The sequence below is a fragment of the Drosophila biarmipes genome, chromosome X (assembly GCF_025231255.1).
Source record: "Drosophila biarmipes strain raj3 chromosome X, RU_DBia_V1.1, whole genome shotgun sequence".
Taxonomy (NCBI): Eukaryota; Metazoa; Arthropoda; class Insecta; order Diptera; family Drosophilidae; genus Drosophila; species Drosophila biarmipes.
Genome location: NC_066611.1, coordinates 3,404,499 through 4,350,000, shown reverse-complemented (window position 1 = coordinate 4,350,000; position 945,502 = coordinate 3,404,499). Strand labels below are relative to the sequence as shown.

The 945,502-nt window shown below is 43.8% G+C and overlaps 103 protein-coding genes, 8 long non-coding RNA genes and 9 other non-coding genes across 218 annotated transcripts; 52 read left to right on the top strand and 68 right to left on the bottom strand.

Annotated features, from left to right (window-relative positions):
• Positions 1-11,359: 11,359 nt before the first annotated feature.
• Positions 11,360-14,044, bottom strand: LOC108033026 (uncharacterized). Of its 2 annotated transcripts, XM_050890494.1 has the most exons (4): positions 13,881-14,044; positions 13,578-13,820; positions 12,713-13,021; positions 11,360-12,584 (listed from the first exon to the last, which is right to left on the bottom strand). In XM_050890494.1, the coding sequence occupies exons 1-4, from the start codon at positions 13,947-13,949 to the stop codon at positions 11,448-11,450; spliced, it is 1,758 nt and encodes a 585-aa protein (XP_050746451.1). In that variant the 5' UTR covers positions 13,950-14,044; the 3' UTR covers positions 11,360-11,447. The 2 variants fall into 2 exon arrangements, with proteins under 2 accessions (XP_050746451.1, XP_050746452.1); XM_050890495.1 differs by lacking the exon at positions 13,578-13,820 and having other exon boundaries at positions 13,881-14,032.
• Positions 14,045-15,065: 1,021 nt separating this feature from the next.
• Positions 15,066-24,518, bottom strand: LOC108033121 (WW domain-containing adapter protein with coiled-coil homolog). 4 transcript variants are annotated; one of them, XM_017107331.3, is made up of 15 exons: positions 24,304-24,518; positions 23,627-24,087; positions 22,593-22,629; positions 19,616-19,967; positions 19,285-19,545; positions 19,150-19,224; positions 19,007-19,082; positions 18,820-18,905; positions 18,663-18,758; positions 18,167-18,582; positions 17,876-18,105; positions 17,346-17,821; positions 17,113-17,282; positions 16,874-17,001; positions 15,066-16,806 (listed from the first exon to the last, which is right to left on the bottom strand). In XM_017107331.3, exons 2-15 carry the CDS (start codon positions 23,665-23,667, stop codon positions 16,728-16,730), a joined length of 2,523 nt encoding a protein of 840 aa, XP_016962820.1. In that variant the 5' UTR covers positions 23,668-24,087; positions 24,304-24,518; the 3' UTR covers positions 15,066-16,727. The 4 variants fall into 4 exon arrangements, with proteins under 4 accessions (XP_016962820.1, XP_016962819.1, XP_016962821.1 ...); XM_017107330.3 differs by having other exon boundaries at positions 24,309-24,518; XM_017107332.3 differs by having other exon boundaries at positions 16,874-16,995; positions 24,309-24,518.
• Positions 24,519-25,081: 563 nt separating this feature from the next.
• Positions 25,082-26,661, top strand: LOC108033187 (uncharacterized). The gene is made up of 2 exons (XM_017107429.3): positions 25,082-25,348; positions 25,427-26,661. The coding sequence occupies exons 1-2, from the start codon at positions 25,274-25,276 to the stop codon at positions 25,943-25,945; spliced, it is 594 nt and encodes a 197-aa protein (XP_016962918.1). The 5' UTR covers positions 25,082-25,273; the 3' UTR covers positions 25,946-26,661.
• A 76-nt stretch (positions 26,662-26,737) lies between these two features.
• On the bottom strand, positions 26,738-34,919 carry LOC108033185 (uncharacterized). The gene is made up of 6 exons (XM_017107427.3): positions 32,279-34,919; positions 30,810-31,260; positions 30,155-30,669; positions 27,485-27,846; positions 27,171-27,360; positions 26,738-26,975 (listed from the first exon to the last, which is right to left on the bottom strand). Exons 1-6 carry the CDS (start codon positions 34,917-34,919, stop codon positions 26,812-26,814), a joined length of 4,323 nt encoding a protein of 1,440 aa, XP_016962916.1. The 3' UTR covers positions 26,738-26,811.
• Positions 28,014-30,083, top strand: LOC108033186 (uncharacterized). Its single transcript, XM_017107428.3, has 2 exons — positions 28,014-29,252; positions 29,355-30,083. The coding sequence occupies exons 1-2, from the start codon at positions 28,162-28,164 to the stop codon at positions 29,875-29,877; spliced, it is 1,614 nt and encodes a 537-aa protein (XP_016962917.1). The 5' UTR covers positions 28,014-28,161; the 3' UTR covers positions 29,878-30,083.
• An 8,786-nt stretch (positions 34,920-43,705) lies between the features above and the next one.
• On the top strand, positions 43,706-50,666 carry LOC108033169 (proton-coupled amino acid transporter 1). Its single transcript, XM_017107402.3, has 6 exons — positions 43,706-43,987; positions 47,528-47,661; positions 48,467-48,827; positions 48,890-49,341; positions 49,410-49,582; positions 49,643-50,666. The coding sequence occupies exons 1-6, from the start codon at positions 43,976-43,978 to the stop codon at positions 49,897-49,899; spliced, it is 1,389 nt and encodes a 462-aa protein (XP_016962891.1). The 5' UTR covers positions 43,706-43,975; the 3' UTR covers positions 49,900-50,666.
• Positions 50,667-50,915: 249 nt separating this feature from the next.
• Positions 50,916-52,011, top strand: LOC127012499 (uncharacterized). The gene is made up of 2 exons (XR_007765993.1): positions 50,916-51,338; positions 51,429-52,011. It is a non-coding gene; the product is annotated as an uncharacterized LOC127012499 (long non-coding RNA).
• A 1,824-nt stretch (positions 52,012-53,835) lies between these two features.
• Positions 53,836-58,008, top strand: LOC108033188 (proton-coupled amino acid transporter-like protein CG1139). Its single transcript, XM_017107430.3, has 5 exons — positions 53,836-53,981; positions 55,378-55,914; positions 56,289-56,746; positions 56,814-56,989; positions 57,282-58,008. Exons 2-5 carry the CDS (start codon positions 55,423-55,425, stop codon positions 57,521-57,523), a joined length of 1,368 nt encoding a protein of 455 aa, XP_016962919.1. The 5' UTR covers positions 53,836-53,981; positions 55,378-55,422; the 3' UTR covers positions 57,524-58,008.
• A 24-nt stretch (positions 58,009-58,032) lies between these two features.
• On the bottom strand, positions 58,033-59,399 carry LOC108033189 (actin-related protein 2/3 complex subunit 3). Of its 2 annotated transcripts, none has more exons than XM_017107431.3 (3): positions 59,263-59,399; positions 59,000-59,173; positions 58,033-58,473 (listed from the first exon to the last, which is right to left on the bottom strand). In XM_017107431.3, the coding sequence occupies exons 1-3, from the start codon at positions 59,266-59,268 to the stop codon at positions 58,129-58,131; spliced, it is 525 nt and encodes a 174-aa protein (XP_016962920.1). In that variant the 5' UTR covers positions 59,269-59,399; the 3' UTR covers positions 58,033-58,128. The 2 variants fall into 2 exon arrangements, with proteins under 2 accessions (XP_016962920.1, XP_050746392.1); XM_050890435.1 differs by having other exon boundaries at positions 59,000-59,202; positions 59,263-59,348.
• A 1,039-nt stretch (positions 59,400-60,438) lies between these two features.
• Positions 60,439-87,812, top strand: LOC108033118 (pleckstrin homology-like domain family B member 1). Of its 5 annotated transcripts, XR_001768662.3 has the most exons (12): positions 60,439-60,935; positions 75,097-75,211; positions 76,662-76,746; positions 77,153-78,740; positions 78,911-79,086; positions 79,151-79,830; positions 80,173-80,308; positions 82,153-82,336; positions 85,709-86,145; positions 86,207-86,339; positions 86,698-87,135; positions 87,191-87,812. XR_001768662.3 is itself a non-coding variant. In XM_017107324.3 (11 exons), the coding sequence occupies exons 2-11, from the start codon at positions 75,097-75,099 to the stop codon at positions 86,872-86,874; spliced, it is 3,711 nt and encodes a 1,236-aa protein (XP_016962813.1). In that variant the 5' UTR covers positions 60,439-60,935; the 3' UTR covers positions 86,875-87,812. The 5 variants fall into 5 exon arrangements, 4 of the variants coding, with proteins under 4 accessions (XP_016962813.1, XP_050746339.1, XP_016962815.1 ...); XM_017107324.3 differs by having other exon boundaries at positions 86,698-87,812; XM_050890382.1 differs by lacking the exons at positions 60,439-60,935; positions 75,097-75,211 and adding an exon at positions 75,922-76,046 and having other exon boundaries at positions 86,698-87,812.
• Positions 87,813-88,257: 445 nt separating this feature from the next.
• LOC108032959 (uncharacterized) lies at positions 88,258-93,163 on the bottom strand. Of its 2 annotated transcripts, none has more exons than XM_044093273.1 (5): positions 93,003-93,163; positions 91,245-92,937; positions 89,601-91,195; positions 89,303-89,535; positions 88,258-89,224 (listed from the first exon to the last, which is right to left on the bottom strand). In XM_044093273.1, exons 1-5 carry the CDS (start codon positions 93,161-93,163, stop codon positions 88,905-88,907), a joined length of 4,002 nt encoding a protein of 1,333 aa, XP_043949208.1. In that variant the 3' UTR covers positions 88,258-88,904. The 2 variants fall into 2 exon arrangements, with proteins under 2 accessions (XP_043949208.1, XP_043949209.1); XM_044093274.1 differs by having other exon boundaries at positions 89,601-91,177.
• On the bottom strand, positions 93,112-95,255 carry LOC108033146 (uncharacterized). Its single transcript, XM_017107370.3, has 5 exons — positions 95,117-95,255; positions 94,564-95,004; positions 94,012-94,079; positions 93,614-93,769; positions 93,112-93,254 (listed from the first exon to the last, which is right to left on the bottom strand). The coding sequence occupies exons 1-5, from the start codon at positions 95,176-95,178 to the stop codon at positions 93,142-93,144; spliced, it is 840 nt and encodes a 279-aa protein (XP_016962859.1). The 5' UTR covers positions 95,179-95,255; the 3' UTR covers positions 93,112-93,141.
• Positions 95,256-96,671: 1,416 nt separating this feature from the next.
• LOC127012495 (uncharacterized) lies at positions 96,672-98,061 on the top strand. Of its 2 annotated transcripts, XR_007765990.1 has the most exons (4): positions 96,672-96,901; positions 96,961-97,012; positions 97,075-97,636; positions 97,693-98,061. It is a non-coding gene; the product is annotated as an uncharacterized LOC127012495 (long non-coding RNA). The 2 variants fall into 2 exon arrangements; XR_007765989.1 differs by having other exon boundaries at positions 96,674-96,901; positions 96,961-97,636.
• A 305-nt stretch (positions 98,062-98,366) lies between these two features.
• LOC108033182 (40S ribosomal protein S5a) lies at positions 98,367-102,881 on the bottom strand. The gene is made up of 5 exons (XM_017107423.3): positions 102,787-102,881; positions 101,497-101,899; positions 99,663-99,779; positions 99,308-99,406; positions 98,367-98,552 (listed from the first exon to the last, which is right to left on the bottom strand). The coding sequence occupies exons 2-5, from the start codon at positions 101,896-101,898 to the stop codon at positions 98,484-98,486; spliced, it is 687 nt and encodes a 228-aa protein (XP_016962912.1). The 5' UTR covers position 101,899; positions 102,787-102,881; the 3' UTR covers positions 98,367-98,483.
• Positions 98,633-98,771, bottom strand: LOC122818689 (small nucleolar RNA psi28S-1192). The gene has a single exon (XR_006368183.1). It is a non-coding gene; the product is annotated as a small nucleolar RNA psi28S-1192 (small nucleolar RNA).
• Positions 98,797-98,935, bottom strand: LOC122818687 (small nucleolar RNA psi28S-1192). Its single transcript, XR_006368181.1, has one exon. It is a non-coding gene; the product is annotated as a small nucleolar RNA psi28S-1192 (small nucleolar RNA).
• Positions 98,973-99,113, bottom strand: LOC122818688 (small nucleolar RNA psi28S-1192). Its single transcript, XR_006368182.1, has one exon. It is a non-coding gene; the product is annotated as a small nucleolar RNA psi28S-1192 (small nucleolar RNA).
• On the bottom strand, positions 99,482-99,626 carry LOC122818686 (small nucleolar RNA psi28S-2876). The gene has a single exon (XR_006368180.1). It is a non-coding gene; the product is annotated as a small nucleolar RNA psi28S-2876 (small nucleolar RNA).
• LOC122818684 (small nucleolar RNA psi18S-1854) lies at positions 99,887-100,041 on the bottom strand. Its single transcript, XR_006368178.1, has one exon. It is a non-coding gene; the product is annotated as a small nucleolar RNA psi18S-1854 (small nucleolar RNA).
• On the bottom strand, positions 100,222-100,375 carry LOC122818683 (small nucleolar RNA psi18S-1854). The gene has a single exon (XR_006368177.1). It is a non-coding gene; the product is annotated as a small nucleolar RNA psi18S-1854 (small nucleolar RNA).
• Positions 100,565-100,718, bottom strand: LOC122818685 (small nucleolar RNA psi18S-1854). The gene has a single exon (XR_006368179.1). It is a non-coding gene; the product is annotated as a small nucleolar RNA psi18S-1854 (small nucleolar RNA).
• Positions 102,882-103,607: 726 nt separating the features above from the next.
• Positions 103,608-105,333, top strand: LOC108033002 (coiled-coil-helix-coiled-coil-helix domain-containing protein 2). Its single transcript, XM_017107127.3, has 2 exons — positions 103,608-103,796; positions 104,640-105,333. The coding sequence occupies exons 1-2, from the start codon at positions 103,750-103,752 to the stop codon at positions 105,094-105,096; spliced, it is 504 nt and encodes a 167-aa protein (XP_016962616.1). The 5' UTR covers positions 103,608-103,749; the 3' UTR covers positions 105,097-105,333.
• Positions 105,334-107,312: 1,979 nt separating this feature from the next.
• On the bottom strand, positions 107,313-110,666 carry LOC108032958 (protein xmas). The gene is made up of 3 exons (XM_017107029.3): positions 110,524-110,666; positions 109,126-110,147; positions 107,313-109,063 (listed from the first exon to the last, which is right to left on the bottom strand). Exons 1-3 carry the CDS (start codon positions 110,570-110,572, stop codon positions 107,759-107,761), a joined length of 2,376 nt encoding a protein of 791 aa, XP_016962518.1. The 5' UTR covers positions 110,573-110,666; the 3' UTR covers positions 107,313-107,758.
• Positions 110,222-115,780, bottom strand: LOC108033132 (protein xmas). The gene is made up of 4 exons (XM_017107355.3): positions 115,699-115,780; positions 115,346-115,551; positions 113,720-115,277; positions 110,222-113,661 (listed from the first exon to the last, which is right to left on the bottom strand). Exons 2-4 carry the CDS (start codon positions 115,387-115,389, stop codon positions 111,103-111,105), a joined length of 4,161 nt encoding a protein of 1,386 aa, XP_016962844.1. The 5' UTR covers positions 115,390-115,551; positions 115,699-115,780; the 3' UTR covers positions 110,222-111,102.
• A 1,387-nt stretch (positions 115,781-117,167) lies between these two features.
• LOC108033066 (partitioning defective 3 homolog) lies at positions 117,168-154,685 on the top strand. Of its 4 annotated transcripts, XM_017107227.3 has the most exons (9): positions 137,619-137,709; positions 145,314-145,645; positions 147,729-149,417; positions 149,484-150,106; positions 150,171-150,464; positions 150,529-151,202; positions 151,265-151,766; positions 152,046-152,150; positions 152,896-154,685. In XM_017107227.3, the coding sequence occupies exons 2-9, from the start codon at positions 145,463-145,465 to the stop codon at positions 153,389-153,391; spliced, it is 4,566 nt and encodes a 1,521-aa protein (XP_016962716.1). In that variant the 5' UTR covers positions 137,619-137,709; positions 145,314-145,462; the 3' UTR covers positions 153,392-154,685. The 4 variants fall into 4 exon arrangements, with proteins under 4 accessions (XP_016962717.1, XP_016962719.1, XP_016962716.1 ...); XM_017107228.3 differs by lacking the exons at positions 137,619-137,709; positions 145,314-145,645 and adding an exon at positions 117,168-118,305; XM_017107229.3 differs by lacking the exon at positions 152,046-152,150 and having other exon boundaries at positions 137,620-137,709.
• LOC108033067 (polyglutamylase complex subunit TTLL1) lies at positions 154,587-156,650 on the bottom strand. 2 transcript variants are annotated; one of them, XM_017107231.3, is made up of 4 exons: positions 156,191-156,649; positions 155,556-156,135; positions 155,111-155,451; positions 154,587-154,972 (listed from the first exon to the last, which is right to left on the bottom strand). In XM_017107231.3, exons 1-4 carry the CDS (start codon positions 156,520-156,522, stop codon positions 154,741-154,743), a joined length of 1,485 nt encoding a protein of 494 aa, XP_016962720.1. In that variant the 5' UTR covers positions 156,523-156,649; the 3' UTR covers positions 154,587-154,740. The 2 variants fall into 2 exon arrangements, with proteins under 2 accessions (XP_016962720.1, XP_050746370.1); XM_050890413.1 differs by having other exon boundaries at positions 154,830-154,972; positions 155,071-155,451; positions 156,191-156,650.
• Positions 156,651-157,289: 639 nt separating this feature from the next.
• Positions 157,290-158,128, top strand: LOC108033028 (keratin-associated protein 6-2). The gene has a single exon (XM_017107155.3). The coding sequence runs from the start codon at positions 157,362-157,364 to the stop codon at positions 158,010-158,012; it is 651 nt and encodes a 216-aa protein (XP_016962644.1). The 5' UTR covers positions 157,290-157,361; the 3' UTR covers positions 158,013-158,128.
• Positions 158,129-160,986: 2,858 nt separating this feature from the next.
• LOC108033015 (skin secretory protein xP2) lies at positions 160,987-162,420 on the top strand. Its single transcript, XM_017107141.3, has one exon. The coding sequence runs from the start codon at positions 161,070-161,072 to the stop codon at positions 162,285-162,287; it is 1,218 nt and encodes a 405-aa protein (XP_016962630.1). The 5' UTR covers positions 160,987-161,069; the 3' UTR covers positions 162,288-162,420.
• Positions 162,421-163,298: 878 nt separating this feature from the next.
• On the top strand, positions 163,299-163,766 carry LOC108033050 (uncharacterized). The gene is made up of 2 exons (XM_017107176.1): positions 163,299-163,410; positions 163,471-163,766. The coding sequence occupies exons 1-2, from the start codon at positions 163,314-163,316 to the stop codon at positions 163,764-163,766; spliced, it is 393 nt and encodes a 130-aa protein (XP_016962665.1). The 5' UTR covers positions 163,299-163,313.
• Positions 163,767-164,268: 502 nt separating this feature from the next.
• On the bottom strand, positions 164,269-165,425 carry LOC127012498 (uncharacterized). Its single transcript, XR_007765992.1, has 3 exons — positions 165,314-165,425; positions 164,588-165,260; positions 164,269-164,523 (listed from the first exon to the last, which is right to left on the bottom strand). It is a non-coding gene; the product is annotated as an uncharacterized LOC127012498 (long non-coding RNA).
• Positions 165,426-165,955: 530 nt separating this feature from the next.
• On the bottom strand, positions 165,956-166,480 carry LOC108033051 (uncharacterized). Its single transcript, XM_017107177.1, has one exon. It carries the CDS (start codon positions 166,478-166,480, stop codon positions 165,956-165,958), a length of 525 nt encoding a protein of 174 aa, XP_016962666.1.
• A 2,387-nt stretch (positions 166,481-168,867) lies between these two features.
• Positions 168,868-170,768, top strand: LOC108032957 (probable phospholipase A1 magnifin). Its single transcript, XM_044093567.1, has 2 exons — positions 168,868-169,758; positions 169,909-170,768. Exons 1-2 carry the CDS (start codon positions 168,868-168,870, stop codon positions 170,593-170,595), a joined length of 1,578 nt encoding a protein of 525 aa, XP_043949502.1. The 3' UTR covers positions 170,596-170,768.
• A 1,924-nt stretch (positions 170,769-172,692) lies between these two features.
• Positions 172,693-175,294, top strand: LOC108033198 (vitellogenin-1). Its single transcript, XM_017107444.3, has 3 exons — positions 172,693-172,985; positions 173,367-173,626; positions 174,220-175,294. The coding sequence occupies exons 1-3, from the start codon at positions 172,742-172,744 to the stop codon at positions 174,946-174,948; spliced, it is 1,233 nt and encodes a 410-aa protein (XP_016962933.1). The 5' UTR covers positions 172,693-172,741; the 3' UTR covers positions 174,949-175,294.
• Positions 175,295-177,637: 2,343 nt separating this feature from the next.
• On the top strand, positions 177,638-178,297 carry LOC108033036 (uncharacterized transmembrane protein DDB_G0289901). Its single transcript, XM_017107163.2, has one exon. It carries the CDS (start codon positions 177,752-177,754, stop codon positions 178,109-178,111), a length of 360 nt encoding a protein of 119 aa, XP_016962652.1. The 5' UTR covers positions 177,638-177,751; the 3' UTR covers positions 178,112-178,297.
• Positions 178,298-180,447: 2,150 nt separating this feature from the next.
• LOC108033048 (uncharacterized) lies at positions 180,448-182,105 on the top strand. The gene is made up of 3 exons (XM_017107174.3): positions 180,448-180,846; positions 181,558-181,665; positions 181,735-182,105. Exons 1-3 carry the CDS (start codon positions 180,648-180,650, stop codon positions 181,941-181,943), a joined length of 516 nt encoding a protein of 171 aa, XP_016962663.1. The 5' UTR covers positions 180,448-180,647; the 3' UTR covers positions 181,944-182,105.
• Positions 182,106-183,436: 1,331 nt separating this feature from the next.
• Positions 183,437-184,236, bottom strand: LOC108033027 (uncharacterized). Its single transcript, XM_017107154.3, has one exon. It carries the CDS (start codon positions 184,232-184,234, stop codon positions 183,596-183,598), a length of 639 nt encoding a protein of 212 aa, XP_016962643.1. The 5' UTR covers positions 184,235-184,236; the 3' UTR covers positions 183,437-183,595.
• Positions 184,237-186,519: 2,283 nt separating this feature from the next.
• LOC108033004 (acanthoscurrin-2) lies at positions 186,520-187,269 on the bottom strand. The gene has a single exon (XM_017107129.3). It carries the CDS (start codon positions 187,179-187,181, stop codon positions 186,663-186,665), a length of 519 nt encoding a protein of 172 aa, XP_016962618.2. The 5' UTR covers positions 187,182-187,269; the 3' UTR covers positions 186,520-186,662.
• A 5,427-nt stretch (positions 187,270-192,696) lies between these two features.
• Positions 192,697-193,404, bottom strand: LOC108033005 (uncharacterized). The gene is made up of 2 exons (XM_017107130.2): positions 193,345-193,404; positions 192,697-193,287 (listed from the first exon to the last, which is right to left on the bottom strand). The coding sequence occupies exons 1-2, from the start codon at positions 193,348-193,350 to the stop codon at positions 192,697-192,699; spliced, it is 597 nt and encodes a 198-aa protein (XP_016962619.1). The 5' UTR covers positions 193,351-193,404.
• A 2,068-nt stretch (positions 193,405-195,472) lies between these two features.
• LOC108033073 (espin) lies at positions 195,473-249,266 on the top strand. Of its 13 annotated transcripts, none has more exons than XM_044093655.2 (13): positions 195,473-195,555; positions 212,229-213,153; positions 227,597-227,935; positions 235,715-235,898; positions 237,556-237,738; positions 237,806-239,017; positions 239,079-239,520; positions 239,699-240,019; positions 245,711-246,221; positions 247,218-247,617; positions 247,770-248,018; positions 248,076-248,284; positions 248,352-249,266. In XM_044093655.2, the coding sequence occupies exons 2-13, from the start codon at positions 212,243-212,245 to the stop codon at positions 248,740-248,742; spliced, it is 5,352 nt and encodes a 1,783-aa protein (XP_043949590.1). In that variant the 5' UTR covers positions 195,473-195,555; positions 212,229-212,242; the 3' UTR covers positions 248,743-249,266. The 13 variants fall into 13 exon arrangements, with proteins under 13 accessions (XP_043949590.1, XP_043949589.1, XP_043949591.1 ...); XM_044093654.2 differs by lacking the exon at positions 195,473-195,555 and adding an exon at positions 211,686-211,750; XM_044093659.2 differs by lacking the exons at positions 195,473-195,555; positions 212,229-213,153; positions 227,597-227,935 and adding exons at positions 231,082-231,152; positions 233,762-233,918; positions 234,110-234,571.
• On the bottom strand, positions 203,281-208,756 carry LOC108033071 (3'-5' RNA helicase YTHDC2). The gene is made up of 3 exons (XM_017107238.3): positions 207,945-208,756; positions 207,611-207,818; positions 203,281-207,546 (listed from the first exon to the last, which is right to left on the bottom strand). Exons 1-3 carry the CDS (start codon positions 208,620-208,622, stop codon positions 205,442-205,444), a joined length of 2,991 nt encoding a protein of 996 aa, XP_016962727.1. The 5' UTR covers positions 208,623-208,756; the 3' UTR covers positions 203,281-205,441.
• LOC108033072 (uncharacterized protein C9orf85 homolog) lies at positions 210,537-211,490 on the bottom strand. The gene is made up of 2 exons (XM_017107240.3): positions 211,358-211,490; positions 210,537-211,297 (listed from the first exon to the last, which is right to left on the bottom strand). The coding sequence occupies exon 2, from the start codon at positions 211,270-211,272 to the stop codon at positions 210,553-210,555; it is 720 nt and encodes a 239-aa protein (XP_016962729.1). The 5' UTR covers positions 211,273-211,297; positions 211,358-211,490; the 3' UTR covers positions 210,537-210,552.
• A 535-nt stretch (positions 249,267-249,801) lies between the features above and the next one.
• Positions 249,802-250,710, bottom strand: LOC108033045 (uncharacterized). The gene is made up of 2 exons (XM_017107171.2): positions 250,629-250,710; positions 249,802-250,412 (listed from the first exon to the last, which is right to left on the bottom strand). The coding sequence occupies exons 1-2, from the start codon at positions 250,692-250,694 to the stop codon at positions 249,837-249,839; spliced, it is 642 nt and encodes a 213-aa protein (XP_016962660.1). The 5' UTR covers positions 250,695-250,710; the 3' UTR covers positions 249,802-249,836.
• Positions 250,711-252,634: 1,924 nt separating this feature from the next.
• Positions 252,635-253,390, bottom strand: LOC108033018 (uncharacterized). Its single transcript, XM_017107145.3, has 2 exons — positions 253,311-253,390; positions 252,635-253,251 (listed from the first exon to the last, which is right to left on the bottom strand). Exons 1-2 carry the CDS (start codon positions 253,350-253,352, stop codon positions 252,700-252,702), a joined length of 594 nt encoding a protein of 197 aa, XP_016962634.1. The 5' UTR covers positions 253,353-253,390; the 3' UTR covers positions 252,635-252,699.
• A 1,394-nt stretch (positions 253,391-254,784) lies between these two features.
• Positions 254,785-273,038, bottom strand: LOC108033128 (plastin-3). Of its 2 annotated transcripts, none has more exons than XM_017107351.3 (5): positions 272,460-273,038; positions 257,192-258,305; positions 256,398-256,676; positions 256,034-256,287; positions 254,785-255,969 (listed from the first exon to the last, which is right to left on the bottom strand). In XM_017107351.3, the coding sequence occupies exons 1-5, from the start codon at positions 272,532-272,534 to the stop codon at positions 255,766-255,768; spliced, it is 1,926 nt and encodes a 641-aa protein (XP_016962840.1). In that variant the 5' UTR covers positions 272,535-273,038; the 3' UTR covers positions 254,785-255,765. The 2 variants fall into 2 exon arrangements, with proteins under 2 accessions (XP_016962840.1, XP_016962839.1); XM_017107350.3 differs by lacking the exon at positions 272,460-273,038 and adding an exon at positions 260,814-261,200.
• Positions 273,039-274,216: 1,178 nt separating this feature from the next.
• LOC108033177 (DNA topoisomerase 3-beta) lies at positions 274,217-277,759 on the top strand. Its single transcript, XM_017107415.2, has 5 exons — positions 274,217-274,599; positions 274,669-275,416; positions 275,754-276,804; positions 276,869-277,262; positions 277,327-277,759. Exons 1-5 carry the CDS (start codon positions 274,509-274,511, stop codon positions 277,677-277,679), a joined length of 2,637 nt encoding a protein of 878 aa, XP_016962904.1. The 5' UTR covers positions 274,217-274,508; the 3' UTR covers positions 277,680-277,759.
• A 793-nt stretch (positions 277,760-278,552) lies between these two features.
• Positions 278,553-279,147, bottom strand: LOC127011692 (uncharacterized). Its single transcript, XR_007764948.1, has 2 exons — positions 278,933-279,147; positions 278,553-278,842 (listed from the first exon to the last, which is right to left on the bottom strand). It is a non-coding gene; the product is annotated as an uncharacterized LOC127011692 (long non-coding RNA).
• A 168-nt stretch (positions 279,148-279,315) lies between these two features.
• LOC108033181 (polyubiquitin-B) lies at positions 279,316-281,284 on the top strand. Of its 5 annotated transcripts, none has more exons than XM_050889681.1 (3): positions 279,316-279,482; positions 279,741-280,249; positions 280,934-281,284. In XM_050889681.1, exons 2-3 carry the CDS (start codon positions 279,746-279,748, stop codon positions 281,120-281,122), a joined length of 693 nt encoding a protein of 230 aa, XP_050745638.1. In that variant the 5' UTR covers positions 279,316-279,482; positions 279,741-279,745; the 3' UTR covers positions 281,123-281,284. The 5 variants fall into 5 exon arrangements, with proteins under 5 accessions (XP_050745638.1, XP_050745622.1, XP_050745532.1 ...); XM_050889665.1 differs by having other exon boundaries at positions 280,706-281,284; XM_050889575.1 differs by having other exon boundaries at positions 279,317-279,482; positions 279,741-280,021; positions 280,250-281,284.
• A 1,436-nt stretch (positions 281,285-282,720) lies between these two features.
• LOC108033029 (uncharacterized) lies at positions 282,721-285,517 on the bottom strand. Of its 3 annotated transcripts, XR_007765988.1 has the most exons (4): positions 285,407-285,496; positions 284,958-285,322; positions 283,977-284,400; positions 282,721-283,925 (listed from the first exon to the last, which is right to left on the bottom strand). It is a non-coding gene; the product is annotated as an uncharacterized LOC108033029 (long non-coding RNA). The 3 variants fall into 3 exon arrangements; XR_001768658.3 differs by having other exon boundaries at positions 282,721-284,400; positions 284,958-285,282; positions 285,407-285,517; XR_007765987.1 differs by having other exon boundaries at positions 282,721-284,400; positions 285,407-285,499.
• Positions 285,518-286,637: 1,120 nt separating this feature from the next.
• Positions 286,638-288,408, top strand: LOC108033079 (uncharacterized). Of its 2 annotated transcripts, none has more exons than XM_017107248.3 (4): positions 286,638-286,833; positions 286,890-286,978; positions 287,043-287,111; positions 288,202-288,408. In XM_017107248.3, exons 1-4 carry the CDS (start codon positions 286,726-286,728, stop codon positions 288,287-288,289), a joined length of 354 nt encoding a protein of 117 aa, XP_016962737.1. In that variant the 5' UTR covers positions 286,638-286,725; the 3' UTR covers positions 288,290-288,408. The 2 variants fall into 2 exon arrangements, with proteins under 2 accessions (XP_016962737.1, XP_016962738.1); XM_017107249.3 differs by lacking the exon at positions 288,202-288,408 and adding an exon at positions 288,009-288,170.
• Positions 288,409-288,638: 230 nt separating this feature from the next.
• On the bottom strand, positions 288,639-296,006 carry LOC108033078 (transcription elongation factor SPT6). The gene is made up of 6 exons (XM_017107247.3): positions 295,834-296,006; positions 295,562-295,646; positions 294,848-295,077; positions 294,412-294,531; positions 294,193-294,344; positions 288,639-294,082 (listed from the first exon to the last, which is right to left on the bottom strand). Exons 1-6 carry the CDS (start codon positions 295,870-295,872, stop codon positions 289,105-289,107), a joined length of 5,604 nt encoding a protein of 1,867 aa, XP_016962736.1. The 5' UTR covers positions 295,873-296,006; the 3' UTR covers positions 288,639-289,104.
• Positions 296,007-298,780: 2,774 nt separating this feature from the next.
• On the top strand, positions 298,781-299,491 carry LOC122818636 (uncharacterized). The gene is made up of 2 exons (XM_050886523.1): positions 298,781-298,945; positions 298,982-299,491. The coding sequence occupies exons 1-2, from the start codon at positions 298,781-298,783 to the stop codon at positions 299,270-299,272; spliced, it is 456 nt and encodes a 151-aa protein (XP_050742480.1). The 3' UTR covers positions 299,273-299,491.
• Positions 299,492-300,938: 1,447 nt separating this feature from the next.
• LOC108033155 (ceramide synthase 6) lies at positions 300,939-312,063 on the top strand. Its single transcript, XM_017107382.3, has 6 exons — positions 300,939-301,656; positions 309,635-309,755; positions 309,823-310,044; positions 310,105-310,442; positions 310,531-310,675; positions 311,506-312,063. The coding sequence occupies exons 1-6, from the start codon at positions 301,472-301,474 to the stop codon at positions 311,719-311,721; spliced, it is 1,227 nt and encodes a 408-aa protein (XP_016962871.1). The 5' UTR covers positions 300,939-301,471; the 3' UTR covers positions 311,722-312,063.
• Positions 307,213-308,215, bottom strand: LOC108033156 (josephin-like protein). Its single transcript, XM_017107383.3, has one exon. It carries the CDS (start codon positions 308,058-308,060, stop codon positions 307,422-307,424), a length of 639 nt encoding a protein of 212 aa, XP_016962872.1. The 5' UTR covers positions 308,061-308,215; the 3' UTR covers positions 307,213-307,421.
• A 933-nt stretch (positions 312,064-312,996) lies between the features above and the next one.
• On the bottom strand, positions 312,997-314,754 carry LOC108033001 (splicing factor 3B subunit 4). The gene is made up of 3 exons (XM_017107126.3): positions 314,604-314,754; positions 314,451-314,534; positions 312,997-314,388 (listed from the first exon to the last, which is right to left on the bottom strand). Exons 1-3 carry the CDS (start codon positions 314,635-314,637, stop codon positions 313,487-313,489), a joined length of 1,020 nt encoding a protein of 339 aa, XP_016962615.1. The 5' UTR covers positions 314,638-314,754; the 3' UTR covers positions 312,997-313,486.
• A 159-nt stretch (positions 314,755-314,913) lies between these two features.
• Positions 314,914-330,223, top strand: LOC108033058 (dmX-like protein 2). Its single transcript, XM_017107203.3, has 15 exons — positions 314,914-315,159; positions 317,462-317,679; positions 317,740-317,888; positions 318,992-325,966; positions 326,034-327,119; positions 327,178-327,402; positions 327,482-327,835; positions 327,902-328,166; positions 328,225-328,312; positions 328,373-328,642; positions 328,713-328,782; positions 328,851-328,925; positions 328,985-329,118; positions 329,182-329,265; positions 329,325-330,223. The coding sequence occupies exons 1-15, from the start codon at positions 315,073-315,075 to the stop codon at positions 329,523-329,525; spliced, it is 10,281 nt and encodes a 3,426-aa protein (XP_016962692.1). The 5' UTR covers positions 314,914-315,072; the 3' UTR covers positions 329,526-330,223.
• A 259-nt stretch (positions 330,224-330,482) lies between these two features.
• Positions 330,483-334,501, bottom strand: LOC108033216 (uncharacterized). 4 transcript variants are annotated; one of them, XM_017107473.3, is made up of 5 exons: positions 334,198-334,501; positions 333,213-333,472; positions 332,019-332,304; positions 331,450-331,669; positions 330,483-331,017 (listed from the first exon to the last, which is right to left on the bottom strand). In XM_017107473.3, exons 1-5 carry the CDS (start codon positions 334,379-334,381, stop codon positions 330,900-330,902), a joined length of 1,068 nt encoding a protein of 355 aa, XP_016962962.1. In that variant the 5' UTR covers positions 334,382-334,501; the 3' UTR covers positions 330,483-330,899. The 4 variants fall into 4 exon arrangements, with proteins under 4 accessions (XP_016962962.1, XP_016962966.1, XP_016962964.1 ...); XM_017107477.3 differs by having other exon boundaries at positions 332,079-332,304; XM_017107475.3 differs by having other exon boundaries at positions 333,273-333,472.
• A 2,003-nt stretch (positions 334,502-336,504) lies between these two features.
• On the bottom strand, positions 336,505-347,109 carry LOC108033095 (transmembrane protein 132E). Of its 2 annotated transcripts, none has more exons than XM_050885984.1 (13): positions 346,264-347,109; positions 345,747-346,039; positions 344,571-345,686; positions 344,305-344,510; positions 343,769-343,928; positions 343,302-343,702; positions 342,797-343,155; positions 342,314-342,733; positions 342,117-342,252; positions 341,932-342,055; positions 341,435-341,870; positions 341,115-341,371; positions 336,505-341,000 (listed from the first exon to the last, which is right to left on the bottom strand). In XM_050885984.1, the coding sequence occupies exons 1-13, from the start codon at positions 346,319-346,321 to the stop codon at positions 340,986-340,988; spliced, it is 3,981 nt and encodes a 1,326-aa protein (XP_050741941.1). In that variant the 5' UTR covers positions 346,322-347,109; the 3' UTR covers positions 336,505-340,985. The 2 variants fall into 2 exon arrangements, with proteins under 2 accessions (XP_050741941.1, XP_016962780.1); XM_017107291.3 differs by having other exon boundaries at positions 341,115-341,368.
• An 891-nt stretch (positions 347,110-348,000) lies between these two features.
• On the top strand, positions 348,001-350,568 carry LOC108033211 (myosin regulatory light chain sqh). The gene is made up of 3 exons (XM_017107463.3): positions 348,001-348,162; positions 349,193-349,716; positions 350,114-350,568. The coding sequence occupies exons 2-3, from the start codon at positions 349,297-349,299 to the stop codon at positions 350,216-350,218; spliced, it is 525 nt and encodes a 174-aa protein (XP_016962952.1). The 5' UTR covers positions 348,001-348,162; positions 349,193-349,296; the 3' UTR covers positions 350,219-350,568.
• Positions 350,569-350,973: 405 nt separating this feature from the next.
• Positions 350,974-353,977, bottom strand: LOC108033195 (UDP-xylose and UDP-N-acetylglucosamine transporter). 2 transcript variants are annotated; one of them, XM_017107439.3, is made up of 3 exons: positions 353,693-353,977; positions 353,481-353,585; positions 350,974-352,262 (listed from the first exon to the last, which is right to left on the bottom strand). In XM_017107439.3, the coding sequence occupies exon 3, from the start codon at positions 352,258-352,260 to the stop codon at positions 351,202-351,204; it is 1,059 nt and encodes a 352-aa protein (XP_016962928.1). In that variant the 5' UTR covers positions 352,261-352,262; positions 353,481-353,585; positions 353,693-353,977; the 3' UTR covers positions 350,974-351,201. The 2 variants fall into 2 exon arrangements, with proteins under 2 accessions (XP_016962928.1, XP_050742376.1); XM_050886419.1 differs by lacking the exons at positions 353,481-353,585; positions 353,693-353,977 and adding an exon at positions 353,094-353,225.
• Positions 353,978-354,541: 564 nt separating this feature from the next.
• Positions 354,542-376,540, top strand: LOC108033209 (vanin-like protein 1). 4 transcript variants are annotated; one of them, XR_007763671.1, is made up of 5 exons: positions 354,542-354,642; positions 355,022-356,982; positions 358,076-358,163; positions 359,656-360,308; positions 376,491-376,540. XR_007763671.1 is itself a non-coding variant. In XM_050886153.1 (2 exons), exons 1-2 carry the CDS (start codon positions 354,583-354,585, stop codon positions 356,627-356,629), a joined length of 1,668 nt encoding a protein of 555 aa, XP_050742110.1. In that variant the 5' UTR covers positions 354,542-354,582; the 3' UTR covers positions 356,630-357,097. The 4 variants fall into 4 exon arrangements, 1 of the variants encoding a protein (XP_050742110.1); XR_007763667.1 differs by lacking the exon at positions 359,656-360,308 and having other exon boundaries at positions 375,820-376,540; XR_007763666.1 differs by lacking the exon at positions 376,491-376,540 and having other exon boundaries at positions 359,656-360,358.
• LOC127010906 (uncharacterized) lies at positions 363,665-364,960 on the bottom strand. 5 transcript variants are annotated; one of them, XR_007763796.1, is made up of 3 exons: positions 364,843-364,960; positions 364,601-364,765; positions 363,665-364,047 (listed from the first exon to the last, which is right to left on the bottom strand). It is a non-coding gene; the product is annotated as an uncharacterized LOC127010906 (long non-coding RNA). The 5 variants fall into 5 exon arrangements; XR_007763784.1 differs by lacking the exon at positions 363,665-364,047 and adding an exon at positions 364,399-364,542; XR_007763786.1 differs by lacking the exon at positions 363,665-364,047 and adding an exon at positions 364,399-364,542 and having other exon boundaries at positions 364,612-364,765.
• Positions 376,541-382,091: 5,551 nt separating the features above from the next.
• On the top strand, positions 382,092-384,502 carry LOC108033222 (vanin-like protein 1). The gene is made up of 4 exons (XM_017107486.2): positions 382,092-382,180; positions 382,247-382,889; positions 383,338-384,067; positions 384,139-384,502. Exons 1-4 carry the CDS (start codon positions 382,109-382,111, stop codon positions 384,365-384,367), a joined length of 1,674 nt encoding a protein of 557 aa, XP_016962975.1. The 5' UTR covers positions 382,092-382,108; the 3' UTR covers positions 384,368-384,502.
• A 346-nt stretch (positions 384,503-384,848) lies between these two features.
• LOC108033038 (uncharacterized) lies at positions 384,849-385,526 on the top strand. The gene is made up of 2 exons (XM_050888196.1): positions 384,849-384,875; positions 384,969-385,526. The coding sequence occupies exons 1-2, from the start codon at positions 384,849-384,851 to the stop codon at positions 385,416-385,418; spliced, it is 477 nt and encodes a 158-aa protein (XP_050744153.1). The 3' UTR covers positions 385,419-385,526.
• Positions 385,527-386,174: 648 nt separating this feature from the next.
• LOC108033034 (vanin-like protein 2) lies at positions 386,175-388,842 on the top strand. The gene is made up of 4 exons (XM_017107161.2): positions 386,175-386,780; positions 386,840-387,467; positions 387,919-388,621; positions 388,689-388,842. Exons 1-4 carry the CDS (start codon positions 386,709-386,711, stop codon positions 388,840-388,842), a joined length of 1,557 nt encoding a protein of 518 aa, XP_016962650.1. The 5' UTR covers positions 386,175-386,708.
• Positions 388,843-389,143: 301 nt separating this feature from the next.
• LOC108033203 (vanin-like protein 3) lies at positions 389,144-391,256 on the top strand. The gene is made up of 2 exons (XM_017107450.3): positions 389,144-389,895; positions 390,152-391,256. Exons 1-2 carry the CDS (start codon positions 389,184-389,186, stop codon positions 391,042-391,044), a joined length of 1,605 nt encoding a protein of 534 aa, XP_016962939.1. The 5' UTR covers positions 389,144-389,183; the 3' UTR covers positions 391,045-391,256.
• Positions 391,257-394,117: 2,861 nt separating this feature from the next.
• On the top strand, positions 394,118-488,827 carry LOC108033056 (uncharacterized). 6 transcript variants are annotated; one of them, XM_017107186.3, is made up of 27 exons: positions 394,118-394,249; positions 395,137-395,312; positions 417,031-417,060; positions 443,968-444,898; positions 450,537-450,648; positions 452,598-452,829; positions 452,902-453,076; positions 455,172-455,210; positions 458,693-458,814; positions 459,044-459,198; positions 460,476-460,568; positions 462,444-462,685; positions 464,342-464,885; positions 465,138-465,161; positions 466,027-466,389; positions 466,726-467,672; positions 467,779-467,988; positions 473,044-473,209; positions 475,951-476,106; positions 477,060-477,242; positions 477,466-477,723; positions 477,799-477,960; positions 478,038-479,380; positions 480,052-480,244; positions 480,308-480,457; positions 482,171-484,303; positions 485,162-488,827. In XM_017107186.3, exons 4-27 carry the CDS (start codon positions 444,021-444,023, stop codon positions 485,975-485,977), a joined length of 9,696 nt encoding a protein of 3,231 aa, XP_016962675.1. In that variant the 5' UTR covers positions 394,118-394,249; positions 395,137-395,312; positions 417,031-417,060; positions 443,968-444,020; the 3' UTR covers positions 485,978-488,827. The 6 variants fall into 6 exon arrangements, with proteins under 6 accessions (XP_016962675.1, XP_050741882.1, XP_016962679.2 ...); XM_050885925.1 differs by lacking the exons at positions 394,118-394,249; positions 395,137-395,312; positions 417,031-417,060; positions 443,968-444,898 and having other exon boundaries at positions 450,542-450,648; positions 466,726-466,786; positions 466,844-467,672; XM_017107190.3 differs by lacking the exons at positions 394,118-394,249; positions 395,137-395,312; positions 417,031-417,060; positions 443,968-444,898 and having other exon boundaries at positions 450,542-450,648; positions 462,444-462,670.
• A 132-nt stretch (positions 488,828-488,959) lies between these two features.
• Positions 488,960-505,084, bottom strand: LOC108033057 (neprilysin-1). Of its 6 annotated transcripts, none has more exons than XM_050886031.1 (10): positions 504,991-505,084; positions 504,204-504,640; positions 497,142-497,763; positions 493,424-493,522; positions 491,681-491,808; positions 491,495-491,612; positions 490,414-491,420; positions 490,158-490,320; positions 489,778-490,094; positions 488,960-489,591 (listed from the first exon to the last, which is right to left on the bottom strand). In XM_050886031.1, exons 3-10 carry the CDS (start codon positions 497,587-497,589, stop codon positions 489,319-489,321), a joined length of 2,553 nt encoding a protein of 850 aa, XP_050741988.1. In that variant the 5' UTR covers positions 497,590-497,763; positions 504,204-504,640; positions 504,991-505,084; the 3' UTR covers positions 488,960-489,318. The 6 variants fall into 6 exon arrangements, with proteins under 6 accessions (XP_050741988.1, XP_016962688.1, XP_050742016.1 ...); XM_017107199.3 differs by having other exon boundaries at positions 504,204-504,367; positions 504,991-505,058; XM_050886059.1 differs by having other exon boundaries at positions 504,204-504,402; positions 504,991-505,053.
• Positions 504,973-514,296, top strand: LOC108033091 (multiple inositol polyphosphate phosphatase 1). The gene is made up of 5 exons (XM_017107287.3): positions 504,973-505,153; positions 505,578-506,011; positions 512,050-512,435; positions 512,944-513,138; positions 513,198-514,296. Exons 1-5 carry the CDS (start codon positions 504,973-504,975, stop codon positions 513,367-513,369), a joined length of 1,368 nt encoding a protein of 455 aa, XP_016962776.1. The 3' UTR covers positions 513,370-514,296.
• Positions 506,476-512,182, top strand: LOC108033090 (regulatory-associated protein of mTOR). 2 transcript variants are annotated; one of them, XM_017107285.3, is made up of 3 exons: positions 506,476-508,433; positions 508,492-511,940; positions 512,050-512,104. In XM_017107285.3, the coding sequence occupies exons 1-2, from the start codon at positions 506,975-506,977 to the stop codon at positions 511,920-511,922; spliced, it is 4,890 nt and encodes a 1,629-aa protein (XP_016962774.1). In that variant the 5' UTR covers positions 506,476-506,974; the 3' UTR covers positions 511,923-511,940; positions 512,050-512,104. The 2 variants fall into 2 exon arrangements, with proteins under 2 accessions (XP_016962774.1, XP_016962775.1); XM_017107286.3 differs by having other exon boundaries at positions 506,477-508,433; positions 508,492-511,899; positions 512,050-512,182.
• A 1,757-nt stretch (positions 514,297-516,053) lies between the features above and the next one.
• Positions 516,054-519,755, top strand: LOC108033229 (protein THEM6). 3 transcript variants are annotated; one of them, XM_044093544.2, is made up of 4 exons: positions 516,054-516,169; positions 516,790-517,024; positions 518,010-518,224; positions 518,961-519,755. In XM_044093544.2, the coding sequence occupies exons 2-4, from the start codon at positions 516,865-516,867 to the stop codon at positions 519,387-519,389; spliced, it is 804 nt and encodes a 267-aa protein (XP_043949479.1). In that variant the 5' UTR covers positions 516,054-516,169; positions 516,790-516,864; the 3' UTR covers positions 519,390-519,755. The 3 variants fall into 3 exon arrangements, with proteins under 3 accessions (XP_043949479.1, XP_043949478.1, XP_016962985.1); XM_044093543.2 differs by having other exon boundaries at positions 516,058-516,187; XM_017107496.3 differs by having other exon boundaries at positions 516,058-517,024.
• A 1,608-nt stretch (positions 519,756-521,363) lies between these two features.
• Positions 521,364-523,723, top strand: LOC108033218 (protein THEM6). Its single transcript, XM_017107481.3, has 2 exons — positions 521,364-521,569; positions 522,186-523,723. Exon 2 carries the CDS (start codon positions 522,212-522,214, stop codon positions 522,791-522,793), a length of 582 nt encoding a protein of 193 aa, XP_016962970.1. The 5' UTR covers positions 521,364-521,569; positions 522,186-522,211; the 3' UTR covers positions 522,794-523,723.
• Positions 523,724-525,408: 1,685 nt separating this feature from the next.
• Positions 525,409-533,322, top strand: LOC108033201 (tetraspanin-9). 3 transcript variants are annotated; one of them, XM_050889787.1, is made up of 7 exons: positions 525,409-525,652; positions 525,703-525,811; positions 529,083-529,153; positions 530,571-530,762; positions 531,691-531,885; positions 531,950-532,110; positions 532,320-533,322. In XM_050889787.1, the coding sequence occupies exons 3-7, from the start codon at positions 529,091-529,093 to the stop codon at positions 532,558-532,560; spliced, it is 852 nt and encodes a 283-aa protein (XP_050745744.1). In that variant the 5' UTR covers positions 525,409-525,652; positions 525,703-525,811; positions 529,083-529,090; the 3' UTR covers positions 532,561-533,322. The 3 variants fall into 3 exon arrangements, with proteins under 3 accessions (XP_050745744.1, XP_016962936.1, XP_043949440.1); XM_017107447.3 differs by lacking the exon at positions 525,703-525,811; XM_044093505.2 differs by having other exon boundaries at positions 525,409-525,811.
• On the bottom strand, positions 533,231-535,435 carry LOC108033200 (uncharacterized). Its single transcript, XM_017107446.3, has 4 exons — positions 535,078-535,435; positions 534,507-534,629; positions 534,319-534,450; positions 533,231-533,469 (listed from the first exon to the last, which is right to left on the bottom strand). Exons 1-4 carry the CDS (start codon positions 535,291-535,293, stop codon positions 533,386-533,388), a joined length of 555 nt encoding a protein of 184 aa, XP_016962935.1. The 5' UTR covers positions 535,294-535,435; the 3' UTR covers positions 533,231-533,385.
• Positions 535,436-536,629: 1,194 nt separating this feature from the next.
• Positions 536,630-537,411, bottom strand: LOC108032956 (uncharacterized). The gene is made up of 2 exons (XM_017107027.3): positions 537,277-537,411; positions 536,630-537,225 (listed from the first exon to the last, which is right to left on the bottom strand). Exons 1-2 carry the CDS (start codon positions 537,332-537,334, stop codon positions 536,735-536,737), a joined length of 549 nt encoding a protein of 182 aa, XP_016962516.1. The 5' UTR covers positions 537,335-537,411; the 3' UTR covers positions 536,630-536,734.
• A 2,200-nt stretch (positions 537,412-539,611) lies between these two features.
• Positions 539,612-557,751, bottom strand: LOC108033207 (uncharacterized). Of its 3 annotated transcripts, XM_017107457.2 has the most exons (8): positions 557,278-557,751; positions 544,532-544,922; positions 544,274-544,407; positions 543,277-544,207; positions 542,580-542,945; positions 541,431-541,607; positions 541,133-541,351; positions 539,612-540,389 (listed from the first exon to the last, which is right to left on the bottom strand). In XM_017107457.2, the coding sequence occupies exons 2-8, from the start codon at positions 544,895-544,897 to the stop codon at positions 539,904-539,906; spliced, it is 2,679 nt and encodes an 892-aa protein (XP_016962946.1). In that variant the 5' UTR covers positions 544,898-544,922; positions 557,278-557,751; the 3' UTR covers positions 539,612-539,903. The 3 variants fall into 3 exon arrangements, with proteins under 3 accessions (XP_016962946.1, XP_043949405.1, XP_043949406.1); XM_044093470.2 differs by lacking the exon at positions 541,431-541,607; XM_044093471.2 differs by lacking the exon at positions 541,431-541,607 and having other exon boundaries at positions 542,580-542,939.
• A 694-nt stretch (positions 557,752-558,445) lies between these two features.
• LOC108033143 (brefeldin A-inhibited guanine nucleotide-exchange protein 3) lies at positions 558,446-569,584 on the bottom strand. Of its 3 annotated transcripts, none has more exons than XM_017107365.3 (9): positions 569,437-569,584; positions 568,773-569,032; positions 567,381-567,514; positions 566,155-566,795; positions 565,744-566,064; positions 564,312-565,590; positions 563,884-564,251; positions 563,390-563,825; positions 558,446-563,221 (listed from the first exon to the last, which is right to left on the bottom strand). In XM_017107365.3, exons 2-9 carry the CDS (start codon positions 568,855-568,857, stop codon positions 560,336-560,338), a joined length of 6,150 nt encoding a protein of 2,049 aa, XP_016962854.1. In that variant the 5' UTR covers positions 568,858-569,032; positions 569,437-569,584; the 3' UTR covers positions 558,446-560,335. The 3 variants fall into 3 exon arrangements, with proteins under 3 accessions (XP_016962854.1, XP_043949095.1, XP_050744475.1); XM_044093160.2 differs by having other exon boundaries at positions 568,773-569,044; positions 569,437-569,578; XM_050888518.1 differs by having other exon boundaries at positions 563,887-564,251; positions 568,773-569,044; positions 569,437-569,578.
• Positions 569,585-570,378: 794 nt separating this feature from the next.
• Positions 570,379-572,181, bottom strand: LOC108033009 (malignant T-cell-amplified sequence 1 homolog). Its single transcript, XM_017107136.3, has 4 exons — positions 572,054-572,181; positions 571,840-571,992; positions 571,475-571,777; positions 570,379-570,629 (listed from the first exon to the last, which is right to left on the bottom strand). The coding sequence occupies exons 1-4, from the start codon at positions 572,062-572,064 to the stop codon at positions 570,548-570,550; spliced, it is 549 nt and encodes a 182-aa protein (XP_016962625.1). The 5' UTR covers positions 572,065-572,181; the 3' UTR covers positions 570,379-570,547.
• A 361-nt stretch (positions 572,182-572,542) lies between these two features.
• LOC108033159 (bleomycin hydrolase) lies at positions 572,543-577,129 on the top strand. The gene is made up of 5 exons (XM_017107388.3): positions 572,543-572,804; positions 574,963-575,609; positions 575,739-576,214; positions 576,321-576,441; positions 576,506-577,129. Exons 1-5 carry the CDS (start codon positions 572,801-572,803, stop codon positions 576,719-576,721), a joined length of 1,464 nt encoding a protein of 487 aa, XP_016962877.1. The 5' UTR covers positions 572,543-572,800; the 3' UTR covers positions 576,722-577,129.
• Positions 576,992-578,677, bottom strand: LOC108033160 (uncharacterized protein F58A4.6). 4 transcript variants are annotated; one of them, XM_017107390.3, is made up of 3 exons: positions 578,435-578,677; positions 577,995-578,378; positions 576,992-577,488 (listed from the first exon to the last, which is right to left on the bottom strand). In XM_017107390.3, the coding sequence occupies exons 2-3, from the start codon at positions 578,376-578,378 to the stop codon at positions 577,216-577,218; spliced, it is 657 nt and encodes a 218-aa protein (XP_016962879.1). In that variant the 5' UTR covers positions 578,435-578,677; the 3' UTR covers positions 576,992-577,215. The 4 variants fall into 4 exon arrangements, with proteins under 4 accessions (XP_016962879.1, XP_016962878.1, XP_043949144.1 ...); XM_017107389.3 differs by having other exon boundaries at positions 577,995-578,434; positions 578,507-578,677; XM_044093209.2 differs by having other exon boundaries at positions 577,995-578,677.
• A 6,698-nt stretch (positions 578,678-585,375) lies between these two features.
• On the bottom strand, positions 585,376-596,209 carry LOC108033196 (T-box transcription factor TBX1-B). Its single transcript, XM_017107442.3, has 8 exons — positions 596,133-596,209; positions 594,972-596,078; positions 591,345-591,721; positions 590,999-591,231; positions 590,657-590,813; positions 590,079-590,240; positions 588,544-588,611; positions 585,376-587,148 (listed from the first exon to the last, which is right to left on the bottom strand). Exons 2-8 carry the CDS (start codon positions 595,129-595,131, stop codon positions 586,263-586,265), a joined length of 2,043 nt encoding a protein of 680 aa, XP_016962931.1. The 5' UTR covers positions 595,132-596,078; positions 596,133-596,209; the 3' UTR covers positions 585,376-586,262.
• A 3,490-nt stretch (positions 596,210-599,699) lies between these two features.
• LOC108033032 (uncharacterized) lies at positions 599,700-600,663 on the bottom strand. The gene has a single exon (XM_017107158.3). The coding sequence runs from the start codon at positions 600,499-600,501 to the stop codon at positions 599,830-599,832; it is 672 nt and encodes a 223-aa protein (XP_016962647.1). The 5' UTR covers positions 600,502-600,663; the 3' UTR covers positions 599,700-599,829.
• A 1,720-nt stretch (positions 600,664-602,383) lies between these two features.
• LOC108033176 (protein crumbs homolog 1) lies at positions 602,384-605,210 on the bottom strand. Of its 2 annotated transcripts, none has more exons than XM_017107413.3 (3): positions 604,993-605,210; positions 604,046-604,210; positions 602,384-603,025 (listed from the first exon to the last, which is right to left on the bottom strand). In XM_017107413.3, the coding sequence occupies exons 1-3, from the start codon at positions 605,048-605,050 to the stop codon at positions 602,553-602,555; spliced, it is 696 nt and encodes a 231-aa protein (XP_016962902.1). In that variant the 5' UTR covers positions 605,051-605,210; the 3' UTR covers positions 602,384-602,552. The 2 variants fall into 2 exon arrangements, with proteins under 2 accessions (XP_016962902.1, XP_016962903.1); XM_017107414.3 differs by having other exon boundaries at positions 604,046-604,159; positions 604,993-605,194.
• A 742-nt stretch (positions 605,211-605,952) lies between these two features.
• LOC108033175 (splicing factor ESS-2 homolog) lies at positions 605,953-608,197 on the top strand. Its single transcript, XM_017107412.3, has 2 exons — positions 605,953-606,434; positions 606,996-608,197. Exons 1-2 carry the CDS (start codon positions 606,071-606,073, stop codon positions 608,138-608,140), a joined length of 1,509 nt encoding a protein of 502 aa, XP_016962901.1. The 5' UTR covers positions 605,953-606,070; the 3' UTR covers positions 608,141-608,197.
• A 451-nt stretch (positions 608,198-608,648) lies between these two features.
• LOC108033007 (sepiapterin reductase) lies at positions 608,649-609,671 on the bottom strand. The gene has a single exon (XM_017107134.3). The coding sequence runs from the start codon at positions 609,541-609,543 to the stop codon at positions 608,758-608,760; it is 786 nt and encodes a 261-aa protein (XP_016962623.1). The 5' UTR covers positions 609,544-609,671; the 3' UTR covers positions 608,649-608,757.
• A 2,801-nt stretch (positions 609,672-612,472) lies between these two features.
• Positions 612,473-613,686, bottom strand: LOC108033223 (sepiapterin reductase). The gene has a single exon (XM_017107487.3). It carries the CDS (start codon positions 613,470-613,472, stop codon positions 612,651-612,653), a length of 822 nt encoding a protein of 273 aa, XP_016962976.1. The 5' UTR covers positions 613,473-613,686; the 3' UTR covers positions 612,473-612,650.
• A 2,743-nt stretch (positions 613,687-616,429) lies between these two features.
• Positions 616,430-619,143, top strand: LOC108033021 (uncharacterized). Its single transcript, XM_017107149.2, has 4 exons — positions 616,430-616,637; positions 617,061-617,249; positions 618,348-618,439; positions 618,498-619,143. Exons 1-4 carry the CDS (start codon positions 616,581-616,583, stop codon positions 619,030-619,032), a joined length of 873 nt encoding a protein of 290 aa, XP_016962638.1. The 5' UTR covers positions 616,430-616,580; the 3' UTR covers positions 619,033-619,143.
• A 1,094-nt stretch (positions 619,144-620,237) lies between these two features.
• Positions 620,238-622,704, top strand: LOC108033020 (uncharacterized). 2 transcript variants are annotated; one of them, XM_017107148.2, is made up of 3 exons: positions 620,238-620,612; positions 621,049-621,109; positions 622,400-622,704. In XM_017107148.2, exons 1-3 carry the CDS (start codon positions 620,282-620,284, stop codon positions 622,428-622,430), a joined length of 423 nt encoding a protein of 140 aa, XP_016962637.1. In that variant the 5' UTR covers positions 620,238-620,281; the 3' UTR covers positions 622,431-622,704. The 2 variants fall into 2 exon arrangements, with proteins under 2 accessions (XP_016962637.1, XP_016962636.1); XM_017107147.3 differs by lacking the exon at positions 622,400-622,704 and having other exon boundaries at positions 620,241-620,612; positions 621,049-622,374.
• Positions 622,705-624,527: 1,823 nt separating this feature from the next.
• LOC108033022 (uncharacterized) lies at positions 624,528-625,754 on the top strand. Its single transcript, XM_017107150.3, has 2 exons — positions 624,528-624,624; positions 624,685-625,754. The coding sequence occupies exons 1-2, from the start codon at positions 624,556-624,558 to the stop codon at positions 625,558-625,560; spliced, it is 945 nt and encodes a 314-aa protein (XP_016962639.1). The 5' UTR covers positions 624,528-624,555; the 3' UTR covers positions 625,561-625,754.
• A 1,240-nt stretch (positions 625,755-626,994) lies between these two features.
• Positions 626,995-628,144, top strand: LOC108033031 (chorion protein S36). The gene is made up of 2 exons (XM_017107157.3): positions 626,995-627,134; positions 627,212-628,144. The coding sequence occupies exons 1-2, from the start codon at positions 627,087-627,089 to the stop codon at positions 628,022-628,024; spliced, it is 861 nt and encodes a 286-aa protein (XP_016962646.1). The 5' UTR covers positions 626,995-627,086; the 3' UTR covers positions 628,025-628,144.
• Positions 628,145-630,112: 1,968 nt separating this feature from the next.
• On the top strand, positions 630,113-631,617 carry LOC108033016 (chorion protein S38). Its single transcript, XM_017107142.3, has 2 exons — positions 630,113-630,229; positions 630,533-631,617. Exons 1-2 carry the CDS (start codon positions 630,185-630,187, stop codon positions 631,415-631,417), a joined length of 930 nt encoding a protein of 309 aa, XP_016962631.1. The 5' UTR covers positions 630,113-630,184; the 3' UTR covers positions 631,418-631,617.
• A 940-nt stretch (positions 631,618-632,557) lies between these two features.
• LOC127010500 (uncharacterized) lies at positions 632,558-633,402 on the top strand. Its single transcript, XR_007763244.1, has 3 exons — positions 632,558-632,736; positions 632,809-632,890; positions 633,130-633,402. It is a non-coding gene; the product is annotated as an uncharacterized LOC127010500 (long non-coding RNA).
• A 284-nt stretch (positions 633,403-633,686) lies between these two features.
• On the bottom strand, positions 633,687-642,089 carry LOC108033082 (protein ovarian tumor locus). Of its 4 annotated transcripts, XM_050884727.1 has the most exons (10): positions 641,963-642,089; positions 641,233-641,390; positions 638,219-638,450; positions 637,765-637,862; positions 637,509-637,663; positions 637,056-637,451; positions 636,770-636,906; positions 636,466-636,591; positions 634,818-636,044; positions 633,687-634,306 (listed from the first exon to the last, which is right to left on the bottom strand). In XM_050884727.1, the coding sequence occupies exons 1-10, from the start codon at positions 642,059-642,061 to the stop codon at positions 634,121-634,123; spliced, it is 2,814 nt and encodes a 937-aa protein (XP_050740684.1). In that variant the 5' UTR covers positions 642,062-642,089; the 3' UTR covers positions 633,687-634,120. The 4 variants fall into 4 exon arrangements, with proteins under 4 accessions (XP_050740684.1, XP_043949677.1, XP_016962741.1 ...); XM_044093742.2 differs by lacking the exons at positions 641,233-641,390; positions 641,963-642,089 and adding an exon at positions 639,393-639,843; XM_017107252.3 differs by lacking the exons at positions 641,233-641,390; positions 641,963-642,089 and adding an exon at positions 638,925-639,123.
• A 6,103-nt stretch (positions 642,090-648,192) lies between these two features.
• Positions 648,193-649,479, bottom strand: LOC127010499 (uncharacterized). The gene is made up of 3 exons (XR_007763243.1): positions 648,896-649,479; positions 648,796-648,842; positions 648,193-648,733 (listed from the first exon to the last, which is right to left on the bottom strand). It is a non-coding gene; the product is annotated as an uncharacterized LOC127010499 (long non-coding RNA).
• A 13,389-nt stretch (positions 649,480-662,868) lies between these two features.
• LOC108033083 (solute carrier family 41 member 1) lies at positions 662,869-670,558 on the top strand. The gene is made up of 8 exons (XM_017107257.2): positions 662,869-663,769; positions 665,367-665,719; positions 667,328-667,652; positions 667,705-667,851; positions 667,916-668,063; positions 668,663-668,868; positions 668,933-669,081; positions 669,324-670,558. The coding sequence occupies exons 1-8, from the start codon at positions 663,334-663,336 to the stop codon at positions 669,525-669,527; spliced, it is 1,968 nt and encodes a 655-aa protein (XP_016962746.1). The 5' UTR covers positions 662,869-663,333; the 3' UTR covers positions 669,528-670,558.
• Positions 670,559-671,653: 1,095 nt separating this feature from the next.
• Positions 671,654-674,078, top strand: LOC108032955 (golgin subfamily A member 4). Its single transcript, XM_017107026.3, has 4 exons — positions 671,654-671,800; positions 671,862-671,921; positions 671,984-672,368; positions 672,512-674,078. The coding sequence occupies exons 1-4, from the start codon at positions 671,715-671,717 to the stop codon at positions 673,997-673,999; spliced, it is 2,019 nt and encodes a 672-aa protein (XP_016962515.1). The 5' UTR covers positions 671,654-671,714; the 3' UTR covers positions 674,000-674,078.
• A 97-nt stretch (positions 674,079-674,175) lies between these two features.
• Positions 674,176-678,442, bottom strand: LOC108033174 (late secretory pathway protein AVL9 homolog). The gene is made up of 4 exons (XM_017107411.3): positions 677,113-678,442; positions 676,218-676,619; positions 675,974-676,154; positions 674,176-675,439 (listed from the first exon to the last, which is right to left on the bottom strand). The coding sequence occupies exons 1-4, from the start codon at positions 678,140-678,142 to the stop codon at positions 674,935-674,937; spliced, it is 2,118 nt and encodes a 705-aa protein (XP_016962900.1). The 5' UTR covers positions 678,143-678,442; the 3' UTR covers positions 674,176-674,934.
• Positions 678,443-686,933: 8,491 nt separating this feature from the next.
• LOC108033084 (troponin T, skeletal muscle) lies at positions 686,934-695,875 on the top strand. 17 transcript variants are annotated; one of them, XM_017107277.3, is made up of 10 exons: positions 686,934-687,066; positions 689,408-689,455; positions 690,042-690,083; positions 692,001-692,024; positions 692,621-692,990; positions 693,865-694,083; positions 694,158-694,250; positions 694,313-694,393; positions 694,992-695,070; positions 695,274-695,875. In XM_017107277.3, the coding sequence occupies exons 2-10, from the start codon at positions 689,433-689,435 to the stop codon at positions 695,528-695,530; spliced, it is 1,188 nt and encodes a 395-aa protein (XP_016962766.1). In that variant the 5' UTR covers positions 686,934-687,066; positions 689,408-689,432; the 3' UTR covers positions 695,531-695,875. The 17 variants fall into 17 exon arrangements, with proteins under 17 accessions (XP_016962766.1, XP_016962754.1, XP_016962768.1 ...); XM_017107265.3 differs by having other exon boundaries at positions 692,621-692,993; XM_017107279.3 differs by lacking the exon at positions 694,992-695,070 and adding an exon at positions 694,487-694,565 and having other exon boundaries at positions 692,621-692,993.
• A 386-nt stretch (positions 695,876-696,261) lies between these two features.
• Positions 696,262-713,001, bottom strand: LOC108033100 (protein-tyrosine sulfotransferase). 2 transcript variants are annotated; one of them, XM_017107297.3, is made up of 7 exons: positions 712,835-713,001; positions 710,315-710,445; positions 706,001-706,241; positions 705,103-705,282; positions 704,331-704,467; positions 704,073-704,271; positions 696,262-699,383 (listed from the first exon to the last, which is right to left on the bottom strand). In XM_017107297.3, the coding sequence occupies exons 1-7, from the start codon at positions 712,991-712,993 to the stop codon at positions 698,985-698,987; spliced, it is 1,446 nt and encodes a 481-aa protein (XP_016962786.1). In that variant the 5' UTR covers positions 712,994-713,001; the 3' UTR covers positions 696,262-698,984. The 2 variants fall into 2 exon arrangements, with proteins under 2 accessions (XP_016962786.1, XP_016962787.1); XM_017107298.3 differs by having other exon boundaries at positions 699,208-699,383; positions 704,111-704,271.
• A 622-nt stretch (positions 713,002-713,623) lies between these two features.
• On the bottom strand, positions 713,624-728,605 carry LOC122818601 (uncharacterized). The gene is made up of 3 exons (XM_044092861.2): positions 728,252-728,605; positions 714,297-714,505; positions 713,624-713,771 (listed from the first exon to the last, which is right to left on the bottom strand). The coding sequence occupies exon 2, from the start codon at positions 714,501-714,503 to the stop codon at positions 714,381-714,383; it is 123 nt and encodes a 40-aa protein (XP_043948796.1). The 5' UTR covers positions 714,504-714,505; positions 728,252-728,605; the 3' UTR covers positions 713,624-713,771; positions 714,297-714,380.
• Positions 728,606-729,719: 1,114 nt separating this feature from the next.
• Positions 729,720-732,652, bottom strand: LOC108032954 (uncharacterized). The gene is made up of 3 exons (XM_050890125.1): positions 732,506-732,652; positions 731,508-731,717; positions 729,720-731,105 (listed from the first exon to the last, which is right to left on the bottom strand). Exons 2-3 carry the CDS (start codon positions 731,512-731,514, stop codon positions 730,255-730,257), a joined length of 858 nt encoding a protein of 285 aa, XP_050746082.1. The 5' UTR covers positions 731,515-731,717; positions 732,506-732,652; the 3' UTR covers positions 729,720-730,254.
• Positions 732,506-733,783, bottom strand: LOC108033215 (uncharacterized). Its single transcript, XM_017107470.3, has 3 exons — positions 733,659-733,783; positions 732,712-733,223; positions 732,506-732,652 (listed from the first exon to the last, which is right to left on the bottom strand). The coding sequence occupies exons 1-2, from the start codon at positions 733,685-733,687 to the stop codon at positions 732,758-732,760; spliced, it is 495 nt and encodes a 164-aa protein (XP_016962959.2). The 5' UTR covers positions 733,688-733,783; the 3' UTR covers positions 732,506-732,652; positions 732,712-732,757.
• Positions 733,784-738,063: 4,280 nt separating this feature from the next.
• LOC108032953 (uncharacterized) lies at positions 738,064-739,991 on the bottom strand. Its single transcript, XM_017107024.2, has 2 exons — positions 739,752-739,991; positions 738,064-739,161 (listed from the first exon to the last, which is right to left on the bottom strand). The coding sequence occupies exons 1-2, from the start codon at positions 739,914-739,916 to the stop codon at positions 738,394-738,396; spliced, it is 933 nt and encodes a 310-aa protein (XP_016962513.1). The 5' UTR covers positions 739,917-739,991; the 3' UTR covers positions 738,064-738,393.
• Positions 739,992-742,738: 2,747 nt separating this feature from the next.
• LOC108033040 (uncharacterized) lies at positions 742,739-746,294 on the top strand. The gene is made up of 3 exons (XM_017107167.2): positions 742,739-743,585; positions 745,863-746,035; positions 746,094-746,294. The coding sequence occupies exons 1-3, from the start codon at positions 742,753-742,755 to the stop codon at positions 746,165-746,167; spliced, it is 1,080 nt and encodes a 359-aa protein (XP_016962656.1). The 5' UTR covers positions 742,739-742,752; the 3' UTR covers positions 746,168-746,294.
• Positions 744,056-745,552, bottom strand: LOC127012496 (uncharacterized). Of its 2 annotated transcripts, none has more exons than XM_050890486.1 (2): positions 745,386-745,552; positions 744,056-744,630 (listed from the first exon to the last, which is right to left on the bottom strand). In XM_050890486.1, the coding sequence occupies exon 2, from the start codon at positions 744,606-744,608 to the stop codon at positions 744,123-744,125; it is 486 nt and encodes a 161-aa protein (XP_050746443.1). In that variant the 5' UTR covers positions 744,609-744,630; positions 745,386-745,552; the 3' UTR covers positions 744,056-744,122. The 2 variants fall into 2 exon arrangements, with proteins under 2 accessions (XP_050746443.1, XP_050746444.1); XM_050890487.1 differs by lacking the exon at positions 745,386-745,552 and adding an exon at positions 744,889-745,036.
• A 9,507-nt stretch (positions 746,295-755,801) lies between the features above and the next one.
• Positions 755,802-757,189, bottom strand: LOC108033047 (uncharacterized). The gene is made up of 2 exons (XM_017107173.2): positions 756,765-757,189; positions 755,802-756,162 (listed from the first exon to the last, which is right to left on the bottom strand). The coding sequence occupies exons 1-2, from the start codon at positions 757,099-757,101 to the stop codon at positions 755,966-755,968; spliced, it is 534 nt and encodes a 177-aa protein (XP_016962662.1). The 5' UTR covers positions 757,102-757,189; the 3' UTR covers positions 755,802-755,965.
• Positions 757,190-765,943: 8,754 nt separating this feature from the next.
• Positions 765,944-768,079, bottom strand: LOC108032952 (uncharacterized). The gene is made up of 4 exons (XM_017107023.2): positions 767,738-768,079; positions 767,097-767,263; positions 766,805-767,025; positions 765,944-766,468 (listed from the first exon to the last, which is right to left on the bottom strand). Exons 1-4 carry the CDS (start codon positions 768,064-768,066, stop codon positions 766,334-766,336), a joined length of 852 nt encoding a protein of 283 aa, XP_016962512.1. The 5' UTR covers positions 768,067-768,079; the 3' UTR covers positions 765,944-766,333.
• Positions 768,080-772,663: 4,584 nt separating this feature from the next.
• On the top strand, positions 772,664-772,886 carry LOC108032951 (uncharacterized). The gene is given in 2 exon segments (XM_017107022.1): positions 772,664-772,801; positions 772,803-772,886. Coding segments are annotated over 2 exon segments (222 nt in total).
• Positions 772,887-773,682: 796 nt separating this feature from the next.
• On the bottom strand, positions 773,683-775,092 carry LOC108032950 (uncharacterized). The gene is made up of 3 exons (XM_017107021.2): positions 774,476-775,092; positions 773,944-774,113; positions 773,683-773,886 (listed from the first exon to the last, which is right to left on the bottom strand). Exons 1-3 carry the CDS (start codon positions 775,090-775,092, stop codon positions 773,813-773,815), a joined length of 861 nt encoding a protein of 286 aa, XP_016962510.1. The 3' UTR covers positions 773,683-773,812.
• Positions 775,093-776,395: 1,303 nt separating this feature from the next.
• Positions 776,396-864,412, bottom strand: LOC108033150 (uncharacterized). Of its 4 annotated transcripts, none has more exons than XM_044093317.2 (13): positions 864,091-864,412; positions 856,399-856,524; positions 827,687-827,936; positions 811,911-812,273; positions 808,089-808,174; positions 807,153-807,482; positions 806,797-806,894; positions 805,058-805,197; positions 803,349-803,458; positions 800,403-800,534; positions 783,836-783,918; positions 782,704-782,988; positions 776,396-780,978 (listed from the first exon to the last, which is right to left on the bottom strand). In XM_044093317.2, the coding sequence occupies exons 3-13, from the start codon at positions 827,826-827,828 to the stop codon at positions 780,240-780,242; spliced, it is 2,508 nt and encodes an 835-aa protein (XP_043949252.1). In that variant the 5' UTR covers positions 827,829-827,936; positions 856,399-856,524; positions 864,091-864,412; the 3' UTR covers positions 776,396-780,239. The 4 variants fall into 4 exon arrangements, with proteins under 4 accessions (XP_043949252.1, XP_050744614.1, XP_050744616.1 ...); XM_050888657.1 differs by having other exon boundaries at positions 864,025-864,097; XM_050888659.1 differs by lacking the exons at positions 827,687-827,936; positions 856,399-856,524; positions 864,091-864,412 and adding an exon at positions 826,158-826,276.
• On the top strand, positions 851,617-852,766 carry LOC108033151 (uncharacterized). Its single transcript, XM_017107377.1, has 2 exons — positions 851,617-851,680; positions 851,748-852,766. Exons 1-2 carry the CDS (start codon positions 851,671-851,673, stop codon positions 852,617-852,619), a joined length of 882 nt encoding a protein of 293 aa, XP_016962866.1. The 5' UTR covers positions 851,617-851,670; the 3' UTR covers positions 852,620-852,766.
• Positions 864,413-883,940: 19,528 nt separating the features above from the next.
• LOC108033041 (uncharacterized) lies at positions 883,941-884,597 on the bottom strand. The gene has a single exon (XM_017107168.2). The coding sequence runs from the start codon at positions 884,472-884,474 to the stop codon at positions 883,977-883,979; it is 498 nt and encodes a 165-aa protein (XP_016962657.1). The 5' UTR covers positions 884,475-884,597; the 3' UTR covers positions 883,941-883,976.
• An 8,800-nt stretch (positions 884,598-893,397) lies between these two features.
• Positions 893,398-895,927, bottom strand: LOC122818665 (uncharacterized). 4 transcript variants are annotated; one of them, XM_050886798.1, is made up of 3 exons: positions 895,283-895,927; positions 893,892-894,208; positions 893,398-893,740 (listed from the first exon to the last, which is right to left on the bottom strand). In XM_050886798.1, the coding sequence occupies exons 1-2, from the start codon at positions 895,817-895,819 to the stop codon at positions 893,924-893,926; spliced, it is 822 nt and encodes a 273-aa protein (XP_050742755.1). In that variant the 5' UTR covers positions 895,820-895,927; the 3' UTR covers positions 893,398-893,740; positions 893,892-893,923. The 4 variants fall into 4 exon arrangements, with proteins under 4 accessions (XP_050742755.1, XP_050742750.1, XP_050742751.1 ...); XM_050886793.1 differs by having other exon boundaries at positions 893,401-893,740; positions 893,892-894,241; XM_050886794.1 differs by lacking the exon at positions 893,398-893,740 and adding an exon at positions 893,755-893,838 and having other exon boundaries at positions 893,892-894,241.
• Positions 895,928-898,159: 2,232 nt separating this feature from the next.
• On the top strand, positions 898,160-898,577 carry LOC108033049 (uncharacterized). Its single transcript, XM_017107175.2, has one exon. It carries the CDS (start codon positions 898,293-898,295, stop codon positions 898,545-898,547), a length of 255 nt encoding a protein of 84 aa, XP_016962664.2. The 5' UTR covers positions 898,160-898,292; the 3' UTR covers positions 898,548-898,577.
• A 723-nt stretch (positions 898,578-899,300) lies between these two features.
• LOC108033096 (probable histone-lysine N-methyltransferase CG1716) lies at positions 899,301-907,596 on the bottom strand. The gene is made up of 5 exons (XM_017107292.3): positions 902,997-907,596; positions 901,194-902,924; positions 900,089-901,137; positions 899,870-900,032; positions 899,301-899,811 (listed from the first exon to the last, which is right to left on the bottom strand). The coding sequence occupies exons 1-5, from the start codon at positions 907,320-907,322 to the stop codon at positions 899,647-899,649; spliced, it is 7,434 nt and encodes a 2,477-aa protein (XP_016962781.1). The 5' UTR covers positions 907,323-907,596; the 3' UTR covers positions 899,301-899,646.
• Positions 907,597-908,504: 908 nt separating this feature from the next.
• Positions 908,505-913,514, top strand: LOC108033144 (fatty acid hydroxylase domain-containing protein 2). Its single transcript, XM_017107366.3, has 6 exons — positions 908,505-908,905; positions 908,964-909,118; positions 910,817-910,890; positions 912,382-912,557; positions 912,621-913,075; positions 913,142-913,514. The coding sequence occupies exons 1-6, from the start codon at positions 908,702-908,704 to the stop codon at positions 913,290-913,292; spliced, it is 1,215 nt and encodes a 404-aa protein (XP_016962855.1). The 5' UTR covers positions 908,505-908,701; the 3' UTR covers positions 913,293-913,514.
• Positions 913,515-913,553: 39 nt separating this feature from the next.
• LOC108033145 (glutathione S-transferase theta-3) lies at positions 913,554-917,313 on the bottom strand. The gene is made up of 4 exons (XM_017107369.3): positions 917,173-917,313; positions 914,293-914,579; positions 914,097-914,232; positions 913,554-914,018 (listed from the first exon to the last, which is right to left on the bottom strand). Exons 1-4 carry the CDS (start codon positions 917,288-917,290, stop codon positions 913,846-913,848), a joined length of 714 nt encoding a protein of 237 aa, XP_016962858.1. The 5' UTR covers positions 917,291-917,313; the 3' UTR covers positions 913,554-913,845.
• Positions 917,314-919,679: 2,366 nt separating this feature from the next.
• Positions 919,680-919,751, bottom strand: Trnad-guc (transfer RNA aspartic acid (anticodon GUC)). Its single transcript has one exon. It is a non-coding gene; the product is annotated as a tRNA-Asp (tRNA).
• A 214-nt stretch (positions 919,752-919,965) lies between these two features.
• Positions 919,966-920,037, bottom strand: Trnad-guc (transfer RNA aspartic acid (anticodon GUC)). The gene has a single exon. It is a non-coding gene; the product is annotated as a tRNA-Asp (tRNA).
• A 74-nt stretch (positions 920,038-920,111) lies between these two features.
• On the bottom strand, positions 920,112-925,408 carry LOC108033167 (kinesin-like protein Nod). Its single transcript, XM_017107399.2, has 7 exons — positions 925,216-925,408; positions 924,960-925,154; positions 924,111-924,648; positions 923,779-923,924; positions 921,333-921,523; positions 920,563-921,270; positions 920,112-920,495 (listed from the first exon to the last, which is right to left on the bottom strand). The coding sequence occupies exons 1-7, from the start codon at positions 925,324-925,326 to the stop codon at positions 920,390-920,392; spliced, it is 1,995 nt and encodes a 664-aa protein (XP_016962888.1). The 5' UTR covers positions 925,327-925,408; the 3' UTR covers positions 920,112-920,389.
• Positions 921,633-924,012, top strand: LOC108033168 (uncharacterized). Its single transcript, XM_017107401.3, has 2 exons — positions 921,633-923,416; positions 923,474-924,012. Exons 1-2 carry the CDS (start codon positions 921,648-921,650, stop codon positions 923,751-923,753), a joined length of 2,049 nt encoding a protein of 682 aa, XP_016962890.1. The 5' UTR covers positions 921,633-921,647; the 3' UTR covers positions 923,754-924,012.
• Positions 925,409-945,502: the final 20,094 nt, after the last annotated feature.

Genomic DNA, 945,502 nt, shown 5'->3' with positions numbered 1-945,502 from the left:
TTTTATGAATCAAAAGGGAAATCAGCCCGTTTAATTATCTATTTACGAATAGCCACCCAGAATGCATCCATTAAACGCTGCAAACACAAATTGAAATGGCATCTTGTGATTACCGGTCGCAATTAATTAAATAATGTTTATTTATGACTGAAGAGGACATTCTGCATTTAAGGGGGCCCCGAGCCCCGAGTCCCGCCACTCAATTAGCACAGCCATGTGCCATGTGCATTAACGCAGGACCCCTTCGCGCTATTTAGGGGTTAAGCTGCTTAAGTTCATTAGGCCATAAAAATAGCGCTCATTTGGACGCCTTGCAATTCCCGGGGCCATGAAAGTTGAGTGCTCCTCGCCCCAGAAAGTAACCATTTCAGGTCCTTAAAAAGAAAAGATGACGACTGAAAGGGGAAGCACAGGCTGATCCTGTAACTGGGATTCGGGGCAGACGGGATGAAGTCACTTAAAGGAGTATTGTTTCTTTAATTTAATCTTGTGTCCGAGGATAATACAGAATGAAAAGTAATAATTTTTCAAGATTAATTTAAGTCCTAAAATTATTCCAAATAAATGTAAAGTCTGCCTCTCAAGAACCCAACTTTATTTTCTTTGTGCATTTCACCTTCTCTGGTTTTCACCTTTTGGTTTTCTTGCCACTTCGAGTGCTGGTTCTTTCCCCTCTACACCGCTTTGTGCAATTAGTAAGGACATAAATAAACAAAAAATAGGAGATGGAAAATTCTAAAGGCTTCTTGTTCTTTTCGCTGGCTTTTTGCCCATTTGGCTCACTTTTTAGAGTTTTCGCACTTTCCAGGGAGCGGCACTTTAAAGAAAGGCTCCGGAGCTGTTGTTCCTTGACGGTTTTCTAATGAGCTCGACTTATGACGCCCTGGGATAAGCCCAGGAGGATATGTCGCCCACTTGCGGGGTCCTCCCACCCCCTGACAGGATGCATGAATTCCAAGCAATTTAAGCTGAGACACACCAGCCCCGTGCCGCCCAACCACCCAACCACCCATCCACCCACATGTTGGGGGCAAAACAATGGGGCACTTTTAGCCCTAACTAAGTGCTCGACCCCCCTTTTCGCCATGATGTCCTGGGAATTGTTATTCTTTAGGCCGCTCTGTGAGCCAGTGTGTGTGTGAGAGGTGCGTAGTAGATAATTATGCCCAAGGATAAATATTCAAGATATTGTTGTTTAGTGCTGCCAGGCTGAAAGCCACGAGATGCAATCGTTTATCGTCCCCGGGATGTCGGCTGGAACTTTAATGGCTAGCGGAGAAAATTGTTGTAGAAAATGAGAAAATTAACACCTAAAAAGCCAAATAATTTCATTTCAAAGAAGTATTTTTAAAATACTATTTAATTTAATATTTATTTACTAGTATTCTTACAAATTTAACTTTCAATATTTGTTGAAATTTACAAAAGAATATTTAATAAATATTTTTTTTAAATGCTTTAAAAAAGTGGAAATAAAAGTTAATTCAAAAGGCGATGAGTGCAATGCAGCCCTCTCGAACACTCCACCAATCTCGCTTTGGAAATGCCATTACAGAAGCGCCCTAAAGCTGATAAATTGAATTGTCTCCTCTTGGCCATTATCCCCCCCCCATTTTCCAAACCCCCCTCCTTTTTTCCAACCCCCTTTTCCAGTTTTGATGACTGCAATTTGTGGCCAAAACGAGGCGAAGTTTCAAAGCAAAACTTGGTCAATTAATTCTGTGCAAATAGAACAACAACCAGCAAAGGGAGTAAAAAGGGAAAACAATTCCGATGATGACCACTTGAGGTATACTTTTGTTTTCCTGTTGTCCTCTTTTTTCACAGAGCCATCGGTCTCCTGTTGCGCACTGGCCACATTGGAAATGCGGATATGTCTTTTTTCTCAGATTTGAGCTATTAAATAAACACATGTTTCATGCAAAATATAATTATAATATTTAATATTAAATAATGTGTTCAATACTTTTCCATAAGTATTGGACTGCTTAATTTATTAATAAATGAAATTCAAGAAGTGTTGTGAAACATTAAACTGGCGCACGTGTCGTATGAGTAATTTTTGCGGAAATGCATTTCCTGTAAACATTTAACTTTCACATCGATTTATAAGTTTTATAGCCGTGCATTAACACTCGGAGCTTGTGAATAATGTATTTACGCCCAAGGGCGGGGAACCCTTTTAATTTTAAATCGGAAAATAAACGCAATAAAAGGAGTCAATTCCACACCACCCATATTAGTTCCTGTTCTATTTTCTAATTGTTATTTTTCCGCTTTTTGTTGATTTTCCATGGGCATCACTTTCCGCACACACATGCTGCGAGGGGGTCGTGACTGCAAAAAGGGGGCGGGGAATAAAAACAAGTTTGTTGTCGTTGTCAGTGCCTGTGGCCTGTCCATTGAATTTAATGCCCGAGTTTAACTTTTCACCCCCTTCCAAGCACAACAAATGCTCCAGTTGACAAATCCGTGGCCCCCCGCTCGCCCTTTGTGGGGGCGCCCCTGGAAATGATGGACATACGTGACCGGAGTCCCAACGAGGAGGAGCAATCGGGATGCACACTAGACCGGCCAACACGAAACTAATTTGTCATATTTCATATTTCTCGGCAATTTTTAACAAGCATTCTTGGGGCCTCTTATTGACAGGGCCATGCCAGAGGTTTATTCACGTACAATTTTTTAGTGGGAGAGTGACCAAACCCAGTTTAATAAATTGTTTAATTACCTATAATACTTCTGTGTTATGTGGCGTAATATCTCTTGATATTAGGATATCGAAAAGCTTACTAATTGTGTTCGATGATATGCCTTATTGTTATTAGAACTTCGTAAGGCCAGTGCATAAACTTGTTGATTTGCAAAGCATTTCCCGCCCTGCCTCAAGTGAGCTGCTTTTGATAAGATAATTGGACTGGCTAACTGGCTAAACATTTCTCCCAGCATTTCCAACCCGATGTCCACTGAAAGTTCAATTGTTATTTTAACTTGGGCTTATCTTTTGGCTCTCAGTGCGAACAAGTTCAGCTGCAATTTAGGGACGCCAACAGGCGATAAGCTTACACACAGGACACGGGACACAGGGCGCAGGATACAGGACACAGGACACATGACATTTGACAGGGGCTTAAGGGCACAAAGCTTTAAAAGCCTGGCTCAATTCTGCTGTTGGCCCTAAGCTGCAACACGGCAAGAAACCACAAGTTGTCAATCAAAACTATTTAACTAACTATTAAGTTCCATATATATTGAACTAACTATTTTAGTTCCATGTAATAAAAAGTTAAGAACGAAAATATTATTAAAATATTCTAAATTTATTGTTCAGATACACCTAAAATATTCTTACGAAAAATTGCACATTTTCTTGTCGAAACCTTAAAAATGTATGACATACATTTCTTTAAAATTAAAAATAAAATTAGGTCATTTTAAAACCACCAATATTAAAAATAGTGATTAGTAATTTCCAACCAGAGAAGGACAGATTACAACTTAATTTTCTCACTGTGCAGCCTCTTTGGGCGCTTAGAGGGGGTGGCCCCCTTGGACCATAAAAGTTAAGATGGATTTTATTGGCAAGAATTGAGCGGGCCACACTCCCAGACGGACCTTTATTGGCACATAATTTGTGCGTCCACAGATGTCCTGAATCCAGAGTCTAGAGTACCGAGTGCCCAGCCCCGAGCCCTGAGCCCTGGGCCCCTACTCCTGGGCCAAAGGAAGGGCGTATCTGAAACGGAAACGGAAATGCACAGCACAACAATGGCCGATAAGAGGCGTAAACAAATGCATCAAAGGAAACGGAGATAAAGGCAGAGAAAATCTGTTTCCGGGCCACTTAAGTAGGCAAGGCCGGGAACATTTCTATTTGCCGGCACAAAACCAGAAATCCCTTAAAGCCACCCGAAAATTGAGATGCAAATTCAACAGAAATTGCAACATTTCCAGCACACAAAAAAGGGAATTAGCGCTGGCCGGGCTAAAAGCATTTGCTGTGTTCGCCTGGCACTTTGGGCCAGGTCGAAAATCCCTCAACCCCGACCAAAGCCATTAAAAGCCAGGGGACGCAGGTTTAGGCCGGCGAAATTTGCCGCCAAAAAACAAGCCACCGACCGTCAGGCAAAAAAATAAACAAAACAAAGTATATGTATAGGCTATGACAAAATCTCGGCGGACTTACAGAAAAGGCTTAGCTAATGACAATTTAAGGATTTTCTGATTTTGTTATTAACATAAATTTACTCTCAGAGCAATGGGGGCGGGAGGCGGCGAGCTGGGAGGTGAAAGCGTGTAATGGCCTAGCGAATAAAGTGTTTTTCCGGCCCTGCTCATCGCCCTCAGCCCTCAAATCTTTTGCAAATCTCACTCAAAAGTAACCAAGTCAGCCCGAACATCCAGTGCTGTTACAAACTGAAGTTTAAATATGTACTAAAAAGTATTTTAGAAACCAGTAAAAATTAACCTAACAGTTATAGTATTTTAAATAAATATATATTAAAAAGAAAACTAAACTAAAACTGTAACATTTACTTGATACTAGATATTTTTTAAAAATTTTTAATTTGTTTATTTTTTTACTAAAAGCCACCTCGAATTTAATATACCCCTGCAAAGCGAGTCCTGTAAATACACAAACAGAAATGTTCCGAGTTGGCTTTTCGCTCACATAAACCTTAATGCCTTGCACACTTTAAATGTATGTGTGCCCGGGTTTCTTTTTCTTTTCGCAATTTTTTGCTGTTTTAGAAAAAAAAGATGTACACAAATATATATATGTGCGAGTACGAGTATATACATATGTGCGCATAACACCTTGGTGACATATGCCAACTTACGACAATGACATGCGAAACATCAGCGGCCCACAGCCCACAGACCCACCACCTGCCACGCCCCCTTTTCCACGACACGAGGGGCTGTGGGAAATGGTGAAGAGGCAGAGGCACAACAACAATCAGATATAATCAGCGAGAAAAAAACAATTTACCAATCTTAGATAGGGGAAATCGGGGCGAAAGACCTGGTTGTTGGGAAGTGTTTGAGGCAGAACCATTATCGAAGGATTGGAAATCGATATGAGAAATTGAAGGGATAATTCCAAAAATCCGTCAAACAAGATTAATTCAAAGTGATGAACTTGTTTGACAAATGTAGTGTTAAATTATGGAAAAATTGTTGATGAATTTCTGTTCGTTAGTAAGAAGGTGACCCCGCGATGAACTTCTTGAACCCTTAATTTGATATAATTTCCGATAGGGAAAGTGGCAAACCTCTGAAAAAATCTGCTTTAAATTCAGGTAAAGTTTGTTAGGTTTTGATGGTTTGCATACAGGTGACCCAAAACTGCTTATAGGAGGATTCCGAATGTTAAAATGGCAAGCCTCCCAAAGTTTGTTGGGTAATTCTCAAAAAATCTTCATAAATACAGGCTCAAAGCTCTCTGACTTAAACGATTTCGATTGTGGCTCAGTTCTCTAATAATCGCAGCCTCATAAATAAATTTGCATTGCACAAGCAACAAATGGCAAATGAAAATCCCAGAAAAACCATAACATTGTCATAATTTCCACAATATTAAAATCGTTCTTGCCCGTCGGACTTTACTATTTTCTTAGGCCAGCGCCAAAGCAATAACATATTCTTTTACAATCCCCGCCCGCCCCGCAGCATCGTAAGCAGTTCATTTCCACTTATCCCACACTTCATTTGGACCATCCCCAGCGCTCTATAGGTTTTGCTGGCCCCTAAGCAACATCTGTAGACCCGCCTATAAAGAAAAGTCACACATAAAAATGGAGGCCCGAAAAGTGGGAAATCAGAGCCAAATGTTTACGATTTCATGGCCATGTTTCTTATTTCGGCCACGACGTACAGTTGTGTTCGGAATTAAAGTAGGGTGTCTGAGAACTAAGAGGAGGAAGGAAACCTGCTTTAAAACAGAAACAAAAACCTAGTACACTTTTATTAAATTAATACAATGAGAAATCATACAGATTGTGCTATATATAGTGATTTATTATATAGGTCTTTAAAATATTTTTGAGGTAAGTGCTATTATCTCAACCGCAGCTGTATGCAAAGTAGGGTGTTGCTTTGGTTTTTTTGTGGTGCTAGGGTGAAGAGCAGTCTGGATAAGCCCTCATAAAACACACGGCAAAAAGCGGGGGCCGGGGGAAAATCCTCTCGGCTTTAGTTTGCTGACGATGTGTTTACTGCGTTTCACTTTCCCTGCAGATTTTCGCTTACTTTTCCCTCGGAGTTGGGAAAGTTCGTAAGTCAAAAACGGTAAAAGAAAACTCCAGATGATAAATGCAATTTGTGTAAGTGTCAAGCGGCTGGCAGGGGACTCAGGGCCACTTCTATTACTTCATTTAAATCGGACCAAAACATTAGACCAGAGTCGTAAAACATGGAGAAAACAATTTTTTCGGGCCTGTGTCGCAGGCGTCCGGGAGGAAATAAAAATGTAAATGTAACCGAAGGCCAGCAAATGAAATTATAACAGAGAGCCGTGGGGTTTCTGTTTTTTTTCTCGAGGCGGGGATATTCCCAGGGAGGTCCATTCAAAGTTTCCCCATCCAGAAACCAAAAAAAATGACCAACTAAATAAAATGCGAGGGGCTATAAAATTGAGTGCAGTTGCCGAAACAAGAGCAATAAGAAATCGCCAACGAAATGAAAATGTTTGCCAAGCACGAAACAACAGCCCCATCCACATATCTAGAAAATTTCGACCGCAATGCTGGCAAATGCTCGGGCCATAAGGAGGCATCTGGCCGCACAGGAATCTAAATCAAGAAAGCCAACGACAAAAAGTCGCAAATGAAAACGAAAGTGAAATACATGCACATAATTTGAATAGAACCCTGCTCTTGTTCTCTTGCCTCCGGACGAAGGTCGATCCAGGGTTTGGTTTAACCAATTAGAAACTGCGGTCGACTGAGGTTGCGGTTGTAATATGGGATTGGGAATTGAATTGATTTGGCGCTTAATCAACCAAATAAAGGGGGGAAAGTGCTCCCACATTTCAGCTGGTGAAAGAAGAATAACTGGGCATTTAGCTGAGGGAAAATAACTAAAAAAACTTTATATAAATTAGGAAATATCTATGAAGCAACATAATTATACCGGTTACTCGTAGAGTAAAAGGGTATACTAGATTCGTCGGAAAGTATGTAACAGGTAGAAGGAAGCGTTTCCGACCCCATAAAGTATATATATTCTTGATCAGCATCACTAGCCGAGTCGATCTAGCCATGTCCGTCTGGCGGTATGAACGCTGAGATCTCAGAAACAATAAAAGCTAGAACCGTAGGATTTTAACTGAAATGTTTTTGTCTCATCAATACCTATCGACTCAGCAAAAAATAACGCCCACAAATGGCTAAACCGCTTAAATATGTTTGCCGCCCACATAACATCTACTGAAATAGCCGGTAGGTGGCGCCCTAAAATATCGCTTTTCTGCTTAAATATTTTAATTATCCTTTTGCTCCCTTAGCTGGGTAACGGGTATCTGACAGTCGAGGTATTTTAGGTTCCTATCCTGATGATTATTATACTCTTGCAAAAGGCTTAATAATTTCAGCCAGAAGTTTGCAACGCCGTGAAGGAGACGTTTCCAACCCCATTATGTATATATATTCTTGATCAGCAATATCCGTCTGTCAGTCTGTCCGTCTGTTCATCCGTCTGTCCATCCGCCTGACCGTCAGTTTCTACGCAAACTTGTCCTCAAACTAACCTCCTTTCTTGTTTTTATTTCTAATTACTATGTCCCGAATAAGTTTTTAGGCCTATAAATGTATCTTTAGGATTCCTAGCCAAATGCAGTTGTGAATATAATATAGAATTGGAAATAATAATAATGAATAAATGGGGAGAAAGTGCTCCCACATTTAAGTTGGAGAAAGAATAATTAAATGGAAACTTTGGTAAGAAAAAATTACTTATCACTTAAAAGTTAAGATATATCTTTTAAGTAGCATATTTTCAAAATCGTACCTGGAGGATTTTTTCAAGTTTTTACAAGTCCCCAAGTTCTTTTAAAAGGGTTATCAGTTCAATTCCATATTCCAATTTTAATTTTTTGTTAGAATTAGATATTTAATTGACATGGTATATCTATATATTTGATATTTAATTAATAAATCAAATTTATAAATAAGGACAATAAATTTGGCGAAATAAAAATAACTGGAAGCCTCGGCGACGAAAGTAACTAAACAAAACATTAGATGACGTAAGGAAATATCTTTGAAGAAAACATTTTGTTAATATTATCTTAGGAATATTGTTTGTTTCTAATTTCTCCTTCTGTCCCCATGAAGTTTCAAGTTTTACAAATTTATTTCCCAAATTCGTAGTCAATTAAGGTTGGGCTTGTATTTTGGATTTGGGAGTTGAATTGATTTGGTGCTTAGTCAACTGAATAGAAAAGGGGAAATGTGGTTTGGTAAAGGTAAAATAACTGGGAAATATGTTCAGGAAAAATAATTGAATGAAACTTTAGATGAAGACAAGAAATATCTTCGAAGGAGCATATTTCAAAATGTAAAACTAGAGGATTGTTTATTAAATGTTTTATGTCCCCAAGAAGTTTTGAGTTTCAGTAATTACATCTTTAAAATTCTTAGTAAGTAGGTTTTTAAATATTTGCGCTTGGTATTTGATTAGCTTTAAGCTGAAAAGAAAACTTCCTTGGGAAACTCAAGGAAGATCGTCGAAGACCCTCCGGCCAAAAGGGGGAGACAAATAATAGCTGTAGATTAATAATGAAAATAATATTATTATTTTTGTTTGCTGCACATTTCTCTTGCTGGCACTCAAATGACCGCATCAGCTTGGCACCCCCGCCCCTGCAATTTCCTCTACAATTTTTCCCCGCCGCTGGACAGTTTTCCCGCCCCCGCTTCTGAGGGACCATCGACGCATTTTGTTTGCTGTGGATGCCAAAAGGACTTGGCGGCGTCAAATTTATGGCTCTTGACTCTCGACTCTTGGCATTCCAGTGCGCGCAGAATGCAGAATGCACCATTGTCAATAAGGTCCTTCCGCCCAGCACTTTTCCCCTTCCGCCGCCAGTTTTCCGCATTTTTCGCTTTAAGAACGCTCCGCAATTTTTGGCGGGTGAGCGAGATAAATTTTGAAGGCAGCCAGAAGTGCATAAAATCAAACACAATAGGCGGGAGAGCCGCAAATCATTCTGAAGGATATTCTAGTATCCTTGGACCCTTCTCTAATTAGCTTACAAGAAATGGACGCGAAAGGCGGACAGGCAATGGAACGGAAAACAAATCAATGATAGATGATGAGTGGTCGCAACAACATTCAAGGGTGGCGCACTGAAAAAAACCATTTTGAACATAAATACCCCCTCATGCAAGCCATCGATAAAACAAATCTAGATCTACTTATTTCCACAAAAGTATATTTTTTTGGTGTCATTTGAAACTTCTATCAACTTATAAGAATAAATTTCAACAGATTCAAAAACATTTGTATTTCTTAAGGCACATTGTATAGTATGTAAGCTATCTTTATTTAATCTTATAGAAATTGGGAAGTTTTGGTGTAAGCGAATTTTTCTAAATCTTAAATAAATAAGATAAAGTTTTTTTGAAATTTTACCTTTACTTAAACCAAATTAAAAATTAAGAAAAACTTTTACCTAGAATCAAACATTTTTTCCAGTGCAATAAAAGGGTTACGAAGGGAGCGATTCAAGCCTCCACCCATAAATATGTATTTGTACATTCCCCCGCTGCTTCGGTTTATGTGACATTCTCAAAGTGCATTCAAAATAAAGTATGCAGAAACCCTTTTTTGCCCCCGGGCTTGAACTGGTTTTTGCTCGTTTTTCGCCTAGTTTGAATGTGTTGCAAAAGGCAATCGTAAAGGGAAAACAAGTTAGACTGAAATTAAAAAAATGTAAGCCCAGAAATCATGGTATTTGGATAATTGCCTAAAAATATTAAGCAAACAAGAAAACAAATACAAAAGTCTTTACAAAAATCAGAATCATGGATAATCCTTTTTAGTTTTAGTTTTTAGTCACTTTCGGAATAAAGCAGCTTAGAGAATTGTTTGGTGTCCTCTATAAAATCATTAAAATTTCTTTTCCTACGTATACATATATCAAAAGCATAAATAAATAGCACAACATTTTCTTAGGACCCCAAGCTGAATTAATTATTCATTATTAAAAAGAGCTATAAGCCACAGCAATATGTTACCAGGAAAATAATTATGAGAAATAAGTTTAAAGATGTAAACTAAATAATCTGTTGTTACGATGAACAAGAATGTTTTCAAAAAGTCACTTAAATTCTAATATAATTATAGCCTACTTAAAAATATTAAGTGATTAATTTTTTATTTCTGATTCTGCGTTGAGAACAAACAAATAACATCAATGCATTGCAAAGCCCTAAAAGTTCTAACAGTTGAAGAAATTATTGTATTGTTGGTTGCACTAATTGTAACACTTTTTCAAGGAGCCACACATATCAGGACTAACAATAAAAAATGTGGAATCTTGTTGGATTTCTTTCTTTCAAATTTATGCATTTTGTAATTCAAATTTTAAATACCCCCGCTCACCTTTGGCAGTTCTGCTTTTTGAACTTCCTGAATAAGTTTATTTTGCAAGTATTCCGCGCTTGCTTGGCTTTTCTTACGCTCTTCACATACGAAACACTATCAAACAAAAATAAAGAATTTGAAAATTTGAAAATATCCCAAGCCGCTAACCGTTACTCTGCGATTTCGAAAACTGAACCGTTTCGCTGTTGGCCCGCTGAGTTCGGCCTGTGTCCGCTGGCAAGCGAACGCGTCGAATGCTGAACTGCTACTTGTTGGCGTTCCGTCGTCCTGCGAAAACGAAGCGGAGATGCTAGGGCAAGGCAAAAAACGTAGAGGGAAAAAGGAAAACAACACAGATACGCACGCACACAGGCGCGGGCTCTTTCACGCCCCACCCGCCCCCTGGGAAAGTTCATTTTTGCGATTCATTTGCACGAATTCGCTGCGCTGCAAATTCGTCTGTTGGGTAGTCGCGAGCTTCGAGCTTTTCCTCTGGGTTTTCCGGCCGAGCTTGGCGCTCGCTGCAAAGGAAAAGCCGGCTATAACGCAGCGGTATGAGAGCAATTCGGAGAAAGAGAGAGCTTAGCTGGCACTCTTGGCGCCCATTCTGGAGTTCGACTGAGATTTAAAAAATATTCGTATTGATTATTTGGAATATATGTTTTAAAAATTATTGAAATTTTCCAAAGTTATTTCAGCTTGTAATGCGATTTGCTAATTTAAAGTTGAAGAACTTAAAAACCTATCAACCTAAAGTATACAATTATATTCAACTTATTTGCCCCCTGTTACCCCAGTTTTTAATATACAAAATATACAAGTCACAAACAAAGAAGTTTAAAAAAATTAAATGATTTTCACTTTTGCCTTTCAGCAGCTGCATTCCTATGGATTTCGTCGATCTGTCGAGGCATCTTATGCAGATCCTCCATTATGGCCAATGCCCTCTCCCTCACATTTAGATACAAGTGCTGAATATGCCTTGTCAAAGGATTGAAAATCGTGGTTCTAGCAATATCATCGGCGCTGAGATGGAAATTCATGGTGCCAGGACTTGCTTTTAACATCGTTTTTTCAGAAGTATGCTTTTTAATTTCCTGTTGGTCTGCTCTTTTACGAGCAGTTTTCTCACCAGTTGGCAAGCCCAATGGCTTCGATTCCGCTTTCTTAGCCTCAGAAGTATGAATATTATCTTCCTTTGGATCGAGAACATTTTTTCCAGCAGATGGTAATTGCAAAGGCTTCGACTTCGTCTTTTTAGGCTCGGCTATACGATTTTTAATCTCCTGCGGCTTGCGATCTGTTGTTTTACAAGCCGCTTTCTCACCAGGTGGTAATCCCAGTGGCTTCGATTCCGGTTTTTTAGCCTCATAAGTTCGATTTTTATTTTCCTGTGGACCGCAATCTGTTGTTTTACGCACAGCTTTTCCACCAGATGGTAACCCCAATGGTCTCGACTTCGCTTTCTTAGCCTCAGTCTTTAGCTTCATTTTCTCCAAAGCCTCCTGCTCTTCAATCTGCGATAGAACTGTTGCCTTGAGTTCCTCGGCACTTCTGAGACCAAGCCTCAGGTTGGAGCCCGTGGAGCTGGGTTTCCCGCGATCCTTGAAGTCTTCACGTCTCTTTTGTCTAGCACTCCCTTCAATAACTTTATTATGCGGCGTTGGAACTGGTGGTTTGTTCGTAAGAGTCCTTGAAGATTTGACGCTTTCTCCTTGCTTATATGGATAACGCGGAGTTGGAACTGGAGGTTTATTCGTTGGAGTCCTTGGAGACCTGGCTCCTTCATAGTACTTCAAGTCTTCGTGCCTGTAAAAATTATGCGGAGTTGGGGCTGGAGGTGTCCAATTTCGAGCTTCTGAAGATAGCCTACGGGACTGGGTCTTGCAGATCTGACACTCTATGCCTTCGTCTTCGTCATTTTCTAGATCTCGAAGCTGAAGCTCAGGAATCAAGTCGCAGTGGGATTTTCTGGAACTTTTTGGTTTCATATCCTACGTACAACATGAAAAATCAATGATAAGTAACAGTGAAATTAAAAAATAACCGAAGATCTAGCGATTTATCTAACATTTCTGAAACACCACTTGAAGAAAAATAAAATAGTTACGATTTGTATTACCAGATCTTTATGTGTCTGTAGATGCGCAGTGGGTGCTGGAGGTTTATTCGTTGCAGTCCACGGAGCTTTGGCGCCTTCATAGTACTTAAGGTCCTCGTGACTACAATAATTATGCGGAGTAGGGGGTGGGTTCGTCCTATTGCGAAGGTCCGAAGGTCCTCTACGGGACAGGGAATTGCACAGCTGGCACTCCCTTCCCTCTTCTTGATTTTCTAATTCTGGAAGTCGAAGCTCGGGAATCGATTCAGAGTGTTTTCTTCCTGAACTGTTTTGTTTCACATCCTTGGGATTTGATTCTTTGTGTGGACTCTACAGGTTAATTTGTAATACAAGAATATTAGCTTGTGGTAATTGAAATTAAAACAAAAATAAATAAAGAATTCGCGTTTTATCCAACATTTTTTACTCTTGCAGATGGTATTACGATTTCAGACAGAAGTTTGCAACGCAGTGATCAGCTCCACTGCACGAGTCGACATGTCCGTCTGTCCGTACGTCTGTCCGTCTAACTAATCTCGCAGTTTTAAAGTTATCGGGCTGAAACTTTCCCAAAATTTTGTTTTTTTTTTTTGCAGGTAGTATATAAGTCGGAACCAGCCGGATCGGACAACTATATCTTATATTATTTAAAAAAAATTATATCTTTGATGTTTTTTAACATATAGCAAGCATGTCAAAGAAATGGGCAGGGAAATAATGAAATAACAATTGTATTTAGTAGCAACGAAAATGTAACATGGTGGTTCTAACATTGATTATTTCTTATAACTGCAAGGGTATACATCCTTCGGCTTGCCGAAGCTAACTTCCTTTCTTGTTTAAGCGTCATTTAAGGACAAATAAAATAATTCAGCTTTGCTATTACCCGCCCTTCAAAAGTGCGATCCGGGTTCCACAAAGGTGAGTCCAGTCCGCGAAGGACTCGCTGGCAAAGACTAGACGGATACTTAGGATCCTGACACGGGCAACGGACGTGCTCATTGCGGATATCCCGGTGGTTGTGGGTTGGTTCAGTACGGGACGAAACTAGGCGATTGTGCTCTGGGTAATTCCTCTCCCGACGCAAGCGACTCACTTCTTCGGCGCAAAGCTTCAATTGCTTATTGCGCTGTGGTATTATTATACACAAATCGGAAACTGGATTCTTCTGCCCATTTCATAGACTCACCTTTAAACACGGGGAACAAGTGCAAGTGCACTTTTCCGGATTCTGGACATTTGTATCCTTATTTCCCATCGTTCAAGCAATAACTAAAATCGAGTTTATTTTAATAATTTTCTTACAACTTCTGTTCACGAAAGCACTTGTTAAAGTGATGTTCTCATGTGACATTATTATCTAGGATCCCCTGACATGGAAAACCTATACAAGAGAAAGGCTACTGAATTTGGAAATATCCAAAGTGGATTCAGATAACATATAGATCGTTCGTATGGCAGCTATATGATATATATAGTCCAATATCGAAATTCAGAACTAATAAAAATTGTATTTCCAAGCGTAACCTCCTGCGCTATGTTAAAAAACATTAGTTATAACTAAAAAAAATGTTTTCCGATAATTCCTATGGGAGATACAAGATATAGTTGTCCGATCCGGCTGGTTCCGACTTATATATGTACTACCTGCAATAGAAAGAAAGTAGAAACGGACGGACAGCCGGACGGACAGACGGACATGGCTAGATCGATTCGTCTAGTGGTGCTGATCAAGAATATATATACTTTATTCGATCGGAAACGTCTATTAACTGCTTTGCAAACTTCTGACTGAAATCATTATACCCTCTGCAAGGGTAAAAAAAAGAATATATATACTTTATTCGATCGGAAAGTCTCTTAACTGCTTTCTGACTGAAATCATTATACCTCTGCAAGAGTAAAAGAATCTAAAATCTTAAAATAATGCTTTACCCCAGAATAGATGGTAACCAAGTTATTATTACTTGGAAATCATTTTGTAATTGTGTATCTATATCATTTAGGCATATAATACAGTCCCTATTGAAAACAATATTATAATCAAAATTATATGTACAGCAGAGTAGAAGATAATCTAATGAAAGACAATGAAGATTCTCGTTTTGCTATTTCATTCGTGTGGGATCTAGAAAATATAGTTTTCCTATCCAGCTAGAACCGACCCATATACCGCCTGTTATATACTTTTGGGAAAGTTTAATCCCGATATCATTAAAAGCTATCGTTTTTAAGATACTAGTTGAACATGGACATAGCCAAAGGTGTCCTTCTGGTGATGCTGATCAAGAATATCATACATTTAGATGCAAAACTCTTTAAAATAAAAACTATTTTTATTCGTTCCCATTTGTGCCAGTGAAATAACCATGTGTGATTTGTTGTTGTTGTATTTTTTAATTAATTCATAATAAAAGTTTCTATTTTTCGGTTGGTTTTTTTTTGTTTTCGACGCTTAGCTAATATATTTATTATATATTATTTATATGTATATCTACAATAGGTATTAGCATTATCATTATTAAACTGTTGTTTGCTTTCTTTTTGTTTCGAATCTGCATAATTGCAGATCCATTTCATTTGTTTGTTGGTTGTTTTTAGACAAGTTAAGATTTAAAAAAAAACTAAAAAGTTCGCTTATGTACGTGTTAGTTCTTCTTTCCCGCGCTCCTCTCGCTGCCGCTTCGCTTAAATAACAAAAAAATTGTCGCTTCTGCCAAATAAATTATATATGCATATATAATAAAAAAATATATAGTCATATACTTGGTAAGACGTAAGTGTAGGGCATACAAAATAATATAGCTAAAACAAATCTTGCTGCAATCCTCAATCGGAGGATCAAATAATTAGGTGTATGTAAAATAATTAAATTGCAATTTTGGGTGTGGCCGGTGCATAACTACAAATTAGAATCGTATGAATGCCAATAAGCAGGATCGTAAGCCAATAATCAAACGTGTAAACAAACATCTGCGATCGTACAATCGAAATAAATAAAAACGGCGTTGGGTCGTAGGATGCCCAACCTGTATATATACAATAAATATATATATAAAAGTGTCGATTTCCTCGTCCCGAGAAGCGTGCTTTCTGCTCGCCTTGACTCGCATTTTGGTTGTCATCGTAATCATTTTATCATCATGATTTTCACACATAATTATGTTCGGTTGTTGTAAATATACAATCTTTCATATACTTTATTTATATATATATTTATATATAATTTGTATATAGTTTAATTAGCTTTTTATTGCAGTTGAGTATACTATGTTGACTTGTTTTTTTTGTTGGTGTTGTTGCTGGTGTTCTTGATCCTATTTCGTTTGTTTATATTTTCTTTTGTTTTTTGCTTTGTTTTTGTTTTCATTCCTTCGTTTCGATTCGGTACGAGGCTTTATCCATATTGCTTCTTGATCTCGATAGGTTTTCTCGGCTCTATTCTCCATTTGTAGTTATCTTGAGTGGTGTACTTCTGTGTTTGTGGCTATTTCCGTGGCTCTTCCTCCGCCTTGCTTCATGCTTATTTAAGTTTAATTTACGCTTTGCTAATTATAAATTATGTTTTAGTTTTTGTGTTTCTTGTTGGAGTTCTTGTTGCAGCTGTTGGTTGATTTATCCTGATTTGTCTTGTGCCAAGTTCCTTTGATCGGCCCAACCAGTAATATACTGCCACCATATGGTCGGCTGGGGACCGGAACTCGATCCGAACACAAGTGAATCGCGGGCTGGTGGTGGTGGTGGGGAGTGATGCGTCGCCCAGAGGAGAGAAGTAGGAGGATGGAGCAGGATGCACGCGGTTTCTCAGTCATTGTCGTGGGCCCCGCCAGTCGTCGTCATCATTCAATCCCTCCCAGATGCCCCTAATAATTTGGGGCTTGATCCGGGCCTGCGAAACGAGGACAAAGGCTATCTGCTGGCGGCGGCCACAATGGACCAATTATCATCGCAATCATCATCAGCTGCGCCAGAAGAAGCTCTTTTTGAGCCTGACAGACAGCTTGCGATGTACGCGCAGCCTAACCTGCTCCTGATCCTAAGTATCGTCCGACATGAACGCGTTCTGAGTCTTCGACTCCTCAATGCGGCGGATCTGTTGGCGCAAATACATAATTCTAGGGGGGAAGAAACAGAATGAATAAGAAAACATAACTCCCATTGAGTTGACACGGCTAAACTCACTTTTGTTCCTGCAGGGTGGCATTGATCTCGGTGCTGCGAACCAGACTGCGGGCGCACTTCAGCTCGGCGCATATCCTCGTGCAGGTGATGTCGCCAAAAAGGTGCGTATCCTCACAGCACTTCTGCGCCTTCGAGAAATAAGCATAAAACATTTACAATCAGTTCGAGTCCACAGTTAAGTGCACATTCAGGGCCGAGTTAGTGAGTTACACGCAGGCAAATCCTACCTCACAGCTTACCTGACGCTCCAGCACCTCCGCCTGCCAGTTGGTCACATGCGCAATCAGGTCGGCGCGGAAGTATTTGGCCAGCTTGGGCGAAATCTCGGGGCCGCGCAGGTTTGCCGCCTGCCCCGAGGAGCCCACGCAGCTCTGCAGCGAGCTCAGCGTGGCCGACGAGGTGCCATCCACTAAAAGAACATAAATTAGTGTCCAAGTAATGGGAAGATGTGTCATTAACCATCAATACTTACATTTCCGCTGCTGCTGGGCCTGCTGCGCCGCTTGCAGCTGAAGACTAGCCGCTGCCGCGGCTGCCGCTGCGGCGGCCAACTGTTGCTGCTCCAGCGCCGAGCCGCTCAAGTCCAGTTCCTGGGTTGGCGTGGGCGGGCCCTCGCCACCCGCCGCCGCCCCGCTGTTGCTGCCCATCGAGGTGATCACACTGATTCCGCTGACGGCGCCCAAGCCGGGCACGATGCTTTGGCTGCTGTTCGCTCCACTGGAGCCGGATGAGGCATTTCCGCCGGGCGTGGCCGGAGAGGCGTTCGCCACCAGCATTCCGCCATCGGGGGTCGTCTTGAGGACGAAGGGTGGATTGCAGGTGTAGGCATTGCTCACATTATTCGTGTGGCCCACAATCGTCGGGATGGGACTCTTTGTGTAGCTCAACGACGGCGACAGGCTGTGGTGCGGATGAGGCATGTACAGTGGCGAGTTCACACTGTTGTCCCTGTAAATTTGATACACATTAGTTAAGGCTTGATAAAAGTTGTATAGATCTCACCGTAAGCTGCCGGAGATGACAGAGTTGAAGGCATGATTGGCCACATCTGCCGCTGAACCGACCGAGTTGACGCTGTGATGTGATTGCACATCGAGGACGCCCAGGCCCAGGTGCATTTTCTGGCGCATTAGCATCGCCTGATCCTTGCCCTTGGCACCCGGTGGCAGTGGAGCATTCGAATTCAGATGGTGCTGGTGCGGATCCTGACTCCCCAGTGTGGGCACAGTCGTCTGCAACGCGCAAGTATATGGTGAGAACAATCAAGAGGAGCTGAGACAAAGGCAAACTTACGCCGGATGTGGAGCCGATGTGGCCGACAACAGAGTTCCTCAGGCTGCTGCTGCTTGCATTGTTGCTGCTGCCGCCGGCACTGTTGCTGCTGTTGCTGTTAACCATTCCCGAAGACGACAGTCCGCTGGTGGGCAGCATTGTGACGCCACTGGTAGCTCCGCTACCGTAGTGCAGAACCACCGCCGCACCTGCGCCTGTCGCTCCAGAAGCGGAGGAGTTGGCATTCGGGTGTGAGGCCAAACGGGGCAGGGCGTTGCTCATGGGCTGATCGGTGCTACCACCGCCGCCGCCACCGGGACCGCCTCCGCCCGGTCCGCCGCCGTGGGTGGTGGGCGTGCCGCTCAGCGAGTAACTGGCCTCCGAGGTGGGCGTAGAGTCGCCGCTTATGTCCATATCAGCATTGTCGTTGTGTCGACCTGTGGGAATGATTGGGGACAAGCCATAAGTAACATTTCCGCTTTAGTTTGCTACCAATCATTGGAAACATTGTTCTTACCATCCAAACGCCTTCGATGGCTGGGCGGACCGCCATCGTTGTCGTAATTCCATCTCAGTCGTGAATTGTCCCGCGAAGAATTGGAATGTTTGTATGCTGTATTGCGTAAATAATGTTAAAACATGGTATACACTTTAATGACAGAATTTATACTTACTCGATCTGGAGAAACGATCGTCGCGGTCGCGATCGCGATCCTTGTCGCGATAATCCTTTTCACGATGCTGATCGCGCGGCAAATTTCTAAAAACATATAACGTGTTAGTAAGGTTTTTGGTGGCAACTACTTTAAATAGCCCATAAGATCTTTCTCATTAAAGATTCTCATTGAGGTTTGCTTTTACCTTTCTCTGTCCACCCATTCCTTTGGTTTCTCCCATTGAGAGACTTCCGTCTTGCAGTTGTAGTAATACATTTTTCCTGAAATAAAACCAACATTATGAGTCAGCAGCTGGAGAAGAGTAAACTTTGGTGTAGATGGACTCACCCGATGAGCTGACATGCTCGCTCCAGTCGCCATAACGCGCCGTCCGCTCGCCGCGATCGTTGCGCTCGCGTTTGTCTGATAAAAGCACAAAAAAACATCAGCAAAGTGTGGAAACCCAAGGCGCCTTGGACTTACCAGCATACTTGTCCTTCTTGTACAAGTCCCTGTCGCGATCGGAGCCGCGATCCCGCTTGTCGCGCAGATCGCGCAGGTCCCGATCCCGCTCCCGATCGCGATCGTCGGACCCCGAGCGTTTGTCGTTCTCCCGCGAGGAGCATAGCTTGCCGCTGGTGTTGCCTCCTCCGCCGCCTCCTCCACCGCCACGCCGATCCCTGTCATGGTTGGTGCGGTACGAAGACTCCGAGTCGCGATCGTTGCCACGCCGATCACGTTTGTCTAGGGAGGGGAGAATAAACCAGAGTTTTAGTTACAAGAATTAGCCGGCTATGGCTCTCTCTCAACTCACCTGAATATTTGTCCTTCTTGTAGACATCCCGATCTCGGTCCCGCATCTTCTGCATGAAGCTGTATCGCTCGCCGCTGCCGCCACGCCCATTGCCTCCTCCGCCGCCGCCGCGATGATCGCTGCGATCGCGCAGATCGTGCGAGCGGGACGAGGGCGAATCAATGTCCGGCGACTGGGAGCGGTAGCTGTTGCCATTGTTCAATGGTCCGCCACCATTGCCGCTGCCCCCGCCGCCTCCTCCAGCGGATCCGCCGCCTCCTCCACCGCCAGCGCCTGGCGACAGGTCGCGATCGCGATAATTGGAGGAACGATCGCGTTCGTAGTCGCGCTTTGAACTGCTGTACTTTGAGCTCTGCACGGGTAAATAGAAGCGCACACAGTGTTTAGTCGATTTATATTCCCAAAATTAATTGCACAGTGCTACAAAATACAATATTTGTCAAGTTCGTTTCAAGCAGTTCCAGTGGGGAGTGAAGATGTGGTCAAGAAATTCTCAGACATACGATAAACATCTTTAACAAATATTTCTGTAGCGGGTATAATAGTCAAAATTATGCATTTTAAGCAACAAGTAAATATGAAAACATCAGATTAAAGTCTGAAAACATGAAGGAACTTTTCGACCACACTTACACCTCCACTGACCCTCTTCATAGGTACGGATCCACTGGAATATTCAGTGTTACATCCTTTGTAGCGGTGATTTGAGTCTCGGTTTAGTTATGACTTGTCAAGTTATTTGATTCTTGGGGACAGGGTGTTAGTTGAACTAAGTCTACTCAATAGTGAAATCATAAGTAAATGCATAAATGCCAGCTACTATTGCCAATGTTCTCGCTTGTGATTATTGCCAATGCAAACGAACAGAAACGAAATGAGAGTTAAGTGAAATGAAATTCCGATGGCTTGGAAATCAAACGTGTTATCGACAAGAATTTTGAAATATGTCAAGTATTTGGTTTAGTTTGTCGTCTCTGCAAGACTCTAAATGATAATATCCGAAATTAGTGTCCGTTTTTGTTCAATTTTCAGATAAATAAAAATTTTAACGAAAGTGAATATGAACCTTGATTTTGGTTATTATTTTTTTATAATTTTTTGAATTGATTTAATGTTTTCGTTTTTTACGATAAGTTTATATCATATGGTTGTCGATCATAATTTATAACTTATTTTTCCTGATTGTTGTTAAAGTCAATTATAATGCTTCCATAAATTCAATTTTTATCCTGGCTTGATCATACATTTTATAATAATCCATGCATGGTTTCTAAGAAATTAAAATCCTTTACAATGTACTGATTGAAGATACCACTTTTTCTTTTTTTATAGTTTTAAAATGATCTATTTTATTCATAGTTTGGTCATTTCTGATGTTGTTTATGATGTTAAATGATTAAAACATAATCTCAGCGGCGATTTGTGTGTTGTTTTAGATCAGCTTTTGTTTATAATACGTTTTGTTGCGGTTCCATTGCTTTTTAAGGAGTTTCTTGTGATTTTAAAATGATTTATTCATCTGTGATGCGTTTATTTATTCCTTGATCTTCTGTTAATTAATTGTAAATAAGTGTTTTGATAATATTATTGATTTTTGTTCGTTGCTTTCCAGATTATTTGCTTTAGTTTGAAGCGTTTGTCATTGGTTTTACTGGGTTGCCGGTACTTTTTTCATATTTATCACTTATTTTTTAACCATTGCGTTTAATGGGTTGTTCTTATTTTACTTACTTCTAGGCGACACAGGCCCACTGCCGAAGGCGTCGCCGTCGCTGCCGCTGCGCCGCCCTTGCTGTTCGCACTGTTGTTGTTATTGTTATTGTGGCTGCTAATGTTGCTGTTGCAATTGGCAATTGTTGTTGTGGACAGGGAGAGGTCAACAGCCATTTTGTTGTTGTTGCTGCTGCTGCTGGAGGAAGTGCTGTTGCTCCTCATAGAGATTTGTTAGTTAATTATCAGGTTGTTTCTGCTCGTTTTGACAATCCAATTGGTCGCTTTGCAAGGGGGCACAACTTTAACAAGAGTCTTTGTTTTTTGCTTATTTACTTCCCATTTCATTTGTTTGTTTTGGCTTAATTGATTGTTGTTGCTTTTTGTTTGAGGCACATTCGTGTTTTTGTTGTTGGTTTGGTTGTCGTTGATACTTTCGTTAAATACTTTTCAAATATACTTATGTTCTTTGGTTGCACATTAGTTGTTTGTTGTTTGCTTTTGCATTGGTGTATAATTGTTTACTACGTCGTTTTAAGGCTATTTTAGTTTGATTAAGTTTTTACTTGTTAGGCAGCGCTTATAAATTGGTTATGAATTTGATTTCTATTTAAAATAGTTTGATAAATGTTTATGCTCCTCCGCATTCGTTAGTCAATCAATGGTATATAACTCGGTTTAAAGCATATATTTGTGCTGTTCGGTTAAGGATTGTAATTGAATAATTTGTTTCTAAATAGGATATTTGTTGATAACTATTTCTCGCTTTCTTGTATACCGACCTATTAGGCTATTAATCGAATTGGTTTAGGTTATTTGGTTTTTGTCTTTTTGGCGTTGGTGCGTAAAGATTCGTTTCTCAATTTAAGATCAGTTCAGGCTGCAATGCCGCGTTTTTGAATGGGTTAAAATGAAACACGATTTGGTCAGTTCAAAAATGGATGAGGTTACGGGAAAAGTAAGATCTGGGATGCACAACAAACACAGCGATTGAAAAAGTAAGAGAAATGTGAACGGAAAAAATCCAAAAATCCAGGCAACACACTTGCAATTTTTGTTGATTTTTCAGTGATACAACTACGTTCTACAGAATCGGAAAATGACAAGGGGAATCGATGGTTCAAGAATCTACGATTTACATTGGCTTTTATGATATTCTCTTTTTGGCTCTGGGGTGCACTACGAAACAAAATATGTAGACTAAAAGCTGGCATACAAAACGTGATTAAATGCGGTTAGAGGAGGGATCTGGGATCGGTCTGCTCACCTGGTATGATGTGTGGCTGGTATGCTTCTCAAAGTACCTGAATGGAGAGGGGGACACAAACAGAACATTAGTTTGGTTTGTCGATAAGATATTGTAATAGAAAACACCCTTTAAAGGGCTGTCTCTAAATGGATTTTAAATTATCATAGGGTTTTTTAATATTAGGTATATTTTTGAGTGTTTTTTAAAGGTGGCACTTTGATAACACTAGGGATTAGGCATTTAAAGAAAGCCAAGTTAGTTAGTTATCCAGGACTATTATTAATAAAAATATATATATAAAAGAATAATAGATTTAAAGCTAGTCTCTGTGATAAAATAGCAAAATTCAAAGTCTCTTAAGGTAATGGCTTAAGATTATTAGGAAACAGCAGTGATATCGCACACAATCCCTGGGCGATTATAGGAAAACCCAAAACTCAAATCGATTTCCCTCGCCCATTGAGTTTTCTTTTATCAATACAAGCGCTTATCAATGCCGGCATTGATTTGTTGACAGCGATTAATGTGAGTCGCCTTGGGTTCAACGGACAATCGATGGCCGGCTAAAAAGCGATGGTAAATAAACAAACTGGCGGAAGTTCGAGTGATAAACAATGGATATTATTGACTATTTTTGCAGTGCAGCAGCAAACGGTAATTGTGACAGGAATATTTTTTTCTGCCTTTTGCCAGCTGAGCGCGTGCGAGCGAGAGGCGAGTAGTGTGTGGTGGAAAAGCTGGGAAACCCAAATATTGCGACTAGGCCGAAGGCAAGGGGGAAAACTCGAAGCCTCGGCACAAAGGAAGAATAAAATATTCAAGAAAGACATTTAAACAGGGAAAATTAAGGGCTTCGAGGACCAAAAACGAAAGGCGGGCCGAGGCCGAGGCTGCGAGTTCGAGCGAGATGGCGATAGGGCAGAACGTAAACAAAAAAATATACATCTACGGGTGTGCGTGTGCGAGTGCGAGTGCGAGTGTGTGCGTTGGGGATCACTGTTATTGCCGACACTACGGTACATTATCCTGTGTAAGATATGCATATACATTACCCATCGTTCATACGCTGCGGTTTTCTAGCATGCATTACCATCAATGCAAGTTTTTCGCCAAATACGCTGCTGCTGCTTCTGTTGGTCTTCCCCCTGCTTCCCCTGCTTCCTCTGGCTCCTGCTGCTGCGGCTGCTTCTTCCGCTGCTGCTGCTTCTTCCGCTGCTGCTGCTGCTTCCTCTTCCCGTGCAGATAATGCAGCCTGCTCCGATTCTGTCCACTCTGGTGGGGCCCTTGGCGCCTCCTTTTCGCTCCTCCTCCGTCCTCCACCACTGCTTCTTCTTCTCACCTGCCAAGGCACGCGCGCTTGTGTGTGTGTGTGTGTGTTGTGGTCCGCTTGTATGGGAGGCTCTCAGTGGCATGTGTGTGTGTGTGCGGGGTCCGTGACTCGGTGTGTGCGAGTGTGTTGTATGAGTGTTGCCCAAATTGCGGTCGCCGTTCTATCGGCTTATTTCGCTGCCCCCTGGAAGTAGAAACGTTCAAGGCAATCCTTTAGCAGCTTCCTCTCTTCGATCTCCCTAATGCAATTAGCGTGCGAAATGCCTTCAATTTTTCACGTTCGGCACACACGCGTGTGTGTGCCTGTGCCGTGGTGTGCGCGTGTGTGTGAGTGGTGTCGCTTCAGTCGTATTTCGCTTGACTTTTTTACTTTTTTCGTCGCTTCGCCTTTGCTTCGTACCTTACCGCAATTCGTTTGCCGCTCGCCTTCTTCGCTGCGCTGTAATCGCCGCATTTAGTTGCTCCGCATCGAACGACAATTTGGTTAATTATACGCCGACTTGCTGCGTTCGCTTTTTGGCCTCTATACTTGATGATTTTTTTCAATTCTTTTGCATTACGCTTTGTGCGGTCTGTTCGTCGGCACGGCTGTGTTGAGTTTGACAGCCATCGGTCGCTGTTGGCGTCCCGCTCGCACGTTTTCGGAGCGGTGTCAGCGTTCGTCCCTTTTCCGCTGGCCGCTTGGCGGGCGTGCGAAGAGTGCAGCTATATGTGTTATGGCGTTAGTTGGTGTGGTGGACTCCAGGTGGCGCGCCGGCTTGCGAGATTTTTTAGTGCATTCTGGCTGTAGGCGTTGGACGACAATGACAAACGGTCTCACAGCGGGCGGGAGCTGCCAACTCGCCAGATTTTTCGTTCCTATTTGAACCGATATTCTACTAAAAACAATGCAGAACATTTATTTTATACTATCGCATTTCTGATATGTCAATAAGCCGTAACGAATGGTGATTCTAGAACTGGCATGGGGTTCTTTTGACTGGGTTCCAAAACAGTAAAACCGCCGATAGTATCGTATAATTAGCAGTTTGCAATCGATCGTAACATTACCGTTGTAAACTCAAATTAAAAATAACCCAGACAAAGTCAGGGATTTTAAACATTTTGAGGGTGTTCGAAAGGGCTTAATTTGCTTGGGATAGCGTACAAATAACTGATTAAAGTTCATTGACTTAGCCGGTTAAAAAACACCAATTAACCGAAATAGCTAGAGTAATAGCCAAACCGGCTACAAATTTGCCGGCTGACGCACTCCGAAAACAGCCAGATCTGGCTATAAAACGGCTGACTGGGCAACACATCGAGCGGCAGGCTGCTTCCTGGAAATTCCTTTGATATTAAATTTTTGATTTTCAAGCATTTTGCAAGGAATGAATTTAGGCGACTGCGTGAACAACTTTATATACCTGACGGGCAGCGAGGATTACGCGCTTAACCTGGCAAAGGTAAGGGGAGAGCCTAGGACTCAATTCGCCTTTTAAAAGTAATGTTAAGAAAATGGGTTTTCTTTTTCCTTTAAATAGCTATGCGAACGCTTTGTCCTGAAGGAAAAGCGCGTTTTCCTGATCACCAGTCGCCAGCGGGAGATGGCCAAGCGTTTTGCCCTGAACTCGCAGAGCTGCACCAAGTACTTGGTCATTCTGCAGGTGCAGGACGTTGAGAGCACCCCGAATCGCTTGCTGGAGCTGCAGGACAGTGCCGAGACCCTGCGGCATCCAGATTTGATCGTATTCGACCTGCAGTCCCTGGTCCTGGAGGCCCTCCTGCGTCCCGTGATGCAGCAGTGCTCCACGGACCAGATGGTGCGCCACATCGCCAAGTGCTCGGCCTCCTTTGTCAACTACCGCGAAATCCTGGCCAGCTCGGAGCTGCGGAAGGCGGCCAGGGCCATCGACACCATTGTGGTCATGTCGCAGGAGCCGTATCCCATGTCGCCGGCCCAGTTCAAGCTGCTCATCGGCCTCTACTTCCACGGCAACGAGTGCCACACGAACTTTGCCCAGCTCTCGTCGAGGATTCTGGTGTCCCACGGATTCGACTAGTCTTAGTCGTGGGACACTCGTTTGCCACCACCAGCGTGCCTTACAGAGCTCGAAACCAAGTATTCCCTTTTCCGAGATCCTCAGTACGACGATCTTTGTTACCTACTAAAATTCGGTTGTACGCTCGCGCATTTAGTCCATAAGTTAGTTAACAACCTGCCCGGCAAGTATCTGCCGGGCTTCGAAGACATTGAAACACCTTCGCGTAGAAATTGACGAATATTTAAGTTAAGTTATTAACAAGCAGGGGTTGGATCTGCAGTTCCACTGAAAAGACTTCAATGTTATGAAAATCTCCAAAAAAGAGATACCCTACGGAATTGTTGTTAGGCTAAAGCACAGGCACAAGCAATTGTAACATGTTGGAAGATGTTGTACCCTTGTTATATGGAAATATAATACTGCGATAGTGCGAGTCTTTCGACAGATCTAGCGAAACACTAAGCGGTGGAAATATTCCCTTACATGGCATCCATGCAAATCGTTATACGAAAACCAAGCAATCGAGTGCTCGATTAAATATAGACTTTATTTAGGTATACTATTTATTCTAAACAGGTTTACAACTACAAAAAAAAGCAGGTAATCTTTAAATATAATACACATACACATAACAATAATATTTATTATGCTACGAAAAATCTCAGTTTAAGTAAATAGTGTAAAAAAAATTTGGAATTCAGAAATGAATAAATACATAAATGCAGGTAATATTATTGGAGAATGTGTTCCGGAAATGTGTCGAGGGATCTCCGGAACACAAGCCACCAAAGCCCGTCAAAAAGGAACTAAAACTCTTTCACATATAGCCCCCAACCGGAGTCCCTAGGGCTCCCGACCTGGAAACCCCTGTCCAAAACGGAGCCTCAAATGTAGTCCAGCATGCCGCTTATGATCTCGAAGGCATCCCGAGCCGTGGGCTCGATGGCGCTGCTGGGCAGCAGATAGCCGTGGACCCCGTTGTCCGCCAGCTGGAGCGTGTAGCTGAAGGGAATTCCGATTTCGTAGGCGGCAAAGGCATCCGCACAGCCTGGAATAATGAGGATGACAGGGGATTAGCTGGTGAACAAGTCTGGAGCTCGCTTATATAATCTATAAACTTATGGTAATGATGTAATATTTTGTAATAACATACATTTTATGTAAATTATTCAATTTAAAACAGGGATATTTTATCTAATTTTTAAAAAATAAGGAAGTAATTTCCTATAGATATAGTACGCACCCGAACGCTGCTCAATCAGATCGTTGGATGCGTCGACCTTATATCGGGATTTACTGCCCTTCTTGCGCAATCCGTCAGTGCCCACCATTGCCACATCCAGAAAATCGTCCAATCTTTCTGAATTGAATGTGGAGTTCGCCTTGACCGGGTAGGAAATCACCTGGCCATAGGCCTGCAGGGATATGTACAGCTGAAAAAATAATGTATATAATATGAACGTTTAAAAATACGAAGATTCGCTTGAATATTTAGTTATATATAAAATAATTTGAAGGGTTAATCTTACTTCTTTATCAAATGTTTTCTAGACCCACCTTAATCTGCGTTCGGTAGTCCATGAGGAACTCAGAGACAGCCTTGGTCTCCGGTTCGGAAAACGGCGCAGGACCCGCGTAGAACTCGTTGCAGGGCGCCTTGGAGCTGCCCCGCTTGCCCCAGTGGTACAGCCAGTTCCTGTCCAGGTCCACGCCGTAGCAGACCTTGTCGGGACCCCGTTTCTGCTGGAGCCAGGTCATCGCCGAGTCGAGGAGCCCACTGGGCGGCGGAGCCTGGTGCTGCGATCGCGACTTCTTCCAGAACCGATCGTACTCGTGGCTGTACGCATATCCGTCCGGATTCAGAACCGGCATTACGTACCACGTCGTGTTCCGTATGAACTCCACGTCCTCGTTGGTCTCTGTTCGGATGGGTAGAAAATATATAAATACAAATTTTTAATAATATATTAATATTCTATAAAGCAATGTGAGGTGCAGAAAAATGTATTGGTGAAAAACGAAAAAATTCTCTCCCAAGTTAAGATCATATTTTTTATCCGATCCACGTAACCCCATTGCCCCAACTCAGATTACATAAGTCTACCCCTTGTCAGTCCGGCAGTCAACATATTTGGAGCACCGAAAGTCTAGAGAGCTGAGTAACAACTTTAGGCATCAACAGCTCGCCACTTGTCCTCCAGTCGGTTCCGCCCCAGGATCAGGATCAAGTGGCGATGGAGAGGCGAAGGCCCCGAAAGTCCTCGCGCCATTTCTTGCGCTCCAAATCGAATCCCTCTGTTGGCGGGGGAGGAGGTGGCCCCTCAGCGGCTACCTCCAGAGTGAGTTCCCAGCAACCAGATGGCAATGGAGGCCCCACCATCACATCTCTTCTGGGCGGTCGCCTGAAGAGGGTTTCCCGCATCGCGAGAGCTTCGCGGGGCATGCATGTGACCGAAAATCCAGAGGAAGGCGGAGTGGGATTCGCCCCCTTCCGGGATTCCGATCAATCGGATGGCTCGGATGTGAATCCCGGAGTGATGGTCATTCCAGGGGCGGCAAGTCCGCGAGGATCGGCAGTGCACGGTCCACTGGTGGGGGTGGCGTTCGGCAGCATGGCCAGAAGTTCGGACAGTCCCCGGATATCCGAGGAGGTGGAGGAGGTCTTCAGGACCTCCTCCCAGCGGTCCGTATCCGTGGTGGGAACAGGCAATCTGCGCTTCGATTCCACTCCTGGTGGTCGTGATGAGTCCACTACTGGCAACATCAACTTCGCCCCGAACTCGTACTACGAACAGAACAGGCACAGCAGCATGGAGTCCGATGAGTCCAACGGCAATGGCAACGACATCCGGGTGGACAGTACTCCGAGCCTTGGAGCCTGCAGCCATGGCTGGACGCAGCAGCAACACCAGCCCGCCTCGGGACATGCCGGCAGGGACACTTTGGGGTTCGCCATCCATCTGGGCACCGCCACGCTGGGCCACAATCGATGCAGCTTGGGCGTTAATTGCGATGAGGACTGTGGCTATGGGACGGGGTGCGATGCTGGATGCGGTGAGGCTCATGGCATCGATCCCGGAAGCTTCGTTATACCAGGACCAGCAGCTCCCGGACCCGCTTTGGTAATGCAACAGGCAGGTCCACCTGTGAACAGCGCCCTGCGTGGCGCTCAAGGACCGGCAGTGGGTCCTGCTGGAGGATATGCCGCTGGGGGAGGCTATAAGCCCGGCCCCCCTGGACAGCGGGGATCCATGGGGTCAGATTTCGGCAGTGACCAGTTGAACTTCTTCATTACCTTCCTGCTCGAGGTCCTCGGAGTGCTAGTGTGAGTATTCTTGCAAAGATTCAGGTCCATCCCTATTTTAATAGGTAGTGACCAATCAATCTTAGTTTTTTGTGGTATTTAAGATTACACCTTCCACCCCAGATTTTTCGCCATCTGCACCATAACATTCTGGATCACTCTGGGCTACCATGTCGTCCAGTTGCTGGTGGACCTGAAGAACGCCGATCGCAACGTTCAGGTGGCGGTGGCCATTGTATTCGGGCTGCTGCTCATCGCGTTCGCCATTTCGCAGGTGACTAACCGCAGTGGAGCCTGCTGTCATTCACGGGACCGAGCCCGTTCCAGGTCCAAGGGCGGTGGCATGTGCCCGTTCCACAGGTCCACCAAGTCCAAGGCCAAGCCCAAGAGCTGTGCCCCAAAAACCAAGAGCTGTGCGTACAAGCCGAAGAACAAGAGGGCGCCGAACGAAGCAGGTGGCTGCAGGAGGGCGAGCTCTTGCGCAGCCAAAATAGACTTCCACTCGCACCGAAAGACACGCTACACCGACTGCGAAGGACGGGCCATTTTCCTGAGCTCCAGGCGATATGCCATACCAACGGAGATGAAGCAGCCGCCCACAATCGTCCTCTGGCTGCGTGACGCGGTGGCCCACATGATGCAATAACCGCCAAGAATCCGCCGCCCCACGTTGGGCGCCAAAAAAAGAACACCAGTACAAATGACCAGGGACTGACTGGGAGGACTATTTTCCATAAACTACATGGCAAAAATTCGGAAATTTCTTAGAAAATTGAAGGTTCAATACATTTTCTAACAACGAACTTAAGATGTGGGCACCTTGTAAGCTCGCATCGAATACGCACAAATTGATTTAATTGGTTTTTAATCCCTAATTTTCAAGAATTAGGGTCACTTTGGGAATATAAATGGTTTCCACTCACTGTTTGTCTTCATCAGTCGCAGCAGCTCGGCTATCATCCAGGTGGCCGTCGCAGGTCCGATCCAAGCCAGACCCTGAGCTCCGGCCTCGACGAACACGGCGTTAGCCTGGCCCGACTTCCGCTTCCGCTTGGGCCGCTTTATGGTGTGGAGACCGTCGCTATTCGCCATTGCCGCCGATTGCTTGGACTCGATCTTCACCACAATCAGGGGACGGCCCTCGTAGGAGCGGCCGATGTGGATGAGCTCTACCAGTTGTGGGTGACGCATACGCACCGTCTCCAGGTACTTGACGATCTCGTCGTGGTTGTGGTACCGATTCCAGGTCATGGGCGGCGGTACAGTGGGTCGCGGCTTTGAGGGACGGGTGGTGTGGAGATAATCCTCTTTGGTCAGCTCATAGGCGATGGCTTTGCCCACATCAAAGATGAGCACTTCGTGGGCTATGTTCTCGTAGTTCAGGGTGCCCTGGAAGTCTACGAGCATCTTGGGCGGCACTAAGACGTCTGTGAGTCCTCTAAAAGGATGAGATGAGCAAAAATATAAAGTGTAAGAAAACTATGCTATGATTTCCAAGTAAGGCTTTGTGTAACAGGGGAATGCACAATCTTTACAGACGCAAATTCTTTAGCATCATGTGGCTTGCCGGCAACTCACCTGAGACTGGGTCCCTTGAGCCAGTGCATCTTGACCCCGTCCTCGCCCTTCTTGAACTCCTCCAGCGCGCGCACCTGCTCCTCATCCTGCGGCTTCAGCCTCCAAATCTGGTACTTGTCATAGCTGATGCGCCTGGGAGCCTCCGGTCGGGATGTGGTGGTTGAGGTGCTAGTGGTTCCCCTGGTGGTCATCCGAGTGGCCAGCGCCTGGAGCAGCGGATTGCTGGTGGTTGTGGAAATGGCACTGCCAGTGGAGTTGACAATGTGGTGCGCCAGTATGCCGATCCAGTTCTGTGGATTCCTCAGCGGGTCCACAATGGTCAGGATGGGCACCTGGGCCGCCGCCGACGGGGTGTGGGTGGTCGTTGTGGTTGAGGTGGTCGACGTGGAGGTGGTGGAACGACGCCTGACCTTTCGCTTCGGCCCCGAATCGAACCAGCTGGAAAACCATTCTGTTGGGGGAAGAGTCATGTATTGGCCTGGGCTGTTTTTCTTTCGCTTTTCTTCGCGGTGCAGAAAGCGTGAAGGTAAACGAGAACCCGCGCCGTTAGCCAATTAATGGGTTCTGGGTTGTCCCTTTATCTCCCTGCTCATTCAGCCAATCTCGCTATTAACTGAACCGCTCGAACAACAAGAAGTTCGGGGAGTTTGCTTTTAATTGCACGGTAATTATATGTTAAGGCAAACATGAATATGATGTTGGTGAATAAAACAAAAATTTTAAGTACAGAAATAAATATGGGTAAACTGCCAAATCATCCTTACTATATTTCTTTCAGAACTAATGAAGCTTGAGGATTTTGCTTCTTGTTACCCTATGATTATTGGTTACAAATTTAATATCTTTCTGCAGATATCTCAACAGTATCCCCATAAAATATGCAATTCTCTCTATAAATTGAATTTGAAGTTACATTGTCCTGTATTGAACTCTAAATTGTGGTAGTCACAATAATCACTAATCACACTAATAGTCACTAGCTTTCATTTCTTAAGAATTGTATTTAGTTTGAAATTCTTTTCCTTTGTCGTACTCGTGGAAGTAGTCATCCCCTTCTCCCATTCATACACTGATACAAATGAAATAGTTTAAATAAATATCTACATATTGAATTCTGAAGTTAGTTTTAAATATTGGAACCAAATCCAGAAAAAGTTTAGTAATTTTAAGTACAAAACACATTAAATTGCTTGATTTAATAGGAAAATATTTAAATCAACGTAAAAAATATAATTAAATTTTCTGAAAACATTTTACGTCATTAAAAAAAATAGCTTTAAATTTTTAAATGAACTATACTTGTTAAATTAGTTGTTTTCTTATTTAAAGTAAATAAGAACAGCAATTAACGAAAACATAGCAAAAAGAATTAAAATTGAATAGTCCTTCAAACTACCACGTTTTTTATCAGTGTAAGGTTTACTATAATGTATTTTTCTGAACTTCTTCCTCTTCTTGGCGGTACTCACTGTCATAGTCGTCCTCGGCGTCCGCCTCCGTGGTGGTCCCCCCGAATCCGAACCAGGACCCCAGCCAGCCGGGTGGCTCCTTGGTGGGTGGTGGCAGGGGCACTGGCACCGTGGTGGTGGTCGTGGTGCTGCCGATCTTCTTGGTGCGTCGCTGCAGGCCAAACCAGGAGCCAAACCAGCTGCCCAGCGAGGAGGAGTCTTCGCCCTCGTCCTCCTCCGCGTCCTCGTCCTCCGGCTCGGCATAGGCCTCGTTGCTGTGGGCACTGTGATAGAGGGTGTAGCTGGGGTACTTCGAAACGGGTGGACTGGCTGGCTCCTTGTCGTCCTCGTCATCGGGACTGCCGAAGCCATCCATGAGTCGCGACATGGCCAACTGGACGGGGTAGAAGATCATGCGAAAGAAGCCGCCTATGCCGGAGTCCTCGTCGTCGTCGTAATCCTCATCTGAGTCCACTGGCCGCCTCCTGATGCGAATCTTCTTCTTGGCCATGGAGTTCTTGGTGCTCGAGGTGGCATCCTCCTCCTCCTCCTCACTGCTCGATATGGTCGCTGTGGTCGTGGTTTCCTCCTCAACCATCGCCCCGAAATCAGCGCCTTCCTCCGCGGAACTGCTATCCTCCTTGAGATCACTCTGGGCCTCCGTGCTGACTGGCCCGTCCTGGTTCTTCTCCCCATCCTCGAAATAGTAGTCATCGTCGTCCTCCTCCTCCTCATCCTCGTAGTCCCCATCCGACATCAGCTCGAATATGTCAAAGCTGGGCAGCTCGGGTCTCCCACGCTTGCGTTCTTTTGTTTTAGTTTTAGTTTTTGATTTAGTTATAGTTTTGTTTTTGATTTTCTGGTTGGTACTTAGGTTTACTTTGGGGGCTTCATCCTGGCTGTGATTTCTGTGGAGCAGATGCAGAGCGATGGGCAAGTGGACCCCACCTCCTGAGCTCGTGTCCTTCTGTGGGCTGGTCTGCGGTGGCTGCTGTTTGGTCTTTCTTTTCCTGGAGCTTCCCTTGGGAGAGCGTCTTCTAGGCGTACTCACTCGTCGCGCTGCTACTTCCTTTGGGGACCCTGTTGATATTAGGTTTTGGGCCTTTTTTGATAGTACCTTCTGCGATCCTTTTGTAGATCCACTAGTTCCACTATAAGGCTTATCCAAAGAGCGACGATGTCTAGGGTGAAGAATTCCAGTACCATCACTTCCTTCTGGTGACTCTTTTGTTTCTACATTCTTCTCAGAACCTTGTCGTCTAGAGCTAGATGATCCTCCTATTTCTCTTCTCTTTCTTGACCTTTTAAGAATACTTTTTAGCACCTTGGTTTTGGTCAGTGCCTTTAAAGAAGATGGTCTTCTCAGATTGAGTGGTTCCACTAGTTCTGCTCCATTGCCACCCTCTACCTCCTCAATTCTCCCCGCCGCATCCGCCAGCGAGCGCCGTCTTCTGAGACCTAGTGGTTCGACCACCTCGTGGGGTTCCTGTTCTCCCAGTGAAACACTTTCTTCCGGTGGCTCCTCGCCAGTTCTAAGCAGATGCTGGCTGAAGACATTGGAGGTGGGCAACGTGGCCTGTGGCATATGTGGCTTCTCCAACTGCGTGTAAGCCGGCGGTGGTCGCGTGGTGGTGCTGGTGGTGCTGGGCCTCTTGCCCAAGATGATGGGCAGGGCACCCTGGGGACTCCGGGTACTATTAGCCCCGTAACCCGGCCTCTTTTTGGTCACCTTAGTCTTGTTCTTTGGTTTCTTCTTGCGCTTCTTTCGGCGCGTGTTTGGCCTTGAAGTGGTGGTGCTGGTGGTGGTGCTGCTGCCGCGGTGGGGCAGCTTCAGCAGCTGATCGCTGACGTGATCGATGGGTCCACTGGTGACCATCACCGGCGGTGGTCGATGACTGGGCCTGGGTAGCTTGTTGCTGGGCTTGGCCCCCGGGCTCTGGGGCTTCTTTAGCCGTATGATCTGAGGCCTCGCGGTGGTGCCTCCATTGTGCACTGGGTTCAGAGTGGATATGACCGTGCCAGGCGGTATGGACTGGCAATGCTGCTCGTACTGCCTTCGCAGACTCTCCAGATCGGCATCGTATTGCGCCTTGGTCACGTAAATGGCAATCGAGTTGCTATCGTTGCGACTCTGGGTGGGTGCAACACTTGGACTTTGACCCACTCCCACCTGGCTGATGGCGTACACAATCCCGGTGGTTGGGTGGGTGAAGTATATGGGAAATGTGGTGCCGTTGGCGTTGTGGCTGCCTAGGGCTTGTGGCTTTGGTTTGGGCCTGGGACTCGGCTCCTTGATCTCCAGCAGTTCGCTCTGCACATGGAACTGGTCGGAAACGGAGGATCCCGGCTGAGTGTCCTCCACGGACTCAAAGACGTACGGCTGCGAGTGCTGGTGATCCTGGTCGGGATCCTGGTCGAACAGCTGGAAGTCCAGCTCGGGCGCTGCGAAGCGAATGGAGGTCTGGTGCTGGTAGCGCGGCACGAAGCGGCGGTCTGGGACGCGACGCTGGAGGAGATCGCGACCCCAGCTGTGGCGCACTAGGCTGTCGAACTCCTCGGCACTCGGATGGTAGCCGAAATCGATGGCGCCGCTTTGATGGCCCAAGACCCAGACATTGACCGCGAACACGATCGAGAGAAAGACGGGCAGCCCGGTTACCATTCTCGACGATCTGACGATTCCCCACGACGACCAAGACGATGACTGTTTGGCTGCGCGGCTGGTTGGCAAATGAAACGGGCCCCAAGTCGCAGGCCCAACTCAGCCGGTCGGAGAAAGCCCCGTCTTCGGGCCCCTTCGCCATCGCAGTTCCGGCCACTTGGCTTTTGGCCCGTAACGCCGCCTCCTCCTCCAGCCGCTCCTCCCCTCCTCCAGAGGCTGGGCCTCTGCACTCCTAACCGCCCAACCTGTCGAACGTTCTGGCCGCAGTTCACTGGCAACTGGCAACTGGCAACCACCAACTATCTTCTTAACTGGCCTTGCGACAGTTATCGAGCCGTGCCAAATTGCCGATCTAATCGCCAATGGGGCAACCAAGGGTTAACTGCTGGAAAAATTATTGAATCGAAAGTACGACCAGAAATAATACCAGAGAATATGAGCAGGTCTTGGTTGCATCCTATATAGGTGGGAATTTATATTGCTTACCAAAGGCACTCTCAGAACTGCAAATTATCTCGGCAAATGTACTAGACAAAATTTGTAATTAATGAATAACAATAATAAATACTCGAAATAAATAAATATTTTAAAAATAAAGAATTTAAAAAACATTTTATGGCAGCGTCAGCCAAGAGCCAAAAATATATATTTATATTCCTGAGCAACTTACATTCCAAAACACTTAATACATTTATTTTTGAAGTATACAAAATATGATAGTTTCAAAAATAACAATTTTCATATGGTACATTTGGTTTCTTTGAATATTTTTAATAGTTTGGCCTGTTCTAAATATGGAGTATTAGTGCGGTATTTCTGTTTGCTTACTCAAGGCAAAACAAAAAATAAAAGCTTAACCTCATCTAAACAAAATAAAGTATTTCTAACTTTTTCAGTTATATATATATTTTTTAAGTTTTTATGATAAAATAAAAAAAATAGAAAAATTGTATTTTTATACCTGTGAAATCTCAGCGTAACTGGAATTTTCTCTCACTGTTTTTCTGAGTGAGCTTGAGTATTCGCCAAGTGATTTGGCTTTATGGAGGCACGCATCCCAGCGAATCGTATAAGCCAGCATGTGGTGGCGATCTCGGCCAGGTCATTTGTTTGTGGTATAAACTGTGTGAATAGTGTCCAGTATGTGCAGTGCACACGAAGAAAAGATCAACATCAATTTGATATTAAATAGCAATCTTATAATTATACATTTTTGATATTACAAAAATGTAAAGGTCTCCGTTCCTGTACAAATTTAGTCATTAAGTGCACGGATCTACCAAACTTATTTTAATTAACATCAACAGAATTCATTTCTTTAGAGATTAGATTTTATTAATATCAAGTTTTTTCGTTGTTAAAGGGTATATTGTGTTCCTTAAAATGTTTGTAACAGGTAACAAACATTTCCGATCCAATAGAGAACATACATTTCTGATCGGGATCCATAGTTGTGTAATCTATCCATGTCCGCCTCTCCGTCCGTCTGTCCGTCCGTCCGTGTAACTGTCCGTCTGTCTATTCAACTATCCATTTTCATGAACGCTGACAAATTGAAAACTATAAGAACTATGAAGTTGGGATTGATAATGCACATTCCGAAAATCTATAACGACATTTTTTAAAGACATATGTAAATGTTAATTAGGTCTATATTTATAAAGGAAAAAATTCAAAATTACTTCGATAGCTTAGGAACAACTACCATCAATGGGGAAATGGTGAATACCAGCCAGACTTAACCTTAATTTCGAAATTCGAAATTCGTTACCCAGTTAATAGGTATCTTTCAGTCGAGTCACTCGACTTTAGCGTTCCTCCCTGATTTTTCTGTGTGGTGTGGCCGTGGCACTTGTGACCCACTTAGGCGGCACCGCTTCTTGCCTTTCTGGAGGATCAGACGCCGGAGGTGGGGCCAACAGGTCGGACTTGTCCCGCGGTGGGCGGCTGTGGGGGAGGGGCGGGCACAGGCTCTAAAAGCCAACATCAAATTGCCGGCGATGACGACAATTCAATCCGATGGCTCATCCGATCGCCCAGCTGTGTTTGGACTGGCATGGAATGGCTGGACAAGGCTATAAATTAAAAGAAAATTGTCATTAGTATGTGGGAAACAATTAACGCTTGAAGTCCATCGGTCCATCGAGGGTAATTTTCAGATTCGGATACAGGTCTCTGTTCATAAGCATAGGCAATAACAATCAATAGATTTGTATTAAATCGATATAAACTATTTTAGAAGGTAATGTAATAATTAGATAATAAGATCGAAGTTGGTTTTCTTATTTGGTTTCCATACGAATAATTCGATGAACGCCTTTATTGTCGAGTATGAAATTCTCCGCTCGTATCGTTTCGCTTTCAGAAGGGGTGACAATGGCGTGAAGTGACTTGGAACAGGGGCAGAACGAGTCAAGAGATCGAGATTCCCGTTTCGGATACGGCGACAATGTCTTAATCCACGGCCGACTCTTCAGATCTTTCACTTTCTACGCATTCTGCAATTAAATATGATATTTTTGTGTTCATAATTTTGTGCCGACTTCTTTTCGGCTTGTTGTTGGTGACTTTCGCCGAGGGGCGGTGACCCAGCCCCTAAAATCAGGTATGTCTATCTGTCGCTGGGTAATTACCAGCACTGAGCACAATAATATTCTCTGGGCATACGTACTTACTGGAGCGCTACTAAAAAACGTTTAGCGTTTCAAGCCAACGGCAATTGACGAAAACGCTTCGAAAACGCCTCAAGCGAATAAAAGGGGGACGGTCCGCATGACGTTTAATAACAATAATCCAGTGAATAATATAAACAAAAGCCGCACTCGCCGGGGAAAGACAACGAAGTAAAGGCAAAGCGTTTTTAATTGCAAGTTTTCTTTTCGCTCGGCGATCTAGGCAGAAGCCAAGCATGTCAGGGGTTCCACATAGATGTCTAGATATCGAGGCACACCACTTCTTATATATGTGGGCTAAGCCAAGGCAGAACTACCTGTTTTGTATGAGTTAAGAAGTGGCTAGGCTTAAAAGCGAAAGTCACCAGCAGTTCGAATGGGGGTTACATACTCGGCGGTTATTCAAATGAGAAAAATACTATTCGATTCTACTTGATCTGTCACCAAAACGCCATTCGAAACAGCTTATATATTGTGATATATTGGTATACTTATTATTAAAATTATTTTAAATACATTTTTAAAATGCTGCTTCAACAAGAAGAACGTAGAACAAAAACCATAGTTTTTTTTGTTTCAAAATGTTGGCACGCGATAGTGGAAAATTTTCACGTTTTCTCATAAATTTCGCTGTCCTAAAAATAATAAAAAAAACGATATATTTATTTATACACAGCTAATGGAATGTTCCACCCCGAGAGATAATCCCGCTTGAAATGATAAAAATATTGAAAAGATAAAAAATGTTTGCAGCTAATTCGGAATATAATTGAAACCCATTAGCAGAAGTTCAGCGACACTCAAATGAAAACAATACATATATAATTTAACAGCTAGCACATAGCATTCCTTTTTTATTAATTTATTCTTGTTTTGTTTTGAAGAAATTAATAAGCAATGCAAACAATTTACTGAATTTGGAATACCCTACGGATATAAGAAATTTGTTTAACTCATAGGTTTACAAATATTCCTATTATCATATATACGCGAAGCTATCTAAATTTATCTAAGAACTATGAAAATTAGTTTTGCTGAAATATTTCTTGGTCAGCCTTAAATTTAATAGCCTCGTCTTTGCCAAATGTGTTTATCTTGAGTGAGAGTATGGTGTATATACATTCTCGATCCACACACGTTCTGGCTAGATTGTATTCGTCATTGGGTCGGCTGACCCAAAATGTGATTCTTTTTATAGTCAATCCCACCCATCACCCGAGGAAAAGTCGAATCGTGCAAATTAGAGGACAATGTTCGATCTTGCGGGCTGGCTAGGCATATATGTTATGTCTATGGGTTTATGGACTGTCCATCTAATTTCAAGGCCAGGGACAGGGTCTCAGGGTTGAACTGGCGCTTCTTTGTGTTCTGAGGCTGCCGCCCGTCTCCAATTGAGCGATGTGCTCAAATAGTTGTCGTGTGTCCCGCGATGCGCAGTGTGTAAATGCACTGGAAGAAAATAGCAAACTTTCAACCAGAATTTTTAAAAAACTTCACTTGAAGTACAAGAAATACTAAAAGTTTTTTAAAAGTGCCTCGTTTACTTGGTCTTTCCATCTTTAATTATTTTTTGGTGGTATTTTTAAACCTGGCAAAAATGTGTTAATGTATATTTAAATTAATTATATTTAACCTTTATTTTTATTTTAAATTGGGCCATAACTTTTTACTGTGCACATTTATTACTGCAACTCTTTGTTCTCTCACCGCCTTTGCCTATTGGTTTTATTAATAATTTTGCACAAATCAATAATAATAGGGCACAGTTAAAACGTTGCTTTCATAGTAGATTATTTCTTTAGGGAAATCGAATTTTATTTAAAGGTTTCCCAGTTCGATGTAATAATTTTTGATATTGAATATGCCAAGAATTGTTCTTCAACTTGTAGATTAGGGTGAAAGTGGCTGTGTTTTATTTATCTTATGTTGCAAATCCTGCTAAAAGTATGAGTAATAATAATATTTTTTTTTAAAACCACTAGTTCTTCATTCTTTATAAGTTAAAGGCTCACCTAGTACCTTCTTACTGCTCTTCACTTACTGCTTAACTAGCGATCCACTTAGTTCGTTATTATACCCCTTACTCGTACAGAAAAGGGTATATTAGATTCGTCGGATAGTATATAACAGGAAGCTTTTCCGACCCCATAAAGTATATATGTTCTTGATCAGGATCACTAGCCATGTCCGTCTGTCCGTTCTGTCGTCCGTCCGTATAAACGCTAAACTATAAGAGCTAGAACAGTCAAACTTGGCATGCAGATTCCTGGGCTTCCTCCGCAGCGCAATTTTGTTTCAAACACCCACAATCCGCGAAAATCTGTAGCGCCTACAGTTTTTATAAGAGAAAAATATTTTAACAGATATGTATGTATTTGTCTCATCAATACCTATCGATTGACCAAACAAAAATTTGACACGCCCACTTTAACGCCCACCAACCGCACAAAACTGTGGTGGCCACAATTGTCATGCTAGAAATTTTTTTTGGAAAAACGTATTTGTCTCATCGATACCTATTTGCCACGCCCACAAGCCGCCCAAAACTGTGTCGGCCACAGTTGTCATCCTAAATTTTTTTTTTTGCAAAAATTTATTTGTCTCATTAAAACTTTTCGATTGACCTAAAAAAATAATCGCCCACTCTAACGCCAAAGGACGTTTAAACTGTCTGCCGCCCACATGACAAATACAAAAATAGTACTTATATATTTCCATTTTTATTTTGCTATTTTAATTCTCAAGCTGAGTAACTGGTATCTGATAGTCGAGGCACTCGACTACAGCGTTCTTCCTTGTCTTCTTAGTTGTTTGTGTCATTCATTAATTGGCTTCATTTGTGGCAACCTAATGTGGCAGCAGCGCCAGCAAAAGCTTGCCAGCGGACTAGAAGAACGAAGTGGCAACTCTGGCAGAAGTTATCGGCAAGCATCAGCGAGCGACACACGTGTTTGAGTAATGCTAATAACCTTTGTATTTCTTAATCAATCAATAAACTTTAATGGCAAGCACGCTTCGCCCTAGTGGGGACCCCGGAAAGCAAAATTATAGTAAAAGCTACTTATTGTACGAAACACGATCACAATAAGAATTTGCGCGCTGAAGGAACAGACGCCTTTACGATTTGCGAGAAGTAAAAAAGGATGTCAAACGTCTCCAATTTTAAGGACGATCACGCAGTTCATCGCTTAAAATCTGGGCCTCAAACTCAGAAAACGCTCAAAATGGACGTTCCCCTGTGTGTCCGATCCTGGTCGTTCGTGTGATAGCACAAATTAAACCAGCGAGCCCAGAGGTCAGTCAGCTGTTCCACTGGAACAGCGCTTACACGCCGCCGATCGCACATCTCACATCTGTTTCCTCGTTGACTCCGGATCTGTGGTTTCCGTCATTCCACGGACGCTGGCTAACCACAAAACTACTCTGAGCGGTCTGACACTACGCAGCGAACCAGACAGTCATTCACACTTAAGGAAAGTACTTCACTCTGAACTTGGACCTTCGCCGAAACTTTATGTGTGAAGATTATCGAAAACTAAATTCAATTACCGTACCAGATTCACGGAACAACTGCGAGGAAAGAAGATTTTTTCAACCCTCGATTTGGTTAAAGCGTACTACCAAATTCCCATGGCAGGAAACGATATCCAAAAAACCGCAGTGTGCACTCCTTTTGGACTCATTGAGTTTCTGTACATGCCGTTTGGTTTAAGAAGAACTCAAACATTTCAACGCTTTATGGACAACAGGGATTTGTTTTTACATATACAATATATTATAACGTCGCGTTCGGTCGTTGAACACGAAAAACATCTTCGGGCTGTCTAGCAAGTACTTCAGAAGCATGGCCTAAGCATCAGCCAGACCAAATGCCAGTTTGGGCAATTTCAAGTAAAATTTCTGAGCTGTACGATCAACGAGTTTGGAGTTAAACCACCCACCGTACGCAGAGATGCCATTCTTAATTATGCACGTCCTGAAACCATAAGCCAACTTGGTCGATTTTTGGGCGTTATAAATACTATCGCAGATGTTTGGCTCGATCATCACACATAAGTAAAAGCTCCGCTCACTGAGTGTCTTAAGGATGTCAAGAAAAACGACCAACGTAAAATTGAATTGAATTGAATGGACACCAGAGCTTTTGCACGACTATTTTGCATGTGAAAGGATCCTCTCTCTTTTTCAAGAACATGCTTTATAACAATGCCGACTACCATAAAATTATCGCAAATTGAAGAGGAGCCAGCGTCAGATCCTGAACTGGTACACCTTTTGCAGGGAACACATCATTAAAACTTCAAAGGGTTCGATGTACCCAATTCCCTGCGCAATGCTGTGTTTTCGTTCATTCATGGTTTGTCCCATCCCAGTGCTCGGTCAACGGATCGTCAAGAACGCCAAAAGTTCGTATGACCTTCGATGAATAAAGATGTCCTTGAATGGTGCAGAGTTTGCCAAACTTGCCAGCGCTCTAAGATCCACAAACACAACCACCTCTCACCAGAAAAGATCACCTTGACATTGTAGTTGTGCCATTACAACAGAACTCTCCGTACTGCCTGACGATGATTGATAGATTTACGTGATGGCCAGAAGCTGTACCTCTTTCAAATACTACTGCTGAGACAATAGCCACGGCGTTCTGGACTCACTGGATATCTCGATTTGGGTCTCCAAAACCGATAACTCGGATCAAGGAACACAATTTGAGTCAGCAGTTTTCAGATATCTCGCTAATCTGGTTGGAAGTAAGCACATACACACGACGGCCTACCACCCCCAGTCAAACGGACTCATAGAGAGGAGGCACAGATCCTTTAAGTCATCTTTGATGTTTCAACTGTTTCAAGGAGGACATCAAATCTTCCGCTTCAGAAATGGTATACGGAACACCTATTCGACTACCAAAAATGGGTTTTTCACCGACTTGGATAATCCAGTTGACCCCACCTCCTTTCTGAGTATCTTTCGAGAGCACATGAAAGAAGTGCGACCGACTCCAACAGCTCATCATACCAAGCAAAAGATGTTCCTCTTAAAGGGGATCGACAAATGTACGCACGTGTTTCTCCGTACTGACGCAGCGAACAGCCTCCAAAAGCCCCTTTCACTGGACCTCATAAGACTATCAGACGCGGAAACGATCGTGCTTTCATTATTAGACTCAAAGGCCATGTGACTGCAGTATCAGTTGATCGTCTCAAACCAGCATTTTTAGTAAAGGACGACCGCTAGTTGGATTCAGAAGAAGCAAGCCCTAGACTGACCAGGTCATATGCGAGAAGCCATCGAGTTCAATTTTCAAACAAGGATTCGTAACGCATTCCCTGGAGGCGGAGTACTGTGGCAACCCAATACCGAAGTGGCAACTCTGGCAGAAGTTATCGGCTAGCATCAGCGAGTGACAACGTGAATTAATAATATTAATAACCTTTGTTTCTTAATCGATCAATAAACTTTAATGGCAAACACGCTTCGCCGTACATTCACTGGCGGCGGAGCCACCTATGGCCAGCTGTGGGAACTATGTTATTTAATTATGCCAGCTGATCGACAACCTGTTAGCAGCCATCTCGTTCGCACGCCAATCTGTCGAATTTCTTACAATAAGCCAAAAAAGGAGAGAGCGGGAGAGAGCAAAAGCGGTGAGGCGGGGAGATGCTCTCCTTCACTTGTACACTAGAAAAAATATCGGGCATCATCATTTATTTAAGAGCTACAATTCATGGAAAAAAGATGTGGATAACGCAAATTAAATAAACTATATTAAATTATATTTTAAAATTCTTGGATATATTTGTATTAATATTTTTAATAAATATATTTATATTTTATAGGTATAACTTCATTGATTAAGGGTAAAATTAACCATTTTTTGAAGTGCATAATTGTAAATTAAATACAAGCAAGTATAAAAAAGATTTGCATGCTTTTAATATTAAACAATTCAGTAATAAACGCATTTTGCAATATGCGGTTGTTTTATTTTTTTGCTAACCCCTTCTTTTAATTTTGAGGAGAATTCCGAAACGGCTGGCGTTATTTCGGCCAGTGCACCGCCACCCATCCCACTCCCACTCGCTGGCAGTCCGAATAAACAAACGATTGTCGCCGCTTGCCGGTCGTCAGTCGTGAATTTTTCGTGGAGCGATTAACACACAGTGATCACAGATCGCCAAAGGCTAACAGGCCCAGAATCCGACCGCATCCGCATCCTCGGCGAACATTAAATAAACACATCGCTGGCCCAATGCAGGCTCCCAAAATAAATCATTAAGATCAAGAACAGGCAACTACGTGTGTGTTTCCCCACTTTTTTCCGCTTGTTTTGCCCAGTTTTTGACCGACTTCTGGGACCAGAATAACACCAGCAGGACGGACATGGATGCCGAGGTGCGTAATTAAATTGCAATCGTTTAATTTAAGACACATGCCCAAAAAGAAAACCCAAAACGCAAAAGTGAAACCCACACAAAAGCAGAAACAGGGCCGGCCAAAAGCTGAAAATTACGACGCACAACAAAACGAGTTAATTTTGCCGGTTGTCAAACAACAACAAAACTGAAATTCGAAAACCCAAGCCGAAGGCACAGACTACTTCTTTTGGTGAACACAAAAAATTCAAGTGCAAAGTCAGAAAAAGAAAAATCAGAAAATCTTGCAAGACAGCTGTTGCATTTTTCTTGGCCAAAACTGCGGGGCGGGCAGAGTTTTTTCAGGGGGGTGTTTAACAGAGATAAGCGCGTTTAATAGCAGCAATTTAAAAATGGAATGTGGTAAAATAATATTAATGGAAACTCATTAGGTATGCAAACAGTTGTATAAACATCGGAATGATGCGAATGACTGGGAAGTTTGGTTATAAAGGGGGTAACATTAAAGATACTGTATTTGTAATAAGTAAATAATTTGCAAATTATAAATAAGTAAATAAAATATCACTGAGTATTGTATTGTATAATGTATTTATAATAAATACATTATTTGTAATTAAAAATATCTATTCATATCATTGAAAATGAATATGAGCCTTTCGATATTTTTATTGGATCTTGTTGTCACTTCTCTCCAATCAAACCTTTGTTTAAACTCCAAATGGCACTTAACTATCTTCATTAAAATCAAATAAATTAAGGACCATATACGACTTAATTTCTGTTATCAATATCAACCTATAAGCCTGTAGTTTCGGCCTCAACTTCCGTTGGATGGAACGATTGATTACTGCGAAATGCCAGCTTATCTTTCGGCTTGGATTTATGGAAGTGCTGTCACTTATCGTCAATGGGAGATTGCCAATGATTTATGGCCTCGAACGAAAAACCCCCTTTAGCACACACCCCTGCATTTCGAATAGGTACGCCTGAGGTGTTTGGACTTTTTGCCGCTTGAAAATGCAAATAATGGAACCTGAAAATTCGCACACTTCTATGCATTTGCCTGATCAAGGTCAGAACTTGTTCTGGATTTTACATCTATCTCTATCTGTGCGTTCTTACACTGAGCTAAACACTCGAAGCAAGGCTAAATGCTATAAAGTGGAAATAAATTACTTAAATAAATTAAAAATGTTCGTTGCTGAAATAAAATTATTACAAATAAGACAAATCAATGAATGTCGCACAAGCAAACATCGCATTTCATGGAACGTTTTTTTCCAAATGCATTCGTGTGGCGGACAAAAGCTTTGCCAATAAAGGCCAATCAAGGTTCCCTTTGAGCTTGCCAGATTTCCGGCAACATTAATAAAAGAGAAATTAAACATTTGTGTGTTGCTCCCAAGTGCAGTGAACCCTCGACGGAGCGACAGGCCGCCCAGAGCAGGCCCCCACGCACCGACGGCGGTGGAAAATTTTCCACTCGAAGATATTGCTCAATTCAAGAAGCAAAAAAGTGAAAAAACACACAAGAAGAAGGGAAATGAGACCGCACATAAATAATATCAGTGCGGCCCTCTTGACAGCTTGCCAATGGGGCTGCCGTGGGCCAGGGGGTGTTTTGGGGGTGCCAGGGGTGGACCACACCACGCACTTGAAGATTGTTCTATCTGGTGTTATCTGTCATCAATTGACGGCATGCCAGTCTGCTTGTCCACGGAAAGAGTCTGGTCTAGATTAAAGTTGAAGCTGTTCAAGGGCAAGGTGGCGCCCACCCCTTTCCCCTTTCGCTTTCCCCTGCCCACGCCCATGGCCCACCTCATTAGTTGTTGCTCATTTAATTAGTGACAGGACCCAAAAAACATTGTCACCACTTTTTATACCCTAAAACGGGCAACTAAAATAATAAAGAAATAAAATCATAAAGAATGTAATAACTAATGGAATATTTAATAAGTTCTTGTGAAATTAGTTCCTTATTTTGACATAGCAATCCCAAGATGGGATGTTAAATAAGAGCATTTTAAATCAAAAATCAGCTCATTAAGATCCACAGAGCGGCCGTAGGGAATGTATTACCAAATAATTCAAAACTAATTTCACAATCCCAATACCTGGTCGGCAGTGTAGGACCATAACAACTTATACTTTGTCTTAACTACTTTAACTGCCGATAAGCAGCGGAATTAATTGTCTAGATTTACACAAGGTTTCGGGCGAACTATGTGGAGTACCCTTTTAAATATCACGTATACGTCAGGGGCGCCATGTCCTCCAGTTGATTGCGTATACCACATGTGGGACGATAATCTAAACGAGCTTTTGAGAGGGGAGACGAGAGGCGAATGATACGCAGCGAAAGCAAAATCAGTTTGGCGATAAGTAACTCGTTATTTACGACACTTGAGACTCACTTGAACCCCTTCGTAGATATATGTCCTATATGGTATGTGTGTCTGAAATGTAGCTGGCAACAGGGATTGAAAATCGAAGCTGTGACACTCCCGTCAACTTCACTTGTAGTCCAACTGACAAAGCGGACCGTAAATCACTCGCCATCTATCTCAGTTAATGCATCATATGTTCAATATTGCAGTCATAACTCGTTGATAACAACTTATTGACGACGATTTAAATATTGTGAATGAACGTGGGTTTTTCCAATACCATTGAGAAGTGGCTTATCAAATAGGTAACGAAGAACGAAAAACGTGACGGTGTTTTGTTACAAGGCACGAATTGATAGAATATTCTGTAAATGAGGCAAGCCCGCAAGCAGGTTTCTCCCTTTAATTTATTATTAATTACCTTTATAAGAACATGATATTATTTTGAATTTTCAAGTATTTTTGTTCAGTTTTGTCTTTCTTTCTTATTCAAAATCGTCATTGGAGTTTCGACATCGCACAGGTGCTAATGTTTCATTACAATGTTAACGCACTTCCGAGATTATCTGCAAATTTCAATTAGACCCATTGAACTCTGATGCTCGAGGCAGACACGTGCATGTGTATAGATACAGATATCGTTGGGCTGTTGGCAAACGTTCGGGTGTCATCGAAAGGCCACTATCTAGCCGACACTATATATAGATAAAGATATAGATAGCACTTAATTTGCTTTGTATTTGGCTTTTATGAATCCGTTTAATTGGCTTTGATTTAGTTTGCGGCCTTATTTATGGCCCTAACTAACCCGAAACATGGGCACTCTTATCACTGATGGAGAGAACTTTTCCATCTGTCGGCCAGCGCTGGAAACCCCCGATTAAATTTATTGCAGTATACTTAATTGTCCAGTCATGTGGAATTAAATGTGCACGAGTTGATCTGTGATTCCCCGGATAAGATCTCCGTCTGTGAACTTGATCATGGAGACTGACAGGCGGAAACACTCGAGAGGCTTGCGTTTTTATCGGCCAATTGAAAGCCATCAACAATCGAGGAAAACTAACCACAAATGGCGTTTGCCTCTCTATATATTCCTACTTCATTTATAAGCTATTGTTTTTTATTATTTTCGTCCCCTTGCAACACTGAAAACAATCACCCTAAAGGCGCCAAAAAATCAGACTGTAGCAGTTCCAAAACAGGAATCTGTGCAGGAAGGAGCGGCAGGCGACACAGCAGGTGGAGCAGCCAAGGTGGCCGGGAAAGTGGCTCACGATGCGGACTACCATCCTCCTACAAGGTACGGCTGCTTGTGGAAAACCCTCGATTTTACTGTGCCACCCTCAACTGCTTGCTCCTCGTAACCAACCTAATAAACCTACCCCAAACCAAACCTGCAAAATACATCACAACTAACTGAAGCCTCCGCTCTACTAACCTTCGCCCTAAGTCTAACCACATGCTTTAGCCCTAAGATAAAATAACAAACTCTAACGTTTATTTACTAGTTTAAACTTAAGCTGACCCCTCAATTAATTACCCAAATCCTACGCATGTCCAGAATTCCTGCTTAAACTAACTAACCCAGCTTTCGAAAACAAACCTGCTTAAACCGATCCCGACTCCCAGCTTTAAACCAACTAACTCCACTACTGACAACCACAACAAAAAAAAAAACAGAAATTAACCACGTTCCTGCAAAGAAAACCAACATCGTGCAACCCTTAACCTAAAAACTACCCTGCAAAATCCCAGCTTCGAACTATCCATCAATATGTAACGCAACTATAACCGACAGCTCCCTACTAACATTTATCCCAGTGGTACCTATCCCATGGAAAACCTATGAAAACCAAACCAATATTGGGAGTCCCGCAATCCAATGCCTACACCTCACCCCAGACGATCAATAAAAGTCGTCCTATAACCCATCTGATGCAACCCTTGAAAAGATCCTGAATCCCAAGCGAAGTTGTAACCCACTAACAGTGATCCCAAAGATCCTGCGAAACCAACGATATCAACCCATCAGTGGACAATGCCTAACCCAGTTCCCCCATCAAAAACCCCGAGTCCAACGATGATCTGTGCTCCTGTAATTCAAGCTACCTCGAGACGATCGTGCACCTGTTCAAGGGCAACATTGGACCCGGTCTGTTCGCCATGGGGGACGCCTTCAAGAACGGAGGTCTACTGGTGGCCCCACTCCTGACCATAGTGATAGCGGTGGTGTCCATCCACTGCCAACATGTCCTGGTGACCTGCTCCAAGAAGATGCGGGACCTCAAGGGAGAGTCTGTGTGTGCGGACTACGCGCAGACGGTGGAGCAGTGCTTCGAGAATGGTCCACCAAAGTTGAGGGGCTGGTCCCGAACGATGGGTCGTCTGGTGGACATATTCATCTGTGTGACCCAGCTGGGCTTCTGTTGCATCTACTTTGTGTTCATCAGCACGAACCTGAAGCAGGTGAGTTTAGGGAGACTGCGGAGGGGATAGGCGGAAACTGAAGATGGGTTACATTTCCGAAGATCCTGCAAGCCTACGACATTGACATGAACGTCCACCTGGTGATGCTGCTGGCCTTTGTGCCCGTGCTCCTGAGTTCCCTGATCACGAACCTGAAGTGGCTCACCCCCGTCTCGATGTTCGCCAACATCTGCATGATCCTGGGACTGGCCATCACCCTGTACTATGCCCTCAAGGACGGACTGCCGGAGGTGGAGGAACGCGCCCTCTGGACGAACGGCTCCCAGCTGGCCCTCTTCTTCGGCACCGCCATCTTTGCCTTCGAGGGCATTGCCCTGGTGATGCCGCTGAAGAACGCCATGCGAAAGCCACACCAGTTCGAGCGACCCCTGGGAGTGCTCAATGTGGGCATGTTCCTCGTCTCCGTCATGTTCATGTTCGCCGGCTCCGTGGGCTATATGAAGTGGGGTGAGCAGGTCGGAGGCAGTTTGACGCTCAATCTGGGTGATACCATGTGAGTGAGGGTGCCTAGGGCTTGGTACTTAGATCATTCGATTCTATGGAGCTCTCCATCATCCACAGCCTGGCCCAGTGCGTCAAGCTGATGGTCTCCGCTGGAGTTCTTCTCGGCTATCCGCTGCAGTTCTTCGTGGCCATCCAGATCATGTGGCCCAGTGCCAAGCAAATGTGCGGCATTGAAGGACGATCGCTGATCGGCGAGCTGGGCTTCCGCACCTTTATGGTCCTGGTGACTCGTAAGTATCCGCCATGAAGGACCATTTTGAGACGGGGAAACTCACAAGGCTCTCCTGCAGTTGCCATCGCGGAAATGGTTCCGGCCCTGGGACTTTTTATCTCGCTCATTGGAGCACTATGCTCCACGGCCTTGGCCTTGGTCTTTCCACCCGTCATCGAGCTGATCGCCAGGAGTGAGCTCAACAAAGGACCGGGCCTCTGGATTTGCGTGAAGAACCTCGTCATCCTGGTGATGGCGTTGCTGGGCTTCTTCACCGGTTCCTACGAGAGTCTCAAGCAAATTGTTAAGCACTTCGGGGAGGAGGAAGTGCACTGAGGAGTAACTTTCCTTCAGGAGATATTCTCTAATATAATAATAATAAGTACCCGTGAGAGGAGTAGAGCTTAACCTCGCTGAAGAAAACTATTGTAATGTCAAATATCAGAGGACCTTTCAAAATAAGTTTCGAACTACCCAGAAGGCTTCACAACAAATAAAGGGACAAAGGGATCATCAAAGATAATTCGCCCGTCCTGACAAGAAATCAACAGAATATATTTAATATGACCATCCCAAATTTGGCAACTATTATTTATGAACGCCAGATATCAAAATGTTAATTGGAAAAGATGAGGAGACAGTTAAGTGCCTAAATCGAACAATACAGGAATAAGAAGCTGAAGATCAGCAGTATCAAAAATCGATAGGCGATCAAACCTCAATATCAAAGCTTTAGTTAACGATAATAAAAAATTTAACCGCAAGCCATAACAAATAATGTAAGCAGAATCACCAAAAAACAATGCAACATTGAGAGATTACTTCACTTTCTTAGAAGTATTTTCAACATATCACAATTAAAAAACATTATGGATAAATGTAATATGTAACTACTTTAAATCCTTAATCCATACATCAAAACATAACATGTTTGCGAATTTATTATCAAAAAATAGCCATATACATAAATATATAGATCTAAGTGCCTTTTTTTGTGTCTTAGTAAGCGTGCAGCGCATTTTACTTATTATAATTGATTTTTTTTATAGATATTAAGTGAGAATAAACGATGCGACGTTCGTTTTGACGTCATCGCAAAATGACATGAACTTGACAGATGTGATTTTTGGGGTTTCAAGTACTTAATATAACAATGCTCTGGATTATACTAGAATATTTGGGGAGAAAAAATATCAACATTTTAGATATACGAAAATATTAAAAACCATGAAATATTGATAAGGCGCCCTTCTCTGCGCTTCTCAAGGAACCCACATAAGTCAATTGATCCAAATCAGCCAAATCATGCTTCATCACGTTACAATCTGAATCACAAATAATATGCATGTTTTTGCGGCAAAAAACGTGCGAATATAGTTATAAAACAAATGAGACGAATACAAATAAAGCTGCGAAACGGGTTCTTCGAATTCTATTAAGCTGGCGGCGATTATAATTTCGCTTTAGTGCTTCCAATAAGTTTTGACATTGACCTCGTTTCGAAAGAATCCATATATTGTACCCCGATTGACATCGCATTTTTACTTTCGCTTTCATCTGGAGGAATCTGGTTGAGCGCCATACCGGGAATCGTATCTCGTGTTCTATCTCCCTCTATGGGAAGTACACTAATCTAATCCGATCCGAACCAAATCAATCTAATCGAAACCGTTTTGCCAACGGCCTTCAACCCGAACGATGAATGGAACTGCGGGCAATGTCGTTGGATATGCATAGCGGAGGTGAGGGGCGTCCGAGAAGGGTTCCAATAGAACGTAAAGATGATAGATCATGTAAACATAAATATGTTTTTAACTATTATTTTCATATGTTTTATATGGTGACTATCTCGCGCGATCTAAAAGATGTGTTAACCCTTGGCGGCGTCCCTGCCGTTTGTTATGCATTTGTTTTTAGTACGCCTTATATAATCCAATTGCTGAATTCCGTAAACATCGATCGATCGATCGACCGGTTGATTGGAAGAAGTGAGATGCAGCAGCCGACCGGAGAACTTTGATTCCGTGCAATTCATTTTACTGGCGCTTCTTCAATCAAGGCGGTAAATTTCCGTGCGTCTTCGATTGGCTGGCCCAGGGGCTGCAGGGGGTTAAGGCAAAGGTGTAACGATCACGAATGCGGTGCGCTTTACGATATATGGTGCTCGGAGTACTCATGCTACGCTCAAGAATTCGATGCGATGGGCACGTGCGGGCTTCAAATCAAGTCGAAACCCGAATTCCGGGACGCGGCCGGATCCTTGAACCTGATCGAACCACTTCCTGCCGGTGGAAACCCCCGGGCACAGCCCTTTTTTATACTATACATGCATCTCAGTACCCATGTCATGACGCAATCGGCGTTACGAATCCGGCATTGTACTCTTAAAATACACTTGAATAGCCGACAGGGGAAAAATAAATAAATTAACTATCTTTGAATGATGAATGACAACGTTTTACAGCCCATAAACGTACGTCGAAGGCGTACCTATAAGCAAATGGAAAACGGTTTCGTTTTTACGAATTTATCAAAATATGAAGAGGGCAGTAAACTCGGCTACTGATCAACATTTTTCTTAAGTAACGAAGTTAGTTTGTGTTACTTTATTTATAAATATACTTAATCATAACTAATTACTTCTGGTAAATCACGTGCCACAAAACAATATACCATTAATTTCTGTACAAATTCCCATTAGGTTTTATGTAATTTCCGAACGTAAATAGTAAATAAACTAACATTGCATGACGACCATATACATATTGAAAGTAGAGCAGTAAGTTTTGTGGTTTTTGTTAATGAATACAATAATAATTAAATTAATGACCTCTATTAAGATGTTTTAGAAATGATAATATGACACAAAGTATTTTTTATAGATTAGTTAGGCGTTTTCAGCTACATCAGTTAATGCACAAAATCACTTGAACTTTAGTTGCACATTATAAACTGAGTGACTACAGTTCTGCCTAGCCAGGTACTAGCTCTATAAAAACAGAAGGGTAAGTTGAATGCAGATTTTTCCGGTAATCTCTGTGTAACATGCAGCATTAATTGCTTTGACAATTAGCATACTTATATAAGCGACTCGAACAGGGAGGGAAATTAAAAAATAATTGATTTGACAAAAGAAATTAGCAACTTTTAACAGGCGTAAGGAAATTTATTATTTTTAGGCAAATTAATTTGCATTTATTAAAAACAAAGCAATTTAATTAGTTTGCATTAAATAGATTTACTTTGCTGGTTCAATCTGTATCTTTCCGAAATGTTGGCTCTAAAATAAAATGGGTTTTTAGGGGGTTTTTCACTACATTCCCTTTGTTGAGCTGGGAATACTAATTGTTCATTAGACTTTCGATTGTTTTCGGTGCTTTATTTTGCTCAGCTCGTTAATAGTCTGAGCTGTTAGATAAAGTGCTTTAGTCTAGGAACTAGAATGGTTCGGTGATCCATGACGAAGCCGGGCTCATCTTATCGTTTATCGATGAGTGGCTGCCTGCTATTTTCCACCTCCCTTCGGCTCAATGCATTTCCACTGTAATTTTCCACTCACCAGTGACAGGTCCTCGAGGGAAAGTGAGTTCGAAATCACGCTGAGTCACCAGACCAGTTGCAAATAAGGCTTTCGAAACAATTATCAATAATAGGATCGGAATAGATCTCACACTCCCGCAGTCTCCCACGCAGCTTAACCCCTTATGTGCTGTGAAGTATTTGATTTGGCCATGATGCTTTCAAATAAATAATTTTTTCTAGTTAGTAGAGTTAGGGATTTTCTATCAATTATATTTTTGTAAATTTAAATTAAATTTCAAATTAAATTTTTAGTATTTTAGAATTTAACCCCTTGCCATTTTACCATGTACCATCCTGTAATGTTAAAAATTATATCGAAAATAAGGGTTTACTTTTTTCTAATATCAATTTTTGTGAACAATTTGTTAAAAACTAGTATGCTTAAATAAAGTTATAAGAATTTTTTTAAATTAGTGAGAATTTAGAGATGTACTGTTTAATTTAGATTGCAATATTCAATATTTTTTAACCTTTTGCCAAGGTAAAACCGCGCTTTCAAGCCACGAGCTTCTTGTAAAGCAATAAAAAGTGCATTTTATTGGAAATGCAGTCGAGTGCGGGGCACACTTTTGGAACGAGTGCCGGGGGTTAACGCTATGCGCATTTTTGCAGTGCTCACACAGACAGACGCCCGCTCTTTATTTTTCTATTTTTCGATTTTCGCTTTCCGACTTTTGCCTTTTGCAATTTTGCTGTTCGCTTCTGTTGGCCAACTCGAGCATTGAGTCTGGCTTGAGTTCTTGCCGCGAGCGGTCCTACTTTGCTATTTGCCACCTTGCGATACCTCGGCGATACCCGGCGATACCTCGGCGATACCCATTCGCAGCCATCAACAGGTGAACCCCGCTGGCGGACTGAACAAATAGATATTTGATACGAATCGCCTATCGGTGTTTGGATTAATTAATGCTGCGGCATCTGTGCTCCAACGAAATGCGTCTGAATGGCAATGAAAGCGAGAAATGCACCACTCCCGCACTCCACTAATGCGAATAATTAAGTGCTGTGGCCTTGACGGGTTCATTTCCAACTTCCCGGTTGTTAACATGTTTTCTTAACCCAAGTGCCCGCGAGAATGCGCCAATAATTAGGTTTTGTTTCGAGTGTGTGCAACAACAAAGAGTGAATATTCAAATTAGACTCGAAGCTCGCAAAGCAGTGATCAGGGGATCTTAATTTACAATATTGTGCGATACATTGTGTGTTTGATATCAACAGGGCCGAATATGAAAAAGTATTGGCGGACCATCTGTAACATTTCCTTATTCATGAGATATATTACAAAGAGCAACATTGTAAAATCAAAATGATAATGGTGGCAAAGCTAGCTCCAGCACACCGAAGATTTACTACTCTTTTGAATTTTTTTAAAACTAAAATGCGACTTTACGTGCGGCTATACATTCTAATTTTAAAATATTAAACAGCAAAATACGTTAAAATAATATAAAAAAAATTGATTTCATTTTTTTCCTTTTTTTATAGGATCTATAGGCTAAAATCTATAAATTTGTAACTATAATGAAACAGACAGACTGGGCTGATCAAGAATATATGTGTATTTAACTCATTGCCAAAGTTGTGCTGCTCTTGCATATATATTTTAAATTTGCAAAGAAAAACCTCTGAATGAACAAAACTGTTTTCATCTTATTTTTGATTAGCTGTGACATTGATATGGGTCTAAAAGCGATTTGAATTATAATGAATTAAACGTACTTAATTGACATTCAGTGCTTTATTTGACTTAATTAACATGTTGGTCAATCCATTATCACGCGCCGGCGTTTTTATTGCTTTGAATTTCCGTTACTATTTTATTGACTGATTTTTGTAGAAAATCCTTGAAAAGGTAAACACATGAATAAATTACTCGGTTTAAAAAAGTAAGCTTTGAGGTCTCCCATGTTGATAGTATATTCGCTTTTCGAAAGTACTTGTAAAATATTTCCCTTACGACTTATAAATGTGTTCGGGCTATGAAGAGAGCTTTGAACTAACTTAATACGAAATTCTATTTCCTAGGTCTGTTTTTTCATTTAAGGTGTTTAACATAATCAATGTTTCACCCCATTGCACCTTCTGGGGTTAAAGCATCGGGATGGTGGGGAGAAAGATAATGCTAACTGTGTTTCATCCCTCTTTCTCTCACTCGATCACCGTTAAAGCTTTCTCAGGGACGAGGAACCGAGAAACCCAAAGTAACTCCAAAATTTTCCATTTAACCCGCAGCAACAGCAGCGCAGCGACCAAAAGGCGATCGAAGCAGCCGGCGAGATGGGCAGAACACTGGAAATAACCGGAAGGCAGCAGGAGAAGAGCCCGGAGAAGAGTCCGGAGAAGGGCCAGGAGAAGGGCGCCGATCCGGAGAACGGGGACCCGGTGCGCAGGCGCGGCCACGAGACCAGCGAGCTGGAGGCGGCCACCCATCTCTTCAAGGGGAGCGTGGGCGCAGGACTCTTCGCCATGGGCGACTGCTTCAAAAACGGCGGACTGGCTGGAGCCACCATCCTGCTGCCCATCATCGCGGTGATGTGCGTCCACTGCGAGCGCATGCTGATCCGCGGCTCCATTTTGGCCGTGGAACGGACGCCGGGCGTCGACTTCCTCGACTACCCGGAAACGGTGGAGAAGTGCTTCGAGCACGGGCCACGCCCTCTGCGGAAAATGTCGCGAGTCATGAAGCTCATCGTCGAGATGTTCCTCTGCGTCACGCAGTTCGGGTTCTGCGCCATCTACTTTGTCTTCATCACCGAGAACCTTCACCAGGTAAGGCTTTCTTTATTATGAGGTTCCCTTTCGATCACAAACTATTTCAATATTTTATAAAGTACCATTAAATAAACTTACCAGTAGCTTGAAATTACAAAAATATTTTTTAAATTGCTAGCAAGAAGGGTGGAGCCACTTTTATGTCTATACAGCAAGAATTGCCCTAGTTTTATGATGCGGTTGAATAAAAAAATATAATCATTTCAATTACCTAAAAAAAAGGGTGTACCATTATTTTCTTATATTCTAACTATAAAGGTTAAAAATTTAAAAATATTTTTACCCAGCGAAATAACTACTATTTACACATTAAATATTTTTACGCATTTTATTGTACGTTTTACAATTTTTAAATACAAATGTATTTGCAGGTCCTCCAGCAGAACGGCATCGAGATCAGCATGAGCATGGTGATGCTGATCACCCTACTGCCGGCGATGATTCCCTCGCTGATGACCAACCTCAAGTACATCTCGCCCGTATCGATGTTCGCCAACGTGGCCCTACTTTTCGGCCTGATCGCCACCCTGACCATCGCCTTTTCGGATGGACCGATGCCGTCGGTCGGGGACCGGAACCTCTTCACGGGAGGAGCTCAGCTTGCCCTCTTCTTCGGCACCGCCCTGTTCTCCTACGAGGGCATCGCCCTCATCCTGCCGCTCCGGAACTCCATGCGCCGGCCGGAGAACTTCAGCACCCGGTTCGGAGTCCTCAACACAACCATGTTCTTCACCACGGCCCTATTCATTTTCACCGGATTCGTCAGCTATGTGCGATGGGGCGAGGATGTCGCTGGCAGCATAACGCTAAATCTCGTGGTGGAGGAAGTGTAAGTAGAGCTGAATTTTGGACCTTCCTCACTGGATGAAATCTGTTAATTTTATAATTTATTGCAGATTTTCGCAGGTGGTGAAGGTAGTCGCCGCCTTGGGCGTGTTCCTTGGCTACCCCATCCAGTTCTTTGTGATGATCAAGATCCTCTGGCCGCCACTCAAGCGCTCCAACAACTGCGCCCAGAAGTATCCCATTACCATGCAGGTGTGCCTGCGTTTCGTGATGGTGATGATGACATGTAAGTCGATTTAAAGGGTCACAAATTGAGTTCTTTTTTATTTAACATCATCATAGAAGATATGGATTTTGTAGAAGGGATTTTGTTCTTATAGTCATTATCCACCCACATCTCAAAAATGATTCAAATCGGATCATTCATTAAAAAGTTATAAGCCAATAAAGTCGGAAACAGTCGATTTGCTGCATGCATATCCCCATCTCCCTCGCACTCCCTTGAGCTGGGTAGCGGGTATCTGCTACAGTATAAAAAAACCAACTCATTTTAATGTATTTAATATTCCCCGTTTCAGTTGGGGTTGCGCTGGTCGTTCCCAAGCTAAATCTGTTCATCTCGCTGATCGGGGCCCTCTGCTCCACCTGCCTGGCCTTCGTGATTCCGGTGCTGATCGACTTCGTGACGCGGGCGCCGGTGCCCAAGGGCCTGGGGGCGTGGTCCTACATCAAGAACATCCTTATCCTGACGGTGGCCGTGCTGGGAATTGTCACCGGGACCTACCAGAGCATCGTAGAGATCGTCAAGGAGTTTAAGTAGGCCTTAGTCGCTAGCAAGTATCTTTTTTGTACATAAATAATGCTGTCATTCCTGTAAAGCTCGATGTGAATGCGTTGCCCTATTGCTCTAATGTAAGCTTAACTCTATACCGTGTATTTTTTTTCATTTTTTTGTTGATAGTCTTAAGCCGTGCATTTGTATGTATGTATAGAAACGTTTATTGGCATTCTAAGCAAAAAAAAGCATAAAAGAAAACGATCTGTAGCAAAAACCGATTTTAATAAATGATTACCTATGTGGCTTTGATTATTTTAAAACCCTAGCCCGAAGTTAACTATCTTTAATATGTTATCGTCGATTTTATAAATATAGTGAGAATTATGTAAAGTATTAACTAGCTTTCAGCAAACAATGTTCAACATCGACTAGCCTTTAAGTGTCCTAAAATGTGAATATGCGCTTTTGAAAGCGTACAGATCAATAAAAACAACTACACAAAACATGATTTTTTAATCCAAAAAGTACTCACAAGTTGTGTTGAATTAATATTGGGTTTTTGAGCTTAATAATTTATTTTTTTAAGGTGGGCAGTATGTTTTCGTTGTGTTATGGAGTCTATACTTGACAAAAGTGGGCTTATCTTTCTACATTCCTGGTCCCGAGAGACTCTTCTCCATGAACTTCTTCTTGGCAAAGCAAATCCACCACTTGCTGGGCTTGTCATCGGGTGTGTTGAAGACTTTTTCCAGCAGCCGCGTGCCGGTCTCCTGGCGCAGTTGCAGGAAATACTGACGCATAGTCTCGGGGTCGTCGGGCCTGGCGTATATCGCGTTCAGGGGGAATCCCGGATCGCCGGGCAGATCGAACCGCGAGATGGCCAGGCTGTGGAGCTCCTGTCGGCCCTGTTCCTTGCTCGTGCAGCGCGCCAAGCGCTTCAAACATTCGCTTATGTACAGCGTTATGTAGATAAGCACCCGGTCCACTTCCGACTGCGATTAGATATGGTATGGGGGTTACTTAGGCGACGGAGTAAAAACAAAGAAACATTTCGTGGGTACATATTTAAAAACATTATTGAGATAATTCAAAAACGCTGGAGTTGAGGAGGTTCAAAATATATAATAGATAGAAACCTTTTTACTACATTTTTTGATAATTTATAAACTACTTTATTTATGTTTTTTCAATATTTTAATATAACAATTCTCTCTATTTTAAAGAAAAAAAAAAGTTGTTTAAATAAGTACAACCCTATATTTTTATATATATATAAAATATTTAAAAGTTAAGTTTAAAATGTTTTAAAAATTAGATTGCAAACATACACTTATTTTAATAATATTTCTACAATTTATTATCAACTTCTGGACGTCGATCATGGAATAAAAGGATTTCATTTACTATCTTTTACTATATTGTCTTCCACTTTGTTCCGACAATTTCTCAATCAACTTAATAATAATAACAATTAATATGTTTTTATCTCAGTACCCATTCCTTTGTTCAGTTACTTACCTTAACTTCGTATGTGCTGAAGAAAATGTTTGACTTCCAGTAGTACAGTGACTCATCGATGATATCGTTGGGAATATCAACGTTGGGCGCTGGTCCTCGGACTTGAGTGCGTAATGGCAGGATGGCCATATTGCCCACCGATCCTTGGAAGTCCTGGATCTCCGAGTGAAAGGCCTGGAGAAAACGAGAAGGCGGGTTGTAAGCTAATTTTTCAGCCAAGCATGACTCATTATTGTGTGTACTTATTTGCCAAAGTTACTCACCGGCATTTTTCTTATATTGTTTCTTCCTCAATTTCAAAGTCAAAGGAAAATAAAAATATATTTTTTATCAGTACTTCCTAGTGATGTGAAAACGTTATCTTTTTTGAAGTTGAACCAGCGAACCATCGGCGTTTTCCTACACTGGTACGTTTTGTGAGCACCAGAGCTTGCCACCATGGTTTGAGTCCGGGCATAAACATTTTTCGATGCTAACACAATTGCACTTGAGCTAAATATTAACCTATTTTTATGCTATAAGAAATGTACATTTAATAAAGCAATATTACCAATGAATTAATTAAGCTTAACATTTTTGATTTTCAACAATAGCAAACTTTAATGAAGAACCCAAGAAACAAACCCAAAAAAAATACTTACAAAATTACCAGACAAAAAAGCTAAAAAAATGTAGAAAAAAGAATCAGAAAGAAAAGCTTGGATTGAAAACTTATTGTAGTACGAAGTACAGGAGAAATCATTGCAATAGGCATACCAAATAGTCCTGGTCCTAGTCGCTAGATTTTGTAATAAGCCTAGCCTAATAATAAAAACTATCAAAAAGCCAACTAAAAAGTACATCAAGCCGTGAAATTTGAATTTTTTTAAGATTGTTGTAATATGCTTTATAATGAGTTAATTTAATCCCTTCTAAGAACACTTTAAACACCAATGCTATCATATCTTACCTTTAAATTACTTTTTATTGAATGTTTACACATGCCGCCATAACTAATTCTGTTTTAAATATCATACTTTTTAAAAAAGTCGGATTTGATGCAGCTTGGTATCAACTTAACTTATTGCAACAAAGAAATGTAAACCAACGAAATGGTAACTTTGTTTCTTCGCGATTCCAACCCATTCGGCTGTTTATCGCTTTAACTTTAATATTCTCCTTGCTTGTATTTTTACTGGATAAAAAGTAATCACTTGTTTGTCTGTGGTTAAAGAAGTATTTCAAATTTGAACACCAGCATTCAAATCGTAATAGAAAACGAAAACCGATAACAGACGATAACCCAATTGGAGATGGTCCAACAGTCGATTGATGGGTGAGTGTACGCGCTAACTTAGCGGTGGCACGCACCTGGCATTTCAGAAATACCTCTATTTTGGGATTTTAGGAAGCGGTAACACCGCCAGCATTACCATAGATAGTTTCGCGGGTCACACTGCTCAGTGTTGTTGCTTTTGGTGCGTCGCTGGCTTCGGTTCGAAAGTAAATAGTTTGATTCTGTCGCAAGTTGCAGCCGTCTTCGGCGTTTCGTGCGTTTATTTACCTTTTTTGCGCCCAACTCCTGTGTTTTGTTTTGTTTTTTTTTTCAACGCTCTGCCTGTTGCCCGCCGCTGCACTGAGAGAAATTGGGGCGCACGATAATGCGGGCCAGGCGGTGGAATTCAGTTGCAAGTCGCACTTTATCCTTGGCTGATTGCGGTTTCCTTTTCGCCGCTCTTGTTGTTGTTGCTGTGTGCAGCAAATAAACCCGTTTCACGCGCCGCTGTGTGTGTGTGAGTGTGTGGCGTGCGTGCGTGTTGGTTTGTTTGTTTGCGCGGCTTTTTGTGATTGCTGTTTTTGTTGTTATTGGATGCAAATCGGGCGAAAACTGTGACAATTTCAAGGAACTCCCGGAGCAGCAGCCGCAGCAGCCGCAGCAGCCGCAGGAAGTCGTAAGGTGGGTCCATCTTACGTTATCTTACTTTTTATTCAAAAAAGCAGAGTAGTAAAGGAGGCCCTTGACAGTCGAGTGAAATGCAGTGCACTGGAAAAAATCATCAGTGCACTGAAAATATTTAGTCTTCATATTCAATGGAAAGAAGCATATATATAAGTTTAACTGCATGTAAAGGTAAATCAATACTTGCCTTAAAAAATACTATGATTAAATTAAAAGTATATTACCGAATATGTAGTACTATAACTACATAAATTGATAAGTCAATACTTGCCTTAAACAATACTCTATTTAACAAATTAGGCAGTTAAGCATACAATGTTTAAATTAAAAGTATATTACCGAATATGAAGTACAATAGCTGCAAGTAATAAATATTTGCCTTAAAAAATACTTTATTTATCAAATTAAGCAATTAAGCATACAATGTTTAAATATACCTTAAACCATATTTAATACCTACTGCACACTGTGTAGTCTTTCCCGAAGTTTAACCCTTTAACTTTTATCAACTCACATGTATTTACATCTTGAAAGCGGCTATTTTAGAACCCTAAATCCTAAAACGTAAGCAAGGGAGCCGAAAAAGATAAGATTATTTGGTAAGCTAATTTATTATCTCATACACTCACTCTTGCCAAAAAAAGTAATACTTCAGGATGAAACTTGTGGTTTTGCCAAAGCCAGTTCCAAGTTCTTTAAACAAAATACTGTAAGCAAAAAAACCTGTTCAGGTCCAAAATGGCCATAGCTAATGCATTTTTGGGGCCTTGAGTGTAGTAACACGTGGGAATCACACTGATTTCTCTCCGTGCAGGGAAAGAAAGAAAGAAAAGGCAAGGCGAGCCAAGAAATGATGACAAGAAGACGAGGCTCTGGCTCTTGGCCCGACTTCCAAATCAAATGGAATTTAGCCGGTTTCCATAAAAAGCGGCTCAGACAGGCGGGAGAGAGAGGGCTTCTCGACTGAGTGGGTCAGTTGTGGTGGCAGCGGCTGGCGAGGGTTAAGCGGCGGCGGCCTTTCGGGGGTTAAGGCGGGACGGCAGTTGCGAAAGTTCAGTTGCGCGTTTCTTTGCCTTTTCCTTTGGGGCGTGGCCGCCACTGTGCTGCAGCCACAATGAACTCCGAACCGGCTGCAACCCCGGAGTGGATGTGGATGTGGATGCACTCCACCAGCACGGGTTCCGATTCGGTTCCGTGTTCCATGTGAGTCCGTTCCTCGATACCTCTCGACAACAGTTTTTCACTGCTTTTGTTAGTTAGTTGGGTATTCACATTTTATTATCACCGTAAACGGCAGTGTACTGCAAATACTGAAGTTTAGTATCCGAGAAAGTGTAAAATAATCATTTTACATATTTAAAATGTTCCTCACTTGGAAGGTTTTTGGTCTATTTTATATAAGTAGATTATATCCGCTTTTTAAAGAATTTATTATAAATAAAATAGGTTTTAAATCATCTTTATAGATTTTTTAAAATAAATTGCATAAACCCCAAACCTTAAGAAGTATTAAATATTATTACTCCTATCCTTTTTTGTTCATGTTGTAAGTAAACAGTGTAGTTAAATTCAATTTGTTTCCCCTTTTACTTTTTTAAAGATACTATTACCGGCAAAATAATATGTTAATAGGGAAATTTTTGCAAAATTATAAGATGCCAAATCCGAAATATTATTTGTATCTTTTCTGAATTCTAGCCTTGCCCCTTTTCATACCTTATAAAAGTAGATTCCGGCTTCCACCCATCATCTATGCCTACTTGAGATTGAATTGAAAATTATAAAGAAAATCAGCGTCTTGGAGGTGGAAAGCAGATTGTAGTTACTGCATAGCGCTGCGCGTTTCCGCCAGCTGGCATGACGTCCAAAAGTAGTCACTATTACTATCGGTTTGGGCCACAAAACCCATTCCCAGCGACTGGAATTATGTAAATTGCTCAAACTGGCATCACTGGGAATGGCAAGGCCAGCGAATGAATAGCCAGGCTAAACACACAAATAACCAGCGAATATAAAGAGCCGAGATACATATTTAATTATTTACCCGAGAACTTGTTCAGGGCTTATATTACCGCAGTTCGCTGTTCTTTTATTGTGTTTTTTATTGTATCTTTTTTCGGGCTGCGAAATTTCAAACGCGAGTGGAACGTGTCTGAGATCAGAAAAAAGGGCAAACAACAAAGGCAGGCGGAAAAAAGCAAAGCAAAGTTCAAGACGAAAATCAACGTTTGACTTGCGTTATGAGTACATATTGCCATTTATTCACTGCCTCAGGAACGAGGGCGACTTCAAGTGCAGTGCAAAGAGCGGAAAAACAAGGAAAATTAAAATAAATTTTAAAAAAATAATGAATTTTTATTTACAAAAATTTATAAAGTTTATAATCTATAAAAAGATCCTAATTTTAAACACTCGTAAAATATAATTTAAAGCCAGGTTAATGTGTACCCTTATTTATCCAACCATTTCTTAAACGCTTAAAAAGTGTTTCTTTTTAATTATTAAACTATATTATATTTAATTTGTTTGGCGTTTGAATACATATTGCCATTTATTCACTGCCTCAGGAACGAGGGCGACTTCAAGTGTAGTGCAAAGAGCGGAAAAACAAGGAAAATTAAAAAAAAAATAATTTAAAATTTATAAAAATTTATAATGTTTAGAATCTATAAAAAGGTCCTAATTTTAAACTCTTGAAAAATCTAATTTAGAACCAGGTTAATGTGTACTCTTATTTATCCAACCATTTTTTTTAATTAAAAAACTAAACTATATTATATTTAATTTGTTTGGCGTACGAATACTTACTGCCATTTACTCACTACCTCAAACCGTGTTCAACAAAGATCGGGAAAAATAAGGAAAATTAAAACAAATTGTCTTAAAAAATCAGGTTAAAGGAAATAATGTTCAAATGTTTATGCAAAGCTCTTAATCATAAGCTCTTGTTTGAGGAAATTAAAAGGCAGATAAATCTATGGTCTTATTAATACAACCATTTTTTAAAAGCTTTTAAAATGGTATTTCAAATAATTTGACTCCAAACGATGTTGTATTTTTTTGTTTGACTTATTACCATTTATATTACCACTTATTCACTACCTCAGGAAAAAGGGCAACTTGAAGAGCGGGAAAATATAATGCAAGCTAAAAAAAGTTAATGAAAAACACGTGTGTTAATAAAAATAATGTTCGAATGTTTATTAAAAACTCCTAAACAGCTCTATACACGTATTTATGTAACAACTTTTTATAATCTTGTAAAGTGTTAATTCAAATTATTTAAATCTAAACGATGTTGTATTTGATTTGTATTCAAATTAGTACACGGCCAATAAATGCAGCAACTTTCACGCTCAAGCTGTAATTTAGTGGCTTTTATCGCCTTTAAATAATGGCTGGCAATTAAAACAACTCCAAATCGTATTGATCGATATTCGTGTGTTCCAATATCTGTTTTAGATCATTTTCAAGTCGATTTTGAGCGCCACTCCTCACTTCCTCCGCCTTTTTCCACGCTTTTTGCAGGCTTTTTGCTAGTTTTATGTTTGCTAAATTATTGCGTTAGGTGGGCTGGATATTACTGGCTCGAATTTGTTGATTTTCCTTCGCTCGATTGTTGTCATGGCCTTATATTAATTTGTTGCCTTAGCCGGCTCACCTAACAATTGTTATTTTTCGCCGGGCTTTTTGTTCGCCCGAGCTGTTTGCTCCAAGAAATGAGCTCAGTCTGGGCTGCAGACTCTCAGCCCACGTTGAAAGGTATTTAATTAATTATTCCACGGGGACTTGGGCGCCACTGCACATAAATATTTTATTTTTAAAAGGTTTAAAAGAAATAAAGTGTGGTAAATAAACACCTTTCTTTAATACTATAAAGAATGCACATAATAATATGAAAACACTTTGTTAAATATTATGAAAAAATAGTATTTTCACTAATATTGAACTGTAAAATAAATATTATTTATTATTATTATTTGGAAATTCAGTTAAAAGTCGTGTTTTTATTTAAAAAATCCCGAAGTCATCTCACGACAACATAAAAATCTTCTGTCTTCTTCCGCCTCGTCGGCGGACAGCTCGTTTAAACATCAACACAGCATTGGCAAAGATTGAAATTGAAGCATAAAACTCCGCCCGGCCTGCAGTTTGTGTGTCAGCAAATGAGCAAACAGATGTGGACACTTACACTGCCCTCCAGCAGACTGCTGACCAGGCGAAATGCATGGGATGAAGTCCGATTTTCCGATGCTTTTTGCGTCCTCGGTGGGTGGCATTCCGTTCCTGAGAAGTTTATTTGCTCGGCGGGCGTTAAATGGCGTCGCACCAAGTGCAAGATGGATGACGGCGTTCTGGGGAATCGGTTTCGGGATCCCATCCCCCACTGCTCCCCACTCCTCGAATTTCACTGCCCGGCAGAACAAACAAAAAAAGGGAGAAACAATAGCGCTTGTTGTGCAAAAACCCAATAGGAATTCTCTAGAATCGCCTTTGAAGATCTTGTTCCCGAAAGTCCGAGAGCCTCGTAAGGGGCTCTTCAAGTTTCCGCAAGCCCAGGAGAACTATGAGTGCATTTCTTATTTTCCCTTTATTTAGTCTTTAGCACTCGATTATAGCCAAATGATTTGTTTGTTTATTTGAGTTTTTTTATATTGGGCTGTACTTTTAGAATTAGTTATTTTTTGGTCAAATTCAATTTGTTTTTAATTTCTAAGTCTTCTTTTTAATATGCGCCAAATATTTTCTTCATTATTTGTAAAAATTTTTAAGATGTGCTGTATTTTTATCACCTTTAATTTTTATTTTTCCAGCCTGAGTGGAGAAACCTAAGTTTTGTATTTAATTGCCTTCTCGTTCCCATTCAATTAAATTTAATTTTGGAACTTTTCGAATGGGAAATTTAACGAGCTTCCGTCGCGTTTTAATATTTTTCGTACTTTAACGATTTAACACTCTGTGACCCACTGTGCCGCATTTCCACGGGCCGCCAGCATATGTTTTGTTCTGCCACCCCTCGCTCCACCCCTGTGCCCGCTCTTTTAATGTGTTTTTCCATTTCACACTTTATGGTGTTGCAGCTGGTTGGGAAAGGAAAAGCGTGGAAGCGGTGGAAGTAGAAGCAGAGGCAGAAGCAGAAGCATTTCCACCGCTCCACCGCTGCACATGTTTCGATTTCCATTTCCCTCCCTGCAAAAAGAGCCTTGCCAATATTGTTTTCTCCCCCGATTCGATGACTTTTCCCCCCATCTCCCTGCGGCTCCTCCTCCCCCCATCGGACAGCTCCTCCGCTGCCCTGCTCCACCCACTCCTCGCCGCTTGGCACATTTGCATCCGACACTTTTTGAAAACCGGACGCACTTTGTCACCGTCGCTGATCTTTAATGGTGCGTCCATACTGGTGTGTGTGTGTGATGAATATGCGGCTGTGCACTGAAAAAAACGGCAGCTAGGTAACCCCAATTCCTTGATGTTCTATGTCACATAAAAATATCATTTTGAGAAATATCACACTGCCACAAAACATTGATGATTGGTCAAACAAAAAACTATTTTGTCAAAATGTAATAATATTAATAGCCAGAACATAGAACATCACAAGAACATAGCGAACACAACTTCCTTCTTTATGGTGGTTTTAATACAGTATTAGTACATGAATAGTCTTAATAAAATCTTTATATATTTATTACATGGTGCATGTGTATGATGTTTAAGATAAAAAATTACCCCAGTAGTTATAATAATATACCAGCTACTTATTATTTTTGGCGATTATTTCAGATAACTAGTTTTTATAAAGTCTTTGCACAGAGAAAATGTGTAACAAAAAAATTCTCAAATATTTTCAAACTACGTTTTTTAATAAAATGTACTTAAATTTAAAGTTAAAATAAAACAAAAGATCTAATGGTATATTTTATGTAGTGTATATTTGTATTTTATAAAGAGTATTCCAGAGTATTTACTTTCTCCCATCTATAAATCTCTGAACGGACGTTTCGAAACCAAGGCGGAGTATCCAGAGATCTGTTCTTTTAAGGTCGTTTGAAAATATAAATAAGTCAGGGATCCGCTGGCTTTCGTTTCGCCGAGTGTACGTGTCCGTGCGACATGTGGCGATAGTTGGAGGCGACACCTTTGGCAACGACATCGGTGCTCCCATTGCAGTGTCACCATGTCGTTCCATTTCGCCGCTTTCTAGTCGCAAGTTCCGTTCTCTGTGGCATGCCCTGGGCCACTCGCTAGACCCACTCGTGCATGTGTGGCATTCCCTACGGGCCCCAGCCCATAGCCACAAACGCACATTCATAATTCTCACAATGGGCAGCGCAGCATAAATGCAGACAATAATAAACAATGCCGAAACAGGCGCTTCCGTTTTCCGGCCGTAAACAGTGCAAAAACAAAAAGACGGGGAAAAGCGTGGTTTTGCTGCCCTTTTTCGATGTGGCTGCTGTTTTTGTTGTTGCGGCGGCGGAGAGTTCAACAAACCCCACCATTAACCCCTGTGCGCCCGGGAGTCCACGCACTCTGCGTGGGACAAAGATGGCCTTCGCTTGCGTCTTGGGGCCTGACTTTAATTAAACGCATTGCGCAAAGTTGAATTTAATTGAATCAATAAGCTGAATAAATTAAAGCAAACACGCCCACCTAAAAATAAAAACTAAAACAGGAGCCCTTTGCTATATTCTTAAAACAACATTTCGGAGCTATATAGTGCTCTTTTTTGCATTCACTTCTTAACACAAAATTATAATCTCATTATAAGATGTTAGTGCGGTTGTTATTATTTTATTTTGCGGTTGAAAAACTGCATTGGAAATATATTAATAATAATTATGGGCTTGCGTAATGGGTTGATTTTTTTAATTTGCAGTTTGTACGCCATGAATGTGTGCATGTAAATTCGCTTTGTTTTCTGCGTGTTCCGTTAATGAAGTCATCCAGTCAAATCAAGTTTTGTTGTTTCACTTTGCCTCACTTTACTTTGAATTACTTTACCCCCCAACTGCCACACAATCGCAAGACAAAAGCCATAAAAAACAGCCACAGTAACAGGTGCACAGGGAAAAAATTAGTTACCTACAGATATATTTTATGAAAAACTATCAGCACTATTATTTTTGATGGTCACCAAGTCAAATGTAATATTTACGTTTTATTTAATTAGATATAAAATATAAAGGTGATTAAAACTGCATTTATCATTACAAATTGAAATTTAAAATAAAATAACATCATTTTTATATAACATTATTAAGAAGCATTAGAAATGTGATTTTGAAATAGTACCATTGTTGAATTGTTGAAAATTCAAAACTCTTTTCAAATTATAATAACCAGTAATAAACATTTTTAGAAATGGAAACATGTTTCAACATATGCCAAAAATTATAAATGAGGTACTAAGAACTTGAAACCACACCTTTGAATAAATGAGGGTGGCAACCCTGGTTTTAAGTTAAAATTCTGTAAACATAGTTGTATGGATCAGCTGTTAAACAGAATGCCCAAATATTGCTTACCCTTTTTAGCGATCAAGCAATTATTTCTGCCAGTGCACGCCAACAACTTGGCCCGCTGATTGTGGTACACGCTTTGTCTTCGTTGTTGTCGTGTTAAATGCAATTGCCTTGATGCTACTGCCTTTCCTGCTGCCTCTGCGATGACATCACGCATTTGTTTGCATTTGCATGGCCCGGCACTCTTTCTGCAATTTCCCCCTGACTTTGTTATAGTTTCCACAAATGATTCACAAATGGTGTCCCATTGTTGTTAGTTACTTCAATTGAACTCAATTGGTTGGAGATGAGCATCGGCGAGTCGGGCGACTGAGAACTGCCTGAAATTGTGTGTTAATTAGATTTCTTTTTTCTGTTTTTCCCCAAAGACGCTCGAGTGTGGTTTCCTTTTCTCCCCATTTTTGGGTAATTCTCTCGCAGTCATGAGCATAATTAACAAGCCACTTGACACACAGAGGCCCCCACACAACCCCATCGAAGATGAAGATGGAGGATCGGAGATCTAGAGATGGCCTGCAAATCAGGTCTGCTAATTAATTTCGTTCCAGCGGTTGTCTCTCGGAGATGTAATTGGAGAATTGTCCACAAGATTGTTATTAACTGAGATCATAAAATAATTAAGTCACTTCATTTGGTGTCTGTATTTTTTGTTGGAAAGTATGTCGATTTTAAAAGCTTTAGTCCCTAATAGATCGGTTTTTGAAAAAGTAATACATTTCTAAGACGATGAAGAAGATGAAAGGAGATGTTATAAAATAATTTTTAAGAAGATTATTATTAACTGAAATCTTCAAATTATAATATGATATTATATTATTATGATATTATTATGACATTTCATATAATTGTTATTGATAAAAAGTACCTACATATATAGTTTAAAAAAATGCAAGTAAATTGTAAACTAAAATAAGCTATGTGACAAAAAGGTTTTCGAAAGATTTTACCAAATTTCTAATATTTGTAATAAATTTAATTACAGCTGTTGTCTCTCGAAGATGTAATTGAAACCTCATTAAAATTATTATGATTATTAATTGAAATATTTAAACTATAAAGGCTCTAAAAATATTATTTATATTTTTTGTTATACAAAATGTATATTTAAAACTTAAAACAACTTATGACGATTCTACTTTTGTACAATATAAGTTATAAGAGAATATTCATCTTATGAGAAATAAACTTCCAAGATACTTACACTTTATAATGTGATTAATTTATACTTCTCCAACTTCCTTCTCAGATAAAATTTAACTACTGAATGCTGAACGGAGATTACTTTTTCGTGACTTTGCTGCTTGCACAAGATTCCTTTGTTTGTTGTCATCTCTGCTCGTTTTTTGTTTGCCGGCCTTTTGAGAGTCCCAAGTGGCGCCCACAACTCCAAGTCACCCTTCTCTTCGCGTGGGTGGAGCTTGGAACGTGTTAATAGACCTAAAACTGTGTCACAGCAATAGAACAAAGGGGGGCAAGTCGAAGACCCTTTGACAATCATCCACTTGCGACAGGTAAAATAAACGCGACGATAATTTTCACACATTATTTATTGCTAAGCGGAAAAGGGGGCGTGGGTGGGGGCGTGGTGCCAGATGTGGGTTGCGCTTTGTTATTCACAAGGCATGGGCGTGCGCCCCCCTTTCACCACCACTCCCTGCTGTCCCTGCTATTTATTTATGTTTAATTTTACGCACGTAACTGTGTCGACTGACCTTCGCGAAATAGCCAGCCATTGGGTCGTAAGTAAAATGCAGCTGAACTTTATTAATTTCACTAAATAAAGCGTACAAAAAAGAATCTGAAAAGCCTGCAATAATTTATATATTACTATTAAAATACTCTGTTGTTTCCATTTGGCAACTGTACCCTTACCAATTTATTTGTTGTGGCATTTTGAATCTGTTTTCTGTTTGCCTTGGTTCCGCTTTGCAGATGACTTTAATTCACAATTTGCAAAAAAATAAAATTGGTTTATTTCGGTTTGCATAGATAATTATGTTTGTATATTTTTATAGCCACCAAATGTGCTCGCAATTGTGTCAGCCATGTGAATGTGTCTCTTGTTAGGTTGTTCCACATCTGACTTTTCATACTATTTGATGTCCCCGAAGGTCTTGAGATATTAAGGTGCCCAAATGGGCGAGCATGAGCACTTATTTATGGTTCGCGTTCTCAATATGCTGTACTGTACCTAAGATATGGTGCGGTAAACCCTCCAAATGTGGTCGCATTTCAGCTAATTACCTATGGAATCCACATAGGGTTTCGCTGGGTTTTTGTTGTATGCCAATCATGTCATTATGATTCATATCTTGTATAAGGTTTTAGCGAGTTAATTATAATTTGTATATCCATTATAAATGTAAAACTGAATAAATACAAATGTTAAGTTTGGTTTTCTTTCATAATATGGCTTTTCATATTATATTTACTACATTAGAGACAGAAACTATCAGTGTTGTATTAAATGGGTTCAAAATATAGTTATAAATTTAATCAAATTTCCAATTTTACCAACTGGTCTCAAGGGTTGGTTTTTTAGCACAACTTTTTTTTACTATTTTATGACACGTTTTCGAATTTTTCCTTGAACGTGGGTTGGAACCACAAGTTGTACTTTTAGGTGGAGTTCCAATTACCGGAAGTTCTTATGAGTGTGTTATATCCAAGGGTCTTAATTCCCTTGTTCAAGTCACGTCTCCAGCTGAATTCCACACCGGCTTACATTTGGCATTTGTTTGGCTTTGAAACAGCGAAATGCCATTAGCAAACGCCCTCGGGCCATGCCCACCAGCCCCCGCGAGAAAAGAAAACTTGTCTGCGGAATGCGTTGGATTTTTGGCACTGAAATGGAGCCAAGCTGACAGCAACCCAAAATTAAGCAAACAAACAACCGAGTTTTTTGCCAATTGAAAATATTGACAGTTGGCCTGGAAATGCACCTTGCATGTAGCTTTTACACTTTTGATAAATTGGAAACACATTGATCCAGAAAAAAATAATAAATACATTTTTAAGCATATTTTCCAAGTTATATCTTGCTTTATAAAATTAAATTCTACACAAAATTAAGTATTGGGTCACTTTAACCAATACATTGGTTAAATTGTTAAAAAGATTATTAAAATAAGGAAAAATCTAAATTATACATAATAAAATACCTCTAACATATTTATGAAAATGCTTTATAAAATCAAATGATAAAGGTACACAAAATTGGATCAAATCAAGCAATATAATGGTTAAATGTGACCAGCCCATCGAATTTATCACTTGACCAATGAAATAGTAACTTTTGTAACAACAAAACATTCACAACTTAGTATTTATTTTATTTACTATCTATCTAGTATCTTTTTGGTAAAATTTACCAATAAATTCTTTTATTTGTTCTTATAAAAGAATTAACTGAATACGCTCGTCTTTCATAGATACAGGAGTGTTAAAACACCCCATACCCCAGGAGTATTAAAATACCACATATCTAACTCTATGTATGTCGAACGGAAATACCCCCTATAATACATGGTCCACAATTATCGTGGCTTTTCTTCCTGTGTACCTGACGGGGGAGAATGGGAGGTGTATTTACCAGCTGTGTTTGCTCTCTATAAATAAAGTCAACTAAAAATGGCAAAAATGTATTCATCATCAGAGGGAGCTCATCAGGCTGAAGTCGAACCATTTGTGGGGGGCTTCGAGTAGGGTAAGGGGCTATATGGGGGAGGGCCGTCGAATCTCAGGGAGGTCGAGGGGTTAATGAGGAAACGGGGTGGCAAAAATGAGGGAAAAGGAAACTGTTAATTGCGTTGACACTCTTTTGTTTGATTATTTGTCTTGTGAGTCTGGTGAGGTGCCCCATCTTCGTGGTCCCATGCCATATTTTATATATTTAGTTCCCTGCCCTCCACACACGTGCCACATAATGGATTCAGCTTTTGCGGGCAGCAGGGGTTAAAATAATGTAGTTCGAAATGAGCTTATAGGGAATATTGTTTAAAATATTATTCATATTTTTTCTTATTATTGGGTATACTTACTAACCGACTGGAGTATGAAAAATATGAATCTTATCGACCACAGGGCTTTTACATAATTCAGGTTTCGCGGCATATCTCGCTCGACTCTGTCGATGATTTTCCGTTTGCCTTTATCTTATCTCAATAAAAGTGGAATACCTCTTTTGTAGGCGGTAATAAAAAGCCTATAATAACAAGAAAAATCAGAGAAAAAGGAGGCAATTGCGGAACGCATCTTGGGCCGCTTCCTCTGACTCACTTTTGGGCTTGAATTGGTTTTTCTCTGCCCGAACCAACTATTCCAGACCATTTGATTCACTTTAAAATCGCCTTTGTTGTCTCGCCTTTCTTCGGTGTAATTTATTACACGTCTTGTGGATTTTTCCCTGGTTTTTTTTTTGGCTTTTTTGTCGATGTTTTCCCGTGCCCAGTCACACAAGATGACGTGCCACAGAATTTGAGCGAGGCAAGAAGAAATGAAAATAAAATAAAAGCAAAAGCTGAAATGCATTTCGTAATGTTTTGTTGTAATGATCGGCTGATGCTGATGATACAGCCCCCAGAGTCGCTCATCATCGTGGTTATAATGATGCTGATGATGATGGGGCACCAAAAAACAAAAAAAACTGAAAGTAAAACCGAAGAAGCGTCTAGACGGAAAGCGAAAGTGGCGCTCAATGGGTTAGGAAATTGAATTTGGAAGCTGACATGCAACTGGAGAGTGCATCGAAAAACTGCCCAAGAAAAGCCAATAATCAATACGAGATTTTGCCATTGATTTATTACCCAATATTGCCCATTTTCGTAATCGAAAAATTATGTAATTTTCTAAACACGATTTCCTTATACATTTATTCATTCAAAAACTAAACTCTATGGATAGAGTGAATACTTTTTTGATGATAGCCGAGTAAGAGTATCGCATTTCCCACCTACATTTATAGCCCACTGATACGGGATATATTCTGGAATATGCTGGCTTGAATCATTGGCGGCGAATACGTTATGAGCCTAATCAATCAACAATAAACAAATAAATGAAAAATGCGGCCTTCTGATAAGGCACACATACACTCGCCGAAAAAAGAGATACAACAGGTAAAAATGGCGTGTGTGTGGAGGAGCGGAAAGGGAGAAAGATCCATGTGTGTGGAGTCGCCGCACCGGGCATAAAACTTTTCACTTTTATTTTTGGGGCACGGAAATGGCTGCGTTCGAGGGTGTCCCCCGCCTCACGGTTTTCGAAATGGGGCCCCCTTCGGCCGCATCTCCATCTCCCGGCCGGCATTTCCCTGCCTCCCCGAAAAGCTGAAGTGCAGCAAACGGAGCCGAAACGATCCGAATTGGGTCATAAAAACAAAAGTGGCCGACGTCAAAAAGGCGACTGCGATTAGGTGACGGCATCACCGTGATCATCACTGTAATCCAGTGGCGTGCCCAGGTGGATTTTCGGGGGCAATACCCCGGGATCAGAGTATATTAGGATGTGCTTTATTTTAATGTGAACAGTTTTTTGTGAGAATTATACATATTTAGTGATCGAAACCATGTAAACCTGACCTTCAAATATATATTCTTAAAAATATATCAAATGTTTTCATAATTAACTCTTGAATTTAATTATTCACAATCAAACTTGGTTATATTGACAACATGTAGGTCCCAAGGCCCCGTACATAGTAACCCCCATTGGAAAAATCCCTCCTACGCCCCTGTTGAAATATGAGTTTATGGTCACCATGATCATGTCATTGATAAATCCATAACTTTGGTATCACTGTGGCTGTTGGACCATCGTGTGTGGCGACCATAAAGTTGACCGTTCCACATTGTGTGTCCACAGTGGATAGCCGGAAAATGGGAACGCACGTTGTTTGCCCGATAAAGTTTTCAATCTCTGAGGCAAGCGCACATAACCATATATTCCTCATCTTAATGCGCATAAATCATTTTCCACCATTTCTTGTCGTCGTTTGATTGATGTTTTCGTTGTCGCTGCTTTTCCATTTTTTATGTGTCTGTAGGAGTGCAACTTTATCAGTTACAAGTGCGTAAGTTTGAGTCACAAATTGGATTGAAAAGGGGGTCAGTCACTGCATATGACATCATTCGGAAGTTGGGAAAACAATTTTAACGGCACCCAAGCGGTAAAAACCGGGGTAGTATAAAACATTGGTTCCGAAATAAAGAGTTAATGATAATTTCAGTTTTTATGTATTGCATTATTATTTTATGTGTAATAGTCTTTAATATTTATGTATTATTGTGCCAACCATGTGTTATAAAATATTTTCGAGGTCAGAACTTGGTATTTTATTAAAAAACACGGGCATATAAAGCAAATATTTTTTCATCGTGTATTTGATGTAAAAAATATTGAAAATTCAGCACAGCTGTGGAATTTTCTCCCTTTCGCGAGCACGTGCTGGCGCACACGCATTCATTTATAATGAGGGAACCCCTGGAAATCCCTCAACAGTGTGCCAAAAGCGAACAGTGGAGAAAACCCAATAACAATTACCGGCCAGCTGCCCATGCAACTCCCAAATGGCAGGGGAATTCCTGGTATTCACTCGAGCGCCCCTCTGATTCCCGCTCTTTTCCCTCTTGCAGATGTCCCTGACGAAAAAGGATCCGTCGCTGAGAGTCGCCGCCTCGGATCCGCACCTCGTTTCTCTGGGCGGCGGTAGACTGAGCACCGCCGTTACCATCCACTACATACACATAGGTGAGTGCGGTCAGTCCTTCGGATTCACCTCCCCTCGTGACACGGAGTCCATTGAGATGGGACTATTGTTCATGTATTAAGTCAACGAAAGTTCTAAACTAGACGCGACATTTTTGAGCAAGAACCACTTAATGATCAATATTTCACATCGCTTAAATGCTGATCAATTCATGCTTTTTTTAAAAAACTTTCCAAAAATAATTTTTTTTAACCAGATGCCTACCTTGAAAACAAATGTATTCAAATTTTAAAATCTTAAATCCCGTAAAGTTAGAAACAACAACATCCATGGAAAATGGATTTTAAAAATCATGCATCTAAAGTTTTTTGATTCCAATTCAGTTTCATAATTAACCACTGGCACAAAATCATGTCTCTGCGACTCTCCTTCGCTCAATCAATCCCTCTATTCAAATATTATACATAGTGCTAAAAAGGCGCTGAACCAGTGCTGGAAGGTGATGAATTTGTGAAAAAGCGCTTGGTGAACTTCCTTTTGCAGTGATTCACTGCCCAAAAACGATGACTGTTACCGCAATGTCGTGACACGCTGCAAAGTGGTCGTGACACGAGGCCATCTTCGATAGGCACACTGGACACGCACCGTTACCCGGCTGCGCTCCTCTCCCTCGCACGCGTGTCATTCGCGATCTGTTTGTTGCCGCGGCCACGCGTGCGCGTTTTTCCTCTCTCTTGCTCTCGCCTTTTCTCTTTTATGTGTTTTTTTTGCCCCGGCAAGGTCACTTGTAAAGCGATAAGCAAAGTACCGAAAAAAGCAATAACAAAGCGCTCAAAAAAAGTCTTGCGAAAGCAACGCACAAAAGACAACAAAACGGTGAGCAACAGCGATAAGCTTTTTTTAGGTTTACAATGGGATGAAAAGTATTGAAAAAATTTAAATAAATTGAGTTATTAAACTATGGTCAAGATACATTAGTGAAACAGTAAAGTGTGATTAACGAATTGTAATAAAAAATAGGATATATTTAAAAATAGGTTGGCTTTGAAACAATAATACACTTATTAAATTAAAAGTAATACAATAAAAGTAAAAAAATTACAATAATAGTTGATTCAATTAAGAAAAGTAATATTTGTTCTTATAAAATCTGGTTTCCAGTCTTATCAAATCATTTCATTAAATATTTAAATTAAAATTAAAAAGAAAGCACACAACAAAGAAGGAAAGATTTATTTAGGAATCAAATTAAATGAATTTTGAACAATAGTTACACCTTCCACTGTACCAAAACAGAGAGAGGGTAAGAATATGCTTCATATTTGTTCCCAAAAAATCAGAGAGAGATGTGAAAAGCGATAAGGAATACTGTTGAACTGACTGCTGAAATATTCCAACCTCACATTACCGAAAACCACTTCAAACGCGAAGCTTTCGGTTTCAAATCCGAGTCTTAAATCAGTAATACTCACTATTTGTATTTCGCCTCAGGTGACACCACGATTGGATCGGCAGCCAGCTGCAGCATCTCGTTGAATGGAAGTGGCGTTCGACCGCTGCACTGCACCATCTACAGGTATGGACTCCTCCCTATTTTTGTTTACCAATCCCTAGATTCCACCTTTTAAAGACTCTCTTTATCAGTTTAAAAATATTCGACAATCCTCTTAAAAAATATCTGCTGAGATACCATTTAAATTTGAAACCAACCCATGTGATTTATTATAGTTCTTTGGATGGTATGACTAATTTTAATAAGATTATGAGTAACTCTTTTTTTATTTTAAATACTAGCCATATACAAGAATATTAAAAAAAGGGGTTCCTTTATCATTTAATAAACCGAAATTGAAACAAACGTAATAATATGTCCTTGTAATAACTAAGCTTTTAAAGTCATTAATAAACATTTGAACAGAGTCTAAAATGTAATGTAGATTGGAAAATCTAAAAACATCAACTATACGTGTGCCATTTTGCAGGAGCGACGCCAACGAAGTGACCCTGGTTCCGGAAAAGGACGCCCGCCTGCTGATCGACGGGGCTCCCATCCTGGAGGAGACCAAGCTCAGCCAGGGGGCGATGATCACGATCGGCAACTCGAACTACCTGAGGTTCAATAATCCGGACGAGGCGCAGATGATGCGCTCGGCGATGGGCTCCAACGAGAGGATCTCGATGCCCCAGATCGATTTCACGCAGTCGGCGCGGCAGGCCCACGAGCTGAGTCAATCCCTGGAGCTGGAATCCTTCTACGAGAGCATCATCAACCCGATCAACAACCCCTCCACCTACGAGCTGGAGTGCCCCAAGGTGTTCTCCTCCGACCTGGTCACCGTCAACATGCCGGCCAAGGACGTTTTGGGCCAGAAATACGCCAGTTTTGCCCGTAATCTCGCCGAGAATCATCGCAACGAAAAGCAGCTGAACAATCAGTTTGCCAAGGGTGTGGGCAGCAACAGTGGTTACTGGAACGTGCCCAGCAATGCGGCGATCTACAAGGAGCAGCAGCAGCAACTGGCCTCCTCGGATCTACTGACCAAAGTGAACAACGATCGTTACGACCGGTATCCCAAGGCGGGTGGCTTGCAGATCTACTCCATGAACGGTGTCAATAGCGACATCAATAATGGTCCTGTTTCCTCCGGTGCCGGAGGAGCCGAACTGGAGGATATGCTGAAGATCTGCACGGAATACGCGGATAGGAACAATTCCATGGCCCCCGCCCACAATACTTCGAATACATCCAGCATAACGTCATCCCCTATCGTCCAGAATCGCATAAAGACCAATGGCTCGTTGCCGCGGGACAAGAACAAGTCACCATTTCCGCAGACGGCAGGAGCAGGCAGCACAGCCAATATATCGCTACTGAGCAGTTCCTCGGGCTACGAGAATGTGCGATTACTGGGACCCAATCGTGTGGAGATCAATGGTCAAATCCATGTGCCAGCCTCAGCGGGAGGAGGAGGCGGTTCGTCCACCGGAGTATCCTCTGGTGGAGTGCCTCCCACGGCGGCGGTGAGGGCCAGTCATGAGAATCTTAACCAGAACAACTCGGCAACTGCAGGTGGCAAGTACGTGCCTCAGAGTCCGCGGACCAAGATTCGCACCAACTGCATGTCGCCCAAGAAGGACGTGTCTTTCGGCAACGCCTTTGCCCTGGCCATCAGTCCACCACCCCAGGCATCTAACGCTGTGGTCTCAGCATCCAAACCCATACCCATTCCCATGCCCAGCCTGGTGAAGCCACCGCTGGCACCCAAACCACCGGCGCCGAATCATCAGCGCGACTACGAACAGCTCTTCAAGTCCTTTGAGCGGAAGCAGCAGCAACTGGACCGCTTGGTGCCCGCCAAGCGGAACAACAAGAACATCAACAATCTCACCCTTAATCTGCAGTCCGTGGAGTCACTGACCCAGTCCCCGAAGCCGAGCAGGAAACCAGCGCCAGCACCGAGGAGCATCCATCTGGAGCAGCGTCAGCGCCGGGAGCTCATCCAGCGGCGCAAGCAGCTCAAGCGGGAGCTGGCCGAACTGCCGCCCTCGGCAGGAATTGAGGGACTCGAGGTAAGTGCTTCGTGCGCCAAAATATATTATCAATAAAAGGAACAAAGTTTGTAATTTTTGAAAGCAGTAGCCCTTTAACCCAAAGCTACTCTCAAAATCAATCAGAGCTTTCTTCCTTTAGCGAAAAGTATTCAAGCATCTACTAACTTAAGTAAACCCCTTTCTTTCAGCTGGAACTGGGAGAACAGCCCCTGGCCGCCAGTGCCTCGCCACGCTTGCAACTGCAGGCCCTGCAGAATCGAGTGCGCCGCCTGGAAGCCCAAAGGAATGCCACTCGCGTCATGGAGGAGAACCAGCAGGCCAAACTGAAGCAGTCCATCGAAATGAAGCAGGATCAGTTGAAGAAGTGAGTTTCCCCACGAAAAAAGTAAATTACATTGAAATAACTCACATTACGCACTCCTTTTCAGACTGCGAGCCATGCTGAAGCAGAAACCAAACAACGCCTGTCTGAAGGAGGAGCTGCAGCTGGTGTGCGAGTCCTTGGAGAGCGATAGAAAGACTTTTGAGGACCTGGAGTTTCAGTATTTCGAGGAGGAGTCCGAGCATCATGCCAGCCATGAGGAGTTCAAGCGGCAGGAGCAGCGCCTCACCCTGGAAGCCGAGTTGGCCGCTCTGCGCATTCAAATCGGGCCGGATGAGGAGGAGCCCGGGTCGCCCACCTCACCAGGATCCTCTGGCAGCAATCTGGTCAACGGCGTCATGTCCCAGTCCCTCTTTGGCTCCGCCGAACTGCTCTGTCCGAAGCGACGCAACCAGGAGGATCTGATGTCGAAGAGCATAAACGAGAACATGTTCTATAACCATAAAATCGAGGCCAACACCAGTACGCCCAAGCGTCTGCCGCTCCAGCTTTTCGAGGATCTGGGCGGCGGCAGCTGCGAGCAGATCAGCTTCAATCTTTCACTGCAGGGCGATCGCTTCGAGGTGAACCCCCTGGAGCGCCGAGTGCCCTCGCAGGACGACATCGATCGCAGCTGCAAGGTGGCCAATGATGCGCCCATCTCCACCAGCCAGGGCGCCAGCACCAAGATCTTCGACAGCATCAAGGAGATCGAACGGAATCGCAAGCTTCTGCTGGCCCAGCAGGGTAGGAAACCCCTTTTACTTAAGTCCACAAAGTGTATCACAGATGCAGCTTCTAAAGCCGCGAACCAGGTCGAATAGGTCGTAGTACCCAAAATTCTTGTTTTGCTATAGAAGTCAAGAATACATTTAAAACTAGTATTGCTTCGCATCAGTGGTTCCTAAAACCGACTGGGTTACCTCTTGGTTTTGGTTGACAAGCAAGCTGGTACTTAAATTCGGTTCATTGATCCTTAATTCTTCTTGATTTTAATGCTCCCAAAGTAAATTTTATAACCAAAAATTAAATATTAAGGTATTCTCCATACTGACACCAAATACTTAAATTTGTATTTATGCTCCGCAGGTCACCAGGTCATTGAGCACGAGCGCCAGAAGATGTACGATCTGAAAAAGAAGAGCCACGACGAAGCCCGCACCCAGTATCTGCTCTCCACCCAGCAATCGGTGGAGCAGCAACAGCTGCTGGAATCGGACGCCAAGTGAGTTGACCCCCATTCGGAACCCATCCCTGCGCTCCACTGCACCCCCAGCTAATTGAAAGTGTGCTCCCCGTTGAAGTAATTACCCGAACTGCGACGACAAAAGTGCACTCCGAGTGGTACTTACACTTGGACGCAGGGTTGGGACTTGAATTTGACGGCAAACAACAAAGTCGGGGCTTCCCCTTTTTCGAAACCTTAGAGGTCCCTAGCTTATCACAGTTTAAATGAACATTTTGATGATATATTATACATCTAGATCAGCCTTACTTTATAAGTAATTGCTTTTAGTTCCACACTTTTTAATATTTTCTTTTTATACATCAAGCAATTAAAGTCTTTAAATACCTATTTCTATGGGCATGGCTGTATTACAAAGAGCTCAACTTCAACAATTCATGCCAATATTCCTATCTATTTGCATTCAGTTTTGTCTTGTTTAGTATAAATTATTTAATATCTTATCGTTCACATTGTCCAAAGCTGAAGGAATTGATTGTTGATTAATTAATAGTCAAAATGTATTTATAGCACAAGTGCCTTTGCGAATTAGCCTTTGATTGATTCTGATTTATTAAACTGGGTGCACTTAAATGTGACAGTAGAGGGAGAAACACTCGCATTTTGTTGTCCAGTGTAAGGTGGAAATGCCTGTTGGTTTACTCATTGAACTCGCGCCTCTACAATTAATCAAACTTTGCGGCTAATAGCCAAACAATGTGTGCCCACCACTCCACCCTCTTGGAAACCGGTTACCAAATCACTCTGAAATTTGAATTGAAACCCCAAACAAAACACACACCAAAATCAATAGAGGCAGCGACGACATTCGTCTGGGCAAATAATAAACTTCCACCGATTGGAGTTTTATTTTAGTGCCCATTTGCCGATCGAGCGACGACGTCACCTGAGTAGCTTTTCTTTCGATTTATTTTCCTTAGTCTTCCCGGTTTATTTGCGCTGGGAAGTGCTTGCAGTTTTTCGATGCACAGAAATAAATCTCGCGAAGTTTTTCAAAATTCAGAATTGAAACGAGTATAACTTAATTTTTTTAAATAAAGCTCAAAGGGCTTTGAATTCTTATCTCAAATGTGTACATTTTTATAAGCACATCCATTTTTTTATTTGTCATATGCATACCTACTTAAACATTGTTAAGCACATTTCTCTATGTGTACCGCTGCTGATAAGCTTATCAGCTGATTGCCTGTGACAGTGTGCGTTCGCCGAGTATCTATGTGAGTGAATCGTTGAATTGTGTGCCAACTGTTGCTTTCGGATTGTGCATTCACATCCATTCCGTCCGCCCGCTTAGTCAGTTTTTTCGGCTTTCGGCTTTGCAGTTGGAACTCGAGCGTTGACAAACTCGGAACCGCGAATCGAAGTCCCCCGGGAATGAGTCATTGCCAATAGACAATGTATCGAATCAACGCGATGATTCCCTGCTGGTATGATGATCAATTCTAGAGAAAAAGAATGATATTGGTTGTGTGCGAGAAAACCCATAAAACACCTCGGGCTAAAGCTTTATTAGCCAGCAGTTGTGTTATGCTCAATGCATGGTGAATTTTGTGGGGAATTAAGTACTATGAAATACATAGTAAAAAAAGGTGTTTTGTCGATTTGTATCTGTGACTTGCAATCGAAAAATATTGCCAAGAGATTTAAATTTCTGGAAAAAAATACCAATAAGTTTGTTTGAGTTTGTACTGAACCACTATTAGTATTTTAAACTGTGCTGAGTTATACTCCTTACACTTAAATACACCTTTCTTTGAAATGCAGCAGTTTTTGTTTTCCACACACCACATACTTATTCCGTGAATTTCCCTCATTTTTTGCAGCGGCGGCAAAGATGCGAACTTGTTCGAAAAGACCGAGATGCAAAAGCTCAATCCAAAGCCGGGCGACGCGGTGGCTGAGCAGGTGCCACAGACCGGCGGCGACAAGGAGAACAATGTGCAGAACAGAAAGTCCACCGGCAGCAGTCCCACGACAGCCACGACCGCTGGGACGACACCTCAACAGGTGAGCAGACAGCCGGAGCACAAAATTAGAACTTGACCCGCGCGAAATCGATGACCTAGGCCAAACAGAACGAAAGCTTTCCGGACTGTTTGTTATTGTAATATTTTCCCCGCTTTCCGGGAATTTTCGGCGCTTTAAACGCAGTTGCCAGTGACCCCGTCCACACTCGCATCCCACCACCCACCAGTTTACGAGCCATTTCCTCCCTGACCATAAACAAATCGTATTTAGTGAGGAGCCAGAGTAATTTGTAATTCCACGGAACCATTGATTAATGCTGCTATTAATTTGCCATGACGGCTTTTTCGATTCCCAAAACAATCGTTGTTTGGCTGTGTCCTGTTCATCCCCATATTTCATTCAAGACCTAAAATAGATTGATTAATCAATTACCAGATTAATTTCTAATAAGCTGCTTATAATTATAATTGCCCAGAACTCATTTGCCCATAGTAATAGTACACACCTAGTAAAGTGCACTGCGAAGGGGTTTAACCATTGCGATAAGGCAACGTGTGCATTGCTGTGGGTTGATTAGACACCTTCGCTCAGATAAGGAGGAAATGTAAATAAACGGATCCAGGAACGGAGCTGATAACCCAGAATGATGACTACGAGGGTGGAACTACCTTGAGTTGCCTTTATTTTGCATTGATTGGAATTTACTGAATTGCTAATTGAAAAATTCCTGATGCGTATCTCACAGATTACAGTTCTTGAGAATTATCTGCTAATATGTTTAGGAGCTACTAAATTATTGCAATCAAAGTGGAGCAAAACCACAACAATGTGTTGGAGCTTTCAAGCAGTAAGAGTTATTCGGAAAGTTGAATAATTTGTAGATTCCACGAGTTTTAAAGAATCACTTTTCCGTACTTTCATACTTTTTCGTTCGCGCGTCCTACTTTGGAATACTTTCAGAAATTCTTTTTCAAGAAAAAAATTCAAACTCGTTTTGGATACATTTTTACGTCTCATCGTTTCCTGGAAAAATTTCAAAATGAATCACCCTTTATATTTTATTATAAATACTTTAAAATTTGTTATGGCGAATGTTCCTTTTTATATAAATATAATATATTAGAATATTCAGTATATTTTTTAATTTTTTACGTCTTACCGTGTTCTGGAACAATTGAAAAATGAATCACCCTTTAAATTTTATTATAAATACTATTTAATTTGTTATCGTGGATGTGCCTTTTATGCACAATCATTTTCTGCAACATTACCATTTGTTAATGGGAAACGCATAAATTCTTTTAATATTTATTTGATTATTTGTGTTCGGAGCTTTTAGGAAATTCTCTGAGTAATGTTTTTTGTTTTGCTGCGAGTTCTCAGTAAAACCCCCATTCAATGATTTAGATTTTCATTCATTATAGTTTGTTTTTGTTTACGATTTTCTTAAATTACTGAGCAACAGGTTTTATAAATATAGAAATTAGTTTCATTCTAATATTCCTAATTTAGCATAATCTAAGACCTCTGAACAACCCTATTATTTATGATTCGGTTTTCAAGATCACACGATCATGAAGGCATACATAAGTGCCAAGAGCTTTAAAGAATTGGGTTAAGACTAAGAGAACAGTGGGAGTAAGAGTGCGATCCTGTGCGCAATTTTAGATAGCATAATGCTCTTTGCCATGCACTGGAAAAAAAGTATTTAACCATTTGGATGATATTATAGGAACATTTTACTAGGTTTGATTTATTTCTTAAAATTGTTTATTATGCGTTAAAATACTACCCATATTTTCTAGATTAAAATATTAAAGTATCCCAATTTGTAGGGCCCTAAAAGATGATTTAAAACAACTATTGCGAGTTCTGCTCTAAGGGATAGGTACCTCATTTATGATATTGCCTTTAATTAAATGCTTTCTCCCAGTGCACCCTTCCATCCTCCTGGATGACGATCAAATCTATCGCCAGCTCGTTAGTCACGAGTTGTTGGCCGCCTCGGCATTTCGCTGGCTGTTTTATTTTAGCCAGTGTTTATTTTAAAAGAGCCACCCCACCACCTCGCCGTGCTCTCAATTGCGGATTCTATATGGACTACACTTATTAATAAGTTTAATATTTGCCGTGGCTTTCTTTTATTTTGGTTGTCCATTTGGCGGCGCTCTCTTGGCTGCGCGTTACGTGTGCGCTCCGTATCCCCGTATTTTCGGGGCCGTGTTTACGTTCTACCTCGATTCTTGGCCCATTTGTTTACACGTTTTCCGATCTGGCCAATAGACTGGCCATCGTTATCTTCTCCCGTTCATTGGCCACAAAAATCCGCGCCCATTACGGGTATAATTACCTCGATCTGGTTCGGCTTCTGCTTCTGCTTCAGCTTCTGGCTCTCGATCCTCCGGCTGCTGGACAATGTTCATGTGCGCACCGTTCGCGATCCGACGGATGGTCTGACAGTCGAGAGTCGCAGCAGAACCGCTTCTGGGCGCCCCTCAGATCAGAAGATCGCTTAGTTAGTTGCCCATTTCCACTGGAAGCGCAAGTGATTTTCAGGAATATTCCCCATCCGGTCTTCCGCCGATTTTCGCTCGACATGTCCGTGTGGATGACTTACGTGCAGCATCGCCGCACGGATGCCAATGCACGCCAGCGCAATGAGCTGTACTATCTAGTGAGTGAAGTTGGCGATAGAAAGTTTGTTATTGAAAAAATGGCTACTGGATTTGAACTGTATTTCTTATGGTGCCTCTACCATTTTTCAAACTTAATATTGATAACACACAAATTAAATGAATTGTCGAAAAATATTTTAATTATTTAGGCTCTTCTACAATTTCTCAAATTTAGAATGGATTCAAATATAATTCAATTATTTCTAAAAAAATCAAATAATATTTTTTACTATTTTTAAGAGCAGGTTTTTCGCGTTTCCCGCCAAATATAACCAAAATATGTTTGTAAATCTGCCTTTTTTCATTTCTCACATTTATTTATTTAAACACATTTTTTTAAGTGTTGACAAAGAATTTATGAAATATACTACTTATACAGATGTCCGGCTATATCTGCATATTTGTAGACTGGCAAAAATATTACAAATTCGAAATTCAAAATAATGTGAACTGGTTAAAAATGTATTTGGACATTATTTAAATCCAAATACGCATTTTTAGGAAAGAATATTACAAAGTTAAAAAGACTGTGAGGCCAAATACAAATGGAAAAAGTGTTCACAAATTTAAACAGAAAACAAACAAGTTTAGGAATTAATCGTAAAGTAAACTTGCTTTAGAGGCAAAAGTATACGACTTGCAAAGGCTATTCGAAATTGATTGACCAAATATTATTTTTAGCAGCAACACAAAGCAGTGAAAGCCTATTAAAATTTGATTTTCTTCACCATTCCAGCAACGCCATTCGCAACCAGAATTGGAGCACCATGCCATTGCCCTGGGCATGGGAGGTGGAGCAGGCGGAGTCGGTGGTGGCCAAATGGTAGTCCGCAGTCCGCGCCCGCTCTCCGAGGCCAACAACTGCGATGCGGCGCTCGAGGCGCCCAAGTTCGGAAATGGAATGGACTCTTCCTCGTCGCCGGCGGCGGACAACAAGCGGGCCAGCAGCAATTCGCAGGATACGGCGTCGGCGGGCAGCGGAAGTGGGAACAGCGGAAGCGGCGGCAGCACCGCCAGCGACCGGAAGCGCATCCTGCCCAAGCACCAGCGCCCGCTCACCCGCTACCTGCCCATCTTCTCGCCGGATCTGAATCTGCGGCACCACATCGAGACCGCCGGCCACCAGATCGACCTGTGTCCGCATGTCTTTGTGGACGCGCACAGTTGTCGCGGGTAAATTCCCTGCTTTTGCTCTACATTTAGAAAGCCACTAAATGAAATACTCGAACTTTAGTTACCTCCACAAGCTGGGAGCCACTTTTCACGCCTGGTCGAGGCGCTGGTTTGTCCTGGACCGCCAGAGGAGCGCTTTGATTTACTACTCTGATAAGTCGGAGAGGAAGCCAAGAGGCGGCGCTTACTTTGCAGTGAGTATGACCGAAATATAACGTTCAGAGTCCCAAAAAATATAAAAATAAAATACCGCTATACCTCGAAACTATATTTATTTCGTGGAACTAGTTAAAACTCTATAGACAATACTTCTGACCCATCATAATAATTGTTTTTCAGTCTTTGCAATACCCCCGAACAATAAAAACAAATCAACTACTAAGTTTGTTTTAAAGATCCCTATATCTCGAAATAAAAATATTTAAGACATGTTTGGAAATTTGTATTTTTCACAAATATTTTCAAACTATTACACTCATTGTTTATAATAATTATATTTTACGACACATTGTTTGTATGTAAACTAAACTATTTCGTTTTTCCTATCCACAGACCATCGACGAGGTCTATCTGGATCACTTAAACGCCTCGAAGAGCGGCCGCCCGCATTGCACTTTTATTGTCAAGACGAAGAAGCGAAGCTACAACTTGCAGGCCGCATCCGATTCGGCGGCCCGTATTTGGATCGATGCCATCATCACTGGGGCCCAGGGCAACCTGGACTATTAGAGGATGCCGCGGAGGTCTCCGAACCCTTCAGCCCAGTGCACAGTCTCAGCATTAAATGGGAAAGATTTTTAATTTATAAGCTCAAATAACTATAACAAAGAAACAAAAGAAACCAGTAGCCATGTAAGACCAAAAAGCAGTTGCTCAACACAAAGTGGGCAAGGAAACCTATAACTTTCTCTTATTTTGGCGAACTAACGAAATCCGAGATTTCAGTACTGGACCAAAGTCAAGAACGTATTTTTTATCGAACTATATAATGTATGTACATTTTACTTTGTCATATTCTTGTTAAGAACTATTTTTCTATCGCTAGGTTTAGAAGTGAATGTAAATCGAGGACAGCCCCATGCTACTAACACAGCCATTTTAAATCCTAATCATATGGATACCCCTATAGTGTTTTGACCAATAGTGGCAGAGCACCGATATTGCTGAACTCCCTTTTTCTTTTGTGGATAGTAATTTCCAATCGCCCTTGGCAGTAGTTTAATTTCTCAATTTTTTCGTGCCCTGATATTATTGGTCATACACCTATACGATCGCATATATATCATAAACTCTAGACTATAACGATATACATATACAAATTGTATAACGATTTAAATGTAACGACCAAAATGACTCCTGAACACTTGAAGTTTCATCGTGAATTTACCTATTAACTTTATAATTGTGTACGCCTATTATATTTTATAAAAAATATACCATATATTTTGATAAATGTATAATTGCAAGAATCGGATCGAGAGTGTGGGGACAAACTTGCCCATCACTACACCCAAGACTAAAATGAATTGAACGATTGCTCAGGCAGCTGGAAAGGATAATCAAAAGCAAAACAGAAACTGAGAACATGAAACTAATTCTAAGCAATAGCTATAAATATGTGTAACAATAAAAGCTAGTTAATAAAAATACTTGTTTTTTTAGATAAACAAATGAGTTTTATTTGATTCATGTATTTAAAACAATAGTTCTGTTGAAAAAAAAAAAAAAAACTTAGATTATATATTTTTGTTCCTCAAAATTCGGTTTCATTTTAAATATTGGGGACTTCCTGGAAGAAAAAAAATTACAGCACTAAATATTATTACAAATTACATGACTAAATAAATTTAAAATAAGAAACTTCTATATTTTGTGAAAAAAACTAAATATTTTATACTTTTTAACATCAATGTCAGGCATAGCCTTTTATGATTTTTTATGAGGACATTTTCAGAACTATTTATATTCTTTCCATTTTTTAAAGAAATTAAAGTAATGGGTTTACTAAAAAAAAGATTTAAAAACTAATCACAGCTTGTCCAATATATACTGAGAAACAGTAGTTATCACACTGTATAATATCAAGGTCTTTAAATAATAAAAGAACGTGTATTCTCTTGGTCACACATTTAATTTAATATTTTTACCAAAAAAAAATTGTCCTCTACATATATTAGAGCTTTAACAACTATTCACAGCTCGCATTAAAGCTAATCCCAGGTTTTAATTTATCCAGAGAAATATTCTCCTTTATCACATTGTTACGCACTATTAAGGAAAGGAATGTATTCGCTTGGCACATATTTAATTTGCATATTTTAACCGAAACCAATTTTGAAGAATTTTTCGAGTTTTCCGAAAGATGTCAAAATTATTATGGATGATTAACAGCGGTTAACATGCGATACAAGATTATTCAAACGAAGGCTTTTGATTATCGCGCATAGAACTTTAGGAGCTATTCGCGATCGCTAGGCGATATACACAAAACATATACCGAATGAATCAAGTGAAAATGTGTGCAAAAGTGGTGTTTACAAATTTGGACGTTGCTTGAGAACGTTTCAGGCAGTTCGTTTTACGTATATAGTGAATACATTTGAGGTAGCGTTGTTTGGGCCCAGGGCCGTTTTTGTTTACAAACACAAATGTTGTAAATTCATCTGTATAAAACTATAAAACGTATTCAAAATGTTCCAGAAAGCTATAATCATAAATCTAAGAGTAGTATTAAAGAGTGTGGTATTTTCCCAAAATGCTTAGGGCATGCCCCAGCTATCGGTGCGTCGCCGCTTGGCCGGCTGCATCCCTAGCTCCTCGTCCTCGTAGCGATCCAGATACTGGAGCAGCCAGCGTGCGAACTCGTTCATGTACGGATCGATGCGCGCGATCACACTGAAGTTGATCACCGCCGGCGGAGCAAGGTGCTCGTTGGTCCCGAAAACACTCTGCACAAAGTGCTCGCAGTGGAAGATCGCCACACAAACGTCGGACTCTAGGACCTCCAGGCGCAGGGCCATTTTGGCAAACGATTCGGCAAACTGCTTCAGCACAATGTACGTCTTGCTGGTGAAGACAGCTGAAAAGAAGAGGGATGGAGTGAGTTGCCGCCAATCAGAAGAGCACAGCAATTGTACGAGTATCGTCAGACTCTTACTTGGTCGCTCCTTCCTGGAGATCACGTAGTACTTCTGCAGCATCTGCTGAGCCCCATCGCTAAAGGTGGTCTTGCGCTGATGCAGCAGGTGGATAAGCATACGCAAGTCGTCCTCGTGAATGTTCAAGCCATCGTTAACAGTATTTTGTCCCTCTGCGCTATGCTGGTGGATTATCAAGTTCCAGAGGCTCTCGCTGACCTGATCACCCATATAGATGGGCAGGCCGAATATTCTGCAAAATGAATTAAATGAATAGGGTTATTTTACAAGTTACTTGTGAGGATTTCTCCATCTTACGGGCACAGCTTGGAGAGGACGAGGGCCTGATTGCTGGAGTTCTCCGGCTGCCAGTGCGTCCAGACGGCTGCCTCCAAGGGCTGATCGACTTGCAACTGCGGCACAGGCACGGCTCCGTTTTCGATGCACTTCTCCAGCTGGCACCCCTGGTCCTTGGTGAGACGCGTCCAGTCTCCAACGTAGTAAACACCCTGCTGGGCCATCAGCAAGGGACAGGCCACCACCCAGTTGAAGCGCGTGGGCAGGGCACTGAAGGTCGGGTGCAGTCCGTAGTCGTGAGGGCCCAGGAAACGCGGAGCCAGTTGGCCCACCTTGTTCATGAGGCGATTCGCCATTAGGCTGTCGGTGGCGATGATGCACAGCGCAACCGGAGCACGCACTTCCTCGGTCTCTATCGAAACGATGCTGGCCAGCAGCACCATCTTTAGGTAAACGTAGCAGTCCATGGGCACGCACTCTTGGCTAAGCTGGGCACTCAGCGCGTAGACAAAGGAGTAGTCGGAGTACTGGGACGAAATCAGGTGATACAGCTTCTTGATGCTGGATGGCACGCAGTTCAAATCTGGCTTGGGATAATTATGACCGTGCTGCGGTGGGGCACGGAATATTTGGTGACGCTCGAGCGGTGGTCCTGTGTGCTTTGCGACGACGACGTCTGGATCGCCGTGAGGCTCGTCGACGACCGGCGGATGAGAGGCCTGTAACTCCGACTCCGACTGCCACCCCGATCCGCATTCCCACTCCCGGGGACCCTGGCACTCCCCGTACTCCCCCAACCCCAACTCCTCCCCCTCCTCCGGCTGGGTATCCTCGCGGTCCATATCCAACAGGGGCCTGCTGAACAATAGGTCCTCGTCCTGATAGGTACTTGACTCCAGCGGATCCTCCTGCCGCTGCTGCTCCTCCACCGGTGGGGGCGAACTGAGCGTATGGGAGAACTGCAACTGGCTCGGGCCGGAAATACTGGACGGGAGGCAGCTCGGGCTGTGGAGGAGCTGGCTGGGGGGCGACCATTCCGTAAAGGAACCCGTATTGGGGGTGCCCACACCAGTGCAAGGGAGGCTGGCAAGCCGAAAAACCGACTGGCTGGCAAGGCTGCTCTGTATCTCGATGGGAATATGTGGTGTCGGGTTGCTCCAAACATTCCCCGACTGTGGGTTGTAGAAGATCACGGGCGGCGGATTGCTGCCGGCACTCAGTTTGATAGTCTCTGGTGGTATCATGACCTGGACTGGAATGTTGGCTGGTGGCTGCACTTGAATTTGGGTATGGGGCAGCAGTTGCAATGGCGGCTGGACTTGGAGTTGTGGTATGGCTTGCGGCAGGGATTGCAGTACGGGTGGCTGCGATAGGGGTTGCGAATAGGGTTGCAAGACGGATTGGGGCAGTTGTTGCGCAAGGGGTTGCGGGGCACTTGCAGGAGCGTAACGGTGCACTTGGGACAAGGGCGGTGTACTGCAGGTGCAGCTGGGCTGCATCATGGGTGGCGACAACAGGCCAACACTCGGGGTGCTCGTGGGCAGCAGATTCGTGGCATTCTTTAGGGTGCGCAGAAATCGCTGGCGACGGCGACGTCTCTGGTGTCGCGAAGAGGCCTGAAGGTGGTTACAACATGATGCTATTCGTATATGCAATATAACTTACGCTCAATCTGGTCGGGCGGGACGAGGGTTGCATTGGTACATCTTCATCTTCATCCTCCTCCTCTTCTTCTTCCTCCGGCAGCCCCAAGGCCACTTGCGACTGCTGATTCGATCCGCTGGCCACGCGGTGCTCCCTGGGCCGGAACTCCTGAGCGTTGGAGTTCAACGCGCTGCGCATGGCCAACTGTCGGATGTGCCGGATTGGCTGGTTCGCTGGCAGGCGCTTGACCTGGTGCGGGCTTATTTGCCGCTGCACATATGTCTGCAGCTGGCGCGGCACCGCCTGCTCCTTCTGCGACTCCTCCGGCGAGGACTGCATGAACTGTTGGCTCAGCGACTGAAGGCTTCGCACTAGCCGCACGGTATTGTTGCTGCGAGGAAATCTCCACGACATGACTCTGTGGCTTTGACAGGTTGGTGTCGGCGGCACTATGTCGTCATCCTCATCGTCGGCGCTGTTGTTACCCGCAAATGAAGTCTGAGTCGGCGGCTGGCTGCGTTGATCGGTGAAATCGTGGTCTGGCATCGAATCAACGTTTTCGTCATCACGTGGTGTCTTTTCAGGACTCTTTGGTTGCTGGCGGAAGGGATGGCCGGATCTCTTCGGATGCTGCTGCTGCTGTTGCCTGACAGGGCTCCTCTGATGTTGCTGCTGGGAACAGCCTCCAGGACCTTTCTGCTGATGCTGCAAAGCCCTTTCAGGACTCTTCTGGGCTGCAGACTTTGGTTGTTGCTGAAAAGGATTGCCAGAATTTTTCTGATGTTGCTTAAATGGATTAGCAGTGGACTTTGGCTGCAGTTTCGGCGGAGTTCTCTCTTGCTCCTGTAAGGGATTGTCGGGGGTCTTCTGCTGCTGCTGCTTGGTTGGGCCCACAGTGGTCCCAGGACTCTTCTGCTGTTGCTGAACTGGATTACCAGCGGGCTTCCTCTGCTGCTGTTGGGCAGAATTCCCTTGACATTTCTGCCGCTGCTGGCGAGCACTTCCCGAGCTTCCCTGCTGCTGCCAAACAGAATTTATTGGACTCTTCTGTTGCTGCAATGAAGGACTAGCCGAACCGCTTCCCTGCTGTTGTGGCTGCTGCTGATTGGCAGTACCAGTAGCTTTCTTTTGCTGTGAGGCGTTACCCGGAGTATTCTGCTGAATGTTTTTGGCAGTACTTTTATTCTCCTTCTGAGGGGACTGGCCTGCATTGCGCTCGTGCTGTGGGGCAGAATCCCTTTTCAGCAAACTGATCTTGCATGGAGTAGAGTTGCGTGTCAGGTCGTTGTAGCCAGGATGCACTGAAGCCAGCCACTTGGCCACAGTTTGCTGCTTGTTGCCGACCACTGTCGGAAGCACTGCTTCCGGAAGGAAGTTAGCCAGAACTGGTGGTTCGATTCCGCGACCGCGACGACCTCGAAAACGCTGACCAACATTTGGCGCAAAGATGGCGTCATCATTATCAGAATTCGGCCCAGGCGGCGACGGCTGTTTCGATCTCTTCGAGCGCTGTCCCAAACCCGGATACTCCTTTGTATCCACGTTATAGTTGGCTTCGGGCTGAGCCTTTTCTCCAGGCGAGAGCCACACGTTCACAGTTGGTTTTAAAGCTTTTTGCTGCCCTTGGGGAGATGCCTTCTCCTGATCCACGCTCTGCTGTGTTGTCACAACAGGAGTCACATCGCTCTCGATAGGGCCGTTCAAAGGGATAGTGCTATAAATCAGGAATTGGGATGTACAATTATATCTGTAAGTACTTATGCAAATTAGGGGTCTTACCCTATGGAGCTTGCGTTTTGAACGTTTTTGTTGGACTCATTGGTACGGGCCTGCGACTGATTGGAAGATGGGGTTGTTTCATCGCCGCGCAAGAAATCATTGAGCTGAACGGCATTGCGGCGGCGGCGGCCTCTGTTCTCTAGATGCCTCTTAGATGGCATGCTTCCAGTTGGTAGGTGGTGGACGATCCAGCAAAGTAGCAGGTAATCAGATAGCTAGATCCTAGCTTCAACTCGCAGTCGTGGGCGTGGGCTTTTACAGGGAATTGAATCAATTTTTAAAATTAAATAGATTTTTATAAATTTAAAGAAACATGTCTGGAAAATATTTCAATTCTGGCTTGGTTAAATTGACAGAAATCAAATGTGTATTTTGTTTCCTATTATCTAGTTTTATTTATGTAAGAAGGTGCTTTACTTTTCTTTATTTACTTTAAACAAACACATTTAGTTGTGCATGTTACTTAATTACGTCTTGCTCTGAATAATTATTTACATCGGAGCACAATATCTGGAATCTTTCTTGGCCCAACACTGAACGGCAAAAAATTATATTAGCATAGCCCAGAAAACTATCTCCACTTTTGCTCTGTAACAATCGGAGTAACTAACCTCTCAGCCGGATTAACTTCGGGCGATGTAGGCAGCCGGTAATACGAGGCGTCTGCACTGCAGCACTGGGCAGGATGGCCAGGATTCGGTAGGTTTCGGTTACGCGCAGCTTTTGGTATTCACTCATGGGCCGCGAGCAGCCCGAACACAAGGGAGCTGAAAGATATGAGCAGGGCGAGTTAAATGCCGCTAGCAAACAGATTTACAGAATTCAATGGGAAGTACATATATGGAGTGGGTCGTGCCAATTATGGTTAAGGATTCAGTGGGAAATAATATGATGGATTCTGTGGTAATGCCAATGATGGAGTGCACACATGACAGATCATTAGTTTTGTCACAGTTTGGTTATTATGCTTGGTTGGGATTGCAGTGGGATCCTAGCCTATGGGACATACCATCGGTTGAGGAGGTCTGTATGGCATTGCGCATGCAGCCGCTGCCGCAGTACCAAATCGATTGCAGGCTGTTCGTGGAAAATCATAAAGAATAAGTGTACCTCTTCGGTTACCGAAGCTGGGAATTCCTAGCAGAGCAGCTTGGTGTTTACATAAATAAATAATACAAAATAATAGAAATAAAAAAAATTAACAAAAAATAATGGAAATACAAAATAATAAGAACAAATGAAACATAAAAAATAATAATAAATACTTATAAATCAAAAATGTAAAATAAAAATAAAACAATTACAAAATAAACCAAAAAGGATTAGTAACACAAGTATTTTCTATAGTATGAGATAGATTAGGAAATATAGAATCGTTAAATAAATACAATGAACTAAGTTTAGGATCCCAGAACTGAAAATCCAATAGGATTTTCAACGGTTTGAACCTAAAGATAACAGATCTGGAACACTAGGAAACCATAGGAAACAACAAGCAGACGGACTGCATTAAGGACTTGTGCTACTCTCTGCCAGAAAAGGTGCAAACTCAAGAACTGACACCAGGGTCTCCTGCGGCGTGAAGGCGGCCAGGATGCCCTGGACCTGGGACAAGCCCAGGCGCAGCGACTGGTCCCGAGGCTCGAACTGGAGGCCCGGGCTGAGGGGCAGTCCCACCAGGCGCCACTGGGCGTGCAGCTGGTTGATATCGATGGGTTTCAGGCCGGCGTCCTTGAGATGTTGCCTGACCAGGCCGTAAACCGAGTACCGGACGGCCTCCTGGAACTGCAGCGGTTCCTCGACGATCAGCTGAAGGAGCTTGGGCGCGATCTCGAGCAGGCGAGCGTAGTCGAAGTCAAGGAGCAGCTGGATGGGGGCCAGCAGGTCCTCCGGCCGCCGGGAGTTCCTGTAGTTCGCCACAAACCGGCCAGAGGAGCCCTCGACCAGCTTCAGCAGCTGCGTCTGCCGGCAGAAGTGCTCCACCAGCTTCTGCTCGTGGAATCTGCATTATACATCGGTTATAGATTATGGTATCTGGCGTATTCTGTGTCACATGTGCCGAAAAGTCCTAAGCTAATCATCCTGCTTTCTGGCCAGGACTGCCATCCACTTACTGGCTATTTACTGGAGTCTCGTTGGGTACTACTGATTCTGCACCTGCATCCACTGTAAACATTTTACACCAGCCCGAACAAATTCTGAGGAGAACACAACTGAACTCAAAAATTTTTTAGAATGGTATGTCACTTTAAGTCTGAAATAAGTTGAAATCGATGTCAAAAGGCGACTGGGCCTATCGGGCTTTCTCGTACTTCGATATCGCGCGGCGATCACTTTCTCGACCTATCTATCGGGTTTATCGGACCTGTTTACACTAAGCTGGATTTGTGGCGGTATTGGATTATACCCTCTTTTCATTGAGTGCATCCGATGGAAACGGTTGGGATTTTCGACAAACTAGATTAAAATTCATTAGATATTTAATACAATAAATTAAATCTTATTTCAAGAGCCGAGTTTGGCTGAATCATGATCAGTGATCTTTGCATTGATCACAGCATTTCTGTATATATAAAGTAGTCTGAACAATTAAAAAAAATTAAGTTATTTCATGGTTTTTCATAATAATTATTTCAATTCTTTTCGTTGTTTCACTTATCAACGCTTGCCGGCAGTATTGCATAATGATTCATTGTACAATGTATACTATTTAAACGCTTCTTTCTTTTTACAAATAATTCTGCAAAAAGTTTTGCATCATGGTTATGCGATTGTGCTACGACATAGTTCAGATCGTTCATTAGAGTAACCAGACTGCACAATTTTGCGTAAGTGCGAGCAAGACAGATATATGTCAGCTCTAATGAGCAATTAATTAGCAAAATGACAAAGCCAATAGGAGCCTTTCTTACGGGATTCTAAAATGCCTAGATAAATTTATACCGGGATGTGATGTAAAAAAGTAATATTTTAAGCGTTTTTAATAACACTTTGCGATCAAGAAATTACACAGCTTCTCATAAATAAAGACAAAACCTTTAGGAATAAAATATTCAGGAATAAAGCACCAAAGCTTTTTTTAGAAATCACTGTCGGAGATAAAAAAATTAAAAACAAAATTTGTTCAAAACCAAAGCACTTTGAAGTTGTATTATCATATATTATTTTTATTTATCTGATTTACACCGACAATTTTGTACACATTTAAAAGTTATTCTTGAAAGCTTGGAATATTTTTATCATCTAGTCAGAGGTTTTTGAGTTATGAAGTTAAGAGTAACATTCAAATGCTTAAGGGTCCATGCAAATAAAACATAGTAAATGTCACATATACGAGTATTTGTCTCCTTTTAAGCATCTAATGAATTCTCTAGTGGAATAGGCGTATTAGTAATCATCGCAATATTTCATTTAGTGATCAGGCATCAGTACCGCTTTTTCTTTTGAAAAGCTTTGGGTTATTTTGTTAAATATATAGCAAACTTTTTATTTTGTATTAATCGTATTTCGTACTCTGAATTCAGCATAGTTAATCTGATCATTCCTATATCAGCTATAAGATATAGTTGTCTGATCCACCGAATTTTTGTACGTATTGTGCGACTTGATACAAATCAACGATTGCCAAAATGTTACTTCGATATCTTTTAAGTTGAGGAAGATGATAATTTTGGCCAGAAGAAGTGGTCACATTCCCCACTGTGCAGGGCTCTTAAAAAACGACATTTTTGTATCCTAGTAGGCCTTTAAAATGGTCTTTGTACCAGTGTTTCCTGTCAAAGGAAAGTCGGTGAAAATATTCAGTCTTTAACCAGGTGCCAATAAAATGGGTTCTCATGCCGAAGCAAAATATTATCCTGTATTTAAGGAAATTTTACTTAAACTTTCTTTAAGAAACGGTAAGTTTTTAAGTTACATTTGTGCCCTTTAAATAGTAATATATTTGTATATACCTTAGCTTATTATTTGACGTGGGTTTTTGGCATTCTTCAATCTCTATGATTACGAATGTATGTATGTGGGATCCGTGCTGCTTCAAGAGTGTTCTGATGAGCCAACCTCGTCCCATTAGGGATTGCGTTGGGAACAATAATCCCATTGTTTTCCCAGGAAGGGATGAGATGCCACTGGCGCACGTCCATGTCTACGCTAGATTGCCCCCTTGTACTGGCCGTACGGAAACTAAGTGGCCTCGAAGGCAGAAAGGCTCTGGATGTCGGCCACCAATGCCTACCAGGAGGCCAATATCGTCTATCTCGGTCAGGAAGTCCGGATCCAGGTTGAGTGGCACTATAATCTGATGGGCAGATGCTGGCCAGTTTATATTCTTATCCACCCGTCGTCCACTTGGTATACCAAGGGACTGACCATCACAAGATGGCTTTTTATTGGGGGCCATCAGGGTGTCTATTAGGTTATTGAGCCACTCGTCCTCGATCTGAGCTTCCTGACCCCGGTAGATTCTATTGGCCTCGTGGTAGCCATTGGTGGCGGGTGTCCAGAGCCTTTTCTGGTCATGGACAAAGGCCCCGATGAGGGAATGGGGTGTATTCTGTGAATGCACTCGATATCCTGATCGGGGCCTTTGTCCATTTGCCAGCCTATGTGCCCCGATCGGATCTGAAGTGAACTAGGTATGTCCTTGGCCAAAAGATCCAACAGCAACCATGAGCACCGCATTCGTTTACAGGATCAGCGATTCCAAGAGCAGCCTTGGCTCCTGAAGAAGTGTGCACCAAAGGGAGAATTTTCGAGTCTTCGGGGAACCCTGACGGCCAAATGGAGGTGGTTCTGGCACCCAGAAGGATCACTATGTATGAACTGCGGGGGGCAGTCTGAAGTACCAAGAAAATACAATAGTTTGCTGAATGAATCAGATAAGTGATTTGAAGTGGACAAAACTGGGACACAATCTTATACTTGAATCTAATATGGAGGTCAACACGCAGCCTGAGGAACCCGAGAAATGATACATCGATCAACTCACCGGCAGATGGTCCACTTTATTTCCGAACCGACAAGTTATAAATAAATCAAACCGAGTGCCACAAATCGCAGATATTTTTGAGGGGTTATATGTATATTGTTTTATTTAACTTGTATACATCTTAAGCGAACAACAAATGCATTGTTGATAAAAAGCTACCAAAGGAAATATAAAAATAGGTTCTCCCTTTTGGTGCCGCAACCATCGACTATCAGGTACCTGTTACTCAGCTAAAGAGGTACTCGAGGCACTCGAATCCTTGCTTACGATACAAAGGATAGAGGCTGAAGAGAGAATCAAACTCAAATATCAGTTGCAACTCTGACAACCAAGTTTATTCAAAACTAAAAACTATTAAAAAAAAAGATTGTTCTACATTGGATTTTTCATCTTGTTGTTTATTTTAAATTTAGTGTATCATTTTGCAGTGTACACACGTTATTTGTATAAAAAAAAACAGACAGAAGTTTGTTTTTGCTGGTGATGATGTCTCCTTAACGGTTGGACTTGGCGACACGCTCCAACTCATCCTTCTTCTTGATGGCGTACGAGTTGGAAGAACCCTGGAAAATAAGACCACTCAGAATCAGTACTTGTGGTATATGGAAGTTCGAATCTAAACAGTTTTTAATCAGTTTGGAGTCTTTGTTCTTTTACGTTTCTCGTGTTCATTGAACTGAAATGCTGTCGCAAGAACAAGGATAATAAAGGATGGGCATTAATCTGGTCCAAAAGCGAGACTACAAAAATAAACCATGATGCAGAATTAGACTGGACCGAACACTAATTTAGATTTCCGTACTTGTACAATGTTCATTTACGTTTCTCATGTGCATTGAACTGGGATATTATCACAAGCACAAGGATAATAAAGGAGTTATATTAATATGGTCCAAAAGCGAGACTACAAAAATAAACCATTATGCAGAATTAGATTGGACCCAAGGTTTTCTAGCGGATTCAGCTGGACAGCTTAATTTTCTCAATGTTCTTTTATGTTTCTCGTGTGCATAGGACAGTAAAGTGGCCACTAGCACAAGGATAATAAGAGATTTGGAGATTGATCTGGTCCAAAAGCGAGACTACATAAATAAACCATGATGCAGAATTAGATTGGACCCATTTGAATGACCAAGTGTGTCACTAGAATGAGGAAATGGGCAGTAATGAGCCCAATTCCTGGGTTAATTCCTAGTGCCGAACGAGGTTCTCGATCTGGTCTACAAGCGAGGCCAGGCATTTTGGTTATTCAATGCCAGGCATTAGAGTAGACCTTCTCATGCCCGGGATTCTCCCTCTAAATTCCATATCTCCTCACCTTGGCAGCGTTGATCAGCTCATCAGCCAGGCACTCGGCGATGGTCTTGATGTTCCTGAAGGCAGCCTCACGAGCTCCAGTGCACAGCAGCCAGATGGCCTACAACAAATAGATACAATAATGTCAGACAATGCATAAAGAGGATAATACAGTAGCAAGATGGATTATTTAATTGAAAATGTCTCTTCGTTTCATACGCCAAATGTCGGCTAAAGTACACATTATGACGCTACGGATATTAGATAGAATTTCGATCTAGCCAAGTGTTATAAGCAGGCAGTCTCCAATCGAACCACAAGCCATAGCTACCGGCCACAACACACATGTTTGCGTCAAATCCTTCAAGGAAACCCACCTGGTTGACGCGACGCAGGGGCGACACATCCACAGCCTGGCGACGGACGGTACCGGCACGTCCAATACGGGTGGAGTCCTCACGGGGTCCGGAGTTGATGATCGCACTGACCAGGATCTGGAAGAAAACACAAGTTCAAAATTAGAAAGCTGCCATTTTAATTTGTTGATAGGTGAGTTAAAACGTACGGCGATGAATTAAACCGAAATGAATTCTAAAGAAAAGAAAGGGGTTTGTTGATTTATGGCTTTATTAAGGTTGCACCTTTGAGCCAATGCCCTTAAGAGGAATAGCTAATCATGGGGTTTTCTGTGGTCCAATTGAATACCGCAACCCTGTCGAAACCAGCGCTGCAGTTTTAGTTTTGGACGGATAATGACTAATGAATATTCTTCAGCTTAATGTTGTTCTAATTTCCAGGAGAGCAGGAAGTGGCTTTATCTTCGGGCACAAGGATAGTTAAAACAATTATAATTAATATCAGTCCATTTTGGAGATGCTCAGTACGACAAGGTGTATTCAAACCGCCTGGCATTGAGGTGGACTAAAAATGCTGACACAATTGCTGTTGTTGATTTATGCTTTATTAAGGTTGCATCTTCAAGCCAATGACCTTAAGAGGAATAGCTAACCTTGGGGTTTGTTGTGGTCCAGTTGAATACCACAACGCTGTGGAGATCAGCGCTGCGGTTTTAGTTTTGGACGGACTACAATGTCCTCAGTAAATACTGTTTAACCTAAGTGTTGTTTTAATTTCCAGGAGAGCAGGAAGTGGCTTTTATCTTCGGGCACAAGGATAGTTAAAACAATTATAATTGATATCAGTCCATTTTAGAGATGCTCAGTACGACAAGGTGTATTCAAACCGCCTGGCATTGAGGTGGACTAAAAAAGATTTCTATAAAAAGGGTTTGTTGATTTATGCTTTATTAAGGTTGCATCTTCAAGCCAATGACCTTAAGAGGAATAGCTAACCTTGGGGTTTTTTGTGGTCCAATTGAATACCACAACGCTGTGGAGATCAGCGCTGCAGTTTTAGTTTTGGACGGATCACTGAGTCGTCCAATACTGTATTTCTAATGTTGCCTTAAATTCCAGGAGAGCGGGAAGTGGTTCAACCTTCAAGCACTAGGATAATTAACACAGTTTCCTCTGAGTCTGTTATAAAACATGCCTAGCTGGAATAGTTTCCTTCAACTAGCATTGAGGTCGACTCCTTCAGAAGTAAATCGCTGATCACAATATTATATCGCTTTAAATGTTGAATTAAGTTCCAGGAGAGCGGGAAGTGGTTGAATCTTCAAGCACAAGGATAGTTAACCCCTTTTCTCTGAGTCCCTTATGAGTGTATGCTCAGTTTGGCTGAAATGTGCCATCAACTAGCATTGAGGAGGACTACCTAAAGTAGCACCTCTAGTTCCAAGTGTAGCTTTAAGTTCCAGGAGAACCAGAAGTGGTTTTCTATCTTCAGGCACTAGGATAATTAAAACTCTGGTTCACTATTAGTCCATTTAAGAGTTATGCTTCGGAAAGTATGTATGCAGACCTATCCAGCATTGAGGAGGACTAAAAACTAACTCTCATTCCCTTTGAGCTCCTACATATTTTGGTGGTTATATAATGTAAAAAAGGCGATTGTATTGTAGTTTTAAGTTCCAGGAGAACGAGAAGAGGCTTGGCTATCTTCAGGCACTAGGATATTAAAACTTTGGGGTTACTCTGCGTGCCCATTCTACCCATGGCCGAGTGGCGATGATCTCTGGCCACAGTTTAGCATGGGACGCTCTTTAGGGGGCGGGTGTGGACATAAGGTTGGTAAATGCGGCATATGTACCTGCAGAGGGTTCTCCCCGGTGAGCAGATGGATGATCTCGAACGAGTGCTTGACGATGCGGCAGGCCATCAGCTTCTTGCCGTTGTTGCGGCCCTTCATCATCAGGGAGCAGGTCAAACGCTCTACAATGGGGCACTGGGCCTTGCGGAAACGCTTGGCGGCATAACGGCCGGCGGAGTGGGGAAGGTAGCGGGCGAACTTCTCCTTCACCGAGATGTAATCCTGCAGCGAGATGTCGTTGACGGTCACATCGTCGCAGGACCAGCGGCCGAACAGCTTGATCTCCGGCAGCTCGGTGGTGGCCACCACGTTCGTCTCCAGGATCGTCTCGGCGACCTCGGCTTCCAGAGGTGCCGCTGGCTCCTCGAAGGTCTCCACCACGTTTTCAGCAACTTCGGCCATGCTGCAAGAGTTTCCAGGGAAGGTATGTTAGTCACGTGTCTACAAATCGGTATCTTACTGTGGGATACTTGAGGGTTTTGCTATCTATGGGATATTTATCATTTCTGTGAAGTGAAACTACTTGTCTAGCTTGTTGTCTATCTACGGGCTGTGAATAACGAAAGTACTTATAAATTCAGTGGCAATAATAATGGTTGGATATTTGGCTTTTTATACCATATTTAAAGTTAGTCAAAAACGTGTTTTTTATTTGTTTATAGCCATATTTTGAGAATCTCGTTTTTTAAGTGACACAGAAGTGATAAAACGTTTTCTGTAAACCAAAAAAAATAAACTTGTGTAAAAATGGTTTTCATTTCAAACACATTATATTATATTAAAAAAAAGGTTTCTTATATAGAACCATTAAAGGCAACATTTTTGCGTTGTTAACACGTTTTTTACTGTAAATCCGCCGAATGTGCACATAGACACGGCCGCCGTACACATACACACGCGAGTTGTTGTTGTTGACCTGCGCTACCCCTTGACAAGAATTAACTCTTTGGAGCGATATTATCGAGAGGAATATGGAGCCTCAGTTTCCGATTTAGTTCAGTATATACAACTTATGTATATTATTTACTTGTGGAGCAGTCAAATAAAAAAAATGCAAAAAAAAGGTGAAACCAACACGTGTGACGCACTCACACAGCCGCACTCGCGCACACACACACAAACAAAAAGCCGCCCGTCTTTAACCTCATTCCGAAGGAAATTGCATTTTTCTGCAGTTCGCCGCCATAAATTCACAAAACCCTCAGTATCCACACTCGGCCCCAGCCTTAAGACGTCTTTTGGCCGAGCTCTGGCCACAATACACACAGCAAATCGTCGAAAATCCCTTACTTTGTCACAGAGGAATCGAGATACGATGTCAGCGCAAAGGCAAACGCCTGAAAAAGAACATGTTACGGCAGTGTGCGGCAACGCCAGAAAGTCACATTTCCGCCGACACGCGCACGGTTGCATTTCGGCAGCCAGGGCTGCGAGCCGACCGAGCTATCGGCAACTGTGCGGCGGCGATAGTTGTGTATTATCTCCTAATTTAAACGCCCTGGCGAATATATTCACTTTCTGTGGCACACATTGAGGCCCATAGAAGAGTTATATGTTCCAATGCAAAGATAAATATTCGTAATTAACCGCTTTTTCCAACCGCGATGGCTGGACTTCCTATCGATTGCGGCATTTTCCCGCTTTGCCATTCGCACCGCTGAACGATAGTTGCCATTCACATCGCAAGTGAAAGTTCACCAGTCACGGTAATAACGGTCACTCCAAAACAAATAAAGTAAATAATTAAATAATACATGTAACATATTTAATTACTTACAACGACTTAAAGTTTACACTTATGATGTTTAGTACTTTCCTATTTGGTTAAGGTTATATCAATTGTAAGCACTAACTCTTGATAAAGCTAACTTTATTTTCGTTACATTTGGTGACTTTTACTTAAAGTAAGATGATAACAAAGAATAAACAATATTCGAAAATATAAGGGTTTCATTGTTATTAACTAACATACATACAAACTGTTTTTAAATGGGGCAATATTTGTTGAATTTGTGTAATTTAGCCATTCGCAGTCACTGTCAGCTGGGGAAAACCAGGGCTACCGAACCAAAATGCCTACTTTTAAGAATTTTTCGGTATTTCAACGGGTCACACTGCCAGCAGGCCGAGAAGTTTCCAACTGGGAATATTTGGGATTTCGGAACCTCAGTACTAGCTCGTCATCAAAACAGCGACAACTGTTAAATTTCTGCGTGAATCCGAGTCGATAGAGGACTTATTAAAACAAACAAAATGGTTCGCCGTGGACGTTCAGCCAGCCCCCCGCCCTCCACTCGTCGGTAAGATAACTCGGAAAAACAAAGGAAGTTCAGGGAAACTGGAGAAAGCAGTGCCGCGACAGGGAAAGCATTTCGTAATCACGGCGGGTCAATCGGATGATCTGGCTTTATCTTATGGACAGCACCTCGCCTGCCGCTGCGTTGCGGGCCCTGAATTGGGTTAAGGTTACGTAACCTTAAAAAGAGAGGAGGCCCAACAGCATGGGACGTCTTATGAGTGCCGTCCGTCCGACGGGCCTCCCGTCTCATCTGACTTCTTTCGGGTTCCCAAGAGCTCAAAACACCGGTCTCTTCAAAACTGAATATGCATTGTGTTGATAAGACACTTCCGTACTAATCGATATAACAACTTTAAGGACTAGTCAAGCTCAAAGTCTTGGCTTTATTTAAAATTGTTGGATATTGTTGTAGAAATTCCAAGATTACAAAAACAGTTCTTCCAATCTTACTACAAAAAATTTTAAAAAACTAACCGTATACGGCATATGGTTAGTTTTATTCCGCTGCATTTTTCCAGAACTTATTTTTATACTTATTAAAATAGCTATTAAAATACAAGAGTCGCAAAAAATTCCATTAATTCCAGATTTCAAAACACTCTTCTAGTCTTACTACAAACAATTTTACAAAACTATCCATATATGGTTAGTTTTATTCCTTTGCATAGCTTTTAAGATACAAGAGTCGCAAAAAATTCCATTAACTAATAGATTCTAAATCCCGAAACCCGGCTGCGGCAGTTAATATCCACCCAAGACTCCTATTTCGTCACGAAATAATCGACACCATCGCCTGAGTACAAAGTACAGAATAACAACTCATTGTTTTTGTTTTCCCCAACAGCACCGCACCTGTGCAGGCCCGAGCCCCCGCTCCGGCCGCGGCCGCCCCCGTGCCGGCCCGTGCCGCTGCCCCGCCCCCACCGCCGGCGCCCGTGAGCGCTCCTCCCAGCGCCGTCGGCATGCCGGCTCCCCAGCAGCCGTCGATGTTCCAGCAGATGGCCGCCACCGCCGGAGGCGTAGCCGTGGGCTCAGCCATCGGACACACGGTGGGCCACGGACTGACCTCGCTGTTCAGCGGGTCCGGCGACAAGGAGGCAGCTGCTCCGGCTCCGGCGGCAGCCGCTCCCGCCCCCCAGCAGCCCTACTACGCCCAGCAGCAGCCCAGCGAACCGCAGGGAGCCTGCGCCTGGGAGCTGAAGCAGTTCATCCAGTGCGCCCAGGGTCAGGCGGATCTGACCCTCTGCGAGGGATTCAACGAGGCGCTGCGGCAGTGCAAGCAGAGCCACCACCTCCAGTAGAGCGCCGAGCACCGTCCCCGGATGAACCCTCGGACAAAGCATCCGACCCCTTCGTTTAGTTCTAATTGTTTAACCACAAGCATCTAAAAGAGAGCATTGTTTATATGTAGTGCAAAATGAAATGTTGAATAGAAAATCCCATTGGCAGCCCAATTTGTCCCTTTTCCCAAAAAAAATATGAATACCATTTGAAAACTAATACCCGCGGGCTGTCAATGCGGGCCAAAACAAAACAAAGTTTACCTGTGTTTTTTGTTCTTGAGAAATATGGAAATTCACAACTACTATATTGCTTAATTGTAAAATTGAATTACTTAGAAATTAATATCTTTGAGATATGAACTCTCTATATTGAAATGAATTCTTCTAGACTTTTCTGGCCGAATTGAAACGTATATGCAGCACCCTTGCCACGGCTTGTATGATTTTCCCCTCTCCACCCTCTGGAAAATGCAAATTTTGCATTCTATTGTGAAATGCGGCTTGCTTGTGGCTGCCAAAAATAAGATGGGTGACAATGCACTTCTATAAATACGCAAATCGATCCACTTCCCCTGTGTATTTGCCGCCCCTCTGCGATTTCCTTGTCAGGTGTTGCCCTTCTTTTGTTTTGCTCGCAATGTGCTTCTGTTTTGTTGAAATTCGGTGGTAAACAGGGCAAAAGTGATAAACATGTTTACCTATTTGTTGGGCTATGTATGGAGGGGTGATCGTGCGATTAGTCATACTACGATCTATTTCTTGTGGCCAAATGTTTTGCGAACTTTGAATCCTATGAAATGATGCTCATAGTGTCGAAATTCAGAAAAAGGGGTTTGTTGGTGTACGCTTTATTAGGAGGAATAGCTAGGCACGGGGTTTCTGTGGTCCAGTTGAATACCACAACGCTGTGGAGATCAACGCTACCTTGCAGAGGGTATAATGCTTTCAGTCATAAGTTAGCAACGCAGGGAAGGAGACGTTTCCGACCATAAAGTATGTTTATTCTGGATCAGCATCACTAAACGAGTCGATCTAGCCATGTCCGTCTGTCCGTCCGTCTGTCCGTCCGTTTCTACGCAAAATAGTCTCCCAGTTTTAAAGTTATCAGGCTGTAACTTTTCCAAAGGTCTTCTTTCTCTTGCATGTGGTATATAAGTCGGAAGCAGCCGGATCGGCCAACTATATCTTATAGCATCCATAGGAATAATCGGAAAAACAAAAAGTATATCTTTGGTGTTTTTTAATATAAAACCTCCTACGCTTGGACAATTTTTTTATATAGTTCTGAATTTCGAATTTAATTTTATGAAAATCGGACACCTATATCATATTCTTAGCTTCAGTGTTTTTCGACATATTATCTTATAATATTGGGAATATCATTTTTTGTATTTTAAAGACTTTCGAATTAAATTTGATAAAAATAGGACGACTCTTACATATAGCAGTCAAAGAAACGGTCAGAGAAATGTAGAAATAATCATTTTTCTTTGTCACTGAAGCTAGCAACAATCCCCAAAAATTTAACATGGTGTTACTAACAGTGATTATTTCTTATAACTGGAAGGGTATACAATCTTCGGCTTGCCGAAGTTAACTTCCTTTCTTGTTTTTGTTTGGTATCAGTAGTTTAGCTTTAAAATGGAAGTATGCTAGAGAGACATTGTGAGTTTGGCTACAACTTCTCTTAGTTTTAATAATAAATATTTTACGAAAAGTGTTAAGCGTTAGTTTTAAATGACAAACTTCTATGTTTTCCTTAAAAAATTATAGAATTATTCTCATGGTCCTTAATGGCCGTTACCACTCTTAACTCGATAATAAGCAAAAGGTACGCGGTAACTTGATTTACAGTGTATTACAAAATGAAAAACTTATATAATTAGTCTGATTACAGATATAGGTTGCAAAAACACAAAAAGCTCATAGGCACAATAGATCCCTACGACAAATGATATATTAAATAATTACAATATGTATATAATTTTCAATCAATTCTCGTTAATAATAATAGAAAACATAATGTACTTAAAAATATACAATTGACAAAATTATAAATTCTAAAAACAACCTGTGCCCAATAAATATCCAACGTACAAGCAATAAATCGATGTATATGAGAAATAAACATAAGTGTAAAACAATACATTATATGAAAACTGAGGCCTACAGCATTTAGTTTACAATTATGTGTCTTATTGGTACCATAACCAAAAACCAAACCGAACTATTGATTTCGAGACATCCATTATTTCCGTTTTTATTCCAGAATTTGTACATAGTGTCACTTCTGTCCATATTATAAAGCGTATTGGGCTCGACATTTTTGGCAGTGGGCAATACGTATGCAACGACTACGATCTCGACACCTAGCAACACTAATCTCTCAACTTAAACGGTCTGGAAACGGCTGTCTCTATTATCCAAAACAGTATCTATATAAAAACAGGCCAGGACAAAGAGTTTGAAAAAGAACTACCAAGGATGTGCCGAATGACGATGGGTGCGATCGATTCTCACGCAAGGGGTCCGTCCAGGTTTTGGAATTTTCGGTTCTGAAAGTGGGCGAGTGACTGGGGATAGAATAGCTTGAAGGGGGTCTTCCGGTTCCAAAGGGGCCTCCGGGGAGGAGCATCGATTCACCAGGTGTGTGTGTGTATACTGTGTATGATTGTTGTGTTCACTGCTCAATTTGGAATTCCGCTTCGAACGTGGATTTGCCTTTGCTGGTCCGGGATTTGCTTGTAAAAACGGATCGTGTGCTTCTCGCTGCCGGCCGGGCACGACTATCTCCATGGCTAACGTGGGGCGGGTTGGTGGCCTCCTCGTCGGGGTCGTCCTGGGACCTTTGCTTGCGCTGCACGCTGGGAACCTGAACCTTCGGACTGACCACCGGCTGCCTGGGTGGCTTGACCTTTCTGGAGGATCCCTGTGGCCTATTGACCGCCGTCGACGAGCTGCGCTTGGCCAGGAAGTAGCCCTCGGTCATGTCCCTCGTGGAGCTCCGCCTGCCGGGATGGGCGCCGCTCCTGTAGGAGGTGGACGCCTCGTACTTGTAGTTCCTGGCCACGTGCGCCTGCTTCCAGCTGGCGGCCACCTCCTTCTCCTTGGTGCGCGGCTCCTCGAGGTCCTTGAAGGGATGCGCCGCCCTGCAGATGTCCAGTGTGCTGCTGACCTGCGGCAGTTTCTTGATCACCACGTTGTGGAAGTCGGTGACAGACGATTTCGGCTTGGGCTCCCACTTGCGCCTGGGCTGGGCCTTGACGATGAACTCCAGGGAGGAGGCATTCCTAACCAGGTGCCGCAGTGAGGCCTCCTTCTTGGGCCGCACGGCCATCGAATTGGACCGCTTGTCGACCCGCCGGCCATTGTGGTCCCAGGTGGCGGCCTGCTGCCGGATCACAGTGAGTAGCGATGGCTTGACCACCACCTCAACGGGACGCGGTCGCTTGGCACCGTCCTTGCGATGCAGCGTGGTGACTGGCGCGTTGTTACGGGGCGACTCCCTGACCTCCAGGTCGGCCGCTTGGATCAGCGAGTTGGGCCGCGGGAACTGCAGGTGCATCAGCTGGTCCCGGCGCAGCGACACATAGCACTTGCCCTGCTCGAGCAGCTGCCGGGTGGGCGCATTCGGCTGGTAGCCAATCCGAAAGGAGCCGGGATCCTGCACCGAGGCCAGCAGGTCGGCCAGGTGCTGCTTGAGCAACTCCCGCTCCGGCGATCGTTTCGCCCCCCTCTTGCCTCCACCGGTGGGACGATGGCGGGGATCTGCCTCCTCCTGCGCCTGCTCGTGCTCCGCCTCCGGGTTCGCCTCGCGGGGCCTGTAGACCACCTCCTTGGTGATCAGCCTGTGGTGCTTGCTCCGCGACTCCTGGGCCAGCGGGAGAGCCGACTTGGCCGCCCGGATGGTGGGCATTCGTCCAGACTGGCCGGCGGTCTCCTTGGTGCGACCCCACGGTGCCTTCTCCTCAGGCTCCCAGACCATCTGCAAGGGGGGGAGGTTTTTTAAGCTCCACGTAAGGACTAACCTCATATTGTTCAACTCACTTTGCTGGTCTCCTGGACGTCCTTCATGCTCCTGGCGCTGGTCTTACAGCTGGCGTGGCGCAGGCGCTCCTGCTCGGCGGGCTTGCCCTCGAAGGTGGGCACTGGCTGGTGGTTGGCCGATCTCCGCCAGCCCTCGAGCTCGGAGACAACCGGAACCCTTGGGGCGCTGGGCTGCCGACTGCGGTGCCTTCTGTGATTGCCGCTCACCCAGGTTTGCGTTGTCATCCGAACTGTTGGCTGGGTCTTCATCTGCTGCTCGAGATTCAGCAGCTGCTGCTCCCTGTGCCCCCTGGCGAGGCTGTTGGAGGTTTGCCACTTGCTGGCCATTTGGGGCGTCATCAGTTCGCTGGGCAGGTAGGGCTTGCGATGGCGCACATGTTGCTCCCTGTGCTCCTGGAAGTCCTCCTCCTCGAACGCCCTTGACGTCATGGGAATCGGCGAGTGCTGGTTGCGGAGGCGACTGCCATCCCTTCGCCTTTGGAGCTGCTGCTCCTCCTCCTCGGCCTGCTCCCTGGTGATCGTCAGCTGGGGCACCGCCCGCCGTTCTACCTCATCCTCCTCAACGGGCCGCAGCCTGGGCACATAGAAACGCTGGCTGAGCACACCCGTCCACAGGTTGGACGAGGGCAGGAGCAGCGGGCGCACCGAGGACTGGCGCCAGATGGGCCACTCGCGTCCCTGCACCGTTTTGGGGGCATGGCGCGTCTTCACCGGCAGGACGCAGGTCGAGACGCGCGGATGGGAGCCCTTCTTGGCCAGACTGCGGCCCAGGAAGTTGATGCTGGAGCCGCGTCGCTCCATGGCGCCGGACAGTTTGCGCGTGAGGCGTGTGTTGAAGCTCACGTACGGCCGCCACAGCACGTGGGTCTCCTCGTCCGGGCGGCCGGCCAGCGAGGCCAGGTGCGGCGACCACCGGAACTCCACCTGGCCAGCCGTCATCCGGGCCACCACCTTGTAGACCGCGCTGGTGTTGCCCTGAGATTCGCCGAGGGAACTCTTCAGCACCGAAACAAAGCGGGACACTGAAAGAGAAATGGGCAAGTATTTAGTGAAGTCCCATCCTTCCTTAATCTATCCTAAGTCATGAACATTCAAATACTGTAAGAATTGGTTTATTGAACTGCAAATATTACAACCTACATATATAAACGTGTTTACTATTAGTATTATTTTTGTATTTCTTTTACCCCTATTTTAACTTAATTGTATCATGTTTTAATTGCCTAAAAATATATGTGTGTTTTAAATATGATGGTCAGGAATTGAGTATTCTTAAGTTAAACTATGCCCTCTGTGGAACCTTCTCCGAGGGAACACAGTAAGTGGTAAAGGTGAACCCAGGGGCGGAGGGTACAGGAGCATCAGTCTGCAGCCTGGACCCCGCGTCCACTCACTCACCCTTCACCGGCCGCAGCTGGCCTTCCGTCTGAGCCACTATACTCTTCATGTTCCAGGCAAATCCTTTTGTGTGGTTTTGAATGTAGAAAAACCTTAAAACAAAATAAAAAACGGAAACACAAATATTTTGGATAAATGGATGCTTTCGCCTCGGAGCTGTTTAGTTGACTGAGGGCGACATGGCCTGTCATTTGGAAACTCAAGGCCCACTCAATACGGCTGATGTGACGCCAAGTGCAGCCTGATTTCGGTATAAAATGTATTACAAGACTATATTAATTTTAAAAAATATCTTTGCACCACACTTAAGGTTAATTAATATTGTGGCTGTCCCGCTCTTTTTGGCGGTTTCTAGGTTGTCTTGCTCACGCTTATACTTAGATCAAGACAACCTGGACCAAGCAAGACAACCTGGACAAAGGATTTTACGCTTAGGACTAGTGGATTTTGATCTTAAAAATAAACTTAGTTCTATTTTTTACAATTCTGCGTTGCCTTTCTATGACAATTTTCTATGACGACTTACAATTAACATAAAATTTAGACAACATAATAGGTTGGTGGGTTTAAAAACTCTAGCTAATTCAAGTTGGGGCGCTTGCGCTTGGGTTTGTTTTCCGCGTCAGTTTTCTGCTCCGATTTGCCCTTGCTCTTGCTGGGTTTGTGTGACCCATTGAGGTCGCGCAGTGTGTGGCGTTCTTCCTGACGCCGGCGGCACCTGTTCAGGACGGCCTTCGCCCTGCTCATGATCTCGTTGTAGTCCAGCGGCTCCTCCGCCACCTGCTTTGGCTGCTCCTCCTGATCCCGCTCCTGGTCCGTGCAATCCTCATCAGCTGAGAGCGGGTCGCACAACTGCGCCTCCTGGAACTCGTAGTACCAAGGGCTCAGGAACTGGCTCTTCATTGTCCTCGTGCGATACACAATTCCCCTGGGCAGGTTCTTCTCCCCGCGCAGTACATATTGCAGTCTTTCGCTCGCCAGATACTCCACGAAGTTCAGGTACCCTTCCGTTTCGTTCGACTGCAGAATCTGTATGGCCTGGAGGGCGACCTGTTCCACACAGTCCTCCTGCTGACTCGCTTGTGCGTAGTCCAGGACCCACTGGCATTGGTCCTCGGCTGGGGATGAAGAGCTCCGCAGTGGCGGCGTCCTGGGCAGTTTACTGCGCTCCAGAAGCTGCACAATGCGCTGTCGTTGCTCGGCCAACTGCCATCCGGGCTCAAAGTGCTCCAGGCGATTGGTGGGCAGCGGAGCTTCAATGGGCAGTGGCGGCACAAAGACACGCAGCTCCTCGGGAAACTGGGGGCAATCGCTCAAGTCCTCCGCGGCCACCAACTGTAGGCGACGCACTGCCTCGTTGAAGAGGTCCACACAGAACTGCGGATACCGCTGGCTGCCCCTTCTGATGGCCTTGTCCTGCTCCGCGGCGTATTTGAGGCGGCGAAAGAGCTCCGATCCCAGGTTGCCGAGCAGATACTCGCGGACTTCCACTTGGTGAAGTTGTCCCAGGGGCTTCTTTTCCGCTGCTCTGGCCAGAAACTTAAGAGCCGCTTGCAATTCAATCATCAAACGCTGGCGGTTGTTTCCAGAGTGTCGCAAGGGGAAGATCTTAAATGAGCGCAGACCCACGTCTTGCAGGTGCAGCTCGGTTTCCTTATAAACGGTGTGGCCTGGATGCTGCACAATTAAAGCCACATCTTGACATCGACTGGCCTGAACCAGTAGCTTTAATCGCTGCGGCAGAAAGCGCAAGTCTGCCAGGCCAGCCAAGCAAACAATGCCGTTGGCCTCGGCCACTTCCGAGGGCTTCCAGTCCTGGCAATTGTCCCGGAGCTTCAACACACTCAGTCCTATGCCCTGGGAGAAGCCCCTGATGTAGCCTCCATCCACCAAATGAGCATCGGGCGACTGTGGCTGCTGCAACAGTCCCCTGTCCAGGTCGTAATTCAGCTGGAAACCCTCTTGGCCGCCGGGCAGACACAACAACAGCTTGAAGAAACGTCTGGCACCTGGTTGCGCCTGCGGCAGGCACTGGTCCAACACGCGCCACAGATCCAGCTTCAGCCAACTCTGCTCCTCCAGGCCAGCCAGAAGTTTGCCATAATCGCAGGGCTCGCCAAGTCTATAGCGCCTGATGAGACGCAGTGAATCCTCCACGCTGCGTTCGTCCACCAGTCGTTCGCGGTCATCGGCGCCAAAACTCAGGGGCAGTTGGTTGAACAGCGTGTCCTTCCGCTGCTGGACTCGCCGGTAGTTTCGCCACCGCCTCATGTACACCCGCATGATGCCCAGTTCGTAGAGGGATCGCTGCATCTGCTCCTCGACCAGGCCGCGGGTTAGCAAGTCCACCAGGGATTCGTAGGAGCGGCAAGCTTGGAGGTGCACCTCAAATTCCCGCCTGCAAATCTCTGCGAGGTTTTCCTGAAATATCACCTGGTAGCACTCCAGGGTCTTGACTTTTTTTCGGGCCTCTCTTTCTTGCTCCTCCAACAGAGCCAGTTCCGCCAGCTTCTGTTGCCGCTCTCGCTCCAGCTGGAGTGCCTCCTGCTCCCGCTGACGCTGCTTCTCCAGCTCCTCTTGCTGTCGACGCTGCTGCTCCTGGCGTTCCCTCAGCTTTTGCTGACGCACTCGCTCGGCCTCGGCCACTTTGGCCTCATGAATGGCCATCAGCTCGGCTTCGCGCTGCTTGGCAGCAGCAATGGCCAGTTGCAGTTGCAGGGCCTGATGCTTGGCCTCCTCCTGTGCCCGTCGCTGCTGCTCGGCCAGAGCTTGCTCCTGGAGCTCTCGGGGGCGTGACTTGGGCAGGACAAAGCTAAAACCGCTGCTGGGATCGGCTGGCGCTGCCCCCATCGTGGTTGGAGTTGGAAAGGCGGCTTCCATTCCGCTCGGTTGCATGGGCACCTTAAAAAAGTTTTCGCTCTGGGCTGGCACTGCTGGTGGCTGCGACGGCACTTGTGGCTGCATCTCCTCCTGCTGCATCCCAGGCAGCTGATCCTTGGCCGCCCAGGCGACGCTCTTTAGCACTCCGTGCTCGTTGAAGCTGTTGTGCGGCCGGTGGTCGAGGTAAAGGTCCCGCGGCGGCAGCGGTTCCCCGCAGATGACTTCGCCCACGCTCTGTATGCGCTTCATTTCCACCAGCTGAAAGAGTTAGGAGGGATTATAGGGTAGGGCTGCTGAAAAGAATGCCCAGACTCACATCAATCTGTCGCGGCAGCTTGTAGTCCGTCTCCACCGCGTGCATCCTGCTCAGCACCACCCTGCCCGCCTCGTTCACCTCCAGGCCGTAGTGCTGGACAAAGTCCGCCGCCTCCTGCTCGCTGACAAAGCTCAGCATGTCGGTGATGTAGGTGAGGGGCAGCGAGGACACCTCGTCCTTTCGCGGCGCCCTGTAGGCCTGGATCAAGCGGTGCAGGGCCAGGACGCGCAGTCGCGTGAAGTAGGTGACTAGAATGCAGGCGCTAAGGTAGCTGGTCTCCTCGTCCACCAGCAGCTGGAAGAATCGCACAAAGTTCGTGTCCTGCAGGGCCAAGTAGAACTGGATGGCCTGCCGCACTTCCGGGCAGCTCTGCAGCTCCGCGGGCAGCTGGCCAATGTCCCAGAGGAAGTTGGCGTCGGCCAGATTGAGCAGCACAATGTAGCCCCGGAACTCCGCCTCCCGGGGACACTGGACGCCCTTCAGGCGCAGGTCATGGTACATGTACTTCAGCGTCTGCAGGCATTTGGTAAGATTCTCGGCATTGATCTTGCTGTCAAAGACGCTGGGATCGGCGGCCACCAGGCGAGCGGCACAGTGGATGTGAAAGCGGGCGCACTGCTCCACCAGCTTGACGGCGCCCAGCGAGCACAGCTCCTGCTGGGTGATCTCCTTGCGGATGGACCGCGTGCGGTCCCACACGAAGTGGAACCAGTCGCCCAGATGGCTCTGCGGATCCTGGCGCTCGCTGATGTCCATGATCTCGTGCATCAGGTAGCTCATGGTCATGTGCAGGGCGTTCTCGGTGCGCAGTTCGTGCGGCAGTGGGGTCTCCTGGTCGGCACTGCTGCGCGAGTACTGTTTGAGGGCCCTCTCGTGGCAGATGAACTCATCGGAGCCCGGCTGCAGCTCGTATATGGCCACCTGGCGCTGGAACTCCCTCAGCACGCGCTCCTTCTCCGGGCACATGTCCGGGCAATGGCCCTGCGTCGCTCCGGCCAGCTTCCGTTGGCCTTGGTGCAGGCGCATCAGCTTGTCGCGGGCGTCCAGGACGCGGTACTTCTCCTCGCTTGTGTGGGCGGGTCTGCGCATCATGTTCTCCAGGTCCCGCAGCTGGCCGGGCGTTCGGTCTCTGGCGGCGGGAGGATGTGTCTTTGTGACCACCGCCGGAAGGGAGGGCGGCGCTAGAACAGCGCCAACCCCACCACCCCCACCACCCCCCAAACCATCTCCCGCCGGCGGCTTCTGGGCCTTACCCGGGGCGTACTCACTCCGCCAGCCCGCCTGCAGGGCGCTCAACTCCGCCTGGACGTCGGGATCCACCCACTCCTCCGTTTTCTGGGCCGGCGCCGTCTCATTCTCCGCGTAGCACATCTCGAACTGGTGGCCCTGGAAGACGCCGCCCTCGAGCAGCGCCCGCTCCGCCTCCTCCTCGCTGGCGTAGCTCACGGTGCAGGTCATGCGGCGCGGACGCAGGACGAAGTTCATCAGCGTGCCGAAGCGGCCGAAGTGCGAGCGCGCCACATACTTGTCGAGGAACAGCTCCGGGATGTTTGTGCATCTGGTGGGGCAGAAGAGTGGTTGGTCAGGTGCCGGGTTCGCGCCGATGCGGGAGTGCCGTATACTCACAGTAGGGTCTTGTAGTTGTAGGCGCCGGGGCGGGGTTCTGCCATCGATCGGGTATTCAATTATTTGGAGTTTGCAGATTTTTGCACAGCGTACGTCTGGGTTTTGTTGTTAGGATTGCCGCCAAGTGGTGTCGCAATCAGTGTTGGGCAGCGTCTGGGCACACGTACCTATTCTCGTACGCCGGCAACCTTCTGCGGTACTTCTTACTAGGTACAGAAAGAAATGACAACTATTAAGCGGCGTTTTTATACCCTGGCAGAGGGTATAACCATTTCTGTCAAAAGTTAGCAACGCAGTGAAGGAGACGTTTCTGACCCCAAAAAGTATATATATTTTTGATCAGCATCACTAACCGAGTTGATCCAGCCATGTCCTACTGCCCGTCCGTCTGTCCGTTCGTTTCTAAGCAAAGTAGTCCCTCAGTTTTAAAGCTATCAGACTGAAACTTTTCCAAAAGTCTTCTTTCTATTGCATGTAGTATATAAGTCGGAGCCAGCCGGATCGGCTGTCGGAGCTATCGGGGAAAAAATTAAGAAAAAAATTATCTTCGGTATTTTTTAACATACAACTTGAAAATAACAGTTTTTAAGATTTTCGAGTTTAATTTTAACAAAATCGGACGACTTATCATCTAGCTGTCATAGGAAAGATCCGAAAATGGGTGGGGAAATAATATGAAACAAATTATAGCTTCGGTGTTTTTGACATATTATTATATAATATTGGGAATATAATTCTTTATATTTTAAGAATTTCGTCAGAGAAATAATAAAATAATTTTTAATATCACTTAAGCCAGCAACAATCCCTAAAACTTTCACATGGTGTTACTAACGTTGATTATTTCTTATAACTGCAAGGGTATACGACAAGCCGAAGTTAACTTCCTTTCTCGTAAAATACGTAAAAGGGTCCCGACGCACTATGTGGACTTTGGCCTGTTTTTTTGCAAAAATAAAAAACTCTTGAGCTATTCAAGGTATCTCAATCATTTTCTTATACTGGTAGGCACACCCTTGGATGTCATTTGGAAAAGTAGAATTGTCGAGGTTTTTTATAAAATAAGTCTTAACTGTCTTCTTCTTTACAGTCAGCATTCTTTCGGCTCTTTTTTTCTTGAGTTTTCAATTTAATCCAAGCTCAGATTTCAGATCAGTAATGAGCTACCGATAAAGTTACGTAAAACATTCGCGACTGTCCTTTCAACGAGTTTTATTTATTTCAAGATACTGTTGTCGATGTGTTGATAAAATAAAATATTAAATGCTTTATAAATAATTCCAAAAAATCGGAAAACAGTGCAGAGTCTTTAAATTAAAATGTTAAAAGTGAAAATTTGTTTTAATATGTGATGTCTTTGTATCTCTTGCTAAAATTATAAACTGTTAGAAAAAATACACACAAAATAAGCAAAATGTTAGATTTTACATGTAGTTCAACGATTTTAACTTATGAAAATTCGCAAGACGCCACTGTAGGTCCACAAAAAAACATATTTAATTTTTTACTACACTTGCCTGAATGAAAATCTCATCCATTCCATATGTAAGCCTATATTAAAATTGTATTAGCTTCAATCTGTGTAAGCCAGCCTAAAATCGCAGTGTGCAGAGGGTATAAAACAGCTATGTTCTGTACGCAGAAGCTATGACACGGCTACTTAAGCGTGGACACCCACCCAACAGAGTCATTAACAGCAATGTTCTCTGTTAAAAAAAAGGGTAAGAGCAAACCGAAACCAGCCGGTGTGACCGTCCGCCTACCGCCGCGAAAGGTAGAAAACAAAACCACCCTGCCTGGTCTCTCTTTTTCGCGTTTCAATTTCGGAGCTGCGAGCAGCGCAGTAATCAAAAATTTTCCGAGCTGCGCCGTTGTCCAAGCGATAATTTGTTGTTGCGGGCTGGAAATTCGAATTTGGAGGCGCATCAAGGCGCTGCTCGTGGATTTTTTGCATTTTTTTTGAGTTCGAATAGTTCGTTAATAAGAGTGGCGATCGAAAAACGTAGTTTAGTTCAAAGTGGCTCAAAAAGCAGAAGCGACGCCAGCGGGCGAAAAAGGAGATAACCGAAAACGAAAAACACGACAAAGCAACGCTGAAAGAGAGTAAAAAATGATCGAACCGTAAATTCAGATGGATGCCAGTACACAGTGCCTAGTATATAGCGATTTGACCAAAACAAACGCCAAGTGAGAGGACGAGGCCGAAAAGCGTTGGAAAGAAGTAAATAAGCGATCTTGGCCCGTTGTGGTTGGTGCAGTTGTAACTCGTTTCTTTCGACGCGCGCGTGTATGAATCACACCAACACAAAAAACAAACAATAACAACAAGGCGATACGGTAAAATATGCTAAGTAAATAGCGAAAGAGAGTTGAAGTTTCAAGCGGGAGAGCGACACCGAGCGCGAGAGCGGAGAGCGCGCGGAGGAAAAAACCTCACAAGTACATACTGGAAAGCGATCCCGATCCTTTTTCCAGGCACGCGGCCGTCTCGCTCGCACCCATGCCGCCCTAGACCAACTCTTGCTGCAGCTGCCTAACGACCAACAACAACACAGCGAGCCCAGCGCAGGGGCAACAAGGATGGCGATAGCTGGAAAACGACGACGATGATGATGATGCGGTCGCAAAGCGTTGAAAAAGAGTAGCTGGAAACGAAACAGCAGTAGAAAAATTCCGAAAAATTCGAATAAGTACGAAAATACACATGTGCAGGGACGATCGCCCAAGTTACTCAAGTGCATATGTGCGTGCGGCATAGAAAGTGCATTGCAGCCACCGACAAAGTCAATAAACTGTCGAAAATCGACGGCGGTAATAGTTGTTAATACGCGAAGATCGCCATGAAGGTCACCGTCTGCTTCGGCGACGTCCGCATTCTGGTTCCCTGCGGTTCCGGCGAACTCCTCGTCAGCGATCTCGTCAAGGAGGCCACGCGCCGCTACATCAAGGCAGCCGGCAAGGTAGGGCTCAATATGCGATACAATACTATCATTATAACTATAAATAACCAATATATATATTTACCATGCTAAAGCAAAAAAAATTATATGTTCCATATTCTACCTATAATACACCCTTTGGCAATGCTGGGGCTAACAAAATATCCCTTGGCTATTAGATATAATACCATCGATAAATCTGTAGCAACATCTCATGCAAAACTCTTAGGGTTCTTAAAAAAAGTAATATATCTATAAAGTATCATTATAACTACATATATCTACCAACATTTCATGAATACATATTACGATATCATGAACAATGCTTCCAGAAAATGATATATCCCATACTCTATCTATAAATGCCTCATTTGACAACGCTAGGACTCAACAAAAATGCTAGTATATCAGGTATAATACCATCGATAAGCATGTTACAGTACTAGGGTTCCAAGGAAGGATAATATATTAATAAATTTATAATTTGACAATGCTCCGCCTCACAAAATATCCATACCATCGATGAGTAGGGTTCCAACTAGGTTAAATCTATACGTACCAATATTGCATGAGTATTTTTTACAATATCTATATTTACAATATCTATATTTCCAAACAATAATATACCTCATATTCCATTTATAAAAGTTTCCATTTAGCGTTAGGGCTCAAAGAAGTCCTTAGTATATATGGTATATTACCATCGATAAGTATGTAACAGTAACAATATCTATAAAAAAGAATAGAGGGCTTACCCCATTTATTGCCAAGTTGTAGTTTAGATTGTGTATATCAAGACCATCGATTGAGGGCCTACTTTAAAAGTAGCTCATAGATAACAATACAGGCCCGTTCGATACTATATGCAAATGGTACCAGTATTTTCGACTGTATAACTTAATTTACACAACATATTGATAGCAGCAATAATTTTATTGTAAGTGTAGTATATTTCTGTTGTACCTTTTTATATGTCAGTAACCTCCCCACCTCGGAAAACCCGCTGACGGACTGCGATTATGTAGGCCAATAAACCCGAAACTACCTATTTTTCTCAAGATTCTACATATATTTCACTTGTTCTCTGCTGTTTATGAAGCGAATACCTGTAATTATACCTCATTCCCCATGACAGCGAGCTGAAATGTTTGTATAATTCGATTTGCTAGTGCAAATATGTAATTAAAACGAAAGTGTCGTTAATGAAGTGCTAAAAACGAGTATTTCGTTAGTGTTTTGGCCAATATAACCTTTGAGTTTGGGCCAGCACTACATATTGTTCAACTGATTGGAAAGGTTCTCATAGAAATGTAGTTGTTGCAGAAGTATTATCTGCAGATCATTCCCCAACCGGCTATTGTACTTTTCGACTGTATCTCTCGAGTGGTTCCCAAAAACTCGCCCGTCACCTCTCCCGCAGTTCCGTAAACAGTTTTCTCGAGAGCGGAAACGCTGCACTTGAAAGCGATGTAATTGCAGGGCGAAAGAACCCAAAAACTGGAGTTAAACCGCACCAGAAAGGTTCTTCAATGGCGCTTATCGAGGGGTCAGGCATATATACACACGAAGATCGGGGAAAGGAAACGAGCCTAGGTAAAATATTTGAATAATGATAAGCCCCGGCGAAGCCATAAAAACGAACCGAAAAAGCGAGTGACGGGGTGAAAAGGAACGCAGGCGAGATGATAACAACGCCAACAAATCGGAGAGGAAAGAGGAGGAGACTCGAATTATAATAAAAGTCAGCCGGGAATCAAAAGAACATTTTTATTCTCTTTGAACTCGCTTGAACCCGATCCCGATCCCGATCCCAATCTCCGGCGGGGCGAGGCGACAGGTAAGCCCGAGGGGCGGAGGCAAAAGGGTCGAGGAATGCACTTGGCGGGGCGGCAGAAGGAGGGGACCCTAATCAGAAAGAACATCTGAAGTTCGTTGGGGTCCTCTGTAATTAATCAAAAGTTCGGGGTTCGCCCGGTTCCGCCAGAATTTTCCAGGGAAAATTCTGACTCGAAATCAATTTCGTTGCGCGGGGGCCCATCGTTTGTGTTTTCTAGTAATGATTGTGAGCTGTGTTTTCCCCAGCCTGCCGGGCGATTAAGTCATTGCCTCGAAGGGAAGCGCCCTGGGAAGTAGGAGCTTCCTATAAGAACTGTTTAGGGCCACTCCAGAGCGTGTGAAAGGTTCCGACAGGAACTGCGGGCTTGGCTCTTTATAGCTGAGTTGCCACCGAAGTTTAAGGCGAGAGCTCCATTATTATTACTATAACTAAGCATAGCGCCAACCCAGAGTTAGCAGAGATAACCCGAAGTAAACGCCATAATTTGCCTACTGCAGCTCGGAGGGAACGTTGCACTAATTAGGCGTTTTCCCGAGCCACAAGTAGTCCGAAAGCGAAGGCTTCTCCAGGGGATTTCCGGTGCGGCTCCGGCACCTCGCGGGGATCGGGGTCTGGGCCCGGCACTGGGGGACCCGGGAGCTGCCCGATCCGCTGCAGCGTGTGTGAATTTCGGCCTGCTTTCATTGTCTGGCCAAAAGACGAAACTGTGTCAGCTGCAATTAAGTGCAAGACACGGAAAGAAAAGGGGAAACAAACAGCTCGGAGGGGCGGAGTGGCGCGCCCAGTGGTGGGCAGATAAGACGCTTTCCATTTCGCGATCACGTGCGCCGCCCGAAGAGTCCAGACCAGGGGCCCGGAGCCTCTCCAACTGGCTAATTATGCAACTTATGCTTCCCCATGCAAATGCAGGTGCGGAAAAGTGCATCTGAAGTAATCCCACAACCGCTTATATCGCCACTGAACGAACCTCCCTTAATTTGTGCCAGTCCTGGTACCTGATCCCAACTACTTTCCAATGACCAAAGATGGTCATTCAGTAAGCTACCTTTACATTACATTAATTTCCTATTATCATTTTCTATAAGCCAGGAGCACAGTCTGAAATTGTGATATCTATAGTATCACTTTTCCGCGCTCTGTATACCCACTCTGGTTTTTTGCCAGCTCGACGAAATCGAATGACTCGCAGCCTGCTGCACTTCAAATTCTTCGGCCCCATGAGATACTATTGTGCTTTTTTATTTACCTCTGCCATTCCGAATCCGTACTTTTTGCAGCTGTGCGACCAGAGTTTCGGTTTCTAGTGCCTTGCTTTGTTTTTCGCTTTTCGTTTCATTATCTTTGGGCACCAACATGCGCCAGCTCCGCCGTGTGTGAGGTGCGAAGTGGATTGGGGAGAACGAGAATGGGAAAATAAGTGTGGATAGAGTGTTACCAACTGACCTATTGCAGTCCAAGATGTGTAACATTGAAACTTTTTGGCATACCCTGCTCCAGCTGTGAGATAATTGGGGGTTCAGTGTAATGTCCCATTGTAACTTGGGCGGTTCTGGAGGGAATGGGCTGGAATTTGGTATGCAGGTTGGTTCAATAGAGAAATTGATGGTTCTGTAAAAAAAAGTTATAAACAACGTTTTTTATTAAAATATTTCAAGAACCCTTATAAGATAACTTTATACTCCCAGTAAGAAGTTTCTAACACAGCAAAGGAGACATTTTCAGCCCTATAGAGTACATATATAGAATATTATTATCAATATGTAATTGTTGATCATATTCTCACTACTCTTCGCTATATAAATCATTATAGATATACCGAACTTAAAATTGTACTGTTTGCAAATCGGAAACTACTGCTATGTTCTATTACAAGTCAAGGTCACCATTTTTATATGGTGTGTATAGAAAAACCCTGCCTGCAGGTCCATAAATGCGTCGATTTATTTTGTTTATGGGCTTTGCACTGCTAGTTAATGAACTTGAAACTGGCTTTTTAGGACCCAGTCCCAGGCCGTGGACTCGATCCAAATTGCGGATTGACTCGCAGCCCACGGTGTTGGCATACAGAATAGTTTAACGCTCAGCTCCGGGTTAAAGGCAACGTGATATGCGCCCTCGATTCCTTTGTTCGAGCTCGACTTCAGTGGGCGTTTCGCCCTATCAGCACACAGCGCGGGCTAGAAGCTCAACCCCTCGCCGTTTGCCGAGTCTGCTCGCCTGGGAACCCAGCGATACGGGCAAAAATATTAATAATACAGAGGAAAACAGCTCGTAGCCCGGTTGAGCAGAAACAGAAACATTCATTGAGCATTTTTCTTGTCGCTGTTGCCGGATTCTTGGCATTAAGAGGCAACGGCGCAGCGGCGAAGCCGAGACTGCGAAACCAGTTTCGAACAATTTGTAAATTATTTAGTCATAAAAAGATACATCCAGCTCTCCCGCTCTCGCTCTCGCTTCCCCGAGCCGCCGTCCCGCTTGCACATTCTTGCGTTTGGAGTTTTGATTTTTCTACTCACGCCACTAATTGTTAGCCTATTTTAAGTGCGCTCTAATTGGCTTAAGTCAATAATTGCAATGAAAACATGGCATGGGGTTGTGGCAAGGCGGAAGGGGCACCTGTTTATGGGGCTTATGTTTGGGCCAGGCTTTGACAATGGCAAACAATCGATAAGCCCAGGCGGCAAACACCTTGAGCACCTTGTTTTTACAGCCGGTGGAATGCCGTAAGAATTTCGCTGGCAGTCGGAGGTCGGTGAAATGTCGGCTGTAACTATGGAGCTGAGGTCGGCGGCGACTAGAAATGTGTTGAGATACAACCAAAATAGTGTTCAATTTGTAAAAACCTAAGGAGAAGTATTGGCCCTTTCCACCCGCGATCTTTTGGTTCATCCCCTCGAACCATCTAGATGAAGCATATTTGCAGCTGTTGGTTGAGGGGAAAAGTGGGAAAACGCAAGCCAATTATGGGCCAGTGCGAGAGGCCTTGCAGCAGGCTGACCTAACAGAAAAAGTAAAGACCTTTTAAGGTGGACCTACCACACGCACACGTGCAGCCCACCCCAAGACAGTCTCCCCTGGCATCTGCATTGCCCACTTGCCTCTGGGAAACCAAGGGAAATGTGGCAGAAATGTGGGGAAAGAGAAGAGAGAGAGAGAGATACAAATCAATTGCAGTTGAGTTTTTCTTTGGTTTTTCTTATAGAATATTAGTTAGTATGTGGAGTAGATATATAAAAATGTAGAAAGAGTTCCCAAGGAATAAACTCATTCAAACGAGTGCAAGACTTTAGTTTGAGACCCAAAGGATAACTTGATAACTCTCGCTTACAAGTTGCTCGGAGTTACACAAGTCAAAGGCCGAAAAGCAAACAACTCCAATCAAAATTCCTTATCGTGAGGAGTCAGAGCCATATAATGAAACGCCCGACTGACTGTTCCAGAGCCCGAACCCCTGCCCCCGCCGCCGTTCGTCGGGCGTCAGGTAGCACTGTACTGACGATATGTGGTGCTGTATGTAGGCCCAAACCCAAACTCAGACTCGAACTCAGAAAACCCGACTCTTGGGGGTTGTGACTGCAGCTATAATAGTTTCTGTTTTGTCGGTTGGCATGACAACAACCTGATTACTCGTCAGTATGTTTCTGCGCCTTGTGCACACACCGCGCACATATGGACGGCAGAAACGACGGCCGCAACTGCGTCATTTTCCATATAGCCGGGCCACGGATACCAATATTGCAGTGCATTGTGGGCTGATTCACTTGGCCACGCTGCCAAATTAGGAGCGAGAAATTCAATTGAACTATCGTTTCTCCACTCGCAGCGCACAGTATTTTGTTTCCAGCTCGATTTGTGTGTAATTGGAATTGAAATAGCTTCAAGTGACACCCACTCGCCGACATCGCGGACACTGCGCGCCCACGGGCTGCTCGATTAATTACACTATTCTGCCCTGCAGCGATCGATTGGCTATGGGTTTACTGGGGCTCACTACTCCCATTGCCAGTCGGTTTTCCCAGAAGAGAAATCGCTGAAAAAGGTTCGTTTGCCGGGGGTTTCTTCGAACTTCAGCTTCAAAGGAAACTCAAAACTATCAAGGGGGGCTGCAGAACGTGCCCTTTTAATCACGTTTCACTAATTCGATTTTTAGGGGGACCTATTAGCCGACAAGTACCATAGCTTTTGCCCCAGTGCCTCTATTAGTCACCAGAATTCGTCATTGATTGGAAATGTATTGCACCTTTGGCCATCGATTTATCGGGGTATTGTTCCGGAGCCCCTCTATGGGCAGGAAAACTCAAATTTGGTTTGTATAAGGTGTTTTAGAAAAGGGGTTATGAATGGAGTACGGGGCGAGAAGGGTATAAACATACATTTTGAGTTGCATTTGCACGCCTGGCACGCTTGCACGATTGTTGTTCTCTTTGGAAAATAGCTGCCTTGGGCTGCATTTCCTCGAAAATGTCCGCTTTTCCCTTTCATAAAGTCATTTAGGCCGAGTTCTATAGGTTATTAGGGTGGACCCATCTTTGGATTGATAAGGAGAAAATCAATATTTTTTTAGTTTTAAAAATATTTATTTTACCGCTTTATCAAAGATATGCACAAATTTTTATTGAGGAAATTATATATTTTTTAGACCATTTTTTTTACCATGTAACCCGAAGTTTTCCCATCTAAAGCACATTCTGGGGTTCCCTCTAAAGTGCATTTTCGTTTCTTTATCGTGTAGAATTACAAAACATTTTATTGCCACACTAATTGAGTATCTATTTTCGGTCACGCACGTGTGTGTGCACCCACCGCCCCCGACCTCCCCCTTTTGTTGTGTGTTTTTCAGTTTTTAGGGTGTTCACTGTTTTGCGGTGGTTCGGGTGCTCCAGGTGGGCTTGGTTTGGTGCTGCCTCCGTTTTCTTGCACACTTTGGGATGCATTTCAGGACCCGAGGGTAGTAGCGGAGGAGGAGGGCAGTAGCAGCTGCTGTTTGGCCTGCAGCGACGCCTTCAACAGCAAAACCAACATGCTAAAGGCAAAATTAATTGGTTAATGTTGTTATTGGACACGCTTATGGCATCGAAACACACCTACCGAAATAGATGGACCTCTGACCAACCCAGCCACCCCACTCTGACTTTAGCTTACTTATTGTTATTATACCATTCGAATTAATGAGAAGTAATGAGGGTTCGGGCCGGGGAGCACCACTCTACGTCATATTCATGCTTGGCTAGGTCGCCAAGGTGGCTCAAAGATCGTAAAAGAAGCTAAATGGGGAGGTGGCAGTGCGTGTGTGTCGACAGGCTCCATTGAAGGGGAACCCGGGGGTCAAGTGCACAGTGCTTGCCAAATACTTCAAGTTCAGGCCGGAGTTGCTTCAGCCAGAGTTTGGTAATAGAAAAGGAAATACATGTTTTAAGGGTTATCATTTTTTATTTTAGAGAAAAACAGCTAAAGATGCTCGGGAACAATATTTAAATATTTTTATATTATCTCGGAGGTGCTACAAAAATCAATAATTCTGTTATTCTCCACATACATTTTATAGAATTATAATACCTGTAAATACCTAAATGACATCTGGGTAATAATGCAGTTAAACAACCCCCTAAATAATGATGCATTTACATTTCAATTAATTGTATCTTATTTGTTCCAGTGGTAAATATCTTTCCATTCCCATGTTATTACTAAGTGCTTCCTGTTCCCTGGCTTCCAATGAAGTCCGGTCCAGAAAACACGGCACATTTAATGTTTTGTTTATTTATTTCATGTTTAATTGGGCTTTGTTCGAGCTAGTTCGGCTTGGTTTTGTCATCTAACAAAAGTGGCAACACGACGAAAACAAATAAAGCGACAGCGCCCAACAATGCCCCGATCGCCGATCGCCGATCTGCTGGTCAGTGGAGCTCGAGTGGGCGTGGCACCTCCGCCCACCGCCGCCGCTTCCCGGTCCCAATTTTTATTTCGTTGCACAAAAGCATTCTCTGTGCAGCAACGTGACGTTTTCGGGTAGTGAGTAAGCGCGAAATAAACACGGTCTCTTAAGCACTGATAAAAATAAAAAATTAAAAAATATAAAAAATACGTAACACATATATTAAAAATCTGTCAAGAACCTAAACACAATAAAAATGAAAATTACAGAAAAGAAATTTAAAATCGGGCAAATAATATGTATAATTTCCTCAACACTCAAAGTTTACATGAAGTTGCAGTCGGTTTAAAAAACGTAGAAACTGTAGAAAATTGTAAGCAAATATTAAAATAGAGGTCTGTTTTTTTTGCTTTAGTTACTATTTAATAGTAAAACCAACTTGAAAGGTTAATTTATTTGTGTTTCGTTGTTGGGAAAATAATTATTTTGCTATTCAACGTTATTTGATCTTAGATCTTTTTAGAATTTACTATTATTTTTATTATTTTGGAGGTGGTTAGAATTTTTTGAACTTATTTTCAAAGATATTAAAAAGTTTGTTTTTTTAATTACAATTTCTTTATTTATTTTATAAAAATGTTTGTTGTGTAATACAGCATGTTGTGTACCATATACCGTACCCCCAAAAGCGGTCAACCGACGGCGATCGCACATGCCTGATATAGGCACGTATCGGAATGTAGCATATATGCGTGTGTACAGTATACTCTTGTTTATTTATTTTTGCGAGTGTTTGCCAAAAGGGCTGGCTTGGGTCAACTACCCAAACCCGCAGCCGTGTGGTACCCATCGCCAGTCATCGCAGTCGCGGCGTCACCATTCATCGGCCATAAAGTACCCACTCACACACACTCGAAACGGTTGCTTGGCTGCTCAATCTGCACTTCATTCCCGGTTCTGCCGTTCCATTGGAATCGAATCCGCTGGATTCCCAGCCAACAGAAGTGCCGGGCAGTCCAAAAGCCAGGCGAACTCTGTTGCAATTATCCATCACTCATTAGCCGCGGATAAGATAAGTAGTGGCTGGGTTCTATGGCTTCCGGAGTGCAAATATTTAATATTTGAAAATAGTTTATAATAGGTCTATCTTTTTGCTTATAGAAATTTAAAAACCACAAGAATAGTTACAAAGAGCTAGATGACTATAATTGTATTAAATAAACTACTTCTTTTACTGCCCTTGGAGGGCATTCGCTCCCTCGCATTGCCAGCTCCTGTCTTTGTTTTCTTAACGTTTTTATTCGTTTTCAATTTGAGTAATAACCAAAAGCGTAAGACTCAAAGCAGAACGTCGCTCACGTTTCGGTGATAAAGACAAAAATACCCGGGCGGTAGAAATCGACAAAAAAGGCAGCATTTTTCCTCTCGATGATGCAAAAAACAAAAGGCAAAAAACGGAAAAGAAGAAAAACGTCCGACTGGCTGGAATGTCGGGTGAATTGGCTGCCAACGGCTATTGGGTTCAAAAAGGCGAGAAGCTGGGCTGCGCGCTCATTGGGCTAGGTCAGGTTGACTTCGGCGGGCCTGAAAGCCGATACTTTGGGAAATCAAATGAGCGGAGCCATTAATTTCGATCTGCCGTTGTGCGGCTCTAATTAATACAGGCTTTGTAAACGCATTTACGTAAACATGTGTCAGCCGGCAGCCCGATGTGAACATTTGACTGAGTCACACTCGTTGGGGGTACATTTCCCCGAATAAAACTAGCTAGCGTTTTTTTTCCCTCTATTTGTATTTATCCAGGTGTTTCCTCTAAAAAACGGCGACGTGAAATTTTTACAAATGATTCATCCGGAGGCGAGCAGGCGAGAGAGACGAACAGAAGTTGCGCCGAAGAATGCCGCCGATGAAGGCCATCGCAAAAGGCTGTAAAGATGGTCTAGTCTAGGCCTTGGCTTCGCTGGGGCTCGGTTTTGTTCTATTTGGTCTTATTTATTTTGTGACCGCTTTTCGTAGGCGCTGCACGTGCAAGCGCTTCAATGAAAACGAAGAGCAGGAGGGAAGGCGAGCTGGGGCGCAAAAGGCAGCGGCGATAGTTGAAGCCCCTCCAGAGACCCCTCTATAGACCCCTCTGAAAGCCCCCGCAATGGGGACACGCCCAGGCCAAATTGCGCACTTGCCTTCCCAGCTTGTTCAATTAATTAAAGACAGTCGGTGTTCGCAAAGCTGAATTTCCTGGAAGTTCAAGAAGCATTTTAAGAGTGAAAATAAGATATACCGAATAGATACATATATCATTTCAAGCTCTTAAAAATTCAGAAAAATCAGCTATTAAAATACCAGCTAAAGTGTAAAACGTCTCTAACTAAAAAAAGTATAATATTTTTTATAGGTAGCTGACTTTTTGTTATGTTTAAAAATTTAATACGAATATTTTTTGATATTTTTTGTTAAACAATGTAGAAGATTTAATTAAAGTATAAGACATTCCTAGGTAGACAAATATAATGACAATTATAGTGCCATATTTTTAATATTTAGCAGGTTTATTAGGCACAAAAAATATAAAATGATAAAAATATCTTTATGTTAATTCGGTTAAACACGTAGAAGTCCCACTGTACTTTGAGCGGGGGCGATGCTCTCTGCGTCGACGCTCTTTTTTCGCCTGCCTGCCGCGCTTTTGCTCTCGCATTTGCTCATTTTGCGTTCCCGCAAACGAAAGACTGAGGCGACAAACTCGGCGCTGGCGGCAATGGCGGACGAGAGACGCAGTCGTTCCAATTGAGCAGGCTGTCGCAGACACACACTCGTGTGTGTAGGCACTGGGGTGTGTGTGCAATGCACCCACACGCCACGGCAACAGAAGCAACAACAACTTTGGCCTGGCCTTGAAATTGCTTAGCAACAACAAAGCCAGCCACAACGCAACTATTTTGCACGCCTTGAATTTAAATCGGGGAGTGAGCCAGGGAAGGGAGCATTCTTCTTTGGCCTGGGCGAACAACAAACAACACATGTGCTGGCAAAAAATCAGCAGTAAATTCTGTTCTATTTGCTGATTAATAATTTTTATTTTTAAAGAATAGTTGTCTCCTAACCCCAGCTCAAAACAAAGATTCGCTTTCAGCTCTTGAGTGTCTCACAAAAGCTGTGGTCTTAAACAGTTTTAGGGCTTTCCTTTGGTTTTTATTTGTTGCCCAAAGTCGCCCAAATACTTTCCATTTATTTTCGGGGAATGCAGAGACAAACGCTCCCTCTCGGCGCCCCTCATAATTTCCAAGCATTTTCGGGCATTTAATTTCACTTCCATGAACAATAAAAAAGAACAGCAGAATACCAGAAAAAAGTAAAATTAATTTCTGTATAGAAACCTTTTTTAAACCCAAAAAAAGCATAAAATAAGATTTGTCATCACTTTGTGGTTGCCTTTGTGCATGTTTGTTTTCATAGTTTTTGTGGACTTTATTTTTCGACTGTGTTTCTTTATGATAATTGTTATTTGTGTTGAAATGTTTGTTCATTTTTGTTGGCTGCACATGCCGGCTTATGAAATCACATGAACTTTTGCACAGGGCTGTCTTGGTTCAGGGTTTTTTCGGCCGATCAAATTCCTTCGAGAGGTCTACGAAGCCGGAATTCTAGACAAAAATGCCCAGCTCGCAAATAAAGTGACATTTTTATGTTTACGATTCAGCAGCACAGGAACCAAGCCCATAAATTTCTTCTAATTTCGTAAATTCGAAATTCCTGGAATTGGGAATCGTTTGACCTGGGACGGAGTTCCCTCATCCACATCCATTACAATGCAGGTCTCCTCAAGGCAGAGATAAAGGAGGGTGTGGCGGCGAATATCTGTCTATATATATAAATAGTATGGGTATAATAGAAAGGGGCTTTGTTGTAGTTCTGTTTGAAGTACATATTTAAGTGGCATTTAGCATGAAATTGCGATTCCTTTGTCTGCTGCTTGGGTTTGTTTTGTGACTTGAAAAGGAAGCTTTCATTTAACGCTTTCTACGCAGGTACAGTGGGCTCTTGGGAATAAGGTTCAAGAAGAAAAAATATTATATTATATTCTTAAGAATATTGTAAAATAAAATAAATATTTTTAAATTTATTTCTTATTTTCAAGATAAACCGTTTACCATTTTTACTTAAATACTCATTTTAAACAGCTTTTTAAAGCACGTGGAAAAAATATGTTAATGCCAAAAATTGGTATTTCCGTGTGCCAATAAAAAATTTGTTTATCTTGCTAATTTCCCAATAACTTATCACTGTTCTTCACTGTACCTTTGGTTCTGTGTCATGCGACACACATAAATATAAATCTCGCTTAAGCCTTTTCTTTGTGCGTGTGTGGTGTGTCGTCTCTTTTTTCAATTCCGCAAACAATAAATTATATTGTTTTTGGATACCCCGGCGATGAGGTGAATAAGAATAACAAGAAGCCTTTCTTCATCTTGCATTTCTCCTCTCAATCTTTGCTTTTGTTTGCCCAGCAGAAGAATAAAGATAATAAGAACAGTCTGAAAAGAAATCCCCAAGCGGCATCCAGTTACCAACTACAGTAAGCACTCGCTTTTGAATGAAAGGCTTGTGCTTTTGACAGCCTATTTTTCATAAGATTTTTCAGAGTTATCAAAAAGTCGTCAAGCTAAACAAATAGTTGAAGAATGTAATTAAACCATACATAGAATAGATTATAAACACCAACTAATAAATTAATTTAGAGTTGTGTTTTCGGTTCTATCGATATATCCTATCGATAAATCTGTTCACTTCAGAGCTTAAATTTTCCAGTCCGCACTGTACACCTTTCTCACTGCTTTGTTGTTCGGTTTTTCCTTTGTGGTTTTGGGAGGGGACCCGGTTGATGGGATTACTTTACCTTTTTCACTTGATTGATTGGATGATTGATTGACTGATTGAGTGAAGTTGCAGCTACATCTCTGAGTTGTATCTCCAGCTGGTTTGCCTTGAAATAAATGCGTTTCCGTCGTTTCTTTCTCCCCATTTCAGTTTAGAGTCGCTGTCTCGGCCTTTTCTTCTTCATCACCGGTTGCTGTCTCACTTTCACTCGGTTGACTATCTCGCTCTGGCCCGGCTTTTGCATAACCGCGATTGAACAAGCTTTTGTAATGAACTCTGACCCGCTGGCTCCCCTCCCACTTTCGTCGCCCCTCCAAACATGTTGATGGCATTGCGGAAATTCACACACATTAAATATAACCAAAAAAGATACAAAAAAGACGCAGGCCAAAGCGAAAACAACAATTTGAGCTTGCGCAACATCCGATCGGTTTATTGTTGTCTTGTTCAGTTTTAACTTTTCTTGTTTTTTGACTAAAGAGGAAGAAGTGACCCGAGCCAAGCCGCTTAGACACTTACAATTGGGAGCGCCTTGTGCTCTTCTAGATACTTTTTGCTAGCCTCTCTGGGTCAGGTTTTTGTTTTTACTTCGATTTGTTTCGTTGGCGCTCAATGACTTGGCTAAAGAACTGGGGGAAAACACAAGATAAGTGCTCTAAATGGGACAAATAATGATGAATCACCAGATCACGTTGCTAATGGGATTAGTTGGGGAATAATTACGCATCAGCTGGATTCTTCACAAACGAGGCTTATAAGCCTACCAAGTGATTAAGATGGTGGCTTTAATGGTGTGGGATTACAAGTATGCACAGATAAATACCTCACAGGAATCAGTATTCAGCTTACGTGTCTTGTCTATCGCTTAATTTCTGTCGCGTTTCCCAGAACAGAACCAGCTTGGCACATTCCCCCTGGACGCTTTCCCATTAGGCAAATAGTTTCTGCCGCCGAAAACATATCCATGGCAATCCACAATCCAGGATCCTTTTAAAATTCAGAGCAAGCAGATGCATAAATAAACGTCAGAGGCATTCGCTCAAAAATGTCAGGGGTTTGGCTTGCCCGGCTCGGCTTGGTTCTCGGGCTCGGTTCGGCTTGGTTTTGGTTTAGTTTTGGTCCTACCCATTCTCCAGTTCCCATTCCCATTGCTTCCCTGCCCTCGACGATGCGATTCCTCTCACGTTTCCCTCGCGCACTGCGTGTCAAATCAAAGTGCGACTTGAGTGCGGCTCCCCAAAGATTTCCCTGCAGCCCGTCCCCTGGTAATCCCATCCATGCGGGGGCCCCACCCCCAACACACGACAACAGCGACCACGCACAGTGGAACCTACCTAATTGAAACATTTTACTGTTTATCATTGTTGGTACTTCCGAATTGAAACCTATGTTTCATAAGTTAAGCATGCGTAACTCGCTTTGTTATTGGTATCCAGAACAGACATTGAGACATAACAAAAATAATAAATCTAAAATATCTCTTTCAAAATGTAATGTTAAATGTATTTAATTTACATGTATAAAAATTTTTGAAAGATTTATTTTCTTTAAGATTTTAAAGCCCTATAAATGAATCCTAAATTGTAAGGGCAGTGATCACTGTAGTACAGTAACCACACAACCGCAACAACAACAGCAGCTAGTCACGAGCCGCCGACTCTAAGCCGCTTGTAATTGATCGTGTCTTTGACATTAGAAAAACATTTTTCTCCCCGCCCCGCCCCCCATTTTCAAGCCCTCCTCCTACGCCCCGCCCCATTTTCCCCCTGCTTTCCCATGTCTTCTTGTTGTTGTTGCTGTTGCATGAAAATGTAACGCAAGCACGAGACATCGCCATCCGCCGGCCAACTGGTGCACGGTGGCTAATAAAGCGCACGCAGCCACAGTAAATCCACTTAGCGGTGGGTGGTGGGGCGCAGGGTCGGTGGTGCTTCAGTGGGTGGGCGTGGTGGAGCGGCGAAGCGGCGGAGAAACAGAAAGGAAGCCGCACAAATGGTCCAAAAGATTCAGAGAGTGTCAAATGAAATGAGACGTGTCCGGAGCAACAGGCTGGGCAGAAAGGCAGGGGAAAATGAGGGACCAAGACCGTAAACTCACTAATAAATAGTGCCGGCACAATAAAATAAAGTTATACTATCACCTCTAGCAATATCATATTTAGTTTTAAGCATTTTAAGTTCATTACCATTGGAAATCATTTGGAAGCTCACAGGTTGTGCAACAAGAATGCACACTGTATGCGTGGGAGGTGAAAAAAAAATAGGGAGGGAGCCATGACTAATTTGCATTTCCCATAAAAGTCTCGCCAATGCTCAATAAAAAAGAATCAGAGTTTGTCTGTTTAATTTAATGGAACATTTATGAAATCGAATGGTTTTGATCAGGTTTTTAATTATGTATAAACAAAAGGCGACTATATGATATTAGGGGACTTGAGCTTTCAAATACTTAAGCCATGCTATTTTACAATGACCATTAGTTCTACTTGGCTAACCACTTGTTCAACGATACCTTAGTTTTGCTTATGGAGCATTAAGTTGGAGTTCTTATCGAGAGAGAAACATGTAACCTAGTTAGTTACACACATCGCTGTTCCAATTTAGTGCCTACCCCAAAAATAACCCACAAAAATGCGTCGGTAATCTGAAACTAATTTTCTTTTCCATTTTATCTACTTGCAGGTGAGATAACAGCTAGTTAATTGAAATGGAAGCGGGTGGGGTACGAACAGGTATGCCGCATGGATGACCCACTTGAACGAGCATTTATTTCCACTGACAAATGAAATGCAAGCACCTAGCTGACACATGCCATGGGTGCAGTGAGTCGTAGTTGAGTTGTAGTCGCGGTTCCAGAATGCAGAGATTCTGCTTGTGTGTGCACACACAGAAATATGTAGGCACTAAACTAAACTAGGCAGGGCCTGCTGGAGCGGAGTCTTGCCCCGACGCCATAGCCACAGCCCGTATCTTATCAGCCCCCACCAATCGATGCATGTTGCAAGCCCAACAGCCCCAAAAAATAACGAAAATCAACCAAATACCTACAAACACAAGGGGGCGACAGCAAACACGATTGAAGCAAATGGGACGCGGGGAAGCCAAACAAATGCCAAAACTAATAAATTATTTATGTCTTGGGAAGAGGCACGGAAGACCAAAACAACAAAACGAGCAGAGACAACATATTCAGAACACACGGATGTGTTCTAAAGATTAGGGCAAAGTTGAGAACCTTAGGAGTTTTATTAGGTCGGCCGTAACAGTTCCCTAGGAAACTTCTAAGATATTTAAAAAAACAAAAATGATTTCTCCGTTTTTAAATCGAAACGGATTTTTTTATTAGTTCCATAATCTTTAACGGTCTGTCTACTGTAAATTACACATTTTTTACACAGTGCACCAGCACGCCACACGATTTTAGCGGCCGTTGGCTGAAGGTAGTTTAATAGTTGGACGCCTAGGTGGCGCCTTTAAGTTCCAAGCTAACTTTTTTATGATCTTTAACGTTTATTGAAATATTTTAACAAGCCATAGCCATATTTATTTATACAAAAGAAGCTTTGTTGCACAATAAATTTGTATAGTGGAAGATAAATAGAATAAGTATTTTAAACTCTTTAAGGCACAGTTTTAGAGCCACTGCATGATCTTATCCAGCAGGGGTCGCCCCTGATTGGAAACCTGGAACCTAGATGGCTCCACTTAATCAATGGTCGCCTTTAGATTTAGAATGAAGTCTAAATAATAGTAAATCAAAGCAAAAGAGAGTGCGACCTTGAGGTCACCGAAGCGCAGCAAACACAGCATATCGCCCACATGCCCACCAATATATTTTCGACCGCAGGCGTGAGCTACAGAACAAAACAAAGCCGAAAGAATCGAAACGGAACGGAAAACAAATCAAAACACTCGACAAGCCATCGAAAATTGGGTGAAATGGTGAACGAACCTAACCATTTTTTCGGGTGCATCTGTGTGCGTTTGTGTCTATTGTTTTAACACACACTCAAACACTAAACCCAAATGCTGAGACAATGGACCAGTCGAGCAACTTGGCTCTAAGCACGCGAAACTGTGAAAAAGTTTAAAAACGAGACCAGCTGCTTGAAAACAGCTGAGAAGGTTTTCAATAACGAAACCACCAACTTTTCAGCTACAGAGAAAAAAACACGAATACAGATTGATTACAAATAGTGGGCCTTTTTGTGGGTTTAACCAGAAGCCTAGGGAGTTCTTACGCGGAACTACAGCTGGCTAGACATGAGCACTTTTCAGATGTTTGCCCGTATTCTTGACTGTTTATTACAAGCATTTAAGAACCCATAGTGATTTTATCAGAACTTCAATTTTAATTACACATTTTTATTAATTTTATTTCTTTTTGAAGTCAAAAGAAAGTGACAAGTAGTGCTAAAAAAGAAATGCAGAATTTGAATGTTTTCCGTGTGCCTCGTTACATATTTTCCCACCCCCCCTGCGGCTTATTGCTCATTAGTTATTGTGTGCTCGCGTTTTGGCTGATGACAAAGCTTTTTTGTTTGTTATTTCTTTAAGCCGAACGGAAGTTTGGGTGCTTCAGGTTTTACAGCCACTGGCCGAACAATGGGGATTTGTAAATGAATGAATGAAAAGCCGCTGAACGGCGAAGATCTAATTGCCGAAGAAAGGAAACTTGGTTTGATTGATGACTCACCGATGGAGTGACGGAGTGATTGAGTGGCTGCCAGCGAGGAAACCTGTGCGAAATGAATTAATTAAATGCAATCAGAACCTGATGAGCTTCAGCTCACACACGAACTCAACCAGTGACCACTCGCTCTTTCTCTTTTTATGCGGATACATAATAATAGCGCTGATAGTACCAACAAATTGGGTACAGTGGTGTCTAGGGAGCGAGCACAATATTTATGGGAAAATGCATTCCATTTGATATGAAAATAAAGATGGGAAAATATAGAATTTGCCACAATTAAAATTTTTTAAAATAAAAAAAGATACTTTATATAGTTATTAAATCCCTCAGATTTTGTATCTGAACCATGACTGTACTCATAAGTCTGCCCAACAAATTGAGTTTATTTATTTTTCGTTATTTTTTCTGCTGTTTCGTTTCTCTCATTAATTATGCGAACGTTGCCGAGTTTTCCTCCGCTTTTGCAGTTGTTGTTCGTGGAAAAAGGAAGCTTTCCAGTTCGTTTGGCTTCATAGCGCGAGAATTTCAGCTGAAAACGGAAAAATGCCTAGCAAACTAACAATTGCAAATGCACTCGAAGGCCGGCGGGCCATTGTTGTTCTCTTTGTTTCTGGTGGTGAGGTGCTGCTGGCTGTTTTGGCCCCAGCATAAGTGGAAAAAGGAAACAGCTAATGATGATGATTACCTCCCGACCATCGTCATTATCAGGCGTCGCCGACATCGTCGTCAATCGTTCTTGGCATTTTGTGTCTAGTTTGCCTTCCTGCCCGCCACAGCCAGAACATCGCCCAACAATGCCAACGACGTCCTGGCGTCACATTCTGCGCTTCACTACCCCGTGTTCCACCCCACCCAGGCAGATCCCCGGGATCTCCTGCCCACTCCACGCAAATTTGCCTTCAGTGCCGCCCAGGAAGCGTCGGGTATATGGGTTATTCGGTCGCATTACCACCCTCTACTTATTCCCGAATTTCGTTTTTTAATAAAAGATTTAATGGGCAATCCGATTTAGGTGCACAATAATTAACAGATAAATAGTATCTCATTGGTTCTTTCGTAAATTCCCTTTAACAGCTGCGTTCCTTTGTGTGATATGCATATTTACATTGTTATATATTATATATAGATCCATTTTTATTACTTTTTTTTGATTTTGTAAATATTCTCTGTATGAAATAGGGTATTAAAAATTCGTCTTATCCGCATTCTAGGCACTTGTTGCTGCTTCTAATTTTGCTGTTGTTGTTGTACTGGTTGCATCCCCTTTTCCTGCTGCATTTTTTTGTTTTTGCGCATTTGAGTTTGCGTTCCGCTTGACAAAGTTCTACGCAGTGTTTGTTGTTGCTATCTTCGCCCGGTGGTCATTTGCCAACAGTTTGGGAGCCACTGACGCCGCCTGCACTTGCCGAGCGCAGGTGGGGAAGAGAGCACGTTCTCTTAGTGCACTACAAAAAATTGTATCACAATATGTACAAATTTGACCAGCATTTCGTAGAGAAAGATTTGGTATTATAATTTTCTGTATGTCAATAGTTTTATGCAAACGGAACGCGAATTCTTCAGATCTTTCAATTAAATTATTTAAGAAACTTAAGTTAAGAAAGATTTAAACTTGGTATTCTATTTTTATGAGTGTTAATAATTTCATTAAGACGTAATGCGAATTCTTTAAATCCATTACTTAAGGTATTTCGGGAACTTAGGTAAATTTACTAGGAATTTTTCAGTTCAGTTGATATGTTTTTACCACCTTTGTAGTTAAAACCCGAATTCTTCAGAATAGCTGATTCTACCACAAATTGTTTCTTTCTTTTATTTATTTTCTGTTTTCAAGGCAATTGTAAGTTATGTACAACATATATTTTTGTAAAATTTCCCCCTTTTTTTCAGATTCGTACATATATTAGTAATAAAATTTCTAATAGACTGAGTTTTTTGCCAGTGCATCCTGCTCTCACTGGCTCACTCACCTGCGATCGCCCGCTCTCCCTCTCTTTCTCTCCGGCGGCTGCGACTGGTGTTTTGTTTTTGTGACCGGGCCGTCGCCGCACTCACTTCACTTCGCTTCAGCAATGCGTCGTCGTCGGACGTCGCCGTCGCCGGGTCGTCGGTACCTCAATTGTTTAGCGCAATGGTTTTAACGGTTCGAATTAGAGTGCAAAATAAGATAGTTCAACAAAATAAAACAAACGATAAATTCGTATTTTTTGTGTGTTTGTTCAAGTGCCAAAAAGTGAAAACTCGGCAATGCCACAGTTTTGAGACCATTGTGCTTTAGTTAAGGCAGCAGGAATTTAGGGTTTATCTGTGGCTGCTATCTGACCGAGAGCGAGATACACATCCAAACACGACAAAAAACAGTTGAGATTAAATTGCAGATAACGCAAAAGCCTCTTATTTAATTATGCCAGAGGTGCAAACACTTGTTGTTAGGGGTGATTCTGCTTATAAAGGTTTTCTTGTGCTCAGTTTCCCATGACGATCAAGGAGATGCAGGAAATGTCTTCACATGCACACGAATACACTCGGGAAAATTACACCCAATAGACAAACTATTCCTTTACGTTGTATGGGATTTAAAATTATAATATTTCTATAAATTCTTCACAAAGAAAGTTCAAGATTTCCATTCTTTATAAACGTTTAAGGCAGATATTTTTCAATATTCTCAATAGTATATTCTTCAATATTATTCAATATTCAATAATGGAATTCCTGAAAATTCTCGAAACCTCTCCAAATGCCAGTACTGAAAAGGCACCTGTACTTGGAAGCCGATCAAGAGTGGGAATCTTCCCACCATATGGTTTATGTTCCCCTTCCTGCTGCATTTGTTTTTGTAACCTTTCGGTGGCTTCTTTTGGGGATCGGATCCTTTGACCTTTTCATTTGTCTCTCTCCCGCCTTCGTCGTTTCCCCGACCTTTACGACGGCTAATAAATCCATTTGGGTTTCCAATTTCGGTTGGTTTTACAGCGGGTAATTAGAAGCAGACATTCCCACATTTTTACGGCTGTGATGGCGATGGAATTTTCTTTAGGATAGGGTTTCCCAAAAAAGTTGCATCCTCGGATTATGTTTAATGGGGATTATTGCATTACTCAACCACTTTTTTCCGTTTTATTTGGATTGCTTCAAAGACATTCTCATCATGAGTTAAGGTTTGAGGTAAACTCTAAAATTGGAAATACCTTCGGCCATTACCACTAATTGAAATTCTTTTCTTTGAATCATTGTGTGGGATTGAGTACCTGCCGTACCATAAGAGAAGTTCTTGGCACCATTGCAACTTCAACTTGAATATCCTTGTCTACTTTTTCGACGCTTGTTGTAATCCTTTTTAAAAGGCATTCTACTCAAATGCAAGTTTCATAAACTCAATTTTGAACCAGTTTTATTGAATCTACAATCAGTGCAGCGTTTTCCCTTCAGATATACCCTCGTAGTATTGAATTCAAGTTGAGACAGTTCTTTTTAAGATAGCATATCCCGAGTTCCAGGAAGCGATTTGAAATGCGTTTAATTTTCCATATCACCATTTGCAACTGAAGCCTTGAGAACTGAATACAGCCTTGATTGCAGCGACTTTCACTTGGCAGGAATGCCGCCCAGAACAAGAATGCGCCTCCGAATGGGAACGAGAACTGAAACTGAGGCCAAAACTCGGCGGCGGAGCAGGTTGGAAGCCCGGGAAGCAGGGGCGTGGCCGGGGCCAAGCGAAGGGGGTGGTTCCACCAGTTGCAGTTGCCGCTTGAGTTGAGCTTGTGGTTGGCCTTCACTGACTTTGGCATCGATTGGGTGGGTTTGACCCACTAGAATGGCTCCACATGAGCATGGTGTGTGTATGCCATGGCGTTTTCTGCGTGCCTTCGATTCTTGGCGTTAATCTTATCGTTCCGCACAGATAAAATAACTTTCGGGTTACGGTTGTGCTTTCGATTTGATAAAATATTTTGGAACTCGCTGTGTTCCTTTCTACTTTTCGGCTCCGAGGGTTTTTCCAAACGTTCGATTTCGGCAATCTAAGCAGGGAAGGTCGTAAACCTATTTTAGGGGTACCCTGGGTGGGGTTGTAGATGGTAATCTTGCTTCTGTGATCACCTAATTATGCGATTTTCGTTTCAAGTGGTGACTTCCCGTGCATATATGCTTTAGTATTGGAATACAGCCTTTTCTAGGGATTATGGTAATGGATTGTGGTGATTTTGTTGGTTCTTAACCGGCAGATAGATATTATTTTGATGAAAAACTGTTTAGAATCTACATCTTTTGTTAGTAATACGAATATAAAAAGTACATAAATTAATGGTCCGAAATACATCGATTTGTAACATTACGTTCGTCCGTATTTCTCCAAAAATAAAATGACACCAGCTAAGAGCAGCAAGAGCGCCGACAGCAACACAAAGCGTAATACCAATAAATCGCTGGCTGTTGGCCATCAAACAAAACGAATCAAAACAATCGAAATGCACAGTTAAAAGCCGGCTCTGCCTGATTAACTGTTTGGCTGGCTCTTTCCACCTTGCTTTTGTTTTTCGTTGCCAAGTGTCACCAAAGTGGCTTAAAACAAAAATAAATAAACACAAACTTGTTGGTTGCAGACGACAGTGAGTGAAAGTGACAGTGAACTCCATTGACCTGAAACGAATACGAAATACGAGCACGTGTTGGCCCTGTCTCTTTCACCCGTGTATCTGCCTCTTTCTTGCATCATGTGCCCGTCTCTTTCGCAGCCTTATCACTGCCATTTTTGGTAACTAAGTGTAACCAAGATATTAAATATTAATGTGCAATGGGAGTTGGTGAAGCTTGCTTACCTTATGGGTTTCAAGACATTAAGATCAGCCTTTATTTGGTCTTCAAAGCACTGAGAAAAAAGGAATAAACTTTGGGAGGTCTTTTTATAAAGGCTAAACGTACTTAAATGCCGATTAAAGTAAGTTGAGTTAATTTTTAGGGCTAGCAACACTCATTGCAAAAATATCTTTCTGATATTTTCTGCCAGTGCACCGGCTGCTTTTACTTTTCGCCCAAACTTCCGTACTTCCTCTGCCTTTTCACGTGCAATTAAGCAAAAGTCGCAGCCGTTTAAATCAATTAAAATCTGTGTTACTCAATCACTACTCACTCGCCCAAAAGCCTCCCTTTTCCCTCGCCGGAGGTTCAGTCAACTCTGTGGAGCCGAGAAGCGAACCGGTTGGGCTTTTTTTTATTTTTCTCCTCGACCACCGCCCCCTTTAAATATCTTTTTTTCGGCAATGGCAATTACGAGTTAAAGTTTGTAAGCGGCTTTTGTTGTTCACCATTCGTCTGGGCTCACTGTAGTTCATGTCGACGACGCTCCACTTTATAGATGGGCAGGAAAAGATGAAAGTTTTCCCCTGCTCAACAAGCAATTAATATTAATACGTAACAAACGAAAAAACGAAGAGACGTAAAAAACAGCGCTTAAGTAAACAATTTTGAAGAGTACATAAAGCGTCACATTATACGACAGTTACTCAAAGTTTTCCCTTGTGCATTTCTCAATTTGTCCAGATGTCAAACGGCTAATGCGGATAAGGTTACGCTGGAGGAGTAGGGCCCTATCTACTCCGAGGCCCGGGGCCCTGACTCACAGGCTCTCCATTTGTGGAGCTAGCGGGTGGGGTAGTAATTTGCTTACCTATCAGCGGAAATGTGAGCCAAGCGCATGTTTGTGAAATATAATTTGTGATTCAACCACGTACTTACACAAGTATTAGGAGGATTGATATGCCATACGCATGAGCAGGGGGAATCGGATGTAACTGCCAGTTTTCGCACTTCAAAGATTAGCAGAAGCTAGTTTTTAGAAAATAGTATCTCCTGTTTAATGCCTTGCAATACCTAACATGCTAATCATAAAAAATAATATTTGTAGCCTGAAATTAAACAGTTCACTTATTAGAACCTGTCCTAGAATGCCTCCTTCCTCGACAAAAAAGCCTTCTTTTTGCATGTGTCGTTCTCGAACCATTGATCTTGGCCAAAGCGTCGCATAATTACCTGGGCAGCAATTAAGCAGAAAGGGGAGGAGGTAAGAGCTGGGAAGAAACGACAAAAGCAAAAGTTGATGAGCCGCCACATAGTGGTGGGTTTCGTTTCCCCCCGGATTTTCATAACACGCACGATGGGTGTTAAAGGTTCAAGCTCATTTCTTGTCGGGTTTTTCTTCTTTCGGTAATTATGGAAGGCTTTCTTTGGCCATCAACCTGGAATAGAGTGGGGTCTGCGGCGGGGCCTGTGTCACTTTTGCTGACTTTTCTTTTTGTTCGGCCATTGTGAAATATTTTCCCGCGGGCCAGCGACCTCCGCACATGGGAAAAACGCTGGATGCCGCCCACTCAATGCCACGGCACACTATCTCACATCATATCGTATCACAGCGCAGCGCAGCGATTGATAATAATTAGAGTGCTTAATGTGATTGGGAAAGCCCATTCGAATGGCGGCTGGCCATTAGAAAGCGTTGCAATTGACATTAATAGCCTTAAATGGCGGCGACTGCATTTCACCTTCCTCACTGGCTTTTCCCGACAGCTTTTCAGCTGTTTTCCGTTTGGGAAGGAGCATCTGTTTCAGTCTTTTCACTTCCATTTAGCCCGACTGACCCTCAATTGCCCTTGCCACCCTCGGCCACATGTTTTTTCAGCCGGAGATCGGTGTAAAATGGAAAACAGACTCGATTCTCGATTCAATTATTTGCTAATTGCTTGTGTAAATGCCCTCCATGATGATACACTATTTCGCTTTCTTTGTGCTAATCATATGCAAATCAGCTACCTGCTAAAAGGTGCTGCCTCTCTCCTTTCACTCGCTTTCTGGGCTCTTGAAAGCTCTAGTTGAGCGGGAGAAATGTGTAATTGCTCATCTGGGCTTACACAAGCGCCATATGGTTTAGTGTTTATCTGGGGGCTGTAATTGTGGGAAGTCTGCACCTTACGCAGACTTACTACAGATTTTGGTTAGTTTTTGGGACTGCAAGATACTGCCTTTGCACTTGAAGTAGCTGCAACCTATAATCCTAAGTCATTTCTTGGAAAATTCTTTCACGGTGAATTTGCCCGTTATTCGGTGCGGCGCTAACAATAATGTTTTTTAAATCAACAATGGAGTGCCACGCCCCGAGGGTCCGCCTCTTTGTAGCTGCACTTAGCTGTAGTTATTTCTGGGTTTTTTGCATACATTTTTCCACTCTTTTCCGAGATTTCTGCCTTTTGCTACACTTCATTACGGTCTTTTCCTCTGATTTTTCCCGCCCTTTGCTGCACGGCATGCATAATGACAACGTGTAATTTGGCCTTTCTTTTCTCCCCTGCACATTTCTGGCACGTTTGTGAGGCACTCGCATTTATCCCCCGGCCATCCTGGGCCACCTCCTCCTCCGCCGCCGCCGCCGCCGCCGCCGCCGCCGCCGCCTCCAATGCCGTTTCCAGGTCCCCCCGCCCCGTTGGGAGCGGGACCTCACGGCATCTCGTGGGTTGTTAAGGCCTGATTGCGAATTATGGCCAACTCTTTCAGAAAACTGAGTGCTGAAAACCGAACTCTGAAAACTCTGGCGGAAAGCTCCCCTCGGCAGCCCACAAAATGGGGCGGGGGCCGGGACTTGCATGTCTCGGGGGCGTGGCCGCCTCACAAAACTTTATATGATCGCATTTTATGCTAATTTACGAGTACTTCTCTCTTTTCAATTAATTTCTTCCCAAGGGAGTGGCAGCGCCGATTCCATTATACGTACTGCAAGTGATATGCATATGATATATGTGGTCGGGGCGATGATCATCAGCGTCGTAACGCCATTTCTATGCAGGTAGCGTCTCTGTGCTCATAGTCGCGGCCAAGAAGGGATTTGCTAATTGATAATGCAAATAAGTGCGTGATTCGTAATCGAAATGTACTGTGTACTAAGTAAATATGCTGGCACTCACAAGTAAATAGGAAAATAATTGAAATTTAAATAATTTTATATTGCATATTGGTCAAGCGTGATCAAGCTATAATTCACTTCATTTCATAAAACTCTCAATGTTAATGAATGAATGTATATATTCCTAACGGTGGGCTTTATAATTTTGTAGTCCTCTTAGCTACTCAATTTCATTAGAAGCAGAAATAAGTACGCTTTTACTGACTCCAGTACACTTTTAATTAGGCAAACGAAGGCATGGATAAATCAATCAATGAATGCTTCGGTGAATGAATGAACTCGTTTCCCACAATGAACGCTTCCAGTTGAATGGAATTGCTAATGAATGAGACAAGCCGGTGAATTTCCAACCCCCTGACCTTCCAATGAGCGTGCGAATACCTATTCGTGTATAATTCCAGAAGCGCATAAAGAAATGAAACCCTTTGTTTTATCTTAAATTAAAAGAACAAAAAGTTTTTTTTTAACTTTTTGCTGTGTAGGTAGAACCAGTGGATTGCGCGGGTACCAAAAATTTGCTTAATTTCTGCACTCGACTTGCGTTTTATTTTCGTCTTAAGCAAATATTGGCTCGGCCTGGAAAAATGTTTATGCGAACTCCGGGCTCTATATAAACATGCGTATGTGTGTGTGTGTTTTGAAAGTATCTGTATCTGAGTCTCAAGCTTTTTTCCGTGCTAAGGAGACTGCCTTTTGCCGAGTCTAACATTTCTAGTAGGCAAATAAATCGCATTTGTGAGCGGGGACGGTGGACATGGGAGATACATCTTGTCATGCTTCAGCGCGTTGTTGGCGCTTCAAAAGCAGACCATTGTTGTTGTTGGTATCGCATGTATTACAGGTGTGTCCCACCATCCATCTCCCTTGCTCCCACGGCACTCGCGGGCCGCTCAGGTGCATAGTCAAAGCGAATTTGTGTGCGAAATGAGTTCAACCTGCCGTCGTGGCTGCCACTGCCTTTTGCTGTTGCAACTGTCCGTTGTCAGTTGATTTATCTATATCTTAATGCACTATATATATAATATGGAAAAGTATAAAAAATGCCTGGGCACGAACAGAGGGGCGCGTATGCAAAGGGGAACTAAGGTGCTAGCCGTGCAAGCTGGAAAATTGCCTGGGAAAGGCCTTTGCCAGCCGAGACTCTCAGAACCGAGAAACGAGTTTGAAAAATAAGTGTAAACCCAAATGAGAAATGGGTTTATATTTTTGGTGAAGCGGCTTGTTGTCTCCAAAACGGAAACTTAACCCTTAACTTCCACTCTTGAATTTTTTGCCAGCCTAAATAAACGTATGTGCCTTGGCTTCGATTTCTAATTTGATAAGTGCGTTTGTTTATCATTGTGACCTGGCTTCTACTGCTTTTGTTGACTTGGGCTTGGATTTCTCATTGTTTGTTTACCCAAGATACCCGCTGATTTCTTGTATCTGCTGGCTGAAGTATTTCGAAAATTCCCTTTCGTAGAAGATAGCTCCATTCACTTTTCATGGCGCCTTTCCCTTTATCGTGCCGAGAAATACTCGTACCTATGACTGCTGCCAATGTCGCAGACTTGGGTTCTGTTTTCGAGTTTCGAGTGTGCCGAAGATAGCATTTCCGTGTGCCCCGATAAGGCGGCCAATTCACACTGCACTTTGATAGCGCTTTTGATTGAGGTGGCTCTCAGCAGTTGCCGCATTGCATCACCGATAAGAGCCAAGAGCCAGCCAAGAACAATAACAATTATAATAACAATGACACACAGTGACTAAGCGTTGAATCACGATTAACAAATACCTTCCATTCGAATGCCACACAGCGGTGAAATGTTCCTCAAGTTACCATTGATCGGCAGTGACAAAGAAAGGCCAACGAAAAGCGAACAGTGAAACGCGGAAAATAAATCGATACAGAGTGAAAACAATATTAATCAAATCAGCGGATACCAAAGATCGCGCTCGCATCGCCATGTTCGACGTGCCGCCAAAGTGTCCGGCGCTGGCCAACAAGCTGGGCGGTCTTTTCGGGTGGCGCCACACCTACAAGGTGGCCGCCAAGCACGAGGGGATTCCGCACGGGCAGCTCCACAAGTCCTACTCCCTCACGCTGCCCAAGCGCCCGCCCTCGCCCTCGGCCTACTCGTGTGTGAAGGTAAAGACGCGATGATATCCTTATGGAATGCCCCTAGTAAATGACGACTATCCACAAATCCAAAAAAATAACTCACTGAGATAAAAAGCCTTAAAAATAATACAAATATAAAGAGCAGATATTAAGAACATTTACCATTTAAAAGAAATGAGGGTAAAATATGAAGATTTAATAGGGGTAAATATTTATGGATTATAGAGTAGATAAAATATAGAATATAGAAATCCTTCTTAGTATTTTCTGATAGTTTCTGTTTAAAATTGCCTATAAAATTTTAAATAGATTATTTTTTATCTTTTTTTTTTAAAGTCCTCTAAAACTTTTGTAATTTTTGATAAGGTAAAAATATGCCAATAATTTGATTACCCATTTTGAAGATACGTTTTTCTACGTGCCGATGTATGCACATGACAAATCCAAACACAATCTCTTTCGGCATTCCTCCAGCTCGGTACGTCACTTGTTAGCCCCGCGACCACGCCCACACTGCGTTTTCAATCTTTTTATGATAAATGAGAACGAGATCGTGTTGTCTGCTCGCTGCCGCATAATTTCCATTGACAAATGACCATAAAGAAATATAATCAATGAGGCACAGTGGTATGAAAACGGCAAGCAGGTGGAAATAAAATAGAAAAATGTATCAAAAAATCATTAGGATTAAAAAGATTGATTTTGTCTAAAGCTGAAAAATAAAAGTAAATGATTAGGAACAACATGAGATGTCTCAAAACCTAATGAAGCTCTACCCACTGTGTCCCGACTGCATTTTTGCCGCTCCATTCCCCGCATCGAATCGCGGTTCGGAATCCCAAAAATCGCTGCTGCATCCGACGGATAGAATACCTGAATGCGCGCTCTTTGACCCACAAATACAAACAAACACTCCGCTCAAACCATGTGGGGAAACCGCCAAACACAAAGGCGAGCCGTAGAGAGAAGCACAGAAAAAGACGCGAAAATAGCCGAAATTATTGCGCCAAGTTGACGTTTCGTTCGACGTTCCAGTTCTGCAGCTCGTCGCAGTCGCTGAGCCTCCAACGCTTTTGACTGGTTTCCAGCCGTGATGCAATTGTTTTGTTTCCCATGCACTCGAAAAAATATAGTACAGATTATTTTCTCAAATTCCTTTGAGATATTCAAATGATATTTACCTATTGTTACTGGTGAAGAAGTGAAGAAAACTAACTTTACCCTTAAAATACACATTTTAAGACTTAAACTAATGCTAGAAATAGAATTTTAAAATAATGTTGGCAAAGAGCTCAGCAAGTTACTTAAGATTAAATAATAATTTATTAGAATTATGGGTATCATAAAATTGTTAAGGAACTTAAACAGCAATACTTTAACTTTTGGAAGGTTTAATTTTTTACGATAGGAAAATATTTAACATGTATGTAGGAACATATTATAGAATGGAAATACTTAATATTTAAAATAAATATTTTCTCTGAGTGCCCTTGTTGCTGCTGGCCGGCATTTGGCATTTGTTGTGGAATCCATCGGAATGCCAAAAGCAACACCGCCAGCTCCTTGGCTCAGCTCGACGAGAAGATTGCAATTTGGGGCGCTGGAGGTCGTCGTGGTCTGGCTTATTAGGCGTCGCTCAGGGAGTTCAAGTTGAGCCCACGTGAGCCGAGATTCGGATGGATGGACGGTCGGAGTGACTCTGACTCAACACGTAAAGCGGTTGCTCCATGCGGAAGCACAGATGTGCAAGATGGTGCAAATGGGATGTGAGAAGTGAATCCGCGAGACGATGCCTCCCATTGCCTCTTCCAGATTGAAGACTGAAGATTGGAGATCGGAGATTGGGGATTTTGGGGGAGGGCTTGGATGTTGGGAAAGACTTCCGCGACTTCCATGGCCCCCAGTCTAATGGGAGTAACAGATGGAAGAGCTGCACGTCTCGGTCTTTTCTTCTTTACTGGAGAGTACAGTACAACCTCCCTACCGTGCACTTATAAATAACGGGGTGTTGAAGAGTATAGTTTTAATGATATGCACCATTTCTTTTGTACTTAGTTATCAATTCAAAGCCATAAAACTAATATAAACATTTCGTTTTTGTCATTTGCAGCCCGATTCCTGGGTGACCGTGACGCACCTGCAGACACAATCGGGCATCCTCGATCCGGACGACTGCGTGCGCGATGTGGCCGACGACAGGGAGCAGATATTGGCCCACTTCGAGGACCCAGGACCGGATCCGGGAGTTCCGCAGGGAGGCGGCGACGGGGCGTCGGGCAGTTCGTCCGTCGGCACCGGCTCGCCGGACATCTTCCGTGATCCCACCAACACGGAGGCGCCCACTTGTCCCAGGGATCTGTCCACGCCGCACATCGAGGTAACCAGCACCACATCGGGCCCGATGGCTGGACTGGGAGTGGGACTGATGGTGCGCCGCAGCAGTGATCCCAATCTGCTGGCCTCCCTGAAGGCGGAGGGCAGTAACAAACGCTGGTCGGCGGCGGCTCCCCATTACGCAGGCGGGGACTCCCCGGAGCGCCTGCTGCTGGACAAGGCCGGTGGCCAGCTGTCGCCCCAGTGGGAGGAGGACGACGATCCCAGTCAGCAGCTGAAGGAACAGCTGCTGCACCAACAGCAGCCTCATGCAACCAATGGCGCAGGAGGCTCCTCCGGCAACCATCAGCCATTCGCTCGCTCCGGTCGCTTGTCCATGCAGTTTCTGGGCGATGGCAATGGCTACAAGTGGATGGAGGCGGCCGAGAAGCTGCAGAATCAGCCGGCAGTCCAGCAGACATACCAGCAAGGTGGTCATCATTCCGGCCACAGCCAAAATGGTGCCTACTCCAGCAAGTCCCTGCCCAGGGAGAGCAAGCGAAAGGAGCCACTGGGCCAGGCGTACGAGTCCATCCGGGAGAAGGATGGCGAGATGCTGCTGATCATCAACGAGTACGGCAGTCCGCTGGGCCTCACTGCTCTGCCGGACAAGGAGCACGGTGGAGGCCTGCTGGTGCAACACGTGGAGCCGGGCAGTCGTGCCGAAAGGGGCCGGCTGCGTCGCGACGATCGCATCCTGGAGATCAATGGCATTAAGCTGATCGGGCTCACCGAGTCGCAGGTCCAGGAGCAACTGAGGCGGGCCTTGGAGAGCTCGGAACTGAGGGTTCGAGTGCTGCGCGGCGATCGCAACCGCCGCCAGCAGCGCGACTCCAAGGTGGCCGAGATGGTGGAGGTGGCCACGGTGTCACCCACCCGCAAGCCACACGCTGCCCCCGTCGGCACCTCCCTGCAGGTGGCCAATACCCGTAAGCTGGGCAGGAAGATCGAAATTCTGCTCAAGAAGGGACCCAACGGCCTGGGCTTCTCGGTCACAACACGCGATAACCCCGCCGGCGGGCATTGCCCCATCTACATCAAGAACATCCTGCCACGCGGAGCTGCCATCGAGGATGGGCGTCTGAAGCCCGGGGATCGTTTGCTGGAAGTTGATGGCACTCCTATGACAGGCAAAACGCAAACGGATGTGGTGGCCATTTTGAGGGGCATGCCAGCGGGAGCCACCGTAAGGATAGTGGTCTCCCGGCAGCAGGAGCTGGCTGAGCAGGCTGACCAGCCGGCGGAGAAGAGCGCCGGCGTGGCGGTGGCTGCACCAGCTGCTCCACCTGCGGCCGCTGCTTCAGCGCCTCCCATTCCGGTCCAGAAGTCCAGCAGTGCCCGATCTCTGTTCACACACCAGCAGCAGTCGCAGCTCAACGAATCTCAGCACTTTATCGATGCGGGCAGCGAGTCGGCGGCTTCGAATGTAAGTTGAATCAGAAACCTAAGAGGATTTTGAGCTTGGCTAATATATCTTTTCTTAAACCCACAGGACAGCCTGCCGCCCAGCAGCAATAGCTGGCACTCCCGCGAGGAGCTGACCCTCCACATTCCCGTTCACGACACCGAGAAGGCTGGCTTGGGGGTCAGTGTGAAGGGCAAAACGTGCTCGAATCTGAACGCTTCTGGATCAAGTGCCTCCAGCAGCAGCAATGGACTGATGAAGCACGACGGCGACTTGGGCATATTCGTGAAGAATGTGATCCATGGCGGAGCGGCCTCACGCGATGGTCGCCTGCGGATGAACGACCAGCTGCTGAGCGTAAATGGAGTCTCGCTGCGTGGCCAAAACAACGCCGAGGCCATGGAGACACTGCGTCGGGCGATGGTCAACACGCCCGGCAAACACCCTGGCACCATAACCCTGCTGGTGGGCCGCAAGATTCTGCGCTCGGCCAGCTCTAGTGACATCCTGGACCACAGCAACAGCCACAGTCACAGCCATAGCAACAGTAGCGGCGGCAGCAATTCGAACGGAAGCGGCAATAACAACAACAGCAGCTCGAATGCCAGCGACAATTCCGGAGCCACGGTCATCTACCTGAGTCCGGAGAAGCGCGAGCAGCGCTGCAATGGCGGCGGAAGTGGAGGAAGTGCCGGCAATGAGATGAACAGGTGGGTAATCGGTTAGACTAGTCAATACTTGAAGAGGAGATTAACCAAATGCATTGTCTTACAGATGGAGCAACCCCGTTTTGGATCGCCTAACCGGTGGCATTTGCTCATCGAACTCAGCGCAGCCATCCTCACAGCAGCCATCGCACCAGCAACAGCAGCAGCAGCCACATTCCTCCCAGCAGCAACAGCAGCAGCGCCGCCTGCCTGCCGCGCCCATTTGCAGCAGTGCAGCTCTGAGGAACGAGAGCTACTACATGGCCACCAACGACAACTGGTCGCCGGCACAGCTGCACCTGCTCACTGGCCATGGCAACACGGCGCTGCTGATCGAGGACGACGCCGAGCCCATGTCACCGTAAGTCTGCTAACTGGATATCTCCGAAATACATTTACTAAACCATACGAAATCTTCGCTTCAGAACTCTGCCGGCGCGTCCGCACGATGGGCAGCACTGCAACGCGAGCAGTGCCAATCCATCGCAGGTCGCCGGCATTCAGGGGCCATCCGCCAATTCCGTGGTGGTGCCGGGCACACCGTCGACGTCCAGCAACTTCGATGCCACCTACTCGTCGCAGTTGAGCTTGGAGACCAACTCGGGGGTGGAGCATTTCTCGCGCGACGCCCTGGGACGCCGCAGCATCTCGGAGAAGCACCATGCGGCGCTAGATGCCCGTGAGACAGGAACCTACCAGCGGAACAAGAAGTTGCGCGAGGAGCGGGAGCGCGAGCGTCGCATCCAGCTGACCAAGTCGGCTGTGTACGGTGGCTCCATTGAATCCCTCACGGCTCGCATAGCCAGTGCTAATGCCCAGTTCTCGGGCTATAAACATGCCAAGACTGCATCCAGCATCGAGCAGAGGGAGACGCAGCAGCAACTGGCGGCCGCCGAGGCGGAGGCCAGGGATCAGCTGGGCGATCTGGGCCCATCGCTGGGCATGAAGAAGTCCTCGTCGCTGGAGTCGCTGCAGACGATGGTGCAGGAGCTGCAGATGTCGGACGAGCCGCGTGGCCATCAGGCGCTGCGTGCGCCACGTGGGCGTGGCAGGGAGGACAGTCTGCGGGCCGCGGTGGTCAGCGAACCGGATGCCAGCAGTGAGTTTGAAAACTACATTTGTATCTGTTCAATATAATTATGATTTTGTGCCTATCTTTAGAGCCCCGCAAGACCTGGCTTTTGGAGGACGGTGATCATGAGGGTGGCTTTGCCTCGCAGCGCAACGGACCCTTCCAGAGCTCCCTGAACGATGGCAAACATGGCAGCAAGTCGTCGCGGGCCAAGAAGCCCAGCATCCTGCGCGGCATCGGACACATGTTCCGCTTCGGCAAGAATCGCAAGGATGGCGTGGTGCCGGTGGACAACTACGCGGTGACCATTTCGCCACCCACTTCGGTGGTGTCATCGCCGCAGGTGCAGCAGCAGCAACAGCAGCAGTTGCAGCAACACCAGCAGCAACAGCAGCAGCAGATACCCGCCGCTGCGTTGGCAGCGCTGGAGAGGAACGGCAAGCCGCCGGCGTATCAGCCGCCGCCCCCTCTGCCCGCTCCCAATGGCGTTGGCAGCAATGGCATCCACCAGAACGACATCTTCAACCATCGCTATCAGCATTACGCCAACTACGAGGACCTGCACCAGCAGCATCAGCAGCACCAGATTAGGTGAGAGCGGGCCCGCATGCCTTGCATCCTTTCATTTTGCCGGTGTCGGGGCTCTAACGAGTTTCCTTGGTTTAACCAACTTTGTTAGTCATTTAACACCACATTTGTACATATGTGTCGTATCTCTCTTTCTCGCCCCTTTTTTCTCTCTCTGTTCCGCGTGTCCGTGTATCTATGTTGTTGTCTATGTGTTAACCACCCACCCACACACGCACACGCACACTCACCCACACACACACACCATAACAATTACACTGGTAAAAATAATTAACGAAGCAGTGGAGACGAGTCCGCCACATCCATTTCGGAAACGCTCTCGGAGTCAACGCTCGAGTGCATGCGACAGCAGGTCATCCGGCAGCGCATCAAGGTCGAGGCGGAAAGGTAACCCACCCACCCACTCACACCGAACCCCCACCCACAACCACACCACTCATACAGATACCCCTGTGCAGGCCGCCTTTTGGTAATGGGTTAGGAGCATGAGTATATGAAGGATTCTAAACTAACAAATATTCAAAATTTTTAACAATAATGCACTTAATAATTTGATTATGATACTTAGAAGGTAAACTGCCAAGATCCCAGTAACTATTACCAAAAGTCTTCTTAGTTGAAGTTAAAGTGTTGTTTCCATCCCCCAAGTTGTAGAATAAAGATGTAGAAGGTGTAGAAAATTACTTTGCCAATATATTTGCCCAGCCCTTTATTATTTTTTTCGTTAATTTATTATTATTCAGGGGTGTTACAGAAACCGTCGTCGGTTTTGGGAATTTTGGTTTGGAAATCAACCACAAAATCTATATTTTTTTAAAGCATACTATTTGGTTGGTTTTTATTTAATTATTTTTTAAGCCTTTTTCTGTGACTGTGAGATTTGCTTTTCGAGGGAATTTGCTTGGAAGAGATTTCTGTGACACCCCTGGCTAAAACATTATTATTAGTTAAAACATTAAATATAAGTATTAGGGAACCGGCCAATTGCACTGCACCTCATCGCTAAATCAAAAGAGTTTTGGCTGCTTTCTCGTAATGCTTTTTGAAATTGTATTTTGCCTACGAACACCTAACAACCATGACCTCGACATTTTGTAAATTACTCATGAACATTCCCCGCTTGCTTTCGCAGTCGCCGCCATCAGCATTACCATTCGCAGCGCAGTGCCCGCTCGCAGGACGTGAGCATGCACTCGACGAGCTCCGGCTCCCAGCCGGGATCCCTGGCGCAGCCGCAGGCGCAGGCCAACGGGGGAGTGCGGCCCATGAGCAGCTACTACGAGTACGAGACGGTGCAGCAGCAGCGGGTGGGCAGCATCAAGCACAGCCACAGCAGCAGCGCCACCTCGTCCTCCTCGTCGCCCATCAACGTGCCGCACTGGAAGGCGGCGGCCATGAACGGCTACTCGCCGGCCAGCCTCAACAGCAGTGCCCGCAGTCGGGGTCCCTTCGTCACCCAGGTGACCATTCGGGAGCAGAGCGTGGGCGGCATACCCGCCCATTTGCTGCAGCAGCACCAGCAGCAGCAGCAGCAACAGCAGCCCACCTACCAGACCGTCCAGAAGATGTCCGGGCCATCGCAGTACGGCACTGCCGCCGGCTCCCAGCCGCACGCCTCCAAGGTGTGACTATAGGTGTTGGCGCAGGCGCGCGCCACCCGCGATGTGCTGGCCGACAACCGGGCCATTATCAGCGAGGTGAACGAGGAGGTGGAGGTGTTTTACTTTGCCACCGAGTGCTGAACACATCGCAAATTCGAGGGACTTTGTTTAGTTCGGATAAAATGGTGTTTCCACACACACGCGCTGGGGGTGGGTTGATTAGTGTATCTTTAAGGTGAAACTTTGTATTCCACATCAATTGTGAGCCCAGGAAGTGGACTATTCACTGGGCGGCAGGAAAAATACGTTTTATTTTTTGAGGTCTGAAAAGAATTTGTAATTTCACATAGAGGAACGGTTGCTATATTATTTATTTAACGTCCTGATTAGGTAATGTGCACATACCTATCCGTGATATTTGGTTAAGCAAACGAAGCCTAGACGTTTTCTTGCTAAACGGAAAGAACCAGGATAACACTTTCAACGGTCCGCTAGGAGAGGATAAACTTGATTTTATATTTGTAAATTCCAAGGCATATTATTTCGATTCAGATTTCCAACCAATTGACCCACCCTGACACACATCTACGTTAAGTTCACAATTCACAATATATAATATATATATTTACATATGTAAACATTATCGAGATATCATAGTTTGCGAACCAGAAACCAAGAGAGTAACGAGTAAGGAAGTAATCCCTGTAAAGCGCTAACCATTTTCGAGTGCTTAGATGTAGTTTAAAGTAAGCAAAATCGATTTCCGATTGTATCAAGCTCTAGCCTAAGTCCAAGTCAAACGCCTTTGTACATAATTAGTTTACGCAAAAGCCAACAAGAAGAGAGAACAACATCAAATTCCAAAACTACGAAAGGTCTTAAGAATTTCCATTGTCATTTATACCATTTTTTTTTGTACCATTTACTTATATATTTTTTTGAGTTGTACATAGACTTGTTTGTTTTGTTAAGCTTTAAAGCGGACGCCATTTTGTGTGTGCAAACGTGTGGATTTGCAAGAAGCGAAAAGTAAAACTTAAAGCCACCCATATACACATAGCTGTATGAGTAAGTGAAGCAATTTTTTTGTTCTAACGATTATCGAGCTTAGAAAGGAGGTTTTGTGCAGCCGACCGCGGCCCAGGTCTCTAAAGAAGACAAGCAGCTTAACTTAGTTATACGAACCATACGATTAAGCCGAACTAGTGGGTAAGCCTACATGTATAGCGAATATGCGACACTTTAATTTTGTGTACTTTCTAAGTAATTTGTGCGATACCGAATACCGAGTTGCGAATTAAAAGTTACAAATTTTCATAAACACGCGCCCAGTACGATTTTCACTTGACAACCACCCAACGACTAGGGATCTGGTTTCATCCCCGCTTCTCCGCCTTGCTCCTCTTCATCTTGGACTCGCCTTCGGCGGGCGGTGGAGTGGAGCAGCCGATGTCCGAAGCTGTTGCGGTGGACTTGGACTTCCTCTTCTTGGACGCTCTGGCCTTGCGCCTAAGGGCAGCTTCCTCTGGCGGCTGCGACGCCGGAATGGGCTTCAGTACAGTGAAGTTCTTCAGAAGCTCAGGGCTGGGCGTCTTGTTCCAGTGCTCACTAAGGTGGGACAGAAATGCTCGAATAAGAATCCTGTCTAGACCCTACTACTACTACTATTTAAAAATCATTACTATTACGATATTACGATACGAAACTTGTTAATGTTAAACCCTTATTACTATCAATAGTATTTACTCTGGCAAACTGTTTGGGGGAACCACCACGTCCAGGACGTTGTCTATCAGCCGCGACTTGAGCATGCGGTCGTTCGTGGTGGTGGAGTGCATCGATGGCGACGTGTTGATCTCGATTAGCCAGGGCTTCAGGTTGTTGTCGATGATGATGTCATAGCCGTAGACCTCGAAGCAGTGCCGGTCGTTGGCCATCACCGGAGCCACTGCGTCCAGGGAGTGCCTGATGGTGTCGGTGATGCGGCTCCAGAGCATCTGCGAGACGCCCTCTCCCCGCAGGCTGTCCAAATAGAGCCACAGGTTCTGCAGTGGCCACTTGCCACCATGGATCGAGTTGTACTCTTGCTGTGGGTGGATAAAGGCCAAAAAATAAAATTCTGAACAACACATGGCGTATGAGTGATATTTATAAAATATGTAAAGCCCCGCAGACTTTTCTGGTGACTTACGTTCGTTTTCTGGATGCTCACGTTGGTCAGGTGCATAAAGACATTGTCGATCTCGGCCTGGTCATACTTCTCGGTGCAGAAGCGGCAGAAGCCCTCCTTGTAGAGGTACGCCTTCAGCGGGTTGAACGTGGTCACCAGGACGAAGAGGCGCAGATCGAACTTCTTGCCGCCGATGAGGAGGGGGTTGTCGATGTACTTGGAGATGACGCAGGTGTCCCTGTTGATCTGCGGGTAGAAGGTGCGGGCATCGTAGGCGTACTTCTTCAGCTTGGACAGCTTGTTCACCAGGTAGATGCCCACGCCCTGCGACTTGCTGCACGGCTTGACGATCCATGTGCTGGCCGGATTGCGATGGAAGACCTCGACAAACATCTGGTAGTCGGAGGGCAGGACAAAGGTCATGGGTATGATGTCCAGGTGCTTGTAGCGCGTGCCCCCTATGCCCAGCTTCGTGTCCGGCGGATGGCTCTGGGCCAGGGGATCACCGCGTCGCTCCAGGTCCTTGCGGTACCGCTTGATGTTCTTGATCAGCAGATCCTTGCGCGACAGCTCCACGGAGTTGGGGAAGTGGTTGATGACTCTGCGGGGAGTTGCCTGTTGGTTACAAGACTGAGGGGCTCCGTACTTTTACTCACTGGTCGGAGCGCATGCGATACGGATGGTCGATGCCGAAGATGTAGCGACAGTTCTGGGTGCAGGCCCAGTAGAAGTTCCACTCGCCGTTGAAGGATGGCACCTGCACCCAGCCCCTCTTCTGGAAGTTGCTGACCAGCGCCGACTTCTCCCAGTCCGTGCTGTAGTAGATGCTCTTCTGGCACTTCGGCGGCTTCGGGCGACTTCGGATGAACTGCACTCCGATGAGCGGCGGGGCGATTACCTTGACCTCGGCCAGGTCATCGTCACTGGTGCAACTGCCACCGCATTTCTGGCGAAGATTCCGCAGAGCACTGGTCTCCGGCCTCTTCATGCTCGTTGGGCGGTTGCGTTCGGGTGCTCCCTCTGCTGGACTCCAACGCTCTATAATACTCACTTGGAACTTTACCCTAATTTTAAGGCGATCTTAGTTAGAGGCTGACAATCTAGTTTTGGCCTGGCTGATAATCGCATGTAGATCTGGGGTTAGTATAGAACATTTTACAATATAAGCAAGTTATACTCATATTTGTAGGCCCTTTCTTGCTTACTTCTAATGAAATCTACAGAGATAAATTGAGATTTTGTTAGATTTTGGTTAATTTTATTAATTTAACTTAGAACTGAAGCTAAAATAAACGCGAATTCTTCAGATTCTTACTTACAAAGCACATTTTCTACCTTTACTTTGCAGGATTTACGAGTATATCATTTTCCTTCCGCTTTCTTGTGGTAATTGCCTTGTTCCCACGACTAATGACCGAATCTCACTGTTTCCCAAGGCACATCCGCTTGCATAATCCCGCGAAGAAAACGAAAGTGCTAATTCCCTTGAAAGTGCAATGTTTGCCCGAGAATTACGATATTTTCTCGGGTTCTAGGTAAACGCAAACCTTCTGCGGAACCCAAAACCGCACAGATTGAAATACTGACTTTGACACAAATATTTGTGACACTAGTTCACCTGTCCCGGAGCCCTCGAAGCCCATTGAGTAATTTCACACATTGCGGGTTTTGGTACAGAACAATCGCCGACTATTGTCGGGTAATTCGACTTGGCCGGGTATAAAGTCGATGGCATGGTCAGCAGAGTTCATCAGTCGACGAGACGGCAGAGTCAAGAGTGGATTTTGGATTAGCTGGAACACCGAGCCGAACGCACATTACATCATCATGAAATTCTACCTGGGACTGGCGGCGACAGTGGTCGTGATGGCTTCCCTGGCTCAGCCAGGTGAGGCCACCTTTGGCAAGCTCAATCTCCTCCTGGGCGGCGCATCCACCGCTGGCTATGGATCTGGATATGGTTATGGCTCTGGTTATGGCTCTGGCTACGGATATGGATCGGGCTATGGATCGGGGTACGGTGCCGGCTATGGATACGCTCCCGAGAACGTGGTGAAGGTGATTAAGGTCTCGGTGGTGCCAGGAGGAGGAGTCGGCGGCGGCTATGCTGGAGGCTATGGCGCTGGCTACACTGGAGGCTATGGAGGCGGCTATTCCAGCGGCTTTGTGGGTGCTGCTCCGGCCATATCCACCTCCGCCGTCGTTACTCCGGTTGTCACTTCGGTCTCCACGCCGGTGGCTGCTCCTGTTCTGGCCGGAGGTGCCGGCTATGTGAGTGGTTTCGGTGGTGGCCTGGCCGGAGGCTTGGGCAGCTACGGGGGCTTGGGCGGCTTGGGTGGCTATGGAGGCTCCATCGGAGGGGGTGCCGCCCTTCCTGCCTCCTACGGCTTTGGCGCCGGCTATGGAGCTGGCGGTGGCTTTGGACTGGGATTCCCAGCCCCACCACCACCTCTGGGACTGGCCGGAGGACTCTGCTAGAAGATGAAGAGACGAAACCACAATGGGAACAACAGTGGAGTGTTTTTTTTTGATAATTTTAAACAACGATTTGTAATTTAAAACTAACGATTTGAAATAAAATGTATAAAAAACGATTCAAGTGTGCGTACTTTTAGATTTATTCTAAACGTTTACTAATATTTAATGGGTATGACGATTTCGAAAACGAGGACTTATTTACTTCAAATTAATAATATTTAGTATGAGTAATTTCTTTTGAAAATATTACAGATTAATGGATCATTGGGTTCTTTTTTTAGTACCCTCTAAGACTCTTAAAAACTAAATGTTTTTAAAAAATGTTTGTAATTCCAATGTTACGTCTTATGTTTATTTAAACACTTATATATGAAACACAATTTTAAATGGTTAAAATATCATTCCGACAATACCTTCTTGAAAAGGTATATAGGAAAGAATAGTATTGCCAGAATAGAAAGAACGACTTGATATGCCCAAAAGTGTGCTAAAGAAAAATGCACCCAGCAGAAATTTAAGTCTTTTAGTTCCACCTCCTCATTCCAATATTCTTTCATGTCTATTCATTAAAATCCCCTGTGTACCTTAATCTTTTTGCCATTGAAAGCTTGACAATTACGAACTGAAATTTCGCACCTAATTGAAGAAGTCAGCTCCCCGAGAAAAGCCTGGCCCACCAGTGACCTTCGCTTGGGCCTCTGAATGAAATCGAGAGTTGGGCACTGTTTACGCACTCAGTTAGCCGGCTTTAACCCTTTCCACGCCCGCTTAGGCCCCTGGCCCCCAAGCGCCAGATCGTGAGCCCAACAAAACTGCTAATGATAATCAAGTGCCAAAAACCAAAAGCAAAGCCAAAGTCAAAGTCACAAGAGCCAAGCCCAAAAAGCACTGTTCGCCAGAGAATGCTGTACGCCCCGTGGGTGCAAATTGGTTGAGCTGGACCAGCTCCATCTCCACGTCCATCTCCACGTCCATCTCCAGGCACACATGTCGCAGCCACTTGAGCCACTCGAGCCACTGAGACCACAAAAGACCAACGAAACACACCACTCGACAAATGCCGGCAGAAAAAAACTACACAATCTGTAAATGGAAATGTGTAAATTGGCTATGATTTAATATTTGCCATGCTCAGGCAAAAAAGAAAAAATAAATATGATAAAAATACAAATGTAGAAAATACAGCCGTTTTTTTTGCTATAACATTTTTAAAATACGCCGCAGGAGTTAAGGTTATTTAAAGGGTTAAGTTTAATAAGCTTAAATGATTTTATTTATTATTTTTTATATGTAGTTTTAATAACTGATTCGTTAATATTTTTTCTTATTTCTCAGCTCGAAACCATTCTAATTAACACAAATTTGGCATTTTCAACAATTTATATTTTATTAAATAATTTTTAAGTTTTTAAGAAGAACCTATAGTATTGAACCGCCCCTTGGCAGATTTTTGTGGTCCGAAAACATAAAAAGAATTCGCAGAGGAATTATTTATGCTGCGAATTTGAATGCCTAATACTCCACGCATCTTTCCTTAAACAGAATTTAACGATACTCTCGTGCTCACCCAGAAACCAGTTGTAAAGTTATGGGGACATAAAATTTCGCCAGATGGAACGCCTTCTTGGTCTTTGCTTTTTCGCTGACCCAATTTGCATAACAGTCTAGATCAATAGAAAAAAACAAAGAGCCCAAAAGCGACATTTACATATATGTAATATTTGATCTGAGATGCTAGGAAACACAGTACGTCAGAAAACGTGGACGTGGCCGACAGGTTTTGGGCTCGAAATCGAGATGGGCGAAGATTTCTGGGCGTGCTCGGGGTACGAGTATCTGGGTTTTCGGATTTTTGGCCATTTGGATATTTGGATATTGGCGAGGCTTTAACCCGCTGAGCCCCTTGACTACGTGTAGTCATGCATAGGATTTCGGGGGCTGAGTGAGTGACAATGCCAATACACTGGCCACGCACATGTGCCTGCGTGCACTGCGAGAAATTGCTGGAAATAGTTGGGGTTTTTAGCTTCCCAAAAATGATATCTACTTTATTTTCTACTTGTTTTAGACTTGGAATATTTAAAAAAATATATTTTTTAAAAAATTTAACATATATATATGTTCAGCAGTATCTTATTGCATTACATTTATTTTACTTAATCATTTATTCTTCAATGAATGTAAATACATCTAAGAAACTACTGCTATATCATAAAAAAGTTTATATCTTTTTTAAATACCTAAAAAGTGCCCCAATCAAATTGGAACAATAAAGGAATGAGACCATAAGTATGCAAGGCACACTGAATTGTCTGGCTGAATTTCCCCATCGTTTGTTGACATTCTTAAAAAGGCTTGTCCCAGATGAATCACATAATTTAGAACTGCAAGTTTATAAGGCAAATATTACATTATTATTATAATGTTATTTTAACAAGATCCCCATGCTTAAATATAAATATCAAAGGGTTAACATTTTATTGCCGCACTTAAGCTTGACATCATATTTTTAATGGCTCTCAACTACTTCCCCCTTGGACATAACATAACACAGCATTTCCCTCAGTGCTAATTTGTGTGTTGGGGAATTACCTGAGCTTCTTGCGAATCCGTAACGCTTTTGGGCCGTGGTTTTATTTAACTATTTTTGCTGTGCCGGGAGATGCGAGAAAATATCTCACTTGATGGTTAAGTAGTTGAGGTGACAGACAGACAGACATCCATCCATACAGCCGGTGGCTCCCGGCCCCGCCCAGATTTGGAACATATCGTCTTCGACCTGTCGCGTCTCCGTGGCCCATAAGTAACCATTTATGAATTAAGCAAACAGCTTATGGGGAATCTCATCTCGGTGGCCGGAGCGTAGCATAGATTAGAACTACACAAACACGGAGCACAGGTACGAGCTGCGGTGCGCCGTTGGCTGGCTATAAATTAGTGCGCCGTCTCGATTTGGGACATCAGTTGAGTTTCGTTCAGGTTGCGGGCAGCATCACCAGCACCACCAGCACTAGGACCACTAGCACCACTAGCACCACCAGCACACCCAGAATCACCATGAAGCTGTACGTCTGCGTTTCGCTGGCCCTTTTGGCCATCGCGGCCCCTGTTCCCTCGGACGCCCTGCTGGGCGCCAAGTTGGCCCTGCTGAAGGCCATCGGCGGTGGTCTGGGCGGCGGCAGCTCCACGGGCAGCGGCGGTGGCTACGGAGGCAGCGGCTACGGCAGCGGCGGATACTCCGGCGGCTACAATCAGGGATACTACAGCCAGCCCAGCCGCCCGGTCTACAGCTCCGGATACGGCAGCTCCTCGTCGTCCTCCTCCGCCAGCAGCTACGGCGGTGGTTATGGCGGCGGCTATGGCGGTGGTTACGGCGGCGGCGAGCAGGTCATCAAGGTCATCAAGGTGGTGGAGCAGCCCTCCTACGACTACGGACGTTCGGCCGGCTATGGTGGCAACTACGGAGGATACTCGTCGAGCGCCTCTGCCAGTGCTTCTTCCAGTGCCAGCTCCAGCTCCTACTCCGCTCCAGCTCCCGCTGTGACTTACTCCGCTCCTGCCCCCGCGGTGACCTACTCCGCTCCTGCTCCAGCTGTCACCTACTCCGCCCCAGCTCCAGCTGTGACTTACTCTGCCCCAGCTCCCGCTGTGACCTACTCCGCTCCTGCCCCCGCTCCCGTGGTGCGTGTTCAGGCTGCTCCTGCGGTGACCTACTCCGCCCCTGCTCCAGCTCCCGCTCCCGTGACCTTTTCCGCCCCTGCCCCCGCTGTGACCTACTCGGCTCCTGCTCCCGCACCCGTGGTTCGCTACGCCGCTCCAGCTCCGGCGCCAGTGACCTACTCCGCCCCAGCTCCCGCTGTGACCTACTCGGCCCCTGCTCCCGCTGTGACCTACTCCGCTCCTGCTCCGGCCCCAGTGGTGCGTTACTCGGCCCCAGCCCCGGCGCCCATCAGCTACGCACCCGCACCCGCTCCCGCTCCTGTCGCCTACGCCCCGCAGCCGCAGAGCCAACAGGTGGTGAAGACCATCAAGCTGATCGTGGATGAGGACCGTGCTCCCGCCCAGGTGTACGGCCCACCGGCCGTGGACTCCAGCTACTCCAGCGCCTCCTCCTCCGCTTCCGCCTCCGCCGGAGGCTACAACAGTGGCTACAACGGTGGCTACAACGGCGGCTACAACGGCGGCTACAATGGCGGCTCCAATGCCGGCTTCTCCGGCGGCTTCGGTGGCGGCTGGAAGCGTGGCGGCATCTTCGAGAAGCTGGTCGGCTGCTAGGCCTTGGCACCTAAGGATCCTAAAATCCAAATCCTAACCTAACCGTACTCAACTATTTTTTTTCTAGTTCTAAAACGAATAATTGTATTTTTTGTTCGATCGATGTGTACATAAAATAAATCAATACTCGATATATCATGTCGTTATAATCTTATGTAATCGCCAGAACTTCAGACGACGTTGTCTGTGTTCTGGTACACATATACACATTTTTGGGGTTTTTTCATGGCTCCCGAACGCCAGGGTTCATTGTGTTATTGATTCTAAGCGAAATTAGCACCCAGTTGCTAACTCCCAACGAATCGGCGGCGATTCATATTCATATTCCGATTCCGGATCTCAAGAGATCGCGGAGGGCCCTGAGAACGAGGTTGAGATCGGGGACAGAGAGATGGCGAGAGATTCGGGCTTGTAGGGTCTCCTAATTTGCATTTAAATGCTAAAACCGCTCAGGTTCTTTTCCTGGTAGATAAGCAACATCAAATCAAAGAATTAGACTATTGTTAAAAAGATTTAAATAAATTTAAAGGGTCTTTGTGTCAAAAAGAAATAACTGTTGAAGCAGCAAGTTTGTGCTAATATCTCTGATCATTTTTATAGAATCTTTTAGGCTTTAACTTTAATTGGAAGACAGATTTTCAACACAACCGAAGCTCTAGTTCTGGCTTCTTCAATATAATAATAAATGAATTACAATTTTACACCCTTTCTATAAGCTGGATTTTTTACAGAAAATGAAAATGTGTATTTATTAATTACAATAGATTTTGACTTCTTTATTATGGATCAATTAAATCAAGTTCTAGAATAATTTTAATATGTAAGCAATTATTACAGGTGTTCAAATGAATTAGTTGTGTGTATAAAAGACATTATTGAAGCTTTGATTTATGGTATACATTCCGCGATCTTTATCACCAGGAATCATGCGAAGAGTGTCACCAATGGGCGGTCAGCCAAGACCAAGAACATCCGCTAGCCGGCGAATATAAAAGCCGGGAGCCCCCGAAGAGTTGGCCAAACAAAATGCAGGTGCCCAGTGTCCAATTGTTTATTTTGGCAGTGGTCGTGGTGGCCCTAGTACGTGGTCGCGCGGTGGAGCAGGAGCACCTCACCAGCCACGGTGCGTATGAGTAACGTTGTTTGGCCTTAGTCACTGACTAATCATAGTACTTACTTGCAGCCTATGGACCAGCCATACACATTAGCTCGGGGGTTCTCCAGCTGGCCCCCGATACGGAGCAACCCCAACTGCTGCTGGTGCCCAATCTCTACTCCTCGTCACTGGGAAATCCCTGGCCGCATTTCTATGTGGACACCTTGACGGCTTCGCACCTGCCGCATTCATCGGTTCCATCCATTCCAGCGATCCCATTGACCCCCTCTATCCACGAGCCTCGCATCGTGGTCAATGATAATGTGGACTTTTCGCAGCTCAAATTGCCCCAGCATAAAGTTGTCCAATCCCACGGACGCTGAATGGGTTCATCGTGAAACTATTTACAATCCACTATAAATTATTATTTTTCAAATGCCTAATTTTCAAGATCCTACGTTTTTTTTTTACATGTTTATTGTCTGCTTTGTTCGCAAAGACACTTTATTAAATAGATATAGAAATCGTTTTGCAAAATGTTTTTGGGTTTCAGTTCAATATTTATTCGAAAACAATAAACACACATATATGGGAAAGTAAAAAGTTTATTTTTTTGTCAAAAATGTTTCCTTCTTTTGCAGTTGGCAATTAATTTAGAAAAGTCCAGACCAGAAAAGTATAACCTAAAGCTGACATCGCTCACATGGGAGTTAAATAAAACTCAAAAATAATGGTTGTTGATTTTTATTTTTTTTTTCTTCATAAGAGAACCCATTTTAAAACTACTTCGCTATACAAAAATAAAACTTATGATTTTGGTCCCTAGATTGAGTTTTTGTGTGATACCCATCAGTTAACCATTTATTTTAATATTGTTGTATTTTTGTAGACTTTTTATTTTAATACCATCACATTTTTTAATAACCACATCAATTTGGAGATAGTGCATTTTCATATATAGTTCAATCCTCCACCTTCAGAGACCGCTGATGCTTTTGTGCTCAGTAGGCAATTTTAAGAGAAACACGTATACACACCACCAAGCCGTGCCAGCCGTTTGATCCTTTGGCTTACTGGTCCCCGATCAGCACATCGAGTGCATCCACGGGATACACCCGATCCCCTCATCGAGGTCGTCGCCTATGAGCAGAAAAGGATCTGGATGACCGCTACCAATGCCTACCACAAGCTCTAAAAGATCTACCTGGGTCAGGGACTTCAGATCCTGACATAGTTCCCTATGTCATAGTTCCCTCGATCACCGGCAGCCTTCGAGATGTTGGCCGATGCAATCTATCTCCTAAACGGGTTGTTTCGCCAGCCACATGGTTTCCCAGTTGGAAAAAGGGACTGGTTGAGGTGCGGAGTGCATCCTACGGTTTGTTCGCCCACACCTGGGTGGCTGCCAGGTAATTAAGCCGCTCTACTAGAATAGGAGTTCCTTGACGCAGGTATATCCCTTTGGTCTCGTGGTAGGCATTGGTAGTGGACATCGAGATCCCTTTCTGCTAATTTGCGAAGACCAGAGTGAACCAACTGTCAAAATCATGTCGGCCAGATGGTTTATCCTGCGGATCTGTGGCCAAATCCGCACTGCACTTGACCTTTTTGATTAGGACGAAAATTTCGGGTGTATCCAATTGTTCGCCTTCCAAGGGGATTTAAACTAGTCCACTTTGTCTTCATCGTTTCCAGAGGATGGCGATTTTCAAGATCACAGGGTTATGCCCTCCCTTATTAGCTTGGTCCCCCGCAGCTTGCCCAATTCCTTGAGGGTCTTGTTGGTGAAATAGGCTGCCAGTAGGATGCTAGACAGATCCTCTGTACCTCCCCAAGATATTCTTAAAGGTAACACCAAGTAGGTAGTAGAAATTCCACTAAGGAGTAGACATATATATTCAATGTCTTCAAGTTTAACTAAAAAACTCACCACTTCTTCAATGTAAGTATGCAATTATATTTCTTCCATTTTAGCACAAATTTAGTTCCGCCTTACTAGCCACTGAGAATTTTCAAGCGAACACTGAATTTTCTTTGACAACTTACACCAGGGTTGATTGACCATCTAAAGGATTGCGACTCTAGTGATTCTGATCCAGAATATATATACTTTATAATCGGAGGAGCTTGCTTCCGTCTTTTACATATTTTCCGACGAATCTAGTATACCTTTTACCCTTCCAAGAACAGGTAGGACAATCCTAGATAGCTGGGGAACAGATTCTCAATCAGAATCAGTATTCGCATAGGCATTCAACTGTTGAGAGTGTGGTGTAAGAAAGCACAATTATATTTTTTAATTTAACCTAGACTGTGGACGGAAAGAAGGGAGGAAAGGCACCAAATCAGAAATTCCAGAAAAACATGATTCGTTTAGGAGCAAGGGAGTGGTGATGATGGGTGGTATCAATATGTTTTTTTCTGAGTGTATATATACTTTGCAGCCCCCAAAACACGTTTTAGAATTCATTTTAACTTAGTTTTATTTTAGTAATTTATAACAAAAAAAACAGCTTTAGAATAAGGTAATCTTTGAGCATTTTGCTAGGTCTTGGGTGCGACTATCACAGTCTTAGTAGAGATGCTCCAGCTGGTGGTGCTCCAGGTGCTCCAGGTGGTGGTCGTGCTCCGCCTGGTGCTGCACCTGCTCCTCGAGGGCCTGGTGCTGCAGGTGGTGCAGCTCGTGCTCGTCGCGGTCCTTGAACTCGTACAGGGTGCTGTAGCTGAAGGCGCCCTTGCCGTGGTCGATGCCGGGCACGGCCTTGTGGTCCTCGTAGTGGGCGTGCACCTCGCTGGCCTCGGCGTACTCCTCGCCGGCACCACTGCTGCCGTAGTCCGCCGGGAAGCTCTGCTCGCCCAGGTGGTCGCCCAGCGAGCCCAGGTGATCCTCGTGGCCGGTGCTGCCGAACTCGTGGGAGGAGGAGCTGAAGTCCAGCTTGGAGAGCGCCTCGCCGCCAGTCAAGCCGCCGGCGTAGTGGCCCAGCAGACCCGCCGAGTGGACCACGCTGGAGGAGAGGTCGTCGCCCAGGGGATAGCTCTGGATGCCCAGCAGCAGTTGGCCCAGCAGGATCATCAGTTTCAGGCGGTAGGTGAACATGGTTGGAGTGCTGTCTGATTTTCTTTCGCTTTCGGAAGAGTTGGAAAAGTCGAAGCCTTTTAACCGACGCGGCTAAATGTCTCGAGTCAACTAATTTACTGCTGCCAACTCCATTTGGTTTTATATGCTCCGAGCACTCACATTCGACCGCAAGTGCCTGGCGCATTTTCCTGCCTTTTCCACCGACTTCTGCACACAGTCTTTTGTTTGGCGAAAAGTGAAAAACACAGAAAAAAAATGTTGCAACGGACATCTGCCTGCTGCCTGCTGCCGCTGGCCGCTCGTCGTTCGGCTGGAGCTGATAATTTGCTGCACTTACTCCGCATTACGTCGACGGCTAAGTGGCGGGGCCATTGAAAAGCCTGTTGCAATGGTGCGTATACGTAATAATTTTCGTCTTCTGCGCTGTGATTACTTTTTTCGGCCATTAGGCCCGTTCTTGGGCCCGGCACTCGCTTGCTTTCGGCCCATTGCGTCACTCTTGGCATCCCTGTGAGCCTTAACCCTCCGCCTGTTTGCACTCGAGGCGGAAGCTCGCATTTTGGCACTGCCCAACTAATTGGGTTTATCGACAGCAAACAGTGGAAGTAGAATGGCAAATATAAAGAGTCGTTCACATGGGCGACTGTGGGAGGTGAGTGTTAGGCACACACCCATGTATCCCCGGCCCACAACAATGCAGTGAGGTGTGCTCAATGTGCCAAGTGGCCCGAAAGTGCAATTAGCCTCTTGGGAAACTTGGAACGTACGCCACTGCTGAGAAAGAAGTTCATTCAATTCATTGATTTTCAAAATTCTTATTCGCCTGGCACAGCCTTCATATATGCTTACATGAATATCGTCTCTCTCTAACTGCTTTTTAATATATAAATATTGCACAAACCCACTTATTAATCACCCCCAAAGCTCTTTGGAAAATATAGAGCAATCTGAATTGGTTTCGATTTCATGAGTCTCCGCCTGCAATTAAAAGCACAACGAGCCAGCAGAGCGAGTAGCCCGCGCTTGATCGCCAGCGTCTTCCAAAAACCCACAGCTCCGTGCGTCCGACACACTCCCCATATTCCCCCAGATACAGATACTCGTACTAACTACATTATACATCAATATACGGAGCACGGTGCCTGGAAGATTGCAAAAGCTGGAAAAGCGAAACAAAACAGCAACCGATGTACGAATAAACATTTTCGATTGTGCCCGCCGGCAGTACAACTTAAAATGTGCGAATAAATTGCCAAAACTAATGCAGTCGTAACGAAGATTAGGCGCACTAAATAACAGCAGTTGGATATGTAAGGAAGCTATTAGAAAATAAAAACTATCTTTACCTGTATCCAAAAAAGTAACATATGAAAAATAAAATAGGTAAATAGGTTTTTAGTGCACTTTAATAAATATAGGAAAATCAAATAGTTTGGCAATAATATGAGTTATAATTTATTTAAATTAATATAATATTGTAAAAGTTTAAATGAATATTATTTTTAAAAAAAGCTGTATATATGATTTTCGAAGTGAATTGTATTTAAGAAAAAAATAATAAAATATAGCTTCTTAAATATTTTAAACTATTTTGAACTATTTGAATTCTTAGGGTTGTAATTGATTTAAAAAATTTTTTAAAATTTAATTTAATTTTTTGGATGCTTATTGATTAATTTAACCAGCTAGCATATTTTCTATATATTGGATTTCATCAATAAAGTTTCGCAAAATATAAATAATAGATGTGGAGTTAAGAGAATGCCTTTTCTAGTAGCTTTTCTTCGAGTGCAGTCCAGTATTTTCTTTAAGTCGCCCAGTGGATCAGTTGGGCAGTATTCATTTGCGAATCCACCGCCCGAATGGCCCACTGGGGGCACTCTTAACGCTTCTGATTGCCGATGTTGCTGCTGCTGCTGCTGCCTGCGATTGGCGATGTTGCCAGTTGCCAGTTGCTGCTGGGTTGCGTGCCGGCAACATCAACGACGGCAGCAAGCCGCACAAATTGCCAATGTAATAGCACCGCTTGTTTTGTGTTTAAGTTTCTGCTGCGCCGCCGATGGTGGGGGCGGCGAGCTGGGGATCGGGCCGTGAAATGGGGAGCGGAGCAAGGCGGTTATTAGATGGCTCGCTTTTTGGCAGCCGCTGAAACGTTTCCTAACGCAGAAATATTTGCTTGGAAATTATGCGATTGCTACCTGGATTTTGCAAGCCCAGTGGGTCGTGAGGCCCGGACACGTGTTTCGTGGGCGATTTCGTGACATCGTGTCTCAGAACTAGACAACTAAATCTACGGGGGTCATAAATATCCATCGAAGTGGCGAAAAGAAAGGTGCCATTTCAGCTGGCCCACATATAAATAGCTAGTCGTGGCTGAGTTTTCTCCCAGTGTCTCGCGGATTGCCATGACTTCTTCGGTTCTAGTGGTGCTGCTGGTGGTGCTGGCCAGGATTCCAAGGCCTATCAAAGCAGATTCCATAAAGGAATCCATTTCCCCAGCTGGCGACCTTCCAAAAGATACTTTCAACGAATCAAGTCCCACAATTGTGAATATTTCAGACGTTGATAGCCTAAAGGAACTCGATTCTCGGAATTTGGAAAGCTTTGTCACCGAAGTTCCAAGTCAAATTGGTTCCACCAACTTCAGTCCGCAAACTACAACTCCAAATCTTTTAAAATCTGAGGCCAAACCACAATATTCAGATTCTATAAGTTCAGAAGAAATTATTTCTGACTTTGTGTATACTTTCGGGAACGAAAGCCTAATCTATTTGCGAAATAGGAGTTTTAATAAAACCCCCATTGAAAAGGAATTAATTTTGGACTTCCTAAGAGAAGAGAATGCCAACTATTGCCAAAATAGATTTTTTAACGAATGGGAAGGGACTGGGCTTCAGGGAGGTGACAGGATCAACCTGCGACAGCTGCCGCCTTCGTATCAGGACCTGCTGGTTGATCGCTTGCAGGATCAGCTGCGTCAGCTGCTCATCGGCCTGCCCCTGGACATAGCCTTCTCCACCCTCAACTATATCTGCAGCACGATCGTCGATCTCGGCGTGGTGAGGTCCAAGCTCGTGCCGGATGTCTCGCGCATGAGGTTCCTTCTCCACACCGAGCACGCGTGCCAGAACACCAGCATTCCACTGACGCAGGCCGAGGAGCTGTGGGACACTCCCGGGTTCTACCAGGACAGACCCACGGTCCTGTTCATCACCGGCTGGAGGACGAGCATAAACGACTCCAACAGCGGACCCGTGGCCAAGGCCTATGGTTGTCGCAATGATACCAATATTTTGGTGAGTGGAGAACTATGACTAAACATACAGAGGGATGTATAGATGAACATATATTTTACTAAGCTCTTTTCTTAAGTTAAAAGTCGATTATATTTGGGTTTTCATCGGTTTTCATTTTCACTTAACAACTATTAAGTTATATTTTTTAAGGTTCTGGATGCCGCTGACTTTGTGGACACCCTGTATACATGGTCAGCCCTGAACACAGAGGTCATTGGAGCCTATCTGGCCAAGGCACTCCTCCGCCTAAATGCGACCTATGTCACGAACCACTTCCACTTGGTGGGTCACAGTCTGGGCGCCCAGATAGCAGGCTCGGCGGGCAGGAACTACCGGCAGATGTCGGGGGGCCTGACCCTGAAGAGGATTACTGGACTGGATCCGGCCAACCCCTGTTTCTACGACGGCAACGACCTGGAGGGTCTGCGCAGTGGGGATGCCCGGTTCGTGGACATCATCCACTCGAATCCCGGCATGCTGGGCACCTCGAAACGCTCTGGGGACGCGGACTTCTTTGTCCAGGGTCGGGTTCCCTTCAAGGAGGGCTGCGAGGGCCTCACCGCCATCAGCTGTTCGCACCAGCGAGCCGTGGACTACTGGACGGAAACGGTCTATCCCTCGAATGCGAACGACTTTCTGGCCCGGCGATGTGACCGCTACTCGGAACTCCTCCTTGGCAGCTACTGCCGGGACACGAGGACCGTGATGGGCTACGCCGCCAAGCCCACGGATCTGGGCCTGTTCTACGTGGGCGCCAATCGGGCGGAGCCCTACGGCAAGAATGCCAATTCGCAGACCTACACATATTCAACCACCGCATGCGGATCCTGCGAGTAAAATTTGTAGAACAAATCTGAAACTAGCTATAATCCTAATCCATTATTTGTATAGTAAAAGGGCGTATTCAATTTCGTGGAAAGCATGTAACAGCCAAAAGGTAACGTTTCCGTCCTTATAAAAGGTATATAGATTATTACTAGTAAAAAGAAATAATTCTTATTTGTGTAACTAAAAATAAAAATAGGAGCAAAATATGTTAACAAAATATTAAAAAATGTTTATAAAGTTTTTCAACATAAAATTAAAAAAAAGATTTTGTATTTCCTTTCTTAAATTTTCGAATATACTTTACAACAAACCTAATTTTTGCATGATAATCCGTTTACTCAAACCTAAAACACATCTGTGGGGTGGCAACCCTAACCTTTTTTATTTTCTTTCTAAAATTTCCGAATATTCCTTACAAAGAACCCAATTTTTGCATGGTAATCCGTTTACTTATTAAACATTGGTCGTTTCTCAAAGATTTTCAAACCTAAAACACAACTGTGGGGTGGCAACCCTACATGCGACAACCCCTAGATCACTTTTTTTGTCTCTGCTTTGACGTACACGTTCGCAACTGGTTGTCTAGAGTTTTAAGAACCTTACAGGGAATATTTTAGTTAAATATTTATTATAAAATACAAATACAAGTAGATCATTTTATTTTATTATAAGATGTTCCTTAACTTGCACCGCTCGTGTAAAAATTAAAAATAAAATATGCTAATATAATTCAAAAGCGATGAACGATAATAACCAATGTGGGATAACTGACAATTATGTCAGATCTACTGAGCGGCCTATCTCCCAATTGTTAGGCAGTTCAGATACCCAAGGGTTTCACCCGATAATTTCAAGGACAAGCCCCGGCCGAGCCCCCGTCCCTGCTGCTGAGAATTCACTTAGCCCGTGATTTGTGTGAGAAATCAACGAGCGCTGATGTCAACGCAGAGTTGATTCTTTTGTGACGTCTCTTCGTTTCGGGCCCACTAAAATTGTCCGTGGCACGTTGCCGGAATGATAAAACAATGGCTTGGCGATCGGGAGTCGAGATCGGGGAATACGGAATGGGAAATGGGTGGTGAGCAATGCGCCCGCATTAATATGGCTATTATTATGGCCCTGTTGTCGTAACCGGCAGCAGCATTTGATGTTAAATACGTGAGAGGCATTACACTGGGAGAATTGGTCAGTAGGTTTGAAGTAGTTGAGATATACACAATCCTTAAATATTCGACTAAATATCAACTCTAATTTAACATCTTATATTTTTTTTAATTTTAAAAATTTTTATTTAATTTTTATTCTAAAATTTGCATTGAGTTCTTCTTGTTTTTAACGTTTATTTATAATACAATAAAAATAACTTTATTTCCTTAACATTTTAGAAACTTATAGTTAGCAGAAAATAGATCAATTTCCACATTTCAATGTCAAACATTTGCTCTCCAGCTATAACTCCTAAATAAAGTAAAGTAAGATTATATTTAATTTCCCAGTGAACACTTTGATACACTTCCACTGGCACGGGCCTCGCCAATTGCCAAGTCCCATTGCTGGAAAATGCACAGATTTTGGTGGACCATTATCAGTTACAGACGGCACGTGGTGATATGAGGGCCTAAAAAATGGGGAATTCCGAGACCTCCTAGTCTCGCTGTTTATTTCGGTGAGATTCGGCGATAATCTATTTTCGGGCTGTAAGACAGAATTAGAGGTCGAACTTCAGCGCTGATAGTGGCTGAAAAGAGTGTTTGGCCGATCGACTGGATCCCCGGACTGCATAATAGGGCGTTATCTGGTGTTACTAATGCCTCCCGGGCTGCTTTAGTTTTCGATTAGAATCAAAATACATGCAGATGAGCTGGGGACATGCGACTGCAGTGAGCCCGAGCCCGAGCCCGAGCCCGATTTCTCGAGTTTCTCGATTTCCCGGCGAGATGTGGCGAGGGCAGCCAATCGAAATGGAAACTAATTAGGTGACAAGTGCACCTTATCTGATCGGAACACACATCGATATGGTCGCAGTCGAGTGGAATCACCTATAGACTACATATAAGGCGCTGTGTGCTTGTCGCTCGGCCCCTCCCTCGGGAGGCTATAAAATCAATTGTCACTTGGCTTCCGGCACTCAGTTCTCACCGAGTTCTCGTCCAGGATGCCACGAATTGCGCTGAAGACGCTTCCGCTCCAGGTGCTGCTCCTGCAGCTGCTGGCCTCCATTCCCTCGGGCCACTCCATCGAATGGACTCTTACGGATATAATAGAGTCCGCCGGAAAGGTGGGCACCAGCATCGTGGACCCCAGCCTCCTGCCCACGCCCCAGGGCCTCCTCGACGGCAGCAAGCAGCTCATCGCCGGCTACCCCTTCGAGTTCGTGTCCAACTCCATCAACACTATTTGTAAGTATCTATTGGAGGTCAAAGCATGACCCAAGGTATTCTGTTTACTCTCGAAATAATGCTGGCGCTGGCAATGTTTTTGAGAATTAGAAAACACATTTATGACTTATGACACATATGACACTTTTCTAAAATGTTAAAAAAAGATTTCCATTAGCTTTGAATTTTGGCACATATTTTATTAATAAATTATCTATTTACATTTGATTTAAAATATAATTAAATAGTTGCTTAGAAAACTCCATTCTTATTCAACTTTCTTTTAAAAGCAGAAAAACTGCATTTTCAGTATAAGAGCAGCAGCTGTTTAATAGTCAAATAGATAACAGCTGAATTAATGCGATGTTTTAAATATAGAACCCCCTATAAATGACTTTCCAGGTTCCCAGGCTCTGGCCTCGAACAAAATCAGGTCGAAGTACATGCCGGACATCAACAAAATGAACTTCCAGCTGCAAACGACCTGCGCAAAGGTCAACTTCAAACTCACCGAGGCGGAGTCCATGTGGAAGAGTCCGCTGTTTGATCCCAAGAAGAAGGTCGTCATCCTGGCCACCGGATGGACCACCACCATCAATGGGTCGGATACCATCGATGAGTTCTCGAAGGCCTACAATTGCCGCGGCGACGTCAACTTTGTGGTGAGTTCTGAGTAATATGAAGCGCAATTAAAATGTTTGCCCAAAGGCGTTTATTTAAATTAAAATTCAAGTTCACTACAAATGTTTATTCACCCAGCCGATAAGGTCTCAATCAGATTGGTTTAGATTACAAACAGGTTCGACTCATTAGCCCTGGACTTAATCGAAATTATTTCCGTATTAAGTAAATGTAATATTAGTGTATTCAACCTGGCTTTGTGCTATTTATTTTACTTTTTGGAAAGAGAACAGGCTTCAAGTAGTATTAAAATATTGCAGTTAATATCCAGTTTTATTAAGCTGCTTAAAATGTGGTTGGCAAATTTCTGAGAGCTACAAATTTGAAAGTCATGAAAAAGTGAGTGAAACCCAGAAATATTAAGAGTTAATGCCTTCTTAAGCTACACCTAGAGAAAAATTGTTTCCTTTGGAATAATATTTATTTTAAATGCAAATATATTCTAGTGAGAATTTAAAATAAGGGGAAAGGGAAATTAAAAACAAATGTTTATTAGTATTTTATATTATTATAATCCCCTTTCTATATTAATTTTAAAAACTAGTTAAGCATTTTTAATACCCTGTAATTTTAGGCGGTGGACGCCGCTCGTTTCGTGGACACCCTGTACACCTGGTCGGCCTTCAACACGGAGGAGATTGGGGAGAACATAGCCGTGGGACTGGTGAAGCTGCTGGACCTGGTGCCGGTGGACAACATCCACCTGATCGGGCACAGCTTGGGTGCCCACATTGTGGGAGCGGCTGGTCGGCACCTGCACCGCCTGACCAACCAGACCATTCCCAGGATCACGGGACTGGATCCGGCCAAGCCCTGTTTTAACGAGGGCGAAGTCCTCTCGGGTCTGATGCGCGGAGATGGCCGCTTCGTGGACGTGATCCACAGCAATCCCGGAGTGCTGGGCAAGCGGGATCCGCTGGGCGACGTGGACTTCTACCCGGGCGGAATGGGACCCCTGCCGGCGGGCTGCTTCTCGGTGACCTGTGCGCACGCCCGCTCCTGGGAGTACTTCGCGGAGACCATCTATCCGGGAAGCGAGAATAACTTCCCGGCCACACGCTGCAATTCTATGTCCCGTCTCCGGGATTTCCGCTGTCCGGGCCACGAGGTGCCCATGGGCTACGCCGTGCCCCACGACGTGAAGGGCAACTACTTCCTGGAGGTGAGCGGCTCCTCGCCCTACGGCTCGCGCGCCTCCATTGTGCGACAGGCCCACATGGCGGAGTGCGGCAAGTGTCCCGCCTCCTCGACGACCACTGAGGAGCCGACTTCCACGACGAAGAACTCGAGATCGTGGTTCTGAGGAGGAGGAGGAGGTCTTCTTCGGTGCCTTCCCATAATATATCCTAAGATAGTTTTAGGTATTGCATTAATTTTTTCTTTTTTTTTGATGATCGTCTTAACCCGACCCGAATGCGGTCGATATGCAATATACAACTTGCCTTCTCAGCGTTGACAATTCAATTAAAGCTGTGTTTATTATGCTTATGCAAAGTCCAAACAGCGTTGGGAGCTGGCTCTCGAAGTTGGAATACCCTTTCCATGTGATACCGAAGGAGAGTGTTAGTGATAGGATATATAAATGCATAAATACCGTACCATGTGACCATTGAATTACATACAAATAAAATATTTAATTATTATCTAAATGTTATGAGTTCAGTTTTGATTTCAGTGGATATAGGTCTTTAAGGTTTGATATCAGATCTTTAAAATTCAAATGTGAATTATTTTGATTTTGTATAAAAAACTGCCTTACTTCACGATTAAAACTTATGGTGAATGTTCGTATAGCAATCTACCGGAAATAACACAAAAAAACGGCAACTAAAATGGGAAAAAAATAACTGCCTAATTTATAAAACATATCATTCAGGACTTTAATAATAAAAGACTTCTGATGACTGTTATTCTCTGACAAGTATTTAGTATCAGTGAAGTCTCATAATATAGATTTATAGAGAGGATTTAGAAAAGTCTTTAAGAAAATTATATTTTTCGACTGTTAAAGAAGGAGGGGTTTCCATGAAAGCTAATTTTGATTTATAAATAAATATCTAAAAAAAATAATTGTTATTTTAAAAGTGATTACTACATTAGTCTTTGGATACAAATTTGTTTATAAAAATACAGGTTATAGGATGTGGTAATAAAAATAAGAGTGTTAAGGTCCTACAATTCTTTTATATATATTCACTTTATAACTAAAAAACAAAATATTTAGATCAAAATACATCCCAATAATCTTAGTACTTAATTAATTTGTTCTTGTCCATATAATAGTATCCGTTTTTTAAATCCTATCGGAAAGAGTTACTTTGCGTACACCCCATTTCGAGCATACAAAGTTTGGCCACAGACTCCTGGGTACACCACATACCCCCCAAAGAAACCCGAAAGATAAATAACCTGTGGAAAAGAGGCCGCGGTGTCGCCAATGCCACGAGCTGATGATTGTTGACTGTTGGCTGGAGTTGGCTTTCTGGCGTTAATGTTGACTATTGCCCGAGTGGCGCCCAGGTACAGTGGGAAATGGGCGGTGGAATTGGTGTCGCCTGGCCGGGATCCAGATGAGTTTTATGGCCGCCTAAGGTCAGCCGCCTTGTGTGGTGATTGTTGTCTGGGGAGCGATGATTTCACCTCGTTGGGATCGATAAAATACGATTTTCTAGAGCCTCTTTAATGGCCTAGATGTCCCAGATGGATTTGCATCTTTATGGCTGGAAAGTTGACTTTTCAGTGGGGCTAATGGATTATTAATAATGACTGGCATTGCTCTATAAACTTGTTGTTTATAGGCCAAGTTTTGCCAGTACATTTTGTAATATTCCGACCATCACGTGGACACCGAGCGGCGTTCTGTCGGGGCTTTCCCATGTCCTTCGCCTGACTGTCACGATCAGGAAATGCCATCGCCGAGATCCAGTTACCTTTCGAACTCATCTCCCCACTGTGCCACTCGGCTTTCAGTTTTTCGGCCCCTTCACCTGGGATCTGCATCTGCATCGGCACCTCCATCTCCATAACTTTGTAACTGCAAGTGTCTCCGTTGCGAGTTAAGCTGCCAACTTGACAAATGACTCACCCGACGCCAGCTACTTGGCACGATCACCCCTGTTCCCGCTCATCTTTTGGCTTGAACCTAAGCTTACTGAGTCCACTGAGAAAAAGTGTTGGAAAAGCATGCAATTTGGATGGAGAAAAAATGCAATAAAATACGCTTATGCATGGTGCGAAGGCAATATTTATATATAGTAAAGTTTAAAGTTAAGAACTAGAAAATAAAATGCAACTACACTACAACTACAGGAAATGTTGTCTTCGTATCATTCATAAGCATATTTTTAATGCATTTTTTCCTTATCCAAAATATCAATCGTTTTCCAACACTTTTCCTCAATGAGCTTAGAAAGAATTTGTTTAGTATTCAGCCAAGTATTTTTGTAGCAAGCTGCTTATATGTAGATAAACAGGTTATACAAAAATAAATAAAATAGGATATTAGCTAAAGAAATGTATCTTTAACAACAATTTTTTTTAGTTATTGATTTTGAAGTGTTGGAAAATTGAATAAAAAGCACCAGAAATGGTGTTAATAAAATTCCCAGCACCCTGATTTACGTTGCATTTAATTACAAACCAATGCACCGATTTCTCGCAGTGCAGCTCTGCTGCAGTTTCCGCCAGCAGCGAGGCGATGCGAGGAAATGATCCATCAAGCGTGTGAGCTATGTACGAATTTTGCAACTTGGCCACATGGTTGGCTGACTTGATGGCTACCCAGTTGCGGCTTCTGCTTGTAAAGCGGTTGACCCTGGTCAAGAATCGGGCGCTCAAAGTGGTTTAATAAACTGAAACTGCAATTATGTACCTGGCCGACCTGGCCCAGCCACCCGCCGTTGGTCTGAGATTTATTTTGTGGATTCTCGACCAGATTAGTCTGGGCCACGCAGTTGCCGCGTTTTTTGCGATAAATAGCGAGTGGCGATCCAGTGGTTACAGCATTCGAGTGCCACACTTCGAGACGCACAGCGAAAGACAAAAAAACCGGCCAGGATCTACTCACCGAGGCAGGACTTCAAGTTTTAGAATCCCAAACTCCCAAGATGAAGGTGTTCATTGTACTCTGCGCCCTGGTGGCCTGCGTTTCGGCCGGAGTGGTGCGCTCCTCGGGCTGGGGATCAAGTCCTTGGGGCAGTGGCAGTTCGGGATGGAACAGTGGCTGGACCGTCCAGCAGCCCCAGGTCGTCAAGGTCATCAAGCTGGGCGGCAACTCCGGATGGGGAGGCGGCAACTCTGGATGGGGCGGCAACTCCGGATGGGGCGGTAACTCTGGATGGGGCGGCAACTCCGGATGGGGCGGCAACTCCGGATGGGGCGGCAACTCAGGATGGGGCGGCAACTCCGGCTGGAGCAGCGGCAACTCTGGTTGGTCCAGCTCCGGCTCCAATAGCGGCTGGTGGTAAGGCATTCTGGATCATTCTGGACCACCTCTAGGAGAGAAAACCCAATCCCTAATCCGCAGTCCCCCAGTTTCCCACTCCCCTCCCTCTGCACCTGGTTCACTATTCACGATTCTGTAACATAGTTTTTAAGTACCTTTTTTTTGTGTAACAAATGAATAAATAAATAAATCAAATGCATAAACCCAACGATGCTGCGTGTTATCGCCAACTAGCTTAGCATTTTTATGATGCATCTCTGAATTATGGATCGTTAGCAATTAACGTTCTAAACTTGAAAACGGAGTTCATCATGCTGAGCAATTATTTATGTTATTTATGTTTTTCGCTTGCAAATGATTGTGGAACAGCGTGGTGGTGGCCAAGGTGCTGATGCGAGTGGGGTTCAACAGAGATCATCATCATCATAAGGAGGGGGAGGCACCGAGATTTTTTTCAAAACAGCATCCAAACATTATACAGTGCTTACAAAAATTATAAAATTTTGGGACATGTATTTGTTAAACTAATGTCACATTTTTACCGATCACACAGATAATTATTTGAATACGAAATTCGAGTGTTTAGTTTTATGAGGATACAAAAATCCTTTGTTTTTGATCGTCTATTTAAGGACCAGATGTTTGTAAATATAATCTCTATTTATCCCATTGGGAAACATATTTTGTCACATCTTGCCACATATTTTTTTAAAGAATCTGGAATCTAGTATACCTTTTAACCTATGAGAAAAGGGAATGAATATCCAAGACAGCTGGGAGAAGAGTTTCTCAATCTAGACTGTGGACGGAAAAAAGAGGGGAAAGGCACCAAATTACGAATTCTATAAGAACATTATACGAGTCCATTGAAATCAATTGACCAGCAAAGAAAAAGAAAGCCTCATGAATATGGGTATGGAGCTTTTATATCAAAAGTAAGTTAGAAAGAACCTGTGACCACAATAAAAACGAACCTCAAGTTGAACCTCATTGAATGGCTAATAAAATACTGGTTATCGTACTGTTATATTTCAAACACATTTTATTCCTTGGGGTAAAGGTGTTGGTTGGAAAGTATTTATTCGGTATATAGAACAAAGCGCTTCCGACCAAACCCTGTGAGCTCCGTTTAAGCATACAGATTCTACAATTATTTACGAATACCCATCTTTTTGCCACAAATTATTAAAATTGAATAAGTAATCAACACAAGATTGAACTAGGGCCTACGAAGCCCCTGTTTGTTTGGACCGTTTGTTCATAGGTGAAATTGGTTGGCTGAGTACAAGGTATGTGATAGGCGAGACACTCGTCTTTTTCCACATCCAATCGAAACCCTCCGAGAACCACTGTGCAGACAATTTTGGGCGCCGCTGCGATTGTCTTGTGAACACAACTGTGGTTGCAGCCCGCAGATGTGCATATGGTAGCACGCGTTGGCAGCCCAGAGGAGCTATGTGCCGCACTCGCCGCCGAGTCGATGAAATTTATGGTAAGTAATGCACTTGAGCATGCACCCAGCCATGTTTGCACGCCAATTGACATTGAACCAGTGTCTGCGGAGTCGTGCCTCGTACATTTAGCGATTCAATTGCGGCTGCTGTATAAATGAAGATTAATCGCAAATATTGCATGGCAATAGCGAGAAACGAAGCCGAAATTGAGCATAAATGCGAAATGAAAATTATAGGAGAATCGGTTGTTAATGATCACCATTTAGATGCTCTGCGGTATGAGAATTAGCAGTTCTTTGATATGTTCGTAGGTTAATTAAAGACAGTCCTTAGTTATTTAAAATCCCAATGTTTTTCTTACTTAAACAAATGGTTTGTTTATCTATTAAATTTAACGGTTTCAAAGGATAGGTATATCACATTAAATACACACTAAATATAATAATAATAATAATATATTTGGCCTATTTATTTCCCTACAATTATTCCGACAAATTCCCACACTCCGCAACGCCGATAAATGTTTACCACCAGTTCCATAACTCACTTAGCCCCGCCAAGCGGCAAGTCTTGAACATTCTTAGAAATAATAATTAAGAAAAATTCAACAACAAATTGCATGGCCGGCAGCAAAAAAGAATGCCTAGAATTTCGCATGGAAATAGTAGACTTGTAAGACAAATTGCAAGGCGTTTCGTGGCCAAGTGTGCTGTGTGCTGTGGCAATTAATGATGCAGCCATGGCTCAGCAGTTTGCAAGTGCTGCGGTGGCGTATGCGCGATGTTCCCAGCCGGCGCACATTGCGTATCCGCCGAGTGCGCCGGCGTACTTGAGAACTTTTTCGAGCCAGACAAGCTGCTGGCCAAGTCGCATTGTGCCGACGTGAAGTGCAGTTCTCAACCTTCCTTTGGGAGCTCGGCTGGAGTTTGGAGGGATGGCAGGCTGCTGACTCAGCCGAAGTTTCCGCCTTGCCGAGCTATAAAAACATGCCTCAGTTCTGGGCTGCTTCATCAGTGGTGTTGAGCCTCCAGCAGCGATTGCATTGCCAGAGTTCGGTTCCAAGTCGGCCCCATTTTTTCATATTTTTTTGAGTGACATTTAAGGATGCGTCGCGCTGTGATCCTTGTGTTCGTGTGCGGTCTGATGATCGCCCTGGCCTCGGCCGGCTTGCTGGGCGGCGGAGGCGGTGGTGGTGGCTACGGCGGCAGTGGCTACGGTGGTCAAGGCGGAGGCGGCCAGGGTGGCTGGCAGAAGAACGGAGGAGGCGGTGGTGGCCAGGGAGGTTATGGCGGAGGTAACCAAGGTAGGTGCAACATAGCCCCATTTTTTTCCATGTTACAAATACGCACAAATTTCTTTACATTTCTTAAGTGCTGCTAAATTTATTTTAATATAGCCAATTTTTTTTAGATGTTTTCTGAATTTGGGGATCTTGTTAAAAATGATATTCTTAGATATTGATTTTTTTTAAGATAACCATTTTTGTTTGTTAATCTTGGCCTATTTTTAGGTCATTGCAAATCATTGCCAAAATTTAATAACAAAGTGTCTAAAAATATTGTATAGTCAGTTTTTATATTCAAAAAGGCTTAGTCATTATTTATTTATTTATAAAATACTAATAAACAATTCAATTTATGAGCTAGCAATGATGTTGAGCAATGGCGACGTGGGCTTTACCCACTATAAATAAAAGTAATAAGTTAAGGTAAAACGCTCGAAATGTTTAAGCTAAGTGGCATTTAAAAGTTACTAATAGTTTATTTTACAACCTGATTTTAATATATTTTTGAGTTATTGGCGATTTTGTCTATATATTAAAACATTGATTGACTCATAGGTATACTTTTTTGCAAATAGATTATGTTTACTAAACTAAAGACTTTTTTCTCAAATATAATCTAAGTCGCCATTAACTCTGAGTTTTTAAAGTTCATGGTAAATATTTTATTGGATGTTGGTTTCCAAAATGCAGGGTACTATTTATCTTTGACTTGCATTTCCCCCGTTTCAGGTGGACATGGAGGCGGAGGCCAGGGAGGCTGGCAGAAGAACGGAGGCGGCCACGGAGGTGGTGGTCACGGAGGTGGTGGACAGGGGGGCTACGGAGGCGGTAGTCAAGGTAAATAAATATTTCATAAGTATTTTATAATTAAAAGTACTCCAATATCCACTTTCTTACTGCCCTCAGGTGGCCATGGACAAGGAGGCTACGGCGGTGGCCAAGGAGGTGGTCACGGAGGCGGCAGCAAGTCCCTGGCCGGCAACCGCGGCAGTTCCGTCTCCTGGCAGGGCGGAAACGGAGGCAACAACAAGCACGGCGGCGGCGGCGGAGGAGGCGGTGGCCTTTACGGAGGCGGTGGCGGCGGAGGTGGCAAGCACCACGGCGGTGGCTGGTAGATACCACTAAAAGAGCAGCTAACCACCCCGACTGGTGCTGACCTGTGTTCCATGGCATAGAGATAGAGACAACCCCCTGGATCTTCCTGTTTTTTTCTATCCATAGCCCTTCTATTTCTGCTATTGCTGTTTTTTGTACTAATAAAACTATTCTATGCATTTTGTAAATCTTTTGTTTTTGCTTTGTTGATTGAAACGATGTGGGAAGGGTATTGAACTGGTATTTCTAAGATCCACTAAAGAAGTAAATACAAACTAAATTTTCCTACCCTTAATGCTAGAATATACATTTCCAAAAACTTTCCGTTTAAGTTTAATTTTAATATTATGTTTTAGACAGCTCACAAATTGAAATCGCTCCCTATTCCTCTCTTTAGCTGGCTTACAGGTATCTGATAGTCGAGGCACTTACATTATTTTAACCGCATCAAAGGGTTTATAATGTCCCTTGTTTGGTATTTTGCTACCCCTTGATCTTCTTGTTTTGCAAAGAGCTTTTAAGCTTCAAAAGGTAAAAGGTAGTTATATTTCACGTTGTTTTTAAAAACATTTACATAAAACACTTAAAATGTACATATATTTATACGAAAAACTATTCAGTTAGCGAACCAGTCTCTTTATTTTTAGATGTCAAGCCTTTTTTTGCTGCCGATCGACCTTCTTGTTTTGAAAAAAAAAAATGTTGTTGTACAAGGTAACATATAAACATATTTTAATTTAGTTCTTATTAAAATGCTAACTAAACATTTTTTACTTACACATATTAATATAGTTAAAATTTAATTCTGTTTCTCAAATACTTGAGGTGCGTTTTTCATTACGATGGCAGGCTCTTTCTAGCTCACGTTTCATATAAAACTTTATATCTTTTATAATTATGATATTTCTCACTCACCATATATGTACTTGAGACGTTGCTTTTCCTGGTTGAACTCCCTTGTCCCAAAACGTATCATGTTTTTCTGAAACTTGTAATGTGGTGCCTTTCCTCTCTTTTTTCGTCCATAGCGTACTTTAAACTTAAATCTAAAATTGTGATCTCTCCACACGACACTGTCGACAGTCGAATACTAATGCCAATACTGATTCTGATTAGGAAACTGTTCTCCCAGCCATCGAGGATATTCATGCCCGTTACTCGTAGGGTAAAAGGTATTCTAGATACGACGTAAAGGAAGTAACAGGAGGAAGCATAAGTATACATATTCTTAATGTTGGGATTTTCTATGCAAATTCTTGAGGTTCTGAGAAAGCGCCAGTTTATGGTGTTATGGGGCGTCACGCCCATTCTAACAATATTCTGAACATTGCTGCTTGTATATCTCTATTTCTTTCGCAATTCCCTTTGCTGAGTAATGGGTATCTGATAGTCGAGGCCGTCGACTATAGCTTTTTCTCTTGTTTTGTTTTATAAAAATGATCTGACTAATTTCTAAATTAATTTAAGGCAATAAAATCACTCACCTTTTCTTTTAAAACATCATTATTCAAAATTACTTTCTCGTAAGATTTATTCACATATTAAGAAACACAAAAAAAATGTTGATTAAGTTTAGGGCAGAGAATGTTATGTACAAGTTGAGCAGTGGATTCTAGTGTCGCCTCGTCGCCGGATTTCCTCGGTTGGATGTCGTCGGGTATGCAGGATCTGCTTACCAGCTCCAGCCGCCGCTCCCGCCGGATGACCAACCGCCACCTCCACCGCCGCCGGAGGACCAGCCGCTGCTGATCTTGCTGGGCCACGCGGAGGATCCGCCACCGGATGACCAACCGCCTGAGCCGCCGCCGCTCTTCCAGCCACCGCCTCCCGAGCCACCAGATGACCAGCCACCTCCACCACCGCCGCTCTTCCAGCCGCTGCTCAAGCTACCCAGGGCCTGGGACTTCCAACTAGAGAGACTGGACAGGGCGCTGGATAATCCCGAGCTGCCGCCCGACTTCCAGCCGGAGGAGCCGCCCGAGGTGGGCCAGCCAGAGGATCCGCCGGAGGACCAGCCGCCAGAGCCGCCAACACTCTTCCAGCCACCGCCTCCGGAGCCACCGGATGACCAGCCGCCGCCGCCGCTCTTCCAGCCTCCTCCTGATCCGCCACCGGAGGACCAGCCTCCTCCGCCGCCACCGCCGGATGGCCAGGCACTGATGATGACCTTGCTGCCTCCGCCGCCGGAGGACCAACCGCCGGAGCCACCTCCGCTGCTCCAGCCGTGTGGCGTGGCCTGCGCCACCAGGCAGCCCAGCGCCACCAGCAGACCGAGAAGGCCGAGTCGTCGCGTTGTCATCGTGGTTTGCATCTCCGTAGCTGCCGTGCACTAACTAATGCCCCACTACAGCCACTCTCGACTATTTATACCAGAATCCAAGATTCTGAGCCACCGAGCCACTGAGACGCAGAGCCACAGCTTCGCCACAGCCGCTGCCTCGTATAATCAGATGTAATTGCCAAAAGTGCCAGCGACCAGCTTACAATGGCCAGTGGCTGGGTGGTGCTTCGGGTGGCTGCGAGTGGGTCGGCGAGGGTCGGGTGGTGGCTCGACTCAGCTCAGCACTTGGGCCTCATTATGCCGACTCCGACTTTCGATTTCGTACGCTTCGTGGGCCCACGTAGGTCGGCTGCTCTGCGCCCAGCAAACGCCTCCAGTGGAGCACCTGACGTGCTGGATAGGAAACACTCGACTGCAGCGGATCCAGGTCTTCAGGATAACGGAAAAATCTGTCAAGCAAAAACACCATTCAAGAGGTCAACAAAAATAGTGACGATCGCACCAAAAGCTCTGACATCAGCGTTCGTGGCTAAAAATGATTTTAAGCTAAACTGTATGCACTACATAAAATTTACCCATTATGTGGCTTTATGCTGTAGTTCCCCAGCGCACTCTGCGATTCGTCACTAGGGAAAGCAAAACGTCTATTTTTTAAAGCTATCAGAAAACTATATGGTATTTTCTTTAATGTGGGGACAATAAATATTCAATATTCATCAATCAGTCAATTATCGTAACATTTAAGATTTTGTGTTTGAAACTGGCCATTATCCATTACTCTGAAATATTATTATATTCAAATTATTATTTGTGACACTATCCACAAGCTAATAAAAAATATTTAACATTGCTAAAAACAAATTTTATTATAACTTATTAGAAAATATTAAAATTAACAGAAATATTCTTTCTTTTATACTCTATATATTAAGGAATTATAATTAGTAATAAAGTAGGAATATGATTAAATATACATACATACTGTGCAGCATAAGCCATACTTTTTTATCTAAGCCATTCCAAACACTCCGCTTAAACGTGTGTTATTCGTTTGTAGGCCAGTGTCGCCCAGACAAGCTGATACCGCATCATGATCATCGATCTATTGGCTCTCCATTTTTTGTAGCAACCGCAAAGTACTTAATTGAGCTCGCCTGCCGGCGGTTGGATGGCCAGATACACTCGCACAAAGGAATGGGAATAGGCGCCCGGGGCGCCAGGGATGGATTCTTTATGCCTGCCCATTATTGAGGACGGCGATGGCGATACAGATGGAATTGGAGATGGTAATGGCACTGCAGATTGCAGATTGCAGGTGGAGGTGTGCGATGGTAATGGCGATGGCGATGGAGATGGAGGTGGAGATCGGAGGCCGGAGCAGCTGCGTGTTTGACTTGTTGGCTACCGTGCTGCGGTTGCACATAATTCGTGCTGTCTGGCAAATCGGGTCGCCGGCAAATCAATCAATCAGTCGACCGGGGGCCTGGGTCCAATTGTTCGGGTGCAACTTATGAGTTGACACAGAACCCATCACGAGAGATTGATGGGTTGCTCAAGAAGGTGGCTCACTCGATGAGCCGTCCTGGCTGGCATTGTGTGCTTTATTACTCCAAAGATACATATCATTGCCTTGGGCCAATAGCATTCAGAAGTTCATATACCCTAACCAAACCCTGACCAAATAATTCCTATTCTCAGTTAAATATTATTTTTAAACTTTATTTAAACTCCTCCTTAAACTCTTCGTTTTAATTTTAATAGCTAAATTCCTATTATACCCAATATATTTGCCTCAGAGAAAGGAATTAAAATTCTATTTTTAATACAAATTTATTCCACAAATCTTTTGAACACAGAGCAGAACGGATATTTTGTGAATATTAAAATCGGCCTATCTTGTCCCAAAATGCTAATTATAGACGCCTGAGCAGCCCGCTCTAGAACCGAGCCACTTGAACCCTTTGGCTTTTCCACGTTCCACCGGTGGCCGCATTTTAATTCATGGGCGGCATAAAAATCAAATTTGGGGCTTTTGTGCGATCGACTGGCAGTCGTTCGTTTTCGACGGCTTGATCGATCGCCATCGATGGAAAACAATAAAATGCGCTTTTTTCGTTGCGCAACTGCTGCAAGTGAATAAGCCAAGAGAGAAAAATGTCGAAAAGCGCCTAAGTACCTGTCCCATTACCGTCTTACTTCGACTGGCAGGCGATGACCTCAGCCGCTTGGCCATTGGGTCAGAGTTGGAGTCGGAGCAGGAAACTAAAGTCCCGCCAACCGGTTCCCCTCCCAGCCACAAAGCAACCAATTAAAAATGGAAATTCTTTTCTCGTATATTTATAAATTCTAACAAACAAATACCTCTAAAAGTATAAAAAAAAATATTAAATCCTAAGCTGCTTGGCTTCTTGTTTGGCAGTTTGAACTATTTGAGGTTGGTCCCTGGCCGGGTCCATCCTTACCAGCCCTTGTTCCAGCCGGACTGAGCGCCGCCGGAGGACCAGCCGCCGGACTGAGCACCTCCCGAGGACCAGCCGCCAGACTGGGCGCCGGAGTAGCCACCCGAGTAGCCACCGGAGTAGCCGCCGGAGTATCCACCAGACTGGCCACCAGAGTAGCCCTCGTTGATGACCTTCACGATGACCACCTTCTCAACGGGCCGGGGGGCAGAGTATCCGCCACCACCAGAGTATCCGCCGCCGTTGGAGTATCCGCCGGAGTAGCCACCGCCGTTGGAGTAGCCACCACCACCACCGCCGAGCTTTCCGCCGAGGCCGCCGCTCAGACCGCCCAGGCCGCCGCCCAAGCCTCCGCCGAGGCCACCCAGCTTGCTCTGCAGCAGCTGGCCAATGCCGCCAGCGCTGCCTCCAATGGAGCCACCGCCTCCGCCGCCGCCGCCAAGACGACCGCCCAGGGAGGCCTGGCCAACGGACAGGACGGCGGCGAGGATCACCAGGATGCAGGCAAACGGTTTCATCTCGAGCAGCGAATGGGTAACAATCGGTTTCGAACAGCTGACCAAACTAATTTCATCGACGGCCGGCACACGCACCTTTATACCCCCGAAAAATCGATGGACCGTTCCGAACGAGATGGGGGCCCAATTAGAAGCCATTGATGGGCAGCGCGACCAGAGCAGCATCATTTTCGGCTTCGGCTGCGATTTCATAATAACCCACATTCGCCCATGCTCGCCGGCGGTTCTTTTGTTTGCCTATGCTAATCTGTGCGCATGCGCGCCTTACTTCGGATACTTTACTTCGGATGAGGAACCGCTTCTCCTCCAGCTGGCACAGTGGGATGGGAGGTGCTAAGTCGGCTGGGGGAGTTGGGAAATCGAATGAAAACATCATCTAAGCGGTGATGAGAAGAGCACACATTTCGGGTAACCAGCAGGTTAAAAAAAGGGGGAATCATACGTAAATCAAGTACAAATGCCGGAATTGGCATAGACTTAAATTACTTTCTAAGTACGCCAGCTACTGATTTAAGAACGATATTTGATTATGTTATATTAAAAATGAAAATTGTCATTTGATCATTGATCCTTTTGTTAGTTGATCAACGCTTAAAATAAATATCGATCTTAATGGCTTGCGGAGCCATGCAGCTTTAAAAAAACTGATCTATTTACAGATCTAAAATACAGTTCAGCATTGATACAGATGAGGATGGATTTAAGTAATACTCTTTCTTGTACCGGGAATTACGTAACTATTTATTACTGGTCGGCTAAGTTTTTCTTATTTGTATCTTAATTAATTAATTAATAAATCTTTCTTCTATGCTCCGCAAACAAACCACAACACACATCATATTTAACTTTCCAGTCTCCACAGTCAATTATTTTTATTTCGTTAGCGCCATATTTTAATAATGTTGGTCTTATGGAAATATATATTTTAAGACATTTACTATTGGCCTTACAGATTAATATTAGTTTAATTTAACTTTTTGCACTGACTTTTCGTTTACTAAAAAAGTATACAAAGAAGAAAATTTCCCTAAAGTTCCTAATGTTTGCCAAGCTAATTGAATTGCACCTGCCGACATCCACATCAACAAAGCAAAAGGTGTCAAGTCGAGTATTTTTATATAGTTTGTTAAAAAACTCCCTCAACAACGTTTTCTAAGAGACCCTAGAACAACCAGTGTCAAGCCACTGTGCCAACCACCGAAAGTCAAACAAATTATCAGCATTTAATCACCGCGGCAGGCGGTGAGCAACAATGGGACGAAAATCAACATTTATATCAATGTTTTGTCAGTTGGCCAGAGGAGCGTATTGGCCAAAAGCAGAAGCAGAAGCAGCTAAGCCGAAGTGTCAAGCTGATGAATGGCCCCGGGTATCGGTCTTCAATCGTGAGTTCTGCCCCAAGGTTCGGGCTTGCGGTGGGAAACTGAGGCATCTTCCTGCTTTGGCCAGAAGTCGGTCGGAGGCCTTTTTAACTGGGTATTTGTATTCCCAGTACCTACATCCGTAGCCCATATCATCGCTTATTAATACGCGGCGAACCGGTTCGGCAGTTCTATTTCTATGCTTCAGCTTGGCATGTATTTGCATAGTGGCTCGGCGGATATGGCAGATTGCCTGGGAATTTTCGGCGGCCCTCTAGTTGTCGGTACTAACCCGAAAGATAAACACTCTTTGGAGAACTCTCCCACAAGTCCAGGGGTTCAATGCACTCACCAAGCACACGCCTCGGACATCGGGAAAAATACGATCTAACATAAAGAGTGATGCGGATTGGTTCGTGTTTTTTTGCAAGTTTGTTTCAGTCTTTGGCATTTACATACTCGCTCTGGGGTCCATGAATATTCATAGTCGTATTATTCGATTATACTTCAAGCTGTAAGCTCAAACCGACGACAGCATTCGATTGGTTACTTATCAATTAGGTGGAAAACAAGTTGGCCAAGCAGAAAGAAGTAGCAAGTAGAAGTCTATGAAGAGCTCTTCGCGGTCTTAAAAATGATGAGCGACGGCCACTCGAGGCTAGGAAATATCAATTTTAATAAGATTTCCTCATTACCGACGTATTGACTTTATTGATTATCAAATATAAATGACGGTCATAAATGGAGAAATAAATGGCTTAATAAACAATTTGTATAAGAAATATCAGTGATTAATTTGAATCATATTCAAACTTGAAATATGGTAAATTAGAATATTGCACAGAAACAACGTTAATAATTATTGGACTGCTTTTGGAATTATAATATCTACATATGTTGTTATATTGGTAAACGTGAAATTTAAAGATTGTTTCTATTTTCTTTATAAAGTTATTTTACATTTTTTGGTCCCCTTTTTCAGGGGGCAACTTAAAGTTACATTTTAGTAAATAATACTCAAATGAGTTTAGAATCACTTCTGGTTTGGCAAATAACCGACTGATGATCGGCTAGACCCCACCCCAGTCTCAATGTCCGCCCATTGTTAAGTCAAAATGCTAATACATATGCATATATACTTAAATATAAATCTGCCTTACAATAGCGGCTATATTACCGAGCCTACAAAACTATTTCCCATCGCTTCGCCTTCGGGCAGCTGAAGGCTTCCATTAAAAACAACAGAATTAACATATTTAATTGCGAGTTATGTACCCAAATGAAATTACCAGTGCAATAGTAAACACAAAGGCAAATATGGATAGAAACCGAAACCGAGACCAAGCCAAAAGCCAGGCCAAAAAGTGAACGGAGTAGCGCTGTTGTTGGGAGAACTTCGGGTAGAGTCATCGCACCGCTTGGATGGGAGGGCATTACGGCTGAAATTGATGACACTCATAAATAAGTTGGTAATGTGTAGTGATAATAACTAATATTGTGCCAACATCAATTCATTCCAAATGCGAATGTGCAAGTTGGCATAGAAAATGGCCCCATGCATTTGCCTTTTTATGGGAAATCCAGCCAGCACATAAATAACCATCGCACATCGCTCCTATCTATATTAATTCTACATATACAATTTGATCATCTCCGTGCCGAGATCTCGTACATATGCAAAAGGCTAATTGATGGCAGGCAGTCCCATATAAATATAGGCTGATTACACTGCCAGATCGTCGGCGATGGGGTTGTAAAACACCGATAATTGCCAGCTAATCGATTGCATTCTCCCATCAATCACTAAAATCCGCTTAGGGGGCGTGTCCGCCTAGGCTCATAGAAACCAGGATGGAATCATCCCCTGAAACAGAGAAAATTCTAAAACATTTTTGTTTTCTACTTCAATGGTTTATTTTACTATACTATATTTACAGGAAATATATAAAATATAACGATCTACCGATTAAAATGCCCAAGGCGTCAAGAATATAAAATGTAGCATTAATTATATGCCAGTTCCATTGACCAAATTAGTTTCAAATAAATTTCCAAATCAAAGACACATCGCAGTGTTAATCTTTGAAATGTGCATCAAGAGTTTGTCAAATACCTAAGAGCCAAAAAAACAGGTAACCAGTTGAAGAAACTGCAAAAGCCCAAACAGGTTGCCACACACGCACGCATAATTTGTCCAGATTGGTGTAAATAAAAGAGAGATACCCATTTGTTTATAAACAAACATGCGAATCGTAATGCGTTCGCCCAAGGCTCCCTGGCAACCGAATACCCAAAGCCAAGAGCCAAACGCACATGGCAAGCTCGGTCGAGACTCGTTGACGCCGCAACTTCATGATTATCGAATCAAAGACAATGCCAGACAAAGAAAATCGGCGGATTCAAAGCCAAACAGCGACTGCCAGCGGAAGTAAAACAAAACGAAATACACGGAAAGTACACAAAAACTGAAAAGCCAAGAGGCTGATTTTCGTATAAATCATTGACAGCCAGTAAACTGTTCAGCTTCATGTTAGGCACACACACTGGAATTAAGTAGATGTTTTATGGGCCTGTGTCAAGGATTGGCATTACCACCTCAGGTTCCCCTGCCTGACCACAGAAACCGCAGTCGAATATTATTTATAGGACATCCTTTAAAGCCATCTCCCTTTCCTTGGCTCTTTTGCCTCCATGAACTTTCGACCTCGGTGGCAACGGCTGGAAATGACCTTGAACTTCAGTAATCCAGTCCCCCTCGCAAGGGCAAAGAGCGAGTTGTAAACTGGTTTCCTCGTGCCAGCAAACAAAAGACTTAGGCAACGAACTTTGCCATAGCGCCATCTGCCCCTGAAGGTGCGAAAGCTTTCTGAGCAAAAAGCTGTGCGCAGTACACTGTAGGAAATACTTTCATTGCTTAAAAACATTGATCCTGAAGTTATTTATCGAATTAGATACCAAAGTTAGATACCAAATGACCTTCTTAGTTGTAAAAGGTAACAGATAGTTATATATTAATTTAGTTCCTTTTAAAAGGCTAACCAAACATTTTGCTCTTTAAATTTACATATATTAATACGGCTAAAATTGAATTGTGTTTCCCATCAACTGGATGCACAAATCTGAAAAAATGAAAGATATAATTGCTTGTGTACAGCGTTAAATGTGTATAAATATATATAAATGGGTATTCATAGCCATTTCTAGTAAGAGGTTGTATACTAGATTGTATAAAAAGTATGTAACAGAAGGAACATTTCGGATCTATCTATCTATTTCTACATTCTCTGTTTCAGAACCTTAAGAATCTGCATGCCTCAGCGTTCGACGGACGGACAGATAGACAGGCAAAAGGACAGACAGGCATGGCTAGATCGACTCGGCTGTGGTCCTTATAAAAAATACATATATACTTTATAGGGACGAAAACGCTTCCTTCTGCCGAATATAGTATTCCTTTTACTCTACGAGTAACGGGTATACAAATCGGAATACTGTAGCATATAGCTACTATTAAAATGCAACATTATAGCATCAATAGTATTGTGATTAAATCTGAATTTTATAAAAATTGGAAAACCTTGTATACTTATTTATTTATTTTATTGTACACTGTTACCAAAAGTTTAAGCTTAAGGTACAGGGGGAATCGGCCATAGTTTCTAAGACTTTCGGCCGGACTAAATTATAAATGTACAAATTACCCTGTACATATATATGATGATTGTTTTCATAGGAACGTCTTGCAAGGGTATAAGAACTTCTTCTTGTCGAAACTAGCTTCCTTTTTGGTTTTAAACCATTTTTGTTTTCCAGCGGTTGGGATTTCTTGTAAAAATGCGACCACAGACTCCTGCAAGTGGTTTATATTGGAATAATCTCCAAAGTTGTTTTTATTTCGAAGCCGAAAAACACTTTAATATAAATGACAACCAAAAAATAAGGAAACACCAGCTTAAAAGCTCAATGTAGTTCGCAACCACTAAAGCTTGGTTTCAAAGCAAAGTCTAAAACCTGCTTGGCGGAAACGAAAGACTTAGAAAGTTTGCTTTCTTTCTGTTCCAAGCTAATTACAAAGAAACCAATTTGTACGTTAACATTTTATTGGTCGGACTCGGTTGCACATGTTGGGTAACAGAATTTATGGAAGTCATTGTTTAATCGTTCCACCAGCCAGCTCCGCCGCGGGAGCCACCGCCGTAGGCAGCGCCACCTGCACCACCGGCACCGAAGGCGGCGCCACCTGCTCCAGCGGCGCTGGAAGCGTGGTTAACGGTGTAGTCGAACTGGGCGGGATTGCCCCAGGCGTTGGCTCCAGCTCCTCCGGCACCACCCTGCCAGCCTCCAGCTCCTCCGGCACCACCCTGCCAGCCTCCAGCTCCTCCGGCACCGCCGCGACCAGCTCCAGCTCCCTGCCAGCCTCCAGCACCACGTCCACCGCCATAGGCAGCTCCTGCACCACCGCCATAGCCAGCTCCTGCTCCGCCACCATAGGCAGCTCCTGCTCCACCACCATAGGCAGCTCCTGCTCCGCCGGCACCTCCGCCAATGTGGACCTTAGTATTGCCCTGCGATTGGGAAACGTGGGAGATCAGACCCGCTCCAATGGCCGGGCGGCCACCGAAGCCGCCGGCGCCACCACCGCGTCCTCCGCCGGGCAGATAGCCACCGCCTGCTCCGCCGCCGGCACCACCGCGGAAGCCACCAGCACTGGCCAGAGCCAGAGAAGCCAACACGCAGACGAACACCTGAAGAGGATTATGTTTGGTAATCTGCCAAGTTCTCAGTGCTCCTTGAATTCTTACCTTCATTCTGGATTTAAAAGTTTATTAGATTTGGGATTCTGATCGAAGCTGAGATCCAATGGTTTGTGATGTCTTTGGCTTGAGACACACTTGATTTTATAGTCCAAGTCCTATGGATCTTCTTTGGCTAATGATCGGGCCAAGAAAACATCAAGCAAACAAAGGCAAGAAGTACACCAACAAAATCAATTTCAATTTTCAAAAACCAAAACATCAATTTGCTGCGCTCAATCATTAGATTCTCCAGCCCTCTGAACTCATCTTTATCTTTAGCTCTTCGGAGGCTGCTCTTCGCGCTGGTTTCCTTGGCTTTAATTAAAAGTCACAAATTAATTGCACGGCGGCAATTAGCCTTCGGGCTTCCGATGGCCCAATCCGCGCCAAGCTGCACGTTTTAAAAGCCCGAAAGGTGGACGCAGTGCGTCCAGTTTATGCCCATGTTGCCGTGTGGGCGCTTCACCCACTCCTGGCTGCTCCTCCATTTTTTGGACAAAATTTTTTTTTTTGTTTTTTCGAAAGTGAACAAATTGTTTGTTATGCAAGCGGCAATGCAGCAATGCAACACATCAACTTGACAGAAATAAAGTGGAACTCTTGCCGGGCAGAAATGCTGTGAATGGGAAATATTTGAAATGGGGAAGTCAAATATTTTGGCATCCTACCGAGCTGGAAGGCGAAATTGTGTGCCACCTGGAAAAGTGTGCAAAGTCACCATAATGACCCAGTGAAATAGGATTTTTTGTTGCGAGTTAGTGAAGGTTTTTCTGGCAATGATTCCTGACTTGTGATTCAATCGCATCCTACATTTACCTACTTATTATACAACAATTAAACGAAAAATAGACTATAAATAAATATTGTGCTAGGAGTAATAAAATCGCAAATAAATGCTCATGGTAGTGGTCATCCGACTCTTGCTGGGATTTTGACTTAAAATCGTATGACACTTGCTTGTTTTTCGGTTTAATTTACAACTTTTTTAGGTTTCCATGAGTTTTTCCATATTTCTGGTCAGAAACAAATTTTAATTTAATTTGTTAATCTAAAAACAAGTCAGTATTAAGTTAAACTAAAATATAATGGTTTAATCCATGAATAAAATTATTTTATCTTTCTAACAGAACAGCATTCATTTCTGCCGTATTTTATCTACAAAGTAAACAATATTTCTCCAATTTTAAAATAAGGCTGATGGGCTTAATTTCTAAATTAATTATTATATATAGATATATATATGCTGTTATGTAATGGTGCTGAATATCATTTTTTATAGGTATCCATGAGTATTTAAAATAATTCTAGGCATTCAGTCGAATGTGTTAGCTTTGAATACCTCAAAAAAATACATTTTATTTTAATTTAAAATCCAAAAATAAGTCAAAATTTAGTACAACTAAAACATAATCGTTAAGCCATGAATGTAATTCATTTTCTCTTCTAACACAAGCGCATTCAAATTAGGCTGATGGGCTTATAAAGTAAGCGATTAATAGCTTATTAAATGGTTTCTGCGGACTGCTAAAAAGCCAGTGGAACTCTAAGTGGCCGATGATGAAGTGCGTCTGTCGGCCGGCCTTATCTCTAATGGGACAACTTGGCTGGAGAATTGGAGCTGGCCATGGCGATGGAATTCATGCGAGGAAACCCGCACAGAAGCCAATCGCTTGGTTCATAGATCACCTGCGATGCAGGGTATTCAAAGTGGGGGCCCGCGTCCCAGCCACTCTCTTTCTTTTGCTTTTCCCAGCCGGAGAAAGCCTCTCTCTGGCTCTCTGTCTGATTTGCCGGCTTTCGCTCTTTGGGATAATTTCGGGCTTCGTTGGTGCCGCCGCAGATTTGGCCAAATCATTCCGTTGCCGACGTTGTAACTGGAAAACGTGTTTGCCGGATCGTCGGCGTCGCGTCGTCGTCTTCGCAGTTTCCTCCTGACTTTTCCACCGCGGCTCGTCGTGCACTTCATTCTCCCGGTGATTAATAGCCCTTCCATCATCGGGAAAACTCATCCTCGTCCCCGAACACCCATCTCAATGTGCGTGCCCACCAGTGTTCTTTTGTTTGTTTTTTCCTGTTCATTTGTCATAATTGGCAGCCAATCGAAAAAGTTAATTAAAAATACGAAACAAGATTAATATGTTGTGCTAATGCTCGGTAATATTGCCAAAAGGAATACGCAACGACAGCTTGAATCTTGAATATTAAATAAGTTTAACGGTGAGTCGAAAAATACTAGCTGAAAATGAAATAAAGCAAATAAATTAATAGTTTTTTGTATTTAATAATCGGACAAAGATACATTGTTTTAATACTTCGTTCAATTCCAAGTTTGATTTTGCATACCACACAATAATTTAATAACGATAATCGATGCTTAAAAATATTCCCTTGAAAATGCAAATGGGGTCCCTCAAACAATGGCTGAAAAGTGAAATAAAGCGATACTATGATTTTGCATACACAAAGAAAAAATCGTGAAATAACACATTAGCATTTATAGGGTTTGTTTTCTAAAGGCATGCAACATTGCTTAAATACTAACGACTTGTTTAAATGACTTTCACGAGTGGTGGGCAGCATAATCACGCCATTAGGACGTGCACTCAGAATGAAGAACATCGCCAAAAATAGACGAGCTCCGGCTCAATTAAAGACACTAATTTATAGAGTTTCGACTTCAGGTAGTTTGGCTTTTTAGGTCTCACTTGATAAGTGCGCATTAGTCAAACTCAAGTTGAGGCTGGACTTAGTGGTGCGCAGTTTTCCTTCGTCTAGCAAGCCGTTCATGGTCTATTAATTGCCGGAGCAGCTCATTTTCTTTTACACGTCGAGATGCGCACATACATTATGGCTTTTTATTTTTATGGCCCCGCGGGCCTTAAATTATATATATTAAAAATCGGAGGAGACCTCGTGCCAATGCCCCACGGGGCGGCTTAGAAATTTTCCTCGATTGCGATTACGATTGACGCTTGAAACCGAAACCGAAACCGAAACCGCGATTAGGGCAGTTCCCTACGCAATTCACCATGAACCGGCGGCCGTGGCAGAACAAAAGACTGAGGCAACAAACTCGAGTGCGCTTGCGGTTTCTGCGGGCGGGATGGCATGGAGCGGTACGGGGCGACAGGCGGGACAGTTGACAGCTCGGCACAGCAGCACCTCTCCATGTGCATTCGGCTGGATGACTTTCTCCCTGCTCCGACTTCTAAGTGGCATTGCTAATAAGCCACGGGGAATTGTTATTTGCCTTTTGTCGCTGCACTCATCGTGGGTTCCAACTGCGCGTTCCAACTGGGTAGCAGGGGGTATGCCCAGCAGGTCTTTTATTGCGCCGCAGGCTGCCGATGGTTCCAGGAATTCGGTGGGACTCGCCTAACACTGTTTGAAGATAGTTGCATTCAACAGAAACTCGATCCAAGCCATACTGTCATCCTTAGTGTTATGATAACTTATAGGAAGGCTTAACCGTTTTTGCATACATATATATTAAGTAAATTTAAGCATAAATACTTAACATTGTGGTAATTATCTAAGGGTTTTTTACGTTACTACTATATGATAAACAAGTAAAGAACAAGATTTCTAAATTGCAAGTGAAGTAGTACATATATTCGGGACTAACCTACGACCAACAGTTCTAAACAAATGGTATATTTTATTTGTTTTTAAGATATTTTTAAGCTGGAAAAACTCTTGATCTCTTTTTAAAAATCGTTCAACCTGCCTCGCTCTTTAACCCTGATCATCGAAGGGTCGTACCTGCCGGCGACGGCATTTCCATTTGGGCGACTCGCTCACTCGGAAACCCACAGCGGTGGCTCTCGCATCCACATCCACATCCACGGCGAAATGATATTAATTGCCCCGCACACTTATTGTGGAGTGGGTACTTAGGTGGCTTTCATTGTCTTGACGGCGGCGGCTTATTATGCGGCAGGTGGGTTTTTGCTTCGGCTTTGTGCCCCGCACACATGTGTGTGACTTTGACTGCAGGCCCAGTTTAATCACACTTTTAACTCCGTTTCACATAATACTAATTTCATAATTTGCACCACCCAACCGCCCGAGCCGGCGACGCACCACCGCCACACACCATCGGCTGCTGCATTTTCACTTTTACCCACTGGCCGGCCGTGTGATTAAAGTAAATCTCGCCCGTTCGTTTTGCATAAGTGGTGCTCCCTTTTAATTTGAACTCGTACCCACCGTCGTCAATGGGAACTCCGCCCGGGCAGTGCTTCCCAGAATCCCGCTTATTCCGGCAGATTCCTCCCGTTGGCAGCCAACCGAAAGCTGGAGAGCGCGGTCCTAGGCGTTGACATGCCTTGCAGGCAATCCCCAGCTAGCGGATCATAATTGCAGCCAGATGGGCAGGTAGGCCAACTCACCTGGCGGAGATTGGGCTGCGGATGGGGATGGGGATGGGGTTCCTCCGCGAGAAGCAACAGCCAGCGTGTAAGGCAGCGACGCAGCCATGATCATGATCACGATCAAGTCGTAGCTGTTGCTGTGCTGCCAACTCAGTCGAGGGTCCAATAACTGGCTCAATAACTTTGAGTGGGTAAGGTAAAAAGGTGTAGGATTGTGCAATACTTGTTAAATAACCTTTGAGGCTTACATATATAGAATGTTAAGAATTTCACTATGATTTTTAGTGCTCCTTTAATTACAAATTAGAATAATAATTATTCTACCTATAGGCGAATCTAAAAAATATGTTTATAATATTAAAGTTTATAATTACCCGATCTTTTTTAAAAAACTTATAATCTTTAAAGTTCGAAACTTAAACTATTTAATAAAAAATATTACGTATATATAACCAAAATGTAGGTTACAAGGCCAATTTAACAGCTGAAACCTAGAGCATCCGCGATTCGCATAGCCTTCGCCTTTAATCACCTCATCTCGTGGCCCTCCCCTTGGGACGGCGCTGCTTGTCTTGCGGTTGGCCGTTGTGCATCTTTGTATCTTGTATCTGTCGGCGAATGAAATAGCACGTACCATATAATCAGGCAGGCAACCCAAGAGCAGTGGAAACTCGAGAAATGAGCCAACAAATAAGAAACGGCAACCGCCACAAATCAGTGGCTCTGTCGAGTGGCTAAGAATGAAAGTTAGCCAGTGTACTTGAACAAAACAAATGTCTTTTGTCAACGTGAACATGTATCTGTATCTGCAGCTGTATCTGTATTTGTGTCTATTGCCGAACTCATCATTTCCCAGTCAGAGCGAGGCCCGAGATTTTTGTTTTTTTCTCTCGGACCAGGCAATTATCATAATTATCAATGCACTTTTCACACTTTCCATGCTCTCCAGCCGCCGTTTGGGGGCATTTGTCACAGAAATTATGCATAAATTTCAGCGCCGCCTGCTCGCTTTCGAATTGGAATCGCTTAGTTTTGGTCTTGCCGGGCTCCATTGTCACAATTCCGGCCAATTTCGATTCTATGGCCCATTGTCAACCCTTCACCTTGCGCGGAATGGAGTCAGATGGCGGTAAGCCCCATAAATTTTCGGGTGCCCCTTAGCGCGGCGAACAATGACAAATCGATGATGACGACGACGGCGTCAACAAACAAATACTGTGCGACATTTATAAACAAATTTGTTTGGTTTCGTTTGTCGCATCTTTTCGCCGCCTTTATCCCATCGTAATTGTGTGGCAGGAAAGTGAAACCATCGTTAATAAATAAGCCCCGGCGTCCCAATAACTCAGCACAATGGCCTTTCTGAACTGGAAAACCTGTAACTTTCGAACGCACCGCGGTGCCACACATAAGACGATTAGCCCCAGATCGGGCTGGAAAACAGTTATCGGAAATTATACAATTTATATAACACTTGTTGGGCGACTGATTGGCGGCTAAGCGGATCGGGAGTCGAATTAGCCCGGCAGATTTGAATAATTTTTAAACCGATTTAAGCTCTGCGAGTATCTGCTGCCTGTGGGAAACCCGAATAGTTTTACCAAGAAATATACTGGGCATTTCCCCATAAAATACATGAAGGAAAAGTAAAAGCTACGTATGTCTAAGCTCAAGAATAAAGGTATCACAGGGGTTCTAAAACGACTCTTAAGATATTGGCAAAATATAGGTAAAAAAAAATATATATTCGTTCCTCTGTTGAAATTATTCATAATTTTTAACCCTCGGCTAAGCGGCTTAAGACTCGTGACCCAGAATATGACTTTTAGGAACACTCGTCACGATCCGTCACAATTCCATATTTATCCTGAATTTCCTCATCTGCGTACATCGCGAAATTGCAAAAAGCGAAGAGATGGGCAAACACCATTGTATAAGCAGACATGGTAAATTAAAACTTAAGAGATTAAGGGGGTTATATATCACGGATGGCACCGCGTAGTCATGACAGGCAATTCGTGTCTGGGACTAAGCCGGCTTTTATTCGTGCCCCGCGATCCAATGACCTTTTCGCCGGGCGGGAGGGGTGGTTCAGGTGGGGATTGGAGTGCCAGCTAGCCGCAGATCTTCACCGGACAACCCGTCACATCTCAATTGGCGCTTGACCAAAGCAGAGGCTCTTGACACCGGACTATGCAACAAGTGGCTGCTCGAGAGTGCTGCCGTTGTCCGTTTCCTCGTGCTGCTGGTCTACACTGAGAAAAACGAGTGCATATTCTATTAGGACACTGGTATTGTAACTGTTTACTTAGAACTAGCCCCGAAATTCAGTTATTTGTATAATGCTGCTTTTAATTTCTCAGCCAGAAAGCAACATAAATTGTAAAAAATATAAAAAATTGGAACGCAATAAAATATGTTCTAAACGACGCGACTATTTCCGCAAACATGCAGTGGGTATTATATCTTCAGTCAGAAGTTTTCAAAGCAGTAAAGGATTCATTTACCCAAATCTAATGGTTACTTAAAAGCGGAGCACGCTTTACACTGCCAAGAAAAAGTAGTTACCAAAAACTGTTCAAATAGTAACATTAACTTAGAAGTTACAAACAAAACAGTGTGCAATCGCGGTTGCAATCGCAATTTAGAAGCTGTTTACAAAGCAAGAAAGAAGATAGCAAATACGATTTGAGTGATAAATCTTCAAAAAAGTAATATCTTACAGTCTATTTGAATTAAAAATATATTACATATTATGAATATATAAATATATAAAAAAAAATTCATTATTGTTATTTAAGAACAGATATCCATGCATTTCTAAACTCATTTTCCAAAGACATGTGGTAATTGAATTTTTCTCCGAGTGTATGACGGCCTGGCTATAACTGTTGTCCAGGTGTTGCTGTTGCCGTTGGAGAGTGGCTGAATGGCAGATGTTGCCGGTGTGCTGGCCGTGTTATCGCTGTTGCTGCCACTGATTGGCGCCGTTGTTGCCACGCCTCCGGCCGTCCATTGCTGCATTGCTTGGGCAATTCCTCGCCTCGGCTTACATAAACAGAGATATAGACATGGATTATCAGTTTCGGGAGCTGCCGAATGTTTGCCGTGGAATTGGCAACGCTTTATGGCACCTTAATGACCGCAAAAAGAAATGGCAAAAGTTATTCGGCCGGTCATTAAATTGTTGTGACAAACGAAGCAAAAGGCAGACGTTACACCACACTCGAGTCGTGCATAAGCAGCGACCGAGCGGCTGAAGCCACCGATATTGATCGATTGTGGCGGCGACTTCCGGGGGTCACAGCCTGGCCAGATTTCCGGCTCCTGCTGTTAGTGTTGCTCGTTGCTCGTTGCTGGCTGCTAGTTGCTGCTGGCTCGCGTTGCCGGCCGTTCATGCTGCCAGTTGCTGCTGGCCATGGCCAAATGCGAATCACGAACCCGGCCTGTTTTGCCATCACTTCACTCTCGTTTCGGCTTTTACTTTTCGGTGCCCCAAAGACTCGCACATGACTTCACTTTTACCGCAGCTAGGGTTCGTCATGGGTCGCCGATATCCCCCACAGCCCCCTCTATTGAAGTCTTTAATAAAATCTGTGCCCCAGACGCATTATTTTTCTCAAGTTTTAAAACGATTTTTTCCATTGACAAGATAAGATAACTCACTACAAAAAATCTTAAGCCTTTAATATGTTTAATTTAAATATTTAAAATTTAAATATAAAATTATTGTTAAGTTATTTGTAAAAACACAAAAATGTTATAAATACGTCTTTATATAAAATTTAAAAAATCGAAATATACTTTGAGGTTATTCATCATTAATATACATCGTTTTTTGAAAGTTGCATGTCGAAGCGAGTAAATAAATAAACATCCATTTAAATGGAAATAGTAAAGCATCTTTAAATAGATTATCATATCTCATCATTCGCAATGCCAGACGGGAGGAAATATTATTAAAAAACAAAGATGACAGCATAGTGTTTTTAATTTAATTTGGAATTGCTGGCCAAGCCAAGCGGCTTAATGACATAATTAGGCGTTGTTTTGGAAAGGTGTTGCTCCCGAGAAAATCCCCAAAAATCCACCGAAATCAAATCGAATTGGGGATTTTCGAGTGCCACCCAGACCCAGTTCCCCCCCAGTTGCCCGAGCGGCGGGTCACCGCCCAGCCTGATTGATTTGACCCCGCCAAAGGGGCAGACTTTCACTGGCGTGATCTCTGGGCCTCACCTTCGGCCCGATCCCTCCCCGAATTCGTGCATGTGCACATGTACATATTCATGATAATACCCCCGTTCGGAGTTCGGAATTCGGAATTTGGAATTTGGAATTACCGAAATGCATTCCGTGCTGCACAAATGTCTGGGATTATTGCAGATGTGCGATTATGAGAGATGATGTCATCCCTGGGAGCCCCGGGCCATGGGATCATCGGGCTTGGAGCATGGGGCATTGGGGGCAGCGCAGATCTGGCGGCGTCTTCTGCCGAAACCCATTTGGAGTAATTATGTAACTGTAACTGGCGGCCCCAAAAAGAGCAACCGATCATCAATCAGTCGAGGGCCGCGTCATTAGCTCGCATATCGTCGCCTAACTGCGGACGCGATCCGCGGTGGCATCGGTTGCCCGGCTGATCTGTTGGCGAAGTTCAAGGTGGGATGGTGCCATGACTTAATCCTCCGTTGGATTCTACAGATACCCGTTAAGAAGGCTCCAAGAGAACTGGAAATTTAAACAAACTCATACGATTTGTCAAGTTGCTAAGATTGTATTGGCTTCATAAGCCTCAAAACTGATAATACTCTTATGCATTGCCAGGTTGCTGGAAATTATTAAACATATTTGTAATCTAGAAAAATCCCTAAAAAGTCCAGTTAATTTGGTTTAAATTAACTAAAATCCGTTGAAGAACTTCCTATAGCGATATCTATATCACCGAAGAAGCCTAAGTGGTAGCCCAGAAATCCCCGACATCGCCGATTCCGTCCCACAATCTCCGCCCTCCGTCCGTCCGCGCACAATGACAAAGACAAAGAGACACCTGCCGAGCTGGTTGGCCATGGAGCCCCGATCCGTGGCCAATTTAAATCGGAATCGATGGCGATGGCGAGTGCGTTCAACTGGCTTGCTTCCCCCTGGAAGCCGGGCCTCTCGTTGGCCGGCTTTATGGCCATATCCATTAGCGCTGCCTGCGCACCGGCCATTTGACTTCATTTGATTTCGAGAGCAGATGCCAATTGGCGATTACCATTCATTCGGCACTCCGCCACCACCCGCTCCTCCGCCAGCCCCATCCTCGCCAGAGTTCAATGGCAGCCACCGACAATGGCAGCGTCATCTGGGAAGATCGATCTGCGGCTTTCTCGGTGGCCCCCATTCCGCATGGCTTCTTGCTGAATGCTCTGAGCAAATTGTGCAAAATTCGAGGTTGGGCCACTGTGATTTCCGCAATTCCCATTGATGAGTTGCATATTGTTGCATCTCCCCTCGCGGGGCACTTCATTTGGGTCAAGTCAACTGCCAGACTTTCCATTTCGCAGTCTTACAATCTGGAAATCCATGCTTTTTTCGCTCCAAACATCTAGTAAAATTTTATTCTTAAAAGCTGTAGTTGTAGGTACATCAAAAATATTTTACATTTACTTTTTAAGTTATTTTAGACCTAAGTGTGCTCTCGAATATGCTGAAATACACATTTTAAGTACAATTTTTCAGACAGGAAAAAATATCGAAAATTAAAGACACAAAAAATGTCTTAGGTTTAATTTGAAGTGGAAGCATAATATCATCTGTTTTGAAATTATAAAAGGCTTTTTGCAGGGAGGACGGATTTTTAAAGGTATGGGAAATGTAAGGACAGTTGGAAGTGTTTTATATATTAAAAGGGAAATGCATTGGTGATGTGCTTTGAAGAAACCCAAAAAATATTGTAAATGTTTAGCTAATTTGATGACAAATACCTTAATTGTTTATAGTATTTACATTTTGAGCGGGTTTTAAAAACAGGAATGGTAATGAAATGTTTTCCTAGTGTTTTGTGTTCATTTTCTACGTACAGCGGACATTTAATTTAAAATGTTTTACACAGTATTTTGCACATACAACGCATTCTATGGGAGCGAAAATACACCGAATCTGTAGGGTCGACCGTGGAGATTGGCCATGCTCTCTCCCAGTTTTCAAAGGCATCGCTCAAGAGCCACCATCGACCGAAAATAACAAATTAATTTCACTTTCTTTGTGAGTAAGCTGCCGTCTTTTGTTGGCTGTTGCTGCTGCTGTTGCTGCTGCTGTTGCTCCGGTGTCTTTGTGGCCATTGTTGCTGCTGCAGCGACAAGCTCGACTTCAGGTTTATTGACTGCGTCGTCTGTGCAATTAACTCTTTTTTCAGTTTGCCCGCTCTTGTTTGCGCCTGAATGGGCAGTGGGCGGCAGGTGAGGCAGGTGGGGCAGGTGGGGCAGGTGGAGCATAAACGCCAGCTCCGTGGCTGCCATGGCCCAATGCACCGCAGGGAACTGCCACGCCCGCCGCCTGGGCCCGCTGACACTGACACCGACACCGACTGCGAGTCGCGATCTCCCTGCCATCTCGTGGCACTTGTGGCACACATATTTTCACCCGGCAATTAGGGAGTGCCGCAATTACACTCTCCAAGTTCATATTTTTGGTTTACATTTTAATTCCCTGTGTGTTTCCAATTACTAAAATGTGCCTACAGTGCGTTTCAGAGCTTAAATAGTTACACCTATGAGTACCTGTCGTGAGACGGGGAATGAGATTCAGGGATTATGTTGTACGTTTGAAAATATCCTAAAGTCTTTCTGCTTTTCTCTTTCAAGACTGTTTTTAACTCCGTTTAGGAATACCTGCCAGCTTTTCGAATTTACACAAGGCATCTTGAAATAAGACTCAGAAAAGGCCAGGTGATGAATACCTGCTCCGTAAATAAGTAGAATAAAGTTCTGAGATCTCCTCATATATTCAAAATTATTCTTAGGTTTAGCAAAAATGAAAACTATAAAAAATCTCATTCAGTTAGTGTCTTGTGATAGCTCATCTCCAGTAAAATTCATATCAAATGACTTGAAATGATTAAGTTATTTTATGCTCTTGTACCACGAAAAATAATTCGATTTGCGGGACTTTAATTGCCATTAAGGGAACGTATTATCTAATTTCTCGTTTTGATGTTTTCAATTTTATGATTTCCACTTTTTGTAAATTTATTAGTGCAAGAATAAAGCAGCCATAAGTTTAATTGTTTTTGCTGATATCAGTGTATCAAACCATTTAAACATTTCCAAGATATATTCAATTTGTCCTATTTATAATATTAAAACTTTTAGGATCGTTGCTTTAAGCTCTTAAGAGCTGACACAGATGCAAAATAACTAAGAAACAGAACATTGGGCAAAAGTATTCCGTAAGTTACTTAAAATGTACGTTTATAATTACTAAGTACAGTGGAAACCGGATTACCTAACAAATGCTTTGTACATCTTAAGAGTCAGACTGAAATATTTGCTTGTATACGTTCTAATGAAAGTTTTGTATATTCTATCAAATATTCGATGTAAAAAATATGCGGTTTGGGAAATATACGTTAGCCTCTCAGTTGTGAATTTAGCTGCCCTATCAGGTACGAAATGCTGTCTTCTGCTTTTGAAACGCACTGTACAAATGTAGGTTTATCGTAAAAATTTGGATTTATTTCTACGGATCCATCACTCTGCGAATACTGTATGTCTTACGTATGTACGCAGTTTTTCGCCTAAGCATAAAATGTCGTTATCACAGTTACCCTCGTCGGGCAGGCTTTTGCCCTCAGCCAGGCACACGGACTGCTCGTCTGCCCGCATCAGCTGGCAGACCGCCTCTGGGCCAATCCACTCTCTCGATGAGCAGAACTTGCGGGACTCCACCAACTCGGCAACTTCGCGATCCATAAGCGTCCGCAGTTTTTGAATTTGAAGGCCAACTTCGGTTGGGCATTTTACCCGCACCCATGAGTCTAGGCACAAGAGCACCTCCGAGCCGAACGGCACGACTCGGAACTCCTTTCCGCCTGCCAGAACCACCATTAAGCCACTCACCAGGGTGGTGTGCTCCAGTGTGGACCTCTGGTCCGCGCCACGGCTCTTCTCCACAAACAGGATCCACTCGCTGGCCAAAGTCTTCTGCTTCTTCCTGCCCAGCAGGCAAGAGCTCCTCGACACCTGAACGAAGGGATCGCCTTCGGCAACCAGCTGATGCTTCTTCTCCCGGTCCATGTAGGCCAGCTTGGGGTACAGGCCTGCCGTCAGGGCCAGTCGTATCATGTTCGTATCCTTGTCGAAGGTCGAGGCCAAGCGCGCACTGGCCTGGCTGGAGCGGAAGATGCGGTACACGGTGTCGCGTAGAGTGGACACCGCCGACACGAACATCTCCATCGAGTGGCGACACACAAAATTGCGCTCACAGAACTCGCCGACATTGGTGCGCTTCAAGTTTGTGAACTCCTCGTAGAGCTGCAGCGCGGCCAGCGAGTCGCTCATCCCGTCGCCAGCGAAAAGAAGCCGGCAGGCGGTCTGCTGACCCGATTTCTTGCCCCGATCCGTGTTCAACACGAATGGATCTCTCACCGAGTGGTAGGCCGCAATGATGGTCATGCTGCCCAGGCAACGGAAGTATATTGCGTAGATCAATGCCTTGCCCAGTTGCACTCCCAGGGGCAGTTCGGCGATTATTCGCCCCAGCGGCGTGATCGTTTCATTCTCTTCCCTGAGCACGCCCAGGAGCTGCAGCCTCGCACAGGCCTGCTTCACGGCCTCCGGTTGCGGCGGATCCAAAGCCAGAGCTAGGAACTTGTCTATTTTCTTGTCCGGAGCCGCCACCTTGGTCAGCAGACATATTTCGTCGAGCGTGCGCCTCATGATCTCGGGAATGGTGTACAGGTCCATCCTGGCCATCCGGTCGCTGTCGAAGAGCCGATAGCAGATGCCGTGGCGCAAGCGTCCAGCCCTTCCGGCCCTCTGTTTGGCGTCCGCCTGTGAGATCCACGTACTCGTCAGCTGAGAGGCATCCGTGGCCGGGTCATAGGTCTTCATCTTGGCGCGACCCGTGTCGATGACGTAGATCAGATCAGGAATGGTAATCGAAGTCTGACCTATGTTGGTGCTGAGGATGATCTTCAAACGCACACCTTGATAGACCCGAAACACCTTCCGCTGCTCGTTGTTGTCCACCTGGCTGTGCAGCAGCAAGATCTTGATCTGGTCGCGCGGCAGAGCCATGTCCAAGCGGTCCATCAGCGCGGTCATATCATTGAACCCTGGCAGGTAAACAATCACCGCTCCGGTGTCGCCCTGGCGCAACAACAGCTCCAGCAGCGAAACAATAAGGTCATTGTCAATGTCGGGGTCAATTATGGTCCGACCACCGTAATAGGCGGCCAGGAGCTCGTCGGGTTGTTCCTCGCCTGTCGGCTCTACCAAGAACTGCTCCATTCTGGGAGTCATGTAGCCGGTCTCACTGAGAATATCCTCCAGGTGAAAGATTCTCACTCCAAAGCTGCGTCCCTCCACATCCAGCACAGAGGCCTTGCCAAAGAAGTCGGAGAGAGCCTTCAAATCCATGGTGGCCGACATGAGCACCAGGCGGAGATGGGGGTTCTTTTGCAGCTCCAGTTTGGTGGCCAGCAGCAGGAAGTCGGTATCCAGATCGCGCTCGTGGACTTCGTCGATGATCAAATGAGTCGTGTTCTTGAAGAAGGACTCGCCGTCCATGGCCAGAGCTCGCAAGAGGCAACCACTGGTGGTCAGTGTGAGGACTGTTTGGCTGCTGCATTTGCCTGTCGGAAAGGGAGTACGCTCTATGGGTTAGCCCGCTGGACTCTGTGTCTAACTGGTACTCACTGTTCATGCGAATCTGATAGCCGACTGTACTGCCCGGCGCCTCGCCGCGCTCCTTAGAAATGCGCTCCGACACGCTGATCGCTGCTATGCGACGTGGCTGGCTCACCACGATCCTGACCGGCGCACGATGGTCGGCGGCCCACTCGAGGATGTACTGCGGCAACTGGGTGGACTTGCCCGAGCCGGTGGCTCCTTTGATGATCAAAACCTGTGGGGAAGACATTGAAGATGTAAATAGAATTCTCTAAACTTCTGACAACCCTTATAGTTTTTATGAACCCCAGAAGTGGGTCCAAGACTTATATGCTGGTCAGATGGGATAGATTCTGGTTACCTGCTCGTGCTGCAGAACACCGAGGATGTTATCGCGCTGATTGTAGATGGGCAAGCTCTGTCGCTCCTGCTGAATGCTCCTGTTGCGATTGCCATGTGGTGGCGGGATCAGCCTCTGTCCCACCAGGCCGAAGTTTGACGGCCGTCGCTGCTCTTCCTGAAGCCGATTGACCCGCAAGCGGCCCGCATAGTTGGTGGCAAGGTGCCTCTCCACGGACCCGTTCAGTTGGCGGAGGGCATCGACGAGCTTGGCACTCATGTGCAGCTTGGCGTTGCCCAGGAGGTTGTGCTGCAGGCCGTCCGAATGCGGTCGCGTTATGGTCAGCACGCGGTCGTCCTCGGGACCCTTGCTGGTCGTCTTCAGGCCGCGACTCTGGGCCAGCCGGTGCACGTGGCTGCGCTGCGCCTTGGTCAGTCCGCGCAAATGCTGCTCCGGCTCGTGGCTCTGCAGAAAGTCGCTGACCAGCTGGCGCAGGCCCTTCTCCTCCGCGGCGTTCAGTTTCTCCACGTCGCCGGGCCTCGAGCCCTTCTTGTTCGGGTTGTTCGCCTTGGCGGCGCTCTTCCCTCCGGTGCCATGGCCGTTGGCCAGAAGTGCTCCCGGCGGATTCCCCGGCATCAGTGGGCCCTTCTTCCTGCCATGGCGACGGCCACGACTCGCCTCTTTCCTGCTGTCCTCCATTCCCCACTACACTTTAATTGTTTGCTTGTTTTTCCTTTAAAACCAGGAATGCCTTGGGTTTTGCAGGGTATTACTGGTAGGATAGCTTTGATATGGGTTTGCTATTGGAGGTGCAGAAACATCGACGGAAACATCGCTCAGTTTTTCGGTATTTTTGTGTTTCACGTAGGCGGACGTAGGCGGACGTAGGCGAACGTAGGCAAACGTAAGCGAACGTAGGCGAACGTAAGGCCTCTGTTAAGACTTTAACAGCACTGTTAGAAAGCGCTGGAAAACCGCGCCACTGTGGCGAAAAAGCGAACCCGGCCTTGAAAGGAGGAGCGCCCTCTAGGACTACGGGCGGCGGAAGGATTCCGGTTTTCACTGGGATGTCCTGCATTAGGAGGCGTTTTCGATAGGCTGGATAACTGGGGCTGTGGAGCGAATTTTGCGGATTAATTCGATTAAAAAAGAAATATCTCTGCTGGAGGAAGGCGACAGGCAGTAAAAAGGAAGATGCAGTGGCTTACATTCAAACAAAAAAATGCTAAAAAATCTATGATCAAAGTTAAGATCAATGTTTTCAAAGCATCGTAACTGTTAACCCTTTGGAAAAATGGTGTTGTACAACACCTTTATTTTAAAATTTCAAAAAATGCTTAAATTTTTCAATCGAACACTTGTTTGGATATCCAGAATTAAAGTGTTTAGGTAAAAAACTTAAGGAAAATTAATTGACTTCGGTTCTAAAATAACTTAAAATAGTTTTGGTTTATAATATAGAATTATTTGAACAAATAAAATAGTTTTGGAAGCAAAAATCGTTATAAAGGACGTTGCTAACGAATTTCCGAGCAAACATTTACAATACTGTTGAAACGTTAACTGAATATCATTTTTCCTTGACCGCTCTAGTAGGCTTTTTGTTAACCTTTGACAATTGAAATCTTAGCATTGCGAAGACAATTCCTAGACAGGTTGTATACGACTTCGAAATAACTTAAAGAGCGCATAAGGTAAAAGTTTCCAACGAAAAAATCCCCGAAATAAAGCGCAGTCCTTCCATCGATAAGCAGATTTTAGGGATGAAGCCTGAAGATTCAATGGCCCCGGCCCCAAAAAGGATGAAGGTGGAGGAGAACAACGCCCCGGGGACGGCCAGCCAGATGGACTGGATACAGTCCAACCCGATTTCGATCCCGGCTACGAGCTTCAACGCGATTGGCGCCCTGACCATCGAGCAAAATTTGCACCTCGCCTCGCGGGATGATATGGAAGTCTTCAAAGGCCGCCAGCTTTCCGACAGTCAGAAGGGTTTCAGACAGAGCATTTAAGGCAAATGGCATATCAATATTATTCTACAAAACTTGAAATAAAATAACTACTTAAGCTTTTGGCAATAGCTGCTAGAAACACAGGCTTAATTCCCTTGCCTCATTTAGTTATTGGATTTGTATACAAACAAGCTGCCCATAAAGATATTTCGTCTTTTAAATTAATAGGTTGATAATGGCGCCCTACATTTTCGTGGGTGCAATTAGGATGTTGTTTAAGCTTGTGCACATAACATAATTTTGTGTCATAGATTCAAAATAAAAGCTAAGCTATTGTATGTTACTCCTGAAGCTCCACTGTATTTCCAAGACAACTTCAAACTTGCCATCTCTTTCACTTTGGTTACCAGGAGGTGAAAAAAGCTAATGGGCTTTAACTAGTGGTTCTTAGCCTTGTTGGATACTCTGGGATAGGCTTGTCCTGCTCCTTATCCTTCTCCTCCCCGTCTGGAATTCGAAGTCGGTCCTTAACCTCCGCCTTTGCCCTCTCCTATCTTAAAATCAGCCGCTGGACTTTTGTGTGCTCACTGGAACCGATTTATCCTTTGCCTTGCACTCAAACTCGAACTCTCGCTCTACCAGGAAGCTTAACAAATGGGTGTCTAACAAAAATAGGTTTATTTCGCCTTAATGGGCGTCTTGGAGACAGGTTTGTGTGGCTCCTCTTCGCTGTCCTCCTCCTCCTCGGAGTCGAACTCGGAGTCATCATCGTCCTCCTCCGAATCGAAGTCCGAGTCATCCGCGTCCTCGTCGTCCTCGCCGGCGAGATTAAGCTGCTTGATCTTGTCCAGCAGCTCGTCGCGTGTGTGTGCCACCCGTTTGGCCTTCTCCTGGGTCTCCAGCTGCTGCTCATCCAGCTGCTCCTTGTCCTGCTCCTGGCCCTTCTCCTGCTTCTTGCCCTTCTTCATGTAGCGCAGGAAGGCGCGCCGCTTGCGCTCCGAGAATGACTTGACCAGCCGGTCCATCTCCGACTGCAGCTGCTGCTCCTCGCGGGGCGTGGGCTGGGGCTCCTCGATGGCCACCTCGGTGGCGCTCTTCAGGCACTTGGCGCAGGCGTTCGCCTTGACGGCGCAGTCGCGACACACCACATGGTAGGCCTTCTTCACCGTCCGCTCCTTGCAGTGGGCACAGGTCTTGGCCTGCGTCAGCGGCTTGTACTTCTTGTACTTGATCTTCCACTCGATCTGCTCCTTGCAGCGCTGGCACACCGTGGACACGTGCATCGCGTTCAGTCGCAGCTGCTGCGGCGTCTTGTCGTGCAGATCGTTTTTGAAAACATGACGGTTTGTGTACTTCTGCGCACGTGTGCGGCTCACATTGCCGCGCTGGGTGCTCATCCTCGGCTCCTTCGGCTGGCTCTGGCTGTGGACACATAGTGGGTTAGGTCTGCCCTCGGTTGGACACCTGTTTGTGCTGACTTACCTGCTTTAATTGGGCTAATACGATCACAGAAAAAGTTATTCGCGTTTTTACGTGCTAAAAAAAATATTTATTTTGACCAGTGTGACCGTTGACCGTTGCTGCGAATATGTTGAGGGATTCCACGAAATTGGCAGAACGTTCCTTGCTTTTTTAACTGGTCGCATTTTAAGCGCGCGAAATTACTTCTTGTCGTTTTTTGTGTTAATCATTTTGCATCCTTTTCCGCGAGTGAAACAAGGATGTGGACTTTTCCGAGTGGAGCGGGCTTTAGTTAATCATGGAAGATGGGTGCTTAAAGTGGTTTTTACGCCGCAATTGGCACAAGATTATCATCGAACGCATGCTAGTACGGACTGATCGCCAGACAGCCTGGGCAGCGGCTTAATAACACAAGTATGCGGCTTAATCATATTACAATTAAAACATTGTAAATATTGTTCGGAAAGCGCGTGAAACCCCTATAAAATGTAGCACCTCATTTTAATTTCATCAATTTTCTTTCACAGTGCTGCCAGACCTTCGAGAGCGTCTCACATTTCCAAGTCACCAACCCCAGTAAATGTAAATCTTTTTAGTTGCGACTCGAACCACTTACACATTAAAGTAAAACTGTATTTAACGGACTTTAAGTTTGAATTCTTGGTGACATCTCAATGTTGGACATTTTAAGATAAACACTTAAAGTTTAACAATTATTACACATTTTTATACAACTTTGACTCATTCTGCTTCGAAACTAAAAGTCGCATTTTCAACATTGTATGGGCCCTTATAATGTCGATTTCAACTAAGGCCTTTTTAAACATTATTTGACCTTCGATTTATGAAATAACTTTATTAAGCTAATCATAATTTTAATATTTATTTACAGAACCCCATGTGGCCATGCGCGACCTCAAGCAGCGCCTCTTTGACCTGCTGCGCTCCGGCGGCAACAACAACAACAACAGCAGCAGCAGCGGCGGCAACCACAACAGCAGCAGCAACACGAACAACAGCAGCAACTCGAATCCCCACAAGGCAAGTGTTCAGCAGGCACATGTGCCCGCCCAAAAGCCCAAGAAACTGCACGAGTACACGGCCGCCGACTGCAATGCGGCCTTCCTGCGGAAGTACCACGATCTCAGCATCAGCAGGGACCGGGAACTGGACAGGGAGATGGGCAGGGAAAGGGACAGGGAGCGCGAGAGGGCGGGCCCCGGTCAGGTGCAGACGCCCAATGTGATCTACTTCAATGAGAACCTGTCGATGGCCAGCAAGTACAATGTGCGGCCCTTTCCCCTCACCCGATATCCCTCGTGTCCGCTGAGCAGCTTTGGGATGTCGCAAGGAGCCGGACGGCAGGAGGGCAGTGCGGGCAGCAGCTTGGGCGAGGAGGAGGACACCGAGAGCGAGCCCTATCACTTTTGCTCCGACGAAGATCGCAGTAGTCACACGGAAACGGTTAAGATGCGCAGGCACCATGGCCTGGGCATGGATCCGTCCGTCAACGAGGACGCCGATTTGGAGGACGATCAGGCCGAGTCGCAGCTGGACTCCTTCTGCACGCTGTGCACCTCCACCTTCAGCTACAACAAGTGCTGTCGCTTCTGCGAGAACTCCCTCTGCGGCTCCAAGTGCAACTCAGAGCGAGGGTCGCACGCCAGCCGGATGAGCCGCCTCAGCCAGATCAGCAGGAACATGCCCAGTGGCTATCCCCCCGAACACGAGTTCGATCCGCACCAGAGTCAGCTGCAGCAGCACAGATTCGGGGGCAGTATGCGGGTGCTGGCCAACCACCAGTCAGCGGCCATTAGGTGAGTCAATCGTTAGCAATACATTTTGTTTAGTTTATAGGTTTTTTTGTTATTTTAACTTTCCTAGAATTATAACCCATTCAATTTTCCTGAAATATGAAATTTGTTTTTATTATTATCACTAAACTAGCCCACAATTAAGGACGATGTGTAACTATATGTTATGTAGAAGCTACAGCATCACAGGGCTAAGCTTTCCGTGATTAAATTTAAACAATTTTGTATTCCATAAATTAGATTTAAACGATTTATAAATAATTTTCTTAGCTCAAGAAAAAACTACTTCCATACAAGAAAACAGTATGGCTTGGTTTTTCTCTAATTGCCGTAATTCTTTTCGTGCCTTGTAGAGTAAAAGAGTATATTGTATTCTTCGGAAAGTATCTAACTGGTACAATAAAGTATAAATGTTATGATAGTTCATACCATAACACTAAGATCTCGGAATTAAAGCTAGAATGTTGGGATTATCATGCAGAGCCTAGGGATTCCTGCACAGCGCAAATTTGTTTTTTACAAGTGTCACGCTCACAGTTGTCTGTTGCTCAAATTTTGATGCTTACATTAATATCTAAACTGATATTGTTTGGGATTATTACCTATCGATTAGCATAAGAAAAGCTCACGTTCACAGTTGTCTCAAGTCATGAATAGTACCACCTCAACTATTATTTTGGGAGTAATAGGTAAATAATTTAGAATAGTTTTGCGTGTTCTTTTCTATTTCTTTTTCTTTTTCTTAAAGTGAGACCGAAATGTGTAAACTATTTTAAACCCATCATAATAAATTTACTTAACCAGGCGAAATATAATAAATTTACGATCGAACATTACGTTTTTCTATTTTTGAAGTTGTTTAAATTTCCAAAAGCTTTTGGTAATGAGTGTTAGCCATTGGTAGATTGTCATTATCACCAACACGTAAATCTTATTTTTTCATTGGATAATACGTACTGTGACCAATGAAAGGTACATTTTTAAGCTCTCCCAAATTAAATTTCTCTATTTTCGATTTTCGATTCCTGGGCTGGGCATTTCAAAATCCATTAAGTCGAAGCAATCGTGGTATCAATTATTACTTAAGTCTGTGATTTGCAACGCTTTATCTCCGATTTCATCAGTGCAAGCACTCGACACTCGGCATTATGGCGGATGCCGATCGATTGCAATTCGATGCACTCCGTGGCTCCGCGGAGTTCAAAGATCGAACTTGAAGTGGCCGGGCGACAAAGTAAACACGTCGTAAGGCGATGTTGCCTCATTAGAGGCGCCGCTAATGAAGTGTTTTCGTATTTCCATTAAATTGCACCGGCTAATTAGCCGTAAGCCATTGATTGATTGCATTTAAATGAGCCCCATTCTGCGCGGGACGAGGATGGAGAGCCGTGGCCCAAGAGCAACGAACGACTCAAGCCAAACAATTATGCACAAAACCTTAAACTGGCCATAAACCACCGTTAGCGACGAGGTTTCCGCGCATGACGCGCCACCAGCTTGACCATAAAAAAGCATAAATTCTATTGAATAAAATTATACCCACCGCAGCAGCAGCAGCAGCAGCAGCAGCAGCAAACAGCAGCCGCGAAGCGGCAACAAACGAAGAAACATTCCAGCATACCGAAACTACAAAGAGGCGAGCGAGAAAGAGTCTAGCAGTGTGCAAAAAGCGCATCGAAAATCAACTAAGCACAAGCGCATCACTCAAATGAGCCGGTGTTTACATCAGCGGCAGGTGTGCGTCGAAAATTAGACACACGATTCGAATACTCTTTCGGAACTATTTTACTGGATTTGTGATGTAAATCTAGAAATAGTTGGTAAATAGAGGATGACTACCTGTCCATTTAAGATACATATTAAAGAAACACTTTTAAACTTAACAACATAAATGTAGAGATACGTGAGAACAACAAACAACACTATAACATCATAATATCACATTCAAATTAATTGTTAGGAGAGTTATTATTATAATACATTTACTTATAACATACATGTATGTTGATGCTTTGTGGATTTATGTTTTACCATAAGTAATGTAAATAGACAACCTTACTAGGTATGTTTGTTGGTATAATTTGTAGCAAGTAGAAAGCAGAGAAGCTTTCCCGAATAGATGGGCTGTATTCCTGGCCTTGCGTACCTACCCCCTGGAAGAGTACACGTATAAACACATAAACATCAGCGGCTACAAGAAGGCCTGGCCGAGAGCTTTCTCGCTCGGCACTTCTTTGGGGTCCGCTGCTCTTGGCTTTTACATTTCTTCGTCGACCGCTGGCCAAGCTGGTCCAAATCTGCGTTGTATCGGCTCTTCGGCCGTCTCTTTCTCCGGCGCCTCTCTCCATCTCTTTCGCCGACTGCAACGCCATCTCTTTCGCCGATCGCCGCGCTGAAGCCTGCGACTCAAACAAGCCGCGACCATTGTTCGCTCAGCACGTGCCGCGCTCCACGAAAAAGCAGCCTTTCCCGACTCTAAATCCACCGTTTACCGCTAGCAAAACAAAAGACTTAGGCAACGAACTCGGATCAAGTTTCGAAAACGCAGTTGCAACTTTGAAAATATTTTTTTACCAGTTTCTAAACTATGCATAACAGAACACGGAGTAGTGTCTACTGGCAAACATGTGCTTTTCCTTGTGAGTGAGCGTGTGTGAGTGCATCCATCATCAATCGTTTATCACTGGAAAATCAGGTTGTTACAGCGCTCTTTAGGAAATGCCTTGCGGTAAGTTCTGAAGCTGGAGAAAAAGTGTCACGAAATACATTGCAAAATATATCAATCAAAACAACGATGTTTAACTCTTTCTTGAACTTTAAGTGTAGTTAATTATAACCATAGAATTATAGAAAATAGCATTTGTATGGTATTTCCTCTATAGCATTTGTCTATGAACACTTCTAATTTAGCAGTTGAAAGCAAGCACCGTCTGTAATATAGTTCAAAATCAAACTATTGGCCTCACCCTTAAGAACCTACAATTCTATATACATATGAGTTCCCAACATTCGCTCAAAGACCCATTTCTATAACAAACATAATATATATCAAAAAACCTTCACTATTTATAGGTCTACATTTATTGATTTGCAATTGCTTCTTGGCTGTTTATTACTATCGTATTTCCACATTGAAGACCAACTTTCTTATATAAAAACTCAAAGAACCCACCAGGCTATAAAAATCTTCCGCGCCGCGGGCCATGGCGAACGGTCTTAAAATAGTCAATCCACGGATAGTTGATGACTTTCTCCGCGGAACGCGACGTATCATTGCCCCGATTTGCCTAAGTTATACAACCCTTTGGGCTGGCTCTGATTATACGACTGGCTGCGATAATTACGACGGGTGTTGGTGTGGTAACCACCGCCTGCCGAATGCGTTTATGTGCAACGTGCCGCCGCGGCACAAGCTGCAGGCCACATGCTACTTGCTACTTGCTCCATGCCACTCGGCTCCAGAGCGTGTGCCGTGATAAATGAACGGACCTGCCTGGCCATATCCATATCTCTGGGCCCGTATCCATACCCCACATCCACTGGCGTAGAATCTCAAAAGTGGGTAATAATAAAACCGCATAAAATTGGGGTTTGTTTCGCAGTTGCACACACACACCCGATTTCCCCTTCGGAAAACTCGCTCATTATTGCACGGCCAGCGCTGAGCTCAGTAATATTTATTGCATTATATATGATACTCTGCACGGGGGGTGTTCTTCTGTGGCGATTGCATCTAATCAATTTGAGTGATATTACATAACTTAAATCCAAATTAAAGTTTGTATTATTTGTTTTCCAATTTTTTAGAATATCTTCTTTAATTCTGCATTATTTTGCTATGTATTACAGAGTGCTTCAGAGTTCGACTCGGCATAACTTTCTTTCCTTTCCGTTTCGCACTTTACTCACCATTATTTTGATTGTGCTGGCACATTTTCGGTTAATTCGATTTCAGTTTGGCTAATAATTCTGTGACTAATTCCGGGACCAGAGCCAATCCAACTGAGATTATCTTCTGGTCTGATTTTCCCTCCGATTTTCGATTTGTTTCCGTTCGTTCAACTCGCCTTACCTGCAGGCATATCGCAAGGCGATCGCAATGATTGCCAGACGCTCGTTATTTGTGGTATTATTTATTTGTGTAACTCGCGATTGCTTTAATTAGCAACGCTTTTGCTGATTTCCAAAGGAGTCGCGTCGGGTCCATCTGAAAATGAGCTGAAGCAAGCCAAAACCCAAGGAACGGCAAAACAAAAAGTGAAATTTCTGGGGAACTTGTTTGCTCCAGAGGGGCGAGTCGCCTCCCATCCTTTTGCTTTCGTTTGCTCCGACTCCAGACTCCAAGGAGCTGGCTATATAGGCACATATATATTTGTTTATATACCGACGCGGTCAACAACCGGCTGGCCGTTGCAACTTTCCACCAATGTCGATTATTAAGGCAACCGTTTACATACGACATTTTTCGCTGCATTTTCATCTTTTCCATGTTTCCCATCGCCCCGAACGGGTTTCCCACCCATCGGTGTTGTCTTGCGTGTTGTTGCGAGGTTGTCGCCAATCGTAATTGGCCATTTGTCCAAGTGCTCCCGGCCCCCGTTCGATTTGGCCAAGGCCTGCACGCATTTGGTCATTAGCAGAGCGCAGAAAGCCGCCGAGGGAGAGCCATAAATCCAGCAAGTTCATTGATGTTTGGCGTTTGCCATTTGGCGGCTCGAGGAGTGTCGTCAATCCACATGCGCACGATCCATTAAAGGTCCAAAGAGTGGTTTGAATTATGCAAAATTAATTAAATACCAATAACCTTTTTAAAATAGATTTTTTGGTTTTTAGATTTATCAATATGCATGCTTATAAGTATTACACAATCTTCTGACATATTTAGCAGTGTTTTTGATTGAAATAAAATATTAGCTTAGTAAATATATAATAAATAACAGTTTGAGAAGGGTTTTACTTACCTAACTTTGTAAAAATTAAAACAATCCTTAGGCCTTTCAGTGAAAACAAGTAAATATATGCTTATATTTATGTATTTGCAAATGGGCTTTATGAAGTGTTTAAGACACGTACCTCTTTATATATTTAAAGAGCGCTCCAAAAGGATTATAAAGCCCTCGGAGTGTTATACAACCTTCAAAACTAGAGCAGTCTCCGTCACATTTTCCCCGATTTTCCAACTCAAAGCGCTGAGTGTGTGGCTCGGTTCAAAGTTGGTGAAGGGTATTCTGCATATTCATATTTGCATTCATGTTTGCCAGGCTGTTGACTCACTTGCGCTCGCCACTCGACGGCAGGGCATTCACCGATCTCCTCCTCCCGGAGATTTCGTTTTTCTGAAGGGGCGGGGCCGGGGCAGGGGCGGCTGTAGGTGTCAGGGGGAGGGGGTCGGACCACGACCTGTCACAACTTAGGCGAGTCTTCAGGTGAACGGACAGATGCAGATGTCTCGTCTTGTGTACCCATTTGTTGCCTGCTGATTGTTGGACAAATGTTTGTTTCTCGGACTTGCCATGGCTTACTTTCACAGACGAACTTCATTTGAATCGCATGAATGAGTGATTGAATAAACTCGGTTTTGCATATGAATGACACGGGAGATTCGCCGAGAGAGATGGGAATGCATAATGGTGGAGAGGCAGAGAGAGGAACCAAGCTTTTCTGGCACTTAAAAAAATATATATTTGGTCTTCGACAGTATTCTTACATAATATTTGGGTTGTAAGCATTATCAGTAAAAATTAAAATAACTTTACATTTACTATAGCAAACCAATTAAAATACTACCCATAATCTATGTATTTCCCCCCAAGGCAGTTTATTTTCAGTTAAGTTATTTTAAGATATCCCTAAACAATTTAATAATATTTTTTTTATTTTTTTTAAACTTTTTTTATATAATTTATTATTATTTAGATTAATTGTTATTAGTAGGACTAATCTAGGATCTTTTGTTACCGGTTTCCAGGGACAATGATTATGTTATTATAAATGATTTTGTATTTATATGACATGATTATGTTATTATAAATAATTTTGTATTTATATAACATACAGATTCGAGACATTCTAATCTGCTTTCCATTTTTACTTATCACTAACAAGTCAAAAATGCTACATCTTATCTACTTTTTTTCCGTGTGAGCTTTTAAATGCCCTGATGATGTCCAAGAATTCTTAATAGATCGCCGCTCATAAAAGGTTCAATAGTTTAGCACATAGACTTTTGCTTTCTACTTTTCCTCTTCCCTTTCTCTCTCCTCTGCCAAATCGCACACACGAAAGTGAAAACTGGCCGCTTCTCGATTCTCGGCCGTTTGAAAATTTGAATTTGAATTGACGGAAGGGGCGAAAAATAAGTTACTGTGCGATGGGATTTCTTGAATCTTTTCTGTCGCATCCGATGGATAGATGAAAACGAAGCGTTTACCGTTAGATCGAAGGCTAGCGGGCTGTTCTGCTTTTGATGGCCAGAAATATAAACAAAAGATATTAAAACAAAAGGGCGAAAAGTAAAAGTAAGCGAGTTGGGGTCGCAAAGTTCGAGCATCGGAAGTTGAGGAATTTGGCGGGGGAAGAAATTCAATTTACAGAAGTTCTATATCTAAATATTATTTTGACATTTTATTGACAGGTAACTTGTATATATTTTAATAAAGTTTTCTTCGTTACATTCGATATTTGATACCCACCACTAGATAGTCATATTCAAGTTTTCAGAATTTATTGATTTTTTATATGTTGAAATCCCTTCTTGTTCAGTCTAGTTATAGATGGATGTTCTTTATACCAGTATGGTTCTTAAAGCTTGTAAAATGATTAGCCTTTTTAAAACGGCAGCTAGAATTTCCTTCAACTAAATCACATTAAAAGTTAAATATCAGCCGTAATTCGCAGTGCTTTTCCTACTAACATGCTTTAAAACTCCCGAAAAATTGACCCAATTGTGATGTATTGCGCAATTACCCAAAATTCGTAATTAAATGGATCAAATCCGAATAGCAGTGGCAACACATTACATTTTCTTCTTTCGCTTTTATTGCCCCACCACACTGCTATTAAGGCTTTTGTCGGTGCTGCGAGTGGTGCTTTCTGTGTTCACTTCCCATCCGCCGAGTGGGGCACACAGTTGCCCACCGAACAAACTGTTTTCCAGCGCGCCCAAAAGAAATTATATTTCTTTTTTATGGTTTTACCCTTCAAAATCACTGGAGCATTAGTCCGCTGGTGATTTCGGGTGTTTTGGTTTGTTTTTTTTCGGATTTGGAAAATATTTATTCAAGACACACTTTGCAGTGGGTCAGAAATATTAATTTGCAGGTAAATTAGATGTTCTTTAGGACTTATTTGCGTTGGTTTCGATTATTATACAACAGTAGATAAAGACTTTACTGCACTCGGAAGCAAAATTATAATATGAATACATGGCTAAGCTTTTAATGCACTGAAAGAAACACAATCTTTTACGTTTCTTAAATGTTTAGATTCCTTAGACTTATGTACCTTACTTTAAAATTAGTTGTTTAAAGTTTTGGAGCGAAATAAACATAATATAATAATGTAGGATAGGTTTTTTCTCAGGAACTGCTTGCTTAAGTTTTTATTTTAAAGCTAAAATAAAAAGTTTTTTATTGATAGAGTCATTTGTTCTTTGTAATAATATTTGATGTTTTGGTTTGTTTATTTTAAAACACATTTTGCAGTGGCTCAGAATAATAAATTTATAGTTAAATGAGGATATTCTTTAGGAGTTTTTGGCGTTGGTTTCGATTATTATAAAATAGTAGATAAAGACTACTGCACTAGGAAGCAAAATTATAATATGAATATATGGCTAAGCTTTTAATGCACTGAAAGAAACACAATCTTTTACGTTTCTTAAATGTTTAGATTCCTTAGACTTATGTACCTTACTTTAAAATTAGTTGTTTAAAGTTTTGGAGCGAAATAAACATAATATAATAATGTAGGATAGGTTTTTTCTCAGGAACTGCTTGCTTAAGTTTTTATTTTAAAGCTAAAATAAAAAGTTTTTTATTGATAGAGTCATTTGTTCTTTGTAATAATATTTGATGTTTTGGTTTGTTTATTTTAAAACACATTTTGCAGTGGCTCAGAATAATAAATTTATAGTTAAATGAGGATATTCTTTAGGAGTTTTTGGCGTTGGTTTCGATTATTATACAATAGTAGATAAAGACTACTGCACTAGGAAGCAAAATTATAATATGAATATATGGCTAAGCTTTTAATGCACTGAAAGAAACACAATCTTTTACGTTTCTTAAATGTTTAGATTCCTTAGACTTATGTACCTTACTTTAAAATTAGTTGTTTAAAGTTTTGGAGCGAAATAAACATAATATAATAATGTAGGATAGGTATTTTCTCAGAAATTGTTTGCTTTAGTTTTTATTTTAAGGCTAAATTAAAAAATATTGGATTAAAATGAGTATCTACCAATAGTCATTTGGCCTTTGTAATAATATTTCACAATATTTTTGATCATTATTTGGCATTTTCTCCCAGAGAAATCTGTTAAAACAATATTGTTTAATTTCTTGCGGAGATTGAGGACAATAATTTATTAGATATAGAGTTACATGCCAACGGTTCTGTGTTGGTCAATGGCTTACTTGGTGTATGCTAATTTATGGGGCTAAAAGCACACTCCTTGCGCAATTTTCGCCGAGTGCCCACGGGCAATGTGAGCCAAGAGTAAATACAATAAATATACTATTGATATGGGATGTGTGTCACACCACTTTGACGGACTGAATGGCTGCGATTTGGCCAACCTTCGGCCAGATGTGAATTTGAATTTGAATGCGAGATACGTGAAATGCGGATGGACCTCCACCATAATGTGCTCTGTTATATTTGCATTATAACTACGACTACGACTCCGCCGAACCCCCAATGACAGCCTTTCTAACTCACCTAATGGCTCCCATCTCTGGCGTTTTTATTTTTATTTTCATTTTCATTTTCATTGCCCTTTGTGGGTCGCAAGGCCCAGAGGGCAAGATATTACGCAGAGTTTGAGGCTGAGCCCGATAACTACGGGTTTTCGGGGGGCTGAAAGCCACGTAATGTTCGTATGACACCCGCAGTCTGAACGCCATTGAACCAGAAATCATGAAAACTCTTCACGCCGTTTGCACACACTGCTCATGACTCACACAGGTGGAAAGACGGGGGAAATCGCAGGTGGAGTTGCCCAATTGCCACTCAAGAAGCTGCAGGTCCGCCCTCCAATTCGTTTATTTTCGCCACGCTTGAGTTGGGCCCGTTCTAGGGGCACAGACTCTATAATATAGCTCCACCTAGTATAGAACATAATTGATATTTGGCGTGCCTCGCGTTCGAAGAGCACTTCATGTGGAAAATGCCTAGAAGGCAATGAAAACTCCAATTGCTAGTCGGATGTTTTGCAATTTAATTGCCTGCTCTCTATGGAAGTTCCATCGATGCAAAATTAAATTAGCTGGAATTAAGAATAATAAAATACATATTATTAATTATATTTTTAGATATATGCAAGTATAACATATAATTATATCTCTTGTTTATTTAACTTCCCCTTTCAAACATTTGCATATATTGTTGTAAGGTCTAGATGAATATTACCTATTAAATTGTTCGTAAGGCTGTGAGAACATTTTTGTTGATCTGGTAAATATAAAGCTTTTTAAAATAATACAAAAATGTACTATGGACTTTAGAGGAATCGTGAGAGCCGGGTTACTTTATATAGTTCCCATATCTTTACCATAAAAGGCCCGATTCGTGTTAGTTACCCGATTGTTGGTTAATTTCGTGCCACAATGCCAATGGCCCGATGCTGTCAATTAGCCGACAATAGAATTGTGAACTCCAATTGTTGGATGCCCGGCAACAGCGGCGATAATTTCAACAACGATGGAGTTTAGTTAATATTATTATGCCCGTAGTTGTTGTTGACGCGTGCGCAGCCAAGTGAAGCGACGTCGGCGCCGACGCCGGCAGAGGGTTGCCCCAGAGCAGGGTTGACATGGCAGTGAGCGTGAAAAATAAATAAATAATACAATCAAGGGGGGCAGCTAAGCCCGCGATTCCTCGATGTTGAGCAAACATTTGTAGTACACAGGGAATAAATGGGTACTAACATCAGGATCAATTGGGTGCTTTAGACTACACTCAAAAAGGTGAGATCCCTAGGTTTTAGAAAATTGTTTGAGAAAACAGGAATTTTAATTAAACATTACTAAAAATACCAAAAAGCTGTACTAATAAGGTTACTTAATATTTTTTAAAATTCAAATTGTGTAAAAAACATATTGTACTTGAAAAAATGTTAGCACCTTAAAATGTCTTCAACAGAAAATGTTTATTTAAGCTCCTTAGGAAATACCCCTGCTCGTTCTCTGCCGCCTCACAAACAGTGTACAGCAGAGGACGGCACACACAAATCGAAAAGTTGCTTCGTGAAAATTAAAATTCAGCTAATAAATATTTCATATTAAACAAGCTATAATAGGTAATGTAAAATGGAGATTAAAAACAAAAAATTTAAAATGTAACTTTAAGTTTTTCCTGTACGAAGACAACCTAATTAAACTTCAAAGTTTCTTCCCGTGTAACAGCAGCAATAAGCTGCAAAATCAGCAACAAAGCAGCAACACTAACAGCTAACAACACCAACAAAACAGCCCATAATCACAATAACAATAACAATAACAGAAAACAGAAAACTCTTAATCATGAGTGGCGTTCGCTGGCAGCGCAGTTGGCGCAACGTTTTTGCATAGGAATCGGCTGCGGATTCGGAGCTTGTGTATTTTTTTGGCCAGCCAACATTTGCGTGGCCGGCGTCACGGAGCGCGGACGCGACAAACGCGACATTGCCGAGCGGAAACCGGAAAACGAGCGGGTTTGGGCCAACTAAAAAGCCAGAAGAAAGAACTTTCGGGGTGGGAACGAACATACATACACACATTCGCAGAGCCACAACAAAAAAGAACAGAATCCGATGGCCAGTTGTGCGCCGGTGATCGTGTGGAACGGTGCTCAGTTTACGGCCAGCAGCAGGGAACTGGAGCAGCTGCGTCGGGACTACGGTCTGGATGCCCGGATGTTGGAGGCCACGCTGGTGCCGCGATACAAACGCCACAAGCCGCAGGCAGCGGCCCGGAATGATCACGTCAGGGTCACCAAGGAGCAGCAATCGGATTGGATTCTGAAGCAGGACCGCAGCACCAACGTCAGCCAGGTGAACTTCCATCCCTGGGCTGGTGCCCACTTCGACTTGGTGCCCTGGCGTCGGACCCGATCGGCTCTGGACCTCACCTCCGTCGCGGACTACAATCACGGCCTGGTAGACCCCAAGTCGCTCAAGGGTCTGGAGAAATTGGAGCTGAGGCAGCAGCGCAGGAGGCTGCAGCGCGCCAGGTCCACGCATCAGGGCCTCCGCAGACTGGTCCGCGTGCGCCTGATCTTCTCCATCGAACTGCGGCACAAGCGGATGGAGGTCCTGCGGAAGAGTGCCCTGCCCATCAGGGTCTTCGAGCAGCGGTTCGCCCTCTCCGAGAACGAGAGCGCCGCCTACGAGCGCATCCTGCTGGACGCCAATGCGGGCGTGGACCAGCATGTGGGCTACTTTAGCCGGAGGCAGATGGCCAACCAGGAGGCCAACGAGGAGCTGGTGGTGGACTTTGCCAGCGAAACGGAGGAGGCGGATGACAGGCCGGAGGAGAAGGAGCGGCAGGAGCCGGAGGAGGCCCAGTACGCCACAATAGCCTCGCCGGAAAAGGGAGGCAGTGCAGCAGCGCCGGCCAAGGAATCCGGCCAGGTGCCATGCGTCAAGTGCCGCGACATTGCCATCAAATTGAGGTAAAAGAAATCGCCACAAACAAATCGGCAAACCAGAACACAAATTAAGCATATAAATAGACGCGCGCCAAAGTCAATTAGTCACAGTGGGGTGTCGATAAGAAGCCCAATTCAAATGTGGACGAATACTGAAAAATATGAAATTGCAGTGAAAACTATTTTCACATTTTTTTGAGAGTGCAACAAAGTTAATGTGGAAATTCTAGTCGCCTGCCACGGTATAATGCTTATTAATTGTGAATCAAGTTCTTGAATTGTTCTTTTAAAGCTTAAAGTTTTTCAAAATTGCTATGTTTAAACCAAAGAAAACATTTGTTTTAAAAGCTATAATTTTAAATTGACAGCAACCTTTAACGATTTTTTAGTTCTACCATCAAAACGCTTCTAAAAACGAGGGACTGGTCCGCCATTTAGCCATGTTTCTATTGATTAATCTATCTATCTAACGCATTTTGTGCGAACTATTGGCCAGCTCCCATCGAGAAGCCCATGCAAATTTCCCACCAACTTTCCGGCTTTCCCATTCCACAAAAACCCACAGATCTCTTTGGGTATAATTTCTTAAATGATTATTTTCTTCCGCTCTCTGTTCTTCCACCTTTTCCGAGCTTTCGACTCGGACAATCCCCTTCCTCTCCAATACATCTTCACTCGGGTACCAACATAACTACATAATCGATTTATGAATATGTGCGGACTGAGTGTGCTTAAATGTAAAATGCCTGGAATATATTATAATCTATACTTCAATATAAAAATGTACCATAATCACACAGATTTAAGATTTTAAAATCAGTTAAAATGCCCTTTACCCGAAATCAATTTATTATATTGTGCCATTGAAAGTGTATTAATTTTGCTGCTTAAATTACTGTTTTGTTCGCTCGGCTGCGTTTGCCATACTTATAACTATCTTAACCCAAAATATATTGTATATAAAAGCATTGAGCAGACACATTTTTCGAATAGCTGCACGAAGCAGTAATAAATTCGTTTAAAATGCCACTCAACTAAGTTACCTATTGATCAGGGAATGCATTTATGTGATTTTTCATGCTTTCAAATTTAGGGAATTTAATAATGATTAAAATAGTATTTGTTCGCTTTTCTAATTATATCACCAGCCAGAGATCAGCTGGTGCGCACCTCTTAACACCCTTAAAGATCGTAATTTTCCTAACCCCCTTTGCCACTTTGGTTGACCAACTGGCCCGCAATGCTGTTGCCAAATCGCTTATTTCACTTTTTTCTCAGCCGAATGTTAGTGGGTTTTGTCGGATTTGTTTAGCTTTGTTGGCTCTGCGGTTTCTGTGGCTTTTCTGGGGTTTCGTGGGTTTGTGGCACCTGCCCTGTTTTGTTGACACCTGCTACCGGCCCGCTTCCATTTTTCATTCGCCATTCGACGATGCCACCGTTGATGCAATAAACTGGAAGAAAGTGTCGTCTTCGCGGCTTTCTGTTTCTTTATGTTGCGACAGGCGGAAAGCAGCGACAAACGAGATTCGGCCACAAGTGCCCGGTGTTTCGCATTTCAATGCTGCCGGCGTCGGTTCTCAGCTTTCAATTAATTTGTCGCCGTGCGTATTGTTTCCTTTGGCTCAGATTATGACTATCATCATGGTTGTTTGTTGCCGCGGAAACGGCAATCAGGTGAGTCAGCAGCAGACTTGACCTGGTTTAGTGGTTCGGAAAAGGGCACCCAGTGAATCCAAGTGCAGCCCGTCTTCGGCTGCCGACAGATGCGATCAAAATTAATTGCCAGCACTTCCCCAGGCCAATTAATTAATCGCGAGGTGTGCCCAAGTGGCTATCAAGGGAACAAATCATTTTGCTACGTTTAAGCAAACAAAAATCAAAATTGTTTTGCCCAGGCTATTTTAGGTGGAACACAGTTCCCAGCAGATTTACTGAACCCATTAAGGGCAAAAATGAAGTTGAACTTCGATTTTTGCCTGCATCAAGAACCTTATTTATCGATTTTCAAACTAAAGTATGTTTATTGCTAACAAAAGCTCAGGATCTTCAAATTATATAATTGTTTATTGTTGGGAAAAGTTAACTCTTCTTTATGTTGAATATTAAGTTATATATTATCCTAAGGTAGTCTTAAAAATTGAAATATTAACTTAAGAAACTCCTTTTAAAAAAATAAGTTTTAAACTCCAAATTATATAAGTTTAAGTGTACTTTTAAAATCTACCCCACGAAAACATCGTTTTTTCTTCAAGTTTGTGTCTTGAGTCTTTCGTTTTGCCTTCGGAAAAATAGACTATAATTTTTGTTAGAGCAAAGCCCAAAAGTATGCACTATTTTTTAAAGCAACCTAAACAGTTTTAAAATATTTATGACAAACATTAAAATACAATTTCACTAGTTCTTAAAAAATGTTTTTAGTTTTTAATTTGGTAAGGTATGCATTTATTTATGTATTGAAAATTGAACCCTATGATTTTATTGCAGCTTTAAGCTACTTTTATAATATTTAATATTTAATTTTATCAATTAAGTAAGTTACTTATTTTAATGCTGTTACATAAATATACAAGTTTTAACTGTTTTTTCTTGCCCTTTGCAGAACCATAAACGATTATGCGCTCAATTCGAATCTGCACCTGAACCACAGCAACAAACTAAGCAATCTGCAGCACAGCAACAAGCTCCTGCACAGCAGCCAAAACCACAGCGGCAACATCAATCCGAGCAGAATGCACGCCCACCAGCTGGACTCCTACCTGGGCGGAGTGGGCGGTATGATGAACCTGGGCAGCATGGCCCAGATGGGCCAGATGCACCATCCGGGGAGCGTTTCGGGCAGCGAAAGACCCAACGGAGGAGCTCTGGCCCTCCACTACGCCGCCGCTCGCGGCTGCCTCGACTGCGTCCAACTGCTGGTCGCCGCATCCGTGGATATTTGGTAAGTGGACGAGCACCTGTCCCCAAGTCATCGTATGATGGCCAAAAGTTGCATCGCGATTTCAGCGCGGGGTGAAAGCTTTTTAGCCGTTCTTTGTGTTTATGTGTCGGGGAAATCGATCGACGATCGACGGCGGGCTCCACTTTGTGTTTTATTATTTCCCCACCTGTCTGCATTTCCATTCGATGCGGTTTCTTTCCATTTGCTGGCGACAATTATTCTCATTAGGGGTTTCTTATCTGATTCGATAAGTGCTAGAGCCAAAACAAGTGGCATGTTATTTGTGGAAATTAACGCAACCAACTGGTCCAAGATGTGGGTATAAAATCCTTACGCTTTTGTTTACCTTATGTAAATTACGCTAAAGAAACATACTAAACAGTACTGACTATTTAGAAAAAATTCCAATTAAGTAAACTAATTAATCTGCATTACAAATTCTTAAGTTTTAGAAATAACTATAACTAAATTGCTTTATTTTATTAAGAAAGGCCAAAGAACGTTAACCAAGAAACTATTTTTTCTTTGCTAAGATAGGAAAAACCTGACAAGGGTTCAATGAATTACATATGTTTATTAAGTTATGAAGCGCAAAAGAACTTTAAAAAATACATATCCATCCTTAAAATAAAATTATTTTGAATTAGTTACAGAGAATTATCGCTGAAAATGTGAATAATTTATGAAGGAATAGTGTAAAATTGTTAGAAATGTACAATTATTTTCGCGTCCATTTAATCTGATCCATTTAGAGCCCAGCTTAAATGATAATTTCAGTGCGAGCGCTGAAGTGTCTAAAGCCTCTGTAACGATCTGATTATCATAAACTGAATAAACGAAGAAGTTGGCCTGAGAAATGGTTATCTACCCGCTGAGCTGGGAGCAGTCAATTAAATGCACTAATTAAAACTTATTAGCTCATCCAACAAAGTAGAAAGAATGGAGGCGAGTGGGGGGAGACTAGGAAAGGCAAGGAAAACAGGGAAAAACTTGGAAAAACTGCCAAGTGGGTTAGCGATCCGTGGCCAGTGCTAGATTCACCTAAATTCCTGTGCCCCAACAGCAGCACGCGTCCAAAGCTGATTCATTTAATTGGGAATTGGGAAATGGGAATGGGGGTCCAAGTGGCCAAGGCGAGCCAGCCAAGCGAGATGCACTCCATCTTCGGCGCTCCTCTGCCCGGCCATCCCAAGCCACCAGTGCAATCCAATCCAATCGAGTCCAGGCCAGGTTTGGTTCTATCGTGTGCTATTTTCGATTGGAGTCAAACTGGAAAACTCACAGCCTCGCAAAGCACCGTTGCAACGAGTTTTCCCCACTCGCCTCGAAGTGGAGCAACTTCGGACTGGTGGCCAAGGAATCGCAATCGTACTCAGAATCGCAGGCAGAATCAGTGCCGCAGCCTGATCCCCGCCAGCTTCCCAGCGCTCCTCTCGATCGCCACTTAAATTCATATTTACAAAGCGGCAAGGCAGATCAATTGACATGACAACTGACACAGCGACACAGAAAGCAGCGAGAGATGAGAGCGAGGGCAGATTCACGCATGGGGTTTAACAACATTAGAATACCTATCAGTGCTTATATATGCTTCGTCCAAAAAATCATTATTTATATGGTAGACATTAATAGGCAAAAAACAACATTTTCAAAGGGTTGTTAGAAGAATGCTTGCATCTAATGTCCTTCCAAACGGGTTATAGCCATTCACTTATATTATTAAAAACAAATTCATCTAAAGCTTACTTTTTATTTTACTAGTCAAGAAACATATTATATTTTATTATTGAAAAGAAAAGACAACTCGAATATTATCGAATGCCTTAAAACATTTCAACCCGCCCTCGTCACAAACCGTTTGACAGTTTTGCCCACAAAGACACCTCGATGAAGACAGCTGTTGCTTCTTGTGTTAATACTGCAAAGAGGAAGCGAGGGCAGATCGAAAGGTTTATTTCTATACATTACATACATTAAATTGTTGAATGTTTATCAAAAACTTTAAAAAATGTTTTTTGAAATTAATAATTATAAAAACTCAATAAAATAGTTATACAATGTACATTGTACATATGTACATGTGATTAACAATTAACTAACAAATGAATACTAGACATTGTGGTAAGCAGATGCATTATTCTGTAAATGAATTTAAAAATATTGAATTTTTCAAGACAAAATTCAGGAAATAAGTTAATTATACTATGTGAAGGGTGATCAGTACATATGTAATTCATCTGTTATTATTATTTTACTATTTTGTTATGGATCCCGAAATCCCCTTAATGGGATTGATTGGTACATTTTCCCTGTGAATATTATATTTAAGGGGCTCAAAAATGTCCTATATTACTTTCATTCTTAAGAGGCGAAACAATGAAAATGTCACTTGTGTCCATGTGACTGACGTTGACCTCTCTATCCGCCCTCGCCACTGGCCATTTGATAATATTGCGTATGGCGACAGCTCGGTGTCGAGCCATCTGGTTTGCCCCGCCACGCCCCTCGGCCGCCCCCAAAGAAGCACCAGGGAAGAAGAAGACGCAGAGGAGGAAGCAGCACCACCGCCAGTGGTTCGCGGTGGCCACTCGACGGCGCTTGGCGCTCGGTGGTGCTGGCTATTCGCGTTTGGCTACTCGAGGCGAACGGTGCTTCGTTCGTGGGCTACGACTCCCCGGTCTTAAGAGCACATGTATTCCAGTATGTGCACACAGTGATAGTTGGTGTTAAAGTTGTTACCGTTTACCAGCGACCGTTACGCGCAGCAGCAGCAACACGCGGCCCGAGAATGAATTTGAATTTTGATTTCAATGCTGGATTTAGTGCGGTCTCGTTTTGAAGCTCGATGCAGCAGCGCGGCCTCGCCCCCGCCCCCGCGACTGTCCGTTGGTCAGGCAGCAGCAGCAGCAGCAGCAGCAGCAGCAACAGCAACAGCAGCAACATCACCAGCAACATCGGCAGCAACACGAGCAGCATCAGCAACACCAGCAACGGCAAACAAAATTTCGCGCTTCAAAGTATTTCAAATGCAGTTAACGAATCGGAACGCGAATTAATTAACAGTTTCAGTGTACCAAAGAACTGCAGCAAGGCACTAAGGCAGCCACATCATCTTCGTCTCCGCCCCGCAAACAGTAGCCACAACACTTGGCTTAATGCCCAAGCCCACAGCAACATCCGCAGCAGCAGCAGCCGCAGCCACCGCAACCATGAAAAGGTAGCCACGGCTGCTTTTGGCCAACATTCAGTTGCCACAAATCGATTGGCCGAGGCAGCGAGGAGATCAATTGGCCACCGGGACGCCAAGGATGCCGAGCTAGCCTCGTCTATACACTTTTTTTTTCGTTTTTTGCCAGTGTGTGTTTGAGTGCGGAACCGATGAATCGATTGCTTTAGAACGTGCATAGTATGTCCAGTTGCGAGTGCTTGTGCTTGGTCTAAAATAGTGAATATTGCACCAAAATGTGGACTGTGTTGAAGGGAAACCCTCAAATGGATTGATAAATTATGAATATTTCACCAAAAAAGTGGACTGCGCTGTAGGGAAACCCTCAAATGGATTGATAAATACAGCTCATCAGGGATTGGAATAATTAAATCTTTAATATGGGAAACTATTTAATTACATGTTTAAAATTCATGGAATATATAACATTCTAACTAGCTGATTATAATACGAAAACTGTGACATTCCCTAGTATGAAAATGTCCCAGAATCACCTACTTTATATATCAAATATATTTCAATCAAGGACCTTAAACAACAAGAGTCTTCAAGATAAACTTTAATTTATTTAGACTTTAAATAGGAGACTAATTATTGACAGGTATAATAAAATGCAGAAAGTAGAATAATATTATTATTATTATGTATTCATGGAGGTAGAAATTTCTGAGCGCTGAACTGGGCAGAATACCCATAGTATAGAACCCTTAAAAGGCGTGCCAGTTCTCAGAGAATTCAAATCGGGAAGCGGCACTCACTGCCCACTCTTGCGGGGGAATCGCCACTCCAAGATCTCCACTAATCGCTGCGAAAGACAATCTCCAGCTTGGCATCTGTATCTTCGTATCTTTTCGCCTCCCCGGGGTCCATTTGTGTCACTCGCCTGGCTTTCATTCTGCATTCTCTCGGCGATGGACAATCGACGACTGCTGATCGTCCATCATTGGGATTCGTGCACGCAAATGTTCAATTAAATAAACGAGTCTATAACTGTCAACTGGCATTTCTAACGAGGCTCCTGCTTCGCCTCAATTATTTCGCTTTTTAATTCCATTTTCTGCTCGGCCCCCAGACACATTAAATAAATTAAAAAATAATTATTAAATTGCAAATAGACAGAAGCGAGGCGGGCGAACAAAACAACTCAAAAATACAGCGAAGAGGAAAAAATTGGGAATATATATATATTTCTTACTGTATTTTCACCTACTAAAGAAGCCACAAGATACGAAAAATAAACGGGCGGCCGGGCAGCAGGGGATAAAGATGAAAAATCAACTTTAATTGGTTTACAATTCATTTCTGAGCGAGAAAAGCTGGAAAATGTAACAAGTAGTCCGAAGTCGGACGAAGAAAGCCAAGGCAGCCAAACGCCGCTGCCGTGCGCAATATCCATGAAGTCGTAAGCCAGTTGACTAAGTGAACAGATACTAGTATCCGTACCCATATACCCATCATCATCGCCGCCTCCGACGCCTCCGTTCGGCCACCGAATCTTTTGGAGCACAGGGGACGAAAGCACAGTGGGTCGAGGGTTAAAGGATGGGGATCAAGAGAGGCTTTGGGCAGAAGATGATTAAAATGTAGAACCTTTTGAGAGAGACACAGTATATTTTTTTGTAATGAAAACATATTTATTTATATTTATATTTATATTTACAACATTCGTAAGGTTATTAGTTTGCAGTTTAGAAGTTTAAAAAAACTAGGATACCATCATTATAAATATTATTATTATTATAAATATTATTATTTTATATAAATGGTGGAGAGCTTTGTTTTTGAACATATATTATATCACTACAAAAACATACTTTGAAAAATAAACTTTACAAGCTAAGAAAAGGGGTATATACAAACATAAAGATACATTTGAGACACATACGATGATATTTAGAGCTCAAAATAGCATTTCAAATGGGGAAGTTGTCTGATGATTGGCCGTTGGGTACTTGCCAGATTGAAAAACCCGACCAAACTCATGCCTTTTGTGGGCCTGTAATTTTGTCGATGGCTAAATTGCCGCGATCACTGTGATCAGGGGCCATTATGATTCTGCCGTTAGATGAGGCGATCCACACCCACTCTCGCCCCACTGTGGCGCTGTGTGGAAAGCCAGGCCAAGCCAGCCAGCTAAATGGTAACAGCAGCAGCACGAGCAGCAGCAGCAACACCAGCAACGCGGGCAACATGTACGGCGGCAACACAAGTGGCGGACGCCAAGACAAGTGCAGATTTCAGACTGGGAGTCAGGCGTAACTACTCGCCGAGAGAAACCTCCTCCCCTCGCCGGTTTTTGTTTCGCTTTTAAGCGTTAATTTCACCTAAAAAGATTTATACACGTATATATGGGGTATAGATATAAGATATATGCGAACAAGAAGCAGAAGTTTGTCGAGCACATCGAGCATAGGGGTTTAATCACGGCCCAGACGCCGCAGAGAGCTGTCGGAATAAGGCAGACTTTCGGTTTCAGCAGGCACCACTGATGTCCGCTGTTATGATCCATAAAAATGATATAAAAATAGGGGAAAAACAGAGACTGCTACCAAAAACTCGCTATGCAAATCGAGGCATTTAAGTGATTTTTCCTAAACCAGTTCCATAAATCGAACTCTTTTCCCACTGCCGTGTGTGCCTATCCGTGTGCGAGTCTGTGTGCTTAACGGTACAAGGAAAATCAAAGATACACAAAAACCGGAAAATATAAAGCCAAGTGACAAACGAAAGTGAAAATCGAAGTTTCGAGCGTGAACGGTAAGCCCAGGCGAATACATTAAAGTTCACAAAATGCAAGCAAAAAATGAACACGAGCACCAAGCGCACTGCCATTCGAACCCCTGAAAAGTTACTCATAGGTCGAAAGCAAAAGACCCACTCAAACACACATCCCCCGCCACCTGACCACCAAAGCTACCAACCCACTCCTCCTCCTCCTCCACCGCCAGCTACTTCTCCACCATCAACGTTAAGAAGGGCCTGCTCGGCCGCATGACCACAAGTCTGACCTCCTACCGCCGCAGCAAGCAGAAGTCCAAGTCGAACAATGACATCCACACCATCATCGCCACGGAGGTAACGGCCGCCATCCTCAGCAGCAGTGTCCACAGCAGCACGGGATCGGAGGCCGAGGAGGGCCAGACCACCACCCTCATCGAGGAGGCGGCCCAGGACCGCAGCAGTGAGGAGCAGGAGAACCAGAGCCAGAGCCAGAACCAGAAGGATCCCCATCCGCCCCAGATGGATTCGCACCACCATCTGCACCACCAGCGCAAGGCCGCCGCGGAGGCGGTGCGCCAGCAGATGGACGACGACGAGGAGGATCGGGACTCCAACGAGGACGACGAGGCCACGCCCATGATGAGCGGCGTGGGGCGCAAGGAGCAGAACAACCGACGCAGCGTCGTCAGGTGGGCCAAACCAAGGGGATCACTGATAATGGATAGTTTTAGTAACGTTGAGAAGTGCGGAGAACGTCTATAAGATAGCATCTCAAAGATATCGTACATTCTATTAAAAAAATATTTTAGGGATTGTTTCTTTATTTTTCTGGTAAACTGGAAGTAGATTTCCAAAACTATGAATTGTGTGGTAGTTTAAAGCTTAAACCTCAATTTCAGTTTAACAAAAGGATAAGAAAACCGCCTTAATATGATTATCTACCAGTTTAAGCTTTCTTTTCATTATTCAAATTAGGATATTTTTGACTTCACGAATGATTTTAAGAGAGAGATTTGGGAGAGTTTTAAGTAATAAATTTATAATGATGTTCACTTAAAATCCCCTGAAGATTGATCAATGTCAATGTTTCTTTTTATGATTATTTTAATAAGATATTTTTTGACAACTTAAATGATTTAAAACCCGACGAGAATTAAAAAAAAGGAATTTATAAAGATGTTCACATCAAATCCTCAAAGAAAATTCTTAAAAAAAGCTTTTTAAAATGTTTATAAATATTCTCTTTGAGTTTCTCTCGATATTTCTTTTTTATATAAGCTTTTAATGAAATTGCCTCTGCATTTAGCTTTGAAGCATCGTGAATTTCATAATCCATGGCAGCTGTCAACGCATCCATATCGACTTAAAGTTAATCCCCCAAGTTGCTACCCAATTCCGATCAATGGCAGTCAACATTTGATGGGAACGTAATCCCCCGAACAGCTTGACAAATTGGTGAATAGCTTTTCCCACACATTCTCCGGAGATTACCATTCCATTGATGCTGGAGTTGATTAATCTCCGCCTGCCACTCCGCTCTCTGTAATCGATCGATCGATGATATTCCGCATGTTCCAAAGCAAAAAAGAGGGGAAACCGGTCAAAGAAGAGGAGAAGGCCGAGAAGATTTTCCCAGTGACCCAGTGCGTTTCTAGTGATTAACTGCAGTTATGCTATAGTATATGCCATAGATACATTTGATTGCCATGATATGGGGGCTCGAAACGAGAACACTTTTAGCTATTTTCGATGCAGCTTTTTGCCCATTAAACTCCTTGATTAACCGCCCAATTGGACGACAACTAATGACTGTGATTTCTTATTTCGCTTAGCGCCAATACGCAAATGGACAACGATGTCACGCCCGTCTACTTGGCGGCGCAGGAGGGCCACTTGGAGGTGCTCAAGTTTCTGGTGCTCGAGGCCGGCGGCTCTTTGTACGTCCGCGCACGCGACGGCATGGCACCGATCCATGCCGCTTCACAAATGGGCTGCTTGGATTGCCTCAAATGGATGGTGAGTGCTCCGCTTGAATTTCGGCCTTTAACCGATCTGCGGCTGCCAACTTGGTTGGCCAACGCGGCCAGCTTGGCCAACTGCGGCAGGCAATGCGGGTCAACTGCCAGAGCCACCTGCACTGCCGCGAAATTCTGGTTGAGTTGACGAAATCTGCTAGAGCTATTGCCAAAGTCACAGGCAGCGGTTTGGGGCAGTGATAAAGTATTTTAAAAATATAATATAATCTTAAATTTAATCATTTTAATTGATCAGTTCCAATCTTTAGTTTAAATAGAAGGTAATTTACTACAGACGATGAATTATTGGTTTTTTAGTTAGCCAACACATTTAAGAAGTTCAATTCGTTATCCTTTGAACTCCAAACTCCAAATAATTTTAGGATATTCTTCAACGGAGTTATAGGTAAAATAAGTCAGAAGACAGCTGTGGTCAAAAAAGTAGTGCCACCACGCTTAATCTCTAAAGATGAATTGTACTTATTTATCGGACAGAATTCTTAATTTCATTTAAATGTGAGGGATGTTTTCAGTTTATCTTTTCAGATGTTATAAATTTATATTTTTAAAATTCGTCTTGTTATCGATACCGTCTGTTAATCGATAATATTATCAATTGAGGGAGTGGTTTGATATATTATCGACACGAATTAAGGATGTGTTCGATGGTAACTGAGGTATGCTTCTATAAGACTTATTGGATAATTTTTGGGACGCGAGCTAAATTATATTTGTAGGGTATGTTTTTAAGTGAAATATATTTGAAGTTCATACTTATTTTAAATATCAGCATTTAAGCCCAATGATCACACAAGTTCAGGATATTATAGTTACAAGTACAAGTTATAGGATTTTAAAGACACTATATTATAGTTGGAGATCATGCTTATGAAAATGCTAATGCCTCTTTATGCTACTAGTTGGTGTGTTCTTACACCATTTCAAGCCATTTCGCGCAGTGTGGCTTTGAACCCGTTTCTTTCGCCGGTGTCAGTGGGTCCTGTTTCGGTGGCTTAACGGGGTTCTCGAGCGGGATTCCCGACAAGTTTGTCGCCAGACCTGGGCTATTTATCAACCGGGGAATGCGTTCGATTGAGGAGGAGGAGGCCAATGGGCCAAGGAGCCTAGCAGCCTAGCAGCCTAGCAGCCAGGTAACCAAGTGGCGGAGAGAGTGGCTTATGCAAAGCTCCGAGTTTCCCGACGCTGACAATGGCCTTCCAATGGCCAGAATGCATTTCAAGATCATCGCCAGAGGCGCTGGAAAACCACCTTTCTAAATTGAACTAAATAGTTTCCATTATAGCCACAACGCCTGACGGCTGGCAAACCACTTTCCACAAACGCAGGCTGTGAGATACTCGACCGCTGAAAGACATTGAGTTGAGTTAGTGGAGTGCCGGCCCCTCAATTTATTAGACAGTGAGGAATAGATACTTCAGCGTCTCGTCAAGACACAAGTGAAGTACTCAGGCTTTAAGATGGATTAGCTACAAACGACGTGGTTGCAGTTTTTCTTGCTAAAGAGGCATTAATAAATCAATTGCGGTTGTGGTATTGCAGTTTTTTTATAACAGGGAATCAAATAGGATACTTCAACAAACTTTACTTCATTTTGTATACATTTATTTGTATTATTTAAACCTATTTCTCCCGCAAAGGTCCAAGATCAAGGTGTGGACCCCAATTTGAGGGACGGCGATGGAGCCACGCCCCTGCACTTTGCCGCCTCCCGGGGTCACCTGTCCGTGGTCCGCTGGCTGCTGAACCATGGAGCGAAGCTATCCCTGGATAAATATGGCAAGTCGCCCATCAACGATGCCGCGGAAAATCAGCAGGTTGAGGTGGGTGTTGATCCTAAAAAATGTCATTACTTAAGTTTTAATATGTCGAATATTTTATATTGTCTAGTGCCTGAATGTCTTGGTGCAGCACGGCACCACGGTGGACTACAAGGGCAGCTCGCAGCGGCACAAGTCGCAGCAGCAACTGCACCACCAGCAACACCAACAGCAGCAACAGCAGCAGCAACACCTGAGCAGCAGCTGCAACTCGAACTCGAACTCCTCGAAGCAGACGAGTCGCAGCAATACGATCAAGTCCAAGTCCTCCTCGACCTTGAGCTCCGACGTGGAGCCCTTCTACTTACATCCCCCGGCCATAGCAGGCGGAGCTGGAGGCTCGGCCATGGGCCTGGGCATGGGCATGGGCATGAGCATGAACGTGGGCATGGGCATGGGCATGGGCATGGGCCTGGGAATATCGAGGAAGAACAGCGACGCCCTGTACTCGCAGCAGTCGAGGAGCTCTTCCGAGAAGCTGTACAACGGTTCGTCCTCCTTGGGTGGCAATCCGGGGGGCAACAGTTCTTCGGGAGGCGGAGGCGGCGGCGGTGGTGGTGCCCTGCTGCCCAACGATGGCTTGTATGTGAATCCCATGCGAAACGGCGGAATGTACAACACGCCCTCGCCCAATGGCAGCATCTCCGGGGAGTCCTTCTTCCTGCACGATCCGCAGGACATCATCTACAACCGTGTGCGCGATCTGTTCGTGGACTCCGACTGCAGCAGCAGTGTGAAGCAGCACGGCAAGAGCCACGCCCACAACCACCAGCTGCTGCAGTCGAAGGCGGGCAACGCCATGACCATACAGGCGGATGTCCACTCCAGCTCCAGCGGGGCGGGCAGTGGCTCCGACGAGTCCGTGTCCATCTCGTCCAGCTTCAACTCGCCGAAGCAGCAGCAGCAACTGCGCAGCCAGAGCTTCAACCGCCACGGAAGCAGCAGCAACATCAGCAACATCAGCGCCGGCGGCAACATAAAGAACAACAACTACAAGCCGCACAAGGGGATGCCGAGCAACCAGAACGGCGGAGGGGACCACGACTACGAGGACATCTATCTGGTGCGCGAGGAGTCGCGCAAGCAGCACCAGCAGCAGCAGCAACACCAGCTGCAGCAACAACAGCACCAGCAGCTGCAACATCAGGCCGTGCAACAGCAGCAGCAGCAACACAAATACAACGTGGGGCGCTCGCGGTCGCGGGACAGTGGCTCCCATTCGCGCTCGGCCAGCGCCAGCTCCACCAGGAGCACGGACATTGTGCTGCAGTACAGCAATCATGTAAGTATCGAGGTCTTGGCAATAAAGGCAGTTGTTTTTTTACACCTATCTGATCCCGCAGCACTTGAACAACAAGCGCAACATGAACAACAACAGCAACATGAACAACAGCAGCAGCAACATTGCACTCACCAACAACAACAACAACAGCCTGCTGAATCGCAATAAGTCGCACTCGATTATTGGATTGCACAGCAGCAAGTACGAGTCCTCGCTGAAGGACAGCTACAGTGCGAAGAACGTGAACCTGAAGAACCAGCTGCTGAACGGCGGCATCAAGAGCGACACCTACGAGAGCGTCTGTCCGCCGGAGGACGTGGCCGAGCGCACCAAGCAGACGCACAAGAACTCCATGATCCGCAACAATCTGGCGGATACCTCGACCAACAACAATAACAACAACCACAGCGGGAGCATCAGCAACATCAACAACATTGGCAGCCAGAGCAGCAGGAATCTCAAGCGGGTCTCCTCGGCGCCACCCATGCAGAACTTGTCCGTGGGTGAGTCTGAATGCCCCTTAATCATAAGGGATTTTCCAAAAGTATCAAAATAAATGTGTATTTAAGATTTACTAGACGTTAAATATAAGTTTATGTTGGTAGAAAATAGTTTAAATTTCAAATTGTTAAATTAAATTGTATTATATCGTTAATTCGAATTACTTTTGGTATCTCCCAGTCAATGGACCACCGCCACCACCACTGCCGCCTCCCTTGAGGGCACCCGCCCAGCAGCAGCGCAACAACCTGAACGCCGAGCAGCCGAACAACATGAACGCCAGCAATAGCATCTACAACAAGAACATCTATGGTTCGAACCAGGCTCAAAGCACGCCTGGTGTAGCTGGCGGTGCAGCTCCTCCTCCGGTTCCAGCTCCCAACCCCGTGGCCACAGATGCCGTTGACTCGGACTCTGGTCTCGAGGTGGTCGAGGAGCCGAGCTTGAGGCCATCGGAACTGGTGCGCGGCAACCACAACCGCACCATGTCCACCATTTCGGGTGAGTCTCATACTTTACTTACTTTTTAAAGGGGTTTCGTAGATATCACTCTTTAAAAAATACCAGGATTTCCATAAGTTTGAGAGTGTTCAGCAAAAATCTAAAGAATTCGCTTTACCAAAAGCTCACTGTATGTTGATGGATTTATTTGAGAACATTTGTAATGTGTTCTTGGCTTGCAATAAAAAAACTAAATATGATAGTTTACATGTTTAAGATAAAGAAATATGATCTAATTTTCTGGGAGAAACAAATGGTGTTTCCCCCCCCAGTATCCCCCGAAAAATGTGTTAGTTATTGTAGACGTACACCCCTGAGAGTTTCCAAAAACTTTTCTAAATTTGTTAGTTGATTTGGAGTACACACATTTTTCCCCCCAGTATCCGCTGGAAAAGCTGTTAGTTTTTATAGACCGTACCCTTGATAAGATCATACTGGAAGTGCTCCATTCGGTTTCCAAAAATTTCTCTAAATTTCCATATGCTCCATACGTTCTCTGGGCAAGATTGGTTTGATTTGGAGTGCAGTTCCAACGAGAGGGAGCGCAATGAGTGCCAGCTCCAATTCGTTGACCCTGTGCGATTCGCGCGATCCCATCCCCCCGCCAAAGAAGCCTCCGATCGATACCGAGCCCAAGACGAAGAACACCTACATCTTTTACAGTGTCGGGAATCCCACACTTTTCCTTGACTCCCTGGACCCATCGAAGGCATGTCAGCAGGATCTCGATCTCTTGGACTCGCATCTGACCAATGTGAAGGTGGCCGGGCCAGCTGCTCCCATTTGCCCAAGTCCCTCGATTGTTACCCTGGGAATGGCCAACTGCAGAAAGAAGGGCCCTCCTGGCCGAGTCGCCAAGGCCTCCAAGGGGAAGCCCCGCCAGACAACTGTCACCAAATTCCTGTGTCATCATTGCAGTGGAGGCAATAACTACTCCAGGACCAAAATGTGCCGTCATCGCATCAAGAAGCTGCTGAAAGGAGGCGACGTCCTCCCCCGTCAGCAGTAGTCAATTAAAGTTCCCCAACCGTACGCCAGGTCATTGAACTCCTTGGGTATCGGGGGGTTCCGCATCGTCGGTGGCTTGTGACTGTCCACAGTCCGCTTTGATTGATCAATTAGGGGAAATTCGCCAGTCATGTCCACTTGGGGCGGTGGGGAAAAGCGGGGGAAATGGCAGTGAAGTGCCCTGCAGTGGGAAACGAACGAAAACGAGTTGCCCGAGGAGAACCTGATCTCCGAACAGTAGTCGATGGATGGCCAGGCGATGGGATAATGGTTACATCTTGATTGAAGTGTTGGCTCTCAGACAAAAGTGTGGTGTTAGCAAAGCTATATAATGTCGTTAATTTGGAAAATATGCCTAATTAGGAGAGTTGTGTGTTTCCAACATGTGAGTTCACAAGGTACTTCAGATTTCTCTTAATGTTTACAGATCAATTAATATTGCGGCTTATGTTTTATTAACAGCTTTATTAGCAGCTTATTAAATCTATTACAAAATATTTCTAAACCTTTGATTTAAGGATACCCATACCAAGGATTTTTTAACTTATATAGGAACAAAACAGATTTCAAGGATTATTCTCCCAATAACATATACTGTTAGTGCAATAAGTCTGTGTCCAATGCATTCAAAAACCTTTTATGAAATATTTCCACACCTTTGATTTGGGGATACAATCATTGATTTACAATATTTCAAGACCTTTGATTTAAGGATACGCTTGCTTATGATTACCAAGCCATCTAAATAGTCGTTTTCCTAGTCGATCCACAAAAATGTTGAGACAATAAACCTCATTATCACACAGTAAATATCGGCTCTACCTAATTGCCGCAGTGGTAGTAGCTACGCAAACAAAAACTGAAAAATGCGAATGATAGCTGCCATGTTTGACATGTGTTGGCTCCGATTTTCCATTCGTTAATTGCCCATTATGTCCGATGAGGCAGGAGAAATGGCGAGTGGCTTTAATTGAGCCGCCGTTCACACGATAAGGCGGCAAGATCCGTGTAAATGTGGCCAAAACAAAGAAGTGGAAGTCGGGCTGCGTGGTGGAAAAGTGAAAAAGTGGAAGTGCCGGCGATGAAAACAATCCCAGCCACTTGACGCCGTATGAGGCATAAGTCATGGGATATGAGCTGCACTCGGGGAAAACTACGAGTGCAATTTCATGCATTTTCTTCCGAATGTTCAGAGAAATTTACGTAATATTTGAAAGCATTTTCTTATCACACGAGGGTATCAAATAGACGAAAAGGGCTGAGGTTTTCTATCATAAAAATGTTTAAGATGATATAATGTATGTGTTTCTTTTTTTGGAATTTGAACATTTAAATTAAACTCTTAACAATAAGAAGTCAAATTATGGTCAGGAAAGTGGTTAATCCTTTTTACGAAAAATCAAAAAAATGTCTTTGAGCTGAGGACTATAAAAATGTATAACCTATTATTTTTTTAATTATAAACAGACCATGGCTTATTATAAGAAGTTAAAATGTGGTCAGGAAAATAGGTAGTCCTTTCTACGAAATACCAAAAAATACCTTTGACCTGTCTATGTGCCCCTCTCAGGACTGCAATCACATAAAGGTTTTCTGATAGACAAGTCTGATAATTTGCAATTTTTAACAATGCCCGATCCAACATCAGTGCCAATTTTCGTTGAGTTCGAGGCAAAGCATAAAATGTGTACGCCATATACAAGCACTGGACACATGGCATCCCGGTCCGCGATGAGGAAGCAATTTGCCAGCCACGAGTCGCGAGTGTCCCACACATTTGGCCACAATCATTGGCGACCGGCGGAGCACCACCCGCACCACCGCCCACAGGGGCCACGCCCCCTCCTGGCAATCGGCTCGTGGATCTGCAGACTGCGAAACTTTTACCCACGAAAGTGAACGTGTTTTGCGAAGCGGTCTCTCTCGCCGCGGAGCCACTGCGATCCGTCGCCCGGTCTTGGGTGAATAACTTTGGCGATGGCTTGAACCCAGCTCAGGCTGCCAGCGGAGCTCGCCCAGGCAACATCGTCACCCGAAGTGGGAGCCGCGTCTTCAGGGTTTCCCCATCAGTATCGCGCCAGCCCGGACACCTGATAATGTGCCTGGTCTGACAGTACAGTGAACACCATGAACATGCTGGGCTCGGTCAAGATGCACAAGAATTCGCGTAGGAACTATTTCACGCTCAGCTTCCATCGGTTCGATATCTTTCGGTGTAAGTGATGCCCAGCGTATCCAAAGGATACGGTTTGCGAAGTGTGTTTACTTTAGGATGTGAGCTTCTAATGGGTTTCGGAAACCCAACTTAATTACTTACCAAAGGAAGCACTTGAAACTTAACTTACTTTACACAAAAACTATTTAGTTCTGTTCAGTGTTCTTCAAGTTGCCTAAAAGGAAATAGTGTAAATGCATTTTGAGTGACTGTTTTTTAAATTATATAACACTTAGTGATGCATTCCTGTGATAAAATGTATTTTAGTAAATATTATTAGAACAATTTAATTTAGTTTAGTTTATTTTTATTGGTGATGCAGTGAAAAACAATCTTGCTTGAGCTGCAAATATTAGATATGCCTTCAAAGGTTGTTTTGCAAATGAAAAGATATAAAGATACAAATGAACCGACGAGCAAAGATTAAAGTAAATCCGTTAGATGATCCTGGAATCCCCTAGACAATCCTTCATAAAATGAATACCTTGATTTTTTAAAGCATAAAATCTTCATTTGCAACCAAACAAGACAGTTTTAATTGAAACCATTTTTTGTCATTTTAAGGCGAAGCACTTAAGTCATGTCGAACAGAGACGTGTATCTGTATCTCACTTACGACGACCAGGCATTGCACTCGTAAAGCAGCAAACGAAACCGACCTGTACATCGATTCCAATTTCGAATTTCACCGCGAACTTGACAAGTGCAAACCGCTTTTTGCCCGCACAAATTAATAGATAAAATGTGTGGGGACATGTGGAAAAATGCGCATTTCGTCCGTTCGCCTTGGTTTTCGTATCGGCCAAATAATTCAATGCAAACTGGCTGGACTCGATCGCGAGTGGCTCTGGCCATAAGAGTGCAGCCACGAATCCGCACCAGCGTGGCGGCGAACCACGTAACGATGGCCGTGGAAACGGGTTACCAGGGGCCGTGAAAGTTGGGGCTCTGTGCGATCGGGCTTAGATGGGGTCTGGCCAATTAACCGGCTGCCTGGAAATTGAATACGAAGACGCGGCGACACTAACGGGCGGCCCGCGGTGGTTTCGATGGAAACTGCGGCTAATTCAATTTTACGGGGCTACTCCCACGACGACGACGGCGAGGGAGTTGTCTTTTCCGTGTGTGGGGATAGTCATTCAGCCAGCAAAGAGGTTTCCCAGGAAGCAGCTGGAGAGCTTTCCGTCAAGTTTCAGCCAAGCCAAGGGGAACGATAAGGAACAGCAGTGGATAACATAATTGGGATCTGGCATTGGGCTCATGAATATTTTTAACACGAAAAAAGTCTTGGTTAAAACAACCGGTTACTATAATCAACTATAAAGGTTACCTTTTACATAACCTTGTTGTTATAATTAACAAATACAGGTCCTTTTTACTGCAATTTTAAAGGTTATATAGTAATAGTTATTTAATTTTTACAACAATTTTATAGATAATTCATCCAGAGTAGCTCGTTACGCGGTTCAGGCTAACGAATAAGTTTTGAAAATATCACAGTCTTATTAATAATTACATTTTAAAAATATTCGTACCACCAAAAATCGACAAATATCGCTGCTAGAATTAATCGGTAGTCGTACTATTTAATAGTGATTTTACTACCTGTATTTCAGATCATTTGAAAGTGTGAAATTATTTGAGGATTAGATAGTATTTTATAGTTGTGTATAGAACAAGTTGGGAATTATAAAATGTACACGTCGGAGGAAAATATTGCAGATACACATATTATGGTTAGCTTACAGGCAGTTAAATATTGAAAGCTGTAATATTTTTTAAGCATTACAATGGCCAACATTTTTAACTAATTTCACCATAAAAATTCGTTTACTCAAACAACCAATTTTTTTCCCTGTAGTAACGAGTTTTTCTTTAACTTATCTCTGAAAAGTAATGTCTAATTTAGGACTATCAAAACAATTATGGACTTTTAGCTTCGATCAAAGGCATATTCTCAGGCTTATCTCTTGCACACTTGCCTAATCGAAACACCCTTTGGGTAGCCCCTTATCACGTGTCACATGGAACTTTTCGGGGCTTTTTGAAAAGAAATTAAAATAGACACAAACCAGTAAGCGAGACTCAGTCTGATGTCTATAAATATTGTATTTTAAAAAAGAACTTATGGTTTATGTAGATTATATTACTTGGCTTCTATATCCAGCACCTGCTTCCCATCTCCTGAGTCAGCTCCACTTAGGCGCTGCCGTTACTCCACTGCCCAAAAGTAATTCATTTGATTTAGTTGTGCGAGGCTCGTATTTTTATATGCAACTGGGACTGCCTCCCCTCGAACCCCTCCGCCTGGTGAAAGGCGCCTACGCAGCGATCCATTGTGGCTGGGTTTTCGGATTTTCTTCTGTCTTTTCTGTATTTTATTTGCTGGCTGCTCAAGTTAGCATGACCACAGCCAGACTGATAACTGCTAACCCACAAAGCTCATAAATAAATTGGTTCAATTCCAGCGAACAAGAAAGCCAAGCTGCTCAATGCCAGCAGCACAAATGGCGTTGGTGCCGCCAATCCGGAGGAGTCGCGACCCGGGGGTGCTGCCAGTGCTGGCAATGACAGCGGAAGTGGCAACGGAGCCGGAGCCAATGCCCACTTCTATGGCTACTCGGAGGGGCCCAAGGGTCAGAGGAGCAATGTGAACGGGAACGGAAACTACCAGCAGCCGCATTACCAGCCCACTGGCCAGCCGCACCAGTACACACCCAGCCTGTATGGAGGCGGCTCCTCCGCCGAGGACCACTACGAGCTCACCCAGCAGCAGCAGCAGCAGATCTACGGGGAAACCCACCTGGCCGGCGGACAGCGGACAGGCGGACCCAATCTGGTCAACAAGCAGCTGGTGCTGCCGTTTGTGCCGCCCAGTTTTCCCAATAAATCACAAGACGGCGTCACGCATCTCATCAAGCCGTCCGAGTATCTCAAGAGCATCAGCATCGACAAGCGTTCGTGTCCATCCTCCGCCCGGTGAGTGGTTATCCCCCGATCCCCCGATCACCCGACACCAGTCATCCCAGACCCCCCTAGATGCCCATGCATACATCCTCCATCCTCCGACTTTCAATTAGCACATGGCAGCCGTTTTAATTTGGCTGCACATCTCGTGCAGCGGCTTTTATAATTAGTATCGGCAGTACAGTTGCCTCGCCTCAATTAGCCAAAATCCGAAAAATAACATATAAAATAATATACATGGCAGCAAAGACGGTTGGCTGCCGCTGGGCAATTAGCAGCTAGCAGATGGCTAGACCCCAGTGCTGCGCGGATTTTTCAGGGGAAAAAAGCTAAGAAAATCCATCTGAAGCTCCATAAATCACTGACAACATAAATGTTATTTTAAGTACGTTTCACCTGCCTTTAACGGTATCTACAGATTTTTAATTTAATTTATTTAAACATTTAATTTGAAGAAAGATAATAAAATATTAAAAATAAGAACCTTCAAGAAACTACCTAATTTAAAAGGAGTTACTTTTTAGTCGTATTAAAAGAAAACACACAACTTTTAACATACAAATTTTTTTTAAGACACTCAACTTTGTATCAGTTTTTTGGGTAGCTTTTCATTTAAGTCAAAGAATAATATAGCTTATAGGCATTTATAAATGTTTGCACTCTCTGAAGAATTCACCACACCCATATCCCAGGCCTGGCTGCGAGAAAAAGCTAGATGCGCAGCACTTAAGCTGGGAGATTCGCCACTTCCTCTGCCGCTCAAGAGTGCATGAAATTTTATGCGTGCCACTTTGCGGCCTGCCACTTTTCTTGCCACAGTTGCGATGTTGCAGCTGCCACTGCAACTCAGTTGCAATCCGAAGATGATACTGCGCACACGACACGCTTGGCGCAGGTCCGCCCACTATCCGCTAGCCAATAGCCACCACCCACCTCCTACCTCCCGTTCTCCAGTGAAAGTCAAGCAGGCCAAGATCTCTTTCTAATCCTCCCACTTTTCACCCCCAGCTCCACGGACACGGAGGACTACATGCAGATACAGATCGCCCAGCAGCAGCAGGTGCACCACTCGCAGCTCCACTCGCAGCACCCGCAGTCGCATCCCCATCCGCACTCGCACCACCCCCATCCGCACCCTCACCCACACCACCCGCACCAGCTGCATGGAATGGGCGAGCAGCCGCCGTTGCCCCCTCCGCCGCCACCGCTGCCCCACGGAATGTTGCCGCCGCAGCCCCCGATGGGTCCGCCGATGGGCGGGGCAGGCGGCCAGGATGCCACCATGCCCGGCAAGGCGCACAAGCCCAAGAAGCCGCACGGATCGGCGCCCAACAGCCAGGACACGGCCTCCAGGAAGCAGCACCAGCCACTGTCGGCCATCTCCATTCAGGATCTGAACAGCGTCCAGGTGAGCGATCATGCAAATGTCATGTACCCTTTTCCTGAAGGCATCCAGTGCATCCGTTCTTCAATCACTCCATGCCCTTACGTTTAAGTCAGTAGGGAAACCAAGCCTTCAGTAATCACCTATCACCCGATTCCAAACCCAATCCCCTCCAGCTGCGCCGCACGGACACCCAAAAGGTGCCGAAGCCCTACCAGATGCCCGCGCGCAGCCTGAGCATGCAGTGTCTGACCTCCAGCACGGACACCTATCTCAAGTCCGACCTGATTGCCGAGCTGAAGATCTCCAAGGACATACCCGGCATCAAGAAGATGAAGGTGGAACAGCAGATGGCCAATCGCATGGACTCGGAGCACTACATGGAGATCACCAAGCAGTTCTCGGGCAACAACTACGTGGACCAGGTGAGTGGTGGCCAGCTGTGGTGCCCAATCGAACGGTGGCTAAGAGGCGGGTCAAAGATCTACTTGCAGATACCGGAACGGGACCAGGCCGGCAACGCCATACCCGACTGGAAGCGCCAGATGATGGCCAAGAAGGCGGCCGAGCGGGCCAAGAAGGACTTCGAGGAGCGCATGGCCCAGGAGGCGGAGTCGCGCCGCCTCTCCCAGATTCCCCAATGGAAGCGGGACCTATTGGCTCGGCGCGAGGAGACGGAGAACAAGCTGAAGTAAGTGGGTGTGCGGCTAGTGGGGAGTCTCCTGACCCCTGGCCTCAACTGTCTGACCTTCTTCTAGGGCGGCCATCTACACGCCCAAGGTGGAGGAGAACAACCGGGTGGCGGACACCTGGCGACTGAAGAACCGCGCCATGTCCATCGACAACATCAACATCAATCTGGCCGGCATGGAGCAGCACTACCAGCAGATCCAGTTCCAGCAGCAGCACCAGCAGCAGCAACAGCATCAGCAACTCCAGTTGGGCAACAAGGAGAACCACGGCGATCCGAAGGGCGGTCATCAGGATCAGGAGCTGGAGCAGGGCGGCAATGGCGGCGGCGTCGGTGGAGGCCAGGAGCTCCTCGAGCCGTCGGACGGCAGCCAGGGCCACGCCGAGGAGGAGGAGGACAACATCATCCCCTGGCGCGCCCAGCTGCGCAAGACCAACAGCCGCCTCAGCCTGATCTGAACCCCGTATCTGACCCCAGAAACCCATCCTATCACTCGACTCCTAAGCGGTGCATTTTTTTTTGTTTTTTTTTCGATTAACTTAACGCATGTGCAATTAAAAAAGAAGAGACCCTAAATGTAAACCGTAAAACTAAGCCTAAGTTTTAGCTACTTACATTGTACTATATGCATTATCATAACCCCTATTACTACGCCTAATTGTACTCCATGTTTTTTTTCGCGGCAAAAAGAATATTGTTATTCCTAGGGGGCAGTATCGCAAGGCGAATCAAGCGTATATCTAATCTTAGCTGCTGTCCTTAAGTTCTATTTCGGTGTTGTATTTTTATCATTTTTACTCTCCATTATTTTATTATTTTTTTTGCGACTCGGCTTGAATTTATTAAGTATGGCATTAATTTAATTCTCTTGGTTAAGCATTTTTTTATTGTTATTTGTTTTTATATACGCGGCTCAAACAATATTATTATTAATTACATAAATACATATTACATCTATGAATAAACAAGCGAACGAATGAATCAATAAATATATATATAATTTAAAAGTGCAAATGTTTTTTTATGAGGAGTGCTTTGGATATTTTCTGAGCATATTTTAGATATCTTTTGCTTATGCTAAATTGAAAAAATAAATAGAATTTTTTTTAACTCAACTATATTTAAAAATTGGAATTCGGAGTGCTTTCGGTCTATAAATTGTTGTCAAGCCAGATAAAAGAAATGGCAAAAATTGAATTCGGAGTGCTTTCGGAGTTTAAATAATTGTTTAGCTAAAAAACCCTTAGCCATTTTTGATGATAATTTAAGATCGAAATGGTGTTTTGGTAATATTATACTAATATTTCGCTATGCTAGCGCAATCTCCCACACGAGTGTTCTTAAATTCGACCGTTTTCGGAGTGCTTTCGGAGTTAGAAAATTTGTTCAGCTATAAAAAGAATTGTGGACCACAAAAAGCGATTATATCCGACACTTTTTGGGGATAACCTTAGATCGCCACTTTGTAACCCCCGACCGAGTCCCACTAAATCAGAAGAAGTTCTGCTTTTTGCTCATAATCTCATGGTTTTATTACCAACTTTTGGCCCGCCTACGACATGCTGGCAATGCAGGTCTTGCAGTTGGGCACGAAGGCGTTGCAGCCGTCGACCACAGCCTTGGTGGCGGAGGTGTAGCAGGTGGCGGTGTCAGAGGGGAACTTGCCGCCCAGCTTGATCATGATGTTCATGCGGCGGACGAGCGACATGGTGGCGATGGACAACTTCTCGGCACAACGGGCAGCGCCCAGCACGGCGGAGCCGACGCTCCTGCTCTTGGCGGCGCACAGCTTGGAGTTCAGGTTGATGATGCTGTCGCTGATGGTGATCATTTGCTGGGCATTCTTCAGCATGACCTTGATGTCACGCGGGATGTTGCCGGTACAGGTGGCAAGGTCGTCAACGTAGCCAGTGCAGACGAGCAGGACCTTGGCAACTTCCTCGACGAGGCACTTGGTGCCGTTGACGCCCTTGTAGCCAGCCCACACGATCTTCTTGCACTCTCCGATGAAGCCGTACTCCTCGACGCCCATGAATCCGTCATCCATGGCGAGCTCGTTTTCGAGCATCTCCTCGATCTCGGCATCGGTGTAGGGGGTGAAGTCCTCGAAGGCACCCACGGCGTTGGCCTGAAAAGGTTGGGGTTTTTCAAACGTTTTTACATCCTTATTTATTAAATATAAGTCATATATGTGGAGTAAACTTTGCTGGCACCAAAATGTTGTTTAAAAAAAAAGTAAAAAGAATAGTATTCTGCAGTTCCAGTTGGTTTGAACGCTTTGTTTTTGTCACACTTGGTTTTTATCAACTTTCAGGCGTTCGCACTTGAGTTGAGGCCGACTTACGTTGGCGGTGGCCAGGAGGAAGCTGGCCGAGGCCGCGACCAGGAGGCACAGGCTGATCACTTTCATGGTGCTGGTAGATGGTTTTACTGGCGAATGTTTACTCTCCGGACCGTGGGGATTGTTTATATAGGAGATCCGCCGGAGCCCTATCAGTCGAGTGGCGAATATGCCAATGATATGTATGGTTTAATTAAGCGGCCACCACCCAAAGTCCGAAAGTAATTTGGAATTATCTATGCAGCGTGGACACGCAAAGCGAGATAGCCAGATAGTCGGATTGGTGGGGCTTCCTCCAACGGGAGGTACCCACACCGATACCGAGAGCTCTGGCAGATCGCCCCCAGATAGGCCTGCCCATATCGACGAGACACTCTCGATGCTGCACCTGCACAATCGCCGGTGGACTGTGGCTCCCAAGAACACAGGGAGTTTCGTTTTGGAGGCCATCGGCAAAACAAAGCTCTTGGAAAAGTCAAAATCCATCTGCGCATCTGACAGCTGGTAAATATATTGAACTCTGGAATTCGAACTAAGGAATAACCCTAACCAAAAACAATGCAAGTATTAAAAGTTGTTAGGCATGCGAAAGACACTATCTTATTGAACATCTTGCATGTAAGTCTGTGGCCCTAGGTTAAAGTAATCATATCTGTTTGAAAAAGTTGTTTTTGTCACACTTCCATTTTTATCAACTTGGTGTGATAGTAAGTGCGCTTGCACGCACTAACTATTTTATTGTTTATAATAAATTATATTGGTTACACATAATTTCACACGCATCGTTTGTAGTAAAATACATTTTTCAATTGGGCATTAAAATGCATTTTATAAATATTCATCTTCATAACTATTTAAGGAAAATAACTATTTACATTGAAAAATAAATGGAAAATGGCATGAATCTTTTATTTATTTAAATTAAGGTAGTAAATATTTAGAGACAAATTTGTTACATTCGCTTTTCCTTAAGCGCCTTGACTCTGTTAATACAATTTATTGGAAAATATATATTTAAGTCAACTGTCTCGACTGTCAGGTAGCCATTACTATATATTTTCATGTAACATGTACATATACACCAATCGCTATGTAAGTCTAGCCATTCCAATTAGTAGCAATGGGGAAACGCTTCCTCTACCTCTTACATACTCTTAAACGAATGCAATCTGTACTTCTACTCTATCCATCTGCATACATTTTCAGTACAGCATAGTAACATAAATTCCAAAGCACGAACAAATAAAATAAAATGGTTTAAAAAAAACTATTCCCATCTAGAACATATGAACTTTTATCAGATCTTAAAGCTTATCAACACACGCCTGAATACCCTCTATGGGGTTAGAAAAACACAAGCAAGCCAATTAAAAACGCAAATCGATTTTGCCTATCAGACAGAACAGTGTCTCATTGTTTAATTGATCAGCCAGACTGAGAGGCATTAACGTAGCTATAGATAGGAAATTGGAAATTCCACAAGTATTGAAATGTCTGCACAACGATATTGAAGATAGAGCACAAAGACAACATGGAATTTGAATAAGGTATCACAGGTATCTTGCGATAATGTGCGCATGTTAAATTAACAATGACTTAAACTATAGTAAATCGGTTAAGGAGCCTAAAGTTACATTTACATATACATACTTGTATCTGTGTGATACGGAACAATGTATTTACACAGAGAGAATTGTGACGCTCTTGTCCGAGCTAAAACTGTTCTTAAAAATAGAACGTCATTTTGGAAATTAATTATGTGTTTTTATTGTGCTTGAATTTTACATTTTTTATCTCAACAACAATACTATTAGCCCAGTCAATAGTGTATAATTATTAAACTTAGTTTTATTTTTCTCTTCTTACCATTTCGTTCTCAAATTGGGAATATTGAGAACACACCTACACGGTTTTCAAGAACGGATTCTCAATTCAAGAACAATGCACTTGAATATTCCTGTCTGGGAGTCAAAGAAAATATTTCCTACATAATAAAGACAATATAAAACTAGAATGTTGTGATCACCACGGATTTTTTATTGCAAGCTTGAATCGGTTTTAAAAGACAAACCCTCTAAGAGGTGAGCTTGGAGCAGTCTAGCATGTTCTGGGGGAAGGCGGTGTAGTAGGTGGTCAGGGTGTTGACTGCATCGTTGACACAGACGGCGGCATTGGGTCCGGTTTGTGGGATCTTCTTGGCCAGGGCGACGGCTCTCTTGACCTGCTTCCTCAGGGTCCACACCTTCGACAGGGTCTTGGCAAAGCAGCTGTTGGTGATCTTGGGCTCCTCGTCGTCCACCTGGGCGCAGGTGTTGGACTTCAGGTTGATGAGGTCGTTGCAGGTGCTGATGATCTGGGCGTTGGCGTTGATCAGGTTGGTCACATCCTTGCTGGCGGTGACGCCGCAGGAGACCACGTTGACGTTGAACTGCACGGCGCTGTCCTGGATGCCAGCCACCCACTTGAGGATGCAGTTGAAGCCCTTGATGCTGCGCAGGGTGACCTTTAGGATCTTGTAGCTGGTGTTGAAGAAGCTAAAGTCCTCCACAGCTACGTTGGCATCGGTCCTTTCGACCAGATCCTGCGAGGAGTCCTCGCTGGGGAAGGGCACAACCAATGCGTTTACCTGGTTTAAATATTTATTTTATTACATAACTAATGGCAATCTTCCAGTTGCAAACTTACGCAGACTAGGCAGACAGCCAGGGCAAGAATGGTGTACTTCATGTTGACGTTGTTTTAGCAAACTATTAGCAACCGTTTTCGATGTAGGCCTTTTATATCGTTGGCTTCCTTAACCCTTTGTTGGCTGTCTTGTTTTGCCCCATAAAAAATATTAAACCTTCGTACATATGAATAACTATACATATTTTCTTTACAGTCGGGTTTCACTAGCCATGTATTTGGTTTTCATTTTTATTTTTAACTTGATACTTAGGGCTATTTTTATTGCAGACATTCGCCATGGTTACGAATAGGGTTAAGCATCAAGACAACTTGTGCTAGTCACATTGACGCCCTGATAACGCGCTAAGCCTATTGATCAATTGGACATCGAATTTATCTATCACAATACGGACAAAGGCGGTAAAAAACAAAATAATAAATAGATAAGGATGGGCCTTAAAAACCCATTACAATAACTGAACAAAAAGGGGTTTCCTAAACTATATTGTTAGGCTGAGTTTCTTATTAGAAAAGCATAAGATTTCTTTAACTGCGTGAGATAATGTTTTATATTGCCTACTTTTTGGCGAAAAAAAAAATAAATTAAAATTAAAAAAGAAGGTTAAAAAAGATTTAGCCAAATTGAAGCCAAAAGTGGAAGTCTAAGCATATATTTAGCCAATGATATGCCTAAAAAATGTTCATATGTATGTTTTCATTATTCAATGCCGTACCACTAATTTAAGGAAATGTTGTATTGTACTCAGCAATCAATTTAAAGTTCTGTTTTTCTTATTTTTTCATAAGTTATTTTATTAAGTCATCGGCAACTGGCAACGACACTATTTTTATTGATCCCACTTGCAATCAGCGGTCATTCGAATCCGATTTCCCATGAATGACATTGTTTGCTTTTATTCTAGGTGTTTCGCGTTATCATCGCTGGTCAACTGTTAGACGATTTGATTTCCACCTTTTTAGCCACGTGAGAAGCTTCTTATCTGATAAGCTGTCCTATTATATGGAGGGTTCGAAATACCGAAAAAATCTATTATAGAGACCTTATCGAAATGGTTTTATACACACGCATAGCCGTAAAAGCTTCGGCTTTGAAATCTGTTGTACGATTGCTTCCAAGACGATTGCTTCAAGAGAGCCATATCCTGTATTCATGGGTTGAGTCATCGATGCGTCCCTTTCCCGGCACTCTTATTTGATGAACACTTGATTAGTACAACTTTATATGACAGGCTAAAGATTCGGGAAATTGTTGAAATTGCGCTAAAAAAGGTACAAATAATAGTCTTATTCAAGAAATTTATTCTTCAAAACTAGTGTAAAAAATATTATAAATATTAAGAGAATAAATAAAGAATAAAAATTGTTCAACAAAATACAGCAGTTCAATCTAATAAATTGTATAAGAGTAATATCAGGATATATGAAACCTTTCTGTACTTCCCGAGCACAGCATCAGAGATAAACGAACCGGTTTAGTATTTTTTAGATTTACTTTATTGTTTTACTTGTATTATGCATATAGTATTACTTCATCTTTTTCTCATTTCGGTTTTTCCTCGGATTTGTATGTCGCCTCATTGCACTAAAAATGTTTGTTGCCCTCTCTTTCTACGCCGTGTTGGCGCTGCCTATTGCCACCTCGCTCTAACGCACTTAAACGCAAAATTATACAAATATGTAAAAAGAAATAGAACAAACACACGCGTCGGAAAAAAACATAAACAAAAGCGGCTTACAATTATTTGCAAAAAAATATATATTAAATACAAGATATTTACTCTGCTTTCTGTTTTCTCGATCTACTTTGTTTCTGGGTATTCCCGGTCCCGATCCTCATCGTCTCCCCTTCAGGCAACGTATTTATGCAAAAATATATCGATTTATGTAAATATATGTTATGTATATAGGCGCATATCGTATCGTATATAAATATATATGTGTATATATTACAAATTTAATTGTTTTCATTGTTTTCGTCGCAATGTTAATATTATAATTCTCTCTTAATCTTGCACGTTGAACTCTGTCGCTTCGTTTTTGTTTCTTTCGCTTCCTAATTCTTTTTCGTAAGGATTTAAAGCGGAAAAGCAAAACCTCTATTTATAAAATAAGGTTACAGTTGTATAATTAAACAATTGTTAAACAAAACTAATAAAGAAACACCCCGCCGGGCGCGGAAACAGATGCGCGACACTCTAAAATCTGTTTGCTTAATTACAATAGGGGGAAACTCATACTCAAGTATATAATATATAAATATATAATAAAAAAATTACAAAAAGTAATCGAAATAAAAAAAAACACAAAAAATGTATTGGTAGCGCAGGAAGGAACGCAATCGAATAGAGTTATTAGTATTTAGCGAATACGAAAAATATACGTAGTTCCCACTTTTCATCCCCTCAAAATTCCGTCCTTTTGTTTATGTATAATTGAGTTGTGGCTATGGCGCCTAATTGCTGTTGTTGGCGGAGCTGTTGTGGTTGTTCTGGTCCACACTGTCCATGTTGGGCACGTAGTCGAGGGCCATCATGCAGGCGAACACGGTCATCACCATCTTGGGCTTCACCTCGGTGATGTCCTCGGGCAGGGCGTAGACGCGGGCGCCGATCTTGCGGGCCATGGAGATGGCGTACTTGGCGTTGGCCAGGTTATCCTGCGGAATAGACGATAGGCGTTAGTTCTGGGGGTCACAACAAGACAAGGCATCCGAAACTCACCTCTTGTGTGCCGCTGGTGCGCACCAGCTCGTAGTTGATGCTGCCCTCCTTGATGGCGTCGATCAGATCGATCACGATCTTGCCGTCGGCTATGGCCGGGTCGTTGAAGTTGCGCAGCTGCGACTGCTTGCCAGCCTCCGTCAATCGGTTGTTGACCCACTGGACGATCTCCTTCTCGATGATGGGGTTGCCGGTGTTGGCCAGGCGGGACAGAATGGACAGGGTGTAGGCGCGCATGAGCTGCCAGATGAGGGCTGTGAAAATAAACACATTGAAAATTAGCGTATTTCCTTAAATTAGGAATGCAAAAGAGCCAGCACAAAGCTGTTCTTTTGGCATTTCCTTATAGAATTTCAATGCCTACCCAACGTCAGCGTGGCATTTCCATCGTTAAGATCCTGGCCAGCGATTCCGACCAGCGAGAACTTCAGCTGCTTGCCCAGATCCACCGCGTAGTTGCAGTTCTCCAGCTTCTCCATGAACTTGCGCAGCGGGCTGAAGCGCTTGTGCACCCGGCTCCAGTTCACGATGCCCGGCTTGATGACGTCGAAAAGCTGGAAGATGACCAGACCGTCGGCCAAATCGGAGTACAGCCAGTTCACATGTGGCGCCACGCCCATCGAGTTCATCCAGTTGCGGTAGGCTGGAAAAGAGAACATACAATTAATTAGTAAATAGGTATTACTAAGGGACATAGATTGTTGTCCCTATTGTTTAAGATAACCCTTCAGAAATATTGCAACCTGACACACCTTCGTAATACTTCTCTGAAGAAAAGGTTTATTTAAAGTTCTTTATTACACACACTTAGCTTTCCCTCTCTTGATAAATGGTCCCCTGACTACGAATTTCTCAGTTTTTATGGCTTGCACTTCCTGCGCAGAGCTTATTGATAAAATATTATCTTTATAATTATAAGAAGTGCTTTATTTATGCTATAAATTGGCGCCTTGGTCGTTTATATCTGTATTTGTTTAAGAATAAACACTATGGCCTGGTTTTTCTTCGTCAATGTTTCATCATTTTCACTTCTTTTACTTTTTACGGAGTTTGATCAATGATGAATGTTATTTAAGAAATACTGAAAACACTATTTGTCAAATGTTGATTAAATATAGTTGATAAAGCTAGCCAGATTAGACTATTTTTAATACTCACTCTTCTCCTCGCGCGTCTCCTCGATGGACTCGAGTCCCTCGATCTGCTCGGGCTTGTCCAGACCCGGATGGTTGTTGAAAAGATTGGCGACGAAGGCCAGATTGAGTTTGTAGACTCCGTTGACGACATCCTGCGGCGTGAGGAAGCTGCGGCAGTTGAGCTTGGCAGCCTGCTGCAACATAATCTCCGCCCGCGACTGCAGGTCCGATTCCCGCAGAGCGTCCAGGTTGACGTCGGCATCGTTGCCGGCGATCTGCTTCAGCAGGTGCGAGTAGATCTCGGAGTCGACGATGTCCGACTGGAAGTTGGTGCACCGCCTCGAGATGCCAGCCCGCTCCAAGTGGTGGTTGACCCATCGCAGGAGGATGGCCTCCGGCGACATCTTCATCAGGTCCTCGAGGCGTTCGTTGTCGAAGAGAAGGCCAGCCAGTCCCGGACAGCTGTCCAGCGTGATGTGGCTGAACAGACCGATGCGGATGATCTGCCAGAGCAGACCCAGCACCAGATGCGGCTTGCCCTTGGCCAGGTCGTGGGCATCGATGTTCACAATGTTGCAGCCGATGGCCTGGGAGGACACCAGGGCCAGCGTCAAGTTCTCAAACTCCCGGTAGACCGTGAGGTTCTTCTTGTTGATAGCCCGCTCGTCGATTGTGTCCGGGCAGGAGTGGTTGATGATTTTGCACAGCAGAATACCATCCTTGATGCTCAGATACAGCCGCTTGCCCTCGCTGTCGATGGGCAGCAGGTGCTGCAGGTCCTTGTCGTGGCCCAGATTCGAGTTGATCCAGTCGGAGAAGGCCAGCTGCTCCTCGAGGCGCACCGAGTGGGTGGTGCCCTCGGACGAGATGCTCGACATGCCGCCGAGGGTCTCCAGGTTCTCCTTCTTGGAGACGACGGTCTTGAACGTGCTGGCCACATCCTTGCTCTTCAGGTCCAGGCACAGAGCCTCGAACTCCTCCAGGTTCAGCTTGCCCTGGAAGGCGGTCTGTTTGCCCTTGCCCTTGTACTCATCGATCATCTCGCGCACCTGGTAGCCGGCCAGCTTGAAGCCCACCTGGTTGAGCGCGTCCTTCAGCTCGTGCAGGTCGATGAAGCCATCCTTGTTGGCGTCCAGCTGGAAGCGTGCGGGCAGTTTTAATTAGTATGCAAGTTCGTAAAGGGAGTTTATAATAAATTCTACATAACCACATTCCCCAATTCCCAAAATAGCTTTTATGGTCGCACATATCCATAAATAGCCATAGAAAACATAAATATTGCGATAAGTGGCTATTATTCATTCAAAGCTTTTAAAAACAAAAAATAAATAAGTAACAACAAAACTTGTGAAACATACTAACTTAAATAAACAAATGGTAGAAATGACTGTTGCGATAAGTGGTGCTTATTCACTTGAGTTTCGGTTAACAACAACACCAAATGATTATTTTAGTGGAACAGCTGTTGACCCCTTAATAGTTTCACTTATTCATAGCTCGGCTTCCTGGCCTTCTGGGAACTGGAAATGACTTGAAAGGGCACACCGAGCGGGAAAGAGGAGAGATCTGTGAGTAATCCTCGGTCATGAGTGAGTAGTCCGCCGATCGCCCGATCGATCTGTGAGTCATCAATCAAATCCGATGGCCAAACACTCGGCCGCATTCCAGTGCCCGCACCTGTTTTATCTGCGGAATTCGGTATGCAAAACCGTATTTCCATCTCCCGCCGCCTTATCGCCGCCCAGTCTGTTTGCCGGTCTTATCGAATTTAATTTCCACAATTCAGTTTCCAGCCCGAGAGGGTGCTATCTTTCACCCGACTGACATATCGCTGATTATCGAAAATTGCTCGTTTCAAATTATACAGTTCGAGAGCGCGAGTGGGCGCCGCAAGATATAAGACAAAAAGTACCCCAGTAATTGAAGAGTCTTCGAAGCAGTCTAAGAAAGTGAAAGCCTAAACAAATTTTTGAAAATCACCCGGTGAATCAGTTCGAAATACGTACTTAAGAGGCGAACCGCTTAATTAAATTCCTCTTTCGATTATTTCTTACAAAAGTAAATACGTGACTAAGAGGCAGCCGTTTTAAATACCATCACACAGTTTAGAAATCGAACCGTTGAGTCCAATCAATACACAAAATCTTGATTATTTCGATGTTACCGCAGGCAAATAATTTATTAGTCATTTCTAGGGGTTGAACGCGATTATTGGTCAATATGCTGGAAATTTCTTTGATAAGGAGGAGCTCTGGCAAGCCTTATAGATTTCAGTTTCAAAACTGTTTCAACAGAATAAAGGTTATTTCGAAAATATTGAAACTCCTTGAAATAATGAGATTATTGGTTTTTATAGCTCTTAAAAACGTTTCAAAATATGTTATAAAAGGACCATTTTCAGTTTTAGCTATCTTACTTACGGAGAACTAACCTTTCCCAATAATATGGTATGATTCTCTGGAATCAAACAAATTTATCCCGAACCTCTTAACTCCTTACGTTTTTGATATGTATACTAAATAGGTTTACTAAATGGGTATAACATAGCATATGTTATTTTTTATAATATAGATTTAGAGCTCAAGAACTCTAGAACTCAACTACCCAGCCCATAGTGATCAATGTTAGCTTCAATAGAACCTCCAAAAATGTTGCAATTTTCCTGGAAACACACACGAAATCCGAGTCCCGGGAAAACCCAAATATTTAGCCAGGCGGTCTCATAAAGGTTCGCCAGTTTGTGCCATTTTCCGAGTGCGAAATTGGGAAAACGGACGGGTAAGGGGGCCAGGGCGATCGACGCACACACTGGACTGTGGAATTTATGGCTCGGTGGTTGGTAACTCGACTTGGTAGTGGTGCGTTGATTGCTCCGCTTTTGCTGTTCGTCGATAAGATAAATTTGTGTGCGCCAAAAGCGTACATAAAATCGAAAACAGCACTCGATTACGTCTATGGTAATGATATGATGGGCGGTCCTCGAGTTCTCGAGGGGGGAAAACCGCAGGGCCATCGATGGCGCTGCTTGTCCTTGGCCAAAAGAGCGAATATCGAATGGGCTGATAGCGGGAAACATTTTTGGCAACATATGACTGACATCGAACGGAAGTGATTTTGATTTTCCCCACATTTTTCTTGCAGGGGAAGGCAAGGGGTCTCGATGGGTCAGTTGGGGCGCGTGCTCTTTATCGGAGGTGTTCACTGTAAAGGCCCCGGCTATGGGTATTGGTGTGCGTGTCACCTGTCGGTGTTATCGATTAAAAGCCATAAAGTGGCCCGAGAAAAACGATAGGGCAGGAACAGAAAGAAAAAAACGCACAGAAATCGAGAGGGAGTGATTACGTGAACTGTGAGTAATAAAAAAATACAGTACGCCTCTGTTTTAACAACAGTGTCAAAATCAAACCTATTTTTTTGAGTTATTTAACAAAAGGCTTAACCAACTTTTAGTTCAAAAACGTTTGAATTCTTCTTAAAACTGTACTCTTTTATCTAAATCCAATCTTTTCTTTGCAATAAATATTTTAACTAGTTAGTACTATTTCAAATAAATACTAAGAGAATTTATTTCCCCTTGTTTTTCTCATTTGAAGCAAGCCCATTTAGCGGGTATCCACTGTAGCCGCCCCGGTGGCGCCACCTACGTTGGGAATCAGCTCCTCGAGATTCTGCTTGAACTCCTCGGTCGTCTGGTGCTGCTCCACGTTGATAATATCGGCCATTATTCCAATGTATATTTGCACGCGGAATTAATTTTGTTATTTACTAAATTCCTTCTTCTTTTCGTTGCGAAAGCAAACAAACAACAAAAAATTAATTGATTTGCACACAGGTAGCACACCACACACACACACACACAAGCACGGGCGGAGGAAAGAGAACTTAAGCTGATCGGGAGAGAGCGGCGCGAGAGAGCGAAAGAGAGAGCCAAGGATTCGAGCTTTTTGATTTATAGTGAAACAACTCCTTTCTTTGTTTCTTCTTATTTCTCTGTCTGTTGCTGATTCGCTTTCCACGAGCTGAAGTTGAGTACTAATTGAGTATTCCAGTGGAACGGAGTATTTATGCCTTTTCTTTTATCACAAAAACAGACGCAAAAAAACCACATTAATCGAACGGTTCCTTATCAGTAAGAGAGGCACCAGGGAGAGAGAAGAGAGCCCAAAAACACCTTTTAAAAACGCGTCATCCTGAATCACAAAAAAACGAGCTGAGTACTCACCCAGTAAAACATCCTAAAATATATAAAAAAAATATTTAAAAAAATGTATAAAAAAAAAAACAAATAAAAAGGAGAAATTTTGTTTGATTTTTTAACTCTCTGCTCCATCCAGTTGTCATTACTCCACTTCTTTCACCGATAAATTAATTGGACCGCTCTCATTTTCCGCTCTCCAAGAACTCAGGGTTACCAGGTCGCCGAAGAAGGCAGGTCAATTAAAGGTCCTTTTTAAGGTTTTATTTAGTCAAATCAACTCATTTAGCTCTAAAAAAAATAATTCTTTTAAAGATACTTGTATTCCAAACGATAATTTTTTTTTTGGATTTCGGTTTAAGTTGAATCATGTTTATATTCTTTTTCATGATTTTGTATTTTATTTTTAAGGACTTTTTTTGTTTAATATATTATTTCTAATTTATTTATTATCCCTAAAAATAGTATAACTTATTGAAAGCACTGAAAAGTGAATCAGACTGGAATAAATTTATGTAAGCACTGATAGTTAAAAGTTTCAATTGAGTCATCTCCCAATATCCGGTTTCGCCCGTGACGTGGCAACCCTTTTCGCACCATTTTCAAGAGCCCCAAATCGCTTTTAACAAACTGCTTACGCATCGAAAAGTTTTTGGCTAAATGCAATGCCACTCGTCGGGCAAACTTATAGAGAGATAATGGGAAAATGAGCGCAAAAACACCTGGGAGAGGGACACGGTATTTAAACGTAATTGGTTTTTTAATAGCCATTATATCAGCGAGTGAATTATGTGGCAATTGTCATTTCAGTTAGGTTAGAACTTGTAGAACATACATCTACTTCCACCAAGATAATGGATGGTTGGGTCGCGATTAGACAAGGAAAAGTTTAGGACTTCCCTTACAACAAAGGTACATTGGGGGGTTAATGATTAAATGGCAAGGAATACTTCTAGAAAACCTTAACTTTCTTGAGGGATCGCGACATTTTTTCCAGTGCAGCTACACACCCTGGTCAGCCAGTAGTTTTATCGATCAGTTATCTGCGATGACTAATCGCTGGACATACAAAGACTTTTGTTGTCTGTTCGAAGTGCCACTCCTCGATCCACCGATCAACCGATATACCAAACTAAATTGAATAAACCCAGCTGAACAAACTGCATCTTTTGTTATTGTTTTCCCGCGATGATAAAACAGTTGTCATTGCGTAATACTATCTTTAGGTTTGTGCAAGTGCAGCTGTCTAGAGTAATATCTCCAGCGCGATCAGATTGCATACAATCTGGTTTTGGTTATGCTAAGTAATGTCTTTACAATTCTGACTTGGCTTTCGAAATTAATTAGCACCTTGTGCCTTTTGCTTGTGTACAATTTATCAGTCATTAACCTTATTTAGCCATAAACCCCCTCTCGATAACTAACTAACTAATTTCATAATATTTACCTAAGTTTACGAAACCAGTTTACTTATCTCAATAATTAGCTGCACACAATTAACACCTCTAATATTTCCACCATTTCTACTTATAGAACCAAATATTCCCTATAAATATTTTAAATTCTTAAAAGCCACTAAAAGGCACGACAAATGTTTTTACTGGCAGTAAAAAATCAAAGACCAGAACCGCACACGCCTGACCCCAAGCAACTTTCTACGGGTTCACTTCTGGTGTCGCAGGTGTTTGCTGACCCTTCACCTGCCTTTACCTTCTTACACTCTGAGAAAAATGCACGCACTTATCATATTTTTTTAACGTAGCATTATACAGTTAATACAAACAGTTTTCTTTTGGTATAAAATTGGGAATAATAAATATTCTTACGGTAATAAAAATAGTTTGAAGTCAAGTGGAAATATTCCCCAACTTTATGGTTGATTTTTCCCCGTGTACTGGTTCTCCTCTTCTCCTCGAGCCCAGAAGAGAATTTAGGCGGCAATCATAATTATGACAAACAACGCGCGAAATTTTTGTTAATGAACGCTCTGCCTTGTATTTTTTGTTTATTTATCCATTTTGTTACTTTTCCAGCGCCGATGTTTGCGCCGCTATTCGGGGCTTAGTCACTGTCATTTAAAGGCAATTTACAGCAAATGAAGTTCATTAGCAGCGGCGAAAAATTCGAAAGAGGGAAATGCTAAGCGGCCTTTATAGGTTTCAAAGTGTTGTTTGCCCCGGCTTTTAGGGGAAAATGTTTGCGTGACGTAACTGCAAGTGTCACCTGGCCGAGAAAACACACCGAGTATTTGTGCCACTTTTTCGCTTTCGTTGGACCGGTTTTCGAGTCCAAAAACTGTCGATTCGAATGCTCGGCACGGCAAGTGGACTCACCCCGGCTTTTGCATACCAAGTAATGCCGTGCGATAGTGCAACCACGGTTGCCCCAAGCCCCTCCCCCGGCGACCCAGCCAACCCAACCCTCTCCACCCACTTTTCAGTGTGTCGCGACCTCGACCACAGAGGCAGCGTTACATCAACAGCAGCAATAAACCTTATAGAGAGCCACAACACAACGCCCGCTGATTGAACGTGAGTCAACAGCATTCGGAACACGTTAATCAGCATTGTGAGATAGACACTCGCGCCGCTTTATGCATATGGGACCCCGCAATAAGCAGCCGAAGTACTTCAACCGAGGGCCCCCTTTGACCCCCTGCGCGCGGAGGTCGCCGCCAGGAACGCGGTTCGAGCACAGCCAGAGGAAGTCAATTGAACAAAAATTAATAATGCGCCCATGCCGATGATGATATGCGATGGTTGTTTACCGTTGCACGGCCGTAAAAACTACCAATAGATACTAAGATACTATGTGAGCGTACACCCCACAAAGGTAAGACGCGGTGGAAACGTTTACGGAGTATCTTGATCGTGGAAAATTAGGAAATTTCCGAATTAGCTATACTATAAAGATGAATGAAAGCACCATAACATTCTTTAAATTTTTTTGTAAGAGGAGAATCTATTCGGTTTAGTATGAAAGCTATCCTATAAGGTATAAAGTATAGTTGAATGCAGTTTTTAAAAACAAAAATATTAATGTATACTTTCAGATAAACTGCAGTCATCAAGTTCTTCTAGACTTATAGAAAATGTTATACCGAAATAAACCTTTTAATTGATCATTAATAGATTAACTGATTTACAATCTTGTAGATAAACCTAAAATATGTATGTTTCACATTGAAGTGATCAGTGATCTATTACTTGAATTCATCGGTCCCTGAATAGGACTTGGTCAAAACTATCCTATAGGGTTTATAATAATAATGTTTATAGTATAAACGCTGTTTATATAATGTGTATAAATGCAGTTTTCAATAGATGCACTAGAGTAACTAAGTTTGTTTTAAAAATGTCATCAATTTAAATAATTCTAAAAAATAGTTCATACCGAGTATAAGTACCATTTATTTATTGATCATGAATAGGTTCGAGGTGTAAACTTCAAGAACTAAACTGAAAAGCATTTGAAAAGCCAGTTTTATTAAAAACTAAAAAATAGTTTTGCCCATAGCCATAATCAACAAATATTCATTAGAGACCGATCGTAACTTGGTTCAAAGTATGAACAACAGATAGGAACCGATTTTCGGAAGTGAAGTTCTTCCCCAGATAATAAAGACTTCCAAAAACCTTTGTCGCCTGGCGTGTCAATCGGTGTCAGTGCGTTACTTTTCGTTTCTCTTGGCGTCGTTGTGGTTTTTGTTTTTCTGCTGTTTTTCTGGTTGTTTGCCGGTCGTTGTTCGCATTCAACTTGGGCTTCGTTGTCGTTTTATTTATTTTTTTGTTTTCCCGACGTTGTCGCAGTCAATTGAAATTTGTAACACGTAAAGCGAATTTTGAGTTTTCGCTTGTCTGCGATTACTCGCAACTTTGAGTGTAATAAATATTTATGTAGAAAATGTCAGTGCGTCCAGCCAGCGCACGCAAAAAAGTTAAGTAAATTATATAATCAGCAGTGACACATATCCGCCAACTAGACAGAGGGACTCGCCAAGTTGTGGGCGTGGGCGCGAAGACAAATGCTCTTAAGGAAATAGCAATACTGATGGAGCTTCAGGGTTTTACAAGGATGGGGAAAACACACATATTTCTAGTTATCATACGGCCATTAATACCATAAATTGGTTTATAATGTGATCAAAAATAATAAATAACAATTGCTTCAATCAATGTGGGATCATATAACGTTTTATCATGTCATTTGCAATCACATATTTATTTTATAACTTAACCCCAAAAAGTTGCTTTTAAGTTTCCCCAATCACTTATGAATATGATTTATTATTAGTTACATTTGAACAAGACTATGGCGCATATTATCTTTTTTAAAAGGTCGGTAACTATTCTGCCGCCCTCAACTATAAGGAGAAATGTCGGATAAGACGGGGCGATTCCCATCTGGGTTTTACTAAAGTGTATTTGTTATTTTGTTTCCTTTTCCCCGTGACCACGCCCTGGCGACTGATTACACTTTCGTGAGTGATATATAATATGGGAATTAGTCAGGGCCCAGGATAAATTACCAAGGCTGAGTCATAAGGGCCACTTGCTAATTAGGCGAGCGAACACCCCCAATGGATTGGGACAGACGCCACGTCGTATCGTATGAAAATGTCATTGATAATTTGTGCCGGTTCGTGTTACAGTTTTAATAATATCTTAAGCGTTCTTTGGGTTCTTCATTTTCTAAGATTAAAAAGACAACAAAGTGGCATTCTAAAATTATAACTATTAAAGTAATGGAATTAAAAATAATTAAAAATATAATGATAGTGTAATGTATTTGCACCTTCATTCGTTGGCTTTTATATTTTCTAAACTATTTAAGTTGAAAAGTAACCATGAATCATAATAGTATTAATTAAAAACTAGGAAGCACGATATAGTCGGGTGCCTCGACTATCAGATACCCCTTACTCAGCTTAAGAGAGCAAAAGAGAAATGGAGATATCTAAGCAGCAAGGCGATATTGTAAAGCGCCACCTACCGGTTAATCTATAGGTATTGATAAAACTAACACATTTCAGAAAAAAAATTACTAGAATGAAAACTGTTTTTGGCTCAAACGATAGGTATCAATGAGACCAATACATTTCAATACAAACAAAACGCAGGAAGCCCAGGAATCTGCATGACACGTCCAAGTCCAAGTCTAGCTTTTATAGTTTCCGAGATCTCAGCGTTCATACGGACAGACGGACACGGCTAGACGGACACGGCTAGGCGGACACGGCTAGATCGACTTGGCTGGTGATTCCTTATCCTGTTACATACTTTTCAACGAATCTAGTAATAAAAATTCAAAATAGCCCCAATCATAATGCAGTCCAATACCTGTTCGTTTTCTTTGACCTTTACCTACGAAACAGCTAAATAACACCGTATTTCTTCCAGTGCTCGGCTAATTGAATTGCACACATCGCGGCCACTCAGTTGTGCTGCTGAAGGAGCGTTTAGTTCGGCTAATGAACTAGTTCCCCGCTCGGCTGTGGGTGTTAATTGTATTGGCCGCGCCTCAATGATTTCCCACAACAAAACTGTGTTTCGCCAAGTGTAGAGAGCACGCGACCACAAGCGATCTGTGAAAGTCAACGCTGCACTTCATTATGACAAATTTACAGTTAATCGACGACACAAAAACACTGAGGAAAATGTGGGGAAAAGCGGAAAGGAGGCAAAGTGGGAAAGGGAAGGCGGGACGTTACAGTCCGGTAAATATTGGAAATGAGCCACTAAATCATCCGTGTCTCTGTTTACCATACCCATATCCATGTCCCCCTTTTTCCCGCTCTGGCTGCGGTGCCAAGTGAAAACCGAAAATGGCAAAAAACTGATAAAAGAAATGACAAACAGTCCAGCGCTGCCCCAAAAGGTAACTGGCCAGAGTTCAACAAACTCGGCACGCAAAAACAATCCGAAAACGACCGGGGAAGGAGCCCAAAAATGGCACCCGGGGTTTGAATACCCTTAAGGAAAAAATGCCATCAAGCTGTGTCATGTGTCGGAACTTGTACTAGTGCTATAAAAGAAGAAGATATTATATTTTTAACCTTATTAAAAATAATAATAAAGGTCCGTAGGTCGTATTATCTTCATATTTTAAACAAGCAAGTCAAATTACTCATTTAAAGTTTGAATTAATAGTAAAAAACTAACATTTTTTTGGGTTTCTTGTCTCATTTTTTAAATATATTATTATGTGCATAGTTGAAAGTTAAAGATACTAGATAAAGATACTATTGAAGCTGAGCACATAATTGACAGGTTCAGATACTAGTGTAAAATTAAGACATCCTAAACAATGAGAATACCCCCAGCAAGGGTATTAAACGAAAGGAAATAAAATGCGTCAACTTGAGCAAAAGGACAACCAAATAAGCGGGAGAAAAAGTGGTAAAGTGAGGGAGAAGTTGCATTAAAGCAGCTGCAACTTATCGCACATAAAATGCAATCAACGCATTGCGAACACTTTCACTCTTGATAGCGAGGCACAGTGCACCAGGGGGATATCCGAGCGACTCAATTCAAGAAATACCATCTTCAACAGAGATGAAATATGCAAATTCCAGGTATTTTTCACAGCTCAAGCTCGCAAGGTAGTCAAACATATTCTTTAACGACATTTTAAATGGCTTCCAAATAATGTTCAGCATTCGATTGTTTAGTCCCCAATCACGTAACACTTACGTGTTTCTCGGGCCTTATGAGCACACAGTCTGCGGATCGAGTGATATCATCGCCGTTTGATCACGACCCACTGTGCGGCACGACTTTTGATGGACACTGTGTGCCACCGAGCGAGTGTTTGGGTATTCAAAAATCTTTGGCATGTGCATTAAAATGACAAAGAAATTAAAAAGGAAATAAGTAAAGAAAGCGCTTTGAGCGCTAAGTGCCCGAGTAGCCTGCACTCAAAATGCACTCGAGGGCCTGAAAACAATGTTGATAAAAGCCAAGCTGCAGCCACAGCCCCGAGAATTATATTCGGAAGAGACAACAATAAGTGTTGTTTTTTGTGTGAATGGGAACACACAGTAAAAGCGGGAAAAGATCGAGGGAGAAAAAACAGCAGCAGCAGCCGAAAGACCTAATAAACGCAGCCAAATGAATTATGTGCCTGCCCATCAACTTTGGAAAACAGCAACATGCAATGCAACAAAGACGGCACACAGCTGCGGCTGAGATAATAGCACCCATAAAGCAATAAATTTCGTGGACTGTAAATGCGTATAGATGCCCGATTACACGCTATTAGAGCGCTAAAACGGCCATACCAAACGATTATTAGTTGAGCTGTACCTGGATTTCTTAAAAACTGGGGGAAATACTAACAAGGAAAATTATTTAAAAAAAAAAACCAAAATTACTCATTGATGAATTAATCAAAATGCTAAAATGTATACCGTCATTGTTTATCAAGTATGCAAGCCCGATAAACCATAAAAACACATTGCATATCTCCTTCGCATCGGGGCACTCAAAATGCGGGGCTTTGCGGCAATTAACACTGACACTCCCACGCAGAACCCAAGGAGAAACGAAAACACCAGAGGAATGGGAAAGAAATACAGAAACCAGAGACGAAACGAAAGACAAACAAAAGTAACGCTTTGTATGTGGGTGTGGCAACCCTGTCTGCTTGCTGCTTGACATAGGCAAATGGCAACAATGTGCCACTCACATGCGATAAGCCACAATCCTGAAGGCAACCGCCGGATCCCTAATACCCTGAATCGGATAGATTTCCAGGATAACAATTGCTGATTATATGAAGCAGTTATATGCTAAATTCTCAAAATGAGTTATAAATTCATTACAGAATATTATACATATATACTAATTCTTTAAATATGTTCGTCAGTCCGACGATTAGCTTATCGACCTAATAATATTCCCCACAGAGGGAAACCACTGAGATACTTGCATACTTAGTCACCAGTTAGCAATTTCAGCGATATCGAGCAAAGTCCCCGTGGGATAAACTAGTTTGCTTACTACATTTCCAATATCGTAGTATGCAACCTTCATTGAGAAAACAAAGAGTGCGGAATTGTTTATCGAATTCGTTTTTTTGTCGATCTCAGGCAGTAGCATTCCGCATTAGTCATCGCAGCATTTAACAACAATAGTGGAACAACGAAAACAGATTTCAGCTTTCAAGTGTCAATCAGCGCAGTGATTGTTCCCCGCCCACACAACTCCCCTCCATTATGTGGCCGTTCGCCAGTATTTATCCTGATCTCGTTCGGGATCTGCTTTCGCAAATTGCTCTGTTGGCCATGCAGATCCATTCGAGTGCCGGGCACAATGGACCGTATTGTTCGTCCGATTAGCGCCAAGCACGCGTGCGACAGGAGCTGCCTCGAATGGAGCACTCCGCGGAAGATTGGGTCACTTTCAGAACTATCTTATATTATGTATCCCAAAATCGTAGATTCTAAGAGACTCAGTAATTCCAGAGTTCGTCAGTCCTTTGAACCCCGCTTTTAATGCCCGAGCACATTGCGCTCTTTCCCCTCCGCTGGCAATTGCAATCAAGCACAGTCTTTTTATGTCTTCCAGCTATACGGATTTTATGGCCTGCACTCGAAGCAATTGCAGCGTGGGCGTTTATTATTCCTCTCTTTTCGGTTTTGGAATTGCCGGGAATTACGAGCTCAGCGAAAAGCCAAATGCAGAGCGGGTTGCAAGAAGTCAGGCGAGCACAAAATCAGCAAGAAACAATTGTAAACTATTAAATGTGTGCATAAAATTGAACGAAAATTGCTCGACTCGGGTTGCCCCTTGAACCAAGGTGACGAATGCACAGTGGGCCAACAAAAGAGCCCCTTTTAGAATAATTTGCTCAAAAATCAAAAATAGAGTGCTTTTATCTATACCCTAGGAATATACTTTTGAAATATAAACCTTAGTTATAACTTTTCGTTATATTGAAGGATTCTCTAAATATTTTATATTACCAACTTAAGCTGAGTTTTAACCTCTTGTTAAATTTTAACATTCCCTTTAAAATCTTAGTGACTAAAATCAACTTTAACCTTCAGTTAAATTTAAAGATTTTCTGAATACCAGAATTTCCTAACCTACGCCCATGAATAAACAAAAATTCCGAAATAAGAAACAGTGTATTTCAACCCTAATTTTAACCTTCGGTTAGACTGAAACTTTATCTTGTTGCCTTGAGCTCCTTGCCTAAACCCACCAATAAAAATCAGTTATAAGATCAAAAATGATCCCTTACCAACCCCAACCAACGAATACTGAGTAAGCCCACTTTCTGAGGTTCTTTTCGGAAATGCCCGCTCCTAACCCCTTGTGGCCCACTGTGCGACTTGTCTCGGGTTGAGAGCAGATATCTGAATCCGAATTGAAGCTGCGGCCGGGCTGAGACGTTGTTTTTCACGCTCTCCCGGTGACGGGGCTTGTATATGTGCCTTGGCCTGTGATTTTATTTTTAGTTTAAGCAGAAACTGGTTTTCCATGGTATTCCCTCCACTGCCCCCTCCGAAATGGGGTGGCAGCAGAGCGACTTTTACGTGGTGTCATGGTATGGAAATAAATGCACGTTATATGGTATGCTAACGTTATAACGCTGGCCTTGCCCAAATATTATTCTCGCGAAATTCACGAGAAGTATTCGTCAAGTGAAAGATGGTTTGCCGACGACTACTTTTTGTGTTTGCATGCCTTTCGCGATTTTCAGTTTGTTTAGCATTAGTCACTGGGGGAGGATGGGCAGCGACGTTACCTGCGGCATTGAACTTGCGTTTTTCGGCGCATGCGCTGCTGCTTGTAATGATTTTGTTCTTGGTTTGCAGTTGCAGAGGGCACCACCCAAAAAAGTGTCTTTGCAGATATTCCAGGGAAATTCTCCCGCCGCGATAAGAAGTATTTGCCTACTTTATCAAGTGGGTAATTACCAAAGTAGAATGTCCACAGTAAAATTCGATGATAGTGGCTTTTGGGTTATCTGCTTTTGTCTCATTGTGGTGCAGGGTCCATTCATAGTTTCAATATTAAATTATTTTGTATTTTCGTTATGTATTTCTCTGCATTATAACTGTATTTAAGTATTGCACCTGCAGGATCACACGAATGAAAAATAGAGTATCTGCAGTATTAAATCCAGCTCACTGAATCTTATCCATCAAAATCTTAATCTAGCGGGAGCTGCTTTCTATCAGTATCTTGATCTAAGTCACGGATAAAAATATACTTAAGTAAAAACACATTTTTTTAAGCATTACTTTACTCTTGCTTGATAACGTATTTTCACTGGGAGAGTGGGAGATAAGAGATGCGGGAAAGGGAAACTTGTTTGCTCATCTGCTGGCCCCCTCCCACCCACAACCACGCACGCGCCCCCTCTCCCTTGCACTCGCACATGCAGCAGCGGGCGCAGCGCATCAACCGTTAGCTGGCGATGCTTTGTCTCTGCTTCTCTCGCTCTTCATGGCCTCTTCTCAGGGGCGGGCCAAGGGGGATTGTTTCTAGGGGGAAAGGGGACTGGGTATTTGTTATCAACAAAATATACATTACTTCCACTTCTGATACTCTTACGACTTTCTTTTGAAAGCTACTCTTGGGTATTTAATTTGCAAATTCAACTTAAAATTTAAAGAATGTTTCTAGGGATATTTGCTCCTTCTTAAAACTTTACAATTTTTTCAAGTCAATATATTTTATAACTGTATCATTTCACATTTTTTAAATTAAACTGATCTTTCAACTCTTTTTTCTAGTGCTGATTAAGATTGACCCCCCTGGAACTCAACTTCAGATCCGCCCCTGCTTTCCTCCTGCTCCTGCCTCTTCTTCTTTCGAGTCCACTTCATGGGGGGTTGCTTTGCACTGTTGAAGGCCAGCGCCGCCGTCGGCTTCGACGTCGGCGTCGCTGCTCCCCATTGTCAACGCCGACGCCCACATGCACCGCTTAACGGTTTTCTTCCTGCTCCCCCCGCGTGTGTGTGTGAGTCACTCACTTTGAATTTTAATAATTTGCCACCTTTTTGCTATTGATTGAATATTGCCAGCGCTTTTGATATTGCCCCGACAATTATCTCGTTTCTCGCTGCTTTTTGTCATCTCACCTCTATGAATTTCTCCTTGATCTCGGCCTTTTCATCAATGGACAGCGTTTTTGTGAATTTGTTTAGTGTTGCCATTTTCGCCGTGTGTGCTTTTTTTCTTGACTTTCTTAATTATTTATAACTGCCGCAGCCGATTGGTTATTATTTTAAATAAATTATGCGTTTATCATCAATTTCACTTTGTCGCCGTTTCCGCAGTCGGCGTTTTCCTCCTTTCTGATTCTCTCGTCAGTTTCCACCGCGCGCTCCTTTTTCTATATGTATCTCTGCGAACTTGTGCGTTGGTGTGTTAATTTTCTTAAACTTCCTTGATTATTTCTTAATTTGCACCCACACACGCTCGCTGGTGTTTGTGATTCGGTTTGTTACTGGCTTTCTTACCAAAAAAAAAAGTTGGTCTTAAAACCGCCTTGCTTATTTACAACTTCAACCGAGAAAGCTTTGATTGCGAGCGTCCTTCTCCGTAATCGACCGGCTACTGTGCGTGCGAGGCGTTTTTGTTAACAATACTTAGCAATTTTGTTAGGGCGACGCGACGAAGTGGGTGAACAAAACAACAATGCGCACTAGAGGTGGAGCAACTTCAGTGGAAACATCGATGGCGATGACTTCTTCGCTTTGCGGGCATCGCTGTTCAACAGCGCCTATCGATGTTTCCCCATCGCTAACTGTTAAGTGCTGCGTTTCTCTAACAGAGCAAGTTGCCGAAATAGCTATTTCCCACCAGATTCAGTTGTCCACCGTCAAATGAGCGATGTAAAATAGCGATGCGCGAGGGGTTAACAGTGCCACTTTTGACTTTCAAACTACACCAAACATTTCGAAATATTAACGTTACTATTAATATTATACAAGTTTAGTTCTTTTTACCTTGCCTATTATGTTGGATATAAACTTACAACAATAAATAATGTTACATGTTTTTTCTCCACAGCAACAGTCACAGCAGTTTGAAAATTGAACAGGAACCATTGAGGGTCTTTTCATCCATAGCAAAAATGTTTCATTGTTCAACAATTCAGATACCCCATATTGTTTTTTCAATAAGTAAATAATAACCAATAATCATAAAATATACGAATGATTTTAACTTTGCATGCAAGCAAATTTTGATCAGATTTTCAGTAACATTTTTAGGTAGCTCTTTTACGGCTAAAATTAAATAAATTTGGTTGTCAATAAGTAAAATATACTTAAAAGATATGTCAGTATCATAGAAATGATATGAAAAATATGGCATCTAAGTTGAATTCTGTTTAATCGAACAAGAGATTGTTGTCAGAATTATCCTACACAAATATGCCAATATGAAAAGTCCGAGGTGTACTAACATGTATTCCAAAATTTGCAATATTTCCAAATTGAACACAACAGCCTACTTTTGATTTGCCTAATATTTCATAGTATTAAAATTGTTTAGCGGGAGGCCTGCTGAAAAGTAGAGAGGGGCTAGAATGTTCCTTAAAATTAAAAATTAATTAAGTTTAAAAATAAATTAAATTCAAATCGTCAAATCTTTTCGTTTATTTTGCGTCATCTTTTCGCAGAGAAACAGTCAAAGATTCAAATTTTCCAATGCTAAGTACTAGACTGTAAAGTTTAAACATAGAAATATCTGAGATTGCCCATCGCTAGTGAGTTATAATTCGGAGTTAGCGAAGACACCCTCCCGCCACAGCGGATACACCCTCCCGATGCAAGCCCAACAACGCAGTGTGGCCGAGGCATGCTACACAGGATTTTTCGAACCACCGACACCGATTTCGATAGCCGCCGATTGGAGAGGACTTTTCTAGTGCCAACAAAAATGCCCGTGCAATTTGGTTAAATAGGATTACCGGGAGAAACAACGAAAGCATCGCGGCCACAGTGCGCACATTCTGCAGCGCGAAACCGAACCCACGAGCCCGAATCGAAACCGGCGAGGCGCAGCTCCCCAGCGAGCCGATCCATGCGAGAGAACAGACCCAGAGGGCAGTCGTCAAGCGCCGCGGAAAAGTCATCAATTATATTGGCCCTTCCCTCGTAGGAGTGCAGGATCTAGGGGCCATGAAGAGCGTGCTGATGGTGGCCGAGAAGCCCTCGCTGGCGGCGTCGCTGGCGGGCATTCTCTCCAACGGACGCTGCACGGCCAAGCGGGGTGAGTGCAGCCGCCCGGCCCGGCCAGTCCAGTCCAGTCCATGAATAATCCAATACCCATCCCCTCCAGGCACCGGCAACGGCTGCTCCACGCACGAGTGGAGCGGCAAGTTCCGCAACGAGGGCACCGTCCACTTCCGCATGACCTCCGTGTGCGGCCATGTCATGTCGCTGGACTTCATCAGCAAGTACAACTCGTGGGACAAGGTGGATCCCGTGGAGCTCTTTGGCTGCCCCACCGAGAAGAAGGAGACGAATCCCAAGCAGCACATGCGCAGCTTCCTGGCCCAGGAGGCGCGCGGCTGCGACTACCTGGTGCTGTGGCTGGATTGCGACAAGGAGGGCGAGAACATCTGCTTCGAGGTGATGGACGCCGTGCAGCACGTCATCCACAATGTGTACAGCAGGCAGGTGACGTACCGCGCCCACTTCTCGGCCATCACGGACAAGGACATCAAGGGCGCCATGGAGACGCTGGGGCACCCGAACGAGAACGAGGCCAAGTCGGTGGACGCGCGCCAGGAGTTGGATCTGCGCATTGGCTGCGCCTTCACCCGCTTCCAGACCAAGTTTTTCCAGGACCGCTACGGCGACCTGGACTCCTCGCTCATCTCCTACGGTCCCTGCCAGACGCCCACGCTCGGCTTCTGCGTGAAGCGGCACGACGACATCCAGACCTTCAAGCCGGAGAGCTTCTGGCACCTGCAGCTGCTCGCCGGCCAGCCGGAATTCACGCTGGAGTGGGCGCGCGGCCGGGTCTTCAAGAAGGACATCGCCATCATGCTGCTGAACCGCGTCAAGGAGCACAAGGAGGCCACGTAAGACTGTCGGTCACTAAGGGCGCCCCTAACCAGCTTTAGGCCACTCTCTGCTCGCCTAGCGAGTCTATATTTAAGCATGCATTCATGCTCTCGCGTCTGTTTCTACCCACGTTCTTCTCAGACTCTTCTTTGCCAAATCTGGTGACTACATCATCCGCTTGTCATAGAAACGAGCATGCTGAATTAGCATAATTTCCTTGGTCTCAGAGACAAATGGGCTTTACTTGTATTGTATAGAGGGGATCTTATTTAAACTTCACACTTAACGACAAGCAAGATCCCCAACTAAGCCTCCCCTGCCATCTAGTAACCTCGGCCCCTTCTCCTCTTTCAGCGTGGAGAGCGTTGGCAGCAAGGAGGCCTTCAAGAGCAAGCCGCAGGCCCTGAACACCGTGGAGCTGATGCGGATCTGCAGCTCCGGGCTGGGCATAGGTCCCTTCCAGGCGATGCAGATCGCGGAGCGCCTGTACACGCAGGGCTACATCAGCTATCCGCGAACGGAAACCAATCAGTATCCGACCAACTTCGATCTGCCGGCCGTGCTGCACGTGCTGAAGCCGTCGGGGGACTTCGGCGAGGAGGCGCGCACCATCCTGGGCGATATGCAGGCGCCGCGGAAGGGCAAGGATGCGGGCGACCATCCGCCGATCACGCCGATGAAGCTGGGCAACCGCAGTGACTTCGACCGCGACACCTGGCGCGTCTACGAGTTCATCTGCCGGCACTTCATGGGCACCGTGTCGCGGGACCTGAAGTACCGCGTGACGACGGCCAAGCTGCGCGTGGGCCTGGAGACCTTCAGCTGCACGGCGAATGTGCTGATCGATGCCGGTTTCACCAAGGTGATGACCTGGCAGGCCTTCGGACGCGATGAGCCGATGCCGCCGTTCGTCCAGGGCACCACGGTGGCCATCAACGACGTGCGACTCACCGAAAGCCAGACGGGGCCGCCCGACTACCTCACCGAATCGGAGCTGATCACGCTGATGGAGCAGCACGGCATCGGCACGGACGCCTCCATTCCGGTGCACATCAACAACATCTGCCAGCGCAACTACGTGCGCATCGAAAACGGGCGCAAGCTGATACCCACGACGCTGGGCATCGTCCTGGTGCACGGCTACCAGAAGATCGATCCCGAGCTGGTGCTGCCCACCATGCGAACGGAGGTGGAGCGCATGCTGACGCTTATCGCCCAGGGCTCGGCCGACTTCCAGGACGTGCTGCGCCACGCCATCCAGATCTTCAAGCTAAAGTTCATGTACTTCGTGAAGAACATCGCCAACATGGACGCCCTGTTCGAGGTCTCCTTCTCGCCGCTGGCCGAGTCGGGCAAGGCGCACTCGCGCTGCGGCAAGTGCAGGCGCTACATGAAGTACATACAGGTGAGGCGTCCACTCCTGACCCCCGTCCTCCGATGTTGACATGCCTTCTGCCCTGCAATTTCAGACCAAGCCCGCGCGGCTGCACTGCTCCCACTGCGACGAGACGTACGCCCTGCCCATTGGCAATGTGAAGGTGTATCGGGAGTTCAAGTGCCCGCTGGATGACTTCGACCTGCTGGCCTTCTCGACCGGCGTCAAGGGGCGGTCGTACCCGTTCTGCCCGTACTGCTACAACCATCCGCCCTTCAGCGACATGCCCCACCTGGGGGGCTGCAACACCTGCACGCACGCCACCTGCCCGCACTCGCTGAACACGCTGGGCATCTCCGGCTGCGTGGAGTGCCCCACCGGCGTCCTGGTGCTCGACTGCACGCTGGCGCCCACCTGGAAGCTGGGCTGCAACCGCTGCGACGTGATCATCAACTGCTTCAAGGGCGCCACCAAGATCACAGTGGAAGGTGGGTCCTGACCGTCGGATTGCCGTCTCATCCCTAACGCACATTGTATTCCCTCCTCTTGCAGAGGCCAAGTGCCAGGAATGCGGAGCCCAGCAGGTGAACGTGGTCTACAAGTCGGACAAGAGCAAGTTCAAGGACGGCAGCGAGGAGAAGAGCGGCTGCATCTTCTGCTCCACGGACTTCTCCCACCTGGTTGAGAAGCATCGGGCGGTGGCCTCGCGACCCGTCCGCAGTGGCGGCGGCTCCCGGGGCGGCAAGGTGGGTCGCGGCGGCGGAGGAGTCGGCGGACCGGCTGGTGCCGCCGGAGGAGCGGTGACGGCGGGCGGCGGACCTGGCCCAGGGGGCGGGGGGCGTGGCGGACGCGGTGGTCGGCAGCCCAAGGATAAGATGGCCCAGCTGGCGGCGTATTTCGTTTGAGGCCCTGGATTGCATTTACAACAACAAAACTCGAGAAAAACACAAAGCCGAATAAAAGAACCGAAATTTGTATAAAGAAAGTGGTTTATTTTCCTGGGTAGGGGGCTTAGTTCAGAAAAATGTTGATTTAAAGATTATTTTCTAAACTGGAAGTATTGTGGATAAATGTAAAGAAAATACATATCGAATTTATTGGCAATTTAATTTTTTTTTTAATTTTATAATATCTAAAATTCATGTCTTTCTTGTTTCTATCAAATATGAACCATTTTCTTTTAGAATCTCAGGAACTAATGTATATTTTTAACAACAATTGAAAAATGGGTAATGGTCTATAATTTATTTATACATATGTATCTGTATCTAATTAATTTCCCTAAAACCCGACTATGACTCAAGTGAAATTGAATGAATCAGCCAACAAAGAGACCCCTACTTACTTTCATGACTTTAGATTTTCGAAGCAGATCCAAGGGTTGTTTTTGTGAAACTTTCCCAAGATTCACACTATTCTATGTACAAATATATGTAGATACATATATCTATATACTTTCCATATTTTCGTGGAACTTAGACGATTGTTTTATATAATAAAAACAGTGGTTTAGACAGTTGTTTGTGGGGAAAATGTACGTACGATATTATTAAAGTCTGACCAAATGATAATAGGTATTAGGAAAATTCTAGGTCTTTGCGTTTAATACTTGTCTAATAGAAAACAATGAACTAGAGGAATTATAGAGAGAAACATAAGAGAGATTATTATAACCTATGTATACATACCTTTAGAATATAATAAAATAAACATCAATAAAAAATTCCATAATTTTTAATAAAAAATATAAACAACCCCAAATACATATACCATGTACATAAGTATAAAAAATAAATAATGTTTATTCGGGACCCAATTTACATTATAAGGGGTTACGGTTACATCAAGGGTTAGGGGGCTGACATCAGTCTACATCCGATTTCATCAGTCTTATTCATTCCAGGAACTTTCCAGATGCACGCACACTGACATGGAAGTGCAGAAATCTACATGGTTTGGTACATATGTATGTGCGGTTGGGGAAATTGGATGACTGCCGTAATAAACTGCGTGCGGATGTGGGGTTCTCTTGTCTAAAGGCTGTTGACCAAAGCCAAGACAAATCTTCCTAGTGGCGTCAAAACAAACAAAGGTCGTTTAACTCGCCAAACAAAGAGCGTCACAAGATGTCCATGCATATATATACAAGTGTACATACGGACTTACACACCCTCCTAGCTAGAACACACACACTTGTACATACACTTATGAACAGCTGCGACCAGTGCTGGAAAGCGATAACTCTATTATCGATAGCTCTCCCGCACCACCCCATTGGAGCGAGCGAGATGGAAGTCCTGCTCTAATGCACTACGCATTTCGCTTTCAATGCCAAATTTCGCATATTGCAGCTAGCCAATTGATTGTCCTCCGTTGCCCGCCCACTCTTGACAATGCCAAATCTCAGTTCTGACCACTGAGACAATCGAAAAACCCCCACTAAAAGCTAAACAAAGCCAAATAAATCGAGCCACTACCCGAGAGAGAGCGGGACAGCAGGCGGCGACTTTCCAGTCTGGCAGCCTATAAATAACGGTGTGTGGCTATCAAACGGGGCAATAGCTGTGAAAAAATAGTAGAGAGCGGACGTGACCTGGAAAAGAAAAGAAAAAGCAAGTTTTTGAACATCAAAAGTTTATTCAAAAAGTGCAGAAGATAACAATTTAAGAACGAAATTTAGTTTTTATCGTGCGAAAAAGGGTAATAAGGTGAGTTGAGTTGGACAGAGTCTTAATTTTTCTTCAGTGCAATCAAAATGGCGTCGACGCGAGCAAAGTGCAGCGAAGGAAAATATGTGTGTATGTGTGTATGCGCAGTTCCAGGGGGCATTTTATCTTCCAGTAAAATGAGAGATTAGTCACTAAAACTAAATTGCCGTCGCATTGCGAAATAATTCGAGCTGTGAAAACATTTCGGGGGAAAAACCACAAAGGCATAACTAAACTTAATTTTTCTTTTTCCTCCAGCCAACATGCAAATTTTCGTGAAGACCCTGACTGGCAAGACCATCACCCTTGAGGTCGAGCCCTCCGACACCATCGAGAATGTTAAGGCCAAGATCCAGGACAAGGAGGGAATCCCCCCAGACCAGCAGCGTCTGATCTTCGCCGGAAAGCAGCTGGAGGACGGACGCACCCTCTCCGACTACAACATCCAGAAGGAGTCCACCCTCCACTTGGTGCTCCGCCTCCGTGGTGGCATGCAGATCTTCGTGAAGACCCTGACTGGCAAGACCATCACCCTTGAGGTCGAGCCCTCCGATACCATCGAGAACGTGAAGGCCAAGATCCAGGACAAGGAGGGAATCCCCCCAGACCAGCAGCGTCTGATCTTCGCCGGAAAGCAGCTGGAGGACGGACGCACTCTGTCCGACTACAACATCCAGAAGGAGTCCACCTTGCATTTGGTGCTCCGTCTGCGTGGTGGTATGCAGATCTTCGTGAAGACCCTGACTGGCAAGACCATCACCCTTGAGGTCGAGCCCTCCGACACCATCGAGAATGTTAAGGCCAAGATCCAGGACAAGGAGGGAATCCCCCCAGACCAGCAGCGTCTGATCTTCGCCGGAAAGCAGCTGGAGGACGGACGCACCCTGTCCGATTACAACATCCAGAAGGAGTCCACCCTCCACTTGGTGCTCCGCCTCCGTGGTGGCATGCAGATCTTCGTGAAGACCCTGACTGGCAAGACCATCACCCTTGAGGTCGAGCCCTCCGACACCATCGAGAATGTTAAGGCCAAGATCCAGGACAAGGAGGGAATCCCCCCAGACCAGCAGCGTCTGATCTTCGCCGGAAAGCAGCTGGAGGACGGACGCACCCTGTCCGATTACAACATCCAGAAGGAGTCCACCCTCCACTTGGTGCTCCGCCTCCGTGGTGGCATGCAGATCTTCGTGAAGACCCTGACTGGCAAGACCATCACCCTTGAGGTCGAGCCCTCCGATACCATCGAGAACGTGAAGGCCAAGATCCAGGACAAGGAGGGAATCCCCCCAGACCAGCAGCGTCTGATCTTCGCCGGAAAGCAGCTGGAGGACGGACGCACCCTGTCCGATTACAACATCCAGAAGGAGTCCACCCTCCACTTGGTGCTCCGCCTCCGTGGTGGCATGCAGATCTTCGTGAAGACCCTGACTGGCAAGACCATCACCCTTGAGGTCGAGCCCTCCGATACCATCGAGAACGTGAAGGCCAAGATCCAGGACAAGGAGGGAATCCCCCCAGACCAGCAGCGTCTGATCTTCGCCGGAAAGCAGCTGGAGGACGGACGCACCCTGTCCGACTACAACATCCAGAAGGAGTCCACCCTCCACTTGGTGCTCCGTCTGCGTGGTGGCGCTCTCTAGATTTTCTCACCACAATATCTCATAAATTTGATCTTGCCAAGGCATAACACAAGTATTCATGCAAAATTTTAGTTAATCGGCTTTGAGAAAAAGCAATAAGTATAATCTCTACACATATTGGTATTCGAAAAATAAATTTTTAATTTGTGTGTTCAAAAGTAATTCGCTTGTGGTTTTTATTGGGTTTGGTTATGATAGTTGCTCAGCTAAAGAAAGTCAAAGGAGGACAAGATATGCAAGCATTAAAGATACTTTCGGCATTTGGCGTCGTTTCCTTTATAATAATAGCGGCCACATATTTTTATATTGTAAAATTTTAAATGAGGTTCTGTTCTTATTATCAATACCAATTTAGATGCCAAAAATGATTGAAGTCGTACCATTCACTAAAAAGTTATAACCATAAAAAATTAAATATCTTGCGAGAGGGTGAAGTGTATTCATATAGAAAATCGGCACCATTTGAAATTTCACTAGCACCACCTAAGTTTCATGTTTTGTGGCGCGTTAGTGTAACTCGTTAACAGCCGATAGAAATGAACGAGAGGTGGCGCTTTTCTGTTATCCGAGTAACAGGTATCTGCTAGTCGAGGCCGTCGACTATAGGGGTTTCCCTTGTTTTTTAATAAATAACACATTTATAAGTAAAATCAAATATTATTTTTTATTAAATATTTCACTTTAAAAATGTTTGATATGTATAATTTTGTAATGAATATCATAACCGAACCAGACAGACCCAGATTGGTTAAATTGTCTTGTTTGATTTAATCCTTTATAGGGTCGGAAGAACTTAATTTTACACGTTTTGACAAATAAAATAAAACCTTTATGCTTTCGTATCCTTCTATACAATTACAAAATAATACAAAAAATACATTTATTTTTCCTAATCTGTTTATTTTTTTGAGCATTCATTTCATTTCATGCATACACTATAATTAATTCGAGTGGTTCTTTGACTGTTTCAGCCCTATAGCTTTAAAACTGAGAGACTAGTTTGCGAAGAAACGGACGGACAGACGGACATGGCTAGATCGACTCGTCTTGTGACGCTGATAAAGAATATACTTGTATATACTTTATGGGGTCGGAAAGTCTCCTTCACTGCGTTGCAAACTTCTGACTGAAATCATTATACCCTCTGCAAGGGTATAAAAATAGGCTCTTTGAAATTTTACTAGCACCACCTATGTTTCATGTTATGTGGCGCGTTAGTGTAACTCGTTAACAGCCGATAGAAATGAACGATAGGTGGCGCTTTTCTGTTATCCGAGTAACAGGTATCTGCTAGTCGAGGCCGTCGACTATAGGGGTTTCCCTTGTTTTTTAATAAATAACACATTTTAAGTAAAATCAAATATTATTTTTTATTAAAAAATCGTTTTAAAAAATGTTTGAAATGTATTAATATGGGTAATGAATATCATAGCCGAAAGAGACAGACCCGGATTGGTTAAATTGTCTTTTTTGATTTAATCCTTTATAGGGTCGGAAGAACTTAATTTTACACGTTTTGACAAATAAAATAAAACCCTTATGCTTCGAGCATACAAGGATATAAATATATATATATACAAAATAGTACAAAAATTACATTTATTTTTTCTAATCTGTTTATTTTTTGAGCATTCATTTTACTAATAGCCATATTAATTTAGAGAGTGGAGGTTATTGGATTGCAGTTTGTTTAGTTATCAGATTCTGACAGAAGTTTAAGTCCTAGTTTTACTGTCATCATTCTTCTTCTTTTTTGGGGTTCTTCAGACTCTAGAAGGGCATTCACAATTTTCGCGGTGCGTTCCATATGTACCTTACTCAAAGGATATTTTTCAACCATTTAAAGTTGGGTAGTGAAGGCGACTCTCCAGCTGGTTCTTCCTGGAAAATAACCTCAATTTCCGATTCTGAATGAAAATGATTTCCCAGGTTATGTCCGCGTATCATATCACTGCCTTTTTTATAAATTTTGAGTTCTTCAGACTTTAGAAGGGCATACACAATCTTTCAGGAGACTCCATGTTCCATATCCATATTCATCCATAGGGGATATTTTTCTAAAATTTCAAGGCACTGTCTTAACTTGCTTGCACTTGAGTCATAACTGGGTAACGAGAGACATCTTCTCCTGGCGCTCCTCTTCGGAAATCAATCCTATCCTATCGCTGCTATCATTTTCCGTCCTATTTGGGTTCTTCAGACTTCTCCTGGTGCCTTCCAGAGCTTGCATCCACTTGGTCATCCGGTACGCTTCGCCTCCCGGAGCCTCTGATGGCCTTCAAATCGTTGGGCCAGCTACTTAATCGGTGCTCATTCGGCGATTTAAACTAACGCACACGTATGAGTTGATTCATTTGCCCATCAAGTCGTGGCAGTTGTTGAATCCCACTGGCTCGAGTGACTCACTAGCCTGGCAGTGGGCAAAGGCCCCGACCAGGGTATCGAGTGCATCCGCAGGAGACACCCGATCCCCTCACCAAGGCCCTGCCCGTTTGCTATACCAAATCCCCAAACGGGACTGGCCCAAACCCACCTGGGGGTCGGTGAAGGGGATAAGCCCAAGATTTGCCCTCCGCTATTCCCCCTTGCCAAATGAGTCCCATGCAGTGAGCCGCTGGCCAAGATACATCTCTGAGAGAGACCCCATGAAAATGGACGAGGCCATTGAAGTGAAGCGCAAGGAGGTGGAAAAGCCATCTGGTCGCCAGGGCTTCGCTGGCGGGTTGAGCAGAGGAGTCTCTGGAAGTCCGTGTCCAATGAGGACGTCACCATGGGGGCGAAGGGATCCAACCGAGTCAGGGTCCTGCGGACGCGTTTGGGAGTCAAAAAATCAGGATGCAGTGGACACCCTTACCTGGCGACTGGCATTTGGTTTTTCTAACCCCTTGGGCAACACTTCAATTGCCCCATCGATTTGCCTCGGAGACCTTTTCGAAGATTTATTTTAGCCAACGCCACACGGCAGGCGACTCATTGGGCAAGGAGGCACATCTGAAGGAAAATCTTGGGTTCATCCACTTCCCCAACCCTCAAGTGGATTTGGGCTAGTTCCATTGGGGGTCGATTGTAGTCTTTGGCTGTGAAACTCACAGAATTTAGGTAGTCAATCCTGGCGATCAATAAATAGCCCGCATTGGCGAGAGAGTCATATCCTCCCATCCTGGGAGGAGAATCTGCTGTCCCCAACGCGTGTACCAGTGGTTTCTCGAGGTTGGGTTATCAGGACTCTCTTGGAGTGGACCAGGATCCTACGTAATCTCGGCGATTAATAAGATAAGCTAAGGAATATAAAAACATTTTAACTAACTTGTAAAATTATTTTAAGTGTAAAACGAACTTATGAATAGAATAGAATGTTCTGTATTTACTGATGAAAAAGCTCTTTTTAGGCGCCGAAAAGGTGATGAACTTGTGCCTCTTCTGTGCAACTGGGGGGAACTGAGGATAGATTTCATGACTTGGATAAGGAGGGAAGTGTTGGTGCTGTTTTTTAAGGGGAAAATATGATTGACAAAGGTTAAAAGCTGGCAAAGTTTCATTTTTAATTTATTTGTGTGGCTAAGAACTGAAGGAAATTAAGAGAGAAGGAATTATTGTGAGAAAAGCTGATGGACTAATTTTGGCTGCTTTTGATAATGATTTTCCAATTTTTTAGTAAATTTAACACATATTTTAAGACTCGTGGAGCTATCTGAAATTCTTGGCTTCGGAAAGTTCAGAGTGATTTATGTAAAAGGTCTGTAGAATGTAGGTTCGATGTAGGGTTTTTGTGCTCTCAGGAGTAGCCTTTTAGTGTATGATTTTTCAGGTCAAAGTAAAGTAAAGGAGGACTCACTCTAAGGCAAGGTCCTTGTGCAGAGGCGGCGGTTTTACAGAATGCAGATGCAGTGTTCCTCGTCCTCTGCGTGGCCATGTACTAAGTAGCACCTCTCAGGAATGTAAAGATCCAGCCGAATCATCTCGTCCTCGTCCTCTGCCACTAGTGACTACTCGATTGGCGCAGCCTCCTCAGTTCAGCGGAGCATGTCCGTGGTTTGGGTTGATCCGCAATGCGTTTCTCCACCTCGAAAAGGCGATTTTAGGCCTGCAAATAGGGCTTCTCTCGGGCAGTGAGTTCCGTGCCGAATGAGTGATGTACGAGGTTCGAGTCGGATCACAAGCTTGACGGACAAAACGGGCCAGAGGAAAAAATTAGATCATCTGTTTAGGCAGTCGTGTGAAAGTGGACAGCAGTCCCCAAAATATATTCCTACCAAATATTTGGAATTGTAGCTAAAAACTCACCTCTTTTCCAGTGAAAGTGTGCAGTGAAATTTCCTCAAATTAAGGATGAAATGTGCTGAGAACCGTTTCCATTGGCACCCGATTGAGGACTGACTATTTTCACTGAATTTGCTTTGACAGGAAAGAATAGTACAGAGACCGTTTGCAAAAGCCTACTAGAATATAAAAATATCGTTTTATTTTAGACTGCACTATGGGAAATTTAAGCACTTCCCCGCCCAAAATTATTAACTCACTAAGATATCAAATTAGAACTTTGGAAAACGTTGTACTTCATCAAAACGCTTATTATAAATCCCGAGGTTCAGAAAACTATATTGGCTTTACAGGTTTAGAATAAAATTGCATACATCTTTATAAACAGGGATTTCAACGTTTTTAAGAGAAAATAAAATGTTTTTTATATATCTGACTAATGTGTTCTACAGTTCTCATAGAATAAAACATCTTGGACAGTTGACCTTTCAATCAGTTTAATACCCAGTATATTTCGAACCTTTTTTAGGTTTATATAAAAGATCGCTCTTTAGAATAGTACCTACATATATATATAATACTTTTAGCTTCTCAAAAAGGCTAGTTAAATACAGGTTTGCCGGCTAAAAAATGTAAAGTTTTTGCATTTTGTAGTAATATATAGCTTTAAGAATACCCCTAGAACCAATGATATAGAAATTTATAGATGCGAAGCAGTGAGCTTAAAACTTTACCGCGACAATCTTGATTGATTGCAATAAATATATATATCATTTGTCGGGAAACAAAAGTTTTTCTATTGTTTTTACATCGAATAATGAAATTTTCGTTAAAACTTTTGCAATTTCCACTGTACAACATTTCTACTTCATTTTCTAATATCTAATTTCGTTTTTAAATTTCTGATTTCAGATAAACCGCCTCCGGAACTGTGGCCACTTGAAATCGATCGGTAAGTTGTCTAAAAATCCTTTTTAACTTTTTTTTTTAAATAAATTATATATTTTTATAAAATAATAATTAAACCAAATAAAGAATACCTGGAATTAGTGTACTTAAAGACACCAAACAGATAAAAAACTGTTTGCTTATAAAAAAAGTAACAGAAATCCACCTTTTTTTGCTACAAGAGTACATACGTAACCCCTTAATAAAATATGGTTTTATTCTTGTGAAATAGGTACACTGTAATTAATTCGAGTGGTTCTGTGACTGGAACGTGGGCTAATTTAGTGCATTTTGCGGGACCTGCTGGCCGAATTGAACGGTCACACTTAAAGGTCAAGCACTTTTTGGAGCACAACAGGTTCGCAGTTTTTCTGGAGAGGAGAGCAGGAGTCAAAATGAGCAAGGAAATCTCGTTGGCCACCGTGAAGCAGCACAACAAGGCCCAGGACCTGTGGATAGTCATCAACAACAAGGTGTACGATGTGACCCAGTTCCGGCTCGAGGCAAGTTTCGGCGAAGAGCCGCACTTTTAGGGCCGATTACATGCCCTCCATTGCAGCACCCCGGTGGCGAGGACTCCCTGGTGGATGTGGCCGGGCGCGATGCTACCAAGGACTTCAACGATGTGGGCCACAGCTCGGAGGCGAGGTCGGAAAGTCCATCGGTTCACCCGGTTAGACGGGCCTTCTCAAAGATTCCCCTTCTCTTCCAGGGAGATGCTCAAGAAGTACTACATTGGTGACCTGGCCGCTGCCGATATCCCCAAGAAAAGTCCCATTAGGTGAGAGTCCCGACCTGCCTTGGGGTCGCCAGAAGGTAGAGCCGCATGTAAACACAACTGCCCACCAACCCAGCCATCTGTAAATAAAGAATCCACGGCCCTGCTCTCCTCGCCCGGAGTTGATCTCATTATATGCCTCGGGAACATTCCATCATTCCTCTGAACTAACTCGACCTTTCAAATGCATGACGTTTATTTTTGACCGAAACCGGTTTCGCATGAGCTTGGCCTGGCCATTCTGGCTCTAATCAATAGGCCATTAAGCATGATAGCAATTAGCCCACTGTGATGTAATCCATTAATTGCCCAGAAGCCCCCGAAGTGTCCTGAAAGTTTCCCTTTACTTTTGATATCAGCTTGTGTTTTGCAACATTGCTGAATAACTTGTGGCTCTGTTTCTAAGGAAATTCCATTACCATTAGCATTTGCCTTGAAATATTGTTCATATTTATTTTGATATTTGTTTTAAAGTTGAAAGTCATGGCCTCATCATTAAAAACAGACTGCTAGACACTGCATGTAAGTCTTGACACCTCAAAGCAAATGTCTAGGTTGACCACGAAACCATACTGAATATTTATCACATTTTCAAATACTGCTTGTCTAATACTTGTTTTTCGTAACGACTCGCCTACTTTTCCAAGATTTACGTCTTTCTCAAGCACGAAAATAAGGTTCTACAAGAGCTAGTTGGATCGTAAGTCCCGACTGACCTGTAAATGTCCCATAGATAGTGTACAGTATCCACATTTAACCCCAGCACGCCCCTCGCCCGGAACTAACCTGCTGTTCTGGTGAACAAACCTTGCACGCTGTAAAGTTGCACCGTTTCTGAATGGTTTCTATCTTGAATTGACCTTTTATTTTGATTCTTGGTTTGCGCATCGCCTACTGTAGTGCCACGCCCACTGAAGCGAGCGAAGAGCCCGCCGCCGCCCCCAAGCAATGCTGCATCTTAAATTAACCCCCAAACCCGCAAACCCGCTAATTAACCAAAGTGTCCTTAGTTGGTCGATGGAAACTTGTGGCAATGTCCTCCCGGCCTGTTCTCTATGATTTTCACCCTCTCGTACATTTTCATTCCAAATAGCTGCCGCCACATTGCACTGGCCCTGGGCGCCGCCTTCGTCGGGATCACCCTGGTCTATGTGATTCGCCGCGGAGTGGCCAGGACCTAATCCGCGGCCGGGGACCTGAGAACCAGCTGCATTCCGTGATTACAGAGTCATTGTTCCAGCTCAAAAATCGTTTTCCAATCATTTGATACGAAATAAACTGTACAAATTGCTAAAACAAACGATTCTGGCGCTTTATTCGGGGCGGAACGAGGTTCATTCAAGGAAATTATTGAAACAAAAAATATTTCATAAAACTAAAGGTCTAAACACTAAGTACTTCGATCTCAGGTTTGAGAAGCTTGTCTTTCGGAACAGAACGCGCGTTCCTTAGATTACAGTGTGAGTTCTTATGACTATATGGTTCCAAGGGTCTGGCATTACTAGGTCCCCGAAAGTAAGAACACTCGCATTTCTGGTCAGAAAAAATTCAAATTTATTTTTCGTCCTTCCGTCGTCACAAACCTGACTGCTCCTCCCGCCATCCCAGCTCCTCCTCCGGTTCCTGCCTAGCCGCGTTCGCCCTCGGACGATGACTCCTCGGACGCCAACGGCAGGCGCCCCGCAATCTTCGATTACACATATGAAGGTGTATATATATATTTAAATATATATATTTATGTATATATAGATGCGTGTACCGCGAATCAGTTATAGACTTGCTCTTAAACGTAAGTATCGTTGAGGATCCATGCGAAATCGCACTCCGACTTTCTAAGATTAATGCAGCCGCTTCTCCGCCAGCTGCGCGTGTTGGCTTCCTTTCTGTTCTATTATTATTGTAGGCTGTTCTGTTCTGTTCTGTTCTCGTTTCGTAGATTAGTTAATGTGTTTAGCATAGTGTTCTTTTGTAGTTTGTGGTGGTTTAGGCCGCCGCCCTAGTTCTCGTCGTACAGGGGCGTGGCGTCGCCCAGATTCATCGAGTGGGGTGAGGTGTTGGTACGCGGGGTGCTGCGCACGGACGCCTTCGAGGACATGGAAGCGCTGGGTCCGTGGCCCTGGTTCATGCCCATGCCCATGCCCATGCCACGATTGTGTCCACCGCCTCCTCCTCCGCTGCTGTAGTCGTTGCCGGGCGTGGATCCATAGCCTCCTCCGCCGCCGCCGCCTCCGGGTCCCATGCCCATGCCCATTCCCATGCCCATTCCCATTCCCATGCCCATGCTTATGCCCATTCCCATCTGCTGTGGCTGCTGCGGATGGTGATGCTGCTGCTGGCCATGGTGCGACTGCTGCTGCTGCTGCGGCGGTGGCCTGCGCCTTGCCCAGGCGTCGTTGGCCAGCTGCCAGTCGAGGTTCTCTTTGGCACGTTGCTGGTGATGCGGCGGCATGTTGCCACCGCCCATGTTGTAGGCATTGGAGCCGCCGCCTCCTCCCATGTCGTAATACCTGGGCGTGCTGCCCGTGCCGGAACTGCTGCCGTAGTGATGCCGCTGACTGCTCGAGGATTGCGAGCTAGGACTCGGCACATTGTGGCCGTAGCGCGGCGTCTGCGAGGCGTGTGGAGTGTAGGGCGTCATGAAGGGCGTCTGTCCACTGGGCGTGTACGGAGTATTGATGATCGCCCCAAATGACGGCGTCGATGAGCTGCCGTAGTGCGAGGAAGCCGCTGCAGCCGCCCCCGAGCCGCCGGATGAGGAGTTGTAGCCAACCATGGAATGCGATACGGAGTAGGCGCTGGAGCTGCCCCCGCCGCCGCCGGAACTGCTGATGCCACTGCGTGGCGTGCCTCCTGTCACGCTGCCGGTGATGCTGTAGGGCGCCTGGGAGCCCAAGGAAGTCACAGAGGATGAGGAGATCGTTGGAGGCGGACGCATCGAGTGCAGCGGCGTTGAGTTGGAGCCCGAGGAGGCGGTTGCCGGCGAGGCCGTGGGATCCAGCCAGTGCTCCTTGAACCAGCGCAACAGACTGTTCACAGAATCAAAGATCTGGCCGCGAAAACGATAGCCCTCCGGCATCACCGTCACGTACTCGTGGCGCACCTTCGTCTTGGGCAGATAGGAGAGCAGGAACTTGCCCGGCATGCTGCGCGATGCCGTGAAGAAGTAGTGAATCTTCTTTGGGTCCTTGGTCTTTTCGTCGCGCAGCACCTGCTCCATGAAATCCCGCTCGTTCGCGTTGGCCGCCGTTGTGTTGGGCTTGTAGTACTTGTACTGTATCAGTTCGCGGGCTGCCAGGGCCATCGGTGTGATGTGCCGGGCGATGATTTCGTCCAGGTCCTCGAATTCCTCGGTGCCAATCCACAGGCTCCTGCCCAGGCTGTACTCGTTCTCTTTGCCCTCCTCGCGCACATCGATGTGCTGGAAGATGTCGTCGGCCACCTTCCAGGTGGCTGTCAGGTGATCCTTGGACTTGCTGCTCGGCCGCAGAGCGACCTCGCCCTGGTCGGCCTCCGCCAGCATGGCCACCACCTCCGCATACGACTTGTTGAAGAAGCTGGGGTGGGCGATCACCCGGCGGGCGTAGGTCTTCCGCTTCAGAGCCTTCGCCTTGGCGTCGCTGGCCTTCCGGTTGTCCTGCTCCTCGGTCACAAAGTCATAGTAGTTGTCGCGCCTCGGCCGCCACTCGTTGTTCACATCCTTCAGGTCGGCCGTCTTCGAGGAGCAGTCCACCGAGAAGCGATCGATGTCGATTTTGATGATGCGCACGTGGATCATCTGGGAGACGCGGACGCGCTCCTCCGGATTGCGCACCTGCTTATCGGACAGATTCTTGATGTGTATGAAGCCCGGCAGGCCGTTCTCCAGACGCACCCGCACGCCAGATGCCTGGCCGGGACAGGCATTCGCGTCAAAGTGGTTCCACACCTCGGACAGCTCGGGGAAGTCGTCCTTGTGGCAGAAGGGACACTGCCAGCTGTCGCTTGACTCGATGCGCACCGGATTCGCGTTGTCCAGCTGCTCGCCCTGCGGCCGACGGTAGGTGAACCCGGTGACCATGGCCGTGACGCACTTGCCCACGTAGAAGGAGTCGGGCGTCTCCTTGGTCAGCATGTCGAAGAGCTCCTCCGCACTGGGCTTGGTGTACGGCGTGCGGTAGTCCTTGTACAGGCAGCTCAACTCGTTCCGGATGTCGTACAGCGTGATGCTCTTGCTGCCGAAACCCTGGCGCTCCAGCTCCACGGCGAAGGCGTCCAGATCGAGATCCTTGAGGCGCTCTGGCGACTCCAGGATCTCCTCGAGAGCGCCGGCCGGATTGGTCTCCTCGTCATCGTACTCCATGGCATCGATGGCCATTTTTCTGGCCCACTCGTACGTCTCCGGATGCACACGAGACCCGTCCAGCACCTCGACATACGCCTCCGTGCTGTCGCCCAGCGATGAGGTATCGATCTTGATGAAACCGCTGCAGTTGATGAAGACCTTGGGCCCCAAGTGGCACACTGTGACCAGCTGGGTGCGGTTCTCAAGCCGCTGGTTGCTCTGTTTGAGCAGTTTAAGTAGAGCCTGCCCCTTGCGCGGACCCAAGCCGCAGGTGTACTGCAGTAAGTTAACTGTCCGTGAGTTCTGCACCATCAGGTTGATGTCCAGGCCCACCTCGCTGGTCCGGTTGATGAACTGCAGACTGAGCTGCTCCAGCAGCAGTTCGCGCGGCACACGCTCCTGCAGCGGATGGTAGCGCAGGCAGAGAATCTCGTCGTCCGCATCGCACAGCTGCGAGTACTCCACCAGCGGATCCTGCATCTTGCGGGCCAGTGAAACGGCCTGCTTCAGCAGCGCAGGGTACTCCTTGAAGTCTGACTCACCCTTCTTGGAGTTGGCGTAGATCTTGGCCAGCTCGTTGTCGATGATCTCCACCTCGATGGGCGGAAACTGTTCGGATGACTCCAACTCCTGCAGTATCTCCTTGATGTCCGTCTGGAGGTTCTGGGCGTCACGCGATTCGGCCCCAATGACTACAATGTGTGGCTTCTTCATTTTTATGAAGTCGCTCAGCTTTCGCAGGTCGGCCAACTTCTGGGCCTTCTCCTCGGCGTTGTGCGAATTCTTGCGCCTCAGTATATTTGGCAGTCGCAGGTAGTCGGAGATGTCGCCCTCCACGGTGGTCACTGCACAGAAGGCGGCCACCGACGGGTCGGGATCGTAGGCCAAGGCCAGCACCCGAATGCCCCTGAGCGTGCTCCACTCCTCGTAGCCGTAGTCGGTGGGCAGTTCAGGTTTGTAGGGCGCCACCTTCAGCCACTTGTACAACTTGCCGGTGCAGGAGCGCAACACAAACTGCTGCGCCTCCTCGTGCAGTGTGGAGCGCAGTTCCTTGATCAGATCCGGAATGACCCACTTCTGCAGCGCCAGCTTCACGCACTCCGCCCGCAGCGCATTCCACTCGAGGACGTGCTTGGAGAACTGGTCCAGATGGTACAGAGCCTTGGACTGCTCCACATAGTCGCCCGGGGGGCCGTTGGCATTTGCGTTGCCCTCGAACTCCTCGAGGAACGTAATCTCAAGCAGCTTCTCCTCCTCGGCCATCATCAGCTTGATGAACTGGTCGCCGAAGAGATCGCCCACCGGCTTCTTGGCCACGTACTTCATCGAGTACACCGGCGAGTTCTCGTCGATCAGGACCATGCCGTTCTTGGTGGGCCGTATGTTGATCCGGGCTCTGTCGAAGTAAACCTCTCGCATGGTCTTGCGCAGCAGTGGCTCCTGGGCCAGCTGGCGGGCCACTACGTACTTGGCCGCGTGGATCACCTCGTCCGTGGTCATGAAGCGAGGCGACAGATATTGCTTGGCCAGCTCTGTGGGACCAAGGCTTTCCTGAGTGACCTCGTTACGCTGGTAGTTGTCGCGCAGGTTCTCGGCAAACTGCTCCGGCGTGAGACCAAAGTGCTTGGCAAAGCCGCAGATGCCCGCCTTGCGGAACACCGCGTAGGGACTGCTGTTGGGCGCCTGCTTCAACTGGTCGTCGATCAGCTCCGGATCGTCATCGTCCTCCGGCTCTGGGATCACTATCGCCGCACCCTCGGCCGCATCGTCGCCGTTCTCGGCGGCTGCCGCCTGGCGACGAGCCTTGGCCTCGCGCCGCTCCTGGATCACCTTGCGCCGCTGCTCCGCCTGCATGCGCGGCAGCTCGTGCGAGTAGTTGAGCAGGAAGTACATGTGGACGTCCTTCAGCTCCTCCATGGACTGCACGTCGTCCAGGCGCTCGAAATCGCTGTCCAGCATCAGACGCACGTCGTCCGGAATGGGCTTGTCTGGGTCGGCGCACAGCGTGTCCAACTGGAATTGGCGCATCTTCTCGAAGAGCACCTTTAGCTTGCGCTTACGCTCGTTCAGCTGGCACCAGCGCTCGTCGTAGTAGTACACCTTCCACAGGTCGTCTATGTTCAGCTCCGGCTTCACGTACTCCTTGCGGTAGAAGGCGATGAAGGGCACCTCCAGCTGCTGGTTTCGGATGAACTCCAGCGTCTGCTTAATCTTGTTCACAGCCGTCGGCGGTTTGCGCAGCTTCTCACGGTTTTCGGCCTTCTCCTGCTCGGAAACGGTTTGCTTGCAGAACGCATACTTGTAGATCCAATCTGCCTCGAGGTCCAGCTCGTGGGATCCCTCGGGCACCGGGGTGACGGGCACCTGGCGCAGCTGCATGCGCTCGGGGATGTCCGTCTTGCGGATCTCGTTGTCCATGTCGGTGAAGTGGCCACGCTTCAGCTCGCTCGGCTCGTAAATGTCAAAGATCGTCTTCTTGGCCACCTTCTTCTTGAGCGCCTTCTTCTTCTTAACGCGCATGTCATCGCCGGCGCCCAGCTCCTCATCATATTCGTCGCCCTCGGAGTCATCCTCGTACTCGTCCTCCTCGTACTTGGAGAAGTCGTCGTAGTCGAAGTCCACGCCGAAGATGTCCTGGCCCTCTTGCAGAGATCTGAAGGTGGATTGGGTATATGATTTAAGGTTCTATGAATTTGTAAAGACCTTATTAAGAAGTATGATTTCATTTCTAACTATGTTTTTGAAAAAGCTTAATAAACTTACGCGTCCGTGAAGATGGGACGACGCTTCTTTTTCTTCTCCGCTATGGGACGCCCGTTGTCATCCACAATGAAATCATCCGCATCCGACTCAGAGTCCTCTTCGTCGAAGGCGTCGGCCTCCCTGGGACTGCGCTCGCTGCGGTGTTCAACGCTCTGGAGGATCGAGGCAATTGGTTAGGCAATGATTGTTAGATGTTCGTGACTACGGGCTGCTGCTTACCTCATCGTTCTCGTCGAACAGCTGCTCGGCGATCTGCTCCCGGGCCAGACCCTCGTCCACGTGCTGCTCCTCGCCATCGCTCTCGTTGTCGTGGATGCGACGCAGGCGCTTGAAGCGTTTCTGCGGGGGAAATAGTGATGATTAAAGGGAAATTACAGGGTATATTTATGGCGATGCTATCATTATTAATCTTTCAGGTATTTAGGAGTGTAAGTTTGTGGTAATCAACCAATCCTTTTATAAAATGACCATCATATCTAGCGAATATTGTTGTTACTGAATGTAACTTAACTTTTTCTATGGCGTTTGAGTATTTTAAATGATTACAACCAATGGTTCTTCTACTTAATTACCCAAAAACATGGCTGTATGGTATAGAAAAACCCTATTCCATTGGTGCTTTCTTTGTTAAGCACTAATGCAGAGAAACACCTACCCGTCTCTCTACTTTGACGCCCAAGTTCTCCTCAATCAGATCGTAGTCATCGTCCTCCAGCCGATCGTCCAGATCGTCGTCCTCGTGCTTTTTACGCTTCTTGCCGCTGCCGCCGCCCTCGGTGTCGCCCCCGCTGCCGGTGTCCGAGTCATCACCGCTGCCGTCGTCCTCCTCGATGGGATTGTCGTCGATAAGATCCTTGAGCTCCTCGCGCAGGCGCTCCTCGTCATCTGCGGGATGGACATTGAAAAGATAAGGGGGTTCAGTTAATTGCGCCAGTTTATCGGGTAAAAGTGGCTAGCCTCCGGGGTCTGAATCGACCTTGATGGTATATAGTATAAATAGTGAGAGTTATGATAATCCAATTGATTATTCCAGTATCTCGAGATCGACGGGTCTCTGGAAACCCGCTGGAAAAGCAGCGTTCTCCCAATTCGCCGCACTTGTTCCATGTTCCACTTACTGGAACGAACGCCGCTTGTTGTTGCTGCTGCTCCATGGCCACGGTAGCAGTAGCACGGTAAAAACACAAGACCTAACCTCAAAGTTGTAAACAAAAGGAGCAGTGCACGGGCAGATTTCCTTGGATATTGAGATCATTATCCCGGACTTGGATTGGCCCCGCCGGTGGAGGGGGCAGGGGAAAAGCCCGCCAGCGATCACCACTACACACACTTTGTTTTCGTACGCGCGCTTGGCGGCTGGAAAACTCACCCTCTTCTTCTTCGCTGCTGTCGGAGACGGCGGCTTTCAGCTTCTTCAGCTTCTTGCGCTCGTTCACGTCCAATTCTTCCTCCTCCTGCGGGAGAAACAAAGCGGGGAAAAGCCATTGGATTGGGGAAAATGCGAAATATATAATGTACACTCATATATACACACGCAAAGCACAACGCACACCGCACACATATACACATACACACGGTACGCGCGCCTGCAAAACAGGGAAAAACGCAGCGCGAAAATACTTGCACTTGCGGCACACATACCTCCGATTCCTCGGCCTCGGAGTCCAGAAATTCGGCCATCACAATAAATTAAACAATTAAACTATAGGGCTTAAAAACGAATCTAACTAAAAGTAATGCACAAAAAACGTCGCTGCAGAGTCACAATAAAAAAAACCAAGAAGACGAAGAAGAAGGCTGGATAGAGCTGGGTGTTTATTCGATACTATCGAAGTTTCGAGAAGTCTGGCAGCATCGATGGCAGAGTTTAAACGTTACGACGCGAACTATGTGAAGTGTATTCTCAGTACAAATAGGCATTAATAGCTGAAGCAAAAAAGGAAAAGCAAACGAGATAAACGAAATTAGACATATGCGCCATTTATGCTCTTCCATATTTACAGAACAAAATTTGGAAATCGGGTGCACTGAGTCGATAATTCCGATTACTTTCTAATTGGAGACTAGCGAAGACCCATTCGGTTCGGGTCCAAGCTCAGGCAAGCCAGGTTATGAAAGGGAATGTAGTTAGTACTCGTTGGAAAATACTTAAAAAGTAGAAGAAATATTATAGAAATTTTTAGAAAGAATAGAAATTTTAGGAGTTCCTGTGTAGAGCAATTTAATTATCGGGCCAACATTTAAAGTTTGATTAAAAGATCGCCCCATTCACAAGCTAAGGGCAATTAAAGTTATTGCCGCTAGATGGCGCCCATATTTTTAAAGCCAATTTCTATTAATTATTAAAACTTAATGTAGTCCCAAATAGTTTACACTATTCGGTTATACAAGCCATCGTCATCATTATGTGCGGAATGACTCAAATTTTTGAAATTATCGAAAAATTTAAAAAAAATAAAAATTAAAATTGAAGATATTGTAAAAATTTGCATTTTATTGAACAGTAGAGAACTTTTGTAGTAAAGACTTAAAATAATTTTTTGTAATTATCCATTGTCGTTATTTTTAAAGCTTTTACTACAAATTTTAAGTGCCGCCAATGCTCTTTTCATTTTTAAAAATAAAGTATTTTAAGCCTAAAATGGGATCGGCTGCAGGACGGGTGTAGGGCTTCAAATAAAAAGAAAATGAACGCATATTTATTTCTTTATTTGAAGGCGGGTGTTAAGTGTGTTGTATCTATGGATGATACCATCTCAGCCAGTTTTTAGATTTTCATTGTTGGTACTTGTAATAAGTCTTAAAATGTGCTTGGCACTGATGGGTGTATATATAAAAATTGGTGCGGTGCTCATAATAAAACAAATATATACTAGTAACTTGGTATTAAGTGGTTTAAATAACGAACATTCCGCGGTCAGGCAGTATTAAATCAATATATAAATACCGAAAGTCCCACCAAGCGGGCTAGGCAAAGTTGCTCGAAACCCGATAACTTTATCGATGAGTAAGTAGGCAATATATTTTGGCGAATGCATGTTGATCTGGTCTCGCACAGTGGGGATGTTGTGATCGTTAGCTAGGACCTCATTTCTTATGTACCAAGGCCAACTCGCAATCGTACGATACACCCGATTTGGCACACTCTCTGCAAACATCGATGCTTCCGATGTTTTTGGTGAATCATCAATCATCGATGTTTCATCGATGTTTAAATGAACTTTTTTTTCAAATCACAGTTAAATTTTATTTAAATGTTGATTTTTGTTTAAAAACAACAGTTTACCGACGACGGAAGATGATAGTCTAGTGCGACGGTCGGATATAAGTTGACTTTCTTGATAACTTTTTGGAAGCTTCTTTGTTGGACATTTGAAATAAGATAAATTATTGTTACACGGAAAGAAGATAGTTTAAGCTTATACATTTTTACCTCGCACTTTTCGTGCTGGTTCTCTTTTTCGACATGTTGTCGCAAAAGTACAATCGCATCTGCCCGGAATGATTGTACTTTGGCATCTAATTTTGGTTTCATAAAGGAAAACCGGGAAGGTTCTTCGGATGGTGGGGCTGGTTGCTGTCGAGGAATGGACACAAGGATGGAGTAAATCTCTTCCTGCAGAGCTTTAGCCGCTTCCTCAGAGTTGTTCTGGCTAAGAAATCCCTGCTTTTTAAAGCGAGGATCAAGAATGGTTGATATACGTGGAATTGAATTCGACTCTCATAAGGCAATAATCTTTCACGTTAGCAAGTTTTTATAAAACCTAATGCAATTGTTCCTTCCGCTGTTTTTAGAGTGCAGTCCAAACCATTCATTTTATTATGGAACAAATTATAGCTTCGGGTTTTTTTTACATATTATAATATAGTATTGGGAATATAATTTTTTTATATTTTTAAGAATTTCGCATTTAAATTAATACAAATCAAACGACTCTAAAATATAGTTGTCAAAGAAAAATATTGAAATCATTTTTTTTATATCACTGAAGCGAGCAACTGTCCTTAAAAATTGCACATGGTGTTACTAACGTTGATTATGCCTTATGACTGCAAAGGTATACAAACTTCGGCTTGCCGAAGCTAACTTCCCTTCTTGTTTTAAAATGTTCTTGAATCATTCCTGTAGGAGCAATAGGATATAGTTGTCCGATCCGTCTAGTTCCGGCTTATATGATACCTGCAAAAGAAGGAAGACTTTTGGGATGGATTCACCATGATAGCTTTAAAAATGAGAGACTAGTTTGCGTAGAAACGGAAAGACGGACATGGCTAGGTAGACTCGTTTTGTGATATTGATCAAGAATTGGTATACCTTATGAGGTCGGAAACGTTCCCTTTACTTACTGAAATCACTATAAAATTTTTATCATCAAACTAGCCATGCCCTAATGTCAAATATTTGTTGCGACTTCTGGGCTCAGTTCCTACTTATTTTCAGTTTTTCTAAAGCCTTCGAACACATAACATCTCCTTTGATACGAGCTCCAGCTTTTTCAGTTAAAAAAAGTTCTAAATTTATATTCCTAAATATCAGCACTATAAGTTGTTACAAATTTTGAACTCCAGAAAACGGTTTTCCACAGAAATGGAGTATTGCGTTCCCGGACCTATGATTTTCTCGGTGGAGCCAGTGGTGTTCCCCGATACCGTTGAGAGCACCGACGAGTTCCCCAGACCCAGGGGACCCATGCGAAGCTCGTTTGGCAGGATGCTTCCCAAGCCCCGACCGAACCATGCTGTCCCCGCTGTCCTTGCTGACCCTGCTGACCCTGCTGACCCTGCTGACCCTGCTGACCCTGCTGGTAGTGGTACCGAAGACCCGAGACTGCGTGGGGTCAAGCGCACGGTGATGAAGAGCAAGCTCGAGGTACCCAAGGGCAGGAAGCGTGCTTCCACCAAGGCTGTGGTGAAGAAGAAGCGTGGTGCGGCCGCCAAGAAGAGTGGACTGCCGAAGACCACTGGCATCCCAAAGCCCGGTGCAAAGGGATCCAACAAGACGGCCAACCCCGAAGGGAGTACCAGCTGGCTCTTCTGTAAGAAGCGGTTCTGCAGCGATCCCCAAGCCAAACGAAATTAAGGAGCAGCGATCTCCCGATGAATTTGTTCTGATATACGGAACTACTACTCCTACACAAGGATTTTAATTTACACCATGATCCAAATCCAAATCTAAGGATCCGGCCTTTAGACCAATTTCATAATAAAGACGCCGCCAGCCGAGCACCGAAAGGGATGCTCTGGGCCAGGTCCATTACGGACCTGCAGATGGCCACAGAGACATTGTATTTAAAAGTAACTCTGGTTCGTTTTACAAATTTTAGCTGGAAGGAAATCGTTGGACGGATTGCAAAACGATCTTAAGCGGAATTATGTTGGCGGGAGTAGCAGCTCTTTCTGTTTCGCTTTTGAAAGGAAAGGCATCCATTGATGCCAAAAGTTAGGCGGAGCAATATCAAGTTACTTTTGACCACCCCTGTGGCTCTCATAGGAACGATCGGAAAATTGGGGCTTTTTGACATATCTTATAATATTGGGAATACAATTTTTTATATTTTTAAGAATTTCGAATTCAATTTAATACAAATCGGACTATAACATATAGATGTCAAAAAAAATGGTCTACAAATAATGAAATAATTTTTTTTTAATATCACTAAAGTCAGCATGAATCCGAAGGGAACAAGGAGAACAATGGGCTAGGCTTCATTCCTGAGGTACCGCGACGCATTTGCAATCCTACACAGCGCCCGGTTGTTCGAGATAAAAATTAAATTAATCGGTTGAAAATCAGTGTTGGGAAACCGGCATTTCTAATGGTGGGACGGATAAGGATATATATTGAAAGTAATGGGGGCATGGCATAATTCGAAAATATATATGGCACGGACTTAGTTGCTTAAATTAGGCATTGTTTATAGTTGGTTGGTTTACAATTTATTAATCAAATTATTTTTCTGTCGGTATTCTTCACCACTATACTCACGAACTGTTTGGCGTTTTGGACACTGTTTTTTTAAACACAAACCCAAAATGGAAAAGCCAAGTCGAAAAGATTTTTATTTTAATTATTATTAGTATAATTAGTAGTTATTGTAGATATTATAGTAGTTTATAATAATATCGGGAGTGTTTATTGCTTACATGTGTAGAATTTGTAGAGCTTGTAATTAAAAGAAAAAAAGTGGAAATACCCTTTGTTTATAGGACGTCACGCTCGCGGTTAGACAGTAAGGGAAAAGTAAAAAGTAAAGTAAAGTAAATTCATACACACATATAACCACATTAATCAACACTGGACCGTAATGAAAAAATGGTCTGAAAATAGTATTTTTTTGACCAGTAATGGAAATCCTGGAGATATTCCAATCGAGAAACCCATTGAGAAGGAGCATATCCAGTGATACTCGGACCCTACGTGAACATCCAGCCGGGCTCTGCACGATCTCCGCCGTGCTCTGCAGATGGCGGAGCATACTTGATACTAGAGAAAGCCCTAAACTACCTATTACATGAAGGAAAAGATTTCCTTAAGCATTCCATTTATTTTTACTTCTTTGTGCACCCGCAGATTCTCTTTTTTAAATTGTTAAATTTTTCGCGGCTTGCCAGTGAGACCATGCTACATGGGTTGCGGGTGAACACTGAAGTCGTTGGTCATACTGCGATAAACACTTAACTCTTAGTCGATATACCGATACCGATGCCGTGAAACATCGATGACGACGACGACATCGACGATCGGCCACCTCTAGCACTGTTTTCCGAACTTTACGAGAAAGAAGTACTAAAGTACTATTAGTATTTTTTTTTCGTTCATCCTGAAAGTTTAGTGGACGCCCACTCGATCCCCTATCCCCGAAATTCTGAAGTGTATTTTGGCCCCAGGAACGGTTCTCCAGCAAACACCAAGCACCTTCCTTCCGAGCGGCAAACAAGCAGATGAAGCACATAGCCAAAGCAATAAAGTAGAGCGCTAAGTTAGAGACAACAACAACAGCGATTCAATATTCGGCGGTTTGTTTTTTGCCAGTGTGTGTGTGTTGTGCGAGAGTGTGTGTGACCGCGGACCGGCGCTCCAGTTGTTCCTGTTGTTGTTGTGGCTGCTCCAAGAAGGCTCACCCAGTCGCGAATTTTTGGCAGGGCATATATACACCGAAAGGAAACACATCCCCATACATATATGTGACAACAAACGCCAGGGGAAAACTGGAAAGGAACGGAAAGGAAAGCCGAGCGAAAACAATTGAGAAATTAAGCCAGCAGCAGGGGCAGGAAGATGGATCTAATCAATACGGTCAGCAATGTATTCTGGAGTACGCACATCTGGCTGCCGCCGAACACGACCTGGGCGGACATAGCGCCCGGCTCGCGACCGGATGTGGTGCACGCCAACTACAAGGACCTCATCTGGCCCATTCCATTCGCCGCGGTCGTCATGCTGGTCCGCTACACGCTGGAGCGGTAAGTTTCCCGATTCCCATTCCCGTTCCCGGCAACTCTATTCCACTCGCCGCCTCTCTTTAACCCCATTCACTTGGCTTTCCCTCTCGCTCTCCCCCGCCCGCTCGCGCACACACCCCCACAACCCACGCCCACGCCCGCTGCACCGTGTACAGTAAACTTTATTCATAATTCCTTCTTTCATTTTTTTTCCGACAAACATAACCTCACGTGGAAACGCCCAACATTCTGCAAGCGTATACGTATGCGTGTGTGTTTATGTGCGAGGCGGCGCACACGCGTGCACGGTTGTTGTTCTTGTTGCGGCTGCAACTCTAAGTTTTCCCTTCCAAGAGGCGCCGGCTGCAGTCTCCCAGTTCCGAGTTCCGAGTTCCAGGTTCCAGTCAGTCAGCCGGCTTTGGGTTTCCCACAAAACTGTTCATTCCCCTCCCCTTGCAACTTCCCACTAATTGTTTAGTTAAAGGGAAAACATATACGTACATTTGTTTATAGTCGGCCACACCAGCTCCATGCGGTGTTTGGATATGTGTGTGGATGTATGCACCAGCGAGGAAATAGGAACAAACTAGGCACAGTGGGGCGAATTCCTGGTTTTGGCAATTGGTTAACTGCACTGGAAGTAGAAGGGAGAGCAGTGTCCGTTATGAAGATATTTTTTGTATCCACAAGATATAAAATTCGTTGATTGTTTTTAAGCAAATAATTATTTGTTTTACATTTTTAGATAGGTAAACTATTTTATAATTAAGCCATCTAAAATGTTATATGTATGTTTGTATGTATTTTATTGATGAGTAATTCTTAATACCTGGAACCTATTCCATCCCATAAATGTATACTCCCAGATAGATTACCTCAGGCTTGGGTACTTTCCTCTGGCGTCGTACGACATCGGCAGAAATCCAACACTGATATTTACTGACTTGCCAGTCCCAAGCGATAAGAAAGCCGTGTTTATTCAAACTTTTGATCGATTCCAGTAAACTGCTGCTCCACTTGTGCCTGGTCAAAATCGAATACCTGAAACCCCACCCGGAAAAGCCCTTTTCCACCTACTGCACTTGCTATAGAAATATCATCTTTGCAATTTTAGAGGGAATTCTCCAACTGATATTGTTTTCAATATTCAGTTTGTCTTACTTGGGATTATTTTCTGGTTGATATTGAACATTATTTTAACATTACAATACAAAAGTTATTGGTTCATTTTTTTACATTGAGATCTTGGCTTAGGGATTGGTTTATCTAATCTAAAAATTAGACATTTGACCGATTTACCAAAAAGTCTGGCTATTCTTAGATAAGATTATCAAGTTACCAGGTAAAATGTATTAGGAAGTTATGGTTGGGATTAATTGGTAAAGCCATTTTGGTAAACCCACTGTTTTCCAGTTTTATGGCTGACAATCTGAGAACTCGATCTATCAGAAAAGTGAATTCCAAAACGCTGAACTCCAACAACGTTCGACCCACTGTGGGCCAAAGCATTTGGGCCATTTTTCAGGCCAATTAACCTGCGCGTCGTTTGGCTTTAGATATACGTGTGCATGAATTTGAATTTGTGGACGTTGGCTGTTCGTGCGAGCGGATTGCGTGCACTGGCATTTGCATGTAAAAAAGTTGTAATTCTCATATTTTGCAATGTTTTGGGTGCCCTTAATTTGGCGTAAATTGCAAGTACAACCAGTGGACTGGAGTGCAAGCTGTGAACATCTGCCCTGCGGGCCAGTATTGTCACAGGGTTCCCAAAAGAGGTTCAGGCATTCCAAATGCAAAGTAAATGAGGAGAATAATACTTCACCTAACCAAGAGTAGAAAACATTCAAAACAAAACAGACACAAGTCGAACTTTTGCTTTCGTTCCATTCTCTGCTCCGTCGGTGGCTTTTCTGCATCTTATTTGAAACTGAGACTGAAACCAAATCTGTTTCATGGCGGACCACTTTGGTTTTCGTACCTCCTCTGCTATGCCTTCTGAAACGAGAATTGGTCTTCAAGGCCGATTTGGAATTTTCGGCCGCGTCTCTCTATTAACATTCATTTAATGGCAAAAGTCGCAGGCCATTCATCGCCAGTCGATGCGACCGGGCTCTCCGCTCGGACCCCTCCCAAGGTGCCATCCATGGTGGCCATAATACTCGCAGCACCACCTTGGGCTCCACCAGCGCCGCAGGTACCGCCGCCACTCCACGGCACTGCGCCGATAAGATTTGCGCCAAGATTTACGTATAATGCCTGATAACAGTGCTCGGTGCCTCGATTGTTTTCCGCCGCACTCTCGAATGACGGTGCCCGGCGAGGGTGTGTGGGTGCAGCAGGGGTGTGGGAAACTCGGGGAGGGGGCGTTTCGGAAGGTGTGTCATTGCCACTATTTGGGTTAAAGGGGTGCAAGGGGCTTAGTGTTCGATGTTCCAACTGTTTAACTAGCTTGGGGCTGTCAGACTGATGGAAAATAAACCAAACTAAACCGCGAATTCTTTAGATTCTCTCTAGTTATATTATATTTTTTTAATTAATTTGGGTTTAAAGGAGCTTGGTGTTCACTGTTTCCACTGTTTCACATGCTTAAGGCTGGTAAACTGATAAAAATAAATAATCCTAAAACGCGAATTCTTTAGATTCCCTTTGGTTAGCCACCCAAGAAGGGATTCATAAAAATTGCTTATTCATTGTCATAAAATTAATCATAAAAGGGTGCAACGGGGCTTATTGTTCACTGTTTCAACTGTTTAACTAGCTTAAGGCTGTTAGACTGATAAAAAATAAACCAAACTAAAACGCGAATTCTTTAGGTTCTCTCTAATTATTTTATATTTGTTAATTCATTTGGGTTAGAAGAGTGTAAACGAGCTTAGAGTTCACTGTTTCCACTGTTTCACATGCTTAAGGCTGTTAAACTAATGAAAGATAAACAATCCTAAAACGCGAATTCTTTAGATTCCCTTTGGTTAGCCACCCAAGAAGGGATTCGTAGAAATCGCTTATTCAGTGTCATAAGATTAATCATAAAAGGGTGCAACGGGGCTTATTGTTCACTGTTTCAACTGTTTTATTTGCTTAACTGATGAAAAATAAACCAAACTAAAACGCGAATTCAGATTCTCTTTAACTATCTTATATGTATTCATTAATTTGGGCTGATAGAGTGCAAAGATGCCTAAATATTTACGCTTTCAACTGTTTCACTTGCTAAGGCTGTTAAACTGATGAAAAATAAACATTCCTTAAACGCGAATTCTTCAGATTCTCTCTGGTTAGCCACCCAAGAAGGGATTCGTACATTAATGCTTACTCTTGACTGTTTCATTAGTTTAAGGCTGGAAAACTATTGTAATTAAGCAGTCATAAAACGCGAATTCTACAGATTCTCTCTGCTTATTCAACCTAGAAGGGATTTGCGGAAATCGCGCAATGTCGAGATTAGCCATAACTTACCTATGAGTTTGCCCAAAGAAAGATAAGCACCTATCTTTTATTTACTCTGCGTTCAGCCTGTGCTTTTTCATATACTATCTGAGCGTGTAGTCCGCGATTCGTCAACCGTTTTTCCTTTCGGGCCCGGCCAAAATCAGTTGGCCGGCCAGTGAGTCATTGGCCCGAGAAGTTTTTCCAAATATGTGCTCGCTTTATGGCCCGATTGGCGCTTCCCTTATGGCCACTCGTACTACGCCAGATACGAACACGCTTAGGAATGTGGTGTGAGTCGGATTGGGGTTTATGTTTATGTTTATGCTGGCTAGAAAGAACCAGAGGGAAGAGTTACTGAAACAACTCGAACGGCGGGGGCCAAGTGGAAAGTACTCTGGCGGTCTAGTGGCCCCAAAAATGACTGCTGTAGGACAGGCTGACCCAAATTGGTGCCAGGGACCAGGAACCCTTTATCTCAGTTCGGTCAACTTTCAGATAAGATAATTGTATCTATTTTAATGGCGATACCCAAATTTTAAAGCGGAAATTACAAGGGCTCTAAATATATCTTGTAATTTTCCCCAAAAACATGCAGTTCAGCCCATCTTGGGACCGCCAATCTCTCCCAGATCAGAGATATGGTTCAAGTGCGATTTATGAGTGCTATTTCGCTGGGCGCAGCTGTGCGGGGCCGTGCTATTTGTCCGCGCTTATGCTGAGGCCTTTGTGATACGTAATCGCCAAGAGGCGACCCTCGAGCTGCGGCGCTCTGGTGCGATAAAATTTCAGGTTAATTATTTTAATGGCTCACATGCACACGGCCATCGGGCAGTGGCCCAGTGGGGGTAAGCACATCCATGTGCGCGAGTGAGCGCTCAGAATCGCCGGCAATGGGCAGCGGCGAGTGCTCCGCCGTTTCCCCATGCTGTCCGACCATCCCGGTGGCTCCGACTCCAGATTGGCCCGGGATTTTCTCAGAACAGCAATCCCGAAACCCAAAAACCTATCCGCAAACCCGTTTCCCTCGGCCAACGCGGTCGGTCTTTCGAACTGCTTATCGTGCCGATTGCCCAATGGTAATGGCAAAGAGGCAAAAGGCCATAAAACCCAGAGAGAGAGAGGAATAAAAACGCACGTGCTCTACGCACCAGGTGAGCAGGGGAATGCGAAGCGGAGCACGGCCTGGTCAGGTGGCACGTTACTTCGGGGGAGAGCGGCTCAAGCGGCCAGTGCAATTCGAGCAATGTCCAATTAGCACCTCTCATTCTGCTCTTTTAAACGTTTTGCCTTGGCAAAGATAAAACTAGGCTTTTAAAATAAGCTATAAAACTGAGGGAATCTTTCTCACATATTCTGGGGCTAGTTCCCCGATAATAAATCCCCTTTTCTGGGAATTTTCTTCACCGAAACATGTACTATGAATGACCAAGCCTTCGGGAGATTAAGAGTGTTTTTTCCGCTTCCTTTGGCACTGTAGCTGTGCTAATTGCAACTTCTGCTCGAAATTCCTGTCTCCAGGCAAGGAACCGCAGATTGCGGGAGGATCGCAAACCAAATTGAAGTGGAGCCGTTGTAAAGATAGCAATGAGTCGCTGACTAATGGCGCTATGCTAAATTCCCTCCGGCGGTAATCGGGGCCGTGACTCAGGCGCCGAAAGTCGGACCACATAGTGTGTGGGATACAGCACTTACTTGCGCCTAATCGCTCGCAATCGCCGGCCAGCCGGCCCGCCTTGCGTGCCGCACTATCGCCGACGAGCGCAAATGATTCCCCAAACATCAGGCGACACATGCACTGTGTGTACTGTATGCTCGCCCCGAGCATTCCCCAAGTGAGTATGCCGCCCGTGGGCCCCGAGACCGCAGTGGTTGCCCCGATAAGAGCCGAATAATTGCCGGTGCATTGCACTTTGGGCGCGATTTTGCACATTGCCTAAGTGAAATTTAATAATAAGTGCGCTCAAACGCTGGTGGGGCGACCTTATCGCGCCCCGTCATCGGGCTGCAGCTCCATCAAAACAGATTCATTACTCGCACGGAACAAAAGCAATTTGATAATCGGCATCTGGCGTTCTGGCCCAAAACGATTGCTTTCCAATTTCGACTGAATTGTGGTCTCAGCAGGGGTGGCTTAAAAATAATTTATAGTTGTAGCTGCTTCCTTGGACTTTATTACCTTTGCTTTGTCTCAACAATTGCTGTCTTGGGCTCACAGGTTGGCCATTAAAGATTAGAAGAGGGCGAATACAAAATGTAGTTTAAATACTAGGGCACTTGTCGGTCGATCTACTAAAGTAAGTGATTAAATAACTGATAGTTTGTGGCACCACGCTAAATTTATTCGCATAACAGCAGCCTTAGTCCCTGAACTGCGGCAGCAGCCAGCGTTGCTGGTCCTTCTCGCCGTCCACCTCGTGCAGGACCAGGAAGAGCTCGTGGTCGAGCTGCAGCTGGCTGGCCAGGAACTCGAGGAACTGCTCCTCGGCGCCCAGGCACCTGGGCTCGCGCAGCTTGGAGTCCAGGTTGTAGTAGCTGCCGTTGATGCGCCGCAGGGCCAGCCAGTGGCGCATCTGGAAGGGCAGTGGGATGTAGTAGCCCAGGCTCATCTGCGCCGGCACGTTCAGGATGAAGCCGAAGATGGCGCCCAGGTTGAGGCACTGTGGGTCCCGCCGGCGGTCGAACCACACCGCCTCGCAGTTGCGCTGCTGCAGGGCGTACATGATCACGTTGACGTCGTAGTTGCCCCACCCGATCCACGAGCGGTGCGGGTTCAGCCAGTTGCGCGGGGTCAGGGTGGTGCAGTAGTCGTCCAGCTCCGACTTGGAGAACGTGTCCGGCGTCTGGAAGAGGTTGTTCAGGGCGTGCAGGCCGCACAGGTGCCGCGTCTGGCGCTCGTGGTAGATGCCCTGCACCATGGTGGTGTTCCCGTTGCCATTGGCCCTGCCCTCGCAATCCCCCAGAGAACTGCCGGGCGTGCGAGCACTGGGCGATTCCATTCCGGAGCAGTGTGGGCAGTCAGATTCCAACGAACGAGTAGCTCCAGGGGGGAGCGGGCAAAAGTCACTAGATAGAAGATAGAAGTTGCTTTTTGTTTACAAAAAGTCAGACGATTTTGTTTTGGGGATGGTATGACATTAGGGATGGCAAGAACGTATCGATAGGCGTGCAAATTTAAGCAGGGGTGCACTTATCGATATTTTGGCAACGGTACTTATTTGAAAGGCATAAAAATCGATCTAAAATTGGCAATACAATGGAAAACCCATTGTTGTCCCACATAATTCGCTATTTTATTCGTTTATTATGGCTTCAGCTGACCCATTTAAGCACGTGCATTCTCCATTAGAAAAGTTTAAAGTACAAATGGCTTCTTGCACCCAAATTCCTCAAAAAGTCAAGGTTGGCAGCCAATGAGATATGAATATTCCATGGGCAGTGCTATAATTATGAACGCCCTTTATCGCTGGCAATAAAACTTACACAGTGCGTCACTGTTAATGACGCACTCCCTACGTATTGAATAGTCCAATTTACTTTTACACGCCCTGCGGTGTCGATGTACCCGGCACGCACTTCTTGTTTTGAGGAGCCCCCAATTACCGGGTTTATTTTCCATGACCCTTGACAGGGGAAAGCCCAAACTCGTCACCAAATTAGGGGAAGCTACTGCATCTACATGTGTAAATCAATAACCGACAGCGAATGCGGGTCACTCAAATCCTTCTGGGCGCGTTAATTGAATTACGTACGTACTTCTTGAACTTGAACTGAGCCCCCAGATTCGGCATTAATTCGAATTAATTGTTATGATTTCTGTCAGGCCTTAGAAAATCTGATGTTTCCGCGTCTCTTCTTTGGCCGTGCGCCGTGTGCCCGGCCTACGAATGAGGGCTCCTCTAAAAACTACTTGGGATTCCCGACGTAGTGCCATGGGATCTGAAAATCTCGGCAGGGGGGCGTGGTAGGCGGCCATTTTCGATTTCATTGGCAAATTAACTTCCGAATCGAGACATAATACTATAAGTCCGGCGTGGTGCTGTCCGTGTCCATGTCTAGTTTTGGGCGCGCTTATTACCCATGCATGGGGGCGTGCGGGCGGACCAAATTAACCCATCCCAAAACCCCGTCGCAAGCCCCAGTTGCCATGCTCCACACGTGCCAGACGATGGGGCGACGACAGGTGTGTGCAAAATAAATATAAATAAAATAAAATCATAAGCAAAAACAACAAATCCCGAAACGTTTCCGCCTTGGGTGTACGCACATGCATAATTAGGGATGTTGTCAAGCCCAATGGAACTTTTATTGGATACGTTGTCAGGTTTCGGGGATGGGATAGTCGGATGGCCAAGACTACGGCAGTTCCTGTGTTCCAAGCAACCTTCAATGAAATGATTAGCTACATTGTAAAGATTTGCCCACTTGTGTAGCTCTACCAACTGAGGACATGTGCCCCACTTTATCACACCTCCATAAACTCCACAACCTGTGCCTGCCACAAACTGCCTTATCTACTCGTAAAACACGTCAAAATAGCTATTTCTAATCAACGTCTCTATGCCATTTGCAGTTTCTGGATATCGCCCGTGGGCAAATCACTGGGCATCCGCAGTTCTAGACCTAAGAAAGCGGCAAATGTTCCTATTCTGGAGACGGCCTATGCCAAATCGACGCGGCTGGACCACAAATGGGTGAGTGGAACCGAGTTATCCCTCGTATGTAGCGAGGACTGATCCCGGAACCTTCTCCCTTCCACAGCTGGCTCCGCTGTCCAAGCAGACTGACATGAGCGAGCGCCAGATCGAGCGCTGGTGGCGCCTGCGAAGGGCCCAGGACAAGCCGTCGACGCTGGTCAAGTTCTGCGAGAACACCTGGCGCTGCATCTACTACCTGTACAGCTTCATCTTCGGCGTGATCGTGCTGTGGGACAAGCCCTGGTTCTGGGATGTGAAGAGCTGCTGGTACGGCTACCCGCATCAGGTGAGGGCATACTGAGGTGATGGAGGTGGAGAGGTCCTAAAACTATTTGAACTCCTGCAGTCGATCAGCAACGACATCTGGTGGTACTACATGATTTCGATGTCCTTCTACTGGTCCCTCACCGGCACCCAGTTCTTCGACGTGAAGCGCAAGGACTTCTGGCAGATGTTCATCCACCACATGGTCACCCTGCTGCTGATGTCGCTCAGCTGGGTGTGCAACCTGCACCGCGTTGGCTCCCTGGTCCTCGTTGTCCACGACTGCGCCGACATCTTCCTGGAGGCCGCCAAGCTCACCAAGTATGCCAACTACCAGAAGCTCTGCGACGCCATCTTCGCCATCTTCACGGTGGTCTGGATCGTGACGCGCCTGGGCTTCTATCCACGCATCATCTACAGGTGAGTAGTGGTGGCGCCCTGCCGGTTGATCTGATCCCAATCCGACTGACATGCTCTCCGTCCTCCCACACTATCCCCCACCCGGCAGCTCATCTGTGGAAGCACCGCGCATTCTGCCCATGTTCCCAGCCTACTACATCTTCAACTCATTGCTTCTGATGCTGCTCGTTCTGCACGTCATCTGGACATACATGATCCTCAAGATCGTTGTCGACTCTCTGCAGAAGGGTCTGGTAAGTGTGGAGGCCTCCAGCTATCATGCCCAATCCTGTTAACTGTGTAGTCGGACCCCCTAAAAGAAGACCTGATAACTTAATCCAAGGTTCCTTTAGTATTTGTGGCCAGAGTCGTTTGAAATGATTAAAAGTTCTTATGTTTTATATTGTTACTTTAAGAATATACCAAATAGAACAGTAAGAACACTCTAAATAGGCATCTTTTTTAAATTGTGTTGAAAGATCTAGGAAAATATGTTATTATCTTGCAGAGGGTATTATAATTTTGGTCAGAAGAGGAAAAATTACCTTTTTTAACAATATATATATTTTTGATCACTTTAGTTTAAGAGCTAGCTCTTTGAGGCATTCGCAATTGCATGAAATATATGCAAGCAAATAAAGTTTAGAGAGTGATCCGACAGGACGACTTTATTCAAAAGTTTCCATAGGTACGATAAATTCAGTGTTTTAATGTGACTTCCTGCAGTGTAATTGATATGAATCTTTAAGCGGTGCAGAGGGGACGACTATATCTTACAAACTTAATTATTATTATTTAATACATATACTTGTACTGTTTTTTAATAAATTATATTAGTCACAAATCAACTCATAAAATCGTCATAGCTTGACAAAGTTAGCTTATCGTTAGATTTTAATGTTGTCATTAAAGTAATAATAGTACCATATGTAAGAGTACACAAGCTAAATAAGTAGCAGATTTTGAAAATGTTTTTTTTTAATTATTTAAGAGTATAAAAGCTATATCTTATATTTATATCTTATATATATATAAATTTAAAAAATCCGCAGCATACTTATCCATTCCCTTTGATCCTTTGCAGATGTCCGGTGACATACGTTCCAGTGATAGTGAGGATCTCACAGACAGTTCGGAGAACGCACGCCTGGCCAACGGCTCGGCGCGCTCCAAGAACAAGTCGAACAGCGGTGCGCCGGCCGCCGGAGGAGCAGGCGGCGCCACCCAGCGCAAGTCCAACAATGCCAACAACCACACGACCGAGGAGGCCGGAGGAGCTCCGACGGCGGCGGCCCAGTAGGCTGGGATGCGGGTGACTGGGGGCGCACGGAGCGCGGCGGAGCAGCCGGTGGCCACCAGTGGATGGAGGCAGTACCACAACCAGTACCAGCACCAGCACCAGCAGTAGCGGGCGCATTTCCCGAGGGGCAGGAGCAACAACAACAGCAAACAAACAAAAGCAACACACACCCCACACACACCCAACACACACACATACAAAAACCAAACCAGTTCAGAACGTTTTTATGTTAATTATTATTTTTTATATATAAATCATTTTTTTTAAGATAAACAAAAAGAGCAAAACGAAAACCAAAAGAAATTTCAATAAATGCGAGAAAATTTATGCGTAACGATCCACTTGTACATCGTTATTAATTAATATTGATATATATATATGCCTCACCGTTTTTTGTTGTTGTTTGTCTTGCTTAACCAAAAAAGAAAAATGAATGAAGATAACGTTAAAGTAACCAACTAAACGTAAAGCTAAAGTTAAGTTATTTTACCAAACGAAATGGAGGACAGCAGAGTGGGACTAAACCAAATTCGCTTAGACAAGAGTTCAGTAAACGAAGAGTATAGAAAAGAATAGTAGTCAAAACTATTGTAAATATTGTACTTGTATGTTTCCCATATTAATAAATTTATGCAAAAACTACAAGCCCAAGCGAAGTGTTTCGGAAAGAAGAGGGACGGCACTATTGGGGACGAAATGGTATAGGTTTTGTGGAGGGGTGCAAATAATATTGATAGACTATATTTCCTTTTTTAATGAGTTTCCTTGGGGTGATGTTTGGTGGAGGACTGTGCTTTCAAAGGCTGCAGGTATGCCCTTGTTTATTTAAAAAAAAAAAACTGGTTGTCTCAGTTGAATATTAAAAACCATTCTGTTACAGAGCTATGGAATAAGGACTAGGTCGAACCCATATAAAGAAAGGGTAGATCAATCTGTAATACCCGCAGGTCTATGAGATATAGATTGGTATCATCTCAAACTTAAAAGGCAAGCGAAAAAAAACTAAGATACCACCATAAAAATAGGTGTAACGTTTTTAATGCTTAAAGAACTAAAGTTATTTCTTCTTCTATTTTTTTGTATAGATTCATTTTGTTATCCTCCTCATTTTGAAATAAATATACTTTTTATAAAAAGGTATTAAATTGAGTAATGTCTCAGATAATATCAGATCTACGGGAGATCATCACCCCCAGCAATAAAAAACTAAAGGTTTCGTACTTTATGCCCCTCATATTTTGCAGTTTATTCAATACATTTTTCTTTTTTATATTAAAAAAATATTTTAGAAATTCCCTTTCAGTTTATTTTGGCTCACCTTAGTATATTTTCTATACATTTTGCAAAAAGAAATTTGTAGGATTAAATGCAGAAGGATTAATAAGTCTTTACCTACTATTGAAACTAGAAAGTTTTGAGCTCTTATTAATTATTGTTTAGTACATCTAAACCTTTCGCAAAATAGAGTACTAAAACTTTGCATGAGTTTATATTTATTGGAAATTATAATGGCATGTCCCTCAAAATCCTGTTAAAATTACAAACTTATTTAGCAGACAGTTTCGATTGGAAGAGGATTGAACACGCCTTCAAAGGGATGAGTCCACACTTTGCAGGGTCTTGTGTATTTCGGGTGTATTAAATGCATAAACGGACCAAGAGTAAAAGCCAGAGCAGTCTTAACCTATGCCAGAGCATCCTCCACTGATAAATCCTATTAAAATTTATTCGTCTCGTCGAAATTGGTATACACTACACGCTAGTCTTAGTACTGGTAGCCGTCGGGTTGGTAGGGCCGTGCGAAGGGCGCGGGGGCGAAGGGCACGGGCGGAGGCCGCCAGTTGGTGGGCGGTGGTCTGGGCGGAGGAGCCGGCATGCCGGGCGGTGCCCAGGCGTTGGCCTGCATCATGCGCGGCGGCGGCGGTATTCCCATCGCGGGCGGCAGAGGCGGCTGTCCGCCGGCCATCGGCGGCAGTGGCGGCGGCGGTATCGTGGCTGGGAACGGCGCAGGCTGGGGCACTGGAGGCGGCGGCGCAATCATGCCCATGTTGTTGTTCGACACGGGCACCACCGGCGGCGGCGGAGCCATCATCGGCGGCGGCATCATCTGGCCCGGCATCTGCGGCATCATGTTCTGCACGGGCGCATCGGCGAACAGTTGATGCGGCCTGTCCGCATGGGCCGAAGGGTTCTGGGCGGCCAGCAGTCGCTCCGCCGCCGAGCCGTGGCGCTCGCCCTTGTGGTCCTTCTTGAAGGCGTACGACACGGAGATGGGACGGTTGCACAGGTACTGGCCGTTCATGGCGTCCATGGCCGCGTCGCTGGCCTCGAAGCTGGCGAAGTTGATGAAGGCGAAGCTCTTCGACTTGCCCGTCTCCGGGTCCCGCATGATCTTCGGCGTCTGCAGGATGACGCCGAAGGCGGAGAATGTATCGTACAGCAGCTTCTCGTCCACCTCCACGTCCAGGTTGCCGATGAAGATGTTGGCGCCGACGTCCAGGTTCTTCTGGTGCGCCGACGCCTTGTTCACCCGAATCGGTTTGCCATACAGCTTTATCATGTTCATGATCTTGATGGCGTAGTCGGCGTCCTCCTCGCTGAGGAACTCCACGAAGCCGTAGCCCTGGTGCATTTGGGTGACCCGGTCCTTGGGCATGTGTACATTGACTGCGGGATCGGGGAGTGGATTAGGTTCCTGGTGGGGACAACTACGGCCAGCCTGTACTCACCCACGGGTCCTGCCTGCACGAACAGCTCCCAGAGCAGCGTTTCCGACACCTTGTCGTCCAGGCCGCCGGCATAGATGGTGGCATCTGTGGGGGATCAGAGAGAGCGGGTTAGGTAGCATGCCCTGTTGGTTGCCTGGTGCACTAGAAACCCACCTTGGTTGCGTTCAGCAATGGGTCCGGCCGCCATGTCGTGCTTTTCCTATAAACAAAACCAAAAAATTAATTTTCGGCGTTTTTCGACATGCAAACTAGCCAGGGCTGCCAGATGGTTTCGACAACTGACACGCCAGATATGCGGTCGCACTGGGCTGCTGTCCTCGCTAGCTAGCACTGTGTATTTCGGTATATACCTAAGAATATACCACAAGGTCAGCAGGGTGTCCTCGCTAGCTCAGCCGTGACACCCACCCGCCTCCCATCCCTAGCACCGATTGCCCGATAGTCCGATAACTCGATCACTCGATTGCCCGTCCCTGCTGGGCCCAAGAACTCAACTCTAATTTTTATGTAATGTCACTTTGTTGTCGTTTGTTACAAGAAGCAAGGAAAATTCGTGCTAGAAACCAAAGAACCAGCCACAACACCCGTGCGCTGTGATGTGATAATCAACCGTGTGTGAATTATGAATTGTCACCAGATACTGAGCGGCGCCTGCAATGCGGGCGACCGGTGCTTCGCCATTGGCTCCGTGGAAGGAATCCCATTTACAGTAAGCGATGAAGAACCCACAACCGAATTGATTGGCCCCGCGGCCGAGGAGGAGGCGTCCTCAGCACTGTCCGCGGCGCATTGATCCCCCCTCCCCCGACCGGCCCCGCCTCCCGCCCGCTCCACCACTTGCCCCGTTTTTCAGCCCACTGTCCGATTCCACACTTCCAATTGGAAACGGGACATCGTCGTTGTCGTTATTCCAACCAGAACAGCACGTCTTTAATGTTTTTATTTACATATTTGCGTGCGTGTGTGTGTGTGTGTGTGTGTGTGCGGTGTGTGTATACGATCGTTTTTTGCCACACTTGGTGGCCAATTAAAAAATCGAATGCAAATAACGATGGGATAGAGAACTTTCGGTGAGTGCGCCGTGCAAAATTCGATAGCAACAAATCGCAGCGTGAGTGTGTGGCAGAAAACGTTTGTTTTCACCTGCATTTACATACCTGGCCAGCAATTAATTACACTTTTAAGGTCAAGTGCTGGCAGTAAACAAGCCGCACGCACACACGCGTGCGCTGCAGCGCGAGAGAGTGTGCGCGTGTGTGTGTACCCTTCGATTGGTCAGGTGGCCTCTGTGCCCTAATTTCGCAGCTTGCAGGTTACCCCCGTCCTCCCGCCCCCCTTTCTCCCTTCGGCTCTCCTCGCCCTGCCCCTCCCCCCGCCCGCACACGCCGCTGGCCAATTGGAATTATAAACGGCCATAAAAAACGTGAGCTCGCATTTATAATGGGCCGCGGCGATCCCCCGCACTATGTGTGGTGCCATATACCACCTGCAATCTGGGCACTGGCCAGCCAGCCGGCGATCGCCAGCACTGCCCCGGGGGAACCTTGAGACCGATCGAGCTCGAGATGCGATCCGTAGGGGGGGAGTGTTTACTCGATCGGCGGCACGAGTGTTCTGTGTTTTTCCTGCCGACCAAGAAGCATAATTAACCGTGCACATTCCGCCACCCTAATGAGGCCCCACGGGGCGTATGTGTACTCTCGATGGGCGACTCTACAGTCTGCTCTGTAATCAGCACCGCTGTTGACACAGTCCACAGTTCCCAGTTCCCAGACCGCCCACCCCTTCCGCTGCGCCATATCACTTGCCATCACTTCAATTTGTTTAATTTCGAGGCTGTGCATATGTGTGTTTACCCAGTGTTCGCTGCTCGGCGCGGAGACAATCCCCTGGCGCCACCTACCGCGTGGCGGGGGAACCCTGGAAGGAGCAGTGCTACGAGGAAAACTATCCATATCTCGTTCAATAGCGACCCAATATCAGTCGCATCTTCTGCAATCTGAAGTTACTCAAAACCAAAAGCAACCTGCATTTAAAGCTATCTGGGGATGCATTGTAAAGTGGCCTTCTACCAGGCGCATCTTTTGCAATTTAAAGTTGTTCATAACAAAAACAACCTGTATATAGGGCTATCTTATCTGTGCCCCCGCTAATGAGTCGGTAATCGGAAAGGCGGTGGGAAAACCCTCCATAAAAGGTATCTTTTTTATACATTTAATGGGTACTATTAGTAGATACACCCGCAGCGACTTTGGGTAAAGCTGACACTCGAAGGAAGTAGAGCAGTGCGTCAAAACAAAAGTTAAAAATAAAAGCGTCACCAAAGTGTAGTAGAAACTGCTTGTACGCTGCTAAAATATTTTTAAGTATTATAGCAGAACAAAGGCATTCCCCATTTATTACGCTCATAACTAAACTGGAAACGAATCTCCATTAATACCCCTTTTATCACGGTTATAACTAAACAAGAGAGCCGTAATCTCTCAAATCAATGGAACCATTATTCGATAAAGGCGGGTGATTCAACCAATTAGGCAAAAAACAGGCCAAAGATTGGGGATTACTTATTCTAACCAACAAAGATGAACCGAAACGCTTTGTAATACCCTTGCAGTCAAGCAATAAAGTAGGGAAAACTAATTACACCATTTGCTAGGCCCTCTGCCAGCTAGTTATATCTACCATACTAGTATTACCCCTTCCCAGAGCGAGGCAGGGTATTCAAATTTCTGGCCACGATAATGAGCATATCAGCGCGACAGCTCAGCAAATAAATCAAACACGCTCCAGCTAACCAGGTAGCCAAACATGATGTGGCAAGAGCCCTGTCCGCCGGCCTGATAAGCCAGCTAACTGGACAGTTGGGGCTTTGTTATCGATACAGGCCCACCCATATAGCCGCTATGCCCGTGCACATATGTACACTTGAGAACAAACGCCTCCGAGAGCACATAACGATCGTATATTAGGTTAATCTTGGCAGTTAATAATCCGGCTTGTCCCCCTTCCAGGCCTACGCCGCCGGCTGCAATGTGGTCATCCTGGCCAGCACCTTCGAGCGCGTCCAGATCATCCCGGGCGCCAACCATGGTTACGTCAAGATATCCGCCCTGGACTGCAGCACCGACACCGGAAAGATAGCGGCGGCCTATGAGAACAAGATATGCATTTTCGAGCCCACGCCGGTGATCGAGTCCAGCAAGCACAACACCCACTTTCTGGACTACAGGTGAGTTGGCCTCGCCCAGCCTTGTAAGATCTCCAGCTCACCGTACTCTTCCCCCCGCAGATGGGTGCAAACGGGCTCCTTCACCAGCCAGTCGAGCGTGGTGACCCTGTCCTGGAACCTCGAGGGCACCCGCCTCCTGACCGGCGGCACCAACATCCAGCTGTGGAAGAGCAAGTCGCCCACTCACCAGCAGGAGGAGGAGCACACGGGTGAGCCCAGTAGCCCATTCCACTGACCCCCTTCTGGGTTTTGCGGCCAACTATCGATTGGCGTGGGAGGAGATGATTCACAGATGCAAAGTGGAAGAATAGGGTTCTTTTTTGCATTCTATAATAGTTTTGTGTCGCCGTTTGGCACTTTTTCCATTTGCTTTTCATAAGAAATCACGTCATCGAATAAGTTCTCAACGAAGCTCGTGTTTGAAAGTAAATTTGATGATTGTAGGCACTACTCCTTGGGTTTTCTACCGAAAGCTTACTCTTTTGGTGTCCAATACTTACGGATATTTGATTACGTACTTAGGATGTCGCATGTCGTACTTAGATGGTGTCGGTGAAAGTCTGTTTAAGCTGTAGTTTGTTTATGATTTATTTCAAATTGTTTTTTTTTTTTCAACTTAAATCCATGTGAAACTAGAGATTCTCCAAAAGATGTCTTGGATTAGTTTCGTTTATTGTTAGGGTTGAAATATGTTTATAGAACCATCGCAGACACTAATACTGCAATTCGATTGCATTTATTGCAATTAAAATCCAAGTGAAAGTTTTGAATTTCCATTGAAATTGTTCGAGGTGCAGGTTTGTTGGTTTTGAATACCCTTCTCAGGTAATTGTTTGGCTTGAAATTGGGTAATAAAACCATCAAGGAGTGGTTAATAACACACGATATTGGTTAAATCCCATCGGATATCGTGTTCATTAGCTTCGAAACTCCTTCATAAGAAAATGTTTGGGCAATCATTTGTTTATAGAACCATAGCATAGTGGTACTGATACTTGATTTCGATTCTTTTGCAACTTTAATCCAGTTGATAAAGTGAAATTCCTTAGAAGTTGTTCAGTTTGCAGGTTAGGTGGCTAGAATTCCCTTCTTGGGCAAATATTTGCACTGATAGTTGTTTATAGGACGATGGTCCTATAGAGTGGCACTGATACTGCGATTAAATTAAAAGTGATGTATAGTTGCGACAAAATTCCAAATATATGGGTGAAATTTCACTGAAATAGTTCAAAAGGCTTTGTTCGCTTAGAATCCCCTCCCTGAGTAATCCCAAAAGCTGCCCATTTCTAACCACTATCCTCTCTTCAAATAGGCGTCAAGTTCGAGATCGGCGAGAGCAAGGAGCCAAAGCCGCCGAGCAACGCCCAGGCTGAGGATGTGTCCACGTGGGAGAACATCTGGAGCTGCCAGACGGCCATACCCATTTACCACATGGCATTTAGTCCGGATGGAACGCTCTTCGCCACCTGCGGCCGCAACGATCGGCTGGTGAAGATCTGGTACGAGAACAAGCAGGTTCTGTTCCCGGCCAAGGGTTCCTCGGCCGGCGGCCCCACTTCCTCTGGACGCCATGGAGGTGATGATGGCACCGGCTCCAGCTCCGGCGGAGACCTGAACTTCACGTACGTGTACATCGCCCATCCGCGAGCCGTGTCCAACATTGTGTGGCGCAAGACGAGCAAGTACATGCCCAAGGGATCGGTGGCCAACATGCTGGTCACCTCCTGCCTGGACAACATCTGTCGCATCTGGATCGAGACGGTGCTGCCGGACGACGGGATGGTGAACATGACCCAGTTCGATCCGATGGCCTCGCAGAACCCCAAGTTCCGTACGCATCGGCACAAGCACCGGTTCATGCAGCGGCTGAAGCACATGAAAACCTGCTTCCACATTCGCCGGCACATGAAGGCCGGAGCGAATGCCGTCCCGGGAGCAGCCAGCGGAGGCTTGGCCAGTGGCGGAGGAGCCACCGGAGCAATGGGCGCCATGGGCAGCTCCCCGGCCAGCTACAGCAACTATCTGGGGCCGATACCCTCGCTCCCATCCTCGTGCAGTGTCCACGACTTTCACTCGTACGGATTCCAGGGATCGGGCGTCACCCCCGGGATGCACTTCCACCTGGCCGCGTCGATCAACGCGGAGACGGACATCCCGCTGGTGCCATCGATGCAGACCAGCGATCCGGCCAACCAGAATGTCTTTATCCTGCACTGGCTGAACAACAAGGAGATGCATTTCACGCTGCAGGCGGAGGCCATACTCCAGGAGCTCACCAAGAAGGTGATCGACGAGGAGAACGGCCACGGGAATGCCTCAAGCGGCGGCGTTGACCTGCCCGACGATGCCCACGGCTCCCACTCGCACGCCCATCCGCACAAGAAGTACATGCGCTCGTCCAAGTCCGTGTCCGTGGACGACAGCGGCGAGGAGTACAGCCGCTACTCGCAGCACACGGCGGGCACGGGCATGGGTGGCGGAGGACCGGGAGCCGGGCTCCATCTTAACTCCATGTCCAATACGACGTCGCAGAACTCGTTGAACAACGAGCCGGCGCACCCCATCACACAGCTGGTGGACTCGTTGGACAACAAGATCGAGTGTCTGTTGCGCGACTGGCACCAGAGTCCGGATCTGCTGTTCGCCATCCATCCGGTGGACGGGAGCTACCTGATTTGGGTGATCGAGTGGCTGGATGACTACTACCCTGGCTCGTTCAGGCAGGCGCAGGTCTCCTTCTCCACGCGCATCCCCTCGGCCTTTCCGCTGGGCGACGCCATGTCCATGTCCACCACAGTCAGCCTGTTCAACACGGGCACGCATCCGCTGGCCTTCCGCGACATTGCGAACAATGTGCGCAGCAAGGATGAGTTCCACAAGGGAAACGCGGATGATTCCTCCCTGAAGAGTGACCAGCACTCGGGGCAGACCTTTGAGAGGCACGACGAGGAGCAGGAGGATGCTGCGGAGGATGAGGATGGCGACCGGGAGGGCGACGCCGACCAGGATGAGGCGGGCGGCGACCGCAGTGCTGCGGCCAGTGGAGCCGGAGGAGCCGATCACAGCAGTAGCTCGCAGGACTCGGCGGCAGCTGCCAGCGCGTTGCCCTTGAACGTTTCTCCCTCGGTGTCCATGGTGACCAAGCACTCGAACGGCACCCTCAACCTGTGGCAGCTGACGTTTGCTTTCAAGACGAAGTTCACCCAAGTATTAAGCATCGGCCACGTGAGCCGTGCCTCCGGCCATCGGTTCCGGGTGAACGACATCACCTGCCATCCGGTGCTGCCGCTGCTCGTCTCCACCTCGCACCACAACCTGCCCGACTCGGAGGCCAAGTCGCCGATGTCGCCGTTCGAGCAGCCCCTCAGTGGAGGGCTTCCTTCGGGCGGAGGAGCTGGGGCAGGACCCTCGGGAGGATCCAACGGAGACAAAGATGTATTTACGCCCACGGGCTTCTGTTCGGAGCTGATCCTCTGGCGTGTGGACTCCGTGGGACCGCTGTGCCATTCTGGCGGGGTCAGTGAGCTTGCTAGGATCAACTCGCCGGAGATCTCGGCCTTTAGCAACGTGGCCTGGATCCCGACGCTTCTGCCGAGCACCACCCTGGGCAGCTACAGCAACTCACCGTCCGCCTGCTTTGTGGCCAGCGATGGCGAGAATCTGCGCGTCTACCAGGCGGTGATCGATGCCCGCACCCTGCTGGCTGAGATCTCGTGCTCGGAGAACCTGAACACGCTGCACAAGTCGCACTCGCTGTCGTCTATGATCTCGAATGCTTCGTCCACCATGCGGGCCCAGCGATCGGCGCTGCACGACAAGCTCAAGGTGGTGTCCCAGCAGTCGACGGCCCGGCCCGGTTGCATCCTGCAGCTGGACGCCATTTCGGATGCCAAGCACGACTGGCAGAACACGCAGTTTCTGCACGTGTTCCAGGCGCAGTTGATCACGGGTGGCCAGAGGACACCGGTGACGGATCCCCACGATCTGGAGGAGCCGCGACTAAACGCCCTACTGGAGACGGACATGGATGCAATTGTGGACTTGCAGCGCAACGCGGACTTCGAGGAGCCCTTCTACATTGTGAACATCGAGAAGACGCTGCGCGGCAGCACCATTCACATGTGGCGCATAGTCATCAGCTCCAAACAGCAGAACTCGTTCCTCTCCGAGACGGCCATGTATGTGCCGGATAGCAACCTCACCCAGGAGCCGGACGAGGATGGTGCCGGTGGCAACCCGAATCCCAGGCGAATGTCCCAGGGAGCGGAGACCCTAACGGGAGCCGAGCACTTCGGTCCCCAGGTGGAGGCGCCGCACATCTCGATTACCACGAAGAAGGTGTGCACCCAGGAGCTGCCGCTGCCCGAGGGCGTGGACGTGATCCATGCCTCCCCGGCCGCCGGTCACCTGAGCAGTTCCAGCATTTACCCGGCCTGCTTTGCACCCTACATCATTGTGACCGCCTGCTCGGACTCCATTTCGCGCTTCTGGAAGTGCGAGCCCATCGGCGATGAGGACGATCAGGACCCGGAGGGCGATGCCTACCATTGGAGCGAATGGAAGATGTTCAGCCGCATCCAGCACTCGGCCATCGAGATCCCGGGACAGCCGCTGAACATCAGTGCGGCCTACTCCGGCCGGATAGCCTGTGCCTACAAGTACGGCAAGAGCTTTACACGGCCCAACAAGGGCCCCGATCCGGACTCGCGCTACGTGAACCTCTGCGTGGCCATCTACGAGTGCGAGAGCTCCGGCGGCAGCGAGTGGGTGCTGGAGGACACCATTCACTTGAAGAACGTACACTTGCCCCGCATCAACATTGGACACGGCATCGATTTGAGTTACCTGCACGATAGCCGACTGCTGGCGAAGAAGCAGCGGCTCAACCAGGTCCTGCACACCTTCGCCCACGATCCGGAGAGCAGGTCCCCGCGGAGTGGCGAGACCACGCCGGAATTGGCCGTCAATAGGCAACCCTCGGCTGCTGCCTCCGGCTTGCTAACCGTGCCCAGCTTCAGTACCCTGCAATCCCTGCGGAAGAGCATCGCCGAGAATGGCAACACTTGCCCGCTGACCCAGAAGCATCTAGTCCAGCTGGACTGGGTGAGCAAGGAGGACGGCTCCCACATCCTAACCGTCGCCGTGGGCAGCAAGATCCTGCTTTACACACCCGTGAGCTCGGATATCGCCCAGGCGAACATCAAAGCCATGAAGGAGTCGCGCTCGGTGAACCGTCCCATTCTCCGCAAGGCCAGTTCCCTGGCGCAGCCCAACTTTGTGGACGAGATCCGTTGGATGAAGCTGCGGCAGATCGACCTGCAGACGGCCGACGGCCTGCCGCCGCTGCCCATGCAGATCTCTTGGGTGCGCGACGGCATTTTAGTGGTGGCCATGGACTCCGAAATGCATGTGTATTCGCAGTGGAAGCCGCACTACTCCTCGCACTTTGCAGCTGCAGCGGCTGCAGCTGCTGGAGAGGATGTACCGGATACGCGGAATCTGAGGGACGAGGACCTGCGCTCGCTGGCCAACGAGTCCACGCAGCTGCGGCTGAAGAACGTGGCCTCCATGCCACTGATCAGCAAGGTGAGCACGGCCAACCTGCAGCTGCTGTCGCACGATAAGAAGCGGCGTCTGGGCAACACCAGCATGGCCAACATGAATGGAGCCGGTGGCGCAGGAGGAGCAGGCTCTTATGGCGCCGGTGCGGATGACGGCGGCAACGATGACTACATGACGGACTTCGGCCTGTTCCAGGCCTCTCGCATCGCCTGTCCGGTGCTGCCGCAATACCATCCCAAGCAGCTGATGGAGCTGCTCAACTGCGGCAAGATCCGCTGGGTAAAGGCCATCCTGGCGCATCTGGTGCGCTGCATGAGTGGCAACAGTTCGAACACAGTTGGCCAGGACGAGGACGGCTATGCCAGACAGCGCAGCTGGTCGAGATCGCGCACCCTAAGTATTAGCTACACGGCGGATCAGAACATCCAGGCGGAGCACCGCGGTAGCACCACCCAGATTCCCGAGGAGCTGATGCTGGACTACGCAGAGATCAACTCCATTCCGCCGTTGCCCTTGTGGGTGCTGCTCAACGCAGATCGTGAGACGCCGGGCCAGAGCAATAACTACGCCGAGGGCGACAAGGACTACGATGAGCTCTTCGACATGCACAACTCGGAGGACAACCTGGACGAGCTGCTGAGCGAGGGCGATGAGAAGAAGCGCCAGGAGCGCCGGCTCTCGCTGCCCGAGAAGCACTCGATTTCGCACTTTGGTCCGAGACAGGGGCAGCTCCTGTCGCGCCTGCTGACCCACACCCACTTGCCCGGACTCTCCTCGCTGGACCAAATGCACCTGTTGGCGCTGGCCGATACGGTGGCCACGTGCAATACGGACTTCTCCGACAAGTTTGCCGCCGACCAGGGCAAGTCCGGTGGCATGGGCGGTGGAGCTGGCTCGGCAGCTGTGAAGGATGGCAGCACCAGTACCGACTCGCTCGACGACTGCGGCCTGCGCTTCCTGCTGGCCATGAAGCACTTCACCTACCTGCTGCGCTGCCTGCCGCTCCAGCAGCGGGCGCAGTTCCAGCGCCAGGGCGTGGGCACCTCCAACATTGTGTGGGCCTACCACTCGGAGAGCGAGGAGGAGCTCCTGAACCTCATACCGAGCTACACCAAGGGCGACCTCCGCTGGGCCACGCTACGGGATCTGGGCATGGGCTACTGGCTGAAGAACATCAACACGCTGCGGCGGTGCGTGGAGAAGCTGGCCAAGTGCGCCTACCAGCAGAAGCAGGAGCCGCTGGACGCGGCCATCTACTACCTGGCCATGAAGAAGAAGTCGCTGGTGTGGGGCCTGTTCAGGTCGCGCCGGGACGAGAAGATGACCGCCTTCTTTGGCAACAACTTTGCCGAGGATCGCTGGCGCAAGGCGGCCTTGAAGAATGCCTTTGTGCTGCTGGGCAAGCAGAGATTCGAGCACGCGGTGGCCTTCTTCCTGCTGGCCAACAGCCTAAACGATGCCATCGAGGTGTGCATGAACAAGCTGGAGGACTTCCAGCTGGCCCTCATCATAGCTCGACTCTACGAGGGCGACGCCGAGGGCAGCTACTACCACCATTTGCTGCACGAACACATTTTGGGCACGGATGCGGAAACCGGGCGCTGCGATCTCAGCCGCGCCCATCCCGATCCCTTCCTGCGCTCGATGACCTACTGGACCATCAAGAAGTACCAGGAGAGTCTGAACACCCTGCTGCTGAACAACGTAGGCAGTCTGCACAGCAGCTACAAGGAGGAGGATCTGCTGCGTCCCGAGCCACAGGCCACAAATCCGAACGTCTTTAACTTCTACATTTACTTGCGCACCCATCCCCTGCTCATCCGTCAGAACATCGCCCTATCGGCGCAGGAGAAGCGCATTGCCCATGTGGTCTTGTCCGGATTCAATTATGCCGGCGATGCTGCTCCCAGTGCCGTGGCCTGCGACAAGCAGCTGCAGCTGGAGGACTCGATAACGCCCATCGAGCGGCAGCTGTACTTCACCACCGCCCACGGGCACTTCAAGAGCGGCTGCCCGGCGTTGGCGCTCGAGGTGCTTAACAAGCTGCCCCAGAAGATCAGCGACGATTCCGGCGGCAGTGTGGCCGGCAGCCAGGCGCAGGAGCGAGCCCAGCAGAACAAGGAGGAGCTGATCAACACCGGCATCATGGACCAGTGGGGAGCAGCTCCGGCCGCTGCGCAGAACACAGCGGATGCCTTCGACTGGGGCGCTCCCGTGTCCAGCGAGCCAGAGGCCAAGTTCGAGATAAAGTGGGATGACGAGGACGAGGAGGAGGACCCTGATCTAGAGCCCGATGAACCGGAGCTGGCCACCCCGCAGCCACAGGCATCCATCCTGGGCAGGGGCAAGTCGAATGGCAACGACGCGAAGATGGACATTATGGCTCAGCAGCTGAAGTTCGTGGCCTGCCTGAAGATCCTAATGGAGGAGCTGTCCACGCTGGCCACCGGCTTCGAAGTGGACGGCGGCCAGTTGCGCTACCAGCTGTACATGTGGCTGGAACGGGAGGTGGAGGCGCTTAAGCAGTTGTGCAACTACTGCAGCCAGGCGGAACAGGCGAGCCACGAGTCTGGCGAGGCGGATGCCGAGGCCAGGGACAAGGAGATGAACGCCAGCATCTATCCCAGCACTGAGCGACCCACGCTCCACGAGATCCTCATGCAGGACAAGCAGGACTTTGAGGCTAAGGTTATGCGGGCGGCCAAACGCAAGCGATGGCTCAAGGGTAAGCTAACCATGGGTGGAACCTATACTATGTACGTTTTTAATGGATTAACCTTTGCCCCCTTCAGCCAATGAAACCCTGCTCCGCACGCTGCTGAGTTATTGTTCCCTACACGGCGCTAGTGGCGGTGGCCTGGCCTCCGTACGCATGGAGCTAGTGCTGCTCCTGCAGGAGCTCCAGCAGGAGAAGACCCAGCAGCAGCTCCTGAGCCCGCTGCCCTTCCCCACCACATTGCCTTTGCTCAGCGCTTGTGTGGCGGGCAACAAGACGGTGATAGCCGATCCCATCAAGTACCTGCAGTCGCAGACGGTGGACATGCTGCAGAGCATCATCAAGGTGCTGCCCTTCCCGGGCATCGAACCCAGTGCTCTGAGCGAGATCTTTGTGCTCCGGGACCTGGCCGTGGCCCTGTCGTCCTGCATCTACCAGTCGCTCTGCGACTCCGAGAGCTTTGTGGTGAACAACTCGGCCTTCAATGGTTACCCCAGTCCGGGAATGGAGAACATAGCCAAGATAAACTCGTCCTTCGAGTGCAGCTATCTGGTGGGCAGCCGGAATGCCTATGGCCGTCGGCGGAAGTACTCCACGGACGAGCCGGCTGGCGTGTGCACCACTCCATCCAAGTGGCCGGGTGTAACCAATCTGCGCGCCCTTTTGGCGCGGGAGAAGGACGAGGATGTGCCCAAGCTAAATGTTTTGCTCCTGGAGTCCTTTGTGTCCACCTACATGGCACTCTTCATTTACTCTCTGTCCACCTGCGATAGTCGTTTGTTGTACCGCCTGAGTGGTCAGAGTTTCAACAACGAGACCTGGTCCACCCTCTTCGGCGGTGGCATGAAGAAGTTGCTGATCAAGCCCGCTGCAGCAGCTCCTCCCAACCAAATGGTGGCGGGAGGAGCGGGAGCAGGAGCTGGCGGGCCTACTGGAGGCACCGGTTCCACTTCCGAGGAGCCGGCGGATGAGAACAGCGTCTGGAACACGGTCACTTCAATTACGAAACAGCGCATGAAGCTGAACATGAAGATCCTGGGAAGCTTCAGCCAGAACAGCACTTCCAGCAACATGAAGGAGGACAAGCCCACGTACCGGGAGCAGTTTATGCCGCCCGAGACGTCCATGCTGTCCTACTTCCTTACCAAGCCGCCCACAACCGGTAGGTTTCCGATCCTCCAAAGCGGTAATCCCTTATTGACATGGTCCTTTTGTTGCAGAATGCGATGACTACGACACGGACGACTCTCACGAGTCAGACAACGAGGAGGAGGAGGAGGACGACGATGATGTGAACGTGAGTCGATCGCAGCTGAAGGCCAAGGACAACACGGAGCACACCAACCCAACGTCGTACTCGTGGAGCATCCTGCGCCTGGCGCTCATCAAGATCAGCACGCACAAGATCCAGGAGCTGGTCAAGGTGGCCGGCATCGAACTGCAGGGTAGTTGTAACATTTCATCCATCCATTCGACATCATCCACTAAGCATCCCGTCCTATATTGTCGCCCCGTTTCGTGCAGATTTGCCTGTGATCAGCCCGCTCTCGCACGAAGTGCTGAGGACCCTCAACCGCTGGAATGAGTTTGCCCTGAGCGACCTCATAGCCCGCGGGCCGCCGTCCCGAAACTATATACCCGGATGCTACGCAGAGAGCGGCATCAACGGATTGGCCATCCACAAGTACCGCTCGCTGCTGAACAAGGACAACACTCCGTTCGTGTCCGGCTCATCGGCCGGTCCCATCCGACGACTGTGGAACTATTTGGTGCGCCAGGAGCCCGCCCAGGAGGTCTTCATCAAGAGCATCTTCGGCAAGAACATGGAGCCCAGCACACGGGGATCGCACCACACCCACGACAACGAGACCGACGAGGGTGAGTCCCTGGTCCCTGAAATGGAACCCATATTGATTACTGAACTCTGTTAACTCTTCTCCGAAGGTCAATCCCATTCGACCAACGAGAACACCGACCACATCCGGATCATCCACAAGGACCACGAGTCGATACTGTCCTTCTGCTTGAAGAACAACAGCTCCTCGATGATTGCCTTCGCAAATCCGCGTGAGATCCAGGAGTTCGACATCTCGCTGCTGCTGGAGTCGCCCAATTGGTACGAGGACGAGTGCGACTACGACATGATGAACCTGTCCAAGGACGCGGACACCAACAGCTCGTCCTTCCTGATCATTCAGACGCAGGAGCAGTAAGTCAAGCTACGCATGTTTCTATATGGCTTCCACACTAATGGTTCTTACTTGCAGAAACCAATTCGGCAGCAACAGCAATGCCTACAGCGAGTCCAATGCCAGCACACAAAGTGCTTCGCAGTCGGGACGCGGCACATCCATGGTGGGTGATCCCGCCCAGCATTCGAAGATTGTGTTCACTGATGGCCCTTATCTTTAACAGGTGCTGCGTCACAAGGTGGACAACGTGAAGCGCATGAGCGCCCATCCGCTGATGCCGCTGTACCTCACCGGAGGCCAGGACGGATCCGTGCAGATCTGGGAGTGGGGCCACCAGCAGCCCGTCTGCTCGCCCCGCACCTCGGGCACCTTCGCCAAGGTGACACGCTGCCGCTTCTCGGAGCAGGGCAACAAGTTCGGCATCGGCGATGGCGACGGCAAGCTCAGTCTCTGGCAGGCGGGCATCGCTTCGCAGAACAATCGTTCGTTCATAGTGAGTTGGCACCTGGCACTTGGGCCCTTTCTGTGAGCCACCTTCTAACCCCGCCCCTCTTCCCTTGCAGAGCTACCAGTGCCACAACAAGGCCCTGTCCGATTTCGTGTTCCTTGGTTCCTGCAGTCTCTTGGCTAGCGGTGAGTTGTGAAGTGGTAACCCCGCCGTTCCTCCCTAGAGTCCTTGTTACATTCAATCCCTTCCACAGCTGGTCAAAGTTCCGAGAACAAGAACATCAACATCTGGGACACACTGCTGCCCCACAAGAAGTCCTGTGTGTCGGGTAAGACTAAGATTAACCTGGGCCAAAGAGCTGTAGATGTCTAATGCCAATCCTTTCAGCCTTCACCTGCCACGACCAGGGATCGTCCTGCCTGGTGTTCGCTCCGCAGCACCAGGTGCTCATCTCGTGCGGCAAACGCGGCGACGTTTGCGTCTTCGATGTGAGGCAGCGCACGCTGCGCCATCGCTACCAGGTGAGCTCTTTGGATTGGTATATCGATGAAACCTGGTTCTAATCCTCGTGAATCCACCGACAGGCCCATGATAGCACCATCAAGTGCATAGCCCTGGATCCGCACGAGGAGTTCTTCGTCACTGGCTCCATCGAGGGTGACATCAAGGTGGGTTTTGATGGCTTAGATTCTGCTCAAGGTCTTATTAACCACCGCTTATCCCGCAGATCTGGGACATGAATCAGTTCATGCTGATCAACACGTTCCCGCACGAGCACGCCAAGAACGGGTTCTTCAAGCACACTGGCCAGGGCGTCAGCCAGGTGTACGTGGACCCCTTCGGGCGGCTGTTCTCCTGCGGCTCCGACGGCTGCATGAAGGTGCGACTACTGGTGGAGAAGGACAACATTGTCCACTCCGTGTATTGAAAGCTGTATTCTATCCGTAACATTTCCGGCACGCTGCATCCGGGCCTCGGGTACCGGACTCCGTGCCGAGTCGGCGTCCATTGCCGCAGCAAAGTCCGTGTTTCTGCTCTCGTGCTCGTCTGTTTTTGTGTGTGCCGCGGCAAGGGGACGCGCTTCGAGTGTCCTACATATGTGTATTCTTTGTTAATCGTTGATTATTGTAACTTTTTAATTGTACTTCAATTTCCTACGCGTACAGATATACATATATATTTTATTACTATTTTTATTTGCATAATGTATTGTTTGTTTTTTTTGCCCGCTTCCGTTTCGCTATTTAAATTTCCAAACGACGAAGAAAACGAAACCTGCGCCCGACTCGATGCGCTCGATTCGTTTCATGTTTGAGTATTTCCTAAACAGACTATATACTATACACTACTATACAGATACAGATATATATACATACATATATTATATACATCTATTATATGCTTTAAATCAATTAATTATTATTATACGATATACAAGACATTCGACAGTATGGTAATTGATATGCTTACGAATATATATTACGATCTATGTCTTTGTGTTGAGCTTGTGCAAAATTTGTCTGTTGTTGAATCAATCAAGATATATGTATACCTAAAACGAAACTAAATGAATTAACTAAAAATAAATAAAGTGCAAAATGAATAAAAAAAATTAATTAAACCGAATGGAGTGTGTTCTTAGTTTGGTTTTATTGTTACAGATAAGGTTCGACCACTTCCGTTTCTTCTGTAGAAATCGTTCGTTGTTCCCATCCAAACGAAACCATAATTTGTATACACTTCTGAGGTAGTCTTAGGCATTTCCTACTTTGTCGTCAACAGGATGTGCCTGCCACGGTATCCAAAAGACCATATACGGCCCATCCATTCGCCCGCTAATATACACATCAACTGGATTTTTTCATTTCCGTTTGCCATTGAAAAGTGTCTTTCTTGTTTCATCTTTATTATTTCTTTCTGTGTGTTTGCTTACTTTTTCATTGTTAGACAATCGAACAAATTAAACGCTACGCCTTTTATGGGCCTTTAATAATAAAACTAGCAAAAAAAAGGTTGAAGAGTTCGCACGGGAGACGGTAGATAGATACATAGAAAGGCAACAAAAACATAGATGGTAGCCAAAAGAGGAATTATTATGGGTCGGATCGGATCGGATCGGCGGATCGAGCGGAAACGTTGGCATCCGTTGAAAACAGCACAGTGTGCACGGTACACAGCGAAGTGGGGTAGATAAGTGGGTAGAGCCGAGTCCGGGAGGGTCGTCAGGGGGCCCGCGTATTGGCCGGATCGCGTTGTCGTCGTATCGAGTCAGATGGCATCGAGTCGTATCGTGGTATCGCATCTACGACCTCGGCGGCTTAATTAGCTTGCTGGTGGGCGGCGGCAGCTTGCAGAAGCCAGCCGCATCGAACACGGGCAGCAGCTCCCGCACCCGTCCGGGAATCGATCCGTCGAGCATTCTGCGGAGCAAAAGCAGTCCAGGGGTTCAGTGGAGTCGGGGTTTTGATTGTGTGCGGAGGTATGGTATGATATATCATGTTTTGAGGGTGGTATATCATGTTTTGAGTGGGTATTTGTCTATTGTTAGATTATCAAAGGTATGGTATTATATATCATGTTTCGAGAATGTAGTTTCCTTAAAATTGGGGTTTCCTACAATTTTTTATATTGTTTGAGGTATTATTTGAGGTATTATATTTCTTTCACATTTTTAATATTCTACTACGTTTTTAGATTTTTGGAAGTATTGCATATACAATGTTTTTCCCCAACATTTTTAATATTCCAACACTTTGCTACTCTTTAAGAGGTATGGATTGATGTATCATATTTAATTTTCTCTTGTTATGACTTTTTGAGGCAATTATAAGGACCCATTATCGTTCAGATACCTGCGCTTGTAGTCAATCTTGGCGCCCTTCAGCGAGATGTTGGCCTCAGTGGGGAAGAACGTGGCGTCGTAGAAGTTGAGTCCGTTCTGCAACAGGATGTTGTACTCGTCCATGGAGGCCAGGGTGACCCGGATGACGGCGGGAGGAAGTTCCCTGCGCTCGGGGCGCTCAGCCTTCTCGATGGCATCGCCCACCACGGAGCCCACGCTCTTCGAGGTGCCTGCGGAGTCGGTTATCAGAGGGATTTAACAAGAGTTAGTGGTTGTGTTCACGACAGGATTTACCACCTAGAGGCTATAGATATGAAGGGAAGGAAGCAGGGGGTTTCCAACCTCAACTTACTCTTAGTTACCATTATTCTTTTATAAAGTGATCTTAAATGGTTTTACAAAATTTAATTTTAATATCTTATCTTAAAGGTGCCACCAAGGAGACTTTGAGACCGTTGAAAACCCCTACTTGAGGACAACAACTGGCTGACAATCGGCCGCCTTTGCAGGAACTTCGATGTGGGACAGGGGCTTAATTTCAATGTGTTTTTGCATGTTACCAATTGGAGGGTACTTTACTTCGGAGTGCCGCTCGGCGCAGAGTCTGGGTCGGCGTGTGCAGCAGCTGGATCTGCTCACCTTCGACGCCCTTGTCCCCGCCGGCGGAGGAGGAGCTGGCGGCGACGGAGGCGGAGGAGGCGTTGGCGGCGTTGCTGGCGAGGCTCGAGTAGATGTGCAGGCGCACCACCTCCACCACCGAGTCGAACTTGTACATGGCATGCCGGATGTCCTCCACGGGCAGGTCCTCGGGCACGTCGAGCACGTACAGGGTGAAGGTTTTCCTCGGCCGGCACGGGATGGCTATCTGCGGGTCACAGAGGAGAACGAAGGGAGAACGGAGAGTGACTGCTGCGCATGCGCATGGTTAGGCTAGGCTAGGTCGATCGATGGGTATAAATGTGGGTTTCTGAGGGTTTCGAGGGTTTCGAGGGTTATGTCTGTGCTGGGTCAGTCCCAGTCTCAGTGGAGAGTCATCAATCGACATGGGTAATGGATATACTCACGCTGCGCGAGAATGTTTGCTGCAAAATGGGGGAAATAAAGTTTGCATGTTTCACTTGTCGTTTGGGTTAGTCTGGCAGAGGATGAGCTCGGATCTGATGGGGATGAGGCTGGGGTGAGCTGTGAGGTGGCAATGGGCAGTGATGGGAAGCTCTGGGGTGTGGGTTGTGGGTTTAACACCAGGCAGGTGCAACGAAAGTCCAATGTATAATTTCGGGAAATTGCTTGGAATTTATAGCTTATAAAAGGTAATGAAGATATATACAATCCTCTGATATCGGAAACTAAAAGGTATTTAAGAAAATAACAAAAATAAGCATAGTAAGCCAAGTAGTTAAAGCGATTTAGAGTTTAAAAATTATAGATCGATTTCTATGAATCCTTAAATAGAAATTAGATATTATGTATCGAAATAGAATATTTAGTTAAAGGATTATGCAAAATATAATGGAAAATTATATTTTTCCTCTTCCTGATTTTAATATTTAAAAAGTTTTTTAAGCTAGTTTGAATATGGATAATAATTTTGGAGTGCAAAAAGCAACTATTTTAACAAATTTAATGCGGAATTGCAATCTGCGATCGTGGTTTTTGATCTGTGTGTTACAGCACGAATACTGCTCTGTGTTTAGTCACACTTAGGATACTCTCGGGACAGTCCAGCCTTGCTGAGAAGGCGTTGCACCTTTGACCTCACGCTGTGGCACATACCTTGTGCCCCATAATGCCCTTCCAATCACTGGAGATGTGGGTGTGGGTGGGTGGGCTCACCTTGCGGTAGAATCGCGCCCCGGTGACCTTGTGGAAGCCCTTCTTGAACACCGCCTGATAGTCATCTGGGTGTGAGAATTTAAACAGAATGCCTGTAGCGGTTTTCGTCAAGCTGAAGCATCCCTTGAAGGCCATCTTCTCGCAGATGAGGGCCGCCCGCTCCATGGACAACTCGTAGGACGGGGTCAGTAGGAAGGCGCCTGCAAGTACGATTAGGCTCTGGTTAGGCTACGTGGTTAGTCTCTCCAACTACCGGGTTAGTTTGAGTGGGATGGGGAGTCATTGGGTTAGTCGTCATGGCATGCACTGCGAGAAATGGGCAGAAGAAACCAACTTCGGCGGGCTAAAGATTATAAAGACGCTCCCGAGATAAAGTACTATTTATGTGATCACTTTTCTGTTATTTTAGGTATGCATATGTATATGTCTGGCAATAATAAAGTTTTGTCAATTTGGTATACATTTAAATCTTTCTTAACATTAAGAATACATAAATGTTAGTCTCTTTATAAGTCCAAATTAACTATAAATATATACATACATAAAATGAAACATTTTTCCCATTTTAAGTCCCCCTATAAGTCCGAATTAAATAGAAATATCTATGTTACTTTTCCAATTTGTAGGTCCTTTATAAGTCCGTAATATCTATATTATTATATTACTATCTCCATATTATTATCTTTAAATGTTTTTATCTTCTGAACCATATTATTATCTTCAAAAACATATGCTTTGTGTCGATAATAGCTATCACAGTCAATAGGCATACAATGCCTATATAAGAAAATGGTTTTCAGGTTTTGTCTGGGAAATGGAATTAACTACTGATTACACTTCATAAGCCCCCTGCAAGTGTACACCAACGGCAATTCCCCAGGGACTAGGACCCACAGTGTTAGGGTTAGGGCTGGGCCATGGCCACCTTTGGTCAGAAAGTTGTCCGGCGACGAGACCTCCGAGTCGGAGTCATCCTCCCGCTTGTCGGCCCACTTGGGCTCCGCGGAGAGCTTGTGGGCCGCCACCTTGGTGACGATGCCCGTGGAGCGCTGGCGCGGGAACTCGTTCTTTTCGCACTCCAGGTCGGATGTGTTGCCCAGGAACGACATGTTCACAGTAGCTCGGAAAGCGGTTGGAAACAGAACAAAAAAAAACTTGGTACTCGAAAACGATTCGAAAACGGTTCGAAAACGATCGCAATTCGCTCAGGCGGCGGGCGGTTGGGGCGATAATTTTGAAGCAACTGAAATGTAGCTGCGCTTCCGAAGCGCTTTTATACGCTCCGCTGGGCCCGCTTCGCATCGCATCTTTGGCTTCTAGGTTTGGGCAGCGATCAGCGGAATGAAAGTCCCACACACTCGTACAAGTCGGGTCAGAACTGGAGCACAGCAAGATGATTTCGGATTCTTAGGAATGTTTTCTTTAATATACTTGACTTGAGGTACAAAAATAATTTGCATGCATTATAAATCGCTTAAATTAGTGATTTTTTGCTAGGCCCAATGGTTAAAAATATTCACTGGTTTACCAGGTCGTATACGCAATATAGTAAGTTTCTCTGCTAAAATCACGTATACGTTCAGGTTTATTTGGTATAAAAACTGTTTTATTTGCTTGACTTGACTGGGAATACTTTTTAATGGGTCTTTGGTTTTCAAAGTTAATATAAAATAAATAATATTCTTTTTTGCCCCACGTAAACACAATAGATTTACCAAGTGAACAGATTCCCCTACACTTGGTAGTGCTACCACCTTAACCAGCACTGTGGGCACGGGTTATGCGATCATGTCGGATGTCTCTCAAATTGGAAGTTGGTTCTTACAATTAGACGACGATTATTGTTTGTTATTGATCCTCTCCCGGTGGAGTGGGCGACTCATAGGTGGGGACGGGACCCGATCGGCTGGGACTGGAACAGTTCGCTCGGTGGTGCTCGGTGGGTTCGTGGCTGGGTGACTGGATGACTGCATGATCGGGTGGTCGGGTGGCCGCAGGTTGACGCCATCGACATCGCCGTCGCCATATAGCCAAGATCACGCTGCGACGGCGCCAACTGTTGCGTAAAATTCAAGAACACGGCTGTCCCCAAAATGGTGCCACATGCCCGCCGAATTGCGAATTATATAACGAGCCGATCGCTTATGGGTAGTGGGATATCAGCTGGCGGCAAAAGGAGTCCGAAGGGGCTCAAGGGCGCCGAGAACTTCGACCTGGGCCTTGGCACTTCAAGGTTCCCCACGCAAAATGGCACTGGGCCTTGGAAGCACCTTCGGCGGACTTGAATCAGACCATTGCCCATATCACCATCGTATAAGGCTGCGACCTTGACACCCGTTTATGTCATCCTGCTGTTGTACTATATATTCTCAGAGAAGCACCCAAAATAGAATATTTACCCATAGGGTAACTAGAAATCTAAAATAATAACTATTCATTATGTTAGATCTTATATATCCTAAAAGAAACAACACAATTTTTTTAGGCTTTTCTACTAAAACCAGAAATAAAATATCTACAACCTAACCCTTTATTTTTCATTTTATATCTTGTAAATTCTCCCAAAAACACCCAAAATAATATATTTCTTAGTCGATAGACAATTTACCCATAAGGTAATTGAAAATCTCAAATCAAACCTATTTATTATTTCATTTTATATCTTATTTGTTCTCCAAGAAACACCCAAAATAAAACATTCCCTAATCGTTAGCCGACTTACTCATAAGTGCATTGAAGACTGAAATCAAAACCATATCTTTTTTTATATTATACCTTATATACATATGTATTCTACAAAAAACACCAAAAATAAAATAATTTGTATGGTTTATTTTATTTATTTATAATTTACCTATAAGGCAACTGAAAATTTAAATTCATAACCCTTAATTTTATCATGTTATATCTTATGGATCCTACACGAAACACCCAAAGTAAAATATTCCTTAATCTTAAGCCGAATTACCCAGAGGGTAACTGAAAATCTAAAATCATAACCATTCATTGTTCATTTTATTCTTATATATTCTCCCAGAAACACCCAAAAGAAAATATTTCCCAATTGCCAACCCACTCACCCATAGGGTCACTAGTAATTTCAGATCATAACCATTATCTTTGTAAGGTAACTGATAATTTAAAATCATAACATTAATTGTTCATGTTGTATCTTATAGATCCTCCAGGAAAGCCCATGACAAAAGTGATAATCCAAAGTCATTGCCCCTCATTTCCATTTTATAATATGTGGTTTATTAATAAATTATTTTATTTAAATTAATTTTGTCAGTTTCCTTTGAATATTTATAATATTTTGTTGCTTCTTTGTTTGCTTCGTTCGCTTAAACAAAATGTGTCCTTCGCTTAGTAATATGGTAATAATCATGGTAATAATAGTAGACTACTAAGGTGTTTACATGGCAACGTTAATCCCTTTCGTTCGCCTCGACCCGAGGGCCGAGTGTCCGCTCGGTCGGTTGCTCTGGGCTGGATGGGAAACAAGGTCCTGGCGAGCGGAAGGATCGGCCTCAACTGAACGGCAAGCAAGTGAGTACTTTGCGATGGGGGGGATTGCTCGGAGTGTTACACAGGGGTATGCTTTGTATATATGGTTTTATAATCTTTACGCGCTGTTTATATATGGGTGTATACACTATATAGTAATATAAGCTTCTGCGGAGATCACTCTGAGTGTGTTCTGGTGTGGAGGGGTGGCTGGCTGGGAAAACAGCTCTTCGCGGGACACACACCAAATCATACATCACTAGCTCTTAAGGACATGCGCTGCCAATAACAACAAGAATCGAGTACCTTCGCTCCGACTTTAGCTTCACCGTTAATCGTAATCGCTATCCGGGTGAGCACACATTTACATACTTACATACATACATACACAACAACTACGTTAATAACCGATACAAATGTTAACAATGAGGCGGCGGATCGATGGACAGGTGCGGGTGTATCTGTCGCCTATCGCCTAGCGCCTAGAGATTGTTTTCTTTTCTGGGGCGGTGCAAATCAGCGGGGCGGGGTGTCTCGAAGCGGGGACATCAGGCAGGTGGGACATTCATGGAACTTACATGGCAAAACATTATACTCGTGTGGTTCTTCCGATTGCTCGGATCTCCCCTCGTAACCTTAGCTCTTAGCGTATTAGTTTTGGATTGTTTATGGTTTGGTTTGCTGTTCGTGCCAAGCGTACACACTCACATATATTCAATTCAAACATATACGTATTAATTGTATGTATATTTAGGTATAGCCTAATTTTCGTTTGCAAAAAGCAGCATAAACAACTTGTGATTTCCGTTTCTTTGCGCTTGTATAATTTTCGATTATATTATATGAATATTTTGCATTACACTTAGCCGGCGCCTTGCTTGCCACGATATAGGTAGTATTATTAACTATATAAATCGATGATTTCCAAGATTCAATGGTGTGACAAAAAAATCAGAAGCATCTCGTTTCGTTTTCGTATTTTTAGTGCATTTTTCTTTGTTTTTCGTGGTTCGATATTACATACAAGTACATACAGCTTAGGTTTAGGGGCTGGGTGGGCGGTAAAAGCTTGCCTTGACTATATAAAACTATGAGTGTGGCGTGTGTGTGCTGTGTGTATGGTGGGGGTGACAAAACGATGAGGAAACGCCTTGAACTGACTAGAGAACGTCTAATTTCGCCTTAATCTACAGTCGAAACTCGCTAAACAATAATGTATAATATAATATATAGGTGTATACGCGTATATACTTAGTTAAAAAAGGTGTATAAAAGTCTTTGCATTGGAATCGTCAAACACATACGAGAAGGATCGACCGATCCGCGAATTGAAGCCAAGCATTTGTCTAGGTTAAAACTGTGTTCTCCGCTCTTCGCCTCGCGCCACTCAAGTTTCCTAGCTCGTTCCCGGGTCCGGTCTCAGCCAGGACTCAGTTCTCAGTGGAGGGAGGCTGTCTAGTGTTCGTCTACGGTCCGTCCAACAAGCAAGCTCGGAAGGAAGCCTGTGCTAAGCTCGATGCCAGCCGAAATCAGTCGCTGGACTGATCTCCGTACTTCGGGGCGTGTGGGTAAAGTTATACAAAGTTATACATATGGCACTGGTAAATGCTGGAAGCTTCAATAGGCCTAATCTCACTTTCGCCAATGGCAGTGCGGCTCGACTGAGAGTGGGTGTGTGTGTGTCTCTGTGGTGCGGACTAGGGTCGGGATATGTCACATGGTGCTGCACGGTTTCTGGGACACAAAGAAAGCAGGGGCGTGCGAGGGGCGGACAATTGGGTCTAGTTCTAAATGCTAGTGATATTACAGGTCGAACTCAGTAGGATTGTGAGGTGTCCTTGTGTATGCGTGTGGTTTGCAGTCCTTAGATCGATAGAGAGCAACTCAAGTTTAAGTTTAATAATGGCGCAGTGCGCTGGCCAGCCAGGAGCCAGGCCCGGGTAATTGCTTGACAGCTTGGCAGCTTGACGTAGGAATCACATTCGATCCTCAGCCAGCCACATCTGCCCCTGGCTGCGAACGCACTGCGCTCCTAACACGTTATGTACAGTGCAGTGCAATAAATGTCCAAAAGTCTTGCAAGGACTACAATTCAGTTTACAAACAATGCTTCGTGCGCTTCGTTCTGGGCCGCTCTGGGCCTTACAAAAACCAGATATAGATTGCTTAATTTCGTTTACAATGGTTTGCGTTGCTTTGTTTTGTTTGCTTTTATCGTTTCATTCAGCTTGTTTTGTTTTGTTTTCATTTTCTTTTTGGACGGAACAATTTACAACATATGATCGTGAAACAACGGGGGAAACGAACATAATACTTAGATGGCCTCTAAAATATAAACTAATCGGATGAGACACTTATGCGTACAGATACAGATACAGTTACAGCTACGGATACAGGTGTGGCTACAGCTCTTACAAACGAAAGTAAACAGACTTACACACAAAACGAAAGAAGACAGTACGCGGTTAGTGGCTACAAGTACGATTTACTAATGGAATGAAGTAGCTTTGGGTGCTATGATATACGAATATCCGTCGACGGGGAAAACGAACAGATGCAATTACATGTAGATACGTGTGACCGGCTTAGAAGAGTGAGTACACACTCTTTATATATCGTAATATATCTCTACGGAGACAGGGTATGCTAGCCCTTAGGAGGAGGAGGACTCGGCGTGTTAGGGCGTGTGTCTAATTCGCTATTCAAAGTATGGCTTTCAATTTGAAGTAATTTTGCACTTGTTCCTTTTCTCGTTGGTAATAAATACAATAATGATAATCATAAGACAAGATAATAATAACCGTAATAATAATGGTAATAAATATGCACGTAGGCTATTTGTTATATAAAGCTTGGATCGCTCGGTAATATCATATAATATTTGGTTACACATTCCCCTATTTGTGATTCTGTTCGGTTCTGTTGGGTCGGGGGCTCTGCTCTGCTCTTAGCCTTCGTTTCAATGCAATCGATCAAATAAAGCTCATAAGCGTCTATATATTATTCGAGTTGTGTTCGTGTGTTGCTCTTCTAGTTTAGTTTATGATTGGTATTAGGTATTAGGTATTAGGCTTCGATAACCAACTTATAAGCGATGTTCTGTTCGAGTTTCGTGTTAGATAATGCAGCGTTTGGGTTATCCTTTATCTGTTCGATTTTCTTTAGATTTAGCGCGCGCTTTATAATCATAAATATATATATATATATTTGTATAGAGCGTGTATATTAATCAGTTTTTAAGTTCTAGCGACTTTTGGGAGCGGTGCCCGGCACATTTTGGAAACTCTCCTCTGTCTCTACTCCTCTCTGTCGCCATCTCCCTCACTTTCGTTTCGCTTTCTCTCAATCCCTATCTCACTTTCTCTGGCGCACACACACGCACACAAAACGCACTCACACACGCAGACAGACACGCAACAGAGAGAGTTCATAGGATATGCAAGATCGGGCCGAGATCGAGTGGATGCGGAGAAGTTGAATGGAATCAGACGGATGGGCGGCGGCACTGGCCAGGGATGCGTGTGTGTGAAGCGAAGAGAATGGGAAAAATGTCTGGACTAAGCTATGCTTTAGATGGCTGATCCTTAACTACACCATAGTACTTATGCAGATACTGATACAGATACAGATACAGTTACAGGTTACAATTACAGAGATATAGATAGTGATACTATATGTGGTTGCCCGTCGGTTCCGATTGTGTCAGGCACGCGCTCCTCGAGATACACCTGGATTATCTCCACGTTTACATATGCCTATAGGTGTATGCTTTAATATGAACTTAGCCTAGCAATAAATATGTTTCTCCATCGACGCCTCTCCGCTTCCTTGCCTAACTGCCGGCCTTCTCGACCTCAGCATGGATTGTTTCTTAGTGGCTGGAGCGACCTCGGGGTTTGCTATTAGAGTACGGGGGGTATTGCTAGAATTGCGTGCAGACCTGTGCCATGTTGACGTCTAGAACTGCCTGCTCTCGATGTCCAGCGCTCCGTCGTAGGCATCGAATGCTTCGGCGTCTCCATCAACCGGCGGCAAGGGTGTTGGCTTGGCTGCCGTGATTGCTGTGGCCGTTGCCACCCCGGCGACCAGCTCGTCGAGCAGCTGCATCTGCTTGCGAGTGGGCGAGTTTAGGGGCGTGGCAACCGTCTGGTATCGGTGATGGAACGTGGACAATATCTCGCGAATTTTAGCAATGATCTCCTGTACTCAGGCATTTGACTCCTGCGAAATGCGAATGGTCAATCAGAATGGCAGATAACTACGCGAATTCCTCAGATCATGTTGCTCGTAGCTCACATAACTCAATAAATTCAAAATAAACCTTAGCATACCCACCTTTAGGTTGTCAAAGTAGTGCATGATCTGCTCGTAGTCCATGTCGAGGTCGTCCAGTCCAAGACGCTCTCCGGGGGCGACGGACTCGTCGACGGTGGCCGAGAACATCGGATTGCCCACCACGGTGGCGCGCTTGACACGCGACGATTTCGTGGTGGGCTCCTGGCTGACGGCGCTGGGAGGCAGCCGCATGATCTCGTCCGTTCCATTCGAGTTGGCCGCATCCCCAGTGCTGCTGGCCATGCTGTGGTTTTCTGCTGGCATCCAGCAAACGTTAGGAGATCAATTTGCCACTCGACTACAAGTAAATATACCCTTACCCTTAGCTTTGCCCTGGACTGCTGCAGTGGACGGCGTTGCCGGCGAGGACGCGGCTGCTTTGGTAACTCTCTTTGGTGTTAGCGAATCGAACTGAAACGCGTTCTTCTGGTGCGGATTCGTGTACTCCACCAGCTTCTCGGCGTTGTGCAGCTCCTCGTGTTGCTGCTGCTGCTGCTGTTGCTGCTGCTGTTGCTGCTGCTTGATTTTGTTATGCGCCGCCTTGATAAGTGGCTCCTGGCTGAAATTGTGGCTGTGGCTGTGGCTCCGCTGATGCTGGTGCGGGTGGGGATGGGGATGTCCATGGGCCAGTGGATGGGGGCGCTCTGGCGGCGGTTGCTGATTCGGCTGCTGTGTCGGCTGTTGGTTGGCATTGTTGTCGCTGCCCTGCAGGTGCTCGCGTTTGTACAGCTGGCTGTGTCGCTTGTTGGGGGCATCCTAAAAGATATGTACATACAGTTTAGTTGCGTTTTTTCAGAGATCATAGTTTGTATCCTACCTTTACGGACCCTGAACCGGGAACAGGCTGAACCGGCAAACAGGCTCGGGAGCCCACATTCCTATGCGGCGGCACTGGCGGCTTGTAGTCCAGGGCGTTGTCCCTGCGCTCGTTGGCCAGGTAGCTGCAACAGATTCCCAGATTAGAGTGGGCTGACGGGGAGTCTCTCTCAACACAATACTCACTGGTCGGCGTGCTGCTTGTTCAGATTGGAGGCCGGAACTATGTGCGTCTGCAGCTTGGGCTGTTGGTCGAAGGAGCTCACGCGTCGCCCGTTGTCGTAGTTCACAATGGGATTGCTGGTGATGCGCATGCGGGAATCTGCTTGAAAAAAGACCTCGGGTTTAGTATGAAACAGGGTAGGAAACACACCTAGTATTACCGCGTGGGTTCAGATGCGTGTTGGTCTCAGCCACAATGGACTGGCGGTCGATGGTGGAGCGTCCCAGCCAGACCCAATCGTGAGCGTTCGTAGTCGACTCCTTCAAGCGCACATCGCGGAAGCCACCCGATCCGCCCGAGCCATTGCCCTTGCCCGCCGACAGGGGATCCAAGCCGGACTCAATCATGGCTGGCCGGAATTTGGATGCGTAGACCACGCACGAGATCACAAAGACAATAATGGCGAAGCAGAAGGCCGTGAGCAGGACGTACATGCCCAGCTCCATGGTCGTCATGGTGCCAGTGCCAGCAAGGCCCTTGCCATGGTGGCCCTTATGGACCGCTTGGATGCTGCCGCGATGTTGACGCGCCTGAACAGTGGGCTCATAGAGCTGGCTGGAGTCGCGCAAGGGAATGCCCACTAAAGAAGGATTTGAATATGGATAAGTATAACATAATAGACTATAGTCAAAGCTGCACCCACCTATGATATCAGCCAGATCACCCGTTTGCCTGTAGTTCTTCCTTTCCCTGCCCACCGTGCCATCGTTCTGGATCGCCTCCTGCTTGCTCACGATGTCCACATTGTTGAAGTCCACCTCAATCGAGGCCAGGGCACTGGCCAGCGGCGCTGCATTCGATTTGTTCTGCTTGGAGCTGCTCAAGGTGCCGCGTCGCTGGCGACACTCCTCGGAAAGCAACAGGGTCACGCGCAGCAGATTACCATTGCCCTCGCCCACGGCTATGACCCGCGGATGATGGGATGCCAGCATGGGAGCAAAGGCAACCACCTCGGTGTCCAGGCTCTCCACCAGCAGGAAGTAGTCCTCCACGGCAATGTCCCTGCAAGAGTAATGGAACGGGTATAAAAGGACTGTTCTTCAAATGGCTTTTGCTGTTTTCGTAAATTATAATGTACTTTCATTGGAAAAGGTCTATGGAAACAGGTTAGAAGGATGTCTACAATATAGTATAGAACCTTTACTCACCGCAAGGGGGTCTTGGAGCCATCGGTGAACTCCAGATCGATGTCGAGCAGTCCCTCCTGGTACTGAGCCGTCAGCTTGTGGGTCACGGAGGTCTCCGCCAGATAGCCGTTCTCAATCGTGTTGTCCGGACTGATGGTGAGCTGCAGGCCCGAGATGACACGCACAATGAGCTTGGAGAGGTTGACCTTGTCGCTGCCCACGCGGATCTCCTTGGTGCCAATGACTCGACCCGTAATGGGCGACAACACCTGCACATCGGTGCGTCCCATGGACTTGCCCTGCAGAATACGGCCCTTCAGGGAGGCAATCTTCGGGTCCGCCACTCGCAGGAGCGGCTGCACCAGATCCGTGACCCTTAAGCCTGTGCGCCTGGAGATAAAGTAGCTGGTGCGTCCAGAGTTCTGTTCAGGGTGCAAAACAGCAAGGATTAGTATAGCTTTTGGCTTTCGAAGCGCCTCTAATCTCACCTGATCCACCGCCAGGAACTTGGCGTACACTTCCACGGGACTTTGCTGATAGCGAGCCCGGCAAACCGTCTTGTCTGCTCCCAGGTTGTTGTAGTAGTTGGTGCCATGCTGACCCCAAACGTAGGACCTCTTCTTTCTCCGCCGCGACTGCTTGTTGTGTCTTCAATATGTATAAAAGGAAGAGATATAGGAATTGTGTAATTAAAATCAAAATTCATAGCCTAGGGATCATGCGAAATCCGAAAATATTGCATTATAACATTTTTGAAGAACAGGAAGGACAGGAAATTATAAAGTCACTTTTATTTGGTAATTAAGAAAGATTCGTGTGTGAGTGAATGCCTCTGGACTTCTATGAAATACTTGGGTTTCTAAATTAAGAAATTTCTTACGAGCCATAAAATAAACCATGTAATTTCGCAAACGAATCATTAACACTCGTTTCGCGCTAGTGAAAGCCTCAGAAATACAGGAAAAATAGTGTGGTTGTAGGGAGTCGTAACTTGAGATGAGTTCAGAGAGGGAAGAGGACTCACAGATAGTGATTGTCATCGGTTACTTTCCATCCCTTGATTTGGGAGAGACGGAAATCGGATATGTAGACCTCCAGCGGGAACTCGGGCATCCAGACGATGAACTTGGCCACGCCCACATAGGTGCCGTACTTGACGATAACCGAGGCGTTCGAGGAGCCGCGCTGCTCGGAGCCATCCACATAGACAGAGCTGCAGGAGGAGGAAACCTGGGGGAGTGGCTTGGTTGTTAGTCAATTCGATGCATTACATCACAACTTCAAACCCACCTTGATCACACTTTCGTCCTCCGCGTGACAGGAGCTCTGGAGCGTCACATCGGCCACCTTGCCCGCCTGCGAAACGATGAACACCTTCATGGCCTGGGCCACTTGCCTGCCGGTCAGCACGGCCGTGTTCATGACCTCCCAGATCTTGGCCATCGGCAGCACCGCCTGGATGTCGTCCTTGTTGATCTCCAGCTTGGCGATCAGTCGCTTCTTGTTGTCATCGGGTATCACCAGCTCCCCGGAGTCCTTGTCCTTGGGCGTGTCGTAGACATGGGTCACAGACCACACGATCTTGCCGCCATCCACAATGTCATTGGTGTCCTCGGCCACCTCGAGCAGCCATGAGAACACCTCGAACACCTCGCTGGTTAGGTTGGCTCCTGCCTCCAGACTGGATTCGGCCTCTTTGCGGAAAGCAGTGACACGGGCGGTGGTGTGCTTGGGGTTCTCTTTTTCCACAGACACGCTCCACTGATCCGTGGAGGCGGTGGCGCCCAGAATTCTCAAGCCCGCCTTGACACGGGCTCTCACCGTAAAGGCGGCCACCCGCTGATCGGGATACTGGTGCAGGAATACGGGCACATGGAGCCGGGACAGTGGATACAGTGGATGTTGGGGCAGCAGGAAGGTGACGGCATCATCGGCGCGTAGCATGCGATAGGGGGTCCTGGCGGCCAGCAGCGGCACCTGGGCGAAGGTGGTCAGCGGTTGAATCTGCACCTTGGGTTCGCATTGCTCGGGGTTCCTCAACGGGGGTTCAAAGACGCTGTAGGAGACCTGGGCGTAGCGCTGCGGCACTTTGGGTGGCGCCTGGCCACTGCCGTCTTGAGTGGGCGCCGGGAGCTGTGGCCACCAGCCGAGGGGCACCACCACCTCGGCCACGCAGACACCGTCCTCGCCCTCCGGCATGCAGCGCCCCTTGAGCGGCTGCTCGGAGCCCATGGCCACGTGCAGCAGCACACACACCTTCTGGCGCTGCAAATGACCACCAGGATCGGCTCCGGCGTGGAAGAGTACCCGAAGCACGGGTGCATCCTGCGAAACGCTGGAACGGACCAAATGAGCCGAGATGTCCAGGTGCATGTTCGGCTGCTGGAGCTCCAGCAAAGTGGCATTCTGTGGGTTAGAAATGAGATGAAGAGGCGCTTTTTCTGAGCAAGATCAGGGGCAACTCACGCTCATGTAATCGCCCGACTGGCTGTCCATTGTGTCCGGCACAATGTAGCGGGCTGGCACCGTCTGTTTGGTGGAGAAGGGTCCGTAGCTGGCGCGTATCGACACCGGCTGTGTGGTCTCCACGACGGTGAACCTGTCCAGGGACAGCACGGAATCGTAGGAGGATCGTTGCCGGAGCGGCGGCACCGCCGAGGATGTCTGCACATTGGCGATTTCCGGCGTCACAGGTGGTTGGCGGGCGTGCTTCAGGAAGAAGCCACTGTCCGGCGCCTCGAAGTGCACCTCCACGGAGTCTGGCCGAGATTGGCAAGTGATTTTCCACGGGTTTGGGGTAATTTAAAGAGTGAATTAGTGGATTTGTGTTGGGTAACAGCGGGCTAGGAGGCTTTCCCTGGGGCGGAGGTCACCTGCCCACCCACCATCCCCGCCCCCTTGCCTCCCCTCCTCCGCCTACTTCTCCCTCTCCTCGATTTATTGAACCAACCCCCATTGTTTTTATACTTTTATTTATACTTACATGCCAACGACAGCTGCAGCGCAAATATCAGGCAGTATCTCATCATCTTGCTCATCATGTGCAGGAATCCAAAGTGTAGCGAAGTCCTGAAATCCTGCGGCCACCCACTCGCTAATTTGCTAATTAACTGTGTCCGCACTCTCGTTCTTTTCAAAGTTCTTTCGGGCTCTCTCGTTGGGCGTATTTAACCGTTATCAGGCGTCAATCGTGCCAAAAGTTAACCGTTAATTCGCACTTTTCGTCCTTTTTTCTCGCTCAGCAATCCGCAGCACATCCTTTATTGATTCTTTCCAGTGTGCCCACACACCAACACACACCCACACACTCACTCGCTGCTCACACACACAACCGTGGGCCTCCTCGCACACAGATACACATGCACATGCAGGTATAGACACATCTTCTCCTGCAAATCGCGCAGTTTGAAATTAATTGGACTGGCCAACGAATTCGATTTTCACTCTTTCCGCTTTTCACGCGCTGGCAAGGAACTGCTGGGCTGGGAAATCGGAAATCCCTCTATTGACGCCCTAAAGCATGCCTCTTTTCATTCAGGTCTCTCAGAATTTAACACAAATAGCGAACATTTCCAAACACCCAAAGGTGGAGAAACATCGAGTCAATCGATTGATTCGATAATCCGATTTGCTAGAATGTGGTCACGCTGAAATGCCCAGAAAATCATAGGTCCGGGAACGCAATACTCCATTTCTGTGGAAAACCGTTTTCTGGAATTGGAAATTTGTAACAACTTTTAGTGCTGATATTTAGGAATATAAATTTAGAACTTTTTTTAACTGAAAAAGCTGGAGCTCGTATCAAAGGAGATGTTATGTGTTCGAAGGCTTTAGGATAACTGAAAATAAGTAGGAACTGAGCTCAGAAGTCGCAACAAATATTTGACATTAGGGCATGGCTAGTTTGATTATAAAAATTTTATAATTTCAGTCAGTAAAGGGAACGTTTCCGACCTCATAAGGTATATCAATTCTTGATCAATATCACAAAACGAGTCTACCTAGCCATGTCCGTCTTTCCGTTTCTACGCAAACTAGTCTCTCATTTTTAAAGCTATTAAACCTTCACAAATATCAAAATAAAAAATTTATTTAAAAAATTAAAAAATAACTATTTTTGTGTTTTTAACATGTTTACTTTCTACTCTTGGAAAAATCTATGTTTTGATATTTCAATATTTCGAGTTCGATTTGATAAAAATCGGACGACTATATCATGTAGCTGCCATAGAAACGATAGGATATTTAATATCCAAGCAATACAATGACCTTTACCGATGAATCATTTTATAGAGGATCAAATATATTAAATGTTTTGTGCACTTTTTTCGAGCCACCAGATCGCGCAAAATGGCGTTATGGCAAAGTACAAACATTTGGGTAAAAGCGCGATCAAATAAAAACTTAATAATTAAAATAAGCCCCTTTTACAATTTATCTTATGTAGACAACATACTACATAAATACATACTATATACTAAGAAACCTTAAGTAAAATAAAAAAATTTTAAAGTGAATGTAATGAAGATTACAGTAGAAGATAATAAACAAAGGACCAATGTCTTTAAATACCTTATTACTGTAAGGCAAATGAAACGGCAGATTAAATAGTTGGCGCTGTTATTTTGACAAGAACTGAGTTTATTTGTCCTATACTTTTATAAAAGAAAAATTAATAAACATTTTTAAAGTATCAAACTTCAGTATTTTTTCGGTGCTGCCGGACTTCCCATTTATACCAACATATACCGTTTTTAGAGGTTCGAGGGTTGGTCACACTGGCCTTTGAACAAAAATCATTTTATAAAAGACAAAAGTGCAGCTGGTCGAAAGTTGCATTAACGAAACTCCGAAAGTATTAAACACTCGACATTCGGCAGCTGTGAGTATGAATCAATTTGGGCCGCAGGCGTGCGAAAAACACAAGTAAAACCAGGAACCCTATTCGCCGAAGGGCGCTGCCCTTTGCGGGTGTGCGTGTGAGTGTATGAGTCAGCGGCGGCAGCGCGCAAAAGAAAACAATTGTTTTCGTGGTAAAAGCCCACCTAAACGCTCGCCAGAAAGTGATAAATGAACGGAGTGACAAACATTTGGCACAACTTGAGTGCTCGAGTGGAATGGGGGCTTCAGATGCTGTTTTATCGGGCCTTTTAAGGCTTTAATTGAAAGTGCTGGTGTGCGTGTGTGAGAATGTTTTCAATGAGCCGAATTCGTGAGCGTTTTTGTTTTTTTTCTTAAACCGCAGTTCAACAGCATTGATAAACACCCATACACCCATACAACGGCGCTGGCACTCGCGGAGAGAGCCAAACTCCCATACGTGTCATTTTCGTTTGCGCGAGTGACTCAGAGAATCCGCGCATGTGTGCGTGCATGAGTCGTGCCCACAGTGGACACCCGATGCGGTGGATCGCCTATTATCGATCTCCCAAGATCTATCTTCGTACATAAAGCTTTCATTTATCTCTTGCTTACTAGCTAAGCAATAATCCCTTTGAATCTAAAATTATTCTATTACTTGGCATGTTGTCATGTGTTTTTGGGATGTGCATAGTTGCTTAATTCCATTATTTATTTATTTTATTTTATTACTTATCCCAGCGCTACAAGCACAAGTCACACTCATACATAAAGAAAAGGATTAGGGATTATAATGTATCCTTGACTCACTGATTAGGCAGCAAGAGCCCTTTAAACCCGAATTTAGGCACAGGCAATGGGCGAAAAACATCGTCAAGAAGCCCGTTATAGCGTTTCCACTGTGCAGAGGGCCCACTGTATGTTGACACAGTTTGTTTGGGGAGCACTGAAAATCGGTTTCAGCGGAATTCACTGCAATATGTCTATATATAGCCTTAAATACATACCCCGCCATCGAAATGCTAATGTGAGTCGTCGTTTTTCGTTTTCAGATCCACGCCGCACACACATCACTCCAGCGCGATCCACTGGTTCTACTAGCTCCGCCGGCCCCACTCAGCTCCATTAGCTCCTCTAGATCCGCCAACCAGTAGCCATGTCGTCCCGCAAGACCGCCGGTCGTCGTGCCACCACCAAGAAGCGCGCCCAGCGCGCCACCTCCAATGTCTTCGCCATGTTCGACCAGGCGCAGATCGCCGAGTTCAAGGAGGCCTTCAACATGATCGACCAGAACCGCGATGGCTTCGTGGAGAAGGAGGACCTGCACGACATGCTGGCCTCGCTGGGCAAGAACCCAACGGACGACTACCTCGATGGCATGATGAACGAGGCGCCCGGCCCCATCAACTTCACCATGTTCCTCACGCTGTTCGGTGAGCGACTGCAGGGCACCGACCCCGAGGATGTGATCAAGAACGCCTTCGGCTGCTTTGACGAGGAGAACATGGGCGTCCTGCCCGAGGACCGCTTGAGGGAGCTGCTGACCACCATGGGCGATCGGTTCACAGATGAGGATGTGAGTTTCGAATTGAGACCCAAGGGATTGTTAGCTATTCCCATTGAACGTGCTCAATGGCGGGGTAGATATTGTTTAGCGAGGAACCCCTCATATAATTATTTAATCAAACATGTTTGTGTTTACCCCGCACACTAATTCACATCTCCATTCAACAGTGATCCCACTTTTTGTTGATGCTTTGAAAGTGACTCTTGACACTTAAATACTATGTCAAGGCAATTCATATTTGATTAGAACGTTGAACTGAGTATAAATTAAAGCTTAACACTGTTTGACGTGTGCAAGCACTGGCAATAATGGAAAAAGCTAGTAATTGTACAGAGAATACTTCATAGAAGCTTAATTTCTTAAGGTTTATGAGCTTGGATTAATTTAATTCCCTTTGTATCCGCAGGTGGACGAGATGTATCGCGAAGCGCCCATCAAAAACGGCCTGTTCGACTACCTGGAATTCACGCGCATCCTCAAGCACGGTGCCAAGGACAAGGATGAGCAGTAAGATCGCCAGGAACCGATCGCCAGCCAGCTGCCTCTCCAATCAGCCTGTCCAAACTATCCATCATGAGTTTCGTTTTGATAATTTAATATATATATTTTTTTGCTCTCGCGCCCTCTGTTTTTGATTCCTGATATTCCTGTACTTACCTGTGCATTTAAATTAAACAAAAAGTAGCCAACACAAGCGAATGTTATGTACGATATTGTAGTGTGTGAAGTTGGAGCCCGATAACACGATTTCCCTGAAGAACCCTTTCATAAGTATTAACTCATTGAATATACATATATATTACCTATATACAAATACATACTTATACAAGAATGTGGCAATAAAAGTTTGTTTTTCTCGCATTCGAGCGTGCTCGTGTCTGTCTAAGTAGATGTCGGCCCAGATCCTTCATTCGAAAACAACTGATCAAATAAGAGAAGCTTTGGAATAACCCCACAGTGCAGGTGAACAGCATGTTGAGCGGTCTTGTTGTCATATGTCTTCGGACGTGGGTGAAAATGAAAGAGAAAGACTGATTTTCGCATGCTGAATAACCACTTCAAAATTCGAGGTCCGAAAACTCAATCATCAAAAGCCATACATGTGAATCTCTTATCTTATGCTTTGTATTCCAAAGAATTGAGTCACATATGCTTCTGTAAGCGCGATGACGTCAATCCAACTGAAAACAAGCATCCGTGCCGCAAGCGACCCTTGAATTCGTACCCATTTTCCAGTACTTTCAGATGTTTCCAACCAAAAACACATTTCCAAAGTTAAAGAGTTTATTTTAAGGTCAACGAAACGTCGTATTTTACAAACTTGTGGACAATTATTTATAAAAAAAGAACATTAAAAAGGTAGAAAGACAAGAGTTACAAACCAGACAATGAGGCGACTACACACTAAGCGTATTCTATGTACAAACAAGGCGCTAGGACTATAAGTTAATAGTTAATGGCCTCTGCAGCAGGATCCAACACAGCCCCCGGAGATTACTCCACTTTCTTGGCCAGCGGAGCCGTGTCGAAACGGCCCTTCCCGCTCGATCTGGCCCGATAGGCATCCTTCACCTGGTTGATCACATTGGCAAAGAGTATGGTGCCGAAGAAGACCAGAATGGTGCCCACCCAGTGGTTCAGGGTGAAGGGATTCCGGAAGTAGATGATGGAGAACAGCAGCGAAACGAACTTGCGCAGGGTGACCACCAGGGTGACGGTCAGCGAGGCGCACTCGGTGGTCAGGACGTAGACGGCGCTGATGCAAACGTACTGGGTGACGACGTTGCAGAGCAGATAGAACAACATCAGCGGGAACTTCCACTCCAGCCCGATGGCTCCTAGCAGGGGCACAGCCACCGGCTCCGATGACCACGCAATGCCGAAGTGCTGGACTATGTTCCCCGCCATTATCAGGAATCCGGGAAGGGGCAGCATGTGCGTGAAGAACAGCGCCTCACTGGGGTGCTTGCCGTACTTCTTGTAGATCACCTCTTGGTAGATGCCCATGTAGGCGGTGACCAGTAGGGCGACCGTCAGCAGAGCAATGCCCACCGACCACCAGAAGAAGTCCGAGTAGGAGGTTTCCACTTTGAGGCTGTGATGCGTATTATCCTTGACGTCGCCGCTGGAAACCAGAGTGCACAGTATAATGCCCGCCGTTATCATGGCCACCGAGCTGTACTGCCGCAGGTTGTAGCGCTTCTTCAGCAGCACAATGCCCATGATCATGTTGGCCATCAGCGATCCGCTGCGGAAGATCATGTGCAGCGGCATGGGGATATTAAAGTTGAACGCATAGTTGTTGCACACATTCGCCCCAAAGAACAGGGCCACGAGTATGACATAGTCCTTGAGCCCGATCTTCGGACGCACCGTAAAGAACTTGGATGTGAAGACGAGTCCCTCTAGCGCGATGAACAGGAACTGGGCGAAGGTGATCAGGTTTCCGGCTCCCGGGTCGATCTGGATGATCAGCTCCAGGAAGACCACGTTGCTGCAGCATCCGATAAACACGAACAGCATGCCCAGAAGGGCCTTCAGATTAAAAGCCATGTCTGCAAAACCAGAAGTGGATTAGAGGAAGGTTTACGGAATTATCAAATTTAAAAACCTTTAAACATGCCTACAAGTGGAATAATGAACCTTGAACTAAGCTCTGCTAAAACATACTTGTAAATACCCTGAAACGCTGGCAGAATATAGAATAGAAAAAGATACAATATTTTAAAGGGAAACGAACGAGTATTTTTTAAGTGTTTTATCTGACCCTATTTTGCAAGTAAAACGTTCTGTCTTATCTGTTATTCTAAGGGTACAAATTGATTTGGAAGTGAATTGGTTAAATAGCCCGTGATGGCTAAACCAGTAGTCAGTTTAACATGCATTCGACTTGAACTTCGACCTGAACGTTCTAGTTCACTGAAGTGTTCCATAACTAGGGGTATTTCGGAGAACAAATTACCTAGTGTGCACTGCGTTGAACTCACGGATTCCGACTGTCACAATCAACTGATAAAAACAAACTGTAAGTCTTATCAACTGTCTTGAGAATGGTGAAATTCGCTGGCTAAGAGCTGATCATCTGCAAATGCGATATAAGCACCGCGGAATAAATTAGTTGTTACTGATATGTGCAAAGCACGAGCTGATACCGAATTAAATTGATACTCGGATGGGAAAACACATTAACATAATCTTTTCGAGTTAGGAATGACGATTTAGGTCTGAGCACCACTACACATACTAAGGAAATGTATAATAGAGTGGGATATAAAGAAATACTCATATTCCCACGTTTTATGGGCCATCAAACTTAATTGTCATCTGATGCTTAGGTCAGAATTGGGTCGTAAATGAAGCATTTTTGGTGGATCTGAGGTCTTTACTTTTTACTGGGGTGAAAAGTCATGCTGCGGTGACATTTTGCGTGACAAGCATTAGTGACTTAGATAATTTATAGTTTATTTTCCGATCGGATGATCAGCACTAATTACTAATCTCTGATCAAATTCCAAAAGTTGTGCATTCGATTGTCATATTCTTGAGCTATGAAATCGATAAGCCAACTAGTGATCACTGATCACAGCTCCGATTTCAAAGGGGTAGTGTTTCGAGGGACTGGACTAACTTCCTGCGAGGTCGCCGGGCGGAGGGGGTGGCATTGGCTTCGTTGCCCGCTCAGCGTTAGTCGGCAAATCGGTCGACCGTCACGTTGCCGATAAGAAGTGCGCGGACTGCTCGGAGGGCTGGCTATCGTTATCGGTATCACTTACCTCCGCAATGGGTGCTATTCTAGGCCGCGGGGGATTCGAGATGCAGATGCTGGCTAATCCGGTTTGGAGACGGATCTCGATTTGTTTTGTTTTCGTGTCGTGTCGCTGGCGGGAAGTCAAGAATCATGATTGATTATATCAGTTTATGTGCCGAGTAAACACACACACAGGCAAGCGGGTGAGTAGAATAGGAATACGGCACCAACACCAACCTGCGAATCAATTATCTCGTTCTGTCTCCCTCTCGCCTGCGCTCGCTCTTCGCATTCTGTTCGCACCGCGCGACCTTCACCGTTTTCTGTCTCTTTCTATGGTGTCTCCTTGGAATGCTGTTTACCGTTCGTTGGGCGCATTGGAACTGCGGCAATTCTTTTTTTGGTAGCTCGCTAATAACTGTTAACAGCTTGATTACAATCTAGTTGCTTTGTTGTTGCTGCAGCTGCTGCGCGTGCTGTTGTTGTTGAACAGCTGAAATTGGCAGGCGTAGTGTGACCATCCAGCGGCGAGCTGCGAAATGCCGGCTGTGCGGCAGCTTTAAGCTCAAGTCGATATCGATTGTGCCACCTATCGACCACCTATCGAATTTGAATGTGCGCGTTCGTACCCTCCCAATTAATTTCTGGACTTAACTTTTTAATCATTTTATTCTTATATTTTCTTGAGGTCTTTGTCAATTTTTTTGCATTCCTTATTGTTATGCTGTAAAATGTTACATTTTGGCAAGCTAAGAAGTTAAAAATAGGCAAATGAGAAGGTTGATTACCCATGTATAATGATCTTATTATATTATGCTATCATATCTTTTGTTGGTTAATTAAGGGTTATACCTCAATAAATTGCTATCTCATTTTTAATAGTGGCTTGTCTTAAACAAGGAACCATTAACCCCTCGGTGACTTACATACATACTTGTTTAAGGTGGTTGAGATAAGAGAAATATTCGAAGGTCTTATCTGCTGAAATGCATAATCTAGTCATATCCGCCATCTCAGGGGCCCCGTAAAGTGATTTGCCTATACAATGGCCCTGCACCTGATGCGTAGTCTTCGTTAAGGCCAAAATCGCAATCGGTTGGCAGTTGGGTTTCGGCCACGGCCCCATCATGAAGGGCATTCAATTGACTGTTGTGCTTCTGGCTAGCTTTTTTACTAGTTCTTACCAGGTAAATTGAAGTTTTTAATGTTTTTAAGTGACAAGGACTTGCGCAAAACGAAAATAAACTAGAAGTTATTTTTTAAAATGGTTAAAAGAGTATCCTTACGAACTATTTCTGGTTTTTATTTCCTTATTATTCATACACTACAGTGTACTTACTTACTTATTTTACTTTTTCTTAATTTATTTGAACTGTGCTTCTTTTAAATATTGTTTAAAAAATACATAAAAATATTAATGTAACAAGAAGTCTATGCAAATTATTTCGAGGCTTAGTCTTACATAATTTATTCAAATTCGTTTGTGTTTAATATCCCGATACGACGAGACTGATTACATTATTACATCGGGCACTTCAAGAGGGTTTTAATATACTTTCCCTGCAGCTCTCCAAGCCCGAGGATGCAACCTATTGGGCAGCGGTGGTAGAACACAAGGAAGCGGAGGGCGATTCTCCCCGGCAACGCACCAATTCCGCGTCAGTATCCTTTCAGAAGATCATCAAGGAGGTCGACGAAGTGGACATCATCGTATTTCCCGAGCATCTTCTAAACAGTCGGAGCACAGCCACCTTTGTGCCCCACGAGTCCCAGAACATTACGCCCTGCTACCAAGCGGACTACGAGCTGTTTCTAATCGAGATATCCTGCGCGGCGAGATCCAGGTCTCTCTATGTGGTCATAAATGTGGTGGAGAAAGAACTATGTGCCAACGGAGCCGGATCCGACACCTTCGGCCCGTGTCCCTCGACGGGAGTTCGGTACTTCAACACCAATGTGGTCTTCGACCGAAGGGGCAGGGTAATCTCGCGGTACCGGAAAGGTCACCTGTGGCGTCACGAGTACGCGGAGACATCGGTGCTCCGTTCGCCCGATATATCCACCTTTGACACAGACTTCGGCGTAACCTTTGGCCACTTCATATGCTTCGATATGTTGTTCTATGAGCCGGCAGTGCAGCTGGTGAGGGAACTGAACATCACGGATATTGTTTATCCCACTTACTGGTTTTCGGAACTGCCCTTCCTGGGAGCGGTGCAACTCCAAGAGGGCTGGGCCTTCGGCAATGATGTGAATCTTCTGGCTGCAGATGCCAGTCAACCCGGTGGAAAGACCACTGGATCCGGGATATATGCCGGTCGGGGTGGAAGACTTGTGGCGGAGATTTTCGAGGAGCCCACAACCAAATTGATGATATCGGAGGTCCCGAAGAGAAGCCGTGGCCAACTGGCGCCCACTTTCACACCCGTCTTCACTCCCCAATTGAAAACCCAAAGAGTCACTGGAGTGGCCACCTTCAGGGACTACAACGTGGATATATTCGAGAGCGAGCTCTTGCCGGAGGATTTCCTGAGCTTGGAAAGGCAGTTGTGCCACGGCAGCTTTTGCTGCTCCTTTGCCGTCGAACGGAAGGAGACCACAGCCAGCGCAGGGGAGGTCACCTCCACCGATCCCAGGACCTATCGCTATAGGATAGCCGCCTATTGGGGCAATCAAACGACCGTGATTCGAGTGGACCGCACCGAGCAGGCCGTTTGTGCTCTGTTCGCTTGCACGGATGCGCACATCAGTACTTGCGGCTACATATTCCCCGCAGACCAGGAGGTCATCAATAAGCACCATTTCACCAAGCTGAACATCGCTGGCGACTTCCCAGCCGCTCCTCGGGGTCGTCGACTTATCATGCCCAGCACCCTGAACGCCCTCTTCCTGCCCGTCGCTGTTTCGGATTTCGATTGGACTGAGTCACCAGAGGCGGGGACCAATCCGGACAAGCCTACATCTGTGGCTCTAAGCCTAGCGAAGTCGCAAAACGACCTGCTGACCTTTGCCATTTGGGCCAACTATTTCACCGACTTGCCCAGCACCCACAACTTGGATCACATGCAACCGAATGACACAAGTCCCTCGGCTTCCGGTGCCTTTGGGATGTTTGCTTCCAGTGGTTTGTGGGTCCTAACCTGCCTGTTCCTTATAACTACTAGAAATATATAATTTGTTCAGCCAAGCTAATACCACAACAAATACTTTAACAGCTAGAAATTACACAGGAACCCAAATTTTAACTCTTTGTTTTTGTTATCCCATGATATTTGGGTTTTCCTGAGTAAATGTACCATACAAACTTATTTTCTGTCAGAAAAGAATACAAAAAAACCTATGTTTTTTGACATTTTGATTATAAAGCCTACAAAGGACTTATCTAAATCATCGAAACACTCTCTGTGTCAAGAGGGCTTTGCTAAAAAGTAGTCCCTGTCTTTGGTATTTAACGTCAAAATTTAAATTTCCAAAAATTTTCACAATTTTTCTGATGAAGAACCATCTTTAAAAAATAAATCTTAAATGTAAGTAATTTTTTTTTAATCTGTGTATTTTATTCTTTAATTTCGGCTTAAAGCGATTTTGTGAGGATATTTTATTGGATTTGTTATAGCAATAAATATAATTAAACAATTTAAATGATTATAGTTTTATTATCTGCTTTTATATATAAAGCACGCTGTAGTCGAGTGCCTCGACTATCAGATACCCGTTTCTCAGCTTACTGGATCAAAAGGGATATGGAGATAAACAAGTAGCAAAGTTAAATTGTAAAATGCCACCTAACCGCATTTTTGTAATAAATGTGAGCGGCAGACAGATTAAACGTTATGGGCGCTTATGGGCGTGGCAAACTGTTTTAAGCTCAATCGAAAGGTATTGACTATACCAGTAAATTTCAGTTAGAATATAAGCGTTTCCGACCCCATAAAGTAAAATATTCTTGATCAGGATCTCTAGCCGAGTCGATCTAGTCATGTCCGTCTATCCGCCTGTCCGTCCGTATAGACGCTGGGATCTCGAAAACTCTGAAACCTCAGAAATGGCATGTAGGATTGCAGGATTGCATGCAGGATTCCACGCCCACTGTGCTTAATGTTTATACCCATCTTTGTACGATTTATTTAAAAGTTACAACCAAATATGTCAATATTTTCCAAAGTCAATTGAGATTGCACACCTCAGCAATTTAGAGGTTTCACAACAACGCCAAGGATGCGCTAGGTGGCGCATTAGGTGTTCTAGTAAAAAAAATTGTCCTACTTCTAGCTGAGTAACGGGTATCAAATAGTCAATGCCATCGATCATAGCAATTTCCTTATTTTTATGTATAAAAACAAACTAAGCTATTTTTGAAAAAAAAGTATTTTTAAAAAATTAAAAATGTTTATTGTATTTTGGCTGTTTATTTGCGTTTATGATAATACTTACTTTTATATTTTATCGATTCGGTAAATGTTTTTTATGAATTCATTTGCATTCTTTTTTTTATTCAACTATCTAGTAAATTGAAAATAGGCAAATAAAGTTTTTCTAAAAAGAGATTAATAGCCCATATATAATGGCATGATGGTCTCATTCTGTTTATTTATCATATCTCTCTCTAGTTAATTACAGGTTATACCTTTAAAAAGGAGCCATTAACCCCTCGACAGCTGAGGTTTTATCTACTCAAATGCATAATCTACTCATACCCGCTATCACAGTAAGTCTTAAATTTATTTGCCTATATAACAGCAAAGATCGCAATCGCTTGGCAGTTGAACTTCGGTTCTGATATGACTCAGAAAAATCTCTATCTTTATTTGCTAATATATATCTATTTATATGCGCCATTTCATTGGGCCCGTAAAATAATTTGGCTATATAACGGCCAAGATCAAAATGGTTTGATAGTTGGATTTCCGCAACGGTCCCATCATGGAAGGCCATTAAGTTGAATGTTGTGCTCTTGGCCTTCTTTTTTGCTACCTAACTTGCCTATACTTATACCATAGATACTTGCATTTTTTCAGCCAAGACATTACTAGGTTTCAGCAACATCAAATAATTTGACAGCTAAACATCATTTAAGTTTCCGGTTTATTTGGTGTATCGCATTTTTACTCATTTTTATGTCTAGATAATATAATAAGGGAAAATGAAACGGCATTTAAAATCTTAGGATATCATTTTTATACCCTTGCAGAGGGTATAATCATTTCAGTCAGAAGTTTGCAACGCAGTGAAGAAACGTTTCCGACCCCATAAAGTATATATATATTCTTGATCAGCGTCACAAGACGAGTCGATCTAGCCATGTCCGTCTGTCCGTCCGTCTGTCCGTCCGTTTCTACGCAAACTAGTCTCTCAGTTTTAAAGCTATCGGTCTGAAACTTTCCCAAAAGTCTTCTTTCTATTGCAGGTAGTAAATAAGTCGGAACCAGCCGGATCGGACAACTATATCTTATAGCTCCCATAGGAATTAACGAGAAAAAAATTGAAGAAAATTATATTTTCAATGTTTCTTTACCATATAAACTTCTAAGCTTGGAAATAATATTTTTAAATTAGTTCTGAATTTCGAATTAAATTTTATCGAAATCGGACGACTATATCATATAGCTGTCATAGGAACGATCCTAAAATTGGTGTGAAATAATATGAAACAAATTATAGCTTGGGGCCTTTAGACATATTATCTTATAATATTGGGAATGTACATTTTTATATTTTTAAGAATTTCGAATTAAATTTAATAAAATTATTGATTTTTTTTATAACTGCAAGGGTATACAAACTTCGGCTTGCCGAAGTTAACTTCCGTTATTGTTTAAATATATTTTTTGATTTTGATATTTGGGAAGGTTTAATAGCTTTAAAAATGAGAGACTAGTTTGCGTAGAAACGGAAAGACGGACATGGCTAGATAGACTCGTTTTGTGATATTGATAAAGAATTGGTATACTTTATGAATCGGAAACGTTCCCTTTACTGACTGAAATCACTATAAAATTTTTATCATCAAACTAGCCATGCCCTAATGTCAAATATTTGTTGCGACTTCTGGGCTCAGTTCCTACTTATTTTCAGTTTTTCTAAAGCCTTCGAACACATAACATCTCCTTTGATACGAGCTCCAGCTTTTTCAGTTAAAAAAAGTTCTAAATTTATATTCCTAAATATCAGCACTATAAGTTACAAATTTTGAACTCCAGAAAACGGTTTTCCACAGAAATGGAGTATTGCGTTCCCGGACCTATGATTTTCTCGGTGGAGCCAGTGGTGTTCCCCGATACCGTTGAGAGCACCGACGAGTTCCCCAGACCCAGGGGACCCATGCGAAGCTCGTTTGGCAGGATGCTTCCCAAGCCCCGACCGAACCATGCTGTCCCCGCTGTCCTTGCTGACCCTGCTGACCCTGCTGGTAGTGGTACCGAAGACCCGAGACTGCGTGGGGTCAAGCGCACGGTGATGAAGAGCAAGCTCGAGGTACCCAAGGGCAGGAAGCGTGCTTCCACCAAGGCTGTGGTGAAGAAGAAGCGTGGTGCGGCCGCCAAGAAGAGTGGACTGCCGAAGACCACTGGCATCCCAAAGCCCGGTGCAAAGGGATCCAACAAGACGGCCAACCCCGAAGGGAGTACCAGCTGGCTCTTCTGTAAGAAGCGGTTCTGCAGCGATCCCCAAGCCAAACGAAATTAAGGAGCAGGGATCTCCCGATGAATTTGTTCTGATATACGAAACTACTACTCCTACACAAGGATTTTAATTTACACCATGATCCAAATCCAAACGTAAGGACCCGGCCTTCAGACCAATTTCATAATAAACACGCCGTCGCCCGAGCACCGAAAGGGATGCTCTGGGCCAGGTCCATTACGGACCTGCAGATGGCCACAGACATATTGTATTTAAAAGTAACACTGGTTCGTTTTACAAATTTCAATTGGAAAGAAATCGTTGGACGGATTGCAAAACGATCTTGAGTGGAATTATATTGGCGGGAGCCGCTCCATTTCGAATTAAATTTAATTCAAATCGGACGACATGAAATAACTATACCCCTTACTGGTAGATTCAAAGGGTATACTAGATTCGTCGGAATTATGTAACGGGCAGAAGGAAGCGTTTCCGACCCCATAAAGTATAAATATTCTTGATCAGGATCGCTAGCCAAGTCGATCTAGGCATGTCCTCCTGTCCGTATGAATAAGGGTTATTACTTTTACTTTATTTACCTTTAGTGTTTCAGTCTGCCATCGAATATCTTATAAGCTATTTTAATCACCTCAAAACAGCAGTCCAGTTTCTTTTTATAAACGGTACTCGTAGAGTTTATTCGTAGTAGATTCGTCTTGGCGTGCAGATTCTTGGGCTTCCTGAGCAGCGCAAGTTTCGGCGGGGTGCCACGCCCACTTTAACTCGCACAATCCGCCCATACCCAAATGTTGGTACTGTACTATAAGTAAACAAGATAATAAGTGCACAAGACAATCAAAGTATTTGATCCTCTATAAAATGATTCATCGGTAACGGTCATTGTATTGCATGGATATTAAATATCCTATCGTTCCTATGGCAGCTACGATATAGTCTTCCGATTTTTATCAAGTTGAACTCGAAATATTGAAATATCAAAAGATTGATTTTTCCAAGAGTAGAAGGTAAACATGTTAAAAAACACAAAAATAGTTATTTTTTTAAATTATACCTTCGCTGTTTTTTAACATAAAACCTTCTTAGCTTGGATATAACATTTTTAAATTAGTTCTGAATTTCGAATTAAATTTTATCAAAATCGGACGACTATATCATATAGCTCCCATAGGAACAATCGGAAAATTAGTGGTAAAATAATATTGAAAAATGATATCTTCGGTGTTTTTTAACTTACAACCTCCTACGCTTGGAAATAACATTTTTTATTTGGTTTTGAATTTTGAGTTAAATTTTATCAAAATCGGACGACTATATTATATAGTTGTCATAGGAACGATCGGATAATTAATGGGAAATAATGTGAAACAAATTATAGCTTTGGGGCTTTGTTTTACATATTGTCTTATAATATTGGGAATATAAATTTTTATATTTTTAGGAATTTTGAATTCAATTTGATTATTTTTTAAACCTGCAAGGGTATACAAACTTCGGGTTGCCGAAGTTAACTTCCTTTCTTGTTGGTATTGTTATAATGTTTGACTTTATTTTATTTATTATAGGGTAGAGGGTAATTGAAAGTACCAAATACCTTTCTTTTATTATTATTTTATAATTATTATGTTGTATTATATAATTATTTACATTTTTTTCCATTTAAGATTTCATATAAGTTGGTATAAATTTATTTCCTTGAGGAATTTCAAATGATAAACACAAGCTGTTAAGTAAAAGATGGACAGTGGAAGGTATTTTTTTTAAACAATTCATTTACCCTTTGTAATCAGTAATACCAGAAGCGAATAGATAAAATATATAACATGTTTAAAATACATAAAATATATCAAATATATAATATATATAAAATATGATTTCCAACAAATAAAATCAGAAACTGGTTTTGATATATTTCAGCCAGGACAAGAGGCACTGAGCCTTTTCCCAAGAATTGGCTATGAAACTGCAGGTTTTCCAGATGCAAGATGTGCACCTGGGACTCGCAGAATTTCACCCAGCTTCTGGCTGCGTTCTATTCGTTCCTCGAAAACTGACCGTTACTTTTGGTGGCGCTCGTGAGTCTCCAACCAGAGTCGGGCAACATTTGAATGAAAGGACGACCCCGCCCACGGCCCACCGCCCTGTGCGCCCACCCAGCCGACGACCTTGTGGAGATTTGCTTCCAGCGCAGGCGCCCAAGGACCTCTGCCAGCGCTGTTTGCACTTCCAACAGGTAGCGACGTCGCCGTCGCCGTCGCCGTCGCCGTCGTCGTCCGTGCAACAGTGGCCGCCGCTTATAATGAGCCAAGGACGAAAAGGAGGGGCGATGGAGGTCCTGCGGGTGAGCCACCCACTCCCACTCCCACAGCCACCAACAACCACACACACACGCAATGACAGTTGGGCATCTTCAATGGCAGCGACGACGGCGACTTCTCCGCGGGAGAATCCTGCTGGACAGGATTCACGCTGTGACTTTCCGTGCGATTTAACATCATTTGCTTGCTGATGCCACGCCGCCCCAAAAGTACCGCCTCCAGCCCCGCCCCCTGACCCGCCGCCTTTCCCGAAAAAGGAAAATATAAAACAAAAATACTTTGAACCTGAAAAGGTGTCCAGCAACAAGGGTAAAAGTTTTCCCAACGGAAAGGGCTGCTGCAAAGTCAAATTGCCTAAAAAAGTGTGGGTAATTGTTAAAATATCTACAAAAAATACAAATCGCAAAAATAGCTTCTCATAAGTCAAAATGAATGAATGAATTAAAGTGCTTGGCCGAACTTTAAGGTAAAACCTTTATAATATGTAAATAAATTTAGCCAAGAAGCTAGTAGCTTGTTTTTAAATTAATAAAAATTTAAATAAATTTGGTAAAATCATAAATTATTTGAGTTTATATTGTTTTTTGTTGCTAGAAAAATGTAGGGTGTTTTAAACATTTTCAAACAAAGATTTTGAAGGAAATGGTGAGGTAAGAGATTTCAAATTTTAAAGTAGAGATTATAAAAAAAACTTTGTCAAAAGATAATTATTTGAGTTTAAATTTAGTTTTAGTGCTAGAAATAATATAAAGTGGTTTTAAAATTGTTAAACAAGGATTTTGAAGGGAATGGTGAGCCGAAAGTGTTGTTCTTATGCCCAATGGGTTCCAAATTTCAAAGTAACATATCTTTAGACCTAATTCCCAGAAAAACTTAAGACTCTAAGTCTATGTTCCACCATTTACCCACTATGCAATGTAGCTCAAATGATTGGAAAATAGTTATTTACCCCAAACTTTAAGACTAAAATGCCTTCAATAGACACCTACATAATCTCGCCTTCTGTAATTTGCCTCCATTTATTTCAAGTTCCTCCGCCTTTATTTTTTCATTACACCCCCTCTCGCCAATCAATTCGATTCCCAGGCCTTGGTAAACATTTTTTTTGCACAAAAATCAAAAACTTTGAGCTCTCTTCGCTTGCCCGATTTTTGGGGGGCGCACCACGGGTGGCTCTGGCGGTGGTTCGGGGTGGTTCGGGGTGGGGCGATGCTGCTGTGGCACCTGCCACTTGAAAATTCCACACGGCTTCTGTTACATTTTGATTTATTTGCTGAAATTTATTGTTAAAGTGAATGGAGGCGCAAAGTTGCCAGCGAAAAGGGGGCGGAGTTCGGGATCCGGTGGGTGGCTGGGCGGCTGGGGGCGGTTATGTATAACAGGTGGTGAAGTGTAGGTGAAGGCCGCCGTCGCGCCCATAAAATATCTGGCCATGCGATGGTGTACGGCTTCTTTTTTCAGCCGATTTCCTGTGGCTCAACTCCGGCCTGTTCCCGCCATTCAATCGAGAGGTCCGGACGAGGAAGGATTCTCAATCAGAATCAGTTCCAGCCATTGACACACACACAGGAGGGCGCCGCATTAGCAACTAACCACATTCGGAACTCGGAACCATTCCGATTCCCTTTATCCTGGCTACAGAGGGAGAAAAATTGTCGATTTTCAAGATAGAAATCGTATGAGAAACGCGAATTCTTCAGGATTGTCGTTTTGACTTAAAAGTATGCAGTTCAGAAACGGGAATTCTTCAGGATGGTTGCTTTGACTTAAAAGTGTTCATTTCAGCAACGCGAATTCTTCGGGATTTTTGCTTTGACTTGAAAGTATGACTTTCAGGTACGCGAATTCTTTAGTATTTTTACTTAGAATGAAAGTACGCATTTCAGAAACGCGAATTCTTTAGGATTCTTGCTTTGACGTGAAAGTACGCATTTCAGAAACGCAAATTCTTCATGATTGTTACTTTACATTAAAAAAGTTATGAGGTATGGTTATATAAATTGATCGCTCCATTTATGTATTTTAAATATTGTCTGATATTGTAAGTTACATTAGTCAATTGAAATCATAAACTTAATTTTCCAGACAGACGATTAAAAATAGATTCGCTTCATCTAACCAATTTTTCTCCTTAAGAGAGTATAAAAAACTTAAACATTTTAGCTTTAATGGTGTATACTTTTCCTACTTTTTTCTCACTGTGCAGTTCCCTGCTCCATCGCCATTGCTCCAGTCACTTCCCTGAGGTCTCAGGCAGAACTGATTGAATTGAATATCAGTTTTCAGCTGCCGCAGCTCCCCAGATGGCCACGCCCCCTGTCGCCAGTCCGCCCCGCAAGGTACCTTCGCCGTTCTGGCTTGCCATTTGAATTTGAATGGAAATGATTTCACTTGATTTTCATATTTTTATTATGTTCCCTTCGGGCTCACCTGGCACACACACTCACGTATCCGGAGTCGTCTCCCCGTCCCGCTCGCTCGTTGTGGTGGCCTCTCTTTCGCACACCCGGACGCCTTCTTGACTTTATTAAAATGTATTGTAAACACGGCTCTGAGGGGAAGTATTTTGCCCTGCCTGCCCCGACTTACCTGGACGCAACTCTCGGTCGCTGGCAGAATGCAATTCTCTAATTGTATGCGGAATGTGGCAAACATTTGCGGTTTTTAAGTGGGCAAGCCATCCGGGAATTCCCCAAGGTACGGTCTTAAATCAATTGATTTTAGCTGAGCTGAGTTTTTTGCCCCGTAACTCATGAATCATCATATATTGGGTTCCACTAGGGGTTTAGAACCATTTTAAAGCGTGCCTAAAAGTATGCAGTGAAAGGACTAACTGCTTTTCAGAAAGAGGCTAGTCGGAATTTGTTGCATACTTTTAGACACCCACTTTTAGATCTTCCGTTTTTAAATATATTAATATAATCTATTGTAAATCAGTAAATGAGTTCAGATAAAGTGTTTGATTTACTCCAAGGGCTTGGCATTACCCGTTTAACCAGCGACCTGCCGCACTACTTGCCAAACTCCTGTTGCGGTGGCCCTGTCATTGATTTGGGAGTCGCATTTTTTGGCCACTTGTCCACGCAACCGGAACCCCACTACCCTGCTCAGGTACATGTGTACCAAGAGTATATATACCAGCACGCATGTATATATGTTTGGGTGGGCATGCAGATGTATAATTTAGCAGGAGTAGGGCAAACCGGGGCCGAAACAAAAATATAAATAAGAAAGAATATGATTACGTATACGCAACGTGGAACTTCTTTAACTTCAAGTGCGTGAGAGTGGGCCAGAGTGTGTGTGTGCCTGGTCATTACGCACGTAGCATTTGTATGAATGGAAAGCCCGGCCCCTCCCCTCGCACCACCCACTCCACTTTCCTTGCCGCATCGCTGAGCACATAAAAATAAATCAAGTTTTTCTTCATTTCCTTTGCTGCTCCTCGACTTTTCCTCTCCCGCTCGCCCCCCACCCGTGCTGTTTTCCCTGACTTCTTTTTGTGTTTTGGCGCTGTGCCTGCCATATGCCTTTTTTAAGATTTTAACTTTATGTGGCATACTTGGGGGCGCGGGAAATGCGCACGGGCAGCGCACAGGTGGAAAAGCTCACGACGCCGCTGACCGCGAGCGTCCTTAACGCGTTTTTTATGCTAAAACTAAATGAAGTCAAACACGGGCAGGAAGCGGCGGAGAGAACAGGTAACAGGCAAAAGCCAACAGGTAACTCGTAACGGGCAACAGGAACAGCGTAAGCGACATCACATGGTGATAAAAGCGACGGGCGAACTAATATCTAAAAAATAATAAAATGCCACGGGCAGCAGCCGCAGACAAGCGTTCAACAGCAACAGGCTACATAACCACAAGTGGCAACAGCATCGAAAAAAATACCAGCACCAGAAAACTACAAAATACACTCGAAACTGAGCTCTTTTAACTTTTGCTCCACTGAAAGCAAAATAATTCTTTAACATTTTATGTAATATAAAAAATAATAGAATTTCGAAGACAATATCTTTAAAAAAATATATATTATTGCATACTTTTATGCGGAATGTAAAACGATTTTAAATCTTTAAAAATATCAGTTTTTGTTTATAATTCTTTAAAATATATTTTACATAATATACAAAATAATACAATTTCCAAGACAATATCTTAAAAGAAATATAATAGCATACTTTTATGCAGAATATAAAACGATTTGAAACCTTTAAAAATATCAGTTTTTGTTTATAATTTCCCTAACTAGAAAATTACAAACAATGAATTTAATAAAATTTCAAATAATCTAACTAGCAAATATGTACTTGTAATCTCATTTTTGTATTTTTAACTATACTAAATGAATCGGTTTTTTGCTTTACAAACATCTGTAACTGAGGTGTAAAGTAATTTGTGCCACACATTAAAGAAAACAACTATTTCAACCCACTATTTTACTCTTTAATTATGCTCTTTTTTCATGCAGTGTAGACAAAAACAAAAGACAGCTTCTACAAAAAACAGTAAAAAAGCGTAAACCCAAGCGCAACAGCCGCAGCGATACCAATAAAAGTATTTATATAACCGCACCACCAACAGACAACAAAATCTCAATTAATTTACATAAAACCACAAAAAAACGGCGACACATTAACCATAACCAGGAGCAACAACAATGTGGAAAAAACCGGAAAGCCAGCGACAGCACAAATTTGCATAGCGGCATTTATAGTTATGATGATCAATCACTTAAAGCTGACCAAAAAATAGTATTAGCAGAGGATTTGTAGGAGTTAGCCAACCGAATTATTAACACTTTCAAAAACCAATTGCACCAACTTCAAAAAATCCACAGCGTACCTATAAGAACAAAAGAAAATTGATAGAATGGCAATCAAAAACGAAGCACCTAAAAATGTGCAAGGCTAAAAAGTCAGCAACAGAAAAGCGAAAACCAAAGCCAAATTTTACAAACCGCATTTTCAAAGGAAACTCCATACGAAAAACTCCCCACGAAAGGTGTGAATAATATGGAATATTATTAAAGTTAATCATACATTTTTGTTGCGTCCATCAAATGTGTGGAAATTGAATTGAATAGCACTTTATTGCCAAGGCAGCCCACGTCCCCCGATTTTCCACTGCACATACACACAGACACGGCCCACCTTTTGAATGTCTGCTATAATTTTCAGCATTTTCAACACGTCAACGCTACGTGTTGATGATGCTAACAATTTTCCATTTCCATTGCAGCAACAAAAAAGGGAAACGCGGGGAAAAACTCATTCAAACTGCAGGGGAATCCAGAGCTATAATAATGGCATTGCCAGAACTTACACACGATTGCACTGCGAGCGTTTATATTTCATTTCCTGTTGCATTTTATTGCTGACTCCATTACTGGGCGGGGAAAAGGGGGTTTTGCAGGATCTAATCGGGTTACGCCACGGGGTGCCTGGGTGCATCTACGGTGACTACGGATGCCGGCGATTAGGCATATTGCATGTCACCTACCTTTGAAATACTTCCAGTGCAAGGGAACCTAATTGGATTTTGAAAGTGACTACTTTTGTTTTTGAAACATTGACTACTGTTTAAAGCACTCGAGGGTTTTGAAATCATTTACAAAGGTGTCTAAAAGTATGCAACAATGCATACGGAATTTTATAGTCGGAATAATTTATTCTTTGCATACATTTAGGCCCCTGATTTACGGATTTTAAAAGCCAATGCTTACAAAGAAATAGCAAGCGACTAAGGCGAAATACCTAGGCCTCACACTGGACAAACGCCTAACCTTCCGAGAACATATTGCCAGAGTCGTCAAAATGTGCAACCTAAAGCGGAACCAATTATTCTGGATGCTAAACAAGAAAAGCAAACTATCTCTAAGATGCAAGCGGCACATTTATCAACAAATCATCGCACCAACTTGGAGATATGGAATCCAAATTTGGGGAGTGGCGGCTGCGTCCCACCGAAAACGTTTCCAAACCGTCCAGAACAAAACATTAAGACAAATCACTGGCTGTGAGTGGTTCGTTAGCGGCCAAACGCTTCACAATGACCTAAACCTGAGTCTTGTTGAAGACCAAATATCGTTCTTTTCAAGCAGGTACAACGACCGTCTAACTGCCCACCGTAATCGTCTAGCCCGGAGATTACAGGGGGCTATCCCAATTCGCAGGCTCAAAAGAAGACATTTTGGGCTGCTCCTAAGAGACTAATATGAATATATTATTTACTTGAAACTAGTCGTAATTTGATCTACTCCTATATACCAAGTTGAAAACGAATTATAATTTATAATTAAGAGATTATTTACTTAAGAAAACATTTAGGTTAAAGGCTTTAATTAGATCTGTTCCTGGATTATATTAAATAAAGATGTTAATTAAAAAAAAAAAAAAAAAAAACAAAGAAATAAGAGATGTGACAAACAACAACATTAACTACTTTATTTTGAAAAATAGCAAATAAAACGCCAGAAAGTAGGCAATGATTTTTGAGATCTCATGGCAAATTGATGTTTTGTTAGTTTATAGGGACTACTTTTAAACTGCCTGACCCAGTATTTTAAATGCTCCATAATTTTATTAATTTTATTAATATATTAAAAATAAAACGTCAAAAAGTAGGCAATGATTTTTAAGAGTATATTTTACCCAGCAAGAACTACCAGATTTTATAGCAAAGTTATTTCAAGTTTGTTTATGGTCTGTTGATAAAACTTGTTTTCACATTTCGTCGCTTATGCCTGTTCAAAACTATGTGTTTTAAGGCTTTATACCACTTAAATAAGAATGAAACGCGCAAATACGGGTATTTTTTGCCGCAAAAGTGTAGAGTATTTTTAGAGACCCCTGTGGAGCAGGCGGCAGTCGATTGAGCAATCGATTTGAACTGTCTGTTATTACTTTATTGTTCTATATTTATGCACATGCAGTGGCTGAAGTGTCCTTCGAACTTCCCGCACACACACACACACACACACACATCGATGCATAGTTACACAGATACAGCCACAATGCAGCGACGTCCTTGCTCCCTGATGGCAATGGATACCCACCACCCATCCCGCAGCCAGCCCACATTATTTTCATATTAGTTTTGAAAAGCGCATTATGTGCGGTCTGCCCCGTTCCGCATTTTGTCCGGCTTTTTCGGCATGTGTAATGGCTCGCATTATTATCCTCATTTCGGTGTGCTGCGACCAGCCCCGAAATGAAAATATGCAAATGCCAGGCGGGCTGCAAATTCTTTGATACAGATACGGATGCAGATACGGCGAAATTTGCCTTTCCGCTAATCTCTGTCTGCGAAAGCGAGGGCAGACATATTTCGAGGACATTGCAAAAGGCCAAGGATCAAGGACCAAGGACCAAGGACCCGGCGCGACTGCAATTGAGTGGGAGCCAAGGCAAAAATAAAATAAATGCAAAAGCGCAAGTGCTAATTTGGTGTTCGGAGCGAAAAGGAAAGTGTTAATGGGCTATCTGGGCTATTACGGAGTTCGCTTTATTAAAGTGTTAATGGCATTTGTGAGCTATTTCTTGAGTTATCTTTATTACCCAAGTAACGAGCGTTTTCAAAATAGTTAAGTATTTACCTGACACTGGGGGTCTTACTCCAACCACTTTAAAAGCTGTCTAAAAGTATGCAACGCAAAATATATTGATGCATATTTACGGCAGGCCTTTGAGTGCCTTAAAAACCATAGTGATTTTTGTGGCAGCAATAAGGGTAATACATATCTTGCCCAAAAACATATAAAATGAGTTTAATTCAATTTTCTAAGTCCGTGCATCAGGCTTGAGCCTTCACAACATCCTTAAAATATGCATCTACCTCCTCAGCCGTGAAACAATTCCCTGCTTTCACAGGTCTCCTGCCCGAGCTGCCGAAAGTTGTGTCATCAGGACTTCAGATCCTGGGCACACTCCATTGCACAGCCATCGAGGAGCGCCCAGCAATCCCAGGATGTTTTCCTATGAAAGTATAAGTAATTTTCGTGCTTTGCCTTTGGGTCAAATCAAGCGTAAACTGTCCGATAAACCGATAAACAAAACAATTAATTGCATTGTGACTGGCCCATGTCCCTTCTGCGGACCCTTTTTAATGACTATTTTACACACACGACTTGTCTTTCGGCATACGATTTATTATGATTGGGGTCCTTTTTGGTTTTTGCTTTTTGGGACTGGAATTGGACCGGGACTGGCATCCACCATTGCCTGGGTCACTGACTTCTCCTTTGGGGATGCAAATGTATCTTCCCGCCGACGAGATACAGAAACGGCTCCGAAAGTATGCCATAAATGAGAACGAGAGCAAAGTGCACGGCATGCTTGGCTCCTGAATTGTTCCTTCGAGGAGTGCGCAATACATATACCATATATTTACCATAAAAATGTATTCGCATGGCGGGCGGGGAGCGAGAGAAATATTTAATAACAGTGGCATGCCCCCAAAATATGTTCTTCAGGTAATTTCCGAAAAAACAGCAATTGCCGGATATTTTTCGGATGCTACACAACAATTTCGACAAATCACGAGAAAGCCTCGCAGGTACAGAAAATTGCCATCGATTAATTTCTGAAACAAGTTTTTCATTCAAACTTTCCGATTGGTTTTGGTTGTCCTGACAGATAACCAATTAAAAATTTGTTTTGATTATGAAAGTTTAGTTTAGATGTCAAAATCAAAGTTAGCATGGCAGAAAAATAATCAATTTTTACTAACTTCTTAAGAAATGTGCAGTTGGGGAATTCAATTAGAAAGTGCAATTGTTGTTGGGTTTATTTGTACTGTTATATTGCAAATGTTTACTAAGCCAATTATGAATAGACTTAGATTAGCACTCAGTGGAAACTAAACTTAAGGTTCTTAGGAGTAAGTAGAACTATCTATTTCCACTAAGAAATGTAGCATATTAATTAAGAACATTTGTTATTGAAAACCGCTCTAGAAAAAATGTTAATATTTTGAAATAAGTGTTCTTAATTCAACTGAACACAGAACTAAACTAAAAAACCTAAAAGAAGAAAAAAAAGCTATGTATTTACACAAAAAAAACAATGTTATTGATTTAAGAACATTTGCTCTTAAAAAAGGTAGGTAAAAATTTTCTCTTCTTGAGATGAATGTTCTTAATTCAAGAAGGAAACGGTGAGAACTGTAGAAGTGAAATCAGTTAATTTCTTTACATTTTCAAATTGATTTTGTTCTTAACTAAAAAGTATACGTAAACAAAATAATTTCATTTATTCTGTTTTCCAGAACATTTTGATCTTAATATGGTAATTTTTTGAGATTGAGTATCTGAATGTGGGATTTGCGAAGAACATTTCAAACTTTGCTTAAAAATGATTATATTTAATACCTCTGTGACGCCTTTAAACGAAAGGATTTCCAAAATTGAAACTTAAATTTGATTATCAAACCTTCAGAGCATCCGTACCGCCTTAACCCAAAAGATATACATTCACTTGAACTACAAGTCGTAAAAGAGCCAGGCAAATAAGGAAAACCGAAACGAAGGTTGCAAATTGAATAAAGAAGTGACACAATCGACAAGGACACTGGCACTGATACTTCCGGCCAAAAAAAGGAAGAAAGGCATCGCTGCAGCTAGTCACCAGCTGTCTGTGGGTGTGTGTACGAGCTTTCCAACCGGTTTTCACCGATTTTCCTCAGCTTTCCCCTCTCTCTCTCCGGCCACCAGCCACGTATTGCCTATAACAAGCCGCCAATTACGATAGAAATCTAGAGAATGTGCAAAATCGAGCAAAAAATTTGCGACTATAAGGCGAAAACAAATTTACATGCAAATCCATTTTAGCCATGGCAAGGACACGCCAGGAGCCAAAATGGCGACACGCTCCCTGTCTGTGAGACTGCCACAGCATGGCAGTCTGCGAGCGTGTGTGTGGGTGTATTTCAGCCAACAAATTATCTCAATTTAGCATAATATTTACTGAACTGCATTGAACCCCTGGCAGACGGCAGGAGCAGCGAGTGGGGGCGGAAAAGCCGGTGGAAAGCGGGAAAGCATGAAAGCTGGGCCAAGAATGGGGTGGGTGCATTTCGGCTAGGAGGCAATGGGAAGCGGGGGAACCCCCCGAATGCTGGCAATTAGAGCTGCACGAACCTCGTGATTGTAATTGCCAGCTCGTAATGTGCAATTGGCCACAGGAGTGGCTACTCATTGCGCCCAAAAAATATGCACATGCTGCCGGGATAACTATGCGCGGTTAGGTAATTCAAGAAATTTAAATAAACAAGCCAATAAACATGTTTATGCTTCGAGGCAAACGCTACTTATATTTATATTTGAACAAAAAGAAAGCCATACAAATTGCATTAAAACGGATTTTTATTTAACAAATTGTTCTTCAACAGCTTTGAAAAAGAAACTATCATCTATCCATAAATATGAATTGCCATCAAGCCGGTTGGTGCATTTTCCTAAATGAAATCAAATAAATTGAAGCAAATATGAGGACTCAAATATTTATTTCAGCTGTTTTTTCCGTGGAGATATCTGGTTTTTGCGCGCTGCATAAATCCATTTGGCTGTGAATAATTGCATTGGCTGCCATTCAATAAAGCATCCATCCGTGTATTGGCCATATTCGGGAGATATTTAATCAAGTTTTCGTGCTTAGATCTGCGTCACGATTGCAGCACCGCGGGTGGAGAAATGTCGCGGCTTTGGCGCCGTTTCATGAGCTAAGAAATTGAATTGAATTTCAAGTCCCTGTCGACCTGCTCCTGACTTATGGGTCTTGTATCCCGCCAGGTGAGCTCGGCTGCTCCTCGGGCCCCTCCCTGGCTGACTCACCTTTCAGTCCCGCGCATCCATTTCATGCATGGCGCCTTGACATTCCATTCAATTCGATGCCATGGCAGAGCAGCCGGAGCTCCTCTTTTCGATATCAGTCAAAGTAATGGCGCTTGATTCTGTCTATTGAAAAGTCCCATTGCTGTCTCCCCTCCGCGGGGCGGGGGTGGAATTTCTGGCGGGGTTGGGAAATTGCGAACTTTCTTTTTGGCTGGCTGCATTTCGCTGACATTGAAAAAGGTGCACGGGGGCCGCGGGTAAAGTCGATGCAGCCCGGTGCAAAAGGAAAATTCTCAGGGGGGTGCCACAAAATTCTGCAGGGCCTTCAAGTCTTTTGAAACCTGTCCAAAAGTATGCTGCAAAGAATTTTACTCCTCCGAAATTTTCAAAGATGGGAAACAATACAGACTTATAATAGGTTTAATCATTGAATGATTGGTTTACAAAAAAATGTATCTCAAAGTTGTTACCTGTTTAAAATGATAAATGAGGGTGCCACTGAAATAACTTATAATTGCGCCTAAGAATATGCAACAATATGGTCTTCATTGCATCATAGGCGATTGCAAGCTGCTAGTGATGTATACTTTGTTACTTAATTTAATTTGAATAAAACATCTTTATTTAATATAACAAGCAGCCAAAATATGGTCTAATGTCTTTCGAAACCCTGTCTAAAAGTATGCAGCAAGAATTTTACTCCACCGATTTCCGAAAGATTGCAAACAGTACAAAATTATACTTGATTTAAATGAAACGATTTGTTTAAAATAACATGTTTATTCCCTGGCTGAAAAGGTTAATGAGGTTGCCACTGAACTTATTCATAAAGGTGCCTAAGAGTATGCAACCATATATCTTAAAATATTCTCCTTTCAATGGGACAACTTAATATATACTTTATAAGTGTTCTCAAACGCTAGTGATTTATGAGTCTATTCTGTTACCCTCCAGTATAAACTTGTTAAAGTAAAACATCCTAATAAGATGAGGTGCCATAAAATGTTCTAGTTATAAAGTCAACTTTATAAGCCACTTTAAAGCACTAGTAATTTATGGTTTCAGTTTCTATAAAATCTATGCCATTCGTTGACCATTATTTCGGGGTAATCCAGATAGCAATTGGCACCGAGGAAATTGGGCAACGTATTTGTGATCTGGCCCAATTGCTAACCCAATTAGGCAATTTGCCGAGCCCAATCGATTCGGGGCTTCCAATTATCACAAATTGAATCCCGCTTTACACCAAATCCTAATCCGACAAATAGAATATATTGCTGCCGAGTTGTTGTCCTGCCAAAAGGATTCACTTTCAATTTAAGTCGCCTTCTTTTTTTGCGTACGTCTTTTTTCCCCAGAGCTTTTTCAATTTACTAACGGAAATCCAGGCAGTAAAGCGCATTCAATCAACTGCTCCTAACTTTGCCGTGAGGTGGGATTGGTCGGTGGAGATGGGATCGGTGGATTGGAGGACGGCTGGACTGGTGGACAGGGGAACAGGGGGCTGGAGGACTGGCGGGATTGGGGGCTGGGGATGGCCGGCATTAAATTTATATGTCAATAAATCTCGAAGAGCAAAAGGCAAACGGCAAGTCATTGGCTTTGCGGATGTGCGAGTAGTGCAGCAGGGTGTTCTCGGCTGGGAAAACTTATTAGCCGGCGCGTTTAAGGCTATTAAACCAAGTCAGGTGGCGGGGGGTCGAGCCACACACACATGCTCGGCCATAAATCAGAGGCTGACATGGCCAGCTATAACCTGCAGGGTGGGGTCAGGGGTCAGGGGTCAGGGGTCAGGAAAACCCGGTGACAGTTTCCCGATACAAAGGATTAGCATAACAGCTCAATAGCTCTGAACTTCTGCTTAAATTTGACAAATGCGTATGGTCGTGTAACATAATGCAAGATTTGATTAAGTGCTTGGGAATGTCGGTGCCGTTAGTATCAAGAACAAGGGTTATTAATGTTACTTTATTTACTTTTAGTAAGTGTTTCAGTCTGCCACCGAATATCTTATAAGCTATTTTAACCACCTCAGAACAGCAGTCCAGTTTCTTTTTATACCCGATACTCGTAAAGTAAAAGATTCGTCATGGCATTTTGCGGGGTGCCACGCCCACTCTAACGCGAAAAATCCGCCCATACCCAAATGCTGGTACTTTACTATAAGGCGATTTTGCGCTTGTAAATCATCGAAATTATATTTTTTTTAAATGTTCTTGGATCATTAGAATATAGTTGTCCGATCCGACTAGTTCCGACTTATATGATACCTGCAAAAGAAGAAGGTTTCGTTTTGTGATATTGATCAAGAATTGTTATACTTTATGAATCGGAAACGTTCCCTTTACTGACTGAAATCACTATAAAATTTTTATCATCAAACTAGCCATGCCCTAATGTCAAATATTTGTTGCGACTTCTGGGCTCAGTTCCTACTTATTTTCAGTTTTTCTAAAGCCTTCGAACACATAACATCTCCTTTGATACGAGCTCCAGCTTTTTCAGTTAAAAAAAGTTCTAAATTTATATTCCTAAATATCAGCACTATAAGTTGTTACAAATTTTGAACTCCAGAAAACGGTTTTCCACAGAAATGGAGTATTGCGTTCCCGGACCTATGATTTTCTCGGTGGAGCCAGTGGTGTTCCCCGATACCGTTGAGAGCACCGACGAGTTCCCCAGACCCAGGGGACCCATGCGAAGCTCGTTTGGCAGGATGCTTCCCAAGCCCCGACCGAACCATGCTGTCCCCGCTGTCCTTGCTGACCCTGCTGACCCTGCTGACCCTGCTGACCCTGCTAGTGGTGGTACCGAAGACCCCAGACTGCGTGGGGTCAAGCGCACGGTGATGAAGAGCAAGCTCGAGGTACCCAAGGGCAGGAAGCGTGCTTCCACCAAGGCTGTGGTGAAGAAGAAGCGTGGTGCGGCCGCCAAGAAGAGTGGACTGCCGAAGACCACTGGCATCCCAAAGCCCGGTGCAAAGGGATCCAACAAGACGGCCAACCCCGAAGGGAGTACCAGCTGGCTCTTCTGTAAGAAGCGGTTCTGCAGCGATCCCCAAGCCAAACGAAATTAAGGAGCAGGGATCTCCCGATGAATTTGTTCTGATATACGGAACTACTACTCCTACACAAGGATTTTAATTTACACCATGATCCAAATCCAAACTTAAGGACCCGGCCTTCAGACCAATTTCATAATAAACACGCCGCCAGCCGAGCACCGAAAGGGATGCTCTGGGCCAGGTCCATTATGGACCTGCAGATGGCCACAGAGACATTGTATTTAAAAGTAACTCTGGTTCGTTTTACAAATTTCAATTGGAAGGAAATCGTTGGACGGATTGCAAAACGATCTTGAGTGGAATTATATTGGCGGGAGCCGCTCCATTTCGAATTAAATACAAATCGGAGGACTAACATATAGCTTTCAAAGCAACGGTCAGAAATATGAATTTGAGCCATAGTTTTCTTTTTATTCGTCGGAATGTATGTAACAGGTAGAAGGAAGTGTATATATTCTTGATCAGGATCAGTAACCGAGTCGATCTAGCCACGTCCTCCTGTCCTTATGAACGCTGAGATCTCGGAAACTGAAAGAGCTAGAACAGTGTGTTTCGGCGCGGTGCCATTATCCTTTTGCTCCCTTAAGTTGAATAACGGGTATCTGATAGTCGAGGTACTCGACTTTCCTTGGTTTTCCTTGGTTATAATAGAAATCATCTGTATTATGTATTAAAATAACTTATTTTTAACTCTCAAATAAGTATTATGCAAAAGGTAAACAATAGAAGTTATATAAAGACTTTTATTTAAAGTTTCTAAACCAAGAGATTTTTTGAGAATTTTATTTAACTTTAAACTTTTTCAATATGCGCTACACTGAAGAATTCTCGGTTGTATGCTAAATATTGAAAATTAATAATTAAAACCAAAAAGAAAATTTTCGGTCAGTGCTTAATGATTTTAATTTCTAAGCAACGCAATTTCCATCTTTTTAGAAATATTAAAAACTATTCTTTTTGTTTACAGAGCTGTGAAAATTATTTTAAAAACGTGGCACTAAGATAAGGTACCTTTAAAGGGGCCATCATTCAATTCAATTCCAATAAAACTCCATTCGCGTTCAATAAAATATCTCCTTCCCTTCAGCCTTACTTTATTTTAATGTACATAAAATGTATTTTAGTTTTCTCTTGATATCCCTCAACTCACACTTTAGCTTTATTGCAATTGCACTCGAGTTTTGCTTCAGCTGGTGAATATTCAGTCACATTTAAAGCACATTTCGCCACAACATGCTTCGATTGCGCTGCAAAGCCACTTTGTCCTTGGCTATTTTATGTTGCCCCAGCAAGCGGCTAATCGCACACATGTAAGCACATTTCTCAAGCTTTTCCACACACTTTTCCGCCCGCCCGCCACCCACTCATGTGGATACAGTTCATTTTCCGAGTGCGTATGCGTAATAATTCGTCACTGGTTTTTGTGGCTGGCCTGGTGAGCTGTGTGTTGTGTGCGGTGTGTTGTGTGCTGTGTGTTGTGTGCTGTGTGTTGTGTGTTGTGTGAGCCGTATTTAAGCGTTTGTTATTAATCAGCCAGTCAGTGTGCCAGCCACTGACCCACTTCACACCCTTTCGGGGCACTTTTCGGCGGCCTGTGCTCGGCATAAATCTCAGACAACGCGGCGTATGAGCGATGTCAAATGCAGGCCCACTGACTACTGCCGTTTCTGGGCATCATTAATAATACTTTTTAGCTGGCACCCACATACGCACGGTTATGGCTCCCGGTTCCTGGTGCCTCCTACTTTCCGGCTAACAAATTGCCCGGCTCGGGGCACAACAAAATTGCAATTAATCAAGCAGACAAAAATCTGCCACAAGTCCCGAGGCCAACTCCCCAAATACACTTATGCATATACATTGTGCGATTCCGTGGCCTGACTAATCAATGATCGAGAGATTGGACGAGCACGTGGCATCCACTCCTAGTCATCGATAAATGGCGGCCGGGCGCAGTCCTGGCCCGATTATCCGCAGAAAAGAGTGCCCAGGACGAGACCAAATGGCTAGAAAGGAGCCGGAATATACATAAGCACAAAAGACGACCCAAGAAATTAAATTATTTGTTAGCCGGGGCAAACGAGAAATGGAAAAAGGAGTCCAGGAAGGAGATCTAAAAAACGAGCCTGACAGCAAGGCCATAAGGACGGCACACACGGGGTCACTGCGAGAAAATGGGGTGCCCTTTGCAACAGTGTTCGAAGCCATATGCTATAAGATGTTATGTTTATGTTATGTTATATATATGGGTTTCGGAGAACTAAAGTTTATAAAGCTTCATATAACTACATAAAAATATTTAGGTGACCCTGAATTGGCCCGAATTTTGGTTTGTTTTCTTGAACACTTATCTATCTCTATCTATATATCGTATTAAATTTGCATATCTTAAATCTCAATTTTATTCATATTTCAACCTTGATGATATTGCACCCCCCATCTATATTATACCCTTGACCTGACCTAAAACACTTTTCTCAGTGCACAGAGCCACATTTATGTGTGTGGTTGGCTGTGATGGCTTCGTTCGTCTGGCTGGGCAACAAGTGAAAATCCATTTGTTAGAGGAAATCGTGCAAAAAGCTTAAATACGAAGCTTAAACATAAGTAGCAACAAATGCCGCCCACCCACGAGCTCGCATGCAGAGCCACCCACAACCACCCCTGGAATACATACATATGCGCACATAAGTAAAAACTAAATGAAGTTGCCTCCGCATTGCCTTCTCCGAGGGGTTGCCCTGACTGCTCGCTCACTTCGTAAACACCTTGGCAAAACAACTTCGATCAATAGCAGTTCATTGTTGAACAGATGTTCTATCAGTCAACCTCTTATCGCTATGTATCTCTGCTATTGACTGATAAAAACCAGATATCACATATTTTTAATGAGCAGAATTCAACAATCTGCGCCTTTGCTGCTGGGGCTTCTTTTGTTTGCGATTGGGTCAAAATTTGAACGATTAACTGTTTGGTTATGATGTATTGTAAACTTTATATCATATCGATAAATAAATTGGTTAGTTATCGATAATCTTGCTAAGATTGGTCTTTTATTGTGGTAAATGTTTTAAGAATTTACGGGATGAAAAAGATAAAAGTTCCAAATTGTAGTAAAGGTTTTTAAAAATATATTGTATTTATTTATTAAGTTGGTAAAAATTATCTACAATAAGTGAGCATAATTAGTGGGTAATGATACAAGATGTCTTAATATATTAATGGGAAGAGTTCTAATACGTATTGTATAGCATACCTTTAGTTTCGCATTAGATTATCAACTGAGTAATGATACAAGATGTCTTAATATATTAATGGGAAGAGTTCTAATAGGTATTATATACCATACCTTTAGTTTCGCATTAGATTATCAACTCAGTAATGATACAAGATGTCTTAATATATTAATGGGAAGAGTTCAAATACCTTTAGTTTCGCATTAGATTATCATATCATTCCTTTTAAATATCACTTCATCAACATTTTTCAAGGTATTATAGGTATATTTTAGTAGGGTATTCGGCTGTCCTGTTGATGAGGTGAGGTTCTCCTCTGCTCCTCTTTGTGCCTTTGTGCTGCTTTCTTCCCATTCTCCTTCGTTCGCCCCTGCTGCCGTTGTTGTTGTTGGGACCTCGTCTTAGCTTTTAACGTGTTTTACCGTTCGTTTCTTTTTGCGCATAAAATGAGCAGGTAACAGGTTTGTGCGTGCACGAATGTGTGTGCGCACGGCTCGACTCCCCTGGGTGAATTTTCGTATTTAAAATATATGACCGAGAAATTTTCAAGCATTATTTTTTAATTTTATTTTTCTCCCTCTTCCCACAGCCTGGTTTTCACGTTTTTTGCGTACTTTCCCTGCCGCAAATCAATTTGCCAGGCCGAGGAGCAAGTGGAGCGCAGTGGACCGGGCAAGGCCGGGAAGGAGAAGGAGCGGAAAGGATTGCGGGGCTGCTCGAGTGGCGTAGACTCTGTCAGGGGTGTTCGCCCGAATTTATGTTGCATCCACGCCCCGAAGACGCAGGCTTTTTTCGGGGCTTGGGTCTGCAGTGGAGCGTATGCAAATGCATTAAGTCCCGAGATGACTGCACGTTTGGGACCTGCGGAAAGGATTATCTCTGCTCGAGGAGTACATATCCGTATGTACATAAATACATGGTGCATGTGCGCAGAGAAAGCTGGGGAGGAGCACAAGGAGGGCGAAAGCCCGATAATGCTCAAAGTGGGGCAATGATGTCGACTTAAAGCCCAGTCAAGTGCCGGCTGAGAACTTCACGGGGCAGATTGCGCCCTGAATTAGCCGGCTGGTGGATCCGGGCTGAGGGATAACTTTGGATAACACTTAGTGCAAGGAATACACAATGCAGAGATAAAGTGCGGCAGGCTCGGAGAGCTGAGCGGGGGAGAACGGATGTGATTTGCCAGATAGTTTGGTATTTTTCGATAGTGCCTGCCATTTACAAGAACAATCCGTATCGGAGATCTTGGGTATGCAACAGCTACTTAATCTAATAGATTGAGATTGTTTGACTTGCTTGAAATTATTAAAATACTCCCAGAGTTTCCTTTTTTACTGAACCAATAAAACCCTTCAAGGAGCAGATATAAAGTACATACATTCCTGAGGCACATAAACAAGAACCGAAATCATTTAGCAAAACATTCGCTATCTTGTAGACCAGTGTTAATGGACACAAAGCTACAGGTAATTGAAGATAGCATCGCGAGGCAAAGATAACGTTCTAGATAGCTCTGCAAGGGGTGATGTCTCGCGACAGAGTCACAAATGTCAATGGAAACGTACAATATATCATCGCTTAAGGTGGATACATTGAAACAGTTTCGGATCTAATCAAATAACCGTGGAAATCAGGGCCTAGAGCTCCCAATCAGCGCATTTCATCAACACATTTATAGCCTGCACGTTTGAATAATAAATACCAGGCCACCGTCCTGATAAAGGAAACCTGCCCATGCAATACAGATAAAGGAAAATCAAGGAAACCAAAGGAAAACCTAGAGGTACTAATTGCGAGCACTGGCTGCCTGGCTCTGATTTAGTTCACCAATTGTGGTAATGGATGGCAAACATTTAATGAGCGCAAATAAAAATCAATGTAGGAATCGAGAGAAATCAATCGCCCTATTTGCAGCGCAGTGATAAAGAGGTGTACTGTGCGGAGGGGCACCGTCGGGGAGGGACCATCGGCACATCAGACCTGGACAGTCTGGGTGCGGCGATAAGGCCGGCCGAGAAATAGTTGGCCAAGCGCAGCCAGTCCAATGTACAAGGCAGCGAACCCACTAATCACGCTCACGGCTGGCGGACATGACTCCCGGAATAGCGCCGCAGCCAGAATAACCCACGAAGACCACAAGAAGTCGGCGATTTACCAGGTCTTGTGCAGGCAAGTTGGCCTTTTCTGGCCTATTTGATGGAAATCGCTTGAGAACTCCTAAACTAGTTGTTGCTGTTTTAATAACAGCGATTTTGGCTTCCCATATTACATACATATTTGTAGGGAGGGCAAAAGCATTCAGTCTACTCCTGAAGCTGGTATTTATAGTTTTATTTAAATTTCAAACAGTTTGTTACCCACTATACCACCATAATCACCCACTAAAATGGCATTAAAAATATTGGCAGCACTGGAAAGAGCGAACCGCTTGGCGTTCGCAGACCTGACCCACAGATAAGATTAAGTAGTTCTCGGTATAAGGCTGCCACTCCTAGGGCCTCCTATAAAAGCCTCGATGTCTGAGGCTGTGCCAGTCACTAGCACTTCTCAGACTCTTTCGGCAATGGCGAAGAACTGGTGGCGGCTTCTCCCGGCGTTCCTAATCCTAGGGCTAATGCCTGGCATGAGTCACCAGGTGGGTTTTCTGGTCGGCAGCTAGTTGGTTAGTTTGAAGGCATCTAAATGGCGTCTGCAATTTCAGGCTGCCCTGGCCGATTCGGATTACTACACGGCCGGAGTGGTGGAGTTCCGCCAGTCGATCCTCAGCCTGTCGGCCTGGTCGGATGCCCTCGAGGGCTATGTGGAGATAATAAACTCCGAGAACGCCAGTGCCACGGACATCATTGTGTTCCCCGAGAGCACCCTGAACTCCGCGGGCTCCACCACCTTTGTGCCCAATCCCGAGGATCAGATAAATCCCTGCCTGAGCGATCCCAGCTTCACCGTTTACGAGGAGTTCCTGGTGACCCTGTCCTGTGCGGCCCGCAATGCCAGCAAATACGTCGTGATCAATCTCACGGAGAAGCAGAAGTGCGAGGATGTTCCCGAGGATACGAGGCCCTGTGCGTCGAACGGTCTCAATGTGTACAACAGCAACGTGGTCTTCGATCGCCGGGGAGTGGTGGTGTCCAGATACCGGAAGGTGCACCTGTACGGGGAGGCCAAGAACAACACCTTACTGCCGGAGCTGAGCACCTTCGAGACGGACTTCGGGGTGACCTTCGGGCATTTCATCTGCTTCGACATCCTGTTCTACACGCCGGCGCACCAGCTCGTCGTGGAGCAGGGCATCACGGACTTCGTCTACCCGGCCATGTGGTTCTCCCAGCTGCCCTTCCTCACAGGTGAGGCGTTTGGGCACAGACACGGGCGATAAGGAAAGCGGGGGCTAGTTCATTGACATGTGTCCCTTATCGGGGATCGAGTCGATTGCTAATTGATGGCTCTCGCTGCCTCTCCAGATGAAGTGCCTTGAACCGATTATGCACTGGGAAGAAATAGTCGGGTACTTCATCCGAAACAAAGGTTGTAAAGCCTACAAAGTCGTTAACGGCAGGCAATTAGGCAGCGAAGCTAGGGCTTGTAATTATAAAATAGGTCTTATCTCTGCTCGAGTAAGTGGAAGAGTAAACACCACTACTGGGGATAGTCCCGCAGTCCATTTGCCCTCGAAGAGCCCGGGTTTATTTTCAGAGCAGTCCAATTAACGGAATATGAACGCGAATTCTTTGGGACGGTATTTCATTCTGCTACGGCGGTGTTCTTACTATCCTTCTATCTTTTCGCCAATAGCCGTTCAGACCCAACAAGGTTGGGCCTATGCCAACGACGTGAACCTGCTGGCCGCTGGCGCCAGCCGTCCCTCGATTGGGAACAGTGGATCGGGCATTTATCACGGACGCTCGGGAACTTTGACCAGTGTTATGAGGCAGGATTCGGGAGAGAGGGCTATCTACGTGGCGCAGGTGCCCAAGTACTCGCGCGGGAGATCCCTTCAGAAACGTGTGAGGAGGAGCATGCCGAAGATCAGCTCCCGGCAGGCGGCCTCGACCACGAGCTTCTACATGAAGCGGGACTATCTGGAGAACTACGAGTCGGAGCTGATTCCCTTCGGCGTGGAAACTAGCGGCGCCGTCAACAGAACTATCTGCCAGGGCAGCTTTTGCTGCAACTTCGACATAGCCTGGAGATCCTTGGGAACCGCAGCGGAGAGTGGCAGCTACTATAGCTATCGGTTGGGCACCTACGATGGCTGGCGGAACGAGCAGCGGGTGGACGCCAATTACATCCGCAATTGTGCCTTGTTCGCCTGTTCCGGGGACTCCATCGAGGACTGTGGCAAGCTGCTGCCCACTGAGGGAGAGCTCCAGCAGTCGCGTGTGACCTTCACCCGCCTGGAGATCGGGGTCACCTATCCAGAGTCCCGAGAGTTCCTCCTGATTCCCAACAGCCTGCTGGACAGTCTGCTGCCCTTGGAACCCAATCAGTTCGAGTGGTCGCAGCACAAGCCCACTGAAGATAGGTGAGACACCATGGAAATACGATCTCTAACCAGGATTTTTTATAAAAGTCTGTGTTTTTTGTGATCCCTAGCTACGTGCACGAAGTTCGCTTTGCCCTCAAGGCATCCCTGGAGGTGAGCAACCTGTTGACCTTCGCCATCTATGGCAACTACTACGACAACGAGTGCACCTTCGGAGTAGGCAGTGAGGAGGAGCAACTGGCCTGTGGATACAAGAGCGGTTCCACTAGGCTGAGAATCCTAGGGGGATGGCTGACAATGCCGCTGGTTATCCTGGTCGCTGCCTGGACCAGGACCTAAGAAGATCAAACTGTATCCAAGAGTTCTGTTGGATATTGTACAATTACCTTAAGACCCACATTTTGGGTTTCTTTTTTTTAATACACCTATTGCTCGATACTACCAGTATTTATAAAAATAAAATTCAAGACAATATTCCTGCGCCTTGTTAATGATTTAGTTTTAAAGGAAACATTGCTAGAAAGATTAATATAAATATGGTTATATTAGTATAATTTGTTTTTGGAAGATATCATTATCAAAACTTTTTAACTCATTGATGGCTATTAAAAATAATTATATAGATAACAATAAAGAGAAAGTAGAGTTATTTAAATAAATTCTGTTCTGTGCTACTTAATAGCTTAGAGGCAACGATTTGGGGAATTTCCCTGGTAAGTCTTATCTTAATGAAGGCATGCCAAGCTGGATTATATATAAAGCCACTGTGATTCGTAGGATCGTCAGTTATTCTTTGCAAAGCACTTGAAACTATACAAAAATGTCTTGGATATGGAGCCTCCTTCTGGTGGGCCTCCTAGTCGGAGGAATCGAAGGACAGTCGGAAAGTACCATTTAATTTTGATTTTGAAAACGTGAAACATTGAAATATATTCATTAGGATTCCTTGGCCGGAATTGACGCCCAAGTGACCAAAGTTCTGAAGAGTTATCTGGAGAACTTCAATGGTTCCTGGAAGGACAACACTGAGTTTCTCAACTGGATTGCCAAAATTCGGTCGGTGGTGAACAATAACAACACCGCACTCGCAGAGAAGTTCCAGATACGATATACCTTTGAGACTTACAATACCGAACGCTTGGTCTTGGAGCAACAGATCTCCGATCGTATCGAGGAGCTGGATAGCATTATTCCCCATCAGAAGCTGCAGAAATGCCTGGAATTTTATTTAAATCAAAGGTCCAATCTCAAGACAGCTCTCAAGCAGACAAACAAGAAAAAAATTGAAAAGTTTGCCGAAAATTCGGCCCATTGTCCGTACTATAACTTTGACATTAACGAATATCTGAAAAACCTGGGGGAAGCTTCAAAAAGGCGGAATGCCCTTTAACCGATCTCAAGGGTCCAAAGGATGTTAGAGTGCCTGGAGGCACCATTTTGGGTTTGTCCCTTATAAAAGTCACATACTAGTGATTAAATAAATTTTGAGCATTTACAAGTTGTGTTAATATTTTTACTAGAGTGCCTAAAAGTTCGCTTTACTGAAACCCCTATATTTTTGGCACAGAAATGGTTAACAAGCTCTTTTAAACCATTAGTATGAATCGGCAGGTCGCTTTGTCTATCAGCCATCGAAATGTCACGTGTCGTCGGTGATGAGGTCACCTAGTTGATAAGGAAAGCCCATTTAATTTTATTTAAATCAAATCCCGTTATTGTTGGATTTTTTGTATAAACACCACCATATTTCATCTTTTATATACACTCAGAAAAAACACCTTGCTAAAAAGAAGTTCGAACAGCCTTGGTTTAAGAACGATATTATGTTTACCAATAGAAAACGTTCGTGCTCAAAAAGAACTCACTTGAGAACATTTTGGAGTTTTAATATCTGCCAACTCTGAAATTTCCCACCTGTTTATTCTGAATGCTATAAAGTTAGTAATCCTTAACTATTATTGTTATTAAGTTAGATTATGTTTATTTTGCTTCAGTTTCCAATTCTTATATCTCTTACTTCATATAAAAAAAAGCCAGTTTAACATTCATAACTTTTGAATATTGATTTAAGAGTTATTCGACCTTAAATCTTTCTTACTTTATTTTTTAATCAATTTTGCATTTTGTACAAATATGACTAGATTTAAGAACTATTTACTCTTGATTGAAGACCGAAAGTTTCTGTAACATAGTGTGTTTGGTCTTGAAAATTCGAGCTTGAAAGTAGTATTTCGTTGTGGGGTTCTGACTTTTCCATTCTTGTCGAAGTTTTGACACCAAAAATGTTGAAGAACGAAGTACTGTATTTTTTGTCTAAGTGTAGTAGCTCTCTAAAGAAGTGTAATAACCAGATCGTTTGACATATTTGATTATAAATTTAAATTGGTTTGCACTTTGAACCCTTTTAGCATGCCTTTGACAAACGAGATATTTTTTGTTTACCCATTTTTGGACTTTAGCCATCAAATCGAACCATAATTAACCACTTGGAATTATTTTTGTCTCCTGGGCTAGTGGGAGTGTTTGGGCATGAGACCACATAATCGAACCAGTCCAGACAGAAATTATTTTTGACATGTTTAACAGATAAGATTAACCCATCTCTTCTTGGGAACTGCTATAAGAACTGCAAAGTTCGGACTTGCCAAGCCATTTGCCAATATTTAGCAAGGCAGATAACATGGCCAAGAACTATTGGTCGTTCTTTCAACACTGCCTAATCCTGGGGTTAATGTTCGGGTGGAGTCAGCAGGTGGGTGTTAAAGATTCGAATCGTTGCAAACAGGTTAACTCACTTTTGTGGAATTTCAGGCTTCGCTTTCGAGGAGAGACTACTATACGGCTGGAGTGGTGGAGTTCAGACCGTCGCACTTGTTGTCCGATAACCTAGACGCCTATGTGGAGATCATTCACTCGAAGAATGCGAGTACGACGGACATCATTGTCTTCCCGGAGAGCACCCTCAACGACATGGGTCCAACGACCTTTGTGCCCAAGCCCGAGGACCGCATAAATCCCTGTTTGAGTGATCCCCATGGCAGCCACTTCGAGGACTACCTAGTGACCCTGTCCTGTGCGGCCCGCAATGCCAGCAAATACATCGTGATCAATCTCACGGAGAAGCAGAAGTGCGAGGATGTTCCCGAGGATACTCGACCCTGTGCGTCGAACGGTCTCAATGTGTACAACAGCAACGTGGTCTTCGATCGCCAGGGAGTGGTGGTGTCCAGATACCGCAAGGTTCACCTCTATGGCGAACCCAAGAACACCACCTTCCTGCCGGAGCTGAGCACCTTCGAGACGGACTTCGGGGTGACCTTCGGGCACTTCATCTGCTTCGACATCCTGTTCTACACGCCGGCGCATCAGCTGGTGGACCAGGGAGTCACGGACTTCGTCTACCCGGCCATGTGGTTCTCCCAACTGCCCTTCCTCACAGGTGAGTCCGAGTCGGATGAGCACAGTGGTGGAAAGCGGGTCAGCGCATTGACATGGGTCCATTAACTGGGTCGAGTGATTGCTAATTGATGGCTCTCACACGCCCTCGAGATAAAGAGCCCTCCATGCGGAATGCTCGGCGAACGGTGGTCAAGTGGTTAATGCTTAAGTCTGCTTTTTGAATATTTTAGTCGCACTCTCGGGGAAATTTAATAATGACAATTAATACTCACTTAAAGAAGAGATATGATTAAAGTTATATTAATGTTTTTAATAGGCTTGGATTAAATCTAAGCCAAGTTTTGGAACGATGAAAATAGTTTAGAATAAATCTTAGGCTCCAGTCTAGTTATGAATTTAGGAGATTAATTTATTTATAGGTTTTTATTTTATAGGTTTAATAATTTTATAGGCTTTCTTAAACGTATATTAATGTGTTTTCCTATTATTAGCTGTTCAGATGCAGTTGGGCTGGTCCTATGCCAACGATGTGAGTCTGCTGGCTGCGGGGGCCAGCGACCCCACCGTGGGGAACAGTGGCTCGGGGATTTACCAAGGTCGCAGTGGCTCCCTGAGGAGTGTGATGCGTCTGGGCTCCGGCGAGCGGGCTATTTATGTGGCCCGGGTGCCCAAATACAAGGCCAAAAGGCGGACGAAGAGGGATCTCAACCGATCTCAGCAGGTGGCCACCAGTTCAAGTTTCAACATAAAGCGTGACTACCTGGAGAACTTCACCAGCGAGGAGCTGAAGATTGAGGCTGGCAAGAGCGGCGATCTCAGCAAGATCCTCTGCCATGGTGGCTTCTGTTGCCACTTCGATGTGGCCTGGAGATCCTTGGAAACCGCTGCGGGGAACTCCAGTTACTACAGCTATCGCGTGGGCATTTTCGACGGCTGGCGCAATCAGAAGCGGCTGGATGTCAACTATATTCGGAACTGCGGCCTGTTCACCTGCTCCGGGCACTCGATAGACGACTGTGGTCAGCTGCTGCCTGACCTGCAGAAGCCCGTGGTGACCTTCACCCAACTGGAGATTCGGGTCACCTATCCGCACTCAAGGGAGTTTCTTTTCTTCCCCGACACCCTGCTGGACAGTCTTCTGCCTCTGGAGCCCAAACAGTTCGAGTGGTCCCAGCAACAGCCCTCCGAGGGGAGGTGAGTCTAAAGGTATATGTCAGAAAAAGATACAACATTGCTAATGGTTTTCTCTCTTCTTTCATAGCCATCAGGTGCGGTTTGCTCTAGGGGAATCGCAGGAGGTCAGTAACCTGCTGACCTTTGCCATTTACGGCAACTACTACTACAATGATTGCACTTTTGGCGTGGGAACCGCCGAGGAGCAACTGGCCTGTGGTTATAAGAACCCACAAATATAAAAAAATAGCTTTTACAAAAGATTTTTGATGAAATCAAACCATTGTTTGCTTTCAATACTCGTAAAGTATCTTCGGAATTTTAGTTTTTTCAGAGAGTGCCCAAAATTCTACTTCACGCCACCCGAAAGCCGAATGTGGGGCACGCGCAAATCAGCTGATTACCGATTAAACCGATTAGATAGACCATCTTTACAGACAGTAAACAACAAAAAACGGACGACGGCAAGCCAGATACAGAGTGGAAAATATTTCTATGTATGTTTGGACGCATTTATAGCTTCAACGGAAGGTGGAAAACCGGTTGGGATTAGTCGGCTTGCGATCGTTGGGTAACAAGCACCATGGTGGGACTCCAGCGTCGGATCTTTGGGCTCCTTGGCGTTCTCTTCCTGGTATCTCTGGTTGTGGCCAGTGGTGGATCAGGTGGATTTTACACAGCTGGTGTGGCGGAGTTCCGGCCGGAGATTATGGGCGGCAGCTCGCAGCAGCTGTTGGAGGCGAACCTGGCTGGTTATCTGGAACTTATGGCCTCGGCAAATGGCACTGCGGACATCATCGTCTTCCCGGAGGCCGCCCTGAACAGTGTGGTCACCTTGACGGCGGTGCCGGAGTCCACGAAGCTGAGTTTGTGCGAGGAGCGGGCTGGTGATGATCCCGAGATAGCTCCTTTCCTGCGACAACTGGCCTGTGCCGCCAGAGAACACAGCACCTACCTCGTTGTCAACGTCAAGGAACGGGCTCCTGAGGATTGTCCCTCGGATGTTAGCTGTTCCAGTCGCGGTTATGTCATCCACAACACCAATGTAGTGTTCGATAGGCAGGGAGCTGTGATCTCGCGCTATAGAAAGTGGAATCTTTACCTGGAACCGTCGACCAACCGAACTGAGGAACCGGAACTGGCCACCTTCCAAACGGACTTCAACGTGACCTTCGGTCACTTCATCTGCTTCGACATGCTCTTCTACACCCCGGCCCAGGATTTGGTGGAGCAACTGGGCATTCGCAATGTGATCGTCACCAAAATGTTCAACTCGGAGCTGCCCTTTCTCACAGGTGATTAGAGTTTACTATAGCTTTTAACTTAGTAGAATAATAAAGTTAATAAGCTAATATTATTTTCTCGCAATCGAATACATTTTTTTTAATTTTTGAAATTGGAGTATCATACAATATCGTACAAACCCAAAAAAATGTAGTGCAGGTGTTCAAAATTAATTTTTTCCTCAAAGAATATGATTTTTCCACTAATTAACCTCCTAAATATGCGTTTTAGTCACTGTAATAACCTATTTATGAACTCCTTCTGCAGCCTCCCAGTTCCAGCAGGGCTGGGCCTGGTCCAACCGAGTGAATCTCCTGGCTTCCGGAGGATCTTTTCCGCAGGGCGGTATAAGTGGCAGTGGCATTTATGCGGGCCAACACGGCGCCCTGGCTCGACTCATGATGACGGAGGAGACGCAGGGTCAGAGGAGGTTGCTCCTGGCCAAGGTTCCCCTCGATCCCGAGCAGGACTTGGATCCTTCGGATGAGATTTCGGACCCGGAAGAGCCGACTCCCATCAAACTGAAGCTACTGCAGCAGCCGGAGCTGAAGAAGTTCGCCACCTGGGAGCTGCCCATGGTCAAGGGCAGTTCCGTGGAGAAGAGGATCTGCCAGGAGGATCTGTGCTGTGAGTTCCGGATCAGTTGGTCGCCGGTGGGCACAGACCCGGGCTACAGCTACCGCTTGGGGGTGTGGGTGGGCCAAAGGCGGTACGAGGAGGAGCAGTACAGTGCCATCCGGCTGTGCGGTTTGTTCACCTGCAGCAGTTCCGACGTGGAGAGTTGTGGGATGATAGGCGAGAAGCAGAAGGAACTGGGACACCTGGTGGAGCAGCAAGTGCTCTTCACCGAGCTGCAGATCCTGGGGGAGTTTGTGCGACGACCTCGACGCCTCATTACGCCCAGCACACTCAGCGCCTCGCATCTGTATGCCCTGCAACCCTCTCAATTAGCCTGGTCGACGGAGGAACTGGATAATCTCACCCAGATTAAGATGGAGCTGCGACAGCCCCACAGCCAGCTAATGACCTTCGCCATATACGGCAACTACTTCGACGAGTATGCGGAGGGCGGAGCCGCCACGGCGGAGGGCAGCGGATTGGGCGCCCTGCTGTTTCTGCTAATCACGCTCCTAATGATGATGCATCTCACCTGGGAGTAGGTCAATCCATTGCTCACTTACCTGGATGTAGAGCATCCAAGTGCCAAATATTCAGGGTGCTCTTATCACCCACTTCCTAACTAATCTTGTTTTGGGGTTGAACAATACTTTTGATCGATCAAACATAGGTTTAATAATTCAAAAGTACACTTTTTTAAAATAAATATCTGTGCGATGGATAATATTCCAAAAGCACATTGAAAAGCCGCGAATTATATCTACATTTATTGCCCGAAAGCAATTCGAACGAGAGTAACGAGTCGAGCACCCCGTAATTAATATTAAGTGCCAGCAAAACTATTTGGTTCGAACAAGTCTATTAATTGCCAGTCATTTTTCGCAAATTCCCCGCAACGCTCAGTCGTAAATCAGAGAAGAGGTGCATCAAAAAGTTGATTTATTCGCGGGCTGTCAAAACGATTTGGTTCCTTTTGTCGGCTGGCAGCTCATTAAAATCAATGCGTGCATGCTGGTGTGTGTGTGTGTTTGGTGTGTGTGCTTGGTGTGTGTGTGGCACTTGCTGTGGGCTGCACTTTGTAGTTGCGTTGTTTGTATAGTTGCCCTTAAGCTGGCACATTGTAATTAAGTGTCGCCCAAGCAGACGCACACTGAAAAAAATATACTTTAAATGAAAATAGTTGGGGATTTTGAAAAGCAATTGTTAGGATTTTCCATAAAGAAAGTTTTTTTTTGACACAACTGCTAGGTATAATACATTAGATTTAATATTCCCAATATTATATCAGGTAGCAATAATGTAAGTATCTAAACTTAAAAGTATTAATATTATTCTTGCTTTTTAATATTTAATAGTACAAGACCTACTTTGAAATACAAAGAACTTTCCTGTCTTTGTAAATCTTGTAAAAACTTAAAATATTCTATGTTTTTCATACGATTCGTATCCCCAATGGCAGTGCAATTGATTTGTTTGCCGTGCATCAAGCCGCAGCACGTTGTCTATTTGGCTGCCTAATTTATGGAAATCGAGGCGGCGGCATTGGAATGGTGTCAAGTTCATGTCATTAAGGTGTGATTAACAAAAATTAGTTGCTGCTTAACGGGACCAAGAGCAATCCACCCCGAAAACCCCCGGAAAACCCCCCGCCCACCACCGCAAAAAAACAGACGTCTCAGCGAGAGCAACAGTGTGCTGGAAAAGCAACAGCTAACGGAAAGCGACCTCCACCCACTGCCCAGCCACCCACCGCCCACCGCCACCCACTGGGCTAGCAGGTGAAGCAGCAGAAGCAACACATGAAGCTGGCGTCGCTGCCGGCGTCGCGGTCTGCGCCTCCGTCCGCGGCGACTGCGGGAAACGAGCAGCGTCCAAAGTTTTCATTCATTTCAACTGTTGCTTTCCACTTGTTAGCACGAGGCCGACTGGAAAACGAAGGGAAACCCGACTGGAAGGGCAGCACCCCAGCAGAGCAAAGTCTCTCCGTGGAAAGTCTCCACTGAGAACACCTGCGAACAGTGGGCGATTGGGTCAACCGGCTGTAAAAATAATTCATATTTTTAAGAAAATATTTGTCCGAGTTCGTTTTGGGGTTATTATTTGTTGCATAATTTTTAAATAAAATTTCTTAAATTCCTTTCACTTTTACACCAGTAGTAGTCATGAAAGTTAACTTTTTGTAAGTTAAGGCTTTACTAACCTTGTCATTTAATAAGCTTATCTACTTATGAAGGCATTGAGATTAATATTGACAGATTTATATTATATTTCTTAAATAGTTATTATTAAAGTTAAATTACGCAAACCTTATGATTTGGCCAGAAACTGTTCTACTGCATTTAACATTTCATCTTTTAGCTTTACCCTGTTAATTTATAAATGCTGTATCCATGACCTCACATAAAGATTTATTTTTGGAAAGGCTTTGGGCATATAAAGTATTACATTTTCTTAAATTGATAGAAACTACTGGAAATAAAAAGAGGCACAGGCTAACGAATTAAATACAATATAATATAAATATTATAATTTAAAAAAGTTCTTTTTTTAAAAACTTCTTGGTTTTAACAAATTTAACTTTATTGTAATTAATTTAATTTTTTAAACATACAATATACTTATTTATAAAATTTGCAAACAGCTTTGTGCATATATGTATATATAATTATATTCATCATAAAGTTATGGTACTGGCCGCACCCACTGTGCAAGGTGCGTGAGCGAGGACGTGTAGAGTTTTCAGTTGGCGGCGTGTAGACTGCGTTATATTTGCCTTGAATTATTCAGGCAGATATGTTTTATGGATCAGGGCGGAAGGCGCTGCGCTTTTGGCCGTCCGCGCTAGAGAAAATGCAATTAACGAAAACGGTCAGTCAGCTGGCGGGATCCGAAGACCCGAAATGATCCAATCAGTGTTCACTCAAGGAACACTAAGTATTTTAAAGCATTACGGATCTAATTATTTGAACAAGTGTTAAATATTGTCATTAAATTAATACATATGTAGTTATTTTTTACGTTTGTACACAAATTGCAGGTTACTATACGTTGCACACAGCATTCTTTGTTTTCCTCTTTCAGTTACTTCTAAATCTCTGGCGCGTGCGCATTAAAATTTAAATTAAATAATAAAGATCTATTTTTTACCTATTTTAACTAGCATTAAAATAATCCGTTTATTTTGTTCCTGTTTCGGTTCACCAACTGGCAAATCCAACTTTTAAATTGTGAGGAAATATATTGTATGCTAAAATTTTGTGTGCATTCAGCAGGTAACTTTTCATGTTTTGCACAGTTTTAATTTTTACGGTGCTGCGTAATTTTATTAAAACGCCTTTTTGTTATTACTAATAATATTAAAATTTTGAAAAGTTTTAAATTGTGCTTCAACAGCTAGATGGATTGGTGAAATCTCCCCTGAGTTTCCGAGTCCAGTCCGGTGTTTCGTGGTCGTGTCCGTTCGTGTTCGGTCGTGTTCGTGCACGTCGCTGCCAGCGGCGCCGTGGCTGCTCTGCCGCTGCGCCGCCGACGCGTTGCGTGCTTTGGCAAACGTAACGGCACATTCTGCGGAAGCTTTCGGCGCGTGCAACATCCAAACATCCAGTAGGCGTTCAGCCTCCGAGCGGATAACACTGCGTTGTTGTAGTTCTTGGAGTCCCAGCGACACGATACACACCACCCACTAAACACATACCCACTAAATAAAACACCAGAGGAGCAGCCATACCCAAATCAACACCGAATACCGTTGGCACTCAAGTTTTCAACAATTCAACCGAATTAGTGCGCGACCATAAGAGCAAGCGGAGGGACTTCGATATTTTTTTGAGACTTTTTTTGAATTGTTTGACGGTTAAAGTTCCGAACGTTCCGAAAAGAAATCCATAAAAGTGCCTGACAATAAACCCAACGAGAGATCTTCTAGAAATGTTCTAGAAAATTGAGGCCTGTTGGAAAGATCCCGCGTTGCTTCTTGTTCTCTTTGCGTTCTTTTTTAAACAAACTTGCTATATTTATTTAAAAGCCATAAACTTCGGCTTATTGCATGAAAATACCTTTTACAAACATTTTCATTCGTTGTTCACAGCCAAATTTAACTGCCTTTAAAAAACAGCAAAAAGTGGTTTATCTTTTTAACTCAATTGTGTGCAATGCAATTGTAGTTTTATGACCGAAAACATTTTCTTTGATGCTTTATCATAACCTTCGATTTGAAAATAATCGCCTAATAAATAATACCCTCTGTGGTTTTTTCCAACTGCACATTTATTTTGTACGATTGCCGTTCAATAAATAAGTAATAAACGAGAGTGGAATTCGGTTTCCAGTTTTTCCTGAACGCATTTCGTTAGTTCCCTTGTTTTTCGGTTTTCTCTGGAGGAGTTATTGTATTCGGAATGTGTTTTTCGTTCAATACCCCGAGGTATTTTGGCATCGAGCGCCGACGGGCGATTTACAGCAACAACCATCAACAATCGTGGACTTCCTGGGCGCGCAACTTTTGTTTTGAAATTCTATATAGTTCTATATATACTATGCCGATCTGTATCGCACACGCACACCATGCTCCCAACACCCCATTAAAAGTACCAATGTTTGTTGTTTTTTTTCGGTTATTGTTGTGACTTTGGCAGAGACACCAGATAAAAGACAACACCGAGCTGAAAGCGAGTTGAGCATTCGGAAAGAATCGAAGCCAAATTTGAAATTAAAACAAAGCAAAAATTTTCGGCAAAGCGGGGTGGAAAGGGAGAAAACCCAAGGTAAACAACAACAGAAGCCCAGTAAAAGGCCTTCGGAGCGATAAAAGGTGAGTGAAATTGCCACTGGAACTCGATTTCAAAGAATATCGCGCATACGCAGCGTTGCAGGTGGTGGTTTTTGAGAGCAACGTTTTGCGAAAGTGTTTGAATTATTTCACATTTCTTGAACGAAAAATCTGAAGACTCATGGGGCTTATTTTGTATCTGTTGATCAATCATATTTAAGTAAATCTGGTTTTTAATGTTGTTGGTTACGTTTTACATACTGCTTAAACCACTACTAAACCATAATTGATCGAACACATCTAAATATTTAAGGCAAGCTGTTTAAATGTTACTCAATGGAAGGTAAATAGGGCTTTCATGAACAAGGCCTGCCGAAAGCCCTAAGAATAGAACAGGAAGAGAATAAATCCCTGCAGGACTCGGCGCTGCAACATTTTAAACCACAACCTTGGACTCCACATTTTTTATCGGCCCTTCAGTATTTTCCTTGCCTTTTGTTTGTCCGATGCCTTCTTAATGGTTTTCCCCGGGCTTTGTGTGCCATCATCGAACACACTGTTTACAATTCGATTTTGCATTCCTCTGCCATTCCCATTTCTCACTCACTTCTTGCCCAATTTTTCCTTTTTTCGGAACTTGTCTTCGCATTAATTGTTCATTGATGTTTGTTCTGCCATTCCCCGACTGCTTTTCCCTTGGTCGCTTCCTGTGATTCCGAGACTCTGAGATTCTGTGATTAAATGGAAATAGAGCGCTCTCTTAGGGCAACCGCTTTTCATTTTTCAGCGCGTGCACCTCCAGTCTTCGTTGACTGAATCAAAGTTGCCAACTGTGCGTATGATTAATATCCCGAAGTATGCGCCAGATTGTTGAGCGAATTATCAAAAGAAAACGTTTGGCGGGGCGGAAGGGGAGGCGCGGGCTATTGGAAATGTTTTTTCCTTAATTATTGGCCAAACGGCATTAAATTTTCAAGTATTTACTAAAGCTTAACAAAACACAAACAAAGGCGAACACATTTTGCCCGATTTTCCTCGATTTTTCACTAAATAAACGGCCCAGTGTGTGTATCTCGGGCTGTACATAAGACTATCGAGTACTGGAGGCATTTGGCAATTGGCAGCTGTTCGATCCGCATTTGTATCAATAAAATGCTCTCCTCCCTCTCCCTCCCCCGCTTTCGATTCATTCTCTCCGATTTTGCCATTATTTACTTGTCCGGATTTCGCTAAACGAATTGATTATAAAGCCCATTGGCGGTTGGCACATGTCTACACACATATTTTTTTATGCACATATCTAAACAATTAGTAAAATGTTGTTGATTTTCTGCCTCTCCCGGGGAATGGCTTTTCCCTGTTCTCCTGCGTTTTTCCTTTTCTTTGGCTAAATCGAATTAACGCTAATTGTAATTGTGAATGTAAATGTAATGCGCCAATATCAAGCGAGATCTAAAAAGCCAACATATACGGGCCCGGGCACACACACACGCGCGTATGTTGGGTATATAGAAAATCCGGACGGACTGAAAATCCGGACGGACAGCCGGACAGACGGACGGACAGACGGGACGGACGTGTAAACAGAGGCAAGCCAAAGGTAACAAATGGCTTTTCAAATAAATTAGCGGGCGGCAATTGTAAACAGAGACAGACAGAGAAAGAGCAGCACACATACACGCAGAAAGAGACGGGCAGAGAGCGGTAGAAAGAGAGGGCCAGAGGGGGCTAGAGAGAGAGGCCCCGCACTGGACACGGCCGGACGGAGATGGAATTTGTGACCAGCGGGTTGCCCGATTAATTACTGCATTTCGCACGGCCAGATGAGTCGAAAATAGTTTTAATTGACATCAGGCCGATATTGAAAATCACTTCAAACTGTGCCTTCCCGCCTGTTCCTCCATTAGTGGCGCATTGTCGCCCGAGTTAAGCAATTATCTTGCGATTCTATTGATCGGGATTCCGACGAAACACTCACACACGTCAGCTGTGCGCAAGTTTTTAATCATTTCGCCGTTCAAATCCATATCCTTCATGGTGGATTTGGTGTTGATCTGAGAGCCAAAGAGAAAAGCTGGCCGTAAATTTGTAAATAACGAGGGTATTGAGGGTATAATTATGCAAAGGCTGGTGTGCATAAATAATAATATTAATATAAAATACAAGGAATATATATATTTGACCCGTTGGGGTAAAACTTTAAGAGGTTTAACATTTTCTTTTAATGTTTAATAAAATAATAATGTTAAAAAAAGGTTTAATATCACCTTCTTATGATATGCAATGTCTTTAAAGAATTATGGATTTACAACTTTGGCTGTAATAAACTTATTAAGCGCATTTAAAATGGTATTTTCCTATCCAAGAAATGTAAATTTGCTTTAAATATAATTTGCTTTCAAAGGTGCCCAAGTTCCTTGAAGAGGATTCTATCTAATAGGATAGGATAAAACAAGGATAGGCAATAATAGGATAGGATATAATAGGATTGGATATAATTGGATAGGATATAATAGAATAGGTTATAATAGGATAGGACCTAATTGGATAAAATATAATAGGATACGATATATATGATAGGATGTAATAGGATAGGATAAAACAAGGATAGGCTATAATAGGATAGGATATAATAGGATAGGTTGTAATAGGATAAGATATAATAGGATAAGATATAATAGGATAAGATATAAAAGGATAAGATACAATACGATATAATATGATAGGATGTAATAGGATAGGATATAATAGGATAGGTTATAATTAGATAGGATATAGTTGGATAGGATGTAATAGGATAGGATATGTACCCAATACTTTTGGGGGGTACTACTGCTTTGGCGACCCTCGCGAAAAGGGACTGGGTTTGGGACTGCCGCTGAACGGCGGATCGCAGCAGATTTGACCGGTTGTGAGCGGTTTTCGGAATTTTTCGCTTTTGGAAACTATCCGCACCGCGCCCAAATGCACCCGAGTATTTGCACTAAGCGTCCATCGGCGGGCGGCGTTCATTAATTATACAATTACAGCTTGCAGTGGCCGTTCGGGGGGTGGTGGGTGGTGGCCTGTGGCTGGGGCCGCTTCGGTGGGTGGTGCTGCTGCTGCTGCTGCCGCCGCACAGACAGACCATTTCGCGTGGCACATGGCTTAGGGGGAGCACTCAGCTCATTCAACTGCAAAGCAATTCGTGGAAAACGCAGCTGAGTGTGTGTAAGTGCGCTCCGCGTGCATTGGTCTGCTGCTGGTGTATCTGTGTGCAGGAGTGCTCCTCTTCTTGCCACCCTTCTTTTGTGCTGTTTGCTTTCTGCCCTGCCCGCGTTTGATATGCAAAATTCAGAATGTTTACCTTGAAATATGCCATGTCACTTTGCAAGCGATGCGAGTTGAATACTCGATGGAGCAGCACGGCCCGGCGCGGCCAGAAAGGGAAAGAGCATCGGGCGGCCCTCCTGCCCAGAAAGAGACGGGGCGAGCGGCAGCGAGGGAGACGGGCACATTGCGAAACACCCGTGTACATTGTGCACAGTATGCTGCCCGACAGGTGAACTGCACGGCGCCCAAAGCACCCGGGCATTGGGAACAAACCACCTTCAAGCTGATTAAATGCTCCTGATCAGCGAAGAACATATTGTCCGGGGGTGACAGTTCTAATGGCAAAACATGCAAAAGTCAATGAACTAGCTGAAAATACTAAAGGTAGATGTGTACATTGTGTACGGTTTGAAAATTGGTTTCAATGGAATTTTTATTTAATACTTTTGCCGAGAATGCCCTATAATTTTCTTTCTCTGCAAGGTGTGTGGAGCAGAGGAGCTTTCATGGGCTTCACTCGAGTGACCAGCGGTTAATGAGCAGGGGGTCGTGGCAGGTCGGAGGGGCTGCCGCATTGATGAGCTCCTCTGCCCGGAGTCCCGAGGTCGGAGGTCACCGGAGTTTCGCCAGGGAGTTGCCCACTCATTACCAGATATGGCCAGAAGTTTGAAATGTTTGCCAACGCTTGCTGGCTGTTGCCAGTTTTCTGGGCCAGCTCTCCGGTACCTGTCATTAAGCCAGCTTGTCCCGGAGATCAGCTTTTGTGCTCCGCGGTTGCAGTCCGAATTTCCGGGACTCTTCGTGGAAAATAGTATGTTTTCTATCTTTCTAGTGAAGATTTCGCCAATAAAAACTGCATTATTTAATTAAAAAACTATAATCATTTTCAAAAAGATTTTTTTGGACTAACCAGGCGCTACAAAATGCAATACTGAAAACCTTGCAAATTTTAGTTTATATTATTCTGAATTTCAAGCTGGGGTTTGGGCTCATCCTTCTAACCTGATTTATTCAATCGTAAATACCTCTATTAAAATCCATAGAAATCGTTATTAGATGAGAAACTATTAGCTTTTACTTGATTAAACCATTGGTTATGGGTGTGCAGGATGTTGATTAAAGGGATCAACTGGAGAGGCTGCACAGAATGCCTTTGTTTACTGGGTACATTCATAGTTGTTTTAAATTAGCCTTGGTTATGTTGTAGCCCCATTTGCATGGTCCAGGCTTGCTTGCAGCGGAGTGCTGATTGGGTTTACATCAATATAAATGCAATTGCAGAAGCGCCTGCAGCTGTTTGGCAGGCAACTGGGGATATTTGCAGGTGCGCCGGGATACTGCAGGGGAATTCATCGTTGCCACATTCCTTCCCACTTAACCTTCGACCCGCCTGCAATCGCAGGACTTCGGGCCAGACATACGTGAAGGCCTTCGTGATCCGGCTGCCACTTCGACTCCGTTTCCATTTCCGACCCACAGCAACTTGTCTGGGGCAAGTTCAGTACGGCAGCAGCATTTCCGGCCTCAACTGGCAACCTGCAGCACGGAATTTAGTCATTGCATTTTGCGGGAGGTGTTTCTCCGCCAACTTTCCCCTTGGAACTCTCCTTGAAATTACTGCATGCAATTACATTTTCTGTTTATTTGCGGCTTCATCTTCAGCCGAACTTTTCTCCCATTTTCCTGGCCACAGAAACGGGGCGGGGAGGGAACATTTTAGTAGGCGAAGGAGGCGGGAAATGGGAGGAGTGGGTGGGCTAAAAGCAGCCGTCGAGGTGCGCGTTTTGTTAACCGCGAATACATTTTAATTAGCAGCTAAAATATTCAAACTGAAAATTGCCCTTTGCCTGGAGGGCAACAAAGCGCCCGAAAACTCCCAGTCTGCCGCCCCCACTAAACACCCAAAAACAACCCCCCAACCCCCCGCCAACCCACCCCAGACCCCATTCACCTGGGCTTGTGTTTGTTTTTGTGTGAGCACCCAGCCCCAAAAAGTTTGCCAGCCTCAGCAGCAACAGCTTCCATGCACAGAGAAAAAACAGGTGGGCCTTGTTCGAAACTTAAAATGGGTAAAAAAAGGATAATATTATCCCAAAGTCGTTGGATTTTGGAACCTCATTTGAAAGGTTCTTGAGAAACAGATTGAAAATGAGTCAAATGTTTGGGATTCCAAGCATTTAGAGCTTGAAAACATTTATTTAATATCTATTAATATTTTGAAAGGCAGTTACATTTTTCTGCTCCTTAAAATTCATACTTTTCCCCGCCATCCGAAACTTTTCCCAGTCCAACCCCTCGAAAATGGCTATGAATTTTACAGTTTAGAGAGAGAGCGGCCGAAGTCTGGGGAACTTCTCTCTAAATACTTGTGAAAATATGTCAGCAAAAGTTGGGGGACAAAAGAGAAATTTAATATACACAATACATATATACATATATATATCGTGCATATACATGCAATAATAATTATCATAAACATAATTTTTAAAGACTGTCTGCAGTTTCAAGCCCTTTTGCCGGCCCACGGCAGCCTGGGAAATGAACGAAATGAAATTTGTAAGTCGTTGACTGTGGCTCCTCATGAATTTTAATTCGAAAATCTTCACATTGCGAAAACTTTGGACCTTAAAGGAAAAAGAAAAGTGGAAAAATGGGAAATGGGAAACATGAAACGGGAGAAGGGAGATCAAAGAAGAGGCGTTCGAAGCTCAAGAATGCCAATGGCACAGTTGCGGTGAAGTGGGCGGTGTCTTTCAGTGTCAAATATGCTAATTAATTTTATCTGCTGTGCAATGAATAAGTGACAACAACTACGGGTTGCCCATCCCAAGGCACCACCCCCGGACCACCCACAAAAAAGACCCACGCATATATGATATGGCAACAATGTCAGCGACAATCGGCATTGAGCCCATAAAATATGATTAATTATACAGATGTAAGCAAAGAACATGTATAAATGGCTTTAAGGCAGGTGGCGGGGCGGGGGAAATTTATTTAATTTACCCACTTATCTGATGTGGGTTAACATATCATGGAGATGGAAAACGCAATATTCTTAAACGTTTCATTTTTGCATAAGCGCCATAGCATGCGTATACGTAATATGGCCAGTTATGTGAAATATCACGTATACGTGGCTAATTGCATTTATTTTATTTATTTAAGGAGCTCCTACTGTTTGTGGGGAAACAAATGTTGAAAAGATAAAACTTATTGTTTCCACACTCTCGCTACCTCTTTGACAAAGCGCTAAAAACATATCCCAACGATATATTTTGCATAAATCATATAATAGGTAAACGTTATATTGCCAGTTCTGTCAAAAATCACAAATACATATATTTCGTTTATATTTTGAATTCCGAAAAAATAGAAAAAATATACAATTTTTTCGGTCATACTCGTGTTACCTCTTTGACAAAGCGTTTGCAAAGTGTGTGCTCCCTTTTTGGCATTCCCAAAACTGCAAGTGCAATGGTTAAATGAAAATTTCAAAATATGTTGTGCACAGTTGGGGCGGGAAAAAAGTGAAAATCGAAACCTTGGTCAAAAACTCACAAACATACAGAGACATTAGCGCTGGTTAAAATTGCCGAAAAAAAGGAAAGCGTAAAAGTTTTCAACGGAAGAGGAATTTTTGGGGCATGGTAGAAAGCAAAAGTTCCGACAACAAATAACCACAAGTGGATGCCACAGCTGGCCAAGCCGTTACTTCTTTTTTAGTTTTTTTCTGGTTTTTGTTTTCCCTTTTCACCCCCTTTGAAGCCCTTTTGCTCGCCACCATTTTTTTTTGAGCTTTTCTGTTGGTTTTCTGTTTTTGCGGTAACAGTTGTCAAAATATGGTTAGGACATGAAGTGAATTGAATGCGAGCATATTTCATTCCCCTGGAATCCGGAGGAAAAGTGTGCAAAAAAAGAGACTAGTGCGGTGGACAAACGGGTGGAAAAGTCCGGAGTTTTCCCCACGAGGTTCTCAGCTCTCGGCACTCGGCTCTTATTGAATCAAACTTTCACTTGGCCGGAGTTATCTGTGTTTGCCATTTGGGAAGCTATTAAAGATACATTTTGGTTGGGATTCAATGGAAAAGTTAAAGTTTCTAGTGGTAACAATGAGCGATAACTTTCTTTCGAGTTCGACTTGAATAGACTACGAATATATGTCATGCAAGTGTTCCAAAAGCTGTTTGCTTTAAACTTTAATACAGAAATCACGACGAACAGTCCCACTCGTTCACTCAAACTGTGGCATGGTCACACTGCTCCTTTTTCATGAAACAAATGATGATCAGCTGAGCCACTAGACCAAACAAATTTAAATCGTTGCGCACACCATTTTCATTGATTGGAATTGATGGCCAGCACGCCGAGCTCTAGGATAGTTAAGGCGTACCCAAGGAAAATGTGCGACACCCACTCAATCAGGAACACCCGTCCACACACGCACACCGGGCCACACCATCACCCACACACACAAACACGCGCAAGCAGTGCGATTCAATTTCCGCTGCCAGTTGCTGTCTTCATTTTGGCATTCGGTTTTGTTTTGACTGTGAAATCTTTTGTGGGCCAACTGTTGCCATGTGTATAGATTCCCACGCCAAGCACTGCGAAAAACCATGGCAGTAAATATATTAAAGCACAGAGATGAAAAGAACATTGAACATCAAGTACAAGACACTTCAGAATAGTCCGGAAATAACACTTTCCAGGTACGAAAGCCCAGGTAAAATGTTATAAATATTATGTAGGGATCCCGTGTATTTTATTTCTGTGCATCCCCTATGCTTGTGGTCCTTGGGCCACTTCGTAGCACCCCATCGTTCCATCCAGCCTCCATCCTTCGCAATCACTTGCCATTTTCTTCAATGACGAACAATTCAATTTGCCGCCGAAGTCCCTTCGATAGTCCTCTTGCCCCCACAAAATCCCCTTTCTCGCACTCCTGCGAGGTGTCCTTTTTGGGTCCAAGTGCAGTTTTCCAATTCTGTTTAAACCCTTCGATTCTCCGGCTTTGAATTTCCCTCACTCGGCCCAAGAGCCGTACTTCTGTTGTGTCTGGCACATAGTTTTATTTCTTGCTCTTTGCTTTTCCCCTCGTAGTATTAGTTGTTGTTGTTTATTACCTGTGCATTTCCAAGTGTTTTGTTTATAGAGATTTTTTCGAGGGGGCTCCATTCTTACGATGCTGTAAATTATTTGCTGCCTGTCGATGGTCGAACTCATAAATAACAAATTTGAGGCATGTGAGGCAAGTGCGGAATTGAAAGATAGAAAATATGGCAATGGATTGCAAAAAATGGAAGGATGTCAAATGGAATTTTCCTTCTTATTCTTTGGTTTTTGCCTCGCAAATTCTCGTTGTCCTTTTGGCTTGGCAATAATTTATGGGCGATATAAAGTTTACTGTCTATATAGTTTGGAAAAGAGCTGATTATCCTAGGAGAAGGCAGTTTTAAAATAAATACCTTGGTAATTATTATTTTAAATACATTTTCGTGATAGGTTAAACGAGCTTTTTGGAATACAGGCCAATAAAATGCGAATTTTTTCCCAAATTGAATTTGCGCCTTAACGTAACAATTGTCCGTCCAACCCAATTATCTGGTATTTTATCGGCAAAATCAAAAATTTTTACAAATGCCATCAACAAGATTTCAGCCCTCTCCCCAATTGTTGCTTTTCCGAACGTATTAACGTCTATTTTCGTTATATTTATTCCTTTCATATTTTCCATGACCTCTTTTCACCACCCCTGCTCCTTGCCCATAAATTTCCCCCTGATATTTCGCCCTAAATGTTTGTCTCGCTTTCAGCAATATTTACCCATCCCATTCCGACTCTCCTATTACCCGGGAGAATACAATTTCCAGCGCAAACAGCAAATGCGAACAACAATTGTAATTGGGCATTAACATAAGCAGGCACCAGCAGAACGAGGCCCTCGCACCACCCAGAAACACCCACAGCCACCCAACAATTCCCAGTGTTAAACATCAGCGATGAATCCTCTAGTGAAACGTGAGCTTGTACTGGTACACCCCAGCCCAACCCAACCCAACAGGACCCATCCAAACCCAAGCCCAAGCCATCCAAGGATCCGTATCACGACTCCCTCAGCTCCCATTTGAATGTTTCCATTTCGGGCGTCAATTTATTGAATTTTAATTAATTTTATTGCCCGGCATTGTCGTAAAGCCCTTAATGATAGCATCGCTTGCCACCTCGATACAGTGGAGCCAGCGAAATGGATGCTTTTATTTTATTACTCAGGTATAAGCCAAGCAATATACTCAGGGTCCACAGTCTCAAGTTGTTATTAAATCCAGTAGATTGGCACTCAATCTTAGAGTTTCTCTGCCAACCCAAGCACCCTTATCTTAGATTTTCACATTTTTTAAGGTATTAAAGTAATATTTGAAAGGACATCTTTTGTATTGTTCAGCTGGCAAGGTCACACTAAAGAGCTCGTGCTCATTTTATTTTAAATTGGAAAGCAACTCTGAATCAAGTTTTATACCTTCTTAAAAATCTATTTCATCTTTCTTGATAGCGAAGCTTGACACACGAATTTAAATATGGTCTGTTTATAAGTTTCTTTAGCTGGCAAGGTCACACTGAGCAGCTGAAAAGCAACTCTGAGTCAGTAAGGAGGCCTTAATGAAAATTTATTTAATCTTTCTTGATAGCGAAATGTTACTGTCTTTTTAGGCGAATTTTATACAAATGCTAAAATTATGGAAACTGCGTTGACGCAGTGACATAAAAACAAATGTGCCAGGAGGACCATCGGACAGATGGGCGGGCGGGTTGGTGGGTGGTGTTAAGGTGCTATGGTGCTGCGGCACCCACCCTTTTAGGCAGATGTCAAGGCCAGAGCAATTGTAGACGCAGCTCATTATGCCAAGCGGATGCCACTTGGCATACATTTGGCATGGAGATGAATCTCCATCACTGCGGCCCAAAAACACTCGGGGTCAGGTGCAAGGTCCCTGCAAAAGTAAGCAGCGGGTAAACAGGTTGGTAAGGCGTCGTCGAGTGGGTCAGTGGGTGGCGGTGAACTCAATTTGTCGCCATTGCGTGGCCAATTAACACGCAGCAATCAACAAACAAGCGGCGAATGAAAGGAAAAAACAGCCCAAAAAAGGTTAATAAAATGTCCTAACAATGTGGCCCGTTATGAAAATGCCAGTTAAATCCGCAAATCGGTGGGGTTGGGGCAGGCTATGAGGCAGCATAAATAGCAACACGTCGCCGTTTTGCATGTCTAATGGTCATTCCAGCGACTCGCCGGCACTTCAATCACTTCATCATATTATGGCATCCAAGTCCCTTTCACCCGAAGAAAGGATCCCGAAATGGGGGGAAGAAAGGAAGAGTACGCAAAATGGCACCGCCTCTAGGCATCCCAAAGGCAAGGAAAGAGCCCCCATGAATGGGCCCCTTTTATTGCATTGCCAACATGAAAATAACGAATAAAAATTGAGTGGATTGCCCCGGACTCGAGTAGGAAAAAGAAACCAGCGGGTGAGGGAAGGGATGGGTACGGAACTGCCGGCAGTGGGGGGTTAACGAGGTGAAGCAGTTGAAAGCGGGTTAAGGGACAAGGACCTGGGATAACCAGGATAACCAGGATGGCCGAGGTGGTTGGGCAACTGCCACCGCAAATCCTCCGCCATAAGTCCAGTAATTGAGGGCCGGGCCTACCGGGAGGCCGGATTAGAGCGCGCTCCAATACCCGGATCCTTGGGATGAGATGCAAACAGTTGGATTTAACGATAGATAGATGGGTTGGTAAATGAGAAACAACCCGGGGAGGTGAAGTATAAATACGGCTCGAAGGCAAAGAAATAGGATGAGCTTTATTTGGATAGGCTGGATAAGGCGGCATAGGGGAACGGATCCGAAACAAAGACGGAGAGGGCCGTTAAATAACAAAGGAACATAAACCTTGAAATCGAAATGATCCCTTCTTTAGGTTGGTTAACTTTATAAAAAGAGTGATGGTTTGTTTTTGGTAAATGTATTTAATTAATTTTAAAACAAAATGGAACACCATTTCTAATTATTTTTATCAATCAATTTGATGGTTCATTATTTTATTCAAAAGAAAGGAGGTGAAATATAAATACTAACCAAAGGCTTAGAAATAGGATAAGCCTTATTTGAATAGGTTGGTTACAAGAATGAGTCCCTTAACCATCCTTAACATTAACCATCGACCCCCTGTTTATGTAGTTAATTTGATAAGGAGTTGGGTTGGGCATTACTTCCTTAAATCTTAAAATATTTGGTCCTCAAAATCCAACACTTTTCTCATTCTTTCCATCAATCAATTTGCTCCTCCTGAGGAATCAATCATTTTGTTTTGCCACAAATTATACGCAGTTCATTGCACCACCGTCATCCCTTCGGAATTGAACCCCCATTTCCCCCGTTTTTCCCTTTTCGTGATGCCAAGTCCCCGGGAAAATTGCATTTGTCGTCGGCCATTGCAAACAGTTTCGTTCCGCCTTCCATTGCGACTCCCTGTCTCCGTGTCCTGCGTCCAAGTGTGCCAGGGGCTTCCGGCATTTGGCACTCGTTTCTAGACTTGCATCAACTTCCGTTCTGCTTCGGAACCGCCCACTTTTCCGCCCGCCCAGCCAGCCCCCACCGCCCCACTTTTCCACAGTGGACATGCCGGCAATTTACGCGAATTTCCGCTTGACGGAAATGCACAAAGTGAAAGCAGCCAAGGCAAACGAAAGCAAAAAGCAAAACAACGACAACTTGAGCCTGTCATCACATGGGCAACAGTTTTTCCGGGGTCCCCAGCCCACCGTCCAGCGTCCACCTTTCGCCTGGCCATTTCCCGCCCACTCCGGGACCCCCCCCCCCCCCAGTATGTTTGCAATTGGTTTATTCTATTAGATTCACTCGGGGAATCGGGGCCATATCGATAAGGTAAATTGAGTCAGTCGCTGCACTCTCTCAATGGGAATGGCTGAACAGTCGTGATGGAGTGGAAATCCTTGAGGGATTGCAGCCGAAAATAGAATGGAAATGGTTCAATTTGCAGCAAATCGGAAAATATTCGAATATGTATGTGCGCCTCGATGGTGTGACTGGTGTGGATTAATTTATGGGGGAGTCCTGGGGCGGTTGCCTGAAATTGAATTGACTTTGATAATTTTTATATCATGGATACCCATGGTTTTTTAGATATACTTCATATTTCATTCGCCTTTAAAAAAGCCATTGGGACAGCTAATCCTTTGAATTATTGCTTATAATTAAAGAGCCTTGTATTTGGGTCAAAGTCATGTCCACTCAGCGAGCTCAATACCTTTGATAACTCATTCAACCGATGGACTTAGCGCCCATTAATCGAGGAAAAGGAAAAACTGGTAATACCAACGGGCAATCAATTATTTGCACATTATGTTGTAAGTACATACACGTTTGTGTGCCCTTGGTAAACGCCTTTTGTGTGTCGAGTTGACCGCTTATTAGCGCTGAGCTGGTAAGTATGCTACGCAAATTGGCCAAGTGGCGCCGCACGTGAGGTCAAAAGGTCCACCAGGTAGACGGTCGAAATATCCTGCGCGTCCGCAAAGGGGGTAGCTCAAATTATTCGCGGCTAATGAGAGTGTGCAGAACCCGAACCAGTCCCCCTGCAAGGACCCGCCAAAAATAAACCCAGTGGAGGGAAACAAAACTATCCGAAAGTAATCCGCTGAAGTAGTTTTGCCCCAGCCCAAGCTCCCCCCAAAAAGTGGGGTTGAAAAAGGGAAAGAACTGCCAAGATTAGTTTCACAGCTTACAGCAATTTGTTGTGACTACAACAGCAGCAGCAACAAAAAGTTGCTCATATTGCGCTGAGAAGGGTGCACTGAGAGAAATTGTATTGAAATGGTCGGTCTATTGGCTGGTTTTTTGAAGGGGAAATACCAGTTTTTAGGGGAAGAAGTAACAATACATTAAAACATGTTTTAAAGATCAGTTACTTATATTAAATAAAAAATAACAAAAATAATATTAGGTTTTTAAATAAAATTATAAAATAATGTTAGGGCACTCTCGACAATCCATTAGAAATTAATAAATTATCCTATCTCGTAATCGAACTAACATATCTTCTGTTCTCAATAACTTTTCTAATATGATAATATAACTTGAGGGCCATAAATGTATAGTATTTACTACGAAATCCTTGACTTATTCTCCGGCACCCATTTCTCCTCGTGTAGAAAGCAGAAAAGTAGAAACGAAGCCAAAGCCGAAAGCCAAAAGCAGCAAACGTCGTCGTCAACATTTGGCTTAGCTGAGTTTCTGTCGCAGCAGGGAAGGCGGCGTGGCACGGGCCGGGGGCGTGGCAGGGTCTGGCAACTACTGTAACTGTAATACTTTAAGCCTTTACGCAGACGACAACCAGCAGGAGAGTTCTGTGCTGGGTAACGCGACCACAGTGGCAACCGCAAAATGCAATGATCCCCACGCACAGTGGTTCAAAGTTCATTATTTGGGGGGAGTGCAGTGAGTGAGACAGCGGGCCCAGACCACACAATTTACTAACAGTGGGTTCTAAGGGGATTAGGAACCACGTTTTGGGTTGTGCCACTTGTTTATTAAACCATTTGCCAAATAAACTGTCTTGGTGCTGTGTGTTTTATTGAGACAATAATTTATGGCGCCCATACATTATTGTACCACGCTTAATCGATATAAACTTGATACAATCCCAACAAAAGGATATGCTTTACGAAAATGGATTGCTAAGCCTTGACGTACGATTTCAATTTAAACCTCGAACGAATTTGATTCGTTTGAGATTATTTATTTTCAAATAGTTCTTTCTCAGAACTTTGCCTGTTCCACCCACTGTGCCATATGGACTAGTGATGTTTTTCAGTGGCTGCTGTTCTATTTTTATGCGACGTTGGCTAAACACTAAAAGTAGGCAAACAAACAGTGAGCCAGGGGCGGATGGCAGGGGGCTGCAAGGGGGTTTGAAGCTGCGGGAGCAACCACAACAAAAAAAACAGGCAGAAGCAACAAGGACATGGCATAAAAAGGATTTACCAGACTGAAACTGAAACTGAACTGTGCAACGTCTTAGCAACTTTGTTGCGCCAGCGAAAGGGAGAAATTCAGGCGTACATCTGTTCGGATATGCAGCTACATATGTTTGCTTCAAAGGGTGGCTAAGGGGTTAATGGGAGGGGTGGAGGAGGGGAAGAGAGCACCTGCTGCCCGGGAACTTTCCCCAGTTTCCCCGTTTAACCGTTTCGGCCACTTGCCGTGTGCACTAATCACATTTGGGGGCCATTCGCGCTATTCCAACTTCGGACTCGGTTTCGCTGTCTGCCTCTTGTTTTTCCACTCCATGGTCCGTTTTGCTGTTCCACTACACTTGGGAATATATCATCTTGAGTCAAGGAATTCATCATTAGGCAGATAGTTATTATGTAATGAGATATAAAATTTAAACTCCTTCTGTGGAGCTGGAAAAATACCGTTAGATATGTGTATATAGTAAGCGGCCCACGTTGGGCGCCATAAGCTTTAATTTGATGTCCTTACATAATAAAAAAGTAATTTTTAAAATATTCCAACTATAAATTAATTTTTCTTTTCAACTATGGTTATAACTTAGTAAATACTTAACACTACGGTTTGCTCAGGAACCGAAACAATCTTAATGCTGCCTTTTGAGCTTCCGAGGATAGTTTTTCGCCCAGTGCTGGCCGACCCGCATAGTTTCAGCAACTTGTTAGACATGCGCTTCCGCTTACGTTGTTTCCGCTTCCGTTTCCCGTTGCCTGCCGCAGTTGCCACTTCATTTTTTTCTGCCCAGCTCTTGTTGCTTCGCCGGCGTCCTCTCCTCCTCCTTCTTTTTCTGGGCAGGATTTATGCGTGTCAGATTTTCATGGACACGCTCGCTGGAGGAGATGGTGTGGGGGCAGGTGGATGAGGGGAGCCGGAGGATAAAGGGGCATCCCAGCAGCCACATGTGCGCCATAATTCAAACTTAACGGTGCTGCCAGAGACGAGTGACTTGCAGCACCTGTGCTCGCAGATCGGGTGGGATTAGCCCCGGGCAGAAGATGATGCCGGGCCGAATATGTAGCCACGATTTATTCTTCTCCCTTGGCCAGCGGTGCGGCAATGGGCATAATTTGCTTAAATATTCATCTCGTGGGAGAGCTTCCACGGCGCATGGAGATTAAATTTACTTAAGCTAATCATAATGCACTGCTTGCAAGCATGGAACTGCTTACTGCAAGCAGTTTTCCGTGTTTGGCAAGATTAAACTTGTATTTGAGGGCACAGAAATAATTAAATGTTATACAATTTTAAAGAAGTGTATATTAAATACTTTTATGGTCGAAGTCGGAAATAAATTGATCACGATATGCGCTTTAGAAGTGCATTTTTGGGTGACCAAAGCCTTTCTTCGGAAATTGGGAGCTCCATACTAATAATTAAAAGGCAGAAGGGCATATCTTATCATGTATTCATTACATATTTTCAAAAGCATTTTTCGCCTCATTCAAGCTAATAAGTCGTGCCGTGCCCACGACTTCCCACATACCTTTGTGCGCCACTTGAAAACGGATTACGCCTGCAGTATTCAGAGTTTCCATCCTCGAAATGCTTGTCTTTTGATAAAATGCCACAAAAAATTCATTTCGAATTCCGCTCGGTTAGCGCGGCAGAGCGGGCAGCTTTCCTCGTGGCTGCCGTATTAATCCCGGCCATAAAAAATATTTAACAGCTAAGAAAAACAAATGCAAAGCGACTTACGTGGACAATTAAAAGGAAAAAAGGAGTGTGAAAAAGGAAAAGAATCCTTTGATTAAGTGCTGTTGTCTGTCGCCGGCAGAGGGCGCTGCAGTGGGCGGGGCGGAGTAGCGGCGGCTGTGGGCATGGCCAGACAAAGGGCGTCGGCAATTAATTTATGAGGCCCACTCGACGCACACAAACACCCAGGCATATTAATTAATTACTGTGATTTCTTTTAGCGCGCTTGCTTTTTTTCGCTCGCCTTCATTTTTCTCCCTTACTCTGACCCCGCCCACTGCGCCCCCGATCTGCCACGCCCCCTTGCCTTCATCCGTTGATTTATGGCCCTCGACTGCGCTGCCCTCAGCGTATTTACTGCTTATTACAGAGCGGCAACAATAGCAACAAAGTGCCAACGGGAGGGGTGGTGGCGGAAAAGTGGGCGGGCTCGGGGGCAAGCGGGCGGAAATTGTGGGTCACTTGGCTGCGAATTTTTTCCACGGAGGTCGCGGATTCATATCCCCCCCGTTGTCATTGCCGCATTGTTGGCCCTACTTTGTTTTGCTTTTTAGTACCAGGGATCGGTGGAGTATATCCATGAGTCCACGCTCTCAAAGATAACAAAAAACCTGCAAGATTAATCTGATAGGTGCACTATTTCTTATTATTAACATTTATAATAAGTGATTATATCTTCGCATTCAAATTTAATATTGAGGCTCAGTCTCAAGCTTACAAAATATCTTAGAAATTTTATATTTACTTGTTTAAGCTTTTTCCTAGACCTGACAATCAGGGATATGTGGAGTATATTAATGAGTCCGTGATCGTAAGGATTACAGAGAAAGGGAATTCGTCTGATAAAAAATGATTGCTTATCACTCACATTGATAATATACTTTTATAATAAATATCTATCTATGTACTATGGAATATTTAGGTTCAGTACCTACGTTTAAAAATAATTTTTGAATTTTTATAATTCCTATTTAAAGCTTTTGCCTAGAACCTGCCAATCGGTGATCGGTAGAGTATATCTTTAAGAAAATAAGATATAAATTGTATAACAAAATGATTTTTAACACTAGTTTAAATTGCTTGTTATACATTTGTATACTTGATCTTCACTTTAAAATTGAATTTTCGGGCTCAGTTCCTTGGCTTAATATCTTAGAATTATTATAAAAAGGAATCGATTTTTATATGTTATTAAACTGTACCTTAATATCTCGAGTCTGAAGCACACATTCCTGATCTCAAATAAAGTTTAAGCTCAACAGGAGTTGTTCCGACAAAGCCTGGAAATTCGACAACAATGGCCTAACTTTTTCTCTGCTCGTAGTTTCCCCTAAACACCGGGTATCATCTAGTCTCGAATCTCGGGAAATGTAGCAGCTCGCAACTTGTTTCTTTTTGTTTGCTGTGGCCCTGCCTTGCTGTTTTCCCACAATGCGCTTTGTGTGCACGTGGCGCGCCTTCGAGTGCCCATTGTCCTGCCAGCCGCCCACTTTCTCGTCCGCCCACGCCCCCTCGCCGCCCACTTTGGCGCCCATCGCCTTTCTCCGGGGCCAATTGTCAACTGGCCAAGAACAACAAGCGAGTTGGCGAGAAGAATGGGCACGAGAGCAGGAACAACAATCAGTTAAGTTATCCTAAATAAACACATTTTCCGAGCACGCAGCGCCAGCATTTTCCACTCCATCCTTCTTGGCGCTGGGGAAACTGAAGGGAAAATTTGCTTTTGGTCTTTGCACTGAGCAAACTGTTGCGTTGGCCGAGACCAAAAACCAAGGCTAAGGCGCTGTTGTCCAGGTTTCAAATTAAACTCGAAAGAAAAACAAATTAGGCGAGCGCCGGACACAAAGCATTCATCTGCTGTTTGCCCAGTGGGTAAAAGCGAGGGGAGTCGCTTTCTACGGGCTTCGATCCGCCCGAGTTAAGAGATGTCCCCGGAATGGTAATTTCTGGACACTCTAGCAGCAGCTCTGCGAGGACTTAGCCTTTGACTTATGACATGGCATTTACATGGATTCCCAGACAAATTCCCACTCATTTTGCGCCACTTAAAAGGGTTTCCATTTCTATTTGCCGCCATCAATCATGGCCAGCGCTTCACCCTTGCACTTGGGACGAGGACTTCACCTCGGGCCCATGCGTACGTGCCACAAATCGATCCATCGATCGGAGCAATCAGGGGTCTTTAGAGCGGCCAAAGTGGAGAAATGTTAAGTGGCAGGTGGCTTAACGCCAGAATGTGACTGCAAAGTGCGAGCGATTTTGTGTCCTTTGCATATTTCATAAACACACTGGCTCATTGCGCTCCTTTAGCCAAGTTATTGCAGTGCATCAAGTGCAGTTATCTGTCGCATATATTATATGCAGCAGGAGTACAGTGCGTGTCATGAGTGGTGAACGTGCAAATAGATATTCACATTCGGTGTTCGGTTTACGCCATTACAAGGGACCTCCTCAATAAAATTCGATCCTTTTCGTCCGAAAAAGTTGAACTAAAATAAAAATGTACACTTAAATTTACCAAAGAATGCATTTCTTTATTATTTACCTATTAGTTATTAATACGTCATACATCGGCTTTAAGAGCACCTTATTGTTTTGAAACGCACTTTTTTACTGCACACTGCCGGCCATATATACGACCGTATATAGGTCATCATAATGCTTCAAGTTTCGTTGAAACGCTTGGAAAACCTGGCAATGTGCAAAGCGTATGCAAATGAACATATCTGCGGGGAGATATGAACGTATGAAACTCATATATAAAACAAACTGAGCTAAATCAAAAAAAAAATGTGTACACTTGAAACAAAACTTGTTCGTTGATGTGACCACTTTAAAGCACGTTGAAAAAGTTTCACAAAAGATTAAGGTTTTTGCGGTGAAAACTTCAGGAGTCTCGGCTTTGTCCAACTTCGGTGAAAGTTGGCGGTGTCAGGGGAATTTCATAAAATCTTCCTTATAATTTTCAAGCTTAGAATCTGCACAGCTCAACTTGCGAAAGTAATTAAGGTAATGGCAAAAAAGTAATAAAATGTATTATTGCATACTTTCGGGTGCAAGGAAAAGTGATTTCGAAACACCACATTTGTGTGTGCAGTGTGCCTATGTGCATTGCTGTACATATATGCACATGAGTAAATAGATAAACACCCCTGTCCTAGGACCCCTTCTCCGACGACGCCCGTGTCGCAGCCCTCCATGCTGCGTGCTTATATGCATTATAGATGCAAAAGGCCGACGGCGGCATCGTCTGCGAGGCCCACTGTCCCAATGCCCACTGTCCCCACGCCTGGTCCATTCAACTGGACGAGGGGGAGGTGGAACTAATGCAGGGGCGGCGTTGGGCGAAGGGAAGGGGGCGCTGCCGCTCTCCGCAGAGCCCATTTCATTTTTAATAGTTTCAGTCGACGGACGTCGGCGGCGGCATTTCATTTGCCGTTTGTTTACTTTGCAAACTGGGTCTCGTCTCGCCCGCACCACCCTCTTTCTTGACCCTCCTGCCGCCGCCCCTGTCCTACGTTTTCCGCAAATCAAACAGAAAACGCAGCCAAAAAAGTACAAAAATGTATGAAACTTGCTTTTCTGTTTTGGTTTTTCCCCACATTTTTGTTTTGTTCTTCAACATTTATTGTTGATTTATGCGCCGCAGCGTTCACTTTAAGCCGGTCACGTTTTTGATGAACTTTACCTTTTTGGAAAGCATTTCCTCTGGCTGGTAATAGGGACAACATTTTCCAGTTAAATGTAAAATAGCGGGGCGCAAAAGACGAGGGAAGCAGGTGAATATACTGTACAGAAGAATATGCTAGTACAGAAGAGCCTCGCTAAATTTTTGTTAATTTTTGTAGTATCAAAATTAAGTACTATAGTCCTATATTTACTATATTTACAATGACACTCAACAACTGATCTGTCCAAAACGTTTCAAAATAAGATAATGTTTGACTACAATTTAAATCATAATCAATAGATTTTATTTCTCGGAACTCTACTGTATGTATGTGTGGAAAACTCCCTGCAGTCTTGTTTACGGCTCGCTCAAGGCGTTAACCCAAAAATAAAAGAAAAACTTTAAAAGAAACAGTGCTGAAATAAAAATAAAAACGAATTGCGACGTCTGTCCGTAAACGAACTGTGGCGGCAAAGGTGACAAGGAGAGGAAAATGGTAAAAACGGAAAAGAGGTAAATTTCAAGAAAGCATCAGGCATCGCTTCGCCTTTAAAGCGAGTTGATAAGTTCGCGCAGTCATCGTTATGTCAATTGAATGATGTCACACGAGGCGATGTGGCATAAAATAAACACACGACAAGCGCCACACACAGATACACACGCACACATCGAACACCAGCCCACACACACTCAGAAAAGCACTGCACGGATACAAAAGAATTTTCCAAAGGCTGCTGTGGAAATAGGAACCAAGATATTGACACACAAAGTCTCAGGAATTAAATCAAGCATGTTGCGCCCTCCTCGGCGCTTCTCATTCTGTATAGCTGGGCTACGGCTACTTAAGTTATTAATACAAGCTCCCTTCTTCAGTACATGTTGTGATTTATATATACATATATCATTTACATATTTCCATAAAAAAAACGATAACAGTAAATTCAGCATCCTCTAAGCCAAATTGAATCCTAAAGCGTGTACAAAGTATCTTTAAGGACGTCGAAGGATTAAAAAGTGACACATTTGTCGCCTGCCTGCTGCATTGTGCATGTCAGCGTGCGAGTGTGTGCGTTAATCCATTCATATTTTATGTCCGTCGTATGCCATAAAATCAAAATAAAAGCCCAGTCCCCTAGCCAAATCCGAAGCCAAAGATGGTGCCATGTAGCCATCCAGCTATATAGTCCGTATATCCGTATAGATATAGACCAGACTTCGGTCTTAAGCCAAGCATGCATATACAGCACATTTATATATAGTCATAGTCATAGTCATAGTCTGGTGGCTGTAAAACAGGATTTGCATAGCATCCCGGCCAGATTTGCATGCAGATGGCGATGGCGGCAGTAAGTTTGACATTGTTGCTCATTGCAACCAACGAGCTGCATCTAATGCAAATGCACAAATGCGATTTATGACAAGCGAGAGGCATCAGCTGAGATATATGGATGTACGAGCGAACTGGGGCTTGTATCCAGCGAAACTTACATATAGCGCCTTGTTTTTGCCCTCACACTCGAACACGCATAACTCGAATAGACCATCCTATCTCGCCCCTGCAACCTACCCCACCCCCTACATGTCATCCATCAATCGGGCTGTCTGTCAGTTGGCCCATTAACGCCCCGGGGACGGGACCCAGAATAACCTGGGCCACGGTCATGTGATATGGCTTAGTTCAACATTTGTCGCCCGCCAGCTTGACTCTCGTGAAAATTCAATGAAAAAATATTTGATTAATTGTCCCGAAATGGGAAATGTTTACCTAGTTCTTGGTTTCGTTTACCAATGGCTTACGCACCGAAAGGACTGGATTAACACTTGATAAACATTCGGTCGAATTGAGGGCAGGGAAATACTGTGATTGGGGTTGTCGCAAATAAAAAACAATAATAACAGGGTTTTAATCCATTTTAATTGTTGTATATTTTACAAATTGTTTGCATTACTTTGACAGCCAAATTGACATTATTCAATGGTTTATCTTTACAGGGCCTATATCTTTTCTTGAGCTTGGAAAATGTAAGTATTTTTCTAAGTTATCCTTTGAGTGCTCAATCGCTTCTATAATTTTAAAGATTTTCAACGTATTTTTCTAAAGGATTTAATGAAACAAGCTTATCTGTACTGAGTGAGAAGCGCGGAGAGGGGCGCAGTTTTATCAAACCTTTTCCAAATTGCTTTTGCTGAGCACTGCTTAGGTGTCGAGGATTAGAAGCGCAGAGAAGAGCGCTGAGGAGACAACCTTAAGATAATAATCTCAGCGAGCAGCGCAGTGGACAGGCGATCATCGTCTGCAGTTTTAAAGCAGACTCCACGAATTATTTCCCCCTTATCTGGCAAAGAATTCGATTTAAATATTTTATTGGCGAGAGCTTGCCTCTCGCTCCCGCCTTCACTGGCAGTTTTTGCAACCTTATTTTTTGGGGTTACCTGCTACATCACTTCCGTGCTCCCCCCAGAGACTTTTGCATTATTCATTAGGGTTGTTGGAGGAGCGCTGGGCGAAATAACATGGCCCTGGCCCGACTAACAACTTCCGGGCGGGGAAATCGGCATCGGGAACGGAGCGGGGATGGCTGGGCAGCGGAAATTGCAAGCATGGCCAAATAATGACTCACACAGACAATGCTGGGTGGGATGTTCCTTGGAGTGAGGGGCCAAATCAGCGCACTTGTCAAACATGTTGATGGACACTTGAAAGGCGACGACGACGACGACGACGACGATGAAGACGACTACGACGATGAAGCGGAAAAACGGAATCGGGAATACACAAAAGAAAATGCCACTAGCCAAATTGCTTTTAAAAACACGCTTTCCCTGCCACTTTCTGCGGGTTTCGTTTCATTTCATCTCGCAAATGGAAACTCTCTTGACTCTTTGTTAACTGCCTAAAAATAGTGTTTTACGAAGATGCACACGAGTGTGTGTGTGAGTCATAAAAGTGCCAGGCGACATGAAATATGTTTAGTGGCCCCCAGGAAAAACATATTCATAATCGCAGAGGAGGCAAATCGAGCATACGCCATGTGTGCCATTTCTGCGGAGGCGGAGGTGGACAGGCAGTCAGCCGCTTTGGCGCCGCCTGCTGTCAACGCAGTCAAGTCCCATTTCCTCCGCCGCTTTCAAGTGGAAGGTGGCGCACAGTACAGCCACTCTGTGGGATGGCACACATGCCAGGCCCACCACATACCCTATCAACTCCCGGCCATATCTATATCTGGCGATATGTATCGCCGGCTATGCACACAAATGATTTATTTATTTATTTGCTTATTGCCAAATGCCAAAATGACGCAGCTGCCACGATATCGTACCAGTACCAGGCCCTGGCAATACTCCCCCTTCTATATCTATTTTCCAATTGGGCGAAATGCAGAGCTGGCAGGAAAAAAAAACACAAAAAGCACTGTAAAAGCCGATGCCAAGAGCAACAGCAGTTTTCCCGCCAAACAGCTCGATTGAGCGGCGAATAGAACACATGTTTGAGGGATTTTCCGGGGGTTTTCCACGAGGGCTGAGAGTGCACCAATCAGGGAGACATGCCAGTTGATCACTCTCGCTTCGGTTGAGCAGGTCACAATTGCAGGATGGTTTAATCAACACCGTCTACTGCTGTTTAAGGCATTTTCAACCCTAATATATGGTTAATCAAGCCCCTTCTAACTAGATCACCTGCTATTTTCAATCCCTTTCATCCAATGGACCTGCCGTCAGTTGTAATTAAAGAGCCGTATCTGAGGAATACGGACTTATAGCTTTCGCCCATGCATATATCATCCGCACAATTGGATCCCCATTGGACCCCTGCGACTCGAACCCCCGGACAATTACGGAATCTCTATTTGACAGACTGAAGAATGAACTCGCTGCCATTGCTCGGCTCGAAGTTCTGAGTTTTGGGAAATTGCCTCATTTCCCAGTGTTTGCCGGCAAAGTTTCCCAGCCATTTTGCCGCCCCTCCTGCGCTTGCCATTAATTACGACCTGAGCCAGAAGCTCGCCGCTTTCGGTAGATCATTAGTCCACTTGCTAATGGCCCGCAAAACAAAGGAAAATCTTCTTTTCTCCCTGTCGATAGCTCTCTCTCCCTCTGTACCTCCCTCCTTCTATCCCTCCCTGTCTGTGCACTTAATTATGAAATTATGTCTTTTGTCATTTACTGGCTGTTTCCCGCAAAATGCGTTTCACCAGATTTTCCCCAACAAATTCATTACGGCTCCTATTTTTATGCCGGGTATTTGTGGGGAGTCTGGGTGTTCAGAGTTCTTGAGAAGGTAAGGGACTGGCAGGCGTTTCCAACCCGATAAGGCATATAGTATACTGCGTTGTATATCACATTAAGTACACTCCACTCCCTTTTGGGCCCTATAAAGTATACCCATTTATAACCATAAATTAGTTAGATTGACACATACACATGGCATGAAATATAGTTTGATGTAATACAACCTCTTTTATTTCTCCTCTTCAGTCGATGGGAAAACCTTTTCGATAGGGAACACACATTTTTACCAGGTATTTGATGTGCTCTGTTTCGCTTTCCCATCGATTCACTTGCCAAAATCTGTGGGTTTTCCGTGCGGTGGCGAACTGGAAGCACATGTTGCTGGCGGAAATTGTTTGAGGGGGTGTACTTGGGGTCTACTTTCTCCGGGGGCCGTAGACAAAGTCCTGCGACTTGGGCGCAACAGCTGGTAACTGTAATTTGGCCCCGCCGACAGCCACGCCCACAGCCGCTGCCCGCCCCCTAATTGCGTCCTCCGGCCCTCCATTTTTGCGGTGGCGAAAGTGCTCCTCCTCCATCTCAGCTGGCAAATGAAATTTACATTTCTGACTCCATTTAACTTGGCAACTCGGCCGCCCGCCGCCCGCCGCCCGCAGCCGCTGCAAGTGGTCCTGTGTGGCACGCCGACATATGCCAATTGACTTGCCACTTGGTAATTTAATATGTGTGTGCTGGCAGCCCCGGCATTCGCCTTGCAGGGCTGCGGAGCCGAAACCCAAATCGTTAATTTTCATCCCAATGTTTGGGCCCCGGGCTGCCAAGGACACCGAAGCCATTGTTCATTCATTCTTGTCACAAGACTGGGCGGCAGATTGCTCAAAGGGGGGCGAATCAAAGTGAACATTTCACTCGGCCAAAGTGCGGAGGAGAGCGCGGAGGAGCCATTGTCCGATGGCCTTATGCAACTTTAATTGAATTGCACGCTAAGCCGGAGGGCCAGGACATGGACATGGGCAAGGACGTGGTCGTGGCCGTGCACTGCGCCGAATTCTGGCTAGGAAAGTTCGAAAGTTCAATAATTTGTAGTCCTTGTCCTTTGGAAATCAACCAGAATTTTATTTTTCAGCCAATATCCCCTGCTACCTAGTGACGAGTACCAACCTTTTTCTGTTCGTGTAGATTTGTTATTTTACTATAACTTTTTAACGCCTAGATTCTCATAGGTCCTTCCGAGTGATAAATCTCCTCTAAAATCCCAAGAAACAATATGCTTTTAAAGTCCCCATAATCCCCCTTCATTTGTGACAGTGTTCCCCGCGGCCATGTGCTGCTCGCTCACTTGGCTTATCAATAAATTACATTTTGTCTACGATAAGAGCTCACTTAAAGACACACTTGACACTTGTTCAAGCCGCGACTTAGGATTTCGCCCAGTGTAGGCTGAGGACAAGTTCGATTTGCTGACAGGCCGAGGCGAAGAAATTTTCATTAGATTTATTGATTGCCCCACACGCTGGCGGAGAGTGGGCGAAATGCTAAATTGCCTCAAGTGGCAGAGCGTTTGGCCGAAAATTAAATTGCCGTGGTGTTTTGTGGGATTTTGAGGTTTTTCCGGGGGAAACGCCGGCGGCATTATAGCCAGTTGTTTTTTGCGGCTTTCGCCTGGTGTTTTTGCCCACTTGGTCTACTGTAATTAGCATCCAAATAATGTCGTTATAATGCTGAGCCATTAAATATGCATTGCCGGCCATTTTGCTGCACTGGCCAGCGAATTGCACATTAGATGCCAATTAAGCTCTGATTTATTGACAAAACCGGCCGAGGTTCGGGGTATTCAACAGTTTTGTCAACAGCTGTGCGGTCAGTGCGGCGTATGCGTGATATTCAATAGACTAATTATTGATTTTGGCAAAGTGCTTTGCTACTTTCCTGCCTTTCACTTCGCGTCAGCTGCAGAAGTGGTCACATTTCGGCCAGGAAAGAGGCGGAATAAAGCACTTACTTTCAATGCAAACTAAACTAATTGAATTTAATCAAAGAGCCAAAGATGTCAGTTCGATAGGTGAGTGATTTATTGACTATTTATAGTCCTATAGCTGCGAGAGGAGCAATCAGCTTTCTAGCTTACAAAAATATTAAACATATTGTTTATGTCTACTCTAAAGAGGACAAATATTCTTGCTGATCGGAACTATATCCTATGGCTAAGACGTGAAAAACAGGGTGAATGGCTATACTTTTTAAATCACACCTAAGTCTAGATTATCCGCAAGGGAATATATTGTTTACCTTTAAAATTGAGCTATTTAAAATATTTTAAAACCTCTCAATGTCGTTAGCTTGGCGCACATGCTCGCTGTCCAAATAAAATAACGATACATTTTTAAATATGTTTATTTCACTCGCAGAGCCAATTATGCTGGATAAAAATTTCAGAAGAATACCTCGATGGGTTTTAGGGGCAGTAAAAGCGGAAATTGGCGATTGCTTTCCATATTCACCAGATATTAAATATTTTCCGGGTCGCACACACACACTCGTTTCCCCTAAGCCGTGTACATATATGCATGCGATTCAGTTTCTATATGCATATATAATCCGATTTTGGCATCGTTGTGTCTGCTGTTGCTGATGTTTTCGGAGGGGGCTTTAATAAAACATTTCATTCTCGATGGAAGCATCAGCGTTTGCCAGTTCTCGAACTGGGATGACGACCTGTGATGATGGAGCGCCCTGCTTAAGCTGTTGTTTTATCGCTCTTGGCCTGTTTTCAGTTTGTTCTTGACAATGTTGTTGTTCTGTTTGGTTTTTGTTGTCTGGGGCCAGGGCCAAAGCGACTGGGCTCTGTTGTCGCCATTGTTTCTCGGGGCCAAACAATGCCTAGTAGTCCAAGATCCAAGATCCCCGTCGCCCCAGGCATTAATTACAATGTTCGCATCAGGACGGGCCCGGCCGTACAATTGGCCATTGTCTCGCTGGACTCGGATTCAGATTCAGATACAGGTGCAGAAGCAGGTGTACACGAAGGTGCAAGTGCAGGGCCAGGATTCATGGAGCAGCAGGAGCCCATTGTTGGGCTAGAGACGAATGCAACTGCGCCGAGTGCCTGCCAAACTGCCGGAAGTAAGCTATTACACGGGGCGAAAGGGGGATACTTGCTCTGCGAACTTGTATAATCCTCCTCGATGTTTAAAGCTGGAACTAAACCAAACTAATAAAGTATGCAGGGTCGTATTTCTGAATATATACACCGATTTTCCAGCACTGCAGTTGGCATCTCTTAAGTTTTATCCGAAATAGCATAAGTGTCTTTATAGAGTAGTGCAAAGATAAGATACTTTTTCTGGAAACTTAAAAAATGTATATAAATCTGAATCTGATTATAAATATATTATTTATATATTTTTAAAATCAAGTCTGCCCACCGTAATCGTCTAGCCCGGAGATTACAGGGGGCTATCCCAATTCGCAGGCTCAAAAGAAGACATTTTGGGCTGCTCCTAAGAGACTAATATGAATATATTATTTACTTGAAACTAGTCGTAATTTGATCTACTCCTATATACCAAGTTGAAAACTAATTATAATTTATAATTAAGAGATTATTTACTTAAGAAAACATTTAGGTTAAAGGCTTTAATTAGATCTGTTCCTGGATTATATTAAATAAAGATGTTAATTAAATAAATTAAATAAAAATTAAAATCAAGCAAAGAGGTGTTCAGAAGTATGCAGTATCCCACTTCCAAAAATATAGTAGCATACTTTTAGGCACATTCATAAAAATATTCAAAGCCCAATTATTTTTGGACTACAATATTAAGATATTCTAGCTTTATAGCTGACCCAAAATAGCATAGGTCATCTTTTATAAAAAACAAACTTATGGTTTGAAATATGTAACTTTATATATAAAAAAAATTTGGATGGATTGAGAAGTACCAGCAACTGGATGAATTTCGTTGATTTTTCTCTCTGTGCAGCGGTGGATGCTTCTCTGTTTGTCCGTGTCGTCTTCAGTTTGTTAGCCATCATTGTTTGGGCCAAGCTGCAGCTGCCTTGATCCCCGTTCCCCGTGCCCCGTGCCCCGACCTCCGTCCGTGTCATATTGTGTCTCTTGGCCGGCATTGTTGGCATTTGCGCTGCGGGGCTCAGCTAAATTGATAAATGCACCTGGCTAACTGTATTCCCCCGCCATTTCACCCGGCTCTGAATCCGAGCTCCGAGTCCTGGATCCTTGCGGGCCTCGGGCCACGGGATGTTGGCCTCCTTGGCCTCCTTTGTGCCATTGATTTGATTGCTGGCTGCGATCATCTAATTGATGCGATGTGCGCTCACAGCTGGCAAACGGAAAACGCTCGCTGAGCGGTCTGCATGTATGTGCATCTGTGGCCAATTAATTTGCAAACTGATACGGCTCCCGGGGCTTTGATTGGTTGACTAGCGATAGTTAAAATGATAAATGGCCAGCAGGCGCTTTAGCGAGCTAGAACCACTGAGAGGTATGAAATATAGAAGTAGGGTGTTATTTTGGCATTTGAAGTATGTCTTATAAAACAAAAAAACTTTGTTAGCCCTACAATGGATATTTATTACCTAAATTTTTTAAAAGCGTAATATAATATTTATTAAGTATGTAATGGTATCTAATATCCAGTAATGGTATTAACAGTTTAAACAAATTAAACAAAAACATTGGGCATTATTCAGCTCGAAATGGTTTTTTCTGTGGGTATCAAAAGGTGTCCAGTTTATTCCTTTGAGTTACAAGCAGAAATGATTTAAGTTGCTGGTGTGCAACAACAGATTTCAATTTATACCAAAGTATTGCGATTTTTGCCTGACAGCATTGACACAAGCGTGCCGAAAGTCGCGATCCGCACGTGAAAAGCCTTTCGCTATTAAATCCAATCAGGGACTCGGAGTGCTCACCTTTCGGAGGCTCCACTTTGGGACCACGTGTGCATGGCAGCCGCGGCCTTGATTGCGAGGGCTGGGATTGGGCTGGGCCGCCCCTGGCTGCATCAACAGATGGCAAACCCTTTCGCAAGACCCGCATTTCTCCACAAGTGTTGCCTATTTCACAGTGCCCCGCGCGACACGGCCAATTGCCTAGTGAGGGGGTGGCAAACGGGGCGGAAAAAAAGTGGAAAATAGGGGGCGGCGGTGGCCCTTCATGTTGTCAGTTGGCTTAGAAATGCTGCATAAAAGGACAAAGCGACGCGGAGCCCGAGGAAGCGGGCCAGAACAACAACAGCTGCGATCCCTCCCACTCGACACCCACCGCCCACCTTGGAAAAGGCTTCTCCACGACGGCAATGTCAGCTGTCCATATGCAACTGGCACACACGTGCACTGGGAAAAGCATATGTTAAGTTAACAACTTAAAAAAATATATATTTCATAAAATTGCCTTCGAGCTAAAACAAATTGTAGGAAAAGCTTAACCATTTTGCAAAAGGTATTTTTATGCCAATCATCCTAATAAGGTGTTAAATAAAGTGGCGGATAAACACGAGACCAAGAAATCCTTCAATAAACTCAGCTTTCAGAACAGGTTTTTGATTTCAGATATTTATTTTTCCACTCTGTGTAGACAGCCAGCTTTTACCTTTGCGGGCTGAGTACTTTTAGCCGCCTTTGTGCTGCACGTGCTCTTTGTTTTCGCTTCTTGGAAGGCCCACCCACCGCCCACCTGGGGAAAAGGTAAGGTCGTCGGAGTCGCAGGCTGCGTTTTTGGGAGCATACTGCGCACTTGCCGCTTTTAATGAAGGCATTTAGCAATACGATGCCGAAAAAGGGGGAGAAAAATAACAGAAGGCGAACGGCGATGGCAAATTGCTGGCGAATCGTAGTTGCACTTGACCTTTGACTTGCCCAGGTGAAGGGGTGCACGTCTCTGGCGACTCAGCAGCTATCAGTCGGCGGCCTTCACATTTTTAAACTCCCAGAAATTGCAAAAGCCGTTCCAAACGATTTCAAGTAATATTTGTAGCTTTGGCTTTCTAGATTTATCAATCGCAAATCAAGTATGGTATTTATAATGTCTATGTGTATAAGTAAAATTCACATAAGTCTTTTAAAAATAAAAATCACCAATAGTTATGTTTTTGAATCCCTGATTTAGAAAATATTACGGAAAATCAGCAGCTAAAAGTGAAGGATTACAAAAGGTCCTAAAGTATTCCCTTAAATAAAAATAGCCTTGAAAAACATTAATAGTTGTAACTTTAGTTACTAAACTTACAAATTTAAACACCATTAAAAGCAGTCCAAAGTATAAAAATAAATAAAACGCCCGCTGATGAAAAAATAAGGGGAAGGTCAACCTTTGGTCAAGTGCCATTAATTCGTGTAAGCTGCAAGCACACCCGGACCCTTCGGATCGAACTTGGATTCGAGCACTTTGAGAGCTTCGTGTTTTAAGTGGGTACATTTGCATCCAGCTGTAGGGTTTTCCCGACCCGAAGAGTGTGACAACGGCCCACACACGGACACCTAAATGAAAACCAAAGTATAAATTGCAGAGCGGCAGCTGAAACCGGAGCCCAAGAGGCCGGCGGCCATGCGTGGAAAAGCCCGTGAAAAGTGGGCGGGGTGGTGGAGAGGCCGTGGAAAATCGCGAATGGCAGTGTCGCACTTGGGACAACTTTTCTTATTTTTTCTCTCTCCGCCTCTTTTTTCCCCTCTCACGCGGCAGATGGCAAATGACCCGCGGCCCGGACTGTCCAAAGTGGTGACCCCGAATGTCCGAGGTGGTGACCCCGACCATTCCCAGGCTGGCTGCCCGATTCTCGGAATCCGACTGGCCTGACATGCGCTAATTGATTTCAAGGCCCCCGAGGGTTGCCAAAAACGCGACGACAACTGTCCGACAAAACAGCTTAATTATACCTCGAGTTTCGAGTTCTGGCAATTGTTTTCCCCAAAAGAGGGAAACCAAAAAAATTGGTGGGCCTCGAGAGGAGTTGCACTTCTTGCTTTCCGGCCAGGTTAATTAATTTTTCCTTTTCCCGAACGCCCGACAGGTGGCAAAGTTTTCATTCAATCAAGTGTGCCAAGTGCTCCGCCAGAAGGAGAACTTTGAACTTGAAGTTTTTTGGCACCACCTCCTCCAGCTGAGCTGCGTCCTCATCTTTAGCCGCCTCCAATGCCAGCATTTTAATTAGCCTAATTAATTTTTGGCACAAAAACCGAGAAAACCCCGGCCAAGAGCCAAAACTTTTCACGGTGTGGGTGCCTTTTATTTTACCACTGGGTGGCGGTTCTCCGGCAGGGAAAGGAAAAGTTGGAAGCGAAAGGAAATGCAGTGGCAAAAGTTTCGAGCAGCTTGCCAAGAAAGCGATGGGACGGTGCGTAGTTCCGTAAATTGTGCTCGAAAGGCGACTGTGCTACAGCTGAGTGGCTGCCACAACAACAGGTTGTGGCGGTGGCAGGCGAGCACACGTGCAGACATATGTGCACCCCTCACATAAGTGCGCAAATATTGGATTTACTAAAGAGATTATACACTATATTAAGCTTGTATGGCAGGGGCTTTAGCTTGTCCGCATCATAAAGTTAAAGATCGATTAAAAGCTTAAAATATTTTCTTAAAAATAATACAAACAAATACTTTAGGACCGTCCTTTTTAAAAATCTCTCTTTACATTCTCAAACCCTTGCAGAGGATAAATATGACTGTCAGTTTTAAGGTATCGGGATTATATATTATTATTATTATATATTGAGTCATTCTGACATAAACGATCGGAAAATTATTTTAGTTTTTGATCATATTTCTTTCCTAGGAAGATTTTAAGATTTCACGTTTGATTTATTAATCCATTTTTATGGAATTATCAATACAACTTGCATAAGTAAACATCCGTACATATCCAGATCATATAGCCAAAGGAGTTCCATTACTTTTAAACTTGGTAAACTTGCTTTAGATGGTCAGTTCCTTGCAATAAAAGCCTATGAATTGATAGAACCAATAATCTTTATAGATCAGCACGAGCATTGTATACACTTTTTAGTCAATTTTTATAATATTTTACTTACTTACAAATAAAAAGAGCAAAACTGTAATGCCAAATGAGTCCGATAGATTCGTTTCTCTAATCTTTGCATTTGTGGACACATAGCCCAACAACCTTGTGCGGATCCATATTTTCAGGGCCATTGAATTGATTTTTTCGTACCCCAAAAAGTTATGGTAATGTGTTTCTTCTCCATTTTCCAGTCCACCGTAATTAGTTGGGTAAAAAGCGATGAACGGAAGCGAAAATAAGCCGATAGTGCTCGCATCACAGCAACATTTCCCTTGTTGGAATACTAATAATGCCGAAAGAGGCGGCCCTCCTCCCCTTCGGGCCCAGTTATCGAACATAAGTTCGCCACAGGACAGCCTGCCAATGGGCCAGCAGGAGCAGATGCTCGTGCTCCGGACTCCGGACTCCGGACTCCGGACCCGGACTCCGGAAGTATGCAGGCGAGCTGACAAACCCGTTTAGGAAGCTGAACGGCCTGCGAACTGCGAGCAGAGAACAGAACGCCAGGAAGGAAGGCGGAAGTGTGTAATTTAAGCTGCGGGCGGGGGCCGAGGATGCAGCACGAAGAAGGGAGGGCAGGGGCGGGGCCACAGGGCGGGGGAAGCCAGGAACTTGCTAGACCAAAAATGCAACAAGCAGCTGGCCAACGAAACGGGGTCGTTGGGAAGGGAGGAAACGATACCCCGTTTAGTACAATTTAGCACACATAAATACCACAATTTGTAAATGTGTTATCCAATTTAAATAGATACATTCGAGTAGGTGTTATAGAAAAAAGCATAAATCAGATACATACGTTTGATATTACAAGCTTTTTTTCATCAAATTCCTGTGTTATTTGAAAATTAACAATTCATATTTATTATTTTTTCTTTGTTTGTCACTAAACTTCCAATAAGTGCGATGCTATTTTGTTTGCATCGAACTGTCATGATTTGAAATTAATATTTAATATTGATGGCAAGTGTCATTAAAATGTTATCATGCCAACAGATTGTGCTGAAATGGTATTATTAGTGTACATTACGGTGGTAATAGGTGTAGGGTGGCTAGAATAGGATGGGAGACATCCGTTTAAAATCACCTTTTAAGCGCTCCATCGCTCGGCTTTATCTAGCCGTGCCATAACAAGGTGAACACAGCTTTTCCGTGGGCCCGGAGTCCAGTCTCCGGTGCCAAATATGCAAAACGGCCAAATGCACTTAGTCGATATGGCTGCTTTTAGCCAAAGTTGCTAGCTCTGCCGGAGTTGCACATAAATCGAGGCAACTTGTGCGCTCAAAGAGCCGAAAAATGACATCCAATGGTGGCATTGGCAGCCGGGGCAGGCAGCGCCGGAGGAGGGGGGCGGCCGGGAGCAGCAGGACTAAACAAAACATTTATGGCCGGCAGGGGGGAGCGGTGAGGGGGAACAACAAATGGCAGCTTTGGCATCAACTCAAGTGGCCATAATGGCGTAGACGACGTACAGGAAGCCACTGCTGTCGTCGTTGTTGTTCGGGGGGAGTGTGGGGAAGTGTCACCGGAAGCCGGAAGTGCGGCAGATAGCAGTGCAAAAGTTGGCTGCGTCCCAGTTTCAGGACAACGACACCGCCCGAGCGGGCCGTCATCATCGTTACGATCATAATCAGAGGTCCGGGCCCGCTTGGCACCGCTCAAAATGAAATGTGCCTGCGCACGGCTCAACTCGAAGCGAATCATCATCGCCCCGATTTTGCGCCTTAATTATGCGCTCATTAGACGACTGCCTTTGTGGCGCACGGCCTGCGCTACCCCGGTTCAATTGAATGCCTTTCATTTCGCTTCTTTTGATTTCATTTGATTTCATTTCATTGCATTTCATTCCATTTCGTTTGGCTGCACTGCGAACTGACAAATTTCTTAATTGCAAGGCAGCTTTTCGGAATGTCTTTTCATCTGCAGCCACCGGGGGCCCCCAAAAATGCAAACAGAAAGATTGAAGGCAGCAAAAAGCGGGAGAAAATCAAGGGGGCAGTGGGCCAAAACCGAAAGGAGGCAATACAAACGGCTTGGGATACTCTCTCAGTTATAAGGATAGATTTGACACATTATAAATATGTCCAATTAGCATTTAAAAATATATTTATGGAGATTATTAAACACACTTATAATCGTATTATAATAGCAATATTTTATGGTCTATCCTAAGTTCTCGAGCAAGATATTCGTTACACCCCACCTCATAATGGGTATTTAAAAGCAGATGGAGAGAAACCAGGCCAGCCGAGCGTGGGATCTGCTCCAAAACTGGCCAAGAGGGGGCTGAAAATGCGGTGCGAAAGGGTGCATCTGTATCTGTATCTGCCTCTGTGAATGTATCTGCATCTGTACCTCGCCTAATGGCCGCTGGCAAATGCAAAAAGGCTGTTGCCTGTTTGTTGCCGCTGCCTCCGCTCCGCTGTGGCAACTGGGATGGATTGGCAACCTTGAAGTTGCCCCGAGAATGCAGAGTAATAACAAAAAAATTGAATTTAATTCAAATTGAGCTTGCCTTGCCGCACACAGGCGCAGGCCGAACAAAAGAAATGAGAGCTGCTCTGAAAAGGGCTCAACAATGTCTTGGCACAGTTGCCCCTCCATCGCCACCCCTAACCGCTAACCGCCAGCCCCCAGCCCCCAACCGTGCATCTAGCCGTCTCTTTTTGTGGCATGTGCTTAAATAGACAAGTTTATTGCCAGTTTTGGGCCTGTGGGCCAAACAATGACGAGGCCAAAAGGGTAGACAAGTGCTGGGCCATGTTTTTCTTATGTTCCAGCACATATTCTTGCGCTGGCAAAGGTCAAAAGTGCGCGTTGTGTTGCTGCTCAGCCTGGGCTGCTTTGCCCAGCACTAGGTCATAGTGCTGGGACAGTTGTCATGTGGCTGGCGAGCGGTCTCAAGGTGAGCAACTTGAGTCCCAATCCCTGCCTCAGCTCCATGTTTCTGTTTCTGAGTCTGGCTTAGGTTTTTTGGTCATGTGTCAGAAACTGGACAAGATCCCGGGTCTCGTTTCTCGTATCTCTCGGCCGCAGTCTCAGCACATTTGGGTCCCGTGTTTGCCTTTGGTTATTCATAGGGCTGGACGGCTTTCTCTGAGCCTGGACTTAATTGTCATACATTTTTTGCTCGGCCTCTTTATGACGGCCACAGAAACTGGGTTAAAACGACCGAAGCACTCTAAACTGTGGACGGTGAGCCAAGGGTCAAGATGGCCAAATTTGGCAGGATATTTTTTGGTGGGCGGGGACCAGCAGTTCAGGGTTGTTTGCTCCGGGAAAACCACAGTTCCAACCTTTTAGATTCGAATTTTGGTATGCTGGTAAACTGAAAAATATCTTTTCAGTGTATAGTTAAATTTGGAATGGGAAATATTTAATGCGCAACTTAAAGCTGCTGTAAACTGTACAAACTTCAAGCTGCAATTCGCCGAAGGACCACTAACCATTTGCCAGCCGCATTGTGCACCCACTTACTTATTTATTCGGCTCAATTTGCGAATTTAACTGCCGCATTTTCCCGCCGCCATTTCATTTCCCAAACATTTCTTTTTACGAGCGGCGCAAAACTTTGCCTTGGCGCTTGCTCCAGCTCCCTCGGAGACGGGGCAATTAGGCAAGTTTTTTAACCATCCACCCCGCCGCCGACCCATTTTTCGGCCTCATCAACAGACCGGCCGAGGGGGAACAACAACAAGACGGCGAGTAAATTATTTGGCAATTTCAAAGGTTGACGCTGACCTGATGACGGCCAATTAAAAACCAAAAACTGCGTCAAATGACAAAGCAGACAAAGAGGCGAAAATAAGCGGAGAGCGGGCCAAGTTTAATTGAAAATTATCAAGAACAGACGGTTGGGTCGTAAAGGCGGGCATACAATTCCGGCAGAATCGGTGGGCCCGGGTCAGAGGTCACCCACCCCGGAGACAAGTGTCGCCGCACAGATCGCACCATTAACTGCCCTAGGACAGATACAGATGATTTCCTTAACAAACTTCACGGCGCACTCGAGGTACGGGTACTCCATTCTAAAGACATTACGGCCCAGTGCTCTGCGGCCTAGATGCACTGCGAGAAACACTTTGTCAGACCTGGTTAAAAGTTAACTTGGAAAGTAAATATTATCGAGTCAAGAGAAATTTTACTGTAGCCCCTAGGGCACATCTATCAAATTTAAAAGCCTAAAAAACACTTAAAAGTGTCTAAAAGTATGCAACAAAATAGTTGTAAGCCGCATGTCAGAAATATTCATTGTGAAATATATATATATATAATAAGAGGCGTGAAAGTTAACAGTTTTGTTAAAAAAATACTTATAAAAGTGTCTAAAAGTATGCAATAATATATTTGTAATCTGTATATCAGATAGAACATTTCGGAATACGACGACTTTGTTTTCCAATATGAATTTTTTTTTTTTTTTTTTTTTTTTTTTTTTAATTAACATCTTTATTTAAAAAAAAAAAAAAAAAAAAAAAAAAAAAAAAAAAAAAAAAAGTGCGTGCTTACGCGTTATTATTTTGTTATCTATTCTTCGTGTGCTAATAATAGCACAGATCATAAAAATTCGGACGCTGTCTAGCGCAGTGTCGGCAGTGGGACAACAACAACAACATAAGTGTAGTGCGACAAGACTGCATTTGTGCCCGCTAGGGCATCGCTGTTCCCCTCACACTGCGCGCAGCCGTACAAGAGGGGCAACAAAAGCAGTGATTGACTTACATTCGACTTTGCATAAAATCGAGAGAAATGGCAAATACCAGAGAAACAATGCTTCTGGGCGAAGCTCTGAGAAAAGCCGTCATGGACGAGGTGATTCCAGGAGAGTTAACCCTGGCAAAAAATCTGGCCACTAGCGGCAAGCTTAACTCATATGGTATAGCAGTATCAAGCAGTAATGCAGCCTGTATCACCAGTACTCTGACAACAACTCACAGTCCAATATATACCTACACTACATCATCACCCAGCATATGCAGTGGCATGTGCTCAACGCCTATGCCTCCTAAAGCATTAAGCACTTCTATAGACTTCCCCCCTCTACCGGGCCTCAATGAATCTGATTCACCCAGATGGCAAAAAATCCAGAGCCAGAAGAGGAAGGGGTCATCGAACTCACCAATAAGTCAACGAAAACGTGCCGATATTAGAAATTTAGAACCCAGTGACCCTGTGTCAGCAAACAGGTTCGAAACACTATCAGTTGATGACGATGAGATGGACTGCAATAGTGTGGACGAACCATCGACTAGCGCTGCAGCAGCGGCTTACCGTTCTCACACCGCTTCTAAGGCTAAAGACAGCAATGCACATAACAAGAACGCAAACGTACAAAGTAAAACTGATTCATCTACGGTAAAATCTGCTTCTACTGGTAGTCCAAAACCACCACCAATCGTTCTTATGGACGTGACAAACGTGAACGAACTTCTTATCGCTATCGAGGAAGTTACAAATCTTGAAAATGTTGAAATCAAATCCTCTGTGGGCTCCACTCACAGAATCTACACCAAAGACGCAAACACCTACAGGGCTGTAGTACGACAACTAAATTCCCTGAAAATTGAATTCCATTGCTATCAATTGAAAGACGAGAAACCATTCAGAGTTGTTGTGCGAGGATTACACCATTCACAGCTCCATCATAAAATCAAAGAGGAATTACTCAGACAGGGGCATAAAGTTCTATCAATATATAACCCAAAAAGCAACAAGAGCGGTGAACAGATGAACCTCTTCTTCATTAATGTAGAAAAGAATCTAAATAACAAAGATATACTCCAACTACGATCTCTATGTCGCCAACGCGTCCGTTTTGAAGTAGCCAGAAAAGCACAAGACATAGTGCAATGTCGGAGATGCCAATCGTTTGGTCATACTGCAAGATATTGCTACAGACCTTTTATCTGTGTCTCTTGCGGTGACTACCATAAATCATCAGATTGTCCCAGAAGCAAAGAAGCACCAGCAACTTGCACTCACTGTGGTGAAAATCACCCAGCTAACTTCCGTGGCTGCAAATCCTATCAAAAATTGCTCAAAATGAACGAAAATGTACAGAAAACCCCAAAAGTGAGCATAAACAATAACTCTACACCCAAACATTATGAAAATGGAGTTTCTTATGCTCAAATAGCCAGAAATGCAAATCCAATCACGGAAAAACAAAACAAACGACCAGGAAACCTAACAAATAGGCTACAGGACGCCATTCAACAGCAACATCACTACGGTGCAAAAAATCATGCGCACTTTTTCCCAGATGTGTCACAACAGCAAAATGCACAAGAATCTAAACTAGAAATGGCAGTTGCATCGCTCTCAAAAGCTATCGAGGGTCTATACGCCATGCAAGCCCAGATGCTGAAGATGCTGGTTGCAATTAACGCGCAACTTACACAATGTCCCAAATAAAAATTCTCACCTGGAACACGCGAGGTGCTGCCGGCAAAATGACGGAAATCGGCCACCTTGCGGAGAGAGAGAATATTGACATTCTCCTTCTCACTGAAACGAAGACATCCAACCTTCAACTATTTGGATATGAAGTCTACACTTCAAATCTACCTGACGGCAGCCACAGGGGTGGAGCTGCAATCCTGGTTAACAAAAAGATCAATCACTTTCCCATCGAGCCAATCGTCCATGCTAAAGTCCAAATCGTGGGTGCCAGAATCCAAACATGTATAGGACAAATATTCATCGGATCAATCTATTGCCCTCCGAACTTCAGCTGGACTCAATCAGAATTTGATGACATATTCGCTAACTTCAACTTCCCAAGATCATTTATCAGCGGAGACTGGAACGCCAAACATCCATGGTGGGGTTCTGCGATCACCTGTCACCGAGGTAACTTACTTGCCGCAAGCGCCATCTCAATTAACGCCAACATCCTGGCGACTGGAGCACCAACATACTATCCAAGCGCAGTAAATCGAAGACCATCCTGTTTAGACTTTGCAATTTATCGCAACATTCCACACGACAAGCTAAGCATCAGAGACAGCTGGGACCTTGAATCGGACCACCTATCTCTCATCACTACATTAAAAACAGAAGCCATACAATGCACTCAACGTAGACAACTTCTTAGCAAACACACAAATGTAGCTGTTTTCAAGGAAGAACTATGTAGATCGATACGCCTTAACATTGAGCTCAACTCTGCTGCTGAGATTGACGACGCTGTAGACCTCTTCACTACCAACGTGACAAATGCGGCGAGGAGTGCAAACGTGTACACTGCAAACAATCATGGCAGAGCCCTCATACGCCACTCGAATAGAATTGACCCAACCATTGCAGAGATTCTAGTCCGTAAGAGAGCACTGAGAAGACGTTATATTCGAACGCACAGTCCTGAGGATAAAGCTCAATGGCATAGATGCGCCAGAGAGCTTCACGTTGCCATGGCTGAATTGAAAAATGCGCAATTCGAACATATGCTGACCAATATGGACTATTCTAATGATTCCATTTTTAATATGTGGTCCTTTACCAAAAAAGTAAAAAGAATGCCACAGAAAGTTACGCCTCTGAAGAACAGCAATGGTAACTGGTGTCGCTCCTTAGAAGAGCAAGTACAAACATTTGCGGAACACCTTGGCGACAGATTCACTGCGTTTAATTTCGCATCCGAGGAGGATATCAACAGAATAAACGAAATACTACAGCGCCCTTTCCAGATGTCACCTCCAATAAGACATATCCGTCTGGAAGAAGTCTCAAACATGATACGTACCCTCAAAAGTCGAAAGGCGCCAGGTCATGACCTAATAAGCAACGCAGTACTTAAAATCCTTCCCAAGAGAGCACTATTACTTATCACATTGATATTCAATGCGATACTTAGAGTGCAATACTTTCCCAAAAAATGGAAGAGTGCTAGAATCAGTATGATTCTAAAGCCAGGGAAACCGGAACAGGATCCATGCTCCTACCGGCCTATCAGCCTCCTGCCCTCTTTATCGAAGGTAATGGAAAGGCTGATAGCTTCCCGACTTATAATACACCTAGAAGACAATGATACTATCCCAATGCACCAATTCGGATTCAGAGCCGGCCACAGTACGATTGAGCAATTGCACCGTGTAGTCAATCACATCCTGAAGGCCTACGACAATAAAGAATACTGCAACGGCATCTTTCTTGACATACAACAGGCATTTGATAGAGTTTGGATCCCGGGACTACTAGCCAAAGTCAAAACAGCGCTGCCAGCCAACCTGTTTGAGCTCATCAGATCGTTTCTCACAAACAGAGATTTTTGCGTCCAGTCCAGAGACGCAATCTCTGCAAATGTTGCCATTACAGCTGGCGTTCCCCAAGGAAGCGTCTTAGGACCGATACTGTACTCCATCTTTACAGCAGACATCCCCAAGCCAAGCTATGAAGAAATGACCTACGACAACAGCAAAATGCTGCTGGCCAGCTTCGCTGACGACGTCTGCTTTCTCAGCTCCTCGAACAGTGAGACCGAGTCTTCACAAACGCTGCAAACCTACCTCAACGAATTCGAGAAATGGGCCACGGCGAACAATATCAAAATCAACGAAAGCAAATGCGTAAACGTTTGCTTTACGTTACGCCGAAAAACAACTCCGGTGGTCCACATTAATAATGTGGACATAGAGCAAGCGACTAAGGCGAAATACCTAGGCCTCACACTGGACAAACGCCTAACCTTCCGAGAACATATTGCCAGAGTCGTCAAAATGTGCAACCTAAAGCGGAACCAATTATTCTGGATGCTAAACAAGAAAAGCAAACTATCTCTAAGATGCAAGCGGCACATTTATCAACAAATCATCGCACCAACTTGGAGATATGGAATCCAAATTTGGGGAGTGGCGGCTGCGTCCCACCGAAAACGTTTCCAAACCGTCCAGAACAAAACATTAAGACAAATCACTGGCTGTGAGTGGTTCGTTAGCGGCCAAACGCTTCACAATGACCTAAACCTGAGTCTTGTTGAAGACCAAATATCGTTCTTCTCAAGCAGGTACAACGACCGTCTAACTGCCCACCGTAATCGTCTAGCCCGGAGATTACAGGGGGCTATCCCAATTCGCAGGCTCAAAAGAAGACATTTTGGGCTGCTCCTAAGAGACTAATATGAATATATTATTTACTTGAAACTAGTCGTAATTTGATCTACTCCTATATACCAAGTTGAAAACTAATTATAATTTATAATTAAGAGATTATTTACTTAAGAAAACATTTAGGTTAAAGGCTTTAATTAGATCTGTTCCTGGATTATATTAAATAAAGATGTTAATTAAAAAAAAAAAAAAAAAAAAAAAAAAAAACATCTTTATTTAATATAATCCAGGAACAGATCTAATTAAAGCCTTTAACCTAAATGTTTTCTTAAGTAAATAATCTCTTAATTATAAATTATAATTAGTTTTCAACTTGGTATATAGGAGTAGATCAAATTACGACTAGTTTCAAGTAAATAATATATTCATATTAGTCTCTTAGGAGCAGCCCAAAATGTCTTCTTTTGAGCCTGCGAATTGGGATAGCCCCCTGTAATCTCCGGGCTAGACGATTACGGTGGGCAGTTAGACGGTCGTTGTACCTGCTTGAGTTCCAATATGAAGTTTTTGTCTTTCCGAATGAAAATTTCTTACTCCGTAATTATATATATATTGTTGCATACTTTTAGACTCTTTTCAAAGGGGATTTCGGAACCCCAGTAGTTTTTGTGGCACGTCAGTATAGAAATTGGTTTTTATTAAGATAAGTATTGAAACCGAAGCATAAGTATTTTTTCCATCTGTACCAGTGTGTGTACCTTGAGTGCGAGCCGACACGTTTTCATTGTTTGATAAAATGAAATTTTATGGCGCACAGCACCGGGCACAGGACCCGGGACTCAGGACACAGGACACGGGACACGGGACACGGGACACTCGGCCAGCGAGATAAAAAGTGAAAGCGAAGGGCGGAGGACGAGGGCGCAGGCAGGACCTCGACTGGCCGAAAATTGAAACAGAGCGGCTATGAATTTCCAGCCAAGACAATGGCCCCAACGTGCTCGGCCCCTGGCTTCCTGCTCGTCCTTTTGGTCCTGCGCCGAGCAGTTTCGGGCTAGTTTCATTCCCCAGACGGGCCAAGCAAACAAACAGACAAAACCAAAACGACGGAGACTGGCGACCGGAGGGTCGGGCGAATGTTCAAGATAATTGAATGAAAATTCATTCGTGTGCTTTTCGATTTGGGAGTACGAAGAAAACTTTCGCCCGGGCACCCAGCCTCTGGCTTTTTGTCAACAACCAAAATTCGTATTCTCCCTCCTCCTCGCCCAACTTCGACTTTTTCTTTTCGGTTCTCGGCTTTCGGGGGTATTTTGTGTATTTCACATGTTCTGGCGGGGTGCGGGCAAAAGTATTTACATGTCGTTGTCATTTCCGAACTTTTCCCTTCGGCGGCGGAGTGGGAACTTTGCAGCTCAAATCGAATTAGAGCTTTGTTGTCCCTTGTTGTCTTATTGGTTTAATTTGTGTAACGGCTGCCTGCGCCCTCCCCTCCCCTCCCAGCGAGCAGAAGGATCCCGGCGAACGGCAGGGCTTGCGGCATCCCTTTGGCTCAACAAGTTGAACCCGTAAAGAATTTGCATAAAAATTCATGGGGTTTTCCCGGGTCCCCGTTCGCCGCAGATGTTTATATCTGTATCGGTCTCTCTATACGTGCTGTACATACATATTTTTTAGGCATGCTCGACTAGCGGCGATTAGTTTGGTATTCCCCAGAAGCATTAAATCGGTATGGGTCCATGATTTGGCCGAGGGCAAAGGGATTGCTTCTTTGTTTTCACCTCCCTCGCCGAAGGAAATTCTCAATGTCAGAGCGCAGCAAAAGTAATTTACAATATCGATGCGACATGGCCGCAGCCTTGGACGGCTTCCATTTCCTTGGCATTTTCCCCTGATTTCAGCCCCTCCCCGCCCCCTGACTTTTACCTTTCCGCTTTCCATTTTTGTATTATTTAACAGATGCTGCCAATGAGGCGGAGATGAAGGCGCCATCGCCGTTCTCATTACTTAAGAGCGAGACGCCAAAAACGTTGATTGAACGCGGGCCCACGCGGCGTATGCGCAATAATTTGCAGCTGAAATTTTGCAACTGCTCGTGGCGGCTGAGGAAATGCGGTTGAAAGTCAATAAAATCAAATGAGAAGGAGCGTTTAATTCGATTCGGGGTCGAATTTCCACTGAAGTCATCGCAACGCAGAATGATTGAATTAAGTCGTCGGCAATCGTTGAGCGAATTCAATTGCAGCAATTCCATTAAAAGCGTTTCGAAATCGATTGTTCAATTCGCCAGGGAGGCCATTTAATATAGAATGCATAACGCTGCTGATAAGCTTAAGAATTTAAGGACCTTTTCTGTGTGATTAAAACGAAAAATACCGTAGTCAAAGGCGGACGATAATTACGACCATAAGCCAAACGAAGAGCGCATTTTATGGGACATTTACGAGAGCTAACGATGGCAAATTATAATCGATTATACGGGCAAAAGTGTCTGTAAAAATGAGTTTAAAAATGGCTTCGCCAATGAGTAATAATCATAACTATGAATTTTCATAAAACGTCGATTAAATTTAAATGCATTTTGCTTTCATTAAAACGAAAAATCTGAGAATCGATTAATTTAATACTGATGTGCTGCGCTCGATGGACTCGGTCGTAAATCGATTCCAACGATTACGGGTTCCATTACCAGATTGCATTCCATTGTCAAATTATAATCGATTATATGCTCGATAAAAATGAGTTTAACAGCGGCTTCGTCAGTGAGTGATAATCATCATTATACATTTTCTTAACGTCGATTAATTTGAATCATTATCATTCATTAAAACGGTTTTCCGATTTCTGAGAAATCGATTAATTTAATACTGATGTGCTGCGCTCGATAGACTGGGTCATAAATCGATTCCACCGATTACGGATTCCATTACCAAATTGCAGTCTACCGCAATATAAAAATGAGTTTAAAGCGGCTTCGCCACTGAATAATAATCAAAATTATAAATTTGTTAAAGTCGACTAATTTGGATTATAACGGAAAATCGGAGTAATCGATTAATTTCATACTGATGTGCTGCGCTCGATAGACTCGGTCATAAATCGATTCCACCGATTACTGCTTCCATTACTAAATTGAATCGCCAGCCCTCAGCCCCGATCGGAACTCAAGACGTGCATTCGCTCACATGCTGAATATTTATCGAATAATGAATAAGGCACACGCATGCACACACAGATTCCATTAACCGTATTACGCAAGAGTTGCACATAAAAAAGCACGGAATTTATCGAACTGCCCAAACGGGGAGGGGGATATGTGTGATGCCTGCGTATACTCCATAGGGGGTATACTGAAGGGATTCTCCGGATGCTTTACTGGCAAATTTACGGTTGTGCTCAAATGACTGCGCCAGGTGGATTCCGAATTCTGGGTACTGAGCAGTGGATTTTGGATCTTCCGAGCGGCTCAGTGGCCGCCATTCATTGGCCAATAAAAAGTGACGCATAAAAATATGAATTTTATGTCTGCGTATTTAAAAGGGACAATAAGCAACGTGTGGCTGTGAATGGATGTGGGGAAAGTAAAGCTCAAGTTCGCCTGCCCGGGCAATCAAAACAAAATAAAAGAGAAAAAAGAAAAAAGAAAGAAACGAAGGCGAAAAGCAACAAATGCGCTCAATGAAGCGAAAAGAAAGAAAAGCGGTGGAAATCGGCGGGCCCACTCGAATTGGAAAGTCTAATGGAAGCACAAAAAACTCGAGCTCGAGCAGGTATACGTATTGTGTATAACTGTCTGTGTTTCTGGCAGCTGCTGAACATGAAAATGAGTTTTCTCCCTCAACTGCTTTTTATGCCAGTCAAGCCAAATAAAAATAATAATAAAATCAGCGCAATAAGCAGGAAGCGAAAGCGGCGAAAGCGAGAGCGAGCATCGATTTATACACAGATGAGCAATCATAAATATTAATGTTAAATACAGCAGAGCCGAGGATTCCGGGAAAAGTCGGGGAAAGCGGAGCGGAAAAGCCCTGCTGCTTGACCATTGCCTAATGGAACGGCAATCGCAATGGCCATTGATAACCGAAAGTTAAGTTGTGTTCCTCGCAAAGTTTCCACCGCCCCGGCCCGAAAAGTGGGGCACATTTCTCTGCCGCCACCAGCCCGGCTTTATGCTAATGTCGGCGACTTTCCCTGACAGGCGCTGCCTCATAAAGCAGGCGGTGAGCATAAATCTTCGGCTCGCGCAAGGACCCCTACGAGCGGAGCCCCAAAAAAGGGATCTCCCTTCCATCGGGCGACATCGAGGCGCGCTGCCTCTGATTTATTTGCCAACGTGTGTACCACGCTGCGTATGCTTATTTCGGGGAGCTGCTCCTTTCCTTGCCCGGCTTTTTATTTCCATTCTCTCTACCGTCGCCTCCAGAGACAGCTATCAATGACAGCGGCTTGATTTTGCATTTAAAAGTGAATTATACATCCGCAGATTCTCAGACAGCCGCAAAAAATGTATGCGGGGCAAGGCGAACTGTGCAAATATCTTGCCACATAAGCGACAATTTATTTGCATATTTCGTGCCACCGACAGGCTGAAGAGAAAGTTGTCCTGGCCGTTGTTTACATTCACCCGCCGGCGAAAGGGGAAAAACAAATTGTCTGGCGAAGAGCGCAAGAACTTATAAGACAACACACAGTGCAGAGGAATGGGGGTGCCTATTTTAGCCAAGGAATTTTTAAAGTAGCTAACATCATTTCCTGCGTTTATGCGTTGGCCATATCACGCTTCATTTCATGATTTGGGCCGTGTGTGCGTAAACACCGTCGAAAGATGACTATGATTTCGACCTCAAATATCACTCTTTGATGACAATTTAACGCTGGTAACTCTATATAATTAAGAGAGTTGCCAGACCGATAGAATTACATAAAAAAGTCTTAACTTTAAGAGTTGTTATTTAATGAATGACAAGGAAATTAATATCCATGTTTTATTTTGCCGATTAAAAATATGTCATACTGGCTTGGAATAAAATAATCGTTTTTAGTAATCAGACACAGAAATTTCCATCGGTCCATCATTTCTTATGCTGAGATTGAATAAAAGCGTGAATTCGGGCGTGTTGCGAACTTTAAATCATGCTTTTTAGAAATCATGAAATTAAGATTACAACGATTAAAGGCCACTAGAAATCCTTTAGCCAATACTTTTTAGTGCAACTTGTAAGCGCATAAACCCGTTCGATTGGCAACCCCTAATGCCCGCAAGTATGTACGCATACAGTTCGAGTCCACTTACAACATAAACTCGTGTTGCGCTCTGCTGACCCATTTCAAATTGTTATCGCGTTAATATCTGGCATGTTTGAATGTCACATTGATCCCGTTGTTCGGCGACACACACACACTCAGTCGGTGTGTGTTTGTGTTTTCACTTCCCTTTGACTAATATCAACACCGAAGTTGCCTTTCCCGCGCTGTTTGTGTTTAATTATGTATATCTGTGAGAGGCACGAGCCCCCACACACACACGTGTGGGAGCCCCACACAGATACAGACCGATTGTGCGAGTTTACATGGGTGCCATGTGCTTTGGTACAAGGCGCTTACCATTCGCTCCCTACAATAGTTGTCCTTGCGCACATATTATACCTCCTGTGTCGGCTTAAGCCTGCTCAACATTTTCCAAATAATATGCTAACTTTTGTGTTGTCACGTGCCCCTCCACGTGTGTGTGTGTGCGCGCGCGCCATTGTTTGTCTTGGCGCTGACTTCCGTTTCCGGCTGATAAACAAATGGCGCCAGCTAACGATTAATTATTTTGATTTCTCGTCTAAGGTCCACCTATAAATAACAATAGCAATAACAGCAGCTGGGCAGGACACGTGTCTTGGCCAACTCATACATAGACCAACTGACAAACTTGGGACAACAGGCGGAAATAGCATCAAGTATTGATTCGCAATATGAGAAATTTCAAATAATGATTCACAATTTGCAAGGGGAGGGGTGAAAATTTGTTAAATACTAATCATAATATATTACTTTTGCTCTCTGGTCTTAATTGAGGCCCTCGCCAGCCATTCATCAAATGCCCTTGCTTAAAATGCCACGTTTGCCTGCGGTTTATCTGCGTATTGATGAATTGTTTGATGGACTAGTGCGCCATTATTGCCGATTCCAGTGTGCTGTTTGCTCAATCGATTCCTTAGATGCGCACAAACAGCTCAATAGCCGGCAAAAGGAGTCTCGTCCTTTGTGGCACTTCTTTGGCAGCCTATCAATGAGCCAATTTTCACACAATTGCAAGTCTCCCAGTGCCTGTGTGTGTGGCGGGTGTGTGGGAAACCACAACGAAGCACTTTTTGGCACGTTAATGTGTTAGAGGTGCCCACCCCAAGGACAGGCACACACACACTGGCACACACGGGCCGTAATTAATGATTGAACGCGCACCTACGCACAAGGGCCTCCCCCGAAATGTATGCTACGTTCCTCGTCTATACGCACAAAATGTGCTTCTCATTATTTTTACGTACTCCACACACACACTCGCACATGCCCACAAAGTTTTACAAAAAGCAACGCACGTGCGTATAAATTATGTTTTTTGGCTTCATTATGAGGGTGGGCGGGGCGAGGGGCTGGTTGGGTGGTCGGGTGGCTGGGTGGCTCGCTTTAAGGGTGGGTGGTGCCCATTGCTGACGCCGAGTAACACATTAAAAATCAATTCCCGAAACTTTGCACGTACAGGAAAAGAAAACTGTTGGCTCCGAAATTGAGTTCAAATGGGCTCATTAAAGCAAACAATCGAATAAGTTCTTATTTCGTAAATGGTGTGGAAAATAGAAAAGCCAGGAGTACAATACATATTTTCCATTTTTACTAGCGTTGCTTGTAGAGTTAAAGGTTACATTGTATAATTAAGGATTTGAACTTTGATAATGAACCTTGATGTCCCATTTTTAGACAGAAATGTTTGTTTATTTTCCCTCTAATTAACTATTTTAACACGTAAACACGGAATTGTGTATAAAGATTTTTCAGATTTTGAGTACATTAACATTTATATTAAACCAAGAAAAAAAACCCCTCTACTATTAACCATTACACTGCTAAAGGTAGTGCGAGGGAGATGGAAATATGCATGCAGCAAATCTGTTGCTTTTGAGATCTAAAACTTTATATGTTAATAACTTCGTAATGAATGCTAAGATTTGAACCATTTTTGGCATGTAGAATCAATACTTAAGTAATGAAAACAAAATTCCATTAATAGTCGAAGTACTCAACTTTATCGGTCGCTCTGGCTTATAACTTAAGTTGCTTAAATGAAAAACGGATGTGTGATAGTCGATCACGTGACTATACAGTTTCACCATACTATTTTACAATATAATAAGATAGACTTAACAAATTTTTTATTTATAAGGTGTTTTTAAAGCCTTGAGAAAACACAACTAAGGACCCTGTATTATAAATTATAATATACAATAGCGTTTGGGTGTTTCTGTGGGCCAGAATGCCGAGCCAACTTCGTATGGTGTAGATTGGTGTTGCAGCTGAAATTTGATATTACATTTTAATGACTGTCCTAATCGCTGACTCTCCCCTTTTCCTTGCAGCAATCGGCAGAAAGATGGAATGACCAAGACTCGCTTAGTTTGCCCCCCGGAAAATGCTGGCTCAGCCAGCGGCAGCAGCGGCAACAAAAAATCAATCAGCAACACCAGCAGCAACATCTGCAACATCGGCGGCAGCAGCGGCAGCAGTAGCTAGGAATGGCCAGCGACGTCGCGTGGCAGCAGCAACAGACGGCTGCAACAGCAACAGCAACGGCAACATTGGCAACAGCAACACCAGCAACAGCAGCACCAGCAACACCCACAGATTAAGTCAAATGCATTCCAACGAAGAGCCGCCCATGACGGTGATCGTCGATGGGGGCGGTGGTGGTGGCAGCAACGTTTCCGTTTCCGGTGCGAGTGGCCATCGGCGGGGCAGCCAAAGGTTGCGCAAAACCAGTTCCTCCAGTGCCAATGCCAAGGCATCGGCGAATCCTGCGGAAAGAACGGGCAGCGGTCAAAGGTCGTCGCATCGCCAGACATCGAATGCCTCGGATGGCGGAGGCAGCAGGCGTCGCTATCAGGGAAAGGATCGCCAGGATCGCGAAGATCGCGAAGATCGTCAGGATCGCCATCAGCGACGCGAACGGCAGGAGCAGCAGGTGCCACGCCGGCGGACGGGACGCCGGCACAGTGGAGCTTCCTCGCTCAGCGACGCAGCAGCAGCGGCAGTTGGCGGAGGAGCAGGAGCAGAAGCTGGAAGATCGAGGAGGGGCGATGGGGGAGGGGCGGTCAGCTCCTCGACCGCCTCCAGCTGCAATGGCAGCTGCAGCTCCGACGACGGCGACTCCTCGCACACCTCGTCCTCCAGCTCGTCCAGCTCGTCCGGCGAACCGAATCTGCCGTACCCCGGCTTCCCCGAGATCTCCATGAAGGCGCTGACGCAGTACACCCGGCCACGCAACTGGTGCCTGATGCTCATCACCAATCCATATCCTTTGCACAAACAAAAACAGAGAGTGGGAGACAGGGGGGCAGGGCTGGCAGGGGGCTGCCCTAATTGCCATTGTCCTTCGCTGGCAATTTACCCCTGGGTGTGTGTGCCCGAATGTCCTTGTCACACATTTCACAGGATGTGCGTTGCGAGCCTATTGATTATTCTCTTCTTTTTTCCTGTCCTCTCGATTTTCGCTCCACTTTTTGTTGTGCGTCTTTTTTTGACGGGCCTAAGGACACTCGATTCGGTGGAGGTTGAATGCATTTCGGCGGGGGTAGAAATGTCTCTGAAGGATGCCCACATGCGAATTTTTAATAAGCGCACATTACGATCTGTCCGTTCGCTGTCCTTGATCGGTTTGGGGTGGAATTATAAACATTTTATTTTTAAATCCTGTTTATAGAGCCAAGAAAGTTTAACATGAGGCTGATAACACTAGGTGAACTAATATGTAGTGTCACAGAATTCTTCGTAGGCCTTGCAGAATACTCGTAAGCCTACTTTAAAGCTTATATTTATTTATATGACTTTATGTGGGGACATTTTAAGGTAGACTGTGTAAAAGAGAATGGATTTCTCGTTCCTTGCAGTAATGGGTATCCCATATTCGATGTACTAGACTACTTTTCCCCTGCCTGTTGCAAAATTCATGCCCCAATGTCGGCAGTTGCAAAAGGCACTGCGTGTGTGTGCGAGTTCGCTGGGCATAAATAATAAATATCTGAATGGGCATCATCATTGGGAGACGGAACCAGTGGATATATGTTTGTCCCCCGGTCCCAGTTGCCGGATCCTTCCGCTGCCGACTTGTTTTCATTTTTGCCGCAGCCCCATCCATTTGCTGGGGGATAATGTGCGCCAATCAGTGGGATGTGGGATGTTGGGTATGGATATGGATACGGCGGAGGCGGAAGGAAGAAGATGACAACCCTGGCGATTCGATGCTGTTTATATCTGCCAGTGTCAGTGCCAGCGCCATTTCTCCACCTCCACCTCCTGCTCCTGCTCCTGCTCCTGCTCCATCGTCCCCAGCATTTCTCCCTCCAGCTCCTTCAAGCGGCTTGTGGCACATGTGCATGAAAAATCGCTTTGCATACTTCTCGGCGCGCACTTCACATTTCACTTGGAGCGAAATTAAAATTGACTGACGTTGATATTTATTTATGCCCGTGGTTCTCGGGGCTGAGTAAATTATGATAATTGAGTTTAGAACGTCAAGTCGGTTCTCCGGTGACATATCCCGCTGGAAGTCGGGAGTCGCGAAGTGGTTTTATTTTTAGCCCGAAATCCGCGTTGATGGCAGCGATTTACCCACTTGATATGCCACATCCATCCAATCCACCGCCCCACACTCTTCACCCTTGAAAGGTCCCTTTGTTTGCGCCACAAGTACGTAATCGCTCTCTCGATACTTGCCACTTAATTGTTAGCCATAAATTTTGATTTGCCCCATTGTTCGCGCTTTTCAAACTTCGTGGCTGCCCCCTGCCCCGGCCAGTGTATTGTTTTCTATATCTTGCTGACATTTTATGGATTTTATTGTCAAAGTTTACGATGTGGATGCCTCCCCCAGCGCCGATTATTATACCGAGGGTGTGGTTGAGTTGAGCTGTGGGCCAAAGTGATTTTGTGGCTGAGCTGCGGTGCAACTTCGCCCTGCTTGCATTTCGCCTCAAGTCGATTCGATTCCATTCGAGAAGCAATCAAACTGCTTTGGCTAAACTAATTTAAGTTCAACTTCCTTGTGCTACCCCACTTCCACATCCGTTTCCGCTTCCGCTGGCGACGCTCGTCTCGCCCGTGTCTTTGGTGACCCAGACGTGCCTTCGGCTGCAGCTGAGGTCAGCGGTGCCATTTGCCAAAAAGTTAAAGCCGCCGCAGCGTCGCCAGCTGGCCTTGCGTATCAATATCGGATGCCACACGCTCCTTTCCTGTTTTTTCCCTTCGAGGTCCTCGGACTGAGCCACCCTGGGAAGTGTAATCAAATGGCACGCAGAGAAAATTAATAATTTCACTAGAAATCGTATCTTCATCCATATTAAGAGTTGAACATTTGGTTTCCTAAACGTTCTTGACCCAATTGCAACCAAAATAACCTAATTGTTGCCGGATCAAGGATTGCAAGGCCTCTCCACAACCTTTTTAGCAATCTTCCCTTATTCTGGTCACACTAATTCTTTTAATATTGAGTAGCTCGAGTACATGGGAAAGAAATCACGATGAATCGAGAAATATACCTTTATCCACGAAACCAATTCTTAGGAATTTTTCTCTGTGAAATGACATTGGCCTTCTGCGGCATCCGGTCGTCTTTGCAACTTTTAAACCCAAATTAGCGATGCAACTTTTACCACATCCCTCATATATGATACGATGCATTTTCGGGCAGTTTCCAGCAAAGTTGTCTCCTTCGTTTTACGGCGCTTTTAGCGTGAAATGTGCGCGGCACGTGCAACATATGCAGCACAAGGAGACGGTTGAGTGTCGGAATTTAGTGGGGTCAGGGGTTACGGGCTACCAGCTGGCTGCATCCTTGTGCGGTCGCCATTAGGACCACCACACACGGCCATTCGGACACGCAGGCATCATTAGCATGGAGTGCGGGGCAGTTGGGCTCGCTCCTTGGATAATGTAAAACCGCTGCCACGCCCATAACTAATTATGACGGAGAGCTGAGAGCGTGGTGTGGATGCCTCCTGGCCAATGCCCATTAGCCTCTTTGACCGCCACCTAGTACGTGCATTGTATTCATTACATAAAAGCTCCCATCGTCCTGTCAGAAGGGCGAGGAGCAGGGACCAAGTTGATGAACCGACAACAGGTCGCCGTGCTCCTCTGTGGGAATTGTTAATTTCCGCCGCTGGCTTATGCTTCAAAAGGGAGACAATTAGGCAATCGCAACGGGAGCAGTGTGACCCTTTTGTGTTCCTGATCATAGTGTGACCTTGCGTTCGAGAATCTGGTTAATATTAGGGTTTGTTGTGGGCTGAGAAAACAAAATTCTGAAAGTAAAGAACGCTTACCCTTCAGACTTTTCCTTTACATATCCCCCAACAGACGAGTAGTCGATTCTTTCAAAGGCCCTCTGCCGTGATGGAACCAATTAAATTGATCGCTTCCATTGAGGAAAACTTGTCCTTGTCGAAGCCAATTTATCTCAAGTTTTTCACTCTTACTTTTTGGAATTTTCTTTTTAAATGTTTGTTTTTCCCGTTTCGTTTGGCCCATTCTCATTCCCGCTATAGTTATTCGTTATCCGCCATTCAGCACTCCCCATTCTCCCCCGACCCGCCTCCAGTTTGGCATGTTCAGTCATCTTATTCGGCTTTTGCTTTCGGGGCTCTCGCTTTTGTTTGTGGCTCTTTTAATTTGTTGCGATTTCTGCACGCTTGCATGCGTCCCCATTCCCGGTGCCACCCGACCCGCCACGCCCCCTTAATGGCACCGCCCCCTTGCCGCTGGCCGACTTTACGCTCGACTTAATTTGTTTACTGTTGGTTGGGGGCCATCGCTGTTGCCAAATCAAAAATAATGCGCGCATACCCGGGGTCCGACCTTACCGCCCACTTTGCCTCCCACGCACACCTGACTAGGGATGAATGGCGGAAATCGCCAGAAAGCGATAAAAATATCGATACGATAGTAGATGAATGTATCGCTATCTTATAGGTTTATTTATAGTTTCTAAAATAAAAATTGGCATCTCATAGTTATATTACTTATTACTTAAATACGTAAAAATACATTGTGCAGAATGTTCGAGAAATATTTTTCAAAGAGCCTATGAACGAACACAATCGATACTTTATAGCACCTAAAAAAATCCTAACCTGGAAATAATATTTTCATATCGCCATGTATTTGACATCCCTATGGCCGCCTCTTTGGAGGCAACTGAATGAAATGAATGCGCCAGGGTCGGTGTTGCTGCTACTGCTGTCGCATATTTGTGCTGCTGCAGTATTTATCCAGGCGGAGAGTGGGCGTGGTCCACGGACCCGCCCCGCCCCCGCCGCGCCCCCCTTTTGACCCCTTTGGAGCCGCCCCCATTTTGACCGCGGCCTTTTGTGCCGTCTGGGCTGTTCACATTTGTTTTTATGACACGGCCCCGCGGATCCAGCCGAACCGAACTGAATCCAAAACCGCCTCTGACCCTCAGCCTGCATATGTTCCAATCTCCTTTCGCCTCCTAATGAATTGCCCTTTTTGTGGCAGCTTTCCGTCCCCGCCACCCAGGGATATTTTGTTCGGCTGTGGATTTCTGTATTTTTTCGTTCTTTTGGGGCCTGACCATTGTGCGCCACGTTTTATCTTTAATTGTGCGTTAATAGCGTAAACATTTTTGCCATTTTGCGCTTGTGTTCTCGATCCTTAATTGCTCCGTGGAAAGAATGAGTCCTTGGCGCTCATTTGGCCATGCATTAAGCCGGCTCGAAATTCCCCCTTCGCCAACTTGCCAGCTTGGCCTTGTGCGAGTGTTTGTGTTTTCCAGTTTTTCTCTTTTCCACCGCCTGAGGCCCGAAAAGCAAAGTGCAGCTGCGAGGCTTTTAGGCGACAAGTGGCAGAAAGGACGGCGGCTTACGGGCTGCGGGAAATACAAAAAAGCAGTCAGTGGAGCAGTCGATTTACTTCCATTTCATGTGGGATCTCAAAAGTCAGCCCTCCAAAATCAGTTCCTGCAACCGTAGATTTCTCAGGCCTTAAAGTGTATTTAAGAAGTTACATATTACAAGAAATATTGACACAATTTATTGGAATACAGAACACCTTGTCTCTTTAGTGATAAACCCAAACCAAACTTCGTGTGAGTAATCGAATTGCAAGGAAATTTACACACATTTCCTGTCTGCTTGTTGGCCTCCAGAACTTAACTCATTGCGGGTTCGTCAAAACCCGGACTGTTTGTTTATCCTAAGTCTTTGTTCCTTTAAAATGAACCATTTGAACCAAGTTGAATTTGCATTTGCTTGAGCGTATGCAAGCGATGGGTATTCAGGGAAAGGAGGCCCCAGAGCGTATGAGTGATAAACTTGGAGCACACAGTAAGCACATAAAACTAGCATTTTACAATGTTGCATTCAGCCGGGGTCCTGCCAGTCCTTCGGGTGGCTGCTTGGCGAAACGCGTTTGGATCGAGTGTTATGAGCTGACTGCCAACTGTCATCAATTTGCTGCATTTGGCTGGCCCTGGAGAGCGGGAGCTGGGAGCTGGGAGCTGGGAGCTGGGTGCTGGTAGCTGGGCGTCCACAAGCCAAAGGCTCCTGGCCCCAAACCCGAAACCAAGCGCCCAGAAACCAAAACCGAGAGCATACCAAACGAGACCGACAAACGACAACCGCAGGAGGCGGGCGGTAAATGTGGGTGGGTGGCTGGCAGCCAAGTTGACAGGCACTTGAGTGCGCATTAGAGGCAACTGCAAGTTGTTATCCACCACGCCCCCTTTCGCAGTGCGCCCCCTTGCCGCCGCTTTCGCTCGACTTGTTTCGCCTTCAATCAGCGCAGAAATGTGGGCAGCGACTGGGCCAAACCATACCCTCTGCCCTCACCCTTTGGCCTCGTCCTTGCTTGCCACTTCTTTTTGGTTTTGCCCCTTAACTTAGCCACGGACTCGACTCCATTTCGGGACCTTCACATGGTTCGAGCGCGTCTCCATCCTGGTCATCCTGCTCAACTGCATCACCCTCGGAATGTACCAGCCCTGCGTGGACGACGCCTGTGTCACGAACCGCTGCAAGATCCTTCAAGTGAGTAGTTGAACGCTAGTTTTATTGCTGCAACATTTTGGCAAGCCGAAGTGAACTCAAATATATAAAATATATATAAAATATAAATTGGATAAATATGAATTATTATTTTTTTTACAACAAAATAAAGGCAAAAGTCTTTAAATACATCACACTTTTACCCATGTCACCAAGGTAGCTATATGATATATCAGGGAACTGATAGAACAATACGATTTGCCAAGTTAAAGAGCTGATCAAATTTCTTTCTTTTTTTATTTCTACCAATTGTTCCCTTGTCAGAGTCAGAAGCTAAGGTCATCCGATCGACAAGGCCTTTTACCCAGAGGTATGGGTAAGATACCTCGAATAGCTTCAAACCAGTTTAATTTTGCTAGCTTTATCCGGGGGAGGGGTGGTTTTCAAACCTGATTTACGTCCACATACTTTAAAAACATTGCAATAGTTTCAAGATTAAGAAAATAAGTACCTTATGTATATAGGTACAATGAAATACTCGTATATCTAGATTTATAAGCAAGAGGCTTTAAAAATATTACAAGAGGCTAAGCCGATTATACTTAACGAGTTCTTATTCTTTACTTAACGCATAAGCTTGGTTTGGCACAGAATGAGTTTGAAGTTTTTGAATCCTTCGGAAAATACAAAGAAACTCTTAAAACAATTGTCTATCTAGAGGAACAATTTAGCGGGACCCATTCAAGTTTTACAATTCGGGTATTTGGCGAAGCAGAACCTAAGCCCATCAGCATTACAATTACATTTCAACGCACTTCAGTGGACACTTATAATTGGCATAATTATGGATCCATCCCGGGGGCTTAAGGTTAATTTGATAGAAAAAATGATGTGAAAAATGGGGACAGGAGTCGCATTGTTGGGCCTGCCTTCTTCGCTGGCTGTCCCTGCTCCCCAGGTGGGCCTGTCAGCATCGGTGTCACATTAAATGCCATTTATTTAAGCAATTTTTTGGCTCACTTCCTGGCTGCCGCACCGATGACACCCAACGAGGCACTTCGGCTCATTAGGCGGCACCACCGCAGCCGGTTTTCGGAGGGGGTTCCTTGGGTTTCTCGGGCTCTTGCCGGCTTGGAGTGGAGTGTTCAGTGGGGCAATTACAGAGCGTAGAGAAAATGCCGGGCTCAACGTGCGAACATGTTTGTAAATGATATGTAAGTCGGGCGACATTTTCGGCCGCAGCCAAGTGTAAAGTAACACGACAGCCGGGGCCAGGACCCTCGGAAAGGAAAAAAGCAGGGGACCGGGACCCAGAGCAGCCAAGGCAGGATACTGGCAAGGACACGCAGGAGTTTCGAGGGCGGTGGCCGCGGATGGGGGGCAGGACGGACAGGACAAGACAAGAGAAGGCATCGCCAAATTGGCACACAGCACAAAGTCAAAATGACAACGACAGCGGCAGTCGCAGTTAGTGACATAAGTGGGCGTTACGCCGCCCTTCGTCCCCGCCCCTGTATCCCGACCACACAGTCATATATGTACACACATCCCGACCATCCCCCAATGAACCCAAATTACTTGACATAAGACGTTGCACGGGGCACAAGGAAAAGATGACGATGACGACGACGAGGATGATGATGATGATGATGGTGTCGCCAAGGCAAACTCATTTCGAGGTGCCTGTGTGTCCTTGCCTCCCCTCTCCCTACAGCGGGGTTGCTAATTTTAATTTCATCAACTCTCGTTAGTTCGTTAGGTTTAATCGCCATTAATCGAATGGGATTTGAGGTGCAGGGAGGTGCTATGGAGCGTATGCCTTAAAACCGTGTTCCTAACAAGGGGCACTGAAAAGACTTGAATAAAACGGGAGACTAAGCTAGCGAGTTTGTAAGGAAATGCAATAGTCCACAGCTTACCAAGATGATATTGATCGTTTCAAGAAGACTTTACCCCTCGCAACTGCTAACCCCAATATGCCACCCCTACAGATCTTCGACGACATCATCTTCGCCTTCTTTGCCCTGGAAATGACCATCAAGATGGTGGCCATGGGCATGTGCGGCAAGAACACCTACCTGGCGGACTCCTGGAATCGCCTGGACTTCTTCATCGTCCTGGCTGGTCTCCTGGAGTACGTGATGCACGTGGAGAACCTCAATCTGACTGCCATCCGGACGATTCGTGTGCTGCGTCCCCTGCGGGCCATCAATCGAATACCCAGTAAGTGTACCCGTGCCAAAGAGCATGTAAAGGAGGTAACTCTAAGTCCAATCCATCCCTTCTACCCCCTAGGCATGCGAATCCTGGTGATGCTCCTGCTGGACACTCTGCCCATGCTGGGCAACGTCCTGCTGCTCTGCTTCTTCGTGTTCTTCATCTTCGGGATCATTGGCGTGCAGCTCTGGGAGGGAATCCTACGGCAGCGCTGCAGCTTGATGCAAGCCGACGGCATGGTCTATCCCCTCACGTAAGTAGCCAGTCCGAGGAATCCGGCGATTCTCAAAGAACAAGAAAAAAGAAAACCAGGTCGTATGGGAAATGTGGGCCTCTGTCTGCCGGCGCCTCCGGGTCTCATACATAATCGTACATACCATACATATTCCTGGGCATACGTACATGTGTGCTGTACATATATCTAAATATATATACTCGTATCGTGATTTTCTTTTTTAGCTTTGAGTGTTTTGGTTTTGTGCTTTTCGTTTTCGTTTTCCTTTTCCGCGTCATCCAAATCAAATCGAGCCCAGACTTTGAGCCGAGTCTTCCACAACTGAACTGCCTGGCTGCTGCTTTCTCCATCCTCCCGCTGTTGGCTTTTTTGGTTCCATGGCTTAGCTTTTGGTTTTTTGCTTAGCCCTAGCCACAAGACACAGGCACATGCCACACAAACAACGCCATAAACGCCCTGAACACCCACAAACAGCCGAGAACTGGGAGATCCCGCCGTAGCTGCTGCACCAGTGTCCCAGCAATTTGCATACGAAATCCCGGGCACCGTCTATTTGATGAAGTCCCTTGGTCCTTCGCATCCTTCAGCCTGTCGGTGGTCCGTTGGCGGTACCCGAAAAAACAGCCGCCTTGTGGTCGTGACAGCCGCAGGAAGCTGAGAGGAGGCCGCACAGTGGGGTCCGGGGGAGAAATAGCTGCCAGATTTCCCGGTAATTAAAGAGAAGTGACTGAGATATAAGGAAAGTAAAATCAAAAAGATAAGGGGGTGGTAGTAGGTCCTTTACAAACGTTTTTTGCGACTCAAAAATATTTTTTTATCTGATAAATGTGATCAGTGGAAGGACCTTATCACTAAAAGATCGATTTGAGTCTGATTTTTTCTGATTTTTTGATGCAATCCTATTGGAGTATATGAATTATACCGATAGTTGTATGCTACCTATGTAGATATAAAAGAGTTGGGGAGGACTTCAATTTGTTTTTGCCTTATCGAGCCCTTTTTGTGGGTTTCGCTGCCACTGTGCTCTTCGTTGGCAGCTGACAAAAGATTTTAAACTTGGCCAAAACAATCATTTATCATTGGCATTGTGTTTGCGTCTGTGTTTGTGCCACGGCGGCTTTATAACGTCACACGCAGAACAGAAAGGACACGCGTGCTCTCTCACCCTCACACAGAGCCACAACTCACACACACACACACACCGAGACAAACAGAAGGACTCACCCACTCACAGACAGCGCAGCCCTTTAAGGTAGGCAACTGAATTTTTGGGTCGCTGCGCGCCTCGCTCAAGGAACTTCCTTTTTCGGTGGCTTTGTTTTCCTTGGTTTCCTTGTTTTGGTTTTCCCCAGCATGCTAGCTGTACAAACTGTTTGTTTATATATTTTGTTCGCTAAATAAATTTATTTTTGCGGCTGACTCTTGCTTGTGCACAATTATTGCCCACAATTATGTGCAACTAGCAATGCATAGTCAAGCTTTTTATATATTTTTGATTTGGTTTGGAAAGTCTGGGAAAATATATTCGAAGGGAAGACTTATTTCCGGCGTAGTCCTTTTTGAAAATGGTACTTTTTCGTAAAGCTTTCTTTTTGCCGCTCCCTTTTTGAGTTGAAATCATTTTAATTTTGTTAATTTCAATTCGCACAGGCAGGAATTGTACCATACAAACAGAGAATCTGCAATATTGTGAGCCCTCGAAGTCATGCTGTATATACACCCACAATCCACACCCACACAATAAACACCCATACCCACACCCTCACACTCACAACCACAACCACAGACAAGCCTGTGAGAATGGCAAACAGAGTATAGATATATATATGCATATATGTTCTTTTCCAGTTTTTCGTTTCTTCGATTTGTATTTAGTTGTGACAAAAAATGAAACCAAAACAGAACAAGAGAACAAATTATATCCTAATTGGCAGCCAAGCAAATCCAACATCCAAATTCCAAGATCTGACTTCCACTTATCTCTTTGTGTTTTCGAGTTTTAAGTTTTTTCCTTAGAAGAAAACAAAACAAAAATAAATTTCCAATACCAACAAAAGCAGATAATATGAAACAAAAACAAAAATCATACCGGGAACAAATTTTTTGTTTACAGGATTCCTGAAGTGTACAGAGTTCGAGTCCGTGTTAACTCGTAAGATAAAATGATTTATTTCCCCCCTTAACTTAACACTGACACACCCCCACACGAACACACAGACTATTACACAGTCCGAAACACACCAACAGAAGACCCCCAGTGGACACTAAAAAGATTCTAATAGCCGTCTACTAGCTAGTCCACGATTAGATTCTGTCTATAATACTGATATCAATGTAACTCTCTACCACTGCCTTTAAGTCTCTATAGCCTCCCTCTAACTATCTCTCTCTTCGCGCTAGCGCTAGCCTGCCAAGCCTCTAACCCTTAGTCCTTAACCCTCAGACCTTTATTGCTACTTCCTTTTCTTTCCCGAGTCGTCGTGTCTGACTAGTAGACCTTACTCCATTTTCCATCTCTCGTTAGCTCTATATTTAAATGTGTACTATCCCCAATTATTTAAGGTGCGATGACCACTTGATCCTTTTTTTTTGGTGGTGCCAAGGAAATCCCTTTAAAACTGTCTAAAAGTATGCTACAATATACGTTTAACCCGTTTAACCCGTTAATCCAGTAAATAATTACCGAAGAACCAAATCTTTTTAACTTTTGAGGGACTCTCGTGGCACCCCCATTTAATGGTTTGAGGAAACCATCTAGAAAAAGGAAAGTGCAGTGGCCATGGCGCTTGCAACGGACATACAGTCTATACGTCAGTGTCCAAACACCTATTTCCCTCTCTGTTCCACACACACAGTACTCTATTTAGCCGTCACCTTCCCACACACGTTTGATAGTCGCCACACACCCTATTAGTAGATGTGCATAGCTATATACTCGTCTAAGTTAATATACTTGGCCATACGATAATACGAAGTACGTTTTGATTTTACTCTAACGTCTAACCAGCTAACTGTCTCTCCGTCTCTTTCTCTCCGTATAAGTAATATTTGAATACCTATGAATATATATACATATATATACGAAATACCAAGCTATACTAAATATCAATTAAACTGAACTAGACAACCACTCAGCATCCTGTTCTCTTCCCCCACCCGAACACTATATATGCTCACTCTATTGCCCAGCCCACACAACTGTACCAAAAGCAAAGCCCCCAGTTAACCCGTCTGAGGCCACGTTTTATTTGCCACCTAGATGAACCCCCTCCCTCGTTTCGCATATAAGTATATTTTTAGCCTAGACTTGATGTACGTTTCTTTTTGTGTTTGGAGTTGTTGATGTGGCACCACTTGAACCTGATCTCAACTGCTAACTAAGCCACACACACGCCTTTGAGTGTCTAGAATGTATATTTATATGGAATCGGGGTCAGAGAGTGTCACCCCGATCCTTCGGCCCCCTCCACCCAAAGGTTTTGTTTGTGTTGCATTTGCCAAATTTTGGGTTTCGTTTTGCCATTTTCTGCTTTTGTTTTCGCCATTGTTTGAGGTTCTACACACAAATATGTATATAACATGTTTGGGGGAGCTCCCTGAAAAGGAAAGGCAACAAAAGCACACAAACAACCGAAATAACAAGCATACCAATTAGTAACAACACACGTTATATATGTGCCAGCCAGAACCGTGTGCCGTTTCTCCTTTCATCCGCTTGAGATTCCTAGTCAAAGGAATATACGATCCCCAACCATTTCAGTTCAATGGATAGTGTTTATGCTAGTTGCTCACTCAAGAGCACACTTCTCATTTAAATGTAATTAGTAAGCTTATTAATTGTTTCTAAGCATTTAAAGCGAAGGATATCCCATTTTATAGTGCACATTTCAATCAATAATTGCATATTAAGTAAAATACATATAGGTAAAGGTGGTACACAAACTCGTTTAAAATTAGATAAATACCCTTGATGGGTATCTCAAAGTCGGCATCCTCTAGATATCGCTTTGTTTTTTAATTTTTGTTTGTTTGCTCACCAAGTTAAACAACATTTTGGGGTCCACAAACACACACTCCAAAAGGATACACACACACAGTTCGCTGGAGCACAGTGCAGTACAGTATTCAGTAGAGTAGAGCGAACACACACACAGCAGCACACTCCCCGCACCGACACACACTCACACACGCTGTCTGTGTGCGCCTATGTATGTGTATCTCTTGTAAGCTGAACTCTTTTTACAGGAAAAATCATCAGTTTCTATTGCAAAGGTATTTAAAGCTGCCCCTGCTTCATTCGAACCCCTCGCTCTCTCCTATTCACACACACACTCGCAGACCAAGTACGACAATTACACACACATGTACATGAACAACTCCATAAAGTTTTGCATACTGTGGAGCGTGCGAACTGTTGCGAACTGCGCAAGGAAATGGTAGGAAAGCATAAAAAAGAGAAAAAGCGAGCGGGGAATATTTCAAAATTCACTTGCGCTGCCGCCTGCCCCGCGCCACCAAATGTCATTGCCGTGCTTGCACGTGCATATTAAACACATTTTATTGTCACACGCACACGGCAACACTCCGAAAAACACACTCACGCACACGCTCTACGGTTGACACTTGGTTGAGGCAGACATTTTTTGAAGTCGCGAGTTTCCGGCGCGTCGTCCATTTTGTGGCAACATTGCGCGTTTAATTTAAATTGCTTTGGCGTTTTCATTTCCTCTTTTACGAGTGTGTAGTCCTCTTCCTTTTGCCATCCCCGTTCCTCATTCCACGCTTCTGTTTCGTTGTTCCCCTCTCCCCTTCCGCTTTGCTGCTGTGCTTCTTGCTTTTAGTTGGCGCTTTGTGGCTCGCTTATGTCTCCCTCTTTCCCGCTTCTGGTACAGTTGTGTCTTTCTGTACTAATGCTCAGTGTGACCAGCTTTTACTATGACTCACTTTTTCTCGCTGTCTTGCTTACTCGCTCTGAACTGGCTAGCTAGATCTCTGTGCGTGGGACTCTACGACTTGCTTCTCGCTCTTTCAAATCGCTACTTGCTCCTTTAACTCGCTCCTGCTACTCGCTTAAGCTAATCGCTCTTGCTACTCGCTATCGCCGTCTTTCTCGCTCACCCGCTCACATTCTATCTGTCTCTCTTGCATTGGTCAACCGTGTCTCACTCTGTTCAGTTCTGTTAAGCTCTTTTGTTTTGCCTCACATACTATATATTCGAATTGGCATTGTCTATCTCACTCTAATTAGTTGAATGTTCTCGCGGATCAACCACGAAACTCAGCACCAACCAAAATTGACTTATCGAACTCATTTACTTGCTTTATTTCGACATAAATCTCTACGTAAATCTTGATGTAAATGTTTACGATACGCATTGAACATACAGATTACTTATATGGAACTACGATAACGGATTACGATTATTAATTGTTCTCTTTGTGCTCTCTCTTTATCTCTCACTCTCACTCCTTCCTTCTCTCTCTCTATATATAAATGTATCAATCTCTATCTCTCTCTGGTGTGAACTTCTCTTTCGTACACTTTGTTTCTTTGTGTGCTGGATGTTCTTCCGATCTAAACTGACAATCGCATCCCATGACTCTCCTAATTCTCTGTACACATCGCACCCCTAGCCTGTCGCAGTACTACGAGTTCTCCAAGGATCAGGACTATATCTGCTCGACGCCCAACGATTCGGGAATGCATCTCTGCGGGAACTTCCCGCCGTATCGCATCGGCTCGCTGGTCTGCAATGGTAAGTCCCCATCACCCTCCCCACTAATACCCATCCCCATCCCCATTTCCAGTCCACGTCAATTACATTAACTTTAAAGCTAAATGAAGTGCAAATTGCGCTGTAATCAAATTTGATGGCATTTTTAATTGCCCTCTCGCTGTCGCTTAATGACAGCCAGAGCCACCGAAGCAATCACAATTACAAACAATACACTTTCCGCCCCATCCTTACGTTCCGCAATCCGTAGAGGAGGCCAAGCTGTTCGACTTCAATGAGCCGACGAACACGTCCTGCGTCAATTGGAACCAGTACTATACCACCTGTAAGCAGAGCGGCGAGAATCCCTTTCAGGGCACGATTTCGTTCGACAACATCGGCATGGCCTGGGTGGCCATATTCCTGGTGAGTAGCATCCGTACACTGGCAAAAAAACGGGTTTTCAATTGGTAGATTAGGCCAAGAGACGAATGTGAATTAGTAGATCAGGAACAATGACAGTAGTAGGAAAATGCGCTTTTAGCTTCCTTATAGCATATCTTCAGGACAACTAATACAACAACTAACGTTCACAAATATTTTATTTTCAAGCACAAATAATATTATTTCTTTTGGTGTAGCCAACTAGTATTCAACTTTGTTCAACAAATAGCAACAGGCGAGGGGCAGCGATAGAAACAACAAAATGTTGTATGCTAATTCGGTGTCAACTTCTGCCGCGAGTAAAACTCCCCAGCTCTGCTTTCCCTAAACTAACAAAACAAACGGCAGCAATTTGCATCCCGTGCCGAACGGGGATAGGGTGATAGTGATAGTTAAAGTGATAGCTATTGGGATGATGCTGATGCCGAAACTGATGCCAAAACCAATGGGTGTTCCTCTAACTCACTCCTCTTTAGTGCACCCGTCCTCCGGGGCAGGCCTTAATTGATATGCCAATTACACGGCGCGCACCGCAAGCGAATCTATTGATATGCAGGTCAAATGATGTAATTAAGCCCAAATCAAGTGCACATTAAGCCATGAAACCAATAGCGGGCTATACGCGATGGTTTTGAAGAGGGGAGGGAATGTATTTAATGCCCTCAGGGAGTTAAATCTGTATGGAATGTTTCTACATTTGAGTGGGCTTTGAATACTGATGGTTTTACGAGTAACACATAATCTGGTAAATGGTAAAATAGTTAAAGGCAAATCTGGTTAAATAGATAATTTTTTAGTATATTTAGTTATGGATTCATTTAAGTTTACCATTGAAAAGGGTTTTATATCTATATACCTTCACAGCCGAGGTCCGTGTTTGGGCGCCAGTTACAAGTACTGGTCTCCCGAAGTGCTTTTAATCCACATTCACCACAAATAATATTAACCGACCTATTGTATTGCGAAGAGTTAGTTAAATGCCTGACACTTAAAACAGGATTTAAGATTTGCTAGGGCTGAACTGTTCGCGTTTCACCGCTTAAAGCCGCGCATTACGCATACGTGCCGTGGTCCGTGGCCAAAAGGCTATCCTAATTGCTCTGCCCACAACCCCTTCCATTTCGGCCAACAACGGCGGGCGTGAACAATAAAACACCAGCCAGCTGCCTCAACTTTATACCGTTTTGCATACACTCGTACATTTATATTTGTGCAGAGAGCGCACGCTAATTACGGTGAAATATTTGTTGGATTTGCAGGTCATCTCGCTGGAGGGCTGGACGGACATAATGTATTACGTGCAGGATGCGCACAGCTTTTGGGATTGGATATACTTTGTGCTGCTGATTGTGGTGAGTGCTTTTCCCGGCGACTCGGGAGATCGGGGATTTCGGTGGGCCCAGTGGGCTAGCGGGTGGGGGGTCGGGGTCAGGGGTCACGGTGTCTGGCGGCCACTCGCTTTGATCACGGATTGAATATTTAATTTGGAAACGGCTTAAAGTCACTGGGACTAATCGAGGCAATGCCAGTGGGGCCGGAGCCCTGGTATTTGCGGCTTACTGTTGCTATTGCTATTGGCTACTATTACCGGCTATTGTTGGCCGGGAGTATGCTAAGGCAATTTGGCAATGCAAATAAGTAAATTACTTTTAAACTATGACCACACACGCGCGGCGGAGTCGGGGTTCAGGTGGGCGACCAAACAAAGCGGCAAAGTTTGCCCAGGAAAAAGGCTACGAATTTCATGAAGCTGGCAACATGTTGCAACGCAGACAGCAGGCCCTCCCCCACCCTTCCCTCCACCATTTTCCATTTCCATTTGCCGCCCTCGCATTTGCCACTTTCACATTTTCCCACCCAGCGACTGTCCACTTTCGCCAGTGCCATCTTCGAGTGGACTCCAGTCTGTTGTGCTGTCATTTGCATGGCAGGATTTGTGCTCAGGTGTCCTTGGACTAATTAAAAGCCTTTATGGCTCACACACACTCACACGAGTGGACGCTGGCACAGACACAGATGCGGCAGATACAGATGCAGACACACATGGGGAAATTTCATTATTTATGTTTGAAGTTTACTCAACCTTTCTCCCTCTGTCTCTGTCTCTGTCCAAGCCGCTCCCCGTCTCTATCTCTATCTTTGTCGCTGTTCATTTCGTGTGCAAAATGATTTTGCTCTTGTTGGCAACAACTTTTGGTATGCAAATAGTTTCCAGTTCCTCCCGAAACTCAGTCCAACCCAGCTCCCTTCATTTGCTATTGGGCGCTCGCCATGGAGGGAAATTGCTTATTTATGTTTTATGCATTTTGTGCCAAGCTCACGAGTTCCAAATTAGAAGCGTTCTCTTTGTTTTTGAAATATGTTTTCAATTTAAAGTTTACCAACGCTTTGACTTTCAGTCCTCGGTCGCACTTACAAGTTGTGGAAATTGGAAATTCTTCAGGGCCAGCAATGTAATACACAATCCTCTAACTCAGCACTCTGCGCTCAAGTTGGGTCAGAATGGGTTTGATCTTTAAATGCTACACACTATTTTCGAGTGTTTAAAAAAACTAAAAAGCTGAAATTGTTCTCGGGTGCAATCTTTACGGGCATTTAAGAAAAACAAGCCATAATCTTCCGAAAAGTTGGTCAGTCTTCTGAAAACCTTACCTCACTTGACTTAACTTATTGCAATAGAAAAAAAATCTAAAATTACTATCTTAAAACCGTCGCGACAATATATAACGGCATCTTTAAGATTACAGTGCTAGCTTGCAACATATTTCGCAAAGTTTTTCAAAAAGTGGTAAGCTAGTTTCAACGAATTCAGGCTGACAGCCAACGGAATCTGAAGTTTTGCAACTTTAAGATCAGCATCTTAGCCGCCTGTAATCCCCCCGATGACCACCAGGTGGCGTCTGGCGATCCCCCAGCTAATTGAATTTAAGTGGCCAGCAGAAAAGGTCCTCCCAAAGGAGCCATCAGGACCCGTGGCTGTGTGTGCGGGGCATAAACAAAGGCATGGGAAAACTTTCAGCTTGCATTTGTCGCTGGCAGCAATGAAAACGAAAACTTTTAAACGGAAATGCGAAAAGTTTTCCAGCAACTGCAAAGCGCCACCTGCCGGCGCGAACCCACCTCCTTCTCTTGGTTGACCTTCTATTGCATTTTTCAGCAGGTTTTCGATTTGTTTTAAATCTAATTACTAATTCAAGCGGATTTGCTTTCTGGCACTGTGATTATAGATTGGCTCGTTCTTCATGATCAACCTGTGCCTGGTCGTCATCGCAACCCAGTTCTCGGAGACCAAGAAGCGCGAGATGGAGCGGATGCGACAGGAGAGGGCCAGGTACACCTCCACCTCGACCCTGGCCAGCAGCACAAACAACTCGGAACCAGCCACCTGCTACGCGGAGATCGTCAAATATATCGCTCATCTGTGGCGACGCTTCAAGAGACGAATGTTAAAGAAGTACAGATTATATAAGTATGCTGCTTGTACCTTTTGATTTCATTCAATTATGTCTTCCGTTTGTTATTTTAGTTTCCGGTTTCCGCTCCCTTCCCCTCCCTTCTCTCTCTCTCTCAATGTCTCTGTCTCAGTCTGACTCTCTCTCTGTTTGATTTTATCGACCCCTCGAAGCTAAGAAAACCTAGAGAAGGCTGTAGGCTTTAGTCACTTGGAACTTGATTGATTACTAACCCATTAAAGCGACTAATTAGTGCACTAATCTTTCGGCAAAAAGCTTGGCTCACACTGACAGGGGAACATGAGCAGCGAACGAGGACTTTGACCCAATCGCCGTGATTTCCTTAAAAATTTCAAAGATTTCTTAAATATTTTTAGTTTTGCCCTTGGGCTCTTCTCTTATCCAAAGATAATTGATTCGTGTATATTTTGAGTCAAATTTCTTATATTTCTATGTTATGAAAATATTTTATTTCTATTGCCTTTTTACTACCTTATCAATTTCGCTTGGATCTATTTTTTACAATTAATTGCTTAGGATGGCTTAACATTTTTTGATTTTATTTTAAGTTCCTTTTTAACTTTACTTTAATTTTAGCATTTGTTCGAGTGTTCCGCAACCTGCTTATTGCTTATAGTATGTCGAGCAAGTTAGTAGCAAGATTAGTGGCCAGGGCATGAATATGTAAAGCTAGAATTTTCAAGTTAGACCAGTTATAGTATATTAAAAAGTGCATCCTACATTGATAATTCGTATTCAAACCCCTCATTTACGTACATGGGTATTTGCCTTATGACCTAAACATATTTTACCAACAAATGTCCGGTTTCATATAATGTAAAATGGTTAATATACCTTGTGAAGTCAGTAAATAAATAGAAGGACTTATTTTTATAACTCTTTGATCCAGAGATCCTGATTAGAAACTTTGAAGATAAATATGAAATCCTTTATGAGCTTAGGTTTAGAAGTCCAATTATTTTTCGGTTCCAAAGAGAACTTTTTGAATCCTTATATCTTAGAACAACATCAGCTTATGATTAAGACAAGCAACTCCTTGACTTCTCTGAGGGCAAGCTCAGTGCCCCAGTGATCTAGACCAACTAATCAAAGCCTCCTGCGGGTGACCCATCTCCGTAACCACAACCCCAACCCCTCATGCGCCTCACACTATATTGCTGCCACACTGCGATGCCCCACTTAGAACAGAGTACAGAATACCGAGTTAAGCGAATGGCACTGAATCCGCAGATGGGACTCGTGTTAATTTGGATCATTTGCATTTTTGTACTGTCGTTGTCCTTAGTTCATTTGATTGAATTATGTAATTGCGATTGTTGTCTGTCTAATGGCTAAGCACACACACACCCACACATGCGACATGGCACTGACACTAATGAGAGCGCACGTACAAATGAATACCCAACCCGACTCACCCCTGAAACCAACCAACCACCCCTAGCCGATGCACGTGCAACGAATCCACCCACATCTCCGTGCCACCTGACCCCCCCATCGACCCCAAGAACATAGAACACGATGTTTTGTGTACAGACATGAGTGTGCGAACCCCGCGGACTGTCAGTTGAACTTGTCGCTAATCGAATTGTTATTCCACCCCCTCTGCCACCCAACCACCGAACCACCCACACCTCCGTGGTGCACCGCCACAGGTACCAGCGACAGCAGCGCAAGGAGGGCCTACTGCCCAACGCAGACAACTTGACCTTCTCGCCGTCGCGGATCAAGTGCCACCATCCCAAGTGCCCCAAGTACAGTAATCGCAAGCCGTCCAGCATCCAGGATCAGATGATTACCGTCATGGTGCCGCTCAACTCAGCAGCCAGCAACAACAACAACAACAACAGCACCAGCAGCAACCACAATGGCAGCGGCAACCACAGTGGCGGGGGCAACAATGCGGCCAGCTGCACCACAGTGGCCCTGGTGAATGGGATAAACGGCAGTGCCGCCAGTGTGACCATGTCCTCGGCCCACCACCAGCAGCATCAGTTGCTGCAACAGCAGCAGCAACAGCAGCAGCACTCCTCCTCCGACAACACGGAGCAGTCGCTGGCCCCGGAGGGGATTCCCCGAAGTTCCTCACTGAAGAAGTCGACCGCCCATCATCAGCTGAAGCCCGAGGGCAGCGCCGCCGAGCAGAAGACCATTCTGCTCAAGTTCCCGCAGCAAATGATCGATTCCGATCAACTGATTGTGAGTATCCAAAAGCCTTCCCTGCGATCAGCCCAATCCACAAAAATAGACCACCCAAATCGATTCGAACCGAAAACAGTAAAGAAAACAGCAACAGATACAGAAAATATGTAAATATGTATATTTCCAAATTGCCGAAACAAAAATGGCCAGCCTACAAAAACAGACAGCATCCAAAACAGCAGCCACAAACGATTAAAATTAATAATAATAATAATCTCTCATATTTGTTACAAATGCTAAATCGCATAGCTGCAGTTGGGAAATTTGGGCAAGGTACTGAACAATAAATAAGTTAAATAATATCTGTAAAACGCCAGCATAATTTATGGAAGAGCGCAGTACACCTTCGGTGGCACCGAAGCCTGAATGCCCTGCGAAAACAACCAACAAATTAAAGGGCAAGGGCATTCAGCCAGCGAACCAGTATCACCAAATGTGCTACTCACACAAAAAAAGTGGATAGGGAAAAACACTTACACATTGTAGATATAAACGATATGTTTGCATATTAAGTGCAGCTGGAATAGTTTTGTGTTTGTTTTTTGTTTATAAGCACATAGCGAATTGATTGTCCCATTGATAAATTCGTTCGTTTGTTCAAGCCCCATTGTCCCGCCGAAAAGCCCATTAATTATTTATATCATTTCGTATTGTTTGCCTATGTAAATGCCCTTTGAAAGCAGAGACAATAACCTGACCCTTTTGTACGTGCATATGTCCCCTATTAAATCCATAATAAATGTTAGCCGGGGTCGTAAAAACGGCTAAAGATTAATGTGGATAAGAGGCGGTATCGGAATTTATCAAAAATGAAGTGTCGCTGTAAATTTGGTAATTAAAAAACCCCAAAAACTGTAAATAAAGGGGGTAGGAACATTTTAATTAATCCCATTTAACGCCTTTGATAATTATCAGGCTGTAGTATGAAGATGCTTTGAGAACCATGTATAATATTAATCTTGAATACTTCCTAGCCCATCTTAATATAGTTACTCCTAACTGGAGCTTGCTTGTAGTTAGTTCTAGACCCAGTTGAGCGTTATCTACCATTTCATTTCCTAAAAGTCCGTGACAATGCCGCATAACTGTTGCAACTCCACTTTAATACCGTTTATGTTGTACCATCGCACACCCGCAGAGCCATCCGTGCACCTCGGGCTTCCTCAGTCCGCCCACATCGGCCAGCCGACGTCCTTCGGTGATGTTCAACGAGTACGTGCTGCTGCACACGCCTCCCGCCCTCAGCGCAGATCCGGCGGCGGCGGGCACCACCACGACGGTCGCCACCACAGTGGCCACTGTTGCAGGAACGGCGGCGGCGGCCGCGGCAGCAGCAGCGGCGGCCAGTACCGGCGGTAGCAACTACGGCTCCGGCCTGAACAACCACCAGAACGGTAGCAGCGTTGCCGCCAGCGCAGCAAGCGCCGGCGGGATTAACGAGAAAAGTAACATCTTCTCCACGGAGAAGATGACGCAAGCTGGCGATGGAAGCATCTGGCAGGTAAGCCTAGTGATATTTCTGAGATCCAATGTTATTTGGCGCCCAAGAAGGGGCTTTCATTTACAAGGTTCCTGTTTGGGCGCCATTCTAGAAAATTTTCCTTGCCTCAATATCTTTTACAATTTTATCATTTCGCATATACCTTTATATGGATTACGTGGTCGCGTATTTATATATATCCAAGGTTTTCGGTTTTCATGACGACCGAGAAGGGACTTTTAACTTAAAAGTCCCTGTTTGGGCGCCATTCTTGAACGTTTCTTCGGTCTTTATCTCATTTACAACTTCAACATTTCTCAAACACTTTAATATGTATTTCCAATCCCATTTTTACAGGTAAATCTGCCACAGACCATCGGCACTATTGCCAATCCCTATGCCGATTGCTCTGAACTGGGTATACACGATGCGATGACATGTCAAGAGCTCTTAGCATTCTCTGTGGCCTTTTCAGCGGCCTTGCCGACGGGCCAGAGTACGCTAGAGTCCTTCTACACATCGCTGGCCCGCTGCGATCCTCACACCGCTGAGGCGTTGAAGGCGCACCACAAGGCGCGCTCCCTGACGCCGTCTGGTCAAAATTCAACGCCACCCGGCGCCGAAGGAGCTTCTGTGGTGGTTGCCTCAACGGCCGGTGATCCCGGACAGACGCTCGAGCCCTCGACTGTGTCGGCTGTTGTGGGGCCCATACCAGACACGCAGGCGGCGAATCACCGCCGCAAGGAGCACTCGCACCATCAGCAGACCCACCAACAGCCGTCGCACTACCAGCAGGCACACCACCATCACAATAACAACAACACTACTAGCCACAGCCGAAACTATCGCTCGCGGCAGGGGCAGGGCAACTCACGAGTGCGGGAGCCACGCACTCCCACTGGCAACTACATGGAGGACTACGCCTGCTGCTATGACCTGTACCAGAACGCCCTGTCGCCGCTGGACGAGCGGCCCAGGCAGAGGTCGCCGACGACTCGCTGCCTGATTGCCGTCTACCGCTGCCTGTCGCGCGCCTGTAGCTGGGTCCGCCGCTACATTAGGCGGTTGGTGGAGCACAAGTACTTCCAGCAGGGCATCCTGCTGGCCATCCTGATTAACACCCTGTCCATGGGCATCGAGTACCACAACCAGCCGCCGGAACTGACCGCCATTGTGGAGACGAGCAACGTCGTCTTCTCCGGCATCTTTGCCGTTGAGATGCTGCTCAAGGTGGTTGCCGAGGGGCCATTCCGCTATATCGCTAATGGGTTCAATGTCTTCGATGGCATCATCGTAATTCTCAGGTGAGTGTGGGCGCCAGCTGGTGGTCGAGCACCCACATAGGAGATATCCCACTCGAGCCTCGATAATCCATTTCTATTCTGTATCCCCCCTCCCCCGTGAAATCAGCGCCATTGAGATCTGTCAGACGTTCATGGGCAACGGAACGGGGGGCGGTGGCTCGGGTCTGTCCGTGCTGCGGACCTTCCGGCTGCTCCGAATCCTCAAGCTGGTGCGCTTCATGCCCAACCTGCGCCGCCAGCTGTTCGTGATGCTGCGCACCATGGACAACGTGGCCGTGTTCTTCTCCCTGCTCGTCCTCTTCATCTTCATCTTCAGGTGAGTTCGATTGCCGAGTACCCACTACCACCACCACAACTCACACCCACACACGGGCAACACAACACACCAACTAACACACATAGACAGACTCACATGCACAAGAAAAGAAGACACCAAAACCAAGACAAACACACACATACACGAGAAGAATGCGGAGATAACAAAAGTAATGATGAAAAAGAAATTTAATATAATCTACCATCGATAGCCATCGACGTTATCGAACGCGGCCCCACAAACCAAAAATTAATGTATTCAAAATGAGCGATTGACACAAATAACCCGAGCCACAGAAACAGAAACAGTTCAGTTTCGTTAGCCCATAGCAGTCGTCTTATGCCTAACAGTTCCTAGCGCCTCACTAGCTGCTTACCACATAGATGAATGACCTACAACTAACCCATCCAGCCAGCCATTATCCCATCATTCTAAAAAGTCATCCCATTCTAAGAACTCACAGAAGCAAATACCGATTATATTCGTATTTTTAGTATGCTTTTTAAAATACTTAAAAAGACTGTTCAAAAATTTATAAAGTGTCGAAAAAATACTCTCCAGATTATCTCTATTTATGTACTGATGTCTAGAATTCCTGAATTAAGTCCCAACATCTCTGAAATTAACTATTAAAGCTCCAGTTGAATCATTTGGAACATTGTTGGTAGTACAACTTACGACCACTTGATGGACGTTTCCCTTCCAAACATTCTCGGTCCTCCATTTTTCCCTAGTTCACAGGATCCTTGTCCACACCATAATCATACAAAGAACTACACGTATCTCTTGATCTCCTGCCTCTCCCAACCGCCACCCTCATTTATTTGCTTCTTCGACACGATCATTTCCACTGCGTACCACTTGAGTATTGCCTATATGAGTAAAGATTTGCCTTAATATCTCTCCAAGCGATCTCTAACGATTTCTCTCTCTCTTACAACACTTAATCTTAAGTTCTATCTCTTGGTATCTTTCTCACTTACTGTCTCTGAGTAACATTTGAAAATTATGAAAGAATCGTAGTTAGATGACGTTACAAGTTGTGTAACTTTTTAAGCAATCGATCTTGTATTCGTACCAGCAAGAACTGTACCTGTATCACTTGATAAATATAACTCTCTCGCTATATCTTTCCCGATCCTGTTTACCCTTCTTTATGTCTCTCTCCAATTTCCAAAGTGCAGTTAGTTGTCGTACACTTTCAGTCCCCGCTCGTTCACTTTGCATTACTTACACACATCTTCTCACAACTCACTGACACGGACCAAATATCTCCCCCTCCTCGCTTTCTCTAATCTCCGAAATTCTCTGTTTCTATCACTTTCTCGCTCGGTTTACTGTCGACTTGAGTTTAATTTCAAGCACCGACCAGGTCGCTTTTTGGGATATGTTCCAACGTTTTCCAACACACCACACTCACGCTCTCTCTTTCCAACTATATCGCTGTCTATCTCTTTCCCCCCCGAATCTCTTTCTCTTCGACACCCAATCATTTGATGATCATTTGGTTTTACACGCAACAACTAACTACAGCAATAACAGCTACAGAAACAATTAGTTAGCTTAGTTAGTTAGCCAACAACGCTTTATTCCATTTCAAATTAAATAAGTGTGTATCCTAGCTTCTTTTAGCGTTAACCAACACTGCAACATAAACATGTTTACACTCCCACACACAAAAAGCTCTTGGCTTGGCTTGATGCATTTTCCAGAAGACTTGAAAATGCGGGCTTGAAAGCTTTGCTGCTCGGCGCTTATCACACGGACACGGCACACGCACACTCACGCTCAAAAATACACTCAAACAAAAAGTATTTGGAAAAATGAAACCCAAGAAAATACTTAAAAAGATCGTACGCTTAATTATTGTGTAGTAGCAGTCGCTGCAGTTTGATACATACCTATATATACCCGTACTCTCTTTCTATCTCTATATATGCCTATATATGATTACTCGTAATTGATATACTCGTATAACTACATATAAATATCCAGTACTCAAACACAGAACGACAACAGCAAATTGAAACAAAGAACACATACATTAGCTAGCCTAGTTGCTAAAGTAAATGTAATCGAGTTTGTGTAGTTAGAATAGCAAAAACACAACAGCCACACGAAACTACCGACTAGAATCCACATAACCTCACAAACTATATGTAATAAGCTAATAATGAACCGAACGAATCGTAAATGGAGCTGAACACGATAAAGAAGACAGCGTTACCACCGATAAAAAACTCTATAAATGCCCCGAATAAACTCACAAGAGAAAACTAAAATAAAGCAGAAAACAGAGAATCAAAACCAGACCAACAACAAAACCAAGCCAAGGACCAATTCCTCCCCATTAACCGCAAAGTATCGGCTTCTTAGTATCTGTGAAGCGAACAGTACCTTTGTTTCCTTTCCATTCTGTTCCGTGGTCCGATTTAAGTCGCTAAGGCGGGCCTCAAAAGCCTCCTTTCGCGCTTTCTCTCTTCCAAATGTTTTCATTTGTTAGCTTTCGTTTGCCGCTCACGCCACTTACAAAACACTTACTAGCTCTAGCCATGTCTCCCTTGCTCTCTATCTATCTCTCTCTTAGCTTTCCTTATCATTCACGCACACTCTGTCTCTTTCTTTCTTAACTATCTCTCTTTCTCTCTCTATATATATATTTTGTCTCTCTCTCTCTATTTCTCTCTTTGTCACACTCCACACAAATTAAAAAATATACTAAAAACAATCCAATAATAATCGAATAAAATGAAAACCGAAAATTAAAATAAACCTAAAAAACTTTTTGCTAAACACAACCCAAAAAAATACCCAAAAAAACCAAAACACAAAAAATATATAAGAATATATATTTTAAAAAATCGAAAACGAAAAACAACCAAACAACAAAAATATATATATATATATATCATATTATATATCAACAAAACCAAACCATCACTTTAGTATACTCGGCATGAATCTGTTCGGATGTAAATTCTGCGAGAAAGTTAACGGAGAGATGATTTGCGATCGTAAGAATTTCGACAGCCTGCTCTGGGCGCTCGTCACAGTGTTCCAGGTAGACCCATTGCTATCAGCCTTATACCATACGTAAACCTATATGTATATATCTATACTACTACTACTACTATTACTACTCCTAATGTTACGCTATAATCTGCTACTAATATGATTACGATAACCTAACTGTTCATGAAATCGAAAAAGAACCAAAAATAAGAAAACCCAAAGATAGCCATTACGAATTCCCAGTGAAATACGTTATGATACGTTGAGCATTTAGCCTTCTTTCATTTTCATTTTTCTTTCGATTTCGATTTGTATTTCTGTTTTCATTTCCGTTTCAATTCGATTGGGCGTTTGTTTTCCGCTTTAATCGATAACTGTTGTGACGTTCTATCGCCCTCTCACTCTCACTCTGTGTCTCTGACTCTGTCTGTCTGTCTAACCATGTGTTCTTTAAGTGGGCGCGAGTGATTTAGACATCTGGAAAAGTGAAATGTTCACTCGCACTCACAGATCTTTTAAGTTTTATAATTTCTTATCTAGCAGTTCGGTTGCCAGACGTCGAGATCGACTAGCTAGCTTAGCCATCTTGCTCGCTCGCACTAATTTGTGGTGTGCCCTTGATTGAGTGTGGTATTCAGTTCAAGACTTGATTTCATCTTTATTAACTTCGATTTCGATACCAATTACGATTACGATTCTTGATTTGGCATGCATGCGTTTACCGTTGCGATTACCATTAGCTAGCCGTTAGTGTTAGTGTTAGAACTACCGTTTGCCGTTGGCGTTACCATTACCGTTACGAGTTCCATAGCAAGCAGCGCGCATCCGCATGTCGTTCGAAGTATTTGTATGTGGGAATGTGCATAAGCCATATGTCCATAAGATCCTTGTATGTGTGTATGTATTTGTGCGATGTACATTGATGCACCAGGTAAGCAGTTCGGTTCCAGTATGTTGCGCCTTCAGCATGCTATATACCTACATATAATGTACATACATAAGCGACTAGAACTGAGTTTGCATCCAGCATTTCGAACACTCTGCATACACTTCTCGAAAAGACACACACACATTATTTGTACACCTCTTTCTCTGTCTCTGCCTTCGCCTCTTTCTCTCTGTCTCGCTCGTGCCTTCTTTATGTACCATATATGTATGTGCTTCGATTTTTGTCTCACACTTTGCTCTATGTCCTACGTTTAAGTATATACCTATCGCTAGACCATATGCTACTTTAGACTCTAAGTTGTATAGAACTCCGCCCAAAAACCCTCTGAAAGGAGAACTCTCTCTGTCTCTGTCTCTCCCACTGTCTCGCACACAGACACGGCCACACATACACAAGCATAACCAACCAATCTCCCAATGTAATCTGTTACGGAAGTCCTCCCTTTTGCTCAGACCCTCCAGGCACACATACATAGATACTTACATCATATATGTACGTACTTGCAAAGTCTTCCAGATTCTCCTAGAATCAGTAGAGTTTTTGGTCAGTTCAAGCTGGCATTCAAGAGGACCCGAGACCAACTGTAAAACAAAAAGAACATCTCCTTCCACGATAGCCAAACTTTTTGCAGAGCCCAATTCCTAGGAGGTATTTGTAAATATACAATCATTGACGACAAATCGAGGACTACCTAAACACCACCGTGTATATAGACAGACAGACCACAAACGAGGTAGAAAAGATCAGAAGAATCGAGACCAGCAGAAGAACAGACTCCGTTGAGAAGACCCTTCTCTCTGCCTATTTCTATTCTCTAAAGAATCACAAGACTCCCCTAATAACACCAAACCCACATACATATATACATATATGTACAGGGACCACTAGATGAACCTACTACTCGTTTTTATCCTTAGCCATAAGAACCGCAACTATATAATATATAAATATATATACGAACCCAGCTCTCTCTCTATATCTATGAACCAGTTTATATAGCCATTAATGAACTATGATAACAGACACACATCTATGACTCTATAAATAAATACATATGTATACGGTATATATAAAACATATATATAAACCTGCAGCATACTCGGCATGTATCTGTTTGGCGGTAAGTTTTGTAAATTTTTGGACGAATCCGGACTCGAACGCGAGTGCACGTGTCCCGAAATAATCAGCCGGCATCCGCAATGCGAGTGCGATCGCAAACACTTCAACAACATTTTGTGGGCCACAGTCACAGTTTTCCAAGTAAGAACAATAATACAGCAATAAACTACCTACCACCCACTTACCCATAGCCCCATACCCCAAAATCCCTCCACCTTCCCAAGCTGTACCAACCACAACCCCGAAGTACCCACTTTGAACAACAGCTACAACAATACCTATTGATACCACTCTGAAATTCTTGTGATTATGACAACATATTTAACGAATTCTTACGTATAGCCACGAAAGTTCCCAGTTCCTAGTTTCTGCTCTCTTGTAACTCCTTGTTTGATTTGGTTTACAATATCCAGCTCCTAGCCTTAACCTAAGTACTCACCAGTTGTTCGTATTCCCTGAGTTCTCTTTTATTTAGCTTCGTTTCCGACCTGCTTTGATTTTGTTTCGATTCTGATGCCAGCAAATGTAGTCGTAGAGTTCTTCACACCCCCAAACACCCACAAAAAGCTTTTACGCGTAGACATACATACGACCATTGGGGAGGCCCAAAAAATACAAATATGATATTAACAAGTCCCTGTAAATATTGTGAATATAAGGACAATCATCTTAACTTTACGATCAATGTGTGTGTACGTGCTTCCTCATTGGAGCTTTTTCGTTCTGTCACACAAACAGTTTTAGTAGAGATGTCAAGGACTATTTTACTTTTGATTCCAAAAAAATTTTCCAATTCAAATGAATCCAATATGAAAGCGGAAAGCAAAATAAATGGAAGTTCCATATTACAATTTATGTTTAAATTGATTCCAAATTCAGGCCCGATTATGTAGATAACAAAGATAACGATTCCTATAATAGATCGATAACTATTGCTAATGTTATCGACTCATTGACATCTCTAATACGCAGTTTTGCGCGCAACTGTACAAAGAAACCGAAGGTCCCTGGCAAGGACTCGCACTCGGTCTCACATCAATCTTTTTCTCTTTCTATCCCCCTTCTGTCTCTCTCCCTCTTTGTCTCTCTCTTTTCCCCTCTCTTTCTCACACACACATACGACATATCAAGCAAAAACCGTTACCGCTGATGCTCCGAGTTTTGTTGCATGATTTTTGGGATCCTCACCTTATTTTGCCTCGGCTTTTGGCTTCCGGCTTTATAATTGTATGCCAGACCCGAATCAACTCGATTGCGACCTCTCAGAACCCGATGAATCACCTACAGCCACACTCATACAAACTGTATATATTGGTTTAAAGTCTTTTGTTTGTTCGTTGGTTTGTTTGTTTGTTGGTTCGTTGGCTTGTTCAAACCGAAACGAAAGTTTTTATTTCTCAATTTGCTGCTGCTGCTTTCCTCTCGATCTTTGCCTCTGCTATATCTCTTTCTTTCACCTAGCCGATCCATTTTACGATTTGTTGCCAAGCAAGCTGTATAAAAGCGTTGTTAATACATCTATATATTCTTAAAGTTGCTTATGCGCAATACCAATGTACAGCCACAGAAGTTTAGAGACATCGACAAAACCAAAATCAAATTAATTCGCCTCTTATATAAACCGCATTCGTGTTGTATAGTAAAAACAAAACAAAAACTAACTAAAACAAATAGAAACCCATTGGCACTTTGTGTACAAAGCAAAAACAGAATGGAGGAAGGGCTCCATGAAAAATGTAAACTTTTACAAATTCGTATATGCAAGAGTTTTGTGCGCTTTTTTGCTCTTTGATTTAGTCCGAGATCCATTGATGACTCTCCTGAATTGTTTGCTTTTGACTTTGCTTATAGCGTGCTTTAATTATGGTTTAGTCTTGATTTCGATTTAGTTTTGCCTTCTGTTCGTTCAATATGCCACACCACGAATTATTGTTTAAGAAAGAATCAGCTTGAGCAGCTTTTCAACGGGCTGTCCACGGATATTTTGAGTCAAGCCGCCACCACTGCTTGATCTCCCTCAAGTCCCCATCTATAACTCTCTTCCAGCTATCTCACTTTTTAAAGCTTTAACAACATTTATCCGAGTGTTTCTGGCTATGTCTGAGGGAATTACAGAAAATTCGATTAAAAATATATAACTATTTTCTTGATACTCCTAAAAACTCGGGAAACACTGTGGACGAATGTGTTTATGCCTTGTTTTAGTTTGTGGAACCTTTTCTTGGCTTGCCCCTTGATTGCGACTTTAATTTAATTAGGGTCTATCCCTAGCCAAGTCTCCCATTAATCGATGATAATATCTTATGTTTATACGCTTATTTTATGTATGCGCCTGAGTTACCAAGCACCAGAATGTACAAACTGCCAGTGTTCCAATGCTAACCCAATGTGTGGGTACCTATAAGTAGGCCAATCTCACAGGATGCCTTCTCATATGTATCTACAAGTGTGCTGAAGTGCCGTTTGTCGTTTTGATCTCGCTCTCTATCTGTCTGTCTTTTGTCTGACCTTTGACCTCTTGCCATTTGTTTTCCATTCGTGTTTCGTAACTAATAACTTCCTTAATTACTTACTTACTTTCTTTGCCACCCATCACGACAAAAGATTACAAAATTTGTTTATTGGTATTCCGTTCTTTTTCTTTCGCTTCTTACGATATATATCCGATATGTGTATCACGACATATGTATCCATGCGTATGTATGTTAAATCTGCACCACGTTTGCCGCCCCGCCACTGCAACTGCCAAACTGCCAAACCGCCACCGATCAACAACTACAACTCTACAATTCCAACTCCAATCCAAATCCAACAACAATCGACAACAACTACAACTCCAACTCACCAAAAACTCGAAAACGAAAACCAACCAATGTTTTTAGATACTGACGCAAGAGGATTGGAACGTCGTGCTGTTCAACGGAATGGAAAAGACAAGTCATTGGGCCGCATTGTACTTTGTGGCACTAATGACGTTCGGCAATTATGTGCTGTTTAATTTATTGGTGGCCATTTTGGTTGAGGGATTCAGTTCAGAGGTAGAGTTTTGCCAACACCTTCCCCTGTCCCAAAAAGCACTTGAAATGCGCGAAACCCAGCCTTTTCGAAACGATCTTTGGATCCCCATCGATTGGCATGTTGATACGAAATACATTGCTTCCTGTACGCATGCGACGCTTCAAATTTTGATCTTCAAAAGAATTCAATTACAGTTTAAATAGGGATTATATACTACAGACTGTCGGCTAAATCAATTTCTCACCTTAAACTTAAAGCCTTAAAATGTTTACAACAGTTTTTGTTCAATTTTTCATTGGAATCATAGGCATATTTACTCGTATATGCAGAGAGAATTTTGACAGGGTAGTTAATTCTTAAAGTTTAAGATGCTTAAGTCAAGTTGAATTGGCGGTTTTTGCATTGTTTATATCAACAACTCAGTATTTCTCCAGACAGGAGGGTATACTTATTCAAAAGCTGATAAATAAACTCAATTCCACTGTAACTACACGGTTTTTAGAAAGAATGTTATAATTCAAGAACACTTTAGCTGAAAATTTCTCTCTGGGTAGCTAAACAATTTTATAATTAAATGAAATAAAAATATGACTTTAACGAAACATTTACATTTCTATATTTTTAAAAAATGTTAATAAATAATTCATGACGAGTCAGTTTTTTTTAGTTCTCTTAAAATGTTTAAGAAGTAGTACGATTTTGTTTTTCCTAATTTCTTATAACACCAAGTCGAGTTAGGGTGAGATCATAGTATGAAGCATCGGGTGCGTCGCGAACCCTATCCCACCGGCCTGTGCCTCCAATCCCCGCCCTTTCTTTGCCCACAGGCCGCGGCCGGAAGTGCCGGCCGATCCGGGTGGCCAGCGAGGAGGTGGGTCGCCGGACCCACCCAATGCCACCATCCCGAACCGATCCATGCCACGCCCCCGCCGGTTGACGAGAAAGTCTAATTTTGAAATTTTGATTCCCTCAGCGAAATGAACGTCGCGAGCGCGAACAGCGCGAGTTGGTTAAGAAACTGCGCGAGGAGACGCTGGCCGAGAACTACAGCGATGGTATGTACGATGAGTCGCGGAGCGAGGCGGACTCCTCGACCACCAACGATAGTTACTACGAGGTGCGCAACCGCTGGCGATCGGCGGAGGATGTGCGCAAGGTAAGTGAGCTCGAACGGATCGGGGATCGGGAACGGGGATCAGGGATCAGGGATCAGGGATCGAGAGGATCAGGATCCCCCCCAAGAACAACCAGGTGTGATTGAGTTAAGAGCGAGGAAAAAATAGAGTGTGTGATAGCTGCATGCTGCATGCGAGTGTGTGTGTGCCTGTCGGTTTGCTTGAGTGGCCCGAGTTGAATCCACGGTTCGTAATCCCCCCCAGCTGCAGGACTCCGCGGAGCAGATCGGCGAGGCCAAGAGCAACGTGCACCGCCAGCGCCTGCTGCAGCCCAGCCACGACTACCAGATCAACGAGCTGCCCGCCTCGTCTGCCGCTCCATCCGCCTCCGGCACCTCTGGCGCCTCCGCATCCGGCGAGCGGGACAGGGACAGGGAGCGGGAGCGGGACAGAGAGGCGGGCGGCATGGGCGGCAAGGAGGAGGGGGCGCAGCATGCCAAGCCGCGCGGCGGCCTCAAAAAGGTAAGAGCACCACAGGGGGCGATCCTCGCAGACAGACATGAACACTTGACACCACCTGCACCCCGTCGCACACAGACATACTCCATCAAGGAGCGGCGCAGCGAGGCGCCCCGCCTCTCCAAGATCCGGCTCGCTCGGGATCCGCCCATCATCACGACAACGGCGGCCACGCCGCAGGACTCGCCCAGCACCACCCTGGAGCCGGGCATGAGCTTCCGCCAGTGGGGCGACATGGAGGTGAGTGCGGCAGCAACCTCTGGCTGCAAACGATGCGCCGGCCAAACATGAGTTAACCCCTGAACTACCATCCCCAGCCACCCAGTCCGCCCTCCCCCTCGCTTTTGCGGCCGCCGAACATCTTTACCGGCGGACAGCGCAGTCTGGACGAGGGCATACCCTCCATCGATCTCATCCCGCCCTCGCCCGTGCTCTCCCACAAGCCCCTGAACATCCTCAACGCCAGTCAGCTGGGCGTGGGCGTGGGTGCGGGGGTCAGTAGTGCCGCTGGCAGTTCGGCCAGCATGCACAGCGTGATCATCGACGACATCTCGAAGAGCTCCAGCTCGACGGCGGCGGCCACGCCTATCTATGTGCCCACCATCTCGTCCTCGGCGGAGGCGCAGAGCCAGAGCCACAGTCTCAACGATGTGAGCGTGGGTTCCAGCCCGGGCGGGGATATGCCAGTCCCCGGAATGGGCAGGAGCAGCAACACTGGGGCCTCGACAAGTGGCAGTTCGTCCAGTGAACGCCTGCCCTTGGCCCCACCGCCCCAGCATGGGAGTTTCAAGCAGCGATTAAGGCGGGGCAGCTCCAAAAAGCGACGATCCTCCGCCCTGGCCCTGGCCACCGAGGATCATCCGGCTCGAAGGACCCAGGACGAGGAAGAGGAGCAGCAGCAGCCGCAGCTGCAGCTGAACAACGGCGGCGACAACAGCTTTTTGCTGCGAAGTGGCGGCGCCGGGATCGGCGGTCCCTCCCCGGGCGCCAAGGAAACGAATCGCTTGAGCCCCCAGAACTCGATAAGAAGGCTGTCGAACACGCTGAGCATAGGCAGCGGTCCCGTGGGCAGTCGTCGGGCCTCGGCCTGCATTTTCAACTCGCAGGTGTACCAGAACCTAAACCAGCCGCCCAAGCTGCGCCCCGGATCCGGCCAACGCCGGATGAGCTCCATCGAGCTGGCCTTCAGCAAGACCTCGCATCTGAATCTGCACAACTTGGAGGCGAACCGCAAGTCGCTCTCGTACACGAACTCGAAGATGGACCTGGACAAGTGGAACAAGTCGTACGGCAACCTCAACGAGCCGGACAACATGCTGCAGCAGTACATGGAGGCGCGGGACAAGCGCAAGAACTCCATCAGCCACTACAACCTGAAGAAGCGGCTCGAGGAGAAGGAGCTGCAGCAGCTGCAGCAGCTCCACCAGCAGCAGCTGCTCCAGCAACGGCAGGACTCCTTCTCCTCGACCACCCAGCAGCAGCAGCAGCTGCACCGCTTGTCCAAGGACCAGCAGCAGCTGGCGATGCAGCCACATTCCATGGTGCCAGGCGGCGGCGAGCGCTACTCCAAGCTCAAGATGCTCATCGAGCAGCTCACGCCCAAGCACTTTACCACCGAGCGCGAGGACTACTCGCTATACATATTCCCAGAGGACAACAGGTAAGTGGGTTCTAGAATACGTGGATGAAATCAAAGTTTATAACTTCATATCAGCAAAGTTGTCAGATGATAAATGAAATGCTAAAGAAGTCTGTAGAGTAGGGTACACTGAGAACAACATTGAAAGCATAGAGATGATAGTTTTAATGAAATTCAGTAATAATTCTATAATGTCTCCTTGATATGTTCGAAGATCGGACTTTTAAATAAAAAGTTATAAGCGAATAAATTGTGGCATCATGGAAACAGCAGATTTACTGCATGCATATCGCCGTCTCACTCGCACTATCTTTCGCTGAGTAACGGGTATCTAGTAATTGAGGCCGTTTACAAATGGTGTTTTGCGTAGACTGTACCTCAAAACTTCAGGCATTCAGACATACCCATAAGGAAGTCATCCGAATTGGAATTTCAAAATGAGTACTTTTGTAATATCAATTCTTATTAAATTCATGGAAGAGCCCAGAACTCTATCTTCTAATAGTCTTCAGCACATGCACTAACAAACTCTTGAACGGAAAACAAATCAGTTACCAGTTTATTGACTTTGGCTCTGCGAGCTCGCTTCCTGTTTTCCGTTCTCCTTTTCACCGAGCGGAAAATTCAATTTGAACTTTGTCTGCAAGTTGCTCATTTCACGTATTTGCATTTCGACGCCCTCCGTTTTGCAGGTTCCGGCAGATCTGTACGTGGTTTGTCAACCAAAAGTGGTTCGACAACGTGGTCCTGCTGTTCATCGCGCTCAACTGCATCACCCTGGCCATGGAAAGACCAAACATCCCTCCAAGCAGCACCGAAAGATTGTTCCTGGCAACAGCCAATTACGTGTTCACCGTCGTCTTCACCGTCGAAATGTTTATAAAGGTGAGTGGCCTTCGACCATGTCAATAGGACAGAGCCTAAATATGATTGAACCCCAATCGACAGGTTGTGGCCACGGGAATGTTTTACGGCCACGACGCCTACTTCACGTCCGGCTGGAATATCATGGACGGATCTTTGGTTACCATTTCCATAATTGATTTGTTAATGTCCCTGATTAGCGAATCGAGTCCGAGGATATTTGGGATTTTAAGGGTAAGTACGGAATCGCGTCTCGTTTGGACACTTTTGCATCCGAAAGCAGCAGCAGTAGCCAGCAGTCCTCAGTCGACCAGAAAACCAGAAAACCAGAAAACCTGATAACCAGAAAAACGAGCCAGTCTCAGGCGACTTACAACAAGCAGACCATCAGCCAGAACAGCTACTACCAAGAACCACGCCCAGAACCGACCACGCCCACTAATTGGCTGCTGGGCTGCGCACTCGGATCAGAAAAGCTATCGCCCAATCGCTAGTTTAAGGCCAAGGCCAATGCTAATGCTAACGCTCGAACCACAGTCAAACCTCGCTCGCTGTATCGCCCGAACACATAGCTCTGTCTCTGTTTCTCTGCTGATTGGCCTTCTCTGTCTTTTATGTGCTCTTCTTTTTCTTGCGCACACCCACACCCACACACTCTCACACACACCCACACACCCACACACACGTACACACGGTCCAAAATTCTTCAACAAAACATTGTCTCAACCGTTTCGATTTTGATTTCATCTTCTACTTACGAACACACACCCCGTGTCTATCTCTATAACTCGTGTATATAATATACCTATATATATTGTATATCTCTCTGAAAACTTCAGGTAAATTTCCGCTGCTATGCGTTAATCAGCAAGAATCCAATTTGTTTTCACCATTTATTATGTGTGTGTAGACCCCTCCCAAAAAAGATATAACTCTTAAAAGTACCCCCAAAAAACCAAAGAAACAATAATTCAAGTAATCCGTTGACTCGCCTTCATTGAGTTTCGTTTGTACATAGTTGATTGTTTCCCTTCCTGTCGACAACCTCCAAGTAATAGGGTTATGACACTAGTAAGAAGAGGGCCCAGAGCCGGAAGGACCGATCAAAAGTTTACTCCTTTTGATTTCGTTGCTGTATTAGTCGCACAAACTTTGGTTACACGGTTTCTCAGCTTTTTGGTTGAAGTACTTCATGTGGCCAGTAGAACTGTCTGTAGTGTCATGCCCCTATGCAGATTAAGCCACCACTTGAGCTTCCCCATTCCACCCCAATCGAAACCCAAAACATCTCCATCTAGCTATAGATGCAATCGCCCCATCTTGTTGTATCTTTAACGCTCAATCGTCATCGCCTTGCTTTATTGTTCCTGGCAGCGATGCCAATTTATGTTATTTAAGGCATTACTAGGCCTGTTTTATGTGACATTACCTTACACCTTTTGAAGTAATCCCCCTTGTTACAACACACCAGTGGGGTTTTTCGGTTTCATAGGTGCTAATACTTCATTTCTGTGTAGTAGTAACCCTTTACATACATTATCTTTCAGCTACTCCAGAAAGATAGAACCATTTGTAATTGTACTTGCGTATCATTATACACTGTTCATCCGAATTAATGAGTTAGTCAGCCAACTTATAACAATATGTTGATGCATTATTTCTTTTAACTTTGCCCACAACTGGTGTGTTTCGTTGAGATTTTCGCTTTTGTTGGCTTCATTCCGAGTATATCTACATGGTTTTTACCTCATGCTTTTACCACGTGCGTGGCGCCGCCTGGCGTGCGCCGGCCGAAGCGGGCCGCAGCAAGCAGTGCCTCCCCGCGGGGCGCCGCCGACAAAGCAGTGTAGCCGATGCACCAACCACAACCCCTCTTCTCTTCTCGTCCTTTCCGTTCTGTTCTCTTCCGCTTCCGTTTCCGCCGCCGGCAAACCGATGTCCTTGCAGGTGTTTCGACTACTCCGATCCTTGCGGCCGCTGCGGGTGATCAACCGAGCCCCGGGTCTGAAACTAGTCGTGCAAACGCTCTTATCGTCCCTGCGTCCCATCGGCAACATCGTCCTGATCTGCTGCACCTTCTTCATCATCTTCGGCATCCTGGGCGTCCAGCTGTTCAAGGGCACCTTCTACTACTGCGAGGGCGAGAACATCAAGGGCGTCCGCAACGCGGACGAGTGCCGCCGCATACCGGGCAACGTGTGGACCAACCGCAAGTACAACTTCGACGACCTGGGCAAGGCCCTGATGTCCCTGTTCGTGCTGAGCTCCCGCGACGGCTGGGTGAACATCATGTACACCGGCCTGGACGCCGTCGGCGTCGACCAGCAGCCCATCGTGAACTACAACGAGTGGCGGCTGCTGTACTTCATCGCGTTCATCCTCCTGGTGGGCTTCTTCGTGCTCAACATGTTCGTGGGCGTCGTGGTGGAGAACTTCCACCGCTGCCGCGAGGAGCAGGAGAAGGAGGAGAAGATCCGCCGGGCGGCGAAGCGGGCCCTCCAGATGGAGAAGAAGCGGCGGCGCATGCACGAGCCGCCCTACTACACCAACTACTCGCCCACGCGGATGTTCGTGCACAACGTGGTGACCTCGAAGTACTTCGACCTGGCCATCGCCGCGGTGATTGGCCTGAACGTGGTCACCATGGCCATGGAGTACTACATGATGCCCAGCGGCCTCAAGTACGCGCTGAAGATCTTCAACTACTTCTTCACGGCCGTCTTCATCCTGGAGGCGAACATGAAGCTGGTGGCCCTCGGCTGGAAGCTGTACCTCAAGGACCGCTGGAACCAGCTGGACGTGGGCATCGTCCTGCTGTCGATCGTGGGCATCGTCCTGGAGGAGCTGGAGACGAAGATCATACCCATCAACCCGACCATCATCCGGGTGATGCGGGTGCTGCGGATCGCGCGGGTGCTGAAGCTGCTCAAAATGGCCAAGGGCATCCGCGCCCTGCTCGACACCGTGATGCAGGCGCTGCCCCAAGTGGGCAACCTGGGGCTCCTGTTCTTCCTGCTCTTCTTCATCTTTGCGGCACTGGGCGTGGAGCTGTTCGGGCGACTCGAGTGCTCCGACGAGATACCCTGCCAGGGATTGGGCGAGCACGCGCACTTCGCCAACTTTGGCATGGCTTTCCTCACATTGTTTCGCGTAGCGACTGGCGACAATTGGAACGGCATCATGAAGGACACGCTGAGGGATAATTGCGATGACGCGGCCGATTGCGTTCGCAATTGCTGCGTCAGCTCGGTTATTGCTCCCATATTCTTTGTGATATTCGTGCTGATGGCGCAATTCGTGTTAGTGAACGTCGTCGTGGCTGTACTGATGAAACACCTCGAGGAGAGCCACAAGCAAATGGAAGACGAGCTCGACATGGAGGTGGAGCTCGAGCGCGAGCTGGTGCGCGAGCAGGAGTTCGCCCAGGAGCAAAAGTTGTGCCAGCAGCTGGCGGAGGCGCAATCGAAGGCGGCCGCTCCCCCGCGCCCCCTGGCCAAGGTCAAGTCGCTGCCGAAGAACTTCATCTACAGCACGCCCTCGCTGGACAAGAAGTTCCCCCTGCCGCTGGGCACGGCCAACCCCAGCTCGAGCCTGACCAGCTCGGCGGCCACCAACCTGAACCAGGTGGCCGCTGGTGGCCCCGGAGCGGCCACAGCTGGCGGGGGTGCGGGCTCCGGAGCGGCGTCCGCCGCGGCATCTGGGGCTGGACCACGGCGGCAGACCGTCCAGTACTTCCAGCAGCCACCACAATCCATGCTCGGCTTGAGTCTCGCCGAGATGGGCGGCACGCTGACGCCTCAGGCGCTCGGCGCCCGGCTGGGCGAGCCCTTCGGCGGCCCATCGACGGCAGCGGGAGGCGGAGGAACGGGCGAACCGCTGGCTGTGGGCGTGGCCGGCCTCCCGCTGCCGCCGCTGGACAATCGTCGCCGCGGGCGTCGCGCCTCCGCGGCCGCCGGCTTCCGCAAGCGCGGCGTGCTGTCCAAGGAGCGCTCGCTGGACGAGCAGGCCATCCGGAAGAAGAACCTGGAGGCCAAGCGCACAAGCTGCGACTCGCTGCCCTGGGGCGGCCAAACGTACTGGGTAAGTGCCGATGGGCCAAGCTTTCAGCTTCTGGTTTTCTAGACATACTTTAGGTAGGCTTAATTTAGTTTTAGGATGTTGCTCTATATGGATTGCCATTATTATGCTTTACTTTAAAAAATATTTAGGGACGAGGCTGATTAGGTGAAAGAAAAGAAAAGTGAAAAGGTAGGAGAGAGGAATGCAGCTGGGACTCGCTCAAGGCCTCAAGATGGGGGCAACAGGGGCTAAACAATGTCATATTCTCTTACATATATTAAAAGTTAGACAAGGTATTTTTTTAATTTAAAATATATCTTATGGATGACATTGAAACTAGCGTGTGCTTATAAATAGTCCGCAATTATACCTATGAATTTAAAAGAGAGATGTGGTCTTTTCTGCAAGGGTATATAAGTATTGGTTGCGGACTCCTTTATCCGTTCCTAATGAATTCCTTTTGGTATAATGTTTAGATGGTATATAACGATATGAGGTTATTAAAAGGTTTTTGGCTCTCGACCAAATAGAACACGGCAGAGCTAAATAACTGAGACTTACTAAAAATGAAAAAATTATTTACCTGAACCTTCCATACTCCGATCACGCCACTTAAAAGGTTCTCAAATTTATTTTTCCTTGTCCTACCAGTTCTTTGCGGCTAAAAAGTCTTATAATTAAAACAAAGTATCGTGGTGTGGTAAAAACTTGTAGCTTTTTCAAATAGTTTGGAGGTGTCTTAAGAATCGGAAAGAAAGGGTTTAGTTTGAAATATTTAAATTGGGAATACGTCTCAATAAAAAAGTTTTTCTGTGTTCGGTTTTCGAAGATACTTTATTTTACCATGATATTCTAATATTCCTCTTTTCGTTGGTCTAGCAGGCCATCCGGCGACGGAATCTGGAGGCCAAGCGCACCAGCTGTGACTCGCTGCCCTGGGGCGGAGATGCCCTCGACTGCCAGAGAGGCACGATCTTCGAGAGCCTCGAGTCGGACGGGGGAGGAGTCGGGGGTGGCGGTGGCTCCTACGACATACGGAGCGTGCGCAGTGCCGACGTGGGGCACTTGGAGGCGGAGGGAGACGCCTCCTCCGCCCTGTCGGTGGTCAGCGCCCTGGTGCCGCCCGTGGCGACGCCTCTGCCCCCGCCCCTGTCCTTGCCCATAGCAACGCCCACGCCCTTGCCCATGCCATCGCATCCGGCTCCACGCAGACCCTTCGGATGGTCGCAGTCCGTGGACCAGGGATGCATGAGGAGCAGCCTCCTCCTCTCCGTTCCCAGATCCATGCCGCCGCGCAGCCGCAGTGGCAGCACCAAGCAGCTCTTCAAACAGCAGGCCTTGGACGAGGACGCCGACATGGACGAGAGCTCCCTGCTGCTGCCCACAACAGCGGGGGCATCTGGTTCAGGATCGGGATCGGGATCAGGATCAGGCCCAGGCTTGGTGTCAGTCATAGCCTCGAGCTCGCTGGACATCCCAGACCAGAGTGGCAGCGCGAAGCCCCTGCCGGATCTCGCAGCGGGGGTCAGTAAGTCCGACTCCTCGGACATCCTGCGGATCATCAGCGAGCGGCGGCGCATGGATCAGCGGGAGCAAAGGGACCCCGAACAGGATCAGGACAACGAGGCGGAGGACAGGGACAGCGACTACAAGGAGCTGCTCCTGGTCAAGTCGCCGCAGTCCTCCATGGACTAATCGCAAGCAACACACACACACCCTCTCTAGATCTTAAAGTAGTTATCTCCAACTAGGCCAGGTTTACGCTAACCTTAATGTTAACTGTAGAGCCGATCAACTGGAATAGTAGCTAGGGTAGCAGTTAAGATAGTCCCTACCTGGCTGACCTAATATCCTTTAGTTGTCTATCCGAAAGCTGTACACTTGGAAGGAGCTTACTTCAACCTTTAGAAGTCTATAATCTCTATACGTGAACTTGGCCGTCATTAAAGAATACTTTAGGGAGTTTTCTAAACCTCTAACTATAACATTAGGCTTTAGGCAAAAGATCGAAGAGTGTGGTGGGAAAACACACGAAAATTGATTAATCGATAGCCAATATAAACGATAAACGGAGAGTGGTAAACTCTTAGCCCGCAAAACGAAATAAAAACCAGTAAAATAAACTTAAAAGCAAGCTAAGTAAGCAAGGAAATGAAAGAAAAGCTAGTAAGCTAAATTGTCAACTGTTTTTAGTGCAATCCTACGGTTTTCATAACTTTAACAAGCAGAACTTATAAGAAAAACTAGAGCCCAAAAAAGATCGCCAGCGATCGATCGGTCAAGAAGATAGCTATGTTTCAAGTTGATTAGAGTGTTTTCCGTTTAATGTAGCAGTCGAAGCCAAGGTTACCCGGAGGAGGATGGTGGATTATATACAAGTGTTATATGCGATTTACATATATGCAGTTATATTACATATACAGTTACTTATAGGGATACTGCATTCGAAACAAAATGATGGAAATTTGTGAACAAAGAATCATCAACTCTGTGATTAGCTCTTAAAGTTTAACGTTCATGTACGTGTATGTATGGGAGGGCGTGCCGACGCCCACACAACACACACCACGACGCTATCTGTACATAGAGGCCTGTATGTAGCACATGTATTCGAGTGTATTTTACGTAGCTAAGCCAAGGAAACACTAGGGGAGCGGTGCCGCGTAGAGCCCCCTGGGCGAGCCCATTGATAAGCAATAGACAACTGTAGCTCTAAGACCGTACCTAACCTAAAAACGAATAAAGCTGCGTTGTCCCAGGGCCAAGGCTACCTTGCCCCACGAAGGGATACGGAAAAGGGGGAACATACCAAAATAAGAACTTTGCGCAAACGAATTTACCTAGGTACTTAAACACACACTCACAGACACACCCACGCAGATAGCTATTACGATCTGGTCGACAATCTTTGCTAAATCTCCCCTGTCAGTCTCTCTACCCCCCAAAGGCTTCCAGAACTTCAAGATCCCGCCCCTGATCAAATAAACAGACATCTGAAAAACAGTGCCAACGCAGCAAGGGTATTCAGGATGTTTTTTTTTATAAAAATAAAATTACCTTCAAACTTAACCAAGGAAAGCAAAGAATAGGGCAGCAAGAACTACAAGAACTTTAAAAAGTAGCATTTATAAAGAAAGAAAAACAAGAGAAACGTAGTAGAAACTTAAAGATTAATGTTTAATGACTATATATAGTGTATATATGGAACTATCAACGAATTACAATAGAGTATCAAGATATTTCTTCAGAAGGCATAACTAGAACAAGACAAAGTGCGAGGAATCGAGACGACACTAACTTAACACTGTCAATTTTTCAACATGGTCTAAGCTAATTTTTCAAGGAAACCAAAGATCTAAGTATGAAAACAATTTTACACTCTTTGTACACACTGTAAAAACGAAGTGAAGGAGCTCTCCAGTTTAGATAAACTTTAAAATCAAACTTAGCGGACGATTCGGGCGGATGCGAGGAAGAAGAAGCAAAAATTTAATTATACGATATTTCATCTGTGCCTTTCTCTACGAATATATATACACACTTATACATATATGTATACACACGAATGTATCCGACACTGTCTCTGTCTCTTTCTACGCTCCCTCTCCCTCTCTGTCACACACGCAGACACAAGGAACTCGCCTACACACCAAACTCACCACACCGAACAGTCACCACGCAAGCAGTGCGCAGTATAACGGTAACGGCAAGCAGTGCCTCGCGTAACTAAAATGCAACTCTGAGAACTACTTTCGAGGCAGGGCGAAGGAATAATATCGAGAAACAAAACAAAATAACTACTAAGTCTACTAATAGAAGGAAACCGAAATACAAAAATACAACATGGAAGTAAAAATACAAATAAAATTAAACGAAAGCATGAAGTTTATAGGTTAACGCGCTAGTAGTTTTGAACTTTTTTTTGTAATTTTTTAATGTAGCCGCTTTGAAGTAAACCAAATGAAACTATATTCGTTTTTGGTTTTAGTTGTGTGTGTCTGTTTTTTGTGCGAAGCGTAAAGCAACTATAAAGAGCGTTTCTTCTTGTTGATTAATAATTAGGTAAACTGCTACAAAACATAAGTTAAACAAAGAAAAACGAAAAGCAAACAAAAACCAAAAACCAAAAACCAAAGCCAACAACAAAATTAGAAAAGTGAGTTAAATTTAAAATTAATGCCATAAAGGCCAACGAAATGCAAAACTAAGCCAATTTGCTTTTAGCTCCATGCAGGTACAAGTGACCCCCTCAGAAATCACTCATTCTTTGCAAAGTAAAATAAGCCAATTAAATGTGAAATTGTTTAAGAAAGGACATAGGAAACTTAGCACTATCCCCTGCTGCAAAGTGAGGAACCGGAACTCTGTTAGACAAATAGCCAATAGCCAAGTTGTAATCATTTCGTTGCGTGCCCTTTGCGTATAATTTGAATGGTTCGATTGGTTCCACTAGGTACGTGCATATATACTGAGAACACATACTATGTAAAGCAGCGAAACAAAACCAAAAACGAGCATTATAAATTAAAGAGAATTTGAAAAGAAGTGCCACGGAAGCATCTCCGTTTTCCCAGTTCTACTCGTCCTGTCGGAAGTGGCACTGTGAAAACAAGAGATCAGACTCATTTTTGGGATGGGATTGGTGGTGTTGCAGAACTTTCCCTTATAAAGACACACTTTCCGTACTTGTTCTTTATTCACGAATATAATGCCGGCAAGGAGGGTTGTGAAAGTGCGGTTCCAGGGCTTTGGAGCTGCTCCGATAACCCCACTCGTGTACAGCTACAAACACACTATAATTCTATATAGCCAGGTATAAAGTACATATATGCATTGCTGCGCTAGAACAAACATAAAAAACAGGAAACTACACAAAAAATTGGAACCTAACAGACGATCCCCAATCTCATCGCACTCCATCGAAGTTGTTTGCTGCCTCAGGTGATCTACAGTACTCGTATTGTGTATATAGGTAAGTATATACTGTATAGTATGCGATATAAATATACAAAAAAAACATCGCCGGTAACGCCGGACTACCACACGCTGCACTTTTCCGCCGGATTCATTGTGCTGCCCAGCGGGCAATTGTAGGCGCTGGCGAAGTCGCGCGAATTCGAAAGCGGCCCCAGGACACGGACGAATCCCGGCGAGTGGACCGCGGACCGGATCTTGGTCAGGGCGTCCTCCGGCCGCATCGATCCGCACCAGATTTGGGCGTAGTTGAGAAAGAACAGCTGGTCGTGGGTCATGTTCAGGCCGGGCAACTGCTGCTCCCGCCCGTGCAAGGTCTCCCATTTCTTGTAGGCCTGAGAAGGGAAGGAAGGGGGTTACTATATAGAAATACATCTATCTCGGCCAAGAACATAGTTCCCTGATATGCCTTTAAAGGTAAGAATGTTACTTTTCCGAGATTTAAATAAAATCCAAAGATTTTTTAAGGATATGTAGCAGGCTGATAAGACTATTCCACGTAAGGAACTATAGAGACGTACCCTGAACGCCTGCTTTAGGCCGCCGTTATCGGCGATGTTCTCGCCCTGCGTCATCCGTCCGTCCATGAACATGTCCACCTCGTTGATCTTGTACCGCGAGTACTGATCGATGACGCACTGCGTCCGCTCCCGAAAAGCCTCGATGGTGGCATTGTTCCACCACTGCATCATGTTGCCCTCCTTGTCGAACTGCCGGCCCTTGTCATCGAATCCGTGGGTGATCTCGTGACCAATGACCACTCCGATTCCGCCGTAGTTCAGTGACTTGGGGAAGTGCTGACTGTAGAACAGAGGCTGCAGGATGCCGGCGGGAAATACTAAGGGATGTGAGGAATATTAATAGGCAAGAGAGCCCGACTGAAGGGAGGCGCCGCACCCACCTATATCGTTTTTATTCGGGTTGTAGAAGGCATTCACCACCGCCGGTTCGGTGGTCCACTTTTCCTTATCCACTGGCTGGCGGAGCAGGCGCAGCATCTTCTCCGACTCCCATTGCAGGATGCTGAGGACATTGTTGATGAAGTTGTCCGGGACAATGGTAAGCTAGGGGAATGAATGGGATATAAGATTAGAGCTCAAGGTATTTACAATACCAAACTAAAAACTAAAAAACTACCAACTCCTCCACGTACTCACATTCACGTACTCCTGCTCCAGCTCGGTGGCGTTGGTCAGCAGCTCCGGGTAGCCGATGCGCTCGTTCATGGAGTCTGCCTTCTCCTTGGCCACCGCCCTCGTCTCGTCGTCCATCCAGTCGTTCTCGGCCAGCAGCTCGTTGAAGGCCGCCCGAATGGTGTGGATCATCTCGAGGGCCACCTCCTTGCTCTCCTGGTTGAAGTTGTCCCGGATGAACAGGGCTCCCACGGCCACGCCCAGCTTCTTGTTGGTCCACTCGACGCACTGCGACCAGCGCGTCCGCTCCGACTGGATGCCCATGAGGATCTTGCGGAACTCCACCCGCTCGCGCTGGTACTCGTCGATCATGTGCGACATCAGGGACATGACCAGACGCCACAGCATGTAGTTGTGCACCACGCGGCGGTCGGTGCGCGCCAGGATGCGGCCCATCTCGGTGAGGTACTGCAGGCCGTAGGTGACCAGCGGCTCGTCCTCCTGCAGGGGAATCCCCGGGCCCAGGGCCGCCTGCAGGTACTCCTGCCACTGCACCTCGGGCACCAGCTCCTGGAGCTCCGGCAGCGACATCTTGCGGTAGACCAGGCTCGTGTCGTGGCGATCCGCCTCCGGCAGCGACACATTCACCAGCTGCGTCTCGAACAGCACCACCTTCTCCAGCTCGTCGGCGGCGGTGGCCGGATCGGCGCCCAGGAGCAGGGCCACCTGCGTCATGTACCGGTGGTAGGCCCGCCGGTCGTTGGCGCTGCTCTCCTTCAGGTAGTAGTCCCGCGAGGGCAGCGCGTACTGCAGCTGGTCCATCTGCAGGATGTTCACCGAGCTGTTCTTGTCGTCGGCGCCCACGTACAGCTCGATCATCACCGGCTCGCTGTAGTTGAGCCGCAGCAGGCCCATCAGCCGCTCCACGGACAGGGCGGCCGGCGCACTCCAGTCCCGCTCGATGACCGGCCAGCCGCCCAGGGACTCCAGCACCTCCCTCAGCCGCCCAGTGCCGATCTTCCGGATTTGAGCTGCGAACGAGCAGAGCTTCTTTCGGTTACCTACTGTCCCGGGGAAGCCAGGGTGGGTGGGTCGTTCAACTCACGTATGTCCATGCAGCTCTTGAAGAAGGTCTTGGCCTTGATGGTGGCCCTGTTGTCGCGTTCGTCGATGGGCTCCTCGAGCACGGCGCGCAGGATGACCTGCTGCTGGTCGGACAGGACCTGCGGAGGAGGGGGACAGCCTTTAGAAACAGGACCTCACCGGGACACTGCCCGAGCGCAGCAGTTACCTCGAAGGTGCTGATGGAGCTGCGGTCCTCGGGGATGGGGTGCATCTTGTTCCACGTGCCGCAGGCGTACTGGAAGAAGTCCTCGCAGGGATCGGTGTTCAGGTCCATGGCCGAGAGCAGGGAGGCCGCTGTGTTCGGGGCGGATCGAAGGCAGTGACACCGTGTTATTGGGCAGTAAATCAGGCGCCACCACCTGGGAAGCGCGTCAGCCGGCGAGCAATTAGTGGTTCACCCCGTTAGGGCCGTAATTTATGCCGCCCTTGATCGCACCGGCCATAAACTTGGCTCACAAATCATCGCCCCCAAACCTGTGCGATAAGCGATGGGTCCCCAACTCAACTTTTCCCGAGATGCAACTTTTCGGTCACCCGAACTTTGTGAATGAATGGCTGGAGCTAATCGCCGAGCACTTTCCAGAGATAGACCTGCATTGTCGACTGGCTGCACGGCCAATCCATAAATCAACGCCGTCTCGCGGAATTCCATTATCTCGGAGGGCCAAGTGCGGGATTCATTAGCGGCCCCTCAACTTTGAGACACTTCTCACTTCGGGGAAGGGCTTTATTGATTTATAACCTAGCTAAGAACTACAGAAATATTAAAGCAAATTGCATTCCCGGGCCGTGCCTTCGTGTTCCCTTCCCTGGAATGCCAGCGAGGGGAAACATAATTACACAAGTTATTACCTTCCACCCCTCCCACAGCCATTTCCCAGGAGGCGTTTACCCAATTCAAGTTAATCATAGGTAATTACAGGGAGGACATAACGAATAACTCTCCGCTAAACGGAGGAGCCCTGCCTCAATTAGGCATTCGATTAAGGATTTGGGTTACCAATTCGGGGTGAATCACTCGAAGAGGCACCCCGAAAAGCACGCCAAGTGGAGCACTGGAATCGATTGCATCGCCTGGTAAGGGCGGCCATGTATATTTCAGGGAATGTCCTGCACCCGGACAGCTGTAGTCGTCCGTCCATCCACCCGCACGTGTGTATCCAGCGGCATGCCGGCCAGTCAATCACTGTGGCAATTTCCTTGGCAAGTGACTTTGAGGTGTTGCCGGCTGCCCGCATTGCTTGACAAGTGCATTTGCTATGGACGGGTTCGTGGAGCAGATGGTCTGGTCCCCACCGCGGGCCAAGTGCTCGCCCACCCCGCGTCCCGTATCGCATTTCCCGTGCCGCACGCCCCGACAACCGGGCACTTAGCTATCTTAATAGCTGATAAATAATTTACAGCTCAAATAAAACCGCGCATATTGGACGGTTGTGTAAGGCCCTGGCACATCTCGACCACCCTCACCCAACCCTGGGATCGCCCGAGTACAGTTGGGTTTCTCATGGTTGGAGCAAAGGCCCTATAAGGACACGAGTCATAGCACTCGATCTGTGACCATTTAGGAGGAAAGTACTCTAGTCCCTGTCTGCTGTGAGTAAAATGGGCACTTCGCAGGTCTAACATTTGGGGGTTTATTTGGCATGCTTCGAGGATTATGTATATATAATAACCAACTTTACTTGGTTCATAATAGTTTTCCCATCAAGAAAGGTAGTGAGTGAAGTTAAATGGTCAAATTACCATTGGGACATATTCCTCATCTCATAGGAGGTAGAATAACTCCAAAATGGGGTTTGAGCAAGGTGGTATTTCAGTTGATTGAAGTGCACCATTAAAGCCATCTAGAATGCCAGCTCCTGCCAGCCAGCAATCTTCCCCCGACATTTTCCAGTAGATCTCAGCTTACCTGTTCTCACGCACTCCTGGGTCATGCAAATGCTCTCCGCTCCCTCGTGGCCGGATCCCGAATCCTGGTTCCACCTGCCTTTCGGCCTGTCATCGTTGCCTGCAATTAGAGTTGGCATATTTAGAGTGTGTTCGGCTTTCCCATCGCCGGCATACGCGGCGTATGAGTAATGTGGGCTGGGGGACGGAGGCCAAGTCGGAAGCCTCGCCAAGACGACGAGCGATTCGCGGGCCACTCAAGATAATTGAATTTGAATTTTTCATTAAAAAGAGAAGCATCCTCCTCCTCCCTGGCCTTATTGAATTAAAATAACGAAAAGCTAAGCCCCATGGCCTCACCGCCCCACACCCGTTGGTACCCCCTGGCCATCGATTGCCGCCCGGCAGGACACATGTTGCATGTCGTCCTTGTCGGGGCTGTCAATAAAAGTGGGATGTTCCCCGGGCGTCGGAGATGGCAGCTTAGTTATTAATTAAAGCGATTCACCCAACCGAAGCGACCGCCCAGCTAATAACATTTGCCCGGCGTTAATAGGTTTAAGTGGATCGCAAGTGGCCAGTGGCCAGTGGGCAGTGGGCAGTGGGCAGTGGCCAGTGGCCAGTGGCCAGTGGCATGTGGCCAGTTGCCCAGTTGGCCGCTTGGGTTGAATGTCCAGGAGCTGCAGCAGTTGTGTTTCAGTGGGGGAATTTCATTAGGGTCTGGACTCGGGGAGGGCAATCGATTTAGGAACCCTTGATTTGCCATAAAATGTTCTACTTTGGTTTATTGCCTGCCTCTCCTCAGCTTTAATATTGAGGGATCGACCATTTGCTTTTATTTTTAACTCTGCAATGACTTCGATTATTGAATATTAAACGAAGCTAAATATATTAAATAAAAATACTTGCTCATCTTATACATATAAATTATCATCTCAAAAGAAATAGGTTTGCAGTTGAACTAAAACCGAAAAAGCTCTGTTAAATGCAAAACAAACTACACAACATCCTCTACAAGGAATACCAAAATGACCCGCATTGATCTCAGGCTGATTTGCTCAATTTCCCACAGTTATGGGTCCGACTCACTTTAAGCTTGAATGCAGGAAAAGGCAGAAAATCGATGGGTGAAAGGGGGTGGAAATGGAAAAGCGGAGAGCGGGAGGAAATCATAGTCAAGGCCAGAAGAGGCCTACCACAAGTGGCTGCTGCTGATGGCGAATGCCGCCTGGCGATGATGACGATGATGACGATGGCACCGGGTATTTACAGCGATGCCGCCAAAGAGATATTTTTAAATCGTTATAAAAAGGAGCAGGCTTTGATGGTGCCGCCGCCCGCCATCGATGAATGAATTTTGGCGCAAAATATTAAAAACACTCTTTACCACGGTAAATATAAACAGGATAATGGTCGGCGAGGGTGTGCGAGTGGGTGGGCCGTGGGTGTGTGTGCATATTCAATTAGCATAAGGAGCCGAGGAAGAAGCGCGATCGATTGGAACGGCCGTTAAAAAATTCATAGGCATCCCCGGCCATGCCGATTGATTACTTTCTGTCCGTCCTCCTCCCTGGCCCCTGTATTTCGGGTTCTTCTTTCGGTTTCTGGAATCGAGGCGGCACATGAACATGTAAATTACGCCTCGACAGACATCCTGCGCAGGAGCGTCCCGGTTCGCAGCTCTTGAATATTTCAGTTGCTTTGAATCGCATTATTCCATGTGCTGCCAAACGAGTGCAGGAGGGAGTCCAGGGGCGAGGGTGTAGGGCTCCACCCAACCACCTCGGAAAAGAAAAGAAGGGCAGACAGTGCGACACTGCCTCAAGAAATGTAGATTCTGGGAAATACTTCCTACTATTCTCTAATTCCTATATTTATTGCAATATTTAAAATTATTATTTCATTTTTTTATTTTATTCAGATAGCACTAGTTTTCCAAATAATATTAGTGGAACCCCCAATCAACTCCAAAAATTGGTTGTTTAAATTATATCTCGAGTTGCGCTTAACCAATTTTGGTGATATATGATTTAGTTTACAACTATAATGACATGCTTTTATTTTGCCGAATGAATAACAAGGCTACATTGAGTATATTGTGAGCTATAGTACAACAAACAAGCAAAGCTTCATAGAACTGCTTAAGGAAATAACATGAAACCCTGCGTTGATCACTACTAAAGTTAAAATTTCAGGCGTCAACCAATGCAAACAATGAAATAAAATCGAAATATAATTAAATAAATAAATAAAAAAAAAATTTGTTAACTACTAAGTAAAAAAAACGCAATTTCTTAACTTTTTGTTGCTCGATAAAAATGTTGCCCCACTGTGCTGCGAACGACTGGCGCACCGCAAAAAGGCGAAGGCAAAGGCAAGGAGGAGGGCTGCCATTGTTGTTGCCCCGCTGCCTGTTGACATATTCTGTAATTGAATTTCAAACAGGCCGCAGTACAAGGCAGGCAGGCCAGGAAGGGACAGGCGGAGATTACAACACCCGGCAGATCCACATCCACACCGGAGTCCACCAGTGGCAGCCTTCAGCCTGTTGCGTTCCACTCCCCAGCACAAGGAAATTGAGTTTTGCTCCATTTGCTTGAGTCACCAGCGGCCAGGCGCTAAATTCAGTTAATGATGGGGATACCAGGGGAGCAGGGCCAGCGAAGCCGGGGACTCAGGAGCGCAGGATGCCTGTTGATTGGCTGCTGACCCAGTAAGCCCCAGTCCGGCCTGCCAACAGGTGAATGTATGTGGGCACTTCTGCTTTCTGAGTCGAACAGCGACCATTTCACTTATTTAGCCTGTTCCTACTTCTATCGAACGGAAACCCACTGTCATTACTGTTTCTAGATAAACATATATTGGCTTTGAGTCAAGGAAGTAGTTCCAAACACGATGGATGGCTAGTTCTTCGAACGAAACAAGAACAAATCGCAAACGTATCGCTGAATTTACTAAAAGAGTGGCATACGCCGAGGAACACGTTTTTAAGCTAATGATGCAAAACTGAGATTTGTTTAGTAAGCTTACACATTTCATCACCCTATCTTTTACACAGATATAGATACAGAGATATGCGGCACCTAAAAACTTTCAACGCCTTTATCTGGAAATGCTATTTATTGAGGTATGCCACTGTTCTATTAAATGAGCGATATGTCGTGTACTTATAAATCACTTTTGAGACGAGAATAATTCCCACATTCTTATGCAGAGATTACACTCCTTTCTGGGCTTTGAAATTCCATTATGACACCTGGAAATTTCGTTATGAAAAAGTAACCAAATACCTTTAGATAGCATTAGATAGGATGGTAATATATTGGGGGAATGGAACTCGAAATGATGGTAAATGGTATTCACAATTTCCCACACACAGAGAAATATGCAAGTAAATTGTTCTTAAATTGAGAACATTCGTTCTTAAAAACCGTGTAAGTACATTTTGATATCTTCGTTCTCAATATTATAAATATAAGTAATTAAACAAATAAACAATGTAAATATTACCAGTTTAACTTCAGAAGTTTCCTTAAATTAAGCACATTTTCAACTCAGATGAGAACGTCACAATTCTCTCTGTGTGGGCTTAATAAAGTTCTCCTTGCGGAAGTAACCTCCCCAAGAAACCTTCTAAAAATCTGTAACTCTTCTCTAAGAAATGTTAAACCAAAAACTGAGCTATAAAACAGCTGGCTTCTTGGGTTCCCAGTGCTGTACTCCCAAAGCTTAACCCTTACCTGGCTCCAGGTGGTATAGCTGGCATCGCTGGTGGACGCTGGCGAAGTAGATGGCCAGCGCCCCGATGGCCGCTCCCAGGACGGTGAAGGCGATGGCCAGGACGAGCAGGCGGCGCCGCTGCTGCGACTCCTTGAGCAGCCAGTCGCTGTGGCCCCCGGCCCCTGCGGCTCCCCCGCCGGGATTCCCCTGCGCCGGGCTCCCACGCTGGATGCCCACGCCCCCGCTGCCGTCGGGCGCCAGGAAAACGACGGTGGGCAGCTTGTTCTGCTGCTGCTGCTGCTGCTGCGCCGCCTGGTGTGGCACCTGTTGCTGCCCCAGGAGCGGCGACACCACCGTGGCACTCAGCTCCTCCAGCGGCACATTCGCCTGCAGGTAGCCGTTGTTCAGGGGCTTCTCGAGGTGCGGAGGATTGGGAGCTGCTGCTGCCTCATGTTGCTGCGACGACATCTTGCCTGCGCCCGCCTTCTCCTCGGGCGCCTGATATGTGGAAAGCGGCAATCGGCGGTCGGCGGACGGCGGACAGGTGGAGCGGTACGGCGGATCGGCGGTTCAGCGGTCGGCGGACCGTTCGCAGTTACAGCGACGACGGCGGCGACGCTGGCAACATCAGCGGCGATGGCACTGGCGAAAGTCCAAGGAAAGACACTTGGGTTAGGAGGTATCAGAAAGATAGTGTTCGGCGGAATCGTGATATACGATTGGTCTTAGAGGCAGGGCAGTGATGGGCATGGGACAGGGTCAAGAGCTGAGGCCTAATTTATGGTCCCTTTGGTGCGCTAAGCACTGATAATTTGCCTTAATATTTTTAACGGCATTCTGTATAAATGGCTTAAGCTATTTCTCAACTATTTTAAATGTTTTTTGTGTTTTAGCATATTTTTGTGAAGAGCCATTATATCTCAAAGCTTTTGTTTGTTACCCATTTCTTATTTTTTAACCAAAAAAAAATGCAGAAATTATAGGAAAGAAAAAATATGGTACCTTTTTTCTTCTCAAGCTCAAAATAATCACAAAGTAAGGCACCTTAGCAATAGCTACATTATTGGCTAATTAGAAAGAAAAAATACAGTTTAACGTACATAAATGTAGCTTTCGAATGAAATAAAAGAAGTATAAAATATTGAACATTTACGATTACCGCAAATTTTGTTTCAACGTTTATTGAAACCTGAGAGGTCCACAATTGTTTAAGTTCATACGACAGTCACAATTTGCTAAATATGTTTCGTAGTGTAAAAGCTATGGGTCAACTCGTTTTTAGGAAAAACTGGATACCATTTGAAAGACCTGGTTTCGAGAAAAACGCTTTAGCAAGGTCAATTTCATTACTACTCAGAGCTGTCATTTTAAAACGAGATCGTTTTTGAAACATACAGGATTGGTCAAAAGTATTTTCACAAAATATAAGTGAAATATACTCGTAACTGAAACTTGCTTCGTTTAACTTTTGGTATCAATGGAAAGGAAATTTAAATGGCGTTTGAATGATACACTACTTTTCTTACCCTATTTACTGACTTATTGAAAATTCCAAATTTGTGTGAAAATCTACTTTTTAAATTTTTTTCCTCTTTTTTCGTCTTCAAAATTTAAATTTTTTGATGAAAAAAGTTTGTTTAAACAAAATTAATAGAAACTGCAAAAAAAAATTGTTCAAAAATTATTTTTCTTATATTTTTTATGATATATAACATATTTTATGGATGGGAATTGCGCGAGTAAGACATTTTTAAACCCATTTATATTATAAGTAGATTTTTAAAAACACACACTATCTATACAATCAAAGAAAAAGCAACTCGAGTGTATACCTAATTACTAACCAAAAACAAAATAGATATATTTTTCCTGAGATATTTTGGCACTTCGCGGTAGTAAACAGATTTTGTTGAACTGTTCTAGCCACGAGTCGCATGCAAGCGCGCTCCACTGTAGGCGGGCCCTCGTTTTATCAGACATCTGAGTGGACCTGAGGCCAGACCGGCCAACACCGGACCCAACCAGATCTCCCACGATCGGTGCGGGTCGGTCGCCAGGCTCGTGGCCGGCGCCGTGTCGAGGGCCCACTGTGGCTTCTGCCGCGCAAAAAGAGCAGCACGCCCAGAAGCTACGGCCGCACGCTCTGCCCGAAGACCGAGATCCGAATATTTTGACAGCAATGATCTGCTGAAATCATCTCCTTTGCGCGGCTGTTGTTCTCGGCCACTGCTGATATGGCCGGGTGTTGTTGCTGCCTGCGAGGCGGTTGTTCTTGTTGTTGCCGCCGTGACGCGCGATCAGGGCCAACGTGTTTTTCGCGCAGTCGCAGCGGTAGCCGGCAACTCGGCAGGGGATGCAAAGCCAGACAGTTTGTTGTGGCGCGGCCTACAGTGAGCCTCGTTTGCAAGTCGAAAGGCTTAGTTTGTAACCAAAAGTAACCAAGGAAGGCAAATACACTTGGCTCGGTTGTCAGAAAAGAGGAAAAATAAATTAAAGCTATTTTAAGCGCCACACAACTTGACCCCCAGGTCCAGCTGGTTAAAAAGAGATTGCTAAAAAATCACAAGTTAGATGGAGCAAAGATTCAAGAGGTATCCCACTTTTAGAATGGATTCAAATTTGATTAATTACGATCTTAAGCCTCAAGCTTTTGGGGTATCTAGAGACAGAAACGATAACTAATATTACCTTTCAGCTAATGGTTGTTTGATTGGCGTTGTAAAATTCAATGAGATAACTTATTTAGCATTTAATTTATGGACACGCCCGCAGGGAATTACTCTTCTATTGCTTAAAAATAACACATACACTAATTAGTTTAGCTCTGTACAAAGCAGTTTCACCTCTGTTCACTAATCACAAACAAAAAACTGAGGTCCGAGATGTTCTGCACACCCGATCTTACTTTCTAACCGATGTCCACTGTGACTTGGGCCCGGATTAATGCGCGGCAGATTTGCAAAACTCGAAACTAGTTAACCCAGCTGCGGCGACGGCGACGGCGACGCCGACTGTGGCCGCGGCCGTATCATCCACATACTGTCTCCAGGCCGGCGGATCGCATCGGAATCGGAATCGGAATCGGAATCGATCTGATCCGATCCGATCTGATCTGATGCGATGCCAGGTGACGGATCGAAAGCCGTCGCAGATCCGAATCTCGAGGCGCCTATGAATATTCAGTGCCCGTGGGGCGCACAGCCGCGATCGTCGGCGAAGGGTTACTAAAATTGGGTACTTTGCGGGGCCACGTGAAATGCGAAACGCCATGGTTTCATATCTCGCACATTTAAGTGGGAGAGGAGGAAGCGCAGATAGAAACTCGAACGGAGCGAGACAACTAACACAAATTAATGCGCCCGCCGTTGAATTCGCATCGTATTACCGCAGCTGGTTCACGAACTAAGCCAAAACTCTCAAATTTATAATGGCACAGAAAAAAATTGGTTCTTCTGGCGAATCAAATCTATTATGATGTTAAAAATGTGTTTAAAGTAGTTTGGTTCGGAAACGTCTGCAGAAATAGCATCAATGTGTCGTATCATAGACGATAACCTTAGTATTGATCACAGCACAGAAAAAAATGGGTTGTTCTTGGGACCGGTTGGGGTTTTCTTACATATTATTAAAAAACATTTCCTTTGAAACCAAAAAATTAATTGGTTCCGATATTATCCGTAGATATACCATCAATATATCATATCTTAAATAATTATCACTGCACAGAAAAAAACTGGCTCATCTAGGGAGCAGTTTGGTGTTACTATTAAAATATATCTCTTTTGAAACAGGGTCTTAAATATATTCTGACCTCTTTAAATAGGGTTTATTGGATCGGATACTATTACTTCTTAGCTACAGGAAGGAATGACAGTCGGACTGTATTAGTAGGTATATAATCAATGTATCATATCGTAAATGATAACCTTACTGCTTATCACTGCACAGAAAAAAATGTCGCAACACTTTTGTTAAGGCCCACTTGAACCGAGTGTCAGAACTGATATTTGAGATGCTACGATAGTATCAAGAGTGGCAATAGCTAGCTTGTGATCTTATTTTTTCCTGTGCACTTTCCGGTTTTTGTTGATAATACGTTAGTGCATTACTTTTTGATGTGCTGCTGATTTTGGTGTTATTATCTCCGTAGCTGCGCTGCGATTACCGTTCCTGTCCCTCGCCGGGGACTATGTCTCTATTGTTTATATCTTTTACGACTTTCACCGCCCTCGGATTGATTTGTTTGTGTTTTGAACTAGCCGCTCGAAGGCATTTGCGGCTCGCCGTGGGTGCGAGTGGTGCGCGCCAGTGGGCTCTCTCTGTCGCTCCGCTGGGACCTGGTGCCACTGGGTAGTATTGTCTGCCGCAAGCGCGCGAGGCGACTTCTCGATGCCAACTGAGCGTTCTCAACGCGTGTCCTTAGCTTTTAAGCAGTCGCTGTCGCAGTCGCCGCCGCTGCCGGCGTCGCAGTCGGCGCCGGCAGCGGCAACGGCGAAGTGAACAAAGTATTGCCAATGGCAGTGACACCCCAGGCCCCAGAGGCTTATATTAAATTAATGCTAAGTTGGTTACCGAGCCCCGAAACGAATGAGCAGCGCGGGTGGGGGGATGTCGAGATGGTCCCAGCTCGCCGGTCGAGTTGTGGATGGTCAGGCGGGAAGGTACCGGAGCATCAGGGCACAGGCTTCCTCGAGAGACTAAAAAGCGGGGGCAGAATGTCCGAGTAATACTGGTTTGCAGGCTGTAGCGCCTCAAATGGGATCATAAATGTGATCACTTGTGATCTGCTCTATGATATTTGCATGAGGTTTCAGGGTTGGAAACAAAATCCTTATTTTCATTTATATTAATTAAACATAGAGATATATATATACTTTTTTTGGTGGTGGATCAAGAATTGAAATATAAAAATTCAATACAAATCAAATACATATTATACATACTTTTTACTTTTTAACCTTTTACATGGCTTCACATCTATTGAAAATTAAAAACCCATTCAAAACTATAACAAAATCCTTATTTTCATTAATAAATGTAAAATATAAAAAAATCAATACAAATCAAACAAACGAATCAAAATACATCCCATATATATAGTTAAAATACCCAATTAATATTATAAATATATGTAGATATATTATCCCCCATATACCCTACCTCAATATTCCTGTCTTACATTTAAATGCTTGTGTTATCCCTCCACCTATTGCTCCCCCCTGATAATACTTAAATCATAATATCGGGGACAATATACCTGTCTCTGTGCTGTCAGGTTGAATCAGAACTGCTCGAAACGTTAGGATATCGGAAGGCCCATCAGCAATGATGGATGTTTACCGCCCAATCGAGCTGCAGACGCCGCTGTTTACCTGGCGGACGAGGCGACCTCCTGCTACCTTAACTCATTACTATTACTACGTACTGCCGCACTACAGGTGCCGCCGATGGGAGCCCATTTGGCACGTTCCACACACAAGGCGCTCTAATCGCGGCTCGGTTTGTATTTTGTTTCTGCTGCTGCGGCTTTCGCCCGGCCGTCTGCGCCAGCCAGCATGACGCTGTACCCACCTCGCACCTCCCGGCCGTGGAAGAACCACCCACAGAGCCGCCCTCCCAACCACTGGCCACTGGCGTTGGCACTATCAGTGCGTGATCATCGTGTCATTGTCAATGGGCCCCGAAAAATTAATTACCACCCCGTCCGATAAGTCGGGCGATTAGGGAGCACTCCCCCGTCCAAGCCACCGAGCCCCATCCCACCGACCCACTCCCCACCCGCGAAAGCAACCCACCTTTTGGCCATCCCGTGTTGTTGCTTTGCGACACTTGTTCTGGCCAGGTAATCGGCGGAATTGCGTTCTCCATTAGGTTTCGCTGATTGATGGAAGACCTGTCTCCAGTCCGCAGTCCCCCGCATTCCCGAGCGATCTTGTATTGGCAGCCCTGTCGAAAGCCCTCCCACAACCCAGTTACCCTGTAACGCAGCCAAGCCACCCCTAAACCCCATCATTTGATCGATTTTCGCTGGCTGATTGCTATCCTAGCTCACAAAAATAGATTGAAAGTTTTCAAACACGCGCTTTAAGCTCCAAAAAAATGGGCGCCCAACAGGTGGAGTGATTACACGGCGAGAAAGGGGATGTTTTTCTTTCATTACATAATTAAAAATTAATTAGTTTCTTTGACAGCTATAGGTAAGAGTCGTTTTATTTTTATTCGACATTCTTAAAAATATAAAAAATAATATTGCCAATATTACAAGATAATATGTCAAAAAACACCAAGGCTATAATTTGCTTTATATTGTTTTCCCACCACTTTTCGGATCGTTTATATGACAGCTATATGATATAGTCGTCCGATTTTGATAAAAATCAAATTCGAAATTAATAACTTGTTCAAAAATGTTTTTTCCAAGTTTAGGAGGTTATACATATGCTTAAAAGCACCAAAGAAATACTTTTTAACTCCCTATGGGAGCTATAAGATATAGTTGTCCGATCCAGCTGGTCCAGACTTATAACAACCCACAAAAAAGAGAGACAAGCTTGCGTAGATATGGACGGACAGACGGACGGACGGACAGACGGACGGACAGACGGACATGGCTAAATCGTATTGGCTAGTGATGCTGATCGAGATAAAAATAATTTATGTTTTTAATATTTAACAACAAGTAATCCTTGCTAGATTTATTGAGTATATGTACCCTGCTTATATTCAGATAATCTTTTGTGTTCTAGACATCGGCTGCAATCGCATTTACAACAACAAGCTATCACTTTATTATTTTATGATAGTATCGAAATGATAAGTGGAATTATACATCGAACAAAAAGCCAAATGAAACTGCATCGGGCTTAAAAATAGGTATTTGAGTTTTCGGGCCACAAAAATTTGCGACTGGAAACACTTCTGTACACTCCAAAAAATATTCACACATTAATGTTGCAGGACCTTTTTTTCAGTGCACTCGCGTGCGTTGCTACCACAAATCAAAGTCGTACACTTGGAGTACTCCTGCACCTCTGCACCGTCGAATCGCGAAGGGACATTGACACCACTTGGTTACCGGTTACCTGGACTTCTAGTTTTGGCGCAAAATCTTTCCCGGCACGTGCGTGGCTGCTTTTCCTCGTTTTCCTGTTGACATTGGCGGATGGCGAGTCCTTGGGCGCCATATGGCAGCCCAAAATCAACTTGGCGCGCACAAATTACTCGGAAAATCTTTAAAAAAGAATAACTGCAGAACCACCGTTGAAATATTTTATTTGTATGCTATTAAAGAAGACTATTAAAACACTTTTCCTATTTAAATTTGGCGTTGTATTTTGGCTATGTAGTTCTTCTCCCGGCAACCGCCTTCTTCCTTTCGCATGTTTGGCAAGCGACTAAAAATTTGTTTAATCGCTTAGTTTGCCGGGCCGGTTGAAGCAGAGCTTTTTGTGGCGGAAAGCTCGATGGCGGTGGAAGAACACTTGTTGAGCGGCGCGCGTCCGAACGTGCTAAACTAATGCTTTTGCCAGCCAATTTACCAAGTTGAAGCAACATGAAAAAGGAAACCAAATATGTAGATTTTAAATCAACCAATAAAATAGCATTTAAAAGCCCCGCCCTTGAGCGGTTGAAACGGTTATTTTTTGCCAGCACTGGCTGTGGGGTTGCCGGAAAACCGCCTCTCCTCCACAACGTTGCCACCCTTCGTCACTGGCACACTTGTCAAGTTGTTCTTCTCCCGTGTTTATTTTTTATCGCCTTTCCTTTGCTCTCGTGTTTCTATGTTTTAGCTCAGTTTTTCGCAAACTCTGTTTTCAATCTCGTGACAAGTTTTTCCGGCCGACCGGGAAAATGCTAAATCAATTTCACCGTTTGTTTTTGCTCCTCCTCCTCCACTTCTTCGTAGGCGTGGCGTGGGCCGAGGCGGGGCAGTGCCGCCGCCTCAGTCGCGCGGATATCGAGGGCAGACTGTCCACGAAAACGCCTTACAGGGCGATCGCCAATTACGACGAGACGCCGCCGAAATTCGCCGGTTTGTATTTGTTGTTTTGCACTTACAGTGGGCACCCGTCAAGAGAAACCAAACATCTGTTGTGTCAGCTGGCAGGCAACTGTGCGATCTCCATTCAGTGAACGCACAGTGGGGATATTTATTGCAAGTTAAAAAAAAGAATTGGACATGAACAGTTTATTTCTAGTTTTCTTATAGCAATTTTTTCGTCGTCATCCAATTTAATGTTGGCATAAATGATAAACTTTTTACTAAACTATAATTAGTCTTTCATAATCAAAAGAAGTTTGAATTCCGTGCACTGATTTGTCAAAAGGAAATTTTGACTTTGCTTAAGATGCTTATAAGACCCCGTTTCTTTTAGCCGGTGTTTACTGTCCCACCTTCATATGGCTGCTGAAACAGCTGATCTTATTTATCGCCTTTACCCGTTTCGCCCGTTAAGGTTGCCACCCGACCCGCATCTGGTACATCATTCGGCACGGAACCCGAAATCCCAGCGAGGCCGTAATTTTACAGGCTCAAAATCGCCTTTCCGAGATAAAGCAACGTATTCTGGATCAGCCGAAGCCGCCGATTTGCTCCGCTGAACGGAAGAGACTGCGCCAATGGAACTGGAAACACCTGAATGCCACCGAAGACGAGAAGCTGCTGGTGGCGGAGGGCGAGGACGAGCTGATTGAGCTGGCGGAACGGATGCAGAAGCGATTTCCGGACGTTTTTCCGGAACCGTACAGTCCGGAGTGGTACTACTTCAAGTACACGGCCACGCAGAGGACGCGGAAAAGCGCTGCGAGCTTCGCCACGGGCTTATTTGGCCGCAATCGCATCCATTCCGTGCGATATCCGGCGCCCCTGCACGAGGATCCTGTCTTAAGGGTGAGTCGTTACGAATGCTCGCTACGAAGGTAGTTTTCTACATGCCCCGTTTACAAAAATTCGTTTATTGACATTAAAGAAATCATATTCCATTGCCCTTCATTACCTTACCACCTAATAGACACCTTCTCAGAAAACCCCAGCAAAACCCAACCATCTATAATATACCCGAAATAATCTTCCTAAAAACGTATTAGTTAGCAAATAGTTTTAAACTTAAATTAGCTTCCATAAATATATTTCAAATCGAGCGCCTAGAATGCACCACCCAATATTTTAGTATTTCAGCTCGCCAAGGGAAAGGAATAATTTAGGGTATTTATTCCGGTATACACTAAAATATACTGACTCCCCACTGAAATGTTGGGGAGGTGGCACGGCTAAGTTAGCAAAGACACCCTCGCCACACTTGAAAAATACCGCAAAGATACCGTCCTAAAAGTATATTTCCTACAGCCGGACGGTATTATTTATAGATAATTTCCCGGCCACACTCTCTATTTTCTGCGCAATTCTTTTCGTATAATTTGATTAAACATAAATAAATAAACCCCTCGGCGAGTATATAAACCCGTGAATGCGCCCCGTCTTCCGCCAAAGATCGGCGGAGCAAGTGGTACGGTTTTTATTCTGGCCCGACCGCGTTTCAGGCGGCCAGGCGGCGTGTTTTCCGCGAGTTCTTTTTAACCGTATTCGGGAAATGGGCCGCGATCCGTAGGCGGAAAACGTGGAGAGGAGGAACGAGGATCGCGGAACGGGCTAAGAAAAGCGGCAAGGCGTCGAGGAGGAGAGCGAGGAAGTGCGAAAAGCGTTTGGGGTTATGTGCTAGAGTCCCCGCGGGGGGATTTTCAGCTGCTTGGATCCGCGACAGAGACGTAATCGTTCCGGGAAATCGCTCGCACCGCCCAGCACCCGCTCGCCACCGACAGAGGCGAGGAGAAAACAGAAGAAAACACGCAAAACATGGCAAGTGCCGTTCGCGCTAAGTCCGCCTCTGCCGCCGTCGGCGTCGCAGACGACGAGAGCAGCGGCGGCGGCAGCGGCAGCAACGGCAGTGTCGCGGAGCAGGGGGTGTCCTCCAGCCAGGCGGAGGCCGAGTCGTTGGCCGCCCTGCGCTCCCTCATCCGCAAGAGGCGCGAAAAGTACGTAACCGATAGATGGAACGACCCACTGCTCTTGATAACGGAGAAGCTGGAGCAAATCGAACTCTGCCAGTCCACCTCGGAGGAGCACTTGGCCACCACCGCCGGCACCGCCCGTCGCGAGCCCTCACAGGAGGACCTAGTATATGCACTGCGGGAGTTGGTCAGGAACATAAAGCCGGACGACCACTCGCTCCTCCTGATCGTCAAGCACATTGAGCAAATATCCGACATACTGGCCTCCGATGGCCAGGAGCAGGCCTCGCTCAGCTGTCTGCGGGACCTGATCAAGACCATAAGGAAGGAGTGGCCGCGGGACGAGAAGCAAGTTCACCTCCTGTTGATGAAAATCCAGAGCCTACAGATCTGCTTCGGGGAGCGACTGCGGGACGAGAGGTGCCCGCTCTCCCTGCAAACCAAGAGGCACGTGGAGCGCATCCAGGCCATGATGTTCGAGCGGCAGCCCTGGCGCATCCGCGAGCGCATGAAGACGGCCAGCGTGGCCCTGGTCCTGTGCCTCAACATCGGCGTGGATCCGCCCGACGTGGTCAAGATCCAGCCCTGTTCCCGGCTAGAGTGCTGGATAGACCCCAGCTCGGTGTCGCCGCCCAAGGCCATGGAACTTATTGGGAGCAACCTGCAGATGCAGTACGAGCGCTGGCAGCCGAGGGCCAGGTACAAGAAGTGCCACGATCCCACCGTGGAGGACGTCAAGAAGCTGTGCACCTCCCTCAGGAGGAACGCCAAGGGAGAGCGAATACTATTCCACTACAACGGCCACGGGGTGCCCAAGCCGACGGCCAATGGGGAGATCTGGGTGTTCAACAAGACATTCACGCAGTACATACCGCTGAGCATCTTCGAGCTGATCACCTGGATGTCGGCGCCCTCGATCTACGTGTACGATTGCTCCAACGCCGGGATCATCATCAACTCCTTTCAGCCCTATGCCGAGCAGCACGAGCACGAGTTGGAGAAGGCGCTGGCCGCCGCCCTGCAAAGAGGTGGGGTACAGCAGCTGGTGTGCGGCTCGGGCGGCGCCGCCAATGTGACTGGCAACCAGGTGCAGCTGCCCAACCAGATGGTCAGCTACAAGAACTGCATACACCTGGCCGCCTGTGCGGCCAACGAGATTCTGCCCATGAATGCCCAGCTGCCGGCGGATCTGTTTACCAGCTGCCTTACCACACCCATAAACATAGCGCTCAAGTGGTACGCCATGCAGGAGAAGCTGGGCATGGTGCCGCGCATCCAAAGCGAGCTGATCGACAAGATACCTGGTGAGGTCACGCCTTCACTCAACCAATGTCCCCTGCTAACCATTGAATACCCTTACAGGCAAGGTCAACGATCGGCGCACCATGATGGGCGAGCTCAACTGGATTTTCACCGCCATCACGGACACGATAGCCTGGAACACGCTGCCGCGCGAGCTGTTCCAGCGCCTCTTTCGCCAGGATCTGCTGGTGGCCAGCCTGTTCCGCAATTTCCTGTTGGCCGAGCGTATCCTGCGCAGCCACGATTGCACTCCCGTCTCGCTGCCCGCCCTGCCGCCTTGCTATCGCCATCCGATGTGGAAGGCCTGGGACCTGGTCGTGGACCTGGCCCTGCAGCAGTTGCCCGAGATCCTAGATCACAACGCCCCGTACCGGCAGCTGCCGTTCTTCGAGCACCAGCTCACGGCCTTCCAGGTTTGGCTGGACAGTGAGTCGGAGTCGAGAACGCCGCCGGAGCAGCTGCCCATTGTGCTGCAAGTGCTCCTGTCGCAGGTGCACCGACTGAGGGCGCTTGAGCTGCTGGCCCGCTTCTTGGACCTTGGTCCGTGGGCCGTAAATCTCGCCCTAGGCGTGGGCATCTTCCCGTATGTGCTCAAGCTGCTGCAGAGTTCAACGCGCGAGCTGCGTCCCGTTTTGGTGTTCATTTGGGCCAAGATCCTGGCCGTGGACCCCAGCTGCCAGGTGGATCTGGTCAAGGAGTACAAATACTTCCTGTCCGTGCTGCAGGACACATCCGTCTCCAAGGAGCACCGCACGCTCTCCGCCTTTGTACTGTCCTCCATTGTGCACAATTTCCTGCTGGGCCAGACGAGTGCCCTGCAAGGTCCCCTGCTTTCCATTTGCCTGGAGCAGCTCAACGACGGAAGCTGGCTGCTGCGCCAGTGGCTGGCCATCTGCCTGGGCATGCTGTGGCAGAACTTCGAGAAGGCACGCTGGTCGGGAGCCCGCGATCTGGCGCACGAGAAGCTGTATGTCCTGCTGCGGGACTCGATTCCGGAAGTGAGGGCCGCTGCCGTCTTCGCCTTGGGCACATTTATCAGCTCCGTGACGGACCGCAGCGAGGAGCAGGCTAATAACATCGATCGCATCATTGCCATCACCATGCTAGAGACCGTGGGCGAGGATATGTCGCCGCTGGTGCGCATGGAGCTGGCCGCCGCCCTGCAATGGATGGTGTTGCTCTTCGAGTCGCAGTTCGTGGCCGTCTATTTGGCGGAGCATATGCGCGGCCACGCCTCCGCCGCCTCGTTTGTGATGTGCGGCGATCCGCGGGATCTGACCTCTTCCACGCACAGCCTGGAGCGTCATGTGACCATTCGAAGGGGAGCCAGCTCCAGCTCCATATCCAACATGGGCGGTGTTTCAACCACCTCGGGAGCCGGCTCGTCCGGCAACAGCTTGGGTCGCTCGAAGAGTGGGTCTGGCAGTTCGGGCGGACGAGGAGCCGCCGGAGCTGCGGGAGGCACTAACAGCATACCCTTCCAGTCGATCTTCACCAAACTGTGGCTGGGCATCTGCAATCTGGCCCAGGATCCCTTTCCCCGTGTGGCAGCCATCGCCCAGGAGATTGTGGACCATGTGAGGGACACGGCACTTTGTCCCATTATGGCGGCGAAGGAGGCCACCATGGCCACAGCCACGGAGAAGTGCAGCAGCCTGAGTGTAAGCCTGCCGCCCAGTCCGAACACGAGGGTTAATTACCTGGGCGGCGGCGGAGGACCAGGAACTGGCGCAGCCGGAGAGTCCCCGCCCGTCGCAGCAACAGCCTCGGGCGCCAGTCACTGGGCCCAGAAGCTGCGACTTTCGGGCAGCGGCGGCGGCGTGGCTGGAGGAGATCCCCAGACCATCCTGCAGCGCAAGCTGCGCACCAGCTCCATCAACGATGAGACTGACAGCGGACCAGCCTACTCCAGGGGAGCCGGCCTGGGTCTGCCCAGCGGGCCGACGGAGAGCACCCACTCGGCGCGGAGCAGCGGCAGCGAGAGCAATCAGTACTTGGAGCCCGGACACAGCCTCACGCCGATCGTCCTGACCGAGTTTATTCCCTGGGCCATTTCCTATTTCACGAGGCCTGGCAAGGAGCGCTACAGCAGTGCCGAGGGAGCAGCGGAAGAGGGGCGCCAGCGCCACCCAGTGGATCGCAACTCCGCGGAGCTGCGGCGCAGGAGAGTGCGCTTCTTGCGGAACGATTTCGTGCGCCGGCATGCACGCCGCCAGCACCAGGAGCAGAGCGACCGATTCGGCTACGATGTGTGCGTGTGGAACCGGAAGACGCAGTTCACGCCCTCCATCGTGAAGCTGCTGCCGTATGAGCCGCAGATTGCGGTGGCCTACCGCGAGAAGGTTTTGGTCTACGATTTCCAGTACAATTCGGTGCGCACCTACGGTGCAGAGGCTCTGGGAGGGGCCAACGCCACTAGCTCCAGCTCCGGATATGGATCGGGTTCCGGATCCTCCTCGTCGCTCAACGGCAGCACTCCGCGGAAGTCGGGCGCTCCCCCAGGAGGAGGAGGAGGAGGTGGATCGTCCGCCGCCCCGTTTGCACGCGTTAGCAGCATCGAGTTCATCAATGCCCAGGATATGGCACTCAATCTGGTCGCCCACGAAGACGGAGTGGTGCGGGTCTGGCAATCCTCGCCGCCGGCCAGCTCGGCCACCACCGAGGACTCTCCAAGCAAGGCCCGCTTGGTGACCGCCTGGACAGCCCTGGGCCAGGTCAATCAGCACAGCTACCGCCAGCGCAGCGTGGCCTCCGGAGGAAGCATTGGCAAGGGCGCGGACTCGTCTGGCCTCTCGATGGGTGGCTCTGGCACAGGGAGCATCGTGACCGCCTGGCAGCAGTGCAGCCAACATTTGGTGATAGGCGGCGGCGGCTGTCGATTTATACGCATCTGGGACTTGGAGAGGGAGCTAAAGCTGGCGGATATTCCACTGGGCCGCAGTGAAACCTGCGCCCGGGTACTGGCACCCTACCTGCCCAACATGCGGTCCGATGTGATCCTCGCCGGCTGTGACGACGGCAGTGTACAGCTGTTCGACAAGCGGTGCTCACCGCAGGACGCCCGGATCTCCGTGTACCGGCGCCACAGTGCACCCATCCTGCACGCCAGCTTGCGGGCCAGCGAAACGATGCTGGTCTCCGGCTGCACCGAGGGCCGCATCAGCGTGGCGGACTTGAGGGCGAGCCAGTTCCCCAGCAGCGTCAGCGATGTGGTGCACGAGTGGGACGCAGGTGCCGACGTGACGGCCATAGCCAGTCACCAGATAGCCGACACGGTGGCCTGCGGCAATGCCTCCAAAATCGCGATCTACTCCCTGGACGGGCGGGTGCAGAAGGTGCTGCGGACGAACGAGGGCTTCATAGGGCCCAAGATCGGCCATCCCACCTGGCTGTCGTTCCACCCGTACAAGGTGCAGCTGGCGGTGGGCTTCGTGGACAATATGGTGGCCATCTACAGCCCCACCCCAGGTAGAGATCGCTGTCAGAAATGAGCAGACAGCAATTCAGAGGTTTATTTCATTAGAATATGTACAACTACTATATATTCATGTCATTCTTTAGTTTTAGTTCCCATTCGTGGTGTCCTTACTAACTGGTAATTGGTGTTTGTCTTTGCAGTTCTATAAGGGCTGTGGGAAGTGGAAAACTGACGTCGATAAGAATCCCGAAACCTTGGTCAACGCACGCAGGTTCCTTGCGGAGCCGCAGATGCAGTCAGCAGTGGAGCAGATACGGAGCAGCACCCGGCTGCCGGATCTTCGGCCGGAGGACGTTCAGCTCATGTACACGGTGTGCGCCTTCGAGACGGCTTGGCATCGTCCGCGTCGTGGCTCCGGTTCCCGATCCTCAACCGATTCCGTGTGGTGCAACTTCTTCGACGTAGCCGCCTTGGAGGCGCTGGAGTTCTTCGAGGACCTGGAGTACTACTGGAACGATGGCTACGGCTACGAACTGACCCATCGCATTGCCTGTCCGGCAATCGCAGACATGTTTGCGGCCATTAGGTGAGGGCAGCCTGTGTCTTAGGGGTTTACACTACTTATTTATTTTTGTAAAGCTAACGTGTGCTTAAAATATAAGTACTTATAGATAACTAATATTTTTATAGATTGGATTGAAGCTATTTAAAATGTTTAAGTTCTATATGTAGTCTAATTGATCTTTGTAGATTACTTAATGAGATGTGCGTTCTTTATTTTATTTTATTGACTGAACATCTTGATATTGAAATTTGAAATGCCATTGGCAAACCAGTTTCTGATGCAAATTCTATTCAGGTCTGGTTTTGTACATTATCCGTGCGAGGCTATTGTCATTTTAAAATTAAGCAATCCCCTATGTCGATGTCAAATATTAAGCTAAAGCAACTTTGATTAAGGATTTTTATAAATAGCAATTAGGTTTTTACTTTGTAATTTAGTATTTGATTAATTTTCTATCACGGTTTATAGGCAGTAAGATAACATGAGTTGTGGTAAAACATGTTTGATATATATCTGCATTTCTTCGCAGTTCTTCGGAGGAGGAGCGACGGGCCAACGCCACGTTGTACTTCACGCACTCGGGAACGCTGCTCAAGTTGCTGGCCCACCTGGGATTGGCCCGGGACAAGAAGCCGCTGACGCACAAGCACTTCGCCAGCGAGCGTCGTTGGCGCACGAGCCAGATCGACGCGTTTGCGACCAACTTGGCCTTCCTCCGCTACGAGTAAGTGACAGCCAAAGTGGCCATTATCTGAAATATCTAATGGGCAACATTCCCTGCAGCTGCGAGGAGGAGGAGCCGCAGGTCCTGGTGCTGCACCAGGAGCGCGTGGTGCGCCTGCCCGGATGCCCGCAGGACAAGGACCTCTGCCCGCTGGCCACGCTGCGTCGCCTGTACGCCAAGAGCGTGGACCACTGCAACGTCGAGGAGCTGTGCCGGGTGAAGGCCAACTGAGAGGAAGAATCGGAACGAATGATGGAACCACTGCTGCTGCTGCTGTCTTGCTGCTCTGCCCCTGCCAGTGCAAGACCTCAGGAAAAGGGACTCGTCGGAATGTTTAGGATACAACTGAATTAAACGATAAAGATAGGAATGGAATAGATGCGAAGGAGCTGGAAGATCCAGCCGGGACTAGTTTTGTAAGAGATGAGAGGCCAGAGCGTTATGTGTTGACCAAGTGGCGTCTATGTGTTCGTATGCCTTATTAATCAATGTGGACCATCCAATCCAGAACAAGCGAACTCCGAGGAGGGTGCAGGAGACAGAGCGAGACGGAGAACGCGCGAGGGAGCGGGAGAGGGAGAAGGAGAGGGAGAGGAGAGGCGAGCCCGTGTCACGCTTATATACATATACTTTAGTCTATATACTCTGGCTGTCTCCCCCACTGCTGTAAAGACGTACACGACCACTCTTGGTTTACTTTTTTTTTGTTATTCAGTAATCATACTATACCTTAACCTTATCACGCGCCCCAGCGAAACGGCAACGCATACTGTATATATATAAATACCGATGTATAAGATAATTAACTTAGTTTATTGCCCAACACACCACACATATATACATAGACACAAGCGTTATTTATATGCCTCTATTCAATCGATCCTTGCCCCAAAGGAGAAGGAAACAAAGCGTTCGTTGTGCTAACTTGTGTTATATACCTTTAAACGAAACCGGAAATATATTCAATAAGGCAAGGATATGGAACAAATGTTGGGTTCCTACATCTATCGTTCGCGGCGAGGGAGACCCACACACTTTGTACATAGCACTTACGACTTTAATCACTTTTGTCCCATTCTGTTTGTCCTATCGAAACCCAACAACAACAACCAACCGCAGTAACAAATAAAACTAACGAAAATTCTAGTTTAAAGCTTAGCCCGCTCGGACTTTTCAGTTGGCTGAGGCTGTGGCTGAGGCTGAAGTAGGAGAAACGAAAAATCAATGCACACCTGGGGGCGAGTGACTTGGCTTTCTAGCAGGCTCTTGAACAGTTTCTTCGATTTTCCCCATTGTTTTTGTTTTTATGGGTGCAAACTTCCCGTATTTGCTCAGCGTGCGCCCTGCTAGTGTTTGCGGCCAGCTAATTTGTGTTGCCGCTCGAGAGGGCCCCATCTGTGTGCACAAGTCCCCGGTCGGCGGAGCAAAGGCCATCGCCGCGGGTCCGAGATGTGGGTGTGATAGGGGCAGTCCCTCAGATAACGCCCGAGTGCCGCAGCTTCCGATCGAGAGTGAGCGGAGCCAAGTGGCTTTATTCTTGGCACCGGCCTTTCGCATGGAACCGAGTGCTTGATCAGCGCTTGTTTGGCTTCTTGGGCCCGGGTGAGCGGAAATATCTCCATTCTGGCCCAAGTAACGCCTCAAGAACTTCGGGCTTGCCAGTGCAATTCGTTGGGCAGTCCCATTGGGACTTGCTGGATACCCCTTACCACACAGTATATTTCACAGTAGTGCAATTTTTAAAATTAGTTTAACAACTACATCAACGATAATTATGTAACCCATAGTGCTAATATCCCTGGCTCGTAGTTCCTTTCAGCTGAAACCGGATTTGCTTCTTTGGCGTTAGAAACAACAATTTCTCGCGTTGGAAAATCGTACACGTAGTATGTTATTACAAACACCCAATTATAGGTAATTGAGAAATGCAAGCATGGCTTTACCCATTATAATTCGTGTTTTAATTATAAAAAAGCAATGATTAGCACCTAGTTTTGGGTGCATGTTCCCCCGTTCTCGCTCTAATGACTGCACTTTTTCAGCCTGGCTGTTGCAAATGCATCATACCCCTGGGTTCTGCCAGAACTTGGTAAAAGAAATGCGCAGGTGCCGTTGGCGGGGGTCGACTGACAGATACCCTACACCCCATAATAAACACTTGAGGAAGCGGTGTTTTCACCGTTTTGAATGACATATGAGAGGAGGGTGTGGGAAGCTATAACATTGTGCTCTGTTTGTACTATAAAGTTCTGCAGGAAGGTCACCCTGAACTTGTTTGTAACTATAGCTTTTGCAAACAAACTTAAAATGGTGCACTTCCGTGCTGGTAAACATGTCCATAGGTTGCTTTGAAGCTTGTCAATAACCGACGTATCATATATCTTGCTGGTTCTGACATAACCCCGAGAAGTTCCTCTAATGGGTATGCAATATTCGGGGGTTCCAATAGGGAACGTCATAAGATGTATTTCACATCAATGCTTGCTGTTTTATTATTTCCCTGAGTTCCCCTGATTATAATATATCCCATTTTTGGGACTTAATGGAATATCAATAATATGAACAATTTATTTAATCATTCTTCTCAACTCAGGGGTATGCTATAACCAGTATACCCCTGAGTTCCATGAACACCCTGCACCTTCGGTACTCAGCATTACTCGTGCTGGGAGGGGTGCCGGGCGGAATGGACCAGACCGTACCGGGACCGGGCCCGGGACCGGCAACAGGTTCAACCCTTAGCCCGCGGAGCTTTCTGGCCGAAAGCTGCGAGGACGTCAGCTGAGAGCGGCGGCTGTGGGAGCTGCGCAGGCGTCGGCTGCGGCGGCGACTGCGACGGCATCGGAGGCAGCGGCGGCGGCAGAGGCTGCGGCGGACTTTTCGCCAGCGGATTTGGATTTGGCCAAAAAGGCGATTCAGTCTCAGTGCGCTGTTGTCGCTGCGGTGGGCGCTTCGCTGGCCTTTTCTCTTTTTGGCCTAGGCATTTTCGAAAACACCTTTTCGCTGCTCGTTTTTTTTCGTGTGCTTTCTTGTAATTTAATAATGTGTGGTGTGTGCGCGTGCTAGTGGTTTTTCCTGTTATTGGAAAATAGGAAACTGTCGAAAATAAATTCGGGGGTGGTGCGGGCGGAGCAGGGAGCGCAGGCGGGCGCTGAAAGTGGCCGGGTGGCCTGATGTCCCGACGTCCGAGTGTCCTGGCCATGAATCGAGCCACGAATCAACAAATTAGGGGTTGTCCTGGTCGCGCGCGAGTGCCCGATGTGTGTGTGTGTGTGTGTGTGCTCGGCTACACAGGGACAATTCGGGGATTCCTTGAGGGGAATTTTGAATGTTATTCTAAGTAAACACAATATTTACATCCTTTTTTCTTCTGTGCGCATGGTGTGTGTGTGTGGAATCACCTGATGGCGAAAGCATGACCTAATTCCGCCCAGCATCTTGGCCAGCCCAGCCAGGACCAGAACCTGGGCCAGAGCCGCGCTTAGAAAACCACCCCCGCAGCCTTAACCCTCGCCCGCCGAAAGTCTCACCCGTAACCCTTGGCCAGCACTTGCCTGGCTTCCTGCTTCCGCATTCTAATTAGCTTGCAATCATCTGACAATTTGATTGCCAGCCGTCTTGACGAACCCCTCCTCCGCCTTCCCATTGCAGCGCCTCCCGGCCCGCTCCGCCACGCCCCTAGCCCGTCCGCCCACTAGTCGGCCCATCTGCCAGCCTGCCAGCAGAATGGAGCAGCTGTGCTACCTGGCGCTGAGCGTCCTGCTGGCCATCGTCGTGCTGTACGGGCTCCTGGAGCTCCACTACTTCCTGCGCATGTGCCTCTGCGTTGTGCTGGCCCGGTTTGTGAAGAGGCGCTGCCACATCCTGGACGCCACCACGGTCAACGGTGAGTGCTCCGAGGTCCTAGCTGTGGGTCCTTCACACACAATAGATAGAAGGATGCCTTTCCCATAATATTTACAACCACACACAAATTCAGTCTAGACCAATGCACTGAAAGATAAAATGGGCAAAAATAAAATGTACTGTTCGGTTTTTATTTAATTTAATAATTTAATGGACAATTTTGTAATAACTGCTCAAAAATATTAGAATTTTATAATGTGAGTCATTTCAATAATATTGACCTCCCAGGCATTAGCACTTTAAAACTCAGTCTAGACCAATGCACTGAAATCTAAAGTGGGCGTAATTTAAATGTAATTTTCAGTTTTCTTTAATAATTTCAAGGGATTAGACAATTGTGAATCCGAAAATATTTGAATTGTAGAATCTGAGTTTGCAAAGCAGTTTTAAAACGAATGGATTTCCATGCCATTCTTAGTACATATAACTAGATCTTTGATTTTTTCAAGACCTACTTAAAGTTCAGACGTCATAAAAATCGTTATTGTGTTTAAGCGCACTTAGCTGCAACTAAGTAGTGGGTATAAGCCATGAGCATAATTCGTTTCTTCAAGCCATTAAGTGCTAATGAACTTGTTCAAGGTCGAGCTCGGCCAATAGTTTAGAGTGCTCTTGTTGGTTCTACATAGAGTGGACCATATAAGTTTAAAACCTACAAGATGGCTCTAGAGGTTATCACTCATACGCAGTGTTGACTCCACTGGGATACTTATAGTTTATTTATTTTATGAAAGCAATTATTTGTTTTGGGGCCCGATAGAACCTTTTTAGTGTGGTTTATTTTTCGAAAAATATATAAAAATATTAATAATTATAGCCATAAGATTTAAAATCAAGACTTTCAGAACTTAATTCTTTTAACTGTTATTTCTTGTAATATCCTTAATTTTTTCTACTTCTCTGCTCTTACCTTCCCATCTATGTATCTTAACTTCATGTAACCCCTTATCCCACCCCCCTTCTAGGACTCTGCCTCACCAACGATGTGGACACGCTGCTGTACCACATGAACAACGCGCGTTACTTCCGCGAGCTGGACTTCGCCCGCGTGGACTTCTACGAGCGGACCAATCTGTACCGCACCATCACCGGCATGGGCGGATCCGTTTTTCAGGGGGCGGCCACCATCCGCTACCGCCGCTTCATACGCCCCTTCCACCGGTTCAACATTGTGTCGCGGGTAAGGTCACGAGTCAACGATACAACTAAAGTTATAAAAAAATATTGCGTATATGGAAGACATGAGATAGTAGAAAATTATTTGATAACTATTATTTCTACGTTTCTTTCACCTAAAAATTATTATCTTATTCACGATAAAACTCCTAACTAAATTGTTCGAAATTTAAAAATAAAAAATTTATCACTTTAGGATCAATTTCACATTGAAAATTTAATGAGTATCATTGTTCTCTTTTTGAAAACTCTTTCGAATCAAAACAGAAAGGATTCACGAGAGAAAGAGACCAAAGTGAATGCAAAGTGTAACGTATCCTGTATCTACCACTAGGCGGCATAAGTATTTTGACAAAAATAAAGTTAAATATACTTACGATTTGAACTTATTACTTGTAAAATTTGGCATCAATGGAAAGGTGATTTAAATGCCGATTGAAAGATACAATCCTGTTTTAGTTTTGCTTCGTCAAAATACTTATGCTGACTAGTGTACATAGATAGAATTTATACTGAATTTAATATTATCGTATCATCGTATATATATATATATATATATATATATATATATGTATCATATTCTACGCATTTTTTCTCAGTGAGCTTAGTTTCTTACTTTCATTTTAAAAAGTGAAGTCAGTAGGGGTACTTCAACTTCCGATTGTCGCAGTTCATTTCTTCTGCACTTAAATGCTACTGGTTCCCTCTGATAACCGCGACTCACCTGCGTTTTATTCCAGATTATTTACTGGGACGAGCAGTCGCTGTTCATGGAGCACCGCTTCGTGCGTCCGTCGGACAAGTTTGTGCACTGCATCGCCATCTGCCGGCAGCGGGTCATCGACGTCTCCATGGAGGCGGTCATGGCGGAACTCCTGCCCAGGACCTCCTCCAACGGATTCCGGGCGACGGCGTCGCCCTCGCTGGCTGCGCCGTCGTCGTCGGCGGCGGCGGCGGCTGGCGGCATTAGCAATCCGGCGATGGACACTTCCCTGGCGGAGAATGGGCACGGGACGAACGGAGGAGGTGCGAGTGCCGTTGCCGGCGCCGGTGCCACGCCGGCGACTGCGGCGCACTGCCTCAAGTTGAAGCCCTCGCTGCCGCCGGAGCTGTCCAAGTGGATCGAGTACAACGACATGTCCAGCAAGAACCTGCGCAGCGGCTGCTGACTGGGGTCGATGGAGTCGCCAAGAGCGGAAGCGCATGCGCAACCGGAAACGGATACTCTAATATTAACCTATTTTTTGTCCCGCGTGCTTGTGTGTGTGTGCTAGTGTGTGCTAATGTTTAATGTCTAAGTGTGCCCGTGGAATGTGTAAATTGTAAGCTATGTAAGTGTCTGGAAAACACATAAACAACACATAAACCCGCCCTCTTTTGGCCTTAACTAATTGTATATGTAATTACCTAGAGATCAGCCACGCCCCTGAACAAACAAAAAACACAGCCCCTTGGTAGTCCACAGTATGTAAGTTACGATGTACAATGATTGTTTAGTAAAACGAACAAAGTAATGCGAAAAAGATGAAACCAAATATATGATTTTCTTGGGGTTTCGGTTTCAGCGCCTAGAAGCAGGCTACAAAAAGCAGGACAACACCTATAAAATCTTAGAAAATAGTAGACAAGTTTGAAAATAATTTTAAAAATATTTCATTATTTTAAAGCTTAGGGTAGGTACAGTTTTTTCAATCTGTTTCCGCTTTGCTTACTCTTATGATTAGGTAGCACTTGTGCTAAACCCCAGTGGTAAATATTTTCCTAAGATCTCAAATCACTCGCTTGGAGCTTGTGATCAAACCCCATCTTGAACTTTCAGCAGAGGCCCTTTGAAACGCTGTCTGTTCGGGTAATTTGCAGTTTGCATACAGCCAGGTGAGCGCAGTTCGATGGCTAGTGTTTGCACCTGATGACTATAATTTTAAGCGTTTACCTGCGAATTCGCTAATTACGCCATTGGAATTAATATCAATCGATTGTGGAAAAGCTGGGACTATCTTTACAGGTGGGCGAGGAAGTACGGGGAAAAACTAGAGAAAGCAGGGGAAGGCGGGACTGTAAAACTGCTTTTTCCAGTGTTGACCATAATTATTTGTTAAAAGTAGCCAAATAAATTATTAAAACTAGCTACTGCCCTTTTTTGCGGTTAAGTCTCGATAACTGTCGAAAAAAGACATCAATATTTGTCTGAAGTGGTTCTGCAGAAGTCACAAGTTAAATTGTTTACACATGAGCTAGTGTAAACAATTTAATTTGTTTAAAAAAAGAAAATATTTATTTTAATCCCATGTTTTTTCCTTATATATAATATATTTATGTTTTTATTGCGTATACGCCTAGTTAAAATTGTATATGCATCTTTTTATTAAAGTAGTGAGGTTTAAAAATGTTAATTAAAAAGTAAATGTTTTTAAAAGGCAAAAAAAAATAGTTTTTTATAAATTTAAATTGAATTGCATATACGCCATTATATAAGTAAACAAAAATGCGCGCATGTATGCTTAACTAGGCGTATATGCAATTTAAGTTTAATTTTTAAAAAATTAACCTGTTCTTAAGAATTTTTAAAGCATTTAGTTTTGTATCGTCAAAATTACGAGCTTTCAGCCCTTTATTTTCGCGTTATAATTGTAAAGTATTTGAGTTCTGACGTATTGTTAAATAACGTATACGCCCAGTTAAAAATAAAAAAGTTAAATAGGTTTTGAAATAAAATGTATTCTTTCATCTTTTAAAAACATTATGTTTTGTCTAGGAAAAGGCCGAGCTACCAGCACTTTCGTTTTCTCATTACCGCTTTGTCTTCTCATTATCGCTTCCACTCAATTCCCTGATTTCGTTTAGTGCTGTCAAGTTGGCTCTTTCATAGCCAAAATCAAATCTTTAATAGACAAAACTAAAAAATTAATTTATTTATAACGCAGTTACTGTATAAATTTTTACAGTTTTCTTTTTTGTTTTTTATTTTTGTTGCTATCATTATGCTTACATATTTTATATATTTGTATACTTAATTATATATCATTTTCCGGTTTTAGCCAAATAAGTAATTTGTAGTTGGCCGCACTGCCTGCGTTGGCTAACTTTCGAGAGATTGCTTTCTTCTGCTTCGGCGTTGCGTCGTCTTCGCTTTTGCCCACCGGCAGTCTTCAGTGTGCAGTCTACAGTCTGCAGTCTACAGTCTTCAGTCTTCAGTCTTCAGTCGTCTGTCGCCTTGCTTCGCCAACGGTTGTCTTGTTGCGTACTGCCCTGCGTCTTGCCGCCGTACCGCTTTCCCGCTACCGCCCGCCCCTCCCGCGTTAGTTGCTAGCTCGTTTGGCTGAGCTGAACGGATCGACCGACTGCCAATGTAAGTATATGCAGGCCAGCTGCTTGGCGAAGGGGTCAACCGATAAATTGACTTGCCCGGATCGGACTTTGGCGATCCGGTAGATCAGCGCCAAAGTCTGGTGCACCCAGATAAATGTGGGCCATGTCTACGGCTTGTTGTCACTCCTTCGAGATGGTTACACATCTTTGATTGTGTACAAAAACAGCTGTTAAATCGTTTAAACATTTTATTTTTATTATATTGAACCTTTTACTTGTGACTAATGCTCTAACCCCTAAGAAAGTGCTTGTTTCAAAAACAGGAAAAAAGATTTAGAAAAAACTTCTGTATTTTTCTGTACTTTTATAGATTAAATTATATATAACATTTATTTAAAATATATATTTATGACAAATTTCAATCCCTGGAAGTGCATTTCATTTAAAATTTTTAATCTCAAAGAAAGTTTAAAGATATAATCCTAGTATAATTAATCACTACATAATAAAATAATAACAGTAAACTTCTAATATACATTTTGAAGGCAAAAAAGCCATATCTTTTTTTTTAACTTTGACTGAAGTATCCTACGATTTTTTGCACTGTAGTAAAAGTGATCGCTGGCACTAACGGGTTTTCCCCTCCCATCTTTCAGAGGGAGCACATACATTCCGCGCCGCGATGTCTTGGCTGGTGGTGCTGCTGATCCTGTACGTGATCTGGGATGTCAACTACTTCATCCGCTGCGTGTTCACGGTGTTCGCGGGTCGGCTGTTCCAGCGCAAGCGCAAGGTCACGGACACCACGACGATCTACGGGCTGTGCACCTCCCAGGATGTGGACATCTTCATCCGGCACATGAACAACGCGCGTTACCTGCGCGAGCTGGACTTTGCCCGCTTCCACTTCTACGCCCTCACCGGCCTCTACGAGCGCATCCGGGAGCGACGGGGCGGAGCCGTCCAGGGCGCCAGCAGTGTGCGCTACCGCCGCACCATCCCCATCTTCCACCCGTACAAGATCCAGACCAAGCTGGTCTGGTGGGACGACAAGGCCATCTACCTGGAGCAGCAGTTCGTCACCCTCTCCGACGGCTTCGTGCGGGCCGTGGCCATGTCCAAGCAGAACATCACCAACTGCAACGTGCTCGAGGTGCTGAAGACCTATCCGGAGACCGCCCAGCGACCGGAGAAGCCGGAGGAACTCAAGCTCTGGCTGGACGCCATCGAGCTCTCCAGCCAGAAGCTGCGCAAGGACAAGTGATTCGCCTAACCTGTCACACAAATCACTTACTCTTGCCTCATTTGCTTACTCGTGTAATCCCCTCTTTTTTTTTGAGTGCACTGTGCAAACGCGTAGACTGATTTATTCCACAAGTTACAAAAACCAATATGGGTGCAGCAAGCATTTTGAATTGTTTGTTACAAATAACACCATTCCTATAACTCGAGAAATTCTGAACCATAACCCACGACAACTTGACCCTATTGCTTGAGTCTTCAGCGCGTTAGCTATAATGAATATTTTGTATAAATATTTTACTTAAATGGAGTGGCCTAAGCTTTTAAATATACGTTTTTACCAACAAAATAATAACCAAACAGGTTTCACTGACAAACATGTTAGTAACTCAAAATTTTGAACTGGAATATGCATTTTCCTCATATACCCTTTCCCAGTGTGTTAGTTTCGTCAAAGACACATCGTAGAAACGCATTTCTCTGCGGCAGGGTCGCCGGAGTTTCTTTTCTGGACTTTCATTTATGCTAAGTTTGATATCACGCAACGCCAAGTCGGTGTCGATAAGTCGATGGATTGTTTGCTTTCTTCTCCGCTGCCTCCGTTATGGCATAGTTAATAACGCTGTCTGTTGTTTGGTTATGCAACTCGAAAACGAAACTGTTGTGGAAACGCCACCATCAGCGATTTGGCGCAGCGTATGCAAAATCGTTTTGCGAATTTCCCGCAAAAATAATCATAAATAATGTGTGCGGCAGCGAAATTTTTGGAGTGGGATTCCCAGAAGATACGTATAGCCGCAGTGTTTATAGAAATCAATAATAATAGCGGGTGTTTTTCAGATGTATCCTGTTTTGATATTTACCATATATGATACAATTTGTACCAATATTTAAATTTTTTATAAAAGATTAATTACACTGAAAATAGCACAAATAGCTAAGAACCATATAATACCCCCCTTGATTGGAACCGAAAAATAATGTACCCCCCTTGATTGGATCCGAAAAATAATGTAACAAGGCTCGGTGTATCTAAACATATTATCTTTTAATTTTCAGAATACCTTTTTCTTAATATTTCCTAATTTCCATTTTAATTGGAAAAAAGCTTACATACTTTATCATATAGTTATCACAGGGACCATCGGATATTTGATTTCGTTGATTTGAATCGTATTCTCTTGTCCTTTGGAATATAACATTTTTATAACATTTCAGAAATTGGTTCGAGCAGAGTTTCTGACATTTTTAATTCTTTATAAAACAACCAACTGACATCAAAGTCTAAAAAAAACCTTCAGTCACCGTATTTACTGGTTCAACAACCGTATAATTGCAAGGGAAGCTAAATAACAATGCTGTGTTTTATATCTGCGTCTTTCACTTCCTTGCATTCAAGCTAAAGATCGGCAACAGCTGACGGGCCGCCGTAATCCGTAGTGTAATCCGTGACGTCATGTCGGACTGCGGCAGCTGCACACACGGCGTATGAGTGCTGACCACTTCCACTTCCCGTCGAATCGCTTGAATCTCTCCATTTGCCGTGCTTCTTTGTTTTGCCTGTTTTCTGTGTGGTGCTAGGCCGAAAAGTGGATCAAAACGTGACACTGAAATCTAAACATAAATCTCATTCATAAGTATGCAGACGGCGCGCGTCGCTTTCCTAGCGCTCTTTTGGGGCCTCACGTACTCCCGACTCGAATCTCCCCAGCGTTTGGCTCTCAGAGCGCGAGGGTCTCGGTGCAACTGTCACCGGAAGGTACACGCAGAAAAACAGGAGGCTAGTCCAATTATATTTTACTTAAATTAAAAATAACATGTATATAAGTAAAATAAAAGCATGAGTAAAAAAATTGTATGTAGCATTTTAATTTTCAAAACTTGTTAGCCTTGTTCTTCCCAAAATTCATATAGTATTTTAGATAAAAAATAAATTAATAGCTATAGGTTGAAAATTGAGTGTTATAGGTTTCATGTAATTGATTGTTTGTTATGTATAAAACAGATATTTCAGTATTTGTGATACTGCTGATAAAGAAAGAGTTAAATGCATTTATTTTATAATAAAATTATGAATTTTGTCTTTAATTTTTACCCATTTCCGATTTTCTAAATATCGAAATAATAATACATACATTATAATTATGTTTAGTATTTTAAACTAGGTCTTTTCATACAATTCAAAAATGGTTAAAACAAAAAAGACTAACATTGATCTAGTATTTTCTACTATAATATACTTATTTTTTAATTATAAATTTTATATTTTTTATTGCCAAACATTATGTTTTTACACTTCATTAATAAATAAAAAATAAAATTGAATTTAATTTACATTCTTACTATTCCAGCTTTTTCATCAGTGTACTAAAGAAACTACACATTTTCGAAACTAGAATAAATTTATACAATTATATTGAAACTAATTTGTTAAGGCTAATCTAAGCCTTTATCTAAGCTATATCGAAAGCATTCAAATTGTTAACGTCTTCCCCCCATTTCTTGCAGTGCATTACAACTTGCAACCGAAGCGACTTCGGCTGGACTCTCGTGCCACCTCGGCTGCTGCGCTGGGACGTCGCTTCTTGACTATTTTTAAACAACGCAGAATTGTCAGTTTATTTTGAACAACCGCGGCGAGCGCATAGAATACGCAAAACGAACTTCGAATCCCTGAGATCCGATTATCCGATCCAGAAGTGCAGAACCGAACAAACGAAGGCAGTTCGGAAGTTCTCGTACAAACCAATTGGGCCAGAAAGAGTCTCGATTTGTTTGTTTTCGTTTTTTTTCGAGTTCAATTCTGTGTTGAAGAGTGCCACTAAAAATCAGTGCCACCCCAATCAGCGATTATCCCGACACTTTTCGACCCACAGCCAATGTAAATATCCTGTTCGGACGGCCAAGTAACCACTAAACACGACTATATAGCATATAGGAAACCGATCCAGCGAACTTTGCAGTTTATTGACAGCAGCGGCAGCAACAACCACGAAAACCAGATTGAAAGCAAACAACAAACAACGAACAACAACTTGAAGTAATTTGCAACTGAAAAGAAATGCGGCAATGGGGCACAAACACAGCACAAGCACATACATAGACTGGCCGATACAACAAAAAGAGAAAACTCTTCATGGACGACACTTTGAAAGCCCACAAAAACACTGCGATTAAGGGGAGGTCTCAGTGGTCAGATGGTGAAAATCTTTTCAGAGCGACTGATCTTGCTGTAGTTGTTGTCGCTGGCGATCTGTGCAATGCCAACTTTACCTACTGGTTTCTGCTCCCTGCTACAGTACTCTCTCGCTATGCCTTTCTCCGCTGATCCTCTGTGATCTTTGTCGGGATGTTACGAAATATTACACATTTGCTCCGTCATTTCGGAGGGGGAATACGGCTTCTTAGGAAGGCTTAAAAACACTGTTGCTTAATATATTATAGATAGGTATATTATATATTTTGGATGGTTTTCAGAATAAATAGTATTTTCAAAGTCATAAGGATAACTGTCTTTAGTATAACCTATTTTAGGTCTTATTTTCCTATTTCTTGGTATCAAAAATAGTTACTTAAATAGTTTACAAGTTTTCCAAAATATAGCTTTGATATGTGATGAAAGATCGTATGTATGATATAGATCATACGAATAGCTATATAGATCATATGATATAGATCATTTATATGATATAAATCGTATTTCTGCAATAGAACCCATCTGCATACATCAAAGCTGAAAGCATTTCGATTAAAGAACGCCAATTAATAGAGCACTCGAACATGGATGTGTAAAACCGAAAAGCTAACCGATTCACCCAATTACTTCTGCGATTTGCAAAACTTTTGGCTAAACGAAAGCAATTTCAGATGCCTTCCTGGCATAAATCACTCTGCCACATCCACATCCACATCCGCAGCATCCAGATCCAGCTACTCGAATTATGATAAATGCTAGGCCCGGCGCATAGTGCACGTAGTGGGCAGTGTGCGAAGATGGGGTCGGTGGGGCCCGGAGGGTGTAGTAAATCGCAAATTTTCAGCGTCAAATGCCATTAAGCCAGTCCGCGTTATTGAGTTAAATTGGAAAATAAGCGAGCGACAGTTGCTCTCGTTGTTACTTTTGCTGTTGCTGGCTGCCTTGTGCAATTGTTCGCACTTGGAGACGACGAACTGGGACTGGGAATGGGCATGGGCATGGGCATGGAACTGGCGTGGAACTGGCGTGGAGCCGAAAGACCACAGCCGGGCCACACGAACTGGACAGCCCTGGACATGGACATGGACGGCCCAGAGCCATTACCCCGCCCAGGCCCGCTTATTATTTGCACTATTTCATTATTATTATGTTCGGGGGGCGGCGATCATCGTCGCGGATGATAGTTATTCCAATTATATAGTGGATAGCGCGGCTCGACCCTCGAGCGGACATTCCGAGTCCGAGTTCGCGTCCGAAGGGGTTAGGAGATCGTAGGAGGATCCAGATTTGGAGGCGCGTGCTCCCTGGGATTCCAAGTTCAGATCTATTAGATTGGCTAAGTTCTGATTCTTTCTAATTACTTATGTCTGATCCTAGCCAGGAAAATCAAATGCAGGATGGGGACTTGTAGTCGATTATAATGTTTTAAATTGATGATCTATTAGCCAGGTTAAGTTGTTAATTTTCATATGATTTCTATTTCAATTAGGTCAGCGAATTAAAGCTCATGTTAATGAAATAATTAAAATCAACTATTAAAAACAAAAATTGAATTTCGAAATAAAAGTGCCCAGATCTATTAGCAAGGTCCAAGCCAGATAATCAAATCCATGATGAGGATTAACTTTATAAGTTTATAAAGAAGATCTATTAGCCAGGTCATGTTGTTATTATTTTGATATCAAAAACTTTATAACTCATTTTGGAATAAATTTTGTCAAAACAAATATAAAAATTGAAATTTATTTACGAAATAAAGAAGAGACAGTTGAGATCTGTTTACAAAGTTAAGTCCTGATGACATATATTTCAAATAGATCAGATAACGAATTTCAGGATGAGAACTAAATTTGAAACTTAAATATAAAATGGAATACAATTTATTTATAAAATAGAGATAACCATTTCGTGCAAGCTGAACTTAAGCAGAGTTTTTCCGGACATATCTTTCCAAAAAGTAATATCTCCTTCCTGAAAAGAAAGTAGGCCTGCTCTTAGGGGATATCTTTTGTTAAATCTTGCACATCCTTCTGAAGTGCAGCAAATCTTTAAAAGCCCTTGATGCCTAGCAGTGCATTTTAAAAGAAACCATACTTCTCTGTTTTTCTTGGCGCTATTGCTGGTTCACACGCAATCTTTTTTTTGGTTGAACACAAATTTTCCCAGATCCATGGAGCTCGATTGCAACAAAACATGTGATCATTAGCATGAAACCAATTCTACGCTGGCTGTTTCTTTCATGGGAAAGTCGAGAAGAATGGAAATTTTGGCAATGCCACGCTTGATTCTCTGCACTTTCGCAATGTTCCACACGGTTTTGAATACATTTACATTCCGCGTTACCTGAAGGTTTGGAGATTTCGGTGGATATTACAAAGCAATGGATACAAATTTTATTTTCCACATGAAGAAACAAACACTTGATATTATTCAAAGCAATTTGATATCATTAATATAAAAAGTTATCCATATTTTAAAGATCAAGTTAAAGAGAATATATATTAATTGGACACTCTGGAACCGAAATTAATACCAACATGTTATTTATTTAATGTCAAATTAAAGTAGGTTTTTCTTTATATTTAAATGTTTGCTTGACTACTGTAATTCCCAAGTGTTAATTAATAAAATGCCAGCCCTGAATGCTTTTCGCCACACATAGTTTAAATAAACAAATGAGGACATCCATTTATTTGTTCATCTGCTTCGGTGACCGTGGACATGGCTGCTGTTAATTCTGTAATTTGTTTGTTTAGTTATTGTTTTCATTCAATCATAGAAAATATTTGCATAAGCGAGTGCCCGTCCATGTGTGGACATTCGTGCATTTTACTGCATCTGTGCAGCAGCTGCAATTGCCTAGCCAAACGCCCCCGCTGGCAAACACACTGGGTACGAGTGCTCTGGTTACATTACGGACAAAAGGAAATGCCAATGAAAAGCACAACAAATGCAATAATAGCGAAAAAGAGCAACGCAGAAATCAACAACTAATATAAGTTATTTGTACGCACACAGCCCCTATTGGGGAACAGAAACGCATAGGAAAGATACTTTTTACAGAGGGGATCTGGCGTGGATATAGCCCTGTCTCAAACCTTCTTTTGCTTTTCAGATCCCGCCATGGGTAATGCCGGCTATACATGCATACGTCGCACCTTCTGCTGGCTGAACATAATTCTCTGGGTAAGTTATGCAACTAAAAACCTTTCAACACTTCAAATTATTAATATGCTCCCAAAATGCCTTTAAAAAGTATGTTGTAGTTCTATATTTCATATAATTTGTAGTTTTTATTATGAAGCATGGGAAAACATTAATGTCTTAAAGGAGCAAGTTCACTTTAGGCTTCTTAGTTATCTATTATCAAATTTTCCAGAATAATAAAATAAAATGATATAGGGGTCCTATATGATTTTATATATCTTAAAAACATTTTTTCTCAATTTCCTAGTATTCAAAATAAATAAATTAATATTCTTAGAGATAGTTTATCAAAAAATATTTTTCCTGAGTGCAGATGCTGAGGACGGATATGCAGCATCAGAAACAGAGCATAAACATATAGGAGGAAAATGGGAATGGGTATGAGAATCAGAATCAGAATCAGAAGGTAGAGCAGCGAATCAGTGCCACAACTTTGCCGTCGTCTGCGGCGGAAGTGTCTTTGTGACAGCATGTTGCATTGTCTGAGCGCCTGTCATTGACTTTTGCCTTTGCTTTTGGCTGGGCTTCAGATCGGTTCGGTTTCGGTTTTAAACTCGACTTTGACTTTGGCGGTGAGATGGCTTTCAGTTTTCTGAATCTGAATTGCAATCTGCAGCTGTGGCTTCCGGCCCCCCTTCCCCAGTGGGGTTCCTCCAAAAGCCCCCTAACGCCGCATGCCAGCCTCTGTGGACATGCAACAGTTGTGCCCTGCCTTCAGCTGCATTCAGCTGCCAATCGGGGGAACTATCTGATCACCCCTCCGGAGGCTGGATCCTCCGGCGGCATCAATGGCAATTAATCAGGGTCCGTGTCTAAGTGACATTGGCTGAAAACGAATGCTTAGATGCCCCGACAGAGCTGTACACAAGCTTCTTTCACTGATGACATTGATTTATACCCTATGTTAAAATTGTTGGAATTTGGAAATCGATTCAGGAACATGCATTCAAGATTACTAAGTACTTCAGAAACATTATCTAGTACAAGTATTTTGATTTCGATTCCGTTATCCGTATAATTTTTAGATATTCCTAAGGAAGTCATTTTCAAATTTGTCTTTATTTCCGGTGTACCCTAAAGTATGCTCCATGAAATGGCCCAACACATTAGATTCATAAAAGCCCTATGTTGGGAACATAATTGTGAATATAATTGAAAATTGATAATCAAACTACGAACCGTAGGCCATTATAAGCTAATTTTAATTTATGAATAAACGAATGAATACTTAATGGTTAGTAAGTGGTATAATTTATCCTAGTGTTCCCAATCACAATTAGTTTTGGTTGCAGCATGTTCCCAAGGGAATGCACTACCTTCTCTTTTCGGGCATTCTGCATGGTAATCAGTGCCTTTCTAATTTCCCATTTCCAATCTCCGACTCGACCCATCGCAGCTGTGTAGCTGTGCGTTCTTAGGAGCCGGGCTGTGGCTGCGCCTGAGCTACGAGGGCTACGCCACTTTGCTGCCCCAGCACGCCGGCCTGAGTGCGGACACCATCTTCATGGGCATCGGTGGCACCGGGTTCGTGGTCAGCTTCTTCGGCTGCTGCGGCGCCTGGGTGCAGTCCCGCTGCCTTCTGGTACTGGTGAGTGAATGGTGATGGGATACTATCTAAGAGTAAACCGAATTCTGTGCCCCTACAAATTGTTGCATAAATAATTTCATTTAAATATTGCATTAGAAAGCAAAGAATATTGAATTTTTTGAAAATAATTATAAAGGAAAATATAATTTAATGAAATTTTTTATTTAAATGCCCATCACGTTATAAAAAAAAAACATTTTTATATAAAATTTTATTTGTTTTAATTTTTTTTGTACTTATTAAAGTACAAGAGAAGGCACCCTATTTTGCTCAAATAGATTCCATGATAGATGAATAGCTAATAATTATATATAATTTTTGAAAACGACGAAGTCATTTTGATATTTATAATTTTTCATCTTTAAATGTATTTTTTAAATTAAACAAAATATAGAAATTTATTTTGTTTTGGTCGTTAAAGTATTTCTTTCGAATTTTGAATATAATTGATTTTGAATAATTGGAATACATTAATTTTTCAATCAAAACATTATTACCACAGGACCCTTTAATTTCAATAAATAAAATCGATAATCAAAGAGTTATCAGACATGTTTATGCCTGTTGCCTAAAACTAAATTCAAAAAAGAAATATTGTAAAGGATCCATTATTTTATTTATTTTTGTTTATTTATTATTCCAAAAATAGTATTTGTAAAATATCTGTACGAATATGGCATTCATGTCGTGCGAGTAATTTATTCGACAAGACTTATTTAAAGGAGTCCACAACTTAGTACTACCGCCTATTTATGTTTTTCAATAAAAATTATTGCTCTCTAACTGCGGTTGTCACATATATTTCTAAATTATATCCAAGAATTATATAAAGAGCAAACACCATTTACAGATTTATTTCGACCCATTTTAATTACTTTCTTCCCGTGTAATCTCTACCATAATGCCACATCTCCACCGGCCCACACAGTACTTCATGCTGATTGTGATGCTGTTCATGAGCGAGTTCCTGGTGGGCTCCATCGCCTTTCTCTTCCGCGGCGGACTGGGACGGACTTTGGCCAACGAGCTGCGCTTCGGGATCGAGCGGCACTACAACACCAGCGATCGGGGATCTTTGGTGGCGCCTTCGGTGGCCTCCATCTGGGACAGTGTGCAGCATTCGGTGAGTGGCGCCTTTCCCTTTTCCCAGCTGGAGTTTGGCACTTAAACATTGACCCTGTTTGCAGTTTGAATGCTGCGGCGTTTCCTCTTACGAGGACTGGTACGACATCCAGTCGTGGCCGGGAAAGCGCTGGGTGCCCGAGTCCTGCTGCAGGACCCTCTACGACCAGCGCCAGGTGCTCACCGAAGGATCCGGCGACGGAATGATGCGCGCCGACTGCGGCAGGTGGGTGATACAGATACCCTTTTTCCGGATCAGCTAGAATCTATTTTTTAATGTTTAAATAAACAATAAAATTGGATCAGGTGTCTAAAAGTATGCTATGTAAGCTTACATTTTTGCAGCATACTTTTGGACACCTAATTAAATGATACCAAGGCACATTGCTGTATTATGTTGATGTATTTATAATATTATTATGCATCTCCCTTTAGATCCGAGAACCCGTCGCTGTGGTGGGACAAGGGCTGTGCCCACTCGCTGCAGAGTTGGTTCACGGGACAGCTGAACGTGGTGGGCGCCGTGGGACTGGGGATCGCCTTCGTCCAGCTCTTCGGACTGATCACCTCGATGCTGCTGTTCTGCACGGTGAAGCACAAACGGGCCTCGGACACCTACAAGTCGTACTCCCCGTCTATCGATCCCCAGACCCGCACCAGCAGTTGGGAGGATTGAACGCGCCTGTGACGGCGGTGGGCGAACTTCTAAATTGGGGGGTCGGAGTCACCCCCAACTCTGTCGCTATCTCTATGCTTTTTGTTAGCTCTCCTAGTTTCTAATTCATTCTGCGAAATGTGCCAAAAATTAATTTAATTCAGAGTGTATTTTTTTGTTTTTTTGTTGTAATCTGTAGGCGAAGACATATCGAACAAAATTCAGGGGACTGGGATGACACGTTCGCACTGAAGGCAGTGTGGACAGGGCTCATGTCCCCAGTGAAACAATCACGTATTTACAAAGACGTTTAGTTAGCGGTGTATCCATATTGTGATGTGCTCTCTAGTAGGATAGTATATGGCCCAAGACCCGAAACACACACACACATGCATCTGGGTACAGTGCGTTTCATACTTATCAGGCAAGCAGTTGAAAGGAACCTGTTCCCCTCACTGTACCACGCACACCAGCTAGTGTGAACGGGGCTGAGGACCCAAATATGCTCGTAACCCCTTAACTAAAACAATATATAACCCATATACTTATACATTACTATACAAGTATATTTATGTTACTTTATGGAACTTTGTAGTATTCGAAATAGCAGAAACCGCAACTGCCCGAAAGCAAGAAAACCCAGTGGTCGAAGAGGAGGAAGAGGAAGAGGGAGGGATAGTTAAAGCAAATATTATTACTATGAGTATGATTATTTTATTTATACATACAAATATTTATATCGAAATACATTCCTACACAACATGTTCGTGCTAAGTTACAAATAAATTAAAGTATTTATTTAAATTACAAACAAAAAAACATTATGGGGGTCGTGGTGAGGTGCCCCTAAAGGCCCACCAATTTGCCACCGATAATGTCCAACTGAGCGGTGATTCCCTTCGTAACGCTGCGCGCCAGCTCTTTGGGCTTCTGCAAGAGAAAGGTGGAGAGAGTGGTCAAGGGGGGAAAGCTGGAACTGACCTTGGTCAAAGCAAACACACGCTAATTGCATAAGCACTGCCAGCGAGCAGTAGATCTGCCAGTCTGGCTTTCTTTTTATCCCGAAATCTAGCTTTTTTTAGGGTCTTCAATGTGAACATCTTAAAAAAAAGCCAAGGGCGTTACTTTTGGTTTTCCAATTTTGTTTTTTTTTATATTTAATTTTAATTACTCTGTCGGGTGCTAAAAGGTTGTCGAATTTATTAATATCATAGTAAAACGTTCCTTATTATAAATTAGATTATTATAAAAGATTTGCTAAAAAACTAATTTAAATTCGATGAAAAAACATCTTGAACTGTTTCACTTGGAATTAAACAATTATTAATTCTGGTAGATATTTGATTAGTTTTTTGGTTATTAGTAAAATAAATGAACATTTATTATGGCCAATGCCCATTATTTTAAAAATCATGTCAATCTAAACATTTGTTCTTTTTTACGCAATGTTGCCCTGACTTTTATAAATAATTCAAGTAATTTAACTCACAACTTAAAATATCCGGATATTTAGTTGTTTAGTTTATTTAAAAATTGTAATGTGCATCAAACTGATGTGTGGCACTCTACACTACTGCCTTCTCAATATAGGAGCATTTTTTAATGGTATCCAACTCTTTTCGCCGCCCCAGAGGAGCAGCACTGGCAATGAGATCGCAGGTTGGACATTCGGCGACCAAACTGCATTGGGAGTGTTATGCAACGTGTGTGCGAATGGATCCACCGTGGAAATAAGGCAAGCAAACACGGCACAAAAAGCAAAGCAATTTCGGCACTCACCTGTATGAAGGTGTTGAGCAGGTTGGAGAAGGCCTCGTAACCGTTGACAATGGAGCGCGAGATGCCGTCGAACATGTCGCCATTGTTGCCGTACTTTTCGTGCTCGCTGATCGAGTCCAAAATGGGAACGGGCTGCGACCGGAATCGGAGTTAAATGGGTCGACATGGGTAGTGGTTGCATCACTCACCTGGGCCAGATCGGCCAGCTTCTTCTGGCTTTTGTCGTACACACTTAGCACCTTCGAGGGAATGGCCTCCTGCTCCAGGTTCACAGATTCCGCAGTTTTAGCCGGAGTGGGCAAAAGTGAGATCTGGTGAAGAGAAGGGTAAGTTAGGCAATGCATATGAGTATCTTCCTATCATAGTAGTAAATAGGTAAAATATTTAAATTACAGGGATATGACAAAAATTAATAATAATTTAAGTTTCAGCTTCTTGAAACCTTAAATCAAAGACCAAAATAAATAACATTGTTTAGTTGAAGAAACCTACTAAAAATACGCAGTCGAAGTCTCCGCAGTTGGTAATACTGCCCTATGTTAGTCTTCTTTTTTTAAACTTTACTATCTTTCATAAATACATAAATAAACAAACATCTTTTTCATTACATGGGGGTCAAAAAACAAACATATCATAAGTGGCTGTAAATCCCCCCATTGTTATTTGTTGCTGTGTGCTTGGTGTTGTTCTCCGGCCTCCGACCTTGGGTGCGATGCACCAGCAGCAGCACCTGCGGCGGACCCCTTGACCCCAACTCACCTTGAACCCGGCCTCGCTGGCCTCCGCTTGCGTGGACTCCGCCGAGCTGTCGGCGGCATCAAAGGCGTCTTGGGCTCCAAAGTCGGCGGCCGAGACGCGGGCGTCGATGGGCGTGGCGCCGTCGGGCGTGGCAGGAGCGATGGGCGTGGCGGCGATGCAGTGCACCATGGTCAGGACGAGCAGCGGTAGATGCAGCCTCACAAGTTGCCGACTCATCTTACTAATTTTTGAGAGGAGAAGGGGAAATTGCCAAACTATGAGCACTTATGAAACCAGGTGAAGACGTCCAGCTTTCGGTTCGCCAAGCCAAATTCAAATCCAAGCCCAGCTGCAAGTCCCACTTAGAGCTTCGATCCGAAGTCTGTCGAGTCCAAAATTCAACTGAGTGGCCGCGTCTGCGCAACGATTTTATGGGTTTAACCCGACCACGAGAGTCGCCGCTTTGGACATTGAGCCACGATCGTTTTGGCTTTAGTTTGGGTTTCAGCTGGAGCTCGGGTGTTCAGGGGGCATTCGGGGGCTAACGACTTCTAGGGCCACTGCAAATAAAATACAAATTAACGTTTGCTTGCTATTGTACAAACAGGATCAAAAGAGTTTATTTCAATCACACAGAAATAATATTTTTCATAAGTAAATGGAGAACTGAAACAAAGTTGGATGGCGAAAGCTAATATCTGCATATTAACTTCAAAGTTTTTTGTATGCAATTTTTTAGTTAAATACAAAAAGACGATTAATTGGTAATGGTAATAATACTATAGCATGGCTTAATTTAATATGGAAATAATTAATAATAATTAATTTAAACACTTTAGGTTATTACAAAAATTGTATTATTCTTATATGATAATTTTAATATATCCTTATTATAAATAATTTAAAGCCGTTTGAAAAAATGACAATATTCATATTGAAAATTAACTTTTGACTCGCTTCGTTATTTTTATAAGTGTACTATAATTTAATATAAGGTCTATATAAAATTCCTTTTTTGACATAGTTCGCTTTCATATAATACTTTTTTCAAGCAAGCTCAATAAAAACGAAGTATTATCCAAGCCCCACTTAAAGTCTCTATGGCCGCCCCAATTTTTCCGACAGTGTAGCGCATGGATGGTGATACTAATGACAACAACAAATCAGCAATAAAACGGTAACAGTAACAACAACTGGAAACCGGCAACTTGTTGCTATCAACAACGTTGCCGCCATTCTGTCGCAACAATGAGGAAGGAAACTCGGCTACTCAGTTTACTCAGTTAGTTGGTCAATCGGCAGCCCCCCGCCCCCACACCATCCACGCAACCCACCTGCTGGTTGTGCAATTATGACTCCACACTGGGAGAGATTCCATGCAACTTGAACATCGTATTCGCTTGAAAAGAACTAATCTACATTCAGGAAAGCATAGCACCCCCTTTTGAAAACATATTTAATTATGACCTTTAATAGGGATTTGAAAAAAATAAAAAACATACATTTTTCTCCCAGTGCTCTGACCACCCCGCACCCAGTCTTACTATCCACGGAGTCGATCAATTAAGCGTGATTTAAATCATCGTTTTTTATTTTTTGAGTGTTGTTAATGGGGTTTTTCTACTTCTACGGCTTGTGTCATAAGCGCCGGAGCTTTGGAGTGACGAATGGGTAAGGATTAGTTTGGGTTGCCCTCGTCCACGGGCATCCAGAGAGTGTCCGTTTTGTAGGCCTCGTCGTAGAGCACCTCGTCGCCGATGGTGAGCACCAGGGTCTTCTCACAATCATGGGCAATCTCAGTGGCTTGGGGCACCTGAGCATCCTTGGTACTCTGCGGGTCCTGGCCAGGAGAGGGCCTCGGAGCGAGGGGAGTTACCTTAGCCAGGCGCTTCGTGATCACATCCAGTCGTTTCTGGGCAGATCCCACCAGGCCCTTGGAGTCCAGCACGACCGTGAGGTCCTTGAGCTCGCGGCGCAGGTTATCCAGCCGCAGATTGAGCTGGGTCGTCGGGGACTGCGTCTTCGCTAGGTAGGCAGGACCGAAGAAGTGCGTCCGCCGGAAATGAAAGTTCTCATTCGAAGGCGTAGGATGCGAGGAGGGTGCCGAATGTGGCCCAGAACGGTGCGGCACGAGGTTCGTCTTCTTCACGTGCTTAAGGTAGTAATCATCTGGAAAAATGGTTACCTTAAATGCCCTCTCCACATGTTCGCTCTGCTTACCCAGTGACATCGAGAGCAGTTCCTCTTTCAAAACCGTTTTTCCGCTTGTATTTTTCATTTTTTCTTCTCGGTTAGGGCTTTTTCGCAATAATAGACCTCTTTAAACGTCCTAGACCTCTGACTTGTCAAGTAAATATGAGTGTTCTGGGACAGTCTATCGATAATGAAAACTCCTATCCCCAGCAGTGTTTGAAAAGTTCCGCGCCTGGAGGAGTGTTTTTTCAATAGCTTAAAATGGTTACATTCCTACTTTTTCTAGCAACTGTTTTGAAATAGGTATTAAACTCGAAAGTTGCGAACTTCCTATATATACATTTCCCATCTATTATGCGTTCAACTACGAGCAAATCGTATCCAACCCAAATCCTAAATACGTATTGCTTACCAAAATAATTATTTTATTAATAAAAACAATATTTGGTATACATTTATTTTTTTATTGCTTTACCCTGGAAAAACGCCGTGTTTGAAAAGTTGTCATCCTCAGGAAAGAGAAAACATATTACAAAACATTTTAAAAAATTAGAAAAAGACTTTCCTAATCCTAATCCTTTCCAAGAAAAGTAATTTATCACCCAAACCCTACTTCAAGTCTCCAAAGCCGCCCCAATTTTGCTCGACAGTGTAGTGTATCGAGGTATTATTACTAACCAACAAAAAACGGCATTAAAACGGTAAAAAAAAAACAACAAGCTCGATAGCAGCAACTTGTTGCTGTCAACAATGTTGCTACCATTCTGCCGCAAGAATCAGGAAGATAACTCGGTTTAATAAATTAAATTTCATTGCTTTGTTTTAAACGAAATTTTGCAACACACAGTGGGGAAGGAACTACATTTTTCAATAAAAATATGTAATATCTGCCAAGTATTGAAACTTTTTATGATAATTTTCAAAGGAGGTGCATGTGGTTATAAAACAAATTGATTATTTTTTGGACAGGTGGAGAGGATAACTCAAAAAAAATTGCCACAACATCAGTATCCTGAAAGCTACTGCTTGCTACTGATAACTAATTGAAAAAAGGTCGGAAATTTGTTTGATTTCGATAAATAGTTTTGTTTAACCAGTAGATTTTAAGTAATCATAGTGATGATCATGTCTTCCGGAAGGATACTCTTCTAAGTCTTTGAAAAACTTGACTCAGTATATAATTATTTTCTGAAAAAGTGTTTTGGTCAATCATTAGAATAATTTATTGTTTTGGCTCAAATACATTCAAAAATATGTAACCACTAGAGTGGTCAGTCCACGCAGTGATTCAGAAACACTATGATATAATTTTTTAATGCTGTCGATGTTGTTTTCCGATAATGCAAACTCATGTTACCTAGGCTTTAGGGCAATGTAGACAAGAATCAGTGTTGGAATGAGTTATGGGTTAAAAAGGTTAAATTCCTTTTCTTTCAATGAACGTTTTGCAAAAAATGGTAAATAATAAAAATTACCAGTTTTAAGAGCAATTCAAACTAAAAATTGTTAATATTTGTTCTTCACCCTGGAAAATGCAGTGTTTACTACGTTTCCTTTTTTAGAAAAGAGTTATTTTAATAGCTTGAAAAAAGCTTTTCTAAAAAATCGTTAAGGGAATGTTGTAATATTTCCATTATGGTCAGCTTAGGGTCATATAGGTTTAATTCAAAAATTCAAAACAGTTTTCTGTAAAAAGGTCACCGTGCAACACTATCAACCAAATAGGGTTGTAGCCTGGTTTTTAATTAAGGTTAGGTCTAACCTCAAAGTTAGAATGATAGGGTTGTCGCATAGATTATATTATATGTAAGTAAGGTCACTTTAAATTAAACCGTCCGATAACTTGAAATCGCAAATTAAGTTTGTCCATAAAAATGCCACATATGCTGTGGTTTCGCGACAACGATAATGATAACATTTTGTCTTTAAAGCAAGACACTGCTTTATCCTGAATTTAGTTGACCTTCATCAAGTTATATTTATATAGCACCAATTCAATCAAACAATTCAATAACATTTTGTAGATTATTTCCCAAGGCCCCCTATTCAAGCAAACACATTTTATAAATGTTCCAATAATTCGCGAAGAACTGCTCGCCTTGCCATTTTCCCGCTGATTAGGTGCGACTTCATTTAATTAAAAGCGTCGCCGAAGACTTATGCTCCGCATTATCAATCACTATCACTATCAATTGAGGCGTACACCCGGGAACACGCCCGGTATCTTTACGGGTCTAATGTAATTGGGATTTACCTGACGGCGTTTGCCAGCTGACGCAAGCGGCTAAATATTTTCATTTCCTTATCAGTTTTGCTTTTGTTTAGATGTAGGCCTTTATTTATATATATCTAGAGCCGGGCATAAGGTACGTATATGCTTTATTGGAAACACACACACTCGCCAGTGGGTTATTTACAGTGTTGGTTAAATAATAGCAGCTAGTGGGAGAACATTTCCAACAAGTAGTAAAAAAAATACAATAAGAGTTAGGGGTAAACAAAAAAAATGGTATAAGGTAATGGATATGGTAGATATGTATGCATGTGGAAAGCCGCTGCACGTCCGAATCTTTGTACTCTCCTTGTTGATTCCGATCCCCAGTCGTCGAGCATATTGCACAAAAGTATGTTTATCCGGGTCGCATCCGGCGCCGTCAGTTGCCGAACTTAATGGACTTCTCCGGCTGGTGCGCGGAGCCGTGGTTGAAGCTGGCGCTGCTCCGGCTGGTGCCGTTCTTCAGGATCCCATTGGAGCCGGCCTCCCCGTTCGTCTTTCGCAGGGTTTCGCGCTTCCCCGTCGTCCTCTGGTCCCCGTACTCGCCGATGGTCACCGTGCCCAAGCGCAGGGTCCGCCTCTGCTGCTGACTCGTGGCGGGTCCGGCTCCCTTTCCCGCTCCAGCTGCTGGAGGGGATCTCAGCTGGACGGCGTCGTAGTCGGGCTGGGGCGTGGCTGGCGGCCGGAAGCCGCCCACACTGATGCTGGCACTGCGCATGGGCGACATGGGCTGCTTGACCTTGGCCAAGCTGCCATTGCCCAGTCCTATCCCGCTTCCGTTTCCGTTCGTCGCTCCGCTTCCGGTCACCAGCTTGAGCTGCTGGGGCGGCATCTGCTTTGGCTGGGGATTGGCGAACTGTGGCGGCTGGAAAAAAATAACAACAGAATTATCAACTGAAACATACATTTTAGAGTTTATTGGTTAAGCGCAGGCCCAAAAAAAGACATATAAATAGTGTTTCGATTTTATGTGAAATACCCAAAACTACCTATAAAATATATTCAAAGCGACTTATAAGAATTTTAGGATTTATATACTATGTTTTTTTTTTAAGTATGTATATAAATATACGTTTATTTCATTAATTACAAAATCAAATCAAAATCATTACAAAAAAAAGGTAACCCTTTATATAGGTTTATCTTTCATAGATCTACAAAAATTCCCTTCTTTGATTATAGTTTTGATTATAATATTATGAGATTTAAGAATAAAATTGATAAAAATAATGATTACTTTTTCCCACGGAAAAATTAAAATTATATATCGCTTTTAAATAATGACAAAACTTTTTTTGTTAGCTTCGTCATTGTAACAAAATATACTTCAAACATATACTTTATTTTATAATCAAATATTTTAAACGTCGAATAAATAAATATACAATATATGCTAAGTATGCTAAAACATCTATCGATTCAGCATAAACCGAAATATAGCTGTTGACCATTAAAGGTAGACCCCCATGCTAAAACTATGGGATGTGGATAAAGACGTTTCGGATTCGAATTCAGTGGGTAGTTTTATTGGTAGCTGACAGCTGTTGGATCTTTCTTGGCCTATTCTTGGGCTATTGCTGGGCACTCGGACACGGGTCATTCGCTTACCGGTGGCGGAAGTTCCGGCGATCCGTTGCCATTCGCCGGAGTAAATCCGTTCTGGGGCTGCAGGCGACTGTTGTTGCTAGTGTTGCTGTTGCTCGTGTTGCTGCTGTGGCTGTTGCTGCCGTTGCTCCTGTTGCTGCTGAAGCCATTGCTGTTGATACTGTTCCGATAACAGCTCTCGTCTGGCATAATAGAGGTGCGTTTCAGCGTTTCAACGCGCTCCTGCGGAAAAATGCCAGGGGAAAAAACCCGGATTAGCAATAGGTCGACCATTAGGCGGATATGCCCCCTGAGGAAGTACCTGGTAGGTGGACATGGTCACCAGGGGCCGGCCCATGCTCACGGGACGCATGGTGGGCATGACCCCCGACCCCTCGCCCCCTGCTCCGCCAGCTCCGCCGTTCTTCACCCGCAGCAAACTCATTTTCCGGCCGTGGTGCGATCTATTCCGCAACGAGCTCTTGCCAAGACTGGACAACTTCGGCGGCGCAGTTGGGTTCACCGCTCATCGCTCACCGCCCGACGCCGCCGATTAGATAAAGCCATTGAGGAGTAGTCGCAGAACAGTCAACTCGAAAATGTGCCCGACCACCCCACCTGTTTGCTTTTGGCCATTTGCTTGCCAGCTTTTGTTTTGGTTTCTCCAACATTTCCTCGCTCATTTTCGTCACCCGGACCGCGTGAGTCATCCCCCAGTGGGCCAAGAGCGGGACCAGGAATCTCGGCTCCATGTCCGGTGGAGTGCCATCGATAACAATTGGACTGTCACCCAGCAAACGTGAGTGCGTGATTGCTTTTTGGGGAATTGCCAATAGCCAGTCATCCATGGATATTATGCCGACTTCTAAGTGATTAAATTCGTAAATATGTAACTTGAGTTGCTTGCAAAAGCAATTAAGTCGGTGATATATATACTTTTAAAACCTGCCAATACTTTTTGAGATATATTTTGGGTAAACCATCAACCAACCCTCTTCCCTGACATCAGTTGATCAGAAAAGTGCACATTTCAACCTTTTGCAGTTGGTATCAACCGAATGGTCACTGATCCTGATAATGACCCATATAACCATCCATATATGGCCACTGCAATCTGAGAATCGGCTGTGGCTGTGGCACTCTTATCGATCTGGCCGATAAGACGCCATCGCCGAGTGGGGCCCCCGCAATTCATTATAATCAGGTCCCCCCCTTGAAGTACTCGTTCCACAAGTGGCCAGCTACTTGAGTTGTTGGGCTGTTGGGCAACAGCCACCAGCAACAATGGGCTGGGAACCGGGGTCTTGGGAAGGGGCCGCGAGATGGGGTTCCAGCCACTGGCCCACGACAAGTGCAGTCTGCAAAGCGGGCTCTCTTGACCTTTGCAAGTAGCCGCCAGTCGATAAACTGCCGATGTTGCTGCTGCGTTTTGGATGTTGCTAGTGGTTGCTAGTTGCTGGCGGTTGCTCACCTTGTGCTCGCTCTCGTGGAACCCGTTCCTGAACATTCGCTGGTGCGCCCGCTTGAATTCGTCCATCAGCGCCGTGTGCTGATCTCCGCCAGCTCCGATCGATCCACCTGCTCCTCCGCCGCCGCCGCCGCCGCCGCCTCCCACAGTGCTGATGCGTTCGCTGCCCTGCAGTGTTGCAGCCACGCCAGCAACATTCGCCCGAGGGCGATGCGACACTTGTCCGCCGGAGCTGCGGTGGCCTCCGCCTCCACTTGCAATTCCACTGCCATTGTGCCCCGCCAGCTGACGACCCACGTTTCCATTTTCATCTCGATCTCTATCTCGATCGCGGTTGTTGCGCTGCTGATGTTGCTGCTGCTGCTGCTTCTGCAATGATTCCAATTAGTTGCTGGTGGAGCAATCTGCCGTGGCACTTAAAACAAAATTGCCACATTTAATGGGCTCTTAATATTAGGGAAAATAAAAAAAATGCCAATGAACTTTAAATTGTAACTAGCTGAAGAATATTTGGGTTTGTTAAAAATAGATTCGATTTTTTAAGAGATTCCTTAATGTAATAAAAAGGCTTCCAGTTCAATTTGATATTCTAGTAGCTACTGAACATTTCAATAGATTTATCTTTTTGACAAAAAGTTAAAATTAAAAAAAATTTAATTTATTTTTTATTTTTTCTGACATGGAAAAGTGGAACACCCACCTCTTTGCGCTTCTTCAGCTCCTCGGTTATGGCACTGGACAGACTGCTGCCCGCTGAGCCGCTGGGACTAGCTCCTTCATTGATGACTGGCGGCGGGGGAGCAGGTGCGGCGATTAGTCCTCCTGATCCCGATCCTGGTCCCACGGCTGATGCCGCAGAACTAACTGGCCTCAGGTGGCTGCGCTTCATGGTGGTTGAGTTGCGGGAAGGACTCGATTGCGTTTGCGATAGCGACTGCTGGCTGCGACCGGAAGTTCCGCTGGCGGACGAACCGGAGCCGGAAACGGAGCTGCTGCCGGAACTGGCCACGTAGGTGTTGTTTATAGAGGTCCCGTTCTCCGTCAGCTTGATGATGGTCTTGTTCATCTGCTTGTGCACCTCAACGCCCTGCGACCAGTTGGCACTGCCACTTCCGTTTCCCACTCCAGATCCCGAGCTAAGGCCTCCGCCGGACTCCTCCCTGACCGCTGTCAACCGCTTGGACTTGGCATCCGCCCAGCAGGGACTCTGATCGCCCGTCACCGAGCTGGCGGAGCTGTTGTAGCCGCTGGATTCGCCCGGAAACAGATCGCATCCGGCCGCCGTGCGCACCACCATGTCCAGCTTGCTGCTGCTCTTCATCACGGCCACGGCCTCACTGAAGAGGACATCCGAGAAGTCGATGCTGTTGACGCTGAGGATCTGGTCGCCCGGACGCAGACCCGCCTCCCGGGCCACACTGCGCTCCTTGGTGAACTGCACAAAGATGCCCGGCTTCCACTCGGGACCCTTGCAAATCCCCAGGCCCAGCTTCGTCCTGGGCGCCACATGGAGCACCACACTGATGTCCCGGCTGGTGCCACGCCTCTCGCCCTTGAAGGAACTCTCCGAGGGGGTGCCACTCACACTGGGCAGCTTCACCACGCTCCAGGACAAACGCTCCTCCGGTTGGCTAAGAAAAAATATGCATTTTTTAATAAAGATCCCTGCGGCTCATCTTGAGTTCTGGTCCACTTACTCCCTCACCGGCAGCATGCCCACGCCGCGCACCTTCAGGGTGACCCGATCCTGGCCGGCCACCAGTTGGATGAACTCCTTGTGCACGGCGTCGTCCAAGCGAAAGCCATTGATCCGCAAGATCTGGTCGCCAACCTACAGGGGGAAAGTGAAAAGAGTGAAATGCAAGTGGAAGACCTCGCCCTAGAATCCATCACGTAGTGCTACGTGATCGGGGCTACGGGTGATCCACTGGAGGGAGGCCCGGTGACCCACTTACCCGCAAGCCCTTCAGCTGCGCCTCGCCGCCGTGCTCCACGTGGGACACAAAGAAACCGGTGCCGTGCTCCCGTCCTCCACGCACCGCGAATCCGTAGGTGCTGCCCCGCTCCGGACCGCCGACTAGGAGACGCCTCTGGTGCGGCCTCACCAGACGGAGGACCCGCAGGCGGGAGCTCGCCGGAATGGCGCACCACGAGGAGGCCGCCGTGGTGGTCAAGGTCATCACATCGCTGGACGCCGAGCTGGTCGTTGATCCCTGCATGCTGCTGCTGCAGTCCGTCGACGCCGAGTTGGTTATCGAGGCGGATGCGGACGTGGATGTGGAGGTGGAAATCGAGGCCGAGGCTGCTGTCATCGTCATCATTTTGTTGGCGCTTCTTCACAGGCAGCTGCAAGGAGGGAAAGGGCAATATTTATTAATATTTTATACAACAAACTAAACTAAATTGGATTAGAAAACTGGCTACGAGGCGTTCGGCTAAAAAATGATAATGAATATACACTGTAAATGTAGGCACATCAAATATTAAACCGATTTTTACAAACCTCAGTTATTACAGACAAATCTTCTAAAAGTTACGAACAAATTTTCAAAATGTACCGGTCCAAACTAATTTTGTTTTGTTTTAATTTTAAAAATTTTTATTTAACACCCTCAACCATTTGATCTGTCAACAGCCTTGAGCCAATCAACTTTTAATAACTAATAATCGAAATAATCGCCACCAATGATGTTCATCGATACAACATTTTCTATCGTTGCCAAAAAGCGCATTTTTTAAAATTTTAATTTAACACCGTCAACCATTTGATCTGTCAACAGCCTTGAGCCAATCAACTTTTAATAACTAATAATCGAAATAATCGCCACCAATGATGTTCATCGATATAACATTTTCTATCGTTGCCAAAAAGCGCATTTTTTAAAATTTTAATTTAACACCGTCAACCATTTGATCTGTCAACAGCCTTGAGCCAATCAACTTTTAATAACTAATAATCGAAATAATCGCCACCAATGATGTTCATCGATACAACATTTTCTATCGTTGCCAAAAAGCGCATTTTTTTAAATTTTAATTTAACACCGTCAACCATTTGATCTTACAACAGCCTTGAGCCAATCAACTTTTAATAACTAATAATCGAAATAATCGCCACCAATGATGTTCATCGATACAACATTTTCTATCGTTGCCAAAAAGCGCATTTTTTAAAATTTTAATTTAACACCGTCAACCATTTGATCTGTCAACAGCCTTGAGCCAATCAACTTTTAATAACTAATAATCGAAATAATCGCCACCAATGATGTTCATCGATACAACATTTTCTATCGTTGCCAAAAAGCGCATTTTTTAAAATTTTAATTTAACACCGTCAACCATTTGATCTGTCAACAGACTTGAGCCAATCAACTTTTAATAACTAATAATCGAAATAATCGCCACAAATGATGTTCATCGATACAACATTTTCTATCGTTGCCAAAAAGCGCATTAATTGGATTCCATGCGAAAGTTGAAGAAAGTGGGGAGTGCCTTCCCGCACTCCTCGAGGCCCCAAGCCCCTTCTCAAAAATAAAGCCCGATTTGGCGACGTGAACAGCCTGACAAGTAATGAAAAAAGAAGGAGAAGCAGAATGCAAGACGATACACAGGTATACATGTTTATACGTAAGTAAAGTGAGCAAAACTTGAACTTGCAATCGAAAATTTCCCGAATTGGGTCACACGCATCGGCAGAGGCAGTGCTGCTGGTGGCTTTGGTGCACTGAGCAAAAATACTGACAAAAACAATGTATATTTGGGATTATGAATTTTAACAAATGTATTTGTATTTCACAAATGTTCTTCTTAAACAAAAATAAATTGTTTTTCTAATCAATTTTGGCGACCTATACATTTTACATGAAGATAAGTTTATTTTCTATCTTAAACTCAGGTAATGGTTGGTTATATTTCTTGCATCACTGTATGTCAATTATGTATCATATGATATTTGAAATATTTGAATATTCAGAGTTCGCCTAAGTTTATGTTAATCTGATATTCTTTTGGAGTAAATGAAAAGTATTATAACTGTGGCACTACGATTATTTATGTAGATGATAGTTCCACATTTTCGGTGCAGTGCACTAGTGGTGCTGGTGGTGCTCTTTCGGTGGCGGTGCCTGCTTTCACGCACCACTGCAGTCGGTGGGTCTGTAAGTCTGTAGTCGGTAAGCCCGAGATCTGCGGCGATTTACATTCACTGCCGCCGCCGTCGCATAATTTCACTTTTTCACGTAATTCTACGCTTCACTTGCAGCGGCCAAAAACACGCAAAAGAAACTGGGGAAAATTATAGAAATTTATTATTGAAATTATGCAGCCCCGCCGGGCCCTGCATTATGCACTCTGATTCGGTGCGGATCGAATCGGCTATTCGTTAGCTGCTCCGGCCGGAGCTCCATATAAATCATTTAGTTCGCCAAAGTTCAACTCACTTACCGGCGACCCGAAGACAATGTTCGGGGTGAAAGGTGGAGCTGGGGGCTCGGAGGGGGTCTGAATCCGAGTCTTAGGCTGAACCCAAATTGCCTCAGTTACCCACTTACTGCGAACTGAGCCACTGACGCAAGCGGCAATTACGCGGATCAAAACATTTATAATTGCCCGCCGACTAATGGTGAAATATGAATCGGAATTTTGATTTGCAATCTCGATGGCAGAGGTATAAATCAGTCGATAATCGGGAGCTGCCTGGTTATGGGAAAATGTGTGACGGGGAAAAGTGTGTCGAACGAAAAGAATTGGGTTATGAGAGCCGGCATACTCTTGGTAAGCTGATGGGGATAATCGAGTTAAAACTCCAACTAGTTGCCCGCAATCGGCGTAAGTGGCTAAGTGGATCGGTAATCGATTGATTATCGAAATCATCGAAATTAAACGATTCAGACATTCCGATTTGTTAAAAAATAAAGATTGCTGTCATTTGAGTACAATTTTTAATGAAAACTTCGAGTAGTTGAGAAGAGTCTTTAAATATAAATCGATTATGAATGTTTTTTATCAAAGTGGTTTGTAATAACAAAACTTGTTACTAAATGGTACTTGTTGCGATCGAAACTAAGAGTTAGCTAAAAATAATGACACACTTGTTATTTGATCATTCAATACAATATGGAAATTTGTTCCATCGAAATTAAATGGTTTGTAACCACCTATTGAGGTTGTGAAGCGTTCATTAAAAGCTCAACGTGTCATCGAATATAAATAGTTTTTAATCAGCCTCTAATATTTGAATTTATCGAATTTCCTGGTGTAAGAAATAAGACCCTTAGAAAAACAGCGATGCACACGTACTTTGAAATTGACTTATATTTTGAGGTTGTCTTGCTAGTACGTTAATCTCTCCCAGCTCTACCTTAAATCGCTTGGTTAATCGAAGCTCCCTGCCAACAGTCGACGGACATGGTTTGATTACAACCACTGATAAAACCATGTTGCTGCATCCCACATCCGCTGCAATTTGGCATCCCAGCAATGCCACCGATTAACGACAATTATCGGCGGTTAGGTCCAGGCCCAGACCCAAATAACTCGGCTTTTATCTCGACAATGGAGGAGTTTCCCGACGCGAGCGACAAAGATCCCGCCCCTTGATGCCGATGAAAAGCGGCGGCGTGCAGCTTGCAACCTGCAACCTGAGAGCCGCACTTGCAACTGGCAGACACTGCCACTCCCTCCTGCTTTCGACAGTTAATAACAATAGAAAGAGCGCAGTAATAATAATGATAATCTGTTTCTGTGGCCGCCACAAATTATTTGGCAGTTACAATTAAGTTTCGACAAACAACTGCAGCAGCGGCGGCGGCCAGAAAGCGGCAGCCAAAACGAAAGAAAAGCAGAAAGGCCAAGTCTTGGCCGGCCTTTCACCTGCTAAAAAGCGAAGAAACCACTGCCGTACCGCTCTGACCCCCCGCTGACCCCTGCAATTAGTTCTAATGAGTTGCTGCTGCTGCTGCTGCTGCTGCTGCTGCTGCGGCATCTACAACTTCCTGTCACGCCTCTCGCATTTCCACCTTTCCCCGCTTTTTATTTTCTCGCCACCGTGTTGACACTTTCCGTTCGGTTTCCGTTTGGCAATTGCTCAGCGCTGGCTTACACTTTAATTGAAAAGCAAGAAAAAGCAAAAAAGCTGGTAAAAAGTGTAAAAACAAGAGAGAAATAAAAATAACAAGCCCTGACCACTGGCTGATTTTTATTTCCATACGAATTTCATGCTTAGCAGTTCCTCGGAACCGCCGAAAGAAACTTCCTCGGTGTTGCCAAAAGCAACGGCTATTGCCTCTTCAACAACATCGTTTTCGGTTGCGTCTTCTTGGGCAGCTGAAATGTAGTAATTATTTGTGGACATGACTTTCACTGCATATATGATAATTTTCCGCCGGCCAGCATCCAGTCGGGCTTTCTTGTCTTCGGCTTTTGATACTCTTCTACCTGCCATACCTCACCATGCATTTCTACCGGCTCACGTAGCCCTACACTGAGTTCTCCGCATTACATGTGCGTGACAAGCGCGTTAAGTGCTTTCCCATTCGCACCGAGATCGAGATCGGGATCGGGTTCGAGATCGAGATCGAGTTCGAGATTCGTTGGACTCGCATTAACGCGGGTTCTCTTTAAACTGATAATCACGCCCGGCCCGGCACTTTGTTCCAGTGCCTGTTCTGCGGCTTGATTGCAGCTCGGAATTTCACTCGGCAGTGTGGAGTGCGCCGTGGCTTTCATTGGCCCTGAGTCATGGTCGGCGAAAGTCGTAGGGTTCGATCGAGCCATAGGGTTCTATGTGTCTCGCGGGTGTCAACGCCTGCCGACTGATTTATAGCCCCATTCGGCACACTTCTCGCGCCCGAAGGGCTCGGACAATGGTCCTACCAGCCCATTTACACGCCACATGTCATGTATCTCGAATAATATACAATATTTTCTGGTCAGGGTGTGGATAATTAATTTCAGTACCCAAAAAAGTTACCATAAGATTTAATACTGGTTGTATCGAAGGCTTAACATAGGCAGTATTGAAATTAAAGCACAGATTCGAGAATAAATAACATAAAGTAGTCCAGAATTCCGACTTGTGATAGTATCTTTAAACAAATTACATAAAACAAATTACATAAATAATTAATAAAAAAAAAAAAAATTTAATTTCAATTTAATACTTTTCATTTAACACTCATCTTATCGAACCCAAATCGATTCTCAAAGATGTAGAATAAATGAAGCAATATTTCCTTTACATATTTACATAATAATTAATTAAATAATATTAATTTAATTTCAATTAAATACTTTGGGAAGCATTCATTTAACACTCATCTTATCGACCCCAAATCGATACTCAAAGGTGTAGAATAAATGTAGCAATAGTAGCCTTTCAAGGGTCATCTTATCGACCCCAAATCGAATCTCAAAGGTGTAGACAAAATGTAGCAATATTTCCTTTTCAATGAATATTTTTCGGTGTACAAATTAATAGAGAAACCAAACCCAGACCTGAAGAGGTTATCCCTTCGCAATCCGAAACGGTGTTAAGTCCCAAACTGCAATACCTACGCGAAGTGTTAACCATCATTTATCTGAATTCAAGGGCGCCCCTGATCGACAAGCGATTCCCTTGTTCGGTTGGCCAATCTTCAGAGGGAGACATCCATGTCATGTCAAATTCCGGCGCTGGCTCGTCAAACTGATTATCTCGCGCGTTCGTTGCCTAAGTCTTTCGTTTCGCAGATTGCAGCAACGGGGGAAGCACAACTAAGTGGCTGCCTCTGCTGCTGCCTCTGCTGCTGCCTCTGCTCTGCCCCTAATTACGAGTTCGTTGGGCATGTTTTAATTGCTCACGTGTCGCAGCCACCGAGCAAATGGAAATATTTGCCCGTAGCCACATATGTGCATGCAGCATTTCTCTCGCGGCTGCCTTGCAAATCATTGTCGTATTTGAATAGGCAGGAGCAGCTGCCGAAGAAATTACAATAAATAAAAGAGAAATTTCTGCCGAATTTGTCGTCCGTTGGACACACACGTGTGCGCCTGAACGGCTTGCATGTGGCACATTGCACACTGCACACTGCACACTGCACACTGCATGTTGCATCTCGCATCTGGCGTACTGCACGTTGCATGCGCCTGATGCGCACCTGTGCCCAGGCTTTTACTTCCGCCGCGGCAATCAGGCAAACGCACGACTGACAACGTGACAAATTGTCGATAATCTAGGCAGCATCCTCCCGGGCAGCCGCGCAGGCATTTTTCTGGTGAAAAGCAAGCTTATCGCCAAATTTGCAAGCAATGTCAAACGTGGGTTATGCCACCGAGGAGGATGCGCCACGGCTGTAATCGTGATGCAGCGTCCCAGCAACTCCATAAATACCAAATGTTGCTGTCGTGCGCAAGGAAGCCACTGGCAAGCAGCAACTGGCGACCAGCAACTGGCAACCAGCAACCAGCAACCGGCAACACACAGCCCAGCTGGCTGGGAATCTGCTCCTTCGCCTGGAGAAAGCGCCTTGTGCACTTTTACTCCGGCTCATTTTAATTGCAGAACATTAACAACGACGTGTGGGGGTTAAAGGAAGGTCCATGTGCCTGTGCCGTGGCTTTCACCTTCGGCCAATTAAGTGCAGCTTATGCAACGCCGCGAAAGGATTGCTTCACACGCCGCTCAAGCGGAAGGGCATAGCCCCGGACATCCCAAGTCACACTGCTTTAATTGGCATTATTTGATATTTTGAGATTGCCAAACATTTGGTTGGCAGTTAAAGGAGCACAAAAGCAATGAAAAAGGCATGTTTATATATAAACATCAGTGATCCTTAATATATTTAGATTATTATATGATTTTTTGAAGATCTCAGACCAAAACTGTTGCTTTTATTGAGTTATAGAGGTTTTTCCGAGAAAAATATTGGAGAGCCCATGGATCTAAAAGTACTGACACTACTGATTCCACTTTCAAATTTACTAAATAGGAAAATTACATTTTCTATAAACACATATTTAATAATATATTCTTCCAAATACATTCTATGGTGATTTTTTATTGAGTTCTTAAATCATTTTGAATTGGAAAATGCTGGAGAACTCAACGGGCTCTCTTCTATTGGCAGTACTAATACCACTAATTTAAACCAAAATGTAGCTCTTAAAATTACTAAATAAGTAATTAAATGCTTTTGGCAACGTTTAAAATATTTATTAATATTTATTTTCATACTTCACCAATAGATTAAATTAAAAAAGCCAGTCTAGATTGAATAATTACTGTTCGTAAGCCTTCAATAGCGTCGGAACTTTCTTGCTTGAGGAAAACCGAAAACAAATAGTAAAGCGCATAATTAAGGCCAAAACTTGGGGATGCAGTGTGGCAGCTGATGCTGCGAGCTGTGTGAGCGCCGCGTGTGTGTGGCAATGGGACAGAGCCTGAAGCGGCAACACCAGACTTTGGTGAAACCGACGCGTCGGCTGGCAAACAATTTAAATTTTGCGCTTCAAATCATTCAGTTTGATTGCGTGCAAGATGAGGTTGGCACCGCTGCCTGCCTCTTCATTTGCCTGATTGCGTCAGCTGGAAATTGGCAGTCACAACAGCAGCAGCAACATCATCCCGCCCAGCAGCTGCACAATGGGTAAACGGCAGCACTGCTGGTGTTTACTTTTGCGGCCCACTGTTTTGGCGGCGAAATGCAACAGCAGCAACACCAAACACTGGCAACAACCAGCAACAGCATCAGTGGCAAACAGCAACAATCGCATCATCAAGCGATGCCGTTGCTGCTATTGAACTTTTGCTATTTGGCCAAGATTCCCACACACCTGTTGCTGTTGCTGGTGTTGCTGTTGCAGCTGCGGCTCTTGTTGTTGCTGCTGCTGCCACCCACTTGCAGCGTGTGAAACGCTGAGCAGCTTTTGGTCCAAGGCGTGACACGAAACTTTGTTTCAAGTACGTTTGCTGTACGTTGCGCCCTAAGCGAAATGATGGGTGCCGCTTAAAATGAGCAGAAAAACAAAAACAGAGGGAGTTGCAACAGGGTAAATGACCGCTGGTGGCGGCAAAAATTGAATTGTTTTGCATAAATTGATGTTTCACCGTGGCCGTTTTCGGCTTCAGTTGCAATTCTGTCTGTTTGCATTCGAGGGTGTTGGTTTTAATTAAAGAGCCGAGCTGCCCTGTTCCTACTCCAAAACACTGGCAAAAATGGATCAGCTTAAACCCTGTAAATACTCAATTATTGCTCTAAGAAAGTGATGAATTAAATAACTTTTAATAACTATCTTTGAACTTGCAACATAATAAAGAAGAATAGTAGAGTTAAAGATAAACTTTCATACTTTTTACATCTACATAAAAACTTAACTAAGCTATAACAAATAGCTATAACAGCTATGAACAACAAAAAGCTTTTTAAAATGTTTAGGAAAAAAAAGGGTATGTCCGAAAATGTAACATTTAAAATAATAAGACTCATTTATAAATTATAACATTTCTCTCATAAAATTTATGTTATAAAGTACAAGATTCATAGTACCTATAAATTGCATTTTCCGATTTCAAATAATGAGCCATTTATTTCTTCCCGTGCACCTGCATTTCCTAATAAATATGAATCTAACAAACTGAAAAGAGTCCGCATCATTTCCCATTATTCGACTTTGTTTACCTCATGAATATGACAAAATTAAGCTGACAATGAGAAGCTGATATATCTTTTTTCCCTGTGCACCCTCCACCCAAACCCTTTTCGGCCGAGTTGCCCACGCGAAACAGCTGCCCGAACTGCGCCGGAGAAGGCGAAGGAGGCTCACATTCGGACGGAGGCGAGGGGCAGCAGATGGAGATCGGAGATGGAGCCCCAGCTGGCGGCCCAGCTGCCACTTCTGGGTGTCTTTCAGTGGGCGCAGGAGAGGATGGGCGGAGGAACAAACTGGATTGGATGGGCGCGGCTTGGCTGCGGCCATCTGCAGATCATCATCTTCTCGCCACAGCGAAAGTTGAGGCGAAATCCAGCCGGGGAATTCTAGAGCGCCTTTGGCCAGCAAGACCCATTGGGGTTAATTCCCCGCAGGCACCTTGTCATGGCACCTCTTCCAATAATCTCCTCGCTTATTTCAATACCATTACTATTCTCTGCTGCTGGGAGAGGTTATTCCACTCTGGGACACTCGGGAATTTGCGTTCTTCTGTGTTACCCAATGGAAAAGGCGGTTAGAAAAATATTTGCATGCAGTGGCATAACAATTATGCCCTAATTACCCTAAAAAAACAACAGGGCAAACGTTTACTTTTCGCTAATTTAGCAATGGCTGCTAGCGGCTTAAGCTGGCTAAAAGGCTTATCCTAAGCCGCAAATGCCAGTCTCGGCAGACTCGGTGGAAACCCAACCAGTCCGAGAGTCGCCGCCAAGAGTCCGTCCTTCCGTCCGTCCGCCCAGTCCGCCTGGCAAAAATGCCATCTGAGGCTAACTGGGCGGCGAGGCGAACTGGTTGCCCAGGCTGTTTGCTGCACAGAGAATATTGGGGGAGAACTGGACGATTGTAAAATATAAAGCATATTTTCTGAGGTCCAAGAAAAAAACTATTAATATAAAAAGAATACCTTGTCTTACATAACATATTTGTACGGGATGAAAGATCTTTGCAAACAATCTTTATTATAGAAGTAAACTAACTACTTTGAAACCGACTTGCTGAGATACAGAATCCTTTATCTTCCGCATGCTAAACACATAAATGCCTAAAACCTACTTAGTAAAATCCTTAGTGGTATGAAATATCTTAAAAAGAAAAGTACTTAGATAGAATTTTTTGGAAAACGTAGAATTCTTAATCAAAAACATGGATAAGTCACTTCTGTATCTCAAGGATTTTCGCCCCGTGTGGTGCAGCTGGTGGTGCGGTGGCTTGAATTACAAAAGGAGCTGAGCCGAGCCGGGTTTCAAGTTAGCCTGGGCAGCCGAAGGCAGCCGCGGCAACTGTTTTTGCCTCTTTGCTTTTTATTATAATTTCAATTTTGTGTATCTATGAGATACGCGCAACGTGAATTGGCATTTTCCATTTGGCAATTTGCATGTGCAATGCAATGCAATGCGGGTCCCTGTCTCGAGATCCAAGAGATCCACAGATCCAGCAGATCCCTGCCAAACAGTCCGGGTAATTAAAGCGCCATTAACGCCCCATCATCATGGGAATGGGCTGCCTGGCCCCGGCTGCTGGGGTTGATGATGGGTATTCACGACGACGATGACGAGGTGGCCAGGAAATGCAATTAACCGATTGGCCCACAAGCCGTGCTCATTCGAAAGTCGCCGTTTTGTGGGACTCCGTTCGCTGGTGGTTGTGTGCTGTGAGCTGTTTGCCGTTTGTTGTCCGAGCCAAAGTGTGCCTGTTATTGTTATTGCCATTGCTGGTGCTTTCAGCCCACCGCAGGCCCATTCGACCAGGTGCTCACCAGGTGAGGCTGCGCCAGCCTGCATCTGCATCTGCATCTGCGGCTCGAGTGTCCAAAGCGCTGGCGGGGATTGCATAAGCGCCCAGCCAAGATGCCATGATCAATCAGGCGGCCCAATCAGTTGGCCAGTCCATCAATCATAACGAGGCCCAGGCCCTCGCTCGCTGGCTCGTTTTCAAGGAAACCGCTGCGTAAACGATTCTACGGGCGGTCTTCAAGATTCTCGTTTATCAGCCGCGAGGCCCAGTCTTGGCACATATTTTCTTTAGACCACAGTTTTTCAATTCACTTTGGGCTCGGGTACAGTTTTTCACATCAAACTGCCATGTGAGATATTTAGTATTTACAAGTAAAGTTGAAAAAGAGCTAAAGTTAATCAAATATGTTTTAAGGAGGCTTAAGCTTAAGTATCGAGAGAATCTCCACAGAAACTATTTTATTTATTTATTCTCATGTTAGAAGTCAGAAAGTATACTATATCAAGATAGCACATATTCTTAGTTATTTTCTAAATATTCCCATTAAAATGCATTAAAAAAAAAGTAATTTTGGGTTATAAACGTTTGGTAAAAATTATCTTCTCTTAAACAGATTTGTTCATTTTACCAACTTAAGAACCTTTTTCAGTAAAATACAAATATACCAAAAATTCTTATATTTAAGGTGCGTTTTTTTAGTGAAGCAAAAATGTTTTTTATTGGAAAACAAAAAGAAACGCCATTTTCAAGTGCCCTGCTATCAGCTACCTCTTACAAAATAAGTCTTCAGATAGCGCTAGGGGCATTTACAACTTACAATATTAGGCATCCTCAGCTAAATTTGTTTAAATTTCTTCTATAAGTAAATGACAGACTTTAAAAATATTTCAAGTCAAAAGGTATTGACAAAAGAAATGCATTGCAATTATCATCTTAACAGTGGCGCTAAAGTGGGAGCGGTAAACACCTGAAATAAATTTATCTCTACCTTAAAAGCTATAGCTTGTTCCAAATGTTTGCCACTTCCGGAGTTCTTTAGCGAGAAAAAGTAGAAATGCAGGATCCTTCTACCTGTTATGTACCTTTTAACGAATACAATATACCCCTTTGTCTTCCAATAACTGATATAACAATTTTTAAATTTGAAAAATAACTCACAAAATAAATCAATTATCACTACTTTGACCATTTTATGGGGCAAATTTGAAAAGAAGTAAATATATTTAGCACCTCAGCTTTTGAGACCATCCACTAATAGATTCGTGACTAATGCGGACACTAAGAACTTTCTTCTTTTCCCCAGTCCAAATCTTCTCCGTGAACTTCAAAGTATTTAGAGCAAATCAAACACGAAGACACGGCCGCAACAACAATAAGGCCAGCAATAACAACCGAAACAGTTGAAGGCCGGGCGACAATTAACGCATTATTTATTAATATCTGAAAATGTGTCGCCCGTTAAGCGGTTTACAGATGACGGCTACCAAGACGACCATACAGTACCAACAATAACAGCAGCCAAGGCATTAAATTACATGTTCAGACGCTAACTCATACCTATGGTTAAGAAGAGTGCACAACAAAATGAAAGATAGGTATCTATAAGTTTGAGAAAGAATCTAAATAACTCAAGTACTATTCGTCTATGTTATATATTAATTGATTGTTTTATCTATAATTTTGTTAAAAAATATGTAATAATAATAACCTTATGAACTTGAGTTTTTTTTAATTATTAATATAACTCACATATATAGTCTTCATTTTTATATTTTTTACATTTGAAAATCGCAGTTCAAGCCAAAAAAGGAATACATTTGCTTCATTTTAAAATCATTTAAAGTATTCCTAACTACATTTCCTATAATCGTTTCAACATATTTTGGAATGAGTTTGCTTGAAACAACTCTAGATCCAAAAATGTGATAGTTCGAATATTTTTTGGGGAATATTAAAATTTTTGTTTCTGTGTAGTTCATGGCGGTGCAATTTTTTTAGCTTACTCATTATATTTATATTATTTATTATTTTTTTAAATATAGATTGATAATTATAATATTTTATCAATAATAATATCAAAATTTAATGCATCCAAAATGTGTTTTCCACCTACATTTTCTACAATCATTCGAACATATTTTAGAATGAACTTGCTGGAAAGAATTCAGGTTTCAACGAGGTTGTGTTATTTTTTGTTCGAGCAACTTTGTCGAGCTTCTTTTGCTGTGTAGTTCATGGTGGTGCAATTCTTTTAGTTTTTATTTATTGTTTTTACCTCATTTGCGGTGCGGGCGTCCCAAGAAGAAGCAAAGAAGCGGCCGAAGAATTCTCCACACGAAACCTGGCAATTAGAGCGCGGCGGCAATAACAACACTCGCTTACGCTCGCAGAATTCTTGCTGAATCTCGCGGATCTCGAAATCGAAATAGCAACGACGGAAAGCACAGAGTCGCGCTGCACTTTACACTTTTGTGGCTTGAAGCGCTCAGGTGAGACAGGTGCAGCGTTTGTGTGCCCGCGAGCACTTTCAGCACTTTTGCTGGCCCCAAGATCGAGTGCACTCCAAAAAAAAACAAATGCCAAGCACACGCGCTGAAATATATTTATTTGTTGAGCCGGCAATAATTGCTGTTTTCCTTTTCTTCGGAAAAACGAAATATGCGGGAGCTATTGGCTCTGGGGACGGGCTTTTCCGCATTGACGACGTGAATCTCGCGAGGGGCGACGACAAATTGAGGCGGCAAGTAAGTTGGAGCCGTCGTCAAAGTGACCGCGCGGCTGGAAAAGTGTTACCAAACCAGTTATTCGACTGCCAACGCTTTTGCGCCGGCGCTGCCAGATGTTCGAAACGGTTACCAGTATTTCAAATCAGGTGAGCTTTTTCGTGACTTTGGCTTAAATAAATTTAAAGAGTTATATAGTTAAAGTTTATTATTTTTTACATATTTGTTGGCTCAAGTCTTAGTGCTAATGAAATCTGAAGATTATACAAATTAAAAAGTTTTTGAAAATATTCCAAAATAAAATACACTAGCTTCCAGCCAAAAAAGTATATCTTTAAAACCTTATCCTCTAGGGCTCGCAGTAAACGCTGCTGGCACTTTTGAAGGAATCGTTAAATAAAATCGGAATATATTTTACCAGTAGATTAAACCAATTGGATTTGTTTAAGTATTCTAAAATAAATTAAACTAGAGTACAGCACTAAAAAAACCTTCCCAAAAATTGTTCTTCAGATATTTGCAAAAACATACTATTTGATGTTCTTATATTATAAGGGTAATATGTATTTATACATAAAACTTATTTTTGTAAGCTAGTGTGGTCATAATCTTCTTAAACTCAAGATCTGGCAACACCTTGATCCCCCCAAGCTGCGGTGTGACCATCATCATCTTTGAGCGCACCTTTTGAAGTTCCGGAATTAAAGACACACTCAAATGGCAATTGTTTAGTAAAGTTGCGAAAGCGTTGTGGAATCGTTTATTCATTCATGTTACAAATGCACTCTTGGAGAGTTTTAGTACTAGCCTAGCGCGATCGCGATCTTTCCTCTACACTTCTGCGGGCCTCTGCAACTGCACTCTTCGCACTTACACTTACGAGTCATTAGAAAGAGATAGATTGAGAGAGTTGAGATGGGCAAGTAAATAACACAAGTACATAGTTCTCTATATATTATATATATGTACGTAGATGTATATACTGTATACGACGAAGCGAAAATAAGTGTATATGTGTATATATTTATATTTATAGTTTATGTATAGATTTGTAGCGCTGTTGCTAATAGTTTTCACATATAAAAATGTTTCCTTTGTTAGACATTTACAACATTTATACCCAAGTGGCAACTATAATACATATAAGTACATTTATGTATATCAATATATAACTCTTTAGATCTTTTTGCAGGCATATAACTGTACGTAGCTGTTTGTATAATGTAGGTATCGGTATCGCTATCGCTACTAGCTGGGCGCGGGACAAGTCGATGGTGGGTCAGAGGCAGGAGCAAAAACCTAGGGCTCCCATATGCGTATTCCCCATTTCCTGATCTGAACCCTGATATTATGTGTATGTGTGGTGTGGGGCTGAAAATATAGGCTAGAAGCTTTGATTTGATAGTGCAGCAAGGTGGCTAGAATTTGTTCGGCTATGTTGCTTTCGATAATCTTCATATTTTTCTCTTAGGTACGCACACTGGTACAAAAGTATGCAAGTATTTTTAAAGGCAGCGCGGGACTACTTGGACACACATATGTTTTAGTATAGGCTCTATGTGTATGCTTGTGTGATCTAATCGTTAATGGTGGTAATCGTGGATTAATGGGCGGCACTGATTTTGTGTTAGTTAACATTCGCTATAAGTTTACATAGGTTACACTCTTAATATAATATGTATATATATATATAATTTACTGATTTTTAGGGCGGGACAGGTGCTCGCTGATACATCTTTACAATATAAGAAGTCGAAAAGTGCTGGGAGAAGGACTGTTGTCTGGGTGGGAGCTAGAAGGAAGGAGGGGAGCAGGAGCGGTGCGGGGGCTAAGTGTGAGAAAGTCTTGACTAAATTTAATGTACAGGACTACGTTGTCTACGCTTCTTCGTCATGTTCATCCTCTAATCGCAATGTGATATCCTACATATCTGATATCCTTGCAATGCATCGACACTGTTGTACTTTCGATAGTTTTGCTTTTTTGTGCTGGCATGTTGAGCTTTTACTTTGAAATGATTTTGCCTGCTGTGCTGGGAACTGCGGGCGAGAGAGGGACAGATGAAGAGTATGCGATCAGTGTGACCAACGTTGCATGTGAAGCATGCAAGCTTAAAACTTTGAAATGGGCTTACATAACATTAATTTAAGAATGTCTTTTTGAGGGTAAAGTTCGAGAAGCATAAAGAAGGGACAAGCTACCTAGAGGTATCTTGTTATATGATTCTATTATAAATAATACATTTATGGAACATTGCACTTAAAATCGATCAAGAAGATAATACTGACAAGTTTGCGATTGAAACAATCGAAGATCACAAGTTACAGGTATATCATAAAGTTTGTTTACTGGAATACTGTGTAAATATACAGTGCTTGGGTATACAAACTACACCCTTCGACAAGTTGGCCGCACTGAAGCAATAACACTCCACTGACAGAGAGAGACAGATATAGAGAGTGAGACAGAGAGAGCATGAGATGCAGACGTAGCTGTAAATTAGCCATTCGGGAGCGGGAGGAGGATTTTGGAGGACTTCTGGAAGGAGGGATCCTTTGGTAGGGGCAGGGGCTGCGCCTACAGATCAAAATAAAACTCAACAAGCATGGCCTAAAACTGGTTGACCTTCAGCTCGTTGCCCTGCAGCTGGACGAGACGGAAGGCCTCGCGAATGGTCGGTGTCATCAGGAGCTTGAGGTTCTCCTCAGCCTCGCCTGGCAGCGAGCGCAGCAGCTCCATGGAGGCCACCACCAGCTGGGCGAGGGCAGCCCTCTTGTAGTTGGAGTCCTTGAGGATGCTGCTGGCCCGCTGCTGTTCGATTTCCGGCGAGATGGACTCCGCCTCCGAGGACTTGGCCTGTCGATTGGTGTCAAACGGATTGCTGCGGCACTTGGGCTGGAACTCACTGATCAACGTGGTCATGGTCACGTTCTCCTCCTCCTGCAGCTGAACGCACTTGCTGGGCGAGGTGCTGTTGCCGGATCCGGAACCCGAGCCCGTATCCGTCATCTCTGCGTCGCCATTTCCGTTCAGAGAGATGCACATGGGCTTGCTCTGCGGATGGTGGTGCAGTTGCGGTGGCTTCTGTCGCAGCTTTCCCGATCCACTCTCGATCTCATGCAGGGCCGAGTTGCTCAAATAGAGCTCACATACCAGATTCCAGGCATCCTGCAGGCAAAACAGGTACCTCACAAAGTTCTCCTTCTTCTTCACAGTGGTGGTATTCAGTCGGGAGCAGGACTCCAGTATAAAGTTGAGGTCCTCCGGCCCCAGATTGTAGACCACAATATCGTTGAGATGCGAGTCCACCAGCGCTATGTAGTAGATCATCCACGAGGAGGTCATCTGCTTATACAGATTCGCCGCATACTCAATGTTCGACACCTTTTGCATAAGGAACTTGAGACCCGGTCGCGAGTCAAACTCCAGGGCCGACATCAGGTACTGCTTGACGCAGCGCAGCAGGATCTCCTTGGAGCGGAAGTCCAGGTCGTAGTCGTGACTGGGCGAAGCCGCCGAAGCGGCATAATTGTCGAAGATGCAGGTGGACACCGCCTGGGGCACACACTTTAACCGCGACAGCAGCAACTTGGCCACCAGTTGGAGCAGCATCTGGTTGGCCAGCAGGCCCACCACCAGGTTCTTGAACGGAATCCGGATCACAAAGTTATCCAGGTTCGAGTTGAAGCCATTGTTAAGTGGATACAGGAGGAAAGAGTAGCTCCTGTCGTCGGACAACTTGCACTGCGCAGCACTGGGCATGGGAGCCTGATTCTGACCCGGTTCCCGCTGATTGTCCGACAGGAAGACTTGCTGCGCCAGCGCGTAGATCCTGGACAGCTCCTCCAGGCTGCTGTCTCGGCGGGCAGCCACCTTCACGTTGGCGCAATCCCCGTAGAAACTGTTGGATTTCTCGTGGAAAGCAAACGAAAGCTGACGCAGTGGAGCTATCGTTACGGTGCAGGCGCGATGAATGGCCGAGCAGGCGATCATCCACTGGGACTCGTTGAAGAGCATGCCGGTGGAGAGGATCACATGTTTGAGGCAGGACACCGAGATCCTGGCGATCGCCTCCTGCGACTGGGCTGCACACTCGATTAGGACTAGGAGCAACTGTTTAAGAGCCAGTGTTGCCGAACCCGAGATCTTGGTGGGTGATTCTATAAGGTTCGATCCGCCTCCTCCACCTCCTCCGTTTTTCTGCTGCTCCTCGCTGGCGGAGCTAGAACTGCTGTCGTACTGCTGGTTATAGCCACATCCTTGGTCCTGAACGGGCTGCGACTGCTGCTGCTGCTCCCTTTCAATCCTCTCAGTCACAAACTTAAGCTTGGAGTACAGCAGGTTGTCCGCCGGGTGAACTATCTGCGCCAGTCGCGTCTTTGTGCCCGCTCCCAGACGCCGCTGCTCCGGCACCGACTTTTCGATGAACTCCACCACCAGATCGGTGGTCATGCAGCAGCAGTGCTTGAAGTTCTTCTCCACCAGCTGCCAGGAGGAGCCGGTCTTGTTGATGTACCGCAGCCAGTCCTGGATCATCGGCACCAGCAGATGGTTGATGCAGTAGAAACCGAAATCGATGCCCGGACTGGCCAGCAGGTTTTTGAACAGCTTGAAGATCGTCTGCAGGATAGGAGCCTGGTGGGAGTAGGGGCAGACGATCAGCGAGTTGGTGAGTCCATCCAGCAGCAGGAACCACACTTTGAGCACACCCGACGGCTTGTCCATCTCGTCGATCTTGACAATGGTGTCCTTGTCGATATGCAGCGATCGGTAGGATATCATGTACTGCTCGTTCCGCGTCTGCAGATAGTCGTTACCGAAATACGTAAAGTTCTCCATCGAGCTGGGTATATTGGCGTCGATGATGTGCGTGTAGGAGATGCCCTTGATCTTGTACGTCGAATGGAAGTTGGGGCACTTGGGCATGCTGTGCATGAAGCCCAAAATGCTGGAGCAGCGCTCCAGGAAGCGTAGGGTCTCATGGAGAAAGTCCGTGGGCCGGAAGGTGTTGTCCTCCTCCTGCTGGCCACCGTTCGACCCAGTCCCTCCTGCTGTATTTCCACTACCGCCGGAGCAGGAATTGTTATTCCCTCCGCCAGAGATCTCCAAGTACGAGAGCAGGCACAGTATGCAATCCAGACCCGCGTTGGCAAACACAAGCGTGTTGTCCGAGTCGAGGAACACCCGGAAGATGTCGATGATGTTGCTCATGTTTAGCATCCGACTGCGGGCATTCCGTAGGGTTCCGAAGAGGGGTCGCCATCCGGAGCGGATCTCCGTGCGGTGCGCCTCGACCACCTCGTAGAGGCAGGCCACGATCTGGTCCTGCACGTCCACATCCGTGTCCATGCTCAGCAGATTCTCGAACGGCTTCAGCAGCGCCTCGTTGAAGTGGAAGTACGGCAGCTCCGACTGCTCCACCAAAAGCGCCGTGATGATGTCGTGGATGTACTCGATCGCCCGCTTCGAGATCATCCGGTCCCGGTGGCAGGCGGCCTTTATGCAAAACAAAATAAATATAGTTTTAATATATATAATATATAAATAATAGATGTGTGATTTTTCTCGAAAGCTACTTATAAAAATAAATAAATAGGTACTTAATAAAGTAACACTGCCTTTGGGTTAAACGATGCAGGATGTCTTCAACCCAATTATACTCACATCCATCAGATGCGGTCCTGTGATGGCCCAGACCTTGAGAACGTGCAGCAGTGGGCGCGAGCTTCGGAACACCTTGAGCGTGACATCCCCAATTCGATGCAGGAGCAGGGACATGGGCAGCGAGTCCAGCTTCTTCCAGCCCTTGCTGGGCCACCAGATGCGACTGCCCTTGCGAGCGACCTGGCTCTTGTACAACTGCTCCCTGGAGGCGCGGCACAAGTGCTTGAGGAACTGGCACAAGGAGGGCAAGCTGAGCCTCTCGGCGGCGTCTCCGAAGAGGTTCTCCGCCTGGTGAGACAGGGCGCAGAGCACCTTGGAGGTGTCGCTCTGACTGAGCAGCACCGTCTCATTCGTGCCCGAGTAAACCTTCAAGATGGAGGTGATGTTCGTGTTGGGACTCTGCATCGGTGCCTGCAGGAAGCTGTACACATCCACACTGAGGAGGAGAATCGAAAGGTGATTAGGTGAAAATGCCAGGGAAAAGGACTCCCTACCACGTCTCATCATCATCGATGGGTATGGAGGACAGGTTGAGCTTGTCCTGGGCATTGCCGTTGCTCAGCTTCTCGCCCGTCTCCAGGTCCCGGCGACTGCTGCCGGGTGACGTGGAAATCGCCGGGTTTTGCATGCTAAAGATCTCGTGCTCCAGCTGGCTAACATGCCGGCAAACGGCGAAGATGCTCGGCCAGCAATCGGCACTGTAGCTGCCCAGATTCAGGCCGCCGGTGAGCACCACGTCCATGGACATGGCCTGGCTGGCAGAGATTCGCGGCCCGGAGGTTTGGCAGACATTGGAGGCCAGCAGGTTGAGTATCTTCCCGGCCAAATGCTGCAGGTTCAAACTATTGCTGAGCGTGGCGGCCTAAGGGTAGGGAAATCTGGTATTAATACAGTACTAGGAATAACTCCTTTAAATCCTTACCGAATGCAAACCATCGAGGCACATGGCATACAGGGCCTCCCCATTCGATTTATTCGCCTTGGCCTTCACCCTCAGTGTTCGCTTGGACAACGCCACCAGTTTGTTGGAGGCGGAACTGGTCTGCAGATCGCCCAGCCCGGAGCTCAGCACGATGACCATCGAGTCCCAGCAGCAGGTGAGCAATCGGCGGCACAGCTTCTTGGCCGCCTCCCTGCGCTTGTCGTGGAGCTGCTCCTCCTCCTTGTGCTTCACGTTTGCCGTTTGCAGGCGCTGCCACTCGGAAAGCATCTGAGTGGCACCCAGTCCTCCGGCATCGCACAGCATATCGACAAGGGCGCAACGCGGACCCATCCCCTCCAGCTGCTGACGGGGCATGGCCTCCAGGACATTGCACACGGTCACCGACTGGTAGAGCTCGCACAGCCACGGCGAGGAGAGATAGACCAGGACACCGGTGTTCTGCACCGAGGTCACGAACTGCTGCTCCGACATGGGCACCAGGATGTCCTTGTGGGAGACACCCTGGGCCACCTGCTCGTAGTAGCCAGCCCGCATCAGCTGCAGGCTGAGCAGCAGCGAGGAGTAGATAGCCAGGTAGATGCCGTCCGCATTGATGGCGGTTAGGTTGTAATCAAAGTCCGAGAAGTTCATGCTGTTCTCCTGGCAAACGGCCGACGCGAACTCCTGCATCGCTTCGTCCAGCTCCACGCAGCTGCGCAGCCGGAGGAGTTTCGGCACCAGATCCTGCCTCAAGGCCCGAGCGAAGTCGCGGGCATGCTGCCGATCATTATCGCTATCGGTTCGAATGGGCATTACGGGGGCCTCCAGGTGAGAATATGGCCAGCGGTTCTCCACACGGGAGGTTTCATCGCTGGAGCTGCTCGGATCATCGTCCTCGGGGCCTTCGGTGTCTCCAGAGCCATTGGAGGCCGCATCCTGCTCGTGCGGCGGCTCGCCCTCGCTCTCCGATCCCGACGAGGTCTCGAAGACGTTCTGCCGGAACTCCACGATGGCATCGCGGTAGGGAGCCGGCAGACGGGCCATGCTCTGGTAGGTCAGCGGGCCGGAGTAGTCGGCGTCCTTGAGCAGGTCATGGCGCCCGTTTACCACCTGCACAATCTGGTCGCTGATCATCGACTCAGTGAGCTCCCCGCTGCAAAGCACTTGCAGACTGTCCAGCAGGGCCACCATGCACTCCACGCTCGCCTGCAGGCTGGCCTCCGTGGCCGAACCCACGCCGCTGGCTCCATAGGCACACTCCTCCATGGCGTCCACCAACCTAAGAGAAAATACAATGGGCGTTGTTAATATATTAAAACTAATACATTAGATTTTTGGTAGTAGCTACTGAACCTTTATATAAACCCTCACAGATATTTATAACTAGGAACTGCATAAAATAATGTTATACTAGTGTAACACATGAACTTACAGTCGGAACAACGCCATCTCATCGCTGCAGCCCTGGGCGGTGTTCTTGTCCACATATAGGATCACCGCCAGGTCGATCAGTCGCTCCGGGCTCTTGAAGATCTCGCGTACGCATCGAAGGGGCTCCGTGCGATTTTGGGGAGCTGGCAGCAGCAGCATCCGATGGAACAGGGCCTCCAGCATGGGACGCAGTGAGCCATGGGCGCCGGCAATCCGAAGCAGTTGAATGGCGGTCAAGTAGACACATCGGGCCTGCGGACCATCCAAGCCGGGGCCCGTAAAGAAGCCACGAGCCTCGTTCTCTATCATGTGCAGGGCGTCCCTGAAAGAATATAAGTAAACAAGTAGTGGTTAATATGGACAATGTGCGACGTGACTTCAAGCCCCTAGGGTAGTTTTATTTTTTTCTTACTTGTAGGTGAACTTCTTGTCCAGGTTGATCCTGCCGGGTGACCCAAGTGCCGCCGCCAACGTGGGGCAGAACTTCTGCCATAGAAACGAGGTGAAGTGCGGATTGGCATGGACATTCCGGGGCAGGGCCGAGCTCAGCGTGAGGATGCACTCGGTGAGGTACAGCGAGCTGTGGTTCTCGCACTTCTTGTTCGGCGAGGCATTCACATTGGGCTCCACCAGGCGGCTGCAGAGCCACTGCATCACGGGTATGACCTCGTTGTAGACGGCGGAGGCCTGCGTCTGTGTCATCAGGCCGGCGGGCGCCGTCTTCTTGACCTCCTCGGCCTCCTCGATGAGGAAGGCGCAGAAGGTGCGCAGGCACTGGGAGGCGGCGGCCAGTGAAGCGGCCTTAGTGGCGCGCGAACCCATCTCCCAGCACTCGCCGCATCTGGACAGGATCTCGATGAGCAGGCGGCCGTTTAGGGTGCAGGCGGGGGAGCAGGCCATCGCCAGGAAGAGCCGCAGCACATTGACCACCGTGTCCTCGCTGCTCGTCGACGGCAGGATGCCGTTGGTGGCCCTCAGCAGCTGAGAGGGCAGCCACACGGAGTCGTCCTCCGGCTCAAGGCCGATGTAGAAGCGTTCGTCCTTGATGACGCGCTATTGGGAATGCAAAAGAGGATGGACAGGATTAGCAGAAAGTAAAAAACATAAAATTATTCAGACGGTAAGAAAGAGTTAGTAAGTATACCCCGTACAAAGAATGAAAAGATTAAGGTGCGGTAAAATAAATGGGATTGAGTTAAGCTAGAGGTCACGAAGAGAAACTGAAAAATCAAGGATATGCTACGAGGGAAAGGGAAGGGGTGCTATAAAAATAGCCAGAGCCAAAGGGCACACACCGAAGTGCAGGACCAAGTCCGGAAATATTGATTACCATGTTGTTAACCAGCCATAAACAAAAGTCACATCCGACCCCCGAGGATACCCAGCAATTAGCCGATTCCGCCCATTGCCCACAAATGCCCCAGATACCCACATACGGCTCATGCCATATGCCATCTGCCATGTTCCATAGCCCATTTCCCATGTCCTTTGTCCAGTGTGTGCACACGGAATGATAAATCCGCTTTGTGCGCCGGAAGTTCCGGCCGGAAAATGTGTGTCAGTGGTTGTTATGGTCATTGTTACCCCCCACTGCTATTACCCCTCCCGACAATCTCCGCTTCCGGGCGGTGCACTTACATGGAGGCCGTTGAGTCCCATCGTGATGAACTTGGGCCGCTTTGTGTCCAGCGCCATCTGCAGGGCGGTAAAGCAAACGGAGCGCAGCTCGTGCGAGGGATCGCGGTGGATTCCATGCTGGCGATAGAGTTTATCTGAAGAGAGTACAAGAGTAGGGTTTATTTGTAGTAATTGGGATCCACCTACATACGAACTTACATTTAAAAAATTATTTTTTTATTTCTTTTCTTTTTTAAATATTAATTTTAGTATAATGTATATACTAGCTTTAATTTGTTAAAATAAATAATAAAATAAATAAAAATGCAGTTAAAACTGTAAATAAATAGTACTTATTTCTAAGTCAATACAATATATCTTCTTTAAATACGTACTGTATCTACAAATAATTCACGTATTACATTGTAATTTTTAGGTTTGTCTCTTTGTTTGCAAAAGGTTACAGCCGGAATTAGTGGTAAGTCGTTGCGATTAACGGTTATCGCCATGGGCACACAAGTATGTAAGTAATGCAGGCAGTAAAATCCGTCCGATAAGCGGACGGATGTGGGTGTGGGCCATGTGGAATGTGGGAGATTCCCACGTTCATCCTCACGCAAAGCGTTGCCTACTTTCCTGCACCGATGAACGTGGGAACTCCTCTCCCACAAATCGCTGCTACTGCAGCAACGCGGACAACACAAGAGCTAAGGAGTCGGAAAATCAAAAGGAGACAAGGAAAATTGATCTAAGGGACTTTTAATATCCTCTATATGTATAAATTTAATTAAAATAAAAATAAAAACACATGTCAAATTAAAAAAAAATTAGTAATAATAATAAAAATAATAATAATAATAGTATTAATAAAAATGTATGTAATTGATTTTATTAAATTGTTTACTTATCGTTATAAATAAATAAAAAAATTAGTGGATGCTATTGAAATTATTAAAGAAAAATATTATTAAAAAAATGTAATCAGTAATTCCAGCGCAAAAATATAATAATGATCAGTTATTATAATTATTATTGAAGTGAGTGCGAAGTGCAAAATAAAAATATTTTTTAGTATATCACTTTAAAAAAATTTCTGATGTGAATTCATATAAGATAAATATTATTTACAGAACACAAAATAAATTTCGATGGCTTAATTTTGCACAAAACCGAAAGGCCGCACTGGAAAATCGAAGGGCATCGCACAAAGGATGTAGCAACTAACGGTAAACAACAAGCAGTGGCCAGGCCACAACAAAAGCAACAAAGGAGCAGGCAGGGCGAGACAGGAAGTGAGGAAATGGCACTGCTCTCATTCGCCCAACTCCTCTGCCCCTCTCTCGCGCTCTTTCCCACTTTCTCCGTGCCAACAGTAAATTCACGCGAATTGCAAGAGAAATAGGCACAACTTACCGTAAGCGATTTGCGCCGTTTGTCGCAGCGCATTGTGTTTAGTTCCCGTTGACTCCTTAATAATCAGCAGAAAGAGGTCCTCCATGGTGCCGCACTCTCTTTCTAGCACTCTCTCTTCCTGCGGGCGAGTGTGTGTTGGGCAAATACTTCCTTGCTGGTGTGCGTGCCTTGTTGTTGCTGCTTCAGGCAGTGTGGCTTGCTGTTGTTGCTTCGCCCGTGCACGCCATCATTGGTAGGAACAACAACAACTCAATTAGCGCCTAAAAACGGTACTAAAATCAATACAAAAAGTATAATAATCCAGTAACGGTAAAGGATGGCTGCCTTGCATGTGTACGTGCTTTATGTTGCCGCCATATGTGTTCGCCCACGCACACGCACGCAGTCCACAGCGTTTGGCTGTGTGTGATTTCGCGTCACGTCACTTTTGCACTTTCAAAAACTTTTGCTCACACACTGCAATTGTGCACCTTCGAAAAGTTCAAACAGTGTGTATCCGTTTTCCTTGAAAAACTTTTTTACTTTCACACACACACACACACAAGCACACACAGGCGAGCAATGCAGCAGGCAGTGCAACGGTACTTTCTCAATTAAATCCATATGTCAGGCCATTTTTGCAGCCCCCGGTCACTTTTCACTGTGATTACTCATCGGGAATTACCATTTTCACAGTCGAACGTGTCCAGAATGCTTGGCAACGGCTAGCAGCCACCACTTGTGGTTTTTCCTGCTGTTCCTCCACACTTTCGTCGTACTTTCCTTCCGTTTTCTCCGTGGCAAAATGCGCTGCACTTGCCGTATGATGCGACAAATGCTGTGTGACGCGAAAGGAAAGCACTTTCTCCATTTACGGCGGAGTGCGCATGGAGTACCGTTAGGCGCAGGACTGCGCATGTCCGCAAGTCAGCTGTTCGATTGTACCGTTTATCGGTCAGCTGAAAGTTTCGAAAAACCAGGGCGGGGGACTAGAGTTCGAAAAAAGTCCTTTCGACCTGAAGAAACTGAACGATCTCAATGTTTCTACTCACAAACCAGTTGGAAAACAGATCATTTGGTTTTTCTAATATTTGCCAGAAAGTATGCTATGATTAAGACTAGCTGAGCGTACAAAAGCAATGAATCCCAGAATATTAACAATAATAAGGTCTTGATTTGAGAAGCTTTATTTCACATTTCGAAACAAAACAACTACAAACTAAACTGTTAACATCTAGTTGTAAAGCTCACTTTGAATGGATTTTTCTTTTCCAATTTCTTGTAAATTCTTATCAAATAAGACATTTAAATAAGTACCAGAAAGTTGGCAAGACCCTTGAGATGCTCCTAGAAGTTTAGTTCAGCCCTGGCAGCCTTCCGGCTGCATGCTTTTTTTGTTGATTTTTTGACAAATCAATAAACAAAGGGAGTTAATCAAAAATATGATCTAAGCTAGCAAAATGAAGACCGCCAGCAGGTCGACTTTTCAACAGACAATCCACAGCTGCCCAAATCCGCGTTAAACAGCTTCAATTTCGGTGCACTTACACCTTTCACCTGGACCTTTTTCCACAGGTGGTTTTCTTTTCCAGCGCTCTCTCTCTTTCTCTTTATGTCTCTCTCTCTGTTCGTTTTAAATGCCATTAATTATATTTCGCATTGTTTAAATAGTTTAACTGACAGTGTAAAATTAGGAGAGAAAATAATAAACAGGATTCAGTTGCGTATATCAAAAACCATTCTTTGCTCTCATGACATAGAAGACTAAAAAGTGCAAGTGCAGATTCCTATTTCGCCTACTTCACGGGCTTCGACTTCCACAGGCCGTCGTTGAGGAAGTGGTACGTCTCGATGCCGATGCCTTTGTTCTTCGCCAGACTGTAGAAACGGGAAGAGAAATGTGGGTTCATCCATTATTAAGGTATAGACGGCCCTTTGTTAAGGGAACTTGACTTCTAAAGCATATATATAAAATCTGCAGAGTTATTAGGTGTAGATGCGCTGTCGGAAATATATTTAACTCTATTCCTTTAGAATATATCCAGAGACGATAAATCAGAGTTATTTGTGATTTTGTTTCCATAACTTTCTGTCAATCGTGTCCACAAATGATCAAACCATCAACAAATGTGAAAAACAAACTATGCTTGCTCATCAAGTGCATAACTTTTTGCCTAAATGGTAAAAAAACATCCTGTATATATTTCTTAATAAAACTATTAATAACTCTTACCTATGGCCCCTGCTGAAATCACTTTGACAAAAAATGATTTTAACAAAGCTGTCATCTATAAGCACTAGAACCTCTTTGAAATCTTAACATTAAATGGTATTTGTTTACCAAGTTAACTGCATTATTTTTTAACTGACTAAGTAGCCTAATCCTAATAGATTTGGTTTTCCTTTACTACAAAAAAACTTCAACAATAATCTTCTTGGAGTTACAAAATGGAATATACGTAATCAGTACTCATATTACCTATAAATACGGAAATATAAGTGTGGGGATTTTGTGACATTCACCCAAATAGGGGGTTTTGTTGATAGTGTGATAAAAGAGTTAAAGGAGCACGACCTTAAAGCTCCTTAGGTCAGGAATACCCTTTAAAAGGGTCCTCAAAAACAAAAGATTAGCAAACTGATTCAATGGGAACTAACAAAGACAGTGACCCTTACAAAAACACTTTTGCCTTTACAGGATGATAGAAGGGCGTTTCACTTACATTTCCTGCGTGGATAGCGTGAGGAGTCCGATGGCCAGGGCGTGCTCCTTGCCCTCGGCCATGATGGCCACCACGGTGCTCTTCTCCGCCGGGGTCATGCAGGCGCCCGGCGAGGTCAGGCCCGGACACATGACGTTCGCTCCACTGAGGACGAAGCGGATGGCTCCCTTGTCTACCTGCTGCATGGTCACGAAGTAGGGAAACTTGTGCAGGAGCCGCAGGGTGGGCATCCAGGGGCCATCGCGATGGCGGAAGAACACCTGTTCGCCGGCTCCGTTCAGCAGCAGTTCGATGTGGTCATGGCTGCAGGGGAGATGGGAGATCAATGGGGTCATGTGGCGCGATATGTGCGGGTGCCGGCCTACCACTTGGCGATGCGGTACGAGTCCTTCTTGGGCAGGATCAGGTCAATGTGGCTCTCCAGCTTGGGGTATGCCTCCAGCAACTTGGCACGTATGCCCTTCTGCACCGAGGACTTCAGCTGCTGAATGCTGGAAATGCTGTCCTTCTCCTCGAATCTGGACAGATCGATGGGCTGTTGTTAGTATAAGCCCGCCACTAACCCCAATGTATACGTACTTTTTGAACATTTTGCACGATTTTCCTGCGTTTTTTTTCAGCTGATGCGGGATGAGGGAAATAATATCAGTATATCGATATATTCGAAACAAATAAATGTCTATATCGTCAACCTGCTGCGACAGCCCTTGTAACTATCGATATTTGTGTTTAATATATATTTGGCGTATCAAAGCTATTAAAGTTTATTTATTTTAATTGCCATAGGTCACACACTACAAAGGAATATTTTCTGGAAATGAAAATCTACATATATTTTTGGATATGTTATATTAAATACTAACAATGTTATCACAATATTTGTAGTTTACTTTGGCCTCAATTTAAATTTAAATGCAACCATCATCCCTTAATTGCATTAATATTTATATTTATTTATCAGCATTAATGGTATTCGTTAAAAACTGAAACGGTATTTTTGGTATTTATTTGAATACGGTCCTGCTATCGTTATCGGCGCTGCCATACTGCCCGATAGGTTCTGACAAAAACGCCTCCTAATATCGAAGAACGATAAGGCCCGATAGGTTCCGAAGATTTTTCCTTGTTTTTCCCAACGTTATTAACAACAAATAATAGCGGGCCGAATTGCGCATAGTACAATCGCAGTCGCCCGCAGTTGCCAGAATTGCACCCACACAGCCGGAAAATCAAGGAAGCGCAAAATTTAGGCCAAACCAAATCCGCAGTGACCGTTGAAAATCAAAACAAGTGAAAAGCCACACAAAAGGAGAAAAAACGTTAACTATGTGTAAGTTGGTAAACAAAAGGAGGAGTCCAAGAAATGCACTGAATTGAACTGCAGATGAACAATTTTCATGTGAAGCGAATTTCCGGGCGACATTCTTCTGTTGTTGTTGTGATGTGCGGGTGTGTGTGCGAAAGAGAGAGATGCCAGTTTTGCTGACGCCCCAGCAACAAAAACAAATTAAGCCCAGACGAAAGTAAAATTTCACCAAGTTTTTTCGTTCGTCGAACTGGACAAACTTGTTTTTTGTTTTTCTTTCTTTTATTGTTTGTTTAGAGTGTTTTTGTGCCGGCTTTCCGCGAAAGTTTTAAAACGGCACTTGGTCTGCCCCCTCCCCCTCCCTCTCCCTGGACTCGACTCGCCTTGCCTCTCCTTTTCTTCCCTATTCCTTCGCTCCCTCGCTCCCCACCCGCTACTCTGTGTCTGTGCGAGTCCCGTTAAACTGGTTTTGGCTTAATTGCTCGTCCTCTCTTTCGCACATAACGGTTTTTAATAGGCATTTCTTAACGGCTTTTAACCCGTTGGCTTCGCTTATCAGCATCACCCACACTCGAGAGCACGCACACACACGCACCCGGGAAGGCACATAGATAAATAGTAAACACAAAGCGCAGTAAATGGCGAAAAGAGCGAGGGAGATGCGAGATCCAAAGTGCATAATGGTAATGCCAATGCTGAGGCCCCAGCCGCAGCTGTTCTTTTCGTTTCCCTCGCACTTTCCACCTCTTCGCACTGCTGCCTTTGTGCGCCCGGCCACGCCCACACTTCGGTGGGAAACCCTGGAAGTCGGCCAAGTGGGAAAAATTGCAAGTAATGCCCATCTCTGCCAAATTTCCTCCAGATTGCGTCACACATCGGTTCTAACGGCTTATTTTAGAACGATTTCGGGCACTGAATACGTTATCTTCATCGTTTTCCCACTAAAATCTGCAAAATTGTATACTTACTACAATTATGTATCTTTACTTATTTATTCTCAGGTAGAGGGTAATTGAAAAGCAGCAAATACCTTTCTTTTGTTGTAGCTATAGCTACTATGGCCTTAAGCTACGCCTATTTTATAATTATTTCCATTTTTTACTATATCTAGTTTGTATCTTATAGATAGATGTTTTATTTAGGAGTTCATTCACTAGGATATCATCTTGAGTATTGAAAGACCTTTAGGCGAATACGGAAATTTTGAATGTAAATATATCTTACAGCTTACACTTTTTTAATCTTCAATGAAAATTATTTGAAAAGGCTTGTCTAACTCTCAACGGATCGATAGATCTGTAAGGTTCCCTTATTATTAATCAATATATACACTTAGGCAAAATACTAGTACATATGATACTTGCATTACATTCCATTTAAATTTGAGCCCGCTTAAAACGCTATGGAAAGTTTCTAGGCATTACCTTAGAACGTGGTTATCTCAATCTTATACTCTGTGATCGTCTTTTTATAACGCACAAATGCTATCTCAAAGGTTCTTTTCACGTATGTCTTAGGAATTGTAGAGATTGCACACCCGAAACATCTGTCCAAATACAAAGCAAAGCATTCCTGAGCAGAGCACGTAATTGCCAATTAATTTCGAACAGCTCAGCTGTTTTTGTCGTTTAAACGTTAATTGTCGCTTTTCTTCAGATGCTCAAGATCCTATTCCGACAAGAAAACTGCCCATTGGCTGTGTGAAACAACACGGCTTTCCTCTCCCTGTCATTTTCCCAAGCATTTCCAAAGCATCTAAACTTACACATTGTCAAGGATCTCTCACAATGAATCACACGTTGTAGAGATCCCTAGAAGTGTTATGAAGCGCCCTTTGGAGTCGCTTTAACGTTTTGCTATCCAAATTTACTTGTTATTTGTTTTCTGTTGCGCTCTGGCATAAGCCAAAAGCCCCTTTACCTGCACCGTCAACAAAAAATTATCGCTCTTGGTTTCTTTTCTGGGTAACCCGATCCTCTAGTCTGGGCGGTGAGTCGGGCGGTGAGGAAGATCAAGGTCAAGACCCCGAAACTGAGTCAAGATCCAAATAGAAATCCGAATCCAAATCCAAAACTGATCAAGATGTGGCAGCAGCAGCAGCCGGCGCTATACTATTCGACCGAATCCGTTCGAGTAACTCACTCAATATCCGGCGAACGTTGCCAATCCCATTTACTTGCAGCTGACAACAACAGCGGATCCGGCGGCGGAGGAGGCGGTGGCTCCGGGAACAACAATAGTGCTAATAGCGGGAAGAACTCGACGCACAGGATCGAGGAGTCGTCCAGTGCCATTACCAATCGGCTGCTGGGCCAGTGGCGCAAGAACTTCTACAGCGAACCGAAGAATCTGCTGGCGCAGAACGTCTGCTCCCGCGTCGATCCCTTCGATGTGTGCCTCTCCAGGAAGGCGCTGGAGACCACCAACCATGTGTTCAACTACAAGGTGGAGACCGAGGGCAAGCCGGTGACCAACCAAAGGAGTTCCGGCCGCTGCTGGCTGTTCGCGGCCCTCAATTGCATCCGCCTGCCCTTCATGAAGAACTACAATCTGGACGAGTTCGAGTTCTCGCAGGCCTTCCTCTTCTACTGGGACAAGATCGAGCGGTGCAACTACTTCCTCAACAACATCGTGAAGACGGCGCAGCGGGGCGAGAAGGTGGACGGCCGGCTGGTGTCCTTCCTGCTCCTCGACCCCACCTCCGATGGCGGCCAGTGGGACATGCTGGTCAACCTCATTACCAAACACGGCCTCATGCCAAAGAAATGCTTCCCAGAGAGCTTTAGCTGTGAGTCCAGCATACGAATGAACGCCATACTGAAGAGCAAGGTGAGGGAGTCCTGCGATTTGTGTAGATCTAATGGTTACCTATTGTCAAAACATACCATCTTTTTCCCCTGATGAGGGTAATCTCTTCCAAAAAATCCCCTTCTAACAAATGTTGTTTATTTCCTATAGCTCCGGGAGTACGCCCGTCACTTGCGCGAGCTGCTGGACCAGAACCCAACGGACGAGGAGATCGCTAGCAAGATCCAGGAGCAGATGGCCGAGATCTACAAGGTGGTGGGCATCTGCCTGGGCATTCCCGCGGAGACATTCACCTGGGAGTACTACGACAAGAGCAAGAACTACCAGTCCATCGGTCCGGTCAGCTCGCTGGAGTTCTACGAGCGCTATGTGAAGCCGCACTTCAACGTGGAAGACAAGGTGTGCCTGGTCACCGATCCTCGGCCGACGAGTAGCTACGACCAGGCCTACACCGTCGACTGTCTGGGGAATGTGGTTGGCGGCCGTCCCGTCCTGTACAACAACCAGTCCGTGGAGCTGCTCCTGGCCATGGTCACCAAGTCGCTGAAGGCCGGCGAAGCCGTTTGGTTCGGCTGCGAGGTCAGCAAGCGCTTCGCCTCCAAGCAGGGCATCGAGGATGTGGACGTGTAAGTGGATTTGTTACTATTTACGAGTCCATTCCATTTTCGTTGTATTTTGTAAGTCTCTTGTAAAAATGTGCTCTGTTAATCTTTGATTATCCTTCTCTTGCAGCCACGATTTCAAGCTGGTCTTTGACATCGACATTCAAACTACATTCTCCAAGGCGGACCGCCTGATCTATGGCGAATCGGCCATGACCCACGCCATGGTCTTCACCGCCGTCTCCGTGGACGTGAGTAGTTCGAGCAAGCCCAACCAAAGCACTAGTAACTAGCCATTTGAATTGCTTTTTGCAGAAGAGCGGCGTTGCCCAGAAGCTGCGCGTGGAGAACTCGTGGGGCGAGGACCGCGGCGAGAAGGGCTACCTGGTGATGAACGCCGACTGGTTCAGGGAGTTCGGCTTCGAGGTGGTGGTGGACAAGAAGTACGTGCCCGAGGATGTGCTGCGCGTGTTCGACATGGATCCGATCGTCCTGCCCGCCTGGGATCCCATGGGCACGCTGGCGCAGTAGGCCGGCATCCAAATATATATTTAAATACAATATATACAAAGCTTTACGAGCAGCAATCCTCGAGCGGCATCCAAGTGTTCGAGTTACCAGCTTTCAGTTTTTGTGTACATTATTTTTCTCCGGCCAGTTGCCACACTTATACGAGCTCCTCCCGCACCTCCCGATCCCCCAGGTGTATGCTTTTGCAATATGTCAGTCCAAGTCCCCGATCTTTGTCAATTCTGTAAAACAATCATTTTGTGTTTAGCGCCTAAGTAAAAAATTTCTCAGTTAGCTCCCAAATTACGTTTATCTTTGATTTTGCAGCGGGCAGTTGAAAATATATACAATACAAACGAGAAATAAATGAATGTAAATGCATTTTTTACGTATATACAATTACATATTTAATAAATATATTGAAAACAATTTTTACCTACAACTTGTTTAATCAAAGGAACCACCGGGCCACTCTCTTCCCAATATGTACATCGCTTGAAGGGCACAATCGGGTCTTAGTTTCCCACTCGCCGCATCCGCCGCTGCTCGTACTCGTAGCTCAGTCGATGCCAAATGCCCAGGCACATTCGCACCAGGCGCACATCCTTTTCGACGTTTCTCCTCGCGAAGGCGTACTGCTCCCGGATCAGGTGCTTCGCCGCTCGGAGCTGGCCGCGCTGGATCAGGGAGATGCTGAAGTACAGCTTGCAGCGCGCCTGCAGGAAGGGGTCCCCGAGTCGCAGGCCAATCTTCAGCTGCTGCAGCGAGATCTTGCCGGCCGTCTCTGCCTGCAAATGGGTTTGCTATTAGAAAGACGTCTTAAATAAGGATAGTTACAGGAGGGCAAGGAAGTGTGACAGTCGTTTGGGAGTCTATAGTATTGAACATTAATCATTTTGCCAAAATGAGCTGTTTGAAACCGTGTCAGCCAATAAGTATCAGCAGGTATTGTCAAATCAAATCGTTAATGTATCCTCTCTATTTTTTCCTTTTCAAAAGTCAATTTGCCTAGAGTTCGATAACAATTCGATAAAGAAGAGATTTCACAACTCCGTTTTGGTCGATGACAAGTCGATTTAAACTCTCTGTCATGCATGTCATGACATGCAGATCACTCATTTTTATAAAAGTTCATCATGATCATCAACTTTGAAGACTTTTTGAAGGACTTCAGCTGAATACTGACTGCTGGCACAGCAGGTTATATTTTGATCTACAAAAACGTAAGCGGTTTTTACTTAAAACTTCCTGGAGATGGGATTTCGCGGCAGACCAAGTTCCCTGGCAGACTTACGCATCGCTCGAACTGCTCGCCGAGGGCGGAAAAGCCGCCGCCCAGCGTGGACAGCCAGGACATGAGGTGCTCCACCTCGATGTGCTCCCACAGCGTGTGTGCCAGGATGTCCGCGAACCTGTAGTCGATCGTATCCCTTTCCGGCGGCTCGAAGGAGAGCCACACCAACTGGACGCCGTGCTTGCTCCTGAGGCCCTTGGCCAGCTCCCTCTGCTGGAGGAACTCGCGCAGGTAGTAGTTGCCCGTTATGGCGTCCACCTGGATGCTCAGCCTCCTCAGGGGTTTCCTCTCCCGACAGGAGTCGCCGGCCTCCCGGCTCGGCCGGTTGTGGAAATGACGCCGCTGCCAGTAGTCGCAAACGCAAATAATCAGGGAATCAGACATCTGGAGGGGGTTAGACCTATTAGTATCATAGCACATAGCCACTTCCATTGTGTAACCTTTTAAAATAGTATTAACAAAATAGTTAGGCAAATTCCACAGGTTTCTGGGGTAAGTTTTGGGGAAGCTACTTGTTTCGAGTCAGGATCACCACCTGGCTTCACTGCTTTGTGATCTCAAAACGGAGTGCTCATCATGCAGGCGCAGCACATGTGGGTCAAGCGTTATTTTGGACTTTTATTTTATCAGAAGTTATTTGCAGTTTTGCTAAAAAATGTTAATAACAACAGTGTGCCCACGCCTAGAGCGCCAAAAAATGTCACGATCAGGTGTCAGGTGGCAGCTCTGGTTGGGTGGGCGCCGGAAAACTATCGGTTTTGAACGATTTAAGTAATTGCCGCACTATTATTATCGCTGTTGGGCGCCAACAATTATCGGTTTTGAAAAATCGTTAAGTAAAATTTAAATTTAGAGCACTAAATCTTAAGAAAAACACAGATTATTTTTGTTGTAGCCTAGGCTAAGTTTAAAATGTACATGTTAATATCACGTTTCTTTCACAGAAGTAAGGAGCAAAACAAATTTGGATTGTCTCTAAGATAATAAAAATTAAAATTAAGATGGATAAAACAAAATCATGCAAGCTTTAGCAAATATTTAGTTTTAGTTTTTTCAATGGTGTTAATGTCAAAAGAGGCTAAAGATATCAATTCCGAGTTATTTTCAATGTTCAAAATGATATTTAATTTACATTTACCTATTTTTACTTTCATATGTTACTCACCTGATTTTATTGACTAAATGCCTTTTTATATACATTTTATTTATAATTTAACTTACGTTCCACACCAATCGCCCGTTACAGTCCACACCCCGTGGAGGCCATTCGAGCGGAGCGCGCAATTCAAACTGTAATGGCACTGGCAATCGCTGTTTAGCTTCGGAAATTGTACAATTCAAGACCCGGCCAGCAGCCCCATGTGTGGACGATTCCGCGTGAAAATGACTCAATTTCGCTGGAGTGCAACTGCAACTGCATCTTTTGTGGGCCTTCAACATGGCCATTATCATTATCAAACAAATGCTTCGCCCCTCGATTTCTCAGTGCCAACAAATCTGTTAGCAGTTGGCAATAATTGTGCAGCCAGCGGCAACATTGTCCCCACACGCTCCCCCACCACCACTGCCATTCATGGTTTTCCCTTTTCCATTTCCCATTTTCCCTTCTGCTCGCGGCTATTTCTGGCGTTTGCCTTTATTGCTGGTGGCTATGTTGTCATCGATGGCATTAATTTCGGTAAGTGCGCCCGACTATATCCTCTCCTTCGGCTCCTTCGACCACACCCTCTCCTTCTTCCTCTTTCAACACACGGTTTTTATGGCACGACATTTTTCTGAATTATGCGCCCAATTTCCGCCGAATCGAAGGAGCTCCCTACATAAATTTCCCCAATTCTTATGCGCATTGTGTAATATTAATTGGTCCCAAGCCATCAAAACATAATTTGCGCCACCGAAAGTGTCGTTAAATTATTTGTCATTAGTATATTCCCTCATAAGAGTACTATCGTTCACCAGATTAATCTAAAAAATATTTTTGCGTACCTAACATATGAAGAAATAAAAACATTGTTAAAAAAAAGCTAGCTTATAATCTAGATTTTGGAACCCTTTTTCTTTATTAAATATTCCACTTCTTCGACTACTTAAATGTAGCATTATTTTGAATTTCAATAAAACATTTATTTTATATGTTTTGAGCACTGTTCAAATGGTCGGTACTTGAGTGCAGCATTATTTTTTGAATTTTTATGCAACTTTTATTTCATAATTTTCACGCTTCGTAAAAGAGCAGCAACATTGTTGGCTGCACTTTCGAGCACGTGCGCCAGATGAAAAAGTTTCGGGGAGTCGGCGTATTTCCATGGGGCACTGACAGATCCACCGGGAGATTTGTTTGTGGGCGTGTCAGCAATATGTCAAAATTGCACTCGACAGTCGCGCATGCGTCCCCACAAAAGGGATAGCCTCCGCCTCCTCCTCCGCGCATCCCTCATCCGCATCCTCCTGCCCTCATCCTTGATCTCCTTTTTCGGGGCTCGTCGGTCGTCCACTTGAAAAGGCTAAAACAATGCAAATACGAGTGGTTAAATAGTCGAATTTGAGATATCCTGCCCGAATTTATAATTTTTCAACTATTTTTTTTATATTTTAAATGCCTAAAATTAATATAAAGATATTGTTGACCTTCTAAATTTATTAGAAAGGTTCGTTCATCAAACATTTCAAAATTTTTAAATACCTTTAAGGTTAATGCTTATAATTCTGAATTGAATTGAATTTATTTACAATGATTGGATAGCAATGTGAGTTTGAAGTTTATAATGCTTTTACCTACAAAAATTATTTTATATTGTATTAATATTGTCTGGTGTGAGAACTCTCCTTATATACATTTTTCGTCACCCTACTAAGGCCTATATCCCCAAAAATATCCTATCCTTATAAAACGTAAACAAAGCCTCAAGTGTCAGCAGCAACAATAACAACGGGGAAAAGGAGGAAATCTGAGGGGAAAACTCGTAGAGCGGAAAATCGAAGGCAACAACATAAACACGGTTTCACTTTCAAAGCGATTAGCCACGGATGCGCCCGGTCTTGTGCCGAAAATCCCGAAACGACAACAAACACACACAGTCGATGGGAGCAACAGTTTCAGTGTGCTGTCCCTGTGCACAGAGAAAAAATGCGTCAACTAATTTAAATATGCATTTTGCAAAATATTCCACATTCAACAAGTTGATATTGCTCCACTTTCCAGATGAGTCAATCGAAAAAGTGTATTTTTGGGCTTACAGCTAGGATGTAATTTGTTAATAAACAACAGATTGTTATTTTTATAATTTTGCTGTATTATTAAATAAAACCTCTTCAACAACCATCCAAAAATCATTGAGTTCTAAGCAACAAGTAGATTAGTTAAGCCTAATTCATTTAATTTCTAGTAAACCTTTTCGATGGGAACGTCTTTTTATTTTATTAAATATTTTACCTATAATTCAAAAATATATTCCGTAGTTTTTCAGAGTGCCTTACTTGTCTCCAAAGAGTGAGCAATTCGACACCAGGCGAGTGATTGAAACGACAGGCGACAGCACACACACCCACGGCAGACGGCGCAGATGTGTGTGTGTCGCGGGCGAGTGTGTGTGTGCCTAGAGTGGACCCACCACAGCGCGGGGCGACAATAAATATCCAAACCATTCACTTTACAGTGGCAGCAAGCCGACCCCGGCGACCATATCTCATGCCACTTCAAGTGGCCACTGGCCCGCACCCCACCCTAGTTTCACCGGGCCACCCCACCCGCTGGCCATTATCACCACATAATGATAGCACTGTACATAAGTCGGATCGGCGATGTTGTACGTCATATACCGCTTATCGGCCCACAAAAAGTGGCGGGCGATAGTGAGCGAACCTACGAGGAATCCACTTGATTTCGCAGGAGAGTTCCACGGACTGGCCTGGCCGGGTGTTCCGTGACACCTTATAGAGCGTGTCCCTGCTGCCCCTCGGAACCCCGACACTCCCTCGACTATCCACGTTAGTCAGTGATGAGCCGATTTCTTACTCACTTCCTTGGCAGTCGATTCCCTAAAATGAATCACTGGAATGTAAGTGAATCATTCATCAGGGTGAAGTGAGTTAGCTTTTTAGGCGGTCTATATAAAATAATGTAATTGTCTCAGTCCTTCACATGATATCGTCGCTTGACTGCCAAGAATTTTAACTCTAACACAGAATATATAACATTTGCAAGGTTTCCTAAAAACCATTATTCATATCAATGAGTTATTCATAATACTAATACTTTCAAGTAGTCATTCATGTTAAGAGCTTTATTTTAAAGATATATGCATTAAAATGTATGTTGCAAGATGCATTGAAAACATCTCCCTTTCTATAAATTCTACATTCTATATATTATAACATCCGCATGGGCGAATGAATGAATGAAATGAATACTTTGGCTGAAAGTAGAAGTAACTCTCAATAACATACCAATACACTTGGAAGGTTAGATATTGAGAACTGAGTTTTTGTCTTCTTGTGGAAGGTGTACTTTCCTTCTAATGAAAATAACATTATCTTTTCAACGATAAAACATGCCTAAATACAAAATGATGTATTATCCGAGCTTTCCAGCATTCAGATCACCAAAATCAATCATACTTCCCTGGCCAGCGAAATGTATATATAGCGCAGTATCTGTGCAGTACAGTGGTAATCGGATGGAACGATCGGCGGGGCACGGCGTGCGACACATGGCCTCCTTATCATTAGTAACGTCACTCGCCTGACGCCCAACCTGCGCGGAGAACTCAGAACTAGTTTCACACGCCCCGGCACAATGGCCGGGCACCGTGACAAGCCATCAAAGGCGACGTTCATTAGTCACACGGAAACGGTGACACGGCGGAGGCTTCAGATTGATTGTGCGGCGTATTGAACTTTGGCCAGGTCTCGAGTAACGAAAGGGCCTAAATTAGGCAGTGGCTTCAAAGAGCGGCGAGCGCATGTCTAGAATTTAATAACGCCATACGTACCCCGCATCCTCTGGCACGGCTCCTATGGGAGGACCCATAAATAAGAACAAATTGGCATGCAATTCGCTTAGAGCGGCGACCAAGTAGAACATAAATTTCTCATCACTTGCATAAAATTCACAAAAACAACGCCCAAGAACAAACAGATGTGTCGCCGACGGATTGGGGGTCGGGGGACCGGCTATGATGTGTGCTATATGGGGCGGGAGGTGGTGCTGCATCCATGTGGCAGGAAAGGAATTCCCACCCCGGGAAAACTTGTTGATAGGTCGATGGTTGTGTGTGAACTTTGGGAAGGGTAGATAATTCTTTTAAATTTTTCAAACCAGGTGCTTATAATCATTTCCCATAGAGCAATATCAATTTACTTAGATTTCGGTCTTTCAAATTTGGATCAAACAATTTTCGTAGTTTTACCTTAAGATAAGAAAATAAGCTCTAAGCTATCTATATTTATTATGAGTATATACTTTTCATTATTTCTTTCTTTCCAGTTTAACTGAAAAAGAAGATTCTTTATTTATATTAAATGTCACCAGTTGCCAAGCAAAAATTCAACAACTTTCAAGCACAATGGTTTTACAAATAAAATGTTTATGCAGCTGATAAAAATACAGCCAGAAAAAATACAGTATCTCGCGCTTGAATCAAGTATTTTCGGTGACAAACCTTCACCAAGCATGGAAAATACAGAAGCCAAGAAGTATCAAGCACGACTTTTCAGGACCAAAAATACTACGCTCGAGAGCCTTTCGGTCTTCAATCAAGGATGAATAGTTCTTAATTATAATCACATTTGCACTAAAAACAAGAACGATTTAATAATAAAGTAAATAAGTTACAGTCATGATTAAAGGACGGGTAATTTTTAAATAAATATACAAATATTACGCAATTAAACTGAGTTCATATTATATGCTAGTACGAACGAAACATTCGAGATATATCTGAATAAAAATATTATTTATAGTTTAATTACGACTTGCCGCTTTTAACCGATTACATTCCGAATAAACACTTGGGAATTATTAGAGCTGACGGATATTAAAATTCCCAAATGTGCTCGATGTCAGAACTTTTGAGCACAAATCGTTCTTAAATCAAGGGCGTTTGCACTTGTTTTTAGCACGGTATTTTTCTCTAACGCACTTCTCTTTATTTTATTATTATATTATTTTATCAATATTCTTTACATTTTGTGTGCTTCATTAGGTATTTGCCTCATTTCTTAGGTTTTTGCCTTATTTAACCAGTTGCTAAGCAGAAAATCCGGCAACCTTCCAGGGCAATGGTTCTTTAATCAGCACGTTTATGAAGCTAATAAAAATACTGATATATTTATTCGCACAAATGAATAATGAAGAATCAAGAGATCAAGAAACCCATGAAAATGCCTAATTATTTGCTTGGCCTTTTATCTGCGCCCCAAGTTATTGCACATGACAGCCTATGGCCACCTGAAATCCTCAGTTTGGCACTTAAATCCACTCTGGATCGATCGATGGCCTGCCAAGTCCATGGAATACTTATATACATTTGTGCCCCGAAATCGATATTCCTCGGGCCGGAGATTCATTCGGCTTGTCAATCGTCGGGGGAAGACTTATCAGAGTATGGAAAACTCTTTTGAGGGTCGATGGACGCGCAATGATAACAAAGAAAGTCGATGGGAAATCAAAGCGCAGGAAAATGGAAGATACGACTTTATGGCTTCCTTTGTAGATCTTGCTGTCTCTTTCCTCTAACCCCGATCGCCTGACACTCCTCCTTCTGCTTCTTGCTGAAACACTACCCATAAACTCGCTCCAGTCCCGAAATCTAAAATCTCGGGGTCTGTAATCTCATCTGATTGGCTTCCTTCCTCTTCTAGTTAGGTTCTTTCATGTTTTACGATTTTAACAGATCCAATCTCCTGAACAATGCTTCTACTGACAACAATATTGCTAATATAAGTTATTAGTAGTTATTAGTATTTATTTTAATAAAAATGGATCATAGACTTGCTGAAACCTTAAAAATGGAGCACGTTGGAACTTAATCAATTTCAGTAGTTCCCCTTACGTATATATTTTTGGATCACAACTCCTCCTTTTCCGCAGCCCCCACCCTACATTTTCTCCCCTTTTCACGGAAGTTTTCCCATTTTTCAAAGCATTTTCCAGCCTCCTTTTCTCGCTGCTCTTTCGTTGGTTTATCTCAATTAAAACAACGGCACATTCTGTTTAGAAAGAGACGGGGCACTCGACAAAAAACGTGCGCTCGAGAGAGACGGAGATAAAGTGCTTTATAGCGTAAACAAAATGGTAAATGGAAAATCGTTTTCCCCCGTGGCACTCTCATTTCCCAATTGACTTCGTCCATTTTGAAATAAAATTCAGTTTTTTTGTTAATTTACGTTTTTGGTTTTAAGTTTACTTTTAATTTTCTTTGTTTTATTCATTTAAACTGTTTCAGTTTTTATATATAGCGAGATATGCGTATTTTGTATTTACATAGAAAAAACAAAGTAACTAAAATGTTAAGAAAAAAAAGCATATTAAAATTACACTACACATAACATCAAATATGATTTTGTTGCACATGAATCGATAATGTTAAGAACTACACTACAAAAAAAAACACTATTTATTTTGGTAATATTTTTGTAGAAATACTTGTAATACTTGTTGCTTTTATATTTGGCTGCTAATACTTGATTCCTGCACCGACCAAATAATTGAAGTTCTAAAATCAAGAATGAAATCTCTTAAAGGAGGGTTCAATGCTTAAAGTGTATATCCTCTGATCTGAATTTAAAGTTGAAGACTGTTAGCTACATTCTTTCTAAGAGCATTCCATACTTTAACATTAAGCAAAATTTTTGGCATTCTGTATTTTTGAGCGAATTAAATTTTAATATTTAAAGTATTTATTTTTTAGTTTCGGCTGTTGTATTATTTACTTCAGATTCAATAAGTATTCCTAATTTATTAAAAAAATATGTGTTTGTCTTCAGTTATAACTTTTCAAAAATATTTAGAATTTTAAAAAACTTCTAATAATACAACGAAAATTCTTGACTTTAGAAATATATTCTGGCTTCACAGAGTTTTGGCAGGAATATTTTGTGCTCCTAGATATTGACGAAGTAATCTTAATTTAGAGTATTAAATAATTTTTACAGGCAAGTTTAGGGTTATTTCCTAGAATATTTAAGTTGATGTCGCCAGGGGACCCATGAACCCGATCCTAGGCGCACACATTCTTGACCATCGGGTGGCTTCTGCCCAGATCCTCTCTAGCGCGGCACCAGGTCTATGTAGCTGTTGGGCCGCATCATCTGGTGGTGGGCCGCCGAGCCGTAGAAGCTCGGGTAGGTGGCTCCCATGCCGTAGGCGGCGGCGGCCGCGTGCCGCGACACCTTCAGCTTGTCGTAGGCGCTGGCGTAGGGGCCGTGGGCGTGGCTGTGGGCGTGCCCGTGGGCATGGGCGTGGCCATGGTGGTAGTGGGCGGCGGCGGCAGCAGCCGCATTGTGGTGGTAAATGGCGCCGAAGTTGCTCTGCTCCTGGGCATAGGGTTGCCCGATGCTCGAGTAGATATTGGCGGCGGCCATCACCTGGGTTGCTCCCGTGCCGGCCGAAGCTGCTCCTGCTCCGGCTGCCGATGCCGATGCAGTGGCTCCCGCGGCAGTGGCTGGCGGGGATGCGGAACTGGTGGAGTGGGGCGTGAGCGGATGCGGCTGGGGCTGCGGCTGATAGGCATGGTGATAGCTTCCGTACTGGGTCTGGTTCTGGCTCTGTTGCAGCAGCGCCTGCTGCTGGCCCGCCTGATGTTGCTGGTGGAGATGTGTCTGCTGGGGCTGGTGCTGCTGCTGCTGCTGGTGCTGCTGTTGCTGCAGTTGCTGCTCCATCTGGTAGCCCAGCAGGTCGGGGGAGTTGCCGGAGGTGGAGCTGCTGGAGGGCGTGGCCGGCAGCTGCAGGACTCCCTGTGGCTGCTGCTGCTGCTCCACGCCCAGGTCGGTGCAACTCAGGCCGAAGTTGCTTGTGGCCGCCGCGCGCTCCTTGAGTTGTTGCTGCTGCTGCTGCTGTTGCTGCTGCAGTTGCTGTTGCTGCTGCTGCTGCTGTTGCTTCATGCGAGCCTGACTCTCGTGGCTCATGGACGACATGCTGCCACCGCCAGAGGTTCTGTAAGTGCAAGCAAGTTTAATTTAAAAATAATAATACAAAAACATATTTAAGTTCTAAACAGATAACAAAATGAGTCTGAAATTTACTAGACTAAATATTTTTCAGAGATATTTTTTTTTGAAGTTAAAATTGGTTTCTATTTTCCTATTAACAAATTAAAAGCTGGCTCAATTGCACAATTGCTTTTAAAGTTATGGATAAGTGAAATTGAAGGGATTGCATCGTCAGTAGTGCCACTTCCTACCACTAGGTGGCGTTCTAGAAGAAACGGATATTTCATAATCAAGGCTTCCGCCTCTTTTCTCGCGTAATATGAAACATCTATAGGGTTTCTGGGATTAATGCTATACCTAACCATATACCTATAGAGATTTAGCAAGAAAATAGATCATAAAATTAGATCATACTTTTTGAAACTATTACATATGAAAGCTCAACCAATATGTGGCAGACTAACGAACTTTTCTAACTTAAAACTTGAAAGGCAAGTTATGAAATGAAGTGAAAAAGAATGTCTTGGAAAATATTATAAATATTTGTGTTCGAAATTGTATAGAACTCGACCCAAAAGCCCCAGCCAAACATTCGGAAATGCTTGAAAGTTTGTAACAAAGCCTCAAAATTATTTGAAGTATTCCCTGTGATAAACAGCTCTAAGCATACTCGTAAACAAAATTGGGAATCGCGGACGCCGATTTGTTTACACTATGCTCCGGAGTCGAGGCCTGCAGTTCGACAAATATGAAAAGCCCCCGAAAATTGTTTATGCCGCCGGCGCATCTGTCAGCCGTCCCATCAGCATCATCGTCAGTCCCATGCCGCTCGACATCTCCGGCTTCTGTTCTAGATTTTGAAGTTCTTTTGTTTTTGAGTTATTGTTTCGGGGTTTCAAGACTTTTCGATATTTTCCGGGAATGTCTCGGCCCGTCGACCGAATGTCTAGTTCCACTTGGATTTTGGGATCTTAAGTTTTCGGTGGCCCCCAAATGTTGGCATGCCAGCTGAAGCGTAGGAATGGTATGATAGCAAAGTAGGCCAATTTTCAAATCACATGTAGTTCCTAAAGCTTTTTTATATTAAAAGTTGAAAAATACAATCTTAAAAGTGTTTCAAAGATTGCATATTTACGGAAAATACCAGAGCAATGTATGCATTCAATTGCGGCCTTTGAAAATATAGAACAAATTAAAACACATGTTTTCGGATCTTGTTTCAAAATTATACAGAACGGAAATTTTCGACTTAAAATTCCTCTGGCACAACCCCTGACAAATGCTTTGCAATTAAAATTTGCACAGAAATATAGTCATATGTGGCAAATTGATTTGGTTTTCATAGAGATTAAATATAACCTAAGAAATACGAAGTACACAAAACTCGGATTCCACTTACACATCATTGGTGCCATCGTCCCGAAAGCCTTTGGCGAAGGGATTGCTGGAGATCTTCAGCTGTGTCACCTGCAAGAGCACGAAAATGGGGAAGTATTTTTATTGGGCTGGAGAGGCATGGGAGGAATGTCGAAAGCAAAACAAATAAATTAAATACCCAACAAATTAGAGAAAAATGTTTACAACTGGAATTCCACGCAATGATTTGCAATAAATTCGAGGGCGGGTGGAAAGGCGTTCCACCCACATCGAGCACATAAATAATTTAAATACTTTCCGAGCATGTCTAGGCTGTATTTATAGCCGACGTACCCGAGCCCCGGCCCGATCCCCCGACCCACTGGCCGGAATTATGAGTTATACCCGGGACAAATATGAGGAGCGCACAGAAACACCTCGAGCTGCCTCGGCTGGGCGTCCAACATGCGATAAGAAATAGGGGCGCCCCAGGTGCTCTTCAACCTGATATCAAACCCCGTTTCAAGGGCTTGTCAGTGGTGCAAAAATAAAAATTAGCGGGAAATCTTACTCGGTTTGTCCCAAACAGCATACACACAAAACAAATTTGTAGATAAAATTTACCAAAGAATAAGTTAGTTAACTTTTTAAAATATTATTGTGCATTTTATGGTATTTAATAGTAAAATTATCATAATAAGCTGTGTGTACTTTGTTCTTGTGAGATTGACTATGCTAAAGGTTGGGCAATTTAACTATTATATTGTTCTATTTAAGCCAATAGTTTTTTGTGTGTAGGTATGTATACCATATCGCACACCTGATTTTCACCCCTTTATGACGCACTTTCTTAGAAAATTCATCGCATTCTTAAGAAAATATCAATAAAGAACTCATTTATTATACTAAAATGTACCGGAACCTTTTACAGTTCTTACTTTAATAAACCATATATGAGTCATAAGGTTCTACTCTAATTATTTCCTGGAAAACAGATGATAATTCTGTAGGTGTTATCAGAGCATCTACTAAGATATAGCCCACTTTATTTCTTAGTGAAATCATAAATCGGGGACTAGAGTATCTTCTCGGTCGATGCTGCATTTTCTGGATACGCGTACGCTGTTCTTAAATATAATCAAATATATTTGTGCTGCTTCTGTGCTTCGCAGTGGATGGGGTCGCGGCACCGGGCTGCGAGCTTTGGCCGCTGTTTGTTATAAATTATGGGAAAACATAAACAATAAGGCCGAAATGGCACAAAATGGTCGCGGCCTCTTGTTCGGTATGCCAAGGGAAAATAAGGAGGGTAAAAGTGCGGAGGGGAATTGCATTGGGCAATTAGTGGCGGGGTGGGAATTCGCGTTAAATATAAACGCCTTTACCAAAAATTGTTGTAAACACTTTTCTTAAGTATGGAATTTAAGTATGGAATTTAAGCATTTCAACGTCTATAGATACGTTTCGAAATAATAGGTTCCAAAGCATGCTTTTGAAGTTATGCTTTTCTAATTATCTTATTAGAATATAAAATACTTAAGAAAATTATAAAATAAATAAATAAAGCCTGTTGCTCACCCGCTGATTCTGGTAGGCAGTTACGGCCGTAAAGCTCGTCTCTGGAAAGATGAAGGTGCGGAAGTGACGCGAGTGGTCGCTCTCATCCAAGGACGCGTTCTTCGGTGGCAGGTACACCAAGTGGAATCGAGGTTGATAGCGATGCATTGAGTTCAGAATGATCTGCAAAATAAATTATAAAAATGAAAAACCAGACCACTCCGAACAGTATTTGACCTTAATTAACCCTGAAAACAAGAATGAAAGCAAAATAACTGCAGGATAATAAATAAACAAAACCAGGGAATTAAAGAAAAGCTTATCCATAAAATAGAGAATAAACATTTTAAATAATAGATTATCTTGAAACACTAGATACTTTACTTATCTTTCTATGACCTAAACTAAAAAAAAAGTATCCTTAAAAATGAGAATATATATTTTATAATCTTGATACACTAGATATTTTTACTGACCTTTCAATGACTTAAACTAAGAAAAAGGTAGCAATAAAAAATAATATACATTTAAATATTTGAAGTGCATTAATATCTAAATAAATATGTAATATATAAATATTTAATAATCCAATGACTTACATGACCATTTTCGTCCAGCTGGTTGTTGGTGAGCTTCAGCTTGTCGAAGGACACGATCTGCTTCATCCAGTTGGAGCCGGCGGCAGGTGAGTCGGGATGCACGTGGATCCTGGGCGGGGAGATGGGATCCGCCTTGCCAGCCACCACCCAGCAGGAGCTGAAGGCACGCAATTAATATTTATCAACTTTATTTGACGGCAATAATGCATAATTTTTAAATTTTAAAAAACTCAAATTCGATTTTGATCTTTCATAAATGACTTCATAATTAAGCAAAAATATGCAAAATCAGTTTAAAATCCTGGTTATTTTCTCCTCAAAACACCTAAAGGGTCTACTCACTTGTGGAAGGCGTAGCGATAGCGCTTGTCATCCACGGGCACGAAGTCCAGCATGCAGATGTAGGTGGCGTGGGGATCAAGGCCGCCGATCCTCACCTGGAAGGTGGGAAACATCCGACGGCCCGTCTTGGTGATGATCATCTCGGTGCCCTGGGCGTGGAACTGGTCCCACAGCGCCTTCGTCTCCAGCACCACGATGGCCTGGGCGAGCGATGGATGCACTGGCTCCGACTCCTGGCTCACAAAATAATTTATAAATTAAACGATCTCAAGTCGTAGCATCACATAAGAAATATAAATGTAGAAATGGTTTCCTATTACATTCTTAAATATTTCCCCCCACTCACCCCTTTGCTGATGTTACTACTGTTGGCTTTCGCCGAATTGTTGTCCGCACTGTTGTCTTTTTTGTGTTGGCCCTTGAACTTCTTGGATCCCGCGGATGCACTGCCTCCGCCCGCTGCCGCCGACGTGGCTGCCGTGCCGGCGGCTGTTGCTGCCGCCGAGGCTTCACTGTTGCCGCCGGGGTAGTCGCTTGGCAGGAGGGACGAGGACTGCTCCTGGCAGCTGGGATTGGAGACGGGGTTGCCGCTGGAGAGGCTGCTGCTGCTGCTGTTCGCGGTGCCAGTGCTGCCCGTACTGTGCGTCTCGATGTCGGCAAACTTGGCGTCGATCTGCTCCAGCGGCTTGTACGAACGATCCTTGCCAGCAGTTTGGATGCAGGCTGCAATAAGGGGTCACAGGTGGGTAAGCTTGGGGCCAAAAATGAACAGGAACTTAACTAGCAGGGGTGCTTGAAGCTTCTATAGATGTCACATTAAAATAACGATGATAATGTTGTGTCTTCAAACATTCAGAAAATGTACATTATTGCTATTTTATTTATGAATTAATCCACAAATAAATCTTTTATAGAAATAAAGGATAAGTTGGTCGGAAAATGTTTAATACATCATTCATGTTGTATTATAAAATAAATAATAGTCATAAATTACTATCAATAATAATAAATTTTTTAGTAGCTTTAGCGGAATTTCTTGTAATAGAATAGCAATTATAATAATTGTGACACCTTAGGCATGTTTTTACAATGTATACTAGGTACGTGATATTAGATTAAGAATATATTTATGGTACTTAAAAAAGTGGAATGTGAGAATTATTAAACATACCCATCTACAGCTTTTACATTTTATTATATTTTATTAAATAAAATAAAAGTAGGACAAATCGTACCACTAATATATTGTTGGCTTCTACGTATTAAAATGTAATTTAAATAGTTTTAAAAAACAAGAAAGAACGCTTTATTTGCTCAAGTGACTTTAATACTGTGGGCTCCAAAAATGTTTATTTTTTATGAGCGTTAGAGAGGGCGTGGCACTTGGAAAAGGCAAACATGGGGTTCTTAGTCATAGAATCATAATAAAATCTAAATTTGTATATTTCGGTTTTAGCTTGCGACTTAAAATTTTAAAATTTCTTAAAGTTCTATCTTAACGGCCTGCGTTGCGCAGGAACCCCTAGAATCCGCATGCCTAATCCCAACTTTTAATTTCACGATCAAAAGCGCCTTCATAGTGGTTCTGCCTGCACATTTTTTTAATAAGTAGAAATATTCGTAGGCGTTAGCTTTAAAACTGAGCTCTCCTTGTCTAATGAGGCTACACTTTCTTATACACTGATCAAAACTAAAAGGGAAAAATAAATAATTTTATAAAATTAGTTATAGAGCACTGTTAGATGAACCAAAAATAAAAATAAACAGACTTATTTTGTGTTGATTTTGAACAAAAATTCTGTATTTCTAATCCCTATAGAGTTCTCTTTAGCTTGCAGAAATCGAATAAAACATCGTCCCAAGTAGAAATTATAGTTAACTCGCTTGTGCGAAAAACGAAAATGGCCCGAGCAAATAAATAAAGAGCTCAGTTCAACCCACTTTTCCAGATTCCTGACAAATGGGCGGAAAATACGCGCCTATAAATCAAACACGTCCCGCGTGTATTGTGAGCCAAGTGGATGGGCTTGATATAGACGCTGGGACTTGCTAATTTCATATTTAACGTGATTTATGCGATTTAAAGTGGCAGCCGGGGCGCTCGGCGGCGCCGCGCAGGCGCGGAGTCCTGATCGAAGGCCCCGTAGCACACATCTTAATGTCCCTGCTCCGCGAGCTACGCGGGTAATGAGGCGGCTTTCGGGCTTCGGGCTTCGGGCAAATGGGACAACATGTCCAATTATAAAAAGGCGTCAGGCAGCGGCTGCTGATTGAGTGGCCGCTCTAAATTTAGGATCTCCCCGTTGGGGATGCCTCGCCGGCTGCCGAGCGGATTTTCTGCAATTAATTGTCACCGTCTCGGAGTTGCGGGACTCGCCACGCCGCCAATGACCCCTGACAGGTCGCCTTTTTATCGCCTCATGAGACGCTTTTTCGGCATTTTCCGCTGCTCGAGTGAATTCTAAAATCAATTAACGTTTGGCACCACAAATCGTTTTTCTGTCACACCACAACATCAAACAACAACAAGAACGGGGAATGCCACTTGGGAAACGAGAAACGAGAAACGAGAGTCGAGAAGCGGGAACCGGGAATCGGGAGTCGAGAATCGGGAATCTCGGATCCGGGAACTCGGAGCTAATTGCTGGGGTTTTCTGGTCTCTTGTCACTTGTGCCGCCGCTGCCACGGTCCGTGTACTTTGCTAATTACTGTATCGGAAGCGGATTTTCTTTCAGTTTTTGGGTCACTTGAAGTCCAAACAAATGGCATGAAATTCCCTCACTCACTGCCTGAGTTTCCTAGAAATGTTTGGCACTTGTTCATACTTTGCCTCGTGTCTTACGTTTTTCCATGACAAATACATCATCGTATTTGAAGCACTACAAAAATGCCGTTTTTTAAAATATATGTCTCTGCTTTCAATACCTATAGTTTATTAATTTTTCTAAATATTGGAAATATAAAAGTTTTGTGAATGTGAAAAATAATATTAAATATGAAACAATTTTATCATTAAGGTTCGGTTTCTCTGCTAACTCCTAACCTTAGGACAAGAACACGGTTGTTAGTTCACCCATTAGTTAACCAATAAAAACACTATAGTAACCACTAGAAGGGTACGTAGAATACAATTATTCACCTTTCATAAAGTTTTATAATGTAAAATTAAAGGAATTTATTGTTTGACATAGAATTTTCTGAGTACAAAAATATGTCTAACAAAAATATGAATTTACTAGGATAATATTTAAATATTATTATTTCTTATTTGCCATATAATTAGCTTCCTAGCCTTAGGTTTTCAGAAATACAAACACCAATATTACGTTTGATTTAAAAATCAATTCAAAAAACTTTAATAGTAGTAGATTTTACACATTAAATCGAAAAAAAGTATAGCATATGATTTCAGTTAAAGATAGATCATTAAAATGTGGCATAACAAAAAATAAATTTGAAATTTTATAACAACACAGAAGTTTAACTTTAATGAGAACCTATAATAATATAGTAAATAAGCAAACAAATTTATAGAATTTTCCTAAGTAAAGTTTTGAAGCAAAAACTTTTGAGTACGGATAAGAATAAATGGCTATACCTTATAAATGTATAATGATTTTGAGTATATCAATATTGTTATATAAATGTTGAATATTTTGTTAATTTTATGAATTTTTCTACGTTTTTCTATCAATAAACTTTTTTGGGAAGGTATATAAGATATAAGGGTTCTGAGGATTTAGATAAGAGTCCCTAATTTAAAAGCGTTTATTTTCGTTGTTCATTGTTAAATATAGTAGTAGTAGAACTTTAAATAAAATATAAAACAATAAATAAAAATGTGCTATAAGTAAGTACGGGAATCGAAATCCCCTTATAACTACAAGGTTCGGTTGCTTTCCACCTGAACATTAGGCCCCGCAAGGCTACTCGGAACAGATGATCCCCTCCAGCGGAGGGTCGGCGACTCACCTTCGATCTGCTTCATGGGACTCAGGCCGCCGGTCATGTAGGGCGAGGTCCAGTAGTCGTTGGCGTAGCAGTTGTAGTCCGGCAGGCCGGTGTCCAGGAACTGCATCGAGGTGGTCATCATGGCGCTGGCGCACTCCGTGGGCCCCATCAGGTGCGTCATCGCGAGTCGGATGGGCTGGGTGTGTGTGTGGGGTGTGTGTCTCTGGGGCTCACAGCAAAGAAAAGGAAATCGCACTGAGGTCTTGGCCCATTTATTCCGGTTTGATTTGTTTTCGCCGCGCTGTTTTGATCTCAAACGTTCTTCGCGCAGTTGTCAAATTTGATTATTGCACCCACACAGTCTCACTCACTCACTCACTGTGCACTGCAAAAAAAAGCTCTATCCTCGGCGAAGGGGTGTGAGAAGCCACCGCAACCTTTCGCGGTTGTCAATCAGAATCAGAATGGAGATCGGGACCGAGGTGGAATCGAAAGAGGAAAATCAATTCCTCTTCTTGGCTCGAATGTTTTTATGGCCCGATCGCGTTGACTGGCGAAAATTCGCCCGTCTGTTTTTTCGGTTTCGGCTGATTGATTGACTTGAACTTCTTTATTTGTTTTCTCTCTATTGCGCCTGGCAGAAAGCGTTGAGTTGTCTCAATTGCCACCTTCTTCCGGCCAAGTGCGAACTGATCATCCGTAAGCACCGCGTCCACCGCACTGATCTGATCTGCTCTGATCCGATCCGATCTCTGATCACGCACACATCCGTTCCGTAAAGCGCTGGTCCGCCGAATGAGAGGTCCGTGCCGCTTCGCTTCGGGCCAGCCGCTCCGTGCCTCTGCCTCTCGAGCTCTTGGGCGCACCATCTCCCCATTTCCGTCCGCCAATCGCCGCCGGCAGCATCCAAATTTAGACTCGGTCCCCGAGCCGAGCGATCCACCAATGGCCGCGCCGTCTCCTCCTCCGCGGACCGGGTCGACATGTGGTGGCTCTTCTGGGATCGCACAGTCCTCTAAGATGCCGCAGAGGAATATGCCGGGCAGAGCCGAGCGTAGGGTGCGAGAAAGGCATTTACCAGATGTGCATACAGTGAGCTGCAGTTCTTGAAGACCTTAGGATCGCATCCTGAGTAGAACGATGTCAGTCTCGCAAGATTTGGTTTTATCATAGAATACACACATTTTTCTGACACAAAACCTTTCTCGTAAAAATCTCTTGCCAGGTTTTCCTAGATTTCAGTTCTCGCAAGATTTGGTTTTATCATAGAATACACACATTTTTCTGACACAAAACCTTTCTCGTAAAAATCTCTTGCCAGGTTTTCCTAGATATATTGCGTTAATAAAAGTCATCAATTTTGCCTTAGAGAATTCTTCACCTAATTTGGTCACACTGCCACCTAAATAGGGGCATATTAATAACGATTTTTGTTGGGTGTAGGCTGTACTCTAATAAGATGATAAGTAGATGATTTGGACATGTTGAGTGACAAAAACAACATTTTACCCAGTTTGTTAATATTTTAATAAAGGTTTTTATATCCACTAAAGGGCTGACTCAAAAAGCCTACGAAACATCATACTATATTCACAAATAGGTATGGATGTTTTCATTTTTAATTTTTATCAAATTCAATGTTGGTTTTTTGTATTTTTAAAAACCTAATATTAACTTATTCTTAAAACAAGGTGAGTGCCTTTTCTTTGATTATATTGAACTTACACACAAGAGACTTAAAGTATTTCCTATTAAAGACAATTTTATTTAGAAAGATGACTAGTAAAAGCATTCTTTTTAAATTCGGGTGGGCTTTAATAAGAAAATGGTAAATATCCACAGTTCAATAAATTGTAATTACATTATTAATTTAGTTCATAATAATATTTGTCTACAAAAACTTGATAGGAGTAAATTGAATTTTAATATTCCGAGGTATCAATAAGTTCTTCGATTGGCTTCATTTATCCAATAGTTTCCCAATAAGTAGGGATCACTGTGGCCCCCACTCACTTCTCCTTTCCCCGATCTCAGTGTCTATAAATCGCTCGCTCTTTCTCTTTCTCTCGGGTTGGGTGGGCGTGGCCTTTGCAGACGGGCAGGAGGCGGAGGTCGGAGGTCGGGGTGGTGATCCCCACACTCGGACTTTGTTTACTTCTTGCAGGGGCAGTGGGCCGTGGGCGTGCCCGCCGAGTGGGTGGCTGACCTGAGTCAGCGCCCCATTTGGAAAGCGCTTTTAATTGGACTGCGGCCACACGGCGCTGCTCATGGATTCCGTGGTGCTCATGCTGCAGTGCAGCCGATGGTGGTGCTGCCAGTGGCCATAAATACAAATTGCGCCATAACCTCGACACTAAATAAACCGTAAAGAGGAAAGCGGAATTTTAAGGCAGTGGCAGGGCACACCGGGAAAAACACAGTAAAATATTAATTCATGAATTCCGAGTTACACCGCCTTGTTTAGAAAATACTAAACGGAAATTATTATTTTAGGTAATGGCAATTTATGTAAAATTTATTTTTTAGTCCACTGCTAATATCATGGGCAATTTTCATATTTCAAAATACATATGTAGTTGCGAAGATTCATTAACTATTATAACAATATTTATTTTATATTTTATTTCCTAAAAAATATACATATTTTTACTGATTATCTCCGTATTAAACAATATTTTTTGAATTTATCACAATTTTAACAAGTCATTTTGTATGCTAAAAAATCACAGCATAGGATTAATTCAAACGGATCTGAGATATATTAAAGTATATATATTTAATGATTCACTCGATAATTACTCAAGCAACAACCAGCAATGAAATCAGTATTTTGTGCAATACATTAAAGATAGAAGGGAGCAGTAAGCTTGTTGAGCTTAGCTCTAATTAATAAAAACTATGGATGGATTTTGACCGAGAGATACATTTTCCTCAGTGCAGGGGCACGAGAAAGGCGGAAAACTGGGCCCAACGCGAGCGAGCAGGAGCGAAGACGCGGTAGAGCCCCAAAGAAAATGGCGTCTGCTGGCCATTAGGCCCGGGATCTTGCCCTGCGGAGATCCGGGGAACCCGAGCACTGGACCGATCAAAGGGAACTCCCCCGCTCGGCCGGGGCGTCTGCTTTCCATCAGCCACGGGCATTCAATTAGCGGTACCTGGTGGCTGGAGCCTGGTACCTGGCCGGGTCTCCAGCCGCAGCGATTTGTTTACCTTGCTCCTATATAAATCTACGCATCCAGTTGCGCCCAGGATTTATCCATTATCCATTATCCATTTACGGAACTGCTTGTTATTGTTTCTCCTTGATTTCGGTTCGTGGTTCGGCTGCCGCTCTGTTTACAATTATTTTGAGTTAAGTGGTTTCCTTCTCCAGTGTTTCGTTTATTTTTTGGCAGTTTCAGAACCGTTTCGATCGCATGGAACCGCCTATGCAGTCCATAAATAATTCATAAATTTGAGAAATTGTTATGGCATTGGCCATGCCATTATTTGTTAATTATTTGTTTAAGTATAAACAATTGGGAACTAAACGGTTGCGCTTGGAATAAATGGCTTAAGCAGAGCAGATCAGTAAATTGTTATCGCTTTGCACCGATTAGGTAGTACTAAATATTTGTATTATTTTATTTATTGGGGGAGTGCAGGGTATAGTGATGACTGACAAAATCAATATTTTGTTATATATATAGAAGTCTAAAGTTACTGACACGTTCTAAGGTTATTTCTGAAAAAGTTTGATGGTAAAATTCCAACAAAGTTAAAACCTACAGGTTTTGGCGAAAAAAACAATTTTCTTTCACTATATGGTGACAAACTGATAAAAACCCACTTAAACCTGTAAGCTTAAAAAAATCTACTTCAGTAGTGTTATGATTTAACAAATTAAGTTGTTCAATTTCAATTTCAAAAATCTAGTTCACGATAAGAGCTAATAGGACTGTGGATTGTTTGGAATTTTTAATTGGTTCGTCGCCCTTCCCTACATTTCCCTTTTCTGATTTTCCCTTTAAAAACTAACTTCTTTCAAAACCATTTATAATGGTAGTTACTTTTTAACTTTTTATATTGATTCAAAAATCTATTTTTTGATTAAAAAAATATTTACCTCAATTTGACCTCATTTGTCTTTCAAATAAAACAAATTGTATCCTAAAACAAGAAAGGACATTTTAAAAATCTTATTTCCAAGCGTAGGAGGCTATTTGCTAAAAACACTGAAGATATAATTTTTTCATATTATTTTACCACTTATTTTCCGATCGTTCCTATGGCAGCTATATGATATAGTTGTTCGATTTTGATAAAATTTAATTCGAAATTCGAATCTAATTAAAAAATGTTATTTCCGAGCTTAGGTGGTTATATGTTAAAAAATACCGAAAATATAATTTTTTTAAAAATTTTTCCCCGATAGTTCCCATGTCATATATAGTTGTCCGCTCCGGCATAAGATATAGTTGTCCGATACGGCTGGTTCTGACTTACATATACTACCTGCAATAGAAAGAAGACTTTTGGAAAAGTTTCAGCCCGATAGCTTTAACACTGAGAGACTAGTTTGCGTAGAAACGGACGGACAGACGGACGGACAGAGGGACGGACAGACGGACATGGCTAGATCGACTCGTCTAGCGACGCTGATCAAGAAATTATATGTACTTTATGGGTCGGCCGTCTCCTTCACTGGGTTGCAAACTTCTGACTGAAATCATTATACCCTCAGCAAGGGTATAAAAAATCATTTTATAGTTCAAGTGATCGCTTGTTTTATTAGTTTGCTGGTAACGCAAATTTAGGTTTCAAAACGTCGTTTGAAGAGTTGGTCAGGAATTTCGAATTGAAATGCGGCACAGGGCAGAATTCAAAAATATAGAACTGGCTACTTTTTCTTGCGGTTCTTCTTGCCCTTCTTCTTGTGAGTCGAGGGCTTCGCTGGAGCGCTGGCCTCCGGAATCTTCTGTAGAACGAAAGGATCTGGGGGCAGCACCTCGGGCAGAAGGTCCATCTGCAAACTGTCATCAAGATCATCGGATTTTATGGGACTCATGGTGACTCCCAGGAAGTCCAGGGCGTCGGAAGAGGGGGTTATCAGGCCCTGGTCCTCCAGATCATCGTCGTCGTCCTCTTGGATCAGCGAATTGGAGCTGTCTGCTTGGGCCGGAGCATCGTTGTCCTGGAAGCTGGCAAAACCCTTGACCACTCCTCCAGTTTTGAGCATCTGGTCGTAGCTCTCAACCATGCCGGACTGCACACTGTTCTTCTTCTGCTCCAGCTTGTCCAGATCCCCCTCCTTTTCGCTCAGCTGCTTGGGCGTTAGCACCACCGGCTGCCAGTAGAGGTCCAAGGTGGACATCCTCTTGATGCCCACGTCCTCGAGGACGCTCTGGTTCGCCAGGATGCGGCCCTTGTGGGTGAGCCGACTGAAGCCCATGGGCACGCACATGGTGCGTCCGATGCGCTCCTTGAGGTGGCCCACCGTCCCGAAGCGGTCCACCTCGTAGATGCTCTTCCGCCCGTCTCGCGTCTGAACCAGAATCTGCATCTTCCGCATCTTGAGCGCTATGCAGGTTCCAGGGATCGGGAAACTAACGCCGGCTCTCAAACTACGTTTTTATCTCCGTATACTTTCCCGAATCCTGCGTTTTTTGAAGTCTGATCAAGGAATAGTTTCAATTGGAATGCCTCACCGACCTGTCAACATCGTAATTTGGATACTAAATCATGGCATCCTGAGTGACTATTTTGGCACTTCCATTGGAAGTAAAAAAAAAAACACAAATTTGATTGCACTGCGGATATAAAGTGATGAACAGAGCTTTTGAGGTTGAAATTGGCTGTACTTTACTCAAAGGCCGTTTTTCATTCTTTTCAGAATTAAAATAAATATTTTAAATTTTGTTCATATTATTATTATTATATTTCTAGGACGTCTACCCAAACTTTGATTGTATTTAAGGGATATATCTCTTATAAACAAAAAGAATACAAAAACATAAAATCATTAAATCTTTTCAACGTCCCAAGCAAGCTAAAGAAAAGATACCCATGAGATATTTAATCCTGGAGTTACATTTTCGGCTGCACTGTGTAAATTAAAATCATTTTATAATAACTGATTAAAAAAAGCGGACACCTAAAGAAGTCGGGAAATGGCGAATATATGTATTAAGACTTGTTCGAGCAGGTCATACTTACACTACGCGGCCTTTTTAAATATAAGTATAATTATTACAAAAAATCTTAGTACATACACAATATTGTAAGGCATACATGTAGCAAATAAAAAAATTGGTTAACAAACTGGGGACTGGCTCCAGTTGGCGGCGAAAGCACATTTAATGATAGGTCCGATTTGAACATACCTTATGTTTACAAACTTTCCAGTGCGCAGGAATCCCTAGAATCTGTACGCCCTATCCAACAGTTCCTAAGATCACAGACGGGCAAACGGACATGGCTAAACTTGGAAAGTGGGATTGTTACACCGGAAATACGATAAGTAAAATACTGTGTACCTTCCCTCTATGAGTAACGGGCTTAATGATCCAATTAACTAGTCAATAAGTCCCTAACTTATAAAATATGGTTGGGAAGTTTTTGGGTAATTTTAAGTTGAACATATCTAATATTATTTACACTGTAGCACTATTTTAAATTTATCTAAAACTTAGTCAAAATTCTCGTGTTATTTGCTTACGTTTATATTTCTACTTTCACAAGTTAAAACTAAATTAAAAGTTTAGTTATTTTACTGTTATAAATACTTATTTTTTTAACTTACTTATGTGAATTTAAATAACAACTTTTCCGATTATTTTAGTAAGTAATATATTTTCCGCTTCTATTATTTTGCCATTTTACTATATACGTGTGCCTGCTTTGTACTAACAAATTAAATAGGTCTACGCGTTGGCTTCCCTGGATCTGAGACCCATCCGCATTCTGATCTATTTCCGCACATCCAGTTCGATTGGAAATGGCCCCGGAAAAGCGAGCCGTGAAAAGTAATTGACAAACATTCGGAGGCGTCGACACATTTATGCACCCCCATTGGCGGAGAGAGCTTCCGGTTGTGGTGCCGCCGTGGATCTGGCTCTGGATCGGGACCGGGACCGGCTCCGAAGGAGGATTGGAGTGCTGGAGGGGCACTGTGTCAACTGCAGCTCGAGCCATCAAGTGCCGCCCGTTGGCAGCTCGTAAAAGGCAAGGCAAACAAACTGTTTGATCAATATTTGCTTCGATTCCCCTTTAGAGTTCATACTTATGTTTGTTCAGAGCAGAAAAGATTAAACAAATTACAAAGAAACCAATTGGCAATTATTTCCTTAGGATTTTAGTTTTGAACCGAAACGCTTCCACCCCCCTTTGCAACCGAACTAAAATTCCAAATAGAACCTAATCAAAATCCTGTTGCCAAAAATAGATCCAGTCAGTTTTTGCCGCATTTAGGTTGTAACTTTTATTTTTGTTCAAGGCAAAGCCGCTAGAAAAGTACACATTTATCGGATAAAATGCCGCTGAAAGTCGAAGATGAGGCTACAGATGGAGCCCAGGCAGCTGGGGGGATGGGGGGACTAAGCTCAGCCACTGGCTCACGGCTCCTTACAGCCCCCAGGTGGCCAGGAGTCCGGCGATCACCAGGGACAGGGACAGGACCAGCTGGACGCCGGAGTCGCGGGCCAGGGGAATCAGGGTGTCGTTGGCGTGCAGGAAGTTGCAGGCGCGGCCGTCGCAGACGAAGCAGTTGCCGGGCTTGACGCACTGCTTCTTGGCGGTGGCCGAGGAGAGGCATCCGCGCTGGAAGGTGCCCTCCGCGGTGCGGTTGCTGTTGCGGATGTAGCACTGGTCGCCGAACTTGTAGATCGGGCAGATCTTGGCCGCCGCATAGGTCTCCGTGGCGCAGCTGGAGCTCGTCGAGTTGCCGGAGCACTGGAGGCACTGCAGCCGGGACAGCGGGAAGGTGTTCCGGTTGCAGCCCTCGGTGTAGGTGCACAGCTGGCACTCCAGCTCGTTGGTGCACGAGTTCCGCGTGGCGTTGTCCAGGTCGACGGCGCATCCGCGGATTGTGTAGCCATCTGCGCGGGGGGAAAGGCATCGAGTTGTTATTTAGACTATGACTCACTTTTTGGGAGACACTTGGGCAATTTCTACTAAAGGAAAGCTTGGCTTATAAAAATTGATATTGCTTCATAGGCTAAACTCTACTTTTCGACTTGTGCATTGACAAGTTTGTAATCAAAGCCGCTTTCCAGTTTTCAGTAGGAAGTATCAAGTGATAACAGAGGGAACCATGATTTCGTGAAGATTTTTTGGAAGCGAAAACCGTAGCAGGGCTTTATGATCATACTTTAAATAGTCTGATATATAGGTGAAATAAAATTAAACTTATTTCAATGATAACGCTTCACCAGATAATGCTGATAGAAAAATCATATGCTGGCTAAATTAATAAAATTTTATTATATTTATACCGTAAATCATTTCAATGTAGTCGATAGAATATAACAAAAAAAACAAAAAAGGAGGCTTAATACATCTTAATATCTTCAAGGAGTAAAGCTAAATTACAAAAGTATCACAACCAATTTATTTTAACGGAGTTTAATACTATTTTAGCTTTAAGCTTTAGAAAACTATGGGACAATTAATATATCATTAAATGAAAGCCAGAAAAAGTCTTAATTTAAGAGATAAGGAGAGTAAACTTCCTAGAACAAAGCTTCAATTTAATAGGTTATTACTGCTGATATACTATCTAACACTGGTAATAAATGCTATGCTAATTAATAATGATTTAGCTTACAAGTGTATTATATTTTATACCGACAAAAGCATATAGCCAAAAGAGTGACTGCATTTTTAGGGCTTATATTTGAGGGTGGCACAGAGATCCCTTTTGGGGAATGTGCGAAATTTCTGTAACACCCCTCGGTTGAAAACATTAGTGCGCATCAAGAATATAAGTGAAAATATTTATAAGAAAAAATAAAAGAGGCTCATCTGCAACAAACCCGATAAGACTAAGCCTAGCAACAGAATTTCAACGTTCTCCGACACTTTGAAAGTGCAAGACTGAAAAACAAGGGGTGACTCACTCAGGACGCGGGAGTAGCAGTTGGAGGTTCCATCGGAGCAGTTGCGGTTCAGGAGGCTCAGCGGGTCGGTGGCGCAGCGCTCGTTGTCCTTGGAGTTGCACTGGATACAGCCATCTGCGAATTGAGCGAGGGGAACGGAGCGTTTCGATTGAGTCTTGGCCATGCCTGATTAGATTAGATTGCATCAATGTTGGAGACCTTGCTTCGACACACCGGACTAAACTAACCCATACCCCTAGCCAGAGTGCACAGCCATGTCTAATCTGTCCTACGGTTTGCTTTTGTGGTCCATTTGGGCCCCTCCACCTGCGCTGTGCCATGCTCATGGCGCGCACTGTACTGCCCGGAGTTGGTACCTCAAGTTGCTGTTGCCATAATCGATTCTTATCGGCGGTGTGTACATAGATTCCGAAATGAGTCAACAAACACGTATTTATGTCCCGAATTAGATAAGACAAGTGCGAGTGTGTGTACAACATTGTTCGCAAAGTGTTCATACAAGTTTTAAAGTCACCCAAAGTGCTGTCCAAGCCCACTAAGTAAGCACCAATAAATATTGCAAAACTGCGTCTAAAATGGGTGAATCATAATTGGTTCAGAGATAAGGTTTTCCTTGCGGTAAGTGCATAATTTTCGAGAAATTTCTGCCTGCCATTATGCACAACTGCACTGCATTTGATCATAAAAAAATCAAACAAATAATACAAATTATAGAAAACTATTCGCCGGCTGCACACACTCACAAAACAAAAAATGCTGGCCAAGTGGCAGACCTTTGAGTTTTCTAATACAACTCGGGTATTGATATCTTATCTGGGATTTATTTCCGTGTCCATGAGACCACCGCTATCAAAGCCTTCTTATATAACGCACTCAATATTATGTATTTGAAACAGAAAAAAAACGTAGCTCCGATCGAAGCCAGAGGAGAATGTGAAAAGGTTTACCACAGCTGATGTACGTCAGAAACGACACGGCAGCGATCACCAACAGGTAGAACTTCATAATGACTTGTTTGGATATTCGATCTCGGGCGAAGGTGACGGAATCGGTTTCTAATTCCCGGCGATCGAGGAAGCGACGAGCAGTAAGGCTGAGCTAAGACTGACGGGAACAGCGATGGTTCGTATGGGGCTCTGAAGCTCCCTAGTTTGTGGCAGAGATAAGGCCCCCGACAGCGGTGATCGGGCTGATATGGTGGGCCGAGCAGGCGGTCGTGGGCGGTGATTCACACTGTAGCAGTTAACATTTCGAACCAGATATAGCCGTCTTCAACCGTTTGGCGAGGGCCCATATGTTTGGCCAACTGGTTAGCGCAGCGCAGCACAGAGCTTTTGTAGGTGAATGGAGCAAGTTGTCAGAACAGGTGTTGTACACATCGCTAGTTTACTGGAAGAGTCATGCATCCAAGAATAGGCAATTTCGAGAATAGCCTCAAGTGTTCAAGTCTCAGGTACTCAAGTACTCATGTAATAGTTATCTTTTGAGATGCTTTACACAAATGATCATTAATACATTTCGCTTGATAAACATAAACCCCAAGGGTTGGTACGCAACTTTAAGGGCAGTCGCATTTTAAGTAAACAAACACTTTTTACCCGTTTCTTTATGTAAAAAAAAATGTTTTACGATACAATTTAAGATCTGAACACTCATATCATTTAAAACCCATTTTAAATCTACGCGCTCTTTCAATGCGTTCCACACTGAGCGATAACTTATCGATAAGTGCTCCTTGCCAGGTCGCAAAAAAACATCATCTGGCAACACCAGCTTGTTATATTTAAAATGTATTGCCTTATATATTCCATGTTATATTAATAGAATAGTCTGAGTTTCGTTGTTCAACTTTTAACACTCTTAAAGTTAGGAAAACACAGGAATTAAAACGATAACCGGCAAGCTAAGGCGTTTTGTCGTTCTGCGCGGAAAAGGCAACGGTCACACCACACTGACAAAAAAATAAGTTTCCCTTTTAATATCAAAACAAAGCAATTTCCCTCAAAAAAGGCTTATTACCTGGCGATGAACGCAACGCCCCGCACACCTGTCACACCGGGAACGCCAGGCACTCCCGGCAGCCTGGCCATGGAGGTGGCCCGCGTCCAGAACTCGGCGCTGGCCGAGTTCAAGAAGCCCACGGCGGTGGTGCGCCACAAGAACAAGCCAAAGATCCTCACGGAGGAGAAGTACATCGAGGAGATGTCCAAGATCATCCAGCGCGACTTCTTCCCGGACCTGGAGCGGCTGCGGGCCCAGAACGACTACCTGGACGCGGAGGCGCGCCGGGACTTTGTCCAAATGGCCGAGATTCGGGAGCGCTATAGTCTGGGCAGGATTCCCGGAACGGGAAGAAGCGGCAGTCGGAGGAACAACCAGCGGAGCACTGGTGGGTATTACCCGGGATACGGTAGAGCATGCCCCACCATTTGTAGTACTGTCTTACAGACCATACACTCTCAAATATATTAGAGAAAGAAATGATTTTCTCATTAAAGCGATTTCATTAACTAATGTATTAAGAAGCCTTAAAATTTGCTTACTTTTATAGAAGTCACACTTTACCTATATTTAAAACCGTTCTGCGTTCTTATGTTAAACTTAAAGCGGTCATTAGACTCCACATTTCCTTAAGTTATCTAGACTTTAAATCTACTTTTTTGTTCAACAAGATTAAGAGAAAACTGGTCTAAACAAATGAATTTTGTTACCTAATTACTAAACAACAGAAAGATCAGGCTTTTTTTAATATTATAAAATTTGAAGTAACAGCTTTATAGTACAGCCAACCCTTCCGAATTTTAAAGTCTGATGAAATTATAAATTCAGACATTAGGTAGTGAAAGAATGCATAGGGCATGATCCGCTAGAGGGTAAAATATTGTTAATATGTTAATTCTACACATTTTACTGTGCATTTATTCTAATCCTTTACCGTCCTTCATTTCAGCCATGTCCCCAGCCACATTTGAGACGCCAGTGAGCCATGCCGGCGGCAGCAATACTCCGTTGCCCAATTCCCGGGCCACAGACACCCCCTTTTCCACAACCAGCTCCGAGAAGAGCGTCGCCGAGGGCGGGGACACCACCTCGAAGCTCTCCCTCGACGCCTTTCTGCAAAACTACACCAGCGAGGACAACCAGAGCTTCCAGGAGATTATCGAGACAGCGGAGGCCAAGCTGCGCCAGAAGTACGCCGTGCTGTACAACCACGAGAAGCTCTCCGCAGAGCAACTGCAGCGCGCCCTAATGCTGCCCAGCATAGAAAAGCAGTTCGAAGAACCAGACCCGCTGAGAAAGATCGAAACCTGGAACTACACCAACATGAACTCGATTATGTACGTGCCCGATGGCGTGGAGTATACGGAGGAGGAGCGTGTGCAGCTGGCGGAGCGTAAGCAGAGTATTCAGCACAATGCCACCAGGCTGCCAGATGAAGCCCAACACCGTGAAGTAGAGGGCAAGAAGGCCGATGAGGTGCCCGCCAGTGGGACGAGTGAAGCCACGGCCACTCCCAAGATACGCGGATTCGACCTGCTGCGCTCACCCTCACCGCGACCCGGAGAAGCCTTCTCGCCCATCATGACCTGGGGAGAGATCGATGGCACTCCGTTTCGGCTGGACGGAGGTGACACCCCCTTGCGGCCCACCCAGGGACCTTCGTTCCGGATTAATGAGAATTCTCGGCGCGAAACCATTGCCATCGCTTTGGCCGAGAAAGTCAGCGAGAAGATGCGCAATCAGAAGCAATTGGCTTTGGATACGGCACGTCGGAACATCAGCTCCCCACTGATACGCACCAACATGGAGCGCCTGGCCAGCATGTCGCCGGCAGCCCAATTACTCGCCACGGGGAAGCTGGGTCTCCGAGGAACGCCCAGACTATTGCACACACCATCTCCGCTGAGCGCCAGGAAGCGCAAGATTACGCCCGGAGTGGTGAGGAACACCAACACGCCACTGGGACCACCGAAACAGCAGCCGGGCAAGGTCAGCACTCCTGCCAAGAGCTCCACCATTGATACGGGCTCCACGCTCACGGATGACCTGCTCAAGATACCCACAAAGAGGCGCTCTGCAGCCGACTTCTTTTAGCACATACTGCCCACCTTGTTCATGTTTAGTTTCAATACAATACCTCATAATATTAAACTGTTACTATTTATGGCATGAAAAACTGTTGAATGACGAAACTCGTTGTGGGTTTCACGAGGGGTTAAAGAAACCCCCAGCTCAAGAAGTGAATTCTATGCTATTAAGGAAATTGTGAAGACGAAATCATAAACGCAGTACGAGCACATCTGTTATCAGCCGAAGCATGTGTCTTTTTGTGTAGCAGTAATGCGTGCTCTTGTTTTGTTTTGCCTGTCTTTAAATACTCTTTGTAAATCTAATGAGAAGATAGTCTTTTTTAACAAGTTTCAATCCTTAAAGCCCTGGGATGCTTTACATGTCAGATTGAGTGTAAACTGGAGACATCTTTTAAGATCTAATTTCAGTTTTGTATGTTTAAATGCACCTTTTAAAGTCATTTGAGTCGAGGCAACACCCTTCACTTCAAAATCAACAGAGTAGCGAATTAAAATTAAACAAAAATACATCATAAGGGTAAAAAATGATTTCTTTATGAGACAAATAGACTTTGAAATTTGATATCTTTGAATGTTTTAATACAAGAACCCAATACCACAGATCACATAATTATAAGCAAGCTAAATCAGCTCATCCCTGTAGTCCACATGGTCGCCGGACTTGAACTTGAGCGCCTCCAGGACCTGGATGAAGCGCTCCGTGGTCTGGGCGGTGGTCAGCATGGTCTTGGCCTCCCTTTGCTCCCGGAACATGGCGACCACGGCGGGATCGTGGGCCTCCCGCTGGACCTGCACGGTCATCTGGGTGTCTATCACGCCGGGCGCGTAGTTGAGCACCAGGGTGTCCTTCGAGGACTCCTCCGTGGCCAGCACCCGGAAGTACATCTCGCGGGCTGCCTTCACCGTGCAGTAGTGAGCCATCGAGGAAATAGGCGCAATGGCGGCCAAGGTGCTCAGATTGACCACCAACTTTGGGATTCCCTGGAAGACGCGCATGAACTCGCAGTTCAGGGATATGGCGGAGAAGACGTTGGTGTGGTAATACTTCTGCAGGAAGTGGGTGTCCCCGATTTCCTTGGCCCTCTTGGAGGTATCGCCCACGGTGCCGGCATTATGGATGACTATGGCCCGCTCGAAGGACTTCTTTCCCGCGGAAGTCTCCAGAATCTGGGCAAAGTCCTCCGTTTTGGCCGTCTCCAGCTCCAGGGAGTAGGTGTGCACGGGGAGCTCCGGTGTGCTGGCTACGATCTGTGCTTTGGCCTCCTCCAAAAGGGGCTGGTTGCGTCCGAGAAGAGCGACCACGGACCCCTCGGCTGCTATCCGCTTTGCCAGCTGCTGGGCAAACTCGCGACCAATGCCACGAGAAGCCCCCGTCACCAGGAGGTAGGTGCGCTGCTTTAGGTCCATAATTGCAATAATTGCGGGAAAAACCAGACTAATTTACTTTCTATTTTTCACAGCTCCGGCGGCAACAGTTGGTTGCCTTTTTTAACTTGCTTTGGCTTTTAGCTGATTTGGCAGCTTTTCCACAGCTGACTAAAGCTCAGTGGTTTCATGTCCAGGAGCGTAGGGTAAACTGGAAGCAGTTTCCGGAAGGGGTGAGCTACATATTCTTTATAGGGTTTCGAACCCTTTGATGTATATTTTTAGTGATGCTTATCAATTATTAATTTAATCTATTCAATAGTTTTAAGAGCAGTTTCGAATTTATTTAGCGTTACGAAATACCCTATTTTTTATTACCTTTTCGTGATTTTAAGCAAACAAATAACTTCCCCAACTAAAGTTTTTTATATTTTGATGGATTTTATTCAGGTTAGCTGGGAAACCTAAGCCTCTTGGGAGTTATAGAGTCGAGTACTTATAGGGGGATGGTATAGGTCGGAACCCCTATGTCTCCGTCCATGACTTATCTCTCTTTTAGCCTTCTGTGCTCCCGATTCCCACATCTATACTCGCGCTTTAAGCTCCTCTCGAAGTGAAAAGGTTATCGCCGGCTCTTGCTTAACGATTGAATCTAATTAATTGGCTATGTTTTACTAATCGCATCGTTACTGTCGCCGGAATGTTTCGAAAATTGCCGGCTTTATCGTAACACTCGAGCGATAGCCCATGAATGTGGCAGAATGCATAAAGCAACCGCGCGAACGCAAAGTCAATGTCAAGGTCGGCACCCAAAGAGTTGAGGCTGAGATACTCGTAATCTTAATCTTCTCTCAAAAGCTCTGCAACTTTGTACTGAAGTTCAGGCATTGAAATAGTCAATAAAATTAAAGTAGTATATGTCCTGATTTGCTAGGTTTTCTTAACATTTCTAAATGTCTAGGGGAGAACTGATTTCTTTTGGCAATTTATGTTTTACGAAACTACTAAAAGACACAGCAATCGTACATACCATTATTTAATATACAAAATGAAACCTTCCTCTATTTTAATATTTTTTATTTTGATTGGATAGTTTCAAGAATTCAGCTTAGCTTCGCAACGTTGTAGGGAAGTGAAAAAAGAATAATTTAAAAACGAAAAGCTTCGTAATATTGCATGCATTTGATAGCTTTAAATTTGTTTTTCTAATCTCTAAAAATGGCTTCCCAAAAGTATGCCTTGAATAAAATTTAAAAATCATTTGCATAGCATACTGCGAATTTTTTTAAGGTATTACTCGTACCCGTCAAAAAATGTTTTTCATTATAGTTTTAAGAATACTCACACAAAAAATCACACCGATGTGGTACAGTGGGTATAAGCTCAGGAAAATGTTCATAGTTGATGTGTAGTATGCACTTAGTTTGTTTTACCCAACTTTTGTGGGCGCTTTAGTCTAAAACAAGGAAGAACGCTACAGTCAAGTGCCTCGACTATCAGATACCCGTTACTCAGCTTAGGGGGCAAAGGGAATATGGAGATATACATATAAGCAGCGGCAGACAGATTTAAGGGTTTGAACCGTTTGTGGGAGTTATAGTGGGCGTGGCGGTTATAGATTTTATAGTTTCCGAGATCTCAGCATTCATACGGACATACAGACAGACGGACATGGATACATCGACTCGGCTAGTGATCCTGATCCAGAATATTTATACTTTATGGGTTCGAAAACGCTTTCTTCTACCTGTTACATACTTTCCGACGAATCTAGCATACCCTTTTACTCTACGAGTAACGGGTATAAACATTCGATGGAATACATATTTTAGTCAAACTGTATTCATCTGAATGTAGAAGGTAGAAAATATCGTTTCCCTCTCTATAAAGTATAGATATTCTTGGTACGGATCACTGGCCGAAATGATCTACAAATGTATGTTTCTCTGTCTCCGTGAACAGTGAGATCTTGGAAACTATAAAGGCTATAAAGATGGGTGTAGATATACAAATTCTACAGATTCCTGCGCTAAAACCTTTGAAAGTTATAAGAACCTGGCTCTCTCTGTAACTGAGTTACCGACTAGTCGGTGTTTTGTAGTATTTCAATCTTTAAGATCTTGCTTTAGGGTTTTTCCTAGCTGTTTTGATGTACATATATGTTTCAAATATGTAATTTTTAATATTTGTAGAGAAAAACTAACAAAAATCAAGCAGCTACTGTACACAGCCACACAGAAAGACAAATAGAAAAGTGAAATCCCGGATCACGATTACGAATTCTTTTCGGATTCCGGCCCGGCAACACGGCTCATCCATTTACGTATGTACAATGCGCATTGTATATAATACATCCTACAAACATATAAACACGTGTCTTTCGTATATTTCGATCTCTTATCAGTCTGTCTGAATTGTAAGCTTGTTTTAAAATTCATTTTGTTTTGCGAACGAGGCGAATGTATGAATATATTTATTTGTGTGTTCCCATCGCTGATTCATAAACTCAACGTGTTTTCGGAAGAAATACTTCGGCCAACAAATGGTTGGGTTATATATATCTTACATATTATATCGTTAACCTATAAATCGTTATTGAATATTTAAATATTTTTTAACACGTTCCGAGTCTAAAAAATTAAGTTGTAAACTGAAGATAATAAATTCATAATTTGTTATACCAAAATGGTGTTATCCCCCATATTTACAACCCGCTAAAGCTGCCAGATAGGTAGCACTACCAGTGAATTTTAAACAAATATATACTTTCTTATACAAATAATATTATTTAAAATCCCTAAAAAACAGGATAACTGAAATATTTAAAAAAATAAATGGGCTCTAAAACCGTTCAACTCAATCTAAATTTTTCAAACATCTTCCAAATTTAATACAGTTTTCTGGAAAGAACTCCCCCGAGTGGTACAGATTGGTTTTCCCATTCACCCACTTCACCAAATAAAAATAAACGTTTGTTTTTCGTTTTCCTGTTCAGGTGCTTGGTTTTCTTGCACTTTCAGGTTTAAATTCAGGATCAGTACCCAGATTTTATTCATTTCCAGGGCAGTCAAATCAAAAACAGCTTCCAAATCATCAACCAAGATCAGAACCGAGTCCATCGGGGACGCAGCCCACCCCCACGGTGCTACTCATAAAACGAAGGTGTCGTAGTAGTCGACATCGTGACCGGACACAAAGGAGATCTCCTCCAGGATGTTGATCAGCTTGAGGGTGGCCTGGCTGGGCTGGATCCTGGGCAGCTGGAGGACCTGCTTGGCGGCGATCAGATCGGTGGGGTCAATCCTGTTTCCGTTCACATCGCACTGGCTTTCATGGGTGGCCATCAGTCCGGGGGAGAAGCTGAGGACGTGGACCCCGAAGCGGTACTCCTCGGCGGCCATGGCTCGGAAGTACATGTCCCTGGCCCGCTTGCAGGAGCAGAGTAGTCCCGCGTGGACCAGCGGACGAACCATCAGGGAGGAGGTCACATTCACCGCCAGCTTCTCCACCTTCTCCAGGTACTTCGACTGCAGCCACATTTGGTTGAGCGCCACCGGAGCGTACAGTTGCTCCTGGACATAGGCCTTCCAGTCCTCGGTGCTCTGGGGCTCCAGCAGCACATGGGTGGCCGCTTGTCCTTCGTTGTGCAGGATTACAGATTGCTCGAAGCGAGGGACCTCCTTCTCAGCTTCGAAATGGGCTTTCAAAGCCTGCTCCATCAGCTGGACACCATTCGAGTGGCCCTTGTCCAGCTTCCCAGTCAGCACCTTAACGTTTTCCGTTTTCAGCCCAACCAGGAGGTGACTCTCCAGCTGCCGAAGCTGCTCCTGATTCTCATCCAGGATCAGAGCCAGGGATCCGGTGCCCAGGCGCCGGCAGAACTCCAGAGCCAGGGACTGACCCAAAGGATTCGAGCTGCCGCTCAGCACCAAAAAGGTGCGTCTGTTTAAATCCATTCTCTTTGCTGCCATTGTTGTAGTTTAAGGACTTCGGGATTCTTGGCCTCACACGACTGGGAAACTGGACACTTGCGATCTCTTGGAGCCGTACGACTGTACTGTGCTGAAATTTCGGAGGGCTCTGCCAGCTGGACTCTGCTGCGACTGATAGGCGATATTGCGATTAGCCAAGTATATGTGTATACTCGGCCTAGCTGCTTTGCTTCCGATTCCGTATATAGCGACGCTCTGAGTTTGCGGGAATGTCAGCTTGGGTCTTTTATACAACCCAACCAGCTGATAATCCCGGGTTCGGGCGTCTGGAATTGTTGCCGAGCCATTAACCATCTGTTATGGCTGGGATTTCGACACCGTAGAGCAGACCCACGGCGATAAGCCCCGGGAGAGGAGTGGAGTCCCAATATTATGTGTGGGGGCGAACCTGAGAAGTGTATCTATTATCTAACTACAATCACAGCTGTGGAATGAAGATATACACTTGCATTTCGAAGGAATTTCCATAAATCCTATACCTGTGTACCTGTGGAGATAGTTCTTAGGTAGTTCCTTTTGGTTCATCTACACGTGACATGGCATACTGTTTTTATCTTAAACATTGTACTCCTACCCAGTGACTCATCTTCAGAATTTTATTTTAATAATTTAAGATCACTTTAGCGGTTGGCATGGTTTTATTCTCAGAAAGTAGTATTACGAGTTATATAATTTGTTATTGTTTTTAGAATTGTTCAAGCCCCTCCTTACTTTGTCACTGTTTTCCATGAGCCCAGAAGCTGATCGATTGCCATCTTGGGGTTCTAAAAGTTCTTTTGCTATGGCACTAGTCAAGGTTGCTGTTTAGGTTGAAGAGATTAACCAATGATTTTTGTAAACAAATCAGTTGGCAACAATAAATGGTCCAGCATAGCCAAACAGATGAGGACAGCACTTTAAACCAAACCGAATAAGGTATATTAAATTGAAAATGTTACCAGGTTATGTTGTTAATTGTTTTTATTTTTACAACTGTTAAATTAAAATTGTACGTATATTATATTTTCCACTCCAAAAAGACCAATGTGATATATCTTTTTTGGGAGTAATTTCTATTTAGGTTTCAATGGTTGTTGTGCTAAAACATCAGCCTTGCCTGTAGGAACGAATATACAATTTTAAAAATCTTCCCCAGCAATTTTCCCATTTCTTAGCAAAACAAATTAAATAAATATTCAACCATACAGACTTTGCAAGTCAGTCTGTCGCCTAGCAAATGTATACCCAAGCATATGTATGTATTTTCCAAATCGCACAACAGGTTATCGCTCTCAGTCGTTGAACTTTCATAGACAAGTGAAATGCAAAACCAATTTACAATTACATAATATTGCTTTTTTATTTTCCGCTAAGGAGTGTTTCGATGGGTGGCCTGTCGATTAGTGCAACACGTGTGAATTCGGTGAACCGTCGTAATAAATATCAGCTAAATCGCTTGGCTACAGATACTGCCAAAGACGTGTTCATTTCAATGTTTAATTAGGTTTTTAGGGAACGCGCTTCCTATTTTCATAAGCTGTTTTTATCTGAGTGCTGTCTTCTAAAGAGGAAGTGACTCTGCCATCTGCGATCGATGGGATGGGATTTTTCAATAGAATTTTGTTTTTACTAAAGACTTGCGCCAATAACAAGCACGAATTAGGTTAATGGCCCAAATTTATTTCTGTGAAGTCTGCTCCCGATTCCCGGGTCGTTTCGGGATGACGCTGACCCATTTAGGAATCGGGAGCGGAACGCAGTTCTAATCGCAAATTCACTAATACAGTCCAAAATTCACAAAATCGAATTTTCTGGAACCAAGAATGAAGTGAAAACGTCAAACAATCTGTGTAAATATAAATATAATACAATATAGATAAAATATAAATATCTATGTGTAGATGTAAGATATATGTATAGATATGTTTGCATAAGAAGTGATATTTTTAAAAAGTACAAGACTATAATTTTGAAATTGATATGATATTCTGCAGAATTCAGCAAATTTTAAACAAACAGATACAAAAAATATGTACGCTTATCTAATGACCCACGCAGATATTCCAGCTTATCTTTGGGGTTTTCAGGTGCACATCTGCCTTCGCTTGTGTGCCTAGGATATCTAACAGATCTGAGGTGAACCCATGTTTCAGGATACAATTTATGACCTCGTGGTAAAACAAGTATTTCTTTTATACATACACATCAACAAGACGCTTATGTTTGAACAGTGTTCAATGAGCAAATAGCTAAAATAGAAACATAGTGTAGATTATATAAGCCATATTTATATTTTTTTGGAACTATGGAACACCCTTAGCAATAAAAAGGCTTTTTGCCAACTACAAATCAACTAAATCTTCCACTTAAAAACTCTTACTCTTACTTTGAAAATGTAGTTCGCACTTATTTATTTCTACTTTATTTCTTTTAATGTAGAGTTTTAGCCAATCTTAAGCGCAGGCTACACTTAAAAATAGCAATTAAAATTAGGCGACCCCGTACGTTTTAATAAACAACCGGAGGGCTTGAATAAAATAAAAATCCTAGATCTGGATAACTTAATGTTTGAAAACATTGATAAAGGCTAATCTTGAATGACTGGAATCCAAGAGTGGGACTTCTTCCCCTTAGTTCTAACCTCGTTGTTAGCCATTTACATCGTATCGCCGACAGTTCGTGGAATTCACCAGTGGTAACAGCACGACGTCTGTCTGTTTATGTTGATCTAGGGGTATTATCAAAACCGAGTGGGGCTTTCAAACCGAAGCACGTAGCGGCGCAGCTTTAGTGGGCGAGCGGGGACCCAAAGAAGAGTCTCTCTTGGACAGGCTGCACCTGAACCTGACCCTGCCAGCCATCCAAGGTCGTTCAACGAGAAAGTGACCCCTAGACCCCAGAAGATTTCATTTAGCGCGAATAAAGAGCGGAGATTTCATTCACCTCGAGCGGCAGCTGCAGAAAACTAATGCATGCGCACAGCTTTCGGCGATCTTCTCGGTTTTATCACGGTTATAAAAGCCGTGTGGACCGCTCCCACAGTCAGTCCAAACTTTTAACGAGCCAAGAACAGAGTGAGCCCACAGATCCGATAAGAACATCTTCAAAATGCTAGCCTGCAAGCTTCTTCTCTCGCTGGTGATGGGAATGCACTGTGTGCAGCTGGTAAGACACAGAAAAAAAGTGTGTGAATTTATTGGAAGACAGAAAAAGCGAAAAAACTTATGAGTTATCCCGTGTATCAGTATAAAAATAAACGGTGGTGATAAGTGCAATAGTTGCAACTTGTAGATTATCCTTGTAGAAGAAGCTTTCTAAAGCACTTTCCAACACTTTTTCGTTTACAAATACTTTTTGAACATTTAAAGGAACCACAAAAAAAGATTAGAAAAGTATATGCCTAGGATGAAGTTAAGATAAGTTAAATTATTGGTGTTAGAACGGATTTTGAAAAAAAATTAATTTAAGATAAAAGAAGTTCGATTTACGGATATCAACCATACATCCTTAAAAACATTTAATGTGATTATGTTAAATAAAAAATTCGACTAAAAACTTAGTACTTGAACTTTCCCCTTCATCTTTCAGCTAATGGCAGCCTGTGTGTGTTCCGAGAAGGGAACGGACTACTGCCAGGGCTGCCAGGGCTCCACGGTGATCCGCCCGAAGCCCCGGTACTACGAGCCCAGTGACGTGAACCTCTCGCCGATCGGAGACAACTGCTGGTGCAGCAAGCAGCTGATCGAACCTGCCCAACTGCCCAAGACCTGCGGAAAAGTACGTGAACTGTTCCAATACATGAACGCCTTCAACAACCTCTTGGGCCGTCGGATGCTCGAGGGCGCCATCGAAGCCAAGACGCTGGCGGCTCAGCGTCTGGCCGAGCGGCTGCAGCGTCTGGAGCGGATCGACTGCTTCAAGAGGGGCCCCTCGAGCCATCGCTATCAGTATTAACACAACCATGACTAATCCGCATGCCCATAGTGAACATACCCCTAACCAGTGATGTCTACCCAGATAGTAAAACCACTTAATTTCTCACCTAACCAAAAGGAAAAAGCGCTAGTTGGTTTTGTTTGCAAAGATCCCAGCTTTATCCAAATTATCAACACAAAAGCCCCATGTGGATTCTCGTATCATAGCTAGTATTATTAAATAAGTCAAATTGTTCTTTAGCTTATGGCATTTCTGCAGTGAAGCTCCTAAAATCTTGAAATATTCGACGGTATTTTTCGTATGTATTTTGTGAGTCTAAAAGTACTTGTTTAACCAAAAGTTTTCGCAGAAAAACGGGTTTAAAATTCGTATTTTTAGACCATACATAGTTAATTTTAGTGTTTTACTATAACCAATCCTTTGAATTTTCCCTTTAAACATGCTAAGTAATAATGTAATTGTGACTAAGAGTTATAAGATACCCGTACTAAGTGAAATTAAGTGATAGGAGCAAGCCTTTTTAACTAAGCAGACTCGAACCCGGAGCACTAATTATCATAACCAAAAATGATGTAAGCTGAAATCAGTTTGTGGTGAATGTATAACCATACCCCAACATAACTTGACCCGTCTTAACCCAAGGTATCATAAGATTTAGCATTAGTTTCGACTGTTGTAATCAGCACCCAGTAGCAGCGGCATTCATCCAGCGTCATCCCCCTCAGCTGCAGTAACAATTTCCGCATCGGGCGGCATTATCGCCGCCCCAACTTTGCGTCACCATCAGCCCACAGCATCGTCATCCATAAACACCGCCTCACATATCGCCGCGTACGTGCTCCTAAGACCCGGAGCTATGCGGAGCGATAGAACCCATTTAGATACCTCCCAAAGATATCCGACCCGAAACTGAACTCTCGATTTGATCAATCCACACAGACCACGCCGTGCAAGCCCACCTGTTCGTGCCAGCAGGTGACCTCCGACAGCAGCTACGCCTCCTCGTCCGACTCAGGATCCGTCTACGGAAAGTGAGTAGCCTACCTTCATGATTGGCGATCTGACCTCGCTAATCCTAATCCCCTCCAGAATTGACTATGCGGCGGAGAAGGCCCAGGACAACAGTCCGGCAGCGGATCCCATCAGCGTGAGTCTGGCCGCCCAGGCCGGCAAGGCCATCAATGTGCCGGAGGCCAAGTTGGCATACGGATTTGCCCAGAAGCCCGTCGACGGAGAGAAGAAGGTGGTGTTCTCCAACGTGCCCGAGGAGAATCTCTTCAAGCTGAAGAGCGAGGTGATCACGCTGAAGAAGCGCACCTACGTGGCCAAGCAGGAGGAAGAGGAGGAGTACGCCGAGGAGGAGCAGGAGCAGGAGCAGTCCGCCGATGAGGAGGAGGCGCCACAGCTCACCTACAAGCAGCTCGGCTACATCACCGAGCAGTACAAGAACCCCAAGTTCAGGAGGATCAGCAGTTCCAGTTCCAGTTCCAGCTCCAGTTACGCCTCCGGCGAGGGCTACGGCAAAGTGGCCGGCAAGGTGTCCGTAGACTGCGGCTTCAAGCCCGGCAGGATCACCTCCTACCGGAAGGCAAAACAACAGGCGTCCGATGACGGATACTACTAAGCCAAGTCCTTCCCATAGCGATCCTTCCGTTTGTAAATATGTATATACGCTAGGGAACGAATGGATGTTTGTCTAAGTTAGTTTTAGAAATATATATTTATACAAAGTGCATACTCAAGTGGGTTTTCTTATAAACATCCGAAAGGAAGGTACTATGTTTCAGAGGATCTTCGGATCATAAGAGCAAACTCATAAACTAATTCTTGGAAGAATTTTGAAGGCATAAGGTAAATAGCCACTTTCTTTAAATATGAATACTATTTAATTATTTACCTTTTTGGTAATTACTACATTTGTGTGAACAACGTACTTGGGCACGTTTTGACTTTCCCATAAGTGGTTTTATATGCTGACAAGAAAATTAGATACAAAGAAGTTAATTTACCCAACAAAATATTTCAAAAGTTGTTTTGCTTGAAAGCGTACATAATTCCTTAAAAAACATAATTTGTCTATTAACTGCATTCAAAACTTAATACGACATAATTAAGTCTTTATAATATTCCCACGACTATTTTATTTTTTATTTGTTATGGATTACATAATACAGTTGAGCACATCTAAAACGAACTTATGCCAGTAAATTCTCAACACAAAAGTTTAAATACATAGTTAAGTCAGTTTTCAAATGCCTCCAATAAAAGCTTTACCTAAAACCAGCTGCACAATACGAAACTTAAAAGTGCTAAGAAATCTATAAAGAACCAAAAGGTAAGGTCTTGCTTTGAAGAAATGGCTGGATATTAGAAAGTGAAGGAATACTAATAGATCTTACAATAAATGGAAAATACAAAATATTGCTCTAATTAATTTGCCCCGATATTTTTTATTAGAATTTTAAGAATCTATTGAAGCTGTAATTATATTTAGGATATTTTATACTCAACAACAAATACAAAGTTTGTTTTTAAGAATTAGAGTTCGGAGATCATAGTTCTTATTGGCTAAGTTCCACTGTGGATAATCTGGGTTTGGCGTTTGGATCTCGACTTTTCGAGACACTCGACACTGAAGAAAGCGGCGAACGTCGGGAACATGACTTTTGACGGAAAACATGACCCGCGAACTATTTGAAAAGGTCAGCGAAAACAAAAACAAACAGAGCGGTCAGCCGGCGTCTCTGGGGAAGAAGACCTTGCCCAAAGTCAAGAGCATTGGGGTCCGAGCTGGGCGAGATGATATAAAGAATGCGCGGTACATTCTGCGGCTAGTAGCCAGCAAGGCAGACAACCGAGAAGAACTAACCGAGATGCGACACCCAACAGCTCTGATTAGCTTGATTCTGGGCCTGGTCCTCGTCACCCTGGTCCACGCCGCTCCCGTGGAGGTCGTCTACACGGGCGAGGGCTGCGCCTGCCCCACCCAGCTGGGTTACCAACTGAATGTGCCCAATCCCGCCAAGCCCAAGAAGTATGTGGGTGGCGAGTACGGATATCGGGTGGAGAAGCCCGTCCAGACCAAGGCCAAGATCAGCTACAGCTTCGACTTCACCGTGGAGCAGCCCAGGACACCGGCTCCGCCCAAGACCAACCCCTCCAAGCTGTACGCCAAGGTGGACCGGATCACGGTCAACAAAGCGGGTAAGTGGGAAACGCTAAGCTTCATCTCTCCATATCTCTCTGGGGCGGACAGTTCTCTCTTGAGCGGACATTTTTATGGACCTCTGGAGAAAATTCGTTAGATACATATTTTCTTAGCATAATTTTTAACACACAAAAACTTTTATGCTTTGATAGAACTTAGATCTTCTGCATTGTCTAATCTTAATTTGTAATAAGAATAGGTCCATTTTTAAGAATATTTGAATGAAAAGTTTGTTTTTTTTTGGTCGATAGCTACCATTTTAATATTGTTATACTATTTGATCAATATTAATGTTTTTATTTATATTTAATATTTCAATATTCCTAAAATGAATGAACATGATTTAGGAGCTAGTCTCTCAACAATTGTTTTATAAGAAAAATCTAATAGCATTTTATTGAACCCTAAACCTTTAACCATTCCCTTTCTCAGATTGCCAGGCCAAGAACAAATCGACATGCGGCTGCTCGAGTTGCTCCAGTCAAAAACCCAGGTACGTAGCTCCACCGGTCAAGTCGCCGAACGCCATTCGTCGTCGCAGGGATGTCCATCAGCCCGGTTCGCTGATCCGCCGGCGACTCATGCGCCAGCAACAGCTCCAGGAGCGTCCGCCGCGCTTTGTGAAGCTCTACCACAAGGATTTGACTCCTGCCCAGCAGAAGCAGCAGCTCAAGCTCTTTGGCCTGATCCCGGTGGCATCCGCATCCGCATCCGCAGAGCCAGTGGCTGCTTCACCGAAAACCAAGAGGAAGACCAAGAAGACGCCAAAGGGCTGGATGGGCCTAGGCCGCCGTCTAAAGAAGCGCGATATAAAGGGCGAATACGATCTGCTCGAGCAAGAGCGTTCCCAACTAGATCTGACTGCCCCGGAGATAATCCAGTTCATGCCGGAGACCCTGAATCCCGACTTCAAGCCCGGCCAGTGCCACGTGGGCTGTGGAGCGATGACAGCAGCGGCACCGCCACCAGAAGAGCCACAGCCCTCCAAGGAGGAGCAGCTGCCTCCAACTGAACAGGGTGAAACTGAGCACTCCGAGCCGCCAGAGCAGCAGAATTCGATTCCATCCAAGAGAGCCGCCTATGGCTACTATCCCCTGCAGATTCCCTCCCCGCTGAGCCGTCAACAGGACTACAGATTCGTGGACGACTCACAGCTAAGGAGCCTCCTGTCCACCACCTCTGTGCCGGATCCCCAGGAGTACAGCTCCACCCCGCTGCAGTTTGCAGGAGATCTGGAGTCGGTTACGAGAAAATCCTATGCGGCACCGCTCTTGGGTCTCGGCGGTGGCTATCCCGTGGAGCATGTGTCCGACTCCCAGCTGGACAGCATTATCTCCGGGATAGTGTACAATCATCCGGCCTACAATGACTACGCCACAGAGGGCAGTCTGGTGGATCCGGAACCGGTCCAAAGGCAGCAGACAACCGACTTCCTCAAGAAACTTATCGACGGCCGCCTCGGGGGCTGGGGCTTCGATCAGGTCTCGGAGCCCGAGCACAGCCTGCGGGAGGATTACTCCAGGCAACCGGCCAAAACGTATGGCTACAATAGCCACTCCCAAAACGGCTACAGTGTGGACACCTACAGTGCGCCCCCCATTACGGATTACCTGAGGGCATGGTTCTAGGCCCCAAAGACCCACCAGAAATACCTAGCTTTAGTACCTAAAAACCCAACAAAATCGCAAACAAAATCCCAAAAAAACAGAATATAATAAATTGAAAAAACTTTGTGGCGTTTCTTTCTCATTCACCCAACGTCTTCGTCTTCTTCTCTTTGCAGCTGCGGCGCAGACGCGGGCTACGGCTACTGAAGAGAGGTCTTACGTATTGCCAGCCAAACCCCAACCTAAAGCCAACCAGACCCAACCCGTCGATCTGCTGAGCTCGGCTTAAATCCAGCCGAAAGTAGGCCAGTGGAGCACTCTGCTTTCGGGTCTCCATTCGCGTGTATATACCTACGCATATGTACTATAGTTCCCCCGATTCCAACCTCCGATTTTTGTTTACGTCTTCCGCTTTTGTTGGCACTCCAAGAAGTGGCCCCATTTAACAGGTTAATAAAGTGATTGCTTGATTAATGCTCGATTCGATGATATTTAACTTGGGGAGTGAATTGTTTGATACCGCATGATACCCCTGAAAGTATGCCCTGTAATGCTTTAAATCTGCAGCGGACATGAATCCGGGAAACGGGATTTTCAAAATTCAAATTAACAAGAAAACGTACGGAGTTTTTTAAAAATGTTATTAACTCGGAAACTGCGGCGGCTTACACAAAAAAGCTTTAAAAATGTTATTTAAAAAAAAAATTAAAAAGTCTTGCATCTAACGACATTAAAATTATTTTTCTTTTAAGCAGAAACAAATAAAAATAGCCGTCTCCACCGTAAAGGCCCTACTCCTAGAAAGTTTTGATTTCCCTATCCCATTTAGTGGTTCCGATTTGAGGGCAATAAGCAAAAGTTTTAAAATATTATAATAATATACTGGTTTATATGGAATGTTTAGAACCTCATTGGTTAAATGCCCGAACAATTATTTTACGTATTTCTTACTTTTATTTATGCATGTAAGGCTAAAAATGTTGCTTCAAATAATTTTCTACACTTCTAACATTTATATTTCTTTATTTTGAGTAAAAATTTAGTACGTTTAATTTTTTAGTGTTTATTTTAGTATTTGTTAGGTTTTTAATTTAAATGATGTGGAAAGGAAATACTTGATCAGGGGAAAAATACTTTGTAATAAATCTGTGCCTAAATTATATTAAGAATATAAATTTAAAATGGTAAGGGCTGAACATTTATTTAAGAGCCAAGAATAACCAGCAAACTATAAATTTCACACGAATTTTTAATAATCAGTCAATTTAATAGTTTAAGCTGAATTTTAAAATTAAAAAAGATATATTTCCGTCTATTTCTTTTTTATCATTTAAGAATCTGTCTCAATAATGTATGTCAATAAAAACTAAAAAGGTTCACGCTTGTATACTCGAATTTATCACGATCTGTCAATGGCTAAAAATTTGTTGCTCTGAATACACAAATGATCATCATTCAGCGACGAAATTCTTGCAATTGCACGCTATTGAGAAGTCAAGAGATACTCGTGGTCAAAAGCGACAAAAAACGCCCTGAACTTCGTGACCACAGAACCAAAACAGTTCTAGACGCTTTCTCAAGACTGAGGGAAGCGAATAAATGATGAATACCTAATAATTAATTATTAAGCGACACTATGAGCTCTATTAAAATAACCCTGTTTAATAAATAATGACAACTGAAGGCGATGCAAATTACAATAATGCATTTTGTAAAGCTATTATTTTATGATTAGTATTGCATTTCCGAAAATTCTTTAATAATCTAAATGATTTAAATACAAAAAATGTTAAATTTTATAACAGATAAATATACCTTTACTAATTTTTAGTTCAAGAAGCTTCCTTTATGATTTATATCCCTTAGCGCATTAAACTACATTAGTATAGTTTTAGTATATTTACATAGTTTTAGCATACATATTTTAGTTCGAATTCAAAAAAAGGGATGATATGTGTACGTACGATCTTGAGGATAATAAATAAGTTTAAAAGATGTTATCACGGCACCACCCGACCTTGTCTTTCGACATGTCACAACTTCTTTGCAGCATCCAAGTAATGGCGCATGCACCCAAGAAGCCCACCTGAAGAATCGTTAAGTTTTCGAACCCATTGAGTAGAACTGAAGAATTCTACTGACCCTGGTCATTCTTTCTCTCACTTTTTGCTCTGACGCATCAAGATCGCTGGAGATTCTTGGATGAGACATCTGGCGAATACGGCATATCTGGTTATAGATCACGTCCCGGCACGTCTCTTTTTTTGGTCGAACTGAGCTTCATTTGGGGGTATTTAAGTGGAGTCCATGGGAGCCCGGGCCCTCAGTCGAAATGGCAGCCGTCTGCGGATGGCCTATTCTGCTTTTGCTGGCCACGACGCAGGCCGTCACCTACGCAGAGGTGGGTTAATAAAATATTAGTAAATGTATAAACTATATTAAATGCCTACAACTTGTTTAGAATCTGAGTGAATCCACGCCCGGCGTTGAGGAGGATTACAATGCCAGCACAAGTCCGAGTCCGCCGCTGGATGAGACCACCCAACGCTTGAACGGCAGGGTGGAACCTTTCAGCAAGGACGGTCAAGAGCAGTACGATGTGGTCGATGTCATGGCCTCCACCGGCACAGTGGGGGGCAGGCCCAAGACCGGCCAGACCACGCGGATCTACACCACCGGCGAGGTGGACGAGAGCTTCTGGCTGAAGCACCTGGGCGAAGACTTCAAGCATGCCATCCATCTGCAAGTGGGCGGCGTCAACGAGGAATACAATCGTCTGGTCAACCACACCCAGAATGGGGTCCACGAAGAGGTGCACCATGAGTACCTACCAGGTGCCGAGAGACCGGGGAGCGGAGCTCCACCCCCTCCACCTCCCTCTCAACAATCTCGACCAGCTTTTCGCCAGGGTTTCGACAGCCGAGCCATGGCCATGAAACAGCAGTACCTCAGCCAACAGCAGGCCCAGCAGTCACATCCTCCCCAGCAGCGCTTTAACTACGCCCAACAACACGCACAACACTATGCACCACAGCCACAAGCACACACCCACCAGTACCCACAACAAACACCACACAGAAACACCTACCCAAAGCCCCAGAGTTACCGGCCGCAGAACTACAAGCCCCAGAGCTATATCATTAACTCTAGCGAGGATCAGCTGCACGCCGCCCAATCGAATCCCCCGGCAGTGCGCTCCGCTGGAGAGGATCGCCCCAATCAGGAGGAGGAGGCGGACTCCTTCGGCGGCCAACTGAAGTTTAAGTCGCCCTTCAACGACTACGGCAGTCGGCCCACCCGAGACATCACCTATCTTCTCTACAAACGGGGTCTCTGAAAACATAACCCCCACGAGCTAATCAAAAGACTTGCGGTCTCCGGCCCATTGAGTTTTATAAATGGGGCTGAGCCACACCCACCCACTACACACACCTCACACAAAACACACACAACATAACACAAGCCACACAAACACAGCGAATAAGGAAGTTACTAGATAAATAAAAAAATAAATTAAAAAATGCATACAAAGTGGTTGTGTTTGCTATTGAAATAGGATGCTTATAAAAGAAAACGTTTTCAGTGACAGTTTGATTTTAAATGTTGGTAAAAATACCTCAATTATTTTGGGGTAATACTATTATTTTCAGACATGCCAATTGTGACCTTTAATATCTCAAAGTGTTTGCAAAATGTTTGAACCATTTAATACTTTGAATATTAGATAGTACTAAAATACAGTTGAGACGAAACTATCCACCTTTTACAATAAGTTCCCATTTAAGCAATAATTATGTTTAGCACAGCTGTTTGATAGCTTACAGTTGTATGGGATTATGTTTATGCTTTCTACTATATTTAATATTATTTTATTTTTGTTTACATTAATTTTAAAAATTAAAATTTATTCAAAATATGTGTTCCAGTTAGTAACGTTAGCCGAAGAATAATGAATAAAGAATAATGGATTAATAGTTTAAAATCTTTTCACATGCATTGAGAGATGAGTTTAAAAATTGAGCTATTATTTTAAGTTATGTTAAATTTTTATAATTTGAAAGGTTATTTTAAATGTAGGGTATAAAAACTTACATAAAAATGGATCGTGCATCTACTGACACCTCTTAAACTAAAGAAAATTAAAGACTGAAAAAGCTCGGGAACTACATAAGGCATTTATGAATATAGTTCATCTTTAATATCTCACTCTGAAATCTTTACAAAATATATCAGTATTCATATACATTTTTTAAAAAGTACTTATGTAGTGGGCTAAAACATGATCAGCTTAAAGAAAATAAATTAAGAGGGATCATTTTGTTTTGTTTCCACAAACAAATATAATTATATAATAAATATTTAGCCTTGCATAAGTATTTCAAGTAGCAGATGACGAAGATTAAGATGCCAATCGTACTAAAAACAATGTGAAATATTTTAAAATATATGCTACTTACAATACATCAGAACCAGTCCAAAGATGTTTCAGAGAGAACATCCAAAAGCCCCTCCCTGAAGTGCAGCAATCCGTCGTATTTCAAAGAGAAGTACATGGAGTGCCCCAAGTGAGATTCGGAACGATAGCAGCCGATCTTCGGGGCGATCGCTGGAAGAGCTATGATTCAAGCCAAGGCGACCGCCACAAAGAGAAGATTGCGACGGGCGGAAAGCAGACCGCCGCACTCTGGGCTTAGGAGGTTGTCTTCAGATCTGGGCACGATGGCGAGACAAAGATGCGGCGCAAAATCGGAAATGGAGATGGATCACGTAGCCGGCCGTGGCGGGCAGCGATTATAGGCGCTATAAAGAGCCGGAGTCATCGCCAGACAGCGAGCAGTAGACGATCCACACGTAAACGGCAACATGCAACTCGGTCTCTGGTTTGGCATCTTAGCCATCGCCGCCGCGCCGGTTAGTAGCCAGGTCATCCATGGCGGCCCCACTTACATCCCTCTAACCTGCGCCAATTTCTCTCTGTTCTCCCCCAGCTGGTGAGCGCTAACTATGGTCCCCCTGCTGGACATGGACACGGACAGTACCTGTCCGGACCCAATGCCGGACTCGAGGAGTACGTGAATGTGGCGACGGGCGGCAACCAGCCGGCCGCCAACCAGATTGCCTCCCAGGCCGAGATCCAGCCCACGCCGGAGGAGGCCCGCCGTCTGGGTCGCGTCCAGGCCCAACTACAGGCCCTGAACGCCGATCCCAACTACCAGAAGCTGAAGAACTCCGAGGACATTGCCGAGTCTCTGGCCGAGACCAATCTGGCCAGCAACATCCGCCAGGGCAAGATCAAGGTGGTGTCGCCCCAGTTCGTCGACCAGCATCTGTTCCGCTCCCTGCTGGTGCCCTCTGGCCACAACAACCACCAGGTGATCGCCACCCAGCCCCTGCCCCCCATCATTGTCCACCAGCCCGGCGCACCCCCAGCCCATGTGAACAGCGGCCCACCGACGGTGGTGCGCGGCAACCCCGTGATCTACAAGATCAAGCCTTCGGTCATCTACCAGCAGGAGGTGATCAACAAGGTGCCCACTCCCCTGAGCCTGAACCCCGTCTACGTGAAGGTGTACAAGCCGGGCAAGAAGATCGAGGCCCCTCTGGCCCCGGTGGTCGCCCCCGTCTACAGCCAGCCCAGGGAGTACAACCAGCCCAGGGAGTACAGCCAGCCCCAGGGTTACGGTAGTGCCGGAGCCGCTTCCTCCGCTGCCGGTGCCTCGCCATCCGGCGATGGCAATGGCTATGGCAACGAGGCTCCCCTGTACAACAGCCCCGCGCCCTATGGCCAGCCCAACTACTAGGTGGTCATCCTGGACAGTGGCTCCTCCCCAGCTGCGACAGCTGGTTTAATTTAAATTTTGTTTTTTTTTTCTTTGCCGACTACTGTGCGCAAATAAATGAAAAAATACCTAAAACGTAAACGATTCGTGGAAAATATTTGGAGGGGAGGGGTACAAAGTGATTACAAAGCTGTATTTTACCATCAAAAGTGCATAACAACATAAAACTAGTTTAAACATTTTCACGGCTTTGCTTAGTGTGTAAGACAGCACAATATGATGGTTGTTGAGACTGTCATACCCTATTAAAAATGGACAAATTTAATAGAAAAAACTAAAATTATTCATATATAGGTACAATGCTTAGGTACACAGAAAAATACTTCAATTGTCGTACTTTTATTTTCTTAGGTAGTTTTATTAGGTAGTTCTTAGTTTATTATTGTTAGCACTAGTCCAGACAATTTTTTAAAGACGGGATTCACAACTACTTTTGAATACTATTGAGCTTTACAGTATGCACTGGGCTTCAAATCATCCGAGCACCCTACGTTGGCTACCCTACAATTAACAAGTAGTTTAAATAATGTAACGAATGTAATCCAACACAGTTTTCGAGGAACATAATGGTTTAATTACGATTTTAATTGTGTTAACACCATTGAATGGTACAGAAAAATAAAAATGTTACATTTTCTCATCATCTGATCAAAAATATTGGGTATTCTTTTAAAGGGTTAAAAAGTGTTACTTTTCCTATGATAATGTTATATATTCTGTGCAGCCTTACTGAACAGTTAATAAACCAGTAACCATGTAATAACAATATTTGAATACATAACATTATTAAGCAATAAAGATATATAGGAACTCAGCCCTATATTTATACCTGCAGTATTTTTAGTGATGACATTCTATAGATATGAACTGTATATCTCATATATTTAACGAAAGATAATTTCGAAGATATTGACTATCAATATCTTGACTGAAGCTATTTCACACCCTAGTGGCCGTATTTTACTATATTTATCATTAAAAAGATGAATGGGCTCAAAATAGCTTTTGCTTCCTATTTACGAAAAAAGCCTTACACATACCAACTAATGTATGTGTTCTTTACTCTGTAATATGTTCTTTGTCATAAAATATACTTTTTCTTAATAATATTTGGCTTTTTTATTTTAAAGAAACCTTCTTTAGATATGAAAAAAAGCGTACAGGTTGTCAAAAGAATGAGCTTTAATTTTGAATAAACCTGGTTTTTTAGGAATATGAAAAAATTAAGGAAGTGAGTTTTATTATATATTATATATATATATTATATATTTACAAATCTGTTTCATTGAGCCTTTGTTATTATAAACGAACTTAAAAGAATCATTGGAAACACACATTTTTAATTTTGATATCTCAAGTAAAGATTAGGACACAATTTATAGCAACAAATTGGTCCTTACTACTACTTCTTGAACTCGCATTAACAAAAATATGTGAACTTTCAGAATTAAAATAGGAATTCATTATGTTTTCCAGCTGTTTTTTCCAATGCTAGCAATCAAATACATGTTATTAAAGGACCTTTTGTAGGTACCATTCCTCAAACTATAACACACGGCGGTCTTTGTAAATCACTACAAACTCAAGGACTTTGATAGCCGGCCACGTAGTGAAATGCAAATCTTTGGAAATCAGTTTCCCTATCCATTTAGCACTCGGCTTCTCTCTTTCAGACTCCCGGGTCTTGTGTCTGCCAATGCGGAACTATTTTCGCTATCTGAACAGACGTTCGGACCTCGATATGCAGCGGAGATTCAAAGCCCGGCTGTTGATTCCGATTCTGTGGTTATGTTCGTTGTTATTGTAATGGGTACTGGGCACTGGGGTTTTTGGGCTGTGGCTTCTACGTAAGTGGAAGAGACGCCGTGATATGCGCTCGCCGAGATGCGTGCGATCTATCAGCATTTGGCCATGTTTCGCTCGCATCGCGTGGGCTCTGAGCGGAACAGCCGGCACCGGAGTCGCCATCGGTCCAAATGTCACGTAGCCGGAGCCGGAGACGCGTCCGGAGCATATTTAAAGTAGTTGGCCACCAATGGAGGGCAGCAGAAGACAGCAGACAGTCCAAGCGGGAGCACACCAGAGGCCACAGAGCAACTGGAACTGCAACTGGGAGACAAGATGACGAGATCGACCTACATTTGGGCGCTGGCCGCCTGCCTGATCGTAAGTGTTAACGCTCGAAATCTTAGGATTATTTCAAGAAGGGTTCAGTTTGTCAACTCATCTGTCCCAATCTGCGGATTACCTCCAGATTCACGAAGTATTTTTTTTAAAGAACAATCTTTTCCTGGTTTGCAAAGCTTCTTTTCCCCATTCCCTGTTGCAAATCGAAATCATTTAAATGTTATTATTCTTTCCTAAGACCAGTCACTAAAGTTCTAAACTGCTCCCATAAATTCGATTCCATTCCCTAAATATTTGTTTAAATAATTGCCCACTTAACCCATTGTTCGCCTTATTTTTCAGGCCTGTGCGAGCGCCAACTACGGCGGTTCCCAGGGCTATGGACCCGAATCCGGAGGCCATGGCGGTAGCGCTGATGGCGGTGCCGATGCCGCTCTAGCTGCTGGTGCTGCTGCCGGCGGCGCCGGCGGAGCTGGTGGAGAGTTCGGTGGTGCTGGCGCCGGAGCCGGAGCTCTGGAGTCCGGAGCTGATGCCGCTGGTGTGGCCCAGGCTGGACAGAGCAGCTACGGCTCGGACCAGAACATCCCCTACAAGCCGGTGAACACCAAGGGCAACACCCTCACCTCATCGATCACCTACCCGCAGAACAAGGGCGAGATCCTCATCCACCGTCCCGCTCCCATCATTGTCAAGCGCCCGCCCACCAAGGTGCTGGTCAACCATCCCCCACTGGTGGTGAAGCCCGCCCCCGTGGTGCTCCACAAGCCCCCAGCAATCGTGCTCCGCAAGGTCTACGTCAAGCACCACCCACGTCGCGTCAAGGTTGAGCCCGTGTTCGTCAACGTGGTCAAGCCGCCAGCAGAGAAATACTTTGTGAACGAGAACAAGCAGGGCTACGGACAGGGCTCGCAGTCCCATGGCCATGGACATGGCGGACATGGACACGGTGGCCACGGACACGGCGGCCATGGACACGGTGGACACGGCTCGGGACCCCATGGTCCTGGCCAACACGACGGTGGTCGCGCCCTGCCCGCCTACGCGTCGGGAGCCGACTCCGCCGCCGCCAGTGCCGGCTACCAGCTGCTCCAGAGCGGAAACCAGGGCCTGTCCGCCCTCGCCAACATCGCCGGCGAACGGGAGGGTCCCTATGGATCCGGACCCAGTCACCAGCACTACAGCGCTGGACCTGCTGGTCATGGCGGCTATGCTGCTCCCTCTTACTAAGCAAGTTGTGGAGGAGTCACGGATTAAGTGACTGCTGCGGCTCCGGAATCCCCTGAAGCGGCTGTCCAGTCACCCGGTTATCCGGCAGATTAGTTACTATGTTTTAGAAAAAACACAGCCTGATCGCACAACGCCCATGCCTATGCCCACGCCCGCTCATGCACATAAATCCGCACCCAAATCCACCCACCCATTCAACGGCCATGGGGGCGTGGCACTCAGGTTTCTTTGCAAACAAATAAAAAATTTGAAAAAAATGCTAGCATGATCTATTATTGCGGGAGGTGGATCCTAACTATATGGGATCTTCGAATTGTAACAGGTATAACTATTATTATGTGATCTCTAGCAGTGAAGAATTCATTTTTTCGAACACCCTCTCAGTATTTAATTCTGTTCAACTTTAATACTAATTTTTATATCATAATATAATTTTTATATGAAGGATATAAAAATTAGTATACAATTTTACCAGAATTAAACACTGATATATTTTATAATATAAAATAATAATTTATAATAAAGAAGGCCAGAATAAAATATATACCACTAAACTTTTTAAGGTCGATATTTATAAAGAATGGCATTTCCTAAACTAAAGGTTTAATAGGTTTCTCACCTAACTTCTTTTTATAGACTGAAAATCTAAATAATCTCAATAGAATTTTCCTTGTTTAGAAATCTGGGGATATTTAATCCATCAAATCTATATTTATAAAAAGCAAAAACCTAAACATTATATTAAGATATAATGGCGTATTTAAAAATATTATTTTCGAAAATAAGGGAAGAAGATACGAATCGAAACAAATTCTCTCCAGTAATAGAAAACAACGACTTACCCACAAATTAGGCCTGACCAACAAGTGTCGCATATAATCACAAATTGGAAGTGCGAGCTATCATTACACATCAGTCGTCCTTCCCATTGTTCTGACGACCAAAATTAGTCCCACGCAGTGTTCAATAACAAACAAATAGCAAAACCAGCGATAATAATAGGCAATGTCAAGAAGAGATCGCTTGATGACAGGTGGAACGCCATGTAGGTCACCCAGTGCCGCCCATTTGGCAGTTTGAAAATTCAGCATAAAAATGCGATACTTTGGCACAACGATTTCAGTCTGTAAGCAGAAATAAATTGGGAGCATTAATAAAATAACCAAGTAAACAGAATTTATCGAGCCAACGAAAACAAATCTGTTTCAAGTTCAAAATTTTACGCGGAGTTTAAAAAGCAAAAGAAAGGCAAAATGAGTCGAGCTTGCTTCCTTTTGGCGGTTCTGCTTTGCGGGTTCCTAGCTTTCTGTTCGCCACAAGTTAGTATTTTACATAAAATAACATTTGCTCTTAGAATTCAGCTAGCTAATAACTAAATCAATCTCATGCAGGGTATCACAGAAAATCCCTACAACCGAAATTGTTACAGAAATATATATTGTTTAGTTGACGATACTTAAGGAAGTTGTACAGGTACGTCTATGCAAAAAGTTACGTTGAAATATAAGGAACATTACTAATCAATCAAAAATTAAATAACTAGAGTCGTCAGTGCACTTTCTGACTTTAAAGACACATTTCTGTGATACCATAAAAATACCATGCTTATCATTATACAATTCTTTTAGTTTTTTAAGTTATACAACAATATAATGTTATCTAAAAGTAAGTTATTTTACGTAACGATGTTTTCCTTACTGTCTTTTAAATAGCCCACAAATAAAAGGACTACGAGCACCACCTTGGACGCATTGCAGTCCTTAACTCAACTTTTCTTCAGCATTTTTGATGGCCTTAGCTGGGGCTAGTTTCAACAAGACGTGTTCCTTAAGACGTGTTCCTCGAACAGAGCCCAATGGTTAAAGCTCATTGTTGATGTCTCTAATCCTTTTTTTTTCTTATCTATAGGCATATATTTTTTTTACTTTAATCCTATAAATTTGTGATCGTTGTATTATTTGAATGGGTATTGGTTTTTTTCCGGAAATAAACAAAATAACTTTAAAAAAATAAAACAAGCTTATTTTGATTTTAAACTTAAAACTATTTATTTTAAACTAAATGCAAATTGATAATTTTAAAACAAGGAAACAAAAGAGAACTTTAAATGTTATTTAAGGATTTTATCAGATTTTTCCACCTCACATACGAGCATCATCGGATCAGACGTGTGAATCAAAGCAATCCACACCTTTCGTTTACTATCTTGAATCACACCGAAACACGAGAATACCACGTAATTGCAGCTCTTGTTGAAGTCTTTCGTATATGGTCTTGTGCGTTTTACTCGAATCTTGTTTTATTTATGGTTAATTTCTGGTACACTTTACATAGGTGAGTCTCTAGCCGAACAGCGAGTACATAAATATATAAGAGTTAATGAGTGGAAGGGTTTTAAATAAATCATATAAATAGGTTCTTATTTGTTTTCTTGCCGGCTGCCGTTGCCATCTTTAAAAAATCGCATAAAATTACGTGAAGTTACAAGTTTAAAATTAAGTTGCGTTGACATTTGCGTTAAGTTATGCAATCGATTGTTATACAGAAGCTGAATGGTTATTGAAAAAGCGCCATCGAGCAGGTGGCCTATAAAAAGTTGACTACAAATTTAAAAATGAGATTAAATTTTAAAAGTCATTGGTTCGAATGGAATGCACTCAATGGGAATGGCCTCTCTCTTCGAAGTGATCTGTTTTCCCCGTTTTAGTGATGACGCGGTGCAGCATAGACGGCTGCTGGCTGGGATTGGACGGGCACCGGGGCTGGAGGCAAGGGCGTCGCTTGCTGTTGTTGCGGCTGCACCGGCTGCAACGGCTGCTCCATATTATAGTTGCTAATCACCTCGTAGGGGGCCACCACCGGAGCTGGCATGCCCCAGGGATAGGGATTCTGAAAATATGTTTTTATGCACATGGTTATTTTTGCAGAATGGCAACATCAAATGGTAAAGATCGAAAGTAAAATGGAACGTGTGCTTAGGACAGATCAAATACATTGCTGACTTAAGTCAATTTAGTAGTGTGCAGCATTTTAAGGGTTTTGGAATGTAACCGCAGTTTGGATTTAAAATCAAAATCAATGTAAAGATTTTAAGTAGCAAGTGGGCTTCTTGAAGTCCGATTGATATTGTATTTTAGTGATTATTATTTGTAGCGAAGCTTTTAAGTAGCTATAACATCACTTCGTGAACTAACTTAGAAACAGCAAACGGGGTTTTACTCGTTTTAATGAGTACTTTCCGATTTTGAAGTCCAAGCTGCAGTTAAACTTTCAATGTTACAAATGGTAACAAACTTGTGTAATAAAATAAAACGTTTTATCGTCCGCATGGTAAACGTCGGTTAAAATCTTCTAGTTTCAGCAAAATGGAACCAACTCTGAACAAGTCATCAATGCATACCTGTCCTGGTGCTGTCCCCGCCAACTGAGGTGGTACCGCCTTGTGGAAAAATATCGGAGGCGGTGGTTGGAGCAGCCGCGCCGGCGACATCATATGATGCGGCGGCGGCGAATTATAGAAACTAAACTGACTGCTGTTAGAGCTGGGCGACGGTGTGGGAGTGGGCAAAAAGGTCGCTGGTCCTAGCGAATCCTTTAGGTCATGCAGCTGCTCCGGTCGTTTACCGCGGGCTTTTCCAGGATTTAAATTCCGCTTGGAGTAGGCGGCTTTGTCCAGCGACGGCTGCTCAGTGGCATTTCCCGCCTCTGGCGATGGTGGTGGTGTGGTCTCGACCGCCAAATACTCCTCCCCGGCCCCGCTCCTTCCTGACTGTTGGTCCGTGTTGTTCTGGTGATTGTAGCCAAAAAGCGAAGGATCCTCTGGCGGCGTGTGATGGGCCATGCGCCAATGCATATCCACGCCCATATTGTAGTAATACCTCAAAGTCATCATATCCATCGGCAGATCCTCACCATTAAGGTGAAGGGACCGACGTGGTTCGCCAACTCCGGAAGAATTCAGCGGTGGCGGAGGAAGCGGCATGAACGGATGCGGTCCTGGCAAGGCTGGAGCTCCTGGTGGTGGTGGCCCATATCCGCCAAAGGGCATGTAAACACAACCCTCGGCTTGTGGAGGATGCGGCGGTCCAGGCATGGGGAACTGAAACTCGTCTGAAATTGCCAGCGGTGACGGGGGCCAAGGAGGTGGAACCTGGCCAGGACGGCCCGGCATCAGGGGCAAATAGTTTATATACTGAATCGGCGGTGGAGCGGTCGAAACTGGAGACTCTTGGTTTTGGCTGGAATTCGAATTCTGCCGTTGAGGCAACCCGTGCGAGCGCTGCACTTGTTGTTTCTGCGGCTCCTCACGATCCCGCTGATCCGCAGCCGGATTCTGGTCATTCTGATCAGGGCCCATCGGATCGCGCTGCTCATCTTCCTGGTGATGCATCTCCTGATAGCAATTCTCCACTGGCATGTAGCCCTGCATCGGCATCAAATCACATTTGCTGGGCTCAAAGTACTGACCCATTTCGAACACCTTGTTCTTCTTCCACTTTGAGTTCTTATTCGCTTTGCCAGCAAACTTGGCCATCGGCATGCGGTTCACCGGGCGCTGATAGCGGAATGGCAACGCCCATGGACGGTACTCGTCTGGGGGCAGGGGGTGCAGCGAGTCATAGGGAACCTAAGCCAGCAAAATATGTCCATATTAGTAAGATCTCTTTTAAATGGCAAAAGGTTTATATGTGTACAAAATCGAAGAAAGACTAGCTTCGAATACCGAAACTCAGACCACCCTTGCAGATTTATCTTATTAATAATCATATTTATATTCGTTTAATTGAAATAAAGTTCTTCATTGTTTATGTATATAAAGAATTTTCCAATTTAATAGAATATATATATTAAAGTTCACTGTGTAATTCAAACGAAATTGAATCGAAGAATGAAAATTGGCTCAGGAATTAATTTTAAAGAGTTTAAAAGAGTTTTAAAGATCTGTATCTATTTTTGCGAAAGATAAACAAAAATCCAACATCTGTAATCATAACAAAGCTTAGAATATTTCTGCAAAGGTCTACGAAAACAGGAAAGAAAAGCGGTACCCCTAGCTTCTTGCCAATCGCCTCCACAAAGACGACGCAGTAGGTCTTGTCTTTGGAGATGATTTGAACGTGGCACGTGTACATCTCCGATTCGTGCTCCAATTCCACCTTGCACTTGGCGCCCACCTGGAAAACAAATAACACGCAACGAGACGGGCAAGGATAAAGTAAGGCTCTGGACATGTAACATAGTGTAAAGTGTGACGAGTGTGGAAATGGAAATGAAAGTGTGAAAAGTCGGATGGGTTGACTTGAAACATGCGTTTGGGTGCTGGACGATTTCCCGAATGTCTCCCCAGTTTACCTTAAAGTTATAGTCATTGACATAGACATTATAGCGCTTGGCCTCCTTGCGCATATCGTTCCAACAATCAAATTCAATGTTCCGATACATATATGGGTCCATGGATTTGGCCACCTTGTAGGGAAAAGGTGTGATTCCTGAAAAGCAAGAATGTTGGCTATCAGAAAAATTATATGATTAACTTATAATGGGCCGAAAGAAGTGACAATTCTAAGTATTCTTATGGTCTAAACATATTCTTTTAAAGGTTCTCGTTATTTAAATTTCTGAAACCTCCAATACTGACCATCATCCAGAAGCTGGCGCACACAGGACTCCAATCGGTTGGGACACATGGGCAATTGGTCGCCTGGTTCGTGGCCATTGCTGCCAGCTTGCTTTCGATCCTCCTGGTTTTTCATCTCCCGCCGTCCCCCCTTTCGACTTATGTTGACCTGATTGCCACTGGTGCTGTGGAAATTGCACAGCATAAAGTTTTCCAATATGCAGTTGGTGTTCTCAGGAAGATCCAGCGCGAAAGTACGACCGTCGGCGCACTGAATGCGAACCATATAGCCCTTGTCATCGAACTCCACGTCGAACCTTTCCCAATTGAACGAGTGTGGATGCAACATAATCTCCACGGCAAACGATACGTCGGGTAGTTTAAACAGCTTCTGGTACAACAACTTGAAGGCGATCGCTGGAAGTGCACAAAACATCACACATGATGGCTGCTACATCGATAGGGATCACCTACACTGACAAATGGCCGCCGTTTCTATATACTTCACTTTGTAGACCGAATCGAAGTGATTCTCGTTGTTGAAAAAGACGCGGAAATTGTTCGGGTAGCGGCGATTGAAAATTACGCTGGTTCCCATGTTGTAGGGCTCATACAAGATAACATTACGTCTGAAGAAAGGACGGAATTGGAGATTTTCGATAAGTTTAAAACAATTAAAATCTTTAAAAGTATATATTTAAAGCTCATTGGTGGTTTATTCAATATTTACCGATACAAGCAGGACATGGCGCGGAGTTCTGTCATGGTTCCATAGGTCTTGGGCTTGGACATGTCCTGCATATAGCTATCAAAATCGCCTGGGATGTCCTGGAGAGCAGAAAATTATGCTTATTATACAGAAAAAATACTTTTAAATCTGAGAAGTATTAAAGAAGTATTCTCCGTACAAAAGTTGGTATTTTGGGTATGGACTTGCATAACGCTTTTGGCAGAGGCTTTAGAAATTGAAATTAACAATAATTAATTAATTTTAAAATATTTGCACAATTTTTTTAAAATTCTTTAAATGTGTTTATCCAATCGAATTACATTTTTATGAGTAAAATCTTGGCATATTTGACCAAAATAAAAGATTCCTTAAAACTTGACTGACACTGAAGATTTCGGTTCCCTAGATACTTTACTTTGAAACCTCTGCGGAATGAAGATGGTGAGAGGCATACCTTTTCGAAAATGCGCCGTTTTAGGGTCATGAAGCGGACGCACTCCAGCCGAATCTCGTAGTGTAGCATCTGGGTGTCGTACATCTGCTCGGCGATCACCCGGAACAAGCTGGATGCGTCCCGGGCCGTATGTTTCCGGTAGAGTCCGCGGCTCTCCAAGTACTGATCGTAGGGATCGGGGGCCTGCCGGCTGCCGGATGTAATGGGGCGCTGCTTGTCCATGGCTACTTCTCTGGAAAAAATTAAATGTGATTATTGGTCGGTATAAGCAACCATTTTATATAACCAAAGGTTTTCGCTGGCCCCTTGACCTCTACACTTGTCACTGCGACCTTGGAGATTGGAGGATCACTTTCTTTTGCCACAAGACTTAGTTCGTGCAATCACTAGATTGGAACATCGCTTTTAAAACGCATTTGGACCCGATAATCTTTGCTTAGTCTATAGTTTTAGAGAGATTCTTCAAAATATTACAATTTTTCACCGGGTCCGTAGCACCGAAGATTAGAGGGAGACAACCAGTCACCGCACAATCCAAGATGGCGTCGTGCGAAGCCAAACGAAGGCAAGTCCAAAAGGGAAATGCGAGAAGTAATGAAGGCAAAAAGGCGAATTTGTTTTCAATTCTACAGAATATGTTCCGTTCCTACTTTAAATATACTTTCTTATTTTATAGATTTAAATTAAAAAGGAAACGAATCCTTACAGGTTGTTTGGTTCTTTTTCACCGAATAATCACGAACACTTTATAAATAATTAAAATTAATACTGCATCCGCACGCAGCACCGTTACACGAAGGAATGAAGCAAGTGCAAGTGCCAATGATCTTGACTTCCAGAAAAAACCGCGAATTTGAATGCGAACTGAGAGTGCGAGAAAGAGCTTCCAGCGGTTGGAAGAATCTGCAAGAGTGAATAGAGCAATAGAGATGTGCATCTCATTTGGGGCACGAGGTTAGTGTGTACTTTTGTCGATAAAGTCCATAAAATCGTTTTTTTTTTTTAACTCAACTTAAAGAGCCTAATTTATTACAACTTTGCATATGAGTTTAAATAATAAAAAGGCGGTTACTTTTAAAATGTCTGTTGAAATCTAAGTCAATTTCCAATATTGAAAACAGTTGAAATGTTGCACTCAAATGTATCAATGTATTAATGTATCAGAAAAACTAACTTCATCACTGATTTTGTCACTGTTGTCCTGCCGAATGCAGCCATTACTTTAGTAGGCACAATAAGTGTGAACTGATAAGTTTACTGAGAGAATCCTTGGGCTTGTCTAAAGCGGCAAGGACAAAAACTGAAGGCAAGTAAATATTTGAAGAGAGCACATTTGGGCGGCTAGCAACTCCCTTATCGCTGTCTATCGATGACACCGATAGCCGCGCCATCTGATCCGTGCCATCCCTAAAAGCGCCTGGCCGTGTTTCAGCGGCTCTTCTTGTTGTTGTTGCTGGCTGGCTTTTAGGGGGTGGAAAATGCCGCTTTCCACGCGACGCGTTGTTGTTGCCTGTGGCGGCTCGTCTCAGTTCGAAATTGCGAGTCAATGAAGCCAGGAGCAAACTTCCAGTTCGCGCAGTTACCGCGACAAAAGTTGTCTGGAAGAGATGTGAGTGTGTGAGTGTGTCTTGTGCTCTTTTTTTTCTCGTGTTAAGTTCCCTTTTTGTTTATTGTTAGTAAATGTCGTTATTTGGTTATCTTGCGAGTGTGCAAACGCAACGACTATGATTTCTGTTTCCTCTCGGTGTTTCATCAGCCTTACGCCATTATCTTGTGTTCCTCCTCCTTCCACCGACCAATAATAACAAGAGTAATATGAAAATCACAGCCATTAACAAAAACAACAACACGTGGGCTCGCAACACACACTGACACCCATACATAGCCCCGCATGCAAGGAGCGGTCGGGTCCGTTATGAAATTGGAAGGAGTGCGCAAAGCGGAGAGGGAGAATGTGCAGTTATTTGGTTCCCATGTCGTAAAAATCAATAGGAGCGACAAAGCACGTGTTTGTGCGAATGCGACGGCAATCGATAAACAGTTAATCAAGTTTGTTGAACGCATGTCGCCCTCTGTCTCGCCTTGTTTGCGCACCCTCTCTTTCCCGCACCCGCGTCAATGAAATGTCCATGGTCCTTTTTCATTTCCACGATTTTCGATTAACTGGGTCAACTTTCTGGCATAAATATGTATGTGTGTCTTTTTTATGCTTCTGGGTGATGTTCGACCGTCAGGTGGCGAGGTCAATGTCACGGACGCTCTCGCAAAGTCGTCTGCTGACCCCAAAACGCTGACCTTTTTTTCGCCACAATTAATTGATTAAATTCGGCCAATATATCGTCGGCCGCCTTATCAATGTACCGCTTATACAACTGTCCTGCAGCCGCTCATATCTTATCGTCGCGAAACGGGCGCTGGAGCTGGAGTTGCCGGGCTTCCAGATAAGTGCTCCACTAGCCCCGTCCCGCTCGCTCGCGGGTCTGACATGTGTCGCTCAAACGGGACTTAACGCTTTACGAGATAAAAATCGGCGTTCCCGGTTCCGCAAATCAATCCGTTCGCCCACATTCCAAAATATCTGGCGAATACATAGCTTTTTTTTAACTTTGGACAGGTAATGGGACGATTTAAGAAAATGAGGTGTCTTGCAAGCGGTAATATTCCCGCTTAACCGATATGATAAACCTTAGTGCTCTGTGAATTGAAACGATCCATATGTGGGCTTAAAATGCATGGTACATATCGATACATTTACAATTTATATGTAATCGTTGTTTAAGAACTCGCAAAACATCATATACATTGAACAAAAATTGTCCAATATGTTTAATATTTATTTGTCAATTTACAATACTTTCCTTGGGGAACCATGTATAATCAATACTTCAAAATGTATTTTAAGTGGGTGTTCGTCTACGTCTAAACTTGGAGCTTCATGAGAACAGGTTTAAAACATAATACTATTTTCCTAATTTTACAAATCTCATAAAAAGAAAAATACTTAAATATCTAACCCTGATTTCGCGAGTTTCCGAAATCGGGAACATCTCGAAAGTTTCCTTCTGCTCTGCCTTTGTTCTTTTTCTGGTGCGATTGTTTGCCGGTCGGCGGCCAAGAATTCCCGCTTGCTGCTTTTAGTTGCCTTCGAACATTTTAGCTCGTCGCGTCTTGGCTGAGGAAAGGGAGAAAGGTATGGAGCAGAGCAGAATCATCTGTACAAACACAACAAAGAGAACCCGGTGTCCGAGAGGACCCGAGAAACAAACATTCGTGAAATATCTTTTTGCTTGGCTGCCGCGAACCGGTTATTTATTATCTCCACTCGATTGAACCGCTCACAGTGGTGGTCCCAACAATTTGGGACACCCTTGCCTCTCTCAGTGGAGTGAAGACAGTGCCAACAGTAGGCAGCATTACACTTTGTACAGCAAGGAAAAATATTTTAATTAAAATTCCTTGTACTTGTGGACACAAGTCTGCGATACAAGATAGATTGGGTGACCCAAAGAAGCGTGCCAGCAAAATATTTATATTTATTTTATTTAACTGAGGAAACAATTGTATATTTAATGTTGCTTGTCAAACATGAAAATATCGGTTGCCCAAAGTCGAAGTGTAACGCTGCCGCAGTACTAAATTTACTATCTTTGTTCTCACGTTTTTATTTAAATTCTCGCTTTTCTTTGGTTCTCTTTTCTTTTCACATATTTGCTTTGCCAATCGAATCGGTAAAATACCACTTACCACTTGCTGTTGTGTCAGTCGCAAGATGCAGCCGATTAACAGTAGCGGCGCCCACAGTGGCGGCGAGAAAAATGAGACCCGCATGCGCCGCAGGCCCATACGTAAGCTATTTTTGTCATCTAATCCTACCCCGACTCACTTTAACCCCCGCTGTTTTCCTTTAATTGTATTTATTTGCACCTTAGTTTTATTACTGACATTTGATTAGTGTTACCTTATCTACTAACGCGGAGCTAAAGCATGGCTGGCCACACTAACACAGTGCATTACACATAAGAATCTCCTACTTCTTTAATATAAATTGCTATTCGATTGATTAGGAGGTATTAAAAAGCAATTCAATTTATAAAAAAACTACACATAAGAATCTCCTACTTCTTTAATATAAAATGCTATTCGATTGATTAGGAGGTATTAAAAAGCAATTCAATTTATCAAAAAAAGAACTTATCGTGATCGTGCGTCTTATTTTCTAAAAATAATTTAAATAACAAAGTTTAACAGAACATTAAGAGATTAAATTCCAGGCACATTCACTGTACTCTCGTTACCATAAGTTGACACCTGTAAAGTCGCCTTACTTCAAGCAGTTTGGAGGCCTGAAATTGTTAATTTCACACCCACTGTGAAATGTAATTTTAATCGCTACTAATTCTACTAAATTTCTAATGGCCTCTCCGCGTGTCCCCTTTGTTTTACTTAAGTTTATTTGTGTGCTTTGCTTTGACATCTCTTTTGGCCTTTCCCATAATTTGCTGCACGCTATTTTTAGAGCGCAGTAAAAACACATTTCGCAGCAATTAATTTAATGCTAAGTATTCCTTTTGTTTGTTTGATTTTACACTAATTGCATTATGCTAGCCATTGGCTTTAAATGCGCGACCCTGAACAGCAAAGTTTAAGGCCAGCCCGCAGGCGGAGCAGTGCCCACATAGGCTTTAACTTCTTGCTTGAGTTGGCCCGACTTCGCTTGACTCCCGACTTAGTGCCATTTGTTTATTTTGTGTAAACACGCCAGCGGTTGCACTTAGTTAGTTAGTGTTTGTGCCATCGGCGGTTCGGCCCCACTTGCAGTGGCACTTTCATTGCCATTGCCAGACGACGGGGCTTAACGGTTCGGCGCCGTCAGCTGTTTATGCGGAGTTTAATCGATGCAGCCTACAGTGGCGGTCATCCAGTTAGCTTCGCCAGCCGAGGGGCTTTTCGGCCGAAAAATACAGAGATTCCCGGTCCTCTAAAACACAGTATTTAGAATACATTTTAATGTCGAACCTTTTGTGCACAGTCCTTGATTGATTAAAAAACGTGTTTTTTTTTTTATATATTTATAAAACAAAGATCACTATCATCTCCTCACTATTCAATTAATTTATAAAACATTTTTTATTCAAGAAACCAAAACTGTTACATATTTAAAGATATCGTAATATTCCCCTCGAATTATTTTCCCAATTAAAATCAGTTTAAAGTTGCTATAGTTGCTAATGGAAAAGTAGAACTTATGTTCCTCACTTATTAGTCAAACTTCTATAGTTCTATCCCGCAGCATTGGTAATTCGTTTGAGAATGCCTCAACCATTTAAAACCGTTTATGAGCTATTAATTCAGCCTAAGTTGTTTCGGCACATCGCGTCACTTGTGCATTGGGCAACATAATCGATATATTTCTATAGGTTATGACTTGCCCAACGAATCGTGCTTTGAATACCTTAACCTAGTAACATTTAGTTTGTTATTGCGGAGGCTTTTCGCGGCGTTGTTTACAAACATTTTCAGTTGCAGTTGCAGTTGTTTTTATTCATTTGTTTTCATTGCCATAGTCGGTTTTTCACCCTTTTATTGGGAGCCAGCGGCGCATAACGGCTTTCTGAGTGCCCAGCGCATGCGTCTTTAATCATTTTGGTTTATCATTGTGTTTTCTATCTTTGTTTACCCCTGCTGTGGAGTGGTTTTTGGCCATTTCGATCTCTGGCTCAAGGGCTTACACGCGCCCACTCAGCACAATTGTGTTCGAAATAATAGTGTCGGAAAACGGACGAGTCAAATTAACTACAGGAGTTTTCAACAATTTTGGAAAAAAATAAAAAACTGTATAGTTTTACCCGTTACTCGTAGAGCAGAAGGGTATACTATATTCGTAATGTAGAGGGAAGCGTTTCCGATCCTATAAAGTATAAGGCCATGTCTGTCTGTACGTCTGTTCGTCCGTATGAACTTAAATGCACTCTTATTTTGATTATTAATATCTATATTCTTGCCAAAAATGGTCAAAATCGGACCATCCATTAAAAAGTTATAAGCAAATAAATTCGTTGACGCTAGGTGGCGCCATTGCGGGTGTGCTTTGCTGCAAAGCTGAGTAATGGGTATGTGATAGTCGATGGCATTGACTAAAGCGTTTTCTCTTGTTTTTTGTTGAATTTCAATACATGCAACGTATAATTATATGAATTTGTGTGAAACATTTAACTTTAAATAAGAGATTCAGAAACATAAGCTCAGATCCTTGCGTTCCTCTTCGCATGTAGACATATATATTTGATTCTGAGCGCTATTGATGTTACCCCGCCTGTACGTATATCCGCTGTGCTCAGATTGGGTCCATTTGGCGCCGATTATAAGTGGTGTTTTGCGTAGGTGCCTAGAGCTTTCCAAGAGGCCCGAAGCGCTCGTTATGACGTCAGCGGTGCTGCATATGCATGCTGTGTGGTAAACAGTCGAGTCAATATTGGCATTAACACCTCATCTTTAGTTTCCAGTTAACAGACAACGTCATTTGTTGTCTTTGGCAACTCTCGGGAATTAGGACCTCTCTGCAAATTGCCTATGGGAAATAAATAAATTAATCGAATCCACTTTGCCACTCTCGGACCATTGAAGTTCTGTTGATGGCCGTATTCTAAGGCAACTACAGTCGAACATCTGTAGTATAAACTTTTTTAAGGGGGTTTCTGATATTTCGAGTAGGAACTCCCTACTTATAAAAGGGATGCACTGAACTCTCCTAAAAAGGAGTTTTTACTTTTTTAACTTCTCAGAGCCCTAAATCTCATTGTATCCCAAGTATCCAATTCGCGCTTTCGCGCTCTTTCCAAACCCGAAACTATGTTCGAGCGGCGGCGCATAACACATGTGTTTATATAGAGACCTCGATCCGACGCGTTTCTGGAGCAGCCTAATAAGAAACTGTGGCCCGGCTAGTCGGAACTTAGTCGACATTGAGAGTCGGTTGGGCGAATTAATCAAAATTGGGACACAAAATACAGTTTTCAGTAAATCGGCTATTTTTCGTGCAATTTCCTTGGGGGTGGCTTGAAAATGTGGCTGGCTTTCCAAAGGCAATCCGTTGGACGCGAACTTCGAGCTGCATTCTTGTTGCTATAGATCCACCGATATCGAAGTTATGGATCGGCTGCTGGGTGGCCACGGGGGGCGGTGTGGGCGTGGCACGTACTGTGGTTACGCCCGACTCGTGAACACCTGTGATGACGAAGGCCCAGGTGAGGCAGGTATGTCTGTGTATCCATCGGAGAATCGGGGAATTAGAGAATTAAGGAATTAGTGAGTGGAGCGGCGAGAGGGAGAGAAATTCACACTGAATTGTCGAATCGAAATTGTTTGCTTGCCTCGCTACAGAATGTTTGCTCAGATAATTGTTGACATTTGGTATGATAATCCATTTCTGACGCCTGCCTAATGTGCGGCTGACTAAGCTGAAATCACTTTCGAATTGGCAAACGGTGATCTTCAGATTCAGTTAATAAATTGAGCTTTTATTAAAAAAAGGTATTTTTAAACTCACTTCAATCGTTTTATAAGCACTTCTGTAATACACATTTTTAACCTTCAAAAAAAACAAAACAACAAGGTTGTTATAATTTGTATAGTTTCCATTTTATATTTCTGAACCATAATAAGATACTACGTTCTAAACTTTAAAAAAAGATCCTCATATTTCAATTTGATGGCAATTTTTTTCCTAAAACAATTAAGTTAATTTACATTTTTCATTAATACTATACTTATGCTAATTTCAGAGCATATAGTACCAAAATACACATTGTTTGTTGCGCCAGCCAACTTTCCTATTAAGTTTTAATAACATTTTGATAGTTTGGCTAGTTTGTCTACCATTATTTATCGCTTTGCGTCTGACTCCTTGAGCAATCCGTGAATTGTTGACACTGTCATTAGGTTATTTTGCTAAATTTACAATTGGCTTTTACTGCCGTTGCTGTTCGCGTTTACAGTCGGCTGCCCTCTGAGAATTGAGTTATCAGCGAAGACCAAGAAAAAGGTGATCATCTTTAGCTGGGCAGGCGAGCATTGTAAAGTAATTAAGCTCCGTCGCAATTCGTTTGAATTGTTTGTTGTTTTTGACGTTGATAGAGGTTTCCCCATAATGCCTGCGATAAGCCCCAGTCGAGGGCCCCACGCTTCCAGATAATATCCGTCACGGATGAATGAATAGCCGAATTTGGGCCCGTGAGTCAGTGTTCTTCGGTTTGCAATTGGCTATTGGTAAACACCAGATTGTCCTGCCTCAACCTTAGGCTTCCACTGCGCATTATCGCATGGCGAAGCCCATTCCCCTATCGCAAAACCATAAAAATATTCGAGCGTTGACAAATTTTGGATAGATCAAATCGTTTTGGAATCGAGCCAAATATATGACTACGCAGTATACAGAAGCGGAAATGGGAATTATAGTTGCAAACCTTAGATTTTATTGGGTAGTTTTATGTCGATAGGCATGATCAATAAATTTATAATTGTGGTACTATAAATAAGAGCAAAGGGGTTAATTGGTATGGTGGGCCATTTCAAAGGTGCCTCTTGGGTTAATAAATATTAACAATTTAATATTCTTACCTAAATAAAATAACAGAAAAGATTTTTCACTTTTACACATAAATTGTAATTCACTCAATGTCAAAATTGCTTTACCCAACAAGGAAAGTGAGATAGGAGCAATGCTAAAAAGATTGGGTTTTCTTGGACATTTTTATGGGAAACCGTACCAACAAAGAGCTAACGAACTTTAAGAAACGAATCTTATTGTATTCAATGTATTATTGACTGAGGGACTTAGAATTTGTTTAATTAAAATTTCCTATTACGATCTTTAAGAGCGAAAATTTTATTATATTATTGGGAACTTCCCTTTTTAGATTTCAGCCTTGTCTATCTGGTATTAGTTTTAGAAGACTTGAAAGACTTGAAGACTTAAATTAAGAATTATTTACCTTCACCCATTGTATGAAGAACTATTTTTCCAAAATATTGGCTCCTGCCTTTCCACCAAATACAAATGTAACCAAATTTCACAGTCTTATCGTTTGAACAAATTCCTAACGACGTAAACTTCCCATTTCGTAGGGGAACTTCCCTTTACATCACAAAGATAATAAATAAGTGAATGACAATTTCGAGTAATTTCAATGATAACTTTCGATCGTTTATCGCTGAGCACTTCAAAGTTGTAATGCTCACGAGGAGGAAGTGATAATGGGGTGATCCAATAAGAAGACAGTGGCGCTAACTTGTCAACGACCACGTCCGACAATTGTTTAAAATCCAAGGTCAGGGGCAAGGCCAGAAGCCAAACCACCCAAAATAAAAAGTTAAATAAAAACATTTCAAACGCCGAGCGAGAAAACATTACATAAACGCGTCGAACACACGTATCCGTATCTATAGACGGGGTGTATCTGTATCTCAATCGCTATCTGTATCTGTGGCTGGGAATACTAATCAAGGCAAATGACGCGTGTCGTTGTCTTTTGTCTCCGCTCTCCAAAAGACCAAAATCGAAATCAGAAAAGCGTCGCCGCTGGAATGATTAAACCCGTTGATAAATTGCACAAACCGAAAAATAAACAAAAACGAAGAAAAAACACCTGGGAAGCACTGAGGATGCACTCGACGTGATAAGAATCACATCGTTTCTTGAGAGGATTCCGGGTGGGGTTGTCAGAATTAAATCAAAATTACGGTTCATAAAAAATGTTTTTTAATACTTCTTTTACTTTTGAATGCCAGTTCACATTTTCATTAGAATCGTTACATTATTTAAAAAATTACATTATTAAAATTAAAAATTGGTCCACAAAGTGTTCTATTAGAACAAAGTTAAATCTGTCCAAATGTTGGCAACCCTAAATCAAACAAAAGACTTAATTTAATTGATATATTAACAAAGTTAAAGAAAGAACGTAACCATTCCCTTTTAAAAAAGAACAAAAAGAGTTATAAAGTTTAACATTTTAAAAGCATTTGTTACTGCTCGTTGGACCTTGTTAATCTTTTGAAAAACAAATACCACGCCGATTGCTGTTTTCGGGAATCGAACGGATTGCAGAAGCGAGCTATTCGCTAATTAAAAATAGAGATTTCGGACAAGTTCCCCTGCGATAAGATTCGACATAGCTCTGGGTAAACACAGGCTCCACTCAAGGTTCTGGCCGTGACCATCCCTGCAGCTCCCCTTCGGGTTCCTGGGCTCCACCTGCGGTACTTCACATCAAGATCAAGTTGGTATGGGCTGTGCGACAGAGATAACTTTAGCCAGGTACGTGACAACTGATAAGCCAAAGGAATCGGAATGACAGAACTGAATTCGACCGGGAGAGTGGGCACAAGTAGGGGGTGGTGCTGGAAAAGGGCAGTCGCTACCCCTCGATCGGGTGGCTAAAGATCTCCAACCGACGCAGTTGTGATCTACGCACGTTTCGTGGGAATACCCTTCAGTGTCGACATGGGGTCGTTGCACTAAAAATGACAAGACACGTGATCAACAAAGAACCAGGAAGGAAGAAAATCTCTGGACTTACGCAAATGGGAAGAACTAGAAAAAGTTGTCCATGAAATTAAAATGAAGCTGTAGAATATTAAGATTATAATACTGTTTCTACATTTTATAGATAAACACACATAGTGTTTACAGAAATTCAACAGATAGGGCACCTTCATTGTCGTATTGTAGGATGCGTATTTTTCCGATCGATTATATCTCTCAAGGGGCCAAAGGGATGGGGCGCCGAGAGGGGGCTTAATTCCTTCGATTTTGGTTTCCAACTTTGCGTCAACAAAAGGCACTCATGATTCCGCCAGGTCCGATCAGTCGATAACCAATATCTGCCCGTGGCCAGTGGCCTCTTGAACCACTCCCAATGCTCTCCCGACTCGTTAGCGGGATCAGATCAGAACCAGCGCACAACAATACATGATTCACTCATGGTCAGGTGGAGTCAAAGAACCTATTCAGGTGACCCACACAATGCAGATAACTCCGATTAGGTTTTGTTTTTCAGTTGAATTCAATCAGAGATGTAGTCCCCAAATGACCAATCGTAGTTTATAGTTTATATATTTGTATTTACTCTAAAATTTTAAACCGCCTTTCAAGAAAAGCTTGCTCTGTTTTGAAAACATATGGGCTCCAATGTGTTAGTTCCCGTAGACCTTGGTCAACTTGAACTTGTTAATTTTTAATTTGAAACAGTTTTCTTTTGCTGTTTATTACAGCCTTAAAATCCCACAGTCATTATAGTTTCAACCCCTTGCCCATAAAACTCGGGAAATGCTATACCTAACTAAATTGCCTTCTCTACCATCATTTCCATTAGTCATTCACCTCCACATAGTTGTGTCTTGTGGCCAGGTGATAAGGTTACTTTAGTTGTGTCATCCGCCTTAGGTTATCAGGCAGAAAAGTTCCCGAAATCTCAGGGCATCCACGGAGATTCCCGGCACACAAGTGACTAGATTCCACCCACAATTCCTGACTGATGGGGGTCTTACAGCGATGACTCACATGAAGATGTTGCTCCCATAGCCGAATTGCGTGCCTGGCTTCTAAGTAGCTTGGTATCTCCCAGGGTTTCCCCCATAGGTGATTTCTCTCTTTTATCGATGGGGGAACGACAGAGTAATGTAATCATAATCGTATGTCAGGCGAAATACTCGTATGCAATTACTATGCACATCTCGCGCGATAAGATTGTCTCGAACCCATCTGCCGAGCTTTTTCTGGTTTTTTCGCAACCATTATTGTATTGGTCTGTTGTTTTTGCCACCTGTCAATAGTTGGGTGGGCAACGAATTTCCCTTAAACACAATTAAAGCTCATTACATCTGTATAATTGCTCGGTATTTAGGTGAAGAGTGTGGGGCGTCGAGGTTCAAGGCCAAGGGACGTTGGCGTAATAATTCATGTTGCAATTTGCAGCTGCTAATTTCATTTCAATCGCGTGCAAAGCTCAAAACAAGTCTCTCAATCCCCAGTTCAAGTTGAAGGCTTCCCCACACCGAAAAATGTTTGTGATATGGGATGAAATAAATAAAAAAATGTTATTATTGTACGCATAAGAATAGATAAACCTAAACAAAAGAAATTCGTAAAAAATGTAATTTAAAAAAAAATCAAAAATTGTTCAATATTTTCCTCTGACAAAATTAATTATTGATTGGTCCTAGCAATTTAAATATTTTTGTTTGTGTATCATGGGCATGGGTGATAGTTATGGGAGGGCAAAATGTGTCAAAGGGGCAGACGTCAACCATTTACTGACGAAACTAGCGGCGATCCGCCGGTGATAGTTGATCGTAATTATCTGCCAGGCAATTTGATCGAACGAACGCCCCTCCTTAGGCCAAAAAAAATAAAAAAAAAGAGGGAATGCTATAGTCGATGGGATCGAATATCAGATACCCGTTACTCAAATAAAGGGAAGATTCAGAAATGCAAGCAGCAACATTTAATTGCTTATAACTTTTTAATGAATGATCCTCTTTGAACCATTTTAGCATGATTAAATACAAATTAATCGTCACTTTTACAAAATATTTTAAATTAGGAGTCACAATGTCAGGCCTAGCGGTATGGGCGTTAACAAACTTGCCCTGCGCAGGAATCCCTAGAATTTGCGTGCTCCCACATTCCCACCTTCTTAACTTCAGAAATACAGAGGGACACGTCAAGATCGACCCGGTTAGGAATCCTAATAAAAAGATATATTCTTTTTAGGGTTGGAAGCGCATAATACTACTTGTTACGTACTTTTCGACGAATCTAATACACCCTTTTGCTCTACGAGTAATGGGTAGAAACGCCACCTCTTCCCTAAAAAACCAACGGCAGTTCATCAATTGACAATCGATACACTACAAGCAGTTTCGTTTGAGTAATTTACTCGGGAAATACAACAAAAATTACAAACAAAAAGCCGGCGAGCTCGACGATGTCAACTATGTAAATGACCTGCCACCTCTCCCTGCCCGGGTTGCCCATAAACCGTAGTATCTGTGATAAGCGGAAAATGTATCTTTTGTCAGTTTGTTTGTATTTATTTTATTGTCTTATTTTCGCCCGCTATTTGTTCGCTTGTGATCGATATTGTACTTCCCTGTTTGAGTTCAGGTGGTAACTGTACCTACAAAAAAATTGAGGCATGAGACATTGCATGTCTCATACAATGGAGATGTTCTAGAGGGAAGTCCCCCAGGGGATATTTTCAGATCAATTCCCTTTGTTAAATCCCAGAAAAGTATTCAAAGGAAGCGAAGCCTAATAGACTACTTTAGTGGGAAATATGGTAAGACAGTTCTTAAAATTGTGTTTAAAACTAAAAAAAAATAAAATAATAATACGGTATTATACAAATTAATAATTGATTTTCTGTTGTAAGGTAAAAAATTACCAATTTTTCTGCTCTTGAGAAAGATATTGATGTCCTAAATACGCAAATTCGTTGCCGATTAGAGTAAACAAACATTGGGGTACCTTATTTTTTCGAGTATTACAATCTGTTGACGTTGGGGCTTATAATCAAAAACTATTTGTAAACGCGCTGCCATTCGCTCGGTTCATTCATGCGGTCATCCATTGAGATCTGGCTCTTCACAACATCCTGAAAGCCAGTGAATTCAATTCTCAGCTCCGAATTCAAATCTTAATTAAAGCCCCGCGGGGGCTTCGAGTCGAGATTCCATATGCCAGATGTTTGGGCGTAAGTTTTCGGTGTTTTGTTTTCGGGTCTTGGACTTGGACTCGGACTCTCTCGCACATTTCATCCGGGTGCGGAAAACCAGTTTTGTCTAACGAAAAACGAAAAAAGCTCGAAATAAATAAATAAAATAAAACGAAAACCAAATAATATCAAGTACAGATGCTGGCTAGTTTTTTTAGTTTCGTTTGGATCTTGGCACACACCAAAAAAATGTCAAATGAGAGTGTGCTTCACAATCGAGTGCCAAAGTTTAAAACACTTTCCATGTTTGCTGTCCCCTTTTTTCTTGTGACTTTTTTTTCGAGCCTTTGGGTCAGCCAGAGTCACAATTACAACATTTATTATATATCTTTGTTGTGGTAATCTATTTAAAGAAGAAGCTAAGAGTTTTATTAGAGTATCATGGGCAACAATAAACAAAATAAAGAGAATTGGTAGACATTTTTTATGTGTATAATCACACAAATGAAATTGTATACCTTTCTACCATAGTCACAAGCTAGATCCTTGATTAGATGCTTTTAATTATGTACCTTAAAAATAATTCATTATTTTTTCAACAGATGTAATCTATAGAATTGAACAATAAGAACGTAATCGTTACGGTCCAATAAAAATGGTAAAATAAGTTCTCTGATTGGTTTAAAAGAACCTGTCGTTGACTTTGTATTATAAGACGCAAGACAAAGTAAATCGTAGTTAGCTTGGGTTATACGACAAATTGTCTTGTGTAACCCACAGGTATCTCAATTAAGTTAACAAAATATTAAAAGTCAAATTTATTTCCGAAAAATAAAAGCTAACGTAATTCATGGGAACGACGGGCTGTCCCATTTCGAATTACGTCTGACTTTGTTTGTTTATAAGTTTAACTTCAAACCCATAAATTTCTTCACCCCTGCGAAGATCGCGAGCCCACATCACCCATACGACAGGTTGTCCTTATAAATTAAAATGGCCTGCCGAAAAAAGGGCGAAAGGGCTGTGGCGATAGTAAATCACGGATAATTTCCAGCTGGAAATCACGCGTTTGCATCACTCATACGCCCCGTCGCCCGTGGCTCATCATGGCGCGTAATGGGCCAACTAACTGTCAAAAATCATTGTCAATTACAACGAGTCGCCGCCAACGGTCACGAAGTGTGAGCCGAACTTGCCCTCGGCTCTTCGCCTCTTCGGATTTCGGTCGTTCTAACGGTCTGCGCGACGAGCGGCGCGTCGCGGCGGCAGAGGCGCCGGCGCAAGCGATTTGCCGCTGTGGAAAGATCATCTCTGCGGGGTTTTCTGGTTGCAATTTTCCGGGGGGATTTTCCCGAGGCAAGCTCTTTGAAAAGATACTCTTTAAGTTGGCATAGATATTCATTTTGGGACCCGTATAACCGTTTCCCCTTCCTTGGTTTGGGGATTCTTCCCCATAAATGGAGTATCAAGGACTTATCTGACGTTAAAAATGTTTTGAAACTGTTTTTCTTTCAAATTCTTCTGCTTTTCTAGGCCTAAGGTACATGTTTAGTAGGTTTTTCTTCAGAAAGTATGCTTTTTCTTCGCCAAATGATATGTAATATAGATTTCTTACCCCCTTTATAGAGAAGTCTCCCCCCAATGCTTTTCTCTTTAGTTTTTCCAAAGCCTGCGCTGAATGGTGTTAAAGGATCAACCTCCTCTCTTTGATGGCCTGACTTTTGCTATCTGAAGCTCCTCATTATTCGAGAGCCCATTCATGCACCCATATGCGGTCGCTGATAACAGGTGAGTCGAGAGCGTTACTGCTCACCTGTCGCACCGCTCGCTGCCGGCGTCGCAGTCGCTGCCTCTGTCGCTGCCTCGGCCGACGCTATCTGAGAGCGGTCTCGATCCGAGTCTTATCAAGAGCCGCGCCAGGCCCAAGTGGCTTATTGATTCGGGCCAGATTCGGTCGTCAGCAGCATCGTCATTTGTGTTTCTTTTTTCCTGCTCCCCGCGAGCGATGAGCCGCTGCCGGCGGCGCTGGCGCGGCCGGCGGCGCAGTCGCCGCTAAGTGGAAACGCTTTGACGCGTTATAATAACAAGTGTTTGCCGTCTTTGGACATTCAGTGTGCGATATCCCGGCGGACGGTGCAGACAACGCTTCGCCTCACTCGATCCGAGCGAACCATTCGAAAACCCCCTACAAAAACGCAAACGTTATCTTTTCAAAAACTGAAAAACACCACAAAATAGGCTTTAAGCAAACTGAAAACTATTTTTTTACTGTGACAAAACAAAAAGTACAAAACTCAAGTCATTACAAGTACAAACCATACCTCAGTCGATAGTTGCCAACACGTGCTAACAGTGCCCCCGCAAAAGTTAAAGAAACGAAAAGAAAGATCAAGACGCCCAGTGAACTAAGAGCTCCCCCAGAAAGCCCAGCCGATAAAGTAAGCCCCGATTTGTGCGATCCCCCAGCGAAAGGTTGAAAGGCGGAAATCAATGGAATCGGAATCTCGGAGTCTTTGAGGCGTTGTTACTGCCGTTAATTGGGGTCTTGAAAGCGGGCAGAATCCGTTCGGAGCCCATATTTCTAGTCTTTCGTGTCGTTTCTCCCACTCGCAGCGCATTGGTTAACAAGTTTTTGGCAACACTTTTTTAGTTTTCTGGTCTTTGGCAATCGCCTGTCATTGATCGATGGCTTACAGTTGGCGTGGATTTCTTTTCGCCTAGATCAGCGGTTTTCTTGGGGCGATCCTCCGATGATCTCACCTTTTAGATCACAACTTCTTCAGTTTTAAAGGCGATATATTCTGGTAGACTCGGCCATGGTGTTGTATTCTCCCACATATCAAGTTTTAACTTAGCTTTAGTTAAAGTTTCAAAACTAATTGCAGGCGGATTCCGCAAGAAATAGCCTACTTCATTTATCAGCTGCAATCTTAAAGTCATTAATCAAATCACAAAGTTTGCTGAGAACTTAATTCAAAGGCCTAATTGGGGCTTTAAACAAAGTTATTAAAATACTATAAATAGTATGAACACGTATATAAAGAGCAACCTTAACTGACCAAAAAAATATATATGAATAATAAAAACGAAGCTTTACAAAGTCGAAAGGCTGAAAAGCTTTGAATTTATGCATAGTTAATGCAAAGAAGAAAACCAAAACAAAGGAAAAAATATTATTAACAATAATAATTAATTTATGTTTGCTGGTATTTCGTTTTCACGGTCAAATTGCATTTTAAGTTAGCTTTTCGGATCGTATTTTATGCTTTAGGGGGTTCAATGTCTCCGCGCCCAGGGCTTTGGTATCTTCAGCCCAACGCGTTTGGATTCGATTCGATTCGATTTGATTGGATTTGATTTCTCTCTTTTGAGAATCCACCAAGCCGACTTCCCCAATTTTCCGACTCGTGTATTACACAAAGATATATGTAGTAGCCGACGTCGGGGTGACCAACTGCTGCGTGTGGCTAATGAGTTTCGTTCGGGCTTCAATCTGATTTCTAGTAAGCCAGCAAGCCAGTGAGCTATTGCCATTCCCTTGCTTTTGTTTCGCTAGCCACGACGGCTGCAGATTGCAAACTGGGTAACTGGGTGGGCAAGGTCGTCGTTGGGTCGCACGAGGCTCAATTTTCGGGGCGGGGAACCCCAGAGGTGTGTGTGTCTCGACCCGGAAGAAGTTCCTTAGTCTAGTTTTGTAAATTTACTTCTTATCATCGGTCAATTGACAGTGGTTCCTACATTCAGGTTGTCTGTTGTTGTCACTACATTTAGAGTTTTAACAGTTTTTAAAATACATTTTTAAATTTACATAAAATTTAGAAATAGTATTTTTTTGCGAAAAATGTCCTCAATGTCCTTCCCAAATTTATATTTAATATTAAGTACATAATTTAAAAATTATCGTAGTTTCGAAATATTAAGTATGCTGTTGTCCACTGTACGTGTGGCGGCAGACAACCAGCGGACCTTTTTCCTTACGTCCGCTTAATAGTTATGGCTTCGATTCCGATAGTTCGACATTTATAAAATGCTCTGTGAAAACTCAACCTGTTTCGGATTTATACCCCTTTAAACAAAATAAAGTTATGTTAATTGATTATTAAATTTTTTATTTTATATGATATACACATATTAATATATAATTAGGTCCAAGTGGTCATAACTCTTTAAGTACGCGAAGCTTAAAATAAATCGAATCGAGTACCCTGTTTTTAAATTAATTAAATGACCATTAACTCGTTGAATGCAGTATACAATCAAGACTGGCCTGTTTCCCAGTGCTTTAGGAGTTCACTTTTCCTTGCCCAATAATATATTTTTGATTATCTAATAATTTGTTTTAAAGCCCCAAAGTCGCCCTGATCAAAAGAGAAGTCAATTGACTAAATTGTATTTGTTCAAAACAACTGGGTGGGCTCCAGCAAAAAAGATTCACACCTCTCCGGGTCTGGGAGCTTGCTCATTCAGACAATTATCGACTGGATATTTGTCAACACAGTGATTCAATAAAAATCATTTAAATGCGGTGCACAATTACTCATACGTTTAATTGATTGTACCACCCAGAACTCAAAAGGAAAATGTATAAACTTCAATTTAAAAATCCTTGGGGAATTGCAGTGACTAACTTAACAGCTGATATCTGCACATAGCCAATCTTCCCACGAGTTAGTTTCAAAGTACATGAACAATGTATCTCGTACGGGCACCTGTTGGACTTATTTAGCTGCGAGCTTAAATGCTGTTTTCGTTTACACGTTGATGCCAAGTTGAATGACATTTGATACAGTTTCAGTTTTGGTCGCGGTTCCAGTTTTTCGATCTCATTTCGTTATACTTTACACCTTAGAAAGAATTATAAATATATAAAGCAAGCCGGTTAGGCGATTGCTTGTCTGAATAATTTTGTGTTCGGATTTACGGGCAAACAATTTGTTTGCGTATGCATACATCTGTGCGTTTTTTTTCGGCTCCTAGGTTGACAAGGCAATTCATTAACAAAAATTATTGTGGCCAGAATCGAATTCGATTTCACCTGCGTCATACGTAACAAAAAAACAGAATAAAAGCCATAAAACCAAAACAACAGCCGCAAATCCCATGTGAAAGACTCGCTCATTTAGTTTTATCTGTTGCCAGGGCCCAGAAAATGATTCTCTGCGAAGTGAAATGAAAAGCGTTTCCATCTCGATTGTCTTTTTATTTTACCTTTTTTGCCCAGAGTTCGTTTACATCGCATGCAAATGAGGCGGGGGGATGAGCCCAACATGTGTTCACGTGAACAATTTGCATATTTATGCATACTCTTTATTGTGAATAAATAATATTTGTGTATTACGAACCCGTCCAGTGGGTCGCACGTTTTTGTCGCCGCAGCGTGAGAAATGTAGCATAGATAGCCAAATTCCATAAGGAGATTACGTTCGGGCTTTCAAACGCTAAGCACCGGCTAGTTGGCTTTTAATTGGATTTATTTGAGCGGCTTTGTGGGAAGCTGGAAGGGTAGAAATGGGTATGCGGTTTGTTTTGGTTGTTATTTTTAATGAAAATTTTGTTTTTTAAATAGGATTTCCGGAAATTATATAGTAACAATAGCATTATTGTAACATAATCATATATTTATATATTATTTTGTCTCCGACCCCATCAAGTATAAATATTCTCGATCAGAATCACTCGCAGAGTCGATCTAGCCATGTCCGTCTGTCCGTCCGTCCGTCCGTCCGTATGAGCGCTGAGGTCTCGAAAACTGCAAGAGCTAGAATATTCGTACTTGGCATGTAGATTCCAGGGCTTCCTACGCAGCGCAAGTTTGATTCAGCGGGGTGTCACGCCCACTCTAACGCCCTCAAATGGCCAAAACACTTAAATCTGTCTGCCGCCCACATAACATCTACTGAAAAAGCCGGTAGGTGGCGCCCTAAAATATTGCTTTGCTGCTGATATATAAGCAGTTCATTATCCTTTTGCTCCCTTAAGCTGAGTAACGGGTATCTGATAGTCAAGGCACTCGACTACAGCGTTCTTCCTTGTTTTTTTTAAATTTATTTTTTATTAATTTATTTTCATTTAATTTTTTTTCAATTATTATTTTTTTGTATTAATTTTAAAGTGAAGTAAAGGGTTTTAACTAATACCTAAGTTTTCTTTTGAGCCCCTTATACCCGTCAGCTTCTCTTACACAGGGCAGCAGATGCCATTTAAAATGCACTTCCTAGTACGAAAGAGCTTGGCTCAGGAGGGCATATTATAACCAGAGCAAAATCGCTTTTAATGAAGCCTGGGAACAATTTAATCACAAAACATATGTCCGTGCCCGAATCCTCACATTATATATCTGCCCGAGCAGCGAACAAAGCGACTTTTCAAGCGCACTTAATAGAAATTAGCCTGGGGCATCATCGCACATTTAATATTTAGCGCACGTTTTGCTAATTAACGCCGGCAATGACTGTGGGCATTCTTGGGTTAAATGTGCGCCATATGACTGCGCCACTCGGACATTGGTATTCCCAATCATAGAAATCTCGCCGAATCTTGTGATTTTTTATTATATATAATATGTACAAATATAAGTCATTAATCTTGGTTTTGCAATCTAATCACTGTGCAGAATTAAAAAAAGTGATTAAATGCCAGTAAATTGATTTATTATCAGTTCAGGTTTAGACTTCCCACTTCAACCTTGGGATCCTGTCCAGCGCAGATCGTTTGCTTTATGGCTTCTCTATTTTCGGCGAATCCCGTGTCACCCTTTGAAACTAGATCTTCGGGCAAAGCCCTTAGATAAGGAAGGTATATGGTGAGGCGCCTCATCGTAAAGCATCTTGTGGGCCCTGAGATTACTGAATACTGTTCTTACTATTTTTATTAGCCAAGATAGGTTGGAAATCTCTCTTAAACTAGGCCGTAAAGGAATTATGTTTTATTTGCTGCAATAAAAATGTTTGTGTATTTTTAGTTTGTAACTTGTTTAAGAACGCCTAAAGATAAATTGTTTTTTATTTCTAGAGAAATTTGATAAATTCTATATGGTTACAAAAGGTCCGCGATATTTGATTATAAAGTAATAATACTCTTTATATACAAAAATTGAGTAATTCAAATAGTCTTTACTCGCGGGCGAACATTAAAAAGCTAAACTAGTTTAAAATTATGTTTTGTTTTTAATATATTTTTTTGATGACCTGCTCGTTTTACCACTCTAAAAACCCGAACTAGTTTTTAACGTTTGGAAATTTACTTAAATGAGTTCACATCTTTTCTTGTTTCGCTAAATTCATCGTTGAAATGGGCTGAGATCCTCGATAAAAAGCTTGAAATGTAGTGGTTAAATAATTACTTGGTTACTTTTACAATTTCCTCAAAGTAATATCATTTATTTTACCTCAAATAGGGTAAAATTTGTGCTCTCTAACTATGTAAAACATTAAAGTGTACCTTTTCTGGCTTCTCTTTGTCTTACATGTATTATTTCAATTACATATATATCAGCATATATATTTATTATTAATTTAAACCAATCTGGAACTAGTTCAGTCACTGCACATGTGCAACTTGTTCCGACTAAAACCTGATTTTGGCGTTTCGTAAATTTCCATGCCCAGCTGAAATTTCGCAGACAAATCGTCTGCCAACCGAAAGCAGAAAGGGGGAAAAAACAAGAGCCGCAGAAGAGTTGGGTAAAACTGCTGGCATTTAAGCGCGTGAATCGTAAAGCCACAACCATTGAGAATCAATTGGTCACTGCGGCCCCCTCGTGGCGATAAGAAAACAATGGCCAAAAACCAAGACTGAACGGCGGCGTCTATTGGCGGTCGCCGGCGGCGGCTGATCCACCAATCAAGGTGCATTTATATGCCCAGCCGATCCGCCGACCATATAATTGCGATGCCCAGTTCCGCATGCAAACAAAGGGGACAAGAAACGGAATTCAATTGAGTCCCAAATGCCCTGCCCTGCCCAACACGCGCCCACCGCCCACGTGTTTCGCTCGGCTCTGAACTTGAAAATCGCAGAGCGAACACAAGTGACAAACGCTGCGTATACGTAATGCGAGTATTTGCTTCTTTGTTTTTTCCTGGGCATTAAGCATTAAAATAATACAAGACTTTTTGACAGCAATTTGCCCTAATTTCTTATTTAACCTCATCATTTACTTGTCTTCCCAAAGCACATTATGTAAAATACATATTTTTAAATATTGAATAGTTACAGAAATTGCTTCGTGCTTGTGAAATTCTTAAATACATTATCTCCGCTATCAAACATAGTGAGCGTTTAACCATAAACAAGCCATTAGTGGGGCTAATTAATGTACTACCTATTTCTGGGCACGTTGCGTATACGTAACGCGAATTCGCCTACATTTCTTTATAGGTTGGCTGGCTGGGTTAGGAGTTGACATGGGTGTTGGGATTTGTTATGATAAGCTTATCGGACTCTACCCATGGGCGGTGTTTAGCAACCTGCTGTTTGTGGGCTAACGATATTTGGAAATGAGTTGGGATACAACTCAAGTTTTCAATAAATGAAGGATTATATCAGTTTTCGTCCCTTATGATAGCCATAAATTTTCCACAGCCCAGAGTAAACCGGGGTGAATCAGCAGGCATTCCTATCCGTGTTAGCACTGGGAACGAAAGCTTAACGCTCGATGCTTAACGCCCGTCGAGAAGGTGGCAAATAAATTGACAATTCAAATATTGAATTTTCCATTGATATGAAATGTTTTCGCTGGCCTCATGTGCACTCCCATTATCTGCTGCTGGCGTAGACAAGTGCTCCTACGTCGTTCAGGAAAGCTTTCCTCGGCGGCTGCTCTGTTTACGGATTGCCGTAGAAGAACAAGGCCCTAATCAACAGGGCTTTCTCACTTATTTCGTATTTCTCCGTAATCAGCGGTTATCGAAATCGTCCAATAACCGATAAGATTGGATTGAGAACTACTTTATTTATAAACACGTATAGTTTCTTTTTGCAATCGGAAATGGATTAGTCAGCGGCGATCTTAGCTATAATTGGCAACTTATGGCTTCTGTTGTAAGGGAAACCCACGGACTTTTGACTTTTCATATAACTAAATCTGAGGTGCACTCAAACTTGCGGATGCTTAATTGGTACCTTCAAAGTTTGTCAGGCAAACCCGGGGGGTTTATCAATGATCGATTGGGAATACTCGACACGTATAATTTGACTGAACCAGTGGGTTTCCAAATAATTTGCACTTGGGTGCGCTTGGAGTTCTGTAAAGTGCATTGGGAAATTAACCATTTTGTAGGGAAAACCCCGAGGGGTTTATCATTAGTCCACTGGGCGCACGTACATAGATTCCGATTATTCTGAATATTGTGACACTGATTAACATGATTTGTGTTTTCAACAGTTTTATTAACAAGCAAATGAATACTAAAATACTTTAGTGAAATGGCACATATATTTCCACGATAATGACACCGTTTCCCGTTTTATGTCGCGATCTTGCCAATTTATAACACCCCCTTGACCTTCCGCTGGCGGTTTATGGCGACACTCTCAAGTGCACCTAGATAAAGGCAATAACAATGGGCAGGTGTACATAGCTGCAGCTATATACTTATATTTTTGCTACGTAGCCGACGCGTGGGCCCGGCCAGTGCCGTGATTGCTGACTTGCGAGCGCAAGGCTTTCAATCCGCTGCGATAAGAAGCCAAAAAACAATGGCGAAAAAACCCTTTGCAAGTCTCAAGTGGATCATTCAGTATAGAACCGCCTCTCAATCCTCCCTGTCATCGGTTTTTTATATTGTTTCCAGTTGTCAAAGCCAAGTGGCGGCAATTTATTGTGTCCAACTGTTGTCAACGCGTTGGCAAACAGGCGAAATTAAAATCTTATCGCCGACAGGTTTGCGAGAGGCGGTGGAGTGTTGTGAAAAGTCTAAAGGGTCTAAAAGTCCATTAAAAATATTTTCTATTTTCTATCTTTTAAATAAGCTCAGAAAACCTAAAAGCAGAAGATAAATCTGAATATTCCATCAGTTAAATTACTTGTAAATATTTCAAAACTGGTTAACTTTGGGGATTCCTTTCTCCCAGTAATTTTAATTGGCCAAACATAGACATAGAAACAGCAGAAAACAATACAAATTTTTAACAAACAGGTCCAAGAAACACAAACCAATGATGGCGATTATCTTGGTCAGGGCCTCTCAGTTCCCCGACCATGCGGAAGTCTGAAACAAATTGTTCGGGCAGGTCAGGCACATATTCGGAGCACAACTAACTAATGAATGGTGGATTGAGGGAAATAATCGCCTAAAGCCTCGACGAATATGTATTTATTAATTTAAAAAAGTCAAATGTTCCATTGCATTCCGACTCAATAATTATTAAACTTCAATTTTATAAAAAATATAATTAAACAAAGGGGCTAAAAGTTTCATTCTCTGTTTTTGTTCCTTATCTTAGAAGAAGAGATATATATTTATGTTTTGTATAAGTATAAACTATTTAAAAAAGGCTCTTACCGTTTTTCTGTAATTGAAGAAAGAAGTTTTTGACGCTTTTGTAGAGTTGTGACCCGATATTTTGTTGCTTTTCTTGATTTCCATTGATTCCACGTTCCAGCCAACCTATAGTACTTAATCATCTCGATTTAACAAAAAGTAAACCAAATGCGTTGTTGTTGTTGCCTTGCAGCCATATCAACGGTCCGGTGACTAAGCTCAACCTCTCGGCCTCAACCTCAGTCCTTCTACCTACAACCTCTCACTTCCCCCAGTACATCCTGGCCCCCAGAAACTACGGACACTACGACGCACACGTCCTGCGACATACACACGGCGCCCCAACATTCCCCACATTTTCAATACGATGTAAACCAAACGATTCTCCGGATTCTTTCAATTCTTGTTCCGATTTGTATTCTTCATTCATTCCTTAAACGAAAAAATCAAACGTAGGCCTACGTAATACTGAAAGCAATCAATGCAGTTTCCATAATTCTTAACTTATTAAATTATTTATCTTAAAATAAAACCATTTTGTGATATCTTTTTTGTGTTTAGTCATAGATTGAAAAAAAAAGAAAAACCAAAACAAAAAGTATGCAAAGCCCATAGACAAGTAAATCATAAAAAAAAAACAAAAACAATATTTATTAGAGCACAGTTTATGATTTCTGTTGATAGCTTATTTTCTGTTGTTTTTAATTACATATAGTTTGAAAGCCTAGACACTCAGGATTTAGTTCAAATATAGTTTAGTCGATGAGTTTCAGTTGCGAATACTCGCTTGAGAAAAGACCCCCGCACACGAACAGTCACACGCATGCACGCCAACCGTTTGGGGCTGCTCTACACCGACACATAAAGACCCCCCGACACGACACGACGAACACACACACGCCAAACCAATGCTAAAATGTCGCTGCCCAACGAACAGACAAACTTGCCGCACAATCCCAGCCAACCAGCGTCCACAGACACACCATCCACGACTGGAACATCCACAACACCCTCGACACCAACACCTTCCACAAGAACCACACAAAATGAGCTGAAACACCGCCTGACGCCACTGAATGTGCGTCGTTTATCGGGATACGTTAATCCGCAAGCGATCAGCGATAATGCTGGCGATGATCCCCCGCCCACCACCATTAACATTGGCCTCTTCAACAACAATAACAACAACAATACAAATAATAACAACAACAACACAGCATCAACAACGCCACCATCTGCATATGCCACACCACCAATATACCAACAACAGTTGTCCACACTGACAGCAACAACACCGCTAGATGTGGCACCGGATGATAAATACAGATTGTTTACCATTTTCAATGGAAACGGTGAGTGAAAGTAAAAACCCCGATGCGACAGAAAATGAAAAAGTGTTCCACAACACCGTCAAGCAGAGGCAACCACTCTCGGCTCCCGTGTAGATAGGCCTTTTCGAGGAATTATGAGGTTTTGGCCACACTAAACACTAAAGAAACACCATATATCGTTGACTCTTTCCTTGATTTTCTTTCGCTCTCTCTCTCTCTCTCTCTTGCTCTGTCGCTGACTTTATCTTACTATCTTTTGTATTTACTCTTGATATGCCAATACTTATATTTAAGCGCCCAGACTCGTTTCCCTTTCCATTTACAACATATTTACCCTCGTATCCATAAATCCATATTCTTTATATTCCTTTTATATTACATTAATCCCGTGCAATAATCGCCCTGGCTTGTGTATGTCTCGACTATTTGCGGTTAAACACACAGAATGTTTGCTAATTACCATGCATGCTCCGCCTCACGCCGGACTTATCTCGACGCCAAGCTACTGACCATTATTCGTCTCGTCTGAGTTCTGGTCTTTATCCACCGCTAATGGGGTATGTGGGGTTTTTGACGAGGGAAGGCCCATTGTCTTGCTAACTTGTCTCAGACATGCTATACTCCTACTGTACTATTAGGCTTAAAGGACCAAAAAAGGTAATTCATCTCTGGACAGAGAAATACTGTCTTAGTGGTGCTTTGGTACCACTATTATATCTTAAGAAGGAAACATCCATTAGGGACCCTAAAAATTTAAACATCAATTTATCAGGACATAATTCCTATATATTTTTTTTAAATGATAAAAGAGCTCTGCCCATCAAATATTTGTGTACTTTGCATATCTCCTAGACCTTGTAGAAATTTGGAATAAAATTAGTATTTTGGTGTTAAATAATAATGCAATTATTAAATAATTAAACCAATAGAATATAAAATCAGGGATTAAAAAAAGTATCTATAAAATGTAGTATGTAGAATGTTTAGACTCTTTGTAATACATTACGTTTATAGAAAATAGCTAACTTTTTCCCGGACTGATACAGCAATGAAAGGGTAGTAAATCGTCTTCAGCCACTCGACTTGGGTTATGGCACTCTTAATTGTTATTTTTGTGATGTTTAATTGTCGCTGTCTCGGCGGCTCGCGAATTTGTTTATGGACGAACGATTCGTGGTTTATGAACTTGACTACGAGTCGACACAGAACCGAAAACGCAAATAAATATACGAGAATTCTAATCAAACGAGTTTTTTTTTGCTTGAGGAATACTCCACCTGGAGACTGCCGAAAAAGCTGAAATGAATAGAACACAGAAAATCAGAGGCACATATGCATATACGTTGATGTGTGATTTATAGCGATGTTAATTAATTGGCCTGCTAATTGCATAATGCTGCTAAATTTAGATGCATGCCCCACACGCACACCACAGCACCTAGGCTAAGGCATGCACCACATAGACATAGTCGCAGTTACCCGTGTATGAGAGAGAGACCCGAGCACCTAATCAGGCGACTAACTTGGAACACTTGATCTGCGCCTTGACCCCGAACTAACCCGCATCTTGCAACCCTCTTCTTTGTTTCTTCCCCCCGAATAACCGACCGAAACCCAGATCCCGACAATGAGAAATTGTCGGGCCTACCACATTCGACAACCGGTTCACTAAGCTCAATCATCACGACGTCCATAGCATCCTCCGAACCGGATCCTGGAGCGGCGAGCGGCGGCGGAGGAGCGGGCGGCGGTGGCGGGAGTGGCAATGGCGGCATTGGATCGGGTGCCCTGGTGGCAGCGGACGCCTCCAGTATCGCCGGCATCAACGGCAGCTCCGAGGAGAAGTTGGCGCTCAACAGGCCCGGCATCAAGCAGGAGAAGTGGACGACGATCCTGCTGCAGGTCTCCATTCCGTTCTTCCTCGCCGGCATTGGCACCATCGGAGCTGGCATTGTGCTGGGACGCGTTGAGGTGAGTCCCTATAGCGAATAGAAAACATTATCCTTGTACCATCATTACTCCTTTTATTGTGAGACAACTATTTTTTAATATTACACCAGGAAACATTCTCAGGGCTTAGAACTGTAACCGTTCTTTGGCACTGAAATATTAAAAGTATTCTTCTAATCGCTTGTGTTCCTCTAGGTTAGCTCCAGCTTGTATATTATGAAAGGTTCAGATTTCAAGTAAGAAATGCCTATATCATGTATTTAAGGTTATTAAAGTTTTTTAAGAAAATTCACCATCTGGAAAAAGGCTTTCGAAGGAATTTCGAAAAAATACCATATATTATTTTCAGTATTATTTCACTTTTCTACTATTTATTAAAACATTATAAAATATCAATGACGTCCTCTACCAGAAATAAGATATTGCCCTTTAAAATCTAGTTTTGCACAAAATCTTTAAGTCACTGTAATATCTAAACGTGAGTTAAGCCAAAACTGCGGTTATCAAAGATATGTTCTCGTAATATTTAATAACTCTTTAACTTAAACCAATATTAAGCGTTTATCAATTAAATGCTTAAACTAAATTAATTGGGATGATTCTCGTTGCAGTAAGTGGGAGTAGTTTGATGTGTTTTACCCGACTTGCATTGCCTTTGTAGGGGTCTGAGGGGCGATAAGCCTATAGAAAGTCAAACAGAAACGACGGCGTAAATTACATCAAATTAAATTGTAAAATTTTTGTAATTACCTGGGCTCAGTGGGATGGCCCATTAAAAAAAAGATTTACACCAAGTCAAGCGCACAGTAAATAGCAAAATAGTTAATTGCACATTTTCACTGAGTTCATTACTTTTTTGTGGGAAAATTCCATGTTGCAAAAGAGTAAACAACCCCGAAGGTTAATAAAAAATAGTTTAACGAATTAGTGCCTAATATGTTGGCACAATTTATTGGGCTTTGTGACGCGCGACATTTTCTGCAAACATATGTCACACTGACAATTTGATAAGAATACCTACATTTGATAAATTGTTACAATTATGCAGATAACAGATCTTTATAGCTTACAAATAATAATCATAAATAATCCAATGCAATATCGCACGATAAAGTTAGCAATGTGGCATTAGTAAGAGTGCCATTGGTACGCTTTCTATAATCGGTTTGTTTGATATTCGAGACTCTTAGAGCCTCTCAATCAAACAGAAACCAGACAGAGCTAATGCTATTTTTAAACCATTCCCCTTTGTGTACTTGGTGAATTGGCACAATTCCTTTTAGAATGTTATTTATGGCTGCGAAATACACCTTCATAATATATGCGCCGTACATGTGTTAGATAGTAAATGTTTAATATGCCCGCTAATTGATGGTAAAAGTTCTGGGTTAAACTGGAGCCGCAGCCAGTTACAGGCGGCCAATGCCCGAAATGAACTGAATATGTGGCCAAATAAAGGGGGTTGGATTAAGGGGCCTTGTGATGGCTTGTAAACGCTGTCATGCATTTGATGCACTTTTCCCAAGAGCATGCATTACCACCAAATAATTAGGGAGAAACATTACTAGTCTCTACTCTTCCATTAAAACTAGATATTTTAAAACGTTTATTTTGTTTACTCTCCCTTAGAAATGGTATGTCTTCAAGAATGTGAGCGAGCTCTTCATCCTGGTGCCGGCGCTTCTGGGCCTGAAGGGCAACCTAGACATGTGCCTGGCGTCGCGGCTCTCCACGCAAGTGAACCTGGGCAACATGACCAGTCGGCAGGGCGTGATACGGATGATAGTGGGGAACATAGCGCTGGTGCAGGTCCAGGCGACAGTGGCCTCCTTCCTGGTGGCCATGTTTGCGGTGAGCGTAGGTGCGGCGATGACCGGCGAGTTCTACTTCGAGAACATGATGCTGCTGACCGCTTCGGCCATGTTCACGGCCACGTCGTCCTGCTTTGTGCTGGGTAGGATTTGGCCTGCATCCCCCTACTGTGCATTAACGGCTGCCTCTTTCAGACTTTGTGTTGGTGGCCGTCATCCTGTTTTCGCAGAAGTACCGCCTCAATCCGGATAACCTGGCCACGCCCTTGGCCGCCTCCATTGGTGATGTGGTGTCCATCAGTTTGCTCTCCTTTATCGCCTCGCTGCTGTACGATCATATCAGTGAGTCTCGTCTTACTTTCTGTTTAATAAATATTAGATGTGTAATTCTTGTCTTCCCGCGCAGAAACGCACCTGTGGATCACGTTCATCGTGGTCACCTGCTACCTGGTGCTCTTGCCCATGTGGGTGATGATCGTGCTGAGGAACGAGTACACGCGACCGGTGCTAAAGAGCGGCTGGGTGCCCGTCCTCTCGGCCCTCTGCATAAGTGGGTACGTACTGCGCACTCCGCAATCTATTCAATCACATTGGATGACGGACTCTCGAATCCACAGAAATTGGGGCCATGATAAGCAGAAAACCGACAAGTTGCCCGCTATATTTAGATATATCAGCCCGTGCAATTTAGTGCCAAATCATGTCCAGGCTATTCCGATCTGATCTGAACGCTATTTATATAAATCTGGGGAATAAGTAGCCAAGCCCGAGGCCATGGGAAACATTCGCACGGATGGATGTCCCTGACTCGGGGTTGGCGAGGTGTCAAGCGCGCTTATAATTAGAATCAGCAGTAGGATTTGAATTCCCGGGCGTAATTATTCGCCATGACTAGAGGGTTTACGGCAACAGAACCTCCTAAGTCAAGCACACTTCACACTTGGAGCCAAATGAGTTATTTACTGGGGTTTAAGGGCAACTACTGTAGGAGTTCATGTTTGTTTGTAAGATTGGACAATGGATAAAGCCCTTTTAAACATTGTACACATTTGAACGAGTTGCACTTCTGTGTACTTAGCTTGTTAAGTCATACAAGCATTTTAAATCTAAGCCCGTCAATCGAATTAACGAACTTTCCGTCATCTCATTGCAGTCTGGGCGGCCTTGTGTTGGACGCCGCCGTCGAGGTGTTTAATGGGTTCGTAGTGTTTCAGCCGATCATCAACGGGATCGGCGGCAACCTGGTGTCGGTGCAGGCCAGCAAGATATCCACAATGCTGCATCAGAGCTCAATTATCGGGATTATACCACCGCACACGCAGATCTTCGAGTGGCCCTGGCGAGCGCTCTTCAAAGGAGGTAATCCCTAGACAAATTTGTTAAATTAACCTGGTACTAACTTGTGAATTTCTCTGCTGAACAGTTCCCTATGCGAAGACAGCAAGGATACTTATCGCCATGTCGATCCCCGGCAATGTCCTGTTCATCTTTGCTGCTGACTATATAAACTACAGCACCTCTACGGTCACCTGGGTGTTTGTGCTATCCTACCTGACCGCCAGTTTAGTGCAGGTGAGTTGCATGATAAATGGGGCATAATCTTATACAGCTAAGAATAGTTGCTAAAGTATTGCTTAAAAACACACTAAAATATTACATTTATTGTTAATGGTATGGCTAAGTGTTATCAATTCCATTTCGTAAGGGAAACCACCTGTAGTGGTTAAAATGTATTACAATGTATGAGATTCTCCATCTATTCTGGTGTTTAATTGTTACCCAACACAATTACTAATGTGGCCCGATCGTTTCAGGTGATGCTGCTGCTGTATATTGCCCACATTATTGTGCACGCGATGTGGAAGTGGAAGATCGACCCGGACAACTCGGCCATACCCTACCTGACGGCCCTGGGCGACCTGCTGGGCAGCAGTCTGCTGGCGGTGGCGTGGCTCTTCACCATGTCGGTGGGCATGCAGTACGGCTCCGGCATGCAGACACTAAACGCACCGAACTAGAGTAGCGAACGAAATAGGAGTACGGAATAACGTAGAACGATAAACAAGGCAGTCACACACCACACAATATAAAGAACTGTTATGTACCTAAATCAAATATATAGAAAACATAGAAATTGTACGAATAGCCCCAGCCCCCCAGAGACCTCCCAACACCAAATGGAAACGGAAACGGAAACCAATTTAAAACGAACTAACTTCTAATGATGCAAGAATGCCGGCTGTTCGAGGCGGGAGATATTAAGAGAGATGATATCATTTTACATTGTGTCCTTCTTCACATGGCTTTTGCTTGTGTTCCTTTTGCTCTACCGAGAAATTATGTGCGACTATGGTATATATACAGGCTATATATAGGCATACGTAGATTTGCCGCGTCATATTTTTTAAGGCTTTTAGGACAATATTATACACATTTAAAGAAATATATACATTGTATAGGGAGAAAAAGAAGACGGTGAATAACTGAGAGAACATTTACACAACGCAAATTATTTCCTCCCACTTCGGTTCTTAATTCTTTCGCTCTGGTTTACCTACAGCAGCCAAAAATAATTGCAAAACATAGTCGTAAATAGAACATACTTAAATCCTTAATTTACACTTACCAACCAATTATGTAGTATTAGCGCAGATTTGATTTTTGCAAGTCTCGCTTTCGATTTTGCGTTTTTTTAAATATTACTTTCCTCATTGTCCCTTTTTCCATTTTCCCGCAGCCCCGAGCGATGTAAAAGAAAAGCAATACGCGCGGATAACGATATTTATTATTGCAAATTAGTTAGGACGATGGGAAGTGTATGCAGGAGCTGATGAGTTCTGCAACAAAAAGTGAACAGGGAATAAAACGATGAGAATGAGAGACGTTCTGAAAGGAAATGTGATCGATATTTAGTTATAACAATAATAATAATTATAAATTAATTGAAAAAGTAAGAGAAAGGCATCAATATTGTGTAATACTTGAAACAATAATACCAATAAATAAATATGTTGGATAAACGAAAGCAAACAAATCGTTCGTAAAGTGAGAGCTGTTTTTATTGAATGAAAAGTAATTGGCGGACATGAAATTCTGGATTGGCTTCCAAAAAGCCGCTTCAACTGTTACTGAAAATATTTAACCAGCAATAAATTCCTACAAAAACAGTCATTATAATTATTTGGCGTAACCCGAGTATAAACTAACCTGACAATTTATAAATTTCTGTACATTTTTTTCAAATACCTTGTATCATTATTTCTTGTACTTATTTAGTTGATATAATGAATCGCAAAGGGAGTTACTTCGGCAAGCCGAAGTTTGTATACACTTACAGTTATAAGAAATAATCAACTTTGGTAACACCATGTGACATTTTTAAGGAATGTTGCTAACTTCAGTGATATTAAAAAAAAAAATGATTTCATTCTTTTTTTCCGATTTTTATTAAATTGAATTCGAAATTCTTAAAACTATTAAAAATTATATTCCCAATATTATTAGATAATATGTCAAAAAGCCCCAAAGCTATAATTTGTTTAATTCTTATTATTTTCCCACCAATTTTCCGATCGTTCGTGTGGCAGTTATATGATATTGTGGTCCGATTTAGGCGTTGGAGGTTATATGTTAATAAACACCAAAGATATAATTTTTTATAAATTTTTTCCCCGATATTTTCTATGAGAGCGATAACATATATGTAGGTGTCCGATCCGGCTGGTTCTGACTTATATACTACCTCCAATAGAAAGAATACTTGGGAAAGTTTCAGCCCGATAGCTTTAAAACTGAGAGACTAGTTTGCGAGTTTGCAATGAGTTTGCAATTTCATCTTGTGACTGAAAATAGGTTGTACCAAGCATGTTATCGCTACATGTTAAAATGAAATACATTTAAAAATATATTTACAAAGTATATTAACCACTTTCAAATTCCAAATGATTTTGAAAAGAGAGCTTTAACAATCCTCAGCACTTTGAAATGGATGCAATACCAATAGTGGTAAACAATTGGTATTCGAAATACTGTTGTGCAGTAAGTGCTAAAAAGTGGAGCGGTTACAGTGTGAACTCGCCGCATCAGCCGATAAAACACAACCTATCGAATTATCGATAACTACCGCCATCAAAGCTGTTTTGAAGTGAAGGACGCGGGATTCAATTATAAGTTTAAATTTGTTTTGTTATTATTTTTAACCAAGGATGTCGCATTTGATGCCACGGCGAACCAGCGAGTTCCGTGGGGATGTGCTGGAAGAGCGATGTCCCACTGAAAAGCGGCAGACCAGGTGAGTTGCCCGGAGTTCCAGGAAATAAGTTGAGCTAAGATCTCGATTGTCTTCTATCCAGGGCGAGTAAGCGCAGCACAGCCATGCAGACTCCGTTGTCCACGCAGGGGATCCCCAAAAGGTGGGTTTGCCAGTTGGAGAATCCCACAGATAACATTAATGCCGCGTCCTAATCCTTTCCAGACCCTCCGCAACGCGTCTGCTGCAGCCGCTGAACTTGGAGCGGGATCGGGCTGGTCAAATGGGTGTGACGCCCAAGCGAGGCCACCGACTTGTGCCCTCCACAGCGGAACGCGCTGTTCCGCTGCACTCCGACAAGAAGTGGGTGGCGGAGCGGTCGCATCAGATACTGGAGTACCTGCATGCCGTTCAGGACAGCGAGGCGCCCACGGGATTCATCTCGGATCTGTTTAGTCGGCCTGGCGGACTGCGGCACATGACCATCAAGCAGTTCGTGGCTATCCTCAACTTCCTGTTCGACAACATCTGGCGGAATCGCGAGACAGTGGGCCAGAACCACGTCGAGGACATCACTAGAGCCATGCAGAAGCTCCATTATCCTAGCCAGGTGAAGAAGGACTAGAGTTAGTTGTTTGTCGTCATCATACAATTTTGTAACGCCGGGAATGTCTTCTTTAAAATTCGGAGCCGTGAAGTGATATCATTGATATACTAATTTCCATATATTTGTAACCAACATTCATCGATCAGGTTAACAAGTCTTGGCTTGTGTCGCCGACCACGCAGCACTCCTTTGGCCACGTGATCGTCCTGTTGGACTTTCTCATGGACTTTGCGCCGCCACTGTCCTCTGCGGATGACCCGGAAGAAGAATTTCCGTTCATGGAGACGACGGAGCAGCCTAGCTCGTACCTAAACAGCATGCACTGCGAATCAACGGCCGCCATCTCCATCACTCAGATGCAGGCCGTCCAGCTGGATGAGGAGGTCAACGCGCTGCTCTTCGCAGAGGCCAGCCACTGCATTGTCCTGTGGGATCAGGAGCTGACCGATGAGGAGGCCAAACTGCAAGCGGAAACCAGAGATCAGGTGATTAGAAAGAAGTGCGATTTGCCGGGCCGCCGGGCCCTGGAACAAGTGATCGAGGATCTGAGAGAGAAGCTGCAACAACTGAACGAAAAGTTGCAGCAATCTGGCGACGACTATAAGCTGGATAAGCTAGAGCATCTTGACAAGGAGCAGGAACAGCTTGCGCAACAGCTGGCCGATACTAAGGAGGAGCTGAGCCAACACCTGATCCTCTTTGACCAGCTTTCCGCCCAGGCCGATGAAAGGCAGGCTAATCTCCGCCAGCAAATTAAGTACGAGCAGCGCCTGGAGCAGGCGGTTAACAACCAGATGTACTCTGCTCAGCAACTGAATGCGATGCAAATGGAGAGCAACGATGTCGAAAACTACTCCAAGGCCTATGAGCGCCAGGTGAAGGAGTTGTCCGACCAGGAGCTCCACCAGCAGGTCATGCTGTCGCGGGTTAAGAAAAAGCAGTTGGACTGCATGGAGGCCTTTAACAGGCATGCCCGCTTCCTTGGCGTGGACTCGGCTATAAGCAGTCTGGTAAAGAGCGGCGGTGATCAGCAATTGGACCTTACGTTGCCGCTAATCCCCAAGCAGGAGGACATCTCCGAACGGGTTCAGAGCCTGGAGGTGCTGGGCAATCTTCTCCAACAGCAGCGTCAGCAGAATTTCGAACGGCGCCGGATGCTGGATCAGCAGGCAGACAAGATAAAGTGCGACTGCATCGAGTTGGAAGCCACAGTTGCCACCTTGGAATCTCAACTGCAAGAACAAAATCATCGTCTAACCAAAATGGAGGTGGGCTATCGCACCAAGTGCGATAAAATGGTGCAGTGCCGGAGGCTGCTGGTAGGGGAGCAGTGTGATCAAATCAACCGTCTGGGGGAACTGGAGAAGCGGCAGCACGAAGCCCTGGAGAGGCTCCAGGTCAGCGAGCAGGAAAACGAAGAGCTACTCGCCGGCGCCGAGTTGTATCAGGAGGAAGACCACAACGCCCGAAATGCCCACCTTGACAGATGCGAGCTGCAGCTAGCCGAAGCGGAGAAGGAGCTGCAAGCTCTGGACCTAAAGCTTACTGTGAGCCAGGCCAAACTGGAAGAGGCCGAGCAGTCCATTCAGCTGCCTTCCTTTGAGCCAGTGCTACACGCATTCAAAAGGCGCTGATCGACTGGTTCTAATCTTTTGTATTCGCTAAAAAATTATGCGTACTTTGAAAACAAAAGTAATTTCCATCGCTTTGTCTGTTATGCATTGGTTTTTTAAAATTAATCAAGTTTTTGGTAGATTATAATCGTATTAATAAAGTATATCTGAACTGATATAGGTACAAACAATCTGTGAATGTTTTATGAAATGTGTTTATTTTGGATTACATTTGGATTAGGTAAATATAATCGGACGCAGCGGTCCCTGGACAATGAGGGGGACTCTCGCCTCGAGTCCCATAATATCAGATTTCCTTAAGTTCTCTATTGCCCCACGAATTATGCGTTCGATATGGATCTCTGCTGCCTTTTTGGATTACAAATTGCACTTGGAACGGTTTAGCTTTACATGGTTATACATATACACTGAGTGGAGGGCGAAGACGGCAAGGATAACTTAAACGTATACATATATAAATATTAAATAATATTATCTTTTGGCCAATTTTGTTTAGCTAAGAGCGGGATCAACTTGTGTCCTCAAAATTGCAGGGAAAATAAATAAAAGGACGATACTAGCCATTCTCATTATAGTGTTAAATTCAGCTTGAAATTTTACGAACATATAAGCTATCCATTATCCAACTGGAGTTTTTTAAATTTGAATTTTTTACCGATTTTGAACAATTAGATTTTTAATTTTTTATCCTTTCAATTATTGTATTTTTTTTTTATTACGAATGATGATTGAGGTGGCGTTAATTGTCCAAAGATTATAATCTCTACGTCTTTTTGTACCACAAGTCAATATACTCTAGAATGTAGTAGGTATACAAAAAGAAGAATACAAGAACATGTAAATTCAACGTTGAGACTGAGACAATGTGTTGCGTAATAAATAATTATCATTTAGCTTAGTTCGATTTTATACAATGCTCGATGGTGCCGACGTCCTCAGACGATGAAGACGTCACCACTGCTACGCTCCACGGCGGAGGTAGCCACGTCGCCGCCACATCCTGGCCGACTAGCCTGTGTGGCGGCCGAGATCATGGGTTCCTCCGGCTGAGCGGTTTTGTCCAACAGCTCCGCCTCGCGTCCGATCTCAACAATGCCCTGCGGTTGCTCGCAGCTCGCATTGTGAGACTCATGCGACTCGTGTGCCTCTTCCTGTCCGGCCAGGTGGATGCTGACCCCCGCCACGTCGAGGTCCTCGACGTCCTTGTGGTTCTGGAATGTAACTGAGATCTCTTGGACTGCAGCGCCTTCGCTTGCTTCGCCCTCCTGCCTGTTGCCGCTGGTCGTGGGCGCAGCACTTGCATTCGGTGGTGCCGTCGTGATGGATGACCACCAGCTGGAGAATGCGCCCTTAGCCTGCGAGATGGCACCGCCCACCGCCCGACTCGTCGTGTTCACCGCCTGGTTGATCTTGCGCCCGCTCTCACTGTTCTGCATGGTTCTGGAAAAAGCGAAAACAATATGTACGTATGGTTTGCTTATTGACGGTATAGAGAAACCTAAAAGTAGATACTGAGGCGAATATTTTAACATTGAACTTTTATCCAAATTGTGATGCTTAGATTACAGCAGTTCTACATTTAATGAGGAAGAAGCCTGAAGTCGAGTCCGTCGACTAAAAGTAGACCATTATTTTGCTGGGGGGAATGCGAGGGAGATGGAGATAAGCAAACAGAAAAGCGACGTTCTTAAGTTTGGACAGCCTCGATTTCTTTATTCACTAATAACTTTTTAATGTTTGGCTGATTCGAACAAAATTTTCACAAATGTGGGCAGGCAACCTGTTGAATTAAACTTGCGTTCCTAGAATGTGCTTTATCCTAACATTAGAGCTTTTCCATTTTTTTTTGTGTGTTTCCGGGCAGCCAAACATGGATAGTTCGACTCGGTCAATAATATGTGTTCTACGAGTTCGCCCTTCCTAAATCAGCCACCACATCTAATTTATATATATATATTCCTTTCCAAAACTTACTGTGCTAGTTTTAATTTCATGTCCGCCACAGACAAAGTGCCGGCAAAGGGATGGCCAGGCGGCAGGCCATCAAAGAACTCTGGTTCAGGCCTCACATCGTACCATTCCTGGAAGCATTGGGTGCGCTTGAAGGCGCCCATGAAATGCGCATTGAAATGATCGTTTTCCTTGGCCGTGGCATCTAGAATCAATATAAACAGCTTTAGTTTATTATTCTACATAAAAGTGGAGTAAGCACACCCACCTGGAGCCACCGCGGTTCGCAAGAGGGCTAGGATGTAGCCCTGGAACTGCTCCCGGATCCAGTACTCGCTGCCCTCGGCATCCTCCTTGGGCGATTGCACATGCTTCATGATGTAGTCCATGTAGCGCAGGTCCTCTGTGCTCAGTATCAGCTGGCGCCTCAGCTCCGGATCGTGGGCATCCAGATTGGCCGCCTCGATGTCCACCAGGACGTCAGCCAGCTGACGTTTCTGCTGGAACAGTACGTTGGAGGTGCCGATGACATAGGAGAGCACCATGGGGTCGCTAAGCAAGTCCATGTACGGCAGCGACAGATATGGCAAGCAGAGATTGCCGCTGGCGAAGATGCTGACAGGTGCCCGATACTCATCCGGATTCACGGCGCACAAGGCGGCGAGGTTGGCTGTGGATATGAAGTATAGGTCATTCGATAATTGGTACAATTTAATGGCTTTTTTCTTTAAACTTATATGAAAGAACTGAAAAGTACATGTAAACTCTAATCTTTTACGGGTATGAGTCATTCACATGATAAATAAGAACATGAAGAAGGTGTATAACATTATTACAATCCCTTCTGACTCATTGCTAGGTTCAGGTACCCAAAAAGTACAAAACAATGTTATGCGACCTAATCCCGTGTAGTGTATTAGTAGATTGTGACTAAGGCATTCTTAAGGACGATTCTCGAATGGATCTGCAGTTTTTTTTGGCAAAATATCTACTGTGTTTTAAAAAGAATAGCTTGACTTGAAATATTAATCCTTAAAGATTTTACAGAGTGTAATGAAAGTCAAACGAATATTTTTTCAATATCTTGCCATCTCGGCAATAAGGTGCATTCTAAAGCGGAATCCTTTGGGATCCTTTGGATTCCCTCACCAAGGGCTACTCACACGCTAAGGTGTCCACGCTGGCCTCTCTGGTCAGCGAGCTGTGCCTTCCGTTGGACGAGTCCTGCGATTGGGAGTTGGGTGTGGAGCGCGGCGAGGTGTCATCGCCGCTGGCCTGCTCCTCGCCCACAGAGGCTGCGGATGAGACGAGGGCCAAATCGTCGGCCTCGCCCTCCACCGCAGTTGCGCTTTCCGGCGTGAGTTTCTGCTCCTCGGGAACCGCGCCGCCAGAAGCCACTGCCTCCAGTTCCGCCTCGGCCTCCGCCTGAGCCTCCCGCTGTAAGGAGTCGGTGAAATCCGGCATGGGCGACAGGGGTCGCGAGGTTCGCACACAGGCCACCTCCTGAAAGCCCTTCTCCAGCAGCCGCGGCACCAGCGATGCCATTCCCAGGATCAGGACGCACATTTGGCGCACGGGTGAGCCGAAGCACACCACTCGTCGCTGCAGGAGCAGGAGCTTGAAGAGCATAAGCGTCTTGTGGCGCCAGTGGAGCACAATCTCCCGCAGGGACAGGCCCACATGGAAGTGACGCAACGGGCGGCGGGACTCGTCGTCCTGGAGGCAGGCGTTAAGCTGCTGATACGCCTTGACCAGCAGTTCTGTCCCGGAGAAGTCGCCCTGATCGAAAAAGGCGTCGGCTATCAGGGCTAGCTTGACTTCGATGTACCCGTAGATGGGCAGGCGTGCCAGGATGCAGACGGACTTCTGGACCGTGCTGCGTGTGAGGTCCGCCGTCCGGATCTTCAGCTTCTCCACGCGTATTTGTCGATAGCAGGACACTCCGTAGATACTTGCAGCCGGCTCATACAAACTGGGCAGGTTGAAGAACACCGTGTCCTCGGCGAAGTTGTGCGAGCCATCCGGCAGGGCCAGGGTGGGCAGGTACTTCCAGCCGGATGGGCACTCGTGGCGTCCAGTGGAGCCCGAGATGAGTGGCGGATGCGAGAACTCCACCTGGCAGCCCAGCTTGTGGTGGAAGCCCACCACCAGGATGTGCAGGATGGGCGGCTTGTTCTCCGGCTCGCTGGCCATCGTTGTCCTTGCCCCACGAAGCACGCGGTGTCCTCCAAGAAGGGTTTTTTACTTGCAAAAATTTAAGATTGGATTCGCCCCTGCCGCATCGGCCCTCTCGCTCGCACTCGTGTAACCACGCCACGCAATTGGTGTTCTGCCCGCAGCGCACTCTTTTCCGCAATTAAATGTTTGTGTTTTTCCCTCAAGTTAGGTGCGCATTCCTTCCTTACTTTCCTTTCTTTAAAAGTTGTTAAGCGATTTTGTTTTTATTTTATTGTGTTTTGTGATTAGATATCGATATCAGCAGGCTACGCCACTTTGATGTGCATTCGCCGGTTATCGATAACTTCTACTGGAGTAGGGCTGTTATCGAATACATACATGCGATTTCAAGCGGTACGTTTTGAATTTCAAACTTACAAATGTTTAAACTTAAAACCTTTTACACTCGGGGTAATCCCCAAAGGGTTGAATGTTGATCAGCTTTTTATTAGCAGCTAAAATTCTGATAGCCAGAGTTGTGGCCATATTTATTAATAAGCAATATTAACTTCTTAACATTTAAGGGTAGAGCCTGCTTTAGAGGCTTCCAAAAATCGATTGTTCTTGTTCACATAAATGTGTACCTAAACTATTTAAGCATCTGTCCCCAACATTTCAGAAGTAAATTCCAAGTATTTTTAAAGTTACGGAATAAATAGTGAGCAAGCGTCTGAAAGGTATAAAAGCGGCCGGAAAACTTTGACGTGCGATTTCTCGGCTTTTCACTTTACCTAATTGGGAACAGATAGGAAAAACAGTTAAAACTGAAAAACAAAATATATATATATATCTCAGAACGAGACTACATTTATTGTATTCGTGATAAAGTTATCTTCTAGTTTAATTTTTTAGGTTTAACTAAAATATAAAATTTTTGGTTTTGTTTGTCTCGGATGGAAGTCGCAAAAAAAAAAAAACAACTGAAAACATACATTTTTTGTAGCTTTTTAAGCAGACTCCCCCTTAAGTAGAGCTTGTTCGCATTATTTACTTTTAAATTAAATTAGAAAGTATATTTTCAGTTCTTTCTATTCCAATAATTTTTTACTTAAACTTATAACAAAAAATAAAATAGTACATGTTTATACGTTCGAAAAAATGTCAAAACTGGTCCCTGGCTGTTTGATAACCAAAAAAAACTTTATGTTGAACTTTCAAGAATTCAAGAGCTAATAGAATTCACAAAATGTATCTGGTTACATTATAAGTCAGTAATTCCATTCCCGCGGTAACGTCACATCCAGAGTCTTATAGTAAGCCTCTGCATAAATTCCATTTGTTTTAAATATACATATATTAATTTTTAAAAGCAAATGGGTCAAGGGTGAGAGTTCCATTCAGGCATGCGCAGTGAAAATTGAGTAATGACGCCATTAGAATTGCCACATATTATGCTCTTTTGGAGTCTTTTAAGCCTTTTAATACTTCTCGGAGATCAATGCTCGTTCAAATCTTTATCATTCGACACATAATTCGTGTTTTGGTGCAACAGTTGTTGTTGCTAAAACGAAAAAAAAATTAAAATTAAGAAGTTAATATTTGTATCATTCCTTAAACTTAAATTTGTTTTACCAACTTGACTTTTTGGTATTTTTTACACTGTAGTATTATTTGGTACACTATTTTGACTTCACTCGACTGCCATTCCTATTTTGCCCACCACTAGGGAAATTCCGTGCAGCTATTCTCCTTACAGTCCTTGCAATCGTTGTCGAAGTAAACAGTCCCAATAGTTTAATGCTAGAGGCCTCCGTTTGATTATAAAAAGAATGATTATAAAAAGAACTTTGAACTTTTGCAGTGCTTGTTAGTCATAACCATGATAATAACAAAAACTATGTGCGCAGCCCACAAGTTTACATCATTCATACGTGCAATTCTCATTTCTAGTTCCGAGGATCGGAGAAAAATAACTTTTCCTAATTCTTGACATGATAAAAAACAAAATACACCCATGACGCCACAAAACAGAGCGTTATGACGAAGTCTTCTCAAAAACGTGGCTATGCTTAAGAATATAATTTCAAAATGATGAATATTGGGCGCGTCAATTTTACTTACCGTAACTTGTATAATTAAATGGAAAACCAAATTTGTCGTAGAGTTCTAAACAATTAAACATATTCTTTATTAGCGTCACTATCAATAAAAGCTACAGTGTTGGGACTGGGCATTGCGATTCTAGAGATTCCTGCGCAGCAAAAGATTATGCTAGAGCCACGGCCACAAGCAGCCCAAAACTCTTTTTTAAGGCTAGTAAGAAAACAATACTTATCAATTGCCCACCAAAGTTATTGCCATGTCCGCCCTATTGCCCACAAAACCTAACAAAGGCCCGTGAATATAGACATGTCGCTAGAGCTGTAAAGCCATCAATGGGAACATACAGGTTGTTCAACCGGTTAAAGGGAAGATCCCAGCTTTGGAAAATCGCGGAAAAAAGTTTTGAAAATTATCAGTGGTAGTACTTCGGTGGCTGTTTTGAAGTTATCAAAAGCACAATTATCTAAGTTATGCCGAAGCGGCCTTCTTGATTAATAAGCATTTTAATAATTTTACTTTGTCCAATTGTGCTCCAGCGGTTCCAGCCGCTCTTAGAAAAACGAGACAGGTTTCAATAAGTTTGGAAAATGATGTTGTAAGATTAGGTGAAAAAATACGTGTTTGCTGCGGTAATCAACGGTTGTGCGGCTTACCATATTTTAAAAGACCTATACATTTAAACAATTTAATTTTCTTTTAATCCTTAAGGAACGGATGTTGTACCTTTTGGAATTTAAAAATTACATTTGAAGAAATAACAGCAACTGCTTCTTTAACTAGTTAAATTTAATGTTCAAAAATTCAACATTTTCTTTATCGGTATCGTGGATTCTGCAGAATGCACCTCGGCTTTAGACTCAAGACGATGACCAAACTCCAAAAGTCCGGTTTTCAAAAGGATGCAACATAGATTGCTGCGAAGGAGACGAAAAAACATCTTTTGTAATACCAATGATTGAGGACGCGCATCTCTGCGTGTTTGTCTATTCGAAAAGCAGAATTGTGAATTGGACACTTATAAGTGGTGTGTGGTGAATCAATAAAATCGATATAAATAGATCGATGTAGTTTACGACGAGTCGGAAAATTTAGAGACATTGTCTTACATCCAAATTGTTATAATTTTGTAAATTTATATTATAATTTTACCCAGTATCATTTGCAGAAAAAAAACGGGTTTTAACGCAAAGGGTTTCTGATTAGGGCCAATAAATTTGGCCAGCTATTATGAAAGAGAGGACTAAAATCCCTACGTGTTTGCAGTACGGAACACTTTAATTTTTTAATAAATATAAAATTCGCCGCATTATTGCCAAATTAAAAAGTTTACCCGACTGTACACAGCACGGCGTCGGAATCCGACTGGCGAATTAGTCAAAATATTAACGATGGGCAAACCTTGATATCGACAAGCCGATTACATCAAAAATATCGATATAATAAAAATGATCCACAAATGCATTTGATGCACAATCATGCGCATCGAAGGACTTAAAGGTCTATTCACACGGACGGGCCAAATTCAGCTTAATTGGCTCTTTCCTCCAGCAGTGGAGGTGGTTCCCGTGGTGGTATTGCATGGACAACATTTTTCGGGTTCTAGAAAACTTAAAACTAATTAGAGTAAATTTAGATGATGTTCCATTTCAATTTACTACCAAATATGTTTGCAGAAAACGGAAATTTTTTGTCCTTTCGTTCTACATTCTTTTGACTCGAGTCATTACACATTTCTGCAAGGAATACAAGCCGTTTAAAGTACATTATATAAATAAAATTATTTTGGTAGCTCCGTATTCAAAAAATATTGAAATATATCTCTATTTGCGCTTGAGCAATTTAGGTAAGATTTGTTTTATTTTACAACACTGTCTAAGGGAGTAACATGAACCTTCTTTCGTTACGTTAACAAATTTTGTCCAAATATGGCTTGTTTGGTTCGTATGGACGGTAATTTAAAGTAATTCATTAAAAAATTGTATTTTGTTAGCTAATGTAATCCAATTTTGTTCCAAATGTGTATTGGAATTGTTGTACGTGTATATTATAAGTACCCCTGCCATCCAGTAGGTGCCGCGAAAATATAAATTAATATTATTTTAAACGTTTTTTTAACAGATCTTCTGATTTCTTAAATTTGTTTATTTCTACCCTGCCAAATTGCCTCCGAAGGTGCGAATTTTTCTCAATTTTTTTTTCGGCGGAAGTAACTTTAGCAAAAGCCATATCGCTGAAGACTCTTCTAAAAGTCAAGCAAATGTGTCTTCACCGGCACTTGTAGATTATACCTAGAAGGGCACTCCCCATGAAGAATAAGTAGTAAGACAATATTTGTTTTAGTTTTTAGCAATATTTCTTATTTATTTTTCTAAAAGGTTTTACTATAGGATCAGTATCCTTTTTGCGTCTTGTAAACACGGTTCATAGGCATCAAAGTGTCAGAAGTGTCTAATTAGTAACATATTCGCGATAGATGCAAATGTTGTTTTTGTAAAAAGTGTTCTATGGTCTTTATATTTTTCAAAAGATAATGGGAAGTAACTTTTTCACGATACATGTATAGTTTGTTTGTGTCAAACATTTTCAATCGTATTTTTATCTTTCAAATCGTACTAAGAAGTAACTTATTTGACTGATATATGTTTGTTTTGTTTCGTAAAATATTTTCTATCATCTTTTTTATCTTTCACAAAATACTATGAAGTGACTTCCAACAATCGTTTGAGTATCCACGTAATTGTGGAAACCAAGCCATTTTATGAAAAGTTTATTTTGAAGCCACATATGCGGCTAATTTACTTCTTTCAAGCAAAGCTATTAACTCAATATATAATTTGTATATCATGTTAAAATGTTAAAAGTTAAATTGGTAGCTGAGTTACAGATATTTCGTAGACGAGGCACTCGAATTTGTTTATTTTTTTTTTTGCTTTTTGAACGAAGTTAGCAGTATTTTTGTGGATTTAAATAGTAACATTTACCAAAACTTTTTTTTGAAACAGGCACATCAACAAGCAGAGAACTACAGTATTCTTACACAGTTTTTAAGCAAAAAGCAAATAAAACAAACGCGGTTTCGTTAGCTAACTGAAAGTAATTTTCAATATACATTTCCAAGTGTCAACAAGCTCAAAATTAAGTCAAAAACAAATCTGAAAATAAACGTGTAATATTATACATATAGGAGTCGAGGAATAGCTGCTATATAAACCGACTGTGTATAAAGGCCTTTTTCTTAAACGTTTTTATATTTCTTGCTATTTTTTTGGGGGGTTTTTCGGTGTGTTTTTTCTTATGGATTTTTCCGTTGTTTTTCTTTTTGTGCTTTTTTATTTGGTTCGTTTTCGTTTTATTTAATTTACTTGGAACGTATTTTTAAATCGAACATCCAACATATAGAATCTAAAATTGGCTTGTTTGTTCCTTACAAAATATGTTTGCCTGAACTGATCTGAAAGAATCTGTTCAATGAAATCTATATGAAACATCGCAGCCTAAATATACAAATACTTATATATTATATGTAATGGAATTAGATTATTAATGTAATAGGGTGAAGCTAATTTGCTTGTTGGGCGAACTTAGGAACTACAAAGGGAAAGCAATGCTTAGTTAGGGGTTTTGATTGCTAGTAGGACTCAAGACATTAAAAATTTAAATACAATTTTTAAACAGCATGACAAAAAAAATTGTATAAAGCAGATTTCTCATTAAAATTATCCGTCCCTGTTTTTCACCTAAAACCTTTGCTAGCTTTCTCTATGTATAAAGTACTCCTTAAATTATAGTTTAAAAATAAAAAAAGGTAGAAAACTTGTATCTAATAAAAATATAAAATCGTTATTATCTCCACTGGAACCATGACTTTTATTTGTTCGATTTTTTTTATGGATTTTCAATTCATAGTATCTTTGGGTCAACATAAGTGAAATCAAATATTTTTCCACAGTCTTGAATTATGTTTATGTTATTCGTGATCTATGCCGATATTACCCACAGTTGCCCCTAAACATCGCCCCAGAAAGCTAACCTATAGATAGATATATAGAAGATATTTAAACAAATACAGATACGCGCATACTTTAATATGTATAAATGTATATATTCGTTTATATCGGGGGCTTCGTGCATACGATCGGCACTAAAGACCGAAGGCTACAGACGATAGCGCCCACACAAAAGGCCAAAAATAGAACAACAAAAATTCGAAACTGTGCTATTTGTTATTCCCTGATTTTCTAATTTTCTGATATTCTGATATTCCGACTTTCAGAAGATGATGCGAATTGAAATGTAGTTGAGCACATATCCGAAACCCACTTTCACGCCCACATCTGCACATGCCCGTACTCATGGTGTACGGATTACTGAGCAATTTGGCCCGGTTTTTGCAATAAATTCCCATTTGTTTGTCGAACGAAAGATGTTATGTGAGTCCAGCCAGATGGCAGCCGAAGGGCCCAGAAAAAGATAAGCCGTTTGCATATGTCGGATGTATCTGGACACCTCTGCCCAACCTGCCCACCTGTGCCCATGGCGATCCTCAAGTTTTTGGCAAGCCGTGCATAATACCTAGACCGTAAAGGACTGCCCATATATATAGCAGAGTATATCTGATGTGTGCATTCAGCATAGGTGCATATACAATAATGTTCTAAATTTAAAACACTTGGTAGCCAAAAACGAAATCAAAACAAATGGCGAAACCTTAGGATTATATAGTAACTTTACTGCACAGGAAAATAAAATGCATATAGAGTGGATAAGCCAAAAATCGATTTTTAAAACTACATTTGGATATTCACGTCAATGTTTCAATACCACAACATTTTTATTCCTTCATTCACAATTCTTTCTTTACACATATTTTGTCCACATTAAGATTTTTACAAAATAATAGAAGGAAAGGACTTGTGATTTTGAATATACTACATAATAAATGGATATTACAATTTCAAAGATAATAAATCTTTTAAATTTACCCATTCAGAGTACTAATAGTTGTGTATGGTGGCCCACATTTAATGAATCAAATACCTTTCATATTTATTACGGTAATCCAACAAAAAAATATTCATCCCTTACAATAGTCCATTACTTGGCAACAGGCCCCTTGACTTTGTACGATAGAACTTTAACATATTTTCGATAAAAATATGTTTTTTCGTGTTTTTTATTTTCCTAAATTTCTTCTCAAACCCTTAATTACTAGAAAATTATGTTGAAAAACGAGTCATATTTTTTATGTTTAAATTTAATTCTTATAAAATAGGTTTTTATTATTAAAACATTTTCGGAACTATATATCTTTACTTATTTTTTTAATATTTTGTTTTTGTAAAAATAATTCTGTATGCATAATATATTTTAATGGCTTTACATAAATTAAACATTATGTGACTTAAGTAAAGTTTCGCAAAATAATAAAATAACAGATCAATATTTTCGATATAGTAATTAAAAGAATATTTATTTTTGTTTTTTTTAACTTTGAGCTGAATTTAAAAAAAAACTAAATTTAAGTGTCTTCTGTTTATGTTTCTTTTTATTATTCTTTTTATATTGTTATAAAATCTAAGCTTAAAAATTAAAAAAAACGGATCAAAGTAAATAACAGCTTTTATTATCAGCAAAAGATTACGTATGTATCTAGCCGACGAAAGAGCAATTCGATTTCTGTGGCACTCCTGATTTTTTGGTATTTGTGTCTTTTATAAAAAAATGTTTTGCAAATTTTAATTAAATTTGTATATATATTTTTATTATATTTGTTTAAATATATTATAGTCTGCTTTACGCTTATCTTGTGTCTCCCATTTATCATATTATCATAAATTATGTTCGAATATGTTGAGGACACCACATAAATCAATAGACTATTTTGCAGATAGTTGATAGGGTTTATTATCACTATGGAGTGAATCGAAATTGACGGCTGAAACCAAGGGCTCCAAGGCGCTGTAGTGTATCTAGAGCTATTTGGCGAAAGTCTCCATTGGAAAGGAAAATACAAAAAACAGCGCAAATAAAGAAACAAAAAAGAAAATCGGAACAATGACGAATAGATTCAAGTGTCAGTCAAATGGCGATGTGATGGGGCCACCTAGGGCCGTTCGACGTCAGCCGTTCGATCGAGATATAGACGGGCTAAATAAATATGTATGGGAGATGGGGGGCGGGGAAGGGAGCGTTTGTAGGGCGTGCACTCTGGGGTTCAGATACTGCAGCGATCCGCGGAGGAGTCCAAGCTATATGTGCCATGGACCGCCTCGAACATTCGTGCATACATAGAGGCCAGGGATATATGCAGGCCGACTTTTTAATGGCTGTGAAATTTATGTTCTGCGATATTTGATTCCAAAAACAAATGTGTAAAAAGCCGCCAACGCTCCCAGCGGCTGTGCGGCTATATACTTATGATCTAGTTATGTGCGTGTGCCACATAGGATGCCTCATCTCGCTCTGGCCAAAATGGATAATTGGAAAAATTCGGCTAGCAGTGTGCGTGCACAAGTTTATGTTTCAGCTGCAGCCCACCTGAAAGTCCCCACACAGCACACAGCACACACCCAACACCCAACACCCAACACCCACCACCCACTTGTTGCCACATCGGCCAGAGATATGTGGCGTATCTGACGGATATCGCTGGCCTCCTTGCACCCATGCGGACCATGGGCTATATAGAAAGGCGGTCTGTGTGTGCGTGGAAATGGCTTTTCCGCGAACGCGACGAAAAATTCTTTAACATAACGTGTAGCAGCGCTTTTCATCGTCAGTCTGTTTAGTCGAACCGCAGCATTCGCTCCTACGACGTCAGCTGCTCGGACTTCAATTCAATTTGTTTTTCTCCCTAAGTAAGTTTTTTTTTCTGTTTCTGCTCTACTGCTGCTTCACATCCCTTCAACTGCTGCATCATCAAAAAAGAAAATTCAATGAAATAGTGTGCCTAAAAACCAAAAAGTTATCGAAAAGAAAACCGAATCCTTTGGAAAAGAACCACGAGCCAAAAACCAACGAAACAAAGTTACGAATTGGAAAACTCTAGTGTTATATAACACTATTTTTTTACATTTTTTTTAAGTGCAATCAACGAATGAACAGTGTGATCAAGAGACTCGAAAGCCAAAACCTTTCAAACCATTTTTTTTGCAACTTTTTTTTGACAATTTTTTTGATGGCTAAGGCCTAAAAATAAATTGAAACAATTCGCCCAGGCATTGGCCACGCCAACAACAATATTCGACGGCAGCTACGACAACAGGATCAGCCGCAGCAGCAACAACCACAACAACCAAGCAACAACAGTGCCAGACAGGAATATATGTACCTTCAACCAGTCCTCGCAGTGTTATATGATCTGAGAGGAAAAGTTCTCTAATCTTTTTCGACGAGTTTTAAAAATAAATTCGATTCGTATGGGTGTGCGAGTGTGTTTTTACCTTGGCGAAATATCCAAGATACACACAGATACGCAGGGTGAAAACTTTTTCGAATAGCTTTCGGCGCAGGCGCCGTTGGGGTGTTGGACCTATAGAGCGCAGAAAGAGACGGGACTACTCCACCCACGCGCGATCGTTGGCGAACAAGGTTCTGGATATTTTTTGGAAAAGATACACGTATGCCATGCTATAAATGGCAGCGGAGCAGAGTTAGGTTGCCGTATAGCGAGGGGAATGTTTTAGATAGGGTGTGAATATGTAACACACATTAGTAAGGACGAATATGACGTATGGCTAAACAGGAAGTTGGCCGTTTTATTAGGTTTTTCTCACGTAGATGATCTTGAAAAGAGGGGGGGTTAACTATACTTAAAAGAAAAAGAATTAAAGCTTTCAAATGTCAGCCAAATTTTTGATACCACCTCATCAACATCAAAATTTTGGTTTACTCTAAGATCTAAACTATGAAGTAAAAGTCTGGAAATACTATTCATAAATTTGCAATTGTCATTATATTGATGGTCTAATAACTGTCAGGTTATAGATCCCTTATTCTTTCTCCACCTGCCATTTTCGGTTTTAAAACCCAAAAATCAAAAATTTTCATCAACACATTTCTTATAAAACTATCTTCAGAAAATGCATTTGCTCTCTCTCCACATAACTCCCCGAAACTGACCCAGTTTGTCTGCCTCTAAAAATAAAGCGAGGAAAATGCATTTCCAAGCAAAAAAGCACAAATATTACCTCAAAGATTATGAAATTTTAGACATTTTTGCACACCCGTTAAATATATAAAGCCATGGCACAATAATTGGAATATACATATAGGCGATCTATGAACGGTATTTGATTTTATTTTGCTTTTCATTTCACACCAGCACGCCTAAGTGTATATATAAATTCAAGCTCTTCTAGATTTTCTGATTTAGTGCCAAGGTAAAAAAAAACAAAAATTTTCAAAAATGCTTTCGCCGAAGCTTTTCGAATGTTTTCGGAAGCTTTCGGCTTTTGGGAAATTCAATACTGCCCCAAAGTCTATTTTTAATTGAGAGAAATCGAAGGAAAAAGAAAAACCACCGATATACATAGATCCGACTCTGGCTATGGCTCTCCCCTTCGCACACACAGCTGAGGATGTGGGTATAGATAGCATAGAAAATTAAATAATTTTAGACCGGAGCGTACGGAATTGGTTGTTGTTTTCCTTTTGGATTGTGGAAGATTATGATGTGAGGACAAGACATTGTTGCCGACTAAAAAAAGACAGGTTGCCCTGCCTACATATACACTGAGGAAACGAACTTATATAGGGGGACAGATCCGTCTAATTATAGAGTTGCTATAACTTTGCAATCAAAGGCTGGTTTGTTGTTGTTGCTGCAGCCTCTGTACATGAGACCCTGATCATAATTTACAAGGAGAAAATTAATTATTCATTTAAAATTATAAAAAAGGAGTGAGCTTTTTCCGATAATGTTCGTTTGTTGCTGCTGCTGTTGTTGAATAAAAAGGAGTTCCTAAAGGATCATCAAAAATTTCTTTAAAATAATGCAAATATTAAATAAAAGATTACAATAAAATGCCGATAAATTATATATCATTTCAATCGCTTTGATTAACTTGCGGTATCTGCTTTAGTTTAAGCCCAAAATGCACAGTTAAAATTTAAAGAAATCACCAATATATTTTAAAGTTTATCTAAAGAAAATGCCTTACTAAATAATTTTTTGTCTTCTCTAAATTGTTGTTGCAGGTTATTTCAACCCTAAACCGTAGCCATGTCCGACGATGAAGAGTACACGTAAGTAGAACCTATGTGAAAAAGCGCTCGGTGCGGATATTAAGTATACGACGCATATGACCGCGAAACTGATTTAAAAGTGTGTAAAAGTAAACTGGTAATTAGTAACGTAGCAAGGCTAAAGAGAAGTATTCGAAGGTCTCGTTTGAACCCTTGTTCTAGTACTAACTGACTCTCAACGACCAGATTTTTGTGGATTTTTGTAAAAGAACTTTTTGTAATCACGCTCACCCGTGGCACCTATTTTGATCTGTACTCCTTTCTGTCTATTTCCACGCATTTACCATCCCCGAACCGAAACCGAAACCGAACCACGATCCCAAACCACCACCACCACAACCCATGAATCTGTTCGATCAACCGCTAATGTTGTCGTTTCGTTTCTTTTGAAATCAACAACTAATAACAATCAACAACTATTCAACAACAACCACACGACAATTCAACAACAAATCAACAATATCACCTCTGCACCTGTGTGCCGTGTGTAACCCTGCACTTTCACTCAAAAAATATTTAAAAACACCATATCCAAAAATTAAAAATATGAACAAACAAAATCGTTTAATTACGAACTCGAAAGCAGCTCCGAGGAGGAGGAGGTTGTCGAGGAGACCCGCGAGGAGACGTAAGTACACTTTTGTTGCCGATTTTTGTCAACATCTTTTGTTGGTTTTGGTGCAGCAGCCTAAAGAACTCAATTGGTGTTCACTTATGTCTATATATTTTTTTTCATACTATAACCAGTATTTTGATTTTTTCCACGCCGAACCTTGCCCCTCCCTTTATTTTTCCAAATTTTCTATATGTGTTGTATTTTGTCAATGTTTGCGGAAACCCTTTTTTTTAATTTTGTAGAACTATATACCACCCAAAAAAAATACAAAAAGTCACCCAAAAACCCGAAACCAACCCAACATTTTTGTTTTGTGTACTCGTCTGTAAATAATTTTATTTGTTTATTAATTTTTTGATTATTATTTCCTTTTCTTTTCTGTGTACATTTTTGTTATTTCTTTTGGTTTTTGTTTTCAATGTGTTGTTGTGTGTGTCTATAAAAGCCAAAATTGAAATTATTATTAAACGAATAAGATCACAAAATCAGTACCCGATAATTGTTCAAAATTTACTAATGGAACCCGAGAGCAAAACCCCCACCCACCCACTGTTCACACCCACTCAAGCAGCGAGTTCATAGTTCATACCCCTCCCCCGAAAACCTAGCGAAAAATTGGCAAATTGTGTATATAAAAGCTGTGTATATCCCCACCACCCACATATGTATAAAACTGTGTTCAAAATAATGGTAGAGTTTTTTCATTAAATAAATTTGTCAAGGAACCAAAAGCCACAAAAATGTATTGCTTTAAAGAGAATATCTGACGTTCTGGATTAAAATAGAGTAGTATTACACTCCAAGCTGAAAACACGAAAAGAGTAATATAGTTTCTAAACATTTAATTGAATAACCATTAAATAATTATTTAGAAAATGGATGTTGGTTTTGATATGCTCTACCATTTTGAATTCAGTCGGTTTTTACTGTGTATTTTTGTAGCACTTGTAACACGTCTTTTGTCTATCTGTCTATCTATTCTTACCATCGTATCTCCCGACTCCCCACAAGATAATAAATTTCCAAAGCCGTAAAACGCAGTTTCTAAATTCTAAAGACTTTTGACAAAAAGTTAACTTTCCGCCTATCGCTGGCCTGGCTTAGCAAAAGTGTTGTCGCCTATAAGACTTGGAAATCATTGATATCAATTCTGTTTATCTCTCTCTTTCTCTCTTCCATCTCTTTTTGATCTCGTTCTTGTTGCAGGAAGTAAGTAAATTGTGTGAAAACCCAATGAAAAGAAGAAAGAAAGACCTATAAACGTCCCATATAAATGTATAAAAGTTTTTTTTTCCGATTTACTCTTTGCCTGCCCAAAAATCATGCTCGTTTGCCAATTTCCGAAAAAAATTGAAAAATTGAAATTTTTGTGTGTACATTTCTGCTCCATACGCATCAGAGATCCAGTTCCAGATCCAGAACCAGCTCCAGTACCAGTTCCAGTTCATACTGTACAAAGATTCGTTGCTTGGAATCATTTTTGAGTTTTCTTTAGAACAACAACCAACCAGAAAACAACAAACAAAACCAAACAAAAAACAATTACGTACTCTTACCATTACAAAATTAATTATTCTGTTCAACCTTTTATGCAAATATCTCTCTATATATATTCTCCATCTTATCTTCTTCTTTCATTTCGTTTACCAAAAACAACAAACAAACCGATCTATTTTGCAATGAATTTTTTAAACAACCAACCGTTTTTCTCTTTCTTTTCAACGTTCCTTTTTGTTTGAAAACTGAAATAACGAAAACAATCGCATTTTGTATGAACTTTTCGAACCGAAACCCACAACAAAATATCAATCAATCAATCGAAACCATCGTGAATTTGTCAATTTTTGAAACACAAAACCAATATATATATATATAAATAAAAATATCACCACCTCCATGTTTGTTGCCACCTCAATGCCTCACGTATAGAAAACCACCTCAGACACCAGCCGAGTAAGTCTATGTACAAAAAACAAATGTGAACAACAAATGAAACCAGAACGCTAACCAAGACTAAACCCCTAGAGTTATCTTAAGATCGTCCCCGATTAATCCGCCTGTGCGTGTCAGTAAACCACTCAAAAAATAAACCAATAAAAAATAGTTTCTAAGGTGTAAACTGTACCTCCGTAGCAAGCAATACTCAACACAAACTCTTACTCACCACAACTCACCACTCCAGTGCCATCGAAGCAATCCCTATCTTTTTTGGTGTGTTTCTGTTCTGTTTCTGTTTTTTTTTTTATAACTAGAGTAGTAATGCCATACGTAGAATGTAGAAATCTAATGCTTTCTCACATCCGCACTTTGGTGGCTACTAATTGTAAAACAAATCTTTGACTTTCGGAACCAAATCGAACCAAATAATATAAATATAATCACCAAACAAATAAACAGGCCGTAAGAAATTCCGTCAAAATTCTGTAATTAATTTTAGTGCCTAGACATTACTCGTAGTACTAGTGGCTATCGAAGAAAAGAGCGTGGTTCGGCAGATCAAACTAACAGAGTTCTTTCTCATTCCCGAAACCTTCCGAACCGATCATCAGAGGAGAGGGCGACCCAGAGTTCATCAAGCGTCAGGACCAGAAGCGCTCCGACCTCGATGATCAGCTGAAAGAGTACATCACCGAGTGGCGCAAACAGAGATCCAAGGAGGAGGATGAGCTGAAGAAGCTGAAGGAGAAGCAGGCCAAGCGCAAGGTCACCCGCGCCGAGGAGGAGCAAAAGATGGCTCAGCGCAAGAAGGAGGAGGAGGAGCGCCGTGTCCGCGAGGCCGAGGAGAAGAAGCAGCGCGAGATCGAGGAGAAGCGCATGCGTCTCGAGGAGGCCGAGAAGAAGCGCCAGGCTATGCTGCAGGCCATGAAGGACAAGGACAAGAAGGGCCCCAACTTCACCATTGCCAAGAAGGATGCAGGCGTGGTAATTATATGAGATTCCATCAATGCCGGCTGCTGATACGCCTCCGTCTTCCCACCCCCCCATCTGTCTCTCTCTCTTCCCTTTTTTGTTTTCTTCTTTTTCGTTCTTTTTGTTTTACTTTGATTCCATATGATCTCATGTGTCCACCCACCGCCAACAACACCCACATCCCATCGTTTCCATCGATCATCGATCACTCGCACCAATCGTCGGTTTTCGAACTCATCGCTCATTTTGTAATCGTTAATCGTCTGTATTGCGCCTAAATCGATCACCCACAATCGTCTATCGCTTGTGTTTGACCCCATCGTTCATCCACACCCATTATCCGTTTGTACTTGATACAATAATTCGTCACCAATGATTATGATTCATGTGTCTGCATAATCCGACCACTCTCGATCCACATTCCGATACTTCTCAATCGTTAATCGTCTGTGTTCACATCGATCGCCTAAAAATATGCTTGAAAAACACTACACTACAACGTGAAACTGAAACAACAAAACACTTTCTTGTTTTCTTTTTTCTTTTACACAACAACCCAACAAACAAAAAACAACAACACACGCATGCACACACACCAAACAAACAAACAAACAACCAACCAACAAACACGAACAAACAATATTCCACTCTGTATTGCGCTCTTTTCTCTGTGTGTGTCTATCTCTCTCACTGTTTGTCTCTCTCACCACGTTTGTACCGCACGTACCGAAAATCAAATCTCAAAAATCCGAACAACCAATAAATAAAAACACAACGAAATGTGTCTGCATTGCAAAAAACTAAAAATAAATATTTAAACGCATCCTGCGCAAAATCGATTCGAACCAAAAACAAAAAAATCGCCACATGAAACAAAAAATAGTTGGGACTCTCGTCCGCCGCCATGGAACGCAACAAGACTAAGGAACAGTTGGAGGAGGAGAAGAAGATCTCGCTGTCGTTCCGCATCAAGCCCTTGGCCATCGAAGGATTCGGCGAGGCCAAGCTGCGCGAGAAGGCCCAGGAACTGTGGGAGCTCATTGTCAAATTGGAAACTGAGAAGTATGACTTGGAAGAAAGGCAGAAACGTCAGGACTACGATGTGAGTAGCACCAGGCCCAGGCCCCTAATCCCCTACAGATCCCCCAACTGACAGCCATCTCCCTCCATTGACAGTTGAAAGAGTTGAAGGAAAGACAGAAGCAACAGCTCAGGCACAAAGCCTTGAAGAAGGGTCTCGACCCGGAAGCTTTGACTGGCAAATACCCGGTGAGTTAGCCCCACAACACCTGATTCCCGGTGCACCAGCTAACCAGACCCTTTGCTTGCAGCCCAAGATTCAAGTCGCCTCCAAGTATGAGCGACGTGTGGATACCCGCTCATATGACGACAAGAAGAAGCTCTTCGAGGGTGTAAGTATACGGTTTCCTTTTCTAAGGCTAACAGCTCTTGGGTTTTTTTGGGTTGCCTCTTTGTAAAACTGTCTCAATATTACGCACATATAGGGCTATAATACGGTCTATGCGGAAACCTTAGAAAAGACCTGGCAAGAAAGACAGGAAAGATTTACTCAGCGCACAAAATGTAAGCGTCCGCTGAGCCCTTCATGTCTACGTGTCTCTCTCTCTTTATCTTTCTACCTATCTCTTGTTTTATGTTTTGTCATATACGATGTTTTTTGTTCGTTGCACTGTCACCGAAAGTACAGTCAGGTCGGGGAGTCGGGCGTTTGAAACACTAACGAAAGTACAGTCACGTCAAGGGTCGGGCGCTTTAAACATCACCAAGAGTACAGTCGCGTCAAAGGGTACACTTATGTAAGAGGTTTGCAAAAAGTTGGGTAACTCATAGGTCATTGTGGGGGCTGACAACCAATAACGCATCTAACGTCTACTCTCTTTTTATCTCTTTCTATGTTTTATGTACTATATTTTATAATTGTCAACTGTACGTTGTACTGTGCTCATTAAATCACACACCAAAACACGATCAAAACACTATGACACACAGGGCTGGGATGCCATCTCCAAGGACTCGAACGAGAAGATCTGGAACGAGAAGAAGGAGCAATACACCGGCCGTCAAAAATGTATGTACTATAGATCTGGGGATCAACTGTACCCCACCAAGGGACGGCAACAACAGAACAACATTCATTAATTTGTTCATTGTCGTGCTGTTTGTTTTTTGTTTTTCCGTTTCCCAAGGAGCTCTCTCGAGATCCTTCTTCCAGTGTTCTAATATGTACTTCTATATGTGTATGCTAATGGTTCCCATTTCTGTAATCCGTAGCCAAACTGCCAAAGTGGTTCGGCGAGCGACCAGGCAAGAAGGCCGGTGAGCCCGAGACACCCGAGGGCGAGGAGGACGCCAAGGCCGATGAGGACATCGTCGAGGATGATGAGGAGGTCGAGGAGGAGGTCGTCGAGGAGGAGGATGAGGAGGCCGAGGAGGATGAGGAGGAAGAGGAGGAGGAAGAGGAGGAGGAAGAGGAAGAGGAGGAGGAAGAGGAGGAGGAGGAAGAAGAGGAAGAGGAGGAGGAGGAATAGACCAATCCACTTTCTGGGCCCGCCCTCGCGCACCACTTTCCTTCACCACTTTTCGTAAAAACAAACACTACATTTAAATACCAAAGCCAAACAATTTTAATAAAAGTAAAAGAATGAACTAAATAGTTATGATATCTTAGATTATTCGCCCAACAACTTGCTATTCAAAATCAAAAACTCAACATCTTTTTTATTGAATCGAGAAATGTAAGATTTCTTTAAAATAAAACATCAAAACCAACACCAACTAAGTCAAATACTAGCAAAACCAAAAACAAGCAACCAAAAAAAAAAAGAGAACAATCAAGATATTAAAGCGTGTTATGGCATCATATCTATGAACAATTCCTGTTGTTTGTGTGCATGTTTGTGTGTATCGATCGGGTCTCCAGGTCAACGTTGCTTATAGCGGGGGATATGTTCCTGATGGAGCTTTAAGGCCCCACATCTTCTCCATCGCTCTAGCCGAAAATGGTTGGCTTTCGTGTTTTCTGCTTGGTGGCATAGGTTCTATTTTCGAGTACAAACAAGATATCTTGTTTCCATAGTTTGTTATGGTATGATTATACATCATCGGAATTCGGTTTTTATATCAGGAATTGGTGATATCCCTCTTTTGGAGTAGTTGACGAAATAGAACTATGTTTTCTTCACATCGAAATTATTAAAAATAGGTTTCGATGGTCAATCCATCTGCAAACAAATGAACAAATAAATCTTGTTTGGTTGCGTAATTTTATATTTATGTTTAACTTTTATTGTTTCCTCATTTGATTTTTTTTGTGTTGTATAGTATAATTTCGTATATATATTTTTTTATTATTTTTTGATTCTTCATTTATCTGTTGCCGGGATGTCGGTATCAATACAATATAGTACACTTTTCTTAGACTACAAACTGCACACAATGTCTTGTGATTAGAATTAATTCGTTTCCATTTCGGATCTTGCAGCGTACAGTTAACTTGTTTTCATGGATTACACAATTGGCTAAATACATTTCGTTAAGTTTCTTTGATTTGGGGGACAACGGGTGGGCATAATAATTTTGGGGTTGCTGGGAGGGTGCAGTACAGTGTGATTTAAAGTTCATTTGAGCTCTGATTGTCTGTCAGCTGCAAGTAGATCGTTAGTTTCTCAACATTGGTGTTTGGGTTCCTGTCCTAACTGCAGCAATTCCACACACACGTAAAAATGTACAATATATATAATACATGTATATTAAGAGAGTTATATGTGTTTCATAGATACACGGTAAAATTGAGAAAAAAATGCATCTTAAAAGCTAGCAAAAATAGTTTACGTTTCACATTTACCACATATACATTTATTTATAGTTCACATATTCCATGTGTTTCCCAATCAAAAAACTAGATCGTTTGAGGCTTGCGACTCGCACGGTGACTACACAAAAACGCACTTGTATAAACTTTTCTCATTTGTGTTTGACCTTCTTTTCCGGTAATTCTCTTAGCAATTAGCAAGCAATCGGGATTTCTCATCCCGGCCGTCAAATAAACTTCAATTTCCTCTTAGCAATCATTTTTCCTTATTTATTGTCAGCAATTCTCATTTTATTTCTTGAAATAAACACAAAAACAAACATTCATGGAGTTTTCTTTAAGCACAAAGCTAACGTCAAGTAAGTACATAATATAGCCATCCTGTTCGCACACACACAGCAGTTAGGACGGACAAGGCTCGTTTGTCTGTGTGAGTGTCTGCCTGAGCAAGGATCTCCTCCTTGCCAAAAAAAATTGAATATGGTCATAGCAAAAAACGTCTTCAAATTCAAATGACTGAGTGGGATGGAACGATTTTGAGGGGTGTACAGTCTGCTCAAAAGGTGTCACATATAACTGTCAAACTAAGCGTAGGTACAGTCTGTGAAAAAGCTGTCAAATATATCTATTGCCTTTTTACGAAAGTAAGTAATGTCATAACCATTACAACTTTTTATTAGTGTAAGTACGGTATGTTGGTGGCCCTATTGCCATCCTCGTTCTTTTTAATAACAGCCACTTGAATTTGAAGCAAATTTCCTAGACCAAATGATTTAGCTTAGCTAACTTCGTTTCTCTCCCCTTGCGCACGCACACATATACGTTTTAAATCTATTACAACTTTCATTTACATTTAGACATTCAGTTTAAGTTACACATTTATATATGGTTTTATTAAGTTGGTTTTCTTTACATTCAGTCAATTTATTGCAACACAAAAAAAAGTTTACAAAAATGTAATATTTCTATGCTAGTTCACGTCTTTTTTCTTTTGTCATCAGCAGCAAGTAATTCGTATGCGATTATGATTATTTAACTAAACACCTTAAAAGCTCTTTTCGTTTAAAATGTAACACTTCTAAATGGTTTTCGTTTTGCTTTGCCCTACCGTTTTGCAAACTATAAACAGTGCTTAAGGTTATATTTTCACGTATTCTTTATATAAACCTATGAAGATTTCTAGAGCCCAATAACGAAGTTCAGCCAGAGATTCATTCGATAAGTGGGAACATAACTAAAATATTTATATTTTATATACACAATTACAGATATGAAAAAAAATTCTAAGTAATAAACCGACACGAGTCTCTAAAAAACATTCGTACAAAAAAGGCTTTAAAAACAGTTCTAAACTATATTAAAATGTTTCTTTTTGTGTCGTAAAGGAGGTCGGTGAGGGCTTGCTTGGATTTCCTGCATCTTCATCATTGCAGCGCCTCCCTTTTCTCACTGCTTCTTCTTTTGGTGGTTTTCTTTTTTATTTTTTGGCGCAACAAATGTTTAAGATGTAGGCATACAGTGCGTTTCTTGACTGCAAGATAATGAGGGGAAGGGGTGAATGCCAACCGTTTGATTAAAAACAGGACTATCCGATGCTAGTCGGATTTGAATAATAACGTAAATCGCATTAAGTCGCAGCTTCAACTAGATTATATCAATGCAATTGTTCAGTTAAGTAGCTCATGATGATTAGCTGGTAATTAAGGTAGTAGGTATTCAAATGACCATTTAAATGGGCCGAATGAAGTGGTTCATTGCACAACAAATTTATTTATAATTTAACGCCCAGCCCGCATTAAGGTAAATCCAGTTAAGAGATATTAAGGCATAAATTAAATTACTATGAATTCAAGAGGGAGGGTGGCTTTAAATTGGCATTTCTCCCTGCAACTTTAAGTCTTTTCGTCACGAAACGTTCTGTAGATGTTTAACTACTTTTGTTTTGCTTTGTCGTTTTGTGTGTGTGTGTGTGTTTTTTGGTAACTTTAAGAAGCATTACTGCGAGTACATCATATGCATGTACACATATCAAGCATGTAAGTGTCTCGGCTAATACAATTCAAAATTGGCTTCCGCCAGCAGCAACAGTTATCATTATCGTTATTCTTATCGGCAGCAGTTTCCCGGGTTCAATGCTTGCCACGCGGCAGTCTTATGGGTATGTGCGGATATCATGTATCCGCCAAGGGGTCCTCGTTCTTGTTGTTGTTTCTGCCGGCTAATGGCAGCTGCTTTATCGTAATGACATCCTTTGGCTTTTGATGCAACAATTGTTGTCCTCGATCCGGTTCCGTTTCCCTTTCCCTTTCCGCCTCGATCTGCCCCTCGCGTCGCTCATGTTGCTGCTGCTGTTGCTGTTGCTGCTGCAGATGTTGCTGCTGTACATGTTGCTGCTGTACATGCTGCCTGTTGTGTTCTTCTGGTATAATTTTATTGATTGTGTACTGATTATTGTTGTTATCCTTATTGTTGCTATTGTTGATGACCGTTTTCGAGTCCTCATCCTCGCTGGACGACATCTGCAGCACTTCCTTGGCCTTACTCTCCCACAGCATTCGATTGGCCTTTAGCTGAAAGTAGACAAAACCAAAGCGCATTCAGATTAAACCACTCATAATGGGCGCACTTATGCGTAAACAAACACAAATGGCGGCGGCCAAAGCCCTGTGTCCGCGTATTTCCCTTGCAACTGCAGCTGTTGCTGATGGCCGCCTCATCACGGCCCATGTTGCTGCTGTGTTGCCGCTGATGTTGCTACTGCAACCGCCGCACCAGGCACAATGGCATGCCCCACCGTGCACCATATGCAAACATCTGCCCCTTTCGGCTGCACAACGTTAAAACATCGTTTGAGTGCCAGTCAAAGCGAAAACTTTGAGCACAACAGTTTGGTGTTCAACTTTGCGACGTCGCAATATGCAAATTAAAGCGAATGCAAAGAGTTATTTAGCTATATTTGCCGCACAAATGTTTTTATGTATTTTAACAAAGCCCCTCTAATGGGATTTCTTGTTTTGAACTATTTACTATTTTGCTTTAAAACAAACTAAATGTGATAATATTATTTCAGGCTCTAAGGAACAGGAAACTAATTATTAATGGAAATAATCTTAAAAGCTAGAGTAAGGGGAAATACGCTGAAGAGGTCTGTACGTTGTCCCAACGTAATTAAAAAGCATTCAAATCCACTACAAAATAACACAAAATATTAACTTTTTTGGTTTAAATTATGTTGGTTAACATGTTTAGCGACCTTTTTTAAGCACTTTGAATGGCAATTAAACATTTTAAGCTCCGCCTCTTACTTTCCCTAAATGGCCAATGAAATATTCTTTCCCAAAAACGATGACTGACGGCTTAAGAAGTTTTGTATGCAAAACGAGTGTCCGCAACTTACAGGCTTAAAGTGTCCTAACTTACACAAAATGGTCATTTAAAGGAACAAATTTATAACTACTTGCTGACTGTCAAGTTAATTAAATGTTTTATAGATTAATAAAGGATTATAAAAGCTTTTACTATACAAGTGGTAACCGATTGTGACAGTTAATATGCATTTTAAAATTATTTACTACGCGTTTTCTCATTAAAAATAAATTAATAACACAAAACAATAGATAAAAAAATGTTTGATTAAAAAATAGGATCTTAAAAGTAAAATAATGTTTATTTTTGAATTGCTTAACAATAAAACTGTTGGATAAACACATTTTCACGAACTAGAAAGGTCGCAAAGAACTAAGTACTTATGGATTCTTCAGCATTTTTTGTTTGACACGATGCAGAAAAACTAATAACTAAGATGCATTTTCAACCCGCCTTGCTTTTGCTGATACTTTCCATTCAACTTTTTGCACAAAAGAGAGGTAATTACAAAACTTAGTGTGCATTTTGCTTGCAGATGTCTTAGCAACTAATTACTTTTAATGATTTTTGTGCGCATTCCTCTGCATTTTTGACAGCTCTTGCTGTTTGCAGGAAATTCGTTTAGTTCTGGCATTCCTTTCCTCGTTAAATATTTTAGATTTCCATTTGATTTCTGTTTATCTTTCGCTGTGCAAACGAACCCGCGGAAAACCCCTTGTTTTAACAGCGCTAGCGTAATTTTCACAACATTTTCTTTCCTCGTGCGGTTTTCCGCGCGACTCCCTGAGTATATTCCCTTCGCCCTCCGCTTTCCCTTCCGCCACCTCAGGGTATTAACGCTTCGTTATTTGATTTTAATTCTCCCGCTGCAACTGCCGCTCGCTTTTTAATTTTTGCATAAATATTAAATATGCAAATATGTTTAAAATATTTAATGCTTGCAGACACCTCTCGATAAGCGGATGCTTTGGGGTGGCAATGGGGTGGGGTTGCGGCGCCCAGCCGTCAATTAATTAAAATATTTGCCATTAACATAAATTAAGGTATATAATGAAATTGGCGGACTTTCAATTGATATTAATTGCGTGGCACGTTGCGTGGCTCCCGGGGAGTGGGATAACCGACCTGGCTGGGGCATCGGCAAAAGGGTTTGGGGCTGGAATCGTTACCGATACCGACGCTGCTCGTGTGGGGATGCCTGTCAAGCTGGCGGGGATTGCGAAAGTTGACTTAACTTTGTCCGGCTCCGCCGGACGGCTTAACCCCGGTCCCCGTCCTGTCTGCCGGTGGCATGCATGTATAAATTGCCACTTATGCCATCAGGCCCGGCCACGCCCCCTCCGCAGCGGCCGCCCCCCGACAGGCAGCAGCGCGGAAACATTGCAATTGCAACTGTCAAACAGAAAGTGCCCCTGTGACAGGCCAATAAAAACGCACAAAAATCGGGGACATCATCAAACAAAAACCACTGGAGGCAAAAAAAACTGGGACAGCTAAGGTGCGGCAAATCGAGTGAAAATTTTCATTTTTACATCGCCACTTTAATTTGTAGTGTGCTTTTAAAGAACCAACAAACGTGTGCCGTGTGCATGATGATGTCAGCATATGATAGTTAAAAAATTACAAAAACAAAGTTTACCCAGGCCTCAGGGGTTGCAATTAAATTATAAAAACCTATTTATATACTTTATGTCAAAGAAATAATTAGTTCTTAAATATATAAAGGCCTAGGCCTTGGTAAACCCTTTAGGCCCACGTTTAGAAAAAGGGAAAACATTTTCGAGCAGATGTGGGCGTAAAAAGGCGAGCGGTGCACAAAAAAGCACTGCTGTCCACTTATCTTTCCGTGGGAATCCGCAATTTATGAGATACTCCTCGAACCGGGCGCCAGAACAAACAAATGTACGCCGGCAAGAGCGAGGATGAAATCAGCGCGGAGATAACTTAACTTGAGTTAACTCAACGCCACTCGAGTCGAGTGGCGCGGAGTAACGAGGAGTGGACTAATTAATTAGCAGCTAATTTAACGCGTCGCTGCGCCGGACATAACTCAGCAGGATGCACTTGCAAACAGAGATAGCAGCTGCTGACGGCACGAAAAAACGACGGGACATGGGGTGAAAGGTCAGTGTAAATGGCCAAGTAAACCAAAAATTTCAATTAAACGTTAGTTGAAAATTCCGTTGGCTAGCCAGCGGCGACAGCTGTTGGCCCAGTAGTCACTGACTCAAAGGAAGCAACTCGGAAACGCTTTGAGTCCTTTGCCCACTTTATGAATACTAATTATATTTTACTAAAAATGAGCAAGGGGGGCTTGACTCTGTGCTCAGAACGAGGTTTGCCAATGAAGTCTTTCGGTAACAAAGTTAAGATGCCCGTCATAAACATTCTATTTTGTAATCAAATATCAGGTAGGCCTTTTTATACCTGATTAATCCAAACTTTGCTCACTTGTCCATCAAATGGTTATTAACTCCACTGAATGCTCAAATATCTCAGCATATTCGTCGAACGTATCAAATTTTTGATGAAAAATATTGTTGCCTTGCGGGAGCCTTTTAAAAAAAATAATTAAATCAACTTTTTTTAAGCTCCTGCCACTCTGTATGGCACGAAGCAAGACAATGAATGCAAATTTAATGAAAACGCGCGCAAAAAACATTGATTGGTTAAATGTTTCAGCGGAAAGTGCTAAATAAATAATGAAATTACACTTTTTCCGCTGGCTCGCGCCTTTGAGGTATGAAAAACTGCGCTTCTTTTTCACCTGTCCCTCGATAGACTACTATATTTCGATTAAAATCATATTTACTCATATATTTCCGAGGAGTGCAATAAAATGTGAAAAAACCCGCACACTACAAATAGTTTCCCACGGTTTTTCATCTCCGGCGCACAATGTGCATGCCACCGGCCATAGATGGCGCCACCAAGCGACCATCAAATCCCCATCATCATCGTGATCAATGATATTCCTTTCAGTTTCGTGGCTTTGTAGCCCCAGCCCGTGCATATATGAATCAAAGTAGCTGCAAAAGGAGTAATACAAAAAGGCAAAAGATAGAAATAAAGGAAAATCGCTAGGTGCAACCAACAAACGAGGAGGCAAAGTGCAAAACACAAAACAAACAAGCCAAACACAAATCGCACATACAGAACGAAATCGAGTAGAAGGATAAAAAGTTGCACAATGTGTGATGTAAGTGGGGCGGGATTTGTGCTGTCGGGGTGCTGATACACCGTGCCACACACCCTCTACGGGATGTATGGCAGGAATATGCAGGGAAGTGCAAAATATGCCAATGACACGGCCAGCGGGAGTGGGATCGGGCCAGAGCCAAAGGAAAAGGTGAAAGATAACAAGAGCCTGGCAAAACGACAGGCAACAAAAACAAAGGGCTCAAAAGGGGTTTCGGTGGGTGGAGGTTTGCTGGGGATGAAGTGAAATTGCCTGTGTTTGACAGTGATGCCTTCGGAAGAGCGGCCTCAAGGGCCTCAAATTGAAAATGTAATCACTTTCGTTAAAACTCTCCACAGACCACGAACTTCATTGGTTCAAGCTGGTTACAGATACTCTTAATTAAACTCTAAATATTATGACATAGGTGTGATACAACAAATCCTACTGGTACTGTGATCAATGACGTGCTTTTGTTTGTAAATAATTGAAAATAAAATTAAAAACTGGGAAATTTCTGGTAAACCAGCTTCGTTAGGTATTTGGGATTCACATGCAGTTCACTACAGGTTAGTTGGGAAAAGGATTCAATTCAAGAAGGTTGTGGCATCACTGGTGTGCGTGGATGGCTGGCGAAGTGGTAACACGGAAAGTGGCTGATTCTGAGTGTTTTGAGCTTGTTTTGCATTCGGGAACCGGCGGGGTTGCACCTTACCTTCGACGTGTTGTCCTGCACCCATGCATCTGGCTTACCATAGTCCGGCGGATTCGCGTACGGATCGTAGCCGAGCACGGACAGCATGGGCGCTATGTCGGCCATGTCGCGCACCACATCGCCGGGTATCTGGCCGACCCACTTGGACATCGCCTCCAGATTTACGGGCTTGATGACCTGGTCCGACGACCGTTCCACCCTGCGAATCGGTCAAACTTAAGTTATGGATCCTAATCTTGGCCATCAATTCGGACTTACTTGGACAGCGGCACGCCGTTCGGCTTGTTGATGAACTCCTCGTGGTGCAGCACCGCATCGTTCCACGGCACGTCCAGGAATTTCAGAATCTTCCGCATCCACTCCTCGGGATGCAGGACCAGCTGTTCATAGTAGACCTGGAACACACAAGGGCAAGTTTGATTAGCTTGACCTTAATTGGTTTCGTTATCGGTTTTGTATGATAAAGCATATTTTGAACTATTTTAAAGCAATATGTAAAATATTGCTTTCTGAACACCTAATGTTCTTATGTCTACACATTGAATACTTTTATTTGTTTAACTAATATTCTAATTTAATTAATCAAGATATACAATTATACTTTAACTTATATACTAAGACCAGCAATGTAAAATATAAAACTCAGTTTTAAAAGTTTTTGAAAATACTAAAATCACCTGAGTAAAACATTTAAAAATGTTATTATTTAAAAAAGGATTTGTTACTCCACTTAGTGGATCTAATTTTAAAGTAAAAAATAAAACTCGGGCTTAAAAGATTTAAAAATAACTTAAATAACCCAACTTTAAACTCTACAATTTTCTATACAGTTTTGGGAGACAGCTGCGAAGGACAGCCTTTGTTAGATCAGCCATCAATGGAATTTAAAAGTCAGCTCGCTTAATTTCCTGTGCCAGACTGCAGCACCCCGACCAAGTTAATCATCGTTGATTGGAAAGGGCGGCCAGGTGGCCAGGTGGCCGGGAGGGCGAGTGGCTGGGCAGAGGGTGGCCAGTGGGCCAGGACTCACCATCATGCAGCGGTCCTTGCCGATGTCCCGGCACTGCTCGTGCATCACCTCGATGGCGTGGTTCCACTTCTGCATGCACTGCCGGTAGCTGCTCAAATCGAAGCCGGTGATTGTCACCTTGCGCGATATAATCGAATGAACCGTCGCCCGGCCGTCGCGCACCATGAATAGGAATTTAGCCTGTAACGACCAGAAAACAGGTGGAGTGCACCAGGAAAAATATGAGTGGCATTTTGTTATATATATCTATTAAATGTAATAATGTAAAGGTTTCTAGCTATGTAGTATCGCGCAAATGTCCTCTATTAAACAGATTACAATTCTTTGTAAAACGAATGCCTTCAATATGCTTTATTAAACATTACGTTATTATTTTGCAGAACTCAAAATGCAAATGCTTCGTGAGAATCTCAAGATTAAATTAAATTGAAAGCGTTTGGAATACGAATGGCTTAATTATTCTCTTTTTCTTTCATAAGAACATTTATTTGTAGGACCTAAAACATGATGATCACTGCATTCAAATGGAGCAATCCCAATTAACATTCTTTTTAATTAAAGTAACCAAGCAGGAACACTTAAAAGTATTATCCCAAAGTAAAGGTGACTCTAAATCGCTGAGGATACTCGGTTGTCAAGGTGTCCTAAGGGGTTTAATAGGGTGTTTTCTTGCTTTCCATTGCGTACGCGTACTTTGGCCTAAGAGCCACCCGACTTTGTTCCCTTTGAAATGGATTTCTGTGACAACCGAGTAGATGGTTCTGTGTCAGATACTGTAAATGAAAATGGCATTGCATAACTGATATTGTTATGCCTTTATGCTCTCAGTGTGCGGGCTGGGATGGCTGAATGTGGGGATGCGAAGGAATGGGGAAATTGTATCGCTGCGGGTGCTTACGTTCGGAAATAGCTCGATGACATAGGAGCCCATTTTCAGCGTCAGCGGATCCTTGTTGCATAAGCGCGGCGCCGGCTCGCCGTGCTTGGCGATGATTTCCAGACAGAACTGCGCGATGGCACTGTTCATGACCTCTTTGGTGATGCCGGCCTCCTGCAGGCGGAGCGACTCCTTCTCGGACTTCAGCCAGTGCGAGCGCAATTGCAGGATGCGTGGAATGACGCGGGTTTCCTGCCCGCAGCTGCAAGGATCCGAAAAAATACAGATGAGAATACACAAAGCGCTGGGTTAGTGGCTGCGGGGCAGCTCCTGTTCACGTGGACAGGGTGCGCCCAACTCGGGCTGGAAGTTCCAAAACCAAGTACTTTTAAATGCAACCCATACCGAGGTAAAGGACCTATCCTACCATCCGATAATTTCAATTTTTCATAGGAACATTTGTCATTTAAAAAATATTTCATTTAAGATATTTAAATGATATAAGTATTTATTGGTACTGAGTGAAATAATTTATGAAATTATGGAGTTTCTTTTTTTACCATAAATAACACTAATCTTGTGTAAAATAATATATTAAATAATATAAGTATTATATCTTATACATTATTACATTATATAAACATTAATGTATTATTTAAATATTATAAATCTGATCTATTTAGGGGTAAATATGTGGTAACTTCACACCAAGCGAGAGCCCCATTAGCGAAGGTATGCATTTAGCATTCCAGTCAATGGAGTGGTACCCCAGTATTCAGGTCTGCCATCGCCGGGCAACATGTGCAGGACGCTCCTCCTCCAGCCTGCTCCTCCCCCTAATGCAATCGACAAAACGAAATGGTATACCATCCGCTGTTAGCTCTTCGACTTCCCCCCGGTGGAAGTGGAGCCCCCGCCGCGTTTCCATGTCTGGTGCATAACTCCCATCTGGGTGCGGCCCTCGGCCCGCTCCGGCTTCCCTTTGGCTGCAGGACTGCAGAAACCACTGAACTATGAAGGGCTTCAAACGATTCGTTTGCCGTTCTAGCATTTTCCGCCGGCAGCGCACCGTAATCAAGTTCAGGGCACACACAAAAAATTACTGCCTGATTGCGTAAATTATCATAAATATCCCACACTGCAGTGCGAGGCGGGCGGCAATTGGAAAAAGGAACACGAACCCATGGCCCCGGAGGAGAGTAATCAAAGTCGATCAAAGCCTTGTTTATTCAACTATTTTTCTCTCTTTTTTGAGCCAATTGAAAGGGGCTTTGGGTCAGTAATCAAAGTTGATTTAAGTTTTTTGTTGCCCCGCCAAAGGCACTTTGGACAAAGGCTTTGGAGAGAGAGCTGTAAAAGGAATTGATATGCCAGTGCTTCTGATATGACCACTACTAGTTGCTAACTTTGGATGGAGAAATCATAAAGCACGGGCTTAATTAATAAATTGGCTAGTTTGCCAATCGGAAATGTGTACTATTTCACAGCAACGCAATAAAAATAGGTACAATTTATGTAATAACTTGAATGCAACATCTACTGGTATGGTCAGAGCTTAAAAATTAAGAGTCAAAATCATTAGGCTTAAAGCAATTTTACAGTTCATGTAAGTGCAGTCTTTAAGATAGTTATCAACCTATAACGTAATTTTAAAGATCGTTTGATCACAGTCCATGGCAAATAGAACTTAAATGCTTGCAAGTTATAAAAAAATAAAATTTAATATTTCCCGGGTATTTTACACTTCAGTTTTCAAATTTCTTGTCATTATTTACATTTTAAATGTTTTTAAGTTGCAACTCCATTTTTATTATCTGTTTTAATGAGCAAGTAGCTAGTTATTAGCTTTCTTATCGGTTATGACAATGGCTGAGCTTCCTGTTTGAAGTTAACGTAAGAACATACAGAATATTTAAAAGTTATTATTAAAGCTCTTTGGGAAACTCGAATACATTTTGTTTATGACTCTAACCTTAAATTTCCACCTCGACCCGGCAGTCCGCTTCTAAAAAGAACACATTCCATGGAGGAATATCTTAGATCCAGCAATTTAATAGCCCAACAACTGGGAGTCGCCCGCTTGGCACGATCTAAATCGGGGTCGCAACTTTATCTGGCCCCAACCAATTACATTCGTTCGCACCTCGACACGAGGGCCCTCCATTTCGGTGGGCATCCTCCGTCCCCATCCGGCCAATGCAAATCCCACAAAATTGTTTCGGGGCTTACCCAGACTCAATTAGTTGATGCCAAGTCCAAATGCTAAATGCTACAAATTCTAAACCAGATTTAATCTGGGAACGGGGAGGGAGCCCAGGGGTTATGTGGACGGGGACGGGGACGAGGACCAGGGTGACCTACTCCACATACGCTAGGAAAGTTTTACACTTCGCACCGCCCGCGTTTCGGGGGTCCTGCAAAGGCGAACAAAGGACGAGGACCTATTCTGTAACTAAAATCCGTGGGATCCTTGAGGGAAAGGGAAGTCGGTTTTTAAATAGCGGAAATTGCGCTGTGCAGCCATCAGAAAAAGCGACCCTGACTGCCTGCCTGCCCGCCGGCTGCCCGCCCGCTGCCGGGATCCGGGAGCCAGGATCCAGGATACAGGACGCAGGATAGGCCACGGATGCGATGGGACAGGATGGAGCGAAATGGTCTGGAAATGGGCCGTCCCGGCACGGCACGGCCCGGCAGAAAGGCAAATTGTTAATAAAATAAGGGGCTTACAAAAATTGAAGCCAGACGAGCGACTCGGTTCGGTCCTCGGTCGTTTCTCATTTTAAGATTGCGCAAATTTCGTGGCTAATTACTCATGCGTAAGGGAAACTTAAGAAATTATAATATATCGCAGCAGCCAGAAGGTAAAGGGCGGCCAGATAAGCCCGGGACCAGGTCCAGGAGCAGATACGCAAATGGAGCCGGCGCAGGACCAGCCGTAAAAATATTAAAATTGCCAAAGGGCAAAACGGAATATATCGAATTGGGTGGCTGGCTGTGGGCGGTGGAAGATTGAAATTGGGAGTTGGCCAGCGCCACAGCAGCAGCCGAAAGTGTATGTATTAAAATGTACAGCATTTTCCCCGTAGAGCGGAGTGGAAATACACTTTATGGCAGGGCAAAAAGCAGCCGAAAAGGTCCCCCAAACGGAAGAGGAAATTATTTGGAGCTGGAATGTTTTCTCAAGGCATCGGCAAATGTTTGATTATACTCAAAGGAAGTGTGAAATTTGGTTAGCAGATTTCTTGGCTTAAGGGTCTTGAAAATATTGAAAAAATACTTTTGGCGAGAGTTTCCTCCCAGATTGGGCATCTGCGGATAGGTGTTGCAGGATTTTTCGTATGTTAAAGCATTTTTATGGCTTTTACTTAGAAAACTCTCTACAAATTACTTAGATTTAATTTACCAGATTAAGAAACCAAAACAGGCATAAAAGCGTTATTATTTACGATGGATATTCAACTTAAACTTGTATAAGACACCTAGAAAATTCGAAATTGCAGTGCAAAAAACTGGAAAAAACATAGACAAAAGTCTTGTTGCAGATTATAAAACAAAGTCTACTTTGACAATGAAATAAGGGAAATCAGCTGAAGGGCAAACAAAGAATTGGTTGTGTGTTTAACAACTAAAAGAAAAGCAGCTCTCTCGACTGCCATTTGCAGAAGGGGAATATTTCTTCTAAATTAAGAACGACGTTTTTCGACATTTGATACTTAACATTTGATATTAAGCAGACTGTTTTAATAAAAAGGATATGTGATATGCCCCAACAGCAGCCGCTGCAAAGAGAAAGGGGACCTCTGCCACGCAAAGTGGGAAAAGGGAAACTTTAAATTGAATTTCCTCCGGTGAAAATTAAATGATAATTGAATTGACAGCAATGATTTCGAGCGTATCAATAAAACGCCGGCACTGGGAGCCTTTTAAATGGAACTCAACGACTTAAGGAGGGGGCACTTCGGATTTATGCAACGATAATTTTATAAGTGCTTAAAAGTACATATCCAGAAGTACAAATTTTAAACATGTCAATATTTGGATATACTCTTGGAACCCTTAATCCCCGCCATACAGCTGCGCAACCCTTCCTGTGTCCAATGTCAAACCAATAAATCGGCTGTGATATCCGATATGTGCAAGACTTCACCTCGCCTTCCGGGAGAGGAAGAGGAAGTGGGGCTCTCCCCCCAGAACGCGCATTGTGGCAAACAATCAAATCGAACAGTTGCCGGGGCGTGGGGATCGGGAAAGGGTATTATCCGGTTACAGGGGCCAGGAACCGGGAACCAGGAGCCTGGATCCCAGGGCCAGGGGCTTCCGGGCAGCAGGACTTACCGCACATCGGGATGGGCATCCAGCATGGCGCGCATCAAAGTCGTCCCAGATCTGGGCACGCCGCCTATGAATATTAATGGCATCTCACGGTTGTATGAATAAACGCGTTGATTGTCATCTGTGAGGTATTTCTGAACGTGTCCGTATTCCGTAACCGTAGCCGTGTCCGTGTCCGGGGTTTCGCATCCGCATCCGCGACAGCAATGTAGGTGGAGACAAAAAATGAAATTAGAGAAAAGTTGCAGGCGCAGAATAAATGACATGGCTCGTGGTGGTGGCCAAGATGATGATGATGATTATTATTATTATTATTATAATGATAAAGGTGTGTGGGAGCTGGGAGCTGAGAGCCTGAGGATTGTGGGTGATGGCTTGATGGTTGAGTAAGCGCAGGTGTTAACGCCGTCGTGGGCATTAGCGTCAGGAGAAGTAAAAAGCGGCGGCGACAGGTGATGGGCATTACTAAAAATAGATTCGAGCTCTCCATATGGAGCTCAAAACGTTCTGCAGCCTTATCTGGCTCTAGCCCAGGCCTGTGATAAATTGGGACCTTATCAGTGGTAAACAACGCGAGGGAGTTTTTTAGCCGCCTAATGGAAAATCGATCGGTTTTCGAAAATCATAACCACTCACATGGGAAAGTGATAGTGGTGCATGCACAGCTCTGCTCTTTATCTAATCGAAATGTGTTTTGTTGATAAATAAGTGTAAAATAAGACCTGGATTTTACCTTGGAGACGATAAGGAAATTAGTTAAACAAGCTTAAGTTGCAATCTAGATTTAAAAATAGAATTTAATGCTACATTTATTCAAATCAAATTTTGAACGTAATGTCAAGATTTGAATTATAAATCACTCTGGCTGCTCATATGCATGCTTAATTGGCCTGCGTGAAATTTAAATCCATTGTTCGCTGCGCTTTGTTCTATGAATTAACTATTTGGTTGAGCGATAACAAGTTTAATCAGTGGATTTATTTGGTTTCTGGCTCGGCATGCCAGCCAATTGGCCCGGGTTAATTAAATGTTTGATTTCGCATTTGGGAGCGGCATGATGGCCAATTTAAGCCGGGGCCTCGCATTTTCCATATTTGGCCACAACAAATCTCCGGAATTATAGCCTGTTTTTGCCTCCTGCCTTAATTACCCCACCCGCATACAGGATCATTTGCATAAATTTATTTTATTTGTTTTGGCACACATTGTTGTGCCCATTAAACAAGATGCATTTCGGCATTTCGGCATTGGATTTAATGCCATGCAGTTGAAATGCATTGGCTCTAATAATTATGCATTGGCAAGCTGCATGATAGCCGAATTAAGCCATGGCTCCACATTTCCTATAATTGGACCCGCAAAATCCCCGGAATTAAAGCCCCTTTCATGGCCAAAGGCGGGGATGTGTTAATGCCCTGTGGAAATGATTTGGCTATCTCGGCGCACACATCTCGGACGCATTGTCTTTCTTGTGTGGAGTCATCGCCCCCACCCCACTCCAGCTCCGACTCCATTCCGTGGGCATCCTAAGCTGCTTATGACCTCCGCCTCCGATATTCCCAATGCTAATCAATGCATCCTCCCATTTCAGGTCCAACGAGACCATTTTGGTCTCGACTAATGTTTACAAAATAGTGTTCGGTCATCCGATAACCAGTTAAATTCCCTCAATGACTTTTGCTTTGGTTTTGCGTGTGCGGTCGGTGCTTTCCGGGGGCGGCAGGATTTTCATCTGTGCTCAGCCAACATGAAATTAGTTATCCAGCTTCGGTTCTACTCCCATGATTTTTTCCTTTGATTTATCATTGCAAATGTTTTTGTTTGGCTTGGTCAGCACGGGAGGAGTGGACGGCACAGTGCGTCACAGAAATGTAAGGCAGTGGAGGTGGAAAATGCAGCAGTACACTTACATTACTCATAAGCTTGGGGGATAACTTATTAAATCAAGGTAAGCTTAAAAGTTAAATTATAATTCTCCAAAAAAACAAAAAAAAATCTATACATTTTTGATTGTATTCTGGAATAAAAACCATACCTTTAAATAATATATAGTTTTCCCGATTTATAAGTTATAAAAATTATAATATATTTTTCTTTTATGTATCCCTGGAATGTTCTTTAAAAACCCCCTAGAAAGGCATCTCCCTTTAAAAAGATTCAACGATAAAAAAAATTTTCCCACTCGATTGCAAATAAACCATAAGTCTCGATTGAATGTGTTCAATATCTAACTGATTTCGGAATCAAAAATAGATTATCAAATAAGGCAAGCCCAGAATCTGTCAAGAGCTGATTGCTTTCACGGTTTTCCAGCCCCTTTTACCATCTGATTAAATTTGAATATTTTCATCCACATGCCTACACTTTTGCGACGCACCTTGGGCAAAGGATGTAGATGTTCCGGTGTGTGACTATGTGTGCCTTTCTTTTTTCCGGCACGGGAATGGAAATGAGGATGGATGTGTGGGGTGTGGGGTGCGGGGTGCGAGGCAAACAGATTGTGTTCGATTTGGGGGTACATACCTCAACGCGAACCATTTGGGAGGACAGCTCGTTGGAGGCGTCCACCTTGAAGAGGCATGTGGGCCGCAGCTCGGTGAATTTGAATAGGAACATGGTGATGACGATGATGCCGAAGAGCACCCACAGGGTGACCTTCTTATTACGGTATGGCAGTCGCATTCTGGCGGCGGAGCAGGTGGAGCTGGTGGAGCAGGTGTCGCAGCTAACTGGCCTTTGGTTCGGCGGATGTGGATGAGATGATGTGGTCTAATCTGCCCTGGCCTGGTCTGCGCTGGTTGGCTCCCTCTTCCCGGAGGCGCCCACTCGTCCGTCGCAGCTCCTATTGATTGCTCCTCCGCTCTACGTTTGCCCAAAGCTTAAATATGTAAATTGGTTTTCTTGAGGTCCTCAAAGCGAGAGTTGTTTTGCTTTGGCTTTGGCTTTTGCTGTTGCTGTTGCTAGTGCCGTGGCCGTCGCCGTGTTGCTCCTTGTGATGCCAGCTCCTCTTGTTTGGAAAGGATACAGGGATGCGGTGCTGGGGGCTGCGGGATGCGGTGGGTGGCTGCTTGGCTAGCTCGCTGACTGGTTGGTGTCCCTACAGTGGATCCTGATGCTGCTGCTGCGGCGGCTTGGCGGTGCCACCACAATAACTCCGTCCACGGTCGTGGTGGTCTTGTTCCGGTCTGTGTTCTGGTCTCTGTTCCTGTTTCTGGTCCTGCTGCTGCTCCTGCTTATGACGTTGATTGCTTTGCATCGCCTCGCCTTTTGTTTGCTCCTTTTTGGCCAGCCAGCAGCAGAAACAACTCGGCTCGGCCAACACAACACAGCACAACACGATCCTGGCAATCCCTGCAATCCTGGCAGCTGCTGGACCCCGGTTTATCACTCCTCTGCCGCTTTCTAGTCCTCGCTGCCCATTTATTGCATTTTTTCGAAATATATACACATATATATCAGGCTGCAAAGGGAAAAGCAAAGACTACGTTAAGCATATTTAAATAGTTTTCCACGAATTATTGTTTGCCGCCAAGACATTCGATGCCCCGTGTCTGCGGCACAATATCGCTAAGCTAACACTTTGTAACGCAGCACTAAAAGGGGAATGTGGCCACATATTTTATAGTGGATAGATTTATAGTCTGTCAGGCTTAAAATGGATCTCTCGAATAATGGCTACATTTATCGCTTAAAATTATAATTTTATAATACAAAACAGGAATGCCTTTTACTTTTGTTTTAGTCTAGCGTAATTATATCCGTCTTGGTTAATATTTTACTTTCAATGATCTAGACATGGTGTTTTCTTAAGTTTTCATCACTTGCTACAGCCCAAAAAGGGTATTCACCACTTCTGCGGCCGACTCCCTTTGATTTTTCGCTGGCAACTTGCAACTTTGGCTGTTTGGCACTCGAACAAATACCATCGACACTCGACTTTCGACACTCGACCGCTTCTGGCTGGCAACCTCAAGTGACTACGCACCTCTACGGCTTTGGCTGTTCGACTTTTCCTCGACGGACTCTCCTGGCGACGGCTGCAACTTCAGTTTCGGCCTCAGATGTTTGCTCAGTTGTTGACGAAGAGCTGCCAGCCCAGTGACTTAATGAGCCGAAATGCCAAATAGACTGGAACCAGCGCCAGCGATATATACACGTAATAGCTCCAATCGCCGGTTATTTCCTCCGTCATACCTGCAGATGAAGCGGCAAACATGGAAATATTATTAATCACCTCGCATCACAAACAAAAAACGAAACGAAAAGGGAAAAACCGGGGAGATACTGGGGAAAGAAAAGTGCAAACACAATTTCCCCGGCAGGGCGATGGAACACATGATATATTTGATTAGAAATCATCCACGATACATTTGTTCTTTTCCTTTTCAATATGACATCTGAACGTGACTCCCAAGGGGGTCAAGGGGGCCTGGGGCCGAAGGGAGCGGCGTAAGCGGCTTACACACAAGACATTTTCCAGCTGTTTTCCCAGAGTCTCTAAGTGCCTCCCATCACAGTGAAATTCAATGGATATTTATTATTTATCCAAGTGAAATAGATACTGCACATATACGTTTAGATATAAGCATAAATCTTATAGATTGTTTTGACATATGTTTGTAAGCCACTCTTTCAAAATTATTAATAATACAAAAATTCATTTTGAAACATCATTTATTTTACACGATTGAAGCAAAAGTGGCCTGGAAATTAGCAAATCGGATATTTAGTAATGTTAATTGAAATTTATACATTTTTTGCGAAGTAATATTAATTTAATATTTTAAATTAATAAGCCAAATTATTTAAATTAATAAACCAAAGAATATTAAATTAGGCTTTTAAAAATCCTCTTTTTAATGTTAAATGTTTTACATACATATGCTTTCCGTTTTGGTTTTTTAATGAACTTTAGATAATGTTCAACTCTTTTTTAACAACATCAAAGTTAAACTTCCACCCATGGAATTTGTTCAAAATATTTAATTGCTCACGACTTTCTATAATTTGTAATTATTTTCTAGCAACATCAGAGTTAAAGGCGGGGATATCCTTTTCCACCCATGGAAGTTGTACCTTATATTCAGGCCAAGGACCTGTGATTGCTCCCGACTTTCGATGATTTGTAATTCTTATTTAACAACCTCAGAGGTAGAGGCAGGATATCCATTTCCACCCACGGAAGTTTGACTGTAATTGCCCACACTCTCGTTGGAAGCCCCTCAAACTATTGCCCCTTACGAGTAGTAGCAGGAGTGCATATGAGTTTCTGGCGACATTCGTCACTGGGTTTTCCCCGTCCAGAGGAAAAACGGGTTGGCAGGGGCGACGACGGGGCGGGATAGTGAGTGGCCGGAGCACACTTGACAACTGCCAACTGCCAAGTCCCCGGCAAGTCTCCCAAGTGCGACCGACGTGTCAGATGCTCGAGTACTTATAATTCCTTTAAATTCTCAACTTTCCCAGCTCCGACATATGTATGAGCGGAAGCGAGGTGGCGCAGGCCAGGATGATAGACACAGAAAGCCGGAGCGATACCAACTGGCAGGCAGATAGGAGAGTAAAGTGCCTCAAAGCGAAAAGTGTACTGCTAAAGAGTCGTGTGAAGGGTGAACTTAAAGAGCTTAAAGACCGATGCAAACTTCGTGTATCTTTGGCAAACGTTGGCAAAAACAGCACGCTTGCTAATAGGCTGTCGCTCAGAGCAATTGCAGACATCACGACTCCTGTCATAAGGCGCAGAATATTAATGAACTCAATAAATCAATAATGATTAACTGTTGCCTTATGGGCATGAAGGTTTTCTGCGGTAGGAGAGACCACTGTTTAGAATAGTCTTTGTGCGATTTACAAAATTATAATTATTGATCAATATTATACCTTGCCGCATATATAGAGATATATTTCTGCGAGCTTTTTAGATTTTTCCACCTTAAGGTCACACTGCAGTTAAAGAAAGATCTATGTAAGCGAAGGGAACAGAAAAACCCGACCCAAAAAAAGTATATCAGAGGTGTGGACTTTTCAAGAATCGACAAGTTTTTGGCTAAATGCAACAAATTTTCGAAACGATCGATTTTATCGATAGTCACCCGCATCGATAGACAAAAACATCGATAGTGTCCACTATCGATGATTTCCTGTCAAGCCATTTTTTCTGTTTTCACTACATTTTACTTTTAAAAACGAAACTGGTTAGTGCGTTATAAAATTCGTTTAATTACCCTGCTAAACTTTGACTTTTTGCAAATAATGAGGACATTAAAAGTTATTTTCAAAATAGTGTTTTCTATCGATGATTTAGCAAACCATTTTTTCTGTTTTAATGTTATCTTATCACTCATTTCACTACATATTACTTTTTAAAACGAAACTGGTTCGTGCGTTGTAAAATTTTTCTAATTACCGTGCTAAACGTTGACTTTCTGAAAATCAAAAGGACATTAAAAGTTATTTTCAAGGGACCGAAATTGCCGCACACCTTCCGATTCTCGTTCCAGTTAATTCTCTTCCATTTGCCACGCTCCAAATCTAAAAGTAAACTTTTACCATTCCGCAAAACTTTAATTAATTTAAAATTTCGAATTATTTGTTGGCAAAAGAAAAACCCACGCACACACCCGCACCCGCACACGCACAATTTTCCGCCCACACAGACACAAGTTTTCACAAATGATTCGTGTGTGTTGTGCGCGTGGGTGTGCAGCTTTCGTCACTCGTTGAACCTCAGAAACTATTTTCCTTGGCCAGGCACAAACTTCCAAGAAGCCGGCAATTTGTCGTCGTCGCAGGAGTTTTCCTTCGTCCATTTTTCTTGTCCTTTCAATTTCATTCTACATTTTGCTTTTCCCTTCACATTTCACCTTTGGCTGTTGCTGCAAACATATATCCCGTTATTCCCAATTACACATGCACTTTTCCAGCGTGAGTGCCCGTGCACTTCCTGCCATCTGATCCTGCCAACTTGTTGGTCACTCCTCCTCCCAAGGACCCGAAGAGCAGGAGCAAAACCAGCAGGGACGCGGCGCTACACGGGGAAAAACACTAGGTGGGAGATGGGAAGACAATCCTAAATTCGTCTGGATCTTCTGTGGATTAGGGCTCACCACAAATGTTCTTTTATATTTTTAAATGGTATTTATATAAAAATAATAAAAATACCTACTACTAATTCTTCTTCTTTAGTATAAAAAAATTCTTTATTTGATATATTTAGGAGTCCTGTTAAACAATATTTTAAAATGATTCCAATTTTTTGCATAAAAATATGAAAAGAAGAAATTAAACAGAAAACATCGATATTTTGGAAACTTTGGGGTTCTATAATGCAATCCTTTAAGATGTTTAAAATCTTGATGCATATAAGATAAATGAAACCACTTTGCCAACATTTATAACAGAGAAATAACAAAAGATAAAATTGAAAAAAATGCCTATTGAACCAATTTGTAGATTTCTCGTGTGGTCTTATTTATTATTGTTTAATTTTTTCTTAGATTTTTAGCTCAACCCTTTTTGGCTGAAGGAGTTACATCCCATTTTTAGGCCCTTCTTTTATAGTATTTATAAGATATGGATGGATATTATTTGAATATTTAATAGGTTTAAAAATCATCATGATATATTTTATACACCTTACTATATCTGCTCAGCTTTTCCCGTATCTGTTTCAAAAAACATTTGTTTCCGTGCAATGTATTTCCACATATGACAGAAACCCCTCAAGGGCCCTGCTTGTTCTTCGGCTTGCCACATTCTCCGCTTTGCTGCTTTTCGTGTGTCGGAAAGTTTTGGTATTAAAAAATAAATAAAAATAGAAATTCCTTTGGCCATATTTTGCATGCTAAAATTGTGGCTTATATATTCGCCCCGCAGCCGTTCCCGTCCCCGTCCCCGACCCCGCCCGAAATGGGTGCCAAAAGTTTTTAGAGCAAAGTTACTACGGCAACAGAGCACCCCTTTTCTTTGTTTTTCCCACTGCTCCCACGCAAATAAAAGAAAACCCAAAAAAATAATAATAACCCGAAAACCAAGCTGGATTTTTGTTTGAAGAGGTGCGCTGAGCGTGTGTGTTTGTGTGTGATGTTGGCAAACATTCACACACATTGGAGAGCATTCGCTCCAGTTTTTGTTGCCTTTGTTGGCGGTTGTTTGTTGTTTGGCTCAAGTGTCGGTTAAAGTCTTGTAAAAATTAATAAGCGTGTAAATTGTATTGTATTGCCACGCACACTCGCCCGCACAGAGAACGCATTAAATTGTTTATGCATACGAAGAGTTTTCCTACATTATTTTATGGCACTTTGTGTTTTTATTTCCACCAACAGTTCTCAGATGCTTTTGTTCTTATGTTATGCTCAACTTAAGCTTAATGGCATTTTGTTTTCGGCTCTGCGCCACAGTGGAACGCAGGGGAAACAGGGATTCAGACAGAACAATGTAAGTCCGGGAAATAAATATGGGGCTTATTAACCCGTTAAAGTATTATACTCATACTCTCAAATACAAAGGGTTATTTTGTTTACGGATTACTTCTTCATTTAACTACAAATATGTTTATATATGGTAAATACATTTAAAATCCTAGATATAGCAGGGTTAAATGTGTATATGGAATATTAAATTGGCCGAAAAGTATGCAACAAATAGAAGCGACCGTGCGACTTGGCCTGCAGATTCTTGAGGTTCTTGCGCAAAATCAATTTTATAAGCTATTTTTTTACCAGATTGCATTTCTGTTAGCTTGTCCCACTGTATTTGGGGAAATAGCCTGGCGCTAGTTCACACGCTTGTTGCGCCCACTATCTCTTGTCTTTTGTTCCCGGGAAAAGCGGGCAAAAAGTGGAAAGAAAATCTGCATAAATAATGTTGAGCCACGCTTTCTGCGGGAAGTGTTGATGATTTGATGGAAAATTCCGAAACTAAAGCGCGCAAAGTGCGAAAACAAAACGCTGCGGCTTAAGCACAGTTGGAAAGGCGGAAGAAAGTGGGTGCTCTGGGGCTGATGAAACAGTGGGTGGAAAAGTGGGCTGATCCCAGCCGGCGGAGCGTAGCCATTCTATTTTTCCAGCGGAACGTGGCCCTCCGCATTTTCGCCTCCCACCTCCCTTTCTCGGCTGGCGAGAGTTTATTATTTAGCAAACTGACTCCGTGGCGACATTCGGCTCATTTATCAGGCAAAAGCACGTCACGTCGTGATATTATAAATTACTCCAGACAATATGCAGCAGCCCCCCGGCCCTGAGATGTCTTACTTGGCTATAATCCCGTCAGTTCTGGTCGCCTCTAAAGGTCAGGATGGGGAAGAGTCCATGGCAGCGGCAGTGCCAAAGCATCAATCACTAATCCCGAGCAAATAAAGCGGGCAGGGGCATTTTTAATTTAATTAAAACGGTATACTGTGCGGACTATTATGATTTGTGTGCAGAAAACCAAATAAACAAGCTTTTTTGTGGTCCAGAGCTTCTGTGCCGTATCTCCCTGGTTTATTGTTTCCATTTAATTTCCATATGAATCGAATAACTTGCCGGGCTGCATGGCCAACATTCCGGGCCGAAATGAAATGTGGCTATTAAAATTAAATTAGATCTTTGTGCTGCTGAATTATGTGTGTTTAGGCAAGGACTAGCATATTGTTTCGATTTATAAATACATTGACGGCTTTGGGCACTTTCGGTTGCAGTTCACCGAAACATACTCCTATTGGATGACATTCGGGGCATTTGATAAATGGGAAATAAAATGCGAGAGTTCATGGCTAAATCATTTTCAACTGTTTTCTTTGATTTTCTCAGACGGTCTGTGTGGAACCGAAAATAAAGCAACATAAAATACACCTTTGGTTTGTTTTTCGTTTCGGAATTATTTTCATAAACGAAAACTGATTGGTATTTATCTAAGCACTCTGCAGACTTTGCCTGATTGTATGTTCGAGCTAGTTAGGAAGGAAAGCATTTTAAATGCTGTTTTTATACACAGATATAGTGAGTAAAATAAGAAAGCTTTTTAAATATTTTAAGATTATTCACAAGGTATATGATAGTCGGGACACTCGACCATAATTTTCCTGCTTTAAATGATGTTTATGTCGTTTAAAAATTAAATAAATTGTATACACAGACCGTATTCCGCAAAAAGAAAGCTTTTCTGCTCTTCAAAGTTGAGTTATTTTAAGTTTGATCGACAGAGTTATAATGGGTATTTGATAACCGGGGCACTCGAACATAACTTTCCTTCTTTAAATCAAAATCAAATCCAAACTAAATCATTTTTATACACCGATCGGAGTTCTTAAGCTCTTTAAAGTTTAATTCTTTTATTGAATTCGACAGATGAATAGGTATCTGTTAGTCGGGGACTCGACCACAGCTTTCCTTCTCGTTCTTTTTTGTTACCATCAAATATGTGTGAGAGATCTTGAAAATGGCTAATAGAACCCGCATGTTGTTTCAAACAATGTTTATTCTGTTAAACAACCCAGTGATAAACTATGCGCTTCTGGTGTTTACAAGATACCCCAAGTAAACACCTATAAACATTCTTGTAATCTGGGAATGTTTAGCAACTAAAGGTCGGTGGATGTGGGCAATCAAATAATATAGTTGGCATCACTGCTGGCCCGCGGGGGACATAGCACCGGAGTGGGGGTTCCGGGGAGCTATGGCCCAGCACCGGCGTTATCTGAGCCCGGGGACAGTTGACATGGATTTGCCCGCCACCCCGCCTTCCCAGGCGGATGCAATGGAGCGAACACTCCCGGAACATTTGCACAACGAAGCGCAGCGCCGTTGGATTTAGCGTGACTCGTGGCTAGTGACTAACGTCCCGCTTAACCCACTGACGCCCGATCGGAGCCCGGCGTCGGCTGCCTCGAAAATGTGTTAATTAAAACCTAACGTCCGATCGCGTTACCCACGAAACGTCACCGGAACATGTACTGAAAAAAGCGATGGATGCTGGATGGCAATGCCCGCGAAAGCGGAGACGGTAAAATGTTATAATTCAATTTGTGTTATGTCAACTGCTGTATAAATATAGCGTCGGATCCGGGGGAGATACACGGGGTCGCTCTGCGGGGAAGGGGCTGCGCACTGGGACAGGGGCAGGGGCCTGGGAGTGCCCGACTTTATTCAGCTGTGAAATCGACAAGTGCATTGAACCTGGCCGGGCATAGATTATGAGCCCGGCTAGAAGCGAAGATTCTGCGAGGCCACCTCCCCGAGCACTCGCATAATTTCCGATGCCTGACGCCCCAGCGAGCACTCGTTTGTTTGTAATTAACAGCTGGGGAGCTTAGAGCCATAAGCTCCTCAGGAGCCGTCAGGCATCGGCGGGCAATCAAAAACAGGCCAGCTTCTGTGGGTGTAGCTGGCTTAAATGGCAACCAACCAGCTGAATTTTTGGCAGTGCGGGGAGAGCGCTTGAATGTGCAATTACGATGTTGCTTGCATGATTTAAGCCCTTCAAAATAAATCGTTTCGATTCGAATTCCCTGCGACGGGCCGGGGACTTTAATTATACATATGAAGCTACAGCACATAATATTCTGAATTTTACGTAATGTTTAATGCTCGACGAGCGTAAAAACGAATATTCAAACGAATATTCGCATAAATGTGCGACTGTCCCTATCCTCTTAACTGTCATACGAATTATAAGCAGTTTTCCCATTAAAAATATACATAGACATACATTGGTACCAGAGCTCACATTAATATGAGAAGTATATAGTTTAGTAAAATATTTTATGCATATTTATAACTTTTATTTATAGATAACTAAAAACACAGGTTAAAAATTGAAAAAAATAAAGATTAAACGTTTTGGTGTCCTGTCTATCCCACTTCCAAGACCCCACTGTACTTGTTTAGTTGTTAACGGCTGTCATTTTCCAGGGACTTGGGGAAAATCCTCGGGAAATAGCCTTCAAAGAGGCTTTGCCCGCAAATTAGTGCTACAGTGCGTCCGGTGCGGCCCAATAAATTGACAATTAAAACAAAAAGTAATTAACACCCCAGATGGCGGGCGAAGAAGCGCCCGTACAAACCAAATGCCTCGAGTCAATGAACCCGAAACTTTCCTGATGACAACAAAAAGTAAATAAAGCGCTTATCGACGGATCGATTGAAGGGCGAGCCCATACACTCCCCACGCAGGCCGGCAATCAAACGACTTTGACATTGTGCAGCAACTAATCCAAATAAATAGAGCGGCGGCCAGCGCCGCCAAATAATAAAAACAAATTGCTCAAAATGTAACGATCGGCCGGTGAAATGTGAACTCCGGACTGCGAACTGCCGGCTGGAAATGGAAAATCGCAAACGGCGAACTGCAAACTGCATTGTATGCAAATTGGCTACAAAGTTTCCGCTGAGGAGGCGTTGCGGGGTTTTATTATTTTATTCTGAGCTAAAAACTGATAAGCATGCCAAATGCGTTTCTCTTATTTTATTTCATTTCATTTCATTTGGTTTCATTTGCATTTGCACACTTTTTAACTGGTTCCCTGGGCACCGAAAAAAATCAATTATTATTATTAGCTACATATGTATACTGGGGCCCAAACCTGATGACTGCTTTCTAGTTGACTGGCATTCATTCAGAAGCATTGAATTAACTAACACTTAATGTATTCATCCTGAATAATGCTTAACTTAATGATCAACCATTAAATGAAATATTCAACCAGCTTTTTGTGCGGATTTCACAACTGTCTTTTTTATAAATTGTCATATTTTATTGAAATGTAATTTCAGCTTACTTCAGCTGATTATAATTTATCAGCTATCCAGCTATTTATTAAAATTTGTAAGAGTTTTGGGTTTCGATTTATTTGTTTTGCCTAGATTGTGACATCGGTGATTATATTTTAGCACTTTTGTTATGCATTTGCCATTGTTTTAAATAAAAACGCGCAGTGATGAATTTCAAATAAATTATTACTGTGACATAAATTCACCTTAGTTAATTTAATTGCCCTGTAATCTGTCATGTTCGTATAATGTATATTTTCTCAATTTTATTGACTCGAAAGGGCATACTATTTAACCCCATTATGAAATTATTTTTGCATGACTTTTACACTTTTCGCTACCAGTGTTTTCTCCTCACAGAAAAAAATTGGGATGATAAACTTAGCAACGCAAATATTGTTTTTAAATAAATGCGTATATATTGAATAGAATTTAAATGCTTGATAAAGGTTTTAGGTATGGATATAGGTATTTAATTTAAATAAATATACCCAATTCTGGCTGCTGGCTTTTTTGCATGTCAGTTAAAAGTTGTAAACCGACATTCTGGAGGTTCAGTCCCAATAAAATTGACATTTTAAATGTTTGAAGTGTACGCCTCCTCTGACGTCACTCTCCGGGCGAGCTTTCTTTTTCTTTCGCGCAAAGAGAAGCTTGACAAAAGGGCTTACGTGTCCCAGAGAAGATTTCGTGGAAAGGCCATTAAAACTTCTTTTTGGGGGGACGCAAGAGCGGGGCCAACGCGCCCGATGTCAAATGGCCCAACTTTTAATGGAGCCAAGGAGTTTCCCTTTCCTTGTCGGGCTTTCCCCGAATTTTCCCTCACTCGCCGAGGCAATTTGTGCAATTGCGAGGCCCTCCATCTGCGCTAAAAAATAAAACCCCAAAAAGCGACTTCCTTGCGGAGGCCATCACCAAAATTTTGTTGGCCAGCTCAGAGCAAACAGTCAACGTTGCGTGTCGCCCCTTTGCATATTTGCCTTAATTTTCATTATTCTCATATTCATTTCGTTTTATTTCTTTCCGGCCTTTGATGGACCGCGATTTGGCAGAACGAGAACGATGAAAAGCGCTGATAGGCCAAGTTAATATGAATGAATGATGATAAATGCACAATGTTTTTGTTCATAATTAATTTTTACTGTTTCGTTTTTCTTCTTTTGTTCGGCCCAAAGTGCCCATTAACGGCATGAGCCTCACGTTTGCTCAACGTACTCTCACTGGCCCCGGGCACGTCGGGCAGAACCGAGTCAACAAGAATCAACAGGTGTGCAGATTTCATCGGCAGATTCCGGCCAAAACATATTGCTTTAATCGAGAAAACGCCGAACAAATTGCTTTAAAAAGTACTACGGATTTGGATTTTAATTTTACAGATAATATAATATTTCTGAAGTGCCTAATGAAGGCATAGGAAACCTGTTATACCATCTCATACATTTTAAATGTATAACTTTTGTGCCATTTTAATAAAATCATGTTATGATTCTGCACAGGGAATATGAAATCACTTTTAAATGCCATTTAGGTGTCTAAAAGTATGCCACAAATAATTATTGCCCGCCCTTTTGAATAATTCATTGAACTTCTAAGTTTCAAATTTATTGTTGCATACTTTTATACACCTAAAACGAGTGATATCAAAATCTAGTGATTTTAGTGGTATAAAAGGCTAATTTTTTATACACACTTTTTATCTGGTTGAAAGGGACTTTGCAACACCCTGGGTAACAAGACCGCTTGACTTTGGCTTAGTAGGCTTCCGAAGCACCTCGACTTGTAAATTACGTTTTTCTATTCAATCCGCTATGCGGAAGCCGCCGTTTGCCTCACAAAAAAAGAAGACCTAGCCCCCGCCGATCCCGAGGTGGATTCACACCTCAATAACCCGCCATCGGCTGTCATAGTTTCCTTGAGAACTTCCAAATGCAAAAGACCAGGTGAGTGTGACAGAGTTATTGAGTTGTATGCGAGCCAGTCTACCTGGACGTTCAAGCAGGCAATCTGAGCGTGACGAATAATGATTTTACACCGCTCCGCAGAACTGCGAGTGCTGCGCTGGGCTGGGATGTGAATGCGCCACGCTGGCGGTGCCCCTGGGCGGGAAGGGGCGAACTTTGGAGAGCAGTTTCTTTGGGACACAGTCGCGAGGGCAAAAATACCGGCGAAAAGTGTGCAAATTGTGCGAGAGTTTGTGTGCCGAACGGATGAATTTGAAATTTGCATTTAGTTGGCTTATTGAGTTTGCCTCTGCATATCTGTCGTGTTCGCAGCCCCCTTTAAGCAACTCCAGCGACTAATTTCATTTGGCTGCAGTTTGCCCGAAAGCAAAGGGGCGTCTTCGAAAGAAAAGCGGGGGTGGTGGGAAAAAATTACAAGAGACTGGGAGAAGGGGGCATACACAATAAAATCAGCTCGCCACTGTTGTGCCCCTCACTTTTCCAATTGTCAATAAACCAGTTTCAGTCACGTTATCGGAATCGTTCTCTGACTTCTTATCTAATCAATTTTGTTATGATATAAATTTGTAAAATATATAAATAATATAAAGTATATAGTATAGTATAGTAATACATTTATAATCATTTTGGTTTTGATAACGAAAGTCTGGGAGCCACAAAAAGAGGAATTTGAGAAAAAACGTCAAAAAGAAGTCTTTTTGTTGGAGGCATTTCTATATAAAATTATCGAAACAAAGTACAACAAACTCCCAGGAGGTCTTGAGAAAACACCAAACAATACTTATTTAATAGTCTCCTCATTAAAAGGTTTTAACTATTTAGAATTTGATGACAAATAACGAAGACATCTAGAAATGGATCCATCTAGTTCCGCAGTAAATCTTTGTCGCACAACAGATGTGACCCTTTTGAATCGAAAAACCCTCTTATTAATGGCTAGTTTCCCAGGAATTTTCTCCGTGTGTACGTGTAATATGGGCACTTGGGCAGCGGCACTTTTGGGCCACTTGTTTCTCGAAATTGAAAACCATGAGGCGCATTTAAAAAGATGAAGTGACAACTGGCATACTGATGACGACACACGGGCGAAGGGGCGGGGGTGAAAGGGAGCAAGGTCCGCGGAGAGGGGGGAGGGGTGTTGCAGTGGCTGCAAGAGTGTGTGGAGCGTATAAATATAACAAGTGCCAAGTGAAATATGTACATAAATAAGCCAGCGCGGAGAAATGTGAGGCAGATGCGGCTACAGTGGACACTCGCCTCGGACGATGGTTTAGAAAACGTTTTTAGCACAGTGGGGCCTTTCTAACAGAGCACGTGAATGAAATATGTATGATCTGATGATTTTTTCAATTATTTTATGTTATCTCTCAGAAATAAAAAATAGCCCATATTTTAAATTATTAATTATTATTTCTTTCTATTATACCTTTGCTGTTGCAGATACAGAGGCTATTCGCCTTAAATGATGATATAGAAACGGATTTTAATATTTTGGGAGTACCTTCAAATTCACCGAAATAAAACCTATACAAAATAACGATTTTTTAATGATACGATACTCTTTTGCACAAATATGAAATATGAAATTATTAAACCAGTATTTAAAAATATTAAACTTCCTATTAAAAGTATTTGTTTTATTTCATAAGGGAACTCTGCACCGAATAGAAAACTAATTGTTCTTAAAGAAATTGTCGATTATTGAGTATCGATTTGGCATCGATAAAATGCTTATTAAATAGTACTTTCCAAAGTATTACTTCATTATTAATTGTTTTAAAAATAAAATCACAAAAAAAAGTTTTAGACTGTTCAAAATAGAAATAAAACTGTGAAGTACAGACTTAAGAATATATTATTTAGTCTTGAATTCATACTTAAATTTCAATTTTTTCTAATACGCTTTTAAACCTAACTGTCCGTACTTTTGGGTGCGTTATTTCGGGGCCCTACTGTACCCCTTTTGTCTATTATCGCCGTTTCTGTCTCTGTTTCTACCGCTGCTTTTTGCATTTCTGCCCTTCCAGCAGCTGGAAGCGACTAATTGTTGAAAGAAAAAATGTATTAAATAAAAAAGCGCGGAGGGGAGGAGCCGCGAGCCAGAGTGCGGGGACACAGCGGGCAGGATGCGAAGGACTTGTTCGCGCTGGCTGCGAAAAGTGCAACAAACTTTGGCAAAAAAGGCGAAAATCCCGCCCCAAGGCGGGAGGGGCGTGGCAGGGGCGGCAGGGCGGCGAACAAATGAAGCGCCCCTCCTGCAACTCCAAATCGCAGCCGCAGCCGGAGACTCACACACATGTGCAAGCCGCGAGTTGCGAAAAAGTGCATTGAAATTGAAGCACTCCCATTAGGAAGAAGAAGAAGAAGCTGCGGCAGGAGCAGAAGAGGAAGAGGAAGAGCAGAGTGAAACCGCAGCGAAGATAATGCCAAGTTTCGATGGCGTAGGCAAAAGTGGTAAGAGTTCTGCTGGTCAAAGGAAGTGCAACAATTAAACAAATTCGATTGTGCACTGCACCACCAGGAGCTCAGTGCAGAAGTAGTTAATAAATCACTAACAGTGAGGTAAAGCCCTAAGGTAAAAATTTAAAGCGAAACGTTTTAAGAGCAATTAGGAGTATTTTTGGGTGATAGGTGTTATAAAGAAAATATTCCAGTTATTTTGTTTTATCAGTGGCGTAAATACAAAATATTCCCTTCCATAATAATTTTATAAAAATTATTAAATAAGCAGTAAAAAGCTAAAATAATTTTGGAAAGGCAAATACTGTTCTTATATTGAATGCTCTTAGAAAGGAAACTAAAAACGAAATAAATAATGAAAAAATCATTATTAAACTAAGACTAATATGGAGCTGACATGGACTCTCTGTAACTGAATCATTTCTGTAATATTCTGAAACATTTGGCCACGTAGGTGCCTGAGGAGTATGGAAAATCAAGGAAAGATAGGCCCGGTTCCCGAGAGTTACTGGTCGGAGGTTCTTGGGGGACCATCCAGCGGAACCGAGAGGCTGGAACTTCACCTTCCAATATGCGATCTTTCGACACGGCCACGTAGCTAACGAGAAACAAATCTGGCCGCCGAGCAAAACAAACACGGCGGAAGGCTGCTTCTTCGCAAACTTTTGAGGCGGTACATTACTCGATTTGTTGTTGCGGCCGCGGAGGCTGCCTCAAGCACTGCCATCGGCGCGGGGCAACAACAACAACGAGCGCTCCGTGCCTCTCACCTGCTCCTGTTGTTGCTGCTGTCTCGCTTCCACAAGGAGTCGCCGCGTTGTTGTTGTTGCTGCTGCTGCTGCTGCTGCTGTTGTTGCTTGCACTTGTTGTATTTTCGGCACGCAAACAAACAAACAAACGCACGCACACAGTGTTGCACGTTGCGTGCGTCCTGCTCTCCTCCCGCGCCGCTCCTCCTCTTCGCGCCCTTGGCCAGCGGAATCGTAAACAAATGCAGCGCACACACTCGTCACCCGACACCTCCGTCACGTCACTCTCCCAGTTTGTTTGCAAAAAAATAACCCGAATTGCACTTTTCGCGACAACGTCCGATTTTGGTGCTGTTTGCGAGCAGAGTGTGGCCAGGCGGGGAGGCCGTCGAGAATGCCCCGCGCCCGACGCACTAAAAAATCGCGTTTTGCCATTAGGGGCCTTGCTCACTGCCGAGAGTCGCCTATCGATAGCGAAGGAAACTCGATAGCTCCGAGTTTGCGACCACACTATTGGTTTCCTATTTTGAAAATGATTCGAACTGTAGGTAATACCCATAGCTTATTTATTCAACTTGTTTAGAAAATTCTGAAAAAAAGGTATAGTTTGGGTTATATATTTTAGTGATATCAGTTTTTTTTTAACTAACATTTTATTTTCTGGGGATTATTGGATGAGCGAAAGTTATGAGCAAATTCCCAATATTTAATTCATTACAAGCACAACAGACAACAGCTGTTTGACGGTAAATACAAGCTGATGATTTAATTTATAGTATAACTGCCGGGTTACAACCATTTTCAATGCTCCTTATTAAAATCGAACAAGCCTATCCAACTTTGAGTTACCCTTATCGATAGGAGCACGAACTAGTGTGAAGCGGCTATTTAAGATGGAAGAAAAACCCATGTTTGGTGAGGTAACTGGCTAGCAGTGGAGGGTAACTCCGCTAAAATGGGGAGCAACTTCGCTAAGTAAGATACTGCTGGCGCCACCTCTCGGAAAATTTTCCAACGAAGGCGGATCTTTTGTAGGTGGCGTCCATATTGATTTTTCCAAGTTTCGGACCTTAAACCATAGGTGGCGTCGGCTCTACTTAAGGAAGGAGTCCATGAAATATATCAATTTTCTGATTTCTGATAACTGATTACTGCGATATCTGGCTAAGTTTTACGACCTGCCCCAGATAGAATGTTTGTCAACTCACTTCGCGAGTGCAAGTGGTTAATTATGCTATTATAAGTAGACGAACATTTACGATCGTTGCTAATTGATAACCGACTGAGAACCGATATGATAACACACTTAGTACAAATTCCCCTCGCGATAGCTCGAAATTTCCATGACATCCACTGGGAGCTATTATTACCAACATTCCCTATGAATGGGGACTTTTTTAGATTTATGGGCTAGATTACATGAAATTATGTCAACAGGGTGGGAATAATTAATATCTATAAAAAAGGGTGATCGAAAGAAAGCCTTAAATCAAAGTGATTGCAGTTTTTAATAACAGAACAAACTTAAACAATTATCTAGTTAAATGCATCAGCGTAATGTTGGCATTATAGAATTTTTTATGTCATCTCCGTGCCAAAAAAGTATAATTACCACAGTTATTGTAAAAAATAATTTGAAAGTGTGTAGAACTAAACAAACAATGTTCTAACAATTTTAAAGCTACTTGATAGACACAGTAATTAAAGCAATATACTACATATTAAGAACTTTTGTGATTAGTTTTAAGTTAAAAACTATTCAATTTGCAATAATAAAATATATGGCGCCATGTAATTGTCGTAAATATGCTTTTAAAGCTGGTACATCCAACAAAACAGTTTTTAAGAGTTTGTTTTAGGGGCTTTTTTTATATTTAATAGAGGTAGATTGATTTTCTTGATGAAAAATACACGATTGTTTGGCCAATTTTGCTAGTTGTTTTTTTTTGTGATTTTTTATAAATGTATATTCTGGGTTACAAAAAAAAGAGCTAAAACAAAGGGAGAAACGGGTGTGCGCCCGCTTAGATCCTCACCAGCACCTCGTAGTTCTCCAGACGCACCTCCTCGCCGCCGAAGGGGATGTAGATGCAGCCGTGCGAGGGGTGGATCTTGCCCACACTCAGGCTGTCGCAGTAGATGGCCCTGCCGACGTACAGCGACTCGCCGTCCACGTTCGGGCCGGAGGACAGGGCGCCGGGGGGCACGTGGCCGTGGGAGGCCGGCGCCCATCGGAAGCCGGACCCGGTGAGCACCTGGACGTCGGTGAGCTCGTGCTCCGCCTGGGCGTAGGCGGCGTAGGCCTTGCCCTTGGCCGGCACCACCTTGGCGGGCAGCAGGTCCCCGTTGCGGAAGACCCTGCCCACGTAGATGGTGTCCCCGTTGGAGTCGTGCCCGGCGACCAGGGCTCCCTCCGGGATGTTCGTGGCCGTGGTGTCGACCCAGCGCTCCGGCTGGCTGAGCACCTCGTAGCCGAAGATCTTCACCTCGTCGGAGTCGTAGGGGATGTACAGGCAGCCGTGGGAGGGGTGCACCTTGCCCATGGTCAGGCTGCCGGCGTGGTAGCCCCTGCCAGCGTACAGGTACTCCCCGTCCACGTTGCGTCCCACCTTCACGGCGCCCGGCGGCACCTCGCCGTTCTCCGCCGGCAGCCACTCGTATCCGTGTCCGGACAGCACCTCGTAGTTCTCCAGCTCGTGCTCCTCGCGCGCGTACGCCACGTAGGCCTTGCCCTTGTTGGGGATCACCTTCGCCGGCAGCATGTCGTTGTGGAAGAAGGCGCGGCCCACGTAGATGGTGTCCCCGTCCGAGTCGTGACCGGCCACCACGGCGTTCGGCGGCACGCTGCCGTGGCTAAAGTGCATCCATCTGTGGTCTGCGGGGGGATGGAAAAGCCATTATCACTTGATTCGGAAAAGGGGTTCACGAAAATAAATAAAAAAGGAAATATATGCATTTATGGTGGCATTTAAAATTTTTATAGAAATATTTAGTTTGATTATTTGGAAGTTTGTTACCCTTAACTATGACAATATTTTCAAACATTTTTTTAAATGTGTAATTGTTAATATATAGCTACCAAAATGTACGTGTATGAGGAAACAAAGAAATATAAAAAAATTAAACAAGAACTTAAAAAACAATGGATGCTCGTTTTCTTTTGTAAATAAAAGTTGTAGAGCAAAATTTCACCTCACAAATTATACTTTTGAAATGCACCACCATCACTTTTCCGTTTGGTCAAAGGTTATTTTGTTATGTCGTTCGACTTGATTACCTGTCATTTTCTTGTCTGTCCTCCAGCAGCTCCGGCTTCCAACTGAGGAGGTGGTCGATTTGATGGTCTTTCCATGTTTCCGGCGATGTTGGTGATAGGGCTTATCGGGAACACACTGGCCCAGATAAGGGACCGTACCTTCGGTGACTAAGATCTTGTAAAGCTCTTGCTCGAATTCCCAACGATTGGCCAATTCGAAGAAAAATTGGGCTTTACTTTGGCAAAATAGAAGGCGAGAAATGGTTAATTACAGTGCGAACTGATAATATTAACACAGGAAGTGGTGCTAAATGGCGTGTGCCAGAGACAGCTGCGGCTGAACTACTAGTGACGAAGTCTTAAATAAATTTCTTAAAATAAGTTTACGATACTATACTATACTATCTTGACTAAATTTATAAATACTTTTCTTGTATTAAGACAAAAGGTTTAACGCCAGTTTTCTAAAACATTTACCTTTTTTTAAAACGTTACTGGTGCATTAAATCAAACAAAAACACCTTTTAACGAGGTAAAAACATAGTAACGATCGCAACTTTAACAAAATAAAGTTCTGTCTGTTCTATCAACTTTTGTGACGAAAATGTATTACACGATCTACCTAATAAATACGTTTTCTACATTTTTTACATTTTTCGACTTTAATGAAGCGTGCGATCGTCACTATATTTTTACCTTTTTACCAATATAATTTTTGTTTCTTAATCAAGTTAAATTCACACAAAGATTATTATGCTTTCATAACATTGAAGTAAATAAAATTAAATTCCATTTTTTTATCAACCATTACTAGATAATTTTTTGATGTAATTTAATTTAATTAAATAAAATTTAATAAAAATATGACGACTCTAAAATATAGCTGTCAAAAAACGGTCAGAGAAAGAAGTAAAAGTAAACTTCCTATCTTGCAAAAAGAAGATTCCGAAATAAAAAAAATTCTCAAAAAACTTATTCAATTTTCTAAAAAATAGATTTTCTTGTTTTGCATGACGTACCGATTCAAACAGCTTCAGAACTTTTCAGCGGGCGGACTTAATCGTGAACTCGTCCGGTCCGGAAGCAAGTGTTTTGAATTTGCAAGGAGCACAATGAATATATAACGATAAGATTTTGGGGATTGGAAGGATGCTTCCGTTGCAAAACTGCTTCGTGACGAAACATAATCATCAGTTCTGTGAGTCTGAACCAAGAGCATACGTACCATAGCTGAACACTGGTAATTTTGGGGAGTGCCAAGTGGCTGACCTTTACTTATATTTTCGCCTGTTGATCGTGGATCGGGTTCCCTTCTTGGCCTTCGGTTCAGCCTCCGCCCCTGCCTTGGCTGCTCCTCTGGCTGATCCCTTTGCCGCTCCCCGTACGCAAGATCTGGGCACCGTCTTGGGCACCGTTTTGCCTCCTGATTTCTTTCGGGGCTTGGCTCTGGCCTTCGGGCCAATCTCGAGCCCCGCCTTGGCCAGCTTCCTCCGGACCACCTCGAAGTTGCATCCGAACAACGATTGGAATTCCTCATCCAGGGGATGAGGAGCTGAAGATTTGGATTTGGTGGCCATTCTGCTTTTTCTCACAGGTTTTTCCCTTGCAGTTATCGGTGATCCTTTTTCGCCACCCTCCTCCTCAGGAGCAACTGGCATCGAGAGCTTTCCGCTCCGCTGCGATAGGTTCATCCCTGGTGGGGGCTCTACCAACGCATCGTTCGAAGCCTCCTCCTTCCTGTAACATATTCAAAAGATATATAAAATTCAAGTTTAATTTTATTAAAAACAAAGCGTCCGGGAAAGAAATTTGTATAGATTGATAAAGAAATTTCATGTAAATTATACTATAAAAATATTCAATATTGTATCATTAAGGTTTGGATGTTAACAAGACAAACAGAAAACAGAATTTTATTTTCAGTTTGACTAGTTGTAAGTTGTATTTCCAAATGAAATAGAACGAAGAAATTTTTTCAGATTCGTGACGAAATGCTTGCCCGAAATTGTTTTTTTTGTTAAGGTCACTTATGTAAAATGTGGGATGTGTCTGCCTTTTTATTTTTGTACGAGGACTGGAATTTCCGAGCAACAATTGATCTAACACCGCAGGGATTTCCGAATATTTTTGTTCGTTTCACATTTTGTTTCACATTTAAAAATTTAAACTCACATTTTTAAAAAAATAGTATTCGATTCCATTGTGTACTTTTCTTAAATAGCTGTGTTCGTGTACGATGTAAAGTTGTGACTGGCATTAAGCAAGTAACATATTTGGGGAGTAAAAAGAAACTGCCTGCTATGTTTTTCTTTTTGTTCTACTTCGATTTGCCGAAGTACACTTTCTTTTTGCCAGTTAAGTTCTTTCATTTACTTTGTCACTTCCATTGTGTTGAAATATTTTTTTTCTGAGCGTGTGGTTCTTCAATAATAATAATAAATAAATAATGACATTGCCCATGTTATATATTCGACGAGTGAATAGAAACTTTCCTATGTCTTCATTTTAGAAAGTAGATTTAAACTTTTCCCTGACTTCCTTGCCGAAGTTCCTTTTGTTTCCGTTTTTGCTAACATTTAAAATGAAAATACTTTAACATGCCTTTTCACTGCCATTTTCTTAAAATATGTGTTTTGCACTGAGCGAAGCTTTTAGTTTCCCCGAATACAATACCCTTTTACTTTACGGCTAACGGGTTACATTATTTATGAATGTAGGAAAACTTCTTCTTAGAACCCTTTTTTAAATGTTAATGCATTTTTACAATTTAAAAAATACCTTTTTGGACCTGTTTTACATTTGGTTCGCCACCTTTCGAGTTCTCTACGACCCTATATCTCCGTTTACGCACTCAGTATTTCCCATTCGAACAATTGCAGGCAGTCGCTTGATCCTTTAGTTATTTCCCACATGGACTTTCCTGCACCCGCTTTTCCGCTTTCCCGCACTTCCACTCGTCCACGCACTCCACTTATTTAGTGGTCGCTGGCTTTGCATTGGGTTTTCCTTTTGTTTTGCCAGCATTGTTGCCTTTCAATGATTTTCTTGTTTTCCCTTTCAAGTGGATCTCAGTTTTTGTTTGCTTTTTCGCCCATTTACAACTATTTGAACGAGGGAAAAAGTGGAAAGCTGGGCGAAAAAGTTCAGGGGGTCGGTGAAATTGCTGTGCAAGTTTTGCACCTGTTTACAGTGGCTCGCAAATTCCAGAGGGGTGGGGGATTATTAAGCTTTGAGTGGGTTCCTGGGAGCCCCGGTTTTCACACGACCCTCGTTCGGGTTTCCCCTCCCCTCCAGCAAACCAATTAACCTTAGAGAAGTCAAACTTGGATTAATTTCAGGTGAATAAACAAAGTTTTCTCAAATTAGCCAAAATGTTGCAGATTTAATTCGTTGAATCATCTCTGGGGACTTGGTTGTCCCTTTTAAAAGGTTACCAATACAATCTAAAGCTACATGTTCTAAAAAACTCCTTTCAAACTGAAGGATTGCCGTCATAACTGAGTTTGTGCAGCTGGTAATGAGGATAATAATGCATTTGTCGCGCTCCACCTGCTCCCAGTACACCGTTGCCCTTTTCCCAGGTTTTCAGCCCTTTCTTTTCTCCCCTCTCTCTGTTTAACCAGCTTAATTCTGCCTAATACATTTTAATCATTTCCACAGTGCCTCGAACTAAATTCCGCTTGCATTAACCCCTGGCAGCCCCAGCCCATCTATCTGTCACGCTTTCCGCTCTCGATTCGCATCCGTTCACCATGGGTCCTTCTTCGCTGGCCGCTGTGCTGGTCCCTCCTACACTTGAAAAAATGTGCATTACAATATTATCGGTAAAATAGTCAATAACATTTTCCAAATTCAAGTTGGGCTTGGCTTGTTCCTAACAAGTTTTCTGGAATAACACAAACTATATTAAAAATTATCTGTTTAGTGTACTATTTAATATAAATACGTGCCTTTAAATTGTTAAGAAAAGAAACTACATACCGACGTACTTATCAAAATAGTTAAGTATTAACTTTTTATTTTTTATTTGCTCGAACTTTAAATGAACAATTACTTTTATTTTCATTATTTTTGAATTAATCTTAACAAGATATTTTGATTGACTAGCGAATTTTTAGATTACCATTCAATATAAGCAATTGCCTTTACATTTTCAAGTTTGATTGTAAATTGCATGCTGTGTATTGAATGTGTGTCGGCATAGGCATGGCAGACAAAATTTCAAGCCCCTCTTCTATTTTTTTTTTGCTCGAATTTAAAAGAACGCTTATTTTTATAATTATTAATTTTTAATTAATCCTTTCAATTTTATTAACCAGATATTTTGTGTATAAGCTAGCGAATTTTTGGAGTACGATTTAATATAAGCAATTGTTTTTATATTTAAAGCTGAATTGTTTAGTTGCATGCTGTGTATTTTTTAAGTGTGTTGGTACAATTGTACAGTATTTCTCGAATTTAAATTAAATAATTACTTTTATTATCAAATACTGATTCTTTTTTCAGTGCCTTTTCCATTGCTGGGCCAGTTGCAGTCGCGGTTTCGCTTTTTGGCCACACAATGCGGCAGTTTTTCGAGGGTGGCCAGGGGCGGCGGCGGCAGGGGCTTAGGGCTAGGTGCACCGTGGTTTTGGGGGCCCGGCCGGGGGTCAGTCGCACACATATTCGCAGTGTCTAGTCGTCGCCGGTCACTCACGTTGGTCTGCGGTTGCGACGAGTCTGGCTCTGGGCTTAGATTCCTCAGCTCCTCTGCCGTATCAGCTAATGGATACGGCCCTCCACACGACCCCCAGCCACCCAGCCAGCCTGCAACCCTGCAACCCCACCAAAGGCCCCTTTGAGCCCCGCCCGCGAACAAGTGGAAACATCAACAAACCAAAGCCAACCAAATGTGGAGCACTCGGTGGATTTAGTGGTGCGTTTTCCAGCACTTTAAGATGGTTCGGCCTTAAAGCGTGGACGGGGGCGTGGGTGGGACCACCTAATGGCAGTCATCTGGTAATACGTAATTAGGGGCGGGCATTCAGCTGCAGCCGCAGCTTAAAGTCTCATCAACGAGTCCGGCAGTTTCAATTGTTGCCCAGGACTCTTTGCAATTGGCATAACCAATGAGGCGGTGGCTGGGTGGCCGGAGCGGGGTAAGGGGGGGTTTTAAAGGGGCTAAAGGGGGGCCGGAAGTGCTGCGGAGTCACTAAACTGCAGCGTGTGTATCCTGGGCCCATTTATGATTTGTGAAAAAGTTTCGTGGGCACCGATGAATGCGGTTTCACTACCGTCCCCGCGCGGGGTGAATTAGTGGCAGGAAGTGGTCGGGGGACAGGACCGTCGGAGTGCAAGGGCCATAATCGAAAATCCAGTAATTTGTGATTCAAAAGCCTGTTTAAATGGTCTGGATTGAGGTTCGGCAGTTTAACTTTGGAAATATACTCGTAGAGCTAGTGCCATAAACGAAAATGTAGTAATTTTGCGATTTAAATCAGTTTAACGTGTCTTAATTCAATATCAACAGCTTAACTTTTGAATAATTGCTGTGCTATCGGGTTTCGTGACTAAAATGATTGTAAATTTGAATAAATGCCCAAATACATTTGCTAGCATTAATCATTCGGCACTTTGCAATATTGAATGGCTGTGTAGACTGTGTTACTGTTGCCATTGAATTTTATACTCATTGCGTTTTATTAGGTAGGCAGGCAATTTTCCACACATTTTTAAAGTGTTTAATATACGTATTTAACATTGAGTAACATTTTCACAATAAGGTGTGCTTTGTTTTTGGAATGTTGCTTGTGCCTTTAAATTGTTAAGCTAGCTTTTTCCAACAAACTTGGCATTTGGAAAAAATGAATCCACTTCGCAAGCAGTAAGAGCCACTTTCCTGTATTTGTGAACTATTTACGTGGCTCCGCCTAATCGCCGCTTGAAAGGATCAAAACGCTGCTGCCTTTTCGGAGGATCCACCAATCTCGGCACAAAGGGGAACTTTTAATTATACATCGCCCCGCCGGCCTCCATTCGGCGGACTCCGCTTTTCCGGGCATATCCTGCCAGTTTCCATTCCCCGGCTCATTGCGAAACTTCTCAGCTCAACTTGAAATGCAAGTGGGGAAAGTGGAGTGCTGAGGGCCGGAGGAGGGAAAGCCCGGTGGAACATTTTACAGCTTGATTTCCATTTGCCCAGTGCGCTCTTTGTTTGCTGGCTGCCCTCTCTGGGCTTTTCCATGGTTTTCCACGGCTAAGACTCAACTGGTGGCGGGTTGGAGAAGCAAACAAGACAAACAGATATTTCCTTTACTGAACATTTAAAAATATTCAACCTTTTTCAGTAAAATAATAAGTAGTTATTGAAAATAAACATGGCTTTTTTTCAAATTTGATTTTCTCATTTTTTCATCTTCTTTTTGGTATTTTGCAAAGCTCCTGTAATTAGGAGAACTCCTCTGCTGAAGGGCTTGCCCCAGCTCCTTGCTAACCCTTCAACAACATCGATGGCAATAAAAGACGAGTTTATTGCCGCACCCCATGAATATTTGTCTTTGTAGCCCAACTTTTGTCCCAGGGGAGCAATCGCCAGAAATGTGTTTCATTGTTGTTTATTTCTTCGCAGCTAGTTTGTAGTTGTAGTAGTTCAAAAAAAGTTTGCAAATAAGAAAGGGATTAATCCAGTTTAGGGGAAAGTTTAGGGGCTGGGCTCAAATTGGGTTTGCCTGGCATATGTGGCCTTGTTGAGTGCTTTTTGATGGCCCGACACCCTTTGAAAAGGGCTCAGCTCTCTTTAAACCTGTTAAATTTGTTTATAAACACTATAAATGTCCTTATATGTATCGAAATAAAATATTTCCTAATATTTTCAGATATTTTAAGGCCAGTAAATATATAAAAAAAACCTTAACCTTGTCAAGCTACTTCAGAGCTGACCGCTCAGCTCGTCGTCGAAGTCGGAGGTGGGTGGCGCGTCCTTGACGTCCGCCCGCACGGTGTACTCCTTCTCGTTGACGCTGTAGTAGATGTTGAAGTACCTGCCCGACTGGATGCGCATGGCCAGGTAGCCGGTCTGGCCGCGATCCCTGGCGGTGCGCTGGTAGAGCACATGCCCGCTGCTCAGGATCACCCTCATCTCCTGCGAGCCGTCGTCGTTCTTGCGCGCGTTCTGCCGCAGGATCTGCACCAGCTGCGACCTCAGCGGACTGGAACTGGGCTTCAGTCCAGGCAACTGGATGAGCGGCTCACAGCGGCAGCTGAGCTTCTGGGTGAGCGGGCAGCTGGTCTGGGGATTGGGTGACGAGCCGCCAGTCTGCCCCGCCGCTGGTGCCACAGGAGCCACGGCCCCCAGGCCCAGGTTGCCCAGATTAAGGCCACCGAGAGTGCCGAAGCCGCCGTTCAGCCCGCCCAGCCCCAGGCCGCTGATCAGATTGGGCAGACCGCCCACCCAGGTGCCGATTATGGGCAGATTCTGGCCAAATCCGGGCAGCCAGCCGGCCTGCGGCTGCTGGCTCTGGGCGTTCGAGCTGGAGGCCACGGGCGTCACCACGGTGATGGGCTGCAGGGGCTGCAGCTGCTGGAGGGGCGGCAGGGGCTGCAGGGTCTGCAGCGGGGGGTTCACGTTCACCCCGTCGAAGAAGATGGGAAAGGTGCCACTGGAGCCGGCCAGGCTGGTCTGCCCTCCATTGGCAGTCTGCAAAGTGGTTAATCGGCTTAATAAAAAGTGTAAAAGTATCTTATCGCTATTATTGTTGTGCGAGGCTATCTTGTAGTTAAGACTATAAGCTAACAGAGGCTTAAATATACAGTTATAGCCTAGGACATATACACAATTGGTACATTTCGTTAAAATAAAGTGAGTTTAACATTTAAAAAATATGAATTTTAAAAAAATTCTGAAAAAATTGTGTGTTATCTATGAACTTTCATAAATCAAATATATACACTGGTCAGCATAAATATTTTTACGAAACAAAAGTTAAAATTTTGGCATCAATGGAAAATTAATAATTAAAATGCCGTCTAAATGATAATGATACTTTTCTTAGCCCATTCAGTGCCTACTAAAAATTCCGAATTTGAGTAAAAATCTACTTTTTAAAATTTGTTCCTGGTTTTCAAAACTTAAATTTATGGATGCAAAAAGATTTTTTCAAAAACCATTTTGCTTACATTTTCTATGATTTTTTAAAGGTGACAAAACTTGTATGAAAAAAAATATGGCTCAAATGCATGTTTCTAAACATTTTCAAAAAAGAAGTAGAGAAGGAAATAGGGACTTACCAATTGGCGTTTGTCACGGCGATCCAGGGACTTCATGGGATTATCAGCCACTGGCTTTTCAGTGGTAGTGGTCATTGGTTCCCTGGTGGTGGCCATTGTTGTGGTTGAAGCCAGTCCACCGGCAATAACAGCCATGAAAACGATCAAACTCAGCTTGTGCGGCATGTTTTCTATAACTTTTTAAAAATTAAATTAAGTACTCCCCCGATTGCTTGAAGATTGTTCTTTATCGGACTTTGCTTTGATTCGCTTTGACTTTGTGCCCAGCTCCCTCAGCACTTATATATGATTTTTCGCCTCTCATATTCTGCAAATTTTATGATTTCAGAAGTGCAGTAAATGAAACCAGCTTTGCAAGGAATCGTAATGGTTTTTGACAAAGACTAAAGTAAAAGAAAACTGGATTTGCTCACTCAGAATCTGGGTCAGCATTTAATAACGCCAATATACTTAATTATATATACTCCTGCAAGATTACAGCACTTAAGCCCGAACTTTAAAGGGACCTAAAACCCATATCTGTATATGCAAACATATAAAGCACAAGCAATTATTGACTAGCAGTCAAAACCCATATCTGCAGATTTGCAGGTGCCTATTCATTTTCCAAAGTCGGGAAATTAATTTCCAAGGCAAATAGAAGCAATCAATGGCTTACTTACATCAGAAGCATCTCACCTTTTGTTTTCCAATTTTGCCAAAATGAATTCTTCACACAATGCGCATTTCTAAGCTTTTCTGCTGAAGGCTCTAATGCAAGGTTTGAGTGAAGGTGTTAGTATGACAAACCCAAGGGATTCCCTCTAAAAATAAGGGTATTTTATTTTTAGATTTAATAAATATAAAAACTTTCTTAATTAAGATGCATTTTATAGAAAGATAGAATAATAATAAGAATAAAGATTGGATTTATTGCTGCCTAAGGATACTAAAATTGTATTTCTTGTAAGGGGCATTACATGTATTCCTCGGAATGTATAAACATATAATAGCTACACAGTTCCTGACAAATTGCCTGAGGCTTGCCATGTCCAGCGGCCAAAATCAAATCAAATTAAATTTGTGCCGAAAAAATTGGGAAAAAGCAACAGCAGTATGGGGGGCGGGCGGTGTATGTTTCGTTCGCATGGAAATTTCTGTGTAAGATTTTCAATTTTCCGGAAGGGAAGCAAAGGAAAACGAGAAAGAAGTAGAGTGAAATGAACAAGTTGCTTGACAGCCGCTTGCTGTGGCGGACTCATAAATCAAAAAGTTTTTGACAAATTGCACATTAAAGGCGTATTCGGTTCAATTAAATAAAAATTAAATTATATTACAAAGCAGGCCGGCCTTGAAGTTGCTCCAAAATCTGATCAGCACAAATAAACCAGAAATAAGCAGCCAAAATGATTCAAAGCTAACCGGTTTGCCGGTAAGCAAGCTTTAAAAACAGCGCTTTAACATTGCAAATATATTTTTTGACACATAGAAAAAGACGACGAAAATCAGCAGCAAATAAACGAAGAAAGTCGGGAAAAATAACAAGACAGCCAAGTCATCAGCAGCAGATGCACCAGCCAGGGAAAATCCCATTATAAATGACACTATAAAAATTACAGAAACGGAAGTGCAGAAAACCAGCAAGGACATAGACCCCAACCGCAGATTGAGCTCAGTTAAAATAACAAAAAATATTCCGAGTAAAAAAGGTTTCAGTAACTGAACCAATGAACTTCGATCACCCCTTGAGCAAACAGTCTCCGAAACAAATACCGAGCTTTACGAGCTCGCACACAATGCGGCGATTATAAAGATTTTAACAATCCTGCCCCGAGCTCCTCGCCCTGCCATCCAAATATTCATTTGCCGATTTTAATCATCTTTTGGTATTACCTGATCTTCGAGATGCACTTTAACCCTTGTGGGGCGGGGGGTTATAAAAGCACACAAGATTCTGGCCTATTCAATACTTAATCGATTAATACACAAGTTATGTTGTGACTCCCTTGAATTTAAACCACTTGTCATAATTTTAATTTGGTTTTACTCTATTATTTTTGAAAATACATCTTTTTGGTAGAGAAAAACTGTGCGTATGAGCAATATTTTGCATTTTACTTCTTTGACTCAATTTTGTTTTTGAATTTTTTCGTAGCTTTGTTGAAAAAGATATGTGATTTTTTTTTTAAGTTTTTTATTATACATATTATTATATATAAATGTTTTATGGCTGCGTAGTGTTGAGAGAAGAAAACGGTGCGTATGAACAATATTTTCCAATCAACGTCTATGCTAACAATTTATTTTTGCAACTTTTTTGCAACATTGCAACTTTTAACATAATTAAATATCCCAAAAGGTTATTTAATATTCTTGTAATATTTAACTGAATATCCTAAAATGTTATTTAATATTTTTGTAATATATATGATATGATAAAATGTTTTTTAGTATTTTAAAATTTCATAATGTTTTTATTCAATATTTTTGTAATATATAGATAAATATGCTAAAATGCCGGCACTTTGTTGAACAAAAATATGTAATAAAATATCCTCAAATCTTGTTTAATATTCTTGAAATATATAATTGAATATCCTTAAATGTGCTTTATTATTTTTTGTAATATACAAAAATGTATCCTAAAATATTTTTGAATATTTTTCTAAGCACTCTTCCCCATTTACAGCTCTTGGCTGGCTAATTACCCACACAGCCAACTTACAATACTTGCTCAAAGGCTCCACTTGAGGCCAGCGCCGAGGGTTAAGCCCGCCCGCCCGGCTATTATTGGCCCTCCTCCAAAGTTGGCCGCTTAAAGCCAGCCAACGTTCTGGCGCATAACGGTATTGTATACTTATATATTCCTGGTGCCTGCCGTCCAAAGTGCGGCTGACGACGTGACGATGAGTCAGTCAACTCGAAATCGGCCGCAGCTGCAGCGGCAGCGCCTTTGATTCGTATAAATACCAGTCCGGGCCCTTTGGCAGCGTGCAAAAGGCAAGGAAAAGCGCCCGCAGACATGTCATCAAACAGAATCCGGCCGGAGTTGGCCCTGCTGCTGCTGCTGGCGGCCGCACTAATCCCTCTGCTGCAGGCCGGGATAGTCGGGGGTCCGGACGGGGACTCTGACTCGGATCCGGACACCACCACCCTCGACCCCGGCCCCTATGCGGCGGAGCAGCAGATGGACTCGGATTCGGACTCGGACTCGGAGACGGAGACGGAGAAGGCGCCCTCCGTTCAAGTGGATGGCCGACGCATCGACTGCAAATTGACTTTCGATGCGGCGACAATGGACTCGTTAGGCTGCCACAATGAGGGGGCGGTGCCGGAGGGGCGGGCGTGGCCCGGGTCCCTGTCCGGTAATAAGCCGGCGGAGAAGCCGGTGGAAAATCCGGACTGGCAGCGCCACTTGAAGTCCCCGGACAGCCAGCCCATCTATGAATTACAATTGGTTGTTTGGCCCAGTGACATCGAGGACGGTGATGACTTTAGTCCGCCGCTGGCCACCACCACCACAAGGACAACAACAAGCAGCACCACCCCGAGGACCACCAGGACCACCAGAACCACCAGCACCACCCCGAAGCCCACCCAAATTGGGACACCTATTGAGCAAATATGGCCATTGTACGAGGATCAATTGGTCGTATTTCCGCAAATGGACTTTGAAGAGGAGAATCTTGATTATTTCTTCGACGAAGTGGCACCACCCACTGCGCCGCCCACCACTGCGCCACCCACCGCCCGACCGGTGACCACGGCCCACCCCACGGGCACGCCCACACCCACGCCCATTTACGTTGTGCAAAACTATCACGTGATACACCCCAACGGCACCGAGGAATACAAGTGAGTTTGCCCAGATTAGTAATTCAAATGTAGGTATCAAACAGTATGGGTGAGCTCCGCCTTCGGGCCGATCTTTTCACTGGAGGATTAGGGATATTGCTACAGGTAGGTAACTTCTCTGCCAAGCAAATAATTTTTTAAAATCTTTAAAAAATAACTCTTTATGAAAAATTGGTTCTAAAATGTTAGTGTTGCATTTAGGAAAGGGTTATACGATCTTGGCATTGCTTTTTTGTTTAAAAAATGGCTAAAGTAATAGAATCTTTTTTTATAAGAAAATAATAGCAGTTGATCGCCAAAAAACACCTAGGGTAAACATAGAAACTCTGCAAGGATTTTCCTTCTATCAAAGTCACCCCTTAAGGGTGATCAATAAATCAAGTCTTCGGCTATTAGGCACTTCTAAAACATTTTATTCATACCCGGATCAGAACCGATATTCTAAAAAATGTCAACACTATGATGGGATTTTTTTGCAGCTTGCCGTTGTATTTTTTATAATGATTAACAAACGAAATTCAAACAAATCGTGAAAGCTCATAGCAGAAAGATGAAGTTGGTGCGCCAGTTCCTTACTATCTTGGTCACCAGGTGGTAGAGCAGGCCCCAGTGGAGGATCTGCTCCAGGGCCATGCCGAAGATGGCGCAGTAGCAGACTAGGGCGTAGACCAGGTCGTGCAGTTCGTCCGGATTGGACACGTAGGAGATGGCACTGAGCTGGATCCTCATGCCCAGGAGGAACTTGGTGCAGCAGACGTAGCTCCAGGGCAGCAGCACCCCCAAGTAGATCGGCTTCGAGTAGGTCGAGTGCCAGCGCGCCCAGATGGCCAGGTAGGGCGCCATCGCCAGGGCGGACAGCCCCAGGGCCACCAGGGCGGTGTTCATCAGATCGTCGTAGCGGAAGGTCGTCTTAGCCTCCTCCTCGCGGCCCAGCTGCCACTGCACCTTGACGAAGGGCGTCGCTGTGATCGCGGTGAGCACCGCCGTGGAGTAGAGCAGCTGTTGCAAGACCGTGCGCATCATTTCGTCGGAGCTGTCCCAGGAACTTGGATGAAGTGGAAAATAGGCAAATAGTCAGAGAACGGTACGCGCTGAGGGAATTTTGTATTGACTCTCACAGGTATGGAGGTGTAGTGATATGTGCTATAAAGCCTACTATGATGAAGCTTCATGATGGCGAGGGGAATTGGAAAATTGTCACTTACGTGACAATATTTACTCCCAAGAAATTACTCAATGTTTTAAGCCTTAAAGGTATATATATTCAAGTACTCACTTCACTTATTACAAGTTAAATACTCACTTTACATTTTCCAAAACAAGATAAAAAATTACTTGTTGTAAAATCGAACTACACCCTACGACGGAATTTAGTTAGTTAATCCTTAGGGGTTGGTGTTATGAAATGTCTTATAAAGCCTACTTTGATGTAGCGTTGCAAAAGAAAGGAGTAATATGAATCTTTTTAGGGCAGATCTATTCTCACCAGGAAACTACCTAAGAGTATCGAGTGTGGCCAGCAGGGAGGGCTTACAAATAGTCTTTTTCAGGGCAGACCTATTGTTTTCGTGTATGATATAGGCAAAAAGGTACCTTTACGATAGCCATATGTTTGCTAAGCATTTAAACAGCGACCCGCCAGTTCCTTCTTTAGATATTGGGGCTAACAGTTGAAAAAATTGTTTTTGTGTGTGTACTGGCCGCTGTTTTATACTGCACGTGTTGCGGCAGAGGTCGAGCAGAGCGATTTCCTCTGTCCACCTAAGTGGTGACTGCTGACCAGTGGATTTAAATACTCACTTTAATTAGCTCTTGTAAAAATGTTGATAAAACAAAATGAAATAAACCAAAGATGTTCCAAGAACTTGGTTACAAATCGCCACAGGGTAATAATCAGAGGACGACACTCGACGATGGAATTTAGTTAGTTATTTGATTTATGTTGGAGTTTCTTTGAAGTACGTTATATAGCCTACTTTGATGACGATTGAAAAGAGCGAAACGGAATCTAAAAGCGATTGCGCCTATAGAGGCGTAATTTTGTGGTAAGGATGGGAGGACTTACAACTAAAATATGTAGAAACATCAGTTAGAAGGTAATATATTGGTTACAAACAAGTTGGAGAAATGTTGAAACATAAAATGCTTGAAACTAATTCGTTTTTTATTTATATATATTTTCAATTTTAGGTGCCTTTTTTACAATTTTTCGAATTAAGATCTAGTTTGTTGAAAGAAAACTTGTAAAAATCCATTGAAACTGTCTCCTTTTCCCAGATTGGTGATGAGCAACGGCCTGGTGAACTACAAGAAGCTGTACACCAAGGAGGTGGGTGACCAGGTGATAAACGTGCAGGAGGGCTACAACTCAGTGCCCATTCCCGGGCCCAGGAACCAAATCCAGACGCAGTACTACGTCGCCGACGAGCGGGGCTACAATGTCTACAGAAGTGAGTCTGGCCAGAGTTGCCATCAATAGTGATTGTATATTCCATTTCCCGCCCCCAGTCGAGCTCCACAGCCACCAGCCAGGGTTGCCCAAACATTTGCATTACAAAGCCACAGAAGCGACCGACATGTGAGCGAGGAGGCCGGGATTTCCAAGGGGCGGACACAGTGCTTCCCCACGCAACAAACAAATATTTTTTTTGCTTTTTTTTTTAATTTAATAACATGATTCTTAATAAATTGTAAAATAAACATGGGGTACTTTTTTTCGAGAGTGTTTATTTTAAATAAATGTTTTTAAAGTAGTTCTCCAGTTTGAGAAAGCCTTAAGGGGGGTTAAATAATACAAGATATTGTTTAGAGAATATATATTTCTTTAATACAAATAAAAACTCACACCTAATGCTGATAGGGCTATAATATTATCCCTTATTCGATCTGATCCTGGCACATTTATTTCGACCCAAGGTCCTCTTTGCGGCAAGCGAATGGCGAATAAAATGTAATGCCCACAAAATGATTTGCTGTATTTTTTGTTTGTTTGTCGCTCTTGGTGTTGTGTATTTTTTGCTGCTTTTGCCACTGCTGACAGGTCTGATCTGTCTGTGTGTATTTTGTTTTTTCACTACTTTTATTTCGCCAGATTTTGCAAACACTGAATGTTGTTGTTCTGCCTGATTCCTATTCTATTTGCTGCTGCCTTCTCAATCGCAGTGTTGCTGATTGCCATCTTTGGTTGCTCTGGCTGCGGTTCACCCTGCTGCTGCACTGGGAGAAAAACTGTAGGCACTTTAAATCAATTTTTCCTGTTTGCTTGGATTGCCCAATCGAGTTTTAAGTGGGTAGAGACTTTGCAAAGTAACGTCCTTGTATGTAAAAAATAAAAAACTGGTAGCATTGGCCTCTAAATATAGGTTAAAATCCTAAAACACAACAATTATATATTACAGTTTCAGTTGTATTGTCTTGTATCTTTGATAAAATCCAAGCTTACGCTGTTTTGATTGTCAGATTCCTAAGCCGATTTGGATTTTTCCTGGTGCCTGTTGTTTTCCCACTTGAAAACCCCTGGGCAGTGGCGGGTTAAGGGCCGGGGCAAGGATGATGCTGATGATGCCATTTAGATGCATATCAAAGTATTTCACTTTTGCCCAATCCTTTGGCATTTTTGCATATGTATGTATTTATTTATTTATTTAGTATTTGCCTGGTGCTGCTGCTGCCAGCAATGACTTTGTTGTTTCTTTCAATTGTAGTTTATGGCTTTTCTTTCCCCGATTTTCCTCGCCCTATAAACCCCCGACTTTTCCCTGTTTGTTGTTTATGCCGCAAAGTTTTCTTGGTCCTTGGGCGTCAGCCTGTTGGCAGCTGTGCAAAGTTTTTTGGGTCTTGGCTTATGATTATTTAAATTCATGTTCGACCTCGCTTTATAGGCCTGCCCCGGTTCCAATGATTTTCACCGAAGATGTATTTAAAAAGCGCTGGGGTTTTCCCACGGCTCCAAGGGCTGGCAATTAAATCGAACACGGATTTTCCATTCCTATCGCCTGTAACTGTTTCGCCTCATTCACTGTAAATTAAGAAACTACTTTGGCCAAGCGTGGTGAGAGGTGTGCGGAAGTCCCTTCGCACCCCTTATATTTTTAACCCTTTTCAGGCCACTTGTAGTAAAAAACCCAATTTTCATTTTAGGTATTTTAAAACTGAGTTAATTTAGGTTATAAAGGAAGTTTACAAACCCCTTCATGATTGTCCATGGTAATAGATAAAATAAGAAATGAAACATGGTAAGCTATTTTGCTTAAAAATGAAACAAATTACCTATTTCTTGTGAAGGTAAGAAATAAATAAATTTATTTGAATATGTTTCAGGTATTTAATTTTACTAATATTCATTATATTTAAAAACCTTGTTAACAATATTATTTAAATACAAAAAATTGCTTAAAAAGATTTTTTGTGTTCCCACTATTTATTTATTTCATTGCTAATGACCCAGAAAGACCGGCAAACAGAGAACCATGCATTAAAAAAATAAAAATAAAAAAAGTACATTTCAGTTATTTGATTTAATTAATAAATTATTCATTTCATTTAAAAACCTTTACAAAAAATTTTGAGTTTTAATTTATTTTTAAAAAAACATCTAAGTTTTTATTTAAAATCCCACTATCCCACAGATAAAATAACAGTCATTTCAATTATTTGATTAAATTAATAAATTGTTAACTTAATTTAAAGACCTCGTTAACAATCGTTTTTAAATTTAAAAATTGTTCAAAATAATATCTTATATTTTGTGTTCCCACCTTTTATTTATTTCGTTGCTGGTGACCCGGCAAGAGAGACAGCCATTAAACGTGGCCAGAAAGGGGTTAAATGTCCCGAGGCTGCCCTTCCGCTCCTGCTTCTTCTCGCCGGGCTCCTCCTTGTTTCGGTTGGGGCTTATTTTTCAGTTTCCAGCTCGTATATCCGTTCCGTGTCGTCTTGGCCGCGCGTCGTTCGTTTTACGGCCTTTGTAATTATCACTTTAATGAACTTTGCTAGTTTGATAGCGAACCTCGCCAAAGGTAGCGCCGCGCAATGGGGCCAATGAGCGAGATAGCTGTCCCCGGGGAGAAAGAGACGGCAGAGCGGGGAGCGAAAGAGAGGGCGACTGCAGGGTCGCTACGTGCGGCACGGCTTCTCCTCCCAGCGCATTGTGTGCCTTGGTTTTTATTAAGGAATAAAATTAGTGAGCGCGTGCCGGGAACGCCAAAAATGCCAGTTGCAGCTCGTCCTGCGCCGCCTCTCGTACTTTCTCCCCGCTTTCACTCGCCCTCCCCCTCCTTCCGGGCAAAAGGAAACGGAAGCAGCGGCAAAAGTCTCAGGAGCACGGAAAGAAAGCAGTTCAAACGGGGGTTTTATTAACTAATAGCCACCATTTTTTGTTTTGTTAATTACTTAGACAGAAGACATGTCAAAATATTATTCTGTCAAATATTACCTGACGTTCTTTTCATTTTAAAGTATTTCTTAAGAACGGAAACATTTTTAATTGTAAAGTGGCGGTAATACTTTTTATTTTATGATGATTACAAAATAACATTTAGGGACCTAAGAGGTTGCAGATTATACAGAAGTGTCTTCTTTAATTTATTTCGAGAAGGGAATATTAAACAATTATTTATTTACATAAAGCTAACTTAGGATTATGATTTATGGGCTTTCCAAAGGGGTTTGAGCACTAATTATATTTTAGCCATAACTTGATTCCTAACACATATTATTTTTCAGTGCAGTTCTGGCAGAGTGAGCTTAAGTTGAGGCAGAAACAGTGACTGCAACAGAGGCCGAAAGTTATGCGAAGCGAATGTGCGCAAAATAATGCAAGATAAACGCGCCAATTTCCAGAAGAGCAAAACAGCAACAACTTTTGAAGGCGGAAGAAATGGGCAACCAAGTGGGGTTAAATGAGGGAAAAGAATTGCAGGAGCACCGAAAAAAAGTTAACAAAATGGAAGTTTCCGATTAAAAACGATTTAACAAGGGTCAAATTGTAGCTGCTAAATTTATTATGGGTTTTAAAAATAATAAGCATTAAAGTTACTATTTTAATTTGATATTAAAGGCTAAAAAAAGTTCAATAAATAAATGTATTTGGAGCACTCTAACTAGAAATACATAAATTATACACCTTCCCAAGCACTTTGGCTAATCGAAACGAATCTAAATTGTTGAAATGCAATTAATTTCCACAGTTTTTGTGCCCTCACAAATTAATGCAGGGAATAATTAAGGGGGGATTACACAAGGATCACGTTTAAATCAGCCGAACGCAACTTTACATCATGGCAACCGAAATAAAACCCCAAAGTGTGAATGTGCGCAATGGAAAAGCCCGGAAAAGCGGTCGAGCAATGAAAATGGCTGCGAAAATACAAATTGAAATGCAGCAAGTCGCCTTCCTTGTCGTGGTTTATTTTCCAGCACCACGGCAATTAATCATAAAAGCAGATTTTAACACGGGCTGACTTTATGCCATGTATAGTGCGTGTGCATATAGGTTTCATATGCCCAGGCCAGGCCCATTCCCAGGCCCAGGCCCATGCCCATGCATATTGGACGTTGGAGGCCCTTCCCAGCGCCTCGGACCCATGAAATATGCAAAATATCTTGTAATGTGTTTATCAATGTGTGCGGATGGCCATGGAACATGGATCGGGCAATGTTCCGGACTCGTTGACTCAGTTCCAGACGATTCCTTTCCTGGGCCAGGGAATAAATTCATTGAATTAACAAATAGCTTCGTGTTCATTTTAAGCCAAAAAGGAACAAGGGGGAGAGTTCGAAAAAAGAGCGCCCGTCGCCGGCAAAAAGCGAGTGCATTTTATTATACATGTTTTTATACGCGTGAATATGTATTATTATGCCCCGACTAACCTGGATATTCTGGTCGCGCGCAATGCTCTTAGTGGATTTTCGTTAAAAATTAAAATAAATTACACAGTTGTTTTGCGGCTGAAAATTCTCCTCGTCGCTTTCGGTTTTGTTTCCGGCTTTTTGTTTAACAGTTTTTTGGCTAAAGCGAAAATAATTGGCGAAACTCCATTTAATGTATGCTTAAAACTGCGTGTGCGAATTGAGTTTTACCAGTACTTAAGGGTTCCTCTCTCAATTAAGTTGACAAGCTGCCATTTGTGGCGATTAAATATTTATGAGGACGGCTTTTAAGTGGAATGTTTTTCCTCTTTAAGCGATCGGTGACGGCAGTTAATTAATAAATTAAGAAATGGAGTATTTATTAAGACGATTAAAAAGGATGTTAGCAATAAGAACTATTTTAATAAATGTTTGTGAATATTTGTCTTTTATCCTAGCTTCCCTGACAGTTTTAAAGGCAAGAAACTAATACCAGCCTAAGGCCACAGTAGCTATAGCTGCAATAAGAAACATGGGTTTACGTGGTTCTCATTAATAAATAAAATCTTATTAATAAAGTGAATAGATAAAAAAAGTAAGTAAAAAATACATAAATAAAAAATTATTCAAATATTTAAATATATAAATAAATAAATACACTACTATATAAGCACATCAACAAAATTTCAAAGCATTAGAAAATACTGTTGCTTAAAATGTATTCTTCTCCAAAAATGCATTTTTCAGTAGCAGAATAATTGGCTGATTGACGAAATGTACGCTTTTTTAAAAAAAATGTTTGAATGTGATTTAAACGAAACTAATTTTGATGCAGCGGCGTAAATTGGTAAGGTCTGGTAAGGTCTATATGAGAGAATCGCATCCTAAATTTGAAAAGTGTGTAGCATACTTTAAATTCTTTAACAACAAATGGTTACTACTAAAAATATCACTGGTTTGCATCGACAATGATCCAGCTTAGTAAGTTGATTGACGAGTTTCGTTTTTTCTGTAATGAATGAATGATCAAATGTACTTGTTTTATATTTTATGAACCCTTACCCGATGCATTTTTTGTTTATTCATCAATAAATATGGTTGGACTGCGAGAAAACGCCAGAATGGTGTTCTATGGCAGCTAACCAATCGGATGCGTCAGTTAAATTAAACCCAAATCTGCTTTCCCGAACTTCCCCGAAATTCCATCATAATGCGCTGAGCACCCATTCAATTTGGAATGTTAATTCCCTACCAGAAACCAGCCCACAATGGCTGATGAATTTAAGCCGGCCCAATAGGGTAATTCCACTTACAAAGCTGGCGAAAAGCGCAAATTCAGGGGAGGTGTGCGAGTTCATAGCATAATTTGCGGCGTGCATGCTAAAATAATGAATTTCCGCTTGCATAAACAAAGGAGTTAGTTAGACAGGATCTTGGGACAACTTGTGCCTGGCAATTTCATTAGAGGTGCAAAAAATATGAAAAATAAAATTCCCAAGGAATGCAATTTGCCTGCACTTCATAATTGGCTCAGGGCTGCAGCGTTACTTCGGGTGTCCAGGATGTGTTTTTCCCTGTACAAACGATCTTGTTATTAAATGCTCATTTGAACTTGGACACAGCAGAAATATCTGCGATTACACTCCTCGCCTTGCCCACTTTTCCCCATATTTTCGTTTTAATGAACATTTTTCTGGTCCATTTGAACCCGCTTAGCCAGCCCTACGATAATTTCGTTTCCTCGTTTCGGTGGCCTTTTTTTCGTACTTTTTGATGGTTAACTGGCAGGACGCAGTGTCCTGTGTCCAGTGTCCTTTTTGTGTGTTTGCAGGATCTCGCAGCCTTTTGCTGCGGTCGCTGATGAACTGCACACATCACCCGGCACCCACCCCCCGACCAACAGCAATGTCCTTTTAGCACATCCTGCCCACACACCTGCCATGTGTCCTGCGTCCTTTGGGAGGGGTCTCGGGTTCCTGCACACCAGGCCCCGAACTCCCCCCGCGAACTCGACTTGCGCTGCTTAAAAGCCATTTTTGCATTTTATATTTAATTTTTTCGCCATCCTTTTTTGTCGCGGGTGTGCCGCAATGCTTATCCTTTTTTCTACCCTCTGAAGAGGTAGTCCGCACCCGAAAGAGGCTTTTCGTTTTCGGGGAGTAGAAAATAAAACAATAATGATAAGGAACAGACGAAAAAAGAAGGATAGTACAACTTTATTGAATTAAAAAATCCAAAACAAGATACAAATTTCCTTATTTACTTTGACTTTGAAAACCAAGGTTTGACTTCGATAGCCCACTGAATTTCAGGGTATCCCCCTTTGATCAAGCCAAGTTAATGTTTGGTCCTTGCTCATTTTTTGGTGTCCTTTCCACCTCTGTTTATTCTTCATCCTTTGGCTTTGGTTTTCATTTTTTCTGTCGCTGTTTTCGCTGTTTGTTGCTGTTACCGCAGCATGCAAACATTTTGTAGCCGTTTTCCGGGAAGCGGGGAAAAAGCAGGTCCATGTCCTAGTTAAACTTTGCCTGCTTTGTCACATTTACAATATTTATTGCCTTTTGATTATACTTCAGCCGAGCCAGAAAAAATATTTTCGTATTTTGCAGGGCATTTAAGGCCTGGGCGATGTGAATTTAATGGAAAACCGTGGGGGGTATGGCATTGACATTGAACTGACGGGAGGTTCCCATTTTTTAAGGTTCCGTAAACCTTTAATCGAGTCAAAGTTGCTGAAGAATCTCCCTCCTTTTAACGCTCTTTTCCTGCTACTAACTTGCTGGATTGTTCCTCTCTTTAATAAGCGTCAAAGTTAACAAAGTTGCAACTTAACTTTTTCCCTTGTATTTGGCTTTATTCCCTTCTTATTTTCCATTCCATTGCCCCTTGCCCCAATCCATTTTCCCGGCTCTTCCCCGGGAAGATTTGTAAAGTTTCATTGATAATTTTAACGACTCCCAGCTACATGTGTCCGTCCGTCCTTCCGTCCGTCCGCCGGGGAGTCGGAAAGTCGGAAGGACGGAGTTCTGGAGGGGATTTCGAAGGGGATTGCCGGTTCGTGTTGAACTGCAAAGGCGCTTTAAGTACTTCTCAAAAGTTGGTTTTATTGTGTTTCTCGTACAATAATTCAAGGACTCAGCAATCAGTACTGTACTAAAGCTGGGAGAGGGACTCTAATTACAGGGGATTTAAAATAAACCCACTTTAAGTTTACATGAATTTAAATAGGATCATCTTACTCGAGACGAATGCGATAGAAATTGCTTGCGAAAGTTGCTTTATGTAAATTTAATTTATTTAACGAGAACTCTGAATTATCATGAGTTTTTGTTTCACTTTTTTATTAACCTTCTAAAATTTACCTGATTTATTTTCTGGATTTTTGTTTTCTATAAAGTAGTGGAATAAAGTTATACTATAATTAATTTGAGCTAAAATGTATTATTAAAATGTAATTTAAGTACTACAAACTAAAAACTTGCATTTAAATATAAAGAAACTATTATGCTATATAGATAAACAAATGTTAAGGAACCTTTGTCCGAGAGTATCTCAGTTTTTTTACGAGCCACAGCCCTTCTCGTTTTTATTTTCTTAAGTTCCGTGGTTTTCTTTGGATCTATAGTGGGTTCTGTGTACCGAAGCTCCTCAATGGGAACAGTGGCAAGCCATCGAGTCAAGTGTCGAAGGCCACGAACCACCTGCCCACTCCGCCACTCTAACGAACATACTGTACACCACCCAAGTTCCACCCACTTTCCTCCCATTTTCCACCGCCTTTCGCTTTGGCTTACCAAAACCGCGATGTGGTATTGCTTTCATTGCAAGCAAAAGCTTGCGCTTCTGCAATTTCCTTTTCATGCACTTTTTTTCATTAGCAAAATATTCTCCGATTTAAGTCTTAGTTTTCTTTTTCTTTCTGGCAAACTTTCGGCTGGCCTCTTTCGGTTATTTAATCATCATTCTTACGCAACTCTGGAGTTAATCTGATTTGAAATCAATTTCAATTTTATGAGCACACAAATCATGCTTTACTTTTGAGGGTCTGCAATTAAGCTGGTCCACTGCAATCCGATCTCAAGATGATTTTTTATGGCCCTTTATGTTTTATGGCTTAATAGTCGGCCCACAAAAAGGTGCCAGTTGAATTAATTCTCCAAGTCAGCCGAGCGTTGAACCCGTTTCCCAGGTATCCTGTCGGCACTTAATAAATTTATGATGAACCTTCACACACTGGAGAGCTGGGAATTTGAGATTCCATTCCGTTCCGCGCCATTCCATTCCATTTCAATTCGTCCCTGCACTGAGAAGCAAAATAAAATACTATTACGATATTTTCAAAACTCTTTATTTGAATTTTCATATCTAGTTAAAAAACATTTGCGCTTAATGGAATTTTCTTTCAGTAAAATTTCAAAATAAAATTCATATACTCGAGAGCTGGAAATTTCAGTTTCAATTCCATTCCGAAACATTCCATTCCGTTTCAACTCGTCCCTGCACTGAATATGAATATTACAACGATAATTTTAAAACTCGTTATTTGAAATTTCATATCTAGTCTGGAAAAAATATTTGAGTTTAACTTACCAATTCCTTTGAGTATAATTTCTTAATAAAATTCACACACCGAGGTCTGGGAGAGAGAATCCATTTTGTTCCGTACCATTCCATTCCATTTCATTCCATTTCAATTCGTTCCTGCTCTGAAAAGCAGTGTAAAATATTATAATGATTTTTTTCAAAACTTGTTTTTTAAATTTTCTATCTTGTTTAATAAAAAAAATTTGCGCTTGTCTTACCATTTTCTTCAGGATGTTTTAATGTAAAAATGTATGTGATATAAAATGTATATGTATTCTTTTGGTGTAGTCAAATGTTCAACAAAGTTTCTGAAATTTTTAAGTTTCAGAAAAGTATGATAAAGGTTTGAGTGTTATTTGTGTTTATTTTTTTGACATCAATAGCTTGAAGTATAAGTTATTACAGATGTTGCGATGTTTCTTTCTGTGTGCTGGACATTTTCTTGTTTTGGTTGGTTTCGTTTTCGTTTCTTAATTGCCTTCGGCCCGAGAACCTCGCCAAAAATGTGTTAAAAATGCAAAATATGGCAAGATATCCAGGGTACATATATATAGGAGCCCCATGGGGCGAGGGGGCGCCCTGCACTTGTATGTTTTATTGCCCGAAACGCTTTGTGGTAAATTTATTGCCAAATTGTCGGCGACTTTCGAAAAATCGCGAAGTCTCCCCAGCCGAAACACGAAAAAATCTACTGGAAAGAGGCAGAGGGGCGTGGACCATAAAAAACGCAAAACAGCTACAAACAACTCGAACCATCTTCAATAATAAATTCATAATTTTCGCTGCTTTGCCTTAATAAATTTTTATTCTTTTTTAATTCCATTTCATTGAACACAAAAAGTGAAAAAAAATAAAATTCATAATAATATAATACGAGTAGTCGGGGCACAAAAAAAAACGATGGAGGAGCCATAATAATAATGAGGATGGTGTGCAATTACGGGGTCTCAGTAGCGGCCCCTGCGACTCGTCCCCGCCCCCCGGGGCGTTGTCGTCGTGGTCGTTGCGGAGGGGTTTCCCAGGGACTCCAGCCGGGATCGGGAGTCGGAAACGGAGTCGGCGTCGGAGCCGGAGCCGGACGACTCGCTGGCCATGGGCACCTCGATGGAGCGCGGCAGGTCGGGATACTCTTGTGGCGTGATCGCTGTGGGCGGAACAAATAGCACAATTTAATGTAAACCAGCTCCGAGTGCGGGACAATCTCTGGCCTGAGGCTGGGCATAATCGGTGGGTGTACGTGCCCTATTAATTTTGCTCAAGGAGTTTCGTTAACGGGTAGCTCGTTATCATCAATCATTTTAGCAGTGGTTAATATAACCAGGGAAGTTAACGTATGTTATAAATATTAAATTGATATGAGATATCAATAGCTGCTATTGATCAAAATTTAAATAAAATGGTGTACAATTGATGGATTTTAAAATTAATAAAATCTTTTTAATTATTTCTTACATATAATTTCTAAATCTTAAAATTTTCTTTCTAAAAAAATAGTTTGCTTATGGCAATGGTATCTTTTGAAAATAGTTTTAGAAATATTGTTGATCTTAAAGTTTTAAAATAGCGGAAAATATACATATTGTTCTTTTAAAAAAATATATTTATTTAAAAGTTTTGGCTCTACACACAAAGAAATACTTCAAAATACTATTTATATCAATGACTTAAATATCAAATTGATAGTACTTAACAGACACCTAACATATCGATTGACAATCGTTACCTATCGTTGCCAATCGTACTTACACTGATTCTGCCGATAGCCAAACTGATCGGCGTTGTAAAACACGGTGATGTAGCGCCCGTCGGTCATCCGGTACGCGTAGTAGCCCACGACCATGAGGGTCTTCACGTTGTTGATCCTGGCGAAGTATCCGCGCTCGTACCGCGCCGTTCCGTCGTCCAGCTCGAACCGATACTCGTAGCTCCCGTCGGGGTATCGGTTATCGAACCGATCCAGTAATCGCGCGCCCCGCTCCGACATCTCCTCCTTTTGCTTCTCCTGTTCCCTGATCTGCTGGGCGGAAGTGAGGGTGGCGCTCAGGAGGAAGACGGAGAGCAGGATCAGACCGGAAGTGGCCATTTTTCACCGGATGTGCGACTTGGGGGTGGGGTGTGTGGGGCGCTGGGGTCTTGTGTGTCGGACTTGGCCTGTGTGCTGTCGCGCGTTGTTTTGTTAACAGTTTAATTCGGAAACTGTGTAACTTTGGCTTTTTATAGTCGCCACCGAGAAGGCAGCGGCGCGGGCAGAGCAGTCGACTGCGACCGCGGCAGCGGAGATCTTCAGCCTGAGCGGGATATCCGAAAGGGTGACCGAGAGCCGGGTACACAGCTAGAAAGGGGGTATCTGAATGTATGGGTCTTCCAAGGGGCCAAATGTATACGGTTCTTTTCTATGCTTCTAACAAACAATTCTATTTTTATCAGCAAATTGACCCTAAAGCTCCTTGTAAATCCTATCAAATATTTGTGTGTTCTATCAAAACACAAGCATTTCCCTCAGTGCATGCACTGCTCTCTGAGCCATCGCCGTCAAAAATTCTCGACGCTTAATCATAAGAAAAAAGTCTTAATTTCATCTACTTACACACACGCTTATCGGTGTGCCGGTGCTCAGTGGGTTAAAGGGGCGGGCCGGGGGCTGGACAGGTTGCTAACTGGGCAATTCGGTTGCGCCTCTTTGTGTGTTTGCTTTTGGCGCTGTTCGCACGGCCGTCAAATTGCGCACAATGGGTTAAGGGGGCCAGGGAGCTGGGGGTTAAGCGAGGCGGAAGGAGGGGTTAACCGGGGCTAGGCAATCACAGTTGCAAGCTGATACAGCAGGCATAATCGATTTGCTGCCAATTGATGGATGGCCAGGGAATCGCTTCATGTGCCTTTAATGTTGCTGTTGAGAACGCTTGTTCGCTATCAATGGGCAGTGTAAATTATATCATTATTAGGCAAGCTGAGCGAAAATCATTTAATAGTTAAAGTTGTTAATAATGAAAGCATATTTATAAACCCTTATATTAGGGCATGATGATAGGATAACCCTCTGTAAATTCAGCTCCCATTGGCTTATAGTGGAATGTGGCTTTGCGCCGTTTGATCCACGGTGCTGGGCTAAAAATACAACAGCTCCTGCACCCCACAATTTGGCCAGTACGTGCCGCCTGTCACTTTCCGAGCGGGGAAGATGCAACACCAGGGGCGGAAAGGGGCCAGGAGCGCGGCTCGGAACGAGGCAAGCGTCCTGTGGCCAATTAGGGCTAATTTATGATTTCAATCATTTCTTAATTGCATTTAATGTGCAGCGATTTAGCGAACACAGGCCTGGGATCTCGCCTCCCGGAGCCGGGGCCAGCTGGATGCCAGGGGCGCCGAGGGGCAACCTGGGGAGCCACTTGGTCACTCGGCCAAAGTTAATGATGTGCAATTGAGCCGGGGACCCAGGGACTCAGGGACAGCACAACTTATCGCATAGTGCTGCCCGGGGCAGCTGTCAATACGTCGGCACGGACTTATCGCCATTTAATTAATTTCCCCACACCTCAAAGGTCACCCCAATGCACTGAAGGAGGCCATCTCTTCGGCAGATAGCGCTTATGAATTTATTTAATTTTCAGCCGCATTGTTTCGCATTTTTGGTGGCAGGCAGCGCAGATTTATGGCCAAGTCGCCGTGACAGGACAGTGACAGGCGCAGTCACAGGCGCTCACTCGCTGGCTAAGTCAGTCACGCAGCCAGGCAGCCTGGCAGTCACTCTGTCAGTTAGTCAGTGTGTCATTTTGTCAGATTGTCTGTTTGTCGCCCTGTCAGTCAGCCAGTCGGGGCCAAAAAGGCGCGCTAAACTCGCCAAAGTGGCAACAGCGACATCAGCACAGCAGCAACACCAGCACTTCCTTCATCCTGGCGCAGGCTGATTTATTTATAAACGTATTTTATCTCTGGCTGTGACAAAGCATTCATTTCACATTCTGGCCCGGCGAACAAAAGACGTCGCTCAGGCCCAGAAATTAAAATACAAAGTGCAAAAATGTTTGCCAAACTTGTTGCGCCCGTCGGCACACAGGCAGAAATGATTAAGTGCTTAATTGAACAAACTCACCTCTGACTTTACCTGGCAACTTTTGTTTTGATAGTTTGCAGATCGTTTGTTATTTTAATAAAGCTGATACGTCGCGGAGAAAATCTCAAGCAGTTCTAACCTGATATCATACGAACATAATATATTTTAGATACCCAATAAAAAGAAAAATATTTTACATTTCAATTATTTCAATAAGGGTATAAATTGTAAAATATATTTTCATAAGCTGCAAATATGAATTAAACGTTGGAAATTATGTTCCAAAAGTCTCGCAATCCAGTTGCAGATCGTCTTTTATTCGGTAGAAAACTTGTTTTGATTTGAAAGAGTTAAAATTAAAATTAACTTCTCAATTTATTATTAATTTAAAAGAGGGCTATACACTGCCCTAACATATTTCTCTTGGCAAAACAAATTTTTGCCAGTGCTGAAATATATTTGTAGTGTGCTAGAAAGGGGCCAATGCATTTTCGAACTTTTTTGCCTAGTGTAGGAGCAAAAGATCAGTGGCTCCAAGGGGGTGTAGTTGAGGTGCCTCATCAGCAAGGTCATTTGTTTTGTCTGTCGATGACAAAGCCAGCGTCCGAAAAGAATCAACAGCAGAGGAAGGAAGATGCTGCCGCTGTGCAGTCGTGACAGGAAGCGATTCCTGGTAGTGGTGCCGCTGCACTGGAAAAAACAATCAAGTAATACAAAAAATAATAGTTTGGATTTTATATACCTGAACAAAATTGCATTCTTTCTAAAATTTTTGAAACTAAATGCATACTTGAATCTTTTCAATTTAAATGTTAAATCGAGAAGGACACATTGAGCAGGCTTTTTCGAGTGTGGCTGCCCGTGATGCTAAATGGTTGAGACAACAACGCTGTTTGTCATTACCGTGCGTTGGTTATTTTTGGGCGGGTTGCAGTTTCCCCCAGCAACATCGCAGGCCCAGCAGCAGCATCGCTGGCACAGCAGCAACATCAATGGCCAAGGAGCAGCAGGAGGTGCCTCGGTTTGTCTTACTTTGTAGGTGTCAGAGTGGGACCCTCGACATTCTGTTGACGACGTGCTGCAGCTTTCAGCACACAGCGGATCGACGGCACAGTGGGGTTAATAAAAAGTTAGGAATAAAAATAAAATAATATATAATTAGATCAATATAATTTTATATAAATTGAATCACCCTAAGTGTAAGTTAAGTTATATGCCTTAAGATTTTATTTGATTAATATGATATGATTAAACATATAAGTTTTTAGAATAAGTAAGATACTTCCATATCAGAAAATGTCTTAAGAATAAAACAACGATTTTATTAATGTTATGTTTTTGTGTTACAAAAATAGTAATTACTTTCCGTAATAAAAAAAGCTTGAATAGGTCATAATAATATTTTTATGTTAATTTGTAACTTACTTCCTTGAATCATGAAATAGTTAAAGTTTTCGGTGTCCCCTAATTCATATGGTTTGTACTTCTATTTGGAATAAAAAATGTATATAATTTTCTTCTAATAATAATGTCATCATTTATTTTTAGTAAATAAGTGTTGCTACTTTTTTCATTTTTTTGTTTAGGCTATGTTTTCATAAGTCTAGTAGATACTTTAATCAGCAGAAATGATAAGTTGATATGACAAATGAGAGAACCGAAGTGCCAAAGTTTGGTAAGTGTAAGAAGTGACTGAAAAACTTCTGAAACTTCCTGTGGTTAGTTACACCTTCTAGAATTTGATTAGCAAATGTCCAGCCCTCAACCACTGTGCGTGGTGCTGGCAATTGCTCGCAAGTGAACCTACAGCGGCGGCAATGAAATGGCCCAAAAAAGTAAGCCCGGCAGAGATACAGCTACAGATAAACATGCGGGGCAGAGGCAGCCGTCTGAGTCGGACAAAGTTACACACAAATAACGTATAAAAGTGGCTTATAAAACAAAATTTGTATGAATGGTCCATGTAGCGCTGCCTGCTACGTGACATGACATCTCCGAGATACACCTTGTTGTGGACCCGGGCCCTCCCACTCCCACGCCAGCTCCCCCGCCCCGCCAGCTCCTCGGGAATAGCTACCTTTGGTCTGGAGCACTTTGCCCACTTTTTTGCGGCTTCGAGTCTGCTGCCTGTTGCCAGCAATGGAATAATTCCCATCAAATCACGTCCCGCCCTCTCCCCCTTTTTTCTTTTTTGCGGTGCGGCGCTCTTCAAAACTCAGATACAGATTTCTGCTGCTTTTCCTTCTGGCCTGTACTTTTTTTATATGATATGCCGAGCATCTCAAAACAATTTGTAAGACTTAAGCTGAGTTTGTTTGGTGTCTTGCATAAATTATAAAATCCGCAAGCTGAGTGCCTGTGCAAAAAAGCAATGATAAACAAATACCGGGAGCAGGGGCGGGGAAGGGGCTTGCTAGCAACGAAAGTTGCCCGAGATACACAAGAACGAAATCTGCCATCTAGATCTTGAACAAATAAAAGAATTTCAGTCCTTGGTCAAGGATTTAATGACAGGAAGCAAGCTTTAAACGCAACGGTAGTTAAAGTTACTACAGCCTGCAAGGTGTTTATTTTTAAGTACTTTTTATATTCCTTTTCAAATTTTATTTACACATATTAGATATTTTTTTTAGATTTTAGATATAAATTGCAATATTGATTACATAAAAAATGATAACTATTAACATATTTTTTTAAGGTTTGCTTTGCAAATTAAAAATCACACTCTACTGATGGCTGGCACTCATTTCTCACTGTGCATAGAGCGAATTTCTGCAGATCCCCGGCAGATACATTTGTATCTCTCTATCTCGGTTTGCATAAATTTATTAAGCGCCTAAGCCCGGCCGAAATTCACAATTCTCAATTACCGAAAATATGGCAGAAAACCTGGTCGAAACGCTGCAATCGTGCAGCAGGTCGCTCCATCTCTCTAATGTGTATCTTGCGGATGCGAAATACGGACTCTCGACTAATCCGAGTCAATAAAATTCTAACCATAAAAAGGGGCGGCCTCCGACCCCGTTTGCGGGCCCTTTCTCCCCCCTAAACCCACTTCCTGGACTTTCCGCCGGACTTTGCTGACCGTGGTCGAAGTTGCAGCTGAGGTCCCCATTAAATCTACATTTTGCGGCCGGCATGTGTGTCTGTGGTCAAAATTGAAATTTACGCAGAGCCGCATTATTAATCTCAAGATTAGACGGAGTATTGTTTTTGATAAACTGAAATGCGAAATATGTACCTAGCCGTGTGCATAAATATAAATACATTAGTGGGCAGCGGCTTCAGTGGTATAGGTGCAGAGGGAGAAATAAATGTGATATGATAAGTATAAGTTATGGTTATGAAGCCATAAAAATAGAGTAAGTGGAAAAATAGAGTAAAAGCTTAAATTAATTAAGGAACTGATTTTCTGAATACGTTACGAATGGTGCTTAGAATGGAATATATCTATATCACTTTGCTGATTGGTAATTTTAAGCACTTTAAAGATATAGTTTATTATTATATTTACAGCTTATTAATTTTTTAGCAGAGAAAGTAATTCCTATTTAAATTTAAAAAATGTCTTTAAAGTATTCCCTGCAATAAAACGAAAAAACTAAATATATTTATGTGGACTTGAAACCCACTGTCTGAGAATGTTACTGTGTAGAATGCTTGCAGGGCAACCCCAGATATTATCCAATGGGGCCCCGCCCCTTTCGGCCGTCTGGGCGATGGTATGTGCCCGGCTTACCAAAAACGAACAAATATCTTAGCTGCTTTTTAGAGCCAAACTTCGTTTGATTTTTTTTGGCATTTTTTGTGTGTGCTCTCGTTGTGCTTCGAGGTTTGATAACCCCGATATAAATCTGGAAAATGCCGCAGTCACTCACACACGCAGTTTCTGGGCTGACTTAGCTTCATTTTGGCCTGGCTCTCGGACTTGGCCCGGTCCGATTCGACGTACTCGGGGCTGAAGTTCAATGGCTGGCACTCGGATACTCATTCCCATTCAATTTGTGTGTGTCGGCGCTTTGAATTTTTCATGCGACACGTCAATTATGGCCATTACTCAATTTATTTATTTATTTTCCTATTTATTTATTTACAATACGGCGGCCGAGCCCGGTTTGGACTTGGGTCAGGTCCCTGGAGGACTCGGATGCGTTTTGTTTCTCATTTTTCCGTTGTCTGGCGAGTGCTCATGAAGATAAATTAATTTTGGCAAATGGGCAAATGATGGGGTTAAGGGTTAAGGGTCCGTGTGGATATTTACATACGTAATCCGGGACAAGGGTCATCGATAACCCATGGCACCTCATAAATAGCCACAAGTGGGCCAATCGTATTGAAGGTGCACATAAAAAAAAGGAGGTGAAATAAAATTGTATAATTATTACGGAGCTATAAATAAAATGTATATAATCCTTATAAAGTAAGACTTAATAATAAATAGCTATATTTTAAATTTCTTAATTCACTATGAAATGATTTTAACATTGGTATATTAAAAAATTAATAGTTTATGCCTTAGTTTTTCCCTGTGCCTTCTGAGTATCCCCATTGAAATTGTGAAACATATTTTTAGGGGTGCGTAATCCATCATATTGTGCGATCCCCTCCGTGAAATGCTAATGTGTTTTGGTGTTCGGAAAGTTCTGGGCGGGATGAGCTGCGAATCCAGTGCAAAGTCCATTCAATCTTCATTCGCAACGCCGCTGCTTTTATGGAGCTTCACGTGAGTGCGGTAAATGTGTAAACTTTGATGCAGGCGACGCACATAAAATTAAGAAAGGAACTGGGCGAAATGGGGGACTGCAGCCAAGGCTGTGCCTCCCGCCAGAGATGGCGGCGTGACTCACGCCACCGCGGCCATCGATCCGCCTCCAATCAGGCCACAAAAACATATCCCGCCCGCATTCGCATTCGCAGTCGCATTGGTTCGTTCATTCATTCATTCAGCCATTTGCACACTCAATTCATTCACACGCCCGAGGAGCAGAAGGTCCTGCCATTCATTACGTGGGCATGGCTGAATCGTAAATACAAAACGGGCCAAGGACAGGGAGAGGGCCGGGGGCTGGGGCGGGTGCGGGGGGACAGGGACGGGGCTAAAGGAGCGGCTAAAAGGACCAACCCGAATCCCTGGCCCGCATTGGATTAGTAGCGAAATGAATAGCTGCAGTTATCCTGCCACAGAACTCGCTCGACACTCGCAGAAACTATATATTTTTAGGAAACTAAAATCCCTTTGTGGAATTTAAATATTTTAAGGGCGTATTACAAGATGTCCAAATCATATCACTAACCTTTGATGGGAACTTTTGTTATATTTATACAAGCATTATGTTTGAATATATAATTTATTTTAAAGATTTCTGGTGACTACACTTGAAGCAAAATAGTAGGAATCTAACTAAATCTACTATTGCTTTCCACACACTAATTGTATTCCATTTTTTTTAAGTACAATCATTATCATTAACATCCTAAAATGATATGGGTCCCAATCTACTTTAACATCATTCAAAATGCAATTATTTCTCACTCTTAAAAGATGATTGTTTTAAATATTTTAGAAGAAAACACATTTTTTCATTGCCATATTAATGTCAAAATGTAAAGCTTTCACTAACACTTTGTCCTTAAAGTCAAATAAAAACAAAATGTGTCCAAAGCTACAGAATTTTTCCAACATATCTCTTAAATTTACCTATTTTCGCAAAAAAAACCTATAAAATATATTTATTACCATTTTAAGGCTCTGCATTTTGTATATATTTTACAAAATATTTTTCCCAGTGCTCTCTGCATTTTACGAGCATATGTGCACCTGGCTGTGGGTGTGCTGCGGAGAAAGCGAGGGTAAGCAGTCGAGTCTTACAGGAACATGCAGTCGGGCCGTGGAAGGCATGGGTGGGGAAGTTTTATGAATGCTCACCGATTTGCCGCCGACAAATCTCCTGGCATTGCCTTTTCACCAATGCGACCGCCCAATTTGGGGCGTTTTTCCAGAAACCATTTAAATTGAGACCGGCAACGAGGCAACGGCAAAGGCAGCGCACCAAAGGCCCTGCCCCACAAAGGACAGTCGGCAGCTGGCAAATTGAGGCTCGAATGTGTTTTTGTCAGCCGCCTCATAATGTCTCATCTTTTGGCCATCACACACACGGTGCCTCGGTCTCTGGTCCTTACACCCATTGAAAATGGCTATGACACCTCTAAACTATTTGGAATGGCTTCAATGGACCTCGTTTTGGTGTCTGAACACGATGTAATTTCATTTTCAGCTTAGAATGTGTTTCGAAAATTCTTTAAAGTAAAATGTAATGGGTCGAAGCTTAGAATATTTGTATACGCCTTTTGATAACTTAACAAATGAATAAAATGCACATCGAAAAAGGTATAACATAGCAAGGTCAATTCTTTAAGTTTTTAATATATTTTTAAAATTAAGACGAAGGTACCCTAAACTGTATTAAATCGTTTAAAAATCCATCCTTCAAAACCTTATAAACGACCTTTTGGAACTTTCCATAAACGTTCTTAGACACTTCTTGACCCTTTTGGGCTTGAATATTTGTGTACACTTTTTGATGGCTTCAACAAATGAATAAAATGCACTTCGAAAAAGGTATAACATAGCAAGGTCAATTCTTTAAGTTTTGATTATATTTTTAAAATTAAGCCAAAAGTACCCAAGTGAACATTATGGACGACCGTTTTTGACCCTTTTGGACTTTGCTTAAAATTTTCATAGATTGTTGCCAAAAAATTGAATTGAATTTTATACCATATAGGGAAGTCAGAGCTAAGCTATAACCATAACAAAAAGTCCCCAATGAGCGTCTACCTCATTACCAAAAGAGGTGATAAAAGCCCCTTGAAGTTTGTAGCTTACGTATATTACATTTATTGAATATTGCAAAAAAAAACCTATCATATGTAGAGATGCACACAGAAGACGGAGAAGGGGCCCGAAGGAGATGTCAAGCGAGCAATTGAGACACACTCGCCATGAACTGCAAGATGAAGACGAAGATGAAGACGGAGCTAAGTGGAGTCGAGTTGACTTCTCCCGCTGCTCCTCCTCGCCGGAATGCAGTGACTACTGGCCAACTCAACTGTGTCGGACTGGTGACTGCAACAATTGTTTTCAATTTGATTTGCAGCAAGTAGAGCGAGCTGCGAGCCAGCCAAGTGTGTGCCCCGTCCCACTGCCCTGCCAGCCCCAATCTGCGTCCTCTATGTGCCGAAATGTCCCCTAATGTTCGGGCTTTCAGTTTGAGGCGCCTTCATCATCATCAACATCGTCGTCATCATCGTCGTCGTGGCTGTCGGCTGGTGCTTCAGTTGCCAAAATGTCGTTGGCCAAAGTTGATGGTTCGGTTTCGGTTTCGACTTGGTTTACAGCCTGCAGCGAGGGGGAAGTGCACAGTAGAAAATGGAATTAGGGCTTGGAATTATACGATCTCTAATTCAATAAGGTTTGATTCGCAAGCTAAGCTGCTGTGCACACTGGTGTGGAACAATTTTGGAATAGGTGCGAATGTAGCATATTAAATTCAAGGTATTATGATATTTAAAAGCATTTATATAAATGCACTGTAGTTTCTTCTATTGGTATTAGGGGAAAGGAAATTCAAAGATTACTTTCGTATTAAGGAACATATTACTTAATCCTAGCACCTTATTAAGGGGTTTTCCCTGTGTACTTAGCGGGGGCTCTTGAGCCCCACGTGACACTTACATTAGGGACCAGCTCGGTGCCAGCTCCACTTGCGGCCACATCCTCAGCCACGTCCATATCCAGCTCGTTACGCTCCGGGTCGCTTATTGAATTTCGCTTAGTCCCCGCACCCGTGCCCATCTCGGTTCCGGTTCCCATTCCCGTATCGGGTCCCGTGTTCCTCTGCATCTCGGGCACTGCGAGGCTCCGCGGTAACAGCGGCTGCTCTCCGGATAATGTCTCTGCGTGTTGGATAAATTCATTAGCGGCCTGGAGGGGTGGACAGGGTCTGGAGCGACCCAGCGGAACTCACGCATGTCCACATGGTAGCCACGATGGTCGGCCGTATAGAATACGGTCGAGAACTTGTCGTTGGGCAGGGGCACCGAGTAGTAACCCTTCTTGACCAGCACGAGCTCCTTGCCAACGGGCAGCCAGTAGGCGCGTTCGTAGCGAGTGTTTCCGTTGTCCAGCTGGTATCTGGGGGACAAGCACTTATGAGGTCAGGCTTATAACAGGAATAATAGAGATATTATGTTTAAGGACTAGCTCTCATGACTACATTTTTAACATTTAATGAAAGGCTTAAAGCCAACCAACCAATAACTGAGTTAAGGTAGTTCATACAATATTTTTTCCTTTGGCACAAAAGGTATTTAAATAGTGGCCATCAAAAATTGACAACCAAATTGCTTTGCTTCTTTTTTTGCTTTAGCTTTAATCTTCAATCTCAAAATTTAAAACAAATTTATTTAAGGTTGTTATGAATTAATTAAGGAATCTTAACGCACATCAGTATCTTAAGGTTTCTTCTTTGACAAGATCAAAATAAATAAAAATAAAAATAAATTTATCATAATATACTTAAAATCGGTTTCAATCTCCGGTCTGCCTTTGACCCATCCCAACAAAAGTTCTCCAAATTTGTTTTGCTTATTCTAAGGGTATCCTTACCTGAACTCGTACTGCCCATCGACTGATCGCTGGTCGAAGCTGTCAATCAGCCGGGGACTGCTCTCTGTGTGACTGGGTTTTTGCACCACAACCACTTGGGGATGTGGCTGGGGCTGTGCCGGAGGTGCCACTAGTGGTGGCCAGTGGTGCAGGTGCTGGTGGCGATCCGGGCTCGCGGTGGTCCTGCTGGTGGTGCTCCTTGGCGTGGTGGTGCGTCTCGGCCGGCGGGTCCGTCGAGCGTCGACGGGATTCAGGAGCAGCAGGACCGCCAGGCAGGCGAACAGGAGTCGCTCTTTCCATCCGGCATAGAACCCTCTCGAATGGAACATGTTTCGCTCAGAATTCAATAATTGATTGTGTGGCATTGGGGCGAGCCGTGGCCTTTTATACACCCGAAACCGCCGAAAAAGACGCAGCCCACTCGAGTGAAGCCTTTCGGCACTAAAGATGAAAAATGTCCATCCGAGAAGCAGGAACAAGAAGGTGGCAAATGAAGAAAGACCGGCAACAGGCTGGCTCTGAAGTATAATAAACCCCTCCCTGGCTCAAACGTCAATGCCAATGATTTGGCATTGCTTTCGGCCGCAACTCCCCCACTTCTCCATTTCCCTTCCTTATCAGACTTTGCCGCAGACTCAGAGCTGCCAGACCTGGCCATTAAATCTGGCGGGTTTTCAGATACTTTTCATGTTCTCAGATACATTCATGCCTTTATTAAACTTCAAGGAGGTCGTTTTTGTATAAATGTTTTTAATATCCGATTTTGGGCGATCCCAAACTAACTAACTAAAATAATATTTGGCATACACGTTACTGGATATCGTTAAAAAAAAAATTTCACATAAACACTGAATATTAGAAGTTTATTCAAATTTCAAACATTTTAATAAATACTAATTACCAGAGTTTTCCTTTTTACGAATTTTATTTATTTTATTAATTTTAGATTTTAAAATAAGTTATTGAGATTATATTAATTATAAAATACATATAAAAAATTTTTTCAATCGATTCACCATTAAAAAAATTAATATTTTTATTTAAGCAACTAAGCAGAGCTATAATACTCAGGTGGGACCCTTTTATTGGGGACGAAACTAAAACTATTTTATTAATATAAGGCAATAAAACCAATTGGAAGGCATTAATGTATAGGTAGAACCATTTTATTAGGGCCAAAATGCAAGCATACAAAATTATAATATTAAAATATTAAATATTCAAGATAAAGACCCAAGCTTAAACTCAAGGTCCAAACCCCTTTTGTAGCTAAATTTGCCAAAAGCATTGCCTTAAATAATGCCCACAACAAAGGCGGCGCAGAAAATTCATTCATGATAATTGCTCCAGCATTTGTTCAGCCATTGTGCTCTGTGGTTAACCCTATAAAGGCAACTGTATTCCCCCGGGACGCAGACAGCACTGACACCCCGACTTCACCCCCTGAGAACGCTTCTTTTGTCGGGATTTGTGAGGCGTCACGGCGGCTTTTGTGATTTTGACAGCGTTTTCGGCCGTCGGATCCTTGGACCTGCGCCGGGACTCTTCTCGGCCTGTTTACTCCGTTTGTTTGTTTGATTATTTGTTTGTTGCGCCGGCCGGCCGAAGTGTGTCAGCCCCAGATGCAGGGCGACTCATCCCGATCCCAGTCCCAGTCCCAAACCGAGTCCATCGACATGGTTCATTGACCAGGCGCGTCATCGTCCCACATTGCTATCGACTTGGCCCATCTTTCGGGCCCTGTGCGTCCCCCAGCTGGTTTTTCGCCCCAGTGAGTTGGTCATCGATTTGGTCGCCCAGCGTAGGCGTCCCCATCTGCCCCTAATTGCTTAACCCTTGTGGCCGAGTGTGTGATAAATGCCAGTCTGCAGTCGCCGGAGCTCAGCTGGCTTTCATCACGGCCCCTGGGTTAAATATTTATGTTTTTCTCGGCTTTTGTTTGTGATGACTTTGATTTGACAGCGGCTCCCTAATTGTTTAATTGGAGCGATGATAGTTTTATTTTGCTAAATTTTGACATATGTAGTGGCTGAATATTTGGCTATATGCCTGTGAATATTTTAATACATTTATTAGGAATAAAACGACTAGATTGGTAAATATTTCTTAAATACTTTCATTTATAACAGTGAACGTTTTCTGAAAAAAGTCTTTATTATTTTATTTTATCCGTTTTATTATAATAAAGAAGAGTCTCCCCGATTTATTTTAATTTTAAATATCACAAATCGGATATAATACAAGTTTTATTGTTTACAAATAAAAACAAATCGTTGTTATAAATATTACTAACATAACATTTCGTTCCCTTTAATGATTAATGTCTCCCTAATGATTGATCAGCAGAAAGATCACTTTTAATTGATAAATTAATTTAGCGAATCTGTTGATAAATCACTGCACAATTTGTGATCAATTCCTTTGATTCCGCCAATACAAAGCTTTGATCGATCGCTGCAAATCTTTTATTGGATTAATTCGACTTTTTTTCGAGTGTCGGAGGCCAGCGCAGGGTTAACAGTCAATTTGGCAGATTGAATTCCCGAGAGTCCGTCAAACCGCGTGCGTAATTAATATTTGTAAGCATTTATTCGGAACAGTTCCCCCACTTTCCCCGCTTTTTATTCACTTTTGACATCCCACACTACCGCGGCATTAAGGTGCCGACTAACGGTCGCCGATCTTATCGCACTCGGTTGGCTTTTAATGGCAGCGACTTAAGATACTTCGCATGTAAATGCCGCAGGCGTCGTAAAAAGGAGTTCGAATGTGCAGCTGGAACCGGGCTTCAAGGGGACCGATGCGCACAACAAACTAATAAATATCTCCAGCCATATAAGTATAAAATATTGTTTAGAGCCAAACCAAAAACGGCAAACTCAGCTCCGTCGCTGCGTCGCAGTCCCTTTGTCTGCCGCCCTCTCCTTCGGCGTGTGCTCACAGTATTTCATTTCCCATTTCCCAATGGGAAAACCACCGAGCACCCAAATAAAGCCCCGCATAGCCATGGGCCAAGTGTCCCACCCATCGTTGGCATTTTCAAGTGTCTAAGCCATGAATTTATATTGCTCGATTTCGATTTAAAAGTATTTCGGTTACATAATCTCGGCATTTTTATCACATTCCAGCACTGTTTGATGCTCCCGGGAAAACTTTCCCCGAGTCGTCTTGCGAACTGACCTTCCAGCGCCCGGAGAACCCCGAAAAATCCACCCAAAACACCCACTGCCCCCATCTTGTTGTGGTGTAAATTGCTCAATTATAGCCAAGTTTGCGGCTCAGGCCCATGTATCTGTGTATCTGATTGTGAGTATCTTTGTATCTGCAAAAGTTTCGCCGGCAAAGTTTCCCCTTAGGTTGATTACTTCATGATTTTCAGTTGACCAAAACAGCATTTTCCTAGGTCAGTGGGAAAGCGTGTGGCATTGGTATTCGAAATTAGTTGTATGCATTTCAGTTTTTATGGACTTTGTTGGCGACTTTTGGGAGCATACGATGCTGTTTTGAGTTTTTATCAACAGTTTCTTTGACTTAAAAATAAGCATCAAATCAAACGATTTATGGTTGCCATGACTTTTCAACATACATTTTTTCATAATTATTAGACTGATATGCTGGCCCAAACAAGTTTGTGATGAGATTAATTATAAATCGTTGCAAGTCGAAGTCGTTATTTACGAAAAGCAACTCTTAAGAGCAAACTTAAAAGCATATATTATTTAGAAATTCTCTTTGCCCTGGCTTGACTCATGCAAATGACAGCAAACAGACACGGAGACCGCCATAAAAATCACGATCAATCGCCAAAAGTTCAAAACGTGAGCCAAATGAACCTGTTTTTTGGCTTCTTTGCCGCCCCTCGTTTGGCTTGACTACATAAGGCAGAGGTCGGTATATATCTATTTACGCCCGTATATAGCGCTATAAAGCCACGCGCAAGATATGCAAATAGACGAGACAATATGAGCCACAATGAAATCTTGTTACTTTTTACTTTTCAGATGCAAAGAAGACACACAAAATGTTCTGTTCTCGCCGTCTGTTGATTTAGGCAAATTCGTATTTAAGCCAGAGTCGAGCAAACTTTGGGGACCCGCGGATGTGGTCCTGGACTCGGGTGGGAATGTGCTGGATGAGGATGTAGATGTGGACGTGGATGCGGGCAACCCCTTTTGGCGAGTTGGCCCAAACAATTTGCGCAGAATTTGCGCGTCCGTCTTGGGATAGTAGCGAAAAACAACAACCACAAGATGTACTTACAGGCAAGCCTCCAACTGAAAGAACTACAATCAAATTCATATTGTAAATGTATGTTTATAAGCCCCAGCATTATTTTCGGATAAGTCTGTTTTACAGAACAATTTCCCTTGACAACCATTTGAAAAAGGAGAGAGGAGCCACTGCAGCCGAGTGCATCGACTACCAGATACCCATTACTTTGTTTCACCACCAATGACGCGAGCGCCCCTAGCGGCTGGTATTAAAACCACTGACAGTGCCTGGCACTGAAACTTAATATTTTATAACTTTTAAAATAGCATAGTGCTTGAAACGATTTTTGGTATGCTTGAAGGGTTTTAACTAATAAAATAAATTTCAATTTGCACTGCATTAAAATCAACCAAAAAGTGGGAGTTAGATAGTTTCTATCGCTATGGAATTATAAGTGATCATTATAGGAATTTTTAAGAAAATTTTGAAATTTCTGATTTGATTTATTCATATATTTTTTTGTTGTGCTGAACAACATTGTAGAATAATAGCTATACTCAGTGACTTAAAATTGTGCGATTTTTTTTACGAGTTTGATTATGATTTTGAGCGTTCACTCGGGGAAGTTGCCCTGTACCGGTGTGCAGAACGCTGGAGAAAGAACAAGAGGTATGGCGGGAAGTTGAGACAAAAGGCGCTTCATCAGCAACAACAATGACAGCTAACAAACAACCGTTAAGTGCCGCAACAAATCGCCAAAAATTGAAAACTGTGGGAATACCGCTCCGCGTCAGGGACGCCGCAAAAGCCACGCCGAGCTCATACATAGCTACAAATCTCGTTTGCCCCATGGTGGGACGTGTGCACAGAGCGAAAGTTCAGAAACATCGATGGGGTTGCATTCAAAAGATTGAGCAAAAACTATCTTATGACTTGAAATCACATTTTTTATGATACGATAGGACATGTGATACATTCCAAGTCAAAAATACTACCAACCTTTTCCATTATGCTAACGCACATGTTGCTTAATTATATATATATGTAACAGAACATAACAGAGTTGGGTAAATAATTTTTTGGAATATCTGAAACTGATTTTTCTGTTCCTTAATATTTTTCTCTACGTGTAATAAAGAGAAAAAGAGTACGGAGGACCCGGGCGAAAATAAAAGACAATAAAAACAAATAAAAAGTATTTTGAAATGCCATTTGAATTAAACTTGAAACCGAGAAACGAAGGAAGCTGAAACAGTGGCAAAAATAAAGCGAGTAAGCCGAATAAAACAAAAAGTAGCGCCAAGGCAAACAAGGAAGTGATGACTGTACGGGTAAGCCCCGAGAATTCGGTTAAGCGATTGTTATGCTTCTTATGCGCTCAAGTTCTTTATGGTCCTCGGCTTCCTGTTTTTATTCCCGGGATGTGCTCGAAGGAATTCGGCCGTAAAGTACGGCGAAATACAGTCGGACGGTCCTAATTTCGAACAAATAAATTTTATGCCATTTAGCAGCATATGGCTTAATATTTTCTTGTTTATGCCTTGAGCTGTTTTCTATCTTTCAGATGCTTGAATGTCGGTAAATTGCGGTTGAAGTACTTGTACTATTAATGTTTTGTTGGTAAAAATGTGCATATTTACATTCCCCGTGACCTCTCTGTTCTTATTTGTAATAAAACAAAATTGGTACGTTTACCAAAGCTCTTTGAGTCAAATATATTTACACACGTGCACAAAAAAAGAATGTCAGCATAATCATAACACAATCATGTTAGCTTTTAAAATGTATTTTACAAACACTTTTAGGGCTAAATTTTTATGAGTGTTACTACCACCCAACGTATGATTTTCAGTTATCCCTGACTTAGCCATTGCGGAAGCAATTAACCCGGGGAACCTCGTCGCGCCTCACAGTGGGCGGCGTCCTCAGGAACTCCACTGAAAAGCATCCCGATAGATTTGTGCTTATTTATAATTAATCCGAGAACCCCTTACCTGGCAGTGGCTGATACCCATTGGAGTCGGCTCTGTAGCATCGCAGCTCGAACCTCAGCTCCTGGAAGTCGTGGCGGGGCTGGACGTAGAAGCCCTCGACCACCTGCCCATGCTGCTCCTTCGAATAGAAGCCCCTCTCCCAGCGGCGAACGCCGTGGGGAATGGAGTAACTGGGCAAGGAATGAAATTGATAAATAGAATTTAGCAGATAGATATCCAGGAAAGAAATACAATTTGTATGGTTTTAAATTTGAGATGGGAATAGAAGACTATTTTGTTATGAAAATATATAGAACTATGTATGTTTAAAGGCTTTTTTCTAATAATGTCTTAACTAGTTTTGGACTAAATGATGTACTTATGAGGAAATGTTTTCAACTTATGGTCTCTTTTATTTTAAAGTTACTTGAAAGTATTGCTAAATTGAAGCCTTTATTTGCTTATTATGAGAAGAGGGCTTTAACTCCCAAGCCTATTTAGCATTTTAGTGTTTCTAATAGTCAAAGTTAAAGGATTTGCTTCGCAAACTTACCCAAAAACGTAGCTGCCATCTTCGTTTAGGTCATAGAAGTTGTCCCGCCAGGCGTTATAGTCCTCGACCTCCGCCACCTCCTCCACCTGGCCACCAGTGGTGTCCTCCTCTTCTCCGGCAGGCTGCGGAAGTGGCGGAGGCAGTGGCTGGGGCTGGGGAGTGGCCTCCTCCCCCTCCTCCTCCTCCGCCCCCTCATTGCCGTCCTCCTCCGGGGACTCCTCTTCATTTGCCCCCTCATCCTGATCCGGATCCGCATCGGAGGAGAACTGGGAGCGAGCTGCTGCCTCCGAGGCGGGTGCCGCAATGGCCGGTCGTCGCTGGGTGAAGGGCGTGGTGGCCAAGGGGGCGAAGGCGGTGGAGAGCTGGTCGCCCAGGAGCTGCTTCAGCTGCTCCCGCATCTCGTCGCTGGTCTCCTGGCTCTCGCTGCTGCCACTACTCGAGGCCGATACCGAGTCCGCAGCCGATCTGCCGCCGAATCTCTCGAAGCTCTCGCCCCCGAAGTTGGGCAGCTGCAGATCCTGGGGCGGAACCCGCACCGGGCTCCTCTGGCCAGCGACCAGGAGCAGGGCGCAGAGCAGCAAGTGCAGCTGCACCAGGTGGTACTGACTCGATGGCATTTTGGGGGTCGACTACTGTCCCCTCCGGCGGGGTTCACTTTTATATGGCTGGGACTCCGACGATGAGCTGGCCATTCACACGGCTGACCACAAATCAGCCGCAGCATCGGCCGAGTGCATAAATCTATGGAACACAATAGTGATGCGCGCGACAATTAGCATTTCGCACTGCGAGTTTCAGATACAGATACTCGGCGGGCTATCCAGCAGGTACGAGTGACTAAGAACGTTATGGACTCGTCGATGCCAGAGATAATTTCTGGATTCTTCCCAAAATAAAGGCCGTCATACAATTCTAAATCGATAAGATCAAATTCGAGTTTTTTTTATTAGAAAATCAACTAATTGTGAGCTTTTTCTCAAATTTCGTTTAATTAGCTTGCAAGATAATATGCACAAAATAAATACAAATGAGATTATCCAAAGTGTGAATTGGCCTATAAATGGAAGAAATATTTTCGAATGGTACCCCATATTTGCCCCATATCATACAGAAAAGATAATAAATGTATAGCACAAATTATTAATATTTAAGATCAATCTTCAAGCTGCTTAACAGCCAATAAAACTGTGTATTTCCATTTCTTTTAACTCTTGCGCTATTCTTTTTTAAGTGGTGTTGGATGTTTAAAACACTGCTTTATTCGATTTTCTAAATATTAAACTTGTGGTAAGACGGCTATTTAAGTACTGGAAGACACTTGCTTTTCTATAAAACAAAATCATCTTGTGCGTATAATATAAATTATACTGAGCAGCTCATTAAAAATTTAAAGCAATTAAAAGTGAAATAAAAACAAAGTATTACTATTTTGCTATTATCAAAATTATTATGAATAGGACACACTACTTTTTTCTTTTATAAATTAATGAAACCCAACAGCTATCTGAAAACAGAAGGTATTTCTAATCACAGTCTAGGGGGTGCAGTACTAAAACTCCTAACCTGTGTCGATGACCTTTGTTGGCACGGAACCTACCTTTCAAAGGGCCCAGCCCAACCGCGCTCTTCCACGATGCTCCGCATAATTATGCGATTCGTTTTTGCCGTGACTGTGACGCCTCCGGGCGGTCCGGTGCGGTCCGAATGAATGCGAATACGAATGCGAATGTGGGTGGGATTGTGTGCCCCCGCTAATTGGGTCATCCGATTGCCTTCGACGCCGTGCGCTTCCGTGTTTATCCGCGCTTGAGTGCCGCCTACTTTCGGGCCGATCTCGCCGGCTAATGGCATATTTTCGGGCGGAGATTGGAGCGATTGGAGTGCCCCCCGGGAATTAAGACGACAACAGCTTTGCTCACATTTGCACAAAATGAATTTTTATTCGATCGCTTTTGGGCTTATTTTATACACATTCAGATACTCGCAAATCCTCACACACAATTCTACTCGCTTATCTTTCGCCATATCCATTTGAATCCATACATTTGAAGCATTTTTTCAAGTATTTATTTAATGCTCGTATGTGTATACAATTTTTTCTGTCGCTCGACAATTTACAATTACAATGCTTGCAGTCATTTTGAAAAAAAGACAAGGTTTTAAATATTTTTTGCTGGGTTTCTCTGTAGTTCATTTCGATACTTTAAGTATTTATGTATATGTTTTCATAAAAAAAAATTATCGTACATTTACTTAATCCTAGGCATAGCTGACTTATAGTACACATTGTTTTCAATTTATTTTTTTGCTTTTAGTTTTTCATACTTTAGTATAGTTTCTAGATGCTTTTTTTAGTAAAATCGCTAAATGTCATCTTAAATTTAGCTAGAAAAAGTGTCCTACGGTTCTCGGGGTTAAAACAAAACAAATACAAAATTCATTTAACAATTAAACGTAGTTAAGATTTAAGCCTAAAAAGCTTACATTTGCTTAGATTTATGTACAAACGGAACGGCAAGATATTTTCTTGGCTTTCAATAAGTATTTTAGAAAAATATGTGGTAGGGGAAGTGAGAATTGGCCTATAATTGAAACAGTGTATTCCCTGCTCCATAACAAAACTTTTTTAGCATTAACAAATTATTGTTCCTAAAAATAATTCTAAAATTTGATAAATTCATTTGAGCTTGTGTTTATTTTTTGCAACATTTTTTTGGGGACTTTCTAGGTTTTTTGAACAGATCTTAGAGCTCAAACGGTTTTAAAAAATCGAATTAGCTTAGAAGTGAAAAATTAGTCGAAAACGGAGAGGAAAGATACAAATTTATTGAGCTATTCTTACTAAACATTTACAATCGGTTAAGTTCATTTTATTAGCTTTACGTTTGCTTAATCTTTTCATAATTTTTTTGGAGCGGAAAGCTGTATCCTTGGCAGGGCTTAGAGCTCAGGATGATGAGGGTTATTTCCTAGTCAGGTCAAAGGACTGTCAAATATATCCTGTATAATATAAGTGTGAACTGATTTTTGCAAGAGGGCTAAATAGAAATAGAAGTGCGAATTTCGCTCAACAAAAAATGTACATACAATTGGCTAAGCTCATTTTGACAGATTTTAGAGCTCCAGAGTCTTCCATGACTGATTCCAGAGCTCAAGATGATGAGGGTCCGAGTCAAGTCAAAGGAACTCTTGTCATGTCAGCTCGACCTTTAATCACTCTAATGATTTGAGCTTTCCCCAGAGCGGAAAAGCTGCAGCACTGCACCATCATCATCATCATCATCGCCACCATCGCCACCATCGCCATTACCATTATCAGACATCGGTCGTGTAATTTTCCCCGTTTTCCCGCGTGGCTGTCGCTGCTCTTTAAATTCAATCAATCAAATGGATTTCCCACACCCTCGCTCGCTCATTGTCATTGTCATCTTTATTTTTCAGGAGCCACCCCCCGTTTTTTGGCCAGCTGCGACAATATTTACACCATCGGAACCACTCAGACCACTCAAACCGCCGGGATGATCCCGGCCAGCCGAAAGCCGTAAACCGAAAACCCAAAACCAACCGCATTACGGTGACCACGCTAATTGCGGACTGGCGGACCGACGACTCCGGAGCCCGGATCCCGGATCCGTCCGTCGTTGAGTGGGGAAACTTTTCACAGGTGCGGAGAAATCTGTGGCCAGCTAATTTATCTAATTGAAAGGGATTTAGATGGCAGATGAACTAAAAAGATTGCCCAGGTCCTTCGTTAACCCATTACAAGTTGTTCGGGAATCAGCAGTAGTTTGGAGAGAGCTCTGCTCAAGATTTTCTTTTCAATTTTCCTTAGAGCTTTTCTATGAGCTAAAAATAAATATTTTTGGGTACAAACTATTTACTGAACTTGTTATCAGTATATTAGTTGACTTAAGAACAGCACCTGCAAAGATTTTAAACCGCCTCACAGTCGTTGTGTGCATTTGCACCCACTTGTAATTAATGGGTTAAAAAGGGAGGACTGGTCCTGGCTTTCCAAATAGGGACCAGAAATGAATTCCATAAAACTAGCGGAGAGGACCACTCCGAAATCACTTAAAAAACTATTTTCCGTAAATTGCTTGTCGGGAACCGCAGAAACGGAGCCAAAGCCAGAGCTCGAGGCCCGAACCCAACCCAAGCTGAAGCCCATAACCCGAAACCAGGACCGAAACGGAGCTCCGAGCACGTGCCCGTGATGGATGGACTCTGGTCGCGACATCGTCGTGAAATGGGCCACGTCCGCAATGCATGTAAATGAAGAAGTTCCTGTCGAGCATTTTTCCGAGCGGCAACCACGTGAGGGAAAGGAGAAGCTGGAAGGTGGGTGATGGTATGCTGGGGCCTGGGGAAGGTGCACTGGAGTCCGATAACAATGTTCTGGGACATGTTGCTCATACGCCACGTTGTCAGCGGTCTGCTTAGTGTCTGCCGGCCCACTCCCACACCCCGGTCTTGTATCCGCATCGGAATCCGCATCCGCATCCACATCCGCATCCGTATCTGTGTCCTGCGTTCGCATTGTTTTCGAGCAGAAAATGCCGCTGTCGCAGCCGTAGAATGTCCGGCAAATGTCGCCGGCAATTGCGGTCCGTCGGCGGCAACAACTGGAACAGCTCTCCGGGCCTCAGAAGACCCCACTCCGGTCCGCAGTATCCCCCACTGGCTATTGCAAAGGGGCTGGCCGAGCCAACGGGCCGACACATCTTCCATTTGTCTCGCCCAGTCAGCCCAATTGCTGCCGAGCTATTAGTGGGTTTACGTCGTCTTAAAGGCCCTTCGATTGGCTTTGCACGGTTTTTAAGACCGCTTTGGGCGGCATACTTAGTGTGGGAGTTTGGTAAAATTATATATAATTTAATGTCTAAAGACGCCTTTGTGACTTTCACAAGTCGAACAAGTTTCTTGAGAAAACTTTTAGAGAAGTACTTTTACAAAGGATTTTACAGGTTCACACAATATACAGCTGCGCTGAATTAAATAATATATTTTTTGACCTTAACAAATTATTTGTAAATTATGAATATTGCTAAAAAATTAAACATTTTCAAATAGGGCTTCTTGTTAAATCCATTTAAATTATATTCTCAGCTTTCACTTAATTTAAGGAAGTTTTAATCAAATGGTAAGTTGAAAACAGATTGGTGTCAAAATAATATTAAGAAGTTAATCGCAGTTGTATCATATGCATTCATATGTTGACAGTGCCTCGTCCTTCGCTCCAAAGCAAGCTCCTTAATTGGCTTCACCAAGTGGCAAAAATATACTTAAAAGTCAGTTAAAGAACTTCTTAAAAACAATGGTAACAGAACAAGTTCGGTGTCTTCATTACGAAAACTTTTGACTGCAGCAATTTAAAGACCGCGTTCACCTCTCTTTAAAAGCGGGGAAGGAAAGCGCGAAACGAGTGCAACGGAATGCAAACCGGATGTGGGCGGCGGTGGGGGGAGTGGCGTGTTGCGAGTGGCGAAATGGGCGGGCGAAAGAAAGCACCACCCCCTGGCCCCCTGGCTGATTGCAACGCGCCTCCTTCGTGTCCTTGTTGTGTCATCAGCGACGCTGCGGCTGCGGTTAATATGCTGGCCGATGTCCAGTTGCTGCAACGCATCCTCTTTCCGCCGCTGTTGCTGTTGCTGCTGATGCTGCTGATGCTGGTGTTGCTGCTGTTGCTGGTGTTGCTGCTGCTCCTGCTGTTGCTCCTGCTCTGCACCGTTGTTGTTGCTGATTGGCGGGCCATCCTTAAATGTCAATGGGACGTCATGATAATCACGTCTGGTGCTGAATTCCGTATGTCGATAAACACTTTGGACTCCTCGTTCTTCTGCTGCTGCTGCTGCTTGTTGCTGCCGGGCAGGATCGTTGTCTGTCCCATGGCTCCGTGTCCCTTCATCGCGGGCAGGCGGGCGGCAATGCTCGGCGGATGTGGATGGGGATGAGCGTGGTGCAGTCGCTGCTGTTGCTGTTGCTGCTGTGCATGCTGCTGCTGTGCAAGTTGCTGCTGCTGTGCAAGTTGCTGCTGCTGAGCATGTTGCTGCTGCTGCGCATGTTGCTGGTGCTGGTGATGATGGTGACAGATCTCCTGCGGCTGCTTGACCGTAGAGGCCACCAGCAGGCCGCCGTAGTGCGAGCGGCCGCTGTGTCGCTCCTCCATCTCCATGGACTCCTGGCGCGGCAGCTGGTGGTGCTGCTGCTGCTGCTGGTGGTGCATGCTGCGCCGTGTCAGCGTTGCCACCGCCGGCGATCCCGACGGCTCGTAGCCGAAGGTGGAGAAGAAGCGCGGCGGCGGGGGCGCCATCATCATGGCCCCCACCCCGACCCCGACTCCGGCGCCACTGTTCCCGCCCAGCGAGGAGGAGCTGGACTTTTGTCTCATTAGCGTCGCAACACCGCCGCCGGGAGCAACAGCAATACCAATGCCGACAGCAACGCCGACGCCCGCACCCGCCGACGGTCCAATTCCGGGACTGTTGACAAACAGCGACTCCCTGAGGTGGGCGGCGGGAGAAACGGAGAAAGAGAGTTGGGAGAGAGTAAAGTGAAAGGTTTTAATATTTGTCAGTCACACACGAAGGCAGTCGGCTGCAAGGACACTGTAACGAATCAGACCTTACTTATATCATAGTCATAAAACACCTACGATTTTTAAATAAACTTGAGTATTACCCAAAATCTCTCTAATTATATGCCTGAAAGTATGCAACACTTTTCAAATTTTAAAAAATGCAAAAGTTTCTGACAAAAGCTAAAACCAAAGCCTACTTATGGGCTGACCCTAAACATTGCCACATCTATTGGCTTTTGGAGTTAGTTTTAAAAATAAGAAAAAAAAATATTAAAAAATCAGAACATCTAAACTGCAGTTTTTACATACTAAAAGCTTCACTTTTTCATAAAATGCAATCTTTGCCTCTCTCTAAATTACGTGTGTTTTTCTTATAGTGTGTTTTAGAGCGCTGACGTAGATGACGGCGCTTTGGTAAGCACAAAGGTGATTGTGTAGCCGCGGGACAGGGATTGTGGCACAATGGTATGCGCCAATCAGCTGCATCGAATCCGTCAGAGGGCTGCGAGAGCATATGGTCCAAAAACAGGACCATGACAGATAACTATCTAACACTTCGGCAGTGCTGACTAGTGACCCTCCCTATTCCCTTAGGTTGTAAACGTATGAAATGTTAATCTATAGTTAATAAAATTAAATTTCAGGTATGTGCAGATTAGTCATGGAAAATTGGGTGTGAAATGATGCGAGCTGTGTTACTACTCCAAACAGGAAAAAATCATAGGCGTTAGTATCGGTGTATCAGAAACAATAAAATAGAAGAACACAATGAAATTGAGTACAAAATGCAATCCGTATTTTTATTAGTTTAATCACTATAAAATCATGTAAAACGGGGCAGTTTTCTTACATTTACAAGACTTATATATTAATTTATACATCTTCAAATAACACAAATCATAGTAGTCAGAGTTTAAGTTAGTTATGGGCCACCCAGCAAACATGTTGATCTCTGTTGTCCTAATCTAAGCCCCTTTAATTTTGGCCACTTAAACAGGCAATCTCACATGTGCACAGTGGCGCCCAGCGACAAATGCCAGCCCTCTAATAAATCACCCCGAACAACCTGTAGCAGTTTGGCTGTGACAGTGACTCGTTCCCATCACTATTCGGTGGCATGAATCATCTTCATCTGGGCACGTCGGCATTGTGTCACTGCATTCCGCCTGTCCGCCTGTCAGCCCCACTGCCATTGCCCAAGTCTGTCTGGCTGTCAGCCCTTCCTGCCACCCTGGCATCCTACTCTCCCGCCATCCCGCCATCCCACCATCCTGGCATCCTGCCACTCCGCCATCCCTAACCCACATTCCCGAATCCTGCGACTCCGACTGTGCAGGACCTGTCGCTATATCCAATAAAGACGCATGCAAATACAAATATTTGCATCGATTTGTGTTGTTGGAGCGACGACATATACATACGGACGTACACCGCCCTTCCAAAACCATACCCGAGCCCGACCCCGCTGTAACTTTCTGGATTCCGGAACTTAAACCGGGCTCCACACTGTCATTGTTTTTAGTGTTTGCCCGCCGTTGACTTTGCAATTTTCTGGCATCTATTTGACTGCACACACTCGATCGGGAGGGGAGGTGGGGTACTGGGTGACTGGGTGGCAGCCGGGAGTGGGTGTGGGGCCGGGACTCACCTCGTCTGACAGCCCATATCGCAGGCATTGGAGGGCACCGCCGACATGGCCGCCTTTGTCATCAGCTCGTGGGTGGCGGTGGTCGTCGAGCTGGACTCGCCGTCGTCCTCGCCGGCGATGCCGCAGAGGCTCGTTTGGGTCATGTCCGCGTGCCGGCGCAGGATGCTGTGCTCCTTCTCCTTGAAATCCGCCTTGCTCGACTGCGTCGACAGGGGCACGGCCTCGCGGTAGTATCGGTTCGACACGTCGTCCAGGATCTGCAGCGAGGTCTGCGAGTGCTTTTGCCTGCGGGCGGAAAACGAGCGTTAAATGGCGTCATTTCCAGCGTTCTGTCGGAAATCTCTAGGAAGCGGCCCTGGGAATTCCACAAATTTCATCGTTGTGGGACTACATTTAAGACGGCTTTTGCTCACACCTTCTAAATGGATACTTATTTTTATTTTAAGCTAAAGTATTTTTATATCATACTAATATGAATCAATTTTAGGGTCTGTAGGAAAGTCCAAATTGTATCATATTGCAGTACATTTTGTAAACTTAGATTCAATAATTATTGATGTCGATAATAAAATAGAATTTATACTAAGGAGTTTTAGGCTTGAGTTCTTGTATATCATAGTTAAATCAAAATAAAGTAAGTAAAAATCAAATATAAAGTATCAAATGGATTATTAGATATTTTTTAACTCCCATAGGGTCCATTGGGAAGACTAAAAAGTACCAGATTGAAGTCGATTTTGAAAGATAAAATCAGAACTTCGATTTTTGTAAAAAATCGTATTAATTCAAGATGGTTTTTCTAAGCTAAGGATCAACAGAATTATCTGCTAGTGTTGATTATAACTTGAAATAGATACTAAGGAGGCTACTGCTTATATCATATTAATACGAATCAAATATCCAAAACCAGGGGAAGTGCCAATAATGTTTACACTCTAATAGGGCCCATATTGACGTTTTAATTGTAGGCTGTAGGCACTGAGTAAATCATAATTCAGTTTTATATAATATTCATGTCGAACGCCCAGTCGGCATGCTGGGCTCCTGCAGAGGCTTCGTCAGTGCGCACACTGCGTATACGTAATGCCTTCCCGGAAGCTGCTTAGGATGCAAGACGCTGATGCAGACTCACCTGGATATGTTCTCCCGCGAACGACCCTTGGAGTTGCGGCCCATCTCGTCCAGCTTGCTCTCCTTCGACTCCCGGATGTGTTCCTGCGGGGATTCCAGGGAGAACCGGTTGAAGTGCGAGAGAGATGGAGAGAGGGGGTAAACCAATGTAATAAGCATAACAATAAATATTTTCGATTAATTTGGTAGGGAGGGGGCGGGGCCGGTTTAAGCCCGGTTCGCGCGCCGGGAGTGTCTGCAGAGCGCCGTAATGCGATATCCTTAAAGCCCACTGCACTGTGGATTATGGGGATGGCCCGAAAGGGGGCGTGGCTGAGCAATTAAGCCAGCGCCACCTGATGCCGTCTCACTCTCTCTCTCTCTTATGCAGTCATTAATACTTCGATTGTGTGCGGGGAGGGGAAGGGGAAAGGGAAGGGAAGGCGGGATCAGGGGCGGATAAATCCTGCCGGGCGGGGCACTTGATGGCCTGCATAAAAGGAAGCGTTAATACGTAAATACAGAATAATGAAGGACCAAGGCCGGAGGACGAGCTGCATCCGCGAGCCAGCCGGCACTGCAAATCTCGATGGCCACCAAACCACCCAGCCGAAACCACCTCGACTGCATTCATAATGGAATACAAGGCAAACATCGCGTGCACCTTTCAGTCTCCCTTGCCAATTACTTTCCCCATTGTGGAGCAGCTCCCCGTTCGAACGGAATATAATGGAAAAATGAGGAAAATTCAATGCAAATCGCAGCGAAATGCGAGTGTCCTGCGCTCGTCTCGGGTTTCCTTCTTGCGACCAAAGCCAAAAAGTAATTGGTTTGCCAAGTTAACAGTCAAATGATCGACGGTACACGCTTAATTTTGTTATATATTTATTTTTCATCTCTCTATTTTCGTATATATTTATATTCATATAGCCTTTGTGCGGTATTAGTTTTGGCAGCCATTCGTTTAGCCAACAGTTAACTATGTACTTAGCCTTGGATTGCCCGATTGTCCAATGGGAACTTTAAACTTTTCAATTTCGGTGGCTACTGGGGGCTCAGAAACGGGAGCCCAGTGGCAAGCCAAGGGCTCTGTAAGGTTACTCAAACGGTGCACCCAGTTTGGCCAAGGAGAAATGCCCTTGATTTTCCATTTCTACTGGAACCAGCTCTACTTTCGCATAATATTTCCATAAACCGTAAGCCTTTCAATGAGGTTATATCCATAATACTGTTAACTATGTTCGCCCAATGCCGCATCGAGCCGTCCCACCTAGGCGGGGCGCATCTGGGATATCGCCCGCCGTACAATTAGCAGCTTAACTTAATGAGGGGGAAAGGTCGCCCGACTGCACATCCCCCGAGGACCAGGATTTGAGTTTGTTCTGATTTCGGGTTTGCGGCGAACTCAGCACGAACGACGGGGGCAAACGAAGGTCGGGCCACGGGGGGATTGGGTTCGATATCGGGTTTCTTTTTGCGAGCTTTGCCAGCCCGATTTTAATGACGTCCATGCAGATGCGCCTGCAGCAGCAGGTGGTCAAGGGCCAGGTCACAAGGGCCACCACTGCCACCACCTCCACCGCATAACGTGAGCGAATAAATTTCGAATGACACTCCTTCCTAGATGATTTTGTGCAGGAACTTGAGGGGATGGTGGCCGCCGACCTTGGGCTTAGCCAGTGCTGGCGGCGGGGGCGGTGTCAGGACCATGTCCAGCTCCATGGAGGTGGACGAGCTGGTGGCCACCGTGCCGCCACTCGGCCCGCTGCTGCACTGCATCGAGCTGCTGCACGAGTGGCTGGAGTTGCTGGGCAGGCACTGGCCGGCGACCAGGACGAACTCGTCGTCGTCCTCGGGCAGGGTGAGGCCGCTGTCGCTGTCACAGCTGAAACCGATGCCGTCGTCGTACTCTTGATCCTCCATCTGCTGCTCCTGCTCCTCCTCCCCCTCCTCCTCGTCCTCGTCCTCCGCCTCCTGCTCCTCCTCCTCATCCATCCCCATCTGCCCGTCATCGTCCACATCCGCATCCACATCCATTTCCAAATCGAAATCACAGTCACACGTCTGCTTGGGCGAGTCCATCTGCGAATCAAAGTCCGAGTCGGCACCAACTGGCCGCTCATCGCGGGCCTCGTGCCCCACGTTGGGCGCCAATTGCCCGTCCGATGAGTACGAGAAATCGCACACGAAATCATTCTGTAATCCCACGAAAATCGCGCTCTTGGGCGCCTCCAGTATGAAGGAATCAATGTGATAGATTCCGTCACTCAACGCGGGCACCTCCTGTGGATGAAGCACAAACAGAAAGAGAAGACAGGCAGAAGAGAGGGAGAGAAAGAGAAAGGGAGAGATGTAGATAGAGAGAGAGGGAGAAATATAGATAGAGAGAGAGAGAAAGAAGTTGATTTAAAGACAGAGAACGATTGTGAGCTTTTCACATCACCGATTTAACCAAGAGAAGAGTGAGAGGAGACAGCTCTAGAGCGAGACAAGACTACTGATGCATGTGGCTATGGGTGTGTGAGCGAGCGAGAGCGATACAGATAGAGGAGGGTGTGCGTCGTTTGCTACATGCATGATGATGGCAACTCTGGCTACTTAATAAGCATACTCACGACAATCAAAAGAAAAGATACATATTCCCGATTCCTCTTCCAATTAAAAATATGCAAAATCAGTGAAATTTAAGCTTTGAGCAGCTTCATCTTAAATCGTATTAGTCAGTTTTTGTCTTATAGTTTTTACCAACCCCAAAAGCGGTTCTTAAATAAAAGCTGATGAATGATGCTGGGACTGTGGCTGATGTTTCGACAAATGTAGGAATGAACCTTTGAATTTAGCGAGTAAACAGAAAACTGCCGGAGCTGTCAGTCACCAGGCTTTGCATTGAATTTTCCAAGAGCTTTGGCAAAGGTACAAGTTGTATGAGCTTGTGTTAAACCTTTGGCCTAAACAATACAAATCGAATTATTCCAATTGATATAGAAATAACGCAATCAATCACCAATGCCCTTTATCAGTGCAGATTAATGTTTATATTACACTCAGAAATATGGAACAGTGCCGAGATCCCAGTTATCCCTTGAATAATCCCATCAATAAAGCCGATTGGGAAATATAAAAATATGTGCATTCTGTTCATTTCTCTAATACACAAATTGCAATACGGCTCCGGGTAAATGGTAGCCAAGGCAATCGGTCCAGCACAAAAGTATATTTGCAATATGCACACAATAAGTCCCCGACGAATCCCAATCCAGGCAACTAATCTGATTTGGCCGGGGGAGTGACCCCCTGCCAAGGATTCCCCACCAGATTGCGACTCTGATTCCGATTCCGATTGCGATTGCGATTCCCACCCCGTTGTCTCCGCTTCGATTTCCGGCAGCTGGGGCTGGTGCAACAAAAGTCAACGATAATTTAATCATGTCCCTCACTGGATCTCCTGGTAACCAAGACCGAGTGGACACAAAGCCCGCAGGCTGAGCCGGTGCGAGGACTCGGTCCGGGGGGAAGCAATAGTTTATTCCGTTTGGATTGTATCGTCGACGATTTGCCACTTGCAGCTCGGCCAATTTGTGGCCTGGCACTGCGCACTTGGCGTATGAGTGATATGCAAATGAATATCCACTTCAGTGGAAATAAAACTCAATTTGCGAGAGTTTGTGCCGTAATTAATAGATATCATTGCAGCAGATTGCAGCTGTCCTGTCATTAAACGCACACCGGGCGGGCGGGAAGGAGACGGCACACAGGGTGGCGAAAGAGAGGGGTGTATGTGTGTGCACAGACGGAGAAAGAGACGGGGCCACAAAGACGTGACAAGTCGGGCCTTCTGGGCCTGCTGATGACGGCCATCAAGTGAGTTTGTCTGGCTCTGATTCTGTCTGCTTTTGGCCTTGTTCTTTTCCCCTCTTTTCCCTCCTTTCCCCTGTCCCTTCCCCCTCTTGCGACTTCCGGTTCCCCTGCCAAGTCCCCTTCTTCCGGCCTTCCGTTTGCGGCCTACAGCTAAATTACTTTGGTCAGTTCTTGCCTGCCCTTTGTGGTCGAGTTTTATACATTCTCTCGGCCACTCTCAAAGTTAGGAGAAAGCATTTAAGACTCGTTTAATCATCCTGCGACTTAGCAAATCATCTAGTTCTTTCAAACTTTAAGGTCGCACGGGGCACATTTGAAAGTACCATTTGGAGCTACTCAAAAATTGCCTGCCACATCCTGTGAAATTCAGAAATTATGTAGTCAAGGGACGCAGCAAAAATTCGGGCAAATAATAATCATTAAAAATTAGTCTAATTCAGTTTATGAAATATTTTAATAAACTAGTATACTCCCTATATATAAACTACTAGGATGGTAAAATCATCGATTTGCTATTAAACAATGAAGTCAAAAACGATTCACTACTTTACATTATGTTAAAGATACCATACCATTCTTGCGCTTTAAAAACTTGTCCATTTTTATGTCGAACCACAGCCAACACCACTGAACTACTGATAATAATACATTAGATACGGTAAATTTCAATAGCTTGCATTTATTCTACTTTAATTTTGTAGAATTGCAGTGTGACCTTAAAGTGGAAAAGTTTAATAAGCTCGCAGAAACATACCACAATATACTATTTTTTCTGAAGGATACTATGGATTCTCAGAATACAATTTATTGCGGTTTAATAAGCTCGCAGAAACATTCCACAATATACTATTTTTTCTCAAGGATACTATCTATTCTCAGAATACAATTTATTGGGGACGATAGTATCGATGGTGGGACCGAGCCTTCGATAATTGCTACATTTTCGACAATCGATAGTATCGATAGTTCCATCAAGTGCATCTGCTTTCAAAGCAGGACTTCAATACTATGAGAGTTCTCTTCAGAAAGGACATGTCTTCGCCAAACTTGAGATTCGGTAAAAAGGATTCATTAGCTGTTAAACCGAGAGTGCGAAAGGGTATTTGCATGGGGCTCAGGGGCTTGCCCCGTCACCCTGACCCATAAATCCAAGTGTCCCCTTCCCCTCGACATCGCCAGCTCCTCAGGAATAGTATTTGATTAGTGGTTTGCCCCACACGAAACTGCGCCAGAAGTGATTCCTGCGAGGGGACCAGGCCTATAAGTACATAGTCAAACCGCAGGGCAGATTGCAATCCGCCCGACTCTGCGGTGGGGGGCTCTGGGTCAGGTTTAGTTTAGTTACTTTCTTTGCGATGGAGTTCCGCTCTGTTTGCTCGCTGATTTGGGCCTAATGCCCGGCGCTTTGTGCCAATTAGGGGCCAAATTAATCGAGTTCACATTCGTTTGTCTTGGACACACTTTAATTGGCACAAACAATTGCGCAACTCGGTTTCCAGTTGAATCGATCTGGCTGTAATGGCACTGCCCGAATACTATATGGCCCGGTTATTTAATAAAATGTTTGTGGAATATTTTTGCCAAACCCTGTTTGCCAGGGTGCACACACACTCGCTGCGTACGCACACTGGGCGGTGTGTGTGGGAAAGTTTTGGCTTTGCGCTCCGCTGACTTCTGCCTTTTTGGCAGGCCCCAAAAATCTGACGAGAGACACACGAATGGAGTGGGCGCAAAGTTTGGCATTTGTTTAATTGGAATTTTTGGGGTTTCGAGGAGTGTTCACCTTTTGCGCAGGCTGCTCGAGGGCAATTTGGAAAATTAACTTCGAACAAGTTGCCTCTAATCAGGAGCCAGCCGCACAGATCCCGATATAGATGTGGATATAGATGCAGATATGTGGGCTCTATTGACTTCCTGCGAGCATCCTGGCCACATCCTGTCGGCATCTCGAACCGGCGGCGAGTCTGCATCTGATGCCGGCAGCCCCCATTGTTTGATTGGCAGCCATTTGTGAAATACTGCGCTCCGTTCGATTGCTCTTAATGGCCAAATCATATTTTATGATTATTGACAATCGTTGCCAGTATGCAAATGCGCGGCGAGGAAATGGAAATAAATTTCGCCCGAAATTTGACTGCCAACCCATAAAGCGTGACGAGCATCTTCATTGATTTAAATTCGAACTCAAAGCCGGCACTCGCATTTTTATGCGAAGGTGTCTCCCCCTCCGCATTTCCCTCTGCCGTTTAATTATGATTTTTCAGCTTAATTGGAGTCTGCTTTAGTCGCAGGCCAAACCGCAGAGCGCAGTGGGGGACATCGAGCGGATGTGTCCCTTCCAAAAATTTTGCGGTTTGCCGGCTGATTGAGTGGCTGACTGAATGCCTGATTGAATGCCTGATTGACTCGCAGACCGATCGATCGATCCACTGGCTGGCTGCCACCGAGACGTGCATCATTAAGGCCACGTCCACGTGTTAAGCCCGGGCGAAGGCGTTTCGATTCGCATTAAGCCCGACGCTTTTCACTTAGCCCCATCTTGTCTGGCCGGCATTGGCAGTGGGAGGGGTCTGGGGATCCCCCGTCGCCGGCGCAACTGCAGCCCCAACTCCTTGGCATTATTTTATGGCTCTGGTCGGCGCAGGCCGAGTGTTTCTTCTGCGAATTGCATTTCAGCTTGATTTATTTCATTTCATTTCATTTCGCCAGTGCAGCCAGTGTCCAGCGGCGGCGGGGGAGGCTAAGGAAAATTGATGGCAGCGCAAGAAATACGGTTAGCAACATAAGTTGGTTATTACTTGCTGCTTAAACCAATGGCCGCGACCCCAAAAGCAGCCCGCCGATGCACTCGAAGAAAAGCCGAGTCAATTAGCTGGGGGAGGGGGAAAAAGGACCTTTGCAAGGAACCTCTGCACCCTAGGAAAAGGCAGCAAACATTTAATGAAGTGAGTAGCTGCAGGAAGGGTTGAGCAATTGAAACCTAAGACCTCTAGGCATCTAGTTATAAAAGTTCAAAATTAAGAGTGATAACCTATCTCATCTTGAGAAAACGTTGTGCAGGATCTTCTAATTTCGAACATCTTCAAGGAGTAGTTTCTTACTTATTTTGACATATTTTAACAATTTTTAGCTGCCTGAAAAAGTATTATGGAGTTGGCCAAAGCTTATAATAGTTTGTTTATAATGTCTTAGTTATAAGGGTCGGCTGCTTAGTATAAAGACAGCTCCCTTTTCCCTGAGATCATGAGGCTATAATCCCTAAACTTAAATTTAACTTGTGCAAATCTGCGAAACTTCTAATGCAGACTTGCGTAATTACCAGTTGCCACTGGTGAATGGGGAAGGTTAACCCTTGAACGCGGCCAGGCTTATGAAGGGCCCTTCGGAAGGCTTGCTGCGGGTATGTGCTCCACTTGAATAATGTTTAACACCCCCACGGGCACTCCATCCGGGCTTCGATTTATTCTTCGAGTGTACTCCACTCGTCACTCCGTCCGGGAATCTATCTGTGCGCCGGGGTGTGCGGACTGGTGCGAGTTCGCTTCAGTTTCGAATAAAATATTGCATTTCCCCAATGCATGACACGGCTTCAGCTTCGGCTCCGGCTCCGGCTCCAGCCACTGGTGCTGGTGCTGGCTCTGCTTCTGCCGCCGTTTCTGGTCCAGGTCCTGCTCCTACTCCTGGCAGGCTCTGCGTTAGACTTTAGCCCCCAGCTGAGGGGCAGATAAGCCGGGCCAAGTCCCCCCAGCTCTCCCCCGGTCTCCGGGCATCACGCATGAGCTGCGACTGGCGGAAATGGCAGTTTTTCCATTACGACTGCCAGGCCACGCTCTTGGGGGCCTCTTCAACTGGCCGACACTTGGCGGACTCCTCCGGGCTCGGCTCCCCAGCTCCGCCTCTCCTTCCTGCGTCCTTCCAGCATCCGCTCGATGGCCCCGTCTCGCTCGCGTATTACTTAATTTTTATGAAATATGAAACACACAGCAGCACGACGGCAGCAACAATCTCATTTCGGGCAGCGACAGTTGCACTTGGAAACAATGAGAAGTGCCATCAAATTTAGCTAAAATGCATTCCCAACGGAGCTTAAAATAATAAAACGGGGCACTGGGGAGTCGGTTTTGGGGCGGCGACTGGTTGCTACCCTGTAGCCAGGCAGGTGGGCACCTATGACATACCTGTAAAACTAGTCAGGGTACATTTTTAATGAATTACTACTATCCCATACCTACATCGGGAGGAATCCTTAAGTTGGAAAACCATTTTTATCACATTAATTTGTAGAGTGACTCGCAAGTTCAACTCTCTAGGACCGAATCTTCTACCTCTCCTACATAAGCGCGATTGTTCTTTACAATAAAGGTCTTCCAACAAATGCTGATACCCGGGGATCCACCGTTTTTGGTAGCTGTGGGCTCCCATCCAGCCGCAATTGCCGTATAAACCATGGATATGCAAGTGCTGGCTGTCATTGCGATGCAGTTTATCTTGAGGTGGGAGCCCGAGTGGGGGATATCAGGATATCACTACAATGATTCGCTTCGTTTGCCTTTCGCCTTGCAATCGCTGGCCCGGCATCAGCATCAGCGAAAAGCGGGGAACTGCAGATCCTGAGAGCTCCAAGGCAGCGCACTTGCACTTTGGCACAGCGGCAAACTTGCACGGGAGCAAGCGGGCGTGCACTGGGAAAAAGGCCAACCAAATGGGCATAGTAACATAGTCCGAAATAAATAAATATTCCAATTACTGCCTTGGAGAACCTTTTTCCTAGATCCCAATTACATTCGATGAAATATCTTTCTTATGCAAGGCATATAAAACCTTTTTTAACCGCAATTGTAAGCGAACGGATTTTTCTTGAGTAAGACTAAACATTAAGGTTCATAAATTTTAAATTTTAAATTTTAAATTCACATAGACATACGTCTGCATCATACATCTATAAAAGTTATTACTTATCTGATCTTATTGTCAATAGTATGTATGGTCATATTTAAGAAAAGAACGTCAGGATAACGACCAATCACAAAATTTAAAGGGCGGAGGTACTACTATTTTTTCGCGAAACTAGATGCCTGCGCTGTTTACAAATGACTGAAATTTTCAGTCATTTTGCAGTCATAGAGGTTCATTTCCTCAGAATCCTTGGGTAGCAGAACGGCTTAGGCATCAAAGTCAGCAGGATCCTTAAGCTGTGTTATTTATAATTTAAAATTTGTAAAGCTTGCTTTACGAGATCGCTCTCATTTTAGCAATTTTAAATTAAAAGTCTTAAAATAAGTATAGAAAAAACTTCTGAAATCATTTCTCCGAGTGTGGCAGCACCCAAGTCGCTGCCATTGCTTAAATGGCAACACTAAAATGCCACTCAAGGCACTCGCTGCGAGTATGGGTGCAGGACGACTGGGCCAGTGTGTGTGTGGTGCCAGGGCAAATATGCATTGCGGTTGTTACCAAATTGCATGCAGTTATGGCAAGCGCCTTGCGAAGGATGCGGCGAAGGCGCAGACTTGGCCGGGAAGGGGCAGGGGAGGGGCGGTGCAGGAAGCGAATGCATCTCCCCAGCTGGCTTCCAGGGCCTGCCATGGGTGCGACGGAGGGGCTGTGAAGGACTCTGCGGTGCGAGGTGCGCTTGAGGATGAATTGCAGTGATGAGATTTTCACCGAGTTTTCGCTAAAATCCCATCGGGGAGTCGCTGGCAAATTGCAGCTTTGCACATTTATCAAGAACAAATAGGGATAGGAAGAGACGCGGAGTCGTTATAAAAATACATTTAAGGATGAAGGTGCGAGTGGCAATTCCATCGGATTATCAGCTCGACAGGTCAACCACTAAGGGGGTTCAACTTTTAAAGAAATAGTTGCGAATGAAAAAATTATCAAAGAATAAAAAGAGGTTTACCTCACTAGAAACAAGTACAAATGGCTAGTATTTAACTTAAAATAAATTAATTGTGTAACCAATAATAAAATATTGAAAATGAGTAATGATACCACCAAGCAACACACCTTACTTCTGCCATAATTGGTGACTCTTTCAAGTGCCTCATTATGCATAATTATTAAAAATGACCTTGTACCTTGCTAATCTGCCAAACGGAAATGAAGAAATATATGAAATGGCCTAATTTCCCTCGAACGCTGGGCTTAAATCATTTAAATTAGCCCCCTAATTTCCCATCTCAGGGGCACTTCCAGCACAAATCTCAGCACCTTTATCAGCCGGCAGCGAGACATCTATTATGATGAATTATGGGCCTCATCAGGGCGTCATCGCCCCGGCTCTACCGCAGGAGCGACCCTCGTCTGACGGCAGCCCCGAAAAAGGATAAAAATAAGGCCAAAGGAGTTGCGACCGGGCAAAAGAAATTGCATCCTCTTCGCTGATTTCGAGTGTGCGCGAGTGAGCGGAAATACTTTTTCTGCTTATCTACATGCTAAAATCTAAGTGGCAACAGAAAATGTTGCGAGCAAGAAAGAATAGAATAGGAAGCCGCAGCCGGAGCAGGAGCAGGAGCAGCAGCAGGAGCAGGAGGCCATGGCCCAAAGCCAGGGAGCGGGCAAGGGATTCAGCCGGAATATGGAAATAAGTTTTATTATATGTGCGAATGTTGCCGGCGTTTGCCTTTCGGATACCCCGTGCGGACGTCATTTGGTGGCCCGAATGGGATATTAAAGTGCTGGCCAGCGCCATCGCCGCCGCTCCGGATGATTTTATCAAATCTGCTGACGCTGAATTGATTCGGTTCGATTCGATTTGATTTGATGTGCGCTTTGTGCAAATTTATGTGCTGCGCTGCAGTTTCATAAATGGCGGAAAAACAAAGTGGGGCAAAAAGAACCCAACCTATTTGCCATTCATTCAGTCGCTCGTTCGCCTTTGCCATTTATTGATGGCATAATTTCCAACGCCCCGAAAATCCTTTGAACTGGGCTGGTGTGTAGGGCGGGCTCGAAATGCCGGCAGGTGGGGTCCTCCCACTCCTCCCACTCACGCCGCCCGCCATCAACCGTCATCTAGCACTCCAGGCGATAATCAGATTGAGGTCCTCGTGCAGCTGCCGAGGCTCAGGTGTCGCCCACAGTGGGATGGTTGCGGGAAATACCGAGCAGAAACCATTTACTCCTATTTAAATACCAACGGAATGGTTTAACTTGAGAAATTTAGAGCATGAGTACCATATATTAGGAATGTTATTTCCAAAATATAATTAGCAAGCCCCACCAAAAGTCCTAGGAACTATAGTTGATCCCCCTGGAGCTTAAGCTTTAATTTTTAGGTGTAGAATAATTATATTAGTAACATTTGGTACATTACCTAACATTATTTATATTCATTAGAATAATAACTATTAAGTAATGAAGGGTAGGTAAGCTACAAAAAATTGCAAAGCCTTTTGGCATTGGATCTCTCTATAAAAGTATATAGCTTAAGGACACTTGGCGCTAGATTCTTTAGTAGCGGTTAACAATTGTCGGACGGATAAAGTCACTGTTGAGAAAATCTAGCTTTCTCGACCGTCAATGTGAGAGCTTACTCTGACAGCCTCTTTCCTTTACTTATTTCTTAATAAGCTACAGCTAATTTTATGTCCAATAAGTTGTAATTTTTTTAACTCTAACAAAACCCATAACTCAGAAATAACCTTCAGTTAACGTGTGCTTACAATAACTCTGTTTTTTGTTCTTTGAAATAAAAGGAGTTGAGACTACTGATTTGTTCATCACCTGCTGACAGGTTCATCTGGCAATGAACTTTGCCTATCAAATAGCTGTTGGGCACACTTAACAGGTACTCGAGAAACCACACATACTCCGGTTTAATTACCGGGCGATTTCTAGCTGCACCTCAAAGAACGCGCTGCCTTTGGGAATTTCCCCAGGCACCTCTAATAACTTGAATAGTGGACTCAATATCCGCTTGACGCTCCTTTTTGCTGATCGAAACCGCGGGAGTGGCTCGCAAATTGGGTTTCTGATATGAGGGGATCCCGGGTCCGGCCCATTGTTCCACCCGCGCAGGGGATGCCGTGTGGCAGCAGCCGGGTCCGGGCATTGTGCGAAGTCAGCGCACGACGCTGTTTTACAATTTAGCCGGGACATGACTGCTTTGTCTTCCTGGCACCGACGGGCATCCGTGGCCGCCAAAGCCCAAAGCCAGCCCTCCATCAGCAGCCAACATCGCTAGGCCCAAAAAGCCAGTTTCGCCTTAAAGGGAGCGGGCGTATTACGCATACGACCCGTTTTCAGTTCAGCAATAATGCAGGCGGAAAGTGCAGGCTCGAAAAAGTATGTATGGAACTCAATTCTTTGACAAATTTTTGGGTTCCCCTATAGAAATCTTAATGAATTTCAAATTGGTTGAGAAAAAATGCGCCACAAACCGCTCTGTGCAGGAAATGCCCGAATAAATGCAATTTATTTGATGAACTTTAAAGGTTTTGCATGCCATTTAATAACGCAAAGGCTAGATCTGTTCGCATTTCGATCACAATAAATTTGTGTCTCCGCGAAAAAAGCACGCTATTAAACATTGCATTTTATAAATCACTGAGCAGCACAATACAGTGATCAATAATGACACAAAAGCGTTTATAAAAAGCGGCATTTAATTGTCGTGGACGTGGCGAGAGCCGGCGGTAATTGAATTAATTGAATAATCCACACCTTCTGCGCTCGAATTGAATTTGTAAAAATCAACTTTGTTTTTTGTGCTGGCCTGCGGAGCATTCGCGCACTAGTAATTATGACTATTAGCGGCAGAAGTTACAGTTGAGGACTTTCGCGCGACCCGCAGCTGACCCCCGACCTGCCCTGATTGGATTACGCAAATCCATATCGCAGAGGTATTTGATTTTTTTGATAATTAAATTATTTGTTGGCGACTGACTTCTGCGGGGCACAAAGTTTGCCGGCTGTCGATATCAGTATCGGAAAGCAGCTCTCATCGGTTGTCAGGGTCCACCGGCGGCCCACCTCCGGTTGTCCTGGCAAAAGTCATTTCATTTCAGTTCGCTTCACTTCTGCCGGCAGTTCCTATCCCCCGAGGGCGTGCCCGCAATGGAGCTTCAATTTGACATCGACTTCGGTTAGAAGAGGCATGTGGCGTTCGTGGGGAGTCTGCTGGCCAAATTGAATATCATCGAGGAATCGAGGAATAGGTCCTGAAGAGACCCAGACGCCCCCGCCAGCGAGTTAATTAAGTGTGTTTGCGTGTCAGTCCGTGTGTTTTTGTGCGGTGCCCACATATTTATAGACGCGGTCTGCTGCTTGATTAAACAGACCCTCGGATCTGCAGTCTGTTTCGGGTATTTCGTATTTCGGGGGTTCCCCCTCCAGCACACTCAGAGAAAGCGGGGTACGCTGCCCGGGAAAACCCGATGAGAAATGGGTGATACGTCCCTCTGCAAGCTAACAATCATTCATAAATTTCATTTACTATTTCTATAGAGCAATCAAAACTGATAACACCTGCACTACATAGTTAAAATATTGTTAGTAACATAACATAATAACATTTAAATGATTTAGATAAGGTAAAGTTTGTTCCCGCAAAGGAAATTCCTGATTTTCGATCGACTATATGAGAGCTGAATCTAACAGGGACTTTAAGGGAAGATATCTCAATGTCTCGTTAACTTGTCGTTAAGTTACATTTTTTTCGAAACGTTAAGAACGGACTCTGAAAAGAAGTGTTGCTTAAAAGAAGATCAGAACTGAAGAAAAACTGACTTCGCAGAGCCTGCTGAGATGAAATTTTCTAATCTCAAACATAAACAAAACCCAAGCATCTGATGCAAAAATCAAGGAGACATCCAGTGATACTGCTAAATTCTGTGACTGACAGCACTTTCGGATTGTTTCTCGCTCAGATAAATTATGGGAGTTGAGACAACAGATTATCTATCTGGACTTTAACTCATAGGACATAGATATCTACGAATTCGGCAGGAACTTTAAAATGTCTCGATAGTCTGGCTATAAATGTCAATAACTATGTAAAAAAATGTCACTTTAAATAAAGTAAATCCTTTTTAAAAACTTGGTATTCGGTAAGTGTTCTATCCCTTTGCATGTGTACTAAGGTAATGGGGATTGCTACCCAGCTTTTCCTTCCGATTCGGAAAAACCACAAGACAGGAAAAGAAATTCGGGGGAAAAGGAAGCTGCTCCAGTAACACTGTACTTTGCCCATTCAGCTGACAAATTTCATTTGTATTGATTAGTCAACTCGGGTTTGTGTGGGCTGCCGGGCTTGGGTTACATCGAAGCGGATTGGAGTGGCTCGGGAAGGGAGCGCAACCACCCCGGGCTCAGAGTCAAAGTCTATTTTACATTTCAAAGTGTCAGACGACATTAGAATCGCCGGCATCCTCGCCGCCCGAGGAGGGGCTGCATGTCTATTAAATTCCAGGCAGCAGACAGTGCGTGAGAAAAGTGCTCGCCCGCCCCGCGCGCATTTCCGCATCAGACAAGGCGACAAGATTCCTATCACGCTGCGTATTATTGTTTTACTAATGTGGGTGGAGCCCTCCTCCCGGCCCTCCCCGCGTGGCTGCGGCTTGGGCGCACTCGCCACATTTGCACGGCCATCGGTTTAAGTTGCCACATTTTGACTTTCGCTAATTAAAATCAAAATCGAACGATGAGTGCCCCAGATATGATTTGAGGGGGAGTGCAGCTCGAGAACAATTACCATTAATAATTAATGGCAATCAGGCGCCGAGTGACATGCGTCACTTCGTTGATGTGCTGAGGAAATGTATGCATAGCTGGCAGGAGCATTGGCATAGATTCAAAATTTGGTGGCGAATCGTATGTGGGAACCAATAATTACGAACTCAAGCTTTCGAAAATAAAAGAGCACTAAAAAAGAAATAAAAAGGAGATGATCCCAATCCTGTTTCTATGCTTTAAAAGGCAGTGTTGGAGAAGGCAATATGTTGTTGTATCTAAATAGTGTTAGAAAAGGCACTATATTTTGTTGTTCATAAAGGTAAAAGAAACTCAATAAATCGAACTTAAGAGTACTTTTTTTAAATGTATACATTTAACTTTCAAAAGTGCTTTAAACGAATACTAAAAGGGGGTGAAATAGACAATACTCTCAATTCTATTTCTATGCTTTAGAAAACAGTGTTGCAAAAGGCAATATTTTTTTGTATCTCAGCAGTGTCGGGGAAGGTACTATTTATGAACAACAAATAAAGGTAACACAAAATTTTTAAAATGTATAAATTTAACTAACAAACTAATCACAAATAATTACCAGTTTTTAAACAATAAAAAAATATTGATGGAAATGGGTATAATTGCCCACAATTTTATATCTAGACACTTTCCTATTCAAACCACTTAAAGCCCAAAGACGCCGAATGTTTTTCATGAATACCGAATGTCCCAGATATCTCTGATAAAACACTTTTTCCGAGGGTGCTAATTTAGCACTTTTAAGTAGGGATTTTAGTTACCTTAACCATTTCTGTTAGTCAATGCCTAAAGGGTCTTTCCTCCTCCAGAGTAATACATAAGCAAAGAAAACCAGCCCATATTCATTGGTGATTCCATGCTAATTCTGTGCTGATACAATACAAGAGCTGCTTCGCAGCCCCGTTCAGGTCGCACCTTTAATCAAGGCCGCAATGCAATCCAACGCGGCTTAGTTTAATCCGTCGCCTAATTGTCAGCTATGTCAGTCATTATATCGGCGATTCCTGCCGAGACCCCACTTGCCCCGTCCGCGCTGCCACTGCCGTTTTCAGTGGCACTTCCACTCGCATGCCAGAGCCAAATCAGATTCAGTTGTCAAACGGTCGGCGCAGTCAATGCGAATTATGTTTACATATGCAAAACGAGTTTGTCATGCAGGCAGGCATCCCATATATAATTACACACATGCCTGGTCAGTGCATGTTAAGTCGAGTGTAAGCCCTCGCATTTACACTGTTCCGGTGAATTGTTGACAATCGAGCCCACTTCCCGCGATGGCTGCTCCAAAGGAGTGCAAATGATTGTTGGCATATTTTTCGCTGACCCGAAAAAAGCAACGTCGATTTGATTTCGCATTTACGGGCATGCAAGTAACCACAGATGCGACCGCAGTTATAGCAAGGGTATAGTTAGGAAGTGTATTGTGAAGAATTTTAAACTGAGGCTAAGTTCCATAGATTACCAAGGCATAGAGGTCAATACATTCAGCATACTGAGTGGCACATAATTTCTGAAAATCCCGCGGGCAGCCCCAGCTTAAAATATGATTTCCACCCATAAACACTTCACAGCCGCGCTAAATTAAGCCGTACATTCTGGCCGGCCCTCCGGAAACATGCACATACACTGCCTATTATTGCGGACTCTGGTGTCCAGTCCTGGGTGAGCGTTCGGTAGGCGTGCATTTGAAATGCAGTTGGATAGTTTTGGCAACGTATCTAATGGAACCAAACAAAAAGAGTGGATGTGTGTGGGGAAATAAATTCTGGCGTCCTGCGGTGGCCACGTTTAGGAGACTATTCTAGGGTGGGGTGGTGGTGGGTGGTTCAAGCACACAACGAGCGAGGCAGAGAGACAGATACGTATATAGGAGAGAGAGAGAGAGAGAGAGAGAGAGAGCGGCAGGCGGGGTGGGTGGTATTGGGTGGCTTTGGGTGGTTTCTGGGGGGGCGGTACTTATGGAGGGACACGCGCGGGCACAGACTAGGTTTCATGGGGGCGTAAAAGTTGGCAATACTTACGCGTATTATCTTCTGATCACGTATTATCTTGCGTATGCAATTGACGATGAACGTAACGACCATGCCGCCGAGAATCAGGCCAAACACAATCACGATGATGACCACATGCTCCGATTGGCCGGCCGCCTCGCCCTGCAAAGACACGGGTTTCGCTTTAATTGCCATTTTAATTGCATTATCAAATTACCAGGCCGTTGGCCCGGCTCGAGTCGAAACAATCAAAGTGTGGGCTCCTTTCGCCACTTAATTGGCTGCTCGTGTGCCCTGCCGATGGCCAACTAATGGCTATTGGCAGTGGCAGCGGGCAATTGGCTTACAACCGGAACTCTGATTTGAGCCCTCTTCTTCTCACCTCGAACTTGTAAAAATGTGGGTATATAGTGCACCTACTCCGATTCGAGGGCCTCGCATATATTTTCCACATTTTTACGACCATTTTGGCCAACTCTGCCGCCTCCGCCGTCATAAATTAGCCGCGCCCCGTAAACACAGCATATATTTTGGACCGATTTTAATGTCGGCCAATTAAATAAACATAGCTTGTGCACGCGCATGATTGAGCTTTTGATTGAAGCCTGTCCTCACGCACACTCGCGTAATTTCGTTTGAGCAAATTAGTGACCATAAACCAAAACCAACCAATTGGGCATCGGATCACTAAAAATGCCAATGCAAGCGGCCTCCATCGCCATGCGAATAAAATTAGGAATAATTATGAAAACATTCGTAAAACCCAATATCAATTCGCTTTAATTGGGCAAGATATTGAATGGCATGCAAACTGCCTCGGCTAATGCGGTGCGAAATTTTAGACCAAATTAAATTATAAAATTTCCCAATGTGTTTGCTTTGGCCAGCGGTATTTTCAATAGTTAATGGAAAGCTCGTTCGAGGGCCGCGCTTGAAGGGGCGTTTTTCTATCGGTTTTGGGACTAGGGACCTGCGAGCTTCACTAACAATTCAATGGTTTAATTTTAATTTTCTTCACTACTATATCATAATCGATCATAGATTTCTTGGTGGATTTTCTGTAAGCCACGATGAGACGGCTTTCTTGGGTTTCTTCAAGAAACTATTTTTTTATAATTTTAGCCTTAACCTATTGATTTAAATACTAAAGAAAAAGCAAATTAAAAACCTTAAAATATTGTTAATATTTTTGATAATAAACTTATAGAATTGATTAGTTAAAAATGGACTTAAAGAAAGAAAGTGAGTGAGAATGCGATATTATGAACAAGATAAATTCCTTGTTATAAAATGTATTTCATAATTTACATTAAGTGTACACTTATAACTTTGAGATTGTAAGTCTATAAATGAATAAAATAAAGTTTGAAATATTACAAAACACTATATCCCAGGCTATATATTACGTACTACTTTCTAATTTCAAGTTTAAAATGTGTTATTTGTTAATTGTAAGTTCATTGCTAAAAGTAATTAGAACTATATGAAGATATAAGCAGCCGAAAGCCTCAGCAGCCTAGCTTGATTTATATAAGTAAGCCTAAGTGTACAAATAATCAAATAAATAAATATATTACGTTTCCACGGAAACTATTAGGCAATTAATCCAACATTAATTCGCATCTATAGTATAAGCTCTATATTTTTTTCCTAATAATTTGTATTTTAGTATAAGTATCTCTCGTTGTCTTGGTTGATGCGGCCATTGTGACTAAAGAAGGTGTACTGCAAGAGTGTCACACGCTTTCTGCAAGGGACTTACAACCGCACTTTCGCACTTGGAGCGGTAGAAAGTAGAAAGCAGGGAGTAGAGTGGCTCAGACGGCTGCTTGAGTCATTCCCTGTGATGTGGGGGGCGCGCAACTTGAGCCCGCCGACTTCATCCAATCTAATGATCTAATGCGCTGATGTTCAACTTCTGCGCTGCTGGGGATGCCCAGCAAATAACTGTTATTTACGGCTAACGAACAGCCCCGCGAAGAGCGACCACCACAACAGCAGCGACGGCAAGGCCTTCCTGTAACACAAACCTCAAACTTTGCCAAACAAAACTTATTTGACCAACTTTGTTTGTGTTGTGCCGCTGCAGGAGAGTGTGTGGCGTGTGTACGTGAGTGTTTTTGGGTGTTGCCATCATCGGCGTGTCGAGCATACTTATAATGAGCGGGGTGGGGGCGGGGCGTTGGGGGATCGGGGGTTCAGGGGTTAGGGGTTCAGGGGTCACGAGGTCAGGGGTGGGGATGGGGTGCCACGCCGGTTGGAAGCTGGCCTATAATTAGATGCACGTACAAACGGCCCAGTTTTGTGTGTGCGGATGCACTGAGAGAAAGCAGCATCAGTCGCGGAAGCCAATATTCTTATTTCTATAAGTCGTATTTGAGTAGGAATGCTTTGAGTGAAATCTCTTAACTTAGGATTTTAAAACCGGGAAAATTGTGTTTTTTAAGACATTGCTAGGCCCTATACTCGTACATTTTGCTTTAGAGATAATAAAAAAAGTTTATGATACCATAATTCTCAAATCTCTTAATTATAAATTATTCAGCAGCATTGCCAATTGATTTCTTCCAGAACTTTGGAAAACCACTCTAGTATCCAAAGTAGTTTATTACTAATTTTACCAAAAAGGTTATTCTTGGTTTTGATATTTCTTATAGGAAAAACATATTTTTTATGACTTATAGATCGATTTAAAAGTTATATGTAAATTCTAAATTGTAGATTAGGCTAAGACCTACTTTAGGTGCCCAAAAGCAGGCTTTAAAAATATTAGTTTTTGTGTCGTTTTTGCATCTGCAAATATGTAATATATTTACTAGGATTAACCATACTTTTAGTTTAACATGCGGGCTAGAACACTTTCGAACCTCCTAGGAAGGAAAGTGGAAATAAGTTCGAAAGAAAAGCTACTCATCGAGCCTTTCGGCTCACACAGTTCACCATCTTTGTGTTTCACTGTACAGGCGTGTCACTTACCGTACAGCCCTCCTCGTCCCATCGAAATTTACAATTGTCTAGGCTATTACATTTCAAATCCTTTGATATGCAGGTCGCGTCCTCGCAATCGTACTCGTCCTCGGTGCAGGCTGCGGAGGGGAAGGGCCGAAAGTTCGGGAGTTAGAGAAAGTTGTAAAAAATTTGGCACAAAATGGCAGTTAAAGTGAGAGGACGAGGGAGCGGCTAAAATGGCTAAAACGCCAATCAAAGCACAAATCGCACAGTGGAATGGACAATTGACTTCGACTGAAAGTGCTCTCCACTGGATTCGAGTGTAAAACGGCTGCACAGAATGTATATTGTCATTCGAAGGCCATTCAGCAGACAATTCAATATGGATTTTACTGACGTGGCGGGGCGATTGAATATTTGACAAAATACTGCCGCACACAGATCAATATTATTTTGTCGACTCCGCTGCGGTTTGACTTTACAAATGTTATGCGGTCTTTATATGTGTTTTGAACTAGGACTTTTATTTCGGTTATTTTAAGTTGATTTATGGGCTCTTAAATTGTCGAAGTAGGAAAGGCACTTGCCTGAGAAGATCAAATATCATTCAAATTTTACATTATTTATGTGTCTTACGATGCTCTTTTCATAAATGCATTTTTAATTAATCTTAGATTTGTTTTTTGACTTATTTTAAGTTTTTCAAAATATTTTTGAAGTGGCAAAAGCAAAAGATCAACACAGTAATACGTTTTACAGTGCTTTTCCTGTTTCAAATCATTTGAAATTGATATTTAAATAAGGATTACTTTTTATTTTAATTGCAGTACTCAAATCAGACAATTTTTAATTTTGGAAACACTCAGTTTTTATTTTTTATCTGGGATTTCAGCCCTGCCTTCGGTTTGAGCACCAAGTAAACTTTATTTCACTCGCAATTGAATTTCCCGGTCTTAGAAAACCGAATTCGACTCGACATTAAATTGAATGTCAATTCAATTTGACTTAAAGCTCCGATCAATTGTGAGCCTTAAATTGATGGACTTTCCACAGTGCAGCCATTGAAGGCGACGATGGGCGAGACCAGAAAGCAAATGCACGTAATCTCCGACATAAATCGCTCAACCAACAACAATAATTGCCGATGCTGGCAGCCGGAGTAGATGAAGCCCGAGGAGCGGGGGCAGGAGCGAAACTGGAGCCGGAGAGGCAGCTCCTCGAGCAGAAGGAGCTGGGCTGGTGGAGCCGAAGGTCCTGGAGATTTGGGGGCAGGTCTCCGGCTGCCTAAAAGTAAACAATGCTGGCCCGGGGACAAAGGACAATCGTTGAATGACAAAAGAGTGCTTAGCCTTTTGCCTCCGGCAACTGGCGGCAATCACGCAGGACCTCCGCCTCCTGCCCCTCCTTCAGACAGTCAGACTTCCAGACTCTCCGACATTTGGACGTTCCGACAGCCAGATAGACGGGATATGGTGGCCCGTGGAGATAGTTGGTTAGACGAGCGACTCCTCCTCCGCCACAGCCTCGTTCTCCAGCTGCCAAATGAGCAGTCGAAGGGGAGGCGGGGGATTCGGGCCGGCTTAGCACCGGATTGCCCCCAGGATTTTGGCCATGCCTTTGTACTTTGCGCCCCGGCCATTTGTTGCCAATTCAGGGGATTTGCCACCGCCATCAAAGGGCCCGGGCCCGGGCCCGGGCCCAGCGCGGCTCTGAGTCGGAGCAGGAATCGGACTTACCAGCTCCTCGGTCCCGGAACGCCGTGAACAGGATGCCGAACGTCGAGTTAATCGCGATTTGATCTGCGTAGAAGCGCAAGTGCAGGATGTTCGAGTCCGCCGTAATACTCTCGCCGGCCGAGCCGCAGAAGTTCTTGACCCTGGAAGGAAAAGTCGGTTAAATGGGTTGTGGCCAGGGTGATAATGTGGTCGCAATAATTTGAATAGGGCACCGGATCGCCAGATTAAGTCTGCGAAATACCGCCCAATGAGGCATCTTCTAGTAGAAGCCATCAACGTAATTAATTAAAATTTATTTTGTTATTATAGGCGCGGTGTATCCCTGCGTCCCTTGAAATATGCAAACTTTTTCGAACTTTATTAACTAACTAATGTATTGAAAAACACCTGTTTCCTATGTGTATAAATGTTGAAATGTTGTGCTATATTTCACAAACAACTAGTTTATTTAAATAGTAGCCAAAGCAAGAACAAATTACAATTCACCTCTTTTATTAGTTGTAACCTGTCCTTTATGAAGAGTAGAGTAAACTGTTGACTTACACCTCACTTTAATTTTCTCAGGTAACGTATCTTTTGGCTTTCAAAGGCCCAACACTGAGTAAACTTGACAAGTGTGTCAAAGGGACATACTACTTTCGATTAAGCATTTGCCTAAATGAATGCAAACAGAAATCTGTTTGCACTAGTTCGAATAAGCAGCAAGCTGGTCAACCATAAATAAATTGTTAAAATCGTGCACGCATCGCCCGATGACTGGGTAATTAATTATCGTGTTATTGATACAATCTATTGTGGCAAATCCTGTTCCTTTGCCGAAACATTTCGCCACACACGAAGGCCCTAACTGGCAGTCGAGGAGCCCGTCTGTGCGCCCGGGGCCGTGTATCTGGCATTCGTTAAATATTTGGCCATCGATGGCACACACATAATCGATAAATAAATAATTTATAATATGGCTTAAATAATGACGTTCACTGAATATTGTACTTATGTGCGTTCGGTCTGTCTGTGGCTCCGGGTATTTTCTTTGCCATATTTCAACGCCCCATGCGCCGGCTGGCGTTTTCTCGAAAATCTGATTGTGGAAGGGCTGTGGCAGCTGGATGGCCACCCGTCGTGTGCGATAAATTGTTACGAAAAATGAATTTAAATGAAAGCGACAAAGGCATCAAATCAATGGCTAGAAAGACAGGCGAAGCGTCCCGGCCGCCCACAGAATTTTCCGCTTTCCATTTGCCATTTTCCAAGAGCTGAGGGCTGAGGGCTGAGGACGCCAGTCAATCACTTTGCGTGTTGTCCCGAACAGCGGCAACAAGTGGAAATGTATTGGCGCGTTAAAAGCGGATGTCAATGCGTGTCGAAGATGCCGTGGCGAGTCCTTCGTCAGTCCGTCAGCCAGTCAACCAGGAGATGGCGAAATACTCGTTACTTCCCGGGAAAAGGGCGCAGGACGCAGGACGCAGGACGAGGAGATTGGTTGCGCGAGTCAAAGGCGACGGCACTTCCGCTCGCGTACAATTTACTTTTGGCCGGTAATAAATTGAAAATTTGCTTGGGCCGCGGCGCGGGCTTTGATCTCGCTTTTCGGCAGTGCGGAAATTGGTTTGCGGCGTTGCGTATACGCCACCGATATCGCGCATACGCCACCGACTGCATTCTACGGCCTCGCGATGGCAATTCCAGCTCCGCTACGGAGCCCGGCGAAATGTGATTAAGCCGCGTTTGAAGGACCTCACCTGAGTGGCATCACCGTCTGCTCGGGAAATATATCCAGGAAGTTGGTGTCGCAGTCGTTCGGCTTGCTCAGCTTGAAGTCCAGAAACTTTAGGAATATCTGTTGGAGGGACAGAAGAGAAGTTGAATAATCATTTTTGCACGCGGAGAGCTTTAAGGTGCTGATCAAAATGGTTTAAAAATAGTGGAGAAAACAGTAAAAAGATAAGCTATGCCTATGACGGGTCTGTTATTATTTTTATTTATCCCACAAACACAATTTAAGATCTAAGACTTTTAAAATATACGAGGGATTCTAGAAACTAGAAAACCTACATAAATATACCCCCCCTCAATGGACACCCCTTGCGACCATTACCTTCCAGTTCTCCTTGACCTGGATGCGCCAGATGCAGTCCAGCGCGATCTTGTCGTGGTTGACCTGCTCCCGGATCTCGGCCGGCACGTCCGTGGAGTTGATGAAGCCCTCGAAGCCGCCCTTCTCGATGGTGCAGTTGAGGTCGGTGCTGGGCGCCTCCCGGTTCCTGTCCAGGTACTCGTAGACGGCGCTGAAGCCGGTGTACTCGATGGTCTCGTCGGAGTGGAAGTGCAGCCACAGGTAGCGCTCCTTGGAGGTGATCTCCGGCGGGAAGTCGGTGCCGCAGAACTTGCCGATCAGCGTGGAGAAGCCGTACTGGCCGTCCCGGATCTGCAAGGATTCGGCTCGTTAGTCGTTAGGCAGGCTGAGCCCCTGGGCCGGCCGGCAGTTTGTCAGTTCGTCCTGGCTAAACCGCTTTGGCCGGGCTGCATTCAAATCAGGCTTTCGACTTGCAGCAGAGACAACATTCAATTAAAACTTGCCATTTTTCGGTGCAAAAAAGGCGGAGGCAGTGGCGGTGGCAGTGGCATCGGCAAAGGCCGGAGTAACAAGGAAAAGTCGTAAAGGAAACAAATCGAAAACTTTGCAAGTCCGGCCAAGACCGAGAAAAGCCGAGCAACTAAACAAGTTTTTGTTTCGCCCCTTTTTATGCCCGGCTTCAGCATGCAACAAAGTTTGTCTTTTTTATGCCCGGGTCCTTTATAAGTTGGTTGTGTCGGGTTTTGTTGCACAAGGAGAAAATGTCTGGATCAGTGGAGATTTAAAAAAGTGACTGGGAAACAAACTGGCTGGTTTCTGAGCCGACAAACTTTGAAAACATGTATTTTTGATATTTTAAAAAATGGCATATTAGGCCACCAGTATTATTTATTATTCATTTCTATGCAATACACCGCAAACGTTGTCTCTGTGCACTTGTCGGCTACCAGTACTTACTTCGAGAAAATCAAATTTGCACTCCTCCTTGGCCTCGATATTAAACGAGTTGCGAAAGTCCAGGCGTATGATTTGTCCCTTTGGCGCTGTAATTAGATGCCGGCATCCGCAGAGCAGGGCGGCGGAGGGCGGACAAAGGCAACACGTTAGTCCGCAAATATATATTCCATCGTTCCAAGGTAACCATGGCACTTGACCCCACTGCCACTCGGCGGCCAGGCGGCCAGATGGCCAGGTGGCCCGATCCCTGCAAGCTCCCAAGCTTACGCCAGGTAAAATGGCCCCGAGCCGGGAAACTGATTAACAACAGCTCACCTCGGCGCCTCGGACTTTGAGGGATAATGTGCTCGGCGGGTACTTCGGGCCCTCGGCTGGCCGAAGCTGCAATGCCCTTTGCAAACTGGGTGTAAGTGTGATATTTCATGGTCTGTAAGGTTCCTCAAAAGGTATCCCCGAATAGCTAAACTTAGCAGTCCACTGTCAGTAGTGATACAAACCTTTCCCCCGAGAACTCTGCCATGGTGCACCCACAGTATCACCGTGTTAAATTGGCTGAAAGTTTGTAATCCCTGCTCCTTAGTTGTCAACAGACTGGCGCATATCTTATCCCCTCGAACAATCAGGCTTGCTCGCCCAGTGCCAGGCAACACCTTTTAAGTTTTACTTCACTGCGTTCTGGGCGCTCAAACGCACCCATAATTCGGTTACCTAAACATCCGGCCTGCTAATAAAAATATCTGTGAAAATTTCCGCATCCCAATGATCCGGCCATAACCAGGACCTTTTGGCACGGAGCAGGGCCAGCACTCGGGGGCATGGAAAAGTGAAAAGACAGGACCCAATCTCGTATCTAGCGCCGAAATGAAAGCGTCTGGGGACTCATTTAGTGGCCGCATAAAAAGGAGCAGGCATCAAGATGCTGGACACACACCCACACCCGTTCACTCGTTCATTCCCCCACTCATTCACTCACTCAGCCGCTCATTCACACTCGCATTGCGGGCCATACATATTCAGCCGGCGAATCCTTGGCATGAATCAATGGCGCTGGGCTGGCTGTGGCATTTGAAAATACATTTTGCCCGCCCTCCTCGGCTGGAACCTTTGTGGCCACTGTGGCATAACAACACACACCCACACAGCGGCCATTGCCAGGGCGTTAGCACCCACACAACCACTCGCACCCGCACCCGCACCCGCACACACTCACATTATATAATGGAGATGGACAAGTAATGAAAGTTGGAATCACAGACGGGCGGCGAAGGGCGGGAGAGGTCCTCGAGTGGCATAGGATTCCACATTGATTGGCCTTGAAAAAATACGGAGTCCTGGCCGGACACATATGGGGCTGTATTCGTGGCGTTATCAAATTACAAAGTCCCCCGGCCACCGGAGTCCTCGTGCTGCACTTGCAGCACTTCCCAGCACCCGGGCCCATGCTAAAAATCTAATTACTGGGCCCTGCTGCCGAATCCGGACATTGATGACTGTCATGAGGGCTGCACAAAAAAGAGCCCTAATAATTACACATTGAGCAGCATTTTTGCCAGCCTTCATACCTTCGCCGAGGGGAATGTCGAAAACTGAGATCATAAGCCCCCATTTCGGGTGATTAGTTTTCGGTTTCGGCCACATTGTGTGCTCCCTGGCAGGGCTCATCTGAATTTTGTTTCAAACCGAACAGTGCAGAATAACGAGACCAATTGGGTGGGATATTAGGCAGCAGCACAAACAGACATTCCTGGATTCAAAACTAAAAAAGGTTCTTCTCTGACGCACTCCGAGATCCTACGGTTGTAATCCCGCATTGCGTGCTCGCCCCAGTGGTCTGGCCAGGACTTTTATTGCAGTTGTAAAGCGCAGTGCATGCGAGTATAAGCTCTCTTGGAAATATAAAAATAAACTCCGACTCCGACTCCGACTTCGAGTCCGTTGTTTTCGGAATAGCTCTGAACCCTCGAGTCCCCGACCGCAGGACTTTTATGCCCGCAGCTCCTGCGGCATTTGTGTGCCCTGCGGGACGCCCATCTTGGCCGTAAAGCGAGCCTCAGCTGGCTGGCTCCAGTCCGACAGGAACATGGGGGAGTCCCGACCGGCGCGCACACATTGATATGCAAATAAGCCGGTGCCCCTCCAGTGCTCGAACGCCAACCCCGACCCGTACTCGAACCCGAACTCGTAATGCTAAGCACACAAATATGGCATCGACTGGGGCGGAGGGCCGCACATATGCTGACATATCCGCAGATACAGACTCGGGGACCGCTGATGCGTGCTTATGGAAAGTCAATCATTCGCTTTCAGGTTTTATCTGTCGGCTCTTGACTTTTGCAGTGACATTATTTTGTCTTAACTGACAAATGATTTGGCCTCCGAGCGACTTGGGATAGGCATTGGAGTTGCCCGGGAGTTACCCGGCTCTGCGGCGGCGGAGGCACTGAAGCGAGTGCAGCTCAAATATGATGACAGCCCGGCCGGGCCCTCGCACACAATCCAATCCCCCAATCGAGGGATCGTATTATGGAGCCCGGGGAAAAGGAAGCTGGGAGCTGGGAGCAGGGAGCTGAAAGCTGAAAGCCGAGCACTGAGCACTGAGAGCTGAGGACTGGCAACTGGTGACTGGTGACTGGGCCTGGAGTTCGGGGAGCCGAGGCGCTAACGCTTTTAAATGGGCCACACAAAACGGCCCTGCCATGTGGAATCTGTGTGGAGCATCTTACGCATCAGCGCCATCTAATGCCTCCGGTTCACTGGCTCCTCCTCCCCCACCCAGCCGAGTGACTGACTGACTTACTGACTGACATCTGGTAATGTCAACAGCACTGGCTGCCAAGACTTGGCCAAAGACTTTGCAATTATTTGCAGTAGCTCGCTCGTCGCCAAGTGCTTGCCATATAAACTTTTACGAGGCCTGCACTCCACTCGAATTACAGACAAAGCAAAAAGGTGTCGATCTGATAGCGGGCGGCCACAAAAAGAAACGTTACCTACTGAAATATCTGTTGAAAGAGAAGTTCTTCGAAAAAGTCCTCTAGCTACACTCCTCCTCCTCCTGCACTGATTTGCTCCATTAAACTCCATTCATTCTTTATAAGGCAAGCAATCTCCTCCTGTTTCTCCCAGTGCACTCTCACGCCCACACTCGCGAACAGGAAGCCGGCTGCCAATTGGCTTCCATCAAAGTTCGTATTTGTCTTTGTAGCTTCGGAGCACAGATACAGATACTGCCTCCGATACTGCTGGATTCAGGCGGTCTTTTTAATTGCTCGGCCGTAGATAATCCCCGGGAATGAGTTTCAGTGAGTGCCATGAATACAATCCTGCTTTCCGTGGATACCTGGATAATGATTTTGCCAAACATTCCCTAAGACGCCTTTGAATAATACATTACATGGATTTCTCAGGCTCTGTAAACACACAGAGAAATGCTATTGGGTCATAGTGAATAGTGGAATCGATTTTACCATTAAAATTGATACTCTTACAACAATAAAGCAATATTTTATGGCAGTTTCACTGTTAGATAGTAGCCAAGTCAAGCAAAAAATCCCCTTCACTGCGTTGCATGGCTTGTAGCCTTTTACGTAACCACTCTTAACCCATATCTTTTTATGTGTATCCATCATTTTCACCCGTTTGCCAGGAATTTTCAAGCTATTTAATCCTGGAAGGGGCAGCTATAAATCCTGTATTTTCAGTGAGCCAATCAAAGTGTTGGCTTAGTTTAATTGCCTAGGACATAAAGGTCGGACTGAGAGGTCAATTGACTCTGTATTCTTCCCTAAATGAAGACCTGTTGATTAGAGCCCCAGCACTCACCTGTGATCACCCGCGTGCAGTTGATGTTCTTCGGATACAGGTTGGGGTACTCGGGGCTGTAAAGCTCGTTCTTGGTGGGATCCCCCTCGACGAACAGACGGCAGCGGTCCACCTGGTCCTCCTCCGCCTGCCGCTCGCTGCGGCCCGCTCGCGGCGGCCGGGAAATGGTCAGCGGGTGCTGCCCCGCCCCCCAGTCGCCCTCCCCCTCGCCCTCGGCCACATCCGCCTCCCGGAAGGGGCCGGAGAACTTGGTGGTCGGGGGCGTGGCCAGGGTCGAGTTCGACGGCCGGTGGCCGGGGGGCCTGGCCAGCGATTCGTCCATGGGCGCGGAGCGATTGGCGATTAGCTCACTGCCGGCAGAAGCTGCAAGGAAATGAAAGGGAAATGGAAATCACCTGAGTGTGCAGTTCGAGTGGCTATCTACTACACACAGATATTTCTATGCGCTCGCACTGCCATTTTCGGATGGCAGCATTACATTTTAGTACGGGAATAATAATCATGAGCATAAAAATTTATACGGCGGGTGGCTTGTTTTTTTTTAATAATGCGCATAACTTTCGCGGGGCAGAAACTAAAAGCGAGGAAAAGCACAACAAGGGAGCACAGGTAAAGCATATTATTATAAGGTAAATATGTATGGCAGCGGGTCGTACTTAAAATTTCCAGCATGTGTGTTTGCAGACGCTTTCCCATTTTCACATCCGTGAGTACTTTTTAATTCGGCTTTAATAAGTTCATTTTATTTCAAAAAGCTTACCATGTTTTTAAATTGTGCTAAAAGTTGTTACTGCTACGGTTTTCATTTTGGAGTATTTTACTTGAAATCGAGGTGCACACATTTGAAAACTATTTTTCTTTGAAAACCTTTAATATTTAAATGCACCTTTTGTTTTCTATACCAAAAATGGTATATATATTAATGTTGGCCCAAAGTTTAGCATCAAAGTTCTCGAAAGTACATTTCTGGACAGGCTTGTACATAGTAGGGATGGTAATAAAATCTTTGGTACTATTGATAGTATCGATGGTCGATGGGTCTGACCTCGATACCATCGTTACAGAAAGGAAATTTATGTTCAGAGAATTTATGGCTTATTTGAAAAACAAAATGGTATATTGTGGTATAATTCTGAGAGCTTATTAGACTCTTTCTTTGTATGTCAGAGGAGTGGATTTTTTTCGATCGACAAGTTTTTGGTTATTTGGATCAAATTTTCGGTAATAGCGATAGTGTCGATTATAATCATCATCGATAGAAAAAAGCATCGACAATGACATCGATTTGAAAACAATACCAGACCAGTCTTTAATTAATTTTAAAATATTTGTTCAACTTAGGAAAAACAGGGAAAAACAATTTGGCTCCAATATTCTTAAAGGGCAATAATCTTTATCAACATTTTGGTCCTTAAAAACAGAGCAAAAAAATGCTGATAAAATCTCCAATGTGAGAAGAATTGGGAACACAAGCACTTTTAGCTTTTGAAAGGCCACACTTTCGGAAAGTATGCAATGCAAATTTTTATTAAAGCCCCGACCAGCCTGCGCCCTCCCTGCCATTTTAGCCGTTTTTGCTGCTTTTTCTGTTTTTCTGTTTGAGCAACTGTGACTGCAACTGCAGCTGGAACAGTTACTGTAACTGCGACTGTAACGGCAACAGTAACTGAAACTGCACCTAAACAACAATCGTTAAGCCCATGCAAAGTAGCCCAGAGCGACGCACAAACACACCGCCGCACGCCTCTGTGTGGGTGAGTATCTGTGAGGTTGTGCATTGGCACAGCCAGCAGAAGCACGGTCCTCCGCAGCCCACGAACCTCAGATGCCCTTGGAGTTATCACTCTGGCAATAGGAAATGTTATACAGCGATATGCAATGTATATTGTATGATTTTTTGTCTCTTGTTGAATAATACATACAAGTATCTGACAGATGCGTTTGGCTATTATACGCTTTCTTTGGTGCTAAGTTACCTGTTGGAGAACACATATCTGCCAGGGTAGCTGCCCTAATTAAACGCAATTAGCTAAACTTTGATTTCTGTCAGTAAACAGCCAGCAGTGGGCCGAAAACCACAACTGATTGGATTACCGGGTAAATTATACCAAACAGACACCAAATTCATTAGGGCAAATCAGTTAAGTAAATTCAATTGGCGCTCAGTTAGTTGGGAATGATATCACTCAATGAGGACCAATTTGGCAGTGCTTGAGTGTTAAGTGGTGATGCAGTTGAAAGGGGTATTCAATAAGGTGTTTCGTTTATTTATTTTAAATTATTTAATAGTAGAAACTGAAACGTAAAAAAATAGATTTAAAAATCCCATTCCTTCGGTGAGCATATCTAGTTGGTTGCGGTAACTAGAACCATACTTCCTAGCATACTAGCATACTTCCTCGGCTATTCGAGTCGGGTTTGTGGGTCATAGGGTATTTGGTACAGTTGTAACAGCAACACAAACACAGCCTGAGCACACACAGTCGCACTACACACTCGCACACACACAGGGCAGAGACATGGGCGCATGTGAAGTGTTTGCCTCACATTACATGGCTGCTAGTGCCTAATGATGTAGCAACAAATTTAATAAACATATTAAGTGTTGATGTTTTTGTAATCGCACAGGGCAACGCCAGATGTTACTCCACTTCCCCTGCCCCTGCCCCGCCCCTTCTCTGTTTGCTCTGCCTTGCTTTTTTACCACACACACACAGGCACACACTCCAGTGTAGTTCAGCACACGTACAGGGGCCACTATGGCCTCCATTTGCCGTTAGTCAAAAGCTGCTTATTTCCGTTCTGGTTCTGTTTCTGCTTCTGCTTCTGCCTCTGTTCCTGGTGCTGTTTCCGCTTCTGTTCCAGTCCCAGTTGGTCTCGGTCTTGGCCCTGCTCCCGCCCCCGCTCCCGCTGCCGCTCCCGACCACTATTTGTCACATCAATTAAACGAAATGAACATTAAAATTAATTTAAATGCGAATATTAAATGGATTGCCGTCTAATGAAGCGCTTAAACTACACCGGCTCTAATTAAAATTGCCACAATTTATGGTTTAGTTGCGAAATTAAAGCCTTGCCATTCCCAGAGATTTGCCAAATTGCCATAATTGATTAAATGCAAACTTCGAATGCTTTGGCTGCGCAATGCAATCGAGTTTTATGGGCGTAGTTCCGCTTGCCTTGTGTCGATTTCAGTTTTGGCCGCAAGTTGAACTTACCAACCATAAACTTTTCTGCGAGCCCCTCGCCAAGCACGCCCCTTTCTGCCATCTGTGGTGCACAGGGAAAAATTAGGGAGTTATAGTGCCACTTAGGATTTAAATCAGCTATAATATTTTGGATTATAAAAAACAATTACATTTTGTCTAGTTACATAAAAAAGGGAATGAATTTCTTAATGAAGGAGTTACAGACTATCAAACTTGGATTAGAAAGGGCACACAATTTGGGAACATTTTTGAAAGCTTAGTTACACGGTGAACGTACTATATATAAGATACAAATTCTATTCATTCAGTTATTCACCAGCGATACGAGGTTCATCCATGCTGTTTCTCTGTCTGCATGTATCCCATGCTAAGTCATTGGATCTCAGACTTCATCGCGTTGTTCATTTATATTCATATTTGCATATGTCTGAGTCGGTGCAGCTGTCAGTGGGTCTCGCTGCGAGAGTGTGTATAAAGTATCTCTACCACGCCTTCCGCCCTCCGCCCCCGGCCACTCCCCCCTCGAGCCGAGTGCCTTGGGCTTGGATTCCTCGCTGCCGTCGTCCCGTATGTATTTTATTCGTCGACGCAGTTATTTGCTTTAATACACTCAATAGACTTAACACATTTTCCACGCCCCCGCCGCCCGCCGCCCACCGCCAACCACTCAACCGCCGCCCACTTGCCATCCGCTCGGTGTGTGTTTTGTAGTTTTCTGCAATAAATTTTGCATTTTGCTGGCTCTGCCAGAGACACCCAGCCAGCCGGCGAGCCAGCGAGCGGAGAAGCTAAAATAAAATAAAAAGTAAATAATATTTCATTGCAAAGGCGACTTGTGAACGAGCAGGAACAGTGCCTGACAGGGTCTTGAATATTGCCGAAAAACACTTAGCCAGGGCTTAAGAATCAACAAATAAATGTCGGCGAATGTTGGAATTGATTCGATTCAGTATCGGTTTGGCTTGAATATTCATAGATTCATAGAGGTTCATAAGTGAATGGTTGGCTGACCGTAATCTATAAATTCATTTCGTTATCATAACCCGGTAACATGATTTCGAGCATGAAGAAATCACTTTAAGTTCCTTAGTTTTACAAAATTACATTTTACTTCAACTGCCTTAAAAAAGGCTGCCCACTTTCCGTAGACGCAGTAGTTAATTCCGGGTTCGTTAATTATTTATCACTGTTCTATTATTCGGCGCCACTGTGCCCCCTCTGCGCCGTGACTTTAATTGCAACTGTGACTGCGCCTGTGACTCGGCTGTGACTGTGCATATTTATAGTTCTGTATTGTCTGGCAGCCCACCCAGAAATGACTAAAGCTGCCTCTTGAGCGCCAGTTGAATGGGATGTGGGCGGGTGCCTCCGCCCGGCGAAGGAGCTACAGCTGCAGTCGGCAAGGAGTAACTAAGTATATAATAATTTACAGTTTGCATTAAAATTTTCGTCTGCCAACTGGGCCCGAATGGAGCCCAACCTCCTGGGGGAGCTGCATTCACAGAGTACATAATTTTCTCATGATTTACTAATTGCTGGAAGCTGCCGCTTGTTGCGCCACTGCGACTCTTACAATTTACGAATTTGCGCATTTTATTGAATAAATTAAACGCTGTCGTGGCTGGGCAAATGGCTGCTCGTAAAACGCTGCTCTAAATCAATGCAAATACACATTAATCCCCCACTGCGAGGGACATTCAAAGGGCTTTGAAGTCGAGGCAAACACGCGAAAGCCAATCCATAATTGAGTGGGCAAACATTTAATCATCGATTTCCCATTGAGTCGCAGGGCCCGCGGCTATGCTCAAACTTTTTCTGGCTTTAACTTTGACATTAGGCGTTTCTTATTGAAAAACAGCCAGCCAAGCAATCGATTGTCAAGGCAATCAGTTAATATTTAACAAAAATAGCATAGTTACTTAAACATACAAGATACAAGACCAAAGCTTGAATTTTAAAATAAAGTAAATGGCCATTTTCATAAGCTTGAAACCACATTTAAATAAAATCATTTAGGGATAAATAAAATGTGTGAAAAGGAATTAAAGGCAATTAATGTGTTTCTGTCGCTGAAGGAGAAATAAATCAAAGTGAGCTTATTTGAAGCGTCCAAATTAAGGTCATATTAGTTGGCATTCACCACAAACATTTTAAAGCTCCCCTTTCAACGACTTTTCCCCATTTTTCCGCTTCATAGAGGGATTACAACGGATCCTTGGCAACGCCTGGCGCGAAGGGAGGGATTGTTTAAGCGGCGCCCAAGCGAGCTTCTGGTGGCAAGGGATACAGGCGCCTGTTTCGTGATTCTGTGCAAAATTCTGCATGCCACATTTTCGCATTCCGCAAGACTTGGGCGTCAAGTGAAAAGTGGGCGAGGCCAAACGGCAATATGTGACTACTTGCGCCATAATTCGCAATTAACATGGGAAATGTGGCACTTAGTGGCGACCGGGCAGAGGCTGGAGGAAGGGATGAGCACTGCAAAAAACTCAATTTCTATTGTTGAGTGCAATTAGTAATTGAAATAGGAATTAGACTGTGCAAAATTTAAATTGCAATAATTCAGTAGTGCAATATCAAACCAGAATTTAATAAACTTACATTAGGACCAAAAAAAAATATTTAAACTATATAATAACAAGAAAGGAAGTTAGCTTCGGCAAGCCGAAGTTTATATACCCTTGCTGTTATAAGAAATAATCAACTTTAGTAACACAGTGTGAAATTTTTAAGGATCGTTGCTGACTTCAGTGATATTAAAAAAAAATTATTTCATTCTTTCTTTCGGAACATTTTTTTTACATCTATATGTTAGAGTATTCCGATTTTTATTAAATTGAATTCGAAATTCTTAAAAATATAAAAAATTATATTCCCAATACTATAAGATAATATGTCAAATAGGCCCAAAGCTTTAATTTGTTTCATATTATTTACGCACCAATTATCCGATCGTTCCTATGACAGCTATATGATATAGTCGTCCGATATTGATACAAATTAATTCGAAATTCAGAACTAATTAAAAATGTTACTTTCAAGCTTAGAAGGTTATATGTTAAAAAATACCGAAGATATCATTTTTTTTTAATTTTTTCCGTGATAGTTCCTATAGGAGCTACTACCTGCAATAGAAAGAAGACTTTTTAAAAAGTTTCAGCTTTTTTAAAAGATAGCTTTAAAACTGAGAGACTAGTTTGCGTAGAAGCGGACAGACAGACGGACATGGCTAGATCGACTCGTCTTGTGACGCTGATCAAGAATATATATATTTTATGGGGTCGAAAACGTCTCGTTCACTGCGTTGCAAACTTCTGACTGAAATTATTATACCCTCTGCAAGGGTATAAATATACTTATAAAGATCTGGAAATTCACCATTATTTTTAGCCCTGCACAACTATAGAGCGTTCGGTGATTATTCCAATTTGTAAATGTTGAATAAAAATCGAGGGCATAACGCTAAGTGTGATTAATGGACTGTTTGCGGCCTGCAACTGGCGAAAAGTATCTCTCGGAAGGTGTGCGGCTGTCAGGTCCACATGGAGCATTCCGAGTCGCCGGCGATGATAATTTATAGAAACTTTTCGCACGTTCGCCATTAATTGTCAGCCGTGGGTGAAGGCATCAACATCCTTAGTGGGGGAACCACTCTTCGGACGATGAAGATGGAGTGGATATGGTAACAATAACTAAGACACGCGATGGGTTTTATTATTTGTTTTTGGCTGCTTTTTTGGCATGATTCCCGGCGCTGCCGCTCGTGTTGCAGAATTTCAATTTTCGTCTGGCGCAGCACATAAATAAAATCAGTTTTATTATTTTCCCCGGCGCAAACATCGGGCGGAGATGCCACGATAGAGCTGCCAAGAGGACGACACACATACTGGAGAGCGCCCTGAGGGGCATGGGGCTGAAGAGGGCGTGGCAGCCCCCGTCGAAGGAGCCACAATGCAACCTGAAGTTGCAATTAGCAATAAAACATGGCAGCCCGGCAACAAAAGATGCACATCTCGAGCTCGCTCTTGAAATATACGGAACGAAGTACCCAGCCAAACGCCCTGCCACGCCCCAGTAAGCTAAGCTCATTACCCCCCGAAAACCCCAAATTGGCAGGAATCGCCCGCAAGGTAGTTCAGTTAATAAAACCAGATATTTCTAATTGGTAGATGGCAGCGGGTGGCTGAGCGCTGGGAGCGGGGAAACGGGGAAATATATGCTCGAAACCATAATCATCAATTATGCAACTATCCAGGGAGGTGGAGACCGCCCTGCCACCCACAAGCATCGCCTGTCATTCCGGCTTATTAATGCATTTCGGGCGCTGCAGTTTTAAATCGACGGCTGACAATGGTAGACTATATTTTCCGGAACCAAAACCGAGATTATAATCTGCTAGGCATAATGGAAGGAGGATTGTATTCTGGTGGGGCCTCTCTATTGTCTTGCATTTAAATTATTAGACAGCCTCTAGTGCGTTCTGGTTCCTACTATTTTTTAATGGATTTTATACTGTAATCCATGGTGTTAAGGGCTATCATAGTGGTTGCTTTTTATGATTACGGTAATATAATAAAAACATCTATAAATATTTTTTCTTCAGTATGCATAAGCTCATAAAACAAAAGCGTTTTACATTTACCCTGTTACCCAATATACCATTTATACGCTGGGCTTATGCGATGACTATATCATGCTTTTATTTCATGATTCGACCGATTTCCACAACACACGAAAGTTGACTATGATTTCGAACTCAAAGCGTGATATGGTGACAATTAAACGTTGGTAACTCCATATAATTATCGGAGTTGCCAGACCTATAGAAATACAGGAAAACGTCTTGCTTTCAACAAGTTGTTTATTCACTCAGCGGCAAAAAATCAATTTAGATGTTTTGGTTTGGATATACTTTTTATGCGAGTAACTTTATTACATACAAATAGAATATAATAATCGGTCACACCTTTTTCCATCGGTCTGTCATCTCTGACAGCTGAGATGCAATAAAAGCATGAATTTGGGACGTGTCGCATAAACAGGGACAACTTTAAATTATGGTTTTGAGAAATCATGAAATCCATAGCATAAGCAAAGTAATAGTAGTGCATACATAAGTGTGGTCCTTTTTCATCCCCTTTTATTGGCAAACATTTTTTCGTTTTCAATCTTTTCAGCAAGCATTTTATTTTAATTTTCTGTCAATTTTCTACCCATATTAGTCTTTCTGTGTTTGCCATTAAGCGCTTTTCGCGCGCTTTTAAAGTGATTTTGTGTGACTGTGAGTCCCGCTGAAGTTTGCCCAGCATTCGCTTGTCACGGCAATTGGACACGTCAAATTCGGCAAATGGCAAATGCAAACAAAGTATTCGCTGCGCTGGCCGCCATAATCCTGCAGGAGTCGGCAGGAACCGGAAGTCGGAGACAATGAGTACGTCGGGCCAACTAACTCAGGCAGCGACATGTCGCAGATTAATTTGCAACATCCACGGCAACTTGCTCGCTTCCGCTGGGGGAGGGATTTCGAAATTGTTAAATTGAAATGAAATGCCCGACAATTGGATTGCGACGGGCAAATTGAGAGCAAGGCTCCGGCCCGTCATCCCCGACCTATGGAGTGTATGTGCGAGGACTACCCCCCGCACCGGCGGATCTTTGGCAACGCGCAACGCCGAGCCTTGACGTCGTTTTAATTTTGAGTGAGGGCGCACAGATTTAAAACGAAATCAGCGTGCGGCTATGTCAGATGATAAAAGGGGATGCTATTTTAACCCCCGAAGCCCCGGGGGCGCACGTCGAACCAGAAGCGGAACCAAATGAGGGGCACTGAAGGCAGGGGAAAACGAAAGGCAGCCAGAGTACCATACACCTCGACTATCACATACTTATTAGTCACCTCGGAGTATGGTTTCTCTTCCCCCTAATATACCGACAATCCTAAAAACGTGATTTTCAGATTATGATAATATAAATAAATAAATGAGTAGAATAAATACGATTATGAGGATATAACAAAATTTTAAAAATATAGAAGATTTAATACCTTTAACAATTCTATTGTCATATAACTGTCTTTAAATCTTCTAAATGTATCTACAATTTAAAAAGCTTAATTTAAAGTTTTTATAAACATCGAATTTATAAATATAAAAAGTATCAAATAGAACACATTTAAAGATGTTTAAAAAACCTATCTCACCAGCAGAATGCGAATCATCAGGCACCCGTAGTTTCATTCAAATAACTTCATTATGCCCTTTTAAGCTCCTGGAATACCGGGTTTGAAAATTATAGCCAGCGGAATCCGAACTCGAGCGGAACTCTTTAACCGAGGCGTACAACCGCACCACCCACCGCCCTTACACCACCCCGCGACCTCGACCCCCCGCCATAGTGCGTGCTTAGTGGGTGGAATGAAAACGCGAAATGAAAATCTGCAGGCAAACTGTCAATTTGCAGCGAAAATTTGATTAGGGTTGACTGCATTTTTACTCAGATCTGGTCTAGAAAAAACGGGGAGGTGGGCGCGCACCTGGCAGCGGGAAACCGAGAATGCGAATGAGGAGACAAGCAAAACAATCCGTGCAAAATGCTAAAAGTGTAATAAAATGAAGTTATACTTAGGTGAATATTTTCATGCAAACTGAAAAGGTATTTGGGAGGAAAAGGGAATAGTAAAGGTCTTCAAAGCGTTACGGAGTAAAGAAGAAAAATCGGAAAGTATTTAGTTAGATGGTTTCCCAAAATTATTTACCTATCCATATTTTATATTTGAACCAAGCCTTTGTCCTCAGAAAATCAAGGCAGGATTAATCCAAACTGATTAAAACCCTTTGATGACAGAATTACCGAGCCAAAGAAATATTTTTAAACAAGGAAGACCTGGAGAGGTGAGTGCAAGGACAAGACAACAGGTTCAGGAAAACACCGAAGAGAAAGTTAGACAAAAGCACAGCAAATTAAGGTGGGGCAACCAAATTATCTAAAGCAGAAAATAAGTGCGGCTTTCAAAAACGATTTCATTGATTTTGTAAATATATATAAAAGATACCGCAATACACTACATAAGATATGTATTCTTAAGGTATGGCTACAGCTCTTTTTAATTAAGTACGCATAACTAATATGTTCCTCGAAGCGCTTGGTAAGTTTGTACAAATTGTTTTTCCGCAGAAACTTTCTGCAAAGTAAGCAAACATTTTCGTTTCGGTTGCAAAAATATTTGCAGAATATAATTTTGTGTAGTATGTTTGCCAAGCCGCAGAGCCAGACATACATAAGCTTAAGCCCGCTGAAAGGGAAGTGGAAGGACAACGAGCAGAGCTCACATCCTGGCTGAGTGGAAGTCAGCAAGGTGGGTGATGGCATGGGTTAAGGACGGGGGCTGTGGACAAACAAGGGGCGGGCCCGAGCATTGTTACCAACTTAGATTAAAAGTGATAGCCAGACAAACGCTCCTGGCAGCGGCATCAATTGAGAAAGCAATCGCAGCCCGGCAGAAAACTGAAGCTACAAAAAAGAAGGGAAATGGCAGAAAAAACCCAACAGGAATCGGCAAAGTTGGGGAAATGGGACTGGTGCAGAGGAGACAAAACAAAAACAAATTTATAATTGAAATCAGTGTCACGACAGCCGAGTAGGGCAGCCGGAACAGGAGCAACCGGGACAGTTCAGGATGGCACTTAGCTCGAATGGCCAAAACAAGCAGAAGGCACTGGAAAACGGCGGAAAAGCCAAGTGCAAGATGCAGAAATTAAAGGCAATGGGAGAAAAATCCCTGCGTAAGGAAGCGCACACAAATTAGCTAATGTTGAATAAAGCCAAAGTCAAAACCAATTCCATTCCCTCAACTTCTCCGAGTTTTGGCCCGGGAAATGGCCGAGAGCGGGGGGCTGGCCGGCTCACTTCCTCCGCCGGGCATCCCCAGGCGTCCGCAATTGGGTCAACTAACATTTGGAGCAAATGGCCAAGTGCGACGGGCCGTGACAGGAGCATGAAAAGTGCTTTAAGCCAACACTGGCCAGATCTCCTTAAATTTGGTCAAGAAAGTGGACGGAAGAGTGCTCAGTTTACGGAGACTTGAGAATGGGAATGAAGCCGGAGTTGGGGAATCTTTGAAATCCAAGATCCACACGGAAAGAAATATGTTTGCTAAAATAATAGGGGGTTGTAATAATCAATAATAATCAATAGCTTCATTTCGTAGAGAGTGGAACTTTAGCAGGAGTCGAGGGAGTCTTTAAAATCTAAGATCCGCACGGAAGGAAAAATGTTTGCTAAAATAAGGGAGAGAAAAATTAAAACCTTCATATTAAAAGTAAGATATTGTAGATCATAAATTGGGACTTTGGCAGGAATTGAGGGAATTATTGAAATCGAAGGTCCACACGATAAGAAAAATAAAAAAGTGTAAGTGGCTAAAATAAAGAAGTGTAGTGGTACAAATCAATACCTTCATATACAATTTAGAATATATATATCATATTTAAGTTTAAAACAGAAATTAAATATTACAAACAGAAAATATTTAATTGAAAGATTTAATGTTGCATAAAGGCTGAAAATATAAGATATGGTGTAACTTTTATATACTTAGGCATTTTGTCCACTGATTTGTTCTTTGAAAAATATTAATATCTGACAACAAGTAAATAAATAAACATAAATATAAAATCCTTGGACGTTCTACTTCTGTATAATTGTGTATCGTCACGAATAACAATAGCAAACAACAATTAATTAAATAAGATTTTTGACATGAATTTAGAAATACATAATTTAATTAGTGGAAAACAGCAGCTAAAATATTAATTTGGTGAATAATTAAATAACAACAGGCCTGCGAGCCCCACTTATGAGTTCGTTAATTTTGCATTCAAACAGAAACAGAAATATGAGTTAAATTCAGCTAGAGGACTAAATTTGATTACTGAAATGCAACAGATGCGTTTGTTACAAACTATGAGCTCAAATATTAATTAGGGTCTATTCAAAGGACTCACATGTCCGTGTTTTGGCATCAAAGTCAGTTACTTAAAGAGCCATTTAACACAAGTAAATTAATGGCCATAATTCCAAGCGTGGGCCACTCTCTAAGGGTCAAGTGCGGAGTGTAGTTACATTTCAGGGACTCACTTAACTTAAATTAATTGAGCCAGCCCAAGAAGTACTCCCAGACAGTGTCAGAAAGCCTTCCCATCGCCCGGACCATATATCTTCGGCTGATTTAGGGAATGACACGAGCCAGCTTCCAGTTATTCGATAGCCGGTTGCAAATTGATTGTCCTCTGCGCCGGGGAAAAGGTGAGACAATTATTTACAAATCCAGCTCCCATTTGTCCCGCTCAGTCCACTCAATCCGCCGCCTGCCGCCCTCCGCCCTGCCAAGATGGCAACTCAAAACTGGCAACCGGCTATTTGTTAGCATTTTGCAGTCATTACGCAATCCCCAGTAGCTGCCCCAGCAGGCGGGCCACAGCCCTTAATTAATGGCCACTTTTGGGAACAGTTGGCAGTTTCTAATTTCAAATAAATAAACGCAATCCCCACCGGCAGCAGGGGCCAAAGCCATGCCCATAGACCAGATACCAGATACCAATACCCAAATTTGGCATCCACACGGACACCTAGAAAATGCTACTCGATTTACCGAAATCAAATGGAAATTCTCCGCTGCCGAGCATTTTATTTTATGTAGTATATCACCCGCCCCCTCGCATTTAAATCTGGTTTTGTTTATTTTTTGTTTCGCATTTGAATGCAAGCATTCCACTGCCGAATATTTCCGCTTGATTGCCACGTGTGGCGAATTCCTCGCCCCGATAAATTCGGGGCTTATACCCCGATTTGCCCGTCCGCCTCGCAGCCTTTGTGCCATTTTTCATGTCAAAATTATTCAATTATTGGCGAAGCGATATGAAATAAGCTAGTTATAAGAAAGGCAGCGGTTGTGAAAGGAACTGGAGCAGGTTGGTATGTAAGGATGGACTTGACGGTTCTCATCACTGTATCTGGGATTGTTACATAAAACTGCCAGTTTTGTAAGGAAAAGCTGGTAAAAATCAAATATAGGATCATATAAAAGTCACTTAATCACTTATGATAATGAGGCACTTTTCAAAATAGGGTTTAAAACTTGTTGTTGACTTTATAGAGAATATTTCTAAGACTGGCAATTTTCCCAAATGTATCTTTCCCACTGATTAAATGCATACTTCAAACTTGTTTAATAAAGTGCTCTGTGGCATTTTAAGCTCCCGAAATATTTTTTTTTGCACTGTAAATCCTCAATGCAGAGCTGTATTTCCGGTTCCACATATTAGCTATCCCTAGTAACCCCTTGGTTAATATTTGCACACCCCTTCCTACCCTGGAGGCACTCAGCGTGAGGACAGGCCCATGGCTGGTAATCGAGTGTGTGCGTGCGAGAGTTGACTTCCGGTCGCCGCCGTCTTCCGGGGTCACATTTTCTGCATGCATTAATTTACAATTACGATAGACTGACGACAGCCCCACCGCCCTGCCCCCTGCGATCTGAATCTGCGTCCTTTGCCCGGGCTACGTAAATTATTATCCCAAAAAGAAATTAGGCAAAATTATATGTGGCTGCCGACCTTTTTGCCCTGTGTTTTTGTGCTACTAAACGATTTCGGGTTTCAAAAAGCGACCCTTGGCCTTTTGCAGCTTCAGTTACTAAAAGCCGGACCATGTCCTGTCGCAGGGCAGGTGGGCGAGGCTGTCAGCTCGGAGCTGCTGCAACGACGTCCAGCCAGCTCGGGCAATTAAATGAATCCGTATCAAAAGACGCCCCATCCCGGCGGCGAGAGCCACAGGACAGCTGGTAAATGCTCGGCCAATGGCGTCAATCAATTACTCTAGTTGGCAAAACGCATCTGCGGTGGCACACAAGGATGTGGGCGGCAGGGGGCGTGGCACGGTCCTGGGGTTGGTGTCGGTTGGCCAGGGAAACCCTGGCCATAATGGCAGGACAATTGAGTGTGTTGTTGTGCAGATGGACTGTGAGATATATTTAACTTACAAATGTTAGAGTCAGCTCAAATGCCGACTGAAAGTGCCTCTTTGTTCTGCAATATTTGGTCTAGAATTTAGCTAATACCAGGGGCCTTTAATGGAGTTGTTCTGGAATTTTATTTGAAAAATAGTGTTGAAAAAAGTAAATAAAATGCTCTTGTCTGCAAAGTGTCAGCCTACTATATCAACAAATAAGTGAAGTTCCAAGTATAACTTTTAAAATAAAAACCAAAAATAACTCATTCGATCCCGGCTTAAACTGTAAATATCCTTTGAATATATGTGCAAAGTAATGGGAACATGATTTAAGTTAAATTGCCCAATATTTTCAATAACTCTGTCAGTACCCACTGAATTCCGCAGTGAATTTAAAATTGTTGTATAGTATTTAATTGCTTTAAAACATTTTATTTTTATGAAGCCACCGAAAGCCCTGACAAATCGGTGGAAATCGAGGGCCACTGAGGCCTCTATCGATTTCCCCGGGACTTAAGTTAAGCAGGCAAACAATCGGCCAATTAAGTGAACTCGACTCGACAAAGGACATACTCATGCATATCGACAAGCAGGCCTGCAGGTACAGCCAGCTATGTATGTAAATGGGATCGTATTATGGAGGATTCTCGAACTTTGTGTATTTGTGCCGTATTGACCAACTTGGCCGGCTGCCACAAAATGCGGCAAACATAATAATAAAAAAATGGAGGGGAAATGCCGCGGAACTGCCGTCCCTTTCACTCGACCTTGACTGCACACACACTGCAAAATATACATGGGCAAAGAGCTGGAAAAAACCTTGTCTGGCGAAAAGTTTGCGACTTGTTTTTGCGCTCGATGCGAAAAATGTGTGAGTTCGAGTCAATTAATTACAGGCAGCCGAACACAGAATCCTACCCGGACACAAACACAGGGGCCCTCCTCTCCCCTACATACATCATCTTTGTGCGTGGCTTTGTGTAGCCTACAATTTGGGGCACACTCACATGTACGGCGAGCACACACATACGTACAGGACTCGAATTTTTATGACCAAAAGCGAAATGTATGCATTCGACTTGTGTGCGGAATTGGTAACACAAAGGACCGCAAATGCCATATGGCCGTATAGATGATGATCCAACCTATATCCGATATATCTCCCAGCCCCCGGTGTCGGGCGAGTGTGTCCGCATAAATAAGCAAACAAATGAACGTCTAATGAGGTCAGAGAACGGGGCAATGGCCATGTCCGTCCAATAAAAGTTACTCTCCGCATGTGTGAAGATGTTTACAGCCTTGCACGGGCAGAAAAGGGGGAGGTCTTTTGCCACACTCTTTTGCCAGTGAGAAACGGACAAATTAATTATTATTCTAAAAGATTTTTAATTGAAAGAATGGTTTAACTGTTATGCAAGCTTCAAATATGATAATGTTTTAACATATTTCAATTTTTTACGTTACTCTTAAATATAATAAAATTCAACATCAAAACAGCACCGATTTCTTCCGGTGCAGTCACGCACTTAAGTGTGTCTTTGGCTGTGTTGTGGCACTTACCGTAAACTGCTTGCCCAACAATTAGCAGCATTAGCAGCGAACAGCGTGGGCCGTGGCTTAACCTTTGATGCTGCTGCTGCTGCTGTTCGTGTGGCCGCTGCTGTGGTTGTTGTGCGCCGCCCGGGCTCCTTCTCCTTCGCATTTTGTGTGAGGTTTGCCAGCTTCAGTCTTGTTGTCTCCGTCTCGCTCTAGCCCGCTCGCTGCCTCTCTCTCGCACTCTCCGCTCGCAGCAAGAGTCCTTTACACGTAACTGTAAAATACATCAAGAAGAAGAGCGCAAGGATAAGTCCAGGATCCGGAGCATGAACAAGAAGCAATATGAGCACAGTCGGGGGCAAGACAATAGCAACGGTAGAACTATGGATTGAAGATCAGGGAATAACTGTAAGCTTCAAAGGATATCTTGGATTATTTTTCCAGTCTTTGATATATTTATTGATCTTTTCAATACAATTAAGAGCTTTTTAAATAACAAAATTTATTTTAATTTCCTTTTATAAGCTATTTTTGAGAAGAAACCCAGTATTTACTCACACCTGCTTTACAATGTAAGCAGGGTGCCCGTGCTATTTTCTTGGCCCTGACTGTGGCAGGAGCGCCATAACGGAAATCCAATTGGAGCGAGTGTAAGACAATTGCTCGAGTTTGTTCAAACAATTTTGCGCTCCTTTCGTCGCGCCAACAAATGAGTTTTTCCTCAAATTGAGTTTCGCCGCTGGCGAAATGTCAGCACCAAAATAAATGATAATCCCATCAAGTGTTGGCAAATTGCAGACAAATATATTGCAATTTGTTTGGAATTTTGTGAAGGATTATCAAGGATGCTGACGGCAGGAAGCTGGGTGTTGATATGGAATTTGTAAATTTAATTCTTTCGCCGAAGTGTGATGCACTAATTCCCAGGGAATTCCAGCATTGCTCTCATGGCTTAATTTACAAGCATTAAATAATAATTTACGACTTATGGTTGATGAATCATAATATTTTTTTCCCTGTAGGTGCTTAAATTGGAAAAGGATTAAAATACTCTAAAAACATTCCTCCTGCCCGAAATGGTTCTCCTTGTCGCTGAATGATGAAAGTAAAATCTTGGAAAACATGAAAGGAGAGCATGCTGCACACTTTCACCTCCTTTTTTGCACTCTTTTCGGGGCCTCCGACTGCACCTGACTGACCCAAATGTGTTGTCATTTTTTCTGCCGGCTCTGAGCCCCTGGGAACCGCCCCTCGCGCCCCTGCGGCGCCATAAAGCATGACCCAATTGAATTGTTACGCTCGGGCTAATAAAATTTTATGTGCGGCTATTATTAGGCTCTCGTGTCTGCTCGTGTCCTGCGGCACCGCAACAAACAATGTCACTTAGATCCTTGCCAGTGCTGCCAGCATTCAACTTAAGCCCGGGACAGATCACCGAAAAAGGAGAGAAAGTACAAGGAGAAGGAAGATCTCAAGTATAATGTGTAATATGATTATCTGCGACTGAATCAAAATCAATTAATTCCCAAGAATACAAGTATTTGCATGGGGATCATGGTTATTGTCTGAATTAAGAGAATTCTACCACTAAGCTACCCCGCTTCTTAAAGGTAAATCCAATAATTTGCAGTAGTTTTTAACGCAGTATATGTATTCTAGCAGCAGAGGCGATCTAGACTTGTCCGTTTGTCCGTAAGGCTGTCCGTTCCTTCCTTTGTCCGTCCGTTCGTTCTTCTGTCCGTTTCTTCGCAGCTATCGTGATGAATCTTTTCCAAAAGTATGGTTTCAGTTGCAGTGACTGAGTCGGAACGGACCGGGTCGGACTCCCATTATAGAACACAAGTTCTAGATAGACATGACTAAATCGAATCAAGTCGTGATGTTGATAAAATAATAGGATTTGAAAGTTTCGAATCGTTTTATTTTTTAATTATTATTCTTAAAATAACGAGATATATCTTCTGTCTTGTGATGTTAATTGCCTATATATATCTGAACCTTGTTCAACCAAAGATTTCGACTTAAACAAAGAATAACATGGATATTGCCCAACGTAACCAGATTGGTGGAATGTTTACAATCTTGTTGTTTCATACTGTTTTTTCTACTTTTGATGAAAGGAATTATTGTGGAATTGGATAAATGCTGAATTTCGTTGTTTGCTTAAATAAAGTTTGTGATTGAAATGAATGTAATACGTATACTATCAACACGCCATTTTACATGCGCTTAAGAACTGTAATTGGTTTTGGACCGCTTTTGGCCTTTTGTTTTTCGTTAAACCCAATTGTTTTCTTTCATTGCAATTGAAAGGGACAATTTATTTCAGTATTGTTATAATTGTATATTAATACGTTAAAAAACGATACGGCAAATACTTTTTCCGGAAAGTTTTCCTGGCTTTCTAATCTTTTATTTCGATGGAAATCTTATCGGTTGAACTGCTCTCTGAACTTCCTACTGTGAGAATTATGGTTTTCAAAATAGGTTACTTTACTCGAATTTTATATCAAAAACATATAATCGGAAATTAGAAATATTCAAGTTCGCCAAAAGGACAGAATGGCAGCTACAATTCTTGGACTTTTTACAAAAAAGAATGTGACTGATCAAGCTATCAAAATAAAATACCTTATTTGGTTTCATATCAAGAATTTTAGTAATACAATTGTATTTTTTAGGGAAATTAATGACATAATATTTATTATGAATCCTTTGACATATTTTTCCCAGTGATGATGTGGTTTGAGGACGTACTTTCAATTGTTTTTGTGCTATTGTTTGGTCCATGCGACTGTTAAAATTTTATTTTGATACTCTGCTGCCTCTGAGGCGAAACTAATTTGTTTCCTGTATTGATTTTGGCGGGTCCGCAAGGTCCCGCCTTGCCTCGAATCGCCAGTCGCGACGGCGTCCAAAATTTATGCATAACTTTGCTCCTTCCGAATCTTTGATATCCAAACGCTTTGATTACACGCCCCGCCACCCAACCGTCCATTTAGCCATTCCTTAGCCCCGATTTTCCACTTTATTCTCTGCATGTTTTTCGCATTTTTTGCGCTTCAGTTGTCTTAGGCGATTCCTCGTGGCGTTAAGTACTCAAAAAAGCAGAAAAAACATGCCATCCAACAAACGGAAGGAGAGGAGAAATGGGAAAGCTGAGGCCACTTGAAAGGGGGAAGATGGGGGAAAGCGCCGGCCCGCCCACACGATTTGCATGGAGGCGTCGAGACAAAAGGGCGCTAAAATCCGAACAGGGATCACGGCCAAAAAGGGGACATTGCCCGGACTTTCATTAGGCCAAATTCTAGGGAAAAGTGTGCAATTGTCGCAAATGCCTGGTGTCATTTGTGGGCAGGAAAGGGCTCAATTCCCACTGAATGTGCTAGGGCATTTTGCCCGGCCATCGGTGGAATGCCTATTGGGGCTCCGATTTCGCCAATAAAGAAACGCAGCCTTTTTGCCATGAATTAGCAATAATCTTAAGTGCTTGTAGGATGATATATTTCGGGACATTCCATGCCGTTACTATCCGGGAAATTAATTAGGAGAATTAATAATGAACTTCTTATATAAATTTAATTTAAATTTCTACATCCTGTTCAGCTTAAATTTGTTTAATTTAAATCTCAAAATGTGCAAGATTTCAGCCCCCAATCAAAGAGATTACAATAAGTGTTTTATTGTTTATAAATGCTAATGTTACAACTGCGATTGAGCAGATACAGATACAGATACAGGTACAGGCACTGCTACAGATTGTCCAGCCTGCCAAGCTTTCAATGGCAAGGAAGCAAAACATTTATATTCCATTACTAATACCAGAGAAATTATTAAAAAGGAGCCCAGAAATTCTGCATTATAAATTTAAAATTTAATTTAAATAAAAAATTTTAACGTATTTGTTAAAATAAATTTAACTTAATTTGTATAGATCTGAATGTTTATCGAAACAAGTCCCTTGACCTAAAAAATACCAAGGGTGTTGTTATTGAAATCCCTTCAGTCCGATTGTTTTTACCCGTTCTTTAATGTTCTAAAATCGATACAAGTGCGATCGAGCAGATACAGATGCAGATTCTTTTACATATACATCTGCAGATATTGAATGAGAGTTCCAGCCTGCCGTGTTTTCAATGGCAAACAAACGAAAACTTTCGCACCAGCGCGGAGCCAAGCCACATATGTATGTTCTCATCAATTTGCCATAATTTCTGCCCCCGGAAAACTGCCATAAAGTGTCGTAAAGTGCATTAGAGCGCACTTGCCATAACGCAGCCAACAATAAGGAAGCACCAAGGAGCCGGGGCTTCGGGACTACAGGACTGGGGGCTCGCAGACTGACAGGAAAGGAGCAACAGAAGTCCAAATGTGTGTGTGTTTTGCATAAATATTCATGGTGGCCTGGAGGCGGGGTCGGCCGCAAGAACTGCGCCAGCGGGCCGACTAACACCTTCTGGCAAAAACGGGAAGTGGAAAAACAAAAAACGGGGGAAAACACAGGAGGGAAATTCCCCGCTGTCGTTTGCCGCCGTGCCATTCCTGGCCGATTCCCCATACTTTATGCCCATTTCTGATTGTTTATTAGTGCGGCAAAGTCCAACAAGAGGGCCCCAGAAGGGGCGTGGTCGTGGGGCAAAGGCATTTTTAATGCCTTCGTACATTTATTGGCGTGTTTTACGCGCCATAAACTGAAATTCATAAACATTTTTTATGCACTTACATGTGTAAATGTGTTCGGTTCGCTTTTGGTTTCCAGGAATGCATCCTGGGGTGGGTGTTTGGAGTGTTTGGGGTGTTCGGTGTGCTTGGAGAGGGGCTCGTAGGGTTAAGGGCCCCACCAAAGGTAACATACACATATTTTTTGCCGAGGTGACGGCCTCCTGCATTGCGAAAATGCGGCATAAAAATTCATTTTATTGCTTACGTTTTTGTATTGTGTTGGACAACGGGGCCTCTGGTTATCCGGGGTTGAGGGGTTTTGGGTTAAGGGTTAAGGGGCAGGGTCGCCTGTCTTAGGTGCAGTTCGGAATTATATATGGGCACGTAGGAGCAACAGTTTTTAGCCGAGTTACTGCTCTGAAAAATTCAAGCGTGCATCGCCATAACAAAACATTTGAATACCCTCTGCAGGGGTATTAAATATGAAACCCGGCTCCAAGAGCTTTAGAATTATATAAGAAAATTAAATAAAATTGAAGTTATTCAAGCCAAACTTAATATGTTTCTAATCATGTGGACTTAAAGAAAAAACAAATAAATAGGGCATTATAAATAAAATAAGTATTTCCATCCAAATGTTTAATTTCAACCCACCATTTTTTTATATCCTCCCCACCACACAAATCCTGGAACTGCCACTGAGGTGCTTATAAAACTCGTCAGTTCGTTTAAAAAGTAACATCACAAGCCAATTAAAATGATCTAAAGAGCCACCTCTGCTGTGTCAAGCCACAACAATATCATCACCAGGATAAACGTTTGTCGTGTGGGCAGGCTATTAACACTTTTCCATTCGACTGCCCCAGCACGCGGATATGATCGAGCGGAAGCGGATTATTTAAGCCGCTCCCTAATCGCTTTCCGGCATACAGCCGGCCGTCCTTCAGGTTGCCAGCTGGCGACAGGCCACTTGCCGAAAATGGCGACAAACCAGAGCGACACATTACGCATACGCACACGCACATTACGCATACGCAGCGTGGGTCGCCCGGGGGCTCATGCATATGCAAAGGATGCGGATGCGGATAAGGACGACGGCGGGGCGAGGCGAGAGTGTGTGGGTGACACTGATAAGGGCATTAAGGACTCCACTGACTCTGCGCAGGCCATTCGAAATTGGCAGCACACTCGATTTGGCGTGCCATCTTGGGGCGATAATTGCGCCCCGACCAAGAGTCGATAAGGTCAAAGGTTGCTCAGCGTGCCAAAGAAATAGCCAAACAATGGGCAAAGGAAAATTGGCAAGAGCCAAAGTTCAGAGGCCGGCACCTGCACACAATTGGAAACGAAGTTATGACCGAGACAAACAAGCCGGCACAGAGCGAAAAGTTCGACAAGAAGCTAGGTGAATTGAAGTTGAGATTGAAGTTTTCTGTCTTCAATTTGAGTTAGATGCAAACCAAAAAAAGATTCATAATAGTATTTTGTCCCTAATATGATTTAAACATTAAATACTCAATGCGGTGTCTATTTGATTTTGAACTTCATCATTATCCCAATTAAATTCTTACGCGGTGTTTGCTGTAGGAAGCTAGAAATCACTTATGAATTTTTTTCAGTGAAAACTTCTTGGGGTTTTTTGCGCCGAATCATGTGCCATGAAAATTGTTTTCATTTCCAATTCCAATTATTATTTTTATGTGCATTCATTGTCTGCGGCCACGCATGATTTTATAGTCAAACTGCTGAGTCAGCGGTGAGGGCAAGAAAAATAGAAACACGCTCCGAGTCCACTGTACTTGATTAATTTGAACAAGTTCGGGGGGGCCGGCCTTCCCCGCTTTTCATCTCAATTACCTACTTTATATTAACAGCGCTGTTTCACTCTTGACTGGCCACCAAAGGCGGCCCCTTCCCTGGCTCCAGGCTGCCAGGACGCCGATGCCATGACTTCATGCCTCGTACGTGTCGCTGCGAGGAGCTGATGACTGGGTCCTTGGAATTGAAACAAATTCGAACATGGCCCTGGCAGGATGGCAAACCTGCCCCGTCACATCTACATAAAGTAACAACGCAACAACAATTACTGGCCATGAAAGCCGGGCGAAGAATCTGTTGACAAGCCCATGGAGCCCAAATTAAGTGCACCGTGTGGCGAGAGCTGAGTGACTGGTGCGAATTGCTAATTAGAAAGATACTGGGACTTAAAATATTTCCGGTTCACAGCAACTACCGAACCTAACATGATAAATAAATCAAGGTATTTGTTGTATAACATGTAAAATAACTATCATAAAAGAAGGGAAATTTGAATTTGAATTAATTTAAGTTTAAATATTATTTATTCATCAAAATAAATCAATTAAAAATCACAATTTAAAAGAACGACGTTCTTATTTAAGGAACTGTCTATTGATACATCGCTAATATATTTATCTTATATAGCTATCAACCAAGAGTTTATGAGTGCAGTAAGCCGAAATCGGGCACTTTAAAGCTTACTTCGGAGTAGGTTGCCTTGAGTGGCAGCCACAAATGTGCGACACTTTCCCAGGGCCTGGAACCAAAGTTCACCTTGAGCCTTGCTCACCCCAGACGGTGTTAAAGTTTTACTTGCTGGTGCCTCTTCAGGCACTCCTTGACTTTTGGGGCGCACTCGAGGGCTGGGCTCCGCGACCACTGTGCGCCTAAGAGGCGTTGAAATTAGCCTGCCCCCGAACCACCCCAGAGTAGCCTAGACCACCCCAGATCACCCCAGACCACCCCAGACCACCCCAGACCACCCCAGACCACCCTAGACGCCCCAGACCACTGAGAGGCACCCACCACGAGTTCTGCGCCGCCATCTTCATCTTCATTGTCGTCCTGCGACGACGGCGCTGCTCAAGTGGCGCTAGATAAATGCTAAATTCATGTCTGGCGGGCGCCCAACATTATTAGGTGGGTGGTTGGGCGGGCCCGCCCCCTCCACGGCCTTGGAAACACACGCCTTAGTGCACATTAAGACTTGTTTACGAATTTGCTTCAAACACGAAATTAATTTGTAAAATTTCCAAATTTCCCCTGGCCAGCGGGATGGGGCGCAGCAGGCACTTTAATTAGTGGCCACCCCGTTCCCGCCCATTTTCCCACTGTCAGGATGTTGTTGCTTTTTGGCCAGCTTGCAGAATTTGCCAACCTTAATGGGCCGAAGGGACGACAGCATATTGGCCACGTTTCACATTCCAGTGTCTTAATCTGATCTCTCTGTGGCCTTATTCTTATTTCTGCCTCCTCTTCGGGGCGGGTCCCCTTATTTTTTGGCACGCACTGCAGTTTTATCCAATTTGTATTTATAGCAGGCGGCCGATCGAAGGGACAAGTGGACGAGGGGACTGGCAGGGCCAACCTCAAAATCATGATTGATTGATTTCATTAGGGCCGAGATATGCCTGGCATTTCATGTGTCATTCGCTCCATACTTCGTTTGTCACTCAGCGGCGGAGATGCGAGGAGTCGTTCATAAATTTCCTGGAGATCGGAGACAATCAATTTGCGCCTGACAAATGCAATATGATTAAATGAATCAGTTCATATATCAAGCTCCTGTTAGACAGTGTAATAAATATGTCAGGCGCTGCGGCCCTTGCAAACACATTTCTGAGTATACATTTTCGTTTCTGTCTGTTGCCTTGGCTCCTGCTGGATTCGTGATTTCCTCCGCCTCTGCCCTGCTGAATTCCACTTGAATCTTACTTGAATTTTATTCCATTTTATTTCCCCGTCCCGGCAGAGGGCTTTCTTCGCTTTGATTTGCTGCTGCTCTGCTTTTTCTGGCTTGCCACTGACTTAAGCCAAATTTTCTACAAGGAACGGCAAACGCCCTGAATAACAACAACCAAAGTAGTCAAGTTGCAAAGCTCAAAAGGCAACATCGAGGAGGGACATCCAGACGGGTGTGAGTCTGGCAAAGTTTGAAGGGATAATCTCAATATGTTGAGAACGTTTCCTAAAGGATTATAAGTTTCCAAAATGCATATGCATGAGGTATCACGATCGGCGGAGGGAAGTAGTCAAAGAAAATTCACGAAATGGAGCAAAAGCGCAGAGGTTAAACCCAAATAATCTTGGCTCTATCTAGTATATTATCATAATTTTAAAATATTAAATATAAAATTATCTATAGTTTGATGTGTAAAACAACCGATGGTAATATCGATAGTATCGATGGTCAAAACATTTAACATAAAACGATGTCTCGAACCTATATAAGATTTTGTCTTTGAGAAATTTGGGTAAATGTAAAAAACAAAATATTATACTGTATTAGGTTTTGTCGAGCTTATTGGAGTTTTGTCACAGGTCAAGAATTGACAATTTTTCGGAAGAATGCTAACTATTTTCGATAGTATCGATAGCAACAACAATCGATAGCCAAAACACCGATAGCGTTCACTATCGATGATTTAACAGCACTCATTTTGATAACACTTTTATAATATCCTTCCAATGCAACTCCACCTAAAGGTATATTTAATTTGCTTAAAAGGGCAGCCAACCCCATGAAGCCAACTTAAGTTTGCCTTTCTACAATCTTTTATTTTGTTTCGCATTTCAAAGCCAGACTAACAAATTGACGAATTGATTAGTAAATCCCCAGGGCGGGTACTTAAGTCAGCACCAATTATATTTGCTCTACTGCTAAGCAAACATTTCGCAGAAACTTCCGCAATAGCTCAAAGGAAAGCATTTCATAAAAGAAATTACTTTTCTGCACGCTTGTTTTTGAATATATTCATAAATACATACCAATTGGTCCGACTTTTTGCTTATTATGCCTGGCATAAGGAGCCAGGCTATTTATGTATGTGCTGGCAGTGCATGCATACATAGTGATGTTGTACAAAAAAGTATATGACACAGTGGCTGACAGTATTTTAGAAGCCAGTAAATACATAGTTTCGATGAATTATGATGGTACATGATAAGTACTTGCTTCCCAACAGAAGAGCCTAAATATTTAACTATTAAATATATATAAAGATTTAAAATGTGTAACCCAAACTACTCCTCCTGTGCGCTACTTTTTCGCCCGCCGCTGTCTATGTATAGTTTTGCCATTGCCATTTTGGTGGCTTAGCACTTGGTTCGAGTTTTTGGCTAATTCAGGCGCCTTGGCACGCCGAATGCTTCATTAAAACCGAAAGAAGGCGGGCAAGGGAGCGGGGTGGAGTGAGCGGGTTCTGGCGGATAGAGTCTTAAAGCCGCGCCAGCCATTTATCAACTGATAGCCAAGTTCTGCGTGCGCCGAGCATAAAAACCAACTTTCAGCTACTTAAAGTGAACTTAAAAACACGACACAACTCCCTAGTGAGCTGCCGTCCCCGAGCAGCGACAAGGCGACAGGACGCGAAAGAGACGGGTGATGCGGCGGCGAGAGAGATAGCAGCAGTGGCATAGGGGACTGTTTTGGGCGGAGAACTTTCTGTTTGAGTAAATACTAGCAGCGGACAGATACGTGCACCGCGCCAAATCACATTGCACTGTTCCTCATAGATATCGGTATTATTTGGGTATCTAAAAGTGGTAATTAATAAGCCCGAAGTCAAATTCAACGTGACTCAATATTGAAATAACCAAAGAAATTAAAGGGAATATCAGTAACTTTAAAAACTAATGCAATCTTTCACTTTAAACGGGTTACTGTTGAAATACCTAGGAAGTCCATTACTTTTATACTCAATTTAAATATATTTCACTGTAATTTTAATCAAATATAATAATCATTCTGTGTTTCTTATTAAAATTATTAAATATTAAATTATTAAATTAAATGTACAACCTAAAGGTTACTTAGGCATAACTAAAATTTTTAGATTGATTATTCTGTTTTGGTTTGATAATTCTTTTTTGAGCTCTAAAAGGCATGTAGCTACATCGTTAGCTCACATTTCAACGTCATTGATTTTAAGTATTCAAAGTTAATTAATTTAAATATTTGCGTATTAATTGAAATGTATTTAATACGTCGTTTTCCATTTAGTAAGCTATTTAAATGTACTTATTGGAACTCGTTAAATACTCGTTCTAACCCCTGAACTAAAACCACATTTTAATTATAAAACTCAACCAGTTTCGGTATGAAACTTTTTCGCCAGTGAAAGGACTCGTGGCACAGGAGGGGGACCAGGAGATGGTGTTGGGAATTCTGAATTTCAAGGCGGCCCTCGTGGACACGTTGAACGCTTCCAAATTCAATTTGCAAAAGTTGAAAGCTAATGACGACGCCCGAAACTAAGTGGCCACTTGATTTGACGCAAATGCTGGCCCCGTTGGAAAACCCTTTGGCTGCCCGCTTTCCCGGCTAAGTGCAGGTTTAAGCTTGTCAAACGGCTGCGCTGCAAATGTCAGTCGTGGGTAAAAGCACCCTGCCCCTGCCCCTGCCCCTGCCCCGTGTTTTCCCATTTCCACACCTTCCACCTGCCATCAATTTCTTATTCCCTGCCCTTTAATAAATGATTTCTCTGCGAGCACAGGAGTCCGCCGAGCTGTTGGCCACTCAACTATCCGCCCCGCCCTCACCCCAATCACCTGCATGACATTTGCAAAAGTTTTTACCTCTCGCTTTTCCGCTCGACTGAAATATGAAGTTCTGCCAATAATTTTTGGCTGTAAGCGAAAAATGCACTCGGTGACACAGCAGAAGCTCAGGAGATATTGTCCAGTAATGGCCATAATGGAAACAGTAATAAAAGGAACAATAGCTAGGAGGAGCGATGTATGAAGTTTTCGAGACGAGAAGATCAAGTTTCCCTTGGTCCTAAATACCTGTAATTCCAAATAAAGATTTTTGAAATTAAATGCAATCGAATTCAGTTACACAAGAATAAGTCCTGCATATAATAGCTTGCCTCCTTGGTAAGCAGCTCTCGTGAGGCAACGGCGGAGCTTATAATTATCACGTTAACTGAGTCTCCCCTTTGACACTCTGCCGGGCTCCCACGTTTTTTACCGCTGCCTCGAAGCCCTCGGAAGTGATTCGAACATGGTAAAATTACCCATAATTGTCATTGTCATTTGCAGCCTTATTCGGGGCCGTTTTTGCCGGTTCGTTCATCATGTCGTTGGGATCTTCATAACCACTTTGGGTGACTTTTGTTCCGAGTCAACAGCATGGAATGGTTGCAGTGTGAAAAATTCATTTAAGCAGTCGCTAAACTCCGGCATCATATATCATCCTGGACAGAGGAGAAACCAGGACCACAAAGCGAGAGGACGGCAGGGCCGGGAAGAAGGGACGAGGGCGGGCCGCAGTCCAAGGCAAAGGAATGGCGAAATTGGCAAGGAGCCCGGAGGAGCCGAGGAGGAAGAGCCGGTCCTGTCCTGGCTATATACTTGCGGCCACGCTCGGCGCGCCTAGTTCATAAATCATTAGGCTCGATTGTCTGGCTAACATGCCCAGGTCCTACTTCCCTTCCCCAACACTGAGAGAAATGCCCCGCAGATCGCCAATTGCAAGTACGAATTTAAAGCCAAGCTGGAATCAGTACAAATGAATTCAGACCTCGCATTCAGACCCTGATTGGAAGAGATACAATTTGAAAGGTATCACGAAAGACCATTTACTTATAAATGTACTTAATAACTTTTTAAATTAAGCAAAGTTTGAAATATAGTTCAAGATATAAGAGTATTTTTATGTAGAAATCTTACAGAATTCATTTCTCTTCTACACATTATTTTTTTACAAGCATCGATAAAATGAACTAATAGACCATTATAGGTTTTCCCAACACCACTAATGATGCTCACTGCTGGTTTTCCAGATTTTTTCTCCCTGTACTTCTCGTGCTGGCCTGGCACACACTAAATTAATAAAGCATTTTGCTATCTCCCACAGTTCCATCCTCGACCCCGAAAAATAACCGAGGAAGCAGAATCCAAGTAATAAGAAAGGTAAGCCCCAGAAATTGCAGCTTCAAAAAAAGATAATAAGCAATGAATTATCCTACACGCAACGAATTTCAAAATCAACCTGAACTACACCCGCCCAGCGCTCAGATACATCTGTATCCGCGCTACATATGTAGATGTGTGTGTCCTTTGGAATTTATCGCACGTTACGCCTGATGCTGAGAGTTGTAATTTTTCATGAACAACCCGGGGAACACGCAAGTAGCGAGCGCTGAGCGAGATGAAGACGGGGACGCCGCGGAGGACTAGGAGATGGATATGGACAGGGAGCTGGCGCTGGAGCAGGTGGTGGGGAGGAGCGACAGTGCCTCACATGACTGACAAACGATCCAAGGCAGAGTGACGCCAGCCAGCCACCAGACAAATATTTACAAGAGGATGTTCTGGAGTACAATATAGAACGTAAGGGTTATTCTAATATGGCCAAACTAGGCCTATCATACGGCCAATTTAAAATATAAAGGAAATTATGTATATTTATCCCACTTTAAAATTCCAATGGGACTACAAATAGATTCACAAAAAAAAACCAGAAGATAAAATGTTGTATTTTATTTTACTATAAATATACATATTTATGTTTTAATGTAGTTATGGAAACCATTTAAAATCGTTCTTTAAAATCTTAAATGGACTAGATAAATAAAACCAGAAGATAAAATATTATATTTTGTACTACCATACTACACTTCTTATTTTATTTCATATATTAAAATAGGTATTTAAAAATCATATTGATTCATTAATATAAATATATTTAGTAAATTAAAGCTAGAATATAATACCAAAATTAATATATCCAAAAGAGAGGGGTCTTTCTAAATTCATTGATAAGAACGGAAGAAAGAATGTAATATTTTCTTCTACCATAAACTACCCTTGTTTTACAATGTTCCTAGTTTAACAATAGAAATCATTTAATATTTAGTGATATATATACAGTGGTATAAAGATTTATTTATAAAAACGGAAGATAGACTGTAATGGTTTCGTATACCATAAGTATCTATATAAATATATATATTTATGTTTTAATATAGTTATGGAAACCATTTCAAATGCATACTATATATTTTTATTTATCCCACTTTAAAATCTTAAGGGGACTAGTAACAGATCTGTTAATAAAACCAGAAGATAAAATAGTATATTTTGTACTACCATAAACTACACTTCCTATTTTATTTTTCTATTTTAAAATGGGTATGAAAGTTATTTAAAAATTTATATAATTTGATTTAATAAATTATTATAATATATGTAAAAAAGGGGGTCGCTGCAAAGGCACTCGACCCTCACTAATTAATGAGAACAGAAGAAAGAATGTAATGCTTTCTTCTACCATAAACTACCCTTGGTTTTTATTTATTCCACTTTAAAATCTCAAATGGACTAGTAAAATATTTAATATATTTAACAGTAATGTATTTTCAATCGAAATACCCTAGGTACATTATATTCCCAATAAAACCAATTCTTTGTATTTTTATTCATCACACTTTGAAATCCCAAAGAGGCTAGCAAAAGATAAGAACATAAAATAGAATTTTAATTTGTAATCTACCATAAACTACACTTTATATTTATTTTAAAATTTTAATGAAAACCTTTTATATATTTTTCTTTACAATTTTTTATTAATAAAAACAGAGGAATATAATTTTTTCTTTTATTGGAACTATAAAAAAATATGAAAAATATTTGATTATTTACAGTATATATTTTCAATAATCCCACAATCCAATCTTAAATGGACAAGAAAAAGAATCAGTAATAAAAACATATTTACCTTCTAAAAGACGTTTTCAAAATTTGTCAAAACACTTTTCGAGTATTTTGGCATGATAAACCTTTAGCTTATTGTTTTAAAGTCCTCGGCTTGGCAGCGAATCGCCTTTGACACTTTGGCCCCCTTCGCATATGTAAGCAAAACAGGTGCGTTAGTGAGTGCCAGCACGTGTCTGCAGGGCTGTGTGTGACGACAACAAACTTCATGAAAGGATAAGCTGAGCGAGCAACTCCACACGCGCGCACATAATGCAAGATTAATTTCTGATGTCGTTATAAATAAAAGCCCGGGAATTTCATAGCCACCCTGCGAGAAAAAAGCAGGAATGCCAAGCCCCCAACCCCTCCTAAGTCCAACGGAACTCGCCCGCGCTGGACGCCCGTGCATAGAGGGGCTGGGTGTGCGGGGCGTATACGCAATGCCGACGGACGGCATGCAAAATGGGCGGCAAGCCGAAACCAAAGTCAACGGCCACAAGAATAATGTTGCATTTTATTTCTCCCGACAGTAATTCGCGGACGGAACGGTCTTTGTTCGCATAATCGGATTTGCGCACACAGTTTTGGCCAACGACGGGGATGGCCGAGAGCGAGCGGGCTGGCCCTGGCAATCACATATTCCGCCAAATGACAAAACACATTTAAATGCGTTCCTTCCATTCTCCGCGGCACTGGCCGGTCGTTTGGGCCACTTCTCGGAACGGTTAACTAAGGAATGCATAATTGCTTCATTACGGCAAACGGGCATAAACTAGGGACGTCGGATACGTTTTCCGGTCGTATAAAAAACCCATTTCAGCATAAATGGAACGCAGTGAAATTCACTTGAATTGGCTTTCCAGAATTTAGGGTTTCTGTACTTAATTATATTCTCCAGTAAGCCCACAAATATTTTAAAAATAATTCCAAAAGTGCTTTAATTTCAAGCATCCCACTTTCATGCTGAGCCCTTCGCTAAAAACATCATCCAAATTAGTTTGCCACCGAACTGCAATAATCTTCAAATTCTGAAACAATTTGCTAATCAAACAGACACCGGCAAAGTTAAACCCATTAAAATTGATGCAGTTCTGGTCTGGTTATGATCGAGCAAATGTTCGGATTTGGGGCCACACCGCCACCTTGCCCCGCTGCCCCCGGCGGCCAGAACAATTTTAACATCCGCTCGGCGGGCATTAAAAATTAAAGACTACACACAAAATATAATTCCCGCGAACGGTGGCTGCGAAATCCAATGAATTTTCAAATATATTGAAATGTGTGGTCAGTTTATGGGGGAGTGGTGCAAGTGTGCATATTCGTATTTGGCGGTTGATAAACCGTTTGTCTGGGCAATTATAAATGCATAAATGAATATGGCGTTGCGAGTTACAAGCAACCATTTTTCATGCCACATTTGCGAATTATTATCCCCAACACCAGCACACTCACGGGCCCGCTCAGGGGCGCATATGTGCAAAGGCTAATCAAATTTTCCAGGTGCTAACTGAATTGGGCGACGGAGGACGGCGAGCGGCGTAGAACAAGTATTCATTCAATTAGCCAGAGTGAGGATATACATCAATGTGCTCGGCTGGCCCAACTTTCTCCGCCCCTTCTCGGCCCTCCCTGTCTGGTCCTTAAGTGGGTTGATGAACTGAAATGAGCCAGCGAGCGAGTGGAGCTGGCAGAGAGAACAATTCCGGATAGCCAAAAAGGAGCGTATTTGGAAAAAAATATTTGCAAGCCGAACAGATTTCACAATAAAATATTTTTCTCATTTTTTATTTGCCTGAAACTAATTTCACATACATTTATTGCACATACTATTCGGTAAAACGTAAGCAAGTTTACTAGAATGTTGCCCAAATATATTATAAGTTTTCAACTTTCAAAATAAAGCAAATATCTATATCTACACCTTCAGAAATTCCATTGAATTCGTTTTTTTTTTGTTTCTGAAACGAAACACGACTATTGCCCAAATGATAGTAAAACGGCAGTGTTCAATGAGGTTATAAGCTTTTGGCTTTGGTATTACCAAATCCCCTGCCTATCCTCTGCCTTTTTTTCCAGTGCTCCAGGGTAAGGGGGATAGCTCACCTGGTGACCTGTAAGCCGTATTCAGCACTTTGGCCCATTGTCCGCCGCCCTACCTTATTCCCTGTCCTACAGAGCTGTCCGCTCGTCTGGACGGCAGGACAATGTATTTAGCTTCTACTCGGGTCCTCGGCTAGCCATTCATTTTAATGTCCTTATTGGTGTTGTTGTTTGCCGGCCTTAGTCCTTCTAATTGTTGCCATTTTTGTTGCACTTCTCAATTTGTTTGCACACTTATCACAAGAAGTTGTTGCTGTCCCGACTTTGCCTCCTAAAAATTGGTCGAGTCGTAGTTTTCATTAGCTCTCAGCTGGGCAAGACCCTTGCGGAGCCACTTTAGCTGAACGGGCCCAGTGAATAACTCGGGAGCATCATCGAATCGAACCTAGTCACCAATCTGCAGACCTGTGCACACTTGAGACATGGCTTCAAGTGTCATGCATTTAAAAGGAAGAGAAATCATTGACAACACTGTCCTCAAACTTATTATATATCTATAAATACTCTCTTAGAAAAAACAATAGTTTATAAAATCCCCAAAAATTAGCATATTTTGCCATTAAAAGTTAAAGTGAATCCGTTGGAGTCCCAAAGTTAAATAAAATATCACTTATAAAATAAAAAAAGCTGTACTTTTTTACATGTTTTAAAATTTATTTTTATATATTTCTACAATTTTTGTATTTTAGTAGTAAATGCCATAGAATTTATGGCAATTAATGACCGTTGGCCATAACACATGCTCACAAATTCATTTTTGATCTTTAAACAGCCATACTAACCAAAAATCAAATTAAAACACTCCATATCAGTGGACTCAAACACCACAAATATGAGTTGTTTATTCAGTTTTTCGACACTTCTCAACACCCATAAATTTGTACACATCCGAAAAAACATTTATAACAACAACATATTAAGCAGCAACGAAAACTTTGGTCAAACCAAACTCTTCAAACTAGTAAAAAAAAAGGAAAACATAAACAAAAAACTTAGAGAGCGAGAAGTGCTCAGAACAACATTTTCGGCGCTTAGTCACGCACAAAACTTTTTTCGAATAATATTATGTGAAGAGGGGAAAAATAAAATAAAATAAAACTAAGAAAAACAGATACTCAAAACGCCCACGCGCCACGCCCACACGTTTAACAATTCAATTTGGGCGCCATAAAAAATGGCAAATGCGGCGGGGCGAGATGTAGATAAACTTGGTACAAAGAAGCCAACAGATAAAAACTGAATGGAGTCCAAATTTGTTTTGGGTTTTCACAAACTTGCAGTGTGTGTGTTTTTTTGTTTCGTTTTTTTCCTTCTTTGAGTGTGCCAAAGTGCACCAAATCGTTGCAAGTACCGCCAATCCAGTCCGGTTAAGTTTAATCCCCTTTTCTGCCCGCTGCCCAAAAAGTTTAATTGTTCGCCTTGGACTCCCGAAGTCCCTAAACCTTCCTTAAACCACTCCAAGCCACCCCAAGCCACCCCAAGCCACCCCAAGCCACCCAAATCCACCCATTTCACACACTTCATTCGAGCGCTTTGTTGCTGCGATTGCAACATTTCAAGAAATAAGTAAAACCTAAAACCAAATTTCGAACAAAACGTGAAACACAAATAAATAAAATTGAGCCAAAAAAAAGGCAGCAAAATCAAATAACATAAAATGAATTACAATAAAATAGGAACAAACACAATGGGTATATAAATAAAAAAGGAAATAAATGCAAAACACCAGTTCCAAGTGGAGGTGTACCCGTGAGGTCGGGAAACTCAAGTAGCTCACAACTTACAACTCCGTTTCATGTACCCGTATCTTATCTTATTCTTGCATGCTTCGTTTGCAAACATGGTCACATTAGACTTGATAAAAATTTATCGTGACACGGTGTTCATTACATTAACTATGCTTGTATTTTGCAAGGTTAGACATGCAAGAAAAGCAATCTCAACTCTATTTGAAATTTAAAGAATCCGTAAAACGATAAATTGCATAAATTTCGGCCAAGTATGGCCACACTAATTTCGGTTAGGGATAGACCTGTTTGAAACAACATAGTTTGCATTAAAAAGAAAAGCTGTGATCGTCCTATGCAAAACAAAAGACATTTCGAAGCATGCATTTGCAAAGGCAATCACATCAAAAAGTAGCCTATATTTACTTTAAAATTAATGCTACCAAGAAACGATAAATATCAATTTCGTCCGAGTATGGCCACACTAAGAGAACTATTTAAAACGAAGTACTCTGTATCAGGATGGAAATCTGAGATCGTGCTTCGACAGCCAAATGACATTTCGTGACACGGCGGCAGCGCTTGTAAAACGTTGGGAAATTTGCATGCAAAAACGCGATGGCGACGTGGAAAAATGGAAAAGCTGCCACACGACAGCAACAACAACTGCGGCAAAGGAACAACTGCAATTATTCAACAATTTGCAAGGCTTGCTGTTGGAAAAAAGGGGCGTGGCCGGGCAGGGGCGGGCCTGCAGGTGGGCGGCCCTGGGAGTGGGAGTGGCCGTCCTGAAAGAAAAGTTCTTCAAACTTTTGCCATACAAAAGTGTGCTCGAAATATATGTACGGGAACTATGCATACCTATACATTTATATATATATGGAAAATGTAATATTTTCTTTATATTTTTATTGTTATTATTGCGTTTGTTTTCATAGCAATTTTATGCGAAACTTTGGTCAACTCTTTGTTGCCAATAATGAATAATAATAGCACAGAAAAATTGCTCATGGAAGCAACATGAAATGCAACAAAAGAATGTTCTTTAATGGGAAGCTCGAAAGTTTTTTAAGAAAATATTTGTCGTATTAGTTGGTGAAATTGGTGGCAAAACGATATTGGCCTTAGTTCCCATGAAAACGCAACCAATTAAGCACAACCCAATTTTTTTCAGTACACTTGTAATGAACATTGTTAACTAATTGTTTGGGCTCAATTTAAAATTCTGGATTTGCATAACAGATTAAAAACAATTTGTTGAGCCGAACAAAACAAAATTAAATTTTCATACGATAAAACAAAAATGTAAGCGTTGAATATTTTAGTGTGGGCAAATCCAGAGCGGATTATTAAGTAGGCAAGCTGATTACCTCCTATTATTTTTTACGCAGCTTGGGCTTGTTGATCTTCAGGGTATTGACGGCAATGGTTACATTGTCTTCCCATACTTGAGTGAAAATGTCGCAGAGCCCGTGTTCACCATTTATTTTGAGGATGGTCCTAAGCCACTACAGCCCGTTCGGCTCACTCAATCCGCAGTTCGCACACCCTGGCTGTGGCCCAGCCCGGCTCTCACGTACGTAGTTAGTAGTTCGCCCCACAGTTTGATCCCTGTCCAGGTCTGTCTTGTTTACAGATTTTTTCGGTTCCCCTGCTTTTTTGCTGTCTGTCGGTTTATTTTGCTGTCTTGGCAGAAACCGTGTAGTCCGATGCAGTGATTCTGCTGCTGTTATAAAATATGAGCTGGAATTAGGCTACCATAGACACACCCATACCGAGGCAGCGGCACGCACACACTCGGGCGGCCAGACACACATATTTGTGGAAACTTTTCATATATTTTCGTGCCCGGAGTTTGGCCCGCTCGAAGCGGCAGCTGATAAAAAAGCATGTAAAGTGGGGGGGGGGACGAGGGGGAGGGGGATGCGGGCCGGGGACAGGACATATGTCCTGCAGGGATTCGGCCGGCTCCTGGGCGCCCTGAAAGGTGTGAGCGAGTGTGTGTTTTGTCAAATGTGCACTCATTTCTGCTGAAAAATTGAAGTACATGCATGACTGCTCCAACCTGTCACAGGCCACCACCCACTCGACCACCTCGAGAGTCCTCATCCACACGGGGAGAAAATTGGGGATCAACCACTTCAGAAAGGAGGTTTTTATTTACAGAACAAGTGGGAGCTCAGTGCGCTCGAAAACAGCAGCTTATCAAATAATAAACTATAACAAATTTAAACTTCTTCGAACATGTAGAATACAATTTAAAATTATTTGTTTTAAGTACTATATTCATTAAAAAAGTGTAGGAAAACCAAAGAAAACAAAATTAAAAATGTATTACATAGACCAAGTGAGGCGGTTAAAGATATTCTTAATAATATTGAAAATAGTAAAAATATTACGGAGGATTCCATATATTTTGTTCTTATAATTTTCCAGGTAACCCCTTCAAACCTATCTAATAAATCTTTCCTTTTCCTGCAAACAGCTTTTTAAAACTGCGTGATAAGCCCGTATAAGCCTAAGAGGCTTAGATCCACACTGTACATAGAAACTACCTCCACAAATGCATCAAAAAACTCAAATATTTGTTCGTTTTACATGTTTTGCCTACATTTTCTTTCACTGCAAAGCCAGCCAAAGCCCTTTAGCTTGTCTTTTATTTTCGGTTTCGTTGCTACTGTGTTTCTTACTTTTTTGTAGATTTCATAAGATTTCCGGTCACTTCACTAATGAGTTTTACAATGCCTCGTAGCACACACACTCGGGCCCTGGGAACTGTTGATACAATGTCCTTGCACAAACAGTCCTTAAATCCAATCCTTTCCCGCACAAACAGGCGTGTGTGTGTGCTTAATTTAATTTCCCATTCTTCATCTCGGCCGGCGGAGTGGGAAGAAGGATGGGCATTTCCATTGAGCCGTGTCTCTGTTTGTCTTTTGCTGGGCGAGGTCATCTCCTGCGGAGGAGCTGCCTCCGCTCGAGGAAAACTTACAACAGTTAAGTGCTTAATTTATGTTGCTCGACTAATTCATTGAGATGGTCGTCGCTGGCCAGAGATAAGTGAAAAAGTCCCTCTCGAAAACCTGGCTGACAAAAGGCTGAGGTGCGGCTGCCACTTTTAGCAGCAAAGTAAATAATTGGGTTGGCGTGCTTGTGAGCTCCTAGAAGAGTGCACGGCAGTATGTAAATATATTTTATATTCAATTTGCCACATAATTCGATAAGAAACTGGGGCGAAAGAGGGCGAAAAAGCGTTTTAAGGGACAGCTTTGGGGCTAGTGGACAAATAAGAGGGAATTAGAAGGGCCTTAAAGTCCATTCGAGTTTTATGGTCAGACCAAAGGCCACTGAATAGAGCTGCAATCGTGGCAATGATTAAACTGCTTGGAGTCTTGAGCCACTTTCTCGTCTGGAAAGTTTCTCGGCTATCGCTTAAATCACAGGCAACTTTTTAGCCGCAAAGTGATTCATTCATAATCTCGGAGAAACTCGACTGTTTTGTGCATATCTCCGTCTAAACCAACTGGCCAAAGTTCATTCATAATCCGAGATTGTTTCGCCAACTATTCGCATATATATAAGTGTACATAAACACTTCTGCACACCCGCAGACGGAGGAAGGCGGATTTATCATAAACTTTGCTGCTTTTTAATATTCACATCACACGCGGCGTATGAGTAATTTTGCTCGGCAAATGGCCAAGTCGTGTTTGCCGGCGAGGGTGCAGCTTTACGAGTGCTAAGTGAATGAAACAAAGTGAATTAAACTCGATCCAATTGAACCATAACGAATGAAAGTTTTGGGCTTATGCGGGCTCTAAAGCCCCCACACTTTGAATACAAATTAAAATCCCACTCACATAACTTCAGGGCCCAGCTCAAAAAAGTCAGAAAAAGGCACCTCGAGAACCCAGCAGATGTCGGAATGTCGGAATGTCGGAATGTAAATGCGTGCATAAATATTCCAGTGCGACAACAATTGATTCTGTTTGCCTATGCCGTTTGGAAATATTCTACACTTTAAATAAATAATTATTTACGATCGCAGTGCGAAGGTTCAAAGGGCGGCGGTGGGTGGGTGTGGCCAGATTTGCGTCATCGCTTCTCTGTTTGCTCGGCGCATTGTTCGGAGCTCGAAAGCATATGACAACCCAAACGTACCCTGTTGGGTGATGGATTCAGTTGATATTATATAATAAAAATATATATTTATAGAACCTATAAAAACTTTGATTAGCACAGTGTAAAATATTTTAATAAAGGGGGTACTCGTTACAAATGCATAACCATTTTTGCAAAGAGCTTAGTCCTATAGATTAAAACTCAATAAAAGCACATACTTATAAAATACTAAAACCCTATTGGCTGAACTCATTTTGAGGCGGTAAAGCATGGGATTCCTGTTCATTTCGCCCGTAAAACTCGCCCGTTGGTATGAAAATCGCTCATAAATCTTAACTGCAACAACCATATTTAATTACAAAACTTTTGCCAACTGTCCAGCGCTTTTAGCCCGTCCCCCAGCTGTCGCGGACATGCGGGACACACGGGGATATGGCGGTCCTTTTGTTTTACACCCGCGCCGCCGGAAAGGTTGCCCGTTTGGGGCGGAGGGGTGGGCTTCGTGGGGAAATTATTACGCATACCCACACACGCCCCCTTAGGCTCTTTGCCATTTTTATCGGCTGCCAAATGGCCAACACTTGTCCGCCCGCCCACTCTTGGCCACTTGGCCGCTTGGCCGCTTGGCCTAACACTTCCGGGCCGGGCCATAAACCGAAATCCCTTGTTTGCACTGGCCCGGAGTCAAGGCGCAATGGCCAAAGGGGCGGCCCTGCGAAATCAGTTAACAGGCAATTTCAACTATTTTACAGACTGCGTACGGAATGGCCAAATGACCCGAGCCAAATGTCAATACCATCGGTGTGTGTTCGAATGTTTCTACAGCAGCAGTTTATTCAATCTGGGCTCGGATGAGCTGTTGGTTGTTTTTTTACTTCATTAACGAATCGATACCAGTATCGATGCGTTCTTCGACCTAGGAGAATTAAGAACGAAACCGATTCGTTCTTGAACATTTTAAGGTTAACTTTCTTAAAACATAAAGCATTCTTATTAAAATTTAAGATGCAATCAGAGAAATAACATTTTCAGGGTGACTTAGAAACTCAATTATTAAAGATACTAAAATTTAAATAAAATTGGTTCATATATTTTTAAAATTAAGAACAACTTATTCTTGAATACTAAATTGCCCTTCTCAAATTAGGAACTTTTTGTTCTTTAAACAATCAAGAACGTTCGATCTCAAATCCATAAGTTCGGTTTTTTGTTATCACTGATTTTGCTTCGTAATATATTTTCCACATGGCGCCGGGGAAATTCCTGGTATATTTATTTTGAAATTGCGCAACAATGAAACGTGTATCTGATAGTCGAGGCACTCGACTACAGCGTTAGGAGCAGGAGTTTAATGAATTATATTACCAGTTATATTTTTCAAGAGCCCCACAGGCAAACTGCGCGAAAACACTGCACTTGGGGAGCGAAAACAGGCTGTTAACATGAGCAAACCCCGGAACCCTAAGCCCGCACAACTCCTATTCCCACTAATTAGCAGAGTGGCGGGGATCATGGTTCGTGTACCACTCAACCGATCTCAAGTGCTTTCCCTGTTCCCGGCCGAGATAGAGTCTCCCCAGGGGAGCGATATAAAAAGAGCCCCGGCTGCAGCAAACTACATTCGTTATCCAGCAGAGAAGTAGAAACTGCAGTAGCAGAAGCATCATCGAACGCAACATGAGAGTTTGTGGGTAGCCCGGCCACATCCACCTATCGGAAATTTCAAGGAGTGCTTTTTTCTGTGTTTTTTGTAGACCACTTGCTGCTGATTACAATTGGCTTGGCGGCGATCGCCGGCTGTCGAGAGGCTCTGGCCCACCCACCAAGGCAAGATCCACCGCCTTGTACCCCACCTCCGCCACCGTGCACTACCACAACATGTCCTCCACCACCACCACCACCCTGCACCACCACCACGTGCCCACCTCCACCACCACCCTGCACCACCACCACGTGCCCACCTCCACCACCACCCTGCACCACCACCCCGTGTCCACCTCCACCTCCACCACCGTGCACCACCACCCCGTGTCAACCTCCACCTCCACCACCGTGCACCACCACCCCGTGCCCACCTCCACCTCCCCCACCGTGCACCAGGACTCCACCTCCGTGCACAAGGACTCCACCACCTCCGCCATGCACAAGGACGCCACCACCGTGCACCAGGACCCCACCACCGCCACCATGCACTAGGACTCCGCCACCATGCACTAGGACTCCGCCACCATGCACTAGGACTCCACCACCACCTCCGTGCACCAGGACCCCACCGTGCACCACGACCTGCACCCCTCCTTGCACCACAACCAAGTGCAAGGTCCCTGACAGCGGAGAAAACGGCGGTAACGGCGGTAACGGAAACAACACTGAAATCGTCGATGGCGGGGGAAACGCTGGAGTGGACCCCGTCGCAATTGCCCAGGTGCTGATCTCGCGCCACGACTGCCGTGGCCAGGACGACGGAACCTTCCTGGCCGATGTGCGCCACTGCCGCCGCTACTACATTTGCAACCGGCAGAGGTCCAAGCGCCAGACGTGCCCCTCCGGCTTCTGGTTCGATCGCAAGCTGAAGACCTGCCGTCTGGCCAGCCTGGTCGACAACTGTAGCGCCGCGCGCAACTAGGGCAGACAGAGTGGCCGGCGCTTGAGCAAAGGAAATTGGCTTTACAGAATTTTTTTTCACTTTTCAAAGAATGTAGCGAAGCAAATGGTAGTTAAATGCTAACTATTCCAAAGCAATAAATAAATATATCACTGATTATACAAGAAACCAGAGCGGCCTTTTAAGTTTGAAACTAAAAAAGTGTGGCTGCACTTTCTTAGCAAAACAGTGTGACTGTGCTTTAATTAGATTCAACATTTTAAACTTCTTCAAAAGCCATAATGAAAATGTTGCCAAGTAGAAAACCACTAAACTATTTTAAAGCAATAAATAAATAGATCACTGATTTTAAAGAAATAAAGTAGACTTTCAAATTTAAAACCAAACTAGAGTGGCAGCACTTTCTTAGCAAAACAGTGTGACTGTGCTTCAATGTGATTCAACATTTTCAACTTCTTCAAAACCCATACAGAAAATTTGACCAAACTAAAACACCGATGCATTAAAACCAGCTAGCTGCAAAATGGTTTACTCTTCCAATCAATCAAAGCCATTATTAAATATATCTAAATATAGAACACGAACGATTAAGCTGTCTGGCCCACTCTCCAATTGTCATCAATTTGCCCGGCGGCAAAATAAAGAAAACTTTCAATCAGCCGAACAAAAATTGCGAAAAAGCAAAACAAGCTCATAAATTTGTCAACACTTTTGGAGCGGCTAGGAGTGGGCAGTGGGTGGTGGCGTTGCCCCACGACCGGGGGCAGAAAAGTATGCCACAGTTTGGTGCACATCCATATCCGCTTTATAGGCGTCAACTTTTCGGTCGGGCACTCGTAGCGTAGGGCCCCAACAACAGTGCGACAGTTGTGAGTTAGTGTCTGTGGCATTACTATGTCAGGCTATTTATTATATCCCGCCATATACCACCGCTGGGCCACCCACTTGGGCTGGTGCAGGGCACTTGACAGGGTAAAGAATTTATTTGTCGATAAGCATCCTTGATATTCCGCTGGTGGTCCCAAGTGGGGCCGGGAAATCTCGCGGAAATCTCCCCAAGTCACTAAATCAGCCAGGGAAAAATAGTCCTTGATGGTTATTCATGGCTTGTTGTAGCTTTTACTTCAGATTGATATACGCTGATGTATGCTTCACATTTCCGTGAATGCGAGTTGCGTAAATGTCTCAATAAAAGGTATGTTCCAGCAATGTTTAGCCCAGCGGCAATTCCGTAAAAGATGTACAACTCCGTATGGTTTGTATAAATGGAAATTTGTTATTTACTATTTTAACGTAAGATAAAGAATTTTAATAATTAGACTAAGAAACTTAACTTAACTTAACTTAAAAAACTAAACCTAAAAACCATAAATAACACCTTCACAAATTTTTATCTTACGCACTGAAAGCTAATTTTAAAACTAATATTTAGTCGATAGATATGCGTTTCAGTGTGGCATTCCATGTGCAAGTAATTTTCATCTTGGATGTAACGCCAGTGTGGCCAACGTTAACATTATCTCACAATAAGTTGAGTCTTAAGTGAAGCTGAGTGAAGTTTATTAAAATCGGGCTCTAATATTTTCCAATTATTTTTATTCCCAGCGTGCCCTTGACTATTATTTTGCGTTTTCCATTTCGTTCGCTGGTTGTCTGCTTTTTTGCTGTTCTTGCAAAGCACACAAAACCTACAAAAAGTAAAAATTTGCCAATAAAGCCTAAAAGGTCAAAACGTAACCTTTTTTGTCGAATCTTAGGCATATATGTGTATATATGATGTTTTAAATAAAAAATAAAAATAATTTTCTATTTAATTTACTCAAAAAAGACACAACCCTTTTTTATGTAATATGTAAGGGCTTGTGCATTTATTGTTTGTGTTGTACAATTTTTTTAAATATGTGTGTGAGGCTCGAGAAATAGGATCAGAGTACTTAAAGGACTCGTTTTTTCACGGCTTTTCCCTATGTTTTCGTGCACTTTTTCTTTCCCCTATTTATTTTTTATTTTGGGTCAGCAACACAAATCAAAACGCAAAGCGCCGCAGCGGAGGCCCGCAACGCGTCTGACTTTTATCATATTTCACTGGGGCATTCGACGACCGCCAAAAAATAGAGCCCGAAAAAAGCCGACAGAAAAAATTGGGGAGGCGAAATTGAAACAACATGGAGGGACGCCGGCTAAGGATACTTTTTGCCATTACCCGCAAAACGGGTCGGGCCAATAAAATGCCCAAAACTTTAAATGCAAAAATGGGTTTTTGGTTGCGTTTCGCTCGGCTTTCGCCGTCTGCATGCATATATCTATGTCACTGTGTGTATATGTATTAAATATCTCAGGGCTTTTTTATGGCGCGAAGTGGCGCGCGAATTGTTTTTGCACAGTTGGGCGAAAATAACGCATTCGTATTCACACGCACGCCGCCCCAAATGCACGCGCACACACCGAAAAACACCCATGCGTCCGGGGGACAAACACAGATACTTCGTGTGTCCACACACAGATACGCCAGCCGGGGAACAAGTCCTCACAGCTGCACTGGCATCCTGGCCAAGGAAAATCCACCAAATGGTTTCACTCATTCGGATTCCAAAATCGCACACGGGCAAAAGGTGTAAGCGCCAGGCTTTTACAAGCTCCACGCCAGAAAGTAAAATTGAATAAAATAAACGAAGCCAATTCAAAAAATAAATGTATCCAAAAACAAGCTCCAAATCAAATATTCCAAAACAAATATTATTGCGATTTGAGAAATCAAAACTCACACTTACGAGACAAAAGAAACAATTTTAAGCTAAAATGTCTTTTATGAAAATAAAATAGACAGACCCGAACACTAAGCTCTAAATAAAACCAATAAAGTCAAAGGAAAAATTAAATACACGTAAACTGCTTGTGTTGTAGGTTCGCAACTATTTAGGGCTAAGTGAAAAACGTAAATTTGCCGAGGGCAGTGTTTCATCAGATAAATAATAATGAGGACAGAAATACAAAAGGTTGGAGAAGAAAAAGAGTTCAGAGTTCAACTGAAAAAGCAAAAATTCCTAAAAATAAATGAAACTAAACATCAATTAAACAAATGCAAGCGCATAGAAACGCTTAAGGGTCCGCTGGGTCATGTTCAATCATTGATGAAAATATATATGGCTGAAAAGTAAATTAGGAAAATTAGGCAAACGAACAGTTAAACAAAAATGCATGAGAATCAGACGCATCAAAATGATAAATCTATCAGTAATAATGTAAGATTTCCAAATATTTTGGCAACAGACTTATTTTACTGCTGAAAATACAGATGTTTTAACTAAAAGCTATAAATACAAGCATATTAGATCATGTAGATACAGTAATTATAACACGTCACAACACATTGCGAATTAATTAGGACGTAATCATAAAGCATTGATTCTCTTTCACATGCGAACAAATACAAAATCACAAAAAGCTTCAGTATAAATAAAAAAACCGTGGCACGCAGGCATAAACACAATGCATTTAATACGCAAATAAATATTTTCGTTTACTCAAATTCCATTTAAGATAGCAGCTCAAATGCCAATTTAAACGTGTGTTTATTGCACACTTTTTTCGTGACAATTGCGTTTTTTAGATAATTTATTTCATTAATAAATGCGCTTGTGCAGCTAACAAGCGCAATTGTTTGTGGCCGCTTAATTTATGGTTTACAAGCAAACATCAAACTCCCGCGCGATTCAAATATTTGCGGCCTCGGGCGCTTAATTTCGTTGGATTTTTCGGATATTTTGCGGCATTAATTAATAAGCATATTTAACACTTACCGCAGAAATCCCGACGAGCAGAAGACCGTTGGTTAATCATGCGCCATTTATTTTTTAATTTGCCTGTCCTTAGATGTCCACATATGGCCAATATCGCCGAGTCCCCACTATGCACTTCGGATTATTCTGCAAAAGATTAAGCGGAAAGTGTTCATCATTTATTTGTGCGGCGAGAATTAAGGCAGATAACATAAATAAATAAATAGAGAGCCGTGGAAAGCTGCCAAATGACTCCTCCAGGCCGAAAAAAATTTCCACATTTTTTCCGCCGCCCTTTTTTGCCCACCGCTCGTTCGGGGGGTTCATTTTGTAGATTGCGCGTTGAATTTTTAATTGCCCTCGCAACGAAAAATGCTCAAAATTACAACTAAACTTTAAATTAAACTTGAAACTGCACACACACTGCTGCACACTCGGCTGCCCCCGGGGGGTGGTTGCGGAGCAAGAGTGTTTTTGTGCCGGCGAATTTCGGGCCCGAAAGTGCCTCACTTTATAACGAGCTCAGTTATTTCAATTATTAATTAATATCTCGCAGTGGAAAGCGCTGCAGACGGGCGGACACATGTAGTGCAGACAGCCGCGGTCAAGGAGATAGGTCGGGAGTCGTTAATACGAAGCCTGATCCCGTTGAGCTCTAGTTTGTATCTCAGATTGTATGTAAATGTGTATTTTACTGTAAAACCAAATACACCTTTTCTTGTTATTAAATTAAATTTAAGAAATACTTTTTATTTGATTCCCATAATCTACCTACAAAATAGGCACAAAACAGGCATAATGAAATTTCCCACAATTGCAAGTACAGTAGCCTTTCTTAACGCCTCTATTAGAACAAAAATATTACCACATTTTATTAGAAGCCCGAATCATATTGTATTTTTATTAACTTACTAGGTTCTACTATCTTGGGCTCCGGAGCACATGGTGCCCCTGGCCCGCCCCCTCTCGCTGGCATACAGTTACCGTGGAAAGTTTGCCACCATTGGTAAGTGAAAGTTGAACGTAAGTAAAATAGTTTTTGGAGCAATTGAAAAACGCTCAACGGAAAGGAAAAACTTTCTGCAGCTCAGTTCATTTTTCCCACTTCCCAGTGTTGTCCTCTGCGGGAATAACAACAACAATTGGGGCAAAAACAGCAACAAACACGTACCACTTGCACAATTTGCGAATGGGAACCAAATGTTATTTTATTTTATTTTCATCACATATTTCTCGGTGCTGGCAAACGAATTCAATTAAGAACATTCACGATCAAGAGGATGACGAAAACTTTGGGCGGCACAAATTTCCAATAATTTCCACAGTCAGCCCAAGAAGTACATGAACGGAAATCCAAATGGCTGTCGATGTCAACAAGGATTTGAAAAATTAAACAATTACCTCGTAAAGAAATAAAAAAGACTTTTTGAGTTATAGAAGCTTGCTTCGATAGCCGATGTTTAATGTTCTTGCAAATTTAATTTAAGTAATATACTTAGTTATATATAAAAACAAAAAACCTTCTATATTTAACCTTATTATTTCTATGTAACAATAGCTTAAAACATGATGATCGGCGAAAATTAGGATTAAATGTTTATAATATAAACCTATAATATTTTCGGTTGCTAATGTCTGATAAAAATTATTTTACCAAAATACAAAAATATTAACTAATAAATGGTGTAAATGTATATTACAGCTGTCATTTCCAAAAATAACTAACTAATGAAAATATTTTAAATTTAACTAAGCGAAATAAATTGTTTATATACTTGAAATGGAAAAAGCTAAGTTCGAAGCAGTTAATTAAACAAAAATTCTCGCGGACTTAATCGTTCTGGCAATAGGTGATAACTGCAATCAAAACTCTCGATTGAACAAACCATAAATTCATGTAAATTATGCAAAAGGGGGTTTTGCGATGATGAAATCAAAAAAGGGGAAAAAGGGGAGAAAATACAGCTAGAGCTAAACAATGAATATTAAACAGAGAAAGGTGGAATTTCAGACTGCTAAATACACATTATAATGCTTTATAATACTTATTGTCGGGACTCCGCCATTTCATAATTGCAAAGCACGCCCAAACATTATATGAAAATGCGTTAATTCAAGATTAAGTTGCACGTTGATGGACACTGTGTGGGGCAACCTTGACGCACCTCGGCAGCCAGGCGAGCTCATAGCCACGAGAGTTCCGCGAGTGCTCGGAAAGGCGCATTATGTTAGAGCTGATTATCGCTGGCAACAAAAACAAAGGCGGGGAAATACGTACGGCAGAAAGTGAAAGTGAGAAATGACTTGGATATTGCACCTTAAAGACGCTCGTTGGGAAAATAGAGTAAAAAGCAGACTTGTTTGCCGCTGCAGGCAAACACAAATTCTTTGGCAATTTATTATTAGAAGAAGCAGACGCCACGAGGCCGATGGAAGGCGACGGAAGGAGAGGTCGCCGCGGGGCAGGGGCAGAGGGAGAGGCAGAATCGCTCACAAAAGCTGAAGAGCTGAAGAGCTGAAGAGCAGGGCGGACTGCAGCGGTCGCTGGGCCATGACAGCTGTTTATGTAGTTGTCGCAACTACAGTGCCAGCAGCAGCAGCAACAGCAACAGCAACGGCGACGGCGACGTCGGCCCGGCAGCACATCGGCGCAGCAGCAACAGCACGGCAGCAACAGCAACTCGGATGCTCTCGCAGTCTCAACACGCGAGCAACTCGGAAAATCCGCCGAGTGACTATCTAGATACCCTCTAAGGTAACCTTATAAACAGCTAAGCAATCCTATAATTTTCTTTTTATTTTAATTTATTTTAAATTTAATCATGTATTTAGAGTTTATTTCAAAAAATACCCTGGACTAAAAGCAATTTTATAGGAATTATATTAGGAAATATATTTTTAAATGCGTCTACAAAAAAGTGTTCGTTTTGAATAGGTGTGCCCAAAGCTGATAGGTATACTTGCTGAAAAAAATCGTATCCTTTTCAAGCTATTAATATCCCCAAAGAATCTATTTTGCATTAAAAAACTGTGTTGTATCTTTTGCATTAAAATGTTGTTCTTATATTGGTTTAAAAATGATATGGTAAATAATCTACAGATGCGATGTGTGATGTGGCACCGTCTGCGCAGCAGACACCTTAATACCTTTGTGTTTCGACCAAAAGCGGGGCAAGAGCACAGGGCCCTGCTACCGCGTGTCTATGAGGAATAAATATTTGCCATGTTTATTATTATTTTAGAGCAGCAGCGCGATGTGCGTCGGCGATTGGGTTGACTGGTGGAACGGGAGGTGGTCACACACGCGCCGCCATATGCCCAGATTCCTAGAGAACCCCGGCCCCACAGACCCACAGCCCCAGAGTCTCAGAGTCTCGCAGCCTCAGTCGCAGAGTCTCATCTTCGCAGTCCTCGTTGCCTAGTCAATATTTCATTTGGCACTTGAACCAAATTCTTTTAGTTTGCTGCGAAGGTTGACGTCAACGTCGCCGCCGCCGCCTCAGCGGCGCTGCGGTCCACCTTTAGTAATGGATTTTTGTGTAACATCGATGGCTGTCTGTTTTGTAATTTGCTAATTTAACCCGCAGGCAGAGTACGTACATGTGTACCCTGCATGCCTGATAACAAAAAACGAATGCCTCGCATAATACACAAAAGTTTAGACACATTTCCACAGTTTCCCGTTGACAACGCAGTCTGCCAATTTAATATTTGAATTTTCCGCACACAGAGTGGGCAAATAATGGATATTGTGCTCGCTGGAGAGCAAGTGCATCCTAATGCCAAACATATGAAACTATACGGCGAAACTATTTAGCAATGGCTAGAACTAATGGATGCCCAGCGGGGCAAATGTAATATTTATTGTCGAGCGATTACCCCGGGGAGCTCGCTGCGAGGAAATATATTTAATTGATCATAACTTTTTGGTCGACAAGGTATCATTTCCATGCTTTGGGCATTAATTGGGTAATTTTTATCATAATATTTAAGGAAGTAGAACATAAACTATGGATCCTTTTTTTCCCTTTCAGATTACATTTCTCATAATTCTTATCTGGCTTGCGTACTTAAATACTCGAATATACTATTAAGTGGGAATAGCCATTCCCCAAAAGCCATTACTAATTAAAATATCAGTCTACTCATACTGACCCCTACTTATCAAGAGAAAACTATAGTCATCTAACCTTCTTCGAGAATATAATTCTGCAAAATACAAAAATTTGTCAAATAGATACCATCATATTTTTAAACAACTAAGGAATAGTGTTACAATGTTGAAAGATTAATTTGATTATGATTAAACTATACTCTTGCTTTGTAAGTTTTCCGATGAGCCTTAAAAAAATATATTTTGCTGATTTTTTTTCAATTTGCCAGTTCACAGTGTTTTCTTTTTGATTAGAACCTATGATGCAGCTCAATTTGCTGGTGCAGATCGACACTGAGAGTAATTGGCAGCTCCGTTGCACCCACAGTCTTGCGTTTCCCGAAACATTTGCCTAAGACTCGGACCGCAACCAGGTCATAGGGCCGACAGCTACCATGACAATGTGGAGATACACACAGCACACCTATATATAAATGGGATTTTCCCTTTACATCTTCGGCTTTGTTGTGGCCCGAATTTCTGCAGTGGCCGCAGCGTGGAAAAACGCAGACAAAGGATAAGAAAAGCCCGCAGAAACCGCAGTAAGGTGGTTAAGATATTTATAAAAGATATATTCTCCACAAGACGGTAGTTTAAATGCATCATTATAAGCAAAAAATAAAATATAATCAAATAAATTACTACCAACGAGCAGAAGCCAGAAAGTGAAAGCAGTACTTTATCTGGCCGTCTCTCTCTTTGTGGAAATGGCCATGTTGGTTTTCCATTTTCATGGCATTTTGCATTCAGCTCCCTTCTCGCTTTGCTTTTTTATTTTATTATTTTTGGTCAGTTTTCCTTTTCTTTCTCCTTTTTTCTGCTGTAATGAAAGCGATTACAAGCCGACAGCAAAGCAGACGATAATCAGGGAGCAGGACGGGCGGGGGAAAAGCCATTTCCTTTGCTTTTCCACTTCCCCCGCCCCTTTGTAAAGTTGTCGGGCAAATTTATGACATTTATTGAAATCGTTTTTCTTTTGGCTTTCCCCGCCAGAAAAACCCATTCCCATTTACGGAATTTTCTGCTCTTTTTCCGTTCTGATTAGTTGTGTGCCATTGCGTTTTCCGCCCACCCAAATCCAGCTGCAATTAGTTTCACATTCCACGGGAAATCGCCGCGAAAATTCAGCACAATGCAAAAGGCTTTCGGACCACTTTTATTCGCCCAAAAATAATACGGAAAAATGAAAATAATACGCAAAAAGACAAATAAATAACAAGAAATCCCAGAAACGAGAGGACCTGTTGCTCGGGACACAAAAGAAACGGGTGGCCGAAGGAGGCGGAAAGCAGTTAAGCTAACCAAAAGCAGGAAAATCGTAAAAGGAAGTTTGGGTTTAACAACAAAAACTTCTGGCTTAATTTTATTGAAACAAATGGTACAAAAATGGGAACAATTTAATCACGGCAAATCCGGAGGGAGATAAAACTAAATGGCCGAATAAAGGGGCAGATATGGAGAGGAAATTAAATCAACTTTAAAAAGTAAATAGCTTTCGAAGAGACATAGGCCGGAATTTAAATGAGTTACGAAATTGGAAAAAGTAATAAACAATTTTATTGGGGGCATAGATAATGGACTATTTGGAAATAAATTAAAGTTCTACAATTAAATAGAATCATTGAACGTGTAACTAAATTAAAAAAGTGCCAATCAAATTTCATTTTTAAACACCACATTTGCATATAATTCTACTTTATTTTTAAATCCCTCACCTAAGTCGCTTTAATAAAGAGCAACCCCTTCCTACATTTCCAGCTGCACGGTAAACGTGACGTTAGGTACCATAACACATTTTCCGATCGTCCCTCAAGAAAGGCCCGCAAAAAGCCTCTGCCACAAACATTTTGTTTGGCTCGCCCAAATTTATGGGGGCAACATGCTGAAAAAAATTAAGAATGCCAAAACGAGAGCAACAAAATGTGTGGAAAATGAGAAATAAAACTAAGAAATCGACGAGGGCGCTGAAAGTGCGTCTATGCGCTAGCCTTGAGCCACATATGTGGGAATGGGATGTACTCGTGGAGGAGCGCCAGACGAGATGAACATAATGCAAAACTTTGCCAGCCACCGATGGAAAGAGACGGCTGCACGGTGCACGAAAGAGATGGGGCTGTTGGACGTCTAGGGAACTCAATGAGACAGCGATGCGATGCAGGGAAATCAAGTGAGTGGCAATTAATACTGGGCACTACCCTTGACAAGAGCTGATACAAAACATCCAGTTCCTATAGATAAGTAGGCAAAACAGCTGACTTTTAAATACCTATTTTAAAAATTACCACCATTATTCTATGTGCATTCCGGAAAAATAATCCCAAATCGATAAAATGGTCCCCAGCCCATCACTCCTTAGCACACGCTATGCGTGGCCAGGGTATTTAAAGAAAAGCAGAAAGAAAACCTTCGTCAAAGTTGCCGCTTTCAAAATCGTTGTAGTTGTAGCTCGGGAAATCTTGTTCAATAACAGCAGCAACAACAACAAAGCGCCCATTACGCATATGTAATAATTTTCATTTTCATTTTTCCGATTTTTCTTTTCTTTTCTTGTGATCACAGCTGTGCCGGACGAGGAAAAGCGGCCCAGACGGAAGGGAAATGGCTGAGAGAAGGGGAAAGCCTGATGGCAGCCGTTTAATTTTTGCTCTTGTTCTTGTTGCTGTCTTTTATTAATGAATTTCTCTCATTTTTCCCCGATTCTCTATAGCTTCTGTGTTCTGTCGTCGGTTTTATTCGTTTTCCCTCTTTTTTTTGGTCGTGCTCTTGTTTTTTACTATTTGGGCTGTGTCTAAAAATATGTCCGCCAATTCGCTAAGTGGCCCCAAACTTATCTATACGGGATATACAGAAAATCCGTTTAAATTTCCAAAAGAACATTTTAATTTTCAAGCTATCACAAACTTTATTTTTAAGTGAAGAATAAATATTCACTAATGACTAGCGATATCACCGCAACCCTTGAATATTTCAGTACTTGCCTACTTTATAATTTATAATAAATATACAGACTGTGATGAAACATTGTGATTATTAATTTAATGTAGGTGCACAATCATAGGCAAATATTATTTCAAAATAATAAATATAATTTTCCAAAATTCATAAAAAATCGTTTATCTTCAAACAGTATTTTAAGAATTAAAATCTCCTTTCGAGGAGGAACGCACACTTATTTTAAAACCTATTAAACCTTATCCACTCGTTTTCTCTTAAATCACAAAAATTTAACCACCAGCGGTTGCAAACAAAGTTTAATCTGGCCTCTTGCTCATTAAAGCCCACTTCATTACAATTTATTTAAGCTACCGCAATCACCAGCTTGATTTCCTTAATGTTTTCTCAAATAATATTATAACCTACTTTCCCAAAAATAAGTATTTAGTATCTGTGTCACTTTTTTAATTGTTATCCTTTGCTAATTGGCATTGTGACTAGCTCACTAATTAATTGTTTTTGTTGTGTCAGGGAAAAACACGGAAAAACTAATTGTTTACATTGTGAAATTGTAGCCCAAATACTTGTACGTGTGTGCATAAAATAAATGTAAACATGTATATTACTATTTATGTTTATCTCCTCGGTCGTTTCAAAATGTAGTTTGATTAGTTTCTGTTGCCGCTGCGCTCTGCGAATATTTCTCAATTTTTGGCGCGCATTTTCCAAGCCGGCACTCTTTTCACAGACACTAGCACTTGCACTGGGCACACAAAAAATCAACAAAAAAAAGGTTTATAGATTTAAGAAAAAGAAAATTTGGAGCACTTCAAATCGTTTATATTCTGTTTCCCCTTATCAGCACCGAGTCGCGAGATCGTTGGTAGTGAAGTGTTGGTAACGAATGTTCTACCACCGGAGGATGCGAACCGCGCCGCGTGTCCGTACACGTGGCCAACTCGACGTAGACTGGGCGTATACGTAATGCCGGAATTTCTGGCTCTGCTGCATCGAATCCGCCGCTCGACTGTTGCCGCTGCCACGGCGGATGCTGCCACTGCTGCTGTCGCCCGACCAGTGGTGCGCGCTCAGTTGGTTTTCCCGCCAGATCTGGCTGCTTTTTCCGGCTGTGCTTTGGAACTCGTAAAAAGTTGTTATTAAACAATGTTAACCATGTTTTGTTACTTACCTATGAAATTTTATCAGATATTTTCACCCATCTAAACTTTTTTCCTCCTTTAAGGACCATTTTCCTGTTTTTGTCACCTTAAATCCTTAAAACATCGGTTGTGGCTGAACAAATGTTAACCAAGTTACACAACAAATTAAATTTAAGCCAAAAAATCAAATTAGTCGAAATACGGATATTTTAAATTTGTGTACTTCTATTCTGTTAATCCTGTATCGTTTAACGTATAATTTGCATAAGTGCTCAAATACTTTTGGATTAATTTGAAGTTTTACACTGCAAGGCTGTTAAAGTTATGGCTTCGCAAAATTGGAATTTGTTCGCATATTTAAAAAGGTTAACAATTGATTTGTTTAACACGTTGTTAAATACGTTGGCGTTAAAAAGTTATAGTTTTACACATTATGACAAAAACATTAAACCAAATAGGGGTATGAAAGACAAACTTTGAAGCCACTTCGAAGGAAAAGTAGTTTTTGACGATTATCGTAGAACGTTACAAAATGGTAATATAATTTCTTCGCACTTGATAGATAAAATTACGTATTTTCTACAAAATATGACTTTTTAACTTTACAAAATTGGATGCAAATACTAAAATGCGTTTACTGATTGATTTATGTATAGAAAATGTCAAATTTAAAAAATATTATCTGCGTATGTTTTCTTAAAATTTGAAAACATTTAGCTTAAGATTTTACATTTTAGACAAATTTTCAAAATATATAAATATGATATGAAGGCAGCACAGTCCACCCCGAATCCACTGTAAAACACTTACAAGATTTCCTTTTGCAATCAAAAAATGTAATATATTGATTTTTTCGACAACAATATCTAAGGATTGGCGTAAACTCACATTATAAATAAATTATTTCGTTTTAAATTTTCAAGCGTAAGTAATCAATTATAAGTCATTGATATCCTAGGCATCCCTTTGTTGGGTAATATTTTTATGAGCTCATTAATAAATGCTCATTAACATCCTTTACGTTTAAAGCAGTTATTTTTTAAATTGAATTTATTTTTTTTTTAATGTCTTCTATATAGGCACACATTTTTGTACCTCAAACTGTTTTTAAAATTTATTTAGGTAATCAACACACTACTATTTTAGAAGCTATCAACAACTTAGTTAAAAACTCCTTCGATGGTCAATGGTGTCACTGCTCTCCGCATAATTACAGTCTGATTGCCCAGAAATTGTCCCTGGGTATCTGATAGTCGAGGCAAGCGACTGCAGCGTTCCTTCTTTTTTCTCCGCATGATTACAGTCCCATTGCCCAGAAATTTTACTTTGAAATTGATCACTGGGTATCTGATAGTCGAGACACGCGAGTGCAGCGTTCCTTCATTTTTCCCTAGCTTTTTTCCTCCGAAGTTCGCATCTCTGGGGATGCTCCACAAACGCTCAATGCCGAGTGAGTGGAAACCCAAACCGAGTGCCGAAGGCAGCCGAGGAGGTTCGTGTGTGGCCTGCTTTTCACTCGAAATGGAATTTCCCTTCGTTCGAGTGGAAGAGACGCAAAAGAGCGGGAACTTTGAGTGAGTTGTGGGTTTTTTACTCATTTCCGCTGGCACTTCCGACTTCGTCCTGGGCCAAGGAAGTTGTAGCCACGCTGACAAGGACAACAAAGTCTGTCTTCATTTTTTGTTCGGCTTCTTCGCATAATATTTTATTTTATTTGCCCTGGTTCTTTTTCGGTGAAATGTCAAATGACATTCTTGGATCACCGACTGTAGAAGCTGTTTTTAAAAATGTTGGCAATGTGGGTTTGGTTCTCTTTAAGCCTCCAGCGATGTGATGTTTCTTTGCGATACGGTTGCGTACTTTCCGCAAAGGGCCCCGAAAACTACCGGCTTTCTTGGTCTCTCATGAATTACGATTCACTAAGATTTTAATAACTGGAGGAGCTACCGCTCTGTCTGGCAAGGTACTCCTAATTCCCTTTATATTAGCTTTCAAAGCGTTTCCATGGCAGTGAACAGGACACCTGAAAAGTAAAAAAATAAATAAAAACAGTCATCATTTCAATGGGCACACTGCAGCTGTAAACTACCATACAAATCTGCGTAATCCCCTAAACGAATTATTTAATTCTGATAAATGGTTTGTTACAAGCAGATTAGCCTTTCATGCTGCCGATTAAGCGGATATTAAATCAAAGTTTTCCAGCCACGTGCACGTCGATTAAATCGATTAAGGGCTGACGAATTTAGGAGGTTTATTAAGTATACGTTGTGTAGGCTCATGTATTCAATTAGATTACAATTAGTCACGCTTTATACAAACAATTTGTAATGCTGGCTCACAAAAGTAGGCAATGAAATTTGTGGAATATTATATAAGTATTTTTTTGCGACGCGATTCCTTTAGCTACTAGACAACCATTAATTTAAATTAATAAATAATAATTATTATAATACAGATTTTTGAGAATAATTAATTTCAAGCTGCACACTTATTTTTAAGGTGGCGTTGCATTTCCGGTCGCTTATTTTATTATTCTGAACTTAGCTACTAGAAGGTCCTGCATTCCGTGCAACCAAGCTGCCAACTTGTGGAAAAATCGATGTAATCACATTAATACCCAATTAACCTTACCCGAAGAGTATCCTTTGAGTCTGCCAGCTAGAAATTCCAGCGAAAAAGTGCTGCCTGCGAGACACAGGGACAAAAAGCAGCGCCATGGCTGCGTTTTTGCATCAGGACCTAGGACAACTGAGACCAAAAGCTGCATTGTGCGGGGCCACAGGATGCGGCTGGGAGCTGGGTGCTGGGTGCTGGGTGCTGCTGAAGGACGGGACCGAGACGTTCCTTTTGCCTCAATTTGCTGTTCTATTTTGCTATTTTGCCGCTTCCACAGGCCACAGGGCAACAGCAACAACAACTACAACAACACCGAGGGCGGGGAAAGGCGGTCAAAGGTTGCCAGAGTTACAGCCAAATGAGTAAGATGCGAGGAGGCGAACAAGAAAGCCAGCGCACCGACAAGGACAAAAATCCCGGCAGCTGCTGCCTGTTGCCTCAATAAGGAATAATTTGGCCGAGAATTCCCACTCATTTGCCATTTGCCATTTGCCAGGCACACGCCGCATCCCACTGCCCCAGAGCCACCCATCTCCTGTGCGCTATTATTTGCCTTTTGAATCCAATGTGTGTTATGCCTCCGAGTGTGATTAGCAGCAATGTTCGAGTCATAACCGTAATAACAAGGATATGCGCAGGACCCGGAGGACCGGGCCGGGGCCAAAAGAATGTAACTTTCCCGCCTGGCCCACAAATTTATTCGCAATCAACGCTATTAAGTGTCAATCGACCACTGCAATTATTAATCAGTCGTCTCCAAGGATCTAAGGACACTGGCAGCTGGCAGCTGGCAGCCTGGCGGCCGGGTCTTAATTACATAATCAACGAGTTGGGCGAAAGTTGTGCAAGCCCGTCCAGGGATGTCCAAGATGTCCCCGAGTAGTCTGTCCGGCGTGTAACTGTGGGTGTTCGTATCTGTGGCGATAAACGAGTCCGTTTGCCCGATTCCAAAAACCTATTTGCGGCCCGGCTCTCCGGGCCAGTCCCCATGTCCTTTGTTTTAATATTTGCCCGTAAGTGTGCGTCCGTTTGGGGAAGGCATTAAGTTTCCAAATCCCAAATAGTCAGCAATTTATGACAATGTAGCAATTGAAATAAATTATGCAGATAGCATTCCATATAAATTTTAAGCTCAATTAGTTCGTTGTTCGTGTAAAAGGATATATGTATATTTATTTATGAATTCATTCTAATTTTCAATTTTATTTTGATGTTTAAGTCTTTTGATTTAACTTATAAAGATGCATTTAACTTATAAAATGAATTTATTATTATTTTATTCTTTTGTTAATTCTTATTTTAATTGTTTGTATTTAAGTCATTTAATTCATAGAAAAACTTAAAAAAAAGAACTTAAATTGTTCTTTTAGTTTTTAAAATACACCGATTTTTGGTGAACAAATTAACACCAGTAAGATAATAATTTTATGTTATGTTTTAATATCCCGTGAGTCACCAATATAAATTGAACTTAGTTATGCTGTTCAATATGTTTTCTATAAATACATAATTATTTAATTTGCTCAATTTATCGCACCACTTGGCCATTGTAAAAGTTAGCCAATATAATTTTTGGAATCTCGACTGCTGCAAGTTTTCCCTAAGCATTTAAGTACTCGAAAGTCCGCACACCGATGAAATCACAAGCCTCATCCAAGCTCGGCAAACAAACGAAATTTTAAACGATTTAGTCTGGTAAAGTTTTTTTTCAGGGGAGATTGGCTCGGGGGCGAGCGAGAAACTTTCCAGTTTTACGGAGCCATACAAATTCACAATGTATAATTAAAATTCTATTTTTGATAATTGGTAAACTCGACTCGGTCTATCTATCTATGCAAAAGTTTGTCGAGTGAAAAACGAAAGCCACAGAGACCGAGGAGGACAATCCAGTCGCATTATGCCTGCAATCCTGCACTCACACACTCCCGAGCACATCCAGGACAATGAGAGCCTGTGCAGCGAGTGCAATGAGCACCTGTCGATGGCAATTCAAGCAGGAATCCAGAAAATGGGTGCACTGAGACGAAAAAGTAAGTTGCTTTTTAATTTATGGTGACTAATTTCGTCTATTTAAATTATCTCGAATTTTAGTATCTTTTGAAACGTTGAAAAGTTACAGTTGTCGAGTTATAATAATTGTTAAATTCATTTGTGACCTTTGGAAACTATTTAAGTTAGACATCGCTTAGTAATTTAATTTTTAAGAGCTCTATTTTTTATTTTGAGTCCTCGAATTAGTCCTCAGTTAGACCAATTTAAAAAAGGAGCAGTCGGTTTTTATAATAATATAATAATACAAATTTATAATTTCTAACAGGTGTTATTTTGTGCAATTGAATATGTGAATAAATATGATTATATTTTATGAAGGAGATGGTTATCGGCCACACAATCTGTTAAAAATTGTGGATCCTTATACAACATAGTTTTTAAGAGCATAGATACAGAACTGGGTTCATAGTATATTCGCGATATATATATATAAAAATCTGAAGATTGGCTACCTAATAGAAGACGCATAAAAGATATGTTTTAATATTAAGAAAGATAACTCGTAAGCCATTGCCTTAAATGTTATAAAACTCGTAGTTTAAATCTATTACGATTTGTATACCATTCCTCATCAAACATTTTTCGAAATCTTCTTAGTTTTCTTAGGCTGTTCTTGCAGTGCACTAAAGAGACGGTGAACCGCGCAGCCACATGGCCAGCGGCCTATTAAGAAACAAAGCCAACTCCCGCCCTGAATTTACCATTTTTCAGCTGACCGCCCGCGGCCCTTCCCCCGGTGTCCCCGCCACTCCCCTCTGGCTGGCATATTGCAAATGAACTCGACAACTATTAAACACCTGAAAGTGCTGCACGGCAGCAATTGTAAAACCAGAGTGTCCAGCAGCAACGCGAATTGCAGCTACAATAGCAGCAGCAACAGCGGCGATAACACAGCCAGCAGAGCTGTGGAAAACAACAGCAGCATCCGCGGCAGAATTAACAAGGAGCGGCAGCAGCAACCCCAACTGCAATAATGGCAGCAACACCCACGCAGCAGCAACAGTGTCTGGATTCGAGTAAATGAACCAAAAAATCACGCAACTGAATGGGATGGCAATTTAACATGCAAATATCTACTTCTGGGAACTTTAAATTTAGAGCGATTTTACAGCTGTGGAAAGGTAAAACGATTTGGCTGACTTACTTTAAGAACTACAAATTGCATAGGCACTAGTTGCAACCACCCCAGCAATCTCAGCCTAAACAAAGGAAGCAACAGTGGCAACATTTGAGCCGGCAGTTACATCGAATGCAGCAGCAATCACTGCAACTGCAACTGCAACAGCAGCAGCAGCAGTAAAGCAACAGCAACAGCAGCAGCAATAACAAGTTGCACGACAGCAACGGCAGCAATCGGAGAAGCAACAACCGACAGCAGCAGCATTTTGGCCAGCAAAAATTGCAGAAAATTGAAAAATTCATAACGACCGAAGCTGTGAATATAAAAAAGAACGTAACCATTTAAGCCAGAGACCAAAACCAAAACCAGAACCAGGGCCCCAGCCCGAGCCCGAGAGCAACAGACAACACTCGACAACACAGTGTTTGGGACCGCAGCGGCAGTGGCAGCGGCAGCAACAGCAGGTGGCATAAAACATGTCTGCCAAAAGTGCTCGGCGGAAAGGACTTTCCATGTGTCCTGCACCGGGGGGTAAAGGGGCCTAAGGGGGCTGAGGGGGCTCAGGGGCCCGGGGGGTTAACCGGCAGGCGAGCAGCAACAAAAGCGAAATGGAGCGACTTACAAAGGGCTTACACACCGCCGCCAACCTGCGCAGGTGAGCCAAAATCAAAACAAAAAGGTAACCGAAACAAACCCAAACAAAAATACAAAGACAAGAACTGCAAACAACCGAAAGTGGCGAATAACAAAAGTTGTTTTACAAGGGATTTAGCGAAACGAAAAGCAAGCTTAGCATTGGCACAGTGCGAAACTGAAATTCCCTTGCACATTTGAAATTTATTAACAAGTGCAACGTGTGTTCGCAAATTTGAATGTGTGACGCTGCAAAGGCATCCAGATTTGAGGGACTTTACCACTGTTTCAAGCCAATTTCACATTTAACGAGCGGTGAGATACTTAAAACTATCGACAAATAACCGAAGTTCAGAGAAACCCAATTCCACAATTAATTTTCGAGATGCGTTGCAGAGCGGAAACTCTGTAACCGAGCACTTTTTTGAACTCCGAGCTCGAAACTATTCCGGGCGGCAATAAATCTAATTGCCAAGTGCCAGCCAAATTTCCCAAAAGCCAACGGAAAATATCAAGTGAAATGAAATAAATAAACTGAGCAAATCTCACCTGTGGTTTCTTGTTGTTGCCTCCCCGGCAGATGTTACAGAATGCTGCAAAAATGTTCTTTTAATACGTAATCGGGGGTTCGAGACTGCGAAGTACCTGGTAGTTTGTACACAACAGCCTTTGTAAGTTAAAGTGCCACAGACACCTGCAGATACGTTCTGAATTAAACTTATGCTGTAAGCACAATCCGTATTGGTAGACCGAGGAAAAGCCCAATTTCAGCTGATTCAAACTAGTATTTGCACCCCCTTTTGATGAAATCAGGAGGAGTGCTCTTCGTTATAAAGCACTTTTTCAAAAATAAGTTGCTTACATTTCGGCAAAAAAGAAGGTAAATTCTCAAATTCAAGCAAAACCGCTCTTGATACCAAGAGTAAAAAGTTCTTGATTTGCGTGAAATATCTCTCCTAAGCAAGCGTCTTTTCAAGAGGGATTTAAGAGGGGCTATGCATGCTTGATTTCAAGAACTCTTCTACTAGAAAAAGTGAAACGAAAAAAGATTATGCTTTGTAAATTTCTCAGTGTAGTTTCTTGTGATTTTTAGCAATTATTTTGTAATACCTATTCAATTACCTTATATTTTAAAAATATAAGCTTAAGGGGATATTTTTAAATTAAGGCCAACGGCCATTTTAATTGATATGCATTATTTTGTTATACCCATTTAATTACCTTAAGTTTTACGAATCTAAGTTGGAGAAGATCTTTAAATGTAGAGGTTAGACGGTCCTAAATGGTCAGTAACAGTAGAGAATTGCACTTGGCGCCAGCTGACGGAGTACTAATTTTGAAATTAAGTCACAGGACAATGGGTATCTGATAGCCCAGACACTTAACAACCATTTCGATTTTAATTTTTTAATTCAAATGCCATGATTTCTGCCCATTACTTGAGCCTTTCTTAAATTTCCTAATCATTGGTACAACATTTTCAATAACGTGACATCATTGAAATTCTTTATCCATTTAAGAGAGTTTAAGATATCATTAAGATACAAGCAGACCAAAAAGAAACGTGCTATGAGGCTTTCAAATGTAAGTTACAAAGTAAACTTGGCCGAACTGCTCAGCTCACCCCCGAAAAGCCCGGATTACAGGGTACCAAGCAAACAAACTCGAAGAACTGAGGAGGAAACGTGTAACGGACGATCCAAGCAACCGCATCGGAGGACAGCGACAACGAACCTGCTCAGACACTGTGTCAACAATGTCTGACGAATTGTCAAAAACCGCAACTGCGGTGCTCGTTGTTGCTGTTGTTGCGGGTGACAATGCGAACGAGCGGCAAGGACGAACAGGATGCACACACAGGCGCACACCCTCCGACCGGACGGATCCTGGGACAGGATAGTGCGGACAATTTGCGGGCCAAAACTCGTCCGCTTTTTTCGGCCATATTTTATTGTTATCATTTCTATGCACGCATCGCCGGCCAGCGACAATAAAGCATGCATTTCGCGAGGATACGTTTCTCGCAGTTCTGCCAAATTTGTCAACGAGCTTAAGGCCAGCGAGCCCCGCCCACTTGGCAGCACGAGTACACGCAGCACACACATGTTTTGGCACACCAGACCGGAAGTTTATGTGCTTGCCGGTTTGTGAACTGGGATGTGGGAAAAGCGTGTTCCTTGCACTTGGAGTACCGCATTCCACAAAAAACGATTTGAGCATTGACAATTTGTCCGTAATTATAACACAGTGAAGGAGCTCTGCACTGAAAACAAACGTTGTCCAAACGGGATCGAAATAAATACCAAAAGATACTTTCTAAGTAAAAAGGTATTGATAAAGCATGTTGAACTCCTACGTTATGCTTTCAACAAATATTTATGGGTTATTGCAATTGTTTGAATGTAAAGTTAGTATCGCAAAAATAGGGCTGAAGAGAATTAATACTGTCAAAATAGGTTTGAGAATAATTCCTAGAAGCGAAAGGCCTTCCATCTAAGATGTGCACTTTAAAAAACGGAGGGACTAGGTTGATATGGAAATATATTGATTTATATATAAATACGTGAAATAAAAAAATGATATTACACTGCGATGTTTTTGCTCGAAAATCGCAGTTTACCTAATCCTGAGGGCATTCTGGGTTTGGAAATTGATAATTTGATGATGATGTAAAAACAAGAGAGTCAAAAGAAAACTTGAATAAATCACAATATTGCTTAAATTAATATGTACTTTAAATTCGAAACGAATTATCAAAAGCCTCAAATAAAACTTAATTCAAAAGTAATATTGTTAAATTCATCACCAGTATTTTGTAGTGTATAACACAGAATAGGTTGCTAAAACTTACTTTGTGGCAGGGCAGGCATCAATAAAAGCTAAAACAACTGAAGAAATGCTCTCACATGCATACAAGAATGTATCTTTTCCTTGCTCTCCTTTGCCAGGAAAGAATTTGCAATTTAGGAAGAACGAGTAAAATGGTTAGTCTCAAACTTAAGCTGTACTCAAGAGCCCAACTGCATATGTAAAACATTTTTAAAAAGTGCTCCAAGTGCATAGACATGACCACTCCTTATGTTTATAAAACAATTTAAGCACAGCTGTGATAAAGTCTTTGTTTTTAACGCGAATTTGCGACGTCGGGGCTTAAAAATATCAAAAAAATGACTACTCTATTATAAAAAAAGCCATAGAATGGGCCTATAATGTTCTTATTGTGTTTCCTAACCAATTTTTAATCATACAATAACAACTTATAGATAAATTTAACTAACAAAACAAAATGCCTCAAAATATATATAATACAATTAAAAACTCTTATAATCAAATATCTAGATTTTTATTACTATATTAAATTAATATTATTTTAAATCAACTAGATATTTTAGTTTTATATGTTTTATTTAAATAAATTCTTCACGGTTAATTTTAAATGTATAGAGACATTAATATAATGCAAATAATAGGCAATTCAAAGAGTTATGGGTACTAAGCCCAACTTTTTGATTATCCAAGTCAGTCCCCTTAGGGCTTTTGTTATTTTCCGCCCATCCTTACGGCTTCCGCTTAACTTTAAGACTGACATCGAAGAGGAAGATGGCCCTTCTGCAGGTGCGGTGGCCTGCCAATTGAGCCTTAATTGCTTGCCAGTCACTTCCGCCGCCCCAGCGCTTTCCCTCCGCACTTTCCCGCTTTGCGTGAACTTTGCACCGCATAAACTGGACGGGAAAAAAACAAGAATTGGCCGAACATCCGAGCAAATGCAATTGTCATTCAATCATTCACTTCCTACCCGATAGGCGTTGCGGTTTGATTGTTTGTTTCGCTCTCACTCACTCCCGCTCCGCGGCCGGGGACGGGGCTTTTCCGCCCCTCCCCGGGCATTTTCCGCCCACAGGCTTTTCATGCTTTTGCGGCTACTCAAGCGGCTTTTTGCAAGCGTTGAAAATTTATGCAGAAATATTTTAATTGAATTGTCACCGCGATTTTATTGTTGCTGCCGCGTACTACTATTTATTGTGTTTTTTGTTGTCCTTCCTGGCCCACTGGAAAAAAAGGGAAAAGATCCCTTAGAATGGGTTCTCGAGAATTGAGAAAAGATTTTATCATATGTTTGAACACAGAGATATTGTAATTTATTTATATTTTATTATACGTAAAGCCCTGCCCCAATGCAAGTTAAATTTTTGATTGTAAATCGTAATCTCGTAAGGATTATATAGAGCTTTTTAGTCAGTTTTTTATTTTCAAAAAATATTAATAAAATATGAATGAACCAATTAACATGCAAATATTTAATGTTATAGACATTTTGAGTCCTAAATATGAAAGTAAAATTTAATTTGAAGGCTTTTTGCAGAGTGCAGGGCCCGCTGTAATCGTTATTTGTTGCTGCCACACCGACACAGCCGCGTTTTAACCACTTTGTGTGAGTACTTTGCTCATTTCGCTCATTTCATTATTTTGTGAGCTTTTAACTTTAATTTAATTTTTAAACACCTTTTGTGCGTTGTATTTGATGTTTAACGTTGTCATTGTCGCCGTCAGCCGGCCGTTGTCAGGAGAGTTGATGAAATATTCAGGAGATGGCGGACCCATTCCGCGCGCAGGCCGGGACATTGCCAATAATGACAGGCATGTTAATGACACCGACAATTGGCCAATTATGGCGAAATGGGAATGTGGCCAGCCCGAAACCAGAAATTCAAACCGCACAGCCCCCGCCCTCCGCCCCTCCGCCGAAACGGCCCCGAGCCTCTGAGGAATGTTGTGCGGAATCCCGGATCCCTGCGCGCCCCTGCCCTGGGATCCGGGCGAACTTCTGGCAATGATTTTCACTTTCAAGCCGAATTTTTCAATTCTATTTCTCCGGTGAGAGTGGAAAAAACGAAAACCTACGGCATCACTCGCCGCACAATGCCCAGAAAATCTCAATGAGCTGGGAAGAAAGGGGAAAAAACCGAAACCAAAACAATTTCCTCACATGCAAATGAATATTTCAGTCGGAGGCAACGGCACAGCCCAAAAAACACCTGCTAAACGCACGTACACGTGTGCAGTAATGTGTGCACAGGGAGAAAAGCTGACTGTAATAGGTAGGCATACATCACGGCAGTCTTGGCCGTCCCGAAAAAAATACACAAAATTAGCTTGCACTTTTCCCTGGGTTTCCTTTACATAACAATTATAGGTATTTCTCAAATGTAAAGTAACTATGCACTTTCTTCGGACAGCTTTCTTCGAATTGCAGACTCTTAGGGCGACTTTTTATCTCAGTGAATATTATCTTGTCTGTGTGAGCTCGTGTCCCTGTATCCCTTTTGCAAATTTCGATTACCAGGCGGATATGGCGGCAATGCCATGATAAGTAAACTTTGCTCCGCTTTGCTTTGCTCTTCCCCACTTTCCTTTGCTACTTTCTCCCGCGCCCCTTTCCCTTTGTCCCGCCCCCGCTGCCACTTCGGCAGTGCAGAATTCCCAGCCGCTCAACGCTTTTCAATTACACGGAATCGCCGAAAAAATGAGAAGTAAAAGGTTTATGAATGCGCCGGGCTTAAGTGACGTTATCACGGGGTATAAGAAGGGAGTTACATCTGAAACTTACCAAGTGGAACTTAAGGAGAAGGTGTTACTAGAAGAATTTACTTTCCAGCGGAAAGTAATGATACATTAAAAACTAAATTGCAGGATAGGGTGCTTGAAGACTTCATATTATCCCAGGCGAAAGTAGATGATTTATTTTTAATGGCCTTCACAAGATATCCAATAGGTCGACCATCAGGCGCCGAACCCACCTCCCAGCTTCTGCGGGTGGTTAAACAGCATAGCAACTTCCGAACAGGCAGAGCAACTTACGGCATTTCCATATAATTGCAGTGAATTATTTTTGCTGGCGCAATACTTCTAGAGACTCTGGCCCACTTTCGCCTCCCCTGGGTGCCCCGGGTCCTGCTGCTGCCGCCCAGCGTGTGCTCATCAAATCTTTCTGCTAATCTGCAGGCAGCCAGGTGGCAGGCTAAATAAACAAACAAACAATTATAGCCCAAATGCAGAAGGCGGCAACAAAGGAACAGTGTGAGCCGAGGAAAATGGAAATGCGGCGCAGTGAGAGAAAATTGTGCACTTATATAGCAGCTGCTGTTTGATCAAAATTTTGAGTGCCTAAGTCCCTGAAAATATTTGAAATAGTTTTAAAGAGAAGAAGATATTCATTGAACTTGACTTATTTCGGCTTAAGCCCAGTTAAAAAAAAGGATAAAAAAGTGTAGATTTGTTTTCACAATTATTCTAAATTTTTAAACTCTTTTAAAGAATATGCAAAATGGTTTTTGTGCCCCCCTTTTCGTTCTGTGCCCACAAAAAAGCAGATTTAGCACTGGGAAAACAGGGGGACAACCTCAAGCGTTGTCATCATTTTGCAAGGCTCCCACAGGCCGCCTTAAGATGTTAAGCCTTGTTTTTGCTTCAATTTCACTTGGATGAGTTTGCGGTTGACGTGCAAATAAAAATAACATTCACAATAACAATAATCTCTCCCGCTCACACATGTGTAATTACATTGCTGGACGGTGGGCGGGAAAACTGCGCCATGCCTTTGGCTTACAATGTTTGGCGTGCTAAGCCGGCGAGCTGCTTGCGAAGCCTTTCGGATTATCCCTATTGCTTAGCACTTTCCCTCGCACTCCTCCGCCTCCCCAGCCCCATCCACTTTCACTCTCACTTTCTCTCGGCGGCGACGGCGAGTGGTTGTGTAATTAAATTTCCCCGCTGGAAAGACCCGAAAAGTTCGTTTTCATTGCGATTAAATGGCAATTGTTTTGTTCATGCTTATGCAAAGATAACAATTAAGTGCGGGAAATCCTCGTTTGTTGTTTTCATAAAGGCTGGCGAAAGAGAAAGCCCTCCTTGTCACCCGTTGTGGAGCAAAGGATATGGTTACGTTTCTTTCAGAAAAATATTTGGCGCTGCGAATGGGCTGAAAACATTTTCAAGTGGTTCTCAAATGACTACTTTATTTTTTAATTATTGTAGCTGTATTTTATTGTGAATTTAAAAACGGATTGTATTATTATATTTTCTTTAAGTGTAATTTCAGCTTTTTATTTTGTAAATATCATGAGGTACAGTTCTAGCAACCCAAATTCTTTAAAAATTATAATTTTTTAAATAAACATAAAAAGAAAAAAACACGTTTAAGCACCAAAAATCAAATTAAGAACTATTCCATGCTTAAAATTTTAAGAACGTTTGTACTGAAAATCCTAAATGTATGGGCCTATACAGGATTTATATAACGATCAACTCTTAAAATTCCCAGCTGTTTATTTCAAACCTGCTCAATATCTAAAATATACCGTTAGGTGTCCGAGACCGGCAAGTCGCAGGGAAACCTATAATATTATTAATTAGAAGAATAGTGGGAATATTATATTATAATGTAATTTTTATGTATCTCGTTTACCCCCTTTCGGTTATTATTTTCTAACTAGCTCATTATTAAAACCCATCATAAATTAATAATATCAATACGAATTTTAATTTAAGAATTATTTGACCCTATATCACGAATCGTACTTCTTTAGTGCAACTCTCACTATATATACGAATATTTTTACTTGATTGTTGAACGAAAAGCTTTAGGATGGTAATGAAATCGTGTATTTTGCGTCTTCAAAATTCGTTCTTGAGAGCTGCATCTTTCTCTTGGCAATATTTTGACACTGAAAATACTGTTTTCAATCGGGAAATATTTGATTTACATCTCACTGTATGTGTGCAATGTAAGTTAATTTATCTGCGATTAAAGCAATAATATACCCAACTATTGAACATTTTTCCTATAAATCAATCATCAGCCTGCTTTAAGCTTAAGGATATTTTATCAAATTGCACGGTTTTTATCTTCTTTCCCAACTTCACGGAATTTTCGCAATAATTTCAGTTTTGCCCCCACACGCCTATTATAGCTTGGCGAATACAAAACGCTGAAATAAAGTTGCCAAATTGTTCACTTATTAATATTGACTCCGTTGTGCTTGAACAATAATTTAAAATTGTTTGCTCTTTCCGCTTGACTCCGCCGGCAAGTCAGGAAAACGCGCCCGTCCCCGGCCGCTTTTCCACTTCCGTTCCCCCAATTCAGTGACTCATTTCCACCTCGATTCCTCATAAAGCGACACGCACAGACAAACATTTACAATATACGGCCCCGGCGGTGCCGCAAAAACTGTTGGCAGCGGGCGGAACTGATGTGCGGGTGTGCGGTGTGTGTGAGTTGTGTGCGTGCAATTTTAAATATTGAATCTTTGATTCAATGTAATCAGACTTGTAATGGCCTTCACGCTCCGATTCGCAGTCAATGGCATAGTAACACAAATACAAACACACCAAGGACATGTAAGTCTACCTATGCGCGCCTGTGAGCGTGTGCACAGAGAGAAATCATGGTTGTGAGGCTTAAGTTAAAAAAAATGTGTAAGTTCATCGCTCACTCTATTGTTCGATTTAAATATACATTTAGGCACCCCACTTGTCCTAGGAACAAAAGAATATATTTTATTTGAAAGTTAATTGGTAATAACCTGAAATTGCTGTTATTAAATGAATGACTATTTAATTTTAATTTCATACATAAAATGATTATTAATTAAAATTATTAAATGAATGTAAAATTTTAATTTTTTATACCCCATTTAAAATGTGTAGGTTAAAATTCCAACTTTTCATCACAATAAAAAAATATTCTTCTTACAGAAGTTTATAGTTTATAGTTTTAACTTCAACATTAAATGATAACATTAAATAATAATAATAATTAAAATTGTTTTACTTACACATATATTTACTTTACTTACACCTAATAAAATGTTTTGATAATTTATTTCTGCGTACTTCACAGTACAGACAACAATACAATTTCTTTTCTCCCAGTGCAGCCGTGCAAGTGTGCGTGTGTGGGATGCGCCTTTCAGTGCGTGTGTGTGCGTTAAGTATGTGCAAACAGCTGTCGCGTGTCACCGGCTGCCTTTCGCTGAAACGGAAACGGAAATTACGTGCACGATGGCAGCAACAAACTGGAACGTGTGCAGCGCCGGGAACGAAAGGGACAGGGCTACAGCGCAGAGGGGGAGACGGGAAGTGGGGGGCAGGCGGGCGGAGGAGCAGCAATCGGTCGGCATCATCGGCCATTAAATGGCAGCGGCAATTCATCGGCGATGTCGACGATGCTATCTGTATCTGCTCCACCCGCCCGCTGCGCGCTGAAAAATCGGAGGCCAGCATGCGAGGCGTCCACCTCCGATGCCCCACACCTTGCCCCGCCGGGCTTTAATTAAATCGCAAAAGACGCGCCGCACATAATGAACATCATCATTTATCGATGTGCCCGGCTCTATACAGGCGAAGATGTATATAGACGAAGTAGTCGACTTATTTGTACTGGCGGTTATGGCACATTGGCCACTGTAAATATGTGCTGCACAAGGAGTGCTTTTAGGGTGGGGCAACTTATACATTATGGTTTTAATTATTTTCCCATAGTTAATTCAATTTGCGTGCTTCTTGCCATGCAGAGACCATTAAATATTTAAGATTTTAACTATCACTCCGATCGCTTTTAACGGCCAGTGGAAGAGCTTGCTTAATGCCCACTTGCTCCACACAGTCTTCACATTTATTTATACCCGCTATAACTCCGGAGAGCAACTATTCGCCACTGGCAAAGGGAACTCGGGCTCTTCGGTGCTTGAAATAATTAAAATTCCATTTAAACCTGAGCAGATTATCCCCTTCAAAAAAGGAACACTTGCGAGGGGAGCGGAGCGGCCGAGAACAATGGGGTAAATATTGTTATTTTGCATTATTCAGGTAATTTACGAGCGCTCGCTTCCGGCAGGATCTCGAAAGGGACTTGCAGAAAGGACCTGGCCGTAACTGAAACGGTTAATGTAAATGACACAGGCCAGCAGGAGCTGCCCGTTGTAAGCAGATGAACAAAAGCGAGCGGGTCGACGGGTCGTATGAGTAATTTGAAGATAGCAAGCAATTAATTTCAGCCCGAGCTGAACTGAACTGAGCCGTCGTGATCTGAGCCCGCTCCACGGCCATTTAATAGTCCCATAAAACACGCAATGCCTGCATAAAGCACTCGCGGTAGCGTAGTCGACCATGACATACCTATCACCGCGCTTCACAGGGAGTGGCTTAAAGAAAACTATTCAGAAAAATCACATGAGCATCAATGGAATATCCAATTGGTAAATTTATTACTAACAAATTATCCAGGCGGATAGATATTCAGCTAACCAACTCAAAAAATTAACTATAAACACATAACATAAAAATGACAAACATAAAATACAATTTAAAGTAACATAAAAAGGTAAATGGGTGTTTTAAGCAAAAACAAATCCCATTTACACTTTCACAAAATCTTTTGGACTACTAGCGTTAATTAGGGATGAAAACGCCTCCTGTTACATACTTTTCTTTTTTTAATCTAGAAGAAACGGGTAATAAAAAAGCAAAATGCAAGCTGACGAACATAAAAATTATCCTTTATTTCAACATCTTCAACATTGTCTTCACATGTTTGTATTTATTTTCGCTGCACCTTATATACAGCTTCAAAATCATGATTAATCACTACATAAAATATATAAAACGAATAAAGTGAATTTATTTATGTGCCATAATCAGTCGTCCGGCATTTCTCAATTCGGAATAACACCAGCATATATAATATATTATTTTAGCTACTTAAATTTCATTCTACGGCATAGATAAAACGAAAAAAATATGCTCTCATAAGTGCAGTAATTTCCCCTTGGTTTCTGCAGTTTAAATTATTTTTTAAACAGCACTACAGGATATTATCGGCGGGGGTCCATCACTCCAGGCCACTCAAGAGCTGCAGAGGAGCGCGTTAATGCGGAAAAACAATCGAAGGAAAATAAGGGAAAATCAGAAACAACAGTAAGCAGGGAAAGCAAACAACTACTCCCACGGCCGGCATTAAATCCGGCCCGGCCACGCCCAGCGATAGTCCATTAATTTATGTATAAATTGTATTTCAGTTTTTTGTTTGATTGCCCGCACAATGGTCAACAATGGAAATTTATGCGCAGCGAATGAATTCAGTTGCGAAAATTACAGGCAGTGGCCATTGAAATTCGCTCACATGTTCGGACATTGAATCGAGAAAATATAATTCATGTATGGCAAAAAGGACTAAGTACAAAAAATTATTTAAAACGGAATTGAAATAGATTAATTAATGGGGGACTAGTCCCCATGAGTTTCAGCCCACTGTCGCTGGGCTAAGTTTTATGGATTGTCTTCGGACAAACGACACCAAATAAATTGGCTTGAGGGGCAGGCTGGTGCGAGAACGGGGCCTAATAGTGTTAACAGCATCAATAAATGTTTTACCCTCGTTTTCGCCCTGCGAACTCGACTCAATGCAGGCCATTTCAATTTCTTGTAATTTATGTTTAACTTTCCGACTCGCTCGCCTCCACGCTTCTCCATTTCCAGTCGCTACTTCTGTCATCGTCCGTTGGCCAGTTCCTTTTGGCGGCCGCTCCTGGCCGAAACTAATTAACCGACTTGAAAAAGTAATTAAGTCATTTGTCTGCAGCCCCAGACGATTTCCCCGACGATTTCCCCGCTTTTCACTCCGGCTGATTGTGGTCCCAAAATGGGAAAATCACCAGAGGTGCACGCAAGCACAGCCTGGAAAGCTCAGTCAATCAAAGCATCAATAGCCCGAGAAACAAAGTATCTTTGCTGGTTGCGAAAACAGAAATGGTTATGGCCAGTCAAAGCGAAAATCTCCATTCAAACATTTATTGTACACTCAGCTAATCAACGAGCTTGCACCGCAATCGGGCATTAAAAAAGAAAGCTCACATGGACTTTAATTCAAGTTCCCGGCTTGAAGTGTTCCACCCATATGATTTTGAAGTGTTCCCCCGTCTCAGTCAAGGTCTTGGCAACATTTCACAGCCATCCGCGACCTCATTAACTTAATTGCCATTGACTGGGATCAAACTAATCAGCCTCAGTGCGAAATTTTCACTGGAAATTCATACGCCCCGTATCAATGGCACCGCCTGCCTGCTGTTGCTCCGTCACGTTCGGCCCGGACTTTTCGTCAACAACAAAGAAAAATACTTAAATTTGCAGTAGGACAAAGTTAAAACCGGGTGGGAAAACTTTCCGGGAGCGACGTGAGCCGGGGAAAGTGTGGAAGTAAAAGTGTTAAGTTCGTGCGCTTTTCCTTTTGGCACACTAATTGATCTCAACGGGCGGATTAGGAGAGCAAACTAAATTGATAGGTTTAAAACTGAAACTTTGATGTATGTGTACCGAAATGCAAAAACAAACACGCAAGCCCAAGTTTGGTTGCGAGTTTTTGGTGTGGAAAATGCCGACTTCATGCCAGTGTCTGTCTTAGGAAAAGTGGCGAAAGTGAGGCTGCGCCAGGGAATTTTCCACGCCCTTTTGTTGGGGCTAAGTAGGCTGAGCATTTACCTGAATAAGTGGGCCAAAACTTTGCTGGGTTCGCCTATTAAATGACTGCGCTTGCCAGGATTAACTTTTGGCCCAGGAAGTGTGTCTGAGCTTAAGTCCTTTCACTCATCTAAGTGATTTTCGCTGAGATCTCGGAAGCTAAAAAATAAACGAAGTTGGTAGTTAAAAAGGCTTTAACAAAGTCAGTAGTACCACCACCGTCCGATAGGTGCCTGCAGTACCCCCGCTGACCGCTAGGTGTGGTATTTATTTGATTTTGGAAAGGGAGAAACAGGTATCAGATAGTCGAGCAGGATAACCATACTTACCGAGGCGACTGTATCCTCGGAAACCACCGAAACAATTGACAAAAGGATTGTAATAATATTAGGCACGACAAATGGAAGCAATTTTAATAATGAAACTCGTCAAACAGAATCTCAGTTATCCACTTCATCTCAATGTCCTCAATCATTAAGTAGTAGACAACGATCCAGTGGAGCATCAGTTCCACAGCCAAGCCAAACATGCCACAGTACATGGCCAAGGAGAACATCAGGTGGTTCTGGCGGCTTTCATCCGACACGTGGAAGATCGCATGCAGCTGCAGCCTCACGTTGAGCGCGAACTTGGTGCAGCAAACCAGGATGTAGGGCAGCAGCATTGCCAGGAAGAAAATCCTCGGGTGCTTCGGTTGCCAGCGCTTCAGGATGACCAGGTAGGGCGACATCGCCATGGCGGTCAGCACCAGGCACACGGCGGCGGGACACAGGAATCCCGCGTAGTGGAACGTCGCCGTGGCCGACTCCTGGCTGCCCAAGTGCAGCTGCAGGGTGACCGTGGGAGTCACCAGCATCGGGGTCAGAAGGGCCGTTCCGTAGAGCAGCTGGGTCACGAACTTGCGAATCATTTTCAAAAGGGGTTGCCTGGTATTTGGATAAAAATTATAGAATTTGTGAAGAATCCAGCACCGATACACAAAGGCTCAATTTGGTAGTTACTCGAATCGGCAGGAATGGTTTTGAAGTTGTCGATGCGGCCTACTTTTTACGTAAAGTGGGATCAGAAAACCTACTCCTAAGTTTGTATACACACTCATACGAAATAAATTTAACAAAAATACTCGTAAAGCATCGACAAATCTTCGCTTCTGCCAAATGGCATTTTTAACATTTTAAAAAATTCTATATAAATGGTATAGTATCGTGATGATTTCTTCCAACCGGCTACAATGTTGATAAGAAATATTACTATCTTCCTTTGCTCGCAAAAATAATTGCGAAGACCCACCCTACCCGGATGAGGAGACTTTTAGTTAAACTTCATTACAATTTATTTTATTATATATAAATAACTACTCTCTTTCTCATAGCTGCTACTATTAAATTCTTATAGATTAATTTAAATTTTCATATCTGATTTGCATTCGGTTTCATTTCGATAATTAAATAAAAATAATAAATTCCGATGTATTTACTTAAAATTATTTGCGAGGCTGGAGGAATGAAATATTGCTGAAATAAAATTGGATTATTTAAAATATGCATTCGTTTCATATTTTTTAGTGTAGAAATAAATATGTATATGTATGTTTCAAAAATATTTTTAGAAAAAGAGAAGAAATCGGAATAAGTTTAATACAGGAAAGTTGGATGGCGTTGTAAAAATAATTATAGTTAAATTTTTGTTTTTTCTTTTTTTAATTGGGTTTTCCATTTCTTTAATTTTAGCGTTCGTCGTCTTTTTGTATTTTTTTCTGTTTGCAAATCTAAAGTTACATAGGGATTACGCGATTAAAGGCCGCGGGATATATTTACGTAAGTTCTTACTTTCGGCTTTATCGCACATTTTTCTTTAAACTTTTTTTTAGATATTTTTTTAATTCGTTTTTTTTCACTACGTTAAGCTTTATATAAATTATTGTTACACTCACACCTTTTTTTCAGTTATACTTTTGTTTCCCCTTTGCTACTTTTTTTCACTTACACGTATTTTACTTTCCCATCATTTTAATCCGCAATATTTCACTCCTCTCACATTTTTCACCGTTTCTTCCGCAAACTTCTTTTACATTTTTAACCCAATAAAAAAGAACTGACCAAAAAAATTAGGCACTTAACTAAACTACTTATAGGGCTCTGGACCTTTTATACAAATTTTTCATTATTTCTTTACATTTTTACATTATTTTCACTTATTCGGGGTTTATTTAAACAACCAAAAAAACCTCGCAAACTTCGGCTGCGTGATTTTTAATTTCACTTGCGGCTAAGCACGGCGCGAACTAATATAAAGCTTAGGCCGCGTGGTCGGCGCAAAAGGCTTTGGCTTTCCGGGATTTTGAGCTGCTAGAAAATCGCGTGTGCAAGGTAGGTTCCCTCAATCCGGATATATTAAGCCGCCAAGATGGAATCAGTCAGCTAATTTTCCTTTTCTTAAAAGTGAAGCCCAAGAATGGCAATTTGAAATGAATATCTGCCCTTGCCGATAGCAACATACTTTATGGTCAGCTCGGTTTCCTTTGCTTCTTTTTGTATCTTTCAATGGGACATTTTTCTGTTGCCTACTTTTCGGGATTCATAATAATAGCACAAGCATTCGCACAACTCGACGATCGATCGTTTCGAAACCACTTTTCTCCTGGATGTTCCCAAAATTTAGGAAGACGCCGATAGCTTTCCGGAAAGAAAAAATTTGGTATGTTTCGAGAATTGGAAAAACCTGGGCTTAAGATGATTAAAAAGAATTTTTCAAACTAATTCACCTTGGTTTTTGCTCACATCAAAAAAGCACGCAAGACATTTTGCTGCACATTCATTTGTATGAGCGTTACGCATCGTTGATTATCTTTGGCTCCAACATTGAGCAATTGAACTAGCAACAAAAACGCCTTCCGCCTTCTTTTCTCCGCTTTAACCCTTTTGCTCGCTTGGCCCACCTGTCAGGATTTTTTATGGGAGCAGGCAATAAAAATCGGGTCTGCTGTTGAGGCTGACGAGGGTTGGACTAACTCAATCTCAGTTTAAATTTAAGCGCCGGCAATTATTAGCGCTGTCGGACGGAGCAGGCGGCCCTTTTCATGCATCTTTCATACGCTTAGCGTGTTAATTATACGGAAATTCGGTCTATTAAAGTTTCAGCAGCCGCAGAGATGCGAGTGCGTACCTTCCACCCACCTCAAACGTAATTAATGGAAGCGCACTTAAATCATTTTTGTGCGTGGGCCACGGAGTCCCCATCAGCCCGAAAAAATACAATTAGTTTACAAGCGAGCAAACGAGAGCCGAGAATACCCAAAAATCCGGGCGCGCTAAAACGTTTCAATTTTTCATAAATATTCAAAAAGGTAACCAAAACCGGGGTGTTCGGGCCGGCCGGTGGTGGATAACAACAGCTGCCCCTGTTTTTGCGCATTTCAGTACTTCTTTTTGTTAATTTTTCCTTTTTCCAGGAGGCTCGCAAGGAGCCGGATTCCCCATTCAACGGTCAGCTCGGAGTTTCGGCTTCGTTATCGCCTTTGTATTTTTGTAGGTGTTGTTGTCGCCCCATGAGTAACCCCACGCCCGCCGAGGACCCCGCCCTTCGCCCCCACGGAACCCTCTTCGCGCGGCCAGAGTGGACAGCAAACAAGATATAGGGCGGGCTGATTTATGAAGAACTCGCCACACTCTTACTGGCAGGCACTTAAGAACTTCGTAGTACATTTAATACACAGTAGGTTGAATACTACTTTCAAAATACTTCAATAAACTTCATTTTAAATATCGCCTTTCAGAAGGGCTCCGGCTTTTACTCTACTTTTGCATTTGGCGTTTTCAGAAGAACTTTTCGTGTTCGTTTTCACGTGCTCCCGTTTTCGGAAAGCAATTCAAGGGAGTGTTTCATTCAAGAAAATATTTAATTACAAACGAAACATAACACCAATGGCAAATTAATGTTAATGAACCATGAGTATAAAAGCATTTTACATTTTATGTACGAGTATACCGCAGAGAAAAATTGGTCGTTTTCAAAAGGAAAGAAACGTTGAAGTGAAAACCGCAGCACGCCTGTATCTAAAGCTTTTGAGGCCAAAAACAACAGCAGCATAAATACTATAAGCAAAGTTTAGGTGATATTGATCATGAGTAAAGAGCTGAAATATCAGTAAAAATATCAATGTTGAGCCAGAATGCACACCTGATGAGGCCAACGATTGGCGGTTCCCCCCACAAATTATATTTAAATAGGACCTGTCAACAAGGAACCTTAAGGAAGGGTATACGAATAAACAACCGACTACAGCAGCAGCTACAGCAGCCCAAGTACGCGAAAAAAGAAGGAAAACTTTTTCGATTTAAGCAATTTTTATGCTTGCTGTGCTCCCAGGGTAGCACTGGAGGGAGGGATACATTTGACAGTGCCAATTTGTTATACCATAAATGAGATATCCGACACATTAAATATATTCTACACCAAGAACTTCCTCTAGCGAACTCATTTTAATGTAAATTTTAAAATATAGGCCCATATATCGGATTTAAAATTTAAAAATCCTTACATATTTAAACCATATTTCTCCTTCGCCAAGCGGGGTATCGACCATTCGACTACCTGTGATCAACTCTCGTGCTTTTGGGCTATATGTGTCTGTATGTCCTTGTACATAGTTATATATGCTGTATGCATATAGAATGGTATTTTTCTGGAGGGGAGGACTAGGCTAAGGCGGCCAAAGAGCGTCCGAAAATTAATGCAAATTTATATCGTGGAAAACTTTTCAATTTGTTTCTGCTTTTCCTGGCCCACCGGCCCTCACGCCGTCCCTGTCATTTGTTGCAGCCCCGCCACACCCCCTTTTCCCCGCCCCGGCGGCTTATCCCAGTCTGGTAAGTATTTTGTATTTAACATGCACAATTTGGCCGTTTTCGAGCCATAATTAACGTGCCGCCAATGCCGCAGATCGGCGCCCAAGGACGAGGTCACCGAGGGAGTCCGGCCGGGGGCTAAGCAGTTGGGGGGCGAGCCAAAGGTGTCTAGCAAGTTGGGCATTCAGCCATTACGGCCACCTTGAATTAGTCCGGAGGGGCCTGGGGTTTTCTCCGGATGCTTGACTATTAGCGCCCGTGGGAGCACTGCGAAAATTGGGGGCAAGTTAATATAATGGTCTGGGGAAACATGCCTTTACGAATATTTGTGTTAATAATATGGCTTTTACTAACAATCTCCATTATTTCTTAGCACTTTTCCAGCAAGAAAATATTTTATCACTTATAAAATTAAAAATAAAAACAATTAAATCTTAGTTTAATGTAATGTAATACAAATAATATTATGTATATACATTTTTAGAATAATTTCTTGTGCACTTTAATATTAATAAATAAATAAATATACCTTACCTGTTGATTGATTAATTGAAATATGAAGTTTATTTAATAAATATAATGTAATGTAATACAAATAATATTATCTATATATTTTTTTTTAAGCCAAAATACATTTCTAGAATAATTTGTTGTGCCTTTAAATAATAATAAATAAATAAAAAATAATTAACCTTTATCTGTTGAAAATAAATAATTGAAAGATGTTAGTTTATTTTATTAATGTAATGTAATATAATACAAGTAATAGCAACTATATAACTTTTATAAAATCACAAAACATTTCTAGAATAATTTGCTGTGCATTTAAATGTTAATAAATGAATAAAATATAAATATATATTTACCTGTTGAAAATAATTCATTTATAAACGTTCGTTTATTTAGTTAATATAATGTAATATATTACATAAAATTATTTCTACAATCTTTGTAAAATACAAATAATAGTAATTCGTTGTGCCTTTAAATACTAGATTATTTTGTTCGTTAGACTTATTGTTTTAGCGAAACCTATACAGAACCAATCAAAAGCTCTCAGTGTATTTAATATCGCCCATCATCCACTGCCCCGAGATGCAAAGAAAGCCAACCTAACGATAAGTTGGCGCGGAGAATGGAAAACGGGGCCTCGGAGACGTAGACAGCCGGCCGGCCGAATGCCGCAATCAAGTTATTATTAAGTTTTTCTATTTATCCAACATAATTCATAATTTGTTTACAAAGCGTATAATAATATTAACGTCTTGTCCTGGCTCTTGCGCCTTCTCCGGCTGGCGAAGTCCGAGCCTCCACTGCCACTTGCCACTGGCCACTGGCCACCACCGCTAAGTCCGCTGTCAGCGCGCCAGATAATCAGCTCCGGACTCGACGTGGACTTTCCCCATTTTATCCCCGGCTGGTCGGTGACTTCTTTTCATTTTAGTAAAGTATATATATTGTCCGCCAGCGGGGAAATCACATTAGGGAAAATGTAAGGCTGGAAGGGTGAGACTTTACGGAAAGTTTCGGCTAGAGATGGTTATTTTAATTGAGGATTTTTTGATCTCAGTATACATCTCTTTAAAATTGATACATCAAAGGATGTTTTATTATAGATTACAGAACGACTTTTAAAAACATTTTCCAACCTTGTATTATTTTATATGTATTGTCCATAAAAACAGCTTAAACCGCCCACTTTCAAAGCTCTTTTTGAATGGGCCCTAAAAATATTAAAAACAATCTTTTTATCTTATTCTAAGTTATGGAACTGCTCGATTTCATCGCCCTAAAATCCGTTTACGCTCCTCGAGATGAGCACAAAGTATGCCCGATCCTGGAGATCAGCCATCCGCCTGCTCCTCCCTAGGCCAGAACGAGGGCTACATTCCAGGCCCACATAATCGCATTAGGCAAAGCGAACTGGCGACTAGAGGCACTCGGTAGGTCCGTGTATCTGTGTATCTTTTTTATTGGCCCACTTCCGGTGAAAGTTTGGTAGCCGCAGCCACGACCGTACTCAACTTGAGTCCTTCGCAGCTTCGTTGTTTTTTCCCTCTGAATTTTTAAGGCCTTCGCATTTAAGTTCCTCCTGCCCGTGGTGTTGGGTCTAGGCCTGACACTCTTCGGGCTGCGCCAGAAGTGCACACGGCTGAGTGGTTGGGGCTTCAGACGTGCCGAAAATCGCTTTAAATCAAAATAAATACAAAATACATGACTGGGCGCCCGGAAAAGGCGCTTCCCAGCGGGGGAGGGGTGCTGGGCGAGGGAAAGTGCCTCCCCGTTTATGCAAACGGGAATTAACTTAATTGAGTAGCGCGAACATCACAAAGCGCGGGCGGGAAGGGGATGGAAAGCTCCAAAGTGGGTTCTATGTCTGCAAGACACTGGCGCAAGAGAGATATATTTATTAGATTGTAATGCACTATGAATCACACAGCTTTATGGTACTATATACCCTGTACAATATATTACATAGTCCGGAAAATAATGTGTCTTTTCCTTGATTAAAGTGCTTTTATTGGGACTTCTATGAGGCCTTTCTCGAATTATATTATGTATTATAACATATCACAACGAAATGTTCAGGATGTTTGAACCAAGTGCTAGTGCCTCTCAAGCCTACATCTTTCAACTTAGGCGAGTAAAGACTGTACCAAACACTGTGGCACCGCCAGCGGTGTCATCCGGCCATAATCAGTGGCTGGGGCCACGACAGGAGCAGAGTGAGACTCAGAAGCAGGAGCAGCCGCGAAGCAAGGGATACGACAGTGGAGCTGGCGAGGAACTACCGGGTGACATGGGGATGGAGAGGAAGGGTGCGAGTGGCGGATGCGAATGGAAGCCAAGGTTACTGTCTCCCCCGCGTAATTGCGCATAAAAATGAAGCGATTTATATGCGCGTATTTTTAATGTTTCATAATTGGGTAAGCCCATCAGACGGCGGGGAGGCCAAGGGGGCCGAGGGTGCAGGATCTGCGAAGGATCTGGCGAGGATGCGCCTGTGGGTGTGTGCCTGCTACCTTATCCGCCCCGAAAAGTGATATGTTAATGTGTGTCATACGCACACACGCGCGCCGCATTAAATGTTGGCGCTTTCTTCAGCCGAAAAACGGAGAAAAACTTAAAAAACTTGCGGCACTTAAATATTGAAGCCGACTTGATTTCTCTTGTGAATGAAGAACACTTCGTCCAGAATAAAAATATATTCCTTATAAGCTTCCCTCCACCTGTTACCTTCTTTTCTGCGAATACAATGTGCCTCTACTCCACGGGGAACTGGTATACAACCTAAAATACATGACTAAAGGGTTGAACAAACATATTTTAAAGCAATTTAACTAGCTTAATAGTTGTATATTTTATTTATTTTTTAAAGGTGATTGTTAAATTAACGAACATTTAGTGATAGCTACGAGGTAATCGAAAACATACATATGCACATGTTATTGGCTTAGAACTTGTTTTTAAGACGACTGAAATATCTTTTGAAATCGGAATTTTGTATTCTGCTGGGCTGGTGAACTAAATGGGCTTAAAACGTCCTCGATTTGGCTTTTTCTGGTGTATTTGGATTGCTACTTTCGTAAGATATCCGCGGATATATGATACCACCCGATCCACATATAGTTTTGAGTCGTAAATAGTATATACTCCACTTGCGTCCGCAAGAAATTGATTGGAGTAGTAATGGCGGCGGCAAACGAAAATTAATTGTGCGCGCAGCGGCGAGCAATTAAAACTTCATCGCCGGAACAATGAGGAGTTTATAATTACAATCGCTCAAACAGGCAGAGCGGATAAATCCGCGTTGTAATGACAAAAGCGCCGATAACATCTCAACTGAGAGTGTCAAGCACTCAGCTATTTATTGGCCGATAAGGTAGAACGGCCATGGCCGAGTGCACAACTTTTTGCACCGATGCGACCGGATGATAACGATAATCGCATGCGGATGGTTTTCATAAATAAGCCGTAGTTCATTTCTTAATTTAACGCGTAAAGCGTAATGCCCTGCGTTATTTGTATTCATTCCTCCGAAGTTCATTTTGAGGGTCCGGAGTGCGGGCTGCGGGGTGTTCATTAAAATTGAAAAATGCCACTTTAATGAATTTATTTGCGACACTTAACACAAGCGCAAGTAAACAGAGAAAAATGATGTTCATTAACATAAAAATTTCGCTTCTTCCACTACAGTGGCCATTGTTATGGTCGCCCCCCCTCCAGATGCTCCGCCACTCATTTGGCTGCACTTAGGAAAATGGGTATTGGGAAACAGACATTCTAAATTATTTAGTTTTATTGGATGAAGAATTGATAATAGCAAAGTTAATTTGTATACATTAATTACCGTACAATTTACAGGGCTAACTAATTATACAAGTTATACTACTCGTCACATTATAAGAGTTTTATTTTTGGAAAAATAAAAAATTCAGGTATAAATTCCAATCGATTGAGAACATTCGGAACTCAGTGAGGAATTAATATGCATATTTTGTACAAGAACGCTCGAATTCTTTATAAAAACACCATGGCGTATACTTGATTCTATTTAAAATGTGTTCTATCCTTTATAAAAACCTTAAAAACATTTTTAAAAATTTTAATTGTATTATATATTAAAGAAAATATTCAAATAAAAATGAGTTAAAAAATAATCGATTGATAGGTATGGTATTCAAACTGGGTCATTGATTATGATTTATTCATAGTGTGTAACTTAATCTAAAGTAACTTTGTTGAATAAAGAATGACATGCCATGGAAAAAGTGGTAAAAATAAGACTTTCGAGCAGTTAAAAACGTGTAGTAAATTAGTAAGTTAAAGGGAAAATAATTCTAATACACAAATAATTGATTAACATTCTAAGCCGCTGTGCAGTGCTCTCAACTTTGTTAACTAAGCGTCTATGAACACCTCACTCTGTTTAAATTAAAAGAAAGCAAAAATGCGATTTAATTATATCGGGGATTAGAGCTTGTGTAAAGACACCTAATTTTCCGGAGTGTCCTAGAGCCCAGCTTCTGTCCCTTCGCTGACAGTTGGTGGGTTTGCGGGCTCGTCTTGGGGCTGGCAATTGTCATTACCGCTTCGACTATTGTCAAAGCTGTTAGCCTGCAATTGATGAGTCAATATGTCAACGACTGACAGGTCACGTTGCACCGCCCCACGCCATTAACGCCCCCTCAACTCCACTCGGCTCCCCCAGCAGCTCCGCATTAATTTTCAAATAGTTAACATTCAGAGTTTCAGAGGCAATTGCTTGTAAGGTAATTTAATTAATGCGGACTTCAATCAGGCAACCGTTCTGGTGTAATCAGTGTCGCTGCGAGGAAGAAATTTATTTATTGTTATTAACACTTTTATGATTTATTTGGGGGAAATGGAAAGCCTTTCGGGTTTGACACTTGACGAAGTCAATACCTTTGATGAAGGCTTTTATTATAGGTCTCATTATTAAAGCTGGCAAATCTTACCATTATATTTTCTCCATATCCATTATATTAAGTTATGTTTCGACGGTGATGACCCCTCCAAAAAGGGTTTCGAATTCCTCCCACTCACCGATGGCCACTCTGGTTGACTTAAGAGGCGGTGAAGTATCCCCTAAGCTGTTGGCCCAAAGTCGGCTGGACTGTAATCGAAACTGCAAACTGGTTGGCACTCGCATGTGTTTATTGGACGTCCAGGGTGGCAGGGGGGGAAGGAGCCAGGGGGAATTTAGGAGTTGACGGGTCAAGAGGTCAGGCCACCACCAATTACATTTGACTTCTTGTTCCAGTCGCCCATTGCACTGAAACAATTCGGGCATAAAATGGTGCCTTGACTAGATGAAAGGGAAACTTTTAAATATTTAACATAAAAATCTTTAAAGTCCTCTTATATGTATATATAAATTTATACTTATATAAATTTTATAAGCCGTACTTCTTTTAAATAAAGATAAAAACTTTTTACAATAAACCTTAACAAGTATTACTATATACTTGTATTAAAAATTAATATATTCATTACCATATACACTAACACCCTACAATATTAGTTAATTTCCTTGATATTCGTGAGGAGCCAGATGTGGGGGGAATTTGTTCAAGTGTACCTACGGCAGTCCCTGCCGAGAAACGCCAAAGATCGGGATCCCTGTTGTCCAGAAGGGAACGGTGTGGCTGGCCGGCTAATTCAATTGCTTGGGCGCTCAATGAACAGAACCAACAATCCGCTCGGCAAATTGCCTAATGCTTCAAGTCACGTGTTCGCCGCTCGCCATATTGCCACCGCTCTCTGCGGTTAATTTGCCACATCGACGACCGGCCACAAAACCCCGAGATTTGCATGCCCCGCACCGACGTTCCTCGATTCGCGGGGCTCTTACCCAGATTGCCCCCTCGAGTCTATGGTCAACACAGTTTGCCTCCAGGAGGCCAGGCGATCTGGAAGCCTCGAGCCCCACTTTACATGGCGATTGTATACGCATTCAACAATAAATAGTATATAAACTAAGTGGAAAGGTATTTATATTAATTTAAAAATCAATTATAACATATCAAATTGGATTTACGTTACAAGAAAGGCAACCCAAGATTACACACCCTTTCAGGTTGCTCCCATGAGAGCTATACTGACTTTAAAAAGGTAAAAAAAACTGAAATATAAAAATAATGTTACTTATACCTTAGAGTAGGGTAGTAGAGTAAAGTAACAGGGTATCCTAGATTCGTCGGAAAGTAAGTTACAAGTATAAGCAAGTATTTCCGAACCCCCAAAACGCTTAGACCTATCTCGCGCCCCACATTTTCGAAGATTTTGTGATTTCGTGATTAATACCAATAAAACTGCTGGGAATCAAACAAATTAAATTAGTACTAACCAACTTTAGCAAGGTCAGTAGTACCGCTCCCGTGCGATAGGTGTGGTCTTGACATGGTCTGTAGTTCCGCAACTGTCCGCTAAGTGCCATGTCCTCAACCATTAAGTAGTAGACAACGATCCAGTGGAGCATCAGTTCCACAGCCAAGCCAAACATGCCACAGTACATGGCCAAGGAGAACATCAGGTGGTTCTGGCGGCTTTCATCCGACACGTGGAAGATCGCATGCAGCTCCAGCCTCACGTTGAGCACGAACCTGGTGCAGCAAACCAGGATGTAGGGCAGCAGCATTGCCAGGAAGAAAATCCTCGGGTGCTTCGGCTGCCAGCGCTTCAGGATGACCAGGTAGGGCGACATCGCCATGGCGGTCAGCACCAGGCACACGGCGGCGGGACACAGGAATCCCGCGTAGTGGAACGTCGCCGTGGCCGACTCCTGGCTGCCCAAGTGCAGCTGCAGGGTGACCGTGGGAGTCACCAGCATCGGGGTCAGAAGGGCCGTTCCATAGAGCAGCTGGGCCACGAACTTGCGAATCATTTTCAAAAGGGGTTGCCTGGTATTTGGATAAAAATTATAGAATTTGTGAAGAATCCAGCATCGATACACAAAGGCTCAATTTGGTAGTTACTCGAATCGGCAGGAATGGTTTTGAAGTTGTCGATGCGGCCTACTTTTTACGTATATTAAAAAAAACCTAACATTAAACAGGGATCCGAAAACCTAATCCTAGGTTGATATACAATTAAATTAAGGTATTGTTCATGATCTGTAACTGTGAAAACTATTATAAATTGTGAATTGACTTTGAAAGAAACAGTAAAACATTTGTGCTTGTAGAATATAATTAACCATTTAAACAAAATATTTACAAAAAAAGTGTAATTTTACTGAACAGGAGGGGTAAATCAGTTTTTACCCCTACAGAGAGTATTGTACGTAATTTTTTTTCAGTTCAGTTCAGTTCTGTTATTTTTATTCGTATTACAGTTTTCATAGATTCATTTCAAAGTGAAACTTTAATATTTAATAATAACGACCAGATGGTTTTCCCACCTGCTTAAGACTGTTTGATAAGATTTAGTTTTATAAGGCAGTCTCCCAGATAAGTCTTAAAGAATAATATCTTTCAAAATTATTACAAATTCTTAAAAACCCTAGTTTTTCCATATATTGAGGGCATCACCTGGCTACGGAGTCCTCTTTGCCTATGTCCAGGACATCTTTGGTATACTGAACGGCTGTGTTCAGCCTGTTCTATCCCATCGCCATCATTAGCAATATCATGCGGCAGTCGTAGTCCGCAGCCTGGTCAAACCTATTCAGATCCTCCATTTGTCATCTTGTGACCACCGCCCTCTGGTACACAAAATGTTCCAAGGATGAGGGTATCTAAGGCATCCTGTGGTCTTTTGGCCAACATATGGGTGGCAATGGGTCGAAGCTATCGAATGAGTACCGCGTACCTGTGCAGGATCAACGATTCTACCAGCATCAGCGGCTGCTGGAGGAGCAGCGTCTGCAGCGGTAGGAGAAACCCGAGTATTTGGTCCACTTTAAGGTCGAACTGAAATGGTAAAGGGATATCTTTTATCAATGAACTGAATGAGAAAATTCTCTCTGGTGCCAAAGATAGGTAGACCCTGTAAATAGTTAATGATCAGATCACAAAAAATTCTGTATTTTGTACCAATAGAAATCGTATTCGTTGGTATTCTGTACTATGTGTATCCCACCCTACCCATTACACGTTCAAAAGCGAGTATAATGTTTTTATTGGACAGTATTAAAGGTGAAAGGAATAGATTCTGTTCCTATAAAGCAAATGCCCGTGATCAGCAGTAATACCAAACGGACCCATCTTGTCGGGAGGCGCCATTCCCATGGAGTAGCTTTTCCCCGTTCCCGTCTGTCCGAAGGCCAGTGGCGATTACAGGGCTCCCTGGTGGGCTTTCTCCACCACCGGCAGGGTCAGAGCCAGATCATCCTAGCGTCTTGTCTTTAAAACTGCAGCGAAGACCGCGGATATTAACCTTTTCTTCGTATAAGTCAGAAGGCAAGTAATAGAGATGGTTGTCATCTCGGCTTAAGCATAATAGGGCTGGCAAATTCAAAATAGTGGGTACTGCCGATAGTTTAAATTTATCGATAGTGATCACAATCGGTTCTATCGAAAATGAGCTACAATAACAACAATCGAAAGTAAATGTTTGAAAATTAATGCTTATGGAAAAAAAATCAACGAAGTTCAATGTTGAAATAATTTATTTCACCATGGATTCAATATTGGGTGCAAACCATCGATGTATGTAAATTTTAAAGCCTTCAATTTCATTGTAATACCAGCCATAGTGCATATGATCAGATAGCACGATAAAGAATCCCATTTCGGAGGTGGTAACAAATCAACATAAACAAAGAATTAAAAATTACAGATCGAATTTGCCAGGCTAAATAGTTTTACTAGTAGCTCACTAGTTTTTTGTAGAAGAGTAATTCGTTAGTCTACAGTACAATAAGTATATATTAACTGAATTTCAAAAAACGACAGTACATTTTGGAATTCTTGGTATTCCCTAACCTCATCAACCTATCAACATCTCTCTCACAGAAACCAATTTATTTGAATTTGAAAAAATAATTGTATTCGTCTAGTGGACATGATAACTAGAGAGCGGATCATTAAACAATTATTATGCAAATTATGTATGTTAATATATCTTAAAATGTACTACTTGAACGAACGAATTAGGGAAAAATTGTAATATTTGGCGAGAGTTTTACGAAAAAATGCGAACTTTCGACTAAACTTTCGAAAATTACTTTCAAAGCCTACGCCTCCTAAAAAAATTGGTCCTATCGAATTTAAGTTTTGGGAGTGTAATCTAGACAGCTTTTACAAATTAAAAAAATAGATTTTTTTGAAAACCCATGTAACCCCGTCATTGAACACCTGACACCTGTTGCTTTGTGGCTATAAAAAGCCACCCGCCTTAAGCAGAAGGCAGTTACAATGCCGGAACGAGTACGGTGGACGGGATCTCTGGCTCTACTCCTTCTCATGGTGGTGGTGATCCGGGGGGCCCTGGACGGATCCGGAAGATGTGGACCCTACGAGTGCCGCCTCAGCAATCCAATCTGTCGATGCGAGGCCTTTTGCCAGGAGTTCAGTCAGCGGTGCTGGAAGTCCCCCACGGGCTGCCACTGTGCAAGGGGATACGCCCGTGACGAACGAGGAAACTGCGTGCCCCTTATAATGTGTCCTTAGAACCGGATCAATAAATCTTAAATAATTTGATCTTATTTTATATCCTTTCAGAGGGTATTATAATGTTAGGCAGAAGTTAGCAACGCAGTTACAATGTGCTTTGTCCTCATCATCAGACAATTCGATTTGGTCTTTCTTTGGCAGGAACTTTATAATTCGGAACCCTCCGGATCGGACAACTATATCCCACGCTCCCATTGGTACTCATATTTGGGATACCAGATACGAAAAAATCCTAAAGTATGAATCAGTACTCTTATTTTATTAAGATATTAATTTGTAATTATTGAAATTTAATTTTAATGGTATTTCTTAGATATAATATTAACATTTCTATTGATACTAAACAAATTAAAACTTAATTATTTAATTTTAAATTATAATTACATTTTTGAAGGAAAAGTAAAACATTTTTTTATGAAAATGCAATTTTAGAAGGGATATTTTTGGAAAATTCCTTTCAAATTTGAAAAGATTAGATTGCGTAGAAACAGGCAATGGACATGATTAGGGATACAAAAATGAGGAGGTATACAAAATTCGTTTATACCCAAAAAATGTAATTTATTTGCACGATATGGATCGAACATTTTTTTTGGTGTGTTCAATATCCCCACAATCTGCATCCCGCTTCCACTACAGCAAAGATACTCGCCATCTCCTTTCTTTCCATGTGTGACCCTCTAGGAAGGGATTATAAGCCGTCAAATCAACAACATTTACCTCTGGGTTGCCCTAATCTTTTAGTTTACATTGACTTTATATATTTTACTTTATTTTCCAAAGCTTTAAACTTACCTATAAATGGCTTACAACTTACAACACAGTACTTATAAGCCCCAGCTATTGTATTTTTAGTTCTCCATTTATTTTCCCGTGTATTTAATAATTTTCTACCTCTTTCTAAGATGTTCTAGTTAAACCCAATTCAGACGCTACCCTCTTCGAGGGGTAGATCGCCTACTAAGGGTTTTATCTTATCTAGTGTGTACACTTAAAGTTAAATTGTAGTTTTAGTTCCATGTGGGATTTGGTTCGGGTTCTGGTGCAGAAGGGCAGTTCTGGGCTTCAAATCCCTGTGGTTATTGGAGTTGATGAGCTAAAATATAGTGCTTTCAGCCGGTTTTCGGTAGACGCGGCCCTTCTTTCGCATGTACTGGTTAATGAAGTCGTAGGATTTGTGCTTGACGGACTCCGTGCAGGACAAGGGGTTGCCCGTCACGTCGCAGTACCGCAGCTCCTTGGTGGTAATATGGTGGCTTAGCTGCAGGAGGGAAACAGTTCAGTTTACGCAAACATAGCAGAAGGCTTTCAAAACTCACCCTCTTAATCAAGAACTTGTAATCCTCGTCGCTAGTGATCCTGCCGAGTTGACAGCTCTCCTTGCGATAGGGACGCAGAAAATCGGCCACGTGCCCGCTAATTTCGAAGCGGAACTTCTCGTGGGCCTCGCGTCCGCTTATGGTGGACAGGAGACTGTGAGAGCTAACACAATAATTATTAGAATATGCTCAAGCGGCTTGGACCAAAAGCAGACCCACCTTTTGCTCTTCTTGCTCCGGTGCTCCTGGCGATGTTTCTTGACACTCGGTGGCATTGGCAGCTTGCGCTTGCCACCTACTCCGCTCGCCTGTACCGCCTGACCGGGGCTCTTGCCCAGGGCCGCCAGAGCGGCATGACTGGTGCTTGGCGCCAAGTTAAGTGAATCCAACTCCTCCGCCTGCGCCACGGCCCCCTCGGCGACGGGCTGCTCCACATCTGGAGCTTCGGTCGCGTCCTCGTCGGAGGAGTACAAATAGGCCTGTATGGGCAGCGAATTGGTGGCGGAAGCCTCTTCTGGATTGTCTGAGGAATTCGGAAGGGATGCTGTGTCAGTGGCAGGGACGTCGATCTTGCGCCGACGGAAGAACTCCTTGCGGCGGCGAATCTTTTCCTTATTCTCCTTGTACTTTCGAGATTCTAGCTGGTTGTACAGGCGATCCTCGTCTCTTCTTGGACTGATCACACGAATAGAGACCAGGCGACTGCGACGCAACTCGCGGCGCTCTCGTACCTTGGCCTCGACGTATTGGGCCAAGGACTTGGAGCTAAGCGAGCCCACGTAATCCATGTCCACCTGGATCAGCTCGGTGGCCAGGAGCGCGGGATCGATCTGAAGCTCATGAAGCGGTTGCTGCGTGGAGTCCTCCTCCACCAGGGTCTGCAGGCGCTGTTCCGGACTGGGCGGCTCCCATTGCGATATTCGTTCGCGCAGATTGTAGTAGTAGATGTCGCCGTCGCTCGTCATCCGCCAGTGCCAGGCGGGCGGCAGGGGGTCCACTCCGGCCGGCAGCTTGTACTCCACGGCAGGAGGAGCCGCCTGTCCGCTGTCCATTTCGGGGGAGAGCAGTGCCTGCGACAGGAGCTCCGTACGCTGCGGAGTTGGCACAGGCATGTCCTCGTTGTTGAACCACTCACCCGTGTCAGCGTTCTGGTAGTAGGGCAGCTGCTTGGGATCCGTGTTCAGATCCGCACCGAAAAACTCGCAGCGCAGCTCATGCTCCCGCCAATCCTCGCTGCAAACACGCTTCTCAGCCTCGTCGAGGGCCACCTAGAAATGAAAACAGATTATAGATCATACTATCATACCCGTTTTTCAGTACTTACCTTCCTCTCGAACAGACTACGCCTCTGCTCCTTGGACAGCGTACGTCTTGGTTCACTCGAGAACCCAGCGTCGGGCCTTCGGCGACTATCGTTCCTAGCCATACCGTCCAAGGATCCATTACTGCCCTTCGGTTGGGTGGTGATCGTGCAGATTGTATTGTTTCCACTCATGCGTATGGGCTTGCCGTTTCGACTGCTGGTTGTGTCCCGGCGAAAGCGATCCTGCCGGAAGCGGTCGTTGCTGCTCTCCCGCTCCCGTTGATCCTCCAGGGCGGTGCTCGCATGGACGTGCTTTTGCTGGCGATCCGCCTCCCGTTCATGCTCCTTCATCTGCTCGATTCGCTCGCGCTTGGGGATGCGGAAGATCTCAGGCAGAGCCTGCCATTTCTCGAGCAAGGCCACCATTCGCTTGTGGAGAGCCGCTTGCGTCTGAGCCTGGTCACCGTCTTCCGCCGTAGGCTGTCGCTGCTCCAGACTGGTGCTCCACAGTTCGACACTCTGGTATACGCGACTGTCCTTCAGCATGGTGCGATTCGGAATGGGTAGCGATTCAAGGGTGTCTAGCAAAGCCATTCGCAACTGGTTGTCGTTGCCGTTCTCGCTTATCCAGGCATGTAGCAATCTCAAGCCGTGATAGTCCAGGAACAGCCGGCGACAGGGTAGTTCTCCACGGGTGAGTACTCCGAGGAGTTGGAGGCGGGTCTGGAGTAGCTTGGCGCGAACCATGCAACGCGAAAAGCGGAGCGTGTCGAGCTGGTTCTTCAGCCCACTGCGGCTGAGCAGTGACAGTTCCTCCAAGACGTCGGGATCCTCGAGCATTGCATGGAATTTGCTGACCTTGGGTTTCCTCGACGCCTTCTCTCCCGAGCCTGAAGAACCGCCAGCAGTGGGTTTCAGCCAGCGGCCGGCCTTGTATTCCCGATCTTTGGGCTTGGGCTGCTCCTTCCGCTTGCGATTGGTGGCCAAAGGCAACTTCACCTTGACCTTGGACTTGGCCTTCGCCTTGGGAAGCTTCCGCGGCAGGCCCTGCTCCTCCTCCGCCCCTGGCTCGGGCTCCAGTTCCTCATCCTCCTCGACCTCGCTGTCGCTGCTCACATCCAGTTGCTCGCCCTCGTCGGAATCTGGTTCGCCTCCTATCCAGCCTCTACAGTTGGCCGCCTCGCAGTAGCAACGCTGCGCATCCCTGCCGTATCTCTGATACTGGTAATCGAATGTGATCTCCTCGCCAGCCTGAATGGGCTTTACGCTGAAGAAGCCAATTCGCAGCTCTCCGTTCACCGTCCACTTTTGAGTCTCTGCGTTCGGGTCGCAGCTGTGGTTAATGTAGCGGGAAATGTTTCCCTTGGAGGTGGCATCAATGATGGCCTCCCCTCGCAGAGCCATGAAGTAGTAGTGACGCTTGCGATCCTTCGAGTACAGGTGCTGCCTTCGCTCAAACTCCTCGCTATCGATTACCTCGCCCACATACTCCATGATGAACTCTCCCGGAGGGATTTGCAGCTCCGCCGTGATGCCGCAACCCTTCTTCTCCGTGCGGAATACGCGACACGGCCAGCACTGGTGCTGCTGGAAGCGCTTGTTCGTGCACCGCTGGCCATTGGTGCACAGTGGCCCGCACTCGATCATCAGCATCCGGTTGATGCACCCTGCACCACAGCTCAGATGACCCTGAGCCTCCTCGTCGCCAGTGAGGAAGCAGTCGCATTGCATCTCGGCATTTTCCTGGCTTACCTGGAGACAATGATAAAGAATTGAATGAACTGTTGCTATTGGTTTGGATGGCGGAACCTAAGGTAGACTCACCTGCCTGGCGCATCGGTAGTAGTTCTCCCTTAGCGGCTGGAAAGTGTTGAGCCCCTCGCTGCGCAGGAACTGCTCGTTTATGGCCTCGATATTTGCCAGCTCAGCCAGCTGCTCATCCATGCTGATCGGTGCCAGTGCCATGCTGGCCACGCCTCTTCCCTGGCTAGCCCGGGGTCCCTGCGGCTTCTGCTTTATGCGGTGGGAGCGTCGCACACCTCCACTGCTACTTTCCTGCGAGAGATTGGTGTTGGAGGCGGGATCCTCTGGGTTGGATTGCGTCGGAGAAGGAGAAGGGGTTGTGGCCGGGGTCTCTATGTTGGCCACTCGTTGCGCAAACTCATCCTCCTCGGGATCCGGATCTCGTTTGACGTCCTCCTGTCCTTCCTCCCGTTGGTCCTCCTCATTTTTGTAGTCGCGCTTGAGAAGATTTACCCCGTCTTCGATGAACTTGGCAATATCTCTAAGCGGATTGGGAGCCTCCAGTTCCGGCGAAGCTTGCACATCCCAGCGTCGCATCTTGCTACCCGAAGAAGTGGACTCGGAGGACTCCGTCTCTACGAGAGCGGCATGAAGAGAGTCCGCGGTTTTTTGGATCTTCTTCTTCGGGGCTCCCTGGGAGGCACTGGAACTGGAGTCCAATGAGTTCTGGCGACTCATAGATCCCTTGCCTGCCTTTCTGCCCCTCTTTTTGGCAGATAATCGAAGAAGGGTATCATGCAGGGGATTCGCCGAGGCCTTGGGGTGCATCGAGAAGCGACGCTTGGTTAGCGGAACGGGAGTGGCGGTCTCGGCCTGACGATCCTCGCAGATGGTGTTTCGGCGCAGGTCCAACTTGGCGCCACTGCCCAGCTCGGGCGAGGCCGTCTTAGGGCGGTTCCGTTTCGAAGAAGAGTCCGATGAGGTGGAAACAGGCGAACTGGCGGCCAGCTCTTCCATGGGTGGGCTGCCCGCTCTGAGAGCTTTGGCCTCGTCACAGATCGTGCTGCGCCTCGCACTCAGCTTCTTTTTGGCCTTCGATCGCTTCAGCTTGCCAACCGGCGTGATCACTTGGGTTGAGTCGGAGCTCGGAGAGCTGTTCCTGTCCTGCTTGGGCGAAGCTTCATAGATGGTGTTCCGGCGTGCACTGGTCTTGCCTCCCAGCGGCTTCTTTTGGCCTAGGGCCGGCGTGGAGGCGTTGGGAGTGGGTAAGTCCACCTTGGCGGGCACTTTCTTCTGCTTCTTCTTGCTCTTCTCCTCGAGACGCATCTGGGCATTGGCCTTGTCCATGGCCTTGAACATGGCATCGCACTCAACGAAGCCTGGAGAGAACTTCTCCTTAGATTTGCCGGAAGATGGAGTGAAGTGCTCGGGGAGCAGCTTCTTTGCAGCTTGATCCTCTTTGGGCGCTTCTGCAGATGAGACTGCAGCTTCGGCGGTTGCCGCGTGGTCTTGTGTGGATTTCGAGATCTCTGACGTTACAGATTCTGGTATTGGCTTCGTTGTCTCCTTCTCCAAGGAAGCTCCTTCTGGTGGGAGTTTGATGGCTTCCTTCCTAGGAGTTAAATCGGTTGTGGAGTCATCCAGTTCCTCCATCGCTACTGAACTAGCAGTTAATGCTGATTTCTCCTTTTCAATTTCCTTTCTGGGGGCAGTTTCTTTTTGGCATTTGGCAGCGTCTTTTTGCTTAGCAGGGTTCATTTCTGGTGAAGATTCTTTTACATCGACTTCCTTTTCGGTCGCAGCTTCTGTTGAGGACCTAGCTGCGTCTTTTTGCCTTTCAAGAGTAGTTTCCGAGGATTTATCCGAATCCTTATCTTTCTCAAGCGATGACTTTTCTAGCTCCACGGGTGAAGGGTTCCTAGCTGTCTCTCTTTTAGCTACAGCTGCTGGTGGGGATTTAGCTGGGACCTCTTCTGGTAAAGACTTCTCAGCTTCTTTCTCCTTTTTGGGAGCAGTTTCTGGGAGGGATTTCTTGTGTTCCCTCTTCTCTAGCACAGCTGTTTTCTTTAGCTCCGATTCGACTTTGGGTTGCTTCTTTCCTGGCACAGCTGATTTCTTCTCATCCTGTTCCTGCCTGCTTCCCCTAGTGTCTGGCGGGGATTTTGGCCTTCCCGCACCACTCCTGGTTTTCGCTTCTGCTGGAACGGCCCCGGCCTTGTCGTCCCTAGCTGGCTCAGTCTTCAATGCAGTAGCTTCTGTAGGGGACTCAGTGTGCCTCCCCTCGTCTTTCGACTTTCTTACTGCTGGCAGTGTCGGTTGAACGGCTCGTACCTCTCGAATTTCTTTGTTTTCGGCGTTATGTTCCGGGGTTTCCATCTGAGACTCCTTGGTGTCGACTTCTGTTTGCGGAATCCACACAGACTCTGGAATAGCCTCCATTGGTTTCGATGGCTCTGAGCCTTCGGGTTCGGGTATTTCTTTTCCCGCCTGCTTCCGATGCGCTTCCTCTTTTGGTTCCGGCTCTTTCTTCATTTCGATGGTCGGTTCCTTCTCCGCTGAGACAACTTCTGTAGGTGGTTTCGGTTCTGCAATTGATTTTCTACCCAGCTTCTCCACGGGCTGAGCATCCACGGCGGCCGTTGATTTCGTTTCAGTGATGGGTTCTGCCTCTGGAACAGCTTTGGTGACCATTTCTCGCTTTGGTACACCTTCGCTGGCTAGTTTCGGCACGGCTTTGATGAGCACTTCAGCCTCCGGAACAATTTCAGTTTCCTCTTCTGGTTCTGGGACGTCTTCTTTCAACTTTGGATCGACTTTCTCAGACTCTGGAACAACCTTTTTTGGCTTCGGTGGCTTGGGGTCTGGTGTCTGTCGAATAACTTCAACGACAAATTCCTCCAGCGTGGGCGATACGACCTTCCCCTGCGGGGATTCGGTCGCGGATACGACTTCTGCCACCTCCATGTGCTCAATAGTGGGGGACTGGGAAGCCACAGGCTCCGGCTGACTAAGGCTATCGTCGATTAGATCTATCAGCACATGTTCCTCTTGGTCCTGTGAGTCCTCCGCTTCCAGGATCTGCTTGCTGCTCTCGGCTGCTATTTCGGCGAATGTCTCCTCGAGAGTTTTCCCCTGCCGGCTGCTGCGCCTTGCCTGCGCGGATCGCCTGCTGCGCCGAGGAGCTGGAGAGGTTGACTCTGCCTCCGGTTCTTCTTGCGGCGGAGTGGTCCTCTCTGTTGCCGGATCCTCCTCCTCGGCTTCGTCATCCGCCGACCAAAGGCTGGGCGGACCACTGAGCACCTCTACCATAATCTCGTCAAGATCTTGTTCCGGGTCGGGAGTTGGACCGTCCTTGGCCAACTCGATGTCCATGTCGAGCAGAGCTCGTGGCTGCCCCTCGGCCGGAGAATCTTCCTCCTCCTTCTCCTCCGCCTTGGGGCTTTCCGTTTCGATTTCGATGAATATGATCTGCGAGTCGGAGTCCGAGTTATCGCCAATGACGATTCGGGACAGCGTCTGCTCCTGCTCCGGCTGCTCGTCCAATGCGTTCTCATCCTGCAGTGCTGGCGGCTCCACCTCCGGCGACGAAGACGATGGCGAGTTGCCGGAATCGAAGGACTCCGGCCGGCGGGACAGGTTCAAGCGCTTGAGGGAGACACGCAGCTTGGACTTGGGCTTCCGTTTGGGAATGCCAGCTGCCTCGCCGCTGTCGCCGCTGCTGCTCGTGGTGGAGGTGGTCGTGCTGGTGGTGGAATTGGTGTCCGAGTCGGAGCAGCTGGGACCGACTGCCACTGGAGTGGCCGCAACCGGAGGCTGGCTCTTCCTGGGACGCCCCCGCTTGCGGGCGGCCGCCACTGGCAGGCTGGCCAGAGTCTGGACGGCACCGCTGGTCGCCGGTTCGCTAGTCACCTGGGCCACAATCAAGCTCTGGGTGGGCCTCGGCTTGGCGAAGATCTCCAGGGCGGGCGGCGGCGGTGGTGGCGGCAGCGCCTGCTGGCTGCTCTCGAACATGGAGAACAGGCGGCTCACGGACACAGCGGCGGGCGAAGCTGCGCTTGCAGCTGCGGCGGATGTGGATGCTGATGCAGACGCGGATGCCCTAAGGGGCCCCGACGAGCCGAGGCTGGGATTCGAGTCGATGCGAGCCTCGATCTGGATCTTGTGCGCCTTGCGGTTCTTGTTGAGCAGGTCCCGCACGTCGAACTTGATGATCTTCTTGCGCGAACTGCGCCGGCACTCGTTCTGGCCGCCATCCGCGTCCTCGGGCGGAGTGGGGGAGGCGTCCGCCTCCGTGGGCGGCTGGCTGGGGGGCGGGGTGGCGCTGGGCGCAGCTATTTTCGGCGGGCGACCCCGTCCGCGGCCACGTGACGCAACTGCAGCCGGGTGGCTCGGCGTAGACTCCTCCATTTCGGACGGGTTGCGGGCGCAGGGGAACCAGGGGAGCAGCTCAGGGCGGCGGGCGAGGCAGCGGTACGAATACACACGTTTTCTTCGGTGGCAGCGTGCTCGATGTGGCTTAGGTCTGCGCAAGTTTTTTCTGGGCCATCTCAGGGGGAATTCACAGTTAGCCTCCTAGCTCTCTAACTGCACTTGCCCGACACTCACACGCATCTTGACACACGAACACCAACGCACTGGTAAACACAGACACATCCTGCCTTCGATACTTTTGCTGCCTGCTTCCTCTTCTCGTGTTGTTCTTATCGTGTTGTTTATGTGATTGTACTCTCGTCGGAAGGGGTATTCGGCGCGCGGTTGTTACCCTTTGCCGCTACGAAATAACATGTCTGCACTACGTGCCATTACGAAGCAACGTGTCTGCACCAGCCAAACTCTTGCATTTCCTTCGATAACAATTTATAATAATTAATCAACAAATAAAATGTGCTTTAGCTTGTCATAAATCTCAATAAAAAGGGTATTAACAAATATTTTTAGCTTATATATAAGAAGATCGAAAAATAAAATACTAATAGCTATTTAATGTTTTGTCAGTAACCTAAAGACAAGAAAAGTCCTTTAATTTTCTTATCGAATAAATAAAATGTTAAAGCAATTAATATTTAATAAATAATTTAGTTATATTCTTAGCCCATTTTCTTATTCGTTCAGTTTAAGCTTCTTGTAATTTTCCAATCCTCCTTCAGCTTGTGGGTAATACATTACATAAAATTTTGTAAAAATCTAAGTTTTTTGCCTCAGCACATTTTTTTTATACTTGTGGTAACACAATACTAGGACCTTAATTGTCATTCGCAACGTACGTTGGGCAGTGAAGTCACACATTTTCCAAATGTCAGAACTGAGACGGTGGAGTCATGACATTTTACAAGCGCTATCGATAGCGTTATCGAACGCACACATTCGATATATTGTCGTGAGTCGCAAGTAGTTAGCCAATCTCCTGTTGGGAACTTTAAACCAATCGATATCAATAAGTTCAATTGTCCCGTATAGTATGACCGTACTTGCAAAACAAATATTTTTGTAACAGAGTGAGATTCAAAAATAAACGTTCGCCTTGGTTCAAGTCGCAGAGTTAACAAAAACCGATAATATTCACCCAATTCATACGCGTACACAGACGTTAAAGCGGCTGATGTAAATCCCAAGCACTGGTGCCGCCGAGCTGGCAATTAGAAAAATCGAAATGCGTTAAATGTCAAGGACAACGGAAAAGCCACAACAAAAGGAAAACCGAAACGAGAGCGAGAGAGAGCGAGCGAGCAACAACTGGGAAAGTTTTGAAGGAAAGTAGGAAAATAGCTGCGGAGCAACCCGGAAACATGTCGAATCCTCTGCACGGAAGACCGCCAAACGGCTCGGGCTCCTCGTCCGCCTCCTCCTCCTCCTCCCTGTCCGGCTCCTCGCCGATTTCGGTGACCGTGCAGCCCGGGAACGGGGGACACAACTCCTCGTCCTCCTCGTCGGGCGGTGGCATCCTCAAGGACAAGGTGGGACTGCCGCCGGTCTACCTCAATCTCAATGATGTAAGCCCGACTCCCTCTCGCCCCCGCTGACTAATCCCCGCCCTGTCCTCCTCTGCAGCAGGCCAAGGATCAGTCCTCGTCCTCCTGCTCCCCTCTGCAGCACTGGGACGACACCCGCACCGCCGACGTCTGGCTGTCCTCCCTGCACAGCGTCATCTTCATCATCACCTGCGCCCTGGCCGCCTTCATCCTGTTCCGCAACGTGCTCACCTGGTAAATATCCGGATCCGCGACCCCGCTGTTGGGGTCACTAAGTTCTTTCCATAGTCATTTAGCTTTTAGGGTTTGGGATGTAGGTTTTTAGTTAAAGTTTTATAGAATATTTAGTAGAAATATTAAATTTTATATGATGTAGCAAAGAGAAATGACAATATAGTTTCACTGTTCACTAAAAATGAGATTAGGGTATTAGCGAGGTAGATTAGTGTGTTGATACGTGTTGGGACGTACCTATGTGCATACCTAAGTACCTTTGTTTTGCAATTCTTAGCAGACCTTCCAATAGCTTTTACCTTACCCAGATATGGATTTTTACTTACTTAAAAATGTATAAAGGGACTTAAATGTTTAAATACGTACGAATTTGCATCGTTGCTTAAAAATAATATGCAAGATTAAAATATTTAACATTGCATATTAATATTTACTTTTTTTTAATCTTAAATCGTTTGTTTTATTGTAGTACACTAGTCGGCAACAAAGGTAAGATATCCTCATAATATAAACTTACTTCTTGTAAACTTTCATGGCATTTTCAATAAGTACTGAATGGGTTAAAAAAAGTATTGTATAATTCAAATGGCATTTAAATTATCTTTCCATTGATGACAAAATTTACCAGAAGAAAGTTCAAATTATGAGTATTTCCTACATTTCTTTCATAAAAATACCTATGCCGACTAGTGTATATGACTGAAAAGCTAATCATTAATCATTCATTTAGATATTTTGCTTTGTTTTTAAATTTACTGCGGTTCTTAATTAATTTAAAAACGAATATATTTCATTTAACAATTTTAGTTTATTTAAAGGTTTTTAATGTACATTAAGTACACACTTATTGTTTTTGATGAAGTTAAATATATAAAGTGAATATGACTAACATTATTACTTATATTTACTAAATACATTTACATTAGATTGCATAATTTTATTTAAATGATGTTTTGTGTTAAAAAATATGTTTGCATTTTGTATGTTTTTTTAGTTTTCACCATTAAATTTTTGTTTCAGTGTACCTTTAACTAGGTAATTGATAAACTGTGTACCTTACCTAGGTATTTGTGTACTTTTGTAAACACTTTGTACCTTGCAATGGGTTCTTTTTAGAATTAATGTAGGCATATAAAATATGAATTTATGATATACATAACCGCCTCATAGGTAAAGGATTGTTAGAGCCGAACTGTTTTAGAATAATTTGTATTGTAGGAGTGTATCATCAGGAGTGTTATTAATTAAAGTAACCATCTCAAGAATTTTACCCGCGCTTTCCGCCCTATAGATACATATGTATAGCACCCTTTGAGTTTCTAATCTAACAGCATTTGGCAACTTAGTCGCACCTAATAAATGTAGGATAGACTTCTGGGGAGAAATTACCCGGAAGGGTATCCCAAGTTGGGTGCATGTAGGCACACTTTCTTCCCACTCTCTCTCCCAATCTCTCGCTTTTGGAGAGAGCCTGGAACCGAGCCCAGTTTTCATTCTGTGAGCTGCGCTTTTCCGCGCGATCCAGAGATCGCAATGGCCAGTTGCTTCTGCGACGCTCAGCAGCGAAGACCCAGTGCGCGGAGAAAGCGAGGGAGGAGAGCGAGGAGTCGGGAGAAAGCCGATTGTAGTGGAACCAGAACACACAGGGGGGCAGACCATGGAGGATAAATTCATCGAGGCTTCTTTCATCTACGCCAGGCACCTGCAGAGCTTCTGGGGCGCCTCCGGGGACTTCTGGCAGTCGCAGTGGGACAAGTTCATCGATTCGTTCGGTAAGTAGACCCAGGTCAGCAGGAAGAGAACGGAGAAATTGACAGGTAAGTGCCGAGGGGCGGGGCCACACAAAACTAAACTTTGCTCCTCTCTTTGTGCTGGCGTGATGTTGTGCAAATTGCAATTCTCGGCCACTGGCAGCCACAAATGTCAACATCAACTGTTTTGTTTACTAATTCCAACGCACAGACACGGACACAAAGATACAGATACAACGAGACTGTTGCAAAACCCACAGATACAAACGCAGGGAAAAGTGCTGCCAATTAGGCAGAATGAATCGCCGCGTTACTCACTCGAATTTGAATTCTTCGCCAAGCGAATGTTTGCAGTTCACAGCCCCAGTCTGGAAATGCTTTTTCCAAAATACCATTTTAACGTTTTATTTGGCCAGGGCAAATATTTAGGCACTGCTCAGGGGGGCTCTTCGCAACGAACTTCGGCTTACTAATATTGATCGAGCTCAAAGTCGGATGCTGAAAGCTGGGTTCAAAGGCTCATTTTATCGCATTTTCGCCTATATCATTTACAACTTACAATGCAAACCCTTTATTGCGTTGAGATTGTTCCTAAAGCCATTTATCTTTATGGGTCTATTTACCGGCTTATTTTTATGGCATCCAAAAGTTGCCTCAAGCTGATTAATTCCTACTTGTTCTGCCGGTTAAGTTAAAGCAATTACCCAAGTTTGTTTACCCTTGCAGAAGGTATTATGGTGCAGCACAGTGAAGGAGTCGCGTCCGACCCTATAGAGTATATTTATAATAAGCATCACAGCTGTGTCCGTCCGTTTCTATCGGAATTAATTAAAAAACTCTTCTCCTGCAAGTAGTGGAACCATATTGTATATATCTTATAAGAAGTATGAGAAAAAATAGTGGAACCCTACTGTTATTACTATGGATATATACCCTACAAACCTTTCAATTGTTTTTTTTATTGTTTAATAAAGATCAAATGGTAAATAACGCTGTTTTTGAAGAAATTTGCGCGTTGTAATATTAGTGTTAATTACATTAAACCTTTGCATACCACATCTATATTTCCTTACACGAACAAGTTATATTTTCGACTGTTAAACTATCTTATCACTTTTAATGAAAACAAACAAACAACCCCTATCGTCGAGTACCTCGACTATCAGATACCCGTTACTCTGTTTCAAATAATAATTGAATTGACTTGGATTTTATTTCAAGATGGTCTACCACTTTACCATTATGGGTGATTGTGGTCATTAGAAACACTTAGCTGAGACACTCAAGTTTTGTAGTTTCCTAACTCTCAGCGTTCATACGGACAGCCATACGGACATGGACATAGATAAGCTCGGTTTTGAAGCCTGATTACGAATTAAAGGGTCAGAAACGCTTCCCTCTCACTGTTATTCATTTTCAAAAGATTTGAGTATACCCATTTAATCGTGTATATGCAGATTTTTTACTTGGCTCTAACTAATGTATATTCAACCGCAAAACTATGTTTCCCAGGCGACGAGCCCATGGTGCTGTGGGTCTTCGGCACCACTATCTTCACGATGATCGTTTACTGGACCGTGGGCACTCTGTACACCTTCATGGACCTGACCAACCGGCCCGCCTGTCTGCGCAAGTACAAGATCCAGCCGGGCACCAACGAGCCGGTGGAAGTGCGCCGACTGCTGAAGGTTCGAATCCGATTGGTCGCGAAATCGAGACTTAATTGACCCCTTGGCTGACCCCCGCTTTAGGTGATCTGGTGCGTGGTCTGCAACCAAATATTCGTGGGCATTCCGCTGGCCTACGCCAGCTACCGGCTAATGGAGGTCCGCGGACTGAGCGACATCCGCGACCTGCCCACTTTCCACTGGGTCTGCTTCGAGCTGACGGTGTGCATCCTGATGGAGGAGCTGGGCTTCTACTACTCGCACCGCCTGCTGCACCACAAGCACATCTACAAGTACATTCACAAGCAGCACCACGAGTGGACGGCCCCCATCTCGGTGACGGCCATCTATTGCCACCCCATCGAGCACATCTTCAGCAACCTTCTGCCGCCCTTCCTCGGCGTCTTTCTGATGGGCAGCCATGTGGCCACCGCGTGGCTGTGGTTCGCCCTGGCCATCCTGTCCACGCTCAACGCCCACTCCGGCTACCACCTGCCGTTCTTTCCCAGCCCCGAGGCGCACGACTTTCACCACCTGAAGTAACTACCTGACCTCTATTGATTTGCTATACGAATTTAATATTCATTTCCCTTCCTGCCCCCCAGATTCAACAACTGTTTCGGAGTGCTGGGCGTGCTGGACCGCCTCCATGGCACCGATTCCCTGTTCCGCGCCACCAAGTCATATGCGCGACACATCATGATGTTGAGCTTCAAGCCGCCGCGCGATGCCTTCCCAGATCCGACGATGAAGTGAGCCGGAGGAGTCCTCTTGTGCACGGCAGCAGGCCCCTCTCAGTCTGCGTAACAAATTTTAATTGTGATATGGCAGGGCAGATCCTATTTTGTACACCTCAAACGTAGTCGTTGTGCAGACCCTAGAACCCCGCGCACGCGAGCACCGCTCCCAGAGCGAATCCCCCACAAAAATGTTAATCGAGCCGAATAAAGCGTAATGTACATGTGTAGCCAAAAGTGAGGACGTCGAGTGTTCTATATGCAAGGAAAAGGCGCTGGCTTAACAATCATAAGCGTACTTTAATACGTATAATTAAGATACACAGTTAACAACTAGGCTCTAATAATATGTGTAAGGTTTTTCGTAGCTTCGATAGAAACGGGGAAGCACAACAGAGCAATATGAGGGACAATTTTGGAAAAAGGAGAGGGGGTTAAAACTTATCGGCTAGAAAGAGCAAATATAATCACAAAAGCTAAATGTTATGGGCCAAAAAAAGTGTTAAATAGTCGATCGTCTTAGGGAACTAAACAAGATTGGTGGACGGTCCGAGGGCGGACGGGTCCCCCGGCTATTGCTTCACCGCCTGGGCCACGCCCTGCTGCTGCCCACTGCCGCTGCCCTTCAGCTTGGCCTCGAACTCCCCGAGCACCTCCTTGTAGTGGGGGCCCAGCTCCTCGCGGACCGCCTCGTACCAGCGGGCCAGCTTGTTGCGGTTCTGGAACGTGTTGTAGCCGATGGACTCTGCAAAGCGGAGGAGGAGTGGGTAAGTCAGGCGATTATGGCTGGAGCTCTCAGCTCCGAGGCACTTTGGGTACTCACTGGGCTGGTCGATCTCGCAGATGGCGCTGAGGTCGGCGAAGGAGATGTTGTCGCCCAGCATGAACTTGCGGGAGTTGAGGAAGAGCTGCTCGAACTCGTTGAGCGTGTGCTCCAGCTGCTTGCCGGCGAGATTAACCTGCAATGTCCAGACACTGGGGTTAGGGGGGGCGGTCACGCAAGGACTAGGATCACCTACCGCATTGTCGGCTGGCCGGGTCTTCTGCAGGTAGGGCACCAGCCACTTCTGCTGGAAGTACTCCGTGGTGGCCACGCCCATGTTGGTCTGCTGCCAGGCCAGGTACTCGTCGATGCGGCTGCGGCCGAGGTGGCGACGCGGGTACCAGTGCTCCGGCACCAGCTTCTCGCGCGCCAGGTGCCGGAAGATGGCCACGTTCTCGGACAGCTGGTAGCCGTGGTCTGTGATCGCCGGCAGCTTGCGGAACCGGTTCACGTTGTCCCGGAACTCGCCGGTCAGGTGCTCGCCTGGAACGGCAGAAGAAAGGGAAAGGGGCGAGCCGGTGAGACAATGGTGCAGCTACCATACCTAAATCCAATGACACCGGATATTTTCCATCTAAACCGGTTTTCAAGAGGGATCTGCATCAGATCTGCATTCCATATGCTATACAAAATGATGATAAGATTATTCCACCCAAAAACGAGCCATGACTCCCGTGTTCCGATCGGCAGATCGCCTGATCCCAGCGAGGTATCGCTACTCGGCAACAGGTGCCGAGTCACGGGCCGAGTTGGGAGCCGATAGCGATAAGGGGATCGAAAGAAGTGGTGCCCTCAAAAGAGGGGCGTGTCCGGCCGAGGAAGGGCAAAGTCACTGCCAATGTCGCCAGTGCGGCCACCAAGGTCACCGCGGGAGTGGAGTGGAGCTCGTAAAGGGTTTGGTCGGGAACTCGTGCGGCACTTGTGGCACTTGCGGGGCCTCCGGCTCCAGAAATAGCCGCTGCGAGTGGGACTCTGGATGGGCGCACAAGCTAATTGAGTGCCCACGCCCACTCCACGCCATCCCGTCATGATTTGGGTGGTGCGAGTAAACAGAGAAATTAGCCGGGCATTCGGTGGAAACCTAATTGATTAGTCAGCAGTGGCGGCCTGTGATTCCCGCCACCAGCTGATTAGATTCGGCCTGGCAGCGGCAATTTTCAATTTTATAATTGCCGTCATTGGGAAAATTAAAGCGGAGTAGCCAAAGGGCGGTTCGTGAGAGCTCCGTGACTGACTGGCCCATCAAGATGGGATCGCAATGAAGGGCGGGCGGAAAGCACGGGATGCATTGTGGGGCTCATAGAGCTACATGGCGTGGGCCAATTAAACAGGGCCTCCAATCCCTGGTAGCTTATTGCCCTAATCTGCCATAAACATCTTTCGGGGCTGCCTTTAAAAATCTAATATGTGTCGGATTCAAAAACAGTGCAAGTAGCCCCCTTAGCCAAGGGATACTTTCTCCGAAGGAACTGTGCTGGCCCGACCAAACAAACCCGTACAGCCTGCTCTGATCTCTAAGAACTCAGCACCTGAGCCATGGTTTCCATGGAAAATCGGTACGAGCACTTTTAGAAAGGCACACCAACCCAGGGCTAGCGGCACCAGCCGATGGCCACCGAAGTAACCCCCTGCGACCTCTGGTAACTCAGCTCCCAGGCCTCGGACTGGCTCGCGAAGCGCTAGGGCCCCTCGTAGACAGCTATCAGGGGGCCATACCAAATTGGGTTGGAAAATATCAGTTTTTACGGTGGCAATAGCCCCGTTCGATTTCCACTTGATCCGAATTGCAGCGGGCTCGTAAACGCTCGGCCAGATTAGATTCCTTGCGTCATGCTCGGGCGGCATGAAAACCGGGTGCGCGCCGCACACTACACCGCTGAAAGCGCTTGCCCCCGCATCGGCATCGGAGTCTTTAACCTCCACAAGGTTGTCTTGTTGGCGCCCCGCGAGTGCAGCGACGCCTCTGATTTCTAAGCCACTCGACGGCCCGGCGCGGTGCAAAGTCCAAGTGGCAGGAAAAGCGGCCTGTCTGGGAGTGCGACGCCGGAGGAGGGGCTGGGACTGGGACTGGGACTGGGATTAGCATACGAGACGGCCACCAATGCGGATATCAGCTTACCAGGTGCTGACGACCAGAAATCATCCGTGCATCGTGATCGCATATGCAGCCGCTAATGGCTGCATCAATTCTGCACTTTATGGCGTGTCCGCAACCTTGACCAAGTGGGAAACGAACCAGTCGCAGAGGCGCGGGGCCTCTGCGGGCTCCGCAAAGTGCTAGGCGCACGCGCAGCCCAGCAAGCAAGCCGACGAGCCGACGAGCCATGAAAACATCAGCAGATGGAGGAAAACAAGGCACAAACCAGCAAACAAATCAGCAGATCTGTTGAGGAATTGATAAGTGTGCCAGTTTGGCGAGCAGGTGATAAAACCAGCGCAAAGATCGGCCGGCGGGTTCCCGCGGAGTAAACACGGCCAAAGTGCACTCCGGTGCTGGGTACAGTTGAGCCCGGGTAACACGAACTTCTTATGAGGTGTTGAGCAGTATTCAAGCACTGCAGATACGACTGAATGTTCTGGTGATAGGTGTTGTGGATTCTATATAGTGTGGTCTTCGCAGACGATAGAGCTTGAAGATTAGGATCAGAGCGAAAGATCCGCCTAAATATTCCCAACCATACTCGTTCTCAAGGAAACCTCACGTTCGAGCAAAGCTGACGAATTCCCCCACTAAACTGCCATCACGTTTGCGTTAGACTGATAAATCGAATTATTATAACATCTATGCTCCACATTTCCGAATGCGATTTCAGATTAGGCGACACTTCCCAAACGACTGTCCCCAGCGCGACGATAGCCCACTTTCGCCTTGGAAACTTTTCGGGGGGACTGTGGAATTTTTAACGAGCGGAAAATTTATTTGGAAACTCCCAGTCGAGTCGAAAATATCGGAGGCGGGCGCCGAACAAAGGGCAGCATAAATGCATAGGAATGCGGCGACGGGCCACGGGCCACGGGCCACGGCAGGGTCGACCTCTGGGCCCCCGGAGGTGTGTGCCAGCGGGCACGTACTCACCTTTGAGCATCGAAATGGGAATGGCCTCGAAGGGGATCTTGGAGGCCTCCAGCAGGATGTAGAGCGCCCGGCTGGATTGGTTCAGGAAGTCGAAGTAGAACTTCAGTGGCTGCGACATCTCGGAGGCGCTGCTGTGCTGTGCTGTGCAGGGCGAGTGACTAGGCTAGTGGCTCTGCGGACCTGTGGAGCTGGGAGCTGGGAGCTGGGACCTGGGACCTGGGACCTGGCGCCGATGGGAAAACACTTGAAGACCCAATGCAATCCAATTCGAAACTCCGGACTCGGAACTGAGATCGTGATCGTGGTCGTGGTCGTGGTCGTGGTCGCTGGAACCGGACTGCTGGACTCGTGCTGCTAGACTGAGCTCGCAGCGCCGTCGCCGCGACATTTTAACGCGGAGCCCGGCGTCGACGTCGGCTGCGCGGCGGCTCGGCGGCTGGGGTGGGGGGTTTTGGGCGCATTCATTAAATGCGCCGCAAAAACAAGCCAGCACGGCGGCGGCAGAGCAGCGGAGCGGCAGAGCGATCACAACAAGACGCTAACGAAAAAAGGCGAACTCAAAAACAAAAACAGAGACAAAAAGACCGGCTTCTTCTTCGAGCACTGCATAAGGCCCCCACTGCCGCGGCCCCGCTACGCCCCTGCCCCTGCCCATGCCCCTCCGCCGACGCCTCTGCTGGCGCTGCCGCTACTCTTCAGTGGGGACCGGCACACTGCGACTGCACTCGCCACTCAAAAGAGGGTGTGGCCCCCCGCGAAAGACCGCTGAACAGCTGAAACGACCTATGGTAACTCGGGTGCTAGGGCTCGGATCGCGCTGAAATTCACTAGCAGCTCTCAGTACACAGATTCCAGGTTGTATACCAAAAATGAGCCTGAAAATCACATAATTACAATGGTTGGTTCAAAAAAATCGATTAAAAGTACATAGTAGGAGCTGCGGAAACTTAAACTTAATAAACGTTGGTGACCAGCCAAATTTATGTATTATATGGATAGCCCTACAGCTGTTCTATTTACACCTCGAAAAACTATGAACATTTAAGTCTTTGAAGATCGCTGAACATCTGAATCGACCTATGGTAACTCGGGTGTTAGGGCACGGATAGCGCTGAAATTCACTAGCAACTCTCAGTACACAGATTCCAGGTGGTATACCGAAAATTACCCTAAGAATTATATAATTACAATGTTTACTGACAGTTTGAAACGAAACTGATCTAAACTAGATGCTTTGAGCTGCGCAACCTTAAATTTAATAAACGTTGGGCAGTGTAGCCTAAAACTCTTTCCAAGGTGACGAGTATATGCATATAATATTCAAATAGGGATGGTTTATTTGAACAATGAAAAAGTGAAACCTTAGAGCAGTTCTATATAAGCCCAGGAAAACCGAGAAATAACCGTCCGCAGATGTGGTTAGGGTATTTCAAGTGTGGCTCATGCCCGAGTTCATCGCTGTTTGTTTTGCTTTCAGTGTTTTGTTGCCCCTGCGTCTTTTCTTGTTTTTGTTTTGCTGGTTGCTTTTGCCTCGGTCTTCGGTCCTCGGCTTCGCCTTTTGCCTTTGTACTGGACTAGCTCAGAGATATTCGGGCGTTATCTGGCAGCGATTTCCAATCAGAAAATGCTCAGTACTTATGAGTATTTAGAAGATTCCTGCGAGCGGCTCTTCCCACCTACCCACCAGCCCTCCGCTTGCCGTATCTGCGATGTGTTGTTATCTTGTTTACCGAAACGAAGCCAATAGCAGATATACCAACCAGAACAAGAACCAGCACCAGACCCCCTATGTGCGCTTGTATGTCGGTCAGCGAATTGTTTTTGTCGAGCTGCAGAGCTGATACAACTGGCCGAGGAGCCAGCAAAGTGCCTTGCCTGTGGATGTATCTGTATCTCTAAGATGCATTTGCTGTCACAAGTGTCCGTACAAGGTGCACAACAGTTTCGCGCAAAGACGCAAAGATAGGGGCTCTCGAGAGCACTTTACTGCACAGATTACTCAGAAAGACTGGCAGCCATGGTCAGCTGTTCGATCGTTAATGGCTGGGTAATTTGGTCCGTAGTGCCCATTGAAAACACCCGAAATCTGAACTAACCACAGGACTTAGAGATTTACGTTTTGATTTATGCCCATGAGGTGGGTATTTCCCGAGTTTAAGATATTCCAAATCATATATAAAAAAAATAATTCTTTATGGTAAATGGGTAACTGTCAACTTGTTCACTTCATAAATATTGTAAAGCGCATCCTTGGTAAGTATATTATTTTAGACATCGCTCCCAAAAGTATGCATAAGTTGATCGCTTTTTTTTCACAAATGAAATCAAGTCGGATCAACCTACCGAAGGATGAGAATCTATTTTGTTTATTTCAAAATAAAATATGTATAAAATAGAAACAAATAACACAGTTTTTGTTACAAACTTTTCAGCGAACACAACCCTTCTACTTTACAAAAAACTGGTATAACAAAAATAGTCTGTGGAATAAAAGAAATTCTAGCTTTCTCCCCGACGGGGAATTGAACCCCGGTCTCCCGCGTGACAGGCGGGGATACTAACCACTATACTATCGAGGATTTGGTGCACTTTCACATTTTCTAGAAAATATGGAAAATATACTTTGCGCATGCTCGATTTATCTTGGTTTTATTTTATGATCCCTCTCCCAAAAATAATGCACAAGTTGATTACTGCCTTCAAAAAAACAAAAACCGAATTGGGTCAGCGCATAGAAGCGGAAAAAGTCTGCACAAAACTATAATTGGCAGAGAATAAAATATAATCTGGCTTCTCCCCGACGGGGAATTGAACCCCGGTCTCCCGCGTGACAGGCGGGGATACTAACCACTATACTATCGAGGATCAGGTAGCCCTCCAAGTTTACTTGCTTACAGCAAAAAATACACAAACGATTCCAAGAGGGAGTGCTAAAATAGTTTTAGTGTTATAATCTTTCACATTGTTTATTTTAAGACATTGGTATACATAGATCTTAACACGGAAGTTTTCAAGCTTACATCTATCTATAAAAAATCAAAAAAATAAACATTAAAAAATATTACACATATTACACACAAAAACCTTTCTGTAAGTGTCAAGGTATTTGGATATCCTGCTCCATTATGTTTTCTACTTATAATCAGGGGTTTTGTAAATCATAGGAAAGCCCCAATAGATAGTTAAACATAAAACTTAGCGAGTATACTTATTATAATCAAATCTCTAGGCAGTTTGCTTGGCTAAACCTATCCCAGCTCTTGCCAGGCCAAATGGGCAGGTCTTTTACTTGGCCCAGATTCAGGAAGCATCCCAGGCGAGATCTAAGTAATGAGGAAACAACAGTAGGATAGGACTAAACTCGATTGGAGTATCAACTTTTAAACTCACCTATGCATAACCAAAGTAAAAGCTGTCTTTGGTCCGATCCCGGGAACTTTCTGCAGTTCCTTTACGCTGCCCCTGTTGAGCAGGCCAAGGAATAGGCTCTTATTATGGGCCATCCAATCGTCGGTTGGAGATTTTTTCTTCCTCGAGCGACTTGTTTTTGGGGGAGCTTCAACTTGCGTTATCAGATCCTTGAGCTGGGTAACTTTCTCCTTTTTTACTGTGACGGAAGCTGAGCTTTCCCGGCTTTCTGACTGCTGCCTGTTCCGAAAATTGGCAATTTTGGGAATGGCCCCGTAGTTCTGCCTGCTTTGGTTGGCCAGACGCATGGAGCGTCGGAGAACAGACGGTGGCTTAGGGGGAGGAATTAAAGTTTCCTCCATGGGTTGGATTCCACTGAGTTCCTTCAAAATGCTGGATGACCTCAATCTTATGGGGCTGACGTTTGTCCTGAAGAGCTGGCTATGAACTGTGCCGGATATCAGCGACTGTTGCACCTCAGCTGGCTCCTCCAGCTCATCCACCTCGGCAATGCTCACTGCGGTGGAGTGAAGGCTGCCGGGTTGCCCGGGTCCCACTCCAGGTGGGGGCATCAACTGCCTGTCCTTTTCGACTTCGGCCTGAAAGCCCACCAGACTAAGACTGCTGTCGGAGATGTGAATAGACGAGGGTTCTAGGGTTGTATCCTCCAGCTGCAATAGCTCGCGAGCCCTGTGGGGGATAGCACCAACACAATTGGTCTGGAATTCTGGGGTTATTTTTCAGGCACTTACCTCTTCTTGGCTTTGGGGGTCAGGCCCAATTCGGATCGCGTCCGGTGGAGAACGTTGGTCAGCGGCTTGGACATGGCGGATTTCGGATTGGGAACAAAAAGGCTGTTCTGTTCGGCGGCTTGCCGTTTGATGGCCGTCGAGCTGCTCAGCACCTTGCGGAAGACGTGGGGCGTCCGTGTGGCCAGCGATTGCTGCAATCAGAGCAAGATGGAAGAATGTAACTTGAGTAACTGCATCATTCGACTTGCGGTCTTCGCGGTTACATTTAGTTGTCTATATAAACGGGCCACATTCGGGGCGGTGCCATAGTGTACAATGGAGCAGCCCAGCGAGAAGCAGCTGGAGGACGCAGAAGATCAAAAGAGGGAGCCACTTATAGAAAAGGAAACCGATCAGGAGAAGGACCTGCAAGAATGTATCGAAAATATTCTGGACTGCAATCTGGAACGGCGAGAGGGTGAAGACCGACTGGATAAAGAAGATATCCCAAAGGAGCCTGTGGAAGAGATAAAGGATAGTCGGAAGAACGAGAAAGATCAGAACTCGGAGGAGGATCCGGATCACGATGAATTGGGGAAAGGTGAATGTCAACAGGAAAGTGTACTAGAGGCGCCCCTTCTGGAAGAGCTGGGTACGCAAGGAAATACGGACGGGGATCCCATGGATGAACAAGTGATATACAGAGAAGAGCTTAAGAAAATAGAAGAGCTAGAAGAAGCTCTTCCCGAATTGATTGGCAATACTGAAGATCAGCTTTTAGAAAATGAATCTAAGGGACAACTGCAAGATGAACCGGAAGAAATCAATCAGGACAGGAGTGCAATTCAAGAAAGTAACGAGTCCTTACAAAACGAAGAACAGCATCGACAAATATCCGAGAACAAGGAGCAGCTCACAGATAATCTTGAAAGTCTGGAGAAGCAAGATAATCACAAGGAGCAAGCTGCTGATGCAGATTCTTCATGCGATGACGAGGAATGCCCCGAAGTCAAGCAGCCGGACCTAAGTGAGGACACCCAAGACGAGTTGCTGGATCAGAATAAGGAGTGCATAGACAGGATTGGGGAAGAGCAGGAGAATCGTGTAGAACAGGGAGGAGACGCGTCAAAGCCAGAAGAAGATCTCCCCAACGAGCAAGTCACCCAGTTCCTCCGCCAACTGGTCAGCCAACTGTGGCCAGAACTAGGAGCAAACCCAGAACTCCGTTTGAACAGAGCAAGTGCCAAGGGTGACAACTATTTGGGCGTGGTTTGGCGGCTACAGGTGGCTTCCGACTCGAAGCGCAGCCTGGTGGTGAAGCTTCCTCCCCAGAATCGCGTGCGCCGCAAGCAGTTCTTCGCACGTCCGTGTTTCTTGCGAGAAACGGCAGCATATGAGGTGTTCTTGCCACTGGCTGACATGATTCAGGAGAAGTGGAAGATCCCCGGAGAGGATCGTTTTCGGCAGCACGCCCGTTGTTTCGGAACTCGTCAGGATGAGCCGAACGAATGCATCGTGCTGGAGGACCTATCCTGTTCTGGGTTCTGTCTCCACGATCGCTTCCTCGACCTATCCGTTGAACATGTGCGTCAGGTAATATGCACTTATGCCAAATTACATGCAATATCTCTGGCTGGGAAGCGTCAATTCCCTGAGAGAATGCATAAGCTGCAGCAGCTGGTGGACATCTTCGAGCAGCGCCGCGAGGATCACGCTTTGGGCGTGTACTTTGAAAATCTCAAAGGGAGTGCCATTTCTTCGCTGCTCTCACCAGCGGATGATCCGTACAGGGCTCGCCTGGAAGCGTACTTTGCCAAAGGAACGTACTTTGAGCTGCTGCTCCCTTTGGTCAGTGCATCCAATTGCGAACCCTTCGCTGTCATCTGTCATGGCGACTGCTGGAACAATAACATCCTCTACAAAAGATCGGAGGGGGGAGACCTAGAGGATGTTCGTCTGATCGATTGGCAACTGATGCGGTATGCCTCCCCGGTCACCGATTTAGCCTACTTCCTATTCACATGCACATCGAGAGACTTCCGGCAACGGCACCTCAAGCAAATGCTAGAGGATTACTACGAGGAGTTGGGGCTACAGCTAAGCAGGTAAGAGAACAACATCTGATATACATGACCACAGTGCTGAAAACAATCTTGCAACAGGCTAGGCGAGCACTTGGAGCAACTTCTACCCCGTCCTGCATTCGATGACCAGGTGGCCACCAAGGCTCCCGTGGGCCTGCTCCTCGCCATGATGGTTCTGCCCATCGTGACCATGCAGGGCCAGGATGTGCCCGACCTGCAAGCGATCAGCGAGCGAATCGAGGCCGGAGCCACCACGGATCTGCAGGGCGCCGGATTCCTGGGCGTGGGCAACGAGGCGACTTTCAAACAGCGTATGCGGGAGGTGATCTTCGACTGCGTGGACTTCAACTACATATAAGAAGGCGTTAGGTAAGGCAGCTCACCTTTTGCCGAGCCACTTGCATCGGATTCAGGCGGAGCTTTTTGGCGCTGGTGCCGAAGCGCAAAGTGGCCAACGTCTCGCTAAGATCGCATCGATGGGGACTGATGCAGGCCAGGAAGGTTAGATATGACTGCGCGGTGAGCGATTCTGGAAAAGATAAGGAGATTAAGTACATAATTCTAGTATTGGAATTATAAACAGGATGATTAAACTATCAATAAATGCTTTAACCCGACAGATGCCTTAACGTTATCAATTTTTTACAAGTTTGAATTAGAAGCTTCTCTCTTAACTTATAATACCCTTTGCAATTCTATGGACAAGTCCACTCACCCTGTAGGACTGTGGTAAGGACGCTGTCGCGGTAGGGAATCACCGTGCGGCCCGCCGCCATGGACATCACCACCTTGTTGATGCTGAGCAGACCCAGATTGATGTTGACTCCCTCCTGCTTGGCCACGCCCTCGTGCCCGGTTCGCCGCACTCCTTCCGACCCGGCCAGATCCACTATATTTAGTCTCGAATGACTGGTGCTACTTTTCACATGTATGGTCACTATGGCGTGTGATCGGGAGCTGCTTGAATTCATCTTGGTAGAGCGCACGCGCCGATTCCCAGTGCCCTGCTGCAGCAGGTCCTGCAGATCCTCCTGGTTGCGCAAGGGGAGGCAGGTGCATCTTTGGCAGCGCGCAGCCACCATGGGCGTTTGTGGTATGGAGCCCAGGAGATCATAGGCTTTTTCGTTGTAAATCTCGATGAAGGAGGCGAACACCTGGATGGGCTCCTTCTCGTTCTCCTGCTTGGCCGTCACACGGTCCAAGATGTCGGCCAGACAGCGCGGCAGAACACCGAGGTGCTCGGGCTTTTGGACCTGCAGATCGAAGGGATTATTTCAAAAGTTGTACAATAAATCAGTGAAATTTTGGCTTGACCCTTGACTTGGATGCCATCATGACCCTTAGGATATAATACATCCATTGCCATTTTAAAACAGACATATTTGCAAACTACTTTTTTGAACTCCCTGTAGAGTAGGTGATATATGAACTAAGACCGGTCTTCACTTCAAAAACTAAAGCATTGATCATGGAATTGATGGCGGTTGGCATACAATAGCTCAGTTGTCTTAGAAATACTGGGTGTCTTGGGCAAGTCAAGGGCTGCTATGAGCCTCCTACCCACCTTGTCCGGGGGCGCCATGCCCATGGAGTAGCTCTTGCCCGTTCCCGTCTGTCCGTAGGCCAGTGCCGTGCACTGGAAGCCCTGGAGGGCCTTCTCCACCAGCGGCCGGATCAGGGCCAGGTACATCTCGTCCTGGCCGACGGTGGACGGGAAGGCGTGGTCGAAGTGGAACTCGTTCTGCTCCACCACTAGCGACTGGAAGGTACAGAAAGATGGCAGTCAGTTACAGTTAGTGGGCTTGGCTGCAGTCGAGTACCTTTCCATCGCCCCAGGGCGGGAATTCGACGACGCTCGGCTCCCGACGCCCCAAGAACTGGCGGTACGGCGCCTCGCGGGCCGCAATGCGCACCGCGCTCAGTTTGTCCATGAGAACTTCGTTTGTTTTTATCCAAAATAATATTTACTGCTTGGCTTGGCTGCGCGAAGCGTCTTTCAAATTGACTTAGTGTGACCGTGGCTAAGTCGCACAAATATACCGCCCGGCTGGGGAAAATATACCATTAATACCGATTTTATTTTTGAAATATGTAATCTTTGGTATTTTTCCGTTGCAAGCCGCTGAGTTCAAAATTCATATCGAGCCGTCTGTGTTATCGATAGAAGATTGATCTTGTTTCCTCATCGTTATATCGATGTGTCGTTCAAGCCTGTTCATTGAGAAAACCGCTGTTGCAGAAAAGCTTATCGACCTTAGGAATCCGAAACCGAATAAGAAAAAAAGATCAAATAGCTTTCCCAAAATACAATTGGTCACCACGCATTACTAAATGCAATTTTAAAACTAGCTATGTGAATGCTTCCCGCGGCAGAAATCAAAGCTGTTGTCGAATTGGCAAGGTGGAGGGTTCAATTCCATATCCTTAAGAAAAAAATTGTATTTTTAAATAATAGTTTTTGGGGTGGCCAGGTACTATTCAATGGGCGCTGTATATAACGAGTATATGACGGTCGATAAATACATTTTGGCGTTATCTTTTGCAGGTTAATTTACTGTTAAATTGCTGAAAATTCAACAGAAAATTTCATCAAGTAAGGGAACGTCCGTAAAAAATGCCTGTTGAACTTTAAATTTTAAGACTGACACGCTATGTTTACCAAAGATAATGTTTTAAATTAAGGAAAATGACGAAAATATGCCAAAGAACTAAACAATTAGAACTAATAACAGGCAGCATCCTATCAGATATCCCTTATTTGCATCTACGTAAGGTTTTTATAAAAAGAGTTTGTTTACACAAACCAAAACTATCAAAATCAACTATTTAATAGTGAAAACAGACGTAAACTATAAAAAAGGTAATGATAAAAGAATAACATACGCATAAGAAGAAAAATTTAGTTGTATGTTTATTTTTTTATTTAATTATTTTTTTTATTTTAAGAATTTTTTTTCATGGAATAACCAACATAAGCCAATATCGATCTCTTGGCCACATATATTTTACAGTTGCAGTTGTAAGAAATAATCAACTTTTGTAACACCATGCGAAATTTTTAAGGATTGTTGCTGACTTCAGTGATATTAAGAAAATTATTTCATTCATTTTTTCAGACCGTTTTTTTGACATCTATGTATATGTTAGAGTGGTTATTAAATTGAATTTGAAATTCTTAAAAATATATAAAATTGTATTCCCAATATTATAAGATAATTTGTCAAAAAGCACCAAAAATATAATTTGTTTCATATTATTTTCCCACCAATTTTCCGATCGTTACCATGGTAGCTATATGATATAGTCGTCCAATTTTGATACAATTTAATTCGAAATTCAGAACTAATTAAAAAATGTTATTTCCAAGCATGGGAGGTTATAAGTTAAAAAACACCGAAGATATAATTTTTCAATAATATTTTACCACTAATTTTCCGATTGCTCCTATGGGGGATATATGATATAGTCGTCCGATTTTGATAAAATTTAATTCGAAATTCAAAACCAATTAAAATATGTTATTTCTAAGCATAGGAGGTTAAAAGATATAATTTTTTCATATTATTTTCCCACCCATTTCCGATTGTTCCTATGACAGCTATTTATGTATATAGACTTATATACTACATGCAATGGAAAGAAGACCTTTGGGAAAGTTTTAGCCCGATAGCTTTAAAACTGAGAGTCTAGTTTGCGTAGAAACGGACGGACAGACGGACGGACAGACGGATTGACGGACATGGCTAGATCGACTCGTCTAGTGACGCTGATCAAGAATATATATACTTTATGGGGTCGGAAACGTACCTTCACTGCTTTTTAAACTTCTGACTGATATCATTATAGCCTCTGCAACGGTATAAAAATAGTAGATACGTCAATGAAGCAAAGCACTTACTTACACGGGTAAATAAAATTATTTATTTTGTAACATACTGCTTGCTTAAAGTTAAAACAGGGAAGGGCAGTCATAGCGACTAAGGCTTTAGGTTGGCTTAAGTTCAAAAGTTTCAGTTTACTATCCAGTTCTCAACAACTAAGGGTATAATTAATAATAAAATGGAATACATTTGCACTGGACTTCCAGCCAGACTTAACAGAATATATATTTTAGGTAAAGTATTTAATAGTAAAACGATATTTTAGTAGATACATAACTCTTGTTTTGGTCAATCTGCCCCGGAATATTTGGCTGTGTGTAGCAAAAATCCCTGCGACGTGAACACTTCTTTGCCTACGCTGCCCATTTCATTTACCTGCAGGGGGATATTACCCAGCTAACTTCCATACTTCTTTGGGGGCTTCAGTCTGGCTGAGAATTCCAGGAGTTAGAGTCAGCGAAAAGGAGACTTTTCTGTGGATACCTTGCGAGTGCCAGCGAATCGAAGCGAAGCGAACGGAAAGTACGAAACAATAAATTGTGGGCGGGAGATAAACAAAAAGCCCAAATTGAACTGGGCGTAAATTAAAAACATAAAGAGCGAGGACCGAGCAGGGCAGCGGCGAAGAGTGATGACCGCAGGACCGCGACCACCTGGCGCAATTGTCGATGTCTGCGTTCCAGTTGAGTGTGTGCGTGGGTGTGCGCCACACTCACACTCACACTCGCACTGCGGGGGAGGCGGCTTTGCGAGCTTGTGTGCCGGACGCAAAGCAAGTGGCCAAGGATAATGGCGGAGTGGCGGAAGGAAACGGAAATGGCGACCGAGCCTGCGTGCTGAAATCAAAGATAACGACTCATCAACGGCGTCATAAAAACGTGACATCAATTTCATTGCCGCCGGTGGAACGTCGACGTCATCGTTCACGCGCCCCCACAAAAAGGTCAAGCAAAGGCACAAGGCAGCAGAATGGATTGAAAAGATAGATTTCTACTTACGGGGCGGCGCAGGAATCTTTTCGAATGTAACATGTGTACATATTTGTGTGTATGCGTGCGAATGCCGCCCGAATATGAACCAAAGATCGCTATCCAAGTGAATTGCCTTTCTAATATATATATATATCTTTCTCTCAAAACTTTAACCACTTTTATGGGAATTGATTTTTTATCACTATATCCCTGCGGAGGGTATTACATAGATATATGAGTATATAGCTTTATCCTGTAACTCCAAGAGAAAGTATCGGAAAAGTAATAGAACAAAAATGTAAGCTTCTATTTAATCTGGGCTTTTTAAGGATATCATAATTTTCAATAAAATGTTTATTTAATGAGACGACTGTAGCTCTAATGCAAGCTTTAAATGCTCTAGAATAAAAATATAATTTAAAAAAACGCATCATATTCACCTTTACTTTGAGTTAAGATTTCAGAATTTTGAATTTCGTTTTATAAAAATTAGACCACTATAGTGCATCACATTCGTAGTTCATCATAAGGTATAAACAGAACGCTGGTACTGAGATGAACAGTATTAATAAAGATACCATTTAAAAAATCTATATTTATTGAACACAAGTTTTCAACTGAGACTTACGTTTTTATGACAGTTCCCGTTTCGCGAAAAATTTCTTGACAAACGTATCCATGTAAATAGTCACATATACAGTGTACATAGGCTGGACTATGTATGCCTTGGGAGTTATTTACTTGTGTAGGCTATTAAAGCGAGCCGCTTGAACGATATTTCTCTCCCTTTGTTTGCCCACAGCACAGCAATAAATTCCCATGACTTTCGTTTACTCCATAATTTCTTTTGCTTTTGCTCTTGTTCTGTCTGCTTGCGGTCATTGCCAGGCTAGAATTTGTACACTGAGACAAAACGCAGCCAGATAATCGTTATGGTGAGATTACTTGATTTTATGAATCATATTGTTTATGTAAAAAATAACATTAAACCCTTAGCAGCGTGGGTAAAAATATATTGCTATAAATATAATTCTGCCTGGCTACATGGCGTATAAGTAATTTTTAAGCAAACGTTTCGAAAAAGCCTCAAGAATATATTTGTAGCTTTTTATCACATTTTTGCATCCTCTCATTCACTATGCGAAGGGTCGAAACGTACATGTACATTGTACTTATATGTATACAAAGTTCCATATCTTACCAAAGAAAATATTAGGCTAAGATAAACACAACAGATTTTTACGTATAAAATTAACATCGAACCGTTTGGCAGGACATGGAGAAAATATTACTATAAATATAATTCTGTCTCGCATATACATGGCGTAAGAGTAATTTTTTTAAGCTAGCTTTAGGGACGTTCCGCAAAATCTAATATCCAATATCCAGATATTAAGACTAATAAAAACATAACAATCAGAAATCCGAAATTCGTGGATAATTAAGTCGTACAACAATATCTTTTTCCCCTGTGTATAGTTTTTGTAGCCTTTTTTGCTGCTGCTGACCTACCACACCGGCAGCGACAAATATTTTCACAATAAAATTCCTATTGATGGTTATTCATGCCCCCACTCCTGGGCCCGCCTCCCACGTTTTTGCAGCGATTTTCGGGGCAGTCGGAGAGGCGCCACCAACACGACAAAGTTGTCGCTGGCGAATCGGAATTATTATTGAATGAATTTGTCCCATTTCCGCAGTCCACTTCGCAATAATCAATTATTGAAGCCCCGCCAATAAAATAGCAAGAGGGGAGACCGAAAACTTCGGCCTCGCCTCGGCCATTTGTCCGATTAATTATTGACGGCTCCCCTGGCGCGTATTAAAATTCATTTGATGTCTTTCTCGTCGCCTGGCTGTCCCTCAGAGCGTTGGTATCGCATATCTGAGGCATTCGATCGGGCCTCCCAAATTAACAATTTCAAGTATTCGCCTGCATTAATTGCCTGCCCTCATATTTAAGCCGTCCGAGAGAGGGGTTCTTTAGCCGATTGTTTTTAAAAATGTTATTTAATTTGATTAAACGTACTCTGTTGAGAACAGCGAAATTAGTACGTTCTTATACCTTACAAAGGGTATTATTATTTCAGTCAGAAGGAGCCCTTCTAACTCCACTTCGATACAGCGCTTTTTTTGCTTTCAGAATTTTCAATACTATTTATTTTATAAACTTGTTAAGAACAGAAGTCTCTGACTGCTCCAATTATATACATATGTATATTTGGAGGCAAACGTATTTGGAAATTCATTACAACGGGTATCTAATAGTCGAGTCACTGGACTGTGCCGTACCCACTTTTTATACACGTTACTCGCAGAGTAAAAGTGTCTGGTAAAAGGTAGAAGAAAGATATATTCTTAATCAAGATCACTAGCCGAGGCGAAAAAGCCATGTCCGTTTGTTTTTCTGTCCGTTTCAACGCTAAGATCTCAGAAACTTTCAAAGCAAGGTGTTGCAACCCATCTCCAAGCCAAAAATTCTTCAAATCTGACTATTAAATGTCTATTAAGTGTGCAGTTTTGGAAACAGTCGATTTGCTGCAAGCATATCTCCATACCCCCCTTAGCTGAGTACTGGGTATCTAATAGTCGAGGCCGGCGACCTTAGCGTTTTTTCTTGTTTCTTTTAGCTAGCGAAACATCGTCATCGGAATCGTGCGTGCGCCTTTGTAATCGCCGGAGTGGCAGAGTTCATCTCTTTTCCCGCCGGCGCCCACGCACTTGATTAATCGTCGCTCGAAATCACGTACAGCGACAAATGTCGCAGGTGAAAATGCCGAAGTGCCCGCGAAATGGGAACGGAGTGGGCTGGGATTTGGATTTGGGTGGGAGCCCTGCGTAACGATAAGCCTCGCTTTGGTCCCTCTCCCACCTCTGAGCTACCGGTTTGTCCTTTTTCCCGCCAAAACCTGATTGTTGTATCGTTTTATTCACTTATAGAAATTCTGCTAGAGATAAGCCTTTAAATAAGAAGCCTAAAACACCAAATTATTTCCTAGTTACCTCATTGGGTATAAATAGATCACGCGTGACTAGTGAAACCTCTAGCAATATATAAAAACTTTAAAGTCAAGTGTCCGACTATCAGTTACCCAGTAGTCATCGGTCTCCATTCAGTGAAAACTTTATTCTTTCAAGCATTGCTCTGATTTGATTATTATTAATAAATAGGCCACACATCAAAATTACTCGAAAAGTAAAAGGTTCATGGTGATGGAACGCGTTTTAAAGCATAAAAAGTCTGTATATCCTTGATCAGTAACACTAGCCGAGGTGTTGTAGGCATTTTATTAACGTTAGGAAACTATAAAAGCTATAAAGTTGGGAATAGGCAAGCATATTCTAGAGATTCTTGCCCTGCGCACGGTTTCTACGCCCTTTCTAATGCCTATGTTTCTAGCGTTCTTATTTTGAATGATTTTCCATACAGATTTCGTTTTGATTATCAATATACTTTGCATGCCAAGTTAAAGATTTGTTTATCTTTTAATCTATTAGATTTTAATTGAAAAAACCCTGCTGAAGTAATTTAATGAATAACACAAAGAACCAAAAGTGCTGTACAATATAGATAGTTTTCTGGCTTTTTAAGATCTTGTAGGAGTCCTGTCAGCACTCGCTTACTTTGATGCCCTGTCGCTCGTGCTCTCCCTTCGAATCCTTCGCATTAACATAAATAAATCACTTGCCGCCATCAATCAGTCTGTTTACATTTGCGCAGGCAGCCGCAACACCTCGCCCCAACCGCCCACAACAGCCATTTCTCTTTGTTGTCGTCGCCGCTTTTTGCTTTATGCTTACGCGCATTTTTCTTTGATTTATTGATGTCTCGACTATTAAGCAATTAACTTGAGGCTGTCGTCTTGCTAACCCCTAGCCCTTACCCCAATCCTCTGTCACCAACTCCTAGTAACCGCCCACCAGCCACCCAGCAATCCTCCTCGCTCTCCTTGAGTAACTGTTGCCCTGCAGACACTTTTATTTTATTTCGGATAGAAACTTCCTTATAAGACTGAAATTCTTTATAAAGGTGCACAAAAATGTGACACTGTAAATTCAGAATCCGATGTATCACTTTTTGGACACACTTTTAGGCGCATTTCGAAAAGATATTTATTATTTCCGAAAAAAGAGTTTTTTTTTTAATTCGAGAGTTATATTATTATTTCCCTTTCTGTGTGTGTAAATATGAAATTATGATATACAAATAATCCCAATAAGCTTAGAAACCCCTACCAAAATGTTGAAAAGTGAGCTATCATTTTAAGGGTATACTTTTAGGCGCACTCCGAAAACCTCTTAATTATTTTTAAATACCGATAAACAACGTTTTAAATCATATAACTCCTGTCCGTCGTCGTTCGACGGTGCCTCACAATTTCAGATATTTCGCTAAAATCTTTTTTACTTTGGGGTGAAAGCGAGTTTTGGGGCGCCCCCCGATTACATTAATTATTCCTTTTCTGTGTGTGTAAATAGGTAATTATGCTGTACAAATGGTGCCTGTGGGATGGCCACGCCCCCGCCATCGCCCACCGCCCATTTGGGCGCCAAATGAATTTGCTTTGTGCGAACCGTGTGGACATTTGTACACATGCGCAGGCAGATTTATGGGACAGCCGTCTCCCGGTTACAGTGCATACTTTTAGGGGCCCACACCCACACATATGCGAAATGAGCTTAATAATTAGCAAGGGGAAAAGAGAAAGCCAAATCTCGCACACGAAATGGGCAAATATATAATGAAATAAATAATAATAAAGGCAACAGCGGGCGGGGGACAGGGGCGAGAGCGAGAGCGACAGCACACGTGTGACCCGGGGCAACTTTGGCAGAAACTTTTCGCTTCTAGTTCGCTTTTTTCTAAATTTTTAATACGAAATGCGAAAGGGCAGAACCATGCATAAATGAACGTCGGTCCGCATACATATACGTATATGTATTCATAAAGTTGCCGCACTCACACACAGCCAACCGCTTTCTTTGCGCAGCGAAAATAAAAAATGGAAGAGCGCGAACCAGAACCAAAGGAAAAATTTATCTGCGAGTCCTGCAGCAGCGGCATATGTCTTTGAGAACAAAAAACACCAAAACAGCCGAAGAGGAGAGCCACAAAATAGCGAAAGTTGCAAGTCAGAGCGCACAAAGTGTGAAATGTACAGTGCCGGGCAGTAGTATCTCTGCATGCGGCAAATACTGCATCCTCTAGAAGCCGGAGCAGGACTTCGTGGCACCATACGGCCTTCGAAGCGGGGATTAGGCTAATACCATTTCACTAAAATAACTTGAGTGCATTTAAATCAATTTTAACAAATAATATTTAATTTATTTTCTTAACAAATTTAAGTTCTTAATTTATTTGTATTTTTTAAATATAATATTAAAAAAAAATTTAAAACAGTTTTTTCCTATTTTTCGTTAATATCAAGCTGATTCTAGAGATTCTTGCGTAGCGCAAATTAATTTTTAGTACTGTAATAATAATAATATAATATTAACATAACATAATATTTAATTTATTTTCTTAACAAATTAAATTTTTTAAATTATTTTTATTTTTTTAAATATAATATTAAAATAAAAATTTAAAATAGTTTTTTGCAATTTTTCGTTAATATCAAGCTGATTCTAGAGATTCTTGCGTGGCGCAAATTTATTTTTAGCACTGTGCCACGTTCACTCTAAGGTCAGTGACGTCTAGCAATCAGATAAAAGTGTGAAATGTAAAACTTTTAAAGTAGATAGAAAGGTTTTTGTATAATTTATGTCGTAGTTATGGGTAATGGGTACCTGATAGTCGGTCATTTAATTAAAGCGTTTGGTCTTTTCTTTCTCCATCACTTGAAAAAGTACACCACAACCCGTATCATTCACTCCAATCGATATTTTCCCAAGGTAAAAATTAAACTTTAATACAATTTATTTGCTGTTTTGAATTCCAAAAGACTTTTGGCAATGCTCTTTCTTGTAATTTACTTGTATACAAACTCCATCGGCCTTTTATTTGACCATGACACGCTGCGTATTATGCGGTATTTATATTTGGCGAAACGCATAAAAAAGCCGAGTAATAAAAAAGCTGTATGAGTAATAAAGAAAATGATCAAAGTACTTTGTCTCGCCATAAAAGGGGAAGAGCTGGGAACTAGTGTTTATTGTATGGGCAATTATAGCAAGAAGATGTGCTTGTTTATGCTTAGTTTTGCCGCCCATGGAGCACTGACTTTGGCAACAGACTGTGCGATTGGCGTTTTGGTGCGGTTGAACTCGGCTGAGAATTTCTTTTACAGTTCTGCAAGAGTTTCCGAAATAGACAAAGGCATTCGGTCCGCCTCCGCCCCCGCCACGGCCCCGCCCACCGTTTAAAGGCGGACTCGACCCTCAAACAATCAACAACAACATGAAATGTTTACTGCAGGCGAAACAAAGCCGAAAAACTGCCTTAAAGCTGACTATTCCCCACCTTCCACCTTGTCCCCGGGACAAATACACAAAGAGAAGTCACTCGGCCAAAACGTGCAAAAAAGACGGCAAACTATTTCCAAATTTCACAACTTGGTCAGCCAACAATAACAAGGCGGGGAAGTCGGAAAAGCGGAAAGGCGGGGGGCCGATGGCAATGAGGCTGCCAAAAAGTGTTCGCAAAGTGCGAGCCAGGCAAAAGTCAAGGACAGCCAAGGAAACCGAATCGAAACCAATGCGAACCCAACTAAACCAAACCAAACAGTACGGAACCGAACCGAACTGGACCCAAGAAAACCCCACAAAAGCAATCAATAATTGCTGGTGACTGGGAGAAAAACCAAAGGAAATGGAGCAGCAAAAGTGCAAGCCGTGCCACAGGCAAAACCGCGAGTACGGACACCAAATACGGACATATGGACGCGGACCAAGTGGGAAACGCGCACCCGGATGGGGGAAGGGGGAGCGCCCCAAAAGTGCGTGTGGTACGACTAGAAATTGGAAAAATACCCCAGGAACATGCCGAAATGCTCCGTAAGTTCTCAAATATCTGGAGGACCTTCGTACTCACACTCACATACGACCTAGCGCTGTTTTTATTATAGTTAAGGATATTACAGCGTTCATACGGTCAACGGACATACGGACAGACGGACATAAGGGTAAACGGACAGACGGATATATAGACATTCAGAGATACGGACATACGGATAAGCGGACATACGGACATACGAATACACTGACATACGGATAAACGGACATACGGATATACGGACCTACGGACATACGGACCTACGGACAAACGGCTATACGGACAGACAAACTATTGACATGCAAAGACACGGACATTCGAACATGTGCACAACATTCTAAGTCTTTTAGTGAAAGATCTTTTAAAATTTAGACCGATTGAGGTTTCAAAATAAATATCTTTTCATGTAAGATGGGTCAGCGTCACAACTTATTAAAAAGGGTATGAAACACCTTCACGGTGCATCATTGTAGTACCGAAGTGGCTTCCAAGAAGTTTTTGAGTTGCTATTTCTTCCCTCAATTCTCTGAGAAATTTATCAAAAGTTTAATTTTGCTGCCATACATTTCGGATTACTTTAATCGTGTTGCCCTAAGTTACCTGGCTAACTTTTGAATCGAAACGGGGTTCCTGCTTGTTTCAATCGAACTTGGTGAGTGTGGCAAGCACGCCAAGCGGGGCCAGATGGATTCTGAATTTGTGCAGGAGATCTCGTAATTGCTACCAAAACATCGCCCTACCCATGCGACATAATGTGCAACATTCGCTCGTGTGATAGCCTCGGCATGCAACAGGGCCCTCCGTCTCCGTCTCCACATCCACATCCCCGTCCACCGATCTTATCTGCGCCATCCAATCCCCCGTACAAATTGCGGCCATGATGGATGGTCCCAGTCCAGTTTGGCCAACAATTGAGCGGGAATGGGCAGGCGCGGGGGAGTCACAAAACTTTCGGCACAGTCAATTGCGGCAAAATGTCACTCAATTTAAACTTGCCACCAACCGAGCGGGTCCCTTCGACTCTGAGAGCGCCTCCCGCCCCCACCTCGCCTGTCACAGATTTACTTCCTGACTACCTGACTTTGCCATCCAGCTTCCATGGACACTTCCGCTCCCTCCCGCTCCTGCTGGCAAACACTTGCAACTTTTATTTGCTGCAACTTTTCGTTGGCCCATTGAATTCGTCCTCCCTCCCCGTGCCATCTGCCCCCTAAATGAAAATGAAAATGCACCTGAGTCGGGCGGCGACAGCTCACGGAATCGAAATTGAAACCAAAATCAAGCGTAAAATTCATTTAAAATGTTCGCACCCACGCCAGGACTCCGCGGACCCCCGACTCACCGCCCTCTGCTATCTGCACCCCCTCAAAAACACAAACGCAACGCCAAAATTTGACAAAAATTGAGCGACCGGGTCCAGGGTTGGAGTAGTCAAAATGCCATCTAGGTTTTAATCACAATATTTTATATAGTGTGGGTTGGTTTATTGGATTTGTATTAATGATACGGTAATATTATTTAATAATAAATTTATAGTTATAGATGACAGGATAAGTTTATTATTCTGGGCTATACATTTCTACCATCATCTAATACTGGCATACTAGCACTGGTGTATTTCCAGGCCTGTGGCATAATTTTGTAATAAAATATTATAGTAATACATTATATAATATATTAAGATGTAATAAGAAGTATGCGAACGCTCGCTGTCAAATTTATGCTTAGAGCCCGCCCCAAGCCACTGTCCGCCGGCCCTGGTTCCTCCGGCTTAACCTTCATTTGCTTTGCCAAATGCGTTCGCCGGGGGCGGAATTTGCGCCGGCGGCAGGTGTGGGCGTGGCCCATGTGTGGGTAATTGTTGGCGCGGTTGATTTGATTGAAAGTCGTGTGGCAAGTGTCGGAATGGCGCGGAGGCAAGTGCCGCTCGACGGGGGAGTGGGCGAGCGGAGTCCCGATGGCTTGACGATGGGATGCGATATCGGTTGGCAAGGCGTGCCGCTAGCCTGGCATATGATTGTGTAATTGATTTGATCAATAGCGAGCCAAGGGCGCGGAGTGCGCGAGTGAAAGTGGAGAATGTGCTGCCTTAGCTATTTGCTGGTCGAGGGAAAACCAATTTGGTGGGCTTAGGGATGGCAACTAGGTGCGGGAACGGCCGCCAAGGCGGCGAATCTACGCACGTACGCTCTGTGATTCGGTGTACCCTGCTTTCGGGGTATAAGCCCCACAAACATACCCTTTACTCTGGGGTATCCAAGGTAACTTAACATGCATTTATCAAATCTTAACACAAAATAAAGTAAACCTTTTCCCTTTTCTCCCATTGTCGTATTGAATTTGTGAGTTCTTATTAGTTGTTAGGCCAGAGAGAGTATTCCTTTCTTCGCCCTGAGCGCACAAGACTTTCTCCTCCTTCCCGGAGCCTTCATTTGTTTTTGGCCGCTTTTCGACGATTTTCTATTTCTATTTTTAGATCTTTGCGCCATTGAATAGGCTCGGAACATTTGACCGCTCCACCGCTTAAGAGCTTGACCCGTGACAGGACGACCTTTTGCCACGTAATTTGCTCGAATATGATGCGGTCCAAACAATGGATGTGGGCGAGGTCCGTGGGCGGTGGGCGCTTCATAGGCGCTATAGAAAAGAAAGGAACCCCGTAAAATTTGCGACTTGGGGGAAGGGGAAACAAAAGTAATCTTCAGTCTCAGTGTCGGGCGCAACGATTGAGATTCTCATTTTTATACCCATTCCCAGGGGCATCGATTTTTGTCTCCACTTCCCTGGCTCCCCGCATTCCCTAGAGAGTTTTTGAGGCTCGGCCGGGGCGGTGGGGGAGAATAGGGAACGGGGGATAGGAAAATCCGCATTGAAAATGTGCCGCGCATCTATTTCCATATAAATTGGCTGCCGCTCAACCAAAAGCATCCATTGCTCGGCACCACCTTCCCCGCTCTATCCCCGCTCTATCCCCCGGAATGCGACGGTATCCCCGGGTATTCCCCCATATCCCTCTCCAGACCCCATCCCCTCCAAGTCCACATCCTGGGAACTGGGGCCAGGCAACTTTGCCAATAATAAAGCGCCATTAGTGCTGCTACATAAAGTGGGATGGGGCTGGGAAATGGAAAGCAGGGCAGGAAGAGCCGGGCAGGAGCTGCTCCCCGAGAATCCGAGAGGCCGGGGACCAGAGAGGTGTCTGTGTGGAAGTTCTCCCGAGCAGGTTGCCCCCAGCATGGGAGACTCTGAAAAAATGCGGAACCAAAAAACTGCGGTCCGTAAAAGTCGCCAGGGTGATGTCTAGCTCAAAAGAGTAAATCTCCGCAAAGCGAAAACTCAAACATATAGGGCGCCACAAAAATGTCAGTTGATTTGAAATTCCTACTGGGAGTGCCTCAAAGGGAATTAATATGTTAAGAGGCTTAGCGGGTGCATATATATTCGCTCCAAGGGAACATGATTCGATACCCTCCAGGTGAGATTACTTGCGAAAGAACGATCAAATATTTAGGTTCTTAAAGTCAAAAGCATTCATTTCGAAAGGTGGCTTTATACACGAACTCTTTAACACCAAGTGAATTCCATGGCATTTAGGGACATTAAAAATCCTTTTTTTTATACATGGGCCGAAAATATTTGAAACTTTCAAATATCGATCAATATATGCTTTACAAAAGATTGTATCATTTGACTTGATCGATATTACATCGATATATTTACGTTTAATATATCGACTTTATATTTTCATTTAATATATCGATTTAAAATCGAATAATGTATTTTTTAAAAGTAAATGCTTATCTTAGCTTAAATATTTTATAACAATTTATTTCAACGATCAGTGGTAAAATAAAACATTTTATCAGTTCAATTTTTATCTATCCCAAAATCATTTGATAAATGTGAATGTATCGATTTTATATCGATTAATTTATTTTTTAAAACTATATATTTTATCTATTGATTTTATTCCATGTTGGAAAAAAGACAGAAAATAAAAATGATTTAAGAACATATTTTATTAAAAATTTATTTTATATATTATTGATATTGATTAGATTATTAAATATTTTCAGCACAGCAAATGAACTTATTCATTTTTAAATTTACTTCTTAATAATTAAAAAATACCAAACTCGCAGTGATACTTCGATGAGTAAGATTACATGGTCACTTAAAAATGCTAGTTTCGCAATCCAGTAGATGCTCCCTTGAATTTAATATCAGCAGCAGTGGAAGCCAGTTCGATTTCAGTGACTTTCCCCGGGCTTCGCTTCGCTTTCTAGTTAATCATGCTGTTGGAGCTACCCGAACTCGAGTTGAGCAATCCAAAACAAAGGCCATTCAGAGGGCGATTCAGGCGGGCAGAGGGAAGGCGGGGGCGGGCCGAAGGGCGCAACAATTCATGTAGAATATTGTTTATGAATTCAGCTCGCTATCGCGAATCTGCGCACTCACACAGGCACACGCGCGCACGCACACTCGCACACAGGCACACACGCACTCTCCGGAATTTCGTAGCATACTTTCATGGGCAATTGATAAGCAGTCGTCGTCCTCGCCGGGGAGTTTGTTATGGTTAAAGTTTCTGCGGCCGCTGTTGCAGCAGCGGCGGCTGCTCTTGCCCCATATTTTATGGCTGTCCACTTCCGCCGCAGGAGCGCGGGGAGGTGGGCCTCATACGTTCGAGGCACGACCCTGCGGCCAGACTGGGGCGAGTATATTGCCCGGTCCAATCAGGGAAAGTGTTAAGGGTTTATGCTCTAGCCACACGAAATCACTCTCAGAAATATTCCAAAACTCTCGCCCAATTGAAACTCCTCGATGATGTGGGGCTGCGGCCATTTGTGGCTAATGATTTAGTGGCCCGGATTGATTTATGGCCGCCACAGCCCACTCAGCTCAATCAGCGGGGGAATGACTTGGTCTTCTCAGTGGGCTGCCTGCCTCCCCCGGAGCTCGGCCAAAGTCAAGCCTTGTTGACGGCGGAAAGCCAATGCCTCTGTGCCACAACAGTGCATCCATTGCCTTACATTTTTATAAAGCCTCTTTGCATCACAGTCCCCCATTTGTGCCCCATCATTTTGGGGCACACCTCTGGCTGTGCCTCCCTTGTCTCGGTGCCACAATAGCCCCGTGTCCACCCTCGTTTCTTGCCCACTTCAACCTCTCTTCCCCTTGTCACTCCGTACAAAACTCAATTAATAGGAGTTGACGGCGCGCATTGAGCGTAAAACTGCGTTGATGAGGCATAAAAGTGTTTTAACCCTTCGCACACACACTCTCCTGCCCCAAACAGCTCGAGGCTCAGGCTCGAGGTCCGAAAAAAGAACATTTGATAACATGGCCGCCATCGATGGGGCTGTCGAGTGGGGAAAACCGTCACTCGACACCCTCGTGGCATAAAAAATTATGCAAATTAATGGGCTCCAGGGGCGGGGAGCCGCTAACGATGCTAGCCCTGGAAAAGGGCCCAGAGGCGGCACAATGGAAGTCCCCGAAACAATAACAATCCGCTGATGATAATCTCCAGGCAGGTAACGAGCCAGTCCTGGCTTCCGTCCGCCGTCCGCCGTCACGCATTCTTGCTCGACACCCCGATTTTTTCCCGGCTCCAGGCCTGCCCCAGGCCCCTGCCCTCCAGTGGTTTTTCGTGTTTTATGTTAATGAATTTATTTATTATTATTTCATGTTTTTTCTGCTCTGTTTTTCGGGGGGCACCTCTCTTTTTATGCCGTGCTTAGCTTCGCCCTGTTCCGGTAGGCCCCGATCCAGAGCCCCGTAAATTAATTTGGCCACCGCAGGATGTGGAAAACAAGGGAACAGCGTCGTAAAGGAGCCGCGTTCCGCATACGCCATGTGGGCGACGCTTATCGCTCCACGTGGGCCATCCGCGCGGCGCGGCTATCTGTATCTGCGACTCTATCTGTATCTGCATCCGTATCTGTCGGGATGCCTGCCCATCTGGGGCTGTCACCTAGTGCTCCTTGATGGCTTGTTGCTGGCGGATTACTCCTTTTTGCTGCCGGCCGAGAGACAAGACAGAGGAGCTAATTACGAAGGGAGTTTGTAAGGGCATGGGCGGGGGCAGCGCCACGGCATCAGCTAATTATTTAAAATGCTCGGCGACATTAAAAAGCACTTTCGCCGCGCAATGATAATCACAAAATGTTGCTTGCCGCCTGCCCCGAGCCCGCTCATCCCCTCATCCCGGATCCTGTGCTGCTTTTGTGGCTTTTTTGATAATGACGCTGATTAGTCAGCGCTTACGACAACTCGGCAATGTCTTCTTCTCGTCCTGCCGCTTTCTTTTTCCGCTCGGTCCTCCTTTATATCGCCGAACGTTGGGTCGGATCGGGGGTGAGTCGGGGGATTAGCAAGTTCTAGGAACTTTAAAATTAAGTTCCCCCGACTGTCTCTGACGCAATCGAGTCGACTGGAAAAACGGAAATGGAAATGGAAAACTGTGCTCAACAAAAAACTAGAAAAAGAAGCTAAATTTGATTGATGGCAAAGAGTTTTGTTTGCCGCTTGTTTTCTTTCACTGCACTCAACTTGGACATATAAACTGAGCAGAAATATTCCCATTTCCATTTCAATTTTCATTTGGGGCTGGGCAGCGGGCGCGGGCGCAGGGATTGGACTGGGCTGGGTCGGGTTGGGAAATTTCATAACAAACAAACAGAAGTAAAAACAAACACTGAACCGTCTGACTCATAAAAGTTTAGTCCGTCTAATTGCAGCGGCACATTATTTGGATTTGCTTTGGATTTTGATAAATTGGCCATTCCGTCTGAATGGGTAAACACACGCGCGATCCGAGAGTTGTCTTTAATGAACTGGCCCGGGGATCGGCGAGAATCCGCAGATGTCTCGCCCCCGGCATTAACACCTCTCGGTCCTCTGGAGGGCCATAAAGGCCGATGCGGCCACTGGCCGGGCAATTAACGGGCTTGGCAACAACTGGAGCCCCAGCGCGGCCAGTGAGTTGTGTGTGAAAACAGTGCGTTTCGCGAGTGTAAGTTGGGCAGGGGACTTTCACTTCAAAGATGCCAACTGCTACAACTGTCTTCCTATCGGGAATTATTTAATTAGCTGGGAATTATCAACGTCATAAGGTAGGGAATTATCAAAGTTAGCGCTGGTGAATACCATAGAATATTAACTTAAATACCCGAAATTAAATTTGATCAACTTGCTTATCATTGTTAAAAACAAACTCTTGCTAAAAAATTCTTTTAATAAGACGAAAGATCATCCGTGAGTCTTATATTACATAAACAACTAATGCAGAACTCTACAGACTTTTCTCTTCCTTTTTACCCCAAATTTCTAACGATGTATAACAACAAATCGCATATAAACTATGAGGATTTAACATTACAAAAAATAATTATATTTTGGAATACATATGGGCTTTTCCAGGGGTAGCGAACGTTCGTTCGTACGCATTAAGTGCAAATAAAAAAAGAAAATAAACGTTTTCTTCATTTTTTGCTATTCGATAGCATCTTGTTAGCTCTTTGCTTGGTGTAAATGATGGGCTTATTGAGATATAATTTTCATAATATTGGCAAAAATCATGCGGTCGCGAACGTCCCCAAAATGGAAGTCGACTTGGGCTTAATCTAGTAAAATGCAAAAATCTGCGACTCGGGACGGATTATTACAAAGCAATAACTTTACTTTTAAAATGGGTTCACGTAGCTTTCCATCGAGTCTGTTTCAAAGGAAGTATCTCCATTTGTGTTTTATTATTGAACTTAGTACCGTTCGCAAACGTACTTTTAATTTAATAATAAAACATTTTTCGCCCTCTTTGGATTTCTATCTTTTTATTAGATTGCAATAAAGAGCTTTGGTAGACCAAGTGCAAACAAATCATATGTTCTCCTTGCGAAATAATTAATCATAAAAATGCCCTTAAGAGTAGTTAAATTTAGTAAATGTTTTAAGTTTTCAGGGAAAATTCTTCAACAAAAGAATGGAAATAGGCTATGGTTCCACTGTTCTATGAAAATATGGCCATTTATTTATGAAAATACGCAAAGAATACGATGATTTTGAAGACAGATAGACAGAAATACTATTATTATCTTATAGTAGCTAAACAAAATGGTAAGTGTGTTTGTTAATAACCAGAGTTTATAAAGAAAACTTGGTTGTAATCGCTTTCTAAGAATGGGATAGTGCCAAATCTAGTACCCTTCAAGTCGCCTTCGACCTCCCTCCTCTGAATGTAAATAAACAAATTATTTAAGCGATTACTGGGCTGTAATCAAGAGCAGCGACTTCTTATTTCTTAGTGGCTCTGGTTTCTTGGCTTGTTTTTCCCAACATGATGCCTGCTCTACACAACCGCACCGCACTATACGCACATGGGAAAATGTAAATTTCCAGCCGGCGAACTCGAACCGAACTTGCTCTTTCAGTGCCGCCGGTGCCCACCCACTTCGATGTGGTTTTAGCGCCCCTCCCTGCCCCGCCCTTAGCCCGCCTAAGGCCTCCCACCACCCACCACCCACCGCCCTCCGCCCACTCTCCGCCTGGCTTTGTCTCTGTGTGCTTTCGGGGGGGTTACGTCATTGGGGGACACGCAATGGCAAATGTTTGTATTTTTATTATTATCGTGTTATGCCATGTATTTGTTTGTTTGTTCGCTGCCGGATTGCTGGATTGCTGGAGTGCTACCCGGCCGCGTCATAAAGTAGGGATCCCGGAAGGCGGCGGAGGGGTCTGTGGCGGGGAAGGACCAGCTCTTGAGGTGCGCCTGCCGCTGGCAGGGAGTGCGCTCGTACGCACTTCCCCGGCGTTGCGAATTCGCGTATCTGCCGCTCTGGTGATGAAGTTGCCCCCCACCAACTGCTGCTCGTGCACTGAGCGAAAGTAGGCGGACTAAGTGTCCCTAATTGGTGTCTTTTTCCGTTTATTCGTCTGCAACTAAACGTTAAGTTGTGCAGTTTTTCGTTGCTTACTATTTAATAGTTTAGCTACATTACCACAGTTATGTTTAATGATTAAATAAGAGCCACAAGTCAGACTCTTTAAAGTTAAGAACTTAATTTTAAATTTCCATCAAGAAGACTTTCACATACTTACTAATTAGCTGAGGGTCAAGTGACTCACTTTTGAAAGAGGCACTTTGAATATTGGTTAAATAAATTCAATTAGTTATACAAAAACATTTCATAGGCATTATTATTTTATGACTTTTATGTATATTTAATAAACATCTTGGCCTGGTTATAATATTTTATGGTTCAGATAACTACAAAAAATAATTACTCAACAGCAATCTATCATTTACTCCTTTTTAAAGTTACATAACTCTTTTTTATAGTTACCCTTTTTTTATATATTAAATGCGTTACGTAAGAGTATCTATTTTATGTTCCCATTTGATACTAAAATGGGTAATTTTCTTATGTAGACCTAAACTTACGAGAAAATAATCCCTAAAAGACTAAAAGTGCTGGTCATGTGCTCTGGTTTTTCTAACACATTTTATGGGGCCTTTTCATATAAAGTTCACAGCAAACAAAAATCGAACTTTGTTTGTCTAATTGAAGCAGTAATGTGGATTGTGATAAATTGGCCATTTCCATCTGAATGGATAAACACACAGTTTGTATTGGGAATCGATTTGCAGAGCCTCTCGCTTGCCTTCGGACTGAAAGTCGATTTGAAGACCTCACATATCTCACATCTACCATCAAGGCGGGAAAACATTGTTGTTTGTGCGCATATTAATCAATTTATTGTGGTTCTTAATTTTTTATTTAAAATTTTAGAGCCTCTCGAAGTTCCATTAGACTTCATGCACGGGACATCATGCAGGAAGGAATACAGTTTTCAAATAAGCAGAAATAAGGACACATTTTCGAGGTGCTTCTTTTCGCTGTGTGCCGAAAGCGGGGGAATTTATCGCTAACTACTTGGCTGATTGTCCCAGTTCTGGCCCGACTCCCCCAGCAACCGCCCCCGCCCCCGCCCCGGCGGCTCGGCTTTGGCCTCTTATCTAAGCCCGCTGCCAGCTCCTGGAAATTGTCGGCGCTGCTGCAGGAGGAGCCGTGTCCACGGGCTGTTCGCGGAGTTCGGTCTGCGGCCCACTTCCTTTTTCGGCTTGGTCCTCCGCTGCCAACTCTTCGGCGCGTTGTTGTAAGTTCTTGCAGCTTTTAACACGCACACAGAGGCGCCGCAGCACGCACACCGACGCGCGGCGGGAGAGCGCGCGCCTGCGAGAGGGCGTGGTGAAAAGCTC

Bases quoted from the DNA above. Each gene is read 5' to 3' on its own strand.
- LOC108033026 (XM_050890494.1), bottom strand. From the start codon at position 13,949: ATGGGAAATAAGGATACAAATGTCCAGAATCCGGAAAAGTGCACTTGC. The intron at 13,022-13,577 runs GTAATAGCAAAG...ATTAACCTGTAG, and splicing joins ATCGCACTTTTGAAGGGCGG to AGTCCACACAAAGAATCAAA. The intron at 12,585-12,712 runs GTAATACAAATC...TGTTGTACGTAG, and splicing joins TACAGACACATAAAGATCTG to GATATGAAACCAAAAAGTTC.
- LOC108033121 (XM_017107333.3), bottom strand. From the start codon at position 21,550: ATGAGGAGCAACAGCACTTCCTCCAGCAGCAGCAGCAACAACAACAAA. The intron at 19,968-21,346 runs GTAAGTAAAATA...TTACCCGTGCAG, and splicing joins TGGGCCTGTGTCGCCTAGAA to AGCTCAAAGTACAGCAGTTC. The intron at 17,002-17,112 runs GTAAGCTGTGAG...TATTTCTCGAAG, and splicing joins CGGAGGTGCTGGAGCGTCAG to GCGCAGAAGTGCTGTGAGGA.
- LOC108033187 (XM_017107429.3), top strand. From the start codon at position 25,274: ATGAATTTAGGCGACTGCGTGAACAACTTTATATACCTGACGGGCAGC. The intron at 25,349-25,426 runs GTAAGGGGAGAG...TCCTTTAAATAG, and splicing joins ACGCGCTTAACCTGGCAAAG to CTATGCGAACGCTTTGTCCT.
- LOC108033186 (XM_017107428.3), top strand. From the start codon at position 28,162: ATGGAGAGGCGAAGGCCCCGAAAGTCCTCGCGCCATTTCTTGCGCTCC. The intron at 29,253-29,354 runs GTGAGTATTCTT...CTTCCACCCCAG, and splicing joins GAGGTCCTCGGAGTGCTAGT to ATTTTTCGCCATCTGCACCA.
- LOC108033185 (XM_017107427.3), bottom strand. From the start codon at position 34,919: ATGGTAACCGGGCTGCCCGTCTTTCTCTCGATCGTGTTCGCGGTCAAT. The intron at 31,261-32,278 runs GTGAGTACCGCC...TTCCCCCAACAG, and splicing joins CGCCGAGGACGACTATGACA to AATGGTTTTCCAGCTGGTTC. The intron at 27,361-27,484 runs GTGGGTCTAGAA...TTATTTTTTCAG, and splicing joins ACTACCGAACGCAGATTAAG to CTGTACATATCCCTGCAGGC.
- LOC108033169 (XM_017107402.3), top strand. The intron at 48,828-48,889 runs GTGAGTTTAGGG...ACATTTCCGAAG, and splicing joins TCAGCACGAACCTGAAGCAG to ATCCTGCAAGCCTACGACAT. The intron at 49,342-49,409 runs GTGAGTGAGGGT...CATCATCCACAG, and splicing joins CTCAATCTGGGTGATACCAT to CCTGGCCCAGTGCGTCAAGC.
- LOC108033188 (XM_017107430.3), top strand. From the start codon at position 55,423: ATGGGCAGAACACTGGAAATAACCGGAAGGCAGCAGGAGAAGAGCCCG. The intron at 55,915-56,288 runs GTAAGGCTTTCT...ATGTATTTGCAG, and splicing joins TCACCGAGAACCTTCACCAG to GTCCTCCAGCAGAACGGCAT. The intron at 56,990-57,281 runs GTAAGTCGATTT...TCCCCGTTTCAG, and splicing joins CGTGATGGTGATGATGACAT to TTGGGGTTGCGCTGGTCGTT.
- LOC108033189 (XM_017107431.3), bottom strand. The intron at 58,474-58,999 runs GTAAGTAACTGA...ATCTAATCGCAG, and splicing joins TCAGCACATACGAAGTTAAG to TCGGAAGTGGACCGGGTGCT.
- LOC108033118 (XM_017107324.3), top strand. From the start codon at position 75,097: ATGTCCCTGACGAAAAAGGATCCGTCGCTGAGAGTCGCCGCCTCGGAT. The intron at 76,747-77,152 runs GTATGGACTCCT...GCCATTTTGCAG, and splicing joins CTGCACTGCACCATCTACAG to GAGCGACGCCAACGAAGTGA. The intron at 78,741-78,910 runs GTAAGTGCTTCG...CCTTTCTTTCAG, and splicing joins CAGGAATTGAGGGACTCGAG to CTGGAACTGGGAGAACAGCC.
- LOC108032959 (XM_044093273.1), bottom strand. From the start codon at position 93,163: ATGCCATCTAAGAGGCATCTAGAGAACAGAGGCCGCCGCCGCCGCAAT. The intron at 91,196-91,244 runs GTAAGTTATATT...AACCACCTTCAG, and splicing joins CCCGCCCGACCAGATTGAGC to GCCTCTTCGCGACACCAGAG. The intron at 89,536-89,600 runs GTAAGATGGAGA...TTCATTTTGCAG, and splicing joins GTCCTCTCCAAGCTGTGCCC to AATATTCGGCCTGCCCATCT.
- LOC108033146 (XM_017107370.3), bottom strand. From the start codon at position 95,178: ATGTTTACAGTGGATGCAGGTGCAGAATCAGTAGTACCCAACGAGACT. The intron at 93,770-94,011 runs GTATGTCCCATA...CATATCTTTCAG, and splicing joins ACAGACCTCCTCAACCGATG to CTCCCTTGTGTTCGGGCTGC. The intron at 93,255-93,613 runs GTTAGTTACTCC...TCCCTGTAAAAG, and splicing joins GAAGTTAATCCGGCTGAGAG to CCCACGCCCACGACTGCGAG.
- LOC108033182 (XM_017107423.3), bottom strand. From the start codon at position 101,898: ATGGCCGAAGTTGCTGAAAACGTGGTGGAGACCTTCGAGGAGCCAGCG. The intron at 99,407-99,662 runs GTGGGTTTCCTT...TATTTGTTGTAG, and splicing joins CCCTGCGTCGCGTCAACCAG to GCCATCTGGCTGCTGTGCAC. The intron at 98,553-99,307 runs GTGAGGAGATAT...CTTATTTTCCAG, and splicing joins AGCTGATCAACGCTGCCAAG to GGTTCTTCCAACTCGTACGC.
- LOC108033002 (XM_017107127.3), top strand. From the start codon at position 103,750: ATGGTTCGCCGTGGACGTTCAGCCAGCCCCCCGCCCTCCACTCGTCG. The intron at 103,797-104,639 runs GTAAGATAACTC...TTTCCCCAACAG, and splicing joins CCCCCGCCCTCCACTCGTCG to CACCGCACCTGTGCAGGCCC.
- LOC108032958 (XM_017107029.3), bottom strand. From the start codon at position 110,572: ATGAAGAGTATAGTGGCTCAGACGGAAGGCCAGCTGCGGCCGGTGAAG. The intron at 110,148-110,523 runs GTGAGTGAGTGG...TTTCTCTTTCAG, and splicing joins CCAGCTGCGGCCGGTGAAGG to TGTCCCGCTTTGTTTCGGTG. The intron at 109,064-109,125 runs GTGAGTTGAACA...CCCCCCTTGCAG, and splicing joins ACGTCCAGGAGACCAGCAAA to ATGGTCTGGGAGCCTGAGGA.
- LOC108033132 (XM_017107355.3), bottom strand. From the start codon at position 115,389: ATGGCAGAACCCCGCCCCGGCGCCTACAACTACAAGACCCTACT. The intron at 115,278-115,345 runs GTGAGTATACGG...CTGCCCCACCAG, and splicing joins TACAACTACAAGACCCTACT to ATGCACAAACATCCCGGAGC. The intron at 113,662-113,719 runs GTGAGTCTGGGC...TAACTCTTTCAG, and splicing joins AGCTGCCGCGACAGATTGAT to CTGGTGGAAATGAAGCGCAT.
- LOC108033066 (XM_017107227.3), top strand. From the start codon at position 145,463: ATGTTCGACGTGCCGCCAAAGTGTCCGGCGCTGGCCAACAAGCTGGGC. The intron at 151,203-151,264 runs GTGAGTTTGAAA...GCCTATCTTTAG, and splicing joins CAGCGAACCGGATGCCAGCA to AGCCCCGCAAGACCTGGCTT. The intron at 151,767-152,045 runs GTGAGAGCGGGC...TTAACGAAGCAG, and splicing joins CATCAGCAGCACCAGATTAG to TGGAGACGAGTCCGCCACAT.
- LOC108033067 (XM_017107231.3), bottom strand. From the start codon at position 156,522: ATGAAGAGGCCGGAGACCAGTGCTCTGCGGAATCTTCGCCAGAAATGC. The intron at 156,136-156,190 runs GTGAGTAAAAGT...AACTCCCCGCAG, and splicing joins TATCGCATGCGCTCCGACCA to AGTCATCAACCACTTCCCCA. The intron at 154,973-155,110 runs GTAAATACTATT...GTCCCACCTTAG, and splicing joins CCCCCAAACAGTTTGCCAGA to TGAGCACTGGAACAAGACGC.
- LOC108033028 (XM_017107155.3), top strand. From the start codon at position 157,362: ATGAAATTCTACCTGGGACTGGCGGCGACAGTGGTCGTGATGGCTTCC.
- LOC108033015 (XM_017107141.3), top strand. From the start codon at position 161,070: ATGAAGCTGTACGTCTGCGTTTCGCTGGCCCTTTTGGCCATCGCGGCC.
- LOC108033050 (XM_017107176.1), top strand. From the start codon at position 163,314: ATGCAGGTGCCCAGTGTCCAATTGTTTATTTTGGCAGTGGTCGTGGTG. The intron at 163,411-163,470 runs GTGCGTATGAGT...ACTTACTTGCAG, and splicing joins GGAGCACCTCACCAGCCACG to CCTATGGACCAGCCATACAC.
- LOC108033051 (XM_017107177.1), bottom strand. From the start codon at position 166,480: ATGTTCACCTACCGCCTGAAACTGATGATCCTGCTGGGCCAACTGCTG.
- LOC108032957 (XM_044093567.1), top strand. From the start codon at position 168,868: ATGACTTCTTCGGTTCTAGTGGTGCTGCTGGTGGTGCTGGCCAGGATT. The intron at 169,759-169,908 runs GTGAGTGGAGAA...ATATTTTTTAAG, and splicing joins GCAATGATACCAATATTTTG to GTTCTGGATGCCGCTGACTT.
- LOC108033198 (XM_017107444.3), top strand. From the start codon at position 172,742: ATGCCACGAATTGCGCTGAAGACGCTTCCGCTCCAGGTGCTGCTCCTG. The intron at 172,986-173,366 runs GTAAGTATCTAT...ATGACTTTCCAG, and splicing joins CAACTCCATCAACACTATTT to GTTCCCAGGCTCTGGCCTCG. The intron at 173,627-174,219 runs GTGAGTTCTGAG...CTGTAATTTTAG, and splicing joins GCGGCGACGTCAACTTTGTG to GCGGTGGACGCCGCTCGTTT.
- LOC108033036 (XM_017107163.2), top strand. From the start codon at position 177,752: ATGAAGGTGTTCATTGTACTCTGCGCCCTGGTGGCCTGCGTTTCGGCC.
- LOC108033048 (XM_017107174.3), top strand. From the start codon at position 180,648: ATGCGTCGCGCTGTGATCCTTGTGTTCGTGTGCGGTCTGATGATCGCC. The intron at 180,847-181,557 runs GTAGGTGCAACA...CCCCCGTTTCAG, and splicing joins TTATGGCGGAGGTAACCAAG to GTGGACATGGAGGCGGAGGC. The intron at 181,666-181,734 runs GTAAATAAATAT...TACTGCCCTCAG, and splicing joins CTACGGAGGCGGTAGTCAAG to GTGGCCATGGACAAGGAGGC.
- LOC108033027 (XM_017107154.3), bottom strand. From the start codon at position 184,234: ATGCAAACCACGATGACAACGCGACGACTCGGCCTTCTCGGTCTGCTG.
- LOC108033004 (XM_017107129.3), bottom strand. From the start codon at position 187,181: ATGAAACCGTTTGCCTGCATCCTGGTGATCCTCGCCGCCGTCCTGTCC.
- LOC108033071 (XM_017107238.3), bottom strand. From the start codon at position 208,622: ATGGAGGACAGCAGGAAAGAGGCGAGTCGTGGCCGTCGCCATGGCAGG. The intron at 207,819-207,944 runs GTAACCAGAATC...TCTTCCCCACAG, and splicing joins GTGTTCTGCAGCACGAGCAG to GTTTTGATCATCAAAGGAGC. The intron at 207,547-207,610 runs GTGAGTACCAGT...CCTTTCCGACAG, and splicing joins CTATCAGATTCGCATGAACA to GCAAATGCAGCAGCCAAACA.
- LOC108033072 (XM_017107240.3), bottom strand. From the start codon at position 211,272: ATGAGCACCCAGCGCGGCAATGTGAGCCGCACACGTGCGCAGAAGTAC.
- LOC108033073 (XM_044093655.2), top strand. From the start codon at position 212,243: ATGCGCGACCTCAAGCAGCGCCTCTTTGACCTGCTGCGCTCCGGCGGC. The intron at 213,154-227,596 runs GTGAGTCAATCG...TGCCCTTTGCAG, and splicing joins CACCAGTCAGCGGCCATTAG to AACCATAAACGATTATGCGC. The intron at 239,521-239,698 runs GTGAGTCTGAAT...GGTATCTCCCAG, and splicing joins CATGCAGAACTTGTCCGTGG to TCAATGGACCACCGCCACCA.
- LOC108033045 (XM_017107171.2), bottom strand. From the start codon at position 250,694: ATGAAAGTGATCAGCCTGTGCCTCCTGGTCGCGGCCTCGGCCAGCTTC. The intron at 250,413-250,628 runs GTAAGTCGGCCT...CAACCTTTTCAG, and splicing joins TCCTCCTGGCCACCGCCAAC to GCCAACGCCGTGGGTGCCTT.
- LOC108033018 (XM_017107145.3), bottom strand. From the start codon at position 253,352: ATGAAGTACACCATTCTTGCCCTGGCTGTCTGCCTAGTCTGC. The intron at 253,252-253,310 runs GTAAGTTTGCAA...TATTTAAACCAG, and splicing joins TGGCTGTCTGCCTAGTCTGC to GTAAACGCATTGGTTGTGCC.
- LOC108033128 (XM_017107350.3), bottom strand. From the start codon at position 260,891: ATGGCCGATATTATCAACGTGGAGCAGCACCAGACGACCGAGGAGTTC. The intron at 256,288-256,397 runs GTAGGCATTGAA...TTATTTTCACAG, and splicing joins AAATGCCACGCTGACGTTGG to CCCTCATCTGGCAGCTCATG. The intron at 255,970-256,033 runs GTGAGTTTCGGA...TCTATTCCGCAG, and splicing joins GCACCAGCGGCACACAAGAG to GATAACCTGGCCAACGCCAA.
- LOC108033177 (XM_017107415.2), top strand. From the start codon at position 274,509: ATGAAGAGCGTGCTGATGGTGGCCGAGAAGCCCTCGCTGGCGGCGTCG. The intron at 275,417-275,753 runs GTAAGACTGTCG...CTCCTCTTTCAG, and splicing joins AAGGAGCACAAGGAGGCCAC to CGTGGAGAGCGTTGGCAGCA. The intron at 277,263-277,326 runs GTGGGTCCTGAC...CTCCTCTTGCAG, and splicing joins CACCAAGATCACAGTGGAAG to AGGCCAAGTGCCAGGAATGC.
- LOC108033181 (XM_017107422.3), top strand. From the start codon at position 279,746: ATGCAAATTTTCGTGAAGACCCTGACTGGCAAGACCATCACCCTTGAG.
- LOC108033079 (XM_017107248.3), top strand. From the start codon at position 286,726: ATGAGCAAGGAAATCTCGTTGGCCACCGTGAAGCAGCACAACAAGGCC. The intron at 286,979-287,042 runs GTCGGAAAGTCC...CTTCTCTTCCAG, and splicing joins GGCCACAGCTCGGAGGCGAG to GGAGATGCTCAAGAAGTACT. The intron at 287,112-288,201 runs GTGAGAGTCCCG...CATTCCAAATAG, and splicing joins CCCAAGAAAAGTCCCATTAG to CTGCCGCCACATTGCACTGG.
- LOC108033078 (XM_017107247.3), bottom strand. From the start codon at position 295,872: ATGGCCGAATTTCTGGACTCCGAGGCCGAGGAATCGGAG. The intron at 295,078-295,561 runs GTGAGTTTTCCA...TCCATCCCGCAG, and splicing joins CAGCAGCGAAGAAGAAGAGG to ATGACGAGGAGCGCCTGCGC. The intron at 294,532-294,847 runs GTAGGTGTTTCT...TTTCCCCCGCAG, and splicing joins GCGTCAAAGTAGAGAGACGG to AAACGCTTCAAGCGCCTGCG.
- LOC122818636 (XM_050886523.1), top strand. From the start codon at position 298,781: ATGGAGTATTGCGTTCCCGGACCTATGATTTTCTCGGTGGAGCCAGTG. The intron at 298,946-298,981 runs CTTGCTGACCCT...GACCCTGCTGAC, and splicing joins ACCATGCTGTCCCCGCTGTC to CCTGCTGACCCTGCTGGTAG.
- LOC108033155 (XM_017107382.3), top strand. From the start codon at position 301,472: ATGGATCTAATCAATACGGTCAGCAATGTATTCTGGAGTACGCACATC. The intron at 310,045-310,104 runs GTGAGGGCATAC...GAACTCCTGCAG, and splicing joins GGTACGGCTACCCGCATCAG to TCGATCAGCAACGACATCTG. The intron at 310,443-310,530 runs GTGAGTAGTGGT...CCCACCCGGCAG, and splicing joins TATCCACGCATCATCTACAG to CTCATCTGTGGAAGCACCGC.
- LOC108033156 (XM_017107383.3), bottom strand. From the start codon at position 308,060: ATGGAATCGCCCAGTGCTCGCACGCCCGGCAGTTCTCTGGGGGATTGC.
- LOC108033001 (XM_017107126.3), bottom strand. From the start codon at position 314,637: ATGGCGGCCGGACCCATTGCTGAACGCAACCAAG. The intron at 314,535-314,603 runs GTGGGTTTCTAG...GATCCCCCACAG, and splicing joins CATTGCTGAACGCAACCAAG to ATGCCACCATCTATGCCGGC. The intron at 314,389-314,450 runs GTGAGTACAGGC...CCGATCCCGCAG, and splicing joins CGTGCAGGCAGGACCCGTGG to TCAATGTACACATGCCCAAG.
- LOC108033058 (XM_017107203.3), top strand. From the start codon at position 315,073: ATGAATTGTCACCAGATACTGAGCGGCGCCTGCAATGCGGGCGACCGG. The intron at 317,680-317,739 runs GTGAGTTGGCCT...TTCCCCCCGCAG, and splicing joins ACCCACTTTCTGGACTACAG to ATGGGTGCAAACGGGCTCCT. The intron at 327,403-327,481 runs GTAGTTGTAACA...CGTTTCGTGCAG, and splicing joins GGCCGGCATCGAACTGCAGG to ATTTGCCTGTGATCAGCCCG.
- LOC108033216 (XM_017107473.3), bottom strand. From the start codon at position 334,381: ATGTCGTTCCTGGGCAACACATCCGACCTGGAGTGCGAAAAGAACGAG. The intron at 333,473-334,197 runs GTGGCCATGGCC...TCGTACTTGCAG, and splicing joins GGACAACTTTCTGACCAAAG to GCGCCTTCCTACTGACCCCG. The intron at 331,018-331,449 runs GTATCTGAACGA...TTTGCTCCGCAG, and splicing joins AAGATTGACTACAAGCGCAG to AATGCTCGACGGATCGATTC.
- LOC108033095 (XM_050885984.1), bottom strand. From the start codon at position 346,321: ATGATGAGCAAGATGATGAGATACTGCCTGATATTTGCGCTGCAGCTG. The intron at 346,040-346,263 runs GTAAGTATAAAT...AATCTCGGCCAG, and splicing joins GCTGCAGCTGTCGTTGGCAT to ACTCCGTGGAGGTGCACTTC. The intron at 343,156-343,301 runs GTGAGTAAAGGT...TTACTCTTGCAG, and splicing joins GGCTCCAAGACCCCCTTGCG to GGACATTGCCGTGGAGGACT.
- LOC108033211 (XM_017107463.3), top strand. From the start codon at position 349,297: ATGTCGTCCCGCAAGACCGCCGGTCGTCGTGCCACCACCAAGAAGCGC. The intron at 349,717-350,113 runs GTGAGTTTCGAA...TTGTATCCGCAG, and splicing joins ATCGGTTCACAGATGAGGAT to GTGGACGAGATGTATCGCGA.
- LOC108033195 (XM_017107439.3), bottom strand. From the start codon at position 352,260: ATGGCTTTTAATCTGAAGGCCCTTCTGGGCATGCTGTTCGTGTTTATC.
- LOC108033209 (XM_050886153.1), top strand. From the start codon at position 354,583: ATGAAGGGCATTCAATTGACTGTTGTGCTTCTGGCTAGCTTTTTTACT. The intron at 354,643-355,021 runs GTAAATTGAAGT...CTTTCCCTGCAG, and splicing joins TTTTTACTAGTTCTTACCAG to CTCTCCAAGCCCGAGGATGC.
- LOC108033222 (XM_017107486.2), top strand. From the start codon at position 382,109: ATGGCGAAGAACTGGTGGCGGCTTCTCCCGGCGTTCCTAATCCTAGGG. The intron at 382,181-382,246 runs GTGGGTTTTCTG...CTGCAATTTCAG, and splicing joins TGCCTGGCATGAGTCACCAG to GCTGCCCTGGCCGATTCGGA. The intron at 384,068-384,138 runs GTGAGACACCAT...TGTGATCCCTAG, and splicing joins CACAAGCCCACTGAAGATAG to CTACGTGCACGAAGTTCGCT.
- LOC108033038 (XM_050888196.1), top strand. From the start codon at position 384,849: ATGTCTTGGATATGGAGCCTCCTTCTG. The intron at 384,876-384,968 runs GTGGGCCTCCTA...TATATTCATTAG, and splicing joins GGATATGGAGCCTCCTTCTG to GATTCCTTGGCCGGAATTGA.
- LOC108033034 (XM_017107161.2), top strand. From the start codon at position 386,709: ATGGCCAAGAACTATTGGTCGTTCTTTCAACACTGCCTAATCCTGGGG. The intron at 387,468-387,918 runs GTGAGTCCGAGT...TCCTATTATTAG, and splicing joins CCAACTGCCCTTCCTCACAG to CTGTTCAGATGCAGTTGGGC. The intron at 388,622-388,688 runs GTGAGTCTAAAG...CTTCTTTCATAG, and splicing joins CAACAGCCCTCCGAGGGGAG to CCATCAGGTGCGGTTTGCTC.
- LOC108033203 (XM_017107450.3), top strand. From the start codon at position 389,184: ATGGTGGGACTCCAGCGTCGGATCTTTGGGCTCCTTGGCGTTCTCTTC. The intron at 389,896-390,151 runs GTGATTAGAGTT...CTCCTTCTGCAG, and splicing joins GGAGCTGCCCTTTCTCACAG to CCTCCCAGTTCCAGCAGGGC.
- LOC108033056 (XM_017107186.3), top strand. From the start codon at position 444,021: ATGCTGGCTCAGCCAGCGGCAGCAGCGGCAACAAAAAATCAATCAGCA. The intron at 460,569-462,443 runs GTGAGTGCTTTT...CTGTGATTATAG, and splicing joins ACTTTGTGCTGCTGATTGTG to ATTGGCTCGTTCTTCATGAT. The intron at 477,243-477,465 runs GTAAGTGAGCTC...AATCCCCCCCAG, and splicing joins CGGCGGAGGATGTGCGCAAG to CTGCAGGACTCCGCGGAGCA.
- LOC108033057 (XM_050886031.1), bottom strand. From the start codon at position 497,589: ATGTCGTCGCAGCAACATGAGGCAGCAGCAGCTCCCAATCCTCCGCAC. The intron at 491,809-493,423 runs GTAAGCTGAGAT...CCCCGAACACAG, and splicing joins CCAGGAGTGCGTGAGAACAG to CGGCCTCCCTGCTCTCGGCC. The intron at 489,592-489,777 runs GTACGTCTCTAT...TTCCCTTCTCAG, and splicing joins GCCTAAAGCAGGCGTTCAGG to GCCTACAAGAAATGGGAGAC.
- LOC108033091 (XM_017107287.3), top strand. From the start codon at position 504,973: ATGCTAAATCAATTTCACCGTTTGTTTTTGCTCCTCCTCCTCCACTTC. The intron at 506,012-512,049 runs GTGAGTCGTTAC...TTGTCTTTGCAG, and splicing joins ACGAGGATCCTGTCTTAAGG to TTCTATAAGGGCTGTGGGAA. The intron at 513,139-513,197 runs GTAAGTGACAGC...CATTCCCTGCAG, and splicing joins TTGGCCTTCCTCCGCTACGA to CTGCGAGGAGGAGGAGCCGC.
- LOC108033090 (XM_017107285.3), top strand. From the start codon at position 506,975: ATGGCAAGTGCCGTTCGCGCTAAGTCCGCCTCTGCCGCCGTCGGCGTC. The intron at 508,434-508,491 runs GTGAGGTCACGC...ATACCCTTACAG, and splicing joins GCTGATCGACAAGATACCTG to GCAAGGTCAACGATCGGCGC.
- LOC108033229 (XM_044093544.2), top strand. From the start codon at position 516,865: ATGGAGCAGCTGTGCTACCTGGCGCTGAGCGTCCTGCTGGCCATCGTC. The intron at 517,025-518,009 runs GTGAGTGCTCCG...CCCCCCTTCTAG, and splicing joins GGACGCCACCACGGTCAACG to GACTCTGCCTCACCAACGAT. The intron at 518,225-518,960 runs GTAAGGTCACGA...GTTTTATTCCAG, and splicing joins GGTTCAACATTGTGTCGCGG to ATTATTTACTGGGACGAGCA.
- LOC108033218 (XM_017107481.3), top strand. From the start codon at position 522,212: ATGTCTTGGCTGGTGGTGCTGCTGATCCTGTACGTGATCTGGGATGTC.
- LOC108033201 (XM_017107447.3), top strand. From the start codon at position 529,091: ATGGGTAATGCCGGCTATACATGCATACGTCGCACCTTCTGCTGGCTG. The intron at 530,763-531,690 runs GTGAGTGAATGG...CGGCCCACACAG, and splicing joins CCCGCTGCCTTCTGGTACTG to TACTTCATGCTGATTGTGAT. The intron at 532,111-532,319 runs GTGGGTGATACA...ATCTCCCTTTAG, and splicing joins ATGCGCGCCGACTGCGGCAG to ATCCGAGAACCCGTCGCTGT.
- LOC108033200 (XM_017107446.3), bottom strand. From the start codon at position 535,293: ATGAGTCGGCAACTTGTGAGGCTGCATCTACCGCTGCTCGTCCTGACC. The intron at 534,630-535,077 runs GTGAGTTGGGGT...TCTCTTCACCAG, and splicing joins CCAGCGAGGCCGGGTTCAAG to ATCTCACTTTTGCCCACTCC. The intron at 533,470-534,318 runs GTGAGTGCCGAA...TTTCTCTTGCAG, and splicing joins TGCTCAACACCTTCATACAG to AAGCCCAAAGAGCTGGCGCG.
- LOC108032956 (XM_017107027.3), bottom strand. From the start codon at position 537,334: ATGAAAAATACAAGCGGAAAAACGGTTTTGAAAGAGGAACTGCTCTCG. The intron at 537,226-537,276 runs GTAAGCAGAGCG...CCATTTTTCCAG, and splicing joins ACTGCTCTCGATGTCACTGG to ATGATTACTACCTTAAGCAC.
- LOC108033207 (XM_017107457.2), bottom strand. From the start codon at position 544,897: ATGATGACGATGACAGCAGCCTCGGCCTCGATTTCCACCTCCACATCC. The intron at 544,408-544,531 runs GTAAGTGGGTCA...TTCCCCCTGTAG, and splicing joins CGCAGCTGAAGGGCTTGCGG to GTTGGCGACCAGATCTTGCG. The intron at 544,208-544,273 runs GTAAGTGGACCA...ATTTTTTCTTAG, and splicing joins GGCATGCTGCCGGTGAGGGA to CCAACCGGAGGAGCGTTTGT.
- LOC108033143 (XM_017107365.3), bottom strand. From the start codon at position 568,857: ATGGAGGACCTCTTTCTGCTGATTATTAAGGAGTCAACGGGAACTAAA. The intron at 565,591-565,743 runs GTAAGTTCATGT...ATTTTCTCTTAG, and splicing joins GAGATGGCGTTGTTCCGACT to GTTGGTGGACGCCATGGAGG. The intron at 563,826-563,883 runs GTAGGGAGTCCT...TCTCCTCCTCAG, and splicing joins ATCGATGATGATGAGACGTG to TGTGGATGTGTACAGCTTCC.
- LOC108033009 (XM_017107136.3), bottom strand. The intron at 571,778-571,839 runs GTAGGCCGGCAC...TCTCCCCTGCAG, and splicing joins TCGTACCGCATCGCCAAGTG to CCATGACCACATCGAACTGC. The intron at 570,630-571,474 runs GTAAGTGAAACG...CCGTTTCTACAG, and splicing joins ACGCTATCCACGCAGGAAAT to TCTGGCGAAGAACAAAGGCA.
- LOC108033159 (XM_017107388.3), top strand. The intron at 575,610-575,738 runs GTGAGGGAGTCC...TATTTCCTATAG, and splicing joins ACGCCATACTGAAGAGCAAG to CTCCGGGAGTACGCCCGTCA. The intron at 576,215-576,320 runs GTAAGTGGATTT...CTTCTCTTGCAG, and splicing joins GGCATCGAGGATGTGGACGT to CCACGATTTCAAGCTGGTCT.
- LOC108033160 (XM_044093209.2), bottom strand. From the start codon at position 578,426: ATGGAAGTGGCTATGTGCTATGATACTAATAGGTCTAACCCCCTCCAG. The intron at 577,489-577,994 runs GTAAGTCTGCCA...ACCCATTTGCAG, and splicing joins GCGAGCAGTTCGAGCGATGC to GCAGAGACGGCCGGCAAGAT.
- LOC108033196 (XM_017107442.3), bottom strand. From the start codon at position 595,131: ATGACGCACCTGATGGGGCCCACGGAGTGCGCCAGCGCCATGATGACC. The intron at 590,814-590,998 runs GTGAGTAGACCC...GCGTGCCTTCAG, and splicing joins TATCGCTACGCCTTCCACAA to CTCCTGCTGGGTGGTGGCTG. The intron at 588,612-590,078 runs GTGAGCAACAGG...GTGCTCTTGCAG, and splicing joins CTGCCTACCAGAATCAGCGG to GTGACACAGCTGAAGATCTC.
- LOC108033032 (XM_017107158.3), bottom strand. From the start codon at position 600,501: ATGCGGAAGATGCAGATTCTGGTTCAGACGCGAGACGGGCGGAAGAGC.
- LOC108033176 (XM_017107413.3), bottom strand. From the start codon at position 605,050: ATGAAGTTCTACCTGTTGGTGATCGCTGCCGTGTCGTTTCTGACGTAC. The intron at 604,211-604,992 runs GTAAACCTTTTC...TAATCTAATCAG, and splicing joins TCTGACGTACATCAGCTGTG to GCATGGCCAAGACTCAATCG. The intron at 603,026-604,045 runs GTGAGTCACCCC...CCCCCCGCGCAG, and splicing joins CTGCTACTCCCGCGTCCTGA to ATGGCTACACAATCCGCGGA.
- LOC108033175 (XM_017107412.3), top strand. From the start codon at position 606,071: ATGAACGCAACGCCCCGCACACCTGTCACACCGGGAACGCCAGGCACT. The intron at 606,435-606,995 runs GTGGGTATTACC...CCTTCATTTCAG, and splicing joins GAACAACCAGCGGAGCACTG to CCATGTCCCCAGCCACATTT.
- LOC108033007 (XM_017107134.3), bottom strand. From the start codon at position 609,543: ATGGACCTAAAGCAGCGCACCTACCTCCTGGTGACGGGGGCTTCTCGT.
- LOC108033223 (XM_017107487.3), bottom strand. From the start codon at position 613,472: ATGGCAGCAAAGAGAATGGATTTAAACAGACGCACCTTTTTGGTGCTG.
- LOC108033021 (XM_017107149.2), top strand. From the start codon at position 616,581: ATGCTAGCCTGCAAGCTTCTTCTCTCGCTGGTGATGGGAATGCACTGT. The intron at 616,638-617,060 runs GTAAGACACAGA...TTCATCTTTCAG, and splicing joins GAATGCACTGTGTGCAGCTG to CTAATGGCAGCCTGTGTGTG. The intron at 618,440-618,497 runs GTGAGTAGCCTA...AATCCCCTCCAG, and splicing joins TCAGGATCCGTCTACGGAAA to AATTGACTATGCGGCGGAGA.
- LOC108033020 (XM_017107147.3), top strand. From the start codon at position 620,282: ATGCGACACCCAACAGCTCTGATTAGCTTGATTCTGGGCCTGGTCCTC. The intron at 620,613-621,048 runs GTAAGTGGGAAA...TCCCTTTCTCAG, and splicing joins GATCACGGTCAACAAAGCGG to ATTGCCAGGCCAAGAACAAA.
- LOC108033022 (XM_017107150.3), top strand. From the start codon at position 624,556: ATGGCAGCCGTCTGCGGATGGCCTATTCTGCTTTTGCTGGCCACGACG. The intron at 624,625-624,684 runs GTGGGTTAATAA...CAACTTGTTTAG, and splicing joins AGGCCGTCACCTACGCAGAG to AATCTGAGTGAATCCACGCC.
- LOC108033031 (XM_017107157.3), top strand. From the start codon at position 627,087: ATGCAACTCGGTCTCTGGTTTGGCATCTTAGCCATCGCCGCCGCGCCG. The intron at 627,135-627,211 runs GTTAGTAGCCAG...GTTCTCCCCCAG, and splicing joins TAGCCATCGCCGCCGCGCCG to CTGGTGAGCGCTAACTATGG.
- LOC108033016 (XM_017107142.3), top strand. From the start codon at position 630,185: ATGACGAGATCGACCTACATTTGGGCGCTGGCCGCCTGCCTGATC. The intron at 630,230-630,532 runs GTAAGTGTTAAC...CTTATTTTTCAG, and splicing joins CGCTGGCCGCCTGCCTGATC to GCCTGTGCGAGCGCCAACTA.
- LOC108033082 (XM_050884727.1), bottom strand. From the start codon at position 642,061: ATGGGCCTGCGGCGCATGCGGGTCTCATTTTTCTCGCCGCCACTGTGG. The intron at 637,664-637,764 runs GTAAATATTGAA...TCCTTTCTTCAG, and splicing joins GCCATGTCCTGCTTGTATCG to ACGTAATGTTATCTTGTATG. The intron at 636,907-637,055 runs GTCAGTATTGGA...CTTGCTTTTCAG, and splicing joins GCGCCAGCTTCTGGATGATG to GAATCACACCTTTTCCCTAC.
- LOC108033083 (XM_017107257.2), top strand. From the start codon at position 663,334: ATGTCGCTGCCCAACGAACAGACAAACTTGCCGCACAATCCCAGCCAA. The intron at 665,720-667,327 runs GTGAGTCCCTAT...ACTCTCCCTTAG, and splicing joins TTGTGCTGGGACGCGTTGAG to AAATGGTATGTCTTCAAGAA. The intron at 667,653-667,704 runs GTAGGATTTGGC...TGCCTCTTTCAG, and splicing joins GTCGTCCTGCTTTGTGCTGG to ACTTTGTGTTGGTGGCCGTC.
- LOC108032955 (XM_017107026.3), top strand. From the start codon at position 671,715: ATGTCGCATTTGATGCCACGGCGAACCAGCGAGTTCCGTGGGGATGTG. The intron at 671,801-671,861 runs GTGAGTTGCCCG...TCTTCTATCCAG, and splicing joins ACTGAAAAGCGGCAGACCAG to GGCGAGTAAGCGCAGCACAG. The intron at 671,922-671,983 runs GTGGGTTTGCCA...AATCCTTTCCAG, and splicing joins ACGCAGGGGATCCCCAAAAG to ACCCTCCGCAACGCGTCTGC.
- LOC108033174 (XM_017107411.3), bottom strand. From the start codon at position 678,142: ATGGCCAGCGAGCCGGAGAACAAGCCGCCCATCCTGCACATCCTGGTG. The intron at 676,155-676,217 runs GTGGGTGTGCTT...TATTGATTCTAG, and splicing joins GCGAACCGCGGTGGCTCCAG to ATGCCACGGCCAAGGAAAAC. The intron at 675,440-675,973 runs GTAAGTTTTGGA...CGCTTTTTCCAG, and splicing joins ATGAAATTAAAACTAGCACA to AACCATGCAGAACAGTGAGA.
- LOC108033084 (XM_017107263.3), top strand. From the start codon at position 689,433: ATGTCCGACGATGAAGAGTACAC. The intron at 690,084-692,000 runs GTAAGTACACTT...CCTCACGTATAG, and splicing joins GAGGAGACCCGCGAGGAGAC to AAAACCACCTCAGACACCAG. The intron at 692,994-693,864 runs GTAATTATATGA...AACAAAAAATAG, and splicing joins CCAAGAAGGATGCAGGCGTG to TTGGGACTCTCGTCCGCCGC.
- LOC108033100 (XM_017107297.3), bottom strand. From the start codon at position 712,993: ATGCGACTGCCATACCGTAATAAGAAGGTCACCCTGTGGGTGCTCTTC. The intron at 704,468-705,102 runs GTGAGTCCTGGC...TGTGTGTTCCAG, and splicing joins GCAAGGACCGCTGCATGATG to GTCTACTATGAACAGCTGGT. The intron at 704,272-704,330 runs GTAAGTCCGAAT...ACCGATTCGCAG, and splicing joins AACGGCGTGCCGCTGTCCAA to GGTGGAACGGTCGTCGGACC.
- LOC122818601 (XM_044092861.2), bottom strand. From the start codon at position 714,503: ATGACGGAGGAAATAACCGGCGATTGGAGCTATTACGTGTATATATCG.
- LOC108033215 (XM_017107470.3), bottom strand. From the start codon at position 733,687: ATGGAATCGAATACTATTTTTTTAAAAAT. The intron at 733,224-733,658 runs GTGAGTTTAAAT...AATATGTTACAG, and splicing joins AATACTATTTTTTTAAAAAT to GAAGGAGGAGGCTTCGAACG.
- LOC108032953 (XM_017107024.2), bottom strand. From the start codon at position 739,916: ATGCCGCACAAGCTGAGTTTGATCGTTTTCATGGCTGTTATTGCCGGT. The intron at 739,162-739,751 runs GTAAGTCCCTAT...ACCACTTTGCAG, and splicing joins GCCGTGACAAACGCCAATTG to ACTGCCAATGGAGGGCAGAC.
- LOC108033040 (XM_017107167.2), top strand. From the start codon at position 742,753: ATGTCATCAAACAGAATCCGGCCGGAGTTGGCCCTGCTGCTGCTGCTG. The intron at 743,586-745,862 runs GTGAGTTTGCCC...TCCTTTTCCCAG, and splicing joins AACGGCACCGAGGAATACAA to ATTGGTGATGAGCAACGGCC. The intron at 746,036-746,093 runs GTGAGTCTGGCC...TCCCGCCCCCAG, and splicing joins GGGCTACAATGTCTACAGAA to TCGAGCTCCACAGCCACCAG.
- LOC127012496 (XM_050890486.1), bottom strand. From the start codon at position 744,608: ATGATGCGCACGGTCTTGCAACAGCTGCTCTACTCCACGGCGGTGCTC.
- LOC108033047 (XM_017107173.2), bottom strand. From the start codon at position 757,101: ATGGCCACTTCCGGTCTGATCCTGCTCTCCGTCTTCCTCCTGAGCGCC. The intron at 756,163-756,764 runs GTAAGTACGATT...TTCCGCCCACAG, and splicing joins TGGCTATCGGCAGAATCAGT to CGATCACGCCACAAGAGTAT.
- LOC108032952 (XM_017107023.2), bottom strand. From the start codon at position 768,066: ATGTTCCATTCGAGAGGGTTCTATGCCGGATGGAAAGAGCGACTCCTG. The intron at 767,264-767,737 runs GTAAGGATACCC...CTTGTCCCCCAG, and splicing joins GATGGGCAGTACGAGTTCAG to ATACCAGCTGGACAACGGAA. The intron at 766,469-766,804 runs GTAAGTGTCACG...CCCTCGCTGCAG, and splicing joins GCACCGAGCTGGTCCCTAAT to GCTGTAAACCAAGTCGAAAC.
- LOC108032950 (XM_017107021.2), bottom strand. From the start codon at position 775,092: ATGCCATCGAGTCAGTACCACCTGGTGCAGCTGCACTTGCTGCTCTGC. The intron at 774,114-774,475 runs GTAAGTTTGCGA...TTCCTTGCCCAG, and splicing joins GATGGCAGCTACGTTTTTGG to TTACTCCATTCCCCACGGCG. The intron at 773,887-773,943 runs GTAAGGGGTTCT...GATGCTTTTCAG, and splicing joins TGGGTATCAGCCACTGCCAG to TGGAGTTCCTGAGGACGCCG.
- LOC108033150 (XM_044093317.2), bottom strand. From the start codon at position 827,828: ATGCGAAGGAGAAGGAGCCCGGGCGGCGCACAACAACCACAGCAGCGG. The intron at 808,175-811,910 runs GTGAGTGCTGGG...ATCTAATTACAG, and splicing joins CTGCACGCGGGTGATCACAG to CGCCAAAGGGACAAATCATA. The intron at 800,535-803,348 runs GTAAGTGACACG...GTGTCTTTGCAG, and splicing joins GGGACGAGGAGGGCTGTACG to GGCGAGGCGGCCGGCCAATC.
- LOC108033041 (XM_017107168.2), bottom strand. From the start codon at position 884,474: ATGATTCGCAAGTTCGTGACCCAGCTGCTCTACGGAACGGCCCTTCTG.
- LOC122818665 (XM_050886793.1), bottom strand. From the start codon at position 895,819: ATGATTCGCAAGTTCGTGGCCCAGCTGCTCTATGGAACGGCCCTTCTG. The intron at 894,242-895,282 runs GTTAGTACTAAT...CCTTTCATCTAG, and splicing joins TACTGACCTTGCTAAAGTTG to TCAAGGCACCATTTTATGCC.
- LOC108033049 (XM_017107175.2), top strand. From the start codon at position 898,293: ATGCCGGAACGAGTACGGTGGACGGGATCTCTGGCTCTACTCCTTCTC.
- LOC108033096 (XM_017107292.3), bottom strand. From the start codon at position 907,322: ATGGAGGAGTCTACGCCGAGCCACCCGGCTGCAGTTGCGTCACGTGGC. The intron at 902,925-902,996 runs GTGAGTCTACCT...CATTGTCTCCAG, and splicing joins ACTACCGATGCGCCAGGCAG to GTAAGCCAGGAAAATGCCGA. The intron at 899,812-899,869 runs GTGAGTTTTGAA...TCCCTCCTGCAG, and splicing joins ACAAGTTCTTGATTAAGAGG to CTAAGCCACCATATTACCAC.
- LOC108033144 (XM_017107366.3), top strand. From the start codon at position 908,702: ATGTCGAATCCTCTGCACGGAAGACCGCCAAACGGCTCGGGCTCCTCG. The intron at 912,558-912,620 runs GTTCGAATCCGA...CCCCCGCTTTAG, and splicing joins AAGTGCGCCGACTGCTGAAG to GTGATCTGGTGCGTGGTCTG. The intron at 913,076-913,141 runs GTAACTACCTGA...CCTGCCCCCCAG, and splicing joins CACGACTTTCACCACCTGAA to ATTCAACAACTGTTTCGGAG.
- LOC108033145 (XM_017107369.3), bottom strand. From the start codon at position 917,290: ATGTCGCAGCCACTGAAGTTCTACTTCGACTTCCTGAACCAATCCAGC. The intron at 914,580-917,172 runs GTGAGTACGTGC...CTGCCGTTCCAG, and splicing joins TCCCATTTCGATGCTCAAAG to GCGAGCACCTGACCGGCGAG. The intron at 914,233-914,292 runs GTAGGTGATCCT...TGGACATTGCAG, and splicing joins CCCGGCCAGCCGACAATGCG to GTTAATCTCGCCGGCAAGCA.
- LOC108033168 (XM_017107401.3), top strand. From the start codon at position 921,648: ATGGAGCAGCCCAGCGAGAAGCAGCTGGAGGACGCAGAAGATCAAAAG. The intron at 923,417-923,473 runs GTAAGAGAACAA...ATCTTGCAACAG, and splicing joins TTGGGGCTACAGCTAAGCAG to GCTAGGCGAGCACTTGGAGC.
- LOC108033167 (XM_017107399.2), bottom strand. From the start codon at position 925,326: ATGGACAAACTGAGCGCGGTGCGCATTGCGGCCCGCGAGGCGCCGTAC. The intron at 924,649-924,959 runs GTGGGTAGGAGG...TTCGATCTGCAG, and splicing joins GCATGGCGCCCCCGGACAAG to GTCCAAAAGCCCGAGCACCT. The intron at 923,925-924,110 runs GTGAGTGGACTT...TATCTTTTCCAG, and splicing joins CCTTACCACAGTCCTACAGG to AATCGCTCACCGCGCAGTCA.